Raw genomic sequence first — 1153433 nt, forward strand, 5'->3', positions numbered from 1 at the left:
CAATTTAATTGATAAATTAACTTTTATTTGCACTCATTAATTCAAATATGTATGTTTATTACTTTAACGAAGAGATTATTTTAACTATAACTTTTATACATGTTTGCTATTTAACCTCTTCCAATCTGTGTTATTCTGTTAAGGATAGGACGATGATAGGAAAAGTAGGAAACGAATGGGAGTGTTTCAAGTTTAATGTGCCTCGAAAAAGTCAAATCGATGGTTGTTCCAATCGAGTGGAAGAGAGATAGATGCGGCGCAAGCGTACAATGAGCGTAACGGGACACAGCGTTACGGGAAAATGTGCGTTACGGGACACTTTTTCGTGCGTGCAGCCGGCATTCATCGATTTATTAGACGTTGTTACGTCAAAAATATACCACCCCCGTTACACACAGAAATAATTTTTTCCGTAATTTGCCTCTAAATAGTTTGTAATACCACAAAAAAAACGTTAACTTTTAACTAGGTTTCTCGGGATATCACTGAGTATTTCTGACAACAATTTGTTTACCTCCTTCTTTCTATTTTTCTGTAACTATCAATACCTCTTTATATCTCTATCTCGCAATGCCTATATCTCACTATGTAGAGCGTTATCTTTATAAATCAGGAGACGAAAATACAAACATTTATTTCAATGTGCACCTATCTATATTGTTATATATTTTTTACCTTTCACGGTGAGATATCTTCTAATTAGAGACCTGAAAAATTCGCGGGTTAATTTCGTGTTATGCTAAAATTTATATAATCATACCTTAGTGCTGCTTCTGCCATTGGTCCACTGTTAATCTGGAGGACTGAGGGCCAATTAGAGACCCCTTCACTCGTAGAAGTGTCGAATCACAGGCCACCCAGTCGAGACAACTCACAAGTCAACAGCCAATGAACATTTGGCATTTGCCCGAGTGTGTAGAGGATATTGGAGTCTGTCCTGGAGGTCATTGAACCCGCGAATTTTTCCGGTCTATACTTCTAATATATAAAAATCAGTGTTTGTTTTTTTTTGTTCGTATTCTATACGCTCACGCTTCTTTCACCCGATTGAGTTGAAACTTCGCTCGCGTGACCTTCGAAACAAGGGGAATGTCACTGACTAGGTGAGATTTCGATGAAACAGACTATCAAAGCAGAATTTAATTATTTTTGATTAATTTTCGTCATTTTATTGGTGACGCTTTAATCATCTGCATGGCAGCGGGCTTTTTCAATGTTTATGCCTTCTGCGTATACATGGAAATTTAATATGACTCGTGAGTAGTATCGGATAATTACCAGATTACCAGTAAGTATTCTATGGTCCGAATATACTAATGGTAGCACGCGAATAGATAGAGAGATAGATATAGAAATACAGAGAAATAGAGTGACATAAAGTGAGATAGAGAAATAGAGAGACGTATAAATGGAGAGATATAGAGGATAAATATAGAAGTGGAAAGCTATAGGGGGAGAGATGGAAAGATAGAGGATAGAGAGAGAGAATGCGTTGGAGTTTTATATATATTGTTAGAGTACTGGAGAAATATATACAGGGAGAGTTCTTAAAACTAATTAGACTACAAAAAAAATGAGGCATTGCGACGCATGCCGCGGATTAGCTAATAGTTAGGGACACCTGTATTTCGCGAATACATTTCGTGTCAAGGTATTTCACAAAATACTGTAGCTTTGTCTCCTGTGGTTATTCGCTGAGGTCGGTGAGAGGTGTCATCCCGCTCTTGACGGGGCCAATGAGAATGTGGTCACCGTACTGCTGCACCCTCACAATTTGCCATGACTCTTAGAAGAAGCTACAGTGTTTTGTAAAATACCTTGACACGAAATGTATTCGCAAAATACAGATGTCCCTACTAATAGTAATATAAAAACACGCGCATATTCTAATGCAAATTTGTGCCGAAATTTCAAAGCAATCGGTGAAAGAACTTTCGGAGATTTAAGATTTTTAACGAACGAACATTTGCACATGTATCTAGATTAGCGTTGTGGCTGCGCGCCTGTGGGTTTATTTTTTTGTTGTTGTTCCTTTTTCGTAACAACAAAACAAAAATTTTCTAGTGCAAAGAAAGCTATTTTTTTACAGTGTAGTTTCATCTTCCTCGGGGGTGCCTGGTTATCACATTCGCTCTTCCTGGAGTGGCAGTCGTCGCCGAGAAAGCCAATTTTTTAAAGCGATATTTTCTTCCATCATGACTCTTTGTCTCGGAAGGCAATCTTCCTTTATTCTCGCCCGAAATCCCGCAAGTCTTGGCTTATCGGGGCACGAATCTTCACGTCAGTGTCGGATCAGTTTCAGCTCCCAAGTACCCATTCCATCCACGTTCAACGCTGTTTGCAAAATACGCACCCTTAAAAGAACCTTTTTGGCCAATAAATAGAGACCTGTAAAATTCGCGATTACAAATCCCTAAAGGATAGACTCCATGATCCTCCATGCACTCGTGCAAATTACATCTGCTGATTGGTTAACGACTCGTAACACCTGTTGACTGGAATGATCGTGATTCGCTAATTCTTCTGTTAAAGATTTTTCGTTGGCCCAGAGTCCTTCAGATAAACTGTGGCCCAATCACTGAAGCAAAATAATGTCAAAAGTATTTGGACTCTATCCTATCGCGAAATGAATCCGCGAAATTTACAGGTCTCTAAGGCAATAAATTGTCCTCGAAAAGTTCATCTTTAAGTATACCACCCATTCCTCGTGACATTAAAAAAAGTTTCAAGAATCATTAAAAAAAAGGGGGGGGGTTGTCTGTAAAGTCAGTTTACGGACGATAATTTTACGTAATAACGTCATAAAAAAACATGGATGAATAATTGTTTCCTTATTAACTTTCAAATATTATTTACAGTTTCTGCAAATTTAATTTAAATAATTTGTTTAAATATAATCACGAAATATTAGTTAAAAATACCGCATATTATTATATTATAGAAGATTTTCTCGCACGGTGGTTGGCCGGTTCTTGCACGCTCGGATCAGGCGGAACGTGACAATTTTTCGTGCGTGCAGCTGGCGTTCATCGATTTATAAGACGTTATCACGTCAAAAAAATTTTGCGAATAATTTTTGTTTATTTTTTTTATTTTTCGCGATAGGCTGAACCATCAATATAAAAATCTCAATCTTAAATTATTATGCGCCGATTTTCTTAAGTAAATTTTTACCATCTAAGTTTTTCCAAAACCGTTTCTCATATGCCAATGTGTTGTACAATTGTAAAAGTTTTAGCCCATCTTCCCAGGAACATTTTTTGGTTCCCTGTATTAAAGACACATCTGGACGAAGACTCCACAGGAAGAATTCAAACAATTTTCAAACTCATTAGCAATATAGAGTTGTCCGTGACGACAGCAGAAGACAAAAAATATTTCGGGGAAAAAATTACCGGATTGTTTTACAGTTCCACGATCATGTGAAAATGTGTGCATGTTAACTTAAAATTTTATTTTGGTCATAGGCCGTTCTTTGTTTACAATGAGTGCAATAGAAAACAAGTTAATAACGCACAAAGGAAGATTAATACACAAACACACAGTGAACAAACCAAAATCTGCCAATTTAAAATGTGAAGTGCATGGACAGCTCAAAGAAATCAGTGGAAGTATTTGGTTTGGAACTCCGTGAGCTAACAACGAAGAGACATAAAATAAACCCTCGGCCAACACAGGAACAAACAGAGGAACCGTAAAAATGGCACTGAACAGATGATCTGGACAATACAACGGCAGCGAAGAAACGCACAGGTGAACTCAGCGATGAAATTAAACACAGATATTCTGGGCAACATAACTAACGACAGGACAGACGAACACAGTACGTTATTTTTTGACGTGACAACGTCTAATAAATCGATGAACGCCGGCTGCACGCCCGAAAAAGTGTCCCGTAACGCACGTTGTCCCCGTTTCGCTCATTGTACGCTTGCGCCGTATCTATCTCTCTTCCACTCGATTGGAACAACCATCGATTTCACTTTTTCGAGGCACATTAAACTTGAAACACTCCCATTCGTTTCCTACGTTTCCTATCATCGTCCTATCCTTAACAGAATAACACAGATTGGAAGAAGTTAAATAGCAAACATATATAAAAGTTATAGTTAAAATAATCTGTTCGTTAAAGTAATAAACTTAGAGTGTAAATAAAAGTAAATTTATCAATTAAATTGTAGATTTCATTTCACACCTTCTTTGTATCCATACAAAATAGTGATAATTCAATAAAAATTATTCAATATCATTCACAAAATTATGCAATCATTTAATCAATGTTTTGTAATGACGTTGTCACGTTAAACTATCATCCGTAAACCGACTTTACAGACAACAATTTTTTATTTTATTTTGTATTCTTGATTTTTTTCTAAGGAAAGACAGTTGCGACTTTTCGGGAATCTGAACTCATCTGTTTAAGTCACATCACTGGGTTCAACTGTGTTGTCATTGTTTTGTCCAGATTACGTTTATCTGGTGTTATCGTTGGGTCCGTCTGTATGCCACTGTGTTATTTTCTTCATTTATTCTTCTTGTTCCAACTGCCTCGTCGTGGTCAGACCACTGGGTTCATCTGTGCTGTGATAATTTTTCTGTATAATGTCTTCCACAGAAATGTTTGAGTTGTCTGTGCGTTTAACTTTTCACATCAACTTATTTTGGCTAGTTTCCTTAATATTTTTGTTTGTTTGTGCATTCATTTACATTTCACTATGACTAGAGACCGGAAAAATTCGCGGATTCATTTCACGACAGCTCCAAATTCATATAGTTATACCTCAGTGCTGCCTCTGCTATTGGCTCACAAATCACCTGGATGACTCTGGGCCAGTGAGAAACACTCAACCGAAGCTGCATAGAATCACAGGCCGCTACATTGGGACACCTTCACAAGATAGCAGCCAATGAGAGGGTGACATTTGACCGAGTGTACGTAAAACTATAGAGTTCATCCTAGAGGTAATTGAACCCGCGAATTTTTCCTGTCCCTATCTATGACATACATAGGGCCTGGCATTATTTGCGAAATAATCTGAACGCCTATTAGACTGCAACAAAGCATACCCGCAAAAGCTGTCACTTCCTTGTGATTGGCGGGTCGTCTGCGAGAGAAGTCGTTGCCTTGTTTGACCGAGCCACTCAGGACGCGTTTGCTTCCGCACTGGATCACTGTGATTGGTGTTGTAACACTCGGCACATATCTTAAAGAAAAATCACCCAATCACGACTCACAGTCGATTCTACAGAGTTTTGACTTTCAGCTGGTCTCGGAATCTTTTCGCGAAATTTGCATGCACCTAGACATACAGTGTAATTTTAATTTTTAAATACAAGAATATTTTCAAAGAACGTCAAATTTGAATAGTTTTAAAACAAACGAAGAAAAAAATATTAATCGCGAAAAAAAAAATACATTTTATGTAGCCTACCTCTCGTCTTTATCACTCCTGGTGATAACGACGTCCGGAGACTCCAGCCGTATTTCCCCTCCCCCACGCCCCTCCAAGAGGATTTTGCTTTATGCATCTCCAACGGCGATTTTTATTTCCCTTGCCGTCGTCGTCGAGGTAAGAGAGGAGAAGGGTGGGTAAGAGGGGGGAGAGAAGGCAGTTAACTCGAGACACGATGGCGGCAAATGGAACTCTGGGTCCAGAGCCAGTTGCGGTTCGTCGCTGGAAAAAACGTGGCGCGCATTTACGATTCTCTTCCCCTTCCCCCCTACCCCTTTTATTTCCCCCTCCACCAATCCCTGGGTGCCGTCCGGCCCATTCGACCGAGGCCCGTCGTCGTAAAGCGGTTTGTCGTTGGATGCGTCTCCCTCGGAGCTCTAGGTGTGGGGAGGAGGGGCTTGCTTCCCCCTCCACCCCTTCTCCTGCAGGAGCGGGAAAACACCGCCAGTTAAATAAAGTCGGTTTACGGACGATAGTTTAACGTGACAACGTCATAACACAAACATTGATGAAATGATTGCATACTTTTATTAATAAAATCGATTCATTTTTATTAAATCATCACTATTTTGTATGGATACAAAGAAGGAGTGAAGTTAAATCTACAATTTAATTGATAAATTTACTTTTATTTGCACTCATTAATTCAAATACGTTTATTACTTTAACGAAGAGATTATTTTAACTACAACTTTCATACATGTTTGCTATTTAACTTCTTCCAATCTGTGTTATTCTGTTTAAGGATAGGACGATGATAGGAAAAAGTAGGAAACGAATGGGAGTGTTTCAAGTTTAATGTGCCTCGGAAAAGTCAAATCGATGGTTGTTCCAATCGAGTGGGAGAGAGATAGATGAGGCGCAAGCGTACAATGAGCGTAACGGAACACTTTTTCGTTCGATTTATTAGACGTTGTCACGTCAAAATTTTGTATATATATGGGGTATGGCTATGTCATGGACGTTACGGACGTGGAACCCAAGTTTTGCGTCGGTCAAGAGTCAGACGCACCCTGTATGAACCCGCGTGTATCTGGTTAAATGGGGCCACCGGCACAAATCCAGTGGCTCGCTCTCTTTTTCACCGCCGGTTTTAATTGCAGTTTCGTTCCTCCTTTCAATCACTTCACTTCTCTCCTCTCTCTCTCTCTCTCTCTCTCTCTCTCTCTCTCTCTCCCCCCCCTACCGCGCCAGCTCCAGATGAAAAACGAAGCCAGTTACCGACACTCTTCGCCGCAAACGAAGTCCCATTCGACCCCACATAATACACTTCGTTAGCCCCCCCACCCGAGCTAGCCAACACGGGCGAGATTCCAGAAGCAGCGATGACCCCTCACACTTTGCGGGGTTCTGGGCTTTTCACTTTTACGAAGACCCTCATCCGAAAAAAAAAAAAAAAAAAGAAATGGGGTGTGTGGCTGTGTCATGGACACGGCCGTGTGTTTGTGCGTGAATACGTGTACGTAACAGGTAATATTTTCCATACAAAATATATAATACGCTATTTTATGTGTGTTATAATTAGAGACCGGAAAAATTCGCGGGTTCAATGGCCTTTAGGATAGACTCCAATATCCTTTACACACTCGGGCAAATGCCAACTGTTCATTGGCTGCTGACTTGTGTGTCGTCAAGACTGGGTGGCTTGTGATTCGACACTTCTACGAGTGAGGATGTCTAATTGGCCCCTCAAGTCCTCCAGATTAACAGTGGACCAAATGGCAGAAGCAGCACTAAGGTATAATTATTTGAATTTTAGCATAGCACGTAATCATGTTTGAACACGAAGAAGTCCTTCGGGTTCCCACGTTTTGTTTACGATAGCAACTATTTCCGTTCGTGTACTGGCACCGTTGTTGATCCGCTCGGCCGCATTCATTCTTTTAAGTTTCCGGCACTGCTTCACTCGGTCATGTGGTGTTTTTTTGGTATCATTGGGAAGCCTTTTCCAACCGTACACGATCTCTGTATTTGGATCTGGCTTTTTGACGCGTATAGGCCGACATTATATTACCTATATTATTTTTATTTTAACACCATATATATTTACTGAAACTATTTTACACTAATGTTTTGTTAATGTAATCGATAGATATTGACGAGAGCTGACGATTTGAAACTCTAAACGAACGTCGTAGATTCTCAGAGTCAAACGTTATGCTTAGAGACCGGAAAAATTCGCGGGTTCATTTCGTGATATGCTAAAATTCAAAAATTATACCGTTGCGCTGCTTCTGCTATTGGTTCACTGTTACTATGTAAGACTCTTGGCCAATTAGAGACAATCAATCACAGAAGTATCCAATCATAAGTTACCCACTTGAGATGCCTCAAAATTCAGCACCCAATGAACGGGCGCCGTTTTCCCAAGTAGGCAGAGGATCATGTAATCTTTCCTGGAGGTCATTGAACTCGCGAATTTTTCCAGTCTCTAGTTATGCTAAGTGGAAATCTCGAAACGCAGCAAAAAATGACTTCAAAATGGCGGCGCTTTCCCCCCTCCACCGCGCGCGATGCCTCACAGTCCATCACTTAGCGTGACGAGTTCTTTGATTCTTTTAGCTAACCAGTGGTGTGATTTAATTTCGGATGAAGATGATATATATGTAGCTGCAAACACACAAACTGTATCCCCCGATTTTGTTATCATTCGTTTTTTTTATTGCCTCCCACTATGGAAGCAATTTTAAAGACGTATTCACGTAAAAAAAAAAAAATCTTTCAAACAACATTACTAACCCAACCTACAACTTAAATTTCGACGATTTTTTTTTTTTACTAATTTATAGGATATTCTGTGAGCCAATCGGAGAAGCAATGTAAAGGTACGCGTGTTTGGATTCTCGCATAACGTGAAGGGAATCCGCGAATATTTTTTCCGTCTCTACTTATTTATTTTAGGATATTTGGGTATTTTTGATAAATTATCCTCATGTCAGTTTTATAAACGCTTATGATCAAACTTCCTGTAGAACCGGGTCATTATACGTGGAAATAAAATCTCTGAATTTTATTTCTACAACGAAATATTGATTTTAAATAGGTATTGACCGACATATTAAATTACACGATAATCACAAATTAATTTCCTCTTTTCCCATGAATTAATTTATTTTATCTCTCTTTTATTTTTGTTTATAAATATTATTCGCGTTTGAATTTTTATTTTTTTATGATCCTCTGATATTACTCTTGTGAGTTTATGCGCACAAAGGTAAACTGAATCAGTTCCCGTTTATATTTGAAGATCATCCGTCAGTTTTGAAATACCGTAATGTTCATAGCAAATTTAAGGTGGATGATTATTTTTTTCTAACAGTCATGCAATGAAATAAAAAAAAAGGTGAACCTCGGAACGCTGAAGGATAAAAATAACAAGAGAGAGATTGCCGTTTTTGTCGTCTCGCTTACAAACAGCTGGGGGAAACGCTGTTTTGTTTTCCCGATATTTTATTTATTTTTTGCCTCGACAGCGCGCAAAAAAAAAGAAAAACAGACAATTCGAACCTCCGCCGCCGCTGTCTCTTGTGGCCGATGTATCGCTCTGTTTGCCTCGCAGTTCCACCACTCGCAAAAAAAAAAAATAACTTTCACGGCTAATACCAACAACGCTGATATCCTCGACGTTTAAAAAATATTTATATATATATATATATATTGGTAGGTTATGGGAACCGAAATAGTGCAAAATAGCAATGATGTCCGTCCAAAATAATTATTTAAAATTTTTGGTTGTTGAAAGAAAATTTTTTGCAGGGTCTGAAATATATCTATTTTGGTCGCCCTAGACTTGTATTCTGTGCATTGGGTTATTATTCACGGGTTATTATGCTAAGATAAACTTGAAATGCTTTCAGCTCGTTTGGTCTAACGAAATCGTGCGTATTCGTGCTGAAGTATTGTGGCCGGCAGGGCCAAATTTTTACTTGTAATTTATTTTTTTGCTGGTCTCTAGTTTTATATGGTTTTTTATTTCACGTATTTTTACGCCTTTTTTAATTAATGTTAATTTATCTGTAAATTTATTTAATTATATTTGTTTCTGTTAATTAGTTATACGCCGTTTGGTAGCTATCGATTATGAGTTTAAGAACATCGATTGTGTTTCACGTAAATACCACTTGGCGAGCGCCCGGCGGTTGGCTGATGACGTCAGACATTCGGCTTGCCGGGAGTGAAAATCAGCTGGGCCGCGAGTGAGTGTGTGGCCAGCGACCGTCGAGGACAGAGCTATGTGACGGTGCGGACTGGTGTGCCGGACGGCAACGGGCGACGAAGAGTATGGGGGTGGAGGCTCCACGCTGGGTGACAGGGCAATGGATTGCCCTGTGATACAGAAGAAATCAAGGTAAAGAGAGGCCGCGATTTTGATTTTTACCCTCGTGGTGCTGCACTGGTTTTTGGCAAACCTAGTGAACTGTGTATTTTCCCATACTAAATTTTATTTGGACGGAACTTTTATTAGCCTGTTTGGTGAAGAGGCCCATTTGTTTCACACGTTGTTCCAGTGTGGGATTTTTTAAAAAAGGTCGCCCGTTTGCCTGTAGTTGTAATAAAAGTATAAGTTTGGAAGAAACGAACATTTTGCAATTTGTTTTTGAGACTTTGTCTTCGGAATTTGCATACTTAAAGTTGCATTTAGCTAATATAATCAGCTTGTGCAGTATTATAAAATGCATGCGATCGGTATTGGACTACATGCGCAGCCTGATGTTGGTTGGTGCGGCCATTCTACGTTTTTATGAAATCATTGGCAAGTTAATAAAGAAGTAAGACTTTGTTTGAAGTAGATGATAAATACTTCTGTGGTAACATAGTTATGTTACGTGAAGAGTTTTTGCTACTTTTCCCTTAAAAATAAGATAATTTTTTTTTTTTTGATCATCGTTCACGCCTTTGTGAATTCGTACCTATGGCCCGGCGTGGCATTAGACTCTGGAGTTGGTGAGGAAGGTCAGGAAGCCAGCGCACGCCTAGGATATTAACTTTGTTTTTTTTGGCAAGTCTTTAGCAACGAACATCTGAAGAAAGACTAAACCGTTGATTGAGAGTTTAAGAACTTTATTTAAATAAATTTTTTGTACTTCAGTATTATTATTGTAGAATTTTTTATATATTTGTATTGTTTGTCTTGTTTGATTTTTGGTATTAGGGCAGTCAGTAAATTTTGATATTTTATAGTGGCCACGCCTCACGCCCTTATATATTTTTATACTTGTTGTTATCAGTATTTATATTTTTACGATTTTTTAAAGGTTATTGTTAGTATCGCAAATGGGGATAAGATGCTGCCATTATTAACGTCAGCTTTTGTAACTAAGCTTGTATGGTTATGTATAGTAAATACTATTTTTGCAAATTTCTATTTTTTAATAACATACGTCCAAAGTCTTGCCTCTTGTTTGTTTAATGGTTACTCTGCTTTTATATCCTTTGAAGTTTTTGGCCTGACCCCTGGGCAGTGGTGTGGGGAATTTATATTGTTTAGCTTTTTAATATTTATTTTTTCCCTTCGCGCCCAGAGTGAGTCGGGGACGCAACCCCTCTTCCAATTAAGGAGGAAGAAGGGTTTCAGTATGTTAATTGTTTGCGGTAGTTTACGAATTCTGGATGTTTTTCGCCACACGCAAACGAACCAACGTTTCCAAGACTACACTGTAAATATTCATGTAATATTACGGACCTTTGTAAATTTGCTCATTTACATGAAAACAGATGTGTCACTACAATATAGTGTTCGCAGTAAAAGCATTTACGCTTTGCGTTACCACAGTACATTAAATAGATATGCGTAGACCGTTCCTGAATAGCTCTCCAGTATTAACTGCGAACATTAATAATCATAATAAAACAAAATCAAGTCCAATTATTCACTATTCGATTATCTTTTCCATGGTTTGAAAAAATTTACGCTTGTATGTAACTTCAATTTAAGTATAAAATTTCGTGTCAAATATAAGATATTAGCTACTCAGTAGTGTTACAAAAAAAGTTTTTCTTTATATATATGAAAAAATAACCGTAGCTATTTGTTGTTCAGAGTTACAACATTTTTAGTGTAGTGTCACATAAAATTGGCAACTGGTTTACAAAATATTATTTTGTTAAATTACAGAAAATTATTTTCCCTGTGTGTTTAACTGTGATCTATAAAATACATGAGCGTCTCACTGACATTGATGCTCTTGACGTCCAATTTTCTCACATCTTCGAAAACAACAACATTCCAAACTTGCCTAGCTCTATTGAAGCACGACACAATAGTTTGCTTCATGCTCCTGTCGTTACTTTTATTTCAGAAATTTTCCTGTTTAATTTTCTTGTCACGGTAGTTCCCTTGAGTTTTTATTATCGAGTAGTAATTTAGACTCAATACTGATGTGTAATATCATAGCCCTCGTGACACGTCCATTTGCTATGAGTAGAGACCTGTAAAATTCGCGGATTCATTTCGCGATAGGATAGAGTCCAAATACTTTTGACGTTATTTTGCTTCAGTGATTGGGCCACAGTTTATCTGAAGGACTCTGGGCCAATGAAAAATCTTTAACGGAAGAATTAGCGAATCACGATCATTCCAGTCAACAGGTGTTACGAGTCGGTAACCAATCAGCAGATGTAATTTGCACGTGTGCGTAGAGGATCATGGAGTCCATCCTTATAGGGATTTGAAATCGCGAATTTTACAGGTATCTACCTATCAGTAATTTCGCGAATGGAACGGAAGTCGCACAGAACGGAAATGTGTAACCACTGTGCTGCCATCAGTGGCGGATGGCGCGAACCAAAGCTCACAAAACTAAAGAAGAAATTTATAACATTAACTATTTAGTGATTGTTTTTTTAACTAGATGGGCAGTATTTTAATAAAAAAAAGTCCCTGTCGTGAAATCAGATCTAAATACATACGTATTATTTCAAGATTTTTTTTTTAGATTTTATCGGAACCGTTTCATAATATAGTTTAAATTTACAGTCTCCATAAGGAATCCCGCTCCGGCAGCGAATTCTAGCGGCGGGCGCAGAAGCTACGTGTGATTCGCGTCCAGAAATGTAGTTGAAAAAAAATTAGCTTGTCTAGATCACACTCAGCATTATATTTTTTTAGAATTCTACGTTGAATTTCGTGTCCGATTTTCGTATTATAGGTAAGTGTGTTTTCAACACGAGAACACATTAATTTGCTCGTTACCGAGGTTAGATGTTAACACATTTCTCTGGCGAGTACTGAAAGACACTCACAATTTTTTTTTTTGTTCTTTCGCGTTTTTTAAAAATTTCCTCTCACCTTAATCTCACCTTTTTCTCACCTTCATATAATCTTCATGTCACATTCCTCTCACCTTCATATCACCTTTCTCTCACCTTCATATCACCTTTATCTCGCCTTAATATCACCTTTATCTCGCCTTCATATCACCTTTCTCTCGCCTTCATATCACCTTTCTCTCGCCTTCATATCACCTTTCTCTCGCCTTCATATCACCTTTCTCTCACCTTCATATCACCTTTCTCTCACCTTCATATCACCTTTATCTCACCTTCATATCACCTTCATATCACCTTTATCTCGCCTTAATATCACCTTTCTCTCGCCTTCATATCACCTTTCTCTCACCTTCATATCACCTTTCTCTCGCCTTCATATCACGTTTATCTCACCTTCCTATCACCTTTATCTCGCCTTCATATCACCTTTCTCCCGCCTTCATATCACCTTTATCTCACCTTCATATCACCTTTATCTCACCTTCATATCACCTTTCTCTCGCCTTCATATCACCTTTCTCTCACCTTCATATCACTTTCATATCACCTTCCTCACAACTTTCTATCACATTCCTCTCACTTCTTTTCTCTCAACTTCCTTCTGGCCTGAATAGAATTTTTGTGGTTCAGTGGTTTAGTGGTGGTCTTTCCCAGGACATGCGTAGAAAAATTCTGTCCCGGCACGTCGAATCTTGCGGTGGGTTGTGGGAGGAGGGGGGGGGGGGGAGACGAGGGTCCCAGGTCGATTGCCCGCCTCTTAGATGTTTCCCCTTTCCCTCTGCCTTTTTCCGACGTCGAAGGCACGTAGTTACGACAGCGCGTGACGCCACTGCGTCGTCGATAAAGGTTTTTACGAGCGCTGTGTTTTCCGGAATCGTTCTTCCTTTTTCAGAGGAGAGAAAAAAAAAGAAAAGGATTCTACGTGCTCTATGATAGACTCTTACCCGTTCAACCCTTTCAGTCCATCCGTTCACAGAAGTGGACTATTCTTAGAGACCTGAAAAATTCGCGGGTTCATTTCGTGATATGCTAAAATTCAAATAATAATACCGTTGCGCTGCTTCTGCTATTGGTTCACTATTAATATGTAGGACTCTTGGCCAATTAGAGACCATCGGTCAATAAAGTATCCAATCACAAGTTACCCACTTTAGACACCTCAAAATACAGCACCCAATGAACATGCGCCGTTTGCCCGAGTAGGCAGAGTATCGTGGAGTCTATCTTGGAGGTCATTGAACTCGCGAATTTTTCCAGTCTCCAGCAATAAGGTATGCCCGTGCCAGCGGTTTTCTTCCTTGTGATTGGTTATCGTCTGGTGAGAGAAGCCGTTGCCTTATTTGGCCGGGCTTCCGCGCCGAACGGCTGAGATTCGTCTGCCGACAGTAGACACTTGTGTCCGACAGAAACTCAACCAATCACGAAGCACAGACGATTCTCCTGTGTTTTAACATACATCTGGTCTCGAAATCATTTTTGTTGCGAAATACGCATGGCCTCTATACCTAAGTGTTATCTGCTACTGTTGGTTTTTTTTCACTTGGCTGATTTCCTCGTCAGAACATTTTTTTTGTACCTGTTAGTTGCCACAACCCGATTCGCTCACTTTTCTCGTTGGCTCACGGTCGCAATAGGGGCGTGTTCAAATAAATGTGCGGGCCAATCATGAACACCGGTGCGAGGATATGAAGGTTTGCATTCTAGCTTGCGACAAAAAAATAATCCGCGAAATATCCGCATCTGTAACCGTCGTCGTTGGAGAAGTGTGTTCGCAACTTTACCGAAATGCCTGATTGATAGGGCCATGTAATTTTCACAAAAAGATTTTCCGACCAGCTGTGTGTTGAAACTTTGAAGCATTGTCTGTGTCTCGTGGTTGGCTGGGTTTATTCCAGGTGCATGTCTGCTGTCAGCGCACCAATCACAGCCATCCAGTGCTGAAGGCAAACTCGTCCTGAATGGCCCGGCCAGACAGGGCGATGTCTTCTCTCGCAGACAGCCGCCAATCACAAGGGAACAATGGCATACCTTGTTTCAGTCTAACGAGCGATCAGATTATTTCGCGAAATGTGCATGCCCCTACTGATAGGAATGGTTGAAAAGCGTACGTGCAGTGTGTAAGCTGAATCAATTGGAATGTTTTCTTAGTTTCAATTTAAATCGGTATTTTTTTTAATATAATTCTTGCCCTGTCAGTTTTAAATATTTCTATTCGTATTTCTTCATCGGAAACATATTCCTAGAGACCGGAAAAATTTGCGAATTCATTTCGCGATATGCTAAAATACAAATAGTTATACCTCAGTGCTGCCTCTGCCATTGGCTCACAACTAACCTGGATGAATCTGGGCCAATGAGAACACCCGACCAAAGCTTTATCGAATCACAGGCTGCTACGTTGGAACGTCTCACAAGACAGCAGCCAATGAGTGGGTGGCATTTGACCGAGTGTACGTAGAACTGTGGAGTTCATCCTGCAGGTCATTGAACCCGCGAATTTTTCCGGTCCCTACCTATTCCACTGAAAGCATATTTCGATTAAATTATCTATCTGGGGTGGGAAGGTGGGATTTCTGCGAAATTTCTTCAATTCCTTCATCACGAAAAGGGGTTTAATTTAAAAGCTTTTTTGGTATAGCGAGGCAGGGGAGAAACGGATTTCAAAAGACTGATTATCTAAACAACTTTTAAAAAAAAAAACATCGGGTAAATGAATTATCTCCCAAGAGGGGCCCAACTCGAGGATCCCATTGTTTACGGGAAACGCACAGTGGGAGTGGAAATAGCTCCATAGCTAATGAGCGGATTAAAAGGAGACTAAAATAATATGAAAACTTGTAAGTTAGTTTTCAGCGGTAGAAAATTTTCGGTCCTCCTATAACTGAAATTCATTTTTTTTATATACAGATGTACATTTTTTTTAAAATAACATATATAACGTATTTTAAAATGCAATACTAGTCATATTCTTTTTTACCCTTCCTACGAAAAATTATTTTAGTGCTCACTTAAATGACCAGTTTTGAATACTGAAGTTATATCATAAAACTATAGGTGTATGTAACTTAAGTATATAAAACAATCAACAGTGTCTATAATCTACATAACATGGTAGTAAAATAATCAAGTATAAATAATGTATAAATAAGGGCAGGCATTTTTCGCGATAAAAATCTGAACGCCTGTTAGACTGCAACAATTTATAACCCGCCAAAACAGCGGTTTCTCCCTTGTGATTGGCGGCCGTCTGCGAGAGAAGTCGTTGCCTTGCTTGACCGAGCCACTCAGGACGCGTTTGCTTCCGTACTGTATCGCTGTGATTGGTGTTGTAACACTAGACATGTACCTGGAAGAAACTCACCCAATCAGGAAACACAGACGACGCTACAGTGTTTTTTACTTTCAGCTAGTCTCTGAATCTTTTCGCGAAATGTGCATGCCCCTACAAATTACTTTGTTCGTAATAAAATAATTCATTGTATATATATTTTGGATCACATATCGTACAAGTGTGTGCCACACCAATTTCTATATCGCTCTATTTGAAATGTTTCACTTCTAACGGAAATGCAACCCTATTTCTTTTTCTCTACTTTATTTAAAATATATTTCCTTTGAAATTTTCGTATCTGACTGCTTATCACCTTTTTTTTTTTTGACGTGACAACGTCTAATAAATCGATGAACGCCGGCTGCACGTACGAAAAAGTGTCCCATTACGCACATTGTCCCGTTAGGCTGTGTGCCGTTACGCTCATTGTATGCTTGCGCCGCATCTATCTCCATTCCGCTCGATTTGGAACTACCATCGATTTGACTTTTTCGAGGCACATTAAACTTGAAACACTCCCATCCGTTACCTACTTTTCCTGTCATCGTCCTATCCTTAACAGAATGACACAGATTGGAAGAAGATAAATAGCAAACATGTATAAAATTTATAGTTAAAATACCTAATCTCTTCGTTAAAGTAATAAACATATTTGAATTAATGAGTGCAAATAAAAGTAAATTCATCAATTAAATTGTAGATTTAATTTCACTCCTTCTTTGTATCCATATACAAAATAGTGATAATTCAATAAAAACGATTCAATTTTATTCATAAAAGTATGCAAACATTTCATCAACGTTTTGTTATGACGATGTCACGTTAAACCATCGTCCGTAAACCGACTTTAGAGACAACCAATTTTTTTTTCCCCTTTTAGGAAGTTTGCAACGGGAACATACAACGGGACCCGATAACTTGGCTGTTAGCAACGGGAGCGGCGGTGGGAGAAGTGGCATCGTCAGTTTATAATGGACGTGGTTGGTCAGGGGCTTTTCGACTTGGTCGAACGGCCTCGGGTCCGCAAACTAGTTCTGAGTGCTTTTCGCGAACAGACCTCTCTGGTCTCTCTGATTTCGCTACGTCCGCAAACGTGACTAAACAGCTCGTGCTCAGAAAGCACTGCTTTTTGCTTGGGAAAAACACTCACCGTAAAAAAAAAAAAAAAAAAAAAAGTCAGAGACTGTCGACAGAAGTGAAAACTTAAAATTTTGTTTTTAAAAGTTTAATATGAAATCATTTCTACGTCAAATCTACGGCAAGAAATGATTTTGGTATTTTATCACTAGCATGTCGGTGATGCGAACCCGTAAGTTTTGCCCCTACCAATAATAACTTTAAAACTAGAAGAAATGATTTTTTTTAATTGAAAGAATAAAAAATTATTAACTTAAATATAAAAATAATTAACATCATCTCTAATAAATCAATAACCTGACATTTGAAGAAATTAACATCGTAAATAAATAAAAAAAAGAAAAAAAACATAACCTCGACTTAACTGTAGGTTCGTACTAAAAAAATATCCAATACTCGCAATATGTACCACACAAAAACGTTAAAATTTCCTTGGAAAATAAAGATAAAATTAAAAACTTGTATCTTTAAAAATGGAATAAATTAAGTTTTATCCTTGAAATATAAAAAAAATTAACACGTCACGTGACCATGTCGATGACGACTTACATGAATTTACTCCCTATCCAAACCTTCCTATAGAAGTTTTCACTTAAAAAATTTTCAACTTAAAATTTATGTATGACGCTTGTTCCAAGTTATACAGGAACCTTCGGGTACATGCTGATAAATTTCCGATTTCTGAGTTCACTGATTCCGGAATTGAAATCACGATATAATAATAATAATAATATTGCACCATTCATGGACACCAGAAAATTTTGGCAGATTCGTACGGGCATTTTTCCCGAAAAAAGATTTCGAGTCTAGCTGCAAGTTGAAACATCTAAGCTATGTAGGCCTATGGGGTATGCATATTTCGCATTGTCTCAAAGCCTGCAACGCATAGTTAATAGTTATTTGTTAACCGTTCTCCAGTATTAACTGCGCACATTAATAAGCATTATAAAAAATAAAGTCAAATGATTGAAATTTCAAATATTTTCCCAATGGTTTAAAAAAATTATTATGCTTGAATGAAACATAAATCAAAATAAAAATATCATGCACCAACTGTCGTAATAAATACTCGGTATTATTCCGAGAAACGTATTTCATATATGCAAAAATAACCATAGCCATGTGTTGTATAAAGTTACAATATCTTTATTGTAGTATTACAAACAATTCCGTGGCAACTGGTTTCCAAAGTCAAGAAAATGTTTTTTTTTTATGCGTAGATAATTTTGTAACCGAACAAAAAGATTCAAAAGATCTATAGTGACAATTTTACGGTAATATCCCTTGATTAATAATAATAAAAAATGTAAGAAAACAAAAATAGCAACTTCGAAAGTGACACAAAGCATGTGTTTTTTGAGCAAATGTAAAAAAACGGGGTTGTCTGTAAAGTCGGTTTACGGACGATAATTTTACGTGATAACGTCAAAAGAAAACATTGATGAACAATTGCATACTTTTTAATTTTCAAATAATATATACAGTTTTTTGCAAATTTAATTTAAATAATTTGTTTGAATATAATCACGAACAATTAGTTTTAAAGCCCGCCTTAACCTGTTTGATATTGTAGAAGATTTTCTCGCACGGTGGTTTGACAGGTTCTTGTCCGCTCGGCTCAGGCGGAACGTGACAAATTGTTCGTGAGTGCAGCCGGCGTTCATCGATTTATAAGAAATTATCACGTAAAAAATGTGGGAAACCTTTATTGAACGGAGTGTACATACGTTCATCTGGAGTTCAAGAGCATCAGACTAAACTACTCTGTAAAAGAACCACAACAATCTTCTACAATAGCCTGCGTCAAGTGTTATCTCGTCTCTTCACCAAACGCCTCTTCCCAGCGTCTGGGTCGAAAGAAATGAAAAAGATGCGCTCCAGCTGCAAAAAAAAAAAAAAATTAATCAGGAATGCAATTTACTGCGGTAGCGCCAGCTGTACTATAGCTGAGTATGAAACAACCCTTAATCAAGAATCTTAACGATGTAAAGGGTTTCACTCTTGCTTGCGTGAAATTAATTCTTAATGGCTATAAACCTTATCAAAATTACTATCCAATGGCACCCAACTCCGTTCGTATACATGGATTTCTTTGCCTAATTATATATTTCTTTAATAATAATATTTTTGACAGTTTTTTTGACGTGATAACGTCTTATAAATCGATGGACGCCGGCTGCACGCACAAAAAAAAATGTCACGTTCCGCCTGAGCCGAGCGTGCAAGAACCGGCCAACCACCGAGCGAGAAAATCTTCTATAATATCAAACAGTTTAAGGCGGGATTTTTAACTAATTGTTCGCGATGAAATTTAAACAAATTATTTAAATTAAATTTGCAAATCTGTAAATAATATTTGAAAATTAAAAGGTATGCAATTTTTCGTCAATGTTTTCTTATGACGTTATCACGTAAAATTATCGTCCGTAAACCGACTTTACAGACAACCCCCTTTTTTATTTAGATACATGTGCTCCCAAATAAACATAACATTTCGAAATCCTTTTAAACATATACAACCTATACTGCTGTATAGATTTCCAAGAACTCAAGACTTTGTATAATAGTAATCTTCGATTATTAATAATTATTACAATTTTAACCAAGAATTATTAAAATTAAAATGTTTCATTAGATATTTAATAATAAGCTGTAAGAAGTATAACAATCATTAATGATTTAAACAATGATTTTTTAACAATAAATATTACTTAATCTACTTACGATATTAAGCTTTTGGTGGAACAGCTATTTTACTCAAAAAATTGGTTGTCTGTAAAGTCGGTTTACGGACGATAGTTTAACGTGACAACGTCATAACAAAACATTCATGAAATGATTGCATACTTTATGAATAAAATTGAATCATTTTTATTTTAATAATAAAAGAATAAATACTTGAAATTATACTAGTAATCAGATTTTTAAAATGCAAGAATAATTAACCTTTATTGCCGAAAATGCTGTTGTAATAAGCAATGAAAATCACATTAACTTTTCATTTCACTTTATAAACAGTCGAGTGGAAGAGAGATAGATGCGGCGCAAGCGTACAATGAGCGTAACGGGACACAGCGTAAATGAACAATGTGCGTAACGGGACACAATGTAACGGAACAATGTGCGTAACGGGACACTTTTTCGTGCGTGCAGCCTGTGTTCATCGATTTATTAGACGTCACGTCAAAAAATTTTTATCAGTAACCCTTATCGAACATGTAAATTGCATAAACTTCTTCTCTGACCTACGAGTTTCGCTTTGACCAATAAATCGGAACACAATGAGATCATAATTATCTCGCATACAGCTGCGTTGTTAACGGTATCATTCACGTCAGACACACTCCGCACTAATTGTTTGTCCGGACGAGATTATGCGGTTTAATTGGAAACGCGTCAAATGTACAATCAACGAGAACTCGTAAAACTCGTCAGGTTTTTCAAATCGTTAATGATGATGGCGACTATCCTGCCCGTGACGCTAATGGACAAACAAAGTTTCGTCGTATTTGTACAAATCGTAAAGACACATGACCACAAAACAAAATTCTGTACTTTTACAAAAAAAATGTTTTTTGAAAAACCATTGCCAAAAAAAATAGTTTATAATAATACTACAATAAATATATTGTAACTTTGTACAACACATGGCTATGGTATGAGAAAATAGGCGTGTGATATATTTCAATTCATGTTTCATTCAAGCATAATAATTTTAAACCATGGATATTAAATAATTGGACTCATTTTTTTGACGTGAAACGTCTAATAAATCGATTCACGCCGGCTGCACGCACGAAAAAGTGTCCCGTGACGCACGTTGTCCCGTTACGCTGTGTCCCGTTACGCTCATTTTACGCTTGCGCCGCATCTATCTCTCTTACACTCGATTGGAAAAACCATCGATTTGACTTTTTCGAGGTACATTAAACTTGAAACACTCCCATTCGTTTCCTACTTTTCCTATCATCGTCCTATCCTTAACAGAATAACACAGATTGAAAGAAATTAAATCGCAAACATGTATAAAAGTTATAGTTAAAATAATCTCTTCGTTCAAGTAATAAACATATTTGAATTAATGAGTGCAAATAAACCGTAAGTACACCGAATTTACAGACAACAATTTTTTTTTTTTAATATTTCTACGTTAATTTCGTGTCCGAGTTTCGTATAAGAGTATTTGTAACCTTGTTACCGAGGTTAGATGTTACACATCTCTGGCAAGTACTAAAAGACTCACTGACATATATTTTTTAATGCAATTACATACAATGACTTTTCGGAGTTAATATTAATTTTTGACTAAAATATTTTAATCATGTTAAAATTAACCAATCATATAACATTTATGACTACCGTACAATTACTGCCAATGTCATAGCATGAAACACTTTATATCAAGTTGTTTATGTTTCTGTTTTTTCGTGCGAATACAAAAATCGCATGTTCTCAATAACGCGATATTTTGCCGTCACAACACGTCTGTAACTCTATTGTGATTTAAAAGTTTAAGAATTGAATAAAATGGCGAATTTCCGCTAATTCAAGCCGTGAGGTAGTCTACCGAAGTATCCTCTAAGTCCGAAAACCTGAGTTCAAAGGGAAGTTCTAAATTTTACACGAGCTACTTAATAAGCCATTGAATTCGAGATTAGCTCTTATTTCAGCCAGGACCCGTGCTCAAAGACAAAAGGGAAGATTAGGCTTTACGTCACACTTTATGCGCAGAAGATATTAATTATTACGTAACGCCTGAGATAATATTTGGTTGGAAAGTATGTGTATGTGTAAAGTAATTATTTAAAATTACTTTACTGTGTGTCGTTAGTAATCACAGAGACTGTTTTAAACTCTATATCGTTACCGTGTTAAACTCAGTCGTGAATTCGTTCACAGCTAGAAATCGTGCGAGAAAGGTCACGCACATATACCCCGGTCGTCCAAAGCATTGGACGAAATGGCACAAAATCTATAGTTCGCACCTCCTTAAGCAGTCCCGTCGCTCTACTCGAACACGCAAAAGGTTCCTAAGGGTATGGATTACAAGCAAAATTAATACTACGTTATTTTAATTGTTAATGCAATTCTGAAGATTGATTAAAGATGTATCTACTTTTGGACATACGCGATTGCTGATTACAGATTATGTCATAATAAATCTCAATAACGGACAATAAAGATAAATATGTAAACACCTAGAAAGCAAGGCAAATATCCGGCAATGTCAAAAAATGTTATGGAAGGAATTAATAAAAATAAAATTTAAAACACAGATGGACCAAGGTGGCTAACAACGAGATATTACCAAGAAGACCAGTAAATAAAAACAAAAACGACCTTGGACCACACAATTACAAGCCGAATAACCCAATGATAAAACTAAAAAGATAAAATGGACAACATAACAACAACACAGACTTATTAAGATGGTTTTTGTTACTATTGTCTATTTGTTAGCCTACCGTCTATGTTTGTGCTATAATAATTTTTCGACTAATTCCTTCACCAAAATTTTTGAGCTGTCTGTGCGCTTAACGTTTGACATCAACTTATTTTGGCTATTTTCCTGTGTGTGTTTTTTTTTTTTCATATTTATCTTTATTGTCTGTTATAGAGGTTACTTATGATGTACCTACAGTGTAATCAGCAATGGCTGCGACTACATGTTGAACCAAGTTTAATATTGTACGCCAAGTCCTTCAACAAGAAAATGAGGGTAATTGCTCATTACAATTAATAATGTTAAACAAAATTATTTTTTGACGTGACAACGTCTAAAAATCGATCAACGCCTGCTGCACGCACGGAAAAGTGTCCCGTTATGCACATTGTCCCGTTACGCTCATTGTACGCTTGCGCCGCATCCATCTCTCTTCCACTCGATTGGAACAACCATCGATTTCACTTTTTTGAGGCACATAAACTTGAAACACTCCCATTCGTTTCCTACTTTTCCTATCATCGTCCTATCCTTAACAGAATAACACAGATTGGAAGAAGTTAAATAGCAAACATGTAAAAAAGTTATAGTTAAAATAATCTCTTCGTTAAAGTAATAAAAATATTTGAATTAATGAGTGCAAATAAAAGTAAATTTATCAATTAAATTGTAGATTTCATTTCACTCCTTCTTCGTATCCATACAAAAAAAAATTGATAATTCAATAAAAATGATTCAATTTTATTCATAAAAGTATGCAATCATTTCATCAATGTTTTGTTATGACGTTTTCACGTTAAACTGTCTTTACAGACAAACAATTTTTATTTTATTTTTACAAGACCAAATAGTTCCATTCTTGCAACAGTGGGTGCCATTTACTTTGTACCGCAAACTAAGGTGAGACATACTATAGATAGCGCTGAACAACACGCACGCATATATAATGCTCTGTAACGGAACACCAGAGTGTTGACCAGAGGGTAGAACGGCACCGGAATTTGCAGAACTAATTAAATCGCGTTCCGTTAATAAAGTCGTGTGCTTTGTATGCATGTCGGAGGGTGGAGGGGGGTAAGGGGAAAGGCAGGCGAGTATGACCTCCGGCATTCGACACGAAGGCGGAAAAAAAAAGAGAGAGAGAGAGAGAGAAATATAACCACCGCAAATTCTCATTTATATAGCTTACGCGAACGTAAAATTTTAATATCCCTCCAGTCAAACACAGAATCCAAAAATTACTTCCCTACAACAAACCCAAGTTATAATAAAACCAAACCCCCTAAAGACGACCTGCTACGGGTTTATTAAACATTATAACTAAATGTTTATTTTAAATTTATTATATGAATAAACACTGTGAATTTAAAAAAAAATAGATATATGATTACAGAGGCAAGAAATATTTACCTACACTCGGACACAAAATACTGTCCGTTGTCCATTGGTAGAGACTGGAAAAATTCGCGCTTTGGATGACCTCTAGTATAGACTCCACAATCCCCTACATACTCAGGCAAATGCCACCTGCTGATTGGTTACCGACTCGTGACACGTGTCAACTGGGACGCTTGCGATTCGATACTTTTTTTGGTGAAAGTTTTTTCATTGGCCTAAAGTCCTTCAGATAAACTGTGAGCCAATCAGAGAAGCAATATAAAGGTATAGTTGTTTGGATTCTATCATGTCGTGAAATTAATCCGCGAATTTTTCCGGTCTCTATCCATTGGTGAAGGCGCGAACATTTTACAAGTGGAGAAACAAGTTTTACTTAATTTAACCCAGTTTTCTCGCAATTTTAAACTGTTTCTTGCAGGGGCAAAAAATTACGTGATATTTGCCGAGACACCCCTCTCCCCACTCCCACGCGATGTTGGGTGAGATTCGACTTCCCGCCCCCCCCCCCTCCATCACCCGAAATGCCTCACGTAATTCATGGACGGCCCCTATACATGGGAAGCCTACAGTTTTTTACACAGGGTTAAGAGCCACGCCCGAGCAGCTCCGAAGTTATGCGAAGTTTGCCGATCGCTTGTAAAAAGATTAACCCTATTGCAAAGGATTTATATAGTTTGCAGTCATAAGTAGGTATTGGAAAAATTCGCGAGTTCAATGACCTTCAGGATAGACTCCACGATCCTCTGCCTACTTGGGCAAACGGCGCATGTTCATTGGGTGCTGAATTTTGAGGCGTCTCAAGTGGGTAACTTGTGATTGGATACTTCTTTAATTAATGGTCTCTAATTGGCCATGAGTCCTACATATAAACGGTGAACCAATAACAGAAGCAGCACAACGGTATAATTAATTTAACTTTAGCATATCACGAAGTGAACCCGCGAATTTGTCCGGTCCCTACTCAGAAGCCATTTTAAATAACGCTAACATAAACCTAACCAACATTTGGTTTCGGTTTGTATAATCTAACCTAGCCTGACCTACCGTCCCGGAAAAATAAATAAGCAACTGTTATTCATTACTAGAGACCTGTAAAATTCGCGGATTCATTGACCTCTAGGATAGACTCCACAGTCCTTTAAATACTCGCGTAAATGACACCTGTCCATTGGCTACTGACGCGTGAGACGTCTCAACTAGGCTGTCCGTAATTCGGCACTTTCTTGGTTTAGTGTCTCCCATTGGCTCACAGTTCCCCGGATAAAATGTGGGGCCAATCGCAGAAGCGGTGCGAAGGTATAGTTGTTTTGATGCTAGCCTATCGCGAAATGAATCCGCGAGTTTTACAGGTCTCTATTCATTACACTGACCGAACATAACCTTCCACTAAACTTTCTACTTCGGCAAACTCCGGAACTGTAAGGATATCCGCTATGCCTTAGTCTTGTTCCGTGGGGTTTGGCCCGTGTCACGTAGTTCGCAGGCGAAATTGCTTGTCTCCGTTTCGAACTCGAGAAGCAACTATGCACACAGGAAGTCAATCTCAAGTTCGAACTCCCTGTCGAGGAAATGGCCGAGCTGGGGATCAAGGGAGAGGGGGGGGAGGGGGAGGGGGAGGGGGAGGGGAAGGGTCTGGAGGACGCCATCTCAAACGTGACCATGCGCCGAAGACGAGGTAGACTGGTGTTCGTCTTCTGCGCACGGGTGTCGCGTCTGTCGAGAAGTACGGGAGTGTATTTCCTGCTGCGCCAGGGGTTCAAGGGGTTTGAGCCGATGAGCCGAACCACATCTTTGGTGCGTGACGTCACGGCGGCCATCTTGGGACTCGAAAATTTCTCTGTTCGCGGAAAAATTCTTCTACAAAAAATAAAAAATTCGGAATTTGAAAAAGATTTTGCCTTAGAAAGAAGAAAAAATCCTAAAAGAGGCTTAAGCATCCATGTCTACAGCCTCCGATAAGCCTATGACGTCATCTAGGATTATGTCGTCACCTTTTCAATTTCCGTTACGGCCGCCATCTTGAAAATCTTTATTTACTATCTGATTTTAATGAAAAAAATTCTAAAATTCATAAAAAAAAATTAATAATCAAATTTTAATAAAATCTTTTAAAGAAACACCGTTGCACATATCGTTACGCCCACGCCATCTTGGATTCTAAGATCGTCGCGCTTATTACGTTACGTCCACCATCTTGAATGAGAATGATGTTAACATTACACTTTCCGCGAACAGAGAAATGTTTTTTTTGGAATATTGAGTCTTTTTGAGTCACTTTTGAGGAATTTTTTTGAGTCCAAGATGGCCACTGTTACGTCACACTACAAGATGTGGTTCCTCTCATCGGCTCAAACCTTAAACCCTGGCGCAGGAAATACATCTGTACGCTACTTACGGGTTCACGCACAGAACTAACAGCAGGTCTGGAAGGTGACAGTCGCCAGTCTTAACGACCAGGCTACATAATGAACCTCACGCATTTTCCACCCTAAGGTTTAAGGCCATTATCTTAGAAATTTAATGCGATGATTTGAATCATAATTTTGAACATATGCTATTGTTAGTTTACTCTGAACGACAACCTCGGAGAACGGGATCAAAGAAAGATGAACACACAAACACATAAAACAAGCCGAAATCAGCCCATTGTCAAGTGTTAAACGTACAGACAGCACATAAAATCACAACACAGAAAAATACATTAGTCTTCACAAAGACGTGGAAAATTGAAGTAGTTATGTACTAAACTAAAGTCCAAAAAGAAAAATTTTCTCGCGAGTTAAATTATTTTTTAATGACCAAACGGGCCTTATTTTTTTTTTTTTAAAAAAGCAGCTATCGTATATGTATAGGCTGAAGGCTCAATAGACTGCAAGAAGTTATCGTCTCTGTGATTGGCGGTCGTCTGCAAGAGAAGCAAATGTCATATTTTGGCGGGCCAATCAGTTCGCGTTTGCGTCTTGTCCCAGATCCGTTGAGTATGCGTGCTAGTATATGTATATAATGGTAGTGTGGGTCTTGACCAACTTAAAAAAACAAACAGTCCATGACATAAATTTCGAAACACGCTATTGAAACGTGTTACAGCCTCCACCAGTTATAAATTTATTTATTTTGCTCGGAATTAGCCATTCATCTCCATTAGCTGAGTCCCAGGGTCTCTACCATGCCAAAATAAATTTCATACCAACTTTGGCAGAAAAAGGGTTACACTGTTATATTTTTTTTGTAAATGTAACTTAAATTATCATGTAAAATTACAAATATTGTAAATTCGTACATTTGCATTAACACGACTCTATCGCTGCAAATAAAAAAAAATCGCATTACTGATGAGTTAGGATTCTTATTTGTCTGAAAAGATTTTTTATAAGATGAACCATGGCTGCAAGTAATTGCGGAAACAGACAGGGTTTTTTTTTTTAACGTGCCTTTATTGGTTTCACTTGTTACTAAGTAATGAAATATTTGAATTCGATTTTAACATACTTCTAATTAGCGTGTCATTTTAATCTTTGCGAGTGTATGTAAAAAGGATGACAGTACAATAATTTCATGACTATGACCTGAAGAAAGAGGGGAGAAGGGACATAGGGACAAAAAAATTCTACTTTCACGCTATGGGCAATAACCATGTTTTCTGTCTATCCACGAGGCTGGAGAATGGTGGTACATTTACCCGAAGTCAACTGCCCCCTAAGGGAGGTAAGGCGTCAAAACCACAAATTTTCGAAAATCTCAAAAATCGATTCCTTTTCGATTTTGAGTGTTTGCAAAGCCATTCGGGAACATAAACCTCTTCCCCCTTCTCCCAAAGGGGAGGTCTTTTGTCACCCGGATTTTCGAAAGTCGGGAAATTTTGAGTACGTTGATTTTGACAAGTGCTTCCGAGGCCTTCGGGCGCATTGTACCCCCTCGGGGGTGGGTCAGTTGCCCCCGAAATTTTCGGGACTTTGAAAATTGATATGCAGTGCATTTATAAGAGGTTATAAAGAAATATTGCAATGTGAACTAAAAAGTAAAAAATAATAATTAAAAACACGCTTTTATTGGATGCACTAAATAGTAAAAAAAATATCATTTCTTTTAATTAATTTTCTTAAGAATGATATAATTAACTACAAATTTTATAGCGTAAATTTTAATAAGAGTAAAATAAGTATAAGTATTAAACTAAACAATTAATTTTTATAAAAAAAGCGTGGTGATCTCTTCTTTCGTTTTCATAATGACTCTAGCCATTAGTGATAGAAAATTTAAGACAACCTATATAACACCCCACGCTTATGACAACTTTTTAGATCCTTTTTATATTAGAGATTTAGTATACTGTATATTAATTTTTCTTTGGCATTCCAGTTAAAACTATGTTGAATTCATACTTTATTTTTTCATAGTAAACGATAAAAAGTTATTGTCAGAACAGAAAAAACGGTTGAACCCAATATGGAGTCTTTCCCTCTTTTCGGTGCGTTATTCAAAGGATGTCCATCATAGAAGCTTTCTCCAAATATGTTTCAGCACTCGCTCACCCATCTCGTAGAGGAGGGGTATATATTTATTAATAGAGACTGGAAAAATTCGCGGGTGCAATGACCTCCAGGATAGACTCCAATATCCTCTACACACTCGGGCAAATGCCAACTGTTCATTGGCTGTTGACTTGTGAGTCGTCTCGACTGGGTGGCCCTGTGATTCAACACTTCTACGAGTGAGGGTCTCTAATTGGCCCTCAGTCCTCCAGATTAACAGTGGACCAGTGGCAGAAGCAGCACTAAGGTATAATTATTTGAATTTTAGCATAACACGAAATGAACCCGCGAATTTTTCAGGTCTCTATTTGTTAAATTACTCCTTGTTTACGGGGGACTATTTTTTTTTTGTTTCCTTTGCCCCCTCGTTCTGACTCTAATGCTATCCTGCCCTGCCACAGATAATCCTGTAATCCTGACGGGATGTAGGAACACGAACCCCAAGCGAGATTGGAAGAAGTCCCAAAAAACGGATCGGCGCTGTCTTCGGGGAGTCGAGAAGTATCGATCGACCAATCGAACGAGGTTGAAACGTTTCGCATCTCACAATCGACTTCAGACCTCTCCGCATTCAACACCGCTTCACCTAATATCACCCATACGTAGGGACCGGAAAAATTCGCGCTTTCGGTGATCTCTAGGATAGACTCCACAACCCCCTACACACTCAGGCAAATGCCACTTGCTCATTGGCTATTGACTCGTGACACTTGTCAACTGGGACGCTTGCGATTCGATACTTTTTTGGTTGAAGGTTTCCCATTGGCTAAATGTCATTCAGATAAACTGTAATCCAATCACAGAAGCAATATAAATGTACAGTTGTTTCGATTCTAGCATATCGTGAAACGAATCCGCGAATTTTTTCGGTCTCTATCCATAGATACATTATATGAACATTTAGAATTTTTGTGAATGGCATAAAACTGTACAAATAAAAAAATCTATATATGAATTTTTTTTATATAATAAGTAGTGGCATGCACATTTCACGAAAATATTCCGAGACTAGCTGAAAGTTAAAAACACTCTGGCGTCGTTTGTGTTTCCTGACTGGATGAGATTCTGTCAGGTACATGTCGATTGTCACAACACCATTCACAGTAAATCAGCACGGAAGCAAAAACGTCCTGAGTGGCTCGGTGAAACAAGGCAACGATTTCTCTCGCAGACAGCCGCCAATCATAAGGGAAGAAACCGCTGGTGCGGGTATACCTTGTTGCAATCTAACAGGCGTTCAGATTTATTCGCGAAAAATGCCTTCCTCTAATCATAGATAGAGCCATGTAATTTTCGTGAAAAGATTTTCCGACCAGCTGTTTGTTAAAACTCTGTAGCATTGTCTGTGTCTCGTGGTTGGCTGGGTTTATTCCAGGCGCATGTCTACTGTCGGCGCACCAATCACAGGCATCCAGTGCGGAAGCAAACACGTCCTGAATGGTCCGGCCAGACAAAGCGATTGTCTTACTCTCGCAGACGGCCGCCAATCACAAGGGAGCAATGGCATACGATGTTGCCGTCTAACGAGCGAGCAGATTATTTCGCGAAAAATTCCTGCCTATATCACAGACACTGTTTGGTAGAGATCTGAAAAATTTGCGGGTTCATTACGTGTTATGCCAAAATTCAAATAATTATGCATTAGTGCTGCTTCTGTTATTGGTTCACTGTTAATATGTAGGACTTTTGGCCAATTAGTGACAATCAATCAAAAAAAAGTATCCAATCCAAAAAAGTACCCACTTGAGACGCCTCATAATTCAGCACCCAATGAACGGGCGCAGTTTGCCCAAGTAGGCGGAGGATTGTGGAGTCTATCCTGGAGGTCATTGAACTCGCTAATTTTTTTTCCAGTCTCTACTGTTCGGTGGACATGCTGTTTTTAACCTCGTGGCACGTGTTTTCGACAGGTTAAACAGGCCCGGTCGACGCCAGGGTACCACAACACTGGCCACTGCGCATCTCTTCTGCGCACCTGTCCGCCATCGCTTCCCGCGCTCCCGGGTACACGCCGTCGGAAACCAACCCCCGCGTGGAGCGCGGTCGGTCGACGAAACGGAAAGCGCCCTTACCTGCAAGCCTTGCTGGTGGTTCGGAAGCGAAGGTCTCGTTCTTCAGGCGAACAAGACGTTCGGGTCACGTGGGTTTTTAAGGGCGTAACGGCGCCAAAGGGACGCCCCAAACTGCTACCGGCAGCGAGGCGCCTGCCACACTGCGCTTCGATTGGCTGCCGAGGCCACTCCCTCCCCTCCTTACTTCCCCTCTCTCGCCCGGCGGCTACATCATCGACGAGAACCCCAACACTCACATGCTCAGAGTCAGACACCCCCAAAAAAATCAGGGGAAACCTAAGATGTACATCAAGTTCTGTCCCTGCCCGAACACGCCCGAATATTCACCTTCGGCCAACCTCGGGATTTCTTTTATTTTCGCGCAGGAAAAATGAATTCAAATATTAAAAGTGTTCGGTTAGGTTAGCTACATTAAAACACTATGTACGGTTAGTTAGGTTAGTATAGCTACGTTAAAATATACAGAGGAATATAAATATATATAAATAAACCCGGGGTTGGCCGAAGGTGAATATTCGGGCGTGTTCGGGCAGGGACAGAACTTGATGTACATTTTAAGCTTCCCAAAAAAAATCAGCTTTCGTGCACCCAGTGTTTTCCCTGTGTCTATGCAAGTTTTACCTGGGTCACTTTGATAATGTTTGCCGGCTTTCACGGTCATTGTCTGAAGTAGCTTGGCTTCTGGGTTATAGCCGTGTCCTTGGGCGAATATTTTTCACCGATGTTTCGGTCGACATTGCAGTTGCCGTCATCAGGGAGCAGTTACCTACAGTTACTTACAGTAGGTAACTGCTCTCTGATGATGGCGACTGCAATGTCGACCGAAACATCGGTGAAATTTATTCGCCCAAGGACACGGCTACAACCCAGAAGCCAAGCTGATTCTGGGTCACTTTAGTTAGCTTTTAGGCCAGACTATCGAAGGGGCGTCAGTCATGGCGCCAATCGCAGCCATTGCTGGCCAATAAACCCCTATTAGCACACGATGCACGCGCCCTTTTTCTGCATGGTCAATAGCTCGCATGGTAGAGTGTATAGGCTTCGGCCTGAGACACACTTAGGTCATCCCTAGAGACCGGAAAAAATTCTCGGGTTCAATGATCTTTAGGATAGACTCCAATATCCTCTACACACTCGGGCAAATGCCAACTGTTCATTGGCTGCTGACTTTTGAGTCGTCACGACTGGGTGGCCTGTGATTCGACACTTCTACGAGTGAGGGTCTCTAATTGGCCCCTCAGTTCTCCATATTAACAGTGGACCAATGGCAGAAGCAGCACTAAGGTATAATTATTTGAATTTTAGCATAGCACGTTATGAACCCGCGAATTTTTCAGGTCTCTAGTCATCCCCTAACCTGGCCCCCCCCCCCTCCCTTACACACTTAGATTAACTTAGGCTAGGAAAAAAAATAACGTTCGTGCACTTTTTTTTCGTTTGAAAACAAAAAAAATATATATATTTATATATTGTGTGTTGTATGAAATTTTTTTCCTTTCAAATTTTTTCATGACAGTGTATGTTATGTTTGAACATTTTACTTTAATCGTAAATCGTGATTACAATCTAAATGTGTTTTGTTTTTGACAGGTTGGCGAAGTTTAAAATAGCATCATAACGAGCTCGATGTGTGTTTTGAGTCCGTCAGAATGTTGTTTTGTGATTATTTTTATTTTACGTTGTGACATCTTTGCTCTCGGTAAACGGCATTTGGTTGGTGGAAGTAATTTCATTTTTTGGAAAGGAAATGGTGCCATGCAAATTTCGCAATGCCAAAGGAAAAAAAATCACTGTTAAAATAAAAAAATATGGGCAGTATTTTGATTAAAAAAAATCCCTGTTAAAATCAGGTAAAATTTCCGGGTTGTACTATTTTTTTTTTCAATTCTTTTTCGCTTGTTTTGTAGACTTTTAATTATAAATATTTAAATTCCGCTCTGCATATCGAATGATTCGATAGTCGAAGTAGCTGCTTCCGCAACGAATTCTAACGTGTAATTCGCGTCAATAAATGTAGTTTTAAACACAATTTGCGTATATATATATATATATATTTATTTATTTATTTATCAAGATATGGTTTATTTAGAATCATACGAGGTTAAATTTCGTGTCCGAGTTTCGTATTGTAAGTGTTGTTTGCAAACATGAGAACGCATGAATTTGCTCGTTACCGAAGTCAGGCGTTAACACGTCTCTGGCGAGTGGTGAACGACCCGCTCAAGTGTGTGTGTTTTTTTTTACGTGATAACGTCTTGTAAATCGATGAACGCCGGCTACACGCACGAAAAATTGTCACGTTCCGCCTGAGACGAGCGTGCAAGAACCGGCAAACCACCGTGCGAGACAATCTTCTACAATATCAAACATGTTAAGGCGGGCTTTTTTTTTTTAACTAATTGTTCGTAATTATATTTAAACAAATTATTTAAATCAAATTTGCAAAAACTGTAAATAATATTTGGAAATAAAAAAAGTATGCAATTTTTCATCAATGTTTTCTTATGACGTTATCACGTAAAATTATCGTCCGTAAACAGACTTTACAGACAACCCCTTTTTTTTTAATTCTGACCGCGGAATTACACGAGCGAGCGGCGAGAACTTCGGGTGTGTTCGGGGGACTGATTGTGGGTCTGTGAACCGCGGGCTTCCCTCCATCGACCTCAAGCGAAACACCCGGCCAGGCTCCGTCATTGGCTGGGGGTCGCGAACCACGCGCAAGGAACGCAACGACGCAACGACGCAACGTAACCTTGGAATATATATACTGTATAGAAGTCGCGAGTGGATAGGATTTACTCTACGTTTTTCAGAAGCGTATGATGAGCAGCTTGGGAACTTCACCGGCTGCAGTGCGCTGCCCGTAACGCCCTGTATCGTCTTAGTTGTTATTTACGCGTTAGAGCGCAACACTGTCGCCCGCTGTCATTCCCCACACCCCCCATCCATCATTCACTGCAGCTCGAGTTCGTTCAACGGGGAGGGGGAAGGGGTGTTTGAAGAGTTCGACACTTGTCCGCTAGGGACCACCACAAGTCGATGGCGATTGAGGCGGTGAATTAACCAACTACCTCAAAACCGTATTAGAAATTTTAACCTGGGCTGGCGACTTCTATACAGTATATATATTCCAAGACGTAACGCAACCGTAAGCCGTTCGCAAAGCACACAAGACGCCCATACGTCGCCGATCCTCGTGACTGGAGGAGTTCTCCTGACGTCAGGCTGGCATCCGAAGCCAAGTGTTTTTGCTGCGAGAGCAGTCATTCTTAGAGACCTGAAAAATTCGCGGGGGTTCATTACGTGCTATGCTAAAATTCAAATCATTATACCTCAGTGCTGCTTCTGCCATTGGTCCACTGTTAATCTGGAGGACTGAGGGCCAATTAGAGACCCTCACTCGTAGAAGTGTCGAATCACAAGCCACCCAGTCGAGACGACTCACAAGTCAGCAGCCAATGAACAGTTGGCATTTGCCCGATTGTGTAAAGGATATTGGAGTCTATCCTAAAGGTCATTAACCCTCGAATTTTTACGGTCTCTAGTCATTCTGGAGGGGTTTGAAGCGTCATCAAAATTGATTATAAATTCTTGGATAACGAAAACGTAATACTTCTTGCATTAAGCAGCAAAAAAAAAAATTAACGAGTTTCAATAGTTCAACTGATGAAATTATATAGTATAGCGGGGACCATGCATTTTTTTCGCGAAATAATCTGCTCGCTCATTACACTGCAACAAGGTATGCCATTGTTCCCTTGTGATTGGCGGCCGTCTGCACTGGATGGCTGTGATTGGTGCGCCGACAGTAGACATGCGCCTGGAATAAACCCAGCCAACCACGAAACACAGAACATGCTACAGAATTTTAACACACAGCTGGTCTGGCAAATCATTTTCGCGAAAATTACATGACCCTAAGTATAGCTTTCATTTCCGAAACATCGTAAATTCTCTTGAGACGACGGAAAAATGGGTAAAACCGGAAATTATTTTTGCCGTCAAAATCTTACTTTTAGAAGGGCTTGTTTTTTGAACCTTGTTATTCATCACTACACGTTTCCCCATAAAAAAAATATTAAAGGTGATATTGAAATATAAACATTTTATTCAAGATGAGATCTTAGCACTTTTCAAATCTTCTTTTAAAAAAAGTAAAGTCGGTTTACGGCCGATAATTTAACGTGATAGCGTCATAAGAAAACATTGATGAAAAATTGCATGCTTTTTCATTTTCAAATATTATTTACAGTTTTTTACAAAATTTAAATTAAACAATTTGTTTAAATACAATCACGAACAATTAGTTTTAAAAAAAGCCCGCCTTAAAATGTTTGATATTTAAAGAAGATTTTCTCGCAACGGTAGTTGGCCGGGTTCTTCTTGCACGCTCGGCTCAGGCGGAACGTGACAATTTTTTTTTTCGTGCGTGCAGCCAAGCGTTCATCGATTTACAAGACGTCATCACGTCAATATGTGTAGGTATATATAAATTTACGGTGTTGTTCGGTTCTTTCTTTTTCCTCTCCGCAGTTGACCTGCACTGCCAAATCTCGTTCGAGACGACACCGCCGATCTTCCGTTGTCCCGAGAACATTTTCTTCTCTCTTCGCTGTCCCCAGGGTGCCATGGAGACCGGCTCTCCGATGGTCGTCGAAGATTGAATTTAAACCCTCCACTCCCGTCCCTTCTGCCACCCTCACCTTGCCAAAAACCCTTTCTTCCTCGACATAGGTGGACGGTATGGAGCAAACCCTCTCTTTATTTCACCCTCTCCCTCCATCACCCCTTTTCTTGATTTTCCATTCGCCAAGAATCTTCTTGCTCGTACGGAAGAAGAACACAGCTGAGATGTAAATGGAGACTGGCAAAATTGGCGAGTTCAACGACCTTCAAGATAGACTCTCCATGATACTCTGCCCTACTTGGGCAAACGGCGCCTGTTCATTGGGTGCTGGATTTTGAAAGCGTCTCAAGTGGGTAACTCGTGATTGGATACTTTATTGACTGTTGGTCTCTAATTGACCAAGAGTCCTACATATTAACAGTGAACCAATAGCAGAAGCAGCGCAACGATATAATTATTTGAATTTTAGCATATAACGAAATGAACCCGCGAATTTTTCCTGTCTAGTTGATCAATGTGCTAGAGTATGAAGTTGTTGCATTCTGGCATGCGGTACCAAATAGCTGTAAAAAAAATTTCTTTGTCCTTTAATTCAACACGTAGGCCCGGAAAAATTCGCTGGTTCAATGACTTCCAGGATGTACTCCGCAGTTCTACGTACACTCGGTCAGATGATACCCGCCCACTGACTGCTGTCTTGTGACACGTCTCAGCGTATTTTTTTTACGATGCTCGCAACATGTAACAAAAATTGACAGGATGAAGTAACTTCAAAAAAGGCTACATAAATAAAATCATATATTTGCTTTCAAATAATTTATTTTATTTATTATTGAATACTGGTCCATAAATAAAATAATAATATTAATTGTGACAGAAGATGGGTTTATAAAAAGTTTCAAGTGTATTTTAAAGTATTTTTCAATGGGTGAGGTCATGTTGCCGTATGTATAATATAAGTGCATTATAAATTATTACAATATTATTTAATAAATACTCAATTGATTTGAATATACATTAAACATTTATAAAGATTTTAATAATTAAATAAAATTTATCTCATTATTTTAATTAATAAAATTATTAATTTTGTACAAGTGTTTATATTACCTAAAATTGAATATGGCAATTTATTTTAAATTCTTAATTTGAGATATTTTATACTTTAAAAACCGTATTTATATCACTCCTAAACGTTTTTTTCTAATAATTATTATGCAAAATTAAAGTTAGTTTTCTATTACGCCAATTAAGTATAACTTCTAGCGTGCGTATGTAGTACACGCACCCTTTTTTGACGTGACAATGTCTAATAAATCGATGGACGCCGGCTGCACGCACGAAAAAGGGTCCCGTTACGCACATTGTTCCGTTACGCTGTGTCCCGTTAAGCTCATTTTCCGTTACGCTGTGTCCCGTTACGCTCATTGTTCCGTTACGCTGTGTTCCGTTACGCTGTCGGCGAGTGCAGTAATAATAGGTTATGTTACAATTGACTAAAAAATTATGGTGATTCATATAATTGATATATATTTGACTAGCTGCCCGACCCAGCTTCGCACGGCTATACTAATGGAAAAAAAAATTAAGCCACATCTCCCATTTACAGTAATGGTAAATTTAAAAAATTCAGTGAAAATTTATTATAATGGTGTATAATGTACCGGAGAAAAATAAATAGCACCTATAGTTTCCCGACTCGTGCACGCAACGTACAACTGATGTACCCGTACTTCGCTACGGCAGTCTACAGGCAGATCACTCTTGCGCCGCTCATTATACATGCCCCTTCTTGTGGGTACGCCACTGCCGCGCGATGCCAGTTGCCATGGAGACACAGAAGGCATGAACAATGCAAAATCCTGTTCTCATGCAGACAAAGTACCCACTGTTGCCTGGTTTTAACCACCCATGGGATCTAATTTTCGAAAAATGTCATCCTGCGTAACATAAGGTACATTACTGTGAAGTTTCAAGTCTGTAAAATATATATACGTACTTGTAAAAAAGGGCAATTTTTGATATTTAAAGTACCCGCCAAAATTTCAACGGTGATGAGGACTGCACTAACAATAAAATAGTAGATTGCCATAGAGACGAATGAAGCATCAACAAAGCAACAGCCGTTGCCATGGTGATTTCCTACCAAAAACTGGAAATTTTGATATATTACGCCCCCGAAACTCCCCTTGGGATCGGATTTCCACAGAATCCGTTCTTAGTGAGCGTCTACATCACAAAATGAGTAACTATGCTAAATTTCAAGTCAATCGGGTTTATAGTTTTAGAGATCTCGTGATGAGTGTGTCAGTGAGTGGTATTTTATCCCCTTGGGGGTAGAATTAATCAAAATCCTTTCTTAGCGGATGCCTACGTCATAACATCTACCTGCATGCCAAATTTCATCCCGATCCGTCCAGTGGTTTGGGCTGTGCGTTGATAGATCACTATGTCAGACAGTCACCTTTGAGTTATATATATTTAGATTACAGTTTATTAATATGAAAACTTGTTCACAATTATATTTAAACTTTATAGCTAAACGCCAGTTTTTAAAATCAATTGCAAGTCATCTACACGTGAACTGTTTCGTCGACTGTTTATAAAGTGAAGTGAAATGTTAATGTGGTTTTCATTGCTTATTACATCAACAATTTCGGCAATAAAGGTTAATTATTCTTCATTTTAAAAATCTGATTACTAGTATAATTTCAAGTATTTATTCTTTTATTATTAAAATAAAAATGTTTCAATTTTATTCATAAAAGTATGCAATCATTTCATCAATGTTTTGTTATGACGTTGTCGCGTTAAACTTTCGTCCGTAAACCGACTTTACAGACAACCAATTTTTTTTTATTCTTTCAAACAATTTAACAACGGAGTTGCCAAATAAATTATGGTTTGGGCATCATAGTTGCGGTTTGCGCTTTCTCTTCTCCTCGAAACTAACAAAATTACGTGAAATAAACTTGGACTGGGTTCAGGCGAATATTCGTTACGTGAACGAGTCCTTTCTTTCGGTGTAAATGTTACCAGAGGCGAAAACACAACAGAACAAATAAATAACAGTCGCCGAAAGGGGTAGCAGAAGGACATAACACCGCAAAGATGGACGAGGACTCGTGGAAGTGGTTGCAACCCTTATCTGCGTGTGATAAAAAAAGGGGGTGGTAGTGAGGAAGAGAGTGAGATGAGAAAGTGTGATACCATCTGGCAATCCTCCAGATATTCCTCTCCTCGGAGATGGAAGTTCGTAGGAAGAGTTGTGGTGGAAATAGAGAAAAAAAGAGAAAGAGAGAGAGATCTTAAGATTTTATTTTTTTCTCCCACACGAGTTTTGTTTGTACTATAGATCGACCAACTTCGCACGGACCCTGACGGAACAAGAATTCGTGGGTCCAAAAAATAAATAACATAAATGGACGCGCGGAAGTAATCCCTTAACGCCATGTCAACCTTCCAAACTTTCCCTCCTAACACCTTCCAGTAAAGTTCATTCAACTAAGGCGAAGTATTTTCCGCGATAATATCTGAACGCCTATTAGACTACAACAAGCTATACCCGCACCAGAGGTTTCTTCTCTTGTGATTGGCGGCCGCCTGCAAGAATCTCTATTCCCTTATTTAACTCAGCCACTCAGGACGAATTTGCTTCCGCACTGAATTACTGTGATTGGTGTTCTAACAGTAGACATGCTACCTGAGATAAACTCACCCAATCACGAAACACAGATGATTCTACAGTGTTTTAACTTTCATCTACTTTCGGAATATCTTTTCGCGAAAAATGCATGCCCCTACTAATAACGTTGGTGTGCTATGGCGACACCGAAAACCCTCACTTGCACGCCATGTTTGTTTGCTAAGTTGTATGACGTGAACTCCCGCCAAATATGTAGTGCATAGGGCAGGTTATAAAATATGCTGAACGTTGGACAGGATCAGATAATCAGCAACGTGTCTAGCGGAAAAAAAAAAAAAGAAATGTGGTTTCTGTTTTCTTTAAATGACGAACAACACATGGACTATTGTAGACGACATAAATGTCGAACAGCTGAATTAATTTTAATTTTGTATGTAACAACAATTTTACACGTAGAAAACGAATTAAGCATCCATAAATTAAAACAAAATATCACAAAACAATCATTTTATTACGTAGGTAACTAGTGTTGGTTTCGGTCAAAATTTGCAAATGTTTTAAAATAAAGTAATTCACGAAAATGATAACTATAGTCCAAATTATTTTTTCCCATGATTTAAAAATATATGCTTGAATGAAGCATCAATTAAAATTAAAATAAAAACTATGCGCAAATTTTTATAAGAAATATTCAGTATTAATTTGAATATAGTATATCCTATACGAAAAAAATAAACATTGCCATAGTTTGTACAGCGTTAAAATATCTTCATTGTAGTATTACTGTATTACTAACCATTTCTTGGGAAATGATTTCCATTGAAATCTTCCGGGAAAAATTTTCCCATTACGATATTATATTGATAAATTCCAATACGATCAGAAATAACCATCCCAACAATTTAAGGGTTTAAATGGCTGACCCGTAACTACACTAGACGAGAGACGAGGCATATTAAAATGCACGAACTCTTCCAAAACCTCTTTGGAAACCTGCCAACAGTAAAAAAAAAACCGAGAACTCCAAAGGGAAACATCAGAAGGCAAAAGTCAAAAGTGCTCGTGCGTCGTAACGTTTCAACAGGCCGAAATTTCCCCCAGTATGCTAAAACTTTCTTTTGAACCACGGAAATGTATGGTTCATTAAACCTCACTTTTACGAAATGTGTGTGTGTGTGTGTATGTGTGTGTGTGTGTGTGTGTGTGTGTGTATATATATATATATATATATATATATATATATATATATATATATATATATAGTCAAGATGTTACGCCACGCCAAATACAGCTCCAAGTTGATTTATTTCACTTTGAAGATTTTTCCCCCACACACAACTTTTCTCACCCTGGAAATGACACAGACTCACATGCGCTGTATATAAATAACAAAATAACTTAACGTGGGATTCGAATATGTTTTATGTATAGAGAACCAGAAAATTTTGCTGTTTTAATGACCAGGATGGATTTCACGAACCTCCGCCTACTTGGGCAAACGGCTCCTGTTAATTGGCTGCTGAATTGTGGGGCTTCTCAAGTGAGTAACTTGTATTTGGAAACTTATTTTATTGGAGGTCTCTAACTGGCCTAAGAGTCCTCCAGATTAACTGTGAAACAATAGCAGAAGCAGCACAACGGTATAATTAGTTGAATTTTAGTATATCATTAAATTCGCGATTTCAACGACTGCATGGTGTCCACTGACATTGTAATCGGTCAAGTGTGTGGGGAGGGAAGCCTTCATTTCACAGACGAGAGAGCCACACCCGAAGTTCCCCGAAGTTCATGCTCGCTTTTTTTTTTCGTTCTATCTCATTGTATAAACCGATGTGGCATTAAATTTTGCGGTCGATTAGGATAGGTTAGCTACATTATAAATACTTTAAAACCTTGTGGATGGTTGGTTATATTAGGTAAGTATAGCTACATTAAAAATACTGTAAAATCATTTTATGGTTGCTTAGCAAATAACTTTTTAATATGTAGCTATCCAGGGCTAGGAAACCGCTTACATGATTTCATAATATCTTTAATGTAGCTATCTTAACCAAATCAACCGTCCATAATGTTTTAAAATATTTATAATGTAGCTAACCTAACCTTTTACAATTAACGGAAAAAAAAAAAACCGAAGATGCACGATCGGAGGTTTGTCTCTCTCGTCTGTGAAAAGAAGGCTTCCCGTGTGGGGATGGCAAAAATAGATCTCATTTTCAGTTGCGACATTGCAACTAACCACGTTGCCAGAACTCAATTTGGTAGTTTCTGAGTCTTCCGAAAGGGGAACCCGATAAGAGAGAGAAAGAGAATGAAAGAGCATTGAGATGCTATCTCGCGGACACGTGTATTGTTTATCCGAAGAAAGCGAAGAAAACAAATGAAATCAGTCTTCGCTCCAGCTTTGTCCTTTTCCTAATCTTCGCGGTGACATCACGAATTATTTTGCTGCGGTAGTCTCGCATTTCAGATTCACACAACGTACAAGTGACGTAATTACTTTTGTTTCTTACTTTCAAATAGGGCGGAGCAGTTTTCGCGAAAAGATTTCCTGACCAATCTGTGTGTTAAAAAGTTCTAGCATTATCTGTGTCTCGCGTGGTTGGCTGGGGTTTATTCCAGGTGCATGATTACTGTCGGCGCACCAATCACAGCCATCCAGTGCTGAAGCAAACTCGTCCTGAATGGCCCGGCCAGACAGGGCGATGTATTCTCTCGTAGACGGCCGCCAATCATAAACGAAAAATCGCTAGCGCGGGCATAACTTTTTTGCGATCTAATGATGGATCAGATTATTTCGCAAAACGTACACGCCCCTACTTATAATTGGTAGAGACCGGAAAAATTCGCGGGTTCATTTCGTGATAATATGCTAAAATTCAAATAATTATACCGTTGTGCTGCTTCTGCTATTGGTTCACTATTAATATGTAGGACTCTTGGCAAATTTAGAGACCATCAGTCAATAAAGTATCCAATCACAAGTTAACCCACTTGAGACGCCTCAAAATTCAGCACCCAATGAACAGGCGCCGTTTGCCCAAGTAGGCAGAGGATCGTGGAGTCTATCCTGAAAGTCATTGAACTCGCGAATTATTCCAGTCCCTAATAATTGGAGACCGAAAAAAAATCGCAAGGGAGAAAAAAAACCGCTGGTGAGGGTATACCATTGTTGCAGTCTAATAGGCGTTCATAATTTTTACGCGAAAACGAGTCCAGGCTGCCTGACGGTTCCACCTCCTCGTTTTTCCACCATGGGCGCGACCGCTGTGACGTCGTGCGCAAACAAGGATGAAGCTGGGTGGACCGACCTACTTTTCTTTCCACCGTGGCCCTGACCTTTACCGTAGGGGGGGGGGGGGGGGACCGGGCGCGTTCATAAACAGACGAAAGTCCCGTGGCTTCGATCCCGGATGGCTGGTGACGTCGAGGGGGGAAAAGGAGGGAAGATAAAGTTTATTTTCTTTTATTTTCACGTCCGTTCGCGCACTTCACCAGCGCCAGAAGAAGCGACAAAGTTTTCATTGATTTCTTCCTATTTCTTTTTTTTACTAAACCAGGAAGCGTAGAGGTTTAAGGTACGTGGCACCAAAAAAAAGTTTATTTTTTTTTATATTACTTATTCATAGAGACCTGTAAAATTCGCGGATTCATTTCGCGATAGGATGGAGTCCAAATACTTTTGACATTATTTTGCTTCAGTGATAGGGCCACTGTTCAACTGAAGGACTCTGGGTCAATGAAAAAATCTTTAACAGGAGAATTAGCGAATCACGATCATTCCAGTCAACAGGTGTTACGAGTCGGTAACCAATCAGCAGATGTAATTTGCACGAGTGCGTAGATGATCATGGAGTCTATCCTTTAGGGATTTTAAATCGCGAATTTTTCCGGCCTCTACTTATTTAGTTTGATTTAATGACTCGTCAACGTTTATTTTATTAAGAACGGACGAACTCCAGTTTCTCTGGCGAATGAATATTCTAGCTCGGAAAATATGGGCATAAATTCAGCTGGTGGTATGTATAGACCTGAAAAATTTCTTTGATTCATTTCGCGACAGGCTAGAATTCCAAAAGTTATACATCGGTGCTGCCTCTACTATCGACAAGCAACTCATCTGGAGGGCTCTGGGCCGATGAGAAACACTCAACCAAAGCTGTGACGAATCACAGGCTGCTACGTTGGTACGTCTCACAATGAGCGGGTGACATCTGCCCGAGTGTACATATAGTACTGTGGAGTCCATCCTGGAAGTCACTGACACCTGCAAAGTTTTCCAGTCCTTTGGGAAGAATTTCCTAAAAAGAAGCAATTTTTTTGTCCGCAAACGAGCCACTGCAGGCTTCACAATCACAAATACGGCTGACGTTCGTCTGGAACGCGGGGGGGGGGTGAGATAAACCACGCCGTTAGAAACAAACTACTGTAAATTTACGTAAATTTACCTCAAAAACGAACGAAGAGTTTCTCGCAATTTCAAATAATCGAATATTCTCAACAAAAAAAACACGTCGTGATTTGATTTCCGAGTTTTACGTTCCATTCTAAACGCGTGAAAAAAATAAGAGTGTGATTAACAAGTTTTTTTAAGGTTTGTTAATATAACTAAGAAAACATTATTTTAGAATTCTTGTTCAAAGGATGTGATCTCAGTGTCACGTGGATAAACGAAGATAGCTGGATTTATTTGTATCCTTCGTGTATTGAAGGTGAAGATTTTTTTACATTGTACAGCAGGACCAAATGTGCATTCACCGAGAGTAGACACGGAAGTTAAAAATAAAGGAGAGACTCATTGTGTACTGAAAATTGAATTGACTTGATTTTGAAGTCCGTGTGATTACTGATTAATTAAATCGCGAGCTGGTTCTTTTTGGGCCGCACTCCAGAAAAAGGACATGGCGTCAGGTCGCCTAACTCCGCGACTGTCCTCCTTCAAAACAGCCTCGCGGGAGGGTGAGGAAGTGAAGGGGTGGGGGGGGTGTTATAATGGGATGGGTCCTCGAGGGAAAACAAGGATTCCCGAGTCCTTAATGGTGCTTCCGCCTCGGAAGTGGTGGACCCCCTCCCCGGGTGGGACTAGAACAAGGGGTGATCCTTGAGGGTTGAAGGTCCTCCAAGGTGGAGTCCTTCGGTCCCAAACAACACTCCCCCTCCCCCTTATCCTTTCCCCCCGCCGAAGCTTTCAGGTTCGAGCTCAGAAAATTAACTCTCAACTCACGAACTCTGCTATAAAATAAATTCCACAAAACAGTTTTTATGACATGACAACGTCTAATAAATCGATGAACGCTGGCTGCACGCACGAAAATAAGTGTCCCGTTACGCTCATTGTACGCTTGCGCCGCATCTATCTCTCTTCCACTCGATTTGGAACAAACCATCGGTTTGACTTTTTTCGAGGCACATTAAACTTGAAACACCCCCATTCGTTTCCTACTTTTACTATCATCGTCCTATCCCTAACAGAATAACACAGATTGGAAGAAGTTAAATAGCAAACACGTATAAAAGTTATAGTTAAAATAATCTCTTCGTTAAAGTAATAAACATATCTATAATTAATGAGTGCAAATAAAAGTAAATTTATCAATTAAACTGTAGATTTCATTTCACTCCTTCTTTGTATTCATATAAAATCGTGATAATTCAATAAAAATGATTCAAATTTATTAAACTGTCGTCCGTAAACCGACTTTACAGACAACCAATTTTTTTATTTCTTATTTTGCATTATTGAATTTTTCCCGTGACAATAAAACAGTGAAAAACTGCAATTGCGTATGTAAAAATGAAACTGAAAAAAAAAAAAGAAATTTAATTTGAACTGACTAGATGCACTCACATACAAGCTTGCTTTCGTGAGTGCTAAATGTCCTGGTTAATTAAGTGAATATTGTTAACAAGTGAAAAAAAGGGGAAATAAAATTATTATTATTATTATTATTATTATTATTATAATTCCCCCTGGCATGAATCATTTAAAGAACGTAAAAGCATTTCACTGAGAGTGTAACTAAAAGTTCAACGATTTATAATGAGGTGCACTATTATATACTTTACAGCACACTTACGTACTTGTGCACTCGCACTATTGCGCACTTGTACATTGGTTTGGTCGCACACTCGCTCAAAAGCAGGGCATGTGTCGTTTTGCCTAAAGGCGTTTTGCCTAATTTTAGGCAAAACGCCTTTAGGCAAAACGCCGTTGGCCAAATAGGAGTTAGGCAAAACGCCGTTAGGGGAAACGCCGTTAGGCTAATCGCTATTAGGCAATTCGCCGTTAGGCAAAACGCTTTTTCCTATTTTAGGGAAAACGCCATTAGGCAAAACGAGGTTTTGTCATCATAGTAACATTTTAGGCAAATCGCCGTTAGGCTAATCGCCGTTAGGCAAATCAGAGTTAGGCAAAACTCCGTTAGGCAAATCGCCTTTAGGCAAATCGCCTTTAGGCAAATAGCCGTTAGGCAATTCGACGTTAGGCAATTCGACGTTAGGCAAAACGCCTTTAGGCGAAATGACTTTAGGAAAATCGCCGTAACGAATTCATGTTTAGGCAAACCGCCTTTAGGCAAATCGCCTGTTAACTCGCATACTATTAGGTCCGTGTTATAGGAACCGCCTGCGAGTATTGAGTTATGCATCCCGCAACACTGTACTATTCTGCGCGTAGCCTAAGGCCGCGAATCCAGGGGCTTTACTCACCAAAATCAAATCCGTAACAGACAGACAAAATAAACAAACTAAAAAGAAAGTGAGTTAATATTGCACTCTCATATATTTCTGAGCTATGTTCAAAGTTTCAAGTCACTAGCTCGTCGGGAAGGTAGTTCAAAATCGATTGCAAAATTTGTACCGAACATAAAAACAGACAAGAAAGCGAGTTAAAAAAAAAAAAAAAAACTTTAAAAAATATTTAGGATCCAACAAAATTTTTCAAAATTATCTTGATAGTCAGAAATTATTGAAAAAAGATTAAATTATAATAATTTTCCAATCTTGGATCTTTTTCCCTGTTTCATAATCGTAAACTAAGAGAGATAGGATATTTTGCTTGCTTTACTACATATTAAATTTAGACTTGAGATTAATGTAAACATCTTTATTTATTTTATTTGCGCTATATATTTAATGGAAATCATAAATTGATGTTGCCATTCATGTACGAAGGAAATAAAATAGGCAGTTTCTCCTTCAAAGGCTTGCATTCAAAGGAAACATTACTTTGAGAACTATTAACGTTTCTGCACTAAGGAAGTGTGTTCGTAATCTTCAAAAACCGTAGCATTATCTATAAAAGTAAATTATTTCGCTTGTCCGCTCTGCAGGTTTTGCTAATTAGTGGAAGCCACTGAAATTACCATCCAAAGAGAATAATTTCACCCCGTGCTATACGCAGTACTGCTAAATCTAAAAATAAACAAGGATGGGGTTTCATCACCGAAGTTAAACTCAAAACTTAAATGAAAATTTTAATACAATAATTAGTAACGCGACGAAATTTGCACGCTAAATTTTAATGACTTTCTGGAACTCCGACATCTTTCATTTGCGATACTTCGAGAGAACCACTTAGAACTTTTGTTTTTGTTTTTTAGGTTTATATCTCGCCGCAATATTTATGAGCATTTTTTTTTATTTATCGATTTCAATTTTTCATTTTTTTTCCTTTCCTAAGTAGTTGGAACTTCTAGCTTTGCTTTCTTTTTTAATACATTTTCCATCCCCCGGAAGCCTCGCTGTCTGGGGTGGTTTTTAACGAGTTCTAAACTGGCAAGCGTTGAAAGTTTACAAGTTTTTTTTTTCTGGCGTGTATACCTGTATATCACCAAAAAAAGTTTACTTTCAACAAAAAAAATTATGAATCAGGTGGTCATTTATTACCTGGGTTGTTAGATTTTGAAAGCTTTTCAATTATAATACCAAATAATTTACCAAATATTTTCGAAATGTAAATGAAAAAAAATAAGCTATCGCAAAACAAATTAAAAATTAATTTCCTACAAAAATAAAATATGGAATTCAAAGGATCTTAATATTTAATTCTAACTCGCACAAATTTAAGAACTACAGGTTAAGTGTTATGTTTTTTTTTATATATATATATTCGCAAAGTACATGAAAGCATTTTTCATGAAGATACGTGGAGTTTTTAGTCTATACCTTATTTAAAGTTTTGATTATAATACTTACAATATTGCAGAGTATAAGGAACATTGGCAATGATGCCTGTCGTGGTGATAGAGCTACCATGAATTAGCAGGTTCACTGGTTAGCCAAAGTAGACTTGGAATCACTATATGGATACAAAGAAGAAGGGAAATTAAATCTATAATTTAATTGATAAATTTTCTTTTATTTGCACTCATTAATTCAAATATGTTTATTACTTTAACAAACAGATTATTTTAACCATAACTTTTATACATGTTTGCTATTTAACTTCTTCCAATCTGTGTTGTTCTGTTAAGGATAGGACGATGATAGGAAAAGTAGGAAACGAATGGGAGTGTTTCAAGTTTAATGTGCCTCGAAAAAGTCAAATCGACGGTTGTTTCAATCGAGTGGAAGAGAGATAGATGCGGCGCAAGCGTACAATGAGCGTAACGGGACAATGTGCGTTAAGGGACACTTTTTCGTGCGTGCAGCCGGCGTTCATCGATTTATTAGACGTTGTCACGTCAAAACCGACATTTGACAACACAGAGACAAACAGACCAACCCAACGACAACTTTAAACCAGATATTCCGGAAAACACAAACGACGACAGCAAAGGCGAACACAGAAGGCCTGCGACGACCGAATAGCTGCGACGTTTCGGGCGCTGAGATATGTTCCCATCATCAGACACAGATTGTCCGTTGTTTTTTTTTTTTTTAATGTTTCTCTTCGAAATACATAGTAACCATAAATTGCGCGTGTCCAAAAAAAAATTCATTCTGTTTTCGATCGTTACATATTCTTTCGTTACGCCATTTTTCGTTACCTCGACCTACCCTGGAAAAGAAGTTTCACTTCGAAAACAAAAATAGCGTGGGAAAAGAGAGCCGCTAATGAAGTGACTTGGCAGACAGGATTCTCGTTCGTTTGTACTGCGTGACTTTAGGCTTTGCCGTGAGATTTCTTCCGAGCGGCGAAAATTTCCAGCTACTTGCGTTACTTCGTCGCCGGAGGAGAACAAAGAACTACTTTCACGGTCTGTCCTTCACAGAAACTTTATTAGTCTTAGTATATATATATATATATATATATATATATATATATATATATATATAAAAGGAATGTAGTCCGTGTTTTTACAGTTATAATGAGAAAAGTAAACTCTTCGCTCAGTGTTTGGGGAAAGGATTTCCCCGCTACGAACGCGGAAAGATAAAGAAGCTAAGGGATAGCTTGCTCACTTCAAAAGAAAAGTGTTGATAAGTTATGCCGGAGAGGGGGGGGGGGGGGTAGAGATGCTTGCGATTTCCATACAATTCTCGTCAAAAAGAGCCGAAACAAATTTCTCACTTTATTGCTTATTTAAATTGCAGATTTCATTGGAGAATAAAAATGGATGGGGACAAATTAATGAATAGCTTTTCGTATCAAAGTTCTGTAATTCTGAGAGTAAATAACAAAGTTATTTAAAAGTTCGATCCTGAAGAAATGAAACAGTGAAATATTTGTTATGCTTCATATTGAAAGGAGTTTATTTTAAAAAGTTAAAAAATAAATTTACGAATAGAGTTAGTGTTATTTTCACGAGGATATTTTTATATGACCACTCTAAAAAAATTAAAAATTATATTTTAATGAAATATTACTTCTTGTATTTTGCAATGAGCCTGACTTTCTTCTAGTTATTGTATGTGCTGTCTGTAAATTAAGCGTTCTTTGAAGGCTATATGAAAATTCTTTCAGAAAAGGAAATTTCGCAAAGTTTGTTCATTTTATTCTAATGTCATAAAATAAAATATATTTTTTTAATTAGATGTGTCTGGTTGTAAGGAATATTAAAGTATTTACATGAACTTATTTTTATAAGGGTCAATTTTTAACTGAAATACATTGTGTGGTAATGTGTAATCAAGTACCCACTTATAAATATATTTTGGAGAAAAAAAAATTTATTGTCTGTTCACAAAACTTGTCAGGCCTACCTTACTAGTTCAGAACTCTTAAAAGTTATTTGAACTAGACACGAATAGGTTCAAAAATAAATTGTGTTTAAACGCTTAACAGATTTGTTTTAATACAATGAAAATATCAATGGCGCTGCACCTAGACAAATGAAGGATGGAAAATCGTCAAAAAAAGAACGTAGGGCAGTTTTAAGGGCAGAAACAAACCACTGTTTATTACTGAAAAAAAGGGGGGGTGGGTTGTTTTCGCTTTTCCCGTTACTCCAGGAACATAATGTAAGAAACTGATTTTTTTGAAGGGAAACCTTTTTTCACGTCCCCGGTAGAGTAATGTCAGAATCACAAGGTGACGTAGTTGAGTCGACGGTTGGTTCGTAAGACAGCAAGATTTGAATTTCCCGCCTTGCCTGTGCGAGATGCGCCTAGCCACGACTCGTTTCACTCTTGCACAGAATAAAAAAAATCTGTGCTTACACAGAAGATTCCTTTGTGGAACCAGTCGCGCGAGAAACATTTTTGTTATCACCCGCGAGAAAGAGATATTGTAAGTTTTGTACAACACATGACACACGCTCTGTTACTGAAGTATTTCTTCACGTATATTTTGGCATAAATTTATTTATATATATATATATTTAATTGATATTTTCATTCAAGTAAAATTGTATGTAGCCTAATTTTTTTTTCAGTCCCCTGCATGGTGCGCACACATCGTAATAAATTCGCTCTCATCAATTTTTTTCACGTGACGTCTAATAAATCTATGACCGCCGGCTGCACGCACGAAAATGTGTCCCGTAACGCAAATTGTCCCGTTACACTCATTGTACGCTTGCGCCTAATCCATCTCTCTTCCACTCGATTGGAACAACCATCGATTTGGACTTTTTAGAGGCACATTAAACTTGAAACACTCCCATTCGTTTCCTACTTTTCCTATAATCGTCCTATCCTTAACAGAATAACACAGATTGGAAGAAGTTAAATATAAAACGTGTACAAAAGTTATAGTTAAAATAATCTCTTCGTTAAAGTAATAAACATATTTGAAAATAATGAGTGCAAATAAAAGTAAATTTATCAATTAGATTGTAGATTTAATTTCACTCCTTTTTATCCATACCAAATAGTGATCATTCAATAAAAATTATTAAATTTTATTCATAACTGTATGCAATAATTTCATCAATGTTTTGTTATGACGCTGTCGCGTTAAACTATCGTCCGTAAACCGACTTTACAGACAATTTTTTTTTTTTTTCGCGAAAAATATGCCTGCCCCCGAGTGTGTCTTCGAAAAAAGAAAGAAAAAAAATCAAATTTGCTGACTTTTTGTATCTGGGCTCGAACCCGTGTCTCCGCATCAGGCACGAAACGTGTGTACGCGCGGGTGTCGAAGAGGGGAGGGGGGGGGAGAAGGGGTCACCTGACGCATCGACCGGGGTGTTCGTCCGCCTCGTAAAAGGGGGGGAGAGGGGGCACAACAACCCCCCTACCCCTAACCCCCCTCCCACCCCCTCTGGGCGGTGCCCGCTCGTTAGTGCGAGTCTAGCTCGTCGAAACCCCACCGATAGCTAGTACCGTGGGGTTGGGGGTGGTGGGGGTAGGGAGTGGTGTGGTAATTTCAGTTTAGTCCCTGCTGCAAATTGGCATCCGATGATAAAGGGAATCCTCCGTGGCCACGCAGGCTCGGCGGGGAAAAAAAAAAAAAAAAAGAGCATCGGGTGTGTGTATGACCTCTCTCCATAGACTACCGACTGCGTAGAGAGAGTGTGCCAACCCCTTCGATTTTCATTCCGTGCACGGCCCCCAGCCGTAGGGACAGAGAAGCGTGTTGGTGTGTGTGTTTGTGTTTGTGTGTGTGATCTCCCGTGGACTGATATCTACGTAAAACGCTCATTTGTCTGTAAAAATCGGTTTACGGACGATAATTTTACGCGATAACGTCATAAGAAAACATTGATGAAAAAATTGCATACTTTTATTAATTTTCAAATATTATTTACAGTTTTTTTTGCAAATTTAATTATAATTTTAATAACGAACAATTAGTTTAAAAATCCCGCCTTAACCTGTTTGATATTGTAGAAGATTTTCTCGCACGGTGGTTGGCCGGTTCTTGCACAATCGGCTCAGGGCGGAACGTGACAATGAGTCATGCTTTTTCGTGCGTGCAGCCGGCGTTCATCGATTTATAAGACGTTATCACGTAAAAAAATAATAAAACAGCCAACCGCGTAACTCACATCTATGAGTATAGGATAATTTATTTACGAACCGATATTGCTGTGAAACCAGCTTAATTATGGTCAAGGCGTCTGCACAGAAAAAAAAATTATATATTTTCTGTGCGTTTACAAAAGATTCCTTCGGAAACCAGTTGCCAAGAAATAGTTTACCTATAGTGCCACAATAAATATAGTTTTTTTTTTTTTTAACTGGGTGCAACACATAGCCATGGTTAATTTTTCATGTGTTTAGTCAGTATTTCTCACCAAATAAATATTGGCGCACAATTTTATATTTTAATCGATGTCAAATTCAAGCATCGATTATTTTTAAATCGTGGAAAATATAATTTAATTTTTTCAATGATTGGACTTTATTTTTTTTTTGTTATTAATGTGCGCAGTTAATACTGGAAAGCTAATTATTTGGGAACGGTTTACAAATGACTTAAGAACTATTGTAGGTATTGTCCCGATAAGAATACGAACCCAACATTACTGCAAACATTATAGTGTGTTGATACAGATGATTTTTTTCACGCAAATGTAATTTCTGTTTCGTCCACACAAAAAAAATATTTGTACAGTCTGATTCCACTTCAATGATTGAATCTTAAAAGAAATTACTACATACATTATTGTGTGTTGATACAGATTTTTTTCACGTAAATGTAATTTCTTTTCCGTCCACAAAAAAAAATATTTGTACAGTCTGACTCCACTTCAGTGAATCTTAAAAAAATTACTACATACATTATTGTGTTTTGATACAGATTTTTTTTCACGTAAATGTAATTTCTGTTCCGTTCACAAAATATACATATATATATTCTTGTATAGTCTGACTCCACTTCACTGGATCTTAAAATATACTACATACATTATTGTGTGTTGATACAGATTTTTTTTTACGTAAATTTAATTTCTGATCCGTTCACATAAAATTTTTTTTGTACAGTCTGACTACACTTCACTGAATCTTAAAATATACTACATACATTATTGTGTGTTGATACAGATTATTTTATTCACGTAAATGTAATTTCTGTTCCGTCCACAAAAAATATATATTTTTTTTGTACAGTCTGACTCCACTTCAGTGAATCTTAATGTGTTTTTTTTCTCGTATAGGTGTCGATGTCAGAGTGCGTAGTGCTTATAACCTCGCTTGTAGTTGTTATCTCAGTTCAGCACCTGCTGCTCTGAGGCTGTGTGCATTTCGTTTCTCTCTCCTTCTCTCTCTCATCTACCGTTCTCTTCTCACCTTTCACAGCCGGTTGCCAGGGTGTCTGCTACCCCCCCCCCCCTTCACACTTTTCCCGCTTCTCATCATCCTTCCTTTACGCCCTGAAACCCCATTTCCCGGACCAACAATGCCTGCCGTATGAATTTCCTGATGCATGGTAGGATATCCCGATGAGTTGAAGGAAGAAAAAAAAGGGGGGGGGGGTTGTCTGTAATGTCGGTTTACGGACGATAATTTTACGTGATAACGTCATAAGAAAACACTGATGAAAAATTGCATACTTTTTTTTTAATTTTCAAATATTATTTGCAGTTTTTTTTTGCAAATTTAATTTAAATAATTTGTTTTGATTTAATCACGAACAATTAGTTAAAAATCCCACCTTAACCTGTTTGATACTATAGAATATTTTCTCGCACGGTGGTTGGCCGGTTCTTGCACGCTCGGCTCAGGCGGAACGTGACAACTTTTCGTGCGTGGAGCCGGCGTTCATCGATTTATAAGACGTTATCATGTCAAAAAAATTTCAAAGCAGTCATGAGGACTGCCGACAGAAGTGAAAACTTAAAACTGTAAACAAACAGTTGTTATTTTAGGATATCCAAATTAATTGCTTTATCTTAAATTAAAACCTGTAGATCATTTTACGAAGAAAAAAAATATTATCACACAACAAATTTGTTTTATCACGTTAGTAAAATAACTCCTAAATTACTATAAAACACGCATTGCATAGAAATTTTAGGTATTAAAAAAAATTAATAATGTTCTGAATTTTAGTTTGTATTGCTGCAAAGACTCCGTTTTCTTCGTTATTCCAACTATATATCTATATGAGGATATTAATATATTTTATACTCACCTTTTACTGCACAGTAATCGCACGCATACTTAAGATTTGAAATAAAAATTGAACAAAAACACAATTTGAACACTGCATACGCACACATTCGATTCACATAAGCACAGCACTGAAGACGGGTGACCCACGTCAGTCCGGGGCCGTGACGAGTCGAGGGTAAGTGACTGGCTAGTGATGGCTCGTGGGACTGGGGAAGCCTACGATTCACTCATCCTTCTGGACAGACCCGAATACTCAAGTTGGCAAGCCTTCTTTTCACAGACGAGAGAGCCAAACCCGATGTTCCCCAAGTTCATGCTCGCTTTTTTTTTCCGTACCACAACAGGTGTATTTATTTGAAGTAAAAAAAAATTCGCGGGCATTTATTCTCCAAATGCGCGGGTTTAACTTATAAGATGTAATTCTTAAAATTAGCAAGAAGTAATTATAAATACTATAAATCATTGTGGATGGTTGGTTATATTAGGTAAGTATAGCTACATTAAAAATACTGTAAAATCATTTCATGGTTGCTTAGCAAATAACATTTTAATTTGTAGCTATCCAGCGCTAGGAAACCGTTTACATTATTTCACAGTATTTTTAATGTAGCTATCCTAACCAAATCAACCGTCCGCAATGTTTTAAAGTATTTATAATGTAGCTAACCTTACCTAATTGACCATTAGTTATCATGAGTTGTATATTTATTTACAATAAAAAAAAACCGAAGATGCACGAACGGGCGTTTGGCTCTCTCGTTTGTTGAAAGAAGGCTTGCCAACGTGAGTATTCGGGTATGTCCAGAAGGATGAGTGAATCGTAGGCTTCCCCGTGGGACGGAGCTTACGGTCTCCGTCCAGCAAAATAATTGTTAGGGACACCTGTATTTCGCGAATACATTTCGTGTCAAGGTATTTCACAAAACACTGTAGCTTTTCTCCTGTGGTTATTGGCTGAGGTCGGTGAGAGGTGTCGTCCCGCTCTTGACGGGGCCAATGAGAATGTGGTCACCGTACTGCTGCACCCTCACAATTTGCCACGACTCTTAGAAAAAAGCTACAGTGTTTTGTGAAATACCTTGACATGAAATGAAATCACGAAATACGGGTGTCCCTACTAATTGGTTATGTTCAACGTACAATAATGTAGTTTTTTTTTTTTTTTGTCTTTGGGAAAGTAGTTCGGGAAACGGTGCCTTGTTGACGGCATGCAAGTAGGGTTCCGATCGTAGACGTGACCTTAGCAGAGCTGCGTGAGAAGGGAGGGCGGCCATGTCGTCAGTAGATAAGCAGTAATGTTGAATTAAATGTGGGACGGCCTGCATCACGTTATTGTTATTAATTGCATTTGTTTGTTATCTAGTCGTTAATTATTTGTTATTTATTGATTTATTAGAGTTTATTTATTTGTGAACTGAGCGTATGGTTTAGCAAATAAACTTGCGCCTGAATTGTTTAACTGTGTTTACTTTCAGTTCGTGAATCTTTCCCTACACTACCTGTATAGGTAGGAGACTAGGTCTCGGGTACCTCATGCTAGTGCTCTACCATTTCTTTTTTTTTCTACCCCCAAAGTTATAATCATGTTTTAGGTTAGGGATTTTCCGGAGGCCCTGCGTAGCCTCACCACTGTATATGTATATATATATATATATACACACATATATATATAGTATATGTACATATACGTCACGTGACGATGCCGATGACGACTTACATGAATTTACACCCTATCCAAACCTTCCTATCGAAGTTTTCACTTCAATAAAATAATAATAATAATAACGAAACGTCAAACGGAACGTTCCGGAAAAAAAATTCTAAACGAAAATATATTTATCCCTGCCTTAACGGGTACACCGTTAGAAATAAAAGTAAAATTTATGGTCTTTGCAACGAAGAATTGACCTGAAATAAACGAAGATATCTTCGTAATTTCAAATGGCTGAATCTTCGTAACATAGAATCTACGTCGTATTTTGATTTCCGAGTTGTAGGTTTAGTTCTAAACACATGTAAACTAACTCGTGGACAAAATAATAGTGTTCTTAACAAGTTTTTGAAAGGTTTGTTTGTACACCAAGAATATTATTTTAGATTAATGTGTCCATAAATTTTTACGAAGATTCCTGGATGATTTGTAACCAGCGTTTTTTTGGTAAAATGAAGTAGAAGATTTTTTTTAACAGTGTAGGAGATCCGGATTTTTTTCTGGGGTCAGGTCATAGTTCAAAGTCATGGTTATGATCACTTACCTTGATCGCTCACTTGTTCACCTACCTCATTCGCTCACTTCTCTCCTGGCTGGGGCCGTCATTGGCTCACGGTCGCAGAGGGGCGTGTCCAAAAAAACTGCGGTCCAATCGTGAACACGGCGCGAAGAGTATGAAGTTTTTGCATTGCCGTTCAGCGTTCTAGCTCGCGATCGAAATAAATGCGCACCGTTTGCAAATTTTACAAAGCTCCGCCTTGCAAGTTCTACAAGTGATATCGTCGGTAACTGCTGGTTTCCAAGGATCTTCCTTGTAAAAAAAAAAGTATTAAAATCATTTTACAGTGTACCGGCTGATGGGACGTCTTAAGAGGATGCCTCCTATTTCAGGTCAAGATTCTATATTTACAGTAATTACAGATAAACATGTAGGCTTTGTCCATTGTTTAACTTTGACGAAATGAAAAAAATATATAAAGCGCATACTTTTTGCATAATTAGCTGACAAAGTTACATTTGTAACGTTTTTGGGTTTGTACAAAAAAGGAGAATTTAATTTAATGCAGAACTGAAACTTGTTAGGTTTAAATGCAATGCCACTGGCTACTTCAATAAATGGTATGAATTTATTTCAGAAAATATTAAATAATTTTACCTGGTATTTCAAAATTCTCAAATTTGTTACGATTTTGACAGCCAAGAAACATGAAATGAGTTTTTGTGATATTAATGTAAACCATATAATGAAGTAGCCAGTGGCATTGCAGTTAAACCTAAAAAGTTTCAGTTCTGCAATAAATTAAATTCTCCTGATTTGTACAACCCAAAAACGTTAAAAATGTAACATTGGCAGCTAATTGTGCAAAAAGTATCTATGCGCTGTATATATATTTTTTTCATTTCGTGAAAGTTAAATAATTGAAAAAGTCTAAAAGTTGATCAGTGATTAATATAAATATAAAATCATGATCTGAAATGGGAGGCACCCCGTTAAGTATAGATGTCCTGTGATTCGATACTTTTACCGTTGAGTCCTCCAGGTAAGCTGTGAGCCAAAAGCATAATCGGCTCAAATGCGTAAATGTTTGAATTTTAACCGACCGCGAAATGAATCCACGAATTTATTCCTGTCTCTGTCCACGCATAATCAAGTATTTAAGAATCTGTGTTGGCCTTTGGCAAAGTCATCCTTGGAAAGTTAAATTGGTGGGTGCATTTTGAGACAGGACAACAATTTAAAATGCTTTTACCTGGTCCGTGCACTTTTGATTGGCTCACATTCTATGCCGAGTAGACTGCGCCAGTAGACCAGACCCTGCCGCTGATGAAGTGGCCAATCAACGAGACACCGCTGTGGTACCTACCCTCTGCACTTGGTAGATAAACAAAAACTCAACACCCGAAAGGTTTTTATTGGAATATAATTTAAAACAAACTCCAAACTGATACAAAAAAACACGCACCTGAACCCAGACCGAGTGTTAAGAAAAATAATGTTAAAAAGCACATCTTAAAAAAAATGCAGAGCAAATGCATTACGGTGTCGAAGTGGGCATTCGATTGAATCAATAACAATGGTGTTAATCATGGTAACTGTTTTATTTAACGTAATATTTTACCGGGTGCTTGATTTGTATGCAAAAATGAATTAAAATATATAATGTAAAAATCTTTCATTGTAACCCGCAAACCCTCGTTACTACGAAAAAGCTCAAAAAGATATAATAAAATATTTAAAATAGTTTATTTGAAATTACTTTAATTTTTTAAATAAACAAATTAAATTACGTAACACTATTGATATAAACATGCTATAAAATGATTATTCCTAAACTGCCGTCAGCTGCTCAAAGATATCACAAAAAAAGCTTTAATTAATATAAATTACTATATTTCAAAAAAATACACCAATTTAAATTTACTATAAAAAATCCATCAAACAAGTCCTATACAAATAAATAATAGTTCTAAAAAAACTAAAAAACACGTATTTATAGAAAATCCAATTAAAAATTTTTTTTAATAAATTTGAATTAAAAAAAGTGTAAAATTAAAAAAAAATGTATGTTATTGAAAAAAAGCGTGGGGTGCATGCTGTCAATATATAAATATTTTATTGACAGATATGAAAAGAAGGATTATTATTTTTAATAATATTTTAAAAAGCACCCCACGCTTTTTTTTAAGTAGGTAACATATTTTTTTTATACTTTTATTAAATTCAAATTTATTAAAATTTATTTTCTACTTTTTAGTTTGGTTTATTTATAAATGCCTGTTTTTTTAATTTTTTTTAAACTGTTATTTGTTCTAATCTACTATTAATTCCGTGATAACTATAAGTAACTGTAATTATTTTCCAAATTATTAATGTGTACAGCAGTATTGATAGTCAGCGAAGCGTTCCACATTTACGTAACAAGAATTTTGGGAAGGATAAGGATTGAGAAAAAATGAGGAAAGGACCTTCTCAATGAGAGTGTATACAATATGTAAGAAAAATTCGGATAGCCGGGACTGGGATTCGAACCCAGAGCCTTCCGATGACATGTCGGCTGCTCTACCATCGGGCGCTCGATGTACGATAAATATGATACAAAGCGCCCCACGTTTTTTTCACAATAATACTAGTATTTTTCATTCATTATTGTTTAAAGCGTATTTTAAAAATTATTTTTCTCTTTTTAGTTCTATGTGCTTTAAAAGCGTGTTTTATTATTATTTTTTTTAAACTATATTTTTTTCACTTTTTAGTTAGAATAGAAGGATTGGCGAAATCCCAGACGAATTACAGTTGGATTTACGGCACCATTCCCAAAATTTGTTGAAAAGAAAACAAAAAAAAAAATTTTTCAGCCGTGGACAGGATTGGAACCCACGACCGGTGAATCAGAAGGTTGTCGTCATCGAAGACCCGCGCCTTAATCCGCTCGGCCAACAAACCAACTGTCGATAATATATTGTAATAATACTAATACCGCGAGTGCTCGAGCTGGAAAGTAGGTAGACAGTACGCATGCGCCGACTGCACGGATGTCTAATTTGCTATCACACAGAGGCTGGGCGAGGAAATTATTTAATCCTGTCGATCCTAATCAGGATAATGAGATAAACTTATTAAATTACTGTATTGTCACCGGTCCTCGATAAGTGTACGAAGTTTCGATTAAGTCTGTCCGTTTAAAGTGGGTCAAAATCGAGTGCAAAGGAGTCGGTTACAAGCATACAAACTAACATACAGGTGAAGCTAATATAAAGCGTGTAAAAAAGCGTGTAAAAAAGCGTGTAAAAAAGCGTGTAAAAACTCCCGCGCCTTCGTCGACGAGGCAAATTTTGGCACGCTGTTGTTTCAATCACCACCAAATTGTAAAAAAATCTAAAATTAATATATGTAGATATTTTACACACGTTAAAGTGTGTTATTTTTTAAAAGTCTTTTGTGCAATTCTGATGGATTCACAAGCTTAGTTAAAATAATCTTAACCCACTCTCACTTTTCATTTAATTAAATGTCACAATATTAAGTAGGCTTTGAATATATCGCGCCAATGACAAACTGAAAGAAAAGAGTTCGCACATGAGCGAAATGGTTTTCTTTACAATGTGCGAACTCTTTTCTTTCAGTTTGTCTTTGGCGCGATATAAGCGAAGCCTACTAAATATTGTGAAATTATATAAATTGACAAAAAAATTAATTTGCAAATTTAATAATGGAATAATCTTATCAAATTAGTTTATTGTCATCGGTCCTCGATAAATCTACAAAGTTTGAATGAAATCTGGCCGTTTAAAGTGGGTCAAAATCGCACCCAAAGGAGTCGGTTACAAACATACCAACAAACAAACATACAGGTGAAGCTAATATAAAGCGTGTAAAAAGGCTGGGGTAGCGCGCAATTATTTCATGTTTAAATTTAAAGTTTTCTTCTAAACCAAGTTTATGTTTACGAGTTCAGTTGCACGCGAATAGATGACAGAGATGTTGCCCGACCAAAATGTTCACGTAGTAGGTACGTAGCAAGGTGGTACGTAGTACCTACACGTAGCGTGAATTCAGTTCGTTCGAACCGACACCAATTTACAATCAGATCAGCTGTACTCACGATTTCTCTCGTTGCTGCAGCACAAACACTCGTGGCTAAACCTCAAAACAAAAAGGCGTTTATAATTTCTTCGTGCCTTTTTAAATAAATAATGCCCTGGCCTGTCCCCGGAATAGCCGAACAAACGTGCTCGAGGCTCAACGTGTCTGATTCGAAGTCCCGTGAAAAGTTCTGCACCGCACCCGGGCACGGCCTGTACACTCCAACAGTCGCGGGCCCATTTGACTCCCCGCGCGCGCGAACCGCTGCAACAATGCACCTCCCCGGCTAGCAGCGGACTCCCGTATGTCTCGTCTCTTCATGACTCACACTCGCTGATGTCTTTATTACAGGGCAGCCAACTGGCACATCCTATTGCCAACTGTCACGTAAACTCTCTACACGAGGAAACTGATTCCGCACTCCCGCGCAACTCCCCAGCAATACAACAGAATTAAAAACAACAAGAAATTATTAAGACGTCTAGGATAAATAACTTTTGACTACAAATCTAAACTAAAAATTAAATATAACATTTAAATATTTAAAAAATATATTTAAAAAAAAAGAATTAAACAAGCAGATTCAATTATTTTTATGTTAAAAAAAATTGGTTGTCTGTAAAGTCGGTTTACGGACGATAGTTTAACGTACCAACGTCGTAACAAAGCATTTATCAAATGATTACATACTTTTATGAATAAAATTGAATCATTTATGAAACGAATGGGAGTGTTTCAAGTTTAATGTGCCTCGAAAAAGTCAAAACGATGGTTGTTCCAATCGAGTGGAAGAGAGATAGATGCGGCGCAATCGTACAATGAGCGTAACGGGACAAGGCGAAACGGGACAATGCGCGTAACGGGACACTTTTTCGTGCGTGCAGCCGGCGTTCATCGATTTATTAGACGTTGTCACGTCAAAAAAAAAGGTTTCAAAGGCAAAACAGTATTTTGGTCAGAGGCCTGGCCACACCCCTTATACACACTCTCAAAGTTATCAGCCAAATCAACTGATGTCAGTGGCCCGATCGTACACGTATATTGGGGGGTGCATCCTGTAAGCCATTGAATCCGAGAATTTTCGCCCGTATCCAGCGATTGGGTCCATGTTTACCCTGGTTTATAACTGGCTCGAAATAGTAAAGGGCGTTCATGGAACACTGCAGTTTAATAAATAATGTAGAGTAGTTGTGAAATGTCAGGACCAACCGGTTGATTTTAAATGACAAATTGTTTTTGATATTGAACATCGGGTTGCTAATCAGCTTAAAATTCGCAATCAACACATTATTTATTAGCCAAATAAACATTCATATTTTTAAGTAATTATTTGACGATGAAATAAAATTTTTCCTAAATAGAAATAATGTTTTTTTTTTAATAATGGAGTTTGTACTTTTGGACGGATATGTACAAAAAAATATGTCTCGCAAAAGTACTGTAATTTTTAAAGAAATTTACATAAACTAATAGCAGTACAGAGAAAAAATAATCTTATTGACTAATTTTGCTTCCTTTTTTTTTAAAAAAAAACATTCCTAATAAGAATTCAACACACGTTGAATAGCCTTTTCTTCTGAAGAAATGTTGCAGTTTTTACCAGACGTTTAGAGCTAAATAGTATCATATCATATTTTCTAATGGTGTTAAACTTATGATGATCGATGGGTTCTGTACATATGCTTCCAGTTTTTTGACGTGACAACGTCTAATAAATCGATGAACGCCGGCTGCACGCACGAAAAAGGATGACTCATTGTCCCGTTACGCACATTGTCCCGTTACGCACATTTTTCCGTTATGCGCATTGTCCCGTTATGCACATTGTCCCTTTGCACTGTGTCCCGTTACGCTGTGTCCCGTTTCGCTCACTGTACACTTGTGCCGCATCTATCTTTCTTCCAATCGATTGGAACAACCATCGATTTGACTTTTTCGAGGCACATTAAACTTGAAACACTCCCATTCGTTTCCTACTTTTCCTATAATCGTCCTATCCTTAACAGATTAACACAGAGTGGAAGAAGTTAAATAGCAAACATGTATAAAAGTTATAGTTAAAATAGTCTCTTCGTTAAAGTAATAAACATATTTGAATTAATAAGTGCAAAAAAAGTACATTTATCAATTAAATTGTAGATTTCATTTCACTCCTTCTTTGTATCCATACAAAATAGTGATAATACAATAATTATGATTCAATTTTATTCATAAAAGTATTCAATCATGTCATCAATGTTTTGTTTTATGACGTTGTCACGTTAAACTATCGTCCGTAAACCGACTTTACGGACAACCAATTTTTTTTTCCTGGCCTATGAATGCAATCCGAGGGACGATATCGCGGATGCACTAATCCGCGCGCTCTGGCGAGGGCGGCGGGAAGCTTCGAGTGTCGTCATCACTTCCCCGGGCCTCGACCAACCAGCGAAGCCGCTCGTGAATAATTCATGAGCGGGAGACGTAATCAGCCACCCGTTTTCCTCCCCTGGCCGAATGGCTTTCGCGTCGGATTGGGGGTGGTGGTGGGGGGAAAGAGAGTTAAAGGACGACATTTCCGTCGACATGAAACTGGAGGCGAGGCGGTAAAAATGTCTTTCGATCCGGCGTTCCGCGGGGTCCAATACGTTCTGCAATCCCGCGCCAATCGAAACTGCTCACGTCCAAAGATTTCTGAAGTGAAACTTCTTCGTTTGAAGGGGGACTTCAATTTTCGAGCGTTACGAAAATTACGGTTCACGCGAGCGGAATAGTTAGGTACGTGGTGGGGGAAACCGGTAGAGGAGGAGACGGCAGGGAGAGGAAGAAATAACACAGCATACTTGCACACTTGCATACTTGCATACTTGCTCACTTGCATACTTGCATACTTGCTCACCTGCATACTTGCACACTTGCGCACTTGCATACTTTCACACTTGCATACTTGCACATTTGCACACTTGCATACTTGCACACTTGCATACTCGCATACTTGCACACTTGTATACTTTAAAACTTGCATACTTTCACACTCGCAAACTTTCATACTTTCACACTTGCATACTTGCTCAATTGCATCCTTGCACATTTGCACACTTGCATACTTGCACACTTGCACATTTGCACACTTGCATACTTGCACATTTGCATACTTGCACATTTGCACACTTGCATACTTGCACATTTGCATACTTGCACATTTGCACAATTGAATACTTGCATACTTGCACATTTGCACAATTGAATACTTGCATACTTGCACATTTGCACACTTGCATACTTGCACACTTGAATACTTGCACACTCGCATACTTGTATTTTTTTAACGGTGACCTTATCCAAAGAGAATTATAATTTTTATACTTGCCTAATATTCATGATAAGCAAAGGTTTCACTTTTTTGGCACGTGGACTCCACGCACACATTATGTTTCCAGGTGAACTATTGGCTGTTCACCTTGGACGTCATGTCGCGTTACTTCACTGTCCACATGTTTTCAGTTCGCTCAAGAGCTTCATCGTCACCGTCGGTTCCCATTTCAGCACGGCGTTTCCCTGTTTGCTAGCGGATTGCATTCCACATTTTACGGGAAAGGGTGAATTAAACTATATAAATTTACAAAATAAAAAACTACATTAATACTACCTCAATTATTGTCTATGTTAAACTTAAATAGTTTATTAAATATGCTTTCTAAAACTTTGGTGTGCATGGCTCTCTGACGTCATGTTGGCTCACATTCTGTGCGGCGTAGTGTACGACGCTATCTGAAGTCATGTTGGCTCACATTCTGTGCGGCGTAGTGTACATAGCTATTTGAAGTCATGTTGGCTCACATTCTGCGCGGCGTGGTGTACATCGCACTCTGGCGTCACATGGGCTCGCATTATGCGCGGCGTGGTGTACATCGTCCTCTGAAGTCATGTTGGCTCACATTCTGTGCGGCCTAGTGTACGTCGCTATTTGAAGTCATGTGGGCTAGCTTTCTGCGCGGCGTGGTGTACATCGCTCTCTGAAGTCATCTTTGCTCACATTCTGTGCGGCGTAGTGTACGTCGCTATTTGAAGTCATGTAGACTCACATTCTGTGCGGCGTGGTGTACGTCGCTATTTGAAGTCATGTGGGCTCACACTCTGCGCGGCGTGGTGTACATCGCTCTCTGAAGTCATCTTTGCTCACATTCTGTGCGGCGTGGTGTACGTCGCTATTTGAAGTCATGTGGGCTCACACTCTGCGCGGCGTGGTGTACGTCGCCCTCTGACGTCAGGGGACTCTTCTCTCGGATCATCAGCCCCTGCGCTGCGGTGCGCGCCCCGTCCGGTGAATCTGGACGAGAGGAGGGTCGGGGCTGGGGGTTGGAATAGCTGCGGGGGTTTCGCGGAAGCACATTTCCATATCATAAACCTGCACGTTTGAGACCTCTCAGCTTTCACGTCGGAGCCCGTGTCGCGACCCTTCGAGTCAACGAGCAGTTGAGAGTTGTTAACCAGTTGACTGTGGGTTAATCCCTACGACACGCACACATACAGGTCTCGTCAAAAATTTTAAACCTTAATAAATTTATATGTAAATTTATTTGGTTCAAAAGTTCAGGTAGAAATAGCTTCTTAACCGAAATAATCATGTTCAAAAAACCTTCTATTTTATTAATTTAAATGTCAGGTTTAATAATTTTATAAAAAATAGTTTATATATTTTTTTCTTTGAATTGCATTCATATAAGACAAACCACAGTATTCTTGCATGAGGTATTTTTTTTTTACTAGGTCTACAGTATTTTTCAAAATATGAAAAAAATTATACCAACTCTGTTATCTCATAATTATTTTAGGAAACATATCTAACTTTATTTGTATTAAAGATTTTCTATTTTAATTACTTTAAATCATAGGGTACTCGTCATAATCATAAGGCATAGATATGATGAATTTTATTTCAATAGTTAAAGAAAGAGCATTATATAATTTAATATAAAATACCTATAATTATATTATTACAACATGTTGGTTTTAAAATCAATGTTAAATGCAATTAGAAAACATTCAAAGTACAGACTATGTATTTTTAATGTGGGGCTTTGCGTGATCGAGTTTCGATTTTCAATTAAGTAGATGTTTATTATATTGATAAAAGTAGGATTTTTATTTTCAGTATATATTCTGGGATACAATGCTACATTCTTTGAATTAATTTTACAATAGGGGGGTTTCAATTTAAATAATTTCATAGACATGCGCAATTTTGGATTTACGCTGGTTGTCACAAGAAAAACCTAAATCTATGTATAAGTTAAGTCTGCACCATGTATTTATTTGTTAAGGGGGTGCCTCCCATTTTAGGTCATAATTTTATATTTAAATTAATCACTGATCAACTTGCCGACATTTTCAATTGTTTAAATTTTATGAAATGAAAAATATATACAGAGCATACTTTTTGCATAATTAGCTGCCAAAGTTACATTTTTAACGTTTTTGGGTTCTATAAATAAGGATAATTTAATTTATTGCAAAACTGAAACTTTTTAGATTTAACTGCAAAGCCACTGGCTACTTCATGATATGGTTTGCATTTCTACCACAAAAACTAATTTCATGTTTCTTGGCTGTTAAATCGTAACAAATTTGAGAATTTTGAAATGCCATGTAAAATTAATTAATATTTTCTGAAAGAAATTCAAACCATTTATTGAAGTATCCAGTGGCATTGCAGTTAAAACTAAAAGGTTTCAGTTCTGCTATAAATTAAATGCTCCTTATTTGCACAACCCAAAAACGTTTAAAATATAACTTTTGCAGCTAATTATGCAAAAAGTATGCGCTGTATATATTTTTCATTTCGTAAAAGTTAAACAATTGAAAAAGTCTACAAGTTTATCTGTAATTACTGTAAATATAAAATCTTGACTTGAAATGGGAGGCATCCCCTTAACCAGGGAAATGAAACAGACGATGCAACATTTATGCTTGAAGGAGAAGTTTTTTTTTGCGCGGTAATAGTCGAATGGGGTCCCGCGGAGAACTTCGTAACGACATAACTTCACAATAAAGCACGGCGCCGTGAAGTCGAGAAACTTTGCGAGGGTGCGAAAGATCCTCGCTTCAAGGAGTCCGTGGAAATAAAACAAGTTCCGATTCGTGTTCGCGCGAAAACCCGCAGAAAATAAACCCTCCCGGAAATTTTGTCAGCATATATTTCCTCAGGCAGAGACACACCTGTATTTCGTTGGCAAAATTTACTGTTTGTTAGGAAGGACGAATAAAAGATGGAACGAAAGCACAGAAAAAAAAGTGTATTTTCTCCTTCGCAAAACCATTTGCCAATAAATACTTGTGTTTTTTTGTATAACACGTGACACTGGTTATTTTCGAATATATTAAAAGTGTATTTGTATTTCTTACGAATATTGGTGCATTATTTTATATTTTAATTGCTGTTTCCAACCAAGGAAAATATAACAATATTATATAATTTGACTTTATTATTTTTATTATGCTTATTAATGTGTTCAGTTAATACCGGAAAGATATTTAGGGAACGGTTTACAAATAACTTTAATTATTGTAGGTACTGGGCAACACAAAGCATAAATGTCCGTGTAAGAATCCAAATCCAGTATCACTGAGAATACTAATTTGTAGTGATACAGTTGTTTTCATGTAAATGTACAAATTTACAAGTATCTGTAATTTTACATGAGTATTTCTATTCCAATTACAAAACAAAATGTTCAGCGTATATGAACGACTGAACAAATCAATGAATGATGAACATAGAAAAGAGAGGGGGGGATAGAAAGGCCACTCTCTGAATAACAGCTAAAACGCTATTTGCAGCGCTGTTGTGGCCGTGCACAGTACTAACCGTGTAAAGATTGGTGGAAGAATGACCTAAGTAGCTATTTATGCTAAAACCACCTATGTCACAAGCTAGCATTTTCGTACACGTGGCGGCATTGTATTTTACTTAATACGTAATTTTATACTCAATTTAACAATGTACCTCAATGAAAATATGGCCACTAAATAATTTAATAAATAAACGCCAGATATTTTCCAGTTTCCACCTACGAAGCAATAAGCAAGTTGCACGCAAATAACCTAAAGTTCTAAACAAAAATACGAAAGAAAAATTGCGGCCATTACAAAATGAGCCTTGGCAACGAATCGTAAACAAACATTGAGCAGTGAGCACACTAGCGCTCTTACGGCCGTGCACACAAACAAAACGTTGTTCACGCATCTCTCTAATGAGTGCACATCCCGTGATGATGAATGAATGAATAGTGGCTTGGTTACGAGTCTTCCAAGGACGAACACAATGTGAAGATGGTGTGTACAACAATTCGCGGGTGCGCGGGAAAAAGGGGGTATGTCAAAATTACTTAAATTAAGATGTTACACATTTAAAGTTCTTCCAAGTATGCAAGATCAGTAATTAATCATTCCAAAAGTTCAGTGTCATAGAATAACACACAAGGCTGCTAGACCTAACCCATTTGGACAAATTTGTAGAGCTTGTTCTCCTTTATTTCATACCATAAAAAAAAAAATTTTTTTTGCCAATATTTGACTTATCCCCTTATTCCCGCGCACCCGCGAATTATTCCTTACATTTAATTTAGTCACTATTTAAAGAAATGTTTTTCCTTAAAATTTTGCCTTTGTGTCTGCATACGTGTAATTAAAGTAGCAAAATTTTTTTAAAAAAATGAAGTGAAACAGCACTCTTCGTCATCGAATTCTGAGTCCCTGGTTCGAGCCCGCTGAGGGGAAATGTTAATATTAAATAAAATTATTATTTTTTTAAAATTGCCATAAATTTATAAAACTAAATAAAAATACAGCGTATTTTTTTTTATCATACCTCGCGAAGTTTTCAGAAATGACTTGATGTAAGCTTTTGAACATACGCCATTTCTAAGCACATGTATGTCTGTAGAAGAAAACTACAAAAAAACCAAAAACACAAATTAAGAAAAAAATTGCTGTGGTCAACAGGATAAAAAAACCTCATAATATTCCATAACAGGAATATGGTCAACAAACAAAGGAAAACAAAGAAAAATGTTTTTTTTTCTGTTCTCTTAGTCTATTTTTCTTTGTTTTTCTTTGTTTGTTGACCATAATCCTGTTATGGAATATTATGTGGTGTTTATATCCTGTTAACAACAGCAATTTTTTACTTAGTTTGTGTTTTTGTCTTTTGGTTTTTTTGTAGTTTTCTTCTGCAGACATACATGTGCTTTAGCAATGGCGTATGTCCAAAAGCTTACATCAAGTCATGCACTCCCATTGCACAGATCTTTCAAAGATAATGTTTTCAGAAATTATGACTCCTCCGTTTAATTGGAGGGGGCGGGGTTATATTCCGTAACTTAATCTCCAATATCTCCGGTCATCCACTTCCCACTTAAAATTTTTTTTACTCCTCCCAAAATTCTGAGTAATGTCCGCCCGTGAATGGGTGGTTTTCAAAGCGCGCGCTGCTGTAAAGTGAGGGTTTGTGCCCGTGTAGAGACGGCTCGTAAAACTTTACGACCCAGTCGCTCGGAAACGGTTAATTACCGAACGAATTAAGGGCGTCTGGCGGGGATGTGGCTTCAACGGGGGAGTTCGCTAAAGCTCGGCTCTAACACTTGGTTTCGGAACAGACTCTGCGGAGTTCGTAAGCCCACCTATCGGAATCATTAGAGAAAGACATCAGCCAGGATTGTGTGAAGGAGGTCGTCACGTATATCCATTATATCAATTTTATGAGTAAGTTCTCTTTTTTTAACTGAGTTTATAAAATAAATTGTCACACTAAAATCTCCAAAAACAACAGTCTCTTAGAAGTCCAACAATTGCACATTATAAATTGTTATAATTTTGCTTGAGAAAAGAAAACTGAACATTTTTATATTTTAGTTTTACTTGATTGTTTTAAATGCTATTTTTCTCATTTATGTTTTCGTTAAAACAAAGTCATAAATACACAATATATATTTCTATGTTGTTAAATGCGTGAAACACACATGTCAAGTTTGTACGAAATACATGCTTACAAACTGCCGCTTCTATGATTATCGGACAGTTTTGTTCGATAACGTCCTGTGAAACATGCAAGGAAAAGATCGTGTTAAAAACAAATTACAGAGCCTACAGTTAATTTCCAGGGGAAAAAATTTAACAAAAACTTTTAGTTGTGACCTTTGGACAACTTCAACGCCAAAAATGAATTTTATGTTTACTATGAAGAAAAATAAGTGCAGAATACTAAAGCTGGACTCCCAAACATCCGTTTCATCCGTCCGTCACCCATCCGTCCGTCAATTTCGGTCCGTTATTTCTCTCGGCAATTATTACCGACTCTCAACCATCCGTCATCCGTCCGTCCGCCACTATTCTAAAATATCAGTGCTACAACTTTCCGCCACATACTTTCTCAATTGTAGGTAAACTTTTGGTGAAAATAATTTTCTTGGGATAATTAACTTTAGTTTTTATGAATGTGATAATAAGTTGACAGGCGGGAACCGTGCTTTGACAAGTGGATTAAACGGGTGCCGTCTTAAAAATACCAGTCATGCCAGCAATAAATAAAATTATGCTTCTTTTATTACTGCGTCAAAGGAAAAAGAAAAAAGCTATTTCTATCCAGGCTTTTTCCCTCAGTCGCTTATACCGATAGTCTTTGCTATATATATTATACAAATGCTCCCTTTCTCGGACGTAATTTATCAGCATTTCTTCCGAAAAGCTCTTTCTCATAAGCAATCTTTACCGTTATTATGACAATAATAATCGGTCAATACGACACAGCCTTCTATATATTGCAAATTAAAAAAATCGAACACTGTTTTCGGAAAGTCTTATTGAAGACGATCGACTTAACAAGGTGGTGGACCATCAGTTGGTCTGTCAAAAGCTAAAACTTGGCAAGGTTTTGACGGACGGACGGATGGAATTTTTCGGGCCATCTGATTGGCTGCAGGTCACGTGATTGGGTGACGGACGGATGAAACGGATGATTGGGAGTCCAGTTTAAGGCGAAGGCGTCAAATAGACGCCATTTCACTTATCACTCACCTAACCTCACCGTACGACGCACGACAGGGCAGCATCACAGTCTTGTCACAGAATAACAGGCACGAGGAAACATTCAGCGTCACTTTTAACCACATCACTTGCCGCCTAAACCCCTACCGGAATAAACTTCCTGAAGGAAGTTTTTTTTTCCCGTGTAGTTCCCAAACACGTAAAAGTTATTAAAAACACGCCGGCAACGTGGCCAAACGCCGTGATGTTCGCGTAGTCCGAAAACTGTTCGCAAGATGGCGACACTCGCTCTGCGCAGAGCGGATGCGCACAACCCGCTTTTCTCAGCTGGCCTCAAAGAACGGTAAACAAAGCCATGCGCCGGATTTCTCCACAGGGATGCCAACTTGGGGTTTTCCCCCCCAAATATAGGGTAAACCAAGATGTAATAGATGTTATTCAAGGGGTTCAATTATTAAGGGGGATTCTTTAGGGGGATTTTTTTAGCGGGTACATTATTTAAGAAATTTTTTGAGGGCGTGAAATTTAAGTGGATATCTTGAAAACAAAGTGAAAAAAGAACAGCAACACAAGTGGCGCTGGTGGCTAAATTTCGCACTACGACCAACAACAACTTGCTGGTCAAGAGAATTCCGTTTTTACTTTTACCGTTCAACGATTTCACGTTGTAAATTGTCTGGTTGAGGTTGTGTCCGTTAGTTTGTTGTGTACTCGCGAGTTTTATTCGATTGCAAAGTAAGTCGTTTATAGTTTTTTTTTTCTGTGGTACCAATGAATAAAAGAACAAGAATAATAATTAAATATTCGTGTTCAAATATTTTCCAGAATGTCAAAAAAAATTATCAGCAAAAATATACGAAATGTTGGGAGACCGATCCGGAACTTCAAGGTTAGTAAACATGTATTCTTTAAACAGAAATTGAATTCGTACATATATGTAAAATTGTAGATACTGAAAGTCATTTTTCAAAATTATTATGCTCTGTTTGGGCTTAAAAATAGGGAAATGTAAAGCTTCAAGAGAAAATAATTTTAGCTCTCAAACAGGGTGTACAATGAAAACTCTAGGGGTTTTTTAATCGAAATCTAGGGGAATTTGAAGTTGGTCCTAGGAGACAACACTCTGTGGGAGTTGGCATCACTGTTTCTCCAGACTCGCAGCGCAACAGCAGCGGGGAAGCCTTCATTTCACAGACGAGAGAGCCACACCCGAAGTTCCCCGAAGTTCATGCCCGCTTTTTTTTCCCCGTTCTATCTCATCGTATAAACCGGTGTGGCATTAAATTTTGCGGTCGATTAGGTTAGGTTAGCTACATTATAAATACTTTAAAACTTTGTGGATGGTTGGTTATATTAGGTAAGTATAGCTACATTAAAAATACTGTAAAATCATTTTATGGTCGCTTAGCAAATAACTTTTTTAATATGTAGCTATCCAGGGCTAGGAAACCGTTTACATGCTTTCACTGTATCTTCAATGTAGCTAACCTAACCAAATCAACTGTCCACAATGTTTTAAAGTATTTATAATGTAGCTAACCTAACCTTTTGCAATGAACCAAAAAAAAAAAACCGAAGATGCACGATCGGGCGTTTGGCTCTCTCGTCTGTGAAAAAAAAGCTTCCCGTCTGAAACTATGTCACTCTCGACACAGCACCCCTGACAATTACGAGCAAGGCTCGCATTCTTTCCAGCCCAGCGGAGACCCCCAAGTTACCCCACAGACGTTACAAAATCCCGACCTTGAGAGGAAACCAAGTCCCCAACAAGAGAAAAGATTTTTAGATTTTTTTTTCCAACAATAAAAAAAAATTGATAAGTTAATGGTAAATATTTTTTTTTGACCACGTGACATCACCCCGGACGGCAGGAACTTACGTCCCACAAGCTTACAAAAAATTCTCGGGAACGCTTAAGTTCACTTCTTAAAGTTTAAATGTTTTACAAAAAGAGTGCCGTGCCTCTTGACGTATAGGCTACTCGACCGAGATTTTCCATTACTATAATTTTGTATCAGTTTTGAAGTGCAGTTGGAAATATTTAATTTTGAGTAAACTTTATAGAAGAAAAAAAAAAGTTCTGCACTTCAGTCATACACTACATACTAACGTCAGTAGTGTCGAAATTTTACTTTGCAACGTTAACTTTTTGTATTAAAATGTAGTGTGCTAGGAAACAACAATAAAACAATTACATATTCGAAACACACATTTATTTTAAGGAGTTATCTTACAGTGATAGATACATCGTTATTGATATTTTCTTATATATACATCATCTAAAACGTTATGAAAATGACATTAATCCAGTTCCGATTATTAAGTAATAACAAAAAATGTTTAAAAAATTTTATTAACGGTTTAAAAAAGTTGTGAAATCATCAAGCTAGTACAAGACAATTACAATGATAAAAAAACGATGGCTCGAACAATAAAATACAATTGTATCCAGACTTTTATCGCAGGAGAGTTCTGAAATTGGTATAACGTTCACATGTCTATGGAACAGAATACATATATATTTCACTACAAAATATATTATTATATTCATTTCACAATTTTGGTCAAATCATGCATTAAACTGGCACTATAATTGTTCCCAGATATTTTCAAAATACAATTGTATGGTTTGTACGTACTACTATTGTTAAGTATAATTTGTTGGTGATAGTTTATATAACCATGAATATTTGAATAACACATAAAATATATCAAGTGCATGAATCTACCACTTACTTGCTTATTTTAAACAAGTGCAATTTTAACACTGAATTATAGTGCACAATTTTAATCACAGACCTATGTATGTATTAGGAAAGTCACTAGTCACACACAGGCTAATATGTTATTTTTATGTGTTCATCTGATAACTATTGGACAAAATAACTAAACAAGCAGGTTTTATCTGTTTGCGTAACAAACAATTATATTCCTTGTATTCGTGTGTGTGTGAGTGTGTGTAAGTGTGTGATAAACTGGAATGGCTACCATAATATTTTATATTTCTGTAAACTTTTTGAAAAGGTGTTAGAATTTTTTTTAATATCAATCCAAGGCCAATAGAGCGAGATGAATAGAAAGTTCTAACCGTGCCTTTTTTTAATTCAAGGGCAAAAAAACTTACAAACTTCCTCAAATCGTGAGATTTCTCGAGATGTAGGTAAGATGTAGATAGTCAAGTAACTCATTGATATCCAACCACAGACCATGGTGGACTGCGAGAATTAATTATTTGTCCCAACTAAAATTCATTCAGTTGCTAACAAAAAAAATTGAAAGCTATAAAATCAAATATACAATAACAAATTTTATTTTGACAACAATATTCAATTGATTATTTTAATGATTCTTACGATGGTGAATATGGATTAAAAATAATTTCCTGGGCACTGGTTGTCATAGAAAAAACCTTAAGACGAGTTCTGTTGTACTTCGCTGCGTTGTCAAACGTTGTTGTTTACCTGTATTGACTTTTCTTTTGCAACTGTATCGTTTTTGTGCTCGTCTCTGCTGCATGTAGCATTTCTTCTTACTGCATTTCTGCCACGGAATTTTCTGTGCTTTCCAGGCATTTGACATTTGACATCGGCTGATTTAGGCCTGACCTCCATGTTTTTTTTTTTTTGTATTTATGTTTGTTGTTCATTCTTGAGGTTTTTCTATGGCATCCAGTGCACATTTTCAATGGCGTGTGTCCCTGAAGTTTTTTTTAAATCAAAGTTCCCAATCGCAGGAATTATTCAAAGAAATAATTGGTTTGGTAAACAATACATTTGGTGAAATAATAATTTTTGCCATGTTTTTGGTTTCGCGCTCTTTGAATAAGCACTGTTTTTGTCAAAGAACATTTTTTTTTTTTTTAGTTTAAGATCTTCGACTTTCTGAATAAACTGGTAAATGGCTTCCTCCTGCCAAACTATCTCACACCATATTTATGTGCCGCTGTTTTCACAGTGATTGTTTATTAAAGACCAGACTTTGCAGGCCATAACACTGCTTATGCCTTTGATGTAAACATACTGGGACGTATTTGTGTTGTTTTTTTTTTTTGCCTCTACCGAGTGTCATAATATGTGTACATGTAATCTGAATGCTATTTTATTTCACAGTGTCAGCTAACAAACTATTTCAACTCACTTTTATCACTTAAAGTTTACAAAACTATACTAAAACACGTACTTATTTTTATATTTTGAAAGACTTTCTTGTACAGTAGGTATGTACACTATATTACATACGGTGAGATCACATGTTTTATTTGTGCAATACTATATTAAACATAGTTGTGGTACTTTTACGTATAGCGAACTATATTCCATAAGAAGTAAATACATGCATGCCCAGTAATAATATGTAGACTATGTTCCTGAATTGAAATTTTAAGGACGTTACAGAAAAAAAAACGATACTAGTTATAAAGATTTACAAAGGGGTTCTCTGATAAAATAATTACAATTTATCCGTAACCATGCACAAATAATTATTATAATAAACTTAATACACAATTTCATTGAAATACTGAAAATATTTTAAAAAGCCTGGTGTGTCATTCGTCGCAAGGAAACAAACTCTAATAGTTTAAAAACCAATGCAAAATAAAATAAAGGTATTTTTGTATTCTAAATGTTTCAAAGACTATTTTAAACACAAAATTTTTCTAGATATTTTAAGTATTTATAATAAGTACAGACCCGGAAAATCCGCGAATTCTTCATATGTCTGGCTGAAATTCAAATCATCATGTTCGCTCTATACCAACGTTTTCTTTCCCGTTGGCGCTACCTGATTCGCTTTCTAATCTCTTAGCTGGTCATCATTGGCTCACGGTCGTAGAGGGGCGTGTTCGAATAACTGTGGTCCAATCATGAACACGATGCGAGCGTGTGAATGTGTGCATTCTGACGAAAGTCCAAAGGAATCCGCGAGATTTCCATAACTCTATCATTGACCAAAACCAAAATTTTTTTTTCCAACTCATGTGCGACACGGAGCGAAGTGAAAAGCGGTAGCAAACCAATGAAAACATGACCTCGACTTGATTATGCACACCTGTTTGGAGTCTATCCTGTGATACAACGAAAAGGGTGATTTAGTGCACAAACAATTGGACACTAATACTCCCTCAGAACAAAAACGATAATTTTGCAAGCCACCTACAGTGATAGTTATATAAATTTTAAATCTATTATTTCGCAGTATATTTAACTATTAGGCTATATTGTATTCATATAACCCTTTTATTTCACTCGTGTCAGACGCTAGCTCCGTTTTTTGGAATTAAGGACACAGAATTAGCATGACCGTTGTCTATAGCCATAATTTTTTTTCAACGGAACGACTTTGAGACTATCTGCGTGTTAACACCTATACGATAGTATCCACACTCCTATACGAACAAACTTCACCTCCTCATTCGCTACTGACTCGTCAAGAGCAGAAAACTGACATGCTTTTTTATCTTCCTTCTTTTGTTTAGGGTTATCCATTGGCACAAGGGTGCTTCAGATCAACTGCAGCCCAAAACCACAGGAGCAAGGAGGGGGAAAAAAAAAACGGTAAACGTGTTTGGACGATATCATACCTCAAACTGAATCCGCGAATTTTTTTTTTCTTTTCCAGGCCTCTACAACTAACGGGTGGGGCACCAACAGAGTTTTAAAAAAAAAAACAGCTAGAGTATAATTTATCAGGGAGGGAAATATATATATATATATATATGTGTGTGTGTATGGGATTATCAAGCCGAATTAGCAAAACCATCGTAGGGATTTAAGTTCCGTGTCGGGTTGAAAGTGCTGTTTGGTTTTAAAGTTTTCCTGGAGGGTAGAGCCGCCGAAGGTCCTTTCCTCTTGGGGGTTGTTTCCAGGGGGCCTGGCGCGGTACACCACTGCCACTCCGGGGGCGAAGCCCCCCGGAAGGGGAGGAATTGGGGGGCGGAGGCCATTTTACGCAGCGATGTGGTACTCGTGCTGCTTGCGACACTTCTTGCGCAGGATGTAGAACAGCGCGATGGTGATGAGAATGGCGATGGTGATGCCCATGCCGATGGTCACCCATATTATCTCCTCGTTGATGCCGTTGTAGTTCTGCCCTGGAATCACAAAGGAGAGAAGAAGCCCAAGATGTACATCAAAGCTGTATCCGAATAGTGGCCTAATGGATCCCTTAGCTAAGGGATCCATAGATAGTGCATCGTAATGGACGCGGCCATCTTTGAGTTGTATCCGAATTCTCACAAGGGATGTCGATGCATCCTCTCATGCGTCCACTAGTTCGAGATTTTTAGGGATGCGACTCTCGCATCCACTGATACGTCCATACATCCCTTAGCTTTGTTATTGTGAACATAACCCTTAAAGAGCGAACGTGTGATACGAGATAGTCAATCAAATGGATTTTGAACTAGAAGATAAACAAGTGAAATGTAACTATGGTATTTATAAATACTTATACCATAAGTATATGTTTACATAATTCACATAAACAGTAAATTAATTTGATTTGTAAGAACAACAAGTCTCCGAATCAAATTTTCTTCCATATTTCAATTCCCAAAGATAATAATTGAAATCATCCGAAATTGTTTACAATTTTGAATGTTCATTTACGTTTTACTGGCCCACCTTAGATGTCATGAATATAAAATTCCAATCCACATTAGTAAGTACAATGACAAACCAACAGGTAGTGCTAGCTGCAAAACAATTCGGATATCGTACATCCTTTAGAATGCATCCTTTAAACTGTAGGTGCATTTGTTTAGGGATGTAGGGACGTGAACTTAAAGGACGCATCCCTAGGTATTAGGATACAGCCCAAGTTCTGTCCCTTGCCCGAACACGCCCGAATATCCACCTTCGGCCAACCTCGGGGGATTTGTTTTATTTTTGCGCAGGAAAAATGAATTCAAATATTAGAAGTTGTCGGTTAGGTTAGCTACATTAAAACACTTTAAAACACTATGAACGGTTAGTTAGGTTAGTATAGCTACGTTAAAATAAACAGAGAAATATAAATATATATAAGCAAAAGAACCCCGAGGTTGGCCGAAGGTGAATATTCGGGGCATGTTCGGGCAGGGACAGAACTTGATGTACATCTTAAGGCTTCCCCACAAAGGCCCGGCATCGTCGCTGTCGTTCGTGTGTTGTCCGGTCGAACAACCAAACCCACTAGGGAACAGTCACACCCGGGGATTCTTCCAGGTCGCGAGCAGCTACATTCTGCAGCCTTGCTGTACCGTCACCAGTGGCGTAGCCAGGATTTGTATGTGGGGGGGGGGGGGGGTGTTAAGAAGCATGGTCAACCTCCCATATTAAAGCGGGGGGGGGGGGGGGGGTCCGGGGGTTCTCCCCCGGGAAAATTTGGATTTTAAGGTGTAAAATAGTGCCATTTTAGCAGTTTTCGGTACTTAAATTTAAATATTGTAATGGTAAAAATTTTAATTAATTTTAATATGAAATTTGTTTGAGTGATGAATAAGAAATTAATTAAAGATTTGGTGCTAAGGAGGGGGGGGGGGTTGAACCCCTAACCCCCCCCCCTTCCCTGGCTACACCCCTGACCGTCACTATAACTCTTTATACTGTGCCGTTAATTAGTCAATTCGACACGATATATTTTAAATTTTTATTATGATTTTAAACTTTTGTGTGGAAATTTTATTTGCTCTACTATAGTGTAATTTTAATTTGTTAGTCCGGTGTACTCCTCTGAGTTAAACTTTGTCTCAGTGCCCTGAAGCCCCTTTCCCATCGGCGTATCGGATATTCTGCTGGCCTAATCCCTGACTAGCAGACAGCTTACCATTTCCCCCGCCTTCAGTCACGCCTCAAGCCTGTAATATCATTTCTCTTCGTGACCCTAACTGCATGGCAAGGCTGTAGCTTGCAGGCGACCAGTTCGCAGAGACGAGCTGAGATTCGCCTTTTTCATCACGCCTTAGTGTTATATTCGCCCCTCTGTAGCCACGACGGGGCGTAGTTTCCCATCAGCGTTGCATTTTACCCCACCTCCCCCCCTTCTCAGTTCCAAGTAAGACCAATGACCGGTCGTAACCCCCTGGACACCAGTGACCGTTCTCAAGGTCTTCTCGCAAAAGTGAGTGCGCCAAAACTGATCACAAGCACCACCTAGCGACTAAGTCGCGAACTTCTCCGCTTGCCTACCCTCTAGGGCGCCAGAGAGCAGCACTTGCTTTGCCTTGAATTATATGGACGCCAGGCGCGAGTCGATTCTTTTCAACTCAGCCTCCTCCGACAGAGTTCTCTACGGTCGCCCAGTGTGGCCAACTTCAAGACTCCTGCTAGTTTTTTTTCTCCGCCCGCGTTCGGGCAAGTTCGGTATTTTTCGGCGGCCCAGACACCCCCCCTTCCACCTGTTAGAGCCGGTGGGTATTTTTAATTACGAGACGCGTCCTGCCGCGACACAGATCAACTCGCGTCGCGTCCGCAGACATACCTCCATCGAGTATCGGCGAATCGTCAAGACTTCATCCGACCGCTATGTAGTCGCTTTGTATAAGGGATGCTATCCCTCAAGTCAATTCTAGTAGATTAGTCTGTCTGCATAGTTTAGTTATTTGCCTTAGAAATTTTTCTCTTTTAAATTTTAATCATGAAGAAATCATCCGCGTCCTGCCGCGCAATTCGCGAGCTCCAGACCCTGGCTGACTCCACGATGGCAGCGTGCTGGGCAACTCCCCTGTTTTGGTGAGTGATAATTCGCGAACCCTCCTTTTTTTTTCCCTTAAATTTTTTTTGGGCATTTTCTGCCCCCATAGACTGCCTGTATACCAGTTCTAATCAGTTTTGATTTGGACTGTTGCAGACAGGGTTCGATGACGGGGAGAGATTGATTGCTCTCATCTCGTGGCCACCCCCCCCCCCCCCCCCTTTCTGTTCCGTGGGTCACATTCGAAGAAACGCTTCTACTACCCGACGTGATCGTTTGAAGACCCCGGGTGGTAATGTAAATTCAACATTCCCCCCTTACCTAGCAACGAACTATCATAAGAGGATGACCAACCCACCAGCGACCAGTGTTTTTCTCAAGAAAATGTAAAACAAATAGAACTAATTATCAATGTAATCATCGGATCCATCCAACTTTGGGTGTGAAACTGCAAATGTGTATATTTCAAACTAAGAATGTAAATTGTGTTAACTAATAGCCGGCCGGCCCCCTTTCCGTTGTTCTTTTTTTTAATCTTTGAAACTTGTTAAGACCTTTTGTGTGTAAAATAATGGAAACAAGATAATTCTTCAGGGCAAATAAAACAGGGAAACTATAGATCAAGTTAATCGTGTAGTTTTTATTTTATTAACGTTAACGATCCCCCAACTTCCCCTTTGCTTGTTACAGGAAGTTCCTAAATTGTGTTTGTTCCCACCTCGTGTCGCCTCTGGTAAATCAATTTATTTAACGTATTTTTTTTATCCAGCTTGTTTCCAAGGCTCTTTTTAATTAATTCCAAATAATTCTATTTTGAGGCACGAGGGGTGTTACAATACATGCACGTGTCTGCACTGTTAATACTACTCACGTCTAATATAATTTTTTTTTATTTTGCTCTGAGAGCTATCAAGGGCGCCCACATGAAATTTTGTAGGGGGGGGGTCAGAATTTGTAGGGGGAGGGGGGGGCAAACCATAACAAATGACCCAAAAAAATGGCCAAAAATGGCCTTAAAGGACTCAAAATTGTTCCCAAAATGCTCAAGAACACCTAATTTTTTTTTCTTTGCCTGAAAGCTAGGGGGGGGGGGGGGCACGGACCCACCCTGCCCATTGGCATGGGCACCCTTGAGAGCTATGATTAAAACAAAAGTACTAACAATATCACACTGATCAATAATTGAATTAAGTAATTAAGAAATTAATCCATACAATTTCCGGGTCAAAAAAATGTATTTTATAACTTTTTTTTTGTTTAATACTAGGTAATGCCCGGCATGCATTGCAATGCCTCTTTAAAAAAAAATTTTGTAAATTTTTTGAAGTAGGAACACACATACAAAGCATCTATCTCTATCTCTCCATCCACCTATAAATCTCCCTCCAAAAATCTCTGCATGCATCTCTATCTCTATATATCTCACTATGTATCTATGTTCATCAATATCTCAATCCATATATATATATATATAATCACCCTATGTCTATATCAGGGTTGCGGACACACCACGCTTTCATTTCTTATATATAGTGTACTAGCTGAAATACTGGGCGTTGCCCAGGTATATAAGGAACATCACCACCGAGTTTCAAGTCTGCAGGACATACACTTGAAAAACGGGAAATTTTTGATATTTGGGTCCCATTGATTGTAAAATCTCGGTGCATCGAGGCTACGCATCAGCAAAACCTAGACGCCAATACTCAGTTTCATTTTGTGGGAAGAAAGGCAACCCCTTTGCAAGACGTGAAGGACGCACAAAAACGATAGCGCGTTACAAATTCAAGGCGACGCCATATATTGTCGAATTTCAAAACTGAGCTAGTAATAGCGCCCTTAGTTCGCTAGCCGCCGCGAAATTTTGCATATAATTCTTTAAAAAAATGCCGCGCTTGATAAATATACGCTAATCATGTTTTCAACTACATTTCTAGACGCGAATCACACGTAGTTTCCGCGTCCGCCGCTGGAATTCGCTGCCAGAGCAGCTACGTCGACTATCGAATATTTAGATTTGCAGGTCGAAAAAGACTTGAAAAAAATATTAAACCCCAACTTTATACCTCATTTATCAGCAAGGAATTTCATTAAAATACTGCCAATGTTGTTAAATTTTCATTAAACCGTTAATACTACAATGTTTCCCTTTGTCTTTGCGAACTTTGGTTCGCATCGTCCACCTCAGATGGAAGCACCGTGATTTGTTACACGTTTCCGTCGCATTCACGAAATTTCCCCCACCAATTACCGTGTACAGATTAGTCCGTCCCACATATGCGCCCTATCAGGGTAGGGTAGGGTGGGAGTGACATTCCAGTTCGTTTTACATACATTCCAGAGCTTGTTGTTTAAAACAGATCTGCTAGGGATCACTCCATGCTGTTTGATCGGCTTCGGCAAGGACCAGCGGCTGGGGCCACCAACTCAGCATAGTCACCGCCTCAGCCCCGTACCTCGCTCAGCTGACCAGACAGTTGGCTATGTCCTGAGCCCTGTAGACTTTATCAGCTAACCAGACAGTTGGCTGTGTCCTGAGCCCTGTAGACTTTATCAGCTAACCAGACAGTTGGCTGTGTCCTGAGCCCTGTAGACTTTATCAGCTAACCAGACAGTTGGCTGTGTCCTGAGCCCTGTAGACTTTATCAGCTAACCAGACAGTTGGCTGTGTCCTGAGCCCTGTAGACTTTATCAGCTAACCAGACAGTTGGCTGTGTCCTGAGCCCTGTAGACTTTATCAGCTAACCAGACAGTTGGCTGTGTCCTGAGCCCTGTAGACTTTATCAGCACTGCTGGCGCCTACAGCACACTGGGACCCCTCAAGACACCCGGTGGAGGTCCTATCCAAACCTCTGCCAGCTGTCCGGGCTAGTAACCGGAGCTGTGTACAGATAGCTGAGATGTTTCACCCCGAAAGCTTGAGCAGGGACAGAAAGTGGAAGTGGTATTTGGACCTTGGGGCCTGTCGTGAAGATCCAAGATCCAAAGATCAGAGTTACCTCCTTGTCCCGACGAGATGATGCCTATCTTCCCGGAAACGCGACCTCCCACGGGCATGGTGGGTGGAGTCTTCTTCTCTTCGTTACTTCTTCCCGCGAAGAAGAAGATCTCGCTCTGACGGGAAGCCCGTCAAACTCGCACCATCTGCAAGCAGAAAACGACGACCGTCAACGGAGGTCACATGCGGGAATTCATCAAGTCCACTTGGTCGCAAGTTGGAGTGCCAACCATGCGTATTTTACAGTAATTTAGGAGTTATTGTCACTAACGTGATAAAACAAATTTGTCGTGTGGTATAATATATTTCTTTTTTCGTAAAAAATTGCAAAAATGTTTTCACTTCTTTCGGCAGTCCTCATGACTGCTATGATTTTTTTTTTTTTGCGTTGTGTACTTTGGTTCACGCAGCAGATGGCGGCATCGTGGGTTACGCATTTCCGTTCCGCGCTACCTCCGTTTCCGGTCCACGGAAATCGCTCACCGCCGAACGCCGCGTCGTCGGGGAAGCCTTCTTTTCACAGACGAGAGAGACAAACACCCGATCGTGCATCTTCGGTTTTTTTTTTTTTTTTTGTTCATTGCAAATAAATATGGCGGTGTTGATTAAAGGATAGCTACTAATGGTCAATTAGGTTAGGTTAGCTACATTATAAATACTTTAAAACATTGTGGACGGTTGATTTGGTTAGGATAGCTACCTTAAAGATACTGTGTAATCATGTAAACTTCGGGTAACTTCGGGTTTTGGCTCTCTCGTCTGTGAAAAGAAGGCTTCCCGCGTCCATCCGGAACGGGGGGGGCGCGCCCTCTGGACTGGAGCTTGCGGCGATGACGTCACAGTGGCTCCGGGTGGTCGGTTCGAGCCCCCGGAGCGGACCTGCGCAAAACCCCGGAGCGGGCTTCGCGATAATCGATGACGCGGGGGAAACCGCGACGGGGCCCTTTGGAGCCTGCCTGGCTTCTTCTCCAGCCCCCCCCCCCCACTCCACCCGCTCCTTTCCCCCCTCCTTTCACCGCCACCAAAGTCCAGTTCGACAGACGTCAGACTAGTTGTTCAAACTGTTGAAAAGAGAATCACAGCAATCCCCGTACTCCCAAGACGCAAATATACGCGCCACACGTAAGGGGTCGTCCATTAATCACGTGATGTTTTTTTAGCAAATTTTTAACCCCCCCCCCCTAGTGATTTGTGGTGAGGTTTCAGACAAAACCCCCCCCCCCCCCCCAAAAAAAAAAAAATCACGTGTATTTTTTGGTGCAAAATATTTTTTAAATTTTCGGAATATTATCTTTAAATATAGGTATAATCTAATTTAATTCTGGAAAATTAAGCAGGGTGATAAAAATGTCCAGACACACATTTAGGTTGAAGGTTTATTCTCACTGGCATAAAAATAATAAAGGAAAGGCTTATGTGTGATTTACGCGTGTATTCGGCGCCAAAACCACAGTCTTACTGGCGACTGGCAAACCGAGCCGGGTGGTTCATGTTGCGGCGGGCGGGGATATTGTTGCCTGGCTACGGCGAGTCAATGTCACGCGTCGCTTTTCGGTTTAGTAGAAATCGGGCGAAAAAAAAAATACACGTGATATCTCTCTACACCCCCCCTCCCCCCTTGTGATATTTCGTGATTTTTCCCGACCCCCCTCCCCCCCCCCCTTTCGAGCCTCACGTGATTAATGGACGATCCCTAAGTAGTATACTGTGGTTCCTCCGGGGACAGGCTTCAGGCTGTGGTGAGTGGGGCCGACCGACCTCTGACGTCACGGTCACCTCTGAAGTCACGCCGGCCATCTTGGATTACCGTGACCTTGACCTTTTACCTTGACCCCTGTGGCCATATTGGATCCGCCATCTTGAATCCGCCATCTTGAATCCGCCATCTTGGGTGATGTCATTTTGTTTCCTCGAACATCCCGGCATTTCGTTTTCCGCCATTTTGAATTATGACATCACCGTTGTAATTTCCGTTTCGGCCGCCATATTAACCCAACCCCTCCTCCTTTACCCCTCCTCCCCCACCTATGTACTCCAGTTCGGCAGACGTCCGACTAGTTGTTCAAACTTGTTACAAGAGAATCACCGCAATCCCCGTATGCCAAGACACAAAATATACACGCTACACGTGCACCCTAACCGTATTCCCAGAGCTAGATAGGAGGTTCTTAAAAAAAATTTTCTTTTATTTTCCAACTTTGTTTTTTTCTGTATAAATTAAAATCAAATAACCACTTTTATATATATATTTATATATAGCAAAAGAACACCGTGTGCTGGGCTGTTCATATATTAAAACACAACTGTAAAGTGCAAAAAAATGTTTAAAAAAAGCTTTTGGATTTGATAGGACACATCCAGTCCCTGATTTTCAGGTAAAAATATTTCGTTGTCCCATCCGTGGCCCATCTGTTGCCCGAATTCCGCGCATGCGCAGAGCTCACTTTTCTTTTCTTTTTCCGTTGATTTCGTCCAGATGGTATCACCCAACGTTTTTGCGTGCCCAATGAAACTTAAATGACAGCGAAAATTATCCTTGAATACATCATGTGCACTTTAACATTCACAACACTAAATAATCGCAACTTAAATGGTACTTATGAATGTTAAAAAATAAACTGGTTGTCTGTAAAGTCGGTTTACGGACGATAGTTTAACGTGACAACGTCATTACAAAAACATTGATGAAATGATTGCATACTTTTATGAATAAAATTAAATCATTTTTATTTTAATAATAAAAGAATAAACACTTAAAATTATACTAGTAATCAGATTTTTAAAATGCAAGAATAATTAACCTTTATTAGGAAATTAATGCTGTAATAAGCAATGAAAACCACATTAACTTTCCACTTCACTTTATAAACAGTCGAGTGGAAGAGAGATAGATGCGGCGCAAGCGTACAATGAGCGTAACAGGACACAGCGTAACGGAACACAGCGTAACGGAACAATGTGTGTAACGGGACACTTTTTCTTGCGTGCAGCCGGCGTTCATCGATTTATTAGACGTTGTCACGTCAAAAAGGCGGTGGCCATTATTGTGCGATGGTGCTGCTGTCTCCAGTATTTTCGCCGTGAAAATTGTATCGATGGTTGCGAAAACGTCCGCTAAGAATGCGTTGAGAACCAGTTTCTAGCCTCGCGCATGGCACCGTTTATCAAAACGGTTGCCGATCTGTTCCCTTACTGGGATTCAGTTTGCACACGTTCTGGAATACAGCCCGCTACCCTACACGAACGTCTTGGTATACCGCCCTAAATTTTGGGGGTTTTTTTAGCGAATATTTCACATGCATTAAACAAAGGGGTTTTCCGTAATTTCAGGAAATTGGGCATTCGCAAAAAAAAAACGCCGATTTAAACTTACAAGTTCAATTTTTTTTCTTGTACAACCAGCGTAAACAAGCACGTGGAATAAATAAGAGCGTTGCTGCAAAAGTCTAAATATATATATATATATTTGAATGCTTTGCTTTTTCAAGATTATTCTTGTAGATTCATTTTCGAAGCAGGTACGTGAACTTTACGAATAAGACGATCTATTTACAAAGATCCCTGAATAATTTCTAACCAGCGTTCTTCGTAAATTTAAGGTAAACATTTTATAACGGAATTCACAGTAAACTTTCATTTGTATATGGAGCATAAATATTCTGTGAAATTTACAGATGTTTGTGATTTTTTTTTTTACATTATGCAGATCACGTCCGATGAGTATTATATTTCGAAAATAACGGATGCGGCCTTTTCGATATTGCGAACACGCTCGGTTTCACTTCATGACGCACGCTTCCATTGGTAGAACTGACGAAACCAATAATGCATGTCATATCGCGGAGCGGGACACAGGAAAACCGTGTTTTTCACGTTGTTTTCGTTCGCGTATTGCGGAAAAGAGAGAAAAACATACATCTTTTTTTTCTGCTCGATTTTTTAGTTTAATTCGATAATTTTTTTTGTGACCCCGCATGATTCTACTTCGCTATTTCAATTTTCAATGTCGCTAAACGTTACAAAAGAAAATTAACATATTTTGCTCGTAAAATGTGTGTATGTGTTGTTTTTTTTTCGTCCAACTGACATGGATTTCTTTTTGTGTGTGGGTTTGTTTTGCCCTAACGTGATTTTCATGCAGAACGTGTGCGTTAAATGTTTTACATATTCAGTTTTGCAAGGTTTGCGAGCGCATGGATGTCATGTGGTTGTTTTTCAACTTTTTTTTTTAATATCCTTATTTCAATGTTACTTTTCCGTTCCGACGTAGTACCACTCGAACGATTTAGTATGATTTTATACCCAATAAATTACAACTAAATTTCGTAAAATTAATATTTTCATATACATTAATTTACTCCCATATAATATATACCGTACTAAAGAAAATGTAAAGAGAAAGTTTATGAACAGCAATACAAGCAACATTCGTAACACTATTATCTCAGTATGCTTTTATTGGAAAACTAAACAAACGAGAAACCTTCCAGCTGCATATTTAATTATAACGCTGATTTTTCCACTGTAATAAAGTGTTAATTGATTTTAAAAAACATATACATATTTTAACATCATATAATTAAAAAATTGGTTGTCTGTGACAACGTGACAACGTGACGTCATAAAAAAACATTGATGAAATGATTGCATACTTTATGAATAAAATTGAATCATTTTTATTTTAATAGTAAAAGAATAAATACCTGAAATTATACTAGTAATCAGATTTTTAAAATGCAAGAATAATTAACCTTTATTGCGGACATTGTTGTTGTAATAAGCAATGAAAACCACATTAACTTTCCACTTCACTTTATAAACAGTCGAGTGGAAGAGAGATAGATGCGGCGCAAGCGTACAATGAGCGTAACAGGACACAGCGTAACGGAACAATGTGCGTAACGGGACACAGCGTGACGGAACAATGTGCGTAACGGGACACTTTTTTGTGCGTGCAGCCGGCGTTCATTGATTTATTAGACATTGTCACGTCAAAAATACATCCCAGTTGACGAGTGCGTTTGAAGTGTTGAAAAATTTTTTTGTCTGCTTTTTTTATAACAATTTTTTTTTCTTAAGTGTAAATGTAATATTTAGTCGCAAGTTAGAACGCAAATCTTCATACTCTTGCACTGTGTTCATGATTGGACCATAGTAATTTGGACATGCCCTTCTGCAACCGTGAACCAATGATGCCCAGCTAGGAGAGAAGTAAGCGAATCAGGATGTGCCGATTAACAAGGATAAAACTGGGTTCAGTACACATGTGACCTTGAATTCCACCCTGACACCAGAAAAATCCGCTAAATTTCCGGGTCTCTGCTGATTAAGGGTTTTTTTTAGGCTTCTTAGGCGCGTTGTGAATGAATGAATAATGAATGAATGATAATGAATATTTACGACGCGAACGCAGCATCCAACATAAATGTACATGATGGAAAAAAATACTGCATACAAATAAAATTCATGCATGTTTTTTTTAATCATATACTTTAGTGGCTGATATTGAATACCGGTCCATATATTTTAAAAAAAAAACATTATTCATTGTGTTTATAAACTTTTTCAAGTGTGTTCTAATATGTGAGTTTATGTTCCTGTATGTATAATTCATTTGCATTATAAATTAATAAAATAATTAGAATAAACATTTGGCTTATTTATTGATTTTCATTATATATTAAATTTTATCTTTATTATTTGCGTGTTTATATTGATATTCATTACTGTGTACCAAATTTATGATATCACTCCAGTCTCATTTATTATTTTATTTCTATTTATTAAGTGCGTTCAAAATTAAAGTTAGTTTTTTACTAACGTACAACGCGCGTACATAAAAAAGTACACGCAACCATTTTTTTTTCTTTCCGCTACCATTATTTTACTTATTTTATTAATTATTTTACTAGATATTATTTGCGTGTTCATTTATGAGTAACATATTTATAATATCATTCCATTCCAGTCCTTTTGTTGTGAGCTGCCAAACATGTATAATAATTAATATTTTTTTTAAATGCTAGTAACACGGGAAACACGAGGCCTATGATTCAGAGCAGCCATGGCTCCATGGTAAGTAAACAGTCTGTTAGTGCAGGCGGACAACAGAGTGATTTCAGTGCAAATAAGATGATTCGGAAGTTTACTTGGACGGGGCAAATTGAGCGATCCCAGCAACGCAGTAGGAAAACAAAACGTTCTGGAAGCTTTTGTGTCACCGCGGAAGGTTCTGTGTCAGACTCTGTAAACGAAAGTTTCCAGAAGGAACAACTGGCCTGAGACGTAGCAGAAACAGATATATAGTGACTCACAAGCTGCAGGGGGGCTTTTTTGGGTTCACGGACGTCAGTTAGTATGTAGAGGCAACGAGAGACGCAGGGAACCACCCTGTACCAGTGATCTGTACTACGAGTTCTAAGACTGACTAAGACAAGAGTTGTAATCGTGCTGTAGAGTAACTTGTAATCGAATGTAGCCAGTTGTATGCCTCATTCGTATTTAAGTGAAATAAACAGCAAGAATATTTCTGTGAGCAGTAGTTAGGTAATTGCCTTTCACACTCCTACCTACCCACTCAGCAGAAGAGGTATCCATACATCACTTTTATTATTTTATTTTTTATTGATTACGTGCGTGAAAAATTAAAGTTAGTTCTTAATACGTTCAACGCGTGACAATAAAAGTACATGCAACCTTCCGCCCCCCCCCCCCCCCCTCATCAAGAGATGGATGATGTGTTTTCACAGCACGCGCAAGAAAACACTTTACTTTCTTGTCCGCGGAATCCGAGCAGAGACAGGCTCCTGTCGGCGGCCGCTGCGCTCTCAGGGCTACCAACGCAACGTCCTCCTTTCCCTCCGCTCCTGCAGGGCTGCCAACATTAATCTTCTTCCGCCCGGGAAGTGCGCTCCACTGCCCCCAACCTCGTAGCTGGCGTTCCGTGCAGTATTTATTCTTTATACTCAGGTCTGCCACAACACCAAAGATGGGTTCAGAAGGGAAATAATAATAAAAAAAAAGGATTAGCAATTTTACAGAAATGTTTTTTTTTTCGAAACCATCATCAGTAGGGGCAGGCATTTTTCGTGAGAAAAAAAATCTGAACACCTGTTAGACCAGCGGGTTTCTTCCTTGTGATTGGCGGCCGTCTGCGAGAGAAGTCGTTGCCTTGTTTGACAGAGTCACACTGAGTCGCTGTGATTGGTGTTGGGACAATCGACATGCACCTGGGAGAAACCCACCTAATCACGAAAAACAAACACGACGCTACAGTGTTTTTTTAACTTTCAGCTGGTCTCGGAATCTTTTTCCGCGAAATGTGCATGCCCATAATTATCAGCATCGCAGAATCCAAATGACCCGAGAAAATAAATGCAAATCCAGTCGGAAGGTGGGATGTAAAGGCAGCAGATGGACAACATACGAAAACGTATCTGTGCAAAAAAAATATTGGTTGTCTGTAAAGTCGGTTTACGGACGATAGTTTAACGTCACAACATCATAACAAAACATTAATGAAATGATTACATACTTTATGAATAAAATTGTATCATTTTTATTTTAATAATAAAAGAATAAATACTTGAAATTATACAAGTAATCAGATTTTTAAAATGCAAGAATAATTAACCTTTATTGCCACAATTGCTGTCGTAATAAGCAATTAAAACCACATTAACTTTTCACTTCACTTTATAAACAGTCGAGTGGAAGAGAGATAGATGCGGCGCAAGCGTACAATGAGCGTAACGGGACACAGCGTAACGGAACAATGAGCATAACGGGACACAGCGTAACGGAACAATGTGCGTAACGGGACACAGCGTAACGGAACAATGTGCGTAACGGGACACAGAGTAACGGAACAATGTGCGTAACGGGACACTTTTTCGTGCGTGCAGCCGGCGTTCTTCGATTTATTAGACGTTGTCACGTCAAAAAGAAGTGTGCATTCAGTCCACGCGCGACAAACGTGAAACGTCTTGGCTATTAGGTATGTTGTAAGGTATAGGAAACGTGATTCTCTTTGGCTGAGGTCGCAGATCAAAAAAATATATATATATTCAAGTATGCGAGCTCTAAATTATGCTATTGCACAAGTATGCAAGTGTGCAAGATAAAGTATGCAAGTGTGCAAGTATGCAAATGTGCAAGTATGCAAGTGTGCAAGTTTACAAGTGTGCAAGTGTAAAAGTATGCAAGTGTACAAGTATGCGAGTTGCAAGTATGAAAGAGAGCAAATAATGAAAGTGTGCAAGTGTGAAAGTGTGAAAGTATGCGAGCGTGCAAGTATGCTGCGTCATTTCCACCTCTCCCCCTGCCGTCTCCTCCTCTCTCGGTTCCCCCCACCACACACCTAACAATCCCCCTCATGCGATCGGATTTTTCGTAACGCTCGAAAAATTGTAGCTTCCTTCAGCAAAGAAGTTTCACTTAAAAAAAAAAGATGTTTGGAGTTCATCCTGGTACCAGGAAATACTGTCGAGTTTCGCAGGTATATATCAATGCATACGTTATATTTTATGTCATTGCTTAAAGCCCTGTCATGCTGTCAAACATTCTCTTTCGACGCCTTCCAGTATGTTGTGTCATATGAATTTTGAATTTTATGACGTCACATAAAACGTCACTATGGCAGCCATGTTTGTTTGAGACAAGTTTTGAGTTCCCATCAAATATTTTGCATATATAGTACAGGTCCTGAACTATGTTGGATGTTGAATGCAATCGGCCAATTAAAAATCGTGCCTAGCGAAAACGGAAATGACATACGTACCCGCCACATCGAATCTTTTGAATGGCGAAGAAAACTTTAGCGATAAAAGAGGTTATGAAATACAACTGCAAAAGAAATTCTTTTGTTTATTTTTCGTAAATATGTCTACCTTTTTTTTTCATTAAAATTTGTTCTTTCAATGATTTATGCAATAAGAATGATTGATTCTGAGAAATATATTGTATGAACGCCATTGTAGGCTTACGCAAGTTGTCGTGCAAAATAAATAAGCTCAGGAATGGATAAAAGAAAATGAATACAAAAACACCCGGAGAAAAAAACAACGTCACCTGATGCCAAATGATACAAATGCTTAGACAACAAAGGAGAACTGCGTGGAAGAAATTTAGTCCACATAAATAGCAGCACAGACGAATACCACAGAACAGTTACAACAAGAACAGCTATTACAGGCAAGCGACAACTCTATGCCAGTTTTTTTCTATGCCTACTGCCGGGAAGCCTAAGATGTACATCAAGTTCTGTCCCTGCCCGAACACGCCCGAATATTCACCTTCGGACAACCTCGGGTTTATTTTTATATATTTATATTTCTCTGTTTATTTTAATGTAGCTATACTAACCTAACTAACCGTCCATAGTGTTTTAAAGTGTTTTAATGTAGCTAACCTAACCGACCACTTTTAATATTTGAATTCAATTTTTCCTGCGCAAAAATAAAACAAATCCCGGGGTTGGCCGAAGGTGAATATTCGGACGTGTTCGGGCAGGGACAGAACTTGATGTACATCTTAGGCTTCTCCCCTACTGCCCTGTTAATAATTTATTTATTTTATAAATGCAACAGAAATATCCATGTAAAATTACAGACATTTATTCATTTGTACATTCACATGAAAACAACTGTATCACTACAAAATAGTGTCTGTAGTAAAACTGGCCTCGTATTCTCACCCGGGCATTCATGCTATGTGTTTTACCAGTACCTCCAGCAGTTAAACTGTTCCCTGAATAGCTTTCGAGTATTAACTACGCACATTCATAAGCATGATATCACCAAATAAAGTTCCACTATTTAATGTTCGGTTTTCCTCTTTATGGTTTCATATATATATATATATATATATATATATATATATATATATATATATATTCGTAATAAATACTCATAATTATCTCGAAAAACGTGTTTAATATATACAAACATAACTACAGCCATATGTTGTACAAAATTACAATAGCTTTATTTTAGTATTACAAACAATTTATTTTGGAATGGTTTCCAAAGGAATCGTTTGTAAAATTACATAGTTTTCTCTTTTCCTATTTACGAAAAAACGTGTTTATTTGAGGTGCACTCCAAAGCCGAAGAAACATGTTTGTTTGAGGTGCACTCTGAAGTTGAAGAAACGTGTTTATTTGAGGTGCGCTCTTAGTCGAAGATACAGGTTTATTTGAGCTGCACACTTAGTCGAAGAAACATTTTTTTTATTTCAGGTGCACTCTTAGTCGATGATGTTTATTTGATGTGCACTCTAAGTCAATGCTACAGGTTTATTTGCGCAGCACTCTTAGTCGAAGAAACAAGTTTATTTGAGGTGCACTCTTAGTCGAAGAAACATGCTTTATTTTAGCTGCATTCTTAGTCGATGATGTTTATTTAAGGTACACTCTTAGTCGAAGAAACATGTTTATTTGAGCTGCACTCAGTCGTAGAAACATATTTTTGAGGTGTACCTACTCGTACTCGTATAAACATATGTTTCAGATGTACACTTAGTCGAGAATTCCTTTAATTTACCGTCATTCCTAACAGTGTGTGCGACCGGAGTTGTTAAGAAAAAAACTTGAAAATACGTAAGGGAAAAGAAAAAAAACAGTTTCAATAAAACCTTGACGCGCGCATTCACGCGTCGAACGATAGCGCTGCCATTTTTCAAACGTCAGTGAGACTTCCAAGGCCAAAGTGTCTTCTTCTTGCCGTATCGGAAAAAAAAACCACAATAGGCAAGGGAAGCAGAACATTTTTTTTTTTAAGGCGTGAAATTTAAGAGGGATAGATAAGAACTGAAAATCTCCATCTAAGTTGCGACCGTTTTTATGCCTTCAAAATTTTTCCTATCTTTTTTGATTTATTAAAATTTGGATGTCGTTAAAGCACAGTATGGAATTTATTTCAACGCCTGAAGTTAGTAGTGGCTGGCTGCTACGTAAAATGACAAAAAAAAAAATCGCATTCACAAATCTCCCTTGAGTCTGGGACATTGGCCCCCGCATTCTATTACGGGCCCTGAACCCAGGATCTGAGACGCTATTTCCCCCCCCCCCCCCTTTTTTTTCCCCACCAAATTTCACAGTCACGTGCTGCATTTATAATTTCATGGTTATTTATTACCTACACTCTTTTCAGAATGTTATTTAACCTAAAATATACAGTGCATAGTTATGGTTACTTTTTTATAAGTCCAAACTAAGATTCATTTGTAAAATATTCATTATGTTTATTTTTTCTAGTTTGTAAAAAAAATTATAACAGTTAAACATTTTAAAATTACCTCCAGGCCCGGTTCCTGAACCCATGGGTCCGCCCAACCCCACCCTTGAGGGGGGATGGGGCAATGGTAGCAAATAGACTTAAGAGGCCAATCCAGTGTTTCAGGGGCACTACGCAACCCGCGTTAACATCATAAATTTCAATGCTTTTTTTCATTTTGCTTATAACTAATTAACTAATAAAGATTTCGAAACGATGCTTGCTTGATATGTAAGACAACGATGCTCTTATCAAAGCCCCTTTCTTCAAAAACGTGCATAAATTACGGTTAAAACCTAGACAATACACTTATTCATATTAGTAAAGATTAGTACAAAACCATAATTTATGCACGTTTTTTTGAAGAAAGGGGCTTTGATAAGTGCATCGTTGTCTTACATATCAAGCAAGCATCATTTCTAAATCTATATTAGTTAATTAGTTATAAGCAAAATGAAAATAGCATTGAATATTATGAGGTTAACGCGGGTTGCGTAGTGCCCCTGAAACACTGGAGTGGCCTCTTTAGTAGTAGGTATACATCTGGTTCACGTTTATAATCAGACTCCGTGTATTGACGATTCAGAGCGAGGTTCTAAATAAAAAGAGGTCAACCTATCTTTATATATATATATATATATATATATATATATATATATATATATATATACTAGCTGCCCGACCCGGCTTCGCACGGTTGTATTAATTGGGGGGGGGGGGGGGGGGGGTTAAATGAGACCAAATCTCTTATTTACAATTATAATAAATGAAATAAAATGAAAATTAATTAATTTTGACAAAAACTTAAAACAAAGCTTTGTAATGCACCGAAGAAAAAAAACGAATAGCACCGATGTTTTCCCGAATCTCGAGCACGCAACGTTGTCATGGAGACGAAGTACCGACTGTTTCCCGGGCTTAAACACCAATCAACATTGATAATCAGTTTGTTATTAATTATAAATTATTAATACCATTAATCTAAATAAAAACTATCCTATCTCTCAAGTTGGAAAAAATTACACATAAATGCCAATTTTCATGGAAATCGGTTGACTTGGTGAAGAGTCCACTGGAAACAAACATCAGGACACTGGATTTATATATATATATATATATATATATATATATATATAGAGAGAGAGAGAGAGAGAGAGAGAGTTTATCAGGTAACATTTTGAAAACAGCAATGCTCGCAGTCTTTGAGTTGAACTAACATGACAAACAAGGAAGAAAAAAAAAGGACAGCAAAATTACATTCAGCCGCCGGTAAAGTGAGCTTCGACTGCGTAAACTCACCACGCAGTTTGTAATCATGTTTTTGACGTTTATTTAATTGCATTTTTTTCCGCTACAAAAAAAAAGTAACGAAAATGAAAACCACATACCGTGAACTAAAAAAAAAAAAGTAAATTAAAATAGTTGGCGATGTTCATTATTCACATGGCATATTTAAGAACACCAGAGTATAAAATCACAGTATAAATATTTGTGAACAGTTTTTTTTTTTAAATGTAAATGTTTACCTCATTCGCGGATAATTTTAGGGAAAACCGTCACCAAATAGTATTGCAGTGCCAAATAAATATACAAATAAATTATTGGCCCGTGTGTATGGACCTGGAAATTTCGCGAATTCGTTTTGCACCGGGCTAAATTCATGGACTCATGTGTTTGCTCTATCAAAGTTCGCTTTTTTACAAAAGCTCATTTCTTTGTGAGAACCTTTTCTTTTTTTGTTCTTGTTAGTTGGCACTACCTGATTCGCTTAATTCTCCTATCTGGGGCCTCGTAGGCTCGCGATCGTAGATAGGCGTGTCCAAATAAATGCGGTCCAATCGGGGACGCACCACAACGCCGAAATACCACAACGCCGAAATACCACAACGCCGAAATACCACAACGCCGAAATACCACAACGCCGAAATACCACAACGCCGAAATGCAAATGGACCACAACGCCGACAGTTAGACAACTGCTGTGTACCACAACGCCGAAATACACTAACGCCGAAAAATGTCATTGCAGGACTGCCACAAAGGTTAGGTTAGGTTAGACTAGGTTAGGTTCGACTAGGTTAGGTTAGACTAGGTTAGGTTAGGCTAGATTAGGTTAGGCTAGGCTAGGATAGGCTAGGTTAGGTTATATTACGCTAGCTTAGGTAAGGTTAGGTTTGATTGTGGTAATTCGGCATTAAGGTACATTTAAGAAACACACACAAATTAATTCAGTTTTTATTTCGGCGTTGTGGTAATTCGGCGTTGTGGTACACAGCAGTTTTCTAGCTGTCGGCGTTATGGTATTTCAGCATTGTGGTAACGACCCGGTCCAATCATGAACACACTGCAAAAGCATGGCGGTTTCCATTCAAAAAACCATCAAGTGAATCTGCGAATCTTCCATGCCTCTGCGCATGTCTGTAGGCAGAATTATATTGCGTTGTTGTCTAACTCCCGATGAGACACTACGCTGAAATTTTTATTGTAAATGGAACAGTAATATTCGTGTAAAATGACAGATATTTGTGCATTTCCACATTTACATGAAAACAACTGTACCGCTACAAAAAAAAATACTCGCAGTGATACTGGGTTCTGATTATTACCCGGGCATTTAAGCATTGTCTTGTACAGGCGTACAGATGTTTTCGCGAGAAAAAAAAATGCCTGCCCCTACCTGATTGAATTCATCGGTTTGACATCAGCCGATTTAAGCTTGATTTTTTTTTTCCTCTGCGGGTTCACGTATTTGAATTTTTTTTTCTTCATTTCTTATTTCGCATTTTATTAAAATTTATTTCCCAGTGAAAAAACAGTGTAAGACTACAATGACTTGATGTAAGTTTTTGGACATACGCCATTGCTAAAAACTTTTTCTGTTGAAAAAAACTAAAAACTAAAAATAAAGAAATAAAAAAGACAAAAAAACACAAATTAAGCAAATAATTGCTGTTGTCAACAAGGATAAAAACACCACAAAATATTCCGTGACAGGAATATGGTCAACAAAACAAAGAAAAACATATTCCTGTCACGGAATATTTTGTGGTGTTTATATCCTTGTTGACAACAGCAATTATTTGCTTAATTTGTGTTTTTTTGTCTTTTTTATTTCATTATTTTTAGTTTTTAGTTTTTATTCAACAGAAAAAGTTTTTAGCAATGGCGTTTGTCCAAAAACTTACATCAAGTCATGCACTCCCATTGCACAAATCTTTCAAAGACAGTAAGACTGCAATGGCAGATGCGCCCGAAAAAAATGTATTAAATCAAAAAATTCTCCATTGAATGAATCGTTTAGATAACGTGGCTGTTACAAGCATCGATCCTCTGGTTTCTTTCGGCCGAAATGGCACTAGTCCTTTTTTTCATAACCCTACCCCCCCCCCCCCCCCCCCCCCCGACCCGTCTCCTGCATAAACTCACCCCTCCCCCCCCCCCCAACCCAACCACGCGTAATTCAAGAAGAGAGGCCCATGCATTCATGTGGTCTCTTGGGATGACTTCTTTAGTGCCGACCAGACATGGAAAGACCAGTTCTCTCTCGTAGCTCACATCGATCCAATTCGAGACGGTGGTATCCGAAATCAACTTTGAGGCTCATATTTCATTTCCCTCCCCACCCCCTCAATATTTTAAATAAATTCAAGTCACATAATTATATGTTATTGTTTGTGGAAAAAAAATTGGTTGTCTGTAAAGTCGGTTTACGGACGATAGTTTAACGTGACAACGTCATAACAAAACATTGACGAAATGATTGCATACTTTTATGAATAAAATTGAATCATTTTTATTGAATTATCACTATTTTGTATGGATACAAAGGAGTGAAATGAAATCTACAATTTATTTGATAAATTTACTTTTATTTGCACTCATTAATTCAATTATGTTTATTATTTTAACGAAGAGATTATTTTAACTATAACTTTTATACATGTTTGCTATTTAACTTCTTCCAATCTGTGATATTCTGTTAAGGATAGGACGATGATAGGAAAAGTATAGGAAACGAATGGGAGTGTTTCAAGTTTAATGTGCCTCGAAAAAGTCAAATCGATGGTGTTCCAATCGAGTGGAAGAGAGATAGATGCGGCGCAAGCATACAAAGAGCGTAACGGGACACAGCGTAATGGGACACTTCTTCGTGCGTGCAGCCGGCGTTCATCGATTTATTAGACGTTGTCACGTAAAAAAAAAATTATTCCATCAAAAAAAAAAACTAGCTAAATATTTTTAACGAACATAGGGCTAAATTTTTAATGTCAGGCTTAGCATGTACCAAAATCATGACACCCGTGTGGTTATGGGATTTTTTTTATTAACCTGTCGTATAACCACGCATGGAAACCTTAAGTTTTTTTTTTTTTAGGTTTTTCATGAAAACGTATTGTTTATTGATTTTGATAAAGAGTTTTAAGACGATGGCTTCTTAGGAACGGTTAATGCAAAACTCATGCCACTCGATTTCATGCTTTCAGCGCACGCTATGGCTGACATAAAAATATTTGCCCCTAAGTTCACAAATCCTTTTAATAAGAATTTGTTTAGTAGAAAATCATTTTTATACTCTAGCGAAACATCCTGGCTTCACACATATTCGTACTAAAGTAGCATCGTTTAGGTTTAATAAGTAAGTAACTTATAAGCATCAAGCTCTCGTAAGTGTCCGGCTAGCCACTTACTAACACTTAATGCCTGTAAATGAAGAATTTATTTGTAATCAACGTTAGCAGCTTCTTTTTTTTTTTCCCACGAGACGACACAAGCATATTTTGTTTATTTAGAAGTCACGCGCATATAACTGTACATGGAAAAGCACTCAACGCTCAAATCTATTCCTGCAACATTGAAAGTTGCACACTGCGCTTTATTTATATTATTAAATATTTATAATTAATATGAATAGTTTAAATAGTTTTAAAAAAAATAGTTTAAATTTAATAAATAGTTTCGCAAGTCTCGCCTCGCTGGTATCTTGTTGCGATTAATTGATATCAATTTTGATCTCATTTAAATGCCCAAAAATGTACATAAACACACTTTCATTGCATGCACCGATTTTATGTACGTAGGTGTATGCTGTTGTCAATTTCTGTCCGGAAAAACAATACAGGTAAAACTACAACATGTTTTGAATGCCACAAAGATTTCGTTTGCAAATTGTACCGCATTGCGTACCTACTTAGCACAAAATCTGTCCCCTTGATTTTTTCCCACATTGACTTTTTAATTTATTTGTTGTTTTTTTTAAGAAACATCGTTTAAGGACACTTGCGTGCACTGTCAGAAATTGATATTTTTTAAATGGTCAATAGTATTCAAGTCAAGCCAATAACCGGGAGAAATAATACTAATCGATACTCATATATAACTAATAATGTACGAAATAACTTCACAAAACGAATACCGTATTTTGTTATCGAAGCCTAGATCGTAATAAAAAAAACACTTGTATGTGTCGCACTTACGACAACAGCTCAACAAACACAACTAAGCCCGATTGGATTTTTTTACTTGATAAAGTTTGTCAGAACATTAGGCAGCGCAAGAACCAGTGGTCTTATAGTTGTTTCGTGCCAACCCAACACAATTAAAACCAACTTTTGAAATACATACTGAACAAAAAAAACAGTTTAAAAATTAACGTAAACATAAGCAGACGTGATCCCGTTTCATGTATACAACACATCAGAGCACGTAGTATTATTTTATTTTATTTAGACCTGGACCCTAGCAAAAGAAAAAACTTTTAATAAATATTTTTTTATTGTATTTCAGAACAGAATACTCACATTTAATTACTAAAAATATTTTGCTTAAAAAATTTGACGTTTGTTAAACAAATTTACCTTAATTTAAGATTAAACTGGTTTTTTGAAGCAGCTGTTACTTAAAAAAAAATTCTGGGTAGTTGTTGTTCAATGATTTTTATTCCCCGTGTAGAATTCAATTTTAAAGCACGTATGCCGTTGTTTTTTCACTGTAAAAAAAACATAAATTTATATAACAATTTAATCCAAATTATCTCCTGACACAAAACGTAAATATCTCTCAAAAAAAAAAACAGAGTAAAGGTTTTGCGGCGGTATTTTATCGTGTCATAAAATACATATTAAAATGTTTGATTTTGTAAACTACTAAAAATTGCTGTTGCTGTTGTATATTTGTAAATAATATTTTCCCCCTGGCCTCTACCTTCTCGAAATATCTCGCCTGCTGGAGGAAAAAAAAACAGGATCGCAAGGGCTCCGCCTACCCGGGCACACACACGGTGTGCAGAGCTTCAGGGAAAATAACGCTATTTTTTTTTTTTTTTTAATTTTGCTGCAGGTATCCGAAGGGGGACGCACCACAACACCAAAATACCACAACGCCGAACGCACAATAACGCCGAAAACCATAACGCCGAATGCCAAATGGACTACAACCCCGACAGCTATAAAACTGCTGTGTACCACAACGCCGAATTACCACAACGCCGAAAAATGTCATTGCAGGGCTGCCACAAAGGTTAGGTTAGGAAAGGTTAGCACACAAATTCATTCAGTTGTTCTTCATTTTGCTATTGTGCCCCCCCCCCCCCCCCAACCCTCCCCTCCACGCAGCAACATTTTTCGGCGTTACTGTATTTCGGCGTTGTGGTACACAGCAGTTTTCTAGCTGTCGGCGTTGTAGTCAAATTGGCATTCGGCGTTATTGTACGTCCAGCGTTGTGGTAACGACCCGTATCCGAGCGGTGTCCGTTTACGAGAAAACGCTGAGGGCGTACGGTATAGTCATTGTCACGGTTCACCGGTAATATCTCGTGGGTTCCCTCCTCCCCCCCCCCCCCCCCACACACACACACACGAACGACGTGGAGCGACCAGCGAGCTACCAGCCTCGCCTCGTCAGGGGTGTATGTGTGTTAGTGAGGCGGGATGATAAGCGCGCCGCTCGCTGGTGCTTCTAGCGCGGTGTCTCCTCTGGACTGGCGCGCAGTCTTCTCGTCGTGCGTATGAGCGGTGACTGTAACATTACATGGCGGAGAAATGAAGATAAATGTGTAACGCAAGTCCCTTTGAGTGCTTTCAAGAATCTGTACCGGTTGTTTTACGCCTAAAAAACATACGCTTTTAGTCATTTTAACTCTTCTATAAATACAGTTTTAAAAACTTAAATCCGAAATAAAAAGTACTTTTCGGCCCTCGGCGAACTCTTTAACCCTTTGAGGCACACAGAAATATATTAAAAATAAATTAGAATCATTTTTGTCACTTTTAGCAGACGTGGCGGAAGGAAACGTTAAAGCAGCCAATGTTGCATGTTCTTGTTAGGATCGCCGGATAGCAGCACAAGGCCTACTCACGCGAGGTATTTCGGCAATAACACTGAAACATTGCGAATAGTAACATTTTACCAAAGTGGTATCATGGAAATACCACTACAAAACAAAGGGTTGATGCTCTTCGTAAGCAGACCCCCCCGCTCGGATGTCTCGAGTGGTTTTGAAATGCTGTTGTTTCTCCTGAAGCCCTGCGCACCGCGTGTGTGCCCGGGTAGGTATAGGGGCGCCCTCTCAAGAGGCCACTCCAGTGTTTCAGGGGCACTACGCAACCCAGGTTAACCTCATAACATTCAATGCTATTTTCATTTTGCTTGTAACTTATTAACAAATATAGATTTCGAAATGATGCTTGCTTGATATGTAAGACAACGATGCTCTTATCAAAGCCCCTTTCTTAAAAAAAACGTGCATAAATTATGGTTCAAATCTAGACATACACTTATGAATATTAGTAAAGATTAGTATAAAACCATAATTTATGCACTTTTTTTTTTAAGAAAGGGGCTTTGATAAGAGCATCGTTGTCTTACATATCAAGCAAGCATCATTTCGAAATCTATATTAGTTTATTAGTTATAAGCAAAATGAAAATAGCATTGAATCTTATGAGGTTAACGCGGTTTGCGGTGTGCCCCTGAAACACTGGAGTAGCCTCTTAAGGGCCCCGCCTACCTGGGCACACATACGGTGTGCAGAGCTTCAGGAAAAACAACGCGATTTCAAAACTACTCAAGATATCCGAGTGGAACCTATTTACGAATAGCATTTAAGAGTTCGCTGAGGGCCGAAAAGTACTTTTAATTTCGGATTAAGTTTTTAAACTGTATTTTTAGAAGCGTTAAAATGCCTAAAACGCGTGTTTTCAGAGTAATGTTTAGGCATAAAACAATCAGTACAGATTCTTGAAAGCACTTAAGGGGCTTGCATAATACCTTTATCTTAATTTCTCCGCCATATAATGTTACGGTCACCGCTCAAATTTCAAAGTTATCCTGTGACGACGAGAAGACTGCGCGCCAGTCCAGAGGAGACACCGCGCTAGAAGCACCAGCGAGCGTCGCGCTTATCACCCCGCCTCACTAACACACATACACCCCTGACGAGGCGGGCCCCTTAAGAGGATACTCGTGGCAAGTAACTGACCGTGGCCGCCGCAGCGACGCGCTGCAGTCGAGGGCGTGACGGTGTTGCCGAGATGCCTGGACGAGCTCCCCTTCCTGCCGGCTCCGGGCCGCTCAGCGCACTGCGCGTCGATTGGCTGCGGCGCGCGTCTCCCCTCCCCCTACTTACCCTACCACCCCCTACCAGCCCCCCACCGCGCTCTGCCCCGGCCTCCCCCTCCCCCGCCCGTCATAGGACCTGCTCTCGGGAGTCGAATGCATTGCACATCAGCTAAAGCTGTCGCGCTTGGAGTTAGGAATTCTTTTTTTTAACGTGACAAACGTCTAATAAATCGATGAACGCCGGCTGCACGCACGAAAAAACTGTCCCGTTACGCACATTGTCCCGTTACGCTCATTGTACGCTTGCGCCGCATCTATCACTCATCCAACTCGACCGTTTATAAAGTGAAGTGAAAAGCTAATGTGGTTTTCATTGCTTATTACAACAACAATTTCGGCAATAAAGGTTAATTATTCTTGCATTTTAAAAATCTGATTACCTGCTAGTATAATTTCAATCATTTATTCTTTTATTATTAAAATAAAAATGATTCAATTTTATTCATAAAAGTATGCAATAATTTCATCAATGTTTTGTTATGCCGTCACGTTAAACTATCGTCCGTAAACCGAGTTTACAGACAACCAATTTTTTTTTATCTTTTTGAAATTAATAATTTTGTTTATATTTTTCGTCTAGGTTACACAATAAAATTTTATTGCATGCCCAGCGAAGCGGGCGGGTATCAGCTAGTTTTATTATAAAACTAAACGTACCCCACTAACCCCATCGCAGTAAAAATACACATTGAATAATAACTTTCAGTTTTTTTCCTAATGTTTTTTATAACGTTTCTTATATCGTTTTAGTAGACGCGAAGCATAAATAGTAATTCATATAATCAATCTTACCTTTTTAAAACCCATTAGGTTAGAAAATTCGGAAAATATTTTAAAACTTTTAATAGTGTTGGTAGGTAGGTTAATATTATCAATCTAGTTCAACTCATGCTTCATCAGCTTCGAAGTAATGAAAATTTACTATAAAGCATATTAACTCCCTTTTTTAACTTTATGAGAGAAATATAATGGCACAGCCTTGCTTATATAACCATGACCATAATATTTAAAATGGATTTGTGTAAAATCGTTTAGTGGTCTTCATGCCGGAACAAAATAATAAACACAAGGACAGACAAAAATTAACAAAAAACATTTACCTGAGTTCTAAAGAATGAAATAGGTATCCATTTTGTATTATTATTCAATGTACACTTACATTCCGTAACGATTTTATATATTTACAAACTAAAATTTCTTTAAATAGCATTTAATTCACCTCCTACCTCTCCTAATAGCCTGATACTATAATATCATACGGATCGCTTATAAAGCATATTTACAGCGAGTGGTTTCCGATATTATTAAGCAGTACCGTCAGTTGGGGTAACATTGGCCCTTTGAGGGTAACTTTGGCCCAAGACAAAAAACATGTTAAACCATGTTACAACTCTTCAAAATATTTATTAGAAGTGCCCTCAAAGGGCCAATGTTACCCCAACTGACGGTACACTAATTAATTAATGATTCATCAATACACTACGTATAAAATAAACAAATATCTATCTGAACCTATTATTATTATTAAAATGTAGCGGTTTGTGTACCTAATTGTGATATCACGAGATTATAAGATTTCGAGGGGTGGCATTGTAGAGATTGTATGTTATATTTATTGTTTGTTAATGATGTAACACTTCCTTCCTGATCCTAACAGCCGGATAGTACTATTGTGTCGTTTTGGAACGCTTACTGAGCAGTAAAACCTGAAAATATCTGACAGAACCCACTGTAATTATTTATTATAATATTCGTCCTCTCATTGATATTTGTGCGAGTGTGATATCAGGAGCTTATAGAAGTCTGAGAGGTGTTAATAATTATCCCTATAAAATATGTTGCAGTCTACTTTTCTACTAACTTTATTTATATAAATAATAAAACTGTCTGAAACAAAAAGTCTATAGGGTACATTGGATTAAATGATAGAAAAACTATTGGAAATAGTAGGTAGCTCTTTACATTATTGAGATATAAATAAAGCTTTTAAAATTTTTGCCTGCATGTCTTGTCTATTTTTTCAAGCATCATTCAAAAACTACTTGACAGATTTTGATAATTATTTTAATTAGAAAGGTCTTTGGCTAAATTAAAAATGAGGCTATATATATTTACATAATTCCTCACCTAAGGGGGTGTAAAAAAAGAGGTAATTATGGTTATAAGATAATTAATTATATCTCTGAAACAAGTTAAACTAAAGATATTCAGTGCCAATATTTAACATTCGAGAACATCCAACCAAAAATTTTAAATTTGGCGAAAATCAACCTCTGAAGGGTGAAAACGTGAATATAGTATTTTCTAAAGATGAATAAAAATATCTCCAAATTTAATTAAGTGTAATTAATGGTATTGGGTATACCAATAATGAACACATGAATACAAAAAAGTGTTTGCAAGTGTGTGAGTGTTAGGGGTAAATAGGGAAACAGAGGGAGAGAAGTAGAGAAACGGGAATACGTATAAGCAGTGCACAGCCAGGGAGGTTGTAGAATAACCTTGGGCACAGCATTTTTCTTCCAGTGCTATACCGGTTGCAAATTACTTGACCGTAGCAGTGACGGTTCTATGAGAGGGGCGGCAATGGGAACAAATGCCCCCTATCACCCCCCCCCCCCCCCAAATATTCAATTTCAATATAACCATCCTAGAACTTAAAAAAAAAAGTAGAGATCACGAAATATAATCTACTCCGGCCTGCACCTGATCTTTCAGGTCAGTTGATAATTTTTTTGTAAAAAAAATATATATATTATTTTACCTTTTGTGTGATACTTTTTGCTCTGTTTGACCCAAAAGCTGCAGCCAATAGGGGAAACACTCCCCTCCCAGGATAGAGTATTTAAAAGGCGGGAGAACTTGCAGTAACCTCAGAAGGTTCCCTGAATCATCAGCGACATCTTCGCCTTCGATGCAGCTAACACCCAGAATCCAATCCACTCCGTACTTTTTACTGTATGTAATTTTTTTTTTAAACTTTAGTACTTTAACAAGTCAGCTAAAACACAGTTTTGGTAATTATTCTTCAAGACGTCAGAAATGCGTTGCAATAGCCAATCATGAGGACTATTATTTTCGACAATTTCAGACTTCCCATTTAATATACGAGGGCTGATTTTTTTTTCTTTCAAACTCCGATGGGCTATAAAAAAAAAGACAAAACTGACATTACATAAAAATTTTACCACCGAAAGTACAGCAGGCTCCTACTTATTTTTCTACATGATCGCCGAAATGATCGAGGCATTTGTCATGTCGCGACACAAGCTTCTCGATGCCTTCTTCGAAGAAGTTAGCAGCCAATGAGAAGAGCCAGCAACTGGACTCCCTCTCTCTCACGACGTCGCTGTAAAGCAGATGGACTAATGCATTGGCTCCTGCATAAAGACTTATCGCAAGATTTGCGAATAGTGGGGCAGAATTATACCAGAGCGAAGTACGAACATTCAGTACTTCAACTGCCAACCTGTGTACCAAGAAATTAATTCTGAAAAGTCATAACTATCTTTTGAATACCTATATTAAAATTGGTATTAGGTACCACAAAAAAAAAAGAGAGGTAATTAAAAAATAATTTTTGGTACAGTAAGCTGCCCAAGATAGAAACTACAAAAAAAAAAACCTATCCATCTACCGGGACAGCAACATAATTACACAAATGTAAAAAAAAATTTTAAAATTAAATAACGTGCACAAATGCTAACGAACGTTTACTTTTATGCAGCATTGATATGAACTGCCATTATCAAAACTGTCATGGCATGCAATAAATAGAATGTATATGCATGACGACTTCCAAAACCAAGAATAAACATCTTGGATAAGTTCATGTAGTGCATTATTGTTTCCTGCAGAAAAATGAACAGCATTAGTAAGACTAAAGAACTTCCAGGTACTTTGAAAAAAAAAAAAAAAACCTCTGCCTGCTATGTACATACACAACACCAACATTTTCACTATATTTCCCCCTCATGTCTTTAGATACCAAATATAAGAAAAGACACATTCAAAATTTTATTTTTTATTTACATTTCAAAAGTTACAGAAATACAAGAATAATGCAGAAACACAACACCCAATAACGCCCCTGAATACATATTAATTTTTTAAAAAAAATATATTCTAACTACTGTTCTGAAGATTTCTTTAAACAAAACAACACACACTGTCGAAACAAAAGTGGACAATATAGCAGCCACTTACTACAAACTGTTAACATGAAGCACAAAGTACAAAAAAGTACATAAATAGTTAACTATATACTAGTGCACTCAATCGTAAAACACTGACTACATCACACGTGTACATATATCATATTTACAATTCATTTAGCTAGGTTTTGATTCCCGGAAAGAAATCCAACCCACAAAAATCAGATTACAAGTCACACATGTTAACCACTAGGCCGTCCAAAGCCAAATTTTTTTTATATTCAACATTATGAAAAATAGCATAACTCAGTAACGACATTTTAAACGAGCATTTCTTCTGAGCAACATTATGCATTACTCCGAATATTTCACAGCTCTGACTATGACGACTTATCACTGAGTAACACCTACATAAAACTATTTCTTCTCAAGCTCACGTGTAAAAAAAAAATAATACGTGTAAATCACACTCACAACGATTCCTCATTTTCACTCTGAACACATAAGTTTAGAACACATATAAATAACTTTTTTGTTTTAAAAAAATCACCACATACAATGACATAGTGATTTTAACTCTCTCACGTACATACGGCGAAACCTTATTATAAAGTACCTCCCAGTAAACCTGTATTCAGTCACGGTTCGAACCAGGCTGTGATGGATAACCAAATAAATAAGATGGATAACAGGAATCTCTTAATGCATACACACAGTAAAGTGATTTCACTGTGGGCTTGACATGAATATAAATTTTTTTTTTAATATAATTATCCATACATATTTTATATAACAAAACAATATCAACTTCAATACACATAATAGTAATGTAAAGATAAAATGTCCATTTGTTTGTCGATGCAAATATTTTTAGACGATGAATAACAGAAACCAACGGTTAAACAATTGACGGCTAAGCAAGTTTTACTAGGTGCCTAGAGCAAGCTTTATGTTTAGTAACGGTTCAGTGTAAAGAAATTTCATTATTACTAAGTACCAAAAATGTGGATTTTTTCAGGTACGTGTGTCGCAAAATTTTTCAGTAGCAAGCAAACAAAGGTCAATTTCCTAGTGATGAGCAAGCCATCAAATGTAGAGTTTACTCCGTCCATTGGCTGGGTAGACAGGTTCAAGAAACGCTGTGGGCTTGTCTATAAAAAAGTAAATGGGGAATCCAAGAGTGTCAACTTGGAGGAAGTTGAAGCCTGGAAAAGCACAATTCTTCCAGGGTTACTGTCGAAATATAAACCACAGGATATCTTCAATGTAGATGAATGTGGCTTATTCTATAATATGCTCCCTGACCGTACCTACACTTTCAAAGGAGAGAATTGCAGTGGTGCTAAGGTAAATAAGGAGCGAATTACTGTTCTTGTTGGCGCAAACATGGATGGTACTGAAAAAGTTGCCACTTTTGTTGTGGGCAAAGCAAAACAACCCAGATGTTTTAGAAATGTCAAGACCCTTCCATGCACTTATCGCAATAACAAGGCTGCATGGATGACTGGTGAGATATTTAGTGAGTTTTTGATTTGCCTTGACAGGCAAATGGCAGTGAAAAACAGGAAGATTCTTCTGTTCATTGACCATTGCTCTGCTCATCCAAAGGATGTGGGACATTTGAAAAATGTGCAGGTAGAGTTTCTTCCTGCAAACACTACAGCTGTATTGCAACCAATGGACCAAAGCATCTTAAATGTCTTAAAACAGAAATTCCGAAGGAGTCTTGTTTTGAGGTTGCTACAAAGGTACAAGTTGTCTCTACCGGATGCCACCTCAATGCTGGCCATGGCATGGCACTTAGCGACCACAGAAACAATTGCCAACTGTTTTAAGAAGGCTGGGTTCACAACTGAATCAACATCACGTGAGCAGGATGTAGGCGGTGATGACGAAATGAATGACGACACATGGTCAAGACTTCAGGACAAACTTGCCATCACCACCAGTTTCAAATGAATTTGTCACACAGCGGATGATGTTTTACCACCCTGCGGCGAGCAAGATCTGGACGAACTCTGTGCGGAAGTCCAGTCAGTCGATGAACAAGAAGAAGAAGAGGATGAATCTGCTGCAGATGAATGCAAGCCCCTTCCAACATGTCGGGAAGCCATGCAGTTCTTGGACAATTTTAATCTCTTTTTAGGAGGAACACCTGATGTTACTGAGTCAGTCAAGAGGAACTTGTGGGAGCTACAAAAGGTTCACCTCCAATTTTGTGTGAAAAAAAACTCAAAACAAAAAAAAACCATCACTGAAATTTTTCACAAGAAATAAGCTGTGAACAAACTGTTTATTTATTGCCGTTGATTTATTTATCATAACTATTTTAACACATGAAAATCTAAACTTTTTTTTACTTACCCTTTTAATAAGTTTTCCTTCTTAAGAAGCACATTTTGTTTGGTTTTTTCCAATATTTTCTTAAGAGGGTTTTACTGTATTGCATTATAAAACAAAGTACTTTAAAACTGTAGACAATAAAGAACAAATTACATTTGAATTGTAAGAAAATTATCTGTTTTTGAGAGCTAAAATTGCTGAACTAGAAAAAGGGAATGTAACTTTGCTGTCAGAATTTTGATATAGACTGGGCCTACCTTTTCAAAGTTTAAGGTTAAACTGAAAACATTTAACGAAATAAAGGTTCTAGGCTAGTGCAAAGTGTACTTCTCTTATTTGTTTTTTTTTTAATTGTTTTTAACAACCAAATAATTACCCAGAAAACCTCATATATATATATATATATATATATATATATATATATATATATATATATATATATATATATATATATATATATATATATATAGTGTAGCACCAAAATTTATAATTTATTAATTAGAACTGAAACAATAACAAAGGTTCGCAATGTAAAACAGACCTGCAACCAAATCGACCAATAAAAACCAGAATCGCACAGCCCTACTCGAAAGTGAACTTTACACGAGTGTAATTCTTAAAACAACATGAGCCGTGTCACCAATTAAAATTTTAAAAAAAAATTTTTGATCCAACATCTGAAATTATTGAGAAGTTTATTCTGGTAACATATTTACAAAAACTAAATTTTAAGTGGTATACACAACATTTTGAATAAAGAAGAAGCAATAAAAAAAACTTATTAAATAATATTTAAAAATGGGTAGCATGACCCCGTTGCTACTTTATAGGGGGAAATTCTTCTGGTTTAAATTCGAATTCGGTATTAAAACTGTTAATTTTCGAGGAGTAGTCCCCAAGACTTTCCAAACCCACGAGGGACGGTGGGGCGAATTTGGACATCTTGGCGGGCGACGACTTCGTCCCAAACACGTAACCGGCGTCGTCGCAGTCCGAAGCAGGGGGATCCGGGACGGGGTGGTCGTAATACTGGGCGACGACGGACGGGTAATCGAATTTCCTGTAACGTTTATCCGGAGCGGGGGGATTGACGTCATCGGCGATATGCGCGTTAAAATTATCCACCACACCTAATCGATCAGTATCGGACACATCTTCGGGGATTGCGGAGCTCGCGTCGCGTTCGGGTGCGAAATCGTCCTGGTCGCAGGAGTCGGGCTGGGGGCTCGAGGCGGCGGAGTCGAAGATCAGCGGGCTCACGCTCGCCGAGCCGCTGGAAGGGTCCGGGGACGGAGCACATGGTGCCTCTGGCCGGACGCCGGGCGGCTGCTGCTGCTCCTCCGCGGGGCCCTGGGACATCATCCCCATCCTCGCCAGGGAGTTGAGCAGGACGTTCCTCGCCCGCACCGACTTGTAGGCCGCCGGCTTGGGCCGCTGCTCCTCGGCCGTGGGGGCGGGCGACTTGGACGGGACGCTGCTCAAGCTGGAGCGGGACGAGGACCGGGACGACGGGCCGGTGGAGGGGGCGGCGGCGTCGTCGTCCGCTCCCGGCTCCTCGAACTGCCCCGCCTTCTCCCGCTCCTCTTGTGCTACGCAGACGAGAGCAGCTCATGACAAAGCCGTGGAAAAACGTGTGGCCACATCTCTCACCAATTTCTGAGTTAATATGTTTAAGGTCACTGTAAAAGGATTGGCATTGGAGTGAAAACTTTGTCGGGCACGTTGAGTTAACATTTATAGGCTGAATTTTGATGCAACTTTTATGTGAAACGTTTCTGGCAGAGAACAGATACTTGGCCAAATATATATAAGAGCACTATGCTATATACGTTGCTGAGCTTATCGTTCTCCTCTTTGTGCAGGGGGAAAAAAAAAGAGAGATAGATATAGACGAACGAAAGAATAAGAGACTAGCGTGTGACATTCACTTGTTTCAAACAACAGATAACGGTATCTCCTATAGACAGTTGTGAATTGCTACGAGCATTGTATCACTTTGTATAATTATAATGTTACAAAAATCACTGCACCGCATTACTTCAAATACATCATTCAAGAAGTATATAAAAAAAAAATTGTTTTTCTTAGCAAGTATGAAAGAAACAAGTGTAGTGTCTGAAAGTTCGGACAACATAATTGGAAATTAATTTTACCTACTATGCCCATCACATTAAAATTGTGTAATTTTAATTATTTTCATTACCAAGGGACAATATAATTTATCACAAACACACATTGCAGTGACATTCCTCACGGGTGTAACTATCTCCGATATACCAACATAGCTGTGGTTAAAATTACCTTTATGCATCATCTTCAGCTGGTACTCAAATGCCTCTGTGGTGTAGCTTTGTTGATTTGCCTGGAAAAAAAACATTAACCAAGGCATGAACACAGCAACTAATTAATTAAAAGCTAGTCCAACAGTACCATTTTGAAAGTCAATATTTGACAGTGTGACAGGGCCTTAAGTGATGCATTTTAAGAGGCATAGCGCCACTAAGCTGTTCCCATTGGCAAGATACAAAGTTTGCAATTTATAATGTGAAGCCCAATTTTGGTTTTCCACATACCATACTTGGTGGTCCCTTGCCTTCGAATGAATAGATCATGACGAGTATTAGTTTAATATAGAACTGTCTGAAATCTATTACAAGGAATCCCAAATTTCACAAATACAGTCAACTCTCGTTTATGAAGCGGGCCGAGGCCACGGATAACCCAAAACGCCGGATAATACACTTTAACCATTTTTTTACCGCGCAATGTAAACAAAAACGGTCAGTCCTCACCCCTTATATCCTGTAAACAACCATGGCCGCGACGGAAGGCAATCGGAAGTACGGTAATGTGTTACAGCGAATAATACTAGTAACTTATGTACTATTATGTGCCAGTATACATATGTACAGTATTAGTATATCATTACTTGAAATTGTACGTACCAATTTATGCAATTGTTCAATATCTTTGTAGTTATATGTAAGGAAAAAATATAACAGATGCAATAAAACAAACGAACAAACTGTGTGGGGTAGATACATAATGCACTTTCACATCTCATTACTGCCAAATAAACAATACATAGACTTTAATTTTACTTACGTTTGGTGCACACACAGCAATTTTCTGTTGACTTTCCGGCCGTTTGAAATAAGAAATGAGGTACAGTCGAGTGCATTTAAGTAAAATGCTTCAGGCGAAAAAATCTCGGCCTATTTGCCCACGTGTTTGTCTTGAGTATGTTTATACAAATACGTATGGTCGTATAGGTATGTCGGTATGTGCATATGAATATGTAATGTAAACAAGAATTGAGGAAAGATAGAATGTTAATCTATAGACATTTTAAAGCATTAAAAAACACGCAATAATACTCACACATCTTAAACACACAAAAATTCTTTAGGCCTACACAAATACAATTGGCAAATATGTAAACATAAATGCTTGTACATAGGTGTAGTAGGGGTACATTATACTGTACAGCTGTTATGTACGCTAAACAATACAGGCTACTTTGATTGAAAAAAATCTAATAGACTTTTGTTTTTGCAATGTGCTTTCTTTTCTCCTAATCGCGCTACGAATTTTTCTCAAGGTAAGTTTGTCAGACAATAGTGTATCATCTTCCTGCTCTAAATAATCCAGCAAATTATCAGCCCATTCCAAAGCTGCTGAGTGCGTAATACGCTTCTATGGAATCAGGTCAGCATCACTATCGTCAGGAGCACTGTCATCTGTTTCTCCCGTGTGACCTTGGGCGCATCGCACTATCGCAGTTTTTGTTCGATTGTTAAAACAACTCATTTACGTTCGGAAGTAGACATCTTGTAGCAATGCAGAACCCTGCCCTCCTAATTAAATAATTTTCTTTTAAACTTCTTTTTGTATAGGTAAATATAAATAAGTCAATGTTTTTAGAGTGGTGTGTATGTTATGAGACAGTATAATCAGACGTTATGGCTATTAATATATTTTATTTGCACGTGCTATGTGTTTTAAGAAGGTATTTTGTATTTTATTAGACAATTTTAATCATTACTATTTTTTATGTAATTATTCACAAATGAGCCGCTGTACTAGAATTTTACCTGTTTAGGCCTACTTTTTCAGGTTATTTCTAAATGATTTTAATTTTGTAAAGTAATTTGTATTATAAATGCTGTTTATAATGTTCATTAACGTATGGAATGATTCTAGAACACGGGACTGTGTCTGGTGTGATGGTTAGAAAGAGAGGCATGAGAGGCCTGTAAGTGTGAATGAGAAAGAAACAGTGCTTCCCCGCCAACCGAGATAAAGACGGTAATTTCCCCCACTGCGTGGGAACTGAGTGATAACTGCTCTCTCACGGTGTGGGAGAGAGAACGAGAATGGGAGTCCCCGATTTCGATGTGAAATTGAAAAGAGATAGATCAGGGGAAGCCCAGAGTTCTGTATGTAAAAGGTTTTTTCATGTATTGTAACTTGTTCTGTGATTGGCTCACACCGCGCTCCACAGCAGTCTGCGCGACCGAAAAGTTACTATCTATCTGTTTAAAATAATTCTTTCTTAAAAAAAACCGCCGGTTAAGCCACAAATCGGATAATATTCCGTCGGATAATCGGGAGTTGACTGTACATACCATAGCAAAACACAGTCACAAAGCATTATCAGGACCAAGGAATATATAGCAATACTTGCCGACTAGTATGACTTACTTGTAAAATGTATGAAATATTTTTTTTTTGTTAGGCCATGTTTTATTTTACTGTTCTGATTTTTTGACATCCTTAAAATAAATACCTACCTAAGTTTTTTGTACTGTATCAGAGTCAAAATATCAAGTTTAATTGAACAAAAAAAAAAATCTGTGGTAATATAAAAACCCATAGCATTACATTCAGGTACATTCTGAACGTTTGAAACTCGCGAAATGGGCTTCCACGAGAGCGGGGACGGTCGCTCACCCGACGTAGCTGGCTGATCACCGCTGCGTCCCACCGCTCGCGGTCCCCTTGGAAGCCAGCGGCCGCGTCCCGGCCGACGCCTCCCGGGGGCAGGCCCCGCCCGGCCCCGGCCCCCTGGCCCCGCCGCGACCCGGGCCTCGTCACCCTCTCCGGCTGCGCAAGAAACACGACACACACATCCGTCACGCCGCATTCCGCTCCAGCGCGTCCACAAACGCCTGGCCAACCAATCCCGACCACTTTTTCATAACATAAACCTTTTGACGTGATAAAACGTCATACAAATCGATGATCGCCGGCCACACGCTCGAAAAAAGCATGAACCATCGTCACGTTCCCGCCTGAGCCGAGCGTGCGAGAACCGGCCAACCACAGTGCGATGAAAATCTTCTATAATATCAAACAGGTTAGGGCGGGCCTTTTTAAAAGCAGCAATTTAAAAAAATTTGATTTATTTGTCCAATTTCGTCATTTCAAGTTAACAATTTATCGACATTGATTTGATTTCAGTTTATTTCTATAACTAGGTAATTCGTGATTATGTTTAAACAAATTATTTAAATTAAAATTTGCAAAAACTCTAAATAATATTTGAAAATTAAAAAGTATGCAATTTTTCATCAGTGTTCTTATGACGTTATCACGGTAAAATAATCGTCCGTAAACTGACTTTACAGACAAACCCCCCCCCCCCCCCTTTTTTTTTTTAAATAAATTTTCTCACAGAATTTTTGTATCACAGGCTAACTGTTCATGTACACTACTAGCCAATGTACCCGTGCTTCGCTTCGGAAGTCCACAAGTAGAACACTCTTGTACCACTCGTTATACATGCCCCTCCTTATAGGTACGCCACTGACGCACCTCGAATGGAAAACAAACATCAAACAATAGAATGTCTGATGCCATGGATACAAATAAAGCGGTACAGTAGCAAAAACTAGAATAACTATTCGGCATATTTATTGATATTTATTATTAATTAAAATTTATCCTGATTAAATTAATAAAAGTTAAATAAAATTTTTTACACATTTTTTTTTAAATTTGATGGAATTTTTACTTAACCAACTATATTTATATCACTCTAGCCGTTTCATTATTTGATTTCCATTAATTATTAGAATGCAAAATTAACATCTGTTTTTTATTACTACAAATACGAATAACTTCAAAAAATTTGTATCAAGCCTGGATATAAAAATTTATTTTGTTCACTTATACAGCTTAGTTCCAATATGCCGTGCCTTTTTTTACATTCACAGTCCAGTGTCGTCAAAATGAGCCATCTCGCACAGTATCGCCATAAATGCTGCTATGCAATGACCATACCCTGAAATGCAGCAAGGTGGAGTAGTGTTAAGACGCTGAACTTGCAACGCAGAGGATCTGGGTTCGAATTCCTGACTTTGCTACCTTGATTTCTGTTTTCCTCTGTAATCCTGATATCACTCCAGGCAATTCCTGGTATGGTTCCTTACAATACGGCCACGTCCGACCCCTGACCCCCCCCCCCCCTTCTCAAAACCCCCGTCTGGTACCACTGTGGGTACACAAGACGCAGTAAGTTCAACAACGTTTTCAAGCACCCGTTCATAAACTATGCATGGTGCAAAATTGTAAAATAAGCATCAACCAACCTTCTCGACTTGCGTTTTCGCCTTCCACATTTGAAACTGTTCTGGATATTTTAAATATGCAGGTGTCGTTTGCACAGAAGACCACATTTACGTTTTCATTGCATACATCCTGTTTTCAGTTGTTTTAACTTTCACACAGTGAAACAAAATAAAAAAATTTAAAATAAAATTAATGCAAAAAATGAATTATTAAAAGAAGCTCAGGGGAAGAATATTTCATTTTCTATTTTTTTTTAAAATTTCGAAATTTAGGGTTGGCGACACATTGCGACTACTGTTTTATAAGAAGACCGCGATTTCCTTGCGTTTGTTGCGTGCTGCGATGCCGCAATGCCGAGACCCTTGCGTGGGTTGTAAACCTAGCCTGGTCCTGGCTAATGAGCAGCGTTGTCAACAGAGACACACAGCCTCCATTGAATGCGAAAGGCTAAATGAACACTTCAACGCACCTCCGAGTCACTTCCCGAGTAGGAGGAAGCGGCTGACGAGGCCCGGGAAGGCGACGAAATGCCGTGCTGCTCCAAGTACTGCAGTATGTGCAGGGACCTGCCGCGCCCACACGGCCGGACCGTGCCGAGGAAGCTGTACACGTCGCTCTCCGTTTCCCACGAGCCCATCATCTCGCTAAGGCTGAAACAAAAAAATTGCCATCGTTCATCAATGCACGGAACCGGGTAGAAAATCTCGTCAACACCCTCGGTCATTGGCCATCACCGCTTGGCTGAAACGAAAATTCTATTGATCATCAATGTATGAAAAACAAATCGCCATTGATCATTAATGTACCTACGAAACAAAATTGCCATCGATAATCTGTGTACAAAACAAGATTTGGCATTAATCGTCGATGTATGAAACAGAGTTTAACATATCGTCCACACCTCGGTCATTAGACATCATCACTTGTCTGAAAACAAAATTCTATTGGTCATAAATGTATGAAACACAAATTGCTATCAATAATAGGTGAATGAAATAAAATTTGTCATCAATAGTCAATGTATGAAACCGGGTTTGACATCCTGTCCACACCTCCGTCATTAGCAACGAATAAGGGGTGAAAACAGTGGAGAAACAGGGGTACCTTGAGAAAACCCACTAGCTCGTCACGCCATTCATTTTCCCAGTAATAGGTACTACATAAGTGCAGCTTTTCAATTGAAAAAAATAAATTTTAATGTTTATTTTCAGCCACTGCTCCAAGAACATCCCACAAAACTTTGTTTATTCTATTTTTAATGTAGCTAACCTAACCAACAGATTTAAAAGCATTTTTAATGTAGTTTACCCAGACTTTATAAATTTTTTTGCTGAAATAATACCCCAATTTTTCTACTTGCAAAAAAGAGGTAGGTGTGGAGTTAATAGAATTCTGGAAATGGTTTTGTGTGCAGATTATCATGCTACATTATCTTACAAAAAACCAGTTTTAATTTCCGACTGTTTTTTTTTAAATTTTATATTATTATCACTAGATACTCCCTTGAGTTCAAATCGAAAGAGCGCATAAGGTATTATTATACTAAAGAGCTCAAAACTTGGTAATTCTACTTCCTGGGGAAAAAAAATCATCTTATTATTCTAAAATGCTTTTCTTCATTTCCTTACGTGGATTTTAATGTTTCACTAAGAGGGCATAAATATACTTCAAGTAGTTTAACTGTAGTCTACCATTTTAAAAAGTGGTTAGGTTAGGATTATAAGTATATAACAAATCTTAAGACATCGGGAGAAAGGTTAGCTGGGTAAGGTTATTGAAATTTAAAATACTTAGAAAGTGTGGATAGTTAGTAAGGCTAAGTTAGCTATATCAAAATACAGTAAAATCATTTGAATGGTCAATTACAAACTACCTATTTAAAATGTAGCCAACCTAACTTATCTAATCCTATCTTCACAGGTGTTTTAATATAGCTAACCTAACCTATTTCAAAACATGTTTGATGTATCTAACTTTAGCTAACAATACAATCAATCTTAATAATCTTAGTAAGACAGATTCTTGTAGGCCTATTTTCCTGAATAACAAACTCTTAACATTTCCAGCCATTTATATATATTCGGTTGTCATTTATGTAATTCAAAATATTAAGTATGTAAAGAATAATGAAATACATAATCACTTTACCAGATCCATTTATAAGAATCATATTCATTTTCATTCAACAAAAAAATACGAATTGAACCCTTTTTACATGGGCCTTAAACTAATAAATGTTCTACCGATATCCCTGTTAAATACAGCATCCCAATCACATACCATATTTAAACGACATCTCAAAGATTACCTACTACGAATAGCTCCATACTCTGTTAATGAATTCCTCAGTGCATCTACATAAATTGCTGCATTGTTTTTTATTATCATTTTTTATTGTATCATATATTAATGTATTATAATGTATTTTTTTTATATTTTTTGTTAGTGTATTATGATGTTGTATTTTATTTATAATGTTACTGACAAAACCTGGACATATGTACTGTCAAATATAGGACGCTAATAAATGAAATGAAATGAAATGAAACACAATTTTAAAATATTATGTATATTCAACATAACCCAAACAACCATTCTCACAAAATCACAGTATTTGTAAAGTAGCTGACATGCCTAACCAGTCTTTAAATTGGGAAACCACTGGAAAACTATTTGAAGTCTCACAATGCCATCTCAGGGAATATGTAAAAGTTTTTTTTTTACCAAGTATCCAAGTTTAACCCCTGATCAATATGACATGAATCAGTACACTTTGAAGCAATGGATCATGATGTTCATTCTTTACGTTTGAACAATAAAAAAATAATAAATAAAGGTTAAAGCTTATGTTATCAAATTAAAAGCTACAGCTGGTAAGAATATGCCGATCTTAACAAAGCCAGTTGCATTGTTACGTGAAAGTTGCGCGCATGTATTGAATTGAATATTACGATCGCAATTGGGCTTTCGCCCGGTGGCAAGGAGTCCTCCATTTTCACTCGCTTCCCCCCCCCCCCCCCTCTCAACCACTTAGCATTCTCCTCAGATCCTTTGCATCTTATCTTTTACCCTTACCATCTCTTCAACCAACCCTTACTGCACTGCAAAGGAAAGCGTTCTCACCCCTTTCCGTTCGCCACCAGTCCCTCTGGAGTTTCCACCAGCGGATCTCTCCGCCCTTTATACCCAGATGTGTATCTCAGTCCCCAGATGCTCCCAACCCCTCTCTTTCTTTATCACCTTGTACAGTCTGACTAACCTTCCCACCCTTCTCCCCCCTTTGTAACGCTTCCCACCCCAGTTCCTTTATCATCTCAGTCGGACTATGCATTTCCCCTTCTTGCCCTTCTCTTTTCTTCCACACACCCATCAGCCACCTCGCTGCTCTATGCTGCACCTTCTCCAGATCCCTTACCTCAGGGTCCCAGATCACAGCCACATACTCCTTCACTGGCCTGACCCATGTGGAGTATGACTTCACCCTGACCCCTGCAGCACCCTCCTACCTTTAACTCACAACCCGCTGAACCAGGTTATTTTGGAGGGTCACCCCCAGGTACTTAAACTCTTCTGCCTCCTTTACCTCCTGCCCCTTCCACATGTGCACTTCCCTCGTTACGTTCACCTTCCTCGTGGAACCCCAACCACCCAGGGCCGGATTTAGGAGAGGGCAACCAGGGCGAAAGCCCCGGGGCCTCCACAAACGGAGGGCTCCCACAATAAAGATTTACTTTCATATTTAATTTCATATAATTCTTATCTCCGATTATATTTATATATGTTTTTTTAAATAGGCTACTAATAGAATCTACTTGATTTCACAATAAATTATTTACTGGAAAACTTGACTGAAAAAAATTGTTCATTTTATTTGCAAAATAATTTGGGGCCAGGGGGCCTCCGCTCCTCTGTTGCCCAGAGGCCTCCAGACCTCTAAATCCGGCCCTGCAACCACCCCAGTCTTTTCAACATTCAGCGATGTCCCATTCTGCTTTCGTCCGTTGCTCCAGTTCTGCTCAAGTCGTCCTTGCAGATGAAACTCCTTCTTTCCCCACCACTTCATGACACCAAACAACACATCTGCAAACACTCTCGTCCTGGCCTCCATTCCCTCTCCAATTATCATTCGTCGTCGTCGTGAACAACAGGGGCACCAAAACACTCCCTTGCTGAACTCGTGACGTCACTTCCCCCTCTTCAGACCTTTCTTCACCCACCCTCACCCTCTGTCTTCTATATATCCCTCAGGAAGTCTCCCACCCAACTGACCACCCTCTAATCCTCCACCAACATTATCTAGCTTCTCCATTAGCCGCTTGTGACGTACTCTATCGAATGCCTTTTCAAAGTCTGTGAAAAACGCATCCATCCGTTTAAATACCCGTCCAACGGTTTCTCCACTTCCTCTAGCAACCCAGCCATTTGAGTTACACACGAGAACTCTCTCCTGAATCCGTGCTGTCTATTGCACACCCAACCTAGGTCATTCTATACCCCCACCATACAAAACTTCACAATGACATTCGTCATCAAAGATAGGTATCCTTGTTTATTGTGCCATAAACAAGGATTTCCTTTAAGAAAATCTGACTCCTTGAACTAAATAACCTGTCTATTTACTACATAAATGTATATAAACACACTCGTAGCTAATTTAAACATCTCCATTAACGAAAAAAAATATTTATTATACTAAACTCACAATGTCCAAGAGCAGCTGGCTTCCCGTAAAAAAAAAACCAAAACACTAACGTCACGGCAGCTGCATGTCGAGACTTGCAACGTTGCATCAAAAGTGTGCGTCAGATTGCAACACGGTAGGTAAGTATGGGAAGCCTTCATTTCACAGACGAGAGAGACACACCCGAAGTTCCCCGAAGTTCATGCTAGCTTTTTTTTTTTTTTTTTTCGTTTTATCTTATTGTATAAACCGGTGTAGCATTAAATTTTGCGGTCGATTAGAATAGGTTAGCTACATTATAAATACTTTAAAACATTGTGGATGGTTGGTTATAATAGGTATTATATCTACATTAAAAATACTATAAAATCATTTTATGGTTGCTTAGCAAATAACTTTTTAATATGTAGCTATCCAGGGCTAGGAAACTGTTTACATGATTTCACAGTATCTTTAATGTAGCTATTCTAATCAAATCAACCGTCCACAATGTTCTAAAGTATTTATAATGTAGCTAACCTAACCTAATTGACCATTAGTTATCATAAGTTACAATGAACAAAAAAAAACCGAAGATGCACGATCGGACGTCTGGCTCTCTCGTCTGTGAAAAGAAGGCTTCCCAGGTAAGTATAGGTCGAAGCCTAAGTTCCACATAGAGTTGAGGACCTACCCGAACGCGCCCGAAGACTTCACCGTCGGCCAACTTCGGGTCTTTGTTTTTCTTAAACACAACGCGCGGGAATTTCGATTAGTATATACACGTTTTAAGATAATTATATTACTTTTTGTATCTATAGCATGTTTCAACTGTTTTTTCATGAAAAATTCAATCTTCAGCTCTATATATTTACAGCTTTAAAATTTTATTTTCCTTCCGGGAGGGTGCCAGGCTAACTTATGCAGCTGTTGGGTGGGTCGTCGGCCCCAGCTTTGTTCACTAGGATCGTGGCGGTGGTTGAATTACTAACTAGAGAAGTCGTATCACACTCTTCAGGCAACGTGGGTGGCTGATTTCTAAGTTAGGTAAGGGGGTACTGGAAATCAATGTCAATTTGTTGTAGCATTTATTGGCATTCTAAGTGTTGTGGTGTTACACTGTGTGCTGTGTGTTATACCTTACACTTTACCCTGAAAAAAGTTGCCAGTTCCGTAATTTTCGACCATGCGGCATGGTCACGTGGCAGGGTTAAATCTAAGGGGGTTGGGATAAGCCCGGCTCCGCAAAGATGACCCACGGACGTGTGGGCAGTGGCGTAGCCAGGATTTGTGTATGGGGGTGTTAAGAAGCATGCCCCCCCCCCCCGTGTATTAAAGCGGGGGGTCCAGAGGTCCTCCCCCGGGAATATTTGGATTTTAAGGTGTAAAATAGTGCTATTTTAGAAGTTTTCAGTTCTTAAATTTAGATATTGTAATCGTAAAAATTTTATTAATTTTAATATGAAATTTGTTTGAGTGATGAATAAGAAATTAATTAAAGATTTGGTGCTAGCGGGGGGGGGGGGGTTTGAACCCCTAAAACCCCCTCCTGGCTACGCCCCTGCGTGTGGGTAACGAGAGAAAAAAGATTTAGAGGTAACATTTATCACAATATTTCAAGACATGTGTGTGAAAATCTTGCTGCTGAAGGCCCCACGTTGGGCGCCACTAATTGTCGCGTGGCACCTGGCTCTTCCAGAATGGCCTTAAGCGTCAATCCTCAGTTCCTGCCCGGGTAAGAAGGTACGGCCTGACTGGCGCGAGCACCCTCTGAATGGAGGTTCCTAAAAGGGGTAGGTAAGGTTTTCCCCCCACCTTGGGATGCCCTGAAAGTGTCTCCCAGTGTCCCTCGTCTGATGCCTACTTACTTGCTGTGGCTGGTTTGGCTCTACGGTCTTCCTCTCCCTGCAGTAGCGGGGCTGACTTGCTTGCTGGCTGACTGGGTGGGTAGGTAGGTCCCTGAGGAGCTCCCTTACCCCGAAAGGGCACTCCCAGAGACGTTGTACGAGCTTTATTCTAACACTCGACTTTAATGCCGACAGTCTCCCTATATTCTAAACTACTTCACGGACTTCGTCGTCGCACTCCGGATCGCGGCTGCTGTCAAGGCGCGGTGAGCAAGGCTCGGCTGCCAGTGGTGCCTCTAGGACACCAAACTCAAGGGCCGGCATTTTATACCCCTCCTGAGGGCCGGGGCGTGACGTAGGGAGGGCTGGGGGTTCCGGGAATCGCGGGCACTTCCAGGAATTCCAGGCGGCTGTAGTGCAAGACTGGTAGAGAAGAAGGTTGGGCCGTCTCGCCTGTTTTGAGTAACGGTACCCCGGAGGGTCGCGCGTGACGTCACCGCGGCGCATCCCTCTCCGAGTCTAGGGCTGACTGCCACGCATTGCCAGTTCCAGACCGCGATTTTTACCCGCCTTACTTCGGCATGAGTTCGTAGTTAGATCGGAGTGGTTTAAAATTATATTTATTTATAGTAGTTTCCTTATCCTACTTATGTTTCGGAGTTTAATGGTATTACAACCGCACAAACGGGAGAGCTGCGAGTTTTTTGTTGCTGCGATCAGTAGTCGCACGCCGTAGTGGATTTTTTTCGTGCTTCGTCGTGGATGTGACTGTGTAATAAAAATGCCCGCTTGTGCAGTTGCGACCTGCAGAAACGTTTCAGGTCGTGGTGACAGTGCGTTATGTTTTTATAGATTTCCTGAAGATCCAGACATTTCAATAAAGTGGGTGCTAGCTTGCAAGAGAAAAGACAAGTTCAATCCGAGGAATGTTAGCATTTGTTCGGATCACTTCGTTTCCGAGGACTTTGAAAGAGACTAACAAGCGGAACTGACCGGTCAGAAGAGAAGAAAAGTCTTGAAAAAATGTTCTGTGCCACATGCAAACATACCTAATAAAACTGAATGCACTTCAGACTATAGAGGAAAACGTCTTCGTTCGCGAAGCGTGAAGAGGAAGCTTGTGGAAGAATTACACAAATCTGTAAAGGCACGAAAATCGGACGATTCGGTGCATTGTAACACTGTACATGATGAACAAAAAACTCCGAATTGTCAGTTAGTTGCAGAAGACGATGTGAACTCAGAGGCTTATTTGTCAGCGAAAATGCAAGCCATGGAAAATGAAATAATGATATTAAAAATGAAAGTATCTGACCTGGAAAATGAAATAATACGGAGGCGAGAATCTGAAAAGCGCTTGGAAATGTAAAACAAAATGTTGAAACAACAGTTATTGAAAATTAAAATTCTGCATAAGCGATGTCCAAAATTAGTTAAAACTGAATTACGGAATATTTTGAAAAATGTTTTCACGCCAAAACAAATTGAAAGATTCATAACCAAAAAGAAATGCTGCTGGGGAAAAGAAGACATAGCAGCAGCAATTACTCTAAGATCAATTTCTCGGAAAGCCTATCTTTACATGAAAAATAAAGTAGGCTTGCCACTTCCGGGATTGTCAACTCTTCGAAAATGGACCAGGAATTTAAAATGTATGCCAGGAATTCAAACTGAAGTGTTAGCAGTCCTTGAAGCTACGACTAAAATCATGACTGAAACAGAGCGCATAACAATTCTGTCATTTGACGAGATGAGTGTAGATTCAAGATTATGTTACGACCAAAGTGACGATAGAATACTTGGGCCAAATATAAACGCACAAGTAATAATGGCTCGAGGACTAGCTTCAAAGTGGAAACAGCCAATATTTTACGACTTCGATAGAAAGATAACAAAAGATCTTCTTTTCGATGTTATAAGAGCGCTCGAGGAACGGCCATTTTGTGTCGTTGCGATGGTCAGTGACATGGGCGGAAGTAATATAGGCTTGTGGAAAGAACTAAATATAACACCAGCTAGTACAACGTTTGAAAATCCCCATAGTAGCCACCCTGTGTGGGTTTTTGCAGACATGCCACATGCCATTAAGTTGTTGAGAAATAATTTTTTGGATTATGGAATACAGCTCCCTTGTGGAACAGTTATTAGGAAAGATCATGTGCAAGCCATAATTGAAAACACAGAATTGAAATTGTCTCCAAAACTTACTCCTCTTCATATTCAGCTAAAAGGGAACACTCGCCAGAAAGTAAAATTTGCTGTTCAGCTGTTTTCGCATCACACAGCGACACGGCTTTCCTTGAAATATCCTGAACATCCAGAAATCTGTAACTTCTTTGAATTAGTTGACAAGTTTTTTGATGTTATGAATTCAAGATTTATTCACGATAAATGTAAGCCGTGGCACAGTGCTTTTGGTTTTCGAATTGAAGAACAATTGTCAATAATTACAGAAATGGAGGCGATGGTTCTTAACATGAGAATCGTAGGTCACAAAACATTGATGCCATTTCAGAAAGGTTTATTAATTTCTGTGCGATCTGTAATTGGTCTACACAATTATCTTCAGAAAAATAACTCACTGAAATACATCATAACTTGTCGCTTAAACCAGGACTTACTTGAAAGTTTTTTTTCGCGCCTCAGAAGCATCGGCGGTACTTACGATAACCCTACACCAACAGATTTCAAGTACAGGTTCAGACAAATGTTACTAGGATCTGAACTTCCTCTGCCACAAGGCGCATGTGTTGAAGACGATAGTTTGAAGCAAAAACCATATCTGACCAGCCATATGTTCACCGAATTGAATTTAAACATTCCAGAAAACAAGAACGAAGAAAACGAGGCGGTTCAAAATGATTTGTTCACGCCCTTGACTACGTCATGGGAAGAGAATGAAGCATTAAGATATGTAGCTGGATATTTGATTCATGCAAGCGAGGACGCTAATCTAAAAAGTATTGAAGAAACAGAAAACAAAGGTAATTATCATAATTTTATTTGTTGCTATGATTTATTTTATTTTATTCTCTGTTTACTGTAGGATTGTGTGTTTTGATTTTTATAGATGGATGGATAGAAATACTGAGTCGCGGAAAATTGACTGTCCCGTCATCAAAATTTGTGAAAACTGTACAGCATGCTGAAGAAATATTTAAAACACATCACGGGTTAGGATTACAGAACGGAAAAGGTGTTGTGCGAAACTTTTTCGTGAAACTAGTAGAACATTTTCCAGATGTTAACAAAAAAGTTTTAATGAAGTTTGCAAGAACCAGAACTTTTATTAGACTTCGGCATTTAAATCGTCAAGCAAAAATTGCAAGCACGGAAAAGAAAAGGCAGAAGAAGCTTGCACAGCTTGTTCAGAAAACCAGAAATTAAGGTAACTGATATATTAATATTCGTCAATGTGCTTGTTTGAGTGACAAAATGTTATAACTGCATGCATATGAGCAATATACAATGGTATGCGCATTTTTCGAGCCATGGTTTATTTCTTTTTCTAGTCAATTTATGCACTCCCGTCTCGTGTTCATATCAGTAAGGCCGAATTGGTAATAAACACAGCGTGTAGTTTCTACACTACTTAAAAATGAACGTCTTAGTCTACAATATAGTAAATTATTAGATTATTGGTATTTGTATGACCGTCTTCAGAAATGCTCACTTAGTCACTTTAGGAGTATCCTTAAAATAAGTTTCAAACATACATAGTATAATTATAATATAATATAATTACCTTGCAAACAAAAAAACAAATACGAGTAGGTATTATTAGAATTTGTCCGACGAATCGCTTGCACGAGCATGAAACACGATGCGCATGAAACTGTTATTATGTATATATACTCGTAACAAAGTTATTTATTTTTCCTCTCCAAATTGTGACAGCCACATAACTGTGTGAGATATAAAGAAACTGTTTGATATATGTTCCAACACAGTAGCTGTATCGGCGTGAAAACGAGTGAAAGATGTAGGTTTTGCCCTTAGCTGAGAGCTCAGCTGGCCGGTTCCTGCGCCGCAGTGACGTCACGAGCAGCCCTTGGAAGTACCGTTACTCAAACCGGCCCTCTCGGGCCAACCTCCTTCTCTACCAGTCTTGGCTGTAGTGCCGTGCGCACAGCGATGGCCTGGTGGGAGAAGAGTAGGCGGGGTGCAGCGAGGGGGGGGGAAAGGGGGAGAGTGCGCGCGCACTCGGCTGGCCTGGCGAGAGAGGGGGTAGGCGAGGGGTGGCGGCCACTGGGTGTAGTGTGCGCGCGCACCCAGCTGGTTGCCAGGGGCAACCTAGGACGCGGCGTGGTCGCCCTGGCGACGGGTGACTGACTGTGGCTAGGCGGGCCAGCTGTCCCAGCCGAAAAACCTAAGATGTACATTAAGTTCTGTCCCTGCCCGAACACGCCCGAATATTCACCTTCGGCCAACCTCGGGATTATATATATTTATATCTCTCTGTTTATTTTAATGTAACTATTCTAACCTAACTAACCGTCCATAGTGTTTTAATGTAGCTAACCTAACCGACCACTTTTAATTTTTGAATTCGTTTTTCCTGCGCAAAAATAAAACAAATCCCGAGGTTGGCCGAAGGTGAATATTCGGGCGTGTTCGGGCAGGGACAGAACTCGATGTACATCTTAGGCTTTTCGTCCCAGCCGTCGGCGGTGGCGGCCCGCGCACGTGTTTTAGGAAGGGAGGGGCTGACGGCTTCGAGATTACAGACGTGCGAGGCACGGCGCACGTCAATATTTCAGGAAATTTTTACAAGGCAGGCAGTATTTTAACGAAACTCCTTGTCCAAAATTAGGTCCACAGTCGGGGTTTACGATTTTATTCAAACCATTTCTAATAGTTCAACATTAACATATTTTTTTTTGTGCTGCTATTTGAAAGTGATGGTGACAAGCAATGACTCGGGCAGTGGGTGAAGAAGTACGTGTATAATTAGCACCCGAAATTTTGGTACCTACTCGAAAAGTGATTTTTTTTTTTAAATTCCTGTATATTTTATATCTCAGCATTAATTTAAAAGAATTTCACGTTAAATTTCATATCCAAGTTTCGTGTTACAAGTTTATTTACAACATGAGAATACATGAATTTGCTCAGTACTAATGTTAGATGTCTACACATCCTGACGAGAACTCACCATTTTTTTCCCACATAGAAGTCAGTTGTAAAATTCTATACGTGAAACTGCTGCAACCCAGGTGTTCAGTTACTGTAGTGTAGTGTAGTGTGTGTAAATTAATGGACCTGTACCCAATAACTATTAAAATAAGATATGCGATGCTCATCACTAAAACTGTAGTTCTTACATTTGCTTTCTTCGCCACATTCAAACGCCTTGTTCGTAAAATAAAGACAGGCAAATTCTCCGATTCTCGTATTATTTCAAGTTACCTTATTAAGCCACCAAGGGTTAAATTATTTTAGAGGATTTTTCTAATTGCTTCCTTTTCACCAGAAATCATTAAAAAAAAAATTCCCAGATTTTTCTCTCTTCGTTTTTCCTGTAAATTTTAAAATGCTAACATTTCTGGAGCTCTGTACACCGTATGTGCGCTCAGGTACGCATTGCCCTCCAATGGACACGTGGGTGGTTTCATGGACATTATTCAGCCAAAGGACATTAAGACAGTAGTGTGAAATTATTTCAGTAACGTTAAAGGGCTTTGAATAATGTCTTTAAAAGTGGGCATTGCACACAACCCTGAAAATATTCTTTTCATGTGAAAACAAGCTATCAATATGTTTCATTTTCTTCCTGTGAAAACACTCATTTCGAACATCCTAAAGTGGCATTTCACACCAACTAGTCGGACCACTTGAATGAAACGCAAACGATGAAGAAAACACATTGTTTATTCTATAGCAATCCCAAACAATTTTAATATTTCCACACTAACAATTAAATACACAGATAACTACTAACTTCGCATGGGAGGGTTACAGGAATGAGGTAGGAAATGAATGTTACCACTGTGTCAGTTAATGAGAACATGCTATAAAAGATTTATTACTGCACCATAGTTAAACAGTGCCACTGTTACATAGATAAAAATAACATAGAATACTGGTTTGCATTGTTATATTCAATACAAGCAATTTTACTTTGCTATGCACATGCAGATCCAACCTCTAAGATACAAAAAGAAATTTACACTCGCCACCTCCTAAACATTTACCAAAATTGAACGACAAAAACTTCACACAAAACATTTAAATATAAACAAATCCAATAAATTATTGCTTTGGGGTAAAACTAATAAAAAAAAAAAAGCAGTCTTATTTTTGGTACAAAAACCAAAATATAGATAAGTTAATGCATGCAGCAAATACCTATGTGCTTTTTTATATAATTACTGGTAATCTACTTCTCGTTAGGTAAGACCTTTCACAAAGTCAATTCATTACTAAATTCAACCAATTAATTTAATCACAACACACAAATGTTTCCAATTAATGGATTCAATGGAAAGTAGAGTAGGTAACAACTTACTGACAAGCTTCAAGTCGAAATGTTTTGGTTAATATGTTCAATCGGATTTTTTTGAAAAATTTTGTTTATTTTCATTTTCCAGGAATTAATATTCATTAACCACATCAGTCACCCCTCTGTCTTTTTTTTTTATAATTTTTATTTTATATTATAACATAACAATATAACTCAATATGACTTTTTTTTTCTCGTAGCTCTAACGATTTATGTCGACTAGAATGTACGCTACACCGGGACCAACACATTCAAAGGTTAATTAATCCATGCGTCATTAAGATATAAATTGTCCACTTCAGTTGGCAAATGGACAAACGGGTTAATACACATCATCATCATTATTATTACATTTAAATACAGTAGAGGCCCACTAATCAGAACTAGTTTAGGGTAAATTCAATGTTTTAAAAAAGTTAAATTTTTGTATTTAAAAAATTATTTCTGATATTTTGACCCAATTATCAACATGTTTAGCAATATTATGCTTGTAAAAATTTTAAAAGTTGTTACCATTATAGTTAAATTCTCACAAGTTGAAGACGTATTTTACGACAAGCCGTTTTTGCACTGCGAAAATTATTCCAACTAATCCTAAAATATGATAATCCAATTAGTGGGACTCCATTGTTTGTGTGTGTGACTATACATATATAACAAATATGGTTTTCGGAACACACAATTGCCAACGAAAATACTAAGGTCATTAAAATCAGGGCTGCAGTTACATTTTACACACACCACTTATTTATTGCTTTCAATAAAAATTGATGTGATCTGAAAGGGTGTGCACAAATAAATTGTGAACCAATTTCAGAACTCATTCAGAACTTTTTAACAAAATTTCTTTACAAGTGTATTTTTCCAAAGGGTAATTTTTCAATCTACATACATAACCAAAATTCAACATTAAGCAAATGCAAAAAGTAACCATCTATAGTTTGCAGGAATGAACACATTTTTAAATAAAATAAAACAGTTAAAACATATTCAGAGAAAATGCAACTATAAACTAAATGAGGCGTCAAAAAACAAAATGCACGTTATCAAAAGGTCGCTGGAGATTAAAGGTGTATGTCCTGTTTGAGGTCATTTTACTTAAAATTTACATTTCACTCTGTTTAAACTTGCAAACTTTTAGAGTGGCCAAACTTTCACAAAATTTGGGGGGGGGGGGGGGGGGGAAGAGGAATCCTATAATTTTTGCATAATTAACTGGCAAAGATGCATTTCTAACAATTTTGTGCAGTACAGATAAGGAAAATGGAATGAAATATAAAACTGGAACCATTTTTGGTTTCAAGTAATTTTTACTGGCTGCTATGTGATATGGTTTAACTTCCTAGTAAAAAAAATTTTACATGGCCTTTTTTAAAAAATTTTGTTTAATGATTTTAAATTGCTGAATAAAATTAAAAAATATATATTTTTTTCCTAAAAGAATTTTAAACCGTGACTACACAGTAACCACCGGCATTGCCTTTAAACACTCATGACCCACAGATACCCTATCTGAATCAAAGTTTTTTTAACGTGAGAAATGGCCTTCAGACAGACAACAGCACTTCCAGCTAGACAGCCTTTGTTCTGCGGCAAACTCGCACTTTCCTGGAGAGCATCGGCCACTGGGAAATTGAAGCCTACGGCACAGCTGGCGCTAAAAAGATATCTAAAACTTTACAATTTGCAAATTACTGCACAAGCACCATTCTCAAAAAAAAAAAAAAAAAAAAAAAAAACAATTTCAACAGCAAAGTCTGTCCAGTCGCAAATGAAACTTTGGGAGTAAGCAAGAGCTCCATAACACGACACAGATTCCCCCTTAACGGATCACCAGATTTACCCTCTTTTATCACATAATCGTCGCACCCATATTTTAGGGCGTCAAAATTTGGATAAAAAAAGAAAAACCTCTCGTGTAAACGTCGCATGATGTTTTTGGTCCCGCTATTAGATTCTGAGCGCTTTGTGTGGGTATTTTTTCCCGTATAAAACGATGTATTTTAAAACAGAAATCTAATTTTTTTTCAGACATTACCTCTTACTTATTTAATTAACGGAAATACGAAGTTGTCTGATGTGTAAATTTTCTTTTAAAGACTTTTTAAACGTTAATAACCTTCATCTGTTCATCTAATGGCCCGCACTCTTTTGTGAAGCTTACTACGATAGTTAGGCGTTCATTCGGCTTGCATTTGGATCACAGATTTCGTTTCTCTATTTAAAGCTGAAGAAAGGTTTTTGTTGCTTGACTTATTAATTTAAATTGTTTGGCGTGCTCTTTTATAATTCACTTTTTAAATAAACGTACTTTCCATGAATGGGTTTTGAATTTATGAAAAACTTTATCTAACAATAAAAATGACGCACCCCTGCTTTTTAAACTTGATTAAAGAATAAAATGTGTGACGATTATGCAAGAAAACACAGTATTTAGCAACATGACTACGTTCTGCATCAAATCGGAATTAAATAGCGATGAAGCAAGAGCAAACGACAACGACAACCCCCCCTCTCCCCCCATCACGCCAAAAACCAAAATCTACGTGCACACTTCGAGAACTACCGAAGCAGTGAGGAGATATAACCACATAAACCATTTCTGCCAAACACCTTGACCAGTTAGAAATTACAAAATACTCGAATTTTAGATTCCAAAAACATTAGAAGAAATTTAATTGATCAACAAAATACATAAATCTGCCTGAAATTGAGCAAATATGCCTATAAGCTGAATACACATGCCCGTCGTGGTAATGCCCTAATTTGTTCCAGGAAAAACGAATGCTAATCAAAACAGCGCTAATGAAATACTTTTTTCCCCCATGAGAGCATGTGTTAATCAAAATAACTTGTTTTCCTATCACGTAAGTGTGCTTGCTGAATACCATATTAATCAAGGCAATATCCTCTTTAAAATTAATTTACAGTATTAATTAATATGACTAAATAGATTTTAAATACATTAAAATATTTATTGAATAACATTTTGAGATTAAACAACCTAAAATTAAATTTAAAAAATTAACATACAGCATTTATTTTTACATAAAAAAAAGACTTCTGCATATCATTCTTAAGAGGCTAACAACATTTCTGATTACAAAATTAAAATAAATATACGAAATTTGAGTTAGAATAAGATTTGAAAAAAAAAAAAAAAAAAAAAATGTAGCATATTCTATATTTAAGCTGTTGAAGGAAATTCTGACTGTTATTTACTAGATGCATTTCTGCCACGATTTGTAACTTAGTGCATCTTAGTAGGCGTGAGGTAAACTATCCCTGAAAGCTCCTGTCTTTTCTTTCCAGAGTTGCTGCTGATATACGGGATGACAATATAAACAGTGGCTGAACACTCGGTAGCAAAATATTGTTTGTTTATTCATTACATTATTAATTTGTTGCACTGTATTTAATGCTACGCAAGTTCAGTTGCCCCAGTGCATGGATGTAAATAATAAAAAAAAAAAAATATAAAAGATGAAAGCACTACTTTGAATCTATGACCACGCGCTAGTTCTAATCATGCAGTAATTTATTGGAGTCGTTACTTCAAAACTGCACAAATCAAACAGCGTTAACTTCGAGGGGCAGGTATACATTCAGACAGAAGAAAAGTGAAAATGTTTAAAACCACAGAGCACTCCAGTTTGAAAATTTTCCTACGGACTTATAGCCATTCACTTCAAAAACTGTACGAGATTCTGTGGTAAAATGACCTGCTTCGCACCTTTTCCAAATGACAATGTTATCGGATCAAGTATTTTAATATTAAGTAAAAGTCTTCTTGATGAAAAAATAAATAAAATGTTCAGATTAGCTGCAATAAACTATATCATATATCACTACGACTTCTTGAAATTACAGGATGCATACATACCAAAACTTATTCAGGACCTTTTAGTAAAATTTTCTTAGAATTTATATAATAACCAAAATTAAACATAAGAAAATACGATAAGATTTTTACTCTTTGCTAATGCAAACAATGGTTATGTTCCTAGGTGCTTAAAACATTTTCAGAGATTATTTCCCCAGTGCAAAAAAATTTGAAATGTAGCTGGGAATTTAATTTTCTTGGCTTCCAGCAGCACTACTGTTTATTTCAGGTTTTTTTCCCCATGACATTTGAGACCAGTCTTTCAATTTTGTTACTTTTACATTGTTTGCTGGACTTTTAATGACCTTCAGATACCCTGATTTATATCGCTGGCATTCGATCACAGTTTACCGTAAACATTTTAACATCTGTAACATAAGCAAAAAAGTTCATTTGAAGTGGGAACACTGTTAAATAATTCCCAAATGGGGCTTGAAAATTTCTTCACGAAAGGGGAAATTTTTTTTATACAAACATTGTTTATAGGATCAAGAGAGTATTAACTTTTTCAAGCATGACGGAGGGGGGAGGGGGGGGGGGGAATGTCATGGCCGGATTTCCCAGTAGTCATAATACTTAAATAATGACCCTTGCAGCTGGGTAAATAACTCGTGGAACGTCACAGTTACATGGTTACATGTGGTACAGTTTCCGAGACCACCCACGAGCAATAATATGTACATTTGTAATTACATTAAAAAAAAAAAATTCAGCTGTCGCTTCCGTGATGCCAGCCGGCCCGTCTTGGTTCGCCGCCTCAGTCCACCGGGATGAACGAGTTCTCCGCGGAAAGGCGGCAGCTGGGGCAGAGGTCCAAGGCCATCAGCAAGACGACCTGGGGGCAAAGCCACGGGACTCCGTGAACACACGACCACCGCTGCCACAAACCAGGCCTTACACTAATCTGCAGAGACGAAGATTCTATTGTTTCACTAGCTGCAGCACCCGGCATTGCCCGGGCTAAACACACGGAGCTTTATTGTCTGCGGGTTAAAGCAAACTGGATAGCGCTATATGACAGTGTGTTGGACATAGAGAAATGTCACACAATTACTGTTTGTATGTTTATGATCTATGATTTTTTGTTTACCCATGGCGATCGGTTATTTATTATTAATTATAAATTATTAACACCATTAATCGAAATCAAAACTATCCTATCTCTAAAGTTGGAAAAAATTACACATAAATGCCAATTTTCATCGAAATCGGTTGACTTGGTGAAGAGTTCACTGGAAACAAACATCAGGACACTGGATTTATATATATTAAGATACAGGCTGTCATCGCAAATTTGTTGTAAAATTTCCCTGACCAAGATTTCAAATTTCCCTGACTATTTGTATTAAATAATTTACCAATGTCCAAATAATCTGAAATAAAGATAATTCAGCTTCCAAATTCCCCATAGTTGGACTGGTACACCTGCCTTTCGAAGTAACACACTAATTCGTTCCAGAAAAACAAGAGCGCTAATCAAAAACATTTTTTTCCCCCCATTATTCACACGAGAAAAGATGGATTACAGCTATTTATCCCATTATTTACTGTTCAAAAACCGACTGTGGTCAGAAAGATTATAAATGAGAAACTGATGCAAGATACGACAGACTGGACTGAGCAAGATATCCTTGTTTTTAATGCCACGAAAATATCGAAGGAGCTCACACACTACACGACGACTGAAATCTTTAAAGGCAACCAATTATACCTTACCGAGTGTACTACAGCTCAGATGTTTATCTCGACAAAGTACTCCTTGGCAATTCAAAAATGAAAGGCAAGCTTGAGATACAGAGCCAGTATCACAGGGAGTCCCCAAGGGGTATACATAAGATTTCAAAGGGTGGGCTATTAATTGGCACAGTAGATGCAGTTATAACCAAGAAGTATAGAATGTAGAAAATATAAAAAATTTTTTTGAGAATAAGTTTCTAACAAATCACAATCGTGTGCAGCTAAGACGACAATTCTTCCCTGCGCATACAAAAACAGTGACAAATTCTCTTGTCAACTGTTGCAGGTAGTTGGGTGTTAAAGATATTAAAGATGACTAAATTATCCAAAATTTTCAACTGCTGAATGTAAACCAAAGAGTTAAAAATTACTTTGAAATTTATTCTTCTTACAACACAAATTTACATTTGTTTTGCCGAGCCGCCGAAACTGCGCGACTTGTCGGCCCAGAGCGCTTACGACTGACGAGACAAAGCAGAGTAGTAAAAGCGCACAACAAAATCACCAACTGGTGACTTCCCCAGACAAGCTGCTTTCCTATTGGCTACAAATATTAATTTTACAAGTACTATTACGATATTCCCCAGTCAGAGAGTTTTCCCAAGGTCCTGGAAAGGTTTTTCTGTCTCTAACAAGGATGCATTAAATATTGTCTATTAAGTCAGTGCCACGGCGCTACGCATCTATCTTTCTTACACAGAAACCACTGTCCTACATTCTAGAAACGTCACCAACTCACTATAAAATACACATACAAATTATGGCTATAAAAAGAAAAAAAACACACACACAAACATTGAAACACACACAAATAGTAACCTAGCCAGCGAAATGTAAAAAAAAAAAAAACAGTAGGAACACAGTTTAAAAGCTTTTATAAATAAAATAATTAAAATTCGGCAAAACGGCCAATCTGGTATGGTATCGAAATCCCCGGATTAAACCCTGCGTCTTGTTTAGCATAAATCTACTTAGCAGCCGAGTGGCAAGTGACAGAATATTAGACTGTATAGTAAATTGTGATAAAACCAAATTAACACCTAAAACCATGTCAATACACCATATATAGGACCAAAATGCAAGTAAACTCATGAAATTAAACGACATTTAACCAAACATTAGTTCAAATAAATAAAAAAAAAAAGGAGAGGTGTGTGTGTGTGTGTTTATCTTTGAATGTTTGAAATCCAAGAAACCTCATAATTTCTACCTATACAAAGTTTGTACCGAAATGCAGAGATAAATTAATTTGATTTGCATCTTTTATCGACTCGCTTTTAAAATAAGAATGCTCACAGATTAAACGTTATTGTTCTGAACGTATTATGTTTTAGAAAAACTCATCAAGTATTATTTTACGGTAAAAATGCAGCCCGTCAACATTACACTATTTTGGTGGAATTTGTATGGAAAAAAAAAAAAAAAAACGAAATTTATATATATATATATATAAAAAAAAACAGTAACACCGAAATCGTCTTTTTTAAAGTTGAAACGGGACTGAACATAGACCCGTAAAATCTCGTGTCTGCCGGAGAGTCATCGCAGGAGTCCTTACCCTTGGGTGGACCACGCACCTCCGGCGAATGGTGCACACGGTTTCGAAGCCACAGTTCCGGCACCTCATCTTCTGCTTCGGCTCGTTGCAGATGCACCCGGGCATCGTCTCCGTGGACGAAACCTTCCCCTTCGTCCTCAAGAACCTGTCCGCAGGCTGCGAGACACAACCGTGTTTTAACACTCCACACACCTCTACTTTCTGTAAATAAGTAGTTGGGCGATGTGTGTTTAAAAAAAATGTTCTTTTTCTTTAAATCCGAACATACTTTTATTCTACGCTCTTCAACTTCCTCTTTTCATTGAACCCGATGGAGATAAGAAATTCCAAATACTTTAGGAGATAGAATTTTTTTTAATTTCCATCACAATACCTGTGCATTCATGCGGCATTCAACATTGTTTCTTGTTTACGAGTATGAATTTTTTTTTCTTTTGGCGTTCATGTACCTGCCTCAAACTTAGGTGAGTTTTCAACGTTTCAAATTGTAATGTTTTATTTGTTATTTGGATAAGTAATAAGTAAAAAAAATTACGTGAGTTCCTACTGTTCATCCTTTGTCCCGGTTTGTTAGGTCAGGTCAGTTACATTATAAATACTTTAAAACTAAACAGCCATTAAAATTAATTCATATTATTTTTAATGTCCGCTGTTTGAAAGTATTTATAATGTAACTGACCTGACCGAATTGACCATTTTAATTAATTAGGCATTCACGAACACATGGCAAAATAAAAAATTTCTGCGGTCGAATGATTGCACAGGTCTTGTATTGCAAAATAAGAACAGCGATATCTCCTGAAGTATTTGTAATTTCTTATCTCCTCCGGGTTTTATGAAAAGAGGTGGTAAAAAATTTTAAAATTTTTGTTAACAAATATTGCCCAACTACATATTTACCCTACTTTCTCAACTTGTGTTGGCAATCACGTAGCGATTACTTCTCTTAGCTTTGCCGCTCTCTTCACACACCCCCACCACATAACCCCCGACCCTTCCTACACAAACACACACACATTGCATTTTGTACCTTGAAAATAGCCACCATAATTTCAAAAATGTGTGCGTTTCCCAAAATATTTCCTAATGATTCTGCAAACGTGCACTACGATATGTTAAAAAAATTTTTATGTTAGTTTACTGTTTTAACAATTGTTCCAGTTAGGTCACCTACATTTAAAGAACACATATGTACTGTAAAAAAAATAAAATAAAATGTGAATGGTTGAGTTAGGTACTTTAAAAATAGGAGGTAGGTAAATCCTAACCTAATGTTAAAACTATTTGGTAAATATTTACTTGGGCGGTATTTCCGAAAAAAAATGTTAAAAATCCGAAAATACCTTTATATAATGCTCTTCAACTTCCTCTTTTCATTAAAAGCGGCGGAGATTAGAAATTCCAAATACTTTAAGAGATATTGAATTTTTAAATTTCTTCATATGTAGTTGAGCGGTATTTGCGAAAAAAAATGTTAAAAATCCGAAAATACCTTTATTATATGCTCTTCAACTTCCTCTTTTCATTAAAAGCGACGGAGATTAGAAATTCCAAATACTTTAGGAGATATCAAATTTTTAAATTTCAGCACAAAACCAGCGCATTCCTGTGGCGTGCGTGGACCATTGTTTCTTGTTTACGTACGAGTATTTTTTTTTTTAATTGGATAATGATGTCACGTGATTGTTCGTGATAGGCCAGAATTCAAATTAACTAATACGTGATTATTTAGTTCAATTATTGTTTAAAACGGTGTTTAATTACCGCCTCCAACTTAGGTGAGTTTTTAACGTTTCTAATTTTAAAGTCTTATTTGTTATTTTGATATTGTTGCGCAAGTAATTAGTAACAAAAAAATTTACCTCAGTTGTTACTGTACATCCTTTGTTACGGGTTTGTTAGGTAAGGTCAGTTACATTATAAATAATTTAAAATTAAGGAATAAGTTAAATTAATTCACATTATTTTTAATATCACCTTAGTTTGAAAGTATTTATAATGTAACTGACCTGACCTAATCGACCATTTTAGTTTACTGTTCACCCTTTGTCCGGGTTTGTTTGGTCAGGTCAGTTATATTATAAATATTTTAAAACTAAACAGCCATTAAAATTAATTCACAAAATAATTTTTAATGTCGGCTTAGTTTGAAAGTATTAATAATGTAACTGACCTGACCTAATCAACCATTTTATTAATTACGCATTCACGATTCACGTATTCACGTCTCACGAACACACGGCAAAATAACAAAAATGGCGCCGCTCGAATGGTTCCACAGGTCGTGTATTGCAAAATTAAAAAATTCAATATCTCCTAAAGTATTTGGAATTTCTTATCTCCGCCGCTTTTAATGAAAAGAGGAAGTTGAAGAGCATATCATAAAGGTATTTTCGGATTTTTAACATTTTTTTTTTGCAAATACCGCTCAACTCTAATGATGAAATTTAAAAATTCTATATCTCCTAACGTATTTGGAATTTCTTACCTCCGCCACTTTTAATGAAAAGAGGAAGTTGAAGAGCATAAAATAAAGGTATTTTCGGATTTTTAAAATTTTTTTTCGGAAATACCGCCCAAGTAAATATTTACCAACTATTTTACAGTAATTAGAAAGTGATATGCCAAACCTAATTGTTAAATGGACAACAATCAAAATTTTTGCTGTATTTGAAATATTGCAATATAATTTTACACAATCATTAGAAAAAATCCATTATGGTACCTGTTAAATTTTTTTACGTATAATTTACAGAAAATTCCACTCATTCAGTATTACCATAAAATTTAAATGTACCAAAATGAATTTGCCATGTTAGTTTTACACTTAGTAGTGAAAACTTATATATTATGAGTGGCAATTAAAATAAATATTACCAATTGCAATTAGCTATAATAGTAGCTAAAAAATATTTTTATTATTGAAAACCATTAGACGTTAGATTAAATAATCTTGGAAACCTTAATTGTTTCCGAACTGAAGTGTTGTATTTATTATAAAACTTGTACAGCAAGATAGTAAAACTTCAAATTACTTTAAAAAAATTTTTTTTTGACGATTGTGCAAAACGAATGATTAATGCATCCGGAACTAATAACAATTTAACAAACTTATTCTCTTTCAGCAATATCTTTTATCAGCTCCCGAATAGTAATAACGCATCTAAACAGTGGCTAAAGACGGAACATATGCATATATCTAACAATAACTGACAAAGTAGCTCAGTTGCTACCGCAATTTCCTTAATTTCCCGCTTCCAAAGCATTCTTTAAAACTACCATTAAACATAAAAATTAATTGCATTTAAGTACGGGATAAAACTGTATAGTAGCAATCATCAGTATATGGGACAATATACGTGACAATTAACGGCTCTTCTTCCTTACAGAAATCTTGCTCAAATTAGAAAGCTAGAGAAATCATCTACGAAACTTCAAAACTAAACACCGATTGTAATTTCGCTCTAACAACATTGAAAGAATATTTACGAGAAGATTGATATTTTAAACTTTACCGCATCACAGGGCAATTTCATCATTCTCGAATCGACGCACCAAAACTTCTATTAACTCTAAAAGCGCAAGCGTTGCAAAAAACCAAAACAGTCAAATGTAGTACGCTGTGTTGAGGCAGCTGATAATTATATTACATTCGGGGTAGATCATTGGAAGAGATGCTCAGCCCAACTATTTCATGCACAACTCTATGGTGCCTACAAACACATGACACATAATGGGTGTCTCCACTCCCACTCAAGTAAAGCAAAGTGGCACATATCCGTGTAACAATTAAAAACATCTACGTTAATTGAGTAATATCTCTCTCACAAATAATAAAGCAAAAGTAGATACACACTGTGATGTTTTACTAAAATTTTTTTCCCACTCCAAGTGTGGAATTAATGCATCAGGAACGATCTAGAAATCCATGTTCACTTAATGCATTATAAAATTATTTAAAAACATTTTCTTTCTTTTTCAAAACATACAAGCATAGTTTCTACAAAAAAAAAGTTTAGTTAAAAAAATACATCTATAACAAACTTTGATCGTGGAAATACTTCAGTTTCGGAACAGCGCGTTTCATATGTGTAACTACTCTGTACAAAGTACTACATCTATGAAATCTAATGTTTACTTTTTTTGAACTGCTGTTTCTATTTTATTTAGTGTAAAAAAAGAATTGGGTTATACACTCACGATGTAATACAGCGAAAATTACCGTAATAATCATGTACAATTTTAAGTAACGGGACAGCAAAGGAAAATTTAAGAAACTGAACTGAGCTGAAGTTATCTCTATCCGCCGGCTCTATCCGGCCGCCTGGGACAGAGAGATTGGCACTACAGCCTAAGTCACTCCACGCAACTACGGCAATTTCCAACCGAGTTTTTATTTTTACAACCTAATGTGCAAACATAACGATAGAGCAGTTACATGGAGACCTTCATACATGTGTGTACTATCAATAAAAATTAAATTTAGAGAGAACCATCGTACAGGTTACACCAGTGCCTCTTAAGGCCTCCGATGTGTGGTTTTCATAGAGTATTTCAAAAACATGATTTTTTTTTTTCGGCCACTTGGGCCATTGGTACCGATAAAGCTGGTACATAGGTACATTCCTACAGGTATAGACTAATAATTAAAAAAATAATAAGCGGGTTAACTATTGTACAGGTTGTTGGTTCGCAATTTTAATTTAATTTTTATTGATAGTACACACACGTATGAAGGTCGCCATGTAATTGCTCTATCGTTTACGTTTGCACATTTTGTTGTAAAAATATAAAAACTCAGTTGTAAATTGTTACAGTTGCGTGTAATGACTTAGGCTGTTGTTGTTCCAAGCTCTCTGTCCCAGGCGGATAGATAGAGCCGACGGATAGAGATAACTTCAGCTCAGTGAAACTAACATTGCCAATCACTGAATTGTGATAACCTTAAAGTTTAAATTAATTTACAAGCTATTAATTACGAACACACAAATTTTATAGGTTTGAATGATGCTGTTTTTCCAATTTTTAAATGCAGTAAATTGCACCTATCCCTTTTTAGATTCATTTAAATTTCAAACAAATATAACCAACTCGGTGATGGCACAGCCTTCATTATCACATTGCATATCTGAATAAACTTTACAATGTAAGGAGGTGAATAAGTTATATTCACATAATATTACAGTGTTTCAAATGTAACTAACCTAGGTTAACTGACCATCCATACAATTTCAAAGCACATCGGAGCCACTATTGAGCATCCATTTTTTAACAAATTGAAGTTCTGAGGACAATAAGCTCTCAGAGCAGATGAGGAAATATTCTTACCGTTTACGATGGTGTTCTGATGCCTAATTCTGCTAGTGAGTGTTCAAAAAATAGATTTAGCAATTGTCCGTTGGATTGAGGTCGTTCCTTTAGAGGCAGCGTCAAGAATAGGGCCCCAGCTATGATTTGTTTTGCTACCCATTTGCTATCCAGTTGACTTCCAACTTCAGACCAGACATTCACTCCATGGACTAATAGCTCCATGTTTCACCGCTTTTTTTACGGTAGCACACATTTCGGAACTGCTGCATTTACAGAAACACTTCTTAAATGGTGATTATGCCTTCTGTCGAGATAAATAGTAGGTACAGAAGTATGTGAATTTAACGATGGATAAAAATGTTTTGAGCGTCCTCCTGGTCCCACACTGACTCAATATATAAACTTAAGTCAAAATGTATTAAAATTTATTAAAGTGTTTTTCACTCATCAAAAACCTTAAACTACTTTGCAATAAAATGGGAAATAACCCTGTGATATAAGAGAACTTACTGCATTTGTGGTATTTAAATTTTTATCAGTGTCAGAATTTTGACTTGTCCAGCCATTATGAAATTCAGGCCATCTGTACAACTGGGTTTCAGTAAGATTCAAATTTATATCATGGTAAAATTGGCCATATACTTTGATTGGAGCTGTAATTAATGAGCATCATAAGTATTTACACCATTAATATATTGTGATTAATTTTGTGTGATTTCTCCAGACTATAATTTGAGAAATTAAAAAGATTTGTGGACACCCAGAACTCCTGTAATAAAGAGATTAACCCGTCATTGGTCGCGCTATGAGCATATCTCTCGCACTAAAAAATAAGAGGGCTTTATTTTTGAAAACAAGTCGGAGTAGCCTTGTCCTATTGTGTAGCTGAGTTCTCAACTTTCATTGGCCAGAGCCCAAATTGGTTGTGACGAATGATGAATTTTTGACCTTGATACAGTTCTTTGTTTAATGGTGTGCGTAGAACGTGAGAACTTTTATCATCGCGCGACCATTCGCATTTGTGAAACCAAAGGACATGGTCGTGAATATAATCAATATAGGGGACACTGTAGATACAGTTAATTTTATTTTTTGCATTGATGTTGGAAATTTTTCCTTAAAATGAGATTTCTTCCTTTTCCTTGCAAAAAAAAAACGGAAAACACAAAACTGTGCACAACATATGTGGCACCCATCTGCCCAGAAGTTTCTACTTTTACTCCCCCACCCTGTGAAAATAAAAATTCTGTGATATTAAAAAAACTTATTTTTAACTATAATTAATAATTTTGTTTAATATAAAGTCTTGTTCATAGGCTTGATTCCATACTTCGGCATATAAGAGTTTAAAGGTAACAACTTATATTGATGTGTAACTTCTTAGCTCTCATTATTTTTGCGAATGGAACGGAATTAGCATGGAACGGAAATATGTGACCACAGTGCTGCCATCTGTGGCAGATGGTGGGAACCAAAGTTCACAAAGCCAAACGGAAACTGTGTAGTATAGTGAATTTTAACAAGATGGGCAGTATTTAAATAAAATTTTGAAAATTAGTCCAAAGTCAGGGTTTAGTATTTTTACAAGTCTTTTTCACTCTTATTGGAGCCATTACATTCTGCAAATCAAATGATTCAATAGTCAACTTAGCTGCTCTGGCAGAAAATTCCTAGCAGCAGGTGCGAAAACTGCATGCAATTCGCGTCAAGAAATGTAGTTGAAAACCACATTTTTGTGTATCTGTCACGCTCGTCATATGTTTTTGAAGAATTCTACATTACATTTTTTTTTGCCAGAGTTTGGTATCGTAAGTGTATTTGAAACATGAGAACACATGACTTTCCTTATTACTGAGGTTAGATGTTACACATCTCTGGTGATTACTTAAAGACTCGCTCTCTAGTTTTTAAAAAAAGCTTTTTTTCAAAAATTTTATTTTTACTTCATGGAAAAGTTGTGCTGTAAGAATATTATGCAAGTAAATTACTAGACTTTCCCTGATAAATTATCACTTCCCTGACCTTTTAAAATGCGGACTCCAGGTAAAAAAAAACTTGCACACCGTAGATGCCAGTCTGCTTTCAAACGCTGAAATCCCGTGTAACCGCAGTGCTACCTAGCGAGGTGGCAGACAAAAACATTAGTCTCCCGTTTCAAAAGACGTGGGTTCAAATCCTTCATCCAGCTATCTTGATTGTCGTTTCGCCACAGTTTGTCTGAAATCAGTTCACGCGAATGCTGCGATGGTGCCATACCCAGGGTGCTCACATTCTGGGAAGTCAGGGAAAAATCAAGGAGGCTGTAATTGCTCAGGGAAGATCAGGGAATTTGCTTACAAACATGGAAAAGTCATAGCAATTCCAGAAGTGATAGGCCTAGTTATTGGAGAGGAAAATGCCATGCTCCAATCTGCCATCAAGTATAGTTATTTACTTTATACAGTGGTACATGTAAGGTTCTGTTTGAAATAAATAAAGTGGAGAGAAAACTAGGGTAGCTATGGGGATAGTGGTGGTTGGATTTTCTTCATTTTATACAGAAAATTTCAAAATAGGAATATTGCTTTAAAATAATAGAAAAATTCAGTCAGGAAAAAGATAAAAAAAATTTTAATACACATTTGTATAAACACCCTGTTACCACAGTCGTTACCTTTCACAGTTTCATTTCAATTACAGTGTTGAGTTATATGACATTAAGTGTCTCACCTAATGACCTCGTTATAAATAAGATACAAAACCAAATCAATTTGAAAGAATGAAAAATTTATGTTCTGCATACCTGGTACCTAATGAAGCACAGACCTCTAGGCTTAACAATTAAATTATTTTTTGTACCCAGAATGTCCCCACAAATCTGCAATAATTTTTCCCTGATTTTTTTTTTCCTGACCAACTGATTTTAAAATAATTTACTTATTTTGCAATTTTCTAAAATGAAAGAGAAAATTCAGCATCCGCTATCCCCATGTCGCTAGCGCTAGTTATCTTTTCACTTTTTTTTTATTTCAAACCTAGAACCTTGCATACGCTATTTTATAGCGTGAACAACTATGCACTAAAACCACATCTGAAAATAAAAAATTATTTTTCAGTCTAGGTACTGGGGATGACATTTTAATTAAAAAATTATCATACTGGCAAATATACGTGATTTTTTTCCCCTCTAGATTTCAAGTACCTAAATTTCCTGACTTTCGCTGTATAATCATAACTTTTTCAAATTTTTCCCTGATTTTCCATAATGTAGACATTCTGTTACAGCAATTGATTCTAATTTTATTTAATAACTGCATACAGTAGATCTTTTTTAGTCTACGCATAGATACACGTTTCCAGAATGACACCTGTGACTGCTGTCACCTAGACAGTCCCAACGTGTTTGTGTTCTGCAATGAATAATGTGCTGATTGGATGCCATCCGTCCGTTGTGTTAAATTTTATGAGTCGAAGAGCAATTGTAATTAAATACGTACACGCAAAACAAGTGTAAATATTATCTGTCTTGTTTATGTTCTCGCACTTTTCAACTGATACTCGTCATAAAATTAAAAAAAAAAAAAAAAAAAAAAACACCTGAACATATTTTTCCATGTTTTTAACAGAATACGTTAAATGCAACTGCAGGGTATATTACATTTATGACATATTGACTTTTTTTTTTAATTTTCTCATTATTATTAGTAAATATAACACTATACCACTAAACACATAGTCATTAAGTGTATTGCATGACTTTACAGCAATTATATCACACCAAGCAATTATCTCTTAAATTGGGGGTTGTCTGTAAAGTTGGTTTACGGACGATAATTTTACGTGATAACGTCATAAGAAAAAAATTGATGAAAAATTGCATACTTTTTAATTTTCAAATATTATTTACAGTTTTTGCAAATTGAATTTAAATAAATTTTTTAAATACAATCACGAACAATTAGTTAAAAAGCCCGCCTTAACCTTTTGATATTATAGAAGATTTTCTTGCACGGTGGTTGGCCGGTTCTTGCACCTTCGGCTCTGGCAGAACGTGACAATTTTTCGTGCGTGCAGCCGGCGTTCATCGATTTATAAGACGTTATCACGTCAAAATATTTATGACACAACAACAATAATAACCTCGAAACAATAGCAAAATGTCTTTCATTGTAACTGTGTGCCACCAGAGTGGATTTGATTGGTGCACGTCACACAATTATTAGAGGTGAAATTAACTAAAATATTGTTATTTGGATGTTGTATGCAAAAACAATTTATGCGTAAAAATGTAATTGTTTCTATAACATAGAAAAATTTCTGTAAACTTTATTTCATTACACAACTAGGTAATTTTGTAATTTAAATTTATCCATTTAAAAAACATTTTTATAATTTTAAAATATAATAAGTTAAAAGCACTGCGATACATGATTTAATTTCTAAATAGAGAATTTAATTTTAAAAATTTTGAGATAACTCAGACTAAAAATAAACTTATATAGTGTGACATGATTTGAAACCTATTTGAGAATATCTGATTTCATTATTAGGTTTTCCCGAGTTTATATTTTTGCTTGGTTTGCAGAATTTTGTAAATAATGTGTGTTGGCTTAGGTCTGCTATATTAATAAAAGGTATATAATGTGTAATTAATATAGCTGACCTAACCTTACCAGTCATTTACAAGTTTTTTTATAATATTTATAATGTAGATAACCTAACATATCATATTATTCACAGAAATTTACAGTATTTTCATTACAACTAACCTAAGAATTATAATGTTGAACTACTTCAAATAATACAGTGCCACTTTCCAGAATGATTGAAAGAAACATCAGCAAGTAATATATGCATTTTCCAATTTCAATTATTTAATTTTTAATTTCCTAGATAATTAATTCTATGAGTTGTGATTACAATTAATGCATAAAATACTTTGAAAGCTACGAGCATTCGAGATAACGCAAGTAGAGAGGCAAATAAATTGTGTTTCTAACGAAGTTCTGGCTAGAGATGTTATCTTGGAAAGATTTGTGCTATGGGAGTGCATGACTTGATGTAAGGTTTTGGACATACGCCATTGCTAAGCACATGTATGTCTGTAGAAGAAAACTACAAAAAAGCACAAATGACAAAAACACAAATTAAGCAAAAAATTGCTGTTGTCAGGATATAAACACCACACAATACTCCACAACAGGAATATGGTCAACAAACAAAAGAAAAACAAAGAAAACTCGACATGTTACTAAGATAATTTACTAAAGTAAACGCTTCAATTAGTAATAATTTCACTCTACACTAAAACTCACCAATTGATTTGTGCTCATATCGTGTTATCGTCAGTCGAAATATACAAGCCGGCGTCAGACGGATCAGTCAAATGTAACACGCACAGAAATCTTCTCTCTCAACCAAAAACCAACGCAAACCTTACTTGTTTCAAACCACTAGAAAGATATTAAGATGAGTTTATTAATTAAGAAAAAAAACACAAATTTTACCGTTACATAAGATTAGAACTGATATATTCACCAACATATTTCAATAAACGCAAATCAGGTAATTTGAAACAATTTATATATTGCCTCCAACTCTACCGCAATATGGGCACCACAACAGAAAAAAAACATTAAGCAAAAATTTTATAAATAATAATAACACATAATAATAAAAAGCAAGCATATGCAGTTCAAGTTTTATCCTACACAACCATACCGATAAAAAATTAAAACATTTTAATTTCCTTAATATCAAAGATACAAATTATTTTCATTAATTTTTTTTTATCAAGCAGACAAACTATTTCATAAGTTTTTAAACAATCAGGCTAGAATATATTTTTAGCTCGTGTGTATTGAAGTCATGTGCAAATATTTATAAATAATCAAAAATTATAAATAAAAAAAATTCAAAGAAAAAGCGAGCTCTGCGCATGCGTGGAATTCGGGCAACATAACGGCGACTGATAGGACACCAAACTCGTTGTCTAAAAATAAAGGACAGGCCATGTAATATCGTGCACTAGGAATATGTTTAGGGTACAAGTACAGCATATTCAACACCTAAACCATTATTTTTCTCTCCTGGAATACCGGCCCAAGGGTTACAATAATTCCAAAACAAACTCTCTGCAAAATTATGAATCTAAATTGCCTTAATTTTCTTACTCTGTCTTCGCATGTGATTTTTTCTTTTGAATCCTATAAGGCAGGGCGGGGGGTTTCTAACCCCCCCCCCCCCTTAGCCATTTTTTTTTTCTTATCTGAAAGCAGTTTAGCTAAAAGCCTGGGTGTCTTACTGCTATCACCGGCCACTGCACTGGAGGGGAAGAGTAAGCCTGCCCTACAGATTCTCCTTCCCTTCCCCTACCCCTGTCGCGAGCAGAAGCTATAAGGTTGTGATGCCATGATGGGTCCCAAGTTTTCAAATATCTTACACCTATTGTATTTAACCAGCGCAGTAATTATAAGCAGGTGGTGACTGGGTAACTCTTCAAGCTAAAGCTAATTGTTTCCAGGAATAGGCCAGTTCTACCAAAACACAATCATTTTTATTCCTTTTTTTTTTTTGTATTGTCGAGCTTCGAGCATGATATATGATTTTGAGTGGGACGTGGACAAGGCACTTGGATTGATTAAAATATCTTTAATTTCTTAATTCATCACTCAAACAATTTTTTTATTAAAAAAATAATATTTTTACCATTACAATATTTAAAGTTAAGTACCGAAAACTGCTCAAATAGCACTATTTTACACCTTAAAATCCAAATTTTTCCGGGGGAGGACCCCCGGACCACCCGCTTTAATAGGGGGGGACCATACTTCTTAACCCCCCCCCCCCATACCCAAATCCTGGCTACGCTACTGCTATAAGGGACATTCCGAACCACACAGACCAAACCCCCCCCCCCCTCTTTTCACGGACTACGTCATTGTACTGGTGAAGGCGAGGTTAAAAAGTGAATTCATCTACGTCAAATCATGCCATCTCCTGGAAATTCCTAACTCCACATACAAAACACTATTATTAATAATGATGCTGCACTGGCCTGGGACAGTTGATGCCCATATCCCAGCTCTGCCAATAGAGTGACGCGACATGGGAGCACACCTACCACTGAATTGGACACTACCAGTATCCAAGTTTGTGTTGAGAAATAATTAGACTTAAAGTCATAGTAATTATTAGAAATTAAATGGAATTGCATGCATTTTTGTAATGTGTTCTGTTTAACAAGAACATTCCAATGTTGGTTATCTTTTAAATCATGTGTCTTGTTGACATCTTTTGTCACTAAACTGCCTCTTAGTAATGACCAGTGTAATTCAGGCTGCGAAGGTCCGTCACATAGTTTGCAGCAACTGATTTACTTTTTTCCAATTACTAGATTTATATTTAGAACTTTCCCTTTTGTGCCCTAGCCATTTTTGTAGTTGGGGTCTAAATACCCTTCCTTCAGTTTCTTTCTCCTCGCCACATTGGTATGCATCACAGGCACCAACATAATATGGTACCAGCCATCATGTGTGATAGCTTACATCATGTATGTTTGGACCAGTTGTGCCTTGTTTCGCAGTTAACCTACATTTGTATGGCTGTAGTAGTACTTCTCGGTGTTACAGTGCTACAATAAAGACTGCTTCAAGCCAGATGTGCGTGAGTATTACTCCGCAAAATCAAACATATTTCCCGAGCGCCTGTTCTTGGCTAGCAACCGGGTATTACACTGTTAGGGTAAGTGTTTGTACCCGAGTCGTGAACATGATGGGTGAGATAAGGTGTTTTCTCGGGGTCTTCCACCTCAGTGATGGCTGCAAAATATCATTCCATTATCCAATGACAGTTTATTGCATGACAAATTATACCTTGTAGGACCAGCAACTCCATCCCTGTATCGGTAGAATCGGTTTACGGGTGGCCTTCCAGTGACATAGGGAAATGGATATGCCATTTCAGCGTGACTCGGAGGTGTTGGGATTTTGATAACCTGGGACACAGGCACCCCTGGTGGTGGATGGCTCCAGCTGCAACTACATAAAATTAAGAAAATGAATTCGTTGTTTGTGTGGTTTATAAACTCGCTCTAGCAGCCGGACGGGAGAGGAGAATGTGGCGCTGGTAGCGGGTTAGTGGGTGGGGGAGACAGGTAGAAGGGCCGAGGCAACCCATCCCAGCATCATCGCCGACCATCCCCATTGACCGATACAGGTAACATGTTCTTGACTCATAGGAAAACACCATCCTGAGAAGTACTGCAAGGCACTTATCCAAGTCTATCACATATCTGAACCCTTAAAAAAAAACCTAAAGAACCCGTGATCGGACTGAAGTGCAACAACCAGGCTTTTACCAGAGCGGTATCGCCGCTCACTGCGTCCGCCTATCAACAGAGTCCACTGGAGGTGCTCTAAGCTATCAGTTGCAACAAACGCCAGTGCGTTTTCTCACCATGCTACCCAGGCTGGTATATGGAACTCCAGAATTTTAACTAGATGTGCAGTTTAAATACAATTCCTTGTCGAAAATCAGGTCCAAAGCCGTGCTTTAGTATGTTTTCTCGAGCCTTTTTTTTCCCCGCTTTTACCGGAGTCGTTTTATTACCTAGTTTAAAATATTGGTCTGTAAAATTGAATTATTCGATAGTCAACGTAGGTTGCTCCGACAGCGAATTCTAACGGCGGGTACGGAAACTACGTATGATTCTCCTTCATATAATGTAGTTAAAAACACAATTTGGAACATCTATTACATTTGGCATTATTTTTAATAATTATACGTTAAATTTCGTGTATTTACAACATGAGAACACATAAATTTGCTCGTTACCGAAGTTAGATAGATGTTACGCATCACTGACGAGTACTGAAAGACTCGTTCACATTTTTTTTTTCAGTTCCTCTCCTCCTCACCCCCCCCCCCCCCCCCCCCCATTTTCCACATAGACAGAAAAAAAATTCCTGTGCCCGATACCTTTGAATATATATACTGTATAGAAGTCGCCAGCCCAGGTTAAAATTTCTAATACGGTTTTGAGGTAGTTGGTTAATTCACCGCCGCAATCGCCACCATCTCTAGGGCATCGACTTGTGGTGGTCCCTAGCGGACAAGTGTCGAACTCTTCAAACACCCCTTCCCCCTCCTGTTGAACGACCTCGAGCTGCAGTGAATGATAGATGGGGGGTGCGGGGAATGACAGCGGGCGACAGGGCTGCACTCTAACGTGTAATTAACAACTAAGACGATACAGGGCGTTACGGCAGCGCACTGCAGCGGTGAAGTTCCTAAGCTGCTCATCATATGCTTCTGAAAAACGTAGAGTAAATCCTATCCACTCACGACTTCTATACAGTATATATATTCAAACCCGATACTGACCGAGACCGCTCAAATTGAAACATCTGCGTGCAACAATGCGAAAACCAGGTCCAAGAACGAACCGAGGCGAGGCTCTTCCGGTATCGACCTGATCTCCCAGAGAAGCGGGCGGTAGCTTGTTTACCCGTCACCACGGCAAACATGGCGTCCAGCACAGCGGAAAGTAAGAAATATGCCCCGGTCAACGTTTATTCTTACGGCAGGTAAATAAATGTACCTACTCACGCGATATTCACTTGTTCGGCATTCCATTCTGCTTCTCCAGCACTGGTCGTCGCCTCTAAGCCGGTTGTTAGCGGCGAGGATGTTTAGTGGTGGATAATGCGGCTAGGTTAGGTTTCAAACGATTTTTTCTCTGCCACAAATATTTTCAACAGATATTACTGAGGGCAGGGGTCAGCATGCTTTAGAGTGAGATGAGCGAAACTTCAAGTGAACAGATTTTCCATTTTTTTCCAGAGAGCCGCAACACGTATTTTCTCTGTATCTAAACGGAATTTTAAGACTATTAAAAGGAGATAAAAAGCACAATATTTTATTCACTAATTCAACCTTAAAGTATTGAAAATAAGGGCTACTCAGAAAGAAAATAACATGCAAATGTAAAAAATAAAGTAGTATAAGAAGTAGAGCTTTACTGATAAAACAAGTACACATTAATTATTTGTTTAATTCATTATTAAATAAAAAAAAAAGCACATTGGGCTAGAGCGGTGGCGGGGCGGTGCTATGGTCGAGAACATGCGTTGTGATTGGACCGTTTCATTTTTTTAGGTTTTTTTTTTACGTGACAGCGTCTAATAAATCGATGAACGCCGGCTGCTCACACGAAAAGGTGTCCCGTTACGTGCGTTGTACCGTTACGCTGTGTCCCGCTACGCTCATTGTACGCTTGCGCCGCATCTATCTCTCTTCCACTCGATTGGAACAACCATCGATTTGACTTTTTCGAGGCACATTAAACTTGAAACACTCCCATTCGTTTCCTACTTTTCCTATCATCGTCCTATCCTTAACAGAATAACACAGATTGGAAGAAGTTAAATAGCAAACATGTATAAAAGTTATAGTTAAAATAATCTCTTCGTTAAATTTAATAAACATATTTGAATTAATGAGTGCAAATAAACGTAAATTTATCAATTATATTGTAGATTTAATTTCACTCCTTCTTTGTATCCATAAAAATAGTGATAATATAATAAAAATGATTCAATTTTTTTCATAAAAGTATGCAATAATTTCATCAATGTTTTGTTATGACGTTGTCACGTTAAACTATCGTCCGTAAACCAACTTTACAGACAACCAATTTTTTTTTTGGGCTGTGGCATTGCAGCGAGTTGCAGAGCCGTGACGTCCAATGAAAAGAGCCGCTTGTGGCTCGCGAGCCACTGGCTGCCGACCCCTGCCGTCTTCGTGTAATATCATGGGTGTAAAAAGCCCCGCAAGAGATTATATATGTATATATGCGTGTGCTTCTATTTATATATACGAATATACATAGGACGTAGCTCACGGGGGGGGGGGGTGAAGAAGGGCAGGGGGGCCCGGTTACCCCCATCCCCCCCGGAATCAAAATGCCCCTAATAGTAACTGTGAAATGGGAGTGATAAACGTTATCACACGCGGAATCCCCCTCCCCACTTGGAATCCTAAATATTTTCGCCCGTGTGTGTGTATATGTATATACGTGTATGTATGTGTGTGTATATACCTACTTATAGCTAGCTATCTGCGCGCGTGTGTGTGTCCCAAAACTAAAAGTCAAGCCGAGAACTCTTAATAGGCCAATTTGATTTTGAGAATCAAAAAACAAAAACAAAAAAAAAAAGTTTTATATTTAAAGATAATTTTTCCCTAAAAATATATATATATAATCCCCATATTACGCCACATTATTAGATGCTGTGGCTCAAATTTCCGTGTTTTAGTACTCTAATTTTTGTTGCTCAATTTAGAATAACCCAACGATTGACAATTAAAAATAAAACTGAACATGTTTAGCACACTTTTGGAGAGAAAAATAAATTTTTGGGTGGCTTATACGGCAAATATTTTTTATCTGGTTAAATTTGACAATTCATACTGTAAAAAAAAAGTACTATGCTAACTTGGCAAATTATTTTAAAAAGATGGTTATTTTAGCAAGATTTCAAAATTGTATAATACTAACCACTTAAAATTAATAATAATAATATTTATGATTTCTTTGGAAAAATGACCAAATTTCAAAATAACATTCATACTGTGAAATTATACTAATAACTAGTCTGCATAATAGATGGCCATTTTATTGTGTTATAGTTAGACAGGTAATGGGATTAGAAATCAAACTAAGCATTTATAGAGATTATTACTAACACGCTTTTATTACTTCGCTTGTAACTAACTATGTAATCATATCTTGCAAATCTAGCAAAGCTCAATTTTCTTATAGCATGAAGTGTCAATATTACCCGATTGAAAACATTTTGCCGCGTGGGTCACGCAAAATCCCACCCCCCCCCCCCCCCTCCCCCAGGAACGCGATTAAACCACTTTTGATTTTATTTTAATTTGTTGCCAATAGTAGTGTTTTTAAGAAATGCCTAACACAAATTAGAGTAACATATATGGATTATTGCAGCAATGGTGTCGAATAGTTTGACGCGGAATGGAGAGCTTTCAAAACTATTGGAAACATTCCTAAAATTCTAAAAACACATTTAATATTAGTATTTTTATTAATTTTTATTTAATAACCACCATTGATTAACCAGACACCTGTTTTGAGCGTGGCGCCGAGTTCTAAGAAGCTCTACATGTGTATATAGAATGGGTCTGAATTCGACCGATAAACATGGGCTGCCCTTTCGAGACAAGATAAGCTGGAAACTTCTATACTACTTATTAGTCTGCAGTGATTCCCAAGACTTGTGTATACGTCTTTAAAGTATGAGCTGAATAAACATTTTTTTTTTTTTTTAAATTTTAAACAATATATATTGTATTTAAGATGTAGCCCTGAACATTTGGAGACCATACTCGCTATTCAAGAACGAAAATTTCGCTTGTAATTCGAACTCGTCCCAGGTAAATGTAAAGGAGATAAAAAAAAAGGGGGGGGGGCCTATGACCCCTGATTCGAAAGTGTCAATGGGCTAGATTGTGTTAAAGCTCTTTTGAAGCCCCCCCCCCCCCCCCCCACACACACACACACACACATACACGCCCTCTACAATTAAGGTGGGATGGACAACAAAATTTTAAAGAGTTTTTAATCTAGTTTCCGTTTGCAAACTTATTATTTTTTTTTTTTACTTTAAAACCAAACTCTGCAAATTCTACAATTTACCCTCCGTGCTGTGCAACTTAAGAGATGTATGTTGTAAATTAAAAAAAACATCTACTTAATGAAACTCTATCACTGATGACTGACAGACAACGAACATACTAAACCGTTGGACCTAAAGATTTGAAATTTTGGAGGAAATATTCCTTGAGTACCCTAGGGGTCCACTAATTATTAAATCCCTCCATAAAGGGTTAAAAAGGGGTTGTAAATTTTGTGTGAAGGAACATATTTGTTTAAAGTCACGATGATGACACTTTGTAAAAGAAATAAAGTAACACGTGTTTCATTATTTTTTTTTTTAATTTTAATCCCCAAAGAAGACAACGGGGGTGACTCATCAAGAACTGTACGGAGCAGACCTACAGACTTGTAATTTGGCATGTACATTATTTTTGCTACTTATACAACCGCTAAGAAAGGATTTTACGAAAATAAGCTATTCTTATGGAGAGGGGGGTGCGGGGGGAGTTAAAAAAAAAAATTCAAATTCACGTTTCAGGTCAAAAATCCAAATTGCTACGGTTGTTTCGTTGTTTATGCATTTTAAATCTCCGTTAAAAATTTTACGGTGCTTTAAAGATAAAAATTTTACTTTTTTTTCAATTATATTTGCATATAATGTATTTGCATTATGAACTATAACATATTAAACTATCACTTAATAAGTAATTAAAATAATTTAATGTAACAAAAAATCAAGCATATTTATTAATTTATATTACTAATTTAAAAATTATCTCGATTAATATTTTACACATGTTTATATTCATATTTAATACTGAGTATTTATTGCTGTTAATTATTTGCATGCTAAATTAAAATAAGTTTATTTTATCACTCCAAGTAAGTATAATTCACCCGTTTTTGACGTGACAACGTCTAATAAATCGATGAACGCCGAATGCACGCACGAAAAAGTGTCCCGTAACACACTTTGTTCCGTTACGCTGTGTCCCGTTACGCTCATTGTACGCTTGCACCGCATCTATCTCTCTTCCACTCGATTGGAACAACCATCGATATGACTTTTTCGAGGCACATTAAACTTGAAACACTTCGTTTCCTACTTTTCCTATCATCGTCCTATCCTAAACAGAGTAACACAGATTGGAAGAAGTTAAATAGCAAACATGTATAAAAGTTATAGTTAAAATAATCTATTCGTTAAAGTCATAAACATATTTGAATTAATGAGTGAAAATAAAAGTATTTTATCTATTAAATTGTAGATTTCATTTCAGTCCTTCTTTGTATCCATACAAAATAGTGATAATTCAATAAAAATGATTCAATTCTATTCATAAAAGTATGCAATCATTTCGTCAATGTTTTGTTATGACGTTCTCGCGTTAAACTATCGTCCGTAAACCGACTTTACAGACAACCGATTTTTTCCCTCTGTGTAGGGTCCAGCAGACATCTCCCGCCGATCGAACAAGAATGACCTTCTGCTCCGATCTCGACAAATCAGTTCTGATCAGCAACTTCGAGAAGAGGAACTGGGCCCAAGTGGGTCCGGATGACGACTGGAATTTTTACTGGTAAGTGTTCAACAACGCTGCTTTACCATAGGTGGCCAGTAAAATATTAATAATTTTGATGACTGGAATTTTTACTGGTAAGTGTTCAACAACGCTGCTTAACCATAGGTGGCCAGTAGAATATTAATAATATTGACAACTGGAAATTTTACTGGTAAATTTTCAACCACGCAGCTTTACCATCGAAGTCGCCAGTGGCATATTAATAATTTTTAAATACTGGTATTTTTACTGGCAAGTGTTCAACAACGATGCTTTACCATCGAAGTGGCCAGTAGTATAATAATAATTTTGACGACTGGAATTTTTACTGGTAGGTTTTCAACAACGCTGCTTTGCCATAGGTGGGCAGTAGAATATTAATAATTTTGATGACTGGAATTTTTACTGGTAAGTGTTCAACAATGCTGCTTTACCGTAGGTGGCCAGTAGAATATTAATAATTTTGACAACTGGAATTTTTATTGGTAAGTGTTCAACATCGCTGCTTTACCATAGGTGGCCAGTAGAATATTAATAATTTTGACGACTGGAATTTTTACTGGTAAGTGTTCAGCCACGTTGCTTTACCATTGAAGTGGCCAGTAGCCAGGGGCGCAACAACAGGGGGGGGGGGGCAAGGGTCTTTTGCCCCCTCTGAAACCTTGAAGTGGGGGCAAACGGGAGCAAAGAAAGTGCTGTGTAATCATTTTTAGATAATAAAACTGCTTAAATAGCACCATATTCCACCTTGAAATACAAATTTTCCAGGGGAAGGACCCCTGGACCCTCCGTTTCAATAGGGGGGATCGATGATTCTTTATAAAAAGGTATATTGCCCCCCTATTGGAAAATTAGTTGTTGCTCCCCTGCCAGTAGCATATTAATAATTTTTAAAGACTGGTATTTTTACTGGTAAGTGTTAAACAACGCTGCTTTACCATAGGTAGCCAGAAAATATTAATAATTTTGACTGGAATTTTTACTGGTAAGTTTTCAACAACACTGCTTTACCATCGAAGTTGCCAGTAGCATATTAATAATTTTGACAACTGGAATTTTTACTGGTAAGTGTTCAACAATGCTGCTTTACCATAGGTGGCCAGTAGAATATTAATAATTTTGATGACTGGAATTTTTACTGGTAAGTGTTCAGCCATGTTGATTTACCATTGGAGTGGCCAGTAGCATATTATTAATTTTGACTACTGGAAATTTTACTTGTAAGTTTTCAATCATGCTGCTTTACCATCGAAGTCACCAGTAGCATATTAATAATTTTTAAAGATTAGTATTTTTACTGGTAAGTTTTCAACAACGCTGCTTTACCATCGAAGTGGCTGGTAGCATTTTAATAATATTGATGATGGAAATTTTTACTTGTAAGTATCCAACAATGCTACTTTACCATCGAAGAGGCCAGTAATAATTTTGACGACTGAATTTTTTACTGGTAAGTGTTCAACAATGCTGCTTTACCATAGGTAGCCAGAAAATATTAATAATTTTGATGACTGGAATTTTTACTGGTAAGTGTTCAACAATGCTGCTTTACCATAGGTTGCCAGTAGAATATTAATAATTTTGACAACTGGAATTTTTACTGGTAAGTGTTCAATATCGCTGCTTTACCATAGGTTGCCAGTAGAATATTAATAATTTTGACGACTAGAATTTTTACTGGTAAGTGTTCAACCACGCTGCTTTACCATCGAAGTGGCCAGTAGCATATTAATAATTTTGACTTCACATGTTTTTTTTATGTGTAAAATCTCAGCTCTCCATACACAGCATTTAGTTTTGAGTGATTTCTTGAATGGATCAGAAGTCGCATGGAACAAAAAGGTTCTTCACATAGTATGAAATTGAGTGTGCATGTGGTAATAAATGCATACATGGCCAATGCACGAACATAACAGTAATATATCCGAAATGAACTGTTTCCCAAACAAAATTTTTTAGACTATCGTCTGTACTTTGTTCTTCCAGGGCTGGCACTCAGAGTTGCAGAAGTCTCTTCAGTGTCGACAGTGGCTATCGCATGAACGACAACCAGTGAGTAAGATAATTCAACATCTGTGATCTCTCTAAAGGCCCTTTCACACTGTCAAATTTTCGCTTCCAGCAACTCCCAATATAATGCTCGCAGGCTTTCACGGCCATGGTGTGATAGTAGCTTAGCTTCTAGGTTGTAGCCGCGTCCTTGGCGAATAACTCACCGACGTTTCAGTCGACATTGCAGTCACCATCATCAGGGAGCAGTTACCTACTTCTCCCAATATGCTGTGTCAAATAAAGTTGGAGTGTTATAACGTCACCGAAAAACATAACTAGTACAAACAGCTGTGATGAAAATACAGTTTGCGGCACACTGTGTCGCAGTGTTGTCTGACTGAGCAGACAGTCTGAGCGATAAACATTCTGAGACACACGAAGGTTATGCAAATTAGGTCCCCCATCCCCCCTACTTCCCACTCCACCTCTACCCCTTATCACCCTCCACTTCCCCTTCTGTCTCCTCTCCACCGACGACTCCGCCTCCTCCACCAACCATGTTCCGTCACCTTTTTACCCAATTCTCATATTTTTTCATAATTGTTGGCAGGGGAAAGGCGAGAGGGTAGAGGAGGGATAATTAGGGGAATGGTAGGGGAGGAAACTATTTTCGTGTGTCCCAGAATGCATTTTCTCCCCCTACTCATGATCCTGATGTTTTCGTCCCTTCTGCAGGAGAGATGATATGGGATGAGGAGGGGAGGTACCTAATTTCGTGTGTCGCAGAACGCCTTTGCTCCCCTACTCATGATCCTGATGTTTTCGTCCCTTCTGCAGGAGAGATGATATTGGATGAGGAGGGGAGGAAACTATTTTCGTGTGTCGCAGAACGCCTTTGTTCCCCCTACTCATGATCCTGATGTTTTCGTCCCTTCTGCAGGAGAGATGATATGGGATGAGGAGGGGAGGTACCTAATTTCGTTTGTCCCAGAATGCCTTTGTTCCCCCTACTCATGATCCTGATGTTTTCGTCCCTCTTGCAGGATGATCAACCACTTCCCGAACCACTACGAGCTGTCGCGAAAGGACCTGCTGGTGAAGAACATCAAGCGCTACCGCAAGGAGCTGGAGCGGGAGAAGGACCCCCTGGCGGACCGGGGCGGCAGCGGCGGCCGCTACCTCTTCTTGGACTTTGTGCCCGTCACGTTCGTGCTGCCCGCCGGTCAGCCATCTTGGCGGTCTTTCATGGGGGGAGTCGTCATCATTGTAGACCTGTACAGAAGGGGAAAAAAGGGGGTTGTCTGTAAAGTCGGTTTACGGACGATAATATTACGTGATAACGCCATAAGAAAACATTGATAAAAAAATGGCATACTTTTTAATTATCAAATATTATTTACAGATTTGAAAATTTAATTTAAATAATTTGTTTAAATATAATCACGAACAATCAGTTATATAAATAAATTGAAATCAAATCAATGACAACAAATTGTTAATTTGAAATGACGAAATTGGACAAATAAATCAAATTTTTTTTAAATTGCTGCTTTTAAAAAGCCCACCTTAACCTGTTTGATATTATAGAAGATTTTCTCGCACGGTGTTTGGCCGGTTCTTGCACACTCGGCTCAGGCGTAACGTGACAATGAGTCATGCTTTTTCGTGCATGCAGCCGGCGTTCATCGATTTATAAGACGTTATCACGTCAAAATTAAACCTTGGAAAACAAATTTAATAGTCTATAATTGTACATTATTTTGTTTTATTATGCTTATTAATGCACACAGTAAATACTGGAAAGCTATTCAGGGAACAATTTACAAATAACTTGGAAGTGCTGGGACAATACAAAACATAACCGAACCCAGACTTTGAACTAAACCAGGTAAACATGTTCAACTTTAGCATGTGGTTACATACAGTCTGAACATGTTTTGTTCGAAGCCATATATCATTAAACCTAAACAGGTGGGCAATGTAGTTCGGAACGAAATCTCTTCTACATAAACCTCTGATTGGCTGTTGAGTGTTGAGAGTATAAACAATCCTTTGCGAAAAATGCAAGATGGAGAATGTCCCTGGCACAAGTTTGTGTAATATTGTACCGACTGCAACAAAAAAGATCAACAGGTGTATATTTTACTGTTTTAATTTCAATGCGGGTGGTAATTCTGTAACAGAGGTTCACTTTTTCAAATAAATAGGATCCACAACACATTCGTTCGATAACAGTAGACGTTCGGTTTTGAAGTTGAACAGACTTTACACCATGCCATGTAGCCGAATACTTTCGAATTTGTAAACATGTTCGCTTAAACCTGTTCACCTGAAGTAGTTAGGCATTCTTTGTGACTGCGCCCTTAATCTCTTAGTGTGTGATCTCTACCTTAACGAAGACAATATTTCCAATATTAAACTATAAAAAGAAGGTTACAGCATTAAAACTGTTTAAATCCTAGGTTGTATTTTGGTTCCTATCTCTCCCTAAAATCACTGTATATCCATGCTCACTCTACTAACCTATCTTATGAGTGTTTGGGTTATGTCCCTGGGATGTTCCGCAGATTACAACATGTTCGTGGAGGAGTACCGCAAGAACCCGCAGAGCACGTGGATCATGAAGCCGTGCGGCAAGTCGCAAGGCGCAGGTATCTTCCTCATCAACAAGCTGTCCAAGCTCAAGAGGTGGTCCCGGGAGAGCAAGACGCCCTTCAACCCCACCCTCGTCAAAGAGTCGTACGTCATATCAAGGTAGAGCCAATATATTTTTTGATTGTGCAAACACCTTACCGCTCTGCATATGGAATTTGGTGGGAGTAATCTCGTGAATGGAGTGGAAGTCGCGTGGAACGGAAATGTTTGACCATGGTGCTGCCATCTGTAGTGGATGGCACGACCCAGAGTTCAAAGAGACAAAGGGAAACATTAGAGTATTTATTGTTTGGTGAATTTTCGTGTCGCAAATCAGGTCCAAAGCTGAAGTTAAGTAATTTTTTGAGGGTATTTATCGCTTTATCTGAGTCTTCTATCAAATAATGTAAAAATTTTGCTCCCCGAACTAAATGAGATAGTTCACGCAGATGCTCTGGAAGCAAATTCTAGTAGTGGGTGCGGAAACTACGTATGATTCCCGTCAAGAAATGTAGTTGAAAACACAGTTTTCTTATATTGGTCAAGCTTGGCGTTATTTTAAAGAAGTCGTGTGGATGAGGGGTGAAAAATAAAACTACCGCCGGTTCCCAGGTACATCGACAACCCGCTGCTGATAGGCGGCAAGAAGTTCGACCTGCGGATGTACGTGCTGGTGACGTCGTTCAGGCCCCTGAAGGCCTACCTGTTCAAGTTGGGCTTCTGCCGCTTCTGCACCGTCAAGTACGACACGAGCATCCAGGAGCTAGACAACATGTATGTCCACCTAACCAACGTGTCCGTCCAGAAGCACGGGGTGAGTGGACGCGCCGTCCCGGATCGCTTTGCAGTCCTTCTTCTCCTGCTGGGTGGTGTGGCACTTTGGTCCAATTTCACCTTCTGGCAAGCTTGCAGAAGGTCATCCTTGACTTTCCATGCACACCAAAAAGAGATTAACTTTTACCAACGATGATCCAATTGCTCAAGGAGAGTAAAAGCAAATGTTTATATGATTTGAAGGCAGAGTGATTTTAGAATACATGGTCGGGTGTCATTTTCTGTTAAAAGGGCTGTTGAGAAACTATGGCCCTGGGGAATAAAATATATATATATATTGGCCCCATCCCCATTACTTTATTAACAACTTTTAACATCCCAAATTTTATGAATGTGGCCATAACTGTAAACATGACTTTCATGTATTGCATACATTGTAAGGTATCCACTGAACTATATTAGCAATATATTTAGTTTTAGTCCTACTATGAGGGTAGGTTATAGCATTAAAAAATCTTAAAATTTCAACCGCACCCCACCTGATGCCCTTCTAACCACCCCATTTGTATCCATCCCGATGGCTCTTGGTGTATGACGTGGTTCTCGCTCGCAGGGCGAGTACAACTGCATGCACGGCGGCAAGCTGAGCATGCAGAACCTGAGGCTGTTCCTGGAGAGCACCCGCGGCAAGGAGGTCACAGAGAAGCTGTTCGCCAGCATCTCGTGGCTCATCGTGCACTCGCTCAAGGCCGTGGCGCCCGTCATGGCCAACGACCGACACTGCTTCGAGTGCTACGGCTACGACATCATCATTGACGACCGCCTCAAGCCCTGGCTCGTCGAGGTAAGTATGCCTTCTCTAGCTCTCATCGATGGTGATGAACTTGTCGTAGCTCTTGGCCAAGTCTGTGATAGCCATATTGGCCAACAAGTGCTCTTGCTTTGAGTGCTGCTGCTACTACAGCATCATCGACGACTGCCTCAAGCCCTGGTTCTCGAGGTAAGTATGCCTTCTCTCACTCTCATCTATGGTGATGAACTTGTCGTAGCTCTTGGCCAAGGCCGTGAAAGCCATAATAGCCTATAAGTGTTATGACTACTACAGCATCATCGACGACCGCCCCAAACCCTGGTTTTTCGAGGTATGTATGCCTACTCTCGCTCGCGTCGATGGTGATGATGTTTGTTTAATGGCTTGCAAAGAACTCGCTAGGAAGAATCGCAAATATGTCTTCGTGTAGTTAATGCTACTGCTAAAAAAAAAAAATACCAACACATTCGCAAGAAATTAACATTGAACTTCATTCTAAACAAAGCTTATTTTCAACGCAGATTGGAAAAGGTACAGTGGTTGGGTGAGGGATGAGGGGTCTCTGTCATTTGGACTTCAAGTACATACTGACACAGAAAATCGGGAACTTTTGCCAAACAAATAAAGATAGAATACATGGAAAAACACAAAATTTATTTACAGTAATTGAACCATTACAACTTGCCTTTTGAGAAACAACAATCCAAATGATCAATTCCTGACAATTGCGTCCTGTAGACTGTGTCCTTGTCTAAGTATACATTCTTCTAATCTGTTGTCCAGGTCCCCCATTGAACGCTGCATAAGTCTAAGCTGGAATGCCACGAATGTCGTCTTCAATTCTTTGTTTCACTCCATCCAGCCTCCTTGGTTGAGACGTGTGGATCGGACTCTTGAGGGAGCACTGGGAGAAATAAAAGTCACAATCAGATAAATCAAATTGATAATTTGTATTTTTTCCCCTTAAAATACAATTTATGTGGTTCAATTACTATTAAAAAAATTTTGTGTTGCGTGTATTCTTTTTTTAAATGTTTGCCAAAAGTTCCTGTTTTTCTGCGTCACCATGTGGACAAGATGGCACACACCAACTCCTTTACTTCTTACCACTGTGGTCCAGACAGCAAAAGGGGGGGGGGGGGGGAGAAATGTTCAAATTTTTTAAGAGCAGCCTGAGTGGTCGAATATCGCCAAAGCCTTAAAGTTGTTTCAACTCTTCAAGCGTTGTTTGCCTGTTTGGAATTGTTTTCAGGTGAATGCCTCTCCTTCGCTGACGTCGACCACTGTGAACGACCGCATCCTCAAGTACAAGCTCATTGACAATATACTGTCTGTCGTGCTGCCTCCGGACGGCGTGCCAGAGTAGGTTCAAGAAATGTTCAGGGTTCGTGACCCGTTGCTAGTTTTTATTTTGACGTGACAATGTCTAATAAATCGATGAACGCCGGCTGCACGCACGAAAAAGTGTCCAGTTATGCACATTGTTCCATTACGCTGTGTCCCATTACGCTCATTGTTCCATTACGCTGTGTCCCATTACACATATTGTTCCATTACGCTGTGTCCCATTACGCTCATTGTTCCTTTAAGCTGTGTCCCGTTATGCTCATTGTTCTGCTACGCTGTGTTCCGTTACGCTGTCGGCGAGTGCAGTAATAATAGGTTATGTTACAATTGACTAAACAATTATGGTGATTCATATAATTGATGATAGATATTTGATTACAGTTCATTTATATGAAAACTTGTTCATAATTATATTTAAACTTTATAGCTAAATGCCAGTTTTTAAAATTAATTACAAGTCATCTACACGTGAACTGTTTCATCGACTGTTTATAAAGTTAAGTGAAAAGTTAATGTGGTTTTCATTGCTTATTACAACAACAATTTCGGCAATAAAGGTTAATTATTCTTGCATTTTAAATATCTGATTACTAGTATAATTTCAAGTAGTCATTCTTTTATTATTAAAATAAAAATGATTCAATTTTATTCATAAAAGTATGCAATCATTTCATCAATGTTTTGTCATGATGTCACGTTAAACTATCGTTCGTAAAACCGACTTTACAGACAACCAATTTTTTTTTATTTCCAGCGTGCGGTGGAACAAGATACCGCCCGCTGACGCCCTCGGGAACTTCGAGCTGCTATTGGACGAAGAGCTGGCCTATCAGGACTCGCACGGGGGGACGTCAGCTTCCGGCCACGCGGAGGGCAGGGGCCCGACCTACCGCTGGAAGTGACGCGTCAACGGCCGGAATTTTGGGAAATTTTTGTGCAATGGGAGTACACTTGGTGTAAGCTTTTGGACATACATCATTGCTAAGCACATGTATGTCTGTAGAAGAAAACTACAAAAAAAAAACCAAAAGACAAAAACACAAATTAATCAAAAAAGTTTTGTCGTGTTTTTTGTCTCGTTTCAACAATTGTGCTGAATTTTTTGTTGGGTTCAATATGTTTTGTTCTGACATCATTTGTGGGGTTTTTTCGTTCTCTGAGTCCATTTTTCTTTATTTTTTCTTTGTTTGCTGACCATATTCCTGTTATAGAATATTATGTGGTGTTTATATCCTGTTGACAACAGAAATTTTTTTTTGCTTAATTAGTGTTTTTGTCTTTTTTTTTTTTTTGTAGTTTTCTTCTACAGACATACATGTGCTTAGCAATGGCGTATGTCCAAAAGCTTACATCAAGTCGAAATTTGGGAAATACTGCGTCATCGTGAAGTCATCCGAAACCATGCACAGATATGTGTAAGGTTGGTGTCAAGATTTAAAAAAAGAAAAGAACGATGACAGGAACATTAGGTTGTCTGCGCACAAAATTCGACGGAAATGTTTTCGATCCCACAGACTTGAACACATCGCACAGAAACAGTAGTGGTACGTGCCTTTCGCCACATATGGCAGCACCGTGGTTACGCATTTCCTTTCCAATCCCGAAGTTACTCCCACAGAGATCTACACATCAATAAAGGCTGGATTCCGTTGTCTCTGTCCGTCATCTGTCCGTTTGGTCATTCTTTCGTCCGTCAACGCCACATAGCCAGACAAGCTATTTTGCAACCCTGACTTTGTCCGCCCGTCAAAATATTTTCCTAAATAAGTGCTAACAATCCATGTTTTTCTAGTAAATTTATGTAGATGTTTCTTGCTATTTGTGTCATGTTTATGAATGTGTGGTATTTACATTCCCTAGAAATGTAAATAGAATTAATAAGCTCATCACCATGCTGGGGGGGGGGGGGGGGGGGGGGGCTCCTCTTGCGTTTGCGAAATGGTGACTGTGAAATGGGGTCAAAACTATGTTTCACAGAAAACTTTCTGTGTATGTCAAAGTTTTCTGCTCACTGCACACATGTAGACCAATATACAAGAGTTTGTGAAAATGTCTGTAAGTAAAAAACAAAAAAAAATGGTATTTGTAGTTGGCTCCTGATTGCGAAATGTTTAATATTTTCGGTTTCGTTATAATTTTATCTGACAAATCTGTGAATGCAACAAATAGAAAATTAATAGAGTATAAAAGTTGTGATAATTTTTCTATGTTCGAGTTTTCCTTCCAAGAGTTATTTATCTTCTCGATGCAAACAAACTCATGAAAATAAACAAAACATTGATAAAAAAAAGCTTTCAGAAAAAGGAAATGCCTACTTGGAATCGTTTCATAACCTACAAAATGACTTGACATAAAATACGTCAAACCAGGTAAGTGTCAATATTGTATATGGGACAGTTATTTTTAGCGGAATGATTTCGAGACTGGCTGTATGTCAGAAGCATGTGGCATCGTCTGTTTTTCGTGATTAGTCGGGTTTCTCTAGGATGCAGGAAGCCTACGATGTACATTCTATATTGCACAGACCCGAATACTCACGTTGGCAAGCCTTCTTAACACAGACAAGAGAGCCAAACCCGAAGCTCCCCGAAGTTCATGCTCGCTTTTTTTCCCCGTTGTATCTCATTGTATAAACCGTTGTGGCATTAAATTTTGCGGTCGATTAGAATAGGTTAGCTACATTACGAATACTTTAAAACATTGTGGAAGGTTGGTTATATTAGGTAAGTATAGCTACATTAAAAATACTGTAAAATCATTTTATGGTTGCTTAGCAAATAACTTTTTAATATGTAGCTATCCAGGGCTAGGAAACCGTTTACATGATTTCACAGTATCTTTAATGTAGCTATCCTAACCAAATCAACCGTCCAGGATGTTTTAAAGTATTTATAATGTAGCTAACCTAACCTAATTGACCATTAGTTATTCTGAGTTGTATATTTATTTACAATGAACAAAAAAAAAACGAAGATGCACGATCGGGCGTTTGGCTCTCTCGTCTGTGAAAAGTAGGGTTGCCAACGTGAGTCTGTGCAATATAGAATGTACATCATAGGCTTCCCCTAGGATGCATGTCTACTGTCAGCGCACGAATCGCTGCGATACTTGTGCGGAAGTAAACGCTTCTTGAATGGCCCCGCCAATCACTCAGATGGCAGTAGCTTTTCTTGCAAATGGCCACCAATCAAAAAAAGAAAAGAAAAGAATGGTGCAGGGATAGCTTACCTTGTTGTTTCAGTCCTATAAGTGTCTCAATCGTTTCGCAAAAAAAAAATCTACCATATGCTATTGCTTTTTCTATAATTAACACAGAAAGAATCATATCCTAAATATCACTATTGGCATTTGAATTTTCACCGCTGAACTACGAGGATATCTAACGTCTTTGTTTCGCTATTGCTATTGGATGCATTGCTGAAAATTTCCAACAAAAATTAGCGAATGGCACTGGTTGCATATCATCCAACGAATTTCTTAGGTAGGTACCTACCTACCTCGAATGTGAATTCACCAAAATCACTTTGGAGATTTTTAACGAAAACCTTTTCCAAAATTTGTTTGGTCTACATCAGGAATACTTTTTATCCCTCCATGTGTTCACTATGTTTACAAAAAAATGAAGCCTGCAATTCACAGATATGAGAGCAACATCCGAACAGTTCCGAAGATCAACGAATTTTACCATATTGCAAGGATTTATATATTTTACGGTGCCGTTGCCCGGGTTCTCGTGTTCGAGACTCGGCGGTGTTCCTAGCGGGAAGGCTGTTTTCTTGCGAAGAGACGTGTCCGGGAGGGCGCCAGGCTAACACGGGTGGCTAACGGTGGTTAGCCACGAGGTGGGTCGTGAGGTCCGAAAGCCCCTGCGTGGCCCACTAGGAACTGCGGCGGTGGTCGTGATGTTAGGGGTCCCTAATGCCTGCTGTACCACTGGCCCTACACAGCATAGGACGCTGATTCCTAATTGGATTGGGGAGGTTCACAAATAACGTACACGGTTTTGCACTGTCGTTTACACGTCGCGCACGGAGTGTGCGGAGTGGACGTTTAATTACGTAGTAGTTACACTTGCAATTACATTCACACAATTTCCCTATATAAGTACACTTTCATTATACACTGGGCGCTCTGATGCACCGTCACTCAAGTTACGTCCTCACGCCAGTCGAGGTTGAGGGAGAGAGTTTGATTGGAGTCGGCCAATCCCGTAAATTGTGAACGGCGACCCGGGAGCCCATTTGTGTGGACCGCGGCTCGCTATTAAATGAAGTAAAGTCTTCGATTAGATGTAGCCAGAGCCTGTGCACTCGGCAGTTAATTGAAAGTCTGGCATGGCGGGAGTCGGCCCGTGCCGTATATTGCACGGCCCCGCGTAATGCGTTGTGCGGGGCGTGTTATGTTTACGCGGCTGGGATAGGTCCTACACCGGAAAAGGACCGGGCGCACACGGGGAGTGATTAAAAAAGGTTTCGAAGTTGGACTATAGTTACCAGAAGGAAGTTCAGTGAAGACAAAGAGATGATGGCTCCCCGTGGGACGTGCGTCCGTCCCGGTCCGCAAGTCGCGCTGTCCTAGCGTCTGGCCCTGGCGCGAGGGGAGGGGTGAGCTTCCTGTCGCGCCAGAGTTTATAAAGTTCCGTTATTCGAAAAATATATATTAATAACTAAATGTAAGTGGCTCTAAATTCACACAATAAAACTTAATAATTAACTATATATATATTAGAAAATGTAACAAGTTTGTATAAAATAAGTTTGAATTATCAGAGTCACACTGGAGACTGTTTGTCGCTTGATGACTGCTCCAGTGACGAATGATAAATGATAATTTGGGGCGGTTTTAATTAAGTCACATATTACGCTATTGAAATCAGGCTGAAGGCCACAAGGGGTGCACTCACAGCTGTTTTATTAAAAAAAACTACACGTGAGTGACCTGGGCACTCCTACGTCGCACTTGTGTTGCACGGTGTTGTTAATTTAAAGTGGCGTATTTTTTAAAGTGTATTGAATTTACCGTGTTTGTGACTCGGTTTGTCTTGCCGATTAAGTTAAGGGCGTTGATAATACCTAAGTTCCGCGGCGCTCGTCTGACTCGGGTGGGCCATGGCTAGGGGTGCGTTCCGTTAGCGGGGTCGGATACTGGCGGTTGCAGGTCGGGCTTTAGGGTGGCATTCGGTCGGACGACGTCAACGGTCACAGTATATGTTAAATAACGCTAACCTTTAATTATAGTTACTATAACATAACCTAACCTACCCTCCAGAAAAAACTATTTTTATTATACTGACCAAACCTAACCTAACATAAATTTTTACTTCGTCAAACTTTGAACTGTTCGGTTTGTCATTTTGGATTCCATGTCTGTGAACTCTAGACTGCCCTTAAATCAAAACCCAGAACTCGGAATTTTGGACACAACTTAGTATATCCAGTTGTCTGGAACTAGTTTTATGTGCCCTTTTCAATTTAAAGTCTGTAAATTTACTGTGATTTCTTACAGCGTGTTACCTATGCATTGTAAAATATTCCTACGTATGTCTTAGCAAGTGATAATTTTCGTCGCAACACATTTAAAACTGGGCGCCTGTGAATAATCTTCAAAAAGAAAACAAGTACCTAATTAGAAACAATTCTGCCTAGAATCTCTAAGCGCGTATGCTGGTCAGCATTTATTGACTGATTTCGTACTACACAGTGAGTGTATTTATATTCGCTGAATGAAATTCGTCTCTTTTTTTGATGGTAGATTTCAAGAAATTATACCCCACAAAAAGTAAATCCAAAAACTTTAGTTTGAGTGAATTTTTAATCAAAAGTAAAAGAAAAATTTTAAGGGTTAATTAAAAAAAATTATTTACTCCCTTAGTAAGCACAGTGTTTAGTCCTTTGAAATTTTGTTGTAAAGCTTCCAAATACTACCAAAATCTTTTGCTGGGTGTTTTTATAACTGCAAAATTTAGTGTAAGGAATGAATAAATTGGATAAGTAGGTAACAGCAAGGACGACTTTTACAAGGAGTATTCCAAATATACCATTAATTTCCAGAAAGCGCCAGAATTTTCAGGGAGTTTCAAACTTTCGGAAATTTCCAGAACATTGCAAAAAATTTATTAATTTCAAAAAATATACCTGCACCTGTATGATTAATAGGGAGGAATGTATTAATTAGGTACCCATTTTTTTAAATGTGTAAACATCTTAGCTCTAAGTATACGACGGTAGGAGTATTTCCGTGAAAAATGGAACGGAAGCCAATGAACGGAAATGTGACACAAAGATGGCGTGCCCACGTGTAGCAACATAAACATAGCACCACGTGTAGCAACATAAACATATTTTCTAAACAAAAGTTTTTTTTAAGTTTTCACTTCGGTCTACAGTCCCCCATTACTGCCTTTTCGTTTGTGTTTTTTTTCTTTTCTTTCAGTTCTCTTGTGTTTTTTTCCGTGATATTTAACGGTTGCGATGCCGAAGAAGGTTCGTTTCGCCGTGGACGCAGAGAGGTGCGTGGTGATGCAGAACTTCGCCGAGAGGGGGTGGATCCAGGTGTCGCCCCAGGAGGACTGGAACATCTACTGGTGCGCGCGAGAGTCCGTGAAGGCCCGCCGGTCAAACACTTCCACGCCGGAATGTTCAGTGTGTTCTCGTGCTGTTCGTGTTGTTCATCCCATCTGCGAACTTTTCCATTTTCTACTTTTTAGTATTATTATAGATCCAAAAATTTTGTTCGCAGATTTACATTGTTTCATAATAGATTAAAAGTAGGGGAAGCAAAGGGGTTCTGAGGCACTCAAAGGATATGCAAATTAGGTAACTAATCACTGTCCCCTTCCATCATCCCCCTTTTAGGTCTTAAATAATTTGTTCTATTGTTCTATTCCCTCCCTCTCCGGGAGGCTAAAACCATTAATTAGAGACCGGAAAAATTCGCATGTTCAATGACCTTTAGGTTAGACTCCAATATTCTTTACGCACTCGGGCAAATGCCAACTGTTCATTGGCTGCTGATTTGTGATTCTTCACGACTGGGTGACCTGTGATTCGACACTTCTATGAGTGAGGGGTCTCTTATTGGCCCTCAGTCCTCCAGATTAACAGTGGACCAATGGCAGAAGCGGCACTAAGGTATAATTAATTGAATTTTAGCATAGCATGTAATGAACCCGAGAATTTTTCAGGTCTCTACCATTAATCATTATTTATTGATTTTTTTCTTTTATGATTTATTGGTGTATCTGTTAGGAGAATGAAAGAGAGCTTGATAGAGTGAGAAGGGGGGGAAGGAATAGAGGAGAGGTGAGAGGGAGAGAGTGTTGGTAATGAGAAGGAGTCGGCATGTATGTGGTGTGGAGGGGGGTAGGTGACAGACACAGAAACTGTATGCTCCCCTTACTATTACATTCTAGACAACAATATCCTTATTACACATCTGCATTGAGTTAATGATTGGACTGCAGTTATAATCAAATAAATGAGCCAATTTCCTGGCCTGTGCTTATTATAAAAGTAAACAATGAATGAATCACACATACACACAGTCAGCTTTGTGACTTTTATTTCAGGGCTAGAACCCAAGGATGCCGTGATGTGTTTAGAGTCGACAATCGTTTTCGCCTTCGAGATGACCAGTAAGCTATTTTTTATTAAATTGTTATTTCTCTGAGTTAAGGATAAGGCTATAAATATTGTTACGATTTTCCGCGGGGGTTCGTAAAGGATAGCCCAATTAATAGATTTTATTTCACACACACAGTTTTATTTACTACCACTACTTGACACTTACAAATAATCTTCTAAATTAGCAAATAATTAATTACACTTAAAGAAATGTCAATTCCCCAGTCACTCGTTTCACACACCTCGCTGGGCCGCACTTCCGGCGCAACTCTCGTCGCAGCACCCCTCGTGGGTCTCCGCCGCGGGACTCCGTCGCCGCACTCCGCCGCCGCACTCCGCCGCCGCCGTCACACCCTTCGCCGAGATCCCACTCGACGACTCGCTCGCCACTTCACTCGGGACTCCGCCGCGCCCGCGACTCTATCGCCCGGAAACTCCCGACTCCACTGAACTCACTCACTCCCTGCCCTGGAACCTTCGTCCAAGGACTTCGCCACTCTGCCGCACCCGCGGCACTATCGCCCGGAAACTCCGCCGCGGGAGAACTCAGTCTCCGACTCAGACTGACTCTCTGACTGACTCGAAGGTCGGCCCAACCTCCTTAAATAGCCCTTGGGTTCCCATCCAGAACAATCGGGCATGTCTCCGAGATATCGCGCGACCTTCGCCGTCGAAATGCCCAGAAACGCATCGTGAGTCCTCGAAGGACGCGGTGGCTGCTCTAAGAACGCCGATAAAGGCGTCTGAGTCATTTTATTCCGCAGTGCGGCCTCTTTTAAGTAACCCGATCTGAGGCAGGTGCGCGCTGCGACGGTCAGGATGTAGCGAGATAGTATGACACGAGATACCAGGGAGAGGATGCGGGTGGAAGGGGGCGCAGACAGGCCGAACGAGTGCGGTGATGCCATGCACTGCAGCCAAGCGCGATCGTAACAATATGTTATAAACTACTAGCAGCAATGACTAGTTCGCTTTTACTTTTGAAGCAAGATGGTTAAAAATAAATAAGAATGTCGATTCACAGATATTTTCTAATGAATCAGCTCAGCTGTTCCCACATAATTGGTACAAATATTACCTTGTTTCACTTCTTTGCAAATGACGGTGCACAATCACTAAATCTAACTTTTTTTAAATTTAATGTTAATTAAACATTAAAAATTAAGGTGACTTCTTGTCAAAGCTTATGCTTCAGCTTATCTTCTTGATAGCATTCCTTAGTCAAAACACCAATTATTTTAAGAAATGAAAAATGGCAGCCAGTGGGATTGCATTTCAAGGTTATGAAATATTAATTTAATCATAAAGATATGTCATGCTTCGAGATCATTTTACAGCAGAATTAAAATATATAATAAAATTAAATGACAATGCTATAATAGAACACTAAATTTTCTTGTGCTTGAGACAATTTTTAACATATTTAGAACATAAACAAACATGGCTACACTCGCAGCCAAACACTCGGTTTCTATTGATCGCACGGAGCAACGTAAATCGAGGAGCTAAGAATTGCAGAGCTAATCTGAATGGATCTGTCTTATACTGCGTACGATTATAGTTAAACTGTTCCATGAGATACGTCTTCGTTTGTGTGATCCGTCTCCGTTTCCTTGACAATGTTGAACAGGTATAAGCATGGCCCGTGATAATCCTAAACATACTGTGAGAAATATGCATGTTTTCTCCTTCTTAAAGGATGGTCAATCACTTCCCGAATAGCGGCGAGATATCGAGGAAGGACCGTCTGGTCAGAAATTGGAACATCTACTGCCGATCATGGAAGAAAAATAAGGGTTCCTTGCAGGACATGGACTTCCTGCCCACCACCTATATCCTTCCCGGGGGTAAGCCTGTCATTTCACTCGTGAACTAAAAAACATGTAACATATGCAGTTTTTTTTAAGTGATACTTTTTTTGCTGTGGGGACTACAATTTTCGAACATTATGAAAATTTTCATAGCGTGAGGGATTAGTTAGTTAATATGGTGGTGAGGGAACCAGAAGTGGAGAGGAACAGTTAGGTACATAGTGGGAGAACCATTAAAGGAGGAGACTGTAGGTGAGAGGTAGAAATGATGCAGCATACATGGACACTTACATACTTGCCTACTTGCACACTCGCATACTTTTACAATAGCCTAATTTGATACTCGCATACTCACACATATATTTTTTATATGTGACCTCAAACAAAAATTATTATGTTTCCTATACCTAATAATACAATAAGCAATAAGTTCCTCTTCTGTCCCATGTGACCTACATGCACACATATTTTTTGTTTAGATAAGGGAAAATTATAGAAGTCGAAATTTTTTTTATATATAACTGCTCAGCTTTTGGTGTAAGTTACGGGAATTGGAGGAAGTAATTTTGTGAATGGAATGGAAGTCGCATGGAACTGAAATGTGTAACCAGGATGCTACCATCTGTGGCAGATGGGAATCAAAGTTCACAAAGACAAAAGGGGAGACTTTTTTGTATTAACTGTTTTGTGAATTTTTAAAAAGATGGACAGTATTTCAATAAAATTCCTTGTCGAAAATCACATCCAACGCCAGGGCTTGGTAATTTTTTTAAAGTGTATTTCGCTTTTATCGGAGCGGTTTGATTATATAGTTTAACAATGCAAAACTGCAATGGTGTGTGGTGTAAGGAATTGTATTAGACCAGGGCCCTCTCACACACGCAGACTACAGCATGCTCGTGGAGGCGGTAAAGCGAGAGACTGGCGCGATGTGGATCGTTAAGCCGGCCAGCTCGTCGCAAGGGGCCGGCATCTTCCTCATCAACAAGCTAGGGATGCTGAGGCGACTTAGCTGGGAGAGCAAGCCGTCCTCGCACAGCAGCATCCTGAGTGGCAGCTACGTCGTGTCCAAGTGAGTCCCGGACGCGATCTCATCCACCGGCGTGTCCGCCACACTGCTAAGTGAAACTTCTTTTTGACAGAGAAAGGGGGCTACAATTTCCAACAAAAATTCCATTATTGAATGAGGCATCACAATGCATGCCGGGAATAAGCTAGTCATGTATGAATTTAACCCACAGTAATACGCATTACATAACGGAATCAAGGCATGGTGATATTTCAAAATTATGGAATCAAGAAGCCCCCGCTTGCAATCCGAAACTGTGAAGATGGGAAAGATAAAGATTACCCATGCTCCTTGGATTCCAACAGATTTTTTGCCCAAGCTGGCGTGTGATTGAATTATTAAAATATATTTTTAAAAAATTCAAAAACTTATTTAACTCCAAAATTTAATTTACTCGTATACCTGCACAAGACAAATTTTCTCCACCATTTAAGCCTTCTAGTGAGTTGGCGGAATACAAAAGTATAAGTACTTGACAGACGGCTCGGCTTGTTGACGGACAGACAGATGGATGGGTAACAGACAGGGAAGCACCACAATGCCGAAATGCCAAATTGACCACAATGCCGACAGCTAGAAAACTGCTGTGTACCACAATGCCGAATTACCACAAAGCCTAAATACACTAACACTGAAAAATTTCATTGCAGGACTGCCAAAAAGGTTAGGTTAGGTTAAACTAGGTTAGGTTAGACTAGGTTAGGTTAGGTTATGCTAGGCTAGGGTAGGCTAGGTTAAGTTAGGCTAGGTTATATTACACTAGATTAGGTTAGGTAATTTAAGGTTAGGTTTGATTGTGGTATTTCAGCGTTAAGGTACATTTCAGAAACACACACAAATTCATTCAGTTGTTATTTCGACATTGTGGTAAACAGCAGTTTTCCAGCTGTTGGCGTTGTGGTCAATTTTGACATTCGGCACTATGGTATTTTAGCGTTGTGGTAATTCGGCGTTGTGGTACAGTCGGCGTTGTAGTCAATTATGACATTCGGCATTATGGTATTTCGGTGTTGTGGTAACGACCTGTAATAGAAAGATGCGATGGATCATTGAGATTCCACCCTCATTTTACCCATCCCCCTTCATCGCTGCACGCAGGTACATCGACAACCCGCTGCTGATCGGCGGCAAGAAGTTCGACCTGCGCATGTATGTGCTGGTGATGTCGTTCAGGCCCCTAAAGGCCTACCTACACAGGCAGGGCTTCTGCCGCTTCTGCACTGCCAAGTACACGACCAGCGTGCACGAGCTAGACAACAACTACATCTACCTCACCAACGTCTCCGTCCAGAGTCAAGGGGTGAGTGCGCTCTCAATTAGGAGGCCAAGGTATCGTCGAGATACCATCTTTGTACCAATGGTGTCCAGGGAAATAAAAAAAAAACAATGTACAACTTCATTTTCACAATTTTTCTTCGTGCCTGTCACACTGTAAAATTTTCGCGTCCAACACCTTCCTATACGTTGTGTCAAATAAAAATTGGAAGTTTATGGACATCACCGAAAAATTCACTTGTACAGCCATGTTTGATTTGATAAGTTGAAGATCTTGAGTTTCTATTAAATATTTTGCATAAATAATGGGTTCAAAAATATTTCGGATGTTAGATGAAATCTGCCAATCAGAATTGTGCTAGCGGAAACGAAAATAACATCTGTTTCCGTCTGACCAAAAGTTATTTTTGATTGTGTGACATGATTTAAAACATATTTGAAGTTGTCTGCCGAAAATTTATTTGATCACACAATACAAATGAGAGTGCGCATGTTTGTGGAATCAGTTTGTATTGATGTGGCAGGGCCTGCGATGATGTGTTGCAGGGCGAGTACAACTGTATGCATGGCGGCAAGTTGAGTGTTGAGAACCTGAGGCTGTTCCTGGAGAGCACTCGTGGCAAGGAGGTCACAGAGAAGCTGTTCGCCAGCATCTCGTGGCTCATCGTGCACTCGCTCAAGGCTGTGGTGCCTGTAATGGCCAACGATCGCCACTGCTTCGAGTGCTACGGCTACGACATCATCATCGACAACCGCCTCAAGCCCTGGCTCGTCGAGGTACGTACACCTTCTATAGCTCTCATCGATGGTGATAACCTATCAGAGCTCTTGGCCAAGGCCGTGATAGCCATACTGGCCAACAAGTGCTCTTGCTTCCAGTGCTACTGCTACTACAGTATCATCAACTGCCTCAAGCCCTGGTTCTCGAGGTAAATATGCCTTCTCTCATTCTCATCGATGGTGATGAACTTGTCGTAGCTCTTGGCCAGGGCCTTGAAAGCCATAATAACCAGAAAGTGTTCTTTCTTCGAGTGCTATGGCTACTACAGTATCATCGACGACTGCCTCAAACCCTGTTTCTTCAGGTATATATGACTTCTCTTTCTCTCATCGATGATGATGAACTTATGAGAGCTCTTGGTCAAGGCTGTGAAAGCCATAATGGCCAATAAGTGTATTTGCTTCGAGTGCTACAGCTACAACATCATCATCGACGACTGCCTCAAGCCCTGGTTCTCGAGGTATGTATGCCTACTCTCGTTCGCATCGATGGCGATGAACTTATCAGAGCTCTTATACAAGGCTGTGAGTCATAATAGCCAACAAGTGTTATTGCTTCGAGTGCTATGGCTACGACATCATCATCGACGACCACTTCAAGCCCTGGTTCTCGAGTAATGTATGCATCAATGGTGATGAACATGTTGTAGCTCTTGGCCGAGGCCATGAAAGCCTTAATAGCCAACAAGTGCTCTTGCTTGTGTTAAATGATATAAATTCTAATTAATTCTTAATCCAAAATTTCATGCATGATCAAGCGCCTTTCCCTTAATGTTTTGGGTGCTTCAATATGGCGATGGGGAGGTAAAAAATTGATTACAACTACGTCACAGCATCCCAATTGCTGCAGTTTCTTCACTTCGTGTATAGAGCAATATGAAAACATCAAAACTTAAAGTAGTGGTTGTACATTGCATGATAATGCAGTTAAGGTTTTGTATTTGAATCATAATTAGTTAATGGCATAATTAGCGATGGGCGCGACCAATTAGCTGAGGTTAAAAAAGAAATTATGATTTGACTGGGAAAACCTGGAGGTTCTTTCAGCACCTTTTTTTGAACTATGGAATTCTATTAATCTTAGTATAAGATAAGAGTTTCTTTGGCTGGACTGTATAACAAGCCTTGTGATCTGTAACGCAGGTGAACTCATCTCCTTCGCTGTTCTTCACCACCCAGAAGGACTACTTCCTGAAGCTGAAGATAGTGGATGATGTGCTCTCCATCGTGCTACCACCAGATGGCTTCCCAAGGTATCATCCACTGGCCTGCTTGTGAACCGTTATGAAATTCAATATGTCCATAAAATAATGTCCCAGTTTCAATGGTACGTACTTCATAACAATTTAGTTTAGACTATTTACAACAAATCATACATAAAATTGAAGGTAATTTAACTTAGTTTTTTCTTACGAATGTTCATGTGTGCACCTTTAGTTATACTGTACACATCAAAGGTAAAGTCTAATTCAACTCATGCCTTTCCGGACAAAATGTCTCATTTCATGTTTCTTGGCTTTTAAAATCGTAACAAATTTGAGTATTTTTTTTAATGCCGGGTAAAAATTAGTTAATTTTTCTGAACGAAATTCAAACCATTTATTGAAGTAGCCAGTGGCATTTCAGTTAACTTAAAAAAGTTTCAGTTCTGAAATAAATTAAATTCTCCTTATTGTACAACCCAAAAAAATAAAACGTTTAAAAAAATGTAACTTCGGCAGCCAATTATGCAGAAAGTATGCGCTGTGTATATTTTTATTCATTTCGTGAAAGTTAAAACATTTGGAAAAGCCTGCAAGTTTGTCTGTAATTACTGTAAATGTAAAATCTTAACCTGGAATGGGAGGCACCCGGTTAACGGCTGCTGTTCGCCTCGACCTGTTCCAGCGCCAAGTGGGACAAGACTCCTTCGAGACGCACGATGGGCGACTTCGATCTGCTACTAGACGAAGAGCTGGCTGCGTCGTGAAGCGTGACTCCAGTGCAGCGCGACGAACAACCAAGTGTGATCCGCGTTCCGAAATAAATACCTACCGTCGTGGTGGACGCGCCAGCCGAAACACGAGGGGACGTTCCAAAAGCATGTTCCGTAATTATTCCCCCCCCCCCCCCCTCACACACGTCAACTTTATTGCCCAAAAAAAAAATCCACCATGGCATCATGAATGGGTACCTGAAAACTTCGCGGTTTCAATGACCTTCAGGATAGTCTACACGTTCCCCTGCACACTCGGGGAAAATAACGCCAGTTCGTTGGCTGCTGACTTGTGACTCGTCTCAAATTGGTTTTCCTGTGATTTGTTACTTCTTTGGTTGAGGATTTCTCATTGGTAGAGACCTGAAAAATTCCCGGTTCATTACGTGCTATGCTAAAATTCAAATAATTATACCTTAGTGCTCCTTCTGCCATTGGTCTACTGTTAATCTGGAGGACTGAGGGCCAATTAGAGACCCTCATTCGTAGAAGTGTCGAATAACAGGCCACCCAGCCGAGACGACTCACAAATCAGCAGCCAATGAACAGTTGGCATTTGCCCGCGTGTGTAAGGGATATTGCAGTCTATCCTAAAGGTCATTGAACCCGCGATTTTTCCTGTCTCTACTCATTGGCCCAGAGTCGCCCAGATGAACAGTAAGCCAATAGTAAGAGCAGCTTAAAGGTATGTGTGTATGAATTTCAGACTATCGCGAAATGAATCTGTGAATTTTTCCGGTCTCCAATCATGAACAATACACCTTGCACTATTTGGATCTCGTGCACGGAGACATGATGGATCGATATACCTACAAGGTGGCTGCCTTGCGTGATGCTGTTGGTTCAGCTTGGAATTTGCAGTTTGTATCGTCAGTGCGAGGCTGACTGATCCTAATCAATTATGTGATCGCGCGTCATGTTGTCTCTGTCCTCTTTCATCGCTTTGTTGTTTAGGTTGTCCCTCAATTCCTGGAAGCACTGCAGGTAGTCCTGCCTGAGAACGGAAAAGGGTGGGGGGGGGGGGGGGGTTGGTCATTAGGGACAGTACAGTCGCGCCTAGAACATTGTAGCCGGGCATGTACCAGACTTGCTGACAGGTAAATATGGCCTTAAAGGCACTGTCGCAACGTAAAAATTATGCTTTCAACGCCTTCCAATAAAGTTGTAGGGTTACAAAAAACCGAAAACGTAATGTTTGTTAGGCAAGTTTGATGACTTGAGTTTCTGTCAAATATTTGGCATGTAGGTTATAAAATAAATTTTAATAAAAAAGTGGCGATCGAAAAAGGAAATGACATCCGTTACCTTCGCAAAGAATCTTTAAAATGGCGAAGAAACATGTGTTATAAAAGTGAAATAACTGAAATAATGATGATATGAATAGAGAATGCAGTTTAATTTCTAATATTAATTTAACTTGTTTAAGTTGTAAGATTCCAATCATATTTAGTTATTCGGTAAGGCAAAAGTAAATGCTAATCAATGAATTCTAATCACACTGGAAAAAAATAATACGTGTGTTCAGCCTTTAAAACGCGCCGGTCGCAAACGGACAGCACTGATCAGCATTTCGTGTAGTTCTTATTGGCTTTTGTGCCTACATCGTCCGTTGTTTTCCGTTTACCTTTTTTGAAACAGCAACCGGAAACAGTAAATAGCATGAGTGTTCTTCTTGGGACAAAAAAGTTCAAGTTGACCAATGTTTTCGGACCAACGCCCACGACGTCCATGACGTCAGAGTGACACGCGGGCCAATCAGTGATCAGTATCCATCGGACACAATTTAGGACATTGCAATTGAAGACGGACCTTTACAGTCCAAAATACTCGTTGACATAAGTTATTTGAATAACCCAAATTCCTTTTTTTTTTTTTCTTTATTCAAATATCCCCTGTAAAAAAAATTATTGCATCCAATTCGAAGCATCAATTAAAATATTATCCAGTCAGTTTTATGTTTAGATACCAAAAATATCAACAAGGACTGGTGCGTATAAAAAATCTTGTTTTTATAATAATAAAATATTTATTTGTTTTATTTATACACATCACAATTTTGGTTTTCACATCACATAGTACGTTCAAAATATAATATAAACTAATGCTAAACTGTGTCATTGCATTTAACTCTCGCATACAATTGTAAAAATATAAAAGGTAGTCAGTATATATATATATATTGTTTTCATTTGTAGGGACTTACTTTGACTAGAGTAAATGTAATTTTGCTTATAATACTAACATAAATTTTACATAATTTAGTTTCACGCATATAACTTCAAGAATTCTGTCAGTATCACTGTGAGATACTCAGTCTTCAAGTGCGCTAGTGGTCGAATGGGAAGACGGTCAAATGGGGAGAGGGGATAGGTACGTAGCGGAGCATGCTCTATGCTAGTTTGTAACGGCCGGAAGGGAAGACGGCAGGGGAGAGGTGGAAATGGCGTAACAGTGATGCTACGGAATTCTCGTAACGTTGCTTTTATTTGTCTAGTCCTCTGTTTTCGTAACGTCTAACGATTGACGCTACCATATTTATTTTATTTTATTCAAAGTGTTTATAATTTATATATTCGCGTGGAAAAGAGTTATTGATTGTTGCAATTAACTTTATAAGCATCACTAATTTTTATGTAAACAATGTGATTGAAAATGAAAAAAAAAGTATGGAGTTAAGCTTTATTAAGTGTTATTTAGTTTTTGGTGTGTGATCATTTTGATTTGACATGTCAAAAGGACTTATAGACTCGTGAGATAGACTTTATAAGTGTAATTTATTTTCGATTGAAGTTTTTTTTTTTTGTTCTTCCATTTTATTCAGCCAAAGACCATGATTTAAAATAAAAATATTAAAAAGACAGAAGCCGATAATATGTGTTATTGAAGACAACGTGGGAATAAACCACCAAAAGAGGCGCCAATAAGTGCCAGTGAACAGATGCGATAATACAGGGCGCGGAAAACAGTTTTTTTTTTTTTTTCCATTTGAGATCATATCCGCATCCTTACTATTCTCAATTATTATCTCTTGTTTGATTAATAAAAATTAATAACTTATCTCTATATGTAATAACAAATCAGTTTAACTTAACTCGCGCGTGGACTGCATGTTAAAATTTTTTTTATCGGTTGTTTTTCCTGCCACTATAATATCTCGCGTTATGGCTTTTTTTTTTTTGGTATCCATGGCTAAACGACGCTAACCTATCAATCACAAGCAAACACATAATATGTGTAGTTCTGAGGTAGGTACCTACTTGAGAAACCCCGCTAAGTTTGAATGAGAAATGACTGCTTATGGAGTAAATGTAGGTAACTAGTTGCTGGGTTAAAAGTATAAAATCATCTTATATTCTTATTTGCATTTGCACTGCCAACACACACAAAAAATATATTATACAATCATAACCAGTTACAAAACACACATCTAAAAGAGTCAAAGTACCAAAATATATACCTGAATAACCAAGAAATTTGTAACTTTTTCTTACAAACAAGTAAAATAACGATTGACTCAAATGTAGTAGGAACAAAATCATTGTCAGTCAAATACCTGTTCGCTATCGAACAAGAGAATATAATTAAACTATTGTATGGCTCCAAGATTACGTCCTTACCATTTGCACATTATAATAGCAATAATGTCATCACATTCTAGAATGGTTGAAAAATCTCTGTAAAAGTACGCCCTTTATAGTAGAGTAGAAACCTTTTTGTGATTTTATTGTTTAAATTAATAAATATAACACGAATCAACAATAGTATAGAAAACATATAAATCATGAATGCTAGCCAAATGTATTTTTCGGTATGATTTTTAATTTGAAAATTGATATATTCTGTGCTTAAAAAACTTTGGCTTAACTCAAACCATTTTTGAATTCCTCATTAAAAAAGTTGTTGCAAATTTTAATGATAGTAACAGTCTTTTTCTGGTTACATAAAGATTAATTTTGTTTGAAGAAACAAAACTTTGCAGAATTGCAACATTTCAATGGTTCATATTTAAAAAAAAAAAAATATTTTATTTTGTTCTAAAAATATTATTTGTTACCGGTATAGCAAAGAAAGTGTTCTACGATGAGGACGTAAAAATAATAAAAAAAGAAGCTAAAAACTACAGCTTTCAGTAGTAGTAAAAAATTACAAACAACCTTTTAAGAATGCATAGAAAAAGGAATTTGTAAACATGGAACCACACTACAGAAAACTCGAGTTCACACTCACAAGACAGTCTCATAGTGGAAAAGTTTGCACAAATACACGTGAAGGCCAAAATTGGCTCATCAGAACATTAATCTCCACAAAGTCACATGCCACCACAAAAGGCACTGTGAAATGGATATGGGTTAGTTCAGATCACATTCTTCGATATATTCACAGCCTTTACAATCCCAACGTAGTTACCATTTTTTACATGTCCAGTTAAAAGCATATACACTGAGATAAAATATACGTATTACATATATCTCAATGGAAATTATATTCTACACCACCAGCAACCCTCCTAGACAATAAAGACCTGTGTTGGAGATGCCTTATGAATAGTGCCACAATATTTCATAGATTCGTTGGGTAACTAAGTAGACTTGATGCACATATGCATGTGCTTCATGTTGATGATTGATTTACTGTTCACTTGTCTTGCCCTTGAAGAGCTTGAGACAGTTAAAAACAAGGATAACAAGTGGTTTCCCAATCAAGCACAGTAACCTGTCTAAGGTCGTGACCTCATTATAGACCAATGAGCATTAAAAAAATGTTCTTTGAATGATTTTTGTAAAGGGTAAGATTGAGTCAGAAAATTTTCATGGACATATGCCATTGCTGGTTTTCACTGTATGTTACAGAGAAATTAAAAAAAAAATATATTACAATAAAGATGAATATATGTACTTATGTTTAATTTCAACGCTGGGTTCGTTTGCGTGTCGCTATGTTGCCGTTCTGTTGTCAGATTTTGTCGTTCGTTCGTCTATATGTCATTCTGCTATCCAAGAATTTGGTTTTAATTTTCTGTTCTTGATACAACTGACTTTTCATTGTCATCTCACATTTTTCTTCTGTGCCGTGATTTTTTCCCCCCGACAAATTACTTCCACAGAATTATTTGTGCTGTTTACACATATTAACACATTTAAAATTTGCTGATATTTCTAGATTTTTCTGTGTGTTGGTATATTCATCTTTCTTGTCCGACCTGTGATTTCTCGAAAACCGACAATGACATATGTGCATATATATATTTAATCGAGCATTATAAAAAGAGACAATTGGATTCAAGCAATTTGAAACTGAGCTGGAGTTAAATGAATAAGCGAAATAAACATGGCTCTATCCACAACCAGTCCTACATCACTCGAACTACTACATATAAACAATGGTTTAGAATGTCCCATGTAGGCCTACAGCTAATCCGGTTGTTGGACCAAAGTTCGGTAACTGATCACTCAAAAACTTATTCTAAAATGTTATGGCACCCTTTCTCTCTAATCTTTTTTTCAATGACCAATATAACGATATAATATTTAAAATATTTATTACAAATCCACAATGTTGTTCCGTTCCCAGCAAACGTATGTCACATTTCACTAAAAAGAAAGAAAAAACAAAAAAAATAGTAGTCTATTTTTCGGAACTGAATGAACAACTGCAGCTCACCAGAGATCCGAAATTTGGTTTCGATGACCATAAAATGAAATAGCAGACCTTTTGAGACCGTTAGAGTAGGCACGATAAAGCGCTGCAAGCACCGACGTGTTCACAACTAATACCCAATCACACATCGATCGTCCGCCCTTCGACGCTAGGTCATCTCACAAAAACAGTAGTTTTTTAGCACAGAGTCATCGACGCACCAACTCTGATTACCGTACCTGCTTAACCTGTTGATGTCCCCTACCAGTTGAAAATTTGACTTCTCGCGATGGTGCCTAACCATTGCCTCGAACACACCGTTCCCGGGAGATGTCTCGAACTGCAGTAAATACTCGCCCACTTCAGCGCTATTCTCATCTGTCTTCTTGCTTATTTTAACCACTTTTTCCAACGAAAGTTGGGCGCACACTGCTGCAGTATGATTTGTTAGTTTGTGAGTATGGCTTACTATATTTTTAAGCCTGCTTACCACATATTTCAAAGCCGCCACGCCAATTAAATCGTTATTTGGAATGTCATGATACCACGCACAGGAACACCATTCGGGAGGTATGCAAGCATCTTCACAACTCCTACCAACAGGCACTTCTTTGAACAGGTTTATGCTGGTCTTGCAGGAATGCTTGTTCCAAGACTCATCCCCTTCGTCGGTGCTTTCAGACCGCACCAGGTTGTACTTCAGTGTCCTGTACACGTCGAAGGGCGATGTCAGCCGGCCGCCGTTTATCCTCAGGTTCCTTGCCGCCAGCTCGTTCTGGTCCCGAAACCATTCCGGGAGCCAGATGTACAGGAAAGGGAGCTTGTCTTCCAACCGTCCGAGGGGGTGCTCGGCAATCTTGCCGAACCGCATCCCGTGATCGCTGAAGAACACGACCATGGTCTTGTTCATGACCCCGACGTCTTGGAGATGTGAGAAGAAATCCAGGAACTTCGCGTCGAACGCCGCTATGTTGTTGTGGTCGTCGTGGCTGAAGTTGTTCAGCCAGAACATCCCGAAGAACGGGCGCTTCCTGAACGTGGCCGCGAAGTCCACCGCGTACCTCAGCACGTGGTCCGTGATCTCCATCATGTCGAAGCACGAGGTCCACGAGTTGCTGAACCTGGAGATTATCTTCCTGTAGAGGACCAGCATGTAGGCGCGCAGGTAGTAGTCTGTCGGCTGCTCCGAGAACCCCACATTGAGGAAGTTGAACGTGCTGATGTCGGGGGCGTCCTCGCCGTACGCCGTGACGAACCCCCGCTCCGAGTAGTTCCTCCAGAGGAACGGGCACCCGTCCAGGACTCTGTCTTCCGAGGGGAAGCAGGTTCCGTTCTTCGGGTAGTGGATGCGGAGTCCCGTGAGCAGAGGGAAGATGTTGGGGAAGGTGTTGAGCCCAACCTTGTTGTAGCCGGCCATCTCGAACCAGCTGTTCCTCTTCAGGTAGGTGAACGTCGACGGTAGCTTGCGGATCAGGTTGAGTCGTGAAGTCGCGTCTATCCCCAGCAACAGGACACTTAAAGAGTCGGAACTGGTGTCTTGAAGAGCTAAAAGAAAAGAAAATAAACCTTTACAATAAAGTAGACTTTTTTTATTGTCTGCACTTTTGCTTGAAAAGTAGTAACATTTTCATTTAGTCGGGGCTTTAGTATTTCTAACTGAACAATGGATGCTCAAAATCATAATACTCCATCTCTCTAAGTCAAGTCTGTATGTAGCTTCACAGCAAACAGTCCTGAAACCCAACTGCCTCTAAGTGATTGGAACTCAATTCTCTTGTCAAGTCCTGGGGAAAAAAATTGAAATGAAGTGGCAGATCCTCTGATGCAGGTATACTCGGTCGCCTATTGGCCAAGTCAGGTTTGCGAAATGGATTTGTGTTTTATAAGTCACTCCCTAATGAAGAAGATCTCTCGCCGGGGCTAGGAGAGTTGCCTTTGGGCAAATCCAGCATGAGACAATGTTTTCGCCAGTTATCACCTCTTGACTGAAGTGTTAGTTCACCTTTGTTGGAAGTGTAGTAGTTTAAATTGTGGGAACAGTTTTAAAATGGCTGCATTTCATGATGTGTCAGTGCTTAACGACAATTATTTTAATTCATGCTTAGTAACCATCATCAGATGTGGTCAGGCACCATTTCCACAATTTTTTTTGGGTGTTACGATATGGTGATGAGGTAAAAAAAAAGACATCACAACATGCTGAATATTCCTAACTCCATGATTTGATAGTAACAAAAACTTTCATAGAAGGAAGGATAGTTTCAGTATGTAGAATTTTTTTAAAAAAAGTTACCCTTCGTCCTCTTCTTCGTTTTCATCTTGCGCAGAACGCTTGCCTTGATGGGCACCATGGCGTGCATGTTGGAGTAAACTTCCTTGGAGAACACGGACAGCACTCGCGTGAAGCAGCGAACCAGAATGAACTCTGTTCCCGACGGCAGGAGTGTTTCTTCTTTGAAATACGTGCAGTTGGTCAACCTGGAATGCACACAATCAGTCTATGGATTCTGACGTCCACGGCTCTGAGGAGAGACGGAGAGGAACTGGCATGTTGCGGGAGAAACTCTTGATTGCCGAGATTGAGACCTAGTCTTTTTTGAAGTAGTCTCGGGCCCGTCCGCTAGATAGCAGCTTTCATAATTTGTCACTAACATAGCTACATCAATTGTGAGAAGTAACACATCTCCTCTATCATCATGCAAACAAACCAGTGAAAATTAATTTTTTTTTTTTTTGGTGTATGGCATACCAGAAACACTTCATTTCCTACTCAGTTATAGAGAACTTGGTTTTTTTTTTAATTACATAAAAGATTAAGTTTTTTTTTGTTTAACAGCTTGGAAAGAAAATGCTAGGAAGAAGAGCAAAGATGCCATCATGTAGTAATAATTACTAAAAAAAAAAAATCGTAATACCAACACACCTTCAATAAATTAGCATTAATTTAATTACAACCAAAACAGCACTTCTTACCTCCATGGGATCAATAATTTAGCTGTTTAATAGATGTACTAAAATTATGATGATGAAAATAATTTTCGTATCTCTTAGATAAAAGTATTTAAGAACAATAAATTTTTTTTTTGGGGGGGGGGGGGGGAGGGGGAAATGAACCTCCAGAGCTAAAATAAAATAAAAAAATTTAATTGTTTGAAACCAGGAAATATAACACTTTATTTAACGATTTATCCATAAAATATATCTGCAGTCACACGTCTTGTTGCTAGGTTAATTTTTTCATTATCGCCAGTTTTGTGTACAGTATAAAGCCTCAAGTGAACCTGGCAATTTTCTCATTTACTCGGTATTCGCTTCATGCGATCGTAACACTATGGAACATTCGCTCCATGCGTCCGCAACACTATGGAACATTATCTCCACGCGTCCGCAACGCTATGAAACATTCGCTCCACGCGTCCACAACACTATGGAACATTCGCTCCACGCATCCGCAACGCTATGGAACATTATCTCCACGCATCCGCAACGCTATGGAACATTCGCTCCAAGCGTCCGCAACACTATGGAACATTCGCTCCATGCGTCCGCAACGCTATGGAACATTATCTCCACGCGTCCGCAATGCTATGGAACATTCGTTTCACGCGTCCGCAACTCTATGGAACATTCGCCCAATGCAGTGCTGACAACACACGTTGGTTGACTCGGCGTTGCCAACCGGACGGCAACAAACTCACTCGTAGCGCGCGTCCGCTCCGCCGTCGTGCTTCTTGTCCCTGGTGGGGGTGGGGGGTTTCACGGGGGCGGGGCGGGAGGCGGTGGAGTAGCAGCAGCTCAGCTGCCCCCCGGAGGTGGCGTACAGCGCCGCCGCCCCCGGGTCGACGCGCAGCTGGAACCGGCCGGCGGGTCCGGGGGCGGGGGAGACGGCGGTGAGCTGCGCCCACTCCGAGCAGTTGGCGACCCTGGGCGGAGCCATCAGAGGCCGCAAGGACTCGTGGAAGGGGTCCACATTCGGGATCTTGCAGCCGGCGCTCCAGACGAGGAACGGATTCTTTGCTGCCAAAACAACAATTAAAAATATAGCCAGTCATGAGGACCGTCAACAGAAGTGAAAACTTAAAACTTTGTTTTTTAATGTGTAATATAACATAATTTCAACGTAAAATGTATATAATTAAATGATTTTGGAATTATGTCAGTAATGTTGTCAGCATGATATCATTTATCGTTACATCATTTTTTAGACACAACAGAAGTTCTAAGTTGTGTGTTTCTTCGTTGCGTGTTTCTAAGTCATGACAGTTCTAAGTTGTGTGATTCCACACATTGTGTGTTTCTAAGTTAAGTGTTTCTAATTTATAAACGTAACTTATGACTAGAGACTGGAAATATTCGGAAGTTCAATGACCTCTAGGATAGACTCCACAATCCCCTACACACTCAGGCAAATGCCACCTGCTCATTGACTACTGACTCGTGACACCTGTCAACTGAGATGCTTGCGATTCGATACTTTTTTTTGGTCGAAGGTTCTTCATTGGCTCAAAGTCCTTCAGATAAACTGTGATTCAATCACAGAAGCAATATAAAGATACAGTTGTTTGGATTATAGCATATCGTGAAATGAACCCGCGAAATTTTTCCGGTCTCTACTTATGACAGTTCTTAAGTTACGTGGATTTTTTTCGAGATTTCTATATTATGATGTTTCTAAGTTGTGTATTCTAAGTTATGACAGTTCTAAGTTGTGTGTTTCTAAGTTTAGTGTTTCTAATTTATAATCGTTCTAACTTAACACAGTTCTAAGTTACATGGATTTTTGTCGAGGTTTATAAGTTACGGCGCTTCCAAGTTGTGTGTTTCTGAGTCGTGCGTGGAAGAAGGGCGCCGGCCGACGTGCATCTGTGTGACCGCTAGTGGTCGCTGGTGTCGCCGGCAACTCTCACCCGGGTCTGAGGCCTGGAAGAAGGGCACCGCGCGGCTAGGGGGCCAGCGGTCGGCGCGCGTGTCGCCGCAGCACCGCGGCGCCGACAGCAGGCCATAGAGCACGATCAGCGTAGAGACGGCCACCACCAGGAGCGCCAGCAGCCGCGCGGAGGGGCGCCCGTCTCCCCGCCGTCGCAGCATCTGCGGGGGCCGTCCACTCGTCAAGAGAACACGACCTGAACGTGAATGATGTCCGCAGGCTTTCACACGGCCATTGTCCGAAGTAGCTTGTGGCTTCTGGGTCGTAGCCGCGTACCCGACGAATGATTTCCACCACCGTTTTCGGTCAAATCAAAATTCAAATTCAAAAGGTTTTATTTACACATACTTTACACTTTACGCAGTTTCACATTACAACTAAACACTCCAGCAGAAGCCAAGCTACTTCAGGAGGAACAGAGCCGGATTTAGAGGTCTGGAGGCCTCGGGGTAACAGAGGAGCAGAGGCCCCCTGGCCCCATTAATTATTTTCCAAATAAAATGTATAATTTTTTTTTCAGTCGAGTTTTCCAATAAATAATTTATTTTTAAATCAAGTAGTTTCTCTTAGTATTTTAAAAAAATAACATACATAAATATAATCGGTTACAATAATTATATGAAATTAAATTTTAGTGTTAATGAATATTTCTGTTAATGTTTAACAATAATATAATCATGTATGTACAAAGTACTGTAGGTGATGGTAATACAGCGAAAAAAGAATATAAAAGGATTTGTGGAGGCCCTCAGTTTGTGGGGGCCCTCCGTTTGTGGGGGCCACCCGTTTGTGGAGGCCCCGGGGCTTTCGCCCCGGTTGCCCTCCCCTAAATCCGGGCCTGCCTGTGACCAACAGGTAGGAACGTGAATGGTGTTCGCAGGTCCTTGCGGCCATTGTCCAGGGGCAAGTGCCCCCCCCCCCCCCCACCCCACGAAAAACCAGTTGTCTGCTACATTAATATTGCCGACAAAAATGTTTGTTTCTGAAACCAATAAAATATTTTAATGTAATAAATTAATTTCTTGTAGAATCATAAAAATCTGGTGGTTGGATGTTGTGTGTAGTGTGAGTAGATTGAATACAAATTTAGTAATTTTAAGACATTTTTTTCTCTGGCTTCTCTGAAATCCTAGAGTGGCCCCTCCGAGGTGAACCTCTGGATCCGCCACTGCGACAGAGATGTGTAAGGTTGGCGTCAAGATTTAAAAAAAAAGAAAAGAACGATGATGGCAACATTAGGTCGTGTGCGCACGAGATTCGACGGCAGTGTTTTCGATTCCACAGACTTGACAACATCGCACAGAAACAGTAGTAGTGGTACGTGACTTTCACCACAGATGGCAGCACCGTGGTTACACATTTCCTTTCCATTCACGAAGTCACTTCCACTGAGAGCTACGTCCGTTTGTCATTCTTTCGTACGTCAACGCCACACAGCCAGACAAGCGATTTTGCAACCCTGACTTTGTCCGCCCGTCAAAATATTTTTTTTCCTGAATAAGTGCTAACAATCCATGTTTTGCTCGGAAATTTGTGTAGATGTTTCTTGCTATTTGTGTCCTGTTTATGAGCGTGTTCCTGTTTATGAACGTGTTATATTTACATTTCCTAGAAATGTAAATCGAATTAATACGCTCCTCACCGAGTGGTTGCGGGGGGGGGGGGGGGGGGGGGGCACCTCTTCCGTTTGCGAAATGGTGACTGTGAAATGGGGTCAAAACTATGTTTCACAGAAAACTTTCTGTGTATGTCAAAGTTTTCTGCTCATTGCACACGTGTAGGCCAATATACAAGAATTTGTAAAAATGACTGTAAGTAAAAAATTGAATGGTTTTTGTAGTTGGCTCCTGATTACGAATTGTGTAATATTGTCGGTTTCGTTATAATTTTATCTGGCGACTCTGCGAATGCAACAAATAGAAAATAAATAGAGTATAAAAGTGTTGATAATTTTTTCTATGTTCGTGTTTTCCTTCCAAGAGTTATTTATTTACTCGATGCAAACAAACTCATGAAAAGAAACAAAAACATTGATTAAAAAAAATATTCAGACAAAGGAAATGTCTACTTCGAATCGTTTCATAACCTACAAAATTGACTGACATAAAAATACGTCAAACCAGGTAAGTGTCAATTGTAATATGGGACAGTTATTTTTAGCGGAATGATTTCGAGACTGGCTGTACGCCATAGAAGCACGTGGCATAGTCTGTTTCTCGTGATTGGTCGGGTTTCTCTAGGATGCATGTCTACTGTCAGCGCACGAATCACAGCGATTCTTGTGCGGAAGTAAACGCTTCTTGAATGGCCCGGCCAATTGCTCAGATGGCAGTAGCTTTTCTTGCAAACGGCCGCCAGTTAAAAAAGAAAAGAATGGTGTAGGCATAGCTTACCTTGTTGTTTCAGTCTAATAAGTGTCTCAATTGTTTCGCAAAAAAAAAAAATCTACCATATGCTATTGCTTTTTCGATACATGATGCAGAAGAATCATATCCTAAATATCACAATCGGCATTTGAATTTTCATTGCTAAACTACGAGGACATCTAAGGTCTTTGTTTCGCTATTGCCATTGGATGCATTAGTTGAAAATTTCCAACAAAAATTAGCGAATGACACTGGTTGCATAAATCATCCAACGAATTTCTTAGGTACCTACCTCGAATATGAATTCACCAAAATCACTTTGGAGATTTTTCAACGGAAACCTTTTCCAAAATATAGTTTTGGTCTACATCATGAACACATTTTATCCCTCCAGTGTTCACTATGTTTACAAAAAAGGGAAGCCTGCAGTTCACAGATATGAGAGCAACATCCGAACAGTTCCAAAGATAAAAGAATTTTCCCATATTGCAAGGATTTATATTTTTTACAGTCACAGTATTTGTTCAATAATGCTAACCTTTGATTTTAGTTACTATAACATAACATAACCTACCCTCCGGAAAAAAAAACTATTTTTATTACAATGACCGAACCTAACCTAACATAAATTTTTACTTCGTCAAACTTCGAACTGTTCGGGTTGTGATTTTTTGATTCCATCTCTGTGAACTGTAGACTGCCCTTAAAACAAAACCCAGAACTCGGAATTTTGGACACAACTTAGAATATCCAGTTGTCTGGAACTAGATTTTATGAGCCCTTTTCAATTAAAAGTCTGTAGATTTACTGTGATTTCTTACAGCGTGTTACCTATGCATGGGAAAAAAATATTCCTACTTATGTCTTAGCCAGTGATAATTTTCCTCGCTACACATTTAAAACTGGGCGAATGTGAATAATCTTCAAAAAGAAACCAAGTACATATTTAGAAACTATTCTGCCTAGAATCTCCAAGCGCGTATGCTGGTCAGCATTTATTGAATGATACCGAACTGCACAGTGAGTATATTTATTTTCGTTGAATTAAATTCGTATTTTATTTTAATGGTAGATTTCAAGTTATTATACCCCATAAAAGTACTTAGATCCAAAAACTTCTGTTTGAGTGAATTTTTGATCAAAGTGGAAGAAAAAATATAAGGGCTAATGAAAAAATAATATTTACTCCCTTAGTAAGCACAGTGTTAAGTCCTTTGAAATTTTGTTGTAAAGCTTCCAAATATTACCAAAATATGTTGCTGGGTGTTTTTATAACTGTAAAATTTAGTGTAAGGAATGAATAAATTGCATAAGTAGGTGGTAGTATTGTTGAAGGAGATGGGTGTGTTATTTACATTGCATTTATCACCAGCAGCCCATCTGAGATCCTATCCATCTGCGCTTGCCCCATGTAAAACCCATGGCCATGTCCTTCTCGTCGAGAATATTCTAGAAATCCTACGAAAATGCTGAATGCATTGAATCAATCACACCCGAAACATTTTTTATCGTGTGGGATTAGGCGGAAATATGTTCGATCGACACTTTTGGGAAATTTGGTAACAGCAAGGATGACTTTTACAAGGAGTTTTCCAAATGTTCCATAAGTTTCCAGAAAGCGTCAGAATTGTCAGGGAGTTTCAAACTTTCGGAAATTTCCAGAACATTGCAAAAATTTATTAATTTCAAAAAGTCTACCTGCACCTGTATGATTAATAGGGAGGAATGTAGGCCTATTATTTAGGTAGTATCCATGTTTTTTTTTTTTTTTAATGTGTAAACATCGTAGCTCCCAGTACACGGCACTTGGTAGGAGTATTTCCGTGAATAATGGAACGGAAGCCAACGAACGGAAATGTGACACAAAGATGGCGGGCCCACGTGTAGCAATATAAACCCGTATATTATAAAGAATTTTTAATTTATATTTAATTATTTTTTGTATTTTTATATTTATATTTACTTTATATTTACTTTATATAATGAGGAATATTTAAAGAATTCTACATTGAATTTTCTTTTCCGAGTTTTGTATTAGGTACAAGTTTGTGAACAACGTGAGAACACATGTTATACCGAGGTTAGATGTTTACACATCACTAGAGCGAGAACTGAAAGATTTTATAAATAATTTCTTCAGCCGCGTTTGTGCGTTTGTGGGTTCGCGTCACCGAATTCTGGTGATATGGTACCAAAAAATCATTTTTTCGCATGCATTTGACATAGAAATTCCATTTATTAAACATTTTAAAAACAAAAGTTTTTTTTAAGTTTTCACTTCTGTCGACAGTCCCCATGACTGCCTTTTCGTTTGTGTGTGTGTGTGTGTTTTTTTTTTCCTTTCAATTCTCCTGCCTTTCGTTTTTGAAGTGAAGGTTTGGATAGGGAGTAAATTCATGTAAGTTGTCATCGACATGGTCACGTGATGTGTTAATTCTTATTTTTATATTTCAAGGATGAAACTTAATTTATTCTATTTTTAAAGATACAAGTTTTTAATTTTATCTTTATTTTACCAAAGAAATTGTAACGTTATTGTGTGGTACATATTGCGAGTAGGTATTGAATATTTTTAAGTAGGTAGGTACCTAGTTAAGTTGAGGATATATTTTTATTTTGTTTATATATTTACGATGTGAATTTCTTCAAATGTCAGGTTATTGATTTATTGGAGATAATGTTGATTATTTGTAGATTTATGTTAACAATTTTTTTTATTCTTTCAATGAAAAAACTTTATTTCTTCTAATTTTAAAGTTATTATTGGTAGGGGGCAAAACTTATGGGTTCGCGTCACCGACATGCTAGTGATATACCTACTACCAAAATCATTTTCCCCACGTACACTTGACGTAGAAATGAAGTCCTATTAAACATATATTTAAAAACAAAAGTTTTTTTTTTTTAATACTCACTTCGGTCGACAGTCCCCCATGACTGCCTTTTTGTTTGTGTTTTTTTTTCTTTTCTTTCAGTTCTCCTGTGTTGTTTTCCCGCGATATTTGACGGTTGCGATGCCGAAGAAGGTTCGTTTCGCCGTGGACGCAGAGAGGTGCGTGGTGATGCAGAACTTCGCCGAGAGGGGGTGGATCCAGGTGTCGCCCCAGGAGGACTGGAACATCTACTGGTGCGCGCGAGAGTCCGTGAAGGCCCGCCGGTCAAACACTTCCACGCCGGAATGTTCAGTGTGTTCTCGTGCTGTTCGTGTTGTTCATCCCATCTGCGAACTTTTCCATTTTCTACTTTTTAGTATTATTATAGATCCAAAAATTTTGTTCGCAGATTTACATTGTTTCATAATAGATTAAAAGTAGGGGAAGCAAAGGGGTTCTGAGGCACTCAAAGGATATGCAAATTAGGTAACTAATCACTGTCCCCTTCCATCATCCCCCTTTTAGGTCTTAAATAATTTGTTCTATTGTTCTATTCCCTCCCTCTCCGGGAGGCTAAAACCATTAATTAGAGACCGGAAAAAATTCGCGGGTTTAATGACCTTTAGGTTAGACTCCAATATCCTTTACACACTCGGGCAAATGCCAACTGTTCATTGGCTTCTGACTTGTGATTCTTCACAACTGGATGGTCTGTGATTCGACACTTCTATGAGTGAGGGTCCATAATTGCCCCTCAGTCCTCCAGATTAACAGTGGACCAATGGCAGAAGCGACTAAGGTACAATTATTTGAATTTTTAGCAAAGCATGTAATGAACCCGCAAAATATTCAGGTCTCTATTCATGATAGATTAAAAGTAGGGGGAGCACAGGGGTCCTGAGGCACTCAAAGGATATGCAAATTAGGTAACTAATCACTGTCCCCTTCCATCATCCCCTTTTAGGTCTTAAATAATTTGTTATATTGTTCTATTCCCTCCCCTTCTGGGAGGCTAAAACCATTAATCATTATTTATTGATTTTTCTTTTCGTTTATGATTTATTGGTGTATCTGTTAGGAGTATGAAAGAGAGCTTGATAGAGTGAGAAGGGGGGAAGGAATAGAGGAGAGGTGAGAGGGAGAGAGTGTTGGTAATGAGAAGGAATGTGCGTGTATGTGGTTTGGACAGGGGTAGATGACAGCAACAGAACCTGTATGCTCCCCTTACTATTACATTCTAGACTACAAAAACCTTATTACATATCTGCATTGAGTTAATGATTGGACTGTAGTTATGATCAAATTAATGAGCCAATTTCTTGGTCCATGCTTGTTATAAAAGTAAACAATGGAAGAATCACACATACACACGGTCAGCTTTGTGACTGTTATATTTCAGGGCTAGAACCCAAGGATGCCGTGATGTGTTTAGAGTCGACAATCGTTTTCGCCTTCGAGATGACCAGTAAGCTATTATTTAAATTGTTATTTCTCAGATTTAAGGATAAGGCTATACATATGTTATAAACTACTAGCAGCGATGACTAGTTCGCTTTTACTTTAGAAGCAAGATGGTTAAAACTAACTAAGAGTGTCGATTCATGGATATTGTCTAATGAAGCAGCTGAATCGTCCCCAAATTATTGGTAAAAATATTACCTTGTTTCACTTCTTTGCAAATGACAGTGCACAATCACTAAATCTAACTTTTTTTTTTAATTTAACATTCATTAGACATTAAAAATTAAGGTGACTTCTTGTCAAAGCGTATGCTTCAGCTAATCTTCTTGATAGCATTCCTAAGTAATAAACACCAATTATCTTAAGAAAAGTAACAAATGGCAGCCAGTGGGATTGAATTTCAAGGTTATAAAATATTAATTTAATCATAAAAATATGTCATGCTTCGAGATCATTTTACAGCAGAATTAAAATATATAATAAAATTAAATGACAATGCAATAATAGAACACTAGATTTTCTTGTGCTTGAAACCATTTTTAACATATTTAGAACATAAACAAACATGGCTAAAATCGCACCCAAACAATTGGTTTCTATTGGTCGCACGGAGCAACGTAAATCGAGGAGCTCAGGATTGCAGAGCTAATATGTATGGGTCTGTCTCAGACTGTGTGCGATTATAGTAAAACTGTTCTGTGAGATCCATCTTCATTTGTGTGATCTGTCTCCGTTCCCTTGGCAATCTTGAACAGGCCTAAGCATGACCTGTGATAATTCTAAATTTACTGTGAGAAATATGCATGTTTTCTCCTTCTTAAAGGATGGTCAATCACTTCCCGAATAGTGGCGAGATATCGAGGAAGGACCGTCTGGTCAGAAATTGGAACATCTACTGCCGATCATGGAAGAAAAATAAGGGTTCCTTGCAAGACATGGACTTCCTGCCCACGACCTATATCCTTCCCGGAGGTAAGCCTGTCATTTCACTTGTGAATTAAAAAACATGTAACATATGCAGTTTTTTTAAGTGATAGTTTTTTGCTGTGGGGACTACAATTTTCGAACATTATGAAAATTTTCATAGTGTGAGGGAATAGTTAGTTAATATGGTGGTGATGGAACCTTAAGTGGAGGGGAATAGTTAGGTATGTAGTGGGAGAATCGTTAAAGGAGGAGACTGCAGGTGAGAGGTAGAATTGATGCAGCAAACTTGGACACTTACACACTTGCATACTTGCACACTCGCACACTTTTACAATAGCCAAATTTGACACTCGCATACTGAAACATATTTTTTTTTTTGATATGTGACCTCAAACAAAAATAATTATGTTTCCAATACCTAATAATACAATAAGCAAGAAGTTCCACTTCTGTCCCATGTGACCTACATGCACACATATATTTCGTTTAGCTAAGAAAAAATTATAAAAGTCAAAAATTTTTTATGTATAACTTCTCAGCTTTCGGTGTGCGGCAATTGGTGGAAGTAATTTTGTGAATGGAACGGAAGTCGAATGGAACTGAAATGTGTAACCAGGATGCTACCATCTGTGGCAGATTGGAACCAAATTTCAGAAAGACAAAAGGGGAGACTTTTTTAAAATTAACTGTTTAGTGAATTTTTAACAAGATGGACGGTATTCCAATAAAATTCCTTGTCGAAAATCACATTCAAAGCCAGGGCTTGGTATTTTTTTTAAACTATACTTCACTTTTATCGGAGCAGTTTGATTATATAGTTTAACAATGCAAAACTGCAATGGTGTGTGGTGTAAGGAATTGTATTAGACCAGGGCCCTCTCACACATGCAGACTACAGCATGCTCGTGGAGGCGGTGAAGAGAGAGACCGGCGCGATGTGGATCGTGAAGCCAGCCAGCTCGTCGCAAGGGGCCGGCATCTTCCTCATCAACAAGCTAGGGATGCTGAGGCGACTCAGCTGGGAGAGCAAGCCATCCTCGCACAGCAGCATCCTGAGTGGCAGCTACGTCGTGTCCAAGTGAGTCCCGGACGCGATCTCATCCACCAGCGTGTCCGCCACACTGCTAAGTGAAACTTCTTTTTGACAGAGAAAGGGGGGCTACAATTTCCAACAAAATTTCCATTATTGAATGAGGCATCACAATGCATGCTGGGCATAAGCTAGTCATGTATGCATTTAACCCACAGTAATACTCATTACATAACAGAATAAAGGTATAGTGATATTTCAAAATTATGGAATCAAGAAGCCCCTCTTTGAAGGGGTCTGCTTGCAAAATCCGAAAATGTGAAGAAAGGAAAGACAAAGATTACCCACACTCCTTGGATTCCAAAAGATTTTTTTCCCAAGCTTGTGTTTGATTGATTTATTAAAAAAATATTTTAAAAAATTCAAAAACTTATTTAACTCCAAAATTTAATTTCCTCGTTATCCTCATCCCAACATACCTGCACAAGACAAATTTTCTCTACCATTTAAGCCTTCTAGTGAGTTGGCGGCATACAAAAGTATAAGTACTTGACAGACGGCTCGGCTTGTTGACGGACGGACAGATGGTCGGGTAACAGACAGGGAACCACCACAATGCCGAAATGCCAAATTGACAACAATGTTGACAGCTAGAAAACTACTGTGTACCACAACACCGAATTACCACAATGCCGAAATACACTAACGCTGAAAAATGTCATTGGAGGACTGCCAAAAAGGTTAGGTTTGTTTAGACTAGGCTAGGTGAGACTAGGTTAGGTTAGGTCAGGCTAAGCTAGGGTAGGCTAGGTTAAGTTAGGTAAGGTATATTACACTAGGTTAGGTTAGGTTTGATTGTGGTATTTCGGATTTAAGGTACATTTCAGATACACACACAAATTCATTCAGTTGTTACTTCGACATTGTGGTAAGCAGCAGTTTTCTATCTGTCGGCGTTGTGGTCAATTTTGACATTCGGCATTATGGTATTTCAGCGTTGTGGTAAATCGGCATTGTGGTAAGTCGGCATTGTGGTACAGTCGGCATTGTGGTCAATCATGACATTCGGCATTATGGTATTTTTGTCATTGTGGTAACGACCCGTAACAGACAGATGCGATGGATCATTGAGAGTCCACCCTCATTTCACCCATCCCCCGTCATCGCTGCACGCAGGTACATCGACAACCCGCTGCTGATCGGCGGCAAGAAGTTCGACCTGCGCATGTACGTGTTGGTGACGTCGTTCAGGCCCCTGAAGGCCTACCTGCACAGGCAGGGCTTCTGCCGCTTCTGCACCGCCAAGTACACAACCAGCGTGCACGAGCTAGACAACAACTACATCCACCTCACCAACGTCTCCATCCAGAGTCAAGGGGTGAGTGCACTCTCAATGAGGAGGCCAAGGTAACATCGAGATACCATCTTTGTACCAATGGTGTCCAGGGAAATAAAAAAACAATGTACATCTTCATTTTCACAATTTTTCTTCGTGCCTGTCACACTGTAAAATTTTCGCGTCCAACACCTTCCGATACATTGTGTCAAATTAAAATTGGAAGGTTATGGACATCACCGAAAAAGTCACTTGTACAGCCATGTTTGATTTGATAAGTTGAAGATCTTGAGTTTCCATAAAATATTTTGCATAAATAACGGGTTCTAAATTATTTTGGATGTTGGATGAAATCTGCCAATCAGAATTGTGCTAGCCGAAACAGAACCAACATCTGTTTCCGTCAGACCAAAAGTTATTTTTGATTGTGTGACATGATTTAAAACATATTTGAAGTTGTCTGCCGAAAATTTATTTGATCACACAATACGAATGAGAGTGCGCATGTTTGTGGAATCAGTTTGTATTGATGTGGCAGGGCCTGCGATGATGTGTTGCAGGGCGAGTACAACTGCATGCATGGCGGCAAGTTGAGTGTTGAGAACCTGAGGCTGTTCCTGGAGAGCACTCGTGGCAAGGAGGTCACAGAGAAGCTGTTCGCCAGCATCTCGTGGCTCATCATGCACTCGCTCAAGGCTGTGGTGCCTGTAATGGCCAACGATCGCCACTGCTTCGAGTGCTACGGCTACGACATCATCATCGACAACCGCCTCAAGCCCTGGCTCGTCGAGGTACGTACACCTTCTCTAGCTCTCATCGATGGTGATGAACTTATCAGAGCTCTTGGTCAAGGCTGTGAAAGTCATAATAGCCAATAAGTGTTATTGTTCGAGTGCTATGGTTATGACATCATCGACGTCTGTTTCAAGCCCTGGTTCTCGAAGTATGTACACATCGATGGTGATGAACATGTCGTAGCTCTTTGCCAAGGCCATGAAAGCCATAATAGCCAACAGGTGCTCTTTCTTGTGTTAAATGACATAAATTCTAATTAATTTTTAAATCAAAATTATCATGCATGGTCAAGTGCCATTCCCTTAATGTTTTAGGTGCTTCAATATGGCGATGGGGAGGTAAAAAATTGATTACAACTACATCACAGCATCCCAATTGCTGTAGTTTCCTCACTTCTTGTATAGAGCAATATGAAAACATCAAAACTTAAAGTAGTGGTTGTACATTGCACGATAATGCAGGTGAGGTTTTGTATTGGAATCATAAATTAGCTACTGGCATAATTAGCGATGGACACGACCAACTAGCTGAAGTTAAAAATAAATTGTGATGTGACTGGGAAAACCTTGGAGGTTCTTTCAGCATTTTTTTTAACCATTAAAATCAATTAATCTTAGTATAAGTTAAGGGTTTCTTTGGCTGGACTGTAGAACAAGCCTTGTGATCTGTAACGCAGGTGAACTCATCTCCTTCGCTCTTCTTCACCACCCAGAAGGACTACTTCTTGAAGCTGAAGATAGTGGATGATGTGCTCTCCATCGTGCTACCACCAGATGGCTTCCCAAGGTATCATCATCTGGCCTGCTGGTGAACCATTATGAAATTGTATGTCCATAAAAGAATGTCCTAGTTTCAATGGTACGTACATCATAACAGTTTAGTTTAGACTATTAACAACAAATCATACATCAAATTGAAGGTAATTTAACTTCTTTTTTCTTCTTACGAATGTTCAATGTGTGCACCTTTAGTTATACTGTACACATCCAACGTAAAGTCTAATTCATCTCACACCTTTGTTAACAAGTCCAGAGTCATGGAAGCAATAGCCTCTTCAATTCTCTGACGCAACTCTGGCAAGTCATTAGGTAGCGGCAGAACGTATAATTCGATCTTTTATGAAGCCCAAAAGAAAAAAAAAATCGCATGGTGAATGTGGATGCCAGCGAAAAAAAATCTCTGTCGTCTCGAACTGCGTATACCATCGGCCGATGTTATTTTGCCACATGTGTGATCACGATTAAACTCTAAACGAAATGTATTTTGAACTGAAATTACAGATTCACTCTTAGCAAGTTCCAGAACATGAAATGCTCTACGTTCAGGAGTCGCCATTTTGCATGTCGGTGGCTCTGCAAGCGAGAAAACAACTAAGCAGAACTCGCGCATGAGCCTATATAACACTGAGTTACTCTTTAATTGTGACCTTGAACCAAAACTCTACAACTCTTAGAGTTGAGACTATTAAAATTTATAACTGGTACATTCTTTTATGGACATACTGTACATCCCACTGACTGCAATGAATGGTAGTGTGGGCTGTTGTCACACTGCACAGTTGAACGGGAGTGATTGTCAGTTTCTACTAGGTGTTTTAGTCTAGATCACTTGTTCACACATTTAATTTTGATAAATTTACCTAGTGCAGTCTTGTGTGACCTACATTGTTAACTATAAGAAATATGGTCGAAAGAATTTCCTGCCAACGAACACGGTGGAAGTTTCAGTCAAAAGTGGCAGAAAGGCATAGTATGACACCAGCTTTGAGGTTTCTTGCTGCTGAGGAAACTAAAAGTAGATTTTATGATTTCATGCATAGTTTCGCATATATGCATTTCCTGAATATGCGCAGCGTGTGTGTGCCCGGGTAGGCTGGGACCTTAATGGGGGTGCCTCCCATTTCTGGTCATAATTTTATATTTATATCTATCACTGATAAACTTTTAGACTTTGTCAATTGTTTAATTTACAACGAAATGAAAAAAAATATATACATACAGCACATACTTTTTGCATAAATATCGGTCAAAGTTACATTTTTAACGTTTTTTGGTTGTAAAAATAAGTAGTATTTAATTTATAGCAACAGAAACATTTTAGGTTTAACTGCAATGCCACTGGCTACTTCATGACATGGTTTGCATTTCTATCACAAAATGTCTCATTTCATGTTTCTTGGCCATCAAAATCGTAACACATTTGAGAATTTTTTTAAATGCCAGGTAAAATCAGTATTTTCTGAACGAAATTCAAACCATTTCATGAAGTAGCCAGTGGCATTGCAGTTAAACCTAAAAAAGTTTCAGTTCTGAAATAAATTAAGTTCTCCTTATTTGTACAATGCAAAAAAAAAGATAAAAAAATGTATCTTTGGCAGAAAGTATACAGTGTATATATTTTTATTCATATCGTGAGAGTTAAAACAATTGGGAAAGCCTGCAAGTTTATCTGTAATTACTGTAAATGTAAAATCTTGACCTGGATTGGGAGGCACCCGGTTAACGGCTGCTGTTCGCCTCGACCTGTTCCAGCGCCAAGTGGGACAAGACTCCTTCGAGACGCGCGATGGGCGACTTCGATCTGCTACTGGACGAAGAGCTGGCTGCGTCGTGAAGCGTGACTCCAGTGCAGCGCGACGAACAACCGAGTGTGATCCGCGTTCCGAAATAAATACCTACTGTCGTGGTGGACGCGCCAGCTGAAACACGAGGAGACGTTCCGAAAGCACATTTCGTAATTTTTTTTCCCTCGAACACGTACACTTTATTGCCCAAAAAAAAAGTCCACCATGGCATCATTAATAAGGACCTGAAAAATTCGCGGGTTTCGATGACCTTCAGGATAGTCTACACATTCCCCTGCACGCTCGGGGAAAATAACGCCAGTTCGTTGGCTGCTGACTTGTGACTCGTCTCAACTGGTTTTTTCCTGTAATTTTTTACTTTCTTTGGTTGAGGTTTCTCATTGGCCCTGAGTCGCCCAGATGAACAGTGAGCCGATAGTAAGAGCAGCTTATAGGTATGTGTGTATGAATTTCAGACTATCGCGAAATGAATATGTGAATTTTTCCGGTCTCTAATCATGAACAATACACCTTGCACTATTTGAATCTCGTGCACGGTGATATGATGGATCGATATACCTACAAGGTGGCTGCCTTGAGTGATGCTGTTGATTCAGCTTGGAATTTGCAGTTTGTATCGTCAGTGCGAGGCTGACTGATCCTTGTCAAGTATGTGATCGCGCGCCATGTTGTCTCTGTCCTCTTTCTTCGCTTTGTTGTTTAGGTTGTCCCTCAATTCCTGGAAGCACTGCAGGTAGTCCTGCCTGAGAACAGAAAAGGGAGGGGGGGGGGGGGGTTGGTCATTAGGGACAGTACAGTCGCGCCTAGAACATTGTAGCCGGGCATGTACCAGACTTGCTGACAGGTAAATATGGCCTTAAAGGCACTGTCGCAGCGTAAAAATTATGCTTTCAACGCCTTCCAATAAAGTTGTAGGGTTACAAAAAACCGAAAACGTAATGTTTGATAGACAAGTTTGATGACTTGAGTTTCTGTCAAATATTTCGCATGTAGGTTATAAAATAAATTTTAATAAAAAAGTGGCGATCGAAAAAGGAAATGACATCCATTTCCTTCACAAAGAATTTTTAAAATGGCGAAGAAAACATGGGTTATAAAAGTGAAATAACTGAAATAATGATGATATGAATAGAGAATGCAGTTTAGTTTCTAATATTAATTTAACTTGTTGAAGTTGTAAGATTCCAATCATATTTAGTTATTCGGTAAGGCAAAAGTAAATGCTAATCAATGAATTCTAATCACACTGGAAAAAAATTAATACGTGTGTTCAGCCTTTGAAACGCGCCAGTCGCAAACGGACAGCACTGATCAGCATTTCGTATAGTTCTTATTGGCTTTTGTGCCTAAATCGTCCGTTGTTTTCCGTTTACCTTTTTTGAAACAGCAACCGGAAACAGTGAATAGCGTGAGTGTTCTTCTTGGGACAAAAAAGTTCAAGTTGACCAATGTTTTCGGACCATCGCCCACGCCGTCCATGACGTCAGAGTGACACGCGGGCCAATCAGTGATCAGTATCCATCGGACACAATTTAGGACATTGCAATTAAAGACGGACTTTTACAGTCCAAAATCCTCGTTGACGTAAGTTATTTGAATAACCCAAATTCCAATTTTTTTTTTATTCAAATATCCCCTGTAAAAAAAATTATCGTATCCGATTCGAAGCATTAATTAAAATATTATCCAGTCAGTTTTATGTTTAGATACCAAAAATATCAACAAGGACTGGTGCGTATAAAAATTCTTGTTTTATTAATAATAAAATATTTATTTAATTGATTTATTTATACACATCACAATTTTGGTTTTCACATCACATAGTACGTTCAAAGTATAATATAAACTAATGCTAAACTGTGTGATTGCATTTAACTCTCGCATACAATTGTAAAAATATCATAGGTATTCAGTATATATATATATATATATCTTTTGTTTGTTTTCATTTGTAGGGACTTACTTTGACTAGAGTAAACAATATTTTGCTTATAATACTAACATAAATTTAACATAATTTATTTCACGCATATAACTTTAAGAATTCTGTCAGTATCACTGTGAGATACTCAGTCTTCAAGTTGAGCGGTGACGCCACTCCAACGCATGCGCTAGCGGTCCAATGGGAAGACGGTCAAATGGGGAGAGAGGATAGGTACGTAGCGGAGCAAGCTCTATGCTAGTTGTAACGGCCGGAAGGGGAGAATGCAGGGGAGAGGTGGAAATGGCGTAACAGTATGCTACAGAATTCACGTAACGTTGCTTTTATTTATCTAGTCCTCTGTTTTCGTAACATCTAACGATTGACGCTACCATATTAATTTTATTTTATTCAAAATGTTTATAATTTATTTATTCGCGTGGAAAAGAGTTATTGAATGTTGCAATTAACTTTATAAGCATCACTAATTTGTATGTAAACAATGTGATGAAAATGGAAAAAAAATGTATGGAGTTAAGCTTTATTAAGTGTAATTTAGTTTTTGGTGTGTGAACATTTTGATTTGACATGTCAAAAGTACTTATAGACTCGTGAGATAGACTTTATAAGTGTAATTTTTTTTTATTGAAGTTTTTTTTGTTCTTCCATTTTATTCAGCCAAAGACCATGATTTAAAATAAAAATATTAAAAAGACAGAAGCCGATAATATGTGTTATTGAAGACAACGTGGGAATAAACCACCAAAAGAGGTGCCAATAAGTGCAAGTGAACAGATGCGATAATACAGGGCGCGGAAAACAGTTTTTTTTTTTTTTCATTTGAGATCATATCCGCATCCTTACTATTCTCAATTATTATCTCTTGTTTGATTAATAAAAAGTAATAACTTATCTCTATATGTAATAAGAAATAAGTTTAACTTAACTCGCGCGTGGACTGCTTGTAAACATTTTTTTTATCGGTTGATTTGCCTGCCACTATAATATCTCGCGTTATGGCTTTTTTTTTGGTATCCATGGCTAAACGACGCTAACCTACCAATCACAAGCAAACACATAATATGTGTATTTCTTAGGTATGTACCTACTTGAGAAACCCCGCTAAGTTTGAATGAGAAATGACTGCTTATGGAGTAAATGTAACTAGTTGCTGGGTTATAAGTATAAAATCATCTTATATTCTTATTTGCATTTGCACTGCCAACACACACAAAAAAATATATTATACAATCAAAACCAGTTACAAAACACACATCTAAAAGAGTCAAAGTACCAAAATATATACCTGAATAACAAAGAAATTTGTAATTTTTTCTTACAAATAAGTAAAATAAAGATTGACTCGAATGTAGTAGGAACAAAAACATTGTCAGTCAAATACCTGTTCGCTATCGAACAAGAGAATATAATTAAACTATTGTATGGCTCCAAGATTACGTCCTTACCATTTGCACCTTATAATAGCAAAAATGTCATCACATTCTAGAATGGTTGAAAAATCTCTGTAAAAGTACTCCCTTTATAGTAGAGTAGAAACCTTTTTGTGATTTTATTGCTTAAATGAATAAATATAACACGAATAAACAATAGTATAGAAAAAATATAAATCAAGAATGCTAGCCAAATGTATTTTTCGGTATGATTTTTAATTTGAAAATTGATATATTCTGTGCTTAAAAAACTTTGGCTTAACTCAAACCATTTGTTTGAATTCCTCATTAAAAAAGTTGTTGCAAATTTATTGATAGCAACAGTCTTTTTCTGGTTACATAAAGATTAATTTTTGTTTGAAGAAACAAAACTTTGCAGAATTGCAACTTTTCAATGGTTCATATTTAAAAAATATATTTTCTTTTTTTCTAAAAATATTATTTGTTACCGGTATAGCAAAGAAAGTGTTCTACGGTGAGGACGTAAAAATAATAAAAAAAGAAGCTAAAAACTACAGCTTTCAGTAGTAGTAAAAAATTACAAACAACCTTTTAAGAATGCATAGAAAAAGGAATTTGTAAACATGGAACCACACTACAGAAAACTCGAGTTCACACTCACAAGACAGTCTCATAGTGGAAAAGTTTGCACAAATACACGTGAAGGCCAAAATTGGCTCATCAGAACATTAATCTCCACAAAGTCACATGCCACCACAAAAGGCACTGTGAAATGGATATGTGTTAGTTCAGATCACATTCTTCGAGATATTCACAGCCTTTACAATCCCAACGTAGTTACCATTTTTTACATGTCCAGTTAAAAGCATATACACTGAGATAAAATATACGTATTACATATATCTCAATGGAAATTATATTCTACACCACCAGCAACACTTCTAGACAATAAAGACCAGTGTTGGAGATGCCTTATAATACAATATATCATAGATTCGTTGGGTAACTAAGTAGACTTGATGCACGTATATGCCTGTTTGTCATGTTGATGATTGATTTACTGTTCACTTGTCTTGCCCTTGAAGAGCTTGAGACAGTTAAAAACAAGGATAACAAGTTGTTTCCCAATCAATCACAGTAACCTGTCTAAGGTTGTGACCTCATTATAGACCAATGAGCATTAAAAAAATGTTCTTTGAATGATTTTTGTAAAGGGTAAGATTGAGTCAGAACATTTTCATGGACATATGCCATTGCTGGTTTTCACTGTATGTTACAGAGAAATTAAAAAAATATATATTACAATAAAGATGAATATATGTACTTATGTTTAATTTCAACGCTGGGTTCGTTTGCGTGTCGCTATGTTGCCGATCTGTTGTCAGATTTTGTCGTTTGTTCGTCTATATGTCATTCTGCTATCCAAGAATTTGGTTTTAATTTTCTGTTCTTGATACAACTGTCTTGTCATTGTCATCTCACATTGTTCTTCTGTGCCGTGAATTTTCCCCCCCGACAAATTACTTCCACAGAATTATTGTGCTGTATACACATTATAACACATTTAAAATTTGCTGATATTTTCTAGATTTTTTCTGTGTGTTGGTTTATTCATCTTTCGTGTCCGACCTGTGATTTCTCGTAAACCGACAATGACATATGTGCATAAATATATATATATTTTTTAATCGAGCATTTTAAAAAGAGACAATTGGATACAGGCAATTTGAGTCTGAGCTGGAGTTAAATGAATAAGCGAAATAAACATGACTCTATCCACACTATCCTACATCACTCGAACTACTACATACAAGCAATGGTTTAGAATGTCCCATGTAGGCCTACAGCTAATCCGGTTGTTGGACCAAGGTCTGGTAACTGATCACTCAAAAACCTATTCTAAAATGTTATGGCACCCTCTCTCTCTAATCTTTTTTTCAACGACCAATATAACGATAGAATATTTATTAAAAATGCTCAAAGTTGTGCCGTTTCCAGCAAACTAAAGGAATGCATGTCATATTTCACTAAAAAGAAAGAAGAAAAACAAAAACAGGAGTCTATTTTCCGGAGCTGAAGGAACAGCTACATATTACCAGAGATCCGAAATTTGGTTTTGATGACCATAAAACGAAATAGACTTTCTGAGACCATTAGAGTGTAGGCACGATAAAGCGCTGAAAGCACCGATGTGTTCACAACTAATATCCAATCACACATCGATCGTCCGCCCTTCGACGTTAGGTCATCTCACAAAAACAGTAGTTTTTAAGAACAGAGTCATCGACGCACCAACTCTGATTACCGTACCTGCTTAACCTGTTGATGTCCCCTACCAGTTGAAAATTTGACTCCTCGGGATAGTGCCTAACCATAGCCTCGAACACACCGTTCCCGGGAGATGTCTCGAACTGCAGTAAATACTCGCCCACTTCAGCGCTATTCTCATCTGTCTTCTTGCTTATTTTAACCACTTTTTCCAACGAAAGTTGGGCGCACACTGCTGCAGTATGATTTGTTAGTTTGTGAGTATGGCTTACTATATTTTTAAGCCTGCTTACCACATATTTCAAAGCCGCCACGCCAATTAAATCGTTATTTGGAATGTCATGATACCACGCACAGGAACACCATTCGGGAGGTATGCAAGCATCTTCACAACTCCTACCAACAGGCACTTCTTTGAACAGGTTTATGCTGGTCTTGCAGTAATGCTTGTTCCAAGACTCATCCCCTTCGTCGGTGCTTTCAGACCGCACCAGGTTGTACTTCAGTGTCCTGTACACGTCGAAGGGCGATGTCAGCCGGCCGCCGTTTATCCTCAGGTTCCTTGCCGCCAGCTCGTTCTGGTCCCGAAACCATTCCGGGAGCCAGATGTACAGGAAAGGGAGCTTGTCTTCCAACCGCCCGAGGGGGTGCTCGGCAATCTTGCCGAACCGCATCCCGTGATCGCTGAAGAACACGACCATGGTCTTGTTCATGACCCCGACGTCTTGGAGACGTGAGAAGAAATCCAGGAACTTCGCGTCGAATGCCGCTATGTTGTTGTGGTCGTCGTGGCTGAAGTTGTTCAGCCAGAACATCCCGAAGAACGGGCGCTTCCTGAACGTGGCTGCGAAGTCCCCCGCGTACCTCAGCACGTGGTCCGTGATCTCCATCATGTCGAAGCACGAGGTCCACGAGTTGCTGAACCTGGAGATGATCTTCCTGTAGAGGACCAGCATGTAGGCGCGGAGGTAGTAGTCCGTCGGCTGCTCCGAGAACCCCACTTTGTGGAAGTTGAACGTGCTGATGTCGGGGGCGTCCTCGCCGTACGCCGTGACGAACCCTCGCTCCGAGTAGTTCCTCCAGAGGAACGGGCACCCGTCCAGGAATCTGTCTTGCGATGGGAAGCAGGTTCCGTTCTTCGGGTAGTGGATGCGGAGTCCCGTGAGCAGAGGGAAGATGTTGGGGAAGGTGTTGAGCCCAACCTTGTTGTAGCCGGCCATCTCGAACCAGCTGTTCCTCTTTAGGTAGGTGAATGTCGACGGTAGCTTGCGGATCAGGTTGAGTCGCGAGGTAGCGTCGATCCCCAGCAACAGGACACTTAAGGAGTCGGAACTGGTGTCTTGAAGAGCTAAAAGAAGAAAATAAAACCTTTACAATAAAGTAGACTTTATTTTTGATTGGCAGCACTTGTGCTTGAAAAGTAGTAACATTTTCATTAAGTCGGGGCTTTATTTTTTCTAACTTAATAATGGCTGCTCAGAATCATAAAAGTCCATCTCTTATTTGACTAATTCAAGTCTGTATGTAGCTTCTCAACAAACAGACCAATTTTTTCCTAAAAACCCAACTGTCTCTTAAGTGTTTGGAACTCAATTCTCTTGTCAAGTCCTGGGGGAAAAAAATTGAAATGAAGTGGCAGGACCACTGATGCAGGAATACTCGGTCGCCTATTGGCCAAGTTGGGTTTGCGGGAATGGATTTGTGTTTTATTTGTCACTCCCTACTGAAGAAGATCTCTCGCGGGGGCTAGGAGAGTTGACTTTGGGCAAATCCAGCATGAGACAATGTTTTCGCCAGTTATCACCTCTTGGGTGAAGTGTTAGTTCACCTTTGTTGGGAGTGTAGTAGTTTAAATTGTGGGAACAGTTTTAAAATGGCTCCATTTCATGATGTGTCAGTCCTTAACGACAATGATTCTAATTCATGCTAGTAACCATCATCAGATGTGGTCAGGCACTATTTACATAATTTTTTTTGGGTGTTACGATATGGTGATGAGGTAAAAAAAAAAGACATCACAACATGCTGAATATTCCTAACTCCATGATTTGATAGTAACAAAAAATGTCATAGAAGGAAGGATAGTTTCAGTATCTAGAATTTTTTCAAAAAAAGTTACCCTTCGTCCTCTTCTTCGTTTTCATCTTGCGCAGAACGCTTGCCTTGATGGGCACCATGGCGTGCATGTTGGAGTAAACTTCCTTGGAGAACACGGACAGCACTCGCGTGAAGCAGCGAACCAGAATGAACTCTGTTCCCGGCGGCAGGAGGGTTTCTTCTTCGAAATACGTGCAGTTAGTCAACCTGGAATGCACGCAATCAGTCTATGGATTCTGACGTCCACGGCTCTGAGGAGAGACGGAGAAGAACTGGCATGTTTGCGGGAGAAACTCTTGATTGCCGAGACTGAGACCTAGCCTTTTTGAAGTAGTCTCGGGCCCGTCCGCTAGATAGCAGATTTCATAATGTGTCACTAACGTAGCTACATTGATTGTGAGAAGTAATGCATTAGCTATCATCATGCAAACAAACGAGTGAAAATTAATTTACTATATTTATTGGTGTATGGTATACCAGAAATACTTCATTTCGTACTCAGTTATAGAGAACTTCCTTTTTTTTAATACAAAAAGATTAAGTTTTTTTTGTTTAACAGCTTGGAAAGAAAATGCTAGGAAGAATAGCAAAGATGCTATCATGTAGTAATAATTACTAAAAAAATAAATCGTATTACCAACACACCTTCAATAAATTAGCATTAAGCTTAATTACAACCAAAACAGCACTTCTTACCCTCATGGTATCAATAATTTAGATGTTTAATAGATGTACTAAAATTATGATGATAAAAATAATTTTCTTTTCTCTTAGATAAAAGATTTTAAAAAACAATACAAATTTATGGGGGGAAATGAACCTCCAGTGCTTCAATATAAAAAAAAGTTTAATTGTTTGAAACCAGGAAATATAATACTTTATTTAACGATTTATCCATAAAAAATATCTGCAGTCACACTACTTGTCGCTAGGTTATTTTTTTACATTATCGACAGTTTTGTGTACAGTATAAAGCCTCAAGTGAACCTGATAATTTTCTCATTTACTCGGTATTCGCTTCATGCGATCGCAACTCTATGGAACATTCGCTCTACCCATCCGCAACGCTATGGAACATTCGCTCCATGCATCCGCAACACTATAGAACATTCACTCCATGCGTCCTCAATGCTATGGAACATTCGCCCCATGCTTCCGCAACGACCGCAACACTATGAAACATTCGCTCCACGTGTCCGAAACGCTATGGAACATTAGCTCCACGTGTCCTCATCATTATGGAACATTCACTCCATGCGTCCGCAACACTATGGAACATTCGCTCCACGCGTCCGCAACTCTATGTAACATTCGCTCCACGCATCCGCAACTCTATGCAACATTCGATCCATGCGTCCACAAATCTATGCAACATTCGCTCCACGCATATGCAACACTATGGAACATTCGCTCCATGCAACCGCAACATTATGCAACATTCGCTCCACGCGTCCACAACGCTATGGAACATTCGCTCAACGCGTCCGCAACTCTATGCAACATTCGCTCCACGCGTCCGCAACTCTATGAAAAATTCGCTCCACACATACGCAAACACTATGGAACATTCGCTCCATGCGTCCGCAACACTATGGACCATACCCTCCACGCGTCCGCAATGCTATGGAACATTTGCTCCACGCGTCCGCAACTCTATGGAACATTCGCTCCATGTGTCCGCAACACTATGGAACATTCGCTCCACGTGTCCGCAACTCTATGGAATATTCGCTCCACGCGTCCGCAACACTATGGAAAATTCGCTCCACGCCTCCGCAACACTATGGAACATTCGCTCCACGCGTCTGCAACACTATGGAACATTCCCTCCACGCGTCCGCAACGCTATGGAACATTCGCTCCACGAGTCCGCAACGCTATGGAACATTCGCTCCAAGCGTCCGAAACTCTATGGAACATTCGCTCCACGCGTCCGCAACACTATGGAACATTCGCTTCACGCGTCCGCAACGCTATGGAACATTCGCTCCACGAGTCCGCAACGCTATGGAACATTCGCTCCAGGAGTCCGCAACGCTATGGAACATTCGCTCCATGCGTCCGCAACACTATGGAACATACCCTCCACGCATCCGCAATGCTATGGAACATTCGCTCCACGCGTCCTCAACTCTATGGAACATTCGCTCCATGTGTCCGCAACACTATGGAACATTCGCTCCACGTGTCCGCAACTCTATGGAATATTCGCTCCATGCGTCCGCAACACTATGGAAAATTCGCTCCATGCCTCCGCAACACTATGGAACATTCGCTCCACGCATCTGCAACACTATGGAACATTCCCTCCACGCGTCCGCAACGCTATGGAACATTCGCTGCACGAGTCCGCAACGCTATGGAACATTCGCTCCAAGCGTCCGAAACTCTATGGAACATACCCTCCACGCGTCCGCAATGCTATGGAACATTTGCTCCACGCGTCTGCAACACTATGGAACATTCGCTCCACGCGTCCGCAACTCTATGAAAAATTCGCTCCACACATACGCAAACACTATGGAACATTCGCTCCATGCGTCCGCAACACTATGGATCATACCCTCCACGCGTCCGCAATGCTATGGAATATTTGCTCCACGCGTCTGCAACACTATGGAACATTCCCTCCACGCGTCCGCAACGCTATGGAACATTCGCTCCACGAGTTCGCAACGCTATGGAACATTAGCTCCAAGCGTCCGAAACTCTATGGAACATTCGCTCCACGCGTCCGCAACACTATGGAACATTCGCTTCACGCGTCCGCAACGCTATGGAACATTCGCTCCACGAGTCCGCAACGCTATGGAACATTCGCTCCATGCGTCCGCAACACTATGGAACATACCCTCCACGCATCCGCAATGCTATGGAACATTCGCTCCACGCGTCCTCAACTCTATGGAACATTCGCTCCATGTGTCCGCAACACTATTGAACATTCGCTCCACGTGTCCGCAACTCTATGGAATATTCGCTCCATGCGTCCGCAACACTATGGAAAATTCGCTCCATGCCTCCGCAACACTATGGAACATTCGCTCCACGCATCTGCAACACTATGGAACATTCCCTCCACGCGTCCGCAATGCTATGGAACATTCGCTGCACGAGTCCGCAACGCTATGGAACATTCGCTCCAAGCGTCCGAAACTCTATGGAACATTCGCTCCACGCGTCCGTAACGCTATGGAACATTCGCTCCACGCGTCCGCAACTTTATGGAACATTCGCTCCACGCGTCCGCAACGCTATGGAACATTCGTTCCACGCGTCCGCAACTCTATGGGACGTTCGCTCCATGCAGTGCTGACAACACACGTTTGTTGACTCGGCGCTGCCAACCGGACGGCAACAAACTCACTCGTAGCGCGCGTCCGCTCCGCCGTCGTGCTTTTTGCCCCTGGTGGAGGCGGGGGGTTGCACGGGGGCGGGGCGGGAGGCTGTGGAGTAGCAGCAGCTCAACTGCCCCCCGGGGGTGGAGTACAGCGCCGCCGCCCCCTGGTCGACGCGCAGCTGGAACCGGCCGGCGGGTCCGGGGGCGGGTGAGACGGCGGTGAGCTGCGTCCACTCCGAGCAGTTGGCGACCCTGGGTGGAGCCATCAGAGGCCGCAAGGACTCGTGGAAGGGGTCCACATTCGGGATCTTGCAGCCGGCGCTCCAGACGAGGAACGGCTTCTTTGCTGCCAACACAAAAATAAAAAATATAGCCAGTCATTGGGACCGTCAACAGAAGTGAAAGCTTAAAACTTTGGTTTTTAATGTGTAATATGACATCATTTCAATGTCAAATGTACGTAATTAAATGATTTTGGTATTATGTCAGTATGATATCAGGATGATATCATTTATCGTTACATCATTTTTTAGTCACAACAGAAGTTCCAAGTTGTGTGTTTCTACATTGCGTGTTTCTAAGTTATGACAGTTCTAAGTTGTGTGATTCTACATTGTGTGTTTCTAAGTTAAGTGTTTCTAATTTATAATCGTTCTAACTTATGACTAGAGACTGGAAATATTCGCGAGTTCAATGACTTTTAGGATAGACTCCACAATCCCCTACACAATCAGGCCAGTGCCACCTGCTCACATTGGCTACTGACTCGTGACACCTGTAAACTGGGATGCTTGCGATTGGATACTTTTTTTTTGGTCTTAGGTTCTTCATTTGCTCAAAGTCCCTCAGATAAACTGTGAGTCAATCACAGAAGCAATATAAATGATTCAGTTGTTTGGATTATAGCATATCGTGAAATGAACCCGCGATTTTTTTCCGGTCTCTACTTATGACAGTTCTTAAGTTACGTGGATTTTTTTTCGAGATTTCTATGTTATGACGTTTCTAAGTTGTGTGTTTCTAAGTTATGACAGTTCTAAGTTGTGTTTCTAAGTTAATTGTTTCTAATTTATAATCGTTCTAACTTATCACAGTTTTAAGTTACGTGGATTTTTTTTCAAGGTTTCTAAGTTACGACGTTTCCAAGTTGTGTGTTTCTGAGTAGTGTGTGGAAGAAGGGCGCCGGCCGACGTGCATCTGTGTGACCGCTAGTGGTTGCTGGTGTCGCTTGCGACTCTCACCCGGGTCTGAGGCCTGGAAGAAGGGCACCGCGCGGCTAGGGGGCCAGCGGTCGGCGCGCGTGTCGCCGCAGCACCGCGGCGCCGGCAGCAGGCCATAGAGCACGACCAGCGTAGAGACGGCCACCGCCAGGAGCGCCAGCAGCCGCGCGGAGGGGCGCCCATCTCCCCGCCGTCGCATCTGCGGGGGCCGTCCGCCTGTCCGGCGAACAACCTGCGACCAGGGCCGGGTTTAGAGGTCTGCAGGCCTCGGGGCTACAGAGGAGCGGAGGCCTCCTGGCCCCATTAATTATTTTCCAAATAAAATGAACAATTTTTTTTCAGTCGAGTTTTCCAATAAATAATTTATTGTGAAATCAAGTAGATTCTCTTAGTATTAAAAAAAACATACATAAATATAATCGGAGACAAGAATTATATGAAATTAAATTTTAGTGTTAATGAATATTTCTGTTAATATTTAACAATAATAAAATCATGTATGTACATAGTATTGTAGGTAAAGGTAATACAGCGAAAAAAGAATATCAAAGTATTTGTGGGGGCCCTCCGTTTGTGGAGGCCCCGGGGCTTTCGCCCCGATTGCCCTCCCCTAAATCCGGCCCTGCCTGTGACCAACAGGCAGGAACGTGAATGATGTTCGCAGGCTTCTTTCACACGGCCATAGTCCGAAGTAGAGACCGGAAAACATTCGCGGATTCCTTTCGAGACAGGCTAGAATCCAAACTTGTTTAGCTTAAGGGCTCCGCCTACCCGGGCACACATACGGTGCGCAGAGCTTCAGGAAAAACAACGCGATTTCAAAACTTCTCAAATTATCAGAGTAGGGTCTGCTTACGAAAAGCATTTAAGAGTTCCTTGAGGGCCGAAAAGTACTTTTGATCGAGGATTAAGTTTTTAAACTGTATTTTTAGAAGAGTTAAAACGGCTTAAACCCATGTTTTCAGAGAAATTTTTAGGCTTTAAACAACCGGTACAGATTCTTGAAACCAATCAAGGGACTTGCATTACACCTTTATCTTCATTTCTCCGCCATATAATGTTACGGTCACCGCTCATATGCACGACGAGAAGACTGCGCGCCAGTCCAGAGGAGACACCGCGCTAGAAGCAACCAGTAGAGCGTCGCGCTTATCATCCCGCCTCGCCGACACACATACACCCCTGACTGGGCGGGACCCTTAATGCTGCGTCAGTGATTGGACCGCAATTCACCTGAAGGACTCTGAGCCAATGGCAAACACTCAACCAAAGAAGTATCGAATCATAAGAATCGCAAAGTAAACAGGTGTCCCGAGTCGGTAGCCAATGACCAGGTGATAGTTGCCCGAGTACGTAGAGAATCGTGGAGTCTATCCTAGTGGTCATTGAAACCGCGAATTTTTCCAGTCCCTAGTCCGAAGTATCTTGTGGCTTCTGGGTCGTAGCCGCGTCCTCGGCGAATGATTCCACCGACGTATTCAATTAAATCAAATTCAAATGTTTTTATTTACACCGTCTTTACACTTTACACAGTTTTACACTACAATTAAACACTCCAGCACTCTGTGCTCTTTTGCTCATATTTAAACTGTTGATAATGTTAATTAAAGTACTAGTAAACAGAAGAAATTGTTGATCAAAAGGAAAATCTAAAAAATAAAAAAAAACCTTATCATATTGATTGTTTTTAGGAGCACTTATGCTGGATCTTTTTTTTTATGTCGAAATTGCAGTCGCCATCATCAGGGAGCAGCTACATACTGAGGTTCTTCGCCGATCCATCATATTGCCATCCGGGGCAGTTAGTGTGTGCGAGACCAGAAACCGAAGTTTCTATAACTCGCTTAGTGCATTGTAAATCAGGTGCACCCCACACTTTTGTAAAATCAGCTGGATCAACGGGCGGGGCGCGTGTCTTGTTGGATAGGTCTGGCACACGGGCCTGTGTGTGCGCTGGTAGGTTGTGAAATGCTATATAAATTACGTGTACCTAATTCGGCGGGGGAGAGAAGCTCCCCACCAGCTGAATCGGCTAACTGGCGTGATGTAGTGTCATGTTTGGTGTGCATTAGAGGCTTGATGGTGTGCTGTAATTGCAAGTGAACTAATTAAACTCGGGTGTGGCGTGTACTGTAAAGCTGTGCGAGCCGCTCCTCCGAACCCCTGGGAACACAGAACATGCATGGGTAGTTAGCCCATATGTGCATGTAATAGGTAGTCCTGGCCGACACTCGCGCAGGCATATCATCGTGTGGTCGTGTTGGTGAACGAAAAAAAAAATACATAGGTTAGTACTCTACTGGCCGCCTTAGGGACCGAACTATTGCGTTCCAATATAGTCCGGTCAAAGTTAGGCTGAGCCAGTATTGCTGTAGCTAGCCCCCAGGCTGTTGTCTTCTACACCTGAAAAATAGAAAGTGAATTTAATAAATGAAGGTCGTCCTATTCTATTATTGTTCGAGCAGAGAGATGCCCTCGTCCAGGTTTTATTTTATTATAAATTTTTGAATTTTTTTTTTCGAAGGTAGGAGTCAGACATGTATTTGTAATGCAGGATGTATTTACTAAATTCTCCAAATTGTATGCTATTGTCAACCCAACTGCAAAAGCAGTGTTAAATAAATTGAAATCATTTGTGGACAAAATCGGTACGCCGAAAGTTGTGTTGTCTGACCGAGGTACGCAGTTCACTAGCGACCTGTGGCAGAAAGGTGTACGAAAACTAGGTATAACACCGACTACCATAAGCGTGAGACATCCACATAGTAATCCGGTGGAAAGACTCATGAAGTCTATAGGAGGATTGCTACGAACATTGTGTCACCACTCGCAACAGTCATGGCGAGATAAATTGCCTTATGTAGAGTGCATTATTAATCATACTGTGCATAGCTCAATCGGAATCACCCCTGGCGAAGTTTTGAGCCTGGATAGATCGGCGGCGATCAACCCTGAATTTATACCCCATTGTGACAAGGAGCCCGAAAGGACAGGACTACCCACAGGAGAAGAAGTGCAAGCATTCGTAAGAATGAAGCTCACAGCAGAAGCTGATGTACGAAGAAGAAGGAAACCAGCATCCAAATTGTCTAAATTTACCATCGGCGACCTTGTGCTCAAGAAAACATCTCCTGTCAGCAAGGCATGGGAGAATGTCACCAGGAAATTACTTTTGCTTTTCGACGGACCATATGTCATAACTGACATAGTTCAAGAGAATTGTTATGCTCTGGAAGACCCATCTACAGGCCTACCAGTAGGCCGGTATAATATTTCGCAGTTGAGAGCCTACAAGAAACCTGTGTCCCAGTGAACAAGTTCGATACAAGCTAGTGAGACACCTGTATAGTACGAGTATAGGTACTATAACAGCTGAGCGCAATCGGAATGTCTAAGTCAGAGCCAGGACCTGACCAGTATGAATGTGAAAGGTATTAAATGGTTACTGTGTAATTTGATATGCCATGTGAGGCGTATTGCAACCACTTACAGGTACCTAATGTGTAGCGGAAGTGTGATACCCGCTTGGTACATTATCGTCGCGTAGATGCGGAAGTGCAATTGCAATTCCCGCTTATTATTGCCTGTAGTGAGGTGAAGTGAAATGCCACCAACACAGATGTAATGAATCTTCGAATTTAATAGTGTATTATGTGTATAATATTGTTTGTCAGTTGGTCTGCGTTATTCTTCGTCTGAGTATAAGTTCACTAACAGTAATACCTGAATCCATGTAATGAGATGCGCCTATCTGTAGATAATCATACTAACTAGCAAAAAGAAATGTCAAGCTTGTGTGTTGTCGACTAACTTGTGTGAGAGAAGTATGGCCTAGCTGTGTTAACATGGGTGAGCACTGTTCTACAAAGCATCTAAGAAGCACATGAACACTTTGCAACTACTAGCATAATAATAATAATAATAATGTTACCTTGAATTAGTGATGTGGTAATCCAATTTTCCGAAGCACAACACTTCACTGAAGTTACGAATAATCGCCGAGATTTATCTTTTTTTTTTTTGATTAAACACTGCTGGAGAAGAAGATAATTTTTTTTTTTTTTTGCAAATTTACTACTTTTGTTTTACACGAATTCTATGACTGAAGTAGGGCTTTGCAAACGATCTCATAGGGTTGCATTCTGCCCTGAATGCAGAGTAGAAAAGTATGCTTTCCTTTCGCATACAAATCCACTCAGTATTAGAAAGCTATTTCTTTAAATTAACTTGATTTGGTTATTTTAAATAATGATATTTATGAAATGATAACAAGATATATACGAACGACTGTGTTACTTATTGTGAAAAAAAAAAAAACTATACAAAAGACTTTAATTTCATTCAACGTGGCACTTGAGATTTTGTTTGTTTATGTTTGTAATCGTCGAGTAAGCGAATATGATGTCAAACGAAGACCTGAAAAACTCAATGTCTAACAACTATGTCGCGGACTTAGTACACGGTTGCAGTAAATGTCAGCAGGCTATATTATAAACAATTATCAAGTTACTGCAAAATTGAGCCAGTCAGAGGAAAAAAAAATTTTTTTTTGCAAGCTATCATGAAAGCATTTTTTTTTGTTTCACTTAGCTTTGTCAGGATAGAATTATCCTTTGCATCGAGATCATGAATCTCAAGTGATTTTAACAAGAAACAATTCCTACCAGAGGAATTTCTGAATGATATGAATACACAGTCAGGATCCTACGAAGCCCGCATCGGATGCCTGAAAAACGAAACTAATGGTTAGTTGAGATGAGAGATAAACTGCTATGCACTTTCCAAACAGCTCTTTGTGTTATCTGAGAACCCAGCTGATTACAGAAAAAAAAAAATTACTACCTCGCGAGAAATGGTAGGAATAAAAGTTCACCGGACACTCCAGTAAAATAAAAGGAATAAAAGAGAGACCGCCTTCGCCGAGCGATAAGCTGCGATAAAAGAGAGATAAAAGAGAAGGAAACACTGTGCGTTCCCTTTCCAAGCACAAGTTACACATGATGTGTGTACTTAAACGAAATCAAGACTATTGTTGATTTGTTTGCTAACATAAACAAATGCTTTTAATGATGTAATATATGAAATGTTCCTTGAAGTGATATTGTAAATATGATGTTATGTATATGATATGAGATGTTAGTGAGAATTATAATGTTATCAATTGTTGATATTATGAAGTTATGAAAGATTGGGAGATGATGCTTATGGAAATGCACGAGATGCATAATGAAATTGTACATAGAAAACAGGAACAACCTGAAGGCATAAGGATGCCTAACAATGATGTAAACAAACCCTTTCATTATCATGAAAATCAGTTTAGTTAAAGTTATGCTTGAATGTTATCTAGCTAATGATACCTAGTGTTAAGATGTAACAATTTCACTTTGAAAGTTATTGAATGGTTAACCTAAGTTACTATTCTTATTATTTAATATCTGATGTTATTTGATCCCATTAATTACTATTTGTTTTAATAGAGTTAGTTTATACTGAACTGGCTTGTGGACAGGCTACGTTTAGCACAGAAGATGTCTTAGCCTGCCGACATTCGTGCGTCACAAGTGCACGATTCGCACATGAGTGAAGAGTTTTAAGACTGTTTAATGACCGGGATACTTGCTAGTTAAAATGTACACAATACGGTTCGCAACGGCTGCAGTAGCGGATCCAGAAGGGGGGCTAAGGGGCTCAAGCCCCTCCAAAAGCATCTGGGTCCACTATTGTTTTAGTGTTTGCCTTGATAAAGCCTTTGAATATATATACTGTATAGAAGTCGCGAGTGGATAGGATTTACTCTACGTTTTTCAGAAGCGTATGATGAGCAGCTTGGGAACTTCACCGCTGCAGTGCGCTGCCGTAACGCCCCTGTATCGTCTTAGTTGTTATTTACACGTTAGAGCGCAGCGCTGTCGCCCGCTGTCATTCCCCGCACCCCTCATCCATCATTCACTGCAGCTCAACGTCGTTCAACGGGAGGGGGAAGGGGTGTTTGAAGAGTTCGACACTTGTCCGCTAGGGACCACCACAAGTCGATGCCCTAGAGATGGTGGCGATTGCGGCGGTGAATTAACCAACTACCTCAAAACCGTATTAGAAATGTTAACCTGGGCTGGCGACTTCTATACAGTATATATATTCAAAGGTAAGGTCTAGCCTCAGCCTCCTCAGCCGCCGCCGTGGATGTCGTTTGCACCGCGGGTGGACGTTGATCCACTGCCGTGACGCGTCCTGGAGAACGTCACATTGTTGACTCACATGCACATAAACCCGTTACAGCCATATGAGATTGCTACTTACAGTAAGTATGTCCTCCCACGTCCCCTCTCAACAGGAGCGGCTCAAGGGAGTAGACGCCGTCGGAGAGCTAGCTGTAGCAGGTCCAGCGGAGAAGATTTTGCGCGGGAAAACCCGTGGACCATTCCAGCGCAGGTCTGCTAGCGGCGACGACCCGATGCAAAGTGATTAAAATTGCGCGAATTGTCTGGTGTAACGGTCGAAAGGACGATAGAAAAAATAAATAAAAAAAGAGGAGAAGGAGAAACTCAGTCGCTCCAAGTTTTTTTTTTTATGTGTGGTGCGCGCGCCGCTAGACGACAAGGCTGTTCGTTGTACATAGTGCGAGAGAGACGGTAAACTGCCAATCACATTTTACTGTTTTGAACAGGTCAACGATTGCAGTTCAATATGATTGACAAGGGCGGCCATTCGGTGCTGTTACTATTTTCAGAATGCACAGAAAGTAATGATTTATTTTAATGATATTATTATTTATAAAACTTATTATTTTGATTGTTGTTATTATTATGAAATTTTATTATTTAATTTGTATATTGTTCACCCGCAAAAGTTATTTAAATATATTTTTATTAATTATGTATATCTACGAGAGCTATGCTCTATGACCTGAAATGGACTTATATGGACAGTCAATTGAGTATACCCCTCTAAGGACTAATGAACTTAACGAATAAACGATGATTTTATTCGGGGTATTACTTAAAGAAATTTTCATTGTTGGAAATTTTCGTTTTAAATTTACCGCATTTCTGTGTTTTCAATTGTATTAATAAGTGTTATTTACGGTATTTATATTGTAAATTACGTTAACCGATTTTGGTTTCGGCCAATGAGAGGCCGTGTTTTAGATGTGAGGCGTCTAGAACATCTTAATTAATAAGAAGTTTTGGTTGTATGAAGGCGTCTGATGCCGACGCAAAGGCGCGAGGCCTATTTTAAATTTGAAAGATAGCTAGCTAGATTATGCCATCCGACACTCAGGATGAGCTTAAACGACGTATAAATAAATAATGTGTAAGATTATAAGGGCATATTCTGACGGATATGTTATTAGGAGTGAAAATCTGTAAGTAAAGATTTTGCATTTTGTATCGCCCATAGACATACCCAGCTGTATGTAATTTCGTCGTAAATAACTCCGATTTGACTACAAACTGATTAGTTTTCACGTAAAAGGTGTCAATTATCCTGAACTACGTCATGAATTGTTAGTTCCAAGATTTAAATTATTATTTTATTTTGTGATACCCAGAGGTGAAATGGGAGTACAAGTTTCGTGTCTCTACCATATAAACTGAGTTAAGCCAAGGCAAATACGAACCCAAATATAAACATAAATAGTAATCATACTAATTAATTGTGCTATGATTTCAAACATTTTTCTTTTATGTAAGAATGCGTCCGTAAAAACATCATTTGATTGATTTTCTGAACTTACACTAACGAACTTTTGTGAACGATTCATGTGTGCTACGTATTTTCCTGATGTTTTAATTTACATAAGCGCATATCCACGAGTCATGTTCAGTATCGTTAGGATTGTTTTTCTGTGATTTTTATCTAATTATATTAATGTTGATTTTTATCTCTACACCTATGTTAGTTGTCCCTGATGAATAGCAAATTTTATTATTAATAAAAATCTGGATTCTATCCCTATGTATTGATATATGTTACCTAGCTACCTGTGTCCAAGAGTGTGTGTTTCATGATAATAACATTTTTATGCATGCTTCTAAGGGTCACAGTACAAGAGCATAATAGTACCATTGACACATATATATATATATATGTCTATATATATTTTTTTTGAAAAATAGTGACAGCCAGTGTATATCGCCCCGACAACACACACACAACAAAAGGGTCTATTTATAAATCAACGAGTACTATTAATGGTACTGGCGCCAGCAGTAAGAACACACCGAAGAAATTAAGCAGTACAGTATAACAGAGTAAACTATAGCTGCCTGCAGTGTACCATAACTACATCAATACTCTTTATAGCAGACACTTTCAGTTCGTTTGTGACTGATTCATCTAGTTCGCTTCGGCATTGGGAATCGCGCATGCAGGCCGAGTGTGGATGCACGGTTCATTGGCATCTGAAAAAATTCGTCTTTGTTCGTATTCGTGTTGTAATTCGAGTTAGCCTGCCAAGTGTAGAGCTTTTTCGACACTCCTTTTAGGCCAGCGGCTGTCCTAAGCGCCTGGGTAGATAAAAAAATCAGGAAAATCATAAAAAGTGTAAATAAATTAAATGAGCTTAAATATAGCACCAAATTTTGTTCTTGATAACGTATGTGGGATTTTACTTGGCTGTCTCCACTATAACCACAGTTGCTCTTCGGCAATCTCAATTACCAAGACCTGTAATCCCATTTCCTACCTCGTCCATTCCTCTCTGTACTATGGTGATGACATTCATGCTATTCATGCTATTAACTTTAGCAATATATAGTCATGGAAAATTTGTGCTTACAGATACACAAGGTGGTGGTCTCCAGCGGAAGAAGACAAGATGGCGGACATGACGTCATACTAGTTGATGATATATAACTTTTTATTGGTGGTGGGGGGAGTCTGTCTGCCTGCGGTATCCTTGGAGGAAGGATCTGAAGTTTTTTATTTTTTTTTGCTCTTACCGGTTTCGAACCAAGGACGAGAATCGATTTAATTAATCAGTTTTCTAATAAGTAAATTTTTTGATGAATTTGGGAATTTTCCTCGAATCTGTAGCATTAAAATTACGGATTTTCAAGATGGCGGCCGTAACGATAATTGCAACAGTTACATCTTAATACAAGATGGTGGTTCTGTCTCGAACTTCAAATTAAAAAAAAATTCACAAGTCCGAATATGCATGTTATTTTTATATATACCTTATTTAATTTTCAGTCTGGTAAATGTCTCGATGGCCGAGCGGTTAAAGGCGTATGTTTTCCAACCAAGAGATCAGAGCTGCGATGGTTCGAATCACAGCGCTTCCGATATATTTTTCATAAAAAAATTATATTTAATATGTCGATAAGGACCATAATAGCTATGGTAGGTAATGGAACATCGTCCTTATGTGATGAGACAGAGTGAAGCTGGCGCTCTCTATGAACAAACAGCAGAAACCTACTCGACAGTATCCAAGATGGCGGCCTCCAGTAGAACAGAAAAAAAAATCAAGTGCGACGCTGGTGCTCTCTAGGAACAAACAGCAGAAACAAAGTCAACGGTATCCAAGATGGCGGCCTCCAGCAGAACAGAAAAAAATCAATATGGCGACAGACGAAAATTTCATCTTAATGAGTGGGGCGTTCGATTTCAAGATGGCGGAACAAATATGGCGGATCCAAGATGTCCGCCGGGGTCAAGGTCAAAGTCACGGTACTACTTGTCCCGTTACGCTGTGTCCCATTACGCTCATCCAATATGGCCGCCGTGACGTCACAATCCAAGATGTTGGTCGGCTCCACAGGCTCCACAGCCTGAAGCATGGCGCAGGACCGGCTATTACATACTACTTATGTATATGCTTGAATGAGCCGCGAATTAAAGTATAAATCTATGCGCCTATTTTCGTAAGAAATCATCTCGGGAAACGTATTTCATGTTTGTAAAGTAATAACCATAGTCATGCGTTGTACAAAGTTTCAGCATCTTTTTTTGTAGTATTACAAAATATTTCTTGACAACTGGTTTCCAATGGGATCTTTTGTAAAAAGTACAGAATTGTTTTTTGACGTGACAACGTCTAATAAATCGATGAACGCCGGCTGCACGCACGAAAAAGGATGACTCATTGTCCCGTTACGCTAATTGTCCCGTTAAGCTTTGTCCCGTTATGCTCATTGTACGCTTGCGCCGCATCTATCTGTCTTCCACTCGATTGGAACAACCATCGATTTGACTTTTTCGAGGCACATTAAACTTGAAACACCCCCACTCGTTTCCTACTTTTCCTATCATCGTCCTATCCTTAACACAATAACACAGATTGGAAGAAGTTAAAAAGCAAACATAAAAATATTATAGTTAAAATAATCTCTTCGTTAAAGTAATAAACATATTTGAATTAATGAGTGCAAATAAAAGTAAATTTATCAATTAAATTGTAGATTTAATTTCATTCCTTCTTTGTATCCATAAAAAATAGTGATAATCAAATAAAAATGATTCAATTGTATTCATAAAAGTATGCAATCATTTCATCAATGTTTTGTTATGACGTCGTCACGTTAAACTATCGTCCGTAAACCGACTTTACAGACAACCAATTTATTTTTTTATTGCGACCCAGTCTTGCCGCCGCGAGTGAAAGTTCGACGTGTTCTCAATCTCGTGTTCCGCTTTGGTTGAGATCGGGTTCGACACCCGGTGAGCGAATTGCGACACTTCACTCTCCGCGTCAGCATGAACTCGCTTTCAGTACAGTCTCGCACCTACCAGCTTTATTTAAGGTTCAGCCTCGTCAGGGGGCGTATTTGAGTCGGCGAGGCGGGATGATAAGCGCGACGCTCGCTGGTGCTTCTAGAGCGGTGTCTCCTCTGGACTGGCGCGCAGTCTTCTCGTCGTGCGTATGAGCGGTGACCGTAACATTACACGGCGGAGAAATGAAGATAAAGGTGTAATGCAAGTCTTTTAAGTGCTGTCAAGAATCTGTACCGGTTGTTTTACGCCTAAAAATTTCTCTGAAAACATGCGTTTTAGCCATTTTAACTCTTCTGAAACTACAGTTTAAAAACTTAATCCTGAAACAAAACTACCTATCGGTCCTCAGTGAATTCTTAAATGCTTTTCCGTAAACAGACACCCTACCCGGATATCTTGAGTAGCTTTGAAAATCGCGTTGTTTTTCCTGAAGCTCTGCGCTACTCAAGATATCCGGGTGGGGGTGTCTGTTTACGAAAAGCATGTAAGAATTCGCCTAGGGCCGAAAAGTACTTTTGATTACGGATTAAGTTTTTAAACTGTATTTTTAGAACAGTTCAAATGGCTAAAACGTCTGTTTTCAGAGTAATTTTTTAGGCGTAAAACAACCGGTACAGATTCTTGAAAGCACTCAAAGGGACTTGCATTACACCTTCGTCTTCATTTATCCGCCATGTAATGTTACGGTCGCCGCTCATACGCACGACGAGAAGACTGCGCGCCAGTCCAGAGGAGACACCGCGCTAGAAGCACCAGCGAGCGTCGCGCCTATCATCCCGCCTCGCCGACACACATACACCCCTGACGAGGCCTTGACCCTTAAGGGACTGCAGATATGGCATTTGATTGGTTCGAGTGACCTGTGTCGTCAGATGCTGTTGGTGCAGTCGCGTGGAGTGTATATGTCTGAACGGAGCAAGCGATCTTGACCTTAAAAGGTCAGACTAACCTGTGTGCATCTGACGTCATGAGCGATATTCGCCAATGAGAAGCGCGATGAGTTTAAACAAAACTGGAAAATAGCACGAAAATAATTATTTCCAATCCAGCATTTTGGGCACCGTTTTGTTCAATTTGTTTTCCGTTAAGTTACTTTGAAACGGAAAACGAAGTACCTATCCGTAAAAAGTAAATTAAATGTTAATTGGGCTAAGGCGTTAAAATAACAGGTTTAGTTTAAATATATATAAACTTTTGGTTAAATTTAAAAAAAAAAAAAGGATTGATATCACATATATGGGAACAATATTCGCCACAAAATATTGTCACGTGGCACCTAGCCGGTGCCACCACCATTTCTGTCACGATTCACCTTCAGAGGGGGGGGGGCGAGAATCGTAGCTCTTTACATAGAAACAACTCGCTTGGCATCAACTAGTCTTAACTTCATAAAATACTTTACTGTACCTAGGATCATAGGTTCGTCATCCCGTACAGGATGTCTGGTGAGAGCTGAACTAAGGAGATTTTGCAAAATAACATAATACTTAATTAAAATTATTTTATTCTTAAAGTCAAATACTCAACATCATTTTAAAGAACATTTAAATAGCGGGATTACAATTTAAAACAATAATCTCTTTACTTCCTTAACGATTGAACGACCTTACAAGAGAGAGAATGAGAGAACTTCACTAAACACTTCCCTAGTCCTTCCGAATACCTCAAATCATAATTAATACTTAAAATTAAAACAAAGATAAGTCCATACTCACATTTTCCGAAAAGCCTTTCTTGATCGATTACTTTAAAAAAATAACGTAGGGGCCTCTCCTGCCCTTGAAATCCCGAACGAACATTACATTTTAAAAACTATGACGCGTGACCCCTGACGAGGGCCATAGCCTCCGCCCGAAAGCTTGACGACTACATTATGACCTAACTTAAATTAAACGACTCGTGGCCTCTGGCGTCGACCATAGCTTCCGCCCGAAAGCTTGAATTCCTACATCACGAACGAACTAACAACTCGTGACCACAGGTGAGACGCATAGCCTCCGCCTGAGTGAGCCTGAATTCCTACATCACGAACGAACTAACAACTCGTGACCACAGGTGAGACGCATAGCCTCCGCCTGAGTGAGCCTGAGTCACCAATCACTTGCGCTTAAATTCGCGCGCCCTGCCGCGCCTACCATAACAAAAGCTCGTTATTGAAGTCAAATTTACTAAACAACTAACTAGAACATCTGGGAAGACTACCCCCCCTCTACCCCAATGTGCAGGCCACACCGCGCGGCTTGTTACGACAGCGCGCCCCAGTAACTGCGGCCCGTGGCTGCGCCAGCGTGCGGCCAAACAAACAAACAAAATTCTGCAAGCCCGCAGCGCGCCGCGCCGGCCCCGTGCCCCAATTACATGGTCACGCCACTTGCGCTGACGAGTGAACAGAGCAGCCAGCCCAGAGTCCCGTCAGTAAAGTCCCTAAATTTGATTTCAACAACCCTGCAAAATTTCAACCCGCGACATAACCCTCCCCTCACAGAGCTCGAGCCCCATCGAGCTACCTCAAAATTACAAATTGTCTTTTTCCATTAAACCATAACTATAAATTCCTCATTTCACAAAAATAATAATTTTCTTAGTTCCTTGCTGTCTGAACATACATCTAGATTCTGCATAAGATTTATTTTAAAACAACAAGTATTCATAAAATTAAATGTAAAACTTTTATCTGGTTTGTTCTCACAGGAACCTTCAGAGGCTCGAGTTCTCAATTCTAAAAAAATTGTTCTGTTAGTGAAGCTCTCTTTACAAATTAAATTACTGTTCTTAGTTTCTCAGTATTCGTTAAACAATGTGCAAATTCTTGATAATTATTATTATTTTTTTTTTTTCGGTTTCCGTTTATTACCATACTTCTTTCGTTCTTCAAAAAAAATTAAGTGTCCTTACAGTGTTTCAATTAATTAAACTCTTATCTCGTGAAGGTTGGTGCAACTCCTCGAAGTCAGTGTTGTCGAGAAGAGTAGCTCCCTGGGCTGGCCATCAGCAAACACCACTCAACTCCAACAGCTACTGGACTGGCTTCCAGGGCAGCTCACAACTTCTCCCCACATCTGCTTCGGAGTTGTGCCATCCTCATCACGAACAGATTACAATTCTGAAACATCATCAACAGGCATTACCATCACGCCTGACAAATACAAAACTAACTACTAAACTGCAATCGATGGGCAAGGATGCAAACACACAAAAAAATAAAATTAATTAATTCAACTGCTAACATAAAGTATCCCACCCTTAGCATAATCTAATCAGGCAAATAATTTGATAGGAAAAACTTAAGGAAGGGAAACATGACCTCCAATAATTTTCCCTAACTCTTGAGTCTTGATCTTCTCTATACAGCAAATAGTCCCCACGAAGTAACTGGGTTGAAGGTCAGTTCACATGACCCACCCATAACCTCTTCTACTCTTCTTTTCTTCTGGGGGCAACCACAATGCCCACCAATCTCTCTCCATGGTGCCGAACCAGCTATCCCATGAGAGTAAACAACGTAGTCAATAGGAGCGCAGAGGGGAAACACCAATCTCTGGCTTGTCGAGTCATAAAACTGCTTTATCTTCTTCTTCTTCTTCTTCTGAGTAAAACATCTGATTAATCTTGCTACTATTCTTCCCAACAATAAAAAAAAAGTTCATCAGGTATCTTCATAAAAAAACATTCTAACTAATAATAAGTCTTCTTTTTCTTCTTTTTTTTTTCTGTTAGATGTAATAGAAGGCCATGTTAGGGAGGTTATAGGGAAAAAGAGTGGCCAATTCCCACCCCATCACCCACCTAGATCATGACTAATTAACTTTTAAACTTTCTATTTCAAACAAATAAAAAAAAACATTTTTTTATTCAAACTTTTAAATTATAATTACTTTTACTTCATAACCTCAAAAGCTAATCAATAATTCTAAATGAAATTGTGATTTACTGCATCCTTGTTCCATCCGATCTGTTTGTTTATAACCTTTCTTGTAAAGTATAAAATTTTCAAACATTACTAATTCAAAAAAAAAATTAAATTCTGGTGTCCTTTGAGTTACAATTAACTTTACTATTTCTTAGCTTGAAATAATTTAAGTTTTCAGAACTATTTCATTGTCTAATTCACAACACCTAAAAATCAACTCAAAACAACAAATCATCAAAATCAATAAGATCATCTGACCTACCTATCAGTACTGTGAACTTGAACTGTTCGTACACATTTATAATAAGCTATTGTATTTAAATTCCAACCTAAATAAGGTTTAAAAAAAACTACTAATCCCTCTGTAAATTAAGAAAATTAACTTTAAAAATTAAACTTAAGGTATTAGTTCTTTTTGACAGCTACCACAACTCACTAATTCCATTACATTACTATAACCTAAAAAGTTCTGTAAATAATGTTTATAACAAAAAAAAACTCCAGTTACTGTCTTCCATAAAAAAAATAAAACTTTACATGACCTTATTAATCTCCACTTGTAAGTCCATGGCTGCCAGCTTTCTCTTCTCTTGAATCTTCAGTCTTGGCTCTTGTTTCAGTGATCTTGTATCTTGTCTCTCGAACTCTTGTCATCTTGTAAACTGGACTGCTGCTCAGCTCATCTTAAGGAATCTGTAACAGTTTCAAAAATACATGTTAATTTAAATTACATAATTCCTGTTCTTTGGTCCTAAAAAAAAAATTGTATTATTAGTACACATTACCCTGAAACAACATTATTATTCATTGTTTATTACTTAAAAAAAATGCTTTACCATAAAATCCTTTTTTGTTCTTTTCATTAGGCCTATTTATTTTCCTTCTTCTTAATTAAATTCTGCTTCAAATGTTAATCCTAACTTAAGACCTACCATCTATTTATTATTCATTACCTACATTATTTATGTTACCCTAAACTTCCCATAAGTTTCTAATACTTCCTATCAAAGACATTCTCTCTAAAAAAAAAATTTACTTGTGACTCTTAACTTAACAAACTTAAAAAAAAACTTTTACACTAGACTTAACTTATTATTCATTCTTAGTTACTAAATTTCTATATGTAAACTTTAGTACTTACAAACAAAAACTGCCTATTTCTCTCTACCTCTTAATCTCTTTCAATTATTACAATAATAATGTTACCTTGCATCTTTAAACTTTCTTCTTTTCAATTAAATTAGACATCTCATAACAATAAAAATTCTGCCTATACTCTTCTTATGGGTGTACAAACCAACAACAAAATTTCAAATTCTCAAGTTTCCTTATATTTAAATTATGCAATACAAATAACCTCTGTGGTGCCTGTACCCTTTAGGCCTACCACCTTCTCCTCTCACAGCATAACTCTTATTCCTCGGGGTCTGTATTCACTGTTCCAAATCAAATATCTCAAATAAATTAAAAACAAATTTATTATTTTAAGAAAACAAAAATTTACATTGAATTTACTATGGAGCCTGGAAATCTTAATGTCTCACAGCAGCTAACATGACTAAATCCCATGGAACCCCAGGTTTACATAACCTGTGCCCAAAAATTTAAGCATACCAGGCTTTCTCTGCACTGGTTTTACAGCATCACACACTATTTAGGGCCCCTGATCTGCCATCAGTCCCAAGGAGTTTTCCCACAACCCCTCTCTACACAAGCGCCTACCGCATTCCTCTCAATTGGCTATCGGTTTTACGGCATTCTTTTGGGATCCGACCATCAAGTTAGGGCTAATCGAACACTAAACCTCCATACTTCCAAACTAATGTAAATCAATTAAATTTTCTCTGTAATTTCTTAAAATCCAAATAAAAATTATTCAAACATGCCCAAGAAACTTTCAAAAAAAAAATTCATAATCTTATCTTCAAACCCTTAAAATAAAAATAAATAGATTACTCTGTTTTCTCCTTAATAACTGTAAACTGTCAACAAATATTATGTCGTAAATTTAACTATGCTTACTGACTCTAAATCATAAAATCTCATTCGTCCTAATTAATAAACAACCAATTTCCTTGAAATCTCACTGTATCTCTCATACTCAAACTCCACTGGCTGAATATCTCAATAAATTCAAAAACAATTATCTAAACTCTTAAAGAAACTCCTCCCCAATTATTCAAATTACTTCACCTTATTTTATTTCATTACTTAAAACACCTTACTCAAAAAAAATTAATTAATTATCTAGCTATCTTCCATTATTATTTATTTACCGAACAAAACTTTCTCCTAAATTAATTTAGTAACATTCAATTTCACATTAGGCAAGTACACTAACTCTCTACAGCAATGTTTCTCATTTCCCTCCTTCCTAACTGAATCCAATCTTACTTAACCTCCAGGGAATTTACCTCACAAAATAACCAAAAATTTCACTGTAGTGCCTATCTGCTATAGGCCCACTACACAACAAGGGATTCTAACCCCACCAACAAACTTCATTGAAATGGTACCCTATCCCATACAGGATAGCCACTTCGGTACTACCATGGGGAACTCCTGCCCCAAACTACTCACAACTCTCAGGATTCTCCTGACCCTTAATTCCGTAGTCAGCCCATCTCCTATGGTCTGCGCTACAATTCCCTTTCTTCCCAGGGACACAACACCTCACCTTAGGGTCCCTCGCCCTAATGAAAACATTAATTTTGTCTCTCTGTTCTTTTGGAGTAAATTCCCTCTACACACAAAATCTAGCCTTCCCAGTTTTCTCAATGCTTATCGATTTTATAGTGTACCTCCTTAATAATGTTTACAAATCCCAAAAAAATATTTTTAAAACCGAGGTAGAATTTAACTAACAAAAACATAAACAACTTACAACGAAACACTTCTAGCCTATACATCATACACTTCTTAAATTAAATTACTTACATACTGAAAGTTCCTCTTCTCCTAAAACACACTTAAATTTAAATGTATTTAACCAATAGTCTATTTTCTTATCGCTAAGTTACCGTACAGCTGATCAAAACAAGGTCACGGCCTGTCCACGTCTCCGTATGAGCCCGTGACGTCACCGAATTCCATCAGGTGCGCCAACCCTCGCTTGCGGTTCCTCCGTTCTCCGCTAGGTCTCAGCACCTCCCCGTCACGTGTTCATTCTGCCACGTCCACTGACGTGTCGTTCTGAAACAACTCTCAACATTTTTCTAATTAAAACAAAACATCACTATAAATTCTATAACTCTCTTTTACATAAACTCTCGTTTTCTCTTTAATTCCTTTCTAACGTTTATCCTTCCCTCGACTGATTTAATTCGTACGTCTCGTCTCCTACGCGCACGAAAACAAAACAAACTTCTCTTGAAAATAATTCCTATTTACGACAAAAAACTTTATTTTAAATTATAATTCTCTTAACCTACAATCTTAAAATGAACTTCAATTAAATTAAACCACTTGCATTATCTCTAATAAGCATTTAACTTATAACGTATTCTCCTCACGTAATAATCCCCGATATAAATCTACAATAAATTCAACGACTTAAAACAACTTATCACTATAAACTTTATCCTTACAAGTATCCTCAAATAAACATCTGTTACGTCAAAAAAAAAATCTCAAAGACTTCCTCCACTATAGACTAAAATTCCGTAATCCTCTCCTCAAGTAAACTCTTAATAACCTGCTATCAGAAGCTGAAACTAACTTAATAATAAACATAAAAATCTACCTCTCTCTCTCTCCAGAAATAGAACCTACCCGGCGCCTCCACCATTTCTGTCACGTGGCACCTAGCCGGTGCCACCACCATTTCTGTCACGATTCACCTTCAGAGGGGGGGGGGGGCGAGAATCGTAGCTCTTTACATAGAAACAACTCGCTTGGCATCAACTAGTCTTAACTTCATAAAATACTTTACTGTACCTAGGATCATAGGTTCGTCATCCCGTACAGGATGTCTGGTGAGAGCTGAACTAAGGAGATTTTGCAAAATAACATAATACTTAATTAAAATTATTTTATTCTTAAAGTCAAATACTCAACATCATTTTAAAGAACATTTAAATAGCGGGATTACAATTTAAAACAATAATCTCTTTACTTCCTTAACGATTGAACGACCTTACAAGAGAGAGAATGAGAGAACTTCACTAAACACTTCCCTAGTCCTTCCGAATACCTCAAATCATAATTAATACTTAAAATTAAAACAAAGATAAGTCCATACTCACATTTTCCGAAAAGCCTTTCTTGATCGATTACTTTAAAAAAATAACGTAGGGGCCTCTCCTGCCCTTGAAATCCCGAACGAACATTACATTTTAAAAACTATGACGCGTGACCCCTGACGAGGGCCATAGCCTCCGCCCGAAAGCTTGACGACTACATTATGACCTAACTTAAATTAAACGACTCGTGGCCTCTGGCGTCGACCATAGCTTCCGCCCGAAAGCTTGAATTCCTACATCACGAACGAACTAACAACTCGTGACCACAGGTGAGACGCATAGCCTCCGCCTGAGTGAGCCTGAATTCCTACATCACGAACGAACTAACAACTCGTGACCACAGGTGAGACGCATAGCCTCCGCCTGAGTGAGCCTGAGTCACCAATCACTTGCGCTTAAATTCGCGCGCCCTGCCGCGCCTACCATAACAAAAGCTCGTTATTGAAGTCAAATTTACTAAACAACTAACTAGAACATCTGGGAAGACTACCCCCCCTCTACCCCAATGTGCAGGCCACACCGCGCGGCTTGTTACGACAGCGCGCCCCAGTAACTGCGGCCCGTGGCTGCGCCAGCGTGCGGCCAAACAAACAAACAAAATTCTGCAAGCCCGCAGCGCGCCGCGCCGGCCCCGTGCCCCAATTACATGGTCACGCCACTTGCGCTGACGAGTGAACAGAGCAGCCAGCCCAGAGTCCCGTCAGTAAAGTCCCTAAATTTGATTTCAACAACCCTGCAAAATTTCAACCCGCGACAATATCATTCGTGTGGTTAGCCTTAACAAAATTCTTGTAAGCCAGGTTTCGGGTGATGTGACGCGGCAATCCACTGGTTACTAATAATCTAAGGATCTTCGTAAATTTTCGATAAGCAAAAAAGTTGAACTTTATGACTTAATTAATAAAAACCCGTTCAAGAAGTTGGAATGCTTTTAAAAAAATTTCTTCCAGGTATTGTTTATTTCAACTGTGTATGTACAAAATTTTTATAAAAATCTATCAGCTTGTGTAAAAAAAAAAAACACGGATAAAAGGAAAAATCAAACGCAAACAATATGACCAAAAACTGTTATTTATTAAAAAAAAAGTCACAAATCCTATTAAAGTCGTTAGTTGAAGGGGAAAAAAAACGGCGTAGTTTTTACGAAGATTCTGTTTTTTTTTTAATTAATAAGAAACTTTTTTTTAGTTAAATTCGTCGTTGATAAAGTCCGTAAATTTATCGCGATTGCAAACAGTGTGGCCAGCTTTTGCAGATGGTGACTATCAAATCACATTCCTCTTGAAGACTCTCGCCTGAGACGTTATAGAATATTTTCCACGCACGGTGGTTGTCCGGTTCTTGCACGTTCGGCTCAGGCGGAACGTGACAATGAGCCATGCTCTTTCGTGCGTGCGGCCGGCGTTCGTCGATTTGTAAGACGTTATCACGTTAAAAAAAAATAAAGTATGTCCTAAGAGGTACCTTTGAATATATATACTGTATAGAAGTCGCGAGTGGATAGGATTTACTCTACGTATTTCAGAAGCGTATGATGAGCAGCTTGGGAACTTCACCGCTGCAGTGCGCTGCCGTAGCGCCCTGTATCGTCTTAGTTGTTATTTACACGTTAGAGCGCAGCACTGTCACCCGCTGTCATTCCCCGCACCCCCCATCATTCATTCACTGCAACTCAAGGTCGTTCAACAGGAGGGGGAAGGGGTGTTTGAAGAGTTCGACACTTGTCCGCTAGGGACCACCACAAGTCGATGCCCTAGAGATGGTGGCAATTGCGGCGGTGAATTAACCAACTACCTCAAAACCGTATTAGAAATTTTAACCTGGGCTGGCGACTTCTATACAGTATATATATATTCAAAGGAGGTACTAAAAGTGCGAAATTTAAACGGTCGCTATTTATGAGCGACTGTGATTTATTTGCGTCTGTTTCGTGTTGCCTTGTTGCGTCGCGTCGTTTTGATCCTTATACGGTGGTTCGTGAAACCCTGTCGGCCCAAGGGGATTTCGGAAGGCGCCCCCGCGATTTCTGGTCCGCTGCAAGTTGGTCTCGCAAACCCGCTCTCTCGCACACTGAGGATCGATACTTCTTGTCGCCAAGGGCAACTGGCCTCCCCTACAATTCCCCCCCCCCCCCCCTCTTTTACACCCTTCAATAACCCTCCTCTCGATCACTGGGGTTACTACCCTCTGTAACACCTCCCCCATCCTTCCCACCACCCAAAGAAAAAGGGGGGTTGTCTGTAAAGTCGGTTTACGGACGATAATTTTACGTGATAACTTCATAAGTAACATTGAATGAAAAATTGCATACTTTTTAATTTTCAAATATTATTTACAATTTTTTGCAAATTTAATTTAAATAATAATGTTTAAATATGATCACGAACAATTAGTTTAAAAAGCCCGCCTTAACCTGATTGATATTATAGAAGATTTTCTCGCAACGGTGTTTGGCCGGTTCCTTGCACGCTCGGCTCAGGCGGAACGTGAAAATTTTTTTCTGTGCGTGCAGCCGGCGTTCATCGATTCATAAGACGTCATCGCGTCGAAACAAAAAAAACACCTTCACCAGCTATCTCCAGCCTCCAACAGCGCTCTTCAGTTGCTGCCTTTTGGTCATTGGATCTTGCGCCGGTGAAGGCTGGTGTTTTGGATACTGGCCTTACACTGGGTGGTCTAGGGGTGGGGGACGGGAAAGATTCGCGGGGTCAATGACCTCCAGGATCAGGGGGCCAAAATCTGTAGGGTTCGCAAGTGGACCCCCCGTGGAAATTTTTTAGTTTCGTAGGGGGTTGAGGGGGTGTGAAGGCCCAAGAGTTTCGTGCGCAAACGGGAATTCAGCAAATATGTTAAGTGGTTACAAACATTACACAAACGTGTCAATTAAGTCAAACAGATACACAGAAGAAGAAGAAGAAAAATGTTCTGTACTTTTACAAACGATTCTCTTTGGAAACCAGTCGCCGAGAAATGGTTTGTGACATAACTTTGTGCAACACAAAGCAATGAATATTTTTTTTTTCAAATTAACACTAAGCATTTCCTACGAGAAAAAAAAAGTGTATAATTTTATACCTTAGATTGATGTTTCATTCAAGCATAATTATTATTTTTTAACTATTGGAGGTACTTGGACGACACGAAGCATGTCCGAAACCCAGTATTACTGCGAACACTATTTCGAAGTATAGTGATGCAGTTGTTTTCATGTAAATGAACAAATTTAGACAATGACTGTGAGTTTTGCATGGTTATTCCTGGGGAAGCCTACGATGTACATTCCGTATTGCACAGACCCGAATACTCACGTTGGCAAGCCTTCTTTTCACAGACGAGAGAGCCAAACCCGAAGTTCCCCGAAGATATTGCTCGCTTTTTTGTTTACATGATTTCACAGTATCTTTAATGTAGATATCCTAACCAAATCAACCGTCCACGATGTTTTAAATTATTTATAATGTAGCTAACCTAACCTAATTGACTATTAGTTATCATGAATTGTATATTTATTCATTTACAATGAACAAAAAAAAAACCGAAGATGCACGATCGGGCGTTTGGCTCTCTCGTCTGTTCAAAGAAGGCTTGCCAACGTGAGTATTCGGGTCTGTGCAATACAGAATGTACATCGTAGGCTTCCCTTATTCCTGTACCGTTTCCAGTTGCGAAGCTGCTGAGCTTTTTTAAACGCAAATCTGGTCTGGGAATATTTTCGCGGGGAAATAAATGCGCAGCGCTTTGGTCTCGCTGTGTTGTCGCTTGTGGTCGGTGCTGTGGACTTAAGGGTTGGGGGGGGGGGGATCAGCTGCAACAAGAGATAAGGGGGCGCCTCCCATTTCAGGTCATGATTTTACAGTTATTCTAATCACTGATCAACTTTTACACTTTTCCAATTGTTTAACTTCTACGAAATGAAAAAAATATATTACAGCGCATACTTTTTGCAATGATTAGCTGCCAAAGTTACATTTTTAACTTTTTTGGGTTGTATAATTAAGAAGAAATTAATTTATTTCAGAACTGAAACATTTTTTTTGTTTAACTGCAATGCCACTGGCCACTTCATGATATTGTTTTGCATTCTTATCACAAAAACTCATTTCATGTTTCTCGGCTGTCAAAATCGTAACAAATTTGAGAACTTTGAAATGCCAAGGTAAAATTAATTAATATTTTCTGAAATAAATTAAAACCATTTCTTGAAGTAGCCTGTGGCATTGCAGTTAAAACCTAAAAAGTTTCAGTTCTGCAATAAATTAAATTCTCCTTATTTGTACAACCCAAAAACGTTAAAAATGTAACTTTGGCAGCTAATTATGCAAAAAGTTTGCTTTTTATACTATTTTTTTTTTCATTTCGTGAATGTTAAACAATTGAAAAAGTCTACAGGTTTATCTGCAGGGGTATGCAGATTTCGCGTAAAGATTTCGAGACTAGATGAAAGTTAAAACACTGTAGCATCGTCCGTGTTTCGTGATTGGGTGAGTTACTCCCAGGTACATGTCGATTGTAACAACTCCAATCACAGTGATTCATTTGCGGAAGCAAACGCGTCCTGAGTGGCCCGGTCAAACATGGCAACGACTTCTCTCGCAGACGGCCGCCAATCACAAGGAAGAAACAACAGGTGCGGGTATACCTTGTTGCAGTCTAGTAATTGTTCAGATCTTTTCGCGAAAAATGCCTGCCCCTATTTATCTGTAATTACTGTAAATATAATTTATTTTTCCCCTGAAATGGGTGGCACCCCCTTAACGTGAGTTGAACTCGCGAGCTGTGTGCGCTCGCATCACGAGTGCTTTGAGATAGAAGCACGAGGTCAAAGTTCACGCGCAGTCGTCACCGGACCGTGTCACACGATTGGGGGGAATGTTTTCCGTACAGGCTCCGCTAGAAGCTTCCTGCCAGCCAAGCCTCCGTGGCTACCTTTGAATATATATACTGTATAGAAGTCGCCAGCCCAGGTTAAAATTTCTAATACGGTTTTGAGGTAGTTGGTTAATCCACCGCCGCAATCGCCACCATCTCTAGGGCATCGACTTGCGGCGGTCCCTAGCGGACAAGTGTCGAACTCTTCAAACACCCCTTCCCCCTCTTGTTGAACGACATTGAGCTGCAGTGAATGTTGAGTGGGGGGGGGGGGGGGGGGGGTGCGGGGAATGACAGCGGGCGACAGCGCTGCGCTCTAACGTATAAATAACAACTAAGACGATACAGGGCGTTACGGCAGCGCACTGCAGCGGTGAAGTTCCCAAGCTGCTCATCATAAGCTTCTGAAAAACGTAGAGTAAATCCTATCCACTCGCGACTTCTATACAGTATATATATTCAAAGGTGGCTACAGACGTGGATGCTTCTGCGGAAGAAACTATGACACGTGAAGTTGTGAACTGGTGTTGGGCCAAGCTTGTGCGAATGTCAAGAATTTTCCACCTTCAATTTACGAACAACAGCGGTTACAAATTATCCAGCGATCTTCGTGGCTTTACGGACACTGATTTTCAATTGCTTTTTGACACGAATCCAAAAAAACATTATTCTCTGTGTATTAACAAAATAATTCAAAAACTGGTTGACTCTACAGTAAGAATATCTGTCCAAGTGTGTGTTTGCCCTTTTTTTTTTTCCAGAACGAAACATACAACTTGGAAGTCTAAATACTACGTAGTTTATAAGAAGATTTAGTTATCTGAAATCGCGAAGACCAACTTGTTTATTTCTGTTAAGTTCTTCGTAAAAAAAAAAGTCCATAAGTTTACTGAAATTGCTAACACTGTATTTACACCACCATTAAAACCTAATAGCTATTGTGAACGTGTGTGTTTACTTTTTTTTTTTTTTTAGAACGAAATCTACAACTTGGAAGTATAAATACGACGTAGTATCTACGAAGATTCAGTTACTTGAAATTACAAAGAAAAATTGTTTGTTTCGGTTAAATTCTTCGTAAAAAATAAAAGTCCGTAAATTTACTGAAATTTCTAACGTCACAATATTTATAAATAAAGATTAGTTTGGACTTGTAAAATAGTAACCATAATTAAAGGCCTACTGTTAAATGACCGTCTAGAAAGAGTGTAGGTGAGAAATAACCATGCAATTATAATGTAGCACGTGACTGTAAATATGTGAAGGGGGAAGGGGGCACGTAATCGACAATCGTATGTGGAGGCCATGAGCCCGGGACTGCTCGCGGGTGTAATGGATGGAAAACAAATTAACATCAATTTCAAACTTGCGTTAACAATGGTAGATGGTAAAGTTTGTAATGCTATAACGAATACATGCCAAGTATGCGTTGCTACCTTTGTCAAGCTACATCCGAAGAATTTAGTGATATCGACAGTATTTCACAAAAAAACCCATCAATGAAGATCACTACGAATTCGGAATATCGCCACTGCATGCTTGGGTATTTTTTTTTTTTTTTTTAATGTTGTTTGCACGTGAGTTCGCGGTTCGACGCCCGGGTCTGGCGGTCCATACCTGTGACGTACGCGGTGACGTCACAGTTGCAGCTCGGTGTTGCCAGACCCCAGGCGGTGTTGCCAGACCGAGCAGCAAGTCTGGGCCCGTTTGCCTTCTCAATCACTTTCACGAGTTCCAAGCTGTTCCCCCCCCCCCCCCTCCACCCTACAAAGGTCATGGCTTGCAAACTATAACGGTATCAGACACGTGGCCAAAGCGCCCCCTCCCCCCCCCCCCCCCCCGGCATCTCTACCCCCTTCCAACACAGACAGAGCACACATACGACATACGGTGCGCAGAGCTTCAGGAAAAAAAAAAAAAAAACAACGCTATTTGAAAACTACACAAGACATCCGAGTTTGCGATAAACACTTAAGAATTCGCTGAGGGCCGAAAAGCAGTTTGGTTTCAGGATTAAGGTTTTTTTTTTTTTAAAAAAAGAAGGTATTTTTAGAAGAGTTTTCGAGATAACTTAGAGAATACATTCTTACTGAAATTTAGGTGCATAACTTTTTATATTTCAATCGCTGATTCATTCAAGCATCACATTTTTTTTTTCAAACTACGGAAAATATAATCGTATATTCAATAATTGAACTATATTATATTATATCATGCGTATTAATTTGGGCAGTCAATAATAGAATATTATTCAGGGAACAGTTTAGGAGTTGCTGGCACGACACAAAGCATTATATGTCCTGGGTAAACATCCGAACCCAGTATTACTGGAAAACAATTTTGCAATGATACAGCTGTTTTCACACAAATGTACAAATTTACAAATATATATATATATGTAATTTTACATGAATATGTTCCATTTCACACCAAACAATAGGTTGTCTGTAAAGTCGGTTTACGGACGATAGTTTAACGTGACAAAGTCATAACAAAACATTGATGAAATGATTGCATACTTTATGAATAAAATTAAATCATTTCTATTTTAATAATTAAAGAATAAATACTTAAAATTATACTAGTAATCAGATTTTTAAAATGCAAGAATAATTAACCTTTATTGCCGAAATTGTTTTTGTAATAAGCAATGAAAACCACATTAACTTTTCACTTCACTTTATAAACAGTCGAGTGGAAGAGAGATAGATGCGGCGCAAGCGTACAATGAGCGTAACGGGACACAGCGTAACGGAACAATGTGCTTAACATGACACAGTAACGGAACAATGTGCGTGACGGGACACTTTATCGTGCGTTCATCGATTTAATAGACGTTGTCACGTCAAAAAAAAAAAATGTTTAAGGTGTTGCAGTTGACCGCTGAATCGGACATACCTTGTTGCAAGTCTATTTAACTCGAGTATATAAAGTCTGAACGAGGTTCTTGACTCTCACTACGCTGGTGGTTGGTTATTTTCTGGTGCCGGGTTCGACTCCGCTGACAGGTTTGAGACAATCGAATCCCGATGCAGTGGTTTCATCGGCTGCTTTCCGCATCCCACTTTCTCCCCGGGTCGCTTGTGATTCCGTTGCATTTTTTATTTTATTTCATGTACTTTCATTAGGGACGTGTCGAGACAACTCGTGATGCAAAGTCGCGTTTTTACTTGAAGCCAAACTAAACATTATAACTAGAGACCGGAAAAATTCGCGGGTTCATTTCGTGATATGCTAAAATTCAAATAATTACACCGTTGTGCTGCTTCTGCTATTGGTTCACTGTTAATATGTAGGACTCTTGGCCAATTAGAGACAATCAATCAAAGAGGTATCCAACCACAAGTTACCCACTTGAGACGCCTCATAATTCAGTAGGTACCCAATGAACGGGCGCCGTTTGCCCAAGTAGGCAGAGGATCGTGGAATCTATCCTGGAGGTCATTGAACTAGCTAATTTTTCCAGTCTCTAATTATAACCAAAAAAAATTTGACCCCTAGACCCTTTTTTTTTCAATGTGTTTTTTTTTAAATGGGTCCAACAACATGTTCGTTCAGTTTGACTAACGCTCCACAAATCACCTTGTATATAAAAGTGTCAGTTTAAAATTTTTATTTACATACAAACTTAAAACACCGAGCTGATGTTAGCTCTATCCGCCAGCTCTATCCGGCGCCCGGGACACAGAACTTGGGACAACAACAGCCTAAATCGTTCTACGTAACTACGGAAATTTCCACCCGAATGTTTATATTTTTACAACAAAATGTGCGAATATAACGATAAAGCCGGTACATAGCGTCCTTCCTAAATGTGTGTACTATCTATAAAAAATAAAACTAGAGTGCGAACCAACGTACAGGTTGCACCAGAGACTTAATAGCCTCGAATGTGTGATTTTCATGGTCTCTTCTCCAAAACCTTAATTTTTTTTAAACCCCACTCTAGTTTTAATTTTTATTGATAGTAATCACATGTAAGAAGGTCGCTATGTACCTGTTGTATCGTTATCTTCGCACATTTTGTTGTAAAAAAAATATATATGAAAACTCGGCCGGAAATTGTCGTAGTTACGTGGAACGACTTAGGCTGTTGTTGTCCCAAACTCTCCGTCCCGGGGCGGCCTGATAGAGCTAACTTCAGCTCAGTCTTAAAACACGTGTTTAATATTCCAGATTGCAAAGCTGTCTCGCTGAGGACTCGCGCGCAGTCTTCTTCGTCGTGTTTTTGGACAATTACGTGATCTCAGCAACAACACAAAAAAAAAATCGTGGCAGAGAAATGAAGATAAATGTTTAACGCGATTCCCTCTAGTCTAGTGCTTTCAAGAAAATTGTGCCGTTTATAATTATTTTCGGGTACAAGTTTTGGATTTTTTAGTTTAATTTTTCATTTTTAAATAAGTAAACAAAAAAATAAAGTTGCATTTTTAATTTCATTTAATTTTGATTCCATTACTGTACTCTCCGACGTAATCTTGTGCAACCCAGTGCACCTGCGCTTGTTCGCAGACCCAATTAGATACTTTTGCTGACGATTGGTTATCGCAGCATCTCGGCCGCAGTTTGCATCTCGTTTTCTCCCTGTAACAGTATGACTTTTCGAGCTAGCGAACGCTACCCCAAGCCCACCGCCACTTAACTAAAGAAGGTTCTTTTTTTTTTTTTTTTTTTTTTTAATAAACGAATATGCCAATAGGCATTTTTGCAGTATTTATTTAAAACAAATAACGATTCTCTTTCCCCCCACTTGTTTTAGGCGAAAATCTAACTTAGTTTGTCTGACCTCTCGTTCTCTGATGTTATTTTTGTTATTTACTTAGCTCTCCTTTTGCTCACACACTTCCATTTCTTTTACAGCCACTTGGGCATTTATTTTTATTAGTAGCACGAGAGTCAGTTACAAATTGTAGCAGAGCGTGGTTTGGTCTATAGGCATATCTAAGACGATTAGGCTTACGCCAAAGTAAAAATAAAAAAATTGAAATTTTGAAGGAAAAAAAATATATATATAGGTATATATAAATTTTGGTCACTTAGACCACTGTTGTACGAAGGATTTTGTGAACTGTTCGCTGGTACACCCTGAAGTAATAATGCTCTTAAAATTTTAAAATTATATTGAGTTTTAACGTCGCATCGTTCCTTCACTTCGCGCGCTGTGTTGGCGCTACGTCCGGTCAGGCAGCGTGCGTTATCGCGCGTACGTGACATTCTTCCCGTCACCACTACACCCCTCCCCTTCTCAGCACACCGGCTCTTTTGAGGCGAGGTCTTTCCGTTGCCCGAAATGTCCGGCAGCGTAAACAACGCGTTGCAATCTAGCCTGACCCTCACAGTGCCCTGAGTTTGTCCTTAATTCTGTCTTTTGATCTGTTTTTTTTTTAAACACTACCGTCGGAAAACAAGGCTGGATTGGTGGAAAACGCAACACGTCCACTTATTGCTATTAATATGTTAGAGGGTTTACTAAATGCTTTTAATACTGCTCTAGTACCTGTTTATGTATTTGTATTTATGTTTATTTGTAATTTTTTTTGACATATTCCATACCATTGTATGGTCTATTGAATGAAATAAAAAATCAAATCAAAACAAATCAATATACATATAAGTCCATTCGGACATTGTGGTATTTTTTTTTTCTCTCTCTCTGCGCTTACGCGCGTTGCCATGTTACTCTCATGTTCAGGTCCGCCAACCTGACGGCTACCTTTCCCTCCCTGTTGTTCACTTGCCTTGTGTTGGTAATAAGGCAAACACGTTTTCGTAGCCTACCTCTGACTTCTGTTAGCACATTACATATCGCAATTTTGCTTACCGTTTTAAATTTAAGGAGCTCGTAATTTCCTTTTTGGGAATATAAAATAAGGTAAAAAAAAAAAAAACGGCGGGGCTGCAGATGACGTCATAGCGGAGTGTCGGGCTGTCTACATTGTTCTCGTGGGATCGAGACAACCTTGGGCGTCGAAGCCAGCCCATGGCGGAGGGCAGCTGAGGTCTGGCAACCCTGCGGCTGACAGCCAGGCTGTTTACCTGCTCGCTCGGGGGGGCGGGGTAGGGGGGTGGGGTTGGAAAGCTAATGCTCAGCCAGACCTTTGAATATATATACTGTATAGAAGTCGCCAGCCCAGGTTAAAATTTCTAATACGGTTTTGAGGTAGTTGGTTAATTCACCGCCGCAATCGCCACCATCTCTAGGGCGTCGACTTGCGGCGGTCCCTAGCGGACAAGTGTCGAACTCTTCAAACACCCCTTCCCCCTCCCGTTGAACGACGTTGAGCTGCAGTGAAAGATAGATGGGTGGTGCGGGGGAATGACAGCGGGCGACAGTGCTGCGTTCTAACGTTCAAGTAACAACTAAGACGATACAGGGCGTTACGGCAACGCACTGCAGCGGTGAAGTTCCCAAGCTGCTCATCATACGCTTCTGAAAAACGTAGAGTAAATCCTATCCACTCGCGACTTCTATACAGTATATATATTCAAAGGCCAGACTTCAGGGCGCCAAGTGGGTAGCGGGTTGCATCTGATATATTTTGGATAACCTTATGCCATTAAGTCTCACTGTATCCTATATTGAAAACGTAAAAATTTTTGAATTGCTTCTAAAAATCGAGATTTGACTAGCAATACAGCTGTACATATTAATAATTTGGAAAATAATTACAGTTACTTATAGTCATCACGGAATTAATAGTAGATTAGAACAAATAACAGTTATAAAAAAATTTAAAAAAAACACGCTTTTGTAAATTAACCAAACTAAAAAGTAGAAAATAAATAATAGTTTTAAAAACTAAAAGAAACTCGCTTTTATAGAAAATCCAACTAAAAAATAGAAAATAAATTTGAATTAAAAATAGTGTAAAAAAAAGTAAGTTATTTAAAAAAAGCGTGGGGTGCTTTTTAAGATATTATCAAAATAATAATCTTTCTACTCATATCTGTCAATTAAATAATTATAACTGCTGATACCAAGCACCCCACGCTTTTTTTTAAATAACCTACTTTTTTTATTTTAAACTATTTTTAATTCAAATTTATTAAAATTTTGTTTTCTATTTTTTTAGTTGGATTTTCTATAAAAGCGTGTTTTTTTAGTTTTTTTTTTTAACTATTTTTTTTAGTAGCACGAGAGTCAGTTACAAAATATCAGCCGATACCTCGCGAGAAACAAAGACTACTCATTACGCCCTCAACGTATTCTTAAAAAAAAAAAAAAAAACAAAAAAAAAAACATGACGAGCAGTTTTCAAAGCGCGTAGTAGTTTCTTCTGAAGCTGTGTAGTGCCTGGGTAGGCGTAGTCACAGCTTCGAATTTCGGGAGGGGCAATTTGATGCGATTGGGAAGAAGGGAGGGTTACCTGAGGGTGGTAGGTATGTGATATTTTGCTAGTTAAATGGGGAGTCAGGAATTTAAAAAAAGAAAAGAGAGAGAGAGAGAGAGAGAGAAAGAGAGAGAAAGAGAAAGGACTTGTTCGGGTCCACGCCGAATAGATTTTTTTCGTGAAAAGTCGGGATGAATCCATAACAAGTGTAATTTTTTTTTCATCATGGTTCTCTTTAACGATATAATCCGTGGTTGGCTTCAACCAATTGTCTCGTAGTTATTTGGCGATTCAAATCCGACGTTATTCCGTCACGCAAGGAAAGTTCCACCGACTATCGAACATACGTTTTCACTTCAAAAAAAAATTATAAAATAATAATACCCCTTTTATGCTATTTTAAAGCATGTATAAAATCTTGACAAGTAATGTTTTTTTTGACGTGTTAACGTCTTATAAATCGATGAACGCCGGCTGCACGCACGAAAAAAATTGTCACGTTCCGCCTGAGGCCGAGCGTGCAAGAACCGGGTCAACCACCGTGCGAGAAAATCTTCTATAATATCAAACATGATAAGACGGGGGCTTTTTTTTAACTAATTGTTCGTGATTTATATTTAAACAAATTATTTTAATTAAATTTGCAAAAAAAACTGTAAATAATATTTGAAAATTAAAAAAGTATGCATTTTTTCCATCAATGTTTTCTTATGACGTTATCACGTAAGATTATCGTCCGTAAACCGACTTTACAGACAACCCCCCCTTTTTTTTTAATATATATATCCAACTATGGTGAGTTGTGAGAGATGTAGGGAGGGAGGGGGGAAAAGGTCGCCCCTATTATTCGACCGATACTAGTGGGAGGGGGAGGGGTCCTCTAGCAATAGACATACCGGATTAAATAACTTTAATTGTACCTGATGGTGTGATGATGCTCCTGTCCTTCAACTGCAGCTTGCACGCGTCTGCACCCTGACCGAGTCGCTCCTGCACTGACGTCTGGGGTCGTTCTGCATCATCCACCCCTCCCTCCCCTTGGCCCAATCCCCCTCCCTTCCCTATCCCCTCCAGCGACGGCCTGCGGTCGAGTGACGCAGAGCCTCCCCCCACTCCTTTTCCAACCCCCCCTCCCCCCCCCCCCCCCCACTCGCGGATCCTTCTTTCTGGAAGGGTGGAAGGGGAAATCATGAGGTACGCCTGTCAAGTTGGCGACCACACATTGGAATTTCAAGGTCAAAATTGGTAAAAAATTAGTGCTCAATTTGTGCTGCATTACGTAAAAAGTTATAGCATATAGTAGTAAGTTGGTCGCCAACTTGACGTCAGGTTGGCGACCAACTTACTATATGCTATAACTTTTTACGTAATGCAGCACAATATTCTGTTTTCTACGACACAAATTAGCACAAATTGAGCACTAATTTTTGACAAATTTTGACCTTGAAATTCCAATGTGTGGTCGCCAACTTGACACACGCCCTATTTCCCCCACGTCTCCTCTGGTCGAAAACTTTTCCACGCTCCAGCCATTCCTTCAAGGCCGGGCTTCAAACCAAAATTCGGTCTGTCCGCGTGATAAGGAAAAATAAAATTTTAGCGCGATTTTCCAAAAATTTGTGAGATAACAAGTGACAAAAAAAAATCATTTTGTAGATTTTTTGAAGGTCTGGGTAGGGATATGTTTTTTTTTTTTTAATTTTTAATTTCAAGATGGCGATATAATGTGATACATTATTCAAGGTATCGTGTATTTCAGGGCTATTCATTTAATCACTTAAACAGCAAAACTGCAATCTAGAATGAGTTTAATTATTAAAAAAAAAAAGTCATCTGTGCTGATACTCTTATCTACAAAAACAAAGAGTCAGCACGCTTCTTTGTAATGGAAACATCAAGTACGCACGAGGGGGAGATCCAGCAGGGGAGGGGGAGATGATTATGTGAGGGGCGGCGTTGCCAGCTCCTTCCTGGAAGGTCTTCCACCCCCTCACGGGGGTGGCAGTTGAAACCCCTATCTAGGCACGCGCCAGAGCTGGCAACACCGGATGACCACGTGGTCACGTCGGTAGCCTTCTTTCTCCCAGAACAATACCTTTGGGGTGCTGTCACAACTTAGAAACACACAAGATAGAATCTTCTAAGTTATGCCTGTTCTAAGTTGTGTGTTTCTAAGTTATGATAGTTATAAGTTGTGTGGTTCTGCGTTGCGTGTTTCTACGTTAAGTTTTTCTAAGTAGTGACAGTTCTAAGTTGTGATAGTTCTACGTTATTATTGTATATGTTACGGCGTGCCTAAGCTGTGTGGTTCTGCATTGCATGTTTCTAAGTTACGTACGTGTTTCTAGGTTATGACAATTCTAAGTTGTGTAATTTCTAAGTTGCGATAAAGTTATGACTTTCTAAGTTCCGTCGTTTCTAAGTTTTGTGTGTCTAAGTTAAGTTTTTCTAAGTTGTGATCGTTCTAACTTATGACAGTTCTAAGTTACGTTGATTTTTTCGAGGTTTCTAAGTTATGACTGTTCTAAGTTGTGTGTTTCTAAGTTGTGTGGTTCCCATTACCTGATTTGCTTTAATCCCCGCGTGACCCGGCCCATGGTTATTTTTCCTGTGCCTATGCAGTGTTTTACATGGCCCTTCAGCTAGCGACCAATACGGCGTCAGTCATGGCGACGATCGCTGCCGTGGCTGGCCAATAAACTCCAGTGGCACAAGATGCACGCATGGTTTAAACCCAGCATGAGTAGAGTGTATAGGCTTTAAGCCTGAGACACACTTATGTCTTCACTCAACCCGGACCCTCCCCGCACACTTTGGATTTAACTTAGGCTAGGGAAAAAAATAATAATTAAGGCACCCGCCCACCCGGGCTCACACACGGTGCGCAGAGCTTCAGGAAAAACAACGCGATTTCAAAACTACTCAAGATATCCGAGTGGGGGTCTGCTTACGAAAAGCATTTATGAGTTCGCCGAATGCCTAAAAGTACTTTTGATTTCGGATTAAGTTTTTAAACTGTATTTTTAGAAGAATTAAAATTGCTGAAATGCATGTTTTCATAGTAAATTGTAGGTTTAAATCAACCATTACAGATTCTTGAAAGTATTACACCTTTATCTTCACTTCTCCGCCACATGTAATGTTAGGGTCACCGCTCATACGCACGACGAGAAGACTGCGCGCCAGTCCAGAGGAGACACCGCGCTAGAAGCACCAGCGAGCGTCGCGCTTATCATCCCGCCTCGCCGACACAGATACACCCCTGACGAGGCGGGCCCCCTTAAGGGTAGAATGGGAGTGGCTTAAAGCCCCTCCTATTAATTTCAGAGAGCCGGTGGCAAGGGGGGGGGGGGGTGGCCGTTGAAACCCCTAGTTTAGGCACGCGCTAGAACTGTCAACACCGGATGACCTCATAGTCACGTCGGTGACTTCCTTTCCCGTAGAACAATACCGTCGACTCACCTTGAATCTTGTCCTTAAGGCGCCCGCCTCGTCAGATGTGTACATGTGTCAGGCGAGGCGGGATGATAAGCGCGACGCTCGCTGGTGCTTCTAGCGCGGTGTCTCCTCTGGACTGGCGCGCAGTCTTCTCGTCGTGCACATGAGCGGTGACCGTAACATTACACGGCGGAGAAATGAAGATAAAGGTGTAATACAAGTCCCTTTGAGTGCTTTCAATAATCTGCACCGGTTGTTTTACGCCTAAAAAATTACTCTGAAAACATGCGTTTTAGCAATTTAAATCGTCTAGAAAGACAGTTTAAACACTCAATCTGAAATCAAAAGTACTTTTCGGTCCTCTGCGAACTCTTAAATGCTTTTCTTAAAAAGACCCCCACTCGGATATGTGAAGTAGTTTTGAAATCGCTTTGTTTTTTCCTGGAGCTCTGCGCACCGTGTGTGTGCCCGGGTAGGCGGATCCCTTAAGGGCAAGGCGGAATGGGACCGCTAAAAAAAATTCTGCTGTTAAGAACTGCCAACATCAAAAAATTAAGTTTTTAAACATAAAGAAAACAAATACATTTCTTAAACATAATGACTTAAATACAAAAAAAAGTAATTTTACAGACATTATTAATTCAGAATTTATGGATTTTTTTTTTAAACGGAGAGTCTTAATGAGTATAATAGCAAACTATCATACTTTGTAAAACATTTTTTTCACAATGTTGTATGATGTTGGTAGCAATGAAATAAGCATGGCTGCCATGGGCATGCATGTTCTCGTGTGATTTTTATTTTTTTGAAAATGCAAATGTACGTATGATTTTTCAACACTTATACTTTGCTGCTATGCAGTTTTTTTAGTTTTGGAACAATAGTCAAAAACACTATTTCATAGTGTTTCGGTTGTTCCGTATTGGAAAACAGATAAAGAAAACTGATTTTCTTGGCTTCTGGGTGTAGAGCTGTGAAAGTTAATTATTTTGCGACGTTTCGGCAGTCATTGCAGCTGCCATCATCAGGTGGACTAAGCGTAAACAAAAAAAAAACATGTTATTGTGTTCTGTACGGTTTTAAATTAATCGTCTGTGTACATAATTTATATATAAATAAAAATTTTGGATTTCCCAAAAGACTTGTAAAACTCAGATCCGTCTGATTGTGGCGAAACCAATTTATTTAGGTTTTGATTTACGAATGATATACAAAAAGATTAAGTTGTGCACTACAGATAATGTTATCTTAATTCATGCTAAAATTGGGCTTAAAGTTCATAAAAACTGTTAAACAAAAACATATCCAACTAAGAAAACACTTAATAAACAATTAACGATAGTTATATTAAGACTATTTAAAATAATGTGCAATAAAACAACATAAATATGGAAGCAAACCCGTTGGTGGGATCCATATGGCTGTTGAAGCTTGTCCAAAGAAATTAGATAAAGTGGTTTGGGCTTGTACGGCCGTTGAAGTTTGTCCAAAGGAATCACATACGGCGAGTTGGGCCCACATGGCAGTTGAAGCTTGTCCAAGGGAATCAGATACGGTGGGTTGGGCCCACATGGCCATTGAAGCTTGTCCAAGGGAATCAGATACGGCGGGTTGGGCCCACATGGCCATTGAAGCTTGTCCAAGGGAATCAGATACGGCAGGTTGGGCCCACATGACCGTTGAAGCTTGTCCAAGGGAATCAGATATGGCAGGTTGGGCCCACATGACCGTTGAAGCTTGTCCAAGGGAATCAGATACGGCGGGTTGGGCCCGCATGACCGTTGAAGCTAGTGCAAGGGAATCAGATACGACGGGTTGGGCCCGCATGACCGTTGAAGCTAGTGCAAGGGAATCAGATACGGCGGGTTGGGCCCACATGGCAGTTGAAGCTTGTCCAAGGGAATCAGATACGGTGGGTTGGGCCCACATGGCCATTGAAGCTTGTCCAAGGGAATCAGATACGGCGGGTTGGGCCCACATGGCAGTTGAAGCTTGTCCAAGGGAATCAGATACGGTGGGTTGGGCCCACATGGCCATTGAAGCTAGTGCAAGGGAATCAGATACGGCGGGTTGGGCCCACATGGCAGTTGAAGCTTGTCCAAGGGAATCAGATACGGCGGGTTGGGCCCGCATGACCGTTGAAGCTTGTCCAAAGGAATATCAGTCCCCACGTCACACGCAGTAGCAGAACTCCTTGATGGCCAGGTCGTGCGTGCACGCGCTCTGGTCGCCGTAGCGGTTGACCCGGGTGACGGCGCCGCTGAGGCGCAGGCCTTCCTGGGAGCGCCAGACGGTCGCCTCGAACAGCCCCCCGCCGGGCAGCGTCTCGAACTCCACCACGAACACCTCCGCCCCTTGCTCCGCCCTCCTCGCGAGCTTCCTCACCCCGCCGAGCCGGAGGTCGGCGCACTCCCCCGAGGACCTCGTGGCCAGCAGGGCCCGCACCCGGTCGACGGCGAAGCCCGCGACCTCCTTCCCCGCCGGGTGTCCCTCGGGCAGCGGCTCGTGCCTCACGCACGTGCACCACTCGTCGTCGACCCCCGCGTCACGGCACGTCCTGTTCTCCGGGACCTCCCTCAGGAGGCTCCGCCCCGAAGACACCCCCGGATCGAGCCCCAGCAAGTCCTCCAAGGTCGCGTGCAGGTCGAAAGGCGACGTCAGCCTCGCTCCGTTGGCCTCCAGCGCCCGCGCGCCCTCCGGGTGCGACTCCCTGAACCACCGCGGCAACCACACGTGCGCGAACGGCATCCTGTCCTCGAACCACCCGACGGACGTCTCCCGGATGGCGCCGAACCTCGTCCCGTGGTCGCTGAAGAACACGACGGCGGTTTCGTTGAGCGTCCCTCGCGCCTCCAGGTCGCCGAACAGCCTCCGGAACCGCTCGTCCGCGGCGGCCACGTCGTTGGGGTCCTCGTGGCTGAAGTTGTTGAGCCAGAACAGACCGAAGAACGGCTGGCCCGAGTACCGGGCGGAGAAGTCCTCGAGGTAGCGGAGCACGTACTCGGTGGAGGGGACGTGTCCGAGGCACGGGGTGAGGACGCCGTTGTGGCGCCTGGCCGGCAGGAGGTCGTACGCGGCCAGCATGAAGGGCCGCTGGTAGTGGTCGACGGGGCTGGCCGAGAAGCCGGTCTTCTCGTGGTTGAAGCTGCCCAGGCGCGGCTCGTCCTCCGCCAGCGCCGTGGCGTAGCCGCGCCGGGCCAGCTCGCGCCACAGGAACGGGCAGCTGTCGACGGGGGAGCGCGCGTGCGGCATGCAGGGCCCGAAGGAGGTGGCGCCCTTGAGCCCCGCCAGCAGCGCCATGAAGTTGGGCAGCGTGTTGGCGCCCACCTTGGTGTAGCCGCGCAGCTCGAGCCAGCCGCGGCCGCGCAGCAGCGCTGAGGTGCGCGGCATGGTGCGCAGGAGGTTCAGACGCGAGCAGGAGTCTATCCCCAGCAACAGCACGCTCAGCCGCCGCCCCGCCGCCCCTGCAGCGTTAGAACTGCCATCTTTAGAAACACCATAACTTGAACAATCACCAATTAGAAACATGCTACTTAGAACCGCCATAACTTAGAAACATACACGTTAGAACCGTCATCTTTAGAAACACCATAACAATTAGACACACGCTACTTAGAACCGTCATAACTTAGAAACATACAAATTTGAACTGTCATCTTTAGAAACACACATTGCCGAACTATATCACTTAAACTATCACCAATTAGTAGAGACCTGTAAAATTCGCGATTTCAAATCCCTAAAAGATAGACTCCATGATCCTCTATGCACTAGTGCTAATTACATCTGCTGATTGGTTACCGACTCGTAACACCTGTTGACTGGAATGATCGTGATTCGCTAATTCTTCTGTTAAAGATTTTTCATTGGCCCAGAGTCCTTCAGATAAACATTGGCCCAATCACTGAAGCAAAATAATGTCTAAAGTATTTGGACTCTATCCTATCGCGAAATGAATCCGCGAATTTTACAGGTCTCTACCAATTAGAAACACGCTACTTAGAACTTTCATATCTTAGAAACATGTAACAAAGAAACAGACCAATTATAACTGTCATCTTAAAAACACACATTACCGAACTACGTAACTTAAACTATCACCAATTAGAAACACGCTACTTAGAACCGTCATAACTTAGAAACACGTAACAAAGAAACAGGCCAATTATAACTGTCATTTTAGAAACACACATTACCGAACTACGTAACTTAAACTATCACCAATTAGAAACACGCTACTTAGAACTGTCATAACTTAGAAACATGTTACAAAGAAACAGACAAATTATAACTGTCATCTTAGAAACACAGAACTACAAAAAACACAATGACGAACTACGTAACTTAAAAACACATAGCTTAAACTATCACCAGTTAGAAACACGCTACTTAGAACTATTGCAACTTATAAACATGTAACATAGAAACTCACAATGCCGAAATACAACTTAGAAACGTGCTACTTAAAAACATGTTTCTAAATTATGACAGTTCTAATTTATGATTTTCTAAGTTACTGCGATCCTAAGTTATATTTCGGCGTTGTTTTTTTACAAGTTTTGACAGTTCTAAGTAGTGTGTTTGTAATTCTGATAGTTTAAGTTATGTAGTCCAGCATTGTGTGTTTCTAAGTTACTATAGTTCTAAGTCGTATGCTTTAGCATAATGCTGTTATTTTTCTGTAGTATTTATGAGACATAAAATGAGGTTTCATTAAGTTATGCGTATTACCATATCAATAGAAGTATAAGTACGAGTGTAAGGCTAGTGACCTATATGTTGCTTTTCATCATTACCCGAAGATGACAGCACGAAAGAAACGTAAATTTTATTTTATTAGAAACGGCTCCGATAAAAGCGAAAGAGTCTTTTAAAAAAGGCCTAAAACCCTGGTTTAAACATAATTTTCGAAAAAGAACCTTTTTAAAATACTGTCCATATATTTTTTTAAATTCTCTAAACAGTTAAAACATTAAAGTGTCCGCACACGTTAGAAGTTATACTTATGTTAAGCAGAAACATTTTAAAACGCATATCATAACACTAAGTATAAGTTCGTATATTTATTTTGCCTAAACAACTTAAATCAGTCTGTAAATATTCCCTACAAACAAATCTTAATCTTATTTAGCTTATTCGACACTCTTATTAAATAATATTATCATATTGTTATGTTATTAAAAAAAAATAAAAAAAATTCTAGTGATGAGATTCAAACCAATTCCATTGAGATTAATAAGTTTACGTACTACCACTGTGCTATCGAACCTGTTAGCATAATACAAGGAGAATATGTATTATAATCATTGGAGTGTCAAATTTCTTTGGTATTTTAAAACCTGAGATTACTTTTTACTATGGCCAATTCAGTCTACCAATATAAATATTCCGAGGTAGTTTCATTTCGCACACCGATACTTTGGTATGTACCCCCAATGTTTACGAAAGTGACTATATACAGGATTTTTGTTGATGCACGCGGGTCCGCCATCTTTGTGTCGCATTCCCGGTTCATCGACTTCAGTTCCATTTTTCCAACGAAATTACTCCCGCCAAATGCCGTATGCCGACAGCTATGATGTTTACACGCCAAAAAAAAAATTTGTTGTCTGTAAAGTCGGTTTACGGACGATAGTTTAACGTGACGACGTCATAACAAAACATTGATGGAATGATTGCATACTTTTATGAATAAAATCGAATCATTTTTATTGAATTATCACTATTTTGTATGGATACAAAGTAGGAGTGAAATTAAATCTACAATTTAATTGATAAATTTACTTTTATTTGAACTCATTAATTCAAATATGTTTATTACTTTAACGAACAGATAATTTTAAATATAACTTTTATACATGTTTGCTATTTAACTTCTTCCAATCTGTGTTATTCTGTTAAGGATAGGACGATGATAGTAAAAGTAGGAAACGAATGGGAGTGTTTCAATTTTGATGTGTCTCGAAAAAGTCAAAACGATGGTTGTTCCAATCGAGTGGAAGAGAGATAGATGCGGCGCAAGCGTACAATGAGCGTAACGGGACACAGCGTAACGGGCCAATGTGCGTGCCGGGAAACTTTTTCGTGCGTGCAGCCGGCGTTCATCGATTTATTAGACGTTGTCACGTCAAAAAAAAAAAAAAATTCTGTGTTACGTACCTCTGGATTTTTCGTATTCTTTAAGTCGTTTTCTGACGTCTTTCTTCCGTGAGACGATAGCGTGCATCGCTCTGTACTTTTCCACCTCCATCGAGAAGATCACTCGCGAGAAACATCTAACGTAGATGAACTCCGTATCCTCTTCGAGTGTCGACTCTCCCTGGAAGTATCTGCACGTGCTGATGCTGCAAACATCAACAAAAAAGGTGGGGTTGTCTGTAAAGTCGGTTTACGGACGATAATTTTACGTGACAACATCGTAAGAAAACACTGATGACAAATAGCATACTTTTTTTAATTTTCAACTATTATTTACAGTTTTTTTTTTTTGCAAATTTAATTTAAATTAATTTGTTTAAATATAATCACGAACAATTAGTTTAAAAACCCGCCTTGACCTGTTTGACATCATACAAGATTTTCTCGCACGGTGGTTGGCCGGTTCTTGCGCACGCTCGGCTCAGGCGGTACGTGACAATTTTTCGTGCGTGCAGCCGGCGTTCATCGATTTATAAGACGTTATCACGTCAAAAAAAAAATACCAACAATCACGTGTATAGTCACTGTAAAGTTAGTTATTTTAATGGCAAGGAACTAGTATGAAGTAACTTTTTTTTTTCGTATTAAATAAATCTAACATAAATGTTGCAAGAAAAAAATTCTTTGATACATTTGATTTATTCCAAAATTATTTCGTAAGGAGCCAAACCTCTTATATTACAATACGTACCTATAGATTTTGTGGTCATTTATAATACTTTTATGTGCAGTAACTACAGTTTTACAATTTTATGAAGGATTTAATGTTAAATGTAAGTGAAATATTGACAAACGTAGAGTAAATGATAGAAACTGACTAGGTTGTGTTGCTTTCGAATCCTCACGAGGATTGCCGATGCATCCCTGCATGAGTCCACTAACTCGCGATTTCCAGGGAAACGACACTCTTATCCACTGATACGTCTCTACATCCATTAGCTTCGGAAGCGTGTTATATTTTATTTATGTATAATATTACTTTAGTTTTTTGGCATAAGATTTGTTGAAAATCTCACGAGCGTAAGTGATTAGGATTACTCAAACAGAGACAAATAAAGAAGTTAATAAAACATTATCGGAAAGTGAATTTAAACTTAAAGGGTTGTTTAATGCTAATTATAAGTATTTTTTATAAATTGAGAGTCATTAAAATATTTTTTATATTTTGATCACAAAATTTATAACATCCACGCTACATTAAATAATTTTAATTGCTCGTTGTCAGTTACATTTTGCTGGATTTTCTTGGATATCACGACTCAAAATGGTTACGAGTACAACTGGTTGTGCTAGCAGTAAAAGTATTCGGATACAGCCCAGGTTTGTAGTCTGTATGCAATCACTGTTCTTGTCGCAAACTTTCTGGTCATAACTAGCCCGCTGTGTTCGTCTTTGCTGCTGATTTTTTTTTTTCTAACAGGGAACAGTGTGTACACGCAGCGCCTGACGGAAGAACCAGGAGGTGTGCTGGTGCGTGCGAGTACTCCGTGTGCAGCGCATGACGGAAGAACCAGTGAGTGTGCTCAAGCCAGCCACAGCAAGTCGCACGTGCTGACGGTGGAAGAACCAGCAGGTGTGCTGATGTGTGCGAGTACTCATGTGCAGCGCCTGACGGAAGAATCAGTGGGTGTGCTCAAGCCAGCCACAGAAAATCGCACGTGCCGACGGTGGAAGAACCAGCAGGTGTGCTGGTGTGTGCGAGTACCCATGTGCAGCGCCTGACGGAAGAACCAGTGAGTGTGCTCAAGCCAGCCAAAGCAAGTCGCACGTGCCGACGGTGGAAGAACCAGCAGGTGTGCTGGTGTGTGCGAGTACCCATGTGCAGCGCCTGACGGAAGAATCAGTGGGTGTGCTCAAGCCAGCCACAGAAAATCGCACGTGCCGACGGTGGAAGAACCAGCAGGTGTGCTGGTGTGTGCGAGTACCCATGTGCAGCGCCTGACGGAAGAACCAGTGAGTGTGCTCAAGCCAGCCAAAGCAAGTCGCACGTGCCGACGGTGGAAGAACCAGCAGGTGTGCTGGTGTGTGCGAGTACCCATGTACAGCGCCTAATGGAAGAACCAACAAGTGCGCTCAAGTCACATCCGAGTCGCACGTGCCGACGGTGGAAGAACCAGCAGGTGTGCTGGTGTGTGCAGCGCCTGACGGAAGAACCAGCAGGTGTGCTGGTGTGTGCGAGTACCCATGTGCAGCGCCTGACGGAAGAACCAGGAGGTGTGCTGGTGTGTGCGAGTACCCGTGTGCAGCGCATGACGGAAGAACCAGTGAGTGTGCTCAAGCCAGCCACAGCAAGTCGCACGTGCTGACGGTGGAAGAACCAGCAGGTGTGCTGGTGTGTGCGAGTACCCATGTGCAACGCCTGACGGAAGAACCAGTGAGTGTGCTCAAGCCAGCCACAGCAAGTCGCACGTGCCGACGGTGGAAGAACCAGCAGGTGTGCTGGTGTGTGCGAGTACCCATGTGCAGCGCCTGACGGAAGAACCAGGAGGTGTGCTGGTGTGTGCGAGTACCCGTGTGCAGCGCCTGACGGAAGAACCAGCAGGTGTGCTCGAAGCGAGGTCGCGCGGGATGCGAGGGTTGGGAGACCGCGCACCTGTAGCGGTTGTCGGCGTCGGCGTCGCCGTCGACGCGGGTCACCGCCGAGTAGCAGCAGGACAGCTGGTCTCCCGGGGACACGCCGTGGCGCGCCAGGACCTGGGGTCGCGAGTCCACGACCAGGGCCCGTCGACCATTCCTCCTCGGGACCACCGCCGTCAGCTGGGGTCTCTCCCCCTCGGCGCCGCAGGGAGGGCGCCCCAAGGGCCGCACCACCCCCCACACAGACCTGTCCAGGGGGTTGTGGTTGGGGATGCGACAGCCCGGCGTGTCCACCAGGTACGGCTGCGAGTCTGCAAACATCACAGATATCTACAACCTCCAATAGTTAAAACACTTCCCTGAACAGCTTTCCAGTATTAACTGCGCTCATTAATTAGCATAACAAACAAAAAATATAGTTCAGTTATTGAATTAACGATTAATTTTTCCGTGTACTGCTACACACTTTCTTATAAACCAAGCAAGGGCGGATCTATGCAGCGCCTGACGGAAGAACCAGCAGGTGTGCTGGAGTGTACGAGTACCTATGTGCAGTGTCTAATGTAAGAACCAGTGGGTGTCTATGCGCAGCGCCTGGTAGAAGTACTGGTTGGTGTGCTCGAGCGACAGCATATCACACATGGCAAAGCGCTGCACCTGGTGATAGGACCAGCAGGTGTACTCGAAGCACGTACCGATGCGCAGTTCCCGGTGGAAGAACCAGTAAGTGCGCTCGAAGCACAACATGTCACACATAGCAAAGCACAGCATACCACAAGTACCTATGCGCAGCACCTGGCGAAAGGAACGGCTGGTGTGCTCGAGCGACAGCATATCATACATAGAAAGGCACAAAACCTGGTGAAAGAACCAGCAAGTGTGCTCGACGCACAGCAAGCCGCACGTATCCATGAGCAGCGCCTGGTGAAAGAACCAGTAAGTGTTTTCGAGCCACAGCATGCCACACATAGCAAAGCACTGCACCTGGTGAAATAACCAGTAAGTGTGCTCGAGGCACAACTATATGCAGCAACTGATGAAAGAAAACCCAGCATATATGTGTTCAGAGTGTACACGAACTAAAATGCAGCACCTGGTGAAAGGACCAGCAGGTGTGCTCGTATCACAGCATGCCACATGTACCCATGAGCAGCGCCTGGTGAAAGAACCAGTAAGTGTGCTCAATCCACAGCGTGTCACACATAGCAAAGCGCTGCACCTGTTGAAAGGACCAGCAGGTGTGTGCTCGAAGCAGGTACCGATGCGCAGCACCTGGTGGAAGAACCAGCAAGTGTGCTCGAAGCACAAGCGTGCCACACGTACCGATGCGCAGCTCCCGGTGGAAGAACCGGCTGGTGTGCTCGAGCCACGCCCGGAGAGTCGCGGCGGAGGAGTTGAGGTGCGGCCACGCGGCGAGCAGCTCCTCCCGGAAGGCGACCCCGTCGGGGGGAGGCTCCTCGTCGCCGGTCACGTCGTACAGGAGGTACAGCACGGCGAGGTACAGCACAGCGGCCAGGCAGCACAGCGCGCGCTTCGTCCCACGCATGTCCATCGCGCATCGCGCCACGGCCCTGCTCACACGATCCCCCGTCGTCAAGGCCGGTCCACACGCAACGTTTTCAGCAACGATTTACCTGCGCAGGATACATCGTTGTAGACAAGACGTAGCGCGCAGACAGGAAAACTGCGCGGAGACGGAACACTGAGAAGGTAAACTGAGGCCAAGAGCATTTATGTCCGCACAGTTTAGTCGACCTGCACAGACTTGTCGTAGCGTGTGGACACTTCCCCCGTCTTCTCCGCACACGGGGCTCAGTTCTCCCTCGGTATTTGTGCTGGAACAGTGTAATCTGTTCAACGATGACCGATTTGCGACAGTGTTCACGTGAATTTCTAACAAGAGTTCATTGGTCTGTACAAGTCCTTTCCGTGTTTGTGGCGGGTCAAATCAAAAGAATATAGCGATAGGGACAAAAAAAGTCAAGCGTATGAAGCACTTGTGCAAAAATACACAGAGGTTGACATCGCGGCTAACAGAGATAAAAAAAAAACATTAATTCTTTGAGTTCGGTATACCGGAAAGAATTGGCCAAAGTAAGGAATTCTCGCAACTGATAAAACTTGGCTTCAAACTGTGTTGTGAGGACACGGCTAAACTGCAACCTTTTGTTTGCACAGTTTTGCCTGCACAGTCTAAACTGTGTACAAAACGTTGCGTGTGGACCGGCCTTTAGATTGTTTGCAGGAAATCAACTAAAAAATTGCCTGACTAGTTATACAAATTTTATTTCACTGTTATGAAATTACACAATTCATGCTGAACGAACAACATAAGAACACAAATTTCTTCGTTACCGAGGTTAGATGTTACTGCACTTGTTATTGACACACGAAACTACAGTAAACTCGTGGAATAACATTATGTCAGTGTTAAGAAGACTGCAAGTATCCGCTCTACCACTCTGGTTCTGGGGTAGAGCGCCTGCCTTGTGACTTGTAGGACCCGGGTTCGCGCCCCGGCTCCTCCAAGGCGGATTGCCCAGACAAAATGGTGGCATTTTCTCTGGTAGGAATACAATCCCTTGTAACAAGACAGGCTACCAAAGAAACGGTGAGTGGAACAGAAAAAAAACCTTCCAAGTGGCTTCCAAATGGGGAGCCCGTTTCTTTTCTTGGCTCCCCATGCGGTGGTCATTACGGGAGTTTCTCCGGGGGAACGGAGTTTTGCAAAAATATATTTTTTTTTTTTTAGTTTTGTAGCATTTTAGCTTTTAGTAACTGTAGCATTATCATCAGTAGTATAGTTTGGTATGTTCGGGTACTGGGTTCTGGGTGTGGAGCCGGGAGACGACCGCCATCTTGGTTGACCTTGACCTTTAACCTTCAAAATTGGCCCAAATTTAGCAAAACAATCGCCAAAATTTCAATTTTTTGGAAAAATATTTTGCCAAAAAGCATTATAAAAATCCTCAATTCAAAAATTATGATTTCGAAAACCTCCCAATACTTTTTGCCTTAGAAAGAACACAAATTCCTAAAAGAGGCTTAGGCATCCATGTCTAAAGCCTCCGATAAGCCTCTGACGTCATATAGGATTACGACCGCCATATTGGATTATGACGTCACAGTTGCAATTTCCGTTACGGCAGCCATATTTAAAATCCGTAATTTTTATGTTAGACAATCGGGAAAAATTTGAAAAACCATTCAAAAAAATTAATCAATCGATATAATAATAAAAATGTTATTAAAAAATGTTATATTAATATTCTCATATAGATATATAGTTTGAATAACGAAGAAAACGGAGTCTTTGTAGCAATTTTACCTAAAAATTAAAACACTATTTTTTTTTAATACCTACGATTAGGTACTATGCGATGCGTATTTTATAGTAATTTCGGAGTTATTTTACTAACGTGATCAAACAAATTTGTTGTGCGATAGTATTTTTTTTTGTAAAAATTGCGAAAAAGTTTTCACTTCTGTCGGCAGTCCTCATGACTGCTTTTAATTATTATATTTTTTTTTTATTTTTTAACACACGGTTAGCCTTCGAAACGTTTCTCGCGGGAAATGCACGCCTCTAATCATTTTCGTCTGGCAGAAACAAAGATCATGACGTGTGTAGAAGCACATCAGAGGTTCAAGTTAACATCACAAATTGCGCTAATCTCGTGCGCGACGCTTGAAAGATAGCAGCGAATGGGTCAAGAGAGCTGTGTTCGATATATGAATGATATCGTCGGCGCCGAGCGCGTTCGCAACTGATTACATTTCTGCCGGCGTACTTTGTTCTGAGCGAACCGATTGCTACAACTGACAATCACGAACAAAGCGCCTCTCGTGAATAGCTTCTTTAAAACGCATGGGCGTCGCAAGGATATATTTTTTTTTTGGGGGGGGGGGGGGGGACTGCAATTGATTTAGTTGTTGAGGAATATCCATCCCCTGGAAAAAAAAAGTGGGGGGTCCGGTGGTCCTCCCCCGGGAAAATGTGGGGTTTGAAGGTGCAAAAAGGTGGTTTTTAGGCATTTTTCTTTCCTAAATATTCTAATTATAGTGGGTTGCAATATATAATTTATTTTACATAAAAAATATTTTCAGAGAACAAATTTGTAAAAACACAGTGCTCACATTACCACGATTGGACTAAATGCACCATGCGCAACATATGGGTTATATCACAGAAATCATATTTTTAATATAACTACGAAACTAAATATATTATTGGAGGGGACGAAATTGAAGACTTTTATTATTGGGGGGGGGGGGGGCGTATCCCCCCCTGTCCCCCCCGGTTGCGACGCCCATGTTCAAAAGTACAGCGAATGTATATACACAGGGCAGTTAGATTTCTTGTTACGAATGGTCACGTTCCTAGGAACTAGATATCAAGTCCTTAATTTATAAAATTTAAAATAAAAAAATGTGTGAGTCTTTCAGTAGATTAAACCTCGGCAACGGGCAAATTCATGTGTTCTCATGTTGCAAATAAACATATACTAAAACACGGTCACTGGGTTATCTCCCATGTCTTCCGCTTACGTCTTTCCGTGCGACCAATAGAATCCGAGTATTTGGCAGCGGTGGTGTTCATGTTTGTTGGCGTTTCAAATACGTCTAATAGTATTTTATTTATTTTTTCAAGTAAAATAATATCTGTATACGAACAGCGCTACATCGTTAATTAGTGGTTTACTTTTATTTCAACCTAAATGCAACTCCCAGCTGAGTTATGTTCTTGTCTCTCAAAAAAAAAAAAAATTGGTTGTCTGTAAATTCGGTTTACAGACGATAGTTTAACGTGACAACGTCATCACAAAACATTGATGAAATGATTGCATACTTTTATGAATAAAATTGAATCATTTTTATTTTAATATTAAAAGAAAAAAATACTTGAAATTATACTAGTAAACAGATTTTTAAAGTGCAAGAATAATTAACCTTTACTGCAGAAATTTTTGTTGTATAATAAGCAATGAAAACCACATTAACTTTTCACTTCACTTTATAAACAGTCGACAAAACAGTTCACGTGTAGATGTTGTTGTGTGCTGTCGCTGTCTTTCTTCTCCTCGGACGCATAGGCCAATCGAGTGGAAGAGAGATAGATGCGGCGCAAGCGTACAATGAGCGTAACGGGACACAGCCTAACGGGACAATGTGCGTAACGGGACACTTTTTCGTGCGTGCAGCCGGCGTTCATCGATTTATTAGACGTTGTCACGTCAAAAATATTTCATTAATTCAACTGTGAAATGCGAGATTAGTATTTTGTGTAGCTTCAGTAACTATCCTTGGCATCCAGACTTTAAATATCCACACAAATTTGTGTACAGTTTACAAATAAATTGTAACAAACGCAAGTAATTTTGTTATGACTGCGTTGCTCCCAAAATGTTCAGACAACCTTGTCGGTACGGTTCCGAGTCATCGTGGAAAGGGCCTAAAAAGGGGTTTGCCTCGTCAGGGGTGTATCTGTGTCAGCGAGGCGGGATGATAAGCGCGACGCTCGCTGGTGCTTCTAGCGCGGTGTCTCCTCTGGACTGGCGCGCAGTCTTCTCGTCGTGCGTATGAGCGGCGACCGTAACACTACATGGCGGAGAAATGAAGATAAAGTCCCTTGAGTGCTTTTAATAACATTTTCCGGGCGTTTTAGTACTTTTAACTCTCCTAAAAAAATACATTTTTATAACGAAATACGGAAACAGACTCACCCGCCCTCGGAGAATTATTAAATTATTTTCGTAGACACACCGCTCTGGTAGCGGAGCAGTTTTTTCAAACGGAGTGGTAACTTCTGAAACTCTGCGCACCGTGTGTGTGTGTGCCCGGGTACACAAGGGCCTTAAACACGATATTTGCTTTACGACTCGGCGAAACACATCGTTGTCGCGTTAAATGATCCGCTGATGTCTGTCGCAGCTGCTACTGGCGACACCTACATCAAACAGAAATATTCATGTAGAATTACTAGAGACCGAAAAAAATTCGCGGTTTCAATGACCTTTAGGTTAGACTCCAAAATCCTTACACACTCGAGCAAATGCCAACTGTTCATTGGCTGTTGACTTGTGTGAGTCGTCACGACTGGGTATGGCCTGTGATTCGACACTTCTGCGAGTGAGGGTCTCTAATTGGCCCTCAGTCCTCCAGATTAACAGTGGACCCAGGGGCGTAGGAACCGGGGGGGGGGGACAGGGGGGACGTGTCCCCCTGAACTTTTTGGGTGGAGGGGACTGCCCCCCCCCCCCCCCCCAACTTTCTAGATCGTGATATTTTTATTTTATAATATTATTCTGCCCAACTTTATTTGTAATTTCTTCACTCTCAAATTTTATCTTAAGGAAACAATAATAATTTTAACATCGATGTATCCAATGGTTAGATACAAAAACTGCTTAAAAAGCGCTATTTTGCACTTTTAAAATAAAAATTTTCCGGTGGAGGACCCCCCCCACCCCCCGTCTTAGTAAGGAGGGGAATGGGTTTACATGACGTCAAAATCATTATTTGTCCCCCCCCAACTTTATGAACACAGCTACGCCAATGAGTGGACCTATGGCAGAAGCAGCACTTAGGTATAATTATTTGAATTTTAGCATAGCACGTAATGAACCCGCGAATTTTTCAGGTCTCTAAGAATTACAGATATCTGTATATTTGCACGTTTTCGTGAAAACAACTATATCACCACAAAATAAGTGTTCGCAGTAGTATACTTAGTTCGGATTCCTACCCGGGCATTTATGCTTTGTGTTTGTCCCATTACCTCCGACAGCTCAAGTTAACTGCGCACTTTATTGAGCATAATTGAATATTCAAATATATTTTCCATATATATATATATATATATATATATATATATTCTTGATTGAAACATCAATAAGAATATAAAATTATGCGCCAATTTTCGTAAAAAAAATACTCAGTATCATATATAATTATGGAAAAAAATAACTATAGCCATGTGTTCTTCAAATTTACAATATATTTCTTTTAGTGTTTCAAACTATTTCTTCGTAGAAGTACAGGAAATGTTTTTTTTTTTTTTTTTCCCCTGTGTTGCGGTTGCTTCAACTGCTGAGCTGTAATGGTGACTACGTAATATCGAGGACTCCCCCCCCCCCCCCTCCAACAATACGAGGAAAAAAACCCTCGCACTTATTTTTAGGTACGGAAGACAGTGTACTGATAAGCGGGAACTCCAGTCGAGAGATGATAAGTCCCTTCCGTACTCTTAGAGATTACAGTAAATTCACGGACTAAAACACTAAACCAAGATTTATTTTTACCACTTTTTGAATCTTTTGTAGCACGAAATTTAATAAATGTCAGAATTTTTTTAACGGGCGACATCTTAGCCATCGGTACACGGCATTTGGTAGGCGTAAATTCGTAAATAGAACGGAAATGCAGGGCCGGATTTACTGCCTGTGGGCCCCTAGGCTGAGTCTTTGGTGCGGGCCCTCTCTTGGTGAAGAGTTGGGGGGGGGGGGGGGGTTATTGAGTAGCCCCTTCCAGTGAAACAGTGGGTGCCTCTTGCCTGGGTCTGGGTGGGTAGCTTTGTTTTAATTGACCTACAAAACTCATATTGATGATCAATTTTCTTTTTTGAAAACATTAGTTTATTATTAAACTAGATGATTTAACCAGACAGTATTTAGAGGTTATGGAATTAAGTGACGCCAAAACCAATGAAAATAATCGAAAATTTCTAAATGCTGACACAACTCATATATCAGCTTTCCACAGAATAGTTTAGTTCGGCGCAATTGATCCACACCAAACCAACTGGGCACTATGTCGACGCGTATTTTAAGAATATATGAAGATCCACATCGCAGTGTCGTGTGGTGCGGACCCCCATTTGTGGTGCGGGCCCCATAGGCTACAGCCTAGATAGCCTGCGCGGAAATGTGTAACCACGGTGCTGCAATCTGTGGCGGACGGCGCGGACCAAAGTTCACAAAGCCAAAGGGATACCTTGTAGTATTAACTGTTTGATGAATTTCAACAAGATAAGCAGTATTTCAATCAAATTAACTGTCGAAAATCAGGTACAAAACCGGGGTTCAGAATTTGTTCGTCTTTTTTTTTTTTTTTTTTTTTTTTTTAGCTTTTGCCGGAGTTGAGTTTTATTATACAGTTTAAAATTTCTGTCTGCAAATGGAATGATTCGATTAGTCGACGCAGCTGCTCCTTCAACGAATTCTAGCGGCGGTTGCGGGAACTGCGTGTGATTCGCGTCAAGAAATTTGTTTTGAGAACACAATTTGCATATATTTATCACGCTCGCCCTTTTTTTTTTTTTTTTTTTTTTAAAAAAAGAACTTTGCGTTAAACTTCGTGTTCTAGTTTCGTATTAAACGAACATGAGAACACATTGATGAGCTCGTTGCCGAGGATTATGTGTTACACATCACTGGCGAGTGCTGGAGAGTAATTTTCAGACATGAGACTCCCGTTAAAGAGATTCTTGAAAGCACTTAAGGGACTTGCATTACACCTTTATCTTCATTTCTCCGCCGTGTAATGTTACGGTCGCCGCTCATACGCACGACGAGAAGGCTGCGCGCCAGTCCAGAGGAGACACCGCGCTAGAAGCACCAGCGAGCGTCGCGCATATCATCCGTTAAGGGGCCTTGTAAGCATTGGCCCCGGAGAGGGAGGGGGGGGGGGGGGGAGTTTATCGCGTTGGTTTTAACCGACACAAGTTATCTCTGGACAGGGTGCTTGTATGTATATTTTGTACAAAGTGAAATATCCTTCAACAACAAATTTCACTTTTATTATAATTTTTTGTTTTAAATTATTGTGTTCGAACCTTTTCTTCAGTTTAACAACTTAAGTAGATATAATAATTTCGCTATGAAAATTAAATACCCCATAGCCTACATACTACACTTTATATTTGAAATTATTACGAAAAAATAATTTAATGCTTTGTTCTCCAAGTAGCGTATAGAATATTTCGCTAGGTAGCGCTGTTAAGCCCCTAGCGGTTTCTTAGGTTACCTAACTTAAAAGGCTACAGATAGCACTTCTGACGGTAATTTTCTGTAGTTCCAGTCATAAATCAACTCAACAGGTCACGCACTAGTAGAAAAAAATGTTTTCAAAAACGGGTTACACGAAGCAGCACTGTATACTCGATCTTAAAATAAATATGGTAATTTTCCATTATGGCACTATTCCTCCTGTTTTGACGGGGGGCGACAGAAAAGTGCCATAATGGAAAACTACCATAAGTTTAAATGCAACCATACAGTCCAAATACTCAAACCACATAAGTAAATTATGTCTGTTTTCTTAGAAATAATTTGTAGAAATAAGCAGCATACAAAGTCTTGTGATTCTGACTCACTAGATGAAATGAAATGCAATCTAGTGACCTGAAAATCACAATTCCCTGACAACCGACGGTTAATTAAGTAAAATATTAACGTGACTTATCATATGTTTAAAATGCGAATTTAAAAAATTAAAACGCACTAAATATTTCGATTCTAGAATTACTAAAAATAATTGTATTTTAGAAAATTTAATTTGTACTCCACCCCCCCCCCCCCTCCTCAAATGGGTCAGTTATTCTGTATCTGCCCTGGAAGGTGCTTGCGATTAGCAGCAGAAAAATTTTCAAAATGCGCAGAAAGTTTTCACATGAAACATTGTTTGGACGTTTGCGTCCAGCAACCCCGTCTCACACACCCGGTTTGGAGGGGGAGCAGGGTTCCTTCTTTATTGCCAAGGGTTGGGGAGGGGGAACGAGCCCCCTGAAACCCCCCCCCCCCCCCCCTAACCATCGCCACCTGTACTCACCTCACGTCCTGCCGATCACGACGACTCGCGAAGGCATTATTCGCTACTAGACTCACGGACTGTCTGTCTGTATTGCAACGCCAGCCGAGGAGACAGCCCAGCACTTTTTTCGTGTCCGCTTTTTTCGTGTCCGCGACAGTCCCTGCGATAAGATATTACACTACTCCCCCTCCCCTTCCCGTCAACCCCCCTTCAAACGTGAAGCAATTGCCTATCGGGACAGATTTCCGCCGAAGCCTTATCTCTCACGCATGCGCGCTTGTGTGTGCCCCCCCCCCCCCCTCCCCCGTGGTCGTGATATATCCTCTGATTGCCTGCTAGCCACGTACGCCGTCAAACCCAGAGGCGCGGTTCGGAAATTGATATTATTTATTAATTTTTCTCTCTTTCGGGCAGGGATGAGATATTGAGAAAGGAGAATATATATATAATCAAAACCAAGACATTGACCCAAAAAAAGGCTCCAAAAAACAATATGACATTGTATATGAACAGGCCCCGAAATGTGAAAGGCGGCACATAAGCCCATACGGCGACATCGTACAGCAGGATCGGCAGCACAAGGGACTGCCACAGGCGGACCTGCAGTTCCAGGGGCAGCAGACTGCGGTACGACAGGACTGGCTGAATAGCCCGCATCGCCGTGCGGGCGCGCTGCATCATCTGGTGCACGTGGGCGGTCCAGAGCGGAGACGGGTCGAGGTGGACACCCAAATACTTCTCCGACGCCCAAGGGATGACGGCGCCGAGCAGAGACAGAGGAGCAGGACGCCTGCGGCATCGCTTCGTAAAGAAAAGCGCCACCATCTTCCGCGGGTTGGGCATGAGTCCCCAAGACTGCAAGTAGGAGCTGAGAGCCCGGAGGCCGTGCTGAGCCCGGGCCCCGAGCGAAAGAGCATCCGAGCCAGACAACAGGAGCGCGGTGTCATCAGCATACTGGAGCCCCCTGGTGGACGGGGGCGTCGGGATGTCCGCCACGAACAGGCTTAACAGCAGAGGACCGAGCAAGGCACCCTGCGGCGTGCCGGCAGCAACGGGGCGCAAGGCCGACAGGGACACGTCCACGTGAACGCGAAAAGTCCGACCAGAGAGAAATCTGCCTAAAACACCCAGGAAATACTCCGGGGAACCGTAAGAGCGGAGCTTGCGAAGAAGGAACAAGTGATGGAGGCTGTCGAACGCCCGCAAGAGGTCGAGAAGAACAATGACAGAGTGCTCCCACCAGTTGAACGCCGCAGTGATGTCATCGGCATCCACAGCCACCGGATGGAGAGCAGAGTGCCACTGGCGGAAACCAAACTGCGTCGGCGGCAGGAGCTCCGTGATGAGGCGCAACCGCGAGAGCAAGACCCGTTCGGCGGCCTTCGACATCATCGGGAGAAGCGACATCGGACGGTAAGCAGTGGGCAAGTGTCCAGGTTGGCCGGGCTTGGGAATCGGCACAACTACGGCGGTCTTCCATGGGAGAGGGAAGTGTTGCAGAAGAAGGACGGCATTGACGAGCTGGGTCAGGAAGACGACCCCTTTCCGCGACAGCTGGCGGAGAAGCTTTGCCTGCACACCGTCGTACCCAGGTGCCGTCCCGCAGCGGAGGCGCCCCAGGACCCGCTGCACCTCCCGAGGAGTGGCCAATAGACGGTGGAGACTGGGCGTCACATCCACAGTAGGCAGGTCAGGCAAATGCGGATGACGATGGCCAGGGGCCAGATCGTGGTGCCGGAATGTCCCATGAAACACATCGGCCAACGCCTCGGCCTTAGTGACTGGGTCCTACAGGGGCCGTCCATCCAGGCGCAGCAGCGGCAAGGGAGAGCAGTTGGCCCGCAGCTGACGAGGAAATGTCCACACCGTGCCCCGCGTCAAGGAGAGCGACAGAATGTGGGTCAGCTGGACATGCGCCTGCCAGACGGAGATCTTATGACACGCCTCAGACCGGAGGGCCCGGTATTCCAACAGGAGAGGGGCAGTACGGCAACGCTGCCACCGGCCGCGTGCCCTATTCCGGAGTGTGAGGAGACTGCGAATGGTCACCAGCAGAGGCATGCCACACCGAGACGCCCGATGGACAGGAATGGCGACGGCCCAACATGGTGACAAGGGACGTGAAGCCCTCAACAGCGGCATCCAAGGCCTGGGGCGAACGAGATACAGCCGACAGGTCCAAGTGCGAATCTGGGTGGCGTCGGTAGGATCGCCAGTCAGCGCGCCGAAAGTCGAGATGCTCCGGAACACCCCCAAAATCAGGCCACAGCTGGAGAGAGCCAAAGCCAGGGAGGTGATCGGAGGCCAAGAGCAGCTCCGTCTCGACGTTCGCGACGGGCAACCCTGTGGTGAGGAAGAAGTCGAGCACAGAAGGGCGCTGGACAGCCCGCGCCGGGAAGAAGGTCGGCGTGGGAGGCGAGAGACCCCAAGGCCAGCAGCGCAAGACAAGCGATAAAGGCCGCGGCCACTAAAGTCCATGGTCGTGCAGCCCCAATGGACATGCCGACAGTTGTAGTCGCCGGCAAATACACAATGGTGGTCCAGTTGCAGGAATGCCGCGAGCAGCACCACGGGGAAGGCAACGTGCGGAACAAGGTAGAGGGCGAAGAATGTGAAAGGGGCCAGCGCACCAGAGACCTTGACGGCGACCGCCTCTATAGATGGAGCAGGAGACATAACATGGCGATGGTGGCGAAGATCGGCACGGACCAGCACAGCGACGCCTCCCCGAGGCCCAGAGGCACGATCGGACCGGTGAGTGAGTAGCCAGGGACCTGGAGCCGGACACCGGGCGCGAGCCACGTCTCCGTGATGCTGACGATGGCAGGACGGCACGTGCGCAGAACCGCAAGAAACTCCGGGAGATGACGGACCAGAGATCGCGCATTCCATGTCATCAGCAAGTCACCCATGGACAGCAGAAGGGAGCATCGAGGAAGACGTCGGGAAAGAGGTGCACAGATCAGTAGCCGCTACCAGCAGGACATCCAGACGCTCCGTCCAGGTGGGGGCACGGAGCAACAGATGTGAGATGACGCATAAGGCGCTGCAACCAGGAGCACACATCCAGGCCACGAAGGAAGACCAGCAGCTCTCTGATGGTGTCGGAGACGGGCGGCTCGGTACCAGGCGCGGCCCCAAGATCAGCAGCGGGAGGCGGAGCACCAGAGAGAGCAGTGGCGAAAGACGTCCCAGGAACTCGCCAGCGGCCAGCAAAAGGAGTCGGCGGCGCCACAGGTGGAGGACGGCGGGCGGCCGCCTCCTTCTTCTTATCGAGGTTGGCAAGTTTCTGCAGCCGGTGCAGGCACTGGGAGTAGTTGGCCGAGTGGTCGCCACGGCAATTGCAGCAGGTCGCAGGCTCGGACACAGGCCGAAGGCATTGCTGCGAGGTGTGGGCCTCCCCGCAGCGAGCACAACACAGAGCCTCGTCGCAGTTGTTGCAGGTGTGCCCGAACTCCTGGCAGCGGAAACACTGAACCAGCTTCCCACAACCCCCGAACGGCTCAACCACAACACCAACACCGCACAGGTTGGTCAGCTGAAGGGCCAAGTGGAGAAAAGTACCCTGAAGCACCATTGGAGCGAAGGCAGCGGTGCAGACGAAGCAGACGGCACCACCACGGGAGCTGGAGACGCAGCGGCAGCAGCAGGACAGGCAGCCGGGCGAGGATGCGACAGGCACGGCGACGCAGAGACAGCCAGCGACGGCGCCACAGACAAGGTAGGAGAGGTGCCAGTCGGGGACCAGGAAGGCCATGAGACCCGGCAGGTATAGCACGACCAGACAAGGCAAGGGGCACGTCCGGTGCCAACTGAGAGGCCAGCAGGTCAGGCAAGGTGGGGGCAGCACCGAGCAGCGACGGACCGGGCCCAGAAAGTCGACCGAGGCCAGAAGCAGCGAGGAGGTGGGAAGAGCAACCATGGCAGGCAGATCCCCCCAGCACGGAGCACGAGGCACCCGCAGACTCGCCCAGGGAGGAAGAGGAGCCACCAAAGGCACGGTCCGGAGAGCCGCCAGAAGCACGACTGGCCATCGAACGAGTCGGGCGGCGGCCCTGGTCAGCTGCGGCGAAAGAATCCAGATCAGAGCGTGCCTCTTGCGAGCGCGACAGCCCGCGGCCTCGGCGAGCAGCGCGCGAGTGCCGCCAGTCGGGCCGCGACAGCGAATCGTCGTCAGAAAGCGCTGCAAACCTATTACTGGTAGGCAGCAAAAACGAGGCATCAGAGTCGGGAAGCGACACAGGCACAAACAGCAGGAGAAAAGGTGCGGCGGCGTTCAGCCATAACGAAGCAGCAAAAAGGTCAGGCGAACAGCACACAGTAACAAGCGCGAAAACAGAGCAGCAACAAGCAAGGCAAATAAGGGACAAAAATCGCAATCACGAAAATCGCGTAAAGCCAGGCACGAAGAAACAGAAACAGACAGCAAAGACAGTCCAAAGCACCACAAAAACCGCACAAAGAACAAGACCAGAGAATCCGCAACAGAAAAACCAAAACAGCAAACGACAGACACAAGCAAAAACATCAGAAAGACAGCAAAACCGGCCGACGAGAAAACTCGCAGACAGCAGGCGAAGCAGTGCGCAGGGAGTCCCTGCACGCTCGCAGTGATGGCAGCACAGTCGGCGGAGGTCGTTGGTGCGGGTCTTTTTTTTTTTATATAGTTTGGACAAGTCAAGTATCATCTATTGAGCAAGATACTCACTCATGTAAATTACACAATCCCACCACCAACAGTTGGGTTCAAATGCTCCAGCTCATGGTGCTCTTTCGTAAACACTACTACGAGCGGAGGAAAAGAAAGCAAAAGGATAAAAAATAAGGAAGTACCAGCAAAGGTATAAGATGCTAGGAAAAATTGGAAAACCCAGCCCGCAGCTCATGGTGGAGGGGCAGCAAAAGCAAACAAAATGACGTTTCGCTAACAAAAGAAAGAAATCGGCGCGGAGCAAGAGAAGAACCGGTGCTGATGAACAGGTAGGGCGGTCAGCAAGAAGCCACGAGGGGAAAGAATCTTCACGTTAGAAGGGGAGCAGGCAAAGTCATGCCAATGCGGGGAGGACAGGCCTTGGTTCTTCACGAAGGTCAGGGGATCTTGCAGCAGAATATAACGAATGCGGCGATGAGCACGGGGTGCCGCGACGTCATGATCGCCGATGGCCGCAATCACCGGGTTGGTATGCCGGCGGTTCTTCCGGAAGAAAGAGGCAGCAAGCAGTCGAACCCGCTCCTGCGGGGAGGGCACATTCCCCAGTCGGTAGATGGCGGACTGCAGTATGCAGCAGCCAGCCGAGGACGGTGCAGAGGCCATGGTTGTAGCCGGAGTAGACGGGCCGCTTGCAGTACTCCAGCACGTACGCCCAGACGACGGCGCCGTACATCAAGATGGGCAGGATGAGCGACTCCCACAGCCGGACGACGAGTATCTTGGTCCAGAGGGCAAGCGGGCACAAGGAGAGGGCTTGGTGCGGGTCGTGGTCACCGCAAGTACACGCAGCCGAGTTGAGCCAACGAATGACTGAAGATCCGCCGCCGCCGATTCATCATATTGCCATCCAGGGCAGTAAGCGTGGGCGAGGCCAGAAACCGAAGTTTCTGTAACTCGCTAAGTGCATAGTAAATCAGGCGCACCCCACACTGGTGAAGAATCATTTGAATCGACGGCGGGGGTGCGTGTCTTGTGGGATAAATTTGGCACACGGGCCTGTGTGTGCGCTGGTAGGTTGTGTAATGCTATAAAAGTTACGTGTACCTAATTCGGCGGGAGAGTGAAGCTCCCCACCAGTTAGATCGGCCAACTGGCGTGATGTAATGTCGTGTTGGTGTGCATTAGAGGCTTGTCTGTGTGCTGTAATTTCAAGTGACCTAGTTAAACTCGGGTGTGGCGTGTAGTGTAAAGCTGTGCGAGCCGCTCCTACGAACCCCTGAGAACATAACATCTGAAGATCCACAGGCGCGAGCCATATTTATAGTCCGCTGGGCCCCGGCCGATCACACGGAAGAGCAGTCTGGAAGCCCACGGCGGAAGCTCGGCTCACCAGAAGTTCCGGTGCGCAGCCCGTGAAGCCGATCGGAGCCGAGCGGGTCCGAAGGCTTGCCATCTTGCGCGCCGAAATCGAAGGCGCGCGCGCGCCTGTACTACAGGAGGTATTGAGAGGAGAGGCAGGGGCAACGTCTCAGAATATGTTTAAGTTACGCAGAGCTGATCTGTGTAACAGCATGAAAATAAATAAATAAATAAATAAATAAATAAATATATATATATATATACATACATATACACACACACACACACACATACATAACATGTGGTGATATCTGGTGGCCAGAATCAGAAATACTTGCATCATGCTTCTTGCATAAAATTTTCAGTATTCTGACATGTTGGGTTGGGGTAGGTTTTTACAAGACAAAGGGTGCACTCATTATTTAAAGGATGTGAATACCTTCTTGCTTTATTTGATACAATGTAAAATTAGCTTATCTAAAAATAATTTGTAAGTCTAACATGTTAACTAGCCGTAACTGTTGATAGTCATGTTACAAATAAAAATAAATATAATATAAATGGGATTAACATATTTTTATTAAAAGTACTAATTTGTATAAATTTCCATGGCCCTTAAAATAGTATGGATGTCTTTTTAAACACAGTAATGTATTTTTTATTTAAGAATTTTTTCAATTTATCCAAACATTTTGGTGTCAGTCACTCAAAAATTTTAAGACTTGCTACTCAAGAAATTTCCGGGTCTGTAGTGATAATATTTTAGTACATTTTACCTGTAATTTTATTATATTACATTCACATTGGTAAGTTTTTCATGAAAACTCACATTAACAAAGATAGAAGGAAAGTTTGGAAAAAGAGCAGCACATTCATCTCACGAGTAGACACTTTTCAATAAAAAATACTTTATAAAATTTATTATAATAACAACACCTTCTAACAGACGCACAAGAAAGTAAAACCATAATTATGTTACCATCTGACATATGACATAAAGTTTTCCTTAATGTAAACAATGATATTTCTTATTCGTAATATATTATCACACATGACATTTCTTAGTATCACATCAAGTATTTTCAGTGCAAAAAAAAGCCTCGTCTTCAAATCCATGTTTTCGGAGAACGCATTCAAGAAAATCCAAATGTTCTTGCTTACACCTTCCTCTAAGTGTTTCTTCTATTCCACGCCATTTCACTTTATCCGAACCTCCCGATAAACACTTTACTACAAAGACACAAAAATTCTCAACTGCCGATTTGAGCTCTTCGCTGTCGAAATGTCTCTCTTCCTCTTCTTTGTCCTTGGCTTCGAACCCGTCTTCACCACACAATGATGTTTGCTTGTCTGTCACTTTCTCTGTAATAACAAACCAAACATTACAGTGAAACCACATTAATAAAAACCCTGTTAATAAAAAAACTTTCATCAATACAAAGTGTTTTCACATTCCCTAAAAACTAAATAGGAGTAATTTTTTTATTACTAAAGTAGGGTTATTATGTAATACCAAGTTGTTTTTTTGTCCCATAGGTAAACAATTTAATTAAGTAAAAAATGATTAATACAAATACCAGAGAATAATGTAAAGAAACAATGTGAAGTTACATCTAAAATAATACTGATGCCATTGCTTTGTTTCCGTATTGGTTGGGTAAAAAAAAGTATAGAAATTTTATTCTTCAGAAATAATGGCAATATTTCTTTTTGATGATAATTTCTAAACCTCTGCTTAACTTTCTGTCTTAAATCCTTTAAAGAGTTGTAAAGTACAAAAATATTTTTATGTAAGCCATAGGTATAGCCATCCTAAAATTGTATTTTACAATCAATAAAATGAAGTACGTATGGCACTGTATAAAATTATGTGCATCTTTTCTTGTAGCTTATTCAATTTTTTTAGGTGTATTATGCATGTAATAAACTAGAAAAATATTTTGAATTTGATTTAGAAAGTTTATAAAAATTATGATTAAATTTTGTAATAGTATGATTAAACCCACCTCGCTATAGCAAAGTGACAAAATTATGGACCTTTAAGGTTTGCATTATTGAGGTTTGACTGTATTTGCTTAAGTTACATTTCCTGTACTACATATATTATTTTTAATCTGTTACATTTTGTATATTACTATATTTTCAAGAGAAATAAATTTTAAACTTTAGATTGAGTAATCATGATATTCATATAAAAAAAACACAATATGATTCGAAATAATTCTATGCATAATTATCTTTGATGTGCTAAAATTATAGTTTTTTTGCAAACAAACTACGGAAAGTTAAAATCAAGGGGGGAAAAAACTATGCAAAATCCTCTTTCATTTTGCAGTTTTTTTTTAATTAGTCACTAATAATGGCTGCAATATTAACTGCTGAACATTAAGAAAGATTGGGGGGAAAAAAATTTTATTAGCATAGAAGGAAATATCTTCTTTCTCCATTAAAAGTAAGGGAAGGTTTTTTTTTCTCTCTTGCAAAATAACATTATTAATAGTCTTTTTTTTTGACCAAATTTAGATGCCTGTGAAATCCACACTTGTGCATTTACAGATTTATTATAGTTATTATTATTATTATTATTAATAGTTTATAAACCGTTATTTAGCTGAAGTCGGTTATATAAACAATATAACAAAAATTGGTTGTCTGTAAAGTCGGTTTACAGATGATAGTTTAACGTGATGTCATAACAAAACATTAATGAAATGATTGCATACTTTTATGAATAAAATTAAATCATTTTTATTGAATTATAGTCCCTTAAGTGCTTTCAAGAATCTGTACTAGTTTTTTCATGCCTAAAAATTACTCTCAAAACACGCCCTTTAGCCATTTCAACTCTTCTAAAAGTACAGTTTAAAAACTTAATCCGGAAAAGAAAACTACGTTTCGGCCCTCAGCAAATTCTTAAATGCTTTTCGTAAACAAACCCCACTCGAAAAACTTCAGTAGTTTTCAAATTGTGTTGTTTCTCCTGAAGCTCAGCGCAACATGTGTGTGTTCGCAGGTAGACAGGGGCCTTAAAAAATACATTTCAAATTGAACACTGCTTGATGCAATACCCTTGCCTTACGATCCTTAAACCGAGGTGATATAGTTTTTGCCAATCAAGTTACAGTTTACAGATGAACTAACCCATTAACCTGGCACAAGCCAAAACTTTCGTAAACTGTAAACTTCTGTGGATCGAAAAGTTACGTCACCTCACAGCCACATCGTATTTCTTTTTTGGTCATGAGGTCGTGGTGTTGGGAGTGGCCGGAGCACTCCCCCTCCCCATCAAGGTGACTCCAGTGGCAGTCTTTTTGGAAGGGCGGTTATGGCGTTTTCCCCACCTCCTTCACTCCTTCCTCTCTCCTATTTTTTTGTTTTATAGTCACGTTGTACTAAGGGGCCACTTTTTTTTTTTGACGTGATAATGTCTTACGAATCGATGAACGCCGGCTGCACGCACGGAAAAAGCACGACTCATTGTCACGTTCCGCCTGAGCCGAGCGTGCAAGCGAGAGCGCGGAACAAGCGATAAAGAGGGCACGATCGGCTTGTGACGCATCTATCTCTCTCCCACTCCATCGGCCGATGCGTCCGAGTAGAAGAGAGACAGCGGCAGCACACAACCTACACGCGAACTGTTCTGTCAACTGTTTATAAAGTGAAGTGAAAAGTTAATGTGGTTTGTATGCAATTTTTTCATAGTTTTCTCATGACGTTATCATGTAAAATTATCGTCCGTAAACCGACTTTACAGACAACCACCATTTTTTTTTTATAAATACTACAGTATACTGTATTTTTTTTTTTTTAACGGAACTGAAATCATCATGTGAAATTAAATTAAACTGTTATAATATACTATCGAAAGTGGGACATTGTTTTATGGACACCGTGTACAACGGGGCCTCATGGCTGCGAAGTACAGACGGATGTTACACGGTGTTTCGAAACCCGCTGCTTAGACCATCTGCGCAGCGGTGATTGCTGGGTGGGCAGTGGATGAGGGGTGTATGGGGGGGGGGGGGGGGGGAAGGCCGTGCTGAAGTGAGGACGAGCCATCTCGGCGGTGCCCTTGCTGAAAGATAAAGCACGGGTGGTCTGAAGGAAGGTGCTCGTAGCTTTCATAAATTTTATCATCCCCGCTGTACACTCTCTCACGCGGGGGGTCGCGTGCACTCGTAGGGGCGTATATCGCACGAGGAAGGCCTCTGGTGGAGTCGGAAATTAGGTGCTTGCTCCTTCCTCAAACTCCCCCCCCCCCCCCCCGCACCATCTACTTTCCATTTCCCTTTTCACTGGGTTTCCTGATCCCTCCTATCCCCTGACCACACCATCATCTAACTGTGAACCCTCCTTCAGGAGTAATGTAAGCTGCATATAAAGTAGCCTGCCTTCAAAAAGCTCGTCAGCGGGGGAGAGTGTGGGCGGTCGGGGTCTCACCCGCGAGGTGCCCCAGGAGGGAGACGGCCCAGCCGGCGAGGTCCGCCCGGCAGGCCAGCAACGCGAACGCGCACCCGAACACGTTCAGGCACCGCGTGACGAACTGCGCCGAGTCGAGGGACAGCCGGCCGCACAGGCGCCCCGGGTCGACGCGCGCACAGACGTAGCTCGCCAGCGCGTCCCCCGTCTCGCCTGCGGGCACGGACCAGCCAAGCATACAGACCACGCAACCACGGCGAGAACACGAGAAACAAGACCCTGAGCGAGCCTGCCGACCACACAACCACAGCAAGAACACAAGAAACAAGACACTGAAAGAGCCTACCAACCACACAACCACAGCAAGAACACAAGAAAAAAGACCCTGAGCGAACCTACCAACCACGGCCTGAACACAAGAAACAAGACCCTGTGTGAAACACTTAGTTCATTAACACAAAGGATTGAAGAAAAAAAAAATTAATTTAATGATGTTCGCAGGCTTTCACGGCCATCGTCTGAAGTAGCTTTGGCTTCTGGGTTGTATGTAGCCACGTCCTTGGCGAATAATTCACCGATGTTTCGGTCGACATTGCAGTTACCTACCTAGTAGGTAACTGCTCCCTGATGATGGCGACTGCAATGTCGACCAGAAACGTCGGTGAAATTATTCGCCAAGGACACTGCCACAACCCCAGAAGCCAAGCTACTTCAATTCATTTAATGTTTTAAAATGTTTTAACTGATTAACCATCCAATAAAAAATAATAATAAGTAACCATGCATAATATTAAAAACTGACCATTCATAAAGGCCAACTGAGTGCCACCTTTTGATTTTTTTTTATTTAAGTAATTGACTTTATTCAAGCAAAACATGCACAACAACAAAATAAAAAAAATTAAATATTTTCATAATCGAATCTTAGGCTTCCGATGTTTTAAAGCTTTGCACCACAACCCAAAGCTCCAAATAAAAAACTTCCTGGCAAAGTCTAAATTGAATTTTAAAAAGAGCATTGATTAATAGTTTAATAGTTGACTAACTCCTGTTATTTAGGCTATGTCTTGAATGAATATACCTCATTAAATAACAGAAATATTCATAATTTTCTGTGATGTGACTAATTTTTTTTGTAGATGTAGGATGTCTTCAACCATGCACTGTGCTCCAATCTTGTTGAGCTTAAAAGTCTAGTCACAAACAAGGTGCATCTTAAAACCAAGTAAAATTTTACTAATGGAAGTTGCCATAGATTGAATGAAACAATTCATTTTGGAGTCACTTAAAAAAAGATGCACCCTAAAAATGGAGTAAAATTCTGCAAATGGTAAATGACATTTGTTGATTAACACGTTCCATTTTTTAAAATGCTAAGTCACAATAAATCAGTAAAATTCTAAAAATTATATATATTATTTATTGTAATACACATTCCATGTCTTTTTTTGGAGTGCTAAAAATCAGGACAAATATTGTGTCTTAAAATTTGAATAAAATTATGCAAATCGCCAATGCCACAGTTTGTATGTCACACTCAATTTTTAGAGTACAAGAAGTAAAACAAAACAAAAAATGGGGTGTGGCTGTGTCATGGACACGGCCGTGTGTTGTACGTGAATACGTGTACGTGACAGGTAATATTTTCTTTACAAAATATTAAATACACTATTTTTTTATTTTAGCACCATATATATTCACTGTAGTAACTATTTTACACGAGAGCTGACAATTGAAACCCAAACGAACGTCGTAGCTCCTACGAATCAAAAGTTATACTAAATGGAAATCCTCGAAACGCAGCAAAAATGACCTCAAAATGGCTGCGCTTCCCCCCTCCGTCGCGCGCGATGCGTCACAGTCCTCACTCAGCGTAACAAATTCTTTGATCCTTTAGCTATCCAGTGGTGTGATTAAATTATTGGACGGAGATGATAGATATGTAGCTGCAACACCAAACATGTAATCCCCGATTTTGTTGTCATTCGTTTTTTTTTTTAATTGCCTCCCACAGTGAAAGCAATTTTAAAGAAGTGTTCATGTCAAAAGTAGTGTCATGCAGGGGCGTAGGAAGCGGGGGGGACAGGGGAAACGTGTCCCCCTGAACTTTTTGGGTGGAGGGGACTGTCCCCCCCCCAACTTTCTAGACCGTGATATTTTTATTTTATAATATTATTCTGCCCAACTTTATTTGTAATTTCTTCACTCTCAAATTTTATCTTAAGGAAACAATAATGATTTTAACATCAATGTATCCAATGGTTAGATACAAAAACTGCTTAAAAAGCGTTATTTTGCACTTTTAAAATCAAAATTTTCCGGTGGAGGACCCCCGGACCTCCCCGTCTTAGTAAGAGGGGAATGGGTTTACATGACATCAAAATCATAATTTGTCCCCCCCCCCCCCCCCCCAACTTTATGAGCACAGCTACGCCAATGGCATCATGATAAAATTAGTTTCGGTGAGTCCAGTGCAGATGCGTACACAACGCGGTGACTCCTTGCTCGCTGTCCACGAAGTTGGATATGATGGACAGCGCCTGGAAGACGGCCTTCCTCGCCGTCTCGTCGTCTCCGTGCACCGGGACGCCGGCTTTCAGCTCCTTCAGGGCTTCCACGATGGCGGCGATCATCTCTGGCAAGAGGAGACAGTCACCGTGCACGGACGACACTTTGCATTCCGTGGGAGAATCACGTATCAATCATTCTGGATGAGTTATAACTAGAGACCTGCAAAATTCGCGATTTCGATGGCCTTCAGGATAGACTGCACATACCCCTGTACACTTGGGCGAATAACGCAAGTTCATCGGCTGCCGACTTGTTAAGTCGTCTCAGCTGGTTTGCCTGCGATTCGATCCTTCTTTGGTTTGAGGGTTTTTATAACTGGTTGAGATTCGTCCAGACGAACGGTAAGCCAATAGCAAAATCATCTAAGAGGTATATGTGTTTGAATTCTAGCCTATCACCGAACGAATCCGCGAATTTTGCTGTTCTCTACGTACCAAGTTATAAAACCACTTTTTCTAACTAAATAAGTACTACGAAATATTTTAGTGTCATATTTGCTGAATAATACACTGATTTTAAACATATAAGAAAACTTACTAAAATAAAAAAAACATGTATATCGTTTAATTATGCGCTACCTAATATTTTTTTCCTTAAACATGACAAAGTAAAAAAAATAAAAATTCCTAGTAAGTAAATAAAAGTTTTTTATTTTATTTTTTAAGCCAGTTTAATTTTTCAAACAAGAGATTTTGGTGCTGTTTTTATTTTAGTAAATTTTCTTTTCATTTGTAATAAATATGACACATGAAATATTTTTTAATACTTAATTAATCAAAAAATGTAGTATTATAACTTTTACGATTAAAAAAAAAAATTGGAATAGGGAAAAAATTTGGAACCTGTCTAGGGCAGATCTATTCTAAATAAAATTAACTGACAAGTATTTGTAAGTCAAATATAAGAATGAGGTACTACTAAAATAAGACAGTAAAGCTAATAAAAATTAAATTACAATTTTCTCAATTCATTTAAATAATTATTTAAAAATAAATGTCATGCTGAGTAAGTTATATCAGTTAATTTAATATATTACAAAATTGTAGTTTTGTAATCTGAATTAAGTTTTGTTAAAATTCTGATTAGCTTCACGGTTAAATTTCATTTGGATGCTTCACTGTGAATTAATTAACTTGGTTTTCGGTGTTGTATGGCATATGCCTTTTGGTGTTATGTAGATTTCTGTTTTATCACAATCCAATATAAAATATTGTAAGTAACCTGCTAAGTTCGTAGCCAACCGTATCACACTACAATTTGAAAGTGATCTGAATAAAAATAATACATAAATAAGTAGAGTCTCGATTAACAGAGTTAATGTGGACTATAGCAACCTCGGATAAGCATAATGTCAGATAACACGAATATAATTAGATATTCATCATGGTTTTCTGTTGGTCCAATGGTTAACATTTTTCCGGGATGATGCTTTCTCAGCTTTTATTCTGTGTAAACTCTTTCACTTCTCTTCGTGATTTGCTTAAACCAGTACACTGCATCATCGAGGTTAGTCTCATTAAGGATTCTGACGAGGTTAGATCATTTTCCAGGTCCTGGAGCCAATTTTTAGAACAGTCTTTGCAGGGAACGGCATCTACACGTCGGCTCGGATGAAACGGAACCTCGGTCAGGTCGGAGCTCAGTTTATCGAGACTCTACTGTAGTTAGTCGGGTGCCTCACAGCCGACGTGTATCCGGAGGGTGCGAAAGTAACGCTACCTGCTGAGTACATCGAAGGAACTGCAGTCTTGCATTCAGCGGCGGTGAGGTACAACTCGTCAAGCATGTGCAGCATGGACGACAGGAGTGCTCCTGGGAGAGAAAAAAAAAAATAAAACAAATTTAAAAAAAGGGGGGGTTTGTCTGTAAAGTCGGTTTACGGACGATAATTTTACGTGATAACATCATAAGAAACATTGATGAAAAATTGCATACTTTTTAATATTCAAATATTATTTACAGTTTTTCGCAAATTTAATTTAAATAATTTGTTCAAATATAATCACGAACAATTAGTTAAAAAACCCAGGGTGTCCACAAGGAAAAATTATTTCGTACCAACTTAGGCGAGAAAAAAGTACTAGATATGAAAAAAAAGTACTGAATTATAATTTATTATGGTTTTCAACAATTTAGGAAGTTATTATGACATTGCAAAGCTTGAACTTAAATATCACACCACACACACATACATTCCATAGTTTTTAAAAATAATTACGCTTTGTAATAAAACAAATTGAAGTTACTGTAATATTATATTAAAGAAAAAAGTACTAGATCTGAGTGTAAATGTACTAGACCACCAAAAAAATTATAAAAGTACCAGATATAGTACGAAAGTACTAACTGTGGACACCCTGCACGAAAGTAATAATGGAACCGAAAAGAGTTATTCATAGAAACAAAACCTACTCGTAAAACATATGTTTAGTTACACGCCGGGTTTAGCTGGTGACAAGCACAACAAATTGCAAAATACCCTCCCCCCCCCCACGTTGTTGTTGCGCCCCTGGCGACGACGAACGCTCGCCGCCACCCACCATTGGTGGAGCTCTGCAGCAGGAAGGTGATCTGCTTGCGGCAACTGTCGCTGCTCACGAGCATCTCCAGGAACTGCTCGTCGCCGCCGCACGGTTCTTCGTCGGCCTCCGCTCCGTCCGAGCGGTCGCCGACCTGCGCGTCGGAACAATCTCGCCCCGAGTCGCCGTTTACAGACGATTCCCGGTGCTCATCCTGGGGGAGAAAAAAAAAATTAGCCAGTCGTTGGGGACTTGTCAACAGAAGTTAAAACTTATAAACTTTGTTTTTAAATGCGTAACATGTAGAGACTGGAAAAAATTCGCTGTTTAAATGACCTCTAGGATAGACTTCACGATCCTCTACGCACTTGGACAAATTGCACCTGCTCATTGGATAATGACCCGTCACACGTGTTACCTGGGATGCTTGTGATTTGATTCTTCTTTTGTTGAAGGTTTTCCACTTGCTTATGAGACCTTCAGGTAAACGGTGGTCCAATCACCGAATCAGAATGAAGGTGAACGAGTTTGGAGTCTAGCCTACCTCGAAATGAATCCGCGAATTTTTCCGGTCTCTAGTAATATGACATCATTTTTACATCAAATGTACGTAAGAAAATGATTTTTTTTTTTATTATATCAGTACGATGTCAGCATGATATCATTTAACCTGCCATCATTTTTTAGTAACAACAGATGACTGTGGTATGTCAAGATTACGTAAAAATTCATTACCTAGCAATGACTTACCAGCGATGTCAGACCTAGGTCATGTATTCACGTGGTCAAATTAACTTCACTTACTGCTACTACAGCCATGTCGGTGATGCAAACTCACAAGATTTCACCCATCCAAAAAAAGAGTCCAACACGCACATGATACAGTCGAGTATATATAATGTATTAGTGAATGCATGCGTATACATGTACACAGGCCGCTGCGATTCGCCAGTCTGGCGCAACACGTCACTAGCATGTCGGTGACGCGAACCCATAAGTTTTGCCCCTACCAAAAATCGCTCAACGTGGCTAAGGAAGTTTTCACTTCAAAAATTTAGACAACTATAAAATACCCACGTTCAGTCACGTATGTCAGAGGAAAAATTCAACTTGTCGCTCAACCATGCTTCAGCAAATGCGACAAAACTAACAATTAAAAAATAGAGGATGTTCACAAAAATCTGTAATAAAATTTCCCTGACTTACCATGAAAAAAAATGTAAAATTTGGACAACTAATTATTTTTCAACAATTTAGGCATTTTGCCAATATCTAAAATAAATAAATAAATAAAATCTAAGCTCCAAAATCCCCAGAACTGGTCCATTTCAAAAACAGAAACTCACAGTTTTATAGAGTACCTACGCTTTCAAAGTCTGGGTGATGGAAGAATGAAGTCACGATAGTGACTGCAACAACTTGCATAAAGATAGTATTTTTTTTTTAAAACCCTGTAGGGAAATTCTGACTAACAATAAAGAGGTCAGTAGATGGGGGGAAGGGGAGAGAGAGAGAGAGAGAAGCGAGAGAGAAAAGAAGGAAAAAAAGAGACAAAAGAGAGAAGATGGACAGAAGAGAAGGGAGAGCAAGTAGAGAGAAGAGGAGAGAAAAGAGAGATGAGAGAAAAGAAACACAGGTGAGAAAAGAGGGAGAGTGAAGATCGAGGAAAGAGAAAAGAGGGAAGAGAGTGATAAGTGAGAACAAAAAGAGAAAGAAGAGAGAAAAAAGAGTAGATAGAGAGAAAGGTGAGAAAAGATAGGAGAGAGAAAAGAGAGAGAAAAGAGAGTGATAAGTAAGAACAAAAAGGGAAAGAAGAGAGTAAAAAGAGAAAGAAGAGAGACGAGAGAAAAGAGAAAAAACAGAGAGAGCGAGAGTAAAGTACGAGTACGAGAGATAGAGAGACAGGAGACACACACACGCACCAAAGAGAGTGATAAGTGAGAACAAAAAGGGAAAGAAGAGAGTAAAAAGAGAAAGAAGAGAGAAGAGAGAAGAGAGAAGAGAGAAAAGAGTAAAACAGAACACGAGAGTAAAGTATGAGTACGAGAGAGACAGGAGACACACACACGCACCAAAGAGTGTGATAAGTGAGAACAAAAAGGGAAAGAAGAGAGTATAAAGAGAAAGAAGAGACAAGAGAGAAAAGAGAAAAAACACAGAGAGAGGGTAAAGTACGCGGGAGAGAGACGAGACACGCACGCACGCACGCACCTGACCGGCGTCCGCACGGAGCCGCTGGAGGCAGGTGGTGTACAGCCTCATGAGCTGGACCAGCGTGAGGCTGTCCGTGCAGAAGAGCGTCCTCGCCGCCAGCTCGCGCACGGCGGGCGAGCGCACGGCCCGGCGACACGCCCCCTCCACCACGCACAGGTTGGCAAGCATGCCCACCAGGATCTCCTACAGTCGGAACCAAAAAAAAAAATTGAGGCTGAGTTCGATGGCTAGCAACCCGAAAAGTACGAGAAGAGAGAGCTGCGGAATTCACGTTAATTCTCGGGAGCTGTTTGTTCACCAACGATACAGCGCGCATTACTCCAAACAAACCACCAACGATTTCGCAATTTTAATTGGATTGCACTGCGACGACATGACACGTTTTCACTACCATCAGGTAACAACAACAACAAAACAACTGACTGTAGAAATCACGTCTCTTCCGGGCGCCGGGTGGACCACCTGCTAAAACCGAAAAATTCTTCGACTTTCAGGCAAGGCTGGCCGACGTGACAGTTTTGTTCTTCTCTTCAAGCACTGCACTATTTACACTAAACAGGAGCTGGGTTCAGAAACCACAAGCACGTGCGTAATCACGTTTGACGCCAGCTGTTCATTGGTTGCTCAGCCACGTTCCACATTTACTCCCGGTCACACACGATTTTTTATTTTTAAGCATTTGTAACTGGCTTCCAGACCTTCACGGCATACCAATAATGCGGTGAATTGCGATAAAACCAATATAACACCGCAAAACACATTAATACAACACATGACACCGGAGTGCAAGTTAATGCACCATTTAGCACCGAAACTTAACTAAAAACATAAAAATTGATACACAATTTTTGACAAAATTCAACTCCAATAAATTACAATAATCGTTTTTCATTGTTAATTAATTGGATGTGATTATTTTAAGTACGAACTTTGTAACAGAATGTATGGCCTAGACAGAACAAAAAATAAAAAATAAAAATTTATTATTTGGTCTTGCATCTCTTAGATTATTAACACATTTTTTTAAATTAAAAATGGCACATTGTTTTCAAACACACAAAATTTGCAGAATATTTTAATTTCATTTTTTTGGAGTAGTTCTGTTCTAGACATTCTTATTACTGATGATTTTACAGTAAAAAAAAAGGCATCAGATGTCAATCAAAATGAGACTAGTTTGGTCAAATAAATATTAAGAAATATTTTAGTTTCATATTTGTTGGAAAATACACTTTTTTTTAAAACGAATTAAGACAAAATATAAAAATAAAAAAAATAATAGCACCAAAATCTCCTGTTTTAAAAACGAAATTGTCCAGGAAAAAAAAACCTAAATTCTTTTCCCTACCACGGCCCAATGGAAAGAGACGTTAATGTTGAAGCAGTACAGTGGGTTTTCCCCGAGAAATAACATTCACCCAATCAATCACTCCGTCAATGCTTCTTCACAACTCCTTTCATCGTCTCTAGCAGCTTTGATGTCGATGCTAAGTTAATCCTAATTCATTTCATTTCACACACTAAGTCAAAAAAAAAGGCATGTATTGACGACAGCAGACTTGGGCTGCAGACAAGAGAGATGCTGGGGAGATCAGAGCAATAGGAATGAAGTTTACGAGGAGTGTGTTGGCAGCTACGAGGCGAAACAAGATCAGAAATGAGACAGTGCAAGCAAGAGCCGAAGTACAGGACTTGCATTTTTTTTTTGCATTATTGCCACATATTTTACACTAAAATCAAGTCTGAAAAGTAGGACACGACTTTTACGGGGAAAAAAAAGCCTTTTTGTTGAGGTGAAGTTATTCATAAAAACAAAACCTATTCACGTAAAGTACGTTTAATTAAAACGCATACTTTACGAAAGTACGCCAAACAAACATAGTGTGATTTTTATGCGAGGATATTTTTTCCCCAATTTTGATGACCTAAGATAACAATGTGATGATTATGTGAAAGATCATTGAAAAAGCAAGAATGAGACTGTGTTGCCGTGTGCAGAAAACGAGAAAAAGAGAGGCTTCCTAGAAAAAGGAGTTGAAGTACACGGGAAGAAGGCCCTACGGAGGAGGTGGGAACAGCAACTGCAGATAGTTAAATGAGTGCAGGAGAGAGGAGAAGGAATGGTTCAGAGTGAAGGATGAGGAACGGTGGAGGGATAGAGGAAGATGGAGGCATTTCACTTTTTGGACTGACCCGCCCGCAGGTCGGAAGAACTTAACGATGTTGATGGTGGTGGTGGTGGTGGTGGTGATGATGATGATGATGATGATGATGATGGTGATGATGACAATGATGATGATGATGACGACGATGATGACAATGATGATGGTGATGGTGACAATGATGGTATGATGATGGTGATGACAATGATGATGATGATAATGATGACGATGATGATGACAATGATGATGACGATGATGATGATGACCGACGCGCACCGACCCACCATCAGCCTGGGCTCCTGATCCTTGCGCAGGATGAAGGCGATGATGTCCAGCACGTCGTTCCGCACGAGGAACCACACGACGTCCTCCTCCACGGTCATGTCCCACAGCAGGCAGAGTTCCCCCTCCAGCTCCTCGCCCAGCGCTTCCCCGCCGGACAGCTGCGGCCAAACAAACAGTCACACCCTCTCGAGATCATTGCTTCACTTCCCTCAGTGCTGCACTCCTCTGTTCGCACTGCACACAAGTCCGCTCAATACCATTCCCAGACTTCTTTCGAAGTGTGCGATTGAAAAGAAAAAAAAATACACATAACAAAAAATGAAAATTAACACTGTGAAAAAATGTCAAGTATGCATGCTGACTACTGCAGACGTTGCTAGTCTTGATTGTGTCGGGGATTAGGAAAAAAAAATTTTTTTTGACAAGCCATTGAAAAAAAATTGCAACAAAAATATCTAGGATATATTTACAAACCAAACATTTTTTTTAAGTAGAACATATTGATCTTACTATTGCAAATTGCGGGGTTTTTTTTAATAATTTTCTTTTTGTAATTAATCCTAGTTGACAGGACGAACAACAAAATCAGCAACAACAGTGAACACTGAAAATAAGTTAATTTCTATATGCTCTTCCACGACTGCTACGGGTTCATTAGGTTAATTTATGACTTAGTGTGATTTAACTGGTGTTTCCGCAACTGTCTTTCGAAATCCAGACGCAAGCAATTTCTGTCTCCAAGATGGGCCTTCTCCCATTTCAAGTACTTTGGCCACACGTCACAATTTCTCTGTTAACTGTGACAGTTAATCTAAATTAAAGCATTTTAAGGACCACAGGGTGAAGATATGGACTCTTTAAGGGCACTTGAATATGTAATTGGAAATTGAGAACTTTTAAAGTAAATGACAAAATGAAGCCGGATCCAAAATACGACAGCTGTACCTGCTCGTATGAGTGTCAGCCTCGTTCCATCCGCGTAGAACCTGTCTCAGGCAGGAAACTATGCATCGAACTGGCAGAACGCTAGATAATGTGCTTAACCAATGCAACGCGCTGCTGACTTGATCAACAATTCATGAAAAAAAAATATCACTCAAACTCATACTCTTAAAATTTTTAAAGAGCTTGGTAAATATTTACTTGGGCCGTATATCCGAAAAAAAAATGTTAAAAATCCGAAAATACCTTTATTTTATGCTCTTCAACTTCCTCTTTTCATTAAAATCGGCGGAGATTAGAAATTCCAAATACTTTAGGAGATATCGAATTTTTAAATTTCTTCATATGTAGTTGAGCGGTATTTGCGAAAAAAAAATGTTAAAAATCCGAAAATACCTTTATTTTATGCTCTTCAACTTCCTCTTTTCATTAAAATCGGCGGAGATTATAAATTCCAAATACTTTAGGAGATATCGAATTTTTAAATTTCTTCATATGTAGTTGAGCGGTATTTGCGGAAAAAAATGTTAAAAATCCGAAAATACCTTTATTTTATGCTCTTCAACTTCCTCTTTTCATTAAAATCGGCGGAGATTAGAAATTCCAAATACTTTAGGAGATATCGAATTTTTTAATTTCTTCATATGTAGTTGAGTGGTATTTGCGAAAAAAAATGTTAAAAATCCGAAAATACCTTTATTATATGCTCTTCAAATTCCTCTTTTCATTAAAAGCGGCGGAGATTAGAAATTCCAAATACTTTAGGAGATATCGAATTTTTAAATTTCAGCACAAAACCAGCGCATTCCTGTGGCGTGCGTGCACCATTGTTTCTTGTTTACGTACGAGTATCTATTTTTTTTTATTGGATAATGATGTCACGTGATTGTTCATGATAGGCCAGAATTCAAATGAACTAATACGTGATTATTTAGTTCAATTATTGTTTAAAACTGTGTTTAATTACCGCCTCCAACTTAGGTGAGTTTTTAACGTTTCTAATTTTAAAGTCTTATTTGTTATTTTGATATTGTTGCGCAAGTAATAAGTAACAAAAAAATTTACGTGAGTTGTTACTGTACATCCTTTGTTACGGGTTTGTTAGGTAAGGTCAGTTACATTATAAATAATTTAAAACTAAAGAATAATTAAAATTAATTCACATTATTTTTAAATTCACCTTAGTTTGAAAGTATTTATAATGTAACTGACCTGACCTAATCGACCATTTTAGTTTACTGTTCACCCTCTGTCCGGGTTTGTTTGGTCAGGTCAGTTACATTATAAATATTTTAAAACTAAACAGCCATTACAATTAATTCACAAAATAATTTTTAATGACGGCTTAGTTTGAAAGTATTAATAATGTAACTGACCTGACCTAATCAACCATTTTATTAATTACGCATTCACGATTCACGTATTCACGAACACACGGCAAAATAACAAAAATGGCGCCGCTCGAATGGTTCCACAGGTCTTGTATTGCAAAATTAAAAAATTCGATATCTCCTAAAGTATTTGGAATTTCTTATCTCCGCCGCTTTTAATGAAAAGAGGAAGTTGAAGAGCATATGATATAGGTATTTTCGGATTTTTAACATTTATTTTCGCAAATACCGCTCAACTACATAAGATGAAATTTAAAAATTCGATATCTCCTAAAGTATTTGGAATTTCTTACCTCCGCCACTTTTAATGAAAAGAGGAAGTTGAAGAGCATAAAATAAAGGTATTTTCGGATTTTTAACATTTTATTTCGGAAATACCGCCCAAGAAAATATTTACCAAGAGCTTTTTCTCGCTTCCTATGACCCACTACGGTGAGATATTTCAGCACATTGAAAGGGGTACCTACCTGCTTCTAGTCACATAGTTTAAGCCAAGACTCGGACCCTCTCGTTGTTTGAAGGAGACACCGCGCTATAAATACTAGCAAGCATCGCACCCATCATCCGCCTCACTAACGCAAATACAATCCTGACTAGACGGGGCCCCTTAACGAGGTTTTTTTTATGGGACAAGTAGTACTCAAAAAAACTATTTTCCTCATTTTTTTTTTCTCAGCGGTCACTTTTCTAGTGTATTACAAAGAAAATTTGCACTAAGTGTTGGTACATTACCTGCGTCAGTTTCATCAAAACCTTCAGCACCCAGCACTGGCTGTACAAAGTGCTACCGATCGCATCCCCTTTGATCTTCTGTGCTTCTCCCACCAACTCCACCGGCAGCGTAGGGTTGCACGGTCTCGTTTCATTTTCGTTCCTGAAGGCAACAGCAAATGTTGTTGAATAATATAAATAAATTATATCGGTATAGGTGTAACACTGATTTTTTTTTTTTTTTTTTTTTTAGGTTAAAGGAACCATTAAAACATCTCAACAAGATAAAAAATAACTCATAAGTGGGGCTTTGAAGGAAAAAAAAAAGTGTGGAATTAGCCTAATTATTATGTTACACAAAGCTTTTCACTCTAAAATAAAAAAATTCTCATAATTTATTTTATAGAAGCCCTTACACTCCCCAACTACCATTCAATGATATTTTAATAATCTGTTGTGGCAGCATTGTGCATCTAAATAATCCCGCAAGCATTTTGTACCGTTTGATTCCTACAGTCTTAGGGCAAATACTTACATTTCTGCTAAAGCATCTTAAGCATTAACAAATAAGTATTGTGTTCCGTGCGAACTTCAAAACATTATAAGTGAAAAACATTATACAATAACAAGCATTAAATTTTCCATAGACTGCACAATATTCTGACAATGCTCGAAGGAAGACAACGTAGAACAAATACACTTGGTGTCCGACTACGCACTATATTTTTTTAAAAAACTATTCGTTAATTATCTGGCTCACAGTTCGTCGATTACGCATCTCATTTTGACCCTCATAATAACAATAAGGCATTATAGTCATGACGCCTTAACTTAACGTCGCACCTTCTATGGTCAGTAAGCCCGGTGGGAAGCCTTCTTTTCACAGACGAGAGAGACACAACCCGAAGTTCCCCGAAGTTAATGCTAGCTTTTCTTTTTCCGTATCTTTAATGTAGCTATCCTAACCAAATAAACCGTCCACAATGTTTTAAAGTATTTATAATATAGCTACCTAACCTAATTGACCATTAGTATCCTTTTATCAACACATTTACAATGAACAGAAAAAAAAAAAACGAAGATGCGCGACCGGGCGTTTGGCTCTCTCGTCTATGAAAAGAAGGATTCCCAAGCCCGGTTCCCAACCCACTAATATCTGTCCCACCAGGCAACACACACCCTCGCATCGCGTCTGTGCAGGGCCCTTGGGCGACTGTAGGGAGGGCCCAGCGAATCCCCCCCCCCCCCCCTTTTAAAGAACGACTGTATATAAAACTCCAAAAAGAGGGGTGCACTAAACCCTAAGGATGAGTGTAACCCTTCATGGCATTATAATAAATCAACCATCGTTATTTGTGCGTGTCAGTGAGATTAGTGTGGTACCGCCTCATAGTTCAAGGCTGTGAAATGGAGCGCAGTCTACTCGTCATCCATAGGATAACTATGAAATCTGAGGGAAGCCTTCTCACAGACGAGAGATCCAAACACCCGATCGTGCATCTTTGGTTTTTTTTTGTTCATTGTAAAAGGTTAGGTTAGCTACATTATAAATACTTTAAAACATTGTGGACGGTTGATTTGGTTAGGATAGCTAAATTAAAGATACTGTGAAATCTAGCTACATATTAACAAATTATTTGCTAAGCAACCATAAAATGATTTTACAGTATTTTTAATGTAGCCATACTTACCTAATACCGTATAACCAACCATCCACAATGTTTTAAAGTATTTATAATTTAGCTAACCTATCCTAATCGACCGCAAAATTTAATGCCACATCGGTTTATATAATGAGATAGAACGGGAAAAAAAAAGCGAGCATGAACTTCGGGGAACTTCGGGTGTGGCTCTCTCGTCTGTGAAATGAAGGCTTCCCGAAATCTGAGCTGTGAATATTACATTATACGGCATAGAAATGAAGGTAAAGGTGTAATGCAAGCCCCCAAGTGTTTTTAATAATTTTTACCAATTGTTTGACACCTAAAATTTTATCTGAAAAATGCCTTTCAGACATTTCAACGCTTCTAAAAATACAGTCCAAAACTTAATCCGAAATCAAATGTACCTTTCGACCCTCAGTGAATTCTTAAATGCTTTTTGTAAACAGACCTCACTAGGATATCTTGAGTATTTTTCAAATCGTGTTGTTATTCCTGAAGCTCTGCGCACCATACATGTGCCCAGGCAGACAGGGTCCTTAAGTAACATTTCCTTTTGCAATCCTACAAAATTTGATTACAGTTACGTATCAAACTTTCTAAGCACAGGTCGTGAGCAAGCCCTCACCTAGTTTTATCACCTACCTACTGCCTGTCTAATAGTTGTTACTAGAGTCGGGAATCACTGGGATTCTAATTGATGTGCCATTCAAAGGTGTCGCCAGCCGATGGCGTAGGAGGGGGAAGGGGAAGTTGTGGAAAAGGTATTTATTTTTTGCATTTGGCTACTTTTTTTGAATCTCTATGGCTCTAGGGGGGGGGGGCAACTGCCCCCCTACCCCCTATCCCCTGGCGACACCCTTGGTGCCATTGCCTCTATTTCGTCTCATAAAGCATTGAGATACTTTGCTGTACTCAGGGTGTGACTTCGCCATGTCACAGTTGAGAGAGCAGTGCGATGACCTGATTTATTTAAATGTTAACCTACAACTTAAATCTCAAAGGCTCTACGAAAATAATTCCTATCGTTTAGGAAGAAAAGTTGCATAGCTGCAATGTATACTTCATCACTCTTTCCAAATGTGTTTCATCGGAAATCATTTCGTGATGAATCAATACGCTATAGTTTTCCAGAAATCGAACTCAGGTCACAATAGTGAAATTAGCATGCTCAGGCCAATCAACATACATGCTGCCTGTTAAAGTAATCAAACGAAACAAAATGTTGTGGGTGGGAGTTAAAGCAGGGACTCTGGTAATCCTAACAACAGCATGTGTTATGTAAGAAAAGCGTGCCTATTTGTCGTTGCATCTCGTCTGCTCGGAGTCCAGCTCATTATTTTTAGAGAGTGGTTATATAACCACGCCAAACATACATGTTCCCCCAGAGAGCCACTGTTATTGGGCTCACGAAGTAGCAACAATCCCCACGTGTCTGTAAGGTCAGTAAGCAAATAAGTGTCAAAATTATATCATAGAAACATTTTGGCACACATTAGTAGGTAGGTACTATTAATATAGATTCTGTAACTTAATGCATTTTTATGTTTTGATGAATAATTATATTATTAACTAAAAATTTATTAATTTTAAATTATTAAATAATTTATACATTTAAAAAAATAGATCATAATAATTAACTAGTTAAATATATCCACACAATAAATCACATATGTAACTCTGTAGGTGAAACGTCCATAACACTATTTCACTGTAAATAAATTTATGTGAACAGTCACTTATAAAAATATATAATAACATTGAAATTTACAAGTTCTTCCCACCTTGACGTAGCCGCCACGTAATATCTGCATTAGTATCAAGGCAAGGTTATCTTACAGCTCCGATGTCAGAAAAGAGCCAAACTTGGCCTTAATCACTGATATTTCCCGACATTACACAGCCTTTTTTTTTTTGTACTTTGTAGAAAGATTTATTTGGAAACCAGTTTCCAAGAAATAATTTGTAATACTACAAGAAAAATATTGTACATTTATCCAACATATTATTATTGATATTGTTGCATATATGAATTTATTTGTAATGGGCTTACAAATTTTTTTTTAATTTATTATTATTTTTTTTTTTAAATTACATTAATGTTTTGTACAAACATAAATTTGTTAACCCATGAAAAACCATTGAACTGGAACAACACAAAGCATAAAATGTGCAGGTGAAAATCTGAAACCCAGTATTACTGCGAACATTTTTTCTTTGCGGCGACTCAGTTAGCTTACCTGAAAATGTATAAATTAATAAATTTACACATTTCTGTGATCTTACACGATTTTTTCCCCAGTACGTACCATTTACAAAAGAAAATTTACAATGTACTCAATCATTGCAGCAATGAAATGTGTGAACTATGAGACGTTGGGTCACACATCATTCACTCTTCTCCTACTATTCCTTACAGAGATCAAATGACAGTGGCATTCACCTAAGGGCAGTAGAACCTTGATTAACCGCGGTAATGGGGGAGAAGGTCAACACGGATAAGCAAAAATAGCAGATGATAAAATTCAAATGTATTTCGCTTATACAATACAGGAAATTTTCATAAGTAATTTATACAAAACAAATGTACAAGTATTAACTGACACTAATTATTAATTTAAAAAAAAAAAATGTTTGAATGAAATTATTTGAAATGACCTAAAAGACACAGTTTCAATGAAAAATATGTATATGTATATTTTGATATGCATATGTGCAATTTAACAAATAAAGTGTCGTGAATCAACAGTTATGGAAATATGTACATACCTATATACTACTTTCAATACATAGTTTGTTCCCTTCCCTAATGAATTACGCTTAGCAGGCTTGGTATTTCGCCCCCCTAAAAAAATAAGTTTAATTTTTAATTGTGAACCCGGTAACCGAATGTCCAGTTAAGCGGATCACGGATAATCGAGGTTCAACTGTGCTTCGTGGAAAAGCAGCAACACGCTGGGTCTCGCACGCGCAGTTGTTAATCTGTATGTTTTGATAAGTCTTGGTGTGCAAAAGACTAGTGCTGCTTGCGTATGCTTTCAGTTACGAACCCAGCTTCATTGCAAGCGTGGGTACTTGGATACGGGGGACGGACTACCATGGCCGCCTCCTTCTCCGCTAGATGGGCCCTGTGTCTCCTGGTGCTCACTGCACAACGATGCCACGGGGATGACAAAGACTTGGTGAGGATAATGTTCGCAGGCTTTCACGGCCATCGTCTGAAGTGGCTTGGCTTCTGGGTTGTAGCCGCGTCCTTGGCGAATAATTCACCGACGTTTCGGTCGACATTGCAGTTACCTACCCAGTAGGTACTGCTCCCTGATGATGGCGACTGCAATGTCGACCGAAACGTCGGGTGAATTATTCTTCAAGGACGCGGCTACAACCCAGAAGCCAAGCTACTTCACTTTGTGAGGATGTCACACATGTCCCAGAGAATTTTTTTGAACATTACATTACCCACACGAGTTGGCTGTTGCCTCTACGCGAGGCAACATGCCCAAAGATGGCTTCGGGCATTCCATGAGTTATAAACATGGAAGAAAAATTTTTTTCGACGTGATAACGTCTTACAAAAACGATGAACGCCGGCTGCACGCGCGAAAAAGAACGACTCATTTGTCACGTTCCGCCTGAGCCGAGCGTGCAAGAATCGGCCATTTATTCGTCCAATTTTCGTCATTTCAAAATTAACAATTTATCAACACTGATTTGATTTCTGTTTATTTCTATAACTAAATTATTCATGATAATATTTTTAAAAATTTATTTAAATTTAAATTTGCAAAAAAAACTAAAAAATAATATTTGAAAATTAAAAAAAGTATACAATTTTTTCATCAATGTTTCCTTATGACGTTATCACGTAAAATTATCGTCCGTAAACCGACGTTACAGACGAACCCCCTATTTTTTATTTTTATTTTAAACCGTCATTGGTCTAGCCTCAGTTCTCCTTTTTCGAGTCACGAGGGGAGAAGCGGAGGAGAGGATAGCGAAGGGGCGTGTGTTTTCCGCAGAGGGCGGACCGGGACGTGGCTCTGTTCGCGGCGATGGGGCAAGTGGGCCAGTCCCTGGACTGCCTCAGGGACGTGATGCTGCAAGGACTCCAGCTGCAGGAGAAGAAGGACGTCGCGTTGGCCGGCCTGCTCGGCCTCCCGGCCCTGGTGAGGGTCGGACGTCCCCGTCCCGTCTCGGGAGCACGGGACGCTAAGGGGGGCGCCTCCCACATCAGGCCATGATTTTATTTGAACATTTAATTCAGGTTTTTTTTTCCTCTAATTATGACAATCCTTTTAGCTATTAGACATGAAATAAATCGCCATTAAAAGTTATTAACTTTCACAAAGCTAATGCTCTCACAAAAAAAAAGTCTACAAGTTTAAGTTAATATATGTACATCACAAATCCTCATTGTGCAATGCTACAAGCTGAGCTACAAGAGAGTATATTTGGAGTTTAAGTGTAATTACCGAAGGTATAAATTACTTAATAATTTAAAATTAATAAATTTTTAGTTAATAAATAGGCCTATAATTATTCATCAAAACATAAAAATGCATTAAGTTACAGAATCTATATTAATAGTAGGTACCTACTAATGTGTGCCAAAATGTTTCATTAACTTTAACAAAATGAAAAAATATACACAGTGCATACTTTTTTGCAATGATTAGCTGACAAAGTCACAATTATAACGTTTTTGGGTCGTACAAATAAGGTGAATTTAATTTATTGCAGAACTGAAACTTTTTTTAAGTTTAACTGCAACGCCACTGATGGCTACTTCACGATATGGTTTGCATTTGTATCACAAAAAACTCATTTCGTGTTTCTTGGCTGTCGAAATCGTAACAAATTTGAGCCGGTTGTCCGTGGCGGCGACGCCAGGGCGAAGGAAAGAACTGAAACGTGTGGGAAATGTCACCTAGTTGAACGTATCAATGTGAAACAACCGAAATATTCTCAAACAATTTAAACGGAAATCGAAATACACCCACATACACCTAAATGAAATCGGAAACCAAATTATAACAACAAAAAAAAATCACTTGATACAATACAAATGAAATTATTTGTACTCAAATGTTCTCGGTAACACTTAATGTTAACCGGCAGCGCAAACAGGGCTGGAATTACAATCTAATCAATCAGAAATTCAAAAAATATGTGTTCAAAAATTTCTAATACTTCAGCTAGATATCAAAAAGGAATATCCGGTTAATTTTTGGGGATTATCCTAAAAAAAATGAAAAGTGAACCGCCAAATGCTGAAATGAAAATACGCTGAATTGCATCCACAGAGTTGAGTCCAGGTTAGTATAAAGTAAGAAGTACAAATGAAATTTTTACTTTACCACAAGACCTTAGATTTTTTTTTAGTCAACAGTAACATTTTGAAGTTAACAAAACTTTACTCATTGCTTACAATTTTCTTTAAAATTCCGTACTTCAAATAACTGATGGTAAATTTTACAAATTTATTATCATGTATGCTCTTGCATCAAAAAAATTGAATTATTTATGATAAACACCTTTCGGGTGTATCTTTTAAATTATCTCAATAAGTTGTAAATTATACCCAGCTAAATACTTCTCTCAAATTAAATTACTTGGCAAATTGTAGTCAAAATGTAAAACAAAAAAAAAGACATAAATAAATTTATTATTAAAAAAAAATCCTATTCCATGGGAAATCCTCGACTGTTCTGTAAATCCCCATTCTGTGAGAGAAACACCCATTCTATGGAGAATCCTCCTCCTGTGGGGAAATACCCTTTCTGTGGTTAAGTCCAAGTCAGATGTGCAGATTTGCTGGACTTCATTTCTTTGATATTTAACTTTTCTGGTTCAACATGAGTGGCAGAAAGCAGTTTGTTATATGGCTTTCATCTGAACATGCTGAGAACCAAAGTAACTAATGTAATTTTTTTAAAATAAACTGGTTTAAACCAAAAACACATGGTTAAAACGTTAAAACAAAAAAGAAAGTTTTTTTATGTTTAAAAAAAACTATTCACTCTTCAACCCCCCCCCCCCTCCCCCCCCCCCCTCCTTTTTCCTAATTCCTGAGATTGGGCCACATATGGCCTAAAAGACACCACAATACATCTCCGTCTTACCCTTCCCGATTTGCCGAATTTAGTCTTTTTTTAATATGTTCGTAACCAATTTTTTTTTTTGTGAGAGAGCATTGGCTATGTGAAAGTTAATAGCTTTTAATGGTGATATATTTCATGTCTAATAGCTAAAAAGGATTGTCAGAATTTAAAAAAATATATATCGTGAATTAAATTTTATTTATTTTAATAATTTAAAAGTGTCATATCGACTCCAAATATACTCTCTTGTTGCTCAGCTTTCAGAAGTCCATCTAAGCTAAAAATTATCATTACGCCTACTTATCCCCTCTTCAACGCTATAATTTCGGATTTTAGTTTTTGTACGTCTGAAGTTGATGATTCATTATATTTAATCTGGTTAACAATTAACTTTTAACATATGTATTTTAAAATTTATCTCACTACTGGTTTCATCTTATTGGAGCAGTTGTCAAGGGAAAATCACAGTAATTATATTTTCAAGAAAGGCGTAAAACTGATCTCTCTTAACTTGTTTTCGACAGGTGCAGGAAGTGAAAGATCAGTTAAGCCAGCAGAACGGAGGCATTGAAGGTGTGAAGAAAGAAGTAGCAGACTTGCACAGGGTAAGGATTGTCGTAGGGATTTAATGCAAAGGGTTTGTTCATCTGAGAATGTTAAGCCAACAGAACGGAGGCAGTGAAGGTGTGAAGAAAGAAGTAGCAGACTTGCACAGGGTAAGGATTGTCGTAGGGATTTAATGCAAAGGGTTTGTTCATCTGAGAATGTTAAGCCAACAGAACGGAGGCAGTGAAGGTGTGAAGAAAGAAGTAGCAGACTTGCACAGGGTAAGGATTGTCGTAGGGATTTAATGCAAAGGGTTTGTTCATCTGAGAATGTTAAGCCAACAGAACGGAGGCAGTGAAGGTGTGAAGAAAGAAGTAGCAGACTTGCACAGGGTAAGGATTGTCGTAGGGATTTAATGCAAAGGGTTTGTTCATCTGAGAATGTTAAGTTTCGACAACTGTCGAAACACTTGATGTTAGCTAAGGCAAGACAAGTACCACGGCATTAATTGAGTGGCATTAATTACATGGCCTTATCGAAATCTCGCCGATACGGCGACCTTCCTCGTGATTCAAAGGTCAAGTGTGCAAAGTTCCATCACAATCAGATGAACGGTTTAAGAATGCACAAGGGGGAACAAACAAATGAACATAACTTTGTGTATAACCTCGGAAAATACATAATTAGAGTCAATTTTTTGACCATGGAGAATTCCACAGAAGAAATTAAGTCAGATAGAACAAAATAAAAATATACAGTACGTCTCTGAAGTCTGCTAGGGTGTTTTCGAAACATTGTTGCTTGAAAAATAATTGAGCCAACAACATGTGGTCTTCGGTAGATTAAAGTAAAACTCTGGAAGTGTTTTTTTTTTGACGTGACAACGTCTAATAAATCAATGAACACCGGCTGCAAGCACGAAAAAGTGTCCCGTTATGCTGTGTCCCGCTACACTGTGTCCCGTTACACTCATTGTACGCTTGCGCCGCATCTATCTCTCTTCCCCACTCGATTAGAACAACTATCAATTTGACTTTTTCCAGGCACATCATCCTTGAAACACTCCCATTCGTTTCCTACTTTTCCTATCATCGTCCTATCCTTAACGGAATAACACAGATTGGAAGAAGTTATATAGCAAACATGTATAAAAGTTATAGTTAAAATAATCTGTTAAAGTAATAAAAATATTTGAATTAATGAGTGCAAATAAAAGTAAATTTATCAATTAAATTGTAGATTTCATTTCACTCCTTCTTCGTATCCATACAAAATAGTGATAATTCAATAAAAATGATTCAATTTTATTCATAAAAGTATGCAATCATTTCATAAATGTTTTGTTATGACGTTGTCACGTTAAACTATCGTCCGTAAACCGACTTTACAGACAACCAATTTTTTTTACTACTTCAGTATGTAGACTTTGACGTGAGCTCTCTTGGTTGCACGGAGAACCTCCAGACGGTATTCTAGCTCTTGCCATGTTCTGCGGCGTATGTTTGCTTGACTTGTTCGAGATAACGTTCTTGATACGGGTCATTGGGGTATCAAGTCCGTTAATCAATCACACATACAGCTCTAACCATAACTCCGCAATAAACTAAAAGTGGGCTAGTCTTTCGGTGCTCGCCGGCGTCATGTAACATGTAACATTCGGTAACGAACCTTCGAGGCTTTGTAACTCGTGAGAAAGCGACGTAAACAAGTTGTTGTGCATGTATTATTTTTTTTTTTGATAAGAGTAAACGACGTAATCAAACGAATGAAACGTTCCAACCCCGTGACCTGTGCAGTCATGGTACCAGCAGTAAAGGTTCGATTATTTGGTTTAGGTGGATGGAGGCGTTTCGACAACCAATGGGTACCCAGTCTTTGGGAATATTTTAATACAACACTTATACAGTTATTGAATTGAATTATGTTTTATGAATTATATACAGAGCAAAAAAGTATCACATAAAAGATAAAAAAATATATATTTTTATTTACGAAAAATTTATTAACTGACCTGAAAGATCAGGTGCAGACCGGAGTAGATTATCTTTCGTTATCTCTACCTTTTTTTTTAAGTTCTAGGATGATTATATTGAATTTTTTTTTTGGGGGGGGGATAGGGGGCATTTGTTCCCATTGCCGCCCCTCTCGTAGAACCATCACTGCTACGGTCAAGTAATTTGCAACCGTTATAGCACTGGAAGAAAAATGTTGTGCCTAAGGTTATTTATTCTACAACCTCCCTGGCTGATACGTACAGTGCACTACCGATTATCCGTGAAATTAAGTGGCAGGGCCAACGCGGATAGTGAAAATCGCGGATAATCCGCAAAAGAGCCGAAAATGGGAAACAGAAAAAGGAAACATTAATTTGAACTTAAAAATCTAAAAAATATATGTACAGTAAAAGTTACAATTAACAGTAAAAATTTTTAAATGATGCTAAAATTTTAGTATTTTACTGAATAATTAACATACAATACATTTCAGTAATGTAAACCCAAAAGTGCTCAGTACTTGTTTCGTAACAAGGATACAGGACTGTACGTACTCAAGAGACTTCATTAGACACTGCGTGAGTTCCGAGAAGGCCTGTGGCATTTCACTGTGTACTGCACACACTACACTCGTCAGTAGAGTTCAAATTTGCCCACTTGTAATAAAATACAGATTTACATATGTGCTGTATTTTTTCGTAGTATGCGCGGATAATCCGCACCGCGGATAATAGGGAGTTTACTGTATTCCTTTTCTCTAATTCTCTCCCTCTATTTCCCTACTTACTCCTAACACACTTTTGCACACACTCACAAAAACTTTTTGTATATAATATGTTCATTTTTGGTACCCAATTAACATTAATATGGAACTGGTCCTTTTTAAGGTGGATGCACTAACTCAAGAGATTGAGGACCTGAAAATGCAGGTAAGAAAAATTAATGCATAATAAATAAATTAATTAATCAAGAGAACCATTCATAATCATCAGGAAATTCTTCTCAAATAATTTACGTAATGTAAACATTTTCAGCCTTGTACAAAAGATTTTGAAATAATTTGCCCAAAAAAAAAACTTCTTACTAATATTTTTTTCTTTCTTAAAAGGTGGCTACACTTACTCAAGAAAACGAAGACCTTAAAGGGAACATTACGATAAAGGATCAAATGGTAAGAAACAATTAATTTTTACAATTATATTAATAGATAATTTAATGTACAGACTTTTATTAGTAAAACATAAGCAATCTGTTAGATGTTTGTTCATCCATATTTTGTGTGTTAACCTATGTAGAGTATTTTTTCTGCATTTTTAAAGGTCTAGTTAATAAATAATGCTTCATTATTAAAAAAAAAATATGTTCACTTATATTAATAACAAATATTTTCCATTGTCTATTAACAGCCAATGTTTAAATATTGTAAATAAGTACATGCTTAGTAACACTTTAAAGGTGGATAATATACTCCCCCTACTTAAAAAAAAATTAACAAAAATTATGCCAAAAACATACTTATTATTTAAATGTGATAATTCTGTCACATTGTTTTAATTAGCACCATCCTTAGTTTATATATATAATGTGAATTCAAATTGAAGGGTTATTAATATTTAATTATTTATCAATGTTAGTGCATGGAAACGAATGCAGGTCAAATATACAGATAATAAATATAGGAGATAAAAAACACATATATATGAAACTCATAAAAATAATTTATTTAATAAGGGTACTCATACATGCATACATTTACACATAGAAAGTAAGGAATGTTATATAAGTTTTATTAATTTATCCAGCGAATAGACTAAAAACCTTCAGGCATTAATTTTGAAATTTTTAGTTTAGTGTGGATACACTTATTCAAAAAAAAAAACCATACCACTCGCATGCTAAGAAGGCAAGAAACTAAATTATCACACCTCTGATTATTCAAGTACTAATTAAACTAAAAAAAAAAAAGTATAATAGAGATACAAAATCAATGCATTGTACTCGATGCATTCTGCTTGAAAGTCAATTAAAAATGTTATTTAATAAAAGTGAATACAGAGTTACGAGAAGTAGTATGTATTGGATTCATATGATTACTAAAGACACCAATTCTTTCTAGTCAGTTAGTATTTACAGAAAATAGATCAAAAACTACAAGCAGCTAAAAGGAGACCAATCATAAAATAGTTAATCTGATCTGTGATAAGATTGGAAATATTTATAATAATGAAATCCAATCAATTGTCAAAATTTCATTAATGATAATCAGGATATTGTGCTTAAAATTCATTTTGAAAATATGTGTTGAACTATTTATTTATGGTTTTTACGGTAATATCTAATACATCCAATAAAACAAACGCAGTTACTATGTTACTAATGACATTGTTCTTTTAAGTTGATCACACATACTCAAGAAATCGCTGACCTGAAAACGCAGGAGATGAAAAAAGACCAGATGGTAAGAAAACTAACTACTTATTACTAAGGTAGGTATTAAATAAACAAACAGTCACATAACTACAGTCAGAAAAAAAAATTATTTATAGATTTTTAAATACATGTTAACAGTTGTATAAATAAAAAAAATCTTTACACCTACATTTTGACGACGCTTCAAAGTGGCTAGTTTTACTCAAGGAAATACAATTCAGAAAAACAGCCACACACTCTCTCTCTCTCTCTCTTTATTTTTATATATATATATATGATATATGTGAAACTTCTTTGACAATTAAAACCTCGACTTGTAAGTATATCGTAAGGAAGGAAACAACAAAGAGAATGAGATAAAAAAGACAATTTTCTAAAAACTTCTATCATCAATATGATTTCACAAAAATGTTGCATTAAAATTCGCCCTTGAAATTTTTGCTCCCACCGCACCCAAACAAGTTTCGCTTAAAAAATCACGTACTTAAATTGTGTATTTTCCTAAAAGTTTTAAATACTTAAAAAATTTGTCTGTAGATCAGTTTTAAAAATTCCGAGTCAGTAAATAGTTGGATTTTTGGGGTCAAAAATATAGTTTCATGTTTAACTTTGTGCTGTTTTTTTAAGGTGGCCACACTTACTCAAGAAAACACTGCTCTGAAAACACAGGCTGTGCAAAAAGACCGAATGGTAAGATATGACTTTTTTGAGAAAAAATAATTAATTCTACAATTACTTTGAATATAATAATGTGCTTTATCAGCTATGAAAGACATGACATTTCAATGTAGGATACTTCTAAAAATTACAGTTAGTAATAAAACAAAGATAATTAAAAATTTAGGGAAAAAAATATTTTTAGAAAAATTGAAAAAATTAGTTAAATTATAGAGAAGATTTGCGTATTACTGTTTTTACTTTTTATAAATTCTGTTTTTGATTACTTATTACAACAAAATAGTGTAATGCTGACGTGTATTTTTAATGGTAAAATAATTTGTAGTAATGTTGTCGAAACAGATACATTCGGGTCAATGATAATAAATCTGCAAGCATCTGAAGTTTAAAAGTGATGTAATAAGAGATATACAATAAAATTAATTAAATTGTACTTTCTGATGTAAGCATTTTAGTACAAATTTCTTACTGTAATAATGACATTCCTTGAATTGGAAACATAAAAATATTACTTTTTTTTTTTTTGTGATTTGTGGTTAAATAATGCTAAATTTCATTATTTAACTTGCATTTTGGTGCTAAATGGTTTATTAACGGTGTTACTGTATATAATGATATTTAGGTTTTATAGCAGTTCACCATATACAATTTTCTCCCTATGAATGTAATTTAATTAGTTAATCTTTGTTTTATTATTTTTAACATGAATAAATTCAATAATATCATAAAAATTGAAAATTTTATATAAAATTGACTTTAGAAATTTATTTTTTTTTTTTGCTCAGATGCTGTTTTTGAGTAGTGAAGACTATTTCATAAACCATTCACTTTGAGTCCTATTTTTGCTGAACAATATTCACTGTATATTTTCACATTCGCAAAGTAACAGGTTATCAATAAAATATGAACACACTTAAATTAATGTGTCAGTTTATTGGTCAAAAAACTTTATCACTGTTCCTGGTTACTCATGTAACGAATTACAGGCAATGCATAGCTTGTATTTATCTATTTATTTTTTTTAATGATGCAACATGTTTTGAGTTGTTGCAGGTTTGTAACTTGATGCATTGTGTAGTGGGTCATGAACATACAACATTCTCCAAATCTTAACTCTGCTTATAAAATATCTAAATAAAACATAACTTTATTTTAATAATGATACTTATTTTTTTAAGGTGGCCACACTTACTGCAGAAAACACTAACCTGAAAGCAGCGGAGACGAGAAGAGCTCAAGCCGTAAGAAAATTAATTATTATTAAGATACTCCATATACAAATATTTATAATTATTCTAAGAAAAAAAATTTAATTCTTGCTATCAATTTAAATTACACATTTAATAGATTATTAATGGCTTTAGGAATCTAAAAACAAAAAAATAAGTGTGCATAATGGAATTCATTTTCATAAAAGTGACCATATTTACAAAAAAAAAGGGGGGGGGGGGGGGTGTTTGTCTGTAAAGTCGGTTTACGGACGATAAATTTATGTGATAACGTCATATCAAATTTTTTTAATTGCTGCTTTTAAAAAGCCTGCCTTAACCTGTTTGATATTATAGAAGGTTTTCTCGCATGGTGGTTGGCTGGTTCTTGCACACTCGGCTCAGGCGGAACGTGACAATGAGTCATGCTTTTTCGTGCGTGCAGCTGGCGTTCATCGATTTATAAGACGTTATCAGGTCAAAAAAAAAATCTAAAAGCTGACGCCATTAGTCCGATCAGAATGTCAACATTCACTTGCAAATAAGATCATTTTCCCCGTCCGCTGTTAACAAAAGAAACATAGTGACGACACTCGCGTTCGAGTGACGACACGCTTTCCTCGCCAGAAGAACGAGACGAGACCTGCCTTACCAAAGTATAGAAGGGAGCTGGTCTTTCAGGGACTCTGCAACGTATCATATTAACCCGCGTACGGGTAGCCGGATTTTACGAAGAATTTTTTTGTTTCATAAAATGTAATGCGACCCACATGCAAAAATTTCCATTTTGGGTGGGGTAAAAAAAAAATTAACATTGCGCTGTTGTGGTTGACTACATGCTTAAATAAGTAGCCTGCATTGGTGTCTAAAAAAGAAATATTTTTAATTTATTTATTTAAAATTGTGACATGCCCACCGACAGTCGTCAGACCTGGGTGGTGGGCACGATAATTAATAATACATGGACAAACTTAAGGTTATCACCACAAACATGTGGATTCCCTTCCCGGCGGTGCCATAGCAGGTGAGAACAACACACGGCCAACACACGAAGGAAGAGTAACGCATATTGGCGGTGATAACAAGTACACACAACACAACAACAAACACGAAAATTACAACACTACAATAAACACCAACGAGACAACACAAAATATATACATATATATAAAAAAAGAATATGTGTGTGTGTATATATATATATATATATATATAAATCTCTGTTATAATTATTAACTAAGTTTATAACAAAATAAAATACCAGATTGCATGACTTAATTTTAAAAATGCCAAATAATTCACCTGCTAGAATTACAAATCTAATTTACTGTGATTATGTCGTGATTTAGTATAAATTGTTTAATTAAAACATCTCAGCAGTGGGTGTAAGTCATCATGAACTGCACCGTTGAGCTACGTTTGTCGCCTGTTGTGAAACTACCCGGCCGTCACTTGTCATGCGACGTGGCTGTCTGCCGTCGGGATCAACGTCATACATACATACATACGCACATACATACGTACATATGTACGTACATACATATACGTACGCACATACATATACGTACGTACATACATATGCACATACATACGTACATACATTTGTACATACGTATGCACATACATATGTACGTACATACATATGCACATACATATGTACGTACATACGTACATACATTCATACATACGTACATGCATATGTGCGTACATACATATGTACGTACACACACATGTGCGTACATACATACATATGTACATACATACATACTTACATACATACATACATACGTACATACCAACATCCTATTTTATATATATATATATAAATAGAGTGCAAAGACAAATAGAGTAATTAATTTCTTCTTCTAATCCTTGGTATGTTTTTTTCCCAGGCAGTATGGCAGGCGGTGACTCAGCCGACTGTTACAGAGGAGTACCGTATGCCGAGCATTCAAGATTTGGTAATGCTCTATTCTTTTTAAGTTTTTAGTTTAGTCTGATCTCTCAAGAACTGGCAAATGTAATTTTTTTGTGGGTTTGATGACGGCTCCAATATAGCTGTTAGCTAACAACAAGAATAAAATTAAAATCTCAAGTTGTTAGTAACATAAAAGTAAAGGTAAAAGCAGGGGGGTTTTATGCACAGAGGCGTAAGGTGAAGTGTACCTACCTCAAAGATTATTGTACACTGGAAATTGAACTCTGTAGTACCGAAATGGGGTGGGAAACAATACAGTGGAGAGGGGGTTAGAAAGGCTGGTTAGACTGTTCAGAGTGATCAGTGTGGAAGGGGGTTTGGGAGGGGGTAATCTGGGAGGTAGGTTGCACAGAACTGGATTCAGAGGGAGGCGAGACCACGAGTGGAAGGTACGGAGGGAGGGAGGGAGGGGTGAGGATGGGGCGGTGCATTACGAAAACCTTTTATAGTACATTTATGCATGCTAAGCACGTAGAACTGTGTTTTGTTTATAAGGTGTATCGTAGCATATCTGTTATCGCCAAGATAGACAGACGAGACAGGGAAAACATTTCAGGTTGTTGTGACAAGGAAAACAGGGAAGTTGGCAGAAGTGAGAGTTTTGTACGTGATCGTGACCGGTTTAAAGGAACGATCTTTGATAATCATTTTTATTCGCTTTGGACATTTCAGTATGCTATTCATACCAGATACTTGTGTTCGTAAGCATTCTAAGTTATTGGTGTTGTGAAAGAATGTTTACTTTTTGCATTACTGCACCAGCCGTGAAAACTTCTTTAGCCGCGTGGATAGATTTTTGGTAGTGGCAATACTTGTGGGTTCGCGTCACCGACATGCTGTAGTAGCAGTAAGTGAAGTTAAATTGACCGCGTGAAAAGTTTAATTTGTGTATACTGTGCATTTCCCAGTGAATACATGACCTAGGTCTGACATCACTGGTAAGTCATAGCTGGTTAATGAATTTTTTGGCGTAATTTTTTACATACCACTGACATCTGTTGTTACTAAAATATGATGTACGGATAAATGATATCATGCTGACATCGTACTGATATAATACCAAAATCATTTTCTAACATACACTTGATGTATAAACGGTGTCATATTACACATTTAAAAACAATGTTTTAAGTTTTCACTTCTGTTGACAGTCCCCTTGACTGGCTATTTTTCTTCTTCTTTATTTCAGCTTGGTCCCGGTGTGAGGCTGGGCGGAATAATCCGAAGTACTGGACGTGGGTGACAATAAGATGAAATTTTTGTAGTAGAAATAGTTGAAATCACAGTTCTCCAATTATCCATGACTGTGAGTTGTGTTAATATTAAAATAACAAGAATAATGGAAGAATTAAAAATTTCTGATGCATTAGCATTGTGAGTTTTTTTTAAAGTTATAATTCCTTAGGTGCATTATAGAAAGAAAAAGAAAAGTGATGAGAGTGAATTTGTACGATGCGTGCAGTCCATGAAACAAACATTTCACAGGATGAAAAAAAAAAAAGAATGTGTGCTTTTAAATCTTATACTACTTTAGTGATTGATACTGAATACTGGCCCATATAATTTAAAAAAACATTTATCTATTTTGAATTTTGGTGATAGAAATTGGGTTTATAAACTTTTTGAAGTGTACATATTTATAAAAGTGCGGTTATGTTACCGTAAATGTAATTTATTTGAATTATAATTTAATAACTAATTAAAATCAATAAATTAGATTAAACACTCAGCATATTTATTGATTTTCATTATTAATTGAAATTTAATTAAACACTGTATATACTCACAGAAGGGTCGCCCCCTGAGTATGGGTTGCAACCTTAATTTCGGGCAAAGAAACATAACATTTTCCCCGTAAGGGTGGCCCTTGAATACGGGTCATGCCACATAACTGTCTCCAGTAGAATACAAGTGAAGTCTTTATGGTCCATGTCTCAGCTTATTGTCGTCTTTGTAAGAATCACAGCACTGTTGTCCCGCCTTTTCCCTCTTCATCGTTTATGGCCTTTCCTCCCTCCCACACCCCCCTTCCCCCACCCCCAACGCCTTAGCTCTATTAAAAAAAAATGGGGATTGTCTGTAAAGTCGGTTTACGGACTATAATTTTACGTGATAACGTCATAAGAAAACATTGATAAAAAATTGCATACTTTTTTAATTTTCAAAAATTATTTACAGTTTTTGCAATTTTAATGTAAATAATTTGTTTAAATATAAATCACGAACAATTAGTTATAGAAATAAACCGAAATCAAATCACTGTCAATAAATTGTTCATTTGAAATGACAAAATTGGACAAATAAATCAAATTTTTTTTAAATTGCTGCTTTTAAAAAGCCTGCCTTAACCTGTTTGATATTATATAGAAGATTTTCTCTCGCACGGTGGTTGGCCGGTTCTTGCACGCTCGGCTCAGGAGGAACGTGACAATGAGTCATGTTTTTTCCTGCGTGCAGCCAGCGTTCATTGATTTATAAGACTTTATCACGTCAAAAATACAAGGAAAAATTCATTTCCCTTCCCTGTTTTTTTTTTTTTTAATTTTTTACCCATCCCTTTCCCTAAGAGAGAAATGACAGCAGGCTATTGTCAATAAAAACTTCAATAAACCGATCACCACACACATTCAGTACGATTATGCTTCAGCAAAATCGTGATGCAATCAAGTTAAAGTGGACGCTGGATCGCAATTGATTTATTTCAAAGAACATTACAATAAGACAGACCTCAAATGCAAACTTTTTCCAAATTCCAACACAAGTTAAAATAAAAAGGCAAGTCACCTCTGTAACGAAATCATAACGCGAACCAACAACTAATCTATACGTGTCTTCAACACAGGCTAAATTTTTATTGCGACAGCAATCCGGAAGGGTTAAAAAAAAATTTTTTTGAGTCGATCAAATCCTCAATTGTTGAACACTTATCTTCAGAGCCAACTTTATTTATTTTAATTTTTTTTTTTTGCCGTTTGATGACGATACAAGGGACAAGAACTGTGTACAAATTTTCATTAATTTTTCAGAGATGACAACACCGTAGTTTTGAGCAAGAAAGTTTTGTCGCTTCGCCGACCACGTCCATCGTGTGGCATTGTAGGTTGGGGGGGGGGGGGGGGGGGGGGGGGTATAGCTTGACGACCGTGGAACGGTCACGATCATTCTCCCTTGTTGTCGAAGCGCATGGCATGTCTGGCGTCCTTGCCGACGTTTTCCCCTCGCAGGACCAGGCCTTGCGCCGGGGTACTTGTTCGTCTGCGACAACGGCTCGTCGTCGGCGGACATCAGCTGAGGGGAAAAACACACACCGGTCACTTTTCGCCGCGGAGAACGTGGGCTACATCAATATATATTTTATACTCATTTTTTACTGCACAGTAATCGTATGCTTAAGATTTAAAAGCGCAATAAGTTACACTAATAGGAACAGATGTAGTGTTGTCGTTAACACGTCACGTGACCATGTCGATGACGACTTAGCCTATATGAATTTACTCGCTATCCAAACCTTCCCATAGAAGTTTTCACTTAAACAAAAAATACTTTGTTCCGTGTTGTAATTGTGAAGGACCTAACGGTAAGGCCACAGCTTCCCACCGCCGCCACGCCTGTACCACAGCCGGTCCCTCTCAACTGCCACCCGGGGTGGGGTCAACATCCGTTCTTGTAATCGTGTTTAAACTATTTCTTTTTTTTCCCCCTATTCATCGTCGAGGCCTACTCCACCTGATTATTTTCAGTTCCCTGCAGGGGTGCACAAAGGGAAGGAAGAGGGAATGGAAATGAATATAATACATCCCCCAACCCCAAAAACCTATATATTTATATATATATATATATATATATATATATATATATATATATATATATATATATATAAATCTATCATTACCACCAATAAATGGAAAGAAATTTGAAAGCAAACTGCGAAAAAAAAAAGTGGTTCTATCACGCCCCCCCCCCCCCCCCTAATTCCTAAAAAAAAAAAAATATTACTACCAATAAATGGGAATAAAATTGAAAGCAAACTGCGAAAAAAAAAATTCTATCACCACCCAACCCCCCCAAATCCTCAAAAAAAACAAAAAAAAACTATCATTACCACCAATAAATGGGAAGGCAATTGAAGGCAAACTGCGAAAAAAAAAAAAAAAGTGGTTCTATCACCCCCCTTCCTCCCCACTTGTGGAAATGAATTTCTGCGTAGGTACATTCCTTGTTCCCCTGCCCTCATTTTGAAAATTTCAGGCGGTCTCACCTGAATGAGGAGCATTCTTCGTTCCTTTTCCGAGGAGTTGATGTAACTGCCGTGTACGAGGAGGTAGGAGAATATCAGCACGTCTCCCTTCCTGGCCAGCACCGGGGTCGCCTTGCTCAGGGGAAATCTTTCCTGCGGAGGTAAACAGAAGAAATTAAAAAAGTGTGCGAGGTGTGAGTCTTTCAGTACTTGCTGGTGATGTGGAAACATCTGAACACAGTAACATGTGTTCTCATGCTGTTTATTTTATTTATTTATTTATTTATTTTATTTATTTAATTTGTAACATGCCACACCAGCACAAGGCTCCAACGCAGGGGTGCAACAACAGGGGGGGGGGGGCAATGATATTTTGCCTCCCCCCCCCCCCGCCCCCTCTCTGAAACCTTGATGTGGGGGGCAAACGGGGGGGCAAAGAAAGTGCTGTGTAATCAATTTTTTATAGATAATAAAAACTGCTTAAATAGCACCATTTTCCACCTTGAAATAAAAATTTTTTCCCGGAGGAGGACCCCCGCGGAACCCCCCCCCCCCCCCCCCCCTCTTCAATAGGGGGGGATCGATGATTCTTTATAAAAAGGTATATTTCCCCACCCCCCGCCCTTTGGAAATTTAGTTGTTGCGCCCCTGCTCCAACGGTGGGCACAACATGTAGGACAAGTACGAAACAAACACAGTAACAGAACAAAAACTAGAACAAAACAATTATAAGAACATATAAAATAGTAGGACAAAACAAAAGACAAGACAAGACAATACAACATGCATATATCCATATGAATGAATGCTTATATTCCATTAATTACTTAAACTAACAAATAGTTTCATGAGAGTAACATGGTTAAATTAACACACATGTATATATATATATATATATATATATATAGAATTTTTAGATTAATTAAAAATTACAATTGGTATGTAAAATTGAAATACTACATAACTAAGGTAAGTACCACAAAGATAATTAATCTTTGGATGCCGAAAAAATAATTTTTTTTTACAATTTTTTTCTCTGTGGTAGGTTGTAAGGTTGTAAGTGATTAACATACATATTGAAATTATTAACAAGTCTATATATAATATCATTAGTATTTAAGAGTGTGCACAAAAAAGGTGGGTTACGGCTATTAAATGAAGGAATTTTAATTTTAATTTTAATTTATGACGCAAACAAACTTGTAATAGGAGACTCAGACACAAAATTTAACATAGAATTCTTTGAAATGATGTCGAGTGTCATAAATATTCTGATAAATAAAAAAATTTCACTTTTCAAGTAACAAAAATTTCTGGATGAGAATCTCACACGTACTTTCTGCGTCCGCCGCTAGAATTCCTTGCCTGAGGCTTGCCGCAGATAGCAGCACAAAAAAAAAAATACAACCGGAAACTAACAGCCTTTTTCAAAGTTGTTTCAAAATAATTTTTTTGAAGTTATACTTCTAATGCGACTTCCAACAAGGTTGCGTTAAACGTTTAACGCTACCTTTGAGAATTATTCGTGCGTGCAGCCGGCGTTCATCGATTTATTAGACGTCACGTCAAAATGAAAAGTGAATATTAAATTAAGAAAATAATAAATATTTAAAAAATTAATAAACTTAAATTAAATTTTTGAATTTATTTTTAAATTTATTTATTTTCTTTTAAAATATTAAATAATCAATAATAAATATTTAAAACTAAGAATCTTATAACATTTAGCACAAATTATGTCACATATATTTATTATCCTCTAAATTTTATTTATTAATTTTTTCAAATTTAAATTGAACTTTATTGACTGTGTTGACTATCTTTTTCCAGCCCTTTTTATTTTTTTATTGTAATTAATTATTTGCATGCAATTAAAAACTATTTTTTAATGATGCCAAAAAGAAGTATAACTTTTCACGCGCGTACATAAGTACACGCACCCATTTTTTTTTTTATACTAAAAAACTGTTTTTCGACAATGCTCTAATTTCTATGAAATTCTGTAGTTGCGTGCACCATTGCTAGACAGTACAGCAAAATGAAAAAAAAAAAAAAATTATTTGTTTTGCACGTCACGTTTTTGCCGAGTGGAGTTTTACCTGGTCGACGTAGTGGTACTTCATGCCGTCGATTTCCGTTCCCTTGTCCTCGAGCGGGCCCAGCTTGTGGGAGCCCGGGTACACGGCCAGCCCCCCGTTCTCCGGCGTGGTGTCGTCCATGTGGATGAACACCGCCACCATCGAGTGCTTCTTGAACGGGAAGTAGTGGTAGTCCTGCGGGGAAGAAGAGGCGTTCCACTCGCAAATTGCACGCTGCCCGCCAGCAAATGGCAAACTGCCAAGTACCAAAGAGCTAGTTTTCAGCAGCATCAATTTGAAAAAGAAAAAAAAAATAGCAAGTCTTGGGGACTGTCAACAGAAGTGAAAACATAAAAACTTTGTTTTTTAAATGTGTAATATGACATCATCTCTACATCAAATGTAAGTAAGGAAATGATTTTGGTATTATATCAGTACGATGTCTGAGGCTTAGCTTACAAAGAAGAAATCCTGTCAAGGGCCCAGGTTTTCCGTTGGTTCAGTGAGTTCGAGAAAGGACGGGAGACATTTGAAAACACGCAGGAAATCTGAACGCCCTTCAACGAGTGGTTCGGACGAAAATCTGGCCACGGTAAACAAAAATCTCCTGGACTCCGATCGTCATTTTAGTGTATGATTAATCGCCAATGACTAAACACGTGCAAAACAACAGTTCACAAAATTATTTCTGAAAATTTGAACATGCGGAAGGTTTGTGCGAGATTGGTGCCAGAAGTTTTGAGTCTTGAACAAAAACAATGACGAGTTGATGTTTACAGTGAGATGTTGGCGCAGTTAGAAAGTGAACCGGACTTCCTAGACAATGTAGAAACAGGCGATATATCATGGGTGTTCCAGTACGACCCCGAAACAAACCACCAGAGTTCGGAGTGGCACATCTCGGAGTCCCCACGCCCCAAGAAAGCCAGAATGTCGAAGTCCAAGGCAAAGACAACGTTCGTTGTCTTTTTTTGACAAGTGTTAGGATGGTCCACAAAGAATTTTCAACTCCGGGACAAACCGTCAACGCCATTTTCTACAAAGAAGTCCTTGCGCGCCTGCACAGAGGCATCAAACGGAAACGACCGGAGATGGCAGATTGCTGGAAGCTCCACCTCGACAACGCTCCAGCCCACAACGCCTTTGTGCCCGGACAGGGGTGGCAACCTTGCCACAGTCACCGTTAAACCCGGATGTGAGCCGGACAGACTTCTTACTGTTCCCGAAGCTCAGATAGAATCACGAAAGGTCACATTTTCGAAGATGTTCCCGCCGTCCAACGGGCTGTCACAGAGTCTCTGAAAGAGGTTACGGCGGGGAGTATTTGCAGCTCGGGGAATCACGTTGGCAACGGTGTATCGACGTTCAAAGAGACTATTTTGTAGAATTATTTTAACAATATGTACCGATCGGATCAAAAAATTCTTTCTACCAGACCTAGTCTCATTACTTAACGGTGCTACCGCAATGGGGTTTGACGTGTCCGTCGAAGCTTAGGGCGCCACCACTTGAATAATGGGCGTGTGGACCCGGCTACTCTGTGTAGCCCGTGTGTGGCGAGGCCCGTTTCCCCCCTGTAGCGCTGAAATGCTCCGAAATATGACGACAGCTGCGTGGAGCTCCTTCCTCTCGCAGCGCTCGCGACTCACTGCCCGTTCATCCTCGCTCGGCAACTCTCGGGAGCGGGGCACTGACGTCACCTCGGCGCACACACACACTTCGGCGGGTGGTGGTGGAAGGAGGGGGCTCGCAGCGTGTGAGGGGGGGAGGTGGCGGCACATCAGGCCCAGAAGGGCGCAGCCCGGGACGATGTCAACAGTGCAACTCTGTACACACGATCACGCCATCAGGATCAAGGGATGAACTTGGGATACGCGGCAAGCAGGGGCGCAACAACAGGGGACAGGGGGGGGGGCAAGGGTATTTTGCCCCCCTCCATTACTGGAACCATGAAGTGGGGGCAAACGGGGGCAAAGAAAGTGCTGTGTAATCAATTTTTTAGATGATAAAACTGCTTAAATAGCACCATTTTCCACCTTGAAATACAAAAATTTCCCCGGGGGGGATGGACCCCCGGACCCCCCCGCTTCAATAGGGGGGGGGGGGATTTATGATTCTTTATAAAAAGGTATATATTGCCCCCCCGTTTGGAAATTTAGTTGTTTCGCCCCTGGTGGCAAGGAGCAGACGACCGTCGTGAGATCCTCGCCACGCTTACCGCGACGGACGGATGGCGTGCCTAGCGGTTGGCCCACCTGGTGCATGGGGAAGGGCGCCCCCTTCTCCGGGGGCTTGACGTGGGCCTTGGTGTGGTGCAGCAGGATGTCACTCATGCCCGTGGCGTCCTGCACGGCGTCCAGCAGCCGCCGGTGCGTGATGACGTCCGTGAAGACGGACGAGTGGTACTGCAGGTTGTGGATGGACAGAACCTTCAGGGAAAATGCGAAGCGTCAAAAACCATCTGTGCGACCGTTCATTCATTAACCCTTACCTGCCTGGCGGGACTTGTGAGTCCCACAATGTTCGAAGCCCCCATAGAAATAGTGTGTGTGCATGTTTGAAAACCACACGCTGCCCGTCGGGACCTCCGCCAGCTGTCGAAGAAGTTCGATTGACGGCCGAGAGAGGTTGCAGCACTGAAACGGCAGCGCATGCACCAGTCTGGAGCGCCCCTTCTTTTTTTGTACGTTGAGCTGGACATATGATAAATGCCTGCCAGGACTTAAAAGTCCCATCATTAAAAAATATATATTAAATATAAATAAGAAAAATTGGAAAAAATAATGGTCTCCTTTTATGCCTGCTTAAATATAAAAATGAAATAAAAATTACAAAATTCAATTTTTTTTTTTTTAATTTCTAGGCAGGAAAGGGTTAAATTACAGTGTAACCTCGTTAATAAAAAAAAAGGGGGTTGTGTCTGTAATCTGTAAAGTCGGTTTACAGACGATAATTTTACGTGTTACGTCATCAAAATTTTTAAAATTTTTGCTGCTTTTGAAAAGCCCGCCTTAACCTGTTCGATATTATAGAAGATTTTCTCGCACGGTGGTTGGCCGGGGTTCTTGCTCGCTCGGCTCAGGCAGAACGTGACAATGAGTCATGCTTTTTCGTGTGTGCAGCCGCCGTTCATCGATTTATGAGACGTTATCACGTCAAAAATCCCGTTAACGCGACTTTCATTAATGCAAAGTGTTTTCAAAGTCCCTAGAAATCACGTAGGATTTACAGTGCTTCATAATACAGTACAATTCATTAACAGACTTTTTTTATATATATATATGTGTGTATATATATATGTATGTATGTATGTATATATGTGTGTGTGTGTGTGTGTGTGTGTATATATATATATATACACACACTAGCTGCCCGACCCGGCTTCGCACGGTTGTATTAATGGGGGAGGAAATGAGACCAAATCTCTTATTTACAGTTATAATAAATGAAATAAAATGAAAATTAATTAATTTTGACAAAAACTTAATACATTGCTTTGTAATGTACCAAAGAAAAAACGAATAGCACCGATGGTTTCCCGACTCGAGCACGCAACGTTGTCATGGAGACGAAGTACCCATTGTTTCCCGGGCATAACACCAATCAACATGGATAATCAGTTTATTATTAATTATAAATTATTAAGACCATTAATCGAAATAAAAACTATCCTATCTCTCAAGTTGGATCGAACTGCACATGGTGTGCGAATTTTATTATAATCGGTTAAGTGGTTTAGGAGTCCATTGAGGACAAACATTGTGACACGAGATTTATATATATTAAGATATATATATATATATTTTTTAAGCTCCAGGTATAGCCATCCTAAAATTGTATTTTACAATCCATAAAATAATTACATATGTGCTTTGTAAAATAGTGTGCAAGTTTTCTTGGAGCATACTCTATTTTTTTTTCGGTGTGCTATCAACATAATAAACAAGAAAAATTTTTTAATTTTATTTGAATTTGATTTAGAAATTACGTATACAAAAATTGTGATAAATTTGATTATTGACGTTTGACTGTACTTGCTTTTTTATTTACTTACTTACATACTAATATGCTTATTTATTTACTTTTTTTTTGTAACATGCTCACCAACAGTTGGGAAATTTTTGAAAGGGGAACAACATACACAAAGGACAGGAAAATCATCAAGGACAAATACAGACAAAAAATTGATGAACATAGGATTACATGATTATAATAGAAAAAGCACAAATACATAAGCATAGAACGTAAAAACAACAATATTTATGGAAAAGTGATTATGTTGAAATTCGTAAACAATATTAAAAATACTATAATTGCTATATTTATTTATGCTTAAATAATTTTTTAATAAATGATTTTACATTTAGGTTGTTATATAATAATGGTATAATATTATCATATTCATTAAAATTTTGTCTCAGTGGTAAGATCTTCCGGATAGTGAACACAAAATCCCGCCTGGTTCAAGTATATGTTGCTTGTGCAAAATTTCCTTCATTTTTTAAAATTTATTTATTTTTGGTTCAAAGGATTGTACAATGTAAAATATGTATAGTACATGTTTAGAAAAATTACAGCACAGTATATACATAATTGTGAAATTAAGTTTAGGTAACTTTTCGTAAAGAAAAATTTATCGCATTATACAATAATGTAGCAGTTGCTATAACATAAGATGTCAGGTCAACTAAACAATGGTTCTGGACTAGAATTCAAAGCAGAGTTGGCTTTCTTGTCCACCTTTCATGTTTATGTTCATACTCGAGAAAATACAGGAACTCCACAATTAAGGTGGGTCATACCACTTGGTCGAACTTGAGCAGTGGTAGTGTTGAGAACACAACTCACTCTAATAGCCGGAAAATCTTAGTATTAGCTACGAACGTGAAGCGTTAGGCCCGTTCTACGATAACACAGACACACGAATGGAGACGGTACTGAAGGGACAGAGTTCCGACAATGGCATGCATGCAGAGACGGATCCGTACGGATTAGCTCGGCATTGCCTGGCTCTTCTGTTTACGTTCCTCCGCGCAACCAATAGAAGCAGAGTATTTGGCTGTGGTGGTAGCCATGTTTATGTAATGTTCTAAATACGTAACAAATTGTTTCAAATACAAAAATATCCCGTGTTCTGTTTGTTATTTGGTGGTTTATATTTATTGTGTATGTAAAACTTGACCATGTTATGATCTCAAAGCTCAATTATTATTATTATTTTTTAAATTGAATTAATATTTCATAACTGTGAAATTCAATCTCATTGGTTGCCATTTTTTTTTAACGTTTACATTTCAATGTAGAACGGGTCTTAAGGAGCGGACTTTGGGTAAACTCTGCCAAGTTGATCAATTTTCTGGATGGTAAAACATTTTTCTGCTTATAATGAAATTTAATGCTAATTCGTTGCTTATGTGCTGTTAACATTCTCTCCACATGGTGGCATTTTTATGCTTCTTCATGCTATGTCCCTTTCAATCTATTAAACAATATAGCAACAGCCTTTATACAGCTGGAGTTTGTTTTGCTGACCAGAACGACTTCAACTTTGTAACCGACACTCTCTCCATAAAATTAATACTTCACGTGTTAGTAGCCATAAATATTAGGGATGGGCCAGTAAAATCCTCGAATACCATCAAGTCTTTAGTATTCGAGGAAAAAGATTTGAAGAATGATATTAGAGGAAATAAAGTACAGTAAATGAAAAAAATTCAAAACTGATAACATCAGAAGTGTATTAGGTATTTTTTTTATTTTCCTTCGTACATACATGTCCTGTAACCATTTCCCAAGATATCGTACTTTTAACATGAATTATATTAATTAAAGTTTCAATGTCTGTTGAATAACAAATTTAAAGGTTTAAATGTTCCAACACAGCGGTTAATATTTTTTAATTTCTTGTACATTTATTTTGTTTTGGCACCTTAAGACCTAAATTTGGATTCGAAAACAATAATCGTACTCGTTGGGATTCAAATTTGATATTCGGATTCGAGAAAATTGTGATCTGACCCATCACTAATATCACACGTTTTGAAAGTTAATAATGTAAATAACCATAATTAAATCTCATTCAGACTTACGGAAACTTCTTTGTTTTGGGTTTCTTTCCGTACAATATCACCTTTCCAAGTCGCCTCCAGGTTCTGGCTTTTCTTCCGTTCAAATACTTTGTCGTACTCGCGAGATATGACCTCGAATTCAGCGTCCGAGAAGACATTTTCCAGTTTGATGAAGCCGTTGTCTCGGTAGAATTGTACTTGTTCCTTTTTCAGCATTCTGGGGACGAGAAAGTGAATTACATCAGCATTAACTGCAAGCTTATGGCTCGTTGAAATTGATGAAATATTGTTTGTATTCTTGCAACATTTTAAGTAACATTGACACTATTTTTGATTGGGTTAATTTGACCTAACTCATATATATATCTTACTTAAATTCATTAATTTTACATACATGGTGAAATACTTTATAAATTGTAAAATCACTGATGGATTTCAAGAAAACTTGTGTGATGTTAATTAAATGAGTGTAACCCATTCAGTTATTCTAATTCGTCACTTCTTGCACAGTGCAATAAAATATGGAATCTAAAGAGGGTGGGTGACATTTTGTCTCTACCATCTATATATGTATGTATGATTTGTGATAAGTGTGTCTAACAATTTGGAACAAATAAAATAAATCTGTTTAGTATTTCTGTGTATGAAAAATGTACTAATGTCTTAATGTAAAAAAAAAAAACTTGCCAACTTTTTGAGTAGTTGGACTTTCACAACATGAAAAAAATACATATATTGCATACTTTTCATAATTTGCTTGCAAAGTTTGCATTGTTAAAGTTTTTATGCAGGATAAGGAGAATGAAATGGAATATGAAACTATAACTTTTTAGGTTTAAAGTCAATTACTGGTTGCTAAGTGATATGGTTTAATTCTTTCAGAAAAAAATTACTTAAATTCACCTGACCTTTTAAAATCATCAGAATTTTAGTGATTTTAAAATGCTAAATAAAATTAAATATTTTTTTTCTGAAAGAGTTTTAAACCATACCAATTCAATTATTTGTTCCACTTGGTTTTCGTTATCCATACTGCAAAAAAAGGTTAAAAATTTAAACGTTGCCAGCTAATTATGCAAAAAGTATGCCCTACATATTTTTTTCACTTTTTTTTTTAAGTTCAGTCACTCTAAAATAATGAACTATAACAGGAGATACACCCTTAACTTATAAAATAATTTTTGTAAAAACAATGCTATCACATTACAGCTGACACACACATAAAACTACTAAAAAAACACATACACAAGAATTCACTTTCATATAGAAAGAATATAAAAACCTTTCAAGTGGTTACAAATAATTTTGTTAGTCAATATTATGCAAAATTTGTTTTAACTATTATGATTAAGTATTATTTCAGATCTTTGACCAGAAGATTTTTACTATCAAAATAAATAAACAGATGAAGTCGTAAAAATGTTTGGACAAGTTATAAGCTGTGTAATTAAATTTGCTTGTTGAACAGAAGTAAAATAGAATTTCTGACAAAAAAAAGATGGCATTTTAATTCATATTGAGGTAACAATTCCAACGCAATAAACTTTTGCTACTGTTGTAATAAATATTGCATCTCATATTCTTCTACGTAATTCTATTGATGGTAAGGTGTTAGTCATATTTAGGATTTTTAAAAGCTATGTAACTTGAGTAATTTAATTTTTAATGTTTTATAATTTCTACAAAACAATTGAAGGACTGCAAAAACTATTAGCATTGCTGCTAATATGGATATTATTAATTTTTTTTACAAACTTACGTGATTCCCGAACGGAAACTTGTAAATTATCCGAGCTGCAGTTTTCAACACTGCTCCGTTGCTGACAACTTGGCACACAAACAGCTAATGTTGAACTCCGGAGACCTTGAACCACGGACCAGTTTAATCACGTCGAGTGTTATCGTGTTGTTGCCACAAGTTCGACGGGACAGGGTCACCAACAGCAAGTTTGTAAACACGAGCGACAAGTTTTGAGTTAGTTACGTTTTTCAGGGAGCTAACTAGGCTTCAGCGAATGCTTTTTTTTTTTCTCCTTCGAATCAAATACTACGACATTAATGAAATTTGAAAATTTTTCTGATCAAATTTTAACATAGAGTGAAATTTTTTTTTCTCGCACTTTATAGTAGTCCAAGAAAAATTTATCCGAATTACAGTGATGTTGACCAGGACTACGCCCTCCCTAAACCCGATGTGCCTCACGCCGCTGCCGACCCCCTCTGTTTCAAGCCTCCCGCCAACAAGTGCTTGTGTGCGCGTGTTCCGTCACAGTCACACTACGCGAACCCTTTCAGCACCCACCCTAACTGGAGCAGTGGAGACTGCATGTTTTTTAAAAAAATTGGTTGTCTGTAAAGTCGGTTTACGGACGATAGTTTAACGTAAAAACGTTATAACAAAACAGTGATGAAAAGATTGCATACTTTTATGAATAAAATTGAATCATTTTTATTAAATTATCACTATTTTGTATGGATACAAAGAAAGTGTGAAATGTAATCTACAATTTAATTGATAAATTTACTTTTATTTGCACTCATTAATTAAAATATGTTTGTTACTTTAACGAAGAGATTATTTTAACTATAACTTTTATACATGTTTGCTATTTAACTTCTTCCGATCTGTGTTATTCTGTTAAGGATAGGACAATGATAGGAAAAGTAGGAAACGAATGGGAGTGTTTCAAGTTTAATGTGCCTCGAAAAAGTCAAATCGATGGTTGTTCCAATCGAGTGGAAGAGAGACAGATGCGGCGCAAGCGTACAATGAGCGTAACGGGACACAGCATAACGGGACAATGTGCGTTATGGGACAATTTTTTGTGCGTGCAGCCGGCGTTAATTGATTTATTAGACGTTATCGCATCAATAATGTAATTATTGAATATCTGTAATATGTAATCCTTAAATCTTAATTAACTTGCAATTTTTAAAAGGTTTTGATAGTTATGTTTAACTGTCTTTAATATTAACGTACTAACGGTGAGTTCAGCACTTCCTGCGGCCATGACACCCGGGGCCCGGGGCCCGGGGCAGTCTCTTCCGTTCGCCGCGCGGGGTAGGACGCACCTCAGCACCTCGTCGACTTCAACTTTCGCTCGTAACCGATCCGTCAACATCCGCCGTCGTAACCATTTTTTTAAACAACCTTCGAGGCCCACCCCCGGCGGCAGACTGTTTTAACTTAATCAATTAAAGCTCCCCGGAGCGTTTTTGGATTAATCGGCAGACTTATACTTTCCGGGCCGGGCCACTGCGGTGTCCCGGTCAGCATGAAAGATGGACTGTGTGTTGTTTTATTGTGTGCGTCTTGAGCATACGTATCGGCGCCATTGAAGCTCAATATTCACCAGGCTCGTTGCACTTGATTCCCGACGTTGAGTTTCCCAGCACAGAGACGGAGGTGTGTGGGGCACCTCAAGACCCCACGAGCAGTAACATAGCGTGCCCGCCGCTCGGAGCGGGGGGGGGAAGTCAAGCCTAGCTCCACATGGGTCACGTCACGGCCCTGGGACAGAGTCAGTAGCCCATCCACATGATGGCTCCCAAGGTACGCACGCACGCCGATTCAAAACTCCCCCCCTCAAGACAACAGTAAAATAAAAAAAAAGAGAGTAATATACGTGGAATCATTACAAAGAGGTGTAAAATAAATAAAATTAAATAAAAATTCTGGCAATCCATTATTTTAAACCAGTATATTTAAGTTTTATAGTTCTTTAGTTGGTCTGGTTACATGCATAAAAAATAATAATTGTTAATAATTTTATATAATCATTGATTATGTGAGAATAAAATTGCAGTTCAAATCTAAATTTCTTAATAAATCATTGTCATACATTTTAATTTATTTTTTTTCAAAAACTTTTTTTTGTGAATGTGTTTGATGATGTGTAGGCCTGTTTATTGGTAACAAATAATTAAAAAAAAATGACTAAACAATTTTGAAAAGTCGAAATGAACATTATATTATTCACGAATATAAAATATTTTGCAAGTACTTGCTGACCCCTAGAGCTAAACAATAAAATACAAATGCTCAAATCAACATTTTTATACGTTAAGTTTTGGGAGCTATTCGACAAAATGTACCTTCCACTTGATTTACATCCCCTCTCAGCATTTTGAAATGATTTTTTTTAAAGGGTTTTGAAGTAACAAAGTTTGTGTTGCGTGGTTGCATACTTGGGAAAACCTGCATCCGTTAAAAATAAAATACCCTTCGCAAGAATGTGTCCATTTGTTTTAAAAATCGTAGTTGGTTTTGCCTCATTATCTATATCCTTTTTGTAAGGTTTTGGGGATAACAAGATAAAACTGTTTCAAAAATGCATAATTATTAGTTTTACCAATAGGTAGATAGTTATGGCGTACTCCAAACAATAGAATGAATTGTTTTACCCAGGAATCTATAAAAAAATTTCCAAAATCAATTTCTTTGGAGCAAGAACATTTTTGATGCAGACCCTTCAATTAGTAAAGAAAACTGTAAAAATAAAATTTCTCATCATTGCCTTTATTTTTCTTTTCCTAAGTTTTCTAGATAGGCTTTAAATACCATTGAATACAATTTTTAAAATATTTGTTGTGGTTAAGTGTTTAAGTCCATCCGTCAATCACGTCATCTGCAGCCAATCAGATGGCCCAGAAGAATCCATCCATCCGTCCGTTGAAAGCTTACGAAGCTTAAACTTTCGACAGATGGACGGACGGATGAAACAATATCCAAAATGTTAGAAAGATACCTATTGCCGGTAGCCTTTACCATCTTTAAAAATGAGGGTTGTCTGTAAAGTCGGTTTACGGACGATAATTTTACGTGATAACGTCATAAGAAAACATTGACGATTAATTGCATACTTTTTATTTTTCAAATATTATTTACAGTTTTTGCAAATTTAATTTATATAATGTGTTTAAATATTATCATGAAAAATTATTTAAAAAGCCCGCCTTAACCTGTTTGATATTATAGAAGATTTTCTCACACGGTGGTTGGGCCGGTTCTTGCACGCTCGGCTCAGGCGGAACATGACAATTTTTCGTGCGTGCAGCCGGCGTTCATCGATTTATAAGACGTTATCACGTCAAAAGGTTTTTTTTAGCATATTTCTCTGTGTTTAGCTGCTTCCGTTAAATGTTATTAACTTACATTTGAACATATATTTTTAACAACTGATAATATTTTAATAAAATCAGAGCGGAAAAAAAATTGAATTGAATGATTTATTAAGTGCTATAACTGTCATGATCATCAGTATAATATATCTATACCATATAAATATCAACCAGTATTTAAGATTTATAGTCTGTTGGCAGCACTGAATTTTGACGGCTGTGCAGATCCTTGTGAATCACTCGGCTCGTTATGGGACGGACATGGACGAATGGATGGTGGACGGATGGATCACTGTGAGAACAGATTTTTTTATCAGAGATGTATCATTATTTATTTTAACATTTTAACCTTTCGCTCTGCAAATCGAACGATTCTACAGCTGACGTAGTTGTTTCCAGTATCCAGTATCCAGTTCTAACAGCGGTTGGAAACTATGTATGAGTCATGTTCAGAAATTGGATGATTGATGTTGAATACTGGTCCGTCCATATAATCAAAAACATTTATTTATTGTGAATATTAGTGAAAGTAATTGTGTTTCTAAACTTTTTTCAAGTGTATTTTTATGTTCCAGTATGTATAATTTATCTGCATCATAAATTATTTCATTACTAATTGATAAATAATTGAAATTAATAAATTAGAATAAATATTAGGCATATTTATTGACTTCCTTATTAATTAAAATGTGTCTCTATTAAATAATTTATTTTATACTAAATGTTTATTTAATTAATTTTTGTCACAACAAATTCTTAAATAGTTCAGTATCTTAAATCAAAAATCAGTATAACTTCTAACGCACATACATTAGTGCACACACCTTTATTTTTTTAACATTTTGGTTTTTTATTTAAAAAAATATATATATATTTTTTTTAGGAGGGTCAAGGAAATAAAATTAACTCTTAATTTTTCGCATTAAAAATATCTTGAAACTCAACCCGGGCCTTGGAGATGTTCCTCCCCCCCCCCCCCCCCAACCCCCCATGAGCTCTTAAGGTCTTCTAGGCTGCGTCCAGAGAACAAAGGTCCAATGACAAGTGAGAGAAGTCAGGGGCAGGCAATCACCCGGGATCCCACGTTGGCCAATTCCATTTTCATTTCCCTTGTTTTCCTATTGTATTTTTCTTTCAAAATTCTGGACATTAATGGCAACAAGAAAAAATTAAATTGATACTAGCATGTATCATTTTAATATGCTGATCAATACTTTTTTTTTCTTTTTCGATTTGTAATTATTTTATTATTAGAAAAACATTTAGATATTTTGTTGCTTCCCGTAATGACGTGATTTTTTTTACCAGAATTAGATCGTAAGAATTAACAAAACTAACTGGAGGAAAATTCGCTAGGAAAGAATATCTTAATTTTTTTTAAGTTAAATAAGCAAAAACCATGGTTCAAATTGAAGTTTAAGATTTGCTTAAATATGTTTATTTGAACAAGTTTATTTTATTTTATTTTTTCAAATTTTCCTTGGGAGGGTCAGGGGGCTATTTCGTACACCCCCCCCCCCCCTCCTTCTTGTCACATGGCTGTAGGGTTCGAAAAGGCGGCAACACTTTCAAAAACCATTCTCGTACTCATGGTTTTGAGAGAAGAGCCAATGAAAACACACACATGTAGAACTGTTGTTAAAATTGTTTTATTGAATGAGACATTCATTACCCAGGCAGCAGGATAAAATAAAAACAGTTTGTGTTATTGTAATATAAAAACATATAATAATTTGTAACAAAATATTAAAAAAAAAAATAACTAATTTTTTATTATGGTTGGTTACATTTGTGCCTGATACAAAAAACGAAGCCTGTACACTAATGTTATCTCACCATCCACTGGATCACACTACATGTAGTTTGTAGCAGAGTTACCAACGTTTGAGCTCGAAACGAACTTAGACCGCGGAAGATTGATGCTCTATATACTTACAGCAGTGTACCGTGAAACGGGGTGAATAGACACAGTCGGGGTGAACTGAAACAGTCTGCTTGCTCAGAAAAAACTATATACAAAATCTATAGTTGAAAAAAAATTTTATATTTCGAAAGATAATTTGCCAATATTATTACGAGAGATGTTGACGGAACGTGGTGTCTACAGGTCAGGAAAATCACGGAACTCTGGTTTACAGCAGCTATTTTTTGCTAACTTACACTGTTTTTTGATGCCTCCCTTCAGTTTATAGCATCGTACGGTAATCACGTACCTCTGAAAAATTTTTTAGCTTTGCTTTAGCTTTGGAATGTTCCTGCGAATACTGCAAATAATTTTTTAAATTAAATTTGCTCGTGTTTAATTTTTGCTGTATGTGTAGTTGTAAAAAAAATCACCCATGATAAAATAATTTTAGATAAATTTAGTTAAAATGTTCTGGAAAAAGTTCTGAAATTAGTTCCTAGATATTTATAGACACCCTGATAGGTGTGCATTACTAGTATTACATTCCAGAAAAGAAAAAAATTAAAAAAAAATTTTAAGTTTAAATTACCTTACAAATTAATAGACCATTTCTCAATTTGCTTTAATAACTTTTCAATAAATTGTATGAATCAATATGTCATTTTATTCAGAAAATAAAAATAAAAATATTGCTGACACTGATTTTGAGTTAGTCAACTGACCACCATTTAAACTTAATGTGTGTTGGTTTTATTCTAAATTAAAACATTATTATTTACACAGCATTTAAATGTAAAATTTTAATGTTTTCTTCCGTAAGGACGATGCTCATGTTTTAATTTTTGTTGTATACAGTGATACGCGATAGGTAGGTCTGAGCTATAACCATGTAAGTCAAATTTGCGTAAGTCAGGGTACAAGTTTGCACACAAATACACACATACATTCAAATTATGTTTGATTGGGACTGGAAACTAAAGGAAAAAAATATATATTTTGAAGAAAAAAAAGTGTAATAAAATCCTAGATAATACAACAAATTATATATTATTATGATTTGCAAAAATTGTAAACTGGCGTTACTTTCGACATAAAAGACTTCATGAAAATCTAACAAAAGTCGGTCGTGACGGGGCGAATGTACGTCGTAGCGCGTGTACGGGCATGTCGAAAGTTGAACGGTAGAGCTGCTGGATGTAAAAAAGTAGGTAAAATTTTTGTCAACGGGTTCTGAAAAAAATATATATATATTTCCTTGGATTGGTTCACAAGGTACTTGTTGACTGCTCTGTCGAAGAAGACCAGCCAGGCCCGAACTGGAAAGTGTCGATGGGCGCTGGCGGGTCCCAGATGAGCGTTGCCCGAGGGGTGGAGCGGGAGGGGGGAGTTGGGGGCGGGCTACTTCATGAATCTGCCCCTCAGCGACGCGTCCCACTTGGAGTTCCGGCCCCTCAGGACCATGCCCTGGCCGTAGGAGCGGTGCTTGTCTTCCGCCGGTTCGTCCTCCGCCGACATCAGCTGCAACAGCGTGTGCACAACCGCTTCTAGCTCCCAACACTCGACTTATGTTCTCATTCAAACTCAGGATCAAAGCCTGGGGGTTTCACGTGCCGTAACTCATTTCCGATGCGCAACACCTTGGCTCTCGGTACACCGGTAAACAGCATTTGGTGGAAGTAATTTCCGTGAATGGAACAGAATTCGCGTGGAACGGAAATCTGTGACAGACGGTGCTGCCACCTGTGACGGATGGCGAGAACCAAAGTAAATAGAGGGACATGTTTGTTAAAAGGTTTGTCTGCAAAATCTGTTTACGGACGATAATTTTACGTGACAACGTCATGAGAAAAACATTGATGAAAAATTTGCATACTTTTTTAATTTTCAAACATTATTTACAGTTTTTGCAAATTTTAATTTAAATAATTTGTTTTAATATAATCACAAACAATAAGTTATAGAAATAAACTGAAAATCAAATCAATGTCAATGAATTGTTAATTCGAAATGACGAAATTGGACAATTAAATCAAAATTTTAAATTGCTGCTTTTAAAAAGCCCGCCTTAACCTGTTTGATATTATAGAAGATTTTTTCGTACGGTGGTTGGCCGGTTCTTGCACGCTCGGCTCAGTGACCATGAGTCATTCTTTTTCGTGCGTGCAGCCGGCGTTCATCGATTTATAAGACGTTATCACGTCAAAAAATACTTGAATTGCTCACGAGGTATTTGTAAACAGTCCTGACGAAGAAGACAGACTATGTTTTCATAGTGCGACCAGGTTGAACTGTAAAGACAAAGGAAAATGTTGTGTTATTAATTGGTTAGTGAATTTTTAAAAAGATGGGCAGTATTTTTAGTAAAATTCCTTTTCATAAATCAGGTCCAAAGATTTTTTTTTCTCCCCACTTTTATTGGAGTCATTTCATTATATTAAAGCGAATCATGATAGTCGACATAGCTGCTCCAGCAGTTAATTTTAGCTACTTGTCATTGGCGTCTAGAAATGCAGTTCGAAAGTTACTGTCTTTTTTAATCTCTTTCTGTGTGATCTATGCGTAGATAAAGGCAAAGTTACAATATCAAGCGATATGAAAATTTTTTGGCATTAAAACTGTTGCAACCAAATTGGCATCTTTGAATGTTAATTAACACTTATAATGTGATAAAAATAATAATAATAATAATATAACCTGTAATCATCGTCTTGAAAATACAGGTATTAAAATAACTGTCTATATCAACTTTTGTTATGTTAATTAAATAAATCATATGATATAGTTTTTTAGGATAGCCAAAAATTTAAATAAGGTTTTAACAATTTAAGCCCTATAATAAATAAATAAAAATTTATATCAAGAAAATAATAGATCACATTGATCTTATATTCTGTATGCATTTTATTTTTTATCTGGTTTACTTTGCCTTTATTTGTTTGTGTAGTTTTAATTTTGACTTTTTTTTTTTGAGTGTTCTTGTATCTGTCCATTTTTGTTTTGTGTAATCTTATTTGCGTGGTTTCGTTTTATCTTTTGTGTGTTTATTCATTGTGTCTGTGTTGTGCCTATCAGTTAAGGGGGTGCCTCACATTTCAGGCCAAGATTTTGTACTTACTGTAATTACAGATAAACTTGTAGACTTTTTCAATTGTTCAACTTTCATGAAATGAAAAATATATACATCTCATACTTCTTGCGTAATTAGCTGCCTAAGTTACACTTTTAACGATTTTGGGTTGTACAAATAAGGAGAATTTAATTTATTAAAAAATATGAAACTTATTAGGTTTAACTGCAATGCCACTGGCTACTTCAAGAAATGGTTTGAATTTCTTTCAGCAAATATTAATTAATTTTACCTCAAATTTGTTACGATTTTGACAGCCAAGAAACATGAAATCAGTTTTTCTGATAGAAATGCAAACCATATCATGAAGTAGCCAGTGGCACTGCAGTTAAACCTAAAAAAGTTTCAGTTCTGCAATAAATTAAATCCTCCTTTTTTGTACAACCCAAAATTGTTAAAAAAATGTAACATTGGCAGCTAATCATGCAAAAAAGTTTGCGCTGTATATAGTTTTTTTCATTTCGTGAAAGTTAAAACAATTGAAAATAAAGTCTTAAAGTTGATCAGTGATTAATATGAATATAAAATCATGACCTGAAATGGGAGGCACCTCCCTTAAGGCTAATCATTTGCTGCCTGTGAGCGTGGCACAGTTACTAGATAAAACAAAATAAAAATAGAGTGTGTGCTTAAGACTGCACAGTAGAAGTGAAAACTTCATTGGCAATCGCAATCAATGTTTATAATGTTTTATTTTTTTATTTTTTTTTCAATATATAATATCAGCATGATAAACCACTATCTACACACACTAACCTCACAATGTAAACCAAATAATTATTATTACGTACCAATAATAACTATTAAATTAATAATGGCGATTATTACGTATTAACTGAATATACTGAACACAGCGACACAACAGCGAAGAGCAGCTGACTGTATCTTTCTCGCTCGGGCACACTCGGCGATCCCGAGTTCACCCGATCGAGCCTTTCACCTCGGAGCGTGACGGATCAGCCTGACTTACTGCAGACCAAAAAAAGTGTGTGTGTGGTGCGCCAAAAGAAGTTTTCACTTCAATGACGGGAGGGTAGTTCGGAGAGAAGCGGCTTGTTGCGGCCGAGCGGGAGCACGGGAGGGCAAGGCGGGGAGGCACTCACCTGTATCAGGAACATCCTGCGCACGCGGTCCTTGGACGTGTTGAGGTAGCTGCCGTGCAGCAGCAGGTAGGAGAACACAACCACTTCCCCCCGCTTGGCCAGCACGGGCGTGGCCCCGGAGAGCGGCCACTTGTCCTGTCCAGGGGGAGGGGCGGGAGAACAAACAACCAGTCACCGTCCGTCCGTCAGGGAATCTCACATCGCAGACATCAGCATTCCAGGTGCTGATACACACACTGACGCCGATGTTCTTTTAACCCATTTGCATCCACTCACTTTAATGTTAGTAATACCATGGAATCCATAAACTTTTTTATATATTATTATTATTAAAGTTATTTTCTATTTTCATTTTATTTTTATTCTTTAAATAAAATTTTAAAAATAGTTTAAGTTTCACGATAATATACCTTTGTTATAACAATACAAGCTACTCTGAGGGGTTATTTTCGTTCTAAAGGGATTTTTTTCAAGTTTTTCGGGCAGATTAGCCGTTTTGCGTACCAGTACGCCTATGGTGTTATCGGCCAGAAAAACAGCTGCGTATTAGTACGCTTGTAGATTAAAATGGGTTAACATCGATATTTTGTCCCAATCATACCGAATTTTTTTTTTTTTTTTAATTTTTTTTTTCCAGCGATTTCGAAAAAACATGTAATCCCACGTTGATTCTAAACCTTACAGTACATCTACTCCGTAATAGGCATTCTCAAAAGCATCTTTAAGAATTTTTTTTTGTGAAAATAAATATTTTTTTATTGTTCACTTAATATCTGCAGGAGTCCATAAAATAATTGAATAACCATTGAAATTGAACAGAATTTCGGGCCAAAAAAAAAGATGCCATCAGAACATGTAGAGGCGATAAAACATGATAATAGCGAAAATTGAAGAAAATGCTCAGTTGTATTCAGTTTCGTTATTAAGAGCCAAACTTGGATTAGGTATTTAATTTCATCAGAAAAGGTTAGATGTATTAAGAACTCAATGTTACACATACTTAAATATTAATTTCATGAAACATAATAATCATAACAAAGAGATTAAAAAAATAATGGGTGGTTGTACTTTATGTACGTGCGTTAGAAGTTATACACACTTGGGGTAGTAAAAAACTAACTTTTATTTTGCTTGCAAATAATTAATATAAATAAAATAATAAAAAGACTCGAGCAAATTTATAAATACAGTTGTTAAAGTATAAATTCTATCAAATTAAAAATTTTAATAAAATACTCGGTATACAATATTAATATAAACACATGTATGAAATAAATTATTTAATTTATTCAAATAATTTTGATGAATTTAACTAATAAATGAAAACATTATATATTCTGAATTTTTAACATACGTAATTTATTATTTTGAATTATTTATTGAATAATAATCTAACAATTAATAGGCAAATGAATTTTACATGCGGAAACATAATCTCAGTTATATAAATACAATTAAAAAAATTTATAAACATAATTTCTGTCAGTAATATTCACAAAAAAAAATGTTTTTAATGATGTGGATCAATATTTCATAACTATCAATAAAGTATAATATTTAAAAGCACATACATATTTTCTATTTGTATGCAGAATTTTTTTTGTACATAGTCTCGTCCACCACACAGTCATATGGCGCTATCCATTTTGCTTTAACCCGCGGACAACATATCAGCCTGTGTTCAGCCCGGGCAACGTCGGGTACTGCAGCCAGTGATTTGTAAAACTAACCGGATCACCATTTATCAGAAAATAATATCAAAATTTTTAATTTAAAAAAATTGGTTGTCTGTAAAGTCGGTTTACGGACGATAGTTTAACGTGACAACGTCATAACAAAACATTGATGAAATGATTATTGAATTATCACTATTTTGTACGGATACAAAGAAGGAGTGAAATGAAATCTACAGTTTAATTGATAAATTTACTTTTATTTGCACTCATTATTTCAAATATGTTTATTACTTCAACGAAGAGATTATTTTAACTGTAACTTTTATACATGTTTGCTATTTAACTTCTTCCAATATGTGTTATTCTGTTAAGGGTAGGACGATGATAGGAAAAGTAGGAAACGAATGGGAGTGTATCAAGTTAAATGTGCCTCGAAAAAGTCAAATCGATGGTTGTTCCAATTGAGTGGAAGAGAGATAGATGCGACGCAAGCGTACAATGAGCGTAAAGGGACACAGCATAACGGGACAATGTGCGTTACAGGACACTTTTTCGTGCGTGCAGCCGGCGTTCATCGTTTTATTAGACGTCACGTCAAAAATTTAGCAAACCCATAGTCAAAATTTAAGTTCCACATTAGCTTTAAAAACGTTTATTAAAAGAGTTATTTTTAATCATTTTTTCCAGATGAAGGGTCTCTCATTTTCTGTGGAGGGTCTTCCATACATCTCATGTGCCCTAGTAAGCCATGGAATCTTAGATTTGAGTGTATCACAATTCTAGCAAACCCTTTTGCTAAATTGAATAATAAATAGCATCTAAAACCCATAAATAATTATTGTTTTAAGGGAAACAAAAGATTAAAAGAGGAGTACATCTGAGAATCGATGGCATCTTAGATTTGAGTGTATACGCGACTGTAGGACGACCTTTTTGTTGTGACTTAAATTGAATTGCATCCAAAGCACGTGGATAATTTTTCTTGTGAATCCTGGAACGTGAAAGCGAATACGATATTTACCTGAAAAATATAACGATATTTACCCTGAATATAATGCGACCCCAATTTTTTTTCACAATTCAAACACACACAGAAATTAAAAATTATTTGAATTAGTAAAAATATACCATGTTTTCTAGCAGCTTTCTCTGGTGCCACTTATGTCAGAAGAGTGATTTCCGTGGCTTTTTTTTTTAAACAGCAAACGGCGATTAGAAGAAAAATAAAAGGCAGCAATTGGTTCAAAAGCCATTCATATCACAGAGCGAAAAATGCTGTGATTTCTGATGGTCTTCCTCCCCCCCCCCCCTTTTTTTTTTCACAAACCCCGGCTAACAGCGGCATTCCAGAGTGTTATCTTGCCTCATCTGAAATGCCCGCTGACACCCCTCTTCTCTCGCCCAAAAGGTTCGGAAAGCCGCCAACGAGGGCGGACTAAAGTGGCATAAGTGACGCAGTTCACAAGCAGACAGTGTAGTTTTTCAACTGAAAGGAGTCTCAGGATGCACTGACTACCGACGTTCTAAAGTGGCTTATGTGACGCAGTTACAAGGCAGAGTGTTTTTTTAATTTTTTTTTTAATCTTAGCCGTTCCCGTCGCCTGTAAATTCATGTCTGTACGTTTTTGCGATTATGACGTGACTCTTACTTTCAAGTTTCGATAAAACCGTCGCGTTACATTCAGGTAAATGCGGCACGGATCTGAACCAGAGGGAGTCCTAAGTTCGAGTGAAGAGGGGAGGAGCGCACCTTGTCAGCTCGGGTCGCGCAGGGCTGCCAACCGCGACAGCGTCACCCAAGCTCACGACACTCCCGACGGTAAAGTCAGACGACTTCATCCGGCCGAGTCCGCTACACTCTCACGAGCCACAGTGAATTTACGTACGGACTTACCAGCGGACAACTCACCCCGAATAATCGTAATCATCAACATTCCTTTACTAACATCTTACACATAAAAAAAAAAAATTGTATGTTGGAATGTATGACGTCGATGAATCTCCCCGACACCGTTTGACCGACCGCCAAGAAAATTGGCACACAGAGATATTTGAACACAGGAGAACATTATCAAAAAAAAAAATTGGTTGTCTGTAAAGTAGGTTTACGGATGATAGTTTAACGTGACAACGTCATAACAAAACATTGATGAAATGATTGCATACTTTTATGAATAAAAATTGAATCATTTTTATTTTAATAATAAAAGGATAAATACTTCAAATTATACTAGTAATCAGATTTTTAAAATGCACGAATAATTGACATTTATTGCAGAAATTGTTGTTGTTCGAGTGAAGAAGGGGAAAGAAGTCCCCCGCGGGACAGGGGCGCACCTTGTCGACGTAGTGGTAGTCCTCCCCGTCCTTGCTGACGGTGTGGCTCTCAAGCGGGCCCAGCTTGTGGGAGCCCGGGTAGACGGCCAGACCGCCGTTCTCCGGCGAGGTGTCGTCCATGTGGATGAACACCGCCACCATCGAGTGCTTCTCGAACGGGAAGTAGGGGTAGTCCTGCAACAGCGTCGTCCGCCCTCCCCCGAGTCCTCGCGCGTCGTGTCGGCGACGAGGGGCCAGAGTAGCGGGGCCCTCTCTCCCGCTCACGGCGACGCCGGGCGGAGCGCGAAGGGTTTGCAGTCCAGACTTGATGTAAGTCCTTGGACATGCGCATTGCAGCGCGACACAGTCGCACCTGTGTTTTCGTAACCATGTGCGTCTCTGAACTGAGGACGGGAGCAGATGGCAGTATCCCGAAACGTCGCTTGTTTCTGTTTTGGTAAAACTGTTGTGTTCGTTTCGTCTTTTCGTTTCGTCGTGTTTTTGTCTCGTTTCAACTGTTGTGCTGAATTATTTTGGGTTCAATATTTCTGTTTCGTCATCATTTGTGGGTTTTTTTTTCGTTCTCTTAGTACATATTTCTTTGTTTTTCTTTGTTTGTTGACCATATTCCTGTTACGGAATATTTTATGGTGTTTATATCCTTGTTGACAACAGCAATTTTTTGCTTAATTTGTGTTTTTTTTGTCTTTTTTAAGAATTGTTATTTATTTATTTCTTAATTTTTTTATTTTTTAGTTTTTCTTCAACAGAAAAAGGTTCTTAGCAATGGCGTATGTCCAAAAACTTACATCAAGTCATGCACTCCCATTGCACAAATCTTTCAAAGATAATATTTGCAGTCTAGCTCGCGACGAAACGAATTCCTGAAATTTCGGTAACCCCGCAGATGAACAACAGCATAAAAAAATATTTCTGTTTCAATATCTAGTTAAAGTCTTCGAGGACTGAAACAATTATGATGGCAGTGATTGGGAGTAACTTCATACGACAAAACAGCCTAAATATAAACACGCGTATAAACAATCACTGACGCACACTTTCAAACTAAAGAAGTATGTGTCTGTTGTTCATTTGCTGCTGTCACGTTTTAAATTCTGTCCGGATTGAATATGGTTCTGTCTAATTTGTTCTTATTTATGTTACGACAGTAGTAGATTTAAACGTGCACTTTTTCGTTACTTTCGCCTTCTGAAAGTGGTTGCGTCTTACGATTGGAGGCATCACTAATTTGCCAAATTTACTGAATTTCTAAGACCTAACTTTGTTAACTCTTAAAATTTAAGTAGGCCTCGCCATATTGGATTACACACTACTGGACAGCTCTATACTATCAAATCTGTACGAATAATGGCCTGGTGACAAGAAATGTCACGACGAATAATATATTTTGTAAATCATTAAATTTTGTATTTTTTTTTTATCGTGGTACACAAATTGTAACACTGAAACATACCATAAAAATTGACAATTAAAAACAGGTTTCACTAAACTAATAAAAATTAAATGTTATTTTGACACTGGCCGCATCTTCTACCATCAGTCAGAATGGTATGACAATATAAGAGATGTTTTTTTCAATAGAAAAAAAATTTTGGTCTTTAGTGTTTGTGGTTAAACCTAGAGTTGGGCCATAAAAAAAAATTATCGTACTCTCGAATATCATTGAACCTCTAGATATCTGACTGATTTGATTTCAAAGAATACTATTTTTTAAAAAAAAAATATCTCTGTCGTATTAACTTTCCTCAAGATGACGTACTTTTAAAATGAAATATTACATAAATAAAATTACGAAATGGTATTGAACAGGTAAACTTATTATGTGGAATGACTTTTTGAAATGGTAGAATGTTTATTAAAAAACATTGTTAATTTTTTTTTTTTTTTTTTTTTAACTTATCGAACCTTATTCTATTTTTTTAACCCTTGAGACCAGTAGCGAATCCAGAGTGGGGGGGCCCAAGGGGCTCAAAGCCCCCTCCAAAAGCATCTGGGTCCAAAATTGTTTTAGAGTTTGCCTTGATAAAGCCCAGCCCCAGCTGGGTCAAGCCCCTCCCGAAACCAAAATCCTGGATATCCGCCACTACTCGGAAACCTTGATTACTGGGATCGAAAGGTTAGATTCGAGGTACTCGATTGCGATTGAGATTACAAGGTTTGGATCCAAGGGGGGAGAAAGAACTGCTTCCGGACCGGGTCGCTCGACTCAAAACGTGGCAAATAGGGTTTCCTTGAAGGGTCCCGTCTCGCGACCGGTCGGCCGTCGCAACGGCGTCGCCGGCCCACCTGGTGCATGAGGTAGGGGGCGCCCTTCTCCGGGGGCTTGAGGTGCGCCTTGGTGTGGTGCAGCAGGACGTTGGGCGTGCCCATGATGTCCTCCAGAGCGTCGAGGAGCCTGTCGTTCATGAGGACCCGCGTGAAGGCCGCCGAGTGGAACTGCAGGTTGTGGATGGACAGCACCTGCGGGCACGCGGCTCGGACTCAGCGCCAGGGGCGCAACAACAGGAGGGGGGGGGATAAGGGTATTTTGCCCCACCCCCACCCCCCCTCTGAAACTTTGATGTGGGGGGGGCAAACGGCGGGGGCAAAGAAAATGCTGTGTAATCAATTTTTTTTAGATGATAAAACTGCTTAAATAGCACCATTTTCACACCCGGGGGAGGACCCGCGGATACCCCCGTTTCAATGAGAGGGGGGGGGGGAATGGATGATTCTTTATAAAAAGGTATATATTGCCCACAAACCCCCCCCCCCCCCCCCCTCCTTTTGGAAATTTAGTTGTTGCGCCCCTGGTCAGCGCGACAAGACTATAATACACCCCTGCACACCCTGCTGGGACTGTGTCAGCTTGATCACACCACTTTCTCATTATTAATATACATACACACACGCACGTATACCAGGGCCGGCGCGTCCGTACAGGCGAACCCGGCAACCGCCCAGGGCGCCAAGTAGCTGGGGGCGGCGCAGCACGACACACAACAGCTCATATAGTATGTTTAACGATTATTGAAACTAGATGATAAATGGATTTTTGTAACAGTTTGGAATGTTTATATCGATATAAGTAATTATTTAAAGTCCACTGTGAGACCTGTTTATGATTTGTAATAAGTAAAAAAGTAAAAAAAAAAAAAAAACACAAGACTGCGTACTATTGATTGTTGACAAAAATCTTAGGGTTACGTGATGCATTTTGACGCAAGGAAAATTGTTTTTGAGGTGACTGGCCGGGGGGGGAATTAAGGTTTTTCGCCTAGGGCACCAATTTACCTTGCACACCGGCCCTGACATATATATGTGTGTATGTATGTACAGTGCACTCCCGATTATCCGCGAAATTAAGCAGCAGGGCCACCTCGGATAGTGAAAATTGCGGATAATCCGCAAAAGAGCCCCAAAAGTGGGAAACAAAAAAAGGAAACATTAATTTCAACTTAAATATCTAAACATTTATGTACATTAAAAGTTACCATTAACAGTGACATATTTTCAATGATGCTAAAATTTTAGTATTTTACTGAATAATTAACATTTCAGTAACGTAAACGTAAAAGTGCTCAACCGTACGACTAGGAACAAAGTGCGACAGAGACAAAAATAGCAACGCATGCCAACCTGCTGCGTGAGTTCCGAGAAGGCCTGTGACGTTTTCTGTATACTGCACACAATACACTCGTCGGTAGAGTTCAAATTTGCTCACTTGTAATGAAATACAGATTTACATATGTGCTGTATTTTTTCGTAGCACCGCACCGCGGATCATCCGCCCGCGGATAATAGGGAGTTTATTGTGTGTGTGTGTGTTTGTCTCTTATGCGTGCCTGAACCATTCATCCAATTGCGATGAAATTTTACACTCTTGATCTTCGAAGTACGAGGAAGGTCATTCATTGTCTAGGTCAGATTTCGATAAATCGATAAAACCGACCCTCGAAGCAGAATTCAAGGTGGTTGCTCGATTAGTATCGGATTATTGCCATTAAAGTATTTTATGACGTGTTTATGCCCCCGGAAACACTTCATTACTAATTTTAAGTTCATTATTGTTAATTAGTAAATATATTCTTTTTCGTAGTGACTATATCGTAGATTTTTCGGCTTGACTTTATCCTTAAATTAGTGGTGGAAAATTTTATGTTAGAAGAGCACTCAATGAATAAAAAAAAATTAGATTTTCCAAAAATGATAGAAATTTGAATTTTTTCTGGGTTTCGGGAAAACTTAATTCTTATTGATTTATGATATAGTAAAAATAAAGAGATAAAATATATTCTACATACGAAGTTAATCCAAAACTGTATACTACATGATTTAATGCTTTAAGTTCATGCTAGGACTGACATAAAAATATTTGCCTTTAAGTTCATAAAAACCATTAAATAAGGACAAAAAACCTTCTGTAATCTATTAAATACGGCTGTTTTGTGAATTTATTTAATCTCACATGCAAAAACAAAAGGCTTCTGCGAATACTGTTTTGTTTTTTTTCATACAAATTTAATTTATAATTGAATTCCATAATACTCACAAATATTGAATTTCCAATTGGAATTTTGAGATACAGTAAAAAAATTTTTTTCTCTCCTGAAAGGAGTCTAAGAAAAATTGATCCCAAATACAGTAAGATTTAAAAGAGAATAATATACAAGGAAACCATAGCATGGAATGGCAATGCAATTTCTTGAACCAGTAAATTTTTTTAAGTTTGAAAAGTAGTTTTGTTTGGTCTGGTGGAATTTGTAAATTAGAATGTGATTAATTTTAAATTATAACCATTTATCATCTGTTGAATATAAAAACAATGCGTGAATAATATCGCAGGAAACAAATCTAAATTTCTCAATAAATCATCTTAGCTTCGTACATGTTACATTTAGTTCAATATTTTTTTTTTTGTGAATGAGTCCGACATGTGTATTGATAACAAAAAAATAATAATTTAAAAAAAAATTAAATGTTGAATTGAATATCAAATTATTTTTGACGTGACAACGTCTAATAAATCGATGAACGCCGGCTGCACACACGAAAAAATACCGTATTTACTCGTGTATAGCGCGCCCTCGTGTATAGCGCGCACCACGATTTTTGCAACTAATTCCAAAGAAAAAAAAAATTGAAATTTTTTTTTCCCCCATAAATAAATTTTACTAACATTTTGTGGTACCTGATTATTTAAATTGATGTGTGGTGATGCGTCAGGAAAATACATAAACTCTGCTGTCTAAACGGAAGATAATGAAGCGCTATATCGTCACAACTGGTACGTGGAAGGAAGGAAGGGAGGGAGGCGTGCCGCGCTACGTTGCTAAGCTGGCGCGGAGAACTTGATGACTCACCGGTGAGGAATGGAGGAAGCAAAGAAGTTGCCGGGGGGGGGGGGGGGGGAACTGGTGACAACATTCTCTCTTTCTCTCTCTCTCTTTTTACTAGCTTCTGAGCTGGCTTTCTGTAAAGGGGGGAGGTCTAAAAATAAACAAGAGACCATGATGTGCGAGCTTGCGCGCGCGCGTGTGCGTGTGTGTGTGTGTGTGTGTGTGTGTGTGTGTGTGTGTGAAACAGAGGCCTTGTTGCTTGTGCGTATGTGTGGGGGCTGGCCAGAAACGTCACCCGTCACCCGGCAGTTAACGACTTCCACTCCTCCCCCCCCCCCCCCCCCCAAAAATTTTTTTCCCCGTGTATAGCGCGCATCCTTATTTTTTTCCTTTACTTGAGGGGAAAAAAGGGCGCGCTATACACGAGTATATACGGTATCCCGTAATGCACATTGTCCCGTTACGCTGTGTCCCTTTACGCTTATCTCTCTTCCACTCGACTGTAACAACCATCGATTTGACTTTTTCGAGGCACATTAAACTTGAAACACTCCCATTCGTTTCCTACTTTTCCTATCATCGTCCTATCCTTTAACAGAATAACACAGATTGGAAGAAGTTAAATAGCAAACATGTATAAAAGTTATAGTTAAAATAATCTGTTCGTTCAAGTAATAAACATATTTGAATTAATGAGAAGTAAATTTATCAATTAAATTGTAGATTTCATTTCACTCCTTCTTTGTATCCATACAAAATAGTGATAATTCAATAAAAATGATTCAGTTTTATTCATAAAAGAATGCAATCATTTCATCAATGTTTTGTTATGACGTTGTCACGTTGTTAAACTATCGTCCGTAAACCGACTTTACAGAAAAACCAATTTTCTTCATTTTTGAGTACTTGCGGACCCGAGAGCATGAGATATCGGAAGCGGACTGACTCGAATGACTGCGGAGCGTGGAAGGAGCGCGGGACGTGGAACCTCGTGAGGCGCGCGGGAGGAGTTATCGCGACTCACTGTGACGGGCTTGTTCTTCGCCAGCTCCTTCATGTCGTTGCCTTGCCACACGGCCTCCAGCTGGTCGTTCTTCTTGGCGCGGAACAGGTCGTCGTACTCGTCCGAGAACTTGTCGAACTCCTGCTTCGAGAAGATGTTCTCCAGCTTGATGAAGCCATTATCCTTGTAGAACTTGACCTGCTCTTCCGACAGGAACCTGCGGGAGAAATCATAATTTGATATTCAATTCAACATTTAATTTTTTTTTTTTTTAATTTTTTTTGTTACCAATACACATGTCGGACTCATTCACAAAAAAAAATATATTAAAAAACTTGTAACATGTACGAAGCTAAGATGATTTACTGAGAAATTTAGATTTGTTTCCTGCGATATTATTTCACGCATTGTTTTTTTACATTCAACAGATGATCAATGGTTATGATTTAAAATTAATAATATCCTAATTTACAAATACCACCAGTCCCAACAAAAACTACTTTCAAAATGACAGGGCCTCACATCAAATTCATTTACTTGTTATATGCCTACCGACAGCGCGAAACTTTTGAGGCAGGCACAACATATATACAACAAACATACACTCGTACAGATGGACAATTCGCACGCAAACGAAAACACCAATTATTTAAACAGCAACAACATATGCACAGAAAAAGAAAAAAAAAGTCAAAAAATAATAATCTAAAAATTGTAAGTACTTATAAGTTATTAAAATAGGTTTAGCACTATTTTCAAAACCAGAATTTTTGAGAAATAATGGTAAAACAAAAACATATTAAAAAATAGGATTTTTAAAAAAAATTAACCTTCATTTATAATTAAAATGTAGTGTGTTCCAGAACTCAATGCCACATCTAGAACAATATATAGTCCAATAAATTACAGTTCTGAATTTAAAAAAAAAATTAGAAAAGTGTCATAGTTTTTGAGTTAAGTAGGTGTTTACTAAAAAATCTTAAACTACCCGCCCTGCTATATAATATATACTGTGACTACAGATTTTTGTTAAGTTATCATTAATAACCATACTATTGATAATGATTAAAAATAAAATCATACATACTATAATATTTTGGGGGGAAAAATATTTGCAGAATTTATGTTGCCAACATTTATCAGTATGATAACTTAGCAAGTTATTAGCTAAATGAGCCATCTTTCAAATAACCTGCTAAGTTAGCACAGGTCAAATTATTTCACAGTATGAATAGTCAAATTTACGATATTTAAAATTTTTTGCCACATGAGTTGTGCAAAGAAAATTTTTTCTCCCCAAAAGTAAAGCATTTTTGATATTATTTTTTTAATTTATATCAATAGTAGAGTCATTTAGGATTGTGTAACAAAAATTTGTAGTCACAGTATCAAATAATTGGTGCAGGGTAAGGATTTTATTTTTGAATAAACTTGTATAGCTGAAAAAACTACAACACTTTATACTTTTGGTTTACTATTAAAAAAAACTTCTCAAATTGAAACAATTCAAGTACTGTTGAAACCATTTTGTTTTAATAAATGGAATATTTATATGGACGTCACACTTATACTTGAAGATCAAAAGTACACATTTTTGCATATTATACTTGAGTACTCATAAAATTAATACAAAACTTTATGCATTAAATATTTTTCTTGCACTTCTTCAAATCTAATAAATTAAAAGAATTTCTATCATGGGGTGCAGTTAAGTAAAAAAACTAAATATATTTTTTTTTGAAATCATAATATTTTACAAACACTATTGCTAATTAAAATTACTGAGTAAAAATAGTTGAACTGAGTAATAATTTCAAGTGTGAAATGCCTCTTTAGAGAGGAAATGAAATAAATTTTTTGTAACATTAATTAAATATAAGAATGTAATTATAATATTTTTCAAAGGGTAGGCAACATTTTTCTAACATACAATTAACATGATTAGCAATACTATCATTTTCAACAAAAGAACTGGTTGAAAAACAAAAATAATTTAAAAAAAAAAAGTATCTTAATGGCATTGAATTAATGAATAAACTAACGTATGATGCATAATGTTAAGGTAATAGCATTTGTTTAACGCAATCACTTTCCGTACGACAATAACAAGGCTATCGTAACTCTAAATAATCGTGTATTCATAAACAATTTCACGTAAATTTTTCAAATAGTCAGAAATTTACATTTAAAGTTAAATAAAAGGTTTCATGAATGAAAAAAAAAAATTCTTTGATTTAAAGTTTTCTTGTAACCACTGAAATTCAGTGGACAAGTTTTAAACTTCAGATGGCTTTGAGGTGGAACCAGTGGTTTTTGAGCTACGACATCCCTGCACTTCTGAACATGGAAACGCAAGAGGACACTTAAGTACTCACTTCGGCATTGTGAATCGGGTCGTAACTTCTCAGCACTGTGGACAAACACCAAATGAAGAGCTGGACTTTACGCCGGGCAATATATAGCGCTATCCGGTGGTCAAGGTCTGTGTGTCTCCGTTGCCCAAGAGGGCGTGGCGTACTATCTCACAAAAAGAAAACAACAACATGGCATTCGTGATAATTCCCTTACAGATTAACACGTACATTCAAGAGGCCAATACACCGCTGGAATGTAAAAAGATACAATGGATGAAATGAATCCTTGTGATCTATTAAACTTTAAAGACTTAACCAAAGACGGATGTATGATTACTAATCACTTAAGTCTGGACCTAACGTCTTACACTGATATTTAGTCAAATTAAGCTCAATATCGAGGAAATAACTGAACTGCAAATTTTTTTTTTGTGCAGTTTACTGATATCGTATTCTTTTATTTAGTTTTTTTTGTCGTAATATTTACAAGCACAAGAATTGTGATTAAAAACTGTGCCACCCGTCTTTTTTATAATTCATATTTTTAAAATTTTTGGCTTGCTGTCAAGGCCATCGAGAATGATGTCCGTGAATTGAGGGGGAGGAGGGGTGTTTAAAAGTAAAATCCCTATTCCCTGGCAACAGGAATGAGTTTCCAGATTTTATTTCAACGCTTGGGTTCACCCTGGTAGGGTGAGAATCACAAGTCCATTTGTTAATAGAATTCATACGGAATCCTTACAGGTTACTTAATACACGCAGATCTCGTTAACAATTTTGACTATGGTAACATTTACATTCATTGTACGCTTTGCGCCGCATCTATCTCTCTTTCACTCGACTGTTTATAAAGTGAATTGAAAAGTTAATGTGGTTTTCATTGCTTATTACAACAATTTCGGCAATAAAGGTTAATTATTCTTGCATTTTAAAAATCTGATAACTAGTATAATTTCAAGTATTTATTCTTTTATTATTAAAATAAAAATGATTCAATTTTATTCATAAAGTATGCAATCATTTCATAAATGTTTTGTTATTACGTCCCGTTAAACTATCGTCCGTAAACCGACTTTACAGACAACCAATTTTTTTTACTGGAATTGTGATCTAAATTTTTTTTTCCTAACCTAAATTAAAACCAAGTGTTTGTGGGGGTATTAAAGACTAAGTGCGTCTGAGGCCGAAGTCCATACGCTCTACACATGAAGGGAAAGGGTCACATGCATCGCATGCTAGGAGGGGATTGGCCAGCCATGGCAGCGATTATGCCATGACTTAACTCCCCTCACTGGTTGCAGGAATCACTAGGATGGTCCAGAAAGAAAAGTTTGATCAGAGCAGAAAGAAAATACTAAGCCAAGGGCAGGAACGTGGACACTACTGTCCGCATTGGTTTTGGGTGGGGCTGGTTTTTTTCTTTCTCTCTCTCTCTTTCTTTCTCTCTCTTTCTTTCTCTCTCTTTCTCTCCCTCCTTCTCTCTCTTTCTCTTTCTCTCTCTCTCTTCCAGTGGTGACTTTCTTTGTTTCCCACCGGGCTGCCTGCCAGCCTGTCTGGAATTTTGGGTTTTGAAAATTCACAAAGCAAACACATAGGGAGAAAGCCCAACAAATTTGCTTTCCCCCCGCTCGGACATTTGGTTTTTTTCTCGACGGTTCTCTCGCTGGTGATTCTCATCACCAACCAGGCAAACAACCCTTTTTATTCACTTGTTATTTATATTTTGGCTGCTTCATTAACGTCGAGCAATTAGCGACCAATTTTGATAATTACAAATTTACACCCACGCCTTACCTGGGATTCGAACCCAGAACTCTTAGCACCGCGCTACGGAGGTCGGCTTAAAATTATGTTGAAAATAAATGGGTTAATATTAAATCAAATTTTATTGAAAAGAAACAGTAGTAAATAATAATGTCCAGCATTGGCTTAGCTATACCTAATATAGCTAACAAAATAATTATAGTCTAAAATGTATTATGCCTTACTTTTTTTTAATTTGAATAACATTTCAAAAAGTACTTTAAAAAACCTTTTATTAACATTTTGAGGTCAATTATTATTATTATTTCTTTTTGGTATTGCTAACACCTCTTAAAAAAATCAAAATCAATCACAAAATAATCAAAATTATTTTTCTTTTTTGCTTAATTTAAATTTTGTACGCTTTGGAAAATCTTTAATTCCGTGTCACTATACAAATTCTAAAATGGCACTCAAAATTTTATTTTTAAAAGGGAAAATTTCTGAGCAAAAGTTCTCTGTGTGCCTTCATATGTCACACGAAAATAATTGATTGTGGTTTTTAGTAATGCTACTCCACTAAATCTTTCAGATTTTACAGTTGAAGTTAAATTATTTTGCAGTGTTCACAAGCGTAACACTAAGTTCAAAGCAGTTTTCGGATCTGATGGCAGGTCTTATCTTATCAGTGTGGAAATTCACTGACAACCAGCTCAAGTAAAATACAGTGATATTATTTTGCCATGAAAATATACAAGGGTTATCTCGGATGTTAAATAAATTTTTCCAATATAGATGCAATACGTAACAAGTTTATAATTTTAGCGAACCTATTTTATTTCTGTCGTTACATCACTGATCTTATCAAAATATTCATTAAAAATTTGCACTTAAATGTTATATTTATATAATTTCACATTTAGAAAATAATGTACACATACACGTTTTAATGACAGTTGGTCATTTAATTAAAAACAATGTCAGACTTTTTTTAAAATAAATTTTTCAATACCAATCCATACAATATTTTGAAATGTTAGTTAAGAAAATTGAGAAATGGTCTGTTAATTTGTTATGTTTTTTAACTTAACTATTTTGGGTTTATTCTTCATTTTTCTGGAATACCACACTACAAATGCACACCAAAAAACATTTGAAAGACGTTTGATTTTGGATAATGGGTAATTAAACATGTCCTGAAGGACAAATAACTAACCAGACAGGGAATACAAAAGCTTAAATATTTCAGATTTAAAAATTAAATATTGTACTATATATCATTACATAATGTAAATAAATCTGGCTTGCATTTTAAATATGCAACTGAGAAAAAAAAACAAGTGCCTTAATCTGTAGCTTAAAGCCCGTAAGCTAAGAAAATTCATCAGGCGTAAAAAAGAATTTAGCAAGGAAATGATGTATAGTCACTGTCAACATACAATAAGGTATTTTTTGACGTGACGTCTAATAAAATAAACGCCGGCTGCACGCATGAAAAAGTGTCCCGTTACGATCATTGTACGCTTGCACCGCATCTATCTCTCTTCCACTCGATTGGAACAACCATCGATTTGACTTTTTCGAGGCACATTAAACTTGAAACACTCCCATTTGTTTCCTACTTTTCCTATCATCGTCCTATCCTTAACAGAATACCACAGATTGTAAGAATTTAAATAGCAAACATGTACAAAAGTTATAGTTAAAATAATCTCTTCGTTAAAGTAATGAACATATTTGAATTATTGAGTGCAAACAAAAGTAAATTTATCAATTAAATTGTAGATTTGATTTCACTCCTTCTTTGTATCCATACAAAATAGTGATAATTCAATAAAAATGATTCAATTTTATTCATAAAAGTATGCAATAATTTCATCAATGTCTTGTTATGACGTCACGTTAAACTATCGTCCGTAAACCGACTTTGCAGACAACCAATTTTTTTTCTTTTTTAGATTCACAATAAAGAAGTCGCGTGAGCAAGCAAACAACGGTGTGGCGCAACAGCCCGGGGTCAAGACGACCCGTTACAGACGCAGTTGTGCCGACGACGGACGCCGGTATCAACAATTGGCCCTTGACATCCCGCCGAGGATAGCTACGATACCACACTTATGTAAGCAGTGACGCGAACTGCCGCGGGATCAACACCAGCCGCACTTTACAATGTTCGAGAAGAGTTTCAAAGGCTCAAATGTACATAACTTTACTCATTCATAAATTCCGAGTTTTTAAGTTTTTGGAAAAAAAATTTGTATTTATTAATGAGGGATATGCTAGAAATAATGACTTTTTACGACAAAACCGCACATACGAACAATCAGTTTAAAACCATGTACTATGCAATTTCTTGCTGTCAATTTATGATAGAAATATAATTGGCCTTTAAAGTTCTTAAAAAAATTAAATTAGCACTAAATGAATTGATATATATCTTTCTAACTGCAACTAAAGATAGTTGTGTTATGATTTGATCAACAATCATGGGTAATTTTGTGTTGATATAAAAGTCCGAATAATTTAACGCTTTAATGAAAGAGGTGTCTTACTTTTGTTATTGTGTATTAAAAGCATGGCCAAGAAGAACTATTGGTGGAATCAGGTTAAATGGTTTAGCCGTTCATCGGCAGTGGGTTTGGGGAACATAAGAGCAATTAGCTGTAGTTAAAAGGAGATTTGTACCTAATGCTCACAGTGTATTGTTCTTAAATTTTATTTAATAATAGTTTTTTTTTTCCTTTTATAATTATTATTCTATGGCACCATTTACCTTCCTCCTCCCATTAAAGAGGTTGAAATTTAAAAAAAAATGCCCACTCCTGCCCATCGGTTTTGAGCTGTTTGTAACCTCGGGTGGAAAGTGATTCGTGACTGAAACCTCGGGTGGAAAGTAAATCGTGGCTGAAACCTCGGGTGGAAAGTGACTCGTGGCTGAAACCTCGGGTGGAAAGTGACTCGTGGCTGAAATTAAGGTGGAAAGTGATTTGTGGCTGAAATCTAAGGGTGGAAAGTGACTCGTGGCTGAAATCTAAGGGTGGAAAGTGACTCGTGACTGAAATCTAAGGGTGGAAAGTGACTCGTGGCTGAAATCTAAGGGTGGAAAGTGACTCGTGGCTGAAATCTAAGGGTGGAAAGTGAATCGTGGCTGAAATCTAAGGGTGGAAACTGACTCGTGGCTGAAACCTCGGGTGGAATGTGAATCGTGGCTGAAACCTCGGGTGGAAAGTGACTCGTGGCTGAAATCTAAGGGTGGAAAGTGACTCGTGGCTGAAATCTAAGGGTGGAAAGTGAATCGTGGCTGAAATCTAAGGGTGGAAACTGACTCGTGGCTGAAACCTCGGGTGGAATGTGAATCGTGGCTGAAACCTCGGGTGGAAAGTGAATCGTGGCTGAAACCTCGGGTGGAAAGTGACTCGTGGCTGAAATCTAAGGGTGGAAAGTGACTCGTGGCTGAAATCTAAGGGTGGAAAGTGACTCGTGGCTGAAATCTAAGGGTGGAAAGTGAATCGTGGCTGAAACCTCAGGTGTAAAGTGACTCGTGGCTGAAACCTCGGGTGGAAAGTAACTTGTGACTGAAACCTCAGGTGGAAAGTAACTTGTGACTGAAACCTCAGGTGGAAAGTGACTCGTGGCTGAAACCTTGGGTGAAAAGTGACTAGTGGCTGAAATCTAAGGTGGAAAGTGTCTCGTGGCTGTAACCTCGGGTGGAAAGTGACTTGGCGAGACCGAACGCCACGGAGCCAGATGCCGTGTTTGTCCAACCTCCCGATCTCCGCACCGAACCGGTTTCGTTACCGCAGCGGCCGCTTGTTTGCGCCGGTTCGCACAAGATGGCAATTCCCTGATAGCTCGGGAAGAGTTGCAAAGGTCAGGATCAGGCCAAGAGGGAGAAGCGCGGGGGTGGGGTGGGGGAGGGGGAGGGGTGATGCCAAAATCCCGAGGGGTCCAGTTGAGTTTCGAGATAATTTTTTTAATGCCATGAGCTTGTGCTGCTAGTAGGACATTCGTCATTCTTATTCATTATATTAACATTTTATGTTATTTTACAATAAAAAAAATTTCCGTTGATATGACATTTCAGTGTGAATTCATTGTTAAGTTTTACGTTTTCTTCTATTATTTTGTGATTATCTATGTATCGTTATATTATTTTTGTTTTGAGTGTCTTGTTGTGTGTGTTGTCACTGCAAGTACTGTGGTATGCTCCCCTGTTGTTGATTGGCCAGTTGCGGGTGTAGCCTCCTTGCTGTGGGCTGAGCTTGCCTGCTCTCGATACCGACAGTAGGCAGCGTCCACGTGACGTCACTTTGTCGTGCGGAGATCTGCCCCGTCTACAATTGCGAAGTCCGATGTCCGAATCCGCCGATTCATAAACTAGTCACCAGAGCGCAGTAAATATAGTGTGCCAAAAACAATCGTGTTCGTTTTACCGTGTTCATGCTTTGTAAATGAGAACGCAACTAAGTTTTGTAGTATATTTTGTTAACTTGTGAAATTTATTGTGGGTAATTTCTCACAATCAGGTTTTTTTTTTTAATACAGAGAATGATGCTGGTACTAAAAGCAAAAACTCGAAATCCGAATGTGAAGTCTGTTAGAAATGTAACGTATACCTCAATATATTTTGATGCCTCGAACTACAGCGAGCTGATAGATTGGGCAAAGTGTAAGCTGACGTCCAAAGCTGGAAAGGTCAACAAGAGAGACTGTTTCGTCAGTTCTGCAAGATAAAACTTTACTTGACTTTTGACGTTCTTAAATTGTCCATGCCACACCGAAACTGTTGAATGATGCGTCAAATTTGTCACAGAATCAGCAGAAAAAAATTTTGTGGATAAGAAAACAGAGACTGCTACATTCCAGCAACTTTGTTTTCCAGATCCACAATGCCAAAGCTTGATCAAAAATCTGAAATGAAGACACTTTCCTTCACAAAAAAAAAACAACATAATTTATGACAATCTAATTGGATATTTCTTGGGTCGGGCGTGGGGTGGAACTCTAGTTGCAACCACCTCCTTGTGGTGAGTTCTGGGTCATATCGTAAAACAAAATCGTGAAATTGGAAAAGAGCTGCAAAATGACGTACCCATCAAATAGAAGTGCACAAAATCATTCAAATTTAAGAATTGCTAAGAAAGATGGCCTTTTTAAATTTTAAATGCCACAGTGCACCTGTTTTTAAAATGGTCAAATTCCGATTTTTCACAAAAGTTAGAATATTTTTTAGTTCAATTGTGTGAACTCAAAATGAAGTGCATTGTGTTTAACTGTTTATATAGGTACCATTTTTCTGTCATCAGGAAACATAAATTGAGTATGTAAATGCTATTTAGATCAAAAAATCTTTTCCTGTATATTTTAGACGTAAAGTCAAATTCGTGTGATTTTGGTCTAGTTTTCCAAACTTTAAGCTGTCTGCGCGAACTGAAGATCAAATATATGATTTTTTAAAAATTATTTTTTCGTTTATGAGCATGCAAATACACAACTTTCGAGCTCTATCAGAAATCACTACTCGAAAAATCAATTTTTTTTTTGTCCCACCCTACTGTGTATATGTGGGCAAACAAACATTGTTTGAAAAAAAAAAAAGTGACATTTCTTTTTAAAACTAGAGTGTAACTGTGTAAGTACCAGCAATCAAACAACAGTTATTGGTACAATGTGACATTTATTTATAAAACAGTGTGTTGCTGTGTAAATAGGAAGTCTGGCAGAAAGTCTTCATTTCATAATGATGGATGAACAACAGTAGCAAATTTCACTACCACACTTACACATCTCACTAAATGCTTCATTTTCTTAGGCCCGCACCACAACACAGACACAAAAAAAAAAAAAAAAAAAAACGGAAACAATTCCTGAAAGTGCAACATTTTATACATTTTTCTGTAAGTCTGCCGATTCACAGAGCAGGGAAATGTAAAAACATGGAAACCAATAAGATTCTTTTAAAATTTTGTAACCAACAAAATCACAACAAAGTTTCATAAGTTTAAATATATATATATATATATATATTAACTAACGCAGAGGCGACGTTTAAAGTCTAAAAGCCGAGGATAGATATTGAAGTTACAAAAAAAACTTATGCAACATTAATTTATATGAAAATTTTTTTGAGATACGTTAACATAATTTGTGTAGGAATTTATGTAAGTAATGAAAATGAACCATAAAGTAATTTATAGAACATTGCTTGTGTACAGATATTCTTGTACTTTAAACAATTTTAGACAGATTTAAAATAAGCAAACACATCTACCACTGCAATCAAATACTTGGTCACACGGAGTATTGGAAGTGATGGTAGCTACCGAGCTAATTTGTGTCTTTTAGTGTCCGCTTTCATGCCACTGTAGAACGGGCCCTACTGAGCAATGCAATTAAAATGTAGACGTTTCCTTCTTAAAAATCTTGTCGTAAAACCACTAGGTGAAAACGGTACAAAAACACTCAGTACATACACTGTACGAAAATACATACCATGAACACTACCTTGAAAGGCAAATTGCCAAATTCTCTTCTAAATATTTGCTAAACATCATGACGAGAATGGTACATTCTTTTTTTTTCCCCCAACATTTAAGACTCAATCCTCATTAAGATGCACATTAAAGTGTCCATGAAATAAACAATATTTAAATATTTTATAAGGCCATACAACTATTTGAATTTAAAAAAAACTATTATTATTATTATTTGAACATTAATTTGAATTATTTGAGACTTTTCCAGGGCTACAACAGAAAAATTACTATCGGAAATTCCTGAATTTACCAGAATGAAAATAGGTAAAACTCTAGCTTATGTTTTGGGACAGCAATAATAATATATCTAGGGCAGTTCTGACACCTGACACTGGTGTAGGATATTACCTCCTGGCACCAGTATTGGGGATTTCGGGGAGAAAAAAATGTGTTCGCAACTTTGATTTGTGTTAATACTTGCCATGTGTATTTGTCATAGTTTGAATAATATATTTATCTTTATTGAATTATTTTAATTACATTTTTTAAAGGCGAATCTCAGATATTATTAACTTAGACACTATTTTAACTACAAGTAAATAAAATAATGTTTTCCTTATAAATCAGTGATGTACTATTTTCAATAAATTTCTTTTAAATTTTGATTCAGAAAAAAAAAAAAGACGTTCTCAGACATAACTGTATAATAATTATAGTTCAATTATTTATTCTCATAGAGAAGCCTGGTATCAGTGGAAGTATCACAAGGTATGGGTGATGTTGGGATATCGGAAACTGGTATCGTAAAAGAAGGTATCAGAACAGCCCTACATACATTAAAAATAAAAGCTAATGTTATACGAGGTAAGCAAGATTGGTCCGTCAATATAAAATACTGCACTTTACTCAAAAATATTTGTCGATTGCCTATTTTACACAAAGATATAGATCAAAGTGTAAAAAAAAAATGGCTCATTTTAGTTATTGTAAGCATGAGTTACGACAGATTTTGGGTACGAACCATCACCAACGTCTCACCAAATGAGCATGATCTCTTAAAGCATATTTGACCCAAAATATATTTGTTTTTTAATGAAAATTGGGTACTCTCAATTTTTATGCATTTTCGACCTTATTCAAAACTGACTTCAAATTCTTGCAAAAAAATTTTTGATTATAATGAGGATTGCTGCTTCGAAGGCGGGGGGGGGGGGGGGGGGGGGGGGGGAAGTATTAAGTACCAAGTAAACAACACCGCTCATGAGCCCCACTCTTAAAATGTCCGCATTTACGAGTTTCCCAACGGCATGCAGAGCTCCGGGTTTCAAAGCGCCAATTACAAAGTGCCCAAGATTTACTTTACGTGTCTGATTACGAAATGCATTTGAGATCTAGTGTATGTTTCTATGATACGTTTCATTTCACAGTTTCGTTTTTAACAAATACTTTTTAGCAGCGAAAAGGGCTAAAACTGGTGTTTTTCACAAGAGTTTTTTTTTTAAATACCTTTAATGAAGTAGAACCACATTGTAAAAACCCCTTCTTTAAATATTTTTCACTTTAAAGATCATTCATATTTAGAAACATTTCTGCATATTTTCATTTTTTAAGTACCAAATCTGTGGAGTTTTCGCGGGTGTGTTTTGTAAGATCTCACTGCAACCCGCTACCAAATGCCAGGGTTAAACGTTTAAAAGTCCCACAGAGGTGTGTGTTAGCAACGTGGACACAGCACGCCAGTTCAGTGCCTGACTTGCAGAAGCGTGTAAATGCTTTCAGACCTTGTGACCTTGTGCATCCAACCAGGCGGCCCCTCAGGGAAATAACCTCGTGCAGAAATCTTCCTACGAACACACGGACTTCTTCTTGGGCGACTGCGGCGGGCACGACGAGGCCGCCTGCTGCTTCGGCTTCTTCGACGCGCCGTGCTTCCGCTGCTGCTGCTGCTGCTTCTTCTTCGACTTCCTCGCGCCGGCCTTGGGCCTCTCGGGCATGTCGTTTTCCCCGGCCGACTCGGCCCCTTTGGCCGTGTTCTTCAGCGCCGACACCGCCGTCGCCACGAGGCCGGTCTTCCGGAACCTCGACTGCGCGCCCTGGATCGCTTTCTTGTTCGGCGCGGCGCCGCCGCGCTTGGCGTTCTTCGGCGCGTTCTTCGCTGCGTTCTTGAGTGTGCCCTTCGGCGCGTCCTCGGTCCTCGGGTCCTCGCCGCCGCCGCCGGCGTCTCTCGGTTTCCTCGGCCGGGCCCTCTTCTTGACCTTCCTCCTGGGCCTGTGTGCGGGGTCGGCGCGGCCCCCCGCCTCGTCCGCCGACGAGCCCGAGGTCCCGGCGGCGCGGCGCCCGCCCGGCTGCAGCTGCAGGGACGCCAGCTTCCGGGAGCAGGACAGGAGCAGATCCCCCTCGCCGCCGCCGCCGCTCCAGAGCGTGTCCGGCGAGGGCTGGTGGCAGGCGCACGGCACGCCCGTCCAGAACCCCTGGCGCAGCGTCGCCCCCAGCAGCTTCGCCCGCACCTCGCTGCTGAGGTCCTCCAGCGTCTGGCTCGCCGCCCGCCCGGCCGCCCTGCAACGATGACCCCCCGCCGTCGACGCTCACCCGCTGGCCTTCTCGACACGGAGCCACGCCCAGAGACTTCCCCAGAGAGTGCAGAGGTCGTGTTGTGTTGAAACTACGCTGCCAACAGTTCTCACAATGATTGCCGGGATGTAATATTACATCGGCACCCCCCCCCCCCCCCCCCCGACGCTCGTCACGGCCCGTTCTCAACACAGAGCCACGCCCAGAGACCTTCCCAGAGAATGCAGAGGGTCGTGGTATTATGTAAAAGTTATATTATATATTATGTAAATCTCTGTTATATTATGTAAATCTCTGTTGGAAATGGAAAATAGAGAAATTTTCCTGAAAAACGCTCGTCACGGCCCGTTCTCACCCGCTGGCCTTCTCAACACGGAGCCACGCCCAGAGACCTTCCCAGAGAGTGCAGAGGTCGCGGTATTATGTCAAAGTTATATTATATATTATGTAAATTTCTGTTATATTATGTAAATCTCTGTTGGTAATAGAAAATAGAGAAATTATTTTCCTGAAAAATTATGCGGTATTTATTTTTCTAGAAAAAATTTCTCTCACATCTCTAGTTTAAACTAATTGATAATGTGTTGAAACTACGCTACCAACAGTTCTCACAACGACTGCCGGGATGCGACATTACACCGGCGGTAGGTACCCAATCACCCGACCACTCTACTTAAGAGACCGACGAATATAAGTTTTTCCTCCTACAGTTCTAAAAACAGTAACATCACAGGAATGGAAAATTAATTTTTATGAAAATATATTTTGTGACTTAATTTAATACAAACAAAAATACAAGGACTTGTGGTCTCAAGTGCCTCCTTCAAGGCTGGTGCACCTCTTTTGAGGTATAACTGATCAAAACTTTTATTACGAATAATAGAGAAAGTATTGAAGTTAGGAACGCTAAGTGACTGAATTACGTTTAACTGAACAAAGTTCTACAACCACAGTTAATTAGCTTGCTGTAGCGAATTCAATTCTTTGAAATAAATGAGGGTAGTAACTCGCCACAAAACATATAGAAAATAAATTACTTCAATTAAATTATTCTGTTACAGGGTTGTCTACTGCACCACATGCAGTACAGTGCTCGCCAAGAGAAATGCAGCTTAAAGCGCTTCAATCAAATTTTCGGTCGCTTTCCTTCAAACTTTTGACTTTTTAACAAAAAAATTTCCATTGTTCCTAGAAAAAATGTCGTAATAGAAAGGTTTTCGTAGTAAATGTGGTCGTAACAACAGGATTTTACTATATATGCTTTTTACACGTAAAAATTAACCTGTGATTATATTAAACATTATTAAAACTACACTATTTTTATGTATAAAATAATTTGGATCAACAAAATAATTTTTTTTAACTTAAAATTGAACTAGTTTGAGAAAAAGCATATCCAGGGTGGTTTGTGTGTGTGTGTGTTTTTTTAAGTTGAATTTAAAGCACTTATTATAGTTCCATATATATTTCCCTTTTTGTTTCATTTTACATTTTACTGTATTAAGAATCAATTTTTATAGCACTCCTGTAAAGTTTGGGAAAGAAAAGATGAACTGTATGTTTGGATTCAATTAGTTTAAACTAGAGATGTGAGTGAGAAATTTTTCCAGAAAAATAAATACTACATAATTTTTCAGGAAAATTTCTATATTTTCCATTACCAACAGAGATTTACATAATTTAAGATGGTTTGATACCTATACGTTAATCAATAATTTCTTTTCTGCAAATTGGTAATGCATGTACTATTTGAACCGACAATTTTTTTTTGTTTCTATCAGTTGGTAGAAAGTAGCATGGGTTATACTCAACTCTCAAATTTCAAGTGAGCAATTTTGGTGGTAAAGAAAAATTAATTGTGTGTTTTATTAGGATCTGTTTGAATAAAAAAAAATGTTGATAATATTCATTTGTGTGTTTCTGTGAAGTTATAACCTGTTAGTCTGGTCAATTTAGCACCTAAAATAGGAGCGAAGGTACATAGATTCACAAAAAGCTGAAAGTCTGTAAAATTGTTCAAAACATAATTATAAATAAAATTTAAAAAGTCCTCATCGATTAGGTACCGGGAAAAATTTTTTACTCAAGGTCAAAGGTAAAAAAAAATGGGTTTTTCGCAATTTTCAGCCAAACGCAAAGTTTTTTCATAAAATTAGCCCAGACAAAAAATTGTAGTTCGTGTAATTTAACTATAAAAAAAATGTATCAATACTTTTTTTTTCCTAAGAGCCACCGTTTCTGAGATTTGGCGATTTAAATTTTTCAGTTGATGTAGAAAATATATCGAGGGCATCATACCAGAAGTGGTATCAACGAAAATGCAAGTCAACAGGGGAGTCATTTAAAGCATGACCTGATTTCCTTTTCTTATTATATGCCATAATGTAATAGTTCACCACCACCTAATCTAATCACATTGACCATGCGCCCTTCTGCCACAACATTTATCACATTATTAGATACCCTTAAGCCAATTATCTCGATATTGAAGAAAGTGTTGATACGCCCTCCTGGTATGATGCCCTCGATATGGTAAAATACTGGATAGCTGGAAAAATTTTCCCGGAAATATGTTCCCGGCAAACTGTCGCCTCTAGTCCGGGCCGTCGAAGACAGCGGCCTCACCTCGCAAGAATCTGGCAGCGGCCGTGTCTGGACGAACGGGAGCGCTGCTTCCCGCCGGACCGCTGATCCGGGACGCTGCAAGCAGCCGGCTCCGGTTCCTCGACCTTGCTCTTATCTGGGGAAGGACCATACACCGAGTCTTTCAGTACTTGCCGGAGATGTCCTAACATCCAAACTCGGTAATGTGCATACTCATGTGTTCTCATGTTACATAATAATAAAATTAAAATGTTTTAAATGTACAGTAAACTCCCTGTTATCCGCGCATGCTACGAAAAAAAATACAGCACATATGTAAATCTGTATTTTATTACAAGTGGGCCAAATTTCAACTCTATTGACGAGTGTATCGTGTGCAGTATACAGTCAAACGCCACAGGCCTTCTCGGAACACACTCAGTATGTAGGCTGGCAAGCGTTAGCTATTTTTGTTTCTGTCCCGCTTTGTTTCTAGTCATATGGTTGCTTTTTTTTTAGTGTCTAATGAAGTCTCTGAGTACATACAGTACTGTGTCCTTGTTACGAAGTAAGTAACGAGCACTTTCATGTTTACATTACAGAAATGTATTGAATGTTAATTATTCAGTAAAATACTCAAATTGTAGCATCATTAAAAATTTTTTACTATTCATTGTATTTTTTACTGTACATAAATTTTTATATTTTTAAGTTAAAATTAATAATTCCTTTTTTGCTTTTCCATTTTCGGCTCTTTTGCGGAATATCCGCGATTTTCACTATCCGCGTTGGCCCTGCCACTTAATTTGGCGGATAATCGGGAGTGTACTGTACAATGTTTTTATAATGGACTAAAAAGTACAAAAATAATTTCTCTATAATTTCTCTAATCCTTATGAAGGATAAAACTATATATACAGATTTCTAACTTTTTTCTAAATTATCCTGAAAAATTCATACTTGGCAACTTTTGATAGCTATTAAAATACTTGTAAGACATGAAACGAAAAAAAAACATGGGGCGCATGCAGCATATTGATGCATTAATAGCTTAACTAACAATTTTATTGCACCGCAAATAATGTGAACCGATAATTAAGTTCTTTTATTGATAGCTACTCTCTACACTCTTTATAGATATGTATTTGCATGTCCAGAAGTGTTGGCAAAATTATAACATCAAACTATTCTTGAAAAATAGTATAGTCGTCTAATAAATAATACCAAGAATAGTGAGTTGAAGTTTCATAATGCAAATCCTATTACTAGCGAAGGAAAATAAAAATGAAACAAATCAAAAAATTTGCTCTCCTGAAAAAAAAAAATTACAATTTTGGGACTATTTCCTCCATCACCAGGGTACAGGCTTTCAAATAAAATTAATTTCAGTCTTTCATAATAGTCGTGTATGCACAATGTGGTGTCATCGAAGTGTTGAATGATTGGTATTTGCCGCCACCCTTACCTCGCCCCAACGACTGACGATTAACGCCTGCCGAATCCACAGAACCGGGGGCCTGCAACAGAAACAAGTTCCAATGTATGCAAAATGACATGAGGAAAAAAACCTTCACGTACAGGAGGTACTACATCAAAGTATCTACTACTCAATTCAGCAATGACTATTTGGTTCATTCGGTTGCAACCAATTATTTAAACTGATTATTAAACACCCAGAAAAATTCGGTGCACAAAAATTAGTTTTATGATATTGAATATACTATGTTTTGCAACATTATTGCTTTAAGAAAAAAATTTAGGTAATGTATGTTTGACCGAAAATGTTTCTACTGTGAAATAATAACTGGAATAGAATTAAAAAATATATATGTATTTTTTTCTTTCATAATGTATACAACTGTAATAATGCTGTCAAAAGACACTATTTTTTGGTCTTAAAAAACAATGTCATTTTTTCTACTAGTTTCTATACTGATGGCTGGTTTCACTGAAGATGGCAATGAAAAAAAATTTTATTTACGTTATAACGTCTTATAAATCGATGAACACCGGCTGCACGCACGAAAAAGGATGACTCATTGTCACGTTCCGCCTGAGCCGAGCGTGCAAGAACCAGCCAACCACCCTGCGAGAAAATCTTCTATAATATAAAACAGGTTGAGGCAGGCCTTTTAACTAATTGTTCGTGATTGTATTTACACAAATTATTTAAATTGAATTTGCATAAACTGTAAATAATATTTGAAAATTAAAAATTATGCAATTTTTCATCAATGTTTTCTCATGACGTTTTCACGTAAAATCATCGTCCATAAACCGACTTTACAGACAACCCACCCATTTTTTTTTAATAAAATAAAATAAAGTAAAAGTGGACACCAATAGATTTTCATTCCTAGAATCAGACTGGAAAACTAGCCTGTGCCGGCGTCACAATCAGCTCTGGAGGCATGTCGCACTGGTCTCCAGCCTGGAAACCTGTTAAAAAAAAATAAAAAAAATTTGTTATTCACATTCATCCGAATTGCGGGCGACGACAGGGCATGCATAGAGACCTGGAAAATTCGCATATTCGTCTGTCTACAATCCCATCTGTATGCGACAATCCTTTGTTATCTGGATGCTGTAATTACTACTTGTGCCAAGTGAGGGATTGGTGTTACTGAGGTAAGATCACGAGTACTGAAAGACTCGCTAACATGTTTTTTGACGTGACAACGTCTAATAAATCGATGAACGCCAGCTGCACGCACAAAAAAGTGTCCCGTAACGCACATTGTCCCATTACGCTGTGTCCCGTTGCGCTCATTGTACGCTTGCGCCGCATCTATCTCTCTTCCACTCTCGTTTGGAACAACCATCGATTTGACTTTATCAAGGCACATTAAAATTGAAACACTCCCATTCGTTTCCTACTTTTCCTATCATCGTCCTATCCTTAACAGAATAACACAGATCGGAAGAAGTTAAATAGCAAACATGTATAAAAGTTATAGTTAAAATAATCTGTTCGTTAAAGTAATAAACATATTTTAATTAATGAGTGTAAATAAAAGTAAATTTATCAATTAAATTGTAGATTTCATTTCACTCCTTCTTTGTATCCATACAAAATAGTGATAATTCAATAAAAATGATTCAATTTTATTCATAAAAGTATGCAATGAAAAGTAAAACTACCTAATGCAGTAAGAACTCGCATAGCAAACTAATGGTTAAGCTACCCCTATGCAACATATGAATAAACACCTTGCGAAATAGTTTTCTTTCAAAAAATTTTTTTTTTTCTACTGAGTTTATATTTCATTGAAACTCAACTTGGAACTCTCACTTTGCAGACGAAACAAACTGACAAGGTAGGGAACGGAACGTGTGACATCAAATAGCGACCCGTCCTACACTGACCTTTGAAATACACATCCATCTTGTTCCTCTTGGAGACATTCTTCCAGGAACTTTCTTCCTCGGACGCAGTAGCGTCATTCAGCTCACTCCCGGGGTCGCTTGTGTGCAAGTCGATGGTTGTGTGGTGTATCTAGAAGCAAAAAAAAAAATCGACGGTTGCGTGCACGGACGTAACTAGACTAGTTTCCACCCACGGCAAAACCTCATCTTGGCAAACCTCTTCCTTTTCCCAAACCAACCAAACCAAATCCTTTCCGGACAACACCTAATATAGCCACAGCGTTTTAATTTCACTATTCCAAATCATTTTGATTCAACATAAGATGGTAAATAAATAAATAAATAAATATATATATATATATATATATATATTTTTTTTTTTTTGCAGTCATTTCAATTCTGATACATCACAAGTTGGAATAGTACGCCAAAAATACCAGTTTTTTTTAAATGTTTGACGATATACACAAATACATATACATCACTAGTGGACAAAAAAAATATTCACCATGAAGAAATTATAAAGACTTTGTACATTAACAGTTCATAAAATTTTAAACATAAATATTGGGGGAGGAAAAGAAAAACATTTACCGGAAGAATTTTCCGAGGAGGTGGAGAGCTCTTCTCCAGTCCTGCACTTGAAGTCTTCATTTTCTGCAACCAAAATCAACAAAAATCAACAAAAAAACTACTTGTGTTTTTTCTGCCGACACTGCTGCAGTCTTATAAGCACTCAGGAATATGATTATATTCTTCCCACCGTCATCAATCCCCTATTTTATACCACTTAGCGCAAGGTCTGTTCGAAGTTCTGAATAAGAAAACTGAATTGAAACTATTTTGGAATTTTGATTCAACTTTGCATGGCAATTTGGTACTTGTTTCATTTGAAACTTTTAACGTGATGCAAAGCTTCACGATGTTTCCAAAGCTTCAAACACGAAAAGACATACATTGACGAGTCCTTGGTTACATGATATTTTAATATTAAAGTCATAAATAACGTAACTTTACAAGGGTCATAATACTGATTCCCAACAGTGGATAAAATTTAGAGGTTATAAAATACTGTCAAAGTTTTATCTGTGTGTTAATTTAATAATATAAAGAAAATACTTTGATTCAACACTTAACTACAAATAATATATTTTTACTTTACATATTTTATTATTTTATAAATTAATTTTGATGCAGCTTTGTTAAAAAAAAAAATCTGCAGTCATTCCATTACGCATAGGACAAATTTGGGTGATCTTGACCTCAGATGACTTTGACCTTGATCCCGGCTGCCATATTGGATGACTTTGACCCTACCATCCTAGGTTCTAGATGATTCTATTATTTTTAATTCCACTATTTCAAATTCAAGTAATATCTATACACTCCCACCTTGAACACCATCTTAATTTTTTTTTCATTTAATAAAAATTATAAAATTTTATAATAAAAAAGCAATTACTTCATCAAATGCGAAGTTCTTGGTACAATATACAAAAAAAAAATTTGTATTCATGCATGTTTCCAAAACATTCCAAGCAATTTTAAAGGAATGTAACATTTTAATGAGTTATGCAAATGTACTTTTTTGTTCAGTTATTGATACAGGGCACAATAAAAAAAATTAATCAGGCATTTTATTGAGCTGTTTCATTAATTGGGCTGGCTCAATTTCTACCATGTTGTTTAGCATTTTTTTTACAGTATGAATAGTCAAAGTACATAAAAATAGATAAAAAAAAAGTCTCTGCGATCGTGTTGCATCCATGATTCAGATCTCGTCTTTAAAAACTCGTAACGAAAATTTACCTGTGAAATGTGAATTTTAACCTGCTAGCAAAAATGAAACACTGTAGTAAAATAAAAGCGGACAGAAACGAAAAGATCTCGAGCGAACTTAAAAAACTCTGGTGGCACAGCAATACGAACTGGTGGCCTAGGTCAACATACGGAACCACTCAAAAAAATATATTAACGCGAGCGACGTGATTGCTGGCGGACAACAGAATGCGCAAAATCCATAGAAAAAACAAATTAAAACACATTTCACTGTAACCAATGTTTCTGATGGCTCCAATTTTTTTGTCTCATCTCACGATCCTTGTATCACTCGACAGTCGAGAGCATCGGGGGAAATCGACTTTTGACACCTCAGAAAAAAAAACGCGAGCGAGACTTTCAGCACTCGCCAGAGATGTGTAACATCTAACCTCGGTAACGAGCGAATTCGCGTGTTCTCAGGTTGCAGCATACACTTAAAAGTACGAAACTCTGAAACAAAATTTTAAAGTATTCACAATTGTACTTTATAATACATAGTGTGATAAAAATTTAAAAAATTGTGTTTTCAACTACATTTCTTAACGCTGCCAGAGCAGCTACGTTTGACTATCGAGTCTTTCCATTCGCAGACCAGAATGTTAAACTACATAACAAGAACGGCTCCGATGAAAGCGAACAAAAGACGTGAAACAATATTCAAGCCCAGCTCTGGACCTGAGTTTTTAAAAAAAGAAAATTTTATTGAAAAAACGGCCCATCTTGTAACAAAAAATTCATCATACAGTTAATACTTCAAAGTTACCCTTTGGCTTTGTGAACATATCAGTTCGCGCCATCCGCCACAAGTGTTGGTACCGCGCGGTTACAAAATTTCCGTTTCCATTCGCGAAATGACTCACGCCAAATGCGACGTACCGAGAGCAGAGATGTTACACGTCAGAAATCTTTTGTGACGATTTTCGTTATAACGTCTATGTTTTGTATTTATTTTTATGCGTTTTATATTTTGATGTTTATCCTTAGTAGGTATATTTTAAACTTTATTTATTTGCTTGTTTGTATTTTATTTGTATTGTTTATATGTTGTCCTTGTATATACCGTATATACACGAATCTAAGACGACATTTTTTACCATAATTTATAATTCAAAACAAAGGGGTCGCCTTAGATTCAGATACACAGATGTTTTAGGTAAGCATACCTAGTTTGGGTCAATGTTTTCGGGTTGTGCAGTAGTTACTGGCTGCACATGTTACGACCGATGTTATTGGAATTTTTTATAGCACGAGATGGCATCCATCTTATCGAATAGTTTCTTGTACAAAAACATTAATGTAGGTTATACAGTACTTCCTTGCTGTGATTATTATTGTTTTTTTCAGTTGGACGAACGGTTCCGCGAGTTATTATGCTATTTACATTTTAAACACAAAATTGTTATGCGAAAATGGCCGACCACCTGGAAATTTTTTTTTTTTCTCCTGAAAACATGAGTCTGTAGTTTGGGGGTCGTCTTATAGATTCGGGTATATACGGTATATGTCGTGCCCACCGCTACAGCCCTCGGCTGTTGGTGGGCATGTTACAACATTAATAAATAAATAAATTAATTAATTAATTAATTAATTTGAGATCCACTCGGGACGTCTCACGACGCAGCGGAAGCACGCACCTTCTTGGTCGCCTTGCGGTGCTCCCTCCTGGGGAGCACAGGGGACGGGGGCGGAGCGTGGAGCGGGACGCAGCAGTCGTACTCCGCGCTGCCCGCGAAGCCCCCCTCGTCCTTCGTCGTCTCCGAGCAGCTGCTCGTGTCCGCCTCGTCGCTAGACAACACACACCTCTCCCCATCTTCCACACGCGCGACCGCAACTACGGACCCACGGTCCGTACCTTCCGTACCTTCCGTACCTTCGTACATCGATGAAAAACAAACAGGGTGTCTAACAGGTATCTGGGAAATACATTTCAGGACTTTACAACGACCTGCTATCGAAATATTTTTACAAAACTTTTTTATATATCATTTTCAGGTAAGACAAGCAAGCTTAAGCATATCACAAATCGTCTATTTATTTATTTTACCGACATTGGTCGCATGCCTACCTGTAGAAATAAACACAGGAAACTTCAGCAAAACACAGTAATGGTGATAGGAAACAACAAAACCAGCAACAAAGATCACACAATGAACAAGTAATACGTAAAAAAAAGAAGGCTCAAAAAATTAAGGTTGATAATACAAGCAGATAACAACTAGCAGATGATATAATAATCAAAAAACATGGTTGAAAATATCAAAACAAAATACAAATAACATACGTATCTATATAAAAAAACATTCTGGAGTTGAAAAAAATTATTACCAATATTAATACGAAAGAAATGTGAGCAATTATAGTTAATACATATAATTATATGTGGGCAGAAGATTATTTTTTTAAAATATTTATCTTACTGTTAGCTTGCAGTAATATCTCTCATACATTCTGAAATGAGTAATAAGTCTATATACAGTATCATTATCCATGCCCTCTACTATATTTTTTTGTATGTTCCAGATCTTCTATGTTACTCTACTATATCCTTTGTGCATTTCAGTTCTCCTATGCTCCCCCTTCTAAGATCAACATCCGGAATCCGAACACAAAGGAGCTTCAGGGGATTACAGAATGTTCCGAGCAATAGAATGCCGAATTAATGGCCAGTATTATGGAGAACATTTCAAAATAACACACAAAGATATGGTTGTACCCTTCTGTCGTCACGTTTGGCCGACACTTGAAGACCAAACAAGATGAACGATCACACAGGGCTTACTCTCCCATCAGCGAAAATCTATTAGTTCTGTCTCTGGAACTAAAGGGAGCCACTAATGGTGAAGTTTTCAGATCAAAAAATTAAGGTCTACAGGTTATGCCCTGGACGTATCGTCGCCTCGATAACCATCGAACAAGTCTTCCTCCAACCCCGCTGGCGGATTGGAAAACCTGCTCCCGGCCAATAAAAGCCCTCCGTTAATCCACCAAGTTTCTCTCCCGCTTGTAAAAGCTGTACCCCTGTAGTTGCTATGATTATTAACATGTCACTTTTTATATTACATTCTTCATAAAAATTTATAGTTTGCTCAGTTGGAAAATATTTACTTGAAAATAATGCTCATTAAAATATTATAAATAATCATAAAATAATAAACATTTTAAAAAATAATGATTTCAGCACCTTACAATATATTCACAATTGAACCATTACTTTCGGAAATACGCCACTGCTAGTTTGCACTTTTGTGCCAAATGACATACTTCTTTGGCAGTAGTTCCTCAGGTTTTTCTGTATGAGACACAGTGTGAACTGATGATTCAAATCAATCTTCCCAAACTGCAAGAATCATTCAAAGAAAGTATAAATACGCTCACACATTTACAATACATGAAATAGGTTACTAAAAAAAACCTAACACATGCTACTAAGGACATAGGAAAATAAGGGAACGAACCAAAAAAAAATTGGTTGTCTGCAAAGTCGGTTTACGGACGATAGTTTAACGTGACAAGGTCATAACAAAACATTGATGAAATGATTGCATGCTTTTATGAAGAAAATTGAATCATTTTTATTGAATTATCACTATTTTGTATGGATACAAAGAAGGAGTGAAATGAATTCTACAATTTAATTGATAAATTTACTTTTACTTGCACTCATTAATTCAAATATGTTTTATACTTTAACGAACAGATTATTTTAACTATAACTTTTATACATGTCTGCTATTTAACTTCTTCCAATCTGTGTTATTCTGTTAAGGATGAGACGATGATAGGAAAAGTAGGAAACGAATGGAAGTGTTTCAAGTTTAATGTGCCTCGAAAAAGTCAAATTGATGGTTGTTCCAATCGAGTGGATGAAAGATAGATGCGGCGCAAGCATACAATGAGCATAACGGGACACAGCGTAATGGGACACAACGTAACGGGACACGGCGTAACGGGACAATGTGTGTAACGGGACATTTTTTCGTGCGTGCAGCCAGCATTCATCGATTTATTAGACGTTGTTACGTCAAAAAATATTGAAAAACGAAGCTACCTCGAGTAGTCGGACAGGCTTATGTTGGTTGGTTCGTCCGCGTTGGAGCCTTCTTTCATCAGCCTGAGGATGATCTTGTTCCTGAGGCGTTCCTGGCATCGGCCGAGAACACAGACATCTGCACAGAAACCACAAACTCATATTTATTTATTTATATATTTATTTATTTAATATTTGTTGCATGCCTACCTACAGCTTATGGCCTTGGGTGGTAGGCACGATACAAACAACACAGATATATGCAGACAGAACAAAACAATACAAAATACAAGACAACAAAACAAAAACAATACACACAACATTCAACATTTAACAATTGGTAAATAATTTCTTTACACAATTTATAATGTAGGAAAAAAGAATAACACAAAAAAAAAAACTAACTTGAAACAATATGATTATTAACCACAAAAAAAATTAGGTTAGGAATAGTAGTTGACGCTGCAGTTTGCATAAAGCTGGAAGCACAACGCAAGAACTGCAATGAAGGTAAGGAAAGGTCATTCGGGAAGGGTGAGGATTCAAATACCGAGTTTACCAACCTCACGTATTGATTATTACCTCTGTTTTAAAGATTTAGAGTTTTGCTTGCAGTTTGACTGCCGGTCCAAAGCTTGAATAACAAAATACCAACAAATATTTTAGTATCAGAAAAATTTAATATTCCATTAAAAGATTAAAAAGAAAATTTTTTTAGGATGGAAAAATACATAAACTCAGACACTAGCACCTGTGTAGTTGAAAAAAGAGTGCATTACTTTAAGGGTGTCCACACAGATCTGTAATAAACTTTCCCTGGATTTTCCCTGACCAATATTTCCAATTTCCTGGACTAAAATCTTTAAAATATGATTTATATATTTTTTCCAATTTTTTTTTTTTAAAGAAATAAAGAAAACCCAGCCTCCACCATCCCATTAACTGGCCTAGTTCTCACAGAACCTTATATGTATACGCCATTTTATAATGTAGATAACTATGTACTAACACATCATATGAAAAAAAAAATGCTTTCATGATCTGGGTAATGGCAGAATAGAGCATGATTTTTTCTCCACCTCAAATTAGTGTCAATAAGGAACTTCCATGACTTTTCCAAGATTTTGAATAAATTCTCACTTTTTCCTTGACTTTCCAGAATGGGGACACCTTGGAAAGGTATGTACATGTGCATCACATTTGAAGTCTTAATACATAACACTGAAATATTCATTTATTAAAGCAATCAGCATAAATAACATTGATGGTGATATAATATTGCTAAAAAAAAATTCATCCAAATTTAATTTTATATTTCAAGTTCTTGTGAATGGTATGCAAACCAATGTAAACAAAAATAAAAAACTACTACCAGAGTGAACAAATCAGTGTGCATAAAATTAAAGCACACAGTATGAACTGGTATGCATACCAGACCATATAATAAACTACACAGTACAAAAAATCTCCTAAAACTAAGTAATTTGGAAAAAAAAAAGAAAAAAAATCAATGAAAAGATATAAATTAAAGATTTCAAAAGTCATTATGAACTAAGAAAGTCATTAAAAAATGTTATATCAAATCTTGATTCATTTTTAGAGAAATTTTAACAGCTTACCATAAATGAAGGAAATCCCAGCAGAATGAAAAGAAACCACATTGTAAAATTACGCACAACAGAACAATAACGTAACCTACAAGTTTCAAACAACCCCAAAAGGCTTGGGCTGACGTAAAAGATGCCTGTTGTCACCCTAACTGTATGTAAAGTGGACCCTTAATTTACAAATTCTGTCTCCTATATTTCTATCACTCTATAAAAAATTTTTAGTGTTGAAGCTCCCTAAACTCAAGATACGCTCTATAGCAAATCTCATCCTTAAGATTGGAGTGTGCATTTCAATGGGCATCTACTCCATATACTTCTTTAGGCACATTATGAGAAAAAGAGAGTGAATTTATATGCAACAAAATTTCTACACAAAAAAAATTACATACAAATAAAAATTATATATATGCTTTTTAAATCATATACAGTAGTGATGACTAAAACTGAATACTGATCCATATAATTAAAAATATTTATTTATTGTGAATATTAGCGATAGAAATTGTGTTCATAAACTTTTTCATTTGTATTTATATAAGTGAGGTAATGTTCCAGAATGTATAATTTATTTGCATTACAAATTATTAAATTTTATTAATAAATAATTAAAATTTATAAATTAAAATAAACATTCAGCACATTTATTGATTTTCATTTCTAATAAAATTTATCTTGATTATTTTACTAAAAATACATATTTATAATATCACTCCAGTCCTTTCATTATTTCATTTCTATTAATTATTTGCATGCAAAAATTAAAGGTTAACTTATTTACTATGTCAAGTCGGTATAACTTCTAACACGCGAAGTAAGTACACGCGCCCCTAGTTTGTGACATCTCTGGTTACGTTGCGAGCTTTGTGACAGTGTTTCCTACACTTCGGGACGTTAGTTAGCACAGATATATTCCGACCTTGCGGCCGGCATTTCTCAACGTTCCCCTCCCAATGTGCGCCCTTGAAGGGTAATGAGGGAGTTGACACAGTATTTTTACCATGCCAAGTAAGTACTTGTAACTTCTAACACGCACACAGATTGTGACTTCCCTGGTCACGTTGCGAGCTTTGTGACAGTGTTTCCTACACTTCGGGACGTTAGTTAGCACAGATATATTCCGACCTTGCGGCCGGCATTTCTCAACGTTCCCCTCCCAATGTGCGCCCTTGAAGGGTAATGAGGGAGTTGACACAGTATTTTTACCATGCCAAGTAAGTACTTGTAACTTCTAACACGCACACAGATTGTGACTTCCCTGGTCACGTTGCGAGCTTTGTGACAATGTTTCCTACACTTCGGGACGTTAGTTAGCACAGATATATTCCGACCTTGCGGCCGGCATTTCTCAACGTTCCCCTCCCAATGTGCGCCCTTGAAGGGTAATGAGGGAGTTGACACAGTATTTTTACCATGCCAAGTAAGTACTTGTAACTTCTAACACGCACACAGATTGTGACTTCCCTGGTCACGTTGCGAGCTTTGTGACAATGTTTCCTACACTTCGGGACGTTTGTTAGCACAGATATATTCCGACCTTGCGGCCGGAATTTCTCAATGTTCCCCTCCCAATGTGCGCCCTTGAAGGGTAATGAGGGAGTTGACACAGTATTTTTACCATGCCAAGTAAGTACTTGTAACTTCTAACACGCACACAGATTGTGACTTCCCTGGTCACGTTGCGAGCTTTGTGACAATGTTTCCTACACTTCGGGACGTTTGTTAGCACAGATATATTCCGACCTTGCGGCCGGAATTTCTCAATGTTCCCCTCCCAATGTGCGCCCTTGAAGGGTACATAGTGTGGGAGTTAGCACAGTATATTTACTATGCCAAGTAAGTACCTGTAACTTCTAACACGCACACAGATTGTGACTTCCCTGGTCACGTTGCGAGCTCTGCGACAGTGTCTCCCACGCTCCGGGACGCACGGAACACCGAGCGAGGGGCGGGTGACGCACCTTGCAGGGCTCCGGGTCGCAGAAGTCCAGCAGCGTCTCGCAGAAGCAGCGCCCCACCTGCTCGTAGTCGTGCGTGGTGAAGTGCGTGCCGCAGCGGCCGCCCAGCGTCGAGCCCCCGAACGAAGCCTCCATCGTGTAGCTGTTGGCCACGCCCATCATCCACACCACGACGCGCCCCGTGCCCTCCTTGGCCCGTTGGATGCGGAACTTGCAGTCCTCGAACGAGAACTGCCCCCCCGGGGGACACACACACACACACGTCTCAACACCCATGTGGCAACGTCTCAGCTCTCTGCGCGCACGGCACTCGCGACCGCGACGGAAGTCGAGGAACGGCAACACATGTGACCACGGCGTGAGCCCAAGTTCTCAAAGACAAAGGGAAACTTTACAGTTTTAACTGTTTAATGCTTTTTCAACAAAAAAGGCAGCATTAAAAAAAAAAAATCGTCGGAAATCAGGCTCTAAGTCGGGCTTAAGTATTTCATTTCATTATATATGTATAGTGTAACCTTTCGCTCTGCAAATAAAACTATTCGATAGCGGCGGCTGCTGCTCGGAAACTACAAGTGATTTGCGCTAAAAAATTTAGTTGAAGAAAAAATTTTTCGTGCATTTATCAAGTCTGGCATTATTTTAGAGTCCTACGTTAAATTTCATGTCTCAAGTGTAGTAATATAAGCGTATTTGCAAACATGAAATGAGATGAATTCGCTTGTTACCGAGGTTGGATGTTACTCATCTCTGGCGAGTACTAAAAGGCTCACTCAAAATGTTTTTTTTTAAATTGAGACTTGTGAATTGGCCAACTCAGGACGGCTGGCCAACCTAAGATAAAATTTGGCTAAAAAAAAAGTGGTCTGAAAAGTCGGTTTACGGACGATAGTTTAAGGTGACAACGCCATAACAAAAATTGATGAAACGATTGCATACTTTTATGAATAAAATTGAATAATTTTTATTGAATTATCACTATTTTGTATGGATACAATGAACGAGTGAAATAAAATCTACAATTTAATTGATAAATTTACTTTTATTCGCACTCGTTAATTCAAATATGTTTATTACTTTAACGAAGAGATTATTTCAACATATAACTTTTATACACGTTTGCTATTTAACCTCTTCCAATCTGTGTTATTCTGTTAAGGATAAGGACGATGATAGGAAAAGTGGGAAACGAATGGGGAGTGTTTCAAGTTTCAACGTGCCTCGGAAAAAGTCAAATCGACGGTTGTTCCAATCGAGTGGAAGAGAGACAAGATGCGGCGCAAGCGTACAATGAGCGTAACGGGACAGTGTGCGTAACGGGACATTGAGTCATCCTTTTTCGTGTGTGCAGCCGGCGTTCATCGATTTATTAGACGTTGCCATGTCAAAAAAAATTTGATATCCGATTTTGAATTGGGGGGAAAAAAATAAATAAATCGTTAGCGGACGATGAAACGCTCACCTTGTCAGCGGCGTTCTTGTGCAGCATCAACGGGAAAACCTGCTCCTGCAGTCGCCGGTCGAGGTAGCGCTTGTTCTCACAGCCGTAGATGAACACATTGTGCTTGCGGGAGTGGGCGTGGAGGTCGCAGTACAGCTCGATGCCACACTCTTCTATCAGTCTGCAGCAACAACACACACACACGACGAAGCTTAAAAAATTAAAAAAATTTTTATTCAAACGAAAGATTTTGTTATTACTCCTACGAGTTATAACACGTTCAAAAGGATGTGATTTTTTTTTTCTATACCATGGGAGTCACGGGGATTATTCTGTTTTTAAAAAAAGGGGGTTGTCTGTAAAGTCGGTTTACGGATGATAATATTATGTGATAACGTCATAAGAAAACATTGATCCAAAATTGAATACTTTTATTAATTTTCAAAAATTATTTACAGTTTTTTACAAAATTTAATTTAAATAATTTGTTTGAATATAATCACGAAAAATTAGTTAAAAAGGCCCGCCTTAACCTGTTTTGATATTATAGAAGATTTTCTCGCACGGTGGTTGGCTGGTTCTTGCACGCTCTGCTCAGGCGGTACGTGACAATTTTTTTGTGCGTGCAGCCAGCGTTCATCGATTTATAAGACTTATCACGTCAAAAAAATAAAAATAATTGACAACACTCTAAGTAACAGATAATATTTTTATCCTACAAAAAAAAACTATATATGCTGCAACGACATGTGCTATTTAAAATAATTATCTATTCCAGCAGAAGGTAGTATGTTTCTTGCTTTAAAAATATAATATACCCAAAATCTGCCATATCGACCAGTAGACACACTTTCCCAAAATATCAGATTTTAACCAGAACAGGAGGAGGTAACTCAGAGTAAATGATTATAGGGAAGGGGTCGAAGTCCAAAATCGCAGTTGTTCACAAACAACCACGAACACGTTGTGTTGAGGTAAAAATTGTTTATTTCTTTCATGCAGGATGCGGGATGCTCACTAACGATCGCAAGAGAAGGAAGGCTTCGCAAGACACCAAGGAGACGGAAGTCTGTCCTTCGTGATAGTGCTTCTCAGCTGTCTCTAAGCATATTATTTAACTGAGTAATGAATATTTTTTTTTGTTATAACATGCATAATACATATGTGCCCACTAAAGAGCACAAAATTTAAAAATAAATAAACAAATTAACACAAAAACAAACTAACAAATATGCACGTTTTAGTAACTAGAAAAAAATTCAGCATATTAAGATTGCCACATAAAAATTGAAATAATTAATACATAAGTCTCTGAAAATGTGGAAAAAAAGCCAATTGGAAACGCCGTATATCTACTAAAAATAACTATGTAATATACAGTTTATTCCTTTAAAATGTTTTCGGAGATCTGGATCAACGAGATCCGGATAAATGATGTTTTACTGTGATTACATGTTAAAGGTACACAGGATAGATATGAAGGGAAAAAAAACTGACCTAGTAAACTTCAGAGGTTGTCAGTGTCGTGTTTTTAAATTGTCTTCATTTCCTTTAAAAATTTTCTAAAAATCTTTTGACATGATAACGTCTTATAAATCGATGAACGCCGGTTGCGCGCACAAAAATATTGTCACTTTCCGCCTGAGCCGAGCGTGCAAGACCCGGGCCGACCACCGTGCGAGAAAAATCTTCTATAATATCAAACAGGATAAGGCGTGCTTTACAAACTAATCATTCGTGATTAAATTTAACCAAATTATTTAAATTAAATTTGCAAAAAACTGTAAATAATATTTGAAAATTAAAAAAGTATGCAATTTTTCATGGACGTTTTCTTACGACGTTATCACGTGAAATTATCGTACGTGAACCGACTTGACAGACAACCCCCCCCTTTTTTTTCCTTAAAAAAAAATTGAATCCTTCGAAAACTACGGACTTCAATCTTGCCCGGTTACCAATGAGCAGTAGGAACGGGCCAATAAAGTCTTTAAAATAATGCCGAGCGAGATAAATATACGCAAATTGTGTTTCTAAAACTACATTTCTGGACGCGAATCACAAGTAGTTTCCGGACTAGCCGCTAGAATACGCTCCCGGAGAAACTACTTCGACTATCGAATTATTCATTTGCCGAGCAAATTTTTATATATATATATATATATATATATATATATATATATGTGTGTGTGTGTATATATATATATATATGTATGTGTATATATATATATATATATATATATATATAAAAAGCGGAAAAGACTTGAAAAAAATAACAAACCCTGGCTTCATTATAATGTTTCCCATCTTGTCAAAATTAATTACAAAGTCAATACTATGAAAATGTCCCTCTGTCTTTGCGAACGCTACGCACCTTCTGACCATGAGCTTGGTGTGCCAGACCGGCGGGTAGGTCTCCCGGATCACGGTGCGGTACTGGCGGTTCAGGTCCCGCCCCGTCAGCGAGCAGCGGTTGTTTCCCACCACCACGCCGTCCGGGTTCAGCATGGGCACCAGCTTGAAGATGAACCGCTCCCGCAGCTCCTGACAGGGGGGTTCGAGGGGGGGTACACACACACGGCACGTCCTCCGTCCCGCAAACACACCTGGCGGGCTTTCTCTCGGGACCTTTGCTCAGGGGCGTAGCCAGGATGGAGGGGGGTGTTTTAGGGGTTGAACCACCCCCCCCCCCCCCGTAGCACCAAGTCTTTAATTTATTTCTCATTCATCACTCAAACAAATTTCATATTAAAATAAAATAATAAAATTTTTTTACCATTGCAATATTTAAATTTAAGAACCGAAAACTGCTAGAATAGCACTTATTTTACACCTTAAAAATCCAAATTTTTCCCGGGGGGGGGGAGAAGGGGGTCCATGCTTCTTAACCACACCCCCCCCCCCCCCCCATACACAAATCCTGGGCTACGCCACAGCCTTTACTAGGGTTGTCGCCCCATACTCGACTCTTGCCAGGTGTACCAAAGTATCGGCACATGTATCAGAGAAAACTACAACAAAATATTTTTTTTTCGTTATTATTTGCTTTGTTTAATTAGTCATAGTTTTAATATAATTTTATTTCTTGTTGAAATATTTTAATGGCTACTCATAAAAATTGTTAGCTTTGCGGTGTAGATTAAAAAAAAACAATCAATGACGTCCCCAAACATATTTTTTTTAAAAAAATAAAACATTCTTAATATGTTTTTATTATGGTTGAATAAGGTTGACATATCAAGTTCATTAGAAATTATTGATTTTTTTTTTAATGTTGTTTACAGAATTTATATTTTTTTATTAAAAATATGTTTTAATAAAGTATAATTAATAAATTAAGTATCAATTATTTATTCATATAGTGTGGTCAGTAATTGTAAATGTTGGTTGTTAGTATTATGTTATCGGTGGTGGTATTGATGTGTCTTTCGTGGTATCAGGAATAGGTCGGTCCTGATTTTATTTTTGAATTATTTTTATCAAAGCGTGATTTAAAAAAAATATATAAACAAAATTGAAATTAAACACGAGAAAAATATACTACAAATAAGAGCAATGCGCTTGCCTGCCCTTTGTACAGATAAGAGGGGTTGTTCACGTATTTACAGTGACCTTTTGTCATTTTGTATTTGTCAGTCTTTTTGTCCTTTGTTGTCCTTGTCTATACGCGCCGTACCCACCGTAGAAGCCCACGACTGTTGGTGGACATGTAACGAATGTATAACAAATAACTAAATTAATAAACAATTTTTTTTTTAAATTGTCAGGAACATTACAATTTTTTTTTAAAGTTTAATAGCTAAACTTTTTTTCCATAGATAATTTACGCATTATTTTAGTGTGGACAGTCTCCAACTATCGCTTCGCATTAAAAAAAAACTAGTATTTGCACACGCCTGAAAGAATTTCACTGTAATTATTTACAGAGAGCATTTTAGTTGTGTTTGCACCAGTTGTCGGATTCATCAGAGGAATGCATCTGTAAGTGGATTGGTATATGTTTTACATCCGTCACCAGTTGTCACATACGTTGGAGGAATGCATCTGTAAGTGGATTGGTATAGGCTTTTACATCCGTCACCAGTTGTTTGATACGTTAGAGGAATGCATCTGTAATTGGATTGGTATAGGTTTTCACATGCGTCACCAGTTGTCGGATACATTAAAGGAACGCATCTGCAACTGGATTGGTATAAGTTTTATATCCGTCACCAGTTGTCGGATACGTTAGAGGAATGCATCTGCAAGTGGATTGGTATAGGTTTTACATCCGTCACCAGTTGTCGGATACGTTAGAGGAACACATCTGTAACCTGGATTGGTATAGGTTTTATATCCGTCACCAGTTGTCGGATACATTAAAGGAACGCATCTGCAACTGGATTGGTATAAGTTTTACATCCGTCACCAGTTGTCGGATACGTTAGAGGAATGCATCTGCAAGTGGATTGGTATAGGTTTTACATCCGTCACCAGTTGTCGGATACGTTAGAGGAATGCATCTGTAACCTGGATTGGTATAGGTTTTCACATCCGTCTCCAGTTGTCGGATACGTTAGAGGAACGCATCTGTAACCTGGATTGGTATAGGTTTTACATCCGCCACCAGTTGTCGGATACGTTAGAGGAACGCATCTGTAACTGGATTCGTATAGGTTTTACATCCGCCACCAGTTGTCGGATACGTTGGAGGAACGCATCTGTAAGTGGATTGGTATAGGTTTTACATCCGTCACCAGTTGTCGGATACGTTAGAGGAACACATCTGTAACCTGGATTGGTATAGGTTTTATATCCGTCACCAATTGTCGGATACATTAAAGGAACGCATCTGCAACTGGATTGGTATAAGTTTTATATCCGTCACCAGTTGTCGGATACGTTAGAGGAATGCATCTGCAAGTGGATTGGTATAGGTTTTACATCCGTCACCAGTTGTCGGATACGTTAGAGGAACACATCTGTAACCTGGATTGGTATAGGTTTTATATCCGTCACCAGTTGTCGGATACATTAAAGGAACGCATCTGCAACTGGATTGGTATAAGTTTTACATCCGTCACCAGTTGTCGGATACGTTAGAGGAATGCATCTGCAAGTGGATTGGTATAGGTTTTACATCCGTCACCAGTTGTCGGATACGTTAGAGGAATGCATCTGTAACCTGGATTGGTATAGGTTTTCACATCCGTCTCCAGTTGTCGGATACGTTAGAGGAACGCATCTGTAACCTGGATTGGTATAGGTTTTACATCCGCCACCAGTTGTCGGATACGTTAGAGGAACGCATCTGTAACTGGATTCGTATAGGTTTTACATCCGCCACCAGTTGTCGGATACGTTGGAGGAACGCATCTGTAAGTGGATTGGTATAGGTTTTACATCCGTCACCAGTTGTCGGATACGTTAGAGGAACACATCTGTAACCTGGATTGGTATAGGTTTTATATCCGTCACCAGTTGTCGGATACATTAAAGGAACGCATCTGCAACTGGATTGGTATAAGTTTTATATCCGTCACCAGTTGTCGGATACGTTAGAGGAATGCATCTGCAAGTGGATTGGTATAGGTTTTACATCCGTCACCAGTTGTCGGATACGTTAGAGGAATGCATCTGTAACCTGGATTGGTATAGGTTTTCACATCCGTCTCCAGTTGTCGGATACGTTAGAGGAACGCATCTGTAACCTGGATTGGTATAGGTTTTACATCCGCCACCAGTTGTCGGATACGTTAGAGGAACGCATCTGTAACTGGATTCGTATAGGTTTTACATCCGCCACCAGTTGTCGGATACGTTGGAGGAACGCATCTGTAACCTGGATTTGTATAGGTTTTACATCCGCCACCAGTTGTCGGATACGTTAGAGGAACGCATCTGTAACCTGGATTGGTATAGGTTTTCACATCCGTCACCAGTTGTCGGATACGTTAGAGGAACGCATCTGTAACCTGGATTGGTATAGGTTTTCACATCCGTCACCAGTTGTCGGATACGTTGGAGGAACACATCTGTAACCTGGATTGGTATAAGTTTTACATCCGTCACCAGTTGTCGGATACGTTAGAGGAATGCATCTGCAAGTGGATTGGTATAGGTTTTACATCCGTCACCAGTTGTCGGATACGTTAGAGGAATGCATCTGTAACCTGGATTGGTATAGGTTTTCACATCCGTCTCCAGTTGTCGGATACGTTAGAGGAACGCATCTGTAACCTGGATTGGTATAGGTTTTACATCCGTCACCAGTTGTCGGATACGTTAGAGGAACGCATCTGTAACTGGATTCGTATAGGTTTTACATCCGCCACCAGTTGTCGGATACGTTGGAGGAACGCATCTGTAACCTGGATTTGTATAGGTTTTACATCCGCCACCAGTTGTCGGATACGTTAGAGGAACGCATCTGTAACCTGGATTGGTATAGGTTTTCACATCCGTCACCAGTTGTCGGATACGTTAGAGGAACGCATCTGTAACCTGGATTGGTATAGGTTTTCACATCCGTCACCAGTTGTCGGATACGTTGGAGGAATGCATCTGCAACTGGATTAGTATAGGTTTTCACATGCGTCGCCCGCCGCCGTCGGACGTCCTAGAGGGAGCGTATCGGAGACACCTTGGCTTGCTCGGAGTCGCCCGTCAGGAAGTCCATGAAGCCCTTCATCATCCAGGACGAGGGGGTCTCCCCCGGGTGGACCCGGGCCGTTATCACTATCGCCTTCTTCTTCTGGAACAAAACAACATCCACTGCTCTCGACACCATTTTTAAAAACAGGCACATGATGACCGTTTTTTTAAATAAATGTCGTTTGTGTGCTGCGAATTAGTGTACTAATACACGAGTCAAAAAAATTGATTGTCTGTAATTTGATGAAATGATTGCATACTTTTATGAATAAAATTGAATCATTTTTATTGAATTATCACTATTTTGTATGGATAAAAAGAAGGAGTGAAATGAAATCTACAATTTAATTCATAAATTTACTTTTATTTGCACTCATTAATTCAAATATGTTAATTACTTTAACGAAGAGATTATCTTAACTATAAATTTTTATACATGTTTGCTATTTAACTTCTTCCAATCTGTGTTATTCTGTTAGGGATAGGACGATGATAGGAAAAGTAGGAAAAGAATGTGAGAGTTTCAAGTTTAATGTGCCTCGAAAAACCATCAAATCGATGGTTGTTCCAGTCGAGTGGAAGATAGATAGATGCGGCGCAAGCGTACAATGAGCGTAACGGGACACTTTTTCGTGCGTGCAGCCGGCGTTCATGGATTCATTAGACGTCACATCAAAAAAAGAAAAGATAAATAGACGTTAACACGCAAGTCGAGGCGCCCCGTACCTTGGGCTCCTCCGTGGCGGACGGGGCGGTGACCGTGAGGTAGTAGACGTTGTTGCCCGCCAGGGAGCGGCACAGCAGTCGCAGCTTGCTGAACGCGGACTTCACCGGGTGGTTCTGGAGCAAAGCAAGACAGACGAAACTCTCCGTTGGGACGTCGCCGCTGAACAGGTGGCGCCGGGAACTGGCGACCACACGCGGTCGTGGTGGGATTCGACACATCCCCCCCCCCCCCCCCCCCCACACCCAGCGGCGGATCCAGAGGTTCACCTCGGAGGGGGCACTCTAGGGATTTCAGAGTAGCCAGAGAAAAAAATGTCTTAAAATTACTAAATTTGTATTTAATCTACTCACACTACACATAGCATCCAACCCACCAGATTTTATGATTCTACAAGAAATTCCATTAATTATATTAAAATATTTTATTGGTTTCAGAAACAAATCATTTTTGTCGGCAATATTAATGTAGCAGACAACTGGTTTTTCGGGGGGGGGGGGGGGGACACTTGCCCCTGGTGCCCCCCCTTTTATCCGCCACTGCCCCCACCTCAAAAAGGCCTTCCGAATGCTCCTAAAATAATTCTAGATGGAATTACTGCACTTATTATTTATTCAAATTTGTTTGAAGAGTGCATTGTTTCATCCCTACAGAAGCTAACATAATATATGTTCTAGGGGAATATTTGTGGAGTCTAGACTTTCACGAGGGAAGAACCAGGGGTGAAGCATAGTGCTTTGGAGTCTAGGCTGTCAAGACATAAGGGTGGGTGGTAAAGCATAGCACTATGGAGTCTAAGCTGTCAGGACGTAAAGGCTGGTGGTAAAAATTAGTGCTATGGAGTCTAGGCTGTCAAGACGTAAGGACGGATGGTAAAGCATAGAACTGTCAGAGCCTAAGCTGTCAGGACATAAGGGCGGGTGGTAAAAATTAGTGCTATGGAATCTAAGCTGTCAGAACATATGTATGAATGGTAGAGCATAGCGCTGTGGAGACTAGGCTGTCAGGATTTAATGGTGGGTGGTAAAGCATAGCACCAATAAACCTGTTTTGTTTTTTTGTTTAAAACTGTTTTTTTTTTGTTTAAATCGATTTATTTTTTTTAATAAGTCAGTTATTTTTGTTCTCAGCATGTTCAAAATAATGCCATATAACATCATCCTTACTGCCACTCATGTTGAACCAGAAAAGTTACAATATCAAAGAAATGAAGTCCTGCAAATCTTCACATCTGACTTGGGCTTAACCACAAAGAGGGTATTTCCCCACAGGAGGAGGATTTTCCATAGAATAGGAAATAGGCGACCCACAGAATGGGGATTTACAGTACAGTCAGGGATTTCCCATGGAACAGGAATTAACTATTTTATATTTTTAATTTCAGGGGAGCATTTAGCTGGGTGTGACTTACAACTAATTCAGATAATTTAAACGATAAGATTTTGATTAGCATATAATTTTTTTTTGCTCCTATAAACCACAAAAAAAAAAAATTATTGACCAAATTTTTGTTGTTATTAGAGTGGAATTAGACCTTTTCATTAAAAAAAAAAAAACTAAGATATTCTATTTTTAATTTTTTTTTTGTTTTTACATAGAAAAAAAAACACTTTGTAAAAGACTAGTAAGTTAAGGTTAATAGACGGGCCCCCGAAGTTCATTGCGACAGGTACTGCCATCTGTGACTGTATACCAAGAACTATTTAGACACACTGCAAACAATGGGCTTACTTTCACTGTGTAAAACAATAATGCTTGTGTAACCCTCAGTTGGCATGTGTTGGAAGTATCTAAGCCACAGTTAGGTATTGACTTAGGAACATATAGACACAAATATACACTTGGATATTTAAGATAATAAATAACTAGAGACCTGTAAAATTCGCGGATTCATTTCGCGATAGGATAGAGTCCAAATACTTTTGACATTATTTTGCTTCAGTGATTGGGCCACAGTTTCTCTGAAGGACTCTGGGCCAATGAAAATTCTTTAACAGAAGAATTAGCGAATCACGATCATTCCAGTCAACAGGTGTTACGAGTCGGTAACCAATCAGCAGATGTAATTAGCACGAGTGCATAGAGGATCATGGAGACTATCCTTTAGGGATTTGAAATCACGAATTTTACAGGTCTCTATAAATAACACAAAACAACACACAATTAAAATTTACTTATTTATTTAAAAGGAAAAAAAAAAAATATATATATATATATATATCTCAAATTTTCTCTTCTCATTATTATCATCAATTACTTATTAGGCTCAAATTCCCTAACTGTCTATTGGCATCGCGTTACACATAAAATTTCCAACTGCCAGGAGTGACGATGCGCACATTTCATTGCCATTGGTTGGAATCGGGCCAGCCCTGGATCCCCCAGGGAGGAACCGGGGAGAGGGAACGGAGGCGACGGGCTACCTGCAGCCTCACGAGGTAGTCCTGCAGTTCGGAGTACGTGTACGGGTAGCAGTGGGCCAGGAACGCGTGGTCGTCGTCGTGCGGGAACTCCAGGTTGAAGGACAGCGTGAAGCTCGGTACGGACTCCTCCTCCCCGCTCCTGCGGGCGGACAGACGCTCGTTAAAGACCGGTGCGCACACGGGAAACCGCAATGCACCTCGCGACGATTCAACACACCGTCTTCCCTCGCAGAACAGCTTAACCTATGTGCGAAAAGCTTTCACAGCAAACTGCAAGTAAAACAAAAACTTTAATTCATATCTTGCGGACCTGTGTCATTTAACGTAAAACTTGATTTTAGTGCAATTTAGATATGCAAAAAGCTTTTATAATAAACTACAAGTAAATAAAAAATTATAAATGGTATGTTGCAGCCCGGTATCATTTAATGTAAAACTTGATTTTAGTGCAATTTAGATATGCAAAAAACTTTTATGGTAAACTATAAGTAAATCAGAAACTTTAATTGATACGTTTGCAGCCTGGTGTCTTTAATGTAAAACTTGATTCTATTGCTATTTAGATATGCAAAAAACTTTTATGGTAAACTATAAATAAATCAGAAACTTTAATTGATACGTTGCAGCCCGGTGTCATTTAATATAAAACTGCAATTTAGATATGCAAAAAGCTTATTATAGTAAACTATAACACTATAAGTAAATCAGAAACTTTAATTGATATGTTGCAGCCCTGTATCATTTAATTTAAAACTTGATTCTAGTGCAATTTATATATGCTAAAAGCTTTCATAGCAAAGTACAAGTAAATCAAAAACTTTAATTCATATCTTGCAGACCTGTGTCATTTAACGTAAACCTTGATGTCAGTGCAATTAAGATACGCAAAAAAGTTTTTAAGGTATATAATAAGTAAATCAAAAATATTAATTGTTATGTTGCAGCCCTGTCATTTAACGCAAAACTTGATTTCAGTGCAATTTAGATATGCAAAATGCTTATCGATCACCTAAACATAAGAAAACCTGCCTTCACGGAAAAAAAAAAAAAAAAAAAAAAAATGGTTGTAATTTGTATGAGTACGTTATTTATGTTGCAGACCTAACCTAACATAACCTGACTTTTACGTTTATAATTACCACTCTTTTATTAACTTGACCTGTATGCACTTTGATTGATATGTTGCAGGCCTGTGTCATTTAACGCAAAACTTGATTTTAGTGCAATTTAGATATGCATAAAAGCTTTTATGGTAAACTATAAGTAAATCAATAACTTTAATTGATATGCTCCGATCTATTCGTCCACTGAAGCGGACAATATTTACATCTCGACGATACGTGGAAGTTTCATCAATCCTTGAATGTGTGTCAAGGTGTACCTGCATCCTATTGGAGATCATACTTTATAGCTATGAAATCGACAAATTTTACTTTACATTTTTATTACTTATTGTTAAAAAAATCTATACATTAATGTTATAATTATACTGCAAGTTATTAACACAAAAAAAAAATATTGACCTGAAAATGAAACCATAAAATCTCCGAAAATATGTGACCAACCAACAATTACAAAAAAGAGCTAAGATGAAAAATTTACCAGAATAACACTTAGCTAACACTCCTTACAAGAAAATGATAAGTCCATGGAACATTTAAATATCAAATTTGTTCCATAAATATGCTATCTTTTATGATAAACAGGTTTAGTAAAAACAATAACACAATATTGGCCTAAAAATGAAACCATAAAATCTTGTCTCTAAATATTTGTGACCAAACTATCCACAGTATGCAGGGTCTTTGGTTCGAAGAAAGTACTTGTAGTTTTCAAATTGTTTTTAGCAGGCTTGCTAGGATTTTTTTTCTTTCTGGTACACTTTTCGCACGTTGGAAATTTTTTTCTTTCATGGTTTGAATGCCAATTTCACTCGTAGTAATGGAGTTTGTTGCAGGATTGTAGAAGTTTGCAAAAGAGCCAAGATGAAAAATTTACCCGGGATGACGCTTAGCTAATCATCGTAACGGGAAAATGACGAATCCGGACTTCCACCTCGAGGCGAGGCGGGAAACTTACGCGCAGTCGTTTCTGAAGTAGGCGATGTTGTCGCCGCACCTCCTCCAGCCGATGTTCCTGAGCTGGGCGTCCTTCGAGGAGTACAAGAGGGGACGCATGCCGACGCTGTACAGGCTCTCCGCCTTCGACAGGTTCACGATCGAGAACCTGGGCCACAGCACAAGGACATCTGCGCGGGAAGCCAGTGGTGTGGCTAAGGTGACTGGCACCCCCCTGGCCAGACTTGAAAATGGCGCCCCCCCCCTCTTGGATTAAAACAGAGGGGGAGGGGGAAGCTTTCAGTAATCGCGAAACCATCGCGGCAGCGCCCCTGGCGGGGGGCCATCCCTGCCACCCGCCTGCTACGCCACTGCGGAAAGCCTTCTTTTAACATACGAGAGAGCCAAACTTCCAAGCATGCATCTTCGGGTTTTTTTTTTTTTTTGTTCTTTGTAAATAAATATGGCGGTGTTGATAAAAGGAAAAGACCATAAACAAGGCAACGGTATTTATTCGTACGCCGCCATATTTTTCGTTTGCCGTGTGTCCGTGAATGTTTATTTTGGACAGCTCATGATAACTAATGGTCAATTTGGTTAGGATAGCTACATTAAAGATACTGTGAAATCATGTAAACGGTTACCTAGCGCTGGATAGCCACATATTAAAAAGTTATTTGCTGAGCAACCATAAAATGATTTGAACAGTATTTTTTAATGTAGCTGTACTTACCTAATATAACCAACCATCCACAATGTTTTAAAGTATTTATAATGTAGCTAACCTATCCTAATTGACCGCAAAATTTAATGCCACGCAGGTTTATACAATGAGATAGAACGGCGTTTGAAGTATGAGTAAGCTACATCCCAAATAAATACACCTGTTGTGGTACGGGAAAAAAAAAGTGAGCATGAACTTCGGGGAACTTCGGGTGTGGCTCTCTCGTCTGTGAAATGAAGGCTTCCCCATCTGCACGTGATGCGAGAGGGAAACACGCCAAGCAAGGAAGATAAAAGAGTTGCAACTCAACGACACAGCTTCAATTCACAGCGCTGCTCTACTTTAGGCTCCATGGAGGTGTTAAGTCTGTGGAGCGGGGTGGGGGGGAAGGTGTCTGTTCTGAAGTTGAGGTTACTCAGGTTTTGCTAATGGTTAGAGAAATAAAATAAACCGTAGCTGCATAAAGGCTAATGATATAAGTTTGTAAACTAGCCGTACAAATTGTCATCATTTTTTTTAAAAACATCTCATCTTTGAATAAAGATGTTAAAAACACAACATCAATTCATACTTCATTACTTCATTCTTATTTTCTTTGGAAATCAGCAAACTATACAGTGTTCATCAGCAACATTAACAACTTAAAAGTCATTAACTTTTCGAAATAAAATGTTGGCTAGCTTGAGATTTTTTTTCCCCCGTTCGTTACTGAGAACATTCACCAAAAAAAGTTTCAGGTTACCTATTTCCCAATACGGAACAAACAAAACATTATGTTAGTGTGCTTCAGCTTTTGTTTGAAAAAATTAAAAAAAAAAACTGCATAGCCGCCAAAGTATGAGTGGTGGAAATCATAACTTCAGTTTCGATTGCAAACAAAAAATAAAATACACACAAGCACACGCCTGGTACATGAGCGCCATGCTTGTTTCATTGCTACCATGACGACTGGAAGATCTATGCCCAATGTAAGAGGCTCCAAGACTACCCACGGTATCGGCCCACAAATCCTACGAAAGGCTTTGTAAACCCACCTTTACGATCACTTGTGACACTCTTACACTGATGTTGGTCCAGACCTGGTTATCACCACCCCAGGATTTGCGAAACACTCGATTACGTCACGAGAACACATAGCTGATGCGATAAGCGATAAGGTGGCAGGCGCTATCTCACATATTGTGATCCCGGCTAGTAATCAGCACTCCGAAAATCTGTGTCTGACTGGTGATTGGCACAGTAACAAAAGGAGTGCGATAGCCGTTGCATAAGGTAAAAAAAAAACACGCTACTAAGCTTTTAACTAATTCTGCTATGATTTAATTCATATTTACCTAAAAATCATACGCCAAGATTGGACTCACTGAGTTGTATACGAGTAGCAACACCTAAAAATTTATTTAAGTTTATACTTTAGATGGTTACTGAACAAAGTGTTACAGAGAATTCAAATTTTACATTTTTTTTTAAATGTCTACCATTGCAAAACAATTTATGACAACAGAAAGAAATCAGAAGAAAAAATTAAGCTCAAAGCTGTAGCAATTATTGAAAAAAAGCCCTTACAGTAGTAGTATACACTTTTATCAATGTAACCACATATCAACTTTTTCCATAATTTTTACACACAACATTATTTTTAATTCTCATAATTTTTTTTTTCCAAAACATGAAAAACTTTTTAAAATCTAATACTCAAATAATTAAAGTTTGGCCATGCTGTATAAAACTGCCGATTTAAAATTGGCCAACATGTATATGTTTCACAATCCTGTATAGGTTAGGCAAATACTGTACAAGTTTGGTCATCTGTATAATATTTCAAAATGCAATTTTATTATTTTCATATTTGCAAAGTTATTGTATTTATTGGCTATGACAAGTAAGAGAAGCTCATATTGCACTTGACACTAAGAATAACAGCGTGACTGTTTTACTAACAAACATTTATTTGCGTGAAAATAACGACCTGTTAAAAACGATCCTGACAGCCATAGTAGCCAGGAGGATTTACAATGTTCTGATAAGTACCTCGGTTTGACACCTCTTCACAAAACACATATGTCTTCAGTAATAATCGCAGAAGTAAGAACATAGTTATATAGGATGTCTACAAATATGTACCTAGTGTGGACCAAATTCAGGACTATTTTACACCCTTTCAACAAAAATTTTTACAAGCTTATTTTTTTATTAAAGGATGAATTTAAATCTACAAATTTAAACAAAATCAAAATGAGCAAATGCTGTATGAATTTTTCTCAATTTTGTAGGAGAGTACATTTTATGTTTAAATTTAAAATGCCAAAAATATTTTGAGAGATACTTATCAAATGCGACAATACACTGAAGTGAACCGTCAAAAAAAAAAACAAAGTGAAGTGAAAAAAAGGCTGCTAGGAATTATAAAGTTCTGTGATTCCAGCACCATTGTTGCTTATTTAGGGATTTTTTTCGTGAGTTTTGTGTCCAGTCCTTCAGTTTTCTTACTTTTTTATGACTTATATTTCATTTAGTAACATATTTGAAACTTCCTATTTGAAATTAATGTATATTACAAATATATAAATATTTACATGAGTGACAGTGTTCAGTGTAGGTTTTCTGCATTCTACGTTAGGTGTGCTAGAAAGTTTTTTCTTTCTTTTTGTGACTTTTGGACCACCCCTTCAATTTCCTTATATATATATATATATATATATATATATATATATATATATATATATATATATATATATATATATATATATATACACACACACACACACACACACACACACACACATACACACATACACACACATACACACACACGCACACACACGCACGCACACACACATATTTCTATGTCTAGACCTGGAGTTTACACACTTTTACGCAAATTATGTGACCAGTCCTTCAGTTTCCTTACTTTTTTGAGACCTTCATTTCTTTTAGTAACATATTCCAGTACAAAATTAATCTATGATACAAATATATCAATATATCAATATTTAAATGAGTGATTGTTTTCAGTGTATGTTTTCTGTATGCAAGGTGTGCTAGAAAGTTTTTACCTTACTTATTAGTAACTTTTATGACCAGTTTCCTAACTTTTTCATGATTTTCGTGACCAGTCCTTCAGTTACCCTACTTTTACATGACTTTCGTGACCAGTCCTCCATTTTCCTCACTTTTACATGACTTTTGTGACCAGTCCTTCAGTTCCCTCACTTATTCATGACTTTTGTGACCAGTCCTTCAGTTCCCTCACTTTTCGTGACTTTGTGACCATTCCTTCAGTTCCCTCACTTTTACATGACTTTCGTGACCAGTCCTTCAGTTCCCTCACTTTTACATGACTTTCGTGACCAGTCCTCCATTTTCCTCACTTTTACATGACTTTCGTGACCAGTCCTTCAGTTCCCTCACTTTTACATGACTTTTGTGACCAGTCCTTCAGTTCCCTCACTTTTACATGACTTTCGTGACCAGTCCTCCATTTTCCTCACTTTTACATGACTTTTGTGACCAGTCCTTCAGTTCCCTCACTTTTACATGACTTTTGTGACCAGTCCTTCAGTTCCCTCACTTATTCATGACTTTTGTGACCAGTCCTTCAGTTCCCTCACTTTTCGTGACTTTTGTGACCATTCCTTCAGTTCCCTCACTTTTACATGACTTTTGTGACCAGTCCTTCAGTTCCCTCACTTATTCATGACTTTCGTGACAAGTCCTTCATTTCCTCCCTTTATGTGACCAGTCCTTCATTTCCTCCCTTTTTGTGACCAGTCCTTCAATTCCTCCCTTTTTGTGACCAGTCCTTCAGTTTCCTCACTTTTCGTGACTTTTGTGACCATTCCTTCAGTTCCCTCACTTTTACATGACTTTTGTGACCAGTCCTTCAGTTCCCTCACTTATTCATGACTTTCGTGACAAGTCCTTCATTTCCTCCCTTTATGTGACCAGTCCTTCATTTCCTCCCTTTTTGTGACCAGTCCTTCAATTCCTCCCTTTTTGTGACCAGTCCTTCAGTTTCCTCACTTTTTGTGACTTTTGTGACCAGTCCTTCAGTTACCCTACTTTTACATGACTATTGTGACCAGTCCTTCAGTTTCCTCGTGGGACACTGCGTGACTCGCGGGACCGGCAGAGACTCACCTGTAGGCGGTGTTGGCGCGGGTGTTCTCCACCCGGAAGTAGAACCACTGCATGTGGCGGTTGGTGTACAGGTCGGTGCGCAGGTAGAGCTCGTAGTACGTCTCCGTGATGCGCACCGCCTTGGCCAGGTTGCCCGACTCGAAGCGCGACTCGAAGCGCAGCCCCTCCGCCCGGTCCGACGGGCACGTCTCCAGGAAGTACTTGCTGCCGCCGACGCTCGAGCGGCTGAACTGCCGGACACACGCACTGTTACGTTGCGTGCGCGCAGCGGCCCGGCTGAGCACGCAGGCGAAACGTAACAAAACAAGGACAAACAATGTTCTTCAGAAATTTTTTCATTACGGTGGTTGCGTTCCACGTTATTTGGAAATAAAAGAGTTTATTAAATCACCTTTGTTTATTTCTTTTTTTTAAAAAAAAAATATGTTTTTTTGTCATCATTACATGGCCTCAGAACACAATTTTACATGAACTGGAATCAACCCTCAAGTTAATAATTAACTATCTCAAGGAAATAAGTATTTTTTAAGGCTTTCCATGAAATTTTAACCAAAGTAATTACATAATAACAATTCTTAACAGATCTGAACAATTATCCATATCTACATATTAAATAATTATTATCCTTCATATCAAAGTTATTCTTAATCAATATTCTTATGACCCAAAAAAAAAATACATGTATATAACAAATCCTCATTGTGCAATGCTACAATACCCCCCTCCACAGTCACGCTGTCAAGACTTTCTCCGGACCCTCGGGCTGTGGTTTCTGGAACGGTAACGGCCAGTCCCGAGCGGGGCCTCTGACCTGGAAACGACAGCGACCGGGACGCGAAAGCTGTGAGCTCCGGGGAGCCGGAGATGGTGGGATATCTGAGGGACTAATCCCGCGGGTTCCGGTTCCAGAGGTGACCCTGCGGTCTCGACCGGGGCGATTACCCCGTTAGCTTACGGGCCAGTAGAAACCCCTAGCAACGTAAAAAAAGCTCTTTTTATGCAGTAGTGCGGGATGGCCGATCGTTGACTGGGGAAATTCTCCCTGAGGCTTCCTTCGAGAGCCCAGGTCATGTGGTGCAGGACTTGCACTGTTGCAAAGCTTTAAAACATTGGAAGATCTAAGATTCGCTGATTAAAATATTTAGATTTTTTTTTTGTGTGTTGCAAATTTTTTACATGAATAATGTTGGTTACTTAAAAAAATCTAACGGTGGCACTCAGTTGCCCTTTATGAATGCTCTATATTAATATTATGCATGGATATTCTATGATTCTTATTGATCGATGTTATACATGGGGCCCCCAATTTGTTAATCACTTTGTAAGTCCTGTATTTTGTAAGATAAGTGTGATACAGCTTCGTAGTTTGACTCGACTTCGCGAATATTTAAAAAAAAATTAGTTTTGATATTCGGTCCGCTTCAAGGACCTAGTGTCCACACAGACCCGCTGGAGACGGAGCCAAAAACGCCGGAGACGCCGGCGGACTCACGTAGTTGACGGCGCTCATCGGGTAGTACTGGAACACCACCTGGCCCGCCTCCTCGCCGACGGGCTTGGGCTGCACCTCCTTGCCGGTCGGTTGGTAGTACTGCTCCGGCGTCGGCGGCACGTACTCGATGTGGTGGACCCGGTCCTCCAGCACCTGGGCACCGGGACAGTTCTGCCAACCTCCCGGCACGTCCGTCGGCAAATCGAGAGACCCTCACGTACTTCAGTACGCGCTCGGAGAGCACCGGAAAAGTGCAGACATCGGGAATGGGGTGTTTAGTGGGTATCAAACACAAATAGTAAGTAGGTAACTGTATGCAACTGCTCCCTGATGATGGCGACTGCAATGTCGACCGAAACTCCGGTGAATTATTCTGCCGAGGACACGGCTACAACCCAGAAGCCAATGCTACTTCGGACAACGGCCGTGAAAGCCTGCGAACATTACAAATGTATAATGTTATACTACGTAACAGAAACTGCACCCCCGGCCTACATTGCACAACATTGTGTCCCGCCAAAGTCTGCGTGCCGAAAACTGGCCGCAGCACATCTTTGATTGTGCCAGCCTCGAAGCTCGCGCACGGCGTTTCTCACTCTTGCTTTCTTCTTCAGCGCACTCTTCCTCTCGCCGAGACGGGAGGATGCTCAGTTCGAAAGTTCCGTCGAGCGCTGTGAGGCGGGGATTATCTTGTAGCTTTATAGAAAATAATTTTATTTTATGGAGCGTTTCGATAGCTGGATGCACGAACAATCTCTGATGGAAGATCTGCTTTCTGATACGGAATAACTAATTACAGAAAAATAAAAATAATTCTTCGAATCTCCTACACAAGTTTCTTTGGCTGTTCTTCTTGTGTCTAGTGTAATCGAACAGCCGGAATATTATATCAAATTAGATAAATGAACTGAAAAGAATAAATTAAGAATAAGAAAACTAAAAATATACACCAGATCTCTCTTTGAAAATAAGAATAAGAATTATGACAAAATAACGCCCTGGAAACCTGTATAAGCAAGCTAAAAGGATATGAATTATTATATAATATAAACTGTATTATATTATATAATATATATATATGTGTGTTAAAAATATAATCATGTGTGCAATAAATATAAATAAACTACTCTTGCAAACCTTATAAAAAGGATTATATCCAGAGTAGTCTTTAAGTAAACATACATAATCTATAATAAAATTATTTTCTATAAAGCTACAAGATAATCTGTGAGGCGGGGGTGGGGCGTAGGACTAACCTGGCACTCGGTCGGCCACCGCGTCTCCGGCTGGGGCTGGTCGGCCTCCCGGGGCAGCGAGAAGAGGTCTCGTGGCTCCCGCAGCCTCGCCACGGGCCTCAGGGTGCGGCCGTCCGTGTCGATCTCCACCTGGTTCGTCTTGAGCGTGTTCTGGAGGAAACTGTTCAGGTACCCGCCTGCCGAGGGGGAAAACCAAATGACATCCCAGTCCAGGTCACTATTTTATTACATGTTTTACGTTGAACACTGTTACGGCCCCCGCCTACCCGGGCACACATACGCGATCTGAAAACTTTTCTAGATATCCGAGTGGTGTCTGTTTAGGAAAGCATTCAAAATGCGACGAGAGCAGATGAGTAGTTCTGTTTACATATTTTGTTTTCTAATTGTATTTTTAGGCACGAAACAGCCTTAATCTGTCATTTCTCCGCCATACATAATATCACGGTCACCGCTCACACGCACGAACGAGAATACTGCGCGCCAGTCCAGAGGAGACACCGCGCTAGAAGCACCAGCGAGCGTCGCGCTTATCATCCCGCGTCACCGACACAAATACGTCCCTGAGGAGGCGGGCCCCTTAAACCAGTAGGCAATTTGAAAGGGTTAAGTCTCTGTTTTACATGCCACTTCGGTTAGGTAATCTTCTTGCCACCACCATTATTTAAGGGCTTTTCCTTTCAATTTATTACAATAGCAATCTACAGGTACATAAACAGAGGCAGGGGGGATGGGGATTGTGCCCTGGGTCCTGCCTTTGTGTGTGTGTGTGTGTGGGGAGGGGGGGGGGGGGGTTGCTAAACTGGTAATGTAATTTTTACTATGAATATTTACTTGAATATCGTATTGTTTGAACACAAAAAAAAATTTTGGAGGGCAGATGAACCTATTTATTAGTATTGAAAGGTAAATACTTGCCTGTATATCGTCAAATATTTAAAAACTTTTTTTTTCCCCTTCATTATATCCAACTTGAGATGTATTCAAAATTAAATGACTTCAAATAAATATATTTAATTAGGTACCAGTTTAAGTTTAACCAAATACATTTGGAGTAGTAGAATTATTACGTAGTGGCGATATGAGGTGTTATCAGGAAAGGTTTTGGTTTGATTGGTTTTGAGAGAAAAAAAAGAAATGGGGCGCAAATTGAGTTCTTGCCCAGTGTGCAAACTGGGATTAGTTACGTCCCTGACTATCCAACATGTTTTGTCTCAAATTTTTTCAACGGATATTACCCAACTATTATCTTTGAAAGATTTGTGCAATGGGAGTGCATGACTTGATGTAAGCTTTTGGACATACGCCATTGCTAAGCACATGTATGTCTGCAGAAGAAAACTACAAAAAACACAAATGACAAAAACACAAATAAAGCAAAAAATTGCTGTTGTCAGGATATAAACACCACACAATATTCCACAACAGGAATATGGTCAACAAAACAAAGAAAAAACAAAGAAAAATGGACTAACAGAACGAAAAAAAACCACAAATGATGACAGCACAAAAATACCGAAACCAAAAAATTCAGAACAGTTCAAACGAGACAAAAACACAGAAAAACGAAAATTGCTTTATTTGTGTTTTTGTCATTTGTGTTTTTTGTAGTTTTCTTCTACAGACATACATGTGCTTAGCAATGGCGTATGTCCAAAAGCTTACATCAAGTCTGACAGCAGTGTTCATAATTTTGATCACATGTTCAGAAATAAAGTTTGGTAATTATCTGGCAAGAATAATTGTGTTCCATGAACAAAAAATACATGGGGGCTATCAGAATATATTTACAGAAAAATCCCATGATTATAATAACGAGAAAATTAACTAACATTACATGAGAGACCGAGAGATGACATTCACAAATTGAATAAAATTTACATTGCATACATTTTGCGTAATTAACTGCCAAATTAATTTTTTTTTAATCATGTTTGCGATGTACCAATACTGAGAATTAAATGTATTACAGAACAAAATTTTTTTTAGTTTAAATGAATCTAATTTTTTTCCTGACAAAAATTTTTTTACCAACTCCATGGACCCGAAAAATTAATAATTTGTTTTAATGCACACCTCTCATTGAATCACTTTCTAAACCACAAATGCTCGCTAATTTAATTTTTCAACCGTTCTGAACGCATCTGTTTTAAACCAAATTTATTACAAATTATTTTATTGTAAAAAAAATTTAGGATATATAAATTTTACCATTTTCTTTTTTAGTGGAGTAAGTATTACAAAAGAGTTTTTATAAAATATCTTTGAAAGATTTGTGCGATGGGAGTGCATGACTTGATGTAAGCTTTTGGACATGTGCTAAGCACATGTATGTCTGTTAGTCCATTTTTCTTTTGTTTGTTGACCATATTCCTGTTGTGGAGTATTGTGTAGTGGTGTTTATATCCTGACAACAGCAATTTTTTTACTTAATTTAAGTTTTTGTCATTTGTGTTTTTTTTGTAGAAGTTTTCTTCTACAGACATTACGTGTGCTTAGCAATGGCGTATGTCCAAAAGCTTACATCAAATCAGTTTTTATAAAATTTGAAAAAAAAAAATAAAAATACCGCAATCCTTTGTTTGAAAAAACGAAATGGGACTGAAAATGGAAACCATGAAGTCATGTAACGTAGGCACACCTCCGAGGCCGTGCAGTCCAGACCTGGGAGGGTCTTAAGGGTGCAAGTCGGGCGGCCGACGGCGCGGGAAGCTCACCCTTGGTGCAGACGGGGAAGAGGGCGGCCTGCAGGTCCCGCACCACCACCCCTGCGTCCATCCCTCGCGCCGCCTCCCCGGGCGACGACGGCCGCCACGAGGCGGCACGGGCCCGGCCGTCCGTCGCCCCTGACAACCACCGGGACAACAGACTGATCAATCACGGCCTCCCTCCCCCCCTTTCTCCCCCGCCCCCCACATCCCCGGCACGACGAGGGGTCGGGCGACAGACTGTACACGCACACACAGGGCTCCCACTCTCTTATCTCCGTGCGTTTTCCCTGCCCATTGTAATAAGTTTATTATTTTTTTTAACGTGACGTCTTAATAAATCTATGAACGCCGGCTGCACGCAGGAAAAAGTGTCCCGTAACGCACATTGTCCCGTTACGCTGTGTCCCGTTAAACTGTGTCCCGTTACACTCATTGTACGCTTGCGCCGCATCTATCTCTCTTACACTCGATTGGAACAACCATCGATTTGACCTTTTTCGAAGCACATTAAACTTGAAACAATCCCATTCGTTTCCTACTTTTCCTATCATCGTCCTATCCTTAACAGAATAACACAGATTGGAAGAAGTTAAATAGCTAACATGTATAAAAGTTATAGTTAAAATAATCTCTTCGTTAAAGTAATAAACATATTTGAATTTATGAGTGCAAATAAAAGTAAATTTATCAATTTAATTGTAGATTTCATTTCACTCCTTCTTTGTATCCAGACAAAACAGTGATAATTCAATAAAAATGATTCAATTTTATTCATAAAAGAATGCATCATTTCATCAATGTTTTGTTATGACGTTGTCACGTTAAACTATCGTCCGTAAACCGACATTGCAAACAACCAATTTTTTTTCCCCTCTAACCAACACCAAAATGACTTTCAGAACTAACTGTAAAAACGTCTGCACTCTTTCGTCATTTTCATTTACACAATCCTGGGTGTCCACTTAAAAAAATTTCCCTGGCTTTTCCTCACTGAAAATCATCATTTCTTTGACTAGTCTTTTTTTTTTTTTCTCTGAATAATTTTTATTTTTTATTTTACAATTTTCTGAAAGAAATAAAATAAAATCCAGCCTCCATAATTCCCAGAGCTGCCTGGTTTTCTCTCTCTCTCTCTCTCTCTCTCTCTCTCTCTCTCTATATATATATATATATATATATATATATATATATATATATATATATATATATATATTTTTTTTTTTTTTCTTTATGTATTTAAGTAGAACCTTTCCTACATCAATTTTAATAGTGTGCATGACCATGCAATAAAACCCAATATAAAAAAAAGTTTTTAACAGTTTGGGTGGTGGTGCCTTAGGCATGAAATTTTCCCCTTAAAATTACTATTGCTGGGGGATTCCACTTTCCAGAACATGGACCCCCTGTAAAATTAACGAGTACTGATTCGGTGGGCTACCAAAGTGGTTCGGAGCCCACCACTGGAGGTCATGTTGTTTTAGCCTTTGTACGAAGCCGCGTGACATTAAACCACATTGAATCAAAACTGCAGCAAAATAAGCCATCAATAAACTTAATTTTGACAGTATACCTCAATTTTGACATCATCCTAGTTCACATTTTCCCTTAAGATTACACTACATGGTTCGTACCATCTTTGAGCAAATCAAAAATTACGGAGTTTTTCAGGACCCCTTTACTTCATTGCCTTCATCACTATCAAGTGTTAGAAAACCATTTGTAATATCACAGAATTAACTCAAGAAAATAACACTGCTAAATAGTTAATGCACAAAAAAATAATTTTCTTGATCCAGAATCATATCTGGAACACATCTAACCCAAGTATAGTGTCTATCTGAAATTTATAGCACTACCATTTACATTTACTTTGTAAGTTAAAATCGAGACAATAAAACAAATCTTTTTAGTTCAAGGGTGAGATACAAACCATGCAAAACCAATTCAAAATGTTTTATGTATATAAAATCTAATCATGTGGCCCAGAATTCACCAATTGCACTGGGCATCCACAAAAGTGTTTTCCTGCTAGGTCGGAAACACAAGAACATTAAAATACCAGCATTTATCCATTACTTGCACGCTATCAGTCTTTATTAAGCAGTTTCTAAAGAATTCTTAGTGAAATGTAAGGACTTTTAATGGCCGGACCATTATTAGATTAAAAACAAATTAAGGACTCTTTTAAGGATATTAAAAAAACAAATATCTATGACATACCCAAAATTCAAACCCAACGCCCCTTGCAACTTCAGCTAAAAGTGCCACTGTTTCCTTAAGGAATGTAATAAGTTGAAATAACAATAAAATAATAAAATATACTGATGTGAAAAACTGATGCGAGACTAACAAGTTGCAGGCGAAGAACTCGCTCTTTCTCTATGTGCTTCGGGCCCTCTTCTGCAATCATTGATCCCCTTCCGCCGTCTTGTCTGAGCTGCCACGCTCGTGATTTATTGACGGACGCAGAAAGGGCAATACTCCTGATTGGAAGAGCCGGCCCTGACCCAATTTTGCCCAGGTCTGGCAACCTTTCAAACAACCCAGCGGGCGGTCACATTACGGCTAAGCTATCATCACTGTCTGGTTACAGCATTCTGGCGTCATTACTTCTGATCCAAGGCAATCCCTGCGGGCGTTTCAAAACATAAAGCACTGTCTCGTTCCAAATTTTTGAAGTGAAACTTCTTTACTGAGGAGGCAACAATATTTTAGCGTTACGAAAATTCAGTTCTCAGGAGAGGAATAGTCAGGTGCGTGGTGGGGGAACCGGTGGAGGAGAGTGCGTCAGCGGCGACGCCACTCCAACGCATGCGCTAGCGGTCGAATGGGAAGACGGTCAAATGGGGAAGGGGTAGATAGGTACGTAGCGGAGCATGCTATATGATAGTTGTAACGGCAGGAGAGACGGCAGGGGAGAGGTAGAAATGATGCAGCAGTGATGCTATGAAATTCTCGTAACACTGCTTGTGTTTGTCTACTCCTCAGTTTTCGTAACGGCTGACAACTGACGCTATCATATTTATTTTATTTTATTTTATTTAAATAATCTACAATTTATTTATTCGTGTGGAAAAGAGTTATTGATTTGTGCAATTGAGTTAATAATTATCACTCATTTTTACGTAGTTGGTTTGTTCGAAAATTAAAATAATTTATCTCTATCTACACCTGAAAAGCAAGAGGTTTCACTAGTGCCGTGCGTAGACTCAACGCACACAATATTTTTTTCTCACTAAACATGTGCTACTCACCATAAGCTGTTTGTAGAAAGGAATTCAGGCACGAATTCACAGTTTAAAGTTGTTTTATTGACTGTGTCACGGTCGCTCATAAACAGTTAATTCTCGGTGTTTCAACAGCTGGGTAAATGCATGCAAGTTGACTACGTACATAATCTGCATATAATACGCAATAATATTTATGCCAAATACTAGATTCTAGGAAACAATTAATTATCATACTCATACAATAATGAGCTAATCCACCCACTAACATTTTTAAAAATCACACTGGTTTAAAAACAAATATATATTTAATTAAAAAACTTAAATATGCATCAGGATTTATGTATTTATTTTCGGAAACTTGAATTTATGTATGAATAACACACCTAATCAGCTGAATTGGACGTGAACCAAAGTGTGTTTTACGAAATATTGTGGCATGCGTATAGCCAACAGCTAAACAGCTACATGCGTGAAGATTTATAATTTGAAATGCTGATAAAACACATTTTATTTCAGACGCGTCATTTTAAGTTTATTCTCTTTTCCGTGTTAAGTACGTAACATTCCGCAACTGGACGTCTAAAACAGTAATGAACATGGAAAATCCATAATACAAGGCAGCACTGCCGTCCGGACGAGCGAAGTCCGGATTAGCGGTATGTGTTTTCAACTAAATTTCTTGGCGTGAATCACACGAATTTTCCGCATGCACTCTGGGATTCTCTGCCGGAGCAGTTACCCATAATACTGAATCATTAAATTGGCAGACCAATTATTTTTGACATGATGTTAAATTAAAATAAAATTAAAATAGCCTACATACAATTTACACATTTATAAAACTTTTACGATGCACTTGTTGCGAGAAAGTGAGAACAAAAGAGTGGAAAACGAAGCCAAACCTGGTTTACTTTGAGGCGTAGCAATGCCAGTGTGCAAACGTTTATATTTCAATCACAAGGCAAACGTCATTCTGCGATGATCTACCGCTGCCTTCTGCAGCACGGAAGAGTCGAAGGTGCGAGAGAGATGCCCAACTCAACCGGAACTGAAACCGTGGACAGGCGATTCATTTAGACAGACAATTAGGTCACTGTACCTAACACATGGACGAACCTATTTGCTTACATCGTGCAAGTTTCTTAAGGGGGCGCCTCCCATTTCAGGTCAAGATTTTATATTTAAAGTAATTACAGATAATCTTGTAGACTTGTTTAACTTTCACAAAATGAAAAATATATGCAGCGCATACTTTTTGTATAATTAGCTGCCAAAGTTACATTTTTAACGTTTTTGGGTTGTACGAATAAGGAGAATTTAATTTATTGCAGAATTGAAACTTTTTAGGTTTAACAGAAATGCCACTTACTACTTCATGATATGGTTTGAATTTCTTTCAGAAAATATTAATTAATTTTACCTGTCATTTCAAAATTCTCAAATTTGTTACGATTTTGACAGCTAAGAAACATGAAATGAGTTTTTGTGATGGAAACGCAAACCATATCATGAAGTATCATGAGATACTTGATCTATACTAAGAATTAAAAAGGCTTTATTCCATCACTTTAGAAAATATCATTCTTAAACATTTTTATTATAAAACAAGTATTTTATCACTGAATATGTACTGGATTTATTTCTTTAAAATTTAAAATTTCTTAAAAAGTGAAATATTTTTTTGAAAACATGCTTTTGTTACAATGGTGAAATATCAGTAATATCCTGATAATTGTGCAAGCAAAGCTGCAGGTTATTAACTGGTTAATTAAAAAGCTTTGATATTAACTGGACACACGATAAGAAACATTAAGTATCCGCGGGAGAAATTGTTCTGTGCAACATATCCAATTGTATTTAAACGTAAAATATAAAGATACCTAAAGCAGTTGAATGTGTTTGTGATGCGAATCTGCACCACAGTAAAAATATTTTTGATTTTGAAAATATGAATTACAAAACTTTGATAAAAACTTGATATGCAATAAATAATAATAACCTGACAGCTGACTTTTCACAAAATTTGGAAATAAATGCAGTAGAAGAGCAACTAAATAACCATACAAGGAAATTATGATTTGACAAAAAATAAAATATTGCTAAACATCAATTCAGTGTGCTAATATTCCGGCATTCACAATTAAAAGCAAAACTTAATTTAAAACGAAACAATTCATCACCTTGAAAAAATTCCATACCGGTACAACATGTGCGTACCCAACACACACGGAAATATATCACTGGGTTGTCTTAATTGCTGATAAACGGCGTAATATCAGAACCACGTCTCAGGTTCAATTTGTTAACTCCAAATGGTACTGATCGCATCTTCGATGACTAACGCCAGTTGGAGACTGGTACCATAATACTCAAGAGAGAGAGAGAGACAAAAAAACACACGTTCATTGATTTCCATTCTTCACGCCACGTGCTTCCATTGAAAAGTTAAAAAAAAATGTATCGTGTATTGGGTTGATAAAGTGTATTGATTAATATAACACGTTTATTTTAGGCAATTAAGACTGTCTGGAGGCCAACAGGGGGTTAATTTCACCAAAGTAGTGTCATGATCATAAAAAAGATTTCCTGTAAAACAGATTTTCACGGTCGTAATTAACAGTTGAAGTTTAAATACATTCTAAAACAAAACAATAAACATTAGCGGCCATATGTGATGTTGTTATTTACGCAATGTCACCAACACAAAAACCTAAAAAAACGCGTAGGCGGGTGCGAGGGGCAGGCGTACCACAACATGAAAGTTTTAGCATGACACACGAAAGAAAGTGTTGTTATTAACTATAGTTGATTCGCAAATACTTGAAAAAGTTTTAGACAGAACCGGCTTCTAGCTGATTTGAATGTATTTACGTTGAGATGAATTTTCTGTGTTAGATACTGGAATGTTACGGATGTCGGTGAACTTGTAAGTGACATCAAAATACAGAAACCTGGAACCACTCCACTGTTCTACTGGGCTTTTCGAAAGGAGGTAACATAAATTTTGCATGCTATTGGTCTTGTATTCACATAATTAAAACTCTACAAAAATTAAAGAGACACTGTATTTGACTTATTTACATACAGTTGTGTGGTTATTATTTAGGGTTAATGGTAGGTACCTAGTCCAAACAAAGTAAAAATATTTTCTTCTTCCATCTTTAATGCTATATAATACATTATATATATATAATATATTTAGCAAGCCTTAGCATAGAATGTTTTGCAGATTTATTTTCTGTGATGGCATTCAGTGTTTAAGGTGAAAAACAAAATTAGTTCTATGATTGCCTTTCATTTGCTTGCATTCAAGATAATAACAAAGAGTGTGTACATGTCCATGTTAGGACAGGTACAATATCTCTTTTAATTCAATTTTTTTTTTCCAGAATGGGTCGCAAAGTGACGGTTGCTGTGTGCACTCTAAACCAGTGGGCTTTAGACTTCGAAGGAAACCTCGCTAGGATCCTGCAGAGCATCCAAGAGGCGAAGGAAGCCGGTGCCAACTTCAGAAGCGGCCCAGAACTAGAAATATGGTAAATTTTATTTTTCATTCCGTTAAATACCTCTTTGTCTGCATATAACAATTTGCATAAACAACTGAACAAAATTAAATTTGGGTGTCTAACCTCTAATCAATATGGCACAACAATTTGCTAAAGGCAAGAAAGAAACTGCTTCACACAGTTATTATGTAATTGTGCAGGTGTAGCGGTAATTAATTCATTTAATGTATCCAAATTTATCCCGTGATCCTGATGACATGATCCTGTATGATTGATCCTGTGGTACATGATGCTTGCTGTTTTCATTTAGAATGTCAAAAGATCCTGAACATTACAAAGATACTTCAATACAAAGAATGTTAGGAAGTAAAAAAAAAATTTCATTTTCGAATTTTTATTTGATCAGATAATACGATCATTATTCATTGTTACATCACAATTTTTGTTGCATCCAGGATTTTTTAATGTATTAAATTAAAACAGCAAGCATAATGTATCACAGGATCAAGGTATTCAGGATAGTGCCATTAGGATCACGGGATAGACTTGGATAAGCAATACGAAACTTTTACAGATGTAGCCACCCCCTGAGTTTTTGGAACCCTCAGAAAGAGTTAACAATTTCGAAATGGATGGCATGCCTACTATCATGTTCCAACACTGTTGCAGCATGAAGTGGTGCGGACCAACATTCCTGAGGACCAGGTTCGAATCCCTGGTTCGGCAATCAGATTTAAGAATTCAGTGGTTTACTTGAAATTATCTGTTTACATGCTGTAACAAAAAAAGAGCTATTTGCACTATGACATGTCACAAGAAAATTACCCAGTTTTTGACAAAAATTTCAGGATTCAAGAATAGTAACTTTTACGAATAAATACGTCTGCAAAGTATTAATTTTTGATGTGTAACATCTTAGCTCCCTGTACACAGCATTTAATGGGAGTAATTTTGTGAATGGAACGGAAGTCGCTAGGAACGGAAATTTATGATTACAGTGGTGCCATATGTGGCGGATGGCGCAAACCAGAGTTCACAAAGCCAAAGAAAAAAATTGTAATATTACTGTTTGATGAATTTTAATAATAAAGGCAATATTTTAATAAAATTACTTGTTTAGTTTTTTTTTTTTCAATTTTTTTTTTTATTGGAACCGATTCATTATATCTGTGGTGGGTGTGTAAAGTGTGATAAGTCAAAAAAAAATCGTGAAATGACTTTTCACTATTGCTAGAATCAAAAAGTAGTAGTAATGTAAACAGCATATACACTTACATGTGAATTACAATGTTTACGAACTTACTTCTCTCACAATGCAGATATTGAAATGTTTGTTTTAAAAATTAGCTTTAATTAAACATTAAAATACAGTTTTCTCACAATCATAGTTTTGTGACTTATCACACTTTGCACACCCACCACAGATATATTTTAAAATTTCAGTCTGCTAATAAAATAATTCGACAGTCGATGTAGCAGCTCCGGCAGCAAATTCTAACGGCGGACGCAGAAACTGCTTGTACTAATTCGGGTCAACAAATATATTTGAAAACACAATTTTTTTTATGTCGGATTTATTAAGCTTCTGCGTCGTTTAAAAATAAGCGTACTATACATTTCTTGATGTGAATCACCCGCCTCTGGAATTTGTTGCCGGAGTAACCACATCGACTTGTTGAATCGTTCATTATGAAGCTGTGTGATGGAACGACTTCGATAAAAGCAAAAGACACTTGAAAAAAATATATACTGAACCAGTGTTTTTGGACCTGATTTTTTGACTAGGAACTGTATATTAAAATATAGCCCATTTGACAGTTAGTAATTTTTAAGTGTCCCTTTTGGTTTTGTGAGCTTCGGTTCGTGCCGTCCGCCCCCAGGCGGCGGGACTGTGGTTTGCAAATTCCGGTCCCACGCGACTTCCGTTCCCTTCACGAACTCGCCCGGACGGCCGCGTGTGCCGGAGAGCTACGGCGGGGGATGTGCTGTGGTCGTCACCTCTCAAACGAGAGGGCCGTGTGCGCGGGTCTGTGTCGCAGCGGGTACAGCTGCGAGGACCACTTCTACGAGGGCGACACGCTGCTGCACTCGTGGGAGGTCCTCCTGGAGCTGCTGGTCAGCCCCGTGTGCAAGGACGTGCTGGTGGACGCGGGCATGCCCGTCATGCACCGCAACGTCACCTACAACTGCCGCGTCGTCTTCCTCAACAGGTCGGTCCCTCACGCCTCCCCGGCCTCTTGGTAGCTGCCCCCACTAACATATGTGTGTGCGCTCAGGGCAGACCGTATTCTTTAGAACAGCGACAACTGCCAAAACTAGATTTTCGAGATTCGAATTCGAGATTCGGATGCCAAAAACCAGTTTTTTGGGATTCGAATTCGAGATTCGGATGCCAAAACCAGTTTTTGGGATTCAAATTCGAGATTGGGATGCCAAAACCAGTTTTTGGGATTCAAATTCGAGATTCGGATGCCAAAGCCAGTTTTTGGGATTCGAATTCAAGATTCGGATTAGAAAATTTTTTGAATTCGACCCATCGCTAGTTATACGCCTACCTGGTATACCTCTGCTGTGCATTAAAAAGTAATTCAAAAATCTTAAAACCCTTTGAACTCTTGTGTCGAGCAAGGTTCGCCGTCCTTATTTTCCTGTTCCAATCTCCTTGTTGAACCTGGCTCTCGTGTCACCTTGGAATCACGTTTCGTAGAACAATTTCACACAATTCAAGAGATTAGAGAGCTGTACTTGAAAAAATAATTGAGCAGGATTTTAAATACGGCAAAAATGGTTCAAAATAGTAGTTCAAAGGGTTAAATTTTAGAGTTTAAAATGTAATAAATAGTTGCATCAAGGGTTTCTGTCCCAAGGTGAGGGTTTGGAATCAAAAATGTGTATATTGACACCACTGAGCTAAAGAAACCCGACGGGTCGAATCCCAATTTTCTCGGATCGGAATCCCAGTGAGTTCTTCGAAAATATCCCTCGAATCAGAATCTAGGACAGTGTACAAGAAACGAGAAATATCAGCTATGGTGTAAAACTTTTAATCCTTTAAATGTTTTGTTCATAAACAAATTTTCCAGAATCAAAACGATATGTAATTTTATTTACATAATTACATGTTAGGTTACTACATCTTGGGGAATGGTAACTGGTAACAGGATAAGTACGACGATAAAATTGACCTTGTAAACTTTAGAGGTTATCAGTGTTGAACTTTTTTAATTTACTTTATTCCCTCTAATCTTTTTTCCTCAAAGAGAGAGATATATAAACATTTTGGAAGATACAGAAAAAAAAAAATTAAGCTTATCCTTTTTTATTTTAAAGCTAGGGAGTTTTCATGATAAAAGTGTTTCTTTGAAAAATATTTTAAATCGAAACATTCATCAGCATAAAGTGAATTATTTACTTTGGCAATTTCACTATGTTCGTAAATATTTTTTTAATATGAATTTCGGCCATAGTATAGTTTTTAAAATTAATGATTATTGTTTTTTCAGGAAAATCCTTTTGATTCGTCCCAAAATGAAGCTTTGCGATGATGGTAACTATAGGGAAACTCGCTGGATGACTGCTTGGACAAAAGTAAGTGTAAATTAAAGTTCGTTGTGTTGTTTGTAACATAGCAGTGTATGTGATCGTAAGCTGTCAAGTGAGTGTATGAAGCTTCATACATCCTGAAAGGAATTCTTCGTAAACAGATTTATTAGAGAGGCTGAAACTTGGTAAAACCTAGTTTGCATGCCAGGAACAAAGCTAAGTGAGTGAGTTTGCCAGATCAGGTCACGTGAAAGATGGTGGTCACAGTGTCTCAGTCACAAAATTCATAAAAAAAAAAACCAGAGAAGGGCACAGTTTGGGTGAACCCGTAGATTTTTCGTGAAAACGTCGGGATGAAATCATACGTGTTTTGTATTAATGTGTCATTTAATTATTAATTTATTTAATACAGTGGTTACACAGAGTAGTCACGGGCAAAACAGATACTGTGCGAAAAACACGTCTTGACGTGATCTCTCTGTTGTGGCCTCGACCATTGTTGACGTATTATTAGTCTCGTAGTTATTAGTGATTCAAATCTGACTGCATCTTGCCACACAATGAAGTTCGACCGATCATCACTGTAACGAGCGAATAGACATTTTCACGTCAAAATAAATGAAACTGGTCTCGAAAGTCGTTTAAAAGTTTTGAAATAAAATGTAACAGTTTTGTGAACTTTGCTTGCATTTATTTTCTAGTCACATGTTAAATAGAAATAGTTGGAGACTGTCGACTTAAATCATGTGGGATTTACATCTAAAAGGGTTTTGCTTTCTAACTTAAAATTTGGCACATTCATGGGAAAGATAGATTCTATATATAAATTTTTTAATGTTTAAGTTTGCTTGCATATAAAAATAACACTGCGATATAAAAATGAAAATTTTAATTATTGGTTCTGAAAAAATCCTGAAAGAAGTTCACCACGTATTGTATGCACCCTGAGAAAAGTCACACCTGGCACAGGATTTAATCACTGGAATACTTTCCTTATGGTTGAAACTTTCTTTGTGACAACAAGATATTGCATAGTTTTTTTAGGCATGCTATAGTTTAAGTACGAATCACTGACTTCATTTTTTTTTTGCAGTCAAGTAAGACATCCTGGCCTAATGCTTTGCAGTCACCGTTCATGTTTTATTTTGTCAGAAAAGTTGATTTGAACATGTGTCCGTTCATGTGCCACGACGGAAAGGACCTGTCAATTATAACTGTTGTCAGTGTCATGTAATTTGTCTGAAATTTGGAAATTTTCAAAGTGGAAACAGTTGTACCCATTTCCTAAAGTGTTTAAACACAAAGCAATAAATGTTTGTTCACAAACGTCGGCAACCTCACGAAGTTGTATACAGTTCCTGTCAACAAAACTACAGCAACGGAAGGTAATTCTTTGATGACCTGTCAAATTTGAGACAAGTTACAAGGCACTGCTTTATTTATCTAGTTACAGAAAATAATTTTTCTTTGCAGAATAATACTTTTTTTTTCCATTTGCTCACTGTATATTTCATAATCAACAGGTTTTTAATTAGCTGTGGTATCATGTTAATGCAGATGCAAAGCCTCCTATGCAAATTAATTTAAAACTTAGTTTACATTCATCGGTAGTAACGCCTTGCACCAGTTGCAAAAAAAAAAAAACATTGTGCAACTATCAAATAAAGTATATTAAAAGTTTTCTATGTGGGACGTTAAATTTATGTACAGTCAGCGCACATTAATCCAAAATTCTCTGTTTGGCACATTCTGTTGTCTGGTATCGATCTAGCAAATAGCTTTTGAATTTTTTGTCCAGGTCTGTTCAGGCATTTTTTGATTGTAATAACTGGCGAAAATAATTAGAACAGACAAAAATGGAGGATTAAACATCAGATCCTTTACACAGACTGCCATCTGTACGGGATGTTGCGAACCGAAGGGAAATATTTGACAAGATGGGCAGTGTTTTAGCAAAATTACTTGTCGAAATTGCTGTAGTAGCAGTACGTGAAGTTAAACTGACCGCATTGAGCGATTTTCTTTTGTTTATTTATTTACGTAGTGAATATTGATTATTTGTGGGTTTAAGTTTATAGATTTTTTTTTCAAAGATAAAACTTAATTTATTCTATTTTTAAGTTGTAGTTTTTAATTTTTTTTTATTTTCCAAGGAAATATTAACGTTACTGTGTGGTGTGTATTGCGAGTATTGGCTTTTTTTTTTCCCCCCTTCAACTCGCTGGCGACGTGAGGTTTTGCATCGGCATGGATGGAGTGTTGCCGTGCGGAGGGGAGTGTTTGACTAATGGACCCTGGTTTCGTGTACCGAGGAGCGACAGCTAGAGGAGTATTTCCTGCCCAGGATGATATCCGCGTACACGGGCCAGACCACGGTGCCCTTCGGGGACGGCGTCCTCTCCACCAGGGACACCTGCATCGGCTTCGAGATCTGCGAGGAGCTGTGGAACCCCAGGAGGTGCGTGTGTGTCCCCCCCCCCCCCCCCCTTCCCGAGCGAGCGCACAGTGCGCCGAGTCTTTTCACAGTTATTATCTTACTGTTAAGGCCCGTCTACAATAGCAATGTCCTGAACTGTGTCCGGAGGACACTCGTCGCTGATTGGTCCACGTGACCCCCTGACGTCATGCGTCAAGCGGGCGAAGGTCCGAACCTTACCTGGTCCGAGAAGACATTCGTCAATTTTGATCTTTTTGTCCCAACCTGCGTGCTTCGGGCACAGAAAAAGAACAGAACGCTCGCGATATTTCAGTTTCCGGTTCCCGTTTGAAAACGTGGTGTTCGTTTTTGTTAAATATCTGAATAAATATATAATATTGAACTCCCACAACTTTCATAAGTTCAATCTCAAACTACAAAAGCATCAACACAATAAACAAAAACATTTGGTTTGACACATTTACTGCGCTCTGGTGACAACTTTAGGAATCAATACATTCGGACATCGGACATCGCAATTGTGGACAGGGCAGTTTTCGGTGAGACAATGTGACGTCACTCACATTCGGATAAGGACACGGACCACGCACAGGTTCGGACTATTGTAGACGGGCTCTTAATTTCAGACCATGAAATTTCCCGATTCATCTGACATCTGTTGGAAGTGTCAGTAATTAAATCTATTTTAACTACCAAATGATTATCCTGTAACATCTGACCAGCAGTTTTTTCAACACATAACTAAATAAGGATTATATAAAAAAAATTTAGTTAACCATTCTAACCATGAAAAAAAAATTTTTATTTACAATTTTTGCTAGTGACTTATTAGTAGAGACCTGAAAAATTGGCGGATTCATTTCGTGAAACGCTACAATTCAAATAATTATACCTTTAGTGCTGCTTCCGACATTGGTTCACTGTTAATCTGGAGTAATGAGGGCCAATTAGAGACCCTCACTCATAGAAGTGTCGAATCACAGGCCACCCAGTCGAGACGTCTCACAAGTCAGCAGCCAATGAACAGTTGGCATTTGCCAAGTGTGGAGAGGATATTGGAGTCTATCCTGGAGATCATTGAACCAGCAAATTTTTCCGGTCTCTACTTATTAGAAATAGCATTAATTTATATTTAAAGCAGGAATCAAACGCCTGAGCATTGTAATATTTCGACAATTTCTCGTCGCAACATGAGTGATAAATATAAACTGTTCTCTATTCCCGCCAAAATGACGCCATGCGTCCGTTACAGAAATGAAATATATTAATTTCTCTTTCATGTGCATGATCTGTCTCCCATGCACATGACCATCCTATGCGCTATTGTGAATTGGTAGGTTGGGAAACATGGTGGTCAGATTTTGTGGGCACGATGTACTGTCTCCGTCACTGTCGTGCACCCAGCCTTGCTCTTGTCTTGTTCCCGCTCAGGACCGCAGTTCGAATCTCGGGCCATCCATTCTGGTTTCTGTCTCCCGAGATTTTCCTAAACAACTCCAGGCATATTTTATTTATAAGTTGTAACATGTCTATGTCTACCTACAGCAGTGAACCAAGGTGTTAGACGTCATACATAAACACCACATCCAAGGACAAAATTGGAAAACAACTTTGACAAAAAAAAAAAAGAAATACATGGCCCAAAAAGACATACCACATAAAGTAAATCATACAGCAATACACTATCATACAACACTATATTACAACAGTTAACAACCACGAAGGATAACTATTTTGCAGTAAACATGTGATTACGAACAGATACTTTGGTGTTATGTTAAAATTTTTAATTAATATCGATGAGCATACCTAGTTTCGAACTTCATTAAAAATTGTTATAGTACAAAAATAAACTGTAAATGTATTTTAACATCTTCTTTGTGTAAATGCTATAAGAAGAATGATATTATTTATAGGCTAATATCTAACTTTAATAAATTAGATTATTTACTTGATCCCTACATGCTTATATTTGCTTGACTCGTCTTTGTAATCCTAACAGTTATTAAATGTAGCACGTAATTCTATCTCTAAAACCAATTTGTAATTTTTTTTTTTTTTCTTTCCTCGCAGTTCGCACATTCCGATGTCCCTGGACGGGGTCGAGTTGATAGTGAACGGATCCGGATCGTACATGGAGCTCCGGAAAGCTTACGTCACCGTTGATCTCATCAAGTTGGCGACAATGAAGGTAACGTTCAGAGAGTCTCTTCGGTTTACATACTCTTGTACGTATTTATTTTTTTTCGTTATTTTTATATTGCCATGCATTGTTGAAAATTTATGTTAAACTCTCTTCAAAAATTTTACTGTAACATGAAGTACTGTGTGTTTTTTTTGATGAACTTAAAAAAAATCATGGAAGCCACTCGTAGTTCAACAAAGTTTTTTTATTATTAACTAGCGTCCCGCCCCGGCTTCGCACAGGTGCAATGCTGATACTAAAAATACTAATTATAAATATAAATATGTATAGACTAAAAACAAAAGATAATCAACAAATATCAACAAAAAAGATACCTATTCTATTCAGTTCTTTTTTTGAACTTAAATACCTTACTTTAAACTACGATTTTCGATAATTAAATAAAAAATATTTTATTACTATTCGTTCGACTAAAAACAAAAGATAATCAACAATTATCAACGACATGATCTATCTCGTAGGGTTCAGCCAGCGTTTGCAGTGTAAGCGCAAAACAATGTGTTTATTTACGATGTCACATTAGAAACCTCTAAAATTATCAGTGTTTCTGTACTATATTATGCATGTAAACCTTCCTCTTGAATCACTCTATCTATTTTAAAAAACCGCATGAAAATCCGTTGCATAGTTTTAAAGATCTAAGAATATATAGGGACAGACAGACAGCGGGAAGCGACTTTGTTTCATTCTAAGTATGTAGTGATTAATATATTTATTTATTTGTAACATGCCTACTATTTTGCCGATATGCCAGTGTAACTGTTTGCCGATTTTCATCAGTTCCGAACCGATACGAGGGAAAAAAATTATTTTGTTAAAAAAAAATTGGTTGTCTGTAAAGTCGGTTTACGGACAATAGTTCAACGTGACAACGTCATAACAAAACATTGATGAAATGATTGCATACTTTTATGAATAAAATTGAATCATTTTTATTGAATTATCACTATTTTGTATGGATACAAAGAAGGAGTGAAATGAAATCTACAATTTAATTGATAAATTTACTCTTATTTGCACCCATTAATTCAAATATGTTTATTACTTTAACTAACAGATTATTTTAACTATAACTTTTATACATGTTTGCTATTCAACTTCTTCCAATCTGTGTTATTCTGTTAAGGATAGGACAATGATAGGAAAAGTAGGAAACGAATGGGAGTGTTTCAAGTTTAATGTGCCTCGAAAAAAGTCAAATTGATGGTTGTTCCAATCGAGTGGAAGAGAGATAGATGCGGCGCAGGCGTACAATGAGTGTAACGGGACACATCGTAACGGGACAATGTGCGTAACGGGACACTTTCGTGCGTGCAGCCGGCATTCATCGATTTATTAGACATCACGTCAAAAAATTATTTCACTTTTTTTTTTAATGGAGACCTGCAGTGGAAGTGTGTCGGTGGAACTCAGATCCGTCCTGCACGCGTGCTCACTTCTTGTTTGTTTGTCGGTCGGTGGCGTGTGCGTGTGTGCGTGTCGGAGCCGAGACGCGTCGCTGTGTGCTCTGTCCCGCAGTGCGGGGGCTGCTACATGTTCAGCAACCTGCGCGGCTGCGACGGCCAGCGGGTCTACTTCAACGGCTGCTCCACGGTCGCCCTGAACGGCCAGATCCTGAACAGGGGCGCCCAGTACGGCCTGCAGGAAGTGGTGAGGCCAGGAGGGGGGTCGGCAGCCTCGTTTTATTTAATATTTGATCGTAAAGATGTGAAATCCTATCGTTTCCATAAAAAAAATATAAAATTTTGACTGCAGTTAACAATGTTCCAATTGTGTGCCTGCCCTGAATACCTCGTTTTCGGCAGTTATGTTGGTTTACGAGTTGATAATTATGGACAACCACAAATAAATTTTAGCCGTGAGATAATATGTTGTAGAGCCATCTCCTGAAATCCTACACAAAATATGGTAGTTTGATGTTCATTGTGTTTTCGTGATATAATCTTAGTTTCTCAGCATTTGATATTTCATGAATCGTGTGCTTTTTTTTTTTTTTGAGAATCAAACACTGGTTAAAGCATTTTATCCAGTGTAGTACTCATTGTACGACTATAGAAAAATTTCCCACTGAAACATTTTTACAAGTGTATGCTTACACTGAAACATGCTTTATGGAGTTGAGTTATTTTACAATCCATTCAATGATTGAAAACTGAAGTTCGTGTAAGTGCAAGTGGCGTGTGCCACATAGCTCACTTCGACTGCTACTCAGACATAGTTTTTCCATGTTTTCCCTCGAGTCTCGCGTCGGGGAATTCTTTAATTTTTTCCTCGATAAAACCCAGTTCGTACCCTGTTTTTTTTTTTTTTAAATTTACACTTCTTTAGTCATGTCATGAAAAAAAATTACGAGAGTGAATTTTTACGATGCACGTCCAGCTTCCAAAAAAATTGACAGGATGGAAAAAGGCTACAAGGAAATAAAAATTATGTGTGTGCTTTTAAATTACACACTTTAGTGATTGATATTGATTACTGGTCTGTATAATTAAAAATACCTTTTATTTATTAGGAATATTAGTGTTTAAAAAAAATTTGTTTGTAAATTTTGTTTGAGTGTATTTGATATAAGTGAGGTTATGTTCCCGTATGTATAATATATTTGCATTATAAATCATTTAATTATTATTTAATAATTAAAATTAAATAAATTAGATTAAACATTCTGCCAATAATTTTTAAAATATCACTCCAGTCCTTTTATTTTTTTATTTGTATTAATTATTTGCATGCAAAATTAAAGCTATTTTTTGTTAACACCAAGTATGTATACCTTCAAACCCGCGTACATAAGTATATGCAAAACTTCCCCCCCCCCCCCCCCCCCCCCCCCCCCCCCCCCCAATTTTTTTTCTTCCATTAATAATATTAGGGATGTGCCAATGAAATCCTCAAATACCGTCAAATTATTAGTATTTGAAGGATTTAGTTTTCTAGGAAAAAGATTCAAAGAGAAATATTAGAGAAAATATAATAAACTAAAAAATTCCACACTGGTAACCTCTGAAGTTTATTAATTTATTTTTCTTCATGCCTATCCTGTTATTTTTTCCAAGATATTGTACTTTTAAAATGTCATATAAAAATAATATTCCAATATATATTGATTCGATATACATGGGTTTTTTAAACAAACTTTTAATGAATTGAATGTTTAAACACCATATCTATATTTTTTAATAGGTATCTTGTATATTATTTTATTATTGATACTTGAGGCCTAGATTTGGATTCGAGAGTATATCCATGGTTCTCTTTGGAATTCGTAATTGAAATGATACTACATACAAGAAAATTTGGATTTGATACATGACAAATTAATATAAATAAAAATTTGGTTACAAAAATGAACATGTTTTATTACAATTTAATATTTTTTATTACACAGATGCACTCAAAAGTACAAAAACGTGGACTGATTTCAGCTTATCATAACTGTTGTGATTTGAAATGATTAATAATGTTATATTTTATGTGTATTACCACTTTAAAAAAATTATTTTCAAACTTAAATTTACTGGTTTAGAAAATTTATTTTAAATTTTTTTCTTCTTTCATTTCCTTTATTTCATACCTCTTTTTCATGGTTCCACATATATTACTCTTTTTTTAATTTTACTGTAATTTGGATCAATTTTTCTTGGTCTCCTGTTACAGTATCGGAATCTAAGAGTACTCCCAAAGTTATTGCCAATACGCTGACCTCATTTGAGTTAGGTACTTACTCCATTCCCCGATCATGCTTAAGACCTGCGAGTTGTTTGCCTTTTAATATTCTCCTCTCTCTCTCTCTTTAAGAGTTTTCTAGAGTTCTTCTTCTATTTAAATATTTCCCTTTTTTTCGCAGTATCTTGGCAATATGTGCCCTTTTTTTTTTTAATCATCCAAGTACTACAGAGCGAGTCAAAAAAAGCTAGTAAAAAAAAGCCAACACATTAAAGTTTTTTATTGGCTAAAAAATACCACAAAAGCACAGTGATATTTACATTGGTACACTACACCACTAGATTTTTCTCATAACTTTAACTGAGGTATCGTATATTGAAATTAAAATGTGGTACAGTAGAACCCTGTTATAATGTTTTTCAAGGGAGCACAAGAAAAAAACCATCATAAGCAGGAAAACGTTATAAGCAGGAAATCTCAATTTAGCACTTAACAATGTTAGAGCTTTGTACCAATGGACTCACCAAGCTATGTAAACAACTTTAATGTTAAAACCAAAGATAGTATACTTGATACATGAATTTTCTGAAACAAGCCAACAATTTTTCAACTTCGTCTTGTTCCCTGGTTAAATTTTGTTTGTCTTTAAAGATACACTGCCACATTTTTTGTAAAATTGTCTCACGATTCATGATGACAATATTAAGAGTGAGAACGTATACTCCTTCGCCACCTGAAAATGTTTAATTTTGGTATTCCTACGTATGAATGAAAAAAAAAAATTATTTGTAAGCGTTAGAAAACACTTTTAGTTATGCCCTTGCTCAATTGGCAACTTAAATATCGTAGGACTATGTACGTGCATCTGAATACCCACTGGAATGGCAAGGATGAGAAGAGTTGACTAAGGGTGCCAACTGACACGTGACTATGAACATTGTGTACCTTCAGTATATTGCATAAAATTTTATTTTAACAAACTTCATGTATTGTATGGCAGTGATTGTAAACATAAACATACATAAAGGAAACTTTTTAATCGTGAGTGTTGGAATAATTTGGTTTTAAAACATTTTTTCCCCATTTATTGAATGTTAGCAAGCAAACATTATAAGCAGGAATTACACTATTTATGAACGTTATATGCAGGAAATGAATACACTGTCCTTATGGTGGAAATATTGGGACTTTAAAAATATGACATTATAAGCAAGAAAACATTATATGCAGGAACATTATAACAGGGTTCTACTGTATATCACTTTGGGGCTGGCGGCCCCGATTCCCGAGATCGGGCGAACGATAAACCGTCCGCGATCTGGTTTCCCCCAGGAGGTGGTGGTCGCGACCGTAGACCTGGAGGACATCCGGACGTACCGGAACGCCATCCGCTCGAGGAACGCGACCGCGGCGTCCAGCCCCCCGTACCCGCGCATCGCGGTGGACTTCTCCCTGTCGTCGGACGGCGACGTGCGGCTTCCCTCGCACCGGCCGATGGAGTGGGTGTACCACACGCCGGAGGAGGAGATCGCCCTCGGCCCGGCTTGCTGGCTCTGGGACTACCTCAGGTGCAGTTTGTCGTTGTCGCTAAGAACGTGGGCTCTGCGTCCAGCAGGGTTCGTACACCTCCTTAGTATCCTTAAAAATAAAGGACGGGTGTTGTCCGTAAAGTCGGTTCACGGACGATAATTTTACGTGATAACGTCATAAGAAAACATTGATGAAAAATTGCATACTTTTTTTTTTTAATTTTCAAATATTATTTTCAGTATTTTTTGCAAATTTTAGTTTAAATATAATTCGTTTGAATATAAATCACGAACATTTAGTTTAAATGAACTGAAATCAAAATCAATGTCAATAAATTGTTAATTTGAAATAACGATATTTGGACGAATAAATAGAATTTTTTTGTTAATTGCTGCTTTTAGAAAAGCCCGCCTCAACCTGTTTGGTATTACGGAAGAGATTTTCTCTCGCACGTTGGTTGGCCAAGTTTTCGCACGCTCGGCTCAGGCGCAGAACGTGACGAGTCGTGCTTTTTCGTGCGTGCAGCAGCCGGCGTTCGTCGATTTGTAAGACGTTATCACGTCAAAAGTCTTTAATTTGTCGATTGTGGCATCAAGAATGCAATAGCCACTGCCAGGAAAGAAGAAAGTACAAAAAAAGGCGATAGCCATTTCCATGGACGGGTGTAGCAAGCTTCGAACTTGCCTAAGGTTTTTTTTTATGTGCTCGTGTTTAAATCAATCATTCCCTCCCTCCAACATCCTCAAATAGGCTCTGCGAATATATATTCCTCCGTGAATATTTATGCGGTAAAATCTTATACCATTGCTGCACTTTCAGTTCAGTTGCATGAGTGAATCTATTTGTTGGATATCGTGTGAAGTGTGCCTTAATTTTGTTCTAGGCGGTCCGGTCAAGGAGGTTTCTTCTTGCCACTGAGTGGCGGCGTCGATTCATCGAGCGTCGCCTGCATAGTTTACTCCATGTGTCATCTTGTGGTCGAATCTGTGGAGAAAGGAGGTAATTTATCCCTTTATTCTTGGTTAGTCGTAATTCACTTGGCAATTAAGTTTGAAATAGGACCTTATATTAGCGGTTATTTCTTCTTGCCCCTCCTTTCAAAAAAAATTAATTTTAATTTTTAGTTAGAATTTTCTGAACTTATGTTTTATAGAAACTCAAAAAAAAAATATTTAAAACTCAAATTGCATTTTGTAGAGTACTTCAACATTTACAGCTGAATTTGGTTTATTGCACCTTAAACTATGGTACATTAATAATGTTGTTGTCCTGAAACAGTTGCAAACCTTAGAAACAATTCCCCTGTAAAATCCAGATTATTGAATATTTGCACAGTTTTGCTATATTATTCAAGAGATGCTCACTGTAACATACAAAATTTCATACTTGAAATTCTTTTTTTTTTTTTAAGTAATGTCCATTAAATCAATTCTAAATTTTTTATTACACTGTGTAAAAGAAAACTTACTGTGACAAAAAAAATTTGACAAAGCATAACATTGATTTAAATCACCTAATGAGCAACTTACAGGCTAAAGCCAACACATATAATATGGCGTGTACAATTTGGCTATTTTATTTTGTCACTCATAATCTTTCTTCACAGCCACAATGTACAAAGAAAGTTATAACAAAATAAACTACTGAAACCTGTTTTTTGGGTGGAATTTTTTTCTTTTTTGCTGAGAGGGGGGGAAATACCCTGATTTGTGGTTTCTGTGATATACTGTATTTACCCTCACAAGGTTCGCTCCTGCATATGGATCTCATCTTTAATTTTGAAGAATAAAATCTTAATGTTTTCACTGGGTGACCATATATCTGTCTCCTGTAGAAAATAAGTGAAGTCTTCATGGTCCGTGTCTCGGCTTATTCAACTTATTGCAGCATAAGAAACACGGCTTGAATATAAATCAGGAACAATTAGTTGAAAATCACGCCTTAACCTGTTTGATATTATAGAAGATTTTCTCGCACGGTGGTTGGCCGGTTCTCTCACGTTCGGCTCAGGCGGAACGTGACAATTTATCTTGCGTGCAGCCGGCGTTCATCGATTTATAAGACGTTATCACCTCAAAAATTGCCGTAAAATGTGCGACCCGTATCCGGGTATAATACGGTAATTTAATAAACCTAAAAAAAAAAAAAAAAAAATCTGTATTATGAATGATGTACAAAGTCTTGCTGTCACCGATAAGTAGAGACCGGAAAAATTTGCGGGTTCATTTCCTGATATGCTAAAATTCAAATAATTATACCGTTGCGCTGCTTCTGCTATTGGTTCGCAGTTACTATGTAGGACTCTTGGCCAATTAGAGACCATCAATCAAAGAAGTATCCAATCACAAGTTACCCACTCTTGAGACGCGTCAAAAATTCAGTACCCAGTCAACGGGCGCCGTTTGCCCAAGTAGGCAGAGGATCGTGTAATCTATCCCGGAGGTCATTGATCTCGCGAATTTTTCCGGTCTCTGGCGATAAGCAATTATGGGACTTGTATTCATTACAAAAAGCGTTTCCCCCTTTTTTTTTGTCTCTCTCTATCCTCCGTGCGCCCAGACGCCCAAGTGCTGGCGGACGTGCGCAAGATAGTGTGCGACGGGGAGTACGTTCCGTCGGACCCGCGCGACCTCTGCAACCGGCTGTTCATCACCTGCTACATGGGCAGCGAGAACTCGTCGGCGGAGACCCGCGCCCGCGCCGCCGCCCTGGCCCAGAAGGTGAAGAGGTGAGGTCGATGGCCCGTTCCCTCCCGGTGGCTTCTGCTCTCGAAAGGCATTCAAAAATGTGCTGAGGGCAGATGAGCAGTACTTTATATTCACTCTTCTTTTATATACATACATATGTATGTGTGTGTGTATTTCCCCCCCCCCCCCCCCCCCCACGAACTTCTGGAAAATAATTTTTCTCCGGGGGATAATACCTTGGGAAAAAAACAATTTTTTTTTTTTAAAATAGCAAAAATGACCTCTGGCAAAACTTATTTTCTACATTATAAAAAACATTCATATGCTTACGTTTTTTATGTTTGAAAATGAACTTCACAAGAGCAGCAATGAACAATGTTTGCCAAATGCGTGACATTCGAAATGATAGAACAAAACTCTCGTTTTCAAAAAAAAAAAAAAAAAAAACCGAAAGACCTAATTTGGGTTTCAGTTGTTCAGGTGTTCGTTCAGTTTTCAGAAACACGAGAGTGGTTTCAAGTTTGTGCAGTTGTTCATACATGTGTGATCTAAAGGAAATTACAGAAAATGAGAATGTTATTCAAAAGTGGGTGTGATGATTGTTTACAGTAAATTGTATTAAATAAAAGTGTTTGGTTTCTAAATTTGGTGTTCCAGGCAGTAGTTGTAAAGGTTATTCAGGTGTGACTTCGACACTTCTTTAGAAATTAAAAAAAAATACCTGATAACAGGATGAAATACACGTATGCCCTTCTGTCCTGAAAACTGGCTTTCTCGAAAATTGTTCTTAACATTCAGGCAGGGGATTTAATCAACGGAATATCAATTTTTCGGGTCCAGAAGTCAATATCTATGTCCCAACTCTATGCAAAAACCGGTGATAACAACATTTTGGTTATAATATGTACACTCAACAGTAAAAAAATGTTACACCGTAGAGATATAAACATTTTTGCAGTGCCTATATATCTTGAAACTTATTATTACCGTATTATTGTAACAAAAATTTCACTTCTTACTCTTTTATTTTGTACGTTGCTTATGAGTTTGTGTTTCTTCCGAGGAAAGCTAGATCATTTCATTTACTCTTTTATTTTGTACGTTGCTTACTAGTGTGTGTAGAAAAAAGATTCCCTCGGACAGTGTTGGTTACGACGTAACGACGTGTGTTTCAGCTACCACATGAACATCAGCATAGACGTCGCTGTGAGCGCGGTGCTCGGCATATTCACCTCCGTGACGGGACTCGTCCCGAAGTTTGCGTCCCGCGGCGGCAGTGCCAGAGAGAGCCTGGCTCTGCAGAACATTCAAGTACGATCACCATTCTCATGCCTTTTGTTGTTTGTCTTGTGAGTTTTTGACGTGACAACGTCTAATAAATCGACGAACGCCGGCTGCACGCACGAAAAAGTGTCCCGTTGTGCACCTTATCCCGTTATGCTGTGTCCCGTTATGCTCATTGTACGCTTGCGCTGCATCTATCTCTCTTCCACTCGATTTGATTTTTTCGAGGCACATTAAACTTGAAACACTCCCAGTCGTTTCCTACTTTTCCTATCGTCGTCCTATCCTTAACAGAATAACACAGATTGGAAGAAGTTAAATAGCAAACATATATAAAAGTTATAGTTAAAATAATCTCTTTGTTAAAATAATAAACATATTTGAATTAATGAGTGCAAATAAAAGTATATTTATCAATTAAATTGTAGATTTCATTTCACTCCTTTTTTGTATCCATACAAAATAGTGATAATTCAATAAAAATGATTCAATTTTATTCATAAAAGTATGCAATCATTTCATCAATGTTTTGTTATGACGTCACGTTAAACTATCGTCCGTAAACCGACTTTATAGACAACCAATTTTTTTGAAGTGAAACTTCTTTACCGCTTTTATTTACTTTGAAAAAACCATAAATGGAAACTAAATTAATATTGTTGCTTAAGACACAATAGTTTAGGTTTTTAAGTAAAAGCCTAAAGGTACATGAAAATAACTCCAAATTATTTTCAATAGAAAAAAAATGAGGGGATCGAGGTTAGTTTTGCTTTGTTTTATGTTTAGCCTTGCATTTCGGTGTTAATGTGGTGTACTGACAGCAGTTTCTGTGTTTTGGCGGTGTAGCGACTTCAGTTTCACTGTTATTTTTTGCTTTCATCACTATTCACCGTATAATCTTGGCCTCTCTGTCAATGCGTGATGAAAGCTGTAGGTAACGATCAGGAGTGGGATGCTCGATTGCATGTCTGCATTGTTTCGTACTCACATTTTTGCAATTTATTACACATTCTTATATCTCTATCTGTGAACTTATAATGTGTTACTTCGCGAAAGGATCTGATAACTTTAAATTACCTGCTTCATGTTTGTTTCGGGGGTCATCGTGTACCTGGGCTACTTCATATAAATTACGTGCTTCATGTTGTTTCAAGGGGGGAATCGTAAGCCCTGGTTTCCTCGCGAAAGTACCGCGGCTCGGAGGGTAAAACCACGCCTGACCGTGTGCAGGCGCGGCTGAGGATGGTGCTGGCGTACCTGTTCGCCCAGCTCGTGCTGTGGGTGCGCGGCCGCTCGGGCGGGCTGCTGGTGCTGGGATCGTCCAACGTGGACGAGGCCCTGCGCGGCTACCTCACCAAGTACGACTGCTCCAGCGCCGACGTCAACCCCATCGGCGGCGTCTCCAAGACGGACCTGCGGCGCTTCCTCGCCTACGCCCGGGCCAAGTGAGTCCCCTGCGCTCCCGCCACAGCCTCACGCTCGCTGGAAGTTACACCTGCTCGGCGTGACCTTTGAATATATATACTGTATAGAAGTCGCCAGCCCAGGTTAAAATTTCTAATACGGGTTTGAGGTAGTTGGTTAATTCACCGCCGCAATCGCCACCATCTCTAGGGCATCGACTTGTGGTGGTCCCTAGCGGACAAGTGTCGAACTCTTCAAACACCCCTTCCCCCTCCCGTTGAACGTCGTTGAGCTGCAGTGAATGATGGATGAGGGGTGCGGGGAATGACAGCGGGCGACAGCGCTGCGCTCTAACGTGTAAATAACAACTAAGACGATACAGGGCGTTACGGCAGCGCACTGCAGCAGTGAAGTTCCCAAGCTGCTCATCATACGCTCCTGGAAAAACGTAGAGTAAATCCTATCCACTTGCGACTTCTATACAGTATATATATTCAAAGGCGTGACGGAAAAACTAGACTTTAACCCTTTCCTGCCCAGAAATGTAAAAAAAAAAATTGAATTTTGTAATTTTTATTTCATTTTTTATATTTAAGTAGGCATAAAAGGAGATCATAATTAATTCCAAATTTTTTATTTTATTTATATTTAACATTTTTTTATAATGATGGGACTTTTAAGTCCTGACAGGCATTTATCATATTGTGTCCAGCTCAACGAACACAAAAAAAAAAGGGGCGCTCCAGACTTGGTGCTGCGCTGCCGTTTTGGTGCTGCAACCTCTCGGCTGTCAATCGAACTTCTTCGAAAACTGGCAGAGCGGAGCTGTACAGGCGACCCAGAGGTCCCGACGGGCAGCATGTGGTTTTCAAACATGCACGCACTATTTCTATGGGGCTTCAAACATTGTGGGACTCGCAAGTCCCGCCAGGCAGGAAAGGGTTAATTTTGTACACAAATAAACGACAGAAATTAAATAATAAAAAGGAGTGGAGTGATGTTATAAATACGAGCGGTAAAGTATAATCTCGCCAAAAAATTAAGATGTATCTTAATTAATAATGAAAATCAATTAAAAAATGCCGAATTTTTATTCTAATTTATCAGTTTTGATCGTTCATTTAAAAAATTAACGTGAAATTTCATAATTTAAAAATGCAAATAAATTATGCATATGGGAACATAACCTCACTTATGTAAACGCACTTGAAAATGTTTATAAACTCCATTCCTATCACTGATATCCACATTAAATAAAAAAAATTTATAGCTATATGGACTGCTGTTAATCACTAAAGTATATATGATTTAAAAGCAGATGTATAATTTTTATTTGTATGTAGTGTTTTTTTTTTCAGCCTGTAAAAATTTTGTTATACTGTGCGTGCACATCGTTAAAAATTCACTCTCATAATTTTTACGTGATGTGTCTAAAGAAGTATAGTTTCAAAAATATATTATAATTTCACACGCGAAACCAGCTGGTAGAATTCTCGACTCATCAAATCCACAGAGTATCCAGTATTCCAAAGTTTCATAGAAAAATATTGGGGTAAAAATATTAAATTAAAAAATTTACCACGGGCAAACCCTAGGGTTATCTAAGTTTGTCATTGTATTTATTTTATTACCATTCTCCAACAAATATTATTTTCTTTTTATATTAATTTATATGTGTGTGAATAAATTAAATACATATCATTTACTCATCAAGGAAAACTTAAGTTCATGAAACGAATGTAAATGTATAGGTTACCATATTTAACGGACCCGAAAATGTGATGAGGCACGAAATTTGCTGGGAAAAAAAAAAACCAAAATCGGCCATTTTTAAAAAGTTTTGCCCCGAAATTTCTCAACTTTTTCTTTTTTTTGGAAGAACAAAGTTTGGCCCGGAACGAAAGATGTTTCTGCGAGTTGATCAACGCCGTTTGTGCGAGTGTGAAAGTATGCGAGTGTGCAAGTGTAAACGTATGCATGTATGGAAGTATGCAAGTGTCATGTATGTTGCATCATTTCTACCTCTCCTGTGTGGTCTCCTCCTCTACCGGTTCCCCCACCACGCACCTAACTATTCCTGTCATGAGATCTGAATTTTCATTACCTTGAAAAGAAATCTTGCTTAAAAAATATATTTAATTCATCTCCCTCAGTGCAAGCACCGTTCAAAAACAGATCCACTTTGCAGTCATTCCTGCTGTGTAAAATTGCAGTTCGTTTAATAAAAAAATATATATATTTGGGCAAATGGTGAAAATAAACCACCAGTGCTTTAAGTACCTAAAACATAAAACGCAGTATTTTTACATCAGATATATTATTTAGTAAATCGTAAGGAATGAATCTGTGAGATGTGGTTGTGTTGATTTCTCTGGTCGCTCTCGTCCGCCCGTGCGGTAAGCTCACGTGGACCCCCCCCTCCCGGGGCTCGGCCCCCCGCAGGTACGACCTGCCGGTGCTGGACGACGTGGTGGCGGCGCCCCCCACGGCCGAGCTGGAGCCCCTGGCCGGCGGCCGGCTGGCCCAGACGGACGAGCAGGACATGGGCATGACCTACCTGGAGCTGAGCGAGTTCGGCTCCCTGCGCAAGCGGCTCTTCTGCGGGCCCTACTCCATGTTCTGCAAGCTGGTGCACTCGTGGCACGGCCAGTACACCCCGGAGCAGGTGAGGGCGTCGTGTGTCGTGCACGAGATTACACCGGCGCTCCGCGACGCGTTCGCATTACAGCACGCTTGTGCACTTGGGTCACTCCCGTGCTTGCACGCTTGCAAACTGGGCATTATTACCTGCCAAAGACACGGCGCTCCGTGACGCGTTCGCATTACAGCGCGCTCGTGCACTTGGGTCACTCCCGTGCTTGTACGCTTGCAAACTGGGCATTATTACCTGCCGAAAACACGGCGCTCTGTGACTACTAGCAAAATAAGTTTGATTATAATTTTTTTTTTTTCCCACGCAGAATTTTTTTCACCTTCACGGGTTGGTCGAGTGTTAGAAACATCAGGGAAGATATGTGCCCCGCGCGATTAACAAATCTCTTGTTTTCGGAGGGTTGGGGGGGGGGGGAGTGTAGGTGTAATGTTCGCGGGCTTTCGCGGCCATTGTCTGAAGTGGCTCGTACGCTTGGGTCGCTCTCATACTTGTGCATACTTTCATCCTTGCATACTTGCAAACTGGGCATTCTCGCTTGCTCGCGCACTTGCTTTTAATCACAATTTTTTTGCTAACTCGCACCCTTTCTCACTTGCATACTTGGTTTCACTCACATACTTGAATCACTTGCTCAATCACATACTCGCTCACTCGCATACCTGCTCACTTGCACACTTGCACACTTACACACTTGCTCACTTACACACTTGCTCACTTACACACTTGCTCACTTACAAACTTGCTCACTCGCATACCTTCTCACTTGCGAACTTGCACACTTGCTCACTTACACACTTGCTCACTTGCACACTTGCTCCTTACACATGCTCACTTGCACACTCGCTCACTCACACACTTGCTCAATCACATACTTGCTCACTTGCATACCCTCTTCCCGAGGGCTCGAGGTAATCAGGGCTCAGCTTGCAAGGTATCCAGGGTTCCCACTGACAGGGAAAAACTGTAGATAAAAAAAATTGTAGATAGAGTGCACGCACTTAGTCGAACATCAATATCGATAGCTCATCGATCGCATGCAACGCGTGCTCTGTGCCTAGTGCTGAGTTAACTGCATTTTGATGGCCGGCACTCTTTCTGTAGTAAGTGTGTATTACGACGATAGTTAAGCATTAGTTCTGGCTCATGATCGGGTCGCAATTTTCGTTTTTGTGTTTAGAAAGTTGAGCAAAATATTTTTGTTGCGTGACTTATTAATTTAAATTTGTTTGGCATGCTTTTGCTTTTATGAATGCTCAATATTATTTTTATGCATGGCTGTTTACAATTTTTATTGAATGATGTTATACATAGGGCCCAAACAGTTCAATCACTTTATCAGTTCAAAACATTACAAATTTTAGACAATTTTTTTTTTTTTACTTCGATCCTGTATTTCATAAGATAAGCATAATACAGCTTCGCCGAGGGCAGCATTCCCAATTTAATTCGCTTTTGTAAATGTTTGATTTGATTTTCGCTTTACTTCAAAAAACTAGCTTTCGCACAAGCCTACTTCCAGCACGGCTGCACAGTTGCACAGTTGCTGGGACATGTACGATGTAGATGTGCATTCGTGCTGGTGACGTCTTCGTTCCCCGCGCAGGTCGCTGAGAAGGTGAAGCACTTCTTCCGCTGCTACGCCATCAACCGGCACAAGATGACGGTCCTCACCCCGAGCTGCCACGCTGAGTCGTACAGCCCGGACGACAACCGCTTTGACCACCGCCCCTTCCTCTACAACGTAAAGTGGTCGTGGCAGTTCCGGGCGATCGACGACCAGGTACGATCTCGGTTCCTGATCTCCAGGGTCGACGACCAGGTACGATCTCGGTTCCTGATCTCCAGGGTCGACGACCAGGTACGATCTCGGTTCCTGATCTCCAGGGTCGACGACCAGGTACGATCTCGGTTCCTGATCTCCAGGGTCGACGACCAGGTACGATCTCGGTTCCTGATCTCCAGGGTCGACGACCAGGTACGATCTCGGTTCCTGATCTCCAGGGTCGACGACCAGGTACGATCTCGGTTCCTGATCTCCAGGGTCGACGACCAGGTACGATCTCGGTTCCTGATCTCCAGGGTCGACGACCAGGTACGATCTCGGTTCCTGATCTCCAGGGTCGACGACCAGGTACGATCTCGGTTCCTGATCTCCAGGGTCGACGACCAGGTACGATCTCGGTTCCTGATCTCCAGGGTCGACGACCAGGTACGATCTCGGTTCCTGATCTCCAGGGTCCACAACCAGGTACAATCTCGGTTCCTGATATGCAGGGTCGACAAGGTACGATCTCGGTTTCTGATCTCCAAGGGCTGGTGAGAAGGCGTGGAGGGGGTAGGGGCTTAGAATCAGGAGAGCCCTTTGGGGTTCCGGGACTTTTTTTTTAACTCTTGTGTTTTTATCTCTTGTGATTACTCTGGTGGCAGAACGAAATTGAAAAGTTTATTGCTAATAAAATTCATTGGAAACTTCAAAAGTTTTGCGATACTCTCATTTCACATACATTCATGGCGGGTAATGTTTTTTTTTAAAGCACGGTACTGCCAATTTTAATCGATTTTACATAATCATCCAGTAACGAAATTGAGGAGTACCTATTATTTATTACGGATACAGAAAAAACTTAACTAAAGGTCCGAAATATTGTTTGTATCTAGCTCATGTAACAGGAAGCTAAACATTTTCTAACGTATTTAACGTAAATATAAACACAGAAACATAAATTTATAATTTTAAAAATTAAGTCTGTTCAATAATAATTAATAAATAATATATAATTTAATAATAAAATAAGAGTGTTTTTGTTGTGGCATTGAGTCGTGACTGTTTGTCTCCCGTGCTCTGCGTGCGAACCCGGAGGGAATGGAAGGTAGCTGACGGGATTGTTCCGGACTCTCGTGTCCCCAGCTGCAGCAGCTGTCCGCCGCCGGCGAGGGCAGCCCGGAGAAGGCGTCGCCGGCCGCCCAGGCCAGCGCTTCCCAAGGTCACGCCGGCCAGGCGGCAGGGGCGAGGCCGGGGGGAGCCAAGCCCGCCCCGGGGGTCCTCACGAAGGTGCTCAACAGTGAGTGACCTCGGCGACAAGTCCTCCGTCAGCCTGCGTCTCCCGTGGTGTCCGTCCGTTTCTCCTTCGACCACTCTCTCTTGTTTCTCTGTTTCTCCTTCGACCACTTTCTCTTGTTTATGTTTCTCCTTCGACCACTCTCTCTTGTTTCTCTGTTTCTCCTTCGACCACTCTCTCTTGTTTCTCTGTTTCTCCTTCGACCACTCTCTCTTGTTTCTCTGTTTCTCCTTCGACCACTCTTTCTTTTTTCGACGGCAGCATACCTCTGTTCAGACGTTTCTCTCGAGAGGCCCTTAAAAGATTAAGTGTAACCACGCCCCTTAAATTTTCTTGGCTTCTGGGTGTGTAGGCCTTGTCAGGTTAATTGTCTTGCGACGTTTCGGCAGTTTTTGCAGCTGACTTGGTCTACCTGATGACGGCAACTGTAATGACTGCCGAAACGTCTGCAAGACAATTACCTGATTCGTCCTACACCCAGAAGCCAAGGCCTCTATACGAGATAACTGCCCGGCTGAATAAATATGTTACTTATAGTATCATCACGCCTACAATGGATGCCATATTCGGTGACATCGTTATTATCAGACTTCCAAATTTTGAGCATACAGACCAATGGTCTCCAAATGATAAGAAAATGCAGACAATGGCCGTGAAAGCCCTGGGATCTCCACACCCTTAAAGATTTAAGTGTAACCACACCCTTAAAGTGGTTACATGGAACCATGAACCACTTCAGGCGAACGTGTTCAACTTTTTTGCAAGCGGTCACACACGGTTTGAACTCGTTTCTTTCGAAGCCGTTTCTCATTCAACCTGAACAGGTCGGCAAAGTGGTTCAGAACGACATCCCTTCTACACAAGCCTCTTGATTGACTCTTGAACGTTGAGAGAATATACAGTCCTTAAAAAAAATGCAAGATGGAGAATGTTCCTGGCACAAGTTCCTGTAATATTTTACTGTCTGCAACAAAAAAAGATTAACAAGTAAATGTTTTAGTGTTTTAAATCTGATACTGACTGTAATTCTCTAACAGAGGTACAACTGCTCAGATAAATAGGATGTTGGTATGTATGCATGTATGATGTTGATAAACTACGAACATTGTTTGACCGATCGCCATAAAAATTAATATATAGTAATTTTTTCAGTCGTTAATCCTCAATAACAACAAATAGTGATTTTGACTGTGATAAGTAGGTATTTGGTGAGTGAATTTAAAATGTAATACCATTTCAAATGCTATATAGATTCTAGATTACATACAAACCATCCATTTTAGATGTATATAGGTAAATGAATAAACAATGGCAGGACAATATCTGCTGGGTTCTGCCAGTAGTAGTATACATATATTTAAAATATTTATTTATTTAATAGACTTAGAATATGTTTTCAGCTAAAGCACATCTTATCCTTAGTTTGTAGCGTGCATTTAAAATTGACATTTACTTTCTTTTTCCAATGCACAATTATGGCCATTAGCACTTTCCTTTGTTCGGTGTGCTGTCTTTCCAGATATACACCATAGAGCAAAACTGTTTTAGACACATCTTAGTGAAGTAATAAAAATTTATTAAAATGTATCTGAAACATTGTATTTTTTTTAAGTAAAATTTGGAATGGGAATTTCAGAAAAAAAAACCACTTTCCTGTTGTACTTCATCAGGAGCATCATCAGACTATATTAAATTTTTATTTCTAAGGAGTCGTTGAAAGGTACAATCTTGGTTTCAATATTGTATTGTTCAAACAATTCTTTTTTAACACACTGCTAATTTTTTTGTTCTTTTGAGCATAGCAATGCCTTGTAATTAATAGTGATCAAATACTACAATTAGTTTCTCCTGTGAAATGATCATTTGTGTACAGCATTTTTCAGAAAGATAATGCTGTCAGTACACACTAATCTTAAAACAACAAATAGTAAAAATTTAAAAAATATATATATTTTAATCAAATATGGTGTACAAAATAAAATATTTTTTTTTTTAATGTTAACAAGCCGGGTAGTAACAGACTTTCAACAGTGGTTGCCATTTAAACTGTACTGCAAACCGAGCACGAGATAAAGACTGCAGAATGTACGCTTTGACCCGCACAATCAAAGGTTTTATTAAACCCGATGTGTCATCCGGTGTGTAAATAGTCCACGTCAGCGGACAAGCAGGATGGGATAGTTCGAGACGCCAGTCGTTCTCTCTCTCTCTCTGGTCTTCCAGCCAGGACCGGCGCGTCCGTACAGGCGAACTAGGCAACCGCCCAGGGCGCCAAGTAGCTGAGGGCGGCGCAGCACGATACATAACAGCTGATATAATATATGTTTAACGATTATTGAAACTAGATGAAAATGGATTTATGTAACAGTTTGGAATGTTTATATTGATATAAGTAATTATTTAAAGTCCACAGTGTGACCTGTTTATGATTTGTAATAAGTAGAGACCTGCCAAAATTCGCGGTTTCGATGGCCTTCAGGATAGACTGCACATACACCCCCGTACACTCGGGCAAATAACGCAAGTTCTTTGGCTGCCGGTTTGTAAGTCGTCTCAGCTGGTTTGTCTGTGATTCGATCTTTCTTTGGTTGAGGGTTTATAACTGGTTGAGATTCATCCAGATGAACAGTAAGCCAATAGCAAAATTATCTAAGAGGTATATGTGTTTGAATTCTAGCCTATCACCGAATGAATCTGCGAATTTTGCAGGTCTCTAGTAATAAGTAAAAAAGTAAAAAAAAAAAAACACAAGGTTGCTTACATTTGATTGTTGACAAAATCTTAGGCTTGTTACGTGATGTATTTTGAGGCAAGGAAAATTTTGTTTTGGGTGTCCGACCGGGGTGGGGATTAAGATTTTTCGCCTAGGGCGCCAATTTACCTTGCACCGGCCCTGCTTCCAGCCGAGCCCAACAAGGGCGTGGTGGTGCCCGGTGGCGCGGAGGACGGCTCCAGGAGCCGCCAGCACCACTCGCTCTACGTCAGCGCCAAGGACACGCCGGCGCTGTCCTTCCAGCGGCGAACTGACACGACGCTGGTGCACATCCTGTGAGACGGCGTGGCGCGCTCTCTCGGGTCCCGAGCGCAGCGCGGAAGGATTTCTGTCTGTTCATCTGATGTGGCTCATCTAAATATGTACTTGTTTCGAAAACGGTAATGCCTACGAGCAACAAAATTGAAAGGATTAAGGGGTATGCCTCCCATTTCAGGTCATGATTTAACATTCATATCAATCACAGATCAACTTTTAGAATTTTTTTTCAATAACTTTCACGAAATGTAAAATACGTACTGGGCATACATTTTGAATAATCAGCTGCTAAAGTTACATTTTTTTTTAACGTTTTTTGTGTGTTGTACAAATAAGGATAATTTAATTTATTGCAGAACTGAAACTTTTTTTTAGGTTTTAACTGCGATGCCGCCGGCTGCTTCGTGATAATGGTTTGCATTTCTATCACAAAAAAACTTGTTTCGTGTTTTTTGGCCTGTCGAAATCGTAACAAATTTGAGAATTTTGAAATGCCAGGTAAAAATTAATTAATATTTTCTGAAAGAAATTCAAACCATTTCTTGAAGTAGCCAGTGGCATTGCAGTTGAACCTAAAAAAATTTCAGTTCTGCGATCAATTGAATTCTCCTTATTTGTACGACCCAAAAATGTTCAAAATGTAACTTTAGCAGCTAACTATCCAAAAATATATGTATAAAATGTATATATTTTACATTTTGTGAAAGTTAAACAATTGGAAAAGTCTACAAGTTCACTTGTAATTACTGTAAATATAAAATCTTTACATAAAATGGGAGGCGCCCCCTTAAGCTAGATTCGAAATGATTCGTGACATGCAGCCAATCAGATGGCCCCGAAAAATTCCATTCATCCGTCCGTCGAAACCTTGCCAATCTCTTAACTTTTGACGTACGGCCGGATGGAATTATATCTTCAAAAAAAATGTTTGAAAAGCATTAATTTTTTTTAAGGGTTTTTAATAGTTAGTTTGTTTCTTTAGATGCTTCTGTATTGTGTTCATAACTTACCCGTGAACACGTTTTAAGTTTGATATTTGAAACAAAAAGTGTCCGAGACGCAAAAGTAATTAATACATTCAAATAAATATTTTGTAGTTATTTTAATCATTTCTAAGTGTCCAGGGTACATGATCATCGAAATGGTAAACCTTTACAAAAGAAATTTTCTCAAAAATTTTAAACCTTAATAGTTAGTTGGCAGCGTGCCAGTAGAAAAATATCACGACCGACAAGCGGATCATTTTGAATCATTTGGCCTGTTGGCGGATGGCGGACGGATGCGACGACGGATCATTGTGAGTCCAGCTTTAGTCGCAAAACTTCAGGTTCAAGCAGCAGCACATTTTGCTGACTTGAAATTTTTTTTTTTTTGGCCCCCTTACTTAAGTTTATAGTCACACATTTGAATGTAAGTAGTTGAGGACTTCTGCTGAAATCATGTGAGCATTATCCCGGGAATGGTTTTAGCTTTCCAACTTATAAATTGGCACATTGCTGTGAATAGTAGATTTAATCTGCATTATAGAAAAATTGTGTTAAAAATTTTTTGCTAGGTACTTATAAATTTTGGCATATGAACAGGAAAATTTTAAATTTTTAAATTTTTATTTACTGGTAAATGTTTTTAACTCACCTTGCAGAAAATTTAATTATGTGGGATTTCCTTAAGAAGGTTTTGCAGTTATATTGAATTTTGCATAAATATATACATACAAATATGCGGTGTGAAATTCGAGGCCGCAATATATCTTTGAAGGTGGAGCTGAACAAATTTTCATTGTAAATAATAGAGAAAGTATTTAAGTTTGAACGCAAATTGAATATCTTTTTTAAAATTCAGGGTGTCCATAAAAGAACGTTCCAGTTTGGGTGGTGTATTATAGCTGTTTAAATTAGACTATTTACAACAAATCATACATCAAATTGAAGGTAAATTAACCTAGTTTTTTTTCTTACAAATGTTCAATATGCGCACCTTCAGTTGTACGGCACACATCCAAGCTAAGGTCCAATTCTTCCCACACTTTGGTTAATACTTCCGGAGTAATGGAAGCAATAGCCTCTTCGATTCTGCGTCTCAACTCTGGAAAATAATTAGGTAGCGGCGGAACGTAGGCACGATCTTCTATAAAGCCCCAAAGGAAAAAAAAAAGTGCCTGGTGTTGCGTCAGGTGAACGTGGAGGCCAGCGAAAAAAGAGCTATGTCGTCTCAACCATTACGGACCAATCCAACGGTCAGGGACTTTTGACGTCCAAACACTCTCGTGCAAAGTTATTCCGTTGGGGAGGGGCTCCATGCTGTTGCCAAATAAAGTTTACATGTTCGCCCTCTACTAATTATTTTTGCGCAGGTGGCGTTGCAAGCAAGAAAACAACAAAGCAGTACTCGTGCATGCGCTTACTTAAAACCACTCGAATTACTCTTTGTGACCGTGAAACAAAACTCTACAATGCATACAGTTGAAAACAATTAAAATTTATAACTAGGACATTTTTTATGGACACCCTGTATTTCCGGCAGAAAAGCAAATTGAAGGGAAGTTTAGAGTTAAAAAATTTCCGTGATAACCCTTAATAAGTTAAAGAGTAAAAAACTAAAAAAAAAATCAACATGGCAGGCAAAACCAATACTTAAAATTACCTAAAGCAGACGTTTATGCGTACTGAAAGTCTGATGTGCTAACAAATGAAAATACTAAATCCTCAATTCTTCTGGCCACGGTTTGTCTTCTTGTAAAAACGCGTGGCTCCCAAAGTATTGCCCTTGGCTTTCCAAGTAAAAGTATTCATTTTTATTTTTTAAGGTTGTGCTTAGCTAATAAGTTTGTCTGCGAGTGAGTTGTACTCACGTGTTTTTTATCTGTAGAGTGAATTGTAGAGGCACTGCGCGCACAGGGCTTCGCGATCTAAGTCTGCCGTGCCGACAAACTCGCGATACAAAAACCGCTTGACCAATCAGCATCAAGGATGCGTAGCGATAAAGAAAAATGCAGAAAAATTACTTTTTGACGTGATAACGTCTTATAAATCGATGAACGCCGGCTGTACGCGCGAAAAATTGTCACGTTCCGCCTGAGCCGAGTGTGCACGAACCGGCCAACCACCGTGCGAGAAAACGTTCTACAATATCAAACAGGTTAAGGCCGGCTTTTTTAACTAATTGTTTCGTGATTATATTTAAACAAATTATTTAAATTAAATTCGCAAAAACTGTAAATAATATTTAAAAATTAAAAAGTACGCAATTTTTCGTCAATGTTTTCTAATGACGTTATCACGTAAAAATTATCGTCCGTAAACCGACTTTACTGACAACCACCTTTTTTTTTCTTTAAACTCGTTATTTCATGTCATACTTGCATTTTATCGCCAGAAGACAGCTACAAACGCCCACCCACAATGAAACAAGTTGTACAGTGACAATGCTATCTTGGGCAAGTTGCTCATCAGCCCAAACTCACTATGTATCTGCATACTCACTCTTACTGTTTTGTGGTCACATTCTGTTGCGAGTACTCATTTGACGATTAATGGTGTATTTAGATGGTAATGTCAGACATGATTATTTGTCGCATTCAAAATGCTTCTGATTTGTTACTAAAGTTGGAAATGTGTATATTGCAAAGCCGCACATAAACAGGGAAGAATGTAAAGATAAAGGTATGAGGGATTGATTGTACTGATAATTACAACCAATTTTGTTCATACCAAGCTTAACATTCCATCTATAGAGATTCTTTTGAATTAATTTCTTTAAATCTGTACTTAGATTTTAAAAAATGCTTTGTTTTTAAAATTATTTATGAACTTATTTATACTAAAGTAGTGAAAAATAATAAAAATTATGAACTAAATGGCTGTGTTTTTTTTATTGTGTTTGTTATTCATGTTATAATTAGGGACAAGATAATATGGTGAATTTTGATAAAACTGTAATAATGCCAAACAGCATGGCAATTCAAAATGTAACACAGAAATGAAAATTAGTGCACCATAAAGCACCAAATGCATCTAAAATCATGAAATTAGTCAGCATCATATGTGAAAACTTAAGTCACAAAAATTTTTTTTTTTGAATATATGTATTGAAAACCTTTGAATTTAATTAACTCGGTTAAAAGTTTGTATGGACTAAATAGACTGAGAAAAAATTTCATTATTTATTTTTATTTTGCAACTGTTGTTATTAGGTACATAGCAACACATTCTTACATAATATGTACATTGGTACATTTTTTAAACACACAAATATTTGCAGATTTAGTTTTATTTTTCAAAGTCCTTAGACATGCTTACTATAAATTATTATATTGTAAAAGTGCAGTATTAATCAGTCTAAATGATTTTTTTTTTTGTGAATTTAGGTATTACGAAACATTTAAATTTTATATTTGAAATGCTATCTTTGTGAAACCAAATTCATAAACAATAAAAACAGTAACACCTTTTTTTTTTAAAGGGAATTGGACTAAAAATAAATCTATGAAATCTTGTCTCTATTTATAATATAAATTGTGGTTTGTATCCTCTTGTGCAATCATAAACTAATAAAACAGCAATGCATGACGAACACAGTGATTAAATTAAAACGGGTATTCTGAAAACACAAGGACAGCACAAACATGGTAGGCATCCCAAGTCTCAAAACACTAGCGGATGTTATGGCGTTATGGGAAATGAGATCTGTTCCCTAAATCGGACACAAATAGCTCGAGATACAGTGCATACTAGCCACGGCGTATTTCCAAATTAATGATTTAACTATTATTCCATTAGATTCTCCTAATCTGTATAGTACGAAAAGGTTAAAAATGCAATTTTGGCAGTTAATAAGCGAAAATTATTTGATATATTGTTTTTTTTTTAAGTTCAGCCACTCAAAAATTCTACAAGTTTGATTAAGTTCAAAAAATATATAAAATGACGACCTGGAAACTAGAAAATTCTTAAGACTTTTTTTTTTTCCTGCAATGTGCTAGATATAGTTCTGATAGAATAATTTGCCTACACAACAGTTCTGTCAAGTCAGGAGGAAAATATGTTAACAAGAAAGGTTTTCAAGGTGATTTTCAAGAATAACACTATAACAGAAAGAAACACAAAGGTTTTTTTTTTATATAACTATATTTCCATTCTTAAATTATACACTTACAATTTTTGGACTCCATTTACACCAGTCAACAAAATGCTTCTTGATACAAACAAATAAACTTGAGGATGAAAGTTTTTTTTTTTGTGTATAAATTTCTTGTAGGGTTGAAAATACTGGTAAGTAAAATTGGAACACACACTCGAATTTACAAGAAAAATTCAAATTTTTTTGTACAAGGGCAAAAAAATAACATTTTGCAATTAAAATTATTTCACATTGCCTATGAGGCTATGAGTAATATTTCACAGCGTTAATTTGACAAGCCTGGTTAAGTCATCAGAGCTATTTTTATTTTTTTTGGTTATTGCTACTGATAACAGTTCAGTCTGTCTTCCAAGTACCCTCTGTATTTTAAAACTACCTATACTCCAAATCAGAATGGTCTATTTCTATTGTAAGGCACCAGTTGAAAGGCCACAAGTATCTTTATGATCATCGAACAATTGTTTGTACTTATTGCATTTATTCTCTAGTCCAACTTTCGTAAAAAGCACCCTAGATGATTTAGAAACACTTAGAGAAAACCAAGTACAAATTTGTGTAAATTTCTGTCTATAAAAAATGCCTAATACCTTAGACAAAACTAATGTATACAACCTCAGATTATTTGTTAAATGCCCACTTTACAGTAATTTTTCAAGATCCTTCATGTGTCTGCTCGTGGCAATACTGGCCCATTTCGCTTGAAATGCATTAAGAATTCTTGCAGAACTTTCATTAACACTAACAAAGTTTGTTAAATAAATGGGGAAAAAATTATTAATATTAATGTTTTCTGCAACTGTTTTTACAACTTTTTTTTTAATATTCATAAATTTATTTTCAGTATGAATTAAGTATTTGTACATCAAAGTAGGCAACAGCTAGGCAAGTTATTCAAAATGTTCAGTTCTAATGGATCAACATGTTTTTTTGGTATAAATTTTGGAAATACTGATTACTAGGCCTGTACGAAGCTTCAACTAAGCGAACCAATCAAAGCTTTTGATAATCAATTTGACTTTTTGCCAGGAAATTTGCCCATTTTCCTTTTTTTATTTGAAACTTTGGTTGTGAAGCAAAGCTTCGTGTTTGTTGCAAACCGTAAAACATTCAATGTTTTACGGTTTGCAACAAACACGAAGCTTTGCTTTTTATTATATATAGAAAGTAAGTTTCTTAAAGAAATCAAAACGTATGGACCCAAGTTGTTAAAAAATTAATCAGTTCAAATATAACAAATGTTAAACAATCTTTTTTTTTTCAATTGTGTATTGTATAAAATAAGTGTAATACAGCTTTGCCAATACTAAATTTCATTCACCTTTGCGAATATTTAAAGATTCGGTTTGATATCCGCTTCGCAACAAAAAAAAAACACTATTCGTACAGGCCTACTGAATACATGAATGTTTTTGAAATTCATATTGCCACACAGCATGTTCGACATGATTCTACATAACAAACAGTCCCTTATTTTTAAATAACAATATTCCATGTAGTTCTTTACATTCTACTGTACATTATTTTAGAACAGAAACATATGTTACAATAGCTATTCCACCTTCTCCGCCACAGTTAGCTATAAAATGACACCAAACCCAAGTTCGGCTGTAGATTGCACAAATGACCCGATTTTTTCACGTCTTTTTTCCTTCGTTCTTTCTTTGTCCCTGTTTCACCCACGCGTTGCGTCGCAGTCGTAAACTTGACATCTTCCCTTACGTTCCTTATACATCAGTCTTTTATTGTTCATTAATCCAATTTCATTTGGATATAAAATTGCAATATATATATATTTTTTTAAAACTAAGTTATCAAAACTACATAAATATAATTGAAATTTATTTCAAAAAAACATTATCCTCAGCTTTGTGAAGACGTTGTACCAAAACTCGTTCAGAATGCGTTTTAAAACCCTCTGGAAATTTTTTTTATTTATTTATTTATTTTTAAATATTTCAAAATTACCAGTTGCCAACACCTAGACTACGTACAGTGTTATTCTTTAGTGATACAAAATATAACAACACGCAAAATGAACAATATTTGCTACAAGTCTTCAAACATCCGTGAGAGGAATAGACATTATTCCCCGTTAGTAGCGTCAATCAACTTGTAGTATGTAAACCAAGACGTCCAGAGTGAATATAGCTGAATGTTCCTCCTAACATTCTAGTGCAATTTAAAAAAAAATATATTTCATTCACTTTCTGGATTCGGCTACATACACGTCCACTAAACAACTGCCCCACAGAAAATATTTACAATATCTAAACAGGCAATTGAATCCATAAATAAATATTTGGAAATGTTATAAATGCATAATATATGTATAAAATCATCATCTTGTATGGGCAGCAGCTCACTTTTGCTGTTTTAAAAAAAGAAATACTTCATCCTTAAAAGACATGAGTATAGTTACATTCCCCCATTATTGTGTCTACCTTAAAAATTGTACTTATTTTTAACATTTATCACAGGTACCTACAGTTAACTTAATAAAAACAAAAGTATTAGGGTGCACAGAACCAACCCTTTAAAACAAAAGTCCCTGTGTTGGATTTTGTTTATCCTTTTGTTAAATGCTTTAAGTGATGTGGAAAGCTTACAGTTCGCGTTCTGATATCGGAATCACACTAGTGGAATGTAGAATTGTATGTCACTAAGCAATGTACTATATTTTTTTCTTTTAAGGTGGTCACCTGGCTGGCCAAAGAGGTTTCAAAACCCAGGAACACTACAAGAGACCCTAGGTCGCATGCTATCACACGTCTCTTTGACTCTACGTCCAAAATACCAAACCGACGTAGTGATTTCGTTGTTTAAATGTCTCTAATGTTCCTATGACACATTTACACATGCCGTAAGTTTTTTAACAGACATGCATTTCCCATTAAGCTGTGATTTACCCCTCTTAAATGTCCGAAACTAAATATAGAATTTTTTTTTCACACAAAAATTTAAAGCTACTGTTGTAGAAAAGAAAAAGTTGGAAAATGTTACTGTAGATTTGTTTTTCTGCATTTTAAACATTTTATCAATAAATAAAAAGTCAGAAGAATAAACCTACAATAATATTTAAATTATTTCTTACATAATATTAAATATATCAAATAATATTAAATAGGGATTGGTCAATCGAATCCTCAAATAGGTACTATCAAATCTATAGTATTCGAAGGATTCAATAGGCTGAGGAAAAAGATTCAAAGCAATTTAAAAAAAATTCGTCCCTGATAACCTTTGAAGTTTACTAGGTCAATTTTTCTTCCCCCCTTACATTCCTATCCTTTTTGAAGTCCCCAAGATGGCGCACTTTTAACATGTAGTATTGATTCTGGAAAACTTCGTTTGTGAAACCAAAACATTTATTAAAGTTAGTCAAAAATTTTTTTTTTTTATTATTATTTCCTGAGACCCGAATTCGGATTCGAGGGGGTGAACTCGAAGATACCTACTCTTTGCGATTCGTGTTCGAGGAAATTGTGACTCTGCCCGCGTCGCCGAACATTTAACACTCTATATGTGCGGTCAGGACAGCGGAAATGCCGTTCGTGGCCGGGACACTTTCTTTTATTTTTTTTCCCCCCGAGGGATCTCGAGAGATTTTCGAGAAGCGGGGCCTTGCCGCGGCATCTTTCAAAAGTCCCGGGTCCTCTCTCGCCAGCCGGGCGGCCACCTCGCGGGAGAAAGAGAAGGAACGAGACTCGGTCAGGGGCGGCTCCCCGGGGGAAATCCCCGTCACGTCACGTCACGTCACGTCCCGGCGGGAGGCCCCGGGGGGGAGAGTAGGGGGGAGGGGGACCCTCAGGACCGCACCTGCAGCAGCATGTTGGCGAAGTTGGAGTTGGTGAACTTGAAGTGGCGCTTGTCGTAGAACTTGAGCAGCGCCGGGCTGTAGGGGTGGTTGTCCTTGAGGTGGAGGTAGTGCACCTCCGGCTCGTTGGTCGTGTGGCCGCACTCCTCGCACACGTACATCTGCCGGACAACAACGACGACGACGGCCAGTGAGAACCCCTGCTCCCGCTCCCGCTCCCGCGCAGGGGCGTAGCCAGGGGGGGGGGGAGGGTTTTAGGGGTTCAAAACCCCTCCCCCCTTCCTTATTAACAAATCTTTAATTAATTTCTTATTCATCACTCAAACAAATTTCATATCAATAATTAATAAAAAAATTTACCATCACAATATTTAAATTTAAGTACTGAAAACTGCTAAAATAGCACTATTTTACACCTTAAAATCCAAATGACCCCCTGCTTTAATACGGTGGGGGGGGGGGGGGGGGGGGGGCATGCTTCGTAAACCCCCCCCACCAATACACAAATCCTGGTTACGCCACTGCACACACCGAACCAACTACTAGGTTTCCGCGATTCCCGCGGAAACTTGGGGAGAACAGTGGACCAGAGGGTGTGAATAAACTATCGTCAGAACTGTTAGAACAACGTTAAGAAACTTTTTTATCTTATTCACCCCTGTGATCCAACAGCAACCCTGTTTTACGGTACCGTTTTCATTTTATTTGAAAGAATAGAACATTACAATATTCGTGAATATCATATATTTTTCAAAATCTAATTTTAATTTTTTTTTTTTTTACACTTTTCATGAGTGCAGACATATTGATCCAAACTACAGCAAATAAAAAAAATGAAATATACATGCAACTATATAAAAAAAAGTGTAAAACAAAGGAAATGTAAAAAAAAACTGGCATTTCATTTTTTCTTAAACCAAGTTTTGAAAGTTATTTTGTTGAATGATTAAATGCATAAAATAGTGTCATTTTTAATTTTGAATATTATTTGATTAGATATTAAATATAAAAACCAGAAAATTTAAATAAAAATTATTAATAAATTACTTTAACTCAAAATTATTTCTAGGATATTTAATTCTCCCCAACTTCAACAATAATTAGAAATTAGAACCACTGATCCAGACAATTGGAAATTTATGGAAAACATTATTCCTGCTCGTTTTCACTTTGATACCATTAGCAACAGATATATCGCTGACCAAATGTTATGTTAGCCAAGACAGATTTCCTGCCCAACAGGTACCCACGTGTTATGTTAGTCAATACGGATTTTCCCTGTCCAACAGAAACAATATTTTTTTTTTTTTTTTAATGTTTTATCAATTTATCGAAACACATTTCAACCTCACATGTCGTCCTCATTTAAGTTTTATTGAAATTCACCATATGATCCATCTCTAGTAATGATCGATAGTGAAAATTTTTTCTTATGAATGCAGAATGGAACGTCGAAATCCACGGAATTTTAGGTGTTTTTTTCCCCCTCGAATACCCGCAGATCCCCGGCGGGTTCGAAAGATGCGTACCTTTGTCCTGCGCTCCTTGTAGGCGTACTGATGCTGCACGCCGTGGACCTTGAGGCAGTGGGACTCCAGCGAGCAGCGCTGTGTGAAGGACTTCTCACACAGGTTGCACTTGTACGGGCGAACTCCTGCGGTCAGAACAAGGCATTGTTGCGGTTGAGTCGTCCCATCGAACGTCAGGCCGAGCATGCCTGCCGTCTAGCCCAACAACAATTCTCTAAGCTTGAAGTCAGTGATGCACTAACAACATATCGTGAAAAATCTCGCAAAGTTCTTGCTTGCGTGGCACAAACCAAAAGAAAAAAAACCCACGTAATTAAGGAGTGTTACAGAATCCACAGTAAAATTTAAGGGCCCTTAAGCATTTTAATACATATCTAAAAACACTCTTAAATGTAATTGAGAATGTGAAATTGAGGGGGGGGGGGGGGGGTGTATTGTGAGTGAGCCTTCCAACAGGAAACAAAAAAATTTTACTTAAAATTCTTTGAAATAATACAACGCGTAAGATAAAATACACGCAAATTGTACTTTCAACTACGTTTCTGGGCGCAAATCACAAGTTAAGTTTACGCACCCGCCGCTAGGATTCGCTGCCGAAGCAAACTGCATCAACTTATCGAATCATTCGATTGTCAGCGCGAAAATTTAAAACTATAATGCATGCTATGATGAAAGGACTCCACGATTAAAAGCGAGAAAAGACTTGGACAAAAGTACCAAAAACCTGGCAGTAAGTAAATTTTTTTTTGTGCCCCCCCCCCTCCCCCCCCCGGGCGCATGTGCGCGAAACAGGAGAGGTGTTGGAGGCAGGGGTGTAGCCGGGAGGGGGGGGGGGTGGGGGGGTGTTAGGGGTTCAACCCCCCCCCCCCCCCCCCTAGCACCAAATCTTTAATAAAATTTCTTATTCATCACTCAAACAAATTTCATATTAAAAATTAATAAAATTTCTACCATTACAATATTTAAATTTAAGTACCGAATACTTCTAAAATAGCAATATTTTACACCTTAAAATCCAAATTTTCCCGGGGGAGGACCCCCAGACTCCCCCGCTTTAATACGGGGGGGGGGGGGGATGCTTCTTAACACCCCCCATACACAAATCCTGGCTACGCCACTGGTTGGAGGCCCGTCTACGTCCAGAGACCGAGGACCGCGACAGAGGTTCGGCGGGGAGACACCGGTCGACGTACCTGTGTGCGTGCGGGTGTGCCGCTTGAGGTCGAAGGTGTCGTTGAAGCCCTTGCCGCAGAAGGTGCAGAGGTAGCGCTTGACGTCGCTGTGGCACTTCATGTGCCTGTTGAGCAGCCGCTGCAGGCCGAAGCTCTTGGAGCACACGTGGCAGACGAACCGGCTGGGGTCCTCCGGGTGTACGTGCGCCTGCTGGGTGGGGGCGGCGACCGCCGCCGCCGCCGCCACCGAGGCCTTGTCGTCGCCGCCGCTGTTGCGGTGCGGCCGGTGGCTGGGCGGCGCCACGTCGTGGTTCGCCAGGGGGTTCTTGATGCCGTGGCCGCCGTTCACAAACTCGAGCGCCACGTCGCCTGGCAGCCCCAGCTGCGAACAACCACGACCACGACGCCCGCGTCAACAACAGTCCCTTGTTCCTTGGCACGGACACAAACCTCTTCCTTGCATAGATCCAAACCTCTTCCTTGGCACAGACCCAAACCTCTACCTTGCATAGACCCAAACCTCTTCCTTGCACAGACCCAAACCTCTTCCTTGCATGGACCCAAACATCTTTCTTGCACGGACCCAAACCTCTTCCTGGCACAGACCCAAACCTCTTACTTGCACAGACTCAAACCTCTTTCTCACATGGACTCAAACCTCTTCCTTGCACGGACCCAAACCTCTAGTTTGCACAGACCCAAACCTCTTTCTTGCATAGACCCAAACATCTTCCTTGCATAGACCCAAACCTCTTACTTGCACAGACTCAAACCTCTTTCTCGCATGGACCCAAACCTCTTCCTTGCATAGAGCCAAATATATTCCTTGCATAGACTCAAACCTCTGTCTTGCACAGACTCAAACCTCTACCTTGCACATACCCAAAACTCTTCCTTGCACAGACCCAAACCTCTCCCCGTGACCCTGTAAAGAGTCATAAGCACAAACACACTGATAGGATGCGCTATTGCAGCACAGCAGAGCAACGAGCCGGGCGCTGAAGGACGTTCATAGATCATAGTTAGCCGTACACTCCATCAACTATCAATTCCGGCATCAAAGAAATTCTCTGTTTCAGCCAGTTGCTGGTTAGGACGTACAATTTAAGTTTTTCCCGGACACAAGTTCCTAAACAAAAACTTGGCCAATTTCGGCATTCCTTGCTACTTTACAGTTGAGCACGGTAACTGCATGCTCACACAGAGTGTTCGGAAATGTTAACCAAAAGAATCTGACATGATAGGTGAAGTATATGTATATGCCAGTATATAAAAAAAATGAAAGCAAATCTTTCAGTAATCGCCAATGATGTGTAACATCTTACCTCGGTAACGAGCAAATTCATGTGTTCTCATGTTGTTAATACACTTACTAAAGTAATAAAAAAAAGACGAGACTTATTTAAAATAATTCCGAGCTAGAATTCGCTGCCGGAGTAGCTACTTCGACTATTGAATAATTCGATTGGCAGACCAAAATTTTTAACTACATAAAGAAACAATTCAGTAGAAAAGCAAACTAAAAAAAAAAAAAAAAAATTGGGAAAAAAAATTACTTAACCATAGCTTTGAACCTGATTTACGACAAGGAATTTAAATGCTTGTTAGTAATCAAACAGTTAATATTTTAACCGTTTCCTATTATCTTTGTGAACTTTGGTTAAACGCCAATTCGCCAAATATGGCAACACCATATTGTTCCATCGCGCACACGTAATTACTGCCACAGAATGTGGCTATACCTAGAGACTGGAAAAACTCGCGAATTCATTTCGCAATAGGCTAAAATACAAATAGTTATACCTCAGTGCTGCCCCTGCTATTGGCTCACAACTCACCTGGATGACGCTGGGCCGTTGAGAAACACCCAACCAAAGCTTTATCGAATCACAGGCTGCTACGTTGGGACGCCTCACTAGTAGAGACCGGAAAAATTTGCGGGTTCATTTCACGATATGCTAGAATCCAAAAAAACTGTACGTTTATATTGCTTCTGTGATTGGCTTACAGTTTATCTGAAGGACTTTCAGCCAATGGGAAACCTTCAACCAAAAAAAGTATCGAATCGCAAGCGTCCCAGTTGACAGGTGTCACGAGTCATTGACTCAATGAGCAAGTGGCATTTGTTTGAGTATGTAGAGGGTTGTGGAGTCCATATCATCGAAAGCGCGAATTTTTCCAGTCTCTACTAACTAGACAGCAGCCAATGAGTGGTTGGCATTTGACCGAGTGTACGCAGATTATGCAGGTCATTGAACCTGCGTATTTTTCCAGTAACTAGCTATACCGAGTGCTGAGGTGTTTGTTTTTGGGCAGAAGACAGCTCGGGGGTGTAAGAAGGACTCACCCTCTGCTGGAGGATGTTGACTCGGACCTGCAGCGAGGGTATGTTGCTGATGTCCCCGGAATCCCTCCGGCCGCTGATGCTTCCCGGCGGGGACATGGACCCGTTCCCGTCCAGGCTGCAGCTGGCGGCTCCCGGGCTGGGCAGCGACATGGCCGTGGGCGAGTCGAGGTCCAGCCCGCTCCCCGCGAAGGACAGCCCAGGGGACAGCAGCTGCTGGTGGTGAGGGTTGTGGTGTTGGTGGTGGTGGTGGTTCATCTGCACCTGCACCTGCAGCTGCTGCATGTGGTGGTGCTGGTGCTGGCGGGAGTCGTGGTCGGAGCAGGGGGAAGGAGAGGAGATGTGCAGCGCCAGCTCTGGCCGCTCCTTCGGGAGGTTGTAGGACGGGGAGCCCTCCTGGAACATCTGCGCGGCAGTAGACGACGAGGGGTACCCCTGCTGGGGGTCGAAGCCCCTGGACAGCTGGGCCGCCGCGCTCTGGCAGTGCTCCGGGAAGGGGTCCACCGAGGGCTCCACCGGCGGGGGCAGACCCCCCCTTTGCTGCTGGAGTCCCGGGCTGGGGGTCGTCACGGCGCTGCCGTGCCCCTCGGACGACGACACGCCCAAGATGGCGCTCTCCGCGTCCGTGTTGTTGTTGTTGTTGTTGGCGTCGCTGAGGTCTCCGTCGGGGGACATCCTCTGCAGGAACAGGTCGTCGGTGAGGCTCTCCAGCAGCGCGTTGTGGTCCGAGGCGCCGGACAGCGTGAAGGTGGCGGTGAACTGTAGCGGGTCGACCACGGAGCCGGCGGCCACCAGGTCGGCCATCATCGAGTCGCTGACGTCGTACTGGTAGCCGCCGGCCCCCAGCAGAGCCGCCGCCGTGACGCCGATGCTACCGCCTCCGGCGGCGGCTGCGCCGCCCCCGAGGAGGTGTATCGGCGGCAGGGCGTCCCGCGACGACGCGTACTCCGACATGTCGTCCACGTCCTCCTTGACGACCAGGCCGTACGACGCGCACATGTTCTGCAGCATCGAGTACTTGGTGTCTCCTCCGCCTACTACTCCTCTGCTCCCGCCCCCGGCGTACCCGAGCCCGCCCGCGTCCTGCCCCGTGTCGCAGTCCATGGACAGCATCCCGTAGTTGCTCGACCCGCCGTTGGAGTGCGCGTACTGCTGGAGGCCGTTGCCGAAGCCCGCCAGAACCCCGCCGTTCTTCAAGGTCTCGTAGAACGGCGGCAGGGAGCCCGTCGGGGGGCTGCTGGGCCCGTAGTTGTTGTTGTTGTTGCCGGACCCGCCGCCGCCGCCCCCGGGGTTCATCGACCCACCTCCGCCGCCGCCCCCGGGGTTCATCGACCCGCCACCACCGACGCCGGAACCTCCGGAGCCGCCGGAGCCGCCGCTGTAGGACATGGACGAGTGCCCGGAGGTGTTGTTGCTTCCGCCGCCGCCGCCGCTGTTCCCGCCGCCCCCGCCGCGGCTGCCGCTGTGCCCGTGACCCGCCGCCGCGGACCTGGGCTTGCCGCCGCCCCCGCCGCTGAGGATCTGCCTCCAGAGCAGCCTGCCCAGCTGCGGCGGCGGCGGAAGACCCGTCTCCCGCTGCACGATCCTCAGGCTGCTGATGCGCCTCAGCGCGCGCGTCTTCTCGTCCCCAGGGTCGCGCCGCTCCTCGGACGAGGACCGCTTCTTGGGCACGTGGTAGTCGATGGGCGCTTCCTGCTCCGGCTCCTGCACCACCATGGGCTCCGCCCCCGCCTCGTCGTCGTCCCCGTCCGAGTCCTCCGAGTCCTGCTCGTCCTGCGAGACCCCGGGCTGGGTAGCCGCCGCCGGCGGCAGGGGCGTGCGCTGGATCACCGACACCTGCTGGCAGCGCACCGCCTGCGGGGACTCGGGGGCGGCCTGCGGGGGCGGAGAAGGAGGCGGCGGCTGCTGCGTCGGGGGCGGCGTCACCGCGGGCAGGTACTCCTTGCGCTCGGCCCTCGTCGGCACCTGCACACACACACCCGGGCGAGATCACACCATCAAGCCTACACCACTGCAGTGACGTACTTGGTAGCAAACGACGAGACTGTACTCTACTCAGACGATGACTACGTCTGCATGATTATGTGGATGCCCAAAACATTGGCATTGAAGAAACAGGTTTAAATGACATATATATATTTTTTAACGTTGGATATTCTAAAACATGAAGTCGCATTGGCTTCTGGATTGTAGCCACGTCCTTGGGGCGAATAATTCCACCGACGTTTTCGGTTCGACATTTCAGTCGCCATCATCAGGTACATTGGGTAACTTGCTCCCTGGTGATGACGACTGCAACGTCGACACGAAAAACGTAGGTGGAATTATTCCCCGAGCACGCGGCTACAACCCAGAAGCCAAGCTACTTAAGGTGTGCGGACATACCTGCAAGGAGCGGGTGCCCGGGTGGTAGGGCACATCGCCGCCCAGGATGGACGAGATGAAGCGTCTCGGCGGCGGCTGCTGCTGCTGCTGCGCCGGGGGCGGGCCGGGGGCGGCGCAGCCCGCCTCCCGCCGGGGGCTGGACGGAGACCCGGAGCGCGCGCTGTCCGGCGTGGGCGGCCGCGGGTAGCGACTGTCCTCGTCATGGCGGCTCTTCACCGCCGGCCGCTCTGTCCCGACAACGCAAAACACAATCACCCCCTGACACAACACAACACACAATCACCCCCTGACACAACACAACACACAATCACCCCCTGACACAACACAACACACAATCACCCCCTGACACAACACAACACACAATCACCCCCTGTCACAACACACACACAATCACCCACTGACAACACACACACACACACACGTGACAATCACCCCTCCGTCCAACTGCTTCCAACGCGCACGAACATGCGCCAGCAATGACGAGGAATGAAATGTGGCTGCGTCATGGAAAGATATAAAAAAATAATCTTATACTAAACTTTTTTTTATATGTGCCATCGATGGATTTTGACGAGAGCTAACGATTGAAAACCCAAACGAACGTCTCAGCTTCTCCGAGTCAAAAGTTATACACTAAATGGAAAATCTCGAAACGCAGAAAAAATGACAAAATGGCGGTGCTTCCCCCCCCCCCTTTCCCCGCGAGGGATGCGTCGCAGTCCTCACTTAGCGTAACGAATTCTTTGATCCTTTAGCTATCCAGTGGTGTGATTTAATTTCGGATGGAGATGATAGGTACGTAGCTGCAATACCAAAACTGTATCCCCCCCAATTTTGTTATCATTCGTTTTTTAAATTGCCTCCCACTATGGAAGCAATTTTATAGACGTATTCACGTCAAAAAAAATAAGTGTTCATGTGTTGAATATGTTACACCTATAATACCCTAACCGTATTCTTAGTGCTCGATAGGTCAACGACCAGTCCCTTATTTTTAGGTAACAGGTTTACAGGTTTCTGTGTCCTATCCGTTGCCGATTTATTGACCAAATTCCGCGCAAGCGCAGAGCCAGATGGCAAACCCGCGTCTGGCGCGCATTAACTCGTATGTAGTAAATTTTTGTCATCAACAAACGTGTTTGTGTGCCAAATGTAACTTTATGAAAGCGAAATTATCCTGGAATACATTCTCTGTACTACTCTTTAATGGTCATAACAAGAAATAATCGCAACTTAAATAATGCTTGAAAAAATTATAACATTTAATTTGTGCGACCGTGCTGCCATCTCCATGATTTTTGCCGTAACAATTGTATCGATGGTTTTAAAAAGAAAAAGTCCACTAGAATGCGTTGCGACCAGTTTCTCTAGCCTCGCGCAGGGGGGCAGTTTATTTAAAACTGTTGCCGATTTGATTCGCTACCTAAACCGGAACGTCTTGGGAGTATGGGAAGCCTTCTTGTCACAGACGAGAGAGCCAAACGTCCGATCGTGCATCTTCGGTTTTTTTTTGTTCATTGTAACTCATGATAACTAATGGTCGATTAGGTTAGGTTAGCTACATTATAAATACTTTAAAACATGGTGGACGGTTGATTTGGTTAGGATAGCTACATTAAAGATACTGTGAAATCATGTAAACGGTTTCCTAGCCCTGGATAGCTACATATTAAAAAGTTATTTGCTAAGCAACCATAAAATGATTTTACAGTATTTATAATGTAGCTAACCTATCCTAATCAACCGCAAAATTTAATGCCACGCCGGTTTATACAATGAGATAGGAATGAAAAAAAAGCGAGCATGAACTTCGGGGAACTTCGGGTGTGGCTCTCTCGTCTGTGAAATGAAGGCTTCCCTTGGGAGTACCGCCATTGTTGTTTTCAAGTGACAAATACATACACCCCTGTGACCGTCTGCGCCAACCCTGGACAAACGATCTTCACTTGCAGCTGGCGTAAGGGGAAATGGCGTGTTCGCAAGTTGGTAGACAGGACGTCTCGAAATCGTCGCCAAAATGGCTGTCGTTTCCCGTTTCCCAGTCGCACCACTTGGCGGTTTTGGTCGCAGAAGCCCCGACGCGAAAAAAAAATCATGGGAGACAGCAAATATGAGCCAATTTTCTTTTTACTGTCGCGTTTTCGTAAAAGCGCGGGGCGTGTTTTTTTTTTTTTTTTTTTTTCCCGAAGGCCGGCACAGAAAGTTTGGCTTGACCTTGAACAGCGCACAATGGGATGATAGTTGGCACGCGTACCTGGTCTCTCTTTTTTTTTTTTTGGCGGCGGCGACAGGTGTAAATTCATCGTCCAGGGCTGCCACCTGTCGTTTTTACGGCGGATTTTTTTTTTTGCGAGTAAATGGGCTCTTGGCACGAATCAGGACAGATGGCTCGTGTTACGTTATAGTTACAAGTTTTTAAAACCTCGTCTGAATCCTGAGTTACTGCATCCGTTCCATTATTTTAACCAATGAAATTATCTTTGATTGCAATAACGCAATGGAACGTTTTTGTGTTTGGGCTTACGTTTTCACTTTCAATATTAAAACGTTTCTGAAACTTTTAAAAAGACGCAGACGTTAAGTATACAGAATGCTACGATATTGTTTTATCACATACGTCTTGTTTTAAATGGTTAAAATTTCACACAGTGAGTGAAAATAATACAATACCATTCGTTTATTAAAATTTTGTGCATTAAAAAGTTTTTCCATGATTAACGTGAATTGGTGACGAAAGAAACCCGACGAATGAATGTTTTATTTAAATATTTTACAATTGTAAGATTGGTGACGTCTTCACGTGCTTCATAAACCACAGCTATTATTTTTGCGTTTTTTATACTTAACCCGCCAGTGCACGGGTTGGGTCTGTGAGACCCAGCAGCATGTAATTCTTCGAATCGCCAAGAGATGGCAAAAGCTGTTTACTTGTGCAACCTAATAGCTTCCTATCCAAACCTGTTTAGTATCTCTGTGGACTTGCAGCAGAGTGGCAGTTATAGTTTCCGAAGTACTGTGCATTTTATCGACTGTTGGGTCTGTGGGACCCAACCCGTACAATTATGTAAGCTTTTTTTAATGTTTTCTTTGACTGTTTTTTATTTTTTTTGCTTCTCCACACAGCCTTTGAAATTAAATACATGTGTATTAAAATAGGTATAGGTTTAGTCTATATATGGTGATGATTTTCTCTTCTAGGTCCCGTAGGAAACAGTTGTACAATTTGAGTAATCCACGCGATGTGGAACAAGTTATGGCACTTCTAGAAGAAACATTGTCCGATGATGATATTTCTGACTGTACAGACACTGATGCCGATCAAGATTATGCAGTTAGCAGGGACCATAATAGTTCTTCAGAAAATGATTCAGATGAAGGAAAAATACAATCAAATAACACTGAGAACAATTACTTTTTAGGGAAAGACAGGAAGACAAAGTGGGGAAAAAGTAGACCAATGCAAAGTGTTCGTACTAGAAGTCACAATATTGTAAAAAAAACTTCCAGGTGTTACAAGGCTAGAAAAAAAAGAAAAAAGTGTTAGTGGATGCTGGAGTTTGTTTTTTGACAACAATATGATTGAAAAAATTGTTGTGTTCACAAACAAATACATTTTAAAAATTTCTTCTGGTTATAAAGATCCTAGTGACTGTAAACCAACATCACTGACAGAAATAAAATCTCTCCTTGGACTACTCTACGGAATGGATTTCCTGCATGTTAGAAGAATGAATATCCAAGACTTTTGGTCTACTGATGGTTTAGGAACGGAGCGGTTTCCAGCAACCATGGCTTTCAGACGCTTCCGATTTCTTCTGAAATTTATTCGCTTTGATGATATCGAAACCAGGCAGCAGAGGAGAGAGAGAGAGTGACAAACTGGCAGCAGTGAGGGAAATTTTTGAAGCATTCAATGGAAACTGTAAAAAATACTATTCCATGGGTGAGTTTATGACATTGGATGAAATGCTTCTTTCTTTCAGAGGACGATGTGGTTTTAGAATGTATATTCCGTCGAAACCGGGGAAATATGGTATAAAAGTTTTTGCACTGGTTGATGCTAAAATGTATTATACATACAATCTTGAAATATATTGTGGTAAGCAACCTGCAGGGCCATATCAAGATGTGAGCTTCAAACCGAGTGATATTGATGAAAGAATGTGCTTACCTGTTTCTGGAAGTGGGCGTAATTTGACGATAGATAACTGGTTCACATCATACGATATTGTTGCAAAAACGAAGAATGAACACAACATAACTTGTTGGAACTGTCAGAAAAAATAAGAAGGAGCTGCCACCACATTTTATTACAGCTGCAAAACGGGAACCTCACAGCAGTGTATTCGGCTTTCAAGAAAACATGACTCTCGTTTCTTATGTTCCAAAACGAGGAAAATCTGTATTGTTGTTGTCGTCTATGCATGCCGATGATAAAAATGATGCGAGCACAGGAGAACAAAAAAAGCCAGAGATCATCACATTTTATAATTCAACCAAAGGTGGTGTGGATTGTGTCGATGAGAGGATTGCATTCTATAATGTGGCTCGAAACACTAGTAGATGGACAATGGTAATTTTTTACGCAATGCTCAATATTGCAGGTGTCAATGCTTATTTGTTTTATCGAGCAAATGATCCTACATCCCAAGATGGAAAAAAACAGAAGAACTTTTCTGAGAAAACTGATGTTCAACCTTACGGAGGAGCACATCAAAGAAAGAGCCATGTGTAAATTTCTTCCTAAAAGCATTCACAATGCTGCAAAAAAAATATCTGGGTTGCCAGAAGAAGAATAGCAAACAAGTGATGGAAACAAGAGAGGAAGATGTGCTTACTGTAAAGACAGAAAAACTCACTACTCGTGTTGCAAGTGCAGAAAATATCTGTGATTAGAGCACAGTGCCATCATGTGCAGTGACTGTAAAAATGACATGTGAAGTTTACATGAAAAGTCATGGCAAAACTTTCATATCAACAGTAATTTTGTATTTTTTATTCCATAATAGGTTTTGTGTAAAATATTATAGTGATTTGTAAAATAATGGCTAGGAATTGAGCAAACAAGAGTGCAAGAAAATTGTGTGTATTAGTGTGTGTGTGTGAGTGTGTGTTTTTTTTTTTTTTTTTTTTTTTTTTTTTTTTTTTTTTTTTTCAAAAATTTTGTATTGCTACAAAGGTATTATACAGGTTGGATGGAGGAATATTGAATCAAATAAATTAGATAAATGGGACGAACTGTGAACGGTAAAGACAGGAAATCTCACTACTCATGTCCGCAGTTCATAAAAAATTGATATATCTTTTTAGAGTAAAATGGGTTTATGTAATGACTGTAATGATCCTGTGTGAAGTTTAGATAGTTATTGCTTCTCCCATAAAGGTGTGACAGAAGTTTCAAGTCAATTGTAATTGAACATTTATGTTTTTTATGCTTTAGTGAAATATTCTGCAAAATAATGTAGTCTTTTACAAAAAAAATATCTGAAAATTTGTACTCAATTTTTTAAAAGTGTATGCTTGCGTATATTGAACGTCGATTGTATAGCAATTACCATAACAAATAATAAAAGACATAGTCAAAATAATAACTTTTTTTTCAGCATATATATATATGGGTCTGAGAGACCCAACCCGTTCAATTATGTAACTTTTTTTAACCCGTGCACTGGCGGGTTAAAACACTCCCATTCGTTTCCACCTTTTCCTATCATCGTTCTATCCTTAACAGAATAACACAGATTGGAAGAAGTTAAATAGCAAATATATATAAAAGTTAGAGTTAAAATAATCTCTTCGTTAAAGTAATAAACATAATTTGAATTAATGAGTGCAAATAAAAGTAAATTTATCAATTAAATTGTAGATTTCATTTCACTCCTTCTTTGTATCCATACAAAATAGTGATAATTCAATAAAAAATGATTCAATTTTATTCATAAAAGTATGCAATCATTTCATCAATGTTTTGTTATGACGTCACGTTAAACTATCGTCCGTAAACCGACTTTACAGACAACCAATTTTTTTTTTCTCCCGCAAAGAGGCTGTCAAATAATTTTGGTTATAGGCCCCGCCCAACGGATAGCGCCACATGACTCGCACAAACACCTTTGTTTCAGTTTCCAAACGTTAAGACCTTCATCCGTGTCGCACGCAAAGACTGCCCGACGACACTTCTTCTCAAGGCACGAATGGGGTAAACAAACCAACCAACCCTTCCACAACAAACGTCGTCCAGGTAGTGAGAACCGCCCGACAAGAACATTCTCACGATGTGTATCGAAAGAGGGTTGGTCACACTGACTTTTTTTTTTCCCCCCTTTTCGGTTCCACCCGCTTCCTGTTTTCCTTCCTCTAGCTCGTCGGCGCTGTCAACTCTTCGTCGCCAATTACCAATTTTCACTCGAGTTACACCCCCCCCCCCCCCCCCCCCTCCGCCGACCAGCCAGCCACAAAAACCTTTTCCATAATAACTTCACCGAAAACCACCACGGGGCTACCACCAAACATGATTCGCGTTCGAAAAATGAATTCGCCACAGAAACAGCTCAGATGTTCATTAAAATGATTCATGCGATATTAGGGATTTTGATTTAATGCAGTTTTTTTTTGTTTTGGACACACGCCATTTTCGGTTTTGCACTGTTTATCGTGGTAAATTTCCGAAGAAAAAAAAAGGTGAAGATAAAAAAAATACAAACTAAACAAAGACTGGTTCCGTTTGTCAGACATCAGCTGATTCAGTCTTGTTTTCTGGAAAAAAAAAATATATGTTCATATATATATATATATTTTTTTTTTTTCATAATTTGTTCTATGACAAATAGTACAAAACTGTAATTGGCAAGTGCCCAAAAAAAAAAACTTAATTAGCTCAGATGTGTTCCATCTGTTCCATCTGAACTAATGCAGTTTTTTTTTGGACACTTGCCAATTGCAGTTTTGCACTTTTTGCCACGGAACAAATTAAAAATAAATAAATAAAAATATTAACATAAACAATTTTACATAAAAAAAACTGAATCAGCATGTCGGACAAACGGAACTAGTCTTGTTTAGTTTGGATTTTTTTATCTTAACTTTTTTTTCTCGGAAATTTTTATACTGAAATGGTGTTTTCAGTGCGTGCGGGTTATGATATCAGTTTGGTTCTATCCGCCAGGTAATTAGCCAGGGGAATATCCATGGAGAAAGCGAAGCAACTTTAGCTATACAAGAACAGAGAGAAATTTTTTTTTTAAGATTATTTTAATCCTTAATTGATCCGACATGCCTCATTTGTGCCTACACAGAAACGGCAGGAATAATTGTTTCTTTTTTTTTAAGTTGTCTAAATTAAATGCCGGTTTAAAAAAACACGTGACTTTAGGTCATTCATACAAACTCGACTGTGTGTTTCACGTATTTCATAACATTAAATACATATATGTGCATAGGCGTGCGCAGGACTTCAGTATTGGTGGTGCCAGATTACACAACAGCCCTATCATTCCCGGACCCGAGCCTAATGCGGGGGGTCCGGGGGTCCTCCCCCGGAAAAATTTGGATTTGAAAGCGCAAAATTGTGCTATTTAAGGTGTTTCCGAACAAAAACATTAAATACACAGATGTAAAATTTTAACATTTTTTATGACAAAATATGGCTTTGAACATTATAATCGCCAGGAAAACTACTAAACTATTTACAGTTTTAAGCTTTGTTGAGCCATAAAGTAAATTGCACAAATTGTTTGCACGGAATTCATGCTGGTGGCTTTGAAAAACCGTACTTACATGTTTTCTGAAGACGCCAAATAAATGCTAGAAAAAACATTCTCAAATGTTAAGTTTTAAAATCAAGAAATCAAGGGAGTTTTTGTAACATACCTCAAATATGTAAAATATTAAAATAATAAAAATACACAAATAAGAGTGGGCAAAAGTTTTAACTTTTGGAATACAATAAAAATGTTTTGTCGGCCACTGCATATGATTAATCGAGTAAGCCTATCCGATTAGTATAATGTATTTTAAGTAGTAGTATATGTTTAGGTACAATATTGTTCAAAATTTCTTTTGAAAACAAGTTTACAAGTCCAGAACAAAAATAAAAAACCCTAGGGAAATCTGCTGAACATATTAGGCCCTACTCTGTATTACTAAAGGGCGATTCATCCATGAATAACAGACACAGCTTCTGAACGGTACGCACAACGAGTATCTGAAAGGAATTAGAGAGTCCTGATTTTGATAGTAGTTTCTTTTACAATATTTTCATAGGACTACCTTCAATATAGCTGAAAATTATCTGGACTATTCCACAGAAATCAAATATGATTGTATTTTCCTTGTGACTAGTGCAGGCGCTTACTAAGGCAAGGTTCAGACAATGTGCATAACAATGCACATACATTATCGATGAATTGACCTCTTTGCATCTTGCCTGTACGCCGGTAAATTCACCTGCCATTGCCGACGCCCCATCAAAACACACACAAACTACATCTTTCCACAGAACACCTACTTCAGTCAGTACACAGTTTATCGCGTTAAATATGTTTAAATGATTAAATATAGGAAAAATAACCTACTATTTTCAGGCTGAACATCCGTACCCTCCGATCTGGAACTGGAATCCTTTTCAGGATCGGGCTTTTTAATTTTAATCACCCATTTATACATCATACAGACAAATATATAAAGTAATTAACGAACCATAACAACTGTCAACTAGTGAAAATAAAATGATAATTAATTAATGAGTGATCCACGTAACAAACACAGGCTGTACTCGTGTACTCATTAGAACAGTAAACTGATGAGTAAACAGTAAAGCTGGGTTTACGATTGATTTCCTTAAGAATTATAACTTAACATCGAGCACACGATTAAGTCAAAACTACATTTTCCAGTTTAGGCTATGATTGGCATAGAAGTCGTTAATTCCAACCAATCACAGCACAAACCACATGGTCGGCATGTTCGAAATGGAGAAGCAGGTTTGAAATAGGTTATTGACAAATGGGATATCTATTTTTCGAAATCGATGATGATTACAAATTACAAATATACGAATTCTAACAAAAAATACTGCCTCGCTCGGTACAATACCAAGACATAAACTTCCGGCTGAAAGGTTCCGGTTTGTTGTGATTGGTCGCTTCCATTAAGTCTTAAAGAAAAATATAAAATATAACCATTTCTGTTAAGTCTTAAGTGATGATATGGTTCACACACGACCGTCAAAATTCACACACGACAATCATAAACCATTCCACTAGTTTACATAGTCATATGGTAAGTACACGACTAAGTCTTAATTCTTAATTTTCAATCGTAAACCCACCTTAAGAGTAAACACTACACAGTAGTGCTACCTGGCGGACGGCGGCTATTATTCCGTGCGCCTGCCGAGTGGAGTGAACAGTGGACACCGAGCGCGCATTCTATGTAATTCGAGGAGAACTAGGAGAAGTATTTACATTTCAGAAGTTTCGTAGCCGCGGCCCGCGTGTACAATACAAGTAATTGCACCTGGCTTGTTTCCGTGTGTATAGTTGGTTCGATTGATAATTGATATACTGATAGTGTTATGAGCACATATCTGTAACTCGACACGATTGGAAAACATTTTTTTTGGCTAATAATAATACGGTTTTTTGTAAGTATGTATTATTTCCGCGTGTAAGAAATAAAATAACGTTAACCCTAATGGTGGTGCCAAGGCACCTGTGGCACCTACAGTGCGCACGCCTATGTATATGTGTTATTTTCGGCATTTAAATATGTAACTCGTGTACTAAAATGTATAATGGATTTTATTTTGTTCATACTTATTTCTTCTTTATAGTTACACATCACCAACAACACAATATAGTAAATTTTCGAAAGCTAAAATAAACAACGGAATTGGATGAAGTTTATGTTCGTCTTCCAGCCAGTGCGCTATTTTTGTGTTACGTAAGTGCTTATCGATATGACTATCCATGTGTAATACTTGAGGTAAATTCATAAAGTTTTGTTTTAATAGTTTTGTGTTTTTCCCCCATTAATTTAATATATAAATATTGTTGATTGTTTATAAAGTGTTTCATAAATGTAATACGTATTCAATTATTAGAAAATTAAAAGGCCGATTTTTATTTTCCCCTAGCGTGAAATAAGAACATATAATCGTGGTGTGAAAATTTTAAATTAATCGTTTTTTTAACCTTTAAAATGTATTACTTTTTTTATAAATATTTGTATATTCTATCACCCTGAAATACTAAAATCGAGGGCAAACCATTTTTTTTACTGATAAATGAAAAAAAAGTAATACGCAACAAAGGCTACGCGCAAACTATTAATTTAAAACTGTATACAACGCAGTATGATGTTAGGCCCGTTATACAATAGCACGTAAACGGAATGTTTCAAGTTAAGAATACCTAGTGTTCTGTTGTTACTGAGCTGTTTATAATATACATATGTAAATTCTGCCCGTGTTATGATATCGAAGCATAATATTTATTTTTTTGTTAAATAAATATTTCGTAGACCTCGAAATGAAAATCTCGCTGGTTGCCATTTTTCGTTAACGTTGCCGTGCGTTTGTGGAAGCAGCAGACGGCGACAACAGTGAAATGTCCCGGGAGATAATATCTCCCGTTTACGTGCCATTGTAGAACGGACCTTTGCCGATTTCTTTATATATATATATATATATATCATTTGATGAAAAATTAATGAGTTTATTGTAAAATGAAAAAAAAGGTGGTTTGTCTGTAAAGTCGGTTTATCGGACGATAATTTTACGTGATAACGTCATAAAAAACATTGATGAAAAAATTACATACTTTTTTTAATTTTAAAATATTATTTACAGTTTTTTTTGCAAATTTAATTTAAATAATTTGTTTAAAAAAATAAATCACGAACAATTAAGTTTTAAAAAAAGCCCCGCCTTAAAACCTGTTTGATATCAAGAAGATTTTTTTTTCTCGCACGGGTGGTTGGCCCGGGTTCTTGACACGCTCGGGGCTCAGGTGCGGAACGTGACAATTTTTTTCTTTCGTGCGTGCAGCCCCGGCGTTCGTCGATTTATAAGACGTCATCACGTCAAAAACAAAAAAACACAATATAAGCCCTCGAATGGAACCGGCGTGCGGGTGTTTCGGAGAAGACGCGGATGTGTACCTGGGAAGACGAAGACGAAGGCTGCGGCCAACAGCAACTCCATGTCCGAAGGGCTTCGAAGTCTTCCAGCGTGGATAATTCGCGGGACAATGCTGCGAGACACGCACCCCCTCTGGGGGGAGACAAGGGAAGGAGTGTATACCGGGGGAGGGGGGGGGGGGGGAACAAAGTTCAACAACCCTGACCGACCAAACCCTTCCACCCCTCCGGAACATCCCGAAGACTAGCCGACCCCTTTACGACAAGAACGTAGGACGTGAAAGAGGGAGGGAGAGAGAGAAGAAAAGAGTGGTTGTTGTTGGTGGGGATGATGGTATCCGGGGGAGTCCCAACACCAAAACACCCCCTAAGAATGTCCTTTTGTGACCTTGGCCATCTGCTACAGATTCCGAGAAACCTACCCTCTCCCCCTTGCTCTATCTCTTTAAAAACCCTCACTTGTTACATTGTTGCCAGGTCGAAGGTGACGGAAAATGCTGGGAGACCATCCAGTGTTGCACAGTGGCTACGAATTTTATTTTTCTTTATCTTATGGCTAGAGAACCGCGAAATATCGCGGATAAGCCTGGTCTCAGGATGGAATTCAAAGTAATAGGTGTGCTCAACCCGTGTTTGCTTTCTCGGTTGATTTCTTAGTGAAAACATTGTTATCCTTGTTGATTGGCACTACCTGATTCGCTTACATCTCTCCTAGAGCGGCGTATCTGCGGTGCAATGATGAACACAGTGCCAGAGTGTGAATGTTTTCATTCTAACTTGTGACTAAATGAATTCGCGAAATACCCGTATCTCTACTTATGACGAAGTAAATGCTTTGTGCCTTCTCTCAACAATCAAACTAACTTCACAATAATTTACGTTACATTATCTCACGACTGTACTAAAATTCTTCTTAATCCAAAGCTTATAACTTTAAAAAAAAATTATAAAGTTCAGACGTTACAAACGTCTTGTGTTAAACCAGGCGTTAACATTGTGGTTCTGGAATCATTGATGCATCATATTTGTGTGAAAATAAAAAAAAAAACACTTCGGTTTAGTTTCTATGGTATCCGAATCTGAGCTGCCGGTTCAATTAGGTTACGTTTTAGTAATTAAATACAAGCTTGTAAGTAGCTGAATTGCATGTGCGCGTTTTATTAATTCTTTTTTTGAAGTTATGCTTCTTTAAGCGCGTTATGAAAAAAAAATATATGAGATTGAATTTTTACAATGCGCACGCACTAGGCATCGAAATTTTCCAAGGCTACATACAAAAAAAAATTATCTCTGTGCTTTTTAAATCTTGGTGAAGATATTGAATACAGGTCGGCATAATTAATATAATTTATTTATTGTGAATGTTAGTGATAGATTGTGTTTTTAAACTTTTTGTGTATTAATATAAGTGGGTGTTGTGTTTCCGTATAAATAATTTATGTGCATTGTAAATGATTAATTATTACATTATTATTTAATAAAAAATTTAATTAATCTCGATTATTTTACTGAATTAAATATTTTATACGTTTTATATTAATATTTAATATTGAGCATATATTTTTTAAAATTTTTATTGAATTTATACTTTACCAGCCTTTTAAATCACTTCAGTCCTTTTTATTATTTTATTTTTATTAATTATTATTTGAATGCAAAATTAGTTGTTTTTTTTTCCTACGCCGTGTTAGTATAACTTATAACGCGCGTACATACGTAAATGCACTTTATTTTCTTTTCTGCGTGTTTAGTTTGTTTGAAAAACGTGCGTCTGCCAGTGGGAAGCCTAAGATGTACATCAAGTTCTGTCCCTGCCCGAACACGCCCGAATATTCACTTTCGGCTAACCTCGGGTTTATTTATATAATTATATTTATATTTCTCTGTTTATTTTAATGTAGCTATACTAACCCAACTAACCGTCCATGGTGTTTTAAAGTGTTTTAATGTAGCTGACCTAACCGACCACTTTTAATATTTGAATTCATTTTTTCCTGCGAAAAAATAAAACAGATCCCGAGGTTGGCCGAAGGTGAATATTCGGGTGTGTTCGGGCAGGGACAGAACTTCACGGACATCTTTAGGCTTTTCTCTGCCAGTAGTATAAGGTTGGCAGCACTGACCACTGGGTATGTTTCACAGCCTGGAAGTGGCGTCTTTCCTGGAATGCCTCTCTGTTCCAAGGACGTTCCGGGACAGAAATAGGTTGTCCAGACAAGGGCTCGAGGCATCGCTAATGGCTGGCTCCACTTCGCCCGGTTCTTGTACCAGGTGCCATTTCTGCAGATTACACAGATGCTTATCGGACTTTTGTCTGCAGGGGGTTGGACTCCCTGGAGGTTTCGACACGAGGCAGAGAAGTTAACACGGAATTTTTCCCCTCCTAGGTTGAACATTATTCTTTGTTTCGTTTCTCTGTACAGCCGGAATTACAATAGCCCCGCCGAGCGATTTACAACCTTCCCGTAGTCCCGTCATATTTTTCCATGTACACACTGCCGATTGTGGAGGAAACTAAATTTATTGGTTGTCTGTAAAGTCGGTTTACGGACGATAGTTTAACGTGAAAACGTCATAACAAAACATTGAAGAAATAATTGCATACTTTTATGAATAAAATTGAATCATTTTTATTGAATTATCACTATTTTTGTATGGATGCAAAGAAGGAGTGAAAAGAAATCTACAATTTAATTGATAAATTTAATTTTAATTGCACTCATTAATTCAAATATGTTTATTACTTAAAGGAACAGATTATTTTAACTATAACTTTTATACATGTTTGATATTTAACTTCTTCCAATCTGTGTTATTCTGTTAAGGATAGGACGATGATAGGAAAAGTAGGAAACGAATGGGAGTGTTTCAATTTTAATGTGACTCGAAAAAAGTCAAATAGATTGGTTGTTCCAATCGAGCGGGAGAGAGATAGATGCGGCGCAAGCGTACAATGAGCGTAACGGGACAATGTGCGTGCAGCCGGCGTTCATCGATTTATTAGACGTTGTCACGTCAAAAAATGTTAGCATGAACTTCGGGGGAACTTCGGGTGTGGCACTCTCGTCTGTGGAATAGAAGGCTGCCAGGGCTGTGAGAGGAAGGAGCTGTGACGTCACGCGCCGTGGATGGTCCGCGAAACCTCCGAGCGGAATGGCCGCCGGCACTTCCGGCGCGCGGACAGGAAGTCACGAGGGGGGCCGGAGCAGTCAGCGTCGCCTTCTTCGGGGGTTGCCGATGGAGAAGTGGGGAGGGGTGGGGGGAACTGACCGTGAAACAGCGGCCGCGGCTACAAAGAGGATCCCAATGAACCCCCGCACTCCACCACTGTCGTCAGACGTACCAGAACTCACGTGCACGTGCCCAAAATTACCACGTGACTGGTTTCAATGTAGTAGCACTTTTTTTTTTTTTTTTTTACGTGACAACGTCTAATAAATCGATGAACGCGCGGCTGCACGCACGAAAAAGGATGACTCGTTGGCCCGTTACGCTCATTGTACGCTTGCGCCGCATCTATCTCTCTTCCACTCGATTGGAACAACCATCGATTTGACTTCTTAGACACATTTAAACGTGAAACACTACCCATTCGTTTCCTACTTTTCCTATTATAGTCCTACGCTTAACAGAATTAACATAGATTGAAAGAAGTTAAATAGCAAACATGTATAAATCTTATATGTTAAAATAATCTGTTCGTTAAAGTAATAAACATATTTGAATTAATGAGTGCAAATAAAAGTAAATTTATCAATTAAATTGAAGATTACATTTCACTCCTTCTTTGTATCCATACCAAATAGTGATAATTCAATAAAAATGATTCAATTTTATTCATAAAAGTATGCAATCATTTCATCAATGTTTTGTTATGACGTCACGTAAACTATCGTCCGTAAACCAACTTTACAGACAACCAATTATTATTTTTCTTTCCGGTTTTGATACTATTTGCTGTATGTTTAATCACTTTCCTCTTTTATGTGTGTCCATGCTTACTTATTTAATTACTTTAAATGAGTTATGGGTTGAATCTTTGTAATAGTTAATATTTAAAAACATTTAATTATTTTTTTCTCTTAATATTTAGTCAACATCTGCTTATATCATGCTCAATTTTTAATATTCCACTATTTGATGTAATTGCAGAAAAGTGGTTAAGTGTAAGAAAAGGCGTACCGCCTTAACTACGCCACCAATATAGACGATAAACAAATAAATGAATATATCGCAACCTTGAGATTCAATCAATCTCTTTGGTTTGCCATTTGTTACGTTTCCGTGCGTTGTGGAAGCAGCGGACGCGATAGTCAAAAATGTTCCGGGAGATCAAGTTTCCGTTTCCGTGCCATTGTAGAACGGGGCTTTTAGTGCGAAAGCGTTTTGAGTTTTTTTTTTTTTTATCGTTTCCATCGACGCGTAAGAAACGGAACTTATCAAAATGCGAGCATCCACGTATCGGGGCCAGTGAGTCATTTGCTGCCCGTTGAAAAAATCTTCAGACGACGCGGCCATTGTCCGGTTTTTTTTATTACAGCCAGGTGTTTTTTTTTTTTTTTGTTTCATCGTCGCCTCCATTTATATTTCAACCTGGTTTCGTTTGTTATAAAGTTTCTTTTTTTTTATTTTTATCTCGCACGAGACCAGATTTGAAATCGCCCATTGTAGTCCAAGTGGATGTACAAAATTATGGCCTTGGACGAGGAGAGAGAGAGACAGAAGGGAAAAAAATTAATCTCCCAAGTTTTTTTTTTCCGCTGGTGAACAGAGAGAAAGATCATCTCGGACGCCGTGACTTCTAAAAGGCGTCGCGTTTTTTTCCTGCTGCGATACTTGTAGCGTCTGCAGTTCTATGGTCTCGGTACTGCAGTTCCATTACCAATGCACTGCATTTCGATACTATCAATTTGGTTAAAAGTTCATTATACATAGACCGGAAAAATTCGCAGATTCATTTCGCGATAGTCTGAAATTCATACACATATACCTTTAAGCTGCTCTTACTATTGGCTCACTGTTCATCTGGGCGACTCTGGGCCAATGGGAAACCCTCAACCAATGAAGTGACAAATCACAGGCAGACTAATTTCAGACGACTCACAAGTCAGCAGCCAACGAACTGGCGTTTTTCCCGAGTGTACAGAGTAATGTGTAGAGTATGCTGAAGGTCATCGAAACCGCAAATTTTTCAGGTCCCTAATTATACAGTTAATACTAAAACGTCTACCTCTGGCTTTGTGAATTTCGGTTCGCGCCACACATTTCCGTTCCATGAGACTTCCGTTCCATTCAAGGAAAGATGTTACACGTCAAAAATTACAGTGTTTACTGACAGCAATTGTTGCGGTCGTTCCTGGTAAGTTATTTAAATACCGAGGAAAAATGACTTCCCTGGAGGAAACTAATTTTGTAGCAGCCACGTACTACTACTTACTGATGCCAGGCATTCCGCTGAATTACGTAGTAATTATTTACAAAGAAAACCAAATTGCGGTAGTAGATTGTAATGTGCTGTAAAACTGTTGAAACCCTGGATGGGCAGTTCGTCGGCGAAACGACGGGGGTCGTTGCCACAACGCCGAAATACCATAACCACCGAATGTCAAAATTGACCACAACGCCGACAGCTAGAAAACTACTGTGTACCACAACGCCGAAATAATAACTGAATGAATTTGTGTGTGTGTTTCTTAAATGTACCTTAACGCCGAAATACCACAATCAAACCAAACCTTACCTAACCTTACCTAACCTAACCTAACCTAGCGTAATATAACCTAACCTAACTTAACCTAGCCTATCCTAGTCTAGCCTAACCTAACCTAGTCCAACCAAACCTAGTCTAACCTAACCTAGTCTAACCTAACCTTTGTGGCAGTCCTGCAATGACATTTTTCGGCGTTATTGTATTTCGGCGTTGTGGTACACAGCAGTTTTATAGCTGTCGGCGTTGTGGTCAATTTGGCATTTCGGCGTTGTGGTATTTCGGCGTTGTGGTATTTCGGCGTCGTGGTGCGTCCTCCAAAACGACGACCGCAAAAACAATCGACATGCTCGAACTCGCGACGGACGTCATTTCGTATTTCCGGGAACAGACGCCAGGGGCGCTGTGCAGTCCTGGTGCGAGTCACCGCTAGCCATCGCCATTGGCTGACGGTCCCGTACGACGTGGTCGAAGCGTGTAGGGTTGGAGGAGTTGGGGGGAATAGGGAGGGAGGGGGCATAACAACACAGGTCGTGACGTGCAGAAGAAGAAAGGAGACAACGGACGATGGAAACAGACGCGTAGAGAAAGAGAGATAGAGAGAGACGGCAATCCTCGTGAAGTGGTTTGGAGAAAGAAAAAAAAGAAGGCTACGAGGATCGGTTGTTCTGCCGCGTTAAATAAATGTTAAGGTTGGTTCACATCGTAACAAAAATAAATCAAACGACGTAAGCACAGGAATTCCGTTTTTTGCCATGGGGCTTTCTACTAATGCCTCGTGAACCGATTTCAGGACTTTTTTTTATATGCCTATTGATATAACACAAACTTTTGTTTTATTTGTGTAACATCTTAGCCCTCAGGTAGGCCTATACGGCATTTCGGTTTCGTTATGTAGTTTAAATTTTTGGGTTGTAAAATGGGATGATTCGATAGTCGACGTAGCTCCTCCGGCAGCGCATTCTAGCGGCGGGTGCGGAAACTACGTGTGATCTGCGTCAAGAAATGCAGTTGAGAACACAATTTGCGTGTGTGTATATATATATATATATATATATATATATATATATATATATCAAGCTTGGCATTATTTAAATAATTCTACTTTAAATTCCGTGCCCGAGTTTCGTATTATAAGTGTACTTGCAACACGAGAACACGTGAATTTGCTCTTTTACCGAGGTTAGATGATGTAATACATCTCTGACGAAACATGAAAGACTAACTCCAAAAAAAAAAATCTACGGCTTTACAATTTCAAGTTGCAGGGTTGGTGTCACACCAATATTGCCATTGCGACCGTTAGTTTTCTCTCGCGTTCCTTTGCGAGGATTTATAAACCCGGCCTTAAATCTTGGCTCAGTTCGCCTCTGGGCAGCGGGGCGGGTCGCATTAAAGAAAAAAAAAAGAAAGGAACGAGGAAAGACGAATAGAAGGAAGGGGTCACCTTGAAAAATCTTTCTCTGTCTCTCTTTCACTCTCTCTCCGTAACCCCGCGCGGGGCGTTTTTCTTCCTCCCGACGGAAACAAAAATTCCTCGAAGGAGGAGAAAGAGTAAGAGTGAGAGAGAGAAATGAAGAGGAACAGGGAGAGAAAGGTTGATGAAGAACGGGGAGAGGGGTTCGTAGGATCCGAAAGTACGAGGGGGAGGTTGAAAAAAAAAATTAATAGAAGAGAGGATGAAGTTACGCCGTCCTACCTGCGCCGTGGTCCCGTGCTTGACCGCCCGCGCATGTTGCGTCACAGAGGCATCTAGCGGCTCTCGAAGCAACTAGCGCGCTCGACACCGTTAGCCACCGGGAAGCCTTCTGTTCACAGACGAGAGAGCCAAACGCCCGATCGTGCATCTTATTTATTTATTTATTTTATTTATTTATCGTCTTTATTGGTGACGAAGTTAAGGCGGTACGCCTTCTCTTACACTGAACCACTTTTCTGCAATTACATCAAAGATTTGAGTATTAAAAACTAAGCATGATATAGACTAAATATTAAGAGAAAAAAATTAAAATTTTAACTTAATGTTCAAATATTAACTATTACAAAAGATTCAACCATAACTAATTATAAAGTAATCAAAAACTAAGCATAGACATACATAAAAAGGAAAGTAATTAAACATACAGCCAATAGTATCAAAACCGAGAAAAAAAAACATTAGGTGCTACTACTTCGGTTTGTTTTGTTCATTGTAAATAAATATGGCGGTGTTGATAAAAGGAAAGACCATAAACAAGCCAACGGTATTTATTTGTAAATTGTTTTTAGAGGAAAATACTTAATTGAAGAAACGTACTTCGTGGATTTGTATATTTTTCATACCGTATAAAACCTCGAGAGTCTTTGTTTTCCACAAATATTCTCGAGACGCCCCCATATTCTGTGAATGTTTATTTTGGACAACTCATGACAACTAATGGTCAATTAGGTTAGATTAGCTACATTATAAATACTTTAAAACATTGTGGACGGTTGATTTGGTTATGACAGCTTACGTTAAAGATACTCTGAAATCATGTAAACGGTTTCCTCGCCCTGGATAGCTACATATTAAAAACGTTATTTGCTGAGCAACCATAAAATGATTTTACAGTTATTTTTAATGTAGCTATGGTACTTACCTAATATAACCAACCATCCACAATGTTTTAAAGTATATATAATGTAGCTAACGTATCCTAATCGACCGCAGAACTTAATGCCACACCGGTTTATACAATGAGATAGAACGGGAGAAAAAAAAAGCGAAAATGAACTTCGGGGAACTTCATGTGTGGCTCTCTCGTCTGTGAAATGAAGGCTTCCCTTAGCCACCGCGGCGGTACATCTGGGTTCACGATATAAAAAAAGACGGAGTGCATAACCTAACTATGCACACGACTCGTGTGAAATCAGTTCACAATTATATTTATTTTTTGACGTGATAACGTCTTATAAATCGATGAACTCCGGCAGGAACGCACGAAAAAAAAATTGTCATGTTCCGCCTGAGCCGAGCGAGCAAGGAACCGGCCAACCACGGTGCGAGAAAAATCTTCTATAATATCAAAACAGGTTAAGGTGGACTTTTAATCTAACTAATTGTTCGTGATTTATATTTAAAACAAATTATTTAAATTAAATTTTGCAAATAAACTGAAAATAATATTTGAAAAATTTTAAAAAGTACGCAATTTGTCATCAAGTGTTTTCTTATGGCGTTTTCACGTAAAATTATCGTCCGTAAACCGACTTTACAGATAACCCCCACCTTTTTTTTATTTTTAACTGTCGGGAAGTGTGTTTTATAATTCAGTGCCGGACCACTTGTTCAGTTTCTTGGAAATGCAGTTAGGAAGGTTTAGGGGGAAGATTTGAGAGAGTGAAAATACCGACTAGGTAGCGTTTGGAGTGTAAGTCTCGGGCTTTGAATATATATACTGTATAGAAGTCGCCAGCCCAGGTTAAAATTTATAATACGGTTTTGAGGTAGTTGGTTAATTCACCGCCGCAATCGCCACCATCTCTAGGGCATCGACTTGTGGTGGTCCCTAGCGGACAAGTGTCGAACTCTTCAAACACCCCTTCCCCCTCCCGTTGAACGACCTTGAGCTGCAGTGAATGATGGATGGGGGGTGCGGGGAATGACAGCGGGCGACAGCGCTGCGCTCTAACGTGTAAATAACAACCTAAGACGATACAGGGCGTTACGGGCAGCGCACTGCAGCGGTGAAGTTCCCAAGCTGCTCATCATAAGCTTCTGAAAAACGTAGAGTAAATCCTATCCACTCGCGACTTCTATACAGTATATATATTCAAAGGTTTATGGGGAAGATTTGAGAGAGTGAAAATACCCACTTGGTAGCGTTTGGAGAGTAAGCCTCGGGCTAATGGGGCGAGAGAGTGTGGAAGGACGCTATATAGTGCCCGATGTCGCGGCAGGTGGATTGTAACGTCGCCGGCGACACACACGAGCGACGGCCGGTGGGCCGGTGGGCCGGTGGGCCGGTGGGCCGGCGGTGGGCCGGGAAGGAAAGAGGACGGCCTCGGAACGAGTCGGCCCACGTTCGGGGTCAGGTGTCGCCTCGCCTTCGAGACCAGGGCAGGGTCACCGCCACAAACATGGGGAGGTCACAAAGGGTCGAGGCCGCCTCCACCCCCCCCCCCCCCCCATCACACCCCCAGTGACACGACTGTTAAATATATATATATATATATATATATATATATATATATATATATATATATATTGACGTGACAACGTCTAATAAGTAGAGACCTGCAAAATTAGCGGTTTCAATAGCCTTCAGGATAGACTGCACACACCCCTGTACACTCGGGCAAATAACGCAAGTTCATTGGCTGCCGACTTGTAAGTCGTCTCAGCTGGTTTGTCTGTGATTCGATCCTTCTTTGGTTCAGGGTTCATAACTGGTTGAGATTCGTCCAGATGAACAGTAAGTCAATATCAAAATTATCTAATAGGTATATGTGTTTGAATTATAGCCTATCACCGATTGAATCCGCGAATTTAGCAGGTCTCTACTAATAAGTCGATGAACGCACGGCTGCACGCACGAAAAAAAAGTGTCCCGTTACGCACATTGTCCCGTTACTATGTGTCCCGTTGCGCTCATTTGTACGCTTGCGCCGCATCTATCTCTCTCTTCCACTCGATTGGAAACAACCATCGATTTGACTTTTTTCGAGGCACATTGAACTTGAAACAACTCCCATTCGTTTAACAGAATAACACAGATCGGAAGAAGTTAAATAGCAAACATGTATAGAAGTTATATTGAAAATAATCTCTTCGTTAAAGTAATAAACATTTCTGAATTAATGAGTGCAAATAAAAGTAAATTTATCAATTAAATTGTAGATTTAATTTGCCTCCTTCTTTTTATCCGTACAAAATAGTGATAATTCAATAAAAATAATTCAATTTTATTCATAAAAGTATGCAATCATTTCATCAATGTTTTGTTATGACGTCACGTTAAACTATCGTCCGTAAACCGACTTTCCAGACAACCATTTTTTTTTTTATGTGTAACATCTTAGCTCTCGGCGTGCGGCCATCTTGGAATGAGAGCGCGTGATGTTTTCGAGAATGGAACGGCAGTCGCGTGGCTGCTATCTGTGAACTGATGCGACGCGAACCAAACTTCACAAAAGCCAAAGGGAAACTTCATAGTATTAACAAACTGTCTAGTGGAATTTTTAACAAGATGGGCAGTACTTCAATAAAAAAAATTGCTAGTCTGAAATCAGGTCCTAAGATTTTTTTTTTACGAGCCTTCATCAGCTCTGCAAAATCGAATGAGTCTGTAATCGACGTAGCTGCTCCGGCGGCGAATTCTAGCGGTGGGAGCGGGAACTAAAACGTGATTCGCGTCAGGAAATGTAGTTTTGGAAACGCAACTTTGCGTACAATATTATTAGAGACCTGAAAAATTCGCGGGTTCATTACGTGCTATGCTAAAATTCAAATAATTATACCTTATATCTGCTTCTGCCATTGGTCCAATGTTAATCTGGAGGACTGAGGGCCAATTAGAGACCCTCACTCATAGAAGGTTCGAATCACAGGCCACCCAGTCGAGACGACTCAAAAGTCAGCAGCCAATGAACAGTTGGCATTTGCCCGAGTGTGTAAAGGATATTGGAGTCTATCCAGGATGTCATTGAACCCGCGAATTTTTACTGTCTCTAAATATTATCATGCTCGGCATTATTTTTTTTAAGAGTTCCGCGAGTTTTCGCATTACGAGTATATATATCAACGTAAGAACACGTGACTTTGCTCGGTTACCTACACATCACTGGCCAGTACTGAAGAATGAATCGCCCTCGGTTTTTTTTTTTTTTTTGTAAATGGAACTGAGATATTCAGGCTTGGAGCGATGACGCACCTCTGCGAAGGTCTTACGCAGCGAACCGCAACGGAGCTGCCCACAACTACAACACACACACACACCACGCACTTGCGTGTTTTTATTTGGAAGCCGCGTTGATGGTAATCGGCCGAGGTGAGTTACGCGCCGCTTGGTGCGTTAAGCTCTCCCAAGGTTCTTCCAGAACGACGCGTCCCTAGTCCAACGGCGTGTTGTGTCTTTGCTACCCTGCAGGCGAATACACTGAGAGACTAGACTAAATAACCTAGCGGGCAAGAGGTGTAACTAATGTTCGCAAGGCTTTCACGGCCATTGATTGTCTTGAGTAGCTTGGCTTCTGGGTGACCGTCGTTTTCGGTCGAAATTTTGCAGTCGCCATCGGTAGTTTAACTGCTCCCTTGATGATGGCGAATGCAATGTCCGACCGAAACGTCGGTGAATCATCTGCCATGGACGCGGTTACAACCCAGAAGCCAAGCTACTTCAGAGGTGTTAACTACCAAAATAAACTATAGATAATGTAATACTAATGTTCAGCATGCGCTACTATGTCTTTTTCATTTTTTTTGACGTGGCAACGTCTAACAAATCGATAAACGCCGGCTGCACGCACGAAAAAGTGTCCCGTTACGCTCATTGTTTCGTTACGCTGTGTCCCGTTACGCTAATTGTACGCTTGCGCCGCATCTATCTCTCTTCCAGTCGATTGGCCTATGCGTCAGAGGAGAATAAAGACAGCGGCAGCACACAACTTACATATATATACACGTGAACTGTTTCGTCGACTGTTTATAAAGTGAAGTGAAAAGTTAATGTGGTTTTGATTGCTTATTACAACAACAATTTCGGCAATAAAGATTAATTATTCTTGCATTTTAAAAATCTGATTACTAATATAATTTCAAGTATTTATTCTTTTATTATTAAAATAAAAATGATTCAATTTTATTCATAAAAGTATGCAATCATTTCATCAATGTTTTGTTATGACGTGGTCACGTTAAAGTATCGTCCGTAAACCGACTTTACAGACAACCAATTTTTTTTGTAATTTGTTTGACGTAGGTAAACCTAAAAAAGCATCACCCTCTCTCTCTCTCTCTCTCTATATATATATATATATATATATATAGAGAGAGAGAGAGAGAGAGAGGGTGATGCTTTTTTAGGTTTACCTACGTCAAACAAATTACAAAAAAAATTGGTTGTCTGTAAAGTCATATAGATATATATACATATAGATATATATATATCTATATGTCTTCTCTGTAAATCTCACTGTATTTCTCTCTTTGTCCTTTGTCCACGAAACATTTTTTACAGCGTCGTGCTGTTCGTGGGGGCCAGAACATACATCTCCGCGAGGCAGGCCGATTCCCAAGGCCGGCGTGTTAAGTGTCTCCAGCACTGCCAACCTGCTGACCGCGAATTGATTTACGTCGACACTGCGCGTGTTTGAATCAAAGACGTGGTTTGTACGGTTGCCGTTTAGAAAACACCGCCCGTTCGTACGGGATCCATGAATTTCTTAACCGTTCACATGAGATACTGCTTTTTTTCTCTCTCTCTCGTTTACACAAGATCCTTTTTTTTTTCATCTTTTTTTCACACGGGATCCTTGTTTTCTTACCCGTTCACACTGTATCCTTGCATTTCTTACCCGTTCATATGAGATACTGCTATTTCTCTCTCTCGTTTACACAAGATCCTGTTTTTCTCACCTTTTTTTCACACTGGATCCTTGTTTTCTTATCCGTTCACAAGGGATCCTGCATTTCTTACCCGTTCACGTGAGATACTGCTTTTTCTCTCTCGTTTACACAAGATCCTGTTTTTCTCACCTTTTTTTCACACGGGATCCTTGTTTTCTTACCCATTCTCACGGGATCCTGCATTTCTTACCCGTTCACATGAGATACTGCTTTTCTCTCTCGTTTACACAAGATCCTGTTTTTCTCACCTTTTTTCACACGGGATCCTGCATTTCTTACCCGTTACACATGGGACCCTGTTTTCTCACCCTTCATACGATATCGTGTTTTTTTTCCCCACCCTTTCACCCAATATCTTGTTCCATCTCACCCGTTTACATGAGATCAGATGAAAATGTACCATGAATTTTGTAATATATGGCGTGTTACATAACTTAACATCAAGCCTAGAACAGTTGATGGTCAAGTAAATTACGGTTCTGAATTTGAAAAAAAAATTTCAAGAGGTATCACACTTTTTCGAGTTGTACGCATTATTTTTTTTTTTAAGATTTTAATATCCCCCCCTCCTTGCACTAAATTATACGATACTGTTCTTAAAATGTTTTCTACGTAATTATAAATAACTCTACGCTTGATAACAATTCAAATTAAATCAAACATGCTACACTTCTAGGGGAAAAATATTATTTGGAAGATTTATATGGCAAAAAGTTTTTTTTTTTTTTTTGCAGTGCGAATAGTCACAGTTACTCGGTCAAAAGCTGTTGTTGCGTAAGTAGTTCAAATAATTTTTGTCCCAAAAAAGTACCTACACCATGTTTTATTTTATTTTGAAATCTTATCATCATTAGTAGGGTTATTTATGATTGCATGGCCAAAAAAAATTCACAATTTCTAAAAGTTTGATTCAGGGTAGGAATTAAAAAACCTTTTTTGGAAAAAAATATTTTTTTTTTAAATTCTGAACCGTAATTAGTTAACCTGTTAACTGTTCTAGGATTGACGTTGAGTTATCGGACACACTCTATGTGAGTATATATGTACACATACACATATTGGGCGTACTATTTACCGAAACATATACTGTAATTTTACAGCGAAAATTCTTGCATGTTACTTTTTGCAATATACATGGCTTTATTTCTTTGTTACCTAGAGAATACTGGGCTAAATAATATGTTGGGATACGCAATTCAAAATGATACTTTTTTAATACGTAACGTAATGCGTCGAAATTTGTAAGCAAGTAATTTAAACTGGAAATATATAAAACGCATATAATGGAAGTTTTGAATGTCTCAAGGTCAACTAAATCAGAGTAACAGCGGTTTATATCACGACTGTGTTATGATAATACGGTTACCATAGCTTTGAGATGAATGAGTCATGAGGAAAACCTACGGCGTTCGTTTTACGTAACCAAAACAATAGGTAATAATTATGCTCGCGAAATAATGGGTGCAAAACCAGATCGCCTGGTGCATAAAAATCTGGCATTACTATACCCTGTTCTGAGGTAGAGGACCTGCTAAATATTAATAAAAAATAAGTACTATGTGCTATACCGTAAAAAAAAATCTCCAGGTATATTTACCCAGCATTATTAAGATTGAATTACTTAGAAGGTGTTTGCCCACAAGTAAAACGTGAAGTTATATTTTTCTTTAACGAACCTGAATACAAGACCTTGTTTATATAAAATAAGGATATCCAAAATATACACGTCTTACGTTGACTAACTACCACGCAGAAGAAAACTGAGTCATTTGTCACTAGAGCGAAAATAACACGTGAAATAATCAGGATCAGACGAGGTCTTCGTAAAAAAAAAATCAGTCAAAATTACATAAATAGATTAATTAAAATAATGTTTGTTTCCTAGACAATTTTAATGCAGGATGAAAATTGTCGTGGTTTATTCGATAAGTGAAATATACAGTTGAGTGAATGTGATACAACAATTATTATTATGAAGATAAAATATCGTCGTTACTACCCATGTGATTCGTAAGAAAACGCCATTAGGAGATTAGTATCAAACTATTTTGCTTAAAATATTTCATGTTTATGAGCATGATCAAAAAATAATAATTTAACCACATTTAATTGGTTATAATGTTATTTCTACTAAATACGATATCATTTTATGAACTAGAATGCAAATATTTATGCCAGTCCCAGCATGTATGTCCCGAATGCATGACATAACGTGGTATACAGTTTTGAATTAACCGTTCGTTTGTAGTCCCCGTCTTCGAACTCTTTGTTTTAGTGTATCACTAATTTAAACAAAAAAATTGGTTGTCTGTAAAGTCGGTTTACGGACGATAGTTTAACGTGACGTCATAACAAAACATTGATGAAATGATTGCATACTTTTATGTATGAATAAAATTGAATCATTTTTAATGAATTACCACTATTTCGTATGGATCAAAGGAGTGAAATGAAAAAATCTACAATATTCAATTGATAAATTTACGTTTATTTGCATTCATTAATTCAAATATGTTTATTACTTTAACGAACAGATTATTTTAACTACCTATAACTTTTATACATGTTTGCTGTTTAACTTCTTCCAATCTGTGTTATTCTGTTAAGGATAGGACAATGATAGGAAAAGTAGGAAACGAATGGGAGTGTATCAAGTTTAATGTGCCTCGAAAAAGTCAAATCGATGGTTGTTCCAATCGAGTTGAAGAGAGATAGATGCTGCGCAAGCGTACAGTGAGCGTAACGGGACACAGCGTAACGGGACAACGTGCGTAACGGGACACTTTTTTTCGTGCGTGCAGCCGCGTTCATCGATTTATCAGACGTTGTCACGTCAAAAAAATTAATTCTTTGAGGTCGGGATACCGGAAAGAATTGGCCAAAGTAAGGAATTCTCGCAACTGATAGGATAAAACTTGGCTGCAAACTGTGTTGTGTGGACACGGGTAAACTGCAACCTTTTTGCTTTGCACAGTTTTGCCTGCGCAATCAAAACTTGTGTACAAAACGTTGGCGTGTGGACCGGCCTTAACCTTCAGGCGCGCCGGTGTCTCTACTGATCCGGGAGAGATGTCGGGACTGCTGACCGCACGAAGACGAGGTCAGTGCGCGGGGTAGCTTATCTCCGCGGGCAAACAAGCGACAGTCGGACACACAAGCTCGCCCCGTACAGAGACTGATAACAGCCGGGCCTTCCCGTCTTTACGGTCTTTCCATGCGGCGAGTATGCCCTTCTCTTTATTTCCCCGTTCCCAGTCTTCACCGCAAACAAAAAAAAAACACGCTAACGAGTGTTTCAGTAACTCGCCACAGATGTGTAAAACATCTTTCAGTAGCCTACTTGCCACAGATGTGTAAACACCTTTCAGTACCCGCCACAGACGTGCAAAAGATCTTTCAGTACCCGCCACAGATGTGTAAAACATCTTTCAATACCCGCCACAGATGTGTAAAACATCTTCCAGTACTTGACACAGATGTGTAAACACCTTTCAGTACCCACCATAAATGTGTAAAACATCTTTCATTACCCGCCACAGACGTGCAAAACATCTTTCAGTACCCGCCACAGATATGTAAAACATCTTTCAGTACCCGTCACAGATGTGAAACATCTTTCAGTACCCGCCACATATGTGCAAGACATCTTTCAGTACCCGCCACATATGTGCAAAACATCTTTCAGTACCCGCCATAGATATGTAAAACATCTTTCAGTACCCGTCACAGATGTGAAACATCTTTCAGTACCCGCCACATATGTGCAAAACATCTTTCAGTACTCGCCACATATGTGTAAACACATGTGTATACGCAAAAACACACACACGCTAAATTCAGCCGATGTCAAATGTTTGAATGTGCAAACCAATAATGGTGCATGGGAAAAAAATTAAATCAATGTTTCCCATTGCAAGAACGTATTTAAAACTAGAATTTCACACGTATCTAGACACCATTCACAAACAAAAGGGGAGAGGATAAACCTACAGTGCTAAAATAAAAATTATAGTACTTTATACTAATCTGTAAAACATCTTTGTCGGAGATCTGACATGCATTAAAGTGTAGCGCCTTGTGATGAGTTTTCGCTATATTCTCTTCGGGTTACTCGTAACGTCTTGACTTCCGGGAATGTTAAACATGGTGAAGACGAACGAACAAAAGCTTCTTAAAGGCGTCCTTGGTTGGTCGAGGCTGTATAACTCTCGATACCCATCTGTTTATACGCTGCTGGGTAATCGGGAACCTCTCTCTACTCGGAATTCAGCGGGACAAGAAAAAAAGGAATTGACCTCCGAGATTACATGCCTGCGCGATACGGGCCATCGCCCCGACAATTCTAATGGCCCCAACCGATCCATGCGAATAATCGAATAATCGATTAATAAATCGATTCGCTCGGGAGAAATCGAATTCCGAGTCCTCCAAAATCCGAGACTCATTTTCCGTTACTACTTTACACAGAATACAAGGAAGAGAGGTCCCGTGATTTTTTTTTTTTTTTTAATTTTTGGGCCCAGAAAGCAGTAAAACTATTAACTGCTTTGAGGAACAGCTATTGTTTGATAGGGTGTGGGGAAATCAAATTTTCCTCCCTAAAAATATTGTTTATTTTATTTTATTCAACGTATGTGGCCAAAATAAAGCGTAACGCCTCATATTGCATTATAAATTTATATATAAATTTATAAATTATCAAGCATCAATGCGTTTGCGATTGCGAATAAACTATTTAATATAATGACCAATAGAGTTGGACGGTAAATTATGTAGTAATAATATAAGTAGGAAAAAATGCAATGATAAAATAATTGACATGTGTTTTAAGTGCAGGTGTTTGACTCCAGAATTTAATTAAAAGGTAAAGCTGATTCGATTACAAATCGAGAATCGATTCTGCCCATTACTACCCAAAAGCAAGTCTTTCAACTCTCGCAAATAGCTCGCCGACGTAAAAATAGACGGGAAGGGGGTGGTCAGGGGGAACGAGAAAGAGAGAGAGAGAGAGAGAGATTGTGTGAGAGAGAGCTTTGAGAAGGGGACTTTCTGAAAATAGTAAAATTATGCATCTCGGCCGGGCAATGCGACTTTGGCTGTGGTCATCGCCATCTTCCCGTTACGTACGTCACTGCCCGCGGGCGTAAGTATCACGTAACGTCTTGCGCATCCGTTAACGCTCCTTCTGAGAAGTTCTTCTGACGTATGCTCGCGTGACGCAAGGCTGAAGTCGGGGTGTTTTTGTAAACAACCCAAGAGCGCTACGACGCAAAAACTCAACTGTGTTCAAATCTTTGAATACAATCAAGTTTTTAAGTATTCAAAAGACGAAAATAATTCGTTGTATCCCAAACATGATCCTTCACGAAAAGTCGCAGCTGTTTTGTGTTAGAAAGCCTGCGTTCGTCTGATTTTGGCTTGTCGTGTGTGATTGCAGGTTATTCACGGCCATTGTCTGAAGTAGCTTGGCTTCTGGGTTGTATTTAGCCGTGTCCTTGGCGAATAATTCAACGGACGTTTCGGTCGACGTTTTGGTCGCCATCATCAGGGAGCAGTTACCTAATAACTGCTCTCTGATGATGGCGACTGCAATGTTCGACCGAAACGTCGGTGAATTATTCGCCCCAAGGACGTGGCTACAACCCAGAAGCCAAGCTACTTGTTGTGTATGTGTATGTGTATAACGTCTTTTTTTTTTCACTTATTGAAGCTTCGTATGTCGAAAATATTTTTTTTTAATCAAAAAGCTGAACGCCCTTAAGGCTCCTGTTTACCCGGACACGTATACGGTGCGCAGATCTTCAGAAGAAACCACGCAATTTGAAAACTACTCAAGACATCCGAGTGGGGGTCTGTTTACTAAAAGCTTTTAAGAATACTTTTGAGGACGGATGAGTAGTATTTCTTTTCAAAAACTGTAAAGAGTGAATGTGACTAAAAACGCGTCTTTTCAGGCTGATTTCCAGGCATAAAAACATCCTGTACAAATTTCTTGAAAGCACTCAAGGGACTTGTATTGCATCTGTGTCTTCCTTTCTCCGCCATGTAATGTTATGATTACCGCTGAAATCTTAGTTGGCCTATATGTAGGACTAGATGACTGCGCGACAGTCCACACACACAACAATATATATTTTCTCTAATACGAATAATTACTTTAGAAACCAGTTGCCAATAAATAGTTTGTAATTCTACAAATAAATATATTGTAACGTCGGGTTATAACATGCATGTATGAAATACTTTTTTTTATAGATGATACCGAGTAATTCTTACGGAAATTGGCGCATATTATTTATATTTAATTTAATGTTGCATTAAAGCATAATTTTCATACTATAGAAAAGATAATCGAATCTTCAACAATTTAACTTTGACTTTTGGACAAAACAAAGCAAATAAATTTCCGGGTAAGAATCCGAACCCAGTGATTCTGCGAACACTTTTATAAGTTGTTACCATGCAAATGCACAAACATTCCGATAACTAATTTTACGTGAATATGTTTGTTCCATATATATATATATATATATATATATATATATATATATAATACAGTGCAGCTTTGCGCTTAGAGGCGATACCACGCTGGAAGCACAATCCAGTGTCGCCTTTGGCATTCAGCCTCTCCAACGCATAGCCTGTTAACTCATTTTACGTAGTCGTAAGTGTATCAATAAATTATTCAGTTTACTCTGTATGTCATGCTGAAGCTTGGAAGATAAGGGGTGTGAGGAGGGAAACAGTTGCCAGCCAAAGAGCAAATACTTCCCGACTCCGCGACCTTGGGCTAGGCGCCAGGCATTGCTGCGGCCTCAACTCCGCCAACACCTTGTACGTCTCTCTTGCACAAGACTCAAGAGAACTTGCCTTCTTGAAAGCTTGTCGGCTGAGCAGTGCGAAACAAACCATTGGCAATAACTGGAGACCGGAAAAAATTCACGGATTCATTTTCGTGATACGCTAAAATTCAAATAATTAATTATACCGTTGTCCTGTTTCAATTATTGGTTCGGTAATATGTAGGACTCTCGGCCAATTAGAGACCATCAATCAAAGAAGTATCCAACCACAAGTTACCCACTTGAGACGCCTCATAATTCAGCACCCAATGAACGGGCTCCGTTTTCCCAAGTAGGCAGAAGATCGTGGTGTCTATCCTGAAGGTTATTGAACTCGCGAATATTTCCAGTCTCTAGCAATAACCGGGTAGGATCCAACGGATTAAATTTTTTCCACGATAGATAAAGTCACGTGTTTTTTTTACATCTACACTGTAAATTTTTTGTAAAATACAATTACATGAATAAAACTGTATCACTACAAAATAGTGGTCGCAGTAATACTGAAAATTTATACTGAAATCAACCGAATGGTTTATAATCTACAAAATATTTGATTTTTAAAAATGTTAAGTTTTTATAATAGGCACGTAAAATTAAAAAGAATTGTTATCTTGAAAACTAAATAACGTATTACAATCCTGTTTTGAGTATAAAAAGATGTCTCATAGACTGCACTGATCAGAAATATTAATGAAACGATAGCTAAAAACAAAATCTAGAACTAAGGTAGTTTTACTTTAAATAAGCCTGTATGTCTTAAATTTTTGTTAGGGCACTGTACATGTAATGGCCTGAAATTGTTGGGACAGGAAATCGTAACACACATTGCTTCAGTAAACTGTGCCAACATATTTCACAGATAATGCCGGGAATTCACTACAGAAGAATTATTGCTCCCACTTCGCACATCAGGTATCGAACCCAAAATCACCAAAAAGTGGGGCAAGTAAGCCATAACACTCCAACACACGTATTCTCGCAAAGTCCTTTTTATTTGATCTAAAGCAGTCGTTAAATCATTCGTATTCCGGCATGTCGTACGAAGAGTTCCCCTCTTATTCTTTCATTAAAGTCACTAGACATTACTTCTTCCTAACACAGTTGCGCGAGTATAAAAATTACTAGCATTGTTTTGAAGCTTTCACGCCTTATAAATATGATAGTTTAATGTCCAGAGACGAATATTATAGCTTTTTTTTATGTGTAATATCTTAGCTCTCGGTGTACGGCATTTAGTGAATGCGACGGAAGTCGTCGAATGGAACGGAAATGTGTAACAACCACGGTGCTGCCATCTGTGGTGGATGGCGAGAACTAAATTTCAAAAATACAAAGGGAGACATTATAGTATTAACAAGATGAGCAGTATTTTAATAAAAATTCCTTGAAAATCAGATCCAAATCCGCGTGATACGTTTTTTTTTTTAAATCTCTTTCGCTTCTATCGAAGTCGTTTTATTATTTAGTTTAAAATTTCAGTCTGCTAATCAAATGATAGAATAGTCGAAGTAGCTGCTCCGGCAGCGAATTCTAACGGCGGGAGCGGAAAACTACGTGTGTTTCGCGTCAATAAATGTAGTTGAAACCACAATTTGCGTTTATTTTACACACTTAGCATTATTTTAATGAACTTAACGTTAAGGGGGTGTAGCTCAGTGGTAGAGAGCCCGCTTCGCATGTGGGAAGTCCTGGGTTCAAACCCCAGCTCCTCCAAGATATTTTTTTTCCCTTTTAAATAATGTTTGTACATTTTTAATTGAGTGTACTTATGTACGCGCTTTATAAGTTATACTTACTTGGCGTAATAAAGTACTAACTTTAATTTTGAATGAAAATATATAATAAAAATAAAATAAAAGGACAGGAGTATTATTATAAATACGGCTGGTAAAGTATAAACTCACTCAAATTTTAAAAATAACTGGAAACTTTTATATAAAAAAAAGACAATTTCTATCGCTAGTATTCACAATAAATAAAGTTTTTATTTATTTATATGGACCAGTATTCAATACCAATAAGTAAAAGTTTATGATTTAAAAGCACATATATATAATTTTGATTTGTATGTAGCTTTTTTTTATTCTGTGAAAATTTCGTTGCAAGGTGCGCGCGCATCGTATAAAATCAATCTCGATCCTTTTTTTTTATAACGCGTCAAAAAATAATGGTTGTTAAATATTTATGTTTGGTAAATATTTACAATCGCGGTAGATGCCAAAAAAAATGCTAAAAATCTGAAAATACTTTTATTCTGTGCCCTTTCACTTCCTCTTTTCAAAACAACCGGCGGAGGTAAGAAATTCCAAATACTTTAGGAGATATCGAATTTTTTAATTTCATCATATGTAGAGTCGCGGTATATGCCAAAAAAATGCTAAACATCTGAAAATACCTTTATTATATGCTCTTCAACTTCCTCTTTTCATTAAAAGCGGCGGAGATTAGAAATTCCAAATACTTTAGGAGATATCGAATTTTTAAATTTCAGCACAAAACCAGCGCATTCCTGTGGCGTGCGTGCACCATTGTTTCTTGTTTACGTACGAGTATCTATTTTTTTATTGGATAATGATGTCACGTGATTGTTCGTGATAGGCCAGAATTCAAATGAACTAATACGTGATTATTTAGTTCAATTATTGTTTAAAACGGTGTTTAATTACCGCCTCCAACTTACGTGAGTTTTTAACGTTTCTAATTTTAAAGTCTTATTTGTTATTTTGATATTGTTGCGCAAGTAATAAGTAACAAAAAAAATTACGTGAGTTGTTACTGTACATCCTTTGTTACGGGTTTGTTATGTAAGGTCAGTTACATTATAAATAATTTAAAACTAAAGAATAATTAAAATTAATTCACATTATTTTTAATATCACCTTAGTTTTAAAGTATTTATAATGTAACTGACCTGACCTAATCGACCATTTTAGTTTACTGTTCACCCTCTGTCCGGGTTTGTTTGGTCAGGTCAGTTACATTATAAATATTTTAAAACTAAACAGCCATTACAATTAATTCACAAAATAATTTTTAATGTCGGCTAAGTTTGAAAGTATTAATAATGTAACTGACCTGACCTAATCAACCATTTTATTAATTACGCATTCACGATTCACGTATTCACGAACACACGGCAAAATAACAAAAATGGCGCCGCTCGAATGGTTCCACAGGTCTTGTATTGCAAAATTAAAAAATTCGATATCTCCTAAAGTATTTGGAATTTCTTATCTCCGCCGCTTTTAATGAAAAGAGGAAGTTGAAGAGCATATGATAAAGGTATTTTAGGATTTTTTACATTTTTTTTGGCATCTACCGCGACTCTACATATCATGAAATTAAAAAATTCGATATCTCCTAAAGTATTTGGAATTTCTTATCTCCGCCGGTTGATTTGAAAAGAGGAAGTGAAAGAGCATAGAATAAAAGTATTTTCGGATTTTTAGCATTTTTTTTGGCATCTACCGCGATTGTAAATATTTACCTTATATTTTTTTATACACGTACAATTAATTAGAAGTGCTTTTACAGTGCACAGCAACACTTGGGCCAGACATCAGTCTGGGTGAAGAAGAAGGGGAAAAAAACGGATTTCTGAGAAGAAAGATTCTAAAGAAGAGGTTGGTACAGTTGAGGGTGGGGGGGGGGGGGGGGGGTTGTCTGGGCTAGGCAGGGTCGTGACTCGTCCCAATCCTCCTCTCCCCCCCCCCCCTTTTTTTCAATCCTCCAACAAAGAAAGCACCCGAGAACCGACACAGAAAAAAAAAATCAAAAACCAGTCCGGAAAGAATGCCGTCCACCCCAACTGATCCGCGTCCACTGTCTCTGTTTCTCTCTCTCTTTCTCTCTCTCTCTCGCCGCAACGTGTGCCATGGACCGGGGCTCGACCGCTCCCGGCGAGTCGTGTAGCGTGGACCTGTGGCCGTGACTTCCCTTCTCCTCCCTCCCCCCCCCCCTCCAACAATCGAAAACCTCCATCCCCACTCCCTCCGTTAAAAAAAAAAACATCCAGCCTGGCGGCCTCTAAACCTGGGCAGGTGGCTGGCTGGTTGGCTGGCTTCCTCTCCCAACGCACCGACATAACCTCACTCGTTTACATACAGGAACAGTTACCCGGCAACAAGTGGCTCTGGCTGCTTGCTCCCTTGGCATGTTCTCTCTCCCCTTCCCCCCTTTACCTTTTTTCCAACACCCACTTCCTTTTTTATTTTTTATTTTTATAACAACCCCCCTCCCCTCTCCTTCGTCATGCCGAAACCGGCGGGATCACAATAAATTTTCAATGCATTATTCGCACGCTGCGTGTGTGTGTTTGTTCATGATGCATGCGCGTTCACAGCTGATACACATCTTCTGCAGACAACGATGTGCTAGAGTTCACGGAAGACGAACGCCATCTTGGATTCAGTAGAGGATTGTTGTTATTTTTTTTTCTTCCGATTTTCGTTTTAATACCTACATTAAAATAGTGGCCCACTGAAAATTTAAATTTCGACTTCGTTTAGAAATAGAACATTATTTATCTACTGACTTACAGGTACTGCACATCCACGCAAAAACCGTTCTTCATAAAACTTATAATACACTAACCTAACCTAAAAATCCATACATTTTGCACTACTAAAGAATATGAACAAAAGTTAATAATGTTAAAAATTAAAAGAACTTAAATCAGGAATACATATTAATGTGGTCACACATGCACATAAGCGACTGTGGTTGTGGAATCATTACCGACGTTGAACGATGTATTTCGCAACGTCACGTTTAAACTTGGAGGATGTTTCTGAGCTTTGCGTCTCTGCGCGCTGCGGAGACAGTGAAAAGTTGGAATAATATTTATTTGCGTGTTGTGTGCGAGGATATTAAAGTTTAAGTTAATCCAGTGGAATAGCTGGATTTAATATGAAGTGAGTTACCTAAATCTTTTATAAAAAATACCTCCAGGAGGAGTATAAAAACTCATAGACGCCATATTGGATTCAGTAGTTCTGAGGATCCGTAATAATAGTTCCAAGCTGCTTCTTTATTTTTTTGTTTCGTTAAAGTATACCGCGCATATTCATAAAGTATTTTAAGTGTATACGTAAACAACGGTCTCGCTGTAAGTATCACAGGAGTTCAAAAAGGAGTTTTTTTTTATAAATGACTACAATAATGTAATTACACGTCATAGACACTATACCCAATAAGCAAGAAGTTTCACGTCTGTCGCACGTAGACTCAACGCACAAAATTTTCTTTTCAACTACTAATAGTCGTAGTTTACCATATTATTATATTATGAGAAAAGGGGGGGGGGGGGAATTCGCTGTTTCAACAATAGTATTCTAGGAGCTAAACATCCCCGTGAAACACACGCGCTGATTTGCTGCCTCAGTCCAAAACAAAAACAAAAAATAAATAAATAAAGATACACAACAGTGGGATTTTAAATTTTAATGCGATTTGAATAACATTTTTTACTAAGGAGTTTTACAGGATCCAACGGTGACATTTGTGGACATTTAAAAAAAAAAAAAAAACCTTAAAATGGCAACCTCGCGTTTTCAACTTGCGACGCAGTTTTTCCGTAAAGAACAAGGGCGACCGGTGTGTTTGGTCGAAGAATTTAGGTAGGAGGGGGGGGGGAGGGGAATGGAGTTGGGGGGAATGTTATGATAATATAGCTTCGTCCAAGCTAGATCGCAACGGTACAAGGTGTGTGTGTGCGCGCGTGTGTGGTGACGTCGACCGAAGACCTACTGTGGATAAAAGGTGGGATGGAGAGGGGGAGGGGGGGGAAAGAGAGGTGTTTAGTCTTCCAGAGGACACCGCGCGGAGGAAAGAAGATGAAAGAGACGAAAGAGAGAGGGGGGGGGAATACGTCGAAGCAGCCCGGTAAAGGAGAAGGGGGAACATCTTCTTCCCCCCCCCCACCCTCGATTGCGTCACGGGGCTAGCGGCATGCGTGACCTTCACGCAGATGAGCCAACCTTCTGGGAGAGAAGGAAAGGAAAATAAAAAAACAACACGAACGTCTCAAACCCGTGGGGGCCAAAATCATCAATTATTATTTAATTGTTTTTAATCCACGTCCCAGTGTGACCTTTAAAAAAAAAACATCATTCCATGTCACCAGGCTGGGGCCATCTTACGAAGCGACACACCAGTTTCCCTTAGACGTTTTGACAATAAAATTAATTCGTATTTGTCTTTCACAAATAAATTACAAAAAAAAAAAAAAAATCTGGAAAAATGTGTCATGGATATGAAGAGTTTTGCGACAAAGACTACATAATAGCAATTAGTTCGAAACTGTTTAAAACTTGATTACAAGGAGTAATTTCCGTGAAAATGGAACGGAAATCGATGAACGGATATGTAACGCAGAGGCGGACCCTATGTGTGCCAACTTAAACCCGTATATAGTCACTTTCGTACACCACGGGACGTTACCAAACGTATTGGTGTGTGAAATGAAACTTTATGACAGCGAAAGTACCCTGGAATATATCTGATAAACTAAAAATGCCATAGTAAAATGTAATCCCAAGTTGAAAAAAAAAAGTAAGAAAACCTTTATTACAATATGACAACATATTTTTTTCTTCTAATTTCCTAACGGGCTCTCTAGGGCCGACCTACGTAGCTTAGTCGGATGCACATTGGCTTACGGTGTGAGGGGCTCTGGGTTCGAGTCCCGGGTAAGGCACGGGTGTCAATTTGTAGACGTTAAAATTAGTCACTGATTGGTCAAAGGCAATAAAATTGCCACAATAAACTTTCCAACCGTAAGAAATAATAAGTGAAGAAAGTGGGATGGCTGACTGGTTGGTGATGGAAAATCATCAGTCAAAACAGTTCATTATAAATTAAAATTTAATGTACCACAGCGGTAGAGCGCGCTTGTTAACTTTAATGGACATGGTTCTACAATTTTTTTTTTACTTTCTAAATAACATAATATAAAGTATAAATAAAATATGATGTTATGTATGTATGACGTTGATAAAAATCTGACAGCGTTTGACCGATCGCCATGAAAGTTGGTACATCGAAGTGTTTTTTTTTTCATGGAGGTTTTTATGCTATCCATTTCCTTTTGTAACTATACCGCTAGATGGCGCTGCAGCGCATCAACTTCTAAACTGAACCCGGCGCCTACACTTGCGGCAAGCCTATTATGTCTTGTCGAGTGTTGACGGGGGCATTAATGACTCACTCGCCAATCTCCCCGCGGCGGACTCTGGAACGCCCCGGAGCTCCAAGAAGCGCCGACGAGTCCAAACGAACAGGAAGTTGAGGAAGTGTGTAAACTATGTCCCCCCTACCCCCCTTTGTTGATATTGTCGATCGAAAGTCCGGTCTCTTATATCTATTTGCTGGTCGCCGGGCAGATAACATTTACTGCGCGGTATTTGCCGGGAGACGATGGTCGAAAATGTCGGTGTGGGTTGGGGGGGGGGGGGGGGGGGGACTTTGATTCCAGTGAAGGAATCTACTACGTAGTCTGTAACCGCCACATGAAGCACAGGACCTGCCGAAAGATTTTTAAGACTCGATCCATAAACGACACGTTGAAATTTTATTACAAATGCGCGAATTTTCACACCTATCAGTCGAGAGACCTGCAAAATTATCGGGTTCAATGACCTCCAGGATGGACTCCAATATCCTCTACACACTCGGGCAAATGCCAACTGTTCGTTGGCTGCTGACTTGTGAGTCGTCTCGACTGGGTGGCCTGTGATTCGACACTTCTATGAGTGAGGGTCTCTAATTGGCCCTCAGTCCTCCAGATTAACAGTGAACCAGTGGTAGAAGTAGCGCTTAGGTATAATTATTTGAATTGTAGCATATCACGAAATGAATACGTGAATTTCGCATGTCTCTACGGATATCACATTACAAAACATTTTATTTTTGTAAATGGAACATGATTATTCATGTAAAAATTACACATATTTGTACATCTATGCATTTTGATGAAAATGCAATCGTATCACTACAAAATAGTGTTCGAAGTAATACTGGGGTTCGGATTCTTACCCGGGCGTTTATGCTTTGTGTTGAACCAGAACCTGCAAAAGTTATTTGTAAACCGTTCCCTCAATAGCTTTCCGGTATCAATTTCATACAAAATAAGCATGATACAACAAAAATGATCAAATGTTAAATTTTCGATTATGTTTCCCATGTTTTTTTAAAAATATGATTGAATAATACGTCAATTAAAATATAAAATTATGCGCCAAATTTCGTAAATAAATACTCTAGTGTTACCTAGAAAAAACGTATTTCATAACGCAAAAAAAAACCCCATGGCCAATGTATTTCTTGGCATCCAGTTTCCAAAGGAATGTTTTCGTAAAAAAAAATTACAGAAAAATTTATATTTTTCTGCGCACGAAGCCACTGTGCGTTCGTTGGTCGTGCGACAGTCGGTTCGAGAAACATTGACGCGTGAAATCCCGCGTGCACCTTCCACGCTCAGTGTTTCAGCTCGCGCTCGGAGTTGATGGAATGCACTTCGTGCCACCTCGTCCGAGCCCCGCCCGCGTCCGACCTCTTGACCTCCGAGGAGCGGCGCCTCGCAGCTCGGCAGTGGGTGCGCTGGGAGGAGAACGGGAGGGAGGAAGAGGAACATGAAGAGTAGGAAGAAGAGGAAGAGGAGGGGGAAGAGTAGAGGTAGAGGAAGAAGAGGAAGATGAGGTAGAGGAAGAAGAGGAAGAAGAAGTAGAGGAAGAAGAGAGGAGGTAGAGGAGAAGGTAAAGAAAGAGGAGAAGGTAGAGAAAGAGGAGGAGGTAGAGGAAGAAGAGGAGGTAGAGGAAGAAGAGGAGGTAGAGGAAGAAGAGGAGGTAGGGGAGGTAGAGGAGGAAGAGGTAGAGGAGGAAGAGGAAGAGGAGGAAGAGGAAGAGGAGGAAGAGGAAGTGAAGGTAGAGGAGGAAGAGGAGGAAGAACAGTAGGAAGAAGAAAAGGTGGGGGATAGAGGATAAGAAAAAGGAGGAATTCCGTGAAGGTGGCCTTTTGATTGAAAGGAAAGGACAATGAAGTTGGAGGCGGAGGTCTCACGGCCACGCATAGTTTGGAACGCAACCAACGAGACACAACCTCCCCCCCCCCCCCCCCCCACTTTTTTACTCCTCTTCCCTACTAGGCCTATGCGAGCTACCAAGTAGCCAGAGTTTACAACACTAACACCCACACACATACATACAGAGCGGGTTTGAGTGCCTAGTGCTGCCCTGAAATAAGTTTGCGACACTACTACATACAACAAAATGGTGGGTTTGCCTTTTTTTTCAATAATGAAATACTTTTCTTGGAAATAATTTTCTGAATATTTCTTGTCGCTCTTGCAAAAAAAATTGGCGCACGGTTTCAAATTTCGATTCATGTGTCACGCGAGAATATCTTTTTTTTTTAAGAGCATGAAAGAGATGATCTAATATTCAACAATTTGTTTTTATTTTGTTTTATTGTGCTTATTAATGAGCACGTTTGATACTGGAAAGCTAATGCTGCTACGACTTAGTTTTTAAGTAATCTCAACACTGGAAAAAAAAAATCTTACTTTTCCTCGTTGCTGAAAATCCCCTGACTATCCCAGGGTTTAATTAAGGACAGATCCTCTTGTTCACAACTGGTGCGGGGTGGTTAAGCGCGACGCTCTATTGGTGCCTCTAGTACAGTCTTTCTCACCGTGCACGGGGGGGGGGGGGGGGGATCTACGAGACCATTAAGTCATATGGCGGGGAAGTGAAGACGAAGGAGTAAATGCAATTCCTTCAAGTGCTTCAAAAAAAAAAAACCTCTACCGGGAGGCATGCCATTTCCACCTGTGTTGCGAAGAATACAGGGACAGAACTACTCTTCCTCCTCCATTCATCGTATTCTCGAATGCTTTTTTCGCAAACACACGCTAGCATTCGGGATGTCCTGAGCAGTTTTTTTTTTTTCAAAATGGTGTGGTTTTCTCCCTGAGCTCCGCACACCGTGTGTGTGCGTGTCCGGGTAAAGTTGGGTGGAGGAAGGGCGGGGAGGGGTTGTCCACACGTAACCCGGCTCGGGAAGCCTACAACTCACGTAGTTTCGGTTCCCTGCAAGAATTTCCGAAGATTTCCGAAGATTTCCGAAGTTTTGCGTTTTCGGTATCAACGCCACTTCAGCCGCTAAATCAGAAGTTTCCAACAAGCATGTTGTGACTGAACTAACCTAACCCTTATGTTTATATATATTTTTTAAATTTCAATTTTTGAGAGAAATCCGAAGTTGCACGAACGTGGTAGCTTTGAATATATATACTGTATAGAAGTCGCCAGCCCAGGTTAAAATTTCTAATACGGTTTTGAGGTAGTTGGTTAATTCACCGCCGCAATCGCCACCATCTCTAGGGCATCGACTTGCGGTGGTTCCTAGCGGACAAGTGTCGAACTCTTCAAACACCCCTTCCCCCTCCCGTTGAACGACCTCGAGCTGCAGTGAATGTTGGGGGGGGTGAAATGACAGCGGGTGACAGTGCTGCGCTCTTAACGTGTAAATAACAACCTAAGACGATACAGGGCGTTACGGGGCAGCGCACTGCAGCGGTGAAGCTCCCAAGCTGCTCATCATGCGCTTCTGAAAAAACGTAGAGTAAATCCTATCCACTCGCGACTTCTATACAGTATACATATTCAAAGGTAGGTAGGGAACCGAAACTACGTGAGTTGTAAGGCTACCGTAAACCTGGCGCTTGTCCGTGGGGCGGGCCTCGTATTCCAGAGGCTAGAAGGTTGGCGGCACTGTGGGCCGAGGTCGGGCTACGGCCCCCTACCTTTGAATATATATATATATACTGTATAGAAGTCGCGAGTGGATAGGATTCACTCTACGTTTTTCAGAAGCGTATGATGAGCAGGCTTGGTAACTTCACCGCTGCAGTGCGCTGCCGTAACGCCCTGTATCGTCTCAAGTTATTATTTACACGTTAGAGCGCAGCGCTGTCGCCCGCTGTCATTCCCCCGCACCCCTCATCCATCATTCACTGCAGCTCAACGTCGTTCAATGGGAGGGGAAGAAGGGGTGTGTTTGAAGAGTTCGACACTCGTCCGCCAGGGACCACCACAAGTCGATGCCCCAGAGATGGTGGCGATTGCGGCGGTGAATTAACCAACTACCTCAAAACCGTATTGGAAATTTTAACCTGGGCTGGCGACTTCTATACAGTATATATATTCAAAGGTGGGGCGGACCTCGACTTCCAGAGGCTCGAAGGTTGGCGGCACTGTGGGCCGAGGTCGGCTCCGGCCCCCTGCCAAACGCCTTCGGCCAAGGGCGCGTCGGACAACACCACGACGCGACGACGACGACGGGACTAGAGGCGGGTTGTTCGCAGCGACTCGCGAAGGAAAGGCCAAACACCGCCAAAGACTCGCGAACACACGACTAGAGAGAGAGAGATCGTACCTAGTACTACGATACTCGTGTGCACTCAGTCACGGCGAAAAAAAACTTACGTCTTTTGGTTACCTTGCATTTACTTTTCATTAACTCCAAGATGATAACAATAATAATAATAACTTTTTCGTGAAACAGACAAGATAACAAATGGTACCATAACTATAATCAAGTAGCGCGCTTCGGTAATGTTACATTGGCCAGTTGGACTTATTAGTGGACTGTTAGTTTCTTAATATAGTTTTTTTAAATGTATTACAATATTACTAGTTGCATGTATAGCATTACCTATGAGTATGGTCGGACATACATGGCCGCGGCGGCTGGGGCAACCCTGGCTGCTGCGGTCATATAATTATGTTCTTTCAACTAATTTGGCCGGCTGGCAGCCTGGCGGGAAACGACGATAGCCCCCCCCCCCCCCCCCCCCCAAACAGCCAGTTATGCCCAAACCCCCCCCCCCCCCAAAAGCGGACAAAAATGTCCAAGCGCCCGCCCTTGCTTAGTAGATATTTTCTACCCTTCCAACTCTTCTTCCTGAGCCATCCTTCTTTCTATTCCCGTAGCCAACCCGCATGTGATTAATGCATGAAATTTCGCATCCAGCATGTAAGTGCCCAGGGTTTCCCCTGTGTCTATGCAGATTTTACCTGGGCCCAACTTATCTAGTTTATAGTCTAGTTATAGTCAGTGAAGGGAGTTAGTCATGGCGCCAATCACAACCATGGCTGGCCAATCCCCCTCCTAGCACACGATTCATGCTACCTCTCCTGCATGGTTCATAACCTGCATGCTTAGAGCGTATAGGCTTCGGCCTGAGACGCACTTAGAGTATTCCCTACCCAGACCCCTCCCAAATACACTTAGTTATTAGTTAAGTTAGGGAAAAAATGAAGAAAAAACGAGAGAGAGAAAGGGGGGCTGAATTGTACCTACCCCCCCCCCCCCCCCTCGGAAAGGGTACCTTTCATACTTATGGTGGCGGTAATGTAGCTGGGTAGAAACTGGAAAGGTTACCCTTTCAGATTTCTTAAAATGCATATTATTTTCTGCTTTAAAATACTGTAAGTTATCCCCTTGGTTAGGTTAGGTTAGGTAAGTATGGTGCACTTACGCAGACAATACACGGGATAAGAATTTTCCTCCGATCGTATATTCCGATAGAAGTAGAGTTTACACGCAGAACGAAAGACAGAAGAGAAGACAGTTTAAAATGTTACGCTACAGGTAATATTTTATATACAAAATATAAAAAAAAGCAATTGTTTTTATTTTAACACCATATGTTCACTGTAACTATTCTACGCTAATTTTATATATATATATGCAATCAATAGATTTTGACGAGAGCTGACGATTGAAAACACAAACGTCAAAAGTTATATACTAAATGGAAAATCTCGAAACGCAACAAAATGACCTCAAAATGGCGGCGCTCGATGAGTCACAGTCCTCGCACTTAGCGTAACGAATTCTTTAATCCTTTTAGCTATCCAGTGGTGTGATTAAATTTTGGATGGAGATTATAGACATGTAGCTGCAAACACACAAACTGTATCCCCCCGATTTTGTTATCATTCGTTTTTTTTTTAATTGCCTCCCCACTATGGAAGCAATTTTAAAAAACGTATTCGCGTCAAAAAAAAATGTGAGCGAGTATTTCAGTGGTCGCCAGGGATGTGTTCCCAGCTAACCTCCGGTTAACGAGCCAAAATTCACGTGTTTCCCTATGTTGCGAAACACAACTTAATAATACGAATCACACGTAGTTTCCGCACCCGCCGCCTGGATTTCGCTGCCGGAGCAGCTACGTCGACTATTGGAATCATTCCAGTTGCAGACCGAAAAATTTTTAAAACTACGTAGTGAGACGGTTCCGATGAGAGCGGAAAAAAGACTTAATAGGTACCTACTGCCCATTTGTTCACCTCGACTTCCGTCGCATTTAAAGAAAATCACTCCCGCCATACTGTAGAGACCGGAAAAATTCGCGGGTTCAATGACCTCCAGGATAGACTCCAATATCCTCTACACACTCGGGCAAAATGCCAACTGCGTCATTGGCTGCTGACTTGTGAGTCGTCTCGACTGGGTGGCCCTGTGATTCGACACTTCTACGAGTGAGTGGTCTCTAATTGGCCCTCAGTCCTCCAGATTAACAGTGGACCAATGGCAGAAGCAGCACTACGGTATAATTATTTGAATTTTTCGAATAACACGAAATGAGCCCGCGAATTTTTTCAGGTCTCTAGCCCATACACCTACAGCTAAGATGTTACACACACACATATATATATATAAACTAAATGGTCTGAACCTCGGCCGTACAGGATCAAACATCTGCGTCCTCCACAATTCGTGTTTCGAAACAAGTCCTACAGAAGCGAGCGGACAAGTTATTTTGGGGGCCAGATTACAAGACGTCTTCTGCCGCGTAGCTTCAAGAAGCCGGTTGTGACGACACCCATCGTCCATGATCGCCGAAGAAGGGACGGACAGGGTCGAACAAGATTTTCTGTGTCACGACCGGAAGGTTTTTTTTTTCCCCCGTGACAAATGCGTTCGATACACAGGATGGTGTCGAGCGAAAAAAAAAATTCCCCACAAACGAAAATGCCTCAAAACTTTGGGCAAACAGCGGAATCAATTTTAACACGGCCGTAAGGGCTTTTGAATTTTTTGCTTTACGCCAGAAAAAAAAAAAAATTGGGTTCTCACATATAATGAGAACGCAGTTCGAACGCGTGCATGGTTATGCATTCCACCCTATCTCCAAATAAGAACCCCCACGGGTTTACGACGTCTGGAACGGTCTCGCGAGAGAGGCAGATCGAGAACAATGGAGTCAATCCCGGAGGACGTTTGAACCCCGCGAATTTTTACCCAGCCCCTGGTAATTTTATTTCCCTTCGCACGTCGGTTGGTAGGACTGGCAGAGCCCGGCCCTGGACATCTGTAGTTGGGAAGCCTTCTTTTCACAGACGAGAGAGCCAAACGGCCGATCGTGCATCTTCGGTTTTTTTTTGTTCATTGTAAATAAATATGGCGATGTTGATAAAAGGATACTAATGGTCAATTAGGTTAGGTTAGCTACATTATAAATACTTTAAAACATTGTGGACGGTTGATTTTGGTTATGATAGCTACATTAAAGATACCGTGAAATCGTGTACACTTCGGGGAACTTCGGGTGTGGCTCTCTCGTCTGTGAAATGTAGGCTTCCCTCCATCTGTAGTTTGTTCGGTTGCCCGGCGTGTGGGAATCTAACGGCAGGTGGTTTCAGTTGGAAGGTACTCACTCCTCCGAAGGGTTGGGTACTGGTGGGGCGGAAGAGCGGTGTAAGTGTGTGGCCTGAGGGGGTGTGTGTGTGTCAAGTGTATGTGTGTGTGAGGAGGTAGGGGGTTGGTAGTAGTGGTGGAACCCTCCAACAGGTTTATTTACCCCCTAGGAGGGGGACCGACGCAGCTGCACCTATCACCCTCACCGCGAGGTTAGGAACTTCCCGTAGATGGTATCCTATCTCCCCCACACCCCCTTAGACCCTTCTGGGGGTAAAAGGGCACACCCAAAGAGGGCTGGTGGAACCCCTACCGGATGCCGTCACAAACACCGCGATTGTACGAAGGCCTGCGGTTCCGATTGGCACGGAACGAGAGAGGGTGTCTTATGAAGGGATCAACAATGTGGAACAACCCCCACGCGACCTTGCACCCGTAAAGGGATGACGACTTTCAAGGTCGGAGCGCGATTGGCCCTGTGGATTGGATCGCAAAACTGTCAGGACACTCCCCTCTGCGACCACCAGCTAGCGTTGTATTGGCCGATATCACGTCGACCCCACTGCAAGTTAACAGAAGTAGGGAAATCAGCCAATAGGAAAGCTCGGGTAGAGTGTACACAACAGAATGCTCTGTGCCGTCTGTGTGCATTTAACATTGGACACCACCTGATTTTTCGGCTTGTATTCTGTGAGTGGATTCATCTATTAATTTTTTATCTGTTCTCAAGGTTTCTCTGTGGCACACAGTGGGAGCAAACGCCTATGGATAGAGACCGGAAAAATTCGCAGATTAATTTCGCGAAAGTCTGAAATTCATACGCATATGCCTTTAAGCTGCTCTTGCTATTGGCTCACTGTTCGTCTGGGCGACCCTGGGCCAATGAGAAACCCTCAACCAATGAAGTGACGAATCTCGGGCAAACACCAGTTGAGACGACGACTCACAAGTCAGCAGCCAACGGACTGGCGTTATTTTCCCGAGTGTACAGAGGACTGTGTAGACTATCCTGGAGGTCATCGAAACCGCGAATTTTTCAGGTCCCTACCAATGGATCCCTTAGCTAATGGATCCACTAAAAGTGCATCAGAGTGAGTTGCTTCCGAATTTTGCTGAACTCGAAATTTCTAGGGATGCGATACTGATGCGTCCTTATGTCCATTCAAGCGTTTTGGCACAAGATCTGTTTGAAAACATAAATAGTTCGATTTGTAAATCAAATAGAGACAAGGAAAACGTAAATATTAAAACTATTACCTGTTGGTGAACCTAAACTTGCTTATAAGTATTTTTTAATATTACAATTTTTAGTTTGATCGCCAACACATTATAACATCCACACTATATTAAGCTTTGTAATTGTATTTGCCAATGGTCGTGGTGGTTACGTTTTAACTGAATCTTCGTATATATCACGAATCAAAATGGCTGCGTGCACATTAAGTACGACCAACTGTCAACAGGTGGTACTAGCAGTAAATGTTTTCGAATAATGTTCGCAGGCTTTCACGGCCATTGACTGATGATGGCGACTGCAATGTCGACCGAAACGTCGGTGAATAATTCGCCAAGGACACGGCTACAAACCTAAAGCCAAGCTACTTCAATGTTTTCGAATGACATCCTTCACTTAGGAATGTGTCATTTACATTGTGGCTGCATTTGCCAAGGCCCGTTCTACAATAACACGGAAATGGAAACGGATCACGTTAACGGATCTCGCGGAACAGAGTTTATACAACGGCACGCAGACGGATACGGACCCGTACGGATTAGTTCGGCGATACTGAGATCTTCCGTTTACGTTGATCCGTGCGACCAATAGAAGCCGAGTACTTGGCTGCTGTGGTAGCCATTTTTGTATGTTCTAAATACGTTCAAAATTGTTTCAATTACAAGAATATCTAGTGTTCCTTGGCGTTTATTTTTATTATATACGTTAATTACCCTGCCCGTGCTGTATCTCGAAGCATAATATATTTTATTATTAAATTAATAGCTGTCTGATGTTGCGTTTACGTAATTCGTATTCGTTTCCGTGCCATTGTATAACGGGCCTAAAAGATGTGGAGATATACGTGCTACGGACGCATCCCTACGTGTTCAGAAAGCCAGTGTAAATCAGCAATTGTGAACGTCGTCCATACAACAATGTTATAAATCAGCAATATTCATAGTAAAAAGGCACGAAGGAAATTTTTTTTATATGTGTACATATTTTACATTCTTTCTTGTTGGTTTATTTTTCAACCGGTCTTTTATCCAGTCTACCGAACGAGTCAACAATGTTTACCGTCATTTCTTGCAGAAAAATACTTTCACGCCTAGAAACCTTGACAAATGTTTTCATCAAATTCATTTTTTTACTAAACCAGCTTCCTGACTTTACAATGTACCTTTCACTTCAACTGTGGAGTTTCTATTTCCTCAAGGTAGTACATCACCCAGTTTACGTTCGAAGGGGGGGGGGGGGGGGGGAATTGCTACACATTTACATACTTAGGCACGTTTGTTCTTGTTTATGTGGCCCAAGTTTCCAAAGCAATTAACAAATTATATATATGTATATAGTGCGGCGACTCTACACTAGACAATTACCCCGTTTACAACCAGATTTCTTCGTAAATTTATGGTGGAAAAACTTTTTGAACGGAGTTGCTGGACACCCTTGCGTGCAATACAGACACAGACGAAGCTCTCAGCTTCGGCGGCGAAGACACTCGTAAGGGCCGATTCCGAGTACTAGCCTAATCTAATAGAGTCCCTAAGACAAGAGATCCGCTGAAAGTGCATCTTAGCGCACGCGGCTATCCTAGCGTTGCTTCCGGAACTCTCACACAAGGGATGACAATGCGTTCCAGGGATGCGTCCCTACATCCAGTAGCTTTGAATCATGTTTTTATGTGGTTTGTACACAATATTACCTCAGATTTTTGGCATACGATTTGTTTTAAACCTCGCAAGCGTAAGTTATAACTTAAATAGAGAGAAATAAAAACGTTAATAAAAATTATCGCGAGGTGTGAACTTAAAACTTAGAGATATTTAATGCTCATTATAATTATTCTTAATATTTTGAGATGCATAACGATATATATTTTTTATTTTTATCGCTAACACTAGTAACACTCACGCTACATTAATTTTTTTTTTTTAATTAGTCGTGTTATTCACGTTTGGCTGAATACTCGCGGATATCACAAATCACAAAATGGCTGCGCGCACGTTTAGTACGACCAACCGTCAACAGGTGGTGCTAGCGGTAACAGCATTCCGGAACCATCCATCCCTTGGAAATGCGCCCTTTACGTTGTGGCTTGAATTTTCTGAGGGATGTAAGTATGTTTGTTGTGTGCTGTGGAATCATCCCTCATACATTTAGATACAGCCACGGTGTCTTCTCAAATATGTTATACTTATAATTTACCCGAGTCTACAATTCATCAATTTTGCAATCTTCTGAGAAGTAAACAAAATTCAGCCCCCACCATCCCCATGGCTGGACTATTTCTCTCTCCGCTTGATTATTATTTCAAACAGAAGTTTGCATACAACCACATGCGGAAGGCATTTCACGTCTGTCACGTTTTTCCAACGTTTCTTCAGACATCATAACCCTCTAGTTGCAAACACTTTCTGAACATGACTACTATCAGGACAAACCTCACCCTTGTATTAAGGACTCGCTGAAAAAAAATCCTCCTTAACAGCACTAATAATCATTTTATGACCCCGGAAATTGTTACAAGAACTTGTTTTGTTTGATATTAGTGTTGGTATTAAATTTGTGGGTATTATTTCTTTTATTACACCAGGGCTCATTTCTTTTACGTTTTATATTCACAGATAATGTTCTTTAAAGCGACGAATAATTTGTTTTGTCCTTATATTTTTTTTTACGAATTATTATATAAAGAATTAAACTCAATGAACAAGTGAAAAAAAATTACCAAGCAAGAGATCAAGTTTCTGTTTTATCTTTGGAATGTTTAAATTACATATAGATAACTGTTATTTCGTAAAAACGTTTATGCTAAGTTTTTTCCCCCAAACAACATTATTTCCTTTACTTTAATATATTAATCGAGGAGGTTGCTGAAATAAGGGCCTATGAGACCATGGGCCCTTTTTGGAGAGAATACAAAAATGAATTCTACATATCTTAATCTCTATGGTCACTAAATATCATCCAGAAATTTTTATTTGTTGTGTTGGTATGAAAGGTTTTACGTGATGATGTAACGAGCCCTTTTTTGAAGAGAACCATTTTGACCGTTGAAAGTTTTCAGATAAATAGATTACCTACATTTTTTATGTGTTTTGTGTATTAATAGTTGTGTTTAAAATGAGTGAAAGTAATTTAAGTGAACGAAGAACTATCCTGGATTTAGTGAAAAAAAGGGAGCTAAACGTATGTGTTGACCACCAAGAATACTTTTCACCTTGATATCTCTGAACGTTGTTTTTGAGCATGGGTCCTTATTTCAGCAACCTCCTCAGTTATGGATTTACAGAAAGATGTGTGTGTAGGTGTGTGTGTGTGTGTGTGTGGAAGAAAGTTTTACGGCTGGGACGAGCATTTTTAACATTTATATAGCCTAAGTATTGTCCCGTAAAGTAAATAAATAATCTGAATGTGAATCTTGCATACCTACGCCATTTTGAAGCGTGGGATGACCATGCATTAAAACACCATTAGTAAAAAATAGTTTTTCACAGCCTGGGTGATGTCAGAGCAGAGCCATGACATTTTCCTGAAGTACGTATTTACACTAGAGAATTTTCACCATGACTTTACCGGGACTTCAAGTTAAGGCCGTGTCTGAATTCCAAGTACGCTGTTTTTGTACTTCACTTGCCCTGATCTTGCATTTGACGTATTCGGACGGGTTAAATATTTGGCCTTTTGACGTAGTATTAACAAGCCGAAAGTCTATATTTAAAAAAAAAAAAAAAGTAACTGTAAATACCTAACAAATTCACGTATTAATTTTGAGATAAGTTGGAATCCGGACTCGTTTACATTTTTTTCTTATCCTGTGACTGGGCCACAGTTAATATAAATAACTCTTTAGCCAATGGATAACCTTAAACGAAAGAAGTAGCGAATAGGAAGCAACCTGGCCCAACAAATCAGTGACCAATGCGCACGTGTTATTTTCCAGAGTACATAATATATGATTTTGGAGTGTGTATCTTAGATGTCGCTGAAAATGCTAAATTCTCCAGTTTCTACAAAATTGGCCATTTCTAACATTTCATTGCTGTCACACGAATTGATGACAATTTACTGTATGATTATATCTCGTACCGAGGTTACGATCGGTATGTATGTACATGTATTGGTTTATGCTTACTAACATGTTTAAATGTTAAAATGTTGTCATTCAACTGATTAATACAAGTTAAAAACAAGTTTAAAAAAAAGTTTTTACGAGTTTTAAAATTAATTTAATTAAGGTTGTATGAAATATAAAACCTACAAAACATATTTTTTTTTTTAAATTGCGACATGTGTTCACAGATTCGTTTACTGGTGTACTCGCAGGTCCATTCCAGTTCGGACAGCATTTGTGACGTCACTTCCGGAGGCACAAGGTACGTATGAGCACATACTTCAGGCGAACTCGAACACGGCCTATTTCCCTTGACTTTACGTGACTAATTTCTTCCACCTCCCCGAACTTTCACCCAGAATAAAGGCCCGTCTGAAATCATAAAATGTCCCGAATTGTGTCCCGAAAGGAAATTAGTCGCCGATTGGTCCACGGGACCCCCCTTCTGACGTCATGGGCGGTGTGGTCAACTTGAACCTTTTTTGTCCCAATCTGTGTCCTTTGGTAGCGCAGAGGAATGAAGTCTCGTGACAGTTCTGTTTCCTGTTACCATTTTTTTTTTTTTTTTTAAATACAACAGAAAATAACGGATACGTATTAGAGGTTACTTTTTTTTTGTTCTGCAGAATAAGTAGATATTATTTTCTCTTCCGAAAAATTTCACAAGTTAACTAAATATTCGAATCTTAGCTACGTACACATTTTCAAAGCATGGAAAATGATAAAACAAAATAAGGTTTAACCTTGGTTGATGGCGAGGTATAACCCTGGTTGATGTCGAATGTATAACCCTGGTTGATGTCGAATGTATAACCCTGGTTGATGGCGAGGTATTACCCTGGTTCATGGCGAGGTATGTCCCTGGTTGATGTCGAATGTATAACCCTGGTTGATGTCGAATGTATAACCCTGGTTGATGGCGAGGTATGGCCCTGGTTGATGTCGAATGTATAACCCTGGTTCATAGTGAGGTATGGCCCTGGTTGATGTCGAATGTATAACCCTGGTTGATGGCGAGGTATAACCCTGGGTTGATGGCAAATGTATAACCCTGGTTGATGGCGAGGTATGACCCTGGTTCATGGCGCGGTATAACCCAGGTCTATGGCGAATGTATAACCCTGTTGATGGTGAAGTATAACCCTGGTTGATGGCGAGGTATGACCCTGGTTCATGGCGTGGTATAACCCAGGTCTATGGCGAATGTATAACCCTGTTGATGGTGAGGTATGGCCCTGGTTGATGGCGAGGTAAAACCCTAGGTTTATGGCGAGGTATAACTCTGGTTGATGTCTAATGTATGACCGTGGTTGATGGCGAGGCATGACCCTGGTTGACGCGGCACGTCCACAGCGACTCACCTCTGCCGACGATGAGGGACAGCGGCTGACCCTGCGACAGGGGGGACCCGGGAGGGGTCAAGGCGTCGTCGGACCTCTTCTGCGCCTCCAACAGCTTCTGCTGCTGCAGGTGCAGCCTGTTCTTGATCAGGAATATCTTCGGCATCTCGTCCCGTTTCGCTTCAACACGCGCCTTTCTTTATTCACTTCTTCGCGACTCCGCACACACCTCCCTGGACGAGGGGGAGAGTCGCCCACCCTTGTGAAAAAAAAATATATATATAACCTGTCACTTTACGTCTCCTTCCGACCAAACCGTCGAATGGAAATCCGTTCGGAAGACACGCGAAGAACTTTTCATATCCCGCGGGAAATTTATCGAAGAGGTTTTTACCTGTTCACTTCACCATCACGTACGTCCGTGTATCTTTTTTCCTGATTTTTTTTTTTTTTTTTTTTTTTTTAGGAGAGCAAAGAATTTATATATATATTTTACAAAAAAAAAATTTAAAAAAATATATATTCTAGTAGAACTCGTAATCGAAGCACCTCCTGGTTTTGAAAACGTAAGACATATCCATGTTCGTGTTGAGAGTTAAAACCCTTGGGTCGTCTGATTCGAAGCGCTGCGATAATAAAGCCTCCCCGTTAGCACACGTCCGTCGCCTCTGCGCCTCACTCACCGACTGACGGAAACCGTTGCTTCGAGGGGCCTTCCTGTGCCAGCCCGACCGCTCGCCCGTGTGGGAGTGTTGGTCGGAGAGGGGGGAAGGAGGGGGTGTAGAGGTAGACCTGTTGGTTGGAGCGGTGGAGGGGGGGTGTACGTCAGGAGGGGGAGAGAGAGAGAGAGAGAGAGAGAGAGAGACTAACCATTGCCAAGATCACGGCTAGCGGTCGGACCAATCCCATGGCTGGGAACAACAACTCTGTGGAGGTTTTGCTGCGAGGCGTGGAAGAGAGAGAGAGAGAGAGAGAGAGAGAGAGAGAGAGAGAGAGAGAGAGAGAGAGAGAGAGGGGATAGTCCTCCTGTCCGTTCCTTTTCCCCCCACCACCTTCACTCCCCCACTTCCTCACCTCCTTCTCCCACTCTCTTCCACAAACCTTCCCCCCCCCCCCCGTCCCCAAGACACTGTTGTTGTTGCGGCTTCCTCCACTAGCCGTATTCTTCGTTTGTTCTTCGGCGGTCGCGCCTTGTGAAGAGTACCTCCCTCTGCCTGGGGTCTTGTGATGGCACCGGAACACGCAGTTTTTCACGTCCGCGTGAGAACTCTCTGTATCTTTCGGGAATTATCCCCTCCTTTCCCACCTACCTCCTTCATCAACCTTCCCCCGGAAAAATTCCTCATCCTCCTTCTTCTTCGTCTCGTCTTCTTCTCACCGGTAATGGCCCCCCTTCCCCCTCATCCTAACGAACACCCGGCTCTCTTGCGCAACTCTGCCGAACCGTTAAAACGATTAATATTCAAAAATACAGCCGCCTTTCTTCTTCCCCGGACCATATTCACTCTAATGACGCAACACAAACAATACCACCTGTGACCAAAATTTTAGACAGTCGTTTTTCACGTGTTTTGACATCCAGCCTCGGCGAAGAGCGAATTCATATGAGTTCTCGTGGGTTTGCAGATGCGCTTGAAAATATCGGATCTCGAGACATTAAAAATTCGATTTTAAAAATTGAAGTAGCTTTGGCTTCTGGGTTTTAGCCGCGTCCTTGGCGAAACAAATTCACCGAGAGTTTTCGGGGTGCGTTTGCAGTGTCGCCATCATCACGGAGCAGTTACCTACACTGCTGTTGTCAGCCTTACCTACTGTTGTCAGTAGGTAACTAAATGCTCCCTGATGATGGCGACTGCAATGTCGACACGAAACGTTGGTGAATTTTATTTGCCAAGGACACGGCTAAAAACCCAGAAGCCAAGCATACTTCAGACAATGGCCGTGGAAACCTGCGAACATCATTATCGATTTAAAATTATTTAAAATTAAACCTGAGAGTGATAAATACACGAAAATAATGTTTTCGACCATATTTCTGGACGCGAATCACTCGTAGTTTCCACACCCGCCGCTAGAATTCGCTGCCGGAGCAGCTAGGTCAACCATTGAATTATTTAATCAGTTCACCGAAATTTTAAACTATACAATGAAACGGCTTCGATAAAAGCGGAAAATATTTGAAAAAAAAAATACTTTGGACCTGATTTTTGACAAGGAATTTTAATTAAAATATGGCCCATCGTGTTAAAACTCATTAAACAGTTAGTATTATAAAGTTTCCCTTTGGCTTTGTGAACTTTGGTTCGCGCCGTGCACCACAGATGACAGCACCGTTGTTACACATTTCCGTTCCGTGCGCCTTCCGTTCCATTCACGAATTACTGCTATCAATTGCCATATACCGAGAGCTAAGATGACACACTACAGAAATTTTGGGTTATAACTTATAATGTAATATTGTGTCGTATGGCTTGCAAACTATTGTTCGCATATTTAGAACCAAGTTGTAGAATTGATGAACAGATGCATCATCACCACTGGCAATAATACGTTGACCTTTGCATGTGATTGCGATAAAAAAAATACTCTCATTTATTTCTGTAAACATTTTTTAAAAGTCTTTGCATACTTTTGGCATAATTAGCTGCCGAAGTGCATTTTTTTGACGTGATAACGTCTCATAAAACTATGAACGCCGGCTGCACGCACGAAAAATTGTCACGTTCCGCCTGAGACGAGCGTGCAAGAACCGACCAACCACCGTGCGAGAAAATCTTTTATAATATCAAACAGGTTAAGGTGAGCTTTTTAACTAATTGTTCGTGATTATATTTAAACAAATTATTTAAATTAAATTTGCAAAAAAGTGTAAATAATTATTGAAAATTAAAAAGTGTGCAATTTTTCATCAATGTTTTCTTATGACGTTATCACGTAAAAATTATCGTCCGTAAACCGACTTTACGGACACCCCCCCCCCCCCTTTCCCCCCCCCCCCCTTTGTTTTTGAGCTAGACTTGATGACGCTTATAGTGTAATATTGTGTCGTGTGGCTTGCAAACTTTTTTATTCGCATCGATCGATTGCGTCCTGAAAATGACGTCCGGGAATATGACGTCCGTCCAACCACAGACATTCTTCGAGCCGCGCCCTGAAGCGCCGTATACATAACATAACATACCGCATCATGGCCGGCGAGTCGCGAGCCATTCCGTGACTTGACGCGAGCTCTTCGACTCTTCGACGCTGCTCGTTCGATTATCTCGAACGCACCCTCGCTCATATTTCGTAACGAAATGCCTAGTTTGTAAGTCATTTATCTGTTTTCTGTCTTAGTTTCTTAGTTTTTTAGGTGCTGACTGGCGGCGGAGTGAGTGGTCAGTGCAACCACTCACCACCAGGGGCGCTTGCGTCCCTGGTCACTAAATCCAGTACTGGACAATTAGCAAAGCGGACCACGAGTCCAAGTGCCCAACCCCCCGCATGGTAGACTCTTTTCTACTCTGTCCAAAACTTCGTCCAGACCATCCTCTGTCTCCTGTAAATTCCTACACGTAATGCATGCCAATTTGCATCCCGCATGAATGTGCCCAGGGTTTTCCCTGTGTCTATGCAGGTTTTACCTGGGCCCAACCTATCTCTAGTTATAGTCTAGATTTAAGAGTGAGGGGAGTTAGTCATGGCGCCAATCGCTGCCATGGCTGGCCAATCCCCTCCTAGCACACGATGCATGCGACCCTCTCCTTCATGGCTAATCCCAGCATGACTAGGCGTATAGGCTTCGGCCTGAGACGCACCTAGGTCCCTCCCAATCCGGACCCCTCCCAAATACACTTAGTTTTAGTTAGGTTAGGAAAAAAAAATCACCCTCGCTCTTCGAGTGAACCCCGCTCGAAAATGTCACAGGCTGCGACGCCCAGCGAACAACGGACCCATGCAATGTTCCCCGTCCCAGCGGCGGAAATTACATTTCGGATATTATAAGTAGAGACCGGAAAAATTCGCGTGTTTATTTCGTGATATGCTAAAATTCAAATTATTATACCGTTCTGCTGCTTCTGCTATTGGTTCGCTATTAATATGTAGGACTCTTGGCCAATTAGAGACCATCAGTCAATAAAGTATCCAATCACAAGTTACCCACTTGAGACGCCTCAAAATTCAGCACAATGAACAGGCGCCGTTTGCCCAAGTAGGCGGAGGATCGTGGCGTCTATCCTGGAGGTCATTGAACTCACGAATTTTTCCAGTCTGTAACTAGGGACTGGAAAAATTCGGGAGTTCATTGACCTCCAGGATAGACTCCACGATCCTCTGCCTACTTGGGCAAACGGCGCGGCGCATGTTCATTGGATCCTGAATTTTGAGGTGTCTAAAGTGGGTAACTTGTGATTGGATACTTTATTGACTGATAGTCTCTATTTGGCCAAGAGTCCTACATATTAATAGTGAACCAATAGCAGAAGCAGCACAACGGTCTAATTATTTGAATTTTAGGATATCACGAAATGAACACGCGAATTTTTGCGGTCTCTACTTATTGCTTATCTGACGAACGGTCAGTAATTTTTTTTTTTGAGAAAAATGCACACCGCTAATAATGTTCGCAGGCTTTCACGGCCATTGTCTGAAGTAGCTTGGCTTCTGGGTTGTAGCCGCGTCCTTCAGAATAATTCACCGACGTTTCGGTTGACATTGCAGTCGCCATCATCACGGAGTAGTAGGTAACTGCTCCACGATGATGGCGACTGCAATGTCGACCGAAATGTCGGTGAATTATTCGCTAAGGATGTGGCTACAACCCAGAAGCCAAGTTAATTCATACATACCCCTATATAGGAAAAAAAAATCTGTACTTTTACTTAATATTCCTTTGGAAACCAGTTTGCCAAGTGATGGTTTGTAAATAGGCTTACTACAAGAAAGATATTTTAACTTTGTACATCACATGGCTATGGTTATTATTGCTTTATGAAATAAATTTTCTCGAGAGAATACTACGTATTTCTTTCAAAAATTGGCGCATTATTTGATATTTCAATTGATGTTTTATTTAATCATATTTTTTTAACCATGGAAAAGTAAAACAAATATACTACAATTTTACTTTACTTTACTTTATTGTATAATGCTGATTATGTATGCAGTTAATACTGAAAAGCTATTCAGGGATCGGTTTTGCAAACAACTTTAACTATTAGAGTTACTGGGACAATAAAGTGTATATAAATGCCCGGGTAAGAATCCGAACCTAATGGTGATACAAATATTTTCATGTAAATGTACAAAATTTACAAATATCTGTAGTTTTACATGGATGTTTCTGTTGAATTTAAAAAAAAAACTTACAGTGTAGTAATCAAACACCTTTATTAATTGTTGAGTGAAGTAGTTTTCAAATCGCGCCTTAACATTCGGAACTCTGCACGTCGTATGGTTGGTCAACTAGGTGGCCACCTCTAACATGTCTTCTCTATAACGTTTGGCAGGCCAACCAGGAGGCCACCTCTAACATGTCTTCTCTATAACGTTTGGCAGGCCAACCAGGAGGCCAACTCAAATATTTCTTCACTATAACGTTTGGCAGGCCAACAAGGTAGCCATCTCAAAATTGCCATCTCTGTAACGTTTGGTTGGTCAACCAGGCGGCCACCTCTAAAATGTCTTCTCTGTAACGTTTGGTAGGCAAACCAGGAGGCCACCTTTTACGCGTCTTCTCTATAACATGAATAATTGAGCCTTGAAATTGGGCAAGTACATTCTTTCAAAATCAACTTTATTATTAAAAAAATTTACTGTGAAATAAACAGAACTCAAGTTACCGATGGACTTTCAAGAAAACCCTTTCTTCTCAAGATGCTGAATTTTCTGCTGCGGAGGGCAACTTGGCTTGTTTACCACGACAGTGTTTATCGTATTTGGATTGTCAATGTTTGCGGCAGTGGGAGAAGTAAACTTTATAGATGTTTTACTAATCACGTCGTCCTAAGAAGTGCGCAGTTCGAAGGGTCGAAATCCATCCGATTCCACAATGTCACAGCGGAGACTTATATAACATCAAGACACTAACCTTTCGGGTGAAAATTTTCCGACGTGAAATATTGTTTGTTAGCGCCATTTACAACCTATAGAGAGAGAGAGAGAGAGAAGGGGGGAGGGTTACTTTTCAGTACAAACCTCCTTATCACAGTTGAACGCACGCCGGTTTTAAACGCGAAGCTTTCTGGGTTCGAGTCCCGGGTGAGATATGGGTGTAAACATGCATTTTGTGAACTAGCCACAAAATTTCTCAAAGTCAACGAAACTGTAAAACAGTCAAAACCGTCTGTTACAATTGAATAAAGGTTAATCGGTGACGATATATCACCCACAAGCCATTTATTTAATTTTTTTATTAACATAACTTTAAAATATAAATTATATTCATCGAAGCCCCAACCAGGCTGTAAACCATTTTTTTGTGAAGATAGGCCATTACTTATTTATACTGTATGTCATAAAGAAACCCCAAGGATGAACAAAATAGGCGAATACACAAACATACAGAAAACAAGCTAAAATCAGCTCATTTAAAATGTTAAATGCATAGACTTCGGAGATAATGCCGGGGAAGGAATTAATCAGAACATAATTAAAAACAACAACCTTTGGACAACACAACGTCCAAAAACGAAACTCAAAATTGGTGCTAACATTTCTTTCAAGGAATGTTAAATCAATCTTACCCATTGCAAGATAAGGATACGTTTATCTTTTATTCAAAATAAATGCGGAAGCATAAATAAACAAATAAAAAAATAGTCTCAACTAATTAATGTGTTCAATAACGTGTAGGCTAGACCTGACTCCATGTCCCAGTTACAAATTTCAATAGTATTAACTTTAAGCGTTGTAGACTGTTGGCTCAAGGTCACAATTAAAGAGTAACTCAAACGGTTTTATCTAAGCGCATGCGAAAGTACTGATTTGTTGTTTTCTTGCTTTGCAGCGCCACCTGCACGCAAAAATTGCGACTCCGTGGCGTAAAGCGTTCTGTGTTCTGCAATTTGCTAAGAGTGAATCTGTAATTTCAGTTCCAACGTGCGTTCCGTTTAAAAGTTTAACTGTCGAAGTCGCCGATCGTTTGATTGGTCGTAATGCTCGAGACGATAGGGCTCTTTTTTTCTGCGCGAAATTCTTCATTTGGGGCTTCGTAAAAATATCGTGTCTACGTTCCGCCACTACCTTAAATGATTCGCCAGAGTTGAGACACAGAATTGAAGAGGCTATTACTTCCATCTTCGGACGTGAGAGTGGGAAGAATTGGATTTTAATTTGCATGTGTGCCGTATAACTAAAGATGCACGTATAGAACATTTTAAAGAAAAACTAGGTTGGTTTTAACATTAATTTTATGTATTCTTTTTCTGTGAGTAGCCCAAATTAAACTGTTATAATACCTTTGGAACTGAGACCTTCTTTCACGGACAACCTGTACAATGAAGCCACCGAAAATTCAGTAATTGAAATTTGCAATTATTCACAGAGCTACCTGCGATGAAACCACAGTATGATTAATTGTTTTACGACTAGCCCGTTGCCAAGAGAATCAGCAAATTCTTCCGTTCCTCAATAATCAACCAAATAGCTTTCACTTGAGAAGTCTCAAATAAAAACCTGTCGAAAATTATCCCCCCTTTTTCTTCTTCAATATTATAGGCAGGGCTACTCCAGGGCCCCGTATATGTTATTTAATTTTTTATTTTACTCGTTTGTCTAGTATCTTGCCAACATACGGACATTAACGGCAAAAAAAAATTAAAAATTTATTAGCACGTAAACACATTTTCAATTCATGTTTTCAGATTAGATAATCTTGTTAAGTGTTTATTGACGTATAACTACACAATGTCGCCGGAATTTGATTGGAAGCATTTATAAAACTGACTCGAGAATAATTTACCAGAGAGAATATAAATAATTCTTAAGATAAAGTAGCAAAACCATCTTCTAAATTTAAGTGCCACGTTGCTTCAAAAATTTATTTGAAAGGATTTTTATTTTATTTTTTTATTTTTTTGGGTGAAGGCCTCCGTAAAATAGAATAGAAATATTCATGAAACATTAGAGATTTTTGTAAATCAGTACATTTACATTGAATCAACTGTATCACTACAAAATAGTGTTCGTAGTAATACTGGGTTAGGATACTTACCCGGGCATTTTATGCTTTGTGTTGTCCCAGTACCTCCAATAGTTAAAGTTATTTGCAAACAGTTTCCTGAATAGCTTTCCTGTACTAACTACGCACATAATAAAAGTAATAAAACAAAATAAACACAAATTGTTTAATTTTCGTTTATCTTTTCCACGGTTTAAAAATATATGCTTGAATGAAACATAAATTAAAATATAAAATTATGTGCCAATTTAATGAGGAATACACAGTATTGCCTCTAAAAACGTCTTTAATATATACAAAAATAACCATAGCCATGTGCTGTAAAAAGTTACAATCTTTTTCTTCTATTATTGTTAACTATTTCTTGGCAACTGTTTGACAAAGGATGCCTTTTTTCTCGACAGTTACCAACTCTCATGTTTCGAGAGCAAGCTTTCACTTCAGTAGGACATAATAACCTTGAAACTACGGTACTTCAGGTTGTGTGTTCTTAAGCAAGTTCGAAAATGGAACGTTTTAAAAGGGAGTGCCTGTTTTAAACTCTTTGCTTTTAAAGTGACGGTGTAAAACTCTGTACTAGTGAAGCGATTGTTACGTTGGAAAGAAGAGTGAGTAGTGGTTGTCTTTGCGTCGCTAAGTTGTGAGCAACAGAACAATAACAACTATACCAACGATCTTTTTTTTTTTTTTTTTTACGGGTTGGAAGTCCTTGGAAGAGTTTCATGTGCGTGTGCTGCCAATCATAAAGGTTTTACGTTCCTGGAGGCAACTCACGTATGCGAAGAGTTGCGCTTCTTTATCGATGCTTTAGCGTCGGCAACAGATGCACAGTTAACGCTCGAATGAACCCCTTGGCCTCCCCCAGGGTTCAAGGTCGCGTCCGTGAACACGATTGCGTGCTTGACGTTTCGGCATACCTTGTTCGCAGACATCTTCAGCGGAAGATTGAACAACTCGATACTCGGTGTTCAGAAAGAGGTAGGTGTATACACAGCCGGGATGTGGCTGAGATGCCACCAATCAAGGTCGAGTCTTGCGATTTAAGTCTTCGTACGGGGATAAGGCAGTCGCTTGTAGGTATTAGAAAACTAAATAAAACTGAGCTTCTACTTACTAGATGCAGTATTGAATAAAACTTACGTTTAATGGTACTTTTAATATTGTACATTTGGCTTTTTTTTTTGTAATTAAAATTTATGATTTGTGTGCCAGTATGGCAGTTCGCGACGATGACGTCATCAGAGCGTAAAGAAGGTGAAAAAATCGGGAGTGGGGCACTCGATGGCGGAGATGGGGAGGAAGGAAGCTCGACTGCATGTTTTTTTTTTTTTTTTTTTTTTTTCACATTTCCACACTTCCACACTTCCGCACTAATACATCTGCGCAATCGCACACCAGCATTGCATTCTTCCACATTGTCACACCTCTCCGTGTGAAGTTTCACTGCTGACGCGCGCATGTATACGTGACGGGCGTATGTACATCCCAGAGTGCCAAGCACTTTCAGGAGGGACCTGCTCTCGCTTGCGAAATCGTTAACTGTTACTAGAGACCTAAAAAATTCGCGGGTTCATTACGTGCTATGCTAAAATTCAAATAATTATACCTTAGTGCTGCTTCTGCCATTGGTTCACTGTTAATCTGGAGGACTGAGGGCCAATTAGAGACCCTCACCCATAGAAGTGTCGAATCACAGGCCACCCAGTCGTGACGACTCACAAGTCAGCAGCCAACGAACAGTTGGGCATATGCCCGAGTGTGTAGAGGATATTGGAGTCTATCCTGGAGGTCATTGAACCCGCGAATTTTTCCGGTCTCTGTTACGTGGGAATGAGAAAGGAAAATACGCCCTTCTCCCCCTTCACCTCATGGAAATCCAATAGTTCCCCCTCCCCCCTAACACCTTGTGTGTATTTTTTTTTTCTCCTGGTCGTAACGAACCATTTGTTTCTGGAAAAAGACGCCATTTTTTTTTCAATAACGGAACACGGGGCCTACATACGGGAAATTTCCTCATGGCAGCCAGGATGATAACGTTACAACGCGGAAAACCAGTGTGGGTACATACGCACGCGCGCTATAAACTGGGCTCGTTGGTATAGTTGTTGGTCGTGTGGGAAGGGAAGGTATAGAGGAGGAGGGGGAGGAGGAGGGAAGAGGGGGGTGGTGCGGTAGGAGAAATAATAATAATAATAAAAAGTAGTCGTTAAGGTTTTCAAGTTGAAGGTCGACGCCGGGGACGAAACACGGGCAGGCGTGCAAAGAGGACTCGTCGTCAGAGGTCGTAGCGGACTCCTGACGGACACACTGTTTGTTGCCTCACGACGCAACCGTCCCACGCCCCCCCCCCCCCCCCCCGGGAGGTTGGTGGGGAGGGTGTAGGAGGGTATAGTCCATCCACGGTAACCTCCTACTTTTTTAAACGAACCTTTGAAAAAACACACCAGGATGCAGCATGTTTGGTTCGTTTGCAAAAATACTTTCCGTCATATGCATATTAAACATGCATTAACACTAAATTACCGTATAATGATGTTAAATAAAATTTTACAAAAAAAGTAACTATCTATGTACAATATTATTAATATTAATGATCTCGCATGTGTGTAAATGAAACAGTGAGAGAAGTGGTGTGTTGGCAATGATTAGAACGAAATAGTTCCATAGCCAAAATATATATTTTTTGACTTTCCGCGTGTATTTAAGAATTTGTGTGGGTATTTGTTAAGTTTGAACATTTTTTTAAATCTCTGGTGAAATAAAAACGTTATGTTAACGGTAAAAAAATATTACGTGCCGAAACCGTGGTCGCGCATTAATAATGTTAATAGTCACTTGATTGTTTTCTCTTTCAGCCGTTTGCAGTCTGCACAGATTACGCCATATTGCAGTGTGTTTTAATATATTACTGACCGTGAAATAACGTACAGTTTGTGTTTCAGGATTTTGTGTTAATATTGTGTATTTTAACTTTGTTATATTATTTATTATCTACTATTGTAATGATGGAATTTGTTATCGTTTTGATATTTTGTGTGGTTCTTGTGATTGCTGTAATGGTAATTGGTTCCGGAATGGGGAAAGCTACTTCTTCGCAGCGTCAGATGGACATCATTAACGTCGCTCAGAACTTATATGTTTTAATTAAAAAAGGCGACTTGAAGAAATGTGACGTTACGCAGACGACCGCGTTTCTTCTCAACATCGCAAAGTCAACTGTTCTCAAGTAAGTAGGCTTTTTTCGTTTTCATGCACGTAAAAAAAATATCGACTGTGTCCTAAGTATTGTCGGCCTGTGTTTTAACTCACGAGGTTTTTTGTGTTTTATTTCCAATTTATATTTTTTGGTGTGAGACAACACCGCCATGTGGCGTCTCTGTTGAAAAGTTAACCTAAAATCATATTAGGCCTACTCAGGTCCTAACAATAACAATATAGGCACTTTCAAGTATTTTTATGGGTGTGATACACGTTTGCTTATAACGATGTTTATAAACTTTATGATAGGTTTAACTATAACATAAGGGAGTGATTTTATAATTTGCATTTAATTAGTTTTTCATCTGTTTGGGAGATCAAAAAATAAATAAAAAAACACTTCATTAATTTCGTGGACAAAGTCTGTCATGTTTCCATTTAGTGACCACAAAGCAAATATTTGTGACAAAATGCCATATTTGGAACACTGCCTAACTGCGTATTGTGAACGGGTCCCCGGAAAAGTGTTATGACAAATGTTTTTTTTTTTTTTGGTTAGGTACTACAAGAAAGACATTGAAGAAGTTTCAACACCAGGAAAAAAGAGGAAAAAAAGGCCACAGGAAGGAAAGTCACTTGACACAGTCGACGATTTCACAGTAAATGCAATCAGGAATGCAATTTACAGGATGTACGCTGAAGGTAAAAATTTGATACTGAAGAGTAGTTTCAATATCACTGGGGTAGGCCCTACTTAATTGTATTCATTTCATATATCCATATGCAGATTGACCGGTTCAGTTTTTTTCCCGATATCATCTGTCCTTTAAAAATACTTAACATTTTTGAGTGGTTTGTTAGGTTTCTTTATTGATATGGTATTGATATATAGAATATTGTGCAACATATGAAATAGGTACACGTCCTTTTAAGGTTAGGTTAAAGATAGAAAGAAAATTGTTACATTCTAAAACTACAAGTAATGTTTATATTGTTATACACAGTATACATATTAAATAACCTCAACTTTTATGATGTATCAGAAGGTTAAATAATGACTATTTCCAGTATCAATAATATCCAGTTGTGCGCTTTAGCAGTAATTGGTTACAAATTAGTGAGTTGTGGTCTAAGCAAGCATGGTTATTAAAAAAAAAAATTGGGATACTTAATTGGCTAAATTGTACTGTGTGGCAGGGTCCAGTACAATGTATATTCTATTGCAAAATAGTGTCATGCCCCGCCTAACCCTTTAGAAAATATAGGGGTATTGTTATTTTATAAACAATAGGCCTACTTCATTGTAATGAAGTATCATATGAAAACACAACTTAGCCAGACAAACTGTGTGTTAGTGTATGAAGTAACAGAAGGTTATAAAACAGAAAAAGTTTAGTATCGCGTATCCGATTCGATACATTGATCCTGATCGCATGATCCTGCAAATATTGATCCTGTGATTGATGATGCTTGCTTTTCTAATTTATTACGTTTAAAAATCCTGTACAAAACCAAAACTAAAAACCTGTGATGTAGTAATGAGTTATGATTTAAAGTTGAATAATAATGAAAATATATATGTTTTATTAAACTTATGATAATTATTCTTGCTATACCACAATATTTGATTATGTTCAGGATCTTTGATCTGAATAAATGAAAAAAAGCATGCACCACACGATCAATAGGATGTACAGGTTCATGCATAAAGATCTAGGGATCACATGGGATACACGATACAAAACATTTACCTATAACACAGTGTAGAGCTTGTAACTTATTGATTGCTAAATTGAATGCTGAAATAATAATGTTTTACACAACTTCAATACAAACGCGCAATATAATCGTCATATCATTGCAGACAAAAATACTGCAATGTAGAATTCCTCTAAGCAAACTACAAAATTTAAATTAATTTAAAAGTATTTTTGAAATGTAAGTTTATTAAAACTATTTAATAAATGTAAATTGTGCACTTAAATTATCTTCTACGGGGTTGTGGTTTCGCTTAGTTTTGTGTACCTCTGTTATTTCATGTATTGTTAATGTATGCAATAAATTTACAGGTTTGAATGTTACAGTCGACACCATTTTGAAAGAAATCAGGGAAAGACAAATAGATTATTATGGTGGAAGATCAAGTCTTCATAAATTGTTAAAGAAGATGGGATTTTCATGGACAACTGTTGATGGACGAAAAGCTTTGATAGAGAATGAAAACATAGTATTGAAGCGAATAGATTTCTTGAGAAAGTATAAAGAAGAAAAAGAAAGAGGTGCCAATTTCATATTTGTTGATGAAACATGGATTTTCCAGAGAGGCAAGGCATTAATTTATTTGAAAATTTGTTCTGTGGTCCAATACAAAGTATTTCATTTCCATTTCATATATTTTTCAGGAACTGTATCAAAGTCATGGCAGGACAAGAGTCTACAATCTGCGAAGAGACGTACTGTTGGAGATGGTAAAAGGTTTATTGTTGTTAATGCTGGAGGGCGCACTGGCTTTGTGCCAGGAGCAGGATTACTTTTTGTTTCAGGTCAGAAGACTGCAGACTACCATGGCGAGATGAATGGGGAAACTTTCTTGATGTGGTTTGAAGACATGTTGGTGCATCTGGAGGAACCCAGTGTCATTATAATGGACAATGCTTCATATCACAGCACCCAGGTATGTGCAATGGTAAAGCAGTGTCTTTTTATTGCTCAAATTGTAATGTGAAAAATTTACATGTGTATAAGTACGAATATTCGAGACTAATACATTTTGCCAGCAATAATTGTTATCTTAATAGTATGCCTACACTACATTTTTTTAAACTATAATGTTTGAGCTGAAATTGATTACACACACACACAGAGATATATATATATATATATATATATATATATATATATATATATATATATAATGTAATTGAATTACATCATAGTGCAAACTAATTTAGTAGAGGGTTTGAAATACCAAATAAATTTTTTTTATTGCAAATAGCATTTGAAAATGACATAATTACTTGTTTGGTAAAAGGACCCACTTTATGAATGCTCTGTTGCCCTACTTAATAAATTAAAATAATATTTTCAAAAAAATTTCTAGTCACTAAACTAACATGCTTTGTTAAATTTAGAAATTCATTACGACAATATGCCAAAACACATGTTTGCTTTGCATAAGTACAGTAGAACCCTGTTATAATTTGTTTTTAAGGGGCTACAAGAAAAAAAAAACATAAGCAGGAAATTCAATTTAGTACTTTTTAGTGTGGATTTATTGCCAATGGACTCAACAAGCTGCATAAAGATATATTTGATGCTCCAATTTGCTTGTAGCAAGCCAAAAACAATTTTTCTTTAACATCATAGTGCTTCCAGCTTCTATCTGCTTTGTCTTTACTTACACATTGTCTCATTGCTGTAAAATTGTCTCATTTCTGTATAATTGTCATAATTCACGACAGTGTTTACAGTGGAAATGCTTAAGTCCAGTTCTTTTGCCACTTGAACATGTGATTTAAGTGAATACATTTGAAAACACACAGAATGGCTAAAAATTTATGAATTTATTTGTTTTCCAAGGGTGTCAACAGGCAGTTAACTGCTAACATACACATATACATAGACAGTATAGACAAAGGCTTTTAATTTTTTTCGTCTTCTAAAATTGTATGAAGTGAACATTACAAGCACGAAACGCATAATTTGTGAAACATTATATCCAGGAATTAAATACATTGTCCTTATAGGGAAAATATTGGACTTGAAAAATAATACATTATAGGCAGGAAAACTTTATAAGCAGTAAAATTGTAACAGGGTTCTACTGTCATGAATTCTTATCAGCTACTTGAGTATTTAGTTAAATGTTGGCATAACGTAGGTTGAGAAAACACCTACAACAAACTGGACCAAGGATGCACTGATCGCGTGGCTGGAGAAGAATGAGATAAAACATGAAAATAATTTGTTGAAAGTGGAGCTGCTGAGAATAGCTAAACAAAACAAGCCCCGAATACGGTATATTATTTCGTTTTTTTTACAGCATTTCTTTAAAAGTGAGATAGTTGCAAAAAATTACGTATACGCCTTGTTCTAACACACTTTTCAGATATGAGGTAGACGAGTTGGCTTGTAACTATGGCCACAAAATTCTACGACTCCCACCCTATCACTGCCACTATAATGCAATCGAACTAGTTTGGGCTCAATGTAAACACCATTACAATAGTAACGTGGGGCGAGCCAAGAGATTTGACAATGATGCAGTTGCAGCCATCTGGAAAGAGGCTCTTGATGCTTCCACACCAGAGAGGTATTTTCATGTTGCATGACCAATGGGGTATTCCTTTTGAAGTAGAAATTGTTTTATTTTCCTGTAGAACATTCCTCAAGCTTCAGCAAAAACCTTACCATACATTTTTACATAATACGTAAGTATTGTTGCCTAGCAGCCTGGTCCTACCATTCCTTTTGATAACTTTGTGTGCTAGTGTGTGTATAGTGTGATTATCATTTTGTGTATATTCATATACCAGTAATACAGTTTTAAAACAATTGGTAAAAATAAGTGGTTTGAATTTGTGTAATTGTCGTTTTGAAAATGTGTTGCATGTATGTGTTTGTGTTCGTGTTTGTGTTTGTAATTTTATTCCCATGTGATTCATACATATTTGTGTAGTTTCTAGATCTAACAGTGGTGACTTATTTGCAAGGTTTTTTTTTTGTAATTGCAGTCCATTTGCAATTGTTTCATTTCCATAAATAGTTTTGTATTTATTAGTAATTGTGATATTACTTTCTGTTATGCTTAATCTTGTGTCAATGACTTTAAAGTTATGGTGGGTTCAGTGCTGTAGGCAGATTTCAATATTCAGATAAAATTTCAACGTAGAGAATTTTGAATATTTTCATCTAGCGAACTTGAATAGGTATTTACACATGTAGTTCTTGCACATTAGTATTTTCAAAAGTTATGTTATTATAGTGAAATACATATACAGTAAATCATCAAAACTATTCAAAAAATTAAATTTTCGCTATATCTCACTGTTTTTTTCTGGGACAAATTTTAACCAAAAACAAACACAAAAGTTATGAAATAAATATTTTATCATATGCATTCTAAGCCTTTATTGATAACATAGAAAATATTTACAGCTTTATTATATCTTGAATAAACCACTCAAATTTTTTTTTTTTCAGATAACATAAAACAAAACATGTTACTTCAAGTATTAAATAATAGCTTTGATAGTTGAGGAAAACACATTAAATGAGTTTTGTTGTGTTTAAAAATAGTTTCTTGTGGAGTGAGTTCAAAATTGTATGTAATAAAGAGCATGCCATGCATTGTTTACTATGCCGTTTTGACAGAAACAAACATATTTTGTTATAGAGTGGTTTTTGCTATAAACAGGTCATTTATATAGAGGTTTTACTGTATACATTAATTTTTTTAGATGGGCGAGGTGTGTGGATCACGTGGAGAAGCTAATTCAAGCAGACTGGGAGAGAGAAGTCCACATAGACAGCGGCACCATTCCTCCACTCATCATCCACCTCGGCGAGGATAGTTCAAGTGAAGACAGTGACAGCGAAGAATTTGAGGTTACGACACAGCAAGTAGATGGAGACAGTGAAGTACTGGCAGTTCCTCTTGATGATTTACCCGGGTGTTCTTATTGAGGTCTGTATGTAATAAACATCTGGGCAACTGTAAGTATTGGGGTTTGAAACATTTTTTTTTCTTTTATGCATTCCCATTAAGTATGTTGATTACTGGAACTTTATGTATTAACTTTATATTACACATATTATAAAATTAATAATAAATTTCATTTCTGGATTCGTATAGGTGTATGTGAAACATTTTATTTTGTTGTGTCTCTTCATTTTTCAGTGAACTTACTTGGAAAACAAAAAGCCAGTCCCCATCCAGGGCCACAAATAAATAATGCATATAAGTGGTATAGAAATTACTGTCAATTCTTTACCACAATTTTACTGTTCATAAAATTATGATTTTGTCTAATAAGTATACTCAGGAAAATGTATATAACCATATTTTTATTTGTGGCCTTAACCGGCAAAATGGTAGGGGTTTATTAAATAAAAGAAGAAAATTCATTTTTAAATGTTTTCATCTGAATTTGTTAATTTTATTAAACCTTCAATCTTTAGTCTTTTCCAGATTGCTTAGATGGACAGCCATATGTATAATTTACAATACTTTTTTTTTCAGATGCAGAAAACTGTGTTGAACTGTACTAAAGGATGATATTTACATTTATTTGCTTACATAAATGTTGTAAATTTATATGTTCTCCTAAAAATTTACTTTAAATTATATGTTATTTCTTTAGCTAACAAACTTATTTTTTAATATTTTTACCATTGGGTATCATAAATGTTATGCACATATACATGTATACTTAGATCATATTCAAATTAATTATATATATATATATATATATATATATATACACATACATACATACACACACACACACACACACACATTGTTTTGACAGCTGGTGATTGTAAACAAACCATTTGACATTTGTCACATGGCAATGTTTTTGTTTACATACGGCGGAAGGATACATAGTGACATTAAAGTAGATCCGGTGAAAAGCAGGGCTTCAGAAAAGTAGGAAGGAGGTTACCGTGGATGGACTATAGCTATTGCGTCGTCAACCGCGCGGAGACTGCGAGAGAAGCCGTTTCTTCCGACGAGCCAACATCTTAAGAGGCCACTCCAGTGTTTCAGGGGCACGACGCAACCCGCGTTAACATCATAAGATTCAGTGCTATTTTCATTTTGCTTATAACTAATTAACTAATATAGATCTCGAAATGATGCTTGCTTGATATGTAAGACAACGATGCACTTATCAAAGCCCCTTTCTTCAAAAACGTGCATAAATTATGGTTTTATACTAATCTTCACTAATATGCATAAGTGTATTGTCTAGGTTTGAACCATAATTTATGCACGTTTTTGAAAAAAGGGGCTTTGATAAGAGCATCGTTGTCTTACATATCAAGCAAGCATCATTTCGAAATCTATATTAGTTAATAAGTTATAAGCAAAATGAAAATAGCATTGAATCTTATGAGGTTAACGCGGGTTGCGTAGTGCCCCTGAAACACTGGATTGGCCTCTTAAGGGGCCCGGTTACCCGGTCACACAGACGGTGCGCAGAGCTTCATGAAAAACAACGCGATTTCTAAACTACTCAAGATATCCGAGTGGGGTATGTTTACGAAAAGCATTTAAGAGTTCGCTGAGGCCCGAAAAGTACTTTTGATTTCGGATCATGTTTTTAAACTGTATTTCTAGAAGAGTTAAAATGGCTAAAACGCATGTTTTCAGAGTAATTTTTAGGCATGAAACAACACACACAGACCCTTGAAAGCACTTAAGGGACTTGCATCACCCCTTTATCTTCATTTCTCCGCAATATAATGTTACGGTCACCGCTCAAATTTCACAGTTATCCTGTGACGACGAGAAGACTGCGCGCCATTTCAGAGCCTTGTGCTTAGAGGCGACACCGCGTTAGAAATACCAGCGAGCGTCACACTTATCATCCCGCCTCACTAACACACATATACCCCTGAAGAGGCGGGCCCCTTAAGACCGCCGCACACGGTACAATATTCCTTACAATATTGTAAGCTAGGAGTCGTACTGGCTCTACTACTACTAGTTCCTTCACTCGAATTCAAACTGGATACTAGTAGCTGTACGAGCTGGGCTACTGGTTTTGCGTAATAGACAGCGTCCTATTTTCGTTGCTTGGTGTGTTCCAATATTTAAGGAGCGGCCAATAAGAACTCACGAAAACAGCACGAGGGGTAGTTTACACTTTTAAGCGCGCATGTCGTGATAAACATGGACGGAAAGAAGTGGACTAGTGACCAACTCCTCGTTTTAATAAATGCATCCAAAGACGAGCCTTGTTTGTATGCAGTAAAAAATGTGAATTATGATAATAAAAATTTGTTGTGGAGAATATTCTCTTAACAAAACTAGTAAGGAAGCTAGAATCGTGTGCAGCAGAAACTTGTAGCGCACCTAGTGTTTCAGCTTGTAGCCTACACAGTACAGAAACCAGTAAGCATTCTAGTAAGCAAACTATTAGAAAAAAATTGTACCGTGTGCGGTGGGCTTCAGTCACCTCTCGGTACACGGGCAAATTTTTTAAGTGAAAAACTTCTTTAGCCGCGTTGAGTGATTCGCCAGACTGGCGCATATACTACTATACACTAATGCATTGTATATACTCGACTGTATCATGTGCGTGTTGGACTCTTTTTTTTTGGATGGGTAAAATACTTGTGAGTTCGCATCACCGACATGTCTGTAGTAGCAGTGAGTGAAGTTAATTTGACCAAGTGAATACATGACCTAGGTCTGACGTCGCTGGTTAAGTCATAGCTAGGTAATGAATTTTTACGTAATTTTGACATATCACTGACATCTGTTGTGACTAAAATATGATGTAGGATAAATGATATCATGCTGACATCGTACTGATATAATACCAAAATCATTTTATTACGAACATTTGACGTAGAAATGATGTCATATTACACATTTAAAAACAAAGTTTTGAGTTTTCACTTCTGTTGCTAGCACCCATGACTGGCTATTTTTTTTGTTGCAGCGATTTCGTGGGAAAATGGAACGAAAGACGATGAACGGATGAACACGGAAACGTAAAAAGGGTGGGGTGGGGGGGAGGTTATGTTGTGGAAAATTGAGGACCCCCACCTGTTACAAACATAAACCCGCGTATAAGTCACTTTCGTAAACATTTGCTTTTTTTGCGTGTAATTCCAAACGCATTGGTGTGCAAAATGGAACTTATTTGATAGTGAAGCTACCCCGGAATAGTCACTGTAAAAAAAAGCGATCTCAAGTTTTTTTAAATACATAAGAAAACTTTCAATGCTATGTAATAATCAGGGGGTGGCCATGTGTGCATGATTACACGCTAAGTATGTGAAGCCGTTCCCCCCCCCCCCCCCCTCCCTTGAGTTCATTGTTGCGCCATATATGTAGGTTATACGCCCAAAACATTGGTTGAAATGTAGTGTTTGTATTGTGGAAACAGTTTTAACAGACTTATTTTTATGAAAGTGACTGTTCTTTTTAATGACGATATGTTTATGGCTGGAAAACATGACAATGACGAGGACCATAAACACCATAAAAAATATTCCTACGTTAGAAGTTTTTATTTTTTAAACAGAACTTTACTGATCATGTAAACTTACAGATAGTTTTACATTTGTGCATTTACATGAAAACAACTGAGCCACAAAATAGTGTTCCAAGTAATTCTGGGGTTCGGATTATTACCCGGGCGTTTATTCTTTGTTTTGTCTCAGTGCCTCCAATAGTCAAAATAATTTTTAAACTGTTCCCTGAACAACTTTCCAGTATTTACTGCATACACAACACGCACGATACAACAAAATGAAGTCAAAAATATTTTAATATTCGCTTATCTTTTCCATGGTCTAAAATTAATTTGCTTGAATGAAACATCAATTTTCGTAAGTGTTACATACTATTTCTTTGCAACTTTTTTTTTCAAACGAATCTGTTGTAAAAGTACAGACAATTTATTTCCGTGTAACCACTTCCCCCACTCTCCCCATCAACCAGTCTTCTTGACCTCTAAGTGTCCTCTTCTCGGGTGTTTTCCACAACGTTCATGAACTACCTTTCTTATTTTCCTCCTTTTTTTTATCTCTCTCTCTCTCTCTCTCTGCACAGAAACTAAAGGTGTATTCACAATTTAAAAATAATAAACTTAACATATACCATAGGTCAATTGCACGAGATTTGACCGCCATGTTTTACTACTGATTAATAAGGCCATGTAGTTTTCGCGAAAAGATTTTCCAGACCAGCTGCGTGTTAAAACTCTGTAGCATTTGTCTGTGTCTCGTGGTTGGCTGGGTTTATTCCAGGCGCATGTCTACTGTCGGTGCACCAATCACAGCCATCCAGTGCGGAAGCAAACTCGTCCTGAATGGCCCGGCCAGACAGGGCGATGTCTTCTCTCGCAGACGGCAGCCAATCACAAGGGAGCAATGGCATACCTTGTTGCAGTCTAACGCCCGACCAGATTATTTCTAGAGACCGGAAATATTCGCAGATTCATTACGTGATAATCTGAAATTCATACACATATACCTTTAAGCTGCTCTTACTATTGGCTCACTGTTCATCTGGAAAAAAGACAGTAGTAAATGCACAAAGACAACAAAAAATATTAGAATATTAAAAGAATAATATTTTACATGTGTTTACACATGCAGGGTAACAAATCACAGGCAAACCAGTTGAGACGAGTAACAAGTCAGCAGCCAACGAACTGGCGTTATTTTTCCGAGTGTACAGAGGAATGTGTAGACTATCCTGAAGGTCATCGAAACCGCGAATTTTTCAGGTCCCTAATTATTTCGCGAAAAATGCTTGCCCCTAAGTATAGACTTCAGCTTGAGACGCACTTAAAGGCTTCCCTGACCCAAACATCTCCCAAAAAAAAAAATACACTTAGTTTAATTTAGGTCAGGAAAAACCAGAGACGCGCAACATCTGACCTCGACTAGGAGCAAACTCGCCTGTTGTCGTGTTGCAAATACTCTCGTGGCGCGAAACTCGGACACGAAAATTCAACTGGGTTTTTCCACATACCGCCGCAGAACAGAAAAAAAAATTAAATTACACAATGAAACTGCTCCAATGAAAGCGAAAAATAAATAAATAAATAAATAAATAAATAAATAACCACAGAAACACCCCCCCCCCCCCCCCCCCCGGCTAGGGACCTGATTTTTCAACAAAATTGGACTTTTCGGTTTGCGCCATCATGCGTCGCGGACGGCAGTACCTACTTCCGTTCGGTGCGCGACTTCCGTCCCAGTTCTCGGAGTACGCCCAACCCCCCCCCCCCCCCCCCCCCGAACTCATCAGGGAACTACCGCATGCCGACAGCTTGAGAGGTGTTTACGCAACAGAAATAATTGGATCTGTGGAGCGGTCGGGAAAGGATGGCGAAGGGAGGTGAGAAAGTGAGGGAGAGAGAGAGAGAGAGAGAGAGAGATGGAGAAAGGCCGGTGGGAAGGTTTTTTTTTTTTTTTGTTCGCGCGCGCGTGTGCAACTGCTCATTTCCTTGCACATCCCGTAGTCCTTGACATTGAGCTAACATTCCCCGCGCCTTTGCCTTGCCTTGCCGGCGGATCTCGGAGGCCCTAGTCTCCTCCTTTTGGGTTGCCTTCTCGCCGCCGATGAAGAGGCCGAGGCGCGGACGGGTCGTTACCACAACGCCGAAATACCACAACGCCGAAATACCACAACGTCGAAATACCATAACGCCGAATGTCGAAATTGACCACAACGCCGACAGCTAGAAAACTGCTGTGAAACCTCAACACCCGAATAACAACTGAATGAATTTGTGTGTGTTTCTTAAATGCACCTTAACGCCGAAATACCACAATCAAACCTAACCTTACCTGACCTAACCTAACCTAGAGTAATATAACCTGACCTAACTTAACCTAGCATATCCTAGCCTAGCCTAACCTAACCTAGCCAAACCTAACCTAGTCCAACCTAACCTAGTCCAACCTAACCTAGTCTAACTTAACCTAACCTTTGTGGCAGTCCTGCAATGACATTTTTCGGCGTTAGTGTATTTCAGCGTTGTGGTAATTCGGCGTTGTGGTACGCAGCAGTTTTCTAGCTGTCGGCGTTGTGGTCAATTTGGCATTTCGACGTTGTGGTGCGTCCCCGGTCCGGGGCGAGAATCCGTAACCAAGCATCATCGCGAACACCATTTTAGTAAGCGTGACACAGTTTGTGCTTTTATTTTCCCCCACCGAGATGCACACAAAAAATTTACAAATGCCCGTGATTTTTACATTTTACGAGGGAAAAAAAAGGAGGTTGTCTGTATAAAGTCGGTTTACGGACGATAATTTTACTTGATAACGTCATAAGAAAACATTGATGAAAAATTGCATACATTTTAATTTTCAAATATTATTTACAGTTTTTTTTTCTTTTCAAAATTTAATTTAAATAATTTTGTTTAGATATAATCACGAACAATTAAATAAAAAACCCGCCTTAACAATTTTGATATTATAGAAGATTTTCTCGCACGGTGGTTGGCCGGTTCTTGCACGCTAGGCTCAGGCGGAACGTGACAATTTTTCGTGCGTGCAGCCGGCGTTCATCGATTTATAAGACGTTATCACGTAAAAAAAAATTACAGTGCAGCTTATGGCGGACATTTTTAACAGAAGGCCTATAACTGCATAAGGGATTTCTCCCCCTTTTGGTTTGCTGACCAAGCCCTCTTAGCCGTTATGCCCTTACCTACCTTGGGGCCCCAACGGGCGTGGATACGGAACACGCCGTATACCCGTAACAGGAGAGGTGTTGAAGATCAAGCTATGTCCAGAGGCTGAGGCTACCCATCATAGCTTAGACACAACCTTCACTCCCCGCCTCGCTCAGCTGACCAGACAGTTGGCTGTGTCCTGAGCCCTGTAGACTTTATCAGCACTGCTGGCGCCTACATCACACTGGGACCCCTCTATCCAAACCTCTGCCAGCTGTCCGAGCTATACTAGCACCGGAGCTGTGTCGTCGCTCACCACGTCGACTCCGCATCGGGGCTAGGGAACCCTTCAGAGTCTGATCCGAGCGATCGGAGCATCTACCACCAAGTACGAGTCATACCTAGAGTCCCGGAAATTTCGCGGATTCCTCTGGCCTCAGGATAGAATTCAAAGTTATAGGTGTGCTCGACCCATGTTTACTTTCCCATTGGTTGATTTCTTAGCGAGAACATTTTTATCCTTGTTATTTAGCACTACCTGATTCGCTTACTTCTCTCCTAGCTGGACATCATTGGCTCACGGTCGTAGAGGGGCATGTCCAGATAACTGGGCGGTTCAATCATGAACACAGTGCGACAGTGTGGAGGTTTGAATTCTAGCTTGCTACTAAATGAATCCGCGAAATTTCCGTGGCTCTAGTCATACCCAATCAGAATCCAGGGCCTTGGAGGAAACCTCAGCGGGACCACCATTCACTCTTTCATGGATTCTTCCCGTACCTACTACCGCCAATTTTTCAACAGCTGCGACGGTGGTCTTCAACAGAACCAATCACGGGCGGATAGGCGTGGTCTACTGCCTCGACAGTGTCCCACTTATCAAACACGCTCTCTCTCTCTCTCTCTCTCTCTCTCTCTCTCTCAATGCGAGGGGCAATTTCAATAACACACCCTGATCGGATTTGCCTTGTCAAGGACACCAACAAGGCGTCATGCAAATGCCCGTAAGTGTAGAAAAAAAACCGCCAAGGTGACAACTTGCTGCACTAGAATATGTGATAAAACTGGACGGGCCAAACGACATGCGTACGTCGTATAGGGGCATGCACATTTCAGCGGAAATATTTCGAGACTAGCTGAAAGTTTGAACACCGTAGCGTCGTTTGTGTTTCGTGATCGGTAGGGGCAAGAAATTTTCGCGAAAAAAAAAATCTGAACGCCTGCAACAAGGTATATACCCAGACCAGCGGTTCCTTCCTTGTGATCGGCGGCCGTCACGCGAGAGAGAAGCCATCGCCCCTGTTCGGTACCGGCCATTCAGGACGCGTTCGGACGGCTGTGATTGGCGCGCCGGCGACTGGAAGACTGCGCCAGTGATGCCAACTCCTACAAAATGTTCCCCCTGGGACCAACTTCAAATACCCCTAAATGTCAATCAAAAACCCCTAAAGTTTTTGTTGTACACTTGGTTTGAGAGGTAATTTCAAATATGAATTAAAAATACGTTGAAGTAGTAAAAAATAGCTGTTGTATTTATGTGAGTACATTTTACATATTTATATATGTTAATCAATGATTGATATATGTTAATAAAATTAAACGAGACAGAATTAAAATTAAAAAAAACGAATTGCTTCAATGTCTCTTTTTTTTTCCTTCTAACACAATATTATTAAATGTCATTGGGATAAGCTTCTAATATTTCGTCGAAGGCATCGGCCTGGATATCGCGCTGCGTTCTCTTGACTTGAGCAGTAAGTTGTTATTGGTAAATTCAGCCACCAGCACCACCTCCGTCTTGCTTAGTACAAGACACGAAGTACGGCATTAGTTTAAACATATTTTCAAGGCAACCGATGATAATTGAGCAAAAAGTGTGTTTTTAGAGAAAAAAAAATTCTTGAATAAAGTACCCCCTAAAAAATCCCCCTAAATAAATGTACCCTCTAAAAAAAAAACCTGGCAATCTTGTTTCCCCCTAAATTTGGGGGGAAAAACCCCCAAGTTGGCATCACTGGACTGCGCGCCAGTCCGGAGGAGACACGCCGCGCTTATCGTCCCGCCTAGACCGACGCGGATGTTGGGGACAGACAGCCTGCGCATCCGGTGCGTGTCCGGGGGGGTGATCCGTGTTTGCATGACGGACGATTCCAGAGTCCACTGATGACCTCCCTCCTCCTCCCCTCCTCCCCGTCATTCAAACACGGGATGACGGCGGTGCGACGGGATGAAAGGAGCCCTTGAAGCCCCTCGTGTTGTTGTTGACGGACTGCTGGCGTCTTGGAGCAGGCATGAGTCAAGCCGAAGCCATTCAAACAGCAGCTCAATGTTCGCTATGCTCGCTTATGTTCGCGATGTTAGCTTATGTTCGGGATGTTCGCTATGTTCGCTTATGTTCGGGATGTTCATTTATGTTCGCGATGTTAGCTATGTTAGGGACGTTCACTATGTTCGAGATGTTCGCTTGTGTTTGTGATGTTAGCTATGTTCGCGATGTTAGCTATGTTCGGGATGTTAGCTATGGGATGTTCGCTTATGTTCACGATGTTAGCTATGTTCACGATGTTCGCTATGTTCGCGATGTTAGCTATGTTCGGGATGTTCACTATGTTCGGGATGTGCGCTATGTTCGCGTCAACTCAACTGTATGTTTGGTTATGTGTAACAAACAATTTTTTTTTTTTTTTTACTTAACGAGTTTGGTTAAACTAACAAAATATTTTGTTCCGCCAAGTAAATATTTGTTTCGCCATATTCAAACAAATGTTTGTTTGAATCAAACAAACTTTTTTTTTTCTCTTTGTGCGTGGTTTATAAAGCCTTGCTGAATGGCGGAATGAGAACATCCAGGGGTGAGTTAAGTGCTAGAGGTTGACGTGGGGAATATCAGTGACGTGTTGTCTAGCCACTCATGACGTCACGCGGATCTGGGACCGCGGCTTCTTCCGGTTCGTGAAGTGAAACTCTCTCCAATGGTTTCCAGTCCAAACCAAACTCCTCCCGCGTCACTCATTCACTTAGATCAATTTGGAAATCGACTTATTCCTTGAACAGCAGATGACGCTACACGGCAGATGACTCTACGTTAGAGACCGGAAAAATTCGCGCTTTCGATGACCTCTAGGATAGACTCCACAACCCCCTACATACTCCGGCAAATGCCACCTGCTCATTGGCGATTGACTCGTGACACCTGTCGACTGGGACGCTTGCGATTCGATACTTTTTTGGTTGAAGGTTTTCCATTGGCTCAAAGTCCTTCAGATAAACTGTAAGCCAATCACGGAAGCAATATAAAGGTACAGTTGTTTGGATTCTAGCATATCGTGAGATGAATCCGCGAATTTTTCCGGTCTTTACTCTACGTAAACGTCAAAACCGCCATTGTCTTTTGTTTCAAATTATGTAACCAACCGTCCGGTTCATTCTAACATATTTATTTGTGAAACATTATAAAATTTCCTTGGACGAAATTAAAAATTCTTCGTTTTTTAATAGGCTGAGTGCTGTTGCACCAATCGAATATGTCCAAAAAAAAAACCGATGTAATAATTTTTCGTAAACGATTTTGAGCCATATTTATAGCAATTAAAGGAAAGATGAGCTTAAAATGTGTGTGAAAACAATAATGTTATACATTTTTAACGGTCAAAAAACTCAGTTTAATTCCCCAGAAAGTATAAATAGACCAGGAATATAAAACTTTTGAAAGAAAAAAAAATATCGTTTCATGACGTATATTAAATGAACCCGTTAAAATGCTTGAAGAGTGTGTGCAAAGCTTCAAACAATCTTAGAAGTGGATAAACAAGTGTATTTGAAGTTTATTGATCTAATTCAGTTTATATTTCATCGTGAATGGATGAATTGAGGGAGAAGTACTATCTTAGATTATTTTTCTTCTATAAATTTGTGTTCTTGCTTGTAGTTTTAAATAAATTAGTGATACAACCATAGTAAATTGTTTGTAAATGTACGTTCTTTGAATGGTTCTTGCATTAGCTAAGATTAATTAACTTTTTTTTACATAAGCCATTACTGGTTACACTAAGTCTCGAAAGAAACCTCAATAATGGACAAAAAAGATGAATATGCAAACATACAGGAAAAAGTTTGTAAATGATATTACCTTTACAATAAGTTCTGGTTACCTTAACGTTATTTTTTTTTATTTTTTTTTTTTAATTCTAACACGAATTGAAAGCATGAAATCAGGTGATATTAGCTACAGTTCGTTTTGCATGTACTGTTCATGTGAAGCCTTTATGTAAGATTTCTAATATCTTAAATTTATCTTTCGTAAATAAATAAAAGTTTGCCAAAATAAAGAGTAGTAAGATAAAGGATTCAGTGAAAAGTTTAGAAAATGATAGAAACATAATTTATTTTCAAGTATATAAAAATACATTAAATCTACTTTTTTTCAATTTGATTAAAACATTTGGTAACAAAAGCTAGTCACAATATAGATTTGTCTGAGTTTCGCAAGTTCAAAGTTGCGTGCCATTAAGGTATGGCGATTCTAAGTTACGTGGTTTGGAGCTGTGTATTTCTGTTTACGTGAATCTAAGTTATAACGACAGTTCTAAGTTACGAGGATTTTTTCTTCTTCGAGAAATTTAATATTATGACTGATCTAAGTCCCTTTGTTCCTCAGCTCCTGAAACGTTTTTAAAAAAATAGAGCTACTGTGTACTAAAGCTTAATTTTAATTTAACAAAATTGTTATAAACGTGGAGGTGGATTGGTAGAGGAGGGGAGGCTGATTCTAAGTTGTGTGGTTTGGCGTTGTGTATTTCTAAGTTTACGTGAACCTAAGTTATAACGAGAGTTCTAAGTTACGAGAATTTTTTTCTTCTTCGAGAATTCTAATGGATGACTGTTCTAAGTTTCTTTGTCCGTCAACTCGTGAAACTCACAAATAAAGAATGTAGTTATTGTGTACTAAAGCTTAATTTTAATTTAACAAAACGGTTATAAACTTGGTTGGTGGAAGGGTGGGGAGGAAATGGAGGCTATTTTGAATGTGAGATGCCGGTGGAATATAGCCTACGTGAGAGTTGCCCCGAACAATTCCAGAGTGGGAGGTTAGTCGGAGTAAACACTCTTCCTTTGACCCGAATACCTGGAGGTCTTCGTGGAATAACTACCTGTTGAGTTGGTGTACGGGGGAGGGGGGGAAAGGGACTTCCCTTCCCTTATGCATCCTTCTGGACCTCTGTAGGCCCCCCTCCCCCTTCCCCGCTTCGCCATGGTCTTACCTGGAAGAACAGCGGCCGGTGGGGGCCATTGACCAACAACTAGGTCATCGCCGCTATGTCTTCGACCACGGTCGAAATGCGGGAAAGAAGTGTCCATAGCATCTCCTCTCTCTCTCTCTCTCTCTCTCTTCCTCTCTTCGAGTCCTCCATACTTTCCGTCCATCGTCGCATCTTAAATTATTTCGATTCTAGTACAGCACATCCATAAAAGAATGTTCCAGTTGATAAAAATTTTTCAATTTATTACCAACTGTTAGCGTTTCTGAGAGTATGTTAGTTCAAGATCACAATTAAAGAGTAACTCATGATATGCGTGAGTTCTGCTTTGTCGTCTTCTCGCTTCGCAGCGCCACCTACTAAAAAAAAAAAAATGGTGACTTCTGAGCGTAAAGCGTTCTGCGTGTTCTGCAATCGGCTGAGATTGATCCTGTGATTTCAGTTCAACGTGCGTTTCGTTTGAAGTTTAATTGTGATCCCACGCGTGGCAAATACATCTGCCGATGGTACAGGCGATCCGAAACGGGTCGTTACCACAACGCCGAAATACCATAACGCCGAATGCCAAAATTGACCACAACGCCGAAATACCATAACACCGAATGTCAAAATTGACCACAACGCCGACAGCTAGAGAACTGCTGTGTACCACAACGCCAAAATAACAACTGAATGAAATTGTGTGTGTTTCTTAAATGTACCTTAACGCCGAAATACCACTATAAAACCTAACCTAACCTAATCTAACCTAACCTAACCTAACCTAACCTAGTCTAACCTAACCTAGTCTAACCTAACCTAGTCTAACCTAACCTAACCTTTGTGGCAGTCCTGCAATGACATTTTTCGGCGTTAGTGTATTTCGGCGTTGTGGTACACAACAGTTTTCTAGCTGTCGGAGTTGTGGTCAATTTGGCATTTCGGCGTTATGGTGCGTCCCCATCCGAAACGACAGGATGTGTCAGTAAAGGGAGAAACCACGGGACGACCAGAAGTGACTGTACAGGATGTCGACAGAAGTCAGAGCATCTGACCTGCGTAGTCCTGAGAAATCTGTTCGAAAAGCAGGTCCCGAACTTCAGTTGCAAAGATGATAAAGTGGAAGGTTTCAAGAACACGTTTTTTAGTTGCTACATTCTTTAAAGCCAGATGACTTATGTTGTATCTTTGCTCTTCAAGTGTTTGAGCGGAAAGATGACTTTCTTGATCGCGTGGTTTTAAGCGAAGAATCGATTTTTTAAAACCTAAGTGGGGAAATAAATACCCGCAAATACCTGTATCGCTACAAAATAGTGTTCGCAGTAATACTGGGTTCATATTCTTACCCGGGAATTTATACTATGTGTTGTCCCAGTACCTTCAATAGTTAAATATATTTGTAAACCGTTCCCTGAATAGCTTTTCAGTATTAACTGCGCACATTAATGAGCATAATAATAAAACAAATAAAGTCAAATTATGTAATAGCAGATTATCTTTTCCATCGTTTGAAAAATTTTCTTAAAATTATATTAAAATGTAAAATTATGCACCAATTTTCGTAAGAAATAATCAGTGTCATCTCGAAAAAAAAACGTATTTAATAAATGCGAAAACAACCGTAACATGTGTTGTGCAAAGTTACAACATCCTTCTTGTATTATTAAATAAACGCGTTTCCAAAGGAGGAATTCTTTGTAAAAGTACAGGGAAAATTTTGGTTTTTTTGTGGACCATCTGCGGTGTTTGAAGAGTGGCTGGACTAACGGTAGGCATCAGTTATGCTGGTTTCCGGGAATTGTTTTGCGGTGTGTGTCTCCCTCCCCTCCACCCCTCTTTTAACGTCGGTCGTGACGTCATGGGTAATCTCTTGCCTTGTCGTTGAATGACGTGTTCGGTGGATGCGCTCGCAAAATTTACGGAGCACGCGAGGCAAACGGATACGGATTGAAGAACTCGTAGAGGAATCGTAAACTAAAAAAAAAATATATTATTATGATATAAAGAAAAAAATTTTTTACGTAACAACGTATAATAAATCGATGAACGCCGGCTGCACGCACGAAAAATAATGACTTATTGTCCCGTTACGCTCATTGTACGCTTGCGCCGCAATCTCTCTTCCACTCGATTGGAACAACCATCGATTTGTCTTCTTCGAGGCATATTAAACTTGAAACACTCCCATTCGTTTCCTACTTTTCCTATCATCGTCCTATCCTTAACAGAATAACACAGATTGGAAGAAGTTAAATAAAAACATGTATAAAAGTGATAGTTGAAATAATCTCTTCGTTAAAGTAATAAACATATTTGATTTAATGAATGCAAATAAAAGGAAATTTATCAATTAAATTGTATATTTCATTTCACTCCTTTGTATCCATACAAAATAGTGATAATTCAATAAAAAAATGATTCAAATTTATTCATAAAAGTACGCAGTCATTTCATCAATGTTTTGTTATGACTAAGGATAGGAAAAATTCGCGGGTTCAATGACCTGCAGGATGAACTCCATAGTTCTGCGTACACTCGGTCAAATGCCACCCACCCATTGGCTGCCGTCTTTGAAACGTCCCAACGTAGCAGCCTGTGATTCGATAAAGCTTTGGTCGGGCGTTTCTAATTGGCCCAGAGTCATCCAGGTGAGTTGTGAGCCAATAGCAGAGGCAGCACTGAGGTGTAACTATTTGTATTTTAGCCTGTCGCGAATTGAACCCGCGAATTTTTCCTATCCCTAGTTATGACGTTGTCACGTTAAACTATCGTCCGTAAACCCACTTTACAGACACCCAATTTTTTTTTTGTACGGAGGACGGATGGAATTTTCCCGGGGCCCATCTGATTGGCTGCAAGTCCCGCGGTTGACGAACGGGGTGAGACGGTTCCACAACAAATGAACGTAGGACGAACTAGTTGATCCAATGACGGAGACAACCGGGAACAAACAAGAGAGAGAAAGAGAGAGAGAGTGAATGGAATCAGCTCTGGGGATCTGTCAGTATAATATAGGAGACGGATTGCCGGGAAGGCCATTAGAGGAAAACATGTCTGCGTCCAGGGAATAACAGTTACTTTTTCCAGAAATGCAAGCGTCAGCGTCGCTGACGTCCAAGTACCTGCAAATGTCTCGAACAAGTCCGTAACGGTACATTGGAATTCTTGGACAATAATTCACTCACTTAGTCGGAAGGGGGGGGGGGGGGGAAGTGTAGTCAGCCAGTTTATTTTCCAGTTGGCTACGCTCTATATCAGATATATATATATATATATATATATATTTTTTTTTTGTTTTCAAATATATCCGAGGGCCAGACACAGATTAATAAATCTTAGCACATACATAAAAAAAAAAATAATCAACGTGTTACACGAGAGTCGTTCAAATATAAACCGGAATGTTGTCGTAAAGATTTGTTGGTGATTTGCGAAAATACAAAAAAGAAACGAATGATTTTATTTTTCAACACATTTCCTTCAACAGAAATACATTATTCTCCATCTGAAGGGAAGCCTTTTTTTTTTTATCCCTTCATGAAAAAAAGAAGATTTGTTGCCACATTACGTTGAGACCGGAAAAATTCTCGGGTACAGTGGCCTCCAGGATAGACTCCACTATCCTCTACACACTCGGGCAAATGCCAACTGTTCATTGGCTGCTGACTTGTGAGTCGTCTCGACTGGGTGGCCTGTGATTCGACACTTCTACGAGTGAGGGTCTCTAATTGGCCCTCAGTCCTCCAGATTAACAGTGGACCAATGGCAGAAGCAGCATTAAGGTATAATTATTTGAATTGTAGCATGTCACGTAATGAATCCGCGAATTTTTCAGGTCTCTACACATTAGCCAATTGCGCGCGTACTGTTCGCATGCGGCTAATGCCTCCTCTAGTTGACGAACATGTGGTTATCACGTGGGGACAAGTCTGGACAAGTCTGGACAAGTCTGGACAAGTCTGGACAAGTCTGCACAAGTCTGGACAAGTCTGGACAAGTCTGCACAAGTCTGGACAAGTCTTGACAAGTCTGGACAAGTTTGGACAAGTCTGCACAAGTCTGGACAAGTCTGGACAAGTCTGGGCGTCTCGTCTCGCTATAAAAAAAAATAATTCAGAAAAACAACGCCATTTTCACACTCTTTTCCATTCACCTGAAAATACATTTTTCTTTTTTCAAACGAAGTACGGAAAACAGAACCACACAGACATCAATCACTCTTGATATATCTAGCGGTATTCAAATTGCTTGGTTTCTTCTGTACACTGTACACAAAAAAAATCTGTACTTAAAAAAAAAGATTTTACGGAAACCATTTGCCATAAAAAATAATGTTACTTTATACAACACATGACTAATATTTTCTTTTTTGATTATCAGTATTGTCTTACGAAAATTGGCCCATGATGTTTCATTCAAAGGTAATCCTTTTTTTTAAGGGGAGTCTGACAAGAAAAAAAAATTAAAAATTTGACTTTTTTCATTTTAAATTCTAAAATAAAATTTGAACTTTCTTTAAAACACTCCAAAAAAGAAAAAAAAAATTCGATACTCGATAGTTGGATAGTGTATTGTTGTGTGATGGTCACTGAAGTGTGCAGTCGTTACTGGGAGGCTATTCGGGGAAAGTTTAGGCTTCTGGGACAGCACGAAGGCAAACAAAATCTAGCATCCTTTAAGTACAGGCTGAAAAAACATCTTTGTAACAACTGCTTACCATGACCACTTCACTGCTACCCTACTGCTTGATTCTGTGTGTGAATGTGCGAGTGACTGGTTTTAATGTAGTAGCACCTAATGTTTTTTTTTGTTTTTTTTTCGGTTTTGATACTTTTTGCTGTATGTTTAATTACTTTCCTTTTTATGTATGTCTATGCTTAGTTTTTAATTACTTTATAATAAGTTATGGTTGAATCTTTTGTAATAGTTAATATTTGAACATTAAGTTAAAATTTTAATTTGTTCTCTTAATATTTAGTCTATGTCATGCTTAGTTTTTAATATTCAAATCTTTGATGTAATTGCAGAAAAGTGGTTAAGTGTAAGAGAAGGCGTACCGCCTTAACTTCGCCACCAATAAAGACGATAAACAAACAAAACACGAAGAGTGACGGGCCGGGATGGACGGAATCGCGTCATGCGAGTCTGTCTCTTCTGTCTCTCTCTCTCCGTCTGTCGTTTACCGTCGCGACGCTAACCGACGCCGAGACCTCGTGGGGAATCGCTTCCTGGAACCCCCCCCCCCCCTCCTCGCACGACGACGACCGACCCGTGACCTCGTAGGAGGTCACTGCGTGCCCCCCCCCCCCCCCCCCCCGGGTGGACCCCTGTGTCCAGGGCCCGGGTCCGTTTACTTTATCCCAGTGCGTGGAAATAAATACACATACATACTCGCTGAGGTTGTTTCAAAGTAAAATAATTTTATAAACAAAGGGCTTAAATTTAGACTTATAAAAAAATAGCAGTAGCTTGGCTTCTGGGCTGTAGCCGTGTCCTTGGCGGATAATTCACCGACTTCCGGTCATAGTGCCTTTCGATCAAAATACTTTCGTTCTAGTGCCTTTCGATCAAAATACTTTCGGTGTGGTGCCTTTCTGTCAAAATACTTTCTGTCTAGTGCATTTAGATGAAAATACTTTCGTTCTAGTGCCTTTCGATCAAAATACTTTTGTTCTAGTGCCTTTCGATCAAAATACTTTTATTCTAGTGCTTTTCTATCAAAATACTTTCGGTCTAGTGCCTGCTACTCGACAGAGCCCACTGACCGCGACGAACGAGGACCCGGTGCTGGCGACCACTCGGATACGACCGCAGCCAATCAAATACGACTACCACATGATTAATTCATTTGAAATCACGCGGGGGGTGACACGAAATGATAGACGCAAAATAATTTCTAATGCTTCCCCCCCCCCTCCTCCTTCTACCTTTTTTTTGACGTGATAACGTCTTATAAATCGATGAACAACCAGCTGCACGCACGGAAAAAGCATGACTCATTGTCACGTTCCGCCTGAGTCTGAGCGTGGAAGGAACCCGGCCAACCACACCGTGCGAAGAAAAAAAATCTTCTATAATATCAAACAGTTAAAGGAGGGGGCCTTTTTTTAAAACTAATTGTTCGTGATTGTATTTAAAACATAATTATTTAAATTAAAATAATTTGCAAACAAAAAACTGTAAATAATATTTTGAAAATTAAAAAAAATAGCTATGCAAATTTTTCATCAATGTTTTTTCTTATTACGTTATCACTTACAAATTTTTCTAACCTTTACCTTCGCGCACACGCGCGCGTGTATGCGACCTGACCGCGTTCACCGGACGTCGGTGACCTTGAAACGGGGTATTCGCCTCGCCCCGTGGGGGGGGGGGGGGGAACAAAAGACTTTCCCCTTGGATAGTCGTGCTTCAACTTCTTTGAGGTGGTGGTTGGAGGGAGGTGGTGTGTGGGGGGCGGGACGATAGCCGCTATCGGCCGACACCGCGCGAGCAGGCAGGCAGTTAGTTGCAGCTCGCGCACACTGGGCTGAAGTCAACCCTCCTCGCCTAGGCCCGCTATCAACCGCCGCGCGAAAGAAAGTGCGGCAAGATATACCGGGCTGCTATCACATACCCCCTCCACAACTCACACCCTCCCCCCACCACCTCAAGCTCCCTGGGGCGTTGGGGGGGGGGGGGGGTTCTCCGATGGGCGATTGCGGTCTTCCCTGGCTGGCCTTGGAACGTCGAACACAAACCCCCCCCCCCCCCCCCCCCCGGCTGCAGAACTCACGTCAGGCGATGTAAACTACACCTCTGAGTAAGCCACATGCCAGTAGACAGATATTATGACTTTGTACAAACACACGGCTGTTGGTTGAAGTATGTAGCTTGTGGCTTCCAAAGGTTGTAGCCGCGTCCTTGGGGCGAATAATAATTCACACCGACGGTTTCGTGTCGACGTTGCAGTCGCCATAATCAGGGAGCAGTAGGTAACTGCTCTCTGATGATAGTGACTGCAACGTTGACCGAAACGTCGGGAGGAATTATTCGCCAAGGGACGCGGCTACAACCCAGAAGGTAACTGCTCTCTGATGATGGCGACTGCAACGTCGACCGAAACGTCGATGGAATTATTCGCCATGCGCGCGGCTACGACCCGGAAGGTAACTGCTCTCTGATGATGGCAACTGCAATGTCGACCGAAACGTCGGGTGAATTATTCGCCAAGAACGCGGCTACAACCCAGAAGGTAACTGCTCTCTGATGATGGCGACTGCAACGTCGACCGAAACGTCGGGTGAATTATTCGCCAAGGACGCGGCTACAACCCAGAAGCCAAGCTACTACCAGACAATGGCCGTGAAAGCCTGCGAACACCATAGCTATGGTTATTTTTGCGCATACATTCGAGATAATACTGGAGTATTTCGTACTGAAGCATATATAGTTTTTTTAACCACCGAATTATCAAAAAATATGACTTCATTTTGTCGTACAGTGCTTACTAATGTACGCTGTTTATACTGGGAAGCTTTGCCCCAGAGAACAGTTTAACTATCGAAAGTACTGGGACAACACAAAGCATAAATACCTGGGTAAGATTCCGATCCCAGTATTACCGGGATACAGTTAATTAAATGTAAGTGTACAGAGTAAAAAAAATCTGTAATTTTACGTTAATATTTCTGTTTCATTTACAAAAAATAAAAATAAAATAAAAATTCAGAGTATGATGATTTCTATGAGTTTATGTAAAGCAAGCAGATTCAGGAATCGTTAATCCACGAAGCATTTCTCGTCAACGAACTTAAAAACCAAAATGAATAAACAATTTTTGTGTGTTTGGACAAATCACTCGCAAAATAATTACGATTTATTTTTTTAAAAAAAGTATTTTGCGTTGTCATTAAATATCAGTGTTTTTGAGGTTCAGCTGCTATTTATTTCAGAACTTTTGAAACGAATATTATAACATTAAAATTTCAACTTGTCTTAAAATTCTGTACGGATCTGTATATGCCACAATGATTTTTGATGTGCAACCAAAGAATGATGCAAACCGTGCAAGAAACCTCCTTACAATAATAAAAGAAAAAAATCGGTTTCAGCAAAAATAACGGCGGCGATGTACCAAACGGATGATTGCGTCTGTGCGAAACGCTCCGATGAACCGAGAAATTCGTGCCTGCCATAACGAGTGGTTGTGCGAGGACCGCTGGCTGTCAGTTTCGTGCTGGAATCACAGTGGCGCGACGGACGCGACATACGCGACGCGACGTGCGCGACAAACGCGACGCGACGTATGAGACAAACGTGACGCGTCGGACGCGACAAACGCGACGTGATGGAAGCAACAAACGCGACGCGATTGACGCGACAAACACGACGCGACGTGCGCGACAAACGCGACTGGCGCGATGTGGTGAACATACACTGTGATTTTTTTTTTGTGAATGGAACAGAAATATTTATGTAGGATGACAGATATTTGTAAATTTGTACATTTAAATGCAAACAACTCTTATCACTACAAAATAGTGTTCGCAGTAATACTGGGTTCAGATACTTACCCGGGCATTTTATTCTTTTGTGTTGTCCCAGTACCTGCAATAGTTTAAGTTATTGCAAACCGGTAACCTGAATACCTTCCCAGTTTAATTATTATATATTCTATTATTTTTACGTAGTTCAAAAAAATTATGCTTGAATGAAACACTAATTAAAAATTAAAAAAAGGGTAAATTTTCGTAAGAAATAATAGGTATTATCTCGAAAAACGTATTTCGTGTAGACGAAAAGTAATAATTGCGGTGTGTTGTAAAAACTTACAGTATATTTCTTGTAGTATTACAACCCATTTCTTGGCAACTGGTCTCCAAAGGAATGCTTTGTAAAAGAAGCAAATTTTTTTGTGTACGCGACGCGAATAACATTGATTTCTCACAACCAATAAAAATCATTCGACAAATCTGTGACTTAAAGAGCGATGAAATGAACGGTCGAAACAGACTTCCCGAATTGAAATATTTTCCTTCGCCATCTTGTTTGACTAGTCACACTGTTAAAAATTTTCTTTGCTAACTTAAAAAGTTATTCTGATTAAAGCAAACAACTTCATTAGTTAGCAAAAATATATTTTTTACAGCGTAAATAGTCAAAGTTAGGTACCCGATTCAAAAATTTTTTCCGCATAAGATAAGCAAATAATTATATTCCCCCAAATGGGTTACATCTATACTTTTATGTTGAATTATCAAAGGTAGAAAAAAATAGACACATTATAATAAAATTTGTTGCAAGATGCAAAAACAAAAACTTAAAAAAAATTCTTTAACTTGGAAAGAACGGCAATTTTTTGTAATTCATTTATTTCTTTATTCAGAATATTGATTAATTGGCCTATCATATGTTCTCGGCTTCACATTGAGTTATGGGACAACCTACAAATTCCTCTGTTCTTCATTTTAAAATATTTTGCATGATTTTGTTTTTTCGTAGAATGATATAATGTTTGAAGATGGAAAAAATGTTTAACTGTATTTTTTATTTGTATTCAAAAAAATTGTTTATTCGTGAATAATTTAACTTTCAATTCTAAATTAGATTTGAATTAAAAAAATACAGGATTCACAGAAGACTACAAAAATTTATTTGGGTAATCTTTCGCAGGGCTTTGTTCCGAGTGAACGTTAAATTTAAATTAAACGAAATTATTTTCAAACACGGTGATCAAGGAAATATATTACATACAAGAAATATTTTATGTTGAATTTTATTTTTTGTCGTGTGGGTTAAAAACCACGTGTTCACAATGACACGATATTTTTGGTCATCGCTTCGCGTAGCGCCAGTCGCTTCATTGTGATTCCGACGTAACTCGTAAATTTGACGGAGGCAGAGACACTGGAAAAAAAAAAGAAAATGAGATTATATTATAGAATAAAAAAATAAATAAACCACGATCGTCATATTTCACCTCCCCTCGCAAAATGACTCTAGCACAACGTAAAAAAAAGGGGGTGGAGGGAAAAGATCGCATGGATAGCAACGCTAGCGGCAATTAAGAGACGTGTTTTTTTTTTGTTTTCTTTTTCGTTATCTCTGCTCGCGCAACGGAGTTCACGGTCGGCGAAACACTCTTCAAGTCTCTCAGACGTGACAATGAAAAAAAAAAAAAAAGGAAAGAAGAGAACAGGAGAGAATGAACTTGAAGCTGCTACCAGCTGCCGACGTCTACGTCTGCTACAGTTGGAGACTTGTCTAGCGACCGTAGCCAGCGATGGAAAATAGCGAATTCAGTTGGAGGCGTCACGCAAAACCACGTACACAGAAAAAAAGATTATATTTTCTATACTTAAAAAAAAAGATTCATTTGGAAACCAGTTGCCAAGAAATAGTTTGTAACACCTCAAGAAAACTGATTTAATTAAGTATTTTTTTTACATACGTCATTGCAGTTTTGCACTGTTGGTCATAGAAAAAAATCCGAAAAAAAAAGAAGATAAAAAATTCACAGATAGCAAGACTGAATCGGCTGATGTCGGACAAACGGAACCAACAATGAAACTAAACAAATGTTATAAGTCTGTCTGTGCCTGATGACGGAAAACATATGCCAGTTACCGAAGCGTCGCAACTGTTTTCACTGGAAAACCTTCTGTGTTCGTCAGTGCTATCGTCGTCGTGTTGAACATATTACTTGTTTATCTTCATCGTTGTGTTTATACGTTTGCTGCGTTGTCCAGGTTTGTTGTTGTCTGCATTATATCTGTCTCGTCGTTGTTAGACCCTTGTTTTCGTCTGTGCTGTTAAATTATTTTTTTTCCATGACTAAGTTCCTTCAACGGAATACTTGTGCTGTCTGATATTTATATGTTGAACATTTTTTGTCCGTGCTGTCGTCGTTGTGTTGACCGTAATACTTGTCTGGTTTCATCGTTGGTTCCGTTTGTCCGACATCAGCTGATCCAGTCTTGTTTTCTGTGAAATTTTCATCTTCATGTTTTTATTTATTTATTTGATTTTCAGGATTTTTCCATGACAAACGGTGCAAAAAACCGCAATAGCGTATATATATATATATATATATATATAAAACTGCATTAAATCTAAAAATTTTCATTGCACGAATCATTTAAAGAACGCACAAGAAATTTATTGTAAATTTTGTACACCAGCACATGGCTATGTTTTTTTTTTTTTTTTGCATATGTGAAACACGTTTTTTCAAGTTAGTACCGAGTATTTTTTTTTATTTTTTTACGAAAAATTGGACAAAAGAAGATTGTTCTTATCGCAGACTTAACCTTTTTTTTTTTTTTTAAAGGTTTTCTTAATACTTCAGGAGTATTCTTTTGAACTCGTGTTCTAAGTGTCCGTAAATTTTCGAAGATCCCTGGATGTTTTATAACCTGCGTTCTTCGTAAATTGAATTTGTAAATTTTTTTATCAGTGTGATTAATCCGCAACCATAGTTTCTTGGGCGAATTCTGACCCGCATATTTTATTCCAGTGTGTTAGCGTGACTCGGGTGCAACCAGATTTTTTTGACCTGTTCGGGTTTTGCCCTCTCTGTCCCAATCATTAGCGCTTGTTCCGAGCGCGGTGATAGGCGCGTGTAATAAACACGCTAACGAGGACTAATGAGCCTTATTGACAGTCACCCACGAGGCTTCCGCATAAGGTGCGGACAACCTTCGTGCAATGCACTGCTCGAATTCCTGCAATGTATTTTTTTTTTTTGTAAATGGAACAGAAAAGTTATTTGCAAACCGTTCCCTGAATAGCTTTCCAGTATCAACTGTGCACAGTGAAACCAAATAAATAAAGTCAAACGATTGAATGTTCGATCACATTTACCGTGACTTAGAAACAAAAGTTCGAATGAAACATCAATTAAAATATAAAATTATGTGCCAATTGTCGTAATAAATACTCAGTATTATCTCGAGAGAATAAACGTATTTCATATATGCAAAATTAACCATAGTCATGTGTTGTACAAAGATACTATATCTTTCTCGTAGTATTACCTAAAAAGTTTCAGTTCTACAATAACTTAAATTCTCCTTATTTGTACAACTCAAAAACGTTAAAAATGTAACTTTGGCAGCTAATTAGCCCAAAAAGTATGCGCTGTATATATATATATATATATATTTTTTTTTTCATTTCGTGAAAGTTCAACAATTGAAAAAGTCTACAAGTTTATCTGTGATTACTGTAACTATAAAATCTTGACCTTAAGGGCGTATGTCCCGTTCCAGGTCATGATTTTAGATTTATATTAATCACTTTTTAACTTTTAGACATTTTCAATCGTTTAACTTTCACGAAATGAAAAATATACATAGTTGCATACTTTTTGCATAATTAGCTGCCAAAGTTACATTTTTAACCTTTTTGGGTTGTACAAATAAGGAGAATTTAATTTATTGCAGAACTGAAACTTTTTAGGATTAACTGCTATGCCACTGGCTACTTCAAGAAATGGTTTGAATTTCTTTCAGAAAATATTAATTAATTTTACCTGACATTTCAAAGTTCTCAAAATTTGTATGATCTTGACAGCCAACGGACTGTTCGAGAAGGTCGTGTTTCGCGTGCGCCTCCCGGGGTCCGGAGAGGAACTCGAACAACTCGGCCAGAACCGCGGGCGACACAGCGACCAATGACGAATCAGGAATGTTGCTAGCTTCAACTCTCCCCATTCACTTCGTCCCCCGAACTGGAGAAACACGCAGGCTCATTGGCGCCACACAGTTGTTCACAGAATCCGAGATATCAATCATTGCCTGGGACAAGGGAAAACAAATTGGGGTGTGGTTGTGTCATGGACACGGCCGTGTGTTGTACGTGAATAAGTGTACGTAACAGGTAATATTTTCTATACAAAATATGAAATACGCTATTTTATGTATGTTATAAACATGTTTGAACACTAAGAAGTCGCGTATAGGCCAACATTATATATATATTTTATATTTTAACACATATATAATCACTGTAACTATTTTACACTAATGTTTTATATATTTAAATCGATAGATTTCGACGAGAGCTGACGATTGAAACCTAAACGAACGTCGTAGCTTCTCCGAGTCAAGAGTTATATATAGGGGCATGCATTTTTCGCGCAAAAGTCTTCTCGCTCGTTAGACTGCAACAAGGTATGCTATTGTTCCCTTGTGACTGGCGGCCGTCTGCGAGAGAAGACATCGCCTTGACTGGCCGGGCCATTCAGGACTAGTTTGCTTCCGCATTGGATGGCTGTGATTGGTGCGCCGGCAGTAGACATGCGCCTGGAATAAACCCAGCCAACCACGAGACACAGACAAATGCTATACGATTTTAACACACAGCTGGTCGGAAAATCTTTTTCTCGTAAATTACATGGCCCTAGTTGTATACTAAATGGAAAATCTCGAAACGCAGCAAGATGACCTCAAAATGGCGTCGCTTCCCCCTCCACCGCGCGCGATGCGTCACAGTCCTCACTTAAAGTACCGAATTCTTTGATCCTTTTAGCTATCCAGTGGTGTGATCAAATTTTGGATGGAGATGATAGATATGTACCTAGCTGCAACACCCAACTGTATCCCCCCGATTTTGTTATTATTCGTTTTTTTTTTTAATTTCCTCCCACCATGGAAGCAGTTTTAAAGACGTATTCGCGTCAAAAACTCGAACGTTCAATGACCTCCAGTCCTACGTACACTTGAGCGAGAAGTCCCTAACGTAGCAGCCTGTGATTCAACACAGCCTTGGTCGAGTGTTTCTCACCGGGCCAGAGTCCTCCAGGTGAGTTCTGAAGCCAATAGCCAGAGGCAGCCCCGAGGTAGAACTTTTTGAAATTCAGCCTATCTGCGAGACGAATCCGCAAATTTTTTCGGGGCTCTATAAAACATTGCTCGGCACCGCTTTTGTCCTGGTTTAACATGCATTTTTTTTTAAACTCTTTCACTCGACAGTATAAGTAGTAGTATTAGCAGTCATTGCAAATGAGTGGATTAAAAACACGGGGGGGGGGGGGGGGGCCTTTGAGTTCTATCCAGACGCCAGACGAAATCGGCGAGAACTTCCGGGTAGCCCAGCCATGCGCTGTTGCTTCAGTGAGAATCAGTGCCGTGGTGAGTGACTCGACCGGCGCTGTGTGTCAGCGGCAGTTAACGGAACTACAAGAGGCATCTGGAAGGTTAGTTAGTAGACGGGTGTTTGTCCTTGGGGATGGTAGGGTGGTAGTAGAAGGAACGAAACGACAGCGGGCTCAGACTTGCTGCTCGATCAGTAGGGGCATGCGTTTTTCGCGAAATAACCTGGTCGCTCGTTAGACTGCAGCAAGGTATGCCATTGTTCCCTTGTGATTGGCGGCCGTCTGCGAGAGAAGACATCGCCCTGTCTGACCGGGCCATTCAGGACGAGTTTGGCTTCCGCACTGGATGGCTGTGATTGGTGCGCCGACAGTAGACACGCACCTGGAATAAACCCAGCCAACCACGAAACGCAGACAATGCTACAGAGTTTTAACACACAGCTGGTCTGGGAATCTTTCCGCGAAAATTACATCGCCCTATCGATCAGGCAACTGTATTGTCATCGCAGCCGCTGCAAGATGCGAGATGCAAGATTTCATGCATTAATTAATAGCAAGCAGTTTGGTTACGGGAGACAGGAGGATGGATCCGGAAGAAGAGTTGGACAGAGTAGAAAAGAGTCTACCATGCGCGGGGGGGTTGGGGGCTTGAGCATTGCTGTCCGCATTTGTTTCGGGGGGCGACTTTCGCCGTTTCCCGCCGGGCTGCCAGCCAGCCTAGGTATTTGAGGTACAGCATGCTGTGGGTCGGTGGTGTTGCTTCCCCCTTTTCCCCCACTCCAGGGCAGCTTGACCCCGGGTGTCACAGCTAGCCCCGCCCACGTCTGAGCTTCTCTCCTCTCTCCCTTCAGTCCTGGGTCCACCTCTGAGTCACTCTTCCTCTGGGGAAAAAAAGGAGGAGGGGGGAATATGTCGCCACAAGGTGCAACTCTTGCAAGGCTGGGTCTGTAGGTAGATGGGTATATTATCGATGGCTTAGAATGAAAACCTCGTATCTCAATTTTTGGACGAAAATACGTTTTTTATGTTTTTGGATGGAAAACCTCGTATCTCACAAAATGTTTGGCTGAAAGAAATAAAATGTGCATCCTACTGCTTTCTATCGGGAAAAATAGAAACCACGTATATCAGTAGCACTCCACATTGTTGAGAGAAAACCTCGTATGCATTTTATGAGATACAAGGTTTTCATTCTAAGCCATCGTTATTTATTTATTTATCTATCCGACTTTTGTTTGGCGCAGTTACGGCGTGTACGCCGTCTCTTTACGTTAAACCTTGACACACAAGCAGTGTATAACAAGTAGGGCCATGCATATTTCGCGAAAACATTCCGAGACTAGTTATAAGTTAAAACACTGTAGCACCGTTTGTGTTTCATGATTGGGTGAATTTCTTTCAGGTACATGTCGATTGATACAACACCAATCAGAGTAATTCAGTGCGGAAGCAAACGCGTCCTGAGTGGCTCAGTCAAGAAAGGCAACGACTTCTCTCGCAGACGGCCGCCAATCACAAGGAAGAAACCACTGGTGCGGGTATACCTTGTTTCAGTCTAATAGACGTTTAGATTTATTCGCTTCGCGAAAAATGCCTGCCCCTAATAATAAGTAATATCCAGGAATCAAACATAAAATTACTTTCTAATAATTTACCGCAATTACTGATTAATTATCTACGAATATAACATCCAAGTTTAATACCTACTAACATAAACCACATTAAAATTTTATTTCAAATTTTAAAAATTTTTAAAATATTTAATTATTAACCTAAAACTTAATAAACAGTTTTTTTAAAAATATACAAATATAATTAATTTTCTTTCAATCGTACTGTTGAATAACATACATTCATTATTCAGTATTTCCTTGGTTACGTTTGTGCGGATTTAGAAAATATTTTTTTTAAAATAAGAGTTTTTTAAATAACTTGGCAGATTGATAGCGTCCAGCATCCTGGTCCAGGCTGTTACAGTGGCGAGATGTTGTGACTCTGAAGGATCTCGACATCGTCTTGGTTCACGGTTTGATTTTCATTGGGCTCCAAAACTGTAACGCGAGCTTAAAAAACGTAAATCACCTGGATAAATAATAATGATTATCTGCTTTAAGTATTTTATATAGCGTAAGAAGAGCCTTTAGTGTTTTTTTGCTGTGAATTTTGACCCAGCCAATTTTTTTTATAGTAGGAGAGCAATTGATCAGTAGGGGCAGGCATTTTTCGTGAAAAAATCTGAACGCCTGTTAGACTGCAACAGATGTTTCTTCCTTGTGATTGGTGACCGTCTGCGAGAGAAGTCGTTACCTTTTTTTGACCGAGCCACTCAGGACGGGTTTAATCCGCACTGTATTACTGTGATTGGTGTTGCGACAATCGACTTGTACCTGAGAGAAACTCACCCAATCAAGGAACACAAACGACGCTACTGTGTTTTAACTTTCAGCTAGACTCGGAATCTTTTCGCGAAATATGCATGCCCTTAGTGATCAGTCAATTTAATATTATAAATAAAGCGAAAGCAAGTATTTTTAATTTTTGCAGTTGTTTGCCAGGTAGTCTACCGTGTCATTGTACACCTACTACGTCACAGTAATCAAGACGAGGCAAAACTAATAACTGCACGAGTGTCACTTTCACCCGCACTGACAGAACATTCTTTACACGATCAAGATAGTGAAGCGCAGAATATATTTATTTTTACAAATATGGGTCACATTCTCCAGGATATATGTTCATCCATAACAATGCCCAGGTTCTTAACTGAACTTATGTCAATTTTTGTGCCTGGCTTGAGTACAAAAATAATTTTGTTTTATTTTTCGTGTCTTTACACAATATATTTTTAAAAAAATTCTAATAAACATGAATTTTTCAGGATTTTGTGAAAAGCTAATTATTGTTGATTCATGAAAGATATACTGAAAAAAAATTTTGTACTTTAAAGACGGAAACTATATACTAACAGTTTATTTCAAAATTTATATACCGCACGATTTCATGTTTTCAAAACATGCTGGGACTGACATACTTAAGAATTTGCCATTCAGTTTATAGAAAAAGTTAAATAATGACTTGTTTAGCAGAAACTGAGCCTTTTATAGATAATGACTTGATGTAAGCTTTTGGACATACGCCATTGCTAAATGTATGTCTGTAGAAGAAAACTACAAAAAACACAAAAGACAAAAACACAAATTAAGCAAAAAATTGCTGTTGTCAACAGGATATAAACACCACATAATATTCCATAACAATAATATGGTCAACAAACAAATTAAAACGAAGAAAAACGGACTAACAGAACGAAAAAACTCCCACAAAGGATGACAACACAAAAATATTGAACAAAAAAATGTTACAGACGCCATTACGGAAACTTTCGTTCGACCGTTTTTTTTTTTATGTTTGTTTGCGAGTACCTATTTTTTAAATGCCTCCGCCGATTAAGAACCCCGCCGACTGTGATTGGTTTTCTCAGTAACAGCGGGCTGAAATCCATTGTCTGATCAGTTATGAGCTCGGGGAAGGGGTGGGGGGGGGGGGGGGGGGAACTCAACGACCGATGGAATGGCACGAAAATGGGTCAGAGTGTTTTAAAGATGGCTGCGCGAATGTTCGTGGTGATGAACGAAGTCTGCGACGAAAAAAAAAAAAAAAATTATTTTACTGTCACGAATATCAAGAGACACGCGAAAATATAAATTCGACGTTATTTTACTAAGGTGTTTTATATTTGCGGCCCTAGATCCTGAAACCCGAAGAATTCGCCCGACAAGCTTAGATCCTGATATCCTGCGTGACAAAACCTAAATTTGTTTGGTGGTTTGGTAGTGCCAGAAATCGTTAGTGATCTTTTAAGACAGGAACAAGAAAAAAGAAAAAAAAGAAATATAATGTTCACAGGCTTTCACTGCCATTTTCTGAAGTAGCATTGGCTTCTGGGGTTGTAGCCGCGTCCTTGGGGCTAATAATTTCACCTGACGTTTCGTGTCGACGTTGCAGTCGCCATCATCAGGGAGCAGTTACCTACCTACTGATGGTGACTGCAATTGTCGACCGAAACCGTCGGTGGAATTATTAGCCAAGGACGCAGCTACAACCCAGAAGCCAATGCTACTTCAATAAAGAATTAGGTTTTGACCCGGGAGTGAAAATCTCTGTTGACTTCTACACACCTTGCACGGTGGTAGGGTGGGGGGGATTGCAGTCTTCTTTTCACAGACGATAGAGCCAAAACCCGAAATTCCCCGAAGTTCATGTTTTTTTTTTCCCGTATCTTTAATGTGGCTATCCTAACCAAATCAACCGTCCACAATGTTTTAGAGTATTTATAATGTAGCTAACCTAACCTAATTGATAGGGACCTGAAAATTTCGCGGTTTCGATGACCTCCAGGATAGTCTACACATTTGTTCTGTACACTCGGGAAAATAACGCCAGTTCGTTGGCTGCTGACTTGTGAGTCGTCTCAAAATTGGTCTGCCTGTGATTTGTTACTTCTTTTGGTTGAGGGTTTCTCATTGGCCCAGAGTCGCCCAGATGAACAGTGAGTGAGCCAATAGTAAGAGCAGCTCAAAGGTATATGTGTATGAATTTCAGACTATCGCGAAATGAATCTGCGAATTTTTCCGGGGTCTCTAGGAATTGACCATTAGTTATCATGAGTTACAATGAACAAAAAAAAAACCGAAGATGCACGATCGGGCGTTTTTGGCTCTCTCGTCTGTGAAAAGAAGGTTTCCCGGGAATGGTGGGGGCGGGGTGTGTCCGCGGGTATTCAAGATGGCCGCCGCGCGCGATGACGTCACGCGACTGCAGGATGCCTGGACGCGCGCCAGGAAGTTCCGACGTCCGCGGACGTGATGATGACGTCACAGCGCGCGGCGGTAAACACGGCATGGCCTTCTTCCCCCCCCCCCCACCCTCATCCTGCACACCAACAACAACCCGAGAGGGTTAGTAGGAGCAGAGCGTAACGGTGTGGTTGCTGTCACTGTAAACCCTCCCTCCCCTCCCCCCTTTCCAACCCTATTTTCCTCCTGCTTGACCATCCCACAACAACATCCGTGATCTCTTCTTCCTTGTTTCACGCTAAGAAACTCCTGCACAGGAAAAAAAAAAATTTCTGTACTTGGAGTATACGGGCGACACACGTGAAACTTCTTGCTTATTATATTAAGTATGCTAGTATGCAAGTATGCGAGTATGCTGCGTCATTTCTACATCCCCCCCTGCCGTCCCCTCCTCTACCGTTGTTCGTGATTATATTTAAACCATATTAAATTAAATTAAATTTTGCAAAAAAAAAATGTAAATAAGATCTGAAAATAAAAAAAAAGTATCCATTTTTTTACCAGTGTTTTCTTATGACTAGAGACTGGAAAAATTCGCGAGTTCAATGACCTCCAGGATAGATTACACGATCCTCTGCCTACTTGGGCAAACGGCGCCCGTTCATTAGGTGCTGAATTTTGAGGCGTCTCAAGTGGGTAACTTGTGGTTGGATACTTCTTTGATTGATTGTCTCTGATCGGCCAATAGTCCTACATATTAACAGCCAACCAGTAGCAGAAGCAGCGCAACTGTATAATTATTTGAATTTTAGCATATCACGAAATGAACACGCGAATTTTTCCGGTCTCTAGTTTCCCACGTAAAATTATCGTCCGTGAACTGACTTTACAGACAACTAGGGATGGGAAATATAGTTCTTTGGAAAGAACTAGTTCGTTCGGAACTAGTCACTTCAAAGACTAGTTCTTTAGGAACCGTTCTATTGAACTACATCGGTCGGGGACTGTATCGCGGTTTCCAATGTTTAAACAAAATATTCCATACATGACACCAACACAATCGTTACAGACTTATTGTTTTATGGGCATTTCTTTTTCTATAAATAAAAGAGGCACACAGTAATCCGATGCTTGTAAACAATATCTCCCATTACAAATGAGCGACTATCATATTGTTTTTCTTTCACACGCTTCATACATTTTTGAATGTGTATCAATTTATTTTCTGCGAGTAAAGTGCCTATTTTCACATGACATGTGTACAAAACAAAATAATGGTATAGTGTTTTCTCATCTGTGAAAACCTAAGCTGATTTTTTTTCGTATTAGGTAAGTTTTATTATGTTTCTTTAAATTTTAGTGTAGTTTTGTAATGTGTGGTCTATGTGTTATTAAAGTTTAATTTCAGATTGTATAGGCTATCTGAAATTTGTCGTAATTACACTTATTTACGTGACACGTTTTTTAATGCCAATATGTAATGTAAATGTCTAAAGAATATTAGATAAAAATTAAGAGTTCACGATCGTCAAATGATACATCATTGCGCAAGAAAGAACGAAACGAAAATAATGACCGACAGCCTAACTACGCAATTAAATAAACTTACTGTGTGAACTATCTATGTCTTTGAACTAGCTAGTTCAGTGTGTATATGTACTCCCTTTCTCTTCGGTCTTCGTAGTTCAGATCAGTTCTTGGAACGTCTCTGCTTGGAACTGACGAAGCGATGGGGAAATATTGGTAAGGGGGGGGATGAGACTAAATAAAGAACAAACGTAAGAGAGGGAAGAAAGCAAGAAAGACGTGGCATATTGGGTGACAGTGGTTGTTTGCGGGGGGGTTGGGGGGGATCTTTCGCGCATGCGCAGTAAGTACCAAACAGAGTAGGATACGAGAAACACGCAAAGAACGAAAGAACGATTGTTTTTGGTAACAGCGAACTAGTCACCTAGTTCGCTCGTCAGAACAGTTCCAAATGAACTGGTAGTTCGCGAACTATCCATCCCTACAGACAACCCCCCCACCACCCCCTTTTTTTTTTTGTTTTGTTTTGTCGTTCTGTCAACGTCCTTTTCAGCCGTTGGACGGCGCATAGAACCTAAAACGAAAAAAAAAAAAAAAAAAATAGTTTGTGTCCACTGCTGGATATGTTGTGACAAGGCACACCAGCGGACGAGGCTGATGAGAGTCAGTGGCGGCACCGATAGTTAGTTGTCCGACCAGGTGTTGCCGACAGAAGGCGGAGTTCGGACTTCTTTGTCGCTTGTCTTCTGCTCGTGGGCACACGTGTTTTGATGGGAGGGGGGGGAGAGGGGGGAAGGACAGATGTTCTCCTCGTCGGACTACGTAGCTGCACGCACGCAACCAACTAAAAAAATAATAACAACGCCGCACGAAGAAAAAAAAAAAGAGCTCCTCGTGTTCTTTGGACCGATGCTTAGCTACCCCCTTCTGTCGCATCACACGCCGCGCAAAATCGGAAAGCCTCTATACGTGTCACTCAGACGTCGAAACAGACCAGCGATCTTACCGTCGATAACGACCCAAGTGTGTGTTTTTTTTTTTTTTTGTTTTGGGAGGGAAGGGGGGGGGGGGGGGTCCGTCTTTTGACGCGTGTCATCTTAGCTCCTACCCGGTTGTACGTCATTCGGCACGAGCAAGTAGTTTTCTGCCAGTTGGGACGGAAGTCGCGTGAAGAACGGATATGCGCACAACAAGACGGGCGCCGCCGCCCGTCCGCGGGAAAAAAAAAAATGGCGCGAACCACGAAAAGTTAAAAAAAAAAGCCGAAATTGAAAATTCTTCATGCTATCAACTGTTTAACCGAAATGTGTTTTTTTAACAAGACGTGCAGTGTTTTAATAAAAAAAAATCTAATCGAAAAAAATAATGTCCGAATTTACGGGGTTCAGTTATTTATTTTTTTCCGCAAAGTATTTTTTTTTTCTTTTTCGCTTTTATTAGAACAGTTTCATTTAAATAGTTTATAAATTTCGGTCTGAAAAACCGGGAATGATTCGAAAGTCGGCGTGGCTGCTCCGGCAGCGAATTCTAGCGGCGGGTGCGGAAACTACGTGTGATTTATAAGAGCGGGAACGTCTGAAACACGTGTTTTCGGAATAACTTTTATGCATTAAAAAAAATACGTTGCAGATTCTAGAAAAAGCTCTCAAGGGACTTGCATTACGCCTTTATCTTTCATTTCTCTGCCACCTAATGTAATGGTTGATACTCATAATTAAGGTCATGCATATTTCACGAAAGGATTCCCGAGTCTAGCCGAAAGTTAAAACACCGTAGCGTCGTTTGTGTTCCGTGATTGGGTGAGTTTTTTCTCAGGTACATGTCGATTGTTACAACACCAATCACAGTAATCCAGTGCGGAAGAAAACGCGTCCTGAGTGGCTCGGTCAAACAAGGTAACGACTTCTCTCGCAGACGGCCGGCCAATCACAAGGAAGAAACCGCTTTTACAGGTATACCCTGTTGCAGCCTAACAGGCGTTCAGAATGTTTTGCGAAAAATGCCTGCCCCTACTCATAATCTCACAGTTGCCCATACCCAATGGATAGGGGCAGGCATTTTTCGCGAAAAGATCTGAACAATTCTTTTGGACTGCAACAAGGTATACCCGCACCTGTTGGTTTCTCCCTTGTGATTGGCGGGCCGTCTGCGAGAGAAGTCGTTGCCTTGCTTGACCGAGCCACTCAGGACGCGTTTCACTTCCGCAAATTAATCACTGTGGATTGGCGTTGTGTTGCAATAGATTCTTACCTAGGGAGTAAATCAGCCGATCATTAGGGACACCTATATTTCGCGAAAACATTTCGGGTCAAGGTATTTCACAAAATACTGTATCTTTGTCTCCTGTTGTTATTGGCTGAGGTCGGTGAGAGGTGTCGTCCCGCTCTTGACGGGGCCAATGAGAATGTGGTCACCGTACTGCTGCACCCTCACAATCTGCCATGACTAGAGACCTGCAAAATTCGCGGATTCATTTCGTGATATGATACAATTCAAAGAATTATACCTTAGCGCTGCTTCTACCACTGGTTCACTGTTAATCTGGATTAATGAGGGCCAATTAGAGACCCTCGCTCAAAGAAGTGTCCAATCACAGACACTCGGTCGAGACGACTCACAAGTCAGCAGCCAATGAACAGGTGGCATTTGCCCGGGTGTGTAGAGTGTAGTAGAGTCTATCCTGGAGGTCACTGAACCCGCGAATTTTGCAGGTCTCTAGCCATGACTCTTAGAAAAAAGCTACTGTATTTTGTGAAATACCTTGACACGAAATGTATTCGAGGAATACAGGTGTCCCTAACGATCATCGAAACACAGACGGTGATACAGTGTTTTATTACAGTAGGCGCATTATATCTAGCAGCCTGGGTGACCGTTACGGCCAGGGCAAGCAGGCGCTTGGAGGGGGTAAACCCTGTGACTGCGCATGCGCAGAGCGCTTGGGCTGCGCAAGGATCGGTAGCCTACAACTCACGTAGTTTCGGTTCCCTACCACGTTCGTGCAACTTCGGATTTCTCTCAAAAATCGAAATTTAAAAAAAAAAATCGAAGGGTTAGGTTAGGTTAGGTTAGGTCAGTCACAACATGCTTGTTTTCATTTGGAAACTTCTGATTTAGCGGCTGAAGTGGCGTTAGTACCAAAACGCAAAACTTCGGAAATCTTCGGAAAATTCTTGCAGGGAACCGAAACTACGTGAGTTGTAGGCTTCCCGTGCAGGCAGGATTCAGCCAGATTGGACTGTCCTATTTTGTTTGCGCTTAGAGTCATCTGAATTCGCTACGTTGTGTGCTTTTTGGTGTTGTGATTAATTTATATTAAACATGGTTTTTACTGTAGTCGGTCCAGACTCGAGTACACTTTGTCTTATAATTATTGTTACTAATGTTAATTTCGTCTTGTGAGTACGTGTGTTATGAAACACTTCCGAGTGCGTGGCTAAATAAAATTAATTTGTTGTGTGTTTTGTTACCACGATGCCACCGATATTATCGACGGTGAAAGACAGCGGCAGTGGCAGTAGTGATGACGACTGTAATACGGGTTCTTCAAGTGACGAAATGGAAGACATCGCTCCATTGCCAGCGAGCAGCGAGCAGGTCAGGTGAGAAGTCAATGATTTTAGTTACAACTAGCTGACCCGGCGAACTTCGTACCGCCTTAGCGTAGCAATGATGCACTACTTTATTTTGTATAGCTGACCTATCTTAGGTATGAGTACCTATTCAATTTGAACTGGAATCTATAATATCCTCCATATAAAAATGAATCCATAATTCCCTGGTATCACTATAACTGAAAAGGACCTTACTAAAATAAAATACATATTGTCAAAATAGTGTTTATTCCATAGGATTCAATAATTCCACTAATGTTTTTACAAATTGCTATTGAACAACTTGGCATTTTTAAGTAAACAATGAGCTCAATACCACGCGCGCTCTATAAATCAACTAATAGTCTCTGTACCCCTCACTGCTTCTCTCTACTCTAATGCTTTTTGATAAACTATATTTTTAGTTTTATGTTCTGGCGCGTAAATAAATAATGTTGATGGTTTTCCGACACGGGAACAGGCGACATATAATTGGCCATGTGAAAAACATGGATTTTCTAGGTAGATGCCACATACACTTAGCGACTGCCCTTGCGATTTATTTATTGACATTGCAAATGCAAGCCGCACTGGAAACTGTAAACGCTTAAAGCTGAATGTCATAAGGTTACTTTAAAAATATTTATATTGTAGGTACAAAGTGTTGGGTTAGTTTGGAAATAATTTTATATATGGTGGTTCAGTATTCTTAAATTTTCTAATTTTCCGTTAAATTTTTTCTTTCATAAGAACCTTCTCGTGACAATAACAAACACAACAAAAAAATAATTAGTGAAATCGGTTCAGTCATTTACGCGTGATGGCGTGACCAAGGGAAATAGGAATTCATTATTCTTAAATTTTCTAATTTTCCGCACAATTTTATTAATTTTTCTTTCATAAGAACCTTCTCCTGACCATAGCAAACACAACAAAAAAAAAAATTAGTGAAATCGGTCCAGCCGTTCACGCGTGATGCCGTGACCAAGGAAAACGGGTTTCATTTTTATATATATAGATATAGACTCTATGGTTGCCTCCCCACCTTGTTCACTCCCTCCTTTGTCGCACCCCCCACTACTGTAAATCTGTGACGTGTACTAAGCTTCTAGATATCCTGCGCCTACTGTAACTTTCATCTAGTCTCGAAAATATATTTTTTCGCGAAATCTGCATGCCTTTAATCAATGCACGACAAAGATGACCAGCGAGCGTCGTAGTAATTATCATGATCCCGCCTAACAACAGAGATTATGACCCTGATTAGGCGATCCTCTCTAACCTCTGTCTGTCTCTTTCTCTCTCACGCACGCACGCACGCGCGTAAATATGTACACATGCGAGGATGACGTCCCGTTGTTAGAGACCTGCAAAATTCGCGGTTTCGATGGCCTTCAGGATAGACTGCACATACCCCTGTACACTCGGGGCAAATAACGCATGTTCATTGGCTGCCGACTTGTGAGTCGTATCATCTGGTTTGTCTGTGATTCGATCCTTCTTTGGTTGAGGGTTTATAAGTCTAGGGACACCTGTATTTCGCGAATACATTTCGTGTCTAGGTACATCGCAAAACACAGTGGTTTTTTTTCCTTGTAGTTATTGGCTGTGGTCGGTGAGAGGTGTTTTCCCGCACTTGACGGGGCCAATGGGAATGTGGATACCGCACTGCTGCACGCACACGATTCGCCATTACTCTAAGAAAAAGCTACAGTGTTTTGTGACATACCTTGACACGAAATGTATTCGCGAAATACAGGTGTCCCTATTTATAACTGGTTGGGATTCGTACAGATGAACAGTAAGCCAATAGCGAAATTATCTAAGAGGTATATGCGTGTTTGAATTCTAGCCGATCACCGAATGAATCCGCGAATTTTGCAGGTGTCTACCCATTGTTTGAAGCGGGTATGTCGTGTTCCTGCGATTTCCTTCCCGCATATCACCTTCCCCCTCACTGGACGTGTCCACACGTCGTCAACGCGGGATTTCGCGGGAGATCTGTATCTCCTCAAAGCGACCGGAAATTTACGTCCTTTTGCGGACTCACGCAGGCCAATCACTGTCACACGCGCGTGTTTGTCGGCACCTGGGCCTGTCACGTTCGCCCCTTCCGAGCTGTCACCGGGTGAAGGTCCGCGGCGGAGTTCAAAGAAGTTACCTTCATGAAGGAAAAAAAAAACACACACACGTACACGTGTACAAGTCTTCTTTCAGTAGCCGCCGGAGATGCGTCTTTTCTAACCTCGGAGAACGAGCGAATTCGCGTGCGTTCTCATGTTTCAAATACGCTAGTAATACGAAACTCGCACAGTAAATTTTATAGAGACCTGCATAATTCGCGGATTCATTCGGTGATAGGCTAGAATTCAAACGCATATACATCTTAGATAATTTTGCTATTGGCTTACTGTTCATCTGGACGAATCTCAACCAGTTATAAACCCTCAACCAACGAAGGATCGAATCACAGACAAACCAGCTGAGAGCTGAGACGACTTAGAAGTCGGCAGCCAATGAACTTGCGTTATTTAGCCCGAGTGTACAGGGGTATGTGCAGTCCATCCTGAAGGCCATCGACTCCGCGAATTTTGCAGGTCTCTATAAATTTAACATTGAATTCTTTAAAATATTTCCAACCATGACAAATTGTTAGCGGCGTGTATTTTTCGCGTAAAAATCTGGACACCTACTAGACTCCAACAATGCGTATCCGCACCAGCGGTTTTCTCCCTTGTGATTGGCGGGCCGTCTGTGATAGAAGTCGTTGCCTTGCTTGACCGAGCCACTCAGGACGCCGTTCGCTTCCGTGCTGAGTTACTGTGATTGGTGCTGTAACCATCGACATGTACTTGGAAGAAACTCGCCCAATCACGGAACACAGACGATTGTACAGTGTTAGAACTTTCAGCTAGTCTAGGAATCTTTTCGCAAAATATGCATGCCCCTACAAATTGTGTTTTTAACCGCTGCCAGAGAAGATACGTCGATTACCGAATCATTCCGTTTGCAGAAAGAAATTTCAAATTATTTAATGAAACGGCTCTGATAATAACGTAAAAAAAAACTTGATAATAAAAAGAAGCTAAACACCGGTTCTGTACCGGATTATCGAAAGGAATATTATTATAATACTGCCTATCTTGTTGTTATAATTCATTAAACATTTAAAACTATAAAGGTAATCTTTGGCTTAGTTCATTCGCCAAAGATCGGTGTTTCATTCAAACATATTTTTTTTTTAACCATGGAAATAATAATCGAATATCGAATATTCAATAACTGGACCCTTGTTTTGTTATATTAGGCTTATTAATGGACACAGTTAATGCTGGAAAGCTATTCAGGGAACGGTTTAAGTACAAATAACTTTAACTATTGGAGGTACTGGGACAACACAAATAATCCGAACCCAGTGTTACTGCGAACACTATTTTGTAGCGATACGGTTATACAAATCTACAAATATATGTAATTTTACATGAATATTTAGGGTCACATTTAAAAAAAAATTACCTAGTGTCTTCAACTTTATAACAAACCCTCAATACATAGACTAATGGCGTTTATCGCTAGGTCTTGCAGTCAACCTAAGTAGCTTGGCTTCTGGGTTGTATGTAGCCGTGTCCTTGGCGGATAATTCACCGACGTTACCGTCGACATTTGCAGTCGCTATAATCAGGGAGCAGTTACCTAGTAGGTAACTGCTCAGAATAACGGCTCCCTGATGATGGCGACTGCAATGTCGACCGAAACGTCCGTTGAATTATCCGCCGAGGACAACGGCTACACACAACCCCAGAAGCCAAGCAAGCTACTTCAGACAATGACCCTTGAAAGCCTGCGCACATTATTTTTCTTGTAGTCGACCGTTTTTTTTCTCTCTCTCCTTCCAAAACACTTTTTTTTTTATATAAATGCTGACCGAAGTGTTCTTTGCCAATCAGTTTTTGGTTGACCGGACACAGCTGTCACTCTGTAAAAACCCCTTAATTCGAACATTCTGCCCCGTCCAATCAACTGGGCCACTTGAAAACGGCCGATGAATGAATTTGAACGAGGAAAGTGAGCCCGTGCGCGCAGTGTACAGGTTCGTTCTAGCGGCACAAAACTTGTTCCACCTGGTGTCCTAATGAATCCTGTCTTGTGCTCCGCTGGTTCAGGTACGTGTAAAAAAATACCCGAAGCCCGTATCTCGTCTGCATACTTCGTACATCTTCCGACACAGCAGGTGCCACACGCCGCATAAGTAGGCCTACCTTTTACCAACACCCCCCTCCCCCCCCCCCCCCCACCTACTCGAATAACCTTCGAATCTCCGGAAGAAGTTTATGAATCAAGCAAGATGTCGCTGAAGATAAATAAAATTTTCCAAGACCTTTACGTAGGAAATTTATTTTTATGTGTCCCAGCTCAAACATTATTTTTTTCTAAAGAATTAAAAGTGATATTTAAGTAATAATTATTGTTAGAATGACGATAAATGGATATCGCTATCTCACTTACGGATAATACCTATACCTGGAGAAAAATCTGACTTTACAGACACGAAAAAAAAAATTTTATTCACTTCGATACAGGCAAAATCTTTCAACACATTTGCCTTAGCTTCGGCGTCACGATATGACCGAGGCGTTTTACAAGCATCGTGCAGTGGGAAAAAAACTGAAACGAAACGTTAATCAAACAAACAGAAAATACGCGCACGTTTCCGAATCTACTGCAATTGATATTAGCTAATAAAAAAACGTAATATATAGGATTTTTAATAAAACGACTGTAGTTAATTCATCTATATGATTTTACAGATGTCTTATTTTCGCGTAGCCGGAGACAAGGCCTAAAACCGTGAAATATGAAACGTAGATCTTCCAGAAGATGAAGGTCTTTGCATCTCGAACAGATTATTTTTTTCGAGATTCGTTTAACTATTTTATTACACTTTTTTTTTTAGCTATTTTCGAACACATTTTGTTTTTAGAATAGTCTTCATAGCAATCGCCATTACATTGCTAATGAAGCTGTCTTCGTCTACCAGCAAATGTTATTACCTTGATGTTTTCCTCGTTATTTGGAAACGGCTATTTAATTTTTAATGCTTTCTTCGACTCCTGGTAATGGCTATTGAATTGTTAATGCTTTCTTCATCACTACCGAGTTTTAAGTCTGTAGGACATAAACATGAAAAAATGGGAAATTTTGATTTTTAAGTCACATTGATTGCACAATCTCGGCCACACCAAGGCTACGCATCATCAAAACCGGGACTCCAATCTTCAGCTTCATACTGTGGGAAGGCAAGACGTGACGGACGCAACAAACGATAGCTCGTTACAAATTCAAGGCAACGCCATCTATTGTCGAAGTTCTAAACTAGCGCCTTTAGTTCGCTAGAAGCCTTGTTTCGACAAGGAGAAGGATAGGAAGTTGCCAGACCTTACTATATGACCGTGTGGCGGACATAGAGAAACGACACAAACCCACTGTTTGTGTGACTATGACCTACCTCCTATGATTATCTTTGATAAAAACTGAATTTACAGCTTTTTCACTCCCTTAGGGATGGAATTGGATAATTATACGTAGGTTCGTGTCACTCGCTGGTTCATAAATAGAGGCATGCAGATTTCGCGAAAAGATTTAGAGACTAGATTAAAATTAAAACACTATAGCATCGTCTGTGTTTCGTGATTGGGCTACTCCCAGGTACATATCGACTGTAAAACCACACCAATCACAGTGATACATTGCGGAAGTAAAACGCGTTCTGAGTGGCTCGGTTGAACAAGGCAACGACTTCTCTCGCAGACGGCCGCCAATCAAAAGGAAGAAACCAACGGGTGCGGGTATACCTTGTTGCAGTCTAATAAGTGTTCAGATCATTTCGTGAAAAATTCCTATCTATAGAGACTGGAAAAAATCGCGAGTTCAATGACCTTAAAGATAGACTCCACGATCCTCTGCCTACTTGGGCAAACGGCGCATGTTCATTGGGTGCTGAATTTTGAGGCGTCTCAAGTGGGTACAGTGAACCAATAGTAAAAACAGGACAACGGTATAATTATTTGAATTTTAGCATATCACGAAATAAACCCGCGAATTTTTCCGGTCTCTACATATCTATACGCAAAAAAAAAAAAAAAAAAAAAGATCACGTCAATCCGTCGCTCAGTTGCAGGGCGAAAGAAGGACAAACAGACAAACGCACTTTGGCATTTATAATGTAAATAGAGGTTATCTATGTAGCAACGTGAGCTCTCACAGACTATGACGTCACGCCGCGACGAATTCGCGATCTCACTCCAGCTTCGGCGTCTGCAATTTCGCCTGCGATCCGCGCGCGGTAGCCGCGAGACCAATCGGTGATCACACATCCCGTCTGGAAATAGCGATCACTCATCTATCTGTTCGATCGCGGCCGGGATCCGCCCGGCAGAGGAAGTCCCAGCCAGTGTGTCGCAATTTAAGGTTTCGTACACAGGAGAAAAAAATTGGTTGTCTCTAAAGTCGGTTTACGGACGATAGTTTAACGTGACAACGTCATAACAAAATATTGATGAAATGATTGCATACTTTCATTAATAAAATTGAATCATTTTTATTGAATTACCACTATTTTGTATGGATACAAAGAAGGAGTGAAATTTAATCTACAATTTAATTGATAAATTTACTTTTATTTGCACTCATTAATTCAAATATGTTTATTACTTAACGAACAGATTATTTTAGTTATAACTTTTATACATGTTTGCTATTTAACTTCTTCCAATCTGCGTTATTCTGTTAAGGATAGGACGATGATAGGAAAAGTAGGAAACGAATGCGAGTAAAATCAAATCGATGGTTGTTCCAATCGAGTGGAAGAGAGATAGATGAGGCGCAAGCGTACAATGAGCGTAAAGGGACACAGCGTAACGAAACAATGTGCGTAACGGGACAATGAGTCATCCTTTTTGGTGCGTGCAGTCGGCGTTCATCGATTTATTAGACGAAAAACATTTCCTGTACTCATACAAAAAAAATTCCTTGGGAAACCAGTTGCCAAGAAATAGTTTGTAACTTTGTACCCTGAATATGTATTTCTTACGAAAATCGGCGCATTATTTTAAATATTTTTTATGATGTTTCATTAAAGTATTTTTTTTAAAACCACGGTAAAGATGGTCAAATACTCAAAATTTTGACTTCATTACGTTGTGTTATACTTAGGAGCATGCATTTTTCGCGTAATAATCTGACTGCTTATTAGACTGCAACAAGGTATACCCACACCAGCGGTTTCTCCCTTGTGATTGGTGGCCGTCTGCGAGAGAAGTCGTTGCCTTGTTCGACCGAGCCACTCAGGACGCGTTAACTTGTGCATTTATTTGAACAAAATAAATAGAGACCTGAAAAATTCGCGGGTTCATTTCGTGCTATGGTAAAATTCAAATAATTACACCTCAGTGCTGCTTCTGCCATTGGTCCACTGTTAATCTGGAGGACTGAGGGCCAATTAGAGACCCTAACTCATAGAAGTGTCGAATCACAGGCCACCCAGTCATGACGACTCACAAGTCAGCAGCCAATGAACAGTTGGCATTTGCCCGAGTGTGTAGAGGATATTGGAGTCTATCCTGGAGGTCCATGAACCCGAGAATTTTTCCGGTCTCTAAAAATAAATTATTGGGGGGGAGGGGAAAGAGACTACTTACGTCAGAGCGCCCTGTAACACCAACCAGTGTTAAGGGGCCCGCCTACATGCAGTGCAAAGTGAGCTGCAGAGGTTTAACAATTAGTTGTTTTTATCGAAACTATTTGACATGCGATTACCGATTTCGGATATAAAAGAGATTAAGGTACCGGGCATGATCCTAAAGTTGTTTAAGATGTCTCAGACATATAGTCGATTAGTAAATGCATGCCGAATAAGCCTAATTAGCGTATTTTCAGAGGCACGCCAAGCTCACAGTTTTCATTACTATTGCGTAAAACCACTTTTGGATCGTGCACCAATCCTTTCTCTTTCGCTGCGTATATAATTTGCACTAGGTCACAACGTAAAATTTTGAGAAAAACCGTGATTTCTACGACGTGTTTTGCGTGAATGTACTCCCCGACTTGTGGCGCCGCCACGGCCGCTTGACCTTGACTGACGTGACGGGTGGAAGGGGGGTCTCCGCACTGCCTTTTCTTCCGTCCTCTTTCACTTCTGCTTCGCTCGCCCGGACTGAATACCCACCCCGGCTAGGCCGGGCCTGTGGACACCACACCGGGCTGAGTACACGCGTATTCCACAGTTAGTTGTGTTGAGGCCGAACGACATTAGAATTCAGCGTGACTGCAGGCGGGGTCATAAGGCAAGGTTACGACAGAATGCACCTCGGAAGAAGAACAAAACCATTAAAGGAAGTAAACGCCAAATCGTTGGGCATAAGTAATATTTCATTATACAAGTGATATATTCAAATCGATTTTATATGGCTTTGTTAGTTACGTATTTATTAATTTTATTTTATATGTGGCAATTAATATTTTTAATGGTATAAATTTATATGCAATCAACACTTTTAACCAAAATATGCATTTAACCATTTTAAAAACGCCAAGTTGAAATAAAGAATTTCACGTAACATTTAAAAAAGTATTTTTTTTAACTGCAATTGTGAATGAACGTAAGAACAAGAAATCCTTTTTTTTTTTGGATTGGGGGGGGGGGGGGGTTATTATTTGGTAAGCAGAATTTGGTGCCCAAAGCAATTAGCTACAAACTGTTCGGTGTGTGCAAACATGCATAAATATTGCAGTATTTCAGACAGTGTAAGTTTAATTTGGACATAGAAGCTTGTCATTATAGTCACAATTAAAACAAATAGTATTTTGCCGGCTGTCCATGGCTGACTGTGATAGTTTTTAGTGAGAACACCTCTACACATTTGAAAATTTTTATACAGCAAACAAGAATAATAAGTCATAAATAGCATTTGTTGCATGCTATTAATGGCCGTACGATTAGTACACACTTCTATGTTTTTTTTCCGGTGATTCAAACCATAAACGTCGGAGTCTAGCAACATACGTGCGGTTCTGGAAGTTGGAAGTGTATGCGTTCGGAGACGTACACGTGTCAATCTCGCTAAGCTCAGACTCACAGATTACAAACGGAACTCCGTGAGAGCGGTTCAAAAAAAGTATCATATTGCATTATCGCCGCTGCTACTTGTAAAACCTTGACGAATTCCACAGGTTACTAAGAGACGTGTAATGTGTAGCCGCCGCTAAAATAAGAAAAAAACGACACTGTGTTTATACTAATATCTCGTGTCACTTAAACCTCTCTGTGCGCTGGCGTGTTACGCATTGCGGAAAAAAGTTATCGTCTGTGCACATACCGTTCCACTCGTCTCACGTCACATTCTCATCAAGCACCCGAGCCCGGGAGTCGGACTGCATGCCTGACATTATAGCCCGCAGAATAAAACCATTTGGATATAAATGTTCAATTTTTAGTTTCTTTTGCTTACGAAGAGGCAACGCCGGACGTTTCGGCGTCTAGGACCTTATTCACAATGCGCAGTCCGCAGTTTGACAACTTGCAACCGGCAGGCGGCAGTCGGAGATAAACTGTTCCACAGACAGCAGTCCAGCAGTCGCCAGTCGAGCAGTGGGATATCATCGAACTTCATTTCGGACTGCCAGACCGCCAGCTGCCAAAATATTTTCACCTATCAGAAAATCTTTCGCGATGATGTGGTTTAATCAAATACTCCCTTGGTCATGTTATGTAATTTTGACTGTTGCCTACCGATGCTACGCTAACTGCCATCCTAAATTTTGCTTTGGAATTATACAAAAAAAAACAATTACCACCTAAAACCCTGCAATGAAAATATTTAGCAAATATCTCAAATTTTAAAATTGATTTTTTTATGTTACCTTCTTTAATATCGATATTAATTATAATACCAATTTTAAAGCTTTAATAAAACCGGCCCGTTGTCGTATATCAGGTTTTTTCTATTTACGATATTCATGAACACTGTCGTTTTTACATGTTTTATGTTTAACGTATTCTATATAACTAATATTAAACAATCGAAGGATTATGAGCATTTGTTGTGAAACTTTCCTATAATGTAATAATAACACGTGTAGGGCCTATTGACGAAACAATCGTTCGTTAAATTATTGTAATACGTATATATGTAAATTTGAGGCAACATTTCTTTTAAACTTGCTGTGCTTATTCAAAGGAAACGTCCAATTAAAAATAATGCATCACGAGAAATGAAATTATTTTAGGAATGTGTATCTGATGAAAGACGATCCAAGGATGAATCTTTCGCACATACTGTATGCTGATGTAGAATGTAACGCCGACCCTAGTTGTTTCATGGTACGGAAAACTTAAAATTTTGTAATGAAAATTTTTAAACTGTAAATGGACCTTTCTTTTCCATCTACAACGACGCGTCTTCACAAAAAAAAATTGTTTTTGTCAAAAATATTTAGTTAATATTTTTTCCTTAAAATATTCTCATCAATACTAATATTATAAATGCGAAAGTAACTCTGTCTGTCTGTCTGTCTGTTTGTTTGTTACCTTTTCCCGCTGAACGGCTGAACGGATCGTAATGAAATTTGGCAAGGAGATAGATTATATCCTGGGGATGGACATAGGCTATATTTTGTCTAAAAAAATATTTAAACGGGTTAAAAAAATATATCTTAATTTTATGTAATGTGTGTCATAGATACACAAACTGTTAGTGTCATTCCTCTATGCCTGCCGTGCAATAGCTTTCAAGCCATTACGTTACGTTTTTCTATTGTAAGGAACTAAGTAGAGAGTAAGAAAAAAATAAAGATCTTGACAGTTTGTAGTGTCACCATATTTGTTTCAATTTTCAATACCGTTTTTGTATATTACAATTTAAATTGCAGAAAAAAATCATGTTTCATAAACACATAAATAGTGAGTGTGTGTCATTTCTCTATGTCCACGAGGTCTCGCCGCGTCAATTTTCTCCTTGGGGCGAACCCGTCCGTTTAATTAAATAAACAGCTTTTATCGTTGAATGATTTCATGCTTTATTTCAGGAAAATCTGCTCTCATAAAAAGTAAGTTTTATAGTCATTCAATAGGTCTCTCTCTCTCTCTCTCTCTGTCTCTCTCTCTCTGAAGATCAATCTATGAATCGTTACAAATTTATTTCCTTTATTTTTTTTAAATTTTGATTTGATACAATATGATTTCACTAAAAATCTATTTCTACCCCTTCCTATTTTCATTTCCACATTACGAAGTTTCACTTCTTCCGCGCGGAGGGACTCCACGCAATATTTTTGCATGCAATTAAAAACTATTTTTTAATGATGCCAAAGAAGTATAACTTCTCATGCGCGTACCTAAGTACACGCACCCATTTTTTTATTTAATTTCTTCTATATTTTTTCTCCCTACCTAGGGCACTCATAATTATTTTAAATTTCACGTGTATGTTTTCAATGTCATTCGAGTTGTTCAATTTTTTTTTGTAAAATTGGTCATTATTTATACTTTGTTTCATTTTGGAAACATACGTATTTTAGGTATTATGACAAATAAAAAAAATTAATTACACTAACATTCTTAGGTTTTTATTGTGTGGATAGTTTGAAGTTTAATATTATGTAGGTATATAAATTCGTAAACTTATAAATTTCTTCGAAATTTATTCATAGGTTGGTAGGGCCTACTAATATTTATATTTGTATAGTTTGAAGTTTAATATTATGTATGCACGTAAATTCTTAAACATAGAGTTATTTATCAATTTATTTTGAAAATTATTCATAGGTAGGTAATAAGTTTTTCTATTTGTCAATATTGTTATTATGGTAGATAGGAGTACAGTAAATGCCTACATTCTTATATTCCTTTATATCTCTTTCGATTTGGAGTGTTTCCGAGCCATTCGGGGTCCTCAACATCACCCCCCCCCCCCCCCAGGTGGTTAAAGCCCCAAAATTTCGAAAGTTTAAATTTTTTAAAAAATCTTTCTTTTTAGATTTTAAGTGTTTTCGAGTCATTCAGGGTCCTCGAACACCCCGCCCCCCCCTCTGGGAAAAAGCCCCAAAATTTCGATAATTTTAGGAATTTCAAATATCTATTCTTTCGAGATGGAGTGCTTCGAAACATTCGAGGTCTTGAACCTCCACCCCCCCCCCCCCCCCTTCTCCCTTCCACAAAAGTGAAAGCCACAAAATTTCGAAAAATTGGAGGAAATGGTATTAAAATTAAGTCATTACGAACTAAAGTGTCCGGGGCATGGTGGAACTTTTACCCAAAGTCGACTTCCCACCCAATTTGGAGGGAGGGGGGGGGGGATGCAAAACCCCAAAATTTCGAAATATTTCTTAAATTTAAGAATACTTTTTTACTATTTGGAGTGTTTCCAAGCCATTCGGGGTCCTCAAACTACCCTCCCCCCACAAGGAGTCAAAGACCCAATAATTAAAAAATTTCCGAAAATTTCCAAAAGCCTATTCTCTTTCGATTTGGAGTGTTTACGAGCCATTCGTGGTCCTCAACAACACACCCACCCCCCTCAGGGGTAAAAACCCCAAAATTTAAAAAAATTCAAATATCATTCTCTTTCGATTTTTATTGTTTCCCAGCCATTCAGGGTCCTCAAAATCACCACTCCCCCTCTGGGGACAAAGCCCCAAAATTTCGAAAATTTCAGGAATTTTAAATATCATTTCTTACGAGATGGAGTGTTCCAAACCATTCGAGGTCCTGAACATCCACTTTCCGCAAAAGTGAAAGCCCTAAAATTTCGAAATATAAGAATATATATAATTGGATGTTGGCATGTATGACGTCGATAAACTCTTACACCGTTTGACCGATCGCCATGAAATATGGCACATCGAAGTGTTTTTATCATGAAGAAGGTTTTTATGATATCCATTTTTTTTTGTAACTCGCCGCTAGATGGCGCTGTAGCGCATCAACTTCTAAACCTTTCAACCGATCGCCATGGGTAAACAGAAAATCACAGGTCACAGATACACAAACAGTAATTATGTATCATTTCTTAATGTCCAACACACTGGACATATCGCTATCCATTTTGCTGTAACTCACGGACAATATATCACCCGGTGTTCAGCCCGGGCAAAGCCGGGTACCGCAGCTAGTAAATATATAACCCTTATAATATCGTCGAATTGCATTCTTATTTCCATTATTTTTTTCACTTATTGTGACATAGTAGGTTATTCAAAAAATATGACGAAGTTGCATACAAATATATCGGGGCTCCTTGCGCTGCCTAATGTTTCAAAATGCTCTCGCTGAAAATAATATAATGACTTCATCTAACTTAAGAGCATTATTCAACTTCTAAAAATCGTACTTTATTCATAAGAAAATAAACATTAATGTTTATATTTTAAAAAATGTATTTCACTGGGTGCTTCATTCTGTATATTATTTTTGTTTTTATCTTCTGCCAGCCATTTTACAAAACAGATAATGCGCGTTAGATATTTTGACCTTGAGTGCTTTGCCCTGTGTCGTGCATCTCTGCGCCCGGCGAGCCGAGCCAGTCGCTCGGGGAGAGTGTTTATTAGGCTAACGCTATGTCACGTAAGTTAATACTGTGAAATGTTTTGTAATTTAGATTCTGAATTATTATTTTATTGTTTCCAAGTAAATCTGTCTATATGCCGAGTTTGATGTGCACTTAATAATTAGGTACAGGCTGAGAATCTCGAACTATGCTATCTTACACCTCTGTCGTGAGGCACCTCTATCAAGAAGTGTGTGACTGAGTGGTATGTTTTGTGATCGAGTTGTAATTTTTGATGTTTAACATCTTGGCTCTCTGTATAAATGGATTGTCAGCAACCGAAATTGCTTTACATATTGTTACAGTAAAAAACTATGCCTGTAAGTACCATGAAGAAATTCAGTCAGTTTATGTTGGAGGATTGCGTAAGCAAGTAACTTTGCATACAGCAATATTGAACTACTTTAATTCTGAATAGGAAAAGCTTAAGTAAGTTTTAATATGACAGTGACACACAATTTCCTTTCCTTTTGATTCGGGCTAAAGCATACGAAATAATTACAATTTATCTAGCGTAACCACATATTATATTTGTCGTTGAAGCAGTTAGAACCATACAGAAATGGGACCTGTAGAGTGTCAATTATGTAGTAAACAACAAAACAATACTGCCACATACATTATGAAACATAAATTTGGGAAAAGCATGAATCATAAAAATGAGATATGCCATGACTGATTTCCTACTGTTTATGACGTAAATTAGAGGTGTAGTAAATCTAAGTGAGCGATACTTTGGTCTAAATTTGGTAGATTTAAATTTAATTTGAACTTATTGTACTGTAAGGTCCCTTGTTTAAAATCACTGGTTTTTAACCAACTCCACAGTTGTACAATACATGTGAAAAAAAATTAACAATAAGAAATCTAGTTTTATATGCACACACACTTTATATGTATATATGTAAATGCATACACATATTTACATATCAAATGTATATATATACATTTATGATTGCGACCACTACGATGCCCATTCTCTTAGCAGTTTCCATAAAAATTTTCTGTTAGCGCGCCTGCTCCCGTGTGGGTAGCATTTCAGTATCCTTTCAAGGGGTTTGGAACTGGGAATAAAGGTTTTCATACCGAAAATATTAGCTAAAACCGTACTAGAACGTGTTCGATTTTTTCTGCTTTACCCACGAGCCAATGTTGCCAAGATGATTGACCCGCGTGTAAGAACATAAACCTGTATATATTAACTTATGCAAACATTAGGAAACGTATTAGTTTCCCAAATTAAATTTTATGGTATTGGAGTATTCTGAAATATACTTGGTAAACTAAAATAGTCACAGCATTGCTCTACTGATAATACATAATCTCCTACAAAAGTTCCCACAGACTTTGTTGTGCGTCTATAAAGCGCGCTATTTTTCAACTTAGGTAATGGAATATAATTTTTTTTTTCGATAAAATATTACTGACTCAAAAAATATGCTTACAGCAAATACCTACTAAAATATTTTATTTGTTTATCCTATTGTTATAATAACATTAAATTTATAGCTTAGTCATTTGGTTTGATTGTTTAATACAAGTAGTTTTAGCAAATAATTAACTATCTATATTTATTAGGAAATTATTCTCCATATATTATTACTGAATAAACTTAGCAAATCATAGAAACCCCACACCTGTTAGTCTAAACGAAAATGCGATGGTTTTCCTTCACTTCAGATTTCAGTTTACTATGCGAACTACTACATTAAACTGAGCGTGTTTATTTGTCTCACTTGTTAACGAAAATTGTTAGTTACAATTTCTTTAAGTAGTAGAATAAGTTAGTAACCAATCAGTATGTACGTGCGTATAAAATATGTGTTTCGGGACCATTTGGAATTAGTACAATAAAAATAGCACATTTAATATTGTTAATTAGTTGAATGAGCTGTCTTATTTATGTTATCTTATGAATATATAATAAATAAACTACATTTGAGCAAACTTCATTAATTTTACAATTGCTCGGTTTTTTTTAATACCGCACAAATTTGTTTTATTTTTTGCAAGTGAAGTCAGGAAGATTAAATACCAAGTTCATCCACCAGTTTACATTATTTTTAAATACACCGTGAGATTTTTATATATTTTCAGTAATTGGTTGAATGGACAATAACATGTCTATCCTAGCCCAAAAAGCATGATTTGTCGGCAAATGCGTTGGCAGGTTTTCTGTTAGTATTCTAGGTATCGTGTGAATGGAGTAACTAATTATTTCTTCTCTTCTGCTAGATAAACTTTTGCTCATTTTTATCCCCATGGGTATATTTGAAGGTATAGCATAAATTTGGCAGCTGTGTAATGGGCTTAATTTAAATGAAGAATATGCGGTCCTAACCTACACAAACAATAACTGGAGGATTAAATTCTGAAGTGTAAGAAGTTGAAACGCCAACGTACGAAACATATGTTCCAGATTAGGTTATCAACTAAATTTAAAAAAAAAATGCTTTCTTCAAAGTCATTTAAAAACCAATTCCAAAAATTCTTTTTCATCAGAAATTATGTTTACCTTTTTTACTTGCACATACTCCCCTTTAGAACAAGGTTTTTTAAAACCGATATAAGTTAAATCTACGCTAAAGTTTAATGACAGGAAAATGTATTAAACTGGGCATGTTTATTGGTTCAAGCAGAGCTAGAAAATTGTATCATTCAGTTACCAGTAAATTATTAGGTCTGTACTTTTAGGTAATATTATATCGATCTTAAAAATTGCAAGACTTGTGTTTCTATAATAAGCAGATAGAGCATTATAATTTGGGAAACTGTTGGCGTAATATAGGCTTATACTGTGCGTCTTGTACGGGATAGCCTAGCGTGTGGATTATTCAGGACACAAATATGCATTGCTGTGGACAGGGAAGCGAGCGGTCGCCAGCTACACGTTCCTTATCACCACGGCCTGCTATCATTCTCTCATTCTCTGCGTCTGTCTTTTCCCCTCCTCACGCGTTGCGTTCAAGGTCGCGTCAAGGAAGAAGGGAAGAGGAAGGTGGCCGGAGCTGTGTCCCCCCCACTCCCCAGCTGCCCTCCTCACTGCTCAGTGTTTCTCAGACTCGCCACCCTGCTTGGAGGAAAAACTACAACTCTTGAGCTCGAGCGGTGAAAAAATCGGCCACGAGGCGGGCCCCTTAACGCTCTTGGAGCGGAAAATAGTTCGTACGCGCGCCGCAATGCTCTGTTGTGCGTTTGTTTCGGAGCGAAGTGTTTGTCGAAGCCTCGTCTACTTTTTTTTGTTTTGTTTTTCCGTTCGCGGCGTCAGCATTGTTGCTCCTGGCACTCAGCAGCGTGGCCGAAGAGCCGTTGTTTCACTTCCCATGTGTTGCCTGTCACAGAGGCTGTGTACCGTTACTTCGCCAATGCGCACCACACTCCACCTTGTTTTTTTTTTTTATTTGTAAATGAAACAGAAATATTCACGTAAACTATGAAGTAGCTCGGCTTCTGGGTTGTATCCGTGTCCTCGGCGAATAATTCTACCGACTTTTAGGTCGACATTGCAGTCGCCATTATCAGGGTGCAGTTACCTATACTGATATGGTGAGTAGGTAACTTCTCCCTGATGATGGCGACTGCAATTTCGACCGAAACGTCGGTGAATTATTCGCCAACGACACGGCCGCAACCCAGAAGCCGAGCTAATTCAGACAATGGCAGTGAAATCCCGCGCATATTATCCACGTAAACTTACATATATTTGTAAACTTGTACGAAATAGTGTTCGCGGGTCACGCTGGGAATTTATGCTTTGTGTCATCCCAGTACCGTCAATATTTGTGAAATGTAACACGTTCCAGTATTAACTGAGCGCATAACAAGCACGATGCAACAAATTAAAGTCAAATTGAGGTTAAATTCAATGATATATTTCCAATGCTTCAAATATATTATGCTTGAATTAAACGTCAGCCATCCGAACGAAATCAACGGAAAAAGTGGGCACTGCACATGCGCGGAATTTGGGCAGAAGAACGGCAACGGACATAACACCAAAATCTGCTGCAAAAAAAAAAAACAAGGGACTAGCCATGTCCTATCGTGCGCTAGGATAACGGTTAGGGAACTAACAGGTGTAGCACATTCAACACCTATAGTTAGGGGTCATGCATTTTTCGCGAAATATTCTGCTCGCTCGTTAGACCTGCAACAAGGTATGCCATTGCTCCCTTGTGATTGGCGGCCGTCTGCGAGAGTAAGCCATCGCCCTGTCTGGCCGGGCCATTCAGGACGAGTATTTGCCTTCCGCACTGGATGGCTGTGATTGGTGCGCCGACAGTAGACATGCACCTGGAATAAACCCAGAGCCAACCACGAAACACAGAAAATGCTACAGCTGGTGTGGAAATCTTTCCGCGAAAATTACGTGGCCCTACCTATAATTAGAGAACGCAAAAATTCGCGGGTTCGTTTCGTGATATGCTAAAATTCAAATTCAAATAATTATACATTTGCTTGCTTCTGCTATTGGTTCGCTGTTAATATGTAGGATTCTTGGCCAATTAGAGACCATCAATTAAAGAAGTATCCATTCACAAGTTACCCACTTGAGACACCTCAAAATTCAGCACCCAATGAACAGGCGTCGTTTGCCCAAGTAGGGCAGAGGATTGATTGTCTAATCTGTCCTGGGGTTCATTGAATTCGCGAATTTTTCCAGTCCCTACCTATAATCCTTATTTTGTGCATTGGAATATCGTCCTTGGTGTGATTGTGTGCAGACGTTAAAATTTTAAGAAAATAATAATAATAAACGGTATAAATTACACGTGATAAATATTCTGTAACTAGGAGAGTGCGTCATTGATTCACCGAACGGACGTGTTTTTTTTTTCCTCACCCTTTTTTTTCTCCGTATTCGTGTAACAGTGCCCGGTTAACGCGAAGGTGTCGTGTAACACGCGGCGGTCGGACACGAGTCTCGCTGGTTGGTCGGTTTATTCTGACGACAGCCGACATCGCGCGGCGCTGCGAGACAACTCCTCCCCTGGCGGCAATTACCGGCGGCGTCTTCCTCTGAATACTAAACGTGCCTTCAAAAGCAGCTGCCTTCCCATTCCCCCCCCCCCCTCCCTTCCACACGAAGTTTCCAGAAACACGATCAGTCTTCGGATTCCGCCATTGGTCCCACCCAGAGGCGGATCCAGAAGTTGTGAAGGGGGGGGGGGGGGAGAAACACATTATCCTTCCCCCCTCTCAAAAAAGAAATGGTAAAACATGCACAGGATGAAATTACTCCTGATGTAATTTTTTTTTTAAAATTTGTTTTTATGTGTGAACATCTGATCTCTCGATTCACGGCATTTTTTTTTTTTTAGTAAAACGGAAACGGAAGTCGACGAACGAAAATGTGTCACAAAGATGGCGAACCCACGTGTAAGCGACGTATAGGAAACTCACATACAGTCACTTTCGTGGAACACTACGGAACGTAACCAAATGTGTTTGGCGCGCCGAATGAAACTTTGTGATTTGTGAGACTACCCTGGAATAAATTTTTGGTAAACTTAAATAGTCATGGTGAAAAAAGTAATCACGAGTTATGAAATACATGAGAAAACTGGCATTACAATGATTACAACACATATTGTTCTTATAAATTCCCAATAGACTTAAAGGCATAAGCGTATAGGGTGCGCTTGGTAACCTGGTTCAAAACTCGTCACTGGAAACATTTTTTTAACGTTTTTAATAACATTTTTAATATAATCATATCACAATAATGTTAAATCAGGTCAATGATGTTGCGGTTTTGTTTGTAGGAAGTATTTACCGACTTTATTCAGACATTTGAGCAAAAAATAATAATAATACAAACATATACTTAGTGTTATTATGTGTTTGAAAATATTCCAGGTTTATATTTTAGTAATTCTACAGAAGTAAAACTGCTGACGTTTGCGAAAAAAAATTATTGTAGTAACTGTTTTGTGAATGTTAACAAGAAGGAAAGTGTTTTAATAATATTTCTTGTCGAAATTCAGGTCCTAAGCCGAGGTTTTATCGGAGACGTTTCTAATAGTTTAAAATTTCCGTTTGTTTCGTTCTGCCAAATGCTATTTGCGTTTAATGGCGGCAATCAACGTTTACGGTCCAGGCAGTGAATTCTAACAGCGGAGGCAGAGGGTATGTGTGTGGTTCGCTTCCTGAAACTTCGGTATTTGAAAAGCGAATTTTTGACGTGGCAACGTCTAATAAATCGATGAAAGCCGGCTGCACGCACGAAAAAGTGTCCCGTTACGCTGTGTCCCGTTACGCTCATTGTACGCTTGCGCCGCATCTATCTCTCTTCCACTCGGTTGGAACAACCATCGATTTGACTTTTTCGAGGCACATTATCCTTGAAACACTCCCATTCGTTTCATACTTTTCCTATCATCGTCCTATCCTTAACAGAATAACACAGATTGGAAGAAGTTAAATAGCAAACATGTATAAAAGTTATAGTTAAAATAATCTCTTCGTTAAAGTAATAAACATATTTGAATTAATGAGTGCAAATAAAGTAAATTTATCAATTAAATTGTATATTTCATTTCACACCTTCTTTGTATCCATACAAAATAGTGATAATTCAATAAAAATGATTCAATTTTCTTCATAAAAGTATGCAATCATTTCATCAATGTTTTGTTATGACGTAACGTGAAACTATCGTCCGTGAACCGACTTTACAGACAACCAATTTTTTATTTATCAGTTTATTTATCACGCTCAGCTGTATTTTAAAAGAATTCCAAGTTAAATTTCGTGTCCGAGTTTCGTATTATAAGTTTATCTGCATCATGATCAACTTGAGAACAAATGAATTTGCGCGTTACAGAGGTTAGATGTATATACACATCTTTGGCGAGTACTGAAAGACTAACTCACATTTTTTTATAAATTTTGAAGACTTATCAAAGTCGGTTGCATGATTATGGATATAGCTTAATCTGGATCGAATATCTAGATAAGTAGTTTGTACCTATATATAGTTTGAATTAGATATTAAGTTCAAAATCGTGAAATCACAAAGCGGTTTTTTTTTTTTTTGTAAAATTAATGATGTCCTAATTCTAAGATTTATATTGAACTATAAAGGGTTGCATATTTACACGACTTAAAAAGCATATTTTAAAATTGTTTTTACCAGTCCACCGATTTAAATGGAGAGGTTGTATTCCAGACATGTTGGATATTTAACGTAATCAGCCAATTAGAACCGCGTGCCCAGTGAAACGTAAATGGTGAAAGTTTGCAAAATAAAGCATCTTTTAAATGGCAGAAACATACGAGAGATTAATTAGGTTATATATATAAAAAGAAAATTAAGTAATATTAATGTCGATAGTAACTTTAATTTATCTGGGAAAAAAGTGTGAATAATATGCCGATAACTAGGGACCGGAAAAATTCGCGGATTCAATAACCTATAGGATAGCCACCATTATCCTCTGCATTTCTCAAGTAAACACGCGTGTTCATTGGGTACTAAATTGTGAGGTGTCTCCACTGGGTAGCTTGTGATTCGACGCCTCTTTGGTCGATAGTCTCTCATTGGCCCAGAGAGCTCCAGTTAAACTGCGAGCCAATAGCAGAACCAGCAGAATTGTACACATGTTTGAATTTCAGCCTATCACGAAATGAATCCGCGAATTTTTCCGGTCTCTACCGATAACATTTAAAGATCTGAGAACATTAATTTTTTGTATCGAGCATTGATGTGATTAAAGTTTAGATTTGTTTTAGAAGTAAAAAAAGAAGAAGAAAAAAAGTGTAATTTCCCAACGATCGTTTTTAATTTTAGTCTGATTAAATATTGAAAAGTTTTAGCAAGCTTAGCCCAAAAAATAATATTGATAGTGTGACAGGTTTTAAATTATTGCTGCCCAAATTTATTTGAAGGAGAAAAATTGGAAGCTTCATTTTGTCCGACATTACCTCCAAAATGGTTTTCTCAAATATAGTTGACGACGTCTTAAAGTTCGAGATCGCACCATAAAAATTCCCTAAGTAAGCATAAAATGTTCTCATCTACATAAATGAAATTATACCGACATGAAATAATTATAATATGTAGTCTGGTTTTATCTATAAATTTTCGGAATACTTTGACGGATACCTTGACCGCGGTAATCGGAAAATTGTATCTGATCCTTGCATTTTTTTATTGTAGCTTTAGGCTGCTGAGCACGAACCTTACCGAAGGCACCCGAAGTGTTCCGATGAAGACCGAAAGTGTAGGTTCCTAAAGCGTATTGCATTTCTGTGGAACATACTACCAGAAAGAGTCAAACACACTTCAAATTCCTCAGCACAACAGAACCTTTTTTTAGTAGTTGTAGCTACGTAATGGTTAGGTATAATAAAGTTAACATAATTTATTATGTTTTACGTTCTAAGCTTAATTTAGTATCATAGCTTGACTACAAAATAAAACTATTTTTTCTTTTTTAAAATTCATTTACTAAAAAAAATTGAAACAAAAATAATTCTTCACGGAATTATTTTTCTTAAATTTTAATGAGTTTCAGGGGAGAATTTAAAAACGTTTACATAATACATATTTACATAAAATTCTTACAATGTAACAGTTTGTAACGAAAAACGTTACATTAAATATTTATTACCTTCTTTGCTTTCATAAGGGCGGAGTGTTGTGCAAAAAACATCTGAAATTTAGATGTATTAAGGGTGTTGTGCACGTCAGGAACATACATTTTAATTTAGCTATTTAACTTCTGAGAACTTACGAAATATGCGTTCCAAAGGGGGAAATAAAATTGGGTATTCGGGAGGTGGTTAGCAAGACCACTGTGTTTGTGGGTCACGTTCGTGCGACTTATCAATCTTCCATGAGCTGTATCTCTCTCCCCGGACTGAATCCCGTCGATTTCGGATGTGTAACCTCCTCTTGGCTCTGTGTCCACGGCATTTGGCGGGAGTAATTCCCGTGAATGGAACGGAAATCGCATGGAACGGAAATGAGTAGAGACCTGCAAAATTCGAGGACTTCATTCGGTGATAGGCTAGAATTCAAACACACATACCTCTTAGATAATTTTGCTATTGGCTTACTGTTCATCTTGACGAATCTCAACCAATTATAAACCCTCAAGCAAAGAAGGATCGAATCACAGACAAACCAGCTGAGACGACTTACAAGTCGGCAGCCAATGAACTTGCGTTATTTGCCCGAGTGTTCAGGGGTATGTGCAGTCTATCCTGAAGGCCATCGAAACCGCGAATTTTGCAGGTCTCTAGAAATGAGTTACCACGGTGCTGCCATCTGTGGCGGACCGCGGGGGAAAAAAAGTTCACAAAGCCAAAGGGAAACTTTATGGTATTAACATTTTAATGAATTTTAACAAGATTGGCAGTTATTTGTAATAAAATTCCTTGTCGAAAATACGAAAATCAGGCCAATAGTAATTTGCAAGTCTTGTTGGGGATTTATCGGAGCCTTATCGTTATGTAGTTTAACATTTCGGTCTGCAAATGGAATGATTCAATGGTCTACGTGGCTGCTTAGGCAGCGAATTCTAGCGGCGGATGCGGAAACTACGCGTAATTCGCGTCCGTAAATATTTGCATATATTTATCACCAGGGGCATGACTTTTTCGCGAAATAATCTGGTCGTTCATTAGACTGCAACAAGGTATGCCATTGCTCCCTTGTGATTGGCGGCCGTCTGCGAGAGAAGACATCGCCCTGTCTGGCCGGGCCAATCAGGACGAGTTTGCTTCCGCACTGGATGGCTGTGATTGGTGCGCCGACAGTAGACATGCGCCTGGGATAAACCCAGCCAACCACGAGACACAGACAATGCCACAGAGTTTTAACACGCAGCTGGTAGGAAAATCTTTTCGTGAAAATTACACGGACCTATTTATCACGCTCAGCGTTACTTAAAAAAAAAAAAATTCTACTTTAAATTTCGGGTCCGAGATTCGTAACATAAGTGTATTTGCGACATGAGAACACGTGAATTTTGTTCGTTACCGAGGTTTAGATGTTACACATCTCTGGCAAGTTCCGAAAGTCTCGCACACTTTTTTTTTTTTTTGGCCCGCCACCGTTTTGGTCACTGTTTACAAATCGGCTACCGCACAATGTTATTCCCCCCCCCCCCCCTCCATCGACCTGGTTCCGTACGTAAACACGCGTGCACACGACATAGCACGTGATCGATCTGTCACGCGCACGTGAGCATGCGTATGCCGCATTTAAACGCACGCGCATTGCTGGAACACTTTGATAACACAAGGTGACCGGACATGAAAATCAGCCAGCTGGTAAGATTAGAATATCTTTCGTAACATAAATGACGCTGGTTTTTTTTTTTTTTTTTTTTTAGATGGAGAGTTTTTAAGTGGTCCTGGTAAGAAATACAATGGGAAATTTTTTTTTTTGAAATTTTCAATCGGGCTTACAAATTCCGTTACAGGACCTATTTCGATGTTTAGTAATTTATCAACTACACACAGTTAGGATTAACAGTTAATTTACTTAATTCGAAATTAAGAAATTAACCTAAAATAAACGAAGAATTATTGGTTAAATTTAGATAAATGAATCATCGTAAATAATGCGCCGCGTTCCAACTTTCTTCTTCTGGTGTATAGTTAAAAACAGGGCACTTGAACGGAAGGTGAGTCTTGTAAACTTAACAAGGTTTTTGAAAGTTATTAATGTACCAAGAATATATCTAATATTAGTTGATGTTCAAAGAATTCCAGATCAGTGCCCGATAATTTTACCAAGATAACTGTAAATGTACGAAGACCCCTGGATAAATTTGTAACCATCGTTGTTTGTAAATTTACGGCGAGCATTTTCAACAGTGTCCATATTTTAATAGTAAATTGTTAGAAGTTTCTTATGTTTTTTTTTGGGTTCTGGCCGCTTCGAAGGCGGACAATTTTACTGACGTTTCGATTGACGTTACAGACGCCATCTTCAGGGAAGCAGTTAATAACAACTTCTGGCAATGGCCGCGAAAAGCCCGTGATCACTAAATTATTACTCTCTTGGCTATCTACGTTGAAGCTACGCTTTTAGATGTGATGGTATGCCCAACGTTTCGGCATGCCTTGCTCAGCCATCTTCAAGGACAATAAACAACTACTTTACTGATGTTCTGGCGCAGTGTTTATAGACGATGCTGTGTTTCGACCGACCAATTTTGGTTGCGATGCATCATGAAAAAAAAAAATTATGAAAACATATGTCATGGCTAGAGACCTGCAAAATTCGCGGATTCATTCGGTGATAGGCTAGAATTCAAACACATATACCTCTTAGATAATTTTGCTATTGGCTTACTGTTCATCTGGACGAATCTCAACCAGTTATAAACCCTCAACCAAAGAAGGATCGAATCACAGACAAACCAGCTGAGACGACTCACAAGTCGGCAGCCGATGAACTTGCGTTATTTGCCCGAGTGTACAGGGGTATGTGCAGTCTATCCTGAAGGCCATCGAAACCGCGAATTTTGCAGGTCTCTAATCATGGCTCATGGTCTAAAGTTTGTCACAAATTGGAGCTGGACATTTCAATTGCAATTAATAAAGAACGTATCTAAGATTATGTTTGCGTAATCAAACGGAGTTCTAACGCCACAGAAAAACTTGTCACTGTAATGTAATGATTACATTGAAATGATTGTGGTTTAAAAAAAATATGGTAAAATTTTTTATGAAAAATTACGAAGTTACAGCCATTTCAATTAATGATGGGTGATATCCAAGTTTTTAAAATCCAAATTTCGAAATTGAAACCCAAAGAGTACTTCGAATATACTCCCCGTATTGGATATAGGTCTCAAGGGTCCAAAATAAAACAATGTACAAGAAATGATAACATATTACCTATGATGCTGAAACATTTTACCGTAAATATCTTATTCATGAACTAAGTTTTTATTAGAATAAATACATATTGTCTTTTATTTACATATTACATGTTAAAAGTACAATATATTTGGAAATTTTAACAGAACATGTACGAAGAAAAAAACTGATCTAGTAAACTTAAAAGGTTTTCAATTTACTTTATTTTCTCTAATGTTTTTTTGATTAATTTTTTTTCCTTAATGATCGAATTCTTTGAATACTAAGGATTTGATGGATTTGAGCATTTAAAGATTTTTTTGCCCATCCCTAAACTCAGTTAAATCATTTCGTCGAGATTGTGGTACTCTGTTTAATTAAACATTATTCAGACACTTAGCGTTCCATAACTTTACCTGTCACAGTTGAGACTCGGTTAAACGAGCTTCGATTAACCGGAGTTTTGCATAATCCGAGCCGATTTAAAGCCCCGCTGCCAGCAAAGACTTCTTGAAACATTTTCTCGCGGGCCTAGAAAATAATCTTACTGTTGTAGAACAATTTTGATCGAATCACCAAAAACCAATGAGATGTATACATGTTTGCAGTCTGTACCTTGTAACCAAACAAAAAAAACAACGAAATTTCCGCGTCTCTAATTAATAACTTAACATGTTTATTGATTTTAAGTATTTACTAAAACTAATCTCGATTATTTTAATAAATTAAATAATTAAAATTATACACGTGTTTATATTAATATAGAATAATTATAGACCTAAAAAATTCGCGTTTTCATTTCGTGTTATGCAAAAATTTAAATAATTATACCGTTATGCTGCTTCTGCTATTGGTTCACTGTTAATATGTAGGACTCTTGGCCAATTAGAGACAATCAATCAAAGAAGTATCCAACCACAAGTTACCCACTTGAGACGCCTCATAATTCAGTACCCAATGAACATGCGCCGTTTGCCCAAGTAGGCAGAGGATCGTGGAATCTATCTTGAAGGTCATTGAACTCGCGAATCTTTCCAATCTCTATTAATGAGTGGTTATTTAAAAAATAATAATTCGTCTGATTTATTATTTCACTCCAGTTCTTTACTATTTTATTTCTATTGATTATTTTCATGCAAAATTAAAATTAGTATTTTTTTTACTAAGCCAAGTAAGTGAACGCGCCTGCATTTCAGTTGGCACTATCTTTTTTTTTTTCCTTCCCAAGGTTGGCCACCCTTGGCCGCCGGCGCCCGCGCGACCGCCGCGCTATCTCGCGGCGAAGCCACGCGGTGAGGGTTCCGCTCGCGATAGCCGCGTGTCATTGGCCCCCGCAGCGCAGGTGGGAGCCGTCGCGTCGCCTTCACCCAACACGAGCAGAAACCACAGCCAGCTAACAACCTACACACCCGAAATACAGAGCGCAGGGCATGCAGCCCGCTGAAACATTCTCCACTGGGATTCGAACCCACGGAACAAGGAAGGAAATAAACAAGCGCGACTCTTACAGTGGTAACTGAAACCATGTTTCACGCGACATGTGTCGCTATCTGTTGGGCGGGCCCATAACTAACAGCAAATAAAAAATCGGAATAGAGGTTCTCATACAAAGTTTTTTTAGTTAATACGTTTTTTTTGGTTATATTAAGTTATCTCCTTGGCGGCGCAAAACTAATTTAATACTTAATGATGTTTTGTAATAAACCGTCATGTAATAAATAAAGGAGTATGAGGTGCAAAAACTCATTGTATTACACACCATATAAAATTAGTGGCTACCTAAATAGAGTGAATTTTCACTGGTTTGTTTGCCTGATAATAAATTATACATTACTTCTCCTAAAAAATTAATGTAGTTATGTCAGCAATAAATTATTAAAACTACTATCTCGCGGACGGGCCCATAACTACTTCAAAAAACCAGGTCACAGTCTCAGTAATTAGAGTTTCCTCCCCCATGTTCGAACCCACGGAACCCAAATCACACTGACACACACATTCTCCCACCGTGCTCCTGAAATCGCCCTCAGCACAGTCACGGGTTTGAGTCCTGACTGCAACAACCCCCGCCAAAACCACCCAACTCACAACACCTCAGGGTCACCAGACATCCGTCATCTACATCGCCATTAAAACATAATTTCTAGAGACCGGAAAAATTCGCGGGTTCATTGCGTGTTATGCTAAAATTCAAATAATTATACCTTAGTGCTGCTTCTGCCATTGGTCCACTGTTAATCTGGAGGACTGAGGGCCAATTAGAGACCCTCACTCATAGAAGTGTCGAATCACAGGCCACCCAGTCGAGACGACTCGCAAGTCAGCAGCCAATGAACAGTTGGCATTTGCCCAAATGTGTAAAGGATAGAGTCTAACCTAAAGGTCATTGAACCCGCGGATTTTTCCGGTCCCTACATATATATATATATAGAGAGAGAGAGAGAGAGAAAGAGAGAGATAGAATAGGATATAGAGGGATATAGGGGTAAATGCTCTGTATATGTATATGTACTTAAAAAAATTACCAAAAAAAATTCGGATATTGCAATGTATACCAGGCATTTGCTAGTATAGAATTAGAATAAACGTCAGAGTAATAAAAGAACACTAGATATTCTTGTTATTGAAACCATTTTGAACGTATTTAGAACATAAACAATCATGGTTGCCACCGCAGCCAAAATACTCGTCTTCTATTGGTCGGCACGGATCCGACGCAAACGGGAGAGCTCAGCATCGCCGGGCTAATCCGTAAGGGTCTGTCTCCCGTCTGCGTGCCATTGTAGAACGGGCCTTAAAGAGTTCCCGGCTTCAATGCTTCGCAGGAAACGCACCGACGGAGAACTGAAACCGGTTCCCCGTCCCGTTCCGGCGCTCGCGAAACCGGTTCCGGCGAAGCCGAACCGGTTTTTCGGCCAGAAGAGAGAAAGGCACGACTCGCAAAACAAAAAGAAAAAAAAATAAGTTTTGACTTAATGATAGCGGGACGAGCGATCAACACGTAACAACGAAGGATTCCTTCCTTCTCACGCCACTGCCTTCTGCAGAGGTCGTTGTCGAACCGCGCTAAGTGCTTTTTTGTTTGCATAAGAATTATTCTGCAGCAAAACAAAAAATATTTTTTAATAGAACCGCTGCTAAGTTATACGTTGTTGCAAACAAAAATTTTCTTTGACATGAATATTTACAGTAACAGCAAACTTGCATTACCTATCATTGAAGTAGCTTGGTTTCTGGGTTGTAGCCGAGTCCTTGGCGAATATTTCACCGACGTTTCGGTCGACATTGCAGTCGCCATCATCAGGGAGCAGTTACCTACTGAGGTTCTTACAAGTTATCCTGACTTTATATACTATAAAATATATAACATACAAAGGCAAGAGAACTTGTAGGAACCTCAGTAGGTAACTGCTCCCTGATGATGGCGACTGCAATGTCGACCGAAATGTCCGTTGAATTATTCTCCAAGGACGCGGCTACAACTTCAGACAATGGCCGTGAAAGCCTGCGAACATTATTGCATTATTTTTCATCGTTCATATAGTGTAAATAAACTTTCTAGAAAAAGTTTTTTATTTTTTATTTTTGAATTAATATTATAAAACAAAATCTCTATCTGCGTCGATCTGATTGTTCACTTACTTCTTTCAAACTAGGGAATGGATTTTTGATGCGGTTTACAAAATCATAATTTCTGCCGAAATGATTTAATGCTGGTAGAGAAAACTCATTTTTTTATAATCAAGTAGTAATAAGACGCTTTTAGGGCGCTTACGTGGCTTACGCTGATTTATATGTGACTGACACATCAAATTAATGTACTTCATAATTGTAGGTCTTAAAAGGGCCTACATAAAAGTTCACGCTAACATATGTCTATCTTCTAAGGATGCCTCACAGTAAAAAATTTTATCTTTCAGTTCGAAGCCATTTTGATCAACGAATTGTTAATCCTTATCCAATTACATATGTAGCTACCGTAGGCATTTAATGAAGATCAGTATTGACCTTTACACAATATCACATGCGATCCATAATTTTGAATTCGTGGATTCCATTAATACAAATGCATCTCCCGTTTTAATTAAAAAAAATATATATATTTAAATTCCCAGTTCAACTGACTTTCTCAGTGACAATAAATAAAGCGTAGGAAAAAAACATTCAGTGTTGCTGGAATAGATTTCAGCCTTCATTGTTTTTCATGTGGACAGCTGTATGAAGCCCTTTTGTGTGTGACTTTTAAACAAAATCTTTGGTTTTTTTTTTTTTTTGTTCTCATGAGAACAAAGCTGTCAACATTGTTTGAAAAGAAATTCTCTAGTTCTGGGTAGTAGGTGTTAGTACGTATATAAGTTTTGTAAACATCGAACACTTACCAGAACTTGATACTTATGACTACTTATTTATGGAAACAAAATGACGCCAATTTAGAATATCGCATCCGTACGAAGCAGGGTGGGTCATCAGTACAACTATAAAGAATTGTTTGTACTCCTAGCCGAACTAAGTTAGTAACTATTTTTATCAAAAATCATTTGATTCTTTGATACTATCGTGGATTTAATGTTGAATTTATGCTATTAATTAAATTATATATTTTTCGTTACCATAAAGTGGTTTTACCAAGAAATTTTATTTAATTTTTGTGAATTATCTCGGCAACAACCTTGCTTCTGACACTGCATTTTCATGTAAGTATTTAAATTTTTTGGAACGAAAAGTGTAGTAACAGAAAGATGATGTTGTGGTTTCAAATAAATTTTCCCGTAACAATTTTCTAAGTTATACAGTAAAATCATTAGTAACACCTAAGCATGTCTAGAACAGAACTACTCAGGTAGATAAAAATAAATGGACAATTCTTTTTGTGTTTGAGATGTGCCGTTATTAATGTAACAACGTAAGAGATATTATCTTTGAAATATTTGTGCAATGGGAGTGCATGACTTGATGTAAGCTTTTGGACATACGCCATTGCTAAGCACTTATTCTGTTTTGGAAAAACTATTGTGTTGGTTTCGTATTTTCGTTTTGTCGTGTTTTTGTCTCGTTTCAACTGTTGTGCTGAATTTTTTTGGGTTCAATATTTTTGTGCTGTCATCATTTATGGTTTTTTTCCATCGTTCTCTTAGTCCATTTTTCTTTGTTTTTCTTTGTTTGTTGACCATATTCCTGTTATAGAATATTATGTGGTGTTCATATCCTGTTGACAACAGCAATTTTTTGCTTAATTTGTGTTTTTTTTTGTCTTTTGGGTATTTTTTAGTTTTATTCTACAGAAAAAGTGCTTAGCAATGGCGTATGTCCAAAAGCTTACATCAAGTAACGTAAGCGATGCAAGATCAAACCGTACAAAATTATTTTTTTCCCCACTCCATTTAGGTCATACATTCTGGTACAAAATTCATGATAAAGAAATTGCATTCAGTGAATTTACCATGATAAATGATTAAATTTTCATAATTTGAGTTTAGTTTAATCAAATTTCACAATTTCAACTAAATTTCGGTGTTAAACTTGCATTTCGGATTTTTATGGCATTGGCATGCTTTCCTGTGTTATTTTGGTTTTATCGTAATTCACCAAATAGTCTTATCCCCAGCAACTGATTATCAAAACAAACCGTAGTGTGTAAAGAGTAATGCTAGAAGTTTGTTTAAAACTTAAAAAAAAATAAAGCCTAATCAAGAGAATATTGTGAGCATTGCGTTCCAGAAACAACGAAATCGATGAAGAAGAAAAAAAGGTGTGAGGTTACCACTTGCTTTAGAAAGTGAAACTTCAAACTTAAATATTATTCACATGAACAAATAAAAAATCCGCAAAATGAAGTACACACAATGGAGGTTCACACGAAATTTTCACAATTATTGTAACAAACATGGCGAAGGAAAACCTTACAAAGAGTCTCACAATTTTTTGACTCTAAAATTATTCGTTATTCATCTTTCCGTCCCCGTTCCACTTTTCTTTAACTCCGTTGCCATACCAGCTGCTGAAAAGATTCATTTAAAAAGAAATACAAAATTGTCTAGGGTGTTTTTTTTTTTAATTTGGGGAAAAGAAGGTAGGAAATGTGTTCAAGCAAACTGCTACAAAATTTACGATGACCTCATATTTATAAAAGGTGTAGAATGACGTTAGATGATTGACTGGACTTATCTCCCTCTCTGATAATTGAAAAGCTCGAGGTACGAATTACGGCAGGCATCAGTCTGTCCATCACAATCGTAAGCAGGTTTTTACTTTTATTTTAAAGAAGTTCGTCATTATCTTCTTTTGCGATCGACGAAATGGAGCGCGGGCCCTTTTGCTTTCAGCCGCCTGTAGGGTATACTTCGCCGCCTGACTGCGCTGTGCTGCGGCTTGCGTATACTACCCCCTTGCACCGTCACCTTTTTCCTCGAGCCGCGTTCCGTTACTCGCACGGAACGCACAGGCTCGTATGCCTTTAGGCCGCAACGACGCATAAACGCAGAACGAGAAACAACGCAAGAAAATCACGGTAGTTCATAAATTACGGAAGTCGTTAGACGTCACCTAACATAACTTAGAAACACACAACTTAGAAAAGGCATAATTTAGACAATTTTATCTCATGTGTTTATAAGTTACGTGGTTCGGTGTTGTGTGTTTCTAAGTAATGTGTATGTCCCTAAATCAAAAACAAAACAACAGTAAAAACGAATTTTGCCTTGAATTATTTTGATAGTTCGTGTTTATCATGAAAATATATAGTAAAACTGTCAATAATTTGATTTCAAAGTGTTACTTTCTTTAACTGCGCGAAAATTTAACGAGTGATAAAGTCATGTATGTAATTAAAAAAACAACACGGCGGCCTTCTATGCACATAACGTCTGCGTATTTAAATGTTTTCGGATCTCTTCACTTTTATATGTGGCCGTTGGAAACGGAAAAAAAAAAAAAAAAAAAAACGCAAGAAATTTGAATGTTGGCCAATGCCAAGAGAAAAAAAAACTTGGAAAAATAATTACTAAACCTTAATTTTACACCTGATTTTCGACCGAGAAATTTTATTAAAATACTGCCCATCTTGTTGAAGTTTCCCTTTGTATTTGTTTGAACTTTGGTTTCGCGCCATCCACCACTCCTCTAGACTGGCGCGCAGTATTCTCGTCGTGCATATGAGCGGTGACCGTAACATTACACGGCGGGCAAATGAAGATGTAGGAGTAACGCAAGTCCCTTAAGTGCTTTCAAGATACTATACCGGTTTTTTTTACGCCTAAAAAAATTACTCTGAAAGCATGCGTTTTTAGCCATTTTTAACTCTTGTAAAAAAATACAGTTTAAAAAACTTAATCCGAAATCAAAAGTACTTTTAGGCCCTCAGCGAACTCTTAAATGCTTTTCGTGAGCAGACCCCCCACTCGGGTGTGTTGAGTGGTTTTTTGAAAATCGCGTTGTTTTTTTTTTTTCCTGAAGCTCTGCGCTGTGTGTGCCCGGGTAGGCGAGGGGGGGGGGGGGGGGGGGGGGCCTTAACCGACCCGGGCTGTCGCGTCATCGACCCCATGGGCTGATGTCGATCTTGTCCTCCCGCGCGAAACACGGCCCGACAATGGCCGGTCGAACCATTGTAGCGAGTCACCGGCCTGCCTCTCTCTCTCTCTCTCTCTCTCTCTCTCTCTCTCTCTCTCTCTCTCTCTCTTCCGTTCGATCCGACAGGATGCGTATCATCCCGGCAAGCTGGACCGGACAAAGGTCCCCCCCCCCTTCTCCAATCACTAACCCAACACCCACAACAAACATACCTACCACAGTCAAGGCTTTCGCAAATCCAAACGGATATTTATTTCCCTGCCTCGTTCTGGCATCGACAGTGTCACAACAATGAAAAATTTAAATTTAAAAAAAGGTTCTTATTCGGCGTAATAATAGGCTATATTTAATTTTGCATGCCAATAATTAATTGAAATTTAAAAAAAAAAAAAATTAACGACTGGTGTGATATTGTACGTAGCTACGTTTCGCAAAAGTATAAATTCAGCCAAATTTTAGAAGAAAAAAAAATTAATATTCAAAGTTAATGTGAACATGAGAATAAAATCAATAATTTAATTAAGTTCAAAAATAGGAATTTTTTTGAAAATTATTAATGATATTCAACAATTATGCTGAATGTTTATTCTAATTTATGAATTTTAATTATTTATGAAATGATAAAGAAATAATTATGAACTTATAGAATGCAAATATAATATACTTAACGGAAACATAACCTTACTTATAAACATATACTTGGAAAAAGTTTGTAAACACAATTTATATCACTAATATTCACAATAAATAAAGTTTTTAATTACATGGACCAATATTCAATATTGATCAATTAAATTATAATATTAAAAGCACATATACATTTTTATTGGTATGTAGCCCTTTTTCCAACCTGTGAAAATTTCGTTACGTGGAGCGCGCGCATCATCAAAAATTCTCTCTCATTATTTTTTTATAACGCGCCTATAAAAGAATAATTAAAAAAAATTCTTTGGGAACCAGTTGCCAAGAAATAGTTTGTAATGAATGATTCAAGGAAAAAATATTGTTAAATTGTACAACACTTTTGCTTTGGTTATTTTTGCACGTTTATTGAAGCTATAATGAATAATTTTTAAAATTAGCGTGTAACTGAAAAAAAATTGTATGTTTTATTCTAGCTGATTTATTTCAACTATGTAAAGATATTAAAATATTTAACAAATTGACTTTATTTTGTTTTATTATGCTCATTAATTTGCACAGTTAACACCGGAAAGCTATCAAGGGAACGTTTTACAAATAACTTCTAACTATTGGAGGTATGTTAACATCGCAAAGCATAAACTCCCCGGATAAGAATCCGAACCCAGTATTACTGCGAACACTATTCTGTAGTGATAATTTATTTTTTTCCCTGTTAAAGTACAAATATACAAATAGCTAGGGACCGGATAAATTCGCGGATTCAATGACCTCTAGGATAGCCTCCATTATCCTCTGCATTTCTCAAGCAAACACGCGTGTTCATTGGTTACTAAATTGTGAGGCGTCTCCACACTGGGTAGCTTGTGATTCGACGCTTCTTTGGTAGATAGTCTCTCATTGGCCCAGAGAGCTCCAGTTAAACTGCGAGCCAATAGCAGAACCTGCAGAAATGTACACAAGTTTGAATTACAGCCTATCGCGAAACGAATCCGCGAATTTTTCCGGTCTCTACAAATAGCTGTGATTTTTTTTATGGATGAATGTTTCTGTTCCGTTTACAAAAAAAAATTATTACGTTACAATATTTTGAATGCGTGCGCGGAGGTAGTCTGTGGTCGTCGGAGTCTTCGGCGATAGTCAAAAGACGTCGGGAGACATCAATCGTCCATCTTTGAGAATCATGGGGGTGGGGGAAGGGGTGTTTGGGAGGGGGTAGTGGCTGGACGGTGTGAAAAGGCGGGGGGGGGGGGGATGTAAGAGCGCCCTTTATCGTCCTTGAACGCGCGAGCGTCTGTCGCGCTAATTGTTCCCGTTCCGCCCGCGCGACCTCGCTCCGTTGCACTTCCGCTTCCGGTCTCTATACTCTCGGCGCCGGTCACTCGGCCAACCCCTCCCACCAGTCCCACCTGCCCACCTGCCCACCTGCCCACCTGCCCACCTGCCCACCTGTCCACCTGCCCACCTCCGCCCGCCACAGATTCCTGACGTGTTGACATCTCAGCTCACGGCTTGAGTCGGGAGCGACTTCTTGAATGGGGTCGCGGAAGTCTCGTATGGAAACGGAAATGCGTGACCGCGGTTTACCTGCCGTCTGCGGCGGACGGCGCTGAGCCAGATAGTTCGCAAAGCCAAAAGGAAACTTCATATCATCATTAGGGGCATGCATTTTTTTTCCCGCGAAATAATCTGCTCGCTCGTTAGACTGCAACACGGTATGCCCACTATAGCGATTGTTCCCTTGTGATTGGCGGCCGTCTGCGAGAGAAGACATCGCCCTGTCTAACCGGGCCATTCAGGACGAGTTTGGCTTCCGCACTGGATGGCTGTGATTGGTGCGCCGAACAGTAGACATGCACCTGGAATAAACCCAGCCAACCACGAGACACAGAAAACTATACAGAGTTTTAACACAGCTGGTCAGAAAATATTTTCGCGAAAATTACATGGCCCTAATCATCAACTGTTTGGCGAACATCAACAAGGTGCAAAGTGGCGGCTACAGAGGGTGGGTCATGGCCCAACCCAACATTTTTTCAAAATCGAAAAATTGGAAAGCGGGACAGCTTGACTATTGGAGGTTCTGGGACAAAACGAAGTATAAATTCCTGGGCGAGCATCCGAATGCTGTATTTTTAGTGATACAATTGTTTTCATGTATATTTTACAAATAACATTTCGGTTCCAATTACGAAAAATTACAGTGTAGTATGATTTTTTTTTTTTTTTTGCGAAAAGTACACGACCCTTGGTGATATGTAGAGACCGGAAAAAATTCGCGGGTTCATTTCGTGATATGCTAAAATTCAAATAATTTTACCGTTGCGCTGCTTCTGCTATTGGTTCACTGTTAATATGTAGGACTCTTGTTTAATTAGAGACCATCAATTAAAGAATTATCCAATGACGAGTTACACACTTGAGACGCCTCAAAATTCAGCACCCAATGAACGGGCGCCGTTTGCCCAAGTAGGCAGAGGATCGTGGAGTCTATCCTGGAGGTCATCGAACTCGCGAATTTTTCCCAGTCTCCAGCAGTGATATGGCATGTGAAACACGACCTTTAACTTAGATTCAGTCAGTTATGCGTAGAGACCGGAAAAATTCTTGGGTTCAATGACCTTTAGGATAGACTCCAATATCCTCTACACACTCGGGCAAATGCCAACTGTTCATTGGCTGCTGACTTGTGATTCTTCACGACTGGGTGGTCTGTGATTCGACTCTTCTATGAGTGAGGGTCTCTAATTGGCCAAGGGTCCTACATATTAACAGTGGACCAATGGCAGAAGCAGCACTAATGTATAATTAATTGAATTTTAGCATAGCACGTAATGAACTCGCGAATTTTTCAGGTCTCTAGGCATGTGAAACACAACCTTTAACTTAGATTCAGTCAGTCATTCGGTGTTCTGCTGAGCTGGTGTAAGTTTGTCTCTCTCCTCCCCTCCCTTGTTTTTTTACACCCCTTTCCTCGTCCACTCGCCCCTTAAAAGCGAGCGGATGCGCGCGCAAGAGACCTGCTTATCGCGACCCGCCTTACAGCGAACTCACATTACCCGCGGTGCAGACTGGTGCTGATAGTGCTGATAGTGTCGGCGAGGCGAACAAGTTGGGTCGGGGGGAGGGAGGTTGGGGGGTCGTCCGCCACAATCTCTCCTGGGTGGGGGGGGGGGGACACCACGCCCCCCTGCTGGGGTGCAGCAACCACGATATAAGGAAAAGGAAATGTCAAGATGCCCTCCTGGTCGCAACGCCAAAACTGGCCTTGCAGTGCTCCGGTTGTTAAAGGGAGATTAGACCCAGCCATCTTGGATTTTATTCCATCTACTTTCTATACCAATTTTTTTTACATATTTCCTAGTCTATTACGGACTTCAATAGACTAGAATATATCTAGAAAAAAAACTTTTAGGATATATATATATAAAATACCTTTTGACTACTAATTATAGATTAAATTCGCTTTCCACTAGATGTTCTACGTATGATGCACTATTTGCCATTATTTTTTGTTTACTTTTTTTATTGCTCGGCTTTAATATCGCAAAATTGGCTTAAGAATCATCTATTATAATAATAGAAAAAATGACTTTTTTCAGTATGATAAATAAACAGAATAGCTTAATAAACAGGTGTGTTAAAAAACTATAATACTTAGGTACTGCCACAAATTAGAACCTTTCACTGGGAAGAAAATTAAACACAAGTAATTTTAATACTATTATAAAGTTTGATTTTATTTCTTTTGTCGATAAAATTGAAAATGTATTAGTATTCTGATCATAATGTTGAGTAAGATGTTAAAAAAAATATTTAAAAATCGAAACATCATAATATACCATTTTTGTTTAATTTTGTTGTAAAATCTTTTTTAACTGTCATAATTAAGATAGGCAGTAAAAATTTAAAAATCTTGGTATTATGTACCTATTTTTTTTTCCACATCTGTGTGTCGATCTGCGTATTGTGATTTCAAGTAAATTGCCACTTTATGTAAATCTTACATTGTATGTTATTTTTAAGTTTTATGTGCAAGTTTTGTGTTTTTTCTTGTTCATGTATGTTTTTTTAAGTTTTTTTCCTTCATTCTGTAAATGGCCTCCAGCTGTAGGATGGCTAGGGGCATGCACATTTCGCGAAAATATTTTGAGACTAGTTGAAAGTTAAAAACACTGTGACAACGTCTGTGTTTCGTGATTGGGTGAGTTACTTCCCGGTACATATCGATTGTAACAACACCAATTCACAGTGATTCATTTGCAAAAGTAAAACGCATCCTGAGTGACTCAATCAAACAAAGGCAACGACTTCTCTCGCCAGACGGCCGCCAATCACACGGGAGAAACCACAGGTGCGGGTATACCGTGTTGCAGTCTAACAAGCGTTCAGATTTTTTTTTCACGAAAAATGCCTGCCTCTACCGTAAGGATGGCACATAAAACCAAACCAAGTTTATAAATAATTGAATAAATGATTTTAATTTTGACTTATTTTCCCCAACATGTAATAATAGAGACTGGAAAAATTCGCCGGTTCAATGACCTCCAGGATAGACTCCAATATCCTCTACACACGCGGGCAAATGCCAAATGTTCATTGGCTGCTGACTTGTGAGTCGTCTCGACTGGGTGGCCTGTTATTCGACACTTCTACGAGTGAGGGGTCTCTAATTGGCCCTCAGTCCTCCAGATTAACAGTGGACCAATGGCAGAAGCAGCACCTATGTATAATTATTTGAATTTTAGCATAGCACGTGATGAATCCCGGGAATTTTTCAGGTCTCTAGTAATTGAACGGTTGCGCTACAACGCTTGTGATCGAATGCCTCGCCGCTGACGCAACAAAACCCCACAACAAACGGACTGCAGGTCGAATGGCATTCAGCGCGCCTCACGGACAGACAGAGCAGTTTTTTTTTTTTTTTTTTGTAATTGCAGATGAAACCCACTTGCATGTCGGAACGAGGGAATGGGCACTAAGGCGGGGCTTGTCTATTCACGTGCCGGCGCAACACGTGACTTGCGCGCGCGCCATCTGACTCGAAACAAAAAGCCCCCCCCCCCCCCCCCGAACCGGCACGGCCGCTGAATACATGCATGACCTCCCATTCCGTTGCCAAGTGTGGCTGTTGAGAAAAACAACACCGATTAAAATCCCCGTGAATGGTTTTTCAAGTTTCAGAAAAAAATCACACTCTTGGAAATCACAGAAAATATTTAAAGACTTTCCAACGAAGAAATTAACTCAATTAAACCAAGAGTTAGTTCTTCGTAAATTTCAAACAATTGAATCTCCGTAGATAACACCCCACGTTTTCCGACTTCCCCGAGCTGTATGTGATGACTAGGGGCATGCATATTTCGCGAAAAGATTCTGAGACTAGCTGAAAGTTTAAACACTGTGGCATCGTCTGTGTTTCGTGATTGGGTGAGTTTCTTTCATGCACATGTCGATTGTTACATCACCAGTCACAGTGATTCAGCGCGGAAGCTAACGCGTCCTGAGTGGCTCGGTCAAGCAAGGCAACGACTTCTCTAGCAGACGGCCGCCAATCACAATGAAGAAACCGCTGGTGTGAGTATAACTTGTTTACGGTCTATAGGAGTTAAGGTTTATTCGCGAAAAATGCCTGCTCCTAGTAATGAAACACTTGAAAAAAAAATGTTTTTTTTTTTTACTGAAGACTTCACTAGTTTTTGAATGTTTTGTTAATGTTCAGATCGTTTCGCGAAAGATGCCTGCGCCTAATCATTACAGTTGTAGTCGTACCGTGGTTTCGGAGGGGGAGAACTATAATTAAAATACTGAAACCACTTCGAGACAGGCATCGCGGATTGAGGGCACCACCAGTCGCTCAGCGAAGAAGGTCCGGTGCGGCGAGCGACATGGAATTCCAGGCCGGAGTCCAGGAATAACCTGGAGCTGGGGGTAAACACAATCAGGAGCGTGACGTACACGCCCGTGAATGTTTGAGGTCGAGTTGGGAATTTCGGATCTTCCTTTTATCTCAGCCCTTGCATCTCCTTCCAGAACACATTACCGCCCGTTGTCCGAGGTGTTGTGTGTTCAAATGTCGGTGCTTCGACCGCGGTATGCGGACTGGCGCAGCAGGGCATAACTTAAGGGCGACTGCAAGACCCGAGCAGCAACCATAACGTTCTGTCGCTGATGGTGCTGGGAAACTGCAAGTAACTTTCTCGTCAACCTGCTATCAGAACCAGTTAATGTTGTATCCTTGTAAAATGGAAAAATTCGCGTGTTCAATGACCTCCAGGATAGACTACACGATCCTCTGCCTACTTGGGCAAACGGCGCCTGTTCATTGGGTGCTGGATTTTGAGGTGTCTGAAGTGGTTAACTTGTGATTGGATACTTTACTGACTGATGGTCTCTAATTGGCCAAGAGTCCTACATATTAATAGTGAACCAATAGCAGAAGCAGCACATCGGTATAATTATTTGAATTTTAGCATATCACGAAATGAACCCGCTAATTTTTCCTGTCTATGTATCGTGTTGCCAGGATGTCTCATGCTTAGAGACCGGAATAATTCGCGGGTTCAATGACCTTTAGGATATACTCCAATATCCTTTACACACTCGGGCAAATGCCAACTGTTCATTGGCTGCTGACTTGTGAGTCGTCACGACTGGGTGACCTGTGATTCGACACTTCTATGAGTGAGGGTATCTAATTGGCCCTCAGTCCTCTCCAGATTAACAGTGGACCAATGACAGAAGCAGCACTAATGTATAATTATTTGAATTTTAGCATAGCACGTAATGAACCCACGAATTTTTCAGGTCTCTACTCATGCTTAGGGGCATGCACATTTCGCGAAAAGATTCATAGACTTGCTGAAAGTTTCTAACACCGTACCCATCGTCTGTGTTTCGTGATTGGGCTGAGTTACTTTCAGGTAGATGTCTGCTGTCACAACACCAATCACAGTGATTCAGTACGGAAGCAAACCGCGTCCTGATTGGCTCGGTCAGACAAGGCGACGACTTCTCTCGCAGACGGCCCGCCAATCACAAGGGAGAAACCGCTGGTGCGGATAGGCCTATATACATTGTTGCAGTATAATCGGTGTTCAAATTTTTAATTCGCGAAAAAATGCCTGCTCCTACTAATTAGTTATTGTAAGGCCACACATATCAAGTCCTTGCAGTAGTTTTGAAGTTATACTTCTTTAGGCGCGTTATGAAAAAAATGATGAGAGTGAAATTTGAAGATGCGCGCGCATCACTGTAACACAAATTTAACAGATTGAAGTTGCCCGCTAAACCACTCATTAAGTCTCGAAAAAAAGCTACCAACAAAATAGAAATAGAACCTCTATTAGTCGCGCATGTTGGCACGCTCGTCGCCTCTGATCACTGTTTTCATATTTATAATATTCATCCACATGTTTCTAGTTTCTATATTCACAACATTGTTTTAGTTTCATACAAGTGCGAATTATATATGTGCTAATAAATTATATTCAGTAGTGATTTAAATTGAATATTTTGATTAATATTATTTACTATTCGTAAATATAAGTAAAAAAAATTGTGCCTTTAGACTTTTTCAATTTTTCCAATATAATTGAGGTTAACTATCACTACTATCAGACTGTATTATTGATATAAGTTAAAATATTATTATTTAATACAATTGATACTAAATATTATTAAATTATTAATGTTAAATATTTATTATTGTCATTACTGGTTAATTAATATATACAAAATAGAGAAATAAATTTAACAAAACATTTAATAAAAAAATTGTGAAAAAATTTAAATCAATCTTCAAATTAAAATATTAATTTTTAATGAATAATTTTGAATAAATAATAAATATTTATAAAAATGAATTAACAAATTTAATGAAAACTTTTTGATAAATTGAAAAGTGAATATTAAATTTAGAAAATAATAAATATTTAAGAAATGAATAAACTTAAATTAAATTTTTGTATTTATTATTAAATTTATTAATTTTCTTTTAAAATATTAAATAATCAATAATAAATATTTAAAATTAAGAAACTTATAATATTTAGTACCTACACCTTATGTCATATATATTAATTATTCTCTAAATTTTATTTATTTAATTTTTCAAATTTAAACTGAAGTTTACTGACTGTGTTGACTATCTTTTTCCAGCCCTTTTATTATTTTATTGTAATTAATTATTTGCATGCAATTAAAAACTATTTTTTAATGATGCCAAAGAAGTATAACTTCTCACGCGCGTACATAAGTACACGCACCCATTTTTTAAATGTGAAAAGGGTTAAACGGTAAAATAAAATCAATGATTGTAAATAAAACAAAATATATATATTTCATGAATATATTTTTGTTTGTAATGCAAGTTTCAACAATCTAAAACAGTTATACGCAAATGAGGGAAAAAATTTACGTTTCTCATATTTTTTACTATGTGTAACAAATTATTTTTCTCTTATTCAACGAAATGCGTAACATAGTTGAATTTCAACTACCTTCAAATTCCTGTAGCACGCATAAATTTTTACGAAAGACCCTGGTTTGGCATACTTCAATGTGCTACTTTTTTTTTAAAAAAAAAAAGAACAACGAATTACAATAGAAGTTTATTTACTATGTATAAAACTGTTATCAAAGGCCTCATTTTAAAATTTAAACGTGAATGTTTCTAAATCACCGAATTTCGGAATATCCATATATAAGTACTGTAAGGGTTAACACATTATGGACTGATTTGCTTCACTCTGTTCAAACAAAAGACATTTTAACATGAGGTAGTATTTTAAAAATGATTGTAATGGAGAATGTATTAATAAAAATTTAAAAAATAAATAAATATTTATTGAAAGTTTCAATCTTAATTCTACTGGTAAGCAATATGGGCCTGTGAAAATAGACTTTTGATTCTGGTTATCCAAGAATCGACAAAGAAAAATGTAGACGTGTCTTACAGTACTAGCCAGTGATGTGTAGAGACTGGAAAAATTAGCGAGTTCAATTACCTTCAGGATAGACTCCACGGTCCTCTGCCTACTTGGGCAAACGGCGCCCGTTCATTGGGTACTGAATTTTGAGGCGTCTCAAGTGGGTAACTTGTGATTGGATACTTCTTTGATTGATTGTCTCTAATTTGTAGAGACCTGTAAAATTCGCGGATTCATTTCGCGATAGGATAGAGTCCAAATACTTTTTGACATTATTTTGCTTCAGTGATTGGGCCACAGATTATCTGAAGGACTCTGGGCCAATGAAAAAATCTTTAACAGAAGAATTAGCGATTCACGATCATTCCGGTCAACAGGTGTTACATGTCGGTATAACCAATCAGCAGATTGATATTTGCACGAGTGCGTAGAGGATCATGGAGTCTATCCTTTAGGGATTTGAAATCACGAATTTTACAGGTCTCTACTAATTGGTAGAGACCTGCAAAATTCGCGGTTTCGATGGCCTTCAGGATAGACTGCACATACCCCTGTACACTCGGGCAAATAACGCAAGTTCATTGGCTGCCGACTTGTATAAGTCGTCTCAGCTGGTTTGTCTGTGATTCGATCCTTCTTTGGTTGAGGGTTTAAAGCTGGTGGAGATTCGTCTAGATGAACAGTAAGCCAATAGCAAAAATTATCTAAGAGGTATATGTGTTTGAATTCTAGCCTATCACCGAATGAATCCGCGAATTTTGCATGTCTCTACTAATTGGCCAAGAGTCCTACATATCAACAGTGAACTAGTAGCAGAAGCAGCACAACGGTATAATTATTAGAGCCACGGAAATTTCGCGGATTCATTTAGTCGCAAGCTAGAATGCAAACCTCCACACTGTCGCACTGTGTTCATGATTGGACCGCAGTTATCTGGACACGCCCCTCTACGACCGTGAGCCAACGATGTCCAGCTAGGAGAGAAGTAAGCGAATCAGGTAGTGCCAAATAACAAGGATAAAAATGTTCTCGCTAAGAAATCAACCAATGGGAAAGTAAACATGGGTCTAGCACACCTATAACTTTGAATTCTATCCTGAGGCCAGAGGAATCCGCGAAATTTCCGGGACTCTAATAATTATTTGAATTGTTAGCAATATCTCAAAATGAACCCGCGAATTTTTCCGGTCTCTAGAAATGTGCATGCCCGTACTTATCGACCAGTCAGCAAGGTGGATATGGGGGGGGGGGGGGGGTTGATGTGTAGGCCCACGGGAGCCAGCGCGCCACCACGTGATCAGACCTATTGTCCGCGTCCGCGCGGGTCATAAGGCCGACAGTTGCGCAGTCCCGTCACGTCGCCGTCAGCCTTACAGACACAGACAGACATACATACATAACGGCTGTCGAAGGAAGTGGACAGTTGCCGTGATTCGTTCCCCGCACGAAGGCCGCAAAAAAAAAACGCGCTTTGTCTGCGGAAACTTTTCCTTTTTTTTTAAAGTGATAACGTCTTATAAATAGGGACCGAAAAATTTGCGGGTTCAATGACCTCTAGGATTAACTCCATAGTTCTACGTACACTCGGAAAAATGTTACCCTCTCATTGGCTGCTGTCTTGTGAAGGTGTCCCAATGTGGCGGCCTGTGCTTCGGTTGAGTGTTTCTCACCGGCTCAGAGTCATCCGGGAGAGTTGTGAGCCAATAGCAGAGGCAGCGCTGAGGTATAACTATATGAATTTTAGGCTGTCGTGAAAAGAATCCGCGAATTTTTCCGGTCTCTACTTATAAATCGATGAACGCTGGCTGCACGCACGAAAAACTGTCTCGTTCCGCCTGAGCCGAGCGTGGAAGAACCGGCCAACCACCGTACGAGAAAATCTTCCATAATATCAAACAGGTTTAAGGCGGGCTTTTTCAAAAACAGCGATTTAAAAAAAAAAATTGTTGTGATGTTATCACGTAAAATTATCGTTCGTAAACCGACCTTACAGACAAACCCCTTTTTTTCCCTCTTCTCCGCGAATGGAACCGAAAAGATCACGCGAAGTTACAGATACTTGTATAATTTGTGCGTTTACGCCAAAGAAACTCTACCACTACAAAAATAGTGTTCGCAGTAATACTTGGTTCGGATTCTTGCCCGATCAGTTTTATCGTGCCTACACTGAGAGAAAGGTTTGTTTGCCTCAAAAAAATATTTGTTTGTATATGGCGAAATAAATATATTTATTTAATTCAAACAAATATTTTGTAGTAGGAAAGATTTTGTCGACCAAACCAAAATTTATTTGTCGACTCAACTGTATGTTTGGTTAGGTGTAACAAATCAGTTTTGTTACTTACCAATTTTGGTTAAGCTGACAAAATATTTTGTTGCAGCAAGTAAATATTTGTTTCGCCACAAACAAACAAATATTTGTTGGATTCAAGCAAACCTTTTTCTCTGTGTCCATTAAAACTTTCCACAATTAATAAACATTCTTAAACCTAATAAAGTTCAACCTTTGATTTTTCAATCATCTTTTTTTTTAGTTGTGCAATGAAAAAAAAATATCCTTGTCAAGGGACTTACATTGCACATATAACCTTGATTTCTCCGGGACTTGCGCTTAGGGGCGACGACGCGCTGGGAGCACCGGCGAACTTCGCACTTACCGTCCCGCGTCCGTGCACTTGCCGGATGTTAGATGGATCTCGCACAGTGCGCACCGTGCGCGCGGCGATGCCGGTAACGGAACGACGCCTGCCTCGGACCACGCCCCAAAGCGGCAGGTATGCGGCTCACGCAAGACAGACGCGCCAAACGGTCGGCGGAACAATGCAACCCCCCCCCTGCAGAGACAATGGGGTCGTGCAGTCGGTGACAACGAGTTAGGTTGAAGGGAGGGAGGGGGGAAGCTACCTCTGCCCTCGCGGTAGCGTCCAGAGATGCATTAAGGCCCCCCCGCCTCGTCAGGGGCGTATCTGCTGTGTCAGGCGAGGCGGGATGATAAGCGCGACGCTCGCTGGTGCTTCTAGCGCGGTGTCTCCTCTGGACTGGCGCGCAGTCTTCTCGTCGTGCGTATGAGCGGTGACCGTAACATTATATATGGCCGAGAAATGAAGATGAGGGTGTAATGCAAGTCCCTTAAGTGCTTTCAAGAATCTGTACTGGTTGTTTTACGCCTAAAAAATTACTCTGAAAACATGCGTTTTTAGCATTTTTAACTTTTCTAAAAATATAGTTTAAAACTTAATCCGAAATCAACAGTACTTTTCGGCCATCAGCGAACTCTTGAATGCTTTTCGTAAACAGACCCCACTCGGTTATCTTGAGTGGTTATCAAATCGCGTTGTTTTTCCTGAAGCTCTGCGCACAACGCAACCAACCATAACTGCAAGGGATTAAAAAAAAAAATGGTTGGATGACAAAAAAAATCCCTTCGTAAACATAACATTGAATTCATAAAAATTATGTATTTATCTTATAATTTTTATCCAAAACGTTTTTTAAATTATATATTTTTTAAGCCTACTGAAAAAAACCGCTATTTCCTGACATGTGTGTGTTTATCTAGTTTTGCAAGGAAACACAGAACTTGGAATCTGGAATCTGCCGTAGTTTCTGCCTGAAATTATGAAGAACTTTTCGTTTATTTGAGGCGGGTTCTTATTTGAAAGTCTGTAAATTCACACTGTAATATTTTAATGTAACAGAAATATTTTTTTTTAAATTGCAGATGTTGGTAAATTTGTACATTTACATGAAAACAACGTGGCTCTACAAATGTACTAAATTCTGTAAATTTACGTGAGTAAATCATTTTTATTTACAAAAAAAAATTATTGTGTGTTTGGTGTTATTATTTACAAACTTTAAAACTGTGGGATGAATTAAATAAGATATTTTAGCTGACGCTCAATTTTGTTTTAGTTCTCTCTTTGAACCAGTTATGACTAGAGACCGGAAAAATTCGCGCATTCATTTCGTGATAGGCTGAAATTCAAACATGTGTACAATTCTGCTGGTTCTGCTATTGGCTCGCAGTTTAACTGGAGCTCTCTGGGCCAATGAGAGACTATCGACCAAAGAGGCGTCAAATCACAAGCTACCCAGTAGAGACACCTCACAATTTAGTACCCAATGAACACGCGTGTTTACTTGAGAAATGCAGAGGATAATGGTGGCTATCCTAGAGGTTATTGAATCCGCGAATTTTTCCGGTCCCTAGTTATGACTAGACACCGGAAAAATTCACGGGTTCAATGACCTCCAGGATAGTCTCCACTATCCTCTGTATTTCTCAAGCCGACATGCGTGTTAATTGGGTGGCTAACTTGTGAGGCGTCTCCACTAGGTAGCTTGTGATTCGATGCTTCTTTGGTCTATAGTCTCTCATTGGCCCATCAGAGAATTATAGTTAAACTGCGAGCCAATAGCAGGACCAGCAGAATTGTACACATGTTTGATTTTCGTCTTGCCACGAAATTAATCCGCGAATTTTTTCCGGACTCTAGTTATGTTCGCTGGCCGTAGGAAGGTACGCTGTCCGTATCGTATGCCAACCGATGACTCACTCAGACTTAAGTGTTCGCACCTGACGGGAAAAAAAACACGTGGCCACCACAAAGACCACGTACGAACACTACCTACTTCATACACCTGCGATGCACTTAACGAGGCCAACTACTCCAAGGCTGGTTCAACGGCGCTATAGTCTCTTTGGAGATGAGTCACATCGATAAAATTAGATTTGTAAGAAGAGTTGTGTTTCTGAAGAAGATCTGGAGATAAGTTACGTGTTGAAGCTAAGTTGTGTGTTTATACGTTACGACGTTTATAAGTTGTGTGTTGGTAAAGTTATGATCGTTTCTGACCTATATGGAGGTTTTAAGTTCAATTGGATATTTAAAAAAAAATCTAAGTTATGTATTTTCTAAGTTGTGTGTTAATACGTTACGACATTTATCAGCTTTGTGTTTGTAAAGTAATTATCGATTTGACCTATGGACGTTCTAAGATCTGTAGATTTTTTTTAAAGAATTTTATGTCATGAATGTTTTAAGTTGTGTGTTTCTGCGTTATGCGTTTATAAGTAGGGACCAGAAAAATTCGCGGTTTCGATGGCATTCAGGATACACTGCACATTCTCCTGTACACTTGGGCAAATAACGCAAGTTCATTGGCTGCCGACTTGTGAGTCGTCTAAGCTGGTTTGTCTGTGATTCGATCCTTCTTTGGTTGAAGGTTTATAATTGGTTGAGATTCGTCCAAACGAACAGTAAGCCAATAGACAAATCACCTAAAAGTTATATGTACTTATTTGAATCCTGGCCTATCACCGAATAAATCCGTAAATTTTTCCGGTCTCTATTTATAAGTCAATGATTAGGGCCATGTAGTTTTCGCGACAAGATTTTCCAGACCAGCTGTGTGTTAAAACTCTGTAGCATTTGTCTGTGTCTCGTGGTTGGCTGGGTTTATTACAGGCGCATGTCTACTGTCGGCGCACCAATCACAGCCATCCAGTGCGGAAGCAAACTCGTCCTGAATGGCCCGGCCAGACAGAGCGATGTCTTCTCTCGCAAATGGCAGCCCATCACAAGGGGAAAATGGCATACCTAGTTGCAGTCTAACGAGTGGACCGGGTAAATGTCGCGAAAAACGCATAACCCTATCAATAGAGACCTGAAAAATTCGCGGGTTCATTACGTGCTATGTTAAAGTTCAAATAATTATACCTTAGTGCTGCTTCTGCCATTGGTCCACTGTTAATCTGGAGGACTGAGGGCCAATTAGAGACCCTCACTCATAGAAGTGTCGAATCACAGGGCCACCCAGTCGAGACGACTCACAAGTCAGCAGCCAATGAACAGTTGGCATTTTCCCGAGTGTGTAAAGGATATTAGAGTCTATCCTAAAGGTCATTGAACCCGCGGAATTTTTCCGGCCCCCTACCTATCAATGATCGTTCTAGCTTGTGAACAGTTTGCAAGTTCGTGCGGATTGTTCGCGAGAATCCCAAGTCACGTAGTGCGCGTCTGTTGAAAGCAGTGTTGTTCACTTGTCGACGTGTGTACGAGCCCGTCCACGGGCCCCCAGTCCCCGCGGAGAGCTCCCCAGAACTGGCCCAGTCCGCGCGTGGGGCGGCGCCCCGGGAGAGCTCCCGTTAGGCGGGCCGAGGCCTTGCCGGGTCAAGGACGACCCCCGTCGACTACCACGCGCTGACTGCTGGTCCTCCCCCGTCTCCCTCCACACTTCCTCGCCTTCTCCCGACGTCCAGGGGGCGAAAGTGACCCCTCCCGGTGTCAAAGGGAGGCACTAGTTCCACCACCTCCGTCCTAGCTTTGAATATATATACTGTATAGAAGTCGCCAGCCCAGGTTAAAATTTATAATACGGTTTTGAGGTAGTTGGTTAATTCACCGCCGCAATCGCCACCGTCTCTAGGGGCATCGACTTGTGGTGGTCCCTAGCGGACAAGTGTCGAGCTCTTCAAACACCCCTTCCCCCTTCTGTTGAACGAACTTGAGCTGCAGTGAATGATGGATGGGGGGTGCGGGGGAATGACAGCGGGCGACAGTGCTGCGCTCTAACGTGTAAATAACAACCTAAGACGATACAGGGCTTTACGGCAGCGCACTGCAGCGGTGAAGTTCCCAAGCTGCTCTTCATACGCTTCTGAAAAACGTAGAGTTATTCCTATCCACTCGCGACTTCTATACAGTATATATATTCAAAGGTCCTAGAGCCTCAGACTTGTTGCTTGGTTGAAATTTTTCTGAAATTCATAGCCTATCGCGAGACGAGTCCACGAATAATTTTTCAGGACTCTAATAAATCCATCGCTCGGCACAGCTTTTTTCCTGGTTTAAATTGCATTTTTTTTTAAAAAAAACTCTTTCACTTGCCTCCCCCACTACGGTAGCGATTTCATAAAGACGTGTTCGCGGCAAATGCACGCGTCACGCGAACCGCAGTCGAGTCCGCGTGCCGAACAGGCTCGGACTTGTCGCTTTGATCAGGCAACAACCGCCGCAAGGGGTGAGCTGCAACTGTACTGTCATCACAAGCCATTGTGCGGGCCTCGAGGTCCGAGTGCAAAGATCCGGGCTTCGAACCAGCGGGCCCGCGCATAGAGTTCCAGACCACGAATTGCCGCCCCACTGCCTCTAGTTGTGAGAGTAGATATTAGGTTTTAATGGTTCCTAGGTGGACCCCGGCAGCCAACACAGACCACCCCAGCTAGCATAGTCGAGGCGTCTGGAAGAAAACCCCCTTCCCCCTGCACGGTAGACTCTTTTCCACTCTGTCCAACTCTTCGTCCAGATCCATCCTTCTGTCTCCTGTGCAAACTTGCACCCCGCATGGACATTCCCTGTGTCTATGCAGGTTTTACCCCGGCCCAACCTAGCTCTAGTTAAAGCCTAGATTTATGAGTGAGGGGAGTTAGTCGTGGCTGGCCAATCCCCTCCTAGCACACGATGCATGCGACTCTATCTCCCTGCATGGCTAACACCCTGCATGATTAGAGCGTATAGGCTTCGGCCTGAGACGCACTAAGTCTCCCTCCCCTAACCCGGACTACTCCCGAATACACTTAGTTTTTAGTTAGGTTAGGAAAAGAAAATAAAAATTTCCCCACTCCACCACAATCATCCACGCAACCAGACACCAGCATTCCACCACAGCCGAAAGGCGAAAACAGCCAAAAAAAAAAAACCTCTACCTACAGACTCCAGAATCATCTACAACCCAAAACACATCACAAACGTACGCACATACGCATGCCGAGAGGTGATGGAAAACCCACCATAAGTTAAAAGGACTTAGGGGGAACCCTGCTTAAATTTCTTACACACACTGTTACAGGTTCCGGTAACTTTCTTCATTGTTTAGTTAGCTGTTGCCTACGTGAGTTTATTTTCTTTGAAGTAGTATTTATTTTTGTGTTTATTTTCTTTGAAGAAGTATTTATTTTTGTGTTTATCTTCTTTGAAGAAGTATTTATTTTTGTGTTTGATTAGAAAATATTCAATTCTATTGGTTTTTGCCATTTTGTTAAAGTAATTTCGTTATGATGATGATCGTGCCACCCGCGCGAAGATTGACCCTCCAAGGGGCAAGAGTGTGAGGACAGATTGTTGACCGCAGTGTTGCTGGAGTAAGGCAACAGGGCGGTTACAACTCCATGGAACTAGTACAACGACATCGCTCTCTCAGAGTGGTGCATGGCGTAGAGACCTGAAAAATTCGCGGGATCATTACGTGCTATGCTAAAATTCAAATAATTAAACCTTAGTGCTGCTTCTGCCATTGGTCCACTGTTAATCTGGAGGACTGAGGGCCAATTAGAGACCCTCACTCGTGGAAGTGTCGAATCACAGGGCCACCCAGTCGTGACGACTCACAAGTCAGCAGCCAATGAACAGTTGGCATTTGCCCGAGTGTGTAGAGGATATTGGAGTCCATCCTGGAGGTCATTGAACCCGCGAATTTTTCCGGTCTCTACTTATTGGCCAAGAGTCACTACACATTAACGGTGAACCAATAGCAGAAGCAGCACAACGGTATAATTAATTTAATTTTAGCCTATCACGAAATGATCCCGCGAATTTTTCCGGTCTCTATGCACGGGTAGAGACCTGTAAAATTCGCGGATTCATTTCGCGATAGGATAGAGTGCAAATACTTTTGAAATTATTTTGCTTCAGTGATTGGGCCACAGTTTATCTGAAGGACTCTGGGCCAATGAAAAATCTTTAACAGAAGAATTAGCGAATCACGATCATTCCAGTCAACAGGTGTTACGAGTCGGTAAGCAATCAGCAGATGTAATTTGCACGAGTACATAGAGGATCATGGAGTCTATCCTTTAGGGATTTGAAATCGCTAGAGACCGGAATAATTCGCGGGTTCAAGGACCTCCAGGATAGACTCCAATCTCCTCTACACACTCGGGCGAATGCCAAACTGTTCATTGGCTGCTGACTTGTGAGTCGTCACGACTGGGTGGCCTGTGATTCGACACTTCTACGAGTGAGGGTCTCTAATTGGCCCTCAGTCCTCCAGATTAACAGTGGACCAATGGCAGAAGCAGCACTAAGGTATAATTATTTGAATTTTAGCATAGCACGTAATGAACCCGCGAATTTTTCATGTCTCTATGCATGGGATACGTCGGCAGGCGACACTGTCGACCCCGGCAGTTCCTCTGGTTAGCTTTTTGAAAGGCTTTCATATGCCCGTGTCTCTGGCACGCGCGCAGGGAGTCACGTGCATTGTATCCGAGCGGACCAATGGGGGCTTAGGAAGGAAGGAGCGGTGGAGGGGGTAGAGGTCGCAGGCGACTACCGTCGGTAGAGGTCGCGACCTTTCCGTCCGCCCGAGGATTTGACCGTGTCAGGGCGAGCACCAGCTGACTGCGAGAGAGAGAGAGAGAGAGAGAGAGAGAGAGAGAGAGAGAGAGGAGAGATTATGCAAGGAGATCTGCGCGGCTGATATCACCGGCCTGTCCTGGTTAGCGTGGACTTACACTATTTGTTTTCACGTTAAATTGTTCCACATTACAGTTACATCATGCAACTGGGACAGAAATATCACATGTAAATTTTGGTGCATTTGCGTGCATGACGACAACTGTGTTATCACCACAAGTAATGTTTGCAGCAGCTTTAAAAATAGAATAAATTAAGTTTCATCCTTGAAATATATATTTAAAAAAAGTTAACACGTCACGTGACCATGTCGATGACGACTTTAACATGAATTTAATCCACCGTCCAAACCTTCGTATAGAGGTTTTCAAATTCAAAAATAGTTTTGACGTTTACGTTTGTCAAACCCCCCCCCCCCCCCCCCCCCCGGTCTCAAAGTCGCGATTATGCGAGCTCAAGCGAGCCCTCCCAAGTGAGGGGCTTCTTAATTTTAGGTTGGGGGGGGGGAGACAGGCCCCATAATCCATCCACTCCTGGATCCAAGCCCATGTCCGCGGCTGTATCGCCCCGAAGGCCGATTGTCAAAGTCCTCTCCGAAGCGAACAGTACGTAATGGCATGACCGCACTCGGCGAAGGCATCGCCAATCTTCCCGCCGGGCTAACAGCGTGTTCCACGCCAAGGACGAGAGCTTTAATGGATGCTTGCGCCAACGCGCGCGCCCCATGACTGCCAAATTCGGGAACAAAACGTGGGGAAAAAAAAAAATTAAATAAATAATAGACTTTGTTGTTGGGCTTTCCACGGCCAGACCACGCGGCGCGCATCTTCCCGGCATGCTCCTCGGCGCTGATTGGTTGGTGAGGGGTCCGCGGCGTGACGCCGACACGACCTCCGTGACCTTGACCTTGACACGCCGCGCGAACCCGCGCCCCGGTGTCCGCTGTTTCTGCTGGCCAGCGGCTTCCAGGGACATCGGCTGTCGTTCCGAGCGCTGGCACCCTGTGCGAGGCTAGTAGAGTAGCACCCTGTGCGAGGCTAGAAGGTAGAGCAGGACCCTGTGCAAGGTTAGAAGGAGAACGACACCCTATGTGAGGCTGGAAAAAGAGTGGGAACATGTGTGAGGCTAGAATTAAAGTGGCACCCTGTGCGAGGATAGAAGGATGGTGGCACCCTGTGTGAGGCTACAAGGAGAATGGCACCCTGTGCGAGGCTAGTAGGAGAGTGGAACCCTGTGCGAGGCTAGAAGGATGGTGGCACCCTGTGCGAGGCTAGATGGAGAATGGCACCATGTGCGAGGCTAGTAGGAGAGTAGCAGCCTGTGTGAGGGTAGAAGGTAGAGCGGCACCCTGTGCGAGGTTATAAAGAGAGTAGCACATTGTGTGAGGCTAGAAAGAGTATCTCCCTATATGAGGCTAGGAGAGTAGCTCCCTGTGCGAGGCTAGAAGGAGGGTGGCACCCTGTGAGAGACTAGAAGATAGAGTAGCTCCCTATATGAGGCTAGGAGAGTAGCTCCCTGTGCGAGGCTAGAAGGAGGGTGGCACCCTGTGAGAGACTAGAAGATAGAGTAGCTCCCTATATGAGGCTAGGAGAGTGGCTCACTGTGTGAGGCTAGAAGATAGAGTAGCTCCCTATATGAGGCTAGGAGAGTGGCTCCCTGTGTGAGGCTAGAAGATAGAGTAGCTCCCTATATGAGGCTAGGAGAGTGGCTCCCTGTGTGAGGCTAGAAGATAGAGTAGCTCCCTATATGAGGCTAGGAGAGTAGCTCCCTGTGCGATGCTAGAAGGAGGGTGGCACCGTGTGCGAGGCTAGAAGGTAGAGTAGCTCCCTGTGCGAGGCTAGTTGGAGAGTGGCACCCTGTGCGAGGTCAGAAAGAGGGTAGCACCCTGTTTGAGACTTAGAAGTGAGCAGCACCCTGGGTGAGGCTAGAAAGGACAACATCTGTGCGAGGTTGGATAAAGAAAAACACTTTTATAAAATATCTGTCTTCTTTAACAAAAAATATATTATTCGTGTAAATAAATTAAGCTCTAACTTCGGCAAAAATAGGAAGTCATTTCAGACAATAATTTAAAAAAATTTTTTATTACCTTTGTACAGGTCAACTAAAGGCCGAATTAAAAAAAAACACTCTATTTTCATACACTTACATTTAACATTTGTAATCGTCATAAATGATCTTATAAATAATAATTATAAACAAAACAATAAATATTTAAATAACTATAATTACATTTTATGGTTATCCTAAAATTCATTTACATCGCACTTCTGGAACAATACTCTCAATGTATGTTTTGTTTGGACTTATTTTTTGGTGTGTTATTCCACAGATTGTACGTACTGTGTACGTAAAGTACAATATGTTAACTCTACTTCTTTGTGCTGGAATTGTAAAGTCAGTTTTTGATCTGATAAGGTGACCGTGATAACGTATTAGTTGCATCAGCTTATTGAATAGGTATTAAAGCTTCTTATGATTTTAATACACGCAGCCAAAGTTTGTCGTTTAAAATCTGACTTACTTTGTGTATTGTATTAAAAAACAAAATTACTTACTTTTTTGATCATTATTTGTTAGTAACGAACTATGGTGAACCAGTTCTGTAAAGGAAATTTTCATTTCTGAAGACTCCATTGTATAGGGCCTATATATTTATTTTTGAGCTATAGCGTATAGCGTATAGCAGGTATACGGCATTTGGCAGGAGTGATTTCGTGAATGAAACGGAAATGTGAAAACCACGACGCTGCCATCTGAGGCTGATCGCGCGAACCCAAAGTTCACAAAGCCAAGGAAAACTTCACAGCATTAAAGTTTTAGTGAATTTTTAACAGGATGGGCAGAATTTTGATCAGGTTTAAAGCTGGGGGGTTTCGTCTTTTTCTTTAAGTCATTTTTTTTTCCTTTTATCGGAGCCGTTTCATTACGTAGTTTTAAGATTTCGGCCCACCAATCAAATGTTTCAATAGTCGATGTAGCTGCTCGGGAAAGCGAATTCTAGCGGCGGGTGTGGAAACTACGTGTGACTCGCCTCAAGAAAGGTATGTAGTTGCAAACACAATTTGTGTGCTCGTCCTTATATTTTAAAATAATTCTACGTTAGATTTTGTAGTCAAAGTTCCTATTATTAGAGACCTGAAAAATTCGCGGGTTCATTACGTGCTATGCTAAAATTCAAATAATTATACCTTAGTGCTGCTTCTGCCATTGGTCCACTGTTAATCTATAGGACTGAGGGCCAATTAGAGACCCTCACTCATAGATGTGACGAATCACAGGCCACCCAGTCGAGACGTCTCACAAGTCAGCAGCCAATGAACAGGTGGCATTTGCCCGGGTGTCTAGAGGATATTGGAGTCTATCCTGGAGGTCATTAAACCCGCGAAATTTTTCCGGTGTCTAGTAATTACTGAAAATATAAAATCTTGACCTGAAATAGGTGGCACCCCCTTAACACGTCTCTGCGCGAGTGATGAAAGACTAGCTCCTAATTTTTTTTTTGACGTGACAACGTCTAATAAATCGATGAACGCTGGCTGCACGCACGAAAAAGTGTCCTGTTACACACATTTTCCCGTTACGCTCATTGTACGCTTGCGCCGCATCTATCTCTCTTCCACTCGATTGGAACAACCATCGATTTGACTTTTTCGAGGCACATTAAACTTGAAACACTCCCATTCGTCTCCTACTTTTCCTATCATCGACCTATCCTTAACAGAATAACACAGATTGGAACAAGTTAAATAGCAAACATGTATAAAAGTTATAGTTAATATAATCTCTTCGTTAAAGTAATAAAAATTTTTGAATTAATGAGTGCAAATAAAAGTAAATTTATCATTTAAATTGTAGATTTCATTTCACTCCTTCTTTGAATCCATACAAAATGGTGATAATTCAATAAAAATGATTCAATTTTATTCATAAAAGTATGCAATAATTTCATCAATGTTTTGTCATGACGTTGTCACGTTAAACTGTCGTCCGTAAAACCGACTTTACAGACAACCAATTTTTTTGTCCTCACACGCGTGTTTCTGTCTCCGTGGTAGTCCAGTACTGGAATGGACTACGAGGTCCGAGGATGAAAGCTGATTGGTGGAGGATACGTCCAGCGCGCAGCATGTAACGGCGGGTAAGACGAAACCAGTTTCCTCTCCGGTTCTTCTTCCTTTTATTGACTTTTTTTTTCTTTTCTTTCTTCACGGTCCGCCGCTGGCGAAGCTCTGTTCCCTTCTTCTTCTCCCTCAGCTCCTTTCTTCTCGTCCGATCTCGTTTATTGTGCCGGCAGACACGCTCATTTCCCAACAGTTAACTGTTGCATGTTTCCCTCGTGAATGTTTTAATCTGGTGTCCATTGAAGTCCTATAATAATTGCCCCACTCCCAGTGTATTAAGGTGTAAGATGGCCACATGGCTAGGCCGCCAAAAGTTATCATTTATTTTTAAATTTTTTTTTAAAATTTACTTCAAGTACGAGTGTGTGGTTTGTGTGGCCTATACATTTTATGTGATAAGTTAATTAGTAGAGACCGGAGAAATTCGCGATTTCAAATCCCTAAAGGATAGACTCCATGATCCTCTATGCACTCGTGCAAATTACATCTGCTGATTGCTTACCGACTCGTAACACCTGTTGACTGGAATTATCGTGATTCGCTAATTCTTCTGTTAAAGATTTTTCATTGGGCCCAGAGTCCTTCAGATAAACTGTGGCCCAAATCACTGAAGCATGTCAAAAGTATTTGGACTCTATCCTATCGCGAAAAGTATCCGCGAATTTTACACGTCTCTATTAATTAGCTTAATGTGAATGGTTTAACTACTAAACAGTTTTTTTTTTTTAGTTTTGGAAATAATACTGGTTTAAATTATTGTAAAATATAGTTTTTGTTGTCTTGTTTATCTTCCTTTACTTTTTCTCTGTAAGATCATGACCACCATTTAGAAGCACGTAATGAAAAAAAAATTATGCTTAGGGACCAGAAAAATTCGCGGTTTTCAATGGCCTTCAGGATAGACTGCACATTCCCCTGTACACTCGGGAAAATAACGCAAGTTCATTGGCTGCCGACTTGTGAGCCGTCTCAGCTGGTTTGTCTGACATTCGATTCTTCTTTGGTTGAAGGTTTATAATTGGTTGAGATTCGTCCAATTTAACAGTAAGCCAATAGACAAATCATCTAAAAGTTATATGTATTTGAATTCTAGCTTATCGCCGAATGAATTCGCGAATTTTTCCGGTCTCTAATTATACTATACTTGTTCCGTAGTTTAAGTTGAGATATTTCTTTGTTTAGTAATTTTTTTTTTTAAGTTTTTCTGTTGTTTTTTTATTTTATTTGTAAAAGCAATATAAATATTTTTTAAAGACAAGGCAGTGTTCACACCTTAACCTCACCTGAGGCTCGACGAGGGAGCAATCACTATAAAGGGCATACCTTGTTGCAGTCTAACGAGCGAGCAGATTATTACGCGAAAAAATGCATGCCCCTACTCGGACGGCAAAGGCTTGATCCTTGCACGAATGTGCTGGACACTTGTCAGGCGAGGCGACACACTGTCGGTCCAAGGTCATTGCGGAGACGTGCGGGTCCAGATAGCATCAGCTGGCATTCCTCCCCATTACCCCAGCGCGTTCCAGCGCGCTCTCTTGTGTGGCTGCTCCCTGCGTGGCTGACACTCTGGTTTCTGTGTGACTGTCACTCTGGTGTCTGTGTGGCTGACACTCTGGTCTCTTTGTGGCTGCTCTTAGTGTGTTTGGTCTCTGTGTGGCTGCTCTATGTGTGGCTGATCCCTGCGTGGCTTACACTCTGGTTTCTGTGTGACTGACACTCTGGTCTATGTGTGGCTGACACTCTGGTCTCTGTGTGACTGACACTCTGTTCTCTGTGTGGCTGACACTATGCTCTCTGCGTGGCTGACACTCTGGTTTCTGTGTGACTGTCACTCTGGTGTCTTGTGGCTGACAATCTGGTTTCTATGTGACGGACACTCTGGTTTCTGTGTGGATGACACTCTGGTCTCTGTGTGACTGACACTCTGGTCTCTTTGTGGCTGCTCTTAGTGTGTTTGGTCACTGTGTGGCTGCTCCCTGCGTGGCTGACACTCTGGTTTCTGTGTGGATGACATTCTGGTCTCTGTGTGACTGACACTCTGGTCTCTTTGTGGCTGCTCTTAGTGTGTTTGGTCACTGTGTGGCTGCTCCCTGCGTGGCTGACACTCTGGTTTCTGTGTGGATGACACTCTGGTCTCTGTGTGACTGACACTCTGGTCTCTTTGTGGCTGCTCTTAGTGTGTTTGGTCTCTGTGTGGCTGCTCCCTGCGTGGCTGACACTCTGGTTTCTGTGTGGATGACACTCTGGTCTCTGTGTGACTGACACTCTGGTCTCTTTGTGGCTGCTCTTAGTGTGTTTGGTCACGGTGTGGCTGCTCCCTGCGTGGCTGACACTTTGGTTTCTGTGTGTATGACACTCTGGTCTCTGTGTGACTGACACTCTGGTCTCTTTGTGGCTGCTCTTAGTGTGTTTGGTCTCTGTGTGGCTGCTCCCTGCGTGGCTGACACTCTGGTTTCTGTGTGGATGACACTCTGGTCTCTGTGTGACTGACACTCTGGTCTCTTTGTGGCTGCTCTTAGTGTGTTTGGTCTCTGTGTGGCTGCTCTATGTGTGGCTGATCCCTGCGTGGCTTACACTCTGGTTTCTGTGTGACTGACACTCTGGTCTCTGTGTGGCTGACACTCTGGTCTCTGTGTGACTGACACTCTGTTCTCTGTGTGGCTGACACTCTGCTCTCTGTGTGGCTGACACTCTGCTCTCTGCGTGGCTGACACTCTGGTTTCTGTGTGACTGACTCTCTGGTGTCTGTGTGACTGACACTCTGGTCTCTGTGTGTCTGACACTCTGCTCTCTGTGTGTCTGACACTCTGCTCTCTGTGTGGCTGACACTCTGGTTTCTATGTGGCTGACACTCTGGTGTCTGTGTGACTGACACTCTGGTGTCTGTGTGACTGATACTCTGGTCTCTGTGTGGCTGACACTCTGGTTTCTATGTGGCTGACACTCTGGTATCTGTGTGACTGACACTCTGGTGTCTGTGTGACTGATACTCTGGTCTCTGTGTGGCTGACACTCTGGTTTCTATGTGGCTAACACTCTGGTTTCTATGTGGCTGACACTCTGGTATCTGTGTGACTGACACTCTGGTGTCTGTGTGACTGATACTCTGGTCTCTGTGTGGCTGACACTCTGGTTTCTATGTGGCTGACACTCTGGTTTCTGGGTGACTGACACTCTGGTCTCTGTGTGTCTGACACTCTTCTCTCTGTGTGGCTGACACTCTGGTTTCTGGGTGACTGACACTCTGGTCTCTGGAAGGCAGTTGAAACCAGTTTCTAGCCTCGCACAGGGCACCGTTTATTAAAAACCGATCCTTTTCCTTTACTAAGTTTTTTGGTTTTTTACACGCCCCTGAAACACGGGCTGTGAGTTAGGTCACGGCTGTGTTCCAGAGAGGGACAGTGCTTGTCCTTGGGACATGGCCCCATGTAGCTACATCCGAACTGCGAGTGTGACGGTAACTTCGGCAGGTATTATCTTTGAAAGATTTGTGTAATGGGAGTGCATGTATGTTTGTATTTGTCTTTTCGTTTTGTCGGGTTTTTTGTCTCGTTTCAACTGTGCTGCTGAATTTTTTTTTGGTGCAATATTTTTGTGCTGTCATCATTTGTGGTTTTTTTTTGTTCTGTTAGTCCATTTTTTCTTTGTTTTTCTTTGTTTGTTGACCATATTCCTGTTACGAAATATTTTGTGGTGTTTAGCCTATATCCTGTTGACAACAGCAATTTTTTGCTTAATTTGTGTTTTTGTCTTTTTAATTTTTTGTAGTTGTCTTCTACGTACAGACATACATGTGCTTATCAATGGCTAGAGACCTGCAAAATTCGCGGTTTCGATGGCCTTCAGGATAGACTGCACATACCCCTGTACACTTGGGAAAATAACGCAAGTTCATTGGCTGCCGACTTGTAAGTCGTCTCAGCTGGTTTGTCCGTGATTCGATCCTTCTTTTGGTCGAGGGTTTATAACTGGTTCAGATTCGTCCAGATGAACAACAGTAAGCCAATAGCAAAATTATCTAAGAGGCATATGTGTTTGAATTCTAGCCTATCACCGAATGAATCCGCGAATTTTGCAGGTCCTTAGCAATGGCGTATGTCCAAAAGCTTACATCAAGTCAACTTCGGCAGGAGGCGGAAGACGTGATTGGTGGGAATGGTAAGAGTTACCGGAGGGGGAGGGGCAAGGGGAAGGGGGGATACGTCGTGGGAACAGCGAGACTGCGGCTTGTAGAATGCGGCCTTGCCCGTCCCGTGGGTCTCTCCACGAAGAGAGAGAGAGAGAGAGAGAGAGGAGAGAGAGTAAGAGAGTTCACCGACCTCTGACCTCGACGGTCGCTCGTCCAGGTGAGACCGGGACGCGACGACGTCCATCGGACCTCAAACCGCCATCTTGGAACTTTTTTTTTTCCAAGTAAAGAAATTACTACCCCCCAGGGGGCTTGTGTTTTCCCCGCGGGAAAGATTTTTTTTTTCGGGACTAGCAGAGAATCGAAACACCGTAGAATCGTCTGTCTTTCGTGATTGGTCGAGTTTCTCTAAGGCCTGTAGCCGCCCTGTTGCTTTACTCCAGCAACACCGCAGTCAACAATCTGTCCTCACACTCTTGCCCCAAGGAGTTTCAAAATTCCGTGCGGGTGGCACGATCCCACCGAACGCGACAGTAGAAATATATAGTTCCCCTTTTCATTCCGCAAGTGTGAGATGCTTTAAAACCAAACAATGTAAGAGCAGGATTCAAATTATTTTAATTCTCTCATGGCTGTTCCTGAGTAGCATGATTCAAACTAACTCCTAATAACATAAAACTATAACTACTGAGTAGCATGATTCAAACTAATTCCTAAGAACATTTAAACTATAACTCTATATTTACACGTACATTTAATTCACTTGATTGACAAAACAAAAAAATATTAAATGAAAGGTCCTTGAGTCTCAATAGTTCCTGTGCGCGCACTCACGTAGGCAACAGTTAACTAAACAATGAAGAAAGTTACCGAAACCAGTAACAGGTCATGACTATTACATTGCTACCAAGATTTGTATAATTCAACATTGTCAAAAATAATTTTTATTTTTAAGTATTTTATAGTTTTCAATTATACTCAATACTACGACACTTCGTTAATACAGCATTCCAAAAATTCTGAACTAATGATGTCTGCAATTTTTTTTAAATTCAAGTCATTACGTTAAAGAAATTTCCTGTTTTTTCTTTAAGTGCGAAACTTAATTTTTTTTTTATGAATTAGCTTGGCTTCTGGGTTGTAGCCGTATCCTTGGCAAATAATTCACCGACGTTTCGGTTGACATTGCAGTCGCCATCATCAGGGAGCAGTTAGTTACCTACTGAGGCATACTGAATTAAGAACCTCAGTAGGTAGGTAACAACACTGCACTGTCGACCGAAACGTCGGGTGAATTATTCGCCAAGGACACGGCCACAACCCAGAAGCCGAGCTACTTCATAGAATGGCCGCGAAAGCCTGCGAACATTATTGATAGAGACCGGAAAAATTCGCGGGTTCAATGACCTTTAGGATAGACTCCAATATCCTTTACACACTCGGGCAAATGCCAACTGTTCATTGGCTGCAGACTTGTGAGTCGTCACGACTGGGTGGCCCTGTGATTCGACACTTCTACGAGTGAGGGGGTCTCTAATTGGCCCTCAGTCCTCCAGATTAACAGTTGACCAATGGCAGGAGCAGCACTAAGGTATAACTATTTGAATTTTAGCATAGCACTGTAATGAACCCCGCGAATTTTTCAGGTCTCTAATTATTGATTTCATTTTTTATTTTGGCAGTTCAACAACCGCACAAAATTATTTTAAGTTGCCAGTTTCCGCCCGTTCAGTTACGCCCCTTGCGGGGAGGAATTGCTCGAGAGTTAGTTCTTCTCCGGCGACAACCGTGTGCGTTCCTGGTTCGTGCAGCCCTTCATGTAACGGGGGGGGGGGGGGGGGGGGGGGGGGTGCGTTAGCCGGGGTCACGACGGCCATGTTGCGGCAAGCGCGGCTCCAGAAGGGGGGGGGGGGGCGGTGTGGGTAGATAGCCCCTCCCGAGACCAATTTTATTGATCAGTAGAGACCGGAAAAATTCGCGGATTCATTTCGTGATAGGCTGAAATTCAAACATGTGTACAATTCTGCTGGTTCTGCTATTGGCTCGCAAGTTTAAATGGAGCTCTCTGGGCCAATGAGAGACCATCGACCAAAGAAGCGTCCAATCACAAGCTACCCGGTGGAGACGCCTCACAATTCAGCACCCAATGTACACGCGTGTTTACTTGAGATGTGCAGAGGATAATGGAGTATATCCTAGAGGCCATTAAATCCGCCAATTTTTCTGGTCCCTGTTGATTAGTGTATATTTATGTTTACTTGAATATTTGATTTCACATGTTAAAACTTTTATCTCATTAAGAGTTGCACGGAGCTTCTAAGGTCCTGTATTTGAAAACCTGTAATTTGTAAATAATATTCCAAAGGCCAAAATCTGACCACTTTTCATTTTTTTTTTTGTGCAACTACGACCTTTCTTTGGTGCTACAGCCCCTCCCGAAAAGTCATCCTGAAGTCGCCATTGTGTTGCGGTTTGCTAGCGACCCCGTTGTGTATCACGTAGAGGGGTTCGCTAGTGGAGGGGGGTGGAGGTGGGGGAGGAGGGGTGCACCGGCTAGGGCACTTGTACTTTCCTCGGGTCCAGAGCGTCCTGAAGATGTCGGCCAGATAACAGTCTTTCTACTCCCCTGCCCCCCTCCCCCCCGCAGGCTGCAGTGACGTCACCGGCGCGTACGTAACATCGATCGTCACTCCAGGTTGGGTTTCACAATCGAAACAAAAAAAAACATAAGCTAGTGCATACACCTCAATTATTATTATTTTATATGTTATTACGAAAGCTGCACAGGAAGCAGTCTCACCTATTTAGAGGGGCCTGACAAATACGTGGTTTCGATGACCCTCAGACCGGAAAAATTCGCGGGTTCATTTCGTGATATGCTAAAATTCAAATAATTATAAGTTGGCGCTGCTTCTGCTATAGGTTCACTGTTAATATGTAGGACTCTTGGCCGATTACAGACCATCAATTAAAGAAGTATCCATTCACAAGTTACCCACTTGAGACGCCTCAAAATTCATCACCCAATGAATAGGCGCCGTTTGCCCAAGTAGGCAGATGATCATGGAGTCTATGTTGAAGGTCATTGAACTCGCGAATTTTTCAGGTCCCTAACTATAAATACTAGTTAAGCTTGGCTCAGGTAAAACCATGGGCACTGTCGTGCGGGGAGCAAGATTGCTCGCACTAAGTGTAGGAGAATACAGGAGACAGAGGGGTGGTCTGGATGAAGTGTTGGACAGAGTAGAAAAGAGTCTACCATGCGGGGGTTGGGCACTTGGACTAGTCCGCTTTGTATCTTATCCAGGACTGGATTTAGTGACCAGGGACGCAAGCGCCCCTGGTGGTGAGTGGCTACACTGACCACTCACTCCGCTGCCAGTCAGCACCTGAAACAACTAGAGAGGAAACAATTAGCACAACATACAAACCACATTTTATAAATATAACAGCTTTTTCTTTACATTATGGACTATATTATACCTGCCAAGCTCATTTTCTTCAGATATTATAGAAGGTGTCAGGGTGGTAACACATTACCGTAAAAACCTCACATGTAACATTCAATAATATCAATTAATAGATTATTAGGGCCCTGTAATTTTCGCGAAAAGATTTACCGACCAGCTGCGTGTTAAAAACTCTGTAGCATTGTCTGTGTCTCGTGGTTGGCTGGGTTTATTTCAGCCAGCGCACCAATCACAGCTATCCAGTGCGGAAGCAAACTCGTCCTGAATGGCTCGGCCGAAACAGGGCGATGTCTTCTCTCTCGCAGACGGCCGCCAATCACAAGGTAGCAGTCGCTGGCGCGGGCATACCTTGTTGCAGTCTAACGACCGACCAGATTATTTCGCGAAAAATGCATGCCGCTACACATGAGTAACATATAGGGTTGTTCGGGTTGCTACCAGCCTGCTCGGCAGTCTGTCCGGGTCGACCTATCGACGGGGTAAGATGATCGACTTTTAAGACCCCTTGTCTGCCCGGGCACACACACACGGTGCGCAGATCTTCAGGAAAAACAACGCGATTTGATAACCACTCAAGACATCCGAGTGGGGGTTTCCTTACGAAAAGCATTCAATAGTTCGCTGAGGGCCGAAAAGTACTTTTGATTTCGGATAAAGTTTTTAAACTTGTAGTTTTAGAAGAGTTAAAAATGGCTTAAACGCATGTTTTCAGAGCAAATTTTCAGGCGGAAAACAACCGGTACAGATTCTTTGAAAGCACTCAAAGGGACTTGCATGACACCTTCATCTTCATTTCTCCGGAGTGTAATGTTACGGTCGCCGCTCATACGCACGACGAGAAGACTGCGCGCCAGTCCAGAGGAGACACCGCGCTAGAAGCACCAGCGAGCGTCGCGCTTATCATCCCGCCTCGCCTGACACATGTCTTTGAATATATATACTGTATAGAAGTCGCGAGTGGATAGGATTTACTCTACGTTTTTTTCAGGAGCGTATGATGAGCAGCTTGGGAACTTCACCGCTGCAGTGCGCTGCCGTAACGCCCTGTATCGTCTTAGGTTGTTATTTACACGTTAGAGCGCAGCACTGTCGCCCGCTGTCATTCCCCCGCAACCCCAACCCAATCAATCAGCTCAAGGTCGTTCAACTGGAGGGGGAAGGGGTGTTTGAAGAGTTCGACACTTGTCCGCTAGGGACCACCACAAGTCGATGCCCTAGAGATGGTGGCGATTTGCGGCGGTGAATTAACCAACTACCTCAAAACCGTATTGGAAATTTTAACCTGGGCTGGCGACTTCTATACAGTATATATATTCAAAGCACATGTACACCCCTGACTAGACGGAGGAGGGAATGTTCGGTCGTGGTGGCCGGGCCAGAAAACCTGTCCGTTTCTTCACCCGGTGGGGAGGGGGAGGGGTTGCCACCATCGCCGGGCGAGCAGTACATTCCTGGGAGGGGCTCGCCCAGGTTGTACCGTAACGACGGCGCGACGCACCTTATCCCAGGCGACGAGACTCTGGTGGCTGAAGGTCGACGGCGACCGCCGACCAGGAATAGAAATAAGGCGCGTGGCGACTGGCGCCACCCCCCCCCCCTTCCCCCCTTTCCCCTTGCCATACCCGGGGGGAAAGCCCTCCGACGGAATCAACGCCGACCGCAAGGTCCCAGCACAGCAGAATATTTCTACCCTCAACCAGCTCTTCTCCAAGACCACCCTTCTTGATTGTTAAGGACCGGAAAAATTCGCGGGTTCATTTCGCGATATGCTAAAATTCAAATAATTATACCGTTGCGCTGCTTCTGCTATTGGTTCGCTATTAATGTGTGGGACTCTTGGCCAATTAGAGACCATCAGTCAATGAAGTATCCAATCACAAGTTTCCCACTTGACACACCTCAAAATTCAGCACCCAATGAACAGGCGCCGTTTGCCCGAGAAGGGCGGAGGATCGTGGAGTCTATCCTGAAGGTCATTGAACTTGCGAATTTTTCCAGTCCCTAGCGAAAATACATGAACAATTATTAGACTGCAACGAGGTATACCATTGTTCCCTTGTGATTGGCGGCCGTCTGCGAGAGGAAGACATCGCCCTGTTTAGGCCGGGCCATTCAGGACGAGTTTGCCTTCCGCACTGGGTGGCTGTGATTGGTGCGCCGACAGTAGACATGCGCCTGGAATAACCCCAGCCAACCACGAGACACAGACAATGCTACAAAGCTTTAACACACAAAACTGGTCTGGAAATAATTTCGCGAAAAGTACATGGCTCAATATACGTAGTTAAAAATAACGCACGTAACACAAACTAGTATACTTTCGTTTGATTAAAATTACTTCAAAACGTATTGCGATTGTGTAATTGATGTAAAAGCAATAATAAAATGATATAAATGAATAACTAGAGACAGGAAATATTCGCGGGTTCAAAGACCTTTAGGATAGACTCCAATATCCTCTACACACTCGGGCAAATGCCAACTGTTCATTGGCTGCTGACTTGTGAGTCGTCACGACTGGGTGGCCTGTGATTCGACACTTCTGCGAGTGAGGGTCTCTAATTGGCCCCTCAGTCCTCCAGATTAACAGTGGACCAATGGCAGAAGCAGCGCAACGGCATAATTATTTGAATTTTAGCATAGCACGTGTTGAACTCGCGAGGACTGTTGACTTCTCTGCAGTCAACAGCAGCGCTGGAACGAGACGCGAGTTCCGTACGGGCGGTGGACGTAGAGGCGACGTCGCCATTCATCCCCGCCAGGCCGTTGAACCTTACGAGCGGTTGCCACGCGGCTAGCGCGAATCCAGCGCCCCCATTGGTCAAGCGGCTTCCCTCGTCCGTCGTGATTGCTGGGCGGAGTAAGAGGTGGTTGGAAGTGGGAAGGGGGGGGGGGAAGACCTTCGGTGTTCGATTGGCGTGCACATATTCCAGGATCTCAACTGCTACAGCACGTCCCATCCTTAGTTTGCAGTACGGAGTGAATCGCGTTCTTTAAACGATTCGTGCAATGGCCGTAGGGCCATGTAATGTTCGCGAAAAGATTCCCAGACCAGTTGTGTGTTAAAACTTCGTAGAATTAGCTATGTTTCGTGGTTGGCTGGGTTTATTCCAGGTGCATGTCTAATGTCGGCGCACCAATCACAGCCATCCAGTCCGCAAGGCAAACTCGTCCTGAATGGCCCGGCCTAAACAGGGCGATGTCTTCCTCTCGCAGACGGCCGCCAATCACAAGGATACAATCGCTGGTGCAGGCATACCATTTTGCAGTCTAACGAGCGACCAGATTATTTGGCGAAAAATGTATGCCCCTACCAATCAGTGATCGGGTGTCCATTCGGACACCAATTTTTTTTTGGGACACTGGAATTGTAGATGGGCCTGAAGGCGTCAATTTTAGACCTTCTCACAAAAAAAAAAAGAAACAAACCTAACATTGCATACGTGCGGGTGCCCTGTACCTGCATGTTGCAGAGTAGTCTCTCGACGGGAGGGGAAATGGGTTATCGAACAACCCCTCCCCCCTACTAGTTTCCCCCCTCTCTCCTACAACGAAACCGCATCAGGAAACAAAAACACGCGCGGCGAAGAAGGCAACAGCAGGAGGTCCTTCGCGTGACGTCATCCAGGTTCATTGCACCGCAGGAATGGCGTCGGAGGGTTTTACGGGTCGGGAGGGGGGGGGGGTTGGTGAAGAGGGGGTGGCGACAGCCAATAGCTTTGCCTCTTCCTACTTCCCTTCCTCCATGCCTCTCGTCACGTGACCCCCACTCTCTTGTGTGCGACCGAGGCGGTTTTACCGTTATCCTCTTCGTGGCGCGGGAGGGGAAATGGTGGCAGGAGGAGGAGAGGGGGTGGTAAGAGGGGCGTTGGCAGGCCTCTGTTAGGCAGGCGCACACGTGGAAGACCTCGACGAACCAAACGAAACCGAAGCCCTCCACGACGCCTGTGTTGGCATCGTCTTGAAAGGCCCCCCGCCACAAAACGTGGACAACACAACTGTGTTTTTCGACTCAAGGCCCTGCACCTACAATCACTCCTCCCGAATACTCGCCCTTAAGGGTCCCCGCCTACCCGGACACACACACGGTGGGCGGGACAGTATGGCGTTGGTGGAAGGATAAAAGAAAGGTTGACTTCAACTGCGTTTACTGCATTCCGTCTCCTGGAAAATTTCCTAACTCCGTGCGAAAAACAAGAATTGTTTGGTTTTTGTCATCTGCGCACTCGCGAAAATTCAGGCGACGTAGAGGCATGCAGATTTCGCGAAAAGAATTTCGAGACCAGATGAAAGTTAAAAAACACTGTGACACCGTCTGCGTTTCGTTGATCGGGTGAGTTACTCCCAGGTACATATCGATTGTGACAACACGAATGCACAGTGATTCATCGCGGAAGAAAACGCGTCCTGAGGTGGCTCCTTGTCAGACAAGGCCAACGACATCTCTCGTAGACGTTCGCCAATCACAAGGAAGAAAACCACAGGTGCGGGTATACCTTTTTGCAGTGTAGTAATTGTATCAGATCTTTTCCGAGAAAAAAAACGCGCCCCTAAGGCGACGTTTTGGAAATTTGGTCGGAAAACTGAACACACGTCGACGACGACGACGACGATGACCGTCGACAGGATCACCAACGTAAAAATAGTGAAAACCTCTTTTGGCGCACCGCGCACACATTTTTCTCGTAGGTAGTAAGTTATGCTGATCCGTCGCGCTCCGAGGGGAAAGGCTCGATCGGGTGAACTCGGGACAGCCGAGTGTACCCGAGCGAGAAAGATAACAGTCAGCTGCTCTTCGCTGTTGTGTCGCTGTGTTCAGTATATTCAGTTAATACGTAATAAATGTCATTATTAATTTAATAGTTATTATTGGTACGTAATAATAATTATTTTAACAATTATTTGGTTTACATTTTGAGGTTAGTGTGCGTAGTTAGTGGTTTATCGTGCTAATATTATATACTTATTAAAAAAAAAATTATAAAAATTGATTGCGATTGCCAATGAATAGAGACCCGAAATATTCGCGGGTTCATTTCGTGATATGCTAAAATTCAAATAATTATACAGTTGCGCTGCTTCTGCTATTGGTTCACTGTTAATATGTAGGACTCTTGGCCAGTTAAGAGTCCATCAGTCAAAGAAGTATCCAACCACAAGTTACCCACTTGAGACGCCTCACAATTCAGCACCCATTGAACAGGCGCCGTTTTGCTCAAGTAGGCAAAAGTATCATGGAGTCTGTCTTGAAGGTCATTGAACTCGCGATATTTTTTTCCAGTTCTCCGCACCGATGAAGTTTTCACTTCTGCCGTGCGGTCTTGAGCACTCGTATACGCAGCGGGGCATCGCTCGACGGGGCCCGCCATGTTTAGGTCGAAGTGTTGACGCACCGCGGCCTTGCTGCTGCGGCGGCGGAGCGAGTGGAATATTACTTTCGTGCGGAGGTCCCGTTGGTCCGGCGGCCCACGCCAGTTCTGGAGCGGGGATGACCCGGTAACCACTCCCCGGGCCCTGTTGCGTCACCCGCCTTCCTGCGCCGACTGCGACAAGCTCGCCTCGCGTCAGAGGAGTGAAGCCTACGCCAGTGATGCCAACTCCTACAGAGTGTTCCCCCCTAGGACCAACTTCAAATCCCCCTGGATTTCGATTAAAAACCCCCTAAAGTTTTCATTGCACACCCTGTTTGAGAGCTAAAATTATTTTCCTTTGAACCTTACATTTCCTTATTTTTTCTTCCCAAACAGAGCATTATTATTTGGAAAAAATAACATCAGTATCTACAATTTTATATATGTACGAATTTAATTTCATTTTAAAGAATACATGTAGGTATACTAACCTTTAAGTTCTGGATCGGTCTCCTAACATTTCGTATATATTTATTGATTTTTTTTTTCGGCATTCTCGAAAATATTTGAACACGAATAATTAATTATTATTCTATTTTTATTCCTTGGCATCACAGAAAAACAAACGACTTACTTTGCAATCCAATAAAACTCGCGAGTACAAAAATAACTAACGGACACAACCTCAACCAGACAACGGTTGAACGGTAAAAGTAAAAAAAAAAAATGAATTCTCTTGACCAGCAAGTTCAGCCACCAGCGACACTTGTGTTGCTGTTCTTTTTTTCACTTTGTTTTCAAGACATACACTTTAAATTTCACGCCCTCAAAAAAATTCTTAAATAATGTACCCACTAAAAAAATCCCCTTAAAGAAGCCCCCTAAATAAATGTACCCCCTAAAAAACGCCATTACATCTTGGTTCCCCCTAAATTTTGGAGGGGAAACCCCCAAGTTGGCATCCCTGGCCTACGCTCTCTCTCTCCAGGGCCGACCACAGCCGAAAAACCAAAACAGTCACCCCCACTCAGGGGCGCAACAACAGCGGGGAGCCAAGGGTATTTTGCCCCCCCCCCTCCCCCTCTGAAACCTTGAAGTTGGGGGCAAACGGGGGGCAAAGAAAGTGCTGTGTAATCAATTTTTAGATGATAAAACTGCTTAAATAGCATCATTTTCCACCTTGAAATACAAATTTTCCCCGGGGGAGGACCCCCGACCCCCCGCTTCAATAGGGGGGATCGATGATTCTTTATAAAAAGGTATATTGCCCCCCCCCCCGCTTTGGAAATTTAGTTGTTGCGCCCCTGCGCCCCACTACCACAAGACTCCGCCGGGAATCATCTACAAACTAGGGACCTGAAAAAAATCGCGGTTTCCATGACCTTCAGGATAGTCTACACTCGGGTGAAATAACGCCAGTTCGTTGGCTATGCTGACTTGTGAGTCGTCTCAAATTGGTTTGCCTGTGATTTGTTACTTTCTTTGGTTGAGGATTTCTCATTGGCCCAGAGTCGCCCAGACGAACAGTGAGCCAATAGTAAGAGCAGCTTAAAGGTATATGCGTATGAATTTCAGACTATCGCGAAATGAATCTGCGAATTTTTTCGGGCTCTATCTACAACCCAAACACATCAGTGGAGACTGGAAAAATTCGCGAGTTCGATGACCTCCAGGATAGACTCCACGATCCTCCGCCTACTTGGGCAAACGGCGCCCGTTCATTGGGTGCTGAATTTAGAGGCGTCACAAGTGCTGGGTAACTTGTGGTTGGACACTTCTTTGATTGATTGTCTCTAATTGGCCAAGAGTCCTACATGTTAACAATGAACCAATAGCAGAAGCAGCACAACGGTATAATTATTTGAATTTTATCATATCAGGAAATGAACCCGCGAATTTTTCCGGCCTCTAGGAATTATCCACAACCCAAACACATCAGAAACGTGCACACATACACGAGACAAGACGTTATGGGCGGCACCTCGCGGCTTGGGAACTCTTTGCGAGCTCCCTTGGATCGATGCCACGGACAGGCACGGATAGGCACGGATAGGCACGGATAGGAAAAGACAGGCACAGACAGTATAAGACAGGCACAGACAGACACAGACAGGCACAGACACGCATGCGGACCGGGAAATAACAGCAGTGTCAGTTCCGCGACGCTCATTGACTGTGCTGTCCGCATTGGCTACTGATTCGAGCCGCTCTTCAGGGGCTGGACACCATACAGGCACACAGAAAGGAAAAATAAAAATCCCGTACTTACACAAAACATTCCCTTCGGAAACCAAGTTTCCAAGAAATAGTTTTGTGATACTATAAGAAAACACACGTGGCTACGGAAAAGAAAATAGAATACTCGATAATTGGCCCTTTTTTTGGTTTGTTTTATCATGCTTATTAATGTGCGCAGATAATACTGGAAAGCTATCAGAAATATTTTTACTATTGGAGGTACCTACTGGGGCAACACGGGTAAGAATCCGTGCCAGTTTTACTGCAGTCACTATTTTGTAGTCATGCAGTTGTCAGGCACACGAGTAGATTGATTCTTAACTGTAATATATATATATATATTTTTTTAGAAATTTACAACAAATGTAATATTTTATTTATCTCACATTATACTAATTATTCAAATGGTAGTATTAATTTTAGAAACAGCAGGCGAAATTGTTCAAAGATATGTATTTTACTTTTTTAAAAATTACATCTCCATGTTTACGTGTTTATGATTGGACAACATTTATTTTGGACACGCCCTTTCTGTGACCGTGAGACAACGATGCCACAGCTAGGGGAGAAGCAAGCGAATCTCAGGTAGTGCCAATTAATGAGAACGGAAAGGTTAGAAATCTGCCAATGGAGAAGCAAACAGGAGGCTTTGGATTTTTTTGACGTGAAATACGTCTTTATAATTGCTTCAATAGTGGGAGGCAATTCACAAAACGAATGATAAAATCGGGGGATACAGTTTGGTGTTGCAGATACATACCTATCATCACCATCCAGAATTTAATCACATCACTTAAGAGCTAAAAGGATCAAAGAATTCGTCACGCTGAGTGAGGACTGTGACGCATCGCGCGCGGTGGAGGGGGAAGCGCCGCCATTTTGAGCTCATTTTTCTGCGTTTCGAGATTTTTCATTCAGTAGATATAACTTTTGACTCGGAGAAGCTACGAAGTTCATTTAAGTTTCAATCGTCAGCTCTCGTCAAAATCTATTGAATGCACGTATAAAACCTGTAATTAATAAAGTTATAACATGTTTATTATTTGTTTACTTGGTTTCTTTCCTGAACCCGACGAAAGGGAAACCCGAAGGACTTCTTAGTGTTCGAACATGATTATAACATACATAAAAAATCGTATTTCGTATTTTGTATAGAAAATATTACCTGTTACGTACACGTATTCACGTGTCAACACATGGCCGTGTCCATGACACAAACACACTTCTTTTTTTTTTAAACCTAGCCCCGACGCTGTAACGAATTCGCGAAATTTCCGCGTCTCTTGTGTTAAGAGTGAGCGTTAGTTAAATTTTTTGCTGCAGATTGGAATGAAATTTTGTCAAAAGTTTTATTTAGCTACTGTTGTTGTCTGTACGTAGTTTCGAATTTTTTCATAACATTTTAATTGAGATATTAAACCTTAAGTTTTAATCATTTAAAACAGTTTTATACAGAACTAGCTGACCCGGCAGACTTTGTACTGCCTAATTAAATTGCAATAAAGTCCTGTCAAAATGATTTGTAATGTGACATTTTTTTGTTCCTACATATTTTATAGTCGGGGCAAAAAATTCTCCTGAACAGAACCGTCACCCTGGTGGTAGGGTGTTGTGAATAAGAAATATAATTAAATAAAAGATATAAATAAAAAAATAAATAAAAAATAAGTAATCTCTTTATTGTTAATCATGTGAAACATAATAATTTTTATTTTCATTGTAGTGCATGATTAGATCGGTAATTAGCTTGGTTTGTAGCATTTCGGGTTCTTCTACCTAAATTGATTCGTCTAATAGGAGGCATATCTATATTATAGATTATTTTGTCACATGCAATAATTAACGATCATGGGTAGATAAACACTGCACAAAACACTATATAGGTAAGAATTTGTTTCGTGTATAAGTTGACAAAAGCAAACTCATTAGGGTAGGTATGTAACCTAAAATACAAGAAAAAAAAACACTGACATTGACAGTTTGTTGTTGTTTCAACTTTTTTTAATTTGATATGAATTGGAGTCAAATCCTTCAAGCCGTATTTAAAATAGGGAAATGAAATAATAAAAACTTAAACTTATAAAATACTTTTGGTAACGCTGGTTTTGTTTGACTGATGTAATGACTTGAAAACTGATGCATTTTAAAATAAAACAAATGAAATAATATCGCGAAGCCGACCAAATTGAACTATTCGATTTCGATTTTTTTTTGTTGTTTATCTGTGCTCCAACGCACACTGTTTTGATAGATATGATTGAACTTTGTACAGAGGTAATAAAGTGCAAATTGACTCTTTGACGTTAGGAACATACCTACATTGTTTAAACAACAATGCGTGCTCGTTTGTTAGAAAAAGTTTGTGTGGGAAAAAGAAAAGGGCTGGTTTTAGGGTTTTTCCGGCAATAATTCGAATTTTTCTCGCCGTAAAAACAATCTTTGAACTTCAAAGAACATTAAAAAAAAAAAAAAAAAAAAAAAAAAAAATTGGCCAAATTGGTCCAGGCGTTGTTGAGTTATGCGCTTACCAACACATTTTGCGATTCATTTTTATATTATAGATTTTAAAAAGTCTCGTGTCTGACGCGTTAACTATATATGCATGTAACCTTCTTGTTTACTAAAATCAAATTTCGTTTTAATAGGTGTAATAATTCTATCATAAAATAATTAAATTGTAAATCTCTGCATAATGCAGAAGTGCAGTCTTTTATGAAATCGCCTCTTACGCGTTACTAACATATTGTTGAGAGATGGGGTGAAGCCCTTATAGAGACAAAGCACCATGGATAGTCGAGAGTGTTGGAGCTGCTAGCCGTGACACTGCCCCCCGCACGAAGTGTGTACGTGGACGGCAACCCGAACGAAGGCCTCCAGAAGACCAAACACCTTCCCCCCCCTTCCTCGAAGAGCAGGTACTTCCTGGCCGGTACATATTAGCACCTTGTGTCGTCACCGCGACCTCATTCCTCGCAGGGCTACGTGGCGGGCTCGCTAGGCGCGCGTGACAGCTCCCTGGTCCGGCACGCCCCTTGCCGGATCATGGAACACCATGCACAATTCCACAGCCCAATTTCAAAGCTGTCATGAGAACTGCCGACAGAAGTGAAAACATTTTTCGCAATTTTTACGCAAAAAAAAAAAATATCACTAGAGACCGGAAAAAACTCGCGGATTCATTGCGTGATGCGCTAGAATTCAAATAATTATACCGTTGCTCTGCTTCTGCAATTAGTTCGCTGTTAATATGTAGGACTCTCGGCCAATTAGAGACAATCAATCAAAGAAGTATCCAACCACAAGTTACCCACTTGAGACACCTCAAAATTCAGCACACAATGAACAGGCGCCGTTTGCCCAAGTAGGCAGAGGATCGTGGAGTCTATCCTGGAGGTCATTGAACCCGCAAATTTTTCCAGTCTCTAAGTCATAGAGAAACCCATAATATTGGACAAAGATGGATAATTACTAAAGACAGGAAAAACTCGCGGGTTCAATGACCTCCAGGATGGACTCCAATATCCTCTACACACTCTGGCAAATGCCAACTGTTCATTGGCTGCTGACTTGTGAGTCGTCACGACTGGGTGGCCTGTGATTTGACACTTCCACGAGTGAGGGTCTCTAATTGGCCCCTCAGTCCTCCAGATTAACAGTGGACCAATTGCAGAAGCAGCACAAAATTATAATTATTTGAATTTTGGCATACCACGTAATGAACCCGCGAATTGTTCAGATCTCTACCTACAACTATTTTGATTCTTAACCTGTCGCGAAATTAATCCGCGAATTTTTCTGAACACATCCGTACGCGCAGCATCAGGAAATTACAATTCTTTGACTTTTACTTTATGTTGATAGAACAGAGTTGTCCGGTTTCAGTTTGGCCATGTAATTTTCTCAAAAAAGATATCCAGACCAGCTGTGTGTTCAAACTCCGTAGCATTGTCTGTGTTCGGTGGTTGGCTGGGTTTATTCGAGTCACGTGTCAGCTGAAAGCCCACCAATCACAGCCGTCCAAGTGCGGAAGCCAAAAGCGTCCTTAAATGGCCCGGCCGAAAAAAAAAAACAGGGCGATGGCTTCTCTCTTGCAGATGGCAGCCAATCACAAGGGAACAATGGCTATACTGGGCACATGAAATCATGCACCAATTTTCGTAAACATCCCCCCTCCTCACTCAGTATGTATTTCAAACGTGCAACATTGACCATAGCTAGGGGCAGACATTTTTTTTTCGCGAAAAGATCTGTACACATACTAGACTGCAACAAGGTATACCCGCACCTGTTGGTTTCTCCCTTGTGATTGGCGGCCGTCTGCGAGAGATGTCGTCGCCTTGCTTTGACCGGAGCCACTCAGGACGCGTTTGCTTCCGTAATGAATCACTGTGAATGGTGTTGTTACAATCGACATGTACCTGGGAGTAACTCAACCCAATAACGAAACACAGACGATGCTATACAGTGTTTTTAACTTTCAGCTGTGTCTCGAAAATCTTTTCCGCTAAACCTGTATGTCCCTAACCGTAGCCTTTGTGTAGAGACCGGAAAAATTCGCGATTTCAATAATTACCTCTAGGATAGACTCCCACGATCCTCTGGACACTCGGGCTAATCACATCTGCTCTCATTGGCTAATGACTCGTGACACCTGTTAACTGGTATGCCCGTGATTCGATGCTTCTTTTGTTGGAGGTTTTCCAGCGGCCCAGAGTCTTTAAGACAAACTGTGGCCCAATCACTAGAGACTGGAAAAATTCGCGAGTTCAATGACCTTTAGGATAGACAACATGATCCTCTGCCTGCTTGGGCAAACGGCGCCTGTTGATTGGGTGCTGAATTTTGAGGCGTCTCAAGTGGGTAACTTGTGATTGGATAATTTTTTGATTGATGGTCTCTAATTGTCCAAGAGTCCTACATATTAACAGTGAACCAATATCAGAAGCAGCACAACGGTATAATTATTTGAATTTTAGCATATCGCGAAATGAAGCCGCGAAATTTTCAGGTTTCTACGTTTGTGTCGTGTAAAGTGACGAGATCGGTGAGCTTCGTGAGGCAACGGATTTGGCCAGAGGATGTTGGGAAAAAAAAAAGGGGGGGGGGATGGTAAAAGGAGTTTGAGAGGGGGGTTGGGGACGGACATGACCGCGTGACCCCTGCGGCAACGGAGGTCAAGTTCCGCAGTGACGTCATTCTCTTGACGCAACACGTCGACCGCCGGGGTTTTGGGGGAAGGGTTAAGGACGGGCGATGGGGGAAGGAGGGGGGGGGGGGGAGTATAAACGGGTGTTCGGGTTTTCACCTGACGAGAGAGGCACTACGACGCAGAGACAGACGCCTGAACTTAGGAATGGGAACACTTTTTCTTCTCTCCTCCCCCCCTCCACCCCCCTCCCCGTGGGGTTGCCGCTGACGTCTCTCTCCGGGCGAGCAAACAACAAGCAACAAGCGACCCGAACATTCCGTCCAAGCTTCGTATCTTTTATTAGGAACATTTAATTACAATCCCCAGCCAAAAAAAAAAATTAAAAAAAAAATTGGTTGTCTGTAAAGTCGGTTTACGGATTATAGTTTAACGTGACAACGTCTTAACAAAACATTGATGAAATGATTGCACACTTTTTTTGAATAAAATTGAATCCTTTTTATTGAATTATCACTATTTCGTATGGATACAAAGAAAGAGTGAAATTAAATCTACAATTTAATGGATACATTTACTTTTATTTGCACTCATTAATTCAAATATGTTTATTACTTTAACTAAGAGATTATTTTAACTATAACTTTTATACATGTTTGCTATTTAACTTCTTCCAATCTGTGTCATTCTGTTAAGGATAGGACGATGATAGGAAAATATAGGAAACGAATGGGAGTGTTTCAAGTTAAATGTGCCTTGAAAAAGTCAAATCGATGGTTGTTCCAATCGAGTAGAAAAGAGATACATGCGGCGCAAGCGCACAATGAGCCTAACGGGACAATTTGCGTAACGGGACACTTTTTCGTGCGTGCAGCCAGCGTTCATTATTTATTAGACGTTGTCACATCAAATATATATATATATATATATATATATATATATATATATATATATATATACTGTGTAAACTCTTTATAACGTCACTCGATTTAACGACACACTCCTTAAAACGTCGAAATTGCTTGACTTTGGTTGGTTTACCTTGTTTTCTATACAATAATCCACTCTATAGTGCGTCACGTTCACTCTATTTATTGACAGCAATACGTAAAGACCGGAAAATTCGCGGATTCATCTCACGATATGCTAGAATCCAAACAACTGTACCTTTATATTGCTTCCGTGATTGGCTTACAGTTTATCTGAAGGACTTTGAGCCAACGGAAAACCTTCAACCAAAATAGTATCGAATCGCAAGCGTCCCAGTCGACAGGTGTCACGAGTCAATAGCCAATGAGCAAGTGGCATTTGCCGGAGTATGTAGGGGATTGTGGAGTCTATCCTAGAGGTCATCGAAAGCGCGAATTTTTCAGGTCTCTAGCAATACGGCATTATAAATCATTAAACAGTACTTTCTAAGTTTGCCGAAGTTGATAAGAACTGCAGCTGTGTACGTTCTTTTGTTTGGCTGTTTTGCTGTTGTATTATCTAGCACGTGTTTACTTCGAATGACGTACCGGACATTCTAAGAAATCTTGCCTTTTGTTTTTGTGTGATGAACTTGCACATGTTTACCTCGGTCACTAGACTTTTGTCATGTTGTTACACGTTATCATTTTCGCCAGTTGCTTACAGACTTTCGAACTGTAATCATGGCGAGTAAACGAAAATCTTCGTGTATTGACGAAAAAGTTTTATTAATCACTTGATGCAGCGAAACTATTAGAAAAATACTTTTTGTATAATCAAGGTGATCCGGCAGTATCTCAAGATATCAGTAAAAATAAATAAGAAAAAACAATTAAAATATTTGAGCTGCAAAAAATAAAACATCAGACAACGATAACAGACTATATGCAATAAGTGTTGTTATTTGTATTAATATTAATTTTTGTGTGTAAAATGTGTATACTATATTAGTAAATACATATTATTATAGAATAGTAAAATGATATCGTTTATTTCTCGCCAATAAACGACCACTCACTAAAACGCCAAAAAAATGCTCAGTCCGTTAAGTATTGTTATATAGAGTTTACACTGTATATATATTTTTTAATAGTAATAGGTTAAACCAGGAGGTTAGGGGCCGCATTCAGCGGACCTGGGACTCCTTGCGGGCCAAGTTGGGGTGCTCGCCCCCTGGGTCCGCTACTGGCGATGATTAGAGACCTGAAAAATTCGCAGGTTCATTACGTGCTATGCTAAAATTCAAATAATTATACCTTAGTGCTGCTTCTGCCATTGGTCCACTGTTAATCTGGAGGACTGAGGGCCAATTAGAGACCCTCACTCGTAGAAGTGTCGAATCACAGGGCCACCCAGTCGTGACGACTCAACAAGTCAGCAGCCAATGAACAGTTGGCATTTGCCCGAGTGTGTAGAGGATATTGGAGTCTATCCTGGAGGTCATTGAACCCGCGAATTTGTTCCGGTCTCTAGCAATGACTTCTGGGGGTAACTTCATTTGTAATTAATCTGAGCCGAAAACGCCCGGGCAAACGCGCGACATTCAAATCATATTTTTTCTTCTCTCATCTTTATGACCTCGTTATGGATCACCAACTTGTTCTTCGCCACTTGTAAAGATTCGCTGTGACGGAAACGGATCCCATTTCCGGTTTCGCTGGGCACGTAAATGTTAGAACTGTTCCTAAATACAAAAATGTTTTATGGCAATTCAAGTCAACAATTTCGTAAAAAAAAAATGGCAATGTTTGTGACGTTTCAAGTGACGTCAACATTATTTGGCTAAACATGCTGGAAGATGACAGAAGAAAATGTTTTTACAGTGTGATTGGGCCCATATCAAACATCATTTGTTGGTTAAGTGACAGTTGATAAATCGGTAACAACCATTGCTATGTACTTTTTGAAAACCGTCTAATTTGAAACAAGTTACTAAACACAGACCTAACACTCGTTTTTTTTAAGTATGCTCTAGCAAATTTTCAGTCTTTGGCAGCTAAAAACTGCAGATTTTCAAGTCAAACAAACACAGATTCGAGTAGGACTAGAATAGTTAATCATCTATCAAATAAGCGTTTTGTTATTCAGTAGGTTTACCAAACCAACTTCTAACAGCTGAGCCAAAAAGGCGTCGAAACAAAAAACTTCAAAATTAAATTGATATTTATTACCTTGAAAAAACAATCTCATTGGTTACCATTTTGTTTTTGTTTTTTTACGTTTCCGTGCATTGTGGAAGCAGCAGACATGTTAGTGTGAAATGTTATGGAAGAATCCGTCTCCGTTTCCGCGCCATCGCGGAACGGCCTAAAGGTGGGTTTACGATTGAAAATCAAGAATTAAGACTTAAGACTTAGTCGTGTACTTACCATATGACTCTATGCAAACTAGTGGAATGGTTTATGATTGTCGTGTGTGAATTTTGACGGGTCGTGTGCGAACCATATGATGACTTAAGACTTAACAGAAATGGTTATATTTTATATTTTTCGTTAAGACTTAAGGGAAGCGACCAATCACAACAAACCGTAACCTTCAACCGGAAGTTTATGTCTTATTATTGGACCTAGCGAGGCAGTATTTTGGGTTAGAATTCGTATATTTGTCATTAGTAATCATCATCCATTTCGAAAAATAGATATCCCATTTGTCAATAACCTATTTCAAAACCTGCTTCTCCGTTTCGAACAATGGCCGACCATGTGTTTTGTGCTGTGATTGGTTGGAATTAACGACTTCTATGTCAATCATAAACTGGAAAATGTTGTTTTGACTTAACAGTGTGCTCGATGTTAAGTTATAATTCTTAAGGAAATCAATCGTAAACCCAGCTTAAGCGGTGTTTTGAAGGGGGGGAAGGGGTGGAGGGCTGGCTTTGTGAACGCCTGAGCTCTTAGCGGCACTCAAGGTCGACACTGGGCGGCGCTTCACACGTCTCTTCACCTCTTCGCGCCAGGCACAGAACTGCAGAACTGGCGCGCGGTCTTTTCTTGGCCGGGCGACGTCACTCTGTGGGCAATTTTTAAGAGAACGGTCCTGAATTTCCCGTGGCTAGTGATACGGTGTACATACATGCACACCACGGGCCTCTCTGGAAAATAAAATTTAGGGGGGGGGGGGGGGGGGGTTCATGGGATGTAAATATATTTGGCGAATAGAAGTAAACATATCCAAATAGAATGTATTGTATGTAATGTAATGATAATATTGTAATGTTGAATGAAGAATAATTGTGTTTTGTGTAGAATGCTTTGGGACGAGAGAATTCACACTTGGGAAAATAGCACACAAAATACACTTAACACATTTAGAGACAGAAACAAAACATTTCTTAAATGAAAGATATTTATCCTGAAAATCGTAGAATATTGAAAATAAGAAAAATTTAAAAAAAAAAAAATTACCCTTGAGTGCTATTCTGCTGAATATCACTCTCACTTCTTATGTATACAACAGTACACATAGATAATACAAAAATAATATTATAATAAACTTGTCATAAATATTCCACAAGGAATTTTTGGAGGGCACATGTCGTCGTCCCCCCTATCCCCCCCCCTCCCCCGCCAGAGAGGCCAATGATGCACACCAGAGTCATTACTGCGACCGATTTTCTTGGGACAGTTGATGTGTAACCGGGCCGTGTCGAGTCTGCGCTATTAATAATAATAATTTGTTTCCCCCTTTTTTACACTTTGTTAGCAATATTCACTCAACTAACAAGGAAATGTAGCACTCACGAAAACAAGCTTATATGTGAGTACATCTAGTCACTTCAAATTGCATGCGGTATTTTGACGAATGTAAAAATTTATACCTAAATGGTCTCTGTTGGTCCGTTCAGGGCAACACGTTTGCAAACGAACTGCATAGCAGAGCTAGCAAGGCTTTAGGCACTTACGATACTTACAATATTATAATGAGAAGCAAAACTGCCCAGCTAGCAAGTTATAACGCGGAGACTTCAATAAACGAGTAGAGCACGGACTATTGCAACGCGTTTCGCAATCGAAATTAATAACCGAGCTAGCAAGGCTTTATGCCCTCAAGATACATCCAAGAGTATGTTGTGCAGCAAAACTGCCTAACTTGCAAGTTATAACACGGAGACTTCAATTAATGAGTAGAGCACGAACTATTGCAACGCGTTTCGCAATCGAGCTTCATAGCCGAGAGCAAGGCTTTATGCCCTCACGATACATCCAAGAGTATATTGTGAAGAAAAACTGCATAACTAGCAAGTTATAACGCGGAGACTTTAATAAACGAGTAGAGCACGAACTATGGCAACCAGTTTCACAATCGAACTTCATAGCCGAACTAGCAAGGCTTTATGCCCTCACGATACATCCAAGAGTATATTGTGAAGCAAAACTGCCTAACTTGCAAGTTATAACACGGAGACTTCAATTAATGAGTAGAGCACGAACTATTGCAACGCGTTTCGCAATCGAGCTTCATAGCCGAGAGCAAGGCTTTATGCCCTCACGATACATCCAAGAGTATATTGTGAAGAAAAACTGCATAACTAGCAAGTTATAACGCGGAGACTTTAATAAACGAGTAGAGCACGAACTATGGCAACCAGTTTCACAATCGAACTTCATAGCCGAACTAGCAAGGCTTTATGCCCTCACGATACATCCAAGAGTATATTGTGAAGCAAAACTGTATAACTAGCAAGTTATAACGCGGAGACTTCAATAAACGAGTAGAGCACGAACTATTGCAACGCGTTTCGCAATCGAACTTCATAGCCGAGCTAGCAAGGCTTTAGGCTCTCACGATACATCCAAAGTATAATGGGAAACAAAATTGCCTAACTAGCATGTTATAACGTGGAGGCTTCAATCAACGAATCGAACATTAATTTTTTTTGTCGTCATCTGGTTGAACAAAAAATCTTAAGGATACTGGGGATCCAAGATTAATATAAGCTTCGAACCACTTAGCTAACTAACGAGTTGGGATTAAACCTACGATACATGAACGTGATTTGAGTTTGTGATCATAATCACTCAAAGAACCCTGAATACGTCTATAAAAAACTACATGAAGAGTGCTTTAACACAAACATTTTCAGCAGGCCAAAAAATTTCGAAAAAAAAAAAATTAAAACCATTTAACTTGTCTGAAAATTGACAGCAATAAAGAAAAGCACAAGTAGTCTACATTATCTTCCGCCGGTTTTTTTTTTTTCCTTCAGACAACACTGTTTGTAAGTAGTTTCACGTGGTTGTTAGTGTTCTTGAACAAACAACATGTGAGTCGTGTATTTCCAAAACCGGCCATCTCCACAAAAAAGAAAAAAAAATGGTTTTGTTCTAGAATATCAAATTTAATGGTAACCCACAGTGAATAAGGAGCAGTTAATTACAAAAGCGGCCATATTCATTTATAAACCGTCTTGAATGCCATATCATGGAATTGAGTGAACAGTTTTCCTCGATTTCTCACAAAACTGTTCTGAGGGAGATGGCCAGTTTTGGAAACACACAACTCATGTGATGTTTGCGAGTTTCATCTGTAAAAGGGCAACATCGATACTACTTTTGAGAGCTGCAAAATTTTAGACAATTTGCATGACACAAACTTAACTGTTCAAATTTATGAAAGATCTATCTTTTTTTAAGTAAAAAAAAAAAGTACTAAAAATTTTAATTGACAGAAAATTTTCTGAAACGAGAGCTTCAGCAAAGTAATTTGCATAACATTAATTTTTATTTGCATTAATCAATAAATAAATTACCTAAAGGTGAATTGTATTTCAGTAAAGATCTTTATGCACAGCTTTTGAATCTGTGTTTAGAGCTTCTGGCTGGATAGACAAAATTCCCTTTTCGGGTACTGATATGATGGAAGATTTTTGACGTGAATACATCATATAAATCAGAGTAACAGTTTGAAAAGTGTATAGTGTAACGAAAATAGAATATGTATATTGATTCTGAAACAAACAAAAAAAACCGGCTGCATACTCGACTTGCGCATGATTATAGGTACGGTAAAGTTTTACGCATTCTCCATCATAAACAGTTTTTTTTTTTAATATTTACAGGTCAGCTACGAGTAATAGGCGAGTTTCTGGAACGTTCGATTACGGATGACTCATCTACATTGAGAGCAGACGTTGGACAAATTTGAATCAAATAATATTACTTTTGTGTGCAGAAAATAGGGAACTATGCTTGAAAAGTTTCAAAAAGCGGTTACGGTACATCATCTGTCCGACGGGATCACGAGGATTAGTGTGTGTGTGTGTGTGTGTGTGCGTGTGTGTGGGAGGAGGAGGGGGAAATTACAATTTCGAGGTATATGGCGAATTCATACTGTCGGAGTGACAAGAAAAAACGACTGAGAGGAAAAGAGAAGAGAAATTGCCGCTCACGGGGACTAAACGGACAAGAACGCAAGGAAAGGAAGAAATCTGAGATGGACGTCACCCGACCTAGTTTTGAACTTCCCACATGTTTACACGACGTATTCACGTAAAAAAAAAAAAAAAAAAAAAAAAAAAAAAAACTCGCGACCACTTCCCGACACGGCCTACCAAAACTATAAAAAAAAATTCCTATAACTTTTAGAATATTTTCCTTAACGGTTACACACATAAAAAAACAACTATTTGTACTTTTAAACAAAAGATTCTTTGGGAAACACGTTGACCAGAAATACAAGGAAGATACTTATTGTAACTTTCTACAACACTAGGCTTTGGTCATTTTTACACAGGCCTGCATGGAATACTTTTTTTTTTCGAGACGATACTGATTATTTCTTACGAAAATTTGGGAAATAATTTTATAAATTGAACCATCCAAAAGATAGTAGAATATAAAAAAATAGTCATATTATTTTGTTTTATTGTAATCTATTCAGGGAAAAGTTTTACACACTTTATCTCCGTTACCCATTCATTCAACTTCCGAATACAGCGTGATTGTGATTATTAACTCTACCTGCTGTAAAAAAAAAATTTTCGCTTGGAAGAAAAAAAATATATCGAGGTCACTCAGTTATGACTATAAATATGGAGCGGTAACCGTAATGTGTATATTTTTTTCCTTCTTTTTTTTTCTGTCCCACCTCGGCTTCGTGTTTGTTCGGGAGTGTTTGTCGTCGAGTTGCCGAAGTCTAACGAGCAAAAACCACGGATCACGAGGTCTTCTTGCGCTAGAGAGGACTCTGTGTGTGTGTGTGTGTCTGTGCCTGTGTGTGCTGGCTGGGGCAGTGTTTACAGAACCATTACCAGTTACCCTGCTCTTCCTCTCCCCCTCCCCGCACCCCCTCCTACCATACACCCCGAGGGGTTATTTGCATAGCGTGTAAACACGCATTGTGTCCTGGCACCGAAAGGTAATAAAGTTGGGAAGGTGAGAGGGGAAGGGGGTAGAGTTAAGACACGGTAACGGGGCATCTCAGGAGACCTTGGGTGGACGACCCGTTCTTCTTTGTCGAATGTCTGGCCCGACCGTGTCAATGGGTAAACAGTTCGCCACTAGTTAGTTGTGAGGCGTCCAAAGTATGACTTATTGTCAGCTTTTGGACATACGCCATTGCTAAGCACATGTATGTCTTAGACAATGGAAAAATTCGCGAGTTCAATGACCTCCAAGGATATATTACACGATCCTCTGTCCTACTTGGCCAAACGGCGCCCGTTCATTGGGTACTGAATTTTGATGCATCTCAAGTGGGTTACTTGTGGTTGGATACTTCTTTGATTGATTGTCTCTAATTGGCCAAGAGTACTACATATTAACAGTGAACCAATAGCAGAAGCAGCACAACGGTATAATTATTTGAATTTTAGCATATCAGGAAACGAACCCGCGAATTTTTCCGGTCTCTAGTATGTCTGTAGAAGAAAACTAAAAAAATACCCAAAAGACAAAAACACAAATTAAGCAAACAATTTGCTGTTGTCAACAGGATATAAACACCAAATAATATTCCATAACAGGAATATGGTCAACAAACAAAGAAAAACAAAGAAAAATGGACTAAGAACGAAAAAAAAAACCGCAAATGATGACAGCACAAAAATATTGAACCAAAAAAAAAAATTCAGCACAACAGTTGAAACGAGACAAAAACACGTCAAAACGAAAAGACGAAACAAACACAATAGTTTTCTTAAACAGAAACAAAGTATGAGTGTAACAAACGCTTTAACTCAATGTACACGAAATATTTATTAAATAATTCAATTAATTTTAATATTGTGCAAAAAAAATTAATGAAGAACGTCTTGAAAAAAAAACATCTCTTCTTGAATTGTCTCATTCATTAATCTTAAATGAATTATAACTAGAGACCGCAAAAATTCGCGGGTTCAATTACCTCCAGGATAGACTCCAATATCCTTTACACACTCGGGCAAATGCCAACTGTTCATTGGCTGCTGACGTGAGTCGTCTCGACTGGGTGGCCTGTGATTCGACACTTCTACGAGTGAGGGGTCTCTAATTGGTCCCTCAGTCCTCCAGATTAACAGTGGACCAATGGCAGAAGCAGCACTAAGGTATAATTGTTTGAATTTTAGCATAACACGTAATGAAACCGCGAATTTTTCAGGTTTCTAATTATAACGACACATAATAGGTTTGTTTGCAAACATGAGAACTCATGAGTTCGCTCGTTACCGAGTTAGTATGTTTACACATCTCTGGCGAGGACTGAAAGACTCACATAGGTATTTTTTTTCGTTCCGTGCATTTTACTGACGATTTGTCTTAACCGAAGACTCTTCGGTTCAACTCGAAGTAGTGTCTTTTTTTTCTTTTTTCTTTGTGCAAGAGGCAGATGGTGAGTGTGTGTTCTACGTGCTTTATTTTAAAAAAAATTTTGGTTGCCTGCTCTCCCAAGTAATTAGTTTTTATCCGCGGCAAAAGGGAGAAGAAAAGATGGGTTCGGGCAGACTTGTGGTGGCTTACGGCATGCGGCTTCAAGGTCACGGGACACTAGCCGAAACACGGCCTCTCTTGCCTTGTGCGCCGCGCCGCCGGAGTTGAAGGTCACAAGGTCACACTGAAACCCCCCCCCCCCCCCCGTTTTTTTTTTTTGTAAATGGAAACGAAAATATACGTGTGAAATTACAGATATAAGTATGTGAATTTGTTCACTTACACGAAAACATCTGTATATGTAGTGTTGGCAGTGATATCTACTAGGTTTCGGATTCTTTCTTACCCGTATATTTAACTCCAATAGTAAAAGTTGTTTGTTGATCGTTCCCTGAATAGCTGTCCAGTTTTAGTTTAACAACGCTCATTTATAGGAATAATAAAACAACAGAAAGTCAAATTTTTTTTAAATTTTTTTTTCTTTTCCATGGTTTAAATATATATACATATATATGATTGGATAAAACATCAATAAAAATATAAAATGATGCTCTAATTTTCGTAAAAAAAAATATTCAGCGTTATCTCGGTAAAACGTATTTCATAAATGCAAAAAATAACCTTGGCCATATGTTGTACAAAGTTACAATATCATTCTTGTAGTATTGGAAGAATACTGAAAATAAAAATATTTTAACTTTAAACAACACATGATTAATTTTTTTGAATAAAATATATTTTTTTAACCTTGGAAAATATTATTGAACATTCAATAATTAGACTCTATCCGCAGTCAATACTGGAAAAAAGCTATTCAGAGAACTTATTGTTCAAATAGCTTCAGTTATTGGAGGTGCTGGGACAAAAACACAAAGCCTTCACGCGAGGCACAGTTGTTTTTACGTAAATATGTACAAATTTCACCAATATCTGTACAATTTACATGAACGTTTCTGTTCCATTTACAAAAATAATAATAATAATAATAATCTGCAGTGAAGAGCGTGGAGGAAACACTCATGTCTTTTGGAGTGTTCGTAACCCAACCGTGTGGCTTCGGATAAGTTGCCATATTGCTGAGAATTATTATTTTTTTTGTTTTCACGGTCAGTTGAAGGGCGAAGGGTGGAGTTCTAGAAAAAGGAAAGAAAAGGAGAGTTGGGTTTTTTTTTTGGGGGGGGGGGGGGGGGAGGCGGCAGGTGGAATCTGGCATTTGGTCACAGGCACCTGGTGGCCAATTACCGCTCTAATGAACCGTCCTAGGTGGTTGGAGGGGGTGGAAGGGGGAAGGGTTTTTTTTTTTTTTTTGGGGAGGAAGGCTCGAAATCTGGCCGCCCAACTGTTGCCGGGGAGCTTCGAGCAAAGGAAATCTCTGCCCCCCCCCCCCGCCACTGGATGTGGACTCGTCGAGCGAAAAGGGAATATCACAAAACCACACACGTGTTTTAGAGGCACGAGACTTTTTCTCTGGTTCGCTTCGTTCCCAAGATGTACTGCATGATCTTCACACTCTTGCGCAGACTTCAGACTGGACCGATGTTGTTTTTGGACGCGACCCCCCTTCCCCCCCCCCCCTCCTACGATCCGTGAGCCAAAATAAATAAAATAAAATAATTTAAATGCCCAGCTAGGAGAGAAACGAGTGAATCGGAGATTGCTGATGAATGAGAACAAAAAAGTCCTCACAAAAAAAAATAATAATAAAAAAATAAACAACCAATGCAAAAGCAAACGTCCGTAGAGCATTTTAATCTGACGGCAAACGAAATCGCAAAAATTGCCGGGATGTTACAAATATTTTTCAAAAAAAAATTTTTTTTTTTTTTTCCATTTTTTACCATTACCAAAATTAGATTTACCTAATTTAAGATGGGTTGATGTGCGTCGTACAATAATTTATGTTCTTCAGATTAGTAGATATTTCACTTAAAGAAACTGTTTTTTTTGTTACTGTTAGTTGGTAGAAGGTATTATCTTTGAAAGATTTGTGCAATGGGAGTGCATGACTTGATGTAAGCTTTTGGACATACGCCATTGCTAAAGCACATGTATGTCTGTAGAAGACAACTCCAAAAAAAAACACAAAATACAAAAACGTAAATTAAGCAAAAAAAAATTGCTGTTGTCAACAGGACCACATAATATTCCGTAACATGAATATGGTAAAAAAAAATTGTGTTTTTTTGTAGTTTTCTTCTACAGACATCTATCTAGCTCTCGAAATGTTCAAGGAGGGGCACAGTGTTATGCAGACAGGACCTGCGCGCACAGATTCGGAGCTGGCGCCTCAGGCCATTGTCAATCACCTTTTTAGACAAGACAAGGGATTATTTTTAAAGTACTCCCTACCTTGTAAAAAAATTTCACCAAATTTTAATACTATAGTTATAGTTTCCCTTTTTTTGCTTTGCGAACTTTGGTTCGCGCTATCCGCCACAGACGGCAGCACCGCGGTTACGTATTTCCGTTCCATGCGACTTCCCGTTCCGCTCACGAAATTACTCACCTAGAAATGCCGCGTACCGAGAGCTGAGCTGTTGAAAATTAAAATAACAAATATCTAAACTTGAATGTACGGATGTTTCAAACATATAGGCTACACATACTGATCGCAACTACGAAGAAATAAATATGGAATCATAAAGGAGAGTGTCGTAAATTGACGTTACATTAATGAAGCGTTAATAATTACTAGAGCCCTGCATAATTCGCGGATTCATACGGTGATAGGCTAGAATTCAAACACATATACCTCTTAGATAATTTTGCTATTGGCTTACTGTTCATCTGGACGAATCTCAACCAGTTATAAACCCTCAACCAAAGAAGGATCGAATCACAGACAAACCAGCTGAGACAACTTACAAGTCGGCAGGTAATGAACTTTCGTTATTTGCCCGAGTGTACAGGGGTATGTGCAGTCTATCCTGAAGGCCATCGAAACCGCGAATTTTTCAGGTCTCTTATAATTACTAATTGAAGTTAAATATATATTTTTTCCAATTTAATTTATTTGTTGTTATGATGCAAACAATTTAATCGGCTGGCTAACGCTGTTTGAAGAGGCTAATAATTCAAACCCGTTCTGGATTCGTCAAGTACCCCCCGCAAGGCAAGGTGAAGTACGCAAGGACGCAAGAACACAACTGCGTAAGTGATTCCGGACACGGCCGCTATGTGCTTCATGTTGATGATTGGACTGCAGTGTTCTCGTAACGCCCTTGACGACTCAGACATTAAGACAGAAGGAGAATAAGTGGTCGCCACAATCATGTGCAGACCACCAATCAGCACCTTTAAAAGGCTTGATAATACTTAGGCAAGCTGAATCTAGCCTGGAGTGAAATAAATCCGGCAAACAATTTGTGGCTCTTATCATACATTGTAAATTTCAATTTGCAAATGAAACAGAAAAATTCACGTAAGATCACAGATATTTGTAAATTTGTAAATTTACAGGGGAAAAAAAATGTGTCACAAGCATTCTCAGTAATACTTGGGTCCTGATTTTCATCCGGGCATTTATGTTTTGTATTGTTCCAATACATTTAATAGCTAAACCGTTCCTTTAATAGCTTTCCAGTATTAATTGCACACATTAATAAGCATAATAAAACAAATTAAAGTCAAATTACTTACTATAAGATTATCTTTTCATTGGTAAAAAAAAGATTGAATTAAACATCAATTGAGTAAAAAATTCCCCATAAAAATACTCAATATTATATCGAAATAAAATACTGCATAATATATATGCAAAAATAACCATAGCTATGTACTGTATAAAATTACAATATCTTTCTTGTGGTATTAAAAACTATTTTTTGGCTACTTGTTTCCTGTGGAATCTTTTGTAGACGAACATAAAATTTTTATCTGTGTAAGTTAGAAAAATAACGTGGCACTAAAACTTCTTAACTGTAGTTAATTATGTTCTAGTAATAACCATGGAATACTTAAACGTAATGGCCTAAAACTCCTCACGAGAAACGTTTAGGGTAAATCAACGAAGTCTCCTTTCGAACGCCTAACAGTTGGGACGGAACCAGTCCAACGCCCAATAAATCAAGGCCTACACAACATATCCTACAATTTCCCCCCCAAGTGGATTGCTATCATTAGACAGTCTCCAGAATGCCTACAATCCGCTACATGCACCCTTCTTGCTCTAACGGCCGGGTTCCCCCCTCTTAACCTCACCCTCCTTCCAACGTAGCAGCAATAAGATTTTTCATCCGTCTGACTCTTGCTTACAAAAGAAGCACAGGTAAGCCTCGTGTTATTTTCTTTCTCTCACCTGCCTCCTCCACACACAGCCTTCCTCAATATCCATTGTTTGAGGTAGGGCAAGGAACCTATAAAATATCAGTTCACGCCTTTGCCCTCCAACCAACAACCTTCAATTTCTTCGTGAAAAACCCGAAGGAAACATTTATATACGTGTGTATATAATTACACACACACGCATATATATGTAGAGACCTGAAAAATTCGCGGGTTCATTACGTGCTATGCTAAAATTCCAATAATTATACCTTAGTGCTGCTTCTGCCATTGGTCCACTGTTAATCTGGAGGACTGAGGGCCAATTAGAGACCCTCACTCGTAGAAGTGTCGAATCACAGGCCACCCAGTCGAGAAGACTTACAAGTCAGCAGACAATGAACAGTTGGCATTTGCCCGGGTGTGTAAAGGATATTGGAGTCCATCCTAAAGGTCATTGAACCCGCAAATTTTTCCGGTCTCTATATATAGCTATGTAAAAGCTACAGTACCAGACGTTGCCCGGGCTGAACACAGAATGATGATATTTTCTGTGATTTAAAGCGAAATGGATAGCGCTTATATAACAGTGTGATGGACATAGAGAAATAACACACAATTGTTGTTTGTATGTCTATGAACCTATGATATTTTCTGTTTACCCATGGGGAAGCCTGAAAGTACAAGTTCTGTCCCTGCCCGAACACGCCCGAATATTCACCTTCGGCCAACCTCGGGTTAATTTATATATGCTTATATTTCTCTGTTTATTTTAATGTAGCTATACTAACATAACTAACCGTCCATAGTGTTTTAAAGTGTTCTAATGTAGCTAACCTAAACGACCACTTTTAATATTTTAATTAATTTTTCCTGCGCAAAAATAAAACAAATCCCGAGGTTGGCTGAAGGTGAATATTCGGGCGTGTTCGGGCAGGGACAGAACTTGATGTACATCTTAGGCTTCTCTTACCCATGGGAATCAGTTGAACGGTTTAGAAGTTGATGCGCTGCAGCGCCATCTAGCGGCGAGTTACAAAAACAAATAATGGATAGCGTAAAAAAAACCTTCTCCATGAAAAAAAAAACAAGTCGATGTGCCATATTTTTCATGGTGGTCGGAGTTGATAGACGTCATACATACCATCATCCTATTTTATATATATAAATAATGTCCATCTTATTAAAAATTCACTCAACAGTTAATGCTATGAAGTTTCTCTTTGGCTTTGTGAATTTTGGTTCGCGCCACCCGCTATAGATAGCAGCACCGGCGATCACACATTTCCGTTCCTTCTTCCGTCGTGTGCACGAAATTTACTCCAACCTAATGCTGTGCACCGATAACTTAGATGTTACAAGTAAATAAATATGTAGCGATGCATGAATAGATAGTTTAGTGGAAAATTATACTTTTCTTTTTACTTCACGAATTTCACACTGTTATAAAATTCCACTTAAAATGTACGAAAGAACGCATATATATATATATATATATATATATATATATATATATCCATGGCTAAACAACAGTTCGTTAATGCTGTGCTGCAGTTTTGAAAACAAAACAATATAATATGTAAACGTGTTCAAGTGTGTTTGTTTTTGTTTTATCGGCATTTGAGAAAAATAGCACGGTACATTACCGTTAAATAACATTGCAAAAGTCCGTTAACGGTTCGTTGCCGGTCTACCGTTTTTTTTTTTTAATATTAGAATCTTTCTCGGGGAGCATTGTTGACTGGTGCAGTTTTTTTTTCCGCAACGTTTTTGATAAACGCAAGTTTCGTGAGTTAAACTCAGTGCATGAATGTTTTTTATTTTTGTTTGTGTTTGAAACGTTTCGCGGAAGCATAGTGGCCGTATTCATACAAGAAGTTGTAACGGCGATTCTTCCCAGTGCCGGAATTATCAACTTTAAGTGTAGCTATATATATATATATATATATATATATATATATATATAAACATATATATATTATATATATATAATTCCGTGTCTTACTTCATATTTCATTTTTTCTTTTTTTTTGTTTATTTGTTTTTTTTTAATTTTTGTATATCTTTATAATTTTAAAAACGCTTGAATTCCTGAGTTAAAACCTTATTAAATTAATTAACTATTCTTAGTAAATTTTTGTTTTTATTTGCTGAACAAACCTAAATTTGAAGTTTTTAGAAATTCTATAGTACAGTAGAAGTTATGTTTTAATGTGTGGTTTTTCAACAGAAAGGGTATTGGACATTCTCGGTTCTACTTTATTCTTCACAGGTGGGTCGGAGGAAAGCAAATCTGGTTTATTATTGGATCCGTTGTGTTAGCTTCACTCGCGGATCCCATTTACTTTTTTTTTTGAAGTGATAATTTCTATGGGAAGGTTTGGATAAGGAGTAAATTCATGTAAGACGTCATCGACATGGTCATGTGATGTGTTAATTTTTTTTTTTTTTACATTTCAAGGATTAAACTTAATTTATTATATTTGTTAAAGATACGATTTTTTAATTTTATCTTTATTTTCCAAGGAAATTTTAACGTTATTGTGTGCTACACATTGCGAGTATTGGATATTTTTTAGTAGGTAGTTAAGTTGAGGTTATGTTTTATTTCTTTTGTTTATTTATTTACGATGTGAATTTCTTAAAATGTCTGGTTATTGATTTATTAGAGATAATGTTGAATATTTTTATATTTAAGTTAATCCTTTTTTATTCTTTCAATGAAAAAAACTTAATTTCTTCTAGTTTTAAAGTTATTATTGGCAGGGGCAAAACTTATGGGTTCACGTCACCGACATGCTGGTGATATAATACCAAAATCATTTTATTGCGTACATTTGACGTAGAAATGATTTCATATTACTAGAGACTGGAAAAATTCGCGAGTTCAATGACCTCCAGGATAGACTCCACGATCCTCTGCCTACTTGGGCAAACGGCGCCTGTTCATTGGGTGCTGAATTTTGAGGCGTCTCAAGTGGTAAATTGTGATTATTGGATACTTTATTGACTGATGGTCTCTAATTGGCCAAGAGTCCGACATATTAACAGCGAACCAATAGCAGAAGCAGCTCAACGGTATAATTATTTGAATTTTAGCATATCACGAAATGAACTCGCGAATTTTTCCTGTCTCTACATATTACACTTCTAAGTTTTCACTTCTGGCGACAGTCCCCATGACTGCTAGTAAGAAATTTTTTTTTTTGCCCCGACGATTTTCGGTCGTCCTGTCTCGACCATTCCTGCCTTGACTTACAACGCGCATACCTCTTCCTGGTCCTACCTGCCACCATTTTTATTTTTTTGTGACATTGACATTGTGAAGAGGGCGTTGCACGGTTAAATTTTTTTTGTTTCCTTTCCGTCTGGACACGGTTGGTTTCTCAAGCCTTTCCTTTCAGGGAAGAAACCAAGTCTTTCTTCTTATTCATATTCTTTCGTCCGTCCTCTTCCCGTAGATCTGCCGAATCCCTTGGCCCATGACGTAGAGTGAATAGAGACATAGAGCATGCAGGTACTATACTGTGCACTGCTAGAGATCTTCACCTTAAATTTACGATGGTCCAGGGATCTCCACCAATTTACGACTACCTAAGCATACAGGTTTTAATTCGCTGATTAAACAATAATATTATTATAATAGTAACAAAACATTAAAAAAAAAATTGGTTGTCTGTAAAGTCGGTTTACGGACGATAGTTTAACGTGACAACGTCATAACAAAAAATTGATGAAATGATTGCATACTTCTATGAATAAAATCGAACCATTTTTTTTTATTTTAATAATAAAAGAATAAATACTTGAAATTATACTAGTAATCAGATTTTTAAAACGCAAGAATAATTCAACTTTAATGCCGAAATTGTTGTTGTAATAAGCAATCAAAACAGCAGATTAAAATTGGTCGAGAATATTTTACGTTTATATGACTTCCAGTGCTCATAACGATATGCAATTGTGGCCCCGGGCATGAAATTTTATTTTTAATTCATTAATAATAACGCCACTCGCGATAAACAAAAGAAAATATGTATTAACCACTGCCTGGTTCCCACAACAGCTAATAGATAGCGGGATTAGTTCGGTTCGCGTCCTTCACCATAGATGACAGCACCGTAGGGGAATAATATTATTTTGTTTTTATAATACGATTTTATAACAAATACGCATCCCAAATACACCAAACTTATTTATAATGTGTTACAATATTTTTTAAACATTGTGCAAAAGATCCCGGGTGTAATTCGAATTATTATGTGTAACTGTAAAACACCATTGTTCGTTAAAAACGTATTTGAAAATTCAACATTACTTTTAAATAACTGTACCGATTGTGCTGAAAATCGGTGGACGATCGTTAAATTATATAATAATAATAATTCAAACGACGAAAAAATGATTGAAAATTAAAATCTATGGTTGTTCCAATCGAGTGGAAGAGATATACGGCGCATGCGTACAATGAGCGTAACGGGACACAGTGTAACGGGACAATGTGCGTTACGGGACACTTTTTCGTGCGTGCAGCCGGCGTTCATCGATTTATTAGACGTTGTCACGTCAAACATTTTACGTACAAGAAAAAATCCTTTTTTTTATCTCCCTCGTGAGTGTTTACATTGTTTACAACGTAAAATTAAACTCGGAAGTAGGATATCGGTGTGGTTTCCTCCAATATCTAATTATTTGCGATTTCGAGTTGATTCTTCGTTGAAAATTTCCGAACATTTACGGTATTTTCTATGAGTGTAGATTGCGGATCTGCTAGTAAGTTGAAGTAAACTGGTTAGCAATATCGTAGCAAAAAAATATTTGTTGCTGTATAAAGGCTAATATGCTTTTATTTCCCGGACACACATTCGGTGTGCAGAGCGTCAGAAATAGAACCACGGGATTTGAAAAACTGCTCAAAATATTCTAGAGTGCGTAATTTGCAAAAAAAATAAAAATAAAAAATAAATAAATAAATAAAAATACTTTGAGCGTACTTCATTTTTTTTTTTAATTAGAGTGTAAATGTCTTAAACACGTGTTTCCAGAACTATTTGTAGGCATGAAAGGCTCGGAAAACTTTATTGTAAAAACTACGAGGACATAAATTACACATTTACCTTCATTTCTCCTCCATATTCCCTCCATGTACGAGAAGAAGATTGCACGGCAGTCCACAGCCTCGTGCTTAAATAAGTGCATTTTGTTAGGGATGCTTCTGGGTTAGGAAAAAAATCTGAGTGCGTTTCAGGCCAAAACCTATACGGCCAGACATGCTCGGTTTGAGCTATGGCTATCTTCCCTATCTTAAGTCCGTCTAGACTATAACTGGAGTTAGGTTGGGCCCTGGTAAATCACGCAGGAAAAAATCCTGGGCTCATTCATCCGGGGTAAAATTATTGAAAGCATTAAGCATACAAGTTCAATACACGATGGACAGGAAGAAAGAGATAGGACCTCCAAGAGTAAACTAGGTTGAAGTCGGGAGAATGGACATTGCGGTCAGAATTGGTGTTTGTGCTCGCCTGGTTCGGTACCACTTAATTCGTAATTATATTTTTAATTTTTGAAAACCAACAAATAAGTCGGATCTCCGCAGCAAAATTGAAGCTAGTCTTCTTCTTGTCCTTGTGACCAGACCAGCCTCTGTGTGTATGAGGGGGGGTGGGGGGGGGGGGGAGTGGGAGCTGAATTGTTGCCCCTTGGAAGGGCAGCCCTTCAGGATTTTTCTGACAGTGGTTAGTTTAGGTTAGGTTAGGTTAGGTTAGGTTAGGTCACTTTACAAACTAACCACTGTCAGAAAAATCTTGTAGGGCTGCCCATCCAAGGGGCAACGATTCAGACAACCTTTCAAAAACACTACAGTCAGGAAAAATCCTGAAAGGGCTGCCTTTCCAAGGGGGCAACGATTCAGACAACCTTTCAAAAACACACCACTGTTAAAGATATCCTAATGGGCTGCCCTTCCAAAGGGGCAACAATTCAGGGTCATAACTAGAGACCTGCAAAATTCGCGGATTCATTTCGTGATTTGCTAAAATTCAAATAATTATACCTTAGCGCTGCTTCTGCAATTGGTTCACTGTTAATCTGGAGTAATGAGGGCCAATTAGAGACCCTCCCTCAAAGAAGTAGCGAATCACAGACACTCGCTCGAGACGACTCACAAGTCAGCAGCCAATGAACAGGTGGCATTTGCCCGAGTGTGTAGAGTGTAGTAGAGTCTATCCTGGAGGTCATTGAATCCGCGAATTTTGCAGGTCTCTAGTCATAACATTACGAAAATAGACACATTTTAAGATACTGCAAGGGATGCCCTTCCGGTCGCTTTACAAACTAACCACTGTCGGAAAAACCCTGAAGGGCTGCCCTTTCAAAAGGGGCAGCATTTCAGTCGCCCCTCTGCGGGGAGTAGTAGCTCTGCACGGCCCGGGAACTGCGCCCCGCCTCGGAGAGGGTCAACGACTGCTGGTGTCCTCGGGGGCTCAGCGGCGCGCGCCGGTCCCTTCCCCGCGCTCCGCCCCCCGGGGCGTCTGGCTTCCCATCGCTTCCTGGAGTCTCCTCCTCCTGCTTCCAGCAGCCCCGCCGAGTAACTAACAATAACACTACCTGCGACCGATAATAAATAGAGACCTGAAAAATTCGCGGGTTCATTACGTGCTATGCTAAAATTCAAATAATTATACCTTAGTGCTGCTTCTGCCATTGGTCCACTGTTAATCTGGAGGACTGAGGGCCAATTAGAGACCCTCACTCGTAGAAGTGTCGAATCACAGGGCCACCCAGTCGAGACGACTCACAAGTCAGCATCCAATGAACAGTTTGGCATTTGCCCGAGTGTGTAAAGGATATTGGAGTCTATCCTGGAGGTCATTGATCCCGCTCAAGACGAACACGACACCACTCAAATTTTGTTAGCATAATGAAACTGCGTTCACTGTACTTTTTTTTTTTTTGTAAATGGAACAGATATAGTCATGTAAAACTAGAGGTATTTGTGAATTTGTACCGTCACACGAAAACAAAAATAGTGTTAGCAGTAATACTGGTTTCGATTCTTACCAGGTCAATTTTGTTTTTTGCCTGTTTATGTTATTTGAGAAACCACACCCTCAGTAATTTTTCCAGTATTAACTGCGGATATTAATAAACACAATAAAACAAAATTAAAGAAATATTATTAAATATACTCTTTTTCCATGGTTAAAAAAAATTGCTTCAATGAAACGTGAATCCATATATAAATTTATTGTTTAATTTTGTGAGTAAGATACAGTATTGTCGCTAAAAAAATTATTTCATACAAGCAAAAATAACCATAGCCATCGTTCTTGTATTATTACGTACTATTTATTAGTAAGTGATTTCTAGAGGATTATTTTGTGAACATAGAGAAATATATAGTTATTTATAAAGACCGGAAAATTTCGCGGATTCAATTACCTCTAGGATAGCCTCCATTATCCTGTGCATTTTTCAAGCAAACACGTGTGTTCATTGGGTGCTAACTTGTGAGGCGTCTCCACTAGGTAGCTTGTGATTCGATGATTCTTTGGTCCATAATCTCTCATTGGCCCAGAGAGCTCAAGTTAAACTTCGAGCCAATAGCAAAAAAAAAAAAAGCAGAATTGTACACGTGTTTGGATTTCAGCCTATCCCGATATTTATCTGCGAATTTTTCCGGTCTCTAGTTATTTATTTTTTCCTGAGTTCCGTTTGAGGCAATGCCGAGTTTCGTGCGACTGAACACTCAATCAGAGAGCCCAGCACTCTTTTCTCCGGAGATCCACAACTGAGTGTCGGCGAGTAGTGCTCAGAGGAGCGCCAGTGCGATGAGATTTTGTTAATTACCTTAGTGGAAGCGGGCGTCTTAAAAAACGTTATAGCGCAAAACACAAAAAAAAATGTAATTTCTCAAAGTTTTATAATTACGTCCATTTCGAACCCGCAATTAAAAAAAAAATCTTCTTCTTTGAAAATTACCGACGTTTGTAATCATTTTGTAATTCACGTCGAAACTACTTTTACCGTTACGGAGATATTGAAGTTTTTGAAAAGTCATTTGAAAAAAAAATAATAAATTTAAGTTTTTTTAAGTCTGAAGTAGGTACATTCTTTTTACTTTCCAGAAATAAAGAAAAATCGCAACTGCATGCATGCTATTTAAAAAATGTCGAGTGTTTTGAATAATAAATATTTCATTAGATAATATTCTGACTAAATTATTGCGACTTAGTTTTTTTTTAAAAAACAGTTTCAAAAACTGCAATCTCGCATGATACACTCATAACACTATTACTAATATGTGTTAGTGCTTATTCATTATTTTATTATGTTTGCTGCGCGCAGTTAAAGCGAAAAAAAAAAAAATCTTTTGTTGTTGAAATCAAATTTTGGCAACCCAAATCCATCCAGACTGTTAAGTATATATAAAAAAAAATTGAGCCAGTTTTTCAGTTCTCGCCAGAGATGTGTAACATCTAACCTCGGTAACGAACAAATTCACGTGTTCTCATTTTTGCAAATTCACTTTTATTATGAAATTCGGAGACGAAATTTAACGTAGGATTCTTTGATATTTTGCCGAACGAGATTAATACCTATACACGCAACTACATGTCTTGATGCGATACAAGCGCGGCTCCAGAAGGGGGGCTTTGGGGGCGATAGCCCCTCCCGAGACCAATTTTATTGATTAGTGTATATTTATGTTTACTTAAATATTTAATTTCGTATGTTAAACTTTTATCTCATCAAAAGTTGCATGGAGCTACTAAGGTTCTGTATTCGAAAACTGTAATTTGTAAATAATATTCCAAGGCCAATATCTGACCACTTTCATTTTTTGCAACTACGACCTTTCTTTGTGCAATAGCCCCTCCCGAAAAGTCATCCTGAAGCCGCCATTGGACGCGTATCTTACGTGGCAAAAAGATGGCGAATCCACGTGCAGCAACATAATCACGTAAATAGTCAATTTATTGAACATTAGGATACACACCAAATGTATTGGTACGCCAAATGAAACTTTATGATAGTGAATCTCCCATGGAACATTTCTGGTAAATAAAAATAGCCATAATAAAAAAGTAATCACAAGTTTTAAGATACCTAGGAAAACTGGCATTACACTGATTATAAATAGGTAGAGACTGGAAAAATTCCCGAGTTCAATGACCTCCAGGATAGACTCCACGATCCTCTGCCTACTTGGGCAAACGACGCCTGTTCATTGGGTGCTGAATTATGAGGCGTCTCAAGTGGGTAATTTGTGATTGGATACTTTTTTTGATTGATTGTCTCTAATTGGCCAAGAGTCACTACATATTAACAGCGAACCAATAGCTGAAGCAGCACAACGGTATAATTAATTTAATTTTAGCATATCAGGAAATGAACCCGCGAATTTTTCCGGTCCCTACCGATCGTGCATCTTTGGGGAGTTATTTTTTTGTTCATTGTAAATACATATGGTGGTGTTCATAAAAGGAAAGACCATAAACAAGGCAACGGTATTTATTTGTAATTGTTTTTAGAGGAAAATACCTAATTGAAGAAACGTCTTCGTGGATTTGTATATTTTTCATACCGTATAAAATCTAGGAAGTCTTTGTCTTCCACAAATATTCTCGGGACGCCCCATATTCCGTGAATGTTTATTATGGACCACTCATGATAACTAATGGTCAATTAGGTTAGGTTAGCTACATTATAAATACTTTAAAACATTGTGGGCGGTTGATTTGGTTAGGATAGCTACATTAATGATACTGTGAAATCATATAAACGGTTTCCTAGCCCTGGATAGCTACATATTAAAAAGTTATTTGCTAAGCAACCATAAAATGATTTTACAGTATTTTTAATGTAGCTATACTTACCTAATACAACCAACTATCCACAATGTTTTAAACTATATATAATGTAGCTAACCTATCCCAATCGACCGGTTTATACAATGAGATAGAACGGGGGGAAAAAAGAAGCGAGCATGAACTTCGGGGAACTTCGGGTGTGGCTCTCTCGTCTGTGAAATGTAGGCTTCCCGTGGCTGGATACGTGTTAGCCTCCAAGGAGGAAGCAACCCGGTGTAAGGGGCGTTGTAACCTCTTGTTGTTAGCCAGGACGTCCGGTTTCCGTAACAACAGCCGCGTAGCCGTCAGCGAATCAGTTCATTCACTCAGCTCCGTCGACAACCGCCCCCCCCTCCTTCCTTCACACACACCCCTTCGCTAGTGGTAGGTAACGGTACTGCGATTCCGTACACTGCCTGTTCTGTGCTCTTCTCTAGGGAGCTCTGCTAGGAAATTCAGCAAACAGTTATTTCATAAAGTTTCCCCTTGGCTATTTTTTTGACGTGACAACGTCTTATAAATCGACGTACGCCGGCTGCACGCACGAAATAAATTGTCACTTTCCGCCTGAGCCGAGCGTGCAAGAACCCGGCCAACCACCGTGCGAGAAAAATCTTCTATAATATCAAACAGGTTAAGGCGGGCATTTTAACTAATTTATTGTTCGTGATTATATTTAAACAAATTATTTAAATTAAATTTGCAAAAACTGAAAAAAATAATATTTGAAAATTAAAAAGTATGCAATTTTTCATCAATGTTTTCTTATGACGTTATCACGTTATCTCCAAAAACTCCCAAGAGAGTATTAAAAACCTAATATCAACTAGACGAAACATTAACAAGATGGAGGATACAGGTAATCATTAATAAGGAACTCAGGAAAGAAAAAATAATATTTATCTCGTTCAGCCAAAAAATTTTAAAGAGTGAATTCTACATACGTTGAATTTACGTGTCTTCCGGGTTCACCATTCACGAAATACAACAACAACAACAAACACCCCCCCCCCCCCCCCAAAGACGGCAGGAACCGAAGGCGGAGATGGTTTTCACACGTGGGAAGCAAAGTCAGTCTCCGGGGCCGACGAACACCGGAAGGCCCGGGGTTGGAAACCGATTCGTAAGGACCGTCCGTTTCCGCCGCTTTACGTGCGAGGCGTGCTTGCACTTACGACCCACTGCCTGACCTCCATACGAGTCACTACTGTCCCCACGAGGGCCCATCCATAGAGACCGGAAAAATTCGCGGGTTCATTTCGTGTTATGCTGAAATTCAAATAATTATACCTTAGTGCTGCTTCTGCCATTGGTCCACTGTTAATCTGGAGGACTGAGGGCCAATTAGAGACCCTCACTCATAGAAGTGTCGAATCACAGGCCACCCAATCGCGACGACTCACAAGTCAGCAGCCAATGAACAGTTGGCATTTGACCGAGTGTGTAAAGGATATTGGAGTCCATCCTAAAGGTCATTGAACCTGCGAATTTTTTCCGGTCTCTACATAGGAAATAAGGACGTGGAGAATAAAAATCAAATTGGATGAAACATGTACTAAGTATATTCTAAATCGATTATACGAGGTTTAATGAGAAAAGCGCCAAATTAATTTTTAAAAAAAAGTACCAATGATGTAAACAGACAGAAAATCTTACTTGCCAAAGCATTTTTAAAAAAATATTTCTAGATTTAAAAAGTTTCATGATATATTACGTTTCTTGAGCTGGTATAAAAATGTGAGATTGGTCTACATGTAAGCTTACTCACGTTCTGTGGGACAGAACGTGTTGAATTAGCTTAAAAAAATCTAATCTCCTTAAATTTACTAAAACTTGCTTTCTTCACCGACATGACGCAGATACATCCAGACGGGTGCGCGATTTACATAAAATGTCATGAATAAGGAAATTCTTTGGGATTTATGCCCGCCAGAGCTTCGTTTTAATTGCCACCATAAATTTACCGGTGTCCTATAAAGAGGCTTGTTCACCTTCTAATTTTACGTTCAGGCGTTAGCCGGACTTCTTGCTCGCTTTGACGATATGACGACATATAGTGCCGACAAAAAGTCAAAGTAGCCGGACCCGTTTGTTCTGGCCCTAAGAGTCGCTTCAAACTGGCCAACACAGCGAATCAGAGTAGATGGAGAAATGCATTGCTGATTCATAGGGGGCGTACAGATTTCTCGGAAAGATTTTCGAGACTAATTGAAAGTTAAAACAAACTCTGTAGCATCGTCCGTGTCTCGTGATTGGGCGAGTTTCTCTCAGGTACATGTCGATTGTTACAACACCAATCACAGTAAATCAGTGTGGAAGCAAACGCAGTTCTGAGTGGCTCAGATCAAAGCAAGGCAACGACTTCTCTCGCAGACGGCCGCCAATCACAAGGGAGAAACCGCTGGTGGCGGGTATACCTTGTTGCAGTCTAACAGACGTTCAGGCTTTTTTTTCGCGTGAAATGCCTGCCCCTGCTGATACAGTACACTAGAGGCTGGAAAAATTCGCGGGTTCAATGACCTCCAGGATAGACTCCAATATCCTCTACACACTCGGGCAAATGCCAACTGTTCATTGGCTGCTGACTTGTGAGTCGTCTCGACTGGGTGGCCTGTGATTCGACACTTCTACGGGTGAAGGGTCTCTAATTGGCCCTCAGTCCTCCAGATTAACAGTGGACCAATGGCAGAAGCAGCACTAAGGTATAATTATTTAAATTTTAGCATAGCACGTAATGAACCCGCGAATTTTTCAGGTCTCTACTGATGGCTCGCAGAACATTTCGCCCGCTCTGTACAAGCCAACACGCAAGCGGGTGTGGCCGCTGTAACGCCTGTCCGGATGGATTAATGCGCACGTCTTTCTCCGCGTGTGCGACCGCTACTCGACCAAAAGTCAGTTACTTGAAAGACCGGTATCCGCTGCCAAGTCTCAGTTCACCCGCCATCGAAGGTGTTTGGCGGATGATTAGGGACACCTGTATTTCGCGAATACATTTCGTGTTAAGGTATTTCCCAAAATACTGTAGCTTTTCTCCTGTGGTTATCGGCTGAGGTCGGTGAGAGGTGTCGTCCCGCTCTTGACGGGGCCAATGAGAATGTGGTCACCGTACTGATGCACCCTCACAATGTTTTGTGAAATACCTTGACACGAAATGTATTCGCGAAATACAGGTGTCCCTACGGATGATACATTACTGACTATGCGACGAAATAAAGTCCTTCACACCTTAAAACGAGCAAATATCAAACTAGAAAAAACGCAGTGGTCAGTTCAACTAAATATGTCTTGAATTTTGCACTAGGCTTCCTCATATGGCTGGTATTATGTTAATTTTGGCATGATGAAATTTATGGTTGCTATTTATTTCTTTGGAAGTAGTAAATATATACAGTAAAAAAATTTGCGGCAGCAAAATTTTTTCCCCTTTAAAATTATTTTCTTCGACAAAAAATTATGTTTTTTTTTGCTATTATTCCAGAAATACATATTTGTTAATGGTGTAGTGGATAAAATATGTTTTTTTTTTTAAATTTCTATTAACCTCAAATAATAATGCAAGTAATCAGTTCTAAACCTCACATAGAACCACAAGAAATAAGTTATTGAATTTCAAGTCTCCTAAATTAATTCCCTCTTCAGCATCTTTGAGAAAAAAGTTAAAATAGAACGTAAACATACTGATTAGAACGCTTATTAATATATACCTGATAAATTCGCCGGTTCATTACGTGTTATGCTGAAATTCAAATAATTATACATTAGTGCTGCTTCTGCCATTGGTCCACTGTTAAACTAGAGGACTGAGACCCTCACTCGTAGAAGTGTCGAATCACAGGACACCCAGTCGAGACGACTCACAAGTCAGCAGCCAATGAACAGTTGGCATTTGCCCGAGTGTGTAGAGGATTTTGGATTCTATCCTGGAGGTCATTGAACCCGCGAATTATTCAGGTCTCTACTTATTAAACAGAAACAAGATATGAAACCGCCAGTGGTTTCTTCCTTGTGATTGGCTGCCGTCTTCAAGAGAGGTCGTCGCCTCTACTCGACCGGATGCGTTTTCTTCCGCCGCTGAATCAGCTGTGATTCGTGTGCCGACAGTGAACATACGTCTCGGAGAAACTCGACCAAGTGGTCTAAAGAAGAAATTTTCTAAACACGTTTTTGGAAAGGTGTGTTAAAATTAGAGACCGGAAAAATTCGCGGGTTCATTTCCTGATATGCCAAAATTCAAATAATTATACCGTTATGCTGCTTCTGCTATTGGTTCACTGTTAATATGTAGGACTCTTGGCCAATTAGAGACAATCATTCAAAGAAGTATCCAACCACAAGTTACCCACTTGAGACGCCTCAAAATTCAGTACCCAATGAACGGGCGCCGTTTGCCCAAGTAGGCAGAGGATTATGTAATCTATCCTGGAGGTCATTGAACTCGCGAATTTTTCTAGTCTCTAGTTATAATACCAAAGATTATAGTTTGGATTGACGTTCAAAAGTCGCCCGAGGGGAAGGTAGCTTCCTAATTGGCTGCAGCTGTGAGTATATAAAGGGCAGGATAACTTGTAAGGACCTCAGTAGGCAACTGCTCCCTGATGATGGCGACTGCAATGTCGACCGAAACGTCGGTGAACGCGGCTACAACCGAGGAGCTAAGCTACTACCACACAATGGCCGTGAAAGACTGCTAACATTATTAGGAAAAAATAAAGCCACTTAACAGAGTGGAGATGTGAGCTGAATCCCACTCAGTCGTGAAATGATTTTTATTTTTTTTTTCTCTCGTCAAGTACCTGATCCTGACGGTGGGTCGTGCTAAGATTATTGGCGGTTCGACTCCGGTGGGTGGAAGAATGTTTCTAATCCTGGCGGTGACTCAACCGGGCCTTATATTTCCAGTCCAGAACTCAACCGCCTCCCTCCCCACCCTCCGCACATTTTTTTTTTTTTTTTTTTGCCAATCGAAAACAACTCGCCATCTCTCTTATCCACCCGCTTTGTACAGCGAGGGTTTCTGGGGGGGGGGGGGGGGAGAGATAATCTCCACAACTGTTCTGCATCACGTGAGTGAGTCTTTCAATCAGTACTCGCCAGTGATGTGTAAACACTTGGTAACGAGAAAATTAACGTGTTCTCATTTCGAAAATACAATTACAATACGAAATTCGGTACACGAAATTGTATAGGGCCATGTAATTTTCGCCGCGGGAAAGATTTTCCAGACCAGCTGTGTGTTAAAAACTCTGTAGCATTTTCCGTGTCTCGTGATTTGGCTGGGGTTTATTCCAGGCGCATGTCTACTGTCGGCGCACCAATCACAGCCATCCAGTGTGGGAAGCGAAACTCGCCCTGAATGGCCCGGGCCAGACAGGGCGATGTCTTTCTCTCGCAGTCGGCCGCCAATCACAAGGGAACAATGGCATACCTCGTTGCAGTCTAACGAGCGATCAGATTATTTCGCGGAAAATGCATGCCCCTAGAAATTGAACGTAGAATTCTTTAAAATAATGCCGAAAATCGTGTTTTCAACTACATTTCTGGACAAGAATCACAAGTAGTTTCCGCAATCGCCGTTAGAATCCGCTGCCGGAGCAGATACGTCGAGTGTAGATTCACGTTATGTGCAGACCGAAATTTTAAACTATATAATGAAAAGGCTCCGATAAAAACGAAAAACACTTGAAAAAAAAAAAACAAACTCCGGCTTTGGACCTGATTTTCGACAAGGGATTTTTTTAAAGTACTGCCTTTCTTGTAAAAATACCGTTAATACTATAAAGTTTCCCTTTGGCTTTGTGAACTTTGGTTCGCGCTATCCTCCAGAGATGGCAGCACCGTGTATGTTACACATTTCCGTTCCACGCAACTTCCGTTCCGTTCACGAAATCACTCACAAAATGTCGTAGGCTATACCGAGAGCAAGGATGTTACACATCAAAAGCCAGTATTTCCTTTTTCAACAACAACAATTGTTTTGAGGAATATCACTTGGTCTGCAGAGCAATATGGCGGCGACCCTGAACACGCCGTTCTTCCTTTGTTTTTCCGCAGCGAAAACAAGGGGCGATGACAGTTCTGCAAGCGACGCGAAGCGTGTCAGGACTTGTTCCATACTGCGGTTACTATCCTCGTTACCACTTCGTACACAGTACACATTTTTTTTTGTTCAAATAAAAAAATTTAAAAACAGGGGGTTGTCTGTAAAGTCGTTTTACAGCCGATAATTTTACGTGATAACGTCATAAGAAAACATTGATGATAAACTGCATACTATTTTAATTTTCAAATACTATTTACAGTTTTTGCAAATTTAATTTAAATAATTTGTTTAAATATAATCACGAAAAATTAGTTAAAGAGCCCGTCTTAACCTGTTGATGACGTCATTGTTTTGACTTGCCCTAATGGCTGCAACGACTTTGGCGAGTGTTGAAAAACTCACTGACGTTTTTTTCCCCCTTTTACTCTTTGATGACGTCATATATATGACACCCTAATGGCTGCAACGTCTCTGGCGACTATTGAAAGACTCACTAACGGTTTTTTTCCCCCTTTTACTATTTGATGACGTCATAGTTTTGACTTACCCTAATGGCTGCAACGTCTCTGGCGATTATTGAAAAACTCACTGACGTTTTTTTTCTTTCTTTAATCTTTGATGACGTCATAGCTAGGGGCATTCATTTTTCGCGAAATAATATGCTCGCTCGTCAGACTGAAACAAGATATGCCCTCTCTAGCGATTGTTCCCTTGTGATTGGCGGCCGTCTGCGAGAGAAGACATCGCCCTGTCTGGCCGGGCCATTCAGGACGAGTTTGGCTTCCGCACTGGATGGCTGTGATTGGTGCGCCGACAGTAGACATGCGCCTGGAATAAAACCCAGCCAACCACGAGACACAGACAATGCCACGAAGTTTTAACACACAGTTGGTCTGGGAAATTTTTCGCGAAATTTTATATGGCTCCGGTCATGGCCTTGACTTACCCCCACCGGCTGCAATGGAAGTTGGAAAAGAGTGTCTTGACGCAAGGACGTCGCACAGAGAAGAAGGTTTGTTTGAATCAAACAAATATTTGTTTATATTTGGCGAAACAAATATTTACTTGGTGGAACAAAATATTTTGTCAGCTTAACCAAACTCAAAAATAATTTGTCACACCTAACGAAATATACATTTGAGTTGACAAAATCATTTTAATTGGGTCAACAGAATCTTTCCTAATGCAAAATATTTGTTTTAATTAACAAAATATATTTATCTCGCCATATGTAAACAAATATTTTGTTGAGGCAAACTAACCTTTCTCTCAGTGCGCGGTGGACACGAGGCTAGCGGGGTGAGTGCAGCGCGGCTGAAGAGGGGGTTCCTCGCCTGTTCGTTCACCTGGGTTCCCGGAGACGCGGAACGCCGCCTACGGCCGCTGGGAGATAGCGCTACAGTCGGCAGGAAGTGCGTGGAACACCCGCGGCGTCGACATCCCTTGGGGTCGAAAGGCGTCCCTTCCAGACACCGTTCACCGACGCGCCGTTCAACGCACGTCCACCGCAATCTCGACGCTTAACTTCGAAGCACACCCACCAATTAAATTCGATGCACATTCACCACAATAGACGCTATACTTAAGAGACCGGAAAAATACGCGGATTCCTTTCGAGACAGGCTGGAATCCAAAACACGTTTAGCTTAATGCTGCGTCAGTGATTGGACCGCAATTTACCTGAAGGACTCTGAGCCAATGGCAAACACTCGACAAAAGAAGTATCGAATCACAAGAATCGCGCAGTAAACAAGGTGTCCCGAGTCGGTAGCCAATGACCAGGCGATAGTTGCCCGAGTACATAGAGAATCGTGGAGTCTATCCTAGTGGTCATTGAAACCGCGAATTTTTCCAGTCCCTAGTTAGAGACTGGAAAAATTCGCGAGTTCAGTGACCTTCAGGATAGACTCCACGATCTTCTGTCTGCTTGGGCAAACGGAGGATGTTCATTGGGTGCTGAATTTTGAGGCGTCTCAAGTGGGTAACTTGTGATTGGATAATTTCTTTGATTGATGGTATCTAATTGGCCAAGAGTCCTACATATTAACAGTGAACCAATAGCAGAAGCAGCGCAACGATATGATTATTTGCATTTTAGCATATCACAAAATTAATACGCGAAATTTTCCTGTCTCTACGCATAGTTCACGCAAAAGATATCCTGTATACTTGTAGTAATGAGGGAAGCCCGATCCATATAAATAACTTTTGATAAGATGGCCAAATAATTTTTTTTAAGATTTTTTATTATATAGACTGTGTTATGAAAATTTGTTATTTTAAATCTTTATTTTGTAATGTCTAAAACAACGGATACGATGCCTATGCATATGAATGTATGCAGTATGTTTGCTGGCGTGCGTGTCTTTGTGAGAGTGAGTGAATGGAAATGAACGTGCCCACTTGTGTCTAATTATGCGGCGTCTGTGATGAATGTGCGTCAAATCGTGCTTCTATCTTAGCGAATGTGCATCGATTATGGTGAATGTGCGTCGAATGTTTAGTTGATCGTGGTGAATGTGCGTCGTTTGTGATAAATGGGCGTACATTCACCACAATCCACCATACTACATACATTCATATGCACGTTCACCGCAATCTCGACGCTTAACTCGAAGCACAGTTACCAATTTCGATGCACATTCACCGCAATCGACGCACATTCACCACGATCGACTAAATATTCCACGCACAATCACCACAATCCACCATAATTCGACGCACAGTAACAAAAATCGAGGCACATTCACCACAATCGACAAACAGTTCGACGCCCATCTAACCACAAACGACGCACATTCACCACGATCAATTAAACATTCGACGCACATTCACCATAGTCGATGCACATTCGCTAAGATAGAAGCACGATTTGACGCATATTCATCACAGTCGGCGCATAATTAGACACACATGGGCACGTTCACTTCCATTCACTCACTCTCACAAAGACACGCACGCCAGCAAATAAACTAAATATGTACATTCATATGCATAGGCATCGTATCCGTTGTTTTAGACATTACAAAATAAAGATTTAAAATAACAATTTTTCATAACACAGACTATACATTAAAAATTCATAAAAAAGCATTTTTTTGGCCATCATATCAAAAAGTTAGTTATATGGATCGGGCTTCCCTCATTACTCCAAGTATAGAGGATATATTTCGCGTGAACTATGCGTCGTCGACTACCTGAGCGATGGATGTTGTTGGGAAAACGACCATAACATCGGCCGCTTTCGGAACACTTCGTGTCGACCGAGCGTCATGTGCGCCGATTGCAGCATTCTTCACCGCGATCCTCCACGAAAATAATCACGTCAGCGTCAGCAAGAAAAGAACTTTTGAGCGGCACGGTCCGTTTCTTCAAAATAAATTCCATGGACATACTCAAATGCGGGTTTACTCTGAATATTCTCCGAAAAAGAAAAAAAAACTTCTGAAACGGGCAAAAAAAAAATTATTGGCACACGGATGTAAAATGTTAAGATGCAAAAACAGCACAGAGAGTTCCGTGCATATGAATTAAATGAGAGAAAAAAAAATACCATTACAGCACAGACGAACGCAGTGTGCTGAAAATGACGAGAAAGATGCAAAAAACGAACAGTAGATACAGATAAGAAGAAAAAATATCAAAACCTAAAACGCTACAGCGACCGAACAGACGACCCAGAGATTAATCGTAAAAAAAAAATGTATGGATATACGTAAGGGCATTACTTTTTCGCGAAATAATATGGTCGTTCGTTTGACAGCAACCAGGTATGCCCGCCCTAGCGATTGCTCCCTTGTGATTGGCTGCCGTCTGCGAGAGAAGACACTACCCTTTCTGGCCGGGCCATTCAGGACGAGTTTGCCTTCCGCTCTTAGATGGCTATGATTGGTGCGCCGACAGTAGACATGCACCTGAAATAAACCCAGCCAACCACGAAACACAGAAAATGCTACAGAGTTTTAAAACACAGCTGGTCGGAAAATGTTTTCGCGAAAATTACATGGCCCTAGATATACGCCATTTCTTGTTTTCACTGGTTGACATAAGGGGGAAAAAAATTAACCTCCAGAACGGACGACAGATACTGAGCACATAATTTATTTATTTATTTATTTTTTTTTCTTTGCAGGGTTGCCCGCTCGGTATGTGAATATGTTGACCTTCGCTCTAGTTCGAGCCGGGACGGCATCTTCCAGTTTATTCATTACCCTCTTACGGAGGATGATAACGACTTGGTCGTTAGGCGGGTAGTGTGTGCACGTGATATGTAGAACTGGGGAAATGTTTGTCGACTCGGACCGTCCCGTTGCTGCTCTTCCCGTCCAACCATCAACGCCGAAGGCAAAGGTCACGCGTGGATGTCGTGACTCCTGTTCCAGCCTCGCTCCTGCCGCGGTGACGTATCCTCTCGGTCTCGTGGCGACTGAAATGCTGTCCCTTGGAAGGGCAGCCCTTCAGGATTTTTCTGACAGTAGTGTTTTTGAAAGGTTGTCTGAATTGTTGTCCCTTGGAAAGGCAGCCCTTCAGGATTTTTCTGGCAATGGTTTGCTTGTACAGTGACTGGAAGGGCAGCCCATCCAATCTCTGAAAACATGTTTCTTTAAGTGTTTAAATAATCCTGATAACTTGCCCCTTGGAAGGGCAGCCCATCAGGATATATTTTACAGTGGTGTTTTTGAAAGGTTTGTCTGAATGTTTGCCCCTTGGAAGAGCAGCCCTTCAGGATTTTTCTGACAGTGGTTAGTTTGTAAAGTGACCTAACCTAACCTAAACTAACCACTGTCAGAAAATTCCTGAAGGGCTGCGCATCCAAGGGGCAACAATTCAGCTCCCCCTCGGTCTCGACTGTCCGACGAGGGACGGTGTTCCAAAGACTGCCCGGGAAAGGCAGAGAGAGACGAGCAAAGCCTCTTTGGGACGCGACTTGCAACCCTTGAACTCGCGGGCCGTGCAACCAGAAACGTGTCCGAACATGATCCCAGCAAGGGAAACAAAACGGCAAACAGTTGTAGTGAAAATAACACCTGTGCGAGGCTAGAAAAAAATACAACCAAAGCATTCCAAGAGGACGTTTTCTAAATCATCGATACAATTGTCACGGTGGAAACCACTACAGATAGCAGCGACGTTACACAAAAAAAAAAAAAAGAACCACCTTCCTAATTTTCTCAAGTACTTTTTTTTTAAGTTGTGATTACTAGAGACCGGAAAAATTCGCGGGTTCAATGACCTCCAGGATAAGACTCCAATATCCTCTACACACTCGGGTAAATGCACAACTGTTCATTGGCTGCTGACTTGTGAGTCGTCTCGACTGGGTGGCCTGTGATTCGACACTTCTACGAGTGAGGGGTCTCTAATTGGCCCCTCAGTCCTCAGGATTAACAGTGGACCAATGGCAGAAGCAGCACTAATGTATAATTATTTGAATTTTAGCATAACCACGTAATGAACCCGCGAATTTTTTCTGGTCTCTACCTACGTGTGTTTTGTTTCGGCCGTCGGCAGTGGCGAATGTGGCAAAAAAGCGGGGAAAGTGCAGGTAGTACAGGTAGTGTAGGGACGCCCCAATAACAACCGGGTGACTGCGCTGGACGTATGTATCTGGTGCGGGCTAACTCGCCCGCCAATGGAACAGGTACACACGAACATGACCAGTCGGCGCGGTCGCCGGAGGACATTCGAGCCGGGTTCACAAGGGCGAGTTCGCGATATAGCCTGTACCAGATGACTAGAGCCACGGAAATTTCGCGGATTCATTTAGTCGCAAGCTAGAATGCAAACCTCCGCACTGTCGCACTGTGTTCGTGATTGGACCGCAGTAATCTGGACACGCCCCTCTACGACCGTGAGCCAACGATGTCCAGCTAGGAGAGAAGTGAGCGAATCAGGCAGTGCCAAATAACAAGGATAAAAATGTTCTCGCTAAGAAATCAACCAATGGGAAAGTAAACATGGGTCGTGCACACCTATAACTTTGAATTCTATCCTGAGGCCAGAGGAATCCGCGAAATTTCCGGGACTCTACTGATGACCACCAACACGAACTGTTCTCCAAGACCAAAAATGCAGTAGAGTGGTTGGGGGTGCTGTCATAACTTAGAAATACACAACTTAGAAACACATAACTTAGAATTTTCTATGTTATGACAGTTCTAAGTTATGACTTTCTACGTTATGAAGTTTCTAAGTTGTGTGGTTCTGCGTTGTGTGTTTCTAAGTTATGATCTTTCTATGTTGTGTGTTTCTAAGTTCCGTGGAATTTTTCCAAGTTTTCTAAGTTATGACAGTTCTAAGTTGTGACTTTCTAAGTTATGTGATGTTCCCGAGTAGTTGATGGCTCAAAACATCCACCAGTTTGGAACATACCACAACTTAAAAACAAATTCTATTACTAGACAAACGTTATTTCATAATCGTGAATTACGTAAAGACCTGTAAAATTCGCGGATTAATTTCGAGATAGGATAGAGTCCAAATACTTTTGACATTATTTTGCTTCAGTGATTGGGCCACAGTTTATCTGAAGGACTGTGGGCCAATGAAAAATCTTGAACAGAATAATTAGCGAATCACGATCTTTCCAGTCAACAGGTGTTACGAGTCGGTAACCAATCAGCAGATGTAATTTGCACGAGTGCATAGAGGATCTTGGAGTCTATCCTTTAGGGATTTGAGATCGCGAATTTTACAGGTCTCTAGAATTAGTCTACTTATAAATGCAACTAAAAACTTTGTAACGCAGCCTTAGATTTTTAGAAGTAATTTGTGAGATTTTAATATTTGAATAATATATTAATGGTCTTATATCATCCTACAGAGCCTTCGTGGGAAAATACCTTGTAACATAGTTTATCAAAGAAACTTTTAAACTACAATCATGCTTCTGTGTTGAGGCCCCGTTCGTGAATGTGATGTTTTGCCTGATATTCAGCCTTCATCTGCTAGTAGCTTATTTTAACTGTTAAATATTTTCACCTCAAACTCACTAAGAAAAACACAGTCCCCCATGACGGCCTTTCCATTTTTTTTCCTTCCTTATTTCAGTTGTGAATCCAGCCTTAACTGCTGTCGCTCTGTCTCTCTCGCTCTTGCACCGCGTGTGTGTGTTGGTGAGTGTGTGTGAGTAGGTGTGTGAGTGTGAGTGTGAATCGTGACGAGCTCATGAGACGCGGCGTGGTGGGTTTGTTTGCCTCGCGAATTGGCGGGCAGTCACACTGCGCTCTGAAAGCACGTGGGTTGAGGGTACAAGAGGGCAGGAGTGGGGAGGTGTGGTGTTAAAGTGGGAGGGATTGTCGATACCAGAGACACTGCCCCGCTGTCCTTGACAAACCGAAAACAAGGTGAAGTTCGGGTCTGCGAGTTTGTCCGCGCAGCTAGTCCAAAAAAACTTACGGACTCTGAATTTTTCTGTACTTTTTTTTACAAAATATTTCCTTCGCAAACCAGTTTGCCAATAAATAGTTTGTAATGCTACAAGAAATATATATAGTATATTTTTACAACACATGGCTATCGTTTTTTTTTTGTATACATGAAATACGTTTTGTTAAACGTACAACAATTTGTGCATAATTTTTTTTTAATATCCATTTAAAAGATAATCCAATATTTAAAATTCTGGCTTTATTTTGTTGTATCGTGCTTATTAATATAAGCAGTGATTACTGGAACGCTATTCAGGTAACGGTTTAAAAATAACTGGGGGCAAGTATTTTTCGCGAAAAAAATCTGAACTCTTATTAGACTGCAACAAGCTATACCCGTACGAGAGGTTTCTTTTTTTTATTGGTGTCCACCTGCAAGAAACTCCTTTGCCTTATTTGACTCTGACACTCAGGACGAATTTTTCTTCCGCACTGAATTACTGTGATTGACGTTGTAACAGCAGACGTGCACCTGAGAGAAACTCACCCAATCACGGAACACAGAAGATTCTACAGTGTTTTGACTTTCATATGCTGTCGGAATCTTTTCGCGAAAAATGCATGCCCATACTTATACTTAGGGACACCTGTATTTCGCGAATACATTTCGTGTCAAGGTATTTCACAAAATACTGTATCTTTTCTCCTGTGGTTATTGGCTGAGGTCGGTTAGAGGTGTCGTCCCGCTCTTGACGGGGCCAATGAGAATGTGGTCACCGTACTGCTGCACCCTCACAATTTGCCATGACTCTTAGAAAAAGCTACAGTGTTTTGTGAAATACCTTGACACGAAATGAAATCGCGAAATACCGGTGTCCCTACTTATACTCGTTCAACTGTGTTCGTGATTGGACCGAAGTTATTTGGACACGCCCCTCCGCTACCGTGAGACAACGATACCCCCATATTAGAGAAGTAACCCAATCAGTATGGGGCACGCATTTTTCGCGAAATAATCTGTTCGCCCGTTAGACTGCAACAAGGCATGTCTGTGCCAGCGATTGTTCCCTTGAGACTGGCGGCCGTCTGCGAGAGAAGACATCGCCCTGTCTGGCCGGGCCACTCCGCACCTGGATGGCTGTGATTGGGGCGCCGACAGTAGTCATGCACCTGAGAGAAACACAGCCAACCACGAGACACAGACAATGCTACAGTGTTTTAACACACATATGGTCTGGAAAATAATTTTCGCGGAAATCACATGGCCCTACAGATGAGATATCACGTAATAAATAAATTTACACTGTCTAAAACTTTTTTATAATTTCAAGTCAATGACATTAGAAAATTTTTTAAGTTAAACCCACTTTGAACTGACAGACAAGGAAAAAGAGACTCAGACTTGTTGCTCCATCAGGCAACACCGCCACAGGGTAAGCTGCAACTGTCCTGTCATCACAGCCACTTACGGGCATCAGAGGTCCGAGTGCAAGATCCGGGCATCGAACCAGCGGGCCTCCGGGTAGAGTTACAGGCCGCGGATTGCCTCTGGTTGTGGATATAGATATCAGGTTTTAATGGGTGATGTAGATGACGGATGTTTGGTGTTGTGAGTTGGGTGGTTTTGGCGGGGTTGTTGTAGCCAGGACTCGAACCCGTGACTGTGCTGAGGGCGATTTTCAGGAGCACGGTGGGAGAATGTGTGTTAGTGTGATTTGGGTTTCGTGGGTTCGAATCCCAGTGGGGAAATTTTCAGCGGGCTGCATGCCCTGCGCTCTCTATTTCGGGTGTGTGTGTAGGTTTGTTAGCTGGCTGTGGTTTCTATTCGTGTTGGGTGAACGAACAGTTGAATAAGTTAAAGGATGGTGTAGGTTGACGGTGACTGTGATTCTTGTGGAACTAAAGATTTTTCCCCGCGTGTGACCGTCATCTCGGAGAGGGCCTGGTGCGGGAGGGGGAAGCAGGGCTCCTATTGGCCCGCTACACGGCGACCCCGGGGACAAGCGACGTGCGGAACGAACACCACAGATGTCGCCCCGCGCCGCGCGTGGAACATTCCAGAGAGAGGGCGAGCGCGCAGCTGTCGTCTGTTTGAAATCGAGGCTTGGCCCTGGGCCACTTCTGCGGTGCCTCAATATTTTGGAGAAGAACCTTATTGGTAGAGACCTGAAAAATTCGCGGGTTCATTACGTGCTATGCTAAAATTCAAATAATTAAACCTTAATGCTGCTTCTGCCATTTGTCCACTGTTAATCTGGAGGACTGAGGGGCCAATTAGAGACCCCCCTCACTCGTAGAAGTGTCGAATCACAGGGCCACCCAGTCGAGACGACTCACAAGTCAGCAGCCAATGAACAGATGGCATTTTGCCCGAGTGTGTAGAGGATATTGGAGTCTATCCTAAAGGTCATTGAACCCGCGAATTTTTCCGGTCCCTAGTTATTTCTCACCTACAATCATTTTTACGATGTTACTTAACCTAAATACAGGGTATATAGGCTACTTATGGTTACTATTTTATAAGTCCAAGTTAAGCTTTATTTGTAAAATACCCTTTTTTTCTAGTTTGTAAAAAATATGATAGTTAAAACATTAAAAAAAAAACAGGGCTGGGCCCGGGCCCCTTTAAGGACATATATAGGGCCCTCGACCCTGCCCCACACTTGTGGGGGCCATGGTGACAAGCGAATATTATGTATTCTCAAGTTGAAAATACACACGTACCAACGAAACGTAGGATTTTTTTTTTAAATAACACCAAGTGTGACTAACGCATTCTGAACTGTGCTTCCAAAACTAAATTCCTTGACGGGAAATCGCACGAAGTTTCCACACCCGCCGCTAGAACTCGCTGCCTGAGAAACTACGTCGACTATCGAATCATTCGATTTTCTGAAAAAAGTTTAACTGTACAATTAAAAAGGTTCCGATGAAAGCAAAAAAAAAAACTAGGAATTTTTTTTTCTAACCTTCGAATTCGGACCTGATTTTCGATAAGGAATTTTATTAAAATACTGCCCATCTTTTTTAAACATTCATTAAACAATGCTATAATGTTTCCCTATGAATAGAGACCTGAAAAATTCGCGGGTTCATTACGTGGTATGCTAAAATTCAAATAATTACACATTAATGCTGCTTCTTCCATTGGTCCACTGTTAATCTGGAGGACTGAGGGCCAATTAGAGACCCCCTCACTCATAGAAGTGTCGAATCACAGGCCACCCAGTCGAGAAGACTCACAAGTCAGCAGCCAATGAGCAGATGGCATTTGCCCGAGTGTGTAGAGGATATTGGAGTCTGTCCTGGAGGTCATTGAACCCGCGAATTTTTCCGGGCTCTAGCTTTGACTTTGTGAACTTTGGTTTGTGCCATCCGCCACAGACGGCGGCGCCGTGGTTACACATTACCGTTCCAACTGACTTCGATTCCATTTACGAAATATTTCCCCCCTGATAAAATGCCGTACCTATACCGAGAGCTAAGATGTTACACTTGAAAAACTTTTTATGGAAGAAACGCTGTTGTAACCTGAAGTGTCCTTTCAGGACGCTGTTTTCGAATCGTTATTTTAGTATTCATGACTACGACATTACCGTGCCGGTAACACCGGTTCTCAGCTTATACTCCGCTTGTAAACATCAACATGGCGTGACTTGGGACTCTAGGTCATCGACCAGTCACGAAGGGAAAAAAAAATATTTCAAGTATTTTTGCTAGCATTCTAATTGCTTTTGAAAAATAAAAAGTTGTGTTAAAGGGCCCCGTTTACCTGGGCACACACATGGTGTGATTTAAAAACTGCTCAATATATCCGATTCGTTTCTGCTTACGGAAAAAGTATTCAAGTATATGCGGATGGTGGATGAGATATTATTACATTTAAGTCACCGAGTTATTGTTATGTTGACGTCACCGAGTTATTGCTCTGTTTTTCGTTGAAGTCTCCGAGTTACTGTCATATTTTTAGCAGAAGTCACCGAGTAACTGTCTTATTTATAGTTGAATTCTCCGAGTTACTGTCTTCTTTATAGTTGAAGTCTCCGAATTACTATCTTATTTATATTTGAGTCTCCGAGTTATTGTCTTATTTATAGTTGAAGTCTCCGAGTTACTGTCTTCTTTATAGTTGAAGTCTCCGAGTTACTGTCTTATTTATAGTTAAAGTCTCCCAGTTACTCTCTTATTTATAGTTGAAGTCTCCGAGTTACTGTCTTATTTATAGTTGAAGTCTCCGAGTTACTGTCTTCTTTATAGTTGAAGTCTCCGAGTTACTGTCTTATTTATAGTTAAAGTCTCCCAGTTACTCTCTTATTTATAGTTGAAGTCTCCGAGTTACTGTCTTATTTATAGTTAAAGTCTCCCAGTTACTCTCTTATTTATAGTTGAAGTCTCCGAGTTACTGTCTTATATATAGTTAAAGTCTCCGAGTTACTGTCTTCTTTATAGTTGAAGTCTCCGAGTTACTGTCTTATTTATAGTTAAAGTCTCCCAGTTACTCTCTTATTTATAGTTGAAGTCTCCGAGTTACTGTCTTATATATAGTTGAAGTCTCCGAGTTACTGTCTTATTTATAGTTAAAGTCTCCCAGTTACTCTCTTATTTATAGTTGAAGTCTCCGAGTTACTGTCTTATATATAGTTGAAGTCTCCGAGTTACTGTCTTATTTATAGTTTAAGTCTCCGAGTTACTGTCTTCTTTATAGTTGAAGTCTCCGAGTTACTGTCTTATTTATAGTTAAAGTCTCCCAGTTACTCTCTTCTTTATAGTTGAAGTCTCCGAGTTACTGTCTTATTTATAGTTAAAGTCTCCCAGTTACTCTCTTATTTATAGTTGAAGTCTCCGAGTTACTGTCTTATATATAGTTGAAGTCTCCGAGTTACTGTCTTCTTTATAGTTGAAGTCTCCGAGTTACTAGATGCATCATTTTATACTTTAATTGATATTTCATCAAGTTTTTTTTGAACTAAGAAAAATTTAATAGAATATTATCAATTCGACTTTATTTTGTTTGATTATGCTTATTAAATGCGCAATTAATCTGTAAACCTATTAAGGGAACTGTTTACAAACTATTTTAACTATTGGAGGTACTGGGACAACACAAAGCTTAAATGCCCGGGTATGAATCCGAACCCAGCATTACTGCCAACACTATTTTGTAGTAATACGTTTGTTTTCATGTAAATGTACAATTTCACAAAATTTTACAGAAGAACATTTACATTGTCGCTTGCAAAACCAAATTAATCCGCGAAGTTTTCATCAAGCATTCCAACAATCGGGTTTTCTTAAAGACAGCCGCCAACCACAAGATAGATCAAAGCCTCTGGCTTGGGCATACCGTGTTGCAGTCTATGGAGTGTTCGGAATATCCTGGCGGAACTCGCCCGCCCCTGGGGATGTGTGTCTGAGTCTGTCTGAGTCTGTCTGAGTCTGTCTGAGTCTGTCTGAGTCTGTGTCTCCTCTGACGGGCGGCTCGCAAGGTCACGTGTCTCTGCGGCAACTGCGGTCTAATCAAAAAAACTTTGCCGCCACCGCGTCCCGCTTTGTATTGCAATCACAGACAGATACACTGTAAAAAAAACTTCGACTTTAAATTTACGAACAGCACTGGTCGCTAGAGACCTGAAAAATTCGCGGGTTCATTTCGTGCTATGCTAAAATTCAAATAATTATACCTTAGTGCTGCTTCTGCCATTGGTCCACTGTTAATCTGGAGGACTGAGGGCCAATTAGAGACCCTCACTCGTAGAAGTGTCGAATCGCAGGCCACCCAGTCGTGACGACTCACAAGTCAGCAGCCAATGAACAGTTGGCATTTGCCCGTGTGTGTAAAGGATATTGGAGTCTATCCTGGAGGTCATTGAACACGCGAATTTTTCCGGTCTCTTCTAATCGCAAAAAATAAATCCAAGAATTGTTTTGTGATATCAAAGAATGTGTGATCAAATCCACGTATGCTCAGCTTATGTACGTAATTTCAACACGAACTGATGATCATCATTTAAAAACATAAATAATTATTTACCAAAATACGTTTGAATAAACAAATAAAAATATTCTTCCTTTCGCGTATCTTCTCTTCTCTATCATCTTCTTATATTATAGTTTAAACCCCAGTCGCTATCCGCGTCTGTTCGTTCGCTTAATTCTTCTGAATTACACTATGGATTTTGATACGGTTTTTACTATCATTTAGAAAAATTTCTTCCGTCAGTTTATTATGTATAACGAATTCATAGTAAATTAAAATATAGTAGAGAAATCTAGATGTTTTGAAATCTCAAGTCTTAAAATGGCGCTTTTAGGGAGCTTACATGGCTTACACTGAATTATACATGACTGATACGTCCCATTAATGTACTAGTGAACTGTAGGTCTTGAAATGGCCTGCAGAAAAATCCACCATCTTTAAAAAATTGGTTACAGAAAAATTCGTTATTGGCGAAGCCCTTCCGCGTGTGACTTCCAAACGAAATATGTTTGTTTTGTCTCTTGAGGAATAAACAACTGTGAACAGTGTTTTTAGAAGAAAATTCTTTAGTTATGTGCAGTAGGTGTTCGTATGTAGGCTACATAATTTTTGAAAACACCGGAATCACACGATAACTTTATAAGTACTTAGTTATTAAATCTAAATGATACCACATTAGTAGATCGTATCAGTCCGAAGCCGAAAAGGTGGGGGGGGGGGGGGGGGGTTTGAAGTCGATAGTTCTCCAACTATTCAAGGTATCGAACTGGAGAGTCAGAATCCAGCATAGTTCCTACAAAGATTCGAGGGCGTATCCCTATAGACACCTGGAAATTCTGCGGATTCATTTCGTGTAAGGCTAATGTTCATAGTACTATGTATTATATGCTGCGTGCACATTGTTTTCCTATTGGTAGGGCCATGAAAATTTCGTGAAAAGATCCCGAGAGTAGCTGGAAGTTAAAACACTGTAGCATCGTCTGTGGTTCGTGATTGGGTGAGTTACTTTGAGGTGCGTGTCGATTGTTGCAACAACCAATCACAGTAATTCAGTGTGGAAGCAAACTCGTCCTTAGTGGCTCGTGCAAACAAGGCAACGACTTCTCTCGCAGACGGCCGCCAATCACAAGGAAGAAACCGCTGGTGTGGGTATACCTTGTTGCAGTCTAGTAGGCGTTCAGATTTTTTCGCGAAAATGTCTTGCCCATACCTATTGGTGATTCGGCCACTCCACAGCTGACTGGCCCACAGACGTAGATGGGAGTGTCCATACAATTGTGAAAAAAAAATCATTAAAGCAAGACAAAAGTATAAATATTTTTATAGTCTAGATTGCGACAAAATAATCCGAGAAATATCCGGGTTTCTATGTATCCAACTACAAACGAAAAGGTTAGCGAAGAAAGGTGAGGAAGGGGGGGGGGGGGATTTTTATGAATTCAACAACTTTCAATGGAAAGGAAGAAATTATGACTTCTCACAGATGGAGATGACAAAGTTTTTCTCCAGCTAGTCAATATGAATAATCGCAGTTTCTTTTATAGTGTTAAAAAATACTTACAACCTACCACTGAGTAATTTATTTTTGTATTTATTATTTGATAAATATATATTTTTATGTTTTTACTTTTTCCCAGTTGGAACAAAAGAAGGGCAGCTGCCCTCCCCCCCCCCCCCCCCCCCCCGCCCTCCTTTTGAATCTTGCCCTTGGAGACATTAATGAAAAAAATCTTATTGAACGGAACTGCGATTGTTCGCTGGAAAGTCAGTATGTCTGTCGCAATTTCTAACAGTGTAGGCTGTTTTCCTCTCGCCCGACCACGAGAAGAACTCAATTTCGGATTCGTGGTGGGACATAACCAAATTGGCCATGGGTTTGAGTTATTATTTATTTATTTTAACGTGTCACAGACGTCAAGGGCAAAAGTAAAGACATGATGCTAGGTGATGCTCAGGGACCCGGAAATTTTGATTATTCAACTGAAGTTAGAATAGACTTTAAAGCCGTGGGTGTGTTCAACACATTTTTACAGACCTGAAAAATTCGCGGGTTCGTTACGTGCTATGCTAAAATTCAAATAATTATCCCTTAGTGCTGCTTCTGCCATTGGTCCACTGTTAATCTGGAGGACTGACGGCCAATTTGAGACCCTCGCTCATAGAAGTGTCGAATCACAGGGCCACCCAGTCGTGACGACTCACAAGTCAGCAGCCAATTAACAGTTGGCATTTGCCCGAGTGTGTAAAGGATATTGGAGTCTATCCTACAGGTCATTGAACCCGCGATTTTTTCCGGTCTCTACGCATTTTTTTTGACTGATTTCTTAGTAAAAAAAAAATTTTTTTTTGGTTTTTGTTGATTGACACTACCTGATTCGCTTACTTCTCTCCTAGCTGAGTATCGTTGGCTCACGTTCGCAGAAGGGCGTGTCCAAATAACTGCGGTCCAATCACGAACACAGAACAGAAGAGTGATGATTCGCATTCTAGCTTGCGACTTGAAGAATGCATAGAGCCGTGTACTTTCCACGAAAAGATTTCCAGTCCAGTTGTGTGTTTAAAGCAGCATTGTCTGTGTCTCGTGGTTGGCTGGGTTTATCCAGGCGCATGTCTACTGTCGGCGCACCAATCACAGCCATCCAGTGCGGAAGCCAAACTCGTCCTGAATGGCCCGGTCAAAACAGGGCGATTGTTTTCTCTCGCAGACGGCCGCCAATCACAAGGGAGCAATCGCTGGCGCAAACATACCTTGTTGCAGTCTAACGAACGACCAGATTATTTCGCGAAAAATGCATGCCCCTGCGAATGCACTAAATTTCCTCGCTTCTTTAAATAAAATGGTGCATATTCATTATTAAGTCACATATTCGTCTCTCTCTTGGCTGGATACACATGCCACTGGTGTGTTAACTGGGCGACACCGGTGACGTAACCATCCCAATGGATGGAGACCGGGAAAATTCGCGGGTTCATTTCCTGATATGCTAAAATTCAAATAATTATACCGTTGTGCTGCTTCTGCTATTGGTTCACTGTTAATAGGTAGGACTCTTGGCCAATTAGAGACAATCAATCAAAGAAGTATCCAACTACAAGTTACCCACTTGAGACGCCTCATGATTCAGTACCCAATGAACAGGCGCCGTTTGCCCAAGTAGGCAGAGGATAGTGTAATCTATCCTGGAGGTCATTGAACTCGCGAATTTCTCCAGTCTCTACCAATGGATTGTGTCACAGTGCTTCCACCTGTTGACCACCGTCTCAGGGTAGAAAAAGGGCGTGTCTCATGTGATCACGCTCGAGAAGTCGACTTTTATACATCGACGTAAAGATATCACTAGAGACCTGCAAAATTTGCGGTTTCGATGGCCTTCAGGATAGACTGCACATATCCCTGTACACTCGGGCAAATAACGCTAGTTCATTGGCTGCTGACTTGTAAGTCGTCACAGCTGGTTTGTCTGTGATTCGATCCTTCTTTGGTGGAGGGTTTATAACTGGTTGAGTTTCGTCCAGATGAACAGTAAGCCAATAGCAAAATTAAATAAGAGGTATATGTGTTTGAATTCTAGCCTATCACCGAATGATTCCGCGAATTTTGCAGGTCTCTAGATATCACCCTCGGGATATTACTTTTTTTATGTTGTCCACTATTACAACCACATCACATTTGACCACGATATACCGCCCTCGAGTTGTTGACGCCCAAATTATGTCAACCTTGAGATATCACCCTCGATGTACACACCTGGGTATATCACCCTTGAGATATCGACCTCGAGATATCGAACGAGAGATATCTATATGTAGGGGCATGCATTTTTCGCGAAATAATCTGATCTCTTCTTAGACTGAAAACAAGGTATTCCCACCTATAGCGATTGTACCCCTTGTGATTAGCGGCCGTCTGCGAGAGTAAGACAGCGCCCTTGTCTGGCCGGGCCATTCAGGACGCGTTTGCCTTCCTGCACTTGGATGGCTGTGATTGATGCGCCCAACAGTAGTAATGCGCCTGGAATAAACCCAGAGCCAACCACGAGACACAGACAATGCTACAGAGTTTTAACACACAGCTGGTCGAGAAATCTTTTCCGCGAAAAATTACATTGCCCCTGGGTATCGACCTATGTACTACGTCGATCGAACCTTCGATACGACGCCTTTGACATTCCGGCCTCCCCGGTTAAACACCATCGACCCATCGACCACGGAATAGACCAAGCCGGTGCGTGTGTTGGAAGTGCGTCCGCCAGAAGGGGGCGACTGAATTGTTGCCCTTTGGAAGGGCAGCCCTTCAGGATTTTTCTGACAGTGGTTTATTTGTACTGAGACTGGAAGGACAGCCCATCCAATTTCTGAAAACACGCTCCTTTAAGAGTTTAAATAATCCTGAAAACTTGCCCCTTGGATGGGAAGCCCATCGGGATTTTTCTAACAGTAGTGTTTTTGAAAGGTTGTCTGAATTGTTGCCCCTTGGAAGGGCAGCCCATCAGGATTTTTCTGACAGTGGTGTTTTTGAAAGGTTGTCTGAATTGTTGCCCCTTGGAAGGGCAGCCCATCAGGAATTTTTTGACAGTGGTGTTTTTTTAAAGGTTGTCTGAATTGTTGCCCCTTGGATGGGCAGCCCTTCAGGATTTTTCTGACGGTGGTTAGTTTGTAAAGTGACCTAACCTAACCTAAACCAACCTAACCTAAACTAACCACTGTCAGAAAAATCCTGAAGGGCTGCCCATCCAAGGGGCAACAATTCAGCTCCCCCGCCATAAGTAGTGTCGAAGCAGAGCGGCGCAAGTCACCACCTACCGCGGAAGGAACCCTGGATGGAGGAGAGTCTTAGTAAAAGTTGCGGCCGGTTGTGAGCTGCGTCGTCCAGGTTGGTAAGGGGAGGGGGGGGGGAAGGGAAGTTGAGAGTCGGTCGTTGACGCCGAGTCTTTCAGCCGTGGTGGTGGTGGGGGCATCACTTCCCCTCCTCCTCCTCCTGGGCTCAGACTTCGCCGCCGCCCGCCCGAGTGTGCCGTTATGTCCGCGGACACGCCAGGGCTGCATGCAGCCTCTCTCTCTCTCTCTCTCTCTCTCTCTCACTCTCTGGCCCGGGAGGACGCTCGCTCGCTCGCTCGGTGGGTCGGTCGGTCGGTTCATCGTCCCGGCGAAGGCGGAAAGGAAGACTCCATCCTCTCAGCGCGTCAGGTGCATACCACCGCCTCGCAGATACCGCGGCGAAGACATCACCTGCCAGACACCGACATTCCCACGCGCAAAACTGATTCTGACGCGGACACGTCTTTTGAAAAAATTTTGCTTCCGTAGTGGGAGGCAATTTAAAAAAAAAAAAAAAAAAGAATGATAACTAGAGACCGGAAATACTCGGCGGTTCATTTCCTGATATGCTGAAATTCAAATAATTATACCGTTGTGCCGCTTCTGCTATTGGTTCACTGTTAATATGTAGTGACTCTTGGCCGAATTAGAGACAATCAATCAATAAAGTATCCGACCACAAGTCAACCCACTTGAGACGCCTCAAAATTCAGCACCCAATGAACGGGCGCCGTTTGCCCAAGTAGGGCAGAGGATCGTGTGATCTATCCTGGAGGTCATTGAACTCGCGAATTTTTCCAGTCTCTAATGATAACAAAATCGGGGGATACAGTTTATGTGTGTTGCAGCTACACGTCTATCATAACAACCGGGTGACTGCGCTGGACGTATGTATCTGGTGCGGGCTAACTGGCCCGCCAATGGAGCAGGTACACACGAAGACACCCTCGGCGCAGGTCGCCAGTGGACATTAGAGCCTGGTTCACGAAGGAACACCCAAACAAGTGCGAGTTCGCAGTCGGTAACTGCCACTTGTCTGTTTCAGCCAGTGGAATTTCACCTCGAATCCTTCATCTGCCGGTAGCTTATTTCAACTGTTAAATATTTTCACCTACAATTCACGAAGAATACTGGTGACAAATCATTAGTAGAGACCTGAAAAATTCGCGGGTTCATAACGTACTATGCTAAAATATGAATAATTATACCTTAGTGCTGCTTCTGCCATTGGTCCACTGTTAATCTGGAGGACTGAGGGGCCAATTAGAGACCCTCACTCGTAGAAGTGTCGAATCACAGGACACCCCAGTCGTGACGACTCACAAGTCAAACAGCCAATGAACAGTTGTCATTTTCCCGAGTGTGTAGAGGATATTGGAGTCTATCCTGGATGTCATTGAACTCGCGAATTTTTCCGGTCTCTACCCATCCTTTAACTGTCGTTCCTTTTCAATGAAGCAATAACTTGTCAGAATCAATCATACTCTAGTCATTCCAATGGTAATGTCTTCGGGGACCTTCTTTAACGATATTCTCGTAGACCATCCGGGAGGTATTGTAAGCACCTCTCCCCCCCCCCCCCCCATCCCAAGCCATTAAAAACCAGTGTAGCAAGGTCATTACTTCGGCAGACATTTATGCTGGCTTGCTCTTGCTTGTAAGGTTCTTGCTGCAGAGTGATTCCTTCAGTGGTTCGCCTTTTACCTTTTTGCCGTATGGAGGTCAAGGAAGGTAATTGGAAAGAAAAAAAAATCACGTGAGCGAGTTTTTCCAGTACTTCCCAGAGGATGTGTAACATCTAACCTCGGTAACGAGTTAATGTTTTGTTTTCTCATATTGCGAATACACTTTTAATACGAAACACTATAACCAATTTATGCATTTACAAAGAAAAATAATTGTATTTGATAAACTTATTTTTTTAAATGAAATTTTTTTTACAGCCGATTGGGTAAGCAGAGACGATGATATTATCAGGGTGTAACGAAGTATAACGTTGGTAAGGGCATGCATGATCAGGAGTGAGGAGCTCGATGGCGATTTCGCATTATGGCTAGAGACCGGAAAAATTCGCGGGTTTATTTCCTGATATGCTAAAATTCAAATAATTATACCGTTGCGCTGCTTCTGCTATTGGTTCGCTGTTAATATGTAGGACTCTTGGCCAATTAGAGTCAATTAATCAAAGAAGAATCCAACCACAAGTTACCCAATTGAAACGCCTCAAAATTCATTACCCAATGAACGGGCGCCGTTTGCCCAAGAAGGCACAGTATCGTGGAGTCCATCCTGGAGGTCATTGAACTCGCGAATTTTTCCAGTCTCTAATTATGGCATATTTACACTGGCTCACTTGCATACTTGTTTACAATATTCTACCTCCAAATTATAAAGTTTCAACGCCACCAGCGAGAAATCGTAATATAGGGCGTTGTACGCGCAACGCGAGCCAACAACCTGATCGAAGAGTAAATGAGACTGAAGAAGAGCGCAGACTAAAGTTTAGAAGAAAATCAAATGAGACTCCATTACGACTCCAGAACAATGTACACTCGCTCAGTTAGAGCGTAGAGCCTACACACGTAATAATTTGGAACGGCGGTAAAAGAGACTTGAAGGCGAGACATTACGACATAAACGTTTGGCGTTCAGGTTATGATCCAATAACCGCCGCGGGTGTATTGCGCTTGGCAAACAACAAACCCTTCGTGTTTCACGAATAGATGTGGACTGAAATAATTAACGGATGCAACATTTGTAAGCAACTATAGTTCGATTGAAACGAGTCGCGATAGTAACCAACGTCCATTAACCACCATGTTGATTATCAGACTGTCCTCTTCCTGTGCGCAGGTGCACCAACCTACTTCCTGGCCACTCCAGTGTGACCAACCACAATTCCCTGCAGGGCGGGAAGTTTAAAATGTTCAAAGTCTATACGCTAAACAAAACATGCTCAAACTAAATACACAGAAAGTCGGAACAACTCATTTATTTTCATTTTTCACCGCGCGTTCGTAGGTGATGTAAGCTGGGCGCGTCAGACCCAACTCGGAGGACATACAGCCCCCCCCCCCCCCCCACCCCCCGGGCCGAAAGTGACGTGACCTTGACTCCCGAGGCGGGCAGCTGCTAACACACCCGCCAGTAAACAATTCCATATGATCGTCTCACCGACTGTTATTCTGTTATTCTTGGGTCACCATCTCGATATCGATACAGTTCAGACTTTGAATATATATACTGTATAGAAGTCGCCAGCCCAGGTTAAAATTTCTAATACGGTTTTGAGGTAGTTGGTTAATTCACCGCCGCAATCGCCACCATCTCTAGGGCATCGACTTGTGGTGGTCCCTAGCGGACAAGTGTCGAACTCTTCAAACACCCCTTCCCCCTCCCGCTGAACGACCTTGAGCTGCAGTGATTGATTGGTGGGGGGCGGGGGGTGCGGGGAATGACAGCGGGCGACAGCGCTGCGCTCTAACGTGTAAATAATAACCTAAGACGATACGGGGCGTTACGGCAGCGCACTGCAGCGGTGAAGTTCCCAAGCTGCTCATCATGCGCTCCTGAAAAACGTAGAGTAAATCCTATCCGCTCGCGACTTCTATACAGTATATATATTCAAAGGTTCAGAGGCCCGCCTAGTCAGGTGTGTGTGTGTGTGCGTGTGAGGCGGAATGTTATGGGCGAAGATCGCTGGTGTTTCCAGCGTTGTGTCGCCTCGAAGCCCAAGTCTGTTCTCACCATTGGGACAAACAACCATGGTGACGTCATGCGCAAAAGAGGCCGGGTTAGTGTAACCGGGCGTGTTCACATTACCTTATTCCCACCATGGGCACAAGCATTGTGACGTCATGCGCAGTAGTGGCCGAGTTGTGGTGACCGGACGTATTCACATTCCCTTGTTCCCACCATGGTCACAAGCATTGTGACGTCATGCGCAGTAGAGGCCGAGTTATGGTGACCGGACGTGTTCACATTCTCTTATTCCCACCATGGGCACAAGCATTGTGACTTCATGCGCAGTAGTGGCCGAGTTATGGTGACCGGACGTGTTCACATTCTGTTATTCCCACCATGGGAATAACTATGGCGACGTCATGTGCAGTAGAGGCCGGGTTATAGTTAACTTGCGTGTTCACATTCTCTTGTTCCCACCATGTACACAAGCATTGTGACGTCATGCGCAGTAGTGGCCGAGTTATGGTGACTGGACGTGTTCACATTATCTTATTCCCACCATGGGAATAACTATGATGACATCATGCGCAGTATAGGCCGAGTTATGGTGACCGGGCGCGTTCACATTCTCTTGTTCCCACCCTGGGAACGACCATGGCGACCGTCATGCGCAGTAGAGGCTTGGCCAGGGTTCACCTGGTGAGGGTTCACCTCCGCTTCTTTCTTCCCACCACGGTCACGGACTGTGACCTCGTCGAAGGCTTGCCTTGACCTCCACCGCCTGTCCCGAGGACAGCTCGCCCCCCCCCCCCCCTTCCCCACACACTCCACACACCCCCCCCCCCTCCCCCGCCACGAGCACCCAGGGTGAAAGCGAGCCCGCTTTTCCATCCTGGCCCGTTCACGCAACCGCTGTTACCACAGCTGAGTTCAGGGCCGTCGACGGGGGAGGGGAAAGAGGGGGGGCTAGGTCAAAGTCGCGGCAGTCACAGTGGCTGGAGGGCAGGGAAATTCCTCGCGTTAAATTACGCGATGGGCTTAAAAAAAAATAAAAACCCCACACACACAAATTTACATCAGTGCTTCATCTGCTGCTACTGGGCTCGCAACTCTTTAACTGGAGGTCTCTGGGCCGACGAGAAAAAAACACACAGACAAAAGCTCCGTCGAATCACGGGGGACTTACTGCGTTGGGGACGTCTCACGAGACAGCAGCCGATGAGCGGGTGACATCTGCCCGAGTGTACGTATAACTAGAGACCGGAAAAATTCGCGGTTTTAATGACCTTTAGGATGGACTCCAATATCCTTTACACTCTCGGGAAAATGACAACTGTTCATTGGCTGCTGACTTGTGAGTCGTCACGACTGGGTGGCTTGTGATTCGACACTACTACGAGTGAGGGTCTCTAATTGGCCCTCAGTCCTCCAGATTAACAGTGGACCAATGGCGGAAGCATTTGAATTTTAGCATAGCACGTAATGAACCCGCGAATTTTTCAGGTCTCTACGTATAACTGTGGAGTCCATCCTAGAGGTCATTGAACCCTCGAATTGTTTCCAGTCCTTAACAAAAGCACGACGCGAAGGAAGTGAGGAGACAAAAACATTGAGTTTATTGGGAAAAAAAAACGGTTATTACTTACGTGAATAACCAAAATAATTTTCTCACTTTAATGGTCGACACTTTAAACCATAAAAAAAATCCAGTATGGTAGGTATATTTCTAAGTACCTTTTTATTCTGGAGATTTTGAAAGTTCTATAAATTGCTGGAACATTTTAAGAACTTACTGTTCAATTCATACTTATGTTCTCCAATATTACAAAATTATCGATCAAATATTTGCTCATTTTCCATGCATCGATTATATTACGAATATTTTTTTTAACTCATTGTATCCAGCATTGAATAGCTTGGAACGAATTTCACTAAGGTAATTTTTTTTTGGCGACCGGCTTAAATTAAAATCCGCATGTTTGTTCTGACCATTGTGAGCTCTTCCACTGGTCGATTTCTTAGTAATAACCTTGTAGCTCTTGTCGATCTCGGCACCACCTGATTGGCTCACTTCTTGCATCGTTGACGCGTCACCCATAAGAAGACTGCCCGGCGCCTGGTGCGTAGAGGCGAAGAGAAGTGTGATGCGCGACCCATTGTCGGCCTTAACGACTATAGAGCTTTTAGAGCTTTGGTCACCATCTTGAAAATAAAGCGTTACAGTCAGTTTTCTTTCGGTATTAAACCTTTGAATTTAACCACTCCTAATCTACCCTGTTCAGAAAGTGCTTATTATTGATCTTTAATCGGGATTCCCCACTTTAATCGCGATTAAAAGTTCACTTTTAATATAGTATTATACGTTATGCCTTTCTCAATGTTGCCGCAAAAGGTGAAAAATTAAAATTTTACATTATTTTTTATCACCGAGGTTAATTTTCAGCAGAACAAAATTAAAGAGGAAAGTGTTTCACAGTTAATAGGTTGTTTTTTTTTCTTGCGCGGTGAATTCGTAAAAACGTGCAATTACCTTCAAAGATGGGCTCTTTTTTCCCTAAATGACACGGTTGTAATGAGTTGCTGACCTCCAAAGCTTCAGGGTCAACCTATTTTAAAGCATCCGGGAGTAGCTTTCGTGAAAACACATGTCATGGTTCTGATGCTTTTAAGATGTCCGAAATAAAGAAGTTCCTAAACATATACTCCAAAGGCGAAGAACAACATGTCTTCTCTTTCATGAATTAGAATTGAAAACATGTTTAAGATTAAGTTGTACATTTTTCGCTGTCTATAACAGTAAATGCAGGAAAAATATGTAAGCAAGTCTTTCAGTGCTCATCATTAATGTGTACACATCTAAGGGATCGTCCATTAATCACGTGAGGCTCGAAAGAAGGGGGGGGGGGGTTCGGAAAAATTCACGAAATATCACAAGGGGGAGGAGGGGTGTAGAGAGATATCACGTGTATTTATTTTTTTCACGCGATTTCTACTGAACCGAAAAGCGACGCGTGACCTTGACTCGCCGTAGCCAGGCAAAAATATCCCCGCCCGGCTTGGCTTGCCAGTCGCCAGTAAGACTGTGATTTTGGCACCGAATATACATGCTGTGCTTAATTTTCCAGAATTAAATTAGATTGTACCTATATTTAAAGATAATATTCTGAAATTTTTAAAAATATTTTGTACCGAAAAAATACACGTGATTTGTTGGGGGGGGGGGGGGGTAGTCTAAAACCTCACCACAAATCACTAGGGGGGAGGGGGGGGTTACAAATTTGTTAAAAAAACATCACGTGATTAATGGACGACCCCTAACCTCGTTAACGAGCGAATTCATGTGTTGCAAAAAAAAAACTTATAACACAAAACATGGACATGAAATATAACGTAGAATACTTTAAAATAATGCCGAGCGTGATAAATGTACGAAAATGGTGTTTTCCTCTACATTTCTTGACGCGAATCACAAGTAGTTTCCACACCCGCCACTAGAATTTGCTGCCAGAGCAGCTACGTCGACTATCGAATCATTTAAATTTTCAGACCGGAATTTTGAATTATATAACGCAACGGCTCCGATAAAGGTGAAAAAGACGTGAAAAAAATTTGTAAACCTTGGCGTTGGACTTGATTTTCGAAAGGGAATTTCATTAAAATACGGCTCGTATTGTTAAAATTCAATAACCAGTTAATACTTTATAGTTTCTCTTTTGTCTCTATGAATTTTGGTTCTCGCCATCCGCCATAGATGGCAGCACCGTGGTTACACATTTCGGTTCCATGCACGAATTGACTCCTACCAAATGCCTTATACCGTGTGCTAGGATGTTAGTCATCGAAAGACCTGCTAAAATTCGTTTTAATTTCTGTTGCCAGGACGAATTCGACCCACATGTACACGAATAAGTCTTTAAGTTTTGTCCGTTGTGTTGCTGACGCCTTTTACATTCCGCGCTGATTGCGTATGTGATTGAGTAATTTTTCGGGGAGTTTCACGACTACCTGAAGTCCAATCAATTATAATTAGAGACAGGAAAAATTCGCGGGTTCATTTCGTGATATGCTTAAATTCAAATAATTATACAGTTGTGCTGCTTCTGCTATTGGTTCGCTGTTAATATGTAGGACTCTTGGCCAATTAGAGACCATCAATCAAAGAAGTATACATTCACTAGTTACCCACTTGAGACGCCCACAAAATTCAGCACCCAATGAACGGGCGCCGTTTGTCCAAGTAGGCGGAGGATCGTGGAGTCTATCCTGAAAGTACTTGAACTCGCGAATTCTTCCAGTCTATAGTTATAACAGTATATATGCACCTGAAATAAACTCACCCAAATCACGAAACACAAACGACGCCACAGTTTTTTTTTTTAACTTTCAGCTGGTCTCGAAATCATTTTCCGCGAAATGTGCATGCCCCTTCTATTGAAATTTAATCACTGGGGCATTCTTTCGTGGACTTGCTGTGTTGTTGCTCATGGGTTGGTGCACTTGGATCGTGCACGGACCTTGCAGATATTAAATGGGAGGGGGGTGTGAGCTAGGTCACGCCAGGTGGCGCGCGCAAACAGCTGAGTAACTGCCGGACATGTGCTGTTTCACGGCGGCTCGCCATATGGACGCCCCCTGCGTGGGTAGGCTGCCCACGCTACGACCCGCGCCTGGAGTATAGGCCACCGCGTCACGCAACTCTCCTTTCACAATACGCATGCCCGCACTGACTGGTATCTACTATTGAAGTTATACTTCTAATGCGACTTCCAACAAGGTTGCGTTAAACGTTTAACGCTCCTGGGGAGGGGGAATAGAAAGAGACAGAGCGAGAGTGAATGCGTGTTTCATAAACACACAAATAGTGAGTGTGTGTCATTTCTCTATGTCTACGAGGTCTCGCCGCGTCAATTTTCTCCTTGGGGCGAACCCGTCCGCTTGGTTAAATAAACAGCTTTTATCGTTGAATGATTTCATTATTTATTTCATGAAAATCTGCTCTCATAAAAAAGTTACTTTTATAGACATTAGGTGTCTGTCTGTCTGTCTGTCTGTCTGTCTCTCTCTCTCTCTCTCTCTCTCTCTCTCTCTCTCTCTCTGAAAATCAATCTATTAATCGTTACAAATTTATTTCCTTTATGTTTTAGTTTGATTTGATACAATAAGATTTCACTAAAAATCAATTTCTACCCGTTCTTATTTTCATTTCCACATTACGAAGTTTCACTTCTTCCGCACGGAGGGACTCAACGCACTATTTTTGCATGCAATTAAAACTATTTTATAATGATGCCAAATAAGTATAACTTCTCATGCGCGTACCTTAGTATACGCACCCATTTTTTTTAAATTTATTTATTGTAAATGGTACAGAAATATTCACGTCAAATTACAAATTTTTACATTTAAAAAACTGTATTACTACAAAATACTTTTCACAGTAATACTCTGTTCAAATTCTTACCCGAGAATTTTTTCTTTGTGTTGTCATTAATATGATTAAACTTAATAATATCCAATCATTGAGTATCCCGTTATATTTTCCATAGTTAAAAAAAAATGCTTGAATGAAATATCAAATTATTAATATAAAATTATGCTCCAATTTTCGTAGGAAATACTCAGTATTATATCGGAAAACGTATTTCATATATGCAAAAATAACAAAATAATGTCAAATCATTGAGTATTCAATTATCTTTTCCAAAGTTAAAGAAATATGCTTGAATGAAACATCATTCTTGGCAAATATCATTCTTCTTATTAGTACAGAAGAATTTTTTTTCTGTGTGGTTCCCTAATCCATCAAACCGTGATATCAAAGTATACACTGTGCTCAGTTACTGGCTGCCCATTGGTTGTTGGAGGGGGATGTTTCCCTCGAGGCGCAGTGGATGCATGACGACTTTTGGCGTGACTGTTTCTGAGTTCGAGACTTGCCTCAGGCAAGGGTGTAAACCGGTGTTTATTTTTTTTCCTGCATCGTTAAAAAAGAAAAAGTGAATAAATTCATCGAATATAAAAAAAACAATGAAACGAGCAATTCTTATATGCACGTGTGTCTTGAAAACGGCTCTGGAGATTTTATTTTTAAACGCGATCAATCCATCTTGCTAGGTTTCAACAGAGGAAAAATAGTTTTAACTTGCATATTTTTCCAAATTCGCGGATTCATTGACCTCTAGGATAGACTCCACAGTCCTTTAAATACTCGCGGAAATGACACCTGTTCATTGGCTACTGACGGGTGAGACGTCTCAGCTAGGCTGTCCGTAATTCGGCACTTTCTTGGTTTAGTGTTTCCCATTGGCTCACAGTTCCCCGGATAACATGTGGGCCAATCGCAGAAGCGGTACGAAGGTATAGTTGTTTTGATGCTAGCCTATCGCGAAATGAATCCGCGAATTTTGCATGTCTCTAGTAATTACGTAAACACAATACAGATATGCGTAGACCCTACATTAACAAGCCATGCATATCAGAAGAAAAAATGTATCATGCTATAGAGATTTATATCCCTTATAATATAGACTGGAAAAATTCGCGAGTTCAATGACCTTCAGGATAGACAACACGATCGTCTGCCTACTTGGGCAAACGGCGCCTGTTCATTGGGTGCTGAATTTTGAGGCGTCCCAAGTGGGTAACTTGTGATTGGATACGTTTTTGACTAATGGTCTCTAATTGGCCAAGAGTCCTACATACTCACAGTGAAGCAATAGCAGAAGCAGCACAACAGTATAATTATTTGAATTTTAGCATATCATGAAATGAACCCGCGAATTTTTCCGGTCTCTACTTTCAAAAATTGGAATGTAGGGGTAATGCTAGTTGTCACATGAAAAGTTTAAAAAAATATTTCATAAATCCAATTTTACATAGTAAAAATATTCACGTAGTAATAAATTGGCCATTTTGTACTTATACTCTTTTTTTCCCCAGCATTTCAGAATTATTAATAAAAAACTGCTATGGTTAGGTAAAGTTCCTCTTAACTGTAGCTGGCGCGGGATTGTGTACCACGGAACGTCTCTTCGTGGGACACAGTCTCGCGACGAGACACGTGGCTGATGAGACACGCTCTACTGAGCCTTTCTTCACGCTCGGGCGGGGTCTCTTCTGCCACAACGGTCTGTAACCGCCAACTAGTGGGTGGTATGGTTGTGTCGCAGCGTTCCATCACAGGCGACCAACAATCTTTGGACCTTCAGGAATGCCATCCTGGAAAAAAAAATATAATGGCATAGGTGCATTGCCCCCACGAGCCATAGAAGTAAGACCTATGACAGATAGATAGAGACCGGAAATATTCGCAGGGTTCATTTCGTGATATTGCTAAAAATTCAAATAATTATACCGTTGTTCTGCTTCTGCTATTGGTTCACTTTTAATATGTAGGTCTCTTGGCCAATTAGAGACAATCAATCAAAGAAGTATCCAATCACAAGTTAACCACTTGAGACACCTCAAAATTCAGTTCCCAATGAACGGGCGCCGTTTGTCCAAGTAGGCAGAGGATCGTGTAATATATCCTGGAGGTCATTGAACTCGCGAATTTTTCCAGTCTCTAATGATAGACGTAGCTAGAGACCCGAACATGTCACGGATTCTCAGGGGCATGCGCATTTCGCGAAAAGATTCCGAGACCAGCTGAAAGTTAAAAAAACACTGTGGCGTCGTTTGTGTTTCGTGATTGGGTGAGTATCTTTCAGGTACATGCCGATTGTCCCAACACCAATCAGAGTATCTCAGCACGGAAGCAAACGGCGTCCTGAGTGGCTCGGTCAAACAAGGCAACGACTTCTCTCGCAGACGGCCCGCCAATCACAAGGGAGCAATGGCATACCTTGTTGCAGTCCAACGAGCGAGCAGATAATTTCGATAAAAATACATGCCCTTACAAATAAGTATCGAATCCACGTGGAAAGCTAGTTGAGGTGACTCGCAAATCGACAGCCAAAGAACTGGCGTTATTTGCCAAAGTATACAAAGCCTTATGTTAAATAAATCTTTTAAAGTCAACAAAAACCGTGAGATTCCTTACCGATCACCAAGTGGGCTCAACTTGCCACACGTGACCTACAACAAAATTTCGTTTCTCGGAATCATAAATCAACATACCGTACGCGACCCGAATATCAATTATGGGTGTTTCGCTTCCACGGAAGGGCTTGATGTTTTTTTTTTACCCCAGTGTCTGGAGTTCTTGGATCTCGAACCGCAGGTAACTTTGACCTACAACGATAAGTTCTCTTCTTGGTAATCTGATGAACACGCCGCCCCGACTTTAGTAAAACAAAACAACAACAAAAAAACTTTCAAAGCTGCTTTTAATTTATATACAACAAAGGGTTTTTTTTTTACTTGGTTGCTCACTATACCTTGGAAGACTTTGAAGCGGCCAGCTTCCTAACCAAGTGAGCGTATTGTTTGTGTCCTGCATAGCTAGAGACCTGAAAAATTCGCGGGTTCATTTCGTGATATGCTAAAATTCAAATAATTATACCGTTGTTCTGCTTCTGCTATTGGTTCACTTTTAATATGTAGGTCTCTTGGCCAATTAGAGACAATCAATCAAAGAAGTATCCAATCACAAGTTAACCACTTGAGACACCTCATAATTCAGTACCCAATGAACGGGCGCCGTTTGCCCAAGTAGGCAGAGGATCTATCCTGTAGGTCATTTAAATCGCGAATTTTTCCAGTCTCTATCGTATAGAGACATGCAAAATTCGCGGATTCATTTCGCGATAGGCTAGCATCAAAACAACTATACCTTCGTGCCACTTCTGCGATTGGCCCACATTTTATCCGGGTAACTGTGAGCCAATGGGAAACACTAAACCAAGAAAGTGCCGAATTACGTTCAGCCTATTTGAGACGTCTCACGCGTCAGTAGCCAATTAAAAGGTGTCATTTCCGCGAGTATTTAAAGGACTGTGGAGTCTACCCTAGAGGTCAATGAATCCGCGAATATTGCAGGTCTCTATCCTATCGATAAGAACCCAGTCAGGTTCAGTGCAAATTTGCTTCGGGCCTCTTTACGCTCGAGAGGAAATAAAACGAGACTGGCGTTCCGTTTTTGCGTTCTCGTCATCTCTCCGGGTCCGTGGGTGACTGCAGATTACTTTCACGTCGTCGAGTCACCGTGAATTTTTCCATGCCCCAATTGTCCTGTCACTCACCAACACGTTTCGACGCTAGTATGGGCCCGACTTCCCGAACCAGTTTTTTTTTCAGGCCGGTGCGGTGTTCCAAAGACACAAAAATAGTGGCGTTGAATGTGCTGCGACTGTACCCAGACCCGTATTCCTAGAGCACGATAGGCCAGTCCCTTGTTATTAGTAGAGACCGGAAAAATTCGCGGGTTCAGTGACCTCCAGGATGGACTCCAATATCCTCTACACACTCGGGCGAATGCCAACTGTTCATTGGCTGCTGACTTGTGAGTCGTCTCGACTGGGTGGCCCTGTGATTTGACACTTCTACGAGTGAGGGGGTCTCTATATTGGCCATCAGTGGTTCCAGATTAACACTGGACCAATGGCAGAAGCAGCACTAAGGTATAATTATTTGAATTTTAGCATAGCATGAAATGAACCCGCGAATTTTTCAGGTCTCTAGTTATGATCTTTCTAACTTATGACTGATTGCAGTCACATGGGAGTTTTCTGAGTTATGACTGTTCTAAGTTGTGTGTGGTTCCGTCCGGGAGTAACCGGGTCTCTCTCTACGCACTCTGCACCGGCGCGGACTCACGCCTTCTCATTGGACCCGGGCCACGTTCAAGAGGGAGAGTAGGAGGCAGTTAGCCTGCAAAGTAGCCTTTCAACATCTACTTCAGGCGCTGAGAATAAACCTGACTCGGCCCGTCGGCAATCGCGAATAACAGTCCCCCCACCCCAACCAAAAGATTTAACACCACCAGGAGATTTAAGATGATAAAATTTTTTTTGACCTCAACACAATTATATTATAATTTTTTTATCTCGGACATACGCCCTTTTGCAGTGTATTTTTTTTTTCACTCGGAAAATAAAAATTAAATATTTATATAATGCAAACGTGGACGTCGTGTTCCTTGCAAAAATAAAAATTAAATATTTATATAATGCAAACGTGGACGTCGTGTTCTTTGCAAAACTGAACATTGTAAAAATAATTGCAGATAACTGCCCCTGGAAAAGAAGCGCCGATACTGCGAAGTCATCAGTGCCAACTAATGGAGGGATATCTTTTTTTTTTCGCAAATCACACAATGCATTAGCGACGGCAGTTTTCGAAGAAAAATAAAAAGGGGGGAAGGGGTTGATCTGTAAAGTCGGTTTATGGACGATAATTTTACGTGATAACATCATAAGAAAAATTTGACGAAAAATTGCATACTTTTTAATTTTCAAATATTATTTACAGTTTTTGCAAATTTAATTTAAATTATTTTGTTTAGATATAATCACGAACAATTAGTAAAAAAAAGCCCGCCTTAACCTGTTTGATATTATAGAAGATTTTCTCGCACGGTGGTTGGCCGGTTCTTGCACGCTCGGCTCAGGCGGAACGTGACAATTAGTCATGCCTTTTTCGTGCGTGCAGCTGGCGTTCATCGATTTATAATACATTATCATGTCAAAAATAAATAATAGTTTTAAAAAACTAAAAAAAACACGCTTTATATAGAAAACCAATCTAAAAAATAGAAAATCAAGAAATTATATTGTTCACAATAATCATAAACCACTCTCACTTATCATTTAATTAAATGTCACTTTTCATTTAATTAAATGTTATAATATTTAGTAGACTTTGTTTATATCGCGCCAAAGACAAACGGAAAGAAGAGAGTTCGCACATGAGCGAAATGGTTTTCTTTACAATGTGCGAACTCTTTTCTTTCAGTTTGTCTTTGGCGCGATATGAACAAAGCGTACTAAATAATATTGTGAAATTATATAAATTGACGAAAATCTTATTTTGCAAATTTAATAATGGAATAATCTTATCAAATTAGTGTATTGTCATCGGTCCTCGATAAAACTACAAAGTTTGAATGAAATCTGGCTTTTTAAAGTGGGTCAAAATCGCACCCCAAAGGAGTCGGTTTCAAACATACAAACAAACAAACATACAGGTGAAGCTAATAAAAAACGTGTAAAAAAGGGCTGTGGCGGGAAGGGAGGTAGTTACGAACTGGGGATGAAGTAATCTCGACGATTAAAATAAAAAAATATATATCTATGAGAGTTCGCTGAAAAGAGCTTTGCCGACCGCGTTTCTTTTCTTCTTTCATTTTTTTTCCCATGGCAGAATCAACAGATTGGCATCACGTTCTGGTCCGCACAGACACGATTCTTATGAGCTCATTTGCGGACGAAATGATGCCGGAAAACACCAAACAATAAAGCCGTGGCGTTGGTTCGCTGGTGCACTCGAAGCAGAACTCCGTTTAGCCACGTCAGATTTTATAATTTTTTTTTTAAGTTTGAAGAACTTAAAAAAAATTGGTTGTCTGTAAAGTCGGTTTACGGACGATAGTTTAACGTGACAACGTCATAACAAAACTTTGATGAAATAATTGCATAGTTTTATGAATAAAATTGAATCATTTTTTATTGAAGTATCACTATTTTGTATGGATACAAAGAAGGAGTGAAATTTAAGGAGTGATAAATTTACTTTTATTTGCACTCATTAATTCAAATATGTTTATTACTTTAACGAACAGATTATTTTAACTGTAACTTTTATACATGTTTGCTATTTAACTTCTTCCAATCTGTGTTATTCTGTTAAGGATAGGATGTTGATAGGAAAAGTAGGAAACGAATGGGAGTGTTTCAAGTTTAATGTGCCTCGAAAAAGTCAAATCGATGGTTGTTCCAGTCGAGTGGAAGAGAGAAAGATGCGGCGCAAGCGTACAATGAGCGTAACGGGACAATGTGCGTAACGGGACACTTTTTCGTGCGTGCAGCCGGCATTCATCGATTTATTAGACGTTGTCACGTCAAAAAAGTTTCTTTAGTCTGGTGACACCAAGTATTGTAATCAACAAACACAATCACATACGTTATGATTTTGTTTTTTTATCTACAATTGAGATCAAAACAATTTACCGGCCTGTACTCGATATTTTAGAAAGGAGACAATTTGTTTATTACGTAGAATTTTTTTTTCTCCCCAAAATGGTTTACAGAAAAATTGTAATACTTAGTTCAATTAAAAAAAAAATTCATTCGTTTAGTACACGAGTAGTAATTTCATTTTTAAAAATTCTTCAGGTAGTTAATAGTATTGCGTTACAATTAAAACATTTGCTTGATTGATATTCGTTTCAATTAAAATAGGTTTATTTCATTACAATTGTTTTCGTTTTTTATTCTGTTTCATGTAATTTCGCTTCATTTCATTTCTCCCATTACATTTGGGTACATTTTATTTTGTTTCTATTGCTACAAATCTTTATAGTTTGGTACATTAGGTTTCAAATCATTTCGTTTTATTTTGTTGTATTTAATACATATTTGTTTCATATAAAGATGAAATAACGTGCTCTTAAGCATCTGCGAATAATCTAAACACGGCATGCAATTTTCAACACAGTTTATTATTTTCGTAGGCAGTACTCTTCTTTTCACCGTCGCCTTTACGTTGTGAAATTATGAAGCCTGTCTTTCGTCGGTGATTTTCGCCTCAAGGCTAAGCACCAAGTTATCCTTCAAAACATGCGGCTTGAAATTATTTTCGTTTGTTTTATATTTTGGCTATTGTGTGCAAATGTTTAGCTGATAAACTATGCATCGATTTTCGTGATCATCTGTGTTCAACATGGTTTATCTTCTTTATTTATGAAAATAATAACGATAAAAAAAACATCAAGGTACAATACATCTTGTCTGAAAACTTGTCTTTACCACACTTGGTGGTTTTTTATGACAAAAGAAAAAAAAGGGGTTGTCTGTAAAGTCGGTTTACGAACGATAATTTTACGTGATAACGTCATAAGAAAACATTGATGAAAAATTGCATACAAACCACATTAACTTGTCACCTCACTTTACAAATAGTTGACAAAACAGTTTGCGTGTAGGTTGCGCGCTGCCGCTGTCTCTCTTCTACTCGGACGCATCGGCCGATGGAATGGAATAGAGAGATAGATGCGTCACAAGCCGATCGTGCCTCTATCACTTGTTCCGCGCTCTCGCTTGCACGCTCGGCTCAGGCGGAACGTGACAATGAGTCGTGCTTTTTCGTGCGTGCAGCCGGCGTTCGTCGGTTTATAAGACGTTATCACGTCAAAATGTTTAATCATCAACCACTGAAAAGTTAGATTGCTGCAAACAAAACTTCTGATTAAAAGAGTGTAGATGGTAAAATAAGTAAGATTTCATCGCATTAAAAATAATGCAAAATTAATATTATTTGGGAAAGAGGTTACAATTTATATCATGTAGAGATTTTTGTTTCAGGCCAAAAAGTTTTGAAGAAATATTTACATTTTCATGAGAAAAACAACTGTATCACTACAAAATAGTGTTCGCAGTAATACTGGGTTCCGGATTCTCACCCGGGCATTTATGCTTAGCGTTTATCCAGTATCTCCAATAAAGTTATTTGCAAACCGTTCCCCGAATAGCTTTCCAGTATTAACTGCGCACATTAATAATAATAAAATAAAATAAATCAATTAATATTGAATTACATTTTACATGGTTTTACAAAAATTTGCTTAAATGAAACATAAATTAAAATATTTAAAATTGTGTGCCAATTTTCGTTAGAAATACTCAGCACTATCTCGAAAAAAAAAAAACGTATTTTATACATGCAAAAATAACCGTAGCCATGTATTGCACAAAACTTAACAATATTATTGTCTTCTGGGGAACTGTTTTTCGATAGAAATCATTTGTAAAATTAGAAAATTAGAAATTTTATCAATGAAACTGCAAATTTTTTTTTTCCCCGGTCCTCAACGATAGTCAAAAAGTAGTAACGACATAGAGACTGGAAAAATTCGCGAGTTCAATGACCTTCCGGATAGACTCCACGATCCTCTGCCTACTTGGGCAAACGGCGCCCGTTCATTGGGTACTGAATTATGAGGCGTCTCAAGTGGGTAACTTGTGACTGGTTACTTCTTTGATTGATGGTCTCTAATTGGCCAAGAGTCCTACATATTAACAGCGAACCAATAGCAGAAGCAGCGCAACGGTATAATTATTTGAATTTTAGCAAATCAGGAAATGAACCCGGGAATTTTCCTGGTCTCTACAACGACACATCTATTTATTTTGAAATGATGAAACGTGTTCCTCTTCCTTCCGTCCTGACCAATCACCGCTCAATGTTCCGCTCGCTGGACGGGCCCCACGCGTGACGTCATCGGGCACGTGACCGACTGTTAACCACGCCTGCGGTGATGGGGGAGGGGTAGGGAAGAGGGTGTTTGGCCCTGGCCAAGGCGTAGGAGTGGTGTGGGGGAGGGGGGGGGGGAAGCACACAGGTGACCTTCATGCATAGCTGACTCAACAGATTAGCTACAATTACCGCGCGTTATGTGTGCTGGTCGCGTTACGTGGGCCCACCGCTGCGCTCCTAGCGGCCGGTTTCTGAAACACACACACGCACGGTAACTCCAACTGTAGAAAACGTAGCACACTTCGGCACTCTTTTTTTTCCTTCATGTCTGCTCAATTCTGTAATCCGGCACAGATTAAGCCCTCTCACTTTCCAGCCGGTTACATCTCTCGTTTGCAAGGGGGCTTCCGGGCTTTTATTTTTTCAGGGTCCTGAGATTTGGAAAAAAAAAAAAAAAAAAAAAAAACCCTTACTGGAGACCCACAGAATAGACCCCCTAATGAAAATAAAAATGGCTGTAAATAGTTTTAAATAAACTCTCTGGAAAGAAAGAAAAACGATCTCAAGCTAAACCTGGAACTTAAAAGATTTGTGCAATGGGAGTGCATGACTTGATGTAATATTTTGGGCATACGCGATTGCTAAGCACTTTTTCTGTAGAAGAAAACTAAAAAATACCCAAAAGACAAAAAACAAAAATTAAGCAAAACATTGCTGTTGTCAACAGGTGTTTATATCCTGTTGACAACAGACATTTTTTGCTTAATTTGTGTTTTTTGTCTTTTGGGTATTTTTTTAGTTTTCTTCTACAGAAAAAGTACTTAGCAATGGCGTATGCCCAAAAGATTACATCAAGTCTGGAACTTAAAATTCTGCCATTTTTTTATCAAGTTCATCTTAAGAAATTTTAATGTTATTTCAAGGAAATAAAAAAAGTTATTCTCTGGTTAGTTTTGTTAATGCTAACGATCAATTTCCAGCGTGGTCGCATCTTTACACGAGGTAATAGTATCTTTGAAGTTTTTAATTGTGCGAAATCATGAAAACTCAATTGAAATCTTAGAGGTATTGGTTGACACTAAAAATTATATGTTAATAATATTGAGATTTTTTTTTCCTTTTCCCATTAATTTCATAATTTTTCACAGAAATAAAAATCATGTACTACTTGCGCTGGAGTCATCCCTGCAGAGTTGCGCAATATTAAACCCGTGTACGTACAGTAAACACAGAGCAGCTCATTAAAACTTTTTTTGGATAGAACTGCACTGCGTTTTATTTGTATATCCGTTAAAATTATATCGACACTCGATGATTCTTTCGATGGAGAAGATTGATTCGAATTTTTTTAAAAGTTATACTTATTTAGGTGCATTGTGAAGAAATTATGAAATTGAATTTTTACAATGCGTGCACAACATGCAAAAAAAATTGACAGATTTAAAAAAGGCTATCCAAACATAAAATTATGTACGTGCTTTTAAATCATATGATTTAGTGTTTTCCGAAAATCAGCTCCCTGGCAAGGACAAAGGATATTGCAGCTAGTATGCTACAAATTTGTTTAATAGCTTTAAAAAATCTCTCTAGGAAGAATCTTACATCTTGTAGTGAATATTGCTAAACAAACATAACACCAATACCTACATCTGCAAAAAAAATAGCGTTAAACTTCATTCTAACCAAAAATTGATTTTCCTGTGCAGATATGAAATAAAAAGAGGGGGAGGGGATATTCCCATTTTGACTTCAATCATTAACATGGCAAAGATTGTACACACCAACTCCCTAACTTCTTACCTTCAAGGTAGAAACTATGCATTCATGTCATGCATATCTCCCACAGATATAATTTTAACCATTATTGTAAAGATCGGTTATACTGACTCTGACACTAGAAGATTTATAATTAGCTGTATTAAAAGCATCTAAATGGATATTTCCAGCTTGCCTCGTGACGGATTCATTATTCGTTGCCTTCCGCAGTCTGTCTCCTTGAGAGTACATTTCCTGGCACTTAAATATAGTGACTGCTAAAATCGTTCTACCAGTGGCTGAGTAAGTCCACTAACGTATTGTATGCATAGCATGAACCCGCTAATACCAACATTTTTTAAGTAAGCCGTTGAAACGTTATTTGCACCTAAAAACACGCACACACACATACACACTGAGCAAACTAATGGAACGAGACCAATATATATATATATATACAAAAAATTGTTAAGCCCTAAAAAAAACTATTATTGTCACAAACATGCATTGTTTTTGGTCTCATTATTCTATAACTGAGGCTTATAATTTCTTACCCCAGAAAATTTTAATTCAGTTACATTTTAGATTTTAAATGCTAGTGGATATATACTTAGGAAACTGATTTTTTTCTCCTCTGACCTTGTTCATACTATATGGGCAAACATATTTTTATCTAAATTTTCTTAAGAGATTTCACAGTCAACTTAAAACGTGTAAGTGAATTATACGGAACACAATACGTTTGGTTAATTGACATGAACTGACAGTTTGTCATTTATGACCTTAGCAAAATCACAAATTAATACAGAAAATGGTTGTCGAGAAATCCATTAAAAAATATATATTTGAAACATTTTACGTAAGTTTTAGTTCTCTTTTCTTCTGAAATGTATTGAATCACCGACCACGACCCGGGCGAACGAAGGTCGAGGAAATCACGACATTGCCCGCTCAGAGACTTGAATGAACGCTAAGAAACTAAACCCTGGGAATAGCTCACCTTGATGCCGGAGGCTTGCTAGACGTTTCAGTGTGTTTGTGCTGTCGTGTATAAAACACAGTAAAGCATAATCGAATGAAATAAAAAAAAAATTGCGTATAACCAAACCAGCGATCCACCTCGGCTACTAATGTGGCGCGTAAAATTAGCTCACAGTATAGACCGTAAAAAATTCGCGTATTCATTTCGTGATATGCTAAAATTCAAATAATTATACCGTTGCGCTGCTTCTGCTATTGGTTCGCTGTTAATATGTAGGACTCTTGGCCAATTAGAGACCATCAATCAAAGAGGTATCCAACCACAAGTTACCCACTTGAGACGCCTCAAAATTCAGTACCCAATGAACAGGCGCCGTTCGCCCAAGTAGGCGGAGGATCGTAGAGTCTATCCTGAAAGTCACTGAACTCGCGAATTTTTCCAGTCTCTAGTTCACAGTACTAAATTCTACCTGTATACCTAATTCCAACTATAAATTTGGAAGGTTTATCAGATAAACCAACATAAATATTTAGATTCCTATTAAATGATATCTCGCTTAAAAAAAAAAAAAAAAAACATGTAGTATTTATAAATCGCGTATGATACGGTGTAATTTTGATATAAGATAAATAAAATATATAATTGGATAAGGGTTAATAATTTGTCGGTGAAAATAGCTTCGTAAATAACTCATTATTTTTTTTAACAATTTTGAATGATAAAAAAATGTTAAACGTGGGTCATTTTTAGAAGTCATACATATGTTTTCCCGAACTTTTGTGTAGGCCTTTTTAAAGCCTACAATTCTGTAGTTGTCTATTAATTTGATAGCCTATATCAGTCATATATAAGTCTGTGTAAGCCATGTAAGTGCCCTAAAACAATCGATATTTCTTTAATATCTTTAAATTTAATATAAATGTATTATAGACCCTCCTAAAGAAATTCCCTAAATGTGGATAGTGACTATGTTTTATAATATTTAGAGACAAAGCGGCTGAGTAAATATGCGAAATTAAGGCCGTTTCTGGAATCCAGTACCCTACACAGCTTTGATCTTGCGACCTCGCAAGTTTCACATACCCTTGTAGCATATAACTGCTAGAGCAGTTTGGACTTGTGTAACTTCTGGCTGCTATAAATTATATTAGACATGTTACTGTTACAATTTATTTTTAGTACGTAATTAAATTTCGTTTTCGAAAAAAAAAAAAGCTGAAAATGGTAAATTTGTACACTCAATTACAAACACATTAATTTCTGACAATTCTTTAGTACTTAAGTTGCTCCTTTTGTTACGACTGGTATTTGTACATGTTTTTGTTTGAACTTTATTTTAAACTTGCTTGATCATATTTTATCTAATAAGTTAATTAAGGTAAAAATTTGAAGTGAAAATGGTTTTTCGAGTCCAATATTTGCTAAAGTGTTCTGCCAAACATTACCTACAAACCGATTTTCAAAATGAAGACGTCTTCTTTGCTTGGAAGTATGCGATAAGTATACACAGATTCGTTCACTTGCGGACAGCTCTCATGCCGTCGCTTCCGGAGTCAAGTACGTATAAGTATATGCTTCAGGCGGGTTCGTACACAGCCTATGACGTTACGTAAGATTTGCTTACAATTTTTTTTTGTACTGGAGATAATACCATTCGGAAAGAGTAATACAGAATTCAAGGTTTCAGCTTCTTTGTCCTTCGAAAATGAACACATGGCTTTCCTTTACTGTGCCCTGGTCATTTATAGCTATAGGCATATACTGCTTACGAAGCACTAGTTAATACCTATATGTGAATTATAAATTGAAACAAATTTATGACAAAAATGTATTATTAATATAATTAACATTTAAACTTTAAACAAACCCTGAAAAAAAGTTTTTTTTACATGGATTGTTTTTGATATGAGCCATTCAATTCTGTTTCCCGTCATTTTTTGAACAAATAGAGGTCTTATAGAAAACTATTTTTTTACATCTCACTAGAAACCACAAACGTAGCCACCTAAGTAACCACTCATCAACTCAGGACAATTTGCTAAAGTGTTACTTACTCGCACATTGAATAGAAAAAATAAGGGTCTGAGAGGTTTATTTTATTATTTTTTTGTTTTAAAACCAAGTTTCACTTTCATATACGTTCGCGGTTAAATTAGTATTTCTTTCGTCTATTAAAGATACGGGTTTTTAAAATTGTGTTTGTATTTTCTTTTACGTTTGTGGCATTGTGACGGGAACTGTCGATTGATAAAAAATTTCCAGTCTTGGTTCTGATCAAAACTTCGTGGAATTTCAAGATAGCAAACTGACAGCCATGTTTATGTTACATGTTTGATTTTCAAAGTTTCTCTTTAGAAGGTTTTCAGTTCTAAATTGTAGAGAATTACGATGTACATGATCATTTCTCATAATGGCTTTAATACACTACGAAAAATATGGTGAATACGCAAAACAAATAATAAAAAAATTTCCTCTTTCACGATGACTTCATCGTCCATGAACTGTGATGCGTAAATTACGGAGAGATTTGGCTGAGCCTTGAAGACAAGTTGGTAACCATCTTCTTTCATTGTGTCATCATTTCTTAACTTCCTTAATTTCATTTCAAGGTTGCAAATAATCAAAGAGTTTAAGTACATTAGTACCTTATCATAAATTAAATCTTTCTGTTTATTTTTGTCGTGACTGGTATGTTGTAAAAGTTATTTTTTTACACGCCTCTACATGTAACGAGAGATGGTAAGTATATGAAAATATACTTGGAATTTAAAAAAAAATTGATATCTCAATTTTTATATGCTGCAGAGAGCAGAATGTGTACGACATACACTGTCAAAACATTTTCTCTATAACGAAGGGAATAAATATACACACAATTTTTTGTTTCAAATAAATATTATATTAAATCAAAAAGTATATGGAATAATTATATAATAATTGCAAAATAAACGATTCGGTTATATATTTGGCTTGTATGTACTATATTATATTTCATGTAGGTTACAATATATTTGCTTGTAGCACATTTTTTCTAGCAACAGTAGAAAACTGAATGTTTATGAAAAATTTTGTACTATTCTAATGACAAATATAGGTACACGTAAAAAAGGTTTGCTGCAACATATTGTTTGCAGTGCCTCATATTTCAACAAACAAACATTTTTTTGTGACAATGAAAGCGGACTTTTTATGTAGGTTCATTACTCTTACGTTACTCTTACGTTGAATGACATGTAAAAATCACTTGGTCAAAATTTTCAGCTAAAACTTAAGTCAAAATTTTGTGTGTATTTTTTTCTTTGCGTAATAAATAATGCAGTACGTGTTTTTTTCTATATAAACCGTAGACACAAAAACTAAAATGGTTTGCATAATATATGCGCCATTCTCATAACAAATTAAAAAAAAGGAGGTATGGGGTTTTATTTTTGTATGTTACTTCGCTGTTGACTAGGGATACGATATCGAATGAAAATAATCTGAAATGTAGTCATTATTATTTTCGAAATAAAAGTATTTTACTAACAAAAGTCTCGAACCAAATGTACTCATGAGAATTTTCAAGAGAAAACTATCGTAATCATTAATTTATTGAAACCTTTAGTTACCGATTCTTTTCTGTAGATAGTTACCATTTTTTTCTGATCAAATCTTATTTTACAAAATAAAAGTGAAAAATCAATCAATATTTTTACTAAAAATTTTAGTTTCAAACTAACTTTAAAAAATTGGAACATCATAAGAAAATACCGGACAGATTTTTGCTGAAACAATAAAATGATTGGAAAATAGCCTACCTAAATCTCAGTATAAATGAAGAAAATCTTACTTTTAAACTTCCCACATATTTTTCTCTACAGTCTCCCAAAAATTATATTTTTTAACAGGTCGTTTCGCTAATAACATATTTCTTGTAATTTTACTAAAATACACATAATGAATATTTATTATCATATCTATTATTATATTATGTTATTATATTCAATACGATACCTGCCACACCTCATATGGGTAAAAGTATCGGTATCGAAAGAAAATTACTTGATAACAAGAAATATCGATACTTTTTTCCGCGTCCCTACTATTGGCTAGACGTGATACCCAGTTAAAAAAAATACTCGTTAGCTAATTAGAAAATCTAACCCACGCTTGTTTTTTTTCTTTTTCTTTTATGACCAACATTCGCAGCTAATGCTATCAGTAAAATCTCTGGCCAGCAAATGATTTTTCACGATTCTTATTCTCGAGCAAGCCTTCCACTGTGGGTGGAGCCCGAAACGCTTGCATAGTAACGAGCAATAAATCTTTTAAAAGATTAGTTCTGGAGAAAACAGTAGTTCTTTGAATTATTCTACACAACGCTCGCTTGGCATTGGCCGGCAAAGTTATTTACAGCGCTAACTAAACGCGGGCAGTAGAAATCCATTCGGCAGTTACTCTGTAAGAAAAGCCTACTGACCAATTAAAAAGCCTCAATTTCTTCGAACAGACGTCACGCGATATAAAGGTGGTCGAATATATGTATTACGGAGTTTATGGGGCGTGTAAAATATGTCTGCGCTGAAATCAAAAGACATCAATAGCAAACAGATTTTTTTTGTCAAAGGCAAAATAATTCCATTATAAAAAATCGTTACCAACTAAAAACGTTTTTAAAGGCTCATTTGCCATTTTTAATAACTTAAATTTAATTATTGTAAGTGTAATACAATATAATAGTATATTAGACCAATAAAGTTTTTCAGATGTGTACAGTACATAAATAATCCCATATATAATCCACACCACCTGCCAGAAAAAAATTTCTAACAAGCAAAATAAAAATTTAAAAAAATTTAAAATAATAATTTTTAGTTCTCCCATCCATTAGTGAAACTTTACGTTGCCATCATTCACATTCTATGAAGTCCATACACGTTATTAAATACCCTGAAAATGTTAATTTTAATACTTGTATAATAACATGTATTCCTGGAGATTGACGTCAGACCGTTCTAGGGCAAACGGTGGTCCAACACTCAATTAGCAAAGGTGTTCCTTAAATGATATTTAAGAATACATTTCTAATTATGCTTTTTATAAACTTATGACGTAAATAAAAAAAATGACAACGGTTCTTTTGGTCATTTATGAAATAATATATTTTACGTTCTGCCATCTTTTAGTCAGAGACGGTAACCAAAAACCAGTGATTTCCTGAAAAGAAAAAAAAAATAAAGGAAGTTATCCAGGGATAGTCAGTCTGTATATAATTTGTTTCTGACGTGTCTATCCTAGAAAATTTCGCGGATTCATCTCGCGATAGGGTGAACTTCAAATAGTTATACCTCAGTGCCGCTTCTACTATTGGCCCACAGCTCATCTGGAGGACTCTGGCCCAATGAGAAACACCCAGCCAAAGCTGTATAGAACCACAAGCTAGACAGTAGCCGATGAGTAGAGACCGGAAAAATTCGCGGGCTCATTTCCTATTATGCTAAAATTCAAATAATTATACAGTTGCGCTGCTTTTGCTATTGGTTCACTGTTAATATGTAGGACTCTGGGCCAATTAGAGACAATCAATCAAAGAAGTATCCAACCACAAGTTACCCACTTGAGACACCTGAAAAATTCAGCACCCAATGAACGGGTCGCCGTTTGCCCAAGTAGGGTGGAGGATCGTGTAATCTATCCTGGAGATCATTGAACTCGCGAATTTTTGCAGGTCCCTACTGATCCCAGACCTCCGTTTTGGTTGTCAAGTTGTCTGTCGGCGGGTCGGGGCACGTGTATGAGACAACAGTCGGGTCCGGCCCTGTGTGGGGTAGTTGGGGGAGGGAGGGGGGAGGGCGGAGGTCACGGAGTCCTACCCCGCGCGCGGTCGTGACTCGTTGACTCGTTGACTCGTGAGTCACACAGCTCCGCGCGGAGCAAACAGCTGGGTTGGGCCTCGCTCGTGTCCCGACAAGAGTTACTGCGTCCGTCCCTCCTCCCCGCTCATCAGGTTCTTTGAAGGAGAAGCCCAAACCTTAACCATTACATCTTTTTATTTTCCCCACACACGAGAAAGTTTTTTTCTTCACAATTCAATTTCAAAATCATAATCAATTTCCCCCCATGAAATCTCAAGGAATATTAAAATTAAAATAAATGTCCGTCATGGGTAGAGACCTGAAAAATTCGCAGATTCATTTCGCGATAGGCTAGAATCCAAATACTTTTGCCTTTTGGCTGCTTCAGTGATTGGGCTACAGTTTATCTGAGTGATACCCTGCCAAATGGAACAAAATAAGCATCGAATCACGGGCATGCCAGTTAACAGGTGTCACGAGTCAGTAGCTAATCAGCAGATGTTTTATGCCCTAGTGTATAGAGGATCACGGAGTCTATCCTATATGTAGAGACCGGAAAATTTCGCGGGTTCAATTCGTGATATGCTAAAATTCAAATAATTATACCGTTGTGCTGCTTCTGCGATTGGTTCACTGTTGATATGTAGGACTCTTGGCCAATTAGAGACAATCAATCAAAGAGGTATCCAACCACAAGTTACCCACTTGAGACGCCTCGTAATTCAGTACCCAATGAACGGGCGCCGTTTGCCAAAGTAGGCAGAGTATCGTGGAATCTATACTGGAGGTCATTGAACTCGCGAATTTTTCCTGTCTCTAATTATTATGGACAACACGACGGCGACAGCACAGACGAACAAAGTGGGCTAACAACGACGAGGCAAGTGTCCGACCTCAGTCTGTTCGAGTCTGATGTCAGGGAACAGACGCGCCAGTTCGCGAAACGTCGCAACTGTTTTGTCACAAAAAAAAACATGCTGTTTTCGTCGGTGTTATCATCGTTGTGCTGTCCACGATACATGTTTTTATCTTCATCGCTGTGTTCGTATATATTTGCTGCGTTGTTCAGGTTTTGTTGTCCGTCTGCATTTAAAGTTATTGTTGAATCTGTCTGGTCATTTTTAGCACATTCTGTTCGTCTGTGCTATTTTTTTTTTCCATGACTTAATTCCTTCTATGGAATTCTTGTGCTGCCTGACAAAAATTAATTAGAAAATAAAAGATAAAGACTTTACAGGATTAACTATTTGTAGATTTGCGGGTTCATTTCGTGTTATGCTAAAATTCAAATAATTATACAGTTGTGCTGCTTCTGCCATTGGTTCACTGTTAATCTGGAGGACTGAGGGCCAATTAGAGACCCTCACTCATAGAAGTGTCGAATCACAGTCCACCCAGTCGAGACAACTCACAAGTCAGCAGCCAATGAACAGTTGGCATTTGCCCGAGTGTGTATAGGATATTGGAGTCTATCCTGGAGGTCATTGAACCCGCGAATTTTTCCCGTCTCTAACTATTTGTAGCAATCAGTCATTTACTGTCGTAATGTATTTAACTAAATTATATACTAGGTTTTAACGACGCTGAACTGTTATGATGACGCAAAGATAGATTATCCCTTTAAGTCAGTCAATTGCTGACTTCGAAATGCTGATAAACCTATCAGGTTCCTTTTTTTGCCCAGTAAATTGCGTTTATTCGGGGCGTTGGGTCGTAAAGACATCTTTGCGTGGGCGAGGGGGTAGCCACTACGGACCCAGCCGTGAAGAACGACGCTGTCTGAGGTCGTTTAGACGCTTACATAAATCGCAATCAAGACGCAGACTCTATCAACAAAACCAGACATTCCAAGAAAAAAAGGTATAGATATTAAGGGTGCATTTTGCACGGTTATGCATTAAGTTGTGTAGGATGACTGGTCCTCGGAGATTACGATGGACCACGCGGGCAATCAGATAAACAACAACACGGTCATAAACTTTAAGGGGAGGGGCAGGATACGAAGAGACGCCATCTGGTTTTCAAAGGATTTTCAATCATTAAAATTTTTCTTTAGTTTGTTGCCCAAAATTTGGGTTCACTTTAGCGAATTAATTTAGCCGAAATTTCGGAGAAACGACATTCGTTCTAGTGCCTGTTCGGCCTAGTGCCTTTCGGACTAGTGCCTGTTCGGCCTAGTGCCTTTCGGACTAGTGCATGTTCGGCCTAGTGCCTTTTGGTCTTTCGCCTTTCAGTATAGTGACTTTCGTTCAGTGAAATTCAGTATAGTACCTTACGGTCAAGCGCCTGTTGGGTCTAGTGAAATTCGGTTTTAGTACATTTCGGTCTAGTGACTTTCGGTCTAGTGATGTCATTGTAATTTTGGAACATGTTGCTGCACGCGGGGTCAGCCATCTTTGTGACACATTTCCGTTGATAGACATCCGTTACATTTTCACGAAATACCTCCTACCAAATGTCATGTACTGGGAGCTAAGATGATAACACATCAATAAAACACATAACATATTAAATAGGCTAAAAATTCAGTAGCTTGAAAATATAGATATATATTATTTTCCAAAGTTAGATTAGGATTGGCGCTATTATAAATAGGAACCGGAAAACAACGACATCTAGGATAGACTTCACAGTACTATGCTTACTTGGGAAAGGAAAAACTACCCTTGTTTATTGGTAGAGACCGGAAAAATTCGCGCGTTCAATGACCTTTAGGACTAGACTCCAATATCCTTTACACACTCGGGCAAATGCCAACTGTTCATTGGCTGCTGACTTGTGAGTCGTCACGACTGGGTGGCCTGTGATTCGACACTTCTATGAGTGAGGGTCTCTAATTGGCCCTCAGGCCTTCAGATTAACAGTGGACCAATGGCAGAATCAGCACTAAGGTATAATTATTTGAATTTTAGCATAGCACGTAATGAACCCGCGAATTTTTCAGGTCTCTAGTTATAGGTTAATCGCTTAAGAGATTTCTAGCCTGGGTTGCCTGTGATTCGACACTTTCTTTTGAATTCTGATGAGGGTTTCTATTTGGCGCAGAGTCTTCCAAAATAGATAGAGGCATGCAGATTTCGCGAAAAGATTTCGAGACCAGATGAAAGTTTAAAAACACTGTGACACCATCCGTGTTACGATGATCGGGCGAGTTACTCTTCAGTTACGTATAGATCGTAACAACACCAATCACTGGTATTCATTGCGGAAGTAAAACGAGTCCAGAGTGGCTCGGTCAAAGCAAGGCAACGACTTTTCTCGCAAGACGACTCGCCAATCACAAGGAAGGAAACCAACAGGTGCGGGTGTAACTCGTTGCAGTCTAGCAAGTGTTCATATCTTTCCGCGAAAGATGCCTGGCCCTACACATAGATAGAGACTGGAAAAATTCGCAGATTCATTTCGTGATATGCTAAAATTCAAATGATTGTACCGTTGCGCTGCTTCTGCTATTGGTTCACTGTTAATGTGTAGGAATCTCGGCCAATTATAGACCGTCAGTCAGAGACGTATCCAATCACTGGAGACTGGAAAAATCGCGAGTTCAATAACCTTCAGGATAGACTCCACGATCCTCTGCCTACTTGGGCAAACGGCTCATGTTCATTGGGTGCTGAATTTTGAGGCGTCTTAAGTGTGTAACTTGTGATTGGATACCTCTTTAATTGATGGTCTCTAATTGTACTAGAGTCCTACATATTACCAGTGAACCAATAGCAGAAGCAGCGCAACGGTACAATTATTTGAATTTTAGCATATCACGAAATGAACCCGCGAATTTTTCCGGTCTCTCCCAATCACAAGTTACCCATTTGGGACGCCTCAAAATTCAGCACCCAATGAACAGGCGCCGTTTGCCCAAGTAGGGCAGAAGTTCGTGGAGTCTAGCCTTAAGGTCATTTGTACTCGCGAATTTTTCCAAGTCTCAACACATAGACTTTGGGCCAATCAGATGTAAAGCGGTTTGAATGATATCCAAATCGCGGAATAAATCCCCAGAATTTTTCCGGTCTGTAGTCGTAAGTCCGGCTGGCTGCTTCTTGCAGAGTGTTGGACTGAGTTGCCGACGCGGAGGGCAGAAATGAGCTCTCGCCGCTCGGGTAATAAATGGGCGGGTAATTAATTAAGGGGGAGCCCCCATGGGGCCTTTGGGGAGGGGGGGGGAGAAGTCCCCTCCCAAGGCCAAGAGCGCGGGAAAACAGGCATTACGACCGCCAGCAGGTGGCGGGCGAAGCAACCAGGTGTTTCTCTCGAGACGAGTCAGTGGCTGCTGTGGGCAGCACACTCCCTCCCTCTCTCCCCACTCACTCAACATTCGCCCGCTCTCCCTGTTTGACACGCTGATTAGTAGAGACTGGAAAAATTCGCGGGTTCATTACGTTCTATGCTAAAATTCAAATAATTATACCTTAGTGCTGCTTCTGCCATTGGTCCACTGTTAATCTGGAGGACTGAGGGCCAATTAGAGACCCTCACTCGTAGAAGTGTCGAATCACAGGCCACCCAGTCGAGACGACTCACAAGTCGGCAGCCAATGAACAGTTGGCATTTGCCCGAGTGTGTAGAGGATATTGTAGTCTATCCTGGAGGTCATTGAAACCGCGAATTGTTCTGGTCTCTACTGATTAGGAAAAGCGATGCCATGTTTTTCATAACGACTACTATATAGAGACCGGAAAAATTCGCGAATTCATTTCCTGATACACTAGAATCCAAACAACTATGTATACCTTTCAATTGCTTCTGTGATTCGCTCGCAGTTTATCTGAAGGACATTGAGCCAATGAAAAACCTTCAACCAAAAGAATCGAATCACAAGAATCTCAGTTTACATGTCTTACGAGTCAATAGCCAACCAGCAGGTGTAATTTGCCTGCTTATGTAGGGGATTGCGAAGTCTATCCTAGAGGTCACTGAAAGTGCGAATTTTTCCAGTCTCTACTACTTACTATACAAAAAAAATAAAAAATGGAAGTAATGTTCGCAGGCTTTCACGGCCACTGTCTGCAGTACCTACCATGCGGCTTCTGGGTTGTAGTAACTTCCTCCGCGAATAACTCAACCGACGTTTCGGTCGACGTTTCGAGTCGCCATCATCATTAGGTAACTGCTCAATTATGATGGCGACTGTAATGTCTACCGAAACGTCGGGTGAATGCATTCGGCAAGGACGCGGATACAACCCAGAAGCCAAGCTACTTCAGATAATGGCCGTGATAGCCTGCGAAAATTATTAAGGTTAATGAATGATTGTTTGTAGAACCTATTTACAAACTGATTTAAGCCGTTGGAGTAAAATAAATTATACAAACAGATACTTAGTGTTATAATAAATGCTTTAAAATGTTCCAGGTTGATATTTGAGCAATGCCAGAGAAGTATATCTTCTAACGTGTGTGGAAATTGTATAGTATTAATTGGTCGGGGAAGGTTTTTATCGGAGCTGTTGTTTCGTGATACTAATATTGCTATCTGCGTTTGATACGTGGCAAGTAACATTTGCGATTCAGCTAGCTGGGAAACATAAAAATAAAAAATACAAATTTGTTGTCCGTAAAGTCTGTTTACGGACGATAGTTTAACATGACAACGTCATAACAAAACATTGATGAAATGATTGCATACTTTTATGAATAAAACTGAATCATTTTTATTGAATTATCACTATTTTGTATGGATACAAAGAAGGAGTGAAATGAAATCTACAATTTAATTGATACATTTACTTTTATTTGCACTCATTAATTAAAATATGTTTATTACTTTAACGAACAGATTATTTTAACTATAACTTTTATACATGTTTGCTATTTAACTTCTTCCAATCTGTGTTATTCTGTTAAAGATAGGACGGTGATAGGAAAAGTAGGAAACGAATGGGGAGTGTTTCAAGTTTAATGTGCCTCGAAAAAGTCAATTCGATGGGTTGTTCCAATCGAGTGGAAGAGAGATAGATGCGGCGCGAGCGTACAATGAGCGTAACGGGACACAGCGTAACGGGACACTATTTCGTGCGTGCAGCCAGCGTTCATCGATTTATTAGACGTTGTCACGTCAAAAACCGTGGATGGACAAAGAAAAATTTTTTTTGACGCAGTTGTGGTGACCTCGAGCGTCGTGTGAGCTGGGTGACGTCACGGGACCGAGCGTAGAGCGTAGAGCGTGGAGCGTAGAGCGTAGAGCGTCGAGCGTAGAGCGTGGAGGGGGAAGCAGGAGGGGGGTGGTCCCTCTCTTCCAGAACTCGAGGAACACGCGCCATTAAGGCTCCCCGGCCTTGGCAGTCGAGGTCCAGGTGGAGGCACGTCGCTAATTAGAAGCTCATTTGCATGCTTCCCTTTCACCGGGGTCCGAGGACGCTACAGGGGACGTCATCGGGGGAGGATCCGTCGATGGCGTGCAGACCGCCGCCGAAGATTCGCGTCTCGCGGAGGTGCTCAGGGGTCGTCACCGCAACGCCGAAATACCATAACGCCGAAAGTCAAAATTGACCACAACGCCGACAGCTAGAAAACTGCTGTGTACCACAACGCCGAAATAACAACTGAATGAATTTGTGTGTGTTTCTTAAATGTACCTTAACGCCGAAATACCACAATCAAACCTAACCTTACCTAACCTAACCCAACCTAGCGTAATATAACCTAACCTAACTTAACCTAGCCTAACCTAACCTAACCTAACGTAACCTAGTCTAACCTAACCTAGTCTAACCTAACCTAACCTTTGTGGCAGTTCTGCAATGACATTTTTCGGCGTTAGTGTATTACGGCGTTGTGGTAATTCGGCGTTGTGGTCAATTTGGCATTTCGGCGTTGTGATGCTTAGCGATCAAGTTACGGCGATGTTCGCGATGTTCGCGATGTTCGCTATGTTTTGTCATGTTCGCCACGTTCAATATGTTTGCTATGTTCACCATGTTTACGATGTTCTCCGTGTTCGTTAACGTTCGCTATACGTTCGCGATGTTCGCAGTGTTTGCTTACGTTGCATCTCACGTGTTCGCTGTGTTGGCGACGTCGCCAGGTGTTTGGTCCTCGGCTAATTTTTTTCATCGTCCTTCTAAAACATCGCATACTTCGCGCGTGCGCAGACAAACAAACAAAAATAAACTTCTGTGCTTCTGTGTTTGCTTTAAATTAGTTATATCAGTTCAACGGAAAAATTTTATTTGAAGGAGTACGAAAATGTACGCGTTTATGGAATAAATGGATAGAAGGCTACAGAAAGCGGCATAATGCCTGGGATTTGATTCCATGGGAATATGCTATCAAACTGAGTTTTATTTATTCTGAAATAATCAGTAAATTTGCCTTCGTCCTCACGCAACTGCTTCATCAAATGATGAAATTCTCCAAATTCATTTTTGACGTGATAACGTCTAATAAATCGATGAACGCCGGCTGCACGCACGAAAAGTGTCCCGTTACGCTGTGTCCCGTTACGCTCATTGTACGCTTGCTCCGCATCTATCTCTCTTCCACTCGATTGGAACAACCATAGATTTGACTTTTTCGAGGCACATTAAACTTGAAACACTCCCATTTATTTTTCCTTCTTTTCCTATCATCGTCCTATCATTAACAGAATAACACAGATTAGAAGAAGTTAAATAGCAAACATGTATAAATGTTATAGTTAAAATAATCTGTTCGTTAAAGTAATAAACATATTTGAATTAATGAGTGCAAATAAAAGTAAATTTATCAATTAAATTGTAGATATAATTTCACTCCTTCTTTTTATCCGTACAAAATAGTGATAATTCAATAAAAAAATTATTCAATTTTATTCATAAAAGTATGCAATCATTTCATTTATGTTTTTTTTTTAAATCCTTGTCTAGACGGGATTGCTTTTTTCGCGGTGATGTTTACAACCGTGTTCGTCACTCGCGTCGGCTTGCTTTTTTTTTTCCCCCTCGTCGTCCGAAGAAGCCCGCCGATGCATCTCGTATTTTTAGACAATCGTCGGGAATAGAAGCGCCGACTCACGGCGAAAGGACAAGAGCGGCGTCTGGAAGTCCTTCACCTTGCGCGGAGAGGGGGGGGGGGGTAAAAGGGGGCTTGGACAGGTGCTAGAAGGGCGCAGGGGAGAAGTGATAGTCCGCCATGCAGTGATATCACCGCCCTCGCACGCGGAGGCGTCAACTTGCTATTCCCGGCGGCTGACGGGACCAGGAAGAGATTTCTCGTCTCGAGGGGGCAATGATGGCATCCGAAAGACGCCATATTGGTTTCAGAAATATTCACGTAAACTTTTACATGTGTTTGAAAATTTTTGTACATCTGCATGATGGCATCCGAAAGACGCCATATAGGTTTCAAAAAATTTCACGTAAATATTTACAGATATTTGAAAATTTTTATACATTGGCATGATGACATCCGAAAGACGCCATATTGGTTTCAGAAATATCCACGTAAATATTTACAGATGTTAGAAAATGTTGTACATTTGGATGGTAGGCATCCGAAAGACGCCATATTGGTTTCAGAAATATTCAAGTAATAATCTACAGATGTTTGAAAATTTTTACACATTGGCATGAAGGTATCCGAAAGACGCCATATTGGTTTCAGTAATATCCACGTAAATATTTACAGATGTTTTGAAAATTTTGTACATTTTGATGGTAGGCATCCGAAAGACGCCATATTGGTTTCAGAAATATTCACGTAAAAAATCTCCAGATGTTTGAACAATTTGTACATTTGCATGAAAACCACTGTACCACTACAACAACAGTGGTTTCGGATTCTTACCCGTTCGGGTTGTCCCAGTACCTTTAATGGTTAAACCATTCCCTGAATTGCTTTCAAGTATTAACTGCGCACATAAATAATCACAATAAAAAAATTAAGTAAAATTATTGAATTTTGGACTATCTTTTTCAGCGGTTTAAAAAAAATTGGCTTATCAATTAAATTTTTTTATTATGTGCCAGTTAAAAACCGTATTTATTGTATGCAAAAATTTCATATTTATGTGTTGTACAAAATTTCTGTATAGCTACCTATTTATTGTAATAAGTATTACAAACTATTTCTTGGCAACTGGTTTCCAAAAAAATTTATTTTGTAAAAGTACAGATTTTTTTTTCTGTGTTGGCAAAAACACGTGAGCAGGGCTTAAGAAGGTGGGGTGTTTTTTTTTTCTTTTTTTCTTTTTTCGAATAAACATTTAACACTAAGCGAGGGCGGGTAAGTAGTTATGCTTTCGTATTTTCTTTTTGAACTGTGTTTTTAGAAGAGTGAAACTGGCATAAACAAGTGTTATCTGAATAATTTTATGACATGAAACTCCGGGTTAAGTTTCTCGAAAGCACCTAAGGGACTTGCATCACACCTTTATCTTCATTTCTCCGCCGTGTAGTGTTACGGTCGCCGCTCATACGCACGACGAGAAGACTGCGCGCCAGTCCAGAGGAGACACCGCGCTAGAAGCACCAGCGAGCGTCGCGCTTATCATCCCGCCTTGCCGACACAGATACACCCCCTGAGTATGCAGGAATCTAAAAGCATATTGTACATATTAAGGGGTTTACAAATCTCATACCATAGTGCCGGAGTCATATCCAAATATTAAATTAATACTAAACGCCAATAACTTCACAAGGAATACTATTTCTATAGAGCAATAGCATTATATATTTTTTTATTTTTTTTCTCTGTGTGCTTCTGTTTTTTTGTTTCTTGGCAAGACTTCTTGACGGTTTTCTCCATGTGATCCTGAGACAATTTTTTTTTCTGTTTCACTGTGTTACTCTAGGTAATTCCTATGCACAAAATTTGTCGATTTTTCTCCCGTGTGGTCCTAGCAAGACTTTATTTTTTTTCCAACCGTGTGGCCCTGGTTATTACTAGATATCGGAAAAAATTGCGGGTTCAATGACCTCCAGGATAGACTCCAATATCCTCTACACACTCGGGCAAATGCCAACTGTTCATTGGCTGCTGACTTGTGAGACGTTACGACTGGGTGGCCTGTGATTCGACACTTCTACGAGTGAGGGTCTCTAATTGGCCCTCAGTCCTTCGGATTAACAGTGGACCAATGGCAGAAGCAGCACTGAGGTATAATTATTTGAATTTTAGCATAGCACGAAATGAACCCGCGAATTTTTCTGGTCTGTAGTTATTACTGACCAAACAATCCTGTATGTATGTGTGTACTTTTTTTTTTTTAATTTACGGAAAACGATTGGCAAAAAGGAGAGAGAGTGTGTGTTTACAGAAATAGCCCTTGAGTAAGCAATGACGACGAGAAAGAAACACTGGCGCTTCTCAAGGTGGTGGAGTCTGCCCCGTCGCGGCGGGGTGAAGGTCTGGGATGAGCGCCTCGACCTTCGGCGAAGACGACTGTGTCTTCCTCCACCGTCACCCTCAGCCATCGTCATCGCGGACACCCCTACCCCTCCCCTACCCCTCCCCCATGCAAGGACGACACCTCCTGGGGAAAGTGTCTGAGTGCCTCCCTCCCTTACCCCTCGCAGACTCGTCGACAAACAAACACCCTCCTGCTACTGTCTCTCTCGACCGACAGCCTTTTTTACTGGCGACAGGTCGACCTGAAGCTCTGTCACCACTCTGGAGTCTAGTCCGACGCCACAGTTCGCGACCGCCCCACTTACACGATCATATTACACAGCCACAATGAGTGCTAACTGGCAGCACGACGGGAAACGGCATAAGCCGCCCCCAAAAAGACCAGACCTGACCAAACCAATGCGGACTAAAAGTCCAAGTGCCCCACCCCTCGCATAGTAGAACTTCTACCACGCCCCACTCTTCTTCCAGGACCATCCTTCTATTCCTGTAATCCACCTGCTTGTAATAATGCATGACCTTTGCATCCCGCATGTATGTGCCCAGGGTTTCCCCTCTGTCTATGGAGGTTTTACCTGGGCCCAACTTATCTAGTTTTAGTCTAGAATTAAGAGTGAGGGGAGTTAGTCATGGCGAAAACGTCTGCCATGGCTGGCCAATCCCCTCCTAGCACATGATGCACGTGACCTTCTCAGCATGGTTAAAAACCCGCATGTTTAGAGCGTATAGGGCTTGCCCTGAGACGCACTTAGAGTCTTCCCTACCTAGACCCCTCCCTTACACACTTAGTTTTAACTTAGGTTAGGAAAAAAAACGACGGCCGCCGGTTAGTGACGTCATCTCTGGCGTGCCTCGTGCTTCCCGGAGGGTACGACTCTTCGTCGGCGAAGGTCTCGACGTAGAGACCGGAAAAATTCGCGGGTTCATTTTCGCGATATGCTAAAATCCAAATAATTTTACCGTTGCGCTGCTTCTGCTATTGGTAGAGACTGGAAAAAATTCGCGAGTTCTAAAACCTCCTGGATAGATTACACAATCCTCTGCCTACTTGGGCAAACGGCGCTCGTTCATTGGGTGCTGAATTTTGAGGCGTCTCAAGTGGTTAACTTGTAATTGGATACTTCTTTGATTGATTGTCTCTAATTGGCTAAGAGTCCTACATATTAACAGTGAACCAATTGCGTGAATTTTTCCTGTCTCTAGCTATTGGTTCACTGTTAATATGTAGGACTCTCGGCCAATTACGTAGAGACCATCAACCCAAGAAGTAACCAAACACAAGTTACCCACTTGAGACGCCCACAAAATTCAGCACCCGATGAACGGGCGTCCGTTTGCCCAAGCAGGGCAGAGGATGGTGGAGTCTATCCTGAAGGTCATTGAACTGGCGAATTTTTCCAGTGTCCATCTCGACGAGAGCTTCCTCCTAGCCAGGGGCGTATCTGTGTCGGCGAGGCGGGATGATAAGCGCGACGCTCGCTGGTGCTTCTAGCGCGGTGTCTCCTCTGGACTGGCGCGCAGTCTTCTCGTCGTGCGTATGAGCGGTGACTGTAACATTACACGGCGGAGAAATGAAGATAAAGGTGTAATACATAGAGACCTAGAGCGGGTTCATTACGTGCTATGCTAAAATTCAAATAATTATACATTAGTGCTGCTTCTGCCATTTGTCCACTGTTAATCTGGAGGACTGAGGGCCAATTAGAGACCCTCACTCGTAGAAGTGTCGAATCACAGGCCACCCAGTCGAGACGACTCACAAGTCGGCAGCCAATGAACAGTTGGCATTTGCCCGAGTGTGTAGAGGATATTGGAGTCTATCCTGGAGGTCATTGAACCCGCGAATTTTTCCGGTCTCTAATGATTACTAGGGCCATGCATTTTTCGCAAAATAACCCGACTGCTCATTAAGACTGCAACAAGGTATGCCCGCTCTAGAGATTGTTCCCTTGTGATTGGCGGCCGTCTGCGAGAGTAAGACATCGCCCTGTCTGGCCGGGCCATTCAGGACGAGTTTGACTTCCGCACTGGATGGCTGTGATTGGTGCGCCGACAGTAGACATGAGCCTGGAATAAACCCAGCCAACCACGAGAGACAGAAAATGCTTAGGAGCATGCACGTTTGACTATAATATTCCGAGACCAGCTGAAAGTTAAAAACACTGTAGCGTCGTTTGTGTTTCGTGATTAGGTGGGTTTCTCTCAGGTACATGTCGATTGTTAAACAGCGCCGATCACAGTAACTCAGCACGGAAGCAAACGCGTCCTAAGTGGCTCGGTCAAACAAGGCAACGACTTCTCTCGCAGACGGCCCAACAATCACAAGGAAGAAACCGCCGGTGCGAATATACCGTGTTGCAGTCTAATAGGCGCTCAGTTTATTTCGCGAAAAATACCTGTCCCTAATAATGCTACAAAGTTGTAACACGCACATGTCCTGGATATATTTTCGCGAAAATTACGTGGCCCTGGTTATTGCGCCTTGCGTTTTTTGACGTGACAACGTCGAATAAATCTATGAACGCCGGCTGCACGCACGAAAAAGGATGACTCATTGTCCCGTTACGCACATTGTCCCGTTACGCACATTGTCCCGTTACGCTCATTGTACGTTTGCGCCGCATCTATATCTCTTCCACTCGATTGGAACAACCATCGATTTGACTTTTTCGAGGCACATTTAACTATCGTCCGTAAACCGACTTTACAGACAACCAATTTTTTTTTAATGGAACAGAAATATTCATGTAAAATTACATGTATTTGCAAATTTCTAAATTTACAATTAAAAATACAAAAAAAGGTGTTTACAGGAGCGTTAAACGTTAACGCAACCTTGTTGGAAGTCGCATTAGAAGTATAACTTCAGTAAATAGAATTATCAACAACCAAATTTTAACGGAGATATCTATTACTCAACTTCTAGTGAGTTTTCTTTAACTTAAAATATGACAAATATTGTACGCGTGTGTAAAACCCAATTATGCCGGTTGGAGGTGGGGAAAGGGAGGCAGATAACCACCACAGTATTTCAGCCCTGGGCGAAGACGTGTCTCAGCAGTGAAGATGCCCGCGGCAATACGGGACGAAACGCCGGTGGTTTGGTACGCACCTCCGCCACCTTTAGACACGACCCGTTGTTTCGAAAAGTGAGCCCCGGAGAGAGATGGTTTATTGTTTGTTTTTTGTTTGCAAGTCTACACGTCGCCCCCTCTCCCCCTTCTATCAACACGGGCGTGACCGGAGGCGACCGACCCTGAGGAGTTTGTTGGACCCAGTTAGGGGCGGAGCCCCGGGCCAAGAGACGGAACATCGATCAACGACGCGTCCCAAGGACACGCGAGCTGGACCAGACGTCACTTTCGCACGATCATCGCCGGCCGCGCCAGACCTCACGCGCGGGAGTTTTCGCCTTTAAGGCCTGGTTCACGCACCACGCAAGAGCGAGACAACGCCGAGTAGCGGAAATGTTCGGTGACCTACACTTCAAAGTACCACACCGAGTTTAAAAAGGAAAATATATATATATATATATATATATATATATTCGATGTCTGTAAAGTCGGTTTACGGAAGATAGTTTAATATGACAACGTCATAAAAAAACATTGATGAAATGAATAAAATTGAATCATTTTTATTGAATTATCACTATTTTGTATGGATACAAAAAAGGAGTGAAATTAAATCTACAATTTAATTGATAAATTTACTTTTATTTGTACTCATTAATTCAAATATGTTTATTTCTTTAAAGAAAGATTATTTTAACTATAATTTTTTTCATGTTTGCTATTTAACTTCTTCCAATCTGTGTTATTCTGTTAAGGATAGGACGATGATAGGAAAAGTAGGAAACGAGTGGGAGTGTTTCAAGTTTAATGTGCCTCGAAAAAGTCAAATCGATGATTGTTCCAATCGAGTGGAAGAGAGATACATAGATGCGGCGCAAGCGTACAATGAGCGTAACGGGACAATGAGCGTAATGGGACAATGAGTAATCCTTTTCCGTGCGTGCAGCCGGCGTTCATCGATTTATTAGACGTTGTCACGTCAAAAATATATATTTAAAAAAAAAAAAAAATGTACAGTGCACGAATTGAATACGGCGATGGTGGGCTTCACACGGAGTGGGTAGTGAGAACAGACAGGATAAAGAGTGCGAATTGGTTGTTTTTTTTCCTCTCCCTTCCCCCTCTGTGTCCGCAAGCGGTTGGCACAGAAAACCAACGCCCAGTGGTGGTGATTGAACGTTGAACGCCCCTGGCAAAGTTCAAGGATGGGTTAGCCGCGTAAAACCTGCCGACACCTACCCACAGCTACGCCACAACATCCCTTCCCAAGACGCGGTCTCTTCGGGCTGACGAGACTATGGAACAATGGACGCGGACCTAATGAATACTTAATCTGAGAGCGGGGAAGCATAAATCCGACATCAGACAGTAGGCGCCACCCTAACAGGTCACGATGCTGATATGTTTCATCCCCAAAGTGTCCCGTCATTTATTTGTTTTTATTTTTTTACGCCGACCACGTGCAATGCATATAAGTAGAGACCTTGAAAAATTCGCTGGTTCATTACGTGTTATGCTAAAATTCAAAATATTATACATTAGTGCTGCTTCTGCCATTGGTCCGCTGTTAATTTGGAGGACTGAGGGCCAATTAGAGACCCTCACTCGTAGAAGTGTCGAATCACAGGCCACCCAGTCGAGACGACTCACAAGTCAGCAGCCAATGAACAGTTGGCATTTGCCCGAGTGTGTAAAGGATATTGGAGTTTATCCTAAAGGTCATTGAAACCGCGAATTTTTCCGGTATCTAGTTAAAGGTATTCGGCTCAACAGGTTACCAAGCCTGATTGTTCTGCTGTTATTGTTGGCGGACACAGTATGTAGGCTACTAACAATAAAAACAGTGGGCGATGGTCGATATAAGTTAGACACCCCTGGCTTAGAACGAAGAGTCTGTGCGCATGGGAGCAAACCCACATGAATCGTGATTTAGTTTTTTTATTGGTATAAACACGTTTTTTCACAAGGCGGAAACGCGGTAATCCCACATTACGTCACAATCACTGCTGTATTTAATGGGAGCGCTGTAGAGGTCACTTGAAGGGTAGGTACAGGTAGCACCAGAACTTTATATCCATAAGAATATTTTATATAAGTAGAGACCGGAAAAATTCGCGGGTTCATCTCGTGATACGCTAAAATTCAAATAATTATACAGTTGCGCTGCTTCTGCTATTGGTTCGCTGTTAATACGTAGGACTCTTGGCCAATTAGAGACCATCAATCAAAGAAGTATCCAATCACAAGTTACCCACTTGAGACACCTCAAAATTCAGCACCCAATGAACAGGCGCCGTTTGCCCAAGTAGGGCAGAGGGTCGTGGAGTCTATCCTGGAGGTCATTGATCTCGCGAATTTTTCCAGTCTCTATATGTAAGCTACTTCATAACATTTTGGTTCTAAAGTTCTGGTAGAAATTTCTTCTAAATCGAAATAAATATTTCAAAATCTACTATTTAATGGCTTCTGACGTCAAGTTAGGAATTTTATAATAAGCAAAATAAAAATAAAGGCGAAAAGAAAATTTTTTCTGAACTGCTATTCGTTTCTTAACTTTCTTTATTGTTATTATTCTTAAAACAAAGATCCATGTACTTCATAGAGTTATTATTTTAATATATAATTGTTTTGTACAAATAAATCATACTTCACAAATTCATGATTTCGAAATCGCCTTACCAAAAAAGGATTTATAATATTGTAGAGGATTTCTAAATTTGCTAAGCAATTAATTTTATTTAAATTTGAATTATTATTAGTATTTTAATAATATATTAACTGACGATGTACTCAGTCATTCAGTCGTAACATAATTTACACTGGTATTATCAAATTATGCACCACATTTTTTTGTAATCAACAGTCAGTATTGTCTCGAAAAAATTAATTTCATTATATTGTGGTAAAATGACCATAGCCATGTGTTGAGCAAAAATACAATATATAGGGACCTGAAAAAATTCGCGGTTTCGATGACCTTCTGGATAGTCTACACATTCCTCTGTATTCTCGGTAAAATAACGCCAGTTCGTTGGCTGCTGAATTGTTACTCGACTCAACTGGTTTTGCCTGTGATTTGTTACTTCTTTGGTTGAGGATTTCTCATTGGCCCAGAGTCGTCCAGATTAACAGTGAGCCAATAGTAAGAGCAGCTGAAAAGGTATATGTGTATGAATTTCAGACTATCGCGAAATGAATCTGTGAATTTTTCCGATCTTTAACAATACATATAATTAGAGACCCGTGGATTTCGCGGATTGAATGACCTCCAGGATAGACTCCAATATCCTCTACACACTCGGGCAAATGCCAACTGTTCATTGGCTGTTGACTTGTGAGTCGTCTCGACTGGGTGGCCTGTGATTCGACACTTCTACGAGTGAGGGTCTCTAATTGGCCCTCAGTCCTCCAGATTAACAGTGGACCAATGACAGAAGCAGCACTAAGGTATAATTATTTGAATTTTAGCATAACACGAAATGAATCCGCGAAGTTCACGGGTCTCTACATATAATTTGTGTCGTTGCGAACTATTTCTCGGCAGCTGGCTTCCAAATGAGTCTCTTGCAAAAGCGCAGAAAATATTTCTGTGTGTTCGGCCTCCGCGGAACCACGTGACGAAGACGGCTCGCTGGCGGCAGACGTCCTTCGCTTCCGATGACGACAGTCGGAGGAGAAAGGCTGCCGGGGTTGCGATGATGGAGGGTGATTTTCCCTTTATCCACTCTCGCTTGTTTTTTTTGATCTATCTTCCCGAAGCGCGCGTTGATGACGGAGTCCTGCGTCACGTGTCTGAAAGTGAGCGAAACTAATCCCCAGCGAAACAATGGCTCCGCTCATTACACACATATGCACGTGGCCCTCTTGCTAGGTACGTCACTACCGCGCCTGGTGTCACCTAAGCGTATTAAGATGAGTTTCGAGAAGTCTTAAACTGTTTGTTGCCTAAAATAAGAGGCCGTTAAAAAATCGCGGGTTCAATGACCTCCAGGATAGACTCCAATATCCTGTACACACTCGGGCAAATGCCAACTGTTCATTGGCTGCTGACTTGTGAGTCGTCACGACTGGGTGGCCTGTGATTCGACACTTCTACGAGTGAGGGTCTCTAATTGGCCCTCAGTCCTCCAGATTAACAGTGGACCAATGGCAGAAGCAGCGCTAATGTATAATTATTAGAGACCTGCAAAATTCGCGGATTCATCCGGTGATAGGCTAGAGTTCAAACACACATACCTCTCCGATAATTTTGCTATTGGCTTACTGTTCAACTGGACGAATCTCAACCAGTTATAAACCCTCAACCAAAGAAGGATCGAATCACAGACAAACCAGCTGAGACGACTTACAACTTGCGTTATTTGCCCGAGTGTAAAGGGGTGTGTGCAGTCTATCCTGAAGGCCATCGAAACCGCGAATTTTGCAGGTCTCTAATAATTATTTGTTTTTTTTTTTTAGCATAGCACGTAATGAACCCGCGAATTTTTCAGGTCTCTACGCATGAGAGATGTTTGAGAGGCGAGCGTCAGGGGTGATAGGGTCGGGATGAAGTCCTTCCTATTTTTACAGGTTATGTTAGGCCGCAGTCACATGAAAGTCTGGGGATCGATGGACGGTTGACCTTGGGAAATTTTTTTCTTTCTTTCTCGGGACAACTTTCCCTTTTCTCCCGCGTTCCGCGGCTGCTCTTACGAGGGAAGAGCACAGGTGCGTGCCGTGGGGCTTAAGGCGTGACCTTGAGGGGTGACTGTCACGTGACGTCCTTCCTTTCGTCACGTCCTCGTGTCGAAACACACGTGGCCGAGTGTGTGCGCTCCTCCACGAATACCTGTCATCGCGGAGTTTATATATATATACATATGTGTGTGTGTGTTTGCTAGTGATTAGAGACCTGAAAAATTCACGGGGTCATTACGTGCTATGCTTAAATTCAAATAATTTACCTTAGTGCTGCTTCTGCCATTGGTCCACTGTTAATCTGGTGGACTGAGGGCCAATTAGAGACCCCTCACTCGTAGAAGTGTCGAATCACAGGCCACCCCCAGTCGTGACGACTCACAAGTCAGCAGCCAACGAACAGTTGGCATATGCCCGAGTGTGTAGAGGATATTGGAGTCTATCCTAAAGGTCTTTGAACCCGCGAATTTTTCCGTCTGCGAGAGAAGTCGTTGCCTTGCTTGACCGAGCCACTCAGGACGTGATTGCTTCCGCACTGAATCGCTGTGAGTGATGTAACAATCGACATGTACCTGAGAGAAACTCACCCAATCACGAAACACAAACGACGCTACAGTGGTTTTAACTTTCAGCTGGTCTCGGAATCTTTTCTCGAAATGTGCATTTCCCTATCAATATTGTATAAGTAGGGCCATGTAATTTTCGCGAAAATATTTCCAGGCCAGCTGTGTGTCAAAACCCCGTAGCACTGTCTGTGTTTCGTGGTTGGCTGGGTTTATTCCAGGTGCATGTCTACTGTCGGCGCACCAATCACAGCCATCCAGTGCGGAAGCAAACTCGTCCTGAATGGCCCGGCCAGACAGGGCGATGTCTTCTCTCGCAGACGGCCGCCAATCACAAGGGAACAATGGCATACCTTGTTGCAGTCTAACGAGCGAGCAGTATTATTTCGCGAAAAATGCATGCCCTTATGTATAAGTAGAGACCTGAAAAATTCGCGGGTTCATTTCGTGTTATGCTAAAATTCAAATAATTATACTTTAGTGCTGCTTCTGCCATTGGTTCACTGTTAATCTGGAGGACTGAGGGCCAATTAGAGACCCTCACTCGTAGAAGTGTCGAATCACAGACACTCAGTCGAGACGACTCAACAAGTCAACAGCCAATGAACAGTTGGCATTTGCCCGAGTGTGTAGAGGATATTGGAGTCTATCCTGGAGGTCATTGAACCCGCGAATTATTCCGGTCTCTACGTATAAGTATATATTATTCTTTGTGTGTGTATTATATTTATGTTTCTTTTCGAATTGTAAATATAATGCGGATTGCCATTAGAATCAATATTTTGAATTATTTTTAATTACGTTGTTTGCAATATCGTTATTTCATATAATTTATTTATCCTGGGTGGATGAGGAGCCGGCTAACACCACACTGGTCGTTGTCAAGGTCACTTCAGTTCCTCTTGCCGCAAGATGGCGCAACTCTCACGAAGCATCCGCCCGCGCCGCGGAAAAAAAGAAAATATATTCGCACGGTGCTTTCGTCTTGGCAGTTTATTTTTGTTTCCCTCTCTTTTCCCACAACCACCGCTCGTTATTTGAGGTTCCTCTCCGACATGTTTCTTTCCCCTCTCCCTTCCCTCCTTCTCCCTCAGCTTCTTCGTGGCTAGCGGCGAGTTGCGAACAGCGAACAGCGAACAGCCGCTTTTTTTCAGTTTGCTGATCTTCTCGTGACTTAAACCCGGTATTCGGAGACACAAAAATTATAATTGTTGACGTGCTAACGTCTTATAAATCGATGAACCCCGGATGCACGCTCGAAAAAGCATGACTCATTATCACGTTCCGCACTGAGCCGAGCGAGCAAGAACCCGGCCAATCACCGTGCGAGAAAAAATCTTCTATACCTAGAGACTGGAAAAATTCGCGAATTCAATGACCTCCAGGATAGACAACACGATCCTCTGCCTACTTGGGCAAACGGCGCCCGTTCATTCGGTGCTGAATTTTGAGGCGTCTCAAGTGGGTAACTTGTGGTTGGATACTTCTTTGATTGATGGTCTCTAATTGGCCAAGAGTCCTACATAGTAACAGTGAACCAATAGCAGAAGCAGCACAACGGTATAATTATTTGAATTTTAGCATAACACGAAATGAACCCGCGAATTTTTCCGGTCTCTATCTATACCTAATATCAAACGGGTTAAGGCAGGCTTTTTTAAAAGCAGCAATTAAAAAAAAAAAATTTGATGTGACATTATCACGTAAAATTATCGTCCGTAAACCGACTTTACAGACAACCACAAACCCCCCCCCCCCCCATTTTTTTTTTTTTTTTTTGGTGTTGAATAATCCACACCTGTTCCCTAACCACCGTATTCCTAGTGCGCGATAGGACACGGCCCGGTTTTTGTTGTTGTTGTTTTTTTGGTGTCCTATCCGTTGCCGCCCCGTCTGACGCTATCGACTCGTACATATTCAGTTTCGTGAACATCGGTGAGGGGGGACGAACCAACTTTATGAGAGCGAAACTATCCTGGAACACATTTCGTACACATATTTGTGGTCGTAACAAGAAAAAAAAATTGGCTACTTGAAAAAAAGTACTTGAGAAAATTAGAATGTCGCCATTCAATTAGTGCGACGGTTCTGCTGTCCCCCGGATTTTTTTTTTTTGCAGCAGCAGCAGCAACAATTGTATCGATGTCGCGTAAAGTCCGCTAGAATGCGCGATGTCTAGGGCCTTGCATTTTACGCAAAAAAAAATCTGAACGCCTGTTAGACTGCAACAAGGTGTACCTTCACCTGTGGTTTCTCCCTTGTGATTGGCGGGCCGTCTGCAAGAGAAGTCGTTGCTTCGTTTGACAGGAGCCACTCAGGACGCGTTTGCTTCCCGCACTAAATCGCTGTGATTGGTTATCAGACAGTAGAGATGCACCTGAGAGAAACCCACCCAATCGTGAAACACAAACTACTCTACATTGTTTTTAACTTTCAGCTGGTCTCGGAATATTTTCGCGAAATGTGCGTGTCCCTACGCTGATGCATAGGGGCATGCGTTTTTCGCGAAATATACTGATCGCTCGTTAGACTGCAACAAGGAATGCCATTGTTCCCTTGTGATTGGCGGCCGTCTGCGAGAGAAGACATCGCCCTGTCTGGCCCGGTTCATTCAGCACTGGATGGCTGTGATTGGTGTGCCGGCAGTAGACATGCACCTGGAATAAACCCAGCCAACCACGAGACACAGACAATGCCACAGAGTTTTAACACACAGCTGGCCTGGGAATCTTTTCGCGAAAATTACATGGCCCTACCGATGCAACGTTTAATTAAAACAGTAGCCGATTTTTTTTTTCCCCTCGGCGGGATTCGGGTATTTTGGACACGCGCGTTTCTGGAATACGGCCAGCGGGGTTGGCCAATGCAGTGTTTGGTTCGCCACATTCACCCGGAGCGTCTTTGGAACACCGTCCTGAAGTCCGGGAGGAATTATGGAATTAATTTTCCCGCGTCTCCCCGTGTGTGTTCCCGGCGAGCTGTAGCACCAGTCCACGCGCACACACGCACACACGCACGCTCGCCGGCCATACGCCGGGCAGGTGGTTCCGGCCCTGCCGCGGACCAATCAGGGCGACTCACCTGCTCCGAGCAGCAAACAGCAGTCAGTCTCTTGCCCCGGCCGCGACAGCTGCAAGAAGAGACGCGACAACCATCCCGAAGTATTAGAGACATGAAAAATTCGTGTGTTTATTGCGTGCTATGCTAAAATTCAAATAATACATACCTTAGTGCTGCTTCTGCCATTGGTCCACTGTTAATCTGGAGGACTGAGGGCCAATAAAAGACCCTCACTCGTAGAAGTGTCGAATCACAGGCCACCCAGTCGAGACGACTCACAAGTCAGCAGCCAGTGAACAGTTGGCATTTTCCCGAGTGTGTAGAGGATATTGGAGTCTATCCTAAAGGTCATTGAACCCGCGAATTTTTCCGGCCTCTATTCATTGTTACTTACCTTCATCATACGTGGACAAGCACTATTTTTGTAATGCTCTGGCGTGATAACATGGTGACGGGGTGACTTCAGCTACGTCTAAGCCTGACGTCTCCTGACAATTCCAAACTGCGGGACAAAATCGTTAAAAAAATTATGATTTTTTTTTTTTTTTTTTTTTTTCGTGAAATGGTGAGTTAGGAAATGTTCGTGCGTGTGACTCCATTTCGGTGAATTTTAGGCTTCCCCATACAGAAAGAAAAAAAAATTCTGTACCTTTACAAAAGATTCCTTTGAAAATCAGTCGCCAGAAAATATTTTGTGCCTAATATGTACTACAAGAAAGATATTGTAACTTTGTACAACACATGGTTGTGGCTATTTTTGCATGTATGAAATTGTATTTATGAATTTCGTACGAAAATTGGCGCAAAGTTGGTGTTTAATTCGAGCATAACTTTTTTTAAACCACGGAAAAAAGTAATTGAATATCCAATAATTTGATTTTATTTTGTTGCATCGTGCTTATTATTGTGCGCTGGTAATACTGGAAAGCTATTCAGGGAATGGTTTACAAAAATAAAGTTTAATTCTGGTAGGTACTGGGACAACACAAACATAAATGCCCAAGTAAAATTCAGAAACCAGTGTTGCTACGAACACCATTTTATTTTTTTATTTTTTTTTTAGTGGTAAAGTCGTTTTCATGCGAATGTACAAATTTACAAACACCTGTAAATTTACATGAATATTTCGGTTCCATTTACAAAAAAAAATTACTGTTTACTTATAAAAGTATCGATTGAAATGTATCGATACCTATAGTAATAAATACTTTTCTTTAGACACTTAGCGCTTATTTTTCACATTAAATATCTGATATATTAAAAAAAATACTAATAACTGTTTTCATTACAAACTAAAACAAACTAAATTTAAAAATAAAATAATGTAATACTAAAATAAACTACAAAACGGATTATCCGCGAAACCTTCAACCATAAAACATTTTTTTTTGTACCATTAAAAAAAAAACTATATCTTTAACTAATCTGTTCGCTGATAACTTGTTTCGTGTCATTTCACTTAATGTACATAGATAAGTTTAATAACAATATCTCGAATTATTTTCTACGATACACGCCAAAAAAAAAAGAAGGACTGGAATAAGAATGAAATAAATATCGATTAAAATGTATCGAGTACGAAAGTCTCGATATCGAACCACAGCGCCGGAGCGACAACGCAGCGAAGCCTTCCAGAGCTTCTCTAACCACTTTTATCTGCCATCGCCTCGGGCGTGATTGCGGACTAGGAGAATATAAACAAAAAAAAAATTATGGAGAGTAATGTTCCCGCGCAATCTTCATCTCTTCCCCCCTGCCCCTTCAACATCCTTCTCCATGGGCAAGCTACGCCCGACCCGCAAAGAGACCGCGTACATAATAGCGGGGCTATCCTTGGCCTTGCTCCACGTAGCCCTTGAACTTAGCTGCCGCGTCTCTGACGTAGGAGAGAGAGAGAGTGTGTGTATTCGAGCGGGCGCGTTCCGATCTCGGGTTTCACTCTTTCACCAACCCCCCCCCCCCCTTTTCCAACAAATCACAAAACCCCATGCCTATCCTCAATCAGCAATTTTTTTTGACGTGACGTCTTACAATTCGATGAACGCCGGCCGGCTGCACGCACGAAAAAAATTGTCACGTTCCGCCTGAGCCCGAGCGTGCAAGAAAACGGCCAACCACCGTGGCGAGAAAATACTTCTAAAATAATCAAACAGATTAAGGCGGGCATTTTTTTAACTAATTGTTCATGATTATATTTAAAACAAATTATTTAAATTTAAATTTGCAAAAAAACTGTAAATAATATTTGAAAATTAAAAAAAGTATGTAATTTTTTCATCAATGTTTTGTTACGACGTTATCACGTAAAATTATCGTCCGTAAACCGACGTTACAGATAACCCCCCTTGTTTTTTTACGTGTAAACATCTCAAAGTTTAATTAACCTCGTGGATGGAACGGAAGTCGCACGGGAACGGAAAATGTGTGACCGCGGTGCTGCCATCTGTGACGGACGGCGAGAACCAGAGTTCACAAAGACAAAGGAAATCTTAATGAATTCTAACAAAAATGGCAGTTCTTCGATTAAAAAAAAAATTCATTGTCGTAAATTAGGTCCAAAGCCGGGGTCCAGTTTTTTTTACAAGTCTTTTATTTTTCCTCGCTTTTATCGGAACCGTTTCACTATGCATAGAGACCGGGAAAATTCGAGGGGTTCATTTCCTGATAGGCTAAAATTCAAATAATTATACCGTTGTGCTGCTTCTGCTATTGGTTCACTGTTAATGTGTAGGACTCTTGGCCAATTAGAGACAAACAATCAAAGAAGTATCCGACCACAAGTTACCCACTTGAGACGCCTCAAAATTCAGCACCCAATGAACGGGCGCCGTTTGCCCAAGTAGGGCAGAGGATCGTGTAATCTATCCTGGAGGTCATTGAACTCGCGAATTTTTCCAGTCTCTAACTACATATGTAGTTTAAAATGGAGTGGCTTGATAGTCGGCGTAGCTGTTCTGGCGGCGAATTCTGGCGGAGGATGAGGAAACTATGAGTGATTCGCTTCAAGAAATTTCAAACGTCGACAGTCATTCACCTGGTCGCAATCAAAAAAGCTATATATATATATATATATATTTTTTTTTTCGAAGTTCGATATGTTAAAGTGGTTTTACGTGCCAGACTTAACAACGATCGTATCACGGCATCGATTGAAATGATAACAGCGCAAACTTTAATTTGAGAAGGGAAATGATTTCATGGCCGTTTTTTTGGGTTGAAATGCGTTTCGATAAGTAGGCCTTGAATTGTAGATTCATGTATTTGTGTTATCTTGTAGGATTGTTGGATGAGACAGAAGGGGGAAAAAAATGTTAGGTCTGATCAGAAAAAAAAAAAAAACAAAACAGAAATCTCAGGGATGCCAACATCAGTTTAATAGTCACCTGAAGGAGACTGTAGATAGTAGGAGAGTGTGCAGGGTGAAAAATTTTAACAATGTAAGAGTCTCTTGGCATGAATTGTGGTAGACATTGCAGTCACGGCAACACTCTCCTATTATCTTCATTCTCCTACAGGAAACTGTTGCCCTGATGATGACGTCTGCAATGTCTACCGCAACGCTGGTGAACTCTCCTTCAATAAAGACGCGGCTGAAAGAGACCCTTATACTGTTAAAAAAAAAATATAAAAAAATGCAATTTACGAATAACACTCGTTACAAATTATCGAGAGATCTACGTACACATTTAACACGAATCCAAAAAAATAATGTTATTGGTATATTAAAAAAAGTTTCAAAAACTAGTTAAGTTCGTGTCCACGTGTTAGTTTATAATTGTTTAGAGCGAAACGGACAATCCGGAAGTCGAAATACAACTTAGTTTCTAAGAAGATCCAGTTATTTGAAAGAACGCTTCGTTTTATTTTATTATTATTATTTTTTTGTTTAAAAGTCCGTAAATTCACTGTGATTTCAGAAGTGGGCTCCCGAAAAACGACGGTGTGGAGTTTAGTTTGCGACGCACCCGGTGACGATCCGTTCCGGAGCTCGCTCTTCGGAACAGGCTGTAGCTGTTTACCACGCGGTGGGTTCGGAATGCCCGAGTTTAGCGATGCAGCGCGGGAGAGCTAAGCTATCTGGCCTCGGGCCAGGCGCGGTCCGAACTGTACACGTCACTTCGCGAGCAAGTCACGTGACGCTGAGGCGACAGAAATGAAAAGAAAAAAAAACCACTCGCTCGGTTAAGTCTAGTTCAAGGTCAAGGTCATCCAAGATGGCCACCGGTGGATGTTACGATCCCAGTACGGTCTGATCCTCGGCACATCAGCCCGAAGTAGAGACCCGGAAAATTCGCCGGTTCATTACGTGCTATGCTAAAATTCAAATAATTATACCTTAGTGCTGCTTCTGCCATTGGTCCACTGTTAATCTGGAGGACTGAGGGCCAATTAGAGACCCTCACTCATAGAAGTGTCGAATCACAGGGCCACCCAGTCGAGACGACTCACAAGTCAGCAGCCAGTGAACAGTTGGCATTTTTCCCGAGTGTGTAGAGGATATTGGAGTCTATCCTGGAGGTCATTGAACCCGCGAATTTTTCCGGTCTCTAGCCCGAAGTGTTGTTTGCCTGTTCTGAAAACAAAAATGGCGGACGTGACGTCATTAACGGTGGAAAGTTTTCCAAAAATAAAACAAGATGGCGGAAAATCTACAAAAAAAATTTATGTCGGAATCCAAGGTAGTGGCCAGGGTCACGGTGGTCATCCAAGATGGCCAAAGTGATGTCATAATTCAAAATGGCGGCCGGTTCCTCAGCTGTTGTCGGACGTACATTTGTGTATGTAGGTACTACTTGACGATAGACTTTCCTCCCTGTGTAATCGCGTCACGATAATTATAATCCAAAAGTGTGGAACCCCGATTACTTCTAGTGTTCACTGGGACAGCGGAGTAAACTGGATGCACATACACCTACATAGGGACACGGTATCGAAAGATGAAAAAAAAATTGCGATACATTACTCGTGAGTAATTTCGAAAGAAAAGTATCGTACCTACACAGAAAATATTTCCGTGCTTTTTTTACAATAGATTCCTTTTGGAAACCAGTTGCCGATAAACTGATTATTAACACTAAAAGAAAGCCATTGTAGCTTTGTAACAACACATCGCTACAGTTATTTTTTTGCGTTAATGAAATACATTTACCCTTAAGAAAATTGGCGCATTATTTTATGTATTTTTAATGTTACATTCAGGCATAATTCTTAAAAAAATAATAAGAGTTACTCGAATGACCAATAATTAGACATTATTTTGTTTTTTATTGGCTTATTAATGTTTGCAGTTAATCCTAATACAGCTAAGCAGGGAACGTTTTAAAATAATTCTAACTATCGTACACAGAAAATATATGCGGCTAGGAAACATGTGCAGCACATTCAACACATAAGCTCTTGTTTTAGAGCCTTGGAATACAGGCCCTGGGACATTAAACAACTTCGAGAGGGAATAGTTTTCTTGGACACGACTTCGTGATCGCCAATGAGAAGACGACGGTCTTTCACGCCTGGTTAGCTATGACCATGGTCCTAGAGGATTGGCTCTGACCCTGCACGTCTGCTATGTGACTGTTAGTGGTTGAAGATCCCATCTCTCTCTCTCTCTCTCTCTCTCTCCCCCCCCCCCCCCCCACACTCTCTCATTTTACTTACCGCAAATATTAGGTAGCTCGTTACCGACGCCTTGTTTTTTTTTGTTACTCACTTCACCCTTGAAGGAGCCTTGTAATCACTCGTCCCGATTCAGACTCCGTAGTAATACGTAGAGACCTGAAAAAATTCGCGGGTTCATTACGTGCTATGCTAAAATTCAAATGATTATACCGTTGTGCTGCTTCTGCTATTGGTTCACTGTTAATATGTAGGACTCTTGGCCAATTAGAGACAATCAATCAAAGAGGTATCCAAACACAAATTACCCACTTGAGACGCCTCAAAATTCAGTACCCAATGAACGGGCGCCGTTTTCCCAAGTAGGCAGAGGATCGTGTAATCTATCCTGGAGGTCATTGAACTCGCGAATTTTTCCAGTCTCTAATTATCATATATATATTTTTGTTCGCTTTTATTGGAGCCCTTTTATTTTATAGTTGAAATTTTCAGTCTGCAACGAATTCTAGTGGCGGTTGCGGAAATACGTGAGATTCGCGTCAAGACAATTACGCTCGGCGTTATTTTAAAGAATTCTACGTTAGATTTTGTGTCCGAGAGTTTCGTATTATAACTTATTCCTAGGGCCATGTGAAAAGATTTTCCAGAGCAGCTAAGTGTTTAAAACTCTGTAGCATTTTCTGTGTCTTCATGGTTGGCTGGGTTTCTTCCAGGTACATGTCTACTGTCGGCGCACCAATCACAGCCATCCAGTGCTGAATGGCCCGGCCAGACAGGGCTATGGCTTCTCTCGCAGACGGCTGGTGCAGGCATACCTTGTTGCAGTCTAATGTGCGATCAGATTATTTCGCGGAAAAATGCATGGCTCCAAGTATTTTTTTTTTTTTTTTTTAAACTTTTAAACTATAATCTTTTTAAATCACACTTCGTACTCACGTTCCGGCGCTCACCTTCCCTTCTTGTGGTGACCTTGGTGTAGAACAGCCGCTACCTACAACTCTGAAGGAGTTCCTTTTCGGACGAGGCCGAAGGTTTTTAGGATGAGATGATTTAAGAAGAATTGAAAAGGAAGGTGGGGAGAGGGAAAAAATCAAAAAAAGAAGTGGTGGGAGAGAGATAAAAGAAAAAAACCGGAGATCATCTTCCCCGAAGAGAATACCTCCCCACCTGGTGTGTGTTTTTTTTTCCTGATAAATGGTTGTTTTTTTTTCGCTCTTGGGCACAAAGACAAACCGCTCCCTTTTACCAATTGCTTTGGTGTTGGGAAGGATGGGGGGTTTGTCATGTGCGCTTCCTTTTGGTCTCTTGAAGAGTCCGACCCTGTCCTTCAAAACACTTTACTGAGTGTGTGACAGAGAGAGTGTGTTATCACCCACAGCAACCCCTAGGAGATGCTCCTCAGATTGCTAGAGTGAGGAAGAATGGCGGTGCATCGCTCTTCGGGGGAGATGCTGCGAGTTGTGGGCAGAACACCCTTTCCCTCCTTCCCTCCGTAGTAGTACGTCTGGCAACAAATAGAGCGTGTTTTATTTTATATATATATAAAAAAAATTATTCCGATGAATGGCAGGTTGAAGGGATTGGAAAAAGGTAAGGGGGTTGTGGTTGAAGGTTTTTCAAGAGACGAGATCTCACTGCGGAAATCTCTCGAAACACTTCGTGCTACCCCTTTTTTCCCCCCGAAGAAATGAAAAAAAAAAAAATATATATATATAAGTTGAATGGGCCGAATAACCCTTGAGGATCAGCAGATCGGGTTGAAAAGGGGTTTTGTTTCCGATGACTGCTCGGAGATTTCTGAGCTTGGTTTCAAGTTGTCAGCGCGAAAAATTCAGGGGGAGATTCAGTTTCACCCGAGTTCTAAAAAACAACTGGTGGGCCGGAAATTTTGTGAATTCGTTTGGCTTCAGGTAAAAATTCAAAGCAATATCTAGGGGCATGCATATTTCGCGAAAATATTCCGAGAATAGCTGAAAGTTAAAACACTGTAGCATCGTCTGTGTCTCGTGATTGGGAAAGTTTCTTTCAGGTCAATATCGATTGTTACAACACCAATCACAGTAAGTCAGTGCGGAAGCAAACACGCGTCCCGAGTGGCTCGGTCAAACAAGGGCAACGACTTCTCTCGCAGACGTCCGCCAATCACAAGGAAGAAACTGCTGGTGTGAGTATAACTTGTTTCAATCTAATAGGCGTTCAGATTTATTCGCGAAAAATGCCTGCCTCTAGCAATATTTTTTCCTAAGCCACGTTTGCTTTTCCAAAGGTTGATTTCTTAGTGTGAACTTATTTTGTCCCTAAATTTGTAACAGACGGTGCTGCCATCTATGGCGAACGGCGCGAACCAAAGTTCACAAAGCCAAAGCGAAACTTTATAGTATTAACTGTTAAATGAATATTTAAGAAGAAAGCAGTATTTTTGATAAAATTCCTTTTCGAAAAACAGGGTCCATAATGTTTTTTTTTTGTATTTTTTGCTTTTATCGGAGCTGTTTCATTATATAATTTAAATTTTCGCTCTGCAGATCAAATTATTAGTAGAGACTGGAAAAATTCGCGAGTTCAATGACCTCCAGGATAGACTCCACGATCCTCTGCCAACTTGGGCAAACGGCGCCCGTTCATTGGGTGCTGAATTTTGAGGCGTATCAAGTTTGTAACTTGTGGTTGGATACTTCTTTGATTGATTGTCTCTATATTGGCCAAGTGTCATACATATTAACAGTGAACCAATAGCAGAAGCAGCGCAACGGTATGATTAATTTGAATTTTAGCATATCACGAAGTGAATCCGCGAATTTTCCCAGGTCGCTAATGATTAGATAGTTGACGTAGCTGCTCCGGCAGTAAGTTCCAGCAGCAGTTGCAGAAACTTCGTGTGCTTCGCGTCCAGAATCTTGATTGAAAACACAATTTACGAATGTATTTATCGGCGCTCGGCATTATTTTAAAGAATTTATATGTTTAAATTTCACATGTCCTAGTTTCGTAGTTTAAGTATATTTTGCAAAATTATAACACATGAATTTGCTCATTACCGAGGTCAGACGTTACACACACATCTCTGACGAGTACCGAATAATTCGCTGAAAAAAAATTTTTATTTAGGATCAGGTTTTCTTTTTGCACGTGGTTGTGAATAGTAATGGCTAGAGACCTGGAAAATTCGCGGGTTCATTACGTGCTATGCTAAAATTAAAATAATTATACCTTACTGCTGCTTCTGCCATTGGTCCACTGTTAATCTGGAGGACTGAGGGCCAATTAGAGACCCTCACTCGTAGAAGTGTCGAATCACAGGCCACCCCCAGTCGTGACGACTCACAAGTCAGCAGCCAATGAACATTTGGCATTTGTCCGAGTGTGTAAAGGATATTGGAGTCTATCCCAAAGGTCATTAAACCCGCGAATTTTTCCGGTCTCTATTAATGGCAAATGTTTGAAAGCATGCGAATCTCCTTCCAGAAAGAGATGCTAGGCGAAGTATGTCGTGAGGTTAGGTCCAGATCATTTCCGGTGTGGGGAACTGAAAGTATAATATTTCGTCGGCGGTTCCTCTTTAATGTTCCCGCTTTCGTGTGTGTGTGTTTGTGTGTGTGTGTGTGTGTGTAGAAGGTTCCACCCTTAGAAAACTGCGATATGGGAGTAAAAAACTTTCCGGTGGGTAGTTCCAGAGTAGGCGGAGGAATCCATCAGCTGCCTGAGCAGGTATAAAAAAAATAAATCTTCGGTTTCCTTGCGTGAAGGTTCGCGCACTTCCGGGGTCAATGACCTCTCGGGTGTGTTTCACGGAGGTCATTGATGTGAGACCCGAGTAGCTTTAAAAGAGAGAGAGAGAGTGTGTGTGTGTGTGTGTGTGTGTGTGTGTGAGGCATATTTTCCTGTACTATACATAGTCTGTGTCATGCTTATATTGCAGTACTGTCCCTTAAAAGTGCTTTCAAAAATCTTTACTGAAAGTTTTATGCCTAAAAATTACTCCGGAAACACGCATTTTAGACATTTTAACTCTTCCAAAGATACAGTTTAAAAAATTAATCTAGAAACAAAACTACTACCTCAGCGAACTCTTAGAATGCTTTTCGTAAGCAGACCCCCACTCGGATATCTTGAGTAGTTTAGAAATCGCGTTGTTTTTTCCCTGAAGCTGTGCGCACCGTGTGTGTGCCCGGGTAGGCGTGGCCTTAAGGGGGTGCCTCCCATTTCAGATCATGATTTTATATTTGTATTATTCACTGATCAACTTTAAGAACTATTTCAATTGTTTAGCTTTCACGAAATGAAAACAAATATACATACAGCGCATATGTTTTGCATAAATAGCTGCCAAAGTTACATTTTTAACTTTTTTTGGGTTGTACAAATAAGGAGAATTTAATTTATTGTACAACTGAAACTTTTGAGGTTTAACTGCAATGCCACTGCCTACTTCATGATATGGCTTGCATTTCTATCACAAAAACTATAGTCCGGAATAATTCGCAGATTGATTTCGCGGTAGTCTGAAATTCATACACATACACCTTTAAGCTGCTTTTACTATTGGTTCACTGTTCATCTGGGCGACTCTGGGCCAATGAGAAATCCTCAACCAAAGAAGTAACAAATCACAGGCAAACCAATTTGAGACGAGCCACAAGTCAGCAGTCAACGAAACTGGCGTTATTTTCCCGAGTGTACAGAGGAATGTGTAGACTAACCTGGAGGTCATCGAAACCGCGAATTTTTTCAGTTCCCTAACAAAAACTCATTTCGTGTTCATTGTCTGTCAAAGATCGTAACAAGTTTGAGAAATTTGGAAATGCCAGGTAAAAATTGATTAGTATTAATCTGGGCAGGACCGGACACGGCGCGGTTCCGCTTCTGGACGCCAGGTGGCTCTGTGTTCGGCCGTCGCCGTCTCTGTACTTCAACGTCGGGGACTCACCACAACGCCGAAATGCCACAACGCCGAAATACACTAACGCCGAAAAATGTCAATGCAGGACTGCCACAAAGGTTAGGTTAGGTTAGACTAGGTTAGGTTAGGCTAGGATAGGATAGGCTAGGTTAAGTTAGGTTAGGTTATATTTCTCTAGGTTAGGTTAGGTTAGGTTATATTTCTCTAGGTTAGGTTAGGTTAGGTAATGTTAGATTTGATTGTGGTATTTCGGCATTAAGGTACATTTAAGAAAAACACACAAATTCATTCAGTTGTTATTTCGGCGTTGTGGTACACAGCAGTTTTCTAGCTGTCGGCGTTGTGGTAACGACCCCTTCACGTCTCCGCGGCGGCGGCTATTTTTACACCGGCGTGGCTGCCGGGAATGGCCGAACGGACGGCTGAAAATTTCCGATTCACCGTTACGACGACGAGAATTCTCCAGCTTCGGCTGGCGGAGAGACCGGTTCGGTCGCGGTGCCCGCCCGTATGAATAATGAATATTCATACAACTCTTGCCCGATGTCTTCACCTCCGCGAGATAGCTTCACCCTCGCCGCACAGATGTCGATATTGTCGTGTTCTGCACACCTAACGACTAGAGACCTGAAAAAATTCGCGGGTAGCATTACGTGCTATGCTGAAATTCAAATAATTCATACCTTAGTGCTGCTTCTGCCATTAGTCCACTGTTAATCTGGAGGACTGAGGGGCCAATTAGAGACCCTCACTCGTAGAAGTGTCGAATCACAGGCCACCCAGTCGAGACGACTCACAAGTCAGCAGCCAATGAACAGTTGGCATTTGCCCGAGTGTGTAAAGGATTTTGGAGTTTATCCTAAAGGTCATTGAACCCGCGAATTTTTCCGGTCTCTATGAATATTCATACAACTTCAACTCCGCGGGTTAGCTTCACCCTCGCCGCATATGTGACTTGCAGAACTGAACACAAAACCATATATATATATATATATATATATATATATATATATATATATATATATATACATATATATATACACACACGTGAGCGAGTTTTACCACTAGCCAGTGTTGTGTAAACATTCAAACATAAGTAACGAAACACGTTACACAAAAATAATCGGCGCAGCTGCACCGGCAGCGAATTCTAGCGGCTGGTGCAGAAACTAAGTGTGATCAGAGCCCAAAAAAAAATTGAAAACACAATCTGCGTGTATTAATCACTAGAGACCTGTATAATTCGCGATTTCAAATCCCTAAAGGATATACTCCATGCTCCTCTATGCACTCGTGCAAATTACATCTGCTCATTGGTTACCGACTCGTAACACCTGTTGACTGGAATGATCGTGATTCGCTAATTCTTCTGTTAAAAAGATTTTTAATTGGCCCAGAGTCCTTCGGATAAACTGCGACCCAATCACTGAAGCAAAATAATGTCAAAAGTGTTTGGACTCTATCCTATCGCGAAACGAATCTGCGAATTTTACAGGTCTCTATTTATCACAAACGGCGTAAATTTTTTTTTTTTTTTAAAAATCTACTTTAAATTTTCGTGTTCCGAGTTTTTTTTCGTATGGTCAGAGTATTTGCAACGTGAGAACACACGGGGTTTGCACACCCCTGGCGATTGCTGAAAGACTTTCTGCCCGCACTATACAGAGGAGAGCGTGTTCGGACGGCGCCGGCGCGGGCATATTGTACGGACGGGACTGAGAGAACTTGGCGGATTGCCGGATCTCACACGGACACACGGATTGGCGGACTCGATCGAAGTTTCCAGAGCGGAAAAAAAAAACAAAGAGGCTGAGACAATCGCCACGCAACACGTTTCCCGGAACGGTGATGCTGCGTCCGCAATGTGCGGGGGGAGGGGACGTTAGTAGGACTCCAAGAGTCCCAAGGCCGTCGCTGGATCGCAGAGGAATTCCGGCCTTAAGGCGCCCGCCTCGTCAGGGGTGTATGTGTGTCGGCGAGGCGGGATGATAGGCGCGACGCTCGCTGGTGCTTCCAGCGCGGTGTCTCCTCTGGACTGGCGCGCAGTCTTCTCGTCGTGCGTATGAGCGGTGATCTTAACATTACACGGCGGAGAAATGAAGATAAAGGTGTGATGCAAGTCCCTTAAGCGCTTTAAAGAATCTTTACTGGTTGTTACTCTGAAAACACGCGTTTTAGCCATTTTAACACTTCTAAAAATACGGTTTAAAAACATAATCCGAAATCAAAAGTACTTTTCGGCCCTCAGCGAACTCTTAAATGCTTTTCGTAAACAGACCCCCACTCGGATATCTTGAGTGGTTTTGAAATCGCGTTGTTTTTCCTGAAGCTCTGCGCACCGCGTGTGTGCCCGGGTGGGCGGGGGCCTTAATGCCAAGTTCACAAACTGCACAACACCTCAACACGCTACAAACGCAAGAGTACCACACTCGTTCGTAAAAGCACGCGAGACTCAAGACGTCATCAAACTTACAACATCAAATAACTGTAAAACTGGAAAACAAATTTCTACCCCGGGAGTTACTTGGTAATCAAACATTTTTTCGTGAAAATTTTTTTTAATGAATTTATATAATTTTATTCTTTTTCACTATGAGTAACTATCGAGTGCTGGTATACATGACGTTGATGAATTCCGACACCGTTAGACCGATCACCGTGAAAGTTGGTACATCTGAGTGTTTTTTTTTCTTCATGGGGAAGGGTTGTTACGCTATCCATTTCTTTTTTGTAACTCGCCGCTAGACGGCGCTGCAGCGCATCAATCTTATACACCGTTCAAACGATCGCCATGAAAATTGATATAATGCGAATTTTACTGTCCTTAATCCTCAATAACACAAATTGTGGATTGTGACTGTGATAAAAAAAAATTACACACAAATTTTCAAACGTACTAATCCAATTTAGATGAACAGAGGTAAACCAATAAACACTGGCAGGACAACCTCTGCATAGTTCTGCTATAGTGAGATCATGTCATCGAGTTTTCTTTGATTTAGCGGCGCACGGGGGTCCCAACCCATGGGTTCTGCTGACGTCAGACTAGAACTCGAAGTCCCATTCTTGCTCTACAAACGTTTTTCTGTTTCCATTCACTAATTTCCTAGCGAGAATGTCTTTTCTTTTTTTTTCTTGTTAGTCGACACTTTGCTTCACTTCTGTCTCCTGGCTGGACATCGTTTGGGCTCACGGTCGCAGAAGGGGGCGTGTCGGAATTAACTGCGGTCCAATCACGGACACGGTGCGAGAAAAGTGAATGTTAGCATTCTGACTGGCCAACTTAAAAAAATTTCCGTGTCCCTAATAATTAGGGCCATGCGCATTTCGCGAAATATTCCGAGACTATCCGAAAGTTAAAACACTGTAGCGTCTTTTGTGTTTCGTGATTGGGTGAGTTTCTTTCAGGCACATGTCGATTGTCCCAAAACCAATGACAGTAACTCAGTACGGTAGTAAACGCGTCCTGAGTGGCTCGGTCAAAAAAGGCAACGACTTCTCTCGCAGACGGCCGCCAATCACAAGGGCGAAACCGCTGGTGCCGGTATAGCTTGTTGCAGTCTAACAAGCGTTCAGATTTTTTCACGAAAAATGCCTGCCCCTACTAATCATGGATTTCGAACCAAACCGTCAACATTAAGTTTCGTCTGTGAGAAGGTGACATCACGTCACATCACCAGTTTTTGGCCATCCCGAAATGCTTCTAGTCGTGGAGTCGACATTGGGATTAAGTGCACATCGCTAACCGAGGAGATTATTTCAAATTTTGACGTAAGCTTATTACTTTATTTTTTTTCGTAATAAAATTACCGTAATTTTTTTTTATCACACGTCGCATGTGTAGGGACATGAAAAAATGATGACCTCTACGTATTCGGGAAAATTACACATGCTCCATGGGCCAATGACTCGTGACACCGGTTAACTGGAAAATGCTCGTGATTCGTTACCGAGTTCGTTGAGGATTACGTATTTATTCATTGGCTCAGATTCCTTCGGGGAAAACTCTGGTCCAAAACCGCTGAAGCATCAAAAATTTTGAAAGCATTTGGATTCTAGCCCTGTCGCGAAATGAATCCACGAGTTTTTTTTTTTTTTTCCCCCGTGGTCTCTACGTACACGTGGCTGGTGTTTTCCGTGGGAAATTAGCTAGGTTATCGTTAAATCCCGTAAGTTGTTGTTCCCTCGCCGAGTGCGCACTTGCCGTGAAGGTCGGTTGGAGCGGACGAGTTCCGGGATAACCCCATCGTCCGGTCTCGCGGCCGGTTACGCCGTCGGGAACCTGGCCTGGTGGGGAAATGGAGTTGAGAAAGCCCATCCGCGCGGGGGGAAGTGGTTTTGTTTGCCGAGTTCCCCACGAGACACCGCCTTATCTTTGAATATATATACTGTATAGAAGTCGCGAGTGGATAGGATTTACTCTACGTTTTTCAGAAGCGTATGATGAGCAGCTTGGGAACTTCACCGCTGCAGTGCGCTGCCGTAACGCCCTGTATCGTCTTAGTTGTTATTTACACGTTAGAGCGCAGCGCTGTCGCTTGCTGTCATTCCCCGCACCCCTCATCCATCATTCACTGCAGCTCAAGGTCGTTCAGCGGGAGGGGGAAGGGGTGTTTGAAGAGTTCGACACTTGTACGCTAGGGACCACCACAAGTCGATGCCCTAGAGACGGTGGCGATTGCGGCGGTGAATTAACCAACTACCTCAAAACCGTATTAGAAATTTTAACCTGGGCTGGCGACTTCTATGCAGTATATATATTCAAAGGCCTTATCGAGGAGCTCGTCTTGGGGTCGTTACCACAACGCCGAACGTACAATAACGCCGAATACCATAACGCCGAATGCCAAATTGACCGCAACGCCGACAGCTAGAAAACTTATGTGTACTACAACGAAGAAATACAGTAACGCCGAAAAATGTTGCTGCGGGGAGGGAGGGGGGGGGGGTGGCCACAGGAGCAAATTGAAAAACAACTGAATGTATTTGTGTGCCAACCTTACCTAACCTAACCTTTGTGGCAGTCCTGCAATGGCATTTTTCAAGCGTTAATGTATTTCGGTGTTGTGGTAATTCGGCGTTGTGGTACACAGCAGTTTTCTAGCTGTCGGCTGTTGTAGTCAATTTGGCATTCGGCGTTATGGTTTTCGGCGTTATGGTTTTCGGCGTTATCGTACGTTCGGCGTTGTGGTATTTCGGCGTTGTGGTGCGTCCCCCTCGTCTTGCATCTCCGTCTGCGTGTCGTTTTGGGGAACTCTGTTCCCTGGTACGTCTCCGTTTCCGTGTCATCGTAGAACGGGCCTAAAAGGTTCACGTAGAGGTACGGAAGTCCGCTGGTTCATTTTTTTTGTCTAGATACGGAATTGCGAACACTTGACACGGCACCCCTTCTGCTACCGTGAGCAAACGATGCCCCAGCTAGGAGTGACGTAAGCGATTTATGTTTTTAAAAGTGAAACTTCTTTACAACTTTCGTGCGTTACGAATATTCCATATCGCACGAGGGGAATAGTCAGGTGCGTGGTTGGTGGAACCGGTAGAGGAGGAGAGTGCGTCAGCGACGATTTAAGGCACCGAACCATTCCGAAATTTATTGAATATTAAATTAAATTCATTCATTATTAATTAATTCATAATTAATTTTAATAATCGAATTTTTTTTAAAATAATTGATATTCATTTATAAACAGATTGTTTATAATATTTGTAATGCATGATACGGACCAGTATCCAACGTAAATCACGAAGTACAAAATTTTAAAGCTCGTGTAAAATTTTTATTTTTTTTTCCTTGCTATGAAAATTAAAATTTCTTTGCATGTTGCGCGCGCATTGTAAAAATTTTCAGTCTTTTCTTCATTCTTTTTTTCCGTGGCGCCCCTGAAGAAGTGCAACTTTATTAACTAAAAGTAAATGACAACGGGACAGCTCCGCCGGGTGGGGGTCAATATTTTAAATTCAAATTTAGTATGTTTTTATTAATCACAAATATTTCTCTTTACAGTTTTGGTAATTTACAACTAGACACTCCAGCACTCAGTGCTCTTTTGCCTGGTCTAATTGACACACACACACACACACATATACTTATATATATATACACACACACACACACAGTTTCCATTATTGTAATTGTAAAACATGATTTGGATTAAAAGAAAATTAAAAAAAAATTGCCAGTCATGGGGACTGTCAACAGAAGTCGAATCTTAAAACTTTGTTTTTAAATGTGTAATATGTCATCATTTCTACGTCAAATGTACGTAGGAAAATGATTTTGGTTATTATATCAGTACGATGTCAGCATGATGTAATTTATCCTTACATAATTTTTTAGTCACAACAGATGTCAGTGGTATGTCAAAAATTACGTAAAAATTCGTTACCTGCCTATGACTTACCAGTGATGTCAGACCTAGGTCATGTATTCACGTGGTCAAATTAACTTCACTTAACTGCTACTACAGCCATGTCGGTGATGCGAACTCACAATATTTTTACCCATCCAAAAAAAAAAGCCCAAAACGTACATGATACAGTCGAGTATATACAATGCAATGGTGTATATATGCGTATACATGTACACAGGCCCAGGGACGTCAGAACGTTTTCATGAGTGGGGGGGGGGGGGGGGGGGCGAAAAGATGAATCACACTTACCACAGTCCTAGATGCAAAACTGTGCTATTTAATGAGTTTCCGAACCAAAATATTAAACATACCATTCCAAGAATTTGATGACGTATGTATGTATTAAATATGGATTAAAATCATCAATAAATAAAATCAATCATAAATTTGATTTTCTAATCAATGTGATCACCAATGCAACGTTTGTAACTACTGGTTGAGAAAAATACTACTAGGAGCAAAAATTTATTCTGGGAAAAGGAGGGGGGCGAAATGCTACTCTTGCCCCCCCCCCCCCCCCCGCCAAATTCATAACAGCACGGGGGTGATTCGCCCCTGCTGCCACCCCTCCCGCCCCCCTGTTCCAACGTCACTGCGACAGGCCACTGCGATTGGCCAGTCTGGCGCAACACTGTCACTGGCATGTCGGTGACGCGAACCTGTAAGTTTTGCCCCCTACCGAAAATCGCTAAACGTGGCTAAAGTTAGTTTTCACTTCAAAAAACCTTTAGTAGCCGGTGCGCGGGGGGGTCGCAGGTAGGTACTGTGTTGCTCACACCTTTGAATATATATACTGTATAGAAGTCGCCAGCCCAGGTTTAAATTTCTAATACGGTTTTGAGGTAGTTGGTTAATTCACCGCCGCAATCGCCACCATCTCTAGGGCATCGACTTGCGGCGGTCCCTAGCGGACAAGTGTCGAACTCTTCAAACACCCCTTCCCCCTACCGCTGAACTACCTTGAGCTGCAGTGAATGATAGGTGGGGGGGTGCGGGGGAATGACAGTGGGCGACAGAGCTGCGCTCTAACGTGTAAATAACATTTAAGACGATACAGGGCGCTACGGCAGCGCACTGCAGCGGTGAAGTTCCCAAGCTGCTCATCATACGCTCCCTGAAAAAACGTAGCGTAAATCCTATCCACTCGCGACTTCTATACAGTATATATATATTCAAAGCTCACACAGAAGTGTGCCAGTGGTGTTGTTGCACCGGTGTCCTCCTCGTGGGAGGGAGGGAGGGAGGGAGGGAGGGAGTGTGGAGGGAGGGAGGGGATAGGACGACGGACAGCCGCTGGTCGACGAGGCCAACTGCTCGGTAGGCGCGACCTCACCGGGGGGTGGGGGGGGGGGGGGGGTTCCTAGGGTTCGACAACCTCTACGGCCACCAGCAGGCTCTCTCTCTCGCTTGCTCTTTCACTACTTCTACCTCCAGGCCACGCCTTGGGGTCCCGCGCGCAGACTTATTTATCTATTTATTTATTTATTTATTTATCGTCTTTATTGGTGGCGAAGTTAAGGCGGTACGCCTTTTCTTACACTCAAACCACTTTTCTGCAATCACATCAAATAGTGGGATATTAAAAATTAAGCATGACATAAGCAGATGTTGACCGAATATTAAGGAAACAAATCAAAATTTTTAACTCAACGTTCAAATATTAACTATTACAAAAGATTCAACCGTGACTAATTTAAAGTAATTAAAAAATTAAGCACAGGACATTCATAAAAAGGAAAGTGATTAAACATACAGCAAGTAGTATTTAAAAAAAAAATAGGTGCTACTACGTTAAAACCAGTAACTCGCACATTTCACACACAGATTCAAGCAATAGGGTAGTGGCGAAGTGGGCATGGTAAGCAGTTGTTACAAAGATGTTTTTTTCAGCCTGTACTTAAAGGTAGCTAGATTTTTTGTTTGCCTTGTCGCTCGGGGACACAAAAAACGCCCCGAAACACACATCGGGCGGTAATGGGACAACAATAAAGCATATAAATTCCCCCGGGAAATAATACACACCCAGTATTGCTGCGAACACTATTTTTTTTTGCAGTGATGCAGGTTTTTGTTTTTCATGTTAATGTACAAAAATCTGTTACTTTTCATTTAAAAAAAAAAAAATTACCTTGTAGTGTACAAGCGCTATCCAGGGGCTCCAATATGTTGGATTTGCTGAGAAAATTAAATTTACTGAGAAGGCGTGGTTATTACGTTTAAATCCCCATTCTGCAATTACGAATTTGCAAGTGCCAGCGAGGCCTCAATAGTAAAGGAACAACAGTAAAAAAGTCGCACGTCTCAAAATGTATGAGGAAAACAAAATGGTTACCTCCCAATTATTTCAATAAAATAATTTCTCGACAGCGACAAAATTCGCGCTGGTTGTAGAACTTAATGCAATTAAACATAATCCAGACCATCAGTGTCCCACCTTAAATATTTTCTCTGTGTTTTACAAAAAACAAACGTTGTTAAGCTCCAAATCTCAAAGTCGTACTCCAGCCTTGGGAGACGGTAAGTCGTATTGGTGGTTTCAACATTTTTTTTTTTTTTTGGATGTGCAGCCGAAGTTTATCGTTAGAATTCAGACTAATCCTATATATCATTCGCAAATCAATGAAAATTACATTCTTCCCTAAACTCCTCACGAACTATAGGGTAAATAGAGTCGATACTTCTCATCTGACGCCCTCTCCACAGGGTTTGAGAAGTAGTAAAAGAAGCTTGGGTAAAATTTGAAAAAAAAAAAAAAGGGGGGAGGGGTTGCTGTCATAACTCAGAAGAAACACAAGATAGAATTTTCCGAGTTCATGCCTGTTCTATGTTACGTGTTTTCCAAGCCCCTGATAGTACTTATACAGTACATGTAAAAATTTTTTGTAAATGGAGCAGAAATATTAATGCAAAATAATAGATATTTGTAGATAAACATGAAAACAACTGTATCACTGCAAAATAATCGTTCTCAGTAATGTTGGGTTCGAATTATTACCCGGGAATTGATGTTTTTTTGTTGTCCCAGTACCGCCAATATTTAAAGCTATTTGTAAACATATCCCTGAATAGCTTTCCAGTGTTAACTGCACCATTAATAAGCGCAACAAAACCAAATAAAAGTCCAATCATTGAATATTCGAGTATCCATACCATGATTAAAATTAAAAAAAAAAAATGCTTGGATGAAACATCAACTAAAATACAAAAAATTATGAGCAATTTTTTTTAAGAAATACTCTTATTATCTCTATAAAAAGCCATTTTTCTTATATGCAAAGTAACCTTAATCATGTTTTTTTACAAAGTTATAATAGCTTTCTTGGCAACTGGATTCCAAAGGAATCTTTTGTGAAAGTAGGTACAGACAAAAAAAAATTATTTCTAATATGATACATTTACAGACATTTGCAGCGAACATTTACTCCTGATTTTCTCGCCAACGTTCAAACAATAATTCAAGTTTTGTTTTATTTTATTTTATAGCGTTTTACGCCACAAAGGTTAATCGCAGAATCTCATGTAAAAGATCGTGAAATCTAAATTTGTTCCTGCATTTCTTTAAAATAAAGTAATATACGTACTTGTTTACCTGTGTACCAATTTTTTTCTTCCTTATCTAAATGGCAGCGCATTTTTTTGAGATTTTTGAGGGAAATATTTTCCTAGCAACTTCACTTTTTTAGTCATTTTGCGAATATTTACTATTTTTTTTTTTTTAGCAAATTTTGAAGTTCAAGGTCAAGGCCATACAAGATGGTGGAAGTGACGTCAAATTCCAAGATGTCGGGAAAACAGATGGCGGAAAACGGTAATCCCAATATTCACTCCTGCTTCTGCCGCAGGGCCTATTTTTAAATACTTCTTTTGTGGTAAAGTTAAAGCGATCGCCATTTAATTACACTCACCCATTACTTCATGTAACAACATTACGTTCAATACTTCTATTGAAATACTAAACACAAGCGCTGACAACCGATGAGTAGAGACCGGAAAAATTCGCGGGTTCATTTCGTGATATGCTAAAATTCAAATAATTATACCGTTGCGCTGCTTCTGCTATTAGTTCACTGTTGCTATGTAGGACTCTTGGCCAATTAGAGACAATCAATCAAAGAAGTATCCAATCACAAGTTACCCACTTGAGACGCCTCAAAATTTAGCACCCAATGAACAGGCACCGTTTGCCCAAGTAGGGCAGAGGATCGTGTAATCTATCCTGGAGGTCATTGAACTCGCGAATTTTTCCAGTCCCTACCGATGAGACAAGCATGTGCAAGTAGCACGTGCAAAAGAAGAAAGGGGAAAAAAAAAATTTTTTCGCGGTAAACTTCCGCGAAATAGAAAATAGAGTATTTTTTATTTTTATTTTTCATTGGGTTGGAAGAAGGTCTCAAACAACACACTCCTGACTTCCGGTTCAGATTTTTTTTAAGACCACGGCGTCTTTGACAGCCCCTCGTGCGGCAGATGTGCCTTAAAAAAAAACTAGATAAAGGAACTTGGGAAAGAAGCTGAAGAAGAGAGAGAGCGAGAGAGAGAGAGAGAGAGAGAGAGATAAACAGCAGGAGGGATTTTTTTTGTGTGTTGGTGTGCGTGTGTGTGTGAACTGCAAATATCGGAGTCTGGTTTCCTCCCAGGTCGTTCTCTTCCTGTTCCAGTGTGTGCTCAAGGTCAGGACGAGCGCCGGTGGTTGGGGTCATTGACCTCCGAGGTCCCAGTGACTGTCACCGCAGCAACACAGGCTTAATTAATTTTTTTAATTGAAACTTCTTTTGCCACGATGAGAGTATAAAACATTTACAAAGCAGATTTTTTATGCAAAGTTTTTTTTTTTCGCAAAAAAAAACTGGTTGTGAAACGTTTCTGAGAATAGGTGCCTGGTCAAATGGATCGATACACAGAGAGCACTATGCTATATACGTTTCAGGGTTCATTTTCGTTCTCTTAGTGCGATGATTCGTCCACCGCTCGGGGGAAAAAAATATATATATAACCGAGGGAGCGTTGTTGTGAAACTTTTATGACGCGAAAAGGACAGAGAATAGGTAAATGGCCAAATACACGTAAAGAGATAACTATGCTATATACGTTTCTGAGGTCGTTTTCGTTCTCCTTTTTTGTGATATATTCGTCTCCCACCCCTAAAAAATTAAACCAAGAGAGATGGATGGACGAAAGAATAAGACAGAGAGTGTGCGCATGCGCTTGTTCCAGAAAATAGATATAGGTATCCTATACTGTCAGCTGTGGGTGACTTGAATTTTATATTTGCTACCAGCGCGCTCGCGTTCCTACTTGTTCAACCAGCAGCGTAGAGAGCGCTGTTGAGACAGTCCCTGCGTTTCCCGCATAGATAGCGCTACCTGTCATGAATTTCATATTTCGTTCAGAGATTTGGCTTGTTTTGAAACGGCAGAATTGTTTGAAGAAACTGTAACATGCGCCGTTTTTCTTTATTGTGTGAGTATTTTAACAGTGAGTGATATTTATTGTTAATAATTATTGATTGATCAATAATTATGTATATACTGGGCAGATATTTTGAAGAAAATAATAATTTTGTTAAATCATGTTTGTGAATTTATTTTTATCATATTTCTAAAAAAAAATAAAAATACAAAAAATAGGATTCTTAAATACTTTAAAAATAAATTAAAGCAAAAAAACACACGCTGTGTTATTTTTAGAAAATTGTCTTCTTTCTAACTTTCTTTCTATCTTTCTATCTTTCTCTCTCTCTCTCTATCTATCTCTTAGACGATTTACCCCTTACTTGCGAGTCGAAGTTTGAGTTTCCAAACAAATTTACGATCATTTCTGTCACGTGTTCTGAGTTTTATTTATTTATTTATCTTTCGACTTTATTGGTGGCGAAGTTAATGCGATTCGCCTTTTATTGCACTAAACCACATTAAACATTTCCCATTGCATATTAATAGGGGCGTGGTTTTTTTCCCCGCGAAAACAATTATATGTCCGCACCAGCGGTTTCTTCCTTGCGATCGGTGGTCGTCTGCAAGAGAAACGATTGCCTTATTTGATCGAGCCACTCAGGACGCGTCTGCTTCCGCACTGAATTACTCTGATTGGTGTTCCATCATAAAGAGATGTGCCTGAAATGAAATCGACCAATCACGAAACACAGACTCTCGGCTGGCCTCAAAATCTTTCAGCGAAGAAAAAAAAATCACGCCCCTGCATATTTAAAAAATAAAATACTAAAGCACAGCAAAATAATACTTGGCATGAATTAAAATTGAATGTAAACTATATATGCAAAGAAAACAGAAAACTAATTTGTATTTAACTCGTAATTGGCATACAAACCTGTTGAAATGTAATTAAAGGCTAAGGGTAGGGTCATGCATTTTTCGCATTATTAGACTGCAACAAGGTATGCCATTGCTCCCTTGTGATTGGCGGCCGTCTGCGAGAGAAGCCATCGCCCTGTCTGGCCGGGCCATTCAGCACTGGATGGCTGTGATTGGTGCGCCGACAGTAGACATGCACCTGGAATAAACCCAGCCAACCACGAAACACAGACAATGCTACAAAGCTTCAACACACAACAACTGGTCTGTAAATATTTTCGCGAAAAGTACATGGCTCTAGCTAAGGGTCATAAGTAGAGACCGGAAAAATTCGCGTGTTCAATGACCTCCAGGATAGACTCCAATATCCTCTACACACTCGGGCAAATGCCAACTGTTCATTGGCTGCTGAATTGTGAGTCGTCTCGACTGGTGGCCTGTGATTCGACACTTCTACGAGTGAGGGGGTCTCTAATTGGCCCTCAGCCCTCCAGATTAACAGTGTACCAACGGCAGAAGCACCACTAAGGTATAATTATTTGAATTTTAGCATAGCACGTAATGAACCCGCGAATTTTTCAGGTCTCTAGTCATAAGTTGCCATTACGATACAGCGTAAACATTAATACCATTCTCCCACACGTTCGCAAACACATAGGCTTACAGTAGGTAAGCCGCGAAAGTGTTCCAGAGATGTTTCTTCAGCCTGTGCTTGAAGGTAGCCAGGTTACTGGACTGCCTTGTCGCCTGATGCACTTCGTTCAATTGCCTGATACTCGAGGCTGCAAGAAATCCTGACAAACACTTGGATGAATGTACGGGGATTGCCAGCATAGAGTTGCTTTTGGATAGTGTGTTATGGCTATGGTAGCTGTGTAGGTAATTTAAATCAGCCGATAGATAGCGAGGGGCTACAGTGCATTATAAGAGGAATAAAAAAAAATCGACGTGTGATTTGGAAAAAAAAAGGGGGGGGGGGGTGTTGTCTGTAAAGTCGGTTTACGGACGATAATTTTACATGATAACGTCATAAGAAAACATTGATGAAAAAGTACTTACCTATACATGTAATTAAATACGAATCAATACACTTAATAAAATTCATCCATGATTTGATTTTTTTTTCAATTTTTGCAAGTTTAATGTGAATTATTTGTTTGAAAATAATTATGAGCATTTTTTAGAAATAAACTTTTTTATCAAATTCATGTTAATGAAGTGTTTATTTAAAACGATGAATTTGAAATCATAAATAAAATTCATGAAACAGATGCTTTTGAAAAGCCCGCCAAAACCTGCGGAACGTGACATTGAAGTCATGCTTTTTCGTGCGTGAAGCCGGCGTTCATCGATTTATAAGACGTTATCACGTAAAAAAAACTACTTGTTATATTTATTTATTTATCGTCTTTATTGGTGGCGAAGTTAAGGCGGTACGCCTTTTCTTACACTCAACCACTTTTCTGCAATTACATCAAATAGTGGAATATTAAAAATTAAGCATGATATAAGCAGATGTTGACTAAATATTTAGAGAACAAATTAAAATTTTAACTTTAATGTTCAAATATTAACTATTACAAAAGATTCAACCATAACTAATTTAAAATAATTAAAAATTAAGCATATAGACATTCATAAAAAAATGGAAAGTGATTAAACATGCAGCAAATAGTATCAAAATAAAATAGGTGCTACTACATTAAAACCAGTCACTCGCACATTCACACACACGGACAGCCACCAGTTGATTGCGATTTCACGTGAACATTTCCAATCCGCTTGATTCCTGAGATAGTTTATTCCGCCTGTGAGGCAGCCTGCACTTCGCAGCCACCAGTATCTTGGTCAGAACCGTAGCAGTGGGCGGGGCAGAAGAAAGGGGAAGTTTTTGTGGCCCGTTCTTTCCCCCCACCCCACAAATACCCAGGTCAGAAACAGAGCCAAAAAAAAAATATATATCCCGGCTCGCCCAACAGGGATGGTGAAGATGCTTCCTGGGAATATAAGAAGTTTTTTTTTTAATGGTTGGTAGGGGGTGTAGAAATGGAGCCGGAAGAATGAAACGAAAGCGAGACACACAAAAAAAAAGCGTGTAATAAAATATTTTCCGGGGTCCACTTGAAAAGGGAAGAAGAGGTTTTCCTGAGAGGGGGTGGCTTTGTTGTGCTAGGGTAAAAGGTAAGGGGGGGGGGGGGGTGTTTCCCTTCTGCCCCCTCTTCCAGCGGAACGAATTTCAAGGATTTGAATTGGCCTAGGAAGGGGGGGGGGGGGGAGGGAGATATCGGACCCATATCGTCCTTTGAGGACACCTGCGACTTGTCCTGGTAGAGAGAACTTTTACTTTCAGGAATGTTGTTGTTTTTTGTTGTTTTTTTTTTTTTTTCCAGTGTCACCAAGAAATTTTATGGGTTCAGGTCCGATTCTCGTGTTCAAAAATAAAAAAATGGAGGAAATTAAGCCGGAGACAGTGTCAGATGAAAAATAATACCTAATTCATATAAACTTTAAAAAAATCTCTTTGAAAGACCACACCCAGTGTCATCTCGAATTTCATCCTCTTTTAATTTCAAATCTCCCTATCAAAGACGGCGCTCAGAGCTCCAGGTGTTAAACGCTACATTAAAAAAAAAAAAAAAAAAAAAAAAACGCTCGAGATTTATTAAAAGTGTCTGACTACAAACATCATTTAAGAGTAGAGACATGAAAAATTCGCGGGTTTATTACGTGCTATGCTAAAATTCAAATAATTATACCTTAGTACTGCTTCTGCCATTGGTCCACTGTTAATCTGGAGGACTGAGGGCCAATTAGAGACCCTCACTCATAGAAGTGTCGAATCACAGGCCACCCAGTCGTGACGACTCAACAAGTCAACAGCCAATGAACAGTTGGCATTTGCCCGAGTGTGTAAAGGATATTGGAGTCTATCCTGGAAGTCATTGAACTCGCGAATTTTTCCTGTCTCTACGTATTACGTAATCGCAACACACCTAGTGCAGGTTTGAACCACGGTAAATCAAACATAAGTCTATAATTAGGGGCAGTATGTTAAAACTGCATTAATTAACTAATTTTAATTACTTACCTGTCGTAGAGAGTTAAGGCGATGCTCCTATTCTTAAACTTAACATTTTTAAACTATTAACTATTAGCTATTCAAAATACACCAATTAATGTAGATCACTGAAGGTGACAAAGTAGGTAATGTGCCAGGGAAAAAAAAATTAATCGCTAGCTAAATGTTCAGAAACATTTTAAACTAAAACCAATAAATATATTTTACATAATATGTATACGCTATGTATAAGAATTCACCTTCTGTAAAAATATAACATTTACCAATCTAAAACCGAAAAAAGAAAATGTTTAAACTTGAGGTTGCGAAATACGTTGTTCGGAGGAACGCAAATTTCGCGAATTCATTTCGCAACACGTCTGAATGATAACATGTATGCTCTTGCACTGTTTTCATGATTGGACGGCAGTTGTTTTGGTAAGTTTCTCTGGAACAGTGATCCAGCGATGCCCAGCCAGGAGAGAAGTAAAACAGTCAGGTAGTGCCAACTAACAAGAACAAAAGATTTTCATTAGGAAATCAGCCAATAGAAAATCAAACGCTGGAAAAGCTCTGAATTTTAGGCTGTCACCAAACTGATTAGTATGCATATTTCGCGAAAAGATTTCGAGACCAGCTGAAAGTTAAAACCACTGCAGTGTCGTTTGTGTTTCGTGATTGGGTGAGTTTCTCTCATGTACGTGTCGATTGTTACAACACCAATCACAGCGATTCAGCACGGAAGCAAACGCGTCCTGAGTGGCTCGGTCAAGCAAGGCAACGACTTCTCTAGCAGACGGCCGCCAATCACAAGGAAGAAACCGCTGGTGCGGGTATACGTTGTTGCAGTCTTCAGATTTTTTTTTCGCAATTAATACCTGCCCCTACTAATTCGCCACAACGAATTTATTTATAAGTAAGAATTCATGTAGACTTATGTGCCCACCTCTAAAGCCTCAAGACTATCGGTGGGCATGTAACAAATTTAAATAAATAAATATTAAATAAATAATAACTAAAAAAATCTACACGCTTGAGCTTTTTCCAACTTATGCCCTGAAACGGGACGTAACCCCGTTAAAACGAAATTAAAAATAAGTAAATAAATAAAAACACTGTACTTGTAGTTGTTCCGTAAAGGGTTGAATAAATAACGAAGGGTTAGAGGAACAAAATAACTGGACAGGTTTAAGAGTAAAAAAAAAAAATTAAAAAACCACGGTCTCTAGAACTAAAGAACCCGGTGTCCTTCAAAAAAGACTTCAGGTATACGACAACCCCTTTTCTTGGGTTCAAGGGCAAGGCCAAAGTCACGACAATAAAAAAACACGTCAAAGCGACTATCCCCTCCCCACCCTTCCTTTAAAAAAGTCACCAACAAGGGTGGAAATTCTTTAAAAAAAGAGAGAGAGGGAGGGACTAGGGAGAATAAAAAAAAACAACCCTCCTGTGGCTTAGTAGCTCAATGAATCTTCTACCCGTTCACATTATTTCGGGAACATCGTCCAGACAGAGAAATACAACTGATATGTCCGTCTGCGGTTTATTCCAATTATTGCATTACTGTTATGTTAAATAGTTTAACTGTTAGCATATTAAATGAGCCTACGTAAGTAAAATCTAACATTAAAAAAAAACAGTTTTGTCTTTCTGTACGAAGTACGTACTTATGGTAGTAGTACGAGGAGATTGTTATATGATGAAAATTATAAAATAAAATAAATTGGTTTTTATAAAGCATATATGACGGACTTATTACTTCACTGCGTCTTATTTTTGTATGCACACTGTGTGTATTAAAGTGTCCAAAAATATTTTCTTTATATTTAAATCAGCACCATATCTTATACAATTGAATAATCACATAATCATACAACAAATACAAAAATAATTATACTACTCCCTCTCTGATAGCAAACATTTTAAAATTTTTATTTATATTATATACTTTTTCTCTGAAAGAAATTAGACCTCAATTTTTTCGTTAGTTTAAGAGTGAGTTATTTTCTTAGTTTAGTCACTTTTTTAAGCGTTCACTTCTTTGTTTTCCATCAAATGTTCATTTTTATTTTTAAAAGTAATATATTTTTTTTTTTAAATTTAATTTGTAGTTAAGTATAAGACAGGGCGGTGTCAGAAATGATGGGAGATTATTCAGCTTTTGAGCTATAAAATTGAAATATATAAACTTTGATAAAGTTAACTATCAGGAAAATTACCGATGATTGTATCAGCTACATCTGTGCCTCCGAACTAAACAAACAAAAATCACAACAGGGAAACTTAACAGGAGAGTAAGAAAAAAATTAAAAATTAATTTTATGTATATTTATTTTTTCAATCAATCTCTATATACGTGTATGACCTGGCAAGAAGGAACTTATAATTAATTTCTTCCGAATAGAGGAACCTTTCCCAACAGCGACAGGTATACATCAAACTTTAAATGGAATTAGGTCTTTGCGGCTTACTTATGAATCTCTATTAATGCTTTGATTTGTGTGTGTGTGTGTGTGTGTGTGTGTGTGTGAGAGAGAGAGAGAGTTACGTTGTGTTTGACGGGGGAAAAAAGCGAAATTTTAAGACGTAATCTGCAAGAAAAAAAAACTGTCAAATTTTTTGACGAAAGCTCGTTTAGCTGTGAAGTATGTAAAATCTCATGGCTTTTTCCCTTTTCCACTTGGGTCACGGCCGTGGAAAAGGGGGAGGGGGGAAAAATTAAATGAATTACTAATTAAATTGCTCTCACTTTTTTTCCCCCACCACCACTTTACCCACAAACACCGTTGAGGGAGATGGTCACGTTCGGAAAAAAAAAGGGGGGGTAAAGGAGGATTTTCTAGGACACCTTTTCGATGGGACCCCCCTTCCCCCCGCTTCCTCTAGTGATTGAAAGTCTAGGGGTGGAAGTTGTTTACAAGCTTACCAATTCGTTCGGCAGTTGTAGTAACGTTTGGTGTAAGGTTGTTTGAGGGGAAGGGGGGGGGGGGGGTTGGCAGCGGAACCAAATCTTTCGCCGCCAGAAGAAACATCTTTCTTCCCTGGAACACTCCTGGACTCCGGTCAAAATACTTCGACGTCCCAGTAAATCTTCCTTTGAATAGGGAAGGGGGGAGGGGGGGAGAGAGAATCCTGTTGGAGTGTCACTTCCAGTCACAGCCCAAGTATATATGTAATTTTTTTGTTTGTTTGTTTGTAAGGTCTTTTGTGTTCATTATCTCCTGTTCCTCCCATTTCCGTGTCTGTCCAGCCTCCACTCCATTCTCTCTTCTTTTTTTTTTTGGCCCCGTTTCCTTCTATTTACCCGGGCGAAGTGTAACGTCTACAAAAAAAATATATATTCCTTTGGAAACCAGTTGCCAAGAAAAATTTTGTGAATGCTACAAGAAATATAGTGTACCTCCGTGCAACACATTTGATGTGCATGAATTTTTATTTTGCAAATATGAATCACGTCTTTCGAGATAATACTGGGCATTACTTACAAAAATTGACTCATTAAATTATATTAAAATTGATATTTCATTCAAGCGACGAGCAAACTCATGTGCTCTCATGTTGCAAACTCAGTTATAATACGAAACGTAGAATTCTTAAAAAAAAAAAAAAAAAGTAATGACGAGAGTGATGAAGTAGCCTATATGCGAACTGTGTTTCAACTGCATTTCCGGACGCGAATATCGCGTAGTTTCCGCACCCGCCGCTAGAATTCGCTGCCGGAGCAGCTACGTCGACTATCGAACCATTCGAACTCCGAATAAAAAGCGGAAAAATACTTGAAAAAAAAAATTAACCCCGGCTTTGGGATCCACACATCTTGTCAAGAATTTAATCCAGTTTATGAATGACATAGCGGTCGTTATTTCCAGCCAATGAAAACGGGCGAGAATGCAGCCAATTTATATAAGCTGAAATATTTCATATGTAGTCATCGTCTGCATTCTGAGTTTATTTTGGATAAGAATCGTTTGTCAATTGATAATTTGTAAAATTGTAACATTTTTATCCACGTTGAAACTGTTTATACACCCACTTGATATGTCAGACATATGGCTGCGATTGAACCTAAAAATTTGCATTTCAGCTGCTAACATAGATAGAAATTTGTACACAAATAAGAATCACGTATTTAACATGAATGCTCAAATACTTTTTTAAAAAAATCTTAATGCAGATCCAACAAAAAAAAATGGATTGGGTGTTTGTACGTTGTAATTTTCCCTATATTTTGGCGTACGTGCGTGCAACAGGAGGAAAACTTAAAAAAAAAAATGTACGGGAAATCCTCCATGAAACGTATTTTTGACTTTTACGTTCGTCAAGTCCGTTTCACAGTCACGATTTTGGAAGCTCAAAGCGGGGACACTCAGTGAGGGGCTACTTAATTCCAAAATAATGGGGGAGGGGGGGACTGTAACCCCCAGTGGCGGATCCAGAGGTTCACCTCGGAGGGGGAGGGGGGGCACTCTAGGATTTCAGAGAAGCCAGAGAAAAAAAAATGTCTTAAAATTACTAAATTTGTATTTAATCTACTCACACTACAGATAAAATCCAACCACCAGATTTTTATTATCCTACAAGAAATTCATTAATTATATTAAAATATTTTAATTGGTTTCAGAAACAATCATTTTTGTCGGCAATGTTAATGTAGCAGACGACTGGTTTTTTCGGGGGGGGGGGGGGGGGCACTTGCTCCTGGTGCCCCCCCCCCCCCCCTTGGATCCGCCACTGGTAAACCCCCTCCCCCTCGTGATGTACGCCTGTGGGTGAGGAGAAAGACAGCCACGCGAGAACGTCGTCACGAAGAAAGGTGTGACGACGGACGACACGACCTCGTCACGACCTCGTCACGACCTCTTCTGTAACGATCTTTGTAACGAGAGCTCCTGTCCTGCAGTATCTACGTGTTCCCGTGGTTGGCAAACAGACACGTCTCGCACGCCGAGGAAGACGAGAGCAATGGCGGCTTCAGGATGACTTTTCGGGAGGGGCTATCGCACAAAGAAAGGCCGTAGTTTCAAAAAAATGAACATGGTCAGATATTGGCCTTGGAATATTATTTACAAATTACAGGTTTCAAATACAAGAACCTTGGTAGCTCCGTGCAACTTTTGATGAGATAAAAGTTTAACATACGAAATTAAATATTTAAGTAAACATAAATATACACTAATAAATAAAATTGGTCTCGGGAGGGGCTATCGCCCCCCACCGCCCCCCTTCTGGAGCCGCGTTTGGACGAGAGATGTAAAAAAATATAACGCGTGCTTCGAAATAACCCGGCTTTCACGCCGACAGTAAAATTAGAAGAAAAAAAAGGAACAAACACACAGGAGAAAAAAAAACATTTTCTGTACTTTTACAATTTTAATACAGTTGCCAAGAAATAGTTTGTAATACTACAAGAAAGGTATTGTAAATTTGTACAGCACATGACATTTATATAAAATACGTTTTCACGAGATAATGCAGATTATTTCCTACGAAAATTGACGCGTAATTTTATAATTTAACTGATTTTCATTCAAGCATAATTTTTTTATAAAAAGGGAAAAGATAAATTGAATTTTAAACTGTTTGACTTTTTTTTGTTATGTCATGCTTATTAATGTGCGCAGTTATTCAGGAAACGGTTTACAAATAACTTCAACTATTTGAGATACTGGGACAACACAAAGCACAGTTGCGCGGGTGATGTACAAATTTACAAATATTTGTAATTTTACATGAACATTTCTGTTCTATTTACAAAAAAAATTACGATGGTGCATGGTTGCAGAGAAACAGTAAACCGTAGTCGTTTCAAACATATATTTGTAAAAGTGAAAATATTGTGACTGGAAATCGTACAATCGCCGAATGAATTCGGAAGACAGAAAATTTTTGATTTGAAAAATAGTGTTTTTGGGTTGCTGGTCAGCTGCCACTGGTAAATCGTACAGGTTCTATCAAATACAATTAATTACTTTTCATGCAAATAAAACTGCTAGAAATTTACCTAACACATTTTTATTTCTTCATAAAACATTGAACAAATGTGTAAAATGAGGTGTGGTTAAACAAAACTGTAATTATTCTAAGGCTCGATGTTCTTTGTGTTTTACTTTCCCAAATAAGATAATAGGTGTATATTTAATCTGAAAAGACGAAGAGATTGCAAGTATTACAGAACAGGGCAATGCGAGCTATACTGTTGAAAGATAGGTACGAGAAAATTGATGTTATGCTAGAGGAATTGTGTTTGCTTAGTTTCCGTGAATTTCTTTATTACAATTGTATGATTTTTATATTTAAGATTAATATTGGAGTCTTGCCAAAATATTTAAGCAATAGGTTAGAAAGAAATTCAAATGTACATTCTTATGCCACACGTAATTGCAATAAATTCAATTTTCAATATAGGAGGACAGCTTCAGCTCAACAGTCAATCTATGCTAAAGGTCTCCAGGAATACAACAATTTGCCAGTTTACATTAGAGAATGTCCACATTTAAAAATGTTCAGGAAACACTTACGAAACTATTTGCTATGCAAAAGACAGAAATGACTTGAATATCAACTTATAAGTCGGATGGTGTATATATATGTATACCAAGGTGATTTTGTATGTATACGATGTTATAATGTTGTCATTATTGGATGTATAAAACCTATATTTTATTTTTATGTCATTATGTTAGCCTCTGTGCTATTAACAACAACAATAAATAAAATAAATAAAACTGTAAGAATGTAAATATCGGAGACAAATAATATAAACATACACTGCTATCTAGCGCGCAGCAGTGTAACCAACAGCGTGAAAGTATGGCCTTCTCCCTGGTAGAGACCGCCACTCTTCAATGGACTCAAAGTTCACAATGCCAGGTATTGCGTACAAACTTGAATTCAAAATACAGAGTAACAATCGCAGTGTCTAAGTATTTTGATGCAAGAATAAACGATTGTCTATTTTAACTTTCAATCTATTAAAAAAAAAAAAAGTATAATAGCTAAAAATTATTTGATAGTGAAATAAAATTTACATCACCAAATAGAAAAAAATAAAGTAAGTTAAATATCCTGGTGATCTAAGTAATCATTTATATCCAGTATCTAGTTAAGCAATAAAATTTAAGATAAAAAACAAAAATAAGATATTTTATTGAAATCTAATGATTTGAAATAGTATATATAAAAGGGTTTTTTTACTGTCAACCTAACAATATTACTATTAGTAGCCAATTAAACATTATAACAATTTATAGAAACCTGATGTGAATAGTTTCATTGATCGCCAGTGATTCTAAGGCTCATTTTACGATTATTATAATACTTATATTCGTATGAATACATTCAGTAATATTACCAACATTTTTCGTTGCTCGAGTTTCTGCCAAAATTTAACATTTTCATTTGCAATCCATTAGATCGACAACGAAGCTTCAGTTTTAATCGTCGTAATTATAACGCCCTAATTGCAAAGACGGCGAGTGATAAAAGTTTTTCGTCATTAGAGTCGCGCCCAACTAGGGCGTCTCCAAACTCACAGACGAGAGAGCCAAACCCCCGATCGTGCATCTTCGGTTTTTTTTGGTTCATTGTAAATAAATATGGCGGTGTTGATAAAAGGATACTAATAGTCAATTAGGTTAGGTTAGCTACATTATAAATACTTTAAAACATTGTGGACGGTTGATTTGGTTAGGATAGCTACATTAAAGATACGGGGGAAAAAAACATAAACTTCGGGGAACCTCGGGTTTTGGCTCTCTCGTCTGTGAAAAAAAAGGCTTCCCTTAGATCCTCGCATGATTTGCAGCAGTTGCTGTCACTAACGCTTCGATTTGTTGACCGTTAGAAGCCTTGTGGGCTAGTTACCATGGTAACACACCAGTCGACCTGACTACATTAATAAAAACCAAAGAATCCAGTGGGCCTTGACATAATGTTCAGGATAATGCCCAATATTAGGTTTAACTTCTGTTTTATTACTCCATCGGTTGACTCTATTCTGTCAAATCACATTAATTCAAGCATCGAAGTTGGTTTTGCCGCACAGGTAATGGGGCCTTGTGAATTTTTTAGGATTTGTATAGACATTCATTGTCAGCGCGACCTGGCATGACGAATGTTTTAAATTAAAAAAAAGCAAGGTACAGATTAATAAATGTATTTTATTGATTGGTAAGACACACAAAGACACAGTTTGCTGGTTGTTATAGGAATGTCGGGAAAAGTGGCTATGACGGGGATGTAGGAACATGAACCCAATATTTCAGATACACAGGGACTTAACTGTAGGAAAAAAAAGGGGGGGGGGCATACAGGGATTATGACCCGAGTGTCTTTTGAGAGGGATGTAATGAACTAACAGAGTTATTTTTACTATAGATAGCATCCACTTGAATATCGTAGTGATAGAACGCAGAAAAAAAAAAGTTGGAGGGCAGATAAACTGAATTATGTGTATTGAAATATACATATATATATATATATATATATATATACTAGTCAAATATTAAAAAAAAACTAGAATTTTTTGCTAACTATCCAACTTGTGATTTATAAAAAAATATTAAATGAATGCAAATACCATCCAAGTGGAATAAAAAAAAATTTGTAGTAGTGGAATTAATGTGGTAGCAACATGAGGTGCTATCTGGTAAGGTGTTGGTTTGGTTGGTTTGAAAGATGAGTTTTGGCCCCCGTACGGAAGGCAGAGTCCAGTCACGTCCCTTCTTTGGTTGGTTTGAAAGATGAGTTTTGGTCCCCATACGGAAGGTGACCTGGTCACGTCCCCTGTTTGGTTGGTTTGAAAGATGAGTTTTGGGCCCCGTACGGAAGGCAGAGTCTAGTGCTTTGGTTGGTTTGAAAGATGAGTTCTGGCCCCCGTGCGGAAGGTGGTCCAGTCACGTCCCTGCTTTGGTTGGTTTGAAAGATGAGTTTTGGGCCCCGTACGGAAGGCAGAGTCTAGTGCTTTGGTTGGTTTGAAAGATGAGTTCTGGCCCCCGTGCGGAAGGTGGTCCAGTCACGTCCCTGCTTTGGTTGGTTTGAAAGATGAGTTTTGGGCCCCGTACGGAAGGCAGAGTCTAGTTCTTTGGTTGGTTTGAAAGATGAGTTCTGGCCCCCGTGCGGAAGGTGGTCCAGTCACGTCCCTGCTTTGGTTGGTTTGAAAGATGAGTTTTGGGCCCCGTACGGAAGGCAGAGTCTAGTGCTTTGGTTGGTTTGAAAGATGAGTTCTGGCCCCCGTACGGAAGGTGGTCCAGTCACGTCCCTGCTTTGGTTGGTTTGAAAGATGAGTTTTGGGCCCCGTACGGAAGGCAGAGTCTAGTGCTTTGGTTGGTTTGAAAGATGAGTTCTGGCCCCCGTGCGGAAGGTGGTCCAGTCACGTCCCTGCTTTGGTTGGTTTGAAAGATGAGTTTTGGGCCCCGTACGGAAGGCAGAGTCTAGTGCTTTGGTTGGTTTGAAAGATGAGTTCTGGCCCCCGTACGGAAGGTGGAGCCTGCAGACACGAGAGCGCCGCCGGACTCCTCGTGATCGGAGCCCGCACTCAGTACCCCAGCTGCACGAAGTGGGCCAGCATGGACTGGAAGCAGGCGTTGTAGTCGCAGCCCACCTCGGTGTGCCGCCAGTCCGTGCGCACGTCCGTGAACTGGTCCGTCTTGTTGGGCCCGCCCACCAGCCCGCCGTACAGCACGTGCGCGTTGGGCTGGCTGCCGTGGTACGTGGTCCAGTCGCACGTGGCGGGCTTGTCCGGGCACGACCTGTCCCGTCACGCCACGGACACAACATCACCCATCGTCAGGTGGACATTTTTGAAAGTGAAACTTCTAATGCGACTTCCAGCAAGGTTGCGTTAAACGTTCAACGCTCCTGGGGAGGGGGAATAGAAAGATACAGAGCGAGAGTGAATGTGTGGCACTCGAATGCATGCGCGTAGTATACCTGTTACAGGCCAGTATGCGCATGGTATTCTTGCTATGCAGTGAAGTAAACAGTGTGAGAGTCGTGAAATTAGCTGAAATACGTACTTGTTGTTCTATTTTATCGTTCTGTTTTAATTTATAATATTCATTATTTCATTTACTTGTTTTGTTTTTAGTTTGATTTGATACACATATAATTTAATAGGGTAGTATTTTTTATTTTCAAATTTAGTGGATAACAATAATTGTAAAAAATGAGTGAAAACAATCCCACGGATAATGCGACGGATATAAGGTTATGTCAAGGCACGTCTCTTGTGAATATCAATTGATATTACTATTTTCATTTTCACATTACAAGTTTCACTTCTTCCGCGTGGAGGGACTCCACGCACTTTTTTTTTTGACAGCTTCTTTGTGTTTGGTTGAGATTGCTCTCATACACACATGGAAGGACCGAATTGAAATATTAGGTACATTTTAGTTATGATTCAAAAGCGTCCTCTTATCTATAGCACTGCAATGAAATAATACTATAATTAGGTTTGGTGAACTATGTTAAGGAATTAGAACAAAATCACATCATAGATGAACACAGAAGGCTTACAATGATGGGACAGTTGCAACAAGAACAGTAAATACAAACAACACAGTGATAAACAGAGAAACCCACAATTATACTAAACAGATAATCTGGACAATACTGCGACAATACAGTGATGCACAGGCGAACTCAGTGATGAAATTCGACAGATATTCTGGAGATTTCGGAGCATTTGTGTGTTAATCTTTTCCGATCTTCAGGATTTCTTTATGACATATAGCATGAACCAGAATAATGTTTTGAATCAATCCTCCCCGATTGCAATAACCATTCGAAGAACACAGGAAGTAATGGTATTTGTGTGTTCATCTTTTCCGATCTTCAGAATTTCTTTATGACATATAGAATGAACCAGAAAAGGCATATGTCCAAAAAATAGTGTTTTGAATCATATCTTCCCCGATTGCAATAACCATTTGAAGGACACGGGACAGTATTGGTTTTTACAATTTTTTGGGTTCAAAGGTTTTTTTTTTGTTGTGGTGGCACTCACGCTGCTCTGTGGTGGGCGTGAGTGGGCGGGTTGTTGCCGAAGCCGATGACGTAGCTCCTGCCGGCATCCCCCAGAGCATAGTCCATCTGCTTCTTGGCCTCTGCCCGGTAGCTCGCCGTCTTGATCCCCAGGTCCGCCGCCTGCAACGTCGTGACACACGCTAGATGGCATAGTCGAGAATTCTGGTTCGAGGGGATCGATGAGCGTGGCTGGAGTCCTGGTCATGGGTGAGATTCCCAAAACACAAATGACACCAAAAAAAAAAAGGGGTGGGTTGTCTGTAAAGTCGGTTTGTGGACGATAAATTTTACGTGATAACGTCATAAGAAAACACTGATGAAAAATTGCATACTTTTTTTAATTTTCAAATATTATTTAAAGTTTTTTGTAAATGCGTGGTATATATGTTTTAATTATCTTACAAAAAGATGCTTTGCAGTCAAATTTGCAAATGCAGTTTCATGGTATTAGGTGTTCCGCAAAGTAGTAGTTTATCTCAACTACTCTTTAATATTTAATTAATGATATTCCAACAGTAATCAAAATTAACCACGAAAAGGTTCTGATGAAAAAAATATATAATTGGGAAATATGTTTTTGAAACTATTCAGCAAGATATATCAGCTGTCCGGATCTGATTTTCAAGTTAGCATAGGTTTCTGAATTACGATAGCTTTTATTGTATAACCATTAGTAAAAAAAACTAATTTAATTAATCAGAATTATCACATAGTAAGTAATGACATTAAACGTGGTGTCCTCTTTTAAGACCTTCAAGTTATATTGGATGCAAAGCTTTTTTTCACCAACATGTAGACAATACTATTAGCAACACATGAAGATCTTTAGATCTTATTAAATTTAAAACTTTCTCTGCATCAAAAGATTTTAATTAGAAAAGAATTGAAAGTATGCAGAAACAGTTCTTAAATTAATATTGAAAAATTTCCGGAACTTAAATTATTTTGAATATGCTACATTCCTATATAACCTATTTGCATTTTCTATTTATTAGACGTTCGATCAGTGATTCACTTTTCATATAAACATTTTATTACCATTTTTGTTGGTTCAGACACAATGACTCAGTTTGGATTAAGAATTCCAACTTGTAATTACAGAATAAGTGACACTTTTAAAACCATTAGTAACTATAAAATGTGTAAAAACTCCTTTTAAATAATCTACAAATATTCATTGGTAAAACTTTTGTAATCTACATATTTATTTTGTATACACCATTTTAGTTTCGGTTTAAGATTTTTTTTGAAAACCGAAGTAACCAATTGGTTAACATGAACTTTATCAATCTTTATCTATCTGCTACCTGTGTGTTGTGTTGTTTCGTGTTTTTTCGCATTGATGTTTATCAGTGTATATCTTCTGTTAATGTGTTTTTGTTGTTATTTTAGGTCATAATTCGTTTATAGGTGCTGCAAGGCACAAAAACTGAATTTCAATTAGATCTGACAGTTTTAATGAAGCAGGATAATATGCTACGCATAGTAATATTTTTTATTTATAATATAAAAAAATACTTAAATTTCAGCAGAGGTTATGTTTGAAAGACTGCAAGCCTGTGCAAAGCCCATCAACATTCGAAATGTACTAGCCTATGTCTCCCCGAGAAGCCTAAGATGTACATCAAGTTCTGTTCCTGCCCGAACACGCCCGAATATTCACCTTCGGCCAACCTCGGGATTTGTTTTATTTTTGCGCAGGAATAATGAATTCAAATATTAAATGTGGTTGGTTAGGTTAGATACATTAAAAGACTTTAAAACACTATGGACGGTTAGTTAGGTTAGTATAGCTACATTAAAATAAACAGAGAAATATAAATATATATAAATAAACCCGAGGTTGGCCGAAGGTGAATATTCGGGCGTGTTCGGGCAGGGACAGAACTTGATGTACATCTTAGGCTGGGTTCACAATTAAAAAAATTAAGCGAGTGCATAGAAAGCCATGCACACGACCTGTGCACACGACCTGTGCGAACTGCGAAATCGGTTCACAATTGAATTCTTACTGTTAATTTCAGCCAATGAAATTTCGAGAACTATGCGACATCTGTTAGCAGTGTTAGTAAATAAACATATTAACTTTCAAAACAACGATAATATTATTATTATCTCGACATATTCTTACCACAATATGGTTAATAAATATAAACATATTTCTAGTCCTGCCAAAAAAAAACACCCTGCTCTTCTCTCATTGGCTGTTGTGGCATGCGTACGCGACCGAAATAAAATACAGTGGACTCTCCCTATAACGATATCCAAGGGACCAGCGATTTTCATCGTTATAGAGAAAGATTGTTATACAGAGAGAAACCTATTTTTAAATCTTGGATGGAGTAGTGTGCTGAAAAAAACACCATATTAAACAGTATAAATACAATATACAGTACTATATTTACATTGTCCACAAACACACATATGTACATATGTAGTAGTAAATTACATATGTATGTATATGAAATGATACAATGATACAGTGTATACAATCATTAGTACATATGTAGTACTCTGTATTTAGAATGTCAAAATACATACATACATAACACAACAAGACATACAGTTCATACAGTTTATTGGAAGAAGTCTTTTAGCGTCGTTTGCCTTTTTTTAGTTTTCCACAGCAATGACCTCACTTTATCTTCTAAACGACCGACATCTTCCGTAGCCACAGGATCATCTTGGTGAGTAAAGAATCTTCTCAGTACTTTAGCAGCCTCCAATGCCTCTTTTGGAGTTGGGACCGGTTCTGGTTCAGGCTCCTCCTCTGGATCAATGTTTTCCTGATCACTATCTTCATCAACACGAACAGAATTCAGGATGTCTTCGTCTGTAACACCCGCTGCTGTAGCCACTTGCCCATCGATGTTTTCAAAATCCAGAAGCTCCTCTTCTGAAAATGTTGTAGGAAGCTCCAGCTGCTGAACCCAAACGGCCAAAGGCAAGTCATCTTCATCATCTGCTGGCTCGGGATCTTTCAGCCATCCTGCATGCTTGAAGGAATGTCTTATGGTCTTATCCGTTACCTCTGCCCATGCCCTACTGACCATTTGTATGGCATCTAGGATCGTAGGTTTGAAATTCCCATTAGACTCCCATTAAAAGCCTGCGCCTATAATGACTTTTCAAACTTTTGATAACACTTTGGTCCATGGGCTGAAGGACACTTGTGGTGTTGGCAGGTAAGAAGCAGAGTTCTATGTTTTCGAGGTTTTCAATCATTGGATGTGCAGGGCAGTTGTCCACCAAAAGCAAGATTTTGTTCCCCTTCAACTCAGAATCCCATTTTCTCAACTCCTCTTCAAAAATTTGAGACGTCATCCAAGCACTTTTGTTTGACTTGTAGGTGACAGGCAGACGCTTGATGTTTTTTAAACAACGCGGGTTTCTAGATTTGCCAATCACCAAAAGTTTTCTCTTTACCGATCCTGTCATATTGGCCGCTACCAAAACTGTAATTCTTTCTTTTGACAACTTTCCTCCAATACACTTTTCTGATTTGAATTTTAAAGTTTTGTTTGGTGTCAACTTGTAAAATAGACCCGTCTCATCAGCATTAAAAATGTTTTCGGCTGAATAACGAGCCTTAAGATCAGGCCATACCTTTTCTAGCCAGCCATCTGTAGTGTTCCTATCGACGTCACGAGCCTCCCCGTTGATCTGTCCATAATTAATGTTGTGGCGCTGCTTCCACTTGCTCAGCCAACCTTCAGAAGCCTTAAAATCAGGAATGCCAAGCTCTGTTGCATAAAACTCAGCTTTCATTTTTATCAAAGGTCCAGAGAGCGGTATGTTATTTATGCGTTGCTGTTGAAACCACTGCAGAATAGCACGATCTAAGTCTTCATACTGAGGTTTTCGCATTTTCTTTTTATCCCCATGCACATCTGCGTCAAGCCACTTGCGGCTATCCTTCCAAATGGTAGCCACAGTCGATTGGGAAAGCCCCGTTCGCCGCACAACATCAGTTTGTTTTTCACCATTTTCAATTGCTTTAACTAATGACAATTTTTCATCCACGGTGAGCACTTTCCGCTTTCTTGGTAGCATAATGGTTAGAATAAAACTGATAAAACACTCATTAACTTACACGGTGCAGTAAGGTGTACAAAAACAGCTCCGATATGAACAGCCAGGTGTGACGTGGCTAACTGAGTAAACTGACTGAGCTGCTTGGCGCGCGCTCAACTTCCCCACCACTGAACTGCCACCCCCGTGCCGATTAGTGGACTCGACCACCCCCTCGCCCGCCACTGACCTCCCACCCCCGCGCCGACTAGTGGACTCGACCACCCCCTCGCCTAAACACTGGAAATAACCGGTTACGGGCATTGACCTTGAGTCCAACTGGCGATCGCTCGGCAAGTGGTACGACTGGAAATTTGGTTTTATAGTAATGTTTTACTGTATTTTGATTAGTGTTCTAAGTAAATACATCGTTATAGAGAGTGAACGATATCGTTATTTAGAGAGAAAAAATATGTTGTTCTTATGGTAGACCAAACGTTAATGTCAATATCAATCGTTATAGAGAAAGTATCGTTATAGGGAGAATCGCTATATGGAGAGTTCACTGTATATTCATTTCACTCCTATGCGCACGACCTCGCTCCCATGCACACGACCAACTTTCTGCTATTGTGAATCGTTAGGTTAGGAAACATGGCGTTCATATCCTATGCACACGACCTACTGTTACTGTTACTGTTATTTTTTCAATTGTGAACCCAGCCTTAGGCTTCCCATGTCTCCCCTAGAGCGCCTGTGCTGCTTGCCCTGAGCCAACAATCTACACTACACAAAAATATTTCCCTCTCATTTCAGCTTCTTAAAAACACATTTGGTAGACTTCAAATAATTTTTTATAGACATTAAAAACCTTAACATCTGAGATTTTTGTGTTCTGTCACAGAAATCATTACATAAGAAAATCCTTGAATATTTGCGTTGGATTTTCACTCATTAAATAATGATCTACAATTACTTCAATTATTCCAGTGTGCAAAAATGTAAATTCTATGAAGCTAGTTACAATACAATTTTACGAGTAAGGCCATTTTCCTCATTCCGTAGAATGTAAAAGAAATTTTGGCAGAATGGAATACTAGGTACCACATATATATTTTTTTATTCGTCGTAATATGAATACAGTGCTACCTATATAACATTTTTGGAAACATTTCGTTCTTCTCGTCCGCGATCTGCATATGATTTGTTATTGCAACTATCACCATCTGAAGCGCTATATGTACGCTTTAAAGTTAACCTGAGAAATAGCTAGAGGGTTGACAGCGCTACCTACCGAGTATTCTGTACACTATTTCGAGGACAATGCTGCTGTACTCATTCCATGGAGGGTGTAAGAAAATATGGCAGAAATCCGTCTCGTCCTTCGGACTTATGGCAGATTTCCGTTATGGTACTTTTCCGCCTTTTTCGAAGAGGCCAGGCGGAATACTGCCATTATGGTAAGTAGTCTTCCGATATGGTAGTCTTCCGTCGCCCCACGTTCTTGTAGTAATGGTATTTGTTGGCAACTGTGCATCCTCATTCTTGTTTTATTTCTGTGTTTAATTGATGGAATTTGTAAACTGCAGGAGAGGAAGTAAGTGTCACCTGTCAGATGTAATAGGTGATCTAATGCATACTTATATGTAGAGGCTAGATTATATGGTGAATTGTGATAAAACTAAAATGACAGCGAAATTAATTCAATACACCACCGAACACCAAAATTTAATTTTTATTTTGCTTTAGATTGATAATTGAAGCTAACTTGAATTTTTTTTTCATTCTACTGGTTTTATTCTTAGTGCACTAACACAAGTTATGGTCCCTCTGAAGCTCACAAACCAAAGTTCTGGTCCCTCTGAAGCTCACTAATCAATGTTCTGGTCTCTCTGAAGCTCACCTGCAAGCAGACGTACGCGATGTTGATGGCATACCGCAGTGGGCCCCAGTCGTAGATGAAGATCAAGCCTTTGCTGGTCCTCGTTCCCTTCTCGTACACGTAGTCGCAGTAGTTGGTGATTGCTGTCTTGTACTTGGTTTCGCCGGTCAGCTTGGCCAGAAGCACCTGCAAGTCAAAACCCGAAATTTGTTTTCTCCTTGCAATTGAAGCCGGAGATACAACCGACAAAACTCCCCCCCCCCCCCCCCAAATCCGACATCCATCCGTCCAAAATTTAACTTCGTTCCTCAGTGTCATGCAACTAGCCAAGCGATTTACAAGACTTTAGCCGTCCATCAAAACATTTTCCCAAATAATTACAGCCATCAGCACATTTTTTCCCCTTTCAGATATTTATCTCGATGTTGTTGCTATTTATGTCCAGCTCATGTACTCAGTGTCCTAGTAAATCCTCGGAGAAATTCAGAGTCATGATGTACATAATTGTTTTGGACGTGAGTTTTAACAGCTGCAATATTACTTATGATTGACATGTACTTATTATTACATGAACGAAATATGAAATTCATAACAGTTAGAGCTATCTATGTGGGGAATGTAAGAACTGTCTCAACAGCGCTATCTACGCTGCTGGTTGAACAAGGAGGAAAGCGAGCGCGCTGGTAGAAAATATAAAATTCATGGCACTCACAGCTGATTGTATAGGATACCTATATCTATTTTCTGAAAAAAGTGCATCCGCACACCTCTGTATTATTCTTGTGTTCTCTATCTCTCTCGGTTCTATTTTTTTGTGGGGACGAATAATATTAGTTTTCCGATTCATTTCGGTATAGGTGGATGTATTTCATTCCCGTTTGTATCATTTCAGTTTATTTCGGTTATTTCACTTTAATATGTACAGTTAGGTAGATATCCGAGACCCCACAAAACGACAGCTCAGACGAACAGGCTAGGTTCCCTCGGGACAAAACGCAGCACAACGTTCCGGGAAATGAGAACTGTTCCCGTCGCGTCGTCGGGCACTCAAAGCAGGCTCTTGGCAGTTCGCCACCAAGGACTCACCGTGGCGCCGCCGAACTTCTGGTCCCAGTCGAAGCCGTACATGTTCTTGAAGCTGTCCCAGAGCACGTCCACGTACGTGAGGTAGGTCTTGTCGCCGGTGGCCCTGTAGAGCCAGGCCGCCCCCCACACCAGCTCGTCCTCGTAGTGGGTCGACCTAGACATGATCACTCTTAAAACAAGCTTGACATTTACAAAAACTTCACTGCTTATCAACGAGGCGCGGAGCTTGGGTGGTTCGTCTGGCCTCCGTAGCGTAGTAGCCAACGCACCGGGTTTCGGTCTTCTCTGGGTTCCAATCCCAGAGAAGACACTGATGCAATCGTCCTAAACATCTTCTTGGTGCTTTCCAACAACAATCACAATTACATAAATACTCGGGGTTACAAAACAAATACAACATTATGGTCAGGGGGGGCGGAGAAATGCTTGGCTCAATTGTGACTGTCAGACTGCTAGTGTGCAACTCATCTTTAAAATAATCTGTAAAAAAAAAGTTGTTAGAACACTTGCCTTCCACCAATTGTAAGTTATTAGATAAAATTTTATAATTTTTTTTTTGTTGTAAAATTGTGTCACTGATTTTAATGTAGAGCTGTGAGTTTAATTCGGTTACATTTTAAAAAGATCAATAATAATGTAGCAATTGAAATATTTTTGATTTTTTATGGATGACTCACTTTTGAAGTAAGTGCATATATTTTTATTATATTCTACATATCCACTTAATTTTTAGCTGTTAAATGATCATTTATGATGGACAAATGCATGAACAACGGTAGAACAACTGCTGCTTACTTCCTGCCTAAGTTCTGGAGGGGAATTTTGATATGAATATGCTTAATTTGGTCAAAACACCTAGTGATAACCATCACAATTTTATGAAAGTCGGCATTTAATTCGGTTGAAAATGAAAAGATCAATAAATGTTAGAAAAACAGATTTACCATCTTAAGAATTCTAGTATTTTAAAAAATTTACAAGGCATTGTACATGTGTTGCCCATGTAGTGATCACAGTCGAGCGGGAAAAATTGTATGCATATCATGATACAACACAACGATGCACAAGCTAACCTAGCATGAAACTAAACAGACATTCTGGGCAACACAATAATGACAGCTCAGATGAACACAGCATGCTTCCCAAGACTAAACAGACGCGAAATTTCGGGAACTGACACCTGTTCCTGTCAACAGGCATAAACAAACTAGTGAACATGAAAACGAGGTCGAACTTTGATCGAACCAGCATGTATAAACTAGATCATACTCCAACTCGAATGGCGACAACAAGGGCATGGTTGGATTGAAAAAAATTTTTGGTGGGATGGGGGGATTTATCAACTGGTGACTCACGGAAGGCGCCAGCAGTTGCTGATAAAGTCTACAGGGCTCAGGACACAGCCAACTGTCTGGTCAGCTGAGCGAGGTTCGGGGCTGAGACGGTGGCTATGCTGGGTTGGTGGCCCCAGCCGCTGGTCATTGCCGAAGTTCTATTACCCTCCTGATCAAACAAAAGGGAGTGATCCCTCACAGTTCTGTCTTAGTAAAAATCCTGGAATTTTTATCAAAGAGAACTGGAATGTTTCTCCCACCCTACCCTATTAGGGCGCATATGTTACATAATGGAAAGAGTTTGATGTCTCCGTCAGTTGAATGTCCTCGGAATAACTGTGTCATGAAGCGTGGTTGGAGACAACAGGACCTGTCGAGTGTTTGGTTCCACAGACGATCGAGAAGCTGCCCGACAAGGTACTGCTGAACAAGTAGGCGGAGGATCGTGTAATCTATCCTGGAGGTCATTGAACTCGAGAATTTTTCCAGTCTCTACTAATACCCTCCTGATCAAACAACAGGGAGTGATCCCTAGCAGTTCTGTTTAAATTATTATTGCTCTGGATTGTATAAACGAACTGGAATGTCACTCCCACCCTACCCTGATAGGGCGCATATGTTGGAGGGGAATGTGAGGAACGCCGACCGCAAGGTCGGAATTATTTGGTGACTCACGTGTAGCAGCACTTGGAGTCAGTGATGGAGTCTGAGAAGAGGCCACGGTACTTGTAGCCGAACTCGTACATCTGCTGGGCGTGTTTCAGCAGGACGTTGGCGTACGTTGAGTTGGAGGAGCGGAAGACGAGCGACGCGGCGGCGAAGGCAGCCGCTGTCTCGGCGGCTAGGTCAGAGCCTGGGTACACCACCAGTTCACTCCCTCTAGTCACATCCACCAACCCAACACATACATTAATCTAATTAATGCTTCAATTGTTATCTTACATCTCATCAACTGCATGGCTATTCTAGATGGACGTACAAGGAAATTGATAAAGGCATTTGACAATGACCGAAGGTCATCCTAGAATTTGCCTGGAGCGATTTTTGGGGAATCATGGAAGTCCCAAATTAGGATGTCCTGGACCATGATTCAAACCAAATTTACAATGACCAAAGGTCATCCTAGAATATGCCTGGAGCGATTTTTGGGGAAATATTAAAGTCCCAAATAAGGATGTCCTGGACCACGATCCAAACTGAATCGACAAAGGAATTTTACAATGACCAAAGGCCATACTAGAATATTTCCTGGGGCGATTTTTGGGGAATCATGGAAGTCCCAAATTAGGATGTCTTGGACCACGATTCAATTAATATACCAGAATAAACATTCATCATATTTATTCATTTTCATTATTAATTTAAAAATCGTGCATTATTTTACTAAAATAAATAATTATTTTTATACAGATGTTTACATTAATATCGTTTATAATTATTAAAATAATTTATTTTGATTGAATTTATAATATACTAAAGGTTTTTAATATCACTCCAGAATTTTTATTTTTTATTTCTAAAAATTATTTTCATGCGAAATAAAAATTATTTCTTTTTACTATGCCGAGTAAGTATACATAAGTACACGAACCATAATTTTTTTTTAATTTTTGGACTTCCTATTTTAACTGGGAAGTGTTCAACACGATGCCAACACCTTCAAATCGTCGGCACGGTCCCAAAGTGTTTCAAATTGGCCCAAGGGTACAGAACCGCCGCCGCTAGGGGCGGAACTCGCCTGGCTTGGAGGCGGTGATCTTGTAGGCGGGGCGCGCCTCCGTCATGTCCTCGGGCCTCCCCCAGTGGGCGTGGTCCACGTTGCCCGACCCCACTTGACCGTAGTACTCGTACTCGCTCACGTGGCACTTGATGAAGTAGTCGGTGGCCCATTTGATGGCCTTCAGGCACTCCTGCACCGAGTCTGCCGACAAAGAGCGATCAAACAGGATGAAGGACTTATTTCACCAAAAAAAATCTGTATTTGTTTTTTTATGTGATAACGTCTTATAAATCGACGAACGCCGGCGGCACGCACGAAAAAATTTGTCATGTTACCCCTTATCTGCTTCTGCCATTTTTTTTTATTTTTATTAAATGTTAAATCATTATCTCCAGCTAAATAAACTGAAAGAACAAAAAGAAACACTCCAATCGAATATAAATTACACTTATAAAGTTTATCTCACAAGTCTAGAAATCTATTTGACATTTCGAATCATAGTGTTCACATACAAAAAATAAATTACACTTATAAAGTTAACCTTTTAATTCTATTAATAATTTTTTTAAATTTCAATCACATAATAATTAATGATTCTTATAAAGTTAATTACAGAAATCAATAACGCACGATTCAGTAAATTTTCGTAGTTCAAAAGTTGTAGCCCCTTCAGCAAAAAAGTTTAACATTAAAAAAAGAGCTTGTTTTATCGTTCCCACCCAGCCATTAAATTTATGCCCACCACTCTCCAAATATCTTGCATATCGGTTTTCTCGCATCAGAGATTAGTGGGGGGAAAAAATGATAGAAATGTCCAAGTTGGTTCTTGATATGAAATTTGTAAATGTATGTATACTTAACTGGGACATGACAGTAATTCACTTAGAATATTTTTTTTTAGTGATTCTTTAAAGAAACCTTTTCCTGTTAAATATCTTTAGCCATAAAAGCGAAGCCAGTGCGACATAATGTATTTACACACAACGCACCAACAAACATACATTAGTCTACGAGTTCACGAAGCACTTACTTGCGCTCTGATAGCCTGCATGGTGGTCCAGAAGTCCCCAGGCCAAGACAGTTGTGGTGAAAGCCATGGGGAATCCGAACTTGACGTAATCTCCGGCTGAAAAACATAGCACACGCATCAGCTGTCTCACAACATCACGGCCTGCGAGTCAGGCCAATTCTTATTACAATTCGTCCTTATGTTAGATACACACTTCGAGACTGATGTGCATGATGAAACTCGCGAGTTGTGATTTCCACAGGGAAAAATGAAAACGGACAAGTTATAAAATAACGCAGGAAATAACAAAAAGCCCAATGCCTAGGGGCATGCACATTTCGCGTAAAGATTCCAAGACTAGCTGAAAATTTAAACACTGTAGCATCGCTTGTGTTTCGAGATTGGGTGAGTTTCTTTCAGGTGCATGTCGATTGTTACAGCACCAATCACAGTGATCCAGTGCGGAAGCAATAGTGTATTGAGTGGCTCGGTCAAACAAGGCAACGATTCTCTCACAGACGGCCGCCAATCACAAGGAAGAAACCGCTGGTGCGGGTATACCTTGTTGCATCTAATAGGCGTTCAGATTTTTTTTCCCGAAAAATCCATGCCCCTACCAATGCCATGTAATAAAGAAATTAAAAAATAAAATCATTCATGATCATATTAACTGCATCACTCAAGTCCACGAACATTCTTTTCCCCCCTTAAATTTCATGTTTCCTAAGATTTCCTGCGCATTTAGAAGATACTAATTTTAAATATCGACTTTAAATGACGTATGCTTTCCTTAATAATCAAGGTAAGACATATGTTTTTTTTTATGTTTTACCACCTCAATTTAATAATAAATCATAATTCTGAGTTTATAACTGGATTTCACAATTATACTGTATAATCAACCTGAGTGATTTTATGTTGCTCGTCTGTTAATGTATAGTCTATATTAAAGATAATAATGAGTCATTCAGCTGTAAAATACAAAAAAAAAATTAATGTGTACATAAATACACATGAGCATATGTAAGGAAACCCCTTTATCTGCATTTGCCACTACATAACTTATCATTCAATTACTAAGTTTGTCAAAAAAGGTTCAAAAGTGTCTCAAGTGTTGCGTTAATGACTCATCAACTTTCGATGATCGAAGACATTCAAGATGGATGAAAGATGAAATGGCGAGATAGAAACAGCGATGGAATGCTTCTAGTTGGAGAAATGGGACCACCTCAAGAAAATTCATACTCTCACGGTATGATTGTTTCCCAGCTGGGATTCAAACCCATATCGATGTGGGTGAGAGGTGAGTATTTTGACCACTCAAGCAGTATCATGCAAATTAATTTTAAGGACTAAGAAAGGATTAAACACTTTTGTGAACCTTTCATTGTGTCTATTATTGTATATATTCATTTTAGTGTTACATGAAGACAATGAGGTCAGTAGGGGGATCATATCAGTTCTGAACCAGTTTTAAAGATTTGTTTCAGAAATGATACATTCCCCCTACTAATATCATTAGATATGGGCACATGCAATGCAAATATTGACAAGGAATTCTCCAGGACTAGTCTGGAGTGATTTCGGCAAACATTAGAAATTCCAAATCACGAAAACTAGACCAGGGATTTGAACCTGGATTCTCGCGAATGCAATATGCCTTCGCTCGGTTCTCGGGCCTATATAATCACTTCTTGAATGCTTCGGTGAAATAAATTTGCACGTGCAACACGAACAACCACATTGACCTCGTTGCCAACTACATGCAAAACTGAAATTAATATATACATATATAATAATAGACAACGAGTGGTCCACAGAAATTTTTAAAAAACCTTTCTCAGTCCTGAAAATTGAGGTGCATGAGACTGCTTGAGTAGTCAAAATACTCAACTCTCACCTCCTGTTCGGGAAACATACCGTGAGACAGTAATTTTTTTTTTTCGGTGTGCTCGCATTTTCCAACCAAAATTGCTTGTTTCCATCTCGCCATTTCGTCTTTCATACATCTTTGATGTCCTCGGATAGCCAATGTCGGTGAGGCGTTAAGGGGTTGACTCCCATTTCAAGTCATGATTTTATATTTATATTAACCAGTGATTAACTTTGAGACATTTTCAGTTGTTTAACTTTCACGAAATGAAAAAATACATACAGCGCATACTTTTTGAATGATTAGCTGCCAAAGTTACATTTTTAGCGTTTTTGGGTCGTACAAATAAGGAGGATTTAATTTATTGCAGAACTGAAACTTTTTAAGGTTTAACTGCAATGTCACTGGCTACTTCATGATATGGTTTGCATTTCTAACACAAAAACTCATTTCATGTTCTTGGCTGTAAAATTCGTAAAAAAATTTGAGAATTTTGAAATGCCAGGTAAAAAAAAAATTAATTAATATTTTGTGAAAAGAAATTCAAACCTTTTTCTTGAAGTAGCCAATGGCATTGCAGTTAAACCTAAAAAAAGTTTCAGTTCTGCAATAAATTAAATTCTCCTTATTTGTATGACCCCAAAAACGTTATAAATGTAACTTTGGCAGCTAATCATGCAAAAAGTATGCGCTGTATGTATTTTTTCATTTCGTGAAAGTTAAACAATTGAAAAAGTCTCAAAGTCGATCAGTGATTAATATAAATATAAAATCTTGACCTGAGGGAGGCACCCCCTTAACGCTCTCATGTCGTTAAGGTGACACTTAGGGGCACTTTTGAACAAGTTATGCTCACCGTCGTAGTATCCTCCTGTGAGGTCCTCGCCATTGTTTCCCTTGTCGTGGAGGGCGGAGTCGTGTCGCCACGTGACCTTCTGGTCGGAGGGCAGCTTGCCCGACCTCTGGGCCTCGTAGAACAAGAGAGACTTCTGCAGGACGTCCTTGTAGTCGTAGCTGCCGGCGGCTGAAACGGCAACACTTGGTTCAGGCGAACAGCCATTGCACTTGCTCCCCGCTGCATGAACAACCTCGCCCGTGCGGAGTGCTACAGCAGCTCGGACGTGTATGATTATTGGTAGAGACCGGAAAAATCCGCGGGTTCAACGACCTCCAGGATGGACTCCAATATCCTCTACACACTCGGGCAAATGCCAACTTTTCATTTGGCTGCTGACTTGTGAGTCGTCGGACGACTGGGTGGCCGCCTGTGATTCGACACTTCTACGAGTGAGGGTCTCTAATTGGCCCTCAGTCCTCCGGATTAACAGTGGACCAATGGCAGAAGTAGCACTAAGGTATAATTATTTGAATTTTAGCATAGCACGTAATGAACCCGCGAATATTTCTTATTATTGGCCTCGATAAACGGCATTAGCAAGCTAAAACAGGTAGTTGCATTTATGTTGTTTATTAAATTTTTTTTTACTCCAGCAAAACATTTCAAAAGTACAGTAAAATAAGAAAGTAAAACATTTTTAAAGCTTGTTTGGTTACTAAATTCTTCAATTAGATATAACCTACAATATATATATATATATATATATATATATATATATATATATAGTAGAATTTTACATATATATATATGTATATGTATATATATATATACATATATATACATATACATATATATGTGTGTGTATATATATATATATATATATATATATATTTCCCAGTGGCAAAGTTTATTGACCTGATAGTACACCAGAAGTAAACAGATTAATTTATTTGCCTAACCATATACTACACTCGTATTTCGGACAGCCCTCATTATGCCACTTTCGTGGACAAGTAAGTAAGGCAAATACTTTGTTAAAATTACACACCATGTTCGATATTACTAAATTCGTTTTTTTTGTAAAGTGGTTTCTGGGTTTATGTGACCATTTTCGGTAGGTTCTGGGCTGGATGCGTCACTTGTCAACGATGTTTCGGGAAAAATGTTGCAGCAGCCGTCTTCAAGGTGCTAATTTCGTTCCAAAAATAAAATTCAGTACTAAATACCAAAGAACTCAGCATAAACTTCAGGATTTCAACAAAAAAATTATGTAGCACATGTTTATTATGCCAGATTTTGAGAATTATAAGTTAGAGATTAGTTTTGGTCTAAAAAAAACCGTTTAAACTAAGATGGCATTTTTCGGTTGTTATCCTCCTTTCCTTACAAGGTATGAATGTATGTGAAGATATTATTCATGCCCTGATATGCTATTTATACCTATGGATAAATAATTTAATATTGAATTTGCACGTCATAAATTATGTTTTATGTACGTGATGTACGAATTTGTAATAAATACCAGTTAAAGTGACGACAGCGAACAGGAGCGCTGCCCCCAAGCCGGACTGCTGCATGGTTACAAAAACAATCAGATAATTGCCGCTGTAATCAGCTTCCAACTATCACGACACACAGGAGGTCGCGATGTCTTTTATAAGATAGTAGAGTACACAAGTAAGGTGACCTTTCACGAGTATTTTGTTTACCTCAAAGGTACTTGAAGCAAGCTCTTAAAGGTTATTTTCAAGCGGCTGAGTACAAATTGTGCCTGACCACGTGGGATATATCGCAAGTGAACTCTGCACTTAAACAAAAAAAAAATAATAATTACCGCTTTCAGCACAAACAACCAAACAGGTTTTCAGTGGCTATAATTTTGAGGTGTTGGATACACTTAATGAGGGGGCGTTGGCAATTTGAAACATATGCCCATTCCTTGAACATGACAAACAATAAATGGAAATAAAATAGTTTTTTGTCAGTATGGACCCCCACCAAAATAATTTGTATTTTATACTTGTAAGCTTATTTATGACAGTGAGTTTTCTGTCAGAACCGCCAGGTTCATATCGAATTGCGTGGTGGCGAAGTATGGCCTGTATGGGAAAAGCAGATAAAGACAGGAAATGTATTTTGGATAGCAGCTGTGGGCGACAGTTTGATGAAGATCAAGCCTTTTGTTGTGTTCAATTGTAGGGGGTGTAATTAACATCGAATAACCATCATGGATAGCAAGTTGAGTGATACCCATCTCTCAAATAATGCAATATTGGTCTCAATTTATTCTTTAAAATTATTTTTTTGTGTAGGCTATTGTGAATTACTGGCGTCACACATCAGCAGGTGATTGCGCACTAATACGAACTTTTTTTTTACTCTGAAAGAACTTTATTCCTCCCCACCTCAAAATAAATAAAAACAGTAATCAAACAACACAAACTGTGATATGGAGAGTTTCTCTGAGAGGTAGTGTTCAGATTCTTACCCGAGCGTTTATGCTTTGTGTTGTCCCAGTACCTCCAAAAGTTAAAGTTATTTGTAAACCTTTAGCTGAATAGCTTTCCAGTATTAACTGCGCACATTAGTAAGCATAAATAAACAAAATAAATTCCAATAATTGAATATTCAATCATTATTTATGTGGTTTAAAAAACTATGCTTTAATGAAACATCAATTAAAACATGAAATTATGCACGATTTTCGTAATAAATACTCAGTGTTATCTCGAAAAAACGTATTTCATAGATGCAAAAATAACCATTCTCATGTGTAGTACAAAGTTACAATATATTTCTTGTGGAACTACAAATCATTTCCAAAGGAATATTTTGTAAAAGTACGGAAAAGTTGTTTTTTTCTGTGCAGTACTGCCTTGTTCTGTTCTGCATTTTTTTTTAATTCTCGTCATTTTCTTCCCAGGCGCGAGTTACGGGAAAATGAGCTGCCCTGTCTGCGACACCAGTGACTCAGAGTGCGTCCAGCCTAAGGGCCCGTGCATAGTTACACTGCTTTGCGCCTCCTGCTGGACCCGCTTATACCGCAGTGGATGTCAGCATCCAGGTAAGCCCACGTGATTCTAGCTGGTGGTGGTGATAGTGTATGTTCGCAAGGAGCAAAGGTCAGTTCCCATCACTTAGCTGATACGTGATCTTCTGTGTACTGTTTTGACAACAGATAACATTTATAAAAATAATACTCTTTTTTTTCTTTTTGTTTATTTGAATTCCAAACAAGAAAGAACGAAATTAACAGGACTTGCCTTCAACTAGACGAATACCACACTAAAAAAAAAAAACACACCTGAAGAAATTTTCCGAATGTTTCCGAATGAGGAAACATACATCCCGACTAAATCATTAACGCAAAACGAATTCTCGATGAATAAACAAGGTGTAACTTTCACCAACAGAAAATTGTTGAAAAAAATTTGCGTGGTAATTCTGAGGTAGGTGCCTGAGAATTTTGTTTAATTAGTATTGAATGTATTATTTATACAAAAAAAAATATATGTGCACTAATTTTAAACAAGTGTTAATAGTGTTATAGTTTTTTAGACAGTATAAGTCATGGTGGAAGTATTAAAAATAATAAAAAAATACAAAGTTTTGTTCTACAAATATAATAATATATATAAACTAAAGATAATCGAAAATTCAAATGACAGTTTCGTTTGAGGTGGTGCACAAAACCTCAAATACATCACCATGAAGTGCCATCTGAACAATCAGTTATTTTGAGATAGGTATACAAAGTACTATTATAACTGCAACTAGGGTTGGGAGTGTATGGAATGTTTTAGGCACCTGGCTAAACAAACTCGTCAAACCACTTGAATGTAATGCAGTTTTTTTTTCGGACATGCGTCATTGCAGTTTTGCACTGTTTGTCATGGAAAAATTCAGTCTGTTTGTGCCAGATGCCAGACGCCAGTTCCCGAAACGACGCAATTGTTGTCACTATAAATCTTCAGTGTTCATCAGTGCTATCGTCATCGTGTTGAACGTAGTACTTGTTTATCTTCATCGTTGTGTTTGTATGTTTGCTGCGTTGTCCAGGTTTGTTGTCTTCCTGTATTTAACCTCTCTCGTCGTTGTTAGACCCTTGTTTTCGTCTGTGTCATTTTTTTCTTCCAAGACTAATTCTTTCAAACGGAATACTTGTGCTGTCTGATATTTATATGTTGAAAAAAAAAAAATTCCCGTGCTGTCCTTGTTGTGTTGTCCGTAATACTTGTTTTGTTTCATCGTTGGTTCCGTTTGTCGGATATCAGTTGATTCCGTCTTGTTTTCTGTGAATTTTTTATCTTCATATTTTTTATTTTTTTTGACTATCGGACTTTTTCCATGACAAACAGTCCCAAACTGCAATGGCGCATAGCAGTGTGAGAGAGGGAGCCCTAGGACCTTGGCTACTAAGGGGGAAGAGGGTTAATGATCAGTTAAGTTAAATAGAGCACCCCCTTGAGTGGGGAGAAGGGTAGGGGAGGGGACAGTGTTGTTGAAATGGCATGTGGGTATCCAAACAAGTCGTCTGCTGGTGGCCACCATCTTGTTGTCGTCTGCTGGTGGCTGCCATCTTGTTGATATCCGCCATTATTTTTTTCGAAACCAGGTGTTGTGTACAAAAAAAAAAGCTGGCGGTGGCTGGGATTCGCTCCAGGCGGCGTGAGTACCTGAAGGTTAGTAAGCAGAGACCTTAGCCACTAGACTGCGAGGTCATTTGGAAATTAAAGAAAATAATAAGGAATATAAGGTATGTCTTTAAGGCAATAGTATTAGCTATGTTTAAATTTCAAAAACAGAGGGTGCCATCTTTGGTAAAATATGTCTTTAAGACAATAGTAGGACATACTAGCTACTTTTAAATTTAAAAAAATTAATGCCGCCATCTTTAATCCTACATCCTGTTCCCAGAGGGCACCACATTTAAGAAAATTAATGGGACATCTTTAATTCCACCTCTCGCTCCCAGATGGTGCCACACTTAAAATTCAAAAAGTAGTCGACAGAGAGCACTACCATCTTTAATTCCAACTATCGCTTCCAGAGGATGCCACATTTAAAAATAGAGGACGCCATCTTGTTGTCATATGCTCCAACTCGTTCCTTTACATGCACAGTGTAAACAAGCAATGTGCTATATTCCTCGCCATCTTGGTGATGTCTGCTAGGAATCATTCCTTTATGTACACAGAGCGCATCAATAATAATTCTTCGCCATCTTGGATTGAAAAAAGATGCCATCTTGGATGGTGAGGCATAGCGCACCTAAGAATACGATCTGTAATGTGCATTAGAAGCACACATAAGAAATATTGTTTGTTACATATATGCCTATAGCGATAGAAGTAATTATAAATATATAGGCATATATAACCTCTATGTAGGCCTATATACATGATCATGGATGCATATAGGCATAGTTTAAAATAGAATGTAGTATAAAGTCTTATAGTGTTTGGCCCTTATTGTGTTGTATACTATAAACATATATTAATAATGAACAAAGTTTAAGTAAGTATAGTTAAAATTATTTACTATATGCCATATGTAGGACCTCTATAGTACTAGTCGTCCATTGTTTATAATAGTTAATCACATAGTGTTAACTCTACTGTAATAAGTAGACTCTATAAAAGTATTTGTGTTTAGTAATAAAATAAATTACAAGTTTACATATTTCCAACATCTCTCTTCAGTTGCAGTGTACTGAAATATTAATAATTAATGTTATAGTGTCATGAAAGCAATCTCTTCTTGTTCGATGTGGAGTAAAATGACAAAATATACAAAATGACATTTGTGACATAGTCCTGAATTTCCAAAATCTCTCCAGTTGCACTCACAGCAAACATGTACGAAGTTATTGAAGCACTTGACCGAAAGTATCAGAGTGTACTTTGGTAATCTGATCAAGACTTTGTTTCAAAGGTATATGAACTAAACACGGTGACTTTCAGACTGGCATTCTCAGTATACCAATCACTTTGGGCAATACAGCAACTTGTAATGAATGAGGGCTCAAATTAACCTACAGCACCACGAGATTTACAGCAAGATGTTTTCATTGATGGCGTTTTAAACCGGGGAAACCTACCTTGCAGAAAAAGCCCAGGAGCTAAAGCAACGGCCCATTCCATTCCTGGTTACAAGGAAGCTTTCAACTGCACAAATGTTGCCCAACACGTCATCAGTTTTACTGATTACCACGAATTTTTGAAAACATTTGCACATTTATGAGTGTGTACATGAATTGTTAACATTCGGATCAAGTCAATGGTATGTGGTACTCAACATTCTCTCCCATTTCAACGGTAGTGTAGAGGCATACATATGATTTTTCAACGAAAATAAATAAGGTAACAAAGTTCCTGAGTTTTCTGATGATGATGTTAGTAAGCTCAAAGTGATAACAAAACAAAATTGGACTTTATGGTAAGGGAAGAACTGAAAAGAAAGAAACAATTGCGCTTATAAACCTTTATTTATTTTTCCTAGTTTGTTCGCAAGGTCGGAAGGTAAAAGAAGTGGTTGTGAAGGTAGTTGTGGGTCCCTCTAGCTGTGCTCCACGAGGTTGGCTATGACGCCCTGGAAGGCGGCGTTGTAGTCGCAGGCGACCTCGTTGTGCTGGGCGTCCTTGCGCGTGTCCGTGTACGAGTCGTCCGAGCTGGGGCCTCCGACCAGCGCGCCCTCCAGCACGTGGTGGTTGGGGGTGTTGCTGTTGAAGAAGTCCCAGCCGCACGCCGCCGGGTGGTCGGGGCACGAGCTGGCGACAAGTCACGGGCATGCGCACTGTGTCTCCTCTCCCGCAACAACCGTCAGCCAATCACATCCTGGCGTTTAGTTTACCAGAATTGTGGCTTGCGCACTGTCTCTCCTCCCCTAACAACCATCAGCCAATCACATCCTGGCGTTTAGTTTACCAGAATTGACGCTTGCGCACTGTCTCTCTTCCCCCAACGACCATCAGTCAATCACTGCAGGTGCTAAAACCTGGTGTTTAGTTTACCAGAATTGTGGCTTGCGCACTGTCTCTCCTCCCCCAACAATCATTGGAGGTGCTACATCTTGGTGTTCAGTTTACCAGAACTGTGGTTTGAAACATCAGATCAGGACCCGAAAAGTTGATGTACCCGGGAGGAGGGGACAAAAAAAACATTGGTCCCGGCACAAGAAAGTGACTCCAAGTGGAACAAAAGACACACGAGTCGTCAACACTGAGTGAACCATCTCATCCGTCAATCATCACGCGACGTTCAGCCAATTGGTCCAGGCACCAGAAGATACCCCAAAATGGTTAAAGTTTTTTTTAATGCTGGGTTTACTCAGATAGGAAGAAAATTACAAGTCTATTGCTAATACTACTCATAAGAAACCACCGAAACTAATGTGATACATACTTTGTAAATCCTCTGATTGTGTGATCGGACCTTGCAAAAACCACTTTTCAAAATTTAACATTAACAAAAATTTTCATGGCATAAAAATTATTGTAACAAATATGGTGGTACTTTTCAGTTAATTTTAATTCCCGGAAAGGATTTAGTTTTTGGCTAGGTTTTTCAAGAAAGACTATCCATAGATAGAGAGGTGTTAATCGAAAAGGTGTTTACCTGGAACGGTGGTGAGCGTATTTGGGATATTTGCTGCCGTAGCCAACGACGTAACTGAAGCCGGTGTCTCCCAAGAAGTAGCCGATCTGTTTCTTCACTGTCGCTCGGTAGGAGGCAGTGTTAATTCCGTCATTAGCGGCCTGTAAACAAAAGCATATCACAAATAGAACAATTTTTACATTTTAGAAGAAAAAAATGTTTAGTAACCGGCTGTTGAAAGTTTATTGACAATATTCGAACTAACACATATTTGGTTTTCAATTTGTTTCTTGGGTTGTTCAGAGACTACATTATCAGTGGCTGATGTAAGGAGGGGGTAGGGGGGACATATCCTTTTGCCAGAAGTTATGAAAATAAATATAATAGTATGTTATTATGTATAATTTAAGATGAGCTGTTCCAACACCTGAATTCACCAACCACAAATGCAGTGAAGCATGTTGAGAATGTTAATGTAACTGTCTAAACATCCTGTTGTTTATGTATATTTCTGAATACAGAAAATTTTATTTATTTATTTTCTTAAACCCCTTCCCGATATAAATTCTCGTGTCCACCACTGAACAATATTTCGAGGTTGGTAGAGAACTGGAGAAATATACATGATTTTTCAGCACCAGGATCGGATCCAAAATGCATATTAGCAGTTTCAAACCATTTGTCCAATGGCTTGTAGTTAAAAAACCGCGATTTTTCTGGTGTTTTTGGAAGGGGGTACCATGGTTTGATAAGATTTCATACCACTTGACAATATCAAAAACGTTTCATTTTATTTTATCTTATTAGGAAACGCAAAGTTTTTTTATTCTTTTAAATCCTGGAAGGGAAGGGCCAATGAACCACCCCCACCCCCACCGACCACGTCCCTGCGATGGTAGTAAGATGTAAGAGAGTTGCTGTGTACAGTCTTCGCAAGTTAATACTTGAAGTCAAAACGAGAACCTCCACACCTCCTCTAGATAGCAAAATCATTTTTGGTTATAATGAAGTTAAACTCTAATTCATTGTTGATGTGTAGTTACCTTGTCACTAAGGCATTTTTTGGATTCTCCCCACAAGTTCCTTTAAAGCTATTAAAAAAACTTCTAGCAAATTATTCTTTATACAGCTACTATTTGTTTTTGCTATCCAATCGATAACCAGTTGACTTTTAAATTCAGAACAGATGGTTAGCCTACAGTTCATATGTGTTAAAGAACATCAGAGTAAAATGTTAGGTTACGTACGGTAAGTGTAATAAATAATAGTTATGGTGATTTTTTTTCCCCACTAGAGATCGGTAAACTTCGGAGAAATCCGGAAATGTTGGTCCCTGTGAACTCTAGGGTCCCAAAAACAGATACCCATTCCATAAACTAATACAGCCATGAATTTTATCTACTGATACTTTTTATATGTATACCTTGGATATTGATTAAATGCAGCTTTTTGGAGATACATACACCATTGTAGTTTTGCACTGTTTGTCATGGAAAAATTTGTCCAAGTTTGTTGTCGGCCTGCATTTAATCTGTCTCGGCGTTGTTATCCCACTGTGTTCGCCTGTGTTGTTATATTAATTTTTCCATGACTAAGTCCCTTCAACGGAATTCGTGTGCTGTATGATATTTATATGCAAAACATTTTTTGTCCGTGCTGTCGTCGTTGTGTTGTCCATAATACTTGTCTGGTCTCATCTTTGGTTCCGTTTGTCCGTCATCAGATGATTCGGTGTGATTTTTTGTGAATTTTTATCTTTATGTTGTTTTTTTTATTTTTTATTTTCGGAATTTTTCCATGACAAACAGTGCAAAACTGCAATGACGTATGTCCAAAAAGCTGCATTACATCAAGGTTCTCCATTGCACGAATCATTTAAAGAACGTTACTTGGATATTGTTGCAAAAAAAAAACTTACCTCCGAGCAGATGAACAGGGCGTTGGCAGCATTGCGGAGGGAACCCCAGTCGCCGAGGAAGATGAGACCTTTTGGCGTCTTCTTGGCCTGGTTGAAGTTGTAGTCGCAGTACGCTACCAGCCGCTGCTTGTACTTTGCATCCTTGGTAACCTTGTACATGACGGCCTGGTGGTCACAGAACAAAAAATCACGTCGTCTTTCCCAGCAGTGAAAATATCTGCCCATACCACAAGTCGGCAGACTTTCGTTTGAGATGAGCCAAAAAAATATTCAAGTGAACAGATTATCCAATATTTTTTTTTTAGAGAACAAAAGGTATTTTCTCTGTATCTACATGAAATTTTCCATCTAACTATGGATACCAGCTCGCTTGATGTTCAAGAGCGCAGAGTTGTAGGATTTTTGAAATAAGGGAAGAGTCCGCTGAAACTCTAGCACAAGGTTGTTGTTTTTTTAGCAGGCTTTAACCACAACATAAGACATCTCTTCAGAAGATGCCTGCAGGTTTCCTAATTACATATATGTGATGTTTTCTAGGTAAACGGATCAGCTGAGCATATATTTTCGCAATTATTGATCGGTGACTGTACAGAGTAGAATAGTAAAATATTTCTTTAGTACAGGATATTCCCGTAAATTGAATTTGAACTGATTGCTGATGTCGGTACAGTTTCCATTTGAGGAAAATTATATTTTCCAACAAATTAAATATTTCAAAGAAATTTATGACAGCCACAGAGAAGGGCTTTTTAGTTCAAGAAGAAGGGGGTTAATGGAACCTCGGAATATACACCCACGTGGTCCCCGTTGAACCAGGTGACCCTCGGCGGGGGACTACTTACGTCGACCCCCGACTTCTTGCTGTCCCACCCGAACCCGTCCTGGTACATGATGCTGCTGTAGTACTCGTTCACGATGTTCAAGTACTCCTTGTTGTTGGTGGCCCTGTACAGCCAGGCTGCGCCCCAGGCAAGCTCGTCGACGTAGCCGCTGGATCTGCAAGTCAGGATTTCCACCGCTTTCGACCAGGAAATGAACGAGGTTGGCATTACTGCATGGACACTGCTTGAAACTGCCTTATGGCCCATCTGAAGGTCCACAGCATGCCTGCAGGACACTCAGAACATTCGGCTAAGTGTAATGCTTGCATTGTGGAAACAGCTTTAAATGATTTTACTTCCCAGAAGTCGTTTCCGATTATGTTAATTCCAACTAATATTTATTTAATCATCATCAAGTGTAGACAGTCAACATCGTCGCAATATTGTACTCCAACAGCCATTTTGTGTGAACAATTACTAAAAGTAAAGAATTAATGGGTTTCTGATTCATTACTGCCTGGTTTTATTTTACCCACCAGCTGAACTTGAAACTAGCGCGCATTTCTTTTACTCTAAACCAAGAACGATTATCGATTTTTATTTTGTTGATAGCGGCTTTAGACGATCCTAAGACACTGACAAGCATTCATCAACCGAGTGCCAAAATCCAATTCCTTATGTCGGGTATTTGCAAAACTGGTTTTTTTTATGACTCCAAAACATGATGACCGTGTTTGCATTGTCTTTCTTTATTTGCTACAGATAAGAGAAAATTATGCCACACTTGGCTGTATCAACAAGAATGTTGATGTTGAACTGTAGAATGTCTTTCTTTCGAGTGAAAATAGCTACTTTGTGTACTGTTGAACAAAATTTTACCAACTATAGGAGCGAGAAGAATTTACAGTATTTTGTCACACTAATATAATTTAATTGTGTTAAATAAACAGTCTCAACATATATAAACATTAATTTACTTCATGTATGGCTTTTGCTGCCAAAGTATTTTGAAATAATTCTTGGCTGTTGGGTTAACACCACATCCTATAAAATAATGATTGATCAACATTTTGGCTTGCCCATTTTCAAGAGCGATGAAAAACTGAAGGCCTGGTGTTCTGACAAAGTATGTATGTCGTATCAATCACAGTCGAGACCCTGATAGTGGTCTTAAATCGATAATGGTCTGGCCAATCAGGATTCTGCTGAGTAGAAGCTCAGTTTATCCATTTATGTACCAGCAACTATCTTCTTCCCATACAATAATGGTCATCATTAGTGATGATTTATATCTATGCTGTGAATGGCCCTATAAGAAAGTATCATGTCAGAAACCAGGCCTTCACTTGTTAACCACCCTTGAGGATGGCTACACAGTCGTCAGAACTTGCGTTCTGTAGGTTTATTACACGCCTCTTGCGGGCTCTTGAGATGCTGGATCGTCTGTGGCATGGCTCCAATAGGCTAGGGAAATGGATTTGCCGCTTCAGCGTAGCCCAGGGGCATCGGGGAAGGGCTAAGTCGAGAGACTAAGGGAACTCATTCCAGCATCGGCACCCCCTCAACCCCTAACTGATTCAGTAACCAATATAAATTCACTGGCTAAGTTCCCGCCCCACCTCTCAACAGCACTGTGGGCACCTAACCGAACCTATAACATCTCTGAGACTCCTCAGAAAACCCATTAAGCCCGTGATCCGGTGAATGACCTCTCCATGAATACGGCTACAATATGGAAAGCTTAAAATTTTGGGCTCATCATCATTTGCTCGAACTTCGTCTCGACCCAAACGCCAAGAAGTGGTTGTAAACTCTAGCCACGGAAGTTTACAATCAAGATCTAAGTCAAGATATTTGGTCAAAGTGGCTCACGCGTAGAAGTTCTTGGCATCGGCGATGGAGTCGGAGTATTTGCCCTTGTACGTGTTGGCGAACTTCATGAGCTGCTCGGAGTGAACGAGCAGTTTCCTGGCGTAGTTGGCATCGACGCCCTTGAAGACCATGTACGCAGCGGCCAAGGCAGCGGCGGTCTCGGCAGCGAGGTCAGACCCTGAGGCGAGAAACCATCGCGAGAGGGACATTAATCATAACGATCATCACCACCGCACACATTTATGTGTTTGTTGAATAAACAAATTTTGCAAATTTAAAAAATGACCATTTTTGATTCACCGATAACTAAAATATTTATTTTTACTGTTTCAAAGCATTTAAATTTTCGTTTAAATGTTCAGTGACTATCTACATCAAATTTTCTCTTTAAAATTTTGTGTCCTTAATGTTCCCAAATATTAGAATTGCTGTGGCAATTACAAAATAATAAATTAACGAAATATAACTTCTACAGAAACTGTTCATACCCTCAATTATTGTTCATATTAAATTCAGCATTAAAATTTTTGGCGCCCTAACACAGTCGACGATGTTAAAAGGAAAAAAATTGTGGAACTTAATATTTCATGCTTAAAAATTATGGTCACAATGTCATCGATGGTCAGAGTTAAGCTAAACATATTGGGTTTGTTATGTGTGACTACTTTCTGTGGTAATCTACACGACCTTCGTGGCTTACTGTGTCTTTTGATGAAATTTGGATTTTCATTACCATCCTCACAGGATTTCCAAGCCACACACCATGGGGAACAAGAGGCGTACGTGGAAAGGGAGAGGGGTTGGAGGTGATATCCTCCCCTCCTTTTCGAAATCCTAAGAAATACTACAGAATCGTTTGTTCCCACCAACCAAAAGAAAGAAGAGCAGGCAAAGAGATTCTATCCCCACGCCCTCAGAAATGAAATTCTGTGCACGCTTTTGGGGCATCGTCCACAAACCTGGAGCAGAAGCCGTTATCTTGTAAGCTGGGCGAGCCTCCGTCATGTCCTCGGGCTGCGTCCAGTAGTTGTGGTCGGTCTGGCCTATCCCCACTTGGCCGTAGAACACGAACTCGCTCACGTGGCACTTGAGGAAGTAGTCGGTGGCCCATTTGACCACCTCTCGTGCTTCAGCCAACACACCTAAAATTTTTTGGGGAGAAAAAAAATTTTTTTTAACACATCCTCAATTCTTTAAGTTGTGACCGTGTGTAAGGTCACGAGACACACACCTTGTGTTAGTTTATGTCCTCTACAAACATTTATGGATGTGATGAAAAGTATAAATAGCCTTACCTGCGAGTAGTGTAGGTGAAACAAAATGCTGTGTCGTCATCGAGTTATAAATAGGGCACTGCTGTGTACAATAAAATGGTAAACATTCATAAAAAAAGGTCGAGAGTTTAGCAGGAAGAAGAATAAAAGCTGAAGCCTCTTCTATACATCAATTATTTGGACTATAATGCAGAATAGTTAGAATGTGCTATAATTATCTAGAGCTTCTATGATCTGAATTCTCAGAGAATTGCGAGGCAATAAGGGAAGAATATTAGGTTATATACACTCGGATTTTGGGCAGTTTGAGTAGAGACACAGAAAGTAGAACCATTATGCCGATACATCGCAGAGAGAGTGTGTGTGTGTGTGTACGTTTGTGTGAGCCCTTCATAATGCTTCCCCTTATTCCCTTCCCTTCATTTACTCCCTTCATTCCCTTCCCATTTATTCCCTTCATTTTATTTCCTTCCCAATCATTCTCTTACTTTCATTCCCTTCCCTTCATTCCTTTCCCATTTTTCCTTCCCTTTTATTCTAACCTCTTTTCCCCTTCTCTTTACTCCCTCCTCTTTTTTCTCTTCCTTTTTTCGCTTCTCTTTTTTCTCTTCTCTTCATTCCTTTTCCTTCATTCCCCTCCTTTCATTCCCTTCATTCATTTCCCTTCATTCTCTTCATTCCACTGTGAAATTTTCAATGCAGCTGATGAATATGAACAGCCAACTGAGGGAACTGTCAGTTGACCCGAGACAGAACTGCGAAATCACTTCAGTTAAACGCTCGGTCATGACCTCACACATGGAAAAATGACTAAGGGTGTTTTGTGAGCCCCTTAAACTGGTCAGTGAGTTGCTTTATCATTGAAAAAAAATGTGTATCTGGCTTCCTCACCCTATACCTTCCTGACCATATACCTTCCTAACCCTATACCTTCCTGTCCTTATACCTTCCTGACCCTATAACTCACTGACCCTATACCTTCCTGACCATATACCTTCCTGACCCTATACCTCCCTGACTGTGTCCTTGGCTTGGCACTGACCTGCTTTCTGGTAGGCAGCGGCGTGATCCACCACGGTCCAGGCCAGGACGGTGGCCGAGAACGCCATCGGGAAGCCAAACTTCACGTAGTCACCAGCTGCGCAGACAAGAGACAGGCTTATAATCACTGTGCTGTTCCATGCAACTATTAGCTAGTTTCCCATGGCCCGTTCTACAATGACACACGCACACAGATACGGGTCCGTATGGATTAGCTCGGCAATGCTGAGCTCATCTGTTTACGTTGCTCCCGTGCGACCAAAAGAAGATGATTACTTGGCTGTGGTGGTAGCCATGTTTGTTTAAGTTCTAAATACATTCAAAGTTGTTTCAATTATAAGAATTATAAGAATAGCTGGTTTTATTTTTAATATACATGTAAATTCTGAGTGTGCTAGAATCTCAAAGCATAATATATATTTTTAATTAAATTACTATTTCATGAACTTGAAATTCAATCTCACTGGTTGCTATTTCCTATGTTACCATACATTGTGGAAGCAGAAGATAAGCGATAGAGAAGTGTTCCAGAAGATCCGTCTTCTCCGTTTGTAGAACGGGCCTCATACATATATGGGTGCATCCATAACCTCTCACACCCATGCATCACTTTGCCACCATGGAAAGGATGCGTTTATCAGAAATGGATGGCATCCGATTATTTCTACAACTAGACCACCCATTGAGAGTTTATAGTACTAATATGCATGCAGCCATTTCGAGTAACATAAGTGTTTCTGCGGGTGCGGATACTATGCGTGATTCGCATCAAGAACTGCTAGTTAAAAACTCAACATGTGTATAGTTATCACGCTCTGCATTACTTTAAAGAGTTCTATGTTATATTTCGTGTCCGAGTTTCTTATTATAAGTCTATTTGCAACATGAGAACACACGAGTTTGCACGTTACCGAGGTTAGATGTTACATGTCTCTGGCGAAGACTGAACGACATCTCGGGTGAGGATTGAGACATGAAAACGTCAGGAGGGCATGTGTGTGACCTGGACGGAGACGTTGTGGAAGACGTACCATCGTAGTATCCCCCGGTGAGGTCCTCGCCGCTGTTGCCCTTGTCGTGGAGGGCGGAGTCGTGTCGCCACTTGACCTTCTGGTTGGACGGCAGCTTGCCCGACCGCTGCGCCTCGTAGAACAGCAGAGACTTCTGCAGGACGGACTTGTAGTCGTAGACACCTGCAACTGTAGTTCGGGAGGGTTTAACACCAGCGGTCAGAACCACAGTCTCGACTCCCCACTCCATCCCTAGAATTGTTATTAAGGCCCCCGCCCACCCGGGCACACACACGGTGCGCAGATCTTCACGATAAACAACGCGATCGGAACACTACTCAAGACATCCGAGTGGGGCCTGTTAACGAAAAAAGAAAAATTATGAATTCGTGGTGAGCCGGTAAGTGGTATGGTTTTCGTATTAAGTTTTTAAACTGTATTTTTAGGAGAGTTAAAAATGGCTAAAAAAAGGCATGTTTTCAGACTACATTTTAGGCATAAGACGACCGGTGCAGATTCTTGAAAGGCGTTACACCTTTATCTTTATTTCTCCACCATATAATGGCCAACCGCTCAAATTTCATAGTGGTCCTATGCACGACGAGAAGACTGAGCTTAGAGGCGCTACCGTCCTATAAACACCAGCGAGCGTCGCGCTTATCAACCCGTCTCACTGACACAGATGCACCCCCTGGTGAGGCGGGGCCTTTAAGGGGGATTGGGCCTCTCCATATTGCAATTTTCAAATATCTTGGTACCATCTGCAAAAAAATAAAAAAATCTTCCGGGATTAATATTTTTGGGATATTACAGGGCATAGTATTTAGCAATGGCTACTTGTTGAAGTCAACACTTCTGAACTGGTGCGATTATCATGGTAGTTGTAGTCCTCGTGAAATAGTAAGTTACTTCTTCTTGGCGCTTACAGACTAGAGCCTGTTGGTAAATATGTGGTTGCAACAATGTACAGAAGGTCTCGGAGATATGATTTATACCTTGGCATGCCAAAAATTGGGATGAATTGTTCAAATTTAGAGTTATAGCTTATAGCGAAAAGATGGAAAATTTAAGATTACATCTTAACCGAGCTTCAATTAACTGAGGTTCAGTTTTATCCGAGCCGACATAAATTGCCATTTCCAGCAAAGACTGTTGAAACATTTGCATAAGGACATGGAATATTATTTAACAACTGTCGAAAGCCTTGATAAATTTAGCTTCAATGATGGAATTTACTGAATAAGCGGATAATGACGTGACTTAAAAGTATTTACACAAAAGAAAATCTGAGATAATTTTACCGCGAAAAGTGAGAGCACTGGGCCAAATGAAAACCGGGACATTTTTATTTTATTTTTATTATTACACCCGTGTTATCCCAGATTGTGCTCATTCCAGTTTGTCACGATCCACATTCTTCTCTTGCGTGTACTTAAGTACGCGCCTTAGAAGCTATACTAATTTTTTATTTAATACTCACAACTATTATAACTTAATAATATTTTGTGTTCATAACTTTAGGCACAGAAAAATATTTTGCAGCACGGTGGATATGAGCATGGAAAATATTGGTTTATCGATGTTTGTATTCCAGGATTATTACAAATTTTTTAAGTTTCAAACATTTATTTTTTTATGATTGTTTAAGTTCTTAAAATGTATTCCAGAATAATGTCGCTATCACGAAGATTTATCAGAGTAGTGTATAACAGGGCATTATGCGGCAGGAATTCTGAGTGTGGATTGGGATTGACGGCCGCCATATTGGATTCTGACATCACGGCCACCAACTGGGATTGTAATGTAATGGCTGCCATTTTGGATACTGACTTCGTGGCCACAATATTGGATTGTAACATCTCAACCACCATCTTGGATTGTAATGCGTCACGGCCGCCATTTTGGATTCTCACTTCGCGGACACAATATTGGAGCTGATGACAAGGCCACCATTTTGTATTGTAACGTCACGGTAACCATTTTGGATTTTGACTTCGCAGCCACCATATTGGAACTGATGACAAGACCACCATTTTGGAATCCCGATGTCAAGGTAACCATATTGGATTCTGACGTCACGGTGGCCATCTCGGAATCGCGTGCCGTACTACCGAACGATGCACTTATCGTCACCATGAGATCGCCACAGCCAACATGTAACGGCAAGAAAAGTATAGTATAACAATCATTTATTTTCGGTCGTCACGCATTTAAGAACGGTACGTTCACAACAACGCGATATTTTGCTGTCGCATCGCCAACCAAGCTATTGTGAATTCAGCGTTAGCTTTGAATATATATACTGTATAGAAGTCGCCAGCCCAGGTTAAAATTTCTAATACGGTTTGAGGTAGTTGGTTAATTCACCGCCGCAATCGCCACCATCTCTAGGGCATCGACATGTGGTGGTCCCTAGTGGACAAGTGTCGAACTCTTCAAACACCCCTTCCCCCTCCCGTTGAACGACCTTGAGCTGCAGTGAATGATGGGTGGGGGGTGCGGGGAATGACAGCGGGCGTCAGTGCTGCGCTCTAACGTGTAAATAACAACCTAAGACGATACAGGACGTTACGGCAGCGCACTGCAGCGGTGAAGTTCCCAAGCTGCTTATCATACGCTCCTGAAAAACGTAGAGTAAATCCTATCCACCCGCGACTTCTATACAGTATATATATATTCAAAGGCGTTAGTGTCCCTCTTACCTTGCAGGGCTGCGCAAGACAGCAGCCAGATGGCTGCCGGCAGGAGACACCGCATGGTCACGTGTGTGTATCTATGCACCTCCTGAAGACATCGGGGGAGATAAACCCGCCAGCTTATATACACTAGCGACAAGTGCTCATTTTTTTGGTTTTCAAGGTGACCAGCCCCACCCCCTGGCCGCTTATCTACTCGAGAGCGCCCCCCCCCCCCTCCCACAGATAAAAACCAAGCTACCTCTGTGGAGAGGGCGATCTATAATTTTCAACCTGAAGCAATATGGCCAGTCCCTGCATGTCGTAACACCAAGCTGCAAAGATATAGAGATATAAGTTATCTTAAGTAAGTGGCTGACTGTTGTTACGAAAAAAAAATTAAACACTCCCAACTTTTCTTCTTGTTCTGAAAAAGTTTTATTGAACTGGAATAAATAACCAGAGTGAAGAATTTTTTTTTGTGTGCGTGAAATAAATTAAACTTTAATCGTAATCATTTTAATGCTGGTTTTCTTAATATGTTATGATAATATTCATGTTTTATTTCAATACAAACCTACAACACTTCTGAAATTTGGCAACAAGTCTTTGCAAAATATCACAACAAAAGTCAATATTATTTTATTTTATCTCTCTCGTTCGAATTAAGATGCTACAAAATTAAAACATTTTAACTAACTTATTAAATAAGCTTCAAGCAAGATGCCAATAATTTTACAGGAAGTAATTTTAACCACGCATACACCACTTTTAGAGCGAAACTTCTATCAAGAATCCAATTAAATACTAAAACCTTGCATGATAAATAAATATTCATAAGGTTTTATGAAAACTTTGATTTAGAATTCTGAACACAGTCGTTGAATAAGATGTTATTAACTCAATGCAACTTATAAAGCAAAAAAAAAGCTAATTTCCTTGTATTTTTAAAAAAGATTAATCTTAAACTAGTTTTGTCTATCACTACTTTTCCTTGATAATTGTGATTTAGTTTCAAGTAGCTCCACAACCTATGTGGATTTGGAACTTAAAAACGAAAGTAGGAATTTTTATTCAAATCGTTGTACAGTTTAATTATACCCAAGGTAAGAGTTAGCATTGTCGTTGGACATTTTTTGTTTGAAAGTACGAATTATAAAAGTTTCTAATTATATTTTTCACAATTATTCCACAAGAAAACTCTAGGAAAGTCAGTTATCATTATGCTTTGGTATTCCACCACCCCACCTCCATAACCAACTAGGTATCACGAGATGAGAACGTAGAAAACAAGCACATATTATAAGCAATTGTAAAAATATGCATGGAAATGCACTACATATTTAATAGATTCTGATAACTAGTCACAAACTATTTAACATAGTAATTGATGATTTTTAAGTATATTTTTACAACAGAAACCTCCCCTCCCCCCAAAATATTGTTTCCCGAAAATATGCTCATTTGGAGGGGTAGGGGTGGTGTATGCAAAAATTACTACCTTGTATTTTTTTTTTTTTAAGGATCAGAACTATTCATGTAATATTACAGATATTTGTAAATTTTGTACATTTACGTGAAATAAACTTTATCAATACAAAATAGTGTTCGAAATAATAATGGGTTCGGATTATTACCCGGGAATTTATGCTTTCAGTGGTACCAGTACCTCCAATAGCTAAAGTTATTTGCAAACCATTCCCTGGATGGTTTTCCTATGAAACCTCAATTAATATATAATTATGCTTAAATTTTCGTAAGAAATACTCAGTATTGTCTTGAAAAACGTATTTCATACATGTAAAAATAACCAAAGACTTGTATTGTGCAACTTGTTTTCTAAAGGGAATTTTTGTAAAAGTACTGAAATTTTTTCTGTGTATTTTTTCCCCCTACAGATATCGTGTTGCTGAACTCCTGCCAACATATATAAAATATGTATGACGAGAACATCCAGTTATTTATCTTATCTCAGCAGTCTCACACGATAATTTTGTAGCCAATGTCAAACTTTATCAAAAATAATTTTCTCTTAGTTGAAACAATGCTTTCAGTGGAAAACTTCACAAAACAAAAATCTACTTAATAAAGATCGCAAGCTTTCGCTTCCGGCCATTGTCTATAAAGTAGCTTGGCTTCTGGGTTTTAGCCGCGCCCAAGGCGAATATATCATCCACGTTTCGGTGGACATTTCAGTCGCCATAATCAGGGTAGAGTTACCTACTGAGTTTCTGCCTTTAATACTCTCGCCTGAGAGGAGTGTTTCCCGATTGGCTGCAGCTATGGGCCAATCACAGCCTTCCTTTCGTCTGGTTAGCATGTTTCTTTGGCCAATCAGAGCTGGGCTTCTGTGATTGACTTGGGGGTGCTGGTAAATCAGTAGCCTCTTCTCTTCTGATTGGCTGGGCTGTTTGGTCAACCAGACCTCAGTAGGTAACTCTAACCTGTTTATGGCGAATTTAATATTGACCGAAACGTCGGTTATATATTCGCCTTGGACGCGGCTACAACCCAGAAGCCAAGCTACTTCAAAAATGTACTTGTTTAAGAGCATGGTGTATAGTGCGGGTCAAATGTCTTACGATCTGTGCTCTGTAGTTAGCGATCTGTGCTCCATAGGGGGCGAAGGAAGACTACCATACTGGAAAACTACCATAATGACAGTATTCCGCCTGGCCTCTTCGAAAAAAGGCGGAAAAGTACCATAACGGAAAACTGCCATAATTTTAAAGGAATAAGCGGAATTATGCCATATTTTCTTGTACACGCCATGGAATGAGTACAGCTGCTTTTTTTCTAGAAGTAGTGTGAAGAATACATCGCTAGGTAGCGCTGTAAACCCCCTAGTTGTTTCTTAGGTTAACTTAAAAAGTTACAGATAGCGCTTCTGATGGTGACTTTGTGTAGTTCCAGTCATAAATCAACTCAACCGATCGCGCACTAATAGAAACAAATGTTCCCAAAAATGGGTTATAGGAAGCAGCACTGTGTTCTTGTAGCCACAATCTGTAAAAATATAGATATGGTAGTTTTCCATTATGGCACATTTCCTCCTGTTTTGACGGGGGTCGACGGAAGACTGCCATACTGGAAGACTGCCATACTGTAAGACTGCCATACTGTAAGACTACCATAATGAAAGACTGCGATACTGGAAGACTACCATAATCGAAGAATTCCGCCGGGGGGCAACGGAAAAGTGCTATAATGTAAAACTATCATAAGTTAAAACGCGACCATAGAGTCATAATACTCTAATGACATGATTAAATTATGTATATTATATTAGAAATAATTTGTATAAATAAGTAGCATACAAATTCTTGTGATTCTATTTGATGTTTTAACTCCAGGTCACTACTTGAAATTAAATGCAATCTAGTGACCGAAAATCACAATTACCTGACAACCGACGGTTAAGTAAGTAAAATATTGCATGATTTATATCATATGTTTGAAATTCCACGACAGATTATCATCACAGATGTATAGTCATCTATAGTACTGAGGTGGCAATTCAATTGAGTTTATTTTACATCATGTCTATCAAAAGAACGATAAACTAAACTTATGCATTAATTATTTCACAAAAAAAAATGTTTACGTTACTACATCTTTGATAATACCCACATTATGTTTTTGATGAGTTGACGGGGTTCACTTTTCGTGGGCTGACTTCACTAACTACCTTACTTCTTAATGGCTGTGGTGTTGTTTTTGTCATGTTGGGGATGTTACAGGGTATTGTGATTCCAGCATTATGTTTTTAGAATGTGCTGTGAAAACCATTAGAAGAGTATTTTAACATATATATGTACAGAAAAACAATTGCCATGAAGAATAGTTCAAAACAATCACAAATGTGAATACGGAATAGTGAGAGCGATTCATGTTTGCTGTTTAAGTTTTATTGGTTAAGTAGTTGTGACATTAGGCCTATATTTTAACTGAGTAAGTATATGTTTACGAAATCATTTCAGAATATTAATTTATGAAAGCCTTGTAATCTTTTTTTATATATTTTTTTACCAACAGAATAGCCTATTTCCGATATTATTTTTCTTCTTATTCTGAAATGCTTGTTTGTCCGTAAACTTTGACAAGTTTTTATTTTGTGTGACTAATCTTCAAGGTCAGACAGCACAAAAATAGTGTTGCAAAAGTGGATATATTTTTAGTGGTGCAAATTACTTAAAACATCAAAATTTATTTTATTTTACAGATTAAGTTTCAAACTAGCAATTAGCAAAATCTGAAATTCTTCCATTAAGAGATTAATGGTGCTTTTTATCAAAATAATGAAGTCTAATTCAAGCAACACTAATGATTACAAAAAACATTCAGTAATTGATTAATCTCTTCCATAATAAGTTATTTTGTTGCGCATTTTGTACAGATCACATCAAATACAATTCTTTAGGAAAAAAATGGATAGTTAATCAAAAAAGAATAGTACCCAAAAGCACTGAATTATCAACTTTGAAGTGAAATATTTTGAGAATTATGATTTTTTAACAAAAAATTAACTGCAATTTTAAAGTGTCCATGCACATTTTACATAGAAAAATTAAAAAAAAAATCTTTTAAACATGGCCTTAAACTGTTTGTATAAGCGGGTATGTTTGTGATAATGGACAATGCCATTATTCTACTCGAGATTTAATTCAAGAATGGACCAGTCCAGTGAAGAACTTTTAATTGCCCCTGTGATGCATAATCTGGGTCTGCTAGTCCCGAACAATACCTTTTTAATTGGTTTTTCTACATAACCATTAATCAACTTTATTTTATGATGGAAATTTGCAAATTTCTTGTTTGAAAATACTAAAATTCGCACAAAAAATATATATATAAGAAAATAAGGTATTACATTCAACAATGTAATATTAGTATTGTACTTCTATACTAAGAGCTATCATTTATAATTGTTTTAATAGTTCAAAATAGTTCACTCGAAGGTTAGACATTGCAAGCTATGAAATATCATCATCCTGGGCCTACAAGAGTCACACTGTGTAATTGTGAGGTAATGTTATTTTTGCAATAAAAAAAAATATATGTAAATTTTTCATGTGAGTACATGATACTTAACTACAAGGTTTGGTTGGAGAAAACTTAAATTTAAATCGAAATTACATTACAATTGTAAGTAATAAAACAGCATTAATAAAATGAATGCTCATAGTATTCTGTACGACTTCGGGCCAGAGACGACTAAATCTTATGTTTTTATTAACTTCAACTGTCAACAGAAAATAAAATCTTTCTATACGGCCTAGACTGTTTTTAGTGCATTCTTTACTGCATTTTATGGACGCATTTGGCATTGGAAGATTTACTGTCAGCCGTATTAGAGTTCGTCCTGATAATGTAGTCAATGGTGTACTATAGAATTAAGGACACAATAATTTTGAAATGCTCATTTAGGTGCATGTAGAGTGTTAAAATTTATATGTTTTTGCTAAGTCGCTAAGTCATTTATACAATTTTTAGAGATGTATTTCAAATTAAACAGTAAAGTTATCATCTTCGGGCAGAATTGCGAGGCGAAAGCTAAGGGCTTTTATCACGTATACCACGCGAGCAAAGTCACTGGCAATAGTTAGGTTTCATCTGAATCCACTGAAAAACGTTATACAAGAAAACAAGTGAACATCGAATGCCTGCAACTTTTAAAATGTGAGATCCACACATATAATATTACTGTAAAGGAGTCTTTTGTAAATCAAATTCTTTTTGAAAATAGTGGTATATTTGGTAGTTATAGACTAGTCTACTAAAATAGCCCAGTGCCATAAAGTTAAGTCAGAATGCCTCAGAAGCCAGCATTGTAGATTGTATCCACGTAGTTTACCTTTTAGTCAGAGTTTACATCCATATAGTCGCGTCCAGTCGTCATTTGCAAGCGTTTCAGGGCATCGCATTCATTAGAAGCTTCAGGTAAGATCGCCTGCATTCAGTTCATAAAGCGCTGGCTTTCAATATTTCATAATACCCCTGATCTTTCTGGTTCTTTAGTGGTACTGAGCAAACCCGAATGTGTAAGATACGCTGAAGAGTCACATAAAATAAAATTAAAAAATTAAAAAACCGCCAGTCATGGGGACTGTCAACAGAAGTGAAACCTTAAAACTTTGTTTTTAATTGTGTAATATGGCATCATTTCTACGTCAAATGTACGTAAGAAAATGATTTTGGTATTATGCAAGTACGATGTCAGCATGATATCATTTTTCCTTACATCATTTTTTAGTCACAACAGATGTCAGTGGTATGTAAAAATTACGTAAAAATTCATTGCCTAGCCATGACTTACCAGTGATGTCAGACCTAGGTCATGTATTCACGTGGTCAAATTAACTTCACTTACTGCTACTACAGCCATGTCGGTGACGCGAACTCACAAGATTATACCCATCCAAGAAAGAGTCCAACACGCACATGATACAGTCGAGTATATACAATGTATTAGTGTGTATATGAGTATACATGTACACAGGCCGCTGCGATTCGCCAGTCTGGCGCAACACGTCACTAGCATGTCGGTGACACGAACCCATAAGTTTTGCCCCTACCAAAGTTTTCACTTCAATGAAATAAAATATAATAAAAACTCTTGGTTTTGTAGGTAAAGTAGTTTAATATTCACAGAGATTTTCCATTGTGTTGCTAAGGTTTTTTTTGCGTTTAAGAGTTCGCGAAGAGGCTGTCGGGAAAGGCTTCGACGGTCGCGGTACCGCTGTTCATGTCTTCTTCCACAGTCGGTCAGCAGACGGGGCCTCTTTCACGTCACCGCGGGCTGGTCTAGTCGGAGGAGTAGTAGTAGTTAGTAGTAGTAGTTAGTATCAGTAGTTATTAGCAGCGGGTCTAGTATGAGTAGTAGTAGTTAGTAGTAAGCAGTAGTAGTTAGTAGCAGCGGGTCTAGTCGGAGTAGTAGTAGTAGTTAGTAGTAAGCAGTAGTAGTTAGTAGCAGCGGGTCTAGTCGGAGTAGTAGTAGTAGTTAGTAGTAAGCAGTAGTAGTTAGTAGCAGCGGGTCTACTCGGAGTAGTAGTAGTTAGTAGTAAGCAGTAGTAGTAGTAGTTAGTAGCAGCAGTAGTAGTGAGCCGGCAGCCCGACGTAATGACTTTCAGAACGTGCAGGGTCACACAGTTGCTTGCCTTGTATGAAACTAGCGTCGTGAGGGCTTATTTTTAAGATCGCTGGTTTCAGTAGCAGTAGTTGGTAGCAGCGGGTCTACTCGGAGGAGTAGCCCAGCTCGATGAGTGTGGCCAGGACGCCTTGGAAGCCGGCGTTGTATACGGTGTCCACCTCGTTGACCTTGTAGTCGGAGCGCACGTCCTCGTAGTCGTCGTTGGCTCCGGGACCTCCCACCAGCGCCCCGGTGATGACTTGCGGGTTGGGCTCCGGGCTGCTGAACTGAGTCCAGTCGCACTTGGCCGGCCGATCCGGACACGACCTGCACCGAGGAACATTAACATACACACGGATACCTTTAGTGCTGACTGGCGGTGGAGTGAGTGGTCAGTGCAACCACTCACCACCAGGGACGCTTGCGTCCCTGGTCACTAAATCCAGTACTGGACAACTAGCAGAGCGGACCACGAGTCCAAGTGCCCAACCCCCGCATGGTAGACTCTTTTCTACTCTGTCCAACACTTCATCCAGACAATCCTCTGTCTCCTGTAAATTCCTACACGTAATGCATGCCAATTTGCATCCCGCATGAATGTGCCCAGGGTTTTCCCTGTGTCTATGCAGGTTTTACCTGGGCCCAACCTATCTCTAGTTATAGTCTAGATTTAAGAGTGAGGGGAGTTAGTCATGGCGCCAATTGCTGCCATGGCTGGCCAATCCCCTCCTAGCACATGATGCATGCGACCCTCTCCCTGCATGGCTAATCCCAGCATGACTAGGCGTATAGGCTTCGGCTTGAGACGCACCTAGGTCCCTCCCTAACCCGGACCCCTCCAAAATACACTTAGATTTAGTTAGGTTAGGAAAAAAATCGGATACCTTTACAGGTATTCTTTCACGCCAAAACTTAAGTTAAAACAGGGGCGGCTACAGGCCGGGCAAAACCGGGCTACCACTCTGGCTTTTTGACGTGACAACGTCTTATAAATAGAGACCGGAAAAATTCGTGGATTCATTTCGTGATAGGTTGAAATTCAAACATGTGTACAATTTTGCTGGTCCTGCTATTGGCTCGCGGTTTAACTGGAGCTCTCTAGGCCAATGAGAGACTATCGACCAAAGAAGCGTCGAATCACAAGCTACCCAGTGGAGACTGACTCACAATTTAGTAAACCAATGAACACGCGTGTTTACTTGAGAAGTGCGGAGGATAATGGAGGCTATCCTAGAGTTCATTGAATCTGCGAATTTTTCCGGTCTCTACTTATAAATCGATGAACGCCGGCTGCACGCACGAAAAAAATTGTCACGTTCCCGCCTGAGCCGAGCGTGCAAGGACCGGCCAACCACCGTGCGAGAAAATCTTCTGTAATATCAAACAGGTTAAGGCGGGGGATTTTTTTTTTTAACTTAATTGTTCGTGATTATATTTGAAACTAAATTATTTAAATTATATTTTGAAAAAAAAAAAACTGTAATTAATATTTGAAAATTTAAAAGTATATATATTTTTTATCAATGTTTTGTTATGACGTTATCACGTAAAAGTATCGTCCGTAAACCGACATTACAGACAACCCCCTTTTTTATGTTATTTATATTTACGTATTTTCCGTTTTTACTTATATATATGAACATTAATTGTAAAAGAAAAAAAATTAAATTGTTCTTGCAAATAAATTAAAGTGCTGGTCAATACCTTTCAGATTCCAACGGGGTTTTAAAACCTTAACATTAGATTATGAATAAATGAAGATGAAGATGAAATGCAAGGCCCTTGGGTGCTTTCAAGAATCTGTACCGGTTGTTTTACGCCTAAAAATTACTCTGAAAACATGAGTTCTAACCATTTTGACTCTTCTAAAAAAAAATTTAAAAACTTAATCCGAAATCAAAAGTACCTACTTTTCGGCCCTCAGCGAACTCTTAAATGCTTTTCGTAGCCAGACTCCCCACTCGGGTGTGTTGAGTGGTTTTTGAAATCGCGTTGTTTTTCCTGAAGCGCTGTGCACCGTGTGTGTGTGTGTGTGCCAGGGTAGACAAGGGCCTTAAGGGCCCTGTGTCAGCGAGGCAGGACTAGCAGGTGTCTCCTCTGGACTGGCGCGCAGTCTTCTCGTCGTGTGCACATGAGCGGTGACCGCTAACATCACGTGCTTTCAAGAATCTGCACCGGGCGCGTTTCGTGCCTGGAAACTACTCTGGAAACACGCCTTTTTAGGGGGAGCTGAATTGTTGCCCCTTGGAAGGGCAGCCCTTCAGGATTTTTCTGGCAATGGTTTGTTTGTACAGCGACTGGAAGGGCAGCCCATCCAATTTCTGAAAACATGTTTCTTTAAGTGTTTAAATAATCCTGAAAACTTGCCCCTTGGAAGGGCAGCCCATCAGGATTTTTCTGACAGTAGTGTTTTTGAAAGGTTGTCTGAATTGTTGCCCATTGGATGGGCAGCCCTTCAAGATTTTTCTGACAGTGATTAGTTTAGATTAGGTTAGGTTAGGTCACGTCACTTTACAAACTAACCACTGTCAGAAAAATCCTGAAGGGCTGCCCATCCAAGGGGCAACAATAAATTCAGACAACCTTTGAAAAACACTACTGTCAGAAAAAATCCTGAAGGGCTGCCCTTCCAAGGGGCAGCATTTCAGTCGCCCCGCCTTTTAACTCTTCTAAAAGCACAGTTTTAAAACTTAATCCTGAAAAAACAAAACTACACACGTGTCGGCCCTTAAGGATATCAATCAAAATCGCGTTGTTTTTTTTCTCCTGAAGCTTTGCGCACACCGTTACTACTAGCTCGTTGTAGGAAAGGTTTTGATGGAGATTAAAAACTGACGAAAACTAGCTTCTACTGCGCAGCTTAGGTTAACCCCCTTCCTTCTTTGCGACAGAGAATTTCCGTCACTCCCCTCTCTGACGCAAAGAAGAAAAGGGGGGGGGGAGGAACCTAATCTGCGCAGTAGAAGCTAGTTTTCGTCAGTTTTAGTTTTTAATCTCCATCAAAACCTTTCCTACAGCGAGCCAGTAGTATGTGTTTGTGTTTCACGGGTAGGGCGCGGGGGTACCCTTCGAGCATGTACCTAGGCTCTGCTGCTTCATGGGTACTCACGCGGCCTTGTGGTGCGCGCGCAGCGGGTACTTGCTGCCGAACCCCACGACGTAGCTGAAGCCGGTGTCCCCCAGCATGTAGTCTATCTGCTTCTTCGCCTCGGCCCGGTACTTGTCCGGGTTCGCTCCCAGGGCAGCAGCCTGTGGATGGGGGGGTTACATACTTATATACTCACAACTTACTAACATGCAATGTTTTTCGAAGTGAAAACTTCTTTAGCCGCTTTTGGGCGGCTAAATTATGTAAAATAACAAAAACAAACTTATGCATGTTAACTTTGAAAGTTTACGTACCTACATCTTCAATAAGCAACATTTTGTTTAAGCCCATCTCTTATGTATGATGATTAGAGACCGGAAATATTCGCGGGGTTCAACGACCTCCAGGATAGACTCCAATATCCTCTACACACTCGGGCAAATGCCAACTGTTCATTGGCTGCTGACTTGTGAGTCGTCACGACTGGGTGGCCCTGTGATTCGACACTTCTACGAGTGAGGGTCTCTAATTGGCCCCTCAGTCCTCCAGATTAACAGTGGACCAATGGCAGAAGCAGCACTGAGGTATAATTATTTGAATTTTAGCATAGCACGTAATGAACCCGCGAATTTTTCAGGTCTCTATCTATAAACATCCAGTGCCTGACCTCTTAACAACTTGTGTCACGCTAATTAAGCACGCTATATTTTTTCAATAATCTACGTACTTCGAGACATATTTCCACGAAGTACGCTGTTGTCATGAGCGATCCCCATTCTGCGATGAATATCAGGCCCTTGGGCGTCCTCTGCTGGTTAGCTATGATGTTGTCGCAGTAGTTCTTCGTCTTCGTCAGGTATTTCGTGTCGCCAGTCAGGTTGGCGAGAAGAACCTGAGAAACGTAAAAAAAGTGGTTGTATGTAAATTCGGTTTACGGACGATAGTTGAACGTGACAACGTCATAACAAAACATTGATGAAATGATTGCATACCTTTATGAATAAAATTGAATAATTTTTATTGAATTATCACTATTTTGTATGGATACAAAGAAGGAATGAAATGAAATTTACAATTTAATTGATACATTACTTTTATTTGCACTCATTAATTCAAATATGTTTATTACTTTAACGAAGATATTTTTTTAACTATACCTTTTATACATGTTTGCTATTTAACTTCTTCCAATCTGTGTTATTCTGTTAAGGATAGGACGATGATAGGAAAAGAAGGTAAAGAATGGGAGTGTTTCAAGTTTAATGTGCCTCGAAAAAGTCAAATCGATGGTTGTTCCAATCGAGTGGAAGAGAGATGGATGCGGCGCAAGCGTACAATGAGCGTAACGGGACACAGCGTAACGGGACAATGTGCGTAACGGTAAAAGTATGGAATCATTTCATCAATGTTTTGTCACGACGTTGTCACGTTAAACTATCGTCCGTAAACCGACTTTACAGACAACCAATTTTTTTTTTTTTTTGAAAATGTGACGTTTCTATCTCCAGCATCGAAAAATCACACACAAACTTGCGATACTTACGTCGGCGCCTCCGATCTTCTGGTCCCAGTTGAAGCCGATGTAGTACTGGATGCTGGGGTACACCTCCTCGGCGTAAGTCAGGTATGTCTTGTCCTTCGTGGCCCGGTACAGCCACGCCGCCCCCCAGATGAGCTCGTCCTCGTAGCCAGAGGAACTGTCGCGAGAAAAAAAAAAAAAACAAACGAACGACGAAATAACAATAAAACGTGCTGCCATACACACGCGCGAAAAATTTCTGCAATTTCTCACTCTATCTTACCACAATCATCATACTTTTAGTTTAAGTACGATAATTTTCCACACTTTGAAAACAGAAATATTATTTTGAAATTTGTTACGTTTACGTGTAAATACTGGGTTCGGGTTCTTATCCCGTTCACTTAAGCTTTGTGTTGTTCCAGTTCCTACAATGGTTAAAGTTATTCGTAAACTGTTCCCTGAATAAGGATGATAAAAACCAAATAAAGTACAATTATCTAATATTCGATTATCTACTCAATTGTTTAAAAAAAAATGCTCTAATGAAACATCAATTAAAATATAATTTTCGTCAGAAACACTTCAGTATCATATCGAAAAACACGTATTTCATATAAGCAAAAAAAAAATAACCATAGCCATGTGTTGTACAAAGGTAGAATATATTTCTCGCACGTTCTTCAAATAATTCGTGAAATGGGGAATTTTGATTTAATGCAGTTTTCTGGACGTACGCCGTTGCATCATTTGTTCCGTTTGTCCGACATGAGCCGATTCAGTCTTGAATTTTTTTATTGTCATATTATTATTAATTTATAATCCATGACAAACAGTGCAAAACTGCAGTGGTGTATGTCCAAAAAAACTGCATTAAATATTTCTCATAGCGTTTTGCAAACCATTTCATGGCAACTGGTTTCCAGAAAAGGAATACTTCGCGAAATATTTTTTGAAGTGATAAACTTCTTTAGCCGCGTTGGGCGATTTTTGGTATAAAGGGCAAAAAAAACTTATGCGTTCGCGTCACCAACATGCTAGTGACGTGTTGCGCCAGACTGGCGAATCGCAGCGGCCTGTGTATATGTACACGCATATATACTCTAATACATTGTATATACTCGACTGCATCATGTGCGTGTTGGACTCTATTTTGGATGAGTAAAATATTTTGAGTTCGCGTCACCGACATGCTGTAGTAGCAGTTTAAGTGAAGTTAATTTGACCACGTGAATGCATGACCTAGGTTAAGTCATAGCTAGGCAATGAATTTTTACGTAATTTTTACATACCACTGACATCTGTTGTGACTAAAAAAAAAAATATGTGAGGATAAATTATATCTAGAGCCACGGAAATTTCGCGGTTTCATTTAGTCGCAAGCTAGAATGCAAACCTCCGCACTGTCGCACTGTGTTCATGAATGGGCCGCAGTTATCTGGACACATCCCTCTACGACCGTGAGCCAACGATGTCCAGCTAGGAGAGAAGTAAGCGAATCAGGTAGTGCCAAATAACAAGGATAAAAATGTTCTCGCTAAGAAATCAACCAATGGGAAAGTAAACATGGGTCGAGCACACCTATAACTTTGAATTCTATCCTGAGGCCAGAGGAATCCGCGAAATTTCCGGGACTCTAATTATATCATGTTGACATCGTACTGATATAATACCAAAATCATTTTCTTACGTACATTTGGCGTAGAAATGATGTCATGTTACACATTAAAAAAAAGTTTTCACTTCTGTTGACAGTCCTCATGACTGGCTATTTTTTTTAAACATCAAAAAAAAATTAAACTGGGATAGCGTCACGGTATCTCGCTTACTTGTAGCAGCATCTGACGTCGTCGAATGCGTCCGTGTACTTCCCACGGTACTTGTAGGCGAAGCTGTACAGCTGCTTGGCGTGAGAGAGCAGGATGTTGGCGTAGGTGGAGTTCACGTCCTTGAAGACCAGGTAGGAAGCCGCCAGCGCTGCGGCGGTTTCAGCGGCCAGGTCGGATCCTGGAACAAAGGAATGCAATAATACACAAACCTCTTCCGACAACCAAAAATTTTCAACGCTGTGCTGCATTATTCCAAAGTCAATTGAACAACTGACAACTGGCAGCGAAACACCGTGACGCAACTTTGATCCGAAAAAAAATAACCACACGACCGCCACGCAATAAGCAGCGAAAGCCTGAGACGTGGAAACTGAACCACCACTACTGATCAGGATTGGTTGTGTTGGTCAGAAATATAAGTCTCGGCGTGGTCACTGACACTACTGACCAGGGTGGGTCGTGTTGAACAGAAATACAAAAAAAATGGCCACTAACACCTCAGCATGTCTCTGGACCCGCAGTATACCACTACTGACCAGGATCGGTTGTGTAGGTCAGAAATGTAAACCTCGGCGTGGTTACAGAAACTACTGACCAAGATAAGTCGTGTTGATCAGAAATAGAAACAACAAAATGGCCGCTAACACCTCAGCATGTCTCTGAACCCGCAGTATACCACTACTGACCAGGATCGGTTGTGTAGGTCAGAAATGTAAACCTCGGCGTGGTTACAGAAACTACTGACCAAGATAAGTCGTGTTGATCAGAAATAGAAACAACAAAATGGCCGCTAACACCTCAGCATGTCTCTGAACCCGCAATATACCACTACTGACCAGGGTTGGTTGTGTTCTTCAGAAATTTAAACCTCGACTTGGTTACCGATACTACTGACGAGGGTGGGTTGGGTTGATCAGAAATACAAGAAACCAAAATGGCCGCTATCACCTCAGCATGTCTCTGGACCCGCAATCTACCACTACTGACCAGGATCGGATATGTTGGTCAGAAATGTAAAACTCAACTTGGTTCCAGATACTACTAACCAGGGTGGGTCGTGTTGATCAGAAATACAAAAAACAAAAATGGCCGCTAGCACCTCAGAATGTCTCTGGACCCGCAATCTACCACTACTGACCAGGATTGGTTGTGTTGGTCAGAAATGTAAACCTCGCTCAGACAAGACTGACCATGGTGGGTCGTGTTGATCAACAAAATGGCCGCTATCACCTCAGCATGTCTCTGGACCCGCAATATACCCCTATTCACCTGGGTGGGTGGCGTTGATCATGTACGACGGCCGCACCTCCGTCATGTCCTCTGGTCTGCCCCAGGTCTGGTGGTCGATCCAGCCGGAGCCCACCTGGGCGTAGAACACCTCCTCGCTGACGTGAGCCTTCAGGAAGTAGTCCGTGCCCCACTTGATGGCCTTCCGAGTGTCCTCCAAAGCACCTGGAACAAGTCCCCAATCCCCGGGGACACACATTACAGTGGGCGCAAACACAGCAACACACAACATTAAAAAATATATACCTCGGATTTTCCAAAAAAAAAGAAGGTTTTAATTAGATAGACAAATATAAACAGCGTAGTTATATTTTTTTGTCTTCAAACAACTTGTTTTTGTCTAGAGACGTAAGAGACTGTGAAATCCATGTAAAACGAAACGATTAATAACGATTTACTCGCTAACAACTCGATTTGGCAGCAAGCGTGCACGATAGCACAACTTAGTTACTAAAACAACAACTGTTGCTTCGTTGCCGGAAGCCGCAGAGCTACCCACCTTTGGCAGGCAGTCAACTTGAAAAAAACTTGGCGCTGCTAGCAAGCAGTGTGGGAAGTTCAAAATTAAAACGTTTCTAACACTATACACTAAATTAACACACAATATTTACAAGTCTTAACACAACTCAAAAATTACTTCGATCATCTTGCTTCGCCGAAAACCTTGAAGACAATCAAAGGTAATGAAACACAATTTGCGTTATATTTATGCTTACTATAACCATTCATACTGCTGATCGTTCAGACCATTTCATCTGAAGGCTGGCGATACAGCAGTCCGAACACCGACTGCCAACTCGATAAGACTGCCCGCAAAGATCGCCTTGCCATAGGAGATTATCTAAAGAAAGTAACTTTAGAGCTGAATAAAAAACGAAATTTAATGTTTCCGATGTCGAGTACCGAAAGAACCGGGGGATCGATATCAAATCCCCGGTTCTTTCATTAGCTGTATCAAAAGTACCGGGGAATTCAGTGGTACTCCCGGGACTGGTTATTTCCCCGGTTCCGAGCCCCTATACACATGGCTGATTGATTACCAGCGGTCCTGTATCCGGCCTCGTGGTTGATGACTCCCCAAGCGAGCACCGTTATGGTGAAGGACATCTGGAAGCCGAATTTCACCCAGTCACCAGCTGAAAGATAAAAAAATAATCCATAGTTAGTCTCTATCATACTCTGTATCTTCCCCCCCCCCCCTCCTGGAGGTCCAGGGATTCTCCAGACGGCAGCACACGGGCATGGTGCTCATGGACCCAGCACGCGCTTTCGACTCCGTGAATAAGTACAGCATCCGAGTATTGGACCACCCGCCTTGCTCACCGGATCTTTCCACCGTGCGACTTTCAATCTGTTTCCTAAGGTGAAATCTGCACTAAAGAGAACAAGGTTTCAGTCCGCTGAAGCTGTGGAAGGAAAAAGCGTCACGTGTCCTGGTCCAACGCCTCACCGCCACAGAGATCGCCCTACCTGATCCGTTCCTGGAGGACCGTTTCCTTCCAGGTCCAAGTAGAGGGTGAACTTCCGACCCACGACCCATCCTCACTCACTCTCCACATTACCAACTTCACCCCTCCCCCTCCCACCAGTATGTGTGCATCTTCTACCGCTATCACCCCCGCCACGACCACCAGCCAGGAATTTTGCGACACGCAGTCCCATGGTCTCCCACTGACCGCTACCTCGGCATCACCCTCGACTCCAACTTCAACCTCCTCCCACACCTCGACTCCAAATTCACCTTCCTGCCACACCTCGACTCTAACTTCATCTTCCTTCACCTTCCTTCCAATACCTCGACTTCAACTTCAACTTCCTCCCACACCTCGACTTCAACTTCAACTTCCTCCCACACCTCGACTTTAACTTCATCTTCCTCCCACACTTCGACTCCATCAAGATCAAACCCCGTGCTGTCATGGGGCAGCTGGCTCCAGTTCTAGTTCCCACCTCAGGCACATCACTCCCCAACAGAATCACAATCTACTGCACTCATGTCATCTCCCACTTCACCTACGCCTGCCCAACGTGGGTCCACTCCTATCTCTACAACCTCTGACCCATCACCGGCGCCTACCTCCCAGGTATTCGACTACTCCTTGGTATCCCACGCGCCACTCTCAGACAACACATCCTCGACCAAACAGGACTCCCCCCACCATCCATGATTTCACACGCCAAAATACAACGACGAATTCCTCCGCAAATATGCTCCACCAGCCTCAACCCCATCATCCGACTCATAGCTGAACCACCCCCTACGTCCCCTCTTCACGACGGACCACCTCCACACGAGCGAAGACGCCTCAGACGAAGTTGCCGCTGTCAACGCTAAAGGAGCCGAACACCAGTACGTCGATGAGTAGCACTGTGGGACAAATGACAACACGGTTACCGTTTCAACACCAACGGTCAAAACCCAGACAATGGTGACAATGTTTATATTTGTTGGAGAGTATCCATAAAATTATCATTCGACCAAAAAAACAGGACTTTCCCCCAAACCCTCCGTGATTCCACACGCCAAAAATTACACACCGACGCAATTCCCTTCCGCAAATGCGCTCGAACCGCAGCCTCAACCGCCAACCCATCCAACTCGAAGGACTCACCGTCGTAGTATCCTCCCGTGAGGTCCTCGCCGTTGACGCCCTTGTCGTTGAGGGCGGAGTCTCCCCTCCACTTGACCCTCTGGTCGGCGGGCAGCTTGCCCGACCGCTGCGCCTCGTAGAACAAGGTGGACTTGCGCAGGACGTCCTTGTAGTCGTAGCTGCCGGCGGCTGAAACAACGACCCATGTCCTCCCGTCGACAACATTGTAACTTCGTACAACACCGTGAAATAGAATTAGAACAAAATATGGAAGGAAAAAAAAAAGAAAGAAACGATGTTAAACTTCATTATAGCTAGAGACCGGAAAAATTCGCGGGTTCAATGACCTTTAGGTTAGACTCCAATACCATTTACACACTCGGGAAAATGCCAACTGTTCATTGGCTGCTGACTTACAATTCTTCACGACTGGGTGGCCTGCGATTCGACACTTCTACGAGTGAGGGTCTCTAATTGGCCCTCAGTCCTCCAGATTAATAGTGGATCAATGGCAGAAGCAGCACAAAGGTATAATTATTTGAATTTTAGCATAGCACGTAATGAACCCGCGAATTTTTCAGGTCTATACTTATAGCTATGGACTGGGGAAAAAAATTCGCTTTTTCAACGACCTCTAGGATAGACTCGACAGTCATTTGCATGCTTAGTCAAAAGGTTTCGTGCTCATTGTTGTTTCACTAGGAAGTCCATGAAAAGAGATGCATGTGACTCGATACTACTTCTGATGAAACTTCCTCAATGGGGCAGAGTCCTTCCCATAAATTGCGGGCCAATCATAGAAGCACGTCAAAGGTTTAAAAAAAATTTAAAAAAACGCAGTTCAGCCCACCGTGACATGAATCCGCGAAATTTTCCGGTCTCTAATTATAACAATTAAAAAAAGGGGTTTGTCTGTAAAGTCGGTTTACGGACGATAATTTTACGTGGTAACGTCATAAGAAAACATTGATGGAAAAATTGCGTACTTTCTTAATTTTCAAATATTATTTACAGATTTTTGCAAATTTAATTTAAAAAAAAACTTGTTTAAATATAATCACGAACCATTTAGCTATAGAAATAAACTGAAATCAAACCAATGTCAATAAATTGTTAATTTGAAATGACGAAATTGGACAATTAAATCAATTTTTTTAAATTGCTGCTTTTAGAAAGACCGCCTAAACCTGTTTGGATATAACAGAAGATTTTCTCGCACGGTGGTTGTCCGGTTCTTGCACGCTTCGGAGTACTTTCAATTTCTCTCCGCCATAAGCCAGACCCCACACTGCCGTGGCCTGGCTGTGGTTATTTTTTGCATGTACGAAATACGTTTTTTTGAGATAATACTGAGCATTCCTTACGGAAATTTGAGCATTATTTTATATTTCAATTTATGTTTCATTCGATCGTATATATATATTTATTTATTTAACCAGCAATGTAAACTAGCAAAGGCGTATGAAATATTATTTTTAATCAATCTTCTCCGTTGCAAGAATTATTCGATGAACGTAAATTTATGGAGGTCTGAGAGTATTCGAAAAAAGTAATTCGATGATCCTTTGTGATTTGATATTCGGTATTGAATAATAGTTTGATATTTGATTCGACATTTAAATTTAATTTTTTTTTTTACATTTATTTGTTACTACATGGATATGCCTACACCATGTGAGACATCACAAAAAAAAATAATAACATGCTTCAAGCCAAGATGATTTATTGAGAAAAAAATATATATTTTTTTGCAAACCATTTTTATATCTAAACAATAATCAATGACTATGATTTAAGATTATTATTAATGGTATATTTTACACATATAATTAGATAAAACATATTACATTCAACCTAAAAATTCATTGTCTAAACATGCATAGCCAGGTTTTTGTTATTTTTTATTATTTTACACCTTAGGGTTCCATGCATAGTTCTCTCTTTTTTTAATGTATTATATGTGATTTTTTTTCCGTAAAAAGTGGGAGAAAATATATTAAAATTAAATTTGAAAAATATTCGATGTTCGTTAATATTCTATACGAATTAAAAAAAAAAACGTATTTCCTGAGTGCTTCTAAATTATCTTTCTCCCGACAGTAGCACGTAATTACGTACAGTCTGACCAGAAAAAAATTGTTTAATAATGTTCGCAAGCGTTCACGGCCATCGTCTGAAGTAGCTTGGCTTCTGGGTTGTAGCCGCGTCCTTGGCGAATAATTCACCAAACGTTTCGGTCGACATTGCATAAGACACTGTTACAGGTAACTGCTCCCTGATGATGGCGACTGCAATGTCGACCGAAAACGTCGGTGAAATTATTCGCCAAGGACGCGGTTACAACCCAGAAACCAAGCTACTTAAAAAAAATTTGGTTGTCTGTAAAGTCGTTTTACGGACGATAGTTTAACGTGACAACGTCGAAACAAAACATTGATGAAATGATAGCATAATTTTTTGAATAAAATTGAATCATTTTTATTTAAATATCGCTATTTTGTATGGATACAAAGAAGGAGTGAAATGAAATCTACAATTTAATTGATAAATTTACTTTTGTTTGCACTCATTAATTCAAATATGTTTATTACCCTTTAACGAACAGATTATTTTAACTATAACTTTTATATTACATGTTTGCTATTTAACTTCTTCCAATCTGTGTTATTCTGTTAAGGATAGGACGATGATAGGAAAAGTAGGAAACTAATGGGAGTGTTTCAAGTTTAATGTGCCTCAAAAAAGTCAAATCGATGGTTGTTCCAATCGAGTGGAAGAGAGATAGATGCGGCGCAAGCGTACAATGAGCGTAACGGGACACAGCGTAACGGAACAATGTGCGTAATGGGACACTTTTTCGTGCGTGCAGCCGGATTTCATCGATTTATTGGACGTTGTCACGTCAAAAAAAATATATATATCTTTGTTTACCTGAGCTCGCGACGCACGCGAGAAGCGCGGCCGCCAGAACTGGACAGGACTTCATGGCGTGGTCCTCGCTCGCGCTTCTGATTGGTCGCGCGGACACAGACGAGCGCGCGATTGGGCCCGGGGTCGCAGGTTCCCCGCTTATATACGCAACCGTGCGTTCGAGTCTCCGCGACCCTGTGAACCCGCGCGCCGATAACACTGCCACACGAGTGCTTTGTTTGCGAAGACGGTTTTATTTTTACTCTCTTGATTCTCAGTCGACCGGTAGGTACTCGAGTGAAAAATTCCCGCACCTATCTCCTTGCATTTGAAAATACATTTATACATATCTATATATAGGTACATAAAAAAAAATGTAGTTGTTCGTTCGTTCTAAAACCTTGAACCTCCAGAAAGATCTACATCGATTGATTTTTGAAAAATTTGACACATCGTTGCATTCGAATAAGCGCGTGTTTTTGTATACTATATATATAGAGACCGGAAAAATTCGCGGGTTCATTTCCAGATATGCTAAAATTCAAATAATTATACCGTTGTGCTGCTTCTGCTATTGGTTCACTGTTAATATGTAGGACTCTTGGGCCAGTTAGAGACAATCAATCAAAGAAGTATCCTGTCACAAGTTACCTACTTGAGACGCCTCAAAATTCAGTACCCAATGAACGGGCGCCGTTTGCCCAAGTAGGCAGAGGATCGTGTAATCTATCTTGGAGGTAATTGAACTCGCGAATTTTTCCAGTCTCTAACTATATATAATAAATAAATATATAATACATGTAAGCGTGGTTTACTGTGCGTGCCGCTATAACCCCACAACATAGATATAGACAAAGAGTGGTAGAGATATATAGGTAGATACATAAAGAAGCTTTGTACTGTATATGTGTACCTACTTCAAAAAACTACAAAAAAAATAATAAAAATTAAAAGATAAAAGAGGCATTGCAATGCATGCCTGGCATTAGCTAGTACTTTTTTTTTTTGTAAATATACACTTATATACACATGCATTTATACATATACATTATATAAATTTAGTTTTAAACACACCTATTACTTGCCAACACTCTTTTTTTTTTGTGCAGGGAATGGGGGATAAACATGGACGAGACGTTATTGTAAGCTCAATTACTGCTCACAATAGTAATCTATATAATATATAAAAGAAAGTCGTGTTAGTTACACCATTTATAACTCAAGAACGACTGAACCAATTTGGCTGAAAATTGTTAGGGAGGTAGCTTAGAAACAGGAGACGGACATATGATACTTTTTATCCTGTTCCCGGAGAAAAAAAAAATCATATATAAAAAGAAGTCGGTTTAGTTACACCATTTATAACTCAAGAACGACTGGACCGATTTTAATGTTTTATGATTTGTTGAATTCGTCTCCCCCCCGAATAGCATAACTATTAAAATATTGATAGAATTAAAAAATAAATAATTTTTAAATAAATTAGGTTTGGAACTCCGCCATATTCCGCAATTGACAGCTCATGTCACGCAGGTTGGCCATAGACATACAAAGTTACAGATGTACAAACTGTGAGTGTTATTTCTCTATGTCCTCTAAGCAATTGCCGCGAAGCTATTCTAACGAATAAAGTAGAGAGAGTAAGAAAAACTAAAGCTCTATACCGTTTGTCGTTGCCATGTTTGGGACAATTGTTTCTACCCATTTTGTGGTGTAACTTATTGTTTGCTTTTATCATTAAAATTAATTAAATTTCTTGAAATTTCATGAAAGTGAAAGGAAATAATTTCATGGTCAACAACAGTTGGATTATTCCATATTCGCCACTGCTTTCCAAAACATTCAAGACACATTGCAACGTTTGAGTATTGCAATTCGGTGAAGTTCATCAAATGCATCGCGAAAGGCAGGGTTATAGCGGTTTTTGGCAACCAAACATCCAATACCAACGATGAAATTACGCGCTATCAAGTTGGTCGATATGTGAACTGCAATGAGGCGATTTGGCGTAGATTTTCATTCTCTATTCACAAACGCCATCCCACTGTTGAACATTTGGCGGTGCATCTGGAGAATGGTCAACGAGTTTATTTCACCGCGTAGAATTTTGCTCAACATGCTGAATAACCTCCAGCGACAACGTTGACCAGTTTCTTTGCGATTTGCCAAAGCGATCCGTTTGCACGAACGTTGCTTTACTCGGAGATGCCACGTTATTAAAATTGGAACGCTTCATCGAAGAAATTTCAACGTCGGAAACAAGGCGATGTGATTCCTGTTCTTTCGGGTGTGCGTTATACTGATGCTCTTGGTCGTATTTACACAGTTCATCCGAAGAATTATGAATGCTTCTATTTTCAGTTGTTGCTGGTGAATGTCCGTAGGCCAACGTCATTTTAATCACTACGAACTGTTAATGGTATAGTATGCACAACATTTCGTGCTGCATGTCAAGAGCTCAATTTGACTGAAAACGATACTCATTGGGTCACAACAATCGCTAAAGCAATTATTACAGCAGCTCTAAGTCAGATACGCACATTATTTGCTATCATCATTTTGACATGCTTCACATCGAATCCACGTGACCTGTGGAACAAATACAAGGATAATATGTCAGATGATATTTTTCATCGAATTCGAGTAAGTTCAAGAAATGAGGCGAATGAGGAGTTGCATAACCAGGCTTTGCTCTTGATCGAAGACATGTGTTACCTCATGTGCGGCAGTTTGTTATTCATGTTCGGAATGCCAGCGCCAAATCGTGGAATGAATGACGCATTTAATCGAGAGTTGGAAGGTGAATGTGAACATGATCGACATTAATTAGACCAATCAGTTCAAACAAATGTACCCCTGTTGGAGCCCTTAACAGAAGAAAGTGTATGATACATTAATGAAGGCAATTTATGACGGAAATGGTGCTTATTTTTCCTGGATGTCCCCGGTGAAACTGGGAAGATATTCCTCATTACCTTGATTTTGACCATTGTTCGTGCGAGATCCGACATTGCGGTAGCAGTTGCTTTTTCTGGAATAGCGGCCACATTGTTAGAAGGATGCCGTACGGCTCATTCAGTGTTAAAATAGTCGTTAAACCTTTAAACTACTGAACAACTGACATGTAACTTTGCGACACACTCCGCAATGACCAAAGTTTTAGTAGTATCTAAAATCATCCTCTGTAACGAATGCACAATGGCGCACAAACGCGAATTGGAAGCACTTGACCGAACATTGAAAGATCTGCGGAATGACTCGAGATGTTTTGGAGGCGCAGTGTTTTTATTGTCTGGCGATTTCCGCCAAACACTGCCAATCATTCCAAGATCGACATCTGCCGATGAAATAAACGCTTGCCTCAAATCATCCAATCTGTGCCGCTATGTGAAGAAACTTCAGCTGGCAGCAAACATGAGAGTTACATTGCTGAAAGATCTATCTGTTGAAGATTTATCCAAGCAATTGCTGACTTTCGATAATGGCAGTGTTCCTGTCTACGAATCGAGCGGATTGATTTCATTTCTTCCGAATTTTTGCAATTTCGTCTCATCGAAAGACGAGCTCATCAACAAAGTGTTCCCGAACATCATTGCTAACCACAAAAATAACAAATGGTTGAGTGAGCGAGTAATTTTGGTGGCTAAGAACAAATATGTGGATGATTTAAACTTCGTAATTCAGAATCAAATCGTTGGTACTCGGCATTCATTCAAATCTATTGACTGTGTAACAAACGAAGACGAAGCCACCAACTATCCAACTGACTTTTTAAACTTCTTGCATGTGCCTGGCTTACTACCACACAATTTACAACAGAAGGTTGGCTCGGTAGTCATCATGTTTCGAAATATAAACCAACCAAAACTATGCAATTGAACGCGTTTAGTGATAAAACTGATGATCAATGTGATTCACGCAATGATACTCAAAGGAAAATTTAAAGGTGTGGAAGTTCTCATTCCGAGGATTCCGATGATTTCAACCGATATGCCCTTTGAGTTTAAACAAATACAATTTCCGATTCGTCTTGCATTCACCATGAGGATTAACAAATTACAAGGCCAATAATTAAGTTTATTGTGGTCTGAATCTAGAAAATGCATGTTTTTCCCATGGTACGTGGCATGTTCACGTGTCGGCAAACCAGCCGCTTTATTTGTTCTTGCGCCTGATAACAAAACGAAAAATTTTGTATATCACAAAGTGCTTCACTGAAGAGAATTAACCCGAGTGCAACCCATGCAGTAAAATACATAGCTTCATTAAAGCAAACGTCTTGCTGACACGCTATTGAAAAACTTGATATTTGTACTTTTATTGAATTTTTAATATTCATTTTATTACATTAATAATATCCTAAATTAAGTTTAGCCAAAAGTTAACACGACATTCATTGACTGTTAGGCGGTACGAAGTTCGCCGGGTCAGCTAGTTCACTATAAAAAAAATTGAAAACTATGTCTGATTAGAGGCGGCTACAATTCAAAGCGTAAAATGACTAAATACCTCGTATTCTAGTTAAAACATCTGACAAACTGTTATATTTTTCGGAGATGTGGAAGTGTGAATGTATATCATAGGCTACATTTAAAAAAAAATCTTTACTGTTACTAAAGATTCAAATTCTTTACTGTTACTAAAGATTCCTTTGGAAACCCGTTGCCGAGAAATGTTTTGGAATACTACAAGAAATATATTGTAACTTTGTACAACACATGCTACGGTTATTTTTGTATGTATGAAATAACTTTTTCGAGATAATGCTGAATATTTCTTACGAAAATCTGTGCATAACTTTATATATTTGATCAAGATTAATTTTTTAAAACCATATAAAAGATAATCATTATTAAATAATTGTAATTTATTTTGTTTTATTTAGCTTATTAATGTGCGCTGTTAATGCTGGAAAGTTATTCAAGGAACGTTTTACAAATAACTGGGACCACTCAAAGCATAAATGCCTGCTTAAGAATCCGAACCCAGTATTACTGCGAACACATTTTAGCGATTCAGTTATTTTAAAATAAATGTACAAATTTACAAATATCTGTAACTTGACTTGAATATTCCTGTTCCATTTACAAAAAAAAAATTACAGTGTAGCTTGTGTGGTTGACATCAAATCACCCACAGGTATGCAATTTTAGCTTGTTGCCAAGTAGAAACACGCTAAGATACGCGTTTAAGAGGGGTTTTTTTCTTTTAAGAATAAGTAAAACGTCCTTCGGATTCAACTTCAATGGTAACTGTGTTAGAGTGGAAAGTGTCAAGTGCAAAAGATTTGAAGCTAAAAGCACCAATCACGAGATCGCTATCGTCATGATAAAATATATTTTTTTTTAAATTCGTATTACCTTTTAACTCCGCCTCTATCACAAATCAGTCAACACTGATAAGAAACGGTTGAACAGTCTCGCGGAAAGTAAACACAAATGAAGAAAGAAAAAAAAAATCTAATAACGTGATCTCAATAGCTCTTCGAACGAAAAAAGAAAGTTGCTTTCGGCTCGGCCTACATTTTTTATATTTATTTTGTAACATTCTGGAAAAATTCAGAACATTCAGAACATTTCTAGAACGTAATGTACAAATCACCCTTAATGATTTTATTATATTCCAAAATCCAAGATCAAGCAATTTTTCTATCCAATGCATCCAGAATATTCATAAAATTTTTTTTTAAATATTCTCGATAGTAATGACGTGGCTAAGAGTTTGACACAGACCAGGCCTATGTAGGGCAATTATGCGCTGTTATTCTAGTGAAAGCTCACATGAAAATAATGTACGCATTTACTCGCTCCTTGCGCTAGAAGTTGCAGTTATCAAAGACGTTTTAACCAAACGTTTTTCGTAATTTCAATAAAATATACAACATTTTGAATTGGTTCGTTATTGTGTCTACTTAGGGAGTAATACATTTTTTTTTTTTTCGTTCAGCGACTTCATTTTTTGTCACCCCTTCCAGAAAAGGTTGGCCGTATCAAAAACTTTTTCAGACAAACGTTCTAGGTAATATTTAAAATGTTAACACTAACTTAGAACGGACTTAATACTAAAACTCTGTAAGAGTTGTTTTCATGTGAATGTGAAAATTCACGAATATATTTATATTTACATGTTTTACATTTATGTTTTACAAAAAAAAATAGCGTAGAGCTGAGGAAAAACTAATGTTTGGGGGAACCAAAATTCAGATCCTAAATTACTATCGGCAGAGGAATGCGTAGAACGGGAATAAGGAGGGGGGTTTGCTTGCATATAACCCCTTTCCCCTCCCCGAAGTTGGGGAAAAAAATGTAAAAATATCAGTAAAGGCAGTATGTTTTTCTGAGCGATTAAATAGGATCTGATACAACACCTGCAATTACAACTGCAACTGTGTGAGAACTTTCCTCGTCTACGGTAATCAAACCCTAGGATTTGTGATTTGTGGCAGTTAAGTGAAGTTAATTTGACCACATGAATACATGACCTAGGTCTGACATCACTGGGGTAATTCATAGCTAGGTAATGCAATTTTTACGTAATTTTTGACATACCACTGACATTTGTTGTGACTAAAAAAAAAAAAAGATGTAAGGATAAATGATATCATGCTGACATCGTATTGACATAATACCAAAATCATTTTCTTACGTACATTTGACGTAGAAATGTCATATTACTAGAGACCGGAAAAATTCGCGTGTTCAATGACCTCCAGGATAGACTCCAAATATCCTTTACGCACTCGGGCAAAAGCCAACTGTTCATTGGCTTGCTGACTTGTGAGTCGTCACGACTGGGTGGCCCTGTGATTCGACACTTCTACGAGTGAGGGGGTCTCTAATTGGCCCTCAGTCCTCCAGATTAACAGTGGACCAATGGCAGAAGCAGCACTAAGGTATAATTATTTTGAATTTTTAGCATAGCACGTAATGAACCCGCGCATTTTTCAGGTCTCTACATATTACGCATTTAAAAACAAAGTTTTAAGTTTTCACTTCTGTTGACAGTCCACATGACTGGCTATTTTAATTTTTTTTTCAATGGGTCTACGGCTGCTCTTCTGTCTCCAACGTTAGCGGCCTTGCTGGTCGAAGAAGTCCAGTTTGTTGTGCACCGCCGAGATGGTACGAAGGCCTCCCTCATTGCGCGAACAAACGGAGATGACGTCGTCGTTGACACCTGGTCCTCTCACCAAGGCACCAGGGCACAACTTTAAAAAAAAAAAAGGCAGCAAGACTTCGCCATCCTACACATAAATTCCACGAGGAAAGACTGCTTCCATCACCTTCTCAAAGTGATTGACTTTGATCTTACGTTTGAAACATGGACCTTCTTTTCTGGTACGATGAAAAGAAAAGCACGTTAGGTGGGAAAAGGCTTTGAAGAGTCACGTGAATAGATGATAGAACTTTTAGGTCTGTAGATAATGTAATTTTACATGTAGATTCCTGGAAATTTGTCATCAGGCTAGCATTCAAAGCCTCTTCCGAAATTTTGCTTCTCCATTGGTAGGGACTGGAAAAATTCGCGAGTTCAGTGACCTTCAGGATAGACTCCACGATCTTCTGTCTGCTTAGGCATACGGCGCCTGTTCATTGGGTGATGAATTTTGAGGCGTCTCAATTGGGTAACTTGTGATTGGATACTTCTTTGACTGATGGTCTCTAATTGGCCGAGAGTCCTACATTTTAACAGCGAACCAATAACAGAAGCAGCACAATGGTATAATTATTTGTATTTTAGCATATCACGAAATGAACCCGCGAATTTTTCCGGTCTCTATCCATTGGTCTATGGATAAATGAGAACTAAGTTGGCACTAGCTGATCACTTAATTATCTTCTAGCTGGGCAGCATTGGTTCACGGTCATAGCGAGGCGTGTCCAAAATAAAATGCGGGTACAGTCGTGATAACCCAATGCTAGAGTATGAAGGTTTTGCGTTTTGCGTTAACATTAACGGAGGGATTTCAGTGTTTCATTTTCATTTCGGGGACTATCGGATGGGGGTAGTCTTAAAAAAAGGTGAGCTCGAGGAGTATATAAAAAAATGAATTAAAATCTAGTTTACTTTGTTGGAGGTATTCAGTATTTATTTAGGTGGTGCTTTCAAGCAATATTCCAACTTTTGTAGTGGCGTGTTGGTTTTATTTTTATTTTTGAAGTGAAAACTTTTTAGCCGCGTTGGACCGATTTTTGGTAGGGGCAAAACATATATATATATATATATATATATGTGTGTGTGTGTGTGTGTGTATGTGTGTGTGTGTGTGTGTGTGTATAGTTCGGAGTGCCAATATATGTGAAAACCAGACTAATTTTAATAATTTCGATTTACAAATTATGAAATTTTAATTATTCAGACTATAATTAATTAAAAAAAATAGAACACTGTTATTACAAAATTTGAAGTTTTCACATCTGACGGCAGTCCCCATTACTGCCTATTTTATTTTTATTTTTTATTTTTTGTTCAGTGAACGTTCGCAAGCAAGCATTGGCAGGGGATGATTCTTTTATTATTTCGATCAGAGTTTACATTTGAAGGATGTTGTAGCTCTCGGGTGTCCGTCGACCGCCAGACGTGTCCGGGGTCTACTCGGAGGAGTAGCCCAGCTCGATGAGCGCGGCCAGCACCGTCTGGAAGCCCGAGTTGTAGTAGGTGGCCACCTCGTTGTGCACGTAGTCGGAGCGCAGGTCCGTGTAGTCGTCGTTGGCTCCCGGACCTCCCACCAGCGCGCCCGTCAGCACGTGAGGATTGGGCTCGGCGGTGCTGAACTGCGTCCAGTCGCACTTGGCGGGCGCGTCGGGGCACGACCTGCACCGACAACACGCGTTCCGTTTTTTGTCCCGGTGTGCCGTTTATCATAATTTTTGGGCACAAGTTTTGGATTTTTAAGATTATTTTTCATTTTTTTAAAGAAGGGAACCAAAAAAATAATGTTGCATTTTTAATTTAATTTAATTTTGTTTCCGTTACTGTACTCTCCGACGTAATCTTGTGCAACCCAGTGCACCTGCGCTTTTTCGCAGGCCCCATTAGATACATTTGCTGACGATTGCTTATCGCAGCATCTCGGCCGCAGTTTGCATCACGTTTTCTCCCTGTAACAGTAAGAACGCTACCCCAAGCCCACCGCTAGCACTTTCATTTCTCGGAGGCAAGCATAGGTAAGCTGTTTGGCAGCACGTCGAGGAGCATGTTACAGTCCTCGGCGACACGACACGACACTTTTCCCAGGCGACTTAGCAAGTTTTAACCCCCTTCCCTCATCTCCCACCTGGGGCTTCGCGGGAACTCCAACCCGGAGCATCGACCTCCAGTGAACCCGCGCAGGGTACATGGTCTCTCCAAGGACATCCGCCCTTGTCCAACATAGCCCTCAGCGAAGCCTAGCGGCGTAAAAATCCCTAACCTTGCTCTGTCCGCTGGTTGCGAGTGCGCCCAGTGCACTCTAGCGGACGTTTCTGTGACCCTCCAGCCAGTTTCTCATCTTGGCCGCTTGAGCGCACTACTCCTCCCTCCCATAAGAGACAGCTTGTCATAATCGACTGGTGAGCGCGTGGCGAGCGCTTTTGCAGTCTGCTTCGCCCCTTCGGGCATCTTCGGATACCTTCGGGCCATGACCCCCCCCCCCCCCCCCTCCTTTGATGGGCGCTGTACCTTGCTTTAATTAGGCGCGCCGACGCCATTTTTAAACATTCTGTGGGCAGCTTCTGCACAGAACAGTCCACGTATCGTGATTCGCGGGAGTCCACCTCAGTATTATCTCCAAGACTTGACACTACGTCAAGTAGTTTCGAACGTCAAGGCATTGATGCCTTATTTTTCTTATTTATTCAATTGGCTGCCCGTAATAGTTATTTTTAATCTAAATTATTTTCTTCACTTTTCTCATCATGGATACTGCGGACTTCCGCGCCGGGAGTTGCCTACTCTACTCCTGGAGCCAACTAACGTGACTTCACCCTGCTGTTTTGGGTAAGTGATCGTCATATCTCCCTCCCCCCCCCCCTTCATTTTTGCCTTTCCCTGGGCGTAGTCTTGACCAGCCTTAGCCGCCTGTTAACAGTCTAAGCAATTTGGGACTTTGGTTACAGGCGGGGTGCAAGATTTAGATTGAAGATTTGGATTTGGAACTTCACTGCCAAAATTAGCAGTCCATGATTGGACTCATGCAGTCACAAGTTTTCTCCCCACTCCGGTCGACATACCAGTTTCTTCATAAATCGAATTCTTCTGGACTTTAATCTACAGAAACCTCCGGTGCCAGGACCGCCAGTTTTCAGGACATAGGATTTGGTTGGATTCATTTCAAAAGCATATTAAAAACAAAATGTAATTGTCTTTCTTTTGAGCCTGCGAGCTCACGTAAAACCAGGGTCAAGTTTAAGAAATATGGTTTTTGTCCTTTTATATGTATTTTGCTGCCCCGAGGCTCACTTCTGTTTGTAGTTAATGTATTTTAATACATGAGATCTTCACGTGAGGATTGGGCTCGGTGGTGCTGAACTGAGTCCAGTCGCACTTGGCCGGCGCGTCGGGGCGTGAGCGTGTGTAAGCTTTCGTTTGCTTTAGTGCATTTATGATTAATGTTCAGTGGCGGCAATGTTGCGGTGTTTGTTTACCATTGACGAGACAAGTCTTTTACCCAATATTTAAATTTAATAATTTAATAATTAATATTTAAAACGACCTGCGCCGAGGGACAACACGCGTTCCGTTTCATGAACGTGATAACTAGAGACCTGAAAAATTCGCGGGTTCATTTCATGCCACGCTGAAATTCAAATAATTATACACCTTAGTGCTGCTTCTGCCATTGGTCTACTTTTAACCTAGAGGACTGAGGGGCCAATTAGAGACCCCCTCACTCATAGAAGTGTCGAATCGGGCCACACCCCGTCGTGACGACTCACAAGTCAGCAGCCGATGAAACAGTTGGCATTTGCCCGAGTGTGTAGAGGATATTGGAGTCCATCCTGGAGGTCATTGAACCCGCGAAATTATTCCGGCCTCTAGCTGATGACGTCTCATAAATCGATGAACGCCAGGCTGCACGCGCAGGAAAAAAAATTGTCACGTTCCCGCCCTGAGCCCGAGCGTGCAAAGAACCCGGCCAACCACCGTGCGAGAAAATCTTCTGTAATAATATCTAGAGACCGGAAAAATTGCGCGGGGTTCAATGACCTCCAGGATATACTCCAATATCCTCTACACACTCTGGCGAACGCCAACTGTTCCATTGGCTGCTGACTTGTGAGTCGTCACGACTGGGTGGCCTGTGATTCGACACTTCTACGAGTGAGTGGTCTCTAATTGGCCCTCAGTCCTCCAGATTAACAGTGAACCAATGCCAGAAGCAGCACTAAGGTATAATTATTTGAATTTTGGCATAGCACGTAATGAACCCACGTATTTTTCAGGTCTCTATCAATGGCGTACGTCCAAAAAAAACAAACTGCGTTAACTCGTGACTGGACATTTATATAAAAAAAAATAGGTTGTCTGTAAAGTCGGTTTACGGACGATAGTTCAACGTGACAACGTCATAACATAACATTGAAGAAATGATTGCATACTTTTATGAATAAAATTGAATCATTTTTATTTTAATAATAAAATAATAATTACTTGAAATTATACTAGTAATCAGATATTTAAAATGCAAGAATAATTAACCTTTATTGCCGAAATTGTTGTTGTAATAAGCAGTGAAAACCACATTAACTTTTCACTTCACTTTACAAACAGTCGACGAAACAGGTCACGTGTAGATGACTTGTAATTAATTTTAAAAACTGGCGGTTAGCTATAAAGTTTAAATATAATTATGAACAAGTTTTCACATAAATAAAGTGCAATCAAATATCTATCATCAATTACATGAATCACCATAATTTTTTAGACAATTGTAACATAACCTATTATTACTGCACTCGCCGACAGCGTAACGGAACAATGAGCGTAACGGGACAATATGCGTAACGGGACACTTTTTCTTGCGTGCAGCCGGCGTTCATCGATTTATTAGACGTTGTCACGTCGAAACAAACAAACTGCGTTAACTCGTGTCTGGACAGTTACGTCCAAACCCCCGCCTATGCCACACTCACGCGGCGCGGTGGTGACAGTGCGTGGGGTACTTGCTGCCGAACCCCACGACGTAGCTGAAGCCGGTGTCCCCCAGCATGTAGTCTATCTGCTTCTTCGCCTCGGCCCGGTACTTGACGGCGTTCACTCCCAGGGCGGCGGTCTGCAACAAGGGCGAGAATTGCGGAGAACCTTGCCGCTCGACGACCTTCCAACCATTATACACCCGTCAAGCGAACATTTGTTCGTTTTTATAATCAACGGTGGAAAAAAAGAAGGTTTGTCTGTATAAAGTCGGTTTACGGACGATAAATTTTACGTGATAACGTCATAAGAAAAAAATTGATGAAAATAGCTTACTTTTTTTTTAAATTTTCAAATATTATTTACATTTTTTTTTGCAAATTAAAGTTTTAAATAATTTAGTTTAAAATATAATCACGAACAATTAGTTAAAAAAAAGCCCGCCTTAACCTGTTTGATATTATATGTAGAAGATTTTTCTCGCACGGTGGTTGATGGCCGGGTTCTTTGCACGCTCGGCTCAGGGCGCAACGTGACCAATTTTTTTTTCGTGCGTGCAGCCGGCGTTCATCGATTCATAAGACGTTATCACGTCCAAAAAAAAAAAAATTATGTCTAAGTTCGTTTGGGTGGCGTTGATGGACGGATGATGGAAGGAGGCGATGGGCCGTTGTAATCCCGCCTTAACTTGTCACAAACTCGGCAGTTCTCACAAGTAACACCAATGAAGTTAGCTTGGCTTCTGGGATTGTAGCCACGTTCTCGGCGGATAATTCCACCCGACGTTTTGGGATCGGAATTGCAGTCGCCATCATCGGGGAGCAGTTACCTACTAAAGATTCTTTCTTACCAGTTGTCCTGCTTTTTATATACTCGGAAGGTACCTACTGCTCCCTGATGATGGCGACTGCAATGTCGACCGAAACATCAGTGTGAATTATCCGCCGAGGACGTGGCTACAACCCAGAAGCCAAGCTACTTCAGACAATGGCCGTGAAAGCCTGCGCACATTAGCAACACCAATGATCCACATATACTTCCGCCACTTTTTTTTTTTACAACAGTGCTTTTGAACAATGTCCTGTGGTTGTCAGTGTTGGTGACTAAACATCATGCAATGCTCCGCGGGAATCCTATGAAGTACATTCGGTATTGCACAGACCCGAACAAGCCCGAATATCTACCTTCGGCCAACGTCGGCATTAAAATGATTTGACACAATTTTTAATGTAGCTATACTAACCTAACATAACCAACAATCCACAATTTTGTAAAGTAATAAACAAAAAAAAACTGACGAAGTTGGCCGAAGGTAGATATTCGGGCTTTTTGGGTCTTTGAAATACAGAATGTACATCGTAGGCTTCCCATGCTCCGCAGTTGTCAGCTTGAGAACTGGCTACCGCTGGCACTGCTTATGTGAACAGTCAACTTCGTGACAAAGTTACGTGGGTCGGACCTCACCTCGAGGCAAACTTGCATGACGTAGGCAGTGCTGGAAAGAGATCCCCACGGGCTGATGAATATCAGTCCTTTCGGCGTCCTCTGCTGAGAGGTGATCATTTGGTCGCAGTAGTTCTTCATCTTGGTCAAGTACTTTCTGTCCCCTGTCAACTTGGCTAGCAGAACCTGGGGAAAAAATAGGTGAAACATAACTTAAGTACAGTAGAACCTCTCATATATGACCATGACAGGACCGGGCCAAGGTCGGAACGGCCAAAAAGGTCGGGTATCCGTAGGAGCAAAAAAACGCCTTTACCAGCTATGCAGTGTGTACAGTAATACATTTTTTTGTAAAAAAAATGTTGCTTTTTACATTTCAAATATTTACTGTTGTTAAATTATAAATGAATAATAGTTTTTAAAAAAACCACGCTTTCATAGAAAATCCAACTAAAAATAGAAAATAAATTGTAATAAATTTGAACTAAAAATAGTGTAAAATAAAATAAATGTATCTTCTTTTTAAAAAAAAAAGTGTGGGGTGCATGGTGTCAATAGTTATATTTATTTTATTGACAAATATGAGTAGAAGGATTATCATTTTGATAATATCTTAAAAAGCACCCCACTTTTTTTTAAATGAAATATATTGTTTTTATTTTACGCTATATTTAATTCAAATTTATTAAAATTTATTTTTTTTAGTTGGATTTTCTATAAAAGCGTGTTCTTTTAGTTTTTTTAAACTATTGTTTTTTTTTCTACTTTTTATTTTGGTTTATTTATAAAAGCGTGTTTTTTTAATTTTTTTAAACTGTTATTTGTTCTAATCTTCTATTAATTCCGTGATAACTATAAGTAACTATAATTATTTTCCAAAGAGAGATCGTCATCCAAGCCTTTCTCTCCTTGAAACCGCCTCTGTGAAAGACTTACATCAGCTCCGCCTGCCTTCTGGTCCCAGCTGAACCCGATGTAGTACTGGATGGTCGAGTACTCGTTCTCGGCGTAGGTGAGGTATGTCTTGTCCCCGGTGGCCCGGTACAGCCACGCCGCCCCCCACACCAGCTCGTCCTCGTAGCCGGAGGAACTTGAAACACAAGACACACACGCACCGTTTGTCTCCTCCGTTCTGACGTGAACACGTCTTTCACATTGCTTCCCTAGTGGCAGGCAATCAGAAAAAAAAAAAAATGGGTTGTCTGTAAAGTCGGTTTACGGACGATAGTTTAACGTGACAACGCCATAACAAAACTTTGATGAAATGATTGCATACTTTCATGAATAAAAAAAAATTGAATCATTTTTAATTGAATTATCACTATTTTGTAGGGATACAAAGAAGGAGTGAAATGAAATCTACAATTTGATTGATAAAATTTACTTCTATTTGCACTCATTAATTCAAATATGTTTATTACTTTAGCTAAAAGATTATTTTAACTATAATTTTTATACATGTTTGCTATTTAACTTCTTCCAATCTGTGTTATTCTGTCAAGGATAGGACGATGATAGGAAAAGTAGGAAACGAATGGGAGTGCTTCAAGTTTAATGTGCCTCGAAAAAGTCAAATCGATTTTTGTTTCAATCGAGTGGAAGAGAGATAGATGCGGCGCAAGCGTACATTGAGCTAAATGGGACACAGCGTATCGGGACAATGTGCGTAACGGGACACTTTTTCGTGCGTGCAGCCGGCGTTCATCGATTTATTAGACGTTGTCACGTCAAAAAAAGAACAAAATCCTAAAAAAATTGGAAAAGCCACCAGCAAAGGATTGTAGTAAGTAATCATCCCAAAGTTGACTGGTGTAAACTTTGAGAAAAATGACGGGAAGGCGAGTCAGTTTTAATAAACGCTGCACCATCTCAACAAGTTTAACTTTGCGTACGAACTATCTTACTTGCATTAGCTTGGCTTCTGGGGTTGTAGCCGTGTCCTTGGCGGATAATTCACCCGAACGTTTCCGGTCGACATTGCAGTCGCCATCATCAGGGGCAGTTACCTACTGGTAGTTACTGTATGTATAACTGCTCTCTGATGATGGCGACTGCAATGTCGACCAGAAACATCAGTTCAATCATCCGCCAAGGACACGGCTACAACCCCAGAAGCCAAGCTACTTCAGACAATGGCCCGTGAAAGCCTGCCCACATTATTATTAAAGACCGGAAAAAATTCGCGGGTTAATTTCGTGTTATGCTAAAATTCAAATAATTATACGGTTGTGCTACTTCTGCTATTGGTTCACTGTTAATATGTAGGACTCTTGGCCAATTAGAGACAATCAATCAAAGAAGTATCCAACCACAAGTTACCCACTTGAGACGCCTCAAAATTCAGTACCCAATGAACGGGTGCCGTTTGCCCAAGTAGGCAGAGGATCGTGTAATCTATCCTGGAGGTCACTGAACTCGCGAATTTTTTCCAGTCTCTAATATTATTATCTTACTTGTAGCAGCATCTGATGTCGTCGAACGCGTCCGAGTATTTCCCACGGTACTTGTAGGCGAAGCTGTACAGCTGCTTCGCGTGAGAGAGCAGGATGTTGGCGTAGGTGGAGTTCACGTCCTTGAAGACCAAGTAGGAGGCCGCCAGCGCTGCGGCGGTTTCAGCGGCCAGGTCGGAGCCTGGAAGGGAGAGATGCGATCATACCACAACCTCTTCCGACAACCCCAACATTATTCAATGCTGTGCTGCATCATTCCAAGCCCAGTTGAACAACTGGCATCGCCTGACCGCGAGATTGCAGCGAAACCCCGTGATGCGACTTTGATCCGAAAACCACACGACCGGCATGAAAACAGCAGCGAAAGCCTAAGGCATTGTCCCTGAACTAGAGATTTTCTGAAAGTGAATGAGTTGATAGTTTTAAAGAAAAGTAGTTTATATAACTTAGAAAACAGAGCACTTTGGCCATTTTTCAACACTGTCCTACATTTAAATAACAAAATCAATTTTATTTCGAATTTATTTCCTAAATTTTTCAATGGACGAAAAAAATTTTAAACCGTTACGGTGGCTGAGTCATAAAGATATCATGTATAAAATAACTCTTTTTGCATTTATTCCACGAAAGCTGTAACATATTTGAGAACTTCATTAATTTATTACGCTTTCATACTCCGGAGTTAGTAAAAAATTAAAAATGACAATGGCTATTGTAGTGGGTTTATTCTAAGCGACTATGTTACATTGGTAGATATGTTTAAAGCTCATATGTATCATCATTGTCACATGTGCATGTTATCAGTATTTTTGTTTTCTATCACGTATCACGACATCTGCTTTTCCACTTCGAATCTGAATTGTTCATGACGATCAGAAACATGAAATGCAAAATGACCACCATCCTCAGCATGTCTTCAGAATTGCACTCACCCACTCCTAGCCTGAGTTGGTCATGTTGTTAATAAATATGAAACACAAAATGGCCACCACATTTTGGCATGCCTCCGCGGTTGAACATGTTGATCAGAAATAAGTACTCCAAAATGACTGCCACACATAGGTTGGTTTCTGTACACGCACTATACCACTTCTAAACAGGGTTGGTCTTGTTGATTAACTCCAAAATGGCCGATACACCTCGGGGTGTCTCTGAACATGCACTCTCCCACTGCTGACTAGGTGTGGTCGTGTTGATCAGAAACACAAACAACAAAAATGGCCTGTAACACCTCAGCATGTCTCTGGACCCGTAATATACCACTACTGACCAGGATTGGTTGTGTTGTTCAGAAATGTAAACCTCGACTTGGTTCCAGACACTACTGACTAGGGTGGGTCGTGTTGATCAGAAATACAAAAAAACAAAAATGGCCGCTAGCACCTCAGAATGTCCCTGGACCCGCAGTATACCACTACTGACCAGGGTGGGCGGTGTTGGTCAGAAATGTAAACCTCGACTTGGTTCCAGACACTACTGACCAGGGTGGGTCGTGTTGATCAGAAATACAATAAACAAAAATGGCCGCTATCACCTCATCATGTCCCTGGACCCGCAATATACCACTACTGACCAGGATTGGTTGTGTTGGTCAGAAATGTAAACCTCGACTTGGTTCCAGACACTACTGACCAGAGTGGGTCGTCTTGATCAGAAATACAAAAAAAACCAAAATGGCCGCTAGCACCTCATCATGTCCCTGGAGCCGCAGTATACCCTTACTGACCAGGGTGGGTCGTGTTGATCATGTACGTGGGACGGGCCTCCGTCATGTCCTCGGGTCTGCCCCAGTAGTTGTGGTCGAGAACCCCGGAGCCGGCCTGAGCGTAGAACACGTTCTCGCTCACGTGCGCCTTCAGGAAGTAGTCAAGCGCCCACTTCAGCGCCTTGCGACCCTCCGACAAAGAGCCTTGAAAAAACAATTGGTTGTCTGTAATATCGGTTTACGGACGCTAGTTTAACGTGACAACGTCATAACAAAACATTGATGAAACGATTGCATACTTTTATGAAGAAAATTGAATCAATTTTATTGAATTATCACTATTTTGTATGGATAAAAAGAAGGAGTGAAATGAAATCTACAATTAATAGATAAAGTTACTTTTATTTGCACTTATTAATTCAAATATGTTTATTACTTTAACGAACAGATTATTTTTACTATAATTTTTATACAAGTTTGCTTTTTAACTTCTTCCAATCTGTGTTATTCTGTTAAGGATAGGACGATGATAGGAAAAGTAGGTAACGAATGGGAGTGCTTCAAGTTTAATGTGCCTCGAAAAAGTCAAATCGATTTTTGTTCCAATCTAGTGGAAGAGAGATAGATGCGGCGCAAGCGTAGAATGAGTGTAACGGGACACAGCGTAATAGGACAATGTGCGTTACGGGACACTTTTTCGTGCGTGCAGCCGGCGTTCATAGATTTATTAGACGTTGTCACGTCAAAAAAATTTCAAAGCAGTCATGAGATCTGCCGACAAAAGTGAATACTTAAAACTATAAGCAAACAGTTGTTAATTTTTGGATATCCAAATTAATTGTTTGGTATTAAATTAAAACTTGTAAATCAAATTAACTATTATTAATATTAATATTAGAATTAAGAAAATACAGATATAATTTGAAATAAGAAATACCAACTTTGTAAAATATAATTGTGTGACAAGAAAATATTTTTTGATAAACATCAGAGACTTTTTCGCAATTTTTACGAAAAAAAATTATCACACAACAAATTTGTTCTATCACGTTAGTAAAATAATTCCTAAATTTCTATAAATTCCGAATTGCATAGTAATTGAAGGTATTGAAAAAATTAGTGATTTTCTTAAATGTTTAGGTTATATTTCTACAAAGACACCAGTTTTCTTCGTTATTCAAACTATATATCTACATCAGAATATTAATATATTTTGTACTCACTTTCTACTGCACAGTAATCGTGTACTTAAGATTTAAAATAAAAATTGAACAAAAACAAAATTTGAACACTGCATACACACATTCGATTCGCATATGCACAACACTGATGTACAGGGACTGAAGATGCGTACTGGCTGCGCGCGCACCACTGAGTATGTGTGTGTGTGTGTGTGTGTGTGTGTATATATATATATATATATACATAAATATATACATTCACGTCATGTGATCATGTCGATGACGACTTACATGAATTTACTCCCTATACAAACATTCCTATAGAAGTTTTCACTTCAACAAGAAGAGTCTGTTCAATACAACGGACTTTGATCTGTTCATTACAGGAAGGTGCCACGTTTATTTCATGGGTACATTGGGCAGCAAGGTAGACATGACCAATGACTGAAGTTAGTACACAATTCTCGGCAAGCCTTTCAAATGTGATTGCAGCATTACAAATCCCAATAGGAAGCATATTAATTTCAAATTCCCCCCAAAAAAATTATTAAAAATCTTTTTTTCTCTCTGTCGTTCTTATTTACTTCTATCTCGAACTAACCACTTGCCAAGTCCAACAAAGGATACTTTGAATCATTTAACTGGGACATTATTTTATGGACATTCTGTATTTGTAAATCTGATAAGTATCCATTGTAGTAATGGCATTCAAGTCACGGTGGTCAATACAAAAATGCATTTCGAACATGCAATTTTTTCCTTTGCTTCACCATAGCTATTGCGAACTGCACAAAGGGTATTTACATTCTGAAAATTACGACTTTTTCTAACATATCTTATACTTAGAGACATGGAAAATACGCGGGTTCATTACGTTCCATGCTAAAATTCAAATAATTATACCTTAGTGCTGTTTCTGCCATTGGTCCACTGTTAATCTGGAGGACTGAGGGCCAATTAGAGACCCTCACTCGTAGAAGTGTCGAATCACAGGCCACCCAGTCGTGACGACTCACAAGTTAGCAGCCAATGAACAGTTGGCATTTGTCCGAGTGTGTAGAGGATATTGGAGTCTATCCTGGAGGTCATTGAACCCGCGAATTTTTCCTGTTCTCTACTTATACTTGCTCTTCGATTACTGTTTTAAAGCATGAGGAACTGTAAGAATATTCTTCTGATTGGTCACGTCTCTCCTGTATCGTTCTTTAATAACCTCATATTACCTCATAGAAGTTTAAGGAGATATGATCGGGTGTGTTGGGGAGTTGGCACTCACCTGCAGCCTCATAACCTTTCTGGTGGTCCAGCAACCCCCAGGCCAGGATCGTTGCCGTGAACGACATCTGGAAGCCAAACTTCACGAAGTCGCCAGCTGGAAACAGGAGCGGAGATCCTAGTCAGACAGAACCAACTTGTCACTGGAAACGTGATCGGAGATCCATGTCAGTCAGAACCAACTTGTCACTGGGAATGTGAGACGATATCCATGTCAGACAGAACAAACTTGTCACTGGGAATGTGAGCGGAGATCCATGTCAGACAGAACCAACTTGTCACTGGAAACGTGATCGGAGATCCATGTCAGTCAGAACCAACTTGTTCACTGGTGAATGTGAGAGAAGATCCATGTCAGACAGAATCAACTTGTTCACTGGTGAATGTGAGAGAAGATCCATGTCAGTCAGAACCAACTTGTTCACTGGTGAATGTGAGAGAAGATCCATGTCAGACAGAACCAACTTGTTCACTGGTGAATGTGAGAGAAGATCCATGTCAGTCAGAACCAACTTGTTCACTGGTGAATGTGAGAGAAGATCCATGTCAGACAGAACCAACTTGTTCACTGGTGAATGTGAGAGAAGATCCATGTCAGTCAGAACCAACTTGTTCACTGGTGAATGTGAGAGAAGATCCATGTCAGACAGAACCAACTTGTTCACTGGGAATGTGAGCGGAGATCCATGTCAGACAGAACCAACATGTCACTGGGAATATGAGCGGAGATCCATGTCAGACAGAACCAAATTGTCACTGGGAATATGAGCGGAGATACATGTCAGACAGAACCAACATGTCACTGGGAATATGAGCGGAGATCCATGTCAGACAGAACCAACATGTCACTGGGAATATGAGCGGAGATCCATGTCAGACAGAACCAACATGTCACTGGGAATGTGAGTGGAGATCCATGTCAGACCACCTCTGAAGCTCGTGCTCTCCACGCATACACAATTTTTTTTTCTAGTAGTGATCAAAAAATCTAGCTTCCTTTAAGTACAGGCTGAAAAAACATCTTTGTAACAACTGCTTACCATGACCACTTCGCCGCTACCCTACTGCTTGATTCTGTGTGTGAATGTGCGAGTGACTGGTTTTAATGTAGTAGCACCTTTTTTTTCCGGTTTTGATACTATTTGCTGTATGTTTAATGACTTTCCTTTTTATGTATGTCTATGCTTAATTTTTAATTACTTTAAATTAGTTATGGTTGAATCTTTTGTAATAGTTAATATTTGAACATTGAGTTAAAATTTTAATTTGTTCTCTTAATATTTAGTCAAAATCTGCTCATATCATGCTTAATTTTTAATATTCCACTATTTGATGTAGTTGCAGAAAAGTGGTTGAGTGTAAGAAAAGGCGTACCCGCCTTAACTTCGCCACCAATAAAGGCGATAAATAAATAAATCGACTTTAGTTGCTCACCATCATAGTAACCGCCTGTGAGGTCTTCTCCATTGGCTCCCTTGTCGTGGAGGGCGGAGTCTTTCCGCCACGTGACCCTCTGGTCTGAGGGCAGCTTTCCTGACCGCTGGGCCTCGTAGAACAGTAACGACTTCTGAACCACCTCCTTGTAGTTGTAGCCATCTGCGGAACAACATCGTCGATAGCAATTTTTATTTTTCAGGTTCGAGGTTGCTGCATTTAATGTCGTAACGAAGTTCATAATATGCCCAGTAAGGTAATCATGCAAATTATTTTCGAAACTTAAACACTTTTTTTTTTTTAATGAACGAAAGAAATACTACCTATTGTAGCCTTTACCATGGTACTACTTCCAGACATTCATTATACAGTTTTACGTTTCATGGTTCATAGATCCCAAAACCATCGTCAACTCATAAGTTTATGTATTTATGTATGTATTATAATAATAATTTTGTGTACTCGATAACAGTTGCAATTTTTCTCAAATCACTTCCAAAGTGATACATATAAACCTCGGTAAGTTCGTTAATAGTCAATAACTGTCCAAAGGGGTATAAATAGGGAAGGATTAAAAAAATTATAACTCCCGTAATATGTAAAATATCACATACGTATGGACGTTTTATGACTCGTAGGAGTAATGCCAATATCGTTTGTCTGAATAAGTTTTTCATACGACCAACCTTAACTGCAATGGGTTGAAAAAAAAACAAGGATTGGCGGACAAAAAAATCACAACTCCCTTCGAAGGCACAAATCGAATATATATAAATTGTGTATTAATCTTATAATTTTTATTCAACTTTTTGTCTGAAACAATTTTTGATTAGACGAACTATTGCTCCAAGTTTTTGAAAAAATGAGGGGTATAATTAAAAAAAAATGCATAACTCCCTTTGTAGATATACCATCAAATCCGTTCAAATTGTTTGTGAATTTTATAATTTTTACCTAAAAATGTTGTCTCAAATTATTTTTGATAATACATACTTTACTAAGCAAATTATGAATTTCATGAAGACATTCAATGCAGGATGCACTAAGTTAAAAAAAAATTATAATTTATTTTCGCTTCATGTTAAATGAGAAAATGTTAAACCGAAATTTTTTGTATATTGGCTAACATATAGGATGTTATGCAGCTACATTAAGTTCTCAAAATGTTCCAGGGTTTATAGAAGTTATCAAAATATTACTAATAAATTGGTAGTTCTAAATCTACCTACGCTTGTAAGCTGTGCAGAAAGTTTTTTTTTTTAATTAGCGACTGTGAATCGGTTTGTGAAAACGAAGTTTTAACCTAGCACTTTAATTGCAACGAGTACGTAAGTATTGTATGCTTTCAGAATTCATAACTCATTCTTACTTTTAATGCATACTGCTTTTTGTTATAAAAAAAACATTCTTAGATAACTTTTAGAAGCAGTTTTAACATTAATATGCCAAAAAAATTGGTAATTATTTATTTTTAAATTTAATGAAACTTGCAGCGATTGAATTCGGCGACTTACAATAACTCGTTATTGTTTAATATTTTACCTGCGTTTGAGATGAAAACTTGCAAAACAACTGCAAGAGCCAGAATTATCTTCATGTCTGTTTAAAATATTTTTATCGCGATTCAGATAGGTAATCGATGGCTGTTTCTTGTGGTTCGCATCACATGTTATATACCTATTTAGAGCTTCCTGATAAACAGTTCGTGGCCAACAAAGTTAAAAGCTACTTGACAGCAAGATAACCTTTAAGATAACCTATGTTTTCTCTTTTATCGGTGGATACTTCAAGTCAAAATATAAAATATACATGTTACTTGAATCATGCTTGGAAATTACGAAACATGTTGTTGATGTTAGTGTGTACTGAATAGTTCCCTTCCAAATAAAATACAATTAATTATGATTACTCTGAATTAAAGTATAATCCATAAAATGTATACTATTTTAATCGCAAAGAGGCTCATTTTCCTGAAAAACAATATAACTTGTGCAAAAAATTTAAAATTATTGGAAAGTAAAATACAATTCCATAGGCTACTGTTTTATACTACGGTGTTCTTTACGATATTAACAAACTGACAACTCTTCCTCCTCTTCATCAAAAATAACAATGGGATAACTTCTTATAGCATGCAACATTTTACCTTCCGATATTGGAGATATTTATTGACGTCTTTTTGAGTAGTATTACCTTATCCATAAAACCTCCCAACTACCTGTTCCAGTGTAAAATTTGTGTGGACATTTCGGCGTCAATAATACGAGGGACGTTCCGAAAGTAAGTCTCGTAATTTTATTTTCTCACGGCAACTTTATTGCCCAAAAAAAAATACACCATGGCATCATGAAATATACATAGCGGCATGCACATTTCGCGAATAGATTCCGAGACCAGCTGAAAGTTAAAACACTGTAGCCGTCGTTTGTGTTTCGTGATTGGGTGAGTTTCTCTCAGGTACGTGTTCGATTGTTACAACACCAATCACAGCGAGTCAGTGTGGAAGCAAACGCGTCTTGAGTGGCTCGGTCGAACAAGGCAACGACTTTATCTTTGAAAGATTTGTGCAATGGGAGTGCATGACTTGATGTAGGCTTTTGGACATACGCCATTGCTTAGCACATGTATGTCTGCAGAAGAAAACTACAAAAAAACACAAATGACAAAAAACACAAATTAAGCAAAAATTGCTGTTGTCAGGATTTAACGCCACACAATATTCCACAACAGGAATATGGTCAACAAACAAGGAAAAAACAAAGAAAAATGGACTAACAGAACGAAAAAACCCCCACAAATGATGACAGCACAAAAATTCCGAACCCAAAAAAAAAAGTTCAACACGTCTCGTTTCAACTGTCAGTTACGTGTCTCGTTTTGATCGGCCCCGTCACGTGCAGAAAAAGGCTTCTCTCTACCTTCATAGTCCATAATGAGGAATATATGCAAACACACTGTGTCGAGATCCATCGTGAAGTTTAAATTTCCCCGGTTATCCTAAGACACACGAAGGTATGGATAATAGTCACTGACTCCTAGGATTGTATCCGATGTTCTCTACGTGCTCGGACAATAATGCCAACTGTTCATTGGCTGTCGACTAGAGTAATTTCCCAACCAGGGTTGTTTTTAATTCGGCACCTGTATTTTTTTTATTTCAGGGTTTCTCATCCAATGAAAACTCCTCAGATAAAGTGGAAGTCAATGGAAGGAGCTGGATGAAAAAGGGGGGGGGGGGGGATGAATTCCAACCTACCACATTTTCCTAGCATAACTAAAAAAAATATGGTGGAGTGATTTTTTGGGAGGTGTTTGGTATTGGTAATCATCCTTTAGGATGATTTGCTGATGATTTGGTCACATTGCTTCTCCCTGTTTATTATTAAATCTAGGTCGTCCAAAGAGTGTCTTGGAAACTATGGGTTAAAGTAAATGTGCTTCAAGTGTATCTTTGTTACCGATCCAACTCGATAAATCCTAGTGAATTAAGTAATAAGTAGAGTCATGGTTATTTCGTGAACTCTTTTCACTGCAGGCTTAACTCAGCTGTTATATATATATTTAAAGAATTGATAATAAGATAACATTCAATTAAAGTTGTACTGAATTGCAGTTGCTAAGATCATTTGGCCTTTACCGGAGTGTTAGTTGGACTGGATTCTATCCTTAAGGCCAAAAACCCAAAACTATTTCTAATAACTTTATTTATGATAATTATAGATGGGTTGAATCCCAATTTTCTCGAATTCGAATCCCAAAGACTATCTCGAATACGAATCTAGGTCTCAAGGGTCAAAAATAAAAAAGTACAATAAATGAAAAATATTAACATTGATGTTGAGAAACCATATTTTAAATGTTTGTTTCATAAACTAAGTATCTCGAATTATAACTATTGTAATTTTTTTCTATATTACATATTGAAATGGGTAGGTAATGATAACAAGTGAGGTATTAGGAAAACAATTACCAAGGTAATCTAAGAGGTTATCTGTGTTTTGATTATTTAATCCTAGAATATCGAATCCTTTGAATACTAAAGATTTCATGGTATTTGTGGCTTTGATTGGCCCATCCTTAATAATAATAACAATAATAATACAAATTGGTCGCGTGTAACTATGTACTCACGTTAGAAGTTATACTTAATTGGCGTGATAAAATAAAAAACAACTTTATTTCGCATGCAAATAATTAATAGAAACAAAATAATAAAAAAGAACTGGAGTGATATTAAAAATACGGTTGGTAAAGTAATGAGTTCAATAAAATATTAAAAATAAAAACATTCAAATAAATACTCAGCATTCAACTTATATACATATAAACGAGATGAATTAAAATAAATAATGTATTATTCAATAAATATTCTGAAAAACACAATTTATGTCACTAAAATTTACAGTAAATAAATGATAAAGATTCAAAAAACAGTTATAAAATTTTTATTTTTCTACAGCCTTTTTTTTTTAAATTTCATCCTGTGGAAATTTCGTTGCATGGTGCGCTACTAATAATAATAGTGACGGAGAGAAACAGCTGACGAACTGGTGGTTCATTCAGAGATTAGAGAAAGTTACAGATGGAGCATAAACACAGTTTGTAGGTATCTCAGCTAAAGCCAAGGGACGTAAGGGAGAAGCAGGTAGCCGCCATATTGTGCAATGAAGAAAATCGCATTTTCTCATAAGTGATGTATGTATGGTGGTGGAAAAATGCATGCATATTAAACAAATAAAGACTGTTGACTCGAGAAAAAATGTTTGTGTACAAGAGTACGTTAGTAAACTACATTTATATGTATACTGTATAAACAAATGGCCGCCATCTTCTTACGTGAACGAACTGGCCACAGTGCTCAGAGCCTATGCTCCGTCTGTAACTTTCTCTGATCTCTGGGTTCAGTTGGCATCAGGAGTGTCGGCGGAGCGCGACTTGGGCGGTTCTTCCTCGCCGCGGCCCGGCGGACGGTGGGGGGGGGGGGGGGGGTCTTCAGAGGCTCTCCTCCTGCTCCACGAGGTTTGCGATGACCCCCTGGTAGCAGGCGTTGTAGTCGCAGGCGACCTCGTTGTGCTGGGCGTCCTTGCGCGTGTCCGTGTACGAGTCGTCCGAGCCGGGGCCTCCGACCAGCGCGCCCTCCAGCACGTGGTGGTTGGGGGTGTTGCCGTTGAAGAAGTCCCAGCCGCACGCCGCCGGGTGGTCGGGGCACGAGCTGGCGACAAGTCACGGGCATGCGCACTGCGTCTCCTCCCCCCCGAACAACCATCAGCCAGTCACATCCTGGCATTTAGTTTACCAGAATTGTGGCTTGCGCACTGCGTCTCCTCCCCCAGCAACCATCAGCCAATCACTGAGGGTGCTACAACCTGGCATTTACCAGAACTGTGGCTTGCGCACTGTCTCTCCTCCCCCAACAACCATCAGCCAGTCACATCCTGGTGTTTAGTTTACCAGAATTGTGGCTTGCGCACTGTCTCTCCTCCCCCCCGAACAACCATCAGCCAGTCACATCCTGGCATTTAGTTTACCAGAATTGTGGCTTGCGCACTGCGTCTCCTCCCCCAGCAACCATCAGCCAATCACTGAGGGTGCTACAACCTGGTTTTTAGTTTACCAGAATTGTGGCTTGCGCACTGTCTCTCCTCCCCCAACAACCATCAGCCAATCACATCCTGGCGTTTAGTTTACCAGAATTGACGCTTGCGCACTGTCTCTCCTCCCCCAACGACCATCAGCCAATCACTGCAGGTGCTACAACCTGGTGTTTAGTTTACCAGAATTGTGACTTACGCACTGTCTCTCCTCCCCCAACAACCATCAGCCAATGACTGCAGGTGCTACAACCTGGCGTTTAGTTTACCAGAATTGTGGCTTGCGCACTGTCTCTCACTGACAAAAAAACCTTGGTCCAGGCACAAGAAGATACCCCAAGTAGCGTTAAAGTTACTTTCAATGCTGGATTTACTCTGATAAGAAGAAAATTACAAGTCTATCGATTACTTTCGTGTCTCAGACAATTGTTGTTCATGTCGAACTCAAAAAACGAGATCACGGGCAAGTTATGAAAATATTACGAAAGCAGCTTAAAATATAGTGGCTTGGGTTTGTAATTCCATCCGTTCGTCCATCGAAAGTCAAAGCTTCCTACTACTGGGTGGGAGGGGAGGGTGGACTTTTAACTCATGGCCTGGGCACCAGAAGGGACCCCTAGTGGGGTTGGAGTTATGTTTAATGCAAGCTTTACTCTGACAGGAAGAAACTGTGATTTGAAACACCAGATCAGGGCCCGAAAAGTTGATTGACCCGGAAGAAGGGGACAAAAAAAACCTTGGTCCCGGCACAAGAAAGGGACTCCAAGTGGAACGAAAGACACACGTGTCGTCAACACTTGAGTGGAAACCATCTCATCCGTCAATCACGCGACATTCAGCCAGTTCAGACAGCCTCGAAACATCCCATCCACATCCCATCTGTCAATACCTTGCCAAGCTTTTGACTTTCGACGAATGGACGCATGAAATCATAAACTCAAGAAAGTGTTTTTTTTTTTTGCTTGTTTTAATTTCTAATAGGTATTATTTAGTAGAGTTAACGTGTAAGCACATACCTAGAGCGATGATGGGCATATTTCGGGTAGTTACTTCCGTATCCAACCACGTAGCTGAATCCGGTGTCTCCAACATAGTAACCGATCTGTTTCTTGATGATGGCCCTGTATGTGTCTGTCTCTATGCCCATCCCAGCGGCCTGAAACAAAACAAAAACAAAAAAGAAAGGAATGAAATCGGTTAAAATCGGTGTTTAAAATCGACTCCTATTGTTGAAGTCGGTTCAAATGTACCCTATGTTACCCGGGCTATAATAGCGAATCGATTGACACCTTATTCATCAAAATCGGATGAACAGTTTAAGCGCTACGGAGGAACATACGTAAATACAAACATACATACATACATACTGCTAAAATCATAACCCTTCCTACTGGTTTCGCCGTAGTCGGGTAAAAAACATCATTACATCGATGATTTTGAGTGCTACTATTGTGGTGATAATGATGTTGAATGGTGGTTGGTGAGCGTTTGAAAAGTCTCCGGACTTCGCCGGGTTACGTCTTGGCTGAACGCGACAGCCGTCGGAACGTAGTTCTTACTCTTGGTTGGCCGTCACGAGTCATGCGCCCTTCGACTCTGTGGTTGAGATCGATGCGTTCTGCGGCAGTGTACAGTCGCGAGCAAGAACTGCAAGCATTTGCAACACTTCGCCTGGTGCCGCTTATGATACAAAACAAAGGATAGTCACTTACACGATTATTATACTGAGGATGGGGGTGTAGAGGATTATTATGATGTTGATGATAATGAGGACGATGACAATGAATATTATGATAACGATTATCAGTTTATGTGGGATAATAATATAGATAATAAGTATATGAAAGATGATATAGAGGATGATTATAGAGGCTGATGATGATAAAGAGAACGATAGTTATATTGAGGATGGTTATATATAGGTGGATATATATAAAGTGATGATACAAGAAATATTTGTAAAGAAAATTATGATATATATTATTTTAGTATTGAAACATGAAAATATTGACGATGATGATACAGAGAATAATTATGTAGCGAATGATGATACAAAAGATCATGATTCAGTGTATGATAATGAGAATGGTGGTAAAGAGGATATTGATGAAGAGGATGCTGGTGCATACTAAGATACAGAGTTCACCAGACCAGCATCCTCACTAGTAACTTGTAACTTATAACCTTAAAAATATAATAAATTAAGTTTTATACTTGAAAAATAAAAAAACTATGAACTTAAATCCACAAGTAATCAACATTCACTACGTAAATAAAAAAAAAAAGGAAATCGCTGAACGCGGTCAATTTAACTTCACTCACAGTTACTACAGCATGTCGGTGACGCGAACCCTTAAGTTTTGCCCCTACCAAAAATCGCTCAACGCGGCTAAAGAAGTTCTCACTTCAAAAACATTAGGGTGACATGTTCAAGTTCCAAGCACAAACAATAAATGAGAAAATATACAAATGGTCATTTTTGGAAGTCATTGAAGTATTCCCAGTTCCACCCACCTCGGAGCAGATGAGAAGGAGGTTGGCGTTGTTCCGCAGGGACCCCCACTCGCCGAGGAAGATGAGGCCTTTCGGGGTCTTCTGCACGTTGTTGAAGCAGTAGTCGCAGTACGCTACCAGCCTCTCCTTGTACTTATCCTCCTTGGTCAGCTTGTACATGATGGCCTGTGGAGCGCGCAAGGAGGTCAATCCAGCGTAGTCCCTCCTGTCTCAGGTCACGACTTCATGCAGGGTGACACGGAGATACGGGAATTTTTGGCAAAAATAGAACACATGCAACGACGAAAAAAAAATAGTTTATTGACAGTAACTGAACCATTAAAACTTGCCTCTCGAGGAACAACTATCCAAATCATCAGTTTCTGAAAATTTTACGTCCTGCAGACGGCGGTGTTTAATCTACGGCGACGACTTACATCAGCACCAGACTTCTTGGAGTCCCAGCCGAAGCCGTCGTTGTACATGACCGTGCTCCAGTACTGGTCGACGATGTCCAGGTACGTCTTCTTCTGGGTGGCCCTGTAGAGCCAGGCCGCGCCCCACACCAGCTCGTCCACGTAGCCGCTGGAGCTGGACGAACAAGCCCCAGGTAGAAACTCAGGCCGAAAATCACTAGGCCGAAAGGCACTCGGTGGAAAAACGTTTAGCCAATCTTCAACTCTATTTCAAGGTATTTTTGATGTTACTAACCTAACCTAACCAACATTCAACTCTATTTCAAGGCATTTTTAATGTTGCTAACCTAACCAATCTTCAACTCTGTTTCACCTAATCAGTGGCGTAGCCAGGATTTGTGTATGGGGGGTGTTAAGAAGCATGCGCCTCCCCCCCCCCCCCCCCCCCCCGTATTAAAGCAGGGAGTCCGGTGGTCTTCCCTCGGGAAAATTTTGATTTTAAGGTGTAAAATAGTGCTATTTTAGCAGTTTTCTGTTCTTAAATTTAAATATTTTAATGGTAAAATTTTTATTAATTTTAATATGAAATTTGTTTGAGTGATGAATGAGAAATTAATTAAAGATTTGGTGCTAAGGGGGGGGGGTTGAATACCTAACCCCCCCCCCCCCCCCCCGGCTACGCCCCTGAACCTAATCAATATTCAACTCTATTTAAAGGTATTGTTAATGTGCTAACCTAACATAACTCATTTTCAACTCTATTTCAAGGCATTTTTAATCTAGATAACCTAACTTAACCAATCATCTACTACATTTCAAAGTATTTTAATGAAGCTAAACTAACCTAACCAATCGTCAAATATATTTCAAAGTATTTTTAATGTAACTAACCTAACGAATAGTCAATTATATTTCAAAGTATTTTTAATGTATCTAACCTAACCTAACCAATCATCAACTATATTTCAAAGTATCTTTAATATTGCTAACCTAACATAACCGATCTTCAACTCAATTTCAATGTATCATTAATGAATCTAAACTAACCTAACTGATCTTCAACTCTATTTCAAGGTATTTTAAATATAACTAACCTAACCAATCATCAACTATATTTCATTTTTTTTAATGTATCTAAACTAACTTAACGAATGGTCAAACTCTATTCCAAAGTCTTTTTAATGTGGCTAACTATGCAATCAGGGCCGCAACTAGGGGGGGGGGGGGGGCAAGCGGGGCATACGCCCCGGGCGCAGAGCTGTGGAGGCGCCGAAATCGCTGGTTTGCATTGTAATTCCTACTACAACTGGTAATGGGTTCATGCATGGAAGTTACAGTAGCACAGAAACTATTACATGTAGGTATGGAAAATGCTTATATAGCACCATATTTCCATGGGAGGGCCCCCGGACCCCCTCACTTTATTGGTGTGGTATGTGCAAAAAAAGAGGGGGGGCATGAATCCGAGGTGGCGGCTCCACAGAGAAGAGCTCCGAGGACGGGACGGCGTGTCGGGTGGGTACGTACGCGTAGAAGTTCTTGGCGTCGGTGATGGAGTCGCTGTACTTGCCCAGGTGGGTGACGGCGAAGTTCATGAGCTGCTCGGCGTGCGTGAGCAGGATGTTCGCGTAGGTGGAGTTCACTTCCTCGAAGACCAGGTAGGCGGCTGCCATGGCGGCGGCGGTCTCCGCGGCCAGGTCGGAGCCTGGCGGGGGGGGGGTGGAGTCGGGAGCCGCTTTTATTACAATTTTAACTAAAAATGCACTGAGAGAAAGGTTTGTTTGCCTCAACAAAATATTTGTTTGTATATGGCGAAATAAATATATTTTGTTAATTCAAACAAATATGTTGTAGTTGGAAATATTCTGTTGACCCAACCAAAATTATTTTTGTCAAATCAACTGTATTTGGTTAGGTGTTACAAATCAATTTTGTTACTTACCAACTTTGGTTAAGCTAACAAAATATTTTGATACAGCAAGTAAATATTTGTTTCGCCACATAAACAAACCTTTTTCTTTGTGTATGTCATCAGTATATGCTTTCTTTGCTATAATAATAAGAAAATTTCTCGGCAGTATGTACTTGGAGCCTATAGTGAAAATGTTTTTAGACAGTCTTTACCTGGAGTGCAAAGGGAAAATGGTTTTTTTTAGACATTCTTTACCTGGAGTGCAAAGGGAAAATTGTTTTTTAGACATTCTTTACCTGGAGCTTAAAGGGAAAATATTTTTAGACAGTCTGTACCTAGAGCGTAAAGGAAATGTTTTCAGATAGTCTGTACTTGGAGCGTAAAGGGAATTTGTTTTCATTTAGTCTGTACCTGGATCTTAAAGGGAAAAATGTTTTCAGACGATCTGTACCTGGAGCATAAAGAGAAAATTATTTTAGACAGTCTTTACCTGGAGCCTATAGTGAAAATGATTTTAGACAGTCTGTACCCGGAGCCTAAAGGGAACATTATTTTAGACAGTCTTTACCTGGAGCATAAACGAAAAATGTTTTCAGACCGTCTTTAATTGGAGCGTAAAGGGTAAATGTTTCCAGACGGTCTATACCTGGAGCGTAAAGGGAAATGTTTTCAGACGGTCTATATCTGGAGCATAAAGGGTAAATGTTTTCAGACAGTGTGTACCTGGAGCATAAAGGAAAAAATAGTTTTCAGACGGTCTTTAATTGGAGCGTAAAGGGTAAATGTGTTTTCAGACGGTCTGTATCTGGAGCATCAAAGGGAATATGTTATCAGACGGTCTGTACCTGGAGCCTGGGCCGTGATCTTGTATGGAGTCCTCTCCTCCGTCATGTCCTCGGGCTGCGTCCAGAAGTCGTGGTCCAGCTGGCCTTGCCCCACTTGACCGTAGAACTCGAACTCGCTCACGTGGCACTTGATGAAGTAGTCGGTGGCCCATTTGACCGCCTTCCTCCCGTCCTCCAACGCGTCTTCAGGGGTAGCACATAACATAACATTATCATAATAATAATGAACAAAACCTCGCCCCTCTTGGCCATGGGTAAGGGCATGCATATTCCGCGTAAAGATTCCGAGAACAGCTGAACGTTGAAACACTGTAGCATCGTCTGTGTATTTTTTTTTTTGACGTGATAACGTCTTATAAATCGATGAACGCAAGATGCACGCACGAAAAATTGTCACGTTCCGCCTGAGCCGAGCGTGCAAGAACCGGCCAACCACCGTGCGAGAAAATCTTCTTTTATTTTATCAAACAGGTTAAGGCGGGCCTTTTTAAACTAATTGTTCGTGATTATATTTAAAACAAATTATTAAAAATTAAAATTTGCAAAAATTGTAAATAATATTTGAAAATTAAAAAGTATCCAATTTTTCCATCAATGTTTTCTTATGACTTTGTCACGTAAAATTATCGTCCGTAAACCGTTTTTACTAGACAACCCCCTCCCCCCTTTTATTTTTAATTAGGTGAGTTTCTTTCAAGTGCATCTCTACTGTTTGAACGCCAATTTCAGGCATCCAGGGATTTCGGTCAAATAAGGCAACGACTTCTCCTGCAGATGGCCGACAACCAAAACAAAAGGGAGAAAACCTCTGCTGCAGAAGATATACCTTGTTGCAGTCTGATATGCGTTCAGAATTTTTTTTTTTTTTTCGCGAAAAAAAATGCCTGCCTCTAGCCACATGCCTTCACGGGGTTATAACTAGAGACCTGTAAAATTCGCGATTTCAAATCCCTAAAGGATAGACTCCATGATCATCTATGCACTCGTGCAAATTACATCTGCTGATTGGTTACCGACTCGTAACACCTGTTGACTGGAATGATCGTGATTCGCTAATTCTTCTGTTAAAGATTTTTCATCGGCCCAGAGTCCTTCAGATAAACTGTGACCCAATCACTGAAGCAAAATAATGTTAAAAGTATTTGGACTCTATCCTATCGCGAAATGAATCCGCGAATTTTATACAGGTCTCTAGTTATAACATATTTGAAACACCGTCAACGAACGGTGTTAAACGGAGTTACTCACTGGCGGCCTGGTAAGCTTTCGGATGATCCAGCACGCTCCAGGCGAGGACAGTCGTGGAGAAAGCCATCGGGAATCCAAACTTCACGTAGTCCCCAGCTTAGAACACAAGACAACCAACCCATCAGGTTAGACGTCACACTGAAGAAGATCGCATTCGCGGTGTACGAAACAAAACAAAAAAAACACGTATCCGCGTCCACTACACACACTAGAAGTGGGACTTCAGGAATAATATTTTGCGATTTAGGTTTATTTAACGTCCGGTAATGATTTGATTTTCAAAATTACACGCCAAGCCAAATTTTCTTACCATATGGTACTGCCGTGTACAGAGTCAAGAGGAAATGTTAGTTTATACTAACTCTTGCAGGGCGCTTAAAAAATTTTAGACCCTTAAACCTTTCCATAAATAAATAAGTTTAAAACTCGCTTAAACATCAAAACATTTTATGTGCAGTCGTTTATTTTGGAAATGAAGCTTCTTGCGGTGCGTTGAGAGTAAAACTTCGAGGCCTAATTTCGATGCAACATTTTCGTGAAACATCGTTGTGAACGTTTCTGACACGAACAGGATTTAAAAAAAAAAAACACTAAGCTATTTATGTTTCTGGGCTCGTTTTATTTCTTCTCTTTGTACAAAAGATTAGAACCGAGAGAGAGAGAGAGATGAACGAAAGAATAAGATAGAGGGAGTGCGCTTGCGCTTGTTTCAGAAAATAGATACATGTATCCTATACAGTCAGATTGAATTCTATATTTGCCACCAGCGCGCTCGCGTCCCTTCTCGTTCAACTAGAAGCGTAGAGAGCGCTGTTGAGACAGTCCCTGCATTATCCCGCATAGATAGCGCTACCTGTTAATGAATTTCACACTTTCGTTCAGAGATATTTGGCTTGTTCCGGAACGGTAGAATTGTTTGAAGAAACAGTAACACGCACAGTTTTTTCTTCTTCTTTATGGTGCGAGTATTTCAACAATGAGTAATATTTATTTTTAAAAAAAAAATTCTCTCTCTTTCTCTCTCTCTCTCTCTCTCTCTCTGTCGTTTTTAACCTTTACAAGTCGAGGTTTGAATTGCAAAAGAAGTTTCGCTTCTACCACGTGTTGGAAACCTTGTGTTCGCAATGACGCGGTATTTCTCCCGTCGCGCTGTTTTGCGGCTCCGGGCGTGGGAATAATAGTTTCTCGAAGGACTCACCGTCATAGTATCCTCCTGTGAGGTCCTCGCCGTTTAGGCCCTTGTCGTTGAGGGCGGAGTCGTGACGCCACGTGACCTTCTGGTCGGAGGGCAGCTTGCCCGACCGCTGGGCCTCGTAGAACAAGAGGGACTTCTGCAGGAGCAGCTTGTAGTCGTAGCTGCCGGCGGCGGCCGCTGAAACAGAGCCAAGATGGCGGCGCCCTTCATAGAACATCATTATAGAGACCTGAAAAATTCTCGGGTTCATTTCGTGTTATGCTAAAATACAAATAATTATACCCTAGTGCTGCTTCTGCCGTCGGTCCACTGTTAATCTGGAGGACTGAGGGGCCAATTAGAGACCCCTCACTCGTAGAAGTGTCGAATCACAGGCCACCCAGTCGTGACGACTCACAAGTCAGCAGCCAATGAACAGTTGGCATTTGCCCGAGTGTGTAGAGGATATTGGAGTCTATCCTGGAGGTCATTGAACCCGCGAATTTTTCCGGTCTCTAATCATCATCATAATTGCTGACACGGAACTGTCACGCTGACATTTTTTTTTTTTCGAAGTGGAAACTCTTTGCTGAGGGGGGCGTTACGAAAATTCCGATAGAATGAGGGGAATGGTTACGTACGTGGTGAAGGGGAATCGGGATAATTGGGAGGTATAAATGACGCAACATACTTGCACACTTGCATATTCACACACTTGTATACTTGCACACTCGCATACTTACACACTTGTATACTTGCGAAATAGCATAATTTAGCGCTCACTAACTTGCATATATATATATATATATATTCCTCAGCCAAAGAGATTTTTGTTTCCTCCTATACCTATACTCAGAGACCTGTAAAATTCGCAGTTTCAAATCCCTAAAGGATAGATTCCATGATCCTCTATGCACTCGTGCAAATTACATCTGCTGATTGGTTACCGACTCGTAACACCTGTTGACTGGAATGATCGTGATTCACTAATTCTTCTGTTAAAGATTTTCCATTGGCCCAGAGTCCTTCAGATAAACTGTGGCCCAATCACTGAAGCAAAATAATGTCAAATGTATTTGGACTCTTGTCCTATCGCGAAATGAATCCGCGAATTTTACAGGTCTCTACCTATACTCAACGCACACACTTTTTTTTTTTTGTTACTTTTACAGAGAAAATCTTTGTAAACTCGGTTGCTAACGATGCCGCTTGTAAAACTACAAGAAAGAGCTTTGCACTGGATTACAAATGGCACTCTTGTATTTTGGTGTTATTCTGGTGGGTGTCGGCAGCCATCTTGGATTTAGGTCGTTTGTGTTGACTGGCTTCGTGTTGTAGATGTATTAAATATTAACTTTTAAAATAAAAAGGTACATTAAAAATCGTCGTCGTAGGGAGATGGTTTCTAACAGAGGGAAACTGTCGCACATATTAAAATTGAAGAGCAGAGACCTTAGCTTCAAGGCTAATTGATCAGTTAAGAAATAAGGATAACATGTTTTTAAAGCACGCTGTAAGCCTCTGGGAAGCTATAGTACTAGTTTAGTGCCTAAAATCATATTTGACATGCGGCGCTACTGTTACGACTGTCGGTAACTATGCGTTTATACAAGAGTTTGTTTTGTGGCCGCAACAAGCATTGCTCTTTGTAATTTGACAAGCAGTTGATACTGTATTTCAAGACATACCGTTGTACTTTTACAAGGTATGGTGAAAGTAGAAACAAATGCTTTGTAAAATTTACAACTTTTTTTTTAGAGTGCGTGCTTTCATTTTGTCGCAAAATTACTCCTACTAGGCTAAAACTTACACTCGTGCACATTGTTAATGGTTGGACTAGAGTTATTGGGACACGCCCCTCTTCGACCGTGAGCCAATGACGCCCAGCCAGGAGAGAAGTGAGCGAATCAGTGTAGTGGCGCCAAGAAAATCAAACAACGGGAGCCAAAACATGCGTTGGGCACACCCAAGACTTTGAATTCCAGCCTGAGGCCAGACTAGGGAAAATTCTTCAGTATGTTTCGTGCGATGCCTCAAGCCGTGTACTTTTCTCGGAAAGATTTTCCAGACCAGTTGTATGTTAAAGCTTTGTAGCATTGTCTGTGTCTCGTGGTTGGCTGGGTTTATTCCAGGCGCATGTCTACTGTCGGCGCACCAATCACAGCCATCCAGTGCGGAAGGCAAACTCGTCCTGAATGGCCCCGGCCAGACAGGGCGATGTCTTCTCTCGCAGACGGCCGCCAATCACAAGGGAACAATGGCATACCTTGTTGCAGTCTACGAGCGATCAGATTATTTCGCGAAATAACTTATGCCTGCCCTTAGCGATGCGTTGACACGAAATGTAATCCTGAAATACAGGTGTCCCTATAATTAGAGACATGAAAAATTCGCGGATTCATTTCGTGATAGGCTAGAATCAAAATACGTTTGCCTTTTTTTACTGCATCAGTGTTTCTGAATGACACTCGGCCCAATTAAAAACTTTCAACAAAAGAAGTATCGAATCACGAGCGTCCCATCAGTTAACAGGTGTCGCGAGTCAGTGGCCAACGAGCAAAAGTAATTTATCCCGCGTGCGTAGAGGATCATGGAGTCTATCCTACAGGTCATTAAAATCGCGAAATTTTCCGGTCTCTACCTATAATATAATCATTAGAGTCCCGGAAGTTTCGCGGATTCCTCTGGCCTCAGGACAGAATTCAAAGTTATATGTGTGCTCGACCCATGTTTACATTCCCATTGGTTGATTTCTTAGCGAGAACATTTTTTATCCTTGTTATTTGGCACTACCTGATTCGCTCACTTCTCTCCTAGCTGGACATCGTTGGCTCACGGTCGTAGAGGGGGCGTGTCCAGATAACTGCGGTCCAATCACGAACACAGTGCGACAGTGCGGAGGTTTGCATTCTAGCTTGCGACTAAATGAACGCGCGAAAATATCCGTGGCTCTAATAATCATGAAAGTAAAGCGTTTCAGGGGCCCGCCTACCTGGGCACACATACGGTGTGCAGAGCTTCAGGATAAACAACGCGATTTCAAAACTACTCAAGATATCCGAGTGAGGCCTATTTACGAATAGCATTTAAGAGTTCGCTGAGGACCGAAAAGTACTTTTAATTTCGGATTAAGTTTTTAAACTGTATTTTTAGAAGCGTAAAAATGCCTAAAACGCATGTTTTCAGAGTAATTTTTAGGCATAAAACAATCAGTACAGATTCTTGAAAGCACTTAAGGGGCTTGCATAACACCTTTATCTTCATTTCTCCGCCATATAATGTTACGGTCATCGCTCAAATTTCACAGTTATCCTGTGACGACGAGAAGACTGCGCGCCAGTTCAGAGACTTGCGCTTAGAGGCTATACCGCGCTGGAAGCACCAGCGAGCGTCGCGCTTATCACCCCGCCTCACTAACACACATACACACCTGACGAGACGGGCCCCTTAAGTAAGTGACGCTTACCCTGCAAGGCCGCGCAGGACAGCAGCAGCAGAGCTGCTATTGGCGACGACAAGCCCATGTCTGTACGCGGTGGTTCCCCCGCCAATGGTGACGCGACGCAGATAAGCTCCCGGCATATATACCTACAGCTCCCTGGTCCTCGACTCAAGGTGACCCCCACGTCGAAAACTCCGCCCCTCTGAGTGCTGTCCAGCGAAGGCGAAGTCCAACCAGTGCGAGAAAAACTAGCCAAAAGAAAGCGTGTTATCAGACCGTGATAAGACAAAAAGAAAAAGGGGGTGGTCTGTCTGTAAAGTCGGTTCACGCACGATAATTTTACGTCATAACTAGCGGCATGCATTTTTTCGCGAAACAATCTTTTCGCTCGTTAGACTCGCAACAAGGTATGCCATTGCTCCCTTGTGATTGGCGGCCGTCAGCGAGAGTAAGACATCGCCCCTGTCTGGCCCGGGCCAATTCACGACGAGTTTGCCTTCCGCTCTTGGATGGTTGTGATTGGTGCGCCGACAGTAGACATGCGCCTGGAATAAACCCAGCCAACCACGAGACACAGACAATGCTACAAAGCTTTAACATACAACTGGTCTGGAAAATCTTTTCGCGAAAATTACATGACCCTAGTGATAACGTCATAAGAAAAAATTGATGAAAAAATTGCATACTTTTTTTAATTTTCAAATATTATTTTCAGTTTTTGGCAAATTTAATTTTTAAATAATTTGTTTTAAATATAATCACGAACAATAATTAGTTAAAAAAAAGGCCCGCCTTAACCTGTTTGATATTATGGAATATTTTCACGCACGGTGGTTGGCCGGTTCTTGCACGCTCGGCTCAGGCGGAACGCGACCATTTTTAAGTGCGTGCAGCCGGCGTTCATTGATTTATAAGACGTTATCACGTCAAAAATTAAAAAAAGTTTGTGTCATCGAATTGAGACCAATTTACAGCGTTGAGACGAGAGGCGATGGCTTGAAGAACCAGAAATTTCGGGAATTGTTCTGTTGTCAGATCAGAATCCAAAACCTCGTGTTTGCTCTCACATTTGGCTGATTTCTTAGTGGGGACATATTTTTATTTGTTTTCTTATTTATTCGGCTTCACCTTATTAGCCTACTTTTTTTTCCTCATAGCTGGGTATAGTTGGCTCACGGTCGCAGATGGGGAGTGTCCAAATAACTGCGGTCTAACCATTGCATTCCAACTTGTGACCGAATGAAAACCAAGAAGTTTTTCATGCCTCCGGTAGGGACCGGGAAAAAATTCGTGGGTTCAATGGACCTCCAGGATGGACTCCACAGTACTACATGTACACTTGGGCAGATGTCACCCGCTCATCGGCTGCTGTCTTGTGAGACGTTCCAACGTAGCGGCCTGTGATTCGATACAGCTTTGGCTGAGTTTTTCTCATTGGCTCAGAGTCCTCAATATGAGTTGTGAGCCAGTATCATAGGCGGTACTGAGGTATAACTGTTTTAATTTAAGCCTGTCGTGAAATGAACCCATGGATTTTTTCCGATCTCTACTCTGACCTATTGTGTGAAAGCAAGTTTCGCAGGTCTATATGCTATTGACATTGCTTACCAGAACTTGCATTGTTTAACTATGTACATGGCCATGTAGCTCTCGCGTAAAGATCTCCAGACCAGCTGTGTGTTAAAACTCTGTAGAACTGTCTATGTTCGGTGGTTGGCTGGGTTTATTCCAGGCACATGTCTACTGTCAAGGCACCAATCACAGCCATCCAGTGCGGAAGCCAAACGCATCCTGAATAGCCCGGCCCAATAGGGCGATGGCTTCTCTTGCAGACGACCGCCAATCACAAGAAAGCAATCGCTAGCACGAACATACCCTATTGCTAGGGACCTGAAAAATTCGCGGTTTCGATGACGTTCAGGATAGTCTACACATTCCTCTGTACACTCGGGAAAATAACGCCAGTTCGTTGGCTGCTGACTTGTGAGTCGTCTCAGATTGGTCTGCCTGTGATTTGTTACTTCTTTGGTTGAGGGTTTCTCATTGGCCCAGAGTCGCCCAGATGAACAGTGAGCCAATAGTAAGAGCAGCTTAAAGGAATATGTGTATGAATTTCAGACTATCGCGAAATGAATCTGCGAATTTTTCCGGTCTCTGCCTATTGCAGTCTAAATAGCAATTAGAGTATTTCGCGAGAAAAAAAATAATTTCCCCTACTTATATAGTGTAAACGTAAAGGAATAGTCTTAACTGTTTAACGTTGATTGTAAATTTTCATCTGGAAGAAAAAAATATATATATTTATTTATTTATTTACATACACAACATATTGTGCTATTGTTAGAAACTCGAAAAACTCGCGAGTTCAATGACCTCCAGGATAGACTCCATGATCCTCCGCCTACTTGGGCAAACGGCGCCCGTTCATTGGGTGCTGAATTTTGTTGGCGTCTCAAGTGGGTAACTTGTGGTTTGATTCTTCTTTGCCTGATGGTCTCTAATTGGCCAAGAGTCCTACATATTAACAGTGAACCAATAGCAGAAGCAGCAAAACGGTATAATTAGGTATTTGAATTTTAGCATATCAGGAAATGAACCCGCAAATTTTTCCTGTCTCTAGCTATCGTCAAAAGATTGCTGAACTAACAGAAAAATAAATAATTTAAACTCTTACATTCAGATGCAAAAATTATTTAAAATTTCAGTAAAATTGTGTAATTTAAGTTTGCAACTCTGAGCGCTAAGTGTTTGTTGTTCGTGCCTTGAGTTCAAGTGTTTACCGCTCAGGTTATCTGCGCCACAGTGAACACGGTCGTTCGCCTTGAACCGTGCGTGATCTGGATTAGTGATAGTGAACTTAGTAGTTTACCGTTACCTACTTTAAAAAAAAATCTGACCTCAGGAGATAACAGCCCACACATGTGAAGTGTTTACCTGATTGAATTTTTTTATTCCATATTTAACTCCGATAATTTTTTTTTGACGTGATAATGTCTTATAAATCGATGAACGCCGGCTGCACGCACGAAACATTGTCACGTTCCGCCTGATCCGATTATCCGAGCGTGCAGGAACCGGCCAACCACCGTGCGAGAAAATCTTCTATAATATCAAAGGCGGGCTTTTTAAACTAATTGTTCGTGATTATATTTAAATAAATTATTTAAATTAAATTTGCAAAAATTGTAAATAATATTTGAAAATTAAAAAGTATGCACTTATTCATCAATGTTTTCTTATGACGTTATCACGTAAAATTATCGTCCGTAAACAGACTTTACAGACAACCCCCTTTTTTTCTTATCAATCCATGATTTCGTACGTGTGCCTACAGTAAACACACCTTGTTTTCTCATTGGTCTGTTAAAACAATTTATGCATATGACAAAACTGTTCGGCTACAGAATTGTACTAGCTGAAAATATCAACATTGCAATGTGACCCGCGTTAATTTTTTTAATTTTTTTATTTTGGGCTGAGTAACCAAGGTGCACCGTAAATTTTCTTTGTAAATGGAACAGAAATATTCATGTAAACTTACATATTTGTTAATTTGTACATTTACATGAAAATAACTGTATCACTACAAAATAGTGTTACACTTTATGCTTCGTGTTGCCTCAGTACCTCCAATATTTAGTTATTTGCAAACAGTTGTTTGAATAGCTTTCCAGGGATTAGCTGCGCAATTTAAGCACGGTAAAACAAAAGAAAGCCAAAACTAATATAAAAAAGTTAATTTTCTGTGGCTTTAAAGCCAAATAAATAAAAAGTTTATACAATAACTTCATGCTTGTAAGCACACACATATTTTAACTAAACACACTCTTTTAATATATAATATTTATATCAAAATAACTTTACCATCGACACTAGTCTGTATTTCTATATAATTATTTTACAGCGGGACTGTAAGTTTGTTTGCAGGAAATCAACTAAAAAATTGCCAGACTAGTTATACAAATTATATTTCACTGTTATGAAATTACATAATTCATGCTGAACGAACAACATAAGAAAACATAAATTTGTTCGTACTGCACGTGTTAATGACACATGATGTCAGTGTTAAGAAGACTGCAAGTATCCGCTCTATCACTCTGGTTCTGGGGTAGAGCGCCTGTCTTGTGACTTGTAGGACCCGGGTTCGCGCCCCGGCTCCTCCAAGGCGGATTGCCCAGATGAAATGGTGGCATTTTCTCTGGTAGGAATACAATCCCTTGTAACAAGTCAGGCTAGCAAAGAAACGGTGGGTGGAACAGAAAAAAACCTTCCAGGTGGTTTCCAAATGGGGAGCCCGTTTCTTTTCTTGGGCTCCCCATGCGGTGGCCATTCCGGGGATTTCTCCGGGGGAACGGAGTTTTGCAAAAATATTTTTTGTAGTTTTATAACGTTTAAAACATTAAAAAACAATTTGCTTTTGTACATAAAATATTTTTTTATGTGTGTATCAGTCAGTGAATGGTTGTGTGTTCAACCATTTATCGGTATATATTTTCTTGAAGTATTATTGATGGTTAAACATTTGTTTTGTAGTATTTTAGAAGTTTTTGACTTTTCTAGTCACATGAATTTATTTCTAAAAATATTATTTCTGTAAAACCACATAGTTTTTAATCAGGAACATCGTCTTTAACACACGCTTATATATATATATATATGTGTGTGTGTATGTGTGTGTGTGTGTGTGTGTGTGTGTGTAACCAGTATAAATCCAGATGTAAATAGTGTATTCTATTTATTTCAATATGAGCAAGCCTTTGATACTTTCTAACATATTCTTATGATTAAAAATTATCAATTTTAGGATTCGTCAAGCAATGCGTGGTATAAATGTTTTAATAATCTTACAAATAGACGCTTTTCAGTCAAATTTGCAAATGCGAAATCATGGTATTGGGTGTTCCTCAAAGTACCTAGTAGTTTTTCTCAACTACTCTTTAATATTTAATAAGTGATATTCCAACTGTAATCAGAATTGATCAAGAAAAGATGCTGATGAAAAAATATATAATTGGTAAATATGTTTGTGAAACTATTCAGCAAGATATTTCAGCTGTCCGGATCTGATTTTTAAGTTAACAAACGTATTGTATAACCTTGAGTCAAAAAACTAATTTAATTAATCGGTATCACCATATAGTAAGTAATGACATTAAACGTGGTGTCTCTTTTAAGACCTTCGAGTTATATTGATGCCAAGCTTTTTTTTTCACTGGTTTTTTCACGGTTTTTTTTTCATGTTAATACTATTAAAACACATGAAGATCTTTAGGTCTTATTAAGTAAATCTAAAACTTTCTCTGCATCAAATGATTTTAATTAGAAATAAATTGAAAGTATGCAGAGAATGTTCTTAAAATAATATTTAAAATTTTCAGGCATTTAAATTATTTTGAATATGCTACATTCCTATATAACCTATTTGCATTTTTTATTTATTAGATGTTCGATCAGTGATGCACTTTTTATTACATACATTTTATTACCATGTTTGTTGGTTCAGACATAAAGACTCGGTATGGATTAAGAATTCCAACTTGCAATTACAGAATTAGTGACACTTTTAAAACCATTAGTAACTATATCCTTTTTAAAAAACTACAAATATTCATTGGTAAAACTTTTGTAATCTACATATTTATTTTGTATAAACCATTTAGTTTCGGTTTAAGATTTTTGTTAAAACCAAAGTAACCAATTGGTTAGCTGAACTTATCAATCTTTATCTATCTGTGTGTTGTGTTGTTTCGTGTTTTTATCTCATTGATGTGTATCAGTGTATATCATGTGTTTTTGTTGTTATTTTATGTCATAATTCGTTTATAGGCGCTGTAAGGCACGAAAAACTGAATTTCAATTTGATCAAATTTAATGAAGCAGGATAAAATGCTCCGCATAGTAATATATATATATATATAAAAATACTTAAATTTCAGCAGAGTTTATTTTTGAAAGACTGCCAGCCTATGCAAATCCCATCAACATTCGATGTGTGACACACATTATTATTTTTTGTTTATTCTGGGCTGAGTAACCAAGGTCACTTTTACTTTTTTAAATAAATTTCGAAAAACGAAAAATCTTGATGTATAAAATATCTCACAATAAGAGAAGACATAAATCTGGTATTAAACTTTTGCACTTTATTTACATGTTCCAAATATCCGGCTAGTGATAGCAAATATAAGGTTTAAATTATTTGGATTTTATGGTATTAAATGTTGCAATTGAACCTCACAACGAAATGTTCTCTATGGTCCCTCCAAAGTATCGTCAAAACAAAACACTCACTTGTTTAATCACCACATCCATCCCGCCATCAAAACTTTTCGACCCAAAATTTCTTCCAAATTCTTTGTGTTAATCGACTCGGGAGCAGGGATGAACTGCTACTGCTGCTACCAAACAACCACCATCAACAACAAGAGCAACATCAACATCAACAACAAGAGCAACGTCAACAACAACAGCAACAAGAGCAACAGCAACATGCCGCCCAGCTTCTGCTCCTCGTCGGCCAACGTGACCCTGGCGTCGGCGGGCGACTCGAGCGAGCTGACGGCCACGCTGACCCTGGACCGCAGCTCCGCCGAGACGCTGGGGCCCGCGAAGAAGCCCCCGGCCCGGAGTCCCCAGAAGCCGAGGACCCGCTGCAAGGAGGAGCCCAGGCCGGCGGTGGTCCCGCTGTGGCGGAGTACGCTCCGCACCGCCCCGGGCTTCGCCGGCACGGTGCCCTACGACCCCCCGGACTCGCTGGACCGCTTCGATGTGCCCCTGCAGGCGGGCTCGTCCCAGGGCGACGACGGGGCCTGCTTCTACGTCGGCATGTACACCGATCTGAAGGAGCGGCTCGCGCTCATGCGCGCCACCGTCGAGTTCGAAGGCCGCGCGATGGCGGACCGGCACCAGGAGATGCGCGCGCTCATGGGCGAGATGGGCGAGCAGGATCGCCATGTGATGGCGCGGGTCAATGCGCTCGAGGAGCAGGTGAAGGGGCAGGTTGAGTGGGTGCAGCTCATGAACGCCGGGGCGCGCCGTATCGGGAAGTCCTTTTAGCGCGCGTGTCCGAGTCCCGGTGCCTACCCATTACATCATCTCCTTTGTGTGTCGGCTAGAGGGGATAGCGAAGAAGTGGAAGGAGAAGCCAAACACCATCGCGCGCAGAAGGGGAATGTCTCTGTCAAGCGCCAACCATGTCTATGTGCTGACTCATCGCGTCCTCTCCTTAGTGTGTCGGCTGGAGGAGATAGCGAAGAAGTGGAAGGAGAAGCCAAAAACTGTCGTGCGCCGAAGGGGAACGTCTCTGTCGTCAAGCGCCAACCATGTATACGTGCTGACTCATCGCGTCCTCTCCTTTGTGTGTCGGCTGGAGGAGATAGCGAAGAAGTGGAAGGAGAAGCCAAAAACTGTCGCGCGCCGAAGGGGAACGTCTCTGTCGTCAAGCGCCAACCATGTCTACGTGCTGACCCATCGCGTCCTCTCCTTTGTGTTTTGGCTGGAGGGGATAAAGAAGAAGTGGAAGGAGAAGCCAAAGACATTCGCCACCGAAGGGGAACATTCCTTTTGCGCGCCAACCATGTCCCCGTGTCCACCGGACGGCGTACCCAAATCCAACCTCTCCTTCCCTTAGCCGCTGGAAGGGACTCCGTATCTTCTGAATGTTGTTGTTTGCCGCATGAGAAAAGAACCACCCCATAGCCTGTGGTCACTGGTTCCCCCAGGACACATCCCTCTTGTCTTAATTCCCGGCCACTCCTATTCGGCGGATGTGTGTATGAAAAAATTGTGGAGTAGCAGTGTTTCAAATAAATTGGTTCAAGTGGTATTAATAATTGATTTTTCTTAGTAGCAGGCTTTTGTTGACATTGTCTAAAGCCACCAAGATTTTACCCATATTTCCGTGACCTTTTTTCTAATCATTGTTTTTAAGTATCGCCATAGAGATATTACAATATGCAGTACAATGCAAAATAAGTGACCCCTCTAATGTTTAAAAGTTAAAAATAAAATAGATTTTTTTATAATTCAATTCAATTATTCTGCAGAAAAAATGACTACATTCCTCAGACTTTTTTTCCGTGTTAACATCATTGTGTCAGTTATCGAATTATTTGGTACCTAAATAACCAGGCAATAATTTAAAAAAAAAAAGTTAAAATACTTAAGGAATAACTACACAAATAATCATAAATTAAATCTACCATATGAAATGCTCAGAAAATTTACTAAAAAAATAATACCTTCGCTTGGAATATTACACAAAATGTCAAAATAGTGAACTAAAGCTTTAAATAAAAAGTTCAGGATGTGGTCAACCGGTTAGAAATTCAATAGTAAAAAAAAATATGGTAATGTATAAAGCATACAGCATGTTGGACATTTGTTTAATAGTTTAAAAGGATCTCGTTAAGAAGAATTTTAGAAATGCCATCTGGGCGCGAATATTGTTAAACAAATATCATAAGAACACATATCCAATTAAAGCAGGTAAGGAGGCCATTCTAATTACGACTTAAATTAGTCATTAAATATTAACATTGCAAAGATAACACACACAAACTCCTTTACTCCTTAAATCCATGACAAACATCAGTTTGTCCTTTGTTTTCATTATAATGTTTTTTTTTTGTTATCATTCCATATTTTCGGATCTTTAGTAAAAATTTAAAATTTATACTTAAAAAAAATTGTTTCTCGTGCCGAGTGAGTGTCCCTTGTGCCGATATGAGTTCTCAGGTGTGCATCTTGTTGTGCGACTCATACGCCATCTTCTCAGTCGCCAGGGCGGTGCTGGAGTCAGACTCCAAGAGTCCCGTTCGGTGGATCAGGTACCAATGGGACCCGTAGACATCTTGGTTTCAGTGGGGGTTTTTTTTTTTTGTCCATAACAATTATCTGTAGTTTTATAATCACAAATTGTTTTTTTTTTTTTTCGTTGAAGCATAGTTTATAATTTCATTAATTTCCTGAATGTTATAGTGACTGGCTGCTACAATCAGTTTTCCCTATGAAGTAAATGGCGTTGGTGAATTAATAATTTTTGTAAATGACAATGGTAATAATACTGTTAATAGATGCTATGTTATTTAACAATTTCTATATACCTATGTTATCTCTGTTTTAACGAAAGCCAATTGGTATCTAATATTATAAGATAGATGATAGATTTTTTCTGATGCTGCCTTAAACAAAGGATCCTAAATTCGTAGGCTGCACTCAGCAAGAAACTACCCTAATTTCGACACTTGCACAACCTGGTGTACCTACATAAAAACAAATACTTTTTGGCAGTCATTTCTTCGCATTTGCACATTTTTTCTGTATAAGTATGGAATTGTTAGGAAATGACATCCTGTTATGTAGGTAGTTTTTAAAGGCCAGTATTACGAAACACAAAAATAATGGTTTAGGTGTTGAATATGCTACAACCGCACCCAAGCAGTATTCCAAGTCAGGGGTGCAACAACAGGGGGGGGCAGGGGTATTTTGCCCCCCCTCTGAAACCTTGAAGTGGGGGCAAACGGGGGCAAAGAAAGTGCTGTGTAATCAATTTTTAGATAATAAAACTGCTTAAATAGCACCATCTTCCACCTTGAAATACAAATTTTCCCGGGGGAGGACCCCAGTGCCCCCCGCTTCAATAGGGGGGATCGATGATTCTTTATAAAAAGGTATATTGCCCCCCCCCCTTTTGGAAATTTAGTTGTTGCGCCCCTGTTCCAAGTGCACAATAGGACACGAAGTCTCTTATTTTTAGGGCACGGATTTTGGTGCCCTATCCATTGGCGATCTTTTGCCCAAATTCCGCGCATGCGAAGAGCTCACTTTTTCGTTGGTTTCGTCCAGATGGCGGACCCGCATCTGGCACCATAGGTTAAATTTCGAAAATTTTGGGGTGTACAAAATGGATTGGTGCGCCAAAACAAACATTATGGTAGTGAAAATTTTCTGGAATAGTTTGTTCACTTTAATTGTTGCTGTCATATCGGGTGTATCGTAACTGATATTTTGTGCCCAGTGAGCTCTCAAGAGGAGGGGGGGGGGGGGGGGGGGTGGGGGGGTTCTTGGCCACGTGGCTGGAAACAGCAGTGATTGATAGCTAGTGAAAGAAAGTAACTCCAAAACGATGCTTTTGAAATATGCTAACAACACCTAAGTCAATAAATGAGTGTGTTATTAATAAGCAATATTAGCCATCTATATAAATATGTAAAAAAAATATATTTAATGCATTATCAAATCTGTATGATAAAACAAATGGATTTTTCCTTTAGCATGTAGAGTAGCAGCCCTGTATTTGTTTTAGCTAATATCGCGATGAGAGACTGAAGAAAGGCCCTAATTATTAATTTTATTTATTCTTCTGTTTTTGCTTTATTACAAGCATGTTTTTTTTTCCTCACAACAATTTTGGCCACAGAAGCAAGTGTGCTAGTCCCTATCATCCTGTTGTGTTATCTCCTTAATTTCACAAGATTTATCTTGTGCAACATATGGTTAGAAATCATAATAAAACATAATTTGTAATATTTAAAACTAATAATACCTACTAACAGTTTAATTTTTTTTATAAAGTTTAAAATTTAAAAATAAATCAATGTTTAGTTTTAAAGTATAATAATTTACCTTACAGTGTCTTGTAAAGTTTGTTCATTTTTCAGAAAGTTCGATTTAATGTATATCAACTGAAAAAAAATTCTCACTCCACCCCATGGAATGTCCAAGCCTGTGTGTTGTAGCATGTTGTATCGCAAATGTGCGAGAATTATCACTCATTGCACTGATAGTGTTAACTTGCAAGGTGGATACAGGAGTAGAGAGTGGGTGGGTATGCGTAGTACAGACTTTTCATGGCCTACATCTACCTTTCTGATAATCATGTGACACTTCCGCTTGTCCAATCAGCATCAATGAAGTGTACCCAAAATAAAAAAGGTGGGAATTTTTTTTAACACAACACACCTTTTCTGTAAAACTTCTAAAATACATCGTTTCACCCAACATTTTTTTTTCATCACTATAAAACATATCTATTAACAGTCAACATTAATAAAACAATATGTAATTTTTTAAATATGTTAATTTCTTTGACTTGGGCCTGGAATTCATTACCACTTGTACGGGGGAAAAAAATCACTGCTTTGCTTCCTCAGTCACATATACATATTGGCTCGGTGTGCAGTAGTCAAAACACACAATACATTTTCTGTATTCACCCTATGTATAAAACTGCCCTCGCATTTCACTATCTAAGACAATCTGACCATGACTGCTGCGAAAGGTAGTTTCAGGAATACATAACCATTCAAAGACTTGTAAATGCTCCTACTAAAAACAATTGCTTACTAATTGCACATTGCTATCATCATTATTTACTTCACTGGTCGCAGCGAAGTGTGTTGCATGTGTCCTCTTATAACCTCACCTGGCGTTTATTTTAATTTATTCCTAAATACTCCGTATAAATTATGTTATTGTTAAAAAATGTAATATTAAACAACCAGGTACTGGATGCTGTCTGTGGTCATCACCTTCGTGGAGAACCTCCTCGGTGAATGGCTGGGCCTCTGGCTGCCCCTGGCCGCTGGCTTCCGTGTCGCCTTCGTCGTGACGAAACTGTCAGACATCATGGATGAGGATGGTGAGGAAACACCACTGCCGCCGCCTCCACCGCCGCCCCTGGAGATGCTCGGGGGTGGCGATGGCCAGCCGCCAACACCCCTCCCGGCTGTCTCGCCCGGAGGTCCCTGGGTCTCCCGCGTGCCACCGCGGGGGCACGCCTCCGAGCCCGACCTGCGCCGCCACCGTCATCGCCTCCAGGGCCTGGCCGCAGCTGAGGGAAGTGCCACCTCGTATGAATCTTCTTCCCCCAGGGGCGGCGCAGGGAGGTACAACCTGAGACCCCTCGTCTGCCACAGCCGTCTGGCCTGCTGCGTATGCAAGTAGCGCCCTCGTGTCCTCACACAACAGTTATCTCATTTAAAAAGGACTCTTTGACTAAACTGATTATGCGACGAATTGAATTACAGTGTGTAATATACTTTTTTTAATCAAAGTGTGCTCATTGTGGAAGTGTTTTTTCTTCCCCTTTTAATAAAGTCTACAAGAAAAAAATTGCGTGTACATTTATTGCAAAAGGAATTAAATTAAGTTAATGTATGAGTGAGGCAATACTGTGCTAAGTTTCAACTTGTCTCTCATTTAATCCTAGAAGGTAGCTGAGTCATTCTTCTTGTGTTAGATTTGTCTTGAAGAGTACGATTTGTATCGTTGATTTTATCAGTGTATTTTTCACTGAACCTTAGATTTATAACTATTTGAGCTTTTAATAAGCAAAGAAGATGTTTATCTGTTAAATATTTATAATGTCACTTTTTTTTTGTAACTTATTATTGTTTGCTGTTGTATTTCTTAATCTGTTTATACATTACCTGACACAAGAGTTGCTTCCATCAGATGAACTACAAATAATGTTGTAATCATAGCAAAACACTCAAGATCAGATATTTGGGATGCTGGTCTCGTTGCGGTCTGATGGTGTCAGTACAATATGATTATGTGTGAGGTATGAAGACTGAAAATCTGCCTATGCAATCGTACATCTAAACTAAACATCCTTCTTATTCTTAAAGAGCGATTGCCACACACCTGAGTGCGTAAAGTTCGTGGTGGTCATTATGCTTTCAGGAGATGCTGGAGTTGTAAGGTATCTCGTTATAAACCATCTTGGTAGATCACTTTTCCGTGAATTTTTTTATTGGCTTGGTGTGCATATAAATGCAGTACATGTTAACAAATCAAATACCTTAGATCATAATGTTGTTTCGCCCAGGTATTAGTGATATTATATTTGAACATAAAGTTATTGTATTATTATGCATCCGGATTTTTGGTGAAGTCAAATGTGGAGGGGTATTTAATTGTACTACATGTATAAATAGGGCAGCCATTTGTTTATAAATGTATCAGCCCTACCTAGATTGGGGGTTAAATTGTAGAAATGTGTCAACTCATAAGTTTGCATTTGTATTATGAAGATTCGTTTTGGACTTTTAATATACCTATATAAACATATGAATCAGTAATACTTTGTTCTGATTTTCTTTCGAAGAGCTTAATTATTACAGTTATTAATAAAAGCAGTCTAAAACAGCTGATTAAATATAAACAAATGTATGGCAAATTGATATGTGAAAATCATAAGAAAAAAATGGAGAAATACAGCTTCACGCCTGACGGTTTCCATTCCTAATCTCTTAGTTCAATGTTACGATGGAGAGGTTAGTGCACAGGCATGTGGTAGGGGAGCTGGATGGTAGAAAGTGGATTGACAGGAGACAGCATGGATTTCGAAGGGGATATTCGTGTGAGACTCAGCTGGCTGGACTGTTGGAGGAGCTGGTGGAGGGGGTAGATAATGGTCTACAGATTGATGCCTGCTTCATCGATTTTGAAAAAGCATTCGATAAAGTTCCTCACGAAAAAATGATGAAAAAAGTGGAGGGAGCTATAAGTGACAGGAGGGTGGTGGGTTGGATTGGTGACTTCATAAGTAACCGGACACAGAGGGTACGTGTGGAGGAGGAGTTATCGGAGGAAGGAAGGGTTACATCAGGGGTGCCGCAGGGCAGTGTGCTTGGCCCACTTCTCTTTACCATAATGATGAATGATATAGGAGAGAAGATACAAGGGCATATTAGGCTTTTTGCAGACGACTGCGTGGTTTACATGGATGCGGAGAGAAATGGGTTACAGGAGGATCTGGAAAGGCTGGAAGAATGGGTGGAAAATAATGGTATGAAAATAAATGTGGGAAAGACGAAAGTGGTCAGGTTTACCAGGAAGAGGAAGATTGTCAGGAGGGAATATCACTGGAGGGGAGACGTGATAAGTGAGGCCGACAGCTATAAATATCTAGGGGTGGTGCTGCAGGGTAACCTGGGGTGGGGGGAGCATGTAGACAAGGTAGTGAAGAAGAGCAGACAGGCCCTGGGCATGCTGGGACGAGTGCTCAGGGGGGGAAGCAGCAGCATACGTGACAAGGCCTATAAAACTATGGTCCGCCCCATGCTGGAGTATGCCGCAGCAGTGTGGGACCCATACACGGCAGTTCTTGAGAGGGAGCTGGAGGGGGTGCAGAGGAGAGCAGCTAGATGGGTGAAGGGCAAGTGGAGGAGAACGGACAGAGAAGGGAAGGGGAAGTGCAGTACCATAGAGCTGATGATAGGAATGAGATGGGAGAGCTTAAAGGATAGAAGACAGAAGGAGAGATTGGTCAAGATGTACCAGGTGCTGAGTGGAGTGGGAGGATGGGGAGAGCTGGGGGGCAAAGTCAAAATGGGAATGCCTAGAAGTAGGAACGAAAATACTAGGAAGGTTTTCAAAGAGAGGAGGAGAACAGAAAGGGGAAAAAATGCGATGATCGTGAGGACAGTAGAGGAATGGAATAGTCTGGAGGAGGAGTGTGTGGCGGCTGGGAGTGTGGACCAGTTCAGAAGGAGAGTGAGGGGGAAGTAAGGAGAATGCTTGCCACCGGGCACTTTGTACCCAATTGCAGCTATTAATTAAATAAATAACAATAAATAACGACCACAAAGTTTATACGTGATATCCGAGAGTTAGTCTATGGATAGTACCATAATTACGTTAGTTTATTTTATCGCATTAACCCGAGATTTATTTTGTTTCAACTGGCAACACTGATTGACACAAGCTGTTTGCTATTTTGGGAGAGGGAATCATGTGTTTATTGTTTACATTCTTATGACAAACACGTTTGAAACGCACACGGATAACACGCATTTAATTATTTAAGTCTACGATCAAGATATTGAAGTCGGTTTTGTGTGTGTGGCGTAGAACGGAAAATTATTTTTTTTAGCAATGAGCCATGTTTTAAGAACTGAATGTGTTATTGTTGGTGATAAGGCAGTAGGGAAAACTGCATTGGTACAAATGTTTACTTCTGATGGCACAACATTTCCAAAGTCGTATAATATGGTACGAGCTTAGTTATCATTGTTTAGGCTAGATATAACTTATTGCCAATGGCATGCATAGAGTAATTATTAATTTTAATATTTATTTTAAATTTGATCAAAAATTCGACTCGAGTGAAATAGTTAAGGCTTGCTGTATCCATATTTAACTAACCTGCAACTTTCCGGAAATTGGATACCCTGTAAGTACTTCAGTTTGTTTTTTAATTGCTAAAGACATTCTTAAAATTCAGCAGTTTTGGTCTTCTGAAAGTCACAGATTTGCCTCTATGCTCTTCAAGTTGCCAAAAGTAACGCCAATGTCCTGACGTGCAACGTTAATGAGGTGAGACAGGAAAAATTCCCGGGTTCATTTCGTGATATGCTAAAATTCAAATAATTATACCGTTGCGCTGCTTCTGCTATTGGTTCGCTGTTAATATGTCGGACTCTTGGCCAATTAGAGACCATCAGTCAAAAAAGTATCCAATCACAAGTTTTACCCACTTGCGACGCCTCAAAATTCAGCACCCAATGAACGGGAGCCGTTTTTCCAAGTAGGCAGAGGATCGTGGAGTCTATCCTGAAGGTCATTGAACTCGCAAATTTTTCCAGTTTCTATTAATGAGTTTTGATATGTCGCCATTTTGTTTTGCAGACGTTTGGTGTTGAGCTGTACCAAAAGCAAGTGAACATCCCAGACATCACGAGCGTCGTTGAAATGCTGCTGTACGACTCGTCGGGGCATAAGCTCTACACCGACTGCTTGAAACGATACGTAAGTCCCATAGGCTATTACGCACCGCAGCTTCTTCATTCGTCGTGTTGGGATCTGAGCAGTACCATGCATTTATTTTTTTGAGTGAAACTTCTTTCCAGGCGGTAGGGTTAAGGACATGTCAAATTGGCCTGAAGTGTGCACTTACTACGCACACTTGTGACATCGCAAGGGCTGTCTGAACTGGAAGGGAAGTATGCAGGTTATGTGAGTAAACAAACCTGCGTACATTTTTGATGTAGCAACATCTTGGCTCTCTCCACACTGCATTCGGTGGGAGTAACTTTGTGAATACGACAGAAGTCGAGGAACGTAAATGTGTAACCTCGGTGCTGCCTTCTGGGTCGGATGTTTGCGAACCAAAGTTCACAAAGACAAAGGAAAATTTTGTTGTATTAACCGTTTGTGAATTTTAACAAGATGGGCAGTATTTCAATAAAATACCCTGTCGAAAATCAGGTCCAAAGCTGGGGTTTAATATTTTTTTGAGACTTTTTTCACTTTTATCGGAACTGTTTCATTATATAAATGAAAATTTTGGGTTGCTAATCAAATGTTTCAATGGTCGACGTAACTGCCCCGTCAGTGAATTCTAGCAATGGGTGCGGAAACTACGTGTGATTTCAACCTTGAAATGTACTTGAAAAAACAATTTGTGTATATTTATCATCTCTGCATCAATTTAAAGAATGCAACGTTACGTTTCGTGTCCGAGTTTCGTATTATAAGTGTATTTGCAACATGAGAACACATGAATTTGCTTCGTCGCCGAGGTTAGATGTTACACACCTGTGCCGAGTACTGAAAGACTCGCCCGCGTGTTTTTCGGACTTCTACCCAGCATTCCAAGCAGAGAAACTACTGTGTGCTGCTTTAGCAACTGTGCGGAACTGTACCTAAATTATGTAATTGCAAACATGTGTATTTTCCAGAACGGAAGTTAAAATCCCAGAAATTTATGCAAATATTTTCTTCAGAAAAACATTCATCCTGAATTTGCATCTGGAATTTAACCTCAAAATTTATAAACCAACAGAGCCTTTTTCTGTTCTTGAAAAAATAATAATTTTAAGGGCATTGTTTTTCTATTTGTTTACTTACCTGGCTACAAACTGAGATGTAGAAAACTGTCAACAGTTAGTGCATCATTGAGGTCATGATATCTTGTGTTTTTTTTTTTGTACGTGTGAGTCTTGATACAGTAAGTGTTTGTAAACATCAGTTTCCGAAAATCTTTCATAACGTAACCCAAGGGTGAAGAGAACGATTTTGTGAGTCCAGAGGAAGTCTGGTAGTGCTAAGCGTGCTTCACGATGAATATGCCCGGAACTTTCCGACTTCTTCCAAATACAGAATTTTTTTTTTTGCGCCCTATATATATGATAAACTCCAGATTTCAAGAAACTGGACATAACAATTTTTTCCAATGACCCCCATAGTATGTTCAAATTACAATTTTAAGTTTTAAGAATTTCAAATAAAAAGCAGTGGTCGAGTGGTTAGAACACTCGCCTCCCACCAAGGAATCTGGGTTATATTCCCGGCGGAGTAAAACCTGTATTTGTGCAGGTGGGAAATGAGGCAGATGTTGCCGTGGGTTTTCTCTGGGTGCTCTCGATTCCCCCCCCCACCAGCTCATTCCGTTGCCGCTCTGCGCCACAAGTCATCTCACCTCACGCACTTTCCAGGCGGCCAGAATGACACGTCTGTTCCTCTCTGGTTGGGGCAGTCTCTCCCTGTGAGTGCCAGCCACGTTCCACCCGTATAGACCCCGCCTCGGGGAAGACACTACACGTCTGTTCTCGTTTTCGTCGTTTCATCAGTTGGCGCGACAGACCACGTGGCTTCTTTCTTTTTTTTGTGTCAGCTGAGCTGAACAGCTCTGTTTGCAAAGGATAAACCAGCAATGGTCTCGTACGCAGTAGAAAAGAATCAGTCTTTATCGTGGAGGGGCAGAAGAAGTATCTAAGAATTATCACAGTTTTTTTTTTAGGGAGTTGGTGTGTGTAATCATCGCCGTGTTCTAAATTGAAATAAAAAAATTAGAATGATAACTTTATGCCAAAGTGGAAGTATTAATAAAACAAGCAACAAGGCCCTGTATTTAGAGAAAATTTGTAACTAATCCTCACTTAAACTAACGTTAGAAAAATTATTTCATTAATAATGTTTTACCTTTTGTTATTTTTATTATTGAATGATCCCCAATCACCCTCTCCTCCGTGAAAGAGGTTCCATTCCGGAAAAATTCATCCCTACTCCCCATTTTTCTGTTTCAAGCTGGTCATGCCCTTTCAGTCTGGATAGAAAAACTATTTTTTTTTTTGTATAATAAAGTTTAACACAGGTTCTTTGTTTGTATGTTAACATTTAATTTTGTTTAACACTACTAACTTTTTGATGGCATTTTTACAATTCTCTCTAGCGAGTTTCTTGCAAGCTGATTAACAAGGTCTAGTATTAGCCTTTATACAACTACGATTTCGTTCTGCTAAACAGCTAAGGGCCAATTTCACTCTCCGATGTCAAAACTATCGCTTCACCGCTCATTTCTTGTGTTTCACCAAACTCGAGCAGTGTCATCATCAAATTTCAACTGACACAAATGTGTGGCTACCAGGTTATGATGTTAAAATGACAGAAATTAGGCGTTTAAAGTCAAGAAGTGGGTATCCATCTTGAACATGAGTAAATGTTTGGTGAATCGCAATCCAGTATTTAACGAAGCTTAAGAGTCGCTTAAAGAGTGCCCAACGTCTAGCGGCGTAATGCTGAACTCTCACATCATTCGTCCATTTCACGAGCTACACGCGTCCGTTAAATAACAAGTTTTAAAACTCAAGTAATTCAAATTCTGTACTGTATGTAAACATTTAAGCAACTTTATAATTGTTCAGGATACTTCATTTACATTGTGTGCAAAGCAAAAGTGTTCTACAGTTTTTTATAAATACCTTATATTTAGTTTTAAAATTTTTTTATTAAAAATTTTATAAAATATTTTTTTTTTTTCCCATCATGTTTTAAAAAATTCAAAGCTTTCTTTACAATACTATGTCTACGTTTGTTTACCTACAATGATATTCATGGGAGAAATAATTTCCCTGGTGGCTGCAAAACTATGGATCTTAGCCTTAACCCATTTGCATCTACAAGCGTACTAGTACGCAGCTGTTTTTCTGGCCGATAACACCATAGGCGTACTGGTACGCAAAATGGCTAATCTGCCCGAAAAAACTTGAAAAAAATCCCTTTGGAATGAAAATAACCCCTCAGAGTAGCTAGTATTGCTATAACAAAGGTGTATTATCGTGAAACTTAAAACTATTTTTTAAAATTTTAATTTAAAGAATAAAAAATATATTGAAAATAAAAAAAATAACTTTAATAATGGTAATGTATAAAAAAAGTTTATGGATTCCATGGTATGTCTAACATTAAAGTGAGCGGATGCAAATGGGTTAGTATCCTGAACGGGCGTGGTGAAACTGGCCGTGATGTGAACTCGAGGGCAGACCGCGGCGTGTGTCGTCTCGTCGCAGTGGCACGCGCCGCAGATGGTCCTGGCGGTGTTCGACGTGACGAGCGAGGAGTCCCTGGTGGCGGTGCCCCGGTGGGTGTCCCTCGCGGCGGGGGGCCTCCCCGGGGTGCTGTTCGGGAACAAGACGGACCTCGTGGGGCGGAGGGCGGTCAGCCCCGGGGCGGGCGAGGCGGCGGCCGAGAAGCTGGGGCTGGAGTACTTCGAGGGCTCCGCGGTGAGTGTCGTCGGCCGGCGGAGTGCGGTGGAAGGGGTCTCCCATCCACGCTGTCCTGGACCGTGTCGTGTTGGTTCCGTGTCGTAGCTACTCAGATCCCACAGAAGGGGCCGGCTCTGTAGGAGGTCTGGGAGTGAATGGCGGAGCTGGGGGCGGGTCGGTGGGGCCGAAGTTGGGACGGGCCTCCTCAACCTCTCGACCTAGCCGGGCGCTCTCCGGTAACATGGCCGCGATTGGAACCGGCGTATCTGTTTCCCGGTTCTTGGAACCCGTGTTAGGCACTGGTGACAGTGTCTGGCATGTAAAAGACCCATCCTTCTCCTAACCAGGATCATGCCCTAACGGGATCAATCGCCCTGGGGGAGTTTCGATGTCGATTAGAGGTGTGAACCTAAGTACATGTCCTGGACCACGCTCGTCGCAGGGTGTCCACAAGGGGAAAAAAATATTTTTTTACCAACTTAGGTGAGAAAAAAGTAACTAGATTTGAAAAAAAAAATGTACTAAATTATAATTTGTTATGGTTTTTTAACAATTTAGGAAGTTGTTATGGCATTGCAATGCTCGAACTTAAATATCACACCACACACATACATTCCATAGTTTTTTTAAAAATAATTACGCATAGTAATGAAACATATTGGAGTTACTGTAATATGATTATTTTAGAGAAAAATGTACTAGATCTGAACGTAAATGTATTAGAGCACTAAAAAATTACTAGATCTAGTATGTACGAAAGTACTAACTGTAGACACCCTGCGCTCGTGCCGGGCAGTGGCTGAGTAGGCTTGAGCCTAGGGCGGCAGATTTTTGGAGCGGCAAATTTGGGGATCAAATTTATTTTTTCTTTCCCCCCTAACTCATAGAAATTAAAAAGATGTCTGCATTTCGGTTTTCTGTTTTCTGATGTTTTGCAGATAGACATCTGCAACAAATTTTCGCCAAAGACTTTCCCCCCTTTCTCCCTTGTCATTGTACGTTCCGTGAATCTGTGTAGCAAACTTCCATTTTCTAGAGTTAAAACAGCTAGTTTCGCCGCCGCCCCGACCAGTAATCGGCCTCTGCGTTCGAATTAGTTACTATTTTACGTCCAATTTCAACTAAATTAAAAATAATCTAGGACGTGAAAATTTTGGAGGCAAGGGCGGCAAAAACTTCACAGCCTATATACCTTGAAAATTTGTCAATCCGCCTCTGGTGCCGGGATAGCGATTTGAACGGATTAATGGAACTAATACCTCTAAGATACATTACTATTATAACCATAATAATCCAAACCTGAAGGGACCTTAATTTTTTTTTTATTATTTTCACATTGCAACATAATTTCTAAATCAAATTGAAATGTAGTTCAATCTGCACACAATTTTATACCGCACTTTTTTTTTTTAAGGGGTTGTTAAGTACAATTTTAAAATAAGCTCAAAAATATATACTTAATTTTTTGTGTGTGTTTCAGAAAGAGCACGATGGCACGGACGAACCCTTTTACTTCCTGGCCCACACGTGGCACAAGCGGTGCCGTGACGAAACCTGATCGCCTCGGCACTGCGTGAACACGCACTTTTCCTTTTCACGACTCAGCACAGAGCATTCGAAGCAGCACGCAGAGTGGATTAAGTCAAGCAGCGCACACCTTCACGAGTTGAAAAATTATTTTGTGGAACATCTCGACACGGCGTCGTTCCGTCGAGTGGAGAGCGAAGGGGGAAAAAAAGTAGTGCACGTTGCACAGTTGGCTAAACAAATTTTAAAATATAATTAGAGTGGAAATTTATTCAAATAGCAACCGTTAGCCTACTGCAGCAAAAGAAACACCATTTCAGTAATTGTACCACCACAAATTTAAACAAAAAAAAAAACCTTCGTTAAAAAAATGAAAAATAACCACCAAAAAGTTGTTTGTCCTAGTTTAAAAATGTTATATTTTTTAGATTTCAAATAATTTCTTTAAGATTAATAAAAAAATAATGGTTTCTGCCCAAAATTTATTTTTAAAATTATCTGTCTCATTTGACTTGCATTTGGGAAGCAAAAAATTAGTGATATGATTGGTGATTTCAAAGTGTCATGTTTTGTAAAGTCGTATGAAAGTTGTAGGGTAAAAAAATATTTAAAAAAATTTAGTTTGTTTGGGAGAGAGCAATGTTTTTTTGTTATATTAAAATTTTACTTTTTAGTGCAAAATTATTTGACAAAAACTATTCTTTAACTGAATTTCTTTACCAGTATTAAATTATTCATCAACAAAAATTGCTAAACAGTTGACTGCTCCAGTGTTTCAAAACACTTGCATTTGAAGTTATGTTGTAACTAATTAGCACTTGTCACATTCATTTGTATGTACAATATTGGTCTAAATAAAAGCCAGAATTTTTTTTATTTCTCTGTAGCCACATCTGTACATAATCAGATACTTTACTGCTTTTATTTACGTGAGCGTTTATTTTTTAATAAAACCCCTTTCTGCTTGTACATAGGAGATTGAATAAAACCTTAAACTAAGATTTCTGAATTGAATTTTATATTTTAAGAGACAGCTTCAGTAATTCACAGGTAAAATTAGTTTCATTTCAGTGTTATTTAGGTTTTATAGATACCCAACATATTATCTTTCGTCTATTATTAGTTTGAAATATGCTTACTCCTTCTCAAGTGCATTTTTCAAAAACTAACATATTTTATAATGTTAATAAAACCCAGGTGAATGGTCACAATAATAAAAAAAAGTTTGAATTCCCTGATACATCTCATAAAAAAAAAAAACTTCATAAATGCTGTAAATGATTTTAATAAAATTCAAGCAATTTGATTGAACATAAAAAGCATATGTACATACATATAAAAATATAAACATGGTAAACAATGCAATACATATCTATAAAAATCACAAAACTGAAATAAATGCACTATAGAAATTTTTTTTTTAAATGTAAAACTTTCTTCAAACAAACATTAACAAAGCTGAAACATATCCCTCCTGCCAAGGTATAAGGTTAATTTAATTCATTGCGGATTTCATTTCACGACAAAACTAATGATATCAACAATTATTTGTAAAACATGACAAAAAATTCTACAAAAAAAAACCGAAATGACCTTCATTACATGTAATTTATTCCAAATAATTAGTCACAAGTGCATATAATTCATAACAAAATAGCGTAACATACGTAATCATCTCATTTATGTTGTACAATTCATTCAAACCCAACCATATTTATTTTTAACTATTGGATGTTTGTAAAAAAAAATTTTTTTTAACAATTAACGAAAAGACTTGAGCATCTGAGTTAAGTTGAAGTTCTACTTCTACTGCAAATTTTGTCACTAAAGCAAAATTACTTCATTGATATAAGTGGGGGTAGTAACACTTTGGCAAAAGTATGTGAAAAATTTAAAAAAATGTGAGTATGCATGTATATTAGTGTGTTGCTACAGTTTCACTCTGCATCCTAAGTTTATAATGCTACAAAAATAACGGTACTGTTGAGTTTAAAATTTAAAGGTAAAAATGATTAATTATTTAAAATTATAATTACATTTTTTTCCATCAGATTATGCTAGTTGTTCATCGCATAATTAGCAACTTGAAAGCTAGATCATTGCATGCAGTATTTTACATTGGCAAGTATTTTACGGTGGTAATAATAATAATAATGTGTCAAGAGTGTGTGCAAATCTACGGAGAGATGCTATGAAATTAGTGAATTTCCTTTTGTAAATAATACAATTTTTCCATTCAAATGTTTCAGAAAAAAACAAGCCAATTTTTTTTTTGGCACATCATTTTTTAAATTTTGTTTTGAAAATATTTAATGTAAAACTAGCTTCATAATTCATACTGACTAGGATTTTTTTTTATTTAGTGATTTGGAGCAAGTATGAAGGATATAGATATAAGCTCAAAAACATGACTTAAAAGTTGAATTTGGTCACACTAGACTTATGTTTAAAAACTAAATTAAAATCTTATGATTGAATCACAGCCAACTGTATAAAAATATGACTATTAACGTCTTAAAAATGAATTACTGTGTGAAAATGTATCCAAAGGAAAAAGGGTAGTTTTTTTTCCCCTTCAAAAAAAAATTAAATAAAAATGGTCTGTCGACCATCTCAAGGGAAAACATTCCCACAGTTCATGCTCTAACTTTAAGCCGGCCAAAGACAAGAAAAAATAAAATTCGGTCAAGCTATAAGAATATAAAAATTAAAATTATATTTTCTAAAAAAAAAAATTTGTTTTACTCTGCAAAACATACAACTACGAATTATATTTCACTTCATCATACAAGCTTGCATGCATGCCCCTATACACAAAGCACTTACAAAAGATAGGCCAATAATTTTTTTTCCCCTCACATATTCGTTAACAGTGTACGTAAGTGCTACGTGATGTGTCAAAGATAATACAGATACTGGCTCTTAGTGTATTTTCTTTTTTAAACATTTAAAGTAATCCTTCAACCCTCCACAAAACAATATCCGACATCTGTGTGCCGTAACGACACAGAATGTAGGAGCATGCATATTGCTGATATTTGTCGAGTAATGTATAGCACCGTAACTGGTGATAATATTAATGATATGTAGTATTAACATGCAGACGGAAAAAATTCCCAATATAAAGGGAGCACTACGGAGAGTTTTTAAGATTTTAATTTTATCATGCATGAAAAAAAAAAACCATTTGGTTGACTTGGAAGACATTACTGAGCTACCTGTACTGAAGCGGATATTGTCTTAAAGTGAATTGACGACAGCAAGTCTTAATTGTAATACAACACGGAAAATCTAGTGTTATTAACTGTCCGATACCCATCGCATGTGCTGTGTCTAAGAGTACAGTTTTAAAGACTATACTACAGATCATTTCACATGAGTTGCAAGATTAAATTCACTTCCAAAACTAATCTGAAAGTTGACGAGGGGGTTGCGAAATGGTTGAGCAAACTGATTTATCACCTTTTCTTTTTTTTTTAAAATATATTTGTGGCAAGAATCTGATTTTTTCAATACCTCACTAGTAGCATGAAGACAAGATTACCACAAAAACATCTGCATAATGTTTTTTTTCTGTTCCCTCCCACTACTGACTCGTAATTCTACAAGCTAATAGAAAAAATACTTTACAAATACTCTTTGTGTACACGCTTTTTAATTCTAAATGCAGAATTTTTTTTATTTATTTATTTCTCTTATATACCTTTTTTTCTACAGGTAGCATAGGAAGAGGCTGCAAAAATTATCACGATCTCACGATTCTTCTTCTTTTCTTCGAGCCGTGCTTGGATGCAGCACGCTTCAAACTTACTCTAGCTCGAAACCTCTTCTTATTGCTCGCACCGTTCTGCATCGGAAGGCCTGACGAGGAGGAAATTTCCCAAAGGGCTCTTGGGGACGTCGTGTTCACTCCATCTGCACCTCCAGGTGTCCCTTGTGACTGGGGGACGATGCGCAAGCCTCCTTGTTCAGCTCGTCGTCAGAGCTGCCAACAAAATTTGGAGTAATTTTTCAAACAACTCGGATCAAACACTAGGACGAACAGGGGGGAAAAAAAACCTGTAAAATGACGGTGGGATTAATTTCATGAATACGACTGAAGTCGAGGAACTCTGGAATGAGTGACGATCGCGGTGCTGCCATCTGCGGCTTGTGGCGCAAACCAAAGTTCACAAGGAAAAAGGGAAACTTTATAGTATAATGAGTTTGACGGTCTCCGGGTAAAAGGTAACAAGTCACATTTTGGTGATTTTTAGAGAACAAGTCACTTAAACTCTTAAGTATACTTAGAATGTGTAATGCATTTATAATCATTGGCAACTATGTTGGTAAATATGTTGGTAAATAAAAGAATAGTGCAAGAAAAATTTTATGTATTTAAATTCAATTTTTATCTAAGAGTTTTTTGTTTCTCCTGCAAAAAGTGAATTCTTGACTTGTTACCTTTTACCCGGAGACCGTCCAATTGTAACAAAATGGGCAGTATATTTTAATGAATTCCTTGTCAAAAATCAGGTCCAAAGCCGGGGTGCAGACACTACGTGTGATTTGTGTCAAGAAATGTCATTTATTTACAAATATTAATCACGTCCGGCATTGCTGGAAATATGATCATGTACCACGCACGAAAAATGTACACAAGATCATGCCATTAGGATGAAGGGATAAATTTGGATATGGAATTTTTTTTAATACTATTTTTAAGAGAATTATGGTTCACTAATTAATCACATGCCACATTCTGCATTTATTTAATTCAGCATACCGTAGGAGATACAAGCTAATATTACTCAAGTAACTTGTCCATCAATTACAGATATTTTTGCCCATAATATATATGTATACATGATTCAGTTACCTACCTCCCAAAACCCTCCGCATTTCTGCAGTTGCTTATACAAACATTATCCAAATTCTTCGTTGCTAGTTATAATAATAATAGTAATGATCTAGAGACAAGGTTTCATGTTTTAAGTATGCTGGAGGATTTATAAACTTATCACCTTCATATAGGCCTAGTTTTGATTTTTGGTTTATCACTTAAAACTTTATTCACATGAATGTTGGTTTATTTACTGTCCTTAAGGGGCCTGTCTAGTTGTGGTGTATGTGCGTTAGTGACGCGGAATGATAAACGTGATGCCCGCTGGTATTCTAGCACGTTATAGCCTCTAAGCGCAAGGCTCTAAACTGTCAACACTATATGGCGGAGAAATGAAGATAAAAAGGGTAACGCTTTCGAATGCTATCAAGAATCTCGACCTGTGTGTTTTACGCCTGAAAATTACTCTGAAGACACACCTATTATCCAATTCAACTCTTCTAAAAATTCAGTTTTAAAAACTTAATCCGTACACCTAGATACTTATCGGCCCTTAGGGAACTCTTAAATGCTTCAAATAAATAGACCCCCACTCGGATATCTTGAGTGGTTTTCAAATCGCTTTGTTTTTTCCCTGAAGCTCTGCGCACCGCGTGTGTGTTCGCGGGTAGACGGGGGGGGAGGGGGGAGGGGGCCTTAAAGATCTTTCTTGATACATGCACTTGGAAAATAAGTTTTTTTTACCTATCGAAATCCTGTAACGTTTGTGTGTTTTGTTTCATAGGAAATAAGTACAACGTAAATTTTTATTCACATGTGTCTGGTCTCGAGAAGACTTATAAATAAAAATATTTTTTTTTATTAAAACTTATTAAATAAGAAAATGTGTGTGATGACTAGACTGTGCTGAATATTATTTTAATTTTGTTCATCATTTTTTTGCACAACGGAGTTAAAAACTATAAATATCGGTCTAATTTCCAAAGGAGAAAAAAATTTATTTCTGCATTTAATTTAGCAATTCTTGTGCTACTATGGATTTTATACTGTTAAAGTCCACGGTGACCTGTTCATGATTTGTAATATGTAAAAAAGTAAAAAAAAAAAAACACAAGCCTGCTTACATTTGATTGTTCACAAAAATCTTAGGCTTACGTGATGTGTTCTGAGGCAAGGAAAATTTTTTTTTGGGGTGTTCGGCTTGGGGGGGGGGGGCCTTTTAAGGTTTTTCGCCTAGGGCCGCCAATTTACCTTGCACCGGCCCTGCTTATAAATACATAGTACCTACACACCAACTAGAGAAGCATTAATTATGCGAAGATTTAAAACAACGAAAATTAAAAAAAAATTAAAAGGAAGTTGGCCGTAGCTGTTACGGGGTACAAGTGAAGTAGGGATCGGCAACCGTCGACAGTCGAGGAAGGGAGGTTAGGGGCGTTACCTCGCGGCGTACTTGCAGTCCCCCAGTTCCACTTGCAGCTTCTCGTCGCCGACCAGGAACATGGCCTCCTCGTAGGTGGGCGGGGGCAGCTCCCCGGGACCGCCTCCCCCGCCCCCTACCACGCCCCCGGCGTGGGACGCAGACGCCCCCATCAGCGCCTCGTACGCGGGCGGCAGCGTGGCGGTGCTCGGGTTGCGCGGCATCCGCCCCGGCTGCTGGCCCCGGGACTGCTGCGCCAGCTCCTGGAGTCCCTGTCCCGGGGGGTCACACGCCCCTGCTCTGCCCTCAACTTCCTCCGACGAATCCGCGCAACCGGCGGCGTAGCCAGGATATATGTGTATGGGGGGGGGAGGGTGTTAAGAAGCATCCCCCCCCGTATTTAAGCGGGGGGGTTCCGGGGGGTCCTCCCCCGGAAAAATTTGGATTTTAAGGTGAAAAATAGTGCTATTCTAGCAGTTTTCCGTACTTAAAATTAAATATTGTACTGGTAAAAATTTTACTAATTTTAATATGAAATTTATTTGAGTGATGAATAAGAAATTATTTAAAGATTGGGTCCTAAGGAAGGGGGGGGGGGGAGGGGGAGGGTTTGAACCCCTAAACTCCCCCCTGCCCGGCTACGCCCCTGCATGCAACGAGGAGCTTTGATTTAATACAATTCGTTGGACATACGCCATTGCAGTTCTGCACCGTTCACATATAACATAATTTAACTCTATTGTTAGCAACTGTAATGGTACTTGCGTAACCTCGAGGTTTAATGTGCCTCTGATAAAACTGAACCACACAAGAGCTTGTGCTATTTTTATTTATTTATTTATTTTTCATTATAAATTTAAAAGGTTTCGGACACAATCAAAATAAGAATTTCACTAACACCACACAGTATGTATTATACACGAACAGAAAACCTCTCTACCCTCCACTTCCTCCAATGATTCACGCAACGGGGAGCTTTGATTTAATGCACTTCATCGGACATACGTCATTGCAGTTCTGTACCGTTTTTCATGGAATTCACATAATATAATTTACCTCTAGTGTTAGCAATGTAATGGTACTTGCGTAACCTGGTGGTTTCATGCGTTTCTGACAAATTTTAATCACACAAGAGCTCGTGCTATTTTTTTTTCATTATAAATTATAAAGTTTCGAACACAATCAAAATAAGAATTTCACTAACAAAACGCGGTGTTATACATGGCAGAAAACGCCATGTAATTCACTCTAACTTGCTCCAATTGAACATTGTATTAAGTAGAAGTTTGCTCTTGGATTTATTCTTGCTTAAAAACTGTGTTATTGCTAAAACTGTAATACGTTTGCAGCCAATAAAAAGGTCTGAATATCCTACTTTGGGTATTAATAAGATCTTATTATAATATAGATATTTATTTATATATATCATTATAGATTAATTAAATCGTTATATTGCATTAGTATATAATTAATAATAACACATTTAATAAAAACATAATATTTTATAAATATTTATATTATAAGATCTTATTATATTAGATAATAAATACACTTAAAATTGTCTATCCATTTTGTACTAATAAGTATTTAATTATATTATTTAATATAAAGAAATTAAATTGAATTCTAATTATATATCAAAAGCTGGATATATATTATAAATTTAATTTATTAAAACTTATTTTATTAAATAAGAAAATGTGTAGACTCTGCTGAATATTATTTTAATTTTGTTCATCATTTTTGCACAATGAACTATAAATATCGGTCTAATTTCCAAAGGAGAAAAAAAAATTTCTGCATTTAATTTAGCAATTCTTGTGCTACTATGGATTTTATACTGTTAATAACAATTTTTTTCTTCTTATAATTACAAGTACACCAACTACAGCAGCATTAATTGTGCAAAGATTTAAAACAACAAAAATAAAAACATAATAGGAAAGGGGTTAATTTTATAATCATATAATTATAACTATCCATGAGTTGATAATATGTTGAGTGTGTTCGGGCCTAAACCTACATTATTCTGCTTTCCAAAGCCCAAAATACCTTATTTAATTATTTTAAAAAATGGATGGATGTGGCTAGTATTTTGGTGTGCCCAATGTGCTAATTCTGCTCATGAAACAGAAAATACAACGGTACAGATGTAATTAAATCTAGGAAAATGTAAATTAAAAAAAAATTTAATGGTAATAATTTAAGTTCAGAAAAAAGAAATTTTATAAGGAAAGCACCTTGACTCCACAATTACCTCTACCAGCGGATAAAGTAAATTATTACCCTTAAGAGAGCTCTCTGTCGAAGCAGCATCTGTATGACACTTTTCCTCCTTAGGTACAGAACACTTTTCACAGCTATCATCAGTCCCGAACAGATGAGGATTGGCCCCACCAACCACATGTGGCCCATCGTCGTGAACAGGTAACCGTTACCATTTCCCAGGGCGAGAACAGTGATCAACGTGCCGACAGCGATCAGAACTACGGACAATGCGAAATAGGAATACGACGTGCAGTCGCAGTGGCCCAACAATGACGGCTCGGGGTACAGCTGATCCATCTGCCTCAATCTATGGCGCAAATACGCGTTTTCCAGGACCGATGACATCATGTCGTACGTGGGCAGCCGTGTAGTAGTAGAAAAACCTCCACCGTTCAAAAGTAGTCACAACCATTAAATTTGGAATTTTAAATTCACAATATTTCAGCCTTTCCTCCCGCACCAAGGCCATTACTGTTATGATTATTTGACAACCAGCTACACCACAACTTCAAATTTTAATTGTCGTATCAACTGTCTTTACATTTCGTATATTGTACCACAAAACTCGTAGGCAAAAGAGCTATTAAATAGATGTTTGGTAACGTATGATGTTTACAATGTAGAAACAGTTTTAAATGATTTTTTTTAAATTAAAATGACTTTTAAACAATGGTGACTCTAATTCACACTTACTATATTCAGTTGTTATCAAGCACCATTACCACTATATTTTGGGCGGAATAATATGACGATGGCGTGGTTAAATATTAACTCCAAATATATACTCTATGCAGGATCATGACAATTCCTACCTCTATGCTTTTTATTTCTAATAATTATTATCTTAGGCCTTCTGTGTACGTAAATATGTAAGGGTGTCTTCAAAGGAAATGATCGTCTAATGTTATTATTTTGATGTAATATATTGTCAGACAATAATAGGGTCACAGTGCCAAATATCCTGTTGTGGGGCTAGTTTTTAGTTCTTTTAATCAGCTTCATAATCATTTGATCAAATGAAGGCGTACTGCTCCAGAACTGCGCTTTTGATATGGTTTCTCATGTTCATTGTTTCAGGTACGTTTTATTTATATAGCGTGTTTATACTGAAGGCTATTTTACCAAAATAATATTTGTGGTGTCGTCAGATCCATATTTATTCAAAAAATTTAAAGGTGGCGATGTCAAGTAAAATTAATAGGTGTAAATTATTTAACTGGGACTGTGCGTGTGTTATCAAAAACATTAAACTAATATTAGCTTCGGATAATTGAAAACTTCCTACTCTTTAATTAACGGGTATGCCCTGAAAAGCTGTTTAGGTAAATTTACAGGGTCGCCACTTTCCCGTAAAAAAAAAATTAATAACATTACGAAAGGGGTGTTTTTCACTGTAGTCCTTCCTCTAACTTAAAGACAGTGTTTGAAACTTCTTACTGGATTCCGAGAAACGTTTATAGACGTAGGGGTATATTAATGTCAATAATTTTACCGCCATGATTAACAATGTGTGTGTTGTGAATCAGATAGTGCCAATTAACAAGACCAAAAAGGTTCTCGCAGAGAAATCAGCCAAAGGGAAAACAAACACATTGGTATAGCACGCATAGGGCTATGAATTCTAGCCTGACGCCAGACGAATTTGCGAAATTTCCGGGTCTTTTCCGAGTATCTGAAGTGGCGATAAATTGAGTGACACGGGCCGGAATTAATACCAGATGTGCCAAGAACAGCACTGGTGGAACGTGAAAATGAGCTACATACGACGAGCTGGCTGCTGACAAAGGCCGAAAGGCTTGAAGTAATGGAGATAAAAATCGAAATTGTTTATATGCATAAATTATTTTTTCGTAATTTTAAATCAATAAAATACAATTGTTTTAAGTGTTGCATAAAATTACCAGAATGTACCACAAAACCTCAACTTTAAGTGTGATGCTATTTGTCAGAGTTTGCTGTAAAGCGTGTTGCTAAGGTTTTCGACGTGTGTTTCAGTCGACTCGTACTATTACGTGACCATCTCGCAAAATGGGCCAGTGGTCCGAGGGGCCAACATCACGTTCAGGGCCGACCTGTTCAACTCTTTTGGGCAGCCGGCCAAGGGCACCTTCTGGTACGTCTGGAAGGACAACGCGATCCCCCAGCACACAGGAGAGGTGAGGCGTGTTCCTTGCACCTGCGGTAGCTCCTTACGGTCGCATCGAAAAACTTTTAACTTTGGCGTTCGAGGGGGGAAAAAAAATCCTGCTGCTTGCAATCAAGACAGGGTGACCAGCAACAGGAAAGTACAGGGGGAAACCTGGAACTGTCGGGGAATTTTGGAATTTCCGGAAAGACCAGGGTATTCTAATTAAACAGTTGGACTAAGGCTGGTCCTGTACAGCTAACCCACCAACTGTGCCTTGCGTATTCAAAAGTTCCATGATCTCGAAAATCAGGTAAAAGTCAGGGAAGTAATATTTGGTCAGGGAGAGTCTGGGAATCACTTGGAAGCCTGAAAAGTCACGGAAATTCCCCAGCTTCAGATAAAATGCCATGCTCTGGTCTGCCATCACTTAGACTGTGAAATCCTCTTTATTTATTTTTTTATCAGATGTAGTTTTAGTGCATTGTCGTAGGCACTATAAAACAGGGTATATGCAAGTTTCTGGTTGAAACGTAAAGAGCAGAGAGAAAACTAGGCCAGCTGTGAGGATGGTGAAGGTTGGGTTTTCTTTATTTCTTTCAGAAAATTGCAAAAATTATGTAATTTTTTTTTTTAAATATCCAGGAAAATGTTAATTTCTGGTCAGGAAAAAGTCGGTGGTTACCCTGTAAAAAAAAAAGCAATGATGATAAAATATTTCATTGTAAAAAATCAATGTACATTGCATGAATTTATAAAAAATAAACCCTTAGGAAGGACTTATTTTTATAATTTAAACTTTTAGTATATATTTATTGAAATTGTTGTCGATTTGTACCTGGCATCACTAATTTTGTTAAAACCTATTTTTTTTAAATAAGGGCTTTATAAAGAAAACACTAGTGATACCTAAATGATTGAGGAAAAAAAAGTAGATTTTATTTTATGAAAAGAAAAGTTAAGTTTTTGAAATTACTCCAGTGGGATAGTCATCATTAAATATTGCTATTTTTTAGTTATTTATTTATTTTTTAAATTTTGTAACAGCCCAGATTACAGCCTTCCTCATGCAATCCATTAGGTAATAAAAATTTGTTATAAATTTTTGTCAAATTTCAGGTAAAGTTTTCAAATTATGTAAAGTTGTTTCTTTTTCGAAGTTATTGTGAACGTAATTCTCCGGGTTTATTGTTTTTAATTTAAAATGCGTAAGTTTATTTTTGAAGTAGTAATTTTTTATTTTTTTGCTGGATTCTTTGTGTGGGAAAGCATGCTAACGTAATTCTCCTTCCGTTTTTCCACGACCGAGGCTTTGTTTCACACGCTAGGCGTGTGAGTCACGGTCACGGGAGCGCGAGAGAGATACAAAATCGCTGCGTCGTTGGGAACAGAAGTAAGCATTTCTCGTGGAAGCCTCTGTTGCCACGCGCCGCGATTGGCTGAAAATTACGTCAGGGAGCCCAGGACTCTGCTCGCACAAAGAAGGAAGGCTGTAAGTTCAGTCATTCTCCGAGCACCGTGCCGAGAGGTCGTTGTTCGAGCACCGGGCCGAGCGATGGCTCAGTGTATTATTTTTTTTTTAATGTTTAGTTTGTTTGTTTTTTTTTTGTGCGCTATTGTACGGAATATAGTGTGATTTTTACATAAATAAATAATAAAACAGGTAATACATCGAACACAGTTTATACATTTCTTCATTCTTCGTGACCTGCAACCTGTATGTTCCACTCGTCACCTAAAATTGAGCTAGCCGGAGGTAGTGGGTGGCGACAATTTAAGCTCAACGGGTTTGAAAATAGTGTAAAGTTTGGTTCAAGAAAAAAAATTTAATCTTGAAATCGTACAAGCATACGATGAAAGCAGTTTATGAAATGAGATCCTGCCAGAACTCAAATGTCGTGGTTGCTTTTCACTAGGGACAAGATTATATTGTGAATTACAATGAAATAGGAATAAAGCTTGTGTAAACACACTAACAACAACAGAAGGCAAGTTTATATGCCGTATAGCACAGAAATGAGTTATATCATGGAATTAAGTAGCATTTAACCTAAACTTAATTCAAATCATTAAAAAGAAAAGTTATCTTTTAATGTTTGAACTTCAAGGAATGTCATTTCCGGTCAAAAAATTGTACCAAAGTGCATGGATCATCAAAATTAATTTATTTTGTTTTATTGTACATCTCTTATTGAATAACTTGTAAACCACAAATGCTCGCTGATTAATTTTTATTGTTCTGAATATATCTATCTGTTTTAGACCATTTTATTACAAATTATGTTACCGAAAAAATGATAGCGTATAAATGTTATCACTATTTTGGTGGAGTAAGGTCTTTTAAAAATGAAATTGGCCTGAAAATAAAACCGTAATATCTTGTCTCCACTCACGACGTATCGTTTTCCCCCCTCGGTCCCCAGGTGGAGGTCCATTCTCCGTGGACCGAGTGGGTGGTCTCGTTCCCCGCCTCGGTCTACGCTCCCGGGACCTACGAGGTGGACGTCACCGTCAGCTCGAGCTTCCTGTACTGGCCGCTGTGTAGCCAGAGGGCGCTCTTCAACATAACAGGTGGGTACAGCCCCCCCACGGCTCGGGCACCGATCCACTCAAGAGACGGGATATTCCCAAAGTCTCTCTCTTTGTGGTAAATGTTGAACATCGTCCTGGGGCTGCGCCCTTCTGAGCCCGATGTGCCACCGCCTCCCCCCTCACACGCTGCGAACCCCCTCCTTCCACCACCGCCCGCCGAAGTGTGTGTGTGCGCCGAGGTGACGTCAGTGCTCCGCTCCCGAGAGTTGCCGAGCGAGGATGAACGGGCAGTGACAGGGTGTCCACAGTTAGTACTTTCCTACTAGATCTAGTACTTTTATAAGTTTTTTTTAGTGGTTTAGTACATTTATGCTCGGATCTAGTACTTTTTTTTCTTTAATATAATAATATTACAGTAACTCCAATATGTGTTATTATTAAGCGTAATTATTTTTAAAAACTATGGAATGTATGTGTGTGTCGTGTGATATTTGAGTTCGAGCATTGCAATGTCATAACTTCCTAAATTGTTAAAAACATAACAAATTATAATTTAGCACTTTTTTTTTTAATCTAGTACTTTTTTCTCGCCCAAGTTGGTACGAAATATTTTTTTTTTTCCTTGCGGACACCCTGGTCAGTGAGTCGCGAGCGCTGCTGGAGGAAGGAGCTCCACGCAGCTGTCGTGTTTCTCGGAGGTTTCCAGCGACACGGGGGGGAAAAAGGGCCTCGTCACACACGGGCTACGTCACGGCCCTGGGAACGGAGTAGCCGGGTCCACATGCCCGTCGTACATGTGGCGGCGCCCTGGGATTCCACCAACACTGCAACCCTCATTGCGGTAGCAACGTGCACCTGAATTTGTTTGTCGAATCATGACTCGTCCTGTAAAATACAGTTTTAAACCTCACTAATAGCAACCCTGTTAGCCCAAAACTCTCATTAAAACACAAAGTGTTTGGACAGTCCCTAGAAATTTATTAAAGAGTTGTAATAAATTCCATGTAATTTGTTTAATACAAAAGTATGGTTATTATGTAATTCAAAGTTGTTTTTGTTCCAAAAGGGAAATGATGGCATGAAATAAAAGATGTTTTATACATGGGGGAAAAAGTTTAGGAATTTTATTATCTCAAAATGATTGTAATAGGTATTTCTTCTAGTTGTCAATTTCCCAACTTTTGCTTTATTCATCTGTCTTAAATCGTTTAAGAAGTAACAGAGTACAAAATGTATAGTTTTTTAAGCCACAGGAGTAGCCATCCTTAAAAATGAATTTTAAAATCCATAAAAAAAAGTACATGTGGTACTGTATAAAATTATGTGTAAGTTTTCTTGGAAAATATTGTATTGTTTTAGCTTTGTTATGCATGTCCTTAAATATAAAAATTTTTTTTTTTTTAATTTTATTTGAGTTTGATTTAGAAATTATATGAAAATTGTGATTAAATTTTGTAATAGTGTGCTTAATACAGACATCATTATTGCAATGTGACAAAATTATTGGGAGTTTTTTGTTCATTTGCTGGAAAACCTGGGTAATTTTTGTTCAACAAAAAATATATTTTTTAAATTTTATTTCAGTTTTGATTTAGAAATTATATGAAAATTGTGATTAAATTTTGTAATAGAGTGGTTAATACAGATGTCGTTATTGCAATGTGACAAAGAAAATTTTGTTTTTTTGCTTGAAAACCTGGGTAATTTTTGTTGCAGCGCTGCTGAACGGAGACCTGGCGCTGTCCCAGCGGAACCGCACGGTGTTCGGCAAGTTCGTGTCCAACTCGTCAGAGGCCGTGCACAGGGTCCAGCTCGGCCAGCCCGACCGCGAACTCCTGGAGCGCAACGCCACCAGCGTGGTCGCCTACTGGTTCGTCGACTGCGTGTACTACGGGTCGACCGGCGACCTGTCGCTGCGCTTCAACTACTCGGGGCCCGAGGCGACGCGCGTCGTCGAGGCGCTGGTGGTCGCCTCGTACGAGCCCCCCGCCACAACCACCACCACGCCCGCCACAACCACAACCACTCCGACCACTACCACTCCAACCACCACCACGGTGGCACCCGCCAATACCACGACTCCTCCGCCGACGACCACAACCGTCGCCACCACAACCACACCTACAACCACATCCACAACCACAACCACTCCCGCCGCCACAACCACCACGGCGAGCGCACCCCCGGGGATACCGCGAGGCGGAGGATCGCACAACGTCTCCGCGGCCGACTTCCCGTTCGTGTGCGGCAACGGTTCCGTCATGCCCGACCCGAAGAAGTCGTACGGGCTCTTCCGCCGCCACGTCGTCGTCAGAGGTGAGTTTTCGTGGCGTCTTCTTTTTCTTTTTTGTCTTCCGCATCGCCCGGCACATTCTCAGCACGAGGGCGCATCAATAAGACGTCCACGTAATATAAGAAGCAAATAATGACCATATGAAAGAGAAATGAAAGCATAACCCATTTATGAGGCATTTGTCCCAATGAAGTATCACTTTGAAATAATAATTTTGTAATGAGCATCTCTAATTACTCCGTACAATAAAAATAAATCACAAAAATTTTATGAGTCGTTAATAAAAGTTGCAAGATTTAAAAAAAAAAAATTCTACTCTTTTTATTACATGACATAATGCTGAATTAACTACGTTCATTAAATTTAATGTGTTAAAAGATTATCCTTTATGTGATTTAAGTTCTGATTAAGAATGCTGGTTAATTTTATGATTTTTAGCCGCATTTCAGTGCTTTATGGTGTATTAACTTGCTTTCCGGGTTTTTTTTTTTTTTTTTCTGTTTTATCGAATATTGTCAGAGGTGTAGTATTGCCAGCGACGCGGGTGGTACTAGAGCTGTTTAGCCTCTTGAACTGGCGTCTCAACCATGGGGCAAGACGTTTACAATCCCTGGTCTAGCTGCCGTCCCACCGAAACAAAAAAAAAAAAGTTGGATCCTCATGGTTGTCCCGGAATGACCGAAAGCAAAAGCTAGAATGGTTTCATCCTGCAGTTTTGTCCCTAGATGCACATTGCTCTTACGAGAGAAACTTTCAGTTGTGTGACAGCGACGAAGTGTCTCACGAATCCCTAGGAAACCGCACGTCCGCGGGGTGACAGGTGGCTGCCCAAGCGGGTCCGCGCAGTTTCCGCGCGACCCTGGGACTCGCTTCGCCGGCCGTGCGCGACGGAAAAAAGCGACGCCTGTCCACTTGCGGACTTGGCCGAGGATGATGTCTGTGTCGATAGAGGGAGCCCTGTACCAGGAACGATTTTTAAGTGTTTGAGATGGGACTGGTGTTACAGTCTTTCTGTCGAGGTTTTTTTTTTATGCAAAGCCAATGTGAAATAATATGAAATCAAACGTTTAAAATGTATCGCGAACACTGTGCTCGGTAAAGCTGTATTACACTTATTTTATAATTGATGGATTTGAAGTAATAAAAATTTATCGTTTAAATGTTTGCACCTATGTATAACATCATGAACCGAAAATTATAAAATTTACCATTCATAATATTGATATTGACCAGTAATAAAAGCAAAAAAAGAGTGCAGGCTTTTGATTTTTTCAAGTAACCAACTTTATTCAAGAAAAACATTTTTTTTAAAAAAAAACTAAATATTTTCATGAGAAAATCTTAAGACTTCAAATGTTTTAAACCTTTGCAACAAATGCGAAGTTTCACATCAGACATGAAGCTTAGAATCAGAACCAAAGCTTCAAATAAAACGAATATCAAATTTCCTGGCAAAGTCCGATCAAATATATTAAAAAGAGCTTCTTTTGATTCGCTTGGTCGAAGCTTCACACAGGCCTAGGTACAAGTAACAGTGTGATTTTAAGCAGCGACCCTGTAATTTTTTTGTGCAGGACATTATAATTAGATTTGATTTTCAAAAAAAGTTGTATCTATAAACCATTTTTAAAATTCTTGCTTGTAGCCACTTTTACACTATCCTAAAAGCTGAATACACTCAAGGAAAAAAAAATTCTTAAAACTATTTATAATATATATTCAGGGCTCGATTTTAGCACCTGTCCGCCTGCCCGGGACAGGCAAAATCTCGTCCGGGCAGGCAAAATAAAAAAGGCAACTGTCCGGTGGACAGGTGCAACTTGTGACGCCGAGGTTATTCGCACGCAATAATGCAACAGAGGTGATTAATAACATTTATACGACCACGACCGCAAATAAAACGTATTTGACAATATCTATAAATAAACAATAATGGCTGCTCTTTTGTGACGGACGACTCTGGCTATTGTATACCGCGGGAAAAAAAAGTAGGTTATGTACAAACCGCGATGAAATATTCTAAATCATAATTCTTAAAATATTACGTTCACGTCATGATTCACGTAACATAGTCGTATTCGTATGCTAGAGATGCAAAACGTCTCACACCGATGATGTTTGTTTTTGTTGCCATGTTTTAATATTAATTTCGTTGCAGTGCAGCCAACAATTACGTAATTTACCGTTGCATACTTTCAAAATATAATTTTTTAAATTTATTGTCTTTATAAATCGCGACTTTACTAATTCCTTGCTCTACTTTAACATAGTTTGTTAACAGAAAAGCGTTTTCGCATGGTTAACATTTCACGGCGTACTCCAGATACAGCTGACAGTGGCCGCAGTGACTGCCACTGCTTGAAAATTCGCCTGTCAACTGTTGCATCAAAAAATAAACATTACTTCTTTACAGAGGACACGGTAATCTTTTACAGTTTATCTTGTCACGGCGATTGTTTAAGTATTTAATTAACTGCGTTACACAATGTGGAAATTCATTACTGGTGCTTCAAAACCACCAGAAAAGAAAAGAAAAACAGACGAGGACAAGTCAGAATATAATAATAAATATGACAAAATCGCCCGGTCCCGTACCTTTTTAACGTCTTGGTGTTCCGAGTTTCTTTGGCTTCGTTACGACACAGAAACAAAACAAATGTTTTGCAAAGTCTGCGAAACGCATTCAAAATCATCTGTATCAGTTTTTGTTACGGGCTGCTCAAGTCTGTAAAGACTGAAGTCTATAAAGACAGACTGGCGAAACTGTCTAAATGATGATACACTGTCTGCCCTCATGCGTGTTCAAATACAGTCACCTTCTGAAAGTGAGTTTGATCCAGCACCAGCAATAAATCTCTGGTATCATAATGTTCAGAGAAAACGTCGACCCTTTCAGCCTCCTTATCGAAGATGTTCAAGAGAGAATCAGCAAAGTAATTCGTGCAGTGACTCAGACAGAGACTCGTCTGAAAATGATGATTAAATAAGGATGTTAAGTATGTGATAAAAATAGGTGCAACATATAGCAAAAATCCTTTTTTCTCACTTTTTCAGCGACTTTGAAATTTTTTTATTTGGGTAAAACAGCGGACAGGCAAATTGGATGGCGGACAGGCAAATTTTCGATTACACCTGTCCGTTGGGCAGGTTAAAATATTCCTTAAAATCTAGCCCTGTATATATTTATTAAACCACCATAAAATTTTTATTTTAGTTCTGTTTCCTTGCTTAAAACAAATAAGAAAATCATCTTTTTTTTTTCCAATTGGCCCGGTGGTATCATTTTTTTGGGGGTACCTAAACCTAACATGTTTTCAGCGCTTATTCATTGTTTATTCTTTCGTGTCACCTCATGTATTGCTTGAATCATTAAATTGCATCATTGAGGTTAAGTTTACCAAGGCTTTCGACAATTTCTAGGTCCTATAGCAATTGTTTCAACAGTCCTCGCTGGGAATGGCTCTTTAAGTCAGCTCAGATAAAACATAAACTCAAGTTAATGTAGACACTTTCTTGTAGGGTTTTTTTTTTTTTTTTTTTTTTTTTTTTACTTTTTTACTTTTTTACTTTTTTTACTTTTTTTACTTTTTAAGATCCTGCAGGAACAGGAAATGAGCCATAAAATATGCATTCATTCACTCTGTTTTGACTAGTAAATATGGCGTGTTAATTTAGTGTATAGTGTTAGAAACGTCCGAATTTTGAACTTCCCTTGCTGCTCGCTAGCAGCGCCAAGTTTTTTTCAAGATGGCTGCCTGCCCAAGGTGGGTAGTCCTGCAGCTTCCGGCAACGAAGCAACAGTAGTTGTTGTTCGACCATCGCGGCGGCAAGTTGTGCTATCGTGCGCGCTTGCTGCCAATCAAGTTGTTCGCGAGTGAATCTTTATTAATCGTGTTGTTTTTATGTGGATTTTACTGTCTTTTACGTCTCTAGACAAAACATGCTCATGCGTCCACCCGATAATTTTTTGGTCTGGTCCCAACTTTGCTCTGCCCGACTCTACCACTTTGTCAGAACGTGGACAGCTCACTCGTCGCTCTCCTCTGGCGCCTGCGATCCCAGTCGGTGACAGTAAGGGCCCGTCTACAATAGCAATGTCCTAAACTGTGTCCGAAGGACACTCGTCGCTGATTGGTCCACGTGACCCTCTGACGTCATGCGTCAAGTGGGCGAAGGTCCGAACCTACCTGATCCGAAGACATTCGTCAATTTGAACTTTTTGTGGCAACCTGTGTACTTCGGACACAGAAAAAGAACAGAACACTCACGATATTTGAATTTCCGGTTCCCGTTAGAAAACTTGGTGTTTGTTTTTGTTAAATATCTGAATAAATATATAATATTGAACTCCCACAACTTTCATAAGTTCAATCTCAAACTACAAAGCATCAAAACAATAAACAAAAACATTTGATTTGGCACATTTACTGCGCTCTGGTGACAACTTTAGAAATCAATACATTCGGACATCGGACATCGCAATTGTGGACAGGGCAGTTTTCGGTGAGACAATGTGACGTCACTCACATTCGGATAAGGACACACGGACCACGCACAGGTTCGGACTATTGTAGACGGGCTCTAACACGTGCATGTGTGTGTGGCGGTCGTGTTGGCAGCCCCGGTGAGCGGCATCGAGGTGTCTGGCTCCAACTGGCTGCAGCACGGCGACATGGTGAACCTGACCGTGTCGTTCAACGGCTCCGTGAACTTCACGCACTGCATCCAGCCCAAGCAGGGGAGCTACAACGTGACGGGTGAGAGGGAGAGCGGAGCTTGTGCGCGAGTTGGCAGGCGTGGGAAGTGGAAAAGTCCTTAAACTATATCCAGCCTTGTTTTTTTGCCGAACGGGGTGGGAAATAAAAAAAAAGCGTATGACACCTTCCCGGCCTCGTACGAGGGAAAGTCACTGAGCCAGAATCTATTTGAAAAACATCGGAATGCATGCAGTCTTGATTGGTGCTGGATCGTAGAATGTGCTATTGTGGGGCATAAGTACAGAATGAATTATTTTTTTTAAATTTTATTAATGACAAAATTAGAATTTAGTTTCATATTATTATTCTTTCATAGGAAAACTTAATTGTTCTTTGTAATAATGGTTGCGTATTGAGAAATTTTTTTTCTATGGCGAAGTTAAAAAAAATCCTGTAGAATATTTTGGAAAAATCTTTCGAAAAAGTTGGTGTGAGGGATCTACATTTGGAGTGTGATTCCAGAACTGATGTACTATTTGATTTACAAATGTATTGCTCTTACTACATCGGGAATAAACTGATAAGGTGCAGAAGGTGGATTTCATGGAATTAAGGTAGTTTTTTTTTTTTAAAGAAGAAGAAGGATTAAATAGTTTTGATTATTGTAATTTGGGACGTTTCGCCAAAAGGGACATGTTGGTTTGGGAAGTTAGTGCTTGGGTTCTTCGCTTGGTGGTTGAGTGTAGTGATTGTGTCACAATACAAGGAACAGTTGCGGTGCCTGACCGTGAATCGACGGACAGATGGACGGCCTCTCAACGTGTCGTTCTGCCCTCAGGCAACGAGACGTGCAAGAACGAAGGGGCCTTGCTGCGCGAGAGGAAGTTCCGGGTCATCCACTACTTCAGGTACCCAGGCACGTACGTCCTGCTGATGATCATCAGCAACGACGTCAGCCGGGTCGTCTATCCCGTCACCATCAACATATACGAGGGTGAGTTCCACTTCCGGACACAGTTCCCGCTCACAGGGGATATCTGCAGGACACTGAACACTGTTCCTGCAGACAAGGAACATCTGCAGAACAAACAGGGGAAAGATCAGGCAATTTAACACTGTTCCTGCAGACAAGGAATATCTGCAGAACAAACAGGGGAAAGATCAGGCAATTTAACACTGTTCCTGCAGACAAGGAATATCTGTAGAACAAACAGGGGAAAGATCAGGCAATTTAACACTGTTCCTGCAGACAAGGAATATCTGCAGAACAAACAGGGGAAAGATCAGGCAATTTAACACTGTTCCTGCAGACAAGGAATATCTGCAGAACAAACAGGGGAAAGATCAGGCAATTTAACACTGTTCCTGCAGACAAGGAATATCTGCAAAACAAACAGGGGAAAGATCAGGCAATTTAACACTGTTCCTGCAGACAAGGAACATCTGCAGAACAAACAGGGGAAAGATCAGGCAATTTAACACTGTTCCTGCAGACAAGGAATATCTGTAGAACAAACAGGGGAAAGATCAGGCAATTTAACACTGTTCCTGCAGACAAGGAATATCTGCAGAACAAACTGGGGAAAGATCAGGCAATTTAACACTGTTCCTGCAGACAAGGAATATCTGCAGAACAAACGGGGAAAGATCAGGCAATTTAACACTGTTCCTGCGGACAAGGAATATCTGCAGAACAAACAGGGAAAGATCAGGCAATATAACACTGAACAGGAAGAGCTCCAGGAATTTATTACTTTGTGTGCTACAATCAGAATTGAGGGTTAAAGTCATTGGTTGTACAGAATAAATTTGTCGATCCCAGTTTTTGACATGTCAATGGGTGATGCATTCACGCTAAGTTTAAAATCCAACAGCGAAACTCCTAAAGTTCAGGCCGCGAGGCAATCTGTTTTCCGGAAATTTCTTTGTTAATTTAAAAAAAAAAAAAAAAAAAGGTATGAACAGCCTGCAAAAAAAAAATTGCTTGAAAATTTTAAAACCTTTCTTCTTTTGTAGTTTTGTTTAAGGCTTTGAGCATCAAGCTGGAATACCGTGTGCAAGAGTATTGATTCAGATGCGACTTTAAAACTATTGTGGGGGGGGGGGGGGGGGGGGGGTGGATGTATTTGTGTTTGTGTTCCGACTTAAAAACTGATATATTTCCACAGGTCTAATTTTTAACATGTGAATGACGTAGTCACCAGTAGATGCGTAGCGAGGTTCTCACAATTATTTTTACAATTTGTTTGGCCTCCTGAAACTGCAGGTCGCCTCATATTCGGGCCAGTACGGCATTCACAATTTCAAATTTTGCTATTCGACTTACGGATGTGAATAGTTCGTCGGTTACTATATTCGCAACTATTCGTGTTCACGAATGTTCGCACAACCCCTACGCGGAGTTGACGCTAGCCGGCCGTGCCCTGTACTTCTTGCACTCGCGCGTGTGTGGTGACGCTCACCCGGTTGTCCCGTCTCGCCCTGCCCGCAGTGACGAAGCAGGCGCAGCTGTCCGTCATCGTGGTGCCTGTCACCTGCAGCCTGCTGGCCGTCATCCTGATGGTGTTTGGAGTGGCCTACTACGTCCAGAGCAGGAACAGGTGAGCTCCCCCCCCCCCCCCCCCCCCCCCCCCCCCCCCCCCCGCCCCCGCGTCATATGCCGGGAGAAACGGTACTGCCGCTGGTTCGGTAACTTGAAATCCCGGAAGCCTCAAGTAGGAATCCCGTAAAAAAAAAATAATTTCACTCTTCCTGCAGACAAGGAAAATTCGGGGGGGATTGAAGGTAAAAAAAAAAAAAAAAAAGTGCCTTCGTAACCTGTAAAACACTGTGAAATCATCGTTATCTTAGCGCAAAAGAGTATCTGTATACTTTTTCATACTACGCAGTATCTTTAATGCCTGAGAACCAAATGTATTTTTATTTATGAATTTTATTTTGCTGCAAGTTTACTGTATCCTATTTTCAATAAGATTAATTTAATTAGAAGGAAAAAAAAGAATGTTTGAATACATGTCCACACACAAAAAAAACCGGCTAATGCCAGCTGATGTCGAGTGTTACATGCAGAGAAGGAAAGAATTTAGTCAAAAAAAAACCGTATTTTTTGAAGTGATACTTCTTTGCTGAGGGGCCTACAATTTTCGAGCGTTACGAAAAATTTGATTCCGCGAGGGGAACAGTTGGTTATGTCATGGGGAGAACCAGTTGAAATCGTTGTTTTTGTATTTTTTTTGTCTTACCTTTAAGATTTAAAAATGTGTTTTATCTTGATTTGAACTTGTGAAGTAAATGAAATTAGTGATCAAATTAAACGTCAGGGCTGAAAATTTCAAATAGACACTATGTTTCGGTTAGATATGTGTTCCAGAGAGAATTCTGGAGATTGTCTGTAAGAAATAACTAACCAATGAAACCATTTTTTTGTGCATTAACTATTTAACATTGTCATTTTCCTGAGGTGTTTTGTGATATTACAAATAGTTTTCTACCTCTCGATAGTAACAAGGGTGATGAAATTAATGGGTCCTTAATAACTCCTTAATTTTGCATGTTAGTTTGGTTAATACAGACCTCGTTATTGCAAAGTGACAAAATCATGGCCCCTTCAGGTTTGTAGTATTGAGGTTTGACTGTAGATATATGTGGTGAACTTTAGAGCCATCATTGTTAGACCTGTAAAATTCGCGATTTCCAATCCCTAAAGGATAGACTCCATGATCCTCTATGCACTCGTGCAAATTACATCTGCTGATTGGTTACCGACTCGTAACACCTGTTGACTGGAATGATCGTGATTCGCTAATTCTTCTGTTAAAGATTTTTTTATTGGCCCAGAGTCCTTCAGATAGTCTGAGGCCCAATCACTGAAGTAAAATAATGTCAAAAGTATTTGGACTCTATCCTATCGCGAAATGAATCCGCGAATTTTACAGGTCTCTAATCATTGTAAAATTTCTGCATTTACTACATTTCTTCCAATTTGTTTTAATACTAAACCAGAGATTCTGGTATTATTTAGGGGCAAGATTATATGGCAAATTGCGATAAAACCAAAACAACTTAGAAAAGCAATTTGATACATCATATAACACCGAAATTTAAGTTAATACACCACAACACCCCAAAATGCAATTAAAATCATGAATATAATTAGCATTTTCAATAAAAAAACTTAACTCTAAAGACTAATACCTAACATTTTACATATTAAATTTCAATGAAACTACTAATTTATTCAACATTAAATTGTATCACAATTTAATTTTTTTAAAAAAATATTGGAAAAAGAGTACTGTTTATAATCTTGCAACTGTTATCAGTTACTCATTTTTTACAGTACAACATTAGTACATTTTTCAGACACAGATATACTTAACAGATTTTTTTTTGTCCCCGAAAAGTTAGACATGCTTATTTCAAATCATAACATAGAAAAAGTGGATCATGTATCAGTGTCAGGCAATATTACAATATTTTGGAGAAATTAGTGTCATGGTACATTTAAGAATCATATTTGTTCAGTAATATGCTATCATATTAATAAAAAGGTTTAGTAAAAAATTAAAATAATATTGGAATCTCCTGTTTAAAAAATGAAATTGGCTTGAAAGTATGACCGTGAAATCTTGTCTCTGGTATCGGAGGATCGGAGAATGCGACGGACGCATCCCTAGTGTTTCCGGGTCTGCGCTGTGCTCTCGAAGCTTTTGCCCCCCCGCCCGCAGGTACACGGTGGAGGTGGCGGACTTTGACTTCGGCAAGGCCAGCGACATGGAGTACAAGACCTTCCGGGAGCGCCTGAGGGAGTCGCTCGCCAACTCGATCAACCGGCCAGGTGACTATCGCGAGTCGGACAACATCTGGTCCCCGAGCAGGCAGTACGGCACCCTGCAGTAGCTGCGGTCGATCGGCCCAAGGTTTTTTTCCAGTCCGCCCCGAACAGTATGCGGCGCACATGTACAAAAAAAAAGAAATTACAGTGGAAACCCGCTAATCCGGACCCCATTCGTCCAGACATCCAGTTAATCCGGACGGAAAATATGTTGTTGTTCAGTTAATCCTCCATCAGTTCGTAGGTAGGGGGCAAGATGATATGATTAATTGCCTTAAAACTGATAAACACACAACACAGAAATGCAGGTTAAATATCCATTCAGCACCGAAATGTAACCAAAAACATGAAATCAATCAGCAATTTGACAAAAACTTAAAAATCAAACCACAAATATGTTATCTTTTAAGGATTGTAAATTTATCGAATGTAACAAATAGTTTATTATTCATATTTGATTCGATTTCAAATACTAATACGTTTTCAAACAAAAATTTGCAGATGTATTTTTAATTTTTGGGTACTATTTCTTTTCTGGATATGATTATTACAAATTATTTTATAGTATAAGTGCATCAGGAGCTTAGTGCATAGTAGAAATGAGACTATTTTCAGTAAAATAAGTATTGAGAAATATTTTAGTTTCATATTTGTTAAATAATACACCATTTTTATGAGTAGAAACAATGTATAAATATAAAAAACTAGAAGTCGGAAATCTGTTTTGAAACTAAAATTGACTTCAAAACAAAACCAAAGAATCTTCATAAGTTGAAATCTTACGCCTACGTTTGCAGTAGTATTCAAACTAGAATTAAGCTTTAGGAAAAGTTGAATTTATGAAAAGAAAATATTTTTTGATTCTTATAGTTTTACCCATCACGTGCATTTTAAGGCAAATTTAATTTAATCCGAACTGCCGTACCCATCTAGTCTGGATTAGCGGGACTGCTGTATGAGTATTTATGCACTTGAGGCATACTTAAGCACTTGTACCTAGACTAAAATACAACATTTTCTTTTTTATAGATATATATTTTCTTTATTGTGCACCCTTTTTTTTTGTGTGATTAGAGAAAGCTGGTTACTGTTTCAGGAATGTACAAATTAAAATAATCTACATCTTGTGAAGATTTATTGTTAGAAATATTTAATTCTTAAACCTGCGTGTCTATTGAGTTTAATTATAATGTACTCCACCTTATTTGACCTGAATAAATTGTTGGTGATTTAACTCACGAGGTGAAATTGTTAGTTTGGAACATTGGGAATAGTTAGGACTTTTCATGTTTAAAATGTCATTTTTATGTGTGGTAACGAAAGTAAAGACATTAATAGAGACAGGAATAAAACAGAAACAATTCAAAAATTGCTCAAATTCGGCCACTTCTTTACTCCCAGTGAAGGTTACTGTGTGGTTGGAAATGTGAGCAGATTTTTTTTCTTCGTATTCTGTCCCTTTTTGTGTCTGTACAAGGGCAGTTCCGACACCCGATACTGGTACTGGCTCTCTGCTGATACCATGGTATTACTACATGTATCTGAGATATCTGGAAGGAAAAAAATTGTGTTCACATCTTTGATTTTTTTTTTTTTTTTTTAATTATTGCTAAGTTTATTTGCCATAGTTTTAATAATAATTTATGAATTTTGAATTATTTTAGTTAAATTATTGAAGCAAAATCTGAAAAAATGTTTGAACTACGAGTAAATTCAAATGAATATGCTCATTAGTGATGCACAATTTCTAGTAAACATGCTTTTAATTTAGATTTATAAAAGAAATGACGTTCTCAAACATTGTTTAAAAAAAAATTATGTTTTAATTATTTATTCAAATAGTGTGGACTGTATTTGTAAACGTTGATTGAAGTATATCAGGTATTGGGATTGGGAATTGGTATCAGGAAAGGAAGTATCGGTACAGCCCCAGCTCTTTACTATTGTTAGCATACTGATTAAGTACCGTAATTACCTGAATATAATCAATGTGATGGTTTGTTTCGAAAGAGGCCGTGCAGATCACTCTATTGACTGAAAGTGGCATCAGAGAATCTGCTAGTGAACATGGTATAACTTTTACTAATTTAAATAATTTTTTTTTTATTATTTCTCTGGTGGTGTTTGAATCGTGATTTTTACCCCAGCAAGTTCATCATCATACAAAAACGTTTTGGGGGTTGCTTTGCGTTTCGTTCAGGTTCGCGGTATTTTTCCGAGTAAATGACGGTACTTGATCGGTGTTGGTTTCCCCCTTCTGGAACGAAGTAGTGTAGTGTGTGTCGGGAGAGCTTGCCCCGTCGAACCGAGGGGGCGCGGGACCGTGTCTGTCGCATGTTGTGTGCGCGGGAGCCGCGCTTGTGGGGGACCCATGTCGCTGACGCTGTGCTGTGTGTTGCAAAGCCGACGCGCCCCAGCAGGAATACACGCGCTTCTCTAAGTGAGGGCGGCCTCGTCTCTCCGGCCCCCCGGTCTCTCCCGCTCGCGTGAGAGAAGCCGGGTCCGCTTCGGGTGAGTTCGCATGCTCGTGGCGGGGGGTTGCTCTGCGTGTTTTCCTTTGTGTCGCAAAGTCTGTTGTTCTTTTTTTTCAAATTCCTCTAATCGAACAATTTTCAGCTCAAGGTTTTTTTTTATGTACGTATACATTGTGTGAATGGCATGAGGAAAATGTTTCAAAAAAACCCTGATTCATTTTGTCACACATTTACAACTGGCGACGAGTTGTGTCAGTCGTCAAGATCCCTTTTCCAGTATTTTTTTTATTATTTTTTTATTTAAACGTTGGTGAGCGAGCATGTCGTTTTTTTTTGTTGTCTTACTCCAGGAACATTGTTTTGTCGATTACGGTAGAGTCTTGATTGTTCGAGCTCGTGTGGAAAACCGAACGTTTTTCCGCGACTTGTCACTGCATGGTTTTGTGCCCGTCTAGATTCCATAAATCATTGCCGAGCTGATCCGTGTTAGGTTGTGTTTGCCAAGTGAGCCACTTGTGGCTGTTACAAAACTTTTTCTGTGTGCAACGTACATATATAAATACCAAATTAATATAAGTAGTTTTTATCGTGATGTTCATTCCCAAGGGTGTTAGTTCACTATGGGTTGAAATCTCGTATGCATTCACTGACACTTTTTTTTTTATTTCTAATAAAAATGTTGATGGCTAGATTTAATACAGAAGAATGTATTTAAAAGTTTACTATAATTTAGGGTCATCTTAAAATAGATTAAAAAATTTGTAATGAGTAGACACAAAGTAATAAATTTAATATTAAGGAAATTATTTCATTTTGCATAAGCAGTCAATAAAGTAAATTCAACATGCTTCTCACACATTGTAAAAACAATTATTTTAAAAAATACATTAAAACCTGTTTAAGAAAATTTTCTGCATAAGTTTAAAAGACTTTGCCCATTAATGCATGCAATTTTACATTTTTAATACGTTAAAATGCCTTGATTTGGAATTAGTCTCGGCTAAGCATGGCTCAGTTTATCAAGACTGTGCTGTACGTATTTCTCCGATAACTTGTCACAAAAATGCCACTCTGTTGCATCAAATAACTGTGAACACTGTGAAGTAAATGTGACTAACAGATTTGTTGTAAAGAGTTAGTTGTTACAATTGTTTGTAAATATGTGTAGTGAATTGCCGCTGTTAATGAATTATGTATATGGTCTCTTTTCTTAAACTAGACTGGACAATGTGATATGTATATTATGTGACTGGTAGATTGTAGAGGTGCGTAGATTGATGATGTTTTTGGTGACTGTTGTTACAATTTGTTGTAGATTGAATCACATGGCTGTTTAGTAATAAAATAAATAATGATGTATGCAAGGAAGACTAATGTTGCAGTTACAGAGTAGGAATCCCAAAGAACAATCATTTAGTGTGTGTGTGTGTGTGGGGGGGGGGGGGGGGGATGTGTATTTAAACTATGTTAAGTCGTTGAATCCAGAAAGTGTAAGCTTGTTTAAACACATCATCCGGAGTTGCCGTAGCAGGACTCAATTTTACAGTCTCTTCGCGTACACATTCCTGTTAATTTCAGTATTTCTTTTCATTTCCTAAATCATTCTGTGTGTTGACAACAGTAGCCACCTGTGGTAGAAAATATGTTTAGGGGTGATAAGTAGGCTTCGGAGAATCCAGATTATATTTTTTTTAAATTCTGATCAGATATCAAATTATTCATGAATACAACTCAAATTTAAAATACATACAGTAAATACCCTTTTTTTTTTTTTTCCCCACAGTAAGATATAAAAGTATAAAAGAGAGTACACCTATCCCACACTTAGCATGACTAATGCGTCCCTAAAAATGTTTGTGTTATTCGAAATCGTGCATTCTGAAGCATTAGTCTCCATAAATATGAGGCTAAATTATTTAATGTGTTCCAAGATGTGTAGGGAAGTAATCTTTACGTAACATAAATGTGTAGAATAACACCTGGCAAAGAATACGTCACATCGTTTATCTTTTTTAAGCCTACTACCCAATACATTAGATGATTAGATGAAGAAAATATGACACAGCATAACGGGAGATAAGTGGTTACGTGCGTATTTACCGTCAGTCACCTGATTGGCTTGCCCGCCCAGGCGTGACCTTCAACACACGTACGTGCGTCTGTCTGCTGTCGTAAGCAGCTGGATCATTTGTTGTTCCGTACGAAACTCGACAAAATTAAAACACGTTTATGAAACTACGAACCGGTTTTATCTAACTTTAGAACACACGGACATATGTAAACATTTAACCTGTTACCCCTTATAAAAGCTGCTAAACAAATCAGTAACAGATAAGCAAATTTTGATTTTTACAATATTTATACTAACATAAAAGAACTAAAATATTTTCTGGTCTGAAATTAACACTATCTTGCTTTTTCTTGAAAAATGTGTCCAATTTCATCTCCTTTGGTTTCTGTTGAAAAAAGTTTTGTAAACTTCACATTCTTGTTTGATTCCTGTAATCACAGTGGGGGGTTTTTTTTTTTTTTTTTCCGTTCATCATCTGGATCATTTTGTTCCATGACAGAGAATGCTTCGTTTAATTAAACACAAAAAAATTTGCGACATCTTTCCTATGCGGTTCTGTCTTTAGTTCGGCCTTCTTTATCGTGATTCCAACTGCAGTTGCTTGCGCACGTGCAGGCGTCCGCTAGGCTGAAGTTCATCATGGCTCGGTCCGTGGTCCGGGCGATAACGGCACGGCACGGCGCCATACGCACAGACGTAAAAACATTTGGTCCTTTACACTCCATAGCCGCAACTTAACTTGCCATAGCAGATGTTTGTACAACGGCCGTTAGCGTAGTCAGACTTGCGTGTGCATCTCTTCCCTCCTTGTATCCCATGGCACATCTGTTGTTTACTGACTTTGTGGCGTCGTGCTCAACTTTTTTTTTTTTTTGCCCACAGAAATTGCGCTCTAACTGAAATTTACAAACGTACTATTCAAGACTGGGGCAGTAAAAATAGCATTGTGCTAAATGAATTTGTGCAGTCTGAAGACGTGCTAAGTTAGGGATAGGTGTAGTGCAAAATTCAAGGGGGGGGGGGGGGGGGGGGGAAGGGAAATGCATTTTCTTAAGTTAAACCAGGAAAAGTTCAACACATTTGGTGCTGTCCATTTTAATACATATCCTTCAACAACATCAATTTTTTTTTTCTAAACTTAACAGAAAAAAAGTTTGCTATTTGAGTAATACATTTTAACACATTTAATTTTAATTCATATTATTTTTATATATCTGACATGTTTCTACTATTTAAAACCTTACCTTCAAAATTTATGTTTTTGATGAAAGTAACCTTTTTCAAATGCATTATAAAATTTGATCTACAGCAAAAATTATTTCAAAAGATTTCATATTAAATAATAAGCATTATGGAATTTTTTTTTCATAGTTTGAAATTCCAAAAAATCTAATATAAAGAAGTTTAATTTTTGGAAGAATTATAGTTGCATAATTTAGAATTTTATATAGATGCACTAGGTTTCAAAACTCGTAATTTCACATTGCATAAGTAAATATATAGAAACCAAACTAAATTACGTTAGTTTTTCTTTGGATGGAAAACCTGAAAACGTGGTGTTACACAAAAAGCAAAATTGCAGACATTATCCGATTCTTCCTGTTCTCTGCTCCTCGTTTATTTCGAACATTATGACCAGTAGCCAAAGCAACTTCATTTATTTCTACAACTACACAAACATGCCACCTTAGTTTAAGGTAACGATGGTAGGATGGATAGATATGTTTTAAACAGCTTATACTTCCAAAAACAATGAAAGGATTTTTTTTTAACTTGTGTTGTTCGTAGTTGTCATGTTATTAACTGAAGTGGTACTGTTCTATAAATGCTAGGATGTTGTACGCACAGTTACAAAAAATGTACATCTGTAAAGAAAATTATCGCGTGCTGACAATTGTAATTATTATTATAAATGTTTTAACATACATTTTTTTAATATAAAGATTACTCATTTGAATTGTGTGTATCCACATACTTAAAAAGGTTTGTTTCTGTTTAAATCTTATGAGTTCTACATTGTTACTGTGCATGAATTTCGCAGAATATTACATTCCATAATGTTAGAAAATATTTTTATAATGTTTATATAATTTTAAAAACTTATCGCAGAAATAAAAAAATTACAGAGATGAAAAATAACTGTTATATATATTTTGTATGATATATTTTAATTAAATAAAATTACTGTGTAATTATTTATGTGATCAATCAAAGCTGCGTTAAAAGGTTTTTATACGTAATGTAATGCAATAAAAAAAGATTTTTATTTTATTTTTAGATACATGGGGTTTTTTATATATAATTTTGTTTTCTAATTTTTAGTTGTTACGTAGTGCAGACAGTTTAGCAAATGTTTGCAGAAGTATTTGTCTTTTTTTTCTTTCATTATTGTATCAATATGTACCAGGATCATGCTTCTCAATTTAAATGAGTTATATTTTATTCAACCCGGCATCAGTATAATATTATTGAATACTGGGGGTCGCCAATTTTGTAATGAATATTTTGCTTCAAAGGGTTCAGTGTTGTTGATTAAGTAATGTGCATAATTGCCTTGAGTCATTTATAGTTGTTTAGGTATAAAATAATTGTGGCTATTTTGCTGAGTAATTGTTGAAAGTTGATTAGCAGGGGGATGTGTTGAAAGAATGCAAAGAGATGCAAAATTTTGCAAGTTTGTTTGCCCACTAAAGCCAAACTTTTCTGATTTTTTTTATTTATTTGATCTACTTACTTTATTTTGGACTATTTTTAGTTGGCTGCCTGTAAAAATTATCTTGTTCTGTGCATTACTCCCCAACCAAACTAGAGACTAATTGGTAGTTGACAGCTCTGTATTTTTTTCGGCCAAACTATAACAAAAAAAAAATATGTCCAGTATTAGTTTTGCATTTATTTACTTGATGTTATGGCTATTTAAGACTTAACCTTGTTTTTGCATGCGTATAGAAAAGTTCGGTAATAAAACAAAACATAACTCGGCATGGCAGATTTGGTCAGAATGGAACATTTTATCTTTAAATGATACAATAAATATTTCAGCACTTCCTTTTTTTATATATATATTTCTGGAACTGTAGTGTGTTTTCTCGTTCCCTTATTTGGGTCGTAGAGGTTATTCAGGCAGTCGGTAAAAAAACATTTCTCCCCCACGTCGTAACGGAAGTGTCATCTGCAAACGAACTGGCAAAATATCAGGTGTGCTTCCATCAGCTAGTGATTTTCATGGACTGTGTGCGTGTGCAATTGTATCACCAGTGTTTCATAAGTACAGTGTATTGTGATTTTGAAAATATAATGTTGAATTGTATAAAATTTTGTTAAGAAAACTTAAAAAAAAAAATAATTTTAATTGGCTAAATTGTTTTATTCCTTAATCCAAGTAATTTAAAAGACAGAAATTTATAGCCAGTTTAGTTCACCGAGTGGCAGATAAGCAACTGGGGAAAAGTCAGGGAATTTCCTTAGGTATCCAGAGAAATTTTTTTTTAAATGAAGTTACTGAAAAAATTTAAGTTATAGCAGAGACTTATCTTAATTTTTACCAGTTTCACGTATCCGTCTTTTCCCTCCCCTTTTCCAGTCCATATCTTAAGTGTTCCAACAGATTTTTCACACTTTACTTTTTTTTGCTCATAAGTATGTCAGCACTTCTTCGGTGCTATTGACAGTACACCTTTCCCCTCACTTCACACATCTTCAGATGTTAATTTTACTGCCCCAGTCTTGAATAGTACGTCTGTAAATTTCAGTTAGCACGAAATCGCCACAGGAAGAAAAGATAAACTCGGGCATTATGCCACGAGGTCTGCTTCAACCCGGCAAACAACATACAGATGTACTGTGGCATGCAGTTAGCCATGCGAGGGAGGAAGAGATAAAAACGCGCAGGTCTGACTACGCTATCGGCTATCGTACAAACATGAGCTACTGCAAGTTGAGTTGCGGCTGTGTGTGTAGGACCAAATGTTTCCACAACCGCGCGTATGTCGCCGGGCCGTGCCGTGCCATTGTTGCTCGGCACACGGACCGGGCCGTGACGAACTTCAGTCTGGCCATTGGCAGGGAACTTGCACGCACAAACACAAAGCAACGTCACCCCATTCGACTGCCGGTAACTGTACGTGCGCAAGCACCTGCAGTTGGAATCATATTGGAGACACGGCTTCCAAGTGAGACCGTAATATTGACCGTGTCCACATATCCAAGACAAATCTAGGAGCATTACGGCTTGCAGAATGTAATGAAGGCCACACTTATTTTGGTCGCACTTTGGTTTTAAAGCAAGTCAACTGTGCGCACAAAATACGGTCTCTATCAAACGTCTATATAAGTCTGATGCTGTTGGGTTGTACTAGCGGGAATATATTTGACATTAGATACCGGAACAGAAATGAACAGATGACTCACATGGAAAAGGTTGTTAAATGAATGGTGCAATGAAGAAAAAAAAAAATCACGGGCCTGACAGGATTGGTGTGAACCAAGCGGTGATACGCGAACAAGCACTTTTAAGTTTTGAAAAATTACAATGTAAATATCCGGACAGTAATATCGGTTTCACTGCCCGTAAAGGACGGTTTGGAAAGTACATGACCACCTATCTCCCGTTACGCGGTATCGTATTTGTCATTCAAAGTATTCAATGGTAGGCTTATAAAGATAAATGGTGTGACATATTTATCGTTGTGTGTTATTCTGCCTACCAAATGCCACACACCGACAGCTAAGTTGTTTACACACCAAAAATCATTGTAGAAAAAAGAGAATAGAGCTTGGACACTTAAAGGAAATTTAAGCGAAAAGAGCTCTACTCACATGAAAAACACAAATGCTTATTAATGACAAGAATGTAAATCTTTAAATACGTATGAGCATATAAGCATAAAATATTACACATGACTAGCCAATCGGAAACAAGGTATAGTGTTCTTCTTCACTCATTTCTTAGAAGAAAACTATTGTGAGCCAAGGAAATGTATAAGTGGAAATGACCTGTCCTTACTTCAAGAATGTTATACACATTACTAATATGCAAATACTTTATTGCTATAAAGAATATAAACTTCATTTCTAAATTCACATGTATCACAAAAATCATCAAAGGTATACAATAGGCACAATCGTGAACAATAACAGGTGTAAATTTTTTTTTTTTTTAAGGCAAGATTTTTCAAAGATAGGATCTCGTACTAGAACAGATAATAAAACAGCTCCTCAGCCAGTGCTTAGCATTAATAATAATTTACTATTCATATTTTATATCAATCCAAATACTAATAGTTTTATGTAACAATATACTTAGAAACTAGAGAAGCTGTTGTATATTACCTAATGTAAGTAATAACTATCTTCAATGTGATTTTTTTTTTTATAAAAGTAGTGATAGTTTGCAAACACTATAAAAACAATTAAATTCCCAAAATTTGCATTTAGATTTATGATTTGTAACAATAACAAATTATTAGAATTAGAAATAAAATATTAGCACAGGCTTATCCAATAGTCAAGGCTTTTTTTTTTTTAGTAGCCATTCGTTCCAATTCTCACTGCAAAAAAAAAATTGCTTACAACACCAACTTTGTAGTGAAATGTAATAAAATAGCTCTTGTACGCTTGAGTCTGTTGTAAGCTAACAAACTTAAAAAATGATGTATGTATCACACTACATCTTTCACGCACCGGCCTCAAATGCTGGGAATATTAACTCGGCACACAAAAACACTTTTATTTTAAGATTAATGATGCAGATGTTGATTTCACGCTTCTTTTAACTCAAAATATGAAAGACTCTTTAACTCATAAATCTTTCAGTAACTACAACTGACAAATAACATATGTGGGGAGGAAAAAAAACTATTCCATACACAACATTTTCTACGCATAATCATTTGAAAATATTAACAATAATATTTGGAATGTTGATGGAAAATAGTACATACCACCAAGTGTTACATATTTATGTGAATAATGTCCTAACCAGTTTACATGATATTAAATAGGTTGACAAAAAATATTACAGTGTTATTTATGTACTCATTAATTTTCTGTTCGGGGGGGCACTTTTCAATATTTTTAGGGAACACAAATCGTATGGAAAATGTGCTATTCTATAACTGACGGATATAAAAAGAACACAAGAACAAACTACTGATCATATTCCCTCTAATATGGCTTTTTTTTTTTTTATCCTTTTCATAAATTACTTTACAGTTAAATTTTAAATATCCAAGCTAACAATGGCACACAAACTCCTCTAGGTTCCCTGGTAATGGTACAGATAGTGAAATTCCTTACTCTGACATAACGAGGAAATAATTAGCAACTTTTGATATAAGAGAGATCAATATATATATATATATATATATATATATATATATATATATATATATATATATATGCGCTTGTGAAACAGCACAATGAAACGTAGATTTCGAAAACTCGGCTCTTAAATTAAATAATGTTAAAAAATAAAGATACAGACATTCCAAAAAAAAAAGTTAAATAAAGTTGTGATGCATTTCTCTCGCAGTTCCATAATTAAATGTATAATAATGTTAACTATTCTATTACAAAACCCTTTTGTAAAATGTATGTTCATTTCAGTCGAAATCATACACAACACATACTTTTTTTTTTCCTTTCATCAACCTACACACATATATAATTCATACAAATGTTATTTAATGGCACCTTGTACAAGTTTGTATCTAAAAAAAAAAAACTACAATAAAAAAAGATAATGCAGTTTTAGCCACAGATTCATACTGAACTCAAGATGAAAGTAAAATTTTTGTAAAAACATTTCTGTGTGTGTCTATAAATAACTACAAACAACTGTTATGAATACACAAGAAAATTTAACCCTTAAATTGTGTTAAGGCTCAATCTCAGCTGCCGTGGTGGGTTTTGGTGGTTTTATTGCTTTGTGAAAAGACGGCCGAAATGGATGGAGCGAACATCTGGGTGGCCAATGTTGAGCTCGCATCAAAAACAAAATTTTTGTGCATCTCGAGAACAGACTTCTACAATTTTTCCTAGAATTCCTGCACAATCTGGTGTACGGAATATTATGAGTCAAAGGACAAATTAATGTTTTTTTATTTTACAACTGTAAGACAGCTTTAAAACGGCATAGGTCATGCAAACGAATATAAGAAGTTCTTACACCGCTTTTAACAAGTGAATTATTATTCCAATGTTGATGTCAAGATGGTATATTTAACACTGTTCACAATGAGTTAAATCACAATGGCTTCCAGATGTAAGCAGATGCAAAAGATCACAAAATGATTGGGGTATGCAAAAACTGCAGATAACGTACTTGAACGACACTTGCCATCTTGGTGCAACTGTGCGAATGCAATGTGATAATCTCAATACAAACAGTTAAAGTTGTCCAAACGTTGCTGACTTGGCACTGTTAGTTACTATTCTGCAGTTAATAGCTTGAGACTGTAAAAATAAGTTCAGTACGTGGAACAGTGAGAAATAAATAGGAATTATAACACAAAAATGACATAAAAATTAAATACATGATATAAAATGGTAGGTAAGATTGAGCCGTAATTTTACAATCTACTGCATTACAGTAAATATAAGTTATAAATCTCTCTTGGATTTTGGCAACATTACAATATCTAATCATAATTATGTAAAACAGCATGATGAGAATGTGATGATAATGGCGAAACAACAAAATTACCTAAAACAATGAGAAAATAAAAAGTGAAAAGGCTAAAGGAAGACAACGTAATATATAGATCTAGACGAAAGACAACATAAAGTGTAGATTAAGAACTATGAAGTAAATGGAGGTTAGTATACAAACAGCAAATGTGAAAGAATTTATTTGCATTGCTGAGTAAGTATACCTAACTTGTTGCAACAGGAGTTAAGTAATTTGGCGAGTAATTTATAGACTAAAGACATTGCAACTTGCCTGATTCTAAGAACAGATTGTAGCTCGCAAACGTTTTGTCATACTGAGTTCACCTGTTTTGTTGTCATTTGAATGCATATTGAGTTTCTCCCTACTGTGTTTACCTGTGCTGTCTCTACTGTCTAGTCCAGAGGTGTTTGAACATTGTCTATTCTGTCCTCGTATAGTCCATTTTATGATATCATTCCTTCAATTTATTTCCATATTTGTTTATGTTTTGCTGACATAGTTCCTATTTAAAATTCCATATTATTTATGTTGTATTCTTCTGACAACAACTAACCTAGACTAGTATTCCGTGTATTGCACATGATTAAATTTTTGATGTGTAACATCTTAGCTCTCTGTATACGGCATTTGGTAGGAGTATTTTCGTGAATATGGAACGAAAATGTGTAACCACAGTGCTGCCATCTGTGGCGGATGGCGCGAAACAAAGTTAACAAAGTCAAAGGTAAAATTAATAGTATTAACTGTTTAATTAATTTGTAACAAGCTAGGCAGTATTTTAATAAAATTTCGTGTCTAAAATCATGTCCAAAGCCGGGTTTTAGTATTTTTTCAAGTTTTTTTTTGCTGTTATTTTATTGGAGCAGTTTCTTTACATATTTCAACCTTTCGCTCTGCAAATTGAATGATTTAATATTCAAAGTAGTTACCTCAGCAACGAATTATAGCAGCAGGTGCGAAAACTAGGTGTGATTTGCATCTAGGAATGTAGTTAAAAACACAATTTTTGTGTGTGTTTATATATATATATATAATATTCTGCAATATTTTATATATATATATATATATAATATTCTGCAATATTTTTAATAATTCTACATTAAATTTAGTGTCCGATTTACGTATTATAAGTGTATCAACATGAGAACACATGAATAGGCTTGTTACGAAGGTACATATCACATTTTTTTACTCTCATTCCTAGTTTCTCTGCTACGAACAAATACCCTGCAATGGCTTAATGTCCATAATTTCTCACTAAACAGAAAGAAAAAAGTGTGCCATTACACAAACTTCAAACATTGATGATGATGATGAAGATGATTTGAAATATAAAAATTATTTACAAGTTTTTTTTTTTTAGCAACATGGGTTAACAAGGCACTAAAAGGAACAAAAGTTGTTAGTCAATGTAACAAAACATTAGAAGTTTTCTACACACTCGATAACCAACCGTAAATCACTGCAATAATAAGGCACTGTGACAACTGCAATATTGCGATAAAAAAACGTATCACTCAAATTTGCTATTTACAACTACCACCTATTCAATTTTTTTTCTCCTAAACTGCTCGAAAAGCATGTGAAATTATCACACAAAATTACACTGCAATATTTACACAACTATGAAGGGTTACAAAAATAAAATAATAAACTTTTGCTCAGAAAACTATGCCGTACAATTCTGACTACGTCTAACACAAAATAACAATTTATCAATGATTTTAAAGAAATTCATAATATGATATTTTAATGTTTATCACAAAGTTTTTCTAATATACAAGTCCTTAACGCTTAATATTTAGTGTATCCTTTGTAAATCAATAAAAAATTACGTCTTCCAAAACCCCAGAAAAACTCAGGCATCTATAGTTTTGGTAAAATCTAATATACTAAAAATAATTAGTTTTAAGACAAAGGTTACTTATGGTGCCGTAGCTGCGAAAAAATTTTCATCATGAATATTTGCTTGAACTTTTGCCTACTGCAGTTAACTTGTAGAATATATGTAATGCAAAATTAACAACCATAAGTTATATAAAATGCTTTTATAGTGAAACATCCAAAGTAATTGCAATAAATGAACAATGATGACACATTATTTGAATGATTCTTACAAGGAGAAGGTTGATTTAAAACATTATTTTGGACAGACTACACCATTGCTAGTTTGCGATTTATGTCACAAAGAAAACCTGAAGAACCGACCAACAAAGACGAATACCCAACCACACATGATGAAACCAAAGCCAAGATCAACCTATGCCAAATTTTAAACGCACGGAGAGCAAAGAGAATTCCATGTTGTTTGCATTCGCTGTTCTTGTCACAACTGTCTTGTCATCAGCACACTCGGTCGTCTTGTGCTGTGATACTGTTCTGACTAAATTCTTCCACTGAATTCTCCGTTGCTGTCTATGCATTTAACGTTTGACATCGGGCTGATCTTGGCTTGCTTTCGCGTGTGTGTTCACCTTTGTTTGTCTGTTCTTCAGGTTTTTCTCTATGGCAGTGACAGCCACTTCGGACCAAAAGAATCTTTCCACAAATAATCATCAGGTATACTACCATGTATAAACTGTCTTTGTAAGCATATAGCCTCCTGAGTATTGGAGTGTTCTATGTCCACTTTTTAGGTTTTTTATGCTATGGACATGAAATTAATATTAGTATTCATTTCTACTATATCCACACACGTCTACGCACATAAAAATGTTTGTTCTTAATTTAAGACCAATATTATTTTATTCTATGTCATGATATTCATAGTTGTTTGAACTTTCAAATGCTTATATCTCAGTTCCGACTTCAATGGACATAGAACACTGTAATTCTCAGGCGACGATATGTCAAATAAGCAGTCAGCAGTCACTGTTAATAAGCCAAGATATATTTTTCATAGTTAAATGTATTTTTAATGATAATCTTCTCGGATATGAGGTTCTTTTAATTATTTTGTAAATATAATTTTTAAGAGCCCTTTTTTTTTTTTTTTTTCCATGGTATGTTCTATATTGCATTTATTGATTACTCAACAGAATATAACAATCGTTTAAAATTTGCTGAAATACATTAAATATTTAATGTGTGTTTGGTCCTCAGTATAGTTTCAAGAATGAAATGCTTTATGACTAGAGACCTGAAAAATTTGCGGGTTCATTACGTGCTATGCTAAAATTCAAATAATAATTATTATACCTTAGTGCTGCTTCTGCCATTGGTCCACTGTTAATCTGGAGAGGACTGAGGGGCCAATCAGAGACCCCTCACTCATAGAAGTGTCGAATCACAGGGCCACCCAGTCGAGACGACTCGCAAGTCAGCAGCCAATGAACAGTTGGCATTTGCCCGGGTGTGTACAGGATGTTGGAGTCTATCCTGGAGGTCATTGAACCCGCGAATTTTACCGGTCTCTATCTATGACGTACTGTGTGTGAACTAGGAACGGGCGGGCAGGAGCCGAGGGTCGACGGAGCAGGAACTATATCTTCCCGAGGCGGTGCATCTTCTTGTGCAGCGACAGGGCGCTCATGTGGCGGAAGTCCTGGCCGCAGGCGTCGCAGCTGTAGGGCTTGGCCCCCGAGTGGAGGTACATGTGCTCGCGCCAGCGCATCTTCACGCCGAAGCGCATCCCGCACGCCACGCACTCAAAGGGCTTCAGCCCCAGGTGGATCTTGATGTGACGCGCGATCTGGTGCTTGGTGGTGAAGGCCTTGCCGCAGTGGTCGCAGACGAAGCGGCGGCGGGACGCCGCCCCCCCGTGCCGGGACTCAACGTGGCGGCGCAGGGTGCCGGTGCCGGAGAAGGTCTCCCCGCACCGGTGGCACAGCCCCGGCCTCTTGGGACGCAGCCGGTGCTGCGACTTGTAGTGGCTCCACAGGCGCCGCCAGCCGTGGAACAGCTTCCCGCAGACGTCGCACAGGGACTGGGGCGCGCCGGTGCACTCCCCGCCCGCCGCGGTCGGCCGGCCGCAGTCCTTGCACTTGCCCGCGGACTTCTTCTTCCTCGCGCCGGGCGCCAGCACCGTCACATTCACCACCCGGCTCTCCCTGTGGGCCCGGGCATGCGAGACCAGGTCCTTGTACGACCGGAACTTCTCCCCGCACAACCCGCAGCAGTAGGTCGGGTCGCCCGACATGTCTCCGGCCGGCGCCGGGACCAGCTTCTTGTTGAACAGGACGTACACGTTGTCGCTGTCCAGTTCCACCGTCGGGTCCATCTGCCGGAGCTTCAGCTTCTGCTTGCGGAGGCTGTCCGACCGTTCGTCGCCGTCCGACGACCGGTCGCCGTCCGTCCGCCTCTGGCACCTCTCCGGCTTAGGAACGTAGTCTATGCGGCTTGCGTCCTCGGGGGCACAACTTACGTTGGCGACGTCGACGTTGTTCGCGAGCGGCGATGCCGGATCCCGATCCGGGATCCCGGGATGTTGCGTGTCGGTGCTGTTTTCTTTGTCGCAGCCCTTTCTCTTTTCTTTGGCTTTCGTCGGCCTTGCATTCTTGTTCTGGTAAACTTTGATGTTTTTGAACCTGCTCTGAATGGCGCTGCTCAGATCTTTATCGCTGAAGTTCGTGTTTTCGGACAAAACTGTGGCCACGTTCGAATCCTCGCCATTCGCATCGTCACGTTCATAGACTCCCATGTCGTCCCACAGTTTGTGCCCAGGAGACTCGACTGAGTACATTTCAACGTCGCAAAAAACCGAGATGTCCGCATCACGCATGTCCGAACTGGCGTCTGAGTCGTAATCCTCGTCGCTGGGGGCATCCACCGTCATGCACAAGTCCACGTCACCCAACTCGTCTTCATCTTTGGCAAACACTCGCTTGATGATTGTGATTGGTTTCGAAACAGCCGACTGATCTTTATCGACAAGCTCCTGAACTGCATGATTAGCTGTTTCATCAGTCGGTTCTCGCGACTGTACGTTATCTACTTGTTCCTGCAAGCAATCTTCCTCGCATTTCAATTTTGAGTCGGAAGAAAACATGAAGCTGCTTTCAATAGAACCTTCTCTATTCTCGTCTATTTGCGTTGTGCCAGCTGTTTTAAGTGGAATGTCTTCTACATCTCTGGTCTCTCCTTGTTTTGGAGCATCCTGTATAGATCTACTCTTTGGCTTCTTAAAAAATCTCCTTTCCATCTCCTTTGTTAAATATTTATCTGTGCCGTTTGAGGGAACATCCTCAGCTTCCTGCTTGTCGCTTTCTTTCTCTTCGCAAAGTTCGAGTTCGTCACGTGCGTCGGGACCGTCCATTTGCGTCGAGCCATTCGCCGCCTCTGCCGGCTCACATCCACTCTCGCTCCGCTGCGAAGGGATCCGAGGTCCGACCGCGTCCCGATCCGCCGCACCTTCCGGCTGCCCCTCCTCTTCGTTTATCTCCGGGAGATGCCGCTCGTCCCGATCCGGTCCCGCGGCGGTCCTCAGCTGGAGCGTCACAAGGAGAAGGTCACCTTCCTCGCGCCTCGCGACCTCGACACGCGGGTGCCAGACGTTCTGGGTGGCGCTGTCGAACAGGATCTCCGCCACTACGCCCCTCAGCTCCTCGCGGTCCTCCCTCGAGCCGTCCAGCTTGGCTCCGATCATCTCCTCCAGCTCCAGGACCTCGCCGGGGGTCGGGGCGGCGGCGGCGGCGGCGGCAGGCGGAGAGACCGCGCCGTAGACGTGCACGCCGACCTCCGACATGGTGATGAAGTAGCGCGTCGTCCGCAGGAACAGCTTCAGGCACACCGGGAAGGGGGAGATGTTCTCGATCGCCATGTTCTTCAACACGTCCGCCCACGAGTTGCCACCCTCCCGCGGGCTCATGTTCCAGTGCTGGATGCTGAGGACACATTAGCAACATCATTCGGAAATGGTCTAAATTACATGGGCAAAAAATATTACCATTTACTATCCCGGAAAATACATTATATAATGTAAAATGTAAAAAAATAGTGGTTTATTTTCCCCCACCCAAAACCCCCATATTCCCGCACTTGTCCAGGGAGAAATTTTGGGGTGTTACCGACATTAAGCAATGCTATATTGGTGACGTCATTATAATTATGTTATTGCGATCTAGAAGAGGTCCCATTATTTTTATAAGGAAAAAGACTCATCTTCAGAATTACCCACTAATAAGACATATTTGAAACATAATGGACACATAATACATTATAAAGTAACTAACCTAAAGAACTCGATCACACAGTTTTACACTAGGTACTGTATTTTAAATGTAGCCTTATAACCTAACCAACCTTAAAAGGGGTTGTACGTTAAATTTTGTGTGATATTGAACATAATGATTAGCAAAAATGTTATAAAGTAAAAGTTAATTTTCATAATACAATATAAAGTAACTAACCTAAACAACTCGATCACACAGTTTTACAACACTGTATTTTAAATGTAGCCTAATAACCTAACCAACTGTTAAAAGGGGTTGTATGTGAAATTTTGAGTGCCATTTAACATAATGATTAGCAAAAATGTTATAAAGTAGATGTTAATGTTCACATATATATATATATATATCACCTTGTGAGTGTATAAAACAGGAAGATAATAAATTTTTTTTATATATATATATATATATATATATATATATATATATATATATATATATATATATATATAGCGAATTAACGTACCATATAATTATCCTATTAAATGCTACGTTTTCAAGCTACTTTGAAGTTCAATAATGGGTAACCTTCAGTTCACTTACCGTTGGCAAAAACAACACAATTCCCGAGACTCTGTCGGAGCACCAAAAACAGTTCCAGGAGGCATAACAAAGACGAACTGTTCAAGAGGTAACAATACCTCTTGGTCAAGATTTTTTGAGCCAATATCATTCTGTTCGCCTGTCTTCGATTCACAGTATTTCAAATCTCGATCGAGGCCTATCGTGTTAAATTTAGAAAAATCAACAGGGGACTGGCATGTTACATCCCGCATATTTTCAGAATGAAACAAATCGCGTAAATGTTTAATTTTACTATTACGGTGTTTCATATTTGAATATATGAAGTCGCCGTCAGAAACGTGTTTCACTTCATTTTCCATTTCAGATTATACCATGTATAATATGTACAATATGCATAAATTATAAAATGAAATAAACGATAACATAAAACAGGTTACTTATGTCTTAAGTAAAACTAAATCAAAACAAAATGATAAAACATGGTACTTGTATTAATATTTATATTTACATTTTAAGCCAAAGATAATGTCACACACAACATATACAACACTTGAAGTAAAAGTTTAAATTGCTATTAGAACTCGCACCATGTCTTGAATTGAAAATTGATAATATGTTTTTTAACTTTAAATGTTAAAAAAATGAAGTTGTATGGTTTTCTTCGCTTGAAAAAAACAAACATTTGTTTCAAAAATGTATTATACCAAATCTGACGAAATGTTTCCAAGTCAATAATTTATTTCTATCTAAGTGTAACCTAAAAATCTGTCGGTTCAATTGATCTAACGTGTGCTAGGCCATATCGTAACCCCTTCTCCACTCCCTTTTTTTAAGGATGGGAAGTATTAGGCAGTGTGTGGGTTAGAGCTCACCCATTGTGACACTGTGCAACACCGTGGACTCATATCACCAGCAACGACTATCGATGCCTTGACTATCACCCACGCAATAGTCGACAAGGGTTTTATTTTGAAATAATTAATTTGGGTAGTAACCCAACTGTCAATTATTCATCAAATAAACCAATGTATTTGCTAAACCATTATATAGTACCTATATGGAAACATGGTATAGAACTAACAACGTTCAATAATTGTCTCTTTGCAACAAAACCACCCTTGAGGCTTCGCCACTTGTTCTTGTGCAAGTGAAATCGAGGATGTTATTGCGTGATTAGCATGCATATGTGAAGTGGCTCTCCGAAAGTATTCGAAGTTGGCAGAAGAGGCCGCATACAAGGTAGGAATTTTAGAAGAATGGTTAATGCGAAAATATTTTTAATTAAATTATAAACGAAAATCTAGGCCAACCCTGACGCCCAGACAAAGAAGTGATAAAAAAACCAGTACGTTTGCTTATTTAATAATTAAGTAGTTGTTATATGAAAACTCCCATGTGAGGCTAGCCTTAGAGCTGGATACAAAGGGCTTGGAGAACTTATGGTATTGCTATCCAGTAGTGATACTTAAGGGGCGACTTGAAATGGGGCGGAGCCAAGCATTTCAAGCAATGGCGAAGCCGAAATCGACTTATAATGGCTTGAAGAACTTGCATCCCACATAAGTATTTGAATGTAAATTTAATTCACATATCTTGGATATATGTACTTCCTTCTTCACTTCTACAGCATTAACTTCTGGCAACTGATAAATGTTGCCTTCTCTAATTTTGTTTACTGAGAAAAGTATGTTACAAAATATATATTTTTTTTACCACCTTTTCATTGTGAATTTGCAGGCAAATTTGCTCATTCCGGCAAATCACACTCCACTTAAACATGCTGCACTTCAGTTGGTTTTGGTATATAATAACTAACCCTATCGGCAGTCTTGCTAAGGGGAAGAAGTGCTGTGATTGGAGGTTGGGCAATCCTGTAAATGTTTTAAGTAACCGTGACTTGAAGCATAGCTAATAGATCCATTAATCTACGATATACTATACAAGTTGTATACCTGTGATCCAGCCAGGAATACGCACTGCCAGTGGCGTAGCCAGGATTTGTGTATGGGGGTTGTTAAGAAGCATGCCCCCTCCCCCGTATTAAAGTTGGGGGTCCGGGAAATTTGGATTTTAAGGTGTAAAATAGTGCTATTTTAGCAGTTTTCGGTACTTAAATTTAAATATTGTAATGGTAAAATTTTATTAATTTTAATATGAAATTTGTTTGAGTGATGAATAAGAAATTAATTAAAGATTTGGGGCTAAGGGGGGGGGGGGGTTGAACCCCTAACCCCCTCCCCCTGGCTATGCCCCTGCGCACTGCTGATAAATTGAAACTCTTTTCTGTAGTCGGCCAGTTACATTAAAATTTGATTCTGTGGCGTGGTCATGTGGTGGAGTTAAGTTTAAGACGAGCGGGATGGACCAGGCACCGTAAAATTACCCCGGGGAAGCATGGGGAGCTAAAGAAAAAGGTTTAAGGATGTAGATTTATAATTACCATAATTAAAGAGATCAGCTGATGTAAAGTTGTAGGCTTCCATGGAACAGTACATCCGCCCAGGGCCATGAGCTGATGAAGACCGCCGGAAGGGGGTGGGGCTAGGAAGGCGACAGTGTCATCTCTGTACAAACACAAAAAGAAGGTAAATAGAAAAATCTAAAAACATATTTAATATTTCTTGGCACATCTGTCTTGATAAAAAAAAACCATTGTTAACTATGTTACAATCTGAGTCCTTTAAAATTACGTAAGTTTGAAAATGCTATTTATTGTTCAATGCATGTTTGCTTTTCCATTGGCTGATTCCTTAGCGAGAAACTTTGTGTTCTAACTGATTCGCTCTTTATAAACCTACGATTTGTTTTTGTTATCCAATTACTAACCAGTTGACTTCGACTTCAGGACAGATATACCCACTCCATAGACGAATACCTCCATGTCGCTAACGAACACACAGATAGTCTTGAAATCATTTCACGAAAGATATATGATGTTCTCCCCCCCCCCCCCTTTTCGCAAAAATTAATTTTAAACACATGATTTTACTACACCAATTTTTTTTTTGCGATGGTTGGTATAAGTTTGCTCAGAATTTTTTTTTTTTTTTTTTTTTTGTAATTTTCTTTTTGAAGATTGTGGGTCGGATTCTGCTTCGTAATACTTGTTAGGTTTCCTAAACCCTACACATACAACTTAAACACAACCCCCCCCCCCCCCCCAACCATCCCACCCCCTCACTCACACGGGCTGCGGCCTGCGGGTCTGTCAACCTCTCACTCCTTCAATTCTGAAAACTTGTCTATTGTACGGTTCATTTTCGTTTGCAGACTTGCGTTGCCCGTGGGCAGGATCGTCGTTATTAGCCCCATCACCAGTCCGCCATTCAACGAAGGAAAATTTTATTTTCTCCCTGACCGCCATACGCATTGTTGCCGAAGGGAGTTGTGGAGGGGGAGGGGGAGGGGGAGGGAAGGAGTGAACAATAAAAAGAACCGAATTAGGCGTGTGCGCAGGCGAATAAATAATCAAAACTCCAATAACGAATTACGGCCACTTCAGTGATTCACTTTTGTTTCTCATTTCCGGCGTTGGGCTTCCAAGCACCCCCCCCCCCCCCCCCAACTCCTTTACCAACTTTACCAATCCCGTTCTCCTCATTTGACGGTAGCTCTACCTCATCCCCCCTTCCAACCCCCCCCCCCCAAAAAAAAAAAAAACAGACAATCCGAACCTGATTTTTCTTCGTAAAAGAGAGGGGGGGGGGGGGGAGGTGGTTTTTCAACGATGATTGTCACCTGGCAGTTAATGCAACTCTCGCTTTCGGCCAGCACGACCCATTTCGGGCCGGGCGTGCGGTTTCCGAACCACAGAGAGCAGCCGTGGTCGAACCGCAAGGTTAATTAAAAAAATAAACCAATTTACTACAGAACTCGGTTGCAAACCATCAAAAAAAATCTAAGTGTCGTGACAATAATGCAATATAGCACGACGGATTCGATGCGATTGAAATGATTTCACTTGGAAAATCACGTGCGTCACGTAAGTATTATGCTGAAACCACAATGTTTGACGGAAATTCAAGCCATCCAAACAAACTTGCCTGCTATACTGACGTATTCTGTGACGTCACGACTATCCAACGTTATTCGACAAAACATAACTGGAAGGTGTTGGAAGCATAAGTCCGACCGCGTGGCATGGCCTTGATTATCGACGAAGTAAGCAAACTGCCTGTCAGAATATTGTTTATACAAAAAACTGGTGGATGGGCAGTGTTTTTATTTTTATTTGTACATTTTTTAAAGGTTTTTATTTTCTAATATATATATATATATAGTTACGATTTTATTAATGTGAAGAGAACTGGGTTCGTAATGGATAGCCCAATTAAGTTTTTATTAGACAGTTTTATTGATTACAAATATATTCACAGTAATGATAAATAATCTCACTCAAAAACGCCGAATCACAAATTTCTCGCAATTAAAAAAAAAGTTCATCCCCAAGTCACTCAGTGTCTCAAGTTCTTACACACAGCACACCTCGCTGGGCCGCACCTCTGGCGCAACTCTCGCCGCAGCACCCCTCGTGGTCCTCCGTCGCCGCACTCCGCCGCCACCGTCGCACTTCCCTTCGATGAGGATCCGCTCGGAACTGTCGCCGCACCCGCGGCAGTCTCGCCACACAAAAACTGTCGCGGAGGCTGGCGTTGCGGCTTAAATAGGGTCCGACGCCCTTTCCAGAACCGACGAGCGAAGTTGGGGCCAGTCGCGTCATCCCGCGCCAACCGGACGCCCGAAGCGTCGAGAAGGGCATTGTTAGCTCACGCGACAGCCAGCAGAGTTCCCCCAGGCTGCCCAGCGACAGATAACGGCGCCGAGGCAGAGCCATGTAGGGGGGGGGGGGGGAGGGTGTTTGCGACGACCCTTGTAATCCGGCCAGGAACGCGTGGCACATCTTACGTCCGCGGAGGCCACGTAACGTCAGTGGCCGTGCGAGATCGCCAGCCAGCTCCGAACCTGGCATCGCGGTATGGTCTCTCGCGTTCGTAATTATATATACATACACGGACACGAAATTTAACGTAGAATTCTTTAAAACATTGCTGAGCGTGACAAATTTTACGTAAATTGTGTTTTCAACTCAAATTTCTGGACGCGAATCAACACGTAGTTTCCGCACCCGCCGCTATAATTCGCTGCCGGAGCAGCTACGTCGACTATTGAATCATTCCATTTTACAGAGCGAAATCTATATAATGAAAGGGCTCCGATAAAAGCGATGAAGAAATGTTCAAAAACCTGATTTTTCGACAATGAATTTTTGTTATAATACTGTCCCTATTGTTAAAAATTAATCAGTTAATAAAATGAAGCTTACCAAAAAGGTCGTGTTTCAAATTGGTGTTTTTTTTTTTTCAGAAACTCGCTCCGTGAGTCGCGTCGCCGAGTCTCTGAACGAGTGACCAGTTAGTTGCCTCTTCTGCCGCTGTCTCCTGCTGGCGCCTCGGCGCTGAACGGGCCGAGTCCGAACTCAACTTGCGAAAAAGTTGAAGTCCATCTTTCTGAGGCTAAGTCAAACACGCAGCTCGGTGTGGCGTCGGGCAGAGTGACGTTCCTGGGTGACGTGGTGACGTGGTGACGTAGTCGGGTGTGAGAGGTTCCACTTCCGCCACTCCGAAGACTCGGAGACAGCGATTTTGGTTCCCTAACCTAATTAAAAACTTAAGTGTATTCGGGAGGGTTTCCGGTTTAGGGAGGAGACTAAGTGCGTTTCAGGCCGAAGCCTATGCGCTCTTACTCGTGCTGGGTTTTAAGCAATTAAGGAGGGTAACCTGCATCTCGTGCTAGGAGGGGATTGGCCAGCCATGGCAGCGATTGGCGCCATGACTAACTCCCCTCACTTGATAACTCTAGACTAAAAACTAGAAAAGTTGGGCCCAGGTAAAACCTGCATAGACACAGGTGAAGAAAAAAACCCTGGGCTCTTACATTTGGATGGATATATTATTATAACACAAAGTACTAAAGGACAGTAGTATTATCATAAAGTGTAATTTCTCAATACCAATACGCGATGTAAATTATGCGATGTTAACGAAAGCAATATATATTCACGTGGGTCCGCCATCTTTTCGAGATATCTGAGACTTCCACAAATTGCAGCTCTACGGTGAAACATTTTCCGTCCAATCGACTTCCGGGTCATTCACGAAATTACTCCTAAAAAATGCCGTACACCGAGAACTGAGATGTTAACACTTTAAAAATAATAATACTACTTCCGTCTTATTTTGTGCACCTGACGGGTATTTCGGTATTATTTGTTAATGATATTTGTAGTGTAATTTAGTGTGCACTTCGTGCAAGCGGCTATTGTGCAGGAAATACGCAGTACACTCTATTCAAGATAAGACGAACGTTTTGACAGGTGCGTCAGTGTGTGGTCAGGCCTCTGGCCAAAATACTGTTTTGCTTTTGAAACCTTTCTATTTTTATATATAAAAAAAGAAACAGAAAAGTGTTTATCTTTGTTAACTTATTTTTTAATTTTTTTTAAAAAATATTTAAATGTTTTTATATTTAATTGTTGGTTTAGTTTTTTTAATTAAAAGTTATTTATCCAAGCCTTTTTAATAATTTATTGTATTTTTTAATTCTGTTGTATCGCTGGGGAGTTGCGCGGGAGTGAGGAATCAGTTTCTTCGTGTACAGAGTTGACGTGACAGTTGGCAATAGGAAGTGTGAGTTGGCTGCCCTGTAATAAAGACGTTAGCGAGTGTGAATCATCAAGTGTCGAAACATTCGAATTCCGCTGCTGGTCGAGGAGATACATTGTTGTAGCGAGTCGCGCGCGCCGGTAGTAAAATTGACCAGCGACGGTTGGAGTTTACAGGCCATACTTTTCACGGAACTTTGAATTTGACACGTTGAGCCTCGAGCACGTTTGTTCGGCTTTTCGGGGACAGGCCAGGGCATTATTTATTTTAAGGCACGAAGAAATTTGAACGCTTAGTTTTGAGATTAGCTACGAGTGTTTTTTGCTGCAGCGACGAGACAATGTGAGTACAGCTGATCTGATTATTGTAAATGGTGTTGGTTTGGATAAACTGAATGTATGCTACGTAATATCCATCATCTATTTGCGTGCACCTGAGCGGGCGAATATAAACTTGTTTTGGAAGACAATATCTTTTGTTTAAGTTTATATTTCAAGAAGTAAAACTTTATTAAACATGAAATAATTGCGCACTCCACTAGCGTTTTGTATAGGACTAGTTAGACGGATTTTTTTATAGTAAATTATATTGGTGTATTTTATTTATATAGGCGGTAATTTCTGTTAATTATATATATCTTTTTACATTAATGCAGTCATATTTTTTTGATATCTTTTATAAACTGCTGACAGTTTAGGATTAATCATTTTATAAGATGTGTATACAGATATTGTTACATAATTCAATATTTTTTATAAAATCAATTTTTTTAAATAAACAGTGTGTTTTTAATATTTTAGTATTTCACCTTTTTGGGCTTATTGTAGTAACAAATATTTGCGGGTTACAATGAAATATTGTGGAGACTATATTTTATTTAATGTTTGTATGAAAACACCACTATTGGATAAAATATTACGTTAAGTAAAAAAAAGCGTTATTATGATTAACAACATTTTTATTCATTCAAAAAAAATGCCCAATTCGACACCGTAATTTATTTGCTCTGCTTTTTTAAGGATGTGCTTTTTTAACATTATTTTTCTTAACACTTGGGCTGGGTTCATGCGCGTATTTTTGGTATCAGGTTGGAGTTTGTTTTAAATTCTAGTTCAATAATACCAGTCGGAGGTTGAGTTTGTGTTACCTACGCAGTGCAGAACTGAGCAGAAGTTAGCTCTATCCGCTGGCTCTATCCAGCCGCACGTGACAGAGAGCTTGGGACAACAGCAGCATAAGTCATTCCACGCAACTAAGGCAATTTATAACCAAGTTTTTGTAGTTTTACAACAAAATGTGCAAACACAACGATAGATCGGGTACATAGCGACCTTCATGCATGTGTTTATTTCAATAGAAATTAAATTTCGAGTGCGAACCATCGTACAGATTGTCCCAGGAGCCCTGAAGGCCGCCAATGTGTTGTTTTCACGGAGTATATCACAAACATTTTTTTTTTTTTTTTTGGCCGCTTTGGCCATTTGTGACGATAGAACTGAGTACATAGGTAGGTGCCTTCCTACAGGTATAGAAAACAAATATTAAATAATGTTTGTGAAATACTCTATGAAAACAACACTATGGAGGCCTTCAGGGCTTCTGGGACAACCTGTAAGATAATTTGCCTGCAATTTTTTTTTTTTTGTTAGTCTATACCTGTAGGAAGGTACCTATATACCAGCTCTATCCGTACCAGTGGTTAAAGTGGCCGAAAAAAATGTTTGGGAAATACTCTGAAGAAAAAAAAAAGGGGGGGGGGGGGGAAGGTTGTCTGTAAAGTCGGTTTGCGAACGATAATTTTACGTGAATACGTCATAAGAAAACATTAATGAAAATTTGCCTACTTTTTAATTTTCAAATATTATTCACAGTTTTTGCAAATTTAATTTAAATAATTTGTTTAAATATAATCACGAACAATTAGTTAAAAAGCCCGCCTTAACCTGTTTGATATTATAGAAGATTTTCTCGCACGTTGGTTGGCCGGTTCTTGCACGCTCGGATCAGGCGGAACGTGACAATTTTTCGTGCGTGCATCCGGCGTTCATCGATTTATAAGACGTTATCACGTCAAAAAAACACATTGGAGGCATTCAGGGCTTCTGGGACAACCTGTACGATCGTTCGCACTCGAAATTTAATTTCTATTGATAGTACACACATGTATGAAGGTCGCCATGTAACTTCTCTATCGTTATGTTTGTACATTTTGTTGTAAAAATAAAAAAAGTCGGTTGTAAATTGCCATAGTTGCGTCGAATGACTTAGGTTGTTCTTGACCCAAGCTTTCTGTCCCGTGCGGCCGGATAGGGCCGGTGAATAGAGCCAACTTCTGTTCAGTAGTGCAGAGGTTAGGTACCACAAGTGGGCATTCCCATTTGACAGTTCAATATTATTTTGTAATAAATCAAACACGCTCAGAGTAGCTAAAGGTGAAACAATATATATATATATATATATATTTGTTATGTTATAAGAATTTTCATCTGCCAATAGTCTCACCCCATCCAAAACAAGTGTAGGTTATTCAGCCGCGACGAGAGGGAGAATAACAGCTGTCTGACTACGATATGTATCGACCAATTCCCGACAGTAGCGACAATCGATATGTGCCCTGCCTTTCGACGTGGGATCGCCCGGAGCCCATCATACCTCTAACTGCGCTTGCCCAAACCATATGGCACGATCGTCGCTTCATGGCACAGTAAGGCTTTATTTGTTAGCAAATTAGGGTTCGCTTTTGTTTTCATTTATTTATTTTCCAAATTTAGTGAGAAATTAAATGAAACACGTACCTTTTGAGCTGCGAGCGGGCAAAAGCGGTACGTGGTGTGCGCATGCGCATATTATTCTGTACCGTCAACGCTTAGATGCGTTGCTTCCATTACAGGATAGATAGCGTTACATACCCCGTGAGCGGCTACTTACGCTTCGATTTGCTTCCAACGCATTTGTTTCTAGCGTAATTAGCTGCTTTGCGTCCGTACTTGCTTCAGCTTAGAACACGGTTTGTAAATTACTCACGTAATATTCTCGTGAAAGAAAAAAAACATGGATCTGAAGAAAAATCTTTGATGATTCTGCTTTTCGCTTTCCTGACATCGGTTTCGTGGTCTGTATTTCAGACAAAGGAAATTTGAGGAGGGAAGTCATTCATGTACACGAAGGAAACAAAACGGTAAGTTAACTTATATATTTATATAGTTTACTTCATTACATAAATATTAATTTTCAATGTATGTTATATTTTTACAAAATTACTTTTTCTGTAATTATCACAATATATATATATTTTAAACAATTACCTACCTAAAAATAATAATAAAATTCTCCTTTTTTAAACATCATAGGTAAAACACTGTAAAACGTTTTAGCTACATTACAAAAAATCGGCAACTTTTAAAAATATATTTTTTTAAAATTTATTTTAAGTAGACATAGTTCGCCCGATTTGCACATTAAAAAAATGCAATTCGTATACCGAAACACACAAATTAAGGATTACAAAATCATGGATTCAGTATGCTGGTTATAGATGGTTTATATTATTGTTGACTTTTTTGAATTTATATATAGGCGCGAAGATAAAAAAAATTTAAATTGTAGTCACCGTGTGATATTTACTCGGTTTAAATAACGTGTTTACGATTGTTTCACGTAAAAATACTATTAGAGGTGAAATTATGTGTATTTTTTGTACATTTACGTTAAAAGCACTTGAGAATAAAAAAAATATATATTTAAAACCCTTAAAATACACATGTTAATTGTCTATATATATATATATATATATATATATATATCGAATCGGTGTTTTGTGATTGACTGCGTCTAATTGAAACCTGCCAAAAAAAAAAAAATAGTAATTGACCAATTTGAGCACGGCCGAAGATCCGTTCTACAAGGGGAAGCCTTTTCACAGACGAGAGAGCCAAAACCCGAAGTTCATAGTTTTTTCCCCGTATCTTTAATGTAGCTATCTTAACCAAATCAACCGTCCACAATGTTTTAAAGAATTTATAATGTAGCTAACTTAACCTAATTGACTATTAGTATCCTTTTATCAACACCGCCATATTTATTTACAATGAAAGAAAACAACCGAATATGCACGATCGGCCGTTGGCTCTCTCGTCTGTGAAAATAAGGATTCCCATCTACAAGACACGGAAACGTGGACGGATCACGTAAACGGAGACGGATCTCACGGAATAGAATTTTTACAATACCACACATACGGATACGGACCCGTACGGACAAGTTCGGCGATGCTGAGCTCTTGCGTTTACGCCGCTCCGTGCGACCAATAGAAGCCGTGTCCTTGCATGTTTGTTTGTCTTCTAAATACGTTATAAAAAAATTCAAGAACAAGAATTTCTAGTGTTCTATTATTACTTTTTCGGTCCGTGGTATGATTTCAAGGCATAATATATATTTTATAGTTAATTTAAATTCGTAAACTTGAAATGCACTCTCTTTGGTGGCCATTTGTTACTTTTCCGTGCATTGTGGAAGCAACAGACGCGATAGTGGAAATGTTCCGTGTGATACGTCTTCGTTGCCCTGCCATTGTAGGACGGAGGGAAGCCTTCTTTTCACAGGCGAGAGAGCCAAACGGCCGATCGTGCATCTTCGGTTTTTTTTTTGTTCATTGTAAAAGGTTAGGTTAGCTACATTATAAATACTTTTAAAACATTGTGGACGGTTGATTTGGTTAGGATAGCTACATTAAAGATACTGTAAAATCATGTAAACGGTTTTCCTAGCGCTGGATAGCTACATATTAAAATGTTATTTGCTAAGCAGCCATAAAATGATTTCAGTGGCGTAGCCAGGATTTTTGTATTGGGGGTGTTCTGAAGCATGGCGCCCCCCCCCCCCCCCCGTATTAAAGCGGGGGGTCCGGGGGTCCTCCCCCGGAAAAATTTGGATTTTAAGGTGTAAAATAGTGCTATTTTAGCAGTTTTCAGTACTTAAATTTAAATATTGTAATGGTAAAAATTTTATTAATTTTTAATATGAAATTTGTTTGAGTGATGAATAAGAAATTTAATTAAAAATTTGGTGCTAAGGGAACCCCCGGAAAAATTTGGAATTTGAGATGCAAAATTGTGCTATTTAATGAGTTTCCGAACCAAAATATTAAATATACCATTCCAAGAATTTGATGACGTAGTATGTATTAAATACTACTCTGACAGTAGATGTAGTACAATTTAAATAAAATACCATCTAGGAATTGGCAATCATTTTACAGTATATTGACCATAAATTTGAGTTTTCTAATCAATGTGATCACCAATGCAACGTTTGTAACTACTGGTTGAGAAAAATACTGCTAGGACCAAACATTTATTCTGGGAAAAGGAGGGGGGCGAAATGCTACTCTCGCCCCCCCCCCCCCCCCATGCATAACAGCACGGGGGCGACTCGCCCCTGCTGCCCCCCCCCCCCCCTGTTCCGACGTCCCTGGCGGAGGGCCAGCCACTTTCGGCGCAGTCCCGTCCGCCTGATGATTGTGTTGCGAGCTTCATGGTGCAAATGCGGATACAGCAAATTTGATTGGTTAGCGTGACCTGTGTCGTCAGGTTTTGGTGGTGTTATGGGGGAAAAAAAGGGGGGGGGGGCAGTCGCGCGGAGCGGATCCTTCTGGCCCATTGTTGCCAGCCTTAGCACGTACAATTCGGGTACACTCGCCTCTACATTCGAGTACTTTCTGGTAAGAGCGAGTTCTCGGTTCGGGAACATACACACACAAAAACATTAGTGAAAACAAAATATTGATGTCTTTAATACAAATATCATACAAACTCTTCTGTTGAATCTCATAATAACGTGGCAATATAAAATTGTATAGCTTAAATGCTATACTGCTATGGCCCGTGCGTGTCGTAGAGTTGGTTGTTTGACGGCGGGTGGGAAAGGGGGGGGAAGGGGGGGAGTAACGTTAACAGGAATTTCAAGGTTAAAGTATGAGGTTGGTGTAATATTATTGTGAATATTACGTGTAATGTAAATATGGTTGTTTACTTAATACTAGCTGCAACTTGATTGTGTGATCCTTAGGAATATAGTGTAGCCGAGGCTGTTTTATAAAAGGCAGGACTGATTGTCAGTGCGTTACGTTCAGGGCAAAGACTGTTTTTCACTCTTAATTGGTTTTCCATTACAAGTGGTCGTTATTAAATATTTTTAATATTAATTTTTTTCCCTTTTATTCTGAACTGTGGTACATTCGCGTACCCGAGCGGATATCCTCGGGTACCGGGCATTGACATAGTAAACTGGATACGCGTACCCGAAATGTGGTACGTCTGGCAACACTGACCTGGTCAGAGCAGACGAACTCAACACTCCCGAAGTCAGACAGCACCATGTGCATCTGACGTCATGAACAATATTCGACAACTGAGAAGCGTTGATACGTACGTACTAACGAACTTTAAAATCACTTGAAAATAATTATTTTTTTCTTTCGTTTTGGGCACCAGTTTGTGTTGTATTTGTTTTCCCCTGAGTTACTTTGAAACGATTATCCTTGTTTGTTTTTTTAATGTTTAACATCTTGGCTCTCGGCGTACAGAACTTGGTAGGAGTAGGTAATTTCCGCGAATGAAACGGAATTAGAATGGAACGGAAATGTGTAACTATGGTGTTGCCATCTGTGGTGGATGGCGCGAACCAGAGTTCACAAAGCCAAAGGGAAACTTTATAGAATTAACTTTTTTAATGAATTTTAACAAGAGGGGTAGTAATTTAATAAAACTCCTGCCCTAAAATCAGGTTCAAAGCCGGGGTTCAGTATTTTTTTTTCAAGTCTTTTTTCGTTTCTATCGAACAAACATGGCGTGGATGATATCTATAGAACCATGTTGTTTTTCTTCGATTTGACAAACGTTGCGCTATCTCTTCATTTTTTTTTATGTTAACTACGTGCTTTTATTTGATCGTGCCAAAGAAGTATAAAATTCAGACGCGTGTATGCGCGACAGTAGTTGCTGCAGAAGCGACCCTGCTTTGTGAATGTTTTTTTTTCCTTCCTTTTTTTTAAATGGACCAGTTGTATTCATGTAAACTTACAGATATTTGTAAATGTGTACATTTACATGAAGAAAAAAATTGTACCCGGGCATTTATGCTTCGTATTATCTTTGAAAGATTTGTGCAATGGGAGTGCATGACTTATTGATGTAGGCTTTTGGACATACGCCATTGCTATGCATAGCATAGCATAGCATAGAAATTGAGTATGTCCAAAAGCCTACATCAAGCCATGCACTCCCATTGCACAAATCTTTCAAAGATAACATCAATGCCCGGTATGGACCCGGTATGCATATTTCCCTGAGGAAGTTGGAAAAGAAAATGATTGATCTATCACAATGTTCCAATAACTTGACTTTTCTCTGTAAATGTCGCGGTAAGGGAGTCATTCCTAGGGGACTCACAGTCAAATCCCCGGTCAACAGCAAACAGGCCCAACAAATAACCCGGAAAGCCAGCCAAAATCTACTGAGTGAAAGAATTGCCGCATATCACTGCAGGGCCGTAACTAAGGGGGGGCATGGGGGGCATGTGCTCCGGGCGGCAAATATCAGGGGGCGGCAAAATATGAAAAGTGGTTCACTAAAACAAGTTGAAACTAGTCATAAAAAATAGTTTTGAAAGTGTACATATCGCAACCAATAAGTTAGGCAAGAAATGAAGAAATTCTATTTAACTTGATTATGCATAATTTGTAAATATATTCGTACTTCAGATGCGTTACTTCACTCTAAGAATCAAGTATTACCATAATTCGTGGTCTAGAGTGAGTAAAACCACTGCGATGAGAGCTGGTATCTCAAGGACCCGTTGCGTGGGTGATCATTTGGCTGAGCAAGATGTAGCCCTTTCTCTGATAAATACTCTCATTTTACCAGCCCCTACTCAGTCGCTCCTGTGTTTTCGTACCATGTGCGTCTCTGCCTGAGGACGGGAGCAGATAGCAGTTCCCGAAACGTCGCTTGTTTCTGTTTTGGAAAAACTATTGTGTTTGTTTCGTCTTTTCGTTTTGTCGTGTAATTGTCTCGTTTCAACTGTTGTGCTGAATTTTTTTGGGTTCAATATTTTTGTGCTGTCATCATTTGTGGGGTTTTTATCGTTCTATTCTGTTTTGGAAAACTATTGTGTTTGTTTCGTCTTTTCGTTTTGTCGTGTTTTTGTCTCGTTTCAACCATTGTGCTGAATTTTTTTTGGGTTCAATATTTTTGTGTCGTCATGATTTGTGTTTTTTTTTTTCGTTCTCTTAGTACATTTTTCTTTGTTTTTCTTTGTTTGTTGACCATATTCCTGTTACGGAATATTTTGTTGTGTTTATATTCTGTTGACAACAGCATTTTTTTTTCTTAATTTGTGCTTTTTGTCTTTTGGTTATTTTTACTTATTTATTTATTTTATTTTTTAGTTTTCTTCTATAGAAAAAAGGCTTAGCAATGGCGTATGTCCAAAAAACTTACATCAAGTAATGTTGAAAGTCATTGACAGACTAATTACGGAACTGAGTAATTGGTTTAAGGCTTTGGAGAACATTAACAATAAGTTTGGATTTTTTAGTGGTATTCAAATTTATAAAATGGAAGTAGAAGATTTAAAAGTCAAAGCAGCAGAATTAGTAAACACAGTGCCGATCTTAACAAAGAAGAATTCGTATTTGAAATTGAAAGTTTTAAGCACCATGCATTAACAATAGACTATGAATTAAAATATGCTACAGCATTTACAATGTTGAGCCTTATCTACAAAAATAAACTGGAGGAGGCACATCCTGTCATTAATACTGCTCTGAGAATGTTTTTCACCCTTCCAGTTACAACTGCGTCAGGTGAAAGAAGTTTTAGTAAACTTAAACTTATTAAAAGCTATTTTAGAAGCACGATGGGCCAGCAGAGATTAACAAATCTAAGTATTATATATATTGACCACAAACGAGCTGCTTTGATCAATTTTGATGATATTATTAACACTTTTGCAGCTAATCATGCTCGAAAAATTAAATTTTAAACTGTATTTCTTTGTATAGTTATCAATACAATATTATACTTAATTCAGAATCACATGTTCCTTATGTAATTTTAGTACTTAATCAACTTATTGGTAAGACATTAATTTTCACTGTTGTGCAAACAATAAACAATAGTTTGATAACAGTTACTACATTATTATAAAAATGTAATTGTATTAGTTTTCCAATTAGTGTACTTGATAAATAGAAGTTCTCAATTATGTATAAGTATGTATATGTAGAATATCATTTCAACCACCGCTTCTAACGAAAAAGGGTATTTTATAATGTTGGTAAGGAGGGGGCGGCAAATTAAGCTTTGCCCCCCTTAACGAATCTCCTAGTCCCGGCCCTGTATCACTGTCAAAAATCACAGTTGAACAATGAAATTTCGGCACTACAGCTTGAAATTCAGTCCATCCTTAATACTGAAGATTTCAATTGCATTTATTAGTCCATTACGAATCTTGTCCAAAAGAAGCATAGCAATGGCGTATGTCCAAAAGCCTACTTCAAGTCATTTATGCTTCTTGTTGTCCCAGTACCTGCAATCGTTAAACTGTTACCTGACTAGTCTGCCACCCTCTTTACCTCAACCTGGCCAAATACCAAGGAGGCACAGAGGTCAACAGTGAAAGCATGGGGAACGGGCTCAATGGTACCTTGTTAGGCGTGTAGAAAATCATGAGAACCTTGAGCCGACTGGGGAGGCCATATTACAGGATAAAATAGTTAAATATATACTAGTCAAAATTAATACAAACAGTGGTCTTAGTTAAATGAATACAACAATATCGTTTCTCTGTTCCTTATATTTTCTTTTCTTTAAATTCTTTTCCTTTAAATAATAACAATAACAAGTTTAATATCAATTGATGAGTATACAGTCATACTGATAGTAAAAGTAAATGTTAAGATAAGGGGCCCCTTTAGATACTTAAGTTAAACACATTGATTTTGATGTTAAGAATTACATAGGTTAAAATTACATAGGTTAAGTCAAAAAAAATTAATTATTAGTCCAAAACAATGCCGAAAATGCTAGGTTAAAATTTTCTCTTTTGATATGTGGTGGCTCATGGTTGCTCTTCTGCATGCAGAAAGTAACAAAGAAGATCTTTCCTGATTAGACGAGCTGCATCAGGCACTGAGGAGCACCATGATTCAGGTGACGAAGAAGTTGTGTGTCACGAAGTAATCGCGCCCATGGCCACCCACGCCTTCCGTACACACACACACTTGCGGTGTACGGTGAATTAATTAAGACATTGATGTCAACAGATTAAGAAACGGCCGAAGCTAGGAACAGTTACATCATGGCCGACATGCTTCAAAAAGAAAGACATATTATTTTGTGCAACTGAAGAAGACCATAGAGTTGAGACATGAAAGACTGCACATGTAAAACAGAGTTACACTATAGTGCGATTTCCCAAATCAACATTCATTATGGACAAAAGTAAAATTATTTTGTTGTAAAACTAATATAAAAATTTTAACACAGAAACTTGTGCTTTTATAAATATAAATTATGCTGAAATTGTTGGTTACAAGATGATTTACAAATTCAAGAATAAAAAAAGTTATGGCTCCCAGTTTGCTATACAAAATAAAATAAAAACAAGAACTATAAAATAGATAAAGTGAGCATGCGCATTACTACAAATGTGCAATGGCACACTAGCTTTCCAGTATTAACCGCGTACGTTAATAAGCATGATAAAACAGAACAAAAATTCAGATTGTTAAAATATTTCGTAAGAAATACTCAGGATTATTTCGGAAAAACGTATTTTTTATACATGCAAAAATAACCTTAGCCAATTGTGTTGTACAAATTTACGATGTATTTCGTGTAGCATGACAAACAATTTCTTGGCAAATGATTTGCAAATGAATAATTTTGTAAAAGTACAGAATTTTTTTTTTCCTGTGTGTTCTCTCAATCCAGCGCGAATATAAATTCAATGCGTTCCACGTGGACTCTTTGATTGGCAGATATATTCTGCCCATTAAAATCTTCCAGCGGGAAGCATTCTTGTCCTGTACTCCCTACCTACTTAACCTGCCTGCTTAATGCATACCCTACTCTAAAGGCCGGTCCACACGCAACGTTTTGTACACAGTTTTGACTGCGCAGGCAAAACTGTGCAAACAAAAGGTTGCAGTTTAGCCGTGTCCACACACCACAGTTTGCAGCCAAGTTTTATCCTATCAGTTGCGAGAATTCCTTACTTTGGCCAATTTAGTCGCGATGTCAAACTCTTTGTATTTTTACATAAGTGCTTCATACGCTTGACTTGTTTTGTCCCTATCGCTATATTCTTTTCATTTGACCCGCCACAAACACGGAAAGGACTTGTACAGACCAATGAACTCTGTTAGAAATTCACGTGAACACTGTCGCAGATCGGTCATCGTTGAACAGATTACACTGTTCCGGCACAAATACCGAGGGAGAACTGAGCCCCGTGTACGGAGAAGACGGGGGAAGTGTCCACACGCTACGACAAGTCTGTGCAGGTCGACTAAACTGCGCGGACATGAATGCTCTTGGCCGCAGTTTTCCTTCGTGTTCCGTCTCCGCGCAGTTCACAAAACTGCGCAGTTTTCCTGTAAAGGACTGTGTGAAGAGGTGGGAAAACCGGATGAAGGAGGATGGTGCCAATAGGAAGACGTACGCTTGAAGAAGGGTTGATTTTTCCTGTGTCCATGCAGGTATTACCTGGGCCCAACGTAGCATAGTTTTGACGCATGTTTAAGATAGAGGAGGAGTTGGTCGTGACTTCAATCGTTGCCGTGGTTAGCCAATCCCCGAACATAGCACACAATGCATGCTACCCTTTCGGGCATGGATAGTCTACAAAATAAATTTAGTTTTAGTAAGGTTATGAAAATAAATCATTACTGATCTGTAATTTGCTTGTACGTACATACGAGCCTTAAAAATTTACAATCAAAATTATTTTTTTTTGCCTTTTAGTTATTTTGAAGTGTTCATCCTCATGTTCAGTACCAAACAATATTTGCTCCAAATCAACCATCTTACGTGTATTTGTTCTACAACTGTGCGTTTAGCGATCGCGAGAGATATCGCCCGATAATCCGGTATTTTCTGTATTCCGGCACCTGAAAAAATCCGAAAGTGCCGGATTAGCGATGATTATGGATTTTTCCAGTAATCGGGCACCCTGCAAAGACCCGAAATATTTTCTGTAGTCCGACACCTGCGAAGTCCCGAACCATTTTCTGTAATCCGGTTCCTGCTAAGTCCCGAACAGTTTTCTGTTTCTGTAACACGTCGCCTGTAAAGTCCCGATCCAATTTCCTGCAACCCGGCGCGGGTCAAAGTGACCTTGTTTCACTATAAAATGTCGTATGCAAGGACTTAGTAAATTCTGTATATTTATTTTTTTCAAAGTTAATGTGTATAATAGAGCATTCTCACTGGGTTTTTGTAATGAAAGTTTCTCTGTAAATTAATTTTTTATGAATAAAATGTTAAATATTTTAAACGAAATGGTCAGGAAATTTGAAATTTTAGTCAGGGAAGCGTCTGGGAAATTCTATTGAAGATTTGTGTAGACATCCTGTTAATAATAATAATAATAATAATAATTTCCACCACCGCAGTGCTATCTGGGTGATCCTAACTCTGGATTGAGTGTCAGAACTCACTCTCACTCACTCACCCACACTCACTCACCCACACTCACTCACACTCACCCACCCACCCACTCACTCACTCACCTACCCACTCACTCACTCACCCACTCACTCTCAACCACTCACTCACACACTCACCCACTCACTCACTCACTCTCACACTCTCACACTCACTCACTCTCCCACTCACTCATTCACTCACTCAGCAATGGCCGTGTGCCGGTGGTGGTTATTCCAGGCGGAAGATACGGAGTTTACAATCGTCAAGAGACGGCGTGCGGTGAGTGAGATGAAGTCACTTTCCACCACACCTTGCCGCATCGAACACCCGAAACATTGCGGAAACGGTTCCTGACCACAGGGGTGTACATGTGTCAGGTGAGGCGGGACGATAAGTGCGACGCTCGCTGGTGCTACCACCGCGGTGTCGCCTCTAAGCGCTATAGGCTGTGAACTGTAATGTAGATAGAAATGTAATGTAAGTCCTTTTGAGTACTTTCAAGAATCTTGCACCGGGTGTCTCATGCCTGAAAAATTATTCTGAAATAACGCGTTTCAGACATTTTAAAAACGAAAATCCGGTAACAATTCTACTCATTCGTCCTCAATAATATTCTTGAATGCTTTTCGTGAACAGACACCAATCTGATATATATCTAGAGCGGTTTTCAAATCGCGTGTATTATTATTTTTTAAATCTCTTCTGCACACCGTATGTGTGCCCAGGTATGAGGGGGCCTTAATACTTACGAAATATAATCTCCGAGGTTAAGGTCTCGCCATAAAGAAATTTAAAATATATTGATACCACTTGCAACAAATAAAGTTTCTGTAACAATTTTTTTTTTTATGGTGGCATGGGACTTACCTTTGGCTACATGTTGAAGTCGACACTTGTGAACTGGTGTGATTATCATGATAGTTATTGTCGCCCGCGTAAAATAAAAATAGTGCGCGGAGTCCCTCCGCGCGGAAGAAGTGATACTTCATAATGTGGAAATGAAAATAGGAAGGGGTTGAAATTTATTTTTAGTGAAATCATATTGTATCAAATCAAACTAAAAAAAAACAAGTAAATGAAATAAAGACTATTATAAATTAAAATAGAACAATAAAATAGAACAAGTAGGTATTTCAGCTAATTTCACGACGCTCACACTGTTTACTTCGCTGCATAGCAAGAATACCACGCGCATGTGCTTGGAATATTGGACGCTACTCGTTGCTAACGCTCGCGCTGGCCTGTAACAGGTATACCACGCGCATGCGTTCGAATGCCACGCATTCACTCTCGCTCTGTCTCTTTCTATTCCCCCTCCCCAGGAGCGTTGAACGTTTATCGCAACAGTGCTTTCATACCCCCTCCATGCAACCTTGTTGGAAGTCGCATTAGAAGTTTCACTTCAATAAGTTATTTCTCCTCACGGCACTTGCAGACTTAAGCCTGTCAGTGAACACGTGGTCGCAACAAGGCACACATGGTTCTGGAAGAGATGACGTCTGCCTTGAAATGCCGAAAATTGGGATAATATGTCAAAAATTAGAATTTTAACCAAAAGAATATTGAAAAATCCAAGATGGCGGGGCCGAATATCCCTCAAATGCTGTCTCCTACCATGAAACACGTTGCTTTAAGACTGATTCCGCAATGCAAACTGATCTTACTCAACCAAAATTCTGAATGTGCGTGCAAACATTCAGCGGGGGAAAATAAAATTCTCACGCAATGCTTATGTGCACTGTAATAAAAAAAAATATACACGGAACGGAAATATTTACGTACAATTACAAACATTTGTAAGTTTGTACATTTAAATCAAAACAACTGTATCACTACAAAATAGTGTTTGCAGTAGTACTGAGCTCGGATTCTTACTCGGGCATTTATGCTTTGTGTTGGCCCAGTTCCTAAAATAGTTCCTGTTAACTGTTCAGATTAGCAAGCATGAAACTATAAAATAGTCTAAATGGTTTTTTAAAAAATAAATGATGCTCGAATAAAACATCAATTAAAATATAAAATTAAGCGCCAATTTTGGTAAGAAATACTCAGTATCATCTCGAGAAAAAAAAACCTATTACATGTAAGTAAAATCAACCATAGCCATGTTGTATCATTAGAAACTATTTCTTGGCAACTGGTTTGCAAAGGAATCTTTTCAATATTAGTAATCTCTTTTTTTTCAGCTTTTTTTTCTATAGTGCTCTATAGAGTCTAGATTACATACAGACCACCGATTTTTTTTAGATGTATACAGGTAAATAACTATACACTGGCAGAACAACGTCTGTCGGGATCTGAAAGTGATATAAATTATTTTGCACGCTTTGACATTCAAATTAAGAAGACAATTATTACTAACTACATCTGATTTCGAAAAAGGTCGCATTCACCCTGTGTTCAGCCCGGGCAACGCCGCACTGAAAGAAATTTTTTGTATATTTTACAAGGAAAATCCGTGGAAACCCTTTTGCCAAGGATATTACTTGTAAAACTACGAGGCTCTGCCTTGTAGTTTTGCAAGAAATATCCTTGGCAATAGGGTTTCCAAGAATTTCTTTTGTAAAAGTACAAATTTTTTTTTTAGAGTGCGGGTACTGCAGCTAGTATATTATAATAACCTGTGTGCTCTGATTTCCAAGTTTCAGGTCCTGGAAGATCACGAGTACCAACTTCTGGAAGACGAAACCCACCAGTTCGCGGATGCGACGACTTCCGTGAAGAAGTCGGAACGCTGCCTCGCGGTCTCTTCAGTTCGACGACACTCCGCCAGGGTCCGCTGTGGACCGCGTCGATGACGTCGATGACGTCGATGACTTCGATGACTTCGATGACTTCGATGACGCCAGTTCTCCGCTCACACCAACAACCAGTACGTTTTCTTTCTTAAGGGTGTAGTATCCCAAATTATTTGGTTTCTAATATTCCAGGTTTTTTGCGTTGGATTTTTTTTTTTTTAAATAAAAGGTTTTAATGCAACCACAGTTGATATCTATGTAAATAAAAATTTAAAATGTTCGTTCGTTACAAAAATCTTAAATCTCCGGTAAAGTTCTTCACCGATTGCTTTGAAATTCTGACAAAACGTTGCAATCGAATACGCGCGTAACAGGTAAAAAGCTAGATAAAAATTTAAATAGGTAAAAAAAATATAAAAATGAATGTTTGTGTGTTCATCTTCGGTTTTGTACAGATAAAGATATAGATGTATAGCGAGATAGAGCGAGGGATATTTATATATAAAAATGTAGAGGTGGAGATAGGGAGATATATTGATATATCGATAGAAACATAGATACATAGAGAGAGATATGGATATATATGTATACAGAGAAATAAATATATAGATAAATATATTGATATTTATAGAAAAACATACATAGAGAAATAGAGAGAGATGCTTTGTATACCTACTTACTGCAAACAAGTTACATAAAAAAAAATTGGTTGTCTGTAAAGTCGGATTACGGACGATTGTTTAACGTGACATCGTAAAACATTGATGAAATGATTGCATACTTGTATGAATAAAATTGAATCATTTTTATTGAATCATCACTATTTTGTATGGATACAAAGAAGGAGTGAAATTGAATCTACAATTTAATTGATAAATTTACTTTTATTTGCACTTATTATTTCAAATATGTTTATTACTTTAACGAAGAGATTATTTTAACTATAACTTTTATTCATGTTTGCTATTTAACTTCTACCAATCTGTGTTATTCTGTTAAGGATAGGACGATGATAGGAAAAGTAGGAAACGAATGGGAGTGTTTCAAGGATGATGTGAAGGAAAATGGCTTACCCAACACCAAGATGCAGTCAAAAATAATATATTTGCGCCACGGACTCTGCAGCAATGTTAGGAGGAACGGGTTAGCAAAGAGCAATGAAAATGTTACATTGAAATGCATGAAAACAGAATTACGCCACGGACTCGGTCGCAATGCTAGGAGGTTCGGGTTAGGAAAGAGCAATATAAAATGAGCGTAACGGGACACAGCGAAACGGGACAATGTGGGTAACGGGACACTTTATCGTGCGTGCAGCCAGCGTTCATCGATTTATTAGACGTAGTCACGTAAAAAATTGTAAGAGACATAGCAATGCATGCTGGGCATTAGGTAGTGTGATTAATAAGACTCTGTAACACTGACTGACATACAACGCACAGCCTAAATCGATGTGTCTAGAAGCATGGAATTTTTGCACAGGAGTTCCTTACATAACTTAGGTAAGCACTAAGAAAGGTATTTTGAAAATTTATCGCCAAAGGGGGTTAAATAGAGGATGAAAGTTTGTGTAGAAAGTAAGTCATTTTTTAAAGTTAGAAACGTGGAATTTGGTAATTAGGCTTCTGAAGAACTTCAAAAGTAAGTACCTAATGAAAAAAAAATACGTTTTGACTTCATTTGCGTGGAACTAATTCCTTGACGCGACCAAAAGGGTGAAATAGTAGGCGTGGCTGGAGGAGGTTCATAATAAACTTAAATAAAATTTTTTGAGAAAAGTAGGATGGTTCGTGCGATGTTACCCGATGGGAAATCCCGTCGCGTAACATGGCTAATCGTTTATAAAAGGTTTATTTTCTACCAAACAAGTAATAATTAAATGGCATTTTATGAATCTGGAGGCAAATTTTTATTTCAGCCCTAGCATGTACTGAAAGCAAGACACCTTTTGGAATAATTCGCGGAATTCATCCCGCGATGGGCTTACAATTTTTAATACACACATATGTGCTGTCTTTTTCTAACTGGCTCACAGTTTTATCCCAAATACTCTGGGCTGACGTTAAATCCTCAATTAAACATACATTTTTTTCCGCAGTTTAAGTGTAAACTATTTTTTTTTTAGTTTAGTGATATTTTTGTTTTGTTTTCCTATTTAATGTTAATTTTTATTTGTAATAGTATTTTTTTTTTAATCGGTGGTTAAGTGCGACACAAGGCGGCGTCCATGCAGCAACTTCGCCACATGTGAGAATGAATGAATGAATGAATGAATGAATAAATAAATATACTATTTTTTTTGTAATTTTTTTTTGTTTTCCTATTTAATGATAATTTTTATTTGTAAAAGTGAAAAAAAAAATATTATTATTTTAATCGGTGGTTAAGTGCGACACAAGGCAGCGTCCACGCCGTAACTTCGCCTCATGTGAGAATGAGATGAATGAATGAATGAATGAATGAATGAATTAACTGTTCTGTTGGTCCCGGAGAAGCGGTTGCGACCCGCTGACGACGGAGACTCGAACCCGGGCACCAGAGAGAACCAGCACGCCGCAGCTGTTCAGGTATCGGCGAATCTCCCGAACAGCGCGAAACCCAAGTCGCTGTTCAGCGACCCGTCCGTCTGTTCACGCGCTCTTCTTGTGAACATCGCGATGGATCCTGACGCGGTCTTCACCGTCATTCAGGGGGAACTTCTCCCCGCAGTGGTGGTCCTAGACTTTTCGGGGCCCTTTACGGAGGCATGATGTTTTTGAAAGAGGTTGACTACTAACCCATTTTCTTGGATGGGGGTGGGGGGGGGGAGGGTTGGTGTGGAGATAATGGAATAGCCCCAATCCATCCTCCGGAAATTTTGATTTAATACAACGTTTCTAAGCAAACGATAGTCGACATAGCTGCTCCTGCAGCGAATTCTAGTGTCTGATTCTTGATCATAAATGTAGTTTAAAAAAAAATTGCCGCTATTTATTACGCTCGGCATTATTTTTAAGAACCCCACGTTAAATTTCATGTCCGAGTCGTATGTTTGAGAACACGTGAATTTGGCTCGTTACCGAATTTAATATATGTTTACACATCTCTGGCGAGTGATGAAAGACTCGCATTTATTTTTCAGTTTCCTGAGTTTTCCTGGTTCTTCCTTTTAGTTTCCCTGTTCGTGGTAACCTTGGCAGTGTGTAAAATGCGCATGTTTTCTCTGTGTTCACAGGACGTCGCTACGGCTCTTAATCGAATGGCAGCGGCGCATAGGAGAGCGGGAACATCGTGTTCGCTCGGATTCTCCAGGAGTTAATCGATTACAACCGAACACTGATTCGAATTTTTTCTACCAATTTTGTATCGAAGTGAAAAAAAAAAAAGAAAAAAAAAACATTTATTACAAAAATTGTTGTGGTTTTACTTTACGCTTGATAACAAACAGAAATATGCTTTTTTTTTTAGTTTAAAAAAAATTGTTACAAAGATACTAGATTTTTTGTTTGCTTGCTATCATAATAATAACACAAGGAATGATTCGAATAGGTGCGAGTTAAAACAGCATATTTAGTGTTTATCGTGACAGAATAGTGCCGTATATAATAGTCACTTCCGTAATCATTAGGGTATATATACCAAGCGTATTGGTGTGCCAAATGAAACTTTATGATGGTGAAACTATTAAATGATTAAATTTATAACGCTCGGCCATTATTTCGAAGGTTTATTCGTTAATAAATTTGGTGTCCGGGTTTCGTATTATAATTTGCTAGTTACCGAGGTTGGCTCTTCACACATAACTTGTGAGTATGAAAGACTAGCTCAATTATTTTTTTCATGTTGGCACAAAAAAAATTGGTGCGTGTACTTAGGTACGCGCGTGAGAAGTTGTACTTCTTTGGCATCATTAAAAAAGTTTTTAATTGCATGCAAATAATTCTCCATGGTAGCGTTAAACGTTTAACGCAACCTTGTTGGATATCGCATTAGAAGTATAACTTCAAAAATGTTAATCGTCTACCCCTCTTTTACCAAGGTGCACTGATTTTTCTACTCTATGTTACCAAGGATGAGTTCTCTAATACATTTTGACATATTTCAACTGCAACTTGCATATAGTTTTTCCACCACATTGGAGGAGTGACGTGTACTGGAACCGAAGATTCACCGGGTTTGAGTCAGTCGCCCGAATAAACCAACGCTCGTGCATCATCGAATTTGAAGGTAAGTTAAGTTGTGTCTGTTTGAATAAATAAAATGTAAAAAAACAAACCTGTGATAAGTATTAAATACCCACAGAAATTCGTTCTTTATTTTTTTTTTCTTCCAAGAAGGATGGTTTTTGTACGCACTTATAGGTGATCGTTATTAAACTATTATAAATTTGTGGAAATATGTAAAAGCTCTCATCTTAAGGTTTTATATATGTACACACACACACAGACAGACACACAGACATACAGGAGACACACACACAGACACACAAAGAGACAGACAGACACACCGAGAAATTGCTGAAGCGAGCGGCTAGCTTCAGTCGCCTGTTTGTCGTTGAGTTATCTGATTTCGGTTTTTGTCTTAAACTGTTGGTGGGCATGGTGCAAATTATAAATAGTAAAAATAATAAAAAAAATTGGTTGTCTGTAAAGTCGGTTTACGGACGATAGTTTAACGTGACAACGTCATAACAAAACATTGATGAAATGATTGCATACTTTTATGAATAAAATTGAATCATTTTTATTGAATTATCACTATTTTGTATGGATACAAAGAAGGAGTGAAATGAAATCTACAATTTAATTGATTAATTTACTTTTATTTGCACTCATTAATTCAAATATGTTTATTACTTTAACGAACAGATTATTTTAACTATAACTTTTATACATGTTTGCTATTTAACTTCTTCCAATCTGTGTTACTCTGTTAAGGATAGGACGATGATAGGAAAAGTAGGAAACGAATGGGAGTGTTTCAAGTTTAATGTGCCTCGAAAAAGTCAAATCGATAGTTGTTCCAATCGAGTGGAAGAGAGATAGATGCAGCGCAAGCGTACAATGAGCGTAACGGGACACAGTTAACGGGACAATGTGCATTACGGGACAATTTTTCGTGCGTGCAGCCGGCGTTCATCGATTTATTAGACGTTGTCACGTCAAGAAATGACTGTCTTCGTTTCAATTATCTCAACGTTTTCAGCCCGCTGTGGTAATCCGCGCTGTGACGTTATTTCTGACTAATACCTTCCACGGAAATTTTCGTACCGTCTATGCCTTTAACTTTTGACATAGGCTGATTTTGGATAGTTTTCTGTGTGTTTGCCCATTATCTTTTTTTATTTTTACCGTTGTTAAGGTTTAATCTATGACATAACAGTGTAACAAGCAATGAAGTGCGCGCAAGTATGTGTGTGTATGTATATATATATAAGGCGTTTTTACTTACGTACGCATGCTAGAAGTTAAATATATATTTTTTATTTAAGACGCTGAACTATTTTGAAATTCACTGCAACAGAAATTAATTCAATTCAGTATTGAATTCAGTATTCAATAAAAGGTTAATAAAACAGGTGTGTAAAATTTTATTATAGCAATACGACAAACAAATAAAATGTAATTTTATATATGCTTAAAGCACAATTTGTGCAATCCAGTTATCTGTAATTTAAAAAAGTTTAAAAAAATCTTTAACCGAGATATGATCCTCAGTCTTTGGCCCTACTAACCGCGCACTATAACCACTGCGTTACGAAGGGAGAAAGGAGAAAATATATATTATAATTTTGTAATACCAGAATCCTTTTTTTTTTAATATTGAAATTACTCTTTACAATGACTATTTTAGTATAGCAAATATATTGCAAGGGTAGTTTCACTATCATAAATTTTCATTTGGCACAGCAAAACGCATCTTAAAAATTCAATGTCGTCATTTTTGTTTCCCAAAACGCGTCAAAAGAAATGTAACTTGAAATTTTCATTTTATTTTTAAACCAGACACACTTGATTCCGCTGAATGATCGTATGTGAAGTTTAGCATTCCGGGTTGGATGAGATGAGGGAATAATAATAATAATAATAATAATAAAAAGACCGGAAAGGGAGGGGGAAACCCCCTACTCCAACCCCCCACCACCTACCTTTTTCCCACCCGCTGACGATGATAATGTTATCTGCTGACGAGCAGGCTGGTCGTGTACGCCCCTCGGACTAGTCAGGGGGAGGGAGGGAGGGGGGGGGGGTCAGGTTATTTTGGGGGAGCGCATGGGGCCTGTCGTGATGGTAAGGGAAAGGTGCGTGTCAATTTTTGATCACTTCCCCCCCCCCCCCCCCCCGCCACCACCCCTACAACTACACAGATTTTTTTTTTGTAAGTGGAACAGAGATAATCACGTAAAATTACAAATATTTGTAGATTTGTACGTTTACATGAAAACAACTGTATAACTACAAAATAGTTCTCGCAGTAATTACTGCTACTTGTCCCAGTACCTCCAATAGTTAAAGAGTTATTTGAAAACCGTTCTCTGAATAGCTTTCCGTCATTAGCTGCGCACATTAATAAGTACAATAAAACAAAAAAAAAGGTCAAATTATTGAATATTCAGTTTATTTTTGCCGTGGTTAAAAAAATATATATTCTTGAATGAACCAAAATTAAAAAAAAAAAAAAATATGAGCCAATTTTCGTTACAAATACACAGTGTTGTTTCAAAAAAACCTATATCGTGTGTGCAGAAATAAACACAGCCGTGTGTTGTACAATGTTACAATATTTTTTTTTTTTTTTTGTGGTATTACAAACTATTTCTTGGCAACTGGTTTCTAAAGGAATCTTTAGTAAAAGTACAGAATCCACGGGGGATGTCCTCAGGTTTGAAAGGCGGGACTCAAACCGCACCGAATAGTGGGGTGGGAAGGGGGAAGGGTGAATAGAGAAAGAGTGAATCGTTTTGGTGAGCGATAGCGGGTGACGAGAGAGGAAGGAAGAGGCCTTCGTGCACAAAGCTCGTAGATTCCGGGGAAAAGCAAGAAGTGCAAGGAAGTGTGTTGGGTCAAAGGTGTGAGGTAAAAGATGAACAGTAAAGCCCAGCTACAGCGGGGAGAGTAAATAGTTGACTTATGAAAGTTTGCCTAATGTTATGAACAACCTTTAGACTGTTATAATTTACGTAAGTAAAAAGGTGTAAAGATTAGTTCATGGGCGTCGTAAGGATTTTTGGAAGAGGGGTTCCGAAGAAAGCTATAAGGATAAATTTTTCTATGCCTGTTTCAGATTGTTAGAGGAAGGAGGTTGAGTGGTATTAAATAAACCTCTCCCCTCCCATACTATCTGGGTTCCAGGGGTTCTACCTTCGGGAAATTTTTTAACCAGATAATGATTTAAAACGCATTTTGAGGCTACCTGAGGACCCTAAAATGTTTTTTTTTTATTTTCAAAACCTGAAATTCTTAAATCAATAGTACCGCTTATGAAATGTGATTCCCTAACACTTACACTATTTATTCTTATGTTCTTAGTTATTCATATTAACTAACCATAAATTGAGACATACATAATTCTATTTAAGCTTGTTAACGAGATGTTCGCTATCCTTACCTGAATACGCCCTTGTTTATTACTTTAACGAAGAGATTATTTTTAACTATAACTTTTATACATGTTTGCTATTTAACTTCTTCCCTCAAATTGAAAACCCAATTGAAATCGTGAGGGTGTTGTCCAGCACTTGAAATTGCATGATAATGATATCTTGATTCTTCCTTTTGCCTTTAGTATCCAAAAATTTGGGGGTAGGGGGGGGGGGGAATAATTCCGGACACGGCTGGTGGTACCAGCTGTCTCGTCGCCCCACTGAACTGGAGAAGAGAAGTTACGTCCGCCCTCAAATCCCACCCCTCCACCCCTCCAGTAGGGTGCCAACCACCCCCCACCCCCTCACAACGTGTTTGTAGGGGAACTAAAAAAAAAAATAAAGATGGCGCCTGGTTCCTGGCGCGTGCGCAATGCGTTTCGCTTGTTCCCGCTACGCACCACTCACACACACGCACGCACACCAACCCCTGGCGTCATTCATCCCCTGGCTGAGCATTCACCCCTCCCTCTAACACCCCCACCCCCCACCACCAATCCCCTCAGCCGCCGGGCAAAATTTTAATTTTATGCGCGCAGACTTTCGAACCCCTCTTCGCCCGTTCCCGTATGGAACCATGCTGTGTTTTCTTCGTGTCTTTCTCTTCCGCTGTCACCCTCTCTCTCTCAGTTCGTCGTTCCCCTCCATTCGTACCCATTCTCTCTCTCTCTCTCGTCTGTCCATCCCTACCGTGGACTCTTGTTGCCTTGTCTGTCTTTCTCTGCTCTCTCTCTCTCTCTCTCTCTGTCTATCCCTCCCTCAAGCACATCGCTGTCTCTTCCTCTCTCCACACTCTGAAGCCGGCGTTCAAAATAGCCTCCATCCCCGATCATTCCCGAACTTCCACGAAGTTAACCGATCGCTCGTGCAACTTCGTGGTCGGATGATGGGAATAGGAGGGGGGACTACAACACAATAATTCCGCTGGATTTCGTATCCATTTTCACTGTCGTACAGAATTTTTTGAATGTGGCTGACCAAACAGAAGTAAAACTTTTTCATTTTATTTACAATCATCTAGACGTTAAAAAAAATCTACCATCCTGGAAAAATAATTATTAAATACTATTTTTTTTAATAATATTAAGTAGTCCAACTAGCTTAACCTACCTATTACTTTACTTTTACAACAGGGAAAAAAAGTTATTTATTCGGGCTTCTGATTAGGGGTTGTTACACTATTCCGTCCCACGCGAATTTTTAAACACTTTCAGGTACGAAGATTTTTTTGAACAAACATTAAATTTGGATAAAATATATACTGTTTTTTTTTTCCAGACAGGTTAATTCAAACAAACTTGTCAACATTGATGGCTGACGTGTATTGTTTGCGTACGTAAAGAAACAATTTGTATAAATTTATTTGGTGCTATTTGCCGCGCGTTTAAAAATAAAACCTCGTGTTCACCGATAAGGGGATGTTTTGCAGTAGCGTCGCAGCTATTGTTGATTCCAGCATTGCGCTGTTTCATCACCCCTTCGTTTCCCCTTAGCAGAATTCCCCCCCCCCCTTTTTTTTCCACCAAAACGAAAACGTTCCCCTCTCCTTCCCTATCTCTCTCACTCTCTATCTATTCCTCCCTTCGGCTCTCTCTCTCTCTTTATCCTGTTCTCACTCATTATCTCTCTCATACACTGCACACCAGGCCAGACAGCCAGAGACAGGACGTACTAAAACGATCTGGCGGATAGTCATTTTTCAATCAACACTTTTCAATTTCGACATGTCGACTTGAACTTCCTAACCATTTTATTTATTTTATTTTTGACGTGACCACGTCTAATAAATCAATAAACGCCAGCTGCACGCACGAAAAAGTGTCCCGTTACGCACATTGTTCCGTTACGCTGTGTCCCGTTACGCTCATTGTTCCGTTACGCGGTGTCCCGTTACGCTCATTGTACGCTTGGGCCGCATATCTCTCTCTTCCACTCGACTGTTTATAAAGTGAAGTGAAAAGTTAATGTGGTTTTCATTGCTTATTACAAGAACAATTTCGGCAATAAAGGTTAATTATTCTTGCATTTTAAAAATCTGATTAGTAGTATAATTTCAAGTATTTATTCTTTTATTATTAAAATAAAAATGATTAAGTTTTATTCATAAAGTATGCAATCATTTCATCAATGTTTTGTTATGACGTTGTAACGTTAAACTATCGTCCGTAAACCGACTTTACAGGCAACTTTTTTTTTTAAACTCGCGTTACTGGGACTACCGGATACGCTCACTTGTATCCTGGCCGTGAGTTGGCGTCGTTGGCCGTTGGCTCACGGTCGCAGAGGGGCGTATCCAAACAAACTGCGGTCCAATCATGATCACGGTGCGAGAAGTCGAAGGTATGCATTCGAACATGCGACCAAATGAATGCGCGAAATTTTCACATCTCAAATAACGACACGGTGCTCGTGAATAATAAAAAAAAAATTCGCGGAGTTGGAATTGAAACCATGCCTTATTATTATTATTTTTTTTAGTTTAAACAAAAATCATGGTTGTCAAAATTATGTCGAGGTCAGGGTAGGGTTCTAAAATTTCCGGAAAAAATGAATCCAGGAAAAAAAAACCAGATAAAAAACCAAGAAAAAAACTAATTTTTCCGAAAAATTGGAAAAAAATTAAAAATTCAAATTTAACTTATTAAATATTATTAATTATTGAATCTACTTTTATTGTTATAAATATTTAATTAGGCTATTATGTTTCATTAAAGGAAATTTAGTAGTTTTGAGTTTTGTTTGTTGGCAGTTGGCCAAACTTCTTTATAAGACAATCACTTGTGAGAGTTGAGACATTGTTGTAAGTATTGGGCCTACAGCAGCAAGATTGTTTACTTTCTGTTTGGAAATTAAAAGAAGTAAGTTTATTACAGTATATATTTGTATTTTTAATATTTTTAATTGATAACGAAATATTTTGGAAACAAATTACAAGTTTGTCCCTCCTAAAACCAATTCTGACAGCTCTAACAAAGTCTGAATCAGACAGTGCACTTCTGTCTGATGTTCCACATTTCATCTCTGAGTTATGTAAAGAAGTAATATCTTAATCTGCAGCATCACCCTTGACGAAAAGCGAAGAAGCCAAAGTTGTGAAAGTACTGCAGAAACGCAAAGACTTCATTCTGAAGCCTATACACTGTGCTGCAAACTTGCTCGATTCAAGATACAAAGAAGTTATTCTAGATGATAATGAAGTGCTGTCCGCCATAGATTTCATCGCCAAACTAACACCGAATCTTGGACTAGATGTATCTTCTTTATTATCAAATCTTGAATTCAGGACATCAACAGGATTTTGGTCAAGAGATGCTATATGGAGCACAGCAAAACATGTTACACCAGTCATATGGTGGCAGGGTTTGTGCACTACACAACCTCTATCTCACATGGCAGCACGATTATTGTCCTTAACACCTTCATCTGCAGCCTGTAAACGAAATTGGTCTCAAGTCTGCTCCAATTCATTCTAAAACTAGAAATCGCCTGACTGCAGATAAGGTACAGAAGCTAGTGTCCATCAGAAGGAACTTACAATTTAAAGAAAATACTCCTAGGTGGAGGTCTTGTCCTAATGTACATCGTCATTCGTCATGTGCCTGTCAACCAGAACATGTTGCAGATGGACAAAGTCAGGAGGAGGAATTAAACATTTCAGAGTCAGACTCAGAGTCATCAGAATTGGATCTAGAAATACAGCCACAGGTGATATAATGCCTAGGGCCTAACCTACCTACTGTCTTGAGTGCCTACTACAGGAATTGTATGTACATGTTCATTTATATATTCAGTCTTTTTTTAAAGTGTACTTATAATATATTAAGAAACAATGCTGAGCACTATGTAACCATGTCGCTATAAATCATTTTCATCAATGTGAAAGTAAAGGGTTTTTATATCTATCTATTTATTTATGTAAATTTTTATTTTTTTCCAATTTTTCCATAAAATTTGTGTACTGATGAAAAAAAAACCAAGTTTTCGGTGTTTTCCCCCCAATCTTTCCTGGTTTTTTTCCGGCCTCAAGAACCCTAGGTCAGGGTCAAAAAAGTCAAGATCCAAACCCGGATGTTTCAATTTAATTTTTTAGGCAATTTTTTTGTTAAAGTAAATGTAAGCCATTTTTAAAAATTTTTTCAAGTTTCCAATAATTTTTTTTGTGGTATAAAACGAGAAATTTATCTTCTCGAAATAGTTGGGGGGGGGGGGGGGGGGGGGAGTAACTATTGGAGGATTTTTGTGCTTTTTTTTTTTCGAGGAATTTCGAATGTCGCTGACCCCTGGACACTGTTCCAGACTCTCTTAACCCCCCCCCCCCCCCAACAACTGTTGTTTTTTCTTCATAATTTCGCACTGCTGGCATCGAACACACGACCCCACGCTACTCTTTGCTGTAGTAGTTGGTACCTCAGTAATATCGTCCAACGACATCCCAAGAGATGTATGTATGTATGTATGTATGTATGTATGTATATCTGTCAACCTCCTTCTGTATTGATCTACGCGCACCCCCTTCCCCCTAGCCCTGCGTAACAAACCCCCTACCCCCTCAGAGGATTCGGAAAAAAAAGGGTTGAGTAAGGGGGGGGGGGTTTTGAAGGTTTACGTCCGGGGCATGGCGGCGTTTATCAATACATAATAACTGTTATTACCGCCATGTTGTTTTGGCCCGGGTCTTGTGGGACTTCCACACCCTCTCTCTCTCTCACTCACTCTCTCTCTCTCTCTCTCTCTCTCTCTCTCTCTCTCCCTCTCCCCGGACCATTTTGCCATCCCGGTCCAACTCTCTCTCTGCGAGCGTGTTGGGAGCTTAGCAACGAGTTAGTTCATATGGCGGTGTTGCCAAACTTGTTGCTTAAGGGGGTGCCTCCCATTTCAGGTCATGATTTTATATTTATATTAATCACTGATCAACTTAGAGACTTTTTCAATTGTTTAACTTTCACGAAATGAAAAAATATATAAAGCGCATATTTTTTAGCATGATTAGCTGCCAAAGATACAATTTTAACGTTTTTTTTGGGGGGGTTTGTACAAATAAGGAGAACTAATTTATTGCAAAACTGAAACTTTTTTTTTTAGGTTTAACTGCAATGCCACTGTCTACTTCATGATATGGTTTGCAATTCTATCGCAAAAAAAACTAATTTCTTGTTTCTCGGCTGTCATAATCGTAACAAATTTGAGAATTTTGAAATGCCAGGTAAAATTAATTAATATTTTCTGAAAGAAATTCAAACAATTTCTTGAAGTAACCAGTGGCATTGCAGTTTAAACCTAAAAAAGTTTCAGTTCTGCGTTAAATTAAATTCCCGTATATGTACAACACCAAAAACGTTGAAAATCTAACTTTGGCAGCTAATTATGCAAAAAGTGTGCACTGTATAGATTTTTAATTTCGTGAAAGTTAAACAATTGAAAAAGTCTAAAAGTTTATCTGTAATTACTGTAAATATAAAATCTTGACCTGAAATAAGAGGCACACCCTTAAAGCTCGCTAGTAACACACCATAGTGATTATTATTATTTTTTGTCTGCAACACAGCGAACTGTGGAACTCCAACTGGTTTCCAATTGGAATCTTTTTGTAAAAGTAAAGAAAATTTTTTTTTTTACCTGTTCCACAGAAGCGTGTTGCGAACGAGAAGACAGCAGGCCAAGTTCTGTGCCCGGTGCGTAGAGGTGAAGATGAGAGTGCTGCGCCAGCCAGTGTCGCCCTTAGCGACCAGCCAGGCGGACACCTTAAGCCCAAAAGACTAGGCGTGGACGATTTTTTTAGTATCAATTTCTAACTGATTCCCTCAATTTTTTGATGTGTAAACAACGTATCTCTCGGTACATAACATTTGGTAAAAGTAAGTTCGTGAAAATTGGAACGGAAGTCGATGAACCGGAAATGTGACACAAAGATGAAGGACCCACGTGTTGCAAAAATAAACCTGTATATAGTCACTATCGTAAACGTTATGGTACACACCGAACGTGTTGATCTGCAAAATGAAACTTTGTGATTGTGAAACTACCCTGGGATGTATTTTGTAAACTAAAAAGCCATAGTATAAATATTCCTAAGTTTTAAATACCTAAGAAAACTGATATTATACTGATAATAAGGTAAGAGGGGCAAATAAGGCCCACTTACAAAATAATTGCTTGTAATTATTTTAATATTGGATATTTAAAAAAATATTTTTATAAAAAACGTTCGCAGATTATATTGCTACATGAGGGTTGTACAAAATTGACTATAACATAGATAATGGAAATTATGTAAAAAGAAATGTAGATAAGTGTAACTGGGCCAAAATTACCTGTAACAGCATATAATAAGGCCCGCATGTATAACATCAGAATGAAAACTTATAAAGTGCAGAAATATTTGTAAATAGTTATATTGGTTTGACAAACAAAATGTTAACACGAGGATAAAAATAATAAATCTGGAATACTCAAATAAAACTCATAGCAGACAAAATGTGTATCTATGTGCGCATTATTGAATTTAATCTGATCTTAACATCTAACTTGGGAGTAAAGGATACTGAACTTAAGAAAAAACCTTAAAAAATTAACCATCGACACCATAAGCTTAAACCATAATACAAACTGAGAAATAAAGACAACATGTAACACAGTTATGGTAAGTTAACAACACAAGCTAACATCAATAAATTCCATAAGTTACTCATTACAATCAAAACAAATAAAATCATCATCATCAATTGTGAGCCCAACACAGTCCTCGTGGACCCAAGTATTGCAGGAACGGCATGCTCGCATGTCTGCAATAAAATCTTCTTGGCAGACACCACACAGCCATTGCTCTTGGGCAGCCCCCTTCATCAGCATCAGCATTTGAAGTGGACGGTTGAGCCATGGTTGTAGAATCATTTTGCTGCAATGTTAGAACTTTATAGTTGACAGCCTTTTTTCGTGAGACTTTGCTACGATTAGGTTTTATGTAAGTTGTACCCACAAGTTCTTGAAATGGTGACTTGCTAAGCTTTTCCAATCTTTGAGAAAGAGGCATGTCATCGTCTGATGCATCTTGGTGTGATACAAGACTGGGCGCAAAATCTTCATCAGGTATCGCAGCACTGTTAAATGGCCAAATGCCTGTTGCTTTAAAACCACTGGCAATGTTTGTTAGTGTCATACATTTACTCCAAACAGGAGTGAATACATGAGAAAAAGTCTCCTTAGTAAGCTTCCTATTTGGCTCCTCGGGATCTTCTTCCCAAAACAAAAGGAGCTGCTGGTCCCAGTAGTGTTCAAAAGACCGGAACACTGCCTTATCCAAAGGCTGAAGCTCGTGAGTCGTGTTGGACGGCAAGCAAAACAGAGTAATATCAGGTTCTTCAGCTTTATCGACAATTGAAATGTCAAGGTGAAATTTTGCTCCATCAAGAATGAGCAGTGTAGGGCCGGGAGGTTTGAATTTACTAAAATGTTCTAACCATTTAACAAACACTTGGGTTGTCATACTGCCTTTTCCTGTCATTTCCACAGCTGAGCCAGGCGACAATCCATACCTAAAACTTTGTTTGTACCTTACACCCTTCAACAAAATCATTGGCGGTATCACTTGGCCTAAAGCACTCACACATGCTACAACAGTAACGTTTTCCGCATGTTCTTGAGCTACAAGATGCACTCGCTTTGCTCCTTTTTGTGCCAATACTGACTGTTGATGATGTAACGTAAGTCTAACCCCTTTCTTGTCCATGTTAAAAATGTTTTGCGGCTGACTTTTTAAATCCAGAGTATCAATAGTTTCGGCAAGCTGAGTGAAATAATCGCCAACAATCACACGATTCAGTTTCTGTGCTCTAGCTGGATTTAATGATTGTGCTTTTCTGTTAGCAAGACGTGGATGACGGCGCATGAATGAACGGTACCATTCCCTACCTGCTAGCTGCTCCTCTTTGTTGAATGGGTGTGGAATACCGTGCTTATCAACAAATTTGTAAACACACCTGCGTAGAATTACCGGTGTGAGTGGGAATCCAATTTCACAGAAGCGTATTATTCTGTTCTCTAGGTCACATTCTTGATCAATTGTTAGAATGCATCGTTTCCCCAGCTTATGCTCAGATGACCCTGATTTTATGTGATTCCTCAGGGTTCTGCGTGGTATACCCAACTTATTTTCCACATACCTTTGCGATTTCCCCTGTGATAGTAACCTCAGAGCTTCTTGCATCGTAGATTGGTCCCACTTTGCTCTCAGTCCTATGCATTTCTTGCCCATTGTTCAATAATCTGGAACAACAATTTTATTTTTGATACATCAAACAATAAGTGTTGGTTATAAGTTATTTTCTATGCATGTTGTAGATAGAAAAATGTGTGGCCACTAACAAGAAACGAATTTACTTGCGGATAGTGATTAAGTATTTATTTGAAATTCATGTTTAAAATAAAAATCGAAGCATGGCAGCAGTAACTGTCATATTTTCTTTAAATTCTAGATTTTTAAATTTTAAAATTAATATATCTGGACAGAGATTAACATGTTTTGTTGAAATTATATTTTATTAAAAAGATTTCTTTAAAATTTACACTAATCACATTCATTAAAACTTTACTTAACAATAGTCAAAAGTTATTTTAGAATTGAAATTCATGTACGTGAAGTGTAACATATTTTTTTAAAACCAATGGCAGGTAATAAGGCCCACCTCGAATAACACTGGGCTTTATTTCCTGTTAGCACGCCATTTTTGTTTTATTCAACACAAAAAAGAGGAATAGTCTTAACCTAAATTTCAATGCATGATTGCATTGTTAATAAAGTACACTAATACACTCTATCTTACCTTAACTTATTATTAATATATTGATTAAAATGTAGAGCTTCTTTTCTGTAGAAATTTTATAAAATAAAGCAAACACTCACCTCCCGTTTCTTTGACGTGATGTATACTGAACACAACGAAGACTACGAAGTTGATGAGTTTGTCGTTAGATAGCACTACTAGTAGCTTCATGACGGCACTCTCAGCGTGCAAGATTTTTGGCGGGATATATTTTAAAAAACAACTGGGCCTTATTTCCTGGTGGGCCTTATAACCGCAACCTACCTTACATATTCTCCTTGATATGTGACAACGGGCTCGGTAATTATAAAAGGTCATCAAAATTTGTCATGCAGTTTTGGATTGGTGCCGAAACAAACTGACAATCATGCAAACAAACACACAAACCGTCAAACAGACAAACAAAAAGACAAAAAAAGACGCAAAGAAATAGACAAAAAGAGTCAAACAATTATAAAACATTTATATATTTTTTAACTGTATAACTGAATTCTAAATATTGTTTATAGCTATTTGCAATCTTATTTTTTTTTGTAAACCTCAACACATGTGTTCACTAGAAAATCATTTTACTTTTATTTAATAAAATTATAATAATCTATGTATAAAATAGGATGTTGGTATGTATGACGTCGATGGACTACGACATCGTTTGACCGATCACCATGAAAGTTGGCACATCGAAGTTTTTTTTTTTCCTGGAGAAGGGTTTTATGCTATCCGTTTTTTTGGAACTATCATCGCTAGGTGGCGCTGCAGCGCATCAACTTCTGAACCGTTAAACCAATCGCCATGGGCAAACAAAAAATCATAGGTCATAGCCATGCAAACAGCAATTGTGTGTCATTTCTCTATGTCCAACACACTGTCATATATCGCTATCCATTTCGCTTTAACTCGCAGACAATATGTCACCCTGTGTTCAGCCCGGGCAACGCCGGGTACTGCAGCTAGTATTATAAAATAATTTTGAATTGACTCACTAAGGTTGAAGTTTGTTTGTAGTAATAATAATTTACAGACTGATTTCAGTCGCTTAGGGAAAAAAATACAGACATATACTTAGTGTTATAATAAGTGTTTTAAAATGTTTCAGGTTAATATTTTAATAATTCCATAGACGTATAACTTCTGTTTAACTTTGTAGTAGTAACAGTTTGATGAATTTTAACACGGTGGACAGTATTTCAATAAAATTACTCGTAAAAAAATTAGGTCCAAAGCCAGGTTTTAGGATTTTTTTTCAAGACTTTTACGCTTTCATCCGCGCGGTTTATAATATTTTAAAATTCCCGTTTGTTTCGTGTTGCCATTTGCGGGAGATGGTGGCAAGCAACGTTTACGATTCGGGCAGCGAATTCTAGCGGCGGGCGCAGGAATGAAGTGTGTGATTCGCGTCTGGTAATTTTATTTTATGCCTTACTTGAAAAGTGAATGTCTCATTGACAAGATACATCTACCACGCTGGGCATTTCATATTTTAAATAATTCTACTTTGAATTCCGTGTCTTGAGTTTTTAGTATTATAAGTTTATTTGCAACGTTTACAACGTGTAAACGCATGGATTTGTTCGTTAGATGTTTACTGAAAGATTCGTTCGATTTTTTTTTGTTGCGAAATATAAAGAAAACTTACCTTGGAGCGCGTGTTTTCTCGTGAGTCCCGAAAAAAAAAAAAGAAGACGAATTTTGACGATGGGACTGCTGTGTGCATTTTCTGTCGCTTAGGCATAATTTATGCGTCACGGAGTTCATTGGCGCGGTGACGTGTCTGGAGCGGGGAGATAGGGAGAAGGAGGGAGGGATGGGGATTGTACGCGCTTGTGGTTCGCGCTGATGGGGCGGGCGGGGGTGTTGAGGGGAAGCAGGGGATGTAGGGGTGATACAGCGGAGGGGAAGTAGGGGAAACGGCATGCGCGCGGATGGCGAACAGATGGTCAAGTCGACGAAGGGGGCAACAGCGAGCGACTTGTCTCGCAGTCCACGCTTCGTCCCCCGGAGCGAACGAAGATGGGTGGGAGAGGCAGAGAGAGAGAGAGAGAGAGAGAGAGAGTGGGAGAGGAAGAGCCGGACGGACAGGTGGATGGACGGACGGCGCTGATGCCGATACAACAAGCCGAGAGGCGGTGTTTGCGGGGAAAACAGCGGACCTTTGCAGTTTCCGAGAGCTGGTCACGAGGAATTAGCGCTCCGCTTGTTACCGTGTGAAAAAAGGACGTGAAGGGGTTAGGAGGCGAGGCGGGGAGTTCAGTGTGCGATACGCCCAGCCGGGTGCAGTAACACCAACAAAATGACAAGGTGTCAGTAGCTTCGGGGCACGCTGAAGCAAAATTATCCTTGCTAAACCAACCAGAGACAGCAAAACTTTAACAGAAAATAAATACATAAATATATAATAAATATAATCATAGTTTGTTCTTGTGTTCCACTCTAACTCCGCAGCTTCATGGGGATTATACTGTAAAGTATCCCTCCATCCCTTCCCTCCACCCATGAAGAAGGGTGTTGGGTTCGAAGACATGGGTGTCAAAAGAGGGCACCACACCAATGGACGTCTTTTAGGAAGTCGGCGAAACAGCTGGGAATCGAGTGACGACGTAGCCTAGGCTCGTTGCTAAATGTTCTATAATGTTCCAGAATGTTCTTTAATCTTGGAGAAGATTGTAGAATATTCCAGAACATTCCAGAAAGTTCTGTAATGTTCTAAAATGTTCCATGATGTCATAGGATTTTCCAGAAGGTTTATAAAAATGTTCCAGGATGTTCGAGAATGTTCTAGAATATTCCAGATGGTTCTAGACCATCGAAGGGACATCCTGCTGTGAATTAAATATTTTATACGCCCCACAATTTATTGTGTCTATTACTTTAGTGATTTCTTTCGAATGAATCTAACACCTTTCTTAAAATGGTCAAATATCTGCAATATCCTGAAACTGCGCGAGAGAAGCCTCGGGCTAGCTAGTAAGCAGAGGTAGGTATTTTTCGTGAAAAAAAAAGGGGGTTGTCTGTAAAGTCGGTTTACGGATGATAATTTTACGTGATAACGTCATAAGAAAACATTGATGAAAAATTGCATACTTTTATGAATTGAATTGAATTATTATCACTGAATTATCATTATTTTGTATAATACAAAGGAGGAGTTAATTGAAAATTACAAATTTTTTCATTGAATACTAAATAAAAGCAGTTTACTTTTTATACGATCATTTATATGAGAATTTTTTAGTCAAAATTGTAACATAACCTATTATTACTGCACTCGCCGTAATGCTACTTTTTTTTAATAATCAAAGAACAAATATATGAGACTAGCTGCCCGACCCGGCTTCGCACGGCTATACTAATGGAAAAAAAAAATTAAGCCACATCTCCTATTTACAGTAATGGTAAATTTAAAAAAAATCAGTGAAAATTTATTACAATGCTGTATAATGTACCGGAGAGAAAATGAATAGCACCGATGGTTTCCCGACTCGTGCACGCAACGTACAACTGATGTACCCGTACTTCGCTACGGCAGTCTAGAGGCAGATCACTCTTGCGCCGCTCATTATACATGCCCCTCCTTGTGGGTACGCCACTGCCGCGCGATGCCCGTTGCCATGGAGACGCAGAAGGCATGAACAATGCAAAATCCTGTTCTCATGCAAAGTACCCACTGTTGCATGGTTTTAACCACCCATGAAATCTAATTTTCGGAAAATGTCATCCTGCGTAACATAAGGTACATTACTGTGAAGTTTCAAGTCTGTAAAATATATATACTTGAAAAAAAGGACAATTTTTGATATTTAAAGTACCCGCCAAAATTTCAACGGTGATGAGGACTGCACTAACAATGAAATAAACGTTGCCATAGAGACGAATGAAGCATCAACAAAGCAACAGCCGTTGCCATGGTGATTTCCTACCAAAAACTGGAAATTTTGATATATTACGCCCCCGAAACTCCCCTTGGGATCGGATTTCCGCAGAATCCGTTCTTAGTGAGCGTCTACATCACAAAAGGAGTAACTATGCTAAATTTCAAGTCAATCGGGTGTATAGTTTTAGAGATCTCGTGATGAGTGAGTCAGTGAGTGGTATTTTATCCCCTTGGGGGTAGAATTAATCAAAATACTTTCTTAGCGGATGCCTACGTCATAACATCTACCTGCATGCCAAATTTCATCCCGAAATAAAGTCCAGTGGTTTGGGCTGTGCGTTGATAGATCACTATGTCAGTCAGTCAGTCACCTTTGAGTTATATATATTTAGATTATATCGCTAATCAAATTCTTAAAATGCAAGAATTACCTTTTTTGCTGAAATTGTTGTAATAAACAATGGAAACCACAGTAACTTTTCACTTCACTTTATGAACAGTTGACAAAACAGTTCGCGTGTAGGTTGTGTGCTGCCGCTGTCTCTCTTCTACTCGGACGCATCGGCCGACGGAGTGGGAGATAGATAGATGCGTCACAAGCCGATCGTGCCTCTATCGTTTGTTCCGCGCTCTCGCTCGCACGCTCGGGCTCGGGCGGAACGTGACAATGAGTCGTGATTTTTCGTGCGTGCAGCCGGCGTACTTCGATTTATAAGACGTCATCACGTCAAAAATCTGAATGATTGCTAGACTTCAATAAGGTATGCCCGTGCCAGCGGTTTCCTTCCTTGTGATTGGTGAGAGAAGCCATTGCTTGGGACACCTGCATTTCGCGAATACATTTCGTGTCAAGGTATTTCACAAAACACTGTAGCTTTTTTCTAAGAGTCATGGCAAATTGTGAGGGTGCAGCAGTACGGTGACCACATTCTCATTGGCCCCGTCAAGAGCGGGACGACACCTCTCACCGACCTCAGCCAATAAGCACAGGAGAAAAGCTACAGTATTTTGTGTAATACCTTGACACGAAATGTATTCTCGAAATACAGGTGTCCCTAGCCATTGCCTTATTCGTCCGGGCCATTCAGGATGCTTTGCTTCCACACTGAACCTGAGGGAAGCTCAACCGATCACGAAAAACACAATCGATTCTACAGTGTTTTAACACACTACTTGTCCCGAAATATTTTGCGCGAAAAATACATGCCCCTACTAGTAATCAATAAATAGAGATTTCTAAAATTCGCGGATTCATGTCGCGATAGGATAGAGTCCAAATACTTTTGACATTATTTTGCTTCACTGATTGGGCCACAGTTTATCTGAAGGACTCTGGGCCAATGAAAAATCTTTAACAGAAGAATTAGCGAATCACGATCATTCCAGTCAACAGGTGTTGCGAGTCGGTAACCAATCGGCAGATTTAATTTGCACGAGTGCATAGAGGATCATGGAGTCTATCCTTGAGGGATTTGAATTGGCGAATTTTACAGGTCTTCTACCAATAAATAATATTCGGGGGTGGAAAAATTTATACTCACAAAAAAAAAAGAGTCCTGAATTTGTAAATAAATATTATGAGTGCTCGCCGGAGATGCGAAAATTTCGCGGATTCGCGTTTTGCCGCAAGCTAGACTGCAAATCATCGTACTCTTTGCATGATTTGATCGCAGTTATTCTGAACACGCCCATCTAGAACCTTTAGCCAACGACGCCAAGCCAGGAAAGAAGCGAATCAAATGGTGCAAATTAACTAGGATAAAAAAAAGTCGTCGCTAGGATGTCAACCAATGGGAAAGCAAACATGGGCTGAACAACTTCTATGACTTTAAATTCTATCGCGAATCCGCGATATATATTCGGATTTCTGTCCATGACGCGTGACAGACACAGTAAATACGACCTCACTCTTCCGACTCTGGAAGCCCGACTGACAGGTCACAACTTGTTTAGACTCGACACTGACTTGCCTCGAAATATCAGGCTATCGTGCTTATGACTGACTGTACTTTTGACTTGATGTAAGCTTTTGGACATACGCCATTGCTAAGCACTTGTGTGTCGCACCTGTGTTTTCGTACCATGGGCGTTTATGCCTGAGGACGGGAGCAGATAGTAGTTCCCGAAACGTCGCTTGTTTCTGTTTTGGAAAACTATTGTGTTTGTTTCGTCTTATCGTTTTGTCGTGTTTTTGTCTCGGTTCAGCTATTGTGCTGATTTTTTTGGGTTCAATATTTTTGTGCTGTCATCATTTGTGTTTTTTTTTTTTTTCGTTCTCTTAGTCCATTTTTCTTTGTTTTTCTTTGTTTGTTGACCATATTCCTGTTAAGGAATATTATGTGGTGTTTATATCCTGTTGACAACAGCATTTTTTTGCTTAATTTGTGTTTTTGTCTTTTGGATTTTTTGTAGTTTTCTTCTTCAGACATACATGTGCTTAGCAATTGCCTATGTCCAAAAGCTTACATCAAGTCATGCACTCCCATTGCACAAATCGTTCAAAGATAGTCTGTACTTTCACAAAAGATTCCCATAAAAACCAGTTGTAGAGAAATATATTGTAATCCCAAGATTTTACTGTAACTTTGTACAACACGTGGCTATGGTTTTTTTTTTTTGCGTATATGAAATACGTTTTTTCGAGATAACACCGAGTACTTGTTACGAAATTTAGCGTACAATTTTTAATTTTCATTCGTACATAATATTTTTTTTTAAAACTATGGAAAAGGTAGGTAATCGAGTTTTCAATAATTTGACTTTTATTTTGTTGTAAGTATCATGCTTATCATGTGTGCAGTTAATACTAGAAAGCGATTCAGGGAACGGTTTACAAATAACTTTAGCTATTGAAGATACTGGGCCAAACACACAGCATATATGCCCGGGTAAGATTTCGAACCAAGTAATACTGCGAACACTATTTTGCATTGATACAGTTTTTCATGAAAATGTACAAAACATACATTCATCTGTAAGTTTACATGAGTATTTGCGTTCCATTTACAAAAAAAAATTACAGGGTAGGTATAGTCTGTGCTACTTTCGAGAGATTTGTCAAATTATAACAATTCGCATGACACACAGACTATATATTATCCTGTCGCAGGAGACGCGTAGATAACACCGCGCTTGTTGCATATGCAGGAAGTCAAGAAAATTCACCATAATATCTTGAAACAATAAAAAAAAAAATATCGCAAAGAATTTTGTTTTCAGAGATAGCCATAAATTGCGGTCACCGTGTTATTAAAAATAACTTAACCTTTTCCGCTCGGGCATAAAACGTGAAATTACTACGTAGCAGACATCCGCTTCTTATCTGTTAATTAATAAATTAAAAAAAAACCATTATTTTGCGGCAGCTGTTCGTGGTAGAGCAATTTTTCTTTTTCTTTTTTTAAAAAAAAAAAGAAATCCGGTCAGCTGAGCGGATAAGACCGGGTTTTCAACTCGTCACGTGGTTTAAAAAAAAAAGGGGGGGGGGGAATAAATAAATTCAAGGTAACATGGATCTGGAACACGATTAAACACGACCACCTGACAGTTGCACCCGCACAGAAAAGCGATGACATCACTGCAGTACAGCTGCGTGCATAAGCCTGTACTGCAAGGTGTACGTTACGTAAATATATCTACCAAGTCTACGAGGTTTCTCTAGCTTCAAGGTGGATTTCGAAGAATAGTATGTCCGTAAAAGAAGATCCTGGTTGTAAAAATTTAATAGTACCAATCGTGAGCGTTGTAGTGTGTTGGTTCAAGGTCACAATCGAAGAGAAACTCAAAACAGTTTTTAGATAAGCGCATGCACGAGTAATGCTTGAGTTGTTTTCTCGCTTGCAGCGCCACATACGCAAAATGGCGACTCCTGGCTATAATTTCCCCAATTAGTAGAGTGTGAACCTGTGAACTTTATTAGGCAACGGGATGGAGTTCCTCCCCAATGGAATCTCTTTGTACGAGATTGGTTGAACGTCGAAGTCCCTGACCGTTAGTTTGGTTGTAATGGTCGAGACGACAGATCTTTTTCGCCTGAGACAACGCCGTGCTATTTTTTTTTTTTGACGTGACAACGTCTAATAAATCGATGAACGCCGGCTGCACGCACGAAGTGTGTCCCGTTACGCACATTGTCCCGTTACGCTGTGTCCCGTTACGCTCATTGTACGCTTGCGCCGCATCTATCTCTCTTCCACTCTATTGGAACATCCATCGATTTGACTTTTTTTTTGAGGCACATTAAACTTGAAACACTCCCATTCTTTTCCACTTTTCCTATAATCGTCCTATCCTTAACAGAATAAGACAGATTGGAAGAAGTTAAATAGCAAACCGGTATACCTAACAGTTATAGTTAAAATAATCTCTTCGTTAATGTAATAAACATATTTGAATTAATGAGTGCAAATAAAAGTAAATTTATCAATTAAATTGTAGGTTTCATTTCACTCCTTCTTTGTATCCATTCAAAATAGTGATAATTCAATATAAATTATTCAATTTTATTCATAAAAGTATGCAATCATATCATCAATGTTTTGTTAAGACGTTGTGACGTTAAACTATCGTCCGTAAAACGACTTTACAGACAACCAATTTTTTTTATTTTTTTTAAAAATTTTTTTCATAATACCACTGACCGTGTATTCGAAATCCTCTTTCGCACGAGGAAAGAATTTTTGACGTGTAACATCTCAGATTTCGGTACGCGGCATTTGGTGCGGGCAATTTCGTGAATGCGATCGAAGTAATGGAACGGAAATGTGTAACCACCACGGCGCTGCCATCAGTGGCTGATGGCGGTGAAACAAAGTTCACAAAGCCAAAATGGAAACTTTATAGTATTGACTATTTTATGAATTTCAAAGAGATGGGCAGTGTTTTAATGAAATCACCTTGAAAATCGAATCCTAATCCTGGGTTCAGTATTTTTAAAATCTTCTTTCGCTTTTATCGGAGCCGTTTCATTGATATATTATGGTCTGCAAATGGAATGATTGAGAGTCGACATAGCGGCGGGTGCGGAAACTACGTGTGATTCGCGTCCAGAAATTTAGCTGAAAAAAACATTTTTTTTTGCGTATATATTCGGCATAATTTTAAAATAATGCTACGTTCGATTTCGTGTCCGTTTTTTTTAAATATTAGTATATAATAATATTATAATAATATTATATAATAATATATATAATAATATTAATATTATTATAATATTATATAATAATATATATAATAATATTAATATTATTATAAGTAGGGGACCGGAAAAATTCGCGGGTTCAATGACCTCTAGGATGAACTCCTCAGTTCTACGTACACTCAGTCAAAAATGTCACCCACACATTGGCTGCTGTCTAGTGAGACGTCCCAACGTAGCAGCCTGTGATTCGATAAAGCTTTGGTCGGGTATTTCTCATTGGCCGAGAGTCATCCAGGTGAGTTGTGAACCTATAGGCAGAGGCAGCACTGAGGTATAACTGTTTGTATTTTAGCCTATCGCGAAATGAACCCGCGAATTTTTCCGGTCTCTAATCATAAGTGTGTTTGCCACGCGAGGACACGTGAATTTTTCTCGTTACAGAAAGGTTAAATGCATTACACGTCTCTGGCGAATATATATATATATATTTTTTTTCGTTGTTATTTTGGAGACAAACCTCCGGGAAATGCGCCGTTCCGAAAATATATACACCGCCGAGGAGAATAGTGTGGTTTCAGGTGGTGGATGTAGCAGTGGAAAGGGGGGGGGGGGGGGGAAAGTGAGTGAATCTCAATTTCCGATCAACCCCTTCCGGACCACGCTGTACCTCCCCCTGACCCCCCCCCCCCCCCCCCCCCCAATCACCAACGGACTGAACGTTCGCCAAAACGGCGCTACAAGCGCGTGCCAGGTCCGTTGGAACGTAAACATGCCCCGGCCGATAGTCATCCATGTTTCGTTAAACACATCCCCCCCCCTACTCCACACACACCCCCTCACCAGACTCACCATCCCTAACTACCCCCTACACCTCAAACACGCACACGCGCGCGCACATTCGGCCACTGTTTTTCCAACCGGGGGGAAGGGGAAGGCAGAGAGGGGAGGTAAATAGGGGATGGCATCACGTGACCCGCGCACGCGATAATTCCCGCTTACGCCTTTCCGTCCCGCCGGCACACTAGACCAGGAAGAAGAGAGAACGAGAGAATCAAAACGAAATGGACGTAAAAGTACAGAGAGAGAGAGAGAGAGAGAGAAAAGGGGGGAAGTAAACAAGACCGGTTAAAAACAGAAGGGAGTGTTAACCCAGCTGAATGAAAAAAAAAAAAAATAGGGGTGGGAAGATGGTGAAAGGGGGATGTAAAAAAATGCTGTGACGTCAGAGTCGATACCTCACAACTGATTGGTTTACGCTCACATCCAAGGGGAGAGAGAGAGAGAGAGAGAGAGAGAGAGAGAGAGAGAGAGAGGAATTAAATTTTTTTTTACACACCCGGCAGCTTTTGTTTTAATTTCACCCTCCATTCTCCTTCTTTCAGTACAACCGGTCACCTCGCGAATTTCACCCCCCCCCCCCCCCCCTCATTCTCCAGTAGAAAACATCCCCAGGGCCCGTGGAAGAACGCAAACAAAAAAAAAAGAAGGGGGGTGGTTGTGAGGGGAAATGTATCTGCGAGAACTGGAGAAATTTTCGGTGGAATCGGGCTGTGTATGAAAATAATAATAATAATAATAATAAAGCACGAAATACGTGACCGAATCGTTATTGAATAATTTGGACGCAATTTATTGCCGCTAGTCGCAAGAGAGAGAGAGAGAGAAAAAAAATTCGACGAGTAAGTTCCCCGTTACGACTTCAAACCCACCTGTCACCCCCCTTCCTGCTTTCTTCACCCCCTCTCCCCCCAAACCAACCACAAAAAAAAATATATTTATCCCTCTTTCCGGAGGTAAACCTCTCGATAATTATCTTGTCACGGCACGTTGTTCTTCATTTCGATCGTAAACTGGGAAAAATATCGTAAATGGAACAGAAATATTCATGTAAAATTACAGATATTTGCAAATTGGTACATTTACATGAAAAAAAAATACTTAATGAAAAAAAAAAAATAGCAGTCGCAGTAATACTGGGTTCGGATTCTTACCCTAGCATTTATGCTTCGTTTTGTCCCAGTTAACTCCAACAGTTAGAAAATTATTTGTAAATCGTTCCCTGAATAGCTTTCCTGTATTAAACGCGCTCATAAATAAGTAAAATAAAAATTAAGTTTTTACTAATTTCAGTGGTAAAGTTCCTTACATTGGCTTTTTTATGAAGGTGTGTTTTAGTTCGTAAGGTTAGGTGATATAAACATAAATACACCATGTTGGTTTCAACAATTTCTGTGCAATTAAATATTTTCCATCGCTTAGTATAGAAAATAGAAAACTAGAAAACTCTGGACCTATTACACTGTTATAAAGCAACATTATTCCATATTGACTTGTGCTATGTGTATTTTTTTTAAATAAGGTTTCTGTACGATTTTGGAATATATATATATATATATATATATATATATATATATATATATATATATATACTTTATTTACTGAAACCGGAGGCAAAAGAACAAACTGACTTCGTTTAAAACTTACACAGAATACACCGTTACTTATATATGTACCTCGGATGCATAATACACTATGTCACAAAAAACAATATTTTTCAAGAAAGCAGTTCACTCATACACTCAACTATTTTCTACCCAAAATATGTGCATATTTGTAATATCGTAGATCTTAATGTTGTATGCCACAAGAAAGAACGTCAACCGGTGGACAAGTTAATGGTTAAAAGTTCATTTTGCCCAAAAGTGGACATAGTGTCTTATGCCTCCAAAGTGCAATATGAAAAAAAAAACATTAAAACAATGCTGAATGGTGTGAATGTGCGTTTGAATAAGGTTCCTCATTTACTTCATATATCACATACATCGTAAGTGAACATAACGTTCGGATCTATACTTATACGGTCCACTTGTAATTATCTTTGCCATACTTTCGAAACAGTATTAGTTACGTGAATTTTGAATTTGAAAGCTAAGTACAGCAAAATTAGTTGGAATTTAAAATAAAATTCAGATATCTGCGTTATTTTTTTTTTTGAAGTGACGCTTGAAAGAAATCTTAAATGTTACCAACTGCAGTACCCGGCGTTGCCCGGGCTGAACACATGCTGATATATTGTCCGCGATTTTAAAGCGAAATGGATAGCGCTGCATGACAGTGTGGTGGACATAGAGAAATAACACGCAATTACTGTTTGTATGCCTATGACCTAACGATTTTCTGTTTACCTATGGCGATCGGTTGAACGGTTTAGAAGTTGATGCGCTGCAGCGCCGTCTAGCGGCGAGTTACAACAAAAAAAAAATGGATAGCATAAAAATTTTCTACGTGAAAAAAAACCACTTTTATGTGCCGCCCTTCATGGCGTTCGGTCAAACGGTGTCGGAGTTTCTTTATCGACGTCATACATACATACCAACATCCTAATTTATATATAATAATGTTTCACTCTTGGTTAATTGGTAAAATGAAACAAAGACGTAATTGTGTTTCTCTATTTAACGAAAGTAACAACATTTAAAGCCCTTATTTCATGTTTTTTCATATTTTTACAAATATAGATAATATTCTCTTCAAGAAAGTATATTGTTCACAATCATAACCCACTCTCACTTTTCATTTAATTAAATGTCACAATATTTAGTATAGGCTTTGTTTATATCGCGCCAAAGACTAACTGAAAGAAAAGAGTTCGCACACGAGCGAAATGGTTTTCTTTACACACACACACACACCTACACACACATACATATATATAAATGTTTATAACCCCGTGAGAATCCGGGTAAAACAGCCAGTGTAATGTTTTTGGTACGTGACGCACTTAAGGGTGGAGTGCGTATACTCGCAAGCAACCTGTCCTCTTGAATCTTGAATACGACAGGCTTACTCCGCCCTTAACGTCGCGCGGCGGTTGAAGGACTTACAAGTTGAGACAATGGAATAATGAACAACGATTTCAATTTCAAATTAGTCAGCCATTGTGATTTCTTCCTAAAAAAATTAGACAAAAAAATGTCCATCGCCGACACTTTTATTCTAGCCTTGTTGCTATCTCTCTCTCTCTCTCTCTCTCTCTCTCTCTCTCTCTCTCTCTCTCTCTCTCTCTCTCTCGAACAACCCCCTCAATTATTCGCCAGCAACTAGTTGGTTTATTCATTTTCGAAATTTCCTCGAATTTCCCACCCCAACGTCGCTCTTGGAATATGACGAATGATGTTACGAATTTACATAAGAAGGGAAAATCGCCGCCCTTACTCGCTTTGTTCCTTATTATTGCCCACCCAACACCTAACCCACCCCCCAATAAGCGTACTTGTTTCCTCCTCACATGGCCACAGTCTGTGCCACGCACAGGAGAACAACATTTTTTTTTCTGTACTTCTGCAAAAGATTCTGTTGGAAACCAGTTGCCAAGAAATAGTTTGTAATTCTACAAGAAAAATATTGTAACATTTTGTTCAACACATGGCTATGGTTATTTTTGGTTATATGAAATATGTTTTTCGGGGCAATACGAAAATTGGCGCATAATTTTGTATTTTATTTAATGTTTCATCGAAGCATAATTTTAAAACCAAGGAAAAGAAAATCGAATATTCAATTATTGTACTTTTAAGTTTTATTTTGTAATTATTATTAATGGCCATAGTTAGTACAGGAAAGCTGTTCATGGAACGGTTTGAAAATAACTTTAACTATTGTAGGTATAGGCACAAAACGAAGCATAAATCCCGGGTAAGAATATAACCCGGTATAACAGAGATCACTACTTTGAAGCAACATGGATGTCTTCATGTCAATATACAAATTTAGACATCTCTGTAATTTTTCATTATTATTTCTGTTTCATTTACAAAAAATTGGTTGTCTGTAAAGTCGGTTTACGGACGATAGTTTAACGTGACAACGTCATAACAAGACATTGATGAAATGATTGCATACTTTTATGAATAAAATTGAATCATTTTTATTGAATTATCACTATTTTGTATGGATACAAAGGAGTGAAATGAAATCTACAATTTAACTGATAAATTTACTTTTATTTGCACTCATTAATTCAAATATGTTTATTACTTTAACGAACAGATAATTATAACTATAACTTTTATACATGTTTGCTATTTAACTTTTTCCGATCTGTGTTATTCTGTTAAGGATAGGACGATGATAGGAAAAGTAGGAAACGAATGGGAGTGTTTCAAGTATAATGTGCCTCGAAAAAGTCAAATCGATGGTTGTTCCAATCGAGTGGAAGAGAGATAGATGCGGCGCAAGCGTACATTGAGCGTAACGGGACAATGAGTCATCCTTTTTCGTGCGTGCAGCCGGCGTTCATAGATTTATAAGACGTCACGTCAAAAATATTTATATCGTTTTCTAATGATTTAACGAAACATAGTCCTTGAGGGTCCGCCAAATCAGGGGTGTATTTGTGTCAGTGAGGCGGGATGATAAGTGCAACACTTGCTGGTGCTTCTAGTGCGTTATCGCTTCTAAGCACAAGGCAGTCTTCTCGTCCTGCACAGGACAACTATGAGATTTGATAAGGAAACCATAACAATATGTGGCAGAGAAATGAAGGTAAAGGTGTAATGCAAGTCTCTTTAGCGATTTCAAGAATCTGTACCGGTTGTTTCATGCCTAAAAATCATCACGAAAACATAACTTTAAGCTGTTTCCAATCTTATAAAAATGCAGGTTAAGCTCTGCACACCGTGTGGATGTTCAGATAGTGAGTGGAAACCCTTAACCAGTTAGCTCTTGATACTGTCTCCAGCCAAATTTGCGGTTCATGACGAGACTTTGAAGGGGGAAAATTATGGCAGCAAGTGTTCCATCATGCACGATGCACGCGCGCAAACAATGCAGGGGCGTCGTTTGTGCCCTTCGCACGGAGCGCAAAAGCGGCGGGGAGGCTAGGTCGTAACCAATGCGCTCGGGGTCCCACATGAGAGACACGGTTGCTCGAATATTTGTGCAACTTCTCCCACTACCACTCCCCTGCCCGCCCGCCCTCCTATTCGCTATCCATTTCCACTCCTCATTAACCTCCCTTTAGGGCCCGCGGTAAGCGCTGTCACTCTCCAGAAGCAGCAGGTGGTCTGGTTACCCCCTCCACCTTTCTCACCGCTTCCTTCTGGAACGCACGAGGCGCATGCGCGGCCCCCTACCCCCGGAGTGGGCGTGTCCTACCCCCCACCACGCGCGCGCTTCCTCTCTCCCCCCACCCCCGCTCCCTCACTAACCGGTGCAGCGCCCGGACAGGTAGGCAACCCTCCCGTTTCGCGACATTTCCCGTCCGGGCCCACGGTTCGCCTCCCCCTTAATTGAACAGATCGAATTTTTTTTAATACTCCGGGTGTTGTCGTGTTGGTCGAAGCTTGTGTTTGGATTAACCTTTAACATGCAGGCTCTCTCCACGTTCTTGTTGTTAAACAACTTAAGCTACATTGCTGGATAAATGAATCAAACACTGTTCTTGTAACTCTTTTAAGTAAATTTCTAAGAAAAAATTCCTATTGGAGCCGTTACCATGGAAAATTGTGCCTGGTTCTTAGACCCAAAAAACAATCATCAACTGAAAATCTCTATAAATAAAAAGGAAATTTTCGTTCGTTCAAAATCTTAAATATACGAAAATTTATCCACAGATTGCTTTGAGATTCCGACAATACGTTGCTTTCGAATACACGCGTGTTTCTGTATGCCTCTGTCACACCTGTGACGGGTAAAAAGATAGATAAATATATATACACAGAAAAAACATGGAATTTTTTTAATCATTGCTTAGCTCACGCTAATCGTTAAAATTGTGTGGTCTAGATCTAGACACGGCTTGCTTCTCACGCGGACAATTATATGTTCGTGTTCTAGAGTCGACAAAGCAGACAATCCCTGTATCTGCACAGACAATGGAATGACAAAAAAACACCCACAAGCAGTGTAAAATTAAACATATTAAGAAATGTATGCCTTCTCTTATCTTTCTTTTCCATTTAACCATACTGACCTATAGCAACGAATGGCCGGGTACAGATTGTTTTAAATCTTTTTTGTATTAATTTCACATTTTTACTGCTGAAAAAATAAGTGTTAAGGAAAAAAAAACATATCACTTAGTAGGCACAGTAACAAATCTCCTAAACGTTATTGTGAACCTACTAAAAATTATCTAAAACTTTTGTTCTGATATAATCTTTTGATACGACCAATCATTACTGGAAGTGGTATAAAAAAAGGCAGTTGTAGCACAAAACAGTTTCATAGTTCCTTTAGTAGGTTAAGTATCAAACTCATTCACAGTTACTTTAGACATTATAAACATTATCAAAAACGTTTGTCTAAAACGATTTTTTGGTATGACTAACCATTACTTTTGGGGTGGGATGGTGGTTCAATGAAAGGAAAAAAAACTAATATCTCCCTCAGTACTCAGTAGACATAATACCCAGCCCATTCGTAATTGTTTCTATTCTTTGAAATGTTCCAAAATTTTAGGATTTAAATATTTCTAGTAAGATTTTCTTCTTTTTTTCCCCTTCGTATATTTGGGTTGAGTATTCCTGAAGAACTGGAAAAAGCAGTGGTCTAAATAATTAAAGACTTAAAAGACTACATAATGCTGCTGATTGTGCCAGCAGAATCATCTGTGGTAGATGTAATTTTAATCTTTTCTGGATTGCCAGATTCAAAAATTTTTTTTATTACAGACCCGAATCACCTTATGGAACGTGTCTAGAAACTGTGACCCATTTGAAGACGTGAAAACCTTAAGAGGTTGAAGTTTAATACAGTCGTTAAAAGAATCAATGGAAAAATAATGTGTGCCTGGTAATTATCAATAATTACTCGCATAATTAAATAATTTAAAACAACAAAAGGAAAGAAAATATATGAATGTCATGAAAAATAAAAGGTTTTAGAGGGCAAAATATAAGTACAAAAAAGTTTTTAGTAACTATATAAGATATCATTTTTCAAACGACAAATTAAAATATTTTATTCTGAAGTATATGTTGTTATTTCGTTAATTTAATGACACCGTGTTTTTTTTAACCCATTTTAGTTAGACGTACAAATTTGGTGTATAGTTACATAAAATTTTAGAAAACATAAATGTATCTTTTTTGTCATACCAGAAAGAAGGGAATGAATATTTTTTATTATGTTGTGAGTAGGTCTTTTAATTTTTTTTTCACTGATCCTCAACATACATCAAACATTTAAAATCGAATTCAAGTTGATTTACAGACCAGAATAATTACCACATAAATAACGAACTATTACCGTGTTTCATAATTTACTTCATATTTACCATCAATTTTATTTATCCCCGTTAGTGTTTTTTTTGTGTACTGCGTAAGTATTTTTCAATAAAATCTTACTGAGAATCATTGCAATCATTTGAGTAACTATATGGTGTATTTGAATTCATTAGTGTGTGATTTGTAGTTGTCCTGTAAATTGAAGTTAACTTAGCGTTTGAGAGCGCGTATCTGAAAGCTAAACGTAAAAGAAAAAAATGTTTGTCTGAGAATTTTTTTTTTTTACCTACCTAAGTACACGAAGCAGATTACCAACCCAAAGGCCAACAAATGGAAGAGGGAAATTTTTGTAAACTTTGTGTGCGTTTACATAAATGTCGCCAGCATGTTAGGTTACCTACAATGGCAGAAAGAAAAATAGTAAACTTCCTTGTTTACTCTTGTTCCGATAACGAACTCGCCGGTGCTATTTTTATGCACCGCGCACAAAAGTCGAGCAAATGCTGTCTCACAAACTCCTGAAGAGAAAGAGAGCTGACTTTTTATTTCTACAGTTGGTCAAACCTCTGAAAACTTATTTTTCAGCTATCATGTTTACGTGTGTGTGTTCATGTGTTTGTGTGTGTTAACAAGCGTCCAAACATCTCGTTGAACGCACCCCACGTATAAATAAGCAATATTTCTCTCGAGTTTTGTAAACTCGAGGAATAATTGTTTAGTCATGTATTTCTTGTCTGGGAAAGAAAACAATATAGGGTAAACCTGGGTAATTTCGTGATAAAATGTCATTTTATGATCATTTCAATGATACCAATAATTGCAAGTCTTTGTTTGGTATGTTAGAATTTAGTACACACTCAATGTTAATAGTTTTATTGTGTTTTTAATTATATTATATAATTTTTGTTAATTATAATTAATATTTTGTCTATATGTGTGTATACTAGGTTATTTCGTGATAACCTTGGTAATTTCGTGACTATACCTTGATAATTTCGTGATAGTTTACTACTCTGTTAAATACATAGAAAAAAATTCCAACAATGTGCCAATAAATTTCATTATGTTATTTTTACAGTTTTACAAGTTAATTGTCTCCAAAGTACACTAAAATAATATTTAACATTTACTTCAATTGAATAGTAAAAATTAAAAAAAAATTCTACCACCGAAAATAAATGGAACATAATTTCAAAACAAATTAAATAGGGATTTTAACAATAAAAAACATTAATCTTATTCAGAATTGCCCTGATATTCTTCACACATGAAGATGTGTTCCTCAGCATCATACAATGTTTGGCATTTAATGTGATACCAGACCAAACAGAAACTACACTGAACCCATGTGGCTCCAGTTTTATTCCTTGCATCGTCATTGTAACTCTTGCCTTAAACTTCACACATGCAGTCATCATCTCTCTCCTGCTCTCCAGAAGTGATGGCAGTTGCACTGTTATTGCTATGCTTATTTGGTCTGCCTGTAGCAAAATAATTACCACATTTAGTGAATAACAATTAAATCATAATGCTTAGTTTTGTTTTATACAAAATTATATCTAAAATTAACATATTACCTTTTTGTCTTTTCTTTGCCCATGGTTCTCCCTCAGGTGGATTTAAGCATTTTGCTCTGGGATCTCTCTTAGCTCTGTTTGTTTCTCGGATCTTCCTTACAGTTGCCGCTGTTGGCAAAGAAAGTTGAAAGTCAACATCTTCAACTGGTTGAGTTGCTGTTCCAGGAGATGTTTCTGTCAATTTTGATGTTGTTATGGCCTCTTATGAGATAGCATCGGGGATTAGTGGGCAAACGCCTGTCTTCTTGAAAACTGAAATGATTGTTTCTGAGCTAAAATCACTCAAAAATGCTGGTCTAAATAGTCTGTTATTATCAGCACGTCTTGGTTAGTGAGTACGATTTTCTCTCATGTGGCTACTGAGACTCTTCCGCCAAGCTTGTTTCAACGGCCGGTAAACTCCAACATCCAGTGGCTGTAAAATATGAGTCGTGTGAGGCGGGAATGTGAATAGGAAAATCATATTCTCTTTCGCAAGTGAAATGACATCTTCAAAATGTGTGAAGCATGGGAATCCATTAGAAGGACAACTGGCCTCTTTAGTGGGATGCAGTTGATGAAGTGCTGGAACCACTCAAGAAAGAGATCACTATTGATCCAACCCTTTGGCGTGAGCCTTATTAAGCTTCCTGGGATGGCATCCTTTAGCAGATCATCATTCATCTTAACACCTTTAAAATAATCATGGGTGGTACCCAATGACCACTGGCATTCACACATGCCAATATGGTGTGGTTTTCACCACAATCGACATATGTTTTCTTGTAGACATTTTTTTTCCAATCGCTGTTACAACTTAAGAAGGTTTAAAAACGTACGATAAACCTGTTTCGTCGCAAGTCCAAATATTATCAGGACAGTCTTTGATTTGCAACTTTTTTACAAGTTCATTCAGGCTTGCGAAGAAGTCATTGATGATTGATTGATCTGTTTGCCATTGATGATCTGTATGCAGCAATGTTTTCTGGGATCCGAAGTGTCAAGCCATATCGATTCTTGAAGTCCTTCCACCATCATTCGCTTGCTGCTTCATCATCACTGTTGAAAGGGTGTTTCTTACCAGAAATCACTGCAAGTTTGTAAGCAAGGCGAAGAATTTGAATGGCTGTCAACCCAAAACCAAGTTCCTGCATTGCGATTAGATATTTGTAAATTCTTTCTTCTAATTCAACTGACAAAGCGAAAGGTTTCCCAAGTTTTGGTAAACATTGTCCCAAGTTTTATTCATCCTTGCTCCTTGTAATAAAATCTTTTGAGTTGACCAAGGAACATTGCATTCTCTCGATGACTTGAACACAGAGTAACCATTTCGTACCATTTGTGCAGCCTTGAAATGGTCTTTCTGGTAATACTGTGGTGGATATTTTGTAGCCATCTGGCAGAAAATAACAAAACAAGTTGTTGGTAATTTACTAGTGATGCAGGTGTCATAAAATCCAAACATCTAGGCTCCTAAATAACAAAATATACATTTTTTTAAGATTCAAAGTCACTCCGATAATAATTTGCTTAATTTTTAGTTTCTAATTCTGTTAGTGTTTAGAATTATATAACTGGAAGACACTGGAGACAGAATATTATCGCAAAAAATAACAAACAATAAATTTACTAGTCATTTCTACGTTTGTGTTTACACTATACAAAAATGACAATAGGTAATTTCGTGATACCTTGGTTATTTCGTGATATCCTAAATTAATGTGAAAATATGTTCAAAGTGTAACTCACATGCATTAGTTTCGGTACAATTATTAAAATAATTAGAATTAGTGTTTACATAATCGTCACAAATTATTAAACAATACACTGCAAGACACTCCAAATTATCTTCTCCTAAAACCTTAAATTATTATTTGTGTTGCTAAGGCTATATAGGTTTTAGGTTAGAAAGAACAAATACGTGTAAGGTGCTAAAAAATAGCTTAAGATATTTGCTATAATTTTACCAAATTTCAATTACTTACCTGTTTTGTTAGTTTTTCAAATATTTTTCAAAAACACGCTTAGATAGCCTTCCGCAAAACATTACAAAAATTCAACATCAAATAACAAAACAACTCACAGAGAACAAATGAACTATTATGGGGAATCCGGACACAGACATGCCGCGCTATCAACCAACGAACTTTCGAACTGAAAGAGCGTTTTGTTTTTCCGTGAGAGAATGTTCAAAATATGTCACGGACTAACCACTGCCACGAAATTACCCAGGTTTACCCTATTTATGCGCGGGCAATTATTTTTTAGTCTAAAAAAAATTTTTATGCCCCATACACTTGCAAAACTGTAATTTGTATTTTTTCTCATTATTTTAAATTTTTAATCAGCTTGGTGCAATGCACTTTTTGGAGGATTATTATCCGTATGTTATATTCTTGAAGGTTCAGAAAACATTACAGGTAAAAATTTATGCTCGATAATTGCATGAAAAATTTGGTAATGTAAGTTGAAATTTTCATACTGTGAAATATTTGTTTTGTTAACTTTAGAAAAAAAAATTGAAACTAGTTGGAGAAGAAACTGACTCGCATAGCTATAAAAATCCTGAAAATTATTATTTTTTTGGCTTGTTTAAAATATGTATGCGTGAAAAATTATTGAAACATAATTATTTTGATCATTTCGTATCTTACATTTACTGAAATATAATTTTATCGTCTTGTACGCTGAAATTTAAAAAAAAAAAAAAAAACAGAAAATGCTGTTAACTTCCTTTAAAAACAGAATTTTTGTTTTAGATCAATAAATATATACTTTTCATTCAGACAAGGCATATCGAAACAACCTGGCAACGTACATTGTAATACATATTATCCTTGTAAACTCACATCAGGCTAGGTAGAGCAGTGGTATTGTGCGCGGATTATAACCTCAAAGGACGTAGTTCAAAACTAGTCACTGGGAAAATAGCATTTTACACGTTTTTTAATAGCATTATAATTAGAGACCTGAAAAATTTGCGGATTCATTTCGCAATAGGCTAGAATCCAAATACTTTTGCCTTTTGGCTGCTTCAGTGATTGGGCCACAGTTTATCTGAAGGATTCTGGGTCAATGGAAAACCTTCAACAAAAAAAAGTATACAATCACGAGCATCTTGGTCAACAGGTGTCACGAGTCAGTAGCCAATGAGCAGATGTTATTTGTCCGAGTGCATAGACGATCATGGATTCTGAACTAAGGTCAGGGGGGGTAATAAGGCCCAGCAGGTAATAAGGCCCGAGAGCTGATATCGATAGTAGCGATGAGATATTTAGGTTGCAACGCAAAGCAATATATAACTACCCTGGGCTACCATCTAGCGGTGTGTACGAGAACCCGGTGGATTTAGTTACGCGTGAAGCACGCACGAAGCAAGGTGAGCAAGGTAAGAACATTGGTGTTTTTATAAATTTGTATTAGATTCGTGATATGCTATTTCATTGTAAGTTATGCATTACATTTTTGTGAATTAGTGCAATTTGTTGGGTATCTAATTAACAATAAACTAGATATAATTGTTTTATAATTTACATAAAGGAAACTACGGTATAACCGCAAACCAAAATGTCTACATTACAGGAAATATGGCCCTCATGAAAGAACAAGTGGGCCTTATTTCCTGCAGGGACCAAACACCGTTATTTTTATTTAATTTGTATGAAATCACTGCTGAACTATGGTGCAAGTATGTTATATATATTGTCAGTAGTCAGTCAGGAGTATATCCAATCAGATAAAGAGGGTTGTTAGTATTTATACTTTTTTTTAAAGTAGATATAATGGTAGCCATGAACTTCTTATGAACTCTTGTGTTGAAAGTGAAACACCCGGCGTCATATTAGGTGGATGTTGATTGAAAAGTAAAAGTTTAATTTTTTTGTTTCTTAGCTTATAACTTTGAGCTTACCAACCTGAGTTAAATTAACCTTACTTTAATACGTAAGAAAACAGACAGGATGGTTTTAATCCATTGTTGACATAACAAATGTGTTTTTATTTTTGTTTCAGATTGTCACAATGGGTAATAAATTCCGAGGTCTAAGAGGCAACTGGACACATAGCATGATGGAGGAAGCTTTACAGTTACTTAGGAAAGGAAAATCTCAAAGGCATGTTGAAAATCACTGTGGTATACCTCGCAGAACTTTAAGAAATCATTTAAAGTCTGGAAGCTGTGAAAGAAAATTGGGTTGCCATAAGATTCTCACTGCAGACCAAGATAAGGATCTGGAAGAGAGGATTGTTCGTTTTGCTGATATAGGATTTCCTTTAACGCCCTTAATCATGCGTAGGTGTGTTTTCAAATTCGTAGAAACACACAGCATCAAACATCTATTCAAAAAAGAAGACAAGTTAGCTGGTACAGAATGGTTTCGTGGCTTCTTGAAACGCCATCCACGTCTGTGCAGAAAAAAGGCCCAGTCACTGAACCCCGCAAGAGCTCAGAAATTGAACCCATTCATTGTTGATGACTACTTCACTAAACTGGGTGCTGTCATTACCCAACTTGACCTGAACGGACGCCCTCAGAACATATATTTAATATGGACGAAAAAGGGATCCGCTTGACATTGCACCACCAACAGAATGTTCTTGCACGCAAGGGACCCAAACGTGTTCATCATGTCTCTCATGAACATGCTGAGAATGTGACAGCTGTTGCATGTGTTAGTGCCATGGGAGCTGTGATTCCTCCCATATTGTTTAAAGGAAAGAGGTACAGAAAGACCTTCAAACATGGCCTTCCTCCAGGATCAATAGTGGTTATGACACCTAAGGGGTCAATGACAAGTGAAGTTTTTGTGCAATGGCTGGAACACTTTGAAAATTCAAACCTGCGGGTGAAACTTTACTTGTAATGGATGGAGCAAAACCTCATTAGGACATAACTATTGTATAGAAAGCTGACGAACATTCCATGTCTGCTTTGTTTACCGAGTAACACTACACACGAATTACAGCCACTAGACAAAGCAGTCTTCCGACCTTTCGAGCATTATTGGGATGCCGAACTGCTATACTGGTGGGACCGAGACCCAGAAGACCCTGACAGGAAATTAACGAAGGATACTTTCTCTAAAGTATTCACTCCTGTGTGGAGCAAATCCATGACTTTGAGCAACATATCTAATGGCTTTCGTGCGACAGGAATTCATCCATTCGATTCTAAAGTGATTCTAGAAGAAGCCTGCCTTCCCCCCAGTACTGTCACATACAACGAAGAAAAGGAATCTGATGATGATATGCCTCTCTCTGTAAGGTTGGCAAAACTGCATGCTAAACGCAGACATGAAATGACAAAATCACCATTCCATGAACTTTTACCAACACCATACAAGAAAGCCAAGAAATCAAGTGGAGTTCCTCGCAAAAAGGCTGTGAACTATAAAGCACAAAGACTATCAAGGAATTTGTTCGCAGCTGTCCGAAACAACGATGCATGCACAAACCGGTTGGAAGGGGTTACACCACTACATCAACCTGCAACATCTTCGTTAGGTCCAGGAAGATCTACTGCTCGTTCAAAAGCGACTACTCCATTATTACAAGCTGGTACTGCAACTGTACAACCTTCAACATCTGTTACCACGACACAAAGTTGGTACTGCGCTGCTTGAGGAGAAGACTACCAGGCTGTCATGCGGACTTGCAACAAGTGTGGGGTTTGGGTCCATGAGATATGTGTCGGACTTACAAAAGACGACAAGGAAGATTTTTTTTTTGCTGTTAATTTTGTTATTGCTCAGTCAAATTTTTGTTTCACTTATTAGAGAAATGTTTCATTTGGTCTTTACCTTTAGTTTTAACTTTAATAAGGTTACAAACTACATGTATCGCATTTCATAAGACAAAAATGTTCTATTTGTGGTCAATATAATATGTATGTAATATGTAGGTACATAAAATCTTATTTTAATTACATGCATTTAACTTGTTGTTTATTTTATGTACCTTTCATGTAGTGGGCCTTATTACATGTCGGTGCAGGAAATAAAGCCCATTTGCAGCGATGTCTTCACCTTCATTTCATGTCAACTGTACCTCTCACTGAAATTATTCATAATTCCATTTAAGTGCAGTACTTTACACATGTGAACTTTCATTTATAAGATTTTTTTATAACTTCATTACTTTACGTACAGGAGCTGTTTATTTTGAAAGTGGGCCTTATTACCCCCCCCCCCCCCCTGACCTTATAGGTCATTGATATCGCGAATTTTACCAGTCTCTAATTATAATATAATATTTTATAATAATGTTGAATCATCTCAATAAGGATGAGATTTGTTTCTAGCAAAATATTTATACTGATTTTTGTCGTTCAAGCAAAAACAAATATGCATACGTATAAAATGTTTCAGATTAATTCTGTTTTAACGTATCTATTGGACTGCCACTTTTAGTTTGAAAATACACAAAAAAGATAGAGCCAAGTTGGTATTGCTTTAGAAAAGCAACAAAATGTCAAAAAAAAAAAAAAAAAAAAAAAAAAAAAAAAAAAAAAAAAAGCTGACTCCATATTCGTTCCAACAAAATTTTCCTGGCTGATAAATCATAGGTCTTATTAAAGTTGCTATTCTGTTTCGTTACGACTATACACGTTTATAAAATGTGTTCAAGAATAGTTTCACTACCACAAAGAGTTCTTTGCCACACAAATACATAGATTGGGACCGGAAAAATTTGCAGGTTCAATGACCTGCAGGATGAACTCCACAGTTCTACGTATACTTGGTCAAATGTCACACACACATTGGCTGCTGTCTTGTGAGACGTCCCAACGAAAGCAGCCTGTGATTCGATAAAGCTTTGGTTGGGTGTTCCTCATTGGCCCAGAGTCATTCAGGTGAGTTGTGAGCCAATAGCAGAGGCAGCACTGAGTTATAACTATGTATTTGTATTTTAGTCTATCGCGAAATGAAATCGCGAATTTTTCCGGTCTCTACAAATACACTTAGTACATCCCCCGTTGTTCGTAAAACATGCACGGGTGCATGTCGCATGGGCCCCCACATTCGATTTTTAATCTCTCTTTCTTACTTTTGAAATGTTAAAGTACTGTGTAATATTTAGTTTTTGTGGTTGTACAGGTTGTTTGTATATATGTATATATTTGTATTAATTGACTTGTTCTACATGTATCCCGGAGTCCTTACCTCTATATGGGATTTACAGAACAAAAATTGAATAAATAAATAAGAAGTATAACCGAAAAAAACGCACGCAACGATAATTCCGGTCTAGGGAGAAACGTCATATGTTCAGCGTTCAGGCATTTACGTGAGACGAGTTCGGTACTCCAATTCTTTAGGCTAGCGCTGAGAGATCAGTAGTACAATCTTTTTAAACAGCATTACTAGAGACCTGAAAAATTCGCGGGTTCATTACGTGCTATGCTAAAATTACATATAATTATACCTTAGTGCTGCTTCTGCCATTGGTCCACTGTTAATCTGGAGGACTGAGGGCCAATTTGAGACCCTCACTCATAGAAGTGTCGAATCACAGGCCACCCAGTCGTGACGACTCATAAGTCAGCAGCCAATGGACAGTTGGCATTTGCCCGAGTGTGTAAAGTATATTGGAGTCTATCCTGGAGGTCATTGAACCCGCGAATTTTTCCGGCCTCTAAGTATTACAGTTACGTTTTTAAAAAGGAAAAAAAAAAAACAGTTTTTTTCCCCCTAAAATGAATACATTTAGTAAGTATATGTATCACTCTCGGCATTATTTGAAAGAATTCTACGTTCTACGTTAAATTTGGTGTCAGAGTTTTGTACTATAAATTTATTTGCAACATGTGAACAAATGAATTCGCTCGTTAGCGAGGTTAAATGTTTACAAATCATTGGAGAACACCTACTGAAAAAATCGCTCACATTGTATTTGTTAAACGGGTACATTTAAAAAAAAATCGAAAACCCACTACATACGTAAACATTTTAAATGGATTTAATTTTATCTGACTTTGGACTAGTCTCTTATAACTCGAGCTAAATTCTTTGGAATAATTTGTTTTTAAATGAGACACGATTAAATGGTTTACAGAATCTTTTTTTTTTGTACTTTTACTAAATATTCCTTCGTAAACCAGTTGCGAAGAAAATTTTTTTGTAAAACTACAAAGAAATAATATTGCAAATTTTTCCAACACATTGATATAGTTATTTTTGCATTTATATGAAATAGGCCTACGTTTTTGGTAACAAAGCTGAACATTTAATGTTTTACTTTTACGAAAATTGGCGCATCATTTTACATTTTGATCGAGTTTTAACACGAATATATAATAGAATATTCCTCAATTTAACTTTATTTGGTTCTGGGACAAAACAAATCATAACTGCACCAGCCAGAATCCGAACCCAGAATTATTGAAACGATTTTTTTTTGTAGCGATGCAACTTTCATTTAAATGTACAGATTAACAAATATCGTAATTTTTTTACGATACTTTCAGTCGTGTTAAAAAAAAAATTTGTGCCATAGAACACGAACGTTTAAAGTAATAGTCTGTAACGAAACCGAAATTATCGATTTTGACTTAGGGTCGTTTGATATAGTGTAACATCAAAATAATTTGACCCTAAACAAAAAAATAAATGTAACATGAAATACAATAGGTAACTCAACATTACAAATGAAGAGAAGTCTTAGGACAAGTTTATGAACTATGCTAGTAACGCAAGGATGCAAAACGCAACCAACTTAAAATCACAGTAGTTCATAAAGCACGGGAAGTCGCAAAAAGTCAACAAACCTGCAATTTTTAAAATTTTAAATGGTACAAAAACAATTTTTCCCCCGAGCTTCTTTTGATAACTCAGGTTTATGTTAGAAAACATCTTCAATTGCCAATAATTTAGTTGAATAATGTTCACTGATTTTTACCATGCCAAAGTTTAATAAGTGAAAAAGCGATGCACGTAAGTAATAAAATGAACATCTTAGGCTTGTGAACACATTAACGTCTGAGTATTTAAGTAACAAAAGTGAAAACGCAAGCTGAAACACAAGAAGTAGAAAATGGTTCTATTTTGCGTAGCAACTTTTTTTTATGCGTCCCACGTAAACGTGTATTTGAAACCGTTTTTGCCGAACATTTTTACGTTTTGCTTTTCCTGCGGGGTTTATAAACCCAGTCAAACACGACGATTCTCCAGGGTACTTCAGGCATTTATTCGTTTCGTTTTAAAACATTTTTTTTTTATTCTCAGAAAGATTTTTTTTTATTTCCTTCCCATCCGCGCAAGCACTTGCTTCGCTTGCTCCAACATTATTGGTATTGTCTCAGGTCAGGGTAAACGTGAGACTTTTTCTTCCTGCTGGGTTTGATCCACGTTCTTCTCTTTCCGCCCTTCTCTCTCTCTCTCTCTCTCTCTCTCTCTTTCGTTATCTCAACGGTTCTCATTCTTTTTTTCACACCACCTTCTCTCGCCAACACCCAATCCAATATTTGTTGTCTTTTTTTTGTTCTCTCTTTCATTCTTTCTTCTCCATTTCCTGTCTACTTCCCCCCCCCCCCCTCCCCCCTTCACAAACTCTACCGTCGTCTTGGGAATACTGTTCTTCTCTCTCGTGACCGTCTGAAGGAACTCGTAGCCAGGGGCGTATCTGTGTCGGCGAGGCGGGATGATAAGCGCGACGCTCGCTGGTGCTTCTAGCGCGGTGTCTCCTCTGGACTGGCGCGCAGTCTTCTCGTCGTGCGTATGAGCGGCGACCGTAACATTACATGGCCGAGAAATTAAGCCATAATTTTATTGCAAGTCCCTTGAGTGCTTTCAAGAATCTCTACCGGTCGTTTTACGTCTAAATATTCATCTGAAGACATGCGTTTTAGACACATCCACTCTACTAAAAAAAGGGAGGGTTGTCTGTAAAGTCTGTTTACGAACGATAATTTTACGTGATAACGTCATAAGAAAACATTGATGAAACATTGCATATTTTTTTAATTTTCAAATATTATTTACAGTTTTTTTGCAAATTTAATTTAAATAATTTGTTTATATATAATCACGAAGAATTAGTTAAAAAGCCCACCTTAACCTGTTTAATATTATAGAAGATTTTCTCGCACGGTGGCTGGCCGGGTTCTTACACGCTCGGCTCAGGCGGAACGTGTCAATGAGTCATGCGTTTTCGTGCGTGCAGCCGGCGTTCATCGATTTATGAGACGTTATTACGTCAAAATACCGTTTAAAAAATAAGTATGCAAACGGAACTACAGAGCGACCCTCAGCGACCCTCAGCGTAATCTTACGTGCTTTTAGTAAACAGACAGCACTCTCGTAGCGGGAGCAGTATTCAAACGGCGTGATTTCTTCTGGAGCTCTACGCGCCGTGTGAGAGTCAGGGTATACAGGGGCCTTAAAGTTATACGAAAGACGTCATCAGTGGTTTAAAAAAAAAAATTATACTGTAATGGTTTTTTTTTTGCGTTTGATCTGGTTTTTTTTTTTTTTCCGTTAAATGAATCGGCACATGCTAAAAGGGCCTCAGTCACAAAAAAAATGGCACAGTTGTAATAAGTCCCGAGGCTGTTCCATATTTCGGGCATTAATTATTTGTACCTATGTAGAGGTACGGAAATATTACGGATATAACATTTGGCCGCAAGCTAGGTTGCAAACCTTCACACTCTCGCACCGTGTTCATGATTGGACTGCAGTTTTTAGACACGCCCCTTTGAGACCGCGAGCAAACGATGCACAGATAGGAGATAAGAAAGCCGTTCAGGTGGTGCCAATTAACAAAGACAAAAAAAAAATTTCCTTCTTAAAAATCAGCCAATGGAAAAGCAAACAAGAGTTTGGCACACCTATGAATTTGAATTCCACCCTTAGGGCCTACCTCACGTAAAAATACGCGGAATATTTACGTGTCTGTTCAAACGCGACAAGTGAAATATAATTTGACGAAGTAACCGACGCGTAAAACAAAACAAAAAAGTTAACAACAGTAAAACTATTTACGTTTAACATATTTGTTGGGGCACGTATTTATTTTTTAGCGAAACAAACTATGAGTTCGTTAGACTGCAAAAAAGGTATATACACACCGACAATTTCTCCGTTGTTATTGGTAGAGACCGGAAAAATTCGCGGGTTCATTTCGTGATATGCTAAAATTCAATAATTATACAGTTATGCTGCTTCTGCTATTGGTTCATTGTTAATATGTAGGACTCTTGGCCAATTAGAGACAATCAATCAAAAAAAGTATCCAATCACAAGCTACCCACTGAAGACGCCTCAAAATTCAGCACCCAATGAACCGGCGCCGTTTGCCCAAGTAGGCAGAGGATCGTGTTGTCTATCCTGGAGGTCATTGAACTCGCGAATTTATCCCGTCTTTAGTTATTGGTGACCGTCTGCAAGAGAAGCCATTGCCACATTTGAACAGACCAATCAGGTCGCGTTTGATTCCGCGATTCGTGTGCCGCCAGTGGCCATACGCGTGAGAGAAGCTCATCCAAAATCGAAATGATGTAATGTTTGAACACTCGGCTAGGCTCTAAGGGCCGTATTCCAAGACACAAAAATAAGGGTTTAGGTGTTGAATATGCGATACCTGTACCCTAACCATATTCCAAGTGCACGATAGGACACGGCCAGTCCCTTATTTTTTAGGGCACTGATTTTTGGTGTCCTATCTGTTGCTGTTTCGTTGCCAAAATCACGCGCATTCGCAGAGCTCACTTTTTCGTTGATTTCTCCCAGATGGCTGAATCGCATCTGGCACCTTTAACTCATATATATTCATTTTAATTATAATCGGGGGATGTATAATGTGTTTTAGTGTGTCAAATAAAACTTTATAATAGCAAAAACTATTCTGAAATATATTTGATTACTTTAATGATCATAAAAACAAATAATCAACAACTTTAAAATTACCTAGTGTGTCAAATAAAACTTTATAATAGCAAAAACTATTTTGGAATATATTTTAATAGTTTAATGGTCATAAAAACAAATAATCAACAACTTTAAAATTACCTGAGAAATTAAAATTTCGCCAATTAATTCGCACGATAGTGCTGCTATCTGTAGGATTTTGACGTAGCAAATCCATCGATGGCTGCCAAACATCTGCTAGAATGCATTGAAATCAGTTTCTAGCCTCGTACAGGGCACATTTTATTAAAATAGTTGCTTTTTCGTTTCCTAACAGGAATTGGATTGGAACGCGTTCTGGAATACAGTCTGCGAGATAGGTTACAGTTGTATCCCAACAAGGTAGTGCTTATTCGCTACCTTACCTGAATGTTTTGAAATACCGCCCTAAATCTTGTATCTTCTTATTTGGTCTTCTAGACGTCATTTTCCCCCTCCCCCTTCCTTTTTCATTTTTTCCAGAATGCACCTTACCTGACAAAGTTCTCCAATTGAATAAATAGCGTGTAGCGAAATAACGTCATGTATATGTAATCGTCGCAGTAAAATTATTAACAGGAAAAAAAACCTGTGGCTTCGTTTAAAAAAAAATTCATTTTCAACGTGTAAGTAAAATCTCTTAGACTTCTCGTTTATCACTAAATCAAACTAAATCGAACAATTGCTACAAAGCCCTTGGGAAGAGAATCTGATACCATTTTTCATAGGAATAGTGTAAACGTATTTGAATTGTAGCTCTCCATGACAACTAAACTAAATAACAAAACTAGAAACATGAAAACGACCTCTATGTTCAAAATACAGAAATAAATTTTAAAAATTTGTTAAAACTGCTGAAACAAATTAATAATAAATTTTAAGTTCATGTCAACCAAAATAAACATTTTGCATAAATTTTAATTAAATTTTGGTCCAAATCTATAGAAGCAGGTGCGCTTAGATAAACAAACACGGCACAAAGTATTGGAATGGCCACAGCGTAATTTAACATAGGAAAATAATTGAATGAAACATCTGTACGCATCTGAGAGTAATCTAAATGATTTTTTTTGACGAGTTATGGTTTGTTTGTTAAAAATTCAAATACAAGGCGTTAAAACGTATTCTTGTACCGTAAAAAAAATTGCGTAGGCAAATTAAAAGATTATTTTTTGGGATATGTTAAATAAACATACTTATACTAACATTGACAATTTTTTATCTTGTGCAACTTACTATATTTGTACGTTTCACGAAACAATTTTTGTATAAAATAAGTTTGAAAAATCTTTTAATGTTTGAATTGACGCAAACAAATATTCTGTGGAAAAGTGTGGCATTTTCACGAGTAAAGCGACCGAGTACATTAAAAGTACTCCTCCCAAATGAAAATCCTCGACATACCCGTAACATAGAATGCAAGGAAGTATTACGTTAAGTTCTACAACTTGTAAGTAATTAATTATAACTGTGTAGTGAAGATCAATAGTAACTATAAAGTAACTGATTATTTAAAATAACAATGAGCATATTGATTTTATTTTGTTTTACCGACTGCAGTTCTTATGTAGGTAGATATGAAGTATAGTGAGGATTGCAAAATATAAACTTATATATTATTTCTTTAGCCTGTTTTTCTGTCGGTCCATGAGATCTTCCTTATTCCTTTATCAAATTCCATGATTTGCCTCTCATTTCAAAGCTAATCTGCCGGCTAATGACGAAAAATAGACCCGCGGTCTCTTAAATTTGAGATTTAAAATCATCTAAGAAGAGGTCCTTTGATGGCTGCGTCGATTTTTCGATAGATATCGAATCTGATTCGATAAATATCGAATCGGATGTCCACATAAGTGTTTACATATTTATTTTTACACGCTTTATATTAGCTTCACCTGTATGTTTGTTTGTATGTTTGTATGTATGTTTGTAACCGACTCCTTTGGGTGCGATTTTGACCCACTTTAAACTGCCAGATTTCATTGAAACTTTGTAGATTTATCGAGGACCGATGACAATACACTAATTTGATAAGATTATTCCATTAATCAATTTTCAAAATAAGATTTCTGTCAATTTATATAATTGGTAAAATGAAACAAAGACATATATGTACAGAAAACCATTTCGGTCAGATCCGAACTCTTTTCTTTTAGTTTGTCTTTGGCGCGATATAAACAAAGCCTACTAAATATCGTGACATTTAATTAAATGAAAATTGAGAGTGGGTTATGATTATTGTGAACAATATACTTTCTTGAAGAGAATATTATCTATATTTGTAAAAATATGAAGAAAAAAACTGAAATAAGGGCTTTAAATGTTGTTTCTTTCGTTAAATAGAGAAACACAATTACGTCTTTGTTTCATTTTTACCAATTAACCAAGAGTGAAACATTATAATAAAACAACATTTTATGCAAATATTTCACGAAACATGGTAAAATTGAGGTTTGATTTTGCTGTGAAACCAACAGCAGATGGGAAATCAAACACCATATGCATAACCTCAATAGCTACACCTGATCGGCAGATTTTTAAAATTCCACTCGAACACCAACCTGAAAATCTACACCAAGCAGCTACAAATACTCCAAACTATGCCAAAGTCAGTAAATCATTAAATAAAAGACATCAAACACGGAAAATATGGATAAGTTTGACAGATGATATATCAAAAAACATATTTTGATAGAGAGCAAAACTTACAGTTTAAGGATTTTTACCTGGAAGAAATTGAGGGAAAAAAAAAAACACTTTTATAAATAAACCAAACTAAAAAGTAGAAAATAAATAATTGTTTCTAAAACTAAAAACACGCTTTACCTATATAGAAAACCAAACTAAAAAATAGAAAATAAATTTTAATAAATTCGAATTAAGAATAGTGTAAATTCTTTTATAAATATAAATTAATAATATTATAAATAAGAAAATAATATATTTTATTTAAAAGAAAGCGTGGGGTGATTTCTTTAAAATATTATCGAAATGATAAACCTTTTACTCATATGTGTCAATAAAATATTTATAACTATTGACACCATGCACCCCACATATATATATATGTAAAATCTACCTATTTCGATCACTGTATAAAACATTAAGATTTAAATTGCTCGTATAAATTAATACATACTTTACAAATATAATTTTTGTAAATTATATAAAAAAAACCTAATCTCTCGTGTCTCGGAAACGGCTCTAACGATTATATTTTGTTAATGTTTTGCTTTTTAAGTTTACCTTAAAAAAATTGTCTACCCTGATAAACAATGATTTTACAACAACAACAAAAAAACGCTGAGCGAACCTTGTTTCAAATGAGATACAATTATGTTTGGCGCTGATGAATAAACTACATTTTTTTTGTCGTGCATTCCTTTTTTATTGGGATACATTAGATATTTGTAAATTATTGCGGTACTCAACTTGTAACGATGTTGTAAAGTGCCAATGATTGTAAATACATTTTGATAAAAATAAACAATATTTTAAAAATAGAAATTAAAAAAGTCAAGTTATAAAATTTCATCAAAAAGTACTTACGGAAGTATTTATTAATGGAAAAATTAAAGCTCATTGTGAGACGGACTCAACATTAAAAGCTTTTTGGAGTATAACTTTTGTTTGTCCCAATTTTAATTTGCGAGGTATTGTGTGATGTCATTTAAAGCTTAAGAGAGATGCTAATGTTTTCAAACAAATACTGACCAAGAAACAAACAATAAAATTATGACAGTTAGAAATCAAACTTTGTTGAAATCAATCGAGCAATATTAATAGTGACACATGCATAATTAATTACACCTACTTATACACAGCCAGGAAGATGAACTCATAAACATATTTTCCTTCGCAAATGAGTTAAAAATTGTGCCTTTTATTAAAAATCGGTGTGGTCAGTAGAAAAATATTATTTTGGTGTCGGCATAAAATTAATTTCAGCCATACATTAATTATGGTGAATCTTCGTAAAATTAAATACACACTATCTTGGGAAATTTTGGCTTCTTGGAACAATTCTGAACGTTTTTAATTGTAGGGTTCCATTTTATTATTCAGGCCCTCGCAGCTAAGGCCACTAGAGGAGGGACGACAAAAGTGGCCACCTAGGTAATTTTTGTAAAATGGATTTTTCAGGTAGTTTACTTAATCCTAATGTGATTTAAAAATTACGTTATGAACTAGGATAGTTGAAGTGTAGCTACAACTAGTTTTGATGAAGTAGCCTGGCTTCTGGGTTGTAGCCGCGTCCTTGACGAATAATTCACCGATGTTTCGGTCGACATTGCAGTCGCCATCGTCAGGGAGCAGTTACCAGTTGGCTACAACCCAGAAGCCAAGCTACTTCAGACAGTGGTCGTGAAAGCCTGCGAGAATCACTAGTTTTGATGTTCTTACGTCGATTGCAAGTCAGTTTAAAAATCAGCAAACCTTAGCTTGGCCACTTCCCTGCTAGCCACGTAGTGCGATTACTTACATAACTCTTCTTGATTTTTTTTGACGTGACAACGTCTAATAAATCGATGAACACCGGCTTCACGCACGAAAAAAGTGTCCCGTTACGCTGTGCCTCGTTAACGCTCATTGTACGCTTGCGCCGCATCTATCTCTCTTCCACTCGATTGGAACAACCATCGATTTGACTTTTTCGAGGCACATTAAACATGAAACACTCCCATTCGTTTCCTATTTTTCCTATCATCGTCCTATCCTTAACAGAATAACACAGATTGGAAGAAGTTAAATAGCAATCATGTATTAAATTTATGGTAAAAAAATCTGTTTGTTAAAGTAATAAACTTATTTGAATTAATGAGTGCAAATAAAAGTAAATTTATCAATTAAATTGTAGATTTCATTTCACTCCTTCTTTGTATCCATACGAAATAGTGATAATTCAATTAAAATGATTCAATTTTATTCATAAAAGTATCCAATCATTTCATCAATGTTTTGTTATGACGTCACGTTAAACTATCGTCCGTAAACCGACTTTGCAGACAACAAAGCACTATTTCAAAAATTCCGACCTTGGAAGTAAAGTCGTATGCATCACCCAAACTTGTAAGACCATATAATGTACTTATAGTGAGCGACAGTGAAACAATTGGTCCTGAGAAAATAATTATTATGAATATATTTTTGACGTTTTGGAAAATAGCAGATAAGTTAGAGACCTGGAAATTTCGAAAAATCATTTGGTCGCAAGTTAGATTGCAAACCATCACACTCTCGCACCGTGTTCACTATTGGTAGACACCTGAAAAATACGCGGGTTCATTTGGTGTTATGCTAAAATTCAAATAATTATACCTTCTTGCTGCTTCTGTCATTGGTTCACTGTTAATCTGGAGGACTGAGGGCCAATTAGAGACCCTCACTCATATAAGTGTCGCCACCCAGACGTGATGACTCACAAGTCAGCAGCCAATGAACAGTTGGCATTTGTCCGAGTGTGTAGAGCATATTGGAGTCTATCCTAAAGGTCATTGAAATCAGGAAGTGTCGATTAACAAAAGCAAAAAGGTTCTCGCTAAGAAAACAGCCAGTGGAAAAAGTAAACATGGGTTGAGCACACCTTTGACTTCAGGATTCTACCCTGTTGCCAAACAAATCCCAGGAATTTCTGGGTCTCTACAGACATGTTTGTAATTATGTTACAATGATTAGCTAAGTGCATAGTGAATCATCCTTAAAAATTATATTTAAAAGAACTATAATAATAACAACGTAAAAATCTAACAAACCAAAAATGGACGGCGGAGCAGAACCTTGGTACCTATAAAGTTAAAATAAATTTGTTGCGATTGTTTTACAAAAAATTTTGAGGTAAATTTACGTAACTGTATTATTACACTATAATTTTTTTTGTAATTGAAACATATATTCATATAGAATGACAATATTAGTACATTTGTACATTTACATGAAAGCAAATGTATTACTACAAAATAATGTTCGCAGTAATACTGGGTTCGGATTCTTACCCGCGCATTTATACTTTGTTGTCTCAATACCTCCAATAGTTAAAATTAATTTGTAAACTGTTCCCTGAATTGTTTTGTAGTATTAACTGCGCAAATTAATAACTATAAGAAAACAAAATAAAGTCAAATTATTAGATATTATTTTATATTTTTCATTGTTTAAAATTTATGCTTGCATGAAATATCAATGACAATATAAAATTATGCACCAATTTTCGTAATAAATACTCAGTATTATCTCCAAAAAAATGTATTTCCCATATGCAAAACTAACCATAGCCATGTGTTTTACAAATTGACAGTATCTTTCTTGTAATATTACAAACTATTTCTTGGCAAATGGTTTCCAAAGACATATTTTGTAAAAGTAAAGAATTTTTTTTTTCTGTCATACTTGTCTCAAATTTGACCCTTCTTAAAGAAGTACAAGTGCTACCCGCTTCTCATCTTTAGCTTGCAAAGCATCATATGATGTTTATTTCACGAACACTATCAAAATTAAGTTGTTTACAATCACTGTTGACAGAACAACGTTGGCAAAACGATACGTAGACCTGTAGACCTTTCGTCCTACTGTAAGTAAGTAGTTTATTGACACAGAAAAAAATAAATATAAGGGCTTCTAGCATGTGAGGCTACCTTAATAGAAGGTGAATCATTACATGCTCCAGCCATATCGGGTCTTTCATGTGACACACAAGGGGTCGTTACCACAACGCCGAAATACCACAACGCCGAACGTACAATAACGCCGAATACCATAACGCCGAATGCCAAATTGACCGCAACGCCGACAGCTAGAAAACTGCTGTGAACCACAACGCCGAAATACGGTAACGCCGAAAAATTTTGCAAGGGGGGGGGGGGGGGCCACAGGAGCAAAATGAAAAACAACTGAATGAATTTGTGTGCTAACCTTACCTAACCTAACCTTTGTGGCAGTCCTGCAATGACTTTTTCGGCGTTAATGTATTTCGGCGTTGTGATACACAGCAGTTTTCTAGCTGTCGGCGTTGTAGTCAGTTTGGCATTCGGCGTTATGGTTTTCGGCGTTATTGTACGTTCGGCGTTGTGATATTTCGGCGTTGTGGTGCGTCCCCACACGCGAGAAAATTAGCCAATCAGATGGCCCGAACAATCCCATCCGTCCGTCCGTCAATACCTGTCCAAGCTCCAACTTTCGACGAACGGACGTATGGACTTAAAACCTCAAAAAAAATTTTTGTTTATTTTGTTTATTTTCTAAGCTGCTTCCGTATTGTTTTTTTTTTTTTAACTTCCACAAAACACGCTTGGAGTTTGATATTTGAATTTTAAAAAATTGTCTTGAGACACAAAATTAATTAATAACGCACGGTAGTTCGAAAAATACATTTTATTAAATATATCATAGAGTTTGTTTCCTCATTTACAAGTGCTTGCCGTACATTATCGTCGGACTGGTAAAACTTAACAAGAGAAGTTTCCTCAAAAATATAAGCCTTAAAAGATAGTTTTGGCAGCGACCAAGTAGAAAAACATCATGACGTACGTGCGGATAGTTTTTCTCGGAACTGATATCTGTTGACACTCCCTTTTAAAACTAACGAAAATAAAAAAATAATAATAAAAATACTGCGTTCTCGCAACACGTAATTAATTTTTACTGCGTCTTATAGAAATAATAAATGTAAGTATACAATATTCTCAGTTACTTCGAAAACAAAAATAAATACTAAAATTTGGTGTATTAAAATTTTTCTAGAACTCGACACTTTGTTTTGTAAATATCGTCCAGATCTATCATGGAAAAAATATAAATAAGAAAAATTCACACCAAGTTTAGACACAAAATTTTACCTACTAATTGTCTTAAACATTGTGGGACCTATGTTTAAACAATTTCATATTACTTTTATTATTTATTATTATTAGCAAGTTTAAAAGATTCATTACGTTCCATGACGGTAAAAAATTTCAATTGTGTTGAAAAATACAATTATTAAGGTTTTTTTTATTTGGTCTTTTCTCTAGGATAGCTGTCCCTTAACAAAATAAAATCTGTACTTTTACTAAAGATTCCTTTAGAACCAAGTTGCCGAGAATTAGTTTGTAATACTACAACACAGATATTGTAACTCTGTACAATTCATGGCTATGGTTCTTTTTCATATATAAAATACGTTTTTATGAAATAATACTGATGATCGCTTACGAAAACTGGCGCATAATTTTATATTATTATTTCTGATAATCGAAGATAATCGAAGATAATCGAAGATAATCGAATATTCTATTATTGGTTTTAATTTCTTTTTATTATGCTTACTAATGTGCGTAGTTAGTCCTGGAACGGTTTAACTATTGAAGGTACTAGGACAACACAAGGCATAAATGCCCGGGTAAGAATCCGAACCCAGTATTACTGCTAACACTATTTTGTAGTGATACAGTTTATTTTTTGTTCATGTAAATGCACAAATTTACAAATATCCAATTTTACGTAAATATATGTGTTCCAATTATAAAATTTGTCAGTTCATTATATTTTGTAATATGTTATTTGGTAGATTTATTTAATTCGGATGAATTCATAATTAATTTGCTTCACACTTACAACAAGATGCTTAGTTGAATACTTCTCTAAAATGGCTCGAGCATAACTATTCCAAAAACTTTTTTTTTGGAAACTATTATAATAAATTATTTTGGCTAACTAATATATACACAATTTTTATTTTGATCATCATGAATGTTCTAATAATATTAACCTAGTAATTATTGATACACAATTAGCTAGTCTGGTGCTTTATTTATTTTTTATTTAAAATTTTCTTATTTTGGTCATAATACGTCATTGCTAGTTGTACTTTGTCCTGAAAACCCTCATCAATGGGCAAAAAAGACGAATATGCAAATACACAAGCCAAATTCAGCGGATGATAAAAGTTAAATTCATAGACTGCACAGAGAATTCCGTAAAGGGATTGTTCAGAAAAAATATCACAGCAAAGTCGAACACAGTGTGCTGACAACAATGATACAGTTTCAACAATAACATCAAATAAAGAAAAAAAACCTCGAACAACACAGCGAAAAACGGACGAACCCAACAATGGTACTAAACAGATAATGTGGACAACACAACACAGCTACAAACACAACAATGGTACTAAACAGATAATGTGGACAACACAACACAGCTACAAACACAACAATGGTACTAAACAGATAATGTGGACAACACAACACAGCTACAAACACAACAATGGTACTAAACAGATAATGTGGACAACACAACACAGCTACAAACACAACAATGGTACTAAACAGATAATGTGGACAACACAACACAGCTACAAACACAACAATGGTACTAAACAGATAATGTGGACAACACAACACAGCTACAAACACAACAATGGTACTAAACAGATAATGTGGACAACACAACACAGCTACAAACACAACAATGGTACTAAACAGATAATGTGGACAACACAACACAGCTACAAACACAACAATGGTACTAAACAGATAATGTGGACAACACAACACAGCTACAAACACAACAATGGTACTAAACAGATAATATGGACAACACAACACAGCGACAAACGGACGAACCCAACAATGGTACTAAGCCGTGGATTTATTCCGCGATAGGCTAAAATTTAAATACATTTACATCCGTGCTGCTTTTTCTTCTGGCTCACAGATTGTCCTTAGGAATCTGGGCCAATGAGAGTCCCTCAAGCAAAGAAGTATCGAATCACAGCCAACCCAGTTGAGACTTCTCGCAAGTCAGTAGCCAACCAGTTACACTGTACGTCGTAGATAAACCTTAATAACGAACAAAAAAAGATGAACACGCAAAAACACAAGAACAAGCCAAAATTAGCCAACGAGGAAGTTTATATGCATATGTTAGGGGCAATTCAAGAATAAGTATACCTATGTTTACCTGAATTAACGTAGCATTATCCAAGTTTGTAGGGTAAAGTCCGAATAATAACTTTAAAAAATTTGAATTCGGCGTTTACCCATGCACACTTTAACCAACAAACTTGGATAATTCTCAGATAACTCGGGTATACCTAGGTTTACTTCTTATTTTACATTACCCTTCACACACACTCCGCACAAAGAATTCCGTACTTGTAATTTTCTGAACACTGAATTCCGTGTGCAGTTTATGCATAAATATTTCTACATTGGCTTATTTCGGTTTGTTTTGTGTTTTTTTGCGTAGGTAATCATCTTTTTTTGTCCGTTATTAAGGTTTATCTACGACGTACAGTGTAACCAGTCATGTCGTATTTCCAAAAAAATTAACATTTTAAATAAAACACCACATGATCAGCTAATTGATTTTCGAAATAAGCGACGTTGATTGACCGCAAAGACGCGGAAATTGCATGAGTATGTTTGTTTGCGTACTTGCATAGGTACTCCTCGTGTAATTCGGACAGCACTCATGACGTAATCACTAACACATTTCATATCTTTATTTCAACGTTTTAAAAGGAAATTCCTTGCAAACTCTCCGTCATAAAATACACTGTAAACATTTTTTTTTGTAAAATGAAATTAAATACTCAAGTAAAATTACGGATAGGTCTTTTTAAATCTGCACACTTGCATGAAATCCACGAATCGTTACAAAAAAAAGTTTTCATTAAAACTGGGCTCGGATTTTCGCCCGGCCATTTATGCTTTGTGATGTCACAGTATCTCCAAAAGTTAAACCGTTCCCTGAATAGCTTTCCATTATTAACTGCCTACGTAAATAAGCATAATAAAACAAAATGAAGTACAATTATTTAATAAAACTTTTATATTCTTCATGGGTTTAAAAAAAAATTATTCTTGAATGAAATTCAATCAGAATTCTAAATTATGTGCCAGTTTTCATAAGCGCGTTAATAAATATGCAGTTTACAAAAAAGGTATTTCACGTGTGCCAAAATAACCATAGAAATGTGTTTACAGCTTTACAATATATTTTATTGTAGCATTACAAACTATTTTTTTTTGCAACTCGTTTCCAAATAAATCATCTGTAAAAGTATTTAAAAAAATGTCTATGTACAAAATTTACGCAGGAATCTTTTGTTAATCATAATTTGTGTGACTAAAACCGAAGAAAACTTTCACCTTAAATGTAGGAAAAACACTAGTTAGAAGGAATATAGAGAAATTCGTTAAATCACCGGGGCTAAGTTTCCTCACATTAAACAAACTTATAGTAACCCTCTCGGAGTGTAATCGAAACATTCAATACACAGGGAAAAAAAGTTGTAGCTACTTCTACAAAAGATTCCTTTGTAAACTAGTTGCCATGAAATAATTTGGAATACTACCACAAATATATTGTAACTTTGTACTACACGTTTCTACGGTAATTTTTGCATACATGGCATACCTTTTTCGAGAAAATACGGAGTATTTCTCAACGAGAATACGCGTATAATTTAATAATTTAATTAATGTTTCATTTAAGCATAATTTTTAAATCACTGAAAAGATATTCACATATTCTAAAATTTAAATATTATTGTTTTATTATGCTTAGTATGTGCGCAGTTAATACTGGAAACCTGATATTCAGGGAAAGTTTTACAAATAACTTCAACTACTGGAAGTACCTACTGGGACAACACAAAGCATAAATTCCCGGGTTAAGAATCCGCACCCAGAGTTACTGCAAACACTATTTTGTAGTGATACAATTGTTATTAATGTGTAAATGTACAAATTTACAAATATCTGTTATTTTACATGAATATTTCTTTGTTTTTACAAAAATAAAATGACTGTGCACCCATGTTGGAGGTGCATTCTACGTTGGATTTAATTGTGATATCTGACGGCATACTTTACCTTAGTAAATTTAAGATGATGAATTTTCGCATCTAAACTTGTGGTTGGAATTACTGAATGATATATTACCTCAATAGAAGTTGATGATATCAACAAGCCAATTTTTAATACAGTAAGAGTTGTTTTTTTTTATCCAAAGGTTTTTTAAATGGCGGAGACAAAATATAAATAATAATGTCCATAAACGTAAGGTAAAAATGAACTATTTTTTCAAGAATTAAGGTGTTTTTAAAACTTCGTGATTTGTAAAGAGAGAGTTTTACCAACAAATGTCAGTTCCGATAAACCGTTTGATTTACTGTTATATATATATATATATATATATATATATATATATATATATATATAAAAGTATAATATAACATTGGCTCACAAACCGCAAAATGTCGCGACAAAGTAATTTTGGAAGTAGTAGATGTAAATACCCACGCCAAAGTGGTTTTAAAGAGTGCAATCATATTTAATTCTAGAAAATCCAGAGGGGTGATTTATAACAGACGCTTTGAACCGAAACACTGCTATCTGAAATGTTCTAAAAATGAACTTAGAAAAAAATTTCGGTTTCAATGCACAGGTTGAAAATAATTCATCAGCAACTAGCTTCTAAACGAGTTTTTTTTACGTAACAACGTCTAATAAATCGATGAACGCCGGCTGCACGTACTAAAAAATGTCCCGTAACGCACATTGTCCCGTTACGCTCATTGTACTCTTGCGCCGCATCTATCTCTTTTCCACTCGATTGGAACAACCATCGATTTGACTTTTTCGAGGCACATTATACTTGAAACACTCCCATTCGTTTCCTACTTTTCACATCATCGTCCTATCCTTAACAGAATAACACAGATTGGAAGAAGTTAAATAGCAAACATGTATAAACGTTATATTTAAAATAATCTGTTCGTTAAAGTAGTAAACATATTTGAATTAATGAGTGCAAATAAAATTAAATGTATCAATTAAATTGTAGATTTCATTTCACTCCTTCTTTGTATCCATACAAAATAGTGATAATTCAATAAAAATGATTCGATTTTATTAATAAAAGTATGCAATCATTTCATCAATGTTTTGTTATGACGTTGTCACGTTAAACTATCGTCCGTAAACCGACTTTACAGACAACCATTTTTTTTCTTTTTACTTTTATCGGAGCAGTTTCATTATAATAGTTTAAAATTTTGGACTGCAAATGGAAAAGATTCGATAGTCGACGTATTTGCTCCGGCAGAGAAATTCTAGCGGCGGGTGCAGAAACTATGTGATTCCTGTCAATAAATGTACTTAAAAACACAATCTGCGTATAGTGATAGTGCTTCGCATTAATATATTTTTGTTTTGAAATTTACAAATCTACTCTTTACTGTTTAAGTGAATAAGCATACGTACTTGGAGAGTTGTGTGTCGCAGCCTAGGTCAAGCACGCGATCGTCGTATACTAACTTCGGTGAATCGAGACCGCACACTGCAGGCGGAATAAAAAAATAAAAGATCTTTTGGAACACGAAAATTTTCGTGAGAAGATAAGGGGGGTAAAGGGCTGCAAGCTTTCTTTTTTTCTTCTCTCCATCCCTTACGAGGACGGTACCAACGTGGTCTGAATGCAAAAGTTTTGTAGGTCAGCGGTGAGGCCGGATTGTGGAGAGAGAAGACCACGAAGAAGAAAAGGGAGGGTTGAAAACCGGAGTGTTGTTGACCCAGGTCTCTCCTCCGTGGAAGGGGTAGGTAGGGCCAGTCTGCGTGTCTGGTCAGCTGTTCCAACCCCCCTGAAACTCACCCTCCCGAACAAAAAAAATACACGCACACGCACGCACGCACACCCTTTCCTCCATCAGTAATGGCTCCCAAGGACGATTGGAAAGAGAGGGTCCGCGTCTGTGGAAGGGGATGAAGATAGAATATATAAAAAAAAAATCTCCTCTGGCTACAGCCGAAAACCCACCCCTTCTCGTTTCAACCCTTTTTGCCCGCACCCTCCCAGAAAACTACCCCTTTCCCAAACGCGGCTTTGTTTATCTCGCTGAGACCACGCCTACCTTTCCCCTCACAATCAAAGCCCTTTTTGGGAGCTCCCAAGCGTCTCGGTGAACTTGATGGGAGGGGGGGGGGTCCTACTCCCAAAAAATCCCCCCCCTCCCCTTTTCAAAACCCCTTAACCGTACGACAAGCCATTTCAACCCTTCTTTGGCACACTACCAGAGAAATCCCGCCGTAAAGTGTCTAGGCCGTAGTTTCCAGTTTCCGTATACGCTTTGGCCGTGGAATAGTTTCCAAGATTATGGTGAGAGAACATTTTAAGTCCCGACGTGATCAGCAGTAATTTTAGCACATTTATTCGTCACTTGATTTTATAATTAAAGCTCTTGTCACGCAAGCCAATTTCTTTTTAAAAATTATTATTTTTTTTGTTTTCAACGTTATCATTCACAAGCTATTCGTGTAAATTAAAGTAGCTTGGCTTCTGGGGTTGTAGCCGCGTCCTTGGCGAATAATTCACCGACGTTTCGGTCGACATTATAGTCGCCATCATCAGGGAACAGTTACCCTACTGATGATGGCGACTGCAATGTCGACCGAAAACGTTGGTGAATCATTCGCCAAGGACGCGGCTACAACCCAGAATCCAAGCTACATCAGACAATGGCCGTGAAAGCCTGCGAACATTCGTGTAAATTCTTTACGATGAATATTTTGAAGCTTATTTTACGTTACCAATTTCATCCATCAGACGTTTATGGTATTTTTCGAGTTGTAAAATGTCACGAAAGTGACCGTGAATCATATATATATATATATATATATATATATATATTTTACTTTTTAAAGTGAAACTTCTCGAATGCCGGCAGGTTAGGTAATAGGTAGAGACCTGCAAAATTCGCGGATTATTTGACCTCTAGGATAGACTCCACAGTCCTTTAAATACTCGCGGAAATGACACCTGTTCATTGGCTACTGACGTGTGAGACGTCTCAAATAGGCTGTCCGTAATTCGGCACTTTCTTGTTTTAGTGTTTCCCATTGGCTCACAGTTAACCGGATAAAATGTGGGCCAATCGCAGAAGCGGTACGAAGGTATAGTTGTTTTGATGCTAGCCTATCGCGAAATTAATCCGCGAATTTTGCATGTCTCTAGTAATTGGGAGCGATGACGTCATGCCACTTCTCTTAACAATAATCGAACGTAATTAATCTCTGCTAATATTATAATCACGCTGCAATTTTGTTTTGTAAATGGAACGGAAATATTCATGTAAAATTACAGATATTTGTAAATTTTTACAACTACATGAAAACAACTGTATCAATACAAAAAAAGTGTTCCAGTATCTCCAATAGTTAAAAATTGTTTGTAATCTTTTCCATGGTTTAAAAAAGATAGGCTTGAATGAAAAATCAATTGAAATATAAAATTATGCGCCAATTTTCGTAAGAAATACCCAGTATTATCTCGAGAAAAATATTTCAATAAGCAAAAATAACCACAGCCATATGTTTTTACAAATCTACAATATATTTATTGTAGTATTTAGAACTAATTCGTAGCTAGTGGTTTCCGAAAGATTTTTTTTTGTAAAGGTACAAAGATTATTTTTCTGTGCAGAGAGTATGAGTTTGATTGTAATAAGTGAACCTAAAGAACTATTTCAAATGTTCTTTCGCTGTTGTAGAGCTTCATTATTTAAAATAAATATATATTAAAATATGTTGTTAAAAGTTCACGGACCCCCCTAAGATAAAATAATACTCGTATTTGTTTTTTTTTTTTTTTAGTTACGCTGATTAAACCGTTAAAGAAATAACACACAACCATTCACGCTGGTTCATTTTGCACAAGTATGTTAGAAATATACTTTAAGATCCTTATATGTCATATCTATACTTAGAGCAAGGGAACATAATTTTCGGATATAAAGCCAGTCTTTTTGTAATTAACGCTGCTATCATATCGATACAATATTGTTTAAATACGTTTTGAAGACCAAATACAAAAAAAAAATTGTAACTTATGTCAATTTAGAAGGCAATTATTTTAGTAGCGATCTCTTAAAATAAAACTTGTTCCATTAAAAAAATAAAGTTAATATCTAACCAGTAATCACAGATAGTTATTTTGTAACAATATTTTACAAAACCCAGCCAATATTTTTCGGAGAAGTGGTGATAATAGAAGAGTTGGAAACTGTGAGTTTGAAGTTCGCAACAGATCGAAAGGTCTAAAAACCAGAAGAAGATTAAGATCAAACAAGTAGAAAGTAAAAATATTTTTTCCTGTCTAAATACTGGAAGTCAGTCAAATCAACTTTAGTTTAATAGAAAACCTATGAAAAACGTAATGCAAGTCAGGGGTGTGTTTACATGTGTTATTGAGGCGGGATGATAAGCGCGACGCTCGCTGGTGCTTCTAGCGCGGTGTCTCCTCTGGACTGGCGCGCAGTCTTCTCGTCGTGCGTATGAGCGGTGACCGTAACAATATATATGGCCGGGAATTGAATATAAAGGTGTAATGCAAGTACCTTAAGTGCTTTCAAGAATCTGTACCGGTTGTTTCATGCATATTTATTATTCTGATTGCACACGTTGCAGTCATTTACGCCCTTCTAATAACATATTTTAAAACTGAATATGGACACAAAACTACTCATCCGCGAACTCAGCATAATATTTAAGTTATTTTAGTAAACAAACACCACTGTGTGTGCCCTGGTAGGCATTGATTGGTCTTTCTTCAAGGAGTGAACTGGGGTGTATACAGAGGTGAACCAGTGACCTTACTTTAAGGTGCGCGTCCAGAAATGCAGTCGAGAACACAATTTTCGTACACATTTATCACGCTCGGCATTATTTTAAAGGAATTCTGCGTAAAAATTCCGTGCCCGAGTATCGTGTTATAAGTAGAGACTGGAAAAACTCGCGAGTTCAATGACCTCCAGGATAGACTCCGCGATACTCTGCCTACTTGGGCAAACGGCGCCTGTTCATTGGGTACTGAATTTTGAGGCGTCTCAAGTGTGTAACTTGTGATTGGATACTTCATTGATTGATGGTCTCTGATTGGCCAAGAGTCCTACATGCTAACAGTGGAACAAATAGCAGAAGAAGCACAACGGTATAATTATTCGAATTTTAGCATATCACGAAATGAACCCGCGAATTTTTCCGGTCTCTAAGTATAGGTAACTTTTAAATTTACCTTTATTTCGTTGATTTTTCAACTCATTTATGTTCTACTGCACATACGTTGCCTGTGTATTTCGACACAACACAGTCTGTGTGATAATTAAACAGATGAAGGGTAAATTTAGCTTTACGTCGTGGAATTTTTCAAACTATTAGTGTGAAACTGCAGATACATCGCTTGTTGTGTGTTTTGACACACACATTGCGTAAAATTCGCCCAGGATTTTTTGTGTGTTTTTAAACACACAGTGTGTGTAAAACTAGTGTTCCATGTTTGTGTTTTGTCAGAAATTCTGTGAAAAAATTTAGCTGCCTCGGCTAAGTAAGTCAAGAATATACTCATAGACCAGGGACACAAATCTGTAGGACTCGCAATTATGACCGTTGAGTTTTCTGGTGGGGGGGGGGGGGAGGTTTAACTTACACTAGTCACCTCTGTATATGGTGCTTATATGTTCTATACTGCCCATATTTTGGCCTATATGTATGCAATAGCCAGAAATTTTTTTAAGTTGATACAAATGTATCCATAAAACATAGTTTTGACCTTTAACGTTTTATCAATGCCGTCTCACAGTCACGATCTTGCAAGAGCGATTTTCAGGAAATGCGTGGTGGATCCGCTAAACCAACGTTCGTTGTGAATAGGGACTGGAAGAATTAGCGAGCCCAATTATTTACAGTCTCTGGCAATCGTCACGTGTTCAGTGGTGGTTGGCATTTTTCAAACAGGCTGCCCGTATTTTCGTTCTACTTTATGCTAGGGTTTATCATTGACACACGACACTGCAAGACAGGTACCGCCAGAAGTTTAGAATCATAAGAAAATTGGACAATTGAAAATATTTTAACATTTGGTTCTAAATGTATGCTGTGTATTGCTTCTAAACTGCAATAAGTCTTTTAAATACTAATATTAAGTGGTTCATGACGCATTGTTAGCAAATCTAAAAATCAAAAAATTAAAGGTGTAAGATATTTTTCTCTGAACTGCAATTAGTCTACGTAACTTTCTTAACTAATTAAGTTTATAGAACAAATCACCATAACCTTGCAAGATGCTTTTTTTTACTAGATTCAGGTTAATATAAAAAAACAAAATTAATAAAAAAATATTATTTAAGTATCTAAAATTAACAAACTAAAAAACAGTAAAGTTTTTCTAAAAATCTTAATTTTATTTTTGTTCAAAAAATTATTACAAAAACTGCCATTTATTGATTTGTTATTAAAACTGTAGAAATTAATAATGTTAATAATAGTTCAGATTAATAAGTATATTTTATCGAAAGTTTAATATCAAAAACATATTTAAGTTAAATCTACTGATGGTCTTAGACTTTTGGCGAAATATAAAAAATTCTCCATCATTAAAACAAAAAAATTACTGCATTGAACATTTTCCAGAACTCTAAACTTAGTTCTGTAAATATCGTCAACTTCTGCTGTAGAAAATTGTAAACAAGTATTTCCACTCACACAGAAAAAAAAAGTACTACTACAAGAAAGATTATGTAAATTTGTACAACACGTGGCTATGATTTATTTTTACATATAGCTATTAAATTAGTTTTTTTGAGAAATTACTTAGTATGAAAATTGGCGCAAATAGTTTTTAAATTTCAATTGAAGTTTCATTCAAACATGGAAATTATAATGGAATATTCGACAATGCATTTTATTTTTACTTTTATTTTATTTTACCGTGCTTATTGATGACATCTGTAATTTTTAGGGACAGGAAAAATTCGCGAATTCAATGACCTACAGGATAGACTCCAAGATCCTCTATGCACTCGGATAAATTTCATACATCTGCTCATTGGCTACTGACTCGTGACAACTCTATTAACTAGGATACTTTTGATTCGATACTTCTTTCGTTAAGGATTATTTCATTGGCTGAGATTCCTTCAGACAACCTCTGTGGTCCAATCACTGAAGCAGCCAAAAGGTTAAACATTTTTGGATTCTAGCATATCGTGAAATGAAACCGCGAATTTTTCCGGTCTCTAGTAATTAAACAGCAGAGTGGAAAAAGGTTAATATTCCATCCATACATGTTTTGAGAAAAATAGGAAAAAGTGATTTGTACGAAAACTACAGTTTGGATCAAAAACTTCACTATTGAGCAACTGTAGGTGTAGTAGTATACAGCAAAAGTACACAATTTCCGAGTCCATAGTCCAAGTAAAGAAATACGAATAACTGAAAGTGCCGGGATGTTGTCCTTTTTCCACTAATCAACAAACAGTAATAATAAATAAATGTTTGCAACCCAAAAACATAATAAATAATGCAGTAAATACAATATATTAATGCACTAAACATAATAAATTATGTTCGCACGCATTTGAGGCAATTAATAGTCATATCTAATATTATATGACAGCATTCATATTGGGTGGAATTTTATTCTTCTTCATCTCAATGAATAATTCAGCATCATTTTCAACAATGACCCACCACTGAAATATCATCATTCTTACACTGAACGGATAGAGTATAAGAAATACTACAAAATGGCTATCTCGGGTTCATTTCGCCATTTTGTGCAATGCTAGCCTTTTTTTCCACTTAGCTGTTCAATTTTACATGGAATATCTCTTGTGTGCCTTGCAGTGTATCTTGGATCAAGGAATGGTCGTGAACACGAGGGAGGGATTCGGGGGGGGGGGGGGGGGGGAGAGAGAGAGAGAGAGAGAGAGAGAGAGAGACAGAGACACTTACCTCAAGAAGCACCTTGGCCGGAGGAACAGACGTCAATCCAGTAGCTTCGCTCGCCACGGAACCGGATAAGCTCAGGTGCAGATAAGCCCTCTTCACACGCGGCGGGGTTTGTCTCATTCTCTCGCGTCACTCAGAGGGGGGGGTGCGGGTTCGATGCTACTTTCCTGCACTCAACCACCCCTGAAGTTATTTCATTTAATTTTTTTTTTGACGTGATAACATCTTTATAAATCGATGACCGCCGGCTGCACGCACGAAAAGAAAGCATGACTCATCGTCACGTTCCGCCTGAGCCGAGCGAGCAAAAGAACCGGCCGACCATACCGTGCTGGAAAATCTTCTATAATATCAAACAGGTTAAGGCGGGCTTTTTTTTAACTAATTGTTCGCGATCATATTTAAAACAAATTATTTAAATTAAATTTTGCAAAAAAAACTGTAAATCATATTTGAAAATTAAAAAAGTATGCAATTTTTCATCAATGTTTTCTTATGACGTTGATCACGTAAAATTATCGTCCGTAAACCGACTTTACAGGCAAACTTTTTTTTTTTTTTAACTTATTTACTAAATACATCTAGGACAATATGGCCGCCGACACCCACCAGAATAAATACTTCAGAATACAAGATTATCATTTGAAATTATTGCTACAAAGCTCTGTCTTGTAGTTTAACAAGTGATATCGTTGGCAACTGAGTTTTCGAGGAGTCGTGAAACACCTTTTGCAGATTCTTTGAAAGCACTGCAAAGACTTTCATCACACTAGCTTCGTTTTTTCCGCCTCATAATGTTACATGGTCACCGCTCATGTATCATAGTTTCCCTATGCACAACCTGTGGACTGCGCACCGCGATAACACACGGTCACACAACAAGGCTTTTGGGGAAGAAACCATAACCTATTGTGCTAATCGTGCTTTCAATTGACTTTATTTATTTATTTAATTCTTCTGCCGTGGACTTGTTTTCAAGTGAAAAATCAAAATTCCAGAACAGAAAAAAAAAAACAAATTCCTGTTAACAAAATATTTCCTTTGATAACCAGTTAACAAGAAATAGTTCGTAACACTTCAATACATAAATATTGTAACTTTGTAAAAACCATGGATATGGCTAAATTTTTTTTTGGAGATAATACTGAATAAATTCTTACGAAAATTGTCATTACACAAGCATAATATTTTTAAGCAACTAAAAGATTTCTAATATTCAATAATTGTATTTTATTTTGTTTTTGTATCATGCTTATTAATGTGCGCAGTTAATACTGGAAAGCTATTCAGGGAACGGTTTACAAATAACTTTTAACTATTAAAGGTACTGGAACAACACTAAGCTTAAACTCCCGGGTAAGAATCCGAACCCAGTATTACTGCGAACACTATTTTGTAGCGATACAGTTGTCTTCTTGTTAATGTACAAATTTCACAGGTATATTTCTGTTCCATTTACAAAAAAATAATTTACAGTGAAGTGATGATGGCCATATAATCTCGCTAAGGTATGCCCTAGGCGACTAGGATAAAACGCAAATGGTTGTGAGCCATCTAGCCTAGCTTATGTTATTAGTGGAAATTCGGCTGTCTTTACAACGATTCTATTGAATCATAAAAACTTGTCCAGCATCAGTAAAAACAGAAGGAAAAAAAACAGGGGGGAAAAAAGCCTTGAAATTTCAGGAAATTTTACATTACTAGAAAAATCAAGGATTAGTCATGATGACATTTTTACACAGAAGTTCATTCTGAATCGTTTATCCAGTAAATGTGTCATGCGTATATTTTGTTTTGGCGTTCAGTCTTTATTGGAGAGCCAACCAAAAGTTTAAGGCCATTACTATATTTTATATATCTTAACAATGGTTCGGTCTACTATAAATTACATTCTGAATCTTCTGTAATTGAATAGGCCTAATTGCAACACTTCGAAACCACTTTGACGTTGATAGCTCATCTACTAATAGACCGACCACCAAAATAAAGTTTTTAAAAATTACTTTGTCATGGCATTTAATGCTTAGTAAGACAATTTTATGTATGTAAGAAATCCAGATAAGTGATAAATATTCCTTGAAACTAACATTTGTTGACATAACGCTCTATTTGCGAATTACTAAGATAAAAAAACACTCTAATCTTACAACAGGTAATTAATTTTTACTACATGTTAATATTAATATTAGGCAAGTACACATGAATTCTCAGTTATTTAAGAAACCTTTAAAAAAATTATTAGTTTTACTGCATTAAAATTTTTTTAACCCTAAACTTTCTTTATAGATATTATTAACTTATATTATGTAAAATATCAAGAAATTCAAATTTAGAAACCAAACATTAATAACTTAAATTTACTAATGGTCTTAAACTTTTGGTAGGACTTGTAGCCTATGTTGCAATGTTGGAGTGCCAATTATTTTTGAGCAGAATTGTATTTTATGGCACTTGAGGCAGAATTAAGTGTTTCAAGTTGCCTCACAGTATGAAATAAGAAGTATAGTTTTGCTCTTAGTTTCCAGGATTTATTTTTACTGTGTAAATAATTTTCATGACATTTAATAATCCGTTAAGTGCTTTGTTACAATAGCAGTGTTCATAAGCTATCGCAAAAATTTTAACGTTTTTTCAATGGAAATTTTTTTAATGTTTTGGTCACAGAAAAATAAAATATTTTTGTACTTAAGAACTGTAACAGTGTGGAAACAATAATGAATATTTCTTCTCGCTCTTCCGAAAATTGGCACATAATTTTAAATTTTAATTGATGTTTTGTACGATAATAAATGGTTTAGAACATGGAAAAGATATTCGAATATTCAACAATTAGGTAGACTTTATTTAGCTCTATGATCGTTATAAATGTCCTCAGTAAATGCTAGAATGATATTCAGCGAACGGTGTACAAAATTTTTTTTACTAATTTAGTAATAGGGACAAGAAAACATTTCTTGTAATGTTACCAATATCTGTAAATTTACTTTATTATTCAATTATATTAAAAAAAACACATTTTACTGAGCAGTGAAAATTAACTAAGACCTTTGGAAGTCAAGGAAATTCAAGGAATTGTATTTGTAGGTTTTTATGGACACAGTTATGTTACACTAGTTACGTTACAGAGGGATCCACACATAACTTAGAAACACACAACTTAAAAAAAAAAATCATATCTTAGAATTCTCAAAAAAATTCACATAATCTAGAACTTCAATAACTTAGAAACACACTACGCCGAACTACATTAGCTTAGAAACATAGTAACTTAGAAAAACACAACTTAGAACCATAGCTTGGAAACACTCAAATTATAACTGTCACAACTTAGAAACACACAACGCCGAAACTGCATAACTTAAGATCGCCATACCTAAAAAATATGAAACTTGGAAAAGGAATATCTTTAAAAAAATCTATCTCGTGTGTTTCTAAGCTATGTTGTTCTGAGTTGTGTGTTTCTAAGTTATGACAGCACCCCTGCCACAGGGAACTCCCAGGTATCTTGGAGTGCCATGGCGTTGTGATTTAATTGGCTGAAAGAACAGCATTATACCCGAGCGCAGTTGAGGTTCTTAAAGTTTCAGGTCTGATCTGGTTCAATAAGTCTGAAGACTACATCCTACAGGTTCCACCAAAAGTTTAAGACCACTAGTTCATTTTAGATAAATTTTTTTCTACAAATGAACTTGCGGTTGAAATTACACACTGATATTTTCAATAATATAGAAGTTGATTCACATTTACAAAAAAAAAAGTTCTGAGTACTAAAAACTGTTTAACGCAGTAAAATTTATTATTTATTTTTGTGCAAGGTTTTTTGAAATAATTGAGAATATAAGTATCCGCATATTAAAGACTTCCATAAACTTGTAGTAAAATTAATTAGTCTACCTGTTGCAAGAATTTGTTGTGCTTTTAATTCATAATTTGTAAACAGGGAGAGTTATGTCGACAAATGTCAAGTTCCGAGTGATATTCTTACCACTTTATTGTTTTATATACATAAACAATTGGTTTACTAAGCACTAAATGACATGCCAAATTTATTTTTAAAAAACTTCATTTTTTAGTAGGTAGTATATGAGCTATCGACGTCCAGAAAGTAGTTTCTAACAAACGCTTAGAACAATATCAAGTTATCTGAAATCTACTAATGGTCTTACACTTAAGATGGGACCTTTAATGAGCTATGCGCAAAGCAAAGAAAGCAGTAAGATAGTTTAATTATAACACGAAAAGGTTCGAAATTTCTTCAATTTCCTTTGTGCCGTTATTAAGCAAGCACATTTCTTCCAGTAGCTTTTGTTTAACTGATTGAAATTATTTTAAGAAGTCGTATTCGAACAAAAATGTTGTCTGAAGAATGTAATAAAATACTCTGTGAGTGAAAATTATATTAGACTGAACAAGACACGTATTTAGTAATTTGATTACCTTATTTTTTTCAGCTGATTATATTTACACATGGTAGGATTTTATTTAAAATTTATTTTTTCACTTCTTTGTGAAAACACTTTGTTATGTTGTTTTATATTTTAATTTATTACCCGGCGTACATATACCATTACGTTGTCACATACATATTTATAAATAAATTTTCGCTTGAAAAATATATATTTTAATTTCTGACGTGAAATTCATCACAAATATAATGTAATTATTATTTTTAGTCCTTGAATAAACGAATAATTTTTCAGCAGGGCATTTAAAGGTTTTATATAGCTGTGTGACAGTCTGGGGACAATAAAGAATTAATATATGTACATATATATATATATATATATATATATATATTCTGGCAAAATTAATTTCAACTGTGGGTCTTCAATGAAAAAAGCTGATAAAAATTATAAGCAACTTTTTATATAACAACCATTATTTACAGTTATGCGTATTCCGAGAAACACTACATTCTAAATCCTATCTCCTTTTTTTAATGTACGAAATTTGTTGCAAACGAGTTATTAGTATTCCTCGATACACGGTTGGGAAAAGACACGTATACATAAATGATGCCTACCAACCAACAACGTTTAGTAATTTAATCACAGAACAATTTCACCAAAAACAATATATAGGTTTAAAATGTCATAATCAGCTGTGGCGAGATTGATTCTGCTGTAAGTTCACAGTCTCTCAAAATATTGTTTTGACGAGTATACTAATAGATAATAAACACCGTTGACAATACTGCCATTAAATATACGAGGAACAGCGATAAGATATCCCTGGGATCTTCGTAAATCAACGGATGCCTCCGTAACTTTTTTTTAGGTAAATTGTTCGTTGAAAAGTACGTAAATATAGTTATGTCTATAAAATAATGTCCCAGTTATAAATTTCAATTAGTACCAACTGTAAGCGTTGTAGAGGGTTGGTTCAAGGTCAGAATTAAAGAGCTAACTCGAAACAGTTTTAGATAAACGCATGCGCGAGTACTTTTTTATTGTTTTTTTTTCTCTCTCTTTGCAGCGCCACCTTCACGCAAAAATGGCGACTCCAGAGCGTAAAGCGTTTTGTGTGTTCTGCAATTTGCTAAGAGTGAATCTGTAATTTCAGTTCCAACGTGCGTTCCGTTTTAAGTTTAATTGTGATCCCCGATGCGGCGAAATAGCATCGGCCGATGGTTTAGGCAAATCGAGACGACATAGCTCTCTCTCGCTGGCCTCCACGTTCACCTGACATAACGCCATGCGATTTTTTTTTCCGTTTGGGGCTTGATAAAAGATCGTGTCTACGTTCCGCCGCTACCTAATGATTTGCCAGAGTGGAGACACACGGTAATTGAAGAGGCTATTGCTTCTATTACTCTGGACGTGTTAACCAAAGCGTGGAAAGAAGATTTAGGCTTTAGGTTGGATGCGTTTGCCGTATCCGGTGTAATGTAGGCATGGATTCATGAATACGAGTCCAAATCTGTATTAATACCTCGCAGCAGTGATGGATAGCTAAATTGCCTAAAAGGCAACAACCAGTGTCATTACGACATATAGCCTGCTTAAAGAATCTTCCGAAAATAAATATCGTCAGGTATAGGTAGCCTACTGTCGTTTATAAACCTGTTTTTTTTTTTTTGCATGAACGTATTGTAAATTTCGCCAGATGCTTTTCAAAAGCTACAATAATCACAGACAAAAATAATGGGCGAAAAAATACATCATTTATACTTTCGATATTTATGTGTTGATTCATAGTAAAATTCATAGATTTATTTAAAATTTTCAATTTTTTCAATATGAATCATTAAATAGAATTTTTACTCTACTTCCTCACAAGTTAAAGACAATTTTTGTTGTTTAATGTACGTGCAGGATAATTAAACGTTCACACAATTTCTTTAGAAGAAGATAGGTATATATTTGTACATGTGTCTGGCCTTTTGATAAGTTAAAAAAAAATGTCCCAAATGAAACGTGGCACCTCTTGTCATTGGAAACATTCTGTGTTCGTCAGTGCTATCGTCGTTGTGTTTAACATAACACTTGTTTATCTTTACCGCTGTGTTTGTCTGTTTGCTGCGTTATCCAGGTTTGTGGTCTGCCTGCATTTAATATGTCTCTTCGTTGTTAGCCCACTTAGTTCGTCTGTGTTGTTTTATTATTTCTCATGACTAAGTTCCTTCAACGGAATTCTTCTGCTGTCTGATATTTAGGGGTTGAATATTTTTTGTCCGTGCTGTCGACGTTGTGTTGTCTGTAATACTTGTTTGGTTTCGTCGTTGGTTCCGTTTGTTTGTCCGACATCAGCTGATTCAGTCTTGTTTTCTGTGAATTTTTATCTTCATATATTTATTTTTTATTTCAGGAATTTTTCCATGACAAACAGTGCAAAACTGCAATGGAGTAAGTCCAAAAAACTGGATTAAATATTTCATGTAGTATTACAAACCATTTATTGGCAACTGGTTTCCAAAGGTAATTTTTGTAAAAGTAAAGAATTTTGTTTTATATTTTGAGATCATCCTGTTAAATATTTTTTGAACGGCGCGCGCGCATTGCGTTGACAACTGAAATCGCACCGTCACCTTCAACACGCTTGGAGAAGCATGACTTCAAAAAGCTATTAGTTCGGATCCTCCTCCAGCGCTGACTGTCTTAAATCCTCGGACCAGAAGGTGAAATAGTCAATACCGTAGGAAAATACCGCGAAGAAGTTTCAGAGCAGCTGTGTGTTAAAAAAAACAACTCTGTAGCGTTGTCTTAGTTTCGTGGTTGGCTGGGTTTTATTCCAGGTGCATGTCTATTGCCAGTGCACCAATCACAGCCGTCCAAGTGCGGAAGCAAACTCGTCCTGAATGGCCCCGGCCAGACAGGGCGATGTCTTCTCTTGCAGAACACAAGGGAACAATCGCTAGTGCGGGCATACCTTGTTGCAGTCTAATGAGCGCTCATAATTTATTTTATTTTTTCCACGAAAAATACACACACTCACCTATATGCTTCTGATCATGCATAAATCCAGAACACAATATTCCAACGTGCGGGGTTGTCGTGGCGTCTTATATGTAGGAACGTTCTCGTACAAAATCATAAACCTATACTTAATATAAGCTGATGATTAGTTCTGTCAAATTTTATTGGTACTCTTACTTAGCACATCCTATCTTCCCAAAGAGATTACTCCAACCCCCCCAGAGTTTCAAACAGGCAAATTTTTAAGGCCGGTATTCCAAGACATAAAAATAAGGGTCTGGGTGTTAAAAGCTACGACTGTACCCTAACCGTATTCTTAATGCACGATAGGTAGAGACCTGAAAAATTCGCGGGTTCATTACGTGTTATGCTAAAATTCAAATAATTATACCTTAGTTCTGCTTACGCCATTGGTCCACTGTTAATCTGGAGGACTGAGGGCCAATTAGAGACCCTCACTCTTAGAAGTGTCGAATCACAGGCCACCCAGTCGAGACGACTTACAAGTCAGCAGCCAATGAACAGTTGGCATTTGCCCGAGTGTGTAAAGGATATTGGAGTCTATCCTAAAGGTCATTGAACCCGCGAATTTTTCCGGTCTCTAACGATAGGACATGGTCATTCCCTTCTTTTTTCAGGCAAGGGATTTTGGTGTCCTATCCGAGAGAGAGAGAGAGAGAGAGAGAGAGAGAGAGAGAGAGAGATAGAGATAGAGAGAGATGGGATCTTCAACCACTAACAGTCACTTAGCAGACGTGCAAGGTCAGAGCCAATCCTCTAGGACCATGGTCATAGCGAACCAGGCGTGGAAGACCGTCGTCTTCTCATTGGCGATCACGAAGTCGTGTCCAAGAAAACTATTCCCTCTCGAAGTTGTTTAATGTCCCAGGGCCTGTATTCCAAGGCACTGAAACAAGAGTTTAGGTGTTGAATACGCTACACCTAATACCAAACCGAATTCCCAGTGCACGATAGGTATAGACTGGAAAAATTCGCTAGTTCAATGACCTTCAGGATAGACTCCACGATCCTCCGCCTACTATGACAAACGGCGCCCGTTCATTGGGTACTGAATTTTGAGGCGTCTCAAGTGGGTAACTTGTGTTTGGATACCTCTTTGATTGATTGTCTCTAATTGGCCAAGAGTCCTTACATATTAACAGTGAACCAATAGCAGAAGCAGCAAAACGGTATAATTATTTGAATTTTAGCATATCACGAAATGAACCCGCCCATTTTTTACGGTCTCTAAAGATAGCACACGACTAGTTCCTTACTTTCAAGGAACGATATTTCGGTGTCCTATCCGTGACCGATCCGTTGCCCGAATTCCGCGCATGCGCAGAGCTCACTTTTTCGTTTGATTTCTGTCAGATGGCGGACCCGCGTCTGGCGCGCATTAAACCCGTACATAGTCACTTTCGTGATCATCGAGGGACGTACCAAGCGTGTTGGTGTGCCAAATGAATCTTTGTGATAGCAAAACTATCCTGGAATTAATTTTGTACACTTTAATGGCCATGGAAAGAAATAATCGCAACTTAAAAAAAAAAATTGGTTGTCTGTAAAGTCGGTTTACGGACGATAGGTTTAACGTGACGTCATAACAAAACTTTGATGAAATGATTGCATACTTTTATGAATAAAATTGAATCATTTTTATTGAATTATCACTATTTTGTATGGATACAAAGATGAAGTGAAAAGAAATCTACAATTTCATTGATAAATTTAATTTTATTTGCACTCATTAATTCAAATATGTTTATTACTTTAACGAACAGATTATTTTAACTGTAACTTTTATACATGTTTGCTATTTAACTTGTTCCAATCTGTGTTATTCTGTTAAGGATATGACGATGATAGGAAAAGTAGGAAACGAATGGGAGTTTTTCAAGTTTAATGTGCCTGGAAAAAGTCCAATCGATGGTTGTTCCAATCGAGTGGAAGAGAGATAGATGCGGCGCAAGCGTACAATGAGCGTAACGGGACAAAGCGTAACGGGGCAATGTGCGTAACGGGACACTTTCGTGCGTGCAGCCGGCGTTCATAGATTTATGACGTCACGTCAAAAGTACTTGAGAAAATTAGAAAGGCGGTTGCATCTTTGCCGTATAAATTGTATCGATGGTTCCCGAATGCGTTGGAACCAGTTTCTAGCCTCGCGCATGGCACCGTTTTTTTTTTAAACGGTTGCCGATTTGCTTCCTTACTGAGATTCGGTTTAGGACACGTTCTAGAATAAGGCCAGTGTGTTAGGTTACGGTTGTGTCCTAACAAGGCATTGCTTATTCGCTTCCATACTCTTGAGACCGGGTACATATACCAATAAAACTATACGCAAGAAATTTAATAACCCAAAAAAAAATGCCACAAGCAAAAATATCCAACGAACACCTTTTTAAATACTCTTTTATTTATAAACTGAGCAACACGTAAACACGCAACGCAACGTCCCCCAATTTTCAACTTCTTGCGTTTTGGTTTTACGTTCTCGGCTGTCGTATTTGAACTGAAGTGTTCTGAGAACTTTTAAAGACTCAGATGTTATTGTTGTTATTGTTAAATACATCAATTAAAATAAAATAACACATTTAAATAAAATTAATACCAATTTCGTACGTTTTTTTGATGAATATGAAACACAAAATAAGCCTAGGAGGAAGAAATTATAGTTGTCTTCTCTTTTACAATTCCAGTTGTAGATAGGTTTTGGTGACGTATTGCGACGCTCGTACTTTATAAACTACCGCGAATTTCTTGCTTTGGTTGCCTTTGCGTAGTTTATAAACCTGGCCTAAAAAAGTAATATTCCCGTTTATAATATTTTAGAAATTTATGTAGCTTCGTTCGAATAAGTATTAGAAGTTGTTGCAAAATCCCCAATAGTATGCCATGTGAAAGAATAATTCTGAGGAGTATAGAAAAACCACAGAATACTATCCCAACTTAAAATAATTTATTTTGAAATCTGTAAAATCTTAACTTAGGTAATAAAATTAATGAACTGCTCTCCCCCACCACCCTAATTAATCAAACACCTCAAAATCAATATTTGAGTTTTAGCCTACGCTAGTTTTTTTTTTTACATGCATTCGTCTTTTTGAAACCATACCTAAGTCTACTGATAAATTAATATAGCCTACTCAAAGCTATATGAAAACTAACAGGCCAAACAGTAAGCTATTGTAGTAGACTGATTTGGGTACGTTTATAATCGAAAACTAAAGTTCTTTACACTACTATTCCTCCATTAGAATTATATGGTAACACTAAAATCTGCCATTACTGAATCAGTTTCAACTAAATTATAAACTGTTTCTGCTATGACAAAACCAATTTAATTTAGCAAGCCACAAGTTTAAAGGGGCACTACCTACTGTTAAAAGTGCCCCTGTGGATTTAATTAGTCTAAATGAAATGTATTTTAATGAATTGACAAAGGTTTAATTACTTTTTTATTTAGTTACATTTATTTGGCCCTTTTTTTTTCATTTGTTGACTCAAGCATTCTTCGGTATTATTGCACTTTTTTTTTTTTTTTTTTTTTTTTAATGAAACAGAAATATTCTAGTAAAATCAGACAGGTATGTTTGTAAATTTGTACATTTACAACTAAACAACTACCTACCTATATCACGGCAAAATAATGTTTGCAGTAATACTGGGATCGAATTATTACCTGGGTATTTATTTTTTTTTCCCCAGTACGTCCCTAAATAGCTTTCCAGTATTAACAACGCACATAATAAGCACGATAAAACAAACGCAAGTCAAATGGCTAATTATTCGATTATCTTTTCCATGGTTTAAAAATATAATTGTGCTTGAATAAAATATCAATAAAAAAATAAAATGGACTAATTTTCGTAAGAAATACTCAGTGTTATCTCGAAAATAACTATAGCTATCCATATGTTGTACAAAGTTGCAATATGTTTCTTTCTTGTTTTACTAACTATTTCTTGGCAACTAGTTTATAAAAGAAATACTTTGTAAAATTACAGAATTTTTTTTCGGAATGAGGTAAAATACACTGTTTCAAAAAGTTCTTACTTTCAGGAGAGCAAGTTTTATATTCATTACCATGCAGTTTTCTTTACCTTCGAACGAAAATATACATGCTTAGTTTCACTTTTTTTGAGTAGGTAGGTAATTGAAATAAGTCCTATACTCCACTATATACAGCGAAAAATATAGATATACCATGTACTCAAAGCTGTCATAAACACCACAATCACAAAAAAAATTCAAGACTTTACCTAAACATTACCTTGGCTGCAACTGTAAATGTGAACACTCCATAACATGCCTATTTGCAATAAATTAGCAATTTCGTACTACTATCAGGGTAAACTCATGCCCTAGCCCTGAGGATACTTACCCCCTCCCCCCTCCCAAACATGTGCGTGGTGCTAACTCTATTACATTTTTTATAAAATTGGCCTGTTCTTAACTGTGGGGTACAGATTTAAAACTTTTTTTATATGTAACTGTACATCGAAGGCATGAGACACTATATCACAAAAACCAGATTTTTCATGAGAACTGTTCAAAGAATTTCAGATAGTGCCTCACTTATTTACTCAACTATTTTCTACCCACAATATGTGGAAATACTGATGCATATTAGATTTTAGTGCTGTGTGCCACTAGAGAGAACGTTAAACGATGATCAAGTTTATGGCTGAAAGTGAATTTTGCCCAAAAGTGGACTTAGTGTCTTATGCCTCCGAGGTGCAGATATATTTATATTTTCATATAAATTTAATCATTTGTTGTTAAATGCGCACTTCTTTTTTCCGGATAAACCACAGCGTTTGCGATTTCATAGTATCTATGTGTATTAATAAATATTTTCCTCTCACTTGGGCTTCCATTGTTAGAGCCTGTGAAATGCGTGCATAGATAATCGAAGCTGCTATAGCCAGCTTGACAAATGCGACACAACGCATTAACTCGGGGCTATCGGCAGATATCAACCCTCCTATTTAATGAAATATTCGCCCGCAATATCGCGACGATCATCAACTAGACTCGCGAGCCAAATGGAACGAAATATATATATTAAAAAAATTTTTTTTGCAAACACTACCATGTAGGCTATACACCTCCAGTGCTAGTTTACTGCATTAACCTTAAACACAATTTTTTTTTTAAAATTAAACATGCTCCAAATCAAAGGACCAACCAAAAAAAAAATGCATTGCATTAATATTTACCTCCCTCTTGCCAATCCTGGGGCATCATTCCCTCCGTTTTATTTCTCCCTTCCCCAACCCCCACACACCCCCATAAAACCCTGGTTTCAATATAACGCTTATATTTATTATAACGTGTACACCAATAATGTATTATTCGCGCATGCAGCCGAGTCCTGCTTCCTACCCCCTCCGTTCATCCCCCCCCCCCCCACCGACAACCCTTTTACCAGCGAGACACTTGCTGCTCCACCTCCTAACCCCCTCCACCACCCAAGGGGCGGGGCCTCCACTTCCCCAGACCCCGCGAGACACTTGCTGCTCCACCTCCTTTACCCCCTCCACCTTGCCGGTGGGCGTGGCCTCCCCTCGCAAGCCCCGCCCCTCCCGCGAGGCGCAGACCACGCCCCCACGGGCATAAAAGGTCGCGCCCATTTTTTTTTTTTGCGGACTTAAACCCCACGATACAATCCCTCCCCTCCGCCTTCAACGTCTGTCTACCCTTAAGGGCACCTTCCCCCTTAAGGGCACACCTGCTGTAGCACACAATGAAGGGGGGGGGGGGGGGGGTGAAGCCACATGTTCGTGTTTGCATATCCCTGTCCTCGTCTTACACAAGTCCGCGTCGCAGCGGGGTGACAGACCAATCGTGAAGGAAAAAAAAAAAATCCCCCCCTCCATCGCGATAATGAAAGATGGGTGTAGGAGAGGAGATGATCAGGGGGAAAGAAGACGAAAGATAATCGATGATAGATAGAGATAGGCAGAGGATACCAGTGGTATGTGTTTCTAGACCTACCTCTTATTAATTTTTTTTTTACTCTCTCTCTCTCTCTCTCTTTCGCTTTTCTTCACGCGCTCACATGCTAAGTTTTTTCCAAGACCCTTTTTATTTCCCCACGTCATTCCGACACAGTCATTCTTGTCGTGTAGGAGGAAGGAGAATTTGAGTTTAAAAGGAGAGATTGTAAAACACTTTGCCAAAATAAAAACTTCCTCACTACCTGGTCATTCTTCATATCTCTGCGATTTCCTTTTAATTGAATCCGTTTTGATGGGAAAGGAGAGGCGGGAAAGCAGAATAAGGAGAGAGGGGGAATTAAAGTGAAGAAGGTCACGTCCCCCCCCCCCTTCCCAAATCATCCAGACTAAACGTCTTTCATAGACGACAGGTGTATAGTGTTATTCCCCCCCCCCCCCTTTTTTTTTCCTCTCCATCTCTGTACAGATGACCTGCCTAGTCCGGGGTGTATTTATGTCGGCGAGGCGTGATGATAAGTGCGACGCTCGCTGGTGCTTCTAGCGCGTTATCGCCTTTAAGAGCAAGGCTGTGGACTGGCGCACAGACTTCAGTCGTGCGTAGGGCAACCGGGGCGAAAGCCAAGGGGCCTCCACAAACGGAGGGCCCCCACGAATCCTTTGATATTCTTTTTTCGCTGTTTTACCTGTACCTGCAGTACTTTGTACGTACATGATTCTATTATTGTTAAATATTAACAGAAATATTCATTAACACTAAAATTTAATTTCATATAATTCTTGTCTCCGATTATATTTATGTTTTTTTTTTTTAATACTAAGAGAATCTACTTGATTTCACAATAAATTATTTATTGGAAAATTCGACTGAAAAAAATTGTTCATTTTATTTGTAAAATAATTTGGGGCCAGGGGGCCTCCGCTCCTCTGTTGCCCCGAGGCCTCCAGACCACTAAATCCGGCCCTCAGGGCAACTATGAACTTTTAGCGGTAACCATAAAATTATATTGCTGAGAAATGAAGATAAAGGTGTAACGCAAGTCCGCTGAGTGCTTTGAAAAATCTCTACCAGATGTTTCCTACCTAGAAAAAAAATACACATTTTGGCCATTTTCCAGTGTCATAAAAACAGTTTACCAAACGAAACTCGGAAAAGGAACTTTTCATCCACCCTCAGCTATTCTTAAATGCTTTTAGTAAACAGACCCCACTCGCATGGGCGTCGTAAGGATATATATTTTTGGGGGGACTTCAATTAGTTTAGTTGTTGAGGAATATCCATCCCCTGGAAAAAAAAAGCGGGGGGTCCGGGGGTCAACCCCCGGGAAAATGTGGGGTTTGAAAGTACAAAAAGGTGGTTTTTAGGCATTTTTCTTTCCTAAATATTCTAATTATAGTTGGTTGCAATATATATATATTTTTCATAAAGAATATTTTCAGAGAACAAATTTGTAAAAACACAGTTAATATATCTGCTGGTGCTATATCCACACAAAATCATTAATTTAAACATCAGGAGAAACCGGAATGTTACACTTAAATGCCGCAGCAGTATTAAGAATATTTCGCACATGTACACAAACATAAGTAATAAAGTGATTATACTCACTATTATTATAGTATCTCTCCTCGGTATCGGACCTGATTTTGATTTTACACGAAGATCGAATTAAAAAGTGCTCACATTACCACGATTGGACTAGCTAAATGCACCATGCGCAACATATGGATTATATCACAGAAATCATATTTTTAATATAACTACGAAACTAAATATATTATTGGAGGGGACGAAATTGAAGACTTTTATTATTGGGGGGGGGGGGGGGGGGACGTGTCCCCCGGTTGCGACGCCCATGCCACTCGGATATTTGGAGCAGTTATTTTTAATCATATGTTCTTTTCTGAAGCTCTGCTGACCGTATTGTGTAGCCCCAGTCGAAATTTGCAAACTACTCAATATATATTAAAATCATCTGATTACGAATATCATTCAAGAGCCATTGCACTTGTCTATAAAAGTTTCGTTTTGTGGTTTCATCTCTTAAGGCACACATACGGAGCTCAGAGCTCCAGAAGAAGAAAATACACGAGATTTTGAAACTGGTCAAGAAATCCCAGTTAGGCCTGTTTACGAAAAGCATTTAGGAATGTGACGAGGTTGGATGCGAAGTTCTGTTTCGAACTTTCGTTTTTTTTTTTTTATACTGTATTCTTAGGAGAGTGGAAATGGCCAAAACGAGTGCTTTCCAGAATAATATTTAGGCAACACCCAGTACATATTCTTGAAAGCACTCAAGGGACTTTAATTACACCTTTATCTTCATTTCTCGGCCATGTAATGTTACGGTCACCGCTCATACGCACGACGAGAAGACTGCGCGCCAGTCCAGAGGAGACACCGCGCTAGAAGCACCAGCGAGCGTCGCGCTTATCATCCCGCCTCGCCTGACACAGATACGCCCCTGACGAGGCGGGACCTTTAATTGGTCGTTGGTTAAAGCTACACTAAAGTTTTACTGTGAATTTCTTTTTTTGTTTTATGTTCAGCAGCACCTGCGAAAAATTAAGTGGAATCAGTAACTCGAAAATATTGTACACATACTTTCATCATTATTCCCAGCTGATGAAGACAAAGAAACTTAAAAATAAACCGTCAACTATGTTTTAAAAAAAATTCAGAATTCACAGGAACCCGAGCTGTTGCTTAGGATTTATTTATCAGTATTACTAACGAATCGACGTTTTTTGCGCCTACTATAAAAACTAATTATTTGTACCTGCTATTAGAAGTAGTTATACTTCTAATTACCATATCTTCTGAACCGTTTTAGATATCTAAATATAATGACTATATTAAGGCTGGTATTACTATCTAAAAGGTGTCTGTATTTCATGTCAGTAGCATGAACGGTTTTTGAGTTAAAGTAGATGTACCTATAACTATCATAGAGACAGACACCGGTAATTTTTTTTTGTTAGTCTCTCGTCAGTTTTTCGAAGGCTTTTCAGCTGGTAAAGTTTCCGTTAAAGACCCATTTCTGTGCCGTTTTTCCCTGTAGAATTTTAATGTAATTAGTGTGCTTTTTTTTGTTGACACATTAGGCAATGTAAAACACCAATTAAATCTCGCTTCCGATGGCAAAATATATAACGAATTTTAAGTGCGCCTTACATTTGGACAGAAACGCACATTGTGCACAATAAAATGTTTTTTTTTTTTTTTTTTTTTTTTTTTTACGTTTACAAACTAATTATTTTCGATACTATTTACCAAAAATATTTCATTGTTAATGTTGGAATCAAAACGGCGCAATGAACGGACCGCGAAGGAAATAATTGTCAATTAATCACGTTCAACATTTCTGTGACGGCAGTGCAACAAAATTCTCGGGAAAGATGGACTTAAAGATTGGAAAGATTTTATATTGATATCACGTCACGTTAATGTACAAGAGGTCCAGAATGTAATTTTACAAAGTATGTTTGGATTGGTGCATTGATTGTATAAAACTATTATTATTATTCGTGTATTATTAAAGGATTTGTTTATTAAAATTTCTATCAGTAAAATTAATATTTGGCACAGTGATTTTTCCGAATGAATATTAAATTTAAAGTTAAAAATAGGTAAAAAACATGTAAACATTGTTGGCTGTCGTATGTATAATCAGTTTGTAATCGCAAATAAGCATTTTGTATATAATCGTTTATGTTTGTCACGTAGCACTGTGAATTTTTTATAAATGGAAAATAAATATTCAAGTAAAATTACAGATACTTGTGTACATTTAGGCCTGCGTGAAGACAACTGTATCACTACAAAATTGCTGTCTCAAAATACTATGTTCGGATTCTTACCCGGGCATTTATGCTTTTTGGTGTTCCAGTACCTTCAATAGCTAAAGTCATTTGTAAACCGCTCCCTGAATAGCTTGACAGTATTAACTGCGCACATAAATAAGCATAATTAAACAATAACATAGGTACTAATTTTTGAATATGCGATTATTTTTTCCATGGTTTAAAAAGGTTATGCTTGAATGAAACATCAATTAAAATATAAAATTATGCGTCGATTTTCGTAAGAAATAGGTACTCAGTATTATCGTACAAAGTTACAATATCTGTCTTGTAGCATTACATACTATTTCTAGGCAACTGGTTTTCAAGGAATCGTTTGTGAAGTACAGGTAGTTTTTTTTCTGTGCTGTAAAACTTGTAACAAAGCACTTATATTCTCACATAAATTCTATAAAAATATGTTAATTATTTATATATTTTTCCATGGTAATTATGTTTAGATGTAAATTTTTTCGTAAGTAGGCCTACTTTTTTTTAAAATTATTTTTATTTTATTTTTCATCACATGCCATATATTGTACCTATCTATTTGTTATCCTACGTGATGATACATTAAAAAATTTCTTGGTGAAATTTTATTATATTTATTTGCATGGCTGGCCTTCCGATAAGATAAAATATCCGGCCCTCGATAAGTTTTAAGTTGGCTGTCACTGAAGTAGACAGTTCATAATCTACTCTTATTGGCTATTGCGCCATGCATCCGTAACATAAATAAAAAAAATTAATTTGGCTTCGTCATGTGAGTACGATTTTTAAAAAAGAATCGTTGATTTACGCTGCAACTGTGTATTTTCAAACAAATGTTGAATTTTTATATACTCAACCAACATTTGGTGTAAAATTACACGATATTATGGTATATTTTCACAAATGTGAGTATACACTTGCTAATAGTGTTTTAAAATGAATCGTATACTATTTGTTTAAAACTACACACATCCTGTGTGTGTATTGTTACCAAAACACAAAGTGTTAATTTCCTTTATGTTAATGAAAATTTACAAGGACTTCGTGGGTGTAAAACGATCAGAAGTATCGTTAATTGACACATCTGTATATTTTTACACCAACGCTAAATTTTTTTAATATATACATACATTTGGTGTAAAATTAAACGATGTAGTAGTATTTTTGCACAATGTGTGTTATATGTATTTATCAGAATTACTCGATAAAAATTAGAAATACATTAACACCGAGAGTGTATTTTTTACAAAACATTTACAGTGCACACTATACGTTTTTGTAAATAGAATAAAAATTTAAAATAACAGATACTTGTACATTTGTACAGTTACATGAAAACAACTGTATCGCTACAAAATAGGGTTTTTCTTGGGAATATACTTAGACTACGTTATCACAGTACCTCCAAAGTTATCTGTAAACCATTCCCAGAATAGCTTACCAGTATTAACTGCGCATATTAATTATTATAATAAAAAAATATAGTAAAATTATTAAATACCCGATTGTCTTTTCCATGGTTTAAATAAATCATGCTTGAATGAAACATTAGTTTGTATATAAAATTGTGCGAATTTATTCGTAATCTGGAAAAAAACTTATTTCATATATGAAAAAAAACATAGCCACGCGTTGTGCAAAGTTACAATACATTTCTTGTAGTATTACCAGCTATTTCTAGGCAATTGGTTTCCAAAATAATCTTTTAAAAAAAAGTACAGTAAAATTTTTAGACTGTAAGATCGCCTAAGCACGCGAAATATTTTAGTTTACACTATGATTATTTATCTACATCCACATATAATGATTAAAGTTACTGAAATTTCAGCTAGAATGCAAAACTTCATACTCTTCAACTGTGTTCACGATTGGACCGCAGTTTTTTGGACACGCCCCTATACGAACGTGAGCCAATTATGCCCAGCTAGGAGAGAAGTAAGCGAATCAGGTGGTGCCGATTAAAGGGAGGAAAAAGTTTTTTTTTTATCAAGAAATCGGCCACTGGAAAAACAAACATGGGTTGAGCACACCCAGGTTTTTAGTATTCTTACCCTGACGACAGTCGAATCAGCGAAATTCCCTGACAAAACATATGAAATTTTCTAATCCAAAAATTTACTACATTGCGTTTGAGATTGGAAAATTAGTGCTGTAATCAAGTTTAAATCATAGATGGAAATTATCTTTATCAGCCCTAACCATAGTCCGCTAAGGTAAATACTCATGTGACTTTGTTCCTGTAGCTTCTGGCTAAACTTAGTGAACAGCTCTTTGAGTATCGACGCCCCGTTTACAAACCAAAATTTTTCAAAGGTGTATGATTTATGAACAGTTTTTAAGAGCCTTACCAGTTTCCTATGAGCTTCGTTTCATGGTTTCGTGGCTCACTTGTAATTTTTGGACAGTGGAAAAAAAGGGCAAAAGCGTTTGTATTCATAGGTGTTTTAAGGTGTAAAAAATTTGTTACTGACCATTTTAAATGGTATGAGGACATGCAGGGAGTCTTCATGTATAATTAGAGACCGGAAAAATTCGCGGGTTCAATGACCTGCAGGATGAACCCCATAGTTCAACGTACACTCGGTCAAATGTCACCCACTCATTGGCTGCTGTCTTGTGAGACGTCCCAACGAAAGCAGCCTGTGATTCGATAAAGCTTTGGTTGAGTGTTTCTCATTGGCCCAGAGTCATCCAGGTGAGTTGTGAGCCAATAGCAGAGGCAGCACTGAGGTATAACTATTTGTATTTTAGCCTATTGCGAAATGAATACGCGAATTTTTCCGGTCTTATGTATAATGTATTTACTATAAAAGTTTTTTTTAACGTGTTAAACAATTACTTACTGGATATATAAAATTTTAAAAACCATCAACACTAGAGATAAAATTATTTTATGTACTTTTACAGAAGACTCCTTAGGAAACCAGTTGTCAAGAAAAGGTCTGTAATACTACAAGAAAGATAATGTAACTTTGTACAACACATGGCTATGGTTATTTTTGCATAGCCTATTATGAAATAAGTTCATTGAGAAAACACTCAATATTTATTACGAAAATCGACGCATAATATTATATTTTAAGCGATGTTTCATTCAAGTATAATTTATTTAAACTTGGAAAAGAATATTAAATATTCAATAATTGGACCTTATTTTGTTTCATCGTGTTTATTAATGTGCACAGTTATAACTAGAAAGGTATTCAGGGACCGGTTTAGCTATTGAAGTTATTAGGACCACGCAAACACAAATACTTGGGTAAGAATCAGAACCAAGTATTATTGTATTGTATTGTATTGTATTTTGTAGTTATACGGTTGTTTTCATGTAATGTACAAATGTACAAACAGCTGTAATTTCAAGTAAATTTATTCTGTTCCCTTTACAAAAAAAAGGTTCCTATACGCAAATAATTAATAGAAATAAACTGATAAAATGGGTGGAGTATTGTAATTAATGTGGGTGTATACATTTTTTAAAATAAGAAATTTAAAAAAAACTTAGTATTTAATATTAATATCTACAAATTAATAAAAATAATTATTTTTTATTAATTAAACTAATATAGATTTATTCTAATTAATAATGAAAATCAATAAATATGACTAATGTTTATTATTATTTATTGGCTATTAATAATTATTAAATAATTATAAAATAATTCATAATGAAAATAAATAGTAAAAACGGAAACATAATCTCACTTAAATAATAACACTTGAAAAAGTTTATAAACACAATTTATATTACTAATATGCACAATATTTTTTTTATTTATTTATATCAACTAGTATTCAATATCAATCACTAAAGTACGAGATTTAAAAGCACATTTACAGTTTTCATTTGTATGCAGCCTTTTTTTTTTAAATCATCCTGTGAAAATGTCGTTGCATGGTGCGCGTATATCGAAAGAAAGAAAAATACTCTCCCATGATTTTTTTTCATGACGCGCCTAATAGATGTAGAAATTCAAATATTGACGTTGTGGTTAATTAGGAATCAAACTTAAAATTATGGGTTCAACGCACAAATAAATGGGAGTAAAATGATACTAATGGGGAAACATCTCCGTTGTACGCGTTGCAAGGTAAAAGGAGTTGTGCTGTTCTTGTAAACGCATAGTTGACTGACAGAGGTGTTGCTCGCAGGCGGACGAAGAGAGAGGGAGAAAGAGAGGTAGAGAGCGGAAGAGAGGGGATAGAGAAGTGGAGAAATGGGGAGAAAGGTGGATAGAGGGAGAGAGGAAGAGAGAAGGTGAGAGATTGAGAAATGAAGAGAGGGTGAGAGAGGTAGATAGTGAGAAAGAGAGGGGGAGATGAGAGATGGGGAGAGAGGCGGAGAGAGGGGAGATCGGGATAGGAAGAGAGAAAAAAAAGAGGCGGAGAGAGGGAGAGAGAGGGATAGGAAGAGAGAAAAAGAGAGGCGGAGAGAGGGGAGATCGGGTTAGGAAAAGAGAAAAAGAGAGGCGGAGAGAGGAGAGAGAGGGATAGGAAGAGAGAAAAAGAGAGGCGGAGAGAGGGAGAGAGAGGGATAGGAAGAGAGAAAAAGAGAAGCGGAGAGAGGGTGAGAGAGGGAGTGAGAGAGAGGGGGAGAGATGGATTCAGGGAGAGAGAGGCAGAGAGAGGGAATGAGGTGGAGAGAGGCGGAGAGAGGAAAGAGAGGGAGAGAGAGGGAGGGGGAGAGGGAGAGAGAGGGAGGGGGAGAGGGAGAGAGAGGGAGACTACTACAAGGGCCCGCGACAGGCGGACCTTGAGGGCAGCTGGCGGAAGGCGAGGCCTCGACGGCCGCCAGGTCTGAACCGGCCGACACTCACCAGGCAACTCCCGAGCGACGAGAGACGGGGCTGCTAAATACCAACCTGACAATCTTAACCATGGAACCATAGTTTTTTTTTTTGACGTGACAACGTCTAATAAATCGATGAACGCCGGCTGCACGCACGAAAAAGTGTCCCGTAACGCACATTGTACCGTTACGCTGTGTCCCGTTACGCTCATTGTACGCTTGCGCCGCATCTATCTCTCTTCCTCTCGATTGGAACAACCATCGATTTGACTTTTTCGAGGCACAATAAACTTGAAACACTCCCATTCGTTTCCTACTTTTCCTATCATCGTCCTATCCTTAACAGAATAACACAGATTGGAAGAAGTTAAATAGCAAACATGTATAAAAGTTATAGTTAACATAATCTCTTCGTTAAAGTAATAAACATATTTGAATTAATGAGTGCACATAAAAATAAATTTATCAATTAAATTGTAGATTTCATTTCACTCCTTCTTTGTATCCATACAAAATAGTGATAATTCACTAAAAATGATTCAATTTTATTCATAAAAGTATGCAATCATTTCATCAATGTTTTGTTATGTCGTCACGTTAAACTTATCGTCCGTAAACCGACTTTACAGACAACCAATTTTTTTTATTATTATTATTTTAGCTCTGAACAAAACAATACACGTATTTTTTATTGTTCAAACATTTAGTAGTTCAACTGTTTTATTGCAAAATGAAATTGACTAATCGAAACACAGCAACGGAAAACACGCAGCGAGTGAAGTAGACCAGTTGGACCACAACGAGAAGCTAGCGTGCGAGAAGGCGCTGTTACACTGGACGAGTTTGTTCGAGTGGGCTCAAAAGCCACGCAGCTAACAAGCTCGCCCAACATAACTTGCGCTCTCAGTTTGTCATCAGTATCGGATAACCACAATTTTTTCATCCAATCTAGGCTATTTGTCCCCGCCATTTTGGGTTTTACGGACGTTTTCCAGCATATGTATTTTTTTTCCCCAAAGAAATTAACTAGCTGTGGCATAAGGGTGGTTCATCCTACTAAAAACTCACCCTATTGTAGAATAATAAAAATATTTGTATGGTATGTGTTAAAAAAAAACATTTAAGCAAACATATAGACAGCTTGCGAATGAAAATACAGCATAATACTTATTAAATTTAAATCAAACAAAAATGCAATTTTGTCCATATATATTTTTTTTTAATATTAAGTCTCGCACAGTTACCATCCCCCATGAAAACTGTTTCTGTTGTGGATATCAGACGACGTGTCGAGGAGCAATGCCATATAGCCTATGTAGGTAGGATGCCGAGGTACAGTTGGTGTTGTGCAGTTGGTGATACTGCGACAGAGGGCGATGCTGGCAGGAATGGTCGTTCACGTGGTGTCTTCCTCCGCTGGCCTGGGGTGGCCTCGCCACACGGCGTATCTGAAACCGAGATCAGAACGATGTTGTGTTCGACAGCGAGCTATCGATAGTGTCCTCATAGTTAGAGCCACGGAATTTTCGCGGATTCATTTAGTCGCAAGCTAGAATGCAAACCTCCACACTGTCGCACTGTGTTCATGATTGGACCTCAGTCATCTGGACACGCCCCTCTACGACCGTGACCCAACAGCGCCCAGCTAGGATAGAAGTAAGCGAATCGGGTAGTGCCAAATAACAAGGATAATAATGTTCTCGCTAAGAAATCAACCAATGGGGAAAGTAAACATGGGTCGAGCATACCTATAACTTTGAATTCTATCCTGAGGCCAGAGGAATCCGCGAAATTTCCGGGACTCTACTCATAGTCACTGCTGTGCCCGCACTTGCGTATAAACCGGGTTATGGACAAACGGCAGTGAAACTAAAGAGTTAGGGCGGATTCAACCGTTGCGCCATATTAACAAGATCCGTGCACATGTGTGTGTTCGAAAAAAAAAGAATAATAACTATATGTTAAAAAAATTGCCAGTAATGGGGACTGTCAACAGAAGTGAAAACTTAAAACTTTGTTTTTAAATGTGTAATATGTAGGGACCGGAAAAATTCGCGGGTTCAATGACCTGCAGGATGAACTCCATATAGTTCTACGTGCACTCGGGTCAAATGCCACCCACTCGTTGGCTGCTGTCTTGTGAGACGTTCCAGCGAAGCAGCCTGTGATTAGACAAAGCTTTGGTTTGGGTGTTTCTCATCGGTCCAGAGTCATCCAGGTGAGTTGTGAGCCAATAGCAGAGGCAGCACTAAGGTATAACGATTTGTATTTTAGCCTATCGCGAAATGAACTCGCGAATCTTTCTGGTCTCCAGCGATACGTCTTCGCTGTGATATGTATTTGAAGTACAGGGCCGTGGCAAAACTTTTGCTGAAGAGGTACAGTGTAACAATTATCATATAATTTTTTATGAGTAAGTTTTATATTTAATTGAGCTATAAAGAAAAAAAACTGGTACACTTACATATCAGGGAACGGTAGACTTTTATAAGGCCAACGTTTACACTCCGAAATTTAAGTTATGATTTTTTTGAGAAAAAGAAAACTGAACATTTTATAGTTTAATTTTTATTCAATTTTTTTAAATACTTTTTTCTTAAGTTAATTGTTCCCGTAAATGAAACCAATTATACATCCCAATATATTTATATTATTTAATACATGAAACACACGTGTCAATGTTTGTATGAAAGACATATCTACACGTGTGCAAACCGGCATTAAATATTGACTGCTTGCAAATACAATTCCTGCCGATTCTGTGTATGGGGTATGTTTGTGGGCTGGATGCGAGAGGAAACGCATTTATTGTAGCCCACTATAAGGGTTACAATGATCCTTCCAAATAAAGCTCTCTGTAACTTTATGAAGCTAATAAAGATCGCAGGCTTTAGCGTCCATTGTCTGAAGTAGCTTGGCTTCTGGGTTGTAGCCGAGTCCTTGGCGAATAATTCACCGACGTTTCGGTCACCATCATCACAAAAGATAGATCGCCTCTGGTTGGACAAAAAGTTCAGCCAATCAGAAGAGAAGTGACCACTGATTTGCCAGCACATCAAAGCCAATAACAGCCCTTTTCGATTGGCCAAACCAACAAGGCCAACCAGATGAAAAGGAGACCCGTGATTGGCCCACAGCTGCAGCCAATCGGGAAACACCCCTCCCAGACGAGAGTATTAAATGCAGAAGAACTTGTAATAACCTCAGTAGGTAACTATACCCTGATGATGGCGACTGCAGTGTCGACCGAAACGTCGGTGATATATTCGCCTTGTACGCGACTACAACCCAGAAGCCAGGTTAATGTGTGTAGCTAAGTTGCTGAAATTGTCTAATTTTGTCTTAGCTAGGTTTTTTTTAAAATTAAAATCCCAGTGCTGTCGCTTAAAACTAGCATTACCAAACTTAAAGGCTCTTAAAACAAATAATTTCTCATGGACATAAGAGACTTTTGTGATAAAGAAGAAGCCATAACCATCATTAAAGTCCGGACCGCAGCCACAAAAAATTTATAAATTTCTGGAAAGTCACATCAGTAGAAACAAGCTTCTAGTAAACCGTCTGCAGGTTTGAACATACAGTTTGATCAATTGTAACGCAGTCACTCCTGTCTGATCAGTATCTGGATTCTTTACTCAGGAATTCTTAGGTGTGTGGTTAAAGTCTAGTATAATTTTCATTCTCATGATCATGCCATGTGTGCCGTGTGCATTGGCAAGTTGGCATTGTCATTGTGGCGTGTAGATCGGTAATTCTGGGAGAATTGCATTAGTACATTTCCTTGGGGACATTTATGGCTAGACCCGAACCATACACTTGCAACTTCTTCGACATTAATCTTAATATATATAAATCCAGTGTCCTGATGTTTTGTTTCCAGTGAACTCTTCACCAAGTCAACCGATTTCGATGAAAATTGGCATTTATGTGAAATTGTTTTCCAACTTGAGAGATAGGATAGTTTTTATTTCGATTAATGGTCTTAATAATTTATTATTAATAATAAACTGATTATCAATGTTGATTGGTGTTTAAGCCCGGGAAACAGTGGGCACTTCGTCTCCATGACAACGCTGCGTGCTCGAGAGTCGGGAAACCATCGGTGCTATTCGTTTTTTCCTTCCGTACATTACAAAGCATTGTATTAAGTTTTTGTCAAAATTAATTAATTTTCATTTTATTTCATTTATTATAACTGTAAATAAGAGATTTGGTCTCATTTCCCCCCCCCCCCCCCCCCCCATTAATACAACCGTTCGAAACCGGGTCGGGCAGCTAGTTTTAATATAAATAATTTTTTTGATCAATTTTTCTATATCTCCCAGTTTGACAGGCGCACTGATTCCTATGCTAGTGCTGCTGTGCTCAAGGTTTTGATGTCGGTTCCTCATGCCAATCTTTTCTGCATTGTGCCTGTGGAGATTATACTTGCTTGTGTGTTCCATCGCTTGTAACACTGCAACGTGTTGTAACCTGCCGCATCTTCCCTGTAAGTAACACTCTTATGTGTTTTGACGTGAATACATCTTTAAAATTGCTTCCATAGTACGAGAAAATTCAATAAAACGAATGATAACAAAATCGGGGGATACAGTTTGGTGTTGCAGTTACATATCTATCATCTCCATCCGAAATATAATCACACCACTGGATAGCTAAAGGATCAAAGAATTCGTTACGCCAAGTGAGGACTGTGACGCATCGCGCGCGGTGGAGGGGGAAGCGCCGCCATTTTGAGGTCATCTTGCTGCGTTTCGAGATTTCCGTTTAGTATTACTTTTGACTCGGAGAAGCTACGACGTTCGTTTGAGTTTCAATCGTCAGCTCTCGTCAAAATATATCGATTTCATGTATAAAACATTAGTGTAAAATAGTTACAGTTAGTATATATTGTGTTAAAGCATAAAAAAATAGCGTATTTTATAATTTTTATAGAAAATATTACCTGTTATTACGTACACGTATTCACGTACAACACACGGCCGTGTCCATGACACAGCCACACCCCATTTTTTTATGCTTATCTGATAATCAATTATAACACTTCTACCTGTTGTGAAGGGTGCTGCATCAGTTTTTTTTTAGTTACAGACTTTCCTGCGAATGCCGGAGTCATTTTCGACGAGTCATCGGTTGGAAGCCACACAAATACTTCGCTGCATGCCCAACAACATACTCTCGAGGGCTTGCAGGAAAATGCCAATGCTCTAGCAACTGCCTCCCCTTTGGTCGAGTAACCGTGTCAATGTGCAAGATTCGTGCTATGGTACAATTAAAAATGCTACCAAAACAGTCTACACTACTGTGTGACTGTACGGCAGAATGTTTTGGTTCAATCTCTGAACATATACTGTGATGATTCTGTGAGCATGGAACATTGTGCCACAATATATTATAAAAATAGTTAATTTTTAATCTACTAACTATGCTGCGATATGTGTACTGAATGTCATTCGAGTAACTGTTATGTATATGCTTACTTTTATGTGTGTTTATCTTAGTTATGTGATTCGAATTCGAAAGAAAATACAATAAGTGTTCATTTTCTTACAAAAAAGTAACATGTGTGTTTTATATTTCTAGAGTGAAAATTTGTAGGTACCTATTTTTCCAACCTATCTGTTCAAACATTAATTATGCATCACTTTGATTACTGCGATGTCCTCTTTCCTGATCTAACTGATAAACTAGCAAAGCGACTACAGAAGCTCCAGAACTGCTGCGTAAGATACATTTTAAACCTTAAATTACGAGATCATCTAACCCAATACTATCAGCAGCTAAAATGGCTCACTCTTGCACAAAGACGCAAAATGCACATACTTATTCTTGCTTATAAGGTGCTGCAGCAGGTATCACCTCATTATATGTCAGCCAGTATTAATTACCTACATAGCTACCATAGCCATGACATGCGATCCACACGCAACCCAATGCTATCTATCCCAGTGCACTCATCCAAATGTCTGTCGGGATCTTTTGCAACCTTGAGTAGCAGGCTCTGGAATAAACTAGACCAAGCGACAAGGCAAACAAAAAATCTAGCTTCCTTTAAGTACAGGCTGAAAAGACATCTTTGTAACAAATGCTTGCCATGACCACTTCGCCGCTACCCTATTGCTTGAATCTGTGTGTGAATGTGCGAGTGACTGGTTTTAATGTAGTATCACCTTTTTTTTTTATAATATTTGTTGTATCTTTAATCACTTTCCTTTTTATGTATGTCTATGCTTAGTTTTTAATTACTTTAAATTATTTATGGTTGAATCTTTTGTAGTAGCTAATATTGGAACATTAAGTTAAAATGTTAATTTGTTCTCTTAATATTTAGTCAACATCTGCTTATACCATGCTTAATTTTTAGTATTCCACTATTTGATGTAATTGCAGAAAAGTGTTTAAGTGTAAGAAAAGGCGTGCCGCCTTAACTTCGCCACCAATAAAGACGATAAATAAATAAATAAATAAATAAATAAATAAGGTTAATTCCTCACAATACGCACAATAATGTGCGATGTCATCCAAAATTTCCCACCACCCTACGGGAAATTTTTCCTTAAAACGGGAATGTTTTCCTATAAATAGGGAAACCTTTATTTTTCTGATTTTTGTTTTAGATTTTTTGACGGGAATATTTTGGCGAATTTTGGGCAATTCTTGGGTAATTTTTGATATTTGACAAATTTTGAAGGTCAGTGTCATACAATATGGCCGCCGTGGCGTCAGAATCCAAGATGCCGGCCGACAATCTTCATCCTTAATACTCATACTCCTGTCCTCGGACATACATTGATGTAGGTACTACTGGCGTGTACTATAGGCCCTATACATGTCGTAAACTACATGTTTGTCTCGACTTGCCAGTATCGACATATCGGTTTCAAATTGACATACCTTATATACATATCGATCATTACTTATCAGTAGAGACCGGAAAAATTCGCGTGTTCAATGACCTTTAGGTTAGGTTCCAATATCCTTTACACACTCGGGCAAATGCCAACTGTTCATTGGCTGCTGACTTGTGATTCTTCATGACTGGGTGGCCTGTGATTCGACACTTCTATGAGTGAGGGTCTCTAATTGGCCCTCAGTCCTCCAGATTAACAGTGGACCAATGGCAGAAGCAGCACTAAGATACAATTATTTGAATTTTAGCATAGCACGTAATGAACCCGCGAATTTTTCAGGTCTCTACTTATCAGTCTCTACATTATAGACCGGTTAAGTCATGTAAGTTATTGCATTGCATGTGATTCCTGACGTGTGTCAGTCCTCACATTACGTTAAAGATCTAACCTTGTCAGTATCTGCACATCGATAACTTGTCGGTCGCTACTCTAAGTTCTAGAATAATTGTTGCGCGCAATATGTCGGAATCAGAACTAAATCGCCCCGCCGACGTACCTAGGTCGCAGAATGTCGCCATGTTGAACGATGGCGGGCAGCGCCGCATGTCGACGAGGCCCTCACAGCCCCGGAGAGGAGAGACTTGAGTGACAAGTCACTCGTCGCGCCGGCCCGGCATAGCGGCGTCTTCACTCCGTCTTCACTCCGTCTTCACTCGCCAGGCCTCGGACAGCGCCTAGGGACACACGCACAGCCCTGCGCTGTTTGCTCGCCTCGACACACGGGCGCAGATATTTGGGGTTCCCGCGGAAGTTTTCAGGGGGTGGCGGAAGTTTTCAGGGGGTGGCGAAAGTTTTCAGGGGGGGCGAAAGTTTTCAGGGGGGGCGAAAGTTTTCAGGGGGTGGCGAAAGTTTTCAGGGGGTGGCGAAAGTTTTCAGGGGGTGGCGAAAGTTTTCAGGGGGTGGCGAAAGTTTTCAGGGGGTGGCGAAAGTTTTCAGGGGGTGGCGAAAGTTTTCAGGGGGTGGCGAAAGTTTTCAGGGGTTTGGCGAAAGTTTTCAGGGGGTGGCGAAAGTTTTCATGGGGTGCCGAAAGTTTTCAGGGGGTGGCGAAAGTTTTCAGGGGTTGGCGAAAGTTTTCAGGGGATGGCGAAAGTTTTCAGGGGGTGGCGAAAGTTTTCAGGAGGTGGCGAAAGTTTTCAGGGGGTGGCCAAAATTTTTCAGGGGGTGGCGAAAGTTTTCAGGGGGTGGCGAAAGTTTTCAGGGGGTGGTGAAAGTTTTCAGGGGGTGGCGAAAGTTTTCAGGGGGTGGCGAAAGTTTTCAGGGGGTGGCGAAAGTTTTCAGGGGGTGGCGAAAGTTTTCAGGGGGTGGCGAAAGTTTTCAGGGGGTGGCGAAAGTTGGCAGGGGGGCGAAAGTTGGCAGGGGGGCGAAAGTTGGCAGGGGGGCGAAAGTTGGCAGGGGGGGCGAAAGTTGGCAGGGGGCGAAAGTTTGCAGGGGGTGGCGCTAGTTTGCAAGGGGTCGAGGAAGTTTGCAGGGGGCGACGGAAATTTTCAAGGGGGGTCGTGGGAATTTCAGGAGGCCCACGGAAATTTGAGGGGACGTCTAGATTTGTAGGGGGGCCACGAATATTTGTAGGGGGGCACGAAAATTTGTAGGGGGCTGCGGAAATTTGCAGGGGGTGGTGGAAATTTGCAGGAGGTCGCGGAAATTTGCAGGGGGTCCGCAGAAATTTGAGGGGGCCGTGTAAATTTGCAAGGGGGAGGGGCACGAAAATTTGTAGGGTCCCGCGGAAATGTGCATGCAGCTGTGAAGCGAGTGGTAACCATAACATCATATGGCGGAGAGATGAAGGTGAAGACGTAATGCAAGTCCTTCCAATGATTTCAAGAAACTTTACCGGGTGTTTCATCCCTAAAAATTACTCTGAAAACCTGGAGTTTTAGCAATTTTCACTCTCCTAAAACAACAGTTTGAAAAGCGAAATCTGGAAACAGAATTACTTATCCACTCTCAGTGTGTTCGTAAGTTTTTCTTGAACAGACACCACACGTATATCTTGACCAGTTTTCAAAGGGCGTTGTTTCTTAACGTTTTTGTAATTAACTCTGCAAGCATATCGACACTGTATTGTTTAAATAAAATTTGAATTCGAGTGACAGATACGAAACCAAAATTAGTTATAGCTTGACATTAATTTAGATATTAGTTTTGTTGTATTTATTCTTAAGAAAAAATTTGCTCTGTTAGAAGAAAAAAAACTTTATCCACCCGTGCGAAGCAAAATACCACAGTTAGTTTGTAAATGAATATAACAATTTGTTCAGATCTAAGCTCAAAGGCCTATATTAGCCTCGGGAACCACTTACGTCCTAGGTCGTGCACAGAAAAAAGTTATGTACTTTAACAAAATATTCCTTTGGAAATCAGTTGCCAAAAAATAGCTTGAAGAAAGATATTGTAGCTTTGTACTACACATGGCTATGGTTAATTTTGCATATATATGTATATATATACATACAGGTATATATTTCGAGCTAATACTGAGTATTGGAGCATAATTTTATACTTTAATTAACGTTTCTTTGAAGCATAATTTTTTTTAAACCATGAATTTAGAATATTCATTCATTTTACTTTATTTTGTTGTATCGTGCTTAATAATGTGCGCAGTTAATACTGGAAAGCTATTTTAGAAGAAAAAAAAGTTACTGGTTCAACAGAAACCTTAAATGCCCGGGTAAGAATCCGAACCCAGTTATTATTGCGAACACTATTTTGTACAAATACTGTGTGTTTTCATGTAAACGTACAAATTTACAAATATCTACAATTTAAAATGAATATTTCTGTTCCAAACACAAAGAGAAATTTACATTGTATAAAATGTTTTCAAATTTTTTTTTTTCTGTGTGTGTGATGAAGTTTCCTTTTCTATACAAACATAGAATACATATACGCGTGTTCAAGTGATGTAGAAATTGTCCTGCACCTACAACCCTTTCCCCTCCCCCCCACAAGGTAGCTTTCCTTCATTATTATTTTTTTAAATAAATGTAGGATACGACCTTGTTCTCAGGAGACATTTCTTCGACTATCGGGTGAGTGTTCGATTACAAATTTTCTTTTCTTTCTTTCTCTCTCTTTTCTATTCAACTTCTGTGGAATATTTGCTTCGCGCACACGTCGCATGCGCTAGAGAGAGAGAGAGAGAGAGAGAGAGAGAGAGAGAGAGCAGTGGAGAAATTCGAACGAGAGAGAAATAGAGATAGAAATGCGGGATATATCGGAAACGCAAACTCTGATGTCCAGCCAGTACACATACGATGCTGTGTTTTGCTTACTTGGTTGGGGGGGGGGGGGAAGAAAAAAAAGGAGGGGGGAGGGAATACATTTCTCACGTGCCTGTGTGTGGGTGGTTGTGTGTATAATCCGCATTCCGAATACACATTTGCTGAATTTTTTTTCAATGCAAGGAAACATCCGCATGGTCTCTTCCAATTCTATCCCCCATTCTTTTTTTTTTGTTTTTCTCTTTTCTCTCTTTTCTCTTTTAGGCCACTCCCACTAACGATTAAGACCCGCCCCCAACGCGTTACGACCCAAAAAGAAAAAAAGGCCTGAATTTCCACCCAGTCTCATTACTTTTTTTTTTTTTTGTTTGAATCCCAAAATCTTCCCCTGTTCCTTTTTTTTTTGCTAATGTATATTTTATTCGTCATCGCCATCATGCCAACAGTCAAAGGCCCCGCTAACGGTTACACAGGGAAAAAAAAAAATTACTTTAAATTTTACAGAAAAAGTTTTTCCCTTGGAAATTTGTTGCCAAGAAATAGTTATCAACACTACACGAAATACAAAAAAATTACTGTAAATTTGCACGACCCATTTATACGGTTAATTTTATTTTGCATGTACTATGTGCGATTTTGGAAAACAATACTGAATATTTCCTGACGCCCTTAACGGAAAATTGTGCACCAAGTTTAAAATTTTGATTGATGGTCTTGTGCAAGCATGATTTTTTTTTCCCCAAGCATACCGGGAATGTTATTCAAATATTCAACTATTTGACTTTATTTTGTTTTATTATGCTTATTATTCTCTCAGTTAATACTGGAAAACTATTCAGGGAACGGTTTAACCATTAAAGTTACTGGGATAGCCACAAAGCATGAATGCTCCGGGTATGAATCCGAACCCAGTATTACTGCGAACACTATTCTGTAGTGTGCATATTAAAATTTTACAGTGTTGTATAACCGCGTGGGAGAGTGCTTTTGGTGGGTTGGGGGTGGGGGGGGCGTGGCTTCATTTCGAGAAGGGCGTGGTCTCACTCAAGCGGGAGGCGTGGCCAACGCATAATTACGCCCCCTCCCCCCCAACTCCCAGGCGTCGCCATGGCTACTACTACGTCGGCGTCTTTTTTTTTTTTTTTCATGTACCGTCATCGAAAAGAAAAGTGTGTAGGGTTGGTTTTTGTGGAAAGGCTTGGGGAGGAGGGTGGGTTGGTAGAGGGGTTATGCCCTCGTATATATCAATATCGAGAGCTTTCGGTTGGCGTACTATGGGGGAATGGGGGAGAAAAAAAAGGAGAGGGTGGAAGGGGAAGGGGGGGTGGTTTGTTTCGCGCGCGCGGATCCCAAACGTCGGGGGGTGAGTTTCTGCGTGTGTTTCGTGATATTATGGAAGTGAGAGATAGAGAGAGAAAGAGAGGGAGGGAATCCTACACGTTCTCATCCCTTCGCCTGTTTTTTTTTTTTCATACGAAAAAAAAACAAATAAAAGAAAACTTTTGCCGAACCTCGTCTTTCCGCGCGAAACATGCGACGTTATTCCACTACCCCCCCCCCCCTCCCTTTTACACCCAAACCCCTTCCCCCTAAAACAAAAAATGTCATCCCTACAATCCTCTGGCCGATGCACCATCGGTTTTTCCCAATTGCGTTTGAGTAATGATTCTCCTCGCCGCTCCGGTGATAATCAAAATATAGATTGATAGTCTTCGTTGGGTGGTGGAGGGAATGTGTGGTGGGACCATGCCGGGACATTATGACGCATTGCCAGGAGCGTGCGGCAGCGCTGAGGTGGGTATGCTTATACCCACGCGCTGATGCTACCCCCCTCTTCATCCCCTATCTCCCTAGAAGCCATCATGGAGCAAGACGCGCGACGCATCGCTAATAAGATTACGAGAGAGAGAGAGAATATATCAGGTGCGACCGTAGAATTTTCTCGTCGCCGGTCCGGGAAAGATTGAAATATGTTATTTTTTTTTTTTTTAAAAAAAAAGCGTGTGTGTTGCCAAAAAAAGGAAATCTTTCTTTTTTTTACGGTTATGCATTCTCGTTTCACATTAGAAAATATATTTTTAAAAAATAAATTTGTTGCGAGTTTCAGTGACTGCATAATATAATTTCCTATTAAAATTAGAAATAGGACATTAGATGTAAAAAAAGAATATTTTCTATTAAAATATTTTTTTGTATGTTATATAGCTTACATGCAAATTAAGCACAGGTTCGTGTACCTATATGTAGAAGAAAAAATTAAGTCAAGAAGTTTCTGGTGATTTTTTTTTTAATATAATGGTACGCACATTGACACTAAGTAGACTGGTAGCTCACACACAAGCGTTCTTTAGTGAGTTTCATTATTTCATGCAAAACATAATGTATTTGAGTAAAGGATGTTACGAAAGAAAATAAATAGTATATCGTTAAATAATTTTTTATGGATGCACTTGGGTGGGTAAAGAAAAAGGATCGTCATCTGAAATTATTATAATCATTTTTTTTACTTTCTGAGGATACTGCTGGGGCGAAAATGCCGAATCTAGTTGAGTTATTTAGATAGGAGTTTCCGTGAAGCTATCCCGTACATACAAAGTACGGGAGAAAGGACAATGAAATGTCTAGCAGGCTACTTGGTGCGCGAAACACATTTTATTGCACGCGTCAAACTACGTTATATATAGGTACGTATATATATTCCTGTAATTGTCTTCTAATTAAATGATTTGAACTTCTTTCATTTAAAAATTGTATAGAAGTTATTTGTTTCCACCCATTGGCAAACTTTGAGGGGAAAATTTAACGAAATATTTTCAATCTATAATTTCGTGTTTTAGACAGTGATTTAAATTGAATTGATAATGTGCGATAGCTATAATTGATAAGTTTGTAAATGCCTTTTTTTAACCTTAATTCAAAAATTTTTATTTGATGGTTTTGAGAATCCTAAAAGCCTGTTTATATTTCAACTCCAGCATGAATTGAGAGCATTATTTCATGTCTTAACAATTTTAAATTAAACATTTTTATGTATATTCCATATTAAAAATTTCGCTATCCAAAAAACCCTTAGTTTTTGGAAAAAAAATATTTTTTTTTTTTATTGATTTACGAATGATATCTCTTAAATAAAAGGGTTTTGCGACAAGGCACATACAAACGATAATTCAAAACTTGATACGAAACTATTACGCGCCATTTCTTCATGGTAAGGTTGAACTATTTATAGAAGCATAATAATTAATGGACAATACACACTGTATTGTGTTAGTGCACTTTCATGACTTTATTTACATGATTAAGAACGATTTCATCAGGAGAATCACTATACAAGCTATAGGGTCTTGCCCATTGCATTGTTTAAATGCACTTTAATGACATTATTTAAACGTTTGCACGATATCATCCATTGAATCACTAGACAAGCTATACTTAGGGACAGGAATTTTTCGCGAAAAGATCTGAACACTTATCAGACTGTAACAAGGTATACCCGCACCTGTGGTTTCTTCCTTGTGATTGGTGGGCCGTCTGCGAGAGAAGTCGTTGCCTTGTTTGACCGAGCCACTCAGGACGCGTTTACTTCGGCAAATGAATCACTGTGTTTGGTGTTGTTACAATCGACATGTACCTGGGAGAAACTCACCCAATCACGAAACACAGACGGTGTTACAGTGTTTTAACTTTCATCTAGTCTCGAAATCTTTTCGCGAAATCTGCATGCCTCTAGCTACACGGTATTACTCATTGCTAGGGGCATGCAGATTTCGCGAAAAGATTTCGGGACTAGATGAAAGTTAAAACACTGTAGCATCGTCTGTGTTTCGTGATTGGGTGAGTTTCTCCCAGGTACATGTCGATTGTAACAACACCAAACACAGTGATTCATTTGCCGAAGTAAACGCGTCCTGAGTGGCTCGGTCAAACAAGGCAACGACTTTTCTCGCAGACGGCCGCCAATCACAAGGAAGAAACCACATGTGCGGGTATACCTTGTTGCAGTCTAATAAGTTTTAAGATCTTTTCGCGAAAAATGTCTGCCCCTACTCATTGCATTGTGTTATTGCACTTTCAGGACTTTATGTAGGTATATGTTCAAGGACGGTCGCATCAGGTGAATCACTTTACAAGCGCTGCATACAATTTTTCCTTTGCAAATTTAGTCGCGGGATGAACACCACTCATCTGCTGTTCAGAGAAGTTATTTATAACAAGAAATACGTGCAACTTATTCCACCATGTGCATTTTCTTTGTCTTCACAGTCGGGTGGAGCAAACGTCTTATCTCTTCTCGAGTCGAATTTTATAATAAAATTCACGAAAGTCTGAAATCAAGAAAGAAAAAACATGTGGGCAGCACCTGGCCGCTGTTTTCGCTACAAGTGAAACTTCACCGGAAGAAAGAAGAAAGCATGAGGTTGCGTAAGTATGCCTCACTGTATTTTTTTTTGTGATAAAATTACAGATTTTTTTACGTTTGTTCATTCGCGTGAAAAACAACTCTATCTCTCTACAAAATAGTGTTCGCGGCAATACCCGGAGATATGTGCTCCTGTGTTGTCTCGTTGCCTCCAGCATTTTAAAGTTGTTTTTAAACCGTTTATACCTAGACGGCTTCCCAGTTCGTGACGGGTCCGCCACGTCCTAAGGGGAAGGAAAAGGTACCTTTCATACTTTTGGTGGCGGTAGTGTAGCTGGGTAGAAACTGGAAAGGTACCCTTTCCGATTTCTTAAAATGTTTTAGTTTTTAATGCAAATATGCACTGGAAAAGTATCCCCTCGGAAAATGGTACCTTTCAGAATTTTCTGTACTATGACACAACAGAAAAATAAACTGGAAAGGTACCCTTTCCGATTTCTTTAAATGCATAGGTATTATTTTCTGCTTTAAAATTCTGAAAGTTATCCTTATTAGGTTAGGTTAGGTAAGTATGGTGCACTAACACAGACAATTCACGGGATAAGAATTTTCCTCCGATCATATATTCTTGTCGAAGTAGAGTTTACACGCAGAACAAAAGACGAAAGAGAAGACAATTTAAAATATTACGCTACATAGGCGGTTGTTTTGCTAAGGTATTCTGTGGACACTCCCTACCAGCGCTACCTAGTATGAAACTGAGGAACTAGGTGCTTGTATCGATACATTACTAGGGACTGGAAAAATTCGTGGTTTCGATGACCTCTAGGATAGACTCCACGATCCACTATGTACGCGGGAAAATTACACCTGCTCATTCGCTACTGACTCGTGACACCTGCTAACTGGGATGCTTGTGATTCGATATACTTCTTACGTTGAGGGTCATTCATTGGCTCGCAGTCCTTCAGGCAAACTGTGTTCCAATCACTGAAGCGGCAATAGGTTACGCGCACTTGGATTCTAGCCTACCGCGAATTTTTCCGGTCTATTACATTACTGTACAGAAAATTCTGAGACGTACCCTTTCCGAGGGGATACAAATCTATCGAGTCTGTGGTGAGACCGCAGACGGCTGGACGGCACCGCATGGACGTATACAGGGAGTTTCCCGCGTGCAGCACAGACCTGTCTGTGTCCGTGACGTCTTCTTCCGATCGCTCGGAACAGACTCTTAAGGGTTCCCTAGCCCTGATGCGGGGTCGACGTGGTGAGCGACGACACAGCTCCGGTGCTAGCCCGGACAGCTGGCAAGAGGTTTGGATAGGACCTCCACCGGGTGTCTTGAGGGGTCCCAGTGTGATGTAGGCGCCAGCAGTTGCTGATGAAGTCTACAGGGCTCAGGACACAGCCAACTGTCTGGTCAGCTGAGCGAGGCAGGGGATGTGAAGGTGGTGTCTATGCTGGGATGGGTAGCCTCAGCCTCCGGACATAGCCGGATCTCCTAACACCTCTCCTGTCTCACGTGTACAGCGTGTTTCGTATCCACGCCCGTGGGGGCCCCCAGGCCGGCAGGGCCCTAACGGCTAAGAGTAGAGACCTGAAAAATTCGCTGGTTTATTACGTGCTATCTACTAAAATTCAAATAATTATACCTTAGTGCTGCGTCTGCCATTGGTCCACTGTTAATCTGGAGGACTGAGGGGCCAATTAGAGACCCTCACTCATAGAAGTGTCGAATCACACAGGCCATCCAGTCGTGACGACTCACAAGTCAGCCAGCCAATGAACAGTTGGCATTTGGCAGAAGTGTGTAAAGGATATTGAAGTCTATCCTGGAGTTCATTGAACCCGCGAATTTTTCCGGTCTCTAGCTAAGAGTGCTGGGTCAACAAAACAAAAGGGGGAGCAATCCCTCAGACAGTCATGTTCCGCCGGCTGAAGAGACCTGTGAAACGACGGCATTTGCCAGACCGTCCCAACCATCCAAGATGCCAGGACGAGTTGCCTTCGCGTCATCCCCTTAAGAAGGACTTCGAGGGCGCGTACCACCAATGGGAAGAACTTTAGCAGCGCTGCGTTACTTCGCAAATAGCCCTGATTTGAAGATTATATATATATATATTTCTTTCAAACGTAGGTCATGTTGTCCGTAACATGCATTTTTCCCGAAATAATCTGGTCACTCATTAGACTGCAACAAGGTATGCCATTGTTCCCTTGTGATTGGCGGCCGTCTGCGAGAGAAGACATCGCCCTGTCTGGCCGGGCCATTCAGGACGAGTTTGCATTCCGCGCTGGATGGCTGTGATTGGTGCGCTGGCTGAAATAAACTCAGCCAACCACGAAACACAGACAATGCTACACAATTTCAACACACAGCTGGTCTGGAAATCTTTTTCGCGAAAACTATACACGGCCCTACAAATTTGTCTTTGCCACTATCGATCAAATTACTTCCAGTGCAAACCCTGCGTGTAGGCAGGGATAGCGACTTACAGCGAAAAAAAGTTATTTGGTTCCCTGTTTTCCCTGTCTATCTTCAACACGTAGTTTAATTTCCGAAGCATCATAACAATGATGGGTGCTATCTATTTCAGGTGTATTAAACAGCTGTGTTCTCCAGAGCTACTCAACTGCGTCAATCGGGTTAGTTTATTCCTGAAGAGAAAACAGTTTAAAAATTGTTAATATTCAAAAGGTGTCTGCATTGTTCTGCGTTGACGTCACGCCGACAGACGCAGCAGACACTCATACGCACGTAAAAAAAAAAAAACGTGAGACAGGATTAAACTTCAATGTTTTAAAAATCACAACTATTGGCGCAGTTTCTGTTTCAACAAAACATAAGCTCGATGAGTAGAGACCTGCAAAATTCGCGGATTCATTCGGTGATAGGCTAGAATTCAAACACACATACCTCTTGGATAATTTTTCTATTGGCTTGCTGTTCATCTGGACGAATTTCAACCAGTTATAAACCCTCAACCAAAGAATGTTCGAATCACAGACAAACCCGCTGAGATGACTTACAAGTCGGCAGCCAATGAACTTGCGTTATTTGCCCGAGTGTACAGGGGTATGTGCAGTCTATCCTGAAGGCCATCGAAACCGCGAATTTTGCAGGTCTCTATCGATGAGTTACGCAGCTGTCTGGAGAAAGGGTCTCGGATATCGAGCTCAAAACTGACTCTAATCGGCATAGCGCTTGTTTTTTTTTTGTGCAGAGTCACAGTTTGCAGTTTCTCAGCACGCAACTGTTTTGTCATTGGAAGCATATTGTATTCACCAGTGCCGACCACAATACCTGTTTAGTTTAATCGTTGAATCCTTATGTTCGCTGTGTTGTTCAGGGTTCTTATTTTCTCCATTATTGGATTTTTTCCATGACAAACAGTGGAAAACTTCAATGGCGTAGGTCTAAATAATTGTATTAAATAGAAAAAAACTATTAAGAATCTTTAAATAAGAAAGTCGTGGGAGCATAAAAAATTTGATTATTTATTTAACGTCAACAAACGTAGTTTGTAAATAAACAAATGAAATTTTTTCATAAGTGCTGACGTTTCGGCACAATGCACAGTTTGTGTCTCGCGTATCCGCTGTTCATTGATGTGTTTACCTGCTTTCATTTACTGTTTGTGTATGCTTACTTGTTTTTCACATCACTGACAGATATCCGAGAAAAAAAAGCACAAATTAAATCAATACTTTTACAGTTTCTGTATGCGAACTTTAATTCTTAGAAACAAAATAAAAAAAATATGTCAAATGAAATGAGAGATTTTAGTTGAACATAACAGCAGAACGTCTGCTAGTTAAAAAAATTGGCTGTCTGTAAAGTCGGTTTACGGACGATAGTTTAACGTGACAACGTCATAACAAAACATTGATGAAATGATTGCCCACTTTTATGAATAAAATTGAATCATTTTTATTGTATTATCACTATTTTGTATGGATACAAAGAGGTGGTGAAATGAAATGTACAATTTAATTGATAAATTTACTTTTATTTGCACTCATTAATTCAAATATGTTTATTACTTTAACGAACAGATTATTTTAACTATAACTTTTGTACGTGTTTGCTATTTAACTTCTTCCAATCTGTGTTATTCTGTTAAGTATAGGACGATGATAGGAAAAGTAGGAAACGAATGGGAGTGTTTCCAAGTTTAATGTGCCTCGAAAAAGTCAAATCGATGGTTGTTCCAATCGAGTGGAAGAGAGATAGATGCGGCGCAAGCGTACAATGAGCGTAACGGGACACATTTTCGTGCGTGCAGCCGGCTTTCATCGATTTATTAGACGTTGTCACGTCAAAAAAAATAGTCCCTGCCCTTGCGTATGACTTTGCCTAATTTGACAAGTTACTATTTTCATTCGAGCTACTTTCAATTAAAGGTCTTCACCGAATATATTGGATTTTTTGATGCGTAACATCTTAGCTCTTCAGTATCCGGCAATTGGTGGGGGTAATTTCTTGGATGGAACGGAAGTCGCGTGGAACGGAAATGTGTAAACACTAGTGCTGCCATCTGCGGTGGATGGTGCGAACCGAAGTTCATAGAGAGAAAGGGAAAAGTGAATTTTTTAACAAGATGGGCAGTTTTTTAATAAAATTTCCTTGTCGAAAATCTGCTCTAAGTCAGGGTTCAGTATATATGTTTTAAAATCTTTTTTTGACGTGACAACGTCTAATAAATCGATGAACGCCGACTGCACGCACGAAAAAGTGTCCCGTAACGAACATTTTTCCGTTACGCTGTGTCACGTTACGCTCATTGTACGCTTGCACCGCATATATATCTCTTCCACTCGATTGGAACAACCATCGATTTTACTATTTCGAGGCACATTCAACTTGAAACACTCCCATTCGTTTCCTACTTTTCCTATCATTGTCCTATCCTTAACAGAATAACACAGATTGGAAGAAGTTAAATAGCAAACATGTATAAAAGTTATAGTTTAAAAAAATCTCTTCGTTATAGTAATAAACATATTTGAATTAATGAGTACAAATAAAAGTAAATTTATCAATTAAATTGTAGATTTCATTTAACTCCTTTGTATCCATACAAAATAGTGATAATTCAATAAAAATGATTCAATTTTATTCATAAACGTATGCAATCATTTCTTCAATGTTTTGTTATGACGTTGTCACGTTAAACTGTCGTCCGTAAACCGACTTTACAGACAACCTATTTTTTATTTTTTTTATCGGAGCAGTTTCATTACGTAGTTTAACCTTTCGCTCTGCAAATGGAATGATACCTACTATAGTCGACGTAACTGCTCCGGCAGCGAGTTCTAGCGGTGGGTGTTGAAACTACGTGAGATTCGCGTCCAGAAATGTGGTTTGAAAACACAATATTTGCGTATCTATTTATCACGCTTGGCGTTATTTTTTATTTATTTTTTTTAACAATTTTACGTTTAATTCCGTGTCCGAGTTTCGTATTATAATATCATTTGCAACACCAGAAAACATAAATTTGTTTTTTACCGAGGTTAGATGATTACACATCTCTGGCGAATACTGAAAGACTCTCTTCACATTATTTATTTGGGTAGTTCCAGATTTATGTAATGAAGTTTTTAAAAATTGAGACAGTAAAAGCAGTTTCGTATACGTCACGCGGCTTTGGAAAAAAAAAAACAGATATTTCAGTGATCGAACACAACGTAATTAGCGAGGCAAAAATTATTAACCATGAATACTATCCTGTCATTTTATTAATATCTGATAACATACAGAATTAATTTGGTGACAAAATTTTACTGTGAAACACAATATAGCAATGCTTATGTAGTGATTCATCCGTATCAATTTTCCAAGATAAATATTTCATGACATGTAAATGCACCGAAGGGGTATGGTTTTTGGGGAGGGGAGGAGTTTCGTGATTTTTTTTTATGCTTGAGTTTATCCTGATAGTATTTCATTGCTAAAAGACAGGGAAATTTCTCGAATTCGCTTGGCGTCAGGCTAAAATTTAAAACCTTATATTTGCTCTAACAACGTTTGCTTTTACATTGGCTGATTCCTAGCGAGAAGTTTTAGTTCTTGTTGGTTGGCACTACCTGTTTCGCTTACTTCTCTACCAACTATGCATCGTTGACTCATGGTTGAAGAAAGGCATGCAGATTTCGCGAAAAGATTTCGAGACTAGATGAAAGTTAAAACACTGTAACACCGTCTGTGTTTCGTGATTGGGTTAAGTTACTCCCAGGCACATATCGACTGTAACACCACCAATCACAGTGATTCATTGCGTCCTGAGTGGTTCGGTCAAACAAGGCAACGACTTCTCTCGCAGACGGCCACCAATCACAAGGGAGAAACAACAGGTGCGGATATACCTTGTTGCCGTCTAATAAGTGTTCAAATCTTTTCGCGAAAAATGCCTGCCCCTACTCATGGTCGAAGAAGGGCATGTCAGTTAACTGCGGTCCAATAATGAATAAGGTGCGAAAGTATGAAGTTTTGCATTCTAGCTTGCGTCCAAATTAATCCACGAATGAATCATTGCTAATAGAATTCTTTGGAAACCTTGAAAGTTAAGCGATACGTACAGAGTACTTAAAAAATTAATAACACGGTAACGTTTACTTTCTTTACGTATGTATATATTTAAGTGTGTTTTTTTTATGTACATTGAGTAATGGGGATACAGATAAATTATTTGCCCCGGGGCAAATAAATAATGTTTCAAAATTTAGTGAAGGAAAAGAGCTAATCACTAATTAATAGTTTTATATTTCTGATTTTATTTTATTGATACAAAAAACTTTAATTCCGAACCACTGAAGTAAATTAAAAAAAAAATTAATTACAAAGGAAATAAGTTTTTTTTTTACTTCTGTAGGTTACGGATGTGAAGTAGTACGCAAATACAAATAATTATTTCAACGTATTTATATTTGTTTGTGTACTATATGTGAAAAGCTTGTTTTCCAGTATCGCTTTGATAAAAAAATATATATAATTGATATGGTCTTATGTGGTTGTTTCACGCTTGCTAATAGCTTTGAATATATATACTGTATAGAAGTCGCCAGCCCAGGTTAAAACTTCTAATACGGTTTTGAGGTAGTTGGTTAATTCACCGCCGCAATCGCCACCATCTCTAGGGCATCGACTTGTGGTGGTCCCTGGCGGACAACTGTCGAACTCTTCAAACACCCCTTCCCCCTCCAGTTGAACGACGTTGAGCTGCAGTGAATGATGGGTGGGGGGTGCGGGGAATGACAGCGGCCGACAGCGCTGCGCTCTAACGTGTAAATAACAACTAAGACGATACAGGGCATTACGGTAGCGCACTGCAGCGGTGAAGTTCCCAAGCTGCTCATCTTACGCTTTTGAAAAACGTAGAGTAAATCCTATCCACTCGCGACTTCTATACAGTATATATATTCAAAGCTAATAGGCTGTGCGTTGCGGCGTTAAGGGGCCCGCCTCGTCAGGGGTGTATGTGTGTTAGTGAGGCGGGATGATAAGCGCGACGCTCGCTGGTGCTTCCAGCGCGGTGTCTCCTCTGGACTGGCGCGCAGTCTTCTCGTCGTGCGTATGAACGGTGACCGTAACATTACATGGAGGAGAAATGAAGATAAAGGTGTTATGCAAGCCCCTTAAGTGCTTTCAAGAATCTGTACTGGTTGTTTTATGCCTAAAAATTACTCTGAAAACACGCGTTTTAGGCATTTTAACGCTTCTAAAAATACAGTTTTAAAACTTAATCCGAAATTAAAAGTACTTTTCAGTCCTCAGCGAACTCTTAAATGCTATTCGTATATAGGCCCCACTCGGATATCTTGAGTAGTTTTGAAATCGCGTTGTTTTTCCTGAAGCTCTGCACACCGTATGTGTGCCCAGGTAGGCGGGTCCCTTATAGGCGTAAGCACGCGTATCTCTTTTCCGCGGGTAAATCGAATTCTTTTCGACCACTTAACCGGGCGGAAATGCGGTGGTCTTTGATGTTATTACAACACGGGGGAGAGAAAAAATATAGATGCACGTGAAAAAAAAAAAAACATACTCAAACGTAGACAGGCCCTCCTATAGCGCTTGTAACTAGTTTTTATTTGCGATAAATACATTTTCTTTTTTGCTCTGTGCGTTGCTGGAGCCAACCATGACGTCACTTTCGCTTGATTGGCCAAACGCGTTGCGCTGCTGGTGACATAATTCTAATTAAAAAAATAAACGTAACGGAAGCGGGATCCATACACAAAGGTTCGCCCTTTTTTTTTCCTCTCTCCTAAAACAAGGAACAACCAACCGCCTAAGGCGAAACCGATCTTCTCCTCTCTCCCTCTCTTTCTCTCTCTCTCTTTCTCTCTCTCTTTCTCTCTCTCCCCCTCTCTTCCGAGACTCACTCAGTACAGTTATCGATAATAAAACAAAAATTAAGTAAAATTATGGAATTCTCGATTAACTTTTCCATGGTTAAAAAAATAATTTTTATGCTCCAATGAAACATCAATTGAAATATAAAAAAAATATATGTGCCAATTTTTGTATGAAATACTCATTATTGTATCGATAAACGTATTTAGTACATGCAGAAGTAACCATAGCTACGTGTAGAACAAAGTTCCAATACCTTTCTTGTAGTATTACAAAACTGTTTCTTGGCAACTTGATACCAAAGGAATCTTTTGTAAGAGTACAATTTTATTTCTGTGCACACTTTTCCATAATTATTTCAGATAGTGCCACCACCGTATCCTTAAACGCTCGACCCCAGATTAACTGTAATCTTGCAATTTACTGCAATGATCGTTCTTATTAAGAACTTAATCAATTTTACCTAAAAATAAAAACAAATACTACTAAGTTTCGAACACTAACAAATATTTATACTTCACTAGCGACTCGCCCCGGCTTCGCACAGGTGCAATGCTGATTCTAAATATCACTTACTAATTATAAATAAATATAAATATAGACTAAAAACAAAAGATAATCAACAAATATCAACAACAAAAGGTACCTATTCTGTTCAGTTCTTTTTTGAACTTAAATACCTTACCTTAAACTACGATTTTCGATAATTAAATAAAGAATATTTTACTTACTATTCGTTCGACCAAAAACAAAAGATAATCAACAATTATCAACAACATGTATGCGCAAAAAAAAGTGTTTATTTACGACATCACATTAGAAACCTCTAAAATTATCAGTGTTTCCCTACTATATTATGCATGTTTTATACATATAAACCGCATCAAAATTCTTGGCGTAGTTTTAAAGATGTAAGCATACATAAGGACAGACAGACAGCGGGAAGCGACTTTGTTTTTATACTATGTAGTGATTACTTCATTACTTAATACTTTCAATACTTCTATACTTTATTATTCACTAACACATGGGCAAATGTTTTCGTTAGATCTATAATAGAACAGTTTTAAGTACTTAGTGATGCTAGAAAATATTACGCAACAAGACATTTATGAACAGCTACACAAACATATGCCACTAACCAATCTATTTATTGTTATAAATAATAAAAAAAAAAGATATGTTTTTGAAATAAATCTGCTTGGTATGGTCAGGCTTGAAATCACTGTCGACACAAGTTTAGCTGACTCGAGTAACAGTATCTTGCAAAACAACTCGATGCGACACAAACACCGTATTCGCAGAGACCTGAAAAATTCGCGGGTTCATTTCGTGCTATGCTAAAATTCAAATAATTATACATTAGTGCTGCTTCTGCCATTGGTCCAGTGTTAATCTGGAGGACTGAGGGCCAATTAGAGACCCTCACTCGTAGAAGTGTCGAATCACAGGCCACCCAGTCGTGACAACTCACAAGTCAGCAGCCAATGAACAGTTGGCATTTGCCCGAGTGTGTAAAGGATATTGGATTCTATCCTGGAGGTCATTGAACCCGCGAATTTTACCGGTCTCTACGTATTCGTTACTTTCATTCATACATATGCATTTTTTTTCGAGACAAATCATAATTATTTAAAGCGTAATGGTCAGCAAAACACACTTAAATAACATTAAGGTGACCTTACCTCGGAGTTAAAATCAGTAGAACTGACACCGGTTTAAATATTTCCAGAGTGAATCACTATGCCATACTATGTGCTCCTGGCTATTGTTTATAAGAGGTTCGTTCACATCCGTAAAAATTCAGAGAAAAATGCGAAAATGGATATTAATTTTTTGACGTGACAACGTCTAATAAATTGATGAACGCCGGCTGCACGCACGAAAAAGTGTCCCGTTACGCTGTATCCCGTTACGCTCATTGTACTCTTGCGCCGCATCTCTCTCTTCCACTCGATTGGAACAACCATCGATTTGACTTTTTCGAGGCACATTAAACTTGAAACACACCCATTCGTTTCCTACTTTTCCTATCATCGCCCTATCCTTAACAGAATAACACATATTGGAAGAAGTTAAATAGCAAACATGTATAAAAGTTATATTTAAAATAATCTCTTCGTTAAAGTAATAAACATATTTGAATTAATGAGTGCAAATAAAAGTAAATTTATCAATTAAATTGTATGATTTCACTCCTTCTTTGTATCCATACAAAATAGTGATAATTCAATAAAAATGATTCAATTTTATTCATAAAAGTATGCAATCATTTCATCAATGTTTTGTTATAACGTTGTCACGTTAAACTATCGTCCGTAAACCGACTTTACAGACAACCAAATTTTTTGTGTCTAGAATTTACGTAAAAAAAGGCATTGCGATGTTACAATTTTTTTTGGTAATTTGGTTTTTTAGATATTGGTTTTGTTGAATTATTCACTTTGAAATACAGTAAAATCGTGAAAACAATTATTTATTAGGTTAAGTTAGCTACATTTAAAATTAGTAATTCCTAACCAACCATCAACACTATTTTACAGTGTTTCAAATGTTACTAACCTAACCTAAGAAGCCGTACCGGTAAATTAAATAATTGTAGTATCTTTTTTATTTATATAATCATTAGCGAATCCATCAGGAACAACACAAATAATTTTTTTCGGAATTTATTTCGGCATATTAACGGTGTTTTTGAGTGTTTTCAAAGCGTTCAGAGATTTTGCTGTAAATTTAAAATTTTAACGATCTTTGTATTTTACGTTTCGATACTAATTATATAAATATATATTTAGGTGCTAAATATGTATCATTTAATTAAAAATGCCGAGCCTGATAAATATACGCAAATTGTGTTTTCAACTACATTTCTGGACGCGAATCAGACGTAGTTTCCGCTCCCGCCGCTAGAATTCGCTGACGGAGCAGCTACGTCGACTATTCAATCATTTGGTTAGCAGAGCGAAAGGTCAAACTATATAATGGAAAGACTCCGATAATAGCTAAAAAAAATTTTGCACTTGCATGACCTACAGCTCGAAAATCCCGTTTATCATATAGGTGGTGAAAAAAATTTTGTATCTCGACAACAAATGGAAGAGAGCTATTTTGAATAGGTTCACGGGTATATAAAAGAAACAACTAGTCAAATGATACCATGCCTTAAGGGAGTAGTAGCCTAAATTATTTTGCTTCTAATATATCGTGATTTTTGCACATTATTTTTAATAATGTCATAACATAACCATATTTAATTTTTCATGAAACACCTTTTTCTACTAAACCAATCCTTATTTAATGGTTTGTATGAAATTTAAGAGACACATTTTTTTGTCAGTCCTAGCATTTATTGGAACCTTAAAATCACGAGGTATACAGTTTTGCATTAACCATTCGGATGTTCCCTTCGTCTTGAAACACTTTTAGTTTATCAATAATAAATAATAAAAAATAATTAAACGATGATAACCTGATTTTATAGAAGTTTAGGTAAACCTAATTTTTATTGTTTTGATGTGTGATATGCTAAACAATTAAGAGTTTCAAGATTAAGGCTACATGAGAATGGCACATGCTAGAACTAGGAAAAAAAAACTTTAATTTCATGAAAACCAACTAAATAAGAACATGTTTAGTAGAAAAAAACTTTTATAAATAATTAACTATGGTTATATTATAATATTATAAACTAACTAAAGCCCGGCATGAGTTTCAATGCCTCAATTTTTTTTTATAATTTGTTTGAAGTAGGTTCAAACATGCAAAACATATCTTTATGTCTCTCTCTAATTCTCTATATCTCTATCTCTCTATACGTCTACATCTATGTATGTCACTATAAAAATTAAAATATTAAAAATCTATAATTTTATCTACCTTTTTACCTGACACAGGTTTGGCAAAGGTGTATTCGAATGCAACGTTGGGTCGAAATTTCAAAGCAATCGGATATCTCGAGTAGTTTTGAAATCGCGTTGTTTTGCCCGAAACTCTGCGCACCGTGTGTGTGTGCCCGGGTAGGCGGATATAAACTCAGGGGCTGAGGATAGAAAAGGCCTATCTCCAAATTATTAAGTATTCTAAATGTTGTCATGTAATAGTTGAAGACTTGATTACACCCAGGTTTATAAACCCATCATGATCATGAAGACACTGATCGGAAGGTAATGTGCAATACATTTGAATGGCGTTTTCAGTTTTTGCTAAATAATTATAAATATAAGTAAAATTTCAATGTATCTGGACAAATCAAAATATTGATAATATTATTTTCATCGCAGAAATAATATATGATATGATAACTAAATTTGAAAAAAAAAAAAAAGGCGGTTATGTTAAATGTATCGTATACTTTCAGTAGGCAAAATTTCCGGCCCCTACCTCCTATAGACTTTGAGAAAAACTGCCTTTTAAAATAACATTGATGTAGATAGGAGCGCAAATTTGTGACACGGCGCGGGGACCCGCGGCGCCCGAGGCTCGGTCTGGCGGGCGGTCGAGCCGTCGATCGCCGGGAGACGAGACTCTGGCCCCTGGCGGTCACACAGCGCGCGAGGCGCGGAGACCTGTTGCCTCAGAGACCCCCTTCCCCCGCAGGACGCAAGCTCTTACGGCCATCCTTCACTCCCCTCCCGGCCCGGGGTTCCTTACCTAGCGACCCTCCCCCTCCCACTCCGAACCTTACCCCCACCTTCCCCCTCCTCCAGGCTGTTCTTCATCTTCTTCCTCTTCCTCTTCCACCAACCAGTCCAGCACTCTGCCACCCGCAGGAGACCGCTCCAAAACATTCTCTTCCTTTTTTTCTTTCTGACCTTACCCAAACACACCCAGTTTCTGCCTTTTCCCCCCTACTCCTACCCAGTCGCCACTGCCTGCGTTCCAAGTCGACAAACTCTGTTGGCTCTCTCTCTCTACCCCCACCCCCACACAACACCAACACACGCACCCAGACATACCTTTTCGGACCCAAAGGTTCATCGGCAGTCCTCAAAACTTATCGCAAACGCAAGGGGTGTTTTTCCCCGTAAAGGAGGTGGACGAAAAAAATATTAAACTCGCCTGGCGTGCGCTGGAAAAGAGTGAGAGAAATCGCCCCATTCGCGTCCTCATTGCAATCTAAGCTTGAGACGGACTGTAGGTGATAGCATTGCCGTTCGAATAGGGCCATGCATATTTCGCGAAAAGATTCCGAGACTAGATGAAAGTTAAAAAACACTGCAGCATCGTCCGTGTTTTTCGTGATTGGGCGGGTTTCTTCCAGGTACTTGACGACTGTTAAAACACCAATCACAGTGATTCATTGCTAGAGCCACGGAATTTTCGCGCATTCATTTAGTAGCAAGCTAGAATGCAAACCTCCACACTGTCGCACTGTGTTCATGATTGGACCGCAGTTATCTGGACACGCCCCTCTACGACCGCGAGCCAAACATGACCAGCTAGGAGAGAAGTAAGCGAATCAGGTAGTGCCAAATAACAAGGATAAAAATGTTCTCGCTAAGAAATAAACCAATGGGAAAGTAAACATGGGTCGAATACACCTATAACTTTGAATTCTATCCTGAGGTCAGAGGAGTCCGCAAATTTCCGGGACTCTATTCATTGCGTAACCAAACGCGTCCTTAGCGGCTCGGTCAAAGCAAGGCAACTACTTCTCTCGCAGACGGCCCGCCAATCACAATGGAGAAACCGCTCGTGCGGGTATACCTTGTTGCAGTTTAACAGGCGTTCAGATTTATTCGCGAAAAATGCCTGTCCCTAGCGTTCGATAGTCCGACGTGGCTGTGCGGGCCAACATAAAAAAGTAAGGCCGTTCGCTTTGCTTATACCCGTGTCTCATCTTAGTTTGCACTTTGCAGTGAGCTTTCAAATGGGCATTTACTCTCTTTCCAAAGCAACAATTTTTGCTATTAGCGCTGCTCTTGTTTAGGTGTGTGTTCTGTTGCCAGGTATACACCAGAGAGCACATACGTTTTAGACACGTTTTAAAATAAAACGAAATTTTGTAAAAATGTATCTGTAAAATTGGTATTTTGCAAAGTTAAATTTTCAATCAAAATTTTGGAAATACATGATCTTTTACTCTGATAACTTTTTTTATTATTATTTGTAAGTCGTCTTCATTGGAAGACGCCACCTTGGTTTCAATTGCCTTTGTCAACAGTTTTTATACAACATATATGATTTTTGTTTGCTCTTTCGAGCATAGCACATAATTTTAAGGAATGCTTTATTATCTATTAATAGTGACTTGACTGCTACAAATAGTTTCTACTGTGAAATAATAATTGGTGTAATGCTTTGAATTATATTTTAGTCGGAATGACTATGAACTGTGAAAATATTTATCATGCACGAATTCATGGTCTCAAAAAAAACTATTAGTAATTTTTGAAGAATTAGGAATTAAATTTATTATAATTAAATATGAATACAAAATAAAAAAAATTAAATTAAACAATCTGGGTAGTTAAAGTCTGGAACAGTGATTACCATTTATTCTGTAGATGTGATACTTTTAGGGCTCATATATCTACTGTTTACGCACATTTAACACCTAGTAGCTTCCTTTCTCCTGCGTTTAGATGCGTGAAGCGATAAAATGAATCTAGAAAAATTAATAAAATCGAAGTGTATATCTGTGAATTTTCGTGTTATTTTCCTGCTAGCAAATTATGGAAGAAAAAAAAAGTAAAATGTTTCTGAACAAAAAGTTTTATCATGCAAATTGACTGGATATTATCCACTGCTTTATATTTTATTTACAAGATTAACCTAGTCATTGTTTTGTTGTGTTATACCAAAAAAGGTTTCTGAAATGCGATAGTAATACTTAATCATTCCTTGAACAATTAGAACGGAGGAGTTAAAAAATTTCACTAATCGTTAAATTCGTCTTGAAAACTTTAAGTAGTGCCCGCACTAATTTTAAACTTAAAAAAACACACCCAAACAAATTTTTTGATGTTTTGCCTTTAAGATCCACTGAATTACAATAAGCTTTAGAATCAAATTTAGAAAATTCTATGCGCGAGACGGAATACGGGGCTTTTTTCCCGCTTCCTTCGTCCGCTCTCGTGTCTTATTGAACACCCCCCCCCCCCACCCCTTTCCCCGCCCTCTACATCCCCTCCCGCACCAATCAAACTAATACCCTTCGGCGGCGCGGATTAAAAGAACATTAATTTCCTTCGGCCGCTTGGAATTTCCCGCCTGGCGGTACGTTGGATCTGGATATTAAAATTTAAACAAAAAAAAAAAAAGGAAAATACAAAAACTTCCCGGTTCAGTTGTTTGGGAGGATATGAAGGGGGCGGAAATAGGAAAACGCCTAGCTGAGTTCCCTTGCTTATAGGCCCGGGGAATTCCAATACTCCCCCCTCCTTCCCCCCCCTTCATCAACCACGCCTTTTCCTGTAAATCCTCACGTAAATTAATAGGGAAGATAGTAGGCGAGGTACGCCATATTTGTTTCGACAATTTTTTTTTCATGCCATAACCAATTTTTTTTTAATCTTTTAATGTAGAAAATTGGTCTATGTTCAGAGGGTAGTACGGTATCCTGAATTATCTTGTTTCTAATAATTCGTGTTTTTACACTAATTTTTTAATAATTTCGTATAATAACCACGTTTAATTCTTTATAGATTTTTTCCTATAAGACTGTCATTTTTGGTATGGGTTTTACGCATCTAAAGAAAAAAAATTATATGTCAGAAGTAGCATGTACTGAATAAACGAAATGATGTCGTGCACACTTTTAGTTAAACGTTTGCATTTGTCTTAAAAATCTTTAATTTTAGCGTAGTTTTCCTTAAACACTGAAAAACTCAGGTTTCTATGATATTGGGTTAAAACTATATTTTTTATTTAATGAATGAACGAAAGGTGTATAAAAATAAATATTTTTAAGACGGAGGCCACATACGAACTTTTCATCAGAAGATTTCATGATTTCTGTGCATGCTAGGACTGACATTAAAATTTTGTTTTGATTTCGTAAAAAGCATTATATAAGGAATTTTTTTTGTAGAAACTCTTTTATTATAGTTTTATTATGGTTATATATCGTATTTATTTAAAATCATCTGAAAAAATTCGAAACCTTATAAGCAAAATCGCTTAGGATACTAACCTCTTAAGGTAGCAAAAACACATTTATGCATATCTGAGATATAAGTTTCTTTTTAGTAATTATAACCATACATGCGCGTAGGAAGCAAATATTTAATGGGGGGGCAAAGGAGAGTATCATTATAAGTGGTGGATTTAACAAAGGGGGTGTCCGGGGGCTCCCCCCCGGTAGAAAAATAATAATTGTATTCTAAGGAGCAAAATGGTGCTATTTAAGCATCTTTCGTACATAAAAATAGAATGTACTACTAGCAAAAATTTTAACTTTTTTTATAACAAATTTACTTAAGGCTCGGCATCACAAAACAGTGTTCACTTTTCAGTTTTCGCCTCGTAGAATTCATTTTAAAGGCAAGTTGGAAAGGTCTATACTTCAATCAAATCTCAAGTAAGGCTCCAAATTTTTGCAAATATACTTTTCAGTATTCATTATATTTTTCTATAGAAGGGAGTACTAGAAAGTATTTAGATTGTATTCAGAAAGGTCAAAATAATTTATTTTTTTAGTATTTAAAATTTGAAAGTTAAAAAATAATAATTTTCAAAAAATACATTTCAACTTAGAAAAATAAAAAAATATATAGATGGAAAAAAACATTTTGCAATAGCAATCATATAATTTTATTCAGGAAAGTCGAAATTTTATTTTGGTATTAAAAATTAAAAAAGTCGATATTTCAATTTTTTTTACTGTCAGACTCCCCTTAAGAATAAGTTTAAAATGTGAACCCCACAGAATAGGCGAGTGAAGAGGCTTAAAAATAACTGCAAATCTGCTTGATAAATTCTTGTTCAATGATTTGTAGATTCAAAGAAAAATTTTTATTACTCGATGGAATAATCACGAATGACGAGCGGAAAAAAATAATGTACCGACATACTAAACTTTAATGTTAAATAGGTATATTACATATGGTTTTCGGGATCATGTAAAAATTCGTCTCAGTCTAAACTACTCAAAATTAATACCTGAGTTAAAGGAATCCAACTCTTCTTTGTCTTCACAGGCATTACAGCCTTTTAGGCGATGGTTGTGATGAACTTCAGGACTGTGCAGAACGGTTGTTGAAGAAAAAGTTGATGCTTTTCTGAGTCATTGTACGCCGCAAAAATTAAAATACTGTTATAAATTTTCTCCTTAAACCCTAAATGTTTTTCATCACTGCCATTCCGCACTACTCACTCACGATACTACAGATAAATAAGTTTATTTTAAACAGTTCTGTAGTACGGCTCACAAAGTTTCTTGGACTTAAAAGCAAGACGTACAGCTGTTGAATGATGACTGATGTGGAAAGCGCTCTGCACGTCAGGTCGTTACCGTTAGGTAGAAACGATGCGGGGTGAATGCAAGGGTCTGAAGGTCAGGTAGACAAGGGTGGACAAAAACGGAGCGTAAGCTACTGCAACGAGCGGAAACATTTACTGGTCTTATATCCCACAATAATATTTCCGCTATCAGCACTGTGAAACGTGAATATTTAGAAGAAAACAAGAACAGTTGCCGTATTTATTGTGCCTGTACACTTATCGAAAAGTCTTAATTTATTTTAAGAATAAGGTAACGCACAGACAAGAAAATCCCACAAAACCACTTAGCATTGCAATGAAGACAATGCCTCTTGTTCATCTGATTCAATGGCCGGGCAAAACGATTACTTTGCCCGGCCATGAAATGTTATGGCCTGGCAGTCGCCTGGGTCGCCCCCCCCCCCCCCCCCCCACCGGTTCCTACGCGCTTGTAACCATAGTTATTCGTAAGACGCCTAAGGCTTGAATATAACAATTTAATTTTATAACTGAGTACCACTTATTTAGCTGTATTTCAAATGTTACTATATTGTTACACTGTTGTTTTCTATTTTATACACGTCTCTATGGATTAAGCTAATATTTGTGGTTCATGATGCGCTTGTCTCCAAGGTATGCATATCTCGTTGGCGTTTTCAGAGTCAGTGAGTCAGTGTTGAGAGTAACTATGTATCGTAAAGATGTCGCGAAGGAAGCACAAACATTGTACCTAGAACGTTGTATGGTGATTTTTGCTTGCTACTTGTGTTATCTCGCCCTCTAACGTTAAGTACGGAGAATTTTGAAACATCGTTTATAACACCACCCTACCATGAACGTTGTGCTGGTAATTTTTTTTTTAGATATAATGAATTTAACTATTTTATAAAAGTTCATAAATGTGACACTTAAAAAAAGTGACGAATAGTGGCGGAAATCATTATAAATGAAAATGTTCGTTTGTTCAAAATCTTAAAAATCTCCGAAAGTTCTTCACCGATTGCTTTGAAATTTCGACACAACGTTGCAATCGAATTCGCGCGTGTTTTTATATACTATATATAATAAGTGTTGAATGGTGTGTCCGTGTGTGCTGCTATAACACCGCAACCCAGATGTAGACAGAGTGATAAAGATCTTTATAGAGGTAAACAGAGGTGTATTGAGAGAGATGTAAAGAAATACAGAAAACTAAAGTGTTATGGTGATATATGGATAAAAATATATAGATAGAGACATAGAGATTTACAGAGGGAGATATAAAAGGAGATAGAGTGAGATGCTTTGTACTATATGTGTACCTACTTCAAACAAATTACAAATAATAATTAAATAGGCATTGCAACGCATACCCTGTATAAGCTAGTGTAAAAATAAAATAAAATTAGTGAAAAAAAGTAGTATCGAGTAGTCTATTGTGTGTAGAATAATAGAACACTTGGTAGCGTTAAGAGATACTGTAAAAATCTTACCTCTAGTCAAATAAGAACGTGAAAGCTGCCAATAACAACATCAAAAATATTCTTCCAGGTAAATGTGATACGTGCTTTTAGCTTTCAGAATTCTATACTGTTTAAGCTTATTTATAACCTAGTAACTTCCTTTCTCCTTCGTTTGAATGCATGTCACTTCTAAACTATCATTTCCTCATAAATTTAATGTAGAAAAATTAATAAAATCGAAGAGTCTATCTGTGAATTTCGAGTTATTTCGTACTAAATATTTTCCTCGCTAGCAAATTAGAAAACGAAATTAAATTTAAACGTAAAATGTCTTTACATAAAAACTAATAACTAAAACATGATATTCAATCCAGTATTTAATTTTGTCTTTACACGATTAATTTAGCTATTGTTTTGTGTGTTGTATCAAACAGTTTCTGAAATATGATAGTAACAGCTATCAAAAATATAATTCCGTAAAGCTTTAGAACGGGGAGTCATAAATTCACTCATCGTTACTTGGTCTTGAAAACTTAAAAATACCTTCTTTGCGAGGTAACTCGCTTAAGAGTTACTGAATTACAATACGCCTTAAGATAAAATTAGAAAAAAAAATTCACAAATATGTAACTTTAATTATTAAATAAAGTCCGATGAATAAGATACATTAAGTATACTAGCTGCCCGATCCGGCTTCGCACGGTTGTATTAATTTGGGGGGGGGGGGGGGGAGGGGGAAATGAGACCAAATCTCTTATTTACAGTTATAATAAATGAAATACAATGAAAATTAATTAATTTTGACAAAAACTTAATACAATGCTTTGTAATGTACGGAAGGAAAAAACGAATAGCACCGATGGTTTCCCGACTCTCGAGCACGCAGCGTTGTCATGGAGACGAAGTGCCCACTGTTTCCCGGGCTTAAACACCAATCAACATTGATAATCAGTTTATTATTAATTATAAATTTTTAAGACCATTGATCGAAATAAAAACTACCCTATCTCTCAAGTTGGAAAAAATTACACATAAATGCCCATTTTCATCGAAATCAGTTGACTTGGTGAAGGGGACCTTTTTAGAAATCAGATGTAGTTAGTAATTGTCTTCTTAATTTGAATAATTTATATCACTTTCAAATCCCGACCGACTTTGTTCTACCAGTGTATAGTTATTTACCTGTATATATCTAAAAATTGGTGGTCTGTATTTAATGAGTGATGAGGACTACACTAACAATGAAATAGTCGTTGCCATGGATACGAATGAAGCATCAACAATGCTACAGCCGTTGCCGTGGTGATTTTCTGCCAACTCATACATACATCACATTAGAAAACTCTAAAATTATAAGATTAAGACCATTAATCGAAATAAAAACTATCCTATCTCTCAAGTTGGAAAATATTACACCTAAATGCCAATTTTCATCGAAATCGGTTAAGTGGTTTAGGAGTCCATTGAGGACAAACATTGTGACACGAGATTTATATATATTAAGATATATTTTCCCCTACTGCTGTACAGTTTAAAGTTGTAGGTTTTGGTGATGTTTTGCGGCTTGCATTTTTCACGAACTACAAGTAGTTTTCTCGCGTGTCGCGTCCTGCGTTTCTTGTGGTAGTTTAATAATCCCGGTGAAAATCGTGCAAAATTCAAGCGGTTTTTATATTTTTTTTACCATCCTGTCAACATGCATTCCCACCTTGGGCTTTATCTCCCGCGCGGAACAAAAAAAAAAACGACATATAGCACAACTTCCTCGTCGTTACCTGCTACCCCCAACCCCCCTCCCCTTCCTTCCAACTCAAAAATAAACTCCACGTCTCGAATGCGACTAACATACGCTACGCGAAACCACTCGCCAGGCAACCAGGACGGCGAACATTAAGATAAGCGCCCCCGACCAGAATAGCACAGCTTCCCGGTCCAACAAATCAAGTATCGGCAAGTTCGGAAACGTGCGGACAAACACCCCCTTCCCCCCCCCCCTCAACACAGCAAACAACCACCTCAACCTCCTTCCCCTACGCAACCATCCACAACAACAAAAAAAAACCTGCAGTTTTTTTTTTTGGACATAGGCCATTGCAGTTTTGCATCTGTTTGTCATGGAAAAAAAATTTCCGAAAATGAAGATAGAAAAATTCACAGGAAACAAGCCCCGAATCGGGTGATGTCGGACAAACGGAACCTACGATGAAAAACCAAACGAGTATTACGAACAACACGACGACGACGGCATGAGCAAAAAAAAAAATTGGTAGTCTGTCAAGTCGGTTTACGGACGATAGTTTGTGACAACGTCATAACAAAACATTGATGAAATGATTGCATACTTTTATGAATAAAATTGAATCATTTTTATTTTAATAATAAAAGAATAAATACTTGAAATTATACTAGTAATCAGATTTTTTAAATGCAAGAATAATTAACCTTTATTGCCGAAATTGTTGTTGTAATAAGCAATGAAAACCACATTAACTTTTCACTTCACTTTATAAACAGTCGACGAAACAGTTCACGTGTAGATAGATGACTTGTAATTAATTTTAAAAACTGGCGTTTAGCTATAAAGTTTAAATATAATAATAATTATGAACAAGTTTTCATATAAATACACTGTAATCAAATATCTATCATCAATTATATGAATCACTATAATTTTTTAGTCAATTGTAACATAACCTATTATTACTGCACTCGCCGACAGCGTAACGGAACACAGCGTACCTAAATAATGAGCGTAACGGGACACATGTAACGTAACAATGTGCGTAACGGGACACTTTTTCGTGCGTGCAGCCGGCGTTCATCGATCTATTAGACGTTGTCACGTCAAAAAATATGTTCAACCTCGAAATATCATACAACACAAGAATTCCGTTGAAGGAACTTAGTCATGGAAAATAATACAACACAGACGAACACAGTGGTCTAACAACGACGAGACAGATTACCTGCAGACAGACAACAAACGCGGACAACGCAACGGTTGTATGTTCGCTTCGTTCACAATGGCATTTAATTGTCTAATCTAAAGTTTTAAAGTGCTCTGAATAATATTGGTATACAAGTGAATATTCTATAGTTGAAATCACTCTGGTTTATGGACAACTAGCTTTTACTCGCGGCTTCGCTCGCATTGAAGCCATTAAATAAGTATCAGAGATCATTACAATAGAAATGAATCAATAAAATATATTTCTCTGTAATAAAAATAAATAATTTTGAATTTTGAATTTTGAACGTCGATAATACAGTGCAACGGAATTACAGTACTCAGGGTTGGAACTTCATAACTGGAATGCTAGATGGCGTTAAAGTCGCTAGATTTTGAGATTTTTTGACAAACATTTTTTTATCTTTCGTAAAAAATAATTATTTTTCAATAAAAAGTATCCTATGTTACTTCAAATACCTCCAAGAAAATGTGTACAAAGTTTCATGATCGCTTAAGTAGTTTTCGCGTGAAAGCGTAACAAACAAACTTACATTCACATTTATAATATTAAATGGGGATTGTCTTGGGAAAAAAAAAGGGGGTTGTCGGTAAAGTCGGTTTACGGACGATAATTTTACGTGATAACGTCATAAGAAAACATTGATGAAAAATCGCATACTTTTAAATTTTCAAATATTATTTACAGTTTTTTTTAAATTTAATTCAAATAATTTGTTTAAATATAATTACGAACAATTAGTTAAAAATCCCGCCTTAACCTTTTTTATATTATAGAAGATTTTCTCGCACTGTGGTGGGCCGGTTCTTGCACGCTCGGCTCAGGCGGAACGTGACGAGTTATGCTTTTTTCGTGCGTGCAGCTAGCGTTCATCGATTTACAAGACGTTTATCACGTCGAAAAAAAAAGTATAGTAATATATTTAAAATGTACTAGAACTTATTATAATTATTGGCGGTGTACGAAATGTTAATTTCAATCGTTGGCAGGCTTGGAGAGGTATCAACCCTGGCAGAAGCGGACTGCACTGCAGCTTTGAATATATATACTGTATAGAAGTCGCCAGCCCAGGTTAAAATTTCTAATATGGTTTTGAGGTAGTTGGTTAATTCACCGCCGCAATCGCCACCATCTCTAGGGCATCTACTTGTGGTGGTCCCTAGCGGACTTGTGTCGAACTCTTCAAACACCCCTTCCCCCTCCCGTTGAACGACCTTGAGCTGCAGTGAAATATGGATGAGGGGTGCGGGGAATGACAGCGGGCGACAGTGCTGCGCTCTAACGTGTAAATAACAACTAAGACGATACAGGGCGTTACGGCAGCGCACTGCAGCGGTGAAGTTCCCAAGCTGCTCATCATACGCTTCTGAAAAACGTAGATTAAATCCTATACACTCGCGACTTCTATACAGTATATATATTCAAAGACTGCTGTTTAAGCGCGAGGCAGGCTGCTGACGAAGACGGCCAGTGACGTCACGGGGGCCTGGCGCCCTAAGGTCTAACCCCCCCCCCCCCCCTCAACAAAACAACACCACCAGGAAGCCATAAAGGTGGGTTTACGATTGAAAATTAAGAATTAAAGACTTAGTCGTGTACTTACCATATGACTCTATGTAAACTAGTGGAATGGTTTATGACTGTCGTGTGTGAATTTTGACGGGTCGTGTGCGAACCATATGATGACTTAAGACTTAACAGAAATGGTTATATTTTATATTTTTCGTTAAGACTTAAGGGAAGCGACCAATCACAACAAACCGGAACCTTTCAACCGGAAGTTTGTCTTATTATTGGACCGAGCGAGGCAGTATTTTGGGTTATAATTCGTATATTTGTCATTTGTAATCATCATTCATTTCGAAAAATCGATATCCCATTTGTCAATAACCTATTTCAAACCTGCTTCTCCGTTTCGAACAATGGCCGACCATGTGTTTTGTGCTGTGATTGGTTGGAATTAACGACTTCTATGTCAATCATAAACTGGAAAATGTAGTTTTGACTTAATCGTGTGCTCGATGTTAAGTTATAATTCTTAAGGAAATCAATCGTAAGCCCAGCTTAAGTCTGCAGCCTGGAAGGAAACAACAAGTTCCACCCGCGTCTCTCTTGAAGGCCTGACTGCTGTGAAGCCACGCGCATTACGCCGCCTGCTCTATTTGCAGGGCTTGCCTGATTCAGTAAACGACAAATTTTTCAAGTGAAAACTTCCATGGGAAGGGCTGGTTTAGGGACTAAATTCATGTAAGTCGTCATCGACATGGTCACGTGACGTGTTAACGATAACACTGTATCTGTTACTATTAGTACAACTTCAAACCGATCAGTAGGTAGCACATACCAATAATAATATTTGATTAAAATTATAGGTATTAGTTTTGGACAAGAAATGTCACATTTCAATGGTATAAATAAATCATAAATGTAGATAGATTGATTAATAAGTAGTTATAATACTGTATGCTAAACGAAATAAGACAAAAATAAATAAAAATTATTACGGGCATTGTATTTTGTATTAAATATGCATTTTTATTTTTGTCTTTTTAGTGTAGGTATATTTTTGAAGTCGGTTAGATATATTTTTTAAAAGTTTGTTTATTTTTCCATTTTTAGTGTTCATAGGCCCTATAGGTAGGTAAGTAATAAAGTGTTTAGTTAAGTACCTATACCAATTAAATTGTCGCTAACGTATCTTCATGGGCAGGCCTACTAAAGGTGCAGCACGCATGAAGGCAAATAGGAATAGAGATAGTATTCAAGACAATAAGGAACGATTATCAAAGAATTCCAAGCGTAATGCCATATCGTGTTCCCAAGAAACACCACTACCTCGTCAAGTGAGGTTATGTCAGATGAGAAATTACGTGCGTTCTAGATTATCATAAGATTCGACAGAACAGCACGAATATCGACTAAATGTTGTTCGTGACCGTTTGAGTATCGAGAATCCGGAGTAGAGACCGGAAAAATTCGCGGGTTCAATGACCTCCAGGATAGACTCCAATATCCTTTACACACTCGGGCAAATGCCAACTGTTCATTGGCTGCTGACTTGTGAGTCGTCTCGACTGGGTGGCCTGTGATTCGACACTTCTACGACTGAGGGTCTCTAATTGGCCCTCATTACTCCAGATTAACAGTGGACCAATGGCAGAAGCAACACTAAGGCATAATTATTTGAATTTTAGCATAGCACGTGATGAACCCGCGAATTTTTCATGTCTCTACTCCGGAGCAACGCACTCAGGGGCTAACCTCAATGAGTCAGCGTAATGTTGAGGCAACAAGAGCTGAAAATGAGGAGGAAAGAATAAATAAGTTACAGAATATGCGTGAGACTTCCCGCAGAAGTACACTGATAGGGGAAGACAATTTAAACAATGCTATCAACGTATTTGCTGATATTCCATGTGGTATATGTAAAAAAATGTTGTATCTTTAGCAGAGATGCCACCTAGATACGTCATATCGACAAAATCTACTGCCCAGGGAATCGGTGGAAATGAATAAATTTGTGACATGTTCGCGATGCTCTACCAACTTTTGTACAAGTGGCGTCTTTGACGGGTGTTGCGGCACGGCAAATTTCTGGTAGAACCCTACACTCAGTTTTTCCTCTTCCAATAGAAAAAGGCACTGCTATGACTTATCGTAAAATGAGTGGACAGCTTTTGGAACGGGAAAGACATGAGTGGCGTTACATCAAATGGTTAGTTGCGGATGAAATATCTATGGTAGCCTACGAAAATTTGCGAATAATCCATTTACGTCTGCAGAAGTTCAAAAACTTTAATTTATTGTTTGGAGGTGGCCATATATTGTTATTTGGCGATATTATGCAGTTAACCACCAGTTAAAAGGTCATTGGTACTTCTAACAACCTTCGTGGTTAAATACAGAAATTCATTTATGGCAACAGTTCTCCTTCTGCGAACTCACAATCAATATGCGTCAAATCAGCGATGTGGAATTTGCCGATTTATTTAATAATTTGCTGTTTGGAGAGCTTACAATCTCACAATTGCATGTTGATGATTTCGCAGATGGCGCGGCAGTTAGAATTTTTCCAACGATCAGATTGGTGGATGGCTATAACTCTAAAATGACGGATCAACTACATCAGTCAAGTCGCGTTCATACCTTGCACGCTAGCGATGAGTCGAGAGAGGCCGCAACCTACGGAAAACGACCACCATCTAATGTGATTCCTGCTGATAAAAATAACTGTGATGGTTTGTTGCACATGCTAAAAGTGAACATAAGTTCGAGAGTAATGTTAAGACGTAACATATCAGTTACTGAAGGTCTCGTCAACGGTGCTATGGGAGTCATACCCAAGTTTAGGTGGCCTGCTCTTCGTCGTGATCAATTAGAAGCAGGTGAACTGCCTGATGCAGTTTGTATCAAATTTGATGATGAGACGATTGGCATTAAAGTGAAATACAGGGACGGCTTAATTGAAATAGCACCTGTATCAGCATCATTCCAAGCAACAAAAGGCTATGGGGATGTTGAAAGATGAATGATGCCATTAATCCTAAGTTGGACTGTAACAGTGCACAAGCTTCAGGGTAATACTTTAAATAAAACCATCATTGACTTAGGAAAAAAAAAACTTTTCCAAAGGTAAGTGTGTAAGTCGAGTGAAAACGTTGGAAGTACCTACTAATTGCACTTTGTGATTTAGAACCAATTAAATTACTTAACCGATCACACGATGAAAAAAATTATTACGAGAAATGGAAAGATTAAGACGATTAATAAGTAATTTTAATACTGTGAACTAAACAAAATAAGACAAAAATACATTTAAAAAAGTATTACGTGCATTGTTGTCCTTTTGATTAAATCTGTATTTTGTTATTTTTTGCTTCTTAGTGTAGGGACTGTGTTTTTTTATTGTGTTACACGTCCACATCTATCCAAGAACTGCTAGAAGTTTCTGTCGACATATTGCAGTATTTTCTCCTATATTCTAACAGTTAATGAGTGTTGTGGCTGCCATCATCATCTCAGCAGCATGAAGTGATGACTATTAGGATTAAACACCTGAATCGTTAATAGATTTAATTTGATTTGAGAGAGTTCAACAAAAACACAGTGTACATTCCTATAAAATTTCAGGATTTCCCTCGATTTCCATGCGATCCTCTCATCAGATTATGACTTGGTGGCGATGGGACCACCCCGAGAGTATACCCTTTCAAACAAAAAAAGAATTTTCTAATATCGATCCACAATTTACGGAGAAATCGGTGAACATGCATAAAAAAAATTACATACAAACGAACATAGAACCTCCTCCTTTTTTGATGTCGGTTAAAAACAAACAAACTCACACTCTTTTTTTTTAAATATTATTTAACAAAAGTATAAATAGATTTGTATGGACAGCAAAATAAACAAAAATACTTATGTTTATTACACACTCAGTTAAATCCGCACTTCTATATTTCTTTGGTGTAAATTTAATTCTTCCGGACATGCATGTCTTCGTGATACACATTAATCTGTGGTGTATTGGTTTACTGGTTGTTTTTTTAAGTATTTTAATGTGTTTACTTTTTTTAATTCAAAAATAAAAATACTCTTTATCTATCTAGAATAATATAGACAAACAACAGTGAAGGATTTTATTTAATTGGTCAATTACTTGAACAAACAAAAAAAATCACTTTCTTTATTACATTAGAATAGAATGTGAGAACCAACCTAAAAGTATATTAGTAGTCTAGATTCGAAATTCTCTTGACATATTTACTGGCGAAAAGTAAAAGACAGTGGAGTGATACCTTAGGTCCTGGTTTGTGCAGGGGAAAATGTAGCTACTGAACAAACGAAAACCACCGCAGTGAATGTATGGGAAGGAGAATTTTATTTTCAAACGCGGAAATAATCGGCTCAAGTTGATGCAAGCGGTGGAAAATTCTCGACGGGCAAAAAAAATGGCTGAATCCCAGGAAAGCGGGGATTAACGATTTCAAATTCCGTCTACCCACCACCGCCTCACTCTTCCCAAAAAATACACTTCGAACCAACAAGCTTATTGAATTTTGGGGGGGTTGAATAAATAAAGAGAGAGGAAAGGTGAGCATCAAAAATAAAGATAAAATCACGTCTGAAAACCGTAGCTGCACGCATATTTCGCTCACTCTGGATTCTCACTCAAGAACTCTTAAGAACCACAACGATGTTGTACCCACCGAATAAAAAGCCGGATTCGTAAGCAAACGCAAGACGTGAAACTTCGACTTCTACTTTCAACTTCTTGCGTTTCTGCTTGCGCGTTTCGCCTCCCATGTTTCGAGAGGAGAAGAATTCCGAAAACTTTTCGGATGCAGGCGTTTCACGTAAGCGCTTCGATGTTTTATTTGGGAGTGAAATATAATCACGAAAAAATTAGTTATAGAAATAAACTGAAATCAAATCAATGTCAATAAATTGTTAATTTGAAATGGCGAAATTGGACAAATAAATGAAATTTTTTAAATTGCTGCTTTTAAAAAGCCCGCCTTAACTTTTTTGATATTATAGATGATTTTCTCGCACGGTGGGTGGCCGGTTCTTACACGCTCGGCTCAGGCGGAACGTGACAATGAGTCATGCTTTTTCCGTGCGTGCAGCCGGCGTTCATCGATTTATAAGACGTTATCACGTCAAAAAGATAATTACAGTACACGCACGAATCAAAAATCGTGTTCTTTGTTGAAATTCTGGCAGATAGCCATAACGACAATGTTATTTTTTTTGTGCGTCTGTGACTAAATGTGCCAATATCGATCACTCGATGTTCATTTCCTTTGTTTCCTCGACTATGAGTCAAGCATGAAACTCTGTTTCTATACACCGTTAAAAAAATTACAGCAAATTTACCGACTTCTCAAAATAAACGGCATGTTCTTTGTGGTTACGTATAAGTGAATATTCGTGGAAACAGCGCCGTATTTTGGCTTTCAAGTTTCTGTTCTCTGTTCATTGTAAACACGACAAACATGCGAATAGGAGAGGAGAGAGTGTTTGTTTCTGCAGAAGACACAACATAATTGTTTTTTTTTTTTTTTTTAGTTTTTTTTTTTTTATAATGAGAGAGATATTTTTTATTATTTTGTGTTTAGACGTATATGTTTATATTATATGTGATAACACCCCTTATTATAATAAATTCAAGACTGAATAAAATTCAATTATGCAAAAACTAGTTTTATTAAGTTATGAATTTTCAATAAATATGTAACTTTAATTAACATACTGTAATAGGCCAACTCAATTCGAGACAAATAAATTTAATGTAACTTAATACAAAATGTGAAAAAATAAATTATATTTTAGAAATTATATAAATAACCCTTAACAGTACAAATTATCTATAATTATAATTCCAATTAAATACTAAAAAACAAAATAAAAAAATACTGAAATTAATATATGTAGATATATGAATTATTAATGTTTATACGAAATACGCGAATTCGCAATGATAGCTTGATAATTAGTAAGCATTATTCTTCTTAGGTTTGAAATGTTGTAATTTTTTTTTCACGAACACTTAACTTTAAAAAAAATTAAATATACGTTTCTAGGCCCTTTTAGTGCCATAGCGTAATATGAAAGTTGAACTGCATGTCGTGGAATAGTATTTGGTAAATAAAATTTGGTACATGAACATTCATCACATTTGCGAGAGTGTCTTTCAGTTTCGCCAAACATATGTAACCTAAACCTCGGTAAACGAGCAATTACACGTGTTCTCATGTTGCAAATAATACACTTACAATACGAAACTCGGACACGAAATTTAACGTGTAGGTACTTCTTTGAAATAATGTGGAGCGTGATATATACATTTCTGGTCGCGAATCAACACGTAGTTTCCGCACCCGCCGCTACAATTCGCTGACGTAGCAGCTACGTCGAGTATCGAATCATTTGATTTGCAGAGCGAAAGGTTCAAATATACAACGACACGGCACCAATAGAAGCGAAAAAGACTTGTATATATATATATATATATATATATATATATATATATATACTAGCTGTACCCTGCCACGCTTCGCTGTGGCTTCTTAGCTGAATGTAAAAGAACATAATCCGTTCAGTAAACTCCGTTGAAATCCATGAAAACAAAAGAATCAAGAGAAAACGCTTGTCTTTTGTTTTTATTAGCGGGATAAATGTTCATAAAAGTAAAACAGCAATAAAAAAATGAAGGAACGTTAGAATTCAAAAAATAAATAGCCATAAACCATCTAGGAAAAATTTCGCATCGAATGGTGGTAGTTTCATGTCGATACGATCAGTGGTTTAGGCGTGATTGAGCCTCAAACGAAGACCATTTTCATTATATATATATAGATATATACAGACACACATATATATACACAAAACCTCGGATTTGGACCTGTTTTTATTGGACGAGGAATTTTATTAATACATTGGTTCAAATTCACTAAACAATTAATACTATAAAGTTTCTTTTTGGCTTTTTGAACTTTAGTTCACGCTATCAGCCACAGATGGCAGCACCGTGGTTACACATTTCCGTTCCATGCGACTTCCGTTCCATTCGCGAAATTGCTCCTCTTAAATGCCGTATACAGAGAGCTAAGATGTTACACATCGATTATATAGTTTACATTCACACTGAATGCCAGTGACTTTGCATGGGGTAAACTTATTTGTTACAGCTTGTGTCACGGCTATCTTAAGGCTTTCTACTGGGTTATATATTATGCTTTAAAGAAAATTTAATATTGAGCTCATTGTGGTTAAGAGATAAGAACATTAGGCTAGACGAATGGTTGGTAGAGGAATTCGTGGAGTTATCTGTGAAAGTGTAAGTTTAGGATAAGCGTTTTTTTTTGACGTGATAACAGTCTTATAAATCGATGAACGCCGGCTGCACGCACGGAAAAAGCACGACTCATTGTCACGTTCCGCCTGGGCTGAGCGAGTAAGAACCAGCCAACCACCGTGCGAGAAAATCTTCTATAATATCAAACAGGTTAAGGCGGGCTTTTTAAAAGCGGCAATTTAAAAAAAATTGTTATATTTGTCCAATTTCGTCATTTCAAATTAACAATTTATTGACATTGCTTTGATTTCAGTTTATTTCTATGACTAATTTTTCGTGATTATATTTAAACAAATTATTTAAATTAAATGTGCAAAAACTGTAAATAATATTTGAAAATTTAAAAAAGTATGCAATTTTTCATCAATGTTTTCTTATGGCGTTATCACGTAAAATTATCTTCCATAAACCGACTTTACAGACAACCCCGTTTTTATCTCTCTCTCTCTCTGAGCTTCAGGTATCTCCTACGCCTTTTTGACATCGCAGGTAGCTAGAATTCACTGCTATCTGGTCCGCCACGTGGAGAAATGAACTCCCCCAGAGGTTAAAACTCTTGAAACTGATTACTCAGTCAGAGCGTCCCAAAGCGGTCTTGCTCTGTATCCCCCCCACCCCCCTGTCATAAACTACCCAACCAAATCATTCCACTAAAACCACTTTTCCTCGCCTGAAGATGACATCACAGGTTAAGGCTCCGTCCGTTTCCTACACTGTGATTTTTTTTGTTGTAAATTTAACAGAAATATTCGTGTAATATTACAGATATTTGTAAAATTGCACATTTACATGATAACAAATGTATCACTGCAAAATAGTGTTCGCAGTAATACTGGGTTCGGATTCTTAACCCGGGCATTTATGCTTTGTGTTGTCCCAGTACCTCCAATAGTAGAAGTTATTTGTAAACCGTTCCTTGAATAATTTTCCAGTACTAACTGAAATTAGGTCCAATTATTAAATATTCGATATTATATTTCATGGTTTAAAAACAATTATGCTTTAATGAATCATAAAATGAAATATAAAATTATTACCAATTTTCGGAAGAAATACTCAGTATTATCTCGAAAAATACATTTCATACATGCACAAATAACAATAGCCATGTGTGTACAAAGTAACAATATTTTTTATTGTTGAAATACAAACTATTTCTGGGCAATTTGTTACAAAATGGATATTTTATTAAAGTACAGAAAACTTTTCCTGTGTGTAAATTATTCTGCTTCTAAGATTTCATGTTTTTTCCCAATATTTTATTTAAATTCATGATACATACATATTTAATGGTTTACAAAAGGCTTTTAAAGAAATGATGTGCTAAAAATAAAGTGTTTGAGAGACGAAGCGTATATAAACTAACGGTTAATCCAACACTGTATACCACACGATTCCATGCTAGGATCGACAAAATATTGCTTTAAATTTCATAAAAACCCTTAAATAAGGACTTGTTTGGAATAAAAAGCCTTCTATAAACAATTATATGGTTACATTGTGAAATGTATTAATCATTTGCAAAACACATGAAATATAAAAGAAACAATTTAGGATACTGCCCCTGTATGTTGTAGCCCAACGTTACATAAGAGAGTTTATGTTCCCGTATATATAATTTATATACATTATAAATCATTAAATTATATTTTAAAATAATTCAATTTAATATATCATAATAATCATTCAGAATTAAGATTATTTATTGATTTTTATTATTAATTAAAATTTATCTCGAAAATTTTAATGAATTTAAAATAACTCATACACATGTTTATGTTGATACTAGCTTCCCGACCCGGCTTCGCACGGCTATACTAATGGAAAAATTTAAGCCACATCTCCCATTTACAGTAATGGTAAATTTTAAAAAAAATCAGTGAAAATTTATTACAATGCTGTATAATGTACCGGAGAGAAAATGAATAGCACCGATGGTTTCCCGACTCGTGCACGCAACGTACAACTGATGTACCCGTACTTCGCTACGGCAGTCTACAGGCAGATCACTCTTGCGCCGCTCATTATACATGCCCCTCCTTGTGGGTACGCCACTGCCGCGCGATGCCCGTTGCCATGGAGACGCAGAAGGCATGAACAATGCAAAATACTGTTCTCATGCTAAAAACGGGCAATAAAAAAACAAATTAAACACAGAGAGAGGAAAAAAAACAATAGTTTAGGTTTGCGATTTAAAGTGATAAAAAAGTATTTAAATACTAATTGAACTCTATGAGGGTACTGATTGCTTCGTTAATATCACACGGGTGTTTTTTACTTGCATGGGAAAATTAAGAATGATAAGGCATCTAGTGCGTGGCAACAATGTTAATAGGCAATAGGAAATAAACTTCTAGCGCCTGCGGCATTGTCAACACACACTTCGTACGTGTACTGCATGTTGTATCTAACCCCCTCCAACGCATTTGATTCTAAATTGGACTTTTAGTAAGGATCCCTAATGTTATTGATAATATAATATAGCCTATAGCCTTCCTCGATAAATGTACTATCCAACACTGAAATAATTTTTCAAATCGGACCAGTGGTTCCTGGGATTAGCGCGTTCAAACAAACAAACAAACAAACTCTTCAGCTTTATAATATTAGTATAGATTAAATACTGAGTATTTATTCAATTTTTTAATTTGATAGAATTTATACTTTTACAACCGTATTTTTAATATCAATTCAGTCCTCTTATAATTTTATTTCTATAGATATTTTCATGCAAAATTAAAGTTAGTTTTTTTTATAAAGCCAAGTAAGTTTAACTTCTAACAAGTATCCATTTTTTATGGATAACCATTTCTACACCCTTCCCAGGTTCCAGACTAAGGGATGTGTGTAGTTCCTTTACTAAGCATGCAGCCCTTATGACAGAGCACATCATTCTTAATATGAAATTGTTAACAGGAACTTATAGGAACCGAAAGACACCGTATAGATTTCAACAATTATGTGTAGTTAAATTATATATATAATACTAAAATTAATATGATCTAATATTTCAGTACTCGCTAGTGATGTGTAAGATATAACCTCGGTAAGGCAGAAAATCATGTGTTTTCATGTTACAAATAAACTTATAAACGAATCTCGGGACACGAAATTTAACGTAGAATTCTTAAGAACACTACCGAGAGTCATAAATATACACAAAATGTGCTTTTAACTACATTTATTGGCGCGAATCACGAGTAGTTTTCGCACCCGCCACTAGAATTCGCCGCTGGAGCAGCTAAGTCGACTATAGAAGCATTTTATTTAGATTAAACTATATAATGTAACAGCTCCGTAAGAAAAAAAAGCGAAAACCCTGGCTTTGGACAAGTTTTTTTTTTTGACAAGGGATTTTATTGTTATTCTGCCCTACTTGTTAAAATTCACTAAACAGTTAATGCTATAAAGTTTCCCTTTGGCTTTGTGAACTTTGGTGCACGCAATCCCGTTACGGGTGGAAGCACCGTGGTAACACATTTCCGTTCCGTGCGACTTTTGTTCCACTCACGAAATTATAACTCCCATAAAATGCTGTGTACCAAGAGCTAAGGTGTTACACATCAAAAAGTTTCCTTCGTTAAAGCAGAAACCACACATTAAGGTCATCACGTAGTGATGTGAAACGAAAGGAATGAAAATGAAATACAACCAAATGAATCGAAATAAATTGAATCCTAATGTATCGATTAAAAATGAATGTTTACAATAGAAATGAAAGGTACCTATACCCAAAAGTATTGAAATAAACTAAATGAAGTGAAGCTATATGAAACTGAATGATAAGAAAACAATTTAAATTAAATAAATCGATTTGAATTGAAACGAATGTCAATGAAACAAATGAAATGTTTGAATTGTTACGAAATAAATTAAAGAAATAATCTGAAATGTATTGTAATGTTAATTAACTCTACATTATTTTCAGTTGAAGTCATTCCTATGAATTATTTAAATACATATATTGAAAAGCAAGGGCGCATATCTGTTGGCATCTCTATAGGGTTGGGGGGGGGGGGGGGGGCATACCCAGAGTTTTGTTTGTGGGTTTTAACCGATTCGAGTCATCTCTGGAGAAGGATGCTTGTATGTTGTGCACTGCCCGTATGTTGGCCTATATGCGTGCAAGAGAAAAATTGGTTGTCTGTAAAGTCGGTTTACGGACGATAGTTTAACGTGACAACGTCATAACAAAACATTGATGAAATGATTACATACTTTTTAATGAATAAAATTGAATCATTTTTATTGAATTATCACTATTTTGTGTGGATACAAAGAAGGAGTGAAATGAAATCTACAATTTAATTGATAAATTTACTTTTATTTGCACTCATTAATTCAAATATGTTTATTACTTTAACGAAGAGATTATTTTAACTATAACTTTTATACATGTTTACTATTTAACTTCTTCCAATCTGTGTTATTCTGTTAAGGATAGGACGATGATAGGAAAAGTAGGAAACGAATGGGAGTGTTTCAAGTTTAATGTGCCTCGAAAAAGTCAAATCGATGGTTGTTCCAATCGAGTGGAAGAGAAATAGATGCGTCGCAAGCGTACAATGAGCGTCACGGTACACATCGTAACGGGACAATGTGCGTAACGGGATACTTTTTGGTGCGTGCAGTCGGCGTTCATCGATTTATTAGACGTTGTCACGTCAAAAAAATTCATACTCTTAAAAAGTTTCCTTTGGAAATCTGTTGCCAAGATATAGTTGGTAATACGACAAGGAACAAAAAAAAATTGTAAATTAGTATAACACATTACAGTGCTTATTTTTGCAGAGCTATGTGATATACTTTATTTTTTTGAAAATAATACTAAATATTTCATGTCGCGTTTATGAAAATTGCAATATATTTTAAAGTTCCGTTGATATTTATGTAATAGTAATTTTATATTCAAAATTTGATTTAATTATTTTATTACGTACAATAATGTGCACAGTTAACACTGGAAAGTTATTCAGGGAACGGTTTACAAATAGGGTTAACTAAGAATCCGAACCCAGTATTCAACGGACTTTTTTTTTAGTAATAGCCTATAGGCCCTAGTTGTTAAAAATAAAAAAGTACAAATATAACACGATATTATACTTTTCTAGGTTAAATGTAAAATTTGATTTCCGAGTTCAGGTGACTTTTTTTTTTCCGTTGCCTAGGTTAGGCAAAACATTTAATTTCCTGTGTTAGGTTTGCACTCGTTCAGGTATTGAAAAGAAAGCGAAAATGTTGGTTAGGTTATGTCAGCTACTTCAATGTAGCGGGGGATGGTTGGTTTAGGTTAAGTTAACTACGTTGTTTAAATATTTAAAAATCTTCGGTGTCGTGTTCTATACTATTCCCGCTTGTAGGTCTCGACAGACGAGGGCTTACGACGGGTAAAGAGGAGGGGGGGAGGGTGTTGGTGGGAGTGGCTCCACGTCTAAGGGCCAATGAGGAGGCGCCCGCCACTAACGAAACTGCGCATCAAGACGGCTGCGAAGACGGCGGCGACGATGATGATGGCGATGATGAATAATTACGCGGGGTATCAGAAGGTGTACAAGGAGGAGGGGGGGGGGGTTGTTGGCTATTATGTTAAGGGGGGAGGGGGTCGAGATAATACACGCATTCCCGGAAGCGAGAACCTTAATATTGTACGAGAAGCCGCAAAGCGTCCCTGGTGTTAATCAATTGTCTTCCTAAGAGACACTATGCTAAATAATTATGCGTATAATATATCATGTATCCTATAGTAAGAGACTGGAAAAATTCGCGAGTTCAATGACCTCCAGGATAGACTCCACGATCCTCTGCCTACTTGGGCAAACGGCACCCGTTCTTTGGGTGCTGAATTTTTTAGGTGTCTCAAGTGGGTAACTTGTGATTGGATACTTTATTGACTGATGGTCTCTAATTAGCCAAGAGTCGTACATATTAATAGTGAACCAATAGCAGAAGCAGCACAACGGTATAATTATTTGAATTTTAGCATATCACGAAATGAAACCGCGAATTTTTCCGGTCTCTACCTATAATATATCGTAATATAACCTAAATAATTGTTTACCAAAGGTTTTTTTTAGTAAACAAGTCGTTATTTAAGACATTTTATTAAGTTAAAGGTAAGGTAGTTTATGTCAGCCCTAGCATGTACTGAAAGCATGAAATCATTAACAGTTAGTACGTAGCCTTCGACTTAAAAAAATATTTTTTTTTTTAGTATAACAAGCATAAATCAGTTTTTTTAAAAAAAAATCCCTTTTAGTGCATTACTGCCTTAGGTAAATTTCTAAGTACCTATTCCTTCTGAAAATGTTTTGGAAACTTCTATAAACTTCTGGAACATTTCAAGAACTTAATTCTCGTGGTATTCTATAGGGGAATTGTGCTTAAGATGACATATTCAGGTAAGATGACACAACACCTACATTATTGTTCAAATGTACGCGCCAAAAGCACCGAAGCGACGTTTACATGTCTGCTCACAGATGGCGACAGCGATCAAAAATTTTTGAGATCGCCCTCTTGCGTTGTTTGGATGCGGTGTGGATTGCTTTGATTTCGTCGCTCAAAAATATGATGTTGTTGATGGTGTTAGTGACCATAAATTTGTACCGGGTAAGGTTTATTTTTGTGTCTAACTACTTTGATATGAACTGTGGTTAATATGGGCTATTAATATTAAAGAATAATTGAAGTAACCTTGAAGTTTTAAGTCGCACAAGGCAGTAATTTTTTTTTTCCTCGTGGGGTAAGCAGACACAGCAACTGTCGGTAGAGCCACGGAATTTTCGCGCATTCATTTAGTCGCAAGCTAGAATGCAAACCTCCACACTGTCGCACTGTGTTCGTGATTGGACCGCAGTTATCTGGAAATGCCCCTCTACGACCGTGAGCCAACGATGTCCAGCTAGGAGAGAAGTAAGCGGATCAGGTAGTGCCAAATAACAAGGATAAAAATGTTCTCGCTAAGAAATCAGCCAATGGGAAAGTAGACATGGGTCGAGCACACCTATAACTTTGAATTCTATCCTGAGGCCAGAGGAATCCGCGAAATTTCCGGGACTCTAACTGTCGGCATATAACATAGTACGTTATTTTACCCTGATGTTCTTTACGCGTAAGAATAATTAAATCCTGATTATTTTTTTGACGTGATAACGTCTTATAAATCGATGAACGCCGGCTGCACGCACGAAAAATTGTCACGTTCCGCCTGAGCCGAGCGTGTAAGAACCGGCCAACCACAATGCGAGAAAATCTTCTATGATATCAAACAGGTTAAGGCGGGCTTTTAAACTAATTGTTCGTGATTATATTCAAACAAATTATTTAAATTAAATTGGCCAAAAACTGTAAATAATATTTGAATATTAAATAAGAATGCAATTTTTCATCAATGTTTTCTTATGACGTTATCACGTAAAATTATCGTCCGCAAACCCACTTTACAGACAAACCCCCCCCCCCTTTTTTTTTTTTTCACTTCCAGCACGCCCGGCAACTATCAAAGAAAGTCTGCGCGCCAATCGTGGCCAAAGGAAGATGTGGCGAAGGCCATTGAAAGCGTAAAAAAAAAAGGGGGTGGGCCACACTTCGTCACTTCGTGAATTTCCTGTGAATCTTGGTCGTTTCAATACCACCTTTGAATCATCCACAGTGGAGCTTTCACTTAATTTCGAACGGAGATTCTCTCGGTTTTAACACCACTGATGTCAGAAAAATGGGGCATGCGAATTCGCAAACAAAAAAAAAGGCAGTATTAATGTTCGCAAGCTTTCACGGCAATTGTCTGAAGTAGCTTGTATTCTGGGTTGTAGCCGTGTCCTTGGCAAATAATTCACCGACGTTTCGGTCGACATTTCACTAGCCATCAGCAGGGAGCAGTACCCTACTGACTCATGACTTCACTGATGATGGCGACTTCAACGTCGACCGGAATCGTCCGGTGAATTATTTGCCAAGGACGAGCGGCTACAACGCAGAAGCCAAAAGCTACTTCAAAAGGCAGTATTGTCTGATAGGTTCGCCGAAGATAAACAAATGGCAGGTTGATATTGGCTGAATAAAGGTTTAGGGAGCGCAACCCCCTCCCCTCTGGTTGACGGCTCCTGAAACCACTTTCTTAGAAAGCTCAAGGGCTTTAAGTGATCCTTGAGTGATGACGTTCTTGGAAGCTCTTCAGAGAAGTTGGCGACCAGTAATGATAGTCCGTCCACCTTCAAAAAATTGACAACATGGATGAATCTGGCCTCAGCACCACAAAAAAAAAAAAAAAAATTGCAATATTTAAGGAAAAAAAGGGGGTTGTCTGTAAAGTCGATTTACGGACGATAATTTTACGTGATAACGTCATAAGAAAACATTGATGAAAAATGGCATACTTTTTAATTTTCAAATATTATTTACAGTTTTTTGCAAATTTAATTTAAATAATTTGTTTAAATATAATCACGAACAATTAGTCATAGAAAGAAAACTGAAATCAAATAAATAAATGTCAATAAATTGTTAATTTGAAATGACGAATTGGACAAATCAAATTTTTTATATTGCCGCTTTTAAAAACTCGCCTTAACCTGTTTGATATTATAGAATATTTTCTCGCACGGTGGTTGGCCGGTTCTTGCACGCTCGGCTCAGGCGGAACGTGACGATGATTCATGCTTTTTCGTGCGTGCAACCGGCGTTCATCGATTTATAAGACGTTATCACGTAAAAAAAAATTATTTTGTTCTTTTACAAGGATAGTCCTTGGAAACCCTGCTGCCAACAAAAACACTTGTGAAATTGCAAGGCAGGACTTTGTAGAATGTGCAATCTTTTACAAAACTCTGCATTGCAATTATACAAGTGGTATCGTTGACAACAGTGTTTCCAAGAATTTTTCTTCGTAAAAAGTACCCAAAAAATATTTACCTGATTCGCTTACTTCTCTCCTATCTGGGACATAGTTGGCTCACTGTCGAAAAAATGCCTAAACAATAACTGCATTTCAATCATAAAAGTGCGAATTACTTATTATATATTCGATCATCTTATATATTATATATTTTTATATATTCTATTATCTTTTTCATGGTTTTAATACATATATGCTTGCATTAAACATAAATTAAAATATAAAATTATGCACCAATTTTCGTAAAAATACTTATCTTTGAAAACGTATATAAAATATATGCAAAAATAACCATAGCCACGTGTTGCAGAAAGTGTCAAAATATCTGCTGTAGTATTACAAACTATTACTTGGCAAATGGTTTCCAAATTACTCTTTTGTAAAGATACAGTAAATAATTGTTTCCTTGTGTACACTCGAATGGTTATCAAAAAAACTGTACACCATATGATTTCAGATACAAAATATTAGCATTTATGTTTATAAAAACCATTAATTAAGGACTTGTTTTATAAATAATTCCACATGTTTATTTTATGATTTTTTTTAATTTTCTTATCATGATTAGAGACCTGAAAATTACGCGTGTTCATTATGTGTTATGCTACAATTCATATAATTATACCTTAGTACTGCTTCTGCCATTGGTCCACTGTCAATCTGGAGGACTGAGGGCCAATTAGAGACCCTCACTCATAGAAGTGTCGAATCACAGGCCACCCAGTCGTGACGACTCACAAGTCAGCAGCCAATGAACAGTTGGCATTTGCCCGAGTGTGTAGAGGATATTGGGGTCTATCCTGGAGGTCATTGAACCCGCGAATTTTTTCCCTGTCTCTACTCATGATTCTACCCTCATGAGAAACTTCACCTCCGCTTTCGCTCCTATTGAAGACGCCAAATGCTACTGCAGGTGAAGAATGAGGGTGAGGGGTGGAAGGAAGGGGTATAAATTGCTGGCGCCTTCCCTTAATAAGACGCACACGTTCGAGGTGCGAGGAAGGAAACTGAAAAAAAAAAAAGAAAAAAATATAGTTAAGGAGAGGTTGGGAGAGGGGGTTGATTTTTTTTTCTTCTTTTGTTCCTTCGTCGCCTCTCGGTTTCTTTCTGTGTAGTGCCCACGCCACTCCCCACTCTTCTTCCAGGACCATCCTTATATTCCTGTAATCGACCTGCTTGTAATAATGCATGACCTTTGCATCCCGCATGTATGTGCCCAGGGTTTTCCCTCTGTCTATGGAGGTTTTACCTGGGCCCAACTTATCTAGTTTTAGTCTAGAATTAAGAGTGAGGGGAGTTAGTCATGGCGAAAACGTCTGCCATGGCTGGCCAATCCCCTCCTAGCACATGATGCACGTGACCTTCTCAGCATGGTTAAAAACCCGCATGTTTAGAGCGTATAGGGCTTGCCCTGAGACGCACTTAGAGTCTTCCCTACCTAGACCCCTCCCTTACACACTTAGTTTTAACTTAGGTTAGGGAGAGAAAAAAAAACGCCGGCCGCGACACGACAAGTCGGCTTGGATGGCATAGTTTACAAAAACCCCTCTCCCTAACCCACCATCACCTAACGTCCTAACGCCTGCTATGCCATCCACGACGGTGCCACGACGGCCGGGGTTGCATAGTTCGCCCCTGACGGACGGGCAGCGGACACTAGGTGTGTGTGTGTGTGTGTGTGTGTGTGTGTGTGTGTGTGTGTGTGTGTGTGTGTGTGTGTGTGTGTGTGTGTGTGTGTGTGTAGGTGTGTGTGTGTGCGCGTGCGCGCTTGCGAGGGGAAGGCAAGCAGGAAGCCAGACCATAGCAATCCGTGGAAGCTACGTGTGCCGCCTCTAATGATCACACCCACCCCCCCCCCCTCAACTATCCCCCCCCCTTTTCTATTTCCACCCCCACCACCCCCACCATACCGTCCATAAACGCCGGCAGCCATGTTTGCCTCACGCACACACATTGATTTGTGCGTCCCACACACACACACCCGTACCCCTACCCCTTACTACTACTTCCACCACCGGGGGGGTTGTCATTGAATATACGCATTGCCCCGACCCCAAAACGGGGGGGTCTGTTCTCCCACCCTCCTTCTCGTATTCCATCTCCCTCTCCAGGGAGTAAGCGCGGGACAATAGCCCTTCGCCCCAAGCCACCCTCTCTCACCCCCTACCCTTCTTCCAACCCCCTCCTCCACTTCCAACACCCCCCCTCCCCCCCACCACGAACAATTTTCCTAATTTCCGCGGGTGATTGACATCCAGAGGGATTAGCACCGGTGTCAAACACGCGCCAATAGCACAGTCCTGCCAACCTGACAAAAAAAACTCCTTTGATAATCGCAGGTCCTTTATTTTTTTCCCCTCCCCCTCCACAAAGTGAAACTTCTTTACAGTTGGTAGCAGACCGATTCCTCGCGCAGCACAGGATCGGGGCGCTCGATGGTAGGTGGAGGGGATGCTCGAGTGTTCCCACAAAAAGCGTTAGTAAAGCATGTTTTTTTTTTACGCTGTAAATTAAAAGAAAAATTGATAATTTTTTTTATTTTTTTCGAAATTTGGATTAATTAAAATGAGAAGTGAATTTTTTGTGTATGTTTTGACCATTACAAATTACTTCTCCCAAGAAATATATTTATATCAATAATTTTTTTTATATTCTACCTATATCTGTATTTGTATGCTATAATTATTGTATATAAGTATGTCGCAAGAATATAGTGTTATTTAGATAACATACTCGTTAAAGAAAAATTCTTTTGTTATATTCCCAATAGGGTTAGTGTGTTGTGTAATTTTTTTTTCAACAAAAAACTAATACGATGCGCAATTTTTTTTTAAATAATAGATTACTGCTGCTACAATTTCGTTCTCACCTAAAGTGTTTTGCTGTTGGCTGTATCGTATCGTTTCATCGTGGCGTATGAAAGAAAACTTTGGATGTTGAAAATTGCAATTGCTCTTTCAAATTATGCAAAAAGGGAAAGGAAAAAAAATAGAAGAGCGACCTGAGAGTAGGAAAACAAAGATATCCTTAGAGGTAACGAATTTATGGGAGGAGGGAGGGAGGGAGAGGGAATCATCGAAGATGGGGGAAATATTAAATTCGATGACTCACGGTAACATCCGACATGTTTTCAAATAAAAAAAAATTGTAGTTTATCCCTGCACGGGAATCGAACCTGGAACGCTTTGCAAAAGAAGCACGACCTCACTTTTTTTTTAAGTTAAGTGGCTTGACATTCCTCCTCTTCTCTTTAACTCTCTCCCCCCCCCCCCCCCACCCAACCCCTTTTTTCCACAAGCCGATTTTTTTTTGTAAACCGTGAGTAGCCCGGTGCAATATATAACATGATATAATGATGGATGTTATGAATGAAAATTACTGTGTTCGTAATATCCATCACCACCACTATCACGGATTCATATACCCGGTCATTATTTATGCTTTGTGTTGTCCCAGTACCTCCAATAGTTTCAAGTCATTTGTAAATCTTTCCCTAAGTGTAGCTTTCGAGTATTAACTGCCTACATTATTAGATAAGCATAATTAAACGAAATAGTCCATTTATTTAAGAAAAATATGCTTGAATGAAACATCGCATAAATTATAAAATTACGCGTCGACTTTCATAATAAATACTCAAGTCTTATCTCTAAAAAACGTATTTCATACATGCAGACATAACCATAGCCATGTGTTATACGTAGATAACGGGAAAATTCGCGGGTTCAATGACCTTTAGGATAGACTCCAATATCCTCTACACACTCGGGCAAATGCCAACTGTTCATTGGCTGCTGACTTGTGAGTCGTCTCGGCTGGGTGGTCTGTGATTCAACACTTCTATGAGTGAGGGTCTCTAATTGGCCCTCAGTCCTCCAGATTAACAGTGGACCAATGGCAGAAGCAGCACTAAGGTATAATTATTTGAATTTTAGCATAGCACGGAATGAACCCGCGAATTTTTCTGGTCTCTAGTTATACGAAGTTAACAATATCTTTCTTGGCACTGTTTTCCAAAGGAATCTTTTGTGAATGTACAGAAAAAAAAAAATTTCTGTTGCAGATATCATTTTAAAACACGGCTACCCAAATACGTTTAGTTACAGACGAACTTGACTATGGATATTTTTCTCTCTCTCTCTCTCTCTCTCTCTCTCTCTCTCTCTCTCTCTCTCGACGTTCCTGTGTCGCGGAATCGCGCGCATGTTAATGATTGAGTGACCGTAATGGTGGGGGTACACCCCCCCCCCCACCACAATCATCACCCCCTCCCCTTTTTTTTTTCCTGGTCATACGTCCAAATCAATAACTGGACGGGCGTATGGGCTGGGAAAAGCCCCTGCGACAGATAGACAGGCCCTCGCGTCCTTTATCGGTATGAAGAAGAGTATCTGCGATCCAAACTGATAACGACAATCGCAAAAAAAAAAAAAAAAAATCTGTCGGGCAGCTGCCGTCCTTTGGGGCATATCTCGGAACGCAAAAAAAAAAATCGAGTTTATTTTAATTTTTTTTTTTCGGCGCCCTTTTCTCTTGTCATTGTGAGCCTTCGCAATGGCGGAATTTAATTTCGAGCACAAATTATTCCTTTCAACGTTAACTCCCAATGAGCGTAATGCAATGTTCTAACCTAGCTTCCCGTGTGGTTCTTTTTTGTTTGTTTTAATTGTGATGCAGAGAATCGCACTTTTTTTTTTTTTTTTTCACTCGTGTCAACTCTTACCGTGCTGTTATTTCTTACACTGCTGAGAGGCGAAATTTAAAAAAAAAAGTCTCTCCCTGTTAAAATTTTGTACTTTACGGTTTTAAATAGAATTATTTCGATTGTGCACACATCAGTGAATGCATGTATATTACACCCAAATTTAAGCTTCAAATAAATAACTTAAAGATATAAGTTTACACATTAAAAAATAAAATAAATATGGCAAGTAAAATATTTATATGTACAATTTTATGTACTTTTTTTGTAAGAAAGCAAAAATGATTAGTTACGATGCCTATTCTAACAAAGCCTTAAATTGGCCATTATCGTATTAGTATTTTTGTAAGCTTCATTTGACTGTCACGAAGAAATCGCTGTACTTACACAGCATAAATATGTTTGTAAGTAAACAAGAAAATTTAATGAATTTTGAACACTGATGGCCAGAAATGTTTTTTTTTTTGCAATGATACGAGGCAATTGATAATAAATATATAATTATTGTTGTCTATGCGGTTATTTTCAAATATGCATTTTTTTATTTTTCGGTAGGATTACTGATTGAAAACATTATGCAGTGTGTTGCAATATATTTTTTGCAATATGTAAATATACGATATTAGCAAAAGACAACGGTTGAGTCATGCGTAAAAATGGAGATGAGTTAGAAGTTGGTAGGTACAATTTTTGCAATGTTAATAATGAAGTAAAAATGATTAAAATCCCCAACTTTCTTTCCTAACTGGATAATAAAGCTTTTTTTTTTTACTATAACGATGTTTAAGGCCAAGTCATTGATGATGTGTTTTAACATCTTTGTTACACAATATTCCCTGTAAGCTGGTATTTTAAAGCATCTTCGTAAAAAGTTCCTTTAAAGATTAAACAAACTTCTAGCATATTAGCATCTACGCAGCTACGGTTTATTTTGCTAACTATTTTATTACCAGAGTTAGTAAACCTTATAACAGACAACAACTTGATGGATTAATGCATCCGTGAGCTGACCAGGGTGATTTAACTTCAAATTTGTCCCCAGCTCCATAGAGTAATAAATCCACGTGCTGACCACAGTACCTTAAACTATAGGACAGACACACACTCCGTGCCTTAAACTTTAGAACAAAAAACACTCACGCCATCTACAGGCTAAAGTTCTATAAAATTTTGAACAGATACCCTATAGACAGGGGCAGGCAATTTTCGCGAATAAATCTGAACGCCTACTAAACTGCAACAAGGTATACGCGCACCAGCGGTTTCTTCCTTGTGATTGGCGGCCGTCTGCGAGAGAAGTCGTTGCCCTTTTTTGCACGAGCCACTAAGGACGAGTTTGCTTCCACACTGAGTTAGTGTGATTGGTTGGTGTAACAATCGACATGCACCTCAAAGTAACTCGCCCAATCACGAACCACAGACGATGCTACAGTGTTTTAACATCCAGCTACTCTCGGGATCTTTTCACGAAATTTTCATGGCCCTACATATAGATAATACTTTCAATCTGCTGACCCGAGTGCCTTCAAATTTAAGACTGACAACCGCTCTATCGATTAATACCACAATGTCCTAACCCGAGAGCCTTCCACTTTGGGACAGACGATTAATACCTCTATGTGCTAACCAATAGGCCTGAAATTTTGTAACAAACGCTCACACCATGTGCAGGCTAAAGTGATATAAAAGTTTTTTACTGACCAGAAGCGTCCATCAGAAAGTTTGCTCCAGCTCATGACCGCATTTTCCGAAATATTTTCTCTCGATGAAATATATATATATTATGTATATATATTTCATTATATTCATATATTCATTATATATATATTTATATATAAATATATATAAATTTGCTGTCTGTAAAGTCGGTTTATGGACGATAGTTTAACGTGACAACGTCATAACAAAATATCGATGAATTGATTGCATACTTTTATGAATAAAATTGAATCACTTTTATTGAATTATCACTATTTTGTATGGATACAAAGACGGAGTGAAATGAAAACTACAATTTAATTGATAAATTTACTTTTATTTGCACTCATTAATCCAAATATGTTTATTACTTTAACGAAGAGATTATTTTAACTATAACTCTTATACATGTTTGCTATTTAACTTCTTCCAATCTGTGTTATTCTGTTAAGGATAGGACGATGATAGGAAAAGTTGGAAAACGAATGGGAGTGTTTCAAGTTTAATGTGCCTCGAAAAAGTCAAATAGATGGTTGTTCCAATCGAGTGGAAGAGAGATAGATGCGGCGCAAGCGCACAATGAGCGTAACGGGACAATATACGTAACGGGACACTTTTTCATTAGTGCAGCCGGCGTTCATCGATTTATTAGATGTCACGTCAAAAAAAAATCCAATATTGCGGGTGTAACCGTACTCAGGAGCGGAAATATATAAAAGGCAAAATAATTACACTACAGTACGTTCAAAATTTTTGGTTTCATGCCATGAAACTTTTTTTTTTCATGTATTTAACATTGAAAGGTTGACCTTCGTTAATAGTATAGAGAACGCTCATCGACAGCTTTATTACAGTTACAGAAATTCCCGAAAAATTAATTAAAATAATACTAAACGGCAATGACTTCAGGGTGGGAAACTATGGCAGCCAGTCACATGACTTGCGTGCGATTTCTGTGTTATAGGTTTTTTTTGTAGTTGAAAGAAAAGAACCAACCCCCTCCTTTTTCCTCTCTTTTTGTGTTGTTCCTCTGCAAACTGCCCAACTAGCTTCTCGCTGGTCCATCTTAGATATATATATATATTTTTTTTTTGACTTGATGTAAGTTTTTAGACATAGGTAGATACGCCATTGCTAAAAACGTTTTCTGTTGAAGAAAAACTAAAAAATAAAAATAAAGAAATATATAAATAAAACCCAAAAAAAAGAAGCAAAAAACACAAAATTAAGCAAATAATTGCTAATGTCAACAAGGATATAAACACCACAAAATATTCCGTGACAGGAATATTTTGTGGTGTTTATATCCTTGTTGACAACAGCAATTTTTTGCTTAATTTTGTGTTTTTTGCCTTTTTTTTTGGGGGGGGGGGGGTTTATTTATATATTTATTTATTTTTATTTTTTAGTTTTTCTTCAACAGAAAAAGTTTTTAGCAATGGCGTATGTCCAAAAACTTACATCAAGTCATGCACTCCCATTCCACAAATCTTTCAAAGATAATATATATATTTTTTATTTCCTTTCTTTCCTCTTTCTTCCCTCCCGTGCGTCCTTGACTTCCCCCCCCCCCCTCCTTCTTCCCTTGAACTTCCTCCTCCGACCCAGAAACAAGTCTTCTTTCGCCGCTGACGTCACTTTTATGCCTCAGCGCCGAGTTTCCCTTCCATTCTCCCCCCCCCCCCCCCCTTTTCACTCATCTTCGGCTCGTGTGCTGTCTTCCATGTCCTTCTGCTTCTTCTTCGTCTCCTCCTCGCGTGGTTTTCAGTGACTGCTTCATTCTGGGAAGCCTTCTTTTCACAGACGAGAGAGCCAAACGCCCGATCGTGCATCTTCGGTTGTTTTTTTTTTTTGTTCATTGTAACCCATGATAACTAATGGTCAATAAGGTTAGGTTAGCTACATTATAAATACTTTAAAAACATTGTGGACGGTTGATTTGGTTAGGATAGCTACATTAAAGATACCGTGAAATTCATGTAAACTGTTTCCTAGCCCTGGATAGCTACATATTAAAAAAGTTATTTGCTAAGCAACCATAAAATGATTTTACAGTATTTTTTTAAATGTAGCTATACTTATCTAATATAACCAACTACCCACAATGTTTTAAAGTATTTATAATGTAGCTAACCTATCCTAATCGACCGCAAAATTTAATGCCACGCCGGTTTGTACAAAGAGATAGAACGGGGGGAAAAAAAAGCGAGCACATGAACTTCGGGGAACTTCGGGTGTGGCTGTCTCGTCTATGAAATGAAGCCTTCCCGCTTCCTTCTACAGAGCAGTTTCCTGGTAGGTCCGTCTCCCGTCCGTCCGTGTCAATTACGACACATCCGGCCAATCAGATGGCCCCAAATATTCCATTCGTCCGTTCGTCAAAAACTTCACCAAAACCCTAACTTTCGACACATAATGAAGGTTTTTTAAACTTTTTCCTTCAATAACTATCATTCTAAAACTACTGTAAACCTGTAAATATTATATATAACCAATGTTCACTTACCTTTAAATTATCAATGTATTTATCAATGGCAAAAGAGCACAAGTGCTGGCATGTCAAATGTACCTATGTAAAGTGCACGTGTATGATAATACCAGAATAAAGAACTTCTGAAATTGAATTGATTGACATTTTGTATCATAACCTCACAAATGTCTGAAAAAAGCATTGTACATATTAATTTTAAAGTTTTTTTTTTTTTTAGTTTGTTTGTTTGTTTTTTTAAGCTGCTACCGTGATTTCTTTTTAACTTCGTCTATGAACACGCTTAGAGTTATGTATCTGAAACAAAAGTTATCCGAGAAACAAAACAAACAGTAATTAATGATACGCAGAGACTCGAAATATATTCAGACTAGCTCCACCACACCGTGGCAACGCTTAGCTCGAGTCCGATTCGCATTTGGAAAAAAAAAAATTAAATTTGTTGTTATACTTCAGACTTTGGACTATAATCACACTAAGATCGACTGCTACGTGTATTTCCGTTTTTACAATAGAAATTTAAAAAAAAATGTTTTTTTTTTTTAATATCAGTTATCAAAACAGCGTCTTTCACGCTGCAACGGAGTCACGAATCGACAAGTGATTTTTTGCATATAAATAGTTTATGGGCCGAAAAGTGACATAGACTACATATAAATATGAAATCCATCCGTAAGGGAGTGATAAGGGGTAAATTCGGTTTTATAATAGAAAAACATAGGACGTGCGTCATAGACACACAAACAGTGAGATAGTGTCATTTCTCTATGTCCGTCACACGGTCATATAGTAAGATCTGGAACCTTCCTATCCTTCTCCTCGGCGAAACCCATCTGCTTAGTGAAGCTCGCGGCTGCCAGCGAACTAAAGGCGCTAATAACGGTTTAGTTAATAACTTCTTCAATAGATGGTGTTGTCTTGAATTTGCAACGAGCTATCGTTTGGTGCGTCCTTCACGTCTTGCCTAGAGGTTACCTGGCTTCCCACGAAATGAAGCTGAAGATTGTCGTCCAGGTTTTGCTGATGCGTAGCCTTGATGCACCGAGATTGTGCAATCAATGTGACTTAAAAATCAAACTTTTCCGTTTTTCATGTCTACGTCCTACAGACTTGAAACTCGGTGGTGATGTTCCTTTCATTATGGCGTGTTTAGTCCGGGCAACGCCGGGTACTTCAGCTAGTAACAAATAAACAAAACGTGCTTTTGCTGACGTCTAAAGTTAGTCTCTCACGTTGATATAAATGATGATGACGCAATCTGTCGTGGAGAATTGAAAGGTTGGGAAAGGGAGGTGGGTGGTGGTAGTTCCCTCTTCTCCAAACAAACCATCTAGAACCAAAATTAGATATATAAGAAAAAATAATAATTTACTATAGCCTGCACTTAAACTTTGACGTCAGTTGAAATTTGTTTTTAATTGTATTGTTTGACAATATTTAGTACCACATTGTCAGTAATTACAGAAATTTACTGACTTTCCGACAAAGACTCAACTTCTAATAAACGAAGAGTCCTTCGTAATTTGAAAAGAAAAAAATCTTCGTAGAAACTACGCCGCATTTTGATTTCCGAGTTGCATTTTTCGCTCTAAACAAAGTGGCAAACAGAAGAGTGTTTATAACAAGTTTTTGAAATGTGTGTTACTATACCAAATAATTATTATTTTGGATTGCTGTTAAAAGAAATTGAACTTAGTGTCCGTATATGTACAAAGATAGCCGTAAATTTACGAAGAGCCCTGGATATTTTTTAACCAACGTAATTCGTAAATTTAATGTGAGAATTTTTAACAGTGTACTGTATATAATATGTTATTTTTTTTAAAAAAAAAGTAATGAGTGATTCTTAATCCGGCATTCCATGGTTCAACACATTCTGTAATTCGGCACCAGTAGAGGCTCTCGCGTTCAGATTTTTTTTCCAGGTGGATTGCAGTTGTTACCCTGACCGACAGATCGCGTTACTGTGCTTCCGGTGTTTATAGTTCGCTCGGGAGTTTATCGCTACTGTCTATTTCCATTTAAGTGCAGTGCTTAACTGTTTTATAGTATATTTTCAAACTTGATATTCATTAAAAAATATATAGTATGTCCATAGAAGAATGTCCCACTTGTAAAATCAATAGTATCAACTGTAAGCGCTGTATAGTGTTGGTTCACGGTCACAAAGAGTAACACAAAACAGTTTTTTGCGCGTGTACTGCTTCGTTGTTTTCTCGCTTTGCAGTGCCACCTGCACGCAACATGGCGACTCCTTATTGTAAAGCGTTTTGTGTTCTGCAATTTGCTGATAGTGAATCTGTAATTTAATTTCAACGTGCGTTTAATTTTAAGTTTTTGATCCCCCATGTGGAAAAAAAAAATCCGCCGATGATCGCAATGACAGAGCTCTTTTTCGCTGGCCTCCACGTTCACCTGACATAACTCCATTGGATCTTGTCTTTGGGGCTTTATAAAAGATCGTGTCTACGTTCCGCCGCTACCACAGTTGAGTCACAGAATTAAAAAAGCTATTGCTTCCATTTCTCCGGACTTGTTAACCAAAGTGTGGGAAGAATTGGATTTTAGGTTGTATTGCGCCGTATAACAAAAGGTGCACATGTTGAACATTTGTAAAATATCTAAGGTTATTTAACCTTCATTTTGTTGTATGATTTGTTGTAAATAGTCTAAATGAAACTGTTATAATATACAATTGAAAGTGGGACATTCTTTTATGGATAACGTGTATATTAACATTTTATAATCCGGCAAAATCCTTAACCCGGCATGGTCATAATGCTAAACATGTTTAATATCTCGCACCTAACTCCAAACAGAAATCAGATAAAACCCCTTATTTGATAATGACTTTTGAAGACGTGATAAAATATACTAAAATTAACATTTTAAAGGACTATACTATTTCTATATTTTTTCAAAATCTCAAATCAACTAGTAGATACACTGTTTTTTTTTTATATTTTTAAAAGTATAGCCCTTGGAAACTCAGTTGCAAACGATAGCACTTTTAAAATTGCAAGGCAGAGCTTTGTACCATTAGCAATTTTACAAAAAGCTCTAACCACTCAGTTTCACAAGTGATATCGTTGGCAACTGAGTTTATAATGTATTTTCCTTGTATAAAGGTCAAAATATTTTTTAGTGATATTGCATTCTACCCAAATCCTCTAGTCATCTATTCTTTCCCCCCCCCCCCCCCCCCCCCCATCATCGTTTTCCCGCTTCAAAACCTTTCTTTTTAACCAAAATGCTAAGCTTTTTACACCACTGGACGCAGTCACCACTCTCTTGTTCTGTTGTTGCGCTGAGTTTTCAACTTCTTCTTCGTATAACTCCGGAAAGGATTGAAGAAGATAGGTCATTCAGTCGGTATTAGATTTGTCTTCGTTCTTGGAATTGTTTTGCAATAGGGAAGATTGATTTAAGATATTGAGGACATTCGCCATTGCTGGTTGCACCGTATGTCATGCCGTAAACACACATAGCGACATTCTTCGAGATAAACATTTTCCTCTGCAGATACAAGCTGTAATAGTTTTTATTTTAAGAATCTCTACGTCAGTGAACAAGACAGTGATTGTCTTGACACTACACATTGCGCTCGACAAGACAAACTTACCAGTCCGCTTGTGACTTGAGGACAAGAACACAACTCAGTTCCCGTAAAGTCGCGACTGTTTTGTCGTAAGAAACATAACTTCGTTCATCTGTGTTGCCTTAGGCGTATTGTCAGGATATTTGTTTAATTTGATTGCTGTGTTCGCATTTGCGTCGCTGAATTGTCGCTCTGCTGTCCATTTTATCTGTTTTGAATCATCGTTATGCTCCTCTGTTTGTCATTGTGTTATGTTGTTTTGGTTGTATTCACTGTTCTTGTCGCAACTGTATTGTAGTTGACAGCCCACTGTGTCCGTGATGCTGTAATGGATTAATTATGTCTTTTTTTTTTTACTAATTCCTTCAAGTAATTTTCTTTACTGTGTTCTTTAATTTTTTTTTGGGTCTGGTGATTTTGGCTTGCTTTCTATGTGTTTGCACTCTAATATGTATTTGTGCATTCATCTTCTTTGTCTTTTACTGAGGTTTTTTATGACATAATACGGTGCAACCAGCAATTGCGTATGTCCTCAAAAATATCTTAAATCTATCTTCCCCATTGCAAAGACAAATCTAATACCGACTGAATGACTTATCTTCTTCAATCCTTTCCGGACTTATATGAAGAAGAAGTTGAACTCTGCGCAACAAAAGAACAAGAAAGTGGTGACTGCGTCCAGTGGTGAAAAAAGCTTAGCATATTTGTTGAAAAGAAAGGTTTGGGGGGGGGGGGGGGTAAGAGGAACAGATGACTAGAGGATTTGGGTAGAATGTAGAATGCAATGTCACTGTAAATATCTTGACCTTTTTACAAGGAAAATCCCTCGGAAACTCAGTTGCCAACGATATCACTACTTGTGAAACTGCACGGCAGAGCATTTGTAAAATTGCAAATGGTACAATTACAAGACAGAGCTTTGTACCATTTGCAATTTTACGAGTGGCATCGTTTGCAACTGAGTTTCCGAGGACTATCCTTGTAAAAGTAAAAAAAAAATGAGTGTATGTACAAGTTGAATTGAGATTTTGAAATTCTGTGAAAAAAATTTGTCCTTCAAAATGTTAATTTTAATGCATTTTATAACGTCTTCAAAAGTCATTAACAAACTAAGGTTTTTATCTGAATTTTGTTTGGAGTAAAGTGGGAGGTATTTAGCATGTTCAGAATCATGACCATGCTGAGTTGAGGATTTTACCGAATTATCGAACGTTAATATACAGGTTGTCCATAAAAGAATGTCCCACTTTCAATGGTATATTATAACAGTTTAATTTAGACTATCTACAACAAATCGTACATCGAACTGAAGGTAAACTATCCTAGTTTTTTTTTTACAAATGTTCAATATGTGCACCTTTAGTTATACGGCACACATCCAACGAAAGTGCAATTCTTCCCACGCTTTGGTTAACACATCCGGAGTAATGGAAACAATAGCCTCTTCAGTTCTGTGACTCAACTCTGGTAGCGGCGGAACGTAGAAACGATCTTTAGTAAAGCCCCAAAGACAAGATCCAATGGAGTTATGTCAGGTGAACGTGGAGGCCAGCGAAAAGGATTTTTTTTGGCCTTATGGGGGGGGATCACAAACTTAAAACTAAACGCATGTTGAAATTAAATTACAGATTCACTCTTAGCAAATTGCAGAACACAAAACGCTTTACACTCAGGAGTCGCCATTTTGCGTGCAGGTGGCGCTGCAAAGCGAGAAAACAACGAAGCAGTACACGCGCAAAAACTGTTTTGTGTTACTCTTTGTGACCGTGAACCAACACTCTGCAACGCTTACACGCTTACAGTTGATACTATTAAATTTATACGTGGGACATTCTTCTATGGACATACTATATTTTAACATGAATATCAAGTTTTAAAATATACTATAAAACGGGAAACCTTCTTTTCACAGACGAGAGAGACATACTCCCGATCGTGCATCATCGGTTTTTTTTTTTTTGTTCATTGTAAATGTGTTGATAAAAGGATACTAATGGTCAATTAGGTTAGGTTAGCTTCATTATAAATACTTTAAAACATTGTGGACGGTTGCTTTGGTTAGGATAGCTACATTAAAGATACGGAAAAAGAAAAGCGAGCATGAACTTCGGGGAACTTCCGGGTTTTGGCTCTCTCGTCTGTGAAAAGAAGGCTTCCCCTATAAAACAGTTAAGCACTGCACTTAAATGGAAATAGACAGTAGCGATAAACTCCCGAGCGAACTATAAACACCGGAAGCACAGTAACGCGATCTGTCGGTCAGGGTAACAACTGCAATCCACCTGGAAAAAAAATCTGAACGCGAGAGCCTCTACTGGTGCCGAATTACAGAATGTGTTGAACCATGGAATGCCGGATTAAGAATCACTCATTACTTAATTTTTTTTTAAATCACATATTATTAGAGACAGGAAAAATTCGCGGGTTCAATGACCTCCAGGATGGACTCCACAATGCTCTACACACTCGGGCAAATGCCAACTGTTCATTGGCTGTTGACTTGTGAGACGTCTCGACTGGGTGGCCTGTGATTCGACACTTCTATGAGTGAGGGTCTCTAATTGGCCCTCAGTCCTCCAGATTAACGGTGGACCAATGGCAGAAGCAGCACTAAGATATAATTATTTGAAGTTTAGCATAGCACGTAATAACCCGCGAATTTTTCAGGTCTCTACTCATTACTAGGGGCAGGCATTTTTCGCGAATAAATCTGATCGCCTATTAGACTGCAACAAGGTTGGCGGCCGTCTGTCTGCGAGAAACGTCGTTAGCTTATTTGACCTGGCCTCTCAGGACGAGTTTGAATCCGTACTGAATCACTGTGATTGGTGTGCTGAAAGTATACATGCACCTAAAAGAATTTCTCAAAATGAAGAAACACAGACGATGCTAAAGTGTTTTAACTTTCAGCTGGTCTGGATATCTTTTCGCAAAATATGCATGACCCTACTCATCACTTAATTTTTTTAAAATTACATATTATATACAGTACACTGTTAAAAATTCTCACATTAATTTTACGAATTACGTTGGTTAAAAATTATCCAGGGCTCTTCGTAAATTTTAAGCTATATTCGTATATTTACGGGCACTAAGTTCAATTTCTTCGAACATCAATCCAAAATAATATTATTTGGTATATCAACACACCTTTCAAAAACTTTGTTAGGACACACTTCTGTTTTCCACTTTTCTTAGAGCGTAACATGTAACTCGGAAATCAAAATACGGCATAGTTTCTACGGGAAAAAAATTTAATTACGAATAACACGCTTCTTTTATTAGAGGTTGAGTCTTCGTTGAAAAATCCGTACTGTAATTTATGACCATGTAGTACTAAATATTGTAAAATAATTTTTAAATACAAATTTCAAATGACATCAAAGTTTAGGTGCAGCCTGTAGTAGATTATTTTTTGTTATATATCTAGTTTTTGACGTCACAACGTCTAATAAATCGATGAACGCCGGCTGCACGCACGAAAAAGTGTCCCGTTACCCTCATTGTACTCGTTTCCTACTTTTCCTATCATCGTCCTATCCTTAACAGAATAACACAGATTGGAAGAAGTTAAATAGCAAACATGTATAAAAGTTATAGTTGAAATAATCTCTTCGTTAAAGTAATAAACATATTTGAATCAATGAGTGCAAATAAAAGTAAATTTATCAATTAAATTGTAGATTTCATTTCACTCTTCGTTTGTATCCATACAAAATAGTGATAATTCAATAAAAATGATTCAATTTTATTCATAAAAGTATGCAATCATTTCATGAATGTTTTGTTATGACGTTGTCACGTTAAACTATCGTCCGTAAACAGACTTTACGGACAACCAATTTTTTTTTGTTCTAGGTTGTTTATTTGGAGAAGATGGAACTACCCCACCCCCCTTTTATTTCGCCTTTTCAACATTTCAATACTCCACGACAGATTGCGTCATCATAATTTATATCAACGTGAGATACTAACTTTAGACGTCAGGCAAAAACACGTTATGTTTATTTGTTACTGGCAGAAGTACACGGTAGTTGCCCAGACTAAACACGTCATAATGTAAGGAACATCACCACCAAGTTTCAAGTCCGTAGGACGTAGACATGTAAAATAAGGGAAAGTTTGATTTTTAAGTCACATTGATTGCACAATTTCGGTGCATCAAGGCTACGCATCAGAAAAACCGGGACTCCAATTTTAGCTTCATTTTGTGGGAAGGCAGGTAACACCTAGGCAAGACGTGACGGACGCACCAAACGATAGCTCGTTGCAAATTCAAGGCAACGCCATCTATTGACGAAGTTCTAAACTAGCGCCTTTAGTTCGCTAGCAGCCGCGAGCTTCACTAAGCGGATGGGTTTCGCCGAGGAGCAGGATAGGAAGTTGCCAGACCTTACTATATGACCGTGTGGCGGACATAGAGAAATACTCAAACTCATCGTTTGTGTGTCTATGACGCACTTCCTATGATTTTATATTATAAAACTGAATTTACCCTCTTTTCACTCCCTTAGATACTAAATTTCATTTTTATATGTAGTCTATGTCATTATCCGGCCTATAAACTATATATAGCCTATGCAAAAAATCACGTCGATTCTTTAATTATTGCGTGAAAGAAGGTCACATAGACAAACACACTTTCGCATTTATAATATTATTAGGGATTATGAACACCTTTCACTGCAATCGGATAGTATTTTGTAAGCCATGTGTTGAAAAAATTTGAATCGAAACACACAATGCAAGAGGGGTATGGGAAAAAATTTACACAAAAACCCATAAATGTGAGTAATGACAAGAAAATGTAAAGAAAAAAAAACAGTCAATAAAAACTTGCGTAGGAAGTCGAAAGCGACACTTCGAAACACGAGTAGCTCAAAACCTGTTTTATTCGTTAAAAAATATTTTCTCGCAAGTAAATAATTCACTTGTATCGTTTTGCGTTGTAATACGTTTGTAATACGCTTAATATTTTATATGTAACACATATTATGTTCGCGGGCTAATTAATAACCTTAAACCCGGACTGACACATTTATACCACGATTGACTCTTTGTAGTAACTCAACAAATATTGTGAAGTATATCAATAGCGAAGTGCTTTAATGACTTTGAAATAAATGACAGGCTTTCAGATCGAACGCCCTGTCAGTTATTTATTCAGGTAATTGGAAAATAAAAATTTCTGTCAGGTAAAGAGCAATGAAAGATACAAAACTTCGAAGCACATTTCACTCACTCAACCAGGGAAAACGACCAAGTAAGAAAAAAAACTGTGGTTTGGCTTGATTTTTGCATTTTTCACTGGAAAAAAAAGAAAGTGCTTTTTCATGTTCGTGTACCCACGCATGCAGACGCTAACATTTGCGCTGTCAGATCGGTGGAAAAAACAAGGCGTGTCGAATTTATGGAGTTAACCTCCCAAGCAAAACACGACGCAAAAAAACGATTTCGTGCCAAAGAACAACGTAATATTCCGACGCAGACAAAACCACCTACCGGACTTTGACAGTGTTCCAATTCGCCTGAAGTACGTGTCTACGTAAAGACGTCGAGAGTACTGTCCGACCTGAAAAATTCGCGGGTACATTACGTGCAATGCTAAAATTCAAATAATTATACCTTAGTGCTGCTCCTGCCATTGGTCCACTGTTAATCTGGAGGACTGAGGGCCAATTAGAGACCCTCACTCGTAGAAGTGTCGAATCACAGGCCACCCCAGTCGTGACGACTCACAAGTCAGCAGCCAATGAACAGTTGTAATTTGCCCAAATGTGTGTAAAGGATATTGGAGTCCATCCTAAAGGTCATTGAACCCGCAAATTTTTCCGGTCTCTACAGTGAGGACTTTCTTTGTTTTTGTTAATCAGTACTACCTGATTCTCATACTTCTCTCTACTAAGCTGGTCCTCATTGGCTCACAGTCGCATAGGGGCGTGTCCGAATAACTGCGGTCCAATCACGAACACAGCGCGAGAGTGTGTGATGGTTTGCATCCTAGCTTGCGACCAGGTGTATCACTGAAATTTCCGTAGCGCTCTGCAACTAGGGCCAAGTAATTTTCGCGAAAAGAGTTCCAGAACAGCTTCGTGTTAAAACTCTGTAGCGCTGACTGTGTTTCGTGGTTGGCTGGGTTTATTTCAGGCGAATGTCTACTGTCGGCGCACCAATCACAGGCATCAATTGCGGAAGCCAAACTCGTCCTGAATGGCCCGGCCAGACAAGGCGATGTCTTCTCTTGCAGACGGCCGCCAATCACAAGGGAGCAATCGCTGACGCAGGCATACCTTGTTGCAGTCTAACGAGCGATCAGATTATTTCGCGAAAAATGCATGCCCGTATCTATTACCATTTGCACCGTCTGAATCTTATAAAGGTAGGTAGATGTCAAATTCACATTTACACTGTAGATTTTTCTTGTAAATGGATAAGAAATATTCATAAAATTACAGATATTTAAAAAATTTGTATATTTACGTGAAAACAATTATATTACTACAAAATAGTGTGCGCAGAAACACTGTGTTCAGATTCTTGTCCGGGCATTTATGCTTTGTGTTGTCAAATTTCCTGCAATAGTTAAAGTTATTTGTAATGGCGTTCACTGAATAGCGTTCCAGTATTCTTTGCGCACATTAATAAGCATAATAAAATAAATTATTGAAGTGAAACTTTCTTACAGTTAAGTGAGGCTATAACTTCATCAAATCGTAACGAAAAGTTTGACGCTCACAGATTCATTGTCATATTATAGCTATCAAATTACCTGCTGAAAACACAGATGTTAGCAGAAATATTAGATAGCATTTTACATTATAGCATAAGTGCTAGAGACCTGCAAAATTCACGGATTTATTCGGTGATAGGCTAGAATTCAAACATATGTACCTCTTAGATAATTTTGCTATTGGCTTACTGTTCATCTGGACGAATCTCAACCAGTTATAAACCATCAACCAAATAAGGATCGAATCACAGACAAACCAGCTGAGACGTCTTACAAGTCGGCAGCCAATGAACTTGCGTTATTTGCCCAAGTGTACAGGGGTATGTGCAGTCTATCCTGAAGGCCATCGAAACCGCGAAATTTGCAGGTCTCTAATAATTGCATACTTGGTCGCTCACATACTTTCTGATTTGTAAACTTGCTCACTTTTGTATTTGCGCTATTGTGTATTTGTTCTCTTGAACTCAATTTCACGTTTTTTTTTTAATATTTACGAACTAAAAACTTTCTATCCTTCTCTATGTGTGAAGTTTCACTTCTGACGCGCATGCAGCCATGCCACTATTTTATTTTTACTTATTCTATTGTATGGAATACACATTATGGCGTCTCGTTCCTTCCTTAAACAAATGTGGGATATATAAAGCATTGGTTCATAAGTAGAGACCTGAAAAATTCACAGGTTCATTACGTGCTATGCTAAAATTCAAATAATTATACCTTAGTGCTGCTGCTGCTGCTGCCATTGGTCCACTGTTAATCTGGAGGACTGAGGGCCAATTAGAGACCCTCACTCGTAGAAGTGTCGAATCACAGGGCCACCCAGTCGTGACGACTCACAAGCCAGCAGCCAATGAACAGTTGGCATTTGCCCGAGTGTGTAAAGGATATTGGAGTCTATCCTAAAGGTCATTGAACCCGCGAATTTTTCCGGTCTCTATTCATAAGACTTATATATTCCAAACGGGAAGGAATTTCGTAATCAATTTTTTACGTGTTGATCGAGCAGTTGATGGGCTATGTCTGTTAAAATTTTCATCGAAGTCGGTTATATAATACGGACACAGTGGCGGAAGCTAGGAGTGATGAGGGGTGATATAACCCTCCCTCCTCCGAAATTTATGAAAAATGTACAAAATATCAGTAAAGGCAGTCCTAATTTAGGGTAGTTCAAGCTGATCTGTTACAACGCCTACAATCACAACTGTGTTAGAAACCCGAGTTGCCTACGGCTATTACTCCCATTTTCCCAAAATGCCTATCCCCCACTGTATAGCAGCGATTGAGCGACCAATATCAAAACATACAACCTTACTCTGTAGCAATTCAGAATATTTTTTTTTACTAATTTGTAGAGACCGGAAAAATTCGCGGGTTCAATGATCTTTAGGATGGACTCCAATATCCTCTACACACTCGGGCAAATGCCGACTGTTCATTGGCTGCTGACTTGTGAGTCGTCTCGACTGGGTGGCCTGTGATTCGACACTTCTATGCGTGAGGGTCTCTAATTGGCCCTCAGTCCTCCAGATTAACAGTGGACCAATGGCAGAAGCAGCACTAAGGTATAATTATTTGAATTTTAGCATAACACGAAATGAACCCGCGAATTTTTCAGGTCTCTACTCATTTGGGTGTTTTATACCGCTTCCCATATTGTTTAATTTTGAGAGATAATTTTTTTTTTTCAAAATTCTTTGTGAATGCAAGAACGAAGGTTCCTACAAAATTTTAGTACCGTAAGTAGGTACATTTTAGATAACAATGTTTTTATTCTACACGTCTGATAGTAATCACTTTCTTAATTATCTGTAATAGAATAATTGCAAAACTCTGAAACCACTTTTAGGCTGGTAGCTAATCTACTGCAACAAAAATGTTTTTTTTTTTTTTTTTTTTAATTAGTTGTGGCAGTAAATGCTTGAATGCTTAGGAAGCAAAATTTATATATATGTTTAAAGTAAGTGATGACATTTCACGTAACTCATACTTTTAAACACAACTCTCTTTACAAATTCTTTCTCCGAATGTATAAAAATAATAGGATAGACACACTAAAATTGTGTAAGATGTTGGTACTGATAGCCGATTGATTCATTAGGCAACAAATCATCAATATTAATTTATCGTGGAATAAAAAACATAATTTTATGTTTTTTACGTAACCGCCAACGCATTAATTATAAATTTAAAGAATTTTTTAATTATTATTTTTCAGCTAGTCTTATAGGCAAAAATCTAATGTACAGAAACATATTTTCTGTACTTTAACAAATTTGAGAGAATGGTTTGTTTGCCTCAACAAAATATTTGTTTATATATGGCGAAATAAATATATTTTGTTAATTCAAACAAATATTTTGTAGTAGGAAAGATTCTGTTGACCCAACAAAATGATTTTGTCAACTCAAATGTATATTTGGTTCGGTGTAACAAATTATTTTTGTTACCTACCGAGTTTCGTTAAACTAACAAAATATTTTGTTCCACTAAGTAAATATTTGTTTCGCCATGTATAAACAAATATTTTTTTGATTCAAACAAACTTTTTTCTCTGTGAAAGATTCTTTTGAAACCAGTTTCCAAGAATTATTGTAACTTTGTACAACACGTAGCTATGGTTATTTTTGCATATATGACATCATTTTTTTTCGAGATAATACGGAGTATTTGTTACGAAAATTGGCGGATAATTTTATATTTTAATAGATGTTTCATTAAAGTATAATTTTTTTTAAACCATTGAAGAGATAATCGAAAATTCAACAACTTGTCTTTATTTTGTTTTACCGTGCTTATTGAATTTATGTGCGATGTTAATTCTAAAAAGCTATTCAGGGAACGATTTGCAAATTATTTTACTATTGGAGGTACTGGAACAAATACATAAATGCCTGGGTAGGAATCCGAACCCAGTATTATTGCGAACATTATTTTGTAGTAGAACAGTTGTTTTCATGTAAATATTAATTTACAAACATCTGTAATTGTACATGAATAATTATTTACAGTGTGATTTCGATATGTAAAATATTACGCAACATAACTCGTTATCCCGAAAGAAGGTTTTACGTCATCTGTTTGTCAGAACATTGGTATTGGTAAGTTTTAAATTATTTGTTCCCGAACTTATTGTATCCGTGCGAACAGCTTATATCCTTTTTATTACTTCGTAAATGAACTAATACACAAAAAAAAGTGCCTATTGACTACGACACAGATTTTGTTTCATATTTTTTAATTCTGCGCTAGTGAACTATAATTTTTTTTTATGTGGGACTGAAAAATTCGTGTGAAATTACAGCTATTTTGAAAGATGTAGCTACATTTACATGAAAACAACTGTATCGCCACAAAATAGTGTTCGCAGTAATACTGGGTTTAGTTTCTCACCGGGGAATTTTTTAACTATTGTGTTTACCCAGTATCTCCAACAGTTAAAATTATATTTGTAAACCGTTCCCTTAAAAACTTCCCAGTGTCAACTGTGTACAAAGTCAAATTATTGAATATTCGATAAGTTTTCCATGGTTTAAAAAAAAATGCTTGAATTAAACATATTTTAAAATATTAAAAAATGAGCCAAATTTCGTTAAGAAATACTCAATATTATCTCAAAAAACGTACTCCATACATGCAAAAATGACCATAGCCTTGTGCTGTACAAAGTTACAATATTACTTTGCAACTGGTTTCCAAAGGAATCATTTGTAAATGTACAGAAAAAAAATTTCTTCTGTGTTTATATGTGTGTGTTTGTGAGAAACTGTGTGGATGTTTGTTTATTTTGCGGAAAGTATCTCGCATTACAACTTTACCTTCGTTTCTCAGCTCAAAAATCTAATAGTTGCTGTATGCAAGACGGGAAGACTCATTTTACCGCGTATCTTTCCGCGATGGCACTTTTGAAACCCCTTTTTTTTCTGAAGAGAAAATTAATGTTTCATTATTTATATAAAATACTAGCGGTGGTCAGTGGCTATGAACAAAATTTTATTTTTCCGGGGGATAGGTGGTAGGTGGATTTTGAAAACAAAATGGAATAAAAAATTAACATTTGAACACGTAAATTCAAATAAACTTACATTACTGTCACACTAACATACTTACATGGGCCTACAGTAGTGGCCGGAGGTGACCTGGCTTAAAAAACATATAATTTTTTTTTCTAATTTCTCATTCCAAATTTTCCCTTGCAAATTAGAATTTTTCATACACACAAATAACTAATGCATTACAATTTTAAATTGTATCTCAAATTGCTGTGCTCTATGGCGAACATTTGATAACAGAGCTCTTCAAAAGAAGGTCAGCACTAAAGACAGAAATCGTGCATTGGAAAGAATAAAAGACCTTAAAGATTCCCGCCTCGTCAGGGGTGTGTGTGTGTGTCGGCAAGGCGGGATGATAAGCGCGACGCTCGCTGGTGCTTCTAGCGCGGTGTCTCCTCTGGACTGGCGCGCAGTCTTCTCGTCGTGCGTATGAGCGGCGACCGTAACATTACATGGCGGAGAAGTGAAGATAAAGGTGTAATGCAAGTCTTTTAAGTGCTTTCAATAATCTTTACCGGGTGCTTCAAGCTCAAATATTATTCACATATCACGCGTGTTACCGATTTTTGCCCTAACTAAAGATGCAATCTAATAAACTGAATACAGAAACAGAAATATTCAATCGCCCTCAGCGCGTTTTTAAAAGCTTATTTCGTAAACAGACTCCACTCGGATATCTCGAGCTCTACACACCGTATGCGTGACCAGACTATAAAATGTTTTATACTTTTCGAGGATAGTCCTTAGAAACTATTCCTAACGATATTTCTTGTAAAACTGAAGGCAGAACTTTGTACCATACGAAATTTTATAAAAGCTCTGCGTTGCACTTTTACAAGTGGTATCTGATTGGTAAGGACCGGAAAAATTCGCGGGTTCAATGACCTCTAGCATGAGCTCCAAAGTTCTACGTACACTCATTCAAATGTCACCCACTCATTGGCTGCTGTCTTGTGAGACGTCCCAACGTAGCAGCCTGTGATTTGATGCTGCTTTAGTTGAGTTTTTCTCATTGGCGTGAGGTGAGTTGTGAGCCAATTAATAGCAGAGGCAGCACTGAGGTATAACTATTTGAATTCTAGCCTATCGCGAAATGAAACCGCGAATTTTTCCGGTCTCCACTGATTGGCAACTGAGTTTCCAAAGATTTTCCCTCGTAATATGTACATTTTTTATAGTGCCCGTGGGTACACTGTAATTTATTTATTTCTTTTTTTAAACGGATCAAAATATTCATGTAAACTTACAGATGTACGAAATTTATACATTTACATTTTGAAAAACTGCTTCACTCCAAAATAGTGATCTTAGTAATACTGGGTTCGAATTATCACACGTGAATTGTATGGCTTGTGTTGTCTTAGTACCTCAAACAGTGAAAGTTATTTGTGCACCGTTTCCTGAATAGCTTTCAAGTATTAACGGCCCTCGTTATAATCACAATAAAACAAAATACGGTACAATTGCTTGGATTTCCGATTGTCTTTACCCAGGGTTTGAAAACAATTATTAAATGCATGCAGATTTCGCAGAAAAATTTCTAGAGTAGATGAAAGTTAAAACACTGTAACACCGTCTGTGTTTTGATGATTGGGTGAGTTACTCCCAGGTACATATCGATTGTAACAACACACCAATCACAGTGATTCATTCATTTGCGGAAGTAAAACGCGTCCTGAGTGGCTCGGTCGAACAAGGACAACGACTTCTCGCGCAGACGGCCCGCCAATCACAAGGAAGAAACTACAGGTGCGAGTATACCTTGTTGCAGTCTAATAACTGTTCGGATCTTTTTCGCGAAATCATGCCTGCCCCTAACAATTAATGCTTGAATGTAACATCAAGTAAAATATATCCCACCAAAAACATTCTGTAAAAAAATTAGCTAAGTCTCGATGGAGCTGCTTGTTTATCTCTAAAAAGTAATGAAATCTAGACAAAGTCGTGCCAAGTCTAAGGTTCCTTACTGCGATTTCTTTATTATTATAGTTAACGTTGTGTGACTTGGCCGTTGAACATTCTTTATACGTTAGTGGGTACAAGTCAATTTTGTTTACACGCAATGTTATATATGTTTGTTAAACGAGATAATAGCCCATACTGGTGTAGGTAATTGGACGCTAGTGTATCATTTTAGGCTGTTGTTGATTGTGCAACGCATGCATTCAGCATTGTCAATGCTGACTTCTGCTCTCTTCTTTTTGGAGCGTCAAATCGACCACCGATCTAACATAAAATAGACGTACAGACGGACTTCTATCAATAATTAGAAGTCCGTCTGTACTGGAAATAATTTTTTATACTGTTTGTTTCAGGCTCGCCTACACATAAGTATTATTGAAATACGCAGCTTTATCAAGCCTACAATTGACTGGTTATTGAATCAACGTTTTCCAAGTGGCAATTTTCCATCGTCAATGGGTAGCGGTTCTGGCTACAGATTGGTGCAATTGTCATGGAGCACCTGGTTTTGTACCCTTGCGTATCCTTCAACGGCCAAGTCACACAACATTAACTATAATAATAAAGAAATCGCAGTAAGGAACCTTAGACTTGGCACGACTTTGTCTAGATTTCATTACTTTTTAGAGATAAACAAGCAGCTCCATCGAGACTTCGCTAATTTTTTTACAGAATGTTTTTGGTGGGATTTCACTTCTTTTTGTAGAAACGTGGGCATATTGATTTATTTTATTAGATTTTCTTATTTGACACATTTTTTTTTCTTTTTAAGAGAATTTTTTTATTATTACAAATCTTTCTTTTCTTTTTTTCAGGTTCTGATTCTTGTACAGTAGCAACAGTTTTTCGTATTGCCCATTCGCGTTCATTATTTATTCTTTTAGACGGTTTAGACGGTTTAATTTCTGAAAGATCGGCGTGGTATTTACGCCTAGTGGCCGCTTAAGTAACTACCGGTAAAACGTAAACACTTTTTTTGGCCAGCATCGCCAAAGGAACCTCTTAGTATACCGTTCTCATACACTTCAAAAGTGAAGGGAAAGATTTTTCCAGCAGCCATAAGCTCAGAAGCTGAGCCGTAGGTAGTGGGTTTCATCATATCGCTCGTGTAGGATTGCGCGCTCGTGTATACGTCACCATCAGCATCACACGTGTACACTTGCATTTCGTCCTAATGTTCAGCAACGTATGCAACTATAGCAGATATGATACTGCAAGTTGAGTCAGTTCTACCATACACCAAGAAAGATATTGAATGGAAGAGACAAGACCCGTCTTTGGGCATACCAACTACTTTGTAGCCACTAAGTTCATCGTCATCTTTTAATATTATCGACATTTTTTACGATATTATCTTGCGAAATCAAACACAAATAAACTCAACGACCTTTAGTATATGGACAACAAATCAGAAATACCGATAATATTTAGACTAAAACAATAATAAGACTTCTTTTGTCTTAATAAAAAAAACTCAAAGAAATAATATCTACCTAAATAAACTAAACCTAGAATACTAGAAAAGTACTTACTTATAAACACGAACGCGATTCTAAGTACTGCGTAGCTGTAAATTAAACCTAGAAAACTAAGAGTACTAAATAACTAACAATTAAATAAAGTATTCAATTAAAAGTACTTTTAAATCTAATAATTAAGTAATAATCAGTAATCCGTCACTAATTATAAATTTCCTAACCTATTCAAATCTTCGAATTGTTATAATAACAACCTGCTAATTAACCTTAGCAAACCTCACGAAATAATAAGCGAAATCAACGAAATGCAAATAATACCTCCTAATCCCTAGCAAACGTTTTCAAGCGCAGTAGAAGAATGTCGTAAACGACTGTAACGCGGCCGGTTGCCACTTCGCCATATAAGGTTATCGGAAAAACAAACGTAAGCGCGTTTTAAAATACAGTCAGCGCCATCTAGCGACGTGTGCGGGTATCACCGCCACTCTTAGTCCAATGAATTATATTTTGAACAAATTTTGAGCGAAATTAATTAATATTTTAGTGTAATTTGTTTATTTAATTTGTGTAATGTTCGAGTAGAATAAAGTTAATCGTTCGACTATTTCTTCTTGTAAACTTGTAAGTATAAGTATAAAAGCCAGTCTAGTTTTATCCAGAGTTTTCCTTTAATTTTATTTATATGCGTATTAAAAGCAGAAGGGGAGGCATTCGCCCAGCAGTGGGAAGCAATAGGCTAGATTAAATTAGAAGATGTGTCCCACTACGCTGGATTTTTGCAATGACAGTCGATTTTTTTATGTACCAATAGTATAAGGGGGCATTACCATATCTCTAATACAGCTGAGACAAGCTGAAGGTTCTTTATCAGATACTTCATACCTTCGATTTTTAACTTCAAATGAAGAGGCAAACAAAGTTGAATATTTTTTGTAAAGGCGGTATGTCGATCTTTAATAGTTTGGTTGGGCTCTTGTGTTTTCAAATAAGGGTCACCAGGTACTCCAGATCTTCGATTATCCTAGTGTTTATAGTTTTCCCTTTATGTGGCCATTAAACCCTAACTCTGTACCAAATTTCAGCTCTCTGAGTTTATAGGAAGTACTAGTTCTATTCTGATGATCATGAGTGAGTGAGTGAGTGAGTGAGTGTCATAAATGCGAAACTTTGCTTTCGCTTAACTTCGGAACTAAATGACCTACAGACTTGAAATTTTATTTTAAGTATGTGATTTTATAGCTTACTGGATGACGAAAATTTCTGCGTTCTGGTCTTATCCAGAGGTTCTCAAATAGGGGCCTGAAAATGCGGCGAAATGGTACCAGTAAAGGATAGTACGGCAGTGTTTGCTTCGCGCTTGACTTGGCGGGAGCACTCCCGTGCCCCCCGATAAACTATGCCACAGTAGCTTGGAAACTGGTATAGAAAATGTTTTTTTTTTGACGTGATAACGTCTTATAAATCGATGAACGCCGGCTGCACGCACGAAAAAGCATGACTAATTAGTCACGTTCCGCCTGAGCCGAGCGTGCAATAACAGGCCAACCACACCGTGCGCGGAAATCTTCTATAATAGCAAACAGGTTAAGGCGTTTTTTTTTTAAACTAATTGTTCGTGAGATTATATTTAAACAAATTATTAAAATTAAATTTGCAAAAACTGTAAATAATAGGTATTTGAAAATTTAAAAAAAAAAGTACGCAATTATTCATCAATGTTTTCTTATGACGTTATCTCGTAAAATTATCGTCCGTAAACCGACTTTACCGACAACACCCCTTTTTTTTCTTTTCCGAAGACAATTGTCCATACACCAGAGTGATTTCAACTGTAGAATATACACTTGTATACCAGTATTATTCAGAGCACTTTAAAACTTTGGATTAGACAATAATTGCATGCCATTGTGAACGCGCGGTCGCGTTGTGGGTGCGGTGGGAGGTTGGGGGAGGGGTGCTGACGCTCAGAATGTGTCGCGGGGTCACTTGGGGCTTTGAATATATATACTGTATAGAAGTGGCGGGTGGATAGGATTTACTCTACGTTTTTCAGAAGCTTATGATGAGCAGCTTGGGAACTTCACCGCTGCAGTGCGCTGCCGTAACGCCCTGTATCGTCTTAGTTGTTATTTACACGTTAGAGCGCAGCGCTGTCGCCCGCTGTCATTCCCCGCACCCCCCACCCTTCATTCACTGCAGCTCAAGGTCGTTCGACGGGAGGGGGAAGAAGGGGTGTTTGAAGAGTTCGACACTTGTCCGCTAGGGACCACCACAAGTCGATGCCCCTAGAGATGGTGGCGATTGGCGGCGGTGAATTAACCAACTACCTCAAAACCGTATTAGAAATTTTAACCTGGGCTGGCGACTTCTATACAGTATATATATATTCAAAGCTTGGGGTCACTCGGGGTCATGACGCAACCTTGCAACAGGTGGTTCCGGTTGAGAAAAGACCTAACTTCCTCGCGGGACAGAGGAGGATCGCGCTGTGGAAGAAGGGGCGAGAGGGGGGGGGGGAAGGATGGAAAGGAACCAGTTTGTCCTGGGCCCTAAGATCCTGCTTCCTGTCGTACGACCTGTTACTTCCACCCCTTCCACCCCTTCCACCCCTTCCCCCCTCCACCTTAACATTGCCACCGGGACAGGGAGGAAGTGAAGGCGAACGTAAATTAAACATTTTTTTTTCTAATTCTCTTTCCTTTTCACAAACCCCTTTTCGGGACTTCTTAATTCGTTCCATTCTTCGCCATCAGCCGATGTGCAGCTTCTTCCTCATGCTGCGATAATTGCGGTACGCGTACCGCGGAGAAACACCCCCGATGTCACCAGGCTGGCATTTATTTACTTATTACTAGTGCCATGCGTATTTCGCGGAAAGATTCCGAGACTAGCTGAAAGTTAAAAACACTGAAGCATCGTCTGTGTTTTCGTGATTGGGTGGGTTTCCTTCAGGTACTTGACGATTGTTAAAACACCAATCACAGTGATTCATTGTGGAACCGAACGCTTCCTTGAGTGGCTCGGTCAAACAAGGCAACGACTTCTCTCGCAGACGGCCCGCCAATCACAAGGGAGAAACCGCACGCTATAGCACTTTAGTTGCTCTATGTACTACGCGAGACGCAAGAACGCAAAGAAACGCAAGACGCAAAAGAATTAAATAATGACGTTTGCAAACACCCGTGTGTGTCTATTCTTAGCCGTAAAATTGTTTATTTTTATAATGCATATAAAAGGAAACGCTAAAAATTTGATTTTTCCAATCCTAAAAAAAGAATTGAGATTTAGGTAAAACTTAGTTTTTAGAAAAAAATAATTGTTTCAGGACAAAAGCAACACATACAAAAAACTCTACACCCCATGAATACATACTTTCATTTCATTATAGAGTTAAAATATGAATTGAAAATGTTTACATCCTTTAAATAAACTGTTAAATGAGAGCGTTATTTACAATTAACCATTATTATATCATTACCTCCAATTTCGATAAGCTAATTTTTCCTATTATTCGGCGCGACTTCAAACTTTAGACTAAATAAAACGAAATATATTTGGTGTGATTTTAATTTAATTAAAAATACTAGTGTGTGTTACTATGCGAATTATCGCTCGGTGACATATTATTTTTTTCAATTTTTTATTATCACATCATGTAATAAAAAGTTATCATCAATCATGACACAGTTATTAATAATGATATAATTAATAAATTATACTATATATGTGGTACATATTATTATTGGTTATATCTGGCTGTGAAAAAAATGTGGTTTTATTTTAATTTATCTCTGGCTCCCATTATCATAGTGAGATAAAATATATGCACGGCAGTTTTTAACTCTAATCATAACTGGCCCAGTAGTTTCTGCGCGATACTCGAACAAACAAACAGACAATTAGACAATAATTATATAGAAATTCAATAAAAATAATTTAATAATAATATTTTTTAGTTCAATCTATTTTAACTCAACAATAAAAAATTAAACGCATAATGATACCAAATGTAGTTATATATGGATAAACCAAGTGGTTTTTGCTAAAAATAAAAAAGCATAAATATATTTGGGTTTTTGTTGTACTAATATTTATGATTGAAAAAAATATATATAATTTATATAAGAGTGAGTTATTTTAGCCTTCACATTGATATAGGTATAATTGTAAACTGAGAGTATATAATTGTAAAGTGAGAGTATATAATTGTAAAGTGAGAGAAGGTTGTTAGTAAAAACAATGTTCGCTGAAAAAGTGTCTGCTGTCCTTGAAGAAACCACTTGGTGGGCCTAATTACCGACGGGAAAACACTAATTATTTGGTCACTCGCAAACAAAAAGAAAACTTCCGTTGCAACATAATCATACATGGGCGTCCATTCGTAAAGTTACGTTTCAATGTGGCGAGAAATATATTTAAACATTACTTGTGCTTTACTATTTACAGTTCACAATCTTGCTGTATGTTACTATCTTGAACTAATATAATAATGATTTTTTTTGCCTAGTAACGTATGGGCAGGAAATTTTTTCGTGAAAAAAAAAAAAAATGTCGTTGTCTTACTTGTCCGAGCCAATCAGGACGCATTTGCTTCCGCACTGAAATACTCTGATTGGTGTTGTAAACAATCGACATGTAGCCTACCTGAGAGAAACTCGCCCAATCACGATACAGTGCAGTGTTTTTAACTTTCTCGGGATCTTTCCGCGCAATGTAAGTGTGACCCTAGAATGACTATATATGCTGTATGTAATACAGAAATACTAGAGAGAAAATTTGCCATTTTAATAAAAAAACATGTGAAAAATCACTATAAAAGAGAAAAACCGAATAAGAACTAAACAAAGGGAATGGTGAAACAGATGCGAGGAATTAGGATCAGTACGCATGAATCAAAGAAATTAACGAAAAAGAGGTAGTCTGTAATTTCAGAAAGTACTTTTGTCCATTTTTTTTTTTAATGCAGGAAATTTCTGTATTTTTGCAGCTTCGGGTGATTGAAGGAAGCGCTACTCGGATAATTCTTGGCCACCACAAACAAAATTTTAATTTTAAATCGCAGCTGAGTTTGATCATGCTAAGTATAGACACCACGAAGCACAAGATCGGCTCAAATCACCGAAATAATTACTCTTCAAAACACTGAACATGTCGAAACTTTTAATATATAATGGTTGGAATTAAATAGCACCGTTACCCCGGCATCCTATAAGATAGCATATTAATATAAAGAAGAGCGAGACAGATAGACAGACTACTCTTTTTGTTTACGTTAAAATAAGGAACTTATAAAAATATTGCAGTGCGATAGCAAACCCACGAAATTAAAAAAAGTTAAACTACAGTTACTTCCTAAATAGTAGAACTATGATTTAGAAATTTAATATGTATTTTCTTTTTCACAGAATTTTCCTATAATTTGTTGAAGCTTCCTGTAAAGCTATTGTTATGCAAATAAGATATCTGGAAAATGATTTTATTGTGAATGGTTTTTTTTTTGGTATCAAGGGATTTTTTTTGTAACAGTTCAGAAACAAAACTAAAATTTCACATATTCATCATTTTCACGACATTTCAATATAAACCTACATGTTTAAACTTAATTTATACTCAAATAACCCACAAAATAATTAACATACTTTCATACAATTATCGAAATGTATACGGAGGGATCGAAAATATTTCGGGTATTCATTTCGCGATAGGTTTAAATTCAAATACTTGTACCTTTGCGCTGATTCTGCCATTGGCTGACAGTTTATCTGAAGGACTCTGGACCAATGAGAGACCATGAGCAAAAAAAAAAAAAAAAGCATCGAATCACACGCTATGCTCCGTTAAGACATCTTACAAGTCAGCAGCCAATTAAGAGGTGGCATTTACCCGAGTTAGCAGAGGATGGTTGAAGCTAACCTAGAGGTCATTGAACCCTCGAATTTTTCCAGTCCCCAGGGTTGAGCAAACAAGTATACGTGAGTCATCAATAGGGCCATGCATATTTCGCGAAGCGATTCCGAGACTTACTGAAAGTTAAAACACTGTAGCGTCGTCTGTGTTTCATGATTGGTCGAGTTTCTTCCAGCTACATGTCGATTGTTACTGCACCAATCACAGTAATTCGGTGCGGAAGCAAACGCGTCCTGAGTGGCTCGGTCAAATAATGCACTAACTCCCTCGCAGACGGCCGCCAATCACAAGGAAGAAACCGCTGGTGCGGGCATGCCTTGTTGCATTCTAATACGCGTTCAGATTTTTTTCGCGAAAAGTGCCTGCCCCTACTGATAGCTAAATTACTGTAGCATCGTCTGTGTCTCGTGATTGGGTGTTTCCTATTAATAAATTTTAATTTATTATCAATGAGAGGATTACCCCCAATAATAGGATTTATACCTAAATGAATGGTAATTCAATCAAATATGTCAAATAATGAATTAATATTAATAATAACATTAGTAACAATAACCTTAATTACAATTTATTATTTCATACGAATTATATATTCAACTTTAATGTTATCCAATTTAGAAACAAAATGAAATAATAAAAACATAAAATTTAACAATAATAAAATAATATTAATGAGTGTTTTATCAGTAAAAGGATTACCTATTATTACTCTAATTATTAGATTATATTAAGGATTTAAGTTAAATAAACTAATAACATTCAAAGTTATAAATAAAGTTAAACTTTGGGGTTTTATTTATTTATTTATTTATTTATTTTTATTTTTTAGTTTTTCTTCAACAGAAAAAGTTCTTAGCAATGGCGTATGTCCAAAATCTTACATCAAGTCATGCACTCCCATTGCTAAAATCTTTCAAAGATAATAAACTTTAAGCCTTAGGAAATTTTATTACGACTTAAAACTTGCAATTTAATATCATTAAATGAATATAAGACCTTAATAAAGGAGTTATCACTCATAAATAAATTTACAATTTATCGCCCAATATTTCAGCCACTTCACTAATGAAAATATGATTTTTCTCCACTAACCACAAATATATTAAAACTTTATATTTCATCCGAAGAATATGATCAGGTATATTTGGTATATAAATAAGTATATTAATTCGTATAGAATTAGGAAGACCAGGATCTATTATTGGAAATGACCAAATTTCCAATATTTTTGTAACAGGACATGCCTTTGTTATAATTTTCTTTATAGTAATACCTATTATAATTGGTGGTTTAGGTAATTTATTACTACCAATTATAATTTGAGCAATCTGATATAGCATTCCCTCAAATAAACAATATAAGATTTTTATTATTATTATTACAATCTTTAACCTTATTAATTATAAGTAGTATAATTGATACCGGAAGAGGTACAGGTTGAACATTATATCCACCTTTAGCATCACTAACAGGACATAGAGGAATATCTCTAGATCTCACTATTTTTCCATTACATATAGCAGGTGTTTCATCAATTCTTGGAGCAGTAAATTTTATTTCAACAACAATTAATATAAAATCACCAGGAATGAGACCTGAACAAGTTCCTTTGTTTGTCTGATCAGTAGTAATTACTGCTTTATTATTATTATTATCATTACCAGTACTAGCAGAAGCAATCATTATATTATTAACTGACAGTAATATAAATACTTACATCATTTTTGGACCCATCAGGAAGAAGAGATCCAATTCTATATCAACATTTATTCTGATTCTTTGATCATCCATAAGTGTATATTCTAATTCTACCTGGATTTGGTATAATCTCACATATCATTTCTCACGAAAGAGGTAAAAAAAAAATTGGTAATTTATACTAATATACCGGCGCTAGCGGATTCTTCCTTGTGATTGGCGGACGTCTGCAATAGAAGTCTTTGCCATGTTTGACCGAGCCACTCAGGGCGTGTTCGCTTCCACACTGAATCACTGTGATTGGTGTTGTTACAATCGACGTGTACCTGACAGGAACCCACCCAATCACGAAAAACAGACGATGCTACAGTGTTATATAACTAGAGACCGGAAAAATTCGCGGGTTCATTTCGTGATATGCTAAAATTCAAATAATTATACCGTTGTGCTGCTTCTCCTATTGGTTCGCTGTTAATATCTAGGACTCTTGGCCAATTAGAGACCATCAATCAAAGAGGTATCCAACCACAAGTTACCCGCACTTGAGACGCCTCATAATTCAGTACCCAATGAACGGGCGCCGTTTACCCAAGTAGGCAGAGGATCATGGAGTCTATCCTGGAGGTCATTGAACTCGCGAATTTTTCCAGTCTCTATATATAACTCTTAGCAAGTTTCGGAAATTTTTCGCGAACTATGCATGCTCTTATACATCAGCAGTGTGTATAACCAGGAAAAAAATTCGCGGATTCGTTTCGCGTTAGGCTAGAATTAAAATAGTCACACCTCAATGTTCCTTCTGCTGTTGGCTCGCAACTCATCTGGATGACTCTGGGCCAATGAGCAAAGATTCAGCCAAAGTTGTGACGAATCACAGGCTGCTACGTCGGGACGTCTCACTACGAGAGGGTGACATCTGCCCGAGTGTACGTAGAACTGTGGAGTCCATCCTAGAGGTCAGTGAACCCTGCGAATTTTACGAGTCCCTAGTAATGATTACAGCATCTAACAAGTAGACAATTTTCTTAGGTCAATCATTAGAGCCACGGAAATTTCGCGGATTCATTTAGTCGCAAGCTAGAATGCAAACCTCCACACTGTCGCACTGTGTTCATGATTGGACCGCAATTATCTGGACACGCCCCTCTACGACCGTGAGCCAACGAAGCCCAGCTAGGAGAGAAGTAAGCGAATCAGGTAGTGCCAAATAACAAGGATAATAATGTTCTCGCTAAGAAATCAACCAATGGGGAAAGTAAACATGGGTCGAGCATACCTATAACTTTGAATTCTATCCTGAGGCCAGAGGAATCCGCGAAATTTCCGGGACTCTATCAATCATCCTCTAGAATTAAAAGTTATTTAAATGCTCTCTTGTTTTGACCTATAGTTAAACAATTAGTAATAATGTAAGTTCACAGGATTTTTTTCCCTCTCCTTTTTCAATTAAAAAAAAAACTAACTTTCATGGGTAGTTTTTACAACCTTAACTAAGCAGAAAAATCATGTTTTTTTTGTTATAATTGTGTCTAGTCTTTTGTCTATTAGCTCAAGAACAGTTAAAGCTGTTTAGACAGAACTGTCTTTAATTTTATTTCATTCAACGTAATAACGGTCAGTATGTTACGTAATGTAATTTTATATAGTGGTGTTTTTTTATTTAATGACATTATTTGTTAACTTCTTTTTAAACTTGGAAATTTTCTTAACAGGGTAAAATTTGGATTAAGTTTACCAAACCGTTTCTATAAACATTATTCGCCCGATATGTGCGTATTTTTTCGCTATCCTTTTGAATAATTTATACCGTAGTAGCAGTGAATTATTTTCAGCGTCATAGACATATTTTTTTTAAGCAAAATTAAAACAATTTTAAATTTTAATACCTTTTTGCAGAATTAATACAAAAGCGGAAGAGGTGTAAACGAATAGTTTGAATTCAAACACGTTTCTTTCTCCACAGAAAAAATCTATAGACAATGTTTTAGGTTCCCTATTATTCTTAAACTATGATTTTAACCTATACCAGAGCCTATATGTTCAATTTCTTTTCCATATAAATTTTAAGAACTAACTACTTTTGATTGCAAAAATACTTCAATCATTTAAAAAATATTTTCTTAATGATATAAAGAATAATTTGACTTAAACATTTTAATAATTAACGTATAATATTTCATAGCTTTCGTTAGTTGCCTTTAATATTATAAAATATCTGTGACATAATTAAGAAATTATAAATGTTGCTTCTAAATATATTAAGTGGTTCTTTACTTACAAGGCACGGCTTATATTTTTTTTCTTTCTTTCAAAACAATATATTTCTTTTTGTTGTCTATTACACAAAAAACTATTTTTTCATAAAATTTAGACTAATTTAATTATTTCTTTAAGTACTAAACTCTTCAAATGTTACACAAACAGGCATTATAATTTATTACGTTAAACATGTAAAATATGACATTGATAGTAGGATTTAAAGAGAGATTAAGATAGAATAAAAAACTATTTGTTTATATGTGTGAATTATAGACACCATGTTATAGTTTAAAACCAAAAACAAAAGTCTTTGTTTATTATTTTGTTTTCTATTTCAGTTTTGAACACACTTGGAAAACTTAAAAGTTTTTCATTGTTGTTTTTAATATAGACTGGAAAAATTTGCGGGTTCAATGACCTCCAGGATGGACTTCACAGTACTATATGTACCCCCGGGCAGATGTCACCCGCTCATTGGCTGCTGTGTTGCGAGACGTCCATACGTAGTGGCCTCTGATTCGATACAGCTTTTATCGAGTGTTTTTCGTTGACCCATAGTCCTCCAGATGATTGGTGAGCCAATTGCATAGGCAGCAGTAAGACAAAACTATTGGAATTTTAGCCTGTAGCGAAATTCATGCGCAATTGTTTTCCTGTCTCTACCTAACATTATATGAAGATATTGCGGGTATAGAATATTTTCACATTGATAAAGGTACTTAGAATTATGTCTGAATGCATAAATGAAATTAGCTTGTAACAAAACATAAATTTAAACTGTAATTGAAGGACACAAAAAATATTTCACAGAATAAGACACTTTATAAACAGCCGATAACCTTAATAAGTTTTATGTGTAATTCGATTTCGAAGCATTATATAATATTCTTTAACATTATGTTTGTTTTAATGTTTGCCTGATGTTTCTGTAAAACAGTATTTTTAATTTCTTTACTTTGAATCAGATGTTTAATTACTTGCTTCACAGAACATCGAAATTCAAGTGTATTTAAAAATTGGATGTATACTTGCATTGATTTTTTTAAAAGCCTAATGTCCTCTGACCTTTTTTAAAGTTTAGTTTCTAAATTTTACTACAAATGCCGTAAAATATAACAGGGTAATGTTTAAGTGTAAGAAAAAGCAAACTTTTGATTCGGGAACCTCCAAAACGAAAATTTTATGATAAATGTATGTGACATCGAATTATCTTGTAGCATTTTAATACGTCTAAATGTTCACGAACTCCTGGAAATACTATGTACTAAACGATTTTGCAGTATTTTGGAATAATTTTAACACTTATGCAGCATCTTTCTTCTTAAGTTTACAAACTTCTTATCGCATATAGAACAAAGGAACAAATCGAAATGACTAAACTGTTTCGTGTGACGTGTTGCTCATTATCATATGTTTTGCAAACAACATTTTTTTAGTAATGGAAAATATAATTTTAATCGACTGAATTGTTTTTAGATATAGAAAGTTAATTTAGAGAAAAATTACAGTTAGAATTACGTATGTTTTAAATACACCTAAATTATATTTATTTTAATTTTTATTAACTTAGAGTTCGGTGGTCTTGCAATTTTAATTTTTCAGCTGGTTTTTGTGTTTTAAAATTTATTTAACTCATTTAGGATATTTTATCTGCCAATGATTTTTAATAACATATAATTGCTAGTATACATACCTTATTTTCCTATGACAGGCCCTGAGTGTGTGTTTATAATGATTATCCAACAATAATAAAATTATATGTAGCTTAAGTACTAAACAAGAAAGTTTAAAAAATCCGTGTAGTTAATTAAAAATAGTTAATATTTTCGTTTCCCTTTTTTGTTTCCCAATAATAATTTAATCAGGCCCTACTTATTACGTTGTTACAATAATTGAAATAAAATTGTTTAACTACTATAGTGATAATGAAGTGGTACTAGTGATAAAATTTACTTATACTGTTCTCCTTGTACCAAACAGAATTCGTTATGAATATATAATAAAGTATTGAATATAGTCTACTCTTAAGAAATAAATATTCGCTTTAAAGTATTGTGGTTTTAGTTTGATCACACCATTCGACTTCATCAATGGCCGTGTTAATAAATATTTTAATATCATTCATTGCTTAAGAGGCACTAGTCATTGCAATTTTTCTAATAGGACTGTAAGGGTACAAAGTGTGCATAATAGTTTGAAATCAAACAAGAATCAATGTATAGTATATAGCTTGTCGAAATTTCTATTAACATCAGAGAAGTTTGTGTAACCATCAGCTAAATTGAAAGAAAAAAAAACATCTACTTAATAACATTAAAAAAAAAGTAGGTAATACGTCACATGAAAACCCAGATTTTTTATTTCCGCATAAGAACAGGAATACAAATATGAACTATTAATATTTTCTTACATTAGTCAGTGTTGATTGTTTCATGTGTTTATGACGTGCGAAAGCCTATGTTAAATTGGCCTACAACATAGCACTGTAATGACATTTATTTAAATTCATTTTGATGGAGAATTTAATATACTATAATATTTTCGTTCAATTTTTATTCCAAAGTTTAATTGAATAATATTTTATCAATACAAATATAGAGAATTTTATTTTTATCTATATGTTCACTGTTTGGGTCAAATCCAAACACACTAGACGAATGTCGAAGCATTTAAAAATCAAGTTGTAATTATTTTTATTTATTTTTTTGCAACATGTGGGATATTTTTAAGAATGAAAAAAGACAGCAAAAATAGCAGGAAGTCTACATACAAGGTAATGTTGTTTTTTTTTAATTTATCAGAAATAATCATGTAAAATTACTGATGTTTGTAAATTTTTACATTAACATGAAATACACTTGATCACTACAAAATAGTGTTTGCAGTAATACCTGGTTCGGAATCTTACCCGAGCATTTATGCTTTGTGTTGTCCCAATACCTCCAGTAGTTTAAGTTATTTGTAAACCATTCCCTGAATATCACATAAATAAACATAATAAAACAGAATAAAGTTCTATTAGTAAATATTCGAATAGCTTTTCCATGGTTTAAAAAAATATATGTGTGAATGAAACATCAGTTAAAATATAAAATTATGCGCCATTTTCGTAAGAAATACTAAGTATTTATCATCTGGAAAAACGTATTACATTACTATGCAAAAATAAGCATAGCCATGTGTTGTACGAAGCACTGTATTTTTTTTTTCTTTCGAAAGTTGATATCTTTGGCAACTAAGTTTCCAAAAATTTTCCTTGTAAAAAGTATAAACATTTTTCACAGTGAGGTAAAATATATTTCTTGCAGTCTTACAAACTATAATAATTGGCCATTTGTTTCCAAAACAATCTTTTTTTTTTAAAGTGCAGACAATTTTTTTTCTGTGTGCCTTTGTCACTAGAGAAAAAAAATCCTTGCATAATTAAAATAAAGGTAGTAATAGTTACCATTACGTCACTGAGATTCTGAAATGATATGCGTCATGGGTCGTGTTCAGAATTATTATTTCGCTGCGAAACATTCCTGTTATTAATATGCCAATTACTAATCATGTTTTCCATTTAAATATGTGTATTGATATTAAATGCCACCTCAAAAATGCCCTAAATATTATTGCCATAAATGTATTATAAAAACTGTCATCAGTGAAATATTCGTGAAAACGTATTCAGGCCTAAATGTATACATCTTTACAGTTGCACGGATATCAGTTTTAATTAACAGAGACTATTCCTTTAATAATAAAATGTTATGTTTTCGGCTTGAATAAGAGCACGAATGTAATAATTATTGGTAAGGTAAGGTTTTTTTTTTTTTTTTTTTTTAAGTTTAGGATTGGCTCAGTTAACCATATAGTAATTCTGCATTTTCAAGACATTAGGTACATTTTATTTACCTATGTCAGGTTTGATGTTTTAGTAGGTACATAATCAATTCTATGGACACGGAATTTCAAGAATTTATTTCGTGTCAGGCTAAGATTCATAGTACCTACTATGTAAACGTTTCCTATATGTGCTTTCCTATTGGCTAGATATTTACTGTAATAAACCGAAATAAATAATACAAGGTCTATAGTGATATTATAATTACGCTTGGTAAAGTATAAATCCAATTAAATTTAAAAAAATTCAAATAAATACTTTATATTCACTATTAATAAAAACACATTCATAAATTAATATTTCCATAAAATAATAGAGATAATTTTTAATTAGTACTGACAATAAACAAATATACAGAACGTTTATTTCCTAAATATAAATTTTAATTATTAAATAATAATGTAACATTATATCATTTATAACGCAAATAAATCATACGCACGGAAACATTACCTCACTTACATAAATACACTTGAAAAAGTTTATAAACACAATGTATAGGTATCACTAATATTCACAATAAGTAAATGCTTTTAATAATATGGACCAGTAGATATTTTGTATCAGTCACTAAAGTGTATGATTTAAAGGTACGTATATAATTTTTTGGTTTGTACGTACAGTTTTTTTTTTTTAATCCTGTGAATATTTCGTTTCATTGTCAATAATTCACTATCATTTTTTTTTTCATGAAGTGCCTAAAGAAGTGAAAATTCGAAAAATAAAAACTATTTGTGTGGGATTGCCAAGTTTTGTATTGTTTTCGTTTTTTTTTTATTTTTTTTTTCATCCTAAGAATATTTCGTTTCATTGTCAAAAATTCACTATCATCATTTTTTTCTCCATAAAGTGCCTAAAAAGTGAAAATTCGAAAAAAAAAAAAAAAATAGAAACTATTTGTATGGGATTGCCAAGTTTTGTATTGTTTTCGGGTTTTTTTTTGTCGCGGAGTGTACCCGCGCATGCGCAGTGCTGTACGATAGCCGCGCGGGGGAGGGAACACTAAAAAAAAGGGGGTGGTTGGGGGGTGGGGGTGAGCTCGCCTCGCCTCGCCTTGATAAACAACAAACATGGCCGACGGCCACGCGCGGCAAATACGCACAGGACAAGACTCTTCTCTCTGGTGTGACGGAACCCCAGCACGCATAGCGTCCCCGATTCCCATTGGTCGTTCGAATCACCCGCGAATCACCCGCGAGTCGGTCCGCACGTCGTGACCAATGGAGGAGCAGCGCGCGCGAGCCAACGCCATAAATTTTTATTTTTTTTTTCTCAACCCCGTGGTTCAAATCCAGCGGCGCAAGAACGGGACGGAAGAAAATGAACGGAAATGTGTCGTGTCAAATATTTTTTTTTTTAATTATACTTCGGGAAAAAAAAAGGCACCTTTCACGTGATGTTCGGAAATTTTGTTGTTACATAAAGAAGATTTAATTTGTCTTCGGAATTTAGTGAACGAAAGTAAATTATCGTCGGTGGATAAAATAGTTAACAAGAATAAACTATAGTTTGTGGTTGTGAATATTTCAAATTTGTTTCCTCACACAAATCAAAAATCGAATTCGCTTTTAACAAAGTGGGGCTTTCTTTTTTTTTAAACAAAAATTCATTGTTACTGCCTTACTGAGCTTAGTAATGCTAATACTCAATTTAAATTTCCACTGAAATCAGAGGCGAAGGAATTAACAAGGGGGTATTAAATAGTGTCAAATTAAGTCTGAATTATTTTAGCATGGAATATCTTAAAACAAAGAGTGATTTCAATTTTGAGTGTCTTAAGGCTCAATCTTAGCTACATCTCATTAATGTTACTTACGGGCTATTTCTGTTAATTTATCATGATAGATCTTTTGTGTTTTGTTATTTTTTTTAAGGTCTCAAATATTTATTGACAGATATTTACTAAGTGTAAATATAAAAGCTGTGAAAAAAGACGTGAGTGTTCATAATTATGTAGCTGGCCCGTCATATTACAGTTCCTAAATAACATTTTGTATGTACCCAGTGTTTATATTTGCGTCCAAACAACATAATACACATCCGCGAACATACATAACCTCACTATCATAAAAACGCTTCAAAACATGCTTCAAAAAGTTTATAAACACAATTTATATCATGACTAATATTCACAATAGATGTATGTTTTCAATTATAAGCACCAGTATTTCAATATAAATCGCTAAAGTATATAATTTAAAAGAACAAATATATATTTTATTTGTACGTAGCTCTTTTTTCAATCGTGTGAAATTTTAGTTCCATGGTGCGAGCGCAACGTAAAAATTCACTCACATAATTTTTTTTTTCATAACGCGCCTAATGAACTTCAGAAATAACAATTACTAACCCCCACCCTTTTCATACTGTGGGGTTCCAGGATTGTGGGATGTGGTCCCATCCCACACTACGTGACATGGAGAACAATAACTAACCATTTTCAGGATCATACAGTTCTCAGCCGACGTGATTCAAAAAGGAATTTAAAAAAAAAATGTGGGGGGATGGTAGGCACCCGAATTTTATTTAAAAGGACTCTTAAATTCTGGTGTTTTACTTTAATATAATTTTTGACGGAAGAAAAGTTTAAGTATTTTTACATCATATATAGGGGGCAGGCATTTTTCGCGAAAATATCTGAACACCTATTAGACTGCAACAAGGTATACCCGCACCTGTTGTTTCTTCCTTGTGATTGGCGGGCCGTCTGCGCGAGAAGTCGCCGTTGCCTTGCTTGACCGGAGCCACTCTGGACGCGTTTACTTCCGCACTGAATCACTGTGATTGGTGTTTGTTACAATCGATATGTACATGGGAGAAACTCACCCAATCACGAAACACAGACGATGCTATAGTGTTTAAACTTTCATCTAGTCTCGAAATCTTTTCGCGAAATCTGCGTGCCCCTAATCATATATATTTTTTAATTATTCAGACTGATTTAAGGGGGTTGGTGAGGCGGTACGATAAGTGCGAAGCTCGCTGGTGCTTCTAGCGCGGTGTCGCCTCTAAGCACAAGCGGCAACCGTAACATCACATGGCGGAGAGGTGAAGATAAAGGAGTAAAAGCAAGGCCCTCGAGCGCTTTCAAGAATCCCGTTGGCTTTTCTATAAAATAAAAAAAACCTACCGTTCGAAAAATACTTAATCCGGAAAAACCAAAACCTACTTTTATCCGCCCTCGGGATATTTCCAGCAGTTTTCAAATCGCGTGTTTATTTATTGATAGAGACCATCAGTCAATAAAGTATCCAATCACAAGTTACCCACTTGAGACACCTCAAAATTCAGCACCCAATGAACAGGCGCCGTTTGCCCGAGTAGGCAGAGGATCGTGGAGTCTATCCTGGAGGTCATTGAGCTCGCGAATTTTTCCAGTCTCTATTAATATTAAATAACAATGATTAATTTTTTTTGTCCTATATTTATTTACACTTTTAATTCCGGCATAAACATTTAGATTGTTATTTTTGATCGTAAGTAGGTACTAAAAGCTCTCTGTGGGTTCGCAGAAGAACCAGCTGGCTTGGCTACGGCAGCGCCAACTGCGGTGTCGATCGCGAATAGGGTTACCAGACGTCCGGCAAAAGGAGGACATGTCCTCCTTTTTATGTATTTTTTTGCGTCCGGCCGGATTTTCCTTAATTCTCCAAAATGTCCGGCTTTTTTATAAAGTGAGATAATTCCTGCAGTTACACTCCGAGTAAAGCGTGCGGTGCGCGCTAATGCGCTGTCCGCAGAGTCACACCACTAGTAAGTAGTTCTATGACAGCTTGACAGGTAGCAGCACATGCAGAAGCACGTGTTTTTAATATGGTGTATATGCGTAGTTTGTTTGATTATTTATACTGAAACTGTATTAAATGCCAAAACATTGTAAAATATCGTACGCCATTGTAATTAATTCATGGCTTTTTAAAAATATATATATTGTCCTCCTTTTTAGTAAAATGTCCTCCTTTTGCGAGGTGAATGTTCTCCTTTTTTGTTATCAGTGTCTGGTAACCCTAATCGCGAACAAGTTTTACCTGTGTGCGCGCCTGGGGCCCGGTTGGGGGGGTCGCATCGACCCGCGGGCGGCGGCGGCGGCGGTTGTCCTGGGACTCCTCGGCGGGGGCAGACACACGCTCTCCGGTGGCTTCCGTGGACGGACTCCCCGCCAGCCGCCGGGATGTTTCCGTCTTTCTACTCGTGGCGCGCCTTCCTTCTGCACGCCCTATCCCCCCCTCTTCCTCCGCTTCACCCCCTCCCCCTTCCCGAAAACAAACCCCGGGGAGAAGCTGCCGTCATGGCGCCCCGATCGATGTTCGGCGAGGTCTTCCGCTTCCGTCTTCTCTTCTTTCCTCCTCTTCTTCAGCGCGCGCGCCACCCGGACTTAACTTCTTCTTCTTCGACGACGACGGCCGTCGTGTGACTTCCCCCCGTCGCCCTGTTCGATTACGCAATTACCAGATCCCTCTCTTTCAAAAAAAAAAAAAAAAAGGAATACAATGATGACGGAACGCTATACCCTGGAAACTTGAATAAGTCAGATGAAAGGAACCGATTTATTTACTATATAATATAAACTGTATCATATTATATTATATTTATATATATATAATCTTGTGTGTGTCTGTTGTAATTTTTGTACTGCAATTTAAATATACTACTCTTGCAAACCTTGAAAAAGGATTATATCCAGAGTAGTTTTAAGTAATATATATATAACCCATAGTAAATTTCTTTGTATAAGCTATAAGATAATCTGTCTGCCCGTCGCCCTACGCAGCCTTCAGGAGCGGAGAAGTCTATTGTGTACGTGTGTTCCTCGTGTCTTCTCTGCGACAGGCTCTCCGCTGGGATTCGAAACCCCCACGGAACCCAAATCACACCGACACATGCATTCTCCCACCGCGTGTCCCTGAAAATCGCCCTCGGTACACAGTTCACAGGGTTCCGAGTCCTGATTGCAACAACCCCCGCGCCAAAACCAACCCCAACTCACAACACCAAACATCCGTCATCTACATCACCCGTTAAAAACCTAATATCTGTTTCCACAACCAGAGGCAATCCGCGGTCTGGAACACCACCCCGGAGGGCCCGCGGTTCGATGCCCGGATCTTGCACTCGGACCTCTGATGCCCGCAAGTGGCTATGATGACAGTACAGTTGCAGCATACCCTGCGGCGGTGTTGCCTGATTGAGCAACAAGTTTGAGCCTCTTCGACAGGCTGGCTGGCAGCCCGGCGAGTATAATACGACGAAAGTCGTCCCCCCTCCCCACTCCCCCCCCCCCCCCAACGAAAACAAAACCCAGCTGCACCCCGAACCAATGATGCGGACAGAGAAATGTCCCCAAAGCGCCCAATACCCGCACTCCACACACCGCATGGTGTTAGACTCTTTTCTACTTCTGTTCCAAACTCTCTTCGTCCAAGAATCCCGTCCTTCTGTTTCCCCGTAAAACCAACCTGCCGCGCATGATGCACGACTTTTTCCATCCGTGGACTGAGGATGAGGTACCACAGTTACAACGCCGTACCATAAAAATCGGATAACTCGACGAAAGACGTTGGTGCAATGCAGGGGCCTGACTCGCAAGAATGAGCCCAGGTTTTTTTCCTCCCCTGTTTTCTATGCAGGGGTTTTTAACCTGTGGCCCCGACTTATCTAGTTTTTAGTCCAGTAATAGTCAGTGAGGGGAGTTAGTCATGGCGCCAATCGCAGCCATGGCTGGCCAATCCCCTCCTAGCACACGATGCATGCTACATCTGCATGGCTAACAACCTGCGTGATTAGAGTGTATAGGCTTCGGTCTGAGACGCACTTAAGTCTTGCCTGCCGAGACCTCTCCCGCACACTCATAGCTTTCAAGTTAGGTTAGGAAAAAAAATCGTGTCTTCAAAACCTGCCGGTTACTTCATACTAGACCGAAAATCACTATACCGAAAGGCTCTAGACCGATAGTCGTTTAGCCGAAAGGCACTAGACCGAAAGTCGTTTAGCCGAAAGGCACTAGACCGAAAGTCGTTTAGACAGACAGGCACTAGACCGAAAGTCGTTCAGCCAAAAGGCACTAGTACGAAATGCACTAGACCGAAAGTCGTTAACCCGAAAGACACTACTAATCAGAAAGACACTAGACCGAAAGTCGTTCAGCCAAAAGGCACTAGTACGTAATGCACTAGACCGAAAGTCGTTCAGGCGAAAAGCACTAGACAGAAAGGCACTAGACAGAAAGACACTAGACCGAAAGTCGTTTAGCCGAAAGACACTACTAATCAGAAAGACACTAGATCGAAAGTCGTTCAGCCAAAAGGCACTAGTACGAAATGTACTAGACCGAAAGTCGTTGAGCCGAAAGACACTACTAATCAGAAAGGCACTAGACCGAAAGTCATTTAGCCAAAAAAGCACTAGCCCGAAAGACACTAGACCGAAAGTCGTTCAGCCAAAAGGCACTAGTACGAAATGTACTAGACCGAAATGCACTAGACCGAAAGTCGTTTAGCCAAAAAGCACTAGACAGAAAGGCAGCAGACCGAAAGTCGTTCAGCCGAAAGACACTACTAATCAGAAATGCACTAGACCGAAAGTCGTTTCTCGTAGATTTCGGTTGAAAGACTCCCGCCGACGTTTCTGATGATTCGAACCGAAGTGACGGGGGGGGTTCGCAATCTTGTATCGACTTCACCCACACGCGGCGAGTTACGGGAACATGATATATTGTTCCCGGTGTCGCTGTCACACGCTCCCGGCCGAGCACGTGAAGACACGGCGGCGGCTTCGGCGCCGACTCCAACCTTGCTGCTCCTCGCCGGACGGGAGGACCCGACGCGGCCCGGCTGTCGACTGGAGGACCCGGGGGTCGCCGACGACGTCCCCTGACGGCTGGTCCAGGGGGGGGGGGGGGGGCACAACAGCCGCGCGCGGGCCTGGCCTGGTTCGGGTCCCGGGACTACCAACAAAGGAACACAACCCTAACCCCCGCTGGCCCCCCTTACTGGGGGTTTTTGTGTGCCCGCGCGGCTGCTAGGGGGAGGGTTTCACCCCGAACCTACCCGCGTACAGGTCCCGCCAAAAGTTCAACAACGTTAAAAAAAAAATTGTTACCCGAGTCTTTTAAATTCCTGCTAGAGATGCGTATGTAACATCTAACATCGGTAGCGAGCAAATGCGTTTTTTTTCTAAAGTTACAAATCGTCGGCGGCTTACTTCTAAAACCTCGTGAGTCCAGATTTTCCCAGTTTTATATTCCGGATGTGTTTGGTGTATTTTTTTTTTCATTTTTTTCATAGTGCATATGCTTATAAAACCTCGTAAGTCAACTCTACTTAGTCTCTTTTTGTTCACAAATTATAAAACCTCGTATCTTTGTCAGCCGAAACCGTGCTCCAAAAGCTCGTAAGTTCTCCTGTAAAAATTGACTGAAATGGAGTTACGAGGTTTTAGAAGTAAGCCGACGAAATAAACATGTAATACGAAACAAATGGACACAAATCTGAACGTAGAATTATTAGAAAGAATTAATGCCGAGCGTGATAAGTTATACGCGAATTGTGTTTTCAACTGCATTTCAGGACGCGAATCACGCGTAGTTTCCGCACCCGCCGGCTGGAGCAGCCAAGTCGACTAACGAATCATTCCATTTGCAGACCACATTATCAAACGACTCCGTTAAGAGCGAAAATAACTTGGGAAAAAAAAATACTGATTTTCAACAAGGAATTTTATTAAAAATTGTTTAATTTCATTAAAATGTTAATACTATTAAGTTTTCCTTTGGCTTTGTGAACTATAGTTGGTTCTTGCCATTCGCTACAGATGGGCTTTTGCTTTGCTTCTAACTGGCTCGCGGTCGCAGAGGGGCGTGTCCAAATAACTGAGGTGCGAGAGTGCGGAGGTGTAGGCCTATTTGTTCTCAGTTGCAACGAAATGAGTCCGTGAAATTTCCGTGACTGCAAAGTTTAGTAAGTCGAGTGCCGAAACAATATCGAGCATAGACACGGAAACACGACCACAAACCACTCTATGCTCTGGCAACTCCCAACATGCTTCCAAACGTTTATCAGGAACTTTTGCAGCTACAAGTAGCAATATGCTCTGGGACTAGATGCAACAGGAGAAAAGGCACTCTAATAACCTAGCACAGGCCGAAGAATCATCTATGGAACACCTACTCAGCATGATTACTCCACGGGGCAAATAATATTGTATTATATATTATGTTTATGTTATGTTTTATTTTTGTATAATTTTAAATGTGAGATGTAACAGCAGAAAATGTGGTTAAGAGTAATTACGTTTCACACGGTTGAAAGTGCTGACATATGAGTGGTTGAACGTTCACAAAATGAAAGAAAAAAATTAATTTGCATACTTTTTGCATAATTATCTGGCAGTGTTGCATTTTTAACATTTTCGTGCAGTATGGATCAGAAGATTAAATTGAATATAAAACTGAAACACTTAGGTTCAATGGTTTTTATTTTTTCAGAAAAATTAATTTAATTTAACCTAGCCTTTTAAAATCCTAAACATTTTTATAATTTTCAAAGGCCATATAAAATTTAATATTTTTTTCTGAACAAAAAATAAATAAAACGCAGTAACTACTAGCATAGCCTTTAAACCCAAAAATATTCAATTTTTTATTCTCATTGGTTTTTCTTATTCATATTGTAAAAAAAATTTTATAAACTGAACTTTTTGCTTACTAACTAGGCAAAATTATTCACTGTGTGTGTGTGTGTGTGTGTGTGTGTGTAAAGTTCAGCCATTCAAAAAGTCTACAAGTTTAACCGTGTTTAAATGTAATCATAAAATAATGACATCGAATGGGACTCACCCCCTTGAGTGTAACAAAAGGCAACATCTTAAATCTCAGAAAGTTCTTTACCGATTGCTTTGAAATGTTGACATAACGTTGCATTAAAAATAGCGCGTGATTTTTAAATACCTCTGTCACACCAGTCACAGGTGTGTGTGTGTATATATATATATATATATATATATATATAGAGAGAGAGAGAGAGAGAGAGAGAGAGAGAGATTTTTTAAAAAATTAATGACTTTTAGTGTGCTCGTCCACTGATTTGTAAAGATAGATACCGAGAGGGATATATATCGATATTTAGAGATGTAGAGATAGATTGCGATATAGATACGAACAAAGATAAAGAAAGAGATATAGAGATATGTATTGTATATGTGTAACTACTTCAATCAAAATTTAAAAAATAATAATTGAAAAAGGCATAGCTAGGGCCGTGTAATTTTCGCGAAAAGTTTTTCCAGACCAGCTGTGTGTTAAAACACTGTATCATTTGTCTGTGTCTCGTGGTTGGCTGGGTTTATTTCAGGCGCATGTCTACTGCCGGCGCACCAATCACTGCCATCCAGTGCGGAAGCAAAACGCTTCCTGAATGGCCCGGCCAGACAGGGCGATGGCTTCTCTCGCAGACTGCCGCCAATCACAAGGGGAAAATGGCATAACTTGTTGCAGTCTAACGAGTGATCAGATTATTTCGCGAAAAAATGCATGTCCCATAGGTATAGACCAAAAAAAACGCGGGTTTAATGACCTCCAGGATAGACTCCAATATCCTCTACACACTCTGGCGAATGCCAACTGTTCATTGGCTGCTGACTTGTAAGTCGTCTCGACTGGGTGGCCTGTGATTCGACACTTCTATGAGTGAGGGTCTCTAATTGGCCCTCAGTCCTCCAGATTAACAGTGAACCAATGGCAGAAGCAGCACTAAGGTATAATTATTTGAATTTTAGCAAAACACTTAATGAACCCGCGAATTTTTCAGGTCTCTGCCCATAGGCATAGCCTCGCATGGGGGGCGTTAGATGGTAAATAAATAAATTTAAAGTCACCACCGTGAAGAAGCTACCGGCGGTGTTGAAAGTCTTGTCGCGTGCTGTACCTTCCTCGGGGGCGGCGCGGAGTGGTGGGTTGTTGAGGGTTGGGGAGGGGGGGGGGGTGTTGTTGCGGCAGACAGTTGTTCGCGGCGCTTCGCCATGGTGTTCCCATGACCTCGGTCCGGAGGGAGGGGGTGTTGTCAGGGGGTGGGGTTTCTAACCCGCGCATCTGTCCCGGCCCGAGAGAGCTTAGCACGTCGTGTCCAGCGGGGTGCAGTCAAAACTTAGAAACACACAACCTAGAAACACATAGCTTAGGAAAACATAACTTAGAAATACACAACTTAGAAATTCACATCTTAGAAATGCACAACTTAGAAATTCACAAGATATAATAGTCTGAGTTGTGTGTTTCTAAGTTGCGTGGTTCTGCGTTTCGTGTTTTTAAGTTACGTGTTTCTAAGTTGTGACATTTCTAAGTTACGACATTACAAATTTGTGTTTCTAAGTGAACGTGTGTCCAAGTTATGATCGTTCTAACGCATGACAGATCTAGGTTACGTGGATTTTTTTTTTTTCGAGGTTTCTAAGTTATGACTGTTCTAAGTTGTGTGCTTCTAAGTTATGTGTGGTTCCCGAGTCCAGCCGGTTCGCATCCGAGCTACCGAACCCGGCGTGGTCGAGACTTTCTGGACCATCCTTCTTGTCCTGCTTGCTGCTTGCCCAGGGCATTTCTCTCTGTGTCCATGCAGGTTTTTACCTGGGCCCCGACTCAACTGGCTACAGTCTAGACGCAGTGGTTCCCAAACGTTTTCAGCTGGCGACCCACCTTTCCTTATAGGTAGAGAGAGACCTGCAAAATTCGCGGATTCATTACGTGCTATGCAAAAATTCAAATAATTATACCTTAGTGCTGCTTCTGCCATTGGTCCACTGTTAATCTGGAGGACTGAGGGCCAACTAAAGACCCTCACTCGTAGAAGTGTAGAATCACAGGCCTCCCAGTCGAGACGACTCACAAGTCAGCAGCCAATGAGGGGGTGGCATTTGACCGAGTGTACGTAGAACCTTTGAATATATATATACTGTATAGAAGTCGCCAGCCCAGGTTAAAATTTCTAATACGGTTTTGAGGTAGTTGGTTAATTCACCGCCGCAATCGCCACCATCTCTAGGGCATCGACTTGTGGTGGTCCCTAGCGGACATGTGTCGAACTCTTCAAACACCCCTTCCTCCTCCCGTTGAACGACCTTCAGCTGCAGTGAATGATGGATGAGGGGTGCGGGGAATGACAGCGGGCGACAGGGCTGCGCTCTAACGTGTAAATAACAACTAAGACGATACAGGGCGTTACGGCAGCGCCCTGCAGCGGTGAAGTTCCCAAGCTGCTCATCATACGCTTCTGAAAAACGTAGAGTAAATCCTATCCACTCGCGACTTCTATACAATATATATATTCAAAGGTAGAACTATGGAGTTCATCCTGGAGGTCATTGAACCCGCGAATTTTTCCTGTCCCTATTAATATTCCATCGTCAGCTCGGTGCCTGGCGCGCATAGGGGCGAAGTGGCGTGTGTTGTGCGAGCAAGTGTCGCCCTTAGCACAAGATCTCTGAAAAAGCGCTTGTTGGTTTTTAAGGTCGACACTGACCTGCGCATCGCACGTCTCTACGGCCTCTACGCGCCAAGAACCTTAAAACTGGCGCGCGCAGTCTTCTTCTCGACTGTTGACGCGCTTCTGTGGGACTCGCAGCATATGTGCAGAGGAGGGGGGAGGGAATCCTTCTTTTCACAGACGAGAGAGCCAAACTCCCGATCGTTCAGCTTCGGTTTTTTTTTGTTCATTGTAAATGTGTTGATAAAAGGATACTAATGGTCAATTAGGTTAGGTTAGTTAAATTATAAATACTTAGAGACCTGAAAACATCGCTGGTTCATTACGTGCTATGCTTCTGCCATTGGTCCACCGTTAATCTGGAGGACTGAGGGCCAATTAGAGACCCTCACTCGTAGAAGTGTCGAATCACAGGCCACCCCAGTCGTGACGACTCACAAGTCAGCAGCCAATGAACAGTTGGCATTTGCCCGAGTGTGTAGAGGATATTGGAGTCCATCCGGGAGGTCATTGAACCCGCGAATTTTTCCGGTCTCTCTATAAATACTTTAAAACATTGTGGACGGTTGATTTGGTTAGGATAGCTACATTAAAGATACGGAGAGAGAGAGAAAAGCGAGCCTGGACTTCGGGGAAGTTCGGGTGTGGCTCCCTCGTCTGTGAAATGAAGGCTTCCCAGAGGTGTAGGAGTGGGGGGTGGGGGGGAAGGCTGTATACGAAATAACTGGAATATTCGAGAATCACGTTTGTCTCGTCCAAGTAGTTTCCTCGCGCCGGTTCTGGTCGAGTCCGGCGGTGGTGTAACCGTGTAACGGTCGACCGTGATCCTGTTCGCGGGGGTCGTCCCCTCGGGGTCCGGGCCTGTCCCGCGTGGCCGCAGGGTTGCCAACCGTCCCGCCTGGGAACCGTCCGCCCGGGGGTGAGGAGGAGGAGGCGGCGTGCTACCTGCTCGGACGTCTCCGCTAGGCACACCGCGAACGCGACCTTCAACCGTTCCGGGAATTTGAGGGGCAAGAGGGTCCGACTCGCAAGATACCTCATTCGCCTGAACGACTTACCCCCCACCCTGGCTTGAAAGGTCGTTGGCTGTTGACTGGAAGAAGGAAGATGAAGATGGCGCAATGTCAGGCTGCCTTTCGCTCCGAGAGCCAGCAGTTCGAGCCGGTTTACTGGCTCGTCTGCCCACTTCTGTTTTAACTGTGGCTGCCTGGGCAGCTGTGGCTGGGCTGACGAGTGAAGTCGCCCGCCACTGGGGGCGCATGCGCCCCTGGTTAATAATAACCCAGGAGCTCCCAACCTTTAAATGCGGGCCGCAAGGCCCAAGCACCCAACTCCAGCATGGTTGATTTTTCAGCCCCTCCAACTCTTCTTACCTGGACCCTTCTTCCTCTTGTCCAGTAGTTACCTGATTGCTTAATGCATGTTATTTGATCCCCGCATGAACCGGCCCAGAGTGTTCCCTGTGTCTATGCAGGTTTCACCTGGGTCTCATTAGCTAGCTTTTAAGCTAGGCGACCAATGGGGCGTCAGTCATGGCGCCAATCGCAGCCATGGCTGGCCAGTAAACCCCAATAAGCACACGATGCACTCGCCCTTGTCCTGCATGGTTAAAAACCCGCATGGTAGAGTGTATAGGCTTCGGCCTGAGACACACTTAGGTCCTCACCTAACCTGGACCCTCCCCTACACACTTAGAATTAACTTAGGCTAGGAAAAAAATTTGGGAATCCTAAGATGTACATCAAGTTCTGTTCCTGCCCGAACACGCCCGAATATTCACCTTCGGCCAACCTCGGTTGTTTATATATATAGGTATTTATATTCTATGCTATGCTAACCTAACTAACCGACCATAGTGTTTTGAAGTGTTTTAATGTAGCTAACCTAACCGACCACTTTTAATATTTGAATTTATTTTTTCCTGCGCAAAAATAAAACAAATCCCGAGGGGTTGGCCGAAGGTGAATATTCGGGCGTGTTCGGGCAGGGACAGAACTTGATGTACATCTTAGGCTTCTCCACCGCAAACTGACAGCTTGATGACTTCCTGCGGTGTTGCGAGGGCCATGGGTGGGTACATTTACTTCTGCGGTACCCTAAATATTTTGGAGAGGGGCCTTATTGACTTTCTCTCCCCCCCCCCCCCTCCCCCCGCGCAACTCAACCACGTACCCAGAGAATAGCGTGGTAAGAATATTTGAAGAAGAAAAAATTTAACTCTTTAAAACTGTATATCATATTGTAATTTTTAACATATTGTAATTTTTTATGTTAATTTTGTTTACGTGTTTTAGTAGTTTAGATCGGCGAAATTTTTTTTTGCCAATTATTACGGTAAAAGAGTTAATGTTTACCATCGTCGTAAGATTGTATGAAATGAATGAAATCAGTTGGGGTGGGATCTCGCGGATTATTTTGTAATCCGGTAAATTGAGTTTTGCTCTGCCACAAGACGCTGAGATCGACTCTGGCGTGTCGCGACAGAAATATCGAGGAACTTTTTTTGTCAGCGGGGACGTGAAAAATCGCCCTTCTGGGAGAGCGGGAGGTATATTTAGAGCACGAGGTCCCTGCAGAGAACTCTAAATTACCAGAGCCTGGCTCGGGAGTGCGCAGACGTGACAGGCGTCAGGACAGACGAACTTCATCCATCGAGTGCCACGGGACATGCTTCGTAACACTTCGTTAAGAGGGGGTAGGTAGTTCCATCAATCATCTTACTTAGTCTACAGTTTTGTATTCTTATTTAGGTTTCTTTTTGTTTAACTGAACCAGTAGTATAACCCGAGTTCATCACTACTTAAATATCCCTACTAAACTAATAATATTGTAAAACTACTTAGCCGATCATCATGCAACTTTGTACACATTTTCTTGGAGGTATTAGAAGTAACATAGGATACTTTTTAATTGGAAAAAAAAAAATATTTTTTTCCAAAGATAAAAAAATGCTTGTCAAAATATCTCAAAATCTAGCTACTTTTACGCCATCTGGCATTCAAGTTATGAAGTTCCAACCCTGAGTACTGTAATACCGTTGCACTGTATTATCGACGGTCAAAATTCAAAATTCCAAATTATTTATTTTTGTTACAGAGAAATATATTTTATTGATTCATTTCTGTTGTAATGATCTCTGATACTTATTTAATGGCTTCAATGCGAGCGAAGCCGCGGGTAAAAGCTAGTTATATAATAAATGCGAAAGTGTGTGTTTTCTCTGATTGTCCTTCTTTCACGCAGCAAAGAAGTAACGGTTCGACATGAATTTTTGCACACAGGTAGATGTGATTATGAAACAACATCCCTAAGGGACAAAATAAAATAAAAGGGGGGGGGGGGGGCGAATTCAGTTTTGGAATACAACATCATAGGAGATAGGTCATGGACACATTAACAGTGATTTTGCCTAATTCTCCTATGTCCGCCACACGGTCATATAGTAAGGTCTGGCAACTTCCCATCTTTCTCATCGGTGAAACAAGTGAAGCTCGCGGCTGCTAGCGAATTAAAGGCGCTAATGACAGTTTAGTTTAAAACTTCGTCAATAGATGGCCTTGCCTTGAAATGAAGCTGAAGATTGGCGTTCCGGTTTTGCTGATGCGTAGTCTTGATGCACCAAGATTGTGCAATCAATGGGACTTAAATTTCCCGTTTTTTTTAATGTATGTCCTGCAGACCTGAAACTCGGTGGTGATGTTCCTTACATTATGACTAGAGACCTGAAAATTTCGCGGGTTCATTGCGTGTTATGCTAAAATTCAAATGATTATACCTTAGTGCTGCTTCTGCCATTGGTCCACTGTTAATCTGGAGGACTGAGGGCCAATTAGAGACCCTCACTCATAGAAGTGTCGAATCACAGACCACCCAGTCGAGACGACTCACAAGTCAGCAGCCAATGAACAGTTGGCATTTGCCCGAGTGTGTAAAGGATATTGGAGTCTATCCTAAAGGTCATTGAACCCGCGAATTTTTCCTGTCTCTAATTATGACGTGTTTAGCCCAAGCAACGTCGGGTACTTCAGCTAGTAGTTTATCAAATAACAAATCACTATTGCGTGTTATCTGAACGACTCTGCAGGCTCATGTTTCTTATAAACACAAGCATGAATAAACATAAGTTTTGTTTCATTTCATATTTTTACCGCGTTATTTTTTCTGTTAATGTTTTAATTAAATATTATAACATATTTCACAGAAATTGGTATAAAGTGCGATTAAAATTATTTGTAGGCTTGAAAGTTCCATTTCTTCAAAAAATAAATTGGTTTTATTCAAATTAAAAATATTTTTATTATTAAGAAAAAATTGTTTTAATTAAAATATTTTATTATTGAATTTATGTAATATCTTTGAATATTTGTCTGTTTGTCTATTTGTTTGTTCGAGTATCTCGCAAAAACATTCTGGACCTATTTTGATGAAAATTTTGTGTTTAAAATATTATGATTATACTTTAAAAAACTTATGTATATTTTATCTCGCTAGAAGACGGAAGCCGGAGATACAACATTAAACTTAATTATTCTTGTTCACAACCAAGAGCAACCAATTTAAGGTTAGCTTAGACTTCTACCAACATCCACTTCTACTAATATTTATTTATTCTATCACAAAATAATAACTATTCAATGAATGATGATAAATTATTTTATTACATACATGATTGCATTATTATAAAAATCTGAACGTCTGAAAGATTGCAACAAGCTATACCAGCCACCAGCGGTTTCTTCCTTGTGATTGGCGGCCGTCTGCGAGAGAAGTCGTTGCCTTGTTTGACCGAGCCACTCAGGACGCTATTGCTTCCACACTGATTCGTTGTGATTGGTGCTGTAACTATCGACACGCACCTAAAGAAACTCGCCCAATCACGAAACACAGACAACTCCACAGTGTTTTTAACTCTCAGCTAGTCCTCGGAATCTTTCCGCGAAATGTGCATACCCCTAGTGATAATTAAAGAGAGGGGGGAAAAAAATCACTGTGAGATTATTCGCACGTGGGCACACGCTAGTGTGTGTATTTATTAATTTTTTATTTATTTATCGTCTTTATTTTTCTGCAATTACATCAAATAGTGGAATATCAAAAATTAAGCATGATATAAGCAGATGTTGACTAAATATTAAGAGAACAAATTAAAATTTTAACTTAATCTTCCAAATATTAACTATTACAAAAGATTCAACCATGACTAATTTAAAGTAATTAAAAAAATAAGCATAGACATACATAAAAAGGAGAGTGATTAAACATAACAGCAAATAGTATCAAAAACAAATAGGTGTTGGAACTGGGTTGTTTCTGGAAAGCACGGTTATGTCTAGCCGAGGCGTCAGGACGTGTAGGCAGTGAGTGGGGTCAAGGGTGGACCCCCATAGCTGATAGGGTCGCGTGTTTTTTTTTTTTTTTTTTTTTGGTGGGGGAAGTGGTGTTGGGGGTATAGGGGGGTAATCCCCGGCCGAACGTGGGACCCCTTTCAGGCCTGTCCCGCCGTTTCCAGTTGTCCCGTCGAGGATCTTCAACCAGCGGCCTCTGCCCCCTTTTTTTTGGGGGGGGGGGGCACAAGCTGACCAGGACAGTAGGCACTCGCACCACCTTCACTCGAGGAGGATGTCTGCCGTAGTGAGGAGGTGAGTGAGTTAGTTCCCCGGGTGACAAACACCCCCCACTGGCTCTCATTTCATGTTTCTTGGCTGTCAAGATCATACAAATTTTGAGAATTTTGAAATGTCAGGTAAAATTAATTAATATTTTCTGAAAGAAATGCAAACCATTTCTTGAAGTAGCCAGTGGCATAGCAGTTAATCCTAAAAAGTTTCATTTCTGCAATAAATTAAATTCTCCTAATTTGTACAACCCAGAAAGGTTAAAAATGTAACTTTGGCAGCTAATTATGCAAAAAGTATGCAACTATATATATTTTTCATTTCGTGAAAGTTAAACGATTGAAAATGTCTAAAAGTTGATCAGTGATTAATATAAATCTAAAATTATGACCTGGAACGGGACATACGCCCTTAAGGTGTGTGCAGAGCTCCAGGAAAAACAACGCGATTTCGAAACTACTCATGATATCCGACTGGGGGTCTGCTTACGAAAAGCATTTAAGAGTGCTCTGAGGGCCGAAAAGTACTTCTGATTTCGGATCAAGTTTTTAAACTGTATTTATAGAAGAGTTAAAATGGCTTTTAAACGCATGTTTTCAGAGTATTTTTTTTTTAGGCGTAAAACAACCGGTACAGATTCTTGAAAGCACTCAAAGGGACTTGCATTACACCTTCATCTTCATTTCTCCGGAGTGTAATGTTACGGTCGCCGCTCATACGCACGACGAGAAGACTGCGCGCCAGTCCAGAGGAGACACCGCGCTAGAAGCACCAGCGAGCGTCGCGCTTATCATCCCGCCTCGCCTGACACAGATACGCCCCTGACGAGGCGGGCCCCTTAAGGGGGTGCCTCCTATTACAGGTCAAGATTTTATATCTACAATAATCACAGATAAAACTTGTAGACTTTTGACGTGAATAACGTTTTATATAAATCGATGAACGCCGGCTGCATGCACGAAAAAGCATGACTCATTGTCACGTTCAGCCAAGAGCTGAGCGTGCAAGGAAACGGCCAACCACCGTGCGAGAAAAATCTTCTATAATATCAAACAGGTTTAGGCGGGGCTTTTTTAACTAATTGTTGGTGATTATAGTTAAACAAATTATTTAAATTAAATTTGCAAAAAAAAAAATTGTAAATAATATTTGAAAATAAAAAAAAGTATGCAATTTTTCATCAATGTTTTCTTATGACGTTATCACGTAAAATTATCGTCCGCAAACCGACTTTACAGAAACCCCCCCCCCCCCCTTTTTTTTCAATTGTTTAACTTTCACCAAATGAAAAAAATATACACAGCGCATACTTTTTTTGCTGAATTAGCTGCTAAAGTTACATTATTTTAACGTTTATGGGTTGTACAAATAAGGAGAATTTAATTTAATGCATAACTGAAACTTTTTTTAGGTTTAACTGCAATGCCACTGGTTACTTCAAGAAATGGTTTGAATTTCTTTTCTGAAAATATTAATTATCTTTACCTGGGTATTTCAAAATTCTCAAAATTTGTTACGATTTTGACGGCCAAGAAACAACGAACTGCCTCTGGTTGTGGAAACAGATATTAGGTTTTAATGGTGGTGTAGATAAACGGATGTTTGGTGACCCTAAGAGTGTTTTGTGAGTTGGGTGGTTTTGGCGGGGAGGGGGGGGGGGATTTGCAGTTAGGACTCGAACCCGTGACTTGTGCTGAGGGCAATTTCAGGAGCACGGTGGGAGAATATGTGTAAGTGTGATTTGGGTTCCGTGGGTTCGAATCCCGGTGGGGGGAAAAAAAGTTTCAGTGCGTCTGCCTGTCCTGCGCGGAAGCCTTCGTTTCACAGACGAGAGAGCCAAACGCCCGATCGTGCATCTTGGGGTTTTTTTTTTTGTTCATTGTAAATAATATTAAAAAAAAGTCCGTGAATGTTTATTTTTGACAACTCATGATAACTAATGGTCAATTAGGTTAGGTTAGCTACATTATAAATACTTTAAAACATTGTGGACGGTTGATTTGGTTAGGATAGCTTACATTAAAGATACCGTGAAATTCATGTAAACTGTTTCCTAGCCCTGGATAGCTACATATTAAAAAGTTATTTCCTAAGCAAACCATAAAATGATTTTTACAGTATTTTTAATGTAGCTATACTTACCTAATATAACCAACCATCCACAATGTTTTAAAGTATTTATAATGTAGCTAACCTAACCTAATCGACAGCGAAATTTAATGCCACGCCGGTTTATACAATGAGATAGAACGAGAAAAAAAGCGAGCATGAACTTCGGGGAACTTCGGGTGTGGCTCTCTCGTCTGTGAAATGTAGGCTTCCCGACAGATTAAAGGGGTTAGTATCATAAACTAACCACCTGTTCTAAAATGTCTTGTTTTCTCGCATCATTTTAAAGTCATTTCATAATATGACGATATTTTATTGCTTTAAAAAAAAAAAGTGTTTCCTACGAGACACGTCCTCACTGAACGGGTTTTATGAACTTGAAAGGCAAAATTTTACGTCAATATTAGCATTTACTAAAAGTATTTAATCATGAGGCACACAGTTTTGGTAGCCTGCATTATCAAAATTATTTTTAAGGACGAATAAAAATTAAGTTTTCCCATAATCTTGAAAAACTCAGGTTTCCATGGTTTTGGGAAAACTTAATTTTGATTGTCAAAAAAAAATATTAAAACCAAAATGTATTTATTAATAATTAAATAACTATATAAATTGGGAAAAATAAAGTTTATTTTTTTAATCTTGCAACTGTTATTATTTACTTAATTTTACATTACAACATTTTTTGTATAATTTTCAAACACACACAGATTTTTTTTTGTTCCGAGTAGTTCTGTCTCGGATATAGTTATTACAAATTATTATATTGTAGAAGTGCGTCGCTTATTATTCAAAATGACAGTTTTGGTGAAATAGGTGGGTATCATATTATATTTAAGTTCTTAATATTTCAAAAAATATATATCTTGTGACTAAACATAATTCATAAAAATAAAAACAATAACACCGAAATATCCTGTTTTCAAAACGAATTCTGCCTAAAAATAGAACCTCATAATCTTTTCTCTACATGTGAAATGGTGCTTCGCATAGACATACAAGAACATCACTTTGTGCAAAGTCCCTAGAATTGTTGTTAGGCAAAGTTTTAAATATTGTTTTCGGACATTGAAGACCCCGTGGGTATGTTGTGACTATAACAGCGAACAGTGTAAGGCAGTATCGCAATTATTGATACTGGTGGTTTTATGTGCAAGTATTAAATGTTTTTGACGTGACAACGTCTAATAAATCTATGAACGCCGGCTGCACTCACGAAGAAAGTGTCCCGTTACGCACATTGTTCCGTTACGCTGTGTCCCGTTACGCTCATTGTACGCTTGCGCCGCATCTATCTCTCTTCCACTCGACTGTTCATAAAGTGAAGTGAAAAGTTAATGTGGTTTTCATTGCTTATTACAACAACAATTTCGGCAATAAAGGTTAATTATTCTTGCATTTTAAAAATCTGATTACTAGTATAATTTCAAGTATTTATTCTTTTATTATTAAAATAAAAATGATTCAATTTTATTCATGAAGTATGCAATCATTTCATCAATGTTTTGTTATGACGTTGTCACGTTAAACTATCGTCCGTAAACCTACTTTACAGACAACCAATTTTTATTGATGAAAAATTATAAAAGGACTAAAGAAGTCAGGGGAAAATCCAGGTAATTCTTTTTGTGGGTTCTGCGGAACACCATTTGCAAGAACCAAATCCGGTTATATTTAACGCCAAATAAAAACAACAAAAAAATGCAAATAAAATTTATTTAAAACTTAAAACATAGTGACGTTTCGCTCCCCTTTCGTAAAATCAACAAATCACTTTTAATAATTTCTAGAATCATAGTAGGTATTACTTAAAAGTCTTCAATTAAGTAAATTATATATATTTTTAAAATTCAATAATAAGTAGTTAGTTGTGCTTTACTGTAGTGCTACCCTTCTTTCATTCTTAGATAACACTATCGAAAGTTGTAGATGACTTGCGGTAATGTACATTGGTAATACCTCGAATTTTCCATTTTACGTTAAGATAACGATTAAATAATATATATATATATTAATGGCTTCACAGTAAGTCTCGGGTTATTAAGGCTCGCACTGACTCGCGATGTTTTTATCTTATTTTCTTGTCATTACTATAATTTAAGGTATATTTCTGTCAACATATGTATTTTGCATTTTACGCCTGGACACAAATGTATTGTTACATTTATTTACTTAGTGTAATCTAACATCAGTAAAGAAAATCACTCGTTTCATACACTGTAATTCTTTATGTAAATGAAACAAAAAAAGATTAATGTAAAATGACATATATTTGTAAATTTCCACGTTTAAATGAAAAAAAAAACTGTATCACAAAATAAAAATTGTTTGCAGTAATATTGGGTTCGGTTTTTTACCCGGGAATTTGTTATTTGTTAAAAGTTATTTGTAAACCGTTCCCTGAACAGCTTTCCAGTATAACTGCGCACATTAATAATCATTATAAAACAAAATAAAGTCAGATTGATGAATATTCCATATATCTTTTCAGTGGTTTAAAAAATATAATGCTCGAATGAAACATTAATCAAAGTATAAAATTAAGTATCGATTTTGGTAAGAAATAGTATTATCTTGAAAAACATATTTCATATATGCAAAAATAACTGTAGCCACGTGTTGTACAAATATGTAATATCTTTCTTATAGTATCACAAATTACTTCTTGGCAACTGTTTTCCAAAAGCATGTTTTGTAAATGTACAGAATTTATTTTTCTGTGAACAAATGCAGAAGAGTTTTCGTGTTAATTTACAGTAACAGAACTACAATAAAAGTGATGACCGAATAACCAACATAGCATGTACAACCGAGCCGTGAGTAACATAAAATGCAAACATAAATTAATGTTTTTCAAAGTATTTTCCTACCTAATTTTGCTTTCGCAAGCAAACTACCGGTGAATTATTTTGAGAAAATGCATAGCATGCAGAAATAAGTTTTATTAAAAGTCTTCATGTGTACGGATTTTATTATATTTATGAATTGGTTTAGGACGAAGTGAAAGGAAAATGAATTAATTCAACCATTAGTCAATTAAATTTCTATGTTTAGTTACAGCTGTTGTGTCAGTAATATGTGGATGAATATGCCTGAATGTGTGTAAATGATTATTAGAAAATGTGTTAGCATTTATTAGGATGGTTATATAATTGTTCATTTTTTTAATTAAATTTAACTATTACAACACATATTTTATAAAATTATAGATTATAGTTTTATGTTGATTTTAAATCGTTCCTACATAAATGTTGTAGTAATATATTTTTAAAATCTTTTTATTTTATTTTATAAAAATAAAATTAAGTTTGACATATTTTATGTTAACATGTTCGTATCGCACTGAAATCTTTGAACGATAATTTTATGTTCTTGAATCTTGATAAATATTTTTATTTATGTTAGGTATGTATGTTATGTTTTATTACTTTTCTATACTTTGTAAACAAGTAGATGATTAAGTGAAAGACAATGTGGCACATCTTAAATTTACCACACAAAGTAAGTTTATAAAATAAAAGATAATTAAGTATTGCCGTAAAGTTACGCAACCGTTAATGCGTAATGCGCTCATCTTATTGGATTTACTATGTCAGTCGCCATAATTATCACGAAATTACGCTTTAAGTTCCAAATAAGATTAAAATACATTACGATGATGCTATTCTTTTTAAACTTGAGATCTAAGCACTACATTCTAAAACTAATAATAACATCCGTTATTTTTTCTCACATATAAGAATTCACAGGATTTAGTAGTTTTAATTGCGTTTAAACCATTCCCAGGATGTAAAATATCTGCATTTACCTGTATCTAGTATAAACTAGTAAATTATCTTAATTGAACACAATTAAACATTATCTTCACTGAAAGTTTTATGTCAAGGTTCCATGTTGTTTTAAATGGAATTAATGTAAAAGCATAAGCAAAAAAGTGGGGAAATCTAAATCGTATTTTTCTGACAATTCTGGTTTATGTCGATCATTGAACGTTTAAGACTTATAATATAATAACCATTATTTAAACCATGAAACTTAATCCCGCTTACTGATGATTCAGTAAAAAAGAAATGGTACTAAAAATACAATTTGAGGGTTCTTATATTATGTCTTCATATTTCAGAATTAAGGCATTGTTTTTAAATCATTGATTAAAATATTCACAGCTTAAAAAAATCAGAAAAATATCACAAGGCAGTTTTCTCTCTATTAGCTAGTGTTTACGGCAGAAGAAAACATTTGCAATGATTTAAAATGGATATTAAAAAAACTATGAAATAAATTTGCATTAAATATCTACATTGTATTTTTTTTTGTAAATGGAACAGAATTATCCATGTAAAGTTATAGATTTTTGTTAATGTGTACATTTACACGAAAACAACTGTATTCCTACAAAATATTGCTCGCAGTAATACTGGCTTCAAATTCTAACCCGAAAATGTATGCTTTGTGTTGTCCCAGTACCTACAATAGTTAAAGTTATATGTAAACCGTTCCCTGAATAGCTTTCCAGTATTAAATGTGCATATATTAGCTAAGCATGATACAACAAAATAGTCAAAATGTTGAATATTAATTTATGTTTTCATGGTTTAAAAAATATGTTCGAATGAAACATCTATACAAGCATAATTATGCGTCAATTTTCGTAGGAAATATTACTCAATATTATCTCTAAACACGTATTTCATACATACAAAAAAAACATAGCCATGTATTGTAAAAAGTTACAGTATATTTCTTGTAGTATTAAAAACTATTTCTTGGCAACTGGTTTACAAAGGAATCTTTTATAACTGTACAAAAAAAATTTCTCTGTGAAAATAATTTTTTTAATTTAAAAAATGGGTGTAAATCGTGTATTTTTCATTTCAACGTTTCCAGTCATTTACAATCTTCTAGAATCCCGTAAAATAGCAAAATTATCTGTTATCAAGCTAGAATCCACACGATTGTACACAACCTAATTGGCATATTTTATCCTCCATCCGGTTTGCATATTTTTGTATCATGTGATTTTTTATTTTGCTATAATTTTCTGGTTCTTTGGGACGTTTGCCAACTTAGGCTTTACCCAACGATCAAAGTCGTTCAAATGTATAATAGCTTGTATACTAACTAGTTGCCAAATAAGTTATGAGTCAGGTACTTGAATATATTAGTTATTACATTCTTTAAAAAAAATGTTGGGGTGACTATTCGAAGCCCCACGAAAGTACGTTGCAAAAATTTTGTCTGTAAAAATACGCGAATTTATTTTGCGATATTCTTGACACAAACACTAGTTGTTTTCTCCTGCTTATGACATTCGGCCAGGGTTTATATGAAACTCCCTGAAGAACGATAATAGAATACTGTTCCAGTAGACTTAACTATAGTAAAATCAAAACCTACACGGAATATTTTTTGACGTGACAACGTCTAATAAATCGATGAATGGCGGCTGCACGCACGAAAAAGTGTCCCGTTACGCACATTGTCCCGCTACGCTGTGTCCCGTTACGCTAATTGTACTCTTGCGCCGCATCTATATATCTTACACTCGATTGGAACAACCATCGATTTGACTTTTTCGAGGCACATTAAACTTGAAACACTCCAATTTGTTTCCTACTTTTCCTATCATCGTCCTATCCTTAACAGAATAACACAGATTGGAAGAAGTTAAATAGCAAACATGTATAAAAGTTATAGTTAAAATAATCTCTTCGATAAAGTAATAAACATATTTGAATTACCGAGTGCAAATAAAAGTAAATTTATCAATTAAATTGTAGATTTCATTTCACTCCTTCTTTGTATCCATACAAAATAGTGATAATTCAATAAAAATGATTCAATTTTATTCTTAAAAGTATGCAATTATTTCATCAATGTTTTGTTATGACGTTGTCACGTTAAACTATCGTTCGTAAACCGACTTTACAGACAACCAATTTTTTTGTTTGTATTATAACTAGAGACTGGAAAAATTCACTGTTTCAATGACCACTAGGATAGACTCCACGATTCTCTATGTACTCGGGCAACTATCACCTGGTCATTGGCTACCGACTCTGGACACCTGTTTACTGTGCGATTCTTATGATTCGATACTTCTTTTCTTGAGTGTTTGCCATTGGCTCAGAGTCCTTCAGGTAAATTGCTGTCCAATCACTGACGCAGCATTAAGCTAAACGAGTTTGGATTCCAGCCTGTCTCGAAAGGAATCCGCGAATTTTTCCGGTCTCTAATTATAACAAAATATTCTTTTTGGGGTAATAATGGACATAATATTATTTTGTAGCGCCACACGTTGTAAATTCTACAGTATGTTTATGTGGAATATATTAACTAGCTAGCTGTGCTCACGATTTGTTCTCGTGAAGTGTAGTTTTAGAGCAATGCGTTAAAAACACAACAAAGTTGTCCTCCATGTTACTTCACAAATTTATTAATTTCGTCAAACGCATATTGGAGGTTCTTGCGTGGTGTTAATTTAAATATGGACATAATTGTTTCCTATGGTTGTTTAGGTATGTGCGCCACTTATTACCACTGGCTCATCTATTTTGAACATTTATTCCAAGTTAAGACCCGCCTAAGTTACGGTTTTATTTTATCTATAGATAATAAGTAAGGACATGCATGCATAGGGCCATGTAATTTTCGCGAAAAGATATTTTCCGATTAGCTGTGTGCTAAAACTCTGTAGCATTGTCTGTGTCTCGTGGTTGGCTGGGTTTATTCCAGGCGCATGTCTACTGTCGGCGCACCAATCACAGCCATCCAGTGCGGAAGCAAACTCGTCCTGAATGGCCCGGCCGAAACAGGGCGATGTCTTCTCTCGCAGGCGGCCGCCAATCACAAGGGAGCAATGGCATACCTTGTTGCAGTCTAACGAGCGATAAGATTATAACTCAAAAAAAAAAAACATGCATTTTTCGCGAGAAAAAAAAATTTTGAACTTTGTTAGACTGCAATATTGTATGCCTGCGACAGCGATTCTTCTTTGCAATTGGCGGCCGTCTGAAAAAGAAGCCACTGCCTTGCTTGACCGAGCCACTCAAGAAGCGTCTGCTTCCGCACTGAATTACTGTGATTGATGTTGGGACAATCGGCATGTACCTAAAAGAAACTCGTCCAATCATGAAACACGGCCGATGCTACAGTGTTTTGACTCACAGCTAATCTCGAAATCTTTTCGCGAAATACGCATGCCCCTACGATTAGCTATATCTGGAGACCGGAAAAATTCGCGGGTTCAATAACCTCCAGGATAGACTCCAATATCCTCTACACACTCGGGCAAATGCCAACTGTTCATTGGCTGCTGACTTGTGCGAGTCTTCTGGACTGGGTGGCCTGTGATTCGACACTTCTACGAGTGAGGGTCTCTAATTGGCCCTCAGTCCTCCAGATTAACAGTGAAACAATGAAAGAAGCAGCACTAAGGTATAATTATTTGAATTTTAGCATTACACGAAATGAACCCGCGAATTTTTCAAATCTCTAGCTATATCTTGGCGAGAAATTAATTTTTTTCTTGTTAATCGGCACTATAGCCTACCTCATCGTCTTGCTTCTTTCCTATCTGTAACATCGTTAGCTTACAGTCGTAGCGGGGCACACATTGCAGGAGTATGGAGGTTTGCTTTCTAGCTTGTAAATAAAATAAATCAGCGTATGTTTTCTTACTTCTAATTTCAACTTACATATTTTTAAAGTACTTTACATCAGAGTTAGCTTTCACTCGCTCATGTGCCTAACTGAAGGAATAATGTTTCAATAGCACCGTATCATGTATTAAAAATATATATCTTTGGGCGCATTCCTCAAATTACATTTTTTTTTTTTTTTTGAAAATGAAACAGTACTATTCATTTAAATTACAGATTAATGTACATTTCTACATTTACACGAAAACAACTGATGTATCACTCGTAGTAATACTCGTTTGGGATTTTTGCTCGAGCATGTATGCTTTTTTTTTTTGTCCCAGTACCGCCAATAGTTAAAGTTGTTTTGTAAACCGTTCCCTGAACAGCTTTCCTATTATCAACTGCACACATTAATAGGCTCAATAAGACCAAATAAAGTCCAAAAGTTTGAATTATCGATTATTTTTACCACGGTTTGGAAAAAAATTGCTTAAATGAAACATCAAAAGAAAAAAAATATATGCACCAATTTACGCAAGAGATACATATATATTTTTCTTGTAGTATTATAAATTATTGGCTGCCAAACTGGTTTCCAAAGGAATATTCCTTCTGCGTAGCGGAAGGTCCGTGTATTCTTCAAAGGTTATTGAACCCGCGGATGTAGGTACCTGGTTGCTAAGTTCGGAGGAACGCGTTTTAAAAGACAGGAAAGGCTTCTTCGTGGGTTCAGTGACCCTCCGGGTAAAACCTGGCTGGACCGGTTGTGCTGTTAGGCCCTTCCCCCCCCCCCCCCCCCCCCCCGACGCAGAGTCGCTCTAGCGAGCCGCCATTTCTGTCCCGGGTCCGGTCTTTTTTCCCTGTTCCTATTTCATTCGACTCAAACCGGTAACTTGTGGAGCGAGCGAAGACGAATGCTGCGATAACTAGGGACCGGAAATTTTCGCGTATTCAATGACCTCCAGGATGGACTCCACGATCCTGTGTATACTCGGGCAAACGTCGCCTGTTCCATTGGCTGCTGACTTGTGAGGCGTCTCAATTGGGAGACTCGTGATTCGATACTGCTTTGACTGAGGGTCTATAATTGGCCCACAGTCCTCCAGGTCAACAGTGAACCAATGGCAGAAGTTGCATAAAAACACAATTGTTTGCATTTTAGCATATCGCGAAACGAATCCGCGAATTTTTCCGGTCTCTAGCGATAACAGATTGCAGGAAATGCAGAAACCTCCTTCGAGGATTTTATGTCCTCGTGCTTATTTTTTAATTGGTTTTTTAAATGGAACATAAATATTCACATAAAATTACAGACGTTTCTAAATGTATATATATGTACCACAAATATAGTATTCGCCAATAGTTTTAACTTATTTTGTAAACCGTTCCCTAAAAAAGCGTGTTAAATGGGCACATTAATAAGCATAATCAAACAAAGTAAACGTCCATTGTTTGATAAAATATTTAAGTTTAAAAAAAATTTGTTTTCCGTTAAAATATAAAATTATGCGTCCATTTTCGTAAGAAATACTCAGTATTATTTCGAAAAACGAATTTCATGTAAGCAGAAATATCCGTAGCCATGTTTTGTATAGAGTTACGATATCGTTCTTGTAGTATTACAAACTATATCTTGGCAACTGGTTTCCAAAGGAATATTTTGTAAAAGTATAGAATTTTTTTTTTTGCTGTGTGAGGGCCGTTATCACTAAAAGACTCTTTGACAAAGCGCAAGTCTTGCAAGTAACAATTGTAAGAAATAAATAGATGTTTCACATATCTTTAAAAAAAATAATATACATATGTCATTAACATTAGTACATACACTGTAAACATGGTTTTGTACTTTTACAAGGATTGTCCTTGGAAACTCAGTTGCCAACGATATCAATTGTAAAATTGTAAGATAGAGCTTTGTACCATTGACAATATTACAAAGCTCTGCCTTACAGGTTTACAAGTGTTATCGTTGGCAACTGGGCTTCCAAGTATTTTCCTTGTAAAAAGCACAAAAATCTTTTACAGGATACGTATACCAAAAATTGTCCGTGACAAAGATTCAGTAACAAGAGACAATGACTAGTGTCGGTTACAAGTGTAAGTTGCATCTAGCATATGTAACTTATCAATATAAAATATATGTACTTATATTATTTTGGGTAACGTGAAAATATGTGTCAAAAACTCTCTCAACTTATACCTAATAAAATAATGATTCTCGCAAATAAGATCATTCAGCTTATTTTTTTGAATAATTTTCAAGGTCCGTAATGAACAAAAAATAAACGCCCAAATGAAATTCATGAAAAACGTACCAGACGAAAGAGTCGTGATGTTCTGTAACAGAATATGAAAATCAAAAATGGAATAGTTTTATGTGAATACATAATCATCCTCATATCACATTTAATCGTCAACAAGAATGTTTTATTGCTTATTTAATATATAATGCAATTAATAGTAGACTAATATATTCATAAACTATGTGCCACATAAGGTTAAATACCATTACATAACCTCACAATAAATCTTCTGTCGCTCATTTTGCATCAAATTTACTACAAGGGACAATGAACAACTTGTTTGGAAGATATTGCATGATTGGCACGCAAAGGTCAATGCGGTGGCTCTAGCATACTTTTAGATTCACTACACAGTTGTGATTAAAATGTAAAAAAAAAAAAAAAAAATAAGAGTCTTTCATTACTAGAGACCGGAAAAATTCGCGGGTTCAATGACCTTTAGGATAGTAGACTCCAATATCCTTTACACACTCGGGAAAATGCCAACTGTTCATTGGCTGCTAAATCGTGAGGCGTCTCAACTGGGTATTGCCTGTGATTCGACACTTCTATGAGTGAGGGTCTCTAATTGGCCCTCAGTCCTCCAGATTAACAGTGGACCAATGGCAGAAGCAGCACAAAGGTAAAATTATTTGAATTTTAGCATAGCACGTAATGAACCCGCGAATTTTTCAGGTCTCTATTCAGTACTCGCAACAGATGTGTAATATCTAACCTCGGTAACGAGCAAACTCATGTGTTCTCGTGTTGCAAATACACTTTTAATACGAAATTTGGACACGTCATTTAACGTAGAATTTTTTTTTTTTTTTTTTTTTTTTTAGAAAAATTCCTAGTGTGATAAATACGCAAATTGTTTTTTCAACAAAATTTCTGGACGCTAATCACACGTAGTTTCCGCAACCGCCGCTAGAATTCGCAGTACGTCAACTATCCATTTGCAGACCGAAATTTCAAATTGTAGATAATGAAAAGGCTCCGATAAAAAAAAAAAAAAGTTAAAAACTGGCTTTGTACCTAATTTTCTTCAAGAATTTTTTTTATTAAAATTCTGCCTGTCTTGTTCAAATCCAACTAAACTGTTAATGCTATAAAGTTATCCATTGTCTTTGTGGACTTTGTTTCGAGCCATCCGCCACAGATGGCAGCGCCGTAGTTACACATTTATAGAGACCTGAAAAATTCGCGGGTTCATTATGTGTTATGCTAAAATTCAAATAATTATACCTTAGTGCTGCTTCTGCCATTGGTCCACTGTTAATCTGGAGGACTAAGGGCCAATTAGAGACCCTCACTCATAGAAGTGTCGAATCACAGGCCACCCAGTCGTGACGACTCACAAGTCAGCAGCCAATGGAGAGTTGGCATTTGCCCGAGTGTGTGCTGAGGATATTGGAGTCTATCCTGAAGGTCATTGAACCCGCAAATTTTTCCAGTCTCTACCGATTGTGAAAGTTGTTACACATAAAAATTGGATTTTTGGCACTAATTAAAAAAAAAAATGTTATAGCTAGATCTGTATTGAAAAAGCGGGTTCCGTAATAAGTTTAGTTTTTCTCAGAATACGTGTATTATTGTCAGCACACGAATCACAGCCAGTGTGCTGAAGCAAACATCTAATTACTAGAGACCTGCAAAATTCACGGATTCATTCGGTGATGGACTAGAATTCAAACACATATACCTCTTAGATAATTTTGCTATTGGCTTACTGTTCATCTGGACGAACCTCAACCAGTTATAAACCCTCAACCATAGAAGGATCAAATCACAGACAAACCAGCTGAGACGACTTACAAGTCGGCAGCCAATGAACTTGCGTTATTTGCCCGAGTGTACAGGGGTATGTGCAGTCTATCCTGAAGGCCATCGAAACATCGAATTTTGTAGGTCTCTACTAATTACATAATAAGTCAATGTGTTCTCTTGCAGACGCCTGCCAATCACTTTCAGGCTTATAAACGTTCAGGTACTTTTTTTTCGCACGAATTAACTGTACCTTTCTACACATGTTAAAGTTAGAATAAGCTTTAACGGATAAACATTACAAAGAAACAAACAAAAATAAGATATATTATAATTTTGTAAAAATAAAAATCTTTATGTGAAGTAAACACGAAATTCTTAACCAACAAAGCTGTTCAGCTAAGTGGTAAAACTTATTATAATAATAAAGCGTTTTACTATAATGGCTTATAAATATTTTAATAAGGGTATCATAAAAAACAGTCGCAATTTGTAACTAGAGTTTACAGTAACAATTATAATACGAAACCAAAAAGATTTTATAATGTTTTAGCTATAATATAATTTTTAATATTAATGCAAAAAAATGCTAGCTGAAAAATTATTTAAATTGAACTTTATTGTGATAGTTTCAATTCAGAAACAAATAAATTAAAAATTAACTCAACCAAATTTATATATTTTTAATGTTTTCACTTTTCTTATATATTACAATTATGTGATATTCAACTACCATTTCTATTGTAATAAAGGTGAAGCCTTACTTATAATTTATATTTTTCATTATCTTCTAACACAAAAAGTTTAAACCTATAATGTTTTGATTTTTGTTGGAACAAAGTCCTATCTTTGAAATAAAACTATACCTTTTAAATTATTGATCTTTATACTTCATAAAGAATATATGTTTGAACGTTGTTTTAATTTGACTTTTTTGCGCTTAAGATTTGCTTACATTTTCAATACTTATTGATACTATAGGTGATCAACAAATACTATAAAGTTATGCTTTTAACTTCAGCTCTAGAGATAAGAAAGAATATTTCCCTGTAAGACAATATTTTTGTTTGCCAAATTAATAAAAAAAATTATATATATTTTTTACTAATTGCGATTAATGCTTTAGCTTATGAAACAAAAAGAGGAATTTTTTATTGAATGAATAGGCCTAGTTTTTTTAATCTGCTTTGATAAATAATTTCAAGAGAAATAATTGATGTAGCATATATATATATATATATATATATATATATATATATAATTCACTGACGAATTAACTCTGTTTATTGTTATCAAACAGTTTTATTTAGGCTTCTAAACAAGTGCGATTCGAAAATCAAACCCATGGTTGCATAGGAACAGAAATTAAATTATTGCTTTTAACTTAAAATTTATATAGTAGTTATAAATTCGAAAAAAAAATGTATATTTATATTGTACACTTAAACACATATTCGTAACTACTAAAATGTTCCAGTTATAGTTGTAACCAAAACTGTTTTAAAATCAACCAACTAGGCGACTCTTGTATTCGCGGCATACCTTTTTGTATAATTAGCTAGCAAATCTGCGTTTTAAACGTGTCTGTGCAGTATGGATAATGGGGATGAAATGATATTTAAAACTGGAAAATTTGTTTTTGACGTGACAACGTCTAATAAATCGATGAACGCCGGCTGCACGCACGAAAAAGTGTCCCACTACGGATGTCCCACTACGGATGTGTCCTGTTTGCTCATTGTACGCATGCGTGGCATCTCTCTTCCACTCGATTGGAACAACCATCGATTTGACTTTTCAATCATATTTTCTTCGTTTGAATTGTTAATATTATGTAATTTAACCATCGTCCACCGATTTTCAGCACAATCGGTACGGTTATTTAAAAGTAATGTTGAATATTCAAATACGTTTTGAAACAACAATGGTGTTTTACAGTTACACATCATAATTCAAATTAGACCCGGAATCTTTTGCACAATGTTTTAAAAAAATATTGGAACACATTATAAATAAGTTTGGATTATATTTGGGAAGCGTATTTGTTATAAAATCGTGTTATAAAAACGAATTATTATTCCCCTACCGTGAAAATTTTTTTTATAAATATGTATATACCATCTGAAACTAATAATTTTTAAGTATGGCCTCGTGGCCGTTCGATTAGCATTACAGCATTGCTAACCTTCAATCGAAAGGTTGTCGGTTCGAATCCCGGCAGCTGCGACATTTTTTTTTGTACTTGTAAAAATAAATACGGCGCACGCAACATTTATAATTAATAAATAAATTTGAATTAATGAATCCAAATAAAAGTAAATTTATTAATTAAATTGTACATTTCATTTCACTCCTTTGTATTCATACAAAATAGTGATAATTCAATAAAATAAAATTTTATTCATAAAAGTATCCAGAGGTAGATTTTTTCATACAAAAGATAGAAAAATAAAAAAATTTCTTCCTCAAAGAAAATCATATTTTTAATGCCTAAATGGTTTGGTTGCAAAAACCTATTACGGCTCAGTCTCCGGCCGAATATATTTCCTTTTCTTCTGGATCAGTCATTTCATCAATGTTTTGTTATGACGTTGTCACGTTAAACTATCGTCCGTAAACCGACTTTACAGACAACCAATTTTTTTCTGTTAAACGAAAATTTTACTGGCTACTGTTGTACAAAGGTTTAATTTCTTTAAAAAAAAAATCATTTAATTTTACCCAGCCTTTTTAAAATACTCAAATTTTGATGATTTTTAAAAGGCCTAATAAAATTAATTAGTATTTTCTGAAAGAAATGTAATCCATTCTATGCAGTAGCCACAGGCATTGTGCCTTTAAACACAAACATTTCCAGCTATTCATTCCATTTGGTGCTCCTTATCCATACTGCAAAAAAAAAAAAAAACGTTAAAAACTCAACGTTTCCAGCTAATTATGCAAAAATATTGAAATT

At 39.0% G+C, this 1153433-nt stretch overlaps 25 protein-coding genes, 4 long non-coding RNA genes, 1 other non-coding gene and 1 pseudogene across 51 annotated transcripts; 14 read left to right on the top strand and 17 right to left on the bottom strand.

The window, feature by feature from the left end:
* Positions 1-108186: 108186 nt before the first annotated feature.
* On the bottom strand, positions 108187-119086 carry LOC134541095 (uncharacterized). Its single transcript, XM_063384252.1, has 5 exons — positions 119008-119086; positions 114775-114955; positions 112686-112838; positions 110034-110094; positions 108187-109321 (listed from the first exon to the last, which is right to left on the bottom strand). Exons 2-5 carry the CDS (start codon positions 114943-114945, stop codon positions 108552-108554), a joined length of 1155 nt encoding a protein of 384 aa, XP_063240322.1. The 5' UTR covers positions 114946-114955; positions 119008-119086; the 3' UTR covers positions 108187-108551.
* Positions 119087-123676: 4590 nt separating this feature from the next.
* LOC134541124 (uncharacterized) lies at positions 123677-124917 on the top strand. The gene is made up of 3 exons (XR_010076551.1): positions 123677-123796; positions 123883-124200; positions 124812-124917. It is a non-coding gene; the product is annotated as an uncharacterized LOC134541124 (long non-coding RNA).
* Positions 124918-136168: 11251 nt separating this feature from the next.
* Positions 136169-163665, top strand: LOC134541047 (polyglutamylase complex subunit TTLL1). 2 transcript variants are annotated; one of them, XM_063384187.1, is made up of 9 exons: positions 136169-136270; positions 153909-154043; positions 156012-156077; positions 157061-157239; positions 158585-158771; positions 159264-159465; positions 160039-160269; positions 161489-161598; positions 162338-162530. In XM_063384187.1, the coding sequence occupies exons 2-9, from the start codon at positions 153943-153945 to the stop codon at positions 162483-162485; spliced, it is 1224 nt and encodes a 407-aa protein (XP_063240257.1). In that variant the 5' UTR covers positions 136169-136270; positions 153909-153942; the 3' UTR covers positions 162486-162530. The 2 variants fall into 2 exon arrangements, with proteins under 2 accessions (XP_063240257.1, XP_063240256.1); XM_063384186.1 differs by lacking the exon at positions 136169-136270 and adding an exon at positions 149301-149368 and having other exon boundaries at positions 162338-163665.
* Positions 163666-163827: 162 nt separating this feature from the next.
* On the top strand, positions 163828-176220 carry LOC134541048 (polyglutamylase complex subunit TTLL1-like). Of its 2 annotated transcripts, XM_063384188.1 has the most exons (9): positions 163860-163952; positions 168016-168166; positions 169151-169216; positions 170904-171052; positions 171902-172088; positions 173184-173385; positions 173907-174137; positions 175284-175393; positions 176028-176220. In XM_063384188.1, exons 2-9 carry the CDS (start codon positions 168054-168056, stop codon positions 176107-176109), a joined length of 1140 nt encoding a protein of 379 aa, XP_063240258.1. In that variant the 5' UTR covers positions 163860-163952; positions 168016-168053; the 3' UTR covers positions 176110-176220. The 2 variants fall into 2 exon arrangements, with proteins under 2 accessions (XP_063240259.1, XP_063240258.1); XM_063384189.1 differs by lacking the exon at positions 169151-169216 and having other exon boundaries at positions 163828-163952.
* A 3247-nt stretch (positions 176221-179467) lies between these two features.
* On the bottom strand, positions 179468-189479 carry LOC134541049 (uncharacterized). The gene is made up of 5 exons (XM_063384190.1): positions 189338-189479; positions 186660-186840; positions 185451-185769; positions 184046-184230; positions 179468-183297 (listed from the first exon to the last, which is right to left on the bottom strand). The coding sequence occupies exons 2-5, from the start codon at positions 186838-186840 to the stop codon at positions 181922-181924; spliced, it is 2061 nt and encodes a 686-aa protein (XP_063240260.1). The 5' UTR covers positions 189338-189479; the 3' UTR covers positions 179468-181921.
* LOC134541051 (polyglutamylase complex subunit TTLL1-like) lies at positions 188664-200194 on the top strand. Of its 3 annotated transcripts, none has more exons than XM_063384191.1 (9): positions 188676-188802; positions 192021-192172; positions 193318-193383; positions 194203-194351; positions 195198-195384; positions 196513-196714; positions 197233-197463; positions 198144-198253; positions 199999-200194. In XM_063384191.1, the coding sequence occupies exons 2-9, from the start codon at positions 192060-192062 to the stop codon at positions 200078-200080; spliced, it is 1140 nt and encodes a 379-aa protein (XP_063240261.1). In that variant the 5' UTR covers positions 188676-188802; positions 192021-192059; the 3' UTR covers positions 200081-200194. The 3 variants fall into 3 exon arrangements, with proteins under 3 accessions (XP_063240263.1, XP_063240261.1, XP_063240262.1); XM_063384192.1 differs by lacking the exon at positions 188676-188802 and adding an exon at positions 189709-190065; XM_063384193.1 differs by lacking the exon at positions 193318-193383 and having other exon boundaries at positions 188664-188802.
* Positions 200195-205138: 4944 nt separating this feature from the next.
* Positions 205139-244387, bottom strand: LOC134541046 (uncharacterized). 2 transcript variants are annotated; one of them, XM_063384184.1, is made up of 5 exons: positions 244303-244387; positions 212331-212541; positions 211117-211435; positions 207772-207956; positions 205139-207000 (listed from the first exon to the last, which is right to left on the bottom strand). In XM_063384184.1, the coding sequence occupies exons 2-5, from the start codon at positions 212506-212508 to the stop codon at positions 205625-205627; spliced, it is 2058 nt and encodes a 685-aa protein (XP_063240254.1). In that variant the 5' UTR covers positions 212509-212541; positions 244303-244387; the 3' UTR covers positions 205139-205624. The 2 variants fall into 2 exon arrangements, with proteins under 2 accessions (XP_063240254.1, XP_063240255.1); XM_063384185.1 differs by lacking the exon at positions 244303-244387 and having other exon boundaries at positions 212331-223061.
* A 3598-nt stretch (positions 244388-247985) lies between these two features.
* Positions 247986-265570, bottom strand: LOC134541181 (uncharacterized). Its single transcript, XM_063384414.1, has 5 exons — positions 265424-265570; positions 256919-257166; positions 255612-255906; positions 252980-253164; positions 247986-250284 (listed from the first exon to the last, which is right to left on the bottom strand). The coding sequence occupies exons 2-5, from the start codon at positions 257145-257147 to the stop codon at positions 248993-248995; spliced, it is 2001 nt and encodes a 666-aa protein (XP_063240484.1). The 5' UTR covers positions 257148-257166; positions 265424-265570; the 3' UTR covers positions 247986-248992.
* Positions 265571-271728: 6158 nt separating this feature from the next.
* Positions 271729-289492, bottom strand: LOC134541108 (protein saal1). 2 transcript variants are annotated; one of them, XM_063384276.1, is made up of 9 exons: positions 289165-289492; positions 288651-288792; positions 285585-285743; positions 283136-283321; positions 280946-281138; positions 280125-280217; positions 278320-278469; positions 275856-276047; positions 271729-272777 (listed from the first exon to the last, which is right to left on the bottom strand). In XM_063384276.1, coding segments are annotated over exons 1-9 (1407 nt in total). In that variant the 5' UTR covers positions 289167-289492; the 3' UTR covers positions 271729-272487. The 2 variants fall into 2 exon arrangements, with proteins under 2 accessions (XP_063240346.1, XP_063240347.1); XM_063384277.1 differs by having other exon boundaries at positions 272689-272777; positions 275807-276047; positions 289165-289466.
* Positions 289493-290101: 609 nt separating this feature from the next.
* On the top strand, positions 290102-306597 carry LOC134541286 (uncharacterized). Of its 5 annotated transcripts, none has more exons than XM_063384598.1 (11): positions 290102-290553; positions 293333-293472; positions 294310-294456; positions 296916-296996; positions 299819-299860; positions 300040-300102; positions 301327-301389; positions 301989-302051; positions 303218-303280; positions 305140-305208; positions 306415-306597. In XM_063384598.1, the coding sequence occupies exons 1-11, from the start codon at positions 290496-290498 to the stop codon at positions 306466-306468; spliced, it is 843 nt and encodes a 280-aa protein (XP_063240668.1). In that variant the 5' UTR covers positions 290102-290495; the 3' UTR covers positions 306469-306597. The 5 variants fall into 5 exon arrangements, 3 of the variants coding, with proteins under 3 accessions (XP_063240668.1, XP_063240667.1, XP_063240669.1); XR_010076595.1 differs by having other exon boundaries at positions 290121-290553; positions 305144-305208; XM_063384597.1 differs by lacking the exon at positions 290102-290553 and adding an exon at positions 291575-291732.
* A 1730-nt stretch (positions 306598-308327) lies between these two features.
* Positions 308328-319763, bottom strand: LOC134541285 (phytanoyl-CoA dioxygenase, peroxisomal-like). The gene is given in 7 exon segments (XM_063384596.1): positions 308328-308473; positions 308475-308513; positions 309484-309615; positions 311562-311735; positions 313796-313969; positions 317630-317825; positions 319368-319763. Coding segments are annotated over 6 exon segments (804 nt in total). The 5' UTR covers position 317825; positions 319368-319763; the 3' UTR covers positions 308328-308383.
* On the top strand, positions 309483-345603 carry LOC134541287 (uncharacterized). Its single transcript, XR_010076597.1, has 2 exons — positions 309483-309623; positions 345255-345603. It is a non-coding gene; the product is annotated as an uncharacterized LOC134541287 (long non-coding RNA).
* Positions 324359-341680, bottom strand: LOC134541045 (probable alpha-ketoglutarate-dependent hypophosphite dioxygenase). Its single transcript, XM_063384182.1, has 6 exons — positions 341575-341680; positions 339221-339416; positions 335165-335338; positions 332879-333052; positions 328866-329000; positions 324359-326153 (listed from the first exon to the last, which is right to left on the bottom strand). The coding sequence occupies exons 1-6, from the start codon at positions 341580-341582 to the stop codon at positions 326034-326036; spliced, it is 807 nt and encodes a 268-aa protein (XP_063240252.1). The 5' UTR covers positions 341583-341680; the 3' UTR covers positions 324359-326033.
* A 16144-nt stretch (positions 345604-361747) lies between the features above and the next one.
* LOC134541284 (cytosolic carboxypeptidase Nna1) lies at positions 361748-397166 on the bottom strand. 3 transcript variants are annotated; one of them, XM_063384594.1, is made up of 15 exons: positions 396732-397166; positions 395436-395581; positions 391310-391438; positions 388593-388768; positions 387337-387489; positions 385845-386074; positions 381003-381149; positions 378924-379062; positions 376503-376616; positions 375766-375876; positions 371518-371687; positions 369165-369324; positions 367709-367936; positions 364162-364279; positions 361748-361898 (listed from the first exon to the last, which is right to left on the bottom strand). In XM_063384594.1, the coding sequence occupies exons 3-14, from the start codon at positions 391368-391370 to the stop codon at positions 364220-364222; spliced, it is 1749 nt and encodes a 582-aa protein (XP_063240664.1). In that variant the 5' UTR covers positions 391371-391438; positions 395436-395581; positions 396732-397166; the 3' UTR covers positions 361748-361898; positions 364162-364219. The 3 variants fall into 3 exon arrangements, with proteins under 3 accessions (XP_063240664.1, XP_063240662.1, XP_063240665.1); XM_063384592.1 differs by having other exon boundaries at positions 396714-397166; XM_063384595.1 differs by lacking the exon at positions 396732-397166 and having other exon boundaries at positions 395445-395457.
* LOC134541283 (glutamine-dependent NAD(+) synthetase) lies at positions 382876-429395 on the top strand. Of its 3 annotated transcripts, none has more exons than XM_063384590.1 (16): positions 382876-382976; positions 397923-398069; positions 400079-400249; positions 401543-401627; positions 403895-404040; positions 406093-406210; positions 407744-407875; positions 411224-411459; positions 412305-412420; positions 413981-414149; positions 415284-415419; positions 416623-416837; positions 419239-419461; positions 421053-421229; positions 422358-422511; positions 425412-429395. In XM_063384590.1, exons 2-16 carry the CDS (start codon positions 397924-397926, stop codon positions 425558-425560), a joined length of 2373 nt encoding a protein of 790 aa, XP_063240660.1. In that variant the 5' UTR covers positions 382876-382976; position 397923; the 3' UTR covers positions 425561-429395. The 3 variants fall into 3 exon arrangements, with proteins under 3 accessions (XP_063240660.1, XP_063240659.1, XP_063240661.1); XM_063384589.1 differs by lacking the exon at positions 382876-382976 and adding an exon at positions 397255-397525; XM_063384591.1 differs by lacking the exons at positions 382876-382976; positions 397923-398069; positions 400079-400249 and having other exon boundaries at positions 401559-401627; positions 403927-404040.
* A 626-nt stretch (positions 429396-430021) lies between these two features.
* On the bottom strand, positions 430022-495253 carry LOC134541240 (transcriptional regulator ovo). Its single transcript, XM_063384510.1, has 6 exons — positions 494602-495253; positions 441923-442149; positions 439541-441502; positions 437215-437575; positions 436022-436146; positions 430022-434653 (listed from the first exon to the last, which is right to left on the bottom strand). The coding sequence occupies exons 1-6, from the start codon at positions 494744-494746 to the stop codon at positions 434483-434485; spliced, it is 2991 nt and encodes a 996-aa protein (XP_063240580.1). The 5' UTR covers positions 494747-495253; the 3' UTR covers positions 430022-434482.
* Trnaa-cgc (transfer RNA alanine (anticodon CGC)) lies at positions 474843-474914 on the top strand. Its single transcript has one exon. It is a non-coding gene; the product is annotated as a tRNA-Ala (tRNA).
* Positions 492116-860846, top strand: LOC134541246 (formin-J-like). Of its 2 annotated transcripts, XM_063384519.1 has the most exons (4): positions 492116-492315; positions 493429-493502; positions 774416-774556; positions 860282-860846. In XM_063384519.1, the coding sequence occupies exons 3-4, from the start codon at positions 774543-774545 to the stop codon at positions 860721-860723; spliced, it is 456 nt and encodes a 151-aa protein (XP_063240589.1). In that variant the 5' UTR covers positions 492116-492315; positions 493429-493502; positions 774416-774542; the 3' UTR covers positions 860724-860846. The 2 variants fall into 2 exon arrangements, with proteins under 2 accessions (XP_063240589.1, XP_063240588.1); XM_063384518.1 differs by lacking the exons at positions 492116-492315; positions 493429-493502; positions 774416-774556 and adding an exon at positions 857369-857605.
* LOC134541214 (uncharacterized) lies at positions 505341-511658 on the top strand. The gene is made up of 4 exons (XM_063384460.1): positions 505341-505967; positions 506499-506641; positions 508009-508613; positions 511399-511658. Exons 1-4 carry the CDS (start codon positions 505744-505746, stop codon positions 511510-511512), a joined length of 1086 nt encoding a protein of 361 aa, XP_063240530.1. The 5' UTR covers positions 505341-505743; the 3' UTR covers positions 511513-511658.
* Positions 754851-773121, bottom strand: LOC134541244 (endoglucanase A-like). The gene is made up of 9 exons (XM_063384516.1): positions 773015-773121; positions 771511-771678; positions 768803-768898; positions 767791-767973; positions 766728-766905; positions 764719-764872; positions 763654-763818; positions 757720-757859; positions 754851-756460 (listed from the first exon to the last, which is right to left on the bottom strand). The coding sequence occupies exons 1-9, from the start codon at positions 773067-773069 to the stop codon at positions 756247-756249; spliced, it is 1353 nt and encodes a 450-aa protein (XP_063240586.1). The 5' UTR covers positions 773070-773121; the 3' UTR covers positions 754851-756246.
* Positions 777961-789866, bottom strand: LOC134541245 (endoglucanase A-like). The gene is made up of 9 exons (XM_063384517.1): positions 789726-789866; positions 787045-787212; positions 786015-786110; positions 784658-784840; positions 783699-783876; positions 781848-782001; positions 781006-781170; positions 779109-779248; positions 777961-778261 (listed from the first exon to the last, which is right to left on the bottom strand). The coding sequence occupies exons 1-9, from the start codon at positions 789778-789780 to the stop codon at positions 778051-778053; spliced, it is 1350 nt and encodes a 449-aa protein (XP_063240587.1). The 5' UTR covers positions 789781-789866; the 3' UTR covers positions 777961-778050.
* LOC134541243 (uncharacterized) lies at positions 796319-810342 on the bottom strand. The gene is made up of 9 exons (XM_063384515.1): positions 810073-810342; positions 807163-807330; positions 805591-805686; positions 804533-804715; positions 803264-803441; positions 801459-801612; positions 800643-800807; positions 799937-800076; positions 796319-797154 (listed from the first exon to the last, which is right to left on the bottom strand). The coding sequence occupies exons 1-9, from the start codon at positions 810125-810127 to the stop codon at positions 796932-796934; spliced, it is 1362 nt and encodes a 453-aa protein (XP_063240585.1). The 5' UTR covers positions 810128-810342; the 3' UTR covers positions 796319-796931.
* LOC134541241 (endoglucanase E-4-like) lies at positions 818545-833359 on the bottom strand. 2 transcript variants are annotated; one of them, XM_063384512.1, is made up of 9 exons: positions 833196-833359; positions 831654-831815; positions 830221-830316; positions 827785-827967; positions 826062-826239; positions 824545-824698; positions 823630-823794; positions 822165-822304; positions 818545-818865 (listed from the first exon to the last, which is right to left on the bottom strand). In XM_063384512.1, exons 1-9 carry the CDS (start codon positions 833248-833250, stop codon positions 818643-818645), a joined length of 1356 nt encoding a protein of 451 aa, XP_063240582.1. In that variant the 5' UTR covers positions 833251-833359; the 3' UTR covers positions 818545-818642. The 2 variants fall into 2 exon arrangements, with proteins under 2 accessions (XP_063240582.1, XP_063240581.1); XM_063384511.1 differs by having other exon boundaries at positions 830221-830337; positions 833196-833352.
* Positions 836083-848885, bottom strand: LOC134541242 (uncharacterized). The gene is made up of 9 exons (XM_063384514.1): positions 848799-848885; positions 845357-845530; positions 844159-844254; positions 842911-843093; positions 841681-841858; positions 840175-840328; positions 839759-839923; positions 838261-838400; positions 836083-836865 (listed from the first exon to the last, which is right to left on the bottom strand). The coding sequence occupies exons 1-9, from the start codon at positions 848854-848856 to the stop codon at positions 836646-836648; spliced, it is 1368 nt and encodes a 455-aa protein (XP_063240584.1). The 5' UTR covers positions 848857-848885; the 3' UTR covers positions 836083-836645.
* A 2664-nt stretch (positions 860847-863510) lies between the features above and the next one.
* On the top strand, positions 863511-870793 carry LOC134541185 (intraflagellar transport protein 27 homolog). 4 transcript variants are annotated; one of them, XM_063384417.1, is made up of 4 exons: positions 863511-863777; positions 864414-864533; positions 868076-868288; positions 869751-870793. In XM_063384417.1, exons 1-4 carry the CDS (start codon positions 863661-863663, stop codon positions 869826-869828), a joined length of 528 nt encoding a protein of 175 aa, XP_063240487.1. In that variant the 5' UTR covers positions 863511-863660; the 3' UTR covers positions 869829-870793. The 4 variants fall into 4 exon arrangements, with proteins under 4 accessions (XP_063240487.1, XP_063240488.1, XP_063240489.1 ...); XM_063384419.1 differs by lacking the exon at positions 863511-863777 and adding an exon at positions 863784-863958; XM_063384420.1 differs by lacking the exon at positions 863511-863777 and adding an exon at positions 864018-864101.
* Positions 870794-871792: 999 nt separating this feature from the next.
* LOC134541126 (uncharacterized) lies at positions 871793-878783 on the bottom strand. Its single transcript, XM_063384305.1, has 3 exons — positions 878326-878783; positions 876061-876311; positions 871793-873782 (listed from the first exon to the last, which is right to left on the bottom strand). Exons 1-3 carry the CDS (start codon positions 878653-878655, stop codon positions 873704-873706), a joined length of 660 nt encoding a protein of 219 aa, XP_063240375.1. The 5' UTR covers positions 878656-878783; the 3' UTR covers positions 871793-873703.
* Positions 878784-879119: 336 nt separating this feature from the next.
* Positions 879120-902694, top strand: LOC134541196 (uncharacterized). Of its 2 annotated transcripts, XM_063384444.1 has the most exons (9): positions 879155-879384; positions 880303-880463; positions 882856-883003; positions 884681-885280; positions 889877-890014; positions 890793-890948; positions 892446-892554; positions 894682-894791; positions 897192-902694. In XM_063384444.1, exons 1-9 carry the CDS (start codon positions 879324-879326, stop codon positions 897230-897232), a joined length of 1524 nt encoding a protein of 507 aa, XP_063240514.1. In that variant the 5' UTR covers positions 879155-879323; the 3' UTR covers positions 897233-902694. The 2 variants fall into 2 exon arrangements, with proteins under 2 accessions (XP_063240513.1, XP_063240514.1); XM_063384443.1 differs by lacking the exon at positions 897192-902694 and having other exon boundaries at positions 879120-879384; positions 894682-894930.
* Positions 902695-907996: 5302 nt separating this feature from the next.
* On the bottom strand, positions 907997-914241 carry LOC134541195 (uncharacterized). Its single transcript, XM_063384442.1, has 2 exons — positions 913716-914241; positions 907997-912827 (listed from the first exon to the last, which is right to left on the bottom strand). The coding sequence occupies exons 1-2, from the start codon at positions 914054-914056 to the stop codon at positions 910487-910489; spliced, it is 2682 nt and encodes an 893-aa protein (XP_063240512.1). The 5' UTR covers positions 914057-914241; the 3' UTR covers positions 907997-910486.
* An 8819-nt stretch (positions 914242-923060) lies between these two features.
* LOC134541197 (uncharacterized) lies at positions 923061-939198 on the top strand. Of its 2 annotated transcripts, XR_010076568.1 has the most exons (4): positions 923078-923537; positions 933307-933446; positions 935712-935941; positions 939022-939198. It is a non-coding gene; the product is annotated as an uncharacterized LOC134541197 (long non-coding RNA). The 2 variants fall into 2 exon arrangements; XR_010076567.1 differs by lacking the exon at positions 933307-933446 and having other exon boundaries at positions 923061-923537.
* An 86690-nt stretch (positions 939199-1025888) lies between these two features.
* On the bottom strand, positions 1025889-1123746 carry LOC134541198 (uncharacterized). The gene is made up of 3 exons (XR_010076569.1): positions 1123619-1123746; positions 1032099-1032276; positions 1025889-1026139 (listed from the first exon to the last, which is right to left on the bottom strand). It is a non-coding gene; the product is annotated as an uncharacterized LOC134541198 (long non-coding RNA).
* LOC134541345 (cytochrome c oxidase subunit 1-like) lies at positions 1112813-1113630 on the top strand (annotated as a pseudogene).
* Positions 1123747-1153433: the final 29687 nt, after the last annotated feature.

Source organism: Bacillus rossius, chromosome 18 (assembly GCF_032445375.1).
Source record: "Bacillus rossius redtenbacheri isolate Brsri chromosome 18, Brsri_v3, whole genome shotgun sequence".
In the NCBI taxonomy this organism is placed as follows: Eukaryota; Metazoa; Arthropoda; class Insecta; order Phasmatodea; family Bacillidae; genus Bacillus; species Bacillus rossius.

Coding starts and splice junctions, on each gene's coding strand:
- LOC134541126 (XM_063384305.1), bottom strand. CDS start 878,655: ATGATGTCATCGGTCCTGGAAAACGCGTATTTGCGCCATAGATTGAGG. Junction 876,312..878,325: donor GACAGAGAGCTCTCTTAAGG/GTAATAATTTAC, acceptor CCCCCGGGACAG/GGACTCCAGGAGCTGGCGCA. Junction 873,783..876,060: donor GACTGCAAGTACGCCGCGAG/GTAACGCCCCTA, acceptor TTTTGTTGGCAG/CTCTGACGACGAGCTGAACA.
- LOC134541196 (XM_063384443.1), top strand. CDS start 879,324: ATGAAGGCGTACTGCTCCAGAACTGCGCTTTTGATATGGTTTCTCATG. Junction 885,281..889,876: donor CCGCCACGTCGTCGTCAGAG/GTGAGTTTTCGT, acceptor TCGTGTTGGCAG/CCCCGGTGAGCGGCATCGAG. Junction 890,949..892,445: donor CACCATCAACATATACGAGG/GTGAGTTCCACT, acceptor CCCTGCCCGCAG/TGACGAAGCAGGCGCAGCTG.
- LOC134541241 (XM_063384511.1), bottom strand. CDS start 833,250: ATGAAGATAATTCTGGCTCTTGCAGTTGTTTTGCAAGTTTTCATCTCA. Junction 826,240..827,784: donor GATCAACACGACCCACCCTG/GTCAGTAAGGGT, acceptor TCTCCCTTCCAG/GCTCCGACCTGGCCGCTGAA. Junction 818,866..822,164: donor CACTGTCACCACCGCGCCGC/GTGAGTGTGGCA, acceptor TTGTCGGTGCAG/GTCGTGCCCCGACGCGCCCG.
- LOC134541243 (XM_063384515.1), bottom strand. CDS start 810,127: ATGAAGTCCTGTCCAGTTCTGGCGGCCGCGCTTCTCGCGTGCGTCGCG. Junction 805,687..807,162: donor CACGGGAGGATACTACGACG/GTGAGTCCTTCG, acceptor TTTATCTTTCAG/CTGGTGACTGGGTGAAATTC. Junction 801,613..803,263: donor GACGTCAGATGCTGCTACAA/GTAAGCGAGATA, acceptor TTCTCGCGACAG/TTCCTCTGGCTACGAGGACG.
- LOC134541095 (XM_063384252.1), bottom strand. CDS start 114,945: ATGATGGGCTCGTGGGAAACGGAGAGCGACGTGTACAGCTTCCTCGGC. Junction 112,839..114,774: donor ACTCGGGAAGTGACTCGGAG/GTGCGTTGAAGT, acceptor TTTCTTGCGCAG/CCGGAGAGGGTGACGAGGCC. Junction 110,095..112,685: donor TGATCAGCCAGCTACGTCGG/GTGAGCGACCGT, acceptor TTTTTTTTCCAG/GCAAATCAACAAAGCTACAC.
- LOC134541240 (XM_063384510.1), bottom strand. CDS start 494,746: ATGCCGAAGATATTCCTGATCAAGAACAGGCTGCACCTGCAGCAGCAG. Junction 442,150..494,601: donor GTCCCTCATCGTCGGCAGAG/GTGAGTCGCTGT, acceptor TTGTCGGGACAG/AGCGGCCGGCGGTGAAGAGC. Junction 441,503..441,922: donor CGGGCACCCGCTCCTTGCAG/GTATGTCCGCAC, acceptor GTGTGTGTGCAG/GTGCCGACGAGGGCCGAGCG.
- LOC134541049 (XM_063384190.1), bottom strand. CDS start 186,840: ATGCTGCGACGGCGGGGAGACGGGCGCCCCTCCGCGCGGCTGCTGGCG. Junction 184,231..185,450: donor GGAGCGGACGCGCGCTACGA/GTGAGTTTGTTG, acceptor TGTGCATTCCAG/GTTGACCAACTGCACGTATT. Junction 183,298..184,045: donor AACGAAGAAGAGGACGAAGG/GTAACTTTTTTT, acceptor CTTTTCTTTTAG/CTCTTCAAGACACCAGTTCC.
- LOC134541181 (XM_063384414.1), bottom strand. CDS start 257,147: ATGGACATGCGTGGGACGAAGCGCGCGCTGTGCTGCCTGGCCGCTGTG. Junction 255,907..256,918: donor CCACCGGGAGCTGCGCATCG/GTACGTGTGGCA, acceptor TGATGTTTGCAG/ACTCGCAGCCGTACCTGGTG. Junction 253,165..255,611: donor GACGCCGACAACCGCTACAG/GTGCGCGGTCTC, acceptor TGATGTTTGCAG/CATCAGCACGTGCAGATACT.
- LOC134541242 (XM_063384514.1), bottom strand. CDS start 848,856: ATGGGCTTGTCGTCGCCAATAGCAGCTCTGCTGCTGCTGTCCTGCGCG. Junction 840,329..841,680: donor GACGCCAAGAACTTCTACGC/GTACGTACCCAC, acceptor TTGTTCGTCCAG/CTCCAGCGGCTACGTGGACG. Junction 839,924..840,174: donor CCAAGAAGTCTGGTGCTGAT/GTAAGTCGTCGC, acceptor CGCGCTCCACAG/GCCATCATGTACAAGCTGAC.
- LOC134541245 (XM_063384517.1), bottom strand. CDS start 789,780: ATGCGGTGTCTCCTGCCGGCAGCCATCTGGCTGCTGTCTTGCGCAGCC. Junction 784,841..786,014: donor CGCTGCCTACCAGAAAGCAG/GTCAGTGCCAAG, acceptor AAAAAATTTTAG/GTGTGTTGGCTGAAGCACGA. Junction 782,002..783,698: donor GATGCCAAGAACTTCTACGC/GTGAGCCACTTT, acceptor CCTGACTTGCAG/ATCCAGCGGCTACGTCGACG.
- LOC134541048 (XM_063384188.1), top strand. CDS start 168,054: ATGCCGAAGAAGGTTCGTTTCGCCGTGGACGCAGAGAGGTGCGTGGTG. Junction 174,138..175,283: donor TCAAGCCCTGGCTCGTCGAG/GTACGTACACCT, acceptor TCTGTAACGCAG/GTGAACTCATCTCCTTCGCT. Junction 175,394..176,027: donor CCACCAGATGGCTTCCCAAG/GTATCATCCACT, acceptor GACCTGTTCCAG/CGCCAAGTGGGACAAGACTC.
- LOC134541284 (XM_063384594.1), bottom strand. CDS start 391,370: ATGGACGCAGGGGTGGTGGTGCGGGACCTGCAGGCCGCCCTCTTCCCC. Junction 388,769..391,309: donor CTTCCCCGTCTGCACCAAGG/GTGAGCTTCCCG, acceptor CCCCCTCGGCAG/GCGGGTACCTGAACAGTTTC. Junction 364,280..367,708: donor GCGACCCGGAGCCCTGCAAG/GTGCGTCACCCG, acceptor GTTTCTGTGCAG/ATGTCTGTGTTCTCGGCCGA.
- LOC134541286 (XM_063384598.1), top strand. CDS start 290,496: ATGAAGGCTTCCCGAAATCTGAGCTGTGAATATTACATTATACGGCAT. Junction 301,390..301,988: donor AGATGAAAAAAGACCAGATG/GTAAGAAAACTA, acceptor TGTTTTTTTAAG/GTGGCCACACTTACTCAAGA. Junction 305,209..306,414: donor TGCCGAGCATTCAAGATTTG/GTAATGCTCTAT, acceptor TCTTTATTTCAG/CTTGGTCCCGGTGTGAGGCT.
- LOC134541244 (XM_063384516.1), bottom strand. CDS start 773,069: ATGCAGCAGTCCGGCTTGGGGGCAGCGCTCCTGTTCGCTGTCGTCACT. Junction 771,679..773,014: donor CGCTGTCGTCACTTTAACTG/GTATTTATTACA, acceptor TTGCCGTTTCAG/CCGCCGGCAGCTACGACTAC. Junction 766,906..767,790: donor GATCACCGCCTCCAAGCCAG/GCGAGTTCCGCC, acceptor TGGTGTACCCAG/GCTCTGACCTAGCCGCCGAG.
- LOC134541185 (XM_063384418.1), top strand. CDS start 863,661: ATGAGCCATGTTTTAAGAACTGAATGTGTTATTGTTGGTGATAAGGCA. Junction 863,778..864,413: donor TTCCAAAGTCGTATAATATG/GTACGAGCTTAG, acceptor TTTGTTTTGCAG/ACGTTTGGTGTTGAGCTGTA. Junction 864,534..868,075: donor CCGACTGCTTGAAACGATAC/GTAAGTCCCATA, acceptor GTCTCGTCGCAG/TGGCACGCGCCGCAGATGGT.
- LOC134541108 (XM_063384276.1), bottom strand. Junction 281,139..283,135: donor TCCGTGCGGACGCCGGTCAG/GTGCGTGCGTGC, acceptor TTTCTCCCCCAG/GATGAGCACCGGGAATCGTC. Junction 278,470..280,124: donor TCCTTCGATGTACTCAGCAG/GTAGCGTTACTT, acceptor TCCTCTTGCCAG/AGATGATCGCCGCCATCGTG.
- LOC134541045 (XM_063384182.1), bottom strand. Junction 335,339..339,220: donor CGAAGAACAAGCCCGTCACA/GTGAGTCGCGAT, acceptor GCGTGCCCGCAG/GTGCTGTCCATCCACAACCT. Junction 329,001..332,878: donor ACTACCACTACGTCGACAAG/GTGCGCCCCTGT, acceptor CCCCCTGGACAG/GACAAGTGGCCGCTCTCCGG.
- LOC134541214 (XM_063384460.1), top strand. CDS start 505,744: ATGATGGAATTTGTTATCGTTTTGATATTTTGTGTGGTTCTTGTGATT. Junction 506,642..508,008: donor TTACAGGATGTACGCTGAAG/GTAAAAATTTGA, acceptor ATAAATTTACAG/GTTTGAATGTTACAGTCGAC. Junction 508,614..511,398: donor CTTCATATCACAGCACCCAG/GTATGTGCAATG, acceptor TAATTTTTTTAG/ATGGGCGAGGTGTGTGGATC.
- LOC134541246 (XM_063384518.1), top strand. CDS start 857,502: ATGAGTTCTCAGGTGTGCATCTTGTTGTGCGACTCATACGCCATCTTC. Junction 857,606..860,281: donor AGTCCCGTTCGGTGGATCAG/GTACCAATGGGA, acceptor TTAAACAACCAG/GTACTGGATGCTGTCTGTGG.
- LOC134541195 (XM_063384442.1), bottom strand. CDS start 914,056: ATGGAAAATGAAGTGAAACACGTTTCTGACGGCGACTTCATATATTCA. Junction 912,828..913,715: donor TTGTGTTGTTTTTGCCAACG/GTAAGTGAACTG, acceptor ATGTGTCCTCAG/CATCCAGCACTGGAACATGA.
- LOC134541046 (XM_063384184.1), bottom strand. CDS start 212,508: ATGCGACGGCGGGGAGATGGGCGCCCCTCCGCGCGGCTGCTGGCGCTC. Junction 211,436..212,330: donor CTTCCAGGCCTCAGACCCGG/GTGAGAGTCGCA, acceptor TTGTGTTGGCAG/CAAAGAAGCCGTTCCTCGTC. Junction 207,001..207,771: donor AACGAAGAAGAGGACGAAGG/GTAACTTTTTTT, acceptor TTCTTCTTTTAG/CTCTTCAAGACACCAGTTCC.
- LOC134541047 (XM_063384186.1), top strand. CDS start 149,307: ATGGCGTCCAGCACAGCGGAAAGTAAGAAATATGCCCCGGTCAACGTT. Junction 149,369..153,908: donor AACGTTTATTCTTACGGCAG/GTAAATAAATGT, acceptor CCCTCTGTGTAG/GGTCCAGCAGACATCTCCCG. Junction 161,599..162,337: donor CCTCCGGACGGCGTGCCAGA/GTAGGTTCAAGA, acceptor TTTTATTTCCAG/CGTGCGGTGGAACAAGATAC.
- LOC134541283 (XM_063384590.1), top strand. CDS start 397,924: ATGGGTCGCAAAGTGACGGTTGCTGTGTGCACTCTAAACCAGTGGGCT. Junction 400,250..401,542: donor CGCGTCGTCTTCCTCAACAG/GTCGGTCCCTCA, acceptor TTGTTTTTTCAG/GAAAATCCTTTTGATTCGTC. Junction 411,460..412,304: donor TGGCTCTGGGACTACCTCAG/GTGCAGTTTGTC, acceptor ATTTTGTTCTAG/GCGGTCCGGTCAAGGAGGTT.
- LOC134541051 (XM_063384192.1), top strand. Junction 194,352..195,197: donor GACCTATATCCTTCCCGGAG/GTAAGCCTGTCA, acceptor TCACACATGCAG/ACTACAGCATGCTCGTGGAG. Junction 196,715..197,232: donor TCTCCATCCAGAGTCAAGGG/GTGAGTGCACTC, acceptor GATGTGTTGCAG/GGCGAGTACAACTGCATGCA.